Source organism: Pristiophorus japonicus, chromosome 4 (genome assembly GCF_044704955.1).
Source record: "Pristiophorus japonicus isolate sPriJap1 chromosome 4, sPriJap1.hap1, whole genome shotgun sequence".
NCBI classification, from domain to species: Eukaryota; Metazoa; Chordata; class Chondrichthyes; family Pristiophoridae; genus Pristiophorus; species Pristiophorus japonicus.
In genome coordinates this window covers 96,544,815-97,668,152 of record NC_091980.1, presented here as the reverse complement: position 1 = coordinate 97,668,152, position 1,123,338 = coordinate 96,544,815, and the positions used below count along the sequence as shown (strand labels likewise).

The following is a 1,123,338-nucleotide window of genomic DNA, read 5'->3' as shown; positions in this document are numbered from 1 at the left end:
AGAGAGATCTGAGATATAGCAAGATGGCCTTCCCAGGATTGGCACTGGTGATGTAATGGCATTTAATTCCATGCAAAGGAGAAACATTTAACAGACACGATCATGTTTACAATAATTTCATTGTGGATCAAATTCCTTTTCCCCCTGGACGTCAGCATCATTCTATTTCAGTACTATCGGATTTTAGTTGAAGAAAGAACTCACATTTATACAACACTTTGGGCTCAATTTTCCCCAGTGCCTTTTTTTGGCGTATTGCAAGAGATACGCCCATTTCTTTTGGCCCCGACTACTCCAAAAAAAACTAGCAAGTTTCCCCGTTATATTTTTTTCTAATTGACTGTTCTCACACAGTCTGCATCACTCAGGTGCAGGTATGAATGCATGTCTCGTGGGTAAGACCTCCTGCCCATCATCCTACATGCTCTGAGGTTCCTCACGCGATGATGTTGAATCAATCATGCAGAAGGCTTGCACAAGGTATGGCATCGTCAGTGTTGCCCCCATAATTAAATTGTACCTTTGCAAGAAGCTCAAAAGAGCAGGACAAGAAGATAAAGATTTTTTGCTCTCTCTCTCTCTCTCTCTCCCCCCAAGGTCGATGCCCTAATAAGGACCACACCCTGGTCTGCACATGCGCAATAGGCTTGCTTATAACGTGGCATTTGGGGCAACAAAGTCGAATCCAAATCTTTAACTTTAGATTTTTTTCCAAAGTACCACCCCATCACTGACCAAACGTCTTCTCACCAGGCTCGAGAGTTGGCCAGCAGAATCGTTCCCTCGCCGGACACAGGGGCTTGGCAAACACCTCCCCACCCGCCCCCCAACATCTCCCCCCCTCCTCCTCACCTCCCCCCCCCCCCCCCTCCCCCCACACTCCTCCTCTCTCTCTCCACCCCCACACTCCTCCTCCCCCCCCCCCACACTCCTCCTCCCCCCCACACCCCACACCTCCTCCTCCCCCCCCACACACTCCTCTCCCCCCCGCCACACTCCTTTCCTCCCCCCACACACTCCTTCCCCCCCACCCACCACTCCACACTCCTTCCCTCCCCCCACCCACACTCCTCCCCACCACTCCTCCTCCCCCCCACCACCTCCCCCCCCACCACTCCTCCTCCCCCCCACCACTCTCCTCCTTCCCCACCCCCCCCACTCCCCCCCCCACACCTCCTCCCCCCCCACACACCTCCTCCCCCCCCCACACACCTCCTCCCCCCCACACCTCCTCCCCCCCCCCACACACACACTCCTCCCCCCCCCCCACACACACTCCTCCCCCCCCCCACACACACACTCCTCCCCCCCCCCACACACACACTCCTCCCCCCCCCCACACACACACTCCTCCCCCCCCCCACACACACACTCCTCCTCCCCCCCACACACACACACTCCTCCCCCCCCCACACACACACTCCTCCCCCCCCCCACACACACACTCCTCCCCCCCCCCACACACACACACTCCTCCCCCCCCCCACACACACACTCCTCCCCCCCCCCACACACACTCCTCCCCCCCCCCACACACACTCCTCCCCCCCCCCACACACACTCCTCCCCCCCCCCACACACACTCCTCCCCCCCCCCACACACACACTCCTCCCCCCCCCCACACACACACTCCTCCCCCCCCCCACACACACACTCCTCCCCCCCCCCACACACACACTCCTCCCCCCCCCACACACACACTCCTCCCCCCCCACACACACACTCCTCCCCCCCCCACACACACTCCCCCCCCCACACACACTCCTCCCCCCCCCACACACACTCCTCCCCCCCCCACACACACTCCTCCCCCCCCCACACACACTCCTCCCCCCCCCCCACACACACCTCCCCCCCCCCCACACACACTCCTCCCCCCCCCACACACACTCCTCCCCCCCCCACACACACTCCTCCCCCCCCACACACACTCCTCTCCCCCCCCCCACCCCACCCCTTCCCCCACCCCCGGCTTCTTTTGAAGCCGAGCTCCGAGCCCGTGTGCGGGTGAGAGAGCGATTCTGCCAGCTGACGCTCCAACCCTCGAGCCCGGTGAGGAGACATTCGGTGGTGGCATGCCAGCTTGAAAAAAAATCCAAAATTAAAGAATTGCATTACACTTCCATTTTCTCCGGTTTGAGTTTGAAAAAATTAAGCTTCATGATGCATATTTAATGTCTTCTTGACTCCCTCCAAAACTTTGCATAAAAACAATGGCATCTTTCTGAGCCGATTTTTTAACGTGCGCTGGTTTTTCTTCAGTGCCCAGAAGTATTTTCGGACACATACGCAGTCCTGGGAAAAATGTAAGTTGGCCAAACTTGCCGAAATCTGAAAAACTGGCAGAGACTTCAGGTTGCGCCCTCTATGACGCAATAAAAAAAATAACCTAAAAAAAATCGTAGCTAACTGAGTTACGCCGATACAGAAACTTTGGGGAAACTTTGATATTTTAATTTATGCCAAAAAAAGCAGCGCGTACCAATAAAACGGCGCAGGTAACTGGGAAAAAATGAGCCCTTTATCCTGCCTCTTAGAAAAATCCTATATCACTACAATTAATTATTTTTTGAATCACTGAAGCATGGACAGCCAATTCCCACAAACAGCCACTGGATAAATGGCCAGACAGTCAGATGAATATTGGCCAGGAAACCAAAGGAACTACCTGTTCTTTCTCAAGTAATACAGTGAGATCTTTGACATCAAGCTAAACTACCAGAACACACAACAGCACTTCAATGCATCAACTCAATTAAAGAACTGTACCTCTGACTGTGCGGCACCTCCTCAATACTGCACTGAAATGCTCGTCAGGTTTCAGGATCTTTTGACCATTTTTCCACAATTGAAAAAGTCTTGCTTTGACTGGGTTATACATCATGACGTATGTGTGTATAAAAAGGGTGCGAGATGAGTTATGATGTTAGTTAGCATTATGCTGTTTTCGCATGGGCTGTAAATTATAAGCAATTTGTTAGCTTGGCTCAGTAATCGAAAAACATGTCACACCCATTGTTTTGTGAAGTCTTAGATCAGTGTTTTTTGGCTGTGAACAGCAAGAGATCTAACATAGAGACAGAGACACGGTGGCATGCTTTCGAACCAGGATGCTGCTCAGGTAGTGTAATTTTTTTGAAACAGATAGCAGTGAATCAGTGAGGCCCCCAAAAAGAGAGAAGGATATAGCACGGGGAGTTAGAAATTAGTTTAAAGTCACCAATGTGAAGCAGCCTAGCATGTTCAATTTTCAAGTTATGCAAAAACAATTTGCAGAGATTGAACTACGTGAATCTGATCATATATGTTGCCATGACAAAAAACACTAATAATTGGAATCCCCAGTAGCAAAGTGTGAAAGCTAAAAACTTAGAAAACTGGTCTGCCCAGTAAACAAGAGTTTTATTTAAAAAAAATTAAAAACAGCAGGCTTCTATATCTCATTCATACTGGTCAGATAAATATGATGGAAGACTAAATTTCTCTTGCCACTTTGGGCAGGGTTTTAATCAGTTAAATGAGAATTGCATTAATTTTAATGGAGAATAATGCACTTACCTGTATTATTTCACCAAATGACAGTTTGTGAATCATATGAGTCATGTCCGGATTATTTGGTTGTGCAGTGGCACTGTGCGTGGATACATGGAAATTGCCTGGAACCTAACAAAAAACATATTTATTTGCTTACACCAATACTAACTATGCCTAGAATGTACAAATGCAAAATAAATGATTGAAGAGGAATACAGAATGCTTAACATAGGTGGGGGGTGGAGTGGGAGATATGTTATATTTAAATCTATATCAAATTATTGACCTGGATTTTGTAGTCAGAGGCGAAGGAATGGCACTCGTCGTTCAGCTTTCTGACAGCTGCCCGCAAAGAGTGGAGACTTGCTCTAATCCGGCATCTGATTCAGCGTGACGCCCTCTACAATATTTGAGGAGGTCAAAAACAGCGAGGCTCTTCAACCAATCAAATTGAAGAATCCTCACTGAGACATTCAGAGTTCAAACCAGGAAGTATAAATCAGATTTAAACCATGTACAGAAAGGAAAATAAAGATTTGAAAGACAGATGGGATTAAGAGAGAGAGAAATAAAAGAGACAGACAGAAAAAGTAAAAGGAAAAACTATATATTAAAAAAAAATCTCCAGCACTAAAACTTGTGAAAGAATAAGAGTAAATACTTCTAAAATTAAATTTGCACGGCCAGAGAGGTTGATTGGCAGTAATTATCATGCTGTTAAAAATTCACTTACTCCTGAATGCACCCGTCCTAATGTTTTACAGTGTCTTTAGTTGGGAACAAATGGGTAAGTACTCCAAGCTAACGCCACTGCAAATCTTTCAATGCCGAGGACTGTTACAACGCACCCAGTGGAGGAGTGCAGTATCTCGGATAGCAACTTCCAGATTTCCGCATTTACATGCGCATGTGCGGCACCGGAAGTTGCTGTCCGATTTAACCTGTAATAACGGTGAGCGCCGTTAGCCTCACTGTTATTATTAATGCAAAACCTAGGCCTTTATACTTTATACCATTTTAATCAAACTGTATCATTAAAATTAATGGACTCCAAATGTATGTTTCAATCTTCATAATCATGTTCCATTGAAACCGCTTCTTAAATATTACTATATTAAGTCAGAAGTGGAAAGCACATATCAAAAATAAATGTGGTCAAAAACAGAATACTGATGTTTAATCAATGCAATTTGTACTGCATTCAGTTTGCTAACTTTCAACTCGTCAATGATGGTAGAAACTCCAAACATTGCCTGACTAACTATTGACACTATTCAGACTGGTTGCAAGCAAGCAATATACAGAAGTCAATAACCCCAGTCACGCCAGGCGTCAGATGGAGGGACTGATCATGTACACTCATCAGGATATCTATAAAGTGAGACATCAAGATGTTGTTCTTTGTTTCAGCATATTGAGAGAATTATCAGTATTCTTTCCACTCCTCTCTTGAAGGTATTAACTAGATACTGTTCCATAGGCACCAGCTGACATCTGGTGAAATAATGATGGTTTATACTATAGCAAGGTATTTCACATTGTCTTTTGGATAAACACTGGACTGATATCAATGTATGTATCTCAAGTTCCACTCCCAGATCCGTATTTACTGGCTAATATTGCATGTATAAGCCCATTATAAAGAAAAACAATCCAGTGTTTAGCCAGAAGTTGCCACTGTCAAACAATAAGCAATTTTAGAATCCACTCAAATGTTATTTGAAGATGAAATAACCTTTACCTTACACTTCACTAACTTGATTAAAACAACAAAAGGGATTCCTACCTATATGACTCAATATCCTTTACAAAAGTACTGAGAGTCACAACAGGGCACTTACAGAAAGAAATATATTCTGTGGAGGACCAGTGGATGGAACAGCATTTGAAGGTGAGGCATGGCAAAGCAAACAAATCCTGATTCACAGCACTATTGATGAGTCAAGATTGGTAAGCATGTTGAGTAAAACTTCTTTACCTCACCTTATTAATGTGTACAGAAAACCATTCTGCTGAAGGAAATGGTACAACTAGTATAAGTCCTTTGCTGCAGTATAAAACCCTGCTTTTGTCTTTGTTATGAAACTATGACCTTTTGGTTGTTAAGTAACAAAAGTAGACGGACCTATTTCCAAATCAGATAAATATTCCAATAAACTGAGGGGATTGGTGAACCTCATAAGTTTACAGCAAAGAAGGTGGTTATTCAACCCATCATGCTTTTATGTGTACATAACATTTTATATTTATGTAGCCCTTTTGTATTTTAAATTCTTTCCTAACTGCAGGAGCTAGCTAGTTTACCATGGGGCTAGACTTTCGGCACATCGTCGCCCATTTAGCTCCCATACAAGAGCTGAGATGCATGCTATCGCCCATATTTGCTGAAAAGTGGAAAATAGTGCCCGATTATAGCCCATTTATCGACGGCCCAACTTTCGGCATTGCTGAATGAGCTGCATCGTCCGGCCTACTTTAAAAAAAAATATGACGTCATCCTCGTGCAAGGCCGAGAATAGTGCTCATAATGGAAACTTGCGTCTGATCATGGCTCAGATTATCGTCAAGCGCTACTTTCGGCATTTCGCCCAAATGATCGCTGGCCCAAAAATAGGCTGAAGAAAAGCTGCAACAACTCGGCACTACAGGGAGGATCTGTAGTAAAAGGTTGTCAGGAGAATCAAGTTGTGAGTGAATTTAAGAGCCTTTTTGATTCTTGCCAATCATCTAATCACTTTGTATTTGTTGAGGACAAATTAAGGGCATTTTTGGTGATGGGGGGGGGGGCCTGTAATTTCTCAACCAGTATTGATCACTAATCACATGCTGCAGAATAGAGATGGGAGAATAAAATTAGAAAAGTTACATACAAGTACATTGCTGTAATGTCAAGGTTAATATTAATCATGGATTTTTTCCCCCTCTGGTCCACAGTTCAGGTAGAAACAGAACTAGGGTATGTCATCCCATGAGGAAGGAAATGGAGTTCACCTCAGTTGGCTGATAGATTTTATTTTATAAAGCAACAGGGGCTAGAATAAAAGAAAGGTTCGATAATGTTATTGATGGGGACTAGGTCCCCTGTTCTCGCCGTCAACCCCCGTGGGGAATGTTCTTTGCCTGAAAAAAAAATGAGCATGCACAGAACGGCCGTTGCTATGGACGCCAGCCTTGCATGATTGAATACATCGCTAATGGCCCATTTCACATCGCTAAGGCTATCACCCAAATTAAAAAGGCGAAACTAGCAGTTTTTAAAATGGGCGATATTCCACCGATCCTGAAAAATAAAAAAAAGCACTAAGGCTGGAAATATCAGCCATTTTGGGGCGATAGCGACCACAGTGGAAAGTCTAACCCCATATCTTTTGCTATGTCAACTCCAACAACAACTTGTATTTACATAGCACTTTTAACGTAGTAAAATGTCCCAAGGCACTTCCCAGGAGCAGTACAAGACAAAATTTGGCACCAAGTCGCATAGGAGATATTAGGACAGATGATTAGTCAAAGAGGTAGGTTTTAAGGAGCGTCTTAAAGGAAGAAAGAGAGGTAGAAATGGCAGAGAGCTGTAGGGAGGAAATTCCAGAATTTAGGACCTTGGCAGCTGAAATCACGGCCACCAGCGATGGAGTGTTTAAAATCGGGGATGCTCAAGAGACGAGAATTGGAGGAGTGGCGATATCTCAGAGGGTAGTGGGACCGGAGGAAGTTACAGAGATAGGGAGAGGTGGGGGCATGGAGGAATTTGAAAACAAAGATGAGAATTTTAAAATTGAGGTGTTGCTTAACCAGAAGCCAATGTAGGTCAGCGAGCACAGGAGTGATGGATGAACGGGACTTGATACGAACTAGGACACAGGCAGCAGAGTTTTGGACAGCCTCAAGTTTACAGAGGGTAGAATGAGAGAGGCCGGCGAGAAGTGCATTAGAATAGTCAAGTCTAAAGGTAACGAAGGCATGGATGAGGGTTTCAGCAGCAGATGAGTTGAGGCAGGGGTGGAGTCGGGTGATGTTCCGGAGGTGGAACTAGGCGGTCTTCATGATATTCCAATCAGGTGGACTATTTTCTACAAACTCAGCATAATGAACAGATCAAATCATTTAGAAACCCTTTGGCTTGTTTTGATTGTCACAACTGACTCTCCGATTCAAAAATAATTAGTCACCAAGCATTTAACTGAACAAAACTCATGTCTGTGTTTACTCACTTAATGTCTGCAGTTCAAGAATCATTTTTAACCATTCTTGCAATATTTGTATCGACTGGGACATGGCTTTGCAGCCTTTTTTTTTTAAACTGTGACTGGCTTGAAATTCCTTGGGTAGAGTTTCTGCCTTGGGTGTAATCGGGAAATTGCACCCAAAATGCGAGGTTGCAGTACAAGTTTCCATTAAAATAAATTTGTATAATCACAAATGTAAAATCTTCCATGAACCAGCACAATCGGGGAGCGTAATCGAACATAATTGTTTCTTTTCTTCTCTCCATTAAAAAGTATTCTTTATTCAAGTGTGGTAACCTGGTGCAGTTTTATTCATAGCTGAAAACTAGTTTATCAGTAAAACTAAGATATTTAATAAGGGTGTCCAGTCTTTCAAACCAGATTTAAAATCACTGAAAATGACTTAAAATAACTATTTAATAGTTCAATTAGTGTACATGAGACAGTTTCTTTGTAAATGAAATATTGTTTGATATGAAAAACTTTTAAAAACGTGTCTACTAGTGCCCATGACCCGAAGAAAATGAGCACAATTGAAAGAGTGTTGGCTAACCAGCATAATCGGCAGAATCTCGTAGTTGCACCTCAGGGCACGGCCAGTTTTATGGACGGGCGAATTGAATCTTGAACCAGCATAAAATATTGCGGGAAACACAAACGCAAGTGGTTTGGGGCATAACTCACTTATGCTTAAGATTCCCCGATCTTTTGTGCTGGTTCAGCCCATTGCATTGTAATCAGGGTGCAAAACTGGTGGAAACAAGCAAAAATTCTATCCTTGTGTATCATGATCGCATTTAAAGAGACAGCCACTTAGCCAAACCCAGATACACAAAAATGACTATATTTGTCACAAATTCATCTTTTTCCTTTGCTGTATCATTCAGGTAAATGTTTGGACATAATCATAAAAATTCTTAACACAAATGAATGTCTTTCAGATTTTAATTTTTCAGAAGAGACTGGACTTTTGTAAAATATCTTGAAGACCCCGAGCTCCTTTTGAACTTGCCTTATTAATGCTGAACTGTCCCTCAAATCTGCAACCCTGGCCATTATTTAGAGGAAATTTCATAGAGTTATCAATGTGGCCAACTTCATGTCTTCCCATTTCATCTTGGATGTCCAGTCCAACAACTGAAAGAGAATTTAAAATTAATAAACTGCTACAGCTTTTCAAAAACGAAAGAAAACACTTCAACATTTTCAAAATAACTTTAACACATTGTTGACTTAAAATTCTGAAGTTAGCTTTTGATCCACTGAAACAACTATTCAATGTGTTTGAACCATTCATGGTACATGTCTTCCATATAACCTGACATCAAATGGTATTTATTAATGATAAACATAAAATAATTACTATTAGTCCTAAAAATAGCTGGAATGAATTATTAATGTTATTGTGCAAAGAAACATATAGAAGTTCCATCTGTAAATTACTGACAAAACAAAACACTTGCAAGATCACGCATGGAAGAGTGCATTTACCTGTGGTAAGATTAAGAAAATCAAGAATATCTGGTTTTAAATCAATTATCTGGGAAGAGTCATGAGTGGCAATCACAAAAGCTGATGATCAGGCTCCAAAACACTGACATCTCAAAAACAACACTGAATATAGGGCGACTGCATGTGTTAAATGTTTTGAGGAACAAATTTTGCAATTTAGCCCATTTTTCTGTGAAAGCCAAAACCCAAAAATCTTCCCAATGACTTGCAAAAATAATTTGTTACACTGAACGCGTAGTGGTGCTTCAGCTCATCACAGATTAAACTGAAGAATACCCATTTCTCCCTTCATTATAATGCACGGAAGTACACAAAAGGGCAATTTTTTGGTGGTGGATTTAGAAATTTCTTAAGCGAACACAAGTACTAAAGATAGAATTATTGCCTAAGGTAGTCTGGAGCCAGGTAACCCCCACCCCCTCCCCAGTTTTGACTTATTCAATTATTTGGTGCATTATTTTGAAATCTACTCCAATTCTACCTTTAAAGCTAAAAATAATTGTATTCTGGAAAGCCCACAGATACTTTAAATAAGAAAATAAATTAGTTGTCACAACTGACCTGATGTGTATGCTATGAGAAGTAATAGAACTGACAATGATGATTGCCATGTATGTGTCACTGCTGCTTCCACGTCACTTTTTCTAGTATATTTTACATTGATTTCAGCAGCATATCTCCCCCCGATATATTTTACATCAAACTAGTCGCCCTAGTACAATTTACATCAGCATCATCATCATAGGCAGTCCCTCGGAGTTGAGGATGACTTGCTTCTAGTCTAAAAGTGAGTTCTCAGGTGACTGAGGAGTCCAAAGCAGGACCAACAGTATCTGTCACAGGTGGGGCAGACAATGGTTGAAGGGAAGGGTGGGTGTGGAGCCTTGGTTTGCCGCACGCTCCTTCCGCTGCCTACACTTGGTTTCTGCTTGTTCTCGGCGATGGGATTCGAGGCGCTCAGCGCCCTCCCGGATGCTTTTCCTCCACTTTGGGTGGTCTTGGGTGAAGGATTCACAGGAGTTGGTGGGGATGTTGCACTTTATCAAGGAGGCTTTGAGGGTGTCCTTGAAGCATTTCCTCTGCCCACCTGGGGCTCGCTTGCCGTGTCGAAGCTCCGCAATTTACAATTTACATAACCAGTCTCTGAAGCATATCACCCCCCCGCTCCTGAAGGTACAAACACTACAGGTACTAAGTACAATGTTGTGACAAACCAGCAAAAGTTCCTCTGTGCACACGTGCAAATTAGGAGGCATTCTGGGATGATTTTGGAAGGGGATACAGGCGATACAGGACCCACGCGATTGCACATGCACACAAGCTTTAGTGCTTGCCTGTGTAGAAGAGAATTTTGTGGCATTCTGCAGCAACATCAAATGATTTCATGCCAGTTGATGCTGACAAAATGACTGCAAAAGTTGACCATCAGTGTCAAACACTAACAACTGGCAAACAGCTTCGCCTGTATGAAGGATTCTGGGTAATAGTCTAAAATGAGACATTTTCTATTGAAGGATTATGTCAGCTCATTGTCCAGGAAGATTCATTTCCTTAAGCCTCATGCAATTAGGGACCATTTGATGAAATACCATCAAGAATAATTGTTTACTCATTAGTACCATAGTACCATTAAATACTAGAAACGAAAAGCTGACCCCAAATTGATATAGAATCCTTTCATTCTGCCATTGACTCCCGGGGTTTCTGCTCCATCCAACACTTCACCCCCCAGATGATATTTGGCACAGTATGATCAATGCTTTCTTACCGATTTAATCCTGAGCCAGCTTTGGACCCACATGACATAACCTGCACACAAGTTCTGTGCAGCTCATAAATGCACAGAATAGAATTGTAGGGCACTCTGGGTTAACCTCAGAAGACAAGCCAGGCAATGTTAGAAATCCTGATTGTTTTTGGCAACAAACACTAACACAACTCTGCAAACACCAACAGCATAAAACATGTATGGAAGAGTGCTTAAATGAGCTAAAATGGCTCTCACTGGAAAGAGGACAATGGGAGAGGCTGAGAAGAGGGTGAACTCTTGATCCAAGTTTTCTTTCTAAATTATGAAAGGAAAATTAATGAGATGGATGTGAAAATGTTCTTTCTGCCTAACCAAGAGAAGAAACTGAGAAGAGGGATTATCATATCAGGAAACTAAACCAAAACACAACTTAAAAAAAAAAATCACCACGTTGAGAGTAGTTTACTAAAAAGAGGATTGCAATCTACTGTTGTAAAGGCAGATTTGGTTGAAACACTCAGGAAAGTAAAAGGGCCAGATTTCTAAGCCAGCAAGTAGCGGTGATACAGGCTTGAAACAAATTCTGAAAGATAGATGAAGTTTGGACCCAGGAGGATTGCATATTCAGACATAACTGAAAGGGTGAGCAAGACAGGTAAATTGACCTTCTCATTCCTGCTATTTTTCATTAATGGTTACATATACTCACCATCGCATGGAAGGTTAGGTAAGCTGATATTTAGTTTCACTTCAATTTTTCCTCCACTATCTTTGTCAGGATCATCCACGTACAATTCGTTCACTCTGTAATAAAATGGCAGCCACTCATTCTGAGAACATTTGGTGATGACAAAAAGTTTAGATCGTTCTAGCAGACATCACCAAAGATAGAAAGAATTGTAGTGTTTCCCTAACTAATCCTAACGCAGACTAGTTTATTCATCTGGGCGCCAGCTCTCTGTAGAGAGAAGATTAATATAATTCCTTTACAGCTCAGACTTTCAACTTGGCTGCATGAAATTCCATAATTCCATAACTGTTTGATCATGACCAGGTCAAACTAGTCCTCAGATGGGTATTTTGCACTGACTCTGCTTTGCTCTCAGTAAACAATGGGACGCACGAGAGACAGACACAAGGTGATCGAGGAGCTACTGAAGACTTGGGACCAAAATTTAAATGACAGATTCTGTAAAAGGAGTGCAGCAGTGCTCAGATTCCAATTATGAGAAGACAAAAAAAATGAAGACAAGTAAAGGAAAAAAAAGTCGAAGCAAATGGATATCCATGTTGTGTGTCATGTGCAGTGCACAGCATGCCTGGCTTCGGGGAAGATTATATTCTCAACAGCCTTTGATTGTTTACTCACCACCAGAGGCAAATTGAGCATTTCAGAAAAAACTGTCAAGCAAAAATGTTATCTAAGGTTACAGGAACAAATTTTTTTTAAAGAGTGATTTTTTTTTTTCCTTCTTAAAGATGTTTGCAGCACTGAGCACATTCCCATCAGCCTTTGCTCCACACAACAACATTTAAATGGCAAATGTCACTATTTCAGTCATCACTCCTGTGATGATGTTTTAATCTCCTCTCTCGTTCTGTATCCCGCTAGCCAGTCTTTGATTTTTAAATTCACAGCAAGAGCCGGAACTGAAATCTGGAGTCAGGAGGAAAAGCTGTAATTTAAACATCGCAGGAATCTGCTGCGCTACTCCAGCTCTATCAGCTGTTGCTCTGCTCTAATCCTCAGAGTTTATCGGTATTTTGAAAAAAATGAACAATCCAAGGATAAAGAGTGCGGAAACATGATGCTAAATTGAAAAGCATACTTTGTGGAGAGTAAAAAAGAGACAACTAGGAAGCTGCAGCATTAACACCCCCAAGATGTTAAGTGGCATAATAATCATGACATTTACCCACTTACTATGATGTTTAGCCAGATGATCCCAGTTGCGAAGGCTGACTACACGTCCGGTGCTCCAATTACATAACTATCATTATAACTAATGCGCGGAAGGGGTGCATTTATGGAGCTTTATCCACAAGATTTTCCACAAAAAAAGTCTGTCATTTGTTATATTTTGCACATCAGGGATAGAATTAGCACGAGGAGGCATAACCTTAAAATTAGAGCTAAGCCGTTCAGGGTGATGTCAGAAAGCAGTTCTTCACAGGAAGGGTACTGGAAATCTGGAAAACTCTCCCCCTAAAAGCTGTTGCGGCTAGGTCAATTGAAAATTTAGAAATTGAGATTGATCGATTTTTGTTAGGTAAGGGTATTAAGGGATGTGAAACCAAGGCGGGTAAATGAAGTTAAGAGGAGGATTGGCCATGATCTAATTGAATGGCTGGCTGCCAAAAAAGGAGCAACGAGCGGCGGCCTGGGGGCATTGTGGTGGCCCCGACCTGCGTGAGAACATCAGCGGCATGTCGGGGCCATTAAAGGAGCGGTGAGTGGCGGCCAGGGTACATCGCGAGCTGGTGCAGGAGGGCGAAGGCTGTGAAGAGGGCGACTGGATTGGACGTCACCATAACCCAGATCAGTGATTGGAGCGTGGGCAGATACAGCAGAAGCGGCGAGGTCAGGGCAAAGGAGCAGCGAGAGATTGCAGAATGATGTGATCGGGGCCCAGGAGAGGCGTGGGCCCTGGGGCAGCACGGGCCAGCCCACGCTGCAATATGGGTGCGCACTAGGTGTGTGCAGCAGAGCTGCTCTCCAGTCGTCTTGATTAACCCTTGCCACTGGACCAAGACCAAGCTCTGTCAAGCCCGTGTGGTGGCTGGTGTGCAACGGCCACCACACGTTAAAAAACTCCACGCACAGGCATCTTCCACCCTTCAATATGCAGTTCGGGACCTGGACTATTAGGTCCTTCATTGAAACACCTGTGAACTCATTGAACTCATCCCTTTTTGGCGTGGAAGCAAGTCATTCTCGATTCGAGGGACCGTCCAAGAAGAATAATTGAATGGCGCAACAGTCTCGAGTGACTGAATGGCCTATTCCTGCTCCTAAAATGTATCTGTTTTGTCTCAAATAAAGAATCAGACCAGATACTGTAAGCTTAAAGTAATATGTGACCATAGTCCTTTATTACAGGTCTCCAGTGTGCCTCTCCAGCCTGTGAGGCCTCCTTATGTACAAGTGCTCCCAAGGGATTGTGGGATGCCTTGGGACGCCAATGGATGAGCCCTCTGGTGGTTAAGCAAGGTATTTACAGGTTTACATATATAACAACACTCCCCCCACAGTCAATAGTGTAACTATTTACAATGTGAGTCGATCTGGGGCCTTCCTTTCCCTGGTTGATCGTCTCGGTGCAAATGCTGGTTTTGGTCAATTGTTTTTTGGGCCCTCACTGGGCTGCTGCGCAGCTGGACTTGCAGGGCTGCCTGGTGTGGTGAGTCCTGCTGGGCTGCTGCAGGTGATGGGTTCTGTTTCGTGGTCAACCACTGGGTCGGTTGCCACTTGTGTGTGTGTGTGTGTTATATATATATGTGTGTGTGTGTGTGTGTGTGTGTGTGTGTGTGTGTGTGTGTGTGTGTGTGTGTTGGGGGGGTCGAAAATGGTAGAGTCTATTGTAAGTTGTTCTGGATAGTCTGTGAATCTGAGTTTGGTTTGGTCCAAGTGTTTTCTGCAGATGAGTCCATTTGAAAGTTTGACCAGAAACACCCTACTCCCCTCTTTGGCCACAATAGTGCCGGGATGCCACTTGGGATCGTGTCCATAGTTCAACACAAATACAGGATCATTAATCTCGATTTTGCGTGACACATTTGCGCGATCATGATATGTATTCTGTTGAAGCCGCCTGCTCTCTACCCGTTTGTGTAGATCAGGGTGGAATAACGAGAGCCTTATCTTAAGTGCCTTTTTCATGAGCAGTTCAGCAGGGGGAACCCCAGTGAGCGAGTGGGGTCTTGTGCGGTAACTAAGCTGAACTCGGGATAGGTGAGTCTGCAGTGAGCCTTCAGTTACCCTCTTCAAGCTCTGCTTGATTGTTTGCACTGCTCGCTCTGCCTGACCACTGGACGCTGGTTTAAACGGGGCAGGTGTAACATGTTTGATCTCATTGCGGGTCATCAACTTTTTGAACTAGACACTGGTGAAGCACGGCCCATTGTCACTCACAAGGACATCAGGCAGGCCGTGCGTGGCAAACATGGCCCGCAGGCTTTCAATGGTGGCAGCGGACGTTCTTGCTGACATTATCTCACATTCAATCCATCTACAACCACAAGGAACATTTTTCCCAAGAATGGGCCTGCATAGTCCACATGGACCCTGGACCACGATATGAAGGGCTAGGACCATAAACTTAGTGGCGCCTCCCTGGGTGCATTGCTTAACTGTGAACATGTGCTATATTTGTGCACACAGGACTCTAAGTCTGCACCGATACCGGGCCATCACACGTGGGTTCTGGCTATCGCTTTCATCATTACAATGCCTGGGTGGGTACTGTGGAGATCACTAATGAAAGTGTCCCTGCCCTTTTTGCCGTGCTCCAAATGGATTGAATGGAAAGCACGTCTGCTGCCACCATTGAAAGCCTGCGGGCCATGTTTGCCACGCACAGCCTGCCTGTTGTCCTTGAGAGTGACAATGGGCCATGCTTCACTAGTGCCGAGTTCAAAGAGTTCATGACCCACAATGGGATCAAACATGTTACATCTGCCCCGTTTAAACCAGCATCCAAATGGTCAGGCAGAGCGAGCAGTGCAAACAATCAAGCAGAGATTGGAGAGGGTAACTGAAGGCTCACTGCAGACTCACCTATCCCGAGTCTTGCTTAGTTATCACACATGACCCCACTCACTCACTGGGGTTCCCCCTGCTGAACTGCTCATGAAAAGGGCACTTAAGACAAGGCTCTCGTTAGTCCACCCTGATCTACACGAACAGATAGAGAGCAGGCGGCTTCAACAGAATACATATCATGATCGCGCAAATGTGCCACGCAAAATCGAGATTAATGATCCTGTATTTGTGTTGAACTATGGACACGATCCCAAGTGGCTTCCCGGCACTGTCGTGGCCAAAGAGGGGAGTCGGGTGTTTCTGGTCAAACTTTCAAATGGACTCACCTGCAGAAAACACTTGGACCAAACCAAACTCAGACTCACTAGCTTGTTGCAATACACACCCAACACCGTATGATGACGCATCATATGCTAGTACCAAACGCTTACTTTGATCATACAGCACAAGCAATTTGTTTGAGCATAGCAGTTTCCTAGCTTTCTCAAAGGCATTTTCTTGGCTTTTACCCCATACCCATTCATTCCTTTACACAGTAAAGAGGGCAGTGGTTCTAACAGTGTGCTAAGACCTGGTTAGAAGTTACCAAAGTAGTTAAGAAGTCCTAGAAACGACCGCAGCTCCGTCACGTTGTGTGGTCTCGGTGCGATCTTGATTGCCTCCGTCTTCGAATCGGCGGGCCTGATGCCATCCGCCGCAATTCTTCTCCCCAGGAACTCCACTTTAGGCACCAGGAAAACACACTTCAAGTGTTTTAACCTGAGCCCCACACGATTAAGCCGACTAAGAACTTCCTCCAGGTCCTGCAGGTGCTCGACGGTGTCCCGACCTGTAACCAAGATGTCGTCCTGGAAGACCACGGTGCGCGGGACCGACTTCAGCAAGCTTTCCATGTTCCTCTGGTGGCTGATCGAATCCCAAACGGGCATCTGTTGTAAATGAAGAGACCTTTGTGTGTGTTGATGCAGGTGAGGCCCTTCGATGATTCCACCAGCTCTTGCATCATGTAGGCAGAGGTCAAGTCCAGCATCGTGAATGTTTTTCCTCCCGCCAGCGTCGCAAATAGGTCGTCTGCCTTTGGTAGCGGGTACTGATCCTGCAGTGAGAAACAATTAATAGTTACTTTGTAATCACCACAGATTCTAATGGTGCCATCTTCCTTGAGGACTGGAACAATCGGACTAGCCCACTCGTTGAATTCGATCGACGAAATGATGCCCTCTCGTTGTAGCCGGTCCAGCTCGATCTCCACCCTCTCTCTCATCATGTACGGTATCTCTCTCGCGTTGTGATGGATGGGTCGCACCCCCAGAATCAAGTGGATCTGCACTTTTGCTCCTTGGAACTTCCCGATGCCCGGTTCGAACAGCGAGGGGAACTTGCTTAGGACCTGGGCACATGAGGTGTCGTCGACGGACGAGAACGCTTGGACGTCGTCCCAGTTTCAGCGTATCTTTCCCAGCCAGCTCCTGCCGAACAGTGTGAGGCCATCACCTGGTACCACCCAGAGTAGTAAATTGTGCACCGCTCCATCATAGGAGACCTTTACGATAGCACTGCCGATTACAGGAATCCGTACACAAAGGAACTTTCTCAGTTTAGTACGAATGGGAGTCAGGACTGGCCTCGAGGCCTTGCTGCACCACAATTTATCGAAAGTCTTTTTTGCTCATTATGGACTGGCTCGCGCCCGTGTCCATCTCCATTGACACTGGGAGTCCATTTAATTCAACCTTCAGCATTATCGGGGGACACTTTGTAGTAAATGTGTGCACCTCCATATACCACTGCCGCCTCAGTCTGAGGCTCTGGTTCATCGTGATCCACCGTGGATCTGTCCTCCTCTGCAAACTGATGGTTTGCAGGGTTAGCAGGATTTGCAGCTCACCTGCACATACTTTGGAGGTGTCCCATTGTTCCACAGCCCTTGCAAACGTATCCTTTGAAGTGGTATGAATGGAAACAATGATGACCTCCACAGCGCCAAAGTGTTAATGGCCTTGTATTCGCCACCCTTGACGGTGGACTCAGACATCTGCGGACGTGCAGCTGTAGGCATGAGTCCTGCCCTCTAAGTTACCATTCGAAAACAACATTACTTTGCTCACAGTACTTGCAGCAGCACTCGTGCTGAGAGATTTGTTTGCTTTTGTCACTGATGGCGATGAACGCCTGGGCTATCGCTATGGCTTTACTCAAGGTTGGGGTCTCTACAGTAAAAAGTTTGCAAAGTATTAATTCATGGCCAATGCCAAGTACAAAGAAGTCCCTGAGCACGTGCTCCAAGTGTCCTTCAAATTCGCAATGTCCTGCAAGGCGTCTTAGCTCGGCGACATAGCTCACCACTTCCTGGCCTTCAGACCTCTTGTATGTGTAGAACCGGTACCTCGCTATCAGAACGCTTTCCTTCAAGTTTAGATGCTCCCGGACCAGTGTGCACAAATCATCGTACGACTTCTCTGTGGGTTTCGCTGGAGCGAGCAGATTTTTCATGCGGCCATACGTTGGTGCCCCGCAAATGGTGAGGAGGATCGCCCTTCATTTTGCAGCATTCGCTTCTCCTTCCAGCTCATTGACCATGAAGTATTGGTCGAGTCGCCCTACGAAGGTTTCCCAATCATCTCCCTCCGAAAATTTCTCCAGGATGCCCACGATTCTCTGCATTGTTGCAGTGGGATTTGTCATCTGTATCTCATCACCAGTTGTTATGTCTCAAATAAAGAATCTGACCAGATACTGTAAGCTTAAAATAATGTGTGACCGTAGTCCTTTATTACAGGTCTCCAGCCTGTGAGGCCTCCTTATATACAGGTGCTCCCAAGGGATTGTGGGATGTCTTGGAACTCCAGGGAATGAGCCCTCTGGTGGTTAAACAAGGTATTTACAGGTTTACAAATATAACAGTATCCATCCTTTGTAAAAATGCACCTGATGTCGAATTTGTTCCGAGACTTGTTGTGATAGACGGTCTAACAGAGCAAAAAAGAGGGAGGGTAAACCCAGAGAGAATGAAATATTGTAAGCTTGCGGTCAGTTGAAGGGCCAACATTATTGAGCAATGGTAATTTTAATTGAGCCTTATGCATTAAACTTTCCTCTTCAAATGAAGTCATCTAATCACGGCTACATCATCATCAGTAGTCAAGGGACACGCTGTTGTACTTACATTTCAGTGGCAATGAAGCCCGTCAGTTCTGACAAGAAAAGGAACAGCATGAACAAGCAGCAGCAGATGGAAACTGTAAAACAAATGAATGCATTTAACAACAAACTCCACCACTGATTTCATCCAAAGCGCAGGATATATAGTCGCTGTAAAGAGTGAGAAATTGCTACTGAATTATACTGGTACAGAACATAATTCAATGGTATCACCTCATAATTTATATACAGTAGTAAATGAGTCACAGTGCTTTGGTGTAATAATGCAGCAAAGGCTGCCTAACTGGTCACTTGGATGAGGATGTGTCAGATACAGAAACAAATAAAACATTTAAAAAAGTGTATTTATATCAGAATATTACATGGCATTTATAAACTCTGTAAAGACAAAAAAATTGACAGCAAGAGTTTAATGATGCTGGATCCATTATGTGTGATAAATAACTCATTTTCATGTTACTCTGTGAAGATGGGAGAATTAAACAGACCTAAAAAAACGAGCAACAACATCACAGTTTTAATTTGGAGAAGCAATGTTCCATGTCATTCTATTTTTCTGATGTGAAATCAATTATTTATTAGAGTAATGAACCATTACATGAAATGAATGCAAAGGGAAAGGGAATGAATGCAGCATACTGTAGATAAGCTGATAAAGCTCAGATACAGCAAGAAAATAGCAAACCAATGAAATACTGGAGATGCAGGTACTTGGCATATCATGGACTGCTTGCTTTTCAGGTCATCAGAGCTGGTAAGTAACTCATCCTTTGGTCCCTTCCTTATATTACAACAGTGACTACACTTCTAAAAATACTTCATTGACTGTAAAGCACTTTAAGATGTCCTGAGGTCATGAAAGGCGCTATATAAATGCAAGTTATTTTTTTCTTTTCTCTTAACTAATTATACCGATGTGTTGTTTTCTATAGGCCATTTGGTGAGATTCAGCAAAAACTGAACATCTCCGAAGTGCAACCTCCCCACAAAACAAACAATAGCACAAATTTAATGCATTAAAATTTCCTGCAAGGTCCATCAGTCATGGAAAGTTTTGAATAAACCAGTGGACACTTATCAAACCCCATAGTCACCAGAGCACAGACGAGAATGCTAGACCTGGGCAAGCTTCAGGGAAACCCAGCCCCATGATTCTCCTCATATGGACTTGTCTCCAGCTGTATTTCATGAAGTCCAAGAGAAGAACTACCAAGAGATGTTTCTACCTGCTTGCCTTGTAAGCCAGGTACCCAAAAATAAAGCAAGATTGGTCAGAAGTGTGGCTAAAAGTTAAGGAGCAGTCCTTCCAAAACATCTGTGGTTGGGAAAATGTTGGAGTCCATTATTAAAGCAGCAGCAGGACATTTGGAAAAGCAAAATTCGGTCAGGCAGAGTCAGCATGGATTTATGAAGGGGAAGTCATGTTTGACAAATTTGCTGGAATTATTTTGAGGATGTAACGAACAAGGTGAATACATGGGAACCAGTGGATGTGGTGTATTTGGACTTCCAGAAGGCATTTGACAAGGTGTCACATAAAAGGTGACTGCACAAGATAAAAGTTCATGGGGTTGGGAGTAATATATTAACATGGATAGAGGATTGGCTAACAAACAAAAAACAGAGAGTCGGGATAAATGGTTCATTCTTGGGTTGGCAATCAGTAACTAGTGGGGTGTTGCAGGGATCAGTGCTGGGACCCCAACTATTTACAATCTATATTAACAACTTGGAAGAAGGGACCGAGTGTAATGTAGCCAAGTTTGCTGATGATACAAAGATGGGAGGAAAAGCAATGAGTGAGGAGGACACAAAAAATCTTCAAAGGGACATAGACAGGCTAAGTGAGTGGGCAAAAATTTGGCGGATGGAGTATAATGTTGGAAAGTGTGAGGTCATGCACTTTGGCAGAAAGAAAATCAATAAGCAAGTTATTATTTAAATGAATAAAGATTGCAAAGTGCTGCAGTACAGCGGGACCTGGGGGTACTTGTGCATGAAACACAAAAGGATAGTATGCAGATACAGCAAGTGATCAGGTAGGCCAATGAAATCTTGGCCTTTATTGCAAAGGGGGTGGAGTATAAAAGCAGGGAAGTCTTGCTACAGTTGTACAGGATATTGGTGAGGCCAACCTGGAATACTGCGTGCAGTTTTGTTTTCCATATTTACGAAAGGATATACTTGCTTTGGTGGCAGTTCAGAGAAGGTTCACTAAGTTGATTCCGGAGATGAAGGGGTTGATTTATGAGGAAAGGTTGAGTAGGTTGGGCCTCTACTCATTGAAATTCAGAAGAATGAGAGGTGATCTTATCGAAACCTTTAAGATTGAGGGGGCTTGACAAGGTGGATGCAGCAAGGATGCTTCCACTGATAGGGGAGACTAGAACTAGGGGGCCGCCCATTTAAAACTGAGCTGAGTAGAAATTTCTTCTCTCAGAGGGTTGTGAATCTGTGGAATTTGCTTCCTCGGAGAGCTGTGGAAGCTGGGACATTGAATACATTTAAAACCGAAATAGACAGTTTCTTAAACGATAAGGGAATAAGGGGTTATGAGAATCGGGCAGTGAAATGGACCCAAGTCTATGATCGGATCAGCCATGATCGCATTAAATGGCGGAGCAGGCTTTAGGGGCCGTATGGCCTACTTCTGCTCCTATTTCTTATGTTCTTATGGTACATCAGTCATTGAAGGCTGGCATGCAGGTACAGCAGGCGGTTAAGAAAGCAAATGGCATGTTGGCCTTCATAGCGAGGGGATTTGAGTACAGGGGCAGGGAGGTGTTGCTACAATTGTACAGGGCCTTGGTGAGGCCACACCTGGAGTATTGTATACAGTTTTGGTCTCCTAACCTGAGGAAGGACATTCTTGCTATTGAGGGAGTGCAGCGAAGGTTCACCAGACTGATTCGCAGGATGGCGGGACTGACACATCAAGAAAGACTGGATCAACTGGGCTTGTATTCACTGGAGTTCAGAAGAATGAGAGGGGACCTCATAGAAACGTTTAAAATTCTGACGGGGTTAGACAGGTTAGATGCAAGAAGAATGTTCCCAATGTTGGGGAAGTCCAGAACCAGGGGACACAGTCTAAGGATAAGGGGGAAGCCATTTAGGACCGAGATGAGGAGGAATTTCTTCACCCAGAGAGTGGTGAACCTGTGGAATTCTCTACCACAGAAAGTTGTTGAGGCCAATTCACTAAATATATTCAAAAAGGAGTTCGATGAAGTCCTTACTACTAGGGGAATCAAGGGGTATGGTGAGAAAGCAGGAATGGGGTACTGAAGTTGCATGTTCAGCCATGAACTCATTGAATGGCGGTGCAGGCTAGAAGGGCCAAATGGCCTACTCCTGCACCTATTTTCTATGTTTCTATGTTCTTCTTCTTCGGCAGTCCCTCGGAGTCGAGGATGACTTGCTTCCACACTAAAAAGAAGTTCTCAGGTGACTGATGAGTCCGATGCAGGAACTACAGTCTCTGTCACAGGTTGGGCAGAAAGTGGTTGAAGGGACGTTGGTTGATGGCCGGTTGGTTGGAGTACTTGGGTTGTCGTGCACTCCTTTCGCTGTTTGCAGTTGGTCTCCGCTTGCTGCCGCGAAGAGACCCGAGGTGTTCAGGGCCTTCCCGGATTATTCTCTTCCACTTTGAGCGGTCTTGGGCCAGGGATTCCCAGGTGTCGGTGGGGATGTTGCACTTTTTCCAAGGAGGCCTTAAGGGCGTCTTTGAAGCGTTTCCTCAGCCCACCTGGGGCTCATTTGCCATGTCGTAGCTCCAAGTAGAGCATTTGTTTTGGGAGTCTCGTATCGGACATGCGGACGATGTGGCCCATCCATCGGAGCTGATTAAGCGTCGTCAATGCTGCGATGCTGGGGATGTTGGCCTGCGTGAGAACACTGATGTTGGTGCGCCTGTCCTGCCAATGGATTTTCAGGATCTTGCAGAGGTAGCATTGGTGGTACTTTTCCAGTGCTTTGATGTGCCTGCTGTATATAGTCCATGTCTCTGAAGCATATAGGAGGGCAGGTATCACTACTACTCTGTAGACCATGAGCTTTGTGCTAGTTTTAAGGTTCTGGTCTTCAAACACTCTCTTCCTTAGGCGACCAAAGGCTGTGCTGGCACATTGTAGGTGATGTTGGACCTCGTCATCTGCCCTTGTTGACAGTAGGTTCCCGAGGTATGGAAAACGGTCCACATTGTCCAAGGCCTCATCATGGATTTTGAAAATTGGGGGGCAGTACTGTGTGGCGGGGGCAGGTTGGTAGAGGACCTTTGTTTTACAGATGTTTAGGGTAAGGCATATGCTCTCATACGCTACGGTGAACATATTGACGATGGTTTGGAGTTCGGCCTCAGAGTGTGCGCAAACGCAAGCGTCATCTGCATACTCCAATTCAATGACAGAGGATGGGAGGACCTTGAACAGTTTCCTGTTTGTTCTATAGATTAGCTCCACTCCAGCGGGGAGCTTACTGAAGATGAGATGGAGCATTGCAGCAAGGAAGATCGAGTCGCGCGTTGGTGCAATGACACAGCTTTGCTTCACCCAGGTCCGTACATGAATTGGGTCATTCCAAATTAGTCCTTCCAAATAGTGGAACAGCGGCCAACAACCTCGGTACTGCAAATATGAATGTATTTTGAATTCTGGCTACAAAATGGCCAGGCAGCAGTAATGTCCACGAAGAACCATAAGCACTCATTGCTTGCCACCAGGTTCCCATGATGCCAAAAGGGATCCCCCAAATATAGAAGCTTCATGCACGTCAAATTGTACTGGTGTCTAGGTTTGAATTTGAGCAGTTCCCCTCACATTATTAACTCATATTACACAAGATTATCAACATTATTTTGACATTATTAAGGTTGTTTTTATATCTTCACACTCTTCCCTTAAGAGAACAGTCTGAAGAAGTGGAAGGATTTACAGGCCGATTAACAGTCTAACACACTCCTCCATGGCCATAACTATCATTGCGCCAGCTAGTAGAGTGCTTAATCCTATATTTTGATGATCGGGCGGCAGTGCTGTGTGGCGGGGTCAGGTTGGTGGAGGACCTTTGTCTTACGGATCTTTAGTGCAAAGCCTATGCTTTTGTACACCGCAGTGAAGGTGTTGACGATGGCTTGGATGTCAGCCTCTGAGTGCGCGCAGGCGCAAACGTCACCCGTGTACTGTAGTTCGATGACAGAGGATGGGACCGTGGATCTAGCCCAGAGGTGGTGAAGGTTGAACAGGTTCCCATTGGCTCTATAGTTTACTTCCACTCCAGCAGGGAGCTTGTTGAGAGTGAGATGGAGCATTGTCGCAAGGAAGATCGAGAAGAGCATTGGTTCAATGACGCAGCCCTGCTTGACCCCGATTCCTAAACAAGCGCTCTACTCAGAGCTCCAACACGACAAACAAGCCTCAGGTGGGCAGAGGAAACGTTTCAAGGACATCCTCAAAGCCTCCTTGATAAAGTGCAACATTCCCACCGGCACCTGGGAATCCCTGGCCCAAGACCACCCAAAGTGGAGGAAGAGCAGCTGGGAGGACGCTGAGCACCTCGAGTCTCGTCGCCAAGAGCATGCGGAAATCAAGCACAGACAGCGGAAGGAGCATGCGGCAAACCAGCCTTTCCTTCAACCACTGTCTGCCCCACCTGTTAGAGACTGTAATTCCCACATTGGACTGTATAGCCATCTGAGAACTCACTTTTAGAGAGGAAGCAAGTCTTCCTCGATTTCAAGGGACTGCCTATGATGATGATAATCCGATATGGCAGAGGGTTTTAATGGGCTCAACAAAGCATACGATAAAGAAGGGCCAAGAATCGTGCTGGATGACAACCCAAAATTCAGAGCTCTCGTCTCCTAGCCAGGACTGTCTGGAATGAGATTCAAACCCTGCACCTTCTGGTTCCGAGCCAGGAATGCTACCACTAAGCCAAAAGCTCACTCCAATAATTAAAGTGCAAATTTAGGTGTGTGACACAAAGGATCTACTATTGCATTACCATACCAACGTTTTCCTAAACTGTACCAATAGAAATAAATATCATCCCACAAGTCTTCCACAGACTAGGTTTCAGTGACATGTTTTGTTCATTACAAATCCAACTGTGATTTAGAGGTTCTAAGCGGCCAAATGACAAGAAAAAAGACCAGTATCATAGAATGACACAACACGCAAGGAGGCCATTCAGCCCATTGTGCTTGTGTTGGCTCTTTGAACGGGCTATCCAATTAGTCGCACGTCCCTGTCCTTTCAGCAAAGCCTGCAAATTTTTCCCCTTCAAGTGTTTATCCAATTCTCTTTTGAAAGTTACGACTAAATCTGCTTCCACTATCCTTTCAGAGAGTGCATTCCAGAGCATAACTCCCTGCTTAAAAGCATTTCTCATCATGTCACCACTGGTTCTTTTGCCAATTATTGTAAATTTGTCCGTTTAATCTCTGGTTACCAACCCTTTCTGCTACTGGAAACAGTGTAAATAATTTACTCTATCAAAACCCTTCATGATTTTGAACACCTCTACTACATCTCTCCAACATAAGAAATAGGAGCAGCAGGAGGTCATTCAGCCCCTCGAGATTGCTCTGCCATCCAATAAGATTCTACCTCAACTCCACTTTCCCACACTATCCCCATATTCCTTGGTTCCCTTGGTATCCAAAAATCTATCAATCTCTGTCTTGAATATACTCAATGACTGAGCATCCACAGCCCGCTGGGGCAGAGAATTCCAAAGATTCACAACCCTTTGAATGATGAAATTTCTCCTAATCACAGTCCTAAATGGCCTACCTCTTATTCTGAGACTGTGATCCCTAAGTTCTAGACTCCCCAACCAGGGGAAACATCCTCCTAGCATCTACTCTGTCAAGCTTCTTCAGATTTTTATATATTTCAATGAGATCTCCTCTCATTCTTCTAAACTCTAGGGAATATAGGTTTAGGCTACTCAATCTCTCCTCATAGGACAATTCTCCCATCCCAGGAATCAGTCTAGTAAACCTTTGTTGCACTCCCTCTAAGGCAAGTATACCCTTCCTAAGGTAAGGAGACCAAACTGGACACAATACTCCAGGTGTAGCCTCACCAAGACCCTGTATAATTGCAGTTAGACCTCTTTACTTTTATACTCCAATCTTTTTGTAATAAAGGCTAACATACCATTTGCTAATCCAATTGCTTGCTGTACCTGCATGCTAACTTTGTGATTTATGTACAAGGACACCCAGGTTCCACTGAATACAGCATTTCCCAATCACTCACCATTTAAAAAATACTCTGCTTCACATTTCTCCACAGTGTATTCCATCTGCCATGTTCATGCCCACACATTTAATCTGTCTATATCCTTTTGCAGAATTTAGCATCCTGCTCATAACTTACAAAGTTCAATGGGTAAGTATCTGGGAAAGTACTGTCAGCAAACTTAGATACAATACAGTCCTCTCATCTAAGTCACTGATATAGATTGTAAATAGCTGAGGCCTAAGCACTGATCCTTGCTGTATCCCACTAGTTACACCCTGCCAACCCCAAAATGGCCCATTTTTTCCTTATTATTTTCTGTCCATTACCCAATCACATGAACCCTAGTTTTGTGCAATAATCTCGTGTGGCACCTTATTGAATGCTTTTTGAAAATCCAAATACATTACATCCACCCGTTCCTCCTTATCTGCCCTGCTAGTTCCAGCCTCAGAAAACAAATTGATTGCCCTTTCATAAATCCTTGTCGACTCTGCCCAACTATATTACAATTTTCTAACTGCCCTGTTACCACATCCCTAATAATAGATTTTAGCATTTTCCCTATTACTGATGTCATGCTAACTGGTATATAGTGCCCCTGTTTTCTCTCTCCCTCCTCTCAATAGCGGGATTACATTTGCTACATTCCAATTTGCTGGGGCATTTCTAGAATCTAGGGAAATCTGGAAGATCAAAACCAATAAGCATACACTACCTCTGGAGCCATCTCTTAAAACCCTAGGATATAGATCATCAGGTCCAGGGGATTTGTTGGCTTTTAGTCCCATTAATTTCTCTAGCACTATTTCTTTACTCATACTAATTTCTTTAAGTTCCTCATTCTCACTTAACCCTTGGTTCCCCACTATTTCTGGAATGTTTTTGTGTCTTCCTCCATGAAGACAGACACAAAGTATTTGGTTAATGTCTTGGCCATTTCCTTATGCCCGATTATAATTTCTTCTGTCTCTGCCTGTAAGGGACCCACATTTACTTTCGCTCATCTCTTCCTTTTTACATATCTATAGAAGCTTTTACAATTTGTTTCAATGTTTCTTGCTAACTTACTCTCGTATTTTATTTTCTCTTTCTTCATCAATGTCTTGGTCCTCCTTTGCTGAATTCTAAAATCCTCCCAATCCGGAGGCTTACTACTCTTTTTGGCAACAATACAAGCCTCTTCCTTTAATCTAATACTATCTTTAACTTCTCTGGTTAGCTATGGTTGGACCACACTTCACGTGGATTTTTATTCCTTACTGGAATGTAAATTCATTGTGAATTATGAATTATTTATTTAAATATTTGCCATGATTTATGTACGGTCATATTTTAATCTAGTTTCCCAATCTACATTAGCCAGCTTGCCCCTCATACCCATGTAGTTTGCTTTGTTCAGATTTAAGATCCTAGTTCTGTATTTAACTAAATCACACTCAAACTCAATATAAACTTCGATCATATTAAATGGCCTAAATTTGAACTCCAGGTGGATTCCCCGCTCAAGCCAGAGTTAAAATTACAGTCGCACAATGATGTCATCGGGCTGCATCATGTATATGTAAAGAAGGACCCTGCTGTCTTTGGGCGTGTGTCCTTGCTGCCTGCTCAGGAGAGCAAGTTAAATTGCAGATGTTGCGATCATGACGAATTTCGGACAGGTAAGATCTAGAGCGATTTTAAGCACCCAACCGCCAGGATCCTGCTGAGCGATTAGGGTTAAAATCGCTCCCATTATGATCACTCTTCTACAGAAGCTTCGTTACCACAAGGTTATTAATTAACCCTATGGCATTGAACAATACTAGATCTAAAATATCCTGTTCCCAAGTTGGCTCCTCGACATATTGATCTAGAAAACGACCTTCTCCGCTCCAAGAACAACCACCTCAGCTTCTCTAGTCTCTCCACATAACAGAATTTAAGTGTTTAAAAATCGATTTGCAGCTAGACATATGACTGCCTGCAAGTTCCAAAGTACTATGTAAAAACCTAAAAAATGTCAGACATATGTGGTCATATTTTATATGTATGAAAACTTCAGAATTTACGACACAACTTAAAGGAAACTGTATTAAACTTGATTGTCAAGTAATCTCAAGAGATATTGAAGGAAATATCTGGACATCTGGTAGAATCTCTGCCACGTCCTTATTACTATGCGTTATGCCTTGCAACTGCCGGTTCGGCAAAGCCTGGGAACCAATACTTACTGTGGAACTCCCCCTGCTGTGGCTTCCTGAAATTCCCCTTCAATGACATGAACTAGATCGGTGAGCTGTGGGCAGCAGTCACTACTCATGAGATCACTGGAGTGGAATTTCAGGGAACAGGAAGAATGCCTGCACAGAAAATGTCCCACCCTTTACTTTTAAAATGGTAAAAAGTCAATAAATTCTGTGCCTATTAGTGGAAGTATGAACATGTAAAAATGTATATCTGTGTTTCAACATCTGATGTGACAATCAAATATAGGTCCTCGTAAGAAAAAGTACACAAAGAGACCAAACCAATTACAAGCGTATAAAATATTTATATAGAATTAGAGAAATTACGACGCAGAAGGCCGCCATTCAGCCCAACCACTCCATGTTGGTGTTTATCTTCCACATGAGGAGCGGTTCTAATCCCATGTACCCACCCTGTTCCCATATCCCTTTATTCCCCTTTCCTTTAACTACCCAACATATTCTTAAATGTTGGCCACTGCTTCAATCACTAACTCCACAGCCTCATAACTCTCTGTGCACTTCCTCCACTTAGGGCGGTCTATGGCCAGGGACTCCCAGGTGTCAGTGGGGATGTCGCACTTTATCAGGGAGGCTTTGAGGGTGTCCTTGTAACGTTTCCTCTGCCCACCTTTGGCTCATTTGCCGTGGACAAGTTTCGAGTCGAGCGCTTGCTTTGGGAGTCTCGTGTCCGGCATGCGAACTACGTGGCCTGCCCAGCAAAGCTGATCAAGTGTGGTCAGTGCTTCAATGCTGGGGATGTTGGCCTAGACGAGGACGCTAACGTTTGTGCATCTGTCCTCCCAGGGGATTTGCAGGATCTTGCGGAGACATCGCTGGTGGTATTTCTCCAGCGACTTGGTGTCTACTGTACATGGTCCACGTCTCTGAGCCATACAGGAGGGCGGGTATTACTACGGCCCTGTTGACCATGAGCTTGGTGACAGTTTTGAGGGACTATATCTCTATACCTCTTCATTCAACCACTGGAAACGGGGTTTTTATCCATTCTGTCCCATCTCTGTTTAACTTTAAACATCTCTATCAAATTCCCTCAATCACCTCTGTTGTAATGAAAATACAACTATCTCCAAGTCTTCCTTCAAAATTATTTTAATGCATGATACAAACACACGACAGAAAATGTCAAAAGAATGAAAATAATAAAATGTTAGCATATCAAATCTTGTGGAAATGGAGAAATAAATGTTAGAGATGATAATCATGATGGTCAATAAAAATTTGAAGAATCCTGCATACACACTTATTCCATGTTTGTAACAAAACATTAAACAGCATACAAAAATAAAAAAAACAAAGAATGTTTATTTTTAAATTGATAGTACAGTTCGTTCTTTCAGCTCCCTGAAACACGGATGATTCTAACCTATTCATTGATACAAGTTGCAGACACGGAAGAGTTACCTGTACAACACGAGGCTCCCAGTGGGAGTCTGGGTCCATGGATCAGTGGTGGAGGTCAATGGAAAATTCAAGCGCTGCCCTTGGCACCCAATTCCTTGACCCCTGCTTCCATTGAGGGTCCATACGCGATCCCTGCTCCCACTCCCAGTGAGAATCCACACCCCATTTTCTGCTCCCACTCCCAATGTTTCATGGAGCTGAAAGAATGACGATATGCAGCCTGTGTATATTTTAGTGAATCAGGGCCCAGGAGAGGCGCGAGTTCGGGGCCCAGAAGAAGCGTGGGCCCAGGAGCAGCATGGGCCAGCCCACATTACGATACGTGTGCGCACTAGGTCCGTGCAGCAGAGCTGGTCTCCAGACGTCTTGGTTAACCCTTGCCACTGGACCAAGACCTAACTCTGTCAAGCCCGTGTGGTGGCTGGTGTGCAATGGCCACCACACGTTAAAAAAAAATCCACACACAGGCATCTTCCACTTTTCAACATGTAGATTAGGACCAGGAATATTAGGTCCTTCATTGAAACACCTGTGAACTCATCCCTTTTTGGCGTGGAAGCAAGTCACCCTCGATGCGAGGGACCAGCTATAATGAGGATTACAGGTACAACGTTCCGAATCCAGTGAATATGGTGTATTTGGATTTCCAGAAGGCATTCGATAAGGTGCCACATAAAAGGTTACTGCACAAGATAAAAGTTCATGGGGTTGGGGGTAATATATTAGCATGGATAGAGGATTGGCTAACGAACAGAAAACAGAGAGTCGGGATTAATGGTTCATTTTCCGGTTGGCAAATAGTAACTAGTGGAGTGCAGCAGGGATTGGTGCTGGGTCCTCAACTATTTACAATCTATATTAATGACTTGGATGAGGGGACCAAGTGTAATATAGCCAAGTTTGCTGCTGATAAAAAGATGGGTGGGAAAGCAAATTGTGAGGAGGACAGAAGAAATCTGCAAAGGGATATAGACAGGCTAAGTGAGTGGGCAAAAACTTGGCTGATGGAGTATAATGTGGGAAAATGTGAGGTTATCTACTTTGGCAGAAATAATAGAAAAGCAAATTATAATTTAAATGGAGAAAAATTGCAAAGTGCTGCAGTACAGAGGGACCTGGGGGTCCTTGTGCATGAAACACAAAAACTTAGTATGCAGGTACAGCAAGTAATCAGGAAGGCAAATGGAATGTTGGCCTTTATTGCAAGGGGAATACAATATAAAAACAGAGAAGTCCTGCTACAACTGTACAGGGTATTGGTGAGGCCACACCTAGAATACTGCGTACAGTTTTGGTCTCTGTATTTAAGGAAGGATATTCTTGCATTGGAGGCTGTTCAGAGATTGATTCCTGAGGTGAGGGGGTTGGCTTATGAAGATAGGTTGAGTAGGTTGGGCCTATACACATTGGAGTTCAGAAGAATGAGGTGTGATCTTATTGAAACTTATAAAGATAATGAGGGGGCTCGACAGTTGGATGCAGAGAGGATATCTCCACATGGGGAAACTAAAACTAGGAGACATAGTCTTAGAATAAGGGGCTACTCATTTAAAACTGAGATGAGGAGAAATTTCTTCTCTCAGAGGGTTGTAAATCTATAGAATTCTCTGCCCCAGAGAGCTGTGGAGGCTGGATCATTGAATATGTTTAAGGCGAAGATCGACAGATCTTTGAGCAATAAGGGAATAAAGTGTTATCGGGAGCAGGCAGGGAAGTGGAGCCGGGTCCATGATCAGATCAGCCATGATCTTATTAAATGGCGGAGCAGGTTCGAGGGGCCAAATGGTCTACTCCTGCTCCTATTTCTTATGTTCTTGTAATCCGGAATTGTCCGAAAACTAGACATTTTTGAGGTGGCCAAGATGACGACGTAAAAAACGCAGCGCCAGATGGCCATGGGAATCGGTGGCCAGCGAGGGGCATAGGGAATAGGTGGGCAGCAAGGAGCAGCAACAGCGAGATCCAAAATCTGGCAAAAAATGAAAAAATGAAATGGATTCGGTCGAGGTTGCCGGATTTCAGAAGTTGTACCTGTATTTTAGAATTTAATTAACACATCACACTACTTGTGCCATCAATGTGCAGTTTCTGATCAGAGTGTAATTTAGAAGGCTTCTTTTTTTTTTTAAATTCATTCGCGGGATGTGGGCATTGCTGGCAAGGCCAGCATTTATTGGCCATCCACAGTTGCCTTTGAGAAGGTGGTGGTGAGCTGCCTTCTTGAACCGCTGCAATTCGTGTGAAGAAGGTACTCCCACAGTGCTGTTAGGGAGGTAGTTTCGGGATCCGGACTCAGCGACAGTGAAGGAACGGCAATATATGTCGAAGTCGGGATGGTGCGCGGCTTGGAGGGGAACTTTTACTGATCTTTATCCCAAATGTATGTGTTTATTTTATTAAAACTGATTCAAATTCTCAAACTGCTGGTGAGATTTGAATTTACGTTCTCTGGATTATAAATCCAGTAGCATACGATGCCACTTAGCATAGTGGTAGTGCCACAAGACAGCATGAGGACTGGACTTGGTTACTACACTGACTATGCAGGGGTCACTTCTATCAAAGCTGTCATGGACAGATGCATCTGCAACAGGTAGATTGGCGAGGACACGCTTAGGTAGGTTATTCCCTTGTGTTGGTTCGCTCACCACCAGACCCAGCCCAGTACCTCGGTCAGTGATTGTACTGCTTAAAACCACTGAAATCCCACCCAGAGTAAATTCTGTGACCTTGCTACGCAGAGTGCCTTCAAATAGTGCTTAACATGGAGTACCACCGAGTCATCAGCTGAGGGAAAGCAGTCGGTGATAATCAGGAGAATTTCTTGGCCGTGTTTGACCCGAGGCTCTGAGACTTCATGGAGTCCAGAATCAGTTTTGAGGACTCCCAAAGCCATTCCCACCTTACTCCAAACCACAGTTCCCCCACCTCTGGTGGGTCTGTCCTGCCAGTGGGACATTGGCAGAAAGGTATGATTCTGTGAGTATGACTACATCAGGCTGTTGCTCGATTAGTCTGTGGGACAGCTCTCCCAATTTTGACACAAGTCCCCATATGTTAGTGAGGAGGACTTTGTAGGTTTGATTGGGCTGGATACACCTTCGTTGTGGCGCAAGTCTATGCCACTTCAGAGAGCAGTTTAAAAAAAAAGAGCAACCGCATTGATGTGGGACTGGAGTCGCCTATAGGCCTGACTGGCTAAGAACAGCAGATTCCCTTCCCTAAAAATGACATTGGTGAAACAGTTGAGTTTTTAACAAAAATCCAATAGCTTCATGGCCAGTTTTACTGATCTTTATCCCAGGTTTTTTTTTAACCTGAATTCAAATTCTAAAACTGCTACTTTCTATGAATTGTAAATCCAGGCCTCCAGTAACATAACATAACAGACTGCTTCTGTGGGTATAGTTTCAATAAAACAGCCATTTCTGCCTCAGTTTTCTTACTGTAGTTTCTCCTGTTCAAAAGTAAAGTACACTGTACAAAAGATTATAGCTTTTAATCTTTCTGAGCAACAGTCTGACTCAGAGGGTGGGGATAGAAATGTTGCAAATGAATCAAGGAAGGTATCACCCCACATTAAACTTTATTAATCCAGCACTAATGAGCTGACTATGTTCTAAAGTTAAAGAATTAAAGAAAGAGAGAGAAAGAAAGTATAAAAGAGACGCTCTGCAAACCAGAGTTTATAAGCACATCATACATACATGGTGAACTACTTTTACTTCCTCTTATTTACGAGAAATTCCTGAATGTATGACTCCTCTTCTCAGAATACTGTTGATTTGTCATCACTGATATTATAGCAGCAAATAGCTCAAGCAGTTTTTTTTGTTAAAACGGAAGTTCTTAATTGTCATCTCACATTACCAGAGCTACTCTTTTACATTGGTTAAAATGTTAAATTATGTTTTTATTACATGGGATTATGTTTTATGGAACCATACTCTAAAATTTATAAATTTTCTGAGGAAAAAATGCAGATCGGGTGCCTTTTTAATCATAAGAACATAAGAAATAGTAGCAGTAGGCCACTCGGCCCTTCGCATCTGCTCCGCCATTCAATATCATGGCTGATCTTCTACCTCAACTCCACTTTCCTGCACTTTCTCTGTCTTGAATATACACAACGACTGAGATTTCACAGCCCTCTGGGGTAGAGAATTTGACAGATTCACCACCCTCTGAGTGAAGTAATTTCTACTCATCTCCCTTCTAAATGGCCAACCCTAATCATTACTTTTGTAATTCTATCCTCTTCTTCAACTATATGCATTCTTATTTGAGCCTCAGGTCTGTGAAGGAAGTTTCTCGTCTCTATCTTAAATGAGAGAGAGAATGAATTGCGTGTGTATACAAGCAGTGTACATTTTGGAAACCATATGAAATGTTGATTGCCGTGATATATCTCAGGATTACTTTTTTCTCAATTTTTAAATAGACAATTTTCCAGCAATACTGGCACTAATTGCAATCCTGCTCTCAAACAGTTAATTTCCAATTTACATTCTTATTTTGTGATGTAAATCTACCATATTTTCCTAAGTAGCGATAATTTACATTTTAGAACTGTATATTTCACAGTGCATAACCCTTGAAGGTATAGTAGTCACTGTATTGCAAAAGTGATGTGGGTTATGACGTGTATTAAAAGGGAGGAAACGTGTTACAACACTAGGAGACATGCAGTTTACAGTCACTGCAAGCCAATTATCCTGACTCACGGACACTACATGTCAAAACTGAGTAATCCCAATGCATCACCATTGTCCGGTTACAGGTCATGTGATTTTTCTGAAATAAAGATCAGGAAAGCATGGTTACACCATCCAAATGCATTAACTAAACATTGCATTTCTGCAACTGCGCCATGGGTTAAGCACTGCAGCTTGTTTTTACTTCAAAACCAATCACAAAAAATGTAAACTGTGAGTATGACACAAAAAACATGTTATCTATTCTATTTGGAGTTTTATAAATGGGGGCATAAGGTAAAGAAGTAATGTTAAAATTGCACAAGGCAACGATTTGGCCATAGTTAACATATTGTATGCAAGATTCAGGCACCTCATTATAGGAAGGACATTATTCTTAGAGAGAGTGCACAATGTAGATTCAACAGCATGAAGTCAGGGTTGGTAAGCTATAGTTCCCAGGAGAGACTCGAGATGCTGTGCCTATTTCCACAGGAACCAAGGCAGCTAAAATAACATTTTAATTTTCAAACTATGAATGGTTTTGTCATCGAAGACTCTGGTTGGGCAGTGACGAGGGGTCATCAATTTAGAATGGTCACCAAGAGAGTGAGGAAGTCCCGAGGATCATTCAGAGTTGCTGGCGTATGTGCTTTGCCACATGGAGTGCTTGAGGCAGAGATCACTGCATTTTTTTTTAACAGCAAAAAGGATAAATATTTGAAGCAGAGGAAGATACAGAACTATAGGAAAGTAAAGGGCAGTGAGATTAGTTTAGCTTAGATACAAGTCTACAACCGGGGTAACCAATGAGTGGGAACTGGTTAACTGGAAGTGATTAGTTTTAACAAAGAACTGGCACAACTCCGATGGGCTGACTGATCTCCTGTCCCCTTCTGTAAAATTCTATGGTTCTACACAAATATTACTGAAACTGCAATTGTCTCACCACTAGACCACTCAATATGACCTTGGACCATTACTGTCGGCACAATGGATTTGGAATTAGCATTTGGTCAGAAACATGAAAAATGGCAAAGTGATGTGATGACAACTTGCATTTAAATATTGTCTTTAACATAGTAAAACATCCCAGAGCTCTGTCATACATCAAAAAGCATATTTTTATTTTTAGGACAGATGGACCAATGTGATCCTCACATTTGTGAGGAAAGAAAAACAATGAGCAGAAATGTTTTTAAAGATATCCAGATTTTTCATGGTGGGTTATTTGGTTTAGCTGGTTACCAAGAGTGGTGGTGATGTCCGTATTCCTAAATTAACTGCACCAGAAATGATGATCTGCTTTTGAAACGTTAATACTGGGTGAACTTGATAACGGTCACAATGATTTCTGTTTAGGCCAGATGCCAGAGCAAATGACAGACAACTAATCTGCTTGCATGCTAGAAATAACATATGTCCTGATTGCCTGACTATTGAGAAAAACGTTTTTGATCTTCAGAGAAATTCTGCCCTTTGGATGCCCAGAAGAATTGCACAAGAGATTATGGGCTTTCTTTGAATCTCTACTTCCCTGTTTTGACTGCCTGTATCCAGTGGAGAGGCACTTTGGAGGTAGCATTTCAGCAGAGGCTCAGTTAAAATATTTTGAAAATAATGTTTGGTCTATTATTTTTGAAAAGTTTAAGGATTGTGTCTAGCCAAATATTATGCTAGTTTCTTGTTTTGTAGAATCTGCTCCTGAAGCAATCATATCAAGAAGCATTACTTTTAAAGTGCAGTCACTGTTTTGTAAGAAAACTGACAGCCAAATTTAACACAGTACAATCCCACAGACAGCAATGAGATAAATAACCAGTTAGACTGGCTTGGGTAAAGACTCAGATTTTTTCTGAGTTGGGAGTCTGACACAAATGGAAATCCCATCAGTGTGTTTCAGAGTCTCCAAACCGAGCTATCCTTTCCCAAAGACTGCATCTTGACATGGTGGGAAGGCCAGCATGCTCTTACGACCCAGAGAGCTATGTTAGCTGGAGTATAACTCCTGGGAGGGCTATTCCAGCCAGACAGGTGGAATGATGTCTGGAGCCAAACTAAAGGCAATCCACTGGTATTCCTGGTAGAGTGGCTGTGAATCAGACTTAGGACCCGTCCACAAAAAAGTGCCTACCATTACAGAAACAACCCAGAGACAAGAAGAGCCCATTACAGATTTGCAAATATAACCAACTGTGAAGAGCCATGATCTGCACAAGATGATACTCCATTGAAGTCAAATATCTTGCATGAGACAGACAGTAATATAAGAAATGGGTTGTTTCAGGTGCCACAAGACACTCCTAACTAACTAAAACAAAACCTGAATTAAAAACTGGCAAACACTCAGCAGGCCAAGTAACATCTGTGGAGGGACAAACAGAGTAAATGTTTCAGGTCGATGAACTTTCATCAGAACTGGAAGGTATTAGAAATTAACAGCTTTTAACAAGTACAGAGTCAGTGAAAAGGTGATGGAGGTGGGAAAAAGAACAAAGGTCTGAGATAGGTGGAAAGCAGAAGCAATTAAATGACAAAAGGGATGACCATGCAAGGCTAAAGGCGGTGGTAATGGAATTAGTAAAGAAACAAAATGATGGGTCCAGAGGTGTAACTAACCTAACTAAACCAAGCTACCACACAAATTTGTTGGGGTTATTATTATTTTGGGAAAAGTTTACAAGCATTGTGTAAGTCAAGTATTGTATTGCTGATTATTTGCAATCTTTTTGCTTCTGTATTACTATAAAATTGCTATAGAAAATTTGATTGCTAGTTTTAGCCTCAATGATACAGCCAGGCAATGTAAGGATTTCCACCTTTCAGGTGGAATGGACAGGTGTGTGTGGTAGGAAGCCTGCACAACTTGTGATTTGTTTTTAATTATTCGTTCCTGGGATGTGTGCATCGTTGGCAAGGCCAGCATTTATTGCCCTTCCCCAATTGCCCTCGAGAAGGTGGTGGTGAGCTGCCTGATTATGAAAGGCCACAATAAAAGGATCATTGCTAATCCTGTGGCTCAAGATTCCCTTCATACATAAAATTGCAAGCTTCAGAACACTGGAGATTGCTTATGGAGACTGCTGTTTTGCTGTGAACAGAGTTGAGAGAGAACCCGAACTGCAGCAGTGAATTTACCCTGCAGCCCAGCATCCCATCATAGTGTTCACAAAATGGCAGCTGTGATTTGGTTTTACGCACACTGCTGAAATGCTTCAACAACAACTTGCATTTACATAATACCTTTAGCATGTCAAACATACCAAGTGCTTCACAGCTAGGGTCAGATACGAGTGGGAGATTATTTTCTGTATCGGCAGAATAGCAGTTATCGTGCGTCGAGGAGCCACCCTGTTAATGAAGGAACACTCTTTTGAAGTGTTGTTATTTTTACATGAATACCCTACCACTTTTTTAAAACTGGTAGGAGATTAAAGTTGTAAAAGCAAGCAGGATGTTATACTACAATACTTACTGAAAGCTCCCGTGTACGTGGGCTGTGTAAGGTCCTTTGGTACTTTCCTGTAGATATCAAGTCTAGGGGAAAACATGAAAATATTTTAAAATTTATTTTAAATCTAAACTTAAATCCCCATCAACATTTTTCATCAACTGTATTACAATTTACTAGCACTATTATTTATGAAACTCGAGAGAAAAAAAAAATTAAACTGCTCTGAATTAACGGTCATTAATTCCCACTGAATAGATTATCAGTGCTTACCATCCTCACAGCCAATCAACAAGAAGTTTCATTTACATAGTGTCTTTAATGTAGAAAAAAGGCACATTGCACTTGAGAGAGGGGAAAGAAAGAAATAAAAGGAGTAAACGCAGAGATAGAAGACAGCCACAGCTTGGTCCAACAAATGGGTCTTAAGAAGATTTTTAAAGGAGTTTCGGGAAGGCGCTCCAGAGCGGGTGGTGTTGAGTTGCCAGGAGGCTCTGCTGCCAGCGGTAGGGCGAAGTGGAAGATATGGACAGAATGTCAAAGTTCAAGGATTGAAGAGTGCGGGAGAAGGTTGGAGAGATAATGTGGGGAAGTCCGTGGAGGGATATAATTTTGAGAATTATTATAAACTCAATGCAGGGGGCCAGGAGCAACGAGAACAGGGGTGACATGCAAGCAAGACTTAGCGTGGGTCAGAGTTTGGTCAAGTTAAAATTCATGGCAGATGAAGCTATGAGGCCAGCAAGTACGGCATTGGAGAAATCCGTCTAGAGGTAACAAAAGCATAGATCAAGCTTTCAGCAGCAGCAGGTGTCAGGGTGGGGCAGATACAGGCAATGTTAGAGGTTGAGGCAAGTGGTCTTGGTGGTGGATAGAATGTGACTTTTGAAATGCAGCTCTGGCTTGAACAGAATGCAATGTTTTTTCATGGCCTGATTCAGCTTAAGGCCGAAGCAGGGACGCAGCAAGGGAGCTAAGTTTATGATGGAGGTCAAAAATGATGGTTTTGGTCTTCGAGATATCCAGTTAGAGAAAAATTTCACTCATCCACAACTTAATGTCAGACAGGGACTACATAGATGGTATCAGGCAGAGATGATTAACTGTGCTTTTTGTATTTCGTACTGGAGGCAAGGGTGTAAAGGGCAGGGGAAAGAGGTTTGGGGAGGCAGTTCATAGTAGAGAAAAAAAACCTTGAAGTATCCTAATCCTCCAGGATAATCATGGAATAGGGAAGGAAATGGCTATGGACAAGAGCAGATTACTGCTTAACATAATCGAGAAAGAATGACAAGATCAATCATGCACCACTCGAGCATGTGTTTGCAGCCCTCAGGGTGCAAACAAAATGGAGGACTGTACCAGAGGAAACAGTAGAAGTGAGAGGCTATGAGTGATTTGGTGGATGCAAGGTTGTCAAATCAAGATAATGCATTCGGTTCAATGAAATATCTGATAACATTAGGCTGGGGTGGGGGGAGAGGAAGGCAGACATCCTGAACTGTATTCATTAAAACCAACGATCAACATTCCAGTGGCAGAGGGTATCACACATCAAGGAAATGTGATGCAAATAACTGTAGGCCACCAAAGCCCTTTCAGCTGTTGTATTCGGAAACAAAATGTTGACACTGTAGCATGCTCAGGGGACAGTCGCAGGAAGCAGCGGCAAGCGGATTACAGTTTACAAATGCAAATGTATTACCAAAGAAGGAAATAAGATTCCTCCATTTCGGCAGTACGATGAGAAAACAGAGACTCCAAAATACTATACAGCAAAAACTAAGAGAGAAGGCCGGGCACCAATTGAACTTTATTATTATATTCCAAGATAGATTTCAACAACATCGGGAGCCAATCCCAACAGGTTTATAACCATTATCTGAACGCAGATCGTTTTATTGATGTACGGGTATATAAAGATACACTGTAAAGCTCATGAGGAAAGCATTATTCCACTTTGTCTTTTTTGTCTCTCTTAACCAGCAGCAGGTGTCTATAAAAAAGGGACATATATTGTACCATAAACACTAGCCAGTTACTTTGTGACAATCAGCATTCAATTCAGACAAACCATTTTCATTATTCCCCCTACGCAACTCATGGTCCCCCTTTGTCAGACTAAAGGGTCAAGTCTGTGTACATTACTCAATACTACCTCGCCCCCCCGCCCCGCCCCCATACAGCCAACTGTTTTTTGGCTGATTTGTCAAGTGTTACAGAAAAGGGCCACTTCCCGGACACCATTCCTACTTATGCAAGAAAATCTAAATGTCAATAGCATTATAAGTACTGCAGCCATAATCAAACAGCAATCAAAAACTCAATGATGGGTGTTTAAAGTGGCTGCGTGCACAGAGAATTGGTTTATCTTTAAAGAGGGTGTGCTTGCCTCATAGGGGAGTTTTCTGGCGGGATCAGTTCCTAAAACAGTCAGCTCCAAAAACTTGACTGTTGAGCCATGCTGGCTGGCAACTGCATCACTTCCACTCGACAATGAACATTAATCTGTAATCAGTTTGCCGCTGTTCCAGTGTGAAATATTTTCAATGTCTAGTTTTTATTAAGGGAACATTGTGACAATCAACATTAAAGAATAAAAAATAAAAGTAAGCACAATGACATCATTGTGAATAAGACAACATGCTTCCAACTCATTTAACTCTTTGTACATCATATAACTACAATTCTTTACACATCAAGGGAAACAAAACCAGCATGTTTGACCAATAAAAATAAAATCATTTGAGGTTTGGTTTATCGCTGCATTTGTATTATTGTTTAATAGATTCAGGAAGAGCACCACATATACTCAATGCATGGATGTTATCATTTTTAGCAGGATGTTAGTAAATACCAGAAAATAAAGTGGCCGAGTAAATCACTCAGATAATGTAACTCATTTCAGTTTGGCATTTATGAGTGATTTATTTTCCATACATCACCAGTCCCAATCATCATGTAACACTAAATGAATCAAAATAGAATTCCAATGGTATTTCATGGGAAGTACAAGTCAACAGTCCATATGACACATTTTCATAAAATTAAAAATAACTGTAGGATGCTGAAAAAGCAAATTGTTTTCTGTAGATGTGCATATTTAGCTCAAAACACAAGTTTATTGGTGAAAATCTAAACAAATCCAAAGGACTGAGTTTTAATGGGGAAGACAGGTTGGGATCAGCTGGGGGTTCCAAGGCACAGGAGCATAAGAAAATAATAGGAGCAGGAGTAGGCCATACAGCCCCTCGAGTCTGCTCCGCCATTTAAGACGATTATGGCTGATCCGATCATGGACTCCGGTCCACTTCCCTGCCCTCTCCCCATAACTCTTTATTCCCTTATTGGTTAAGAAACTCTCTATCTCTCTCTTAAATGTATTCAACGACCCAGCTTCCACAGCTCTGAGGCAGCAAATTCCACAGATTTATAACCCTCGGAGAAGAAATTCCTCCTCATCTTAGTTTTAAATGGGCGGCCCCTTATTCTAAGATTATGCCTCCTAGTTCTAGTCTCCCCCATCAGTGGAAACATCCTCTCTGCATCCACCTCATCAAGCCCCCTCATAATCTTATACATTTCGCTAAGATCCCCTCTCATTCTTCTGAATTCCAATGAGGCCCAACCTACTCAACCCTTCCTCATAAGTCAACACCTTTGTCTCCGGAATCAACCTAGTGAACTGCCTCCAAAGTATATCCTTCCTTAAATATGGAAACCAAAACTGTACGCAGTATTCCAGGTGTGGCCTCACCAATACCCTGTATAACTGTAGCAAGACTTCCTTGCTTTTATACTCCATCCCCTTTGCAATAAAGGCCAAGATTCCATTGGCCTTCCTGATCACTTGCTGTACCTGCATACTAACCTTTTATGGTTCATGCACCAGGTCCTGCTGTATTGCAGCACTTTGCAATTTTTTTCCATTTAAATAATAATTTGCTCTTCGATTTTTTTTCTGACAAAGTGCATAACCTCACACTTTCCAACATCATACTCCATCTGCCAAACATTTGCCCACTCACTTAGCCTGTCTATGTCTTTTTGCAGGTTTTTGGATCCCGCACACCTGCTCACACATTGCTTTTCCTCCCAGGAGAATGGGTCGCACAGGCCCTGCCCAATTTAACAGCAGATTTACATGGAAAGCTTTGGTTTCCCACCAACAGCCAGCCAGATTGAGGGGCTGGCTGGTTCTGGGCAGTTAGGCCTGCGGTACTAAACCACAGAGAGGGGGGGGGGGGGCGGTTTAGAGACCAGGGAGCAGCCAGAGGAACATGGGGACATTGCAGGAGGATCAGGGGTTGGAGAGAAGGGGATGGTGCTGGTGGTAGGCAGACCGCATTGAAGAGCCGAAAGAGCATGGGGTAAGCGTAAAGGCATTTACCTTCTGGATCCAGCTGACCCTGCCTTTCATTAGCCAGCAGGTGTGCAAAACCTGACCAGCTACAGTTACATACAAAATGGAGGTTGAAGCAGAGGCTTCCAGCCTCGTTATAATATTTAAAAGATGTTCCGCCTCCTGGCAGCGGATTGGCTGCCCTGGACCTGTCCCGCCACCGTTACTAACTGGAAGTGGGCGGGTTGGAGGCAGGTTCTTGTAGAGATCCAAAACTATCCACATGCCCCCAACCCACACTTTTTTTTTTTAAAAAGGTTAAAATTCCCCCAAAATTATTGAAGGAAAGGAACCATGTACAATGATAGTTTCTTTAAAAAAGTGTTTATTTAGCACTTGATTACATCTGCCAAACCATTTCACATACAATAAATTATTTTGAAATGCAGTGATTATGTAGGAAGACATAGCAGCCATTTTATGAGTAGCGTGATCTCACAAATAGCAGTGAAATAACTAACCAATTAATTTGATGTCTTTGCTGTTCATTGAGAGAGAAATGTTAGCCAGATTCCGTTCTTCAAATAATGTCATGGAAATCCACCTGAAGTACTGTACATGGCAGCTAGAACCTTGCTTTATTGTCAGAGACATCTGACAGTATAACATTCTCCTCAGTGCTATATTCAAGTGCCAGCCTCGATTTCGGGCTTAATTCCTGGAATGGTGATTGAGCCTCTGACTCAGGCGAGTATACCGAGCAAGGTGACAGAAGTGAGCATGTAATTTTTCTTTACCTCCCTTTTCCAAAGTGCACTGGAAAAGTTGTATACATAAGGAATTAAGCCCATTTCCTCAAAGTGTGCTCATGAAAGTGGAGACACAGTTGGCATCATTAACACAGACTCAAAACCTATAATTTCCAGTGCCATTTTCAAAAAGAGCAGTGGCTAGAGAAGGGAATGTAATTGATGAGAAGGCCAGGGAGCGGAAGGAGCAGCTTGGCGGCCTGGCCCAGCAAGCTGAGCAGCCCCTGGCCTGCAAGCACCATCGGAGCAGGCCGGGTAGCAGAAGGAGCAGCACGGTGGCATACCACTGCAAGGTATAGCGTGAGCTGGCGCAGGAGACCAACGGCAGTGAAGAGGGACGTCACCAAGATCCAGGTCGGTGATTGGAGCGTGGGCAGGTACAGCAGGAGCGGCGAGGTCTGAGTGAAGGAGTGGCAAGAGATTGTAGAGTGACGTGATCGGGGCCCACGAGAAGCGTGAGTTCAGGGCCCAGAAGAGCCAAAGGCCCAGGGGCAGCACGGGCCAGCCCACACTGCGATGAGTGTGCGCACTACGCCTGTGCAGCAGAGCTGGTCTCCAGTCGTCTTGGTTAATCCTTGCCACTGGACCAAGACCGAGCTCGGTCAAGCCTGTGTGGTGGCTGGTGTGCAACGGCCACCATATGTTAAAAAAATCCACCACAGGCATCTTCTACCCTTCAAGATTTAGTTCGGGACCTGGAATTTTAGGTCCTTCATTGAAACACCTGTGAACTTTTTGACGTGGAAGCAAGTCATCCTCGATTCGCGAGACTGCCTATGATGATGATGAGGATGGAGTTTGTAGCACGTTCAAAAGAAGATAGCTTCAGTCTTACTAATTTTTCAATGAGAGGAAATTGCAGCTCGTCTAGCACTGAAGGTCAGACTAGCAGTCTGATAACAGAGGCAGTGGCGGGATCAACAGACATGGTGGAGAGGGAGAGCTGTGCGTGGTCAGCGTACATGTGGAGGCTGAATACACACAACTGTTAGACCGTGAATGCAACAAAAAGAAGCTTGTGTTAGTGTGGAATGTTACGGCCATTAAATGATCTTTGTGTCTTAAAACAAGACATAACTAAACAGACAATATGAGAGCTTGGCTCCTCAGTAGTACTCTTACCTCTGAGTCAGAAGGTTGAGAGTTTAAACACGTAACCTAGGGTGGAGATTTCAGTGTACTGCATTGTCAGAAGTGCCATTAAACCAAGCCTGCTCACGTGGATGTTAAAGATATCATGGCACTATTCAAAGAATATCAGGGAGTTCTCCCAGTCTCCTGGACAACACACGTACACACACACACAGTAGAATGACCTATGAAGTGCTTAAGTGGTAACAGATGATTAAATGGTTGAAATACCAACATGAAACAAGAGGAAGCATAATGAGGCAGTGGGAGGTGGGGATGAAATAATGGAGGTAGAAATAGAAACAGGAAAAGCTGGCAAAGCAGGGTAGGCTCCAATGGTCCAAAAACCTAAGAGAAGAAAAAAAGCAGTGCCACACACTTGGTCAGCCTAGAATGGAAAAGGACAGCTTTTACAAAGATGCAGAATGAGCTTACTGAGGTGAGCTGGAAAGAGAAACTGATAAAAAAAACACTTGATCCTGTGTAAGATTACAAATATGCAGAATAAATATTTACCATTAAAGAGAGAGCATTATAAGTATTTTAAGTTTCAGAATGCACTGAATAAATAGTTAGAAACAAGCAAAAATGGAAGAAAAGGATATATGGAGATCTTAGCCATGATAAAAATGAGAGAAGAGAAATTTAGAGGGGAATAAGGAAAGATGGAGCGAATATAAAAGGAGAGTGCAGTATTCAACAAATACATGAGCAAAAATAGAATGGTTAAGTGTGAGATGGGATCCCTGAGAGGATAGTGAGTTAATGAAGGATAAATGGAAATTGGCAGTGATGCTCAAGTTCTTTACATTAGTATTTAGAAAAGAAAAGAAAAAAAAGGTTATTGGGGAGGAGGTTAATCTTGAATTAATTAAGAGGAGAATTTCTTTTTAGAATTAGTCTACAGCTCAAAAAATTGCAATAAATAAAATGGAAAATATTCAAGAAGTTAGCCAAGTTAAAGGGGGATAAAGTGCCAAGACCTGAAGAGATACATCCAAGGACCTAAAGGGGGGGGGAATGCGGGGGCAGACCCAGAAATTATTTTTCAGGGTTCTATTGAGTGGATCTGTGTCGCAGGAATGAAGAATGGCCAATGTAATAACCCTTTTCAAAAGAGGAGACAGACCTAACTCGGGTAATTAGAGGCCAGTTAGTTTAATATTTTTGGCAGAGAAATTTTAGAATCTTTAATTAAAGATGAAATTACTAAAGATTTGGACGGAGAGAAAATAAATAGCAGTCACATGGATTTCAAAAAGGAAGATCCTGCTGGGCAAATAAGAGTTTTTTGTAATATTTTCTAATACTTCCTCAAAGTATTTACAGTGCAGAAACAGGCCATTCGCCCCAACAGATCCATGCCAGTGTTTATGCTCCACTCACGCCTCCTCCCATCCTTTCATATTTAACCCCACCAACATATCCTTCTATTCCTTTCTCCCTCATGTGCTCATCTAGCTTCCCCTTAAAAATGTAAATTTATCTATGCCATGCCCCTCAACTACGCCTTGTGATAGCAAGTTCCGCATTCTAACCACTCTAAGACGTTCCTCCAGAATTCACCATTGGATTTATTAATGACTATCTTATACTTATGGCCCCTAGTTCTGGTCTCCCCCACAAATGGAAACATCTCTACGTCTACCCTATTAAAACCTTTCATAATCTTAAAGTGCATCCCTCAGTCTCCTCTTTTCTAGAGGAAAGAACTTTCGACTGTCCATTCTTTCCGGATAGGTATAGCTTCTCGGTTCTGGTATAATTCTAGTAAATCTTTTTTTTTGTGCACCTTCTCTAGTGCTTCCGTGCCCTTTTTATAATATGGAGACCAGAACTGTTCATAGTTGAGGTGACAGATATGATCGATGAGGGTAATGCAGTGGATATGCTGCACATAGACTTTCAAAAAGCCTTTGACATGTGACCACACTTGAGACAATTGGAGAAGATTAAGGGTATGGAATTAAGGAAAGGGCAGCAAATTTAATTTACAAATGGTTGGAAGGGAGGAAACAGAGAGTTAGAGTTAAGGGCGGTTTCTCAGACCAGTTGGAAATGGGTAGTTCTGTTCTGGAACTGGATATAGGGCTAAAGGGTGTAATATCTAAATTTATGATATTAAAGTAGGAAGCATGATAAATAATTCTGAGGACCAAAGAAAGCTGCAAGTGGATATTTGTAAGATGGTGGAGTGGGTAAAAAAAAATAACAGATGAAATTCAGTAACGGTGAGGTGGTACACTTTGGTTAAAAAAAAAGTATTATACTTTGAGTGAGGAAAGCTCAGATGATGTGGAAGAGCAGTGAGATTTGGGGGTTTAGGCTCGCAAGATATTAAAAGCAGACCTCAAGTGGATAAAATCATAATACTGGGTTTTGTGACAACAGTTAGTAATGAATCTATACAACCTTAAGACCTCAGTTGGAGAATTGTATGCCATTTTAGGCTGCACATAATACAAAAAGGATGTTGAGGCAAGAGGGAACAGTACAGATTCACTCAGATGCTGCCTGGTATGAGGATTTTTTTTCCAACTAGACAAATTGGGGCAGTTTGCATTAAGAGAAAGGAGATTATTTGGTGATTTGACAGAGATGTACAACATTAGGAAGGGATGGGATAATGTACATCGAAACAGACCGTTTCCAGTGGTCGACAGGTCTAGCACGAGAGAACATAGAATTAAAAGCAAGAGATTAGCAAGAGGAACTTCTTTTTTTAAAAAAAAACAGGGGATAGTGCAACTGTGAAATGCTCTCTGAGTTTTAGGTGATGGAAGCAAAGGCCACGTCAACATTTTAGAATCAGTTAAGATAGGTGGTTGAAGGACAAGCGAATAAAGGGAAATGGCAACATGTTGGGCGCTTGGGGTTCAAACTACTGCTCACGTGGAAAACAATTGCTAACAATAGGCTGATTGGGCCGTTTCCATCATGTCAAGTCCTGCTCTGCTTTTCAAGCTTTTCCCATTTCCATTTCTACTTTCATGATCCTCCACCACTTTAGACATTCACATGTTCTCAGTGTCTCTTAAAAGTCTTTAATTTCTCTCATTATGACTCATATTGTCTCGTTAATATCACTATGTGACAAGAAGCTGAATATTTGACCTAATTTACTTACTATGTAGGCATTCTCATCTGAACCAACTCGTCCGTGCATGTGCAACAAATAGATTGTTGCTTTAGCCCAATAAAAAAATGAATGTGAAGTTTGAAATAAGTAGATTAATATGCTTATTGAAACAGCTAAAAGCAATTTCATGCAAAAGTTTTAAAGCACTCATATGCTAATATTGCATAGTACAACTTCATTCTAGTGATGTTTTAAAGATAAGCTTGTAAGAAGCAGAATTCTCAAGTGAATACCAAGTGCTAACCTCTATGTATATAATTCTTCTAGTTTTACCATTAAATGAGCATATATACAGCAAAGGTTTTCAAATGTCTGCCAATTATGTCAACTAAAAGATTTTCAATAATCTACAACATTTTGACACTGAACAATTCCTCCTGTCTGGTAATAGGTATGTAACAAAAGGGCTTTGTGGCAACAAAAAAGGTGGCTGTGGGAGAGACCGAGGCCTATATCACAGAATGACTCAGGTTAAGTTAATGAGTAAACCTGGTGCTTGGACATAGTTCTACAGTAACTGCACCTTAAAATGGACCAGTTAGTTGCTAGAAAGGACAATGCAACACACTGTATGAAGTTGGTTGAAGAAAGAACTTGCTGTCTGTTTCAATGCATTATAATGTATTGGTAATTAAGTGCCCTTACAGGGTAGGACCACCAGTTTATACCGTATGCCTTTAGCAGGTGATTTGAGCTTAGATTTTAAAGCTCAAAAGGGATAATGTAGCAGCCTTGTAATATGGTTAAGAAATGCATTATACCACGTGGAGTCGAGTTTGAGCCCACCACCGCCCCTAGTCAGGTATAATATCTGGTCAGACATCAGAGAGAGTACAGACAGTACAGCACACTTAACGGAGCATAACTGGCACTGCCACAAGTGGAAAAGAATTCAGTAATGGCATCAGTGAACTTACTTTGTGAAGGATATACGGAAATGAAAAGGCCTCAAGAGAAACAAGAACAAAAAAAGCAAACTGAACATTATACCAATGAGGTTCTCAACTATCTTTGTGAAGTAACCCAATTTCTTCACTCTGCTGCAAGCAGTATTGATCATTCCCCCCTACCCCACCCGAGAACAGAGGAATGATGTAATACATCCATAAAAAGATTTCATTTTAAAACATCCGCTGCAAGCAGGGGATTGAGTGGTGCTGTGTATTAGATTTGTCGCTCCTCCGCCCAGACATCGCCACTCCAGCTGCACCTGCCCACACTCCAGTGACCTGGATTTAGGAGACGTTAAATCCAGTCGCCTTCTTTACAGGCGTAGCACTCCTGCAGCAGCACACGCTGCTCCCTGCAGTAGCATGCCACTGCACATTGCTCCCTCTAATGGCTCCAGCCTGCTGATGGTCTTGAGTTCATAGAGGGATATGATTGGGGCCCAGGAGATTTTTTTTGATCATTTTCCAACAGTCTATCAACTCTGGATCAGTTGCTATGGACTGGAGGGTAGCTAATGTAACACCACTTTTTAAAAAAGGAGGAAGAGCGAAATTGGATAATTATAGACCGGTTAGCCTGATATCAGTAGTGGGGAAAATGTTGGAATCAATGATTAAAGATGAAATAGCAGCGCATTTGGAAAGCAGTGACAGGATCGGTCCAAGTCAACATGGATTTATGAAAGGGAAATCATGCATGACAAATCTTCCAGAATTTTTTGAGGATGTAACTAATAGAGTGGACAAGGGAGAACCAGTGGATGTGGTGTATTTGGACTTTCAAAAGGCTTTTGAGAAGGTCCCGCACAAGAGATTGGTGTGCAAAATTAAAGCACATAGTATTGGGGGTAATGTACTGACGTCGATAGAGATAGGTTGGCAGACAGGAAGCAGAGAGTCAGGATAAACGGGTCCTTTTCAGAATGGCAGACAGTGACCAGTGGGGTGCCGCAGGGCTCAGTGCTGGGACCCCAGCTATTTACAATATACATTAAATGATTTAGATGAAGGAATTGAGTGTAATATCTCCAAGTTTGCAGATGACACTAAACTGGGTGGCGGTGTGAGCTGTGTGGAGGACACTAAGAGGCTGCAGGGTGACTTGGACAGGTTAGGCGAGTGGGCAAATGCATGGCAGATGCAGTATAATGTGGATAAATGTGAGGTTATCCACTTTGGGGGCAAAAACACGAAGGCAGAATATTATCTGAATGGCGGCAGATTAGGAAAAGGGGAGGTGCAACGAGACCTGGGTGTCATGGTAAATCAGTCATTGAAAGCTGGCATGCAGGTTCAGCAGGCGGTGAAGGCAGCAAATGGCATGTTGGCCTTCATAGCTAGGGGTTTTGAGTATAGGAGCAGGGAGGTCTTACTGCAGTTGTACAGGGAATATTGTGTTCAGTTTTGGTCTCCTAATCTGAGGAAGGACGCTCTTGCTATTGAGGGAGTGCAGCGAAGGTTCACCAGACTGATTCCCAGGATGGCTGGACTGACATATGAGGAAAGACTGGATCGGCTGGGCCTTTATTCACTGGAGTTTAGAAGGATGAGAGGGGATCTCATAGAAACATATAAAATTCTGACAGGACTGGGCAGGTTGGATGCAGGTAGAATGTTACCAATGTTGGGGAAGTCCAGAACCAGGGGACGCAGTCTAAGGATAAGGGGCAAGTCATTTAGGACTGAGATGAGGAGAAACTTCTTCACTCAGAGAGTTGTTAACCTGTGGAATTCCCTACCGCAGAGAGTTGTTGATGCCAGTTCATTAGATATATTCAAGAGGGAGTTAGATGTGGCCCTTATGGTTAAAGGGATCAAGGGTATGGAGAGAAAGCAGGAAAGGGGTACTGAGATGAATGATCAGCCATGATCTTATTGAATGGTGGTGCAAGCTCAAAGGGCCGAATGGCCTACTCCTGCACCTATTTTCTATGTTTGTATGTCTTTCATTGAAACACCTGTGATCTCATCCCTTTTTGGCGTAGAAACAAGTCATCCTCGTTTCGAGGGTTTGCCGATGATGATTTAGATTGCAATTCTTTCATTTGAATATCAGACTACTGCATCTTTAATAAGAAACCGGTGCTTATTTTTAGCGCAGTTGGTAATGCTCAGGCCTCTGAGTCAGAAGGTTTGAAGTCCCACTCGAGACTTGAACACAAATAAATCTAGGCTGACACTCCAGTGCAGTGCTAAGGGAGCATTGCACTGTCAGAGGTGCTGTCTTTCAGACAAGACGTTAAATCTGCTCTCTCAGGTGAACGCAAGAGATCCCATGGCACTATTTTGAAGAAGAGCAGGGGTGTTATCCCCGGTGTCCTGGCCAATATTTATCAATCAACATCATGAAAACAGATTATCTGGTCATTATCACATTGCTGTTTGTGGGAGCTTGCTGCGCGCAATTGGCTGCCGCGTTTCCTACATTACAACACTTCAAAGTATTTCATTGGCTGTAAAGCGCTTTGGGACGGCTTGAGGTTATGAAAGGTGCTATATAAAGGCCATTTTTTTTATAGCAGTTTTCTAATTCAGTGTCACTGTAACCTTTCCCAGAAAGGTTTGTTTCAAGTCAAAATTCCACACTGCCATAAACCTGTAGTAACTTAACGCCAAGCTCAATAAGCTGAAAATCTTCAATTTTGGTGTTTTATTGGAATATATAAAAGATAGTTGTAAAAATATCAGTCACCAGAGAATTATTCTCCAAGTTTCAACATCCATTAGCTGTGATAATTAGGAACAATGAAAATTCACTAGCATGAAATGTTGGTGAAATTCTGCTAATTTACAAGGATTACACAGAACTTTTGGAAATCCACACATCCTAAAAAGGGCCATCTATAACTGTACTCTGGCTAGTGTGACAAAGATTCTAGTGGGTCAAATAACCAGCTACAGATCATCACGAAGATGCGATGCAATCAATCTGTATTGAGGGAGGGGAAAAAAAAACTGACTTAGTTTGAAATTTGTCAGCCACAACAATTTGAAAAAAATGTAACTAGCTGACTTTTAGCCAATGAGACTTCTTTTAATCACTCGACTGACAGCTGGTCCAGGGACACAGCTACAGTCTCCTCTGCGATTTGGCCAGATACTGAAGCTTTCAGCTGTTGCATGGTGGTGCGAAAAACAAGAAAAACACTGCTCAAATGGCTGCAGTGTCTTTATTACCGTGATAGACACTCACACACACACACACACAGCTAGACACACAACAGGACAGGTTCTCAGGCAATCAGCAACTGAACGGTGAGAAATCGTGGCAGTGGTCTGAATGTGTGTGGCGGAGCAACGGCAAGAGATCGTGGCGGAGGTACGGCAAATGATTGTAAGGGGGCCAGAAGAGCAGAGGGCCTAGGGGCAGCATAGGCCAGTCCACACTGCGATATGTGTGCGCACTAGGTCCGTGCAGCAGAGCAGGTCTCCATTCGCCCTGGTTAACACTTGCCACTGGATAAAGGCCTCTCTCTGTCAAGCCCATGTGGTGGCTGATGTGCAATGGCCACCACACGTTAAAAAAAATCCACGCACAGGCATCTTCCACCCCTTCAATTGGAGTTCAGGACTGGAATATCGGTCCTTCATTGAAACATCTGTGAACTCATCCCTTTTGGTGTGGAAACAAGTCATCCTCGTTCGAGGGACCGCTTATGATGATGAGTAACTCTGAGCTACACACTAGAATTTAAAGAAGTGCATCAATCCACTCACATTGCTGTCCAGTTTATCTTTCTATTAACAGCAAATGTACAAAATAGTATTAAAATTGACAAATATGCTAATTTGAAACACTTGCTATAATTATCACCAGGATCACTAATAATGGCAAGTGTTAGATTTAACTATTGCAAGTACAAACACATGACATCTTCACATCCGCTTCCTCCTCCACCTTCCTTTTAATAATCCATTATCCAAAAAGGAAGGATACAGAAGGGAAAACAAACAGCACAATGCTGAGTTCATCATATTTTAAATGCTCTTGACATGTTCAGACAGTATGAATGAATTAAGCTATAACCTTGGGTCTTTGCAGCTCAGCTCTTTAAACTTTATATTTTTATTCTGTGTTTTTGGGTCATTTTTTCTACCTATTTTGGTTCTAATTTTCTCCTTTCATTCTCGTTTTCTTCTCGTCTGCACAGCTGTTTTAATTTCTCTCACTTGTCATTGTACTTTGGTGCATTTATCTATCTTTCTCCTTTTTTATTGTTTCAATATGCACTCTATTCTTTCTGACCCAATGTAAATTTCACACCCCACCCACCCCCCCCAGGTACTTTAAAGCTGTATAAAAGCATTCCCATCACAAGTTTGATGGTTTAGACATTTTAAAATAATTTTTATTCTGCAAACAGAGGACATCCCACAGATTTCAGTGTGATGTGATACGTAACACATCAGTCAAACTGAAAGCGTCGTTTCCGACGGGGCTTAAAATAACTGAACCCAAGAGGAGAATAATATTAGCAGCAGCTTCCATGCAATTCAGTACGCAACAGGTGAAAACCGCGCAATGAAAATATATCCCGTTGCTTCAGAGGCTATGCCCTTTGCACAGTACTTCTTTCTTTGCCACTTATACCATGTTTTAAAATCAGCACAAGCATATGTGCACAAAATTATAGATTTTGAAGTTTTCCCAAATGTATATTCAGGTCATTCTAAAATTGCAGGAAACAATTTAAAGCATGCACTCATTATCCAAAAATTAATCCCAAGGGAGCAGGTCTTTTCTTTTAAAAAAAAGAGATACTCCAGGGATCTAACGGACATTAAAAAAATCATTCCTGCAACTGCCAATATATCATTTATAATCTTGGGATGGAGTTTGGAGAAAGGCAATCTGAACACAAACATTTTCAGGATGAGAATGGTTTTAAAATGGATCTTCAATCTAAGGTTTGCCACGTGCTTTTGGATTCATGATTTTCCTTCATCTCCTCATGTCCACCCCCAGCCCAAAACCAATCACAGGGACTTTACCTCACTAAACAGGAAAATTATTATCCATCAATTTGCCATATGCGTGGAATCCTGTCACCATATCCTTCTGGGGTAATTTCGAACAGTATTGCTATATTGGTATTTTAGTTCAGTTGTATGATGGGGCATTGAGATCGATACATTAGTTCTCATCTCGGAAATCAGTTGGTGTGGCAGAGATCTTCTATCTGACTACTGAACTGGCGGACAATGGGGTGCGGGTCTTCTGCTTACTTGATGTGTACATGGCTAAACCCAGCCTATTTTCCAGGGTCGACGGATTTAAATAATGGTGAGCAGGCTGCCTTCCATTGGAGTGATGCCTGTGATTAGCCTTTTGCGTGGTTTGTGGTTTGCTGGCGGAGGGGTGGGGTGGTAGAACCTCGCAGTGCTACGGATTTTCAAGTATTTCAGCAGCTTAAAGGGGAAGACAGTGGAAAAGGAGGGGGAGGAGGTAGGACTATATACAAAAAAGGTCTTTTCGTCACAACATAGCCAGCTTTACAGACAGTGAGACGGAGGTGCTTTTACAGGAGATTAAACAGAAGCAGCACAGCCTGTTCGGCATCCGTGGCAGGAGATCCCAAAGATCAATGAAGCGAGGTGGCACTGGCTTATGCCAGCTCCATAACCTCCACACAGCTGTTCAGTGACGACATCAGGATATATCAAGGTAATAAAAATAATCCACATTCCCCCGCTGGTAGCCAAAATAAACTGTCCAACTACGTGGCCCTTTGCTCACATTCATGACTTCAACACTGCACAAAACTGAGAGTCAATGTCAGCAGAAACTTTCACCCTCCAACCTGCCAGCTGCAAATCAACCTCCCTCCATTGCGTTAACTACATGCTCCCTTTCCATCGCACATCTGGTATATTTCAGTTTGCTTGTTGTATGTGTCACCACCTTTATTAAAGAAGCAGTAGAATGACATTTGGAAAAGCAAAATTCGGTCAGGCAGAGTCAGCATGGATTTATGAAGGGGAAGTCACGTTTGACAAATTTGCTGGAATTCTTTCGAAGATGTAACGAACAAGGTGAATAAATGGGAACCAGTGGATGTGGTGTATTTGGACTTCCAGAAGGCATTTGACAAGGTGCCACATAAAAGGTTACTGCACAAGATAAAAGTTCACAGGGTTGTAGGTAATATATTAGCATGGATAGAGGATTGGCTAACTAACAGAGAACAGAGAGTCGGGATAAATGGTTCATTCTCTGGTTGGAAACCAGTAACTAGTGGGGTGCCACAGGGATCAGTGCTGGGACCCCAACTATTTACAATCTATATTAACGACTTAGAAGAAGGGACTGAGTGTAACGTAGCCAAATTTGCTGATGATACAAAGATGGGAGGAAAAGCAATGTGTGAGGACACAAAAAATCTGCTAAAGGACATAGACAGGCTAAGTGAGTGGGCAAAAATTTGGCAGATGGGAGTATAATGTTGGAAAGTATGAGGACATGCACTTTGGCAGAAAAAAAATCAAAGAGCAAGTTACTGTTTAAATGAAGATTGATTGTAAAGTGCCGCAGTACAGCGGAACCTGGGGATACTTGTGCATGAAACACAAAACGATCGTATGCAGGTACAGCAAGTGATCAGGAAGGCCAATGGTATCTTGGCCTTTATTGCAAAGAGGATGGAGTCTAAAAGCAGGGAAGTCTTGCTGCAGCTATATAAGGTATTGGTGAGGCCACACCTGGAATACTGTGTGCAGTTTTGGTTTCCATATTTAGGAAAGGATATACTTGCTTTGGAGGCAGTTCAGAGAAGGTTCATTAGGTTGATTCCGGGGATGAGGGGGTTGACGTATGAGGCAAAGCTGAGTAGTTTGGGCCTCTACTCATTGGAATTCAGAAGAATGAGAGGTGATCTTATTGAGACGTATAAGATTATGACAGGGCTTGACAAAGTGGATACAGAGAGGATGTTTCCACTGATGGGAGAGACTAGAACTAGAGGGCATGATCTTAGAATAAGGGGCCGCCCATTTAAAACAGAGATGAGGAGAAATTTCTTCTCTCAGAGGTTTGTAAATCTAAGGAATTTGCTGCCTCAGAGAATTGTGGAAGCTGGGACATTGAATAAATTTAAGATAGAAATAGACAGTTTCTTAAATGATAATGGGATAAGGGGTTATGGGGAGCGGGCGGGGAAATGGACCTGAGTCCATGATCAGATCAGCCATGATCTTATTGAATGGTGGAGCAGGCTCGAGGGGCCATATGGCCTACTCCTGCTCCTACTTCTTATGTTCTTATCATCTCATTCATGCTCAGGCTGCTACCACCTACATTTCCTACATTCCCCAGGCTTTTCACACTGTCACCAGAAAACAGTCCAGAACAAGTAGAGCCTATTCCATGCTTGTTGCAGAAACACACATACCTAACCTTACTGCTTTCTATGCAAATCAGAATGGTACACCATTTTTCCCCCTCTGTTCCAACCACTCTTCTTCTCTTGCCAGAGAGGTCATAGAAACATAGACATAGAACATAGAAACATAGAAATTAGGTGCAGGAGCACTCCATTTCGGCCCTTCAAGCCTGCACCGCCATTCAGTAAGATCATGGCTGATCATTCAACCTCAGTACCCCTTTCCTGCTTTCTCTCCATATCCCTTGCTCCCTTTGGCCGTAAGGGCCATATCTAACTCCCTTTTGAATATATCTAACGAACTGGCCTCATCAATTTTATGCGGTAGAGAATTCCACAGGTTAACCACTCTCTGAGTGAAGAAGTTTCTCCTCAGCTCGGTCCTAAATGGCTTACCCCTTATTCTTAGACTGTGACCCCTGGTTCTGGAATTCTCCAGCAATGGAAAAATTCTTCCTGCATCTAACCTGTCCAATCCCGTCAGAATTTTATCTGTTTCTATGAGATCTCCTCTCATCCTTCTAAACTCCAGTGGATGCAAGCCCAGTTCATCCAGTCTCTCCTCATATGTCAGTCCTGCCATCCCAGGAATCGATCTGGTGAACCTTCGCTCTACTCCTTCAATAGCAAGAACGTCCTTTCTCAGATTAGGAGACCAAAACTGAACACAATATTGCAGGTGTGGCCTCACCAAGGCTCTACAACTGCAGCAAGACCTCCCTGCTCCTATACTCAAATTCTTTAGCTATGAAGGCCAACATGCCATTTGCCTTCTTCACCGCCTGCTGTACCTGCATGCCAAACTTCAATGACTGATGTACCATGACACCCAGGTCGGGTTGCACCTCCCCTTTTCCTAATCTGTCACCATTCAGATAATATTCTGATTTCGCCTCCAAAGTGGATAACCTCACATTTATCCACATTATACTGCATCTGCCATGCATTTGCCCACTCACCTAACCTGTCCAAGTCACCCTGCAGCCTTTTGGCATCCTCCTCACAGCTCACACCAACACCCAAGCTTAGTGTCATCTGCAAACTTGGAGATATTACATTCAATTCCTTCATCTAAATCATTGATGTATATTGTAAATTGCTGGGGTCCCAGCACTGAACCCTGCGGCACCCCACTGGTCACTGCCTGCCATTCTGAAAAGGACCCGTTTATTCCGACTCTCTGCTTCCTGTCTGCCAACCAATTTTCTATCCACGTTAATACATTAACCCCAATACCATGTGCTTTAATTTTGCACACCAATCTCTTGTGTGGGACCTTGTCAAAAGCCTTTTGAAAGTCCAAATGCACCACATCCACTGGTCCTCCCTTGTCCACTCTACTATTTACATCCTCAAAATTCCAGAAGATTTGTCAAACATGATTTCCCTTTCATAAATCCATGCTGACTTGGACCGATCTTGTCACTGCTTTCCAAATGCGCTGCTATTACATCATTAATAAATTGATTCCAACATTTTCCCCACCACCGATGTCAGGCTAATTCCCCGTTTTCTCTCTCCCTCCTTTTTTTAAAAAAGTGATGTTACATTAGCTACCCTCCAGTCCATAGGAACTGATCCAGGTTATGGTAATCGCAAGCCCAAGGGTATCAAGCATTAATGGGGTGTGCGGTGCCTGGTCAACTTGAATTTTCTGGCAAGCCAAATCTTGAGTCGTACCAGACGTAATTTGCAACATGAGCACCCTCCAGTTCAAATGGAGGTTGGCAGGCTGGTGGAATAAAATGACAGAACGTTCTGATGTGGAAATAGATAGCTGAACAAGATTGCTTAAATTTACTGTGAGACCCAGAACCCTGATGCTTTTCGACCATGTGATCACATTTGTCTGTGCATGTTATTTCAGTTAAAAACTTAAATTTAAAGCCAGGATTTTGATTATTAAAAAAAGTTTTAAATCACACCTACTAGAGCCTGTATGCTTAAGAAAATTAGCGCAATATGAAGAGTCTTCCCGAACCCGTGCAAATCAGTGGAATCTCACAAAACCGACCTAGGGGTGTGAACAGGTTTGTGGGCGGGGTCCGATTTGGGCGATTTGAATCTTCAACCAGCGTAAAAGATCACGGAAAACACAAATGCAAGTGGTTTTGGGCGTAACTCACGTTTAAAATTCCCTAATTTCGCCCTGGTTGTGCTGATATTACTTGCATAAACAAGAGGAAACTCTACCCCACTATTTCTATGAAAACTGGAGTCAGTAATAAAAGTGAAGGGATACAAAATAAAAGTTCTATAGTAGAAGTTATGGACATTGCATTAGGCAATTGCTGACATTAACCATAAATAAATAACATTTAATATGATCTCTTGTGCAACTATGTGATCAGATAGCTACTAGAATTATGAAGCAAATATTAAACCAACTTCAATCCTTCATTACAACAGAAAACTATTTTCACTTTTAATCACACTTAAGCAATGCTATAGAAACCATAGAAAGAAACCCTCATTTAAAATATTTGTCATTTACTCCTACTAAAATTCTTCTTAAATAAACATAATCTATTCGCTTGAGAGAAAATGTAAATCACTTTATGGTCCGCTTTTAAATTAGCCCCAATATCACAATTAATATCATTCTTATTCAGATTTAATTATCAGACTGGATTCTGGCAGTTCCCCCATGCAGTTAAGAATCTTTACAGAATGCAGATGCATGATTACACGGTACAGTTTCAAGCTAAACTGCTGAAAGTCTCCTGCTGTAGTAGTTGTCAGAGGTACAGGTTTTCTTCAGAAGCGGCTCAAAGCCTCATTTCTGTCATAATCCAGCTGGACGAAATATGCCAAGAAGCGTTTCATTTGCTGTCCTCCAAAAGAATATTTGATAATTTGCGCTATGTTCAAACCAATGGCACCCAAAGGTTGGAGGCTATTCATTCTTGATCGATAGCTCCAGTAAAGATCAGATTGCACTTAGCCAATAGCTGAAGAGGTTAATGAAGCATGAGAAGCAACAAATGCCTGAATATTTTCCTCAGCTGTGTCCAATAGTGAACTCCTCTAGCCTGGTGAACAAAGATCAGGTCATATACATCTCTTGCACACGTGTAACTGTTCGAGCTTCCTTCTTTCCAATGTAGCTCAAAACACATCTCATCCATTTACTGCAGAGAATCCTGCTATGACTAGGTCACATAGCCAACCTTATCACCTCCCACATGTACTGGGATATATTGTGCTTTATCCTTCACATCAATCCTGAACCACAATTCATGAGCAGACATCTGTAAAAAGAAGAAAACAGCCATATCCGCATCTGAAGAGTTGATCACCTCTCGGAGGGAGGGATTTGGAATTGTGGGTTTTATGCAAGGTGCTAGATGTCCCAAATGTCCTTCCTCAACTGTATTGGTCTTTGTAGTGATCTTCAGATGCTTGGGAGTCCCTCGTGTAGCTGCAGACAGTCTGTCTTGCAGCCATGAGGGTGCAGATCTCATCCTCATATCTGCAAGACAGAATGTCAACAGCTACTTAAATTCTTCCAGAGATGGTTTTGGCCAAAAAAAACACCCACCGAAAGCCACCACCAATCATTAGCTGCTGAGGTAGAAAGAGCACCAATTTAAGACTACACCACTGCTCTGAAACAAAGCTGTAAGATTTGCTTGGTTTTTGCATTATTGCTGTACTTTAACCCACCGTTTGTTCAATTTTGTATGTGACCCATATAATGCAAGTATATCTTCCTTAAATGTTCCAAAAAAAAACAAAAATTAAAAACAGGTTTGGTCCAATTAGTTTTATGCATCTTTCTTGACCTGTATACACGATCAAAAAAAGTGAATTACCAGTTTTGCTCCACAGAAACTTGGTCTGTGAGTAAGATGTATCCTTAGTTCCCCAATTAAAAGATGGATCTGCAAAAAACATAAGAGCACAAGTAGGCCATTCGGCCCTTCGAGCTTGCTCCGCCATTCAATAAGATAGAAACATAGAAATTTACAGTGCAGAAGGCAGCTATTTTGACCCATCGTGTCCGCGCCGACCGACAAAGAGCCACACAGCCCTCGGTCAGCAGCCATGAAGGTTACATATAAACCTATGAACAATGGCAGACAGGTAAAGAGCATCCGGCCCAACCAGTCTGCCCCACACAATTGCGATACCCAATTATCGCAACATTTTAAACTCCACCCCACCCGGAGCCATGCGATCTCATGAGAGTGGCAAAAACACCAAAAAACCTAGGCCAATTTAGGGAGAAAAAAATCTGGGGAAATTCCTCTCCAACTCATCCAGGCGATCGAAACTAGTCCAGATCACCACTCTGGCCATATTGGATTCCACGATGTATTACAATTGTGTCTGCGCCAGCCAACAAGAGGTCATCCAGTCTAATCCCGCTTACCAGCTCTAGGTCTGTAACCCTACAGGTTACGGCACTTCAAATGCACATCCAAACACCTTTTAAACGTGGTGAGGGTTTCTGCCTTCACCACACTTCCAGGCAGCGAGTTCCAAACCCCCACAACCCTCTGCGTGAAGAAGCTTCCCCTCTAAACCTTCCACCAACCAACCTATGCCCCCTCGTAATTGACCCCTCCACCATGGGAAATAGGCCCTTGCTATCCACTATATCCAGGCCCCTCAAAATTTTATACACCGCAATGAGGTCTCCCCTCAGCCTCCTCTGTTCCAAAGAGAACAAACACAGCCTATCCAATCTGTCCTCATAGCCAAGATTCTCCATTCCAGGCAGCAACCTCGTAAATCTCCTCTGCACTCTCTCCAGTGCAATCACGTCCTTCCTATAATACGTCGAACAGAACTGTACGCAGTATTCCAACTGTGGCCTAACCAGTGTATTATACAATTTAAGCATAACCTCCCTGCTCTTGTATTCTATGCCTCGGCCAATAAAGGCAAGCATTCCATATGCCTTTTTAACCACCTTATCCTGGTCTGCTATTTTCAGGGATCTGTGGACAAGTACTCCAAGGACCCTTTGTTCATCTACACTTCTAAGTGGCCTACCATTTAATGTGCATACCCTTTCCTTATTAGCCCTCCCCAAGTGCATTACCTCACACTTCTCCGAATTAAATTCCATTTGCCACTGTTCTGCCCACCTGACCAGTAGATTGACATCCTCCTGCAGTCCATGACTTTCCTCTTCATTATTAACCACACAGCCAATTTTAGTGTCATCAGCAAACTTTTAAAATCATATCCCCTATATTCAAATCTAAATCATTGATGTATACCACAAAAAGCAAGTGACCCAGTACTGAGCCCTGCAGAACCCCACTGGAAACAACGTTCTAGTCACAAAAACATCCATTATTCTTTGCTTCCTACTTCTAACCAATTTTGGATCCAACTTGCCACTTTGCCCTGGATCCCATGGACTTTTACGTTCATGACCAGTCTGCCATTTGGGACCATAAAAGCTTTGCTAAAGTCCATATACACTACATCGTATGCACTACCCTCATCGACCCTCTTGGTAACCTCCTCAAAAAATTCAAATCAGGTTAGTCAAACACGATCTTCCCTTAACAAATCCGTGCTGAGGTAGATTTATTCTGTCCTTCAAGATTTTTCCAATAATTTTCCCACCCGAGGTTAGGCTGACAGGCCTGCAATTACTCGACCTATCCCTTTCTCCCATCTTAAATAAGGGTAGCACATTAGCAGTCCTCCGGCACCATGCCTGAATCTAAAGAGGACTGGAAATTGATGGTCAAAGCCTCTGCTAAATCCTCTCTTGCTTCGCTCAACAGCCTGGAAGATGCATGTGATCCGGGCTTGGGGATATCCACTTTCAAAGCTGCCAAACCCCCCAACACCTCTTCTCTCACTATGTTTATTTCGTCCAGAATTTCACACTCCTCCTCGACAGCTGTATCTGCATTGCCCCTTTCCTTTGTGAAAACAGATGAAAAGTATTCATTAAGAAGTATACCCACATCTTCCACCTCCACACACAGATTACCCTCATGGTTTCCAATAGTCCCTACCCTTTCTTTAGTTATCCTCTTAATATATTTATCGAACATCTTTCGGTTTTCCTTGATGTTACTTGCCAAGAATTTTTCATGCTCTCTCTTAGCATTCCTAATATCTTTTTTAATTTCACCTCTGAACTTCCTATATTCCTCCAGTGATTCTACAGTATTTAGCTGTTGGTATATGACATACGCTTCCCTTTTTTCCTTTATCCTCCCCTGCATATCCCTAGACATCCAGGGGGCTCTAGAATTGTTATTCCCACACTTTTTCTTTAAAGGCATGCGTTTGGCCTGAGCCCTCCAGATCTACTCCTTGAAGGCCTCCCACTGTTCTGACACTGATTTACCTTCAAGTAGCTGTTTCCAATCCACTGTGGCCAACTTACTTCTCAACTTAGCAAAGTTAGCTTTTGCCCAATTTGTGACTTTGATTCCTGGTCTATCCTTGTCCTTATCCATAACTACCTTGAATCTGACTGAATTATGATCACTGGCACCGAAATGCTCTCCCATGGATACCCCTTCCACCTGCCCAGCTTAATTCCACAAAACTAAATCCAGAACCGCCCCCTCCCATGTTGGGCTTGTTACATACTGACTAAAAAATTTCTCGAATGCATTTTAGGAATTCTGCACCCTCTATACCCTCCACACTATATTTGGCCCAATCAATATTAGGATAGCTGAAAACCCCTACGATTACTGCCCTATGGTCTTTGGACTTCACAGAAATTTGCCTACATATTTTCGCTTCTATCTCCCTCCCACAGTTTGGGGGTCTATAATACAAGTCAAGCAGTGTGATCGCCCCTTTTTTATTTTTCAGTTTGATCCATATGGCCTCATTTGATGATTCCTCTAACATATCATCCCTCCTTTATTACAGCTGTAATAGTTTCTTTAATCAATACCGTGACGCCTCCCCCCCACCTTTTTACCCCCCCACCCCCCTCTCTGTCCTGTCTAAAAATCATGTAACCAGGAATATTGAGCTGCCAAACATGCCCCTCTTTCAGCCATGTCTCTGTAATGGCAATAATGTCATACTCCCAAGTATCTACCAGTGTTCTCAGCTCATCCGCCTTTTTCGCTATACTCCCTGCATTGAAGTATATACCATTTAGCACAGGAAGACCTCCTTGATTACTACATTACTTATTAACCCTCGTTTCCTGCGTCTTACAAATTCACTTTGTACATTCTTGCTTTGCAATTTCAGCTTTACTTACTTGCCTATTGAATTTGTTCTCTGGTTCTTATCCCCCTGCCAAGCTAGTTTAAACTCTTCCCAACAGCACAAGCAAAACTCTCCACGAGGATATTGGTCCCGGCGCTGCTGAGGTGCAACCTGTCCGATTTGTACAGGTCCCATCTCCCCCAGAAGCGGTCCCAATGCCTCAGGAATTTAAAGCCCTCCCTCCTGCACCAACTCTCCAGCCACACGTTCATCCTCTCTATCCTTCTATTCTTATACTCATTAGCACGTGGCACTGGTAGTAACCCGGAGACTACTACCTTTGGAGGCCCAACCCTTTCATTTTTCTCCTAGCTCCTTAAATTCTGCCTGCAGAACCTCACCCCTCTTTCGACCTATGTCATTGGTCCCGATTTGGACCACGACCTCTAGCTGTTCACCCTCTCCCCCCAGAATGCCCTGCGTCCGCTCTGTGACATCCTTGACCCTGGCACCAGGGAGCTACCATACCATCCTGGAGTCACATCTATGGCTGCAGAAACGCCTCTCTAGTTCCCTAATTATTGAACACCCTACCACTAAAACTCTTTTATTCTTTGTCCCCCCCACTCCCCAAAAGAGAATATCAGCTGGAAAGAAAGATGGATTGGGGGGGGGGGGGGCGGGGGGAGAGAGAGATGGACAATTCCTGCACTACCTGCCTAGCGTTTTTCCTCTGTCTGGTGGTCACTCACTGCCCCTCTGCCTGCAACTTTTAAGCTGCGGGATGACCACCTCCTGAAACGTGCTATCCACATAGCTCTCAGCCTCGCAGGTGCACCGTAATGACTCTAGCCGCTACTCAAGCTCCGAAACACTGAGCTCGAGTAGTTGAAGCTGGAGCCACCTCCTGCACACATGGTTGTCTGGACTGCGCGAAGCGTCCAGGACTTCCCACATTCCACAGGACATGCACTCAACAGGACTGAGCTGCCTTGCCACCCCTCTAATTAAACTTATCTGATAATAAAAGAGAAAGAGAGAAACTTACCAAACAGCCAATCACTTACCTGCCCAGAGGAGGGCTGTGAGCGGGCAAAGGTCGGAAACGCAGTTTGGAGCAGAATCCAAAATCAGCGGGGTGCAAGGGAGCAACATTCTCGGCAGCGGGAGGCCCAGAGGCTGGCGAGGCGCAGGGAGTTTCTGCAGGGAGGAACTTCCACCTGCCCTGGACCCAATAGGAAACCGGAAACACATGGCTGATCTTCTACCTCAACTCCACTTTCACGTCTTATCCCCAAATCCCTTTATTCCCTTAATATCCAAAAATCTAAAAATCGATCTCGGTTTTGAATATATTCAATGACTGAGCATCCACAGCTCTCTTGGATAGAGAATTCCAAAAGATTCACAGCCCTTTGAGTGAAGAAATTTCCTGGTCACTCTCCAAGAACCTTCAACGTATCAAAGTCTTTCTAAAGTACATTATTTGATTAATTGAACAATTACAAATATTAAAAGGAACTAATTTACATAGGAAATGAGAAGTATACATATGATGTAAATGGAATTTATATTGCGCACGTATGACCAGTGCCACAAGTGAGATATTTATCATAGTTTGCTTATAGCACAATGGACAAAAAAAAAATCAAAACTTCAAAACAGTTGAAATTTACCTTAATTTTCACAACCAGTTTGCTACATAAATGGGCTGTTCAGTTTCTGTTTCCTCATGTTAAAAAGTTCTATATAAATGAAAGTTGTTAATGTTGTATTGTTTTCAGTAGAATGCAGGTTGGAAAGCAGCTACAGTGACATCACTGTTGAACTTTATCGCGCCATACCACGTGCTTTCAATTGTCTCATCTTCATGAAATACAAGAATGATTTCATAAGCAATTCAATCACCAGATGTGGTATAGGAACAACCACAAAGGCCAAATGCTTGCATAACCCGGCTTTCCACACCTCCAGTGCCCATGATTTGTCAATTTTGGTTTTCAGTACTGCTCAGTTTTCCAGACAACAATATCACACAACATAGAATCAGTAGCAGACAACAGATTTCAACCAGAACTCAACAAAAAGATAAGATTCACAAAGCTAAAATTCATATAATAAATGACAACTTTCAAGCTTAACTTGGAATTTACGCATGGAGATTGGTTGAGGTAGAGATCAATGCATCTTTTAATGGAAAAGTGATCGATATTTAAAAGCAGAGGAAGAGACAGGGCTATAAAAAGGAGAAAGCAGGGTAGTGGCATTAGTTTTGGATTGTTCGAGCCCAAGAGCAGTACACATATTGGTCTCCTTCTGTGCTGCAATGGTTCATGGGGGAGGGGTGAAATGAAGAGTGGGAGAAGGGGAGGGAGAGCATAAAAAGAAAAAAAAGATGAATGCTGAGAAAGAATGAAGGGGAGCAAGAGAAAGATAAAACGAAGAGGGGAAAGGAGAGAGTAAGTATGCAAGACAAAGGGCGAGAGAGGGCAAGGAGAGTGAACGCAAGAGAACAGAGGAGGACAGTGAGAGAACACAAGCAGGAGTAGGCCATTCAACCCTTCGAGCCTGCTCCCCCATTCAATATCATGGCTGATCTTCTACTTCTACTTCTACTTCACTTTCACGTCCTGTCCCCTATCTCTTAGTATCCAAAAGTCTATCGATCTTTCTTGAATATACTGAATGACTGAGCATCCATAGCCTCTGGCAGAACAAATAAAAGAGAACGAGGAAGGGACAGAAAAATGGGGTTGAGCGTGTGAGCGAGAGCGTGAGAGTGAGAGAAGTGTGGGGGGGGGGGGGTTCCGAAGAGAAAGAGAATGGGAGAGAAAGAGCGAGAGAGCGAGAGAAAGAAGATCATTCACTTTCTGATCTCATACAACTATGCAAACTCAGTCAAATATTGCTACAGCTATACAAGGTATTAGTGAGGCTACACTTGGAATACAGCATGCAGTTTTGGTTTCCATATTTACGAAAGGATATACTTGCTTTGGAGGCAGTTCAGAGAAGGTTCACTAGGTTGATTCCGGGGATGAGGGGGTTGACTTATGAAGAAAGGTTGAGTAGGTTGGGCCTCTACTCATTGGAATTCAGAAGACTAAGAGGTGATCTTATTGAGACATATAAGATTATGAGGGGGCTTGACAGAGTGGATGCAGAGAGGATGTTTCCACTGATGGGGGAGACTAGAACTAGAGGGCATGATCTTAGAATAAGGGGCCACGCATTTAAAACAGAGATGAGGAGAAATTTCTTCTGAGGGTTGTAAATCTGTGGAATTCACTGCCTCAGAGAGCTGTGGAAGCTGGGACATTGAATAAATTTAAGACAGAAATTGACAGTTTCTTAAACAATAAGGGGTTATGGGGAGCAGGCAGGGAAGTGGAGCTGAGTCCATGATCAGATCAGCCATGATCTTATTGAATGGCGGGGCAGGCTCGAGGGGCAGTATGGCCTATTCCTGTTCCTATTTCTTATGTTCTTATGTTCTTCTGTAAGTGTGACTATTTAATCAAAGTATCAGAATACAGTTAGCACCTGTGAAAACATTGGCAGAAGATGGATTATTATTCAGAGCCAGAAGTCTTATCAGTTAGTACAATGGATATGGAGTTCACAGTCATTGACGCATCCTTATTAGAAATCAATGTACATTAATCTTATTGTGGGAGGCTGCTGCATTGTGCTTATGCTACATACTGCAATGACGAGCCAAAATAATGTGTAGTTTTTCTTACGTTTTCTTATTATTTTCTTACTAATGATACTGTTTCCAATAATGAGAGAAAATCTTGACTCGTAATAGCAACTTACTTGTACCAAGCAACGCAAAATCAGCAGTTTTTCTTATGTTTATTTCCAATTTGAATAGTTCCTTAAAATCACTCCCTCTGGCAAATAGAACAAAGAACCCAATTTTCATAGCATGCAGCAAGAGTCCAATAAACTACAGAAAAACTGCCATTTAATTAAGCTGCACCTTGCTGTGCACAAGGATTCAATATAAATTCTCCTTGATCTGCCTTTCAGTCTGCCCACTAATTAGTTGCTAATGTTGGCTTTATGCAGCAAAGCAGTTGCTTAATTAATAACCCAACATTTCTTTTTAAACTTATACTCCTGATAAGCAGCTGTGTTAACTTTTTAGAAATGTTCAGAACTTGAGTTTAATTTAAATTCTTCATAGACTGCAACATATTAGTATTTGTAGTAATGTCAAGTGCTAGTCTTTGCTTACCACCTAAATTACAGCAGTTTAGTTACCTGGATTTGAACAAATACGGCAATTAAGTTCTTTTAAGATTGCCAATTGGAATATTTCTTCTTCTTCTCCTTCTTCTCCTCCTCCTCCTCCTCCTCTTCTCTTCTCTTTCCAAAGCAGTTAAGCACTGCTAAATAGTACCCACCACCCCTTTCCCCACATGTGGTTTTCCATTTTAGAAACCAGAATACCGACAACTGACCTCTAAATTCTGGGATAATCCATGCACCATATTTTACTGTAGGGGAAGCAGCTTTCTGGTTATCTTAATCAGACGTTTGCATATCCATCACACAGAGCACTGGTGCAAAAAAAAATACTGCACCTACAATAATTTAGTCACTTCCCTGCCAATACTTTTGAGCTCATTACAAAATCGAACAGAAACACCCATGAAAAGAATTATCACAATTATTTCAGTGACGTGTAATGGTAGGTGTGAAAATTTCCAACTGAAAATCAGCCAGCAATACAATTCATTATTTTATCACCTCCCATATCCTTCAGTCCTCCCACTCTGACCTTTTGTGCACCCGCCTACCCAAACCCCACGATTAGTAGAATTTTCAGCTGTCTCGATCTACACTCCTGAACTTCATCCCCAAGCCCCTCGGCTTCATTCTTCATTTCTTTTTAAACTTTTCCCCAATCCATCTTTTTAACCCAACTTTCAGTCATCTCTCCAAACTTTCAGTCATCTCTCCAAACTTTCAGTCATCTCTCCAAACTTTCAGTCATCTCTCCAAACTTTCCCAGCCTGGCTCAGCGCTGGCTCCTTCATCAGATTTATTTTCTCACTCGCCTCAGCAAATCATTTGGCGACGTTTTGTGTGTTAAAGATACTATATAAATGCACAATGTTGCTGACTTCCAAATCTGGATGTTATTTGGAGACAGCTGTCTAGCATTAGAGCAGAGTACTAGTGGTTACAAGTTTTTCACTATTGCTGGCAACAATTTGAAGTGGTGCATTCAGCACTGCACAACTGTCATATTCCTGAGTTTAGTTTCACCATTTTGCCACAGAAAAATATTAACATTGGGTTATTTAAGCAAAGTGTATGCTCACAATTTATTTTTTATTTATTTTTATTTTTTTTAAAAGGACATAAGGATAGGGATAGAGATAGAGATAAAGAATAACTTGCATTTATATAGGGCATTTAAAGTTGGTAAAACCTCCCAAGCCGTGTTAACAAAATTTGACACAGAACCACATAACGAGATATTGGGACAGATGATCAAAGCTTGGTCAAGGAGAGAGAAAGAGAGAGCAAGAGAGTACAAGATGCTTTTGTTTACAGGTAAGTTGTATTTCACTGAGCGTTAGAGGATAATTAGAAGTCATAGAATCAGAATAGTACAACACAAAAGGAGTAAAAACAGAAAATGCTGGAAATACTCAGCAGGTCAGGCAGTATCTGTTGGAGAGAGAAAGAGAGTTAACGTTTCAGGTCGATAAATGTGTCACAACTGGAAAAAGTAAGAGATGTAACAGATTTTAAGCAAGTGCGGGGCAGGGAAAGCGGGTAGGGGAGAAAAGAACAAAAGGGAAGGTCTGTGATAGGGTGGCAGGCAGGAGTGATTAAATGACAAAAGTATGATTGTACAAAGCAAAAGGAGATGGTAATGAGTGAAGAAACAAAAGATGGGTCTAGAAGAGGTGTAAATGGGAATGGCAGAATCATCGGCAGCTGCCATGTGAAAAAATAGGGGCAGAGGTTGTCTAAAATTGCTGAACTCAATGTAGAGTCCAGAAGGTTGTAAAGTACCTAAATCGAAAGAAGAGGTACTGCTCCTCAAACTTAAGCAAGAAAAATGGTGTACATATTGAAAACAAAGTGCACATGTTGCATATTAATGTAATAATTTGAAATCTTGGAGCCATTTCATTGCGAAATTATTAAAAATTTGCTGCAGCACAATGTGGATTTGAAACACATCCTGTATCCTCTATTAACAGAACGTGGGAATTCCCACTGAATATGGAACTGCAGCAACCCTAATGCAGACTGACTCAATATCAGACTGGCAAACAAAATACTATCCAGTTCTGAAACCCCTGCATTAGATCTTGGCTAATAAACTCTGTACCAAGAGTTACTGCATTTTGAATGACATCTTCAGTCTCACACTCTTCATCCTTTCTTTGGATGACCATTTTTTGAAGGCGGAAGCAAGAAATATTCGATTAAGAAGCTGAAATATTTAAACTAAAAGTTGTGCACATTGACTGGTGGCTATGAATGCACATACACATGAATCCTGACATTTTCAGAAATACAGCAACATTTTGCTGGTCATGATGACATGGTTTTAATCCACAAGCTACTGAAACATGCTACAACTCATTACTATTGATAAATCATTAATGTACATACATTTCCTTTTCAGATACAAGAGTACTGAAGACTGAAAAGATTTTTTTTAAATGAATCATCTACTAAGCTGTAAGCTCACAAGAAGCAGGATGTCTAAACATTCACTAAAGAAGGCCTAACAAATCAAAGTAATTTAGCATATCCATTGATAATTCCAAGTGGAATGGGTTTTGCACTCTTTGGCTCTACAAATTCACTGTAGCAATGTTGTCTGCTAACTAAAGACAATTCCCAGTATCAGAAATATTAGTCCTATTTACCATCCATGATATTCTAAAATTATTTAGGTGTTATAAAATCACTCTCCAGTAACATTTGTTTTGTCCTTTACAACTTCAAATCACTTATTGGGGTAGAAATTCCGACGTCCCCGTGCCTGTATGAAGTTTCAAGCTGGAGCTTGACAGATTGTAGCCAGATCGGGAGCGAGGACATTTGTACGTGCAAGTTTGCAGTATTTACATAAGAACATAAGAAATAGGATCAGGAGTAGGCCATACGACCCCTCAAGCCTGCTCCGCCATTTAATACGATCATGGCTGATCTGATCATGGACTCAGGTCCATTTCCCTGCCCGCTCTCCATAACCCCTTATTGTTTAAGAAACTGTCTATTTCTGTCTTAAATTTATTTAATGTCCCAGCTTCCACAGCTCCACAACCCTCAGAAGAAATTTCTCCTCATCTCAGTTTTAAATGGGCGTTATTCTGAGATTATGCCCTCTAGTTCTAGTCTCCCCTATCAGTGGAAACATCCTCTCTGTATCTACCTTGTCAAGCCCCCTCATAATCTTATACGTTTCGATAAGATCTTTCCTCATTCTTCTGAATTCCAATGAGTAGAGGCCCAACATACTCAACCTTTCTTCATAAGTCCACCCCCTCATGTCCGGAATCAACCTAGTGAACCTTCTCTGAACTGCCTCCAAAGCAAGTATATCCTTTTGTAAATATGGAAACCAAAACTGTACGCAGTATTCCAGGTGTGGCCTCACCAATATCCTGTACAACTGTAGCAAGATTTCCCTACTTTTATACTCCATCCCCTTTGCAATAAAGGCCAAGATTTCATTGGCCTTCCTGATCACTTGCTGTACCTGCATACTAACCTTTTGTGTTTCATGCACAAGTACCCCCAGGTCCCGCTGTACTGCAGCACTTTGCAATCTTTCTCCATTTAAATAATAACTTGCTCTTTGATTTTTTCTGCCAAAGTGCATGACCTGACACTTTCCAACATTATACTCCATCTACTAAATCCTTGCCCACCCTCTTAGCCTGTCTATATCCTTTTGCAGATTTTTTGTGTCCTCCTCACACATTGCTTTTCCTCCCATCTTTGTATTGTCAGCAAACTTGGCTACGTTACACTCAGTCCTTTCATCCAAGTCGTTAATATAGATTGTAAATAGTTGGGTCCCAGCACTGATCCCTATAGCATCCCACTAGTTACTGGTTGCCAATCAGAGAATGAACCATTTATCTCTCGGTTTTCTGTTTGTTAGCCAATCCTTTATCCATGCTAATATCTTACCCCCAACCCCGTGAACTTTTATCTTATGCAGTAACCTTTTATGTGGCACCTGGTCAAATGCCTTCTGGAAGTCCAAATACACCATATCCACTGGTTCCCCTTTATCCTCCCCGTTTGTTACATCCTCAAAGAATTCTAGCAAATTTGTCAAACATGACTACCCCTTCATAAATCCATGTGGACTCTGTCTGATCGAATTTTGCTTTTCCAATTGTCCTGCTACTGCTTCTTTAATAATGGACTCCAACATCTTCCCAACCATAGATGTTAGGCTAACTGGTCTATAGTTTCCTGCTTTTTGTCTACCTCCTTTTTTTTTTTTAAATAGGGGCGTTACATTTGCAGTTTTCCAATCTGCTGGGAACTCCCCAGAATCCAGGGAATTTTAGTAAATTACAACCAATGCGTCCACTATTCCTGCCACTACTTCTCTTAAGACCCTAGGATGCATGCCATCAGGTCCAGGGTATTTATCTGCCTTTAGTTCCACTATCTTACTGAGTACCACCTCCTTAGTGATTGTGATTGTGTTAAGTTCCTCACTCCCATAGCCCCTTGACTATCCACTGTCCATTTCTGCATATCGTGCCCATCAGATGTCTTCAAAAATCTTGTACCTGAAAAAGCAGGCGCAGCACCTACTTTTACAAGGCGCAAGTGTTTTAAAACACACAAATAAAATGAAAACATATTTTATTGTTATCCTCCCCACAACAGTAAGTTTATTTTAAAAGACACAATTTTAAAAACTTTAAAAATCGGGAAAATATTTATTTTTTTATGAGACATTAATAACTAATTTAAATGAATCTTAAATATGTAGTGTATATTTTCTTTTAGTGTTTTGGGTGTTTGGGGGGGTTTCAGACTTATGAAACTCCTATTCATCATCATAGGCGGTCCCTCGAAACGAGGATGACTTGCTTCCACGCCAAAAAAAAAGGACGAGTTCACAGATGTTTCAATGAAAGATCTGAACTACATCCTGAAGGGTGGAAGATGCCTGTGCGTGATGTTTTTTTTAAACGTGGGGTGGCCGTTGCACACCAGCCACCACACGGGCTTGACAGAGCTAGGTTTTGGTCCAATGGCAAGGATTACCCAAGACAATTGGAGACCAGCTCTGCTGCACGGACCCAGTGTGCACACATATCGCAGTGTGGGTTGGTCCGTGCTGCCCCTGGGCCCCTAGCCCTAAACTATTACTATGAATGAGAATATACTATACCTGATTGGCTGCCCAGAGCCATGCGACTCCGACTCCAGCTTCAGGCCTGCGCACATCCCGACGTGCACGTGCTGCGATGCGCAGGGTGAGAAGGCCTGTGGATTGGAAAGTCAAGTGGGCGCAGCAGCTTCAGGTAGGTGCGTATTTTTTCTCTAAAATCTAGTCGAACGCCAAAGGGAAGGAGAAAGCGGAATTTCTACGCCATTGCAACATCCAAGCAACAGCAGATCATGAGGTACCAGCTGCAAATATCAGCTGGAGCAAGAAGGGAGAATGTTCCACAGAATTCTAATATATATCTAAATGTGTTGATGAGCTGTAGTGGACATCATTGTCAAACCCAATACTGTACAGATGTTGATGTTGTTGGAACACATGAACATCCAACAGGTGTACTTGGATAGTTTGAGAGCAGCAGTCCTGATTGGGATAGGAATGAAAAAATAAACAGAGGTGCTGAATCCAATGGTAGTCTCCTTACTGCTGCTCTGACAGAACTAACTCGAGCCAGATTTGAGACCTTCTGTTGTGTGGTTCACTTGATCCTGTATTTGATTGTTAGAAAGTCAAGATATAAGAAACCAAAAGGAAACCGAACAGTGCAAAATGGAGGGGGCGAGGAAAGAGATAATAAGGCATGAAAGAGGAAGGATGCAAGATGATATCACCACATGGTTAAATGGGTAAGTGCTGCACCACACAACAGAAGGTCTCAGATCTGGCTCGAGTTGGTTGTCAGAGCAGCAGTAAGGAGACTACCATTGGATTCAGCACCTCTGGGATAGGAATGAAAAAATAAACAATCAGGACTGCTGTTCCCGAAAACTATCCAAGAACACCTGTTGGATGTTCATGTGTTCCAACAACACCTGTACAGTATTGGGTTTGACAATGACGTCCACTACAGCCCATCAACGCTCATCATCTAGGCTTACAAAGGAAAAATGGCCATTGGAACAAGGTACCAGAGAGCTATTAGCACCTATTAAACCATATCCCATGAAGGAATCAGCACCTTCAAGAGAAAGCAGGTCAAGGATAAACCTAAATGGGGGGGGGGGAGAAATCAGAATAATTCATGTTGGCTCAGTACTTTGGTGCACGAATGTGCTGTATTCCTGAGTGGTCGGGCATAGATGCTCACTCATTTCCACTTAATTTGTGCACTTTTACCATTGAATTCTGCTCTTTGCATGTCCTCTAATTCTCTATCAGAAGCCCAGAGCACGACAGAGGTAGGCAACAAATCGTTCACAAACAACAAGCCTTTAAATTCATCCAGATGTGAAAACCTGAACCACCTTGGGGTGTTTGGTTAAAACAAGATACACTGCAGCTCCTATAGGATAATCATGGGAAACTGCATCTTTAAATCTGAAACACTTTCGAAAAATCACTTTTCCCTATAGTAATGGCTGGAGTGAGGAAGGGTATCCATGTTGTGTTTACAAAACTGCAAATGTACTTCTGAATGGTTAAATGTAGCTTCACTGCCATGCAGTTACACACATGTACCGTGCATCCAGTAACAATAATCCAACGTGAATTTTAAGATATTCTATACAAGAATCCTGTGGGTAAAGGGGCTAAAATACAATGTGGAGGGAGTGAGGTCGATTCTAGCCCTAATTTAGCAAAAAAATACATTTTCAAATCAAAACACCCAAGTCAGAGGATTGTAATCAATAATGTAAAATTGTTAATCATGGGATATTTCTAAAAGATTAAAATTGTATAAATACTTTTTTTTAAATCTCGATCTTCTGTACTGAAATTACTGGCATTGTTCATTTAGTTTCTGAAGATAGAATTTCAAACAAACAGGAGAAAAAGCTTCCGGGTAGAGCCAGACCCGAGGTGGAGCAAATCATTGGGTGCCACGTGTTAATAAATTAAAGCTCCACCAGTGCACAAGGAAAGAAAATTGGGTGCAATCAACCACAAAGATCAACTCACCGAACTGGAGATACAAGTTATTTCAGAGCACACTGAAATGGCGCTCCCCTGGGTGTTTTGTTATTTTTTTAACACTGGTTATAAAAAGAACACACGTGTACATTTGCTTAAGTACATACAGGAAGTCTTCTGCATATCAGACAAGGGCAAATTTTTCTGTTGTAAGGCCATAAATTAAAGATTAAAGACAATCCTGAAAGGTGCATTCCTCAGCTCGAAAGCAGCAGCCCAAACTCGACTAGAATTGCACACACACACCTAATAACAGCTCCTGGCTTTGCACTGTGTGCCACAAATGGAACCTTTTCTTGCAGGAGCTACAAGGACCAATTTGCCCCGAATTCTGGAATTGTGCAGTTTTTCTAAAAACTCTCTACATCCTTTCCCAGCTTCGTCTCACACAAAAGAAATAAATAATTGATGCACCAACCCCGCCGCCCTAAGTGCAAACTCACCTCCTGACGTCGAAAGCCATCCCGGCGGCTTAATGGGCAAACCAATTCAGTGTAATTATCATAGGTAAAGTCTGCAACTTTCTCCAGCGCCTGCCGCCCGGATATACCGTCAGTGTTGGACGCCTTGCACTTCGCTATTGGCTGCAGAGAAACCTCTCTCGCCAGTCTTTTTCCGGTCTGATCAATGCAGTAAAGTTGGTGCCTTTGCTGGGAGGTTGTCTTTTTTCTCTTTGTGGGAGAAAGTGATCCCCCCCTCTCCTATCACGAAACGAGATCCTTATCGACATTACAGCCAAGAGACGAAAGATGAGGCAGAGTTCCAACTGAACTGCACTTGCCATGGATTTCACTGCTGAAGATGCCGTGCTGAACAGACTGTTGAATCGTACATGGCAAATAATGGACTCTGATCACATTTACCTGTTCCACTCACTAGGACCAACAATTTGTAGAGGCACTTCAGATGCTGGTCATGAGAAGATCTTGAACTTTAAACGATTCTAGTGCTGTGCCTTTATCTATAGTAGTTGTAAAATAAGATGTGAAAACTTTAAAAAATAAATCAGTTTGGTGGCATTCATTTTTTAATGATGAAACTTGTCTGTAGAGGTCAGAGTGCATCTAAAAGTCAGCTGTCTAAAAACGTTGAGGTGAACAATTCCAGTTATTCCTGATCATTTTGCACACCTTTTGTAATTTGCAATAACTGAGTAAATGTTTATAGAGAAGAAATAGAAAGATTACTGGAAAATAACTGATTTTAGGAATTTTTAATTTGTGATTATTGAAGAAACTCCTACTGAGTTTTACCATAGCAGTAATTGCTTTGGCATAAGGAAAAGTGGAGTGCCCAGATCCTGTAGTAGTTAAAAACTTAGAAGCCCTTTCTTGAAATCAAATTTTGCTGACAGAAATGTCAGTGCAATGATGTTGAATCACCACACTGGTATTTCTTGTTTCTTGGAGATATCGGCAACCATGACATACTTGTACCAGATCAGGATGACACAATACGCATTTGATATAGAAGCAAACTCTGCCTGTATCCAACAAATCTAATGTACTCACTCAGGAATTTCTGCCTATCGGGTGGTATCAAGGCTACAGACCAAGAGCTGGAAAGTGCGATTAGGCTGGATAGCACTTTTTCGACTGGCACAGATACGCTGGGCCGAATAGCATCCTTCTGTGCCATAGATTTTTATGATTCGATGGTATAAACTTTTTAAAATTACTGTCGTAGCTCTGATTGCTCTATAGCTGACTTGCTTTCCCCTTATTTAATAATTTTTCTCTGTTTTGTTCCATTTATGTCCCCATGCAGCAGCCACTGTAGGTACAGGGATAACCAAAGAAATAATCATATTATTGGCAACCATTTTTGAGGTGGTTTTTAAAAAGCCAGCATGAATTTATTACAGGCAAATCGTGTTTGATAAACACGATTGAGTTCTTTGACGAAGTATGGTAAAGGTTGGTTGAGGGTACACTGTAGTAAGGTTGATGTGTATATGGACTTTCAAAAGACGTTTGATAAAAGTACCACTTTAGCAACATTGAAGCCCATGGGATTAAAGGGGCAGTAGCTGTGTGAATACAAAATTGGCTGAGGGACAGAAAGCAGAGAGTGCTGGTGAACGTTTTTTTTCATACCGAGGGAAATGTGCATTGGTGTTCCCCAGGGTTCGGTGTTGGGACCACTGTTATTTTTGATATATATTAATGACCTGGACTTGGGTCTACAGAGCATAATTTTTGCAGATGACGCAAAACTTGGAAATATAGTAAACAGTGAGGATGATAGTAACAGACTTCAGAAGGACATAAACAGACTAGTGAAATGGGCAGACACATGGCAGATTAAATTTAACCCAGAAAAGTGTAAAGCAATTAATTTTGGTAGGAAGAATGATGAGGGCAATATAAACTAAATGGTACAATTTTAAAGGGGGGTGCAGGAACAGAGAGATCTGGGGGTATATGTACACAAGTCAAAACTGTTAGAAAGGCATACGGGATCCTTGGCTTTATAAATGGAGGCATAGAATACAAAGGCAAAGAGCCAAATCTTTATAAAATACTGGTTGGGCCCCAGCTGGTGTACGATGGCCAATTCTGGGCACCACACTTCAGGAAGGATGTCGAGGGTGCAGAGGAGATTTACTAGAATGGTACCAGTGATAGAAAACTCCAATTATGTGGAGACACTAGAGAAACTGGGGTTGTTCTCCTTAGCGCAGAGAAGGTTAAAGGCAGATTTGAGAGAAGTGTTCAAAATCTTGAGTTTTGATAGAATAAATAAGGAGAAACTGTTTGGCAGAAGGATTGGTAACCAGAGGATACAGATTTAAGGCAAAAGAATCAGGTGACATAAGGAAAAAAACAATTATGCGGTAAGTTGCACTGGAATGCACTGCCTGAAAGGGTGGTGGAAGCAGATTCAACAATAACTTTCAAAAGGGAATTGGATATATACTTGAAGTGGAAAAATTTGCAAGGCTATGGGAAAGAAGCAGGGGAGTGGGACTAATTCGATAACTTTGTCTAAGAGTCAGCACAGGCACAATGGATAGAATGGCCTCCTTCTGTGCTGTATCATTCTATGATTCTTGGTGTGTGCAATTCTGATATCAAGTCTTTGTGTTCCTTTTCATTTCATGCCTCTGAATCAATCCAGTTTGAGACCTGAGTGGATCCCAGTTTATATTCTGATTTAGAAATTTGCATAGCTTTGTCAACAAAAATATTATTAGATTCATCCAAATTTACACTGCATAATTCTTTTAGGTGAAAAAAACCTTCAGTCTATTTGATCTAATTCTTTCAAAATACCAATTACCTCCCATTACACAATCTCGTCAATTCTTAAATGTGTCTATGGTCCTGGCAATAACCATCTTTTCCAAAAACCTATTTCAGATTTTCAGAATACTTCTGGCATCTGTCTCTTCTCTAAATGTATGTCTTCCTGTCCTGATATATCTGAAAATATTGTTTTGCAATGACTTTTTGTATCCCATTAAAGATCTTCTGTACAAAGTCCCCTCAGACCTCGCTTTTCAAAGCTGAAGAGTACCAGTTTAGTAAATTATTGCTCATAGCTCTTCGCTCTCACACCAGGGATTAGCTGGTAGAAGAGGGACTTACATTAAGGTCTTGATGACTCCTTTATGTCAGTGACCAGAACTGTGCGTAGTACTCAAGGTGTGGCCTGACTGGAGTACAGAACAGCTGCAGCGCAACTTCTGATTGTTTGAACTCAACTGATTTGACAATATACCCCACATCTTTGATTTGTTTATTGTCATCTCACATTGTTTCGACATGGTGACAACAGAGCTGATGTTGACCCAGAAAAGCTGACAACTCAAAAATAACATGCATCCAGAAAACAGCCTATAAAAGCTTATGACTAAGGCCACTGCTTCAAGACAAATGCTTAAATTCAACTCATTTTTATTACATTGGCTTTAGGATATTAATTAGTCCTTGCAGTTAAAAATTTGCAATTCAATTTGTTTTATCTTGAAAACCAAAAACTAATAGATTCATATATGGCATACACAAAAAATGTAGTTCTAGTGGCTAGTTAGCTCAATTTGTATTTTAAGTCTTGCACGAAGCACCTCAATGTTTATGTAAAGTTTAGCAATATTTATCTCAAAAGTTTTGCAATGAGTAGTTGCTGCTTCAATAAAATGTAATTGTTTCACTTACAATCTTATCTGTTCTTTTGTGCGGCTTCCTGATACATTTGCACAGTTGTATCATTCCTGTGCTTCACTGTTGGTCCTGCGGTAGGATGTCATCAACCAAGGTCTCAATGGGAAGTCCTTCTCACCTGAACTGCAGTTGACATTCATGATCTGCAGTTGAGCATCGCAAAGGATCATCACATTTAATGAATGAAATCTCTTTGTGATCAAGTGTGTAACAGCTGTATCATTTGGTGGGTTCCACTGACAGCCCCAAGCACTTTGGGGAAGCCAGCGCTCCTATGGAGTGCGATAGAACTCTCACTTTGCTGTGTTAGGGACATGTCAAAGTTGATGAAGTCAGAAGCCCAACAAAATATGGCACCTGTGACCTGGTGAATGCAGGCCCTTTCAGCACTCTGTGTGATGTTGCACATGTCATCGGTGCCTGACTGAAATGACCCATATCCATAAAATTTGAGTGCTGTATGATATGTCTTTACTATACAGTATAAATGCACACAAGACCCATATTTGAGAGAAGGTCACTCTGTGACCAGTTACCTTTATTACCAAGACCTCAAGTGATGAAGGTGGGTGGAGCTTCCCCTTTTATACCTGAAAGTCCAAGTTAGGAGTGTCTCCCACAAGTTCACCCCCTTGTGGTCAATGTTCTCAAGGTGTACAACTTAGGTCAGCTTATACATGGGTTACAATGATAGTTGAATACATGACATCACCTCCCCCCCAAAGTCTTATTGGGATCACAGGTTAAGTCTCTCTGGTGGTTTACGCTCCCTTGTAGAGCGCCTGAGTTGGGGCTCCGGTTGTTGGGCGCTGGCCTGAGTGTCTGCTGTTTGCGGTGCCTCAGGCCTGTCCAACTGCCCACAGTGACTGGGTTCTCCTCCACTTGGTTCCGGTCTTCGGTCACCTGTGGTGGAGTAAACTCTACGTCGTGTTCTTCCTCTGCTTCTTCTATGGGGTTGCTGAACTTCCTTTTAGTTTGATCCACGTGTTTGCGGCAGATTTGTTCATTGGTAAGTTTAACTACCAAAACCCTATACCCATCTTTGGCAATCACAGTGCCTGCAAGCCATTTGGTCCCTGCAGCGTAATTAAGGACAAAAACAGGGTCATTGACATCAATACATCGTGCCCTCGCATTCCCGTCATGGTAGTCACATTGTGACTGGCACCTGCTCTCAACAATTTCTTTCATAGTGGTGTGTATAAGGAATAACCTGGTTTTGAGCTTCCTTTTCATTAGCAGCTTTGCGGATGGAACCCCTGTGAGTGAGTGTGGTCTGGATCTATTGCCCAACAGGATGCATGATCTGAGGCTTTGTAGGGAAACCCCATGGATTCTGAGCATACCCTGTTTGATTATCTGCACTGCTCTTTCCGCCTGGCCGTTTGAGGCCGGCTTGAACGGTGCCATTCTGACATGGTTGATTCCATTGCCGGCCATGAAGTCCTGGAATTCAGTGCTTGTGAAGCACGGGCCATTGTCGCTGACCAAGACGCCCGGTAGACCATGGGCGGCAAACATTGCCCGTAGACTTTCTACCGTGGCAGAGAATGTGCTTGAATTTAAAATGGCACACTCAATCCACTTGGAGTAGGCGTCTACTACAATCAAAAACATTTTCCCCATGAAAGGACCTGCGTAGTCCACATACATGCATGACCATGGCTTGGCGGGCCAGGAGCTAAGGGGGGCTTCCCTGGGTGCGTTGCCCAGCTGAGCACATGAGTTGCACCTGCGAACACAAAATTGCAGGTCTGCATCTATCCCTGACCACCAAACGTGTGACCTGGCAATTGCCTTCATCATGGCAATGCCTGGGTGCTCATTGTGAAGTTCTCTGATGAACACCTCTCTGCCCATCTGGAGCATGACTACTCGGTTTCCCCACAGTAGGCAATCGGCCTGAATCGAGAGTTCATCCTTGCGCCTATGAAACGGTTTAAATTCCTCAGGGCATGCCCCGTACGTGGCTGCCCAGTCCCCATTCAGGACACATTTCTTAACTAAAGACAGTTGCGGGTCTTCATTTGTCCACATCAATCTGACGGGCTGTCACAGGTGAGCCTTCGCTTTCGAAAGCTTCAACAGCCATGACCATCTCAGCATCATGCTCAGTTGCCCCCTCAGTGGTGGCTAGTGGGAGCCTGCTGAGTGCATCGGCGCAGTTTTCAGTGTCCGGTCTGTGCCGAATTGTGTAGTCATAGGCAACTAACGTGAGTGCCCAGCTCTGTATGCAGGCCGATGCATTCGCATGTATGGCCTTGTTGTCGGCCAAAAGGGACGTTAGGGGTTTGTGATCTGTCTCCAGCTCAAATTTCCTGCCAAAGAGGTACTGGTGCATTTTTTTTACTGCATATACACATGCAGCGCTTCCTTTTCTACCATCCCGTAGCCCCTTTCTGCCTGGGACAGACTTCTGGAGGCATACGCTACCGGCTGTAACTGACCATTGGCATTCACATGCTGCAACACACACCCGACCCCATAGAACGAAGCATCGCACATTAAAACAAGTTTCTTACACGGGTCATATAACGTTGGTTTGTTGGAGCATTACAAATTGCGTGCTCTATCAAAAGCCCTTTCCTGGCTATCCCCTCCAGACCCAATCACGACCTTTGCGTAGGAGCACGTGTAGCAGTTCTAACAGCATGCTCAATTTGGGAAGAAAGTTACTAAAATAGTTCAGGAGCCCCAGGTACGAACGCAGCTCCATCGTGTTACAGGTGTGGGTGTTCTCTGGATTGCTTCTGTTTTGGACGCAGTAGGTCTGATCCCATCTGCTGCTACCCTCCTCCCCAGGAATTCTACCTCTGGAGCTAAAAAGACACACTTCGCCTTTTTCAGTCACAGCCCTATCTGGTCCAGTCTGCGTAGCACCTCCTCCAGGTTGTGGAGGTGTTTTTCAGTATCGCGACCCGTGATGAGGATATCGTCTTGAAATACCACCGTCCTTGGAGTCGACTTGAGGAGGCTTTCCATATTTCGCTGAAAGATCGCTGCGGCCGAACAAATCCCGAACGGACATCTGTTATACTCAAACAACCCCTTGTGTCTCGTGATGGTGGTCAGCTTATTCGACTCACTCGCCAGTCCCTGGGTCATGTAAGCTGAGGTCAGGTCCAATTTTGAAAAAAGTGTGACACCGGATAGCGTCACCAAAGAGGTCCACCGCTCTCGGTAGCAGGTACTGGTCTTGGAGTGACACCCGATTGATGGTGGCCTTGTAATCGCCACATATCCTGACCGACCCATCCGCCTTGAGCACCGGCACGATCGGGCTCATCCAGTCACTGAATTCGACTGGCAAGAAGATGCCTTCCCTCAGCAGGCGGTCCAATTCGCATTCTATCTTTTCCCGTATCACGTGCGGCACCGCTCTGGCCTTGTGGTATACTGGCCTGGCGTCCAGGTTTATGCGAATCACTACCTTGGCCCCCATGAAAGTGCCGATGTCGGGTTGAAATAATGAGTCAAATTTGTCCAGGATCTGTGAGCATGATACTTGCTCCACAGAAGAAATTGCATTGACAGCGCCCCATTTCCAGTTCATGACTGCAAGCCAACTCCTCCCCAGTAGTGCGGGACCGTCCCCCGGGACAATCCAGAGTGGCAACCTGTTCTCCGAATCTTTGTGGGTCACGACTATCATGGCGCTGCCTAGCACCGGAATGATCTCCTTTGTATATGTCCATAGCTGTGCGTCAATTGGCAATAATTTTGGCCTCCTGGCCTTGGACACCAACAACCTTTCGAACTGTTTGATACTCATCAGGGACTGGCTGGCCGTCGTGTCTAGCTCCATTGATACTGGGATGCCATTGAGGAGCACTTTCATCATTATCGGTGGCGTCCTGGTATATGAACTGTATATGTGCTTCACATGAACTCACTGAACTTCAGCTTCCAGCGATTTCCCCCAGTATTCATTTGGCCTCGTAGGGCTTACATCGGGCCCGTCCTCCTCGTACATCAACCTGGCTGCAGGCTTCCTGCACATACGCGCCAAGTGACCACTGACGTTGCAGTTTCTGCAAGTATATTGCTGATACCTGCACGCTCTGGCTGGGTGTTTGCCTCCACACCTCCAGCATGAGCTAGAGGCCCCGTTGTTGGAAACAAAAGGTCCATTACCAATCAATCGTCTCTGACTGTCTCTGTAACTGTCCTTAACTGCACCATTAACAGGTCTTAATGGCCCCATTACTGGCTGCATTGTCCATTGCGATGGCATGAATCATCGTTCAGCTAGCCATTGTCTCTGTTGAATTCCCCCTTTGGGTTCGACTACATGCTGGGGCATGTCTGATTGCCCTTGTCTGCCTAGAGAACTGTGTGCCACGTTAACAATGTTAACTCCCTGGTCATTTGCCGCATTTGAGCCAAGATTTTTGTCATACATCATTCTGGTCTCTTCCTCCCCTGAGATAAATGTCTGGGCTATCAGAGCCGCTGCTTCCAAGGTCAAGTCTTTGGTCTCAATCAGTTTCCTGAAAACCCCAGCGTGCCCGATGCCCTCAATAAAAAAGTCTCGCAGCATCTCCGCTCTGCATGCATCTGGGAACTTACATAGGCTCGCCAGTCACCGGAGATCTGCCACGAAGTCTGGAACGCTTTGCCCTTCTCGTGCGTGTAAAACCGGTGTCTCGCCATGTGCGTGCTGCTCGCCGGTTTAAGATGTTCCCCGATCAACTTACTGAGCTCTTCATCTTGTCCGTCGGCTTCTCTGGTGCTAGAAGGTCCTTCATCAGGCAGTACGTTCTGGATCCACAAACCGTCAGGAGATGAGCCCTATGTTTGTCGGCCGAATCCTGTCCCAACCATTCCTTAGTGACAAAACTTTGTTGTAGTCTCTCAATAAAGTCATCCCAATCATCACCAACACAGTACCTCTCTTCTGTGCTGCTAGTGGCCATGCTCGCGTGGTTTAAATCCCAGTTTCTCGTCGCCAATGATATGTCCTTCCTATACAGTATAAATGCACTTGAGGCCCATACTTGAGAGAAGGTCACTCTGTGACCAGTTACCTTTATTCCCAAGACCTCAAGTGATGAAGGTGGGTGGAGCCTCCCCTTTTATACCTGAAAGTCCAGGTTAGGAGTGTCTCCCACAAGTTCATCCCCTTGTGGTCAATGTTCTGAAGGTATACAACTTAGATCAGCTTATACATGGGTTACAATGATAGTTGAATACATGACACTGTAGTTACCTTCATGGCCACTGATAAGGCAGCAGGACTTAAAATGTGGCTATAGATCCTCCTTTAAAATATCAGAGAGGTGTTCAATTGACATTTTACTGACGCATAGTCTCCTCACACACAACTCCTCCGACATCGTCATGAAAACCAGCCTCTCCCTGTACACTCTCTGGGGTGGGTAAAAGTTCGGCTTACGGGCGTGGAGTGGCCAAAAAGAATAGTAAGCCTGAGGATTGGGAATGTTTTAGAATTCAGCAAAGGAGGACCAAGAAATTGGAGAGGAAATAGAATATGTTAGTGTAGGTATGTAAAAAGGAAGAGATTAGTGAAAGTAAATGCAGGTCTCTGGAGACAGGAGAAATTATAATGGGGAATAAGGAAATGGCAGAGACTTCAAATAAATAGTTTGTATCTGTCTTCACAGAAGAAGACACAATAAACATTCTGGAAATAGTGGGGAACCAAATGTGCAGTGAGAATGTGGAACTTGAAAAAATTAGTATTAATAAGGAATTAGTACTGGAGATATTAATGGGACTAAAAGTCAACAAATCCCCTGGGCCTAATGGCCTATATCCTAGGGCTCTAAAAGAGGCGGCTACAGAGATAGTGAATGCATTGGTTTTGACCTTCCAGAATTCCATAGATTCTCGAATGGTCCCCGCAGATTTGAAAGTAGCAAATGTATTCAAGAAACAAGGGAGAGATAAAACAGGAAACTATAAGTCAGTTAGCCTGATATCAGTAGTAGGGATAATGCTAGAATCTATTATTAGGGATGTAATCACAGGGCACATTGAGTCAACACGGATTTATGAAAGGAAATTTGTGTTTGACAAATCTAATAGAATTTTCTAAAAAAGGAACCCAGCAGGGCAGGGCAGATAAGAGGGAAATCAGTATGTAGTGTATTTGGATTTTCAAAAAGCATTCAATAAGATGTCACATAAGAGATTATTACACAAAATTAGGACTCATGTGATTGGGGGTAATATATTGGCATAGATTGAGGATTGGTTAACGGACAGAAAACAGAGACTAGGAATAAACAGGTCATTTTCGGGTTGGCAGGGTTTAGCTAGTGAGGCACCGCAAGCATCAGTGCTTGAGCCTCAGCTATTTACAATCTATATCAATAAGTTAGATAAGGAGAATGAGCGTAATGTATCCAAGTTTGCTAACGATACAAAGTTAGGTGGGAAAGTAAATTGTGAGGAAGATGCAAAGGGATATAGATAGGTTAAGTAAGTGGGCAAGAATATGGCAGATGGAATATAATGTAGAGAACATAAGAACATAAGAAATAGGAGCAGGAGTAGGCCATTTGGCCCCATGAGCTCCACCATTTAGTAAGATCATGGCTGATCTGATCATGGACTTCATCACTCCACTTCTCTGCCTGCTCCCCATAATCCTTTAATCCCTTAATGCTCAAAAATCTGTTTATCACTGTCTTAAATATTTTCAATGATCCAGTCTCCACAGCTCTCTGGGGCAGAGAATTCCACAGACTTACAACGCTCTGAGAGAAAAAATTCCTCCTCATCTTAGTTTTAAATGGGCGGTCACTTATTCTGAGACTATGCCCCCTAGTTTTAGTTTCCCCTATGAGTGGAAATATCCTCTCTGCATCCACTTTGTCGCGACCCCTCATTATCTTATATGTTTCGATAAGATCACCTCTCATTCTTCTGAACGCCAATGAGTATAGGCCCAACCTACTCAACCTATCTTCATCAGTCAATCCCCTCATCTCCGGAATCAACCTAGTGAACCTTCTTTGAACAGCCTCCAATGCAAGTATATTCCTTCCTTAAACATGGAGACCTACAGAGTACTCTCGGTGTGACCTCACCAATACCATGTACAGTTGTAGCAGGACTTCTCTGCTTTTATAATTTATCCCCCTTGCAATAAAGGCCAACATTCCATTTGCCTTCCTGATTACTTGCTGTAACTGCATACTAACTTTATGTGTTTCATGCACAAGGATCCCCAGGTCCCTCTGTACTGAAGCACTTTGAAAGTGTTCTCCATTTAAATTATAATTTGTTTTTCTATTTTTTCTGCCAAAGTAGATAACCTCACATTTTCCCACATTGTACTCCATCTGCCAAATTTTTGCCCACTCACTTAGCCTGTCTATATCCCTTTGCAGATTTTTTGTGTCCTCACAATTTGCTTTCCCATACATCTTTGTATCATCAGCAAACTTGGCTACATTACACTCGGTCCCTTCATCAAAGTTATTAATATAGATTGTAAATAGTTGAGGCCCCAGCACCGATCCCTGCAGCACCCCACTAGTTACTATTTACCAATCTGAAAATGACCCGTTTATTCCGACTCCCTGTTTTTTGTTAGTTAGCCAATCCTCTATCCGTGCTAATATATTACCTCCAATCCCGTGAACTTTTATCTTCTGCAGTAACCTTTTATGTGGCACCTTATCGAATGTGTTCTGGAAATCCAAATGCACAACATCTACTGCTTCCTCTTTATCCAGGGGTCACAGTCTAAGGATAAGGGGTAAGCCATTTAGGACCAAGATGAGGAGAAACTTCTTCACCCAAAGAGTGGTGAACCTGTGGAATTTTCTACCACAGAAAGTTGTTGAGGCCAATTCACTAAATATATTCAAGAAGGAGTTAGATGAAGTCCTTACTACTAAGGGGATCAAGGGGTATGGTGAGAAAGCAGGAATGGGGTACTTAAGTTGCATGTTCAGCCATGAACTCATTGAATGGCGGTGCAGGCTAGAAGGGCCGAATGGCCTATCCTGCACCTATTTTCTATGTTTCTATGTTTCTATCCACCCTGCTCGTTACATCCTCAAAGAACTCCAGCAAATTTGTCAAACATGATTTCCCTTTCATAAAACCATGCTGACTCTGCTTGATTGAATTATGCTTTTCCAAATGTCCTGCATTTGGAGAAATGTTAAGTTATCCATTTTGGTAGTAAAAATAGAAAAGCAGAATAGTTTTTTAAATGAGAGATTGGAAAATATTGATATTCAAAGGAATTTGGGTGTCCTTGTAACAAATCATTAAACGTTAACATGCAAGTACAAAAAGCAATTAGGTAAGCAAGTGGTATGTTAACCTTTATTACAAAAGGATTGGAGTATAAGAATAAAGAGGAGTTACTGCAATTATATAGGGACTTGGTGAGACCACACCTGGAGTATTATGTACAGTTTTGGTTTCCTTACCTCAGGAAGGATATACTTGTCTTGGAGGGAGTGCAATGAAGGTTCACCAGACTGATTCCTGCGATGGGGATGTTGTTCTACGAGGAGAGATTGAGTAAACTAGGCCTATATTCCCTAGAGTTTAGAAGAATGAGAGGTGATCTCATTGAAACATATAAAATTCTAACAGGGCTGGACAGGGTAGATGTTGTGAAGATGTTTCTCCTAGATGAGAAGAAATTTTTCACAAAGGAATGTGAATCTTTGGATGCTCAGTCATTGAATATATTCAACACAGAGATGAATAGATTTTTGGAGATTAAGGAAATCATGGGTTATGGGGATAGTGCAGGAAGATGGAGTTGAGGTAGAAGATCAGCCATGATCTTGTTCAATGGCGGAGCAGGCTCGAAGAGCCGAATGGCCTACTCTTGCTCCTATTTCTTATTTTTTTTAGTATATTCTTTTCTTATGGTGCCTGACTCTTTTGCATTGTTCCCTGCATCATACTCCCATTACATACAAATCATACAACATTGCTGCTATGAGTGAAAAAGGCATTATTGTCTCTCACAGGCTTCCTCTTTAAGCAGTTCCAGTGCATGTAAAAAAAAAAAAATGGAAAGGTCAGGTAGATAGGAAAAGAATTTGAAAAAATCTCATCGCAAAGTCTCACAGCCGGTTTGTGTAAGTTTCTTCCATATAAAAATTTCCTTCTGGGAGAATCATGGCTCATTAAATATGCGTGAATGGCAAACAGGCTCCTTCTCAAACAAGCCCTAAAATTTTCTGGCAATTTAATTCATGAGACGTGGGCAATTAGCCCAAGTTCACACCACTACGTTGATCTCTGTGGTAATTTTATTGTCAGAGACTTTAACAGTGCTCCCTGTGGAGGACTGCTGAATCACTGGCAGCAACTTGTGGATTTAACTGTACATATGCGGACGGCAGAAGTTTCTGTTGATTTCACAGAGTAAGGACGGTAAACGCTGACAGTTTCGCTGACATTACAAATGCAAAATCCAGCCCAATATGTCACAATGAATAAAACTTTTAACACCATTTTAAAATGGGAAAGCTAACTATCATCTTTTCACTGTCACAGTTTGTTGATGAACCAATTGGATCACTCTAACTGCTGTTTGAAAAAAAATGCCAATTTTTCATCAGTAACTAAAATTGCTAATGTCCAAAATAAGATTTGAAACAAAATTAAAAATTGAATAAATTACATATTTCCAAATAACATGATTCCATTTATCAATTGAATTGTCTTTTGTCTGTTTTAATATCTTCCGAAGTTTTGTTCTGAACCATGTTTAGCCTCAAAGAATTTGAATATTTAGTATTTATTATTTGTTTATGAAAATTTGTTTAATAAAGATGATTTAAGTTGGCAAATTTTCTGATCAGTTTTTGCACTCCTGATACATGCTGGAAGCACGCATCAGGAAATTCTACATCTGCAGCCCATGATTTTAATACCACTAATATTAAAAGGCAGAAAAAGTACTTATGTGGTTTAAGGCAGAAACATAAATGCAGGAACTGATTCAAAACATAGAAAGATAGAAACATAGAAAATAGGTGCAGGAGTAGGCCATTCGTCCCTTCGAACCTGCACCACCATTCAATAAGATCATGGCTGATCATTCACCTCAGTGCCCCTTTCCTGCTTTCTCTCCATACCACATGATCCCTTTACCGTAAGGGCCATATCTAACTCCCTCTTGAATATATCCAATGAACTGGCATCAACAACTCTCTGCGGTAGGGAATTCCACAGGTTTACAACTCTCTGAGTGAAAAAGTTTCTCCTCATCTCAGTCCCAAATGGCTTATCCCTTATCATTAGATTATGTCCCCCGGTTCTGAACTTCCCCAACATCGGGAATGTTCTTCCTGCATCTAACCTGTCCCGTCCCGTCAGAATTTTATATGTTTCTATGAGATCCCCTCTCATCCTTCTAAACTCCAGTGAAAACAGGCCCAGTCGATCCAGTCTCTCCTCATATGTCAGTCCTGCCATCCCGGGAATCAGTCTGGTGAACCTTCGCTGCACTCCCTCAATAGCAAGAACGTCCTTCCTCAGATTAGGAGACCAAAACTGAACACGATATTCCAGGTGTGGCCTCACCAAGGCCCTGTACAACTACAGTAAGGCCTCCCTGCTCCTATACTCAAAACCCCTAGCTATGAAGGCCAACATATCATTTGCCTTCTTCACCGCCTGCTGTACCTGCATGCCAACTTTCAATGACTGATGTACCATGACACCCAGGTTGCATGGCACCTCCCCTTTTCCTAATCTGCCACCATTCAGATAATATTCTGCCTTCGTGTTTTTGCCACCAAAGTGGATAACCTCACATTTAACCACATTATACTGCATCTGCCATGCATTTGCCCACTCACCTAACCTGTCCAAGTCACCCTGCAGCCTTTTAGTGCCCTCCTCACAGCTCACACCGCCTCCCAGCTTAGTGTCATCTGCAAACTTGGAGATATTACACTCAATTCCCTCATCCAAATCATTAATGTATATTGTAAATAGCATGTGTCCCAGCACTGAGCCCTGCAGCACCCCACTAGTCACTGCTTGCCATTCTGAAAAGGACCCATTTATTCCAACTCTCTGCTTCCTGTCTGCCAGCCAGTTCTTTATCCACATCAGTACATTACCCCCAATACCATGTGCTTTAATTTTGCACACCAATCTCTTGTGTGGGACCTTGTCAAAGGCCTTTTGAAAGTCCAAATACACCACATCCACTAGTTCTCCCTTGTCCACTTGACCAGTTACATCCTCAAAAAATTCCAGAAGATTTGTCAAGCATGATTTCCCTTTCATAAATCCATGCTGACTTGGACCAATCCCGTCACTGCTTTACAAATGTGCTCCTATTTCATCTTTAATAATTGATTCCAACATTTTCCACACTACTGATGTCAGGCTAACCGGTCTATAATTATCCGTTTTCTCTCTCCCTCCTTTCTTAAAAAGTGGTGTTACATTAGCTACCCTCCAGTCCATAGGAAGTGATTGATGGTGGGAATTTAGTGGGCAAATTTGGTGGGAATTTAGGGTGCAAAAGAGACTATGAATGGGTTAGAGGAGAAGGAAGAGACTAATCAGTGAGAACAAGGTGGGCAGGTGAGGCCTGCTGGTTCAAAATGACCCAGTGGCTATTTGGATCCCATTCTCCTGCCCCCTTCATCATAAAGCAGTTAGACCTTGCTGCCCCCGCCAATACTACTAGAGCCCAGCAACCCTCAATGTTTGAAAATCCCTCCCTAGTCCTGCTGTATACCAGTGTCCTCCACATCCCAGGACCCATACTCAGTGCGCACAAACTCCTAGAAGCATTTTCAGTGCTTTCTGGGCCCAGAACCATCCTTAATGCTCCCAGACTGAGATCTCACTCCTCAATTCTTCCAAATACCCTATTCTATTCTCCTACAACTCCTAGAATGCCAGTGATCTCATTTTCTGCCAATGCTGATAAGTCAGTGTCCCTGCTGATCCTACTTTGCATAACACCTGTTTTTAGAAGAGCTCCAACTGACCGTGAACAATATAATGGGTTACTTGGCAGTATATTTTTTGAAATGCTGCATATGGCACACACTATTTGTTGTGTATCTGTAAAGCATGCACTCCCATGTTCCACCACCAGGGAGCTCATCACCTGAAGTCCCAAGGGATCCCAGCATTCCTTGGGAGCACTGTATATAAGTCGGCCCCTAAGACCTGTTCCTCACTTTAGAGTGTCTTATTAAAGACTGAAGTCACTGTTACTTTAACCTCCCTGTGTGCAGCCTCATCTGTGCTAGGAACACAATAACTGACGACAAGAATACGAATCCAACGCAAAGATGCGCAAACTGTGGGTATCCTGGAGAAGTTCTCGGAGGGGGAGGACTGGGAAGCCTATGTCGAATGGCTAGACCAGTACTTTGTAGCCAACGAGCTGGACGGAGAAGGAAGTGCTGCAAAAAGGAGAGCGGTCCTCCTCACAGTCTGCAGGACACCGACCTACAGCCTCATGAAGAATCTTCTGGCTCTGGTGAAACCCACAGATAAGTCATATGAAGAGCTGTGTACACTGGTTCGGGAGCATCTTAACCTGAGGGAGAGCGTGCTGATGGCGAGGTATCGGTTCTACACGTGCCAGCGATCTGAAGGTCAGGAAGTAGCGGGCTACGTTGCCGAGCTAAGGCGACTTGCAGGACAATGTGAGTTTGATGGCTACCTGGAGCAAATGCTCAGAGACTTTTTTGCACTGGGCATTGGCCATGAGACCATCCTACGAAAACTTTTGACTGTAGAGACACCGACCCTCAGTAAGGCTATTGTGATAGCACAGGCGTTTATGTCCACTAGTGATACCACCAAACAAATCTCTCAGCACACAATTGCTAGCAATGTTCATAAATTAACTGGAACTGTGTTTGTGAGCAGAAATGTACAAGGCAGAACCCACGAATCTGCAACTCAGAGTCCCCAACAAAGGATGAATGCAAGGCAATTCACACCTCCTTGGCGTTGTGGAGGCTTCCATTCAGCCTATTCATGCCACTTCAAAGGGTATGTTTGCAAGAGCTGTGGAACGATGGGGCACCTCCAATGAGCTTGCAAACGAGCTGCAAGCTCTGCAAAACCTGCTAACCATCACATGGCAGAGGAAGATCGTTCCATGGTGGATCAAAGCAATTTCGAGCCTGAGAGAGGAGGCAGATGCTGAAGTACACGGGGTGCACGCATTTTCGACGAAATGTCCACCTATAATGCTAAACGTAAAATTGAATGGCTTACCCATAGCCATGGAACTGGACAATGGCGCTAGTCAATCCATCATGAGTAAAAAGATGTTTGAGAGACTGTGGTGCAACAAGGCATTCAGACCAGCCCTGAGCCCCATCCACACGAAACTGAGAATGTACACCAAAGAGCTTATCACTGTCCTGGGCAGCGCCATGGTCAAGGTCACCTACGAGGGCACGGTGCACGAACTGCCACTCTGGATTGTCCCGGGCGATGGCCCCACACTGCTTGGAAGGAGCTGGCTAAGCAAAATCCGCTGGAACTGGGATGACATCCGAGCGCTATCACATGTCGATGAGGCCTCATGTACCCAGGTTCTTAACAAATTTCCTTCCCTTTTTGAGCCAGGCATTGGAAACTTTTCCTGGGCGAAGGTGCGGATCCACTTGGTCCCAGAGGCACGACCCATTCACCACAAGGCGCAAGCGATACCTCACATGATGAGGGAGAGAGTGAAAATCGAGCTGGACAGGCTGCAACGCAAGGGCATCATCTCCCCAATGGAATTCAGCGACTGGACCAGCCCGATTGTTCCAGTACTCAAAAGTGATGGCACGGTCAGGATTTGCAACGATTATAAAGTAACTATTAATCGTTTCTCGCGACAGGACCAATACCCACTACCTAAGGCAGACAACCTATTTGCGACGCTGGCAGGAGGCAAGACGTTCGTTCACCAAGCTCGACCTGACTTCGGCCAACATGACGCAGGAGCTGGAGGAGTCTTCGAAGGGCCTCACCTGCACCAACACGCACAAGGAACTGTTTGTCTACAACAAATACCTGTTTGGAATTCGGTCAGCTGCAGCGATCTTCCAGAGAAACATGGAGAGCCTACTCAAGTCGGTACCACACACGGTGGTCTTTCAGGACAACATATTGGTCATGGGTCGGGATACCGCCGAGCACCTACAAAACCTGAAGAAGGTCCTCCAGCAACTGGATCATGTAGGGCTGCAGCTGAAGAGGTCGAAATGTGTCTTCATGGCAACAGAAGTGGAGTTTTTGGGGAGAAAGATCGCGGCGGCGGCATTTGGCCCACAGACGCTAAGACAGAGGCTATCAGGAATGCGCCCAGGCCACAGAACGTCATGGAGCTGCGGTCATTCCTGGGACTCCTCAACTATTTTGGTAACTTCCTACCGCAGTTAAGCACCCTTTTAGAGCCCCTATATGTGTTATTGCGTAAAGGTGAGAACTGGGTATGGGGAAAAAAAACAAGTAATTGCTTTTGAGAAAGCCAGAAACATTTTATGCTCCAACAAGCTGCTTGTATTGTATAACCCGTGTAAAAGACTTGTGCTAGCATGTGACGCGACGTCGTACGGAGTCAGGTGTGTATTACAACAAGCTAACGTTGCAGGGAAGTTGCAACCTGTCGCCTATGCTTCCAGGAGCTTGTCTAATGCCGAGAGGGCCGACAGCATGATTGAGAAAGAGGCATTAGCGTGTGTGTTCAGAATAAAGAAAATGCATCAGTACCTGTTTGGCCTCAATTTTGAGCTGGAAACCAATCACAAGCCCCTCACATCCCTTTTCGCTGAAAACAAGGGGATAAATACTAATGCCTCAGCCTGCATACAAAGGTGGGCACTCGCGCTATCAGCGTATAACTATACCATCCGCCACAGGCCAGGCACCAAGAACTGTGCGGATGCTCTCAGTCGACTACCATTGCCCACCACGGGGGTGGAAATGGCGCAGCCTGCAAACTTGTTGATGGTGGCGCAGCCCGCAGACTTGTTGATGGTCATGGAAGCGTTTGAAAATGATAAGTCACCTGTCACAGCCCGCCAGATTAGGACTTGGACCAGCCAAGATCCTCTGCTGTCCCTAGTAAAAAACTGTGTACTGCATGGGAGCTGGGCCAGCATCCCCGTTGAAATGCAAGACCCAATCAAGCCATTCCAGCGGCGAAAGGATGAGTCCATTCAGGCAGACTGCCTGTTGTGGGGTAACCATGTAGTGCTACCAAAAAAGGGCAAGGAGATGTTCATCTCGGATCTCCACAGCACACACCCGGGTATAGTAATGATGAAAGCGATAGCCAGATCCCACGTGTGGTGGCCCGGTATCGACTCTGACTTAGAGTCCTGTGTACGACAATGCAGCGTATGTGCTCAGTTGAGCAACGTGCCCAGAGAGGCACCACTAAGTTTGTGGTCGTGGCCCTCCAGGCCATGTCGAGGATCCATGTCGAGGATCCATGTCGACTATGCGGGCCCGTTTCTTGGTAAAATGCTCCTGGTGGTGGTGGATGCTTTTTCAAAATGGATTGAATGTGAAATAATGTCGGGAAGCACCGCCACCGCCACCATTGAAAGCCTGAGGGTCATGTTTGCCACCCACGACCTGCCTGACATACTGGTCAGTGACAACGGGCCATGTTTCACCAGTGCCGAATTTAAAGAATTCATGAGCCGCAATGGGATCAAACATGTCACCTCGGCCCCGTTTAAACCAGCCTCCAATGGGCAGGCAGACAGGGCAGTACAAACCATCAAACAGAGCCTTAAACGAGTCACAGAAGACTCACTCCAAGCCCGCCTGTCCCGAGTACTGCTCAGCTACCGCACGAGACCCCACTCGCTCACAGGGGTGCCCCCGGCTGAGCTACTCATGAAAAGGACACTTAAAACCAGACTCTTGCTGGTTCACCCCAACCTGCATGATCAGGTAGAGAGCAGGTGGCAGCAACAAAATGTAAACGACGGTCGCGGCCACTGTGTCACGGGAAATTGATCTGAATGACCCTGTGTATGTGCTAAACTATGGACATGGTCCCAAGTGGATCGCTGGCATGGTGATAGCTAAAAAAGGGAGTAGGGTGTTTGTAGTCAAACTTGACAATGGACAAATTTGCAGAAAACAAGGCTGCAGTTCACAGACTGTCCTGAACAACCCACAGCAGACACCACCTTTTTCGAGCCGACAACACACACCCAAAAGATCAACGACCAGGAAATCGAACCCATCATGCCCAACAGCCCAGCAAGGCCAGGCTCACCTCGCAGCCCTGCAGGGCCAACAACATGCCAGCCCAGCGAGGGCACAGCCAACACACCAGAACAGCCATTTGTACCAAGGCGGTCCACCAGGGAAAGAAAGGCTTCCGACCGCCTCACCTTGTAAATAGTTTTCACTTTGACTTTGGGGGGGTGAGTGATGTTGTGTATCTGTAAAGCATGCACTCCCATGTTCCACCACCAGGGAGCTCATCCCCTGAAGTCCCAAGGGATCCCAGCATCATCTGTGTTAGGAACACAATACTTACTATTCCCTCCATTAATTTAAGCTCATCCAAAATGATGCTGCCTTTATCCTAACTTGCACCTAATCCCATTCATCCATCAACCCTGTGGTAGCTGACCGATATTGCCTCCCGGTTGAGCAATGCCTCGATTTTTTTCATCTTTCATCTTTCGCTTAGGCATTTTTCAGCTTTCTGGACTCAACATCGAGTTCAACAATTTCAGACCATAATCTCGGCCCCTATTTTTTCCAGTTAGCAGCCATTGATGATTCTACCATTGCAATTTACACCTCTTCTAGACCCATCTTTTGTTTCTTTACTTGTCCCATTACCATCTCCTTTTGCTTTGTACAATCAAACCTTTTGTCATTTAATCACTCCTGCCTTCCACCCTATCACAGACCTTCCCTTTTGTTATTTTCTCCCCTCCCCTTTCCCTACCCCTGCACATGTTTGAAATTTGTTACATCTCTAACTTTTTCCAGTTCTGACAAAAGGTCATTGACCTGAAACATTAACTCTGTTTCTCTCTCCACAAATACTGCCTGACCTGTTGAGTATTTCCAGCATTTTCTGTTTTTATGACAAATCAAATGTTTACCAAATGTCAAATCACCTGGCTTTTTCCTGATCACCAAAAAAAGGATAAGAAATGTGCAGTAGCTTTTTATACCAGTCTGACTTTAATTTCCCAATTTATAGACCAAACCAGCACCATAGCAAGTCTGCAATCCACAGACAATAGCATTCAAATTCAGAATTGAAAAAGAATGCTTGAGTACTGAAAGATCCATTATTAAGAAGTAGTAGCAGGACATTTGGAAAATAATAATAAAACCATGTTGATTCTCCTTGATTGTATGAAAGGGAAATTGTGTTTGACAAATTTGCTAGAATTCTTTGAGGATGTAACGAGCAAGGTGGATAAAGGTGAACCAGAAGTCATGTATTTAGATTTCCAGAAGGCATTCGATAAGGTGCCACATAAAAGGTTACTGCACAAGATAAGAGATTACGAGGTTGGGGGTAATATATTAGCATGGATAGAGGATTGACTAACTAGCAGAAATCTGAGAGTCAGGATAAATGGGTCATTTTCAGGTTGGCAAACTGTAACTAGTGGGGTGTCACAGGGATCAATGCTGGGGCCTCAACTATTTACAATCTATATTGATGACTAGGTTGAAGGGACCAAGTGTACTGTAGCCAAATTTGCTGATTATACAAAGATAGGTGGGAAAGCAAGCTGTGCAGAGGACACAAAGAATCTGCAAAGGGTATAGATAGGGTAATTGAGTGGGCAAAAATTTGGTAGATGGAATATAATGTGGGAAAATGTGAGGCTATCCACTTTGGAAGGAAGAATAAAAAAGCAAATTATTATTTCAATGGAGACTACAAAATGCTGCAGTACAGAGGAATCTGGGGTTCCTCATACATTAAACACAAAATGTTAGCATGCAGGTACAGCAAGTAATTAGGAAGGCAAATGGAATGTTGGCCTTTATTGCAAGGGGGATGGAGTATAAAAGTAGGGAAGTCTTGCTGCAACTGTATGGGGCATTGGTGAGGCCACACCTGGAGTACTGCAAACAGTTTTAGTCTCCTTATTTAAGGAGGGATATACTTGCAATGGGGGCAGTTCAGAGAAGATTCATTAGTTTGATTCCTGAGATAAAGGTGTGGTCTTTTGAAGAAAGAGTTGAGCAGGTTGGGCCTATACTCATTGGAGTTGAGAAGAATGATCTTATTGAAACATACAAGATACTTAAGGGGCTTGACAGGGTAGATAGAGAGAGGATGTTTTCCCTCGTGGGGGAAATCTAGAACTCGGGGGCATAGTTTCAGAATAAGAAGTTGCCCATTTAAAATGGAGATGAGGAGGAATTTCTTCACTCAGAGGATCCTGATTCTTTGGCATTCTCTATCCCAAAGAGCTGTAGAGACTGGGTCATTTGTTCTGCTGCACTGATGCTATTTTTGCATAACTTTTGGAATTCCCGACTGATCTTCAGTATTAAATATTTTGTTAAATGAGTATTTGAAAACATTATGTTTTATGTCTTAAATAGAAAATATTCTGGACTTCATACCATGTTTCATCATTTTTAATACTCCCCTAACAAAATAATTGACAATTTTAAGATGTCATGTATATGCACTTAAGTTTTCAGGACAGTCATGTAACTAAACCACATGTTCTCTGTTTTACAATGTAAAACTTTCCACTGTTATGGAATGGTGTTTTTCTAAGCATGGGATGGTGACTTCCTTCCTCAGTTTGACAAAAACAATCCAGATCCATGAGTTAGGGACTATGTATATTTGAATGATATTAAAATGTATTATATGGACAGCAAGGATTGCTGTTGCAAACAATTTTAAGACACACCATATTTTGTTAGCAAAAAACAGACAGGTTGGATTTAAAAATTAGAGAGCACACATAGCAACGTTTTGTAGATTTCAGCTAATTAAGTACATCATTAGCCACTTAACAAGAGTTCAGGTTGCTCTAGCAGCCTGCCTCTCTTCCACGGCTGTGTCAGCAGCCGGGTGACCCTGCAGAAGGAGCACATGGTGTCCGCCGCCACAGAGGCCTTCCATGACTTGTGGGCTCCGTATATAGAAAATATGATTCAATTTGATATGTTTTTCTTTGGTATAATTTGGGTGTTTATTGCTCATATCCTTCTTAAAAAGGGGGGCATTTTTGTTAGATTTATTTTGTTTGGGTTGGTGACACTGTCTTCTTAGGGCTCAATTAAAAGAGTTAGATTCTCACTGAAAAATCGTAACGTGGTTCAGCACCATCATTGGACTAGCATAGAAACATAGAAAATAGGTGCAGGAGTAGGCCATTCGGCCCTTCTAGCCTGCACCGCCATTCAATGAGTTCATGGCTGAACATTCAACTTCAGTACCCCATTCCTGCTTTCTCGCCATACTGTTCAGTTATGTCTCTGTTCTATCCTTTTCAAACTCCCGTGAGTCCAAGAATAAACAAGTGCTTTATAACATGACATAACTCACGGAAACCAAAGCTAACTTTTTAAAATCCAAATTAATGCTCACATTCTAGCCACGTTATTAAAGAGTTATCAGATCAGCCCAATGGCAAAACTATATTATGCACCTTGTAATTTTATAAGTTGCTTTAATTCTTGTTCTCTTGCCACCCCCGTCCGCCCGCCGCAAAAAAAACACACCCGAAATGGCATCCTTCCGTGCTGTACGTGATTTTATGACACACACACACACATATCTCTTGTGGCTTAATGGGTTGATTATTACAGGTGAGGCAATTATCAGACATTACATCACATTTAAGTGAATTACAAACGAGCAGGAAATAATTTCTGTATTAACCATAGATCCTGAAATGCACTTAGTTTAATTAACAATTTATTAAAATAAGTGCATTTTGCCAAGTGTGCAAACCTATAGTTTGACGAAGCTAAATTGTATAAACAATGAAAAAGTTAATGTTATAGAATCTTAGTACTTAACGTATGTGTTTCAATTGACATTAAATTCGCATTATTATCGAATAAAACGCCCAAGATATTCACCTTTGCAAATGTCACGTTATGAAATACTGCTGCTATAACGTATTTAGTTCTGAGCTCATGTATTTGCTTTCCTGATAGCGAAGTGTCTACAATGTGTAACTGGCTATGTAGTTGCATAATACAATATATGACTTTACATACTTTGAGTTCATTCGCCGCATTGTCGCAACATGTTTCTGTTCTTTAGTAACGATTCTATCGGTGTGAGGTTTGTTCCATTAAGTGAAAAAAAACAGTTCGTTACTTTATCGAACTATCCACCGAGAACGCGTTGTACTTTGAATTAAACACGAAATATCAGAACATGTTTTAATCTCATTTTTTTACCAAATTTAAAGATGCCAATGAAATATATCCTAGTTAGTTTTACAGAAATTGAAAATGCCTTGCAGTGGTTTACTTCGGAGTTTTTCTTTAAAAGTTGAAGTTCTTTGAACATGTGCCGTCAGAATGATTTCACTGGTAAACCGGGAAAGTTGGCAGGTAACTTCACAATAATATGCTGACTATTGCATTACCTCATTTGTTATTTGCATTGCAATAACATTACGTTGACGATAAGATACTATAGAATATATGGCTGGCTCTTATTTTCAATTTCACCCGAGATTAAAGGTTAAGGTTGTGGATCTAAATTAAACCAGCAAATGAGTAAACGAATAAATTGACAATCAAGTAGGTTTATGTCGCCAAGTGACTACATAAATCAGGTGACTACAGTTTAATCATTACATAGGTTTGACGACGTTATATTGAATAATTAGGTTTAAATGTGCACAACTTCGTAAATAACATATTCCTAACTATTACAGAGTCCGAAACCTTCAGTGGTTCCCTGAGTCAGGAGTTCTTTACTAGTTAAAGTGAAGGCGCTGCGAGTTCTGGGTCACTTGGTTTTAGTATTTGGAGGTAATATTGCACTGTTTGTTTCCAATTAAATGGTAACACAGCGTGACGTGCCTCTCTGGCACACGTCAAGGACAAGGCGTGTCATTTCCAACAGGCGTCGAGTGCGTCACACAATGGTGTCACGTGATGGGTATCGCGTCAATTCCATTCACAAAGTCCTCCATAAAAAGGCAGACGGAGCAGCAAGGGCTAGAGCAAGGGTAAAGCTAGCGTGGAACTAAGGCACAACTCTTTTGGGGGACAAAATAAACATTAGAGGAACCAAGGCACAAAGGGAAGCTCGGGGAGCAAGGTTTTTAAATCAGAAGAAACGGAGCCTGCTTCTTGTGGATCAACGGTGTAAATCAGCAATTATGGTCATGATGGAAATCTCAAGTGTGAACAATGAAACTCTTGGCCAGCTTCTGAGGGAGGATTCTTCTAAATGTTTGCTGCTAGACTGTCGATCCTTCTTCGCCTTTAACGCTTCGCATATTGTGAATTCACTCAATGTCCGTTTTAGCACCATAGTTAAACGAAGGGCTAAAGGGACAATGGGGATCGAACATATTGTACCTAACGAAGAGTCTCGCACTAGTTTAGTTTCCGGTCTTTATTCTTTAGTAGTTTTATTTGATGAAAGGACCTATGAGTTTGATATGCTCAAAAAGGACAGCACGGTACTCCTGGCAGTCAATACGTTATGCAGAGAATCCTATGGGGCAAGGATTGTTTTTCTCCGAGGTAAGCAAATTGAATTTCAAAAACTTGCAATATTGATACACAATAGATATACCCCGTACCGTTCGTTACTTGGAACGAAATTTTAAACACCGAATATATTGCTCGACCCATATAGCCCTTGTAGTTTATAATAAACCAGAACATCTGGTTATCTTAGTTCCGTTTCAAAATATATTTATTCACATCATTAAACGAACTTCAACTTATACGACGGTGTTATATTTTTGAACCTTGTACCCGTGCATTCTAGACTGCAGTAAGTTTGAAACCTGATGTCTAAGATTACAGTGAATTAACCAGATTTGCATTCTGTTAATTTTAGGTGGCTATGATGCGTTTTCCTCTGAATATCCTGAGTTTTGCACTAAACCTTCACCACCTTCAGGATTATCTCTACCTCTGAGCGCCAGCAGCCGCCCCAACAGTGCAGAGCCGGGCTGCAGTTCCTGTGATACTCCCCTATATGATCAGGTTAGTTAACAACTGGGAGGAGAAATAATAATTGATAAACCTCAATGTTGAGCAACAGTTTATTGCCCAAGACTTGCTGATTAAAATAGGTCATTTTATATTGCGTGATAAAACGATGATTTGTGTTCTATATCTATTTCGCATTAACGCGAAAAGTAGTCTATTAATGGGAATTGGAACAAATAAATAGAAATGTCATAGTTTTATTTGGAAACTGACGGGTGATGTTTTCTCTTCTCCATAGGGTGGACCTGTAGAAATCCTCCCTTTCCTCTATCTTGGAAGTGCCTATCATGCGTCAAGGAAGGACATGCTGGACGCCCTGGGGATCACGGCCTTGATCAATGTCTCCGCCAACTGCCCGAATCACTTTGAGGGACATTATCAATATAAATGCATTCCTGTGGAGGACAGTCACAAAGCGGACATCAGCTCCTGGTTCGTCGAGGCCATTGAATTTATAGGTAAATTGGGCTCTTGCTTTCATAACATTTTAGTTTAGCAAATAAAGTTGTGCAATATGTGTCTCGTGCCATAAGAATGTTGTAACTTAAAATATATAATATGGATAGATATATCTTAATTACAATTTTAGTTTTCACTAAGCTTCATTGGCCATTCTTCCTGAAATCTTTGACATTCTGGTCATGCTCATTAATGGTTATACCTACGCTAAACTTGATGGTGTTTAAAGAATATATCTAGTCTTTGATCTTGTTTTATATCCAGTCTCTGGAACTAAATCCGGTCTGTTTCTTTCAGACTCTGTGAAGAATACTGGTGGCAGGGTGTTTGTACATTGCCAAGCCGGGATCTCTCGATCTGCCACCATCTGCCTGGCTTATCTCATGAGGGCGAACCGGGTGAAGCTGGACGAAGCTTTTGAGTTCGTTAAACAGCGCAGGAGCGTCATTTCCCCCAATTTCAGCTTTATGGGGCAACTCTTGCAGTTTGAGTCTCAAGTACTGACCCCTTCGTGTTCGACAGAGGCTGCAAGTCCCTCCAATAACCCCTCTGGTACTTCAACTCGCTTTGTCTTTAACTTTCCTGTCTCCATGCCTGTCCGTTCCACAGCGAATTCCCTGAGCTATCTCCAGAGTCCCATCACCACCTCACCGACGTGCTGATCAGCTGGGGTGGCTGATTTTTAGAACTAAACCAAGTACAATAAGCTGAAATATCATGTTCACATTTTTTCAATATACTGAAATCCATCTATGATGGTTTCCAAACCAGAAGTTTGATGTTTTGAACAACTGCAATACCTCAACCAGACCTTTGCACTGTCACATTCTGAAGACTGTCTGGGGCGGATACAATAGGCGTTTTAGCACTTTTTATACCTTTTTTTAAAAAAAAAATATTTGACCGAACTCTAAGTGACAGTTTGTACTGATTGCCAGTTTGATAATTTATACAATTTATTTATGATTTTGTTTGTTCAGTTATTTTGTACGAATCCAATAAAACATTTTTTTACGTAATTTCAGTGTTGTGCGTCATGGTGTGTTGTATGGATACCTAACTGATCAGTATACAACCGACAGAGTCCTCAACCACTGGAATGTTTTAGACTGTTCCAACATTATATTCTTTACAGCATGTATTATTTCCTCGGTGCTCTTGCCTTTGCTAACTACCACCCCAGAAAATATATTGGAAGTGAGGATGATAAATAGTGCACTATTTCCGCTGGAACTTATCCCAAAATGAATATACATTAGAGTCGCATGTGATAAATTCCATCGGGAACAGCTTGCCGCTGAGTGTGCTGCCCTTGTCCAAGTGTGGAACAAGACAAGGGCGTTTAATTTCGGTACCATCTATAGTTTCATTGGGATTATTTAAAACGTGGAGGATCTTTTTAATCCCTCTCCTCTCTACGTAATTCAGCCAGTTGGTCTAGCATCTTAATAAATCCTGTTATAGGAATTAGTTAGAAATCATGGCCTGGTACATCAAACATGAAGCTATGTTTAATGGAGCTAATTGTACTTTTTTTCTTTAAACACAGAGCAGCAAACATATATTTTTGATAGTAATGCAGTCTTAATATCACTGCCAATAACTGAAATCCCAACTGTACTCCGTTCCTTTTCAAACTGACACTATTAAAATGTAGTTATATTTATAGCGCCAATTTATTCGGAATATATATTTAGCCCAATGCACTGTTTTACCAGCAGTTACTGAGGCTGAATTTGTGACTGATTGGAGGAGAAAATAACTCCTAGCTACTGCTCCTGAATACATTCTGGGGAAATGAAAAATCATTACCCTTTGAGTGGGGTACGATAGTGCAATGGTTACTTTTGCAGTATTTCGGAAGCCTAGATTAATAAACCAGAAAATTAGTTCAAATCCCACCATGGCAGTTTGAGAATTTGAACTCCGTTTTAAGTCGAAAAAAAGTCCGTATCGGTAAAAGTGATCACGAAGCTCTCCGATTGGTCGATTAATGGAGAAAACCTGCATCCTTACCGGTCTGGCCTATATTTGACTCCAATCCTGGAAGTGAACATTTAAATACCCTTCAAAGTCTTTCAGTTGTACCACAATTATCTCAGGACAGTGATGGACAATAATTGCCAGCCTTGACAGTGAAACCCACATCCTGAGATAGAATATTTTACTTTTTTGTATTCTAACAACAATTATTCCTTAATTTGGATCTCAAACAGCTGTACTTATAAAATAACATAACCCCGCCGAGAATCACCATATTAGTTTTAAAATTATATTTTGATTAAAATGTTTAAATTTGGTCAACAAATTATGAAATTATTGAAGGCATCTCTATTGCTATAATGTTCAGCAAAAATAAACCGACGGCAAAATAAACTATAAAGTGGCAGACGGTTCTCGTATTATTAGTTTGTGCTACACTCAGCTGAAATACTTTGGGAATATATGAAACTCCTGTGTGTGTAAGAGAGAGAGAGAGAGATAGATAGGCTCTACAGTTTCAAAATTAAACCCAAGTAAACAAACCGAGACGAAATCTCAAACAAGAACCTATCCTAAATGTTTCAAAATCACGGGATACTTGGGTCAAAAGTAAAGATTAGCCAAGTTATTTGTTTTGACGTTAGTTTAATCTGAGTTCAATAGCGTTGCTAAGTAACATGGAGGAGTTGTTCCTCAGAAGTGTACGACTGGTTGCGTCTCCATGGAAACCACAGGGAGTTTCCTTAGTCACACCAGGAAGCCGCACGTCACGGCTTCTTGTTGGCCACCAGCCCGGACTCTGATCAGGCAGTGTTTATGTGAATGGTCTCCAAGTCTGCAACCAAAATCCGACTTTATACGAACATGTCCTCCGGGGAGCACTGTGCAAAAAGCACCTCTCACATTCCTTTGAAGTGAACTCTATATAAATGTTATTATATATATATAAATCGTTCAAAGGAGACCCATCTTAAATCCCTTAGTTATGAGGATTATTTTCTCTTTTTTTTCTCTGCATTACCCCTCCTCCGTTTGTATGCCCCCAGAGTCAAAACTCTCTCCAATTAACCCTGGTTTATTGAAATAATAAACTACTGTAATTAATTATTATACAATAGTTAAATCCACGACTGCGCGAAGGGAATCGACACCCATCTGTTAAATGTTCACTTGTGTAAGGACGGTGATCTAATTGATGACTAACTTTGCCGAGGATATGTGTTTTAACATTATGAATAGAGTCCGAGAAAACAGGTTTATAATCAAACATCCGTAGAAAAGTAATAAAACGCGAAGAAATAAATACACAGCATCCTCTAAAAACACAAAAGCAAAATACTGCGAATGCTGCAATCTGAAATAAAAACTGAGAATGCTGGAAATCGCTGGGTTAGCACCCTCTAATAACATCTCCGATTAGATCAGCGGCTAAAATTCAATTCCGTCATGATATTCATGTGAAGCAATAATGGAATCAAGTGCAATTTCATTTTAATTAAATGTCAATTTCGGCAACATTGAGTCAAATCGCCGACAGGACGCTGCAAATGTGCACAGAACAGGTTAAAACTGCTTATGTTGTTTAAAGAAAGACACAGGAACCGGCTCTGTTAGGAGCTGTTGATCAGCTGCATAGTGCCGTTTCACTTTTCAGATGACTGGTGGGAGAACTGATCCTCGATGATTCTCTTAAGGGTCACCTTAGGAGCTAGCTACCTCCAGCCGCCAGCCAAGTCCTATTTTTATTGGGCGCCCTTGCCGTTTATATTGTTCTATTATGGAAAATCACCGCCGGTAGGCGGGAGCACGCGTATGGCCAATGGCGCTGTCACTCAGTTACTTTCCATTACAAGTCCAAGTGAGCGCCTGAGACGCGTTCGCAGGATGCGAGCGCACTGACGTTGAAGCTTTGAGAACAGCGAGTCCCGAGAGCGGCGGCGTTCCGCTCATTCCTCAGGATGTGCCCCGCACGTTTCTATTCGCGATGTCCCGCCGGAGGTCACGCCGGATGTACTGTACTTCTATAATTAGAAACATTTATGGATTGAATTGCAAGTGAAGCATTTCATTTTACAGGCTGAAATAGCTTTGCAACTGATGGGATTTCACATCCTGTTCTTGGTATCTGGATATTTTACTCTGTGCACATCATTTCTGAAGATAGAGAAGCATTACTTCCGCCAACATTTGTATGGCAGATAACGTTACTATTTCGGCTTTGCACCATTTTAAAACAAAATGCTGGAACTGCCATTTGTTTCTTTACTTTTCTCCTGAAAGCACTGTAACTTACCTTTGAGACAATGCTCAACCGCTCAAACAACAGTTAATAATTAATATACAGTGTAATCCTGTTAGAATTAATATTAATCCTGTGCGAACACAAACTATTACACTTCCATAGTTAATCTAGCTGTTAAAAAATCATTTTCAAATAAAATCTAGGTCAACACTATATTTTTTAATGTATCTCACATTGACAGCTGTGGTTATATTTCGGAACAATGGGCCAGATATCTGTTAAGATCGCTTTATTTTCGACAACTAAGTAACTGCAGGTTTAAATGAGTGTCAATACTGGGAACAAAGGGACGATGTGCTATAGTGTTACGATCTGTTAGAAACGACAGTATTAAGAATGCCAGTATTGCATGAAGTTGTAGGGCCAATCAGGACATCCGTGATTACAGATAAATAATTTCTTAGAAAACTGAGCAGTGCCGGATGAACGATGAACAATTACGTTATTTTATCGGTACGCCGCTGTCATGGAAACGATTGTAACGGGTTCCAAAGATTTCCTTCCAGCTGCACCTCTCTCCCGCCGAGCCTTCAAAATCTTCCATTCAATTATGTTTACAATCAAAACCTACACTCAAAAGTAAAGGTGGAATACTACAAGACAAATCAATTGATGTAGGCTTGGGTTGGGATTCAGGCCCAGAAATTGAAATGAAATCCCACTACGATACACACACGCGAGTTGTGTGCAATGTGGCTATCACAGTGTACAAACATATGCATATCTATTTCCATTATTATAAAAAGGTCTGGCATACATGTCCTGTCAGTCACACTTCAAGTATCATATTAAAATGTCTATGTCACCCATGAAAAAAGTATAAAGAAACAAAGGCATTCATCTGACACACGAGGCAGATGATTCCGTGAACTTCCAAATACATACATAAAAACAAAGTTATATTATATAGGAGCCAGAATATCTGTATTCTCGGAGACTTTACCGAATCATAGCATAGTTACAGCACAGGAAGAGGTCATTTGGACCACCGAGCCCGTGCAGGCTCTCTGCAAGAGCACTTCAGCTAGTCCCACTCTCCTGCCTTTTCTCGTAGCGCTGCAATTTTTTTCCTTTAGGTACTTATCCAACTCCCTTTTAAAAGCCATGATTGAGTCTGCCTCCATCACCCTTTCAGGCAGTGCATTCCAGACGCTAACCACTCGCTGCTGCTAAAAAAGTTTTCCTCATGTCGCTTTTGTTTCTTTTATCAATCACCTTAACTCTGTGTCCTTTGGTTCTCGACCCTTCTGCCAATGGGAACAGTCTCTATCTACTCTGTCTCCACCCCTCATGATTTTGAATACCTCTAGTCTATCCATGGAACTGACGTTCCTCATCCCTGGAATCATTATTTTCTACACCCTCTCTAAGGCCTTCACATCCTTCCTAAAGTGTGGTGCCCAGAATTGGACACAATACTCCATCCAGATCAGGCCGAACCAGTGTTTTATAAAGGTTCATCATAACTTTCTTGCTTTTTTGCTCTATGCCTCTATTTATGAAGCCCAGGATCCCGTATGCTTCCTCAACCTGCCCTGCCACCTTCAACGATTTAAGAACACAAGAAATAGGAGCAGGAGTAGGCCATTTGACCACTCGAGCCAGCTCTGCCATTCAATAAGATCATAGCTGATCTGATCATGGACTCAGCTCCACTTCCCTGCCCATTCCCCACAACCGTTTATTCCCTTATCGCTCAAAAATCTATCTATCTCCGCCTTAAATATATTCAATGACCCAGCCTCCACATCTCTCTTGGGCAGAAAATTCCATAGCTTCACAACCCTCTGAGAGAATAAATTCCTCCTCATCTTAGTTTTAAATGGGCGGCCCCTTATTCTGAGACTATGTCCTCTCATTTTAGTTTCCCCTATGAGTGGAAATATCCTCTCTGGATCCACCTTGTCGAGCCTCCTCATTATCTTATATGTTTTGACAAGATAACCTCTAATTTTTCTGAAATCCAATGTGTATAGGCCCAACTTACTCAACCTATCTTCATAAGTCAACTCCCTCATTTCCAGAATCAACCTAGTGAACCTTCTCTGAACAGTCTCCAATGCAAGTATATCCTTCCATAAATACAGAGACCAAAACTGTACGCAGTACTCCAGGTGTGGCCTCACCAATACCCTGCAGGACTTCACTGCTTTTATACTCTATCCCCCTTGCAATAAAGGCCAACATTCCATTTGCCTTCCTGATCACTTGCTGTACCTGTATACTATCTTTTTGTCTTTCATGTACAAGGACCCCCAGGTCCCTCTGTACTGAAGCACTTTGCAATTTTTCTCCATTTAAAATATAATTTGCTTTTCTTTTTTTCTGCCAAAGTGGATAACCTCACATTTTCCCATATTATACTCCATCTGCCAAATTTTTGCCCACTCACTTAGCCTGTCTATATCCCTTTGCAGATTTTTTGTGTCCGCTTCACAATTTGATTTCCCACCCATCTTTGTATCATCAGCAAACTTGGCTACATTACACTTGGTCCCTTCATCCAAGTCATTACATAAGAACATAAGAATTAGGAACAGGAGTAGGCCATCTAGCCCCTCGAGCCTGCTCCGCCATTCAACAAGATCATGGCTGATCTGGCCGTGGACTCAGCTCCACTTACCCGCCCACTCCCCGTAACCCTTAATTCCCTTATTGGTTAAAAATCTATCTATCTGTGATTTGAATACATTCAATGAGCTAGCCTCAACTGCTTCCTTGGGCAGCGAATTCCACAGATTCACAACCCTCTGGGAGAAGAAATTCCTTCTCAACTCGGATTTAAATTGGCTCCCCCGTATTTTGAGGTTGTGACCCCTAGTTCTAGTCTCCCCGACCAGTGGAAACAACCTCTCTGCCTCTATCTTGTCTATCCCTTTCATTATTTTAAATGTTTCTCGAAGATCAGCCCTCATCCTTCTGAACTCCAACGAGTAAAGACCCAGTCTGCTCAATCTATCATCATAAGGTAACCCCCTCATCTCCGGAATCAGCCTAGTGAATCGTCTCTGTACCCTCTCCAAAGCTAGTATATCCTTCCTTAAGTAAGGTGACCAAAACTGCACGCACTACTCCAGGTGTGGCCTCACTAATACCCTATACAGTTGCAGCAGGACCTCCCTGCTTTTGTACTCCATCCCTCTCGCAATGAAGGCCAACATTCCATTCGCCTTCCTGATTACCTGCTGCACCTGCAAACTAACTTTTTGGGATTCATGCACAAAGACCCCCAGGTCCCTCTGCACCGCAGCATGTTGTAATTTCTCCCCATTCAAATAATATTCCCTTTTACTGTTTTTTTTCACAAGATGGATGACCTCACATTTTCCGACATTGTATTCCATCTGACAAACCTTAGCCCATTCGCTTAACCTCTCTAAATCTCTTTGCAGCCTCTCTGTGTCCTCTACACAACCCACTTTCCCACTAATCTTTGTGTCATCTGCAAATTTTGTTACACTACACTCTGTCCCCTCTTCCAGGTCATCTATGTATATTGTAAACAGTTGTGGTCCCAGCATCGATCCCTGTGGCACACCACTAACCACCGATTTCCAACCCGAAAAGGACCCATTTATCCCGACTGTCTGCTTTCTGTTAGCCAGCCAATTCTCTATCCATGCTAATATATTTCCTCTGACTCCGCGTACCTTTATCTTCTGTAGTAACCTTTTGTGTGGCACCTTATCGAATGCCTTTTGGAAATCTAAATAGACCACATCCATTGGTGCACCTCTATCCACCATGCTCATTATATCCTCAAAGAATTCCAGTAAATTAGTCAAACATGATTTCCCCTTCATGAATCCATGTTGCGTCTGCTTGATTGCACTATTCCTATCTACATGTCCCGCTATTTCTTCCTTATTGATAGCTTCAAGCATTTTCCCCACTACAGATGTTAAACTAACCGGCCGATAGTTACCTGCCTTTTGTCTGCCCCCTTTTTTAAACAGAGGCATTACATTAGCTGCTTTCCAATCCGCTGGTACCTCCCCAGAGTCCAGAGAATTTTGGTAGATTATAACGAATGCATCTGCTATAACTTCCGCCATCTCTTTTTTAATACCCTGGGATGCATTTCATCCAGACCAGGGGACTTGCCTACCTTGAGTCCCATTAGCCTATCCAGCACTACCCCTCTAGTGATAGTGATTATCTCAAGGTCGTCCCTTCCCACATTCCCGTGACCAGCAATTTTTGGCATGGTTTTTGTGTCTTCCACTGTGAAGACCGAAGCAAAATAATTGTTTAAGGTCTCAGCCATTTCCACATTTCCCATTATTAAATCCTCCTTCTCATCTTCTAAGGGACCAACATTTACTTTAGTCACTCTTTTCCGTTTTATATATCGGTAAAAGTTTTTACTATCTGTTTTTATGTTTTGCGCAAGTTTACTTTCGTAATCTATCTTTCCTTTCTTTATTGCTTTCTTAGTCATTCTTTGCTGTCATTTAAAATTTTCCCAATCTTCTAGTTTCCCACTAACCTTGGCCACCTTATAGGTATTGGTTTTTAATTTGATACTCTCCACTATTTCCTTGGTTATCCACGGCTGGTTATCCCTTCTCTTACCGCCCTTCTTTTTCACTGGAATATATTTTTGTTGAGCACTATGAAAGACCTCCTTAAAAGTCCTCCACGGTTCCTCAATTGTGCCACCGTTTAGTCTGTGTTTCCAGTCTACTTTAGCCAACTCTGCCCTCATCCCACTGTAGTCCCCTTTGTTTAAGCATAGTATGCTCGTTTGAGACACTACTTCCTCACCCTCAATCTGTATTACAAATTCAACCATACTGTGATCACTCATTCCAAGAGGATCTTTTACTAGCAGATCGCTTATTATTCCTGTCTCATTACACAGGACCAGATCTAAGATAGCTTGCTCCCTTGTAGGTTCTGTAACATACTGTTCTAAGAAACAATCCCGTATGCATTCTATGAATTCCTCCTCAAGGCTACCCTGTGCGATTTGATTTAACCAATCGATATGTAGGTTAAAATCCCCCATGATTACTGCCGTTCCTTTTTCACATACCTCCATTATTCCCTTGATTATTGCCCGCCCCACCATGAAGTTATTATTTGGGGGCCTATAAACTACGCCCACCAGTGACTTTTTCCCCTTACTATCTCTAATCTCCGCCCACAATGATTCAATATTTTGTTCATTAGAGCCAATATCGTCTCTCACAACTGCCCTGATATCATCGTTTATTAACAGAGCTACCCCACCTCCTTTCCCTTCTTGTCTATCTTTCCGAATTGTCAGATACCCCTGTATGTTTAATTCCCAGTCTTGGCCACCCAGCAACCACGTTTCTGTAATGGCCACCAAATCATACCCATTTGTAATGATTTGTGCCGTCAACTCATTTACTTTATTTCGAATGCAGCGTGCGTTTAGGTAGAGTGTTTTAATACTAGTTTTTAAACCATGATTTTCAGTTTTGACCCCTCCTGTAGCTACTTTATATTCATACATATTGTCCCTTCCTATCACCTTGTGGTTTACACTTACCCCAGTGCTACTCTGCTCTGTTGCCTCCTGCCTTTTGCATTCTTTCTTGAGGTCCTGTTCATCTGAGCTCTCACCCACTCTAACTAGCTCAGAGCCCTCTCCTGGGTTTCGAATACTCCTTGCATTGAGGCACCGAGCTTTCATGCTTACCTTTGTATTACACTTTGACCCTTTAGAATTTTGCTGTACAGTGACCCTTTTGTTTTTTGCCTTGGGTTTCTCTGCCCTCCACTCTTACTCATCTCCTTTCTGTCTTTTGCTTTTGTCTCCATTTTGTTTCCCTCTGTCTCCCTGCATTGGTTCCCATCCCCCTGCCATATTAGTTTAACTCCTTCCCAACAGCACTAGCAAACACTCCCCCTAGGACATTGGTTTCGGTCCTGCTCAGGTGCAGTCCATCCGGTTTGTACTGTCCCACCTCCCCCAGAACTGGTTCCAATGCCCCAGGAATTTGAATCCCTCCCTTCTGCACCACTGCTCAAGCCACGTATTCATCTGAGCTATCCTGCGATTCCTACTCTGACTAGCTCGTGGCACTGGTAGCAATCCTGAGATTACTACTTTTGAGGTCCTACATTTTAATTTAGCTCCTAGCTCCTTAAATTCGTCTCGTAGGGCCTCATCCCTTTTTTTAACCTATGTTGTTGGTACCAATGTGCACCACAACAACTGGCTGTTCACCCTCCCTTTTCAGAATGTCCTGCACCTGTTCCGAGACATCCTTGACCCTTGCACCAGGGAGGCAACATACCATCCTGGAGTCTCGGTTGCGGCCGCAGAAATGCCTATCTATTCCCCTTACCATTGACTCCCCTATTACTATCGCTCTCCCACTCTTTTTCCTGTCCTCCTATGCAGCACAGCCAGCCATGGTGCCGTGAACTTGGCTGCTGCTGCCCTCCCCTGATGAGTCATCCCCCTCAACAGTACTCAAAACGGTGTATCTGTTTTGCAGGTGGATGACCGCAGGGGACCCCTGCACTACCTTCCTTGCACTGCTCTTCCTGCTGGTCTTCCATTCCCTAGCTGGCTGTGGACCCTTCACCTGCGGTAAGACCAACTCGCTACACGTGCCACTCACGTCATTCTCAGCATCGTGGATGTTCCAGAGTAAATCCACTCTCAGCTCCAATTCCGCAACGCGGACCGTCAGGAGCTGGAGGCGGATACACTTTCTGCACACGTAGTCGTCAGGGACACCGGAAGTGTCCCTGAGTTCCCATATGGTACAGGAGGAGCATATCACGTGACCGAGCTCTCCTGCCATGACTTAACCCTTAGATACACTTAAAATGGCAACAACCTTCCGGATATAAAAGGGGTCAGAGGGTCTAGTAAGGAGGGGGAACTGAGGGAAATCTTTATTAGTCGGGAAATTGTGTTGGGGAAATTAATGGGATTGAAGGCCGATAAATCCCCAGGGCCTGATGGACTGCATCCCAGAGTACTTAAGGAGGTGGCCTTGGAAATAGCGGATGCATTGACAGTCATTTTCCAACATTCCATTGACGCTGGATCAGTTCCTATGGAGTGGAGGGTAGCCAATGTAACCCCACTTTTTAAAAAAGGAGGGAGAGAGAAAACAGGGAATTATAGACCGGTCAGCCTGACCTCAGTAGTGGGTAAAATGATGGAATCAATTATTAAGGATGTCATAGCAGTGCATCTGGAAAATGGTGACATGATAGGTCCAAGTCAGCATGGATTTGTGAAAGGGAAATCATGCTTGACAAATCTTCTGGAATTTTTTGAGGATGTTTCCAGTAAAGTGGACAAAGGAGAACCAGTTGATGTGGTATATTTGGACTTTCAGAAGGCTTTCGACAAGGTCCCACACAAGAGATTAATGTGCAAAGTTAAAGCACATGGGATTGGGGGTAGTGTGCTGACGTGGATTGAGAACTGGTTGTCAGACAGGAAGCAAAGAGTAGGAGTAAACGGGTACTTTTCAGAATGGCAGGCAGTGACTAGTGGGGTGCCGCAAGGTTCTGTGCTGGGGCCCCAGCTGTTTACATTGTACATTAATGATTTAGACGAGGGGATTAAATGCAGTATCTCCAAATTTGCGGATGACACTAAGTTGGGTGGCAGTGTGAGCTGCGAGGAGGATGCTATTAGGCTGCAGAGTGGCTTGGATAGGTTAGGCGAGTGGGCAAATGCATGGCAGATGAAGTATAATGTGGATAAATGTGATGTTATCCACTTTGGTGGTAAAAACAAAGAGACAGACTATTATCTGAATGGTGACAGATTAGGAAAAGGGAAGGTGCAACGAGACCTGGGTGTCATGGTACATCAGTCATTGAAGGTTAGCATGCAGGTACAGCAGGCGGTTAAGAAAGCAAATGGCATGTTGGCCTTCATAGCGAGGGGATTTGAATACAGGGGCAGGGAGGTGTTGCTACAGTTGTACAGGGGCTTGGTGAGGCCACACCTGGAGTATTGTGTAAAGTTTGGTCTCCCAACTTGAGGAAGGACATTCTTGCTATTGAGGGAGTGCAGCGAAGATTCACCAGACTGATTCCCGGGATGGCGGGACTGACCTATCAAGAAAGACTGGATCAACTGGGCTTGTATTCACTGGAGTTCAGAAGAATGAGAGGGGACCTCATGGAAACGTTTAAAATTCTGACGGGTTTGGACAGGTTAGATGCAGGAAGGATGTTCCCAATGTTGGGGAAGTCCAGAACCAGGGATCACAGTCTGAGGATAAGGGGTAAGCCATTTAGGACCGAGATGAGGAGAAACTTCTTCACCCAGAGAGCGGTGAACCTGTGGAATTCTCTACCACAGAAATTAGTTGAGGCCAATTCACTAAATATATTCAAAAGGGAGTTAGATGAAGTCCTTACTACTCGGGGGATCAAGAGTTATGGCGAGAAAGCAGGAAGGGGGTACTGAAGTTTCATGTTCAGCCATGAACTCATTGAATGGCGGTGCAGGCTAGAAGGGCTGAATGGCCTGCTCCTGCACCTATTTTCTATGTTTCTATGTAATAATGCGAAAGTTTACTCACTTATAGAAGTGAAAAAAGAAAAACTACTCACCAATCACCAGCCAATCACTTACCCCTTTGGCTGTGACGTTAATATAGATTGTAAATAGTTGAGGCCCCAGCACCAATCCCGGCGGTACCCCACTAGTTAGTGTTTGCTAACTGGAAAATCCAAACTCTCTGTTTTCTGTTCGTTAGCCAATCCTCTATCCATGCTAATATATTACCCCCAACCCCATGAACTTTTATCTTGTGCAGTAACCTTTTATGTGGCACCTTATCGAATGTCTTCTGGAAATCCAACTACACCACATCCACTGGTTCCCCCTTATCCATCTTGCTTGTTGCATCCTTAAAGAACTCCAGCAAATTTGTCACACATGATTTCCCTTTCATAAAACCATGCTGACTCTGCTTGATTGAATTATGCTTTTCCAAATGTCCCGCTACTGCTTCTTAAATAATGGACTCCAGCATTAAGGTTAGGCTAACTGGTTTATAGTTTACTGCTTTTTGTCTGCTTCCTTTTTTAAACATATACCCCCAGGTCTCTCTGTTCATACACCCCCTTTAGGATTGTACCTGCCATGTATCCTACATGGTTGCTGCTTGTACTATTACAAGGTGTGCCACCAGGGGGCACCTCAGTGGGAGACTTGCAGGTTGCCTGTACAGGTGTGCTAGGCCTCGTATAAAAGGCAGGCCACCAGATGTGATCCTCACTCTGGAGTTAGCAATAAAGTACTAAGGTCACTACAGTTCAAGTACAACACATTGCCTCGTGGGGTCATTATCAGAGCATCTAAAGACATAGGCATCAGAGCATCTAAAGACAAAGACATAAAAACAATTAGCGACGAGATTACGGACCTTCACGTGAAAATGGCTACCCTTGGTACATTGCAACAGTTCACCGATGGTGATGATTGGGACGCCTTTGTGGAGAGGCTCAATCATTTCTTCACAGCAAACGACCTGGCAGGCGACAATCCGGCCACACTGGCTGATAAGCGCAGAGCTATTCTACTAACCAGTTGTGGGCCCACTGTCTATGGCCTCGTCAAGGACTTGCTGACACCAGCGAAGACAATGACCAAGACGTACGATGAGCTTGTAACGCTGATCCAAGAACAACTCAAGCCCAAAGAGAGCATTCTCACAGCCAGACACCGGTTTTACATCCACTGACGACCCGAAGGCCAGGAAATCACGAAATATGCTGCAGACCTCAGGAGACTGGCGGCACCATATGATTTTGGCAACCACCTCACCGAAGCGCTGCGGGATATCTTTGTCATTGGAATCGGCCATGAGAGCCTTCTTCATAAGCTACTGTCTGCGGATACCACAGTCACACTGCAGAACGCCATCTCTGTGAGCCAGGCATTCATGACCTCAACCTGCGGCTCTAGGCAGATGACTCATCCTCAGGACTCAAACCCGGCAAGTACTGTGCACAGAGTGGCGCCTTTTAGAGGCTGGACTGTAGAACGTGAACCTTCTCAGGGAAGAGAGAACAGGCCCCCGAGTCCCTCAACTCAGAGTCCGTCGAGGGGGGCTAACTGAGTAGCTCCATGCTGGCATTGCGGAGGGAATCACAGGGCTCACCAGTGCCACTTTAAAGACTATGTGTGTAAAGGCTGCAGCACAAAGGGCCACCTCCAGCGAATGTGTAAAAGAAATATGACTCACTGTGTTGATGAAGAGTCTGCAGATGACCATGAATCCAGTGCGGATTATGAAACGATAGTCAGTGAGGCAGCTCAGCCCCACGAAAAGGTATATAGCATGTTTATCTGCACCACCGAACATTCCCTGTTGAGGATGGAAGTCGAGATAAATGGCGTTCCAGTCTTCATGGAAGTGGTCATGGGGGCGAGCCAGTCAGTAATGAATCAAGAAGCCTTTGAGAAGCTATGGGACAATCAAGCTGAATGACCCAAGTTTGTCCTGGTTCAGGCAAAGCTGCGCACCTACACCAATGAATTTATCCCAGTCATTGGTAGTGCAAATGTAAAGGTCCATGATGGAGTGGTGCACAGGTTACCTCTGTGGATTGTTGCAAGTGATGGACCAATGCTACTCGGAAGAAGGTGGATGGAGAAGATCCATTGGAGTTGGGAAGATTTCATCCCTCCAGCGATCGATGTCCTCCGCGCTCAGAGGCAAAGCAAGCCCTCACCTGAGGGTGGACCCAGCAACAGAGAGCAGGCCAACACAGCACCCAAGGCACAGACTGCTCATCACGACTGCGTGGAGATGATCCAGCTGAGACGACCCGAACATACCTTCCAGACTCCAGTGGCATGACTCCAGAGAAAGAAAATCGGATCCAAAGGCGACTTCTCAGCTTCAGTGGAAGAACTCAGGGAGAAGAGGATCACCGCAGTTGACATCGTGGACGGAGGAAAGATGGAGCACAAACCACGAGGTGAAACGCTGAAGAAAAAGATGGTGGCAGCGCTGATGGAGCAATACGTGGCATCAAACGAAGAAGAGCATTGGGGTAGATAGCAAGGCTCTCTTAAAGGAGGCCTGCAACCCACCACACTTAAAGGGACAGTTCCACTCACTCAATCAATGTGAGTTAGATGTGAAACGTGTAATTGATGGTCAGAGCTGTGTACATGCAATAGACAAAGAAAAGTCGCACGATCATGATCGGAGCTACAGGTTATTTACTATGAGTAATGAAATGTTGTGCGATGTAGGATTTCAACTTCATACAGTCAATGCAGCGGGCAGACGCCCATCGGGAGCACACAGATCCAGCGAGCTACCCAATGTAGTAGCCTGCGTCCCTCGGACCAGAGTTATGCACTATGGAGTATGGCCACAAGCAGCCAATACATACAAGCCACAGAGCAAGCGATCTCAGGAGGTGTTAGATTTCTTAATTTCCAATGAAATACGAACTCCGGTTGTAGTTTTAATGTAACTTTATTTTGGCAGCAGCAACAAGCTCTTGGCTTTAAGCCAGGCCTTTGTCCTTCTGAGACCACATGGTCAAAATGGCTGTACTTATACCTGGTGCAATTTACAGAAAATAACTTGCCTTCTTTGACCTTATTGGCTCATTTGATAGTCTTTTAACCTTTAATTAGCTCACTACCCAAAGGTACTAAAATGTCAAGTTGATTGATGACTTAATGCAATGTGCTTAGTCGCACGTAGACATGGGAGTCTGTGTTTTCTCAACCTGTCAAATGCAGCCTGTTTGAATTCTCTATCAATCCCCCCTTTGATTCTTTCACAAACTGAATCATAAAACATCAGGTATCAATGGTTAAACATTCTACAAAATAATTTCATACATGTTAATAGAGTTTCCTTCTAAAATTTGTTGATGTGTTTCGCCACATGTCCGGACTAGTAGCTTCCACACAAATTTACACCAACCCGAGTTCCATCGTGGCCACAATGGAAGTCTGGTTTTAGTAGGTTAATTAACCTTATTCCAATTTAATCCAAATCAATATCTTAATTCAAACAGTAAACAACCTTCCCTTAAGCATAACATACCCCTGTGCCACGTACAGATGGTCTGCTGGGACCTGCAAGGTGTCTCACCTGCGGGACAGCAGCTACAGCCGTCTGGTCGTAACAACATTTAATCAACATAAACAAACAATATAAAAGTAAAATAATTACAACAAATAGAATTAAATCTTCCACCAATGAAGTTCCTATTGAACCTAGCCATTCAGTGGCTCCGCTCCACAAAGTGAATGATGGGGGTTGCTTAAGTTTTTCTACCTCCTTTTGGATATGCTCCGCTAAGTGGGTAATTTCTTCGGAGCTATCTGGGAAAAATGTGCAACACTCAGTTCCGAGTAGGGCGCAAGTACCTCCTTTTCAGCCAGGATGTAATCAAGGGCCAGTCTATTCTGTAGGGCTACTGTGCGGATTGCTACCATTTCTGCATTGATTTTAACTAGGGCCTCTGAGGTATCATTGGCTACTCGTTCCACAATGGATGCCATGTTAATGGATTCCCTTGCCAGTCTGGTGGTCCCATACCTGGGGATCAGAATGGCAAAGAACCTCTCTGTTTCTGTGATAGCTCTTTTAGGACAGTGTAAATGTTCCGACAGTGACTTTATATGATACATATATGGCACAATGTAGGCTAAATAGCAGGATCCCGTCCAATTCTGGGGCAGCCAAGGGTAGGCTTTGTGGCCACACACCCAATAAGTGCCATTATAGGCAATGAAGGTTAGCTGTTTCTTTGTCAGCAACACTCTGGGGCCTGTCCAGGCTTTTCCATCTGTTTTATTCAGAATCCCCGTTACATTAAAAATTCCCAGATCGGCCCAGTTTGGACGGTTCCGTGGCTTGATTAAATCATAATTCCGGGAGCAGTTACTATGCCCCATATTTTGGTCTCCTTTGATGTTTCTAATTAGACAGACCGATTCCCCCGGTCTTCCTACCCCTGTTGTATTAGTGATAACAAAAAATGGGGGCCTATTGGAATTATTGTAGCATGGTTGGTATCCCCCTTCAAAGATAGTCAGATTGTAACCTGCTGACTTCCATTTACGTGCCCAGTTTTCCGTATCCTGAAACGCATTGCCTGTTTTGTTTTGATTAATTATCCACTCAGCCATTTCTGAGATATTCAAGGGAACTGGCCTCAAGGGAATCCCTCCCTTTGAGTGAATAGGAATATGCGCACACACCCAACAACTAGAAATGTTACCTTGTTTGGCATAAATGTATGACATACATAAAAAGGTATTTACAGTAATTCCCTTGCTACCCTACTATTTCCCTTTGGTGCAGAGGGTCGGCTAGTAAGAAGTAGGCAAATGCCTAGAATACCTACAATCAATAATACAGTAAATTTATACATTTTGGCAAAAAGTAATTGTCCTTATCAGATTTCAGCTTCAGTTACGGGTGCTCGTTTAATGTGTGAAGCATGGATCCAGGCTTTCTTTCCTTGGACTTTAACAGCTGCCTGGGTGGTCAATAACACTTGGTAAGGTCCCTCCCACTTGGCACCCAAAGGTTCTTTATGCAACTTTTTCACATACACCCAGACTCCCGGGATGATGTCGTGTCCTCCTTTGGGTGGATTACCCCAAGCTGCCGATACCTGTCGGGAAACAGAACTAATAGCATTGGTTAGGTTCTGACAGTATGATAACAAAGTGTCACTCATTACGTGAACATCAGCTTTCCTTAAATCAATAGTTCCTGGCAGCGACATGGGCCTTCCTGTTATAATTTCAAATGGGCTTAGACCTGTAGTTCTGTTAGGGGTTGCCCTAATGCTACATAGCACTATTGGTAGTGCCTGGGGCCATGGTGTTCCTTCTTGGTGATATTTGGCAAGCCGTTGTTTCAGAGTTCGATTCATTCGTTCTACTTGTCCCGATGATTGTGGATGATAAGGACAGTGTAAATCCCACGTAATGTTCAGTGACCTACAGACTTCTTGGCAGACAGCACCTGTGAAGTGTGTTCCCTGATCTGAGTCAATGCTACTCGGACTCCCCATCGGGGAATGTAATCCTTACACAAGACCTTTGCAGTGTGATTGGCTGTGGCTCTTTTAGTTGGGACAGCTTCTACCCATCTAGAGAATCTGTCGACCATGACAAGAATGTTAGTGTATCCTTGGCATGAAGGAAGAGATATATAATTGACCTGCAGATGCTGGAATGGTCCGACAGGGGCAGGGGGCCTCAGTTGGGGCATTACCGTGATGGGTCCAGAATTATTTTTCTGGCAGACCACACAATGGTCTACTACCAACTGGGCATGTTTTTTAAATCCCCGACCCCACCAGCTTTTCTGGAACCATGCCGTCATCTGTTGTGAGGCCAAGTGTCCCCACGAGTGGATCTGTTGGGCTAAAAAAGGCATAAGTGCTTGTGGCGCGACTGGCTTGTCGGTAACTCTTTGTCTCCAGACACCATCTTCACATAGCTTAATTCCTGCCTCAATCCATGTCCATTTTTCCTCTCGGGAGCACTCGCCTTGCATTGTTTGAAGGTCTCGTGTCAGAGTCCTGAGTGCTTTCAATCGGAACGTCTGTGTTGGTTCTTCTGGGGGCATTTTTAGCTGTCTGGTCGGCTAGGGCATTTCCCTGTGCTTCTGTGGTACTTTCCTTGGTATGGGCCTTACACTTCAGGATGGACACTTCCTGAGGTAATTGTATGGCCTCTACTAAGTCTCGGATTTCATTTCCATTTCGGATAGGTGTACCAGCAGCAGTGAGGAATCCCCTTTTCCGCCATAACAGACCAAAGTCCTGAGCGACTCCAAAAGCATAACGCGAATTGTGTGGACATTAGCTGTCTGTCCTTCTGCTATTCGACATGTTTCTGACAGGGCCCGTAACTTGGCCTGTTGTGCTGACGTTCCTGAGGGTAAACACCCTTTTGCCACTACCTCATATAAAGCTGTAACTGCCCATCCTGCTTTTCTGGTACCATTGTCCACAAAGGAGGAACAATCTGTAAACAGGATGAGGTCTGGGTTGTGCAGAGGCTCCTCTGCTGCTAAGGCTGCTTCTTCTGTTTCTTTTAAATTCTCCACGCAGTCATGCTCTTCACATTCTCCCCCCTCTTGCTCCCTCGATTCTGACATCGGGAGCATAGTTGCGGGATTAACCGGGCTGGCCCGGACGATATGGAGATTAGGAGCTTCCAAAACTGCTGTCCAGCGGGTCCATCTAGCTGCTGTCACCTGAGACATTCTATTCATAGACAGCAAAGCGTGTACGGTGTGGGGACACTTGACAATCAGCTTTTAGTCGAGGACTAGACCCGCAGTGATCATTACCGCTCGACATGTAGCTTCCATGGCCCTTAGGCAACTTCCCCATCCGAGGACTACCGCATCCAGTTTTGCCGAATAATAGCCAATAGGTCTTTCTCAATCCCCATGTTCTTGTGTCAGTACAGCTGTCATATATCCTTCTTTCTCATGGACAAACAGGGTAAATGGCTTAACACTGTCGGGGATTCCCAGAGCCGGTGCCGAACACAAAGCCTTTTTCAAACTCAGGAAGGCCTCTTGCTGTTCCTTAGTGAGGGTGATGGCTTCTTTAGAGACATGTTTCCCCTTTAAAATATCATTCAGTGGCTGAGCAAGCTGTGTGAAGGAGTCAATCCAATTTCTGTTAAAGTTACATAATCCCAAAAAAGACCTTAGTTCCTGAATAGTGGTGGGTTTTTTAGCAGCCCGAATGGCTGCAGTTCTATCCTGGGTAAGTTCTCTCTTTCCTTGTGAAATCTTTTGTCCCAGGTATACAACCTCTTCTTGGGATATTTGTGCTTTGTCGATGCTGGCTTTATGTCCTTTCAGCCAAAGGTGGTCTAGCAAAGCTCGTAAATCTTGTTCATGCTGTTCTTCCGTGTTTGAAGCTAGCAGGATATCGTCTACATATTGGATGACTGTGGATGACAGGGGCGGTAATTCTCGCAAATGGCTTTGTAAAGCCATGTGGAATATCGTAGGGCTGTTGTGGAAGCCCTGCGGTAACTGGGTCCAAGTATACTGTTGTCCTTGAACCGTGAAAGCAAACCACCGTCGAACCTCCGGTGCCAGAGGCACCGACCAAAATCCGTTGGCCATATCTATAACCGAGAAATATTTATGTTCCGGTTTGAGGACATTAAAAATGGTGGAGGGATCTGCGACCAAAGGAGCTTTTTGATCAATACACTGGTTAGCTTTCCTATAATCGACAGTCAAACACCAAGTCTCATTAGATTTCTGTACTGGCCACACAGGGCTATTGGAGGAGCTATGTGTTTTAATAAGCAACCCTTGTTTCTCCAATTGCTGAATAACCGGTAAGATTCCAGCTATGGCAGTTGGACTGATGGGATACTGTTTAGTGCATGGAGGCTTGGTCCCGGTAAATGACGCAGGCTCCATCTGGAGTAGGCCACAATCGTTCTTATCTTTAGCCCATATCGTGTGTTCCTTCAATTCTTCTTTCTTCAAAGTTCTAATTGACCATGTCACCCGACCATCCTCGAAATGCAACGTTGAATCTACTTGGATTAGAATGTCCATTCCCAAAAGGGGTTGATCTACTGGGCCTATCCAGACCGGCGTGGTTAGTTCATGTGGACCCAGCCCTATAAGTACCGGTGTTGTCCTTTTAATTTCCATTTTATGGCCCCCATCTCCATAGGCTGTACGTGCCCTACCATCCAACGACAAAAAATCTCCATATTGTAGTGGTAAGCATGTTAATTCCGCCCCAGTGTCTAAAAGATAGTCCACATCCTTATCGCCCACCCTCACAGTTATATATAGCCCATCTCCCCTTTGTTGTATTAGTGCGAGGAGGGGGGGCCAGGGTGGGCTCTAATCGTTTTTTGCGATCCCAAGTAACTCTATCTGCTGTTGTATTGTGAGTCGCTTAAATGCTTCTATGAGGTCGTTATCTTGTGACAAGCCTGGTTTGTTGGCTGAATTGTATTCCTGGCTGCGTCCTCTTCCCCGGCCATGACCTTGCTGTTTTGCCCTGCACGTCTTGGCCCAGTGACCTTCTTTCCCACAATAATGACATTTTCCGTGTAACTTTCCAAATGACTGTTTATCGGAATCCTGGGATTTCCATCCCAAAGCCTGTACAGTTCAGACTTTCGCTCCCATATCCCGATCTAATTGGTTACATCGATCCACCAATGCTGCAAAGGTAGTTCCTCTCCCTTCCAATCCGGTAACACTACCTGAAGCATTTTGGACAGTTCTGGCTTTAGACCTGCCACGAAAGCTGCTTTCAGGGGTCCAAATACTTGTTCATCCATTTCCTCATCCGTATTATTCATATCCGAATGTTCTAGCCACGTGCATCTAAACCACTCGTCATACTCCAGGACCTCCTCTGTTCCTTTCTGTTGGCAGGCTGCAATTTTTCCCAGTCTGTCTTAGCTGGACTGAAGGCTTGCAGCCAGTGTTTAATCGCCTCCCATCCTGCATCTAATTCTTGCTCATCCTGCCCCAAAGCTTCATCTACCTTGTCGTGCAATTTTCTTCCCTGTGTTTTTGGCACCATTATGGTCAAAATTTGCACTCCGTCCCAGGGATGAAGTTGATATATATTTCTTAAGTGGTCCAATTGGTCCCACGTTTTTACTCTCCCTTTCTTTGGATTGGGCAATTCCTTGGATCATTTATCAATTTTCTCTGGGTCTGCCGGATCATAAAATAAGTATTCTGCATACACCCTTTTCTTTGTTTTTTTGGTTCCGCCCTCATCCGCAGTCTTTTCTGATTTGACTACAACTCATCTTTTTTTAAACGGGGCAAAGCGCACCCCTAATTCGTCATTCTTCGACACTGTATTGTCGGAGGATTCAGAATCCGTATCTATTCCTTGGTCGTGTCTTCGGGTTTGCGCTTTTAATTTATCCAAACATGGGTGCCCTGGGAATTGACTGATACATTTTCCTTTTCCTATTACTGTCTCTTGACCTAATGATTTTTTCCATTCTTTAATTTCACCTTCAAGATCTTTAACTTCCGCTTCCGACTTTTCAAGTTCAAGTTTTTTCTGTCGGAGCTGTTCACAAACAGCTTGGAATTGGTCCTTTGTACTGGTCAGTTCTCGATCATGTTGGGAACGCATTATAATTTCATTCCGCTTTTGGATCTGGCCCATAACGGCTAGAGACCATCTAGTTCGCTCTTTATTTTTCATATGGGTCATTTTTCCCCAGACCCTTTTAATCTCGTCCAAGGACCATTGTCCTTTGGAGGTACCGTATTTTTGTTCGATCTTAATACAGGTTTTAGATAAGTTGAATTGTTGCTCTCTGTATTTTTTCAACTGTTCGAGGACTTCACCGATCGAAACCTCAGGTGGTGCCTGCCCACCTTTAACAGTTGTAGGCAATTCTTTGCTCTTATCTCCTGCTGCCATAATACTGATTTCTTTACTGAAGTCTCGAGTCGTAGGCTTTCTAGCCGATCAGTAGGTCAGTGATTAATTAACTCACACACCGCCTAAGTTAGACGTCTATGGGACCTTGAGCCGACTACCAACCGGAGGGTTCGCAAACCGGAGGCTTTCGGAATCACGTACAAGGAGAGACGAATTTCGACTTTTGACCGAGGACTTTTATAAAGAGGAGTCCTTACCTCAGTATGTAGGTCCGATGTCCAAAATTCAGTTTCTTCCCTCAGCGATCATGTTCGTGACGCCAAAATTGTTCGATCTCTTAATTTCCAATGAAATACGAACTCCGGTTGTAGTTTTAATGTAACTTTATTTTGGCAGCAGCAACAAGCTCTTGGCTTTAAGCCAGGCCTTTGTCCTTCTGAGACCACATGGTCAAAATAGCTGTACTTATACCTGGTGCAATTTACAGAAAAGAACTCGCCTTCTTTGACCTTATTGGCTCATTTGATAGTCTTTTAACCTTTAATTGGCTCGCTACCCAAAGGTCCTAAAATGTCAAGTTGATTGATGACTTAATGCAATGTGCTCAGTCGCACGTAGACCTGGGAGTCTGTGTTTTCTCAACCTGTCTAAATGCAGCCTGTTTGAATTCTTTATCAGGAGGGCAACAGCAACGGTATCGATACCCTGCCCCTGATCGGCTCCACCTCTCAGGCACCCGATGGCACCAACCGGCAGGAGCCTGAAAGAGCAAACCATGCTAAGGCACAGCCCTCAGACCTATCACCACCAAGGCTACACCCGGGAATGAAGGGTCATCTGCAACGGTTCTCCCAAATGGGACCGGGACCAGTCAGGATCCCAAACCAAATAACGCCCAGACAAATGAGTCAGCAGTTCCCTGTGCACTGCCAGACGACTGCCCCCCCCAGTGATCCGGGGCGCAAAGAAAGGACAGGGAGGTCACAGGCATCTGTGAACCTGCCTGACGCTAGGAGCAACAGCAAAGACCTCGAGAGCAGGCAATTTGAGCCAACCGGGTTCCCACTGCCAGCACTGGGCACTGTGCCACCACCAGACTACCTGGACACCATCCAGCAGTTCTGGTTCTAGTTTGTCCTCATACACCAGTACTGATTCCAAGTATATATCAAGTATGTACCTCACCAGTCAAATGTACTTGCCTCACAACTGTACCACAAATGTAATGATGTAAATGCAAATTTTTTTTTCTGGACTTAAATGTATATGAATGTAATGAGCCACCGGCATAATCTATATGTGGGGGGGCGGGGGAGAGAATGGAGTGGTCATGGATGCACAAATAGAAACCACTAGCACATCCACTGCACAAGTGCTGCCTCCCCAGCCAAAATCCCTTACCCCAGCACAAGTGCTGCCTCCCTAGCCGAAGTCCCTTACCCCAGCACAAATGCTGCCTCCCCCAGCCAAAGTCCCTTAGCCCAGCACAAGTGCTGCCTCCCCCAGCCAAAGTCCCTTAGCCCAGCACAAGTGCTGTCTCCCCCAGCCAAAGTCCCTTACCCCAGCACAAGTGCTGCCTCCCCCAGCCAAAGTCCCTTAGCCCAGCACAAGTGCTGCCTCCCCCAGCCTAAGTACCTTACCCCAGTGTAAGTGCTGCCTCCGCAAGCTGAAGTCCCTTACCCCAGTGCAAGTGCTGCCTCCCCTAGCTGAAGTTCGTTGCTTTTCAAAAGCTAACACAAAAGCCCTAGTGGCTGCCAATAGCCACTGACCCACATGACACAGAAATAATGTAAAAAATGTAATGACATTTATTGATAATAAAAGACAATCAGGTTGCATTACACAAAACTACCCAAACATGATTAACACGAGCATCACCTGCCTATATGTGTGTCTGGAGTCACATCGGGAGGGAAGCAACAACAGTGAAACAGCCGTGTGCACCCGCGCTTACATCACACCTATAAAACCCGGGGCTCGGTGCTCAGGTGGCTGGGCGGATCTCTCAGGTGACAAAAGTCGCAGTGAGCCGGGTCATGTCCTCGTGGCCATTTCCTCCTATTGAAGTGTCTCCAGCCTTTAGACACCTTTGTGAGGTCTATTTGCTTGATAGACATCAATCGGCAGCCTTCAAGTGCCTGGTGGAGATTGACCCGAGTCGTCCGAGGTTACACGTATTGAGAAATGCGTGGGTCGTGTAGTAGCTGTCTCTTGTGCTGGGCCAGGTGAGGCTTTGGGCAGTCCCCAGGTGACAGACTGCTGCGAGGGTTGCCTGGGTATGCTGGGCAGAGTGGTGAGCTGGCACACATTACAGAAGTCCATAGTGCCAGCTGCTGATGGCGAGAGGGTAGGAGCTTGGTCAGGCACGACTGGTGGTGTGGTGGTGACATCTTCCTCATTACATACTTGGGTGGGGGGGGGGGGTGGCAGAGTCAGCAATAGTAGCTGAAACAGCTGCAACTGTCATGAGGCTTAATGAGTTGCTGCTCGGCTCAGCAATCCTTAGTGTCCAAGGTTCTTCTCCTCGTTCCAACATGTGAATATGGATCCAGAGCCAGGCTAGCATCAGTGTGAAGCGCTCCATTCCACTACTGGTCAGGATGGTCATCAGGAGTTGCAGTGCGTCGGATGTGTCATGTATGTATGCTAGCCACCAGGTGGCGCCACTGTCGGGATCATTGGGCTGTACGCACGTGTGTGCGGCCCAGGTATAAAAGGCAATCCATCACGTAATGAAATCACTTTGGGCCCTAATAAAGCAGAGCCAGGTTTGTACCTGTGTTAGTTTACAGTATTCAGTCTATCGAGTTGTTACATACATAACAGGATGCACACCTGCACTTTTCAGCGCCATTGAGTTGGCATTGGCGGGCTTCCGTTATGACCACACCAGCGCTTGTGATTGCTTGCAAGGGAGTTCTTGATAACCGCCAACGGCATTCAAGGGCAAGTCTCCTCAGAGGTAGGCCCAAATGGCTCTAGACTACAACTGCATGCTTACAGGGGAGTAAGAACTGCAGGTAGAAAGTGCAGCTACAGATAGCTTGACCATCACGTAAATGAACATCATACTCCTTGAACCTGGAGCTCACAGTGACTACAGCAGCATCCTGCTGTTCAATGCTCACGACGTCCATGTGCCAGTGATTCTTGGCCATTTTCTTCGCAGCATGCTTCGTGAACTCGGCATACATGGCCTGTACATCTGCTGGCAATTCTCCAAACTGCTTCACTGAGGAATAGTGCAGGAACATCGCATACATGCGCTCCCTATCCAGGACATCATTGTGGAAGACCAGGTTGTTGACACACTCGGCCATTGACAAGGAAGAATGGAATAAGTGTTTGATCTTCTCGTTCTCAGACTCAATGTGATTGTTTGTATTGTTCCCAAATGTCACTACATGTCTGCTTAGATACATGGCCCACATCTCCTTCTGCAGGATCCAGTTGACCAACATATATTTCTGAAATAGAAAGAAAGGTGTTACAGCACAGGAATCCACAGACTCACCCTTACATGCATGTTTTGCACAGACTTACATGCAGCGGAAGGTGCAGCTGGCCAATCCTGAGCTCACAACTCTGCAGACTCTCCTCAGTGTGGGCATGAACTATCTCTTTGCAGAGCTGGAACAACATCTCCTGGATGGAGTTGTGTACTATGTAGCTGTTGACCTTCCTCTTTAGGTTCACCATAACATGGAACAGACATAGCAGAATGGTGGCTCCTAGCAAATTCTTCCTGACAGCATTTATCTCCTTAATGTCCTTATCAAGCATAACAGTCTTCACACAATCAATGCTGGATCCCATCAGTTTTACGAACACTTCAACAATGTTATTTAGCATCTCAGATGTCTCATTGTTTACAAAGGCATAGAAGACAGCCTGTCCCCTGCCACTGTTGTCCTGCACCATGATTTGGTAGAGGGGCTAGCTCGTTTATCCTATAGGTGCTGTCAATGAACAACATTTCAGGAAATGCCTGAGACCTGGACTGCATTTCATTTGTTGCAAAGGCAATGAAGTTGATATCATCTCTATCCATGCCAATATGCAGCTGTCCAACCTCTGAGACATGCTCCAGTGCAGCAATTACAGCAGCCATGCTTCCATTCCCAGCTTTCAGCTGTGACTTGATATTCCTGATGTCATGCAATATTGCGACCTTGTTGAATGTCTGCTCAATGTATTTCTTCAACTGCTTATTTTGTGGTTGTAGCTTGGCCAAGTCCAACACATGGTGCATCTCCTCTGGACTGAGATGCCGCCTGCTAGGGTAAAATGGAAGGAACTCTTTCCTCGGTACTTGGGATGTGTGTATGAGGTGGTAAGGTGTGACACACAGTTTTACCTTCTTGCTGCTGTAGATCAAAGTAAGCGTGGCCATTGGGAGGTACCTAAAACACAATAGATTCAGGGTCACACAGTGCTGTTGAACATGAACACCACAGTAAACAAGTATTAACACTTACTGCTGATTTGGTCCAATCCCAGTTGAATGGATGGGTGGCTTCCCAGAGCAGACACAGCACAGTTTCATAAACACATACACCAACCAGTCGGGGATTTGCATCTTCAGTTTCTTGTTCTTATTTGCCACTGTATGTGAGGTTCCATGTAGAAGAGGCTCCCAGTCACCTGCAAAAAGGGAAGAGAGTTGAGTTTTGCTGAAATCTGAGACTTTTGCCAGAAATGAACGAGGAGTATTCGCAATAAGGTGGATGAATTAACTGCATAGGCAGCAATTAATGAATATGATATAATTGGTATCACGGAGACATGGCTCCAGGGTGACCAACACTGGGAACTCAACATCCAGGGGTATTCAACATTCAGGAAGGATAGGCAGAAAGGAAAAGGAGGTGGGGTAGCGTTGCTGGTTAAAGAGGAAATTAACGCAATAGTAAGGAAGGACATTAGCTTGGATGATGTGGAATCTGTATGGGTAGAGTTGCGGAACACCAAAGAACAGAAAATGCTAGTGGGAGTTGTATACAGACCACCAAACAGTGGTAGTGAGGTTAGGAAAGAGGAAATTAGGGATGTGTGCAATAAAGGTACAGCAATTATCATGGGTGACTTTAATCTACATATAGATTGGGCTAACCATACTGGTAACAATATGGTGGAGGAGGATTTCCTGGAGTATATAAGGGATGGTTTTCTAGACTAATACGTCGAGGAACCAACTAGAGAGCTGGCCATCCTAGACTGGGTGTTGTGTAATGAGAGAGGATTAATTAGCAATCTTGTGGTGCGAAGTCCTTTGGGGAAAAGTGACCATAATATGGTAGAATTCTTCATTAAGATGGAGAGTGATACAATTAATTCAAAGATTAGGGTCCTGAACTTAAAGAAAAGTAACTTTGATGGTATGAGAAGTGAATTGGCTAGAATAGACTAGCAAATGATACTTAAAGGGTTGAAGGTGGATAGGCAATGGCAAACATTTAAAGATCACATGGATGAACTTCAACAATTGTACATCCCTGACTGAAGTAAAAATAAACCGTGGCTAACAAGGGAAATTAAGGATAGTGTTAAATCCAAGGAAGAGGCATATAAATTGGCCAGAAAAAGTAGCAAACCTGAGGACTGGGCGAAATTTAGAATTCAGCAGAGGAAGACAAAGGGTTTAATTAAGAGGGGGAAAATAGAGTATGAGAGGAAGCTTGCAGGGAACAGAAAAACTGACTGCAAAAGCTTCTATATTGTGAAGAGAAAAAGATTAGTGAAGACAAACGTAGGTCTCTTGCAGTCAGATTCAGGTGAAATTATAATGGGGAACAAAGAAATGGCAGACCAGTTGAACAAATACATTGGTTCTGTCTTCACGAAGGAGGACACAAATAACCTTCCGGAAATACAAGGGGACCGAGGGTCAAGTGAGAAGGAGGAACTGAAGGAAATCCTTATTAGGCGGGAAATTGTGTTAGGCAAATTGATGGTATTAAATCCCCAGGGCCTGATAGTCTGCATCCCAGAGTACTTAACGAAGTTGCCCTAGAAATATTGGATGCATTGTTGATCATTTTCCAACAGTCTATCGACGCTGGATCAGTTCCTATGGACTGGAGGGTAGCTAATGTAACTCCACTTTTTAAAAAGGAGGGAGAGAGAAAACGGGTAATTATAGACCAGTTAGCCTGACATCAGTAGTGGGGAAAATGTTGGAATCAATTATTAAAGATGAAATAGCAGCGCATTTGGAAAGCAGTGACAGGTTCGGTCCAAGTCAGCATGGATTTATGAAATGGAAATCATGTTTGACAAATCTTCTGGAATTTTTTGAGGATGTAACTAGTAGACTGGACAAGGGAAAACCAGTGGATGTGGTGTATTTGGACTTTCAAAAGCCTTTTGATAAGGTCCCACACAAGAGATTGGTGTGCAAAATTAAAGCACAGGGTATTGGGGGTAATGTACTGCTGTGGATAGAGAACTGGTTGGATCGATGTAACCAATTAGACAGGGATATGGGAGCTAAAGTCTGATCTGTGCAAGCTATGGGATGGAAATCCCAGGATTCCGATAAACAGTCATCAGGAAAATTACCCGGAAAATGTCATTATTGTGGGTAAGAAGGTCACTGGGCCAAGACGTGCAGGGCGAAACAGCAAGGTCATGGCCGGGGAAGAGGACGCAGCCAGGGATACAATTCAGCCAACAAACCAGGCTTGTCACAAGATAACGACCTCATAGAAGCATTTAAGCGACTGACAATACACCAACAGAAAGAGTTACTTGGGATAGCAAAAAATGATTGGAGCCCGCCCTGGCCCCCCATCTCACACTAATACAACAGAGGGGAAATGGGCTATATATAACTGTGAGGATAGGCAATAAGGATGTGGACTGTCTTTTAGACACAGGGGCGGAATTAACATGCTTACCCCGATAATATGGAGACTTTTTGCCGTTGGATGGTAGGGCACATACAGCCTATGGAGTTGGGGGCCATAAAATGGAAATTAAAAGGACAACATCGGTACTTATAGGGCTGGGTCCACATGAACTAACCACGCCGGTCTGGATAGGGCCAGTAGATCAACCCCTTTTGGGAATGGACGTTCGAATCCAAGTAGATTCATTGTTGCATTTTGAGGATGGTCGGGTGACATGGTCAATTAAAAATTTGAAGAAAGAAGAATTGAAGGAACACACGATATGGGCTAAAGATAAGAACGATTGTGGCCTACTCCAGATGGAGCCTGCGTCATTTACAAGGACCAAGCCCCCATGCACTAAACAGTATCCCATCAGTCCAACTGCCATCGCAGGAATCTTACCGGTTATTCAGCAATTGGTGAAACAAGGGTTGCTTATTAAAACGCATAACTCCTCCAATAGCCCCGTGTGGCCGGTACAGAAATCTAATGAAACTTGGCGTTTGACCATCGATTATAGGAAATCTAACCAGTGTATTGATCAAAAAACTCCTTTGGTCGCAGATCCCTCCACCATTTTTAATGCCCTCAAACCGGAACATAAATATTTCTCAGTTTTTGATATGGCCAACGGATTTTGGTCGGTGCCTCTGGCACCGGAGGTTCGACAGTGGTTTGCTTTCACGGTCCAAGGACAACAGTATACTTGGACCCGGTTCCCGCAGGGTTTCCACAACAGCCCTACGGTATTCCACATGACTTTACAAAGCCATTTGCGAGAATTACCTCCCCTGTCATCCACAATCATCCAATATGTAGACGATATCCTGCTAGCTTCAAACACGGAAGAACAGCATGAACAAGATTTACGAGCTCTGCTGGACCACCTTTGACTGAAAGGACATAAAGCCAGCATCGACAAAGCACAAATATCCCAAGAAGAGGTTGTATACCTGGGACAAAAAATTTCACAAGGGAAGAGAGAACTTACCCAAGATAGAATTGCAGCCATTCGGGCTGCTAAAAAAACCCACCACTATTCAGGAACTAAAGTCCTTTTTGGGATTGTGTAACTTCAACAGAAATTGGATTGACTCCTTCACACAGCTTGCTCAGCCACTGAATGATATCTTAAAGGGGAAACGTGCCTCTAAAGAAGCCATCACCCTCACTAAGGAACAGCAGGAGGCCTTCCTGAGTTTGAAAAAGGCTTTGTGTTCGGCACCGGCTCTGGGAATCCCCAACAGTGGTAAGCCATTTACCCTGTTTGTCCATGAGAAAGAAGGATATATGACAGCTATACTGACACAAGAACATGGGGATCGAGAAAGACCTATTAGCTATTATTCGGCAAAACTGGATGCGGTAGCCCTCGGATGGGGAAGTTGCCTAAGGGCAATGGAAGCTACATGTCGAGCGGTAATGATCACTGCGGGTCTAGTCCTCGACCAAAAGCTGATGGTCAAGTGTCCCCACATTTCCCTGTGCTTCGGTGGTATTTTCCTTGGTATGGCTATGTCTATGAATACAATGACTCAGGTGACGGCAGCTAGATGGACCCGCTGGACAGCAGTTTTGGAAGCTCCTAATCTCCATATCTTCCGGGCCAGCCCGGTTAATCCCGCAACTATGCTCCCGATGTCAGAATCGAGGGAGCAAGATGGGGGAGAATGTGAAGAGCACGACTGCGTGGAGATTTTAAAAGAAACAGAAGATGCAGCTTTAGCAGCAGAGGAGCCTCTACACAACCGAGACCTCCTCCTGTTCACAGATGGTTCCTCCTTTGTGGACAATGTTACAAGAAAAGCAGGATGGGCAGTTACAACCTTATATGAGGTAGTGGCAAAAGGATGTTTACCCTCAGGAACATCAGCACAACAGGCCGAGTTACTGGCCCTGTCAGAAGCATGTCGAATAGCAGAAGGATAGACAGCTAATGTCTACACAGATTCGAGTTATGCTTTTGAAGTCACTCACAACTTTGGTCTGTTATGGCAGAAAAGAGGATTCCTCACTGCTGCTGATACACCTATCCGAAATGGAAAAGAAGTCCGAGACTTACTAGAGGCCATACAATTACCTCAGGAAGTGTCCATCCTGAAATGTAAGGCCCATACCAAGGAAAATACCACAGAAGCACAGGGAAATGCCCGAGCCGACCAGGCAGCTAAAGATGCCGCCTCACAGGGCGATCCCCCCAGAAGAACCAACACAGATGTGCAGATTGAATGCACTCAGGACTCTGACACGAGACCTTCAAACAATGCAAGGCGAGTGCTCCCGAGAGGAAAAATGGACATGGATTGAGGCAGGAATTAAGCTATGTGAAGATGGTGTCTGGAGACAAAGAGTTACCGACAAGCCAGTCACGCCACAAGCACTTATGCCTTTTTTAGCCCAACAGATCCACTCGTGGGGACACTTGGCCTCACAACAGATGACGGCATGGTTCCAGAAAAGCTGGTGGGGTCGGGGATTTAAAAAACATGCCCAGCTGGTAACAGACCGCTGTGTGGTCTGCCAGAAAAATAATTCTGGACCCATCACGGTAATTCCCCAACTGAGGCCACCTGCCCCTGTCGGACCATTCCAGCATCTGCAGGTTGATTATATATCTCTTCCTTCATGCCAAGGATACACTAACATTCTTGTCATGGTCGACAGGTTCTCTAGATGGGTAGAAGCTGTCCCAACTAAAAGAGCCACAGCCAAACACACTGCAAAGGTCTTGTGTAAGGATTACACTCCCCGATGGGGAGTCCCGAGTAGCATTGACTCAGATCAGGGAACACACTTCACAGGTGCTATCTGCCAAGAAGTCTGTAGGTTACTGAACATTACGTGGGATTTACACTGTCCTTATCACTCACAATCATCAGGACAAGTAGAACGAATGAATCGAACTCTGAAACAACGGCTTGCCAAATATCACCAAGAAGGAACACCATGGCCCCATGCACTACCAATAGTGCTATGTCGCATTAGGACCACCCCAAACAGAACTACAGGTCTCAGCTCATTTGAAATTATAACGGGAAGACCCATGTCACTGCCAGGAATTATTGATTTACGGAAAGCTGATGTTCACTTAATGAATGATACTCTGTTATCATACTGTCAGGACCTAACAAATGCTGTTAGTTCTGTTTCCCGACAGGTATCAGCAGCTAGGGGTAATCCACGCAAAGGAGGACACGACATCATCCCGGGATTCTGGGTGTATGTAAAAAAGTTGCATAAAGAACCTTTGGGTGCCAAGTGGGAGGGACCTTATCAAGTGTCATTGACCAACCAGGCAGCTGTTAAAGTCCAAGGAAAGAAAGCCTGGATCCACGCCTCACACGTTAAATGAGCACCCATAACTGAAGCTGAAATCTGATAAGGACAATTACTTTTTGCCAAAATGTATAAATTTTCTGTACTACTGACTGTAGATATTCTAGGCATTTGCCTACTTCTTACTAGCCGACCCTCTGCACCAAAGAGAAATAGTAGAGTACCGAGGGAATTACATGTAAATACTTTTTTATATATGTCATACATTTATGCCAAACAAAGTAACATTTCTAGTTGTTGGGTGTGTGCGCATATTCCTATTCACTCAAAAGGAGGGATTCCCTTGAGGCCAATTCCCTTGAATATCTCGGAAATGGCTGAGTGGATAATTAATCAAAACAAAACAGGCAATGCGTTTCAGGATACAGAAGACTGGGCACGTAAATGGAAGTCAGCAGGTTACAATCTGACTACCTTTGAAGGGGGGTACCAACTGTGCTACAATAATTCCAAACGGCCCCCATTTTTTGTTATCACTAATACAACAGGGGTAGGAAGACTGGGGGAATTGGTCTGTCTAATTAGAAACATAAAAGGAGGCCAAAATATGGGGTATAGTAACTGCTCCCAGAATTATAATATAATCAAGCCACGGAACCATCCAAACTGGGCCAATGTGGGAATTCTTAACGTAACGGGGATCCTGAATAAAACAGATGGAAAAGCCTGGACAGGCCCCGGAGTGTTGCTGACAAAGAAACAGCTAACATTCATTGCCTATAATGACACCTATTGGGTGTGTGGCCACAAGGCCTACCCTTGGCTGCCCCAGAATTGGACGGGATCCTGCTATTTAGCCTACATTGTGCCATATATGTATCATATAAAGTCACTGTCGGTGACATCTACACCGTCCTAAGAGAGCTATCACAGAAACAGAGAGGTTCTTTGCCATTCTGATCCTCGGGTATGGGACCGCCAAACTGGCAAGGGAATCCATTAACTTGGCATCCATTGTGGAACGGGTAACCAATGATACCTCAGAGGCCCTAGTTAAAATCATGCAGAAATGGTAGCAATCTGCACAGTAGCCCTACAGAATAGACTGGCCCTTGACTACATCCTGGCTGAAAAGGGAGGTACTTGCGCCCTACTCGGAACTGAGTGTTGCACATTTTTCCCAGATAACTCCGAAGAAATTACCCACTTAGCGGAGCATATTCAAAAGGAGGTAGAAAAACTTAACAAACCCCCATCATTCACTTTGTGGAGCGGAGCCGACGGCACTGACCAGTACCGCCCGGGAGCGTCGAGCCGGTGTGCAACGCCCCCGGTTTCGGCAATGCAATGACTTTTGTTTCGCGCTGATCCTGTAGTGCCGCATAATGCACCATAGTGGGACCACCTGGAGAATGGCTAGGTTCTATAGGAACTTCATTGGTGGAAGGTTTAATTCTATTTGCTGTAATTATTTTACTTTTATATTGTTTGTTTATGTTGATTAAATGTTGTTGCAACCAGGCGGCCGTAGCTGCTGTCCCGCAGGTGAGACACCTTGCAGGTCCCAGCAGACCGTCTGTACGTGGCACAGGGGTATGTTATCCTTAAGGGAAGGTTGTTTACTGTTTGAATTAAGATATTGATTTGGATTAAATTGGAATGAGGTTAATTAACCTACTAAAACCAGATTTCCATTGTGGCCATGATGGAACTCGGGTTGGTGTAAATTTGTGTGGAAGCTACTAGTCCGGACATGTGGCGAAACACATCAACAAATTTTAGAAGGAAACTCTATTAACATGTATGAAATTATTTTGTAGAATGTTTAACCAGTGACACCTGATGTTTTATGATTCAGTTTGTGAAAGAATTAAAGGGGGGATTGATAGAGAATTGAAACAGGCTGCAAAGTTGAGAAAACACAGATCCCTGCCTACGTGACAGTTAGCACATTGCATTGAGCTATAACTCAAGCTTGATATTTTAGAACCTTTTGGCAGCGAGCCAATTATGGGCTAGAACATATCAATTGAGCAAATAAGGTCAAAGGGGGCGAGTTCACGATTGTAAATTGTTCCAGGAAAAATACTGCCATTTTTTGCCATGTGTTTCAGAAGGACAAAGGACCTGGCATAAAGCCAGCAGTTTGTTGCAGCTGCCAGAATAAAGTTATGTTAAACTATCACCGGAGTTTGCATCTCATTGAAAATTAAGAGATCTAACAATTTCCTTCCCTAAAAGGACATTAGGGAACCAGATGGGTTTTTACGACAATCTGGTCGTTTCATGATCACCTAGTCATACTAGATTTTTTTATTCCAGATTTATTTAATTGAATTTAAATTCCCCAGCTGTCTTGGTGGGGTCAGAATTCATGTCTCTGGATTATTAGTCCAGACCTCTGGATTTCTAGTCCAGTAACAAAACCACTATGCTATGTGTATGTTCCAATCTTTATTTCGCTCTCTAACATTTTGTAAAAGTGTCGATAATCAGCGCTTTTCATTTCCTGTCTGTGAGAGTTCTTTAATGTGAATGGCTGCTTAGACAGCTTGATGATGTCACTGCTGCATCATGCTCGGAATCCCCTCCTGTCACTCTACAATCGATTACACGTCGAGAAACTTCAAATTTTCGTTGATGGGCAGCTTTCTTTGAGGTCAGCGGCGATCGCCATTGATTTGCCAATGACCGTAAATTACAGGCCAGTGATTCCATAACTAGGTGCATACTTGTACACAATGTGTTGTTGGATAAGGAGAGCAGAACTATATAGTGTGATGGAGTGTATCATTGAAGTTGAGAATAAAACAATGGTGAGAAAGAGAAATAAAGACAAATAAGTAAAATCCAAATCAAATAAATTTAGTTCATTGAAAAATTAAATTATATATTGTATTTTTATCTTATAGTAGAATTTTATGATGCAAACAAAAGCAATTTACAATAAATTAATGTGAAATATATGGAATTATAAAATTTCCCACATAGTTTCAAGTGGAAGATTTGTTTTCAAAGTGAATATTCCCATGTTGGATTTTTTTATGTGAGGGTGAAGTTTAATATGTAGTAGACAGAGAAGAAAGGTTGGGGATTTTGGGTTGATATAAAATATGGGGAGAAAGGTGCAGGATAGTATTGTGTTCCTAACACAGATGAGGCTGCACACAGGAAGGTTAAAGTAACAGTGACCTCAGTCTTTAATAAGACACTCCAGAGTGGGGAAGAGGCCTTCGGAGCTGGCTTATATACAGTGCTCCCAAGGGATGCTGGGATCGCTTGGGACTTCAGGGGATGAGCTCCCTGGTGGCAGAACATAGGAGTGCATGCTTTACAGATACACAACAGATAGAATAAGGGGGGGCGTGTCGATAGCGGTGAGTAGGAAAGAGTTGGTGCTGTGGTGTGGGTGGTAAAGTGCAAGCTTGGTATGACTAGCGGGAAGTGGTGAAAGGTGAGAAGATAAAATTAGAGGGTTGAAGAAAGTTTGGTGGTAATTGCAAAAGAGATAAGGTGAATATTGGAAGAAGAGAAGGTGGTAATGAAGGAGAGATTGGCGAATGTATATTATAAAATATCTAGCTGTACTGAAGATGGCCGTATCAGTGTTTAGGTGTATTGGTGAGTAGCAGGGTGCGTAAGATTTTGGGAGGGGACTTTTATAGGTGTGAGAGAAATGGGTTTTGGGAGATTGGGCTTCTCGGTTGCGGGATATAGAAACATAGAAAATAGGTGCAGGAGTAGGCCATTCGGCCTGTCGAGCCTGCACCGCCATTCAATAAGATCATGGCTGATCATTCCTTCAGTACCTCTTTCCTGTTTTCTCTCCATACCCCTTGATCCCCTTAACCGTAAGGGCCATATCTAACTCCCTCTTGAATATATCCAATGAGCCGGCATCAACAACTCTCTGCGGCAGGGAATTCCACAGGTCAACAACTCTCTGAGTGAAGAAGTTTCTCCTCATCTCAGTCCTAAATGGCCTACTCCTTATCCTAAGACGATGTCCCCTGATTCTGGACTTCCCCAACATCGGGAACATTCTTCCCGCATCTAACTTGTCCAGTCCCGTCAGAATCTTATATGTTTCTATGAGATCCCCTCTTATCCTTCTAAACGCCGGTGAATAAAGGCCCAGTTGATCCAGTCTCTCCTCATATGACAGCCCAGCCATCCCGGGAATCAGTCTGGTGAACCTTCGCTGCACTCCCTCAATAGCAAGAATGTCCTTCCTCAGATTAGGAGACCAAAACTGAACACAATATTCCAGATGAGGCCTCACTAAGGCCCTGTACAACTGCAGTAAGACCTCTCTGCTCCTATATTCAAACCCCCTAGCTATGAAGGCCAACATACCACTTGCCTTCTTTATCGCCTGCTGTATCTGTGTGCCCACTTTCAGTGACTGATGAACCATGACACCCAGGTTTCGTTGTACCTCCCCTTTTTCTAGTCTGCCGCCATTCAGATAATATTCTGCCTTCGTGTTTTTGCCCCCAAAATGGATAACCTCACATTTATCCACATTATACTGCATCTGCCATGCATTTGCCCACTCACCTAATCTGTCCAAGTCACCCTGCAGCCTCTTAGCGTCCTCCTCACAGCTCACACCGCCACCCAGTTTAGTGTCATCCGCAAACTTGGAGATATTACACTCTATTCCTTCATCCAAATTGTTAATGTATATTGTAAAGAGCTGGGGTCCCAGCACTGAGCCCTGCGGCACCCCACTAATAACTGCCATTCTGAAAAGGACCCGTTTATCCCGACTCTCTGCTTCCTGTCTGCCAACCAGTTCTCTATCCACGTCAGTACATTACCCGCAATACCATGTGCTTTGATTTTGTACACCAATCTCTTGTGCGGGACCTTGTCAAAAGCCTTTTGAAAGTCCAAATACACCACATCCACTGGTTCTCCCTTGTCCACTCTACTAGTTACATTCTCAAAAAATTCCAGAAGATTCGTCAAGCATGATTTTCCTTTTCATAAATCCATGCTGACTCGGCCCGATCCTGTCACTGCTTTCCAAATGGACTGCTATTTCATCCTTAATATTGATTCCAACATTTTCCCCACGACTGATGTCAGGCTAACCGGTCTATAATTACCCACTTTCTCTCTCCCTCCTTTTTAAAAAGTGTCGTTACATTAGCTATCCTCCAGTCCATAGGAACTGATCCAGAGTCGATAGATTGCTGGAAAATGATCACCAATGCACCTACTATTTCTAGGGCCATTTCCTTAAGTACTCTGGGATGCAGACTATCAGGACCCGGGGATTTATCAGCCTTTAATCAATTTCCCTAACACAATTTCCCGCCTAATAAGGATATCTTTCAGTTCTTCATTCTCACTAGACCCACTGTCCTCTAGTACATTCGGAAGGTTATTTGTATCTTCCTTTGTGAAGGCAGAACCGAAGTATTGGTTCAATTGGTCTGCCATTTCTTTGTTCCCCATTATAAATTCACCTGAATACGACTGCAAGGGACCTACATTTGTCTTTACTAATCTTTTTCTCTTCATATATTTATAGAAGCTTTTGCAGTCAGTTTTTATGTTCCCTGCAAGCTTCCTCTCGTACTCTATTTTCCCCTTCTTAATTAAAAAGAGTTTAAAAAGAGGCAGCTCGTGCAGAGCACGGAGTGCAACAGCATAGAGTGGCATTTGTGAGTTTTATAAGTGGGTGAGTTTTAAGGCTTATTCTCTTTAAACCATTTGGAGGCTGGAGTAAATTGTTAGTGGCAATTGCCAGTAGCTTCTAAGTAAGTAGCAGTTTAATTTAATGGGGAAAAGTTAAATAGTTGGGAATCTTTCAGGTTGAGGCAGAGAAAAACAAGGTAACTCTCCAGTAGGAGGCAATTAGCAGCTAGTTAAAACCAGTTCTGTAAACGACTGACCAGTAGTGAGTCATCTGACCTAAAGACTGGTAAGTATAACTCTCTTTTAGACCGACTTTTAGATTGGTTTAATTGACAGCGAACTACTAAGTGTTTAAGTAAATTTTAGTAAGTAAATTAATTTAAGGGTTAAGTCATAGCAGTAGAGCTCGGACCCGTGTCATGCTCCTCCTGTGCTATGTGGGAAGTCAGGGACGCTTCCAGTGTCCCTGGCTACTATGTGTCCGGGAAGTATGTCGAGTTGCAGCTCCTGTCAGACCGCATGATGGCACTGGAGCTGCGGATGGACTCACTCTGGAGCATGCGCGATGCTGAGAATGTTGTGGATAGCACATATAGTGAGTTGGTCACACCGCAGGTAAGGGTTAGGACAGATAGTGAATGGGTGACCAAGAGACAAGGCAAGAGCAGGAAGGTAGTGCAGGAGTCCCCTGCGGTCATCTACCTCCAAAACAGATATACCGTTTTGGATACTGTTGGGAGAGATGACTTATCAGGGGAAGGCACCAGCAGCCAGGTTCGCGGCACCGTGGGTGGCTCTGCTGCACAGAAGGGTGGAAAAAAGAGCGGGAGAGCTATAGTGATAGGGGGCTCTATTGTAAGGGGAATAGATAGGAGTTTCTGCGGCCGCAACCGAGACTCCAGGATGGTATGTTGCCTCCCTGGTGCAAGGGTCAAGGATGTCTCAGAGCGGCTGCAGAGCATTCTGGAGAGGGAGGGTGAACAGCCAGTTATCGTGGTACATGTAGGTACCAACGATATAGGTAAGAAGCGGGAAGAGGTCCTACAAGCTGAATTTAGGGAGCTAGGAGTTAAATTAAAAAGTAGGACCTCAAAGGTAGTAATCTCTGGATTGATACCAGTGCCACATGCTAATCAGAGTAGAGGGAGCAGGATAGTTAGAATAAATACGTGGCTTGAGCAGTGGTGCAAGAGGGAGGGATTCAAATTCCTGGGACATTGGAACCAGTTCTGGGGGAAGTGGGACCTGTACAAAAGGGATGGTCTGCATGTGGGCACTGATGTCCTTGGGGTAACATTTGCTAATGCAGTTCTGGAGTGTTTAAACTAATATGGCAGGGGGATGGGAACCTATGCAGCGAGATAGGGTGAAGTAATATGGAGTCAGAAACAGATGGTAGAAAGATAAAAAGCAATAGTGGAAGACCGAGTAAACAAAGGCAAGAAACAAAAAGGGCCACACTACATCATAATTCTAAAAGGACAAAGGGTGTTAAAAAAACAAGCCTGAAGGCTTTGTGTCTTAATGCAAGGAGTATCCGTAATTAGGTGGATGAATTAACTGTGCAAATAGATGTTAACAGATATGATGTGATTGGGATTAGACGTGGCTCCAGGATGATCAGGGCTGGGAACTCAACATCCATGGGTATTCAACATTCAGGAAGGATAGAATAAAAGGAAAAGAAGATGGGGTAGCATTGCTGGTTAAAGAGGAGATTAATGCAATAGTTAGGAAGGACATTAGCTTGGATGATGTGGAATCTATATGGGTAGAGCTGCAGAACAACAAAGGGCAAAAAATGTTAGTGGAAGTCATGTACAGACCTCCAAACAGTAGTAGTGATGTTGGGGAGGGTATCAAACAGGAAATTAGGGGTACATGCAATAAAGGTGCAGCAGTTATCATGGGTGACTTTAATATGCATACAGATTGGGCTAACCAAACTGGAAACAATACGGTGGAGGAGGATTTCCTGGAGTGCATAAGGGATGGTTATCGAGACCAATTTGTCGAGGAACCAACTAGGGGGGAGGCCATCTTAGACTGGGTGTTGTGTAATGAGAGAGGATTAATTAACAATCTCGTTGTGCGAGGCCCCTTGGGAAAGAGTGACCATAACATGGTGGAATTCTACATTAGGATGGAGAATGAAACAGTTAATTCAGAGACCATGGTCCAGAACTTAAAGAAGGGTAACTTTGAAGGTATGAGGCGTGAATTGGCTAGGGTAGATTGGCGAATGATACTTAAGGGGTTAACTGTGGATGGGCAATGGCAGACATTTAGAGACCGCATGGATGAACTACAACAATTGTACATCCCTGTCTGGCGTAAAACTAAAAAAGGGTAGGTGGCTCAACCGTGGCTATCAAGGAAAATCAGGAATAGTATTAAAGCCAAGGAAGTGGCATACAAATTGGCCAGAAATAGCAGTGAACCTGGGGACTGGGAGAAATTTAGAACTCAGCAGAGGAGGACAAAGGGTTTGATTAGGGCAGGGAAAATAGAGTACGAGAGGAAGCTTGCAGGGAACATTAAGACAGACTGCAAAAGTTTCTATCGATATGTAAAGAGAAAAAAGTTAGTAAAGACAAACGTAGGTCCTCTGCAGTCAGAATCAGGCGAAGTCATAACAGGGAACAAAGAAATGGCAGACCAATTGAACAAGTACTTTGGTTCGGTATTCACTAAGGAGGACACAAACAATCGTTGGTTCAATGGTGTAATGGCGAGCACTTTGGATTTTAAATCTAACGATCCGAGTTCAAATCTTGGTAAAAGCTGAATTTTATAGACAAGATAGAGGCAGAGAGGTTGTTTCCACTGGTCGGGGAGACTAGAACTAGGGGGCACAATATCAAAATAAGGGGGAGCCAATTTAAAACCGAGTTGAGAAGGAATTTCTTCTCCCAGAGGGTTGTGAATCTGTGGAATTCTCTGCCCAAGGAAGCAGTTGAGGCTAGCTCATTGAATGTATTCAAGTCACAGATAGATAGATTTTTAACCAATAAGGGAATTAAGGGTTATGGGGAGCGGGCGGGTAAGTGGAGCTGAGTCCACGGCCAGATCATCCATGATTTTGTTGAATGGCGGAGCAGGCTCGAGGGGCTAGATGGCCTACTCCTGTTCCTAATTCTTATCTATGTTCAAACAACCTTCCGGATATAAAAGGGGTCAGAGGGTCTAGTAAGAAGGAGGAACTGAGGGAAATCCTTATTAGTCGGGAAATTGTGTTGGGGAAATTGATGGGATTGAAGGCCGATAAATCCCCAGGGCCTGATGGACTGCATCCCAGAGTACTTAAGGAGGTGGCCTTGGAAATAGCGGATGCATTGACAGTCATTTTCCAACATTCCATAGACTCTGGATCAGTTCCTATGGAGTGGAGGGTAGCCAATGTAACCCCACTTTTTAAAAAAGGAGGGAGAGAGAAAACGGAATTATAGACCGGTCAGCCTGACATCGGTAAAATGATGGAATCAATTATTAAGAATGTCATAGCAGCGCATTTGGAAATAGATGACATGATAGGTCCAAGTCAGCTTGGATTTGTGAAAGGGAAATCATGCTTGACAAATCTTTTGGAATTTTTTGAGGATGTTTCCAGTAGAGTGGACAAGGGAGAACCAGTTTATGTGGTGTATTTGGACTTTCAGAAGGCTTTCGACAAGGTCCCACACAAGAGATTAATGTGCAAAGTTAAAGCACATGGGATTGGGGGTAGTGTGCTGACGTGGATTGAGAACTGGTTGTCAGACAGGAAGCAAAGAGTAGGAGTAAACGGGTACTTTTCAGAATGGCAGGCAGTGACTAGTGGGGTGCCGCAAGGTTCTGTGCTGGGGCCCCAGCTGTTTACATTGTACATTAATGATTTAGACGAGGGGATTAAATGCAGTATCTCCAAATTTGCGGATGACACTAAGTTGGGTGGCAGTGTGAGCTGCGAGGAGGATGCTATTAGGCTGCAGAGTGGCTTGGATAGGTTAGGCGAGTGGGCAAATGCATGGCAGATGAAGTATAGTGTGGATAAATGTGAGGTTATCCACTTTGGTGGTAAAAACAGAGAGACAGATTATTATCTGAATGGTGACAGATTAGCAAAAAGGGAGGTGCAACGAGACCTGGGTGTCATGGTACATCAGTCATTGAAGGTTGGCATGCAGGTACAGCAGGCAGTTAAGAAAGCAAATGGCATGTTGGCCTTCATAGCGAGGGGATTTGAGTACAGGGGCAGGGAGGTGTTGCTACAATTGTACAGGGCCTTGGTGAGGCCACACCTGGAGTATTGTGTACAGTTTTGGTCTCCTAACTTGAGGAAGGACATTCTTGCTATTGTGGGAGTGCAGCGAAGGTTCACCAGACTGATTCCCGGGATGGCGGGACTGACATATCGAGAAAGATTGGATCAACTGGGCTTGTATTCACTGGAGTTCAGAAGAATGAGAGGGGATCTCATAGAAACGTTTAAAATTCTGATGGGTTTCGACAGGTTAGATGCACGAAGAATGTTCCCAATGTTGGGGAAGTCCAAAACCAGGGGTCACAGTCTTCGGATAAGGGATAAGCCATTTAGGACCGAGATGAGGAGAAACTTCTTCACCCAGAGAGTGGTGAACCTGTGGAATTCTCTACCACAGAAAGTTGTTGAGGCCAATTCACTAAATATATTCAAAAAGGAGTTAGATGTAGTCCTTAATACTGGGGGGGATCAAGGGGTATGGCGAGAAGGCAGGAATGGGGTACTGAAGTTGCATGTTCAGCCATAAACTCATTGAATGGCGGTGCAGTCTCGAAGGGCCGAATGGCCTACTCCTGCACCGATTTTCTATGTTTCTATGTTTCTAAACCCTTAGTCCTCCTCTATTGAATTCTAAATTTCTCCCAGTCCTCAGGTTTGTTGCTTTTTCTAGCCAATATATATGCCTCTTCCTTGGTTTTAACACTATCCTTAATTTCCCTTGTTAGCCATGGTTGAGCCACCTTCCCAGTTTTATTTTTACTCCAGACAGGAATGTACAATTGCTGAAGTTCATCCATATGGTCTTTAAATGCTTGCCATTGCTTATCCACCGTCAATCCTTTAAGTATCCTCTGCCAGTCTATTCTAGCCAATTCACACCTCATACCGTCGAAGTTACCTTTCCTTAAGTTTAGGACCCTAGTTTCTGAATTACCTTTGTCAATCTCCATCTTAATAAGGAATTCTACCATATTATGGTCACTCTTCCCCAAAGGGCCTCGCACAACAAGATTGCTAATTAGTCCCTTCTCATTACACATCACCCAGTCTAGGATGGCCAGCTCCCTGGTTGGTTCCTCGGCATATTGGTCAAGAAAACCATCCCTAATACACTCCAGGAAATCCTCCTCCACCGCATTGCTAACAGTTAGGTTAACCCAATCTATATGTAGATTAAAGTCGTCCATGATTACTGCTGTACCTTTATTGCACACATCCCTTATTTCTTGTTTGATGCTGTCCCCAATCTCACTCCTACTATTTGGTGGCCTGTACACAACTCCCACTAGCGTTTTCTGCCCTTTGGAAATCCGCAGCTCCACCCATACAGATTCCACATCATCCAGGCTAATGTCCTTCCTTACAATTGCATTGATTTCCTCTTTAACCAGCAATTCCACCCCGCCTCCTTTTCCTTTCTGTCTATCCTTCCTAAATGCTGAATACCCTTGGATGTTGAGTGCCCAGCCTCGGTCACCCAGGAGCCATGTCTCCATGATGCCAATCACATCGTATCCGTTAACTGCTATCTGCGCAGTTAATTCATCCACCTTATTCCGAATACTCCTCGCATTGAGGCACAGAACCTTCAGGCTTGTCTTTTTAACACACTTTGCCCCTTTTGAATCTTGCTGTAATGTTTTTGCTTTTTGCCTTGGGTTTCTCTGCCCTCCAATTTTACTATTCTCCTTTCTATTTTTTGCTTCTGCCCCCCTTCATTTCCTTCTGTCTCCCTGCATAGGTTCCCATCCCCCTGCCATATTAGTTTAACTCCTCCCCAACAGCACTAGCAAACACTCCCCCTTGGACATTGGTTCCGATCCTGCCCAGGTGCAGACCGTCCGGTTTGTACTGGTCCCACCTCTCCCAGAACCGGTTCCAATGGGGGGGTAATCTTGGGGCCTGGGAGTAGTGTGTGGAGATGTGTCATTCGAGAAGGGTGTTGCATGGTGTGGAAGTAGTGGTGGTGCTGGGACGTGGGAGAAGTGGGATTTAGAAGAGGAGATGGTTTTGCAGTGTGGGAGGAAGGCGAATGGAATGATGGCCTTCATTGCGAGAGGGATGGAGTACAAAAGCAGGGAGGTCCTGCTGCAACTGTACAGGGTATTGGTGAGGCCACACCTGGAGTACTGCGTGCAGTTTTGGTCACCTTACTTAAGGAAGGATATACTAGCTTTGGAGGGGGTACAGAGACGATTCACTAGGCTGATTCCGGAGATGAGGGGGTTACCTTATGATGATAGATTGAGTAGACTGGGTCTTTACTCGTTGGAGTTCAGAAGGATGAGGGGTGATCTTATCGAAACATTTAAAACAATGAAAGAGATAGAGGCAGAGAGGTTGTTTCCACTGGTCGGGGAGACTAGAACTAGGGGGCACAGACTCAAAATACGGGGGAGACAATTTAAACCGAGTTGAGAAGGAATTTCTTCTCCCAGAGGGTTGTGAATCTGTGGAATTCTCTGCCCAGGGAAGCAGTGGAGGCTAGCTCATTTAATGTATTCAAATCACAGATAGATAGATTTTTAACCAATAAGGGAATTAAGGGTTACGGGGAGCGGGCTGGTAAGTGGAGCTGAGTCCACGGCCAGATCAGCCATGATCTTGTTGAATGGTGGAGCAGGCTCGAGGGACTAGATGGCCTACTCCTGTTCCTAATTCTTATGTTCTTATGTTATGTTCTTATATTCAGGAGGGATTTGTGAGTTGTGATAGTACTAAGGAGCCAGGATATGGGAATTTTTTTTATTTGTCAGGGAAAGGATGTGGGCAACACTGGCAGGCCGCATTTATTGTGCAGCTCCAGTATTGGAAATGGTTCAGCATGTGTGTGATAGGGAGAAGGCATGGGCTTTGTGCATGTTAGGGGCACCCCAGAAGTTAGGAGATGTGGGTGGGTAACCTTGAGTTAGTAGGGGTAGGGGGAGATAGGGTTTGGGTATGTTGGGATAAAAGAGTGTTGGAAGAGGGTTATGGGGGAATGGGAGTATTTGATAGCAGTACTGGGAAGTGGGAATACTGGGAGGGGGCTCGGAGTTCTCGGATGAGTATGTGGTCGTGGTGTAATGGGGGTTCTCTGTTGGGACATAAAGTTTGGTTCTGGTGGCATTGAGGAATTGACCCTGGGGTGAGGAAGAACTTGGGATTTGGGGGCTGGAAGCATTGGAAGCAGTGAAAAGGGATGTGTCAGCATTAGTTTGGTGTGATGATTTAGGAGAACCAGGAGGAAGGTTGTGGGATCTGGCAGCACTTGGTAAGGTGATATCAGGGTTTGGTAGGACTGGGAGTGCAGGGTCAGGATATAAGTGTATGAATGGGAGGTCCTAGGTTTGGAGAAGTGGCATGACAATAGAGAGTTTTGTCAGGTAAAGGTGGCTAGCGTGGGAAAGATGTGTGTGTGATCAGGAAAAGATCACTAGTGTGGGAAAGATATGGGTGCTTGGTGTGGAGTACGGGGTGTGTTCCAGAGCCCAGGCTACCTGTAAGCAATATCACATAGACAATTAAAAAAAAAATTCATTATCATTCTACAATCATTTATTATTTAAACTCTATAAACAAAGATTACTTAAGCATTAATATAATCAAATTCTTCAACATATTAACAAGGTAATAACATTAAATCTGGATATTTCCATGATGCAGCCTTTATATTTGTATCACCCTTTAAAAAATTAACAATTAATGATTGTGCTCACTAAAATGAGAGATTTCAACACTGGTAAATTTGAGTCGCAGTGTTAAACAATCCAAAGTGAGGTGTGTTATAATAAATGTGCAGTTAAAGTGCCCCTTTTGCATTAATGCACAGCAGATTCCATTTTCCAGAAACTCAAAGGTGATAGTGCAACTTTAGACTCAGGTTCGGATCTTGATAGAGGAATTGAGAGATTTTATTATTAATATTATTATTATTGGAATTTGCTGATAACACTGCAATGGGGATGTGACAAATCATGACAAGAATTCTGGAAAAACTGCAGGAGGTAATGGTTATGCTTGCAGGATGGGCAGATAGGTGGCAGGTGCAGTTCAATATAAGGAAATGTGAAGATGTTTTGGACACAATAATAGGAAATGGAAATATACAGTAATAAGTATAATTTTAAATGGAATAGAGAGACCTTGGCATGCAAACTTCATTAAATGTTGTATCTCAAGTAGAAAAGGCAATTAAAAATAACAAATGGACTTTCTGTTTATTTATATAGAGACATAGGGGCTGAATTTGCTGTCGGGGGCTTCCCTCTGATGCCCCCGGCCGGCAGAAAATCTGCGAACTTACCTTCTGCCTCAGGATCCACGGAGGCTTGCGCTCCTGGGCCTCTATGTGTAGACCTGTGTAGAGGCCCACGTATCCTAGGGGTGCATGTGGTTCGCTAGCGTCCTTGGGATCATGTGAGCTGGCCCAATCAAAGAAGGGAATCCCATTCATGCTTATGGGGATTCTGTTTTTATGGAATGGCCATAAGCATGAATGGGGATCACACAAAAAATGCATCTAGACATCAAATAAATTTTAAAAAATTACATATTTAAAATTAATTAAAATGGCATTTAGTTAACTATTTAAAACAAAAATTTAATTTTTTGAAAAATAAATGTACATGTTTTAACGGGGCCAAAAATTAACTTACCTTATTGCATGGGTTTTTAATGGATAAATGATGGAAAAAATTATATTTTTATGTTTTTTTTAAATTCTTATGCCTGGTAAAAGCAGGCCTTATGTCTGCTTTTACCAGGCGTAAGAATTTCACGGGCACTCTCTGGGCATAAGTTGGGCAAATAGCCCAACTCTCTGCCCCCTGAAGCCCCTTTCCCTGCGATGCGTGTGATCTGTCAAGAGAATTCTTGACAGAAAGCAAGTTCCGGGTTTTAGTGAATGCGCAGCGCATGCCTAAACCCGTAACTTACGAGGTCCCTACAGGTGCACTTGTACTTTCCTGTAGGGGCTGCAAATTAGGGCCCATAGAATATAAAAGTAAGAAGGTAATATTGAATTTATACAAGACCTTAGGCCAAAGTTGGAGTATTTTATACAGTTTTGGACACCCCTTTAAAGGAAGAATCTGAAAATAATGGAAAAGGTGCAGTGCAGTTTCACCAGGATGTTATTAGGGATGAGGGTTTACAGTTACGAGGAGATTCCTGAGGATTTAGGATCTTTCCGCCCATAGAACTAAGAAAGTTAAGTGATGACCAGAGAGAGACCTACAAGGTTGTGATATGGTAAATATTGATAGATTGTTTCCAATGGTTAGTGAGACTGTAATGAGAGGGAACACATTTAAGATAATCACAAAACAATCTAAAGCAAAAGTTAGAAAAAATATTCTTGGCATAGCAGATTAGAATGTGGATTGCCAGAGACCATTATTGAAGCAGGATTTGATAGTTGCTTGAAAAGAAGAATATAAAATCTCACGGCAAGAAAGCAGAGGAGTGGGGTCATTAGTTGCTTCATGTGGACAAAGATACAAATGCTGACTTGATGGGATGAATGCTGTTTCTGTGCTATAACATGCTACGATCATGTGGGTGTGTATGCGCTCAAGTTCAAAGCTCTCTCCTAACTGTTAGAGTCTGGTTTGTAACATAAGTCAGGTGCCACCAACTGTGCTTTGCATTCTCTACCTATCAGCCACATATCCTAACTGCAACATCAAATTCTGCATTCATACTCTGTCAAATCACCGCTTGCCTTCTGTTTGGTTGGAACTTCAATTCTCCTGCTCAGGGGGAGCTCTGATCCTGCAAGGTTACAAACAGGTGCAAAGTTCATCTGCCACAGTTAAAGTATAATTCTTTTAAGAGCACATTAGAATTGACACTCTGTGAACATTTCGATCAGCTGTAGGTAGATTTAAAAAGCCCAAACAATCTCCTGACCACTTTTAAACCGAATTGCACACTGCATTGGAGTGGCATGCCATGTAGTGTGTAATCCAAGGGGTGAGACTAACTCCTCCTAGGGTCTCACATTGCTTATCTCCTGAGGTAGGCTGGGTTTGACTTTGGATTAAAACTATAACTGTAATATTGCTTCAAAGTGGCATGACAGTTGCGGTATTAATTCAAAGTTGCAGTATAAATGCTCCTAAGGTTGCCCTACTCGACATTTTGTAATCTATGTTAGTGCCTGATTTCAACTTCCGAAAAACACCAATGTAATTTTTTTCCATTTTTCCCAGTGACCATCCCTACGTTCTCCCTTTTGCTTCTATTATACTGTACTTAGTGATGCAGTACTGCCAACGTTTGACTGGTGATATGAGCACACTAGGGTGTAATGTGGGTGACCAAGGTCCTCATATGCACGCAGGATATGCTTACTGATCTCCAATTGTGGGGCATTGTCTGCGAATTACTAAGTGCTGGCCGAACAATCAATTTTGCTTAATTAATATAAATTGAATGATGACCAGGAGGCCACTTTTGTTTCTAATTTACTAAAAAAAATTCAGCTCCCCAATGGTTCAGCTGAGTAGCTGACATCGCAAACCAGGAAGATCCTGGGTTCAATCCTTGGCTTGTGCTGAGATAGCGGATCTCAACTGTTGTTGTTAGGCAGTCCCTCGGAATCGAGTATGACTTGCATCCACGCTAAAACTGAGTTCTCATGTGACTAATGAGTCCTATGCAGAACCTACAGTCTCTGTCACAGGTGGTGTAAAGTCCTGTCCCTGCAGTACAGATTCACACGAGGCACATACTGAAGTCAAGGTCACTCAGGACCTGCACCTTTATTACACAGCTCTCGAATGCCTCACTTGCCTGAAACCTGTCCTTATATACCTGTCCTTATATGTCTGGGACAGGTATCCAGTGTCTCCTGCAAGTGCACCCTGGTGGTAAGGTAAGCTTGTGGTTACAGGTCATCTCTAGTTGCAGTCATGTATAGCATGGTAAGATACAGTTATGTGCAGTAGTATGAGATACATGACATCACTCTCCCCCAAGGTCTTATTGTCTTTATAGGTTCAGTCTCTCAGTTGGTCTACGCTCTTACGTGGAGCGTCTTAGTTGTGGTTCAGTTGTTTGCCTTGGTGCCTGTTGTTCTTTCGATATGATTGCTGGTATCTCGCCTGGGCTGTCTGTTTCATTCAGTATGATTGTTGGTGTCTCGCCTGGGCTGTCTGTTGGGATTGCCCTTTCCTCAGGTTGTTCCCTCTGTCTGTCCACCAGGTGTGGTGCGAGTTCCACATTGTAGTCTGCCTCTGGTTCAGCAGTGTTGTTGGTAAATCTACTTTTGACTTGGTCTACATGCCTCCGGCAGGTTTGGCCATTGTCCATTTGTACCACCAGTAGCCTGTTTCCTTCCTTGCCTGTTACTGTCCCTGCAAGCCTTTTGGGACCCCTGCCATAGTTTAACACAAACACTTTGTCCCCTATCTCATTCCACCTCCCCCTCGAATTTCATGGTACTCAGTTAGCTTGCGGCGCTTTGCCTCAACGATTTCATGCATGTCTGGGAGGATTAATGAGAGCCTTGTCTTTAAAGTCCGTTTCATTAATAGTTGCGCGGGGGGAACTCCAGTCAATGAATGCGGACAAGATCTGTATGCCAGCAGCAGTCGCGACAGGCGGCTCTGCAGTGTGGGACCTTGGATTTTGAGCATGCCTTGTTTAATGATCTGCACTGCTCGCTCCGCCTGGATGTTGGAGGCCAGCTTGAACGGTGCCGTCTTAACGTGATTTATGCCGTGGTCACTGATAAAATTTTGGAATTGGGCACTGGTGAAGCACGGACCATTATCACTGACCAATATATCAGGAATGCCGTGCGTTGCGAACATGGTTCCAAGGCTCTCCACAGTGGTGGAGGTGGTGCTTGAGTTTAAAATAATGCATTTGATCCACTTTGAAAATGCATCTACAACTACGAGGAACATTTTGCCCATAAATGGGCCTGCATAGTCTACGTGCACCCGCGACCACGGTTTGGTGTGCCAGGGCCAGGGGCTCAGGGGGGCCTCCCTGGGGGCATTACTGAGTTGGGCACAAATGATGCACCGTCGGACCCAGAGCTCCAAGTCCGCGTCAATGCCAGGCCACCAGACGTGGGATCTGGCTATGGCCTTCATGAGAATGATCCCCGGTTGCTCGCAGAGGCATAACTACTCGGCTGCCCCACATCAGGCAGTCTGCTTGTAGTGACAGCTCATGCATGCGCCTATGGAAAGGTTTGATCTCCTCGGGGCAGGCATCGCGAGCCTCTGCCCAGTCACCGGTTAGGACACATCTTTTTACTCGGGATAACGTGGGGTCGCTGGCCGTCCAGGCTCTGATTTGGCGAGCCGTCATGGGCGAACCTGTGGACTCAAAGGCATTGATTGCCATGACTATCTCACAGTCCTGTTAGTCAGACCCTTCCGTGGTCGCCAGGGGTAGCCTGCTAAGCGCGTCGGCACAGTTGTCTGTGCCTGGTCTGTGCCTTATGGTGTGAAGGCGCGTTCCTGGGCGTCCCCCCAAAACCAATCGCACCCCTTTCTGAGTAGCATGTGGAGAGGCTCCAGCAGCGTGCTTAAGTTCTGCATAAAGTTCCCAAAGTAATTGAGTAGCCTGAGAAAGGCGTGCAGTTCGGAGACATTTTGGGGCCTGGGTGCCAGGCGAATTGCTTCGGTTTTGGACTCTGTTGGGCGGATTCCATCAGTGGCAATCCTTCTGCCCAAAAATTCAACTTCGGGCGCGAGAAACAGGCACTTGGATTTCTTAACTGTTAGGCTTACCCGATCCAACCGCTTTAGTACTTCCTCCAAATTGCGGAGATGGGAGTCGGTGTCCCTGCCCGTGATAAGTATGTCGACTTGAAATACAACCGTCCCCGGAATGGACTTGAGCAGACTCTCCATGTTGCGCTGGAATATGGCAGCTGCCGACCTGATGCCGAATGGGCATCTATTGTACATGAAAAGGCCTTGATGTGTGTTGATGGTGGTGAGTAGCTTGGACTCATCGGCCAATTCTTGCGTCATATACGCAGATGTGAGATCTAGTCATGAGAAAAGTTTTCTTCCAGCTAATGTGGCAAATAGGTCCTCCGCTCTGGGCAGCAGGTATTGGTCCTGTAGGGAGACTCTGTTTATGGTAGATTTGTAGGCCCCACAGATTCGAACGGCTCCATCAGGCTTCATGACTGGGACGATGGGACTTGCCCAGTCGCTAACTTCCGCGGGTGAGATAATGCCTTCCCGCAGAAGTCTGTCCAGTTCATGTTTAATCTTTTCCCTCATCACATAGGGCACAGCTCTAGCCTTGTGATGGACTGATCTAGCATCCTGTGTGATGTAGATTTTTACTTTAGCCCCTTTGAAGGTGCCTATACCTGGCTGAAAGAGATGTTCAAATCAACTTAGGATTCTCTGACGACATGGCATGAACATCATCTCATTTCCAGATTAGGTTTGCCAGCCAGCTTCTCCCCAGCAGTGCTGGGAGATCTCCGGGGACAATCCACAGGGGAAGTTGGTTCACTGTCCCTTTGAGTGTGACTGAGAGCATGGCGCTGCCGAGGACTGGGACGATTTCTTTGGTATAGGTCCTTAGTTTGATGTCGACCCTTGTGAGTTTTGGTCTGTCTCTTTTGTGCGGCCACAGCTGTTCAAATTGTTGAGCGCTCATGAGAGATTGACTCGCTCCTTATCCAGCTCCATGTTGACGGGTATCCCGTTGAGTAGGACCCTCATCATTATTGGAGGTGTCTTGTTGTAGGCCATTGATCGTGTTGACCCGCTGTACATCGGTGTCCCGGGTACTGTCTCCACCGTCTTCTGGTCCGCTTTCCGACCCTTCCGATTCGTATACCAGCCGAACTGCCGTTTTTCTGCACATGCGGGCCAGATGCCCTGTATAGTTGCAGTTTCTGCAAATAGCATGCTGAAATCGACACCTCCTTGATGAGTGCCTTCCCCCACATCTCCAGCACAGACCACTTCTATTATTTCCAAAGGATGAGCGGCGTCTGGCTGATCTCTCTTGAGCTTCTCGCAGTTTGTAATTGATTGCTCGCATTGTGGGTTGATGAGGTGTGAACGGCCGTTCATGTGGCCCTTGATGGCTTCTGGCACCACTGCCTGCTGTTGAGGGCCTGCTCTCCTGCCTTTGTCTGTGTGTGGGGTTAGCGGCTTGTTTCACGCTGTGAACCCCTTGTTCCGATGTTTTGTTAGTTGTCGTACCCGCAGTGTAAATCAACCTCGTCTCTTCTTCTCCTGCCAGGAATATCTGTGCAACCAGTGCTGCTGCCTCAGGGTCAGGTTCTTGGTCTCAATGAGCTTTCGGAATAAGCCTGCGTGGCCTATTCCTTCAATAAAAAAGTCTCTCAGTACTTCTCTCCTTAGTTCATCGGAGAACTCACATAAGCTAGCCAACCTCTGAAGTTCCACCACGAAGTCAGGTATGCTCTGGCCCACACAGCGTCTATAGTTGTAGAACCTGTGTCTGGCCATGTGTAGGCTGCTCGCTGGCTTCAGGTGGTCTCTTACCAGTGTGCTCAACTCTTCAAATGACTTGCTTGCTGGTTTCTCGGGTGCCAACAGGTCTTTCATTAAGGCGTATGTTTTCGAACCACAGCTGGTCAAGAGATGGGCTCTTCTCTTGTCTGCCTTATCGTCGCCTAACCAGTCTTTGGTTACAAAGCTTTGCTGGAGCCTTTCTATAAAGTCCTCCCAATTATCTCCAGCATTGTATTTTTCATCTGAGCTGTTTGTCGCCATTCTGTGGATTCTGTAATCCCATAACTCGTCGCCACTGTAAAGTCCTGTCCCTGCAGTACAGATTCACACGAGGCACATACTGAAGTCAAGGTCACTCAGGACCTGCACCTTTATTACACAGCTCTCGAATGCCTCACTTGCCTGAGACCTGTCCTTATATACCTGTGTGGGACAGGTATCGAGTGTCTCCTGCAAGTGCACCCCTGGTGGTAAGGTATGCTTGTGGTTACAGGTCATCTCTAGTTACAGTCATGTATAGCATGGTAAGATACAGTTATGTACAGTAGTGTGAGATACATGACAGATGGGGCAGATGGTGGTTGAAGGAACAAGTGGATCGGGTGCTTGGGTTGTCGTGTGCTCCTTCCGCTGTTCACATTTGGTTTCAGCTTGCTCTCGGCATAGAGACTCAAGGTGTTCGGCGCCTTCCCGGATGTTTTTCCTCCACTTTGTGCAGTCTTGGACCAGGGATTCCCAGGTGTCGGTCGGGATGTTGCACTTTATCAAGGAGGCTTTGAAAGTCTCCTTGAAGCATTTCCTCTGCCCACCTGGGGCTCGCCTGCCATGTCGGAGTTCCGAGTAGAGCGCCTGTTTTGGGAGTCTCGTATTGGGTTTGCGGACGACATGGCCCGCCCAATAGAGCTGATCGAGCATGGTCAGTGCTTTGATGCTGGGGATGTTGGCCTGAGCGAGAACATTGACATTGGTGCGCCTATCCTGCCAATGAATTTGCAGGATCTCGCGGAGGCAGCGTTGGTAGTACTTCTCCAGTGCTTTAAGGTGCCTGCTGTACATAGTTCATGTCTATGAGGCATATAGGAGAGCGGGAATCACTACTGCTCTGTAGACTATGAGCTAGGTGCTAGGTTTGAGGTCCTGGTTTTCAAACACTCTCTTCCTCAGGCGACCAAAGACTGCACTGGCACACTGAAGGCAGTGTTGGACTTCGTCATCGATGTCAGCCCTTGTTGACAGTAGGCTCCCGAGGTATTGAAAATGGTCCACGCCCCCAGAAAAACGCAAAAATAAATAAATAAATAAATAAATAACAATATAAAATGTTATAAATTTTTTTTTTGAAATTCGTAGCCAATCGTTCCAATTCTTTGTCAAATCACAAACGCCAGAGGTCACCTTGCACACGCCAAGGATCACTCTGCGCCAATGCTCTTAGCCAAAAGGCCTAGAGCCACTGCACCGTTCCTGGAAGTACTGCAATACCAGGTTCGTGCCATGGAGGTGGATGGGTCAGGTCCCCCACACACCTCCGTGGAGGTGGATGGGTTATAAATAAATCAAAAGCACTACACAAAACAATTAAAAATCTACACTTACCTGCCATCCGACGTCGACAGTCTCTGGCCTCCGGGCTGCTCTTTTCGGGGAGGGTGGGGAACGGGACAGAGGTCGAAGGAAGAGCGTGCATGCGCAGAACTCAGGATCCGAAGAGTCCCGAGTCCCAGACAACTTACCCTGCACCACCGGAGCAGACGGCCCATCACACTCCGCTGACACACCGCTCAGGACTGCCCTGACCAATGCGGTGAAGATTGACTGACCACCGTGAGACCGCCGAGAATTGGGCGGTCCACCAAAGTCGGGCCCATTGTCTCTTAGGTAGGGAGTCATGTATAGTAGAGGGAGACCTGCAAAGGAAAGAAGAAGAATACAAAATAATTGGAGATGGAGAGAAAGCAAGGGATCTCAGTTGGTAGTAGTGACAGACATGCAACTCTGTCAGAGCATTTACAATTACAATGTTTGTGTATACAGTGCATTTAAAGAAGCATTCTTCATATAGTATTTTTATATACGAACAAAGACGGACAGGTAAAGACCATCTGGTCCATCGAGCCTGTCCCACACAATTGCGATATCGTGTGTATCACAACATATACACTCCACCCCACCCTAATCCGTGTGATCTCCTGGGAGAGGCAAAAAAACAGGTAAAAAACCCAGGCCAATTTGGGGGAAAAAATCTGGGAAATTCCTCTCCGACCCATCTAGGCAATCAAAACTAGTCCAGGAGATCACTCTGGCCATTAAATTTCCTGCAGGACCTACCTTCTGTAAGAGGTGATCTCAGCCGCAGCCAGAAACAAATCCAGCTCTCGCTTGAAGGAATTCAGCGAATCCGCATCCACCACATGAAACGGCAGCTTGTTCCAGAGGTCTACTATTCTCTGGGAAAAGAACCACCTCCTGACATCTAACCTAGATCTAGCCCTATTCAAGTTAAATTTGTGACCCCTGTCCTGCCTAACCTATTTAATTGAAATAAACTGTCAGCTAGAACACCGTCTATTCCTTTCATTATCTTATAAACCTTTGTGGGAGCTGGTTGTGTGCAAATTGGCAGCCATATTTCACACATTACAACAGTTACCACACTCCATGAGTACTTCATTGGTTGTAAAGTGCTTTGAGACGTCCGGTGGTGAAAAAGGCACTGTATAAATGCAAATGTTTCTTTCTTTCTTTCAATCATCTTCCCCCTAAGTCTACGCTGCTCTAAGGTATAGAGTCTTGACTCTTGTGGCCTATCTTGATAACTAAGATGCTTTAGACTTGGAATTAATCTAGTGGCCCTCTTCTGCAACCTTTCCAGAGCCTCAATATCACCCACCATGTGAGGAGACCAAAACTGGACACAGTCTTTCAAGTGCGGCCTGCCTAAAGTCTTGTACAAGGACAAAACAAAATGCCTCGTCTTATACTCAATTGTTCTATGCACACACCCCAACACCCTAGCTATTGCTGCACGGCATTGGTCATGTACCTTTAAGGATGTATGCTCTAGAATGCCCAAATCTCTTTCTATCCTAATAGAACCTAATACAATATTATTGTAAAATGTGCAAGTCTGCTGTCACCTTTGACACTTTGGGGAAGCCAGACATATCTGATGACAATGTAGTTTGAAGTTCTGTACTCTGAACTTTTAGCTTAATGCACATCAATAATACACTAACTTGTATCTGCCACATTAAATAAGGCACAATTGCTAAGGAATAAAATAGCTACTGGACTCTAATTCAAACACTGGATTGCTAAAATGGGATTGCCACAATTTTCTTGTGAGCAAATTGTCCAATTTCCATATCAAAGATGATAAAAAAATTCAAGTCCACTTGGATCTTTGTAATTATGCAATTTGTGAGGAGTTTCAGCTATGCAATCATCATATATTGCAACAATTGTGGTGGGGACGAGCATTTCACTACTATCTTACTACAAGCTTAAATGACAAGTAGCAGCTTAAGCTGTTTTATAATTGCTCAACTCCACATCTTCTTAGATAGGATCATAATTAATTTAAAAAAAAATTGGGAGTGACAGAGCTGTTTTAATATGATGTATCATGCACATTTTGTAAATATGTTTAAAATAAAATATTGGTGAAAGAATGACAATAAATCAGAACCATGACAATGTCCCTTTCCATTATGATACTGACATTTGAATTATGCACAGGTATTGGTGAAGCAGGGTATTGATGAACTTCAGAGGCGCACAAGCGACTTGAATTCATCTGAATTTACCTCTTAGTCAAAAGGCTTCAAATTAAATCTATTAATTGTCAGTTGTAGCATTGAGAGACTTATAATGTCTGAACAATAAACAGTTAGCTTGTGTAATGCTGGCAATTGCCTTACGCTATCAGTTTAGCATTGGTATATGCTGGTTTTGGATTTGCACAAATGGTAAACTTCTGTAAATCAGGTGTCAAAGTCCAAACTAAGTGAAGCAGAGTAAGACGACCTCCTCCAGGGAATCTTACTGTACTTTCCTCTGGTGTCAGGTCAGGCTCTGACTCAGGGTTCAGGCTGCACTTACACTGTAATTGCCATGTTGGTGTGAAGTGAATCTTCTTTCAGGAAATAACATTTTGGGATACAGTATATGCGTAATTTGAGACATATGTGGTAAGTGTAGCCCTGCTTATATACAGTGCTCCCAAGGGATGCTGAGACTCCTTGGGACTCCAACAGATACGCCCTCTGGTGGCAGTAGAATGCTGGTTACATAGGGTTGCATACATAACATCATTCCCTCCCAAAGTCAGTAGTACACTTATTTACAGTGTGAGACGATCTGGGGCTTTTCGCTCCCTAGTCAATCGTCTCGGTACAAATGCAGGTGCAGGTGAGTTGGTTGGTTCTTCGCAGGGCTGCTGCACAGCTGGCCCTGCTGGGCTGCTGGGGATGATGAGTTCAGCTTCATGGTCAACCGTGATATCGATTGCCACTTGTGTGTCTCAGAGGGTCGAAGTTGGTGGTGTCCTCTTCAGGTTGCTCGTGGCTATATGTGAATCGCAGTTTGGTTTGGTCCAAATGCTTTCAGCAAGTTAGTCCATTTGCGAGTTTGACCTGAAACACCCTACTCCCTTCTTTGGCTTGAAAGTGCCAGCAAGCCATTTGGGACCATGTCCATAGTTGAGTACAAATACAGGGTCATTGACTTCAATATCGCGTGACAAATTTGTGCAATCATGGTACATGCTTTGTTGATGCTGCCTGCCATCGAAGTGATCATGGAGATCAGGGTGGACGAGAGAAAGCCTTGTTTTGAGTGCCCTTTTCATGAGCAGCTTGGCTGGGGGAACCCCGATGAGTGAGTGGGATCTGGTGCAGTAGCTGAGAAGGACTCGGGACAGGTGGATCTGCAGGGAACCTCCCGACACGCATTTAAAGCTTTGCTTGACGGTTTGGACTGCCCATTTTGCCTGGCCGTTGGATGCGGGCTGGAACGGGGCAGATGTGATGTGCTTGATCCCATTGCGGGTCATGAATTCCTTGAATTCAGCGCTGGTGAAGCACGGCCCATTGTCGCTGACAAGGACATCAGGCAGGCCATGTGTGGCAAATATTGCTCGTAGGTTTTCGATGGTGGCAGTGGACGTGCTTACAGACATTATTACACACTCAATCCACTTTGAATAAGCATCCACAACAACCAAGAACATTTTGCCTAGAAACAAGCCAGCGAAGTCAACATGGATCCTAGACCATGGTTTGGAGGGCCATGACCACAAACTTAGCGGTGCCTCCCTGAGTGCATTGCTCAGTTGAGAGCAAGTGTTGCATTGGCGCATGCAAGACTCCAAATCTGAGTCAATGCCGGGCCACCACACATGGGATCTGGCTAAAGCTTTCATCATTACTATGCCTGGGTGGGTACTGTGTAGGTCGTGTATAAACGTTTCCCTGCCTTTCTTGGACAAAACCATGTAATTACTCCACAAAAGACAGTCCGCCTGTATGGCCATTTCATCTTTACGCTGCTGGAATGGCTTCATCTCTTCATGTATCTCCTCTGGGACACTGGACCAGTTTTTTTACAAGGGACAGCAAAGGATCCTGGCTGGTCCAGGTCCTGGTCTGGCAGGCCATAACGGGTGACTTTTTGTTTTCAAATGCATCCATCACCAAGAGCAAGTCTGCAGGTTGTGCCATTTCCACCCCGGTCAGCGCAGTTCTCTGTGCCCGGCCTGTGGTGAATTACATAGTTATAGGCGGACAGCATGAGCGCCCATCTTTGGATGCGAGCAGAGGCATTGGTATTGATACCTTTGCTCTCTGAGAATGCCGATATGAGCAGCTTATGGTCAGTTTCTAACTCGAAATTAAGCCCAAACAGATACTGATGCATTTTTTTTACCCCATAAACGCATGTCAGAGCTTCTTTTTCAATCATACTGTAGGCCCTTTTGGCTTTGGATAAGCTCCTGGACGCATATGCGACCGGTTGCAATGTTCCCGATTCATTTGCTTTTTGTAGCACACACCCGACCCAATAGGAAGACGCATCGCAAGCTAGCACTAAACGTTTACAAGGATCATACAGGACAAGCAGTTTGTTGGAACATAACAGATTTCGGGCTTTCTCAAAAGCTGTCTCTTATGATTTCCCCCATACCCAGGCATCTCCCTTGCGGAGCAATATGTGTAGAGGTTCGAGCAAGGTGCTTAACCCGGGTAGGAAATGACCAAAATAATTGAGGAGTCCCAGGAACGACCGCAGCTCCGTCACGTTCTGTGGTCTCGGCGCGTTCTTGATGGCCTCCGTCTTGGCGTTGGTGGGTCTGATGCCGTCTGCCGCGATTCTTCTCCCTAAGAACTCGACCTCTGGTGCCAGGAAAATTCACTTCAGGCGTTTCAACCTGAGTCCCACACGATCTAGCCGACTTAGAACCTCTTCCAGGTTCTGCAAGTGTTCGATGGTGTCCCGACCTGTGACCAGTATGTCGTCCTGGAAAACCACGGTGCGCAGAACCGACTTTAGCAGACTCTCCATGTTCCTTTGAAAAATAGCCATGGCCGATCGAATCCCAAACGGGCATCTATTGTAGATGAACAGACCTTTGTGCGTGTTAATGCAGGTGAGGCCTTTAAAAGATTCCGCCAGCGCCTGCATCTTGTAGGCCGAGGTCAGGTCCAACTTGGTGAACATCATTCCTCCTGCCAGCGTCGCAAATAGGTCGTCTGCCTTGGGTAGCGGGTACTAGTCCTGCAGCAAAAAACGGTTAATCGTTACTTTATAGTCCCCGCAAATTCTGACCGTGCCATCGCCCTTGAGAACCGGAACAATCGGACTGGCCCACTTGTTGAACTCCACCGCCGCGATGGTGCCCTCTCATTGCAGCCTGTCCAGCTCGATCTCCACTTTCTCTTGTATCATATATGGCACCGCCCGTGCCTTGTGGTGGATGGGTCGTGTACCGGGAATCAAGTGAATCTGCACCTTCACCTCCGAGAAACTTCCGATGCCTTGCTCAAACAACGATGAAAACTTGATCACATGAGGCGTTGTCGACAGATGAAAGCGCTCGGATGTCGTCCCAGTTCCAGAGGATTTTTCCCAGCCAGCTTCTGCTAATAGTGTGGGGCCATCTCCTGGTACTATTCATAGTGGTAGTTCTTGCACTGCTCCATCAAAGGAGACTTTTGCTGCGCTGCCAATTACAGGGATCAGCTCTTTAGTGTAAGTTCTCAGCTTGGTTTGAATGGGGCTTAGCTTGGTTTGAATGGGACTCAGCTTGGGCCTGTGTGCCTTGTTGTACCACACGCTGTCGAATGCCTTTTTGCTCATGATGGACTGATTCGCACCCATGTCCAATTCCATGGATACTGGAATTCTGTTCAGTTCGACTTTTAACATGATCGACGGACATTTCGTGGTGAAGGTGTGTATCCCGTACACTTCTGCCTCCTTGGTTTGAGTCTCTAGTTCAGTTTGATCCGCCATGGATCGGTCTTCCTCTGCAACGTGCAGGGTTTGCAGGGTTTGCAGCTTGTCTGCACATTCGCTGGAGGTGTCCCATTGTTCCACAGCCTTTGCATGCAGTGTTTGAAGCGGCATTGATGGGCTCGATGATCACCTCCGCAGTGCCAACAAGGTGTTAACTTCCTCACATTAACACTTGATGATGGACTCTGAGTCATCTGAGGTCGTGCAGCTGCAGGCGTGTACATCCTGCCATATGCATTCCTGCTTGAAAATGACGTTACTTTGTGTACAGTACTTGCCGAAACAATTTGCTGCAAAATTTGTTTGGTATTATCGCTGGTGGACATAAATGCCTGGGCTATTGTTATGGCTTTGCTCAGGTTCGGTGTTTCAACAGTCAATAGTATGCGAAGGATAACCTAATGGCCAATGCCAAGCACAAAACAGTCTCTTAGCATTTGCTCCAGGAATCCATCAAATTCACAATGTCCTGCAAGGCGCCTTAGTTCGGTGATGTAGCTCACTACTTCCTCGCCTTCAGACCATTGATATGTGTAAAATCGATACCTTACCATCAGAACGCTCTCCTTCGGATTTAGGTGCTCCCGGACCAGAGTACACAGTTCTTCATATGATTTGGTTGTTGGTTTCACCGGAGCAAGAAGATTCTTTATGAGGCCATATTTTGCTCCCCAGACGGTGAGGAGGATCGCCCTTCATTGCGGGTCATGAATTCCTTGAATTCAGCACTGGTGAAGCACGGCCCATTGTCGCTGACAAGGACATCAGGCAGGCCGTGTATGGCAAATATTGCTCGTAGGTTTTCGATGGTGGCAGTGGACGTGCTTACAGACATTATTACACACTCAATCCACTTTGAATAAGCATCCACAACAACCAAGAACATTTTGCCTAGAAACAAGCCAGCGAAGTCAACATGTCCTAGACCACGGTTTGGAGGGCCATGACCACAAACTTAGCGGTGCCTCCCTGAGTGCATTGCTCAGTTGAGAGCAAGTGTTGCATTGGCGCATGCAAGACTCCAAATCTGAGTCAATGCCGGGCCACCACACATGGGATCTGGCTAAAGCTTTCATCATTACTATGCCTGGGTGGGTACTGTGTAGGTTGTGTATAAACGTTTCCCTGCTTTTCTTGGACAAAACCATGTAGCGTTCTCATCCCCTTCCAGCTCGTTGGCCATGAAGCATTGGTTGAGTTGCTCCAGGAAGGCCTCCCAATCATCCCCTTCTGAGAATTTCTCCAGGATACCAACAGTTCTCTGCATTTTTTCAATCTCCTAGTATATTCTTTATCTCGTCGCCAGTTGTTATGTCCTAAATAAAGTAACGTGATTTAGTACTGTAGACGTAAGTAAGTGTGACCTTAGTCTCTTTATTCTAACTCCAGAGTGCTGGTACAGCATGGGAGGCCTGCTTATATACAGTGCTCCCAAGGGATGCTGGGATCCCTTGGGAGGCCTGCTTATATACAGTGCTCCCAAGGGATGCTGGGATCCCTTGGGACGCCAACAGATTCGCCCTATGGTGGCGGTAGAATGCTGGTTACAAGGTGTTGCATACATAACAGTATGCACATGTGAGTATGTTCAAAGGTTTGTACAGCTGTTGCATTGTGAGTGGTTTAGCCAGTCACGCAATGCTCACAAGACTCAATAAAACCCCAGTTGATTAAGTCTAGGTCATCCACCATGAGGTATACAGTTGTGAACCGAGTGGATGAATTGTAATGTGTAGTTTGATTGTTAAACCGTTGTTAACAAACCAACTAATTCTTAATAGCAATGGGTTGCTATGAATTCTTAAGCAAAGAACCCTTGAAGCAAATACATTACACCACTGGCGAGTTCCTCACGTAATGTCTGGGTCTGTTGTAGATTTATTGATAGAGATTAATTATTACGATTAGTCGGGACTTCGGCGAGAGGCCTATAAAAGGCACAGCAGGGAGTCCGGGGAGCAGCGTCGAGGAGGTGCATGGAGAGGCAGTCGGGACTTCGGCAAGAGGCCCATAAAATGCACAGTAGGGAGTCCGGGGCCCAGCGTCGAGGAGGTGCGTGGAGAGGCGTGGCTTGTGCAGCTACAGGGAGAAGGTAAAAAAGAAGTAGAAAGAAATAGAAAGGTGACGTCACAGCCAAGGAGGTAAGTGATTGGCTGGTGATTGGTGAGTAGTTTTTCTTTTTTCTCTTCTATAACAGTGAGTAAACTTTAGCATTGTTGTTGCCAATTTAAGTGTATCTAAGGGTTAAGTCATGGCAGGAGAGTTCGGTCACGTGATATGCTCCTCCTGTGCCATGTGGGAACTCAGGGACACTTCCGGTGTCCCTGACGACTACGTATGCGGGAAGTGATTCCGCCTCCAGCTCCTGATGGTCCGCGTTGCGGAATTGGAGCTGAGGGTGGATTCACTCTGGAGCATCCACGATGCTGAGAATGACGTGAGTAGCACGTGTAGCGAGTTGGTCTTACCGCAGGTGAAGGGTCCACAGCCAGATAGGGAATGGAAGGCCAGCAGGAAGAGTAGTGCAAGGAAGGTAGTGCAGGGGTCCCCTGCGGTCATCCCCCTGCAAAACAGATACACTGCTTTGAGTACTGTTCAGGGGGATGACTCATTAGGGGAGGGCAGCAGCAGCCAAGTTCATGGCACTGTGGCTGGCTCTGCTGCACAGGAGGACAGGAAAAAGAGTGGGAGAGTGATAGTGACAGGTCATTCAATTGTAAGGGGAATAGATAGGCGTTTCTGCGGCCACAGCCGAGACTCCAGTATGGTATGTTGCCTCCCTGTGCAAGCGTCAAAGGTGTCTCAGAGTGGGTGCAGGACATTCTGAAAAGGGAGGGTGAACAGCCAGTTGTCGTAGTGCACATTGGTACCAACGATATAGGTAAAAAAAGGGATGAGGTCCTACAAGAAGAATTTAAGGAGCTAGGAGCTAAATTAAAAAGAAGGACCTCAAAAGTAGTAATCTCGGGATTGCTACCAGTGCCACGTGCTAGTCAGAGTAGGAATTGCAGGATAGCTCAGATGAATACATGGCTTGAGCAGTGGTGCAGCAGGGAGGGATTCAAATTCCTGGGGCATTGGAACCGGTTTTGTGGGAGGTGGGACCAGTACAAACCGGACGGTCTGCACCTGGGCAGGACCGGAACCAATGCTCTCGGGGGAGTGTTTGCTCGTGCTGTTGGGGAGGAGTTAAACTAATATGGCAGGGGGATGGGAACCAATGCAGGGAGACAGAGGGAAACAAAATGGAGACAGAAGCAAAAGACAGAAAGGAGATGAGTAAAAGTGGAGGGCAGAGAAACCCAAGGCAAAAAACAAAAAGGGCCACTGTACAGCAAAATTCTAAAGGGTCAAAGTGTAATAAAAAGGTAAGCATGAAAGCTCGGTGCCTCAATACAAGGAGTATTTGGAACCCAGGAGAGGGCTCTGAGCTAGTTAGAGTGGGTGAGAGCTCAGATGAACAGGACCCCAAGAAAGAATGCAAAAGGCAGGAGGCAACAGAGCAGAGTAGCACTGGAGTAAGTGTAAACCACAAGGAAGGGATAATATGTATGAATATAAAGGGGCTGCAGGAGGGGTCAAAACTAAAAATCATGGTTTAAAAACTAGTATTAAAACACTCTACTTAAATGCACGCAGCATTCGAAATAAAGTAAATAAGTTGACGGCACAAATCATTACAAATGGGTATGATTTGGTGGCCATTACAGAAACGTGGTTGCTGGGTGGCCAAGACTGGGAATTAAACATACAGGAGTATCTGACAATTCGGAAAGATAGACAAGAAGGGAAAGAAGGTGGGGTAGCTCTGTTAATAAAGGATGATATCAGGGCAGTTGTGAGAGATGATATTGGCTCTAATGAACAAAATGTTGAATCATTGTGGGTGGAGATTAGAGATAGTAAGGGGAAAAAGTCACTGGTGGGCGTAGTTTATAGGCCCCCAAATAATAACTTCACGGTGAGGCGGGCAATAATCAAGGGAATAATGGAGGCATGTGAAAAAGGAACGACAGTAATCATGGGGGATTTTAACCTACATATCGATTGGTCAAATCAAATTGCACGGGGTAGCCTTGAGGAGGAATTCATAGAATGCATACGGGATTGTTTCTTAGAACAGTATGTTACAGAACCTACAAGGGAGCAAGCTATCTTAGATCTGGTCCTGTGTAATGAGACAGGAATAATAAACAATCTCCGAGTAAAAGATCCTCTCGGAATGAGTGATCACAGTATGGTTGAATTTGTAATACAGATTGAGGGTGAGGAAGTAGTGTCTCAAACGAGCATACTATGCTTAAACAAAGGGGACTACAGTGGGATGAGGGCAAAGTTGACTAAAGTAGACTGGAAACACAGACTAAATGGTGGCACAACTGAGGAACAGTGGAGGACTTTTAAGGAGCTCTTTCATAGTGCTCAACAAAAATATATTCGAGTGACAAATAAGGGCAGTAAGAGAAGGGATAACCAGCCGTGGATAACCAAGGAAATAAAGGAGAGTATCAAATTAAAAAACAATGCATATAAGGTGGCCAAGTTTAGTGGGAAACTAGAAGATTGGGAAAATTTTAAACAACAGCAAAGAATGACTAAGATAGCAATAAAGAAAGGAAAGATAGATTACAAAAGTAAACTTGCGCAAAATATAAAAACAGATAGTAAAAGCTTTTACCGATATATAAAATGGAAAAGAGTGACTAAAGTAAATGTTGGTCCCTTAGAAGATGAGAAGGGGGATTTAATAATGGGAAATGTGGAAATGGCTGAGACCTTAAACAATTATTTTGCTTCGGTCTTCACAGTGGAAGACACAAAAATCATGCCAAAAATTGCTGGTCACAGGAATGTAGGAAGGGAGGACCTTGAGATAATCACTTTCACTAGCGGGGTAGTGCTGGACAGGCTAATGGGACTCAAGGTAGACAAGTCCCCTGGTCCTGATGAAATGCATCCCAGGATATTAAAAAAGAGATGGTGGAAGTTATAGCAGATGCACTCGTTATAATCTACCAAAATTCTCTGGACTCTGGGGAGGTACCAGCGGATTGGAAAGCAGCTAATGTAATGACTCTGTTTACAAAAGGGGGCAGACAAAAGGCAGGTAACCATAGGCCGGTTAGTTTAACATCTGTAGTGGGGTAAATGCTTGAAACTATCATTAAGGTAGAAATAGCGGGATATCTAGATAGGAATAGTGCAATCAAGCAGACGCAACATGGATTCATGAAGGGGAAATCATGTTTAACTAATTTACTGGAATTCTTTGAGGATATAACGAGCATGGTGGATAGAGGTGTACCGATGGATGTGGTGTATTTAGATTTCCAAAAGGCATTCGATAAGGTGCCACACAGAAGGTTACTGCAGAAGATAAAGGTACGCAGAGTCAGAGGAAATGTTTAGCATGGATAAAGAATTGGCTGGCGAACAGAAAGCAGAGAGTCAGGATAAATGGGTCCTTTTCGGGTTGGAAATCAGTGGTAAGTGGTGTGCCACAGGGATCGGTGCTGGGACCACAACTGTTTATAATATACATAGATGACCTGGAAGAGGGGACAGAGTGTAGTGTAATAAAATTTGCAGATGACACAAAGATTAGTGGGAAAGCGGGTTGTGTAGAGGACACAGAGAGGCTGCAAAGAGATTTAGATAGGTTAAGTGAATGGGCTAAGGTTTGGCAGATGGAATACAATGTCGGAAAATGTGAGGTCATCCGCCTTGGAAAAAAAAACAATAAAAGTGAATATTATTTGAATGGGGAGAAATTACAACATGCTGCAGTGCAGAGGGACCTGGGGGTCCTTGTGCATGAAACTCTTTTGAGTTTACCTGAAAATAAACATAAACATTAAAACCATGCCACCCGCCTGGGTGACACAGCAGACATTTTCAAGGCCCCTTTTTTTTTTTCCTTTTTTTTTCTTTTTTTTGGTTTTTTTTGGGGCGCTAAAATCAAATTTTTCCAGTGCCCCCTATAAAAGGGGAGGGGGACACTAAAAGCACCGGCAATGAAAACAAATTAAACTTTAAAACGTAAAATCAAATTAAAATTTGGTTGCCGGGCGTGATGATGCACTCCAGTCCCTCCGGTGCCCACCTCTCGCGGAAGGCCGCGAGCGTACCGGTGGACACCGCGTGCTCCATCTCCAAGGACACCCTGGACCGGATGTAAGAGCGGAGGAGGTTGAACGACCCCCTCGACCGCCCGCTGCCTGGACCGGCTGATGGCACCCTTGGCCGTGCCCAGGAGCAGTCCTACGAGGAGGCCTTCGGACCTACCCGCTCCCCTCCGCACAGGGTGCCCAAAGATCAGGAGAGTGGGACTGAAGTGCAGCCAGAATTTCAGGAGCAGCCCCTTCAAATAATGGAACAGGGGCTGCAAACTCGTGCACTCAATAAAAACATGGAACACGGACTCCTCCAGACCGCAGAAATTGCAGGCGGCCTGGGAGTCCGTGAACCGGCTTAAAAATTTGTTGCACGGCACTGCTCCGTGCACCACCCTCCAGGCCAAGTCCCCGATGAATAGTGGGAGGACCCCTGCGTAGAGTGCCCTCCATCGGGGACCCCCGCCTCCTCCGGACGACAAGATGGTACGCCATGGCGTGTCCGGACGGCCGGCGAGGATGGCAAAGTTGAGGGTGTGCAGGAGCAGCCCGTACAGGAAACCCCTCCGCGCGGAACTGAAAGGCATGGAGGGGATTTCCCCGAGGCGGCTCAAGTTGTGAGGCGCCGGCCCCCGAGGGAGGTTCCGGGGTTTGGCGCCGATGAGGAATTCCATCCGGATGGGGGTCAGTTCGGACGGGATCTCCCACGTGCTTGAGCCTCCTCGATGCACCTAACGGAGTCAGGGCCCAGAGCTGTTTTTAGCGACTCGATGGCATCGGCCGCGTGGCGGACGTTGGCAGAGTTTAGGCGCCGCGCCAGCGTGCCTGGCGCCATCCAGCCCACTCCTCCGCCATCGAGCAGGTCCCTGACCCTGGTCACCTCACCAGCCACAGCCCTCTCTTCTGATCGCCACATGAAACCTCGGCCGTGGAGGTACGGATTCCCGAGCAGCGGCTCCTGCAGGACGGCCGCCACTCCAGCCGGCGGAGAGCTGCGCTTGGTGGAGACTTTGTTCCAGACCCTGATGAGTTCCCTGTAAAAGACAGGCAGCTCCTGGAGGGCGGTCCTGGCACCCCCCAAGTTCACAAACAGGAGCTGCGTGTCATAATTGAGGTCGCGCTGCTGGCGGAAGAAATACCTCGCCAGAGCACACCACCTAGGAGGGGGCTCGACGTAAAGGTATCTCTGCAGGGTCTGAAGACGGAAAGTCGCGAGCTGGGCGCTGACGCACACCAACGACTGACCGCCCTCCTCAAGCGGGAGACTCAGGACCGCAGCAGAGACCCAGTGCTTCCTGTTGTTCCAGAAGAAGTCCACCAGCTTCTTCTGTATCTTGGCGACAAACGCAGGGGGAGGGGTCAAAGTGACCAGCCGGTACCACAACATTGCGGCCACCAGCTGGTTTATGACTAGCGCTCGACCCCTGTAGGACAGCACTCGGAGCAGTCCTGTCCAGCGCCCTAGGCGAGCGGCGACCTTGGCCTCCAGCTCCTGCCAGTTTGCCGGCCAGGCTCCCTCGTCGGGGCTAAGGTAGACTCCCAGATAGAGGAGATGGGTCGTGCTCCAGGCAAAAGGCCTGAGCTCCTCCGGCAGGGAGTCCACCCGCCACTGACCCACCAGGAGTCCGGAACATTTCTCCCAGTTGATCCTGGCGGAGGACGCGGCCGAGTAAATCTCCTGGCACTCACGCATCCTCCGCAGGTCAGCGGGATCCTCTACCGCGAGGAGCACGTCATCGGCGTAAGCCGAGAGGACGACCTCCACGCCCGGCCCTTGCAGAGCCAGTCCCGTCAACCTCGTCCGCAAGAGGCGCAGGAAAGGCTCCACGCAAACGGCGTATAACTGGCCGGACATGGGGCATCCCTGGCGCACCCCTCTCCTAAAGCGAAGGGGCGCCGTCAAGGACCCATTAACCTTAATCAGACACTCCGCGGCGGCGTACAAAAGTCGGATCCGGGCGACGAAATGCGTCCCGAACCCGAAAGCGCGCAGAGTTCCGAGCAGATAGTCGTGATCCACCCTGTCGAATGCCTTCTCTTGGTCGAGGGATAGGAAGGCGACCGACAGACCAGCCTCCTGGGAACAATGGATGAGGTCCCGGACCAGATGGATGTTATCGTGGATTGTCCGGCCCGGGACCGTGTAGGACTGGTCGGGGTGGATCATGTGGTCCAGCACGGCACCAAGGCGAGCAGACATCGCCCTGGCGAAGATTTTGTAGTCCGTGCTGAGGAGGGAGACCGGGCGCCAGTTCTTAAGGAGGCGGAGATCACCCTTCTTAGGCAGCAGGACGATGACTGCCCTGCGCCAAGAGAGGGGCATCTCCCCGGTCGCCAGAATTTCCCCCAGGACCCGCGCGTAGTCGCTCTCCTTGTGCATGAAACTCTTTTGAGTTTACCTGAAATTAAACATAAACATTAAAACCATGCCACCCGCCTGGGTGACACAGCAGACATTTTCAAGTCCTTGTGCATGAAACTCTTTTTGGAGTTCACCTGCAAAACAAAACATTAAACGGTGCCACCCGACCTGGGTGACACTCCAGACATTTACAAGGCCCTTTTTTTCCCCCCCCCCTTTTTTTTTTTTTGTGTTTTTTTTTTGGTTTGGTTTTTTTTTGGGGCGCTAAAATCAAAATTTTTTCCAGTGCCCCCTACAAAAGGGGAGGGGGACACTAAAAGCACCGGCAATGAAAACAAATTAAACTTTAAAACGTAAAATCAAATTAAAATTTGGTTGCCGGGCGTGATGATGCACTCCAGTCCCTCCGGTGCCCACCTCTCGCGGAAGGCCGCGAGCGTACCGGTGGACACCGCGTGCTCCATCTCCAAGGACACCCTGGACCGGATGTAAGAACGGAAGAGAGGCAGGCAGTCAGGTTGAACGACCCCCTCGACCGCCCGCTGCCTGGACCGGCTGATGGCACCCTTGGCCGTGCCCAGGAGCAGTCCTACAAGGAGGCCTTCGGACCTACCCGCTCCCCTCCGCACAGGGTGCCCAAAGATCAGGAGAGTGGGACTGAAGTGCAGCCAGAATTTCAGGAGCAGCCCCTTCAAATAATAAAACTGGGGCTGCAACCTTGTGCATTCCATAAAAACATGGAACACGGACTCTTCCAGACCGCAGAAATTGCAGGCGGCCTGGGAGTCCGTGAACCGGCTTAAAAATTTGTTGCACGGCACTGCTCCGTGCACCACCCTCCAGGCCAAGTCCCCGATGAATAGTGGGAGGACCCCTGCGTAGAGTGCCCTCCATCGGGGACCCCCGCCTCCTCCGGACGGCAAGATGGTACGCCATGGCGTGTCCGGACGGCCGGCGAGGATGGCAAAGCTGAGGGTGTGCAGGAGCAGCCCGTACAGGAAACCCCTCCGCGCGGAACTGAAAGGCACGGAGGGGATTTCCCCGAGGCGGCTCAAGTTGTGAGGCGCCGGCCCCCGAGGGAGGTTCCGGGGTTTGGCGCCGATGAGGAATTCCGTCCGGAAGGGGGTCAGTTCGGACGGGATCTCCCCACGTGCTTGAGCCTCCTCGATGCACCTAACGGAGTCAGGGCCCAGAGCTGTTTTTAGCGACTCGATGGCATCGGCCGCGTGGCGGACGTTGGCAGAATTTAGGCGCCGCGCCAGCGTGTCTGGCGCCATCCAGCCCGCTCCTCCGCCATCGAGCAGGTCCCTGACCCTGGTCACCTCACCAGCCACAGCCCTCTCTTCCGACCGCCACATAAAACCTCGGCCGTGGAGGTACGGATTCCCGAGCAGCGGCTCCTGCAGGACGGCCGCCACTCCAGCCGGCGGAGAGCTGCGCTTGGTGGAGACTTTGTTCCAGACCCTGATGAGTTCCCTGTAAAAGACAGGCAGCTCCCGGAGGGCGGTCCTGGCACCCCCCAAGTTCACAAACAGGAGCTGCGTGTCATAATTGAGGTCGCGCTGCTGGCGGAAGAAATACCTCGCCAGAGCGCACCACCTAGGAGGGGGCTCGACGTAAAGGTATCTCTGCAGGGTCTGAAGACGGAAAGTCGCGAGCTGGGCGCTGACGCACACCAACGACTGACCGCCCTCCTCAAGCGGGAGACTCAGGACCGCAGCAGAGACCCAGTGCTTCCTGTTGTTCCAGAAGAAGTCCACCAGCTTCTTCTGTATCTTGGCGACAAACGCAGGGGGAGGGGTCAAAGTGACCAGCCGGTACCACAGCATTGCGGCCACCAGCTGGTTTATGACTAGTGCTCGACCCCTGTAGGACAGCACTCGGAGCAGTCCTGTCCAGCGCCCTAGGCGAGCGGCGACCTTGGCCTCCAGCTCCTGCCAGTTTGCCGGCCAGGCTCCCTCGTCGGGGCTAAGGTAGACTCCCAAATAGAGGAGATGGGTCGTGCTCCAGGCAAAAGGCCTGAGCTCCTCCGGCAGGGAGTCCACCCGCCACTGACCCACCAGGAGTCCGGAACATTTCTCCCAGTTGATCCTGGCGGAGGACGCGGCCGAGTAAATCTCCTGGCACTCACGCATCCTCCGCAGGTCAGCGGGATCCTCTACCGCGAGGAGCACGTCATCGGCGTAAGCCGAGAGGACGACCTCCACGCCCGGCCCTTGCAGAGCCAGTCCCGTCAACCTCGTCCGCAAGAGGCGCAGGAAAGGCTCCACGCAAACGGCGTATAACTGGCCGGACATGGGGCATCCCTGGCGCACCCCTCTCCTAAAGCGAAAGGGCGCCGTCAAGGACCCATTAACCTTAATCAGACACTCCGCGGCGGCGTACAAAAGTCGGATCCGGGCGACGAAATGCGTCCCGAACCCGAAAGCGCGCAGAGTTCCGAGCAGATAGTCGTGATCCACCCTGTCGAACGCCTTCTCTTGGTCGAGGGATAGGAAGGCGACCGACAGACCAGCCTCCTGGGAACAATGGATGAGGTCCCGGACCAGATGGATGTTATCGTGGATTGTCCGGCCCGGGACCGTGTAGGACTGGTCGGGGTGGATCATGTGGTCCAGCACGGCACCAAGGCGAGCAGACATCGCCCTGGCGAAGATTTTGTAGTCCGTGCTGAGGAGGGAGACCGGGCGCCAGTTCTTAAGGAGGCGGAGATCGCCCTTCTTAGGCAGCAGGACGATGACTGCCCTGCGCCAAGAGAGGGGCATCTCCCCGGTCGCCAGACTTTCCCCCAGGACCCGCGCGTAGTCGCTCTCCTTGTGCATGAAACTCTTTTGAGTTCACCTGTGAAAACATAAAAACAATAAACGGTGCCACCCGACCTGGGTGACACTCCAGACATTTTCAAGGCCCTTTTTTTTCCCCCCTTTTTTTTTTGGTTTTTTTTTGTGTTTTTCTTTTTTTTTTGGGTTTTTTTTTGGGCACTAAAATCACAATTTTCCCCAGTGCCCCCTATAAAAGGGAAGGGGGACACTAAAAGCACCGGCAATTAAAACAAATTAAACTTTAAAACGTAAAATCAAATTAAAATTTGGTTGCCGGGCGTGATGATGCACTCCAGTCCCTCCGGTGCCCACCTCTCGCGGAAGGCCGCGAGCGTACCGGTGGACACCGCGTGCTCCATCTCCAAGGACACCCTGGACCGGATGTAAGAGCGGAAGAGAGGCAGGCAGTCAGGTTGAACGACCCCCTCGACCGCCCGCTGCCTGGACCGGCTGATGGCACCCTTGGCCGTGCCCAGGAGCAGTCCTACGAGGAGGCCTTCGGACCTACCCGCTCCCCTCCGCACAGGGTGCCCAAAGATCAGGAGAGTGGGACTGAAGTGCAGCCAGAATTTCAGGAGCAGCCCCTTCAAATAGTGGAACAGGGGCTGCAACCTCGTGCATTCAATAAAAACATGGAACACGGACTCCTCCAGACCGCAGAAATTGCAGGCGGCCTGGGAGTCCGTGAACCGGCTTAAAAATTTATTGCACGGCACTGCTCCGTGCACCACCCTCCAGGCCAAGTCCCCGATGAATAGTGGGAGGACCCCTGCGTAGAGTGCCCTCCATCGGGGACCCCCGCCTCCTCCGGACGGCAAGATGGTACGCCATGGCGTGTCCGGACGGCCGGCGAGGATGGCAAAGTTGAGGGTGTGCAGGAGCAGCCCATACAGGAAACCCCTCCGCGCGGAACTGAAAGGCACGGAGGGGATTTCCCCGAGGCGGCTCAAGTTGTGAGGCGCCGGCCCCCGAGGGAGGTTCCGGGGTTTGGCGCCGATGAGGAATTCCGTCCGGACGGGGGTCAGTTCGGACGGGATCTCCCCACGTGCTTGAGCCTCCTCGATACACCTAACGGAGTCAGGGCCCAGAGCTGTTTTTAGCGACTCGATGGCATCGGCCGCGCGGCGGACGTTGGCAGAATTTAGGCGCCGCGCCAGCGTGACTGGCGCCATCCAGCCCGCTCCTCCGCCATCGAGCAGGTCCCTGACCCTGGTCACCTCACCAGCCACAGCCCTCTCTTCCGACCGCCACATGAAGCCTCGGCCGTGGAGGTACGGATTCCCGAGCAGCGGTTCCTGCAGGACGGCCGCCACTCCAGCCGGCGGAGAGCTGCGCTTGGTGGAGACTTTGTTCCAGACCCTGATGAGTTCCCTGTAAAAGACAGGCAGCTCCCGGAGGGCGGTCCTGGCACCCCCCAAGTTCACAAACAGGAGCTGCGTGTCATAATTGAGGTCGAGCTGCTGGCGGAAGAAATACCTCGCCAGAGCACACCACCTAGGAGGGGGCTCGACGTAAAGGTATCTCTGCAGGGTCTGAAGACGGAAAGTCGCGAGCTGGGCGCTGACGCACACCAACGACTGACCGCCCTCCTCAAGCGGGAGACTCAAGACCGCGACAGAGACCCAGTGCTTCCTGTTGTTCCAGAAGAAGTCCACCAGCTTCTTCTGTATCTTGGCGACAAACGCAGGGGGAGGGGTCAAAGTGACCAGCCGGTACCACAGCATTGCGGCCACCAGCTGGTTTATGACTAGCGCTCGACCCCTGCAGGACAGCACTCGGAGCAGTCCTGTCCAGCGCCCTAGGCGAGCGGCGACCTTGGCCTCCAGCTCCTGCCAGTTCGCCGGCCAGGCTTCCTCGTCGGGGCTAAGGTAGACTCCCAGATAGAGGAGATGGGTCGTGCTCCAGGCAAAAGGCCTGAGCTCCTCCGGCAGGGAGTCCACCCGCCACTGACCCACCAGGAGTCCGGAACATTTCTCCCAGTTGATCCTGGCGGAGGACGCGGCCGAGTAAATCTCCTGGCACTCACGCATCCTCCGCAGGTCAGCGGGATCCTCTACCGCGAGGAGCACGTCATCGGCGTAAGCCGAGAGGACGACCTCCACGCCCGGCCCTTGCAGAGCCAGTCCCGTCAACCTCGTCCGCAAGAGGCGCAGGAAAGGCTCCACGCAAACGGCGTATAACTGGCCGGACATGGGGCATCCCTGGCGCACCCCTCTCCTAAAGCGAAAGGGCGCCGTCAAGGACCCATTAACCTTAATCAGACACTCCGCGGCGGCGTACAAAAGTCGGATCCGGGCGACGAAATGCGTCCCGAACCCGAAAGCGCGCAGAGTTCCGAGCAGATAGTCGTGATCCACCCTGTCGAACGCCTTCTCTTGGTCGAGGGATAGGAAGGCGACCGACAGACCAGCCTCCTGGGAACAATGGATGAGGTCCCGGACCAGATGGATGTTATCGTGGATTGTCCGGCCCGGGACCGTGTAGGACTGGTCGGGGTGGATCATGTGGTCCAGCACGGCACCAAGGCGAGCAGACATCGCCCTGGCGAAGATTTTGTAGTCCGTGCTGAGGAGGGAGACCGGGCGCCAGTTCTTAAGGAGGCGGAGATCGCCCTTCTTAGGCAGCAGGACGATGACTGCCCTGCGCCAAGAGAGGGGCATCTCCCCGGTCGCCAGACTTTCCCCCAGGACCCGCGCGTAGTCGCTCTCCTTGTGCATGAAACTCTTTTGAGTTTATCTGTGAAAACATAAAACATTAAACGGTGCCACCCGACCTGGGTGACACTCCAGACATTTACAAGGCCCATTTTTTTTTTTTTCCCCTTTTTTGTGTTTTTTTTTTTGTGTTTTTTTCTTTTTTTTTTGCTTTTTTTTTGTTTTTTTTTTGGGCACTAAAATCACAATTTTTCCCCAGTGCCCCCTATAAAAGGGAAGGGGACACTAAAAGCACCGGCAATTAAAACAAATTAAACTTTAAAACGTAAAATCAAATTAAAATTTGGTTGCCGGGCGTGATGATGCACTCCAGTCCCTCCGGTGCCCACCTCTCGCGGAAGGCCGCGAGCGTACCGGTGGACACCGCGTGCTCCATCTCCAAGGACACCCTGGACCGGATGTAAGAGCGGAAGAGAGGCAGGCAGTCAGGTTGAACGACCCCCTCGACCGCCCGCTGCCTGGACCGGCTGATGGCACCCTTGGCCGTGCCCAGGAGCAGTCCTACGAGGAGGCCTTCGGACCTACCCGCTCCCCTCCGCACAGGGTGCCCAAAGATCAGGAGAGTGGGACTGAAGTGCAGCCAGAATTTCAGGAGCAGCCCCTTCAAATAGTGGAACAGGGGCTGCAACCTCGTGCATTCAATAAAAACATGGAACACGGACTCCTCCAGACCGCAGAAATTGCAAGCGGCCTGGGAGTCCGTGAACCGGCTTAAAAATTTATTGCACGGCACTGCTCCGTGCACCACCCTCCAGGCCAAGTCCCCGATTTTGGGAGGACCCCTGCGTAGAGTGCCCTCCATCGGGGACCCCCGCCTCCTCCGGACGGCAAGATGGTACGCCATGGCGTGTCCGGACGGCCGGCGAGGATGGCAAAGTTGAGGGTGTGCAGGAGCAGCCCGTACAGGAAACCCCTCCGCGCGGAACTGAAAGGCACGGAGGGGATTTCCCCGAGGCGGCTCAAGTTGTGAGGCGCCGGCCCCCGAGGGAGGTTCCGGGGTTTGGCGCCGATGAGGAATTCCGTCCGGACGGGGGTCAGTTCGGACGGGATCTCCCCACGTGCTTGAGCCTCCTCGATACACCTAACGGAGTCAGGGCCCAGAGCTGTTTTTAGCGACTCGATGGCATCGGCCGCGTGGCGGACGTTGGCCGAATTTAGGCGCCGCGCCAGCGTGACTGGCGCCATCCAGCCCGCTCCTCCGCCATCGAGCAGGTCCCTGACCCTGGTCACCTCACCAGCCACAGCCCTCTCTTCCGACCGCCACATAAAACCTCGGCCGTGGAGGTACGGATTCCCGAGCAGCGGCTCCTGCAGGACGGCCGCCACTCCAGCCGGTGGAGAGCTGCGCTTGGTGGAGACTTTGTTCCAGACCCTGATGAGTTCCCTGTAAAAGACAGGCAGCTCCCGGAGGGCGGTCCTGGCACCCCCCAAGTTCACAAACAGGAGCTGCGTGTCATAATTGAGGTCGGGCTGCTGGCGGAAGAAATACCTCGCCAGAGCACACCACCTAGGAGGGGGCTCGACGTAAAGGTATCTCTGCAGGGTCTGAAGACGGAAAGTCGCGAGCTGGGCGCTGACGCACACCAACGACTGACCGCCCTCCTCAAGCGGGAGACTCAAGACCGCGGCAGAGACCCAGTGCTTCCTGTTGTTCCAGAAGAAGTCCACCAGCTTCTTCTGTATCTTGGCGACAAACGCAGGGGGAGGGGTCAAAGTGACCAGCCGGTACCACAGCATTGCGGCCACCAGCTGGTTTATAACTAGCGCTCGACCCCTGTAGGACAGCACTCGGAGCAGTCCTGTCCAGCGCCCTAGGCGAGCGGCGACCTTGGCCTCCAGCTCCTGCCAGTTCGCCGGCCAGGCTCCCTCGTCGGGGCTAAGGTAGACTCCCAGATAGAGGAGATGGGTCGTGCTCCAGGCAAAAGGCCTGAGCTCCTCCGGCAGGGAGTCCACCCGCCACTGACCCACCAGGAGTCCGGAACATTTCTCCCAGTTGATCCTGGCGGAGGACGCGGCCGAGTAAATCTCCTGGCACTCACGCATCCTCCGCAGGTCAGCGGGATCCTCTACCGCGAGGAGCACGTCATCGGCGTAAGCCGAGAGGACGACCTCCACGCCCGGCCCTTGCAGAGCCAGTCCCGTCAACCTCGTCCGCAAGAGGCGCAGGAAAGGCTCCACGCAAACGGCGTATAACTGGCCGGACATAGGGCATCCCTGGCGCACCCCTCTCCTAAAGCGAAGGGGCGCCGTCAAGGACCCGTTAACCTTAATCAGACACTCCGCGGCGGCATACAAAAGTCGGATCCGGGCGACGAAAATGCGTCCCGAACCCGAAAGCGCGCAGAGTTCCGAGCAGATAGTCGTGATCCACCCTGTCGAACGCCTTCTCTTGGTCGAGGGATAGGAAGGCGACCGACAGACCAGCCTCCTGGGAGCAATGGATGAGGTCCCGGACCAGATGGATGTTGTCGTGGATCGTCCGGCCCGGGACCGTGTAGGACTGGTCGGGGTGGATCATGTGGTCCAGCACGGCACCAAGGCGAGCAGACATCGCCCTGGCGAAGATTTTGTAGTCCGTGCTGAGGAGGGAGACCGGGCGCCAGTTCTTAAGGAGGCGGAGATCGCCCTTCTTAGGCAGCAGGACGATGACTGCCCTGCGCCAAGAGAGGGGCATCTCCCCGGTCGCCAGACTTTCCCCCAGGACCCGCGCGTAGTCGCTCTCCTTGTGCATGAATCCCAAAACGTTAGTTTGCAGGTGCAGCAGGTAATCAAGAAGGCGAATGTAATGTTGGCCTTCATTGCGAGAGGGATGGAGTACAAAAACAGGGAGATCCTGCTGCAACTGTACAGGGTATTGGTGAGGCTGCATTTGGAGTACTGCATGCAGTTTTGGTCACCTTACTTAAGGAAGGATATACTAGCTTTGGAGGGGGTACAGAGACGATTCACTCGGCTGATTCCGGAGATGAGGGGGTTACCTTATGATGATAGATTGAGTAGACTGGGTCTTTACTCGTTGGAGTTCAGAAGGATGAGGGGTGATCTTAGAGAAATATTTAAAATAATGAAAGGGACAGACAAGATAGAGGCAGAGTGGTTGTTTCCACTTGTCGGGGAGCCTAGAACTAGGGCGCACAGCCTCAAAATACGGGGGAGTCAATTTAAAACCGTGTTGAGAAGGAATTTCTTCTCCCAGAGGGTTGTGAATCTGTGGAATTCTCTGCCCAAGGAAGCAATTGAGGCTAGCTCATTGAATGTATTCAAATCACAGATAAATAGATTTTTAACCAATAAGGGAATTAAGGGTTACGGGGAGCGGGCGGGTAAGTGGAGCTGAGTCCACGGCCAGATCAGCCATGATCTTGTTGAATGGCGGAGCAGGCTCGAGCGGCTAGATGGCCTACTCCTGTTCCTAATTCTTATGTTCTTATGTAGTCAATAACTCCATTATCATTGTATCATGCAAGTACCAGGATGGTAGAAAGCAAACTAGCTGGATTGGTCTTTTGTTGTCAGTAATTCCTATGTTCCTATGAAACCACTTCAAACCAACACTACAGTGACAGTGTGAATGCATCCTTACACATCACAACAGCGGTGCTGAGGTGACTAATTTCGCTTTTTACTTTGATGCATCTAACTCTCGGGGCAGAGTGGCTATATGGGAATTCAGGAGATTTCCTGAGTACCCACATGAATGGTTCCATAGTGTTGTATTATCGCCCCCACCGCTTTTGCAACGAGAATCCTGTGCCATTTTAGGGTTTAATCTGATCAAAATTCAATCTGAAAAAATATTTTTTTCCCACAGAATTCTCAGATCACTGTTTGAAGAAATGTTCCAGAAAAATGGTTGATGTTTCTTTACTACAACATTTTGTTGTGACAAGTGCCACCTGCTGGCCGTTCTGAATGCAGCTCTCTTACAGCAAATTTTTCAATCAGTTTACTCCTGCGAAGAAAATGACCAGTTCATCATAATAATGGCCCAGAAATTGCGGCCTCCCCAGGTGGGCACGGAGTTTCTACGGACCTGGGAAGGAATCGGAAAAGCCGGTTTTCAGCACGCAATGCGCATGCGCTAAAAACCGAATTTTCCTTTCTGTCAAGTTTCTGGATTGACAGATCCTCCGCATCTCGGGAGCGAGGACATTTGCAAGGGCAAGATTGTGCGATTTACGCATATCTTGCCCAGCAAATGTCTTCAAAACTCTTTTACAGGCGTAAGAGTTTTCAAACACACAAAAACATTTTAAAATAAAGTGATAAAAACACATTTTATTGTTAAAAAAACCCTCCCCACTACAGTAAGTTTATTTTAAAGCATAATTACAAAGCTTTTTTAAAAATTGAGAAAATATATATATATTTAAAATATATTAATTAACTTTAATTTAAATTAATAAAAATATGTTGTGCATTTTTTCTATCTTTTATTAGTGGTTTGGAGGTGTTTCTCATTCATAGTAATAGGAGTTTCATAGAAACATAGAAAATAGGTGCAGGAGTAGGCCATTCGGCCTATCAAGCCTGCACCACCATTCAATAAGATCATGGCTGATCCTTTACCTCAGTGCCCCTTACCTGCTTTGTCTCTATACCCCTTGATCCCCCTTGCCGAAGGGCCATATCTAACTCCCTCTTGAATATATCCAATGAACTGGCATCAACAACTCTCTGCGGAAGGGAATTCCACAGGTTAACAACTCTCTGAGTGAAGAAGTTTCTCCTCATCTCAGTCCTAAATGGCCTACCACTTCTCCTAAGACTATGTCCCCCTGGTTCTGGACCTCCCCAACATCGGGAACATTTTTCCTGCATCCAACCTGTCCAGTCCCGTCAGAATCTTATATGTTTCTATGAAATCCCCTCTCATCCTTCTAAACTCCAGTGTCTAAAGGCCCAATTGATCCAGTCTCTCCTCATATGTCAGTCCTGCCATCCTGGGAATCAGTCTGGTGAACCTTCGCTGTACTCCCTCAATAGCAAGAACATCCTTCCTCAGATTAGGAGACCAAAACTGAACACAATATTCCAGATGAGGCCTCACCAAGGCGCCCTGTATAACTACAGTCAGACCTCCCTGCTCCTATACTCAAATCCCCGAGCTATGAAGGCCAACATACCATTTGCCTTCTTTACCACCTGCTGAACTTGCATGCCAACTTTCAATGACTGATGAATCATGACACCCAGGTCTTGTTGCACCTCCCCTTTTCCTAATCTGCTGCCATTCAGATAATATTCTGCCTTTGTGTTTTTGCCCCCAAAATGGATAACCTCACATTTATCCACATTATACTGCATCTGCCATGCATTTGCCCATTCACCTAACCTGTCCAAATCACCCTGCAGCCTCTTAGTGTCCTCCGCACAGCTCACACAGCCACCCAGTTTAGTGTCATCTGCAAACTTGGAGATATTACTCTCAATTCCTTCATCTAAATCATTAATGTATATTGTAAAGAGCTGGGGTCCCAGCACTGAGCCCTGCGGCACTCCACTAGTCACTGTCTGCCATTCTGACAAGGACCCGTTTATCCCGACTCTCTGCTTCCTGTCTGCCAAACAGTTCTCGATCCACGTCAGTACATTACCCCCAATACCATGTGCTTTGATTTTGCACACCAATCTCTTGTGTGGGACCTTGTCAAAAGCCTTTTGAAAGTCCAAATACACCACATCCACTGGTTCTCCCTTGTCCATTCTACTAGTTACATCCTCAAAAAATTCCAGAAGGTTTGTCAAGTATGATTTCCCTTTCATAAATCCATACTGACTTGGACCGATCCTGTCGCTGCTTTCCAAATGCGCTGCTATTTCATCTTTAATAATTAATTCCTACATTTTCCCCACTACTGATGTCAGGCTAACCGGTCTATAATTACCCGTTTTCTCTCTCCCTCCTTTTTAAACAGTGGTGTTACATTAGCTACCCTCCAGTCCATAGGAACTGATCCAAAGTTGATAGACTGTTGGAAAATAACCACCATGCATCCACTATTTCGAGGGCCACTTCCTTAAGTACTCTGGGATGCAGACGATCAGGCCCCGGGGATTTATTGGCCTTCAATCCCATCAATTTTCCCAACACAATTTCCCGCTTTATAAGGATATCCTTCAGTTCCTCCTTCTCACTAGAGCATCGGTCCCCTAGTATTTCCGGAACGTTATTTGTGTCTTCCTTCGTGAAAACAGAACCAAAGTATTTATTTAACTGTTCTGCCATTTCTTTGTTCCCCATTATAAATTCACCTGAATCTGACTGCAAGGGATCTACATTTGTTTTCACTAATCTTTTTCCCTTCATATATGTATAGAAACTTTTGCAGTCAGTTTTTATGCTCCTAGCAAGCTTCCTCTCATACTCTATTTTCCCCCTCCTAATTAAACCCTTTGTCCTCCTCTGCTGTATTACAAAATTCTCACAGTCCTCAGGTTTGCTGATTTTTCTGGCCAATTTATATGCCTCTTCCTTAGATTTAACACTATCCTTAATTTCCCTTGTTAGCCACGGTTGAGCCATCTTCCCCGTTTTATTTTTACTCCAGACAGGGATGTACAATTGTTGAAGTTTATCCATGTGATCTTTAAATGTTTGCCATTGCCAATCCACCGTCAACCCTTTAAGTATCATTCACCAGTCTATTCTTGCCAATTCACGTCTCATACCATCGAAGTTTCCTTTCCTCAAGTTCAGGACCCTAGTCTCTGAATTAACTGTGTCACTCTCCATCTTAATAAATAATTCTACCATATTATGGTCACTCTTCCCCAAGGGGCCTCGCACAACAAGATTGTTAATTGGTCCTTTCTCATTACACTTCACCCAGTCGAGGATGGCCAGCCCTCTAGTTGGTTCCTCAACATATTGATCGAGAAAAACATCCCTAATACACTCCAGCAAATCGTCCTCCACCGTATTGCTACCAGTTTGGTTAGCCCAGTCAATATGTAGATTAAAGTCGCCCATGATAACTGCCGTACCTTTATTGCACGCATCCCTAATTTCTTGTTTGATGCTGTCCCCATCCTCGTTACTACTGGTTGGTGGTCTGTACGCAGCTCCCACTACCGTTTGCTACCCTTTGGTATTCCGTAGCTCCACCCATACAGATTCCACATCATCCAAGCTAATGTCCTTCCTTACTATTGCATTAATTTCCTCTTTAACCTGCAACGCCACCCCACCTCCTTTTCCTTTCTGTCTACCCTTCCTAAATGTTGAATACCCCTGGATGTTGAGTTCCCAGCCTTGGTCACCGTGGAGCCATGTCTCCGTGATGCCAATTACATCATATCCGTTTTGAGATGAAAATTAGTGTCACTCTCAGCAGCTACCCCCTGCTGCTGCAACAGGGGTTTAACTGTTGCTGCATGCTGTGGGCAAGAATTCCCATGATAGTTTTGCATTATCACCAGGAACTCCTGCCCATAGTGTGCAATGACATTTAGATGCTGAAAACGATACCGACAGGAGGAGCCCAGAGCATTGCAAGTGGGGTGGAGAGATGCTCGAGTACTGAGTTGGGAGGGGAGAAAAACACCAGGATCAAATGGGCAGGATGAGGAAGAAGAATGCCAATATGAGCTGAGAGGGAGGGGGAAAAATGTGGCAACATGAGCTATGGGTGATGGGGTGGTGGCGAGAAGGGGAGAATGCTCCATTACTGTGATAACTGTAAAACAATTTTAAAACCATCTAACACTTAGTAACAGTGCAGTGCACCAGCACATATCCACAATAGTCTACAATGTCTGCAAGAAATGAAGGAAAATCCCAACCTTTTATATTACCATGTGTATGGTAGCATGGTGGTTATGTTACTGGACTAGTAATCCAGAGGCTTGGACTAATCTGGAGATATGAGTTCAAATCTCACCACAGCAGCTCGGGAAATTTAAATTCAGTTAATTAAATAAATCTGGAATTAAAAAGCTAGTATCAGTAATGCTGACCATGAGACTACCAGATTGCTGTAAAAACCCAACTACTGGTTCACTCATGTCCTTTAGGGAAGAAAATCTGTGGTCCTTACTTGGTCTGGCCAATATGTGATTCCAGACCCACAACAATGTGGTTGACTCCTAACTCTGAAATGGCCTAGCAAGCCACTCAGTTGTAACAAAGTCAGCACTGTGGGAGTACCTTCACCACATGGACTGCAGTGGTTCAAGAAGGTGGCTCACCCCACCACCTTCTCAAGGGCAATTAATGATGGGTAATAAATGCCAGCGACAACCACATCCTGGGAATGATTTTTTTCTGACACTTTACAAATAATGGAATGTTGGGTATATCTGTAACTTAAGTTATGACCAGTCTGTGTACCATTGCATCTTCAGTGTAACTACACGTCATAGAGCTATATTCAGAGCTGTTTCTTAGCTGTCAGTTTTTGCTAGATTCCAGGTTGGTATCTATCCTTACAATATGATGTAGTTTGATACACTGTTGAAATAATAGGAGCTTTTCACTAAGTTTTGATGGAAGTTCTTATGACTATGAGCTTGTAGCAGGGTAAAATCAGATCTGTTTAAATATGTGTTCATTTAACAGGAGATAACAGCTAAAATTAATTAGCACGAAAGAAGGCAAGGGAGGGTAATAGAGAATAGTCCAGAGCTTTCAGTTTCTTTTCACTTGGTAGAAATAATCTAGGTTTTTACTCCAAAGATAATTATTTGACATTCCTCACCATATCTATTTTATAACTGCGACGACACTTCAAAAGTACTTTATTGGCTGTAAAGCACTTTGGGCATACTGAGGACATGAAAGGCGCTATATAAATACAACCTCACTGTTATCTGTATCGTCTTTGTCACCTGGTTGACGATCCTCATTCAATAGTGGCTCCATATGTTGTCCCTGTTGCAGAGCAAAGTTATGCAGCACTTAGCAAGCCACTATGATACAAACATTATCTGAGCTGTATTGGAGGAAGCCACTAGACCAGTCCAGGCAATGGAATTGTTGCTTGAGTATTCCAATGGTCCATTTGCTGAAACTCTAGTCGCCCCATGGATCTGGTTGTAGCTCAAATCAGCTGATGAGCGATGGTTTCTGAGAGACGTCATGACCTAAGTATGGGGTTAGGCCTTATTCCCAAGCAGCCAGCATTTCACTTGCTGTGTTGGGGTGGGTGGGTGGGTGGCGGGGAGGGGTGGAGACTGAGGATTGGTACAAGATAAAAGTGTTATGGCAGTTGCCAGGAAAGTAGGCACAGAACTGCATGATGTCCTGTTTGAAGGAGCCTGCATGGCTATATGTGTGCAGTGAATAAGGCCCTGGACTTGGGGGGAAGCCAGCAATCTGCATGAACCTAGAGGTTATACTGATGTTTCTGGTTGTCCATGGGAATGTGGTGAAACAGTTTTCTTTAGAAAACATGGCATCAGTCACCTGTTTAATGCAAGCATGAACTTATTCTTGCATCATTCTCTCTCGGTATTAACATTATTCTAATTGATCAGTACTGCTGGATTTTGATATTCACAGAAAAAACTCATAATACTGTACTAATCCCAGAATTCTGAGCGGCAGAAATTGGCCTGGTTTGCACCTCCCGTTAATGGGAGGCTAAGGGGTCACAGACTGGGCATGGCAAAATCACCAATGCCTGTGAACAGCCCTGGCAGTTTTGCGCTGGCACTGACACTTACCACCGCAATCTCTTGCACCCTGTAGATCGTGACGTCATCTAGTGCACGGCGCCCCGTTACATCGCTCCCACCCCATGCAGCATCACCGGGCATCAACAACAACAGTTGCAGGAGACCTTGTCACCTCGGCTGGCTGCTTGGGGAGTGATATTTAAAGGCAGTGGTGGTCAGGTAGGGCAAAATCTAATTATATTCCCATTCGGGTGCCTCCTGATTTCTTTGTCCCCATGATTGTTCAGCCTTGCACTCCCTTAAAGTGCTTGGGTCTGCAATGCATGTAGCACCGATGACGTGGCCCAACACATACAGCATGAAACTTCATTCAATCCTGTATTGGCCCTTCCCTTTAAGTGAGGGAAGGAGCCTGTACACACAGCAGAACTGCACTGAACATTGTTCAGCGGTCTGTCACTCAGTTTAGTGCTCGAAGGGAAGGGGTAGCTCTTGATTTTGTAATCCACTTCCCTCTTGGAATGCTAAAGTGGAAGTTCCCGGCAGCAGCACATCTTTATCGCCCAGCGATACTTTTGCGCTCCCCGAAAAGTTATTGCCTCAAAATGGAGCGCTCCGCAATTTCCAGCTCCAAGTGCAAAAAGCTTATTTTACTTTTGTGTAAATCTTGAAAATCACTTTGAAAAGAAACATCAGAAATTGTATATTAAGAGTCCATTGTGCAAAAATGTTTGGCAAACCTTCCATCATTTGTTTTCAAACACATGATGCAAAGTATAAGTCAAATTGAAATGCATCATCATCCTTTTACGATTCTGTGTTTGTCTCACTTTCTGATGTGAGGGATTTTGAAACTTATTTTTTTTGTGCATTTTCCAGTATTGTGAATGATCTTATAAGTCTTTGGGCTGGATTTTCGGCTCATTTGTGTTGTGTCCTTGGATGCTCTAATAATGACTCGACGAGGTAATGTGTTGAACATGAACTGTAGTGACCTTAGTCCTTTATTTGTTAATTCCAGAGTGAGGATCACACCTGGTGGCCTGCCTTTTATACTAGGTCAGGCACACCTGTACAGGTAACCTGCAAGTCTCCCACTGCTGTGCCCTCTAGTGGCACACATTGTGATAGTACCAACAGTAGCCATGTAGGATACATGACATCACTCTCCCCCAAGCCTTTAGTGCAAATCGCCTGCGTTGACTGTGCTCTGGGCTTAGCTCTATCTGGTTGACCCTTGGCGTGAGTGGTTGGTGCAGTCATCATCATAATCATAGGCAGTCCCTCGGAGTCAAGGAAGACTAACTTCCACTCCTGAAGTGAGTTCTTTGGTGGCTGAACAGTCCAGACTCTGTCACAGGTGGGACAGATAGTCGTTGAGGGAAGGGGTGGGTGGAACTGGTTTACCGCACTCTCTTTCCGCTGTCTGCACTTGATTTCTGCATGCTCTCGGCATTGAGACTCGAGGTGCTCAGCTGCACTTCCTCCATTTAGGGCGGTTTTGGGCCAGGGACTCCCAGGTGTCAGTGGGGATGTTGCACTTTATCAGGGAGGCTTTGAGGATGTCCTTGTAGCGTTTCCGTTGCCCACCTTTGGCTCATTTGCCATGAAGGAGCTCCGAGTAGAGCACTTGCTTTGGGAGTCTCATGTCTGGCATGTGAACTATGTGGCCTACGCAGCGGAGCTGATCGAGCGTGGTCAGTGCTTCAATGCTGAGGGTGTTAGCCTGAATGAGGACTTTGATGTTGGTGCGCCTGTCCTCCAAGGGGATTTGTAGGATCTTGCGAAGACATCGGTGATATTTCTCCAGCTATTTGAGGTGCTACTGTACATGGTCCATGTCTCTGAGCCATACAGGAGGGCAGGTATTACTACAGCCCTGTAGATCATGAGCTTGGTGGCAGTTTTGAGGGCCTCGTCTTCAAACACTCTTTTCCTCAGGCGACCGAAGGCTGCACTGGAGCACTGGAGGCGGTGTTGGATCTCGTCATCGATGCCTGTTCTTGTTGATAGGAGACTCCCGAAATATGGGAAGTGATCCACGGTGTCCAGGGCCGCGCGTGGAATAAAGTGCTGGTGGTTGCTGTTTGTGTGTGTCCCTGACATAGAAACATAGAAACATAGAAAATAGGTGCAGGAGCAGGCCATTCAGCCCTTCTAGCCTGCACCGCCATTCAATGAGTTCATGGCTGAACATGAAACTTCAGTACCCACTTCCTGCTTTCACGCCATACCCCTTGATCTCCCGAGTAGTAAGGACTTCATCTAACTCCCTTTTGAATATATTTAGTGAATTGGCCTCAACTACTTTCTGTGGTAGAGAATTCCACAGGTTCACCACTCTCTGGGTGAAGAAGTTTCTCCTTATCTCGGTCCTAAATGGCTTACCCCTTATCCTTAGACTGTGACCCTTGGTTCTGGACTTCCCCAACATTGGGAACATTCTTCCTGCATCCAACCTGTCCAAACCCGTCAGAATTTTAAACGTTTCTATGAGGTCCCCTCTCACTCTTCTGAACTCCAGTGAATACAAGCCCAGTTGATCCAGTCTTTCTTGATATGTCAGTCCCGCCATCCCGGGAATCAGTCTGGTGAACCTTCGCTGCACTCCCTCAATAGCAAGAATGTCCTTCCTCAAGTTAGGAGACCAAAACTGTACACAATACTCCAGGTGTGGCCTCACCAAGGCCCTGTACAACTGTAGCAACACCTCCCTGCCCCTGTACTCAAATCCCCTCGCTATGAAGGCCAACATGCCATTTGCTTTCTTAACCGCCTGCTGTACCTGCATGCCAACCTTCAATGACTGATGTACCATGACACCCAGGTCTCGTTGCACCTTCCCTTTTCCTAATCTGTCACCATTCAGATAATAGTCTGTCTCTCTGTTTTTACCACCAAAGTGGATAACCTCACATTTATCCACATTATACTTCATCTGCCACGCATTTGCCCACTCACCTAACCTATCCAAGTCACTCTGTAGCCTCATAGCATCCTCCTCGCAGCTCACACTGCCACCCAACTTAGTGTCATCCGCAAATTTGGAGATACTACATTTAATCCCCTCGTCTAAATCATTAATGTACAATGTAAACAGCTGGGGCCCCAGCACAGAACCCTGCGGTACCCCACTAGTCACTGCCTGCCATTCCGAAAAGTACCCATTTACTCCTACTCTTTGCTTCCTGTCTGACAACCAGTTCTCAATCCACGTCAGCACACTACCCCCAATCCCATGTGCTTTAACTTTGCACATTAATCTCCTGTGTGGGACCTTGTCGAAAGCCTTCTGAAAGTCCAAATATACCACATCAACTGGTACTCCTTTGTCCACTTTATTGGAAACATCCTCAAAAAATTCCAGAAGATTTGTCAAGCATGATCTCCCTTTCACAAATCCATGCTGACTTGGACCTATCATGTCACCATTTTCCAAATGCGCTGCTATGACATCCTTAATAATTGATTCCATCATTTTACCCACTACTGAGGTCAGGCTGACCGGTCTATAATTCCCTGCTTTCTCTCTCCCTCCTTTTTTAAAAAGTGGGGTTACATTGGCTACCCTCCACTCGATAGGAACTGATCCAGAGTCAATGGAATGTTGGAAAATGACTGTCAATGCATCCGCTATTTCCAAGGCCACCTCCTTAAGTACTCTGGGATGCAGTCCATCAGGCCCTGGGGATTTATCGGCCTTCAATCCCATCAATTTCCCCAACACAATTTCCCGACTAATAAAGATTTCCCTCAGTTCCTCCTCCTTAATAGACCCTCTGACCACTTTTATATCCGGAAGGTTGTTTGTGTCCTCCTTAGTGAATACTGAACCAAAGTACTTGTTCAATTGGTCTGCCATTTCTTTGTTCCCCGTTATGACTTCCCCTGATTCTGACTGCAGGGGACCTACGTTTGTCTTTACTAACCTTTTTCTCTTTACATACCTATAGAAACTTTTGCAATCCGCCTTAATGTTCCCTGCAAGCTTCTTCTCGTACTCCATTTTCCCTGCCCTAATCAAACCCTTTGTACTCCTCTGCTGAGTTCTAAATTTCTCCCAGTCCCCAGGTTCGCTGCTATTTCTGGCCAATTTGTATGCCATTTCCTTGGCTTTAATACTATCGCTGATTTCCCTAGATAGCCATGGTTGAGCCACCTTCCCTTTTTTATTTTTACGCCAGACAGGAATGTACAATTGTTGTAATTCATCCATGCAGTCTCTAAATGTCTGCCATTGCCCATCCACAGTCAACCCCTTAAGTATCATTATCCAATCTATCTTAGCCAATTCATGCCTCATACCTTCAAAGTTACCCTTCTTTAAATTCTGGACCATGGTCTCTGAATTAACTGTTTCATTCTCCATTCTAATGCAGAATTCCACCATATTATGGTCACTCTTCCCCAAGGGGCCTCGCACAATGAGATTGCTAATTAATCCTCTCTCATTACACAACACCCAGTCTAAGATGGCCTCCCCCCTAGTTGGTTCCTCGACATATTGGTCTAGAAAACCATCCCTTATGCATTCCAGGAAATCCTCCTCCACCGTATTGCTTCCAGTTTGGCTAGCCCAATCTATGTGCATATTAAAGTCACCCATTATAACTGCTGCACCTTTATTGCATGCACTCCTAATTTCCTGTTTGATGCCCTCCCCAACATCACTACTACTGTTTGGAGGTCTGTACACAACTCCCACTAACGATTTTTGCCCTTTAGTGTTCTGCAGCTCTACCCATATAGATTCCACATCATCCAAGCTAATGTCTTTCCTAACTATTGCATTAATCTCCTCTTTAACCAGCAATGCTACCCCACCTCCTTTTCCTTTTATTCTATCCTTCCTGAATGTTGAATACCCCTGGATGTTGAGTTCCCAGCCCTGATCATCCTGGAGCCACGTCTCCGTAATCCCAATCACATCATATTTGTTAACATCTATTTGCACAGTTAAATCATCCACCTTATTGTGGATACTCCTTGCATTAAGACACAAAGCCTTCAGGCTTGCTTTTTTAACACCCTTTGTCCTTCTAGAATTTTGCTGTACAGTGGCCCTTTTTGTTCTTTGCCTTGGGTTTCTCTGCCCTCCACTTTTCCTCATCTCCTTTCTGTCTTTTGCTTTTGCCTCATTTTTGTCTCCCTCTGTCTCCCTGTATAGGTTCCCATCCCCCTGCAATATTAGTTTAACTCCTCCCCAACAGCACTAGCAAACACTCCCCCTAGGACATTGGTTCCGGACCTGCCCAGGTGCAGACCGTCCGGTTTGTACTGGTCCCACCTCCCCCAGAACCGGTTCCAATGCCCCAAGAATTTGAATCCCTCCCTGCTGCACCACTGCTCAAGCCATGTATTCATCTGCGCTATCCTGCGATTCCTACTCTGACTAGCACGTGGCACTGGTAGCAATCCCGAGATTACTACTTTTGAGGTCCTACTTTTTAATTTAGCTCCTAGCTCCTTAAATTCTTTTCGTAGGACCTCATCCCTTTTTTTACCTATGTCGTTGGTACCAATGTGCACCACGACAACTGGCTGTTCTCCCTCCCATTTCAGAATGTCCTGCACCCGCTCCGAGACATCCTTGACCCTTGCACCAGGGAGGCAACATACCATCCTGGAGTCTCGGTTGCGTCCGCAGAAACGCCTATCTATTCCCCTCACCATCGAATCCCCTATCACTATCGCGCTCCCACTCTTTTTCCTGCCCTCCTTTGCAGCAGAGCCACCTACGGTGCCATGAACTTGGCTGCTGCTGCCCTCCCCTGATGAGTCATCCTCCCCAACAGTACTCAAAGCAGTGTATCTGTTTTGCAGGGGGATGACCACAGGGGACCCCTGCACTATCTTTCTTGCACTGACCACTCCATTCTCCCCCTACCACATATAAGTTATGCCGGAGGCTCAGTGCGTTCATATACATTCATATACATTCAAGTTCAGGAAGACAAGTTTGCATTCATTTGTGGTTTAGTTGTGAGACCGGTATGCTAGACTGGTGAGATACTTTATCGACACGTGCTGGGGATCGGTGACTGATGCGTAAGGACAAGCTAGTTCCAGAACTGCTGGATGGTGTCCAGGAAGTCTGGTGGTGGCACAGTGCCCAGTGCTGGCAGTGGGAACCCAGTTGGCTCGAATTGCCTGCTCTTGGGGCTGCTGCCATGGTTCCTAGCGTCGAACAGGTTCACAGATGCCTGTGACCTCCCTGTCCTTTCTTTGCGCCCTGGGTCACTATGCTCCCTGAGGGGCTGTCGTCTAGCAGTGCACAGGCAACTGTTGACTCGCGAGCCTGGGCGTTGTTTGTTTTGGGATCCTGGCTGGTCCCAGTCCCCTTTCGGAGGACTGTGGCTAGTGACCCTTCGTTTCTGGGTATGGCCTTGATGGCGATGGGGTCTGGGGCCTGCGCCTCCGAACAGTTTGCTCTTTCAGGCTCTTGGCGGTTGGTGCCATCGGGTGCCTTCGAGATGGAACCAATCAGGTGTAGGTTATCGATACCGGTGCCGTTGCCCTCCTGAGATCGCTTGCTCTACAGCTCGTGTGTATTGGCTGCTTGTGGCCACACTCCATGGTGCATAACTCTGGTCCCAGGGACGCAGGCTACAGCATTGGTTAGCTCACTGGACCTGTGTGCTCCCAATGGATGTCTGCCCGCTGCATTGGCTGCATGCAGTTGAAATCCTACATTGCACAACTTTTCATTTCTTATTGTGGATGCTCTGTAACTCAGATCGCGATCGCGTGACTTTTCCTCGCTGGATGCATCTACACCATTCTGATCATCAATTACACATTTTGCATGATCGCGTGACTTTTCCTCGCTTATTGCATGTACACAACTCTGAACGTCACTTACACATTTTACATCATCGCACGACTTTTCCTTCCTTATTGCAAGTACACAACTCTGATCGTCAGTTACACATTTTATCCCTAACTTACAGTTGCTATTACATTGCTTGAGTGTGTGGAACTGTCCCTTTAATTGTAGTGGGTTACAGGCCTCCTTTATGAGAACCTTGTTTTCGTTACCCCAATCCTCTTCTCCGTTTGGTGCCACGTGTTGCTCCATCAGCGCTGCACTTCGTGGTCTGGCTGCGGCCATCTTTTTCTTCAGCGCCTCACCTCATGGTTTGGGCGCCATCTTTCCTCCATTCATGATGTCAACAGCAGTGATCCTCTTCTCCGCGGGTTCTGCCACCGAAGCTGGGAAGTCGCCTTTGGATCTGATTTTCTTCCTCCGGAGTCCTGCCACTGGAGCCTGGAAGGTGCGTTTGGGTCGTCTCAGCTGCATCATCTCCACGCAGTCGTGCTGAGTGGTCTGTGCCTTGGGTGCTGTGCTGGTCTGCTCTCTGGTGCCGGGTCCACCCTCAGGTGAGGGCTTGCTGTGCCTCCGAACGCGGAGGACGTCGATTGCTGGAGGGGTGAAGTCTTTCCACTTCCAATGGATCTTCTCCATCCACCTTCTTCCGAGCAGCGTTGGTCCATCACCTGCAACAATCCACAGAGGTAACCTGTGCACCGTGCTATCATGGAGTACCTGTATATTCGCACTACCAACGACTGGGATAAGTTCACCGGGACCAACTTGGGTCGTTCAGCTTGATTGTCCCATAGTCTCTCAAAGGGTTCTTGATTCATTATTGACTGGCTCGCCCCCGTGTCCACTTCCATGAAGACTGGAACGCCATCTATATCGACTTCCATCCTCAATGGGGAACACTCGGTGGTGCAGGTAAACATGCTATATACCTCACCGTGGGGCTGAGCTGCCTCTCTGCCTATCATTTCATTATCCGCGCTGGATTCATGGTCATCTGCAGACTCTTCATCGGCACAGTGAGTCATATTTTTCTTATACATTCGCTGGAGGTGACCCTTTATGCTGCAGCCGTTGCATACATAGTCTTTAAAGCGGCACTGGTGAGCCCTGTGATTCCCTCCACAACACCAGCATGGAGCTACTCGATTAGCCCCCCTCGACAGATTCTGAGTTAAGGGACTCGGAGGCCTGAGAGGGTTCACGCTCTACAGTCCAGCCTCTGAAAGGCGCCACTTGGTGCACAGTACCTGCCGGGTTTGAGTCCTGAGGGTGATTCATCTGCCTAGAACCGCAGGTCGAGGTCATGTGATACGTCTTTACTCTACAGTATAAATGCACATGAGGCCCATGCTTGAGAGAAGGTCAGTCTGTGACCTATCCTTTATTCCATAGCACTCAAGTGATGGAAGTGGGTGGAGCTTCGCCTTTTATATCTGAAGGTTCAGGTTAGGAGTGTCTCCCACAAGTTCACCACCTAGTGGTCATTGTTCTCACAGTGTACAACTTAGGTCAGATTATACATGGGTTACAATGCTGGTTGAATACATGACATCACCTCCCCGCCCAAAGTCTCTCTGGTGGTTTACGCTCCCTTGTAGAGCGACTGAGTTGGGGCTCCGGTTGTTGGGCGCTGGCTTGAGTGTCTGCTGTGCCTCAGGCCTGTCCGGACTGCCCACAGTGACTTGGCTCTGCTCCCTTTGGTTCCGGTGTTCGATCACCTGTGGAGGAGTGAACTCTATATCGTGTTCTTCCTCTGCTTCTTCTGTGGGGTTGCTGAACCTCCTTTTTGTTTGATCCACATGTTTGCAGCAGATTTGTCCATTGGTAAGTTTAACTACCAGAATCCTATTTCCCTCTTTGGCAATCACAGTGCCTGTGAGCCATTTGGGCCCTGCAGCGTAGTTGAGGACAAAAACAGGGTCATTTACATCAATACATCGCGCCCTCGCATTCCTGTCATGGTAATCATATTGTGACTGGTGCCTGCTCTCGATAATTTCTTTCATAGTAGGGTGTATAAGGGATAACCGGGCTTTAAGCGTCCTTTTCATTAACAGCTCTTCAGGTGGAACCCCTGTGAGCAAGTGTGGTCGGGATCTGTCAGCCAACAGGAGGCATAATAAGCAGCATTGTAGGGAACCCCCTTGGATTCTGAGCATCCCCTGTTTGATTATCTGCACTGCTCGTTCTGCCTGGCCGTTTGAGGCCGGCTTGAACGATGCCGTTCTGACATGGTTAATTCCATTGCCTGCCATGAAGTCCTGGAATTCAGTGCTTGTGAAGCACGGGCCATTGTCGCTGACCAAGATGTCCAGTAGACCGTGGGCGGCGAACATTGCACGTAGACTTTCTAGTGTGGCAGAGGATGTGCTTGAATTTAAAATGTCACACTCAATCCATTTGGAGTAGGCGTCGACGACAACCAAAAACATTTTTCCCATGAAAGGAACCGTGTAGTCCACATGAATGCGTGACCAAGGCTTGGCGGGTCATGGCCAGGGGCTAAGGGGGGCTTCCCTGGGCGCATTGCCCAGCTGGGCACACGTGTTGCACCTGCAAACACAAAGTTCCAGATCTGCATCTATCCCTGGCCACCAAACGTGTGACCTGGCAATTGCCTTCATCGTGACAATACCCGGGTGCTCCTTGTGGAGTTCTCTGATGAACACCTCTCTGTCCAACTGGGGCATGACTACGCGGTTTCCCCACAGTAGGCAATCAGCCTGAATCGAGAGTTCATCCCTGCGCCTGTGAAATGGTTTAAATTCCTCAGGGCATGCCCTGTACGTGGCTGCCCAGTCCCCATTCAGGACACATTTCTTGACTAGAGACAATAACGGGTCTCTATTTGTCCAGACTTTAATCTGACGGGCTGTCACGGGTGAGCCTTCGCTTCCGAAAGCTTCAACAGCCATGACCATCTCAGCAGCATGCTCGGTAGCCCCCTCAGTGGTGGCTAGTGGGAGCCTGCTGAGTGCATCGGCGCAGTTTTCGGTGCCCGGTCTGTGCCGAATTGTGTAGTCATAGGCGGCTAACGTGAGTGCCCACCTCTGTATGCGGGCTGATGCGTTTGCATTTATGGCCTTGTTGTCTGCCAAAAGGGACGATAGGGGTTTGTGATCTGTCTCCAGCTCAAATTTCCTGCCGAACAGGTACTGGTGCATTTTCTTTACCACATATACACATGCGAGCGCCTCCTTTTCTACCATCCTATAGCCTCATTCTGTCTGGGACAGACTTCTGGAGGCATAAGCTAGCGGCTGTAACTGACCCTTGGCATTGACATGCTGCAACACACACCCGACACCATAGGACGACGCATCGCACGTTAACACAAGTTTCTTACATGGGTCATATAGCATTAACAGATTGTTGGAACATAACAAATTGCGTGCTCTATTAAAAGCCCTTTCATTGCTGTCCCCCCAGACCCATTCGCGACCTTTGCGTAGGAGCACTTTAGCGGCTCTAGCAGCGTGCTCAATTTGGGAAGAAAGTTACCAAAATAGTTCAGGAGCCCCAGCTCCATCGTGTTACGGGGTCTGGGTGCTCTCTGGATCGCTTCCGTCTTGGACGCAGTAGGGCTGATCCCGTCTGCTGCTACCCTCATTCCCAGGAATTTTACCTCTGGAGCTAGGAAGACGCACTTCGCCTTTTTCAGTCGCAGCCCTACCCGGTCCAGTCTGCGTAGCACCTCCTCCAGGTTGTGGGGGTGTTCTTCAGTATCATAACCCGTGATGAGGATGTCGTCCTGAAAAACCACCGTCCCTGGAATCGACTTGAGGAGGCTTTCCATATTTCGTTGGAAGATCGCGGCGGCCGAGCGAATCCTGAATGGACATCTGTTGTACTCAAACAACCCCTTGTGTGTCGTGATGGTGGTCAGCTTCTTCGACTCACTTGCCAGCTCCTGGGTCATGTAAGCTGAGGTCAGGTCCAATTTTGAAAAAAGTTTGCCACCGGATAGCGTCACAAAGAGGTCCTCCGCTCTCGGTAGCGGGTACTGGTCTTGGAGTGACACCCGATTGATGGTGGCCTTGTAATCGTCACATATCCTGACCGACCCATCCGCCTTGAGCACCGGCACAATTGGGCTCACCCAGTCACTGAATTCGACTGGCGAGATGATGCCTTCCCTCAGCAGGCGGTCCAATTCACCTTCTATCTTTTCCCGCATCACGTACGGCACCGCTCTGGCCTTGTGGTGTACTGGCCTGGCGTCCGGGTTTATGTGAATCACTACCTTGGACCCCATGAAAGTGCCAATGCCGGGTTGAAATAATGAGTCAAATTTGTCCAGGATCTGTGAGCATGATACTCGCTCCACAGAGGAAATTGCATTCACATCACCCCATTTCCAGTTCATGACAGCAAGCCAACTCCTCCCCAGTAGTGCGGGACCGTCCCCTGGGACAACCCAGAGTGGCAACCTGTTCTCCGAATCTTTGTGGGTCACGACTACCGTGGCGCTGCCTAGCACCGGAATGATCTGCTTTGTGTATGTCCGTAGCTGTGCGTCAATCGGCGATAATTTTGGCCTCCTGGCCTTGGACACCCACAACTTTTCGAACTGTTTGATACCCATCAGGGTCTGGCTGGCCCCCGTGTCTAGCTCCATTGATACAGCGATGCCATTGAGGAGCATTTTCATCATTATCGGTGGCGTCCTGGTGTATGAACTGTGTACGTGCTCCACGTGAACTTGCTGAACTTCAGCTTCCAGCGATTTCCCCCAGCATTCATTTCTGCAATTTCAGCAGGTATTTTGCTCATCTCTGCAAACTCCGGCTGAGTGTATGCCTCCACGCCTCCAACATGAGCTGCTATTTGAAACAAACGGTCCCTTGCCAGTCGATCGTCCCTGACTGCCCCTGTTATTGTCTTTGAGTGCGCCATTAACAGGTGTTGATGGCCCCATTACTGGCCGCATTGTCCCTTGCAATGGTGTGAATCGCCGTTCAGCTTGTCATTGTCTCTGTCGAACTCCCCCTCTGGGTTCGACTACATGTTGGGGCATGCCCGACTGCCCTTGTCTGCCTGGAGAACTGTATGCTGCTTTAACAATGTTGAATCTCTGTCCCAACCATTCCTTAACACAGTACCTCTCATCTGTTCTGCTCGTGGCCATGCTCACGTGGTTTAAATCCCAGTTTCTTGTCGCCATTGATACGTCCTTACTATACAGTATAAATGCACACGAGGTCCATGCTTGAGAGAAGGTCAGTCTGTGACCTATCCTTTATTCCATAGCACTCAAATGTTGGAAGTGGGTGGAGCTTCCCCTTTTATATCTGAAGGTCCAGGTTAGGAGTGTCTCCCACAAGTTCACCACCTAGTGGTCATTGTTCTCACAGTGTACAACTTAGGTCAGATTATACATGGGTTACAATGTGTGTTTCCTCCATCCACGATGTCAACAGCAGTGATCCTCTTCTCCGCGGGTTCTGCCACCGAAGCTGGGAAGTCGCCTTTGGATCTGATTTTCTTTCTCCGGAGTCCTGCCACTGGAGCCTGGAAGGTGCGTTTGGGTCGTCTCAGCTGCATCATCTCCACGCAGTCGTGCTGAGTGGTCTGTGCCTTGGGTGCTGTGCTGGTCTGCTCTCTGGTGCCGGGTCCACCCTCAGGTGAGGGCTTGCTGTGCCTCCGAACGCGGAGGACGTCGATCGCTGGAGGGGTGAAGTCTTTCCACTTCCAATGGATCTTCTCCATCCACCTTCTTCCGAGCAGCGTTGGTCCATCACCTGCAACAATCCACAGAGGTAACCTGTGCACCGCGCCATCATGGAGTACCTGTACATTCGCACTACCAACGACTGGGATAAGTTCATCGGTGTAGGTGCGCAGCTTTGCCTGAACCGGGACCAACTTGGGTCGTTCAGCTTGATTGTCCCATAGCCTCTCAAAGGGTTCTTGATTCATTACTGACTTGCTCGCTCCCGTGTCCACTTGCATGAATACTGGAACGCCATCTATCTCGTTGGGGAACACTCGGTGGTGCAGGTAAACATGCTATATACCTCACCGTGAGGCTGAGCTGCCTCTGCCTATCATTTCATTATCCACGCTGGATTCATGGTCATCTGCAGACTCTTCATCGGCACAGTGAGTCATATTTCTCTTATACATTCGCTGGAGGTATGCTGCAGCCCTTGCATACATAGTCTTTAAAGCGGCACTGGTGAGCCCTGTGATTCCCTCCACAACGCCAGCATGGAGCTACTCGATTAGCCCCCCTCGACGGATTCTGAGTTGAGGGACTTGGAGGCCTGTTCTCTCTCCCCTGAGAGTGTTCACGTTCTAAAGTCCAGCCTCTGAATGGCGCCACTTGGTGCACAGTACCTGCCGGGTTTGAGTCCTGAGAGTGATTCATCTGCCTAGAACCGCAGGTCGAGGTCGTGAATGCCTGGCTCACAGAGATGGCCTTCTGCAGTGTGACTGTGGTATCCGCCGACAGTAGCTTATGAAGAAGGCCTGATGGCCGATTCCAATGACAAAAATGTCCCGCAGCGCTTCGTTGAGGTGGGTGCCAAAATCACACGGTGCCGCCAACCTCCTGAGGTCTGAGGCGTATTTTACGATTTCCTGGCCTTCGGGTCATCGGTGGGTGTAGAACCGGTGCCTGGCTGTGAGGATGCTCTCCTTGGGCTTGGGTTGCTGATGGATCAGGGTTACGAGCTCCTCGTACGTCTTGGTCGTTGTCTTCGCTGGTGTCAGCAAGTCCCTGACGAGGCCACAGCTGGTCAGCAGGGTAGTTCTGCGCTTATCAGCCAGTGTGGCCTTGTCGTCTCCTGCCAGGTCTTTTGCTGTGAAGAAATGGTCGAGCATCTCCACAAAGGCGTCCCAATCATCACCATCGGCAAACTGCTGCAACGTACCAAGGGTAGCCATTTTCGCGTGAAAGTACGTAATCGCGTCGCCAATTGTTGTGTCCTTGGACGCTCTAATAATGACTCCACGAGGCAATGTGTTGTACTTGAACTGTAGTGACCTTAGTCCTTTATTTGTTAACTCCAGAGTGAGGATCACACCTGGTGGCCTGCCTTTTATATTAGGCCAGGCACACCTGTACAGGTAACCTACGAGCCTCCCACTGCTGTGCCCTCTGGTGGCACACCTTGTGATAGTACCAACAGTAGCCATGTAGGATACATGACATCTTCCATCCTGGTTAGCTCCTGTGCGGGGCACAAAAACAATTTTTTTTTTGTCGCAAAATGGGGCGCATAACAATTTGCACCCGGGCGGTGGTTTTGCGGCGGCACTAAAACTTAGCGCCCACCCAATGTTTTCAGCAATCAGTGTGTAATGCTGCGCTAGTGCCCTGGGCGGAACTTTCGAGCTTATCGCCTGATTTAGCGTCTGCCCGGGAACCCACCAGCAAAAAACAGTCAGGCCCAGGGTGCCATCTTGAAAACGGAGCAGAAGTTTTAAATCTAATCCAACCTGTCTCTCTTAATGCTGTTTTGTAAGGATATGAACTTGTTCCAATTAATAAAAATGTAGAAGCTTACTACAGTGTTGATCGATTTTTTTTCTATAACTCAAAACCTGAATATATCTTTGGCATTTGGAAGGAATAGATAATGTCACTTTTGACTCTGCTTTAGTGACTAATGATATGTTGTTACAAATACATTTTCTGTTCTGAGCAACCTTTTTCTTGTGTTTATGGATCACTCTGTCAAACAGATGTTGATCATTTCTTTGTCATTACTGGGCTATTTTCTTCTCTTCAAAGCCAATTATAATGGCTCAACACTGTCCTGGCTGAGATCAGCATACTTCGTGCAGGCAAGTGGGTTAAGCCTGAGACCTTTATGATCTGCAGAGCCATTTTTAATGTTCCATTTTCTTCATCTAGTGAAAGTGAGTGCTCTGTTTGTCACTTGAACTTATATCCCTATTTAGATCAGAGGTGTCAGACTGATCATAACTGCACCAATCTGATATTACAGTGAAGTTTGTTTGGCAATGCTTAAGGCTCCTTTCCAATCGATGTTTCGTGCAGCTAATAAATTGTGCCCGTTTTATTTAAGTTTTAAAGAGCAAGAAATCTCAGTTGTCCATGGACCATCTTTTCATTTCCTTTTTGCACCCTCCTTAGCTTTCCTCCCTTCCCTTGCCTAGCCTCCATAGAGCAGGCTGTTTGGGGAAAGGTAGGGAAAGGCACGGCCAGGTACAGCCTGTTCTCACTCGGCATCCATACATGTGCACTTTATAGAAGGTTCACTAAATCATCTGTCATTGCCTTGGGACATAAGCCTTACAGTGGCCATTGCTCTCTTGACTAATTTTTAATGGTGAAGTTTGATGTGAGTTTATAGTTCGTTTTTAAGGACAGTTAAGAACATTTTAAAAGATGGGGGCCATACTATGTCAGCCATTGATGCTGGCTCCTATATTTATAAGGCATCGAGCTAGAAGAAGGTTTATTGATGAGCATTTTCAATGTAATCGAAGAGCTCACGGATGTATGGGGAGGAGGCCTTAACCCCCAGAGGTTTATAGGGAACAGCACTCATACGTGCAGCTCTCTGAGGCACAGTGCGTTAGAAGGCTGCACTTCAAAAGGAAGTGCTGACAGAGATATGCCAGCTCATAAAGGCAGACCTGCAGCCTACCAGCACCAACAAGACCGCACTGCCCGTCGAGGTGAAGGTGACTGCGGCACTTGCCTTCTATGCCTCTGGCTCCTTTCAGGCATCAGCAAGGGACATATGCTCCACCTTGCTGTATGCTACACATTGCTGTATTCGCCAGGTGACTACTGCATTGTACGCATGCAGGATGGACTTCATAAACTTCCCAATGACCAAGGAAGCACAGAATGAGAGGGCTGTAGGTTTTGGATGATTTGCTGGCTTCCCCAAGGTTCAGGGTGCCATTGACTGTATGTACATCGCCCTGTGAGCACCTTTACACAATCCAGAGGTTTACCGAAACCGAAAGGGATTCCACTCCATGAGCGTATAGATCATCTGTGACCATGCTCAGCATATCATGGCAGTCAATGTCCAATATCCAGGGAGCATCCATGATGCTTTTATCTTGTGTGAAAGCACTGTCTCACACATGTTCCAGTGTCAACCACAAGGCCAGAGCTGGATGCTAGGGGACAAAGGTTATGGCCTCGCCACCTGGCTCATGACCTCCCTCCGGAACCCTCAGACAGAAGCCGAGCATCGCTATAATGGGATCCATGTAGCCACACGCAACATCACTGAACAGACAATTGGAGTGCTCAAGCAGTGCTTCCGATGCCTGGACCATTCTGGAGGCTGCCTGCAATACTCCCCTCAGCAGGTCTCTGAGTTCATTGTGGTATGCTGCATGCTACACAACCTAGCCATCATGAAAGGACAGGATTTGCCAATGGGGATTGCAGGAGAACCTCAGGAGAGGAGGAAGGGGGGGGGGGTGGTGGGGGGAGGAGGATGAAGATGAGGAGGAGGAGCCTGGTGAGGAACGCATTCTACCACCACCACCATAACCACAGGGGAGGCATCGTGGAAATTTCGCCGCTGCAAAAGCATTACGTCAGCAGTTCATAATTGAACACTTTGCTTGAAGATGGAACGGCACGTTTGACATCTGCCTGGCCACTCTATCCCACCATGTTGACTATTCCCCCTCTTATTCTGCAAATGCGACACTACACAGGACTGGTTAAGGTAAACAACAGATTTTATGTAAAATGTAAACTTTTAGAACATTAAAACATTGGAAACTTTAATAAACATTGAGAACTTTTATAACTTAATATTAAAATAATTTGAAAACTTTTAAAACTTTAATAAAATAACAACAACAACAACAACACTATCTTGCCCCACTATCTTTTACCACTGGCTCTTCCCCCACTCCCCTTACCCCTACTCCCCTCCCTCACCTGATGACCCTACTCAAAGTGGCACCAAGAGTTCATGCAGCAAGGTGGCCAGAGTCCTGCTGAATTGGTGGGAGAGTCATTGGAGGCGCTGCGTGGGGATGAACTGGAGAAGCTTGGGGTATGGAAGGCCCGGCTTCTGACTGGTGAACCGCTTGCTCGGCGTCACCAGTCACAGGTGGACCAGGTATCACTGGTGGAGGCCATCAATTGCTCGTGGGCATTGATGGCTTTGCAGGTTTCGCAGCTCGCACTGACAATCTGTGACCCTACCTCCATAATTATCGCAGTGAGCTTCTCGATGCTCACGGGAATCCTATCCAGGACATCGAGGAACTGTCGGGTGGGCTGGACACTCTCCCTGGACAGTCCCAGCATGTCCAGTTCTACGCCTGCCTGTCTGTCAGCAGACCGACTTTGCTGATTCACCCTCCGGAGAGACGGCATACGGGAGTCGACCATGGAACGGCGTTGCTGCACACCACTAGTCCCAGGAGCCTCAGATGTGTCAAAGCCCGAGAATGTTTGATCATCCTCAGACAACTTGTTTGTCAGTGGCAAAAGAGGTGTGGAGTACATCTGCTCACGCCCCCGTGCCCCGCGCCCCCGCGCGCCCCCGCGCCCCCCCGCACCCTAGCCCCCCGCAGTCAGCTCCTTACTGCTCTCCTCTTCCTCTTCCTCCTCCTCCCCCCTCTCCCCACACATGATGGCCTGTTGTGGAGGGTTCATAAGAGGGCGATGAGGTGCCTGTGACTGTTCACCTGGAAGTAAAAAGCAACAGACCAGTGGTTAGCAGCAGGGGAGGGGACAGGGTGACATGAGGAAGGTCACATAACACAGGCTCATTTGAAGGACCGGCGCTACTCCACAGACATTGCATCACATTGCCCCAGCCCTACTCCACAGACACTGCATGACATTTCCCCAACCCTACTCCACAGACACTGCATCACATTGCCCCAGCCCAGCCCAGGGAGTGTGCAGGACTTACCCTCACTTGCCAATCTCCAGTTGCCCGTCCGAAGATGCCGATGAAGCCTGCCACTCGCTCCTCCACGTCTGTGTGTGGCAGGAGTTGATCCGGACCACTGCCTGTGCACAGCTGCTCATGTCTGTTGTGCGACTTCTTTGCCTGCAAAGATGAAAATGTGAATGGTTACCAGAGGGTCCATCTGCTCTTGTGGTGCACACAGATAGCCACCAAAGCACTTATACCATACTGTGTGAATGTAATACAGTCCTCTGTTTAATGGCCTTGGAAATTGCACGTGGTTCATCAGGAGGACATCGAAGTGTGCAAACATTTATGAAATCTCAGAAAGCAATCTTAATAATGTGTAAAGATCATTCATGGCAAATAGGGTGCCGAACAAAGCTTATCAATGTGTCATGTATTTTAGGAGGCAACCCACAGAGTGCTGAGACCCAGCAACAGCATCAGGACAAATAATGTGTCAGATTTAACATTTCAGTAAAGAAGGAGTGCATGAATGAAAATGGTAGTCACTCTGATGACCCTGGTGAGATTGTTAAATTTCGATACTCTTTTTGCCGTTTCGAGCAACAGTGTCGGAGGCACAGACCTCCTCTGCGATCTCCCTCCATATCTTGTTAAAGATTGTTGGGAGAGGTCTACATCCACCCCTCTTATGCAACTCTTTCCATCTCCTCACAGCCCCAACTAGGGCCTTGTTTGCCTCAGTGGTGAACCTCCTCCCATGTTGTCTCTCCTCCTCCATCATGATCTGCTCCTCCATTATTGAAATCGAAAGTAAAATGGCTGATTCAGCCCTGGGTGTACTGCGCATGCACACGGGCGCTCCCTGCCTGCATTAGCGTTTGCGATCAGACAGCTGACCAGAAGCACGGGAAGAAATAACATTTGTGCATGCGCAGAAGGGCCAATTTTTTTCGAAACAAAAAAAGAATTTTCCGCATGTGCAGGAGGGACAATTTTTTTCCGAAAAAAGAACATTTGCGCATGCACAGAAGGGCCGTTTTTTTCGGGGGCGTATGTTTTGGCTCCGGTGCACAAAATCTGTTGTGCAATGCTGGAGTTAGCGCTAACGCTCGTCAACAACTTTCATTTGCCGAAAATTGTGCGCTCTGACACTAACACTAGCCTGGCACTTAAAAAAAAATGTTGCTGTGATTTGCGCCTGAAAATGGGCGAAATCGCAAAAACCCAAAAATCCAGCCCTTTAGCTTGAAGTGGATTTTTGGTTATAAATGTGTGGAATATTTCCTTCATTTCATAAAGTATTCCCGTCTTGACTCCAATTTGAGAAAATCAACAGGTTAAGGGAATTAAAATGACGTGCACTAAAATGTTCCTCTTAATAGGAGACTGTATATCCTGTTTGAAAGTGTGCCAGGCATGGCCACTGAAGCAAACCCTTAATGCTGCATGAAAGGAAACGATTTATGTTGCGTTTAGAATAACTCCACAAGACTGTACATCTTAAGCTCAAACTGTTGTGACCTTGGTCTCTTTAATGTAACTCCAGAGTGAGGAGGCAGCATGGTAGACTGCCTTTTATACCTGCTTGCCCAGAATGTGCAGGTGACCCTTGAGTCTCCCACAGGTGCGCCCCGGGTGGCAAGTCTTACACATTGGTAATGTTTATTTCCCTCCCCCCCCCCGCCCCCTCGCAAAGACTTATGTACAAGTTATTTACAAGTTGAGGCGATCCGGGTCTCTGCGTTCCCGGGTTGATCGCCTGAGTTGAAGTCCTGGTATGGGTGAGTCGGTCGGATCATTGCTGTGCTGTGGTGTGGTTGGTCTGATTGGACTGTCAGGCATGGTAGGTTCATCCTCGTGGTTGACCACGAGGTCGATTGCTGGTTGGGTGTGTGTGGTGGATCAATGATGCTAATGTCCTCTTCAAACTGTTCTTGGTTGTCAGTGAACCGCAGTTTAGTCTGATCCAAGTGCTTCCTGCACGTTTGTCCTTTCAAAAGGTTGACAACAAACACTCTATTCCCCTCCTTGGCTAACACAGTGCCAGCAACCCACTTGGGACCATGACCATAATTAAGAACAAAAACAGGGTCATTAACTTCAATGTCGCGTGATACAGCCATGCGATCGTGGTACATGTTATGCCGGTGACGCCGGATTTCTACATGATCATTGAGATCCGGGTGGACTAAGGAGACCTGGTTTTAGCAATTCTGCAGGGGGAACCCCAGTAAGCAAGTGGGGTTGCATGCGGTAGCTGAGCAGAATCCGAGATAACCGGATCTGCAGGGAACTGTCCGTCACGCGTTTCAAGCTCTGCTTAATGGTTTGGACTGCCCGTTCCACTTGACCATTGGATGTGGGCTTAAACGGCGCAGACCTACATGCTTGAGTCCATTGCGGGTCAAGAACGCATTGAATTCCGAGCTGGTGAAGCATGGTCCATTGTCATTAACAAGGACGTCGGGCAAACCATGGGTGGTGAACATGGCCCGGAGGCTTTCAATGGTGGCAGTGGACGTACATGACGACATTATTATACATTCAATCCATTTAGAGTAAGTGTCCACTGCTACTCGGAACATCTTTCCTAGAAAGGGGCCAGCGAAATCTACGTGGACCCTGGACCACGGTTTGGGGGGCCATGAGCACAGACTCAGTGGGGCCTCCCTTGGTGCATTGCTCAACTGTGAGCAAGTGTTGCATTGGTGTACGCATGACTCCAATTCCGAGTCAATGCTGGGCCACCAAATGTGTGACCTGGCGATAGCCTTCATCATGACTATGCCTGGGTGGGTACTGTGAAGGTCTCGTAAAAACGTTTCCCTGCCTTTCTTTGGCAAAATTACATGATTCCCCCATAGGAGGCAGTCCGAATGAATGGACATTTCATCCTTACGTCGGTGGAATGGCTTCATTTCGCCTTGTATTTCCCCTGGAACCGCCGACCAGCTCCCATTGAGGACACAGCTTTTTACTAGTGATACCATCGGGTCCTGGCTAGTCCAGGTCCTGATCTGGCGAGCCATGACGGGTGACCCCTCGCTCTCAAAAGCATCCATTTCAAGGAGCAAGTCTGTGGGTTGCGCCATTTCCACCCCGGTGGTGGGCAATGGTAGCCGACTGAGGGCATCCGCACAGTTCTCAGTGCCTGGTCTGTGGCGGATTACATAATCATATGCAGATAACATCAGTGCCCATCTTTGAATGCGGGACGAAGCATTGGTGTGAATACCTTTGCTTTCTGAGGACAGCGAAATGAGCAGCTTGTGGTCAGTTTCGAGCTCGAACCGGAGCCCAAATAGGTATTGGTGCATTTTCTTAACCCCGTATCCGCATGCGGAATGCTTCTTTCACAACCATACCATAGGCTCTTTCAGCCTTAGATAAGCTTCTGGACGCATATGCAACCGGTTGCAGTTTGCCTGACCCATTGGCTTGCTGTAACACACAACCGACCCCGTATGAAGATGCATCACAAGCTAGTACTAAACGTTTACATGGGTAATACAATACAAGTAACTTGTTAGAACATAGCAGGTTTCTGGCCTTGTTAAAGGCTATCTCTTGAGATTTACCCCAAACCCAGTCATCACCCTTGCATAGCAATAAATGCAATGGTTCCAGCAAAGTGCTCAACCCTGGTAGAAAGTTACCAAAAAATTGAGGAGTCCCAGGAACGAACGCAGCTCCGTCACATTCTGTGATCTGGGTGCATTCTTGATGGCCTCCGTCTTGGAGTCCGTGGGTCTGATGCCGTCCGTCGCAATCTTTCTCCCTAGAAATTTGACCTCTGGCGCCAGGAAAACACACTTGGAGCGTTTCAGCCTGAGTTCCACTCTGTCCAGTCGCTTGAGAACCTCTTCCAGGTTGTGAAAGTGTTCGGTGGTGTTGCGGCCAGTGATCAAGATGTCGTCTTGGAACACCGCGGTGCGCTGGACCGATTTCAGCAGACTCTCCATGTTCCTCTGGAAGAGGCCACCGCCGAACGGATCCCAAAGGGGCATCTGTGGTATATGAACAGTCCTTTGTGCGTATTGATGCAAGTCAATTTTTTTGAAGGTTTAGCCAGCTCCTGCGTCATGTAAGCAGAGGTTAGATCCAGCTTGATGAACGAATTCCCCCCCTGCTATTGTTGCAAACAGGTCATCTATCTTGGGTAGTGGGTACTGCTCCTTTAACGAGACTTGGTTGATCGTTACCTTGTAGTCCCCGCAGATTCTGACCGTCCCGTCGCTCTTCAACACTGGCACGATTGGACTGGCCCACTCGTTGAACTCGACTGGCGATATGATCCCCTCTCGTTGAAGTCTGTCCAGCTCAATCTCGACATTCTCTTACATCATGTATGGAACTGCTTGGGCCTTGTGATGAAGGGGTTGTGCATCAGGGACTAGATGGATCTGCACTTTGGCGCCTGTGAAGTTGCTGATGCCTGGCTCGAATAAGATGGGAATTTGGTTAGCACTTGGGCGCAAGTGGCGTCATCCTCCGAAGACCGCGCTTTGACGTCATCCCAGTTCCATTGGATCTTTCCTAGCCAGCTTCTGCCAAACAGTGTTGGGCCATCACCTGGTACAATCCATAGTGGTAAATCATGCACTGCTCCATCGTACGATAGCTTCACTGCTGCACTGCCAATGACTGGTATGAGCTCTTTGGTGTAAGTGCGCAGCTTGGTGTGGATCGGGCTTAGTTTTAGCCTTTGTGCCTTGTTGCCCCACAGTTTCTCAAAAGCCTTCTGGCTCATCATTGACTGACTCGCCCCAGTGTCCAATTCCATGGAAACTGGAATGCTGTTTAATTTGACTTTTAACATTATCAGAGGGCTTTTGGTGGTGAAAGTGTGTATCCTATACACTTCCAGTTCAGGTTGAGTTGCCTCTCTTACTCGTTCAGTGTGATCTGCGCCGAATTGGTCATCTTCTGCCGACACTGCCACGTGGTGAGTCGCAGCACGTCTGCACATTCGCTGGAGGTGCCCCATTGTTCCACAACCCTTGCACATGTAGTGCTTGAATCGACATTGATGGGCTCAATGATTACCCCTGCAGCGCCAACATGGTGCTAATGGATTCACATTCACACCCCATGGCAGGCTCTGAGTCATCCTCGGTCTGGCCTCTGCGGGAGTGTAGGCCCTGCCATGTACAGTTCTGCCTGCTGAAGGCATTATTTTATGCACAGTACTTGCATTGTTCCGATGCTGCAATGATATGTCTTTAGTGTTATCGTTCTTGGACATAAAAGCCTGGGCTATCGTGATGGCTTTGCTCAGATCTAAGGATTCGGCAGACAGCAGTTTGCGAAGAATGACTCATGGCTGATTCCAAGCACGAAAAAGTCCCACAGCACTTCCCCCAAACATCCATCAAATACGCACAGCCCCGCAAGGCGTCTTAGGTCGGGGACATAGCTCGTCACGTCCTGGCCCTCGGAGCGGTGGTGCGTATAAAAACGATACCTGGCCATCAAGATCCTTCAGCTTGAGGTGTTCCCGAACCAGTGTGCACAGCTCCTCATATGTCTTCTCCGTTGGTTTCGTCGGTGCTAGCAAATTTTTGATGAGGCCATATATCGTGGACCCGCAAATGGTGAGGAGAATCGCCCTGCGCTTGATCACGGTTTCTTCCTTTTCCAGCTCGTTGACCACAAAGTATTGGACAAGACGCTTACCGAAGTTTTCCCAATCATCACCCTCAACAAATCTCTCAGGAATACCAATGGCACTCAGAACTGCGTGAAAGTTTGTGATTTGTTACTCATCGCCAATTGTTGCATTTGGAATAACTCCACAAGACTGTATATCTTAAGCTCAAACTTTTGTGACCTTGGTCTCTTTATTGTAACTCCAGAGTGAGGAGGCAGCATGGTAGACTGCCTTTTATACCTGCTTGCTCAGGATGTGCAGGTGACCCTTGGGTCTCCCACAGGTGCACCCCCTGGTGGCAAGTCTTACACATTGGTAATGTTTACATACATAACAATTTAAATATGGAAAATTGGACAAATTTGAATTTTGTTGCAATTCAGTTCATTTGATTCTGCACAGCCTTTCGGTAACTTGCAATGTGCATATGCAGAGACTCCAGCAGTGATCCTCTTGCTATCAATAATTTTACCAAAAAAGTCAACGTAAGCAAAATAGAGAATATCCTGTTTTGTACTCATATGATTGATTTGGTAAAGATCACATGGATGAACTTCAACAATTGTATATCCCTATCTGGAGTAAAAATAAAACGGGGAAGATGGCTCAAGCGTGGCTAACAAGGGAAATTAAGGATAGTGTTAAATCCAAGGAAGAGGCATATAAATTGGCCAGAAAAAGCAGCAAACCCTGAGGACTGGAAGAAATTTAGAATTCAGCAGAGGAGGACAAAGGGTTTAATGAGGAGGGGAAAATAGAAAGGAAGCTTGCTGGGAACATAAAAACTGACTGCAAAAGCTTCTATAGATATGTGAAGAGAAAAAGATTAGTGAAGACAAACGTAGGTCCCTTGCTGTCGGATTCAGGTGAATTTATAATGGGGAACAAAGAAATGGCAGACCAGTTGAACAAATACTTGGGTTCTGTCTTCACGAAGGAAGACACAAATAACCTTCCGGAAATACTCGGGGACCGAGGGTCTAGTGAGAAGGAGGAACTGAAGGAAATCCTTATTAGGCGGAAAATTGTGTTTTGAAAATTGATGGGATTGAAGGCCGATAAATCCCCAGGGCCTGATAGTCTGCATCCCAGAGTACTTAAGGAAGTGGCCCTAGAAATAGTGGATGCATTGGTGATCATTTTCCAACAGTCTATCGAATGGGGATCAGTTCCTATGGACTGGAGGGTAGCTAATGCAACACCACTTTTTAAAAAAGGAGGGAGAGAGAAAACGGGTAATTATAGACCGGTTAGCCTGACATCAGCAGTGGGAAAAATGTTGGAATCAATTATTAAAGATAAAATAGCAGCGCATTTGGAAAGCAGTGACAGGATCAGTCCAATTTAGCATGGATTTATGAAAGGAAAATCTCCTGGAATTTTTTGAGGATGTAACAAGTAGAGTGGACAAGGGAGAACCAGTGGATGTGGTGTATTTGGACTTTCAAAAGGCTTTTGACAAGGTCCCACACAAGAGATTGGTTTGCAAAATTAAAGCACATGGTATTGGAGGTAATGTACTGACATGGATAGAGAACTGTTTGGCAGGCAGGAAGCAGAGAGTCGGGATAAATGGGTCCTTTTCAGAATGGCAGACAGTGACTAGTGGGATGCCACAGGGCTCAGTGCTGGGACCCCAGCTCTTTACAATATATATTAATGATTTAGATGAAGGAATTGAGGGTAATATCTCCAAGTTTGCAGATGACACTAAGCTGGGTGGTAGTGTGAGCTGTGAGGAGGAGGCTAAGAGGCTGCACGGTGACTTGGACAGGTTAGGTGAGTGGGCAAATGCATGGCAGATGCAGTATAATATGGATAAATGTGAGGTTATCCACTTTGGTGGCAAAAATACAAAAGCAGAATATTATCTGAATGGCAGCAGATTTGGAAAAGGGGAGATGCAACGAGACCTGGATGTCATGGTACATCAATCATTGAAAGTTGGCATGCAGGTACAGCAGGCGATGAAGAAGGCAAATGGTATGTTGGCCTTCATAGCTAGGGGATTTGAGTATAGGAGCAGGGAGGTTTTACTGCAGTTGTACAGGGCCTTGGTGAGTCCTCACCTGGAATATTGTGTTCAGTTTTGGTCTCCTATTCTGAGGAAGGATGTTCTTGCTATTGAGGGAGTGCAGCAAAGGTTCACCATACTGATTCCCGGGATGGCAGGACTGACATATGAGGAGAGACTGGATCGACTGGGCCTGTATTTACTGGAGTTTAGAAGGATGAGAGGGGATCTCATAGAAACATATACAATTCTGATGGGACTGGACAGGTTAGATGCAGGAAGAATGTTCCCGATGTTGGGGAAGTCCAGAACCAGGGGACACAGTCTAAGGATAAGGGGTAAGCCATTTAGGACTGAGATGAGGAGAAACTTCTTCATTCAGAGAGTTGTTAACCTGTGGAATTCCCTACTGCGGAGAGTTGTTGATGCCAGTTCATTAGATATATTCAAGAGGGAGTTAGATATGGCCCTTATGACTAGGGGGATCAAGGGGTATGGAGAGAAAGCAGAAAAGGGGTACTGAGGTGAATGATCAGCCATGATCTTATTGAATGGTGGTGCAGGCTCGAAGGGCCAAATGGCCTACTCCTGCACCTATTTTCTATGTTTCTATAAACAAGAGGAATTTCAACTCCACAGTTTCTTGGTTTGTATCCTTTCAACATGTAACCCTCTCTGTTTAATTGGCTGTCACTGAGAACTGGAATAGTTATCACTTCTCACTAATTGATGCAAGTTAATAACTGTTCTACTGACCCACCACCAATCAAGTAAAGATCTCCCCTCTCCTCCTCCTCTAGAATGATGAATCATTATTGGGACCTTAATCACTCTCAGGGTGAGTTGGTTGGGACTTTTCTTGTCGTCGATGTTAATTCCCTAGCACTTATGTAGTGTGGACCTACTATTTGCAGCCTAAGTCTGGATGTTGTCCAGGTCCTGCTATAGACAGGCATTGGCTGCTTCATTACAAGAGGAATTATGAATGTAGCTAAACATTGTAGAATCATCAGTGTATAGCCTCACACCTGACCTTATGACACATGAAAGGTCAGTGATACAACAGCTGATGACGGTTGCGCCAAGGATCCTGTCCTGAGAAAATCCAGCAATAATGCCCTGGGGCTCCAATGATTGGCCTCCAACAACCACAACCATTTTCCTGTTTATTAGATATGATTGCAGCCAACTTTCAATAAAATTATTTGCTTCTGTGTTGTCAGTTTTCTGGGTGCTGCATCAGCTTTTGTTTCCTAGCCTGTATCTGTGTGAGCGATGACTCCCTCAGTGCTGTGGAGAGATGTCAAATGGAGACTGAGTATTAAGTGGGAAATAGACCAGGGCTGCTCTTATGTATCTTCTGGAAACCAGGTTTGGGTGCCAGAAGTGGGAAGCTGAGGGACAAGTTACCCACTTGACTTGAATGCAGGTATTGTGTGTCGATCGAGGACAGAAAATGGTGAAAAGAATTAGAGACCAAATATCTTTAAAAAAGAGCAATACTGTTCATTAAAACATATTTTTCCAGCATCAAAATAGTAATTTTTCAAAAGCTAACAGCAGATGGCGCAAGCAAGTCCACTTTGAATTTGAAGCAGTTCACAAGTTGCTTTCAGCTTTCATTCTAACTGGTGAAAAAATATTTAGCAGACAAACCATGGATACTTTGTAGAAGCTTAAATAAAAAGTTGCAATAATGCTTACTTACCATCAAACTTCTATTGATGGTCCTGGGAAATTACACGCATTTAGATTTGGGATTTGCTTTTACCTTTTCCTGTCCTTTATTGGTAGGTTCACCTGATTGATTATTCAGGATGAGTGTTTTTAAAAGTCCTTATCAGTTTCTGACTGGTAGCTTTCAAGCTGCTTGCTTGTCTGATTTGTATGTTCCCTACCTCGATCCAAATACAGATACCATTTTGTCTAACAAGAATCTCGTGGCCAATAAAAAGAGAGAAAAGAACAACTTGCATTTATATAGCGTCTTTCACGACCACTGGACCTCCCAAAACGCTTCACAGACAATGGAGTACTTTTTGAAGTGTAGTCACTGTTGTAATGTAGGAAACGCAGCAGCCAATATGCACACAGCAAGCTCCCACAAATAGCAAATGTGATAACAACCAGATAATCTATTTTTGTTATGTTGATTGAGGGATACATGTTAGCCAAGATTCTGAGGATAACTCAAAATAGTGTCATGGGATCTTCTACATCCCCACAAGAGAGCAGACGGGTCCTCGGTTTAATATCTCATCCAAAAGACTCCCTCAGTACTGCATTGGAGTGTTGGCTTATATTTTTGTGCTCAAGTCTCTGGAATGGGACTTGAACCCACAATCTTCTGACTCAGAGTGCTAACCACTGAGCCATGGCTGAAACTGTGGGCAATAAATTAAAGCGTAATTAGTTCTTTGACCTGCAAACCTCACTCTTGTCAGACGCAGCTATTTATTTTTTTCAAATTCTTTCTCCTGTTTGTGTTCTTCTTCTAAAGCTGCAGTATGTTACAGTTTTTAGTTCTGTTTCTTCTTAAGGCAGCTTAATACAATTGTGTACACAATGGCCCAGAAATCCAGGCCTTCCTGGGTGTGCACGAACCTGGGAAGGCATCGCAAAAGCTGGTCTTCAGCGCACAATGTGCATGCGTCGAAAACTGGCTTTTCCGATCTGTCAAGTTTCTGGCTTGACAGATCCTCCGCACCTCAGGAACGAACACATTTGCATGGGCAAGATTGCGGTATTTACCCATATCTTGCCCAACAAATGTCCTGAAAAATCTTGTGCCTGATAAAAGCAGGCATATAGTCTACTTTTACAGGCGTATGAGTTTAAAAACATACAAAAAATATAATTCAATTCAATTAAAAAAACACATATTTTTTAAAAACTCTGCCCACCATGTTACATTTATTTTTAACTATAATTAAAAAAACATTTTACAATCTCGGGAAATTTTTTTTTCTCGAAGATATTTATTAACTTTAATTTCAAATAATTTTAATTAAGTGAGGTGTGTTTTTTATTTTTTATTACATGTGTTTAGTGTGTTTGTTTTTTTTTCTCACTAATAGCAATGAGAACTTGTAGATGCGGAGTTCTTATTGTTATTAATGAGAAGTTGTGGAATACTGTACCTGATTGGCTGAACAATCACACGTGACTGCATCTTCTGTGTGGGAACCTGGAGGACGAGAGCACGATTTGCAGAGCGGGAAGAGAAGGCCTCCCCACCGGAATCCTACGCTCCTCCCGGACCGCCAGGTACTTTCGTAGAAATGTTTCATGTCGGAGGCAATTACCCACGGGAAGCCTCCAACAGCAATTTCAGCCCCAATAAAATAAAATTAAAAACCACATTTTATTGTTAAAAACCCTCCCAACTACGATAAGTTTATTTTAAACCATAATTAAAAAAACTATTTTAAAAATTGGGACAATATATATTTTTTATAAGACATAAATAAATTTAATTTAAATTAATGTTAAATATCTGGTGTATTTTTTCTATTTTTTATTAGTGTTTTGGGTGTTTGGGAGGGGGATTTCTCAATCATAATAATGGGAACTCCAACTTACGGAGTTCCCATTATTGTGAATGAGAAAATACTTTACCTAGATTGGCTGCCCAGAGCCATGTGACTGCAGCTCCAGCTCTGCGGACGTCCTGATGTGCACGCACTCCGATGCGCAGGGAATGGAGGCATCAGGACCGGGATCGCTCGTGGGTGCAGCAGGAACAGGTAAGTGCGTATCTTTCTTCGCATTTTTGGCTGATCACCAACCGGGATTTCTAGGCCAATGTAAATTTATCTGGCAGGCTGGACATGATGATAAGCAGGCTCCACTATATATCTTTTCATTAGGTGTCTAGGTAATCAAAGTGGCTTAAAAATAAATTACATACAGTCCTGTAAAACAGCATTAAACACTATGGGCTAAAAATTCGTCAACCTTGCACCTGTTTTTTTTGCGATATTTCGCCGTTTTTGGCAGAAAACGATGGGGTGCAAAATTCGGAGAAGTCTTTCGGCGGCGGTTTGTAAATAGCGCTTGGGAGAGGACCGCTGCCGTGCAAGATTCAAAATAGCGCTTTCGCCAAAAAATTGGCTCAACGCACCCGTATTCTGCGCGAAAAAAAAACACCAGGAAAAAACCTGTGTTGTAGCCCTGCAAAAAAGGTAAGTTAAAGTTTTTATTTTTTAATTCTTTTTCAGCGATTCGATACTAAAGTGTCCTGTGAATGTTTTGTGATGTTTTATTTTTTGTTTATTGCAATTTGTTTGGGGTGTTTTCCCCCCTCCCAAGGCCTCTTGCTGTTTGCGCCACGAATCTTCGTGCAATGCCGATTTTTACCACTGCGCAAATTGAAACCTAAATTATTGGCCTCATAGCGATAGCGGAGTGAAAGCGGTATTTTTGACAAAAAAAATACCACTTTCACCTTAAACCAAATTTCTAGCCCCTTTAAAGAACGCAAGAATGTTTAGAGCTGGAAAAGGCTGTTTGGAGCCATCAAGCTAATTATGCTTTAAGGATTACTGCTTTAGCAAGACTTCATCTTATTTCCTGATTCTGCTTCCCAAACAATAATCCCATCTTTTCACAATCTTCCCTAATATTTAGGTTAGGAAAATGTCAGAAGCCCTAAATTCTGCTATTTATGCCCTGTAGTATTAATGTATGCTTTTATAAAACAGAAGTAATTTACAACAGCAGATGAGGAAGGCTGATGCTAGTATCTTAAAAGTAAATTGCTGCATTTTGTTGTGTTGACAGATAAATGTTCATAATCATACTTCGAGTTTTTTTTTTGCTCTTTATGTTGGTGACTTCTAGCTTTATTTGGAAGTCTCCCTCCAGATTGTTTGTTTCATTTTTGGGGAATTTCCCTAAAATGAAGTGAAAGGCTTTAAATTGGGTTCCCCCTTAGGTCTCCCCTCATTGTGATTTATTTGTTGAAGAAGGAAGAGGGGGAGGAGCAGCAGTCAACCCAGCAAATCAAACTCATATGGCAGCAGCACAGAAAATCTAAACCCTCCTCCAGATACCCAGTCATTAGGGTGTGTAGCCCGAGAAGATCATTCTCAACATATTCATGGAGCTATGTGTCAGGAGGACTCATGTTCCGTGGGACATAGGCATAACCTTTTGGAGCTTCCACTCATTCCAAGGTGCTCAACATTATAGAGAAAACTCACTGTAGTGCCACAAGATTTCAGGTCGGAATCTGCCCCCATCCCTGCCATCTGCAGCCCATCTTCATCGAGTCAATGCAGGGCTTTTATATGGTTCTGATGGTCTGCAAGCATTTTTCTTTTCGTGACAGGGCCCCTGACATCATTGTCTAGTCTTTTGGATGAGATATTAAACCAACATCATGTTCTTCTACTCATTTGAACTTTCTTGAGATTCTACATTATGAACCCATATGAACTGCATTTGGTGACACCACTACTCCCGGCCAGAATGGAAATGATCAATCATACCTGGAAACCGCACCGTTAAAAGTGACTGGCATTGATTTTACGCACATAATTTGTATGTAACTATCTGCATTTTTCTGAAGAAATGATCAATTTGTATAATGTAACTATTCTCCACTCACTGCATTTTGCTGGAGAAATCACTGTTCTTATCATGAGATGCTGTTGCAGTTTCGGCCATGAGCTCTGTTTGCTGCAGTTCGCAGATATTCTTTTTAAATAGACTCTGTAGACTGCTGTAATGTGTTTGTTTGCTGACTAAATAGATTTTGCTGTAAAATAGACAGTTTGCTGTGAGTCCTGCCATGAGCACCACCCGGTCTCTAACTCATTGGCTGACGCAGTGGTGTCATAGAAACATAGAAACATAGAAAATAGGTGCAGGAGCAGGCCATTCAGCCCTTCTAGCCTCACCGCCATTCAATGAGTTCATGGCTGAACATGAAACTTCAGTACCCCCTTCCTGCTTTCTCGCCATAACCCTTGATCCCCCAAGTAGTAAGGACTTCATCTAACTCCCTTTTGAATATATTTAGTGAATTGGCCTCAACTACTTTCTGTGGTAGAGAATTGCACAGGTTCACCACTCTCTGGGTGAAGAAGTTTCTCCTCATCTCGGTCCTAAATGGCTTACCCCTTATCCTCAGACTGTGACCCCTGGTTCTGGACTTCCCCAACATTGGGAACATTCTTCCTGCATCTAACCTGTCTAAGCCCGTCAGAATTTTAAACGTTTCCATGAGGTCCCCTCTCATTCTTCTGAACTCCAGTGAATACAAGCCCAGTTGATCCAGTCTTTCTTGATAGGTCAGTCCCGCCATCCCGGGAATCAGTCTGGTGAATCTTCGCTGCACTCCTTCAATAGCAAGAATGTCCTTCCTCAAGTTAGGAGACCAAAACTGTACACAATACTCCAGGTGTGGCCTCACCAAGGCCCTGTACAACTGTAGCAACACCTCCCTGCCCCTGTATTCAAATCCCCTCGCTATGAAGGCCAACATGCCATTTGCTTTCTTAACCGCCTGCTGTAGCTGCATGCTATCCTTCAAGGACTGATGTACCATGACACCCAGGTCTCGTTGCACCTTCCCTTTTCCTAATCTGTCACCATTCAGATTATAGTCTGTCTCTCTGTTTTTACCACCAAAGTGGATAACCTCACATTTATCCACATTATACTTCATCTGCCATGCATTTGCCCACTCACCTAACCTATCCAAGTCACTCTGCAGCCTAATAGCATCCTCCTCGCAGCTCACACTGCCACCCAACTTAGTGTCATCCGCAAATTTGGAGATACTGCATTTAATCCCCTCGTCTAAATCATTAATGTACAATGTAAACAGCTGGGGCCCCAGCACAGAACCTTGCGGCACCCCACTAGTCACTGCCTGCCATTCTGAAAAGTACCCGTTTACTCCTAATCTTTGCTTCCTGTCTGACAACCAGTTCTCAATCCACGTCAGCACACTACCCCCAATCCCATGTGCTTTAACTTTGCACATTAATCTCTTGTGTGGGACCTTGTCGAAAGCCTTCTGAAAGTCCAAATATACCACATCAACTGGTTCTCCTTTGTCCACTTTACTGGAAACATCCTCAAAAAATTCCAGAAGATTTGTCAAGCATGATTTCCCTTTCACAAATCCATGCTGACTTGGATCTATCATGTCACCATTTTCCAGATGCACTGCTATGACATCCTTAATAATTGATTCCATCATTTTACCCACTACTGAGGTCAGGCTGACCGGTCTATAATTCCCTGTTTTCTCTCTCCCTCCTTTTTTAAAAAGTGGAGTTACATTGGCTACCCTCCACTCCATAGGAACTGATCCAGAGTCAATGGAATGTTGGAAAATGACTGTCAATGCATCCGCTATTTCCAAGGCCACCTCCTTAAGTACTCTGGGATGCAGTCCATCAGGCCCTGGGGATTTATCGGCCTTCAATCCCATCAATTTCCCCAACACAATTTCCCGACTAATAAAGATTTCCCTCAGTTCCCCCTCCTTACTAGACCCTCTGACCCCTTTTATATCCGGAAGGTTGTTTGTATCCTCCTTAGTGAATACCGAACCAAAGTACTTGTTCAATTGGTCTGCCATTTCTTTGTTCCCCGTTATGACTTCCCCTGATTCTGACTGCAGGGGACCTACGTTTGTCTTTACTAACCTTTTTCTCTTTACATACCTATAGAAACTTTTGCAATCCTCCTTAATGTTCCCTGCAAGCTTCTTCTCGTACTCCATTTTCCCTGCCCTAATCAAACCCTTTGTCCTCCTCTGCTGAGTTCTAAATTTCTCCCAGTCCCCAGGTTCGCTGTTATTTCTGGCCAATTTGTATGCCACTTCCTTGGCTTTAATACTATCCCTGATTTCCTTTGATAGCCACGGTTGAGCCACCTTCCCTTTTTTATTTTTACGCCAGACAGGAATGTACAATTGTTGTAATTCATCCATGCGGTCTCTAAATGTCTGCCATTGCCCATCCACAGTCAACCCCCTAAGTATCATTCGCCAATCTATCCTAGCCAATTCACGCTCATACCTTCAAAGTTACCCTTCTTTAAGTTCTGGACCATGGTCTCTGAATTTACTGTTTCATTCTCCATCCTAATGCAGAATTCCACCATATTATGGTCACTCTTCCCCAAGGGGCCTCGCACAATGAGATTGCTAATTAATCCTCTCTCATTACACAACACCCAGTCTAAGATGGCCTCCCCCTCGTTGGTTCCTCAACATATTGGTCTAGAAAACCATCCCTTATGCACTCCAGGAAATCCTCCTCCACCGTATTGCTTCCAGTTTGGCTAGCCCAATCTATGTGCATATTAAAGTCACCCATTATAACTGCTGCACCTTTATTGCATGCACCCCTAATTTCCTGTTTGATGCCCTCCCCAACATCCCTATTACTGTTTGGAGGTCTGTACACAACTCCTACTAACGTTTTTTGCCCTTTGGTGTTTTGCAACTCTACCCATATAGATTCCACATCATCCAAGCTAATGTCTTTCCTAACTATTGCATTAATCTCCTCTTTAACCAGCAATGCTACCCCACCTCCTTTTCCTTTTATTCTATCCTTCCTGAATGTTGAATACCCCTGAATGTTGAGTTCCCAGCCCTGATCATCCTGGAGCCACGACTCCGTAATCCCAATCACATCATATTTGTTAACATCTATTTGCACAATTAATTCATCCACCTTATTGCGGATACTTCTTGCATTAAGACACAAAGCCTTCAGGCTTGTTTTTTTAACACCCTTTGTCCTTTTAGAATTTTGCTGTACAGTGGCCCTTTTTGTTCTTTGCCTTGGGTTTCTCTGCCCTCCACTTTTCCTCATCTCCTTTCTGTCTTTTGCTTTTGCCTCCTTTTTGTTTCCCTGGGGGCTAAATTGGATAGACACTGGGGGCTAAATTGGATAGCTCCTGAAAATGGGTGCGGGATCATGATGCACATTTACCCCTTACCCGTTCGATGTATTTCTGCGTACAGCCAGTACTAACCGCACTGTTGATTGGCTGCACAGTACAATCGAAACTTGCTCGCACTACTTAAAGCTAGCCTAAATCTCTTAAAGGGGAGGTGGATTGTGACTGGAGCAGGAGCTGGGAGTCCTTTGTGAGCTTAATGTGACTTGGGAAACAGAGATGAATGGCTGAGCATCAGAGAGTGTGGGGTTCCAGGCTTTCTGATGCAGCATTGGAGATCTTGGTGGAGGAGGTGAAAAATACGAGAGATATCCTGTATCCGCAGGGAGCTAGGAGATCTTCCGTACACCCGGTGCAAAGGCAGTGGGCGCAGATAGCTGTGATGGTCAATGCCAGGAGTGCAGTCCCAAGGACCTGGATGCAGTGCTGCAAGATGATTAATAACCTCACGAGCGGTCAGGGTCAGTGAATGCCTCTTCAAATGCCATATCCTACCAACTGCACCATGAGCCTCAGCCATTGCTCAAATCACCACACCCCCATCGCTCACCTTCCAACTATCTCTATCAATCAGGACTCATACCTAATATTCATATGCTTTACCTCACCCTCACACACTTAGCACTGTTGCAAGCCTCAAACCCACATCTCACAGCTTGCACACACTGACAGCTATTCAATCATGACAGCCAAATCAGCCAAACATATTGCACAACACTCAATTATACACTTCCCTCTCTCTTGCAGGAGACGATGGCACACAAGAGGCAGCAGGAACTAACCAGAGGGGGAGAGGCATGCTCTAACCCGCATGGAGGTGATGGTAGTGGCTACTACCAGAAGGACCATTGCTGAGCCCATGGCCAGCGGTGGGGCTGAATCCAATCCTCATCCCTAATCTTGCTTCTCACATCACACTTCCCCCTCATACCACAATCTCTTCTGACTTACAAGCTGCAAATGGTGTAAGCATGCACCTCTTACTTTCCCCCTCTCCCCTCATCACAACCTTACCCTTGTGCCTTTTTCCTTTCAGATACCCAAGAAGTGCAAGCTGGCCGGGCAGTGGAGGAAGAACAAGAAGAGTGATGATGAAGATATATTGTCACTTGATTTCACACTTGCAGCCACCAGCTTAGATAGTGACACTGCGCATGTCTTCGAGGATAGCATAGAGGCAGGATCTGCAAGTAGTGAAACACCGGGCACAAGTGCGCTGCAGCCAAGGCAGGGGGCAAGGAAAGCGCAGGTGCCAGCTCACCGGCGGGTGAGGCCGCACACACGTTCTGCTGCAGAGGACTCTGTGAGAACTTCAATGGGGCAGGCTACAGAAAAAGGCTGATGGGTGTGCACAACAAAATGCTTGATGCATTGGGAAGCTTGCCAGAAAGTCAAGAATAACAAGGCTATGGCTGCGGATGGAATTCCTGCTGAGGCGCTAAAGTATGGTGGAGAAGCGCTGTTGGCGCAGATACATGACCTCATCTCTCTCATTTGGAAGGAGGAGAGCATGCCGGGAGATCTCAGCGATGCAGTGATCGTGACCATCTTTAAAAAGGGGGATAAGTCCGACTGCGGCAACTACAGGGGAATCTCCCTGCTATCAGCCACTGGGAAGGTTGTCGCTAGAATTCTCCTCAACCGTCTTCCCCCTGTGGCCGCGGAGCTCCTTCCGGAATCACATTGCGGATTTCGTCTCCTACGGGGCACAACGGACATGATCTTTGCACCGCGACAGCTGCAGGAAAAATGCAGGGAGCAGTGCCAGCCCTTAAACATGGCCTTTTTCTATCTTACAAAGGCCTTTGACACTGTCAACCGTGAAGGCTTATGGAGCGTCCTCCTCCATTTTGGATGCCCCCAAAAGTTTGCCAACATCCTTCGCCTGCTCCACGGCGACATGCAGGCCATGATCCTTACCAGCGGTTCCATTACAGACCCAATCCACGTCCGGACCAGGGTCAAACAGGGCTGCGTCATCACTCCAACCCTCTTCTCAATCTTCCTCACTGCCTTAGTCCACCTCACAGTCAACAAGCTTGCCGCTGGAGTGGAACTAAATTACAGAACCAGTGGGAAGCTGTTTAATCTTCGCCGTCTGCAAGCCAGGTCCAAGATCACCCCAACCTCTGTCGTTGAGCTGCAGGACGCGGACGACGCCTGCATCTGTGCACAGTCTGAGGCTGAACTCCAGGATATAGTCAATGTATTCACCAAGGCATATGAAAGTATGGGCCTTACGCTTAACATCCGTAAAACAAAGGTCCTCCACCAGCCTGTCCTCGACGCACAGCACTGTCCCCCAGTCATCAAGATTCACGGCGCAGCCCTCAACAACGTGGAACACTTCCCATACCTCGGGAGCCTTTTATCAACAAAGGCAGACATTGATGCGGAGATTCAACATTGCCTCCAGTGCGCCAGTGCAGCCTTTGGCGCCTGAGGAAAAGAATGTTCGAAGACCAGGCCCTCAAATCTACCACCAAGCTCATGGTCTACAGGGCTGTAGTAATACCCGCCCTCCTGTATGGATCAGAGGCATGGATGATGTACAGAAGACACCTCAAGTCACTGGAGATATATCATCAACGATGTCTCCGCAAGATCCTGCAAATCCCTTGGGAGGACAGGCACACCAACATCAGTGTACTCGTCCAGGCTAACATCCCCAGTATTGAAGCATCGACCACACTCAATTAGCTTTGTTGGGCAGGCCACATAGTTCACCTGCGAGACACGAGACTCCCTAAGCAATTGCTCTATGCAGAGCTCCTTCGTGGCAAACGAGCCAAAGGTGGGCAACTGAAACGTTACAAGGACATCCTCAAAGCCTCCCTAGTAAAGTGTGACATTACCACTGACACCTGAGAGTCCCTGGCCGAAGACCGCTCTAGGTGGAGAAACTGCATCCGGGAGGTCGTTGAGCTCTTCGAATCTCAACGGCGCGAGCATGTAGAGGTCAGGTGCAGGCAGTGGAAGGAGCATGCGGCAAATCAGTCCCACCCTCCCCTTCCCCCGACGAATATCTGTCTCACCTGTGACAGGGTCTGTGGCTCTCGCATTGGAATGTTCAGCCACCAAAGGACTCACTTTGGGAGTGGAAGCAAATCTTCCTCGATTCCAAGGGACTGTCTATGATGATGAGGGTTCAATGTCAAGGAACATTGAGGAGTCAAGTGCCAACTTGACACAGGGATTTGCGCAGAGATTGGAGCCCATCCTTTCCAGCATGGAACTGGTAGCCAACTCCATCAACACACTTGTGGACCCAACCGTGATGCAGCGTCATATGGCCAATGTTTCAGCTTCCATTGCAGCACAAGCAGCTTCCATCAAAAATCTGAGTGCTACCATGCAAGGTAAGCTTGCTGCCATGCAAGCTCAGACTTCTACCATCATGGCTATGCTTACCAGTGTTGGGACTTGCAGGGTGTCGCAACAGTCCAGCAATCTGTCCTCCAATAGATTGTTAGGGTTGCTGAGGTGCTGCGATGGGTGGGGTGGGGAGCAGGGCGGGGGTGCTTGGTGTGGGGTGGCAGTAGCTCTATGGAGCACTAGCCTGCTGTCCTCTCTCAGGATGCTCCCACCACTGCCAGTACTCTTGCTGTTGCCTGTCTATCAGCCAGCCAGTCTAGACTGCTGCTGCCTTTGCAGGGATGATGCAGTCTGAAGCTAGGCCTTCTCAGCCCAAAGCTGCTCAAAATCATTCTCCAAGACCATCTGCAGTCTCATCTACTGAAAGTCAGTAGCGTTCCACCAGCGATGCTGCAGCCACTGGGGTAGCACTGTGCAACAGCATTGGTCAGGCAAAGGCAGACAGAAAACAGACACTAAGGGAATGCACAAGGGTGATTAGTTTAAGTTTGTGTGCAATATGGCATGATTTCATTTATAAATTTGCTTTGAAATATTTATATTGTGTTGGCTTTTATTTTTGTATTGTGGCCAAGAAAATGATCTAATGGTCAGTAGCAGAGGGAAGGTAAGGAATGTGGGACAATTGGTGATTAGGGAATTGGGATTGAGGTTACTGGTATCGCACTTAAATTAGTTCTTCAAGTACAGCCCGGGCAGAAAAAGGCTGTCTAGGTTGCAGCCTCCCTTCTTCCTCGTGCTCTTGCTCCTCAGCTTCTCACGTGATAGGTCCCACATGATGTCAAGGTTGTGCAGCATACCACCACGAATCTTGAGACCCACTCAGCCGAGTACTGCCGGGCTCCTCCAGAGCGGTCCAGGCAGCGGAATTGTTGCTTCATCATGCCAATGGTCAGCTCTATCACATTTCTTGTGGCAGCATGGCTTTCATTGTATTGTTGCACACCGGAGACATGAGCCATGTCGTCAGCGGACAGCTCTTGTCGCCCAATAGCCACCCTTAGGTTTGGAGTGGTGGCTCAAATGCAGATGGCACTGTGGACTGCCACAGAATGAAGCTATCATGACTGCTGCCACGATACCGGGCATTGAACTGCATGACGCGCTGCCTATGGTCACACACCAACTAGTACGTTGAGGGAGTGGAATTCCTTTCGGTTCCACTACATGGCAGAATTGACATATGGGGCCTGCAAAGCAATATGCGTGCATTCAATGGCACTCTGTACCATGGGTTTGCCTGCAAACCTTGCAAACCCTTGTGCTCGCTCAGCTTGCTTCTCTCTGATGATAGGAAATAAAATGAAATTATCTCTCTTTGAATAAAGTGCCTCAGTGACCTCCCTTTTGCAACAGTGGATTGCAAAATGTTGCTAATAGCTACAACTCAGCCTGGAAGGAGCCAGTTGCATAAAAGTTCATAGCTATGATCACCTTCACAGCCACTGGCAATGCGGTCCTTCCCTACTCTGAGATTAGAGATGGCAGCAGTTGGCAGATTTCAATGAGGTCCTCCTTAGCAAAGTGCAGACGTCTCACACATTGTTCGTCGCTGAGGTTCAGGTAGGAGAATTGTTTCCTGGACAACCTGGGCGGATATGGTCTCCTGCTGAGAACCCTCCTCCTCCTCCTCCTCCTCCCTCTTCTTGCAGCTTGTCCTGCACTGTGTGGCCTCTGTTCATTCTCTTAGTCATGCTCTACTCCAAGAGGAAGGCCTACTAATGCACCCATGTCTAGGAGCAACTGGTTTGTGCAGAAGCCTTGAAGTCAGCAAAATGTCTTCAGCACCTGCCATATCACTCCTTGCAGACTTTTGAAACTTGAAACAACTATGGAAAGCATCGAAACTGTGTAGAATTGTAGCAGCAGCCAGAACAAATGAACCATCAACTAACCTGTAAGTAGTTGATGATTCTTTTAAATAGCACTGGTGGGGAGTCCTTCCTACTGCTTATCACATGTTCAGCTGGGCAAGCTTAATAGAGGGTGTCTCCTGGAGCCTGGATCTCCAAAATGGCAGCGCTGGATCTTCCGGCTTTGCATACTTCTGGTGGACTATAAATGGTGCTACCGAGCCCGATTTCTCACCTATTCTGTTTAACTATATCACTCTGTTTCAAAAAAATTGAATGTAAAGTCCACATTAACCATAGCATAAATCCAGCCACTCAATTTTCATCAAAATTGGCACTATGTTCTCAATTTGCATGACAGTTTTCAATGAGCTAGTGAATATTGTTATGAATTACATAATTTAATGAATATGGGTGACAGTTGCATCATCAAACATGATGTCTAAGTTCATAAATCACAAATGTATATACCATATTCAGAAACTAATTGTGGTCATATTTTGTCAGGATGTATAAGTTAAATGAAGTGGTTTCTGAAACAAAAACAGTAATATTTCTATTCTATTATGATTTTTGTTTATAATTAAAAATAAATCAGTTCGTAAAATAAATCAGCTGTAACATTGGATGATAAGCATTGCTTTTCTACAGGGAAATTGAATGATGTGCATATCTCAGACTAAGTAATACTCATGAATTAATATTCAGTTTATTGTCACTAAATGCATATTTGATGAAATAATATATTTAAGTGCTCTTCATGCTCAAGACAAATAAATATAAATTTCAGTGTGATTTCTTTGTGCCTAAAGATCTCTTGATAAAATGTCAAAATAATAAATTACAATTTGATAGTTCACACAATGTAAGTAAATTCTGCTGAACAAATTAGATTAAATTAAATGGAAAAGGACATGACTATTAGAATATGTTGCAATATAGAAGTAGTTGAACTGATAAATCGTAAATGAACTTTCATTGCTGTCATGCACAACAGACATGATTTTTGCAGCACGACAGCGGCAGGAAAAATGCAGGGAACAGTGCCAGCCCTTATACATAGCATTCTTTGACCTTACACAGGCCTTTGACACTGTCAACCGCAAGTGTCAATGGAGCGTCCTCCTCCGTTTTGGATGCCCCCAAAAGTACGTCACCATCCTTCGCCTGTTCCATGACGACATGCAAGCTGTGATCCTTACCAACGGATCCATCACAGACCCAATTCACGTCCGGACCGGGTCAAGCAGGGCTGCGTCATTGCCCCAAACCTCTTCTCAATCTTCCTCACTGCCATGCTCCACCTCACAGTTGATAAGCTCCCCGCTGGAGTGGAACTAAACTACAGAACCAGTGGGAAGCTGTTCAACCTTCGCCGTCTCCAGGCCAGGTCCAGGACCACTCCAACCTCTGTCGTCGAGTTACAGTATGTGGACGATGCCTCCGTCTGTGCACATTCAGAGGCTAAACTCCAGGACATAGTCGATGTATTTACCGAGGCGTATGAAAGCATGGGCCTTATGCTAAACATTAGTAAGACAAAGGTCCTCCACCAGCATGTTCTCGTCGCACAGCACTGCCCACCAGACATTAAGATCCACGGTGTGCCCCTGGACAACGTGGACCACTTCCCATATCTCGGGAGCCTCCTATCAACAAGAGCAGGCATTGACGAAGAGATTCAACACCGCCTCCAATGCACCAGTGCAGACTTCGGCTACCTGAGCAAAAGAGTGTTTGAAGACCAGTCCCTCAAAACTGTCACCAAGCTCATGGTCTACAGGGCCGTAGTAATACCTGTCCTCCTGTATGGCTCAGAGACTTGGACCATGTACAGTAGACACCTCAAGTCGCTGGAGAAATAGCACCAGCGATGGCTCCTCAAGATCCTGCAAATCCCCTGGGAGGACAGACGCATAGACATTAGCTTCCTCATCCAGGCCAACATCCCCAGCATTGAAGCACTGACCACACTTGATCAGCTTTGCTAGGCAGGCCACGTAGTTTGCACGCCAGTCACGGACTCCCAAAGCAAGCGCTCTACTCGGAACTCATCCACGGCAAACGAGCCAAAGACGGGCAGAGGAAAAGTTACAAGGACACCCTCAAAGCCTCCCTGATAAAGTGCGATATCCACACTGACACCTGGGAGTCCCTGGCCATAGACCGCTCTAAGTGAAGGAAGTGCATTCGGGAGGGCGCTGAGCTCCTCGAGTATCGTAGCCGAGAGCATGCAGAAATCAAGCGCAGGCAGCGGAAGGAGTGTGCGGCAAACCAGGCTCCCTGCCCACCCTTTCCCTCAACAACTATCTGTCCCACCTATGACAGAGACTGTAGTTCTGGTATTGGACTATACAGCCACCTAAGAACTATTGCTAAGAGTGGAAGCAGTCTTCCTCGATTCCGAGGGACTGCCTATGATGATGACAGGTGATTAGTCACAAAAGAATGTATTTGTGGATCTGTTTTTAGTTCTTTCTATGTTCAAAAGAAATAATCACTTATTTTCTTGCTTGTTTAATACAGCACTGTAGCAAAAAGAACTGGGTATTTGAATACTTTTCAAAATCATAAACTCGATCTCTCCACATTAAGTGTGTTTTTCTCAATTCAAACTATAAAACATATGTGCTATAATGTAATACTGTTTTTTTCTAGTTTCCACATTGTTATCCTATTACCTTTGACAGGTCTATAAGGTTCATGAGCTAGACTTTACACTTCTGTGCTTATCGCCCAAAAATGGGCGTTATTTCTGGCGTGGGTGGTAAAAATGGATTTTCAGATCGCCGGCTTCCACCCATTCTCAAAGCATCTAGTCTCCATTTTTGAAGTTTGGCATTACCTCGAGCAATATGAAATGGGCGGTAGCGTTAAATCTCGCTGACCTTCTGCCGTAAAGTGTCGCCATCCTTAGCAACGGCACGGCAACGCTGAATTCCTGCGATTCAGGATGTCAAGGGCCATCATGACATGTGCAGAAGAGGAGACAGAGAGAGAGGGAGTTGAGAGGGACTGAAGGCATGTGTGGCTGTGGTGTGTGCTTGTTTGGCTGTTATGGGAGGCACGAGGGAGATTGACCAGCAGCAAAAAGCCGACTAAGCACCAAGAACATAGTTGGCACCGAGTTTTTGTCCAACAAATAAGATATAACTTGGAAGGGATGGTGGAGGCCTTGGAGCTGGTTGCCAGGAACACTAGTGGTGGAGGCTCCCAGTGGTCCTGGAGCACGGCACTGCACCCAAGGTGCTAACCACACATGAGAGCCAGGAGCAACATCTAGCTTCTGGCTCGGAGCACGTTCCCACCTTGGGACCGTCCTCTCCCATATCCATCCAAGCAGCAAGTCGGCCGTCATCACCCCTCCCCCCACCCAATGAAGCAATGCCTGAGGACCATGAGGACCATGAGGACCATGCGGCTTGGAGGGGAAAGGGAAGCGATAGAGGTGGGGAGGAGAAGCGGGCGGTGGGGGGGGAAGGGTTATTTTTTACAGAAATACTGATGATTTCAGACAACTCTTCGGTTAAAATGTTTTTTAATTAACAAAACCTTGAAACCTTGTTGCGCATTAGCTCAGATAACTGCACCGTTACATGCTGATGAGTCCTTAACATCAAAGGGTATAATCACACTTAACTTCAATCAACTTAAACTTTAACTGTCACCAAGGTGATGCCCACCATTGATGTATGACCTGCACACCCATCAGTGCGTCAGCTTTGTAAATACCACCAACGTTCTTTCAGGCAAAGCTCTCATTGATGAGCTCCTGATGTAAGGCTCTTGCAGCTATCATGCCACCACTGGCCCTTTCATGCGGTCTACAGGGGGGCGGGGCATGGCTTCAGTGTCTGGGCTGATGTCAGCATCCGCCTCCTCATCCTCCTCTTCCTCTCTCTGGTGAGGTGGACTGTCAGATTCATCAGGCAATTCTTGTCCCCTCCTGATAGCCAAGTTGTGCAGCATGGAGCACACCACCATGAATTGAGCTCTGGGTGGTATTGGAGCTCACCTCCTGAGTGGTCCAGGCATCTAAAGCGCTGCTTAAGCACTCCAATGGTTTTCTCCATGATATTGCGAGTGGTTCTGTGGTTCTCGTTGTATCGCCTCTAGGCTTCGGTGTGGGTGTAATGCAGGGGGGTCATCAGCCAGGTGGCGAGGCCATATCCTTTGTCCCCAAGCACCAGCATTGAACTTGTGGCTGATTGTTAAACATGTCAGATACAGTGCTCTCACGCAGGATGTGAGCATCATGGATGCTGCCCGGAAATTTAGTATTCATTGCCATTATAATTTGCTGCTGGTCGACAATGAGTTGGACATTCAGGGAATGGACTCCGTTGCAGTTCCTGAAAACCTCTGCATCCTGAAAAGGTGCCCACATCGCAATGTGCGTACAGTCTATTGCTCCCTGCACCTTGGGGAAGTTTGCATTTCTGGAGAATCCTAGAACCCTCTCAGTCTGAGCCTCCCTGGTCATAGGGAAGCTGATATGGCCCTCCTGCCTGCGTACAGGGCTTCAGTACGTGTCAAATGCAGCAATGTGTGGCATGCTGAGACAGACCGCAAGTGTCGCCAGCTGAGGCCTGAAAAGAACCCGACACGTAGAACGACAGTGCTGCGGTGACTTTGACCTCGACAGACAGTGCAGTACTGATGGTGCTGGCAGGTTGCAGCTCTCCCCTTATGAGCTGGCATACCTCAGTGATAATCTCTTTGTGAAAGCACAGTCTCCGAAGGCAGATGGTGTCGGGCAAGTCGAGATAAGACCGCTTCTCCCTGTACTTGCGGGGGTGGGATAACGTCTGGTCCTCCTCATCAGTCTGGCATGCCTTACATTGGGCACATAATGCTGTGGAGCGTTTTTTCGGCCATCTGGAGTCTGCAGCATATAATTGGTCATCAAGAGAGGGTGAGAAAGTACAGGCCCCATTGCAATAACTCACTGTTTTCCACCGATTGGTCACAGATAATGAATGTCCCGATGCAGACACCTATTCAATTCCAATCGGTCACAGTACGGTCAAAATGTTTGTACAGATGTTCACATCAAATCCAACGACCTCCAGAGTACATCTGAACTCCCCCGAGGTTGAAGCACAGCAGCCTTTTAAAGGATGCGACGTGTGATGTAGAGCATGGCGTCCATAACACTGTGATTCGGTCCGGTTAGTTCCACTTTTTCTGGACGTTTTTTTTGGATGAGCGATATTGTAGCCGATATATGTGTGAGGTGGTGAAAGTGAGGCTGGGCGATCTCATGGCCGCTAGTTTCGGCAAATGTGATCATTGCGACAAAAAAAAGTGGGCTGGCGATATTATTGAATCTCAGCATTAAGTCCGTGCAGAAAGTAACGCTGGGCGATATTTTGGGCATTGATTTAGCCAATTCTGATGATTCCGCACAAAAAAAGTGGGCGAGCGGTAATATTTTTTCCTGGCATTACGCACATGGGGAAAGTAACGCTCGGCGATAAGTTTCGGAAAAATGCCTGCCAGTTTCCATTTTGTGGCTCAATGGGCCTTATCTGGGCGTTATATGTCATTTGAGTGGTAAAATGGATGTTAAGTGGGCATTAAGCATGCAAAAAATGAGGAAACGCCAGCCCCAAGTCTTTTCTAATATTCTGGTCATATGCACTGAGTTTAAAATTGTTGCAAATCTTCCTTTTATCCTCATCTAAAACCAACGAGAGGCTGCTTGAAAATGCTAATTGGGCTCCCACACCAGTTGCAGGACCCCGATTGCAATTTTAATGTACAAATGGGTGGAGGGTATTGTTGTGTATGGAGAAAGAGTCAGACTGAACACGGTGAGGTCAAAGTAAAGTGTGACCTTTGTTATGTATCGATGTGTGTATCATCCTGCATCCCGGGGGGGAAGTGAGATGTTATGTATTGATGTGTGTATCGTCCTGGTACCTTAAATGCATAATAAGCACAATGGTACACCACAGAGGGCGCTGTTGTGGGAGACCTGAAAGTACCTGCAAGAGGCAGTATAAAAGGCTGACCACCACACCTGAGAGTCACTCTGGAGCTGTTCAATAAAGGACGAAGGTCACAGCAGTTAGATTAATACCAGACCGTGTGGAGTCAGTGATTTGTGTGCTACATACACCACAACCGTAGTCTTTTATTGCAGGTCTCCAGAGTGCTTCTCCAACCTGTGAAGTCTCCTTCAATATCTGTGCTCCCAAGGGATTATGGGATCCCTTGGGACTCCGGGGAATGAGCCCTCTGGTGGCTGTGCAGAGTAAATACAAGTCCACATATATTACAACATTACCCTATTTACAATGTGAGTCGATCTGGGGCCCTTTTTGCCCTGGTTGATCGTCTCGGTGTGAAAGCTGGTGTTGTTGAATCATTTGTTGGGCCCTCGCTGGACTGCTGCGCAGCTGGTCTTGCTGGGCTGCCTGGTGTGTTGGGCCCCGCAGGGCTGCTGTGGATGATGGGTTCTGCTTTGTGGTCAACTGTGGTGTCGGTTGCCACTGGTGTGTATGTTGGGGGATCAAAAAAGGTAGGGTTCAAGGTTGATTGCTCAGGGTAGTCCGTGAATCTGAGTTTGATTTGGTCCAAGTGTTTCCGGTGAATGAGTCCATTTAAAAGTTTGACCCGAAACATCCTGCTCCCCTCTTTGGCCAAGACCGTGCTGGGAAGTCACTTGGGACCTTGTCTATAATTTAATACAAATACAGGATCATTGACTTCAATCTCGCGTGACACGTTTGCGCTATCATGGTATGCACTTTGTTGAAGCCACCTGCTCTCTACCTGTTCATGTAGATCAGGGTGAACTAACAAGAGCCTTGTCTTAAGTGCTCTTTTCATGAGCAGTTCAGCAGGTGAGATCCCAGTGAGTGAGTATGGTCTTGTGCGGTAGCTAAGCAGGACTCGGGGTAGGCGAGTCTGCAGCGAGCCTTCAGTTACCCTCTTCAAGCCTTGCTTGATGGTTTGCACTGCTCTCTCTGCCAGACCATTGAACGCTGGTTTAAATGAGGCAGATGTGACATGTTTGATCCCATTACAGGTCATGAATTCTTTGAACTCAGCACTGGTAAAACATGGCCCGTTGTCGCTCACCAGGACATCGGGTAAGCCGTGTGTGGCAAACATGGCCCGCGGGCTTTCAATGGTGGCAGCGGACGTGCCAGCCGACATTATCTCACATTCGATCCACTTGGAGTACGCATCTACAACCACAAGGAACATTTTACCCAAGAATGGACCTGCATTGTCGACATGTACCCTAGACCACGGTTTGGAGGGCCAAGGCCATAAACTTAGCGGTGCCTCCCTGGGTACATTGCTTAACTGCGAGCATGTATTACATCTGTGAACGCAGGACTCTAAGTCCGCATCGATACCGGGCCACCAAACGTGAGATCTGGCTATCGCTTTCATCATTACGATGCCTGGGTGGGGACTGTGGAGGTCATTGATGAAGGTGTCTCTGCCCTTCTTGGGGACCACTACTCGATTGCCCCACAAAAGGCAAACTGCCTGTATAGACATTTCATCTTTGCGCCATTGGAACGGCTTTGTCTCTTCCTACATTTCCACTGGGACACTGGACCAGCTCCCGTGAAGCACACAGCTTTTGATTAGAGATTTTGGGGTCAAGTTTCGGCCTGAGTTGCTCCTATTTTTTTGGAGCAACTGGTTTAGAATAGAGTATCTTAGAAATTGCAATTCTCGGCATTTAGTTTGCTCCAGTTCTAGTCAGTTAGAACAGTTTCATTTTGGAACAGATTTTTTTTTTCAAAAGGGGGCGAGTCCGGCCGGTTACGCCTGTTTTGAAAGTTTAGGCAGTGAAAACTTACTCCAAACTAACTTAGAATGGAGTAAGTCTAGATTTTTGTACGCTCAGAAAAACCTTGCCTACACTTTACAAATCAGGCGTAAGGAACAAGGGTGGGGGGAGGGGGGGTGGAAGGGAAGTAATTAAATTCTACAAGCATTCAACAGTCTTACTTATACAAATAAAGAGCCATCCTGAATAAAAAATTATAAACAAAGCAAATACAAAATATTGAATATTCCTACCTGTGTGAAGCAGCAGCAGCCTTCGAGCTGCGGTGCTTCAGGCAGGCCTTCCATGTAGGAGACAGGGGTGGCGTCAGTGACTCGACGGCAGCCCAACAACAATGGCAGCAGGCAGCCTTTGAGCTGCTGTGCTTCAGGCAGGCCTTCCTTCCCTGTAGGAGACAGGGGCGGCGTCAGTGGCTCGACGGCAGCCGAAGACACAGCAGGCAGCCTTCGAGCTGCGAGGGAGACTGAGGCCATTCAGCCACGGGATAGGGAGAGGCAGTCAGATCGCCAGTTTGAAACTTAAATTTGCAGAATGGATGCTGCATTGTCAACACCACGGATTATGCAATGGTTCACCAGCAATTCACTGCATAGGAGAGAATTGATTAGAGCTCACAGCACCAGGAACGTTGCAGCCCATAGGTTGATGGGCAGGAGACCTTACCCACGTCGGCAATATCAAGCCAGGCGCTCGTACCTGGACATGAGCGAGGCTGATTGTGTCAAAAGGCTGCGTTTCCGCAGAGAAGTTGTCGCTGAGATCTGTGATATGCTGAGAGCAGATTTGCAGCCCAGAAGCAGAACGGCAACTGCCTTGTCCATTGAAGTGAAGGTAACAGCTGCACTTGCCTTCTATGCCTCAGGATCATTTCAGGCTACAACTGGAGATGTGTGCGCCATTTCTCAATGTGCAATACATGCCTGCGTTTACCAGGTCACGGCTGTACTGTATGCGCGGAGGAATGACTTCATCAATTACCCAATGACCGCATAAGCAATCCATGAGAGGGCTGTGGGCTTCTTCAGGATTGCCGGCTTCCCAAAGGTACAGGGCTGCATTGATTGTATCCACATAGCCTTGTGAGCACCTGTGGAGGATTCCGAGCAGTACAGGAATAGAAAAGGTTCCCACTCCATCAATGTGCAGCTTGTGTGTTCATCCTACACGACAGCGTTACATCTGACATGTTTGAGCAGCAGCCAGAAGGGCAGAGCTGGCTACTGGGAGACAAAGGGTACGGCCTGACCACCTGGCTCATGACGCCCCTACGCGTGACACGGACAGAAGCTGACCGTCAATACAACATGGCGCACATTGTGACGCGCAGCATCATTGAGAGGACCATTGGCATATTGAAACAGTGTTTCCGATGCCTGACCATTCCGGAGGCCACTTACAATACTCTCCTCAGATTGTCGGTCACTTCACTGTTGTGTGCTGCATGCTCCATAACTTAGCCATCATGAGGCAGCAGGAGCTGGTAGTGGAACCAGAAGACCCACATGAGGGTCCAGTGCATGATGATAGTATTACGGAAGATCAGGATGTGGATGATGACGACGATCAGGAAAGCATGCAAGTGCCTGATGCCGGAGCACGAGGTTGGAGGAGGGCCGTCCATCGTGCTCCTTTAATGATTGCTCGAGCCCTGCACCAGCAGCTCATCCGTGAACGCTTCAATTACTGATGCCTGAGGGCTCTGCGACCACTGTTGCTCATGGACATGTTTATCCTTTGCAGTTGTTCCTACGTTGTGTTGTGTTAATGGAAGACGAATCAGTTTTAATGAAAAAATATTTTATTGAAAAGTTAACGTCACTGTAATAAAATATTTGTTGTATCAAACTTTACTTTTTAATATGACTTGAAGATCACTTAAAAACTTTAAGATCACTTATAAACTTGTAAAGTTACAAAAGTTACAAAACAATTTCAATGTGAAAAATCTAACACTCTCAAGATCACTTAAACTTCAAGATCACTTTTTAGATGCGAAATTAAATAAGTTACAAAATGAGAGAGCACTTACACTATAAGATCACTTAAAAACCTTAAGATCATTTATAAGTTGTAAAGTTACATAACTTAAAAAACAATTTCAATTTGAAAAATGCTACTACAGCCACATCAAGAACAAGAACAAAAGCAGCAAAGAAAGGCTGCAACCATCTCTCATCCATATCTCAGTGAATGTTCACTTCTTCATGGGGGTGTCATTTGATTGGCGGGGCTGTGTGCCCTTATTGCAGCAGCTACCTCCATGATGGCCTGTGCCGTCAATTGTATGCCCTCCCTGACGGCCTGTGCCGTCACTTGCACTCCCTCGGACATTCCCTCCCTAAGTTCCCGTGTCATTACTGCTATTTCTCGCGTCAGGACCGTCACCTCTTCACCATCTGCACTGACGTGACCGATGAGTGATCGGGTAAGCTCATTGGTCTCCATACCCAATGCCACAACCTGAGCCGCATCTGTTGCATGCTGCATCTCAGGAGAGCGTGTCTCCAATCTCCTTCTCCTCTGCCTGGGTCTGCCTCATGGCACCACTACACTGGGAGGCGCAGGCAGGGACAGTGGGACGCTCGATGTTCCAAACGGCACCTCTACACAGGGAGGCATGGGCTGGGACGGTGGGACACTCTGTGTTCCAGACAGCAGTACTAGAGAGAGAGGCACGGATTGGGACGGTGGGACGCTCTGTGTTCCAGACGGCAGCACTCGAGTGCGAGCCGTGGGCTGGGATGGTGGGTGAATGGGTGTAAACTGCTCCATTATATCACCAGCACCACTGGGACCCGCAATGTTGGAATCAAAACCATGGAAGGTGGAACCAAAACCTATGCAAGGGGTTGAAACTCTGATGCCCCTTAATGGGGCTCATCAACATTAATTTGGAAGACATTTCAGTCATCGCTGTCATCATCCAGTCTGGATCGTCCACATCTGGTTGTACTGGTTCTTGTTCTGTATCTTCAGGATCCTCAGGGTTGGCATCATCATCATCATCAGCATCATCATCATCATGTTCTGCAAAATACATCAGAACAGTCAAATGTTTGACAGCAAGGGAGGGGGCCGGATGGGTGGCATGAGTACTCTCACACATAGCAGGTTAGGCAGCAGGTTGATTTAAAGGGCCACGATGCATTTTCAGGACTTACCCTCTTCCTCGCGTGCGGGCCCAGCTTGTGCTGTACTGATTGCTTTTCTCCATGTACGACTCATCATAGCAGCTACCCTCTGTTCCAAGGGTGTCAGTGGATGCAGATTGGGCGTGCCTCCTCCTGTCCGAGTTGCTTCCCTTTTGTTGTGGGCCAATTTCTTCTGCAAAGAGTAAAATATAACTTTTTACAGAGTGTGTCTTTCTGCAGGGTGGGACATACAGATAGTCACATTACAATTACAATTACATTAAAAATGGAAAATATTACTTACACTAACTACTTGACCAAGGTCATGCCATTTCTTTTTACACTGGCTTCCAGATCTCATGGTATGCACCACTGCGCAGTAATCTTCTGCAACTTGGTTCCAGCGTTTCTTCATTTCTTTAGATGGCACTTTTATGCGACCTCTGTTGCTGATATCTAGCTCCTGCTCAATGATGTTGAATAATATCTCCACTTCCTCATGCAAGAAATTCTTTGTTCTTGGTGAACGTTGTTCCATTGCTGTATTGAATTGACACTCTTATTTTTCAAAACACAGAGTCCTTAATTTGCATGCACCAATGCAGCACCTCTTCTGGAAGTTTAGCAGTGAAAAGCAGCACTCACTGATTTCAACAGGTGATTTATTCAACAGTGCTGCTAAAAGCACTCCTTCAGACACAAAAAAAATCACCAAAATTCAATCCCAAGCCTTTCCAGGGGTCCACGAGACAAATCAACACTTTTCTTTAAGTCCCTTTAAAAATGGCCGAGTGCCAATGTTTCTGGGCTACTGCGCGACGTTGCCTCATTTAACTTAGCCCCGCCCCCTTCCACTTGCAGAATCGGTGTGACTCTGTGCTCCACCCCCCGCTGCTGTGTGCGCGCTGCGCCGAGCTCCCAGGGACCAGCAAGGTGCCGAATTAAGAGTTATTTTTCTGTTGCACTTTTAGGCGCGAAAAACGGGCGTCCAGGTCGGGGCTGCGCCGTTCTAGGCGCGGCCCGAAACGTGACCCCAATAAGGTGCCCTGGCTTGTCCAGGTTTTGATATGCCGGGCAGTGAAGGTGATTGTTCACTCTCAAATGCTTCCATAACCAAGGCTAGATCTGCGGGCTGTGCCATTTCCACCCCCGTGGTGGGCAATGGCAGCCTACTGAGAGCATCGGTGCAGTTTTCTGTGCCTGGCCTGTGGCGGATTGCGTAGTTGTATACGGACAACGTGAGCGCCCATCTCTGGATGCGGACCGATGTGTTGGTATTTATCCCTTTACTCTCGGAAAACAGGGATATAAGTGGCTAATGGTCCAATTCGAATTTTAGCCCAGACAGGTATTGATGCATTTTCTTCAGCCCATAGACACAGGCTATCACTTCTTTTTCAATTGTGCTGTAGGCTCTTTCGGTCTTAGACAGACTCCTGGATGCATGAGCAACTGGTTGCAGTTTCCCGAAATCATTAACTTGTTGCAATACACACCCGACGCCATATGACGACGTGTCACATGTTAGTACCAAACGCTTACATGGATCATACAACACAAGCAATTTGTTTGAGCATAACAATTTTCTCGCTTTTACAAAGGTATTTTCTTGGCTTTTGCCCCAAACCCATTCGCCCCCTTTTCGTAGTAAGACATGTAGTGGTTCTAGCAGGGTGCTGAGACCCGGTAAGAAGTTACCAAAGTAGTTCAGGAGTCCCAGAAACGACCGCAGCTCGGTGCATTCTCGATTGCCTCTGTCTTCGCTTTGGTGGGCCTGATGTCATCCGCCGCAATCCTCCTTCCCAGGAACTCCACTTTAGGCGCCAGGAAAATGTACTTCGAGCATTTTAACCTGAACCCCATGCGGTTGAGTCGACTAAGAACCTCATCCAGGTTCTGCAGCTGCTCGACTGTGTTCCGACCTGTGATTAAGATGTCGTCCTGGAAGATCACGGTGTGCAGGGCTGACTTCAGTGAACTTTCCATGTTTCTCTGGAATATCGCCGTCATTGATCGGATTTCAAACGGGCATCGGTTATAAACAAAAAGACCTTTGTGCGTTTTGATGCAGGTGAGGGCCTTCGATGATTCCTCCAATTCCTGCATCATGTAGGCTGAAGTCAGATCCAGCTTCGTGAATGTCTTTCCTCCCACCAGCGTTGCAAAGAGGTCGTCGACTTTTGGTAGTGGGCATTGGTCCTGTAGGAAGAAACGATTGATAGTTACTTTGTAATCGCCACAAATTCTGATGGTGCCATCTCCCTTGAGGAGTGAGACAATAGGACTGGCCAAATTGCTGAACTCAATTGGTGAAATGATGCCCTCTCGTTGCAGCCGGTCTAGCTCGATCTCTACCCTTTCTCTCATCATGTACGGTACTGCTCTCACCTTGTGATCGATGGGTTGCTCCCCCGGAATTAGGTGGATCTTCACTTTTGCTCCTTGGAATTTCCCGATGCCTGGTTCGAACAGCGAAGGAAATTTGTTTGGACCTGGGCACACGAAGTGTCGTCAGCGGGCGATAGCGCTTGGATGTCATCCCAGTTCCAGCGTATCTTTCCCAGCCAGCTCCTGCGTGGGACCATCGCCCGGTACTACCCAGAGTGGTAGCTTGTGCATCGCTCCATCGTAGGAGATCTTTACGGTGGCACTGCCGATTACAGGAATCAGTTCCTTAGTGTAAGTTCTTAGTCTCGTGTGAACTGGAGTTAAGACTGGCCTTGAGGCCTTGTTGCACCACAACCGTTCGAAAGTCTTTTTGCCCATGATGGACTGGCTCGCGCCCGTATCCAGCTCCATTGACACTGGGAGTCCATTTAGTTCAACATTCAGCATTATCGGGGGACAATTCGTGGTAAATGTGTGCACCCCATGTACCTCTGCCTCCTCTGTCTGAGGCTCTGGTTCGTGGTGATCCTCTGTGGATCAGTCCTCCTCTGCAACGTGGTGGTTTGCAGATTTAACAGGCTTAGCAGCTCGCCTGCACACTCGTTGGAGGTGTCCCATTGTTCAACAGCCCTTGCAAACGTATCCTTTGAATCGGCATGAATGGAAACGATGATCACCCCCACAGCACCAACAAGGTGTTAATGGCCTTACATTCATCACCCTTGATGGTGGACTCTGAGACATCTGCGGATGTGTAGCTGCAGGTATGTGTGACCTGCCCTGTACGTTATGATTCGAAAACAACATCACTTTGTTCACAGTCATTGTAGCAGCACTTGTGTGCTGAGAGATTTGCTTCATATTGTTACTGGTGGCAATGAACGCCTGGGCTATCGCTATGGTCTTACTCAAGGTTGGGATCTCTATAGTCAAAAGCTTGCGAAGTATGATTTCGTGGCCAATGCCATGTACGAAAAAGTCTCTGAGCATGTGCTCCAAATGTCCTTCAAATTCGCAATGTCCTGCAAGGCATCTTAGCTCGGCGACATAACTTCCTGGCCTTCAGACCTTTTGTAGGTGTAGAACCGGTACCTCGCCATCAGAACGCTTTCCTTCGGGTTCAAATGCTCTCGGACCAGTGTGCACAAATCGTCGTACGATTTCTCCGTGGGTTTCGCTGGAGTGAGCAGATTCTTCATGAGGCCATACGTTGGTGCCCCACAGACGGTGAGGAGGATCGCTCTACGTTTGGCAGCGCTCTCTTCCCCATCTAGCTAATTAGCCACAAAGTATTGATCAAGTCGCGCCACAAACGTTTCCCAATCATCTCCCTCTGAAAATTTCTCCAGGATGCCCACTGTTCTCTGCATCTTTGGGTTCGCTATCTGTATCTCGTCGCCAGTTGTTGTGTATGGAGAAAGAGTCAGACTGAACACTGTGAGCTCAAAGTAAAGTGTGACCTTAGTCTTTTATTGCAGATCTCCAGAGTGCCTCACCAACCTGTGAAGCCTCCTTAAATACCTGTGCTCTCAAGGGATTATGGGATCCCTTGGGACTCCGGGGAATGAGCCCTCTCATGGCTGTACAGAGTAAATATAAGTCCACATATATAACAGGTATAACATTCTTCCTCGGCCCAGTTGTACCTGGCGTTGAGCAGCCTAATTAACATTTCTTAACAGGACTGCTGCAGGCTGCTCAAGAAAAAGTAAATTATAAAAGAGCGAGAAATTCTTGCAGAGCCAATAGAAGATTTTGCTGCCGTCGCATCTTGCCACTACTGGGATCAGCTCCTCTACCGCCATCCCCACCATTCCCCCCCCCACCTGACCACTACCTGGCTCTAAATAGAAGCTAGCTGATCATCAGCCTTCCAAAATCAGCAAGCTGCAACAGAGTACCCATTTGGCAAATGCAGCTCACTTGCTGAATTCAAATGAGGCCTGAAGTTAAATATGGGAATGGGCCTCCTAACTGTGGCTTTGACATATATTTAAAGTGCAGGTTAAAAATCTCCCTCCAACAATCTTTCAACTCTGGCCTGTGGATCCGACTCTCCATCCGTCCCACCAGTGATTTCAGCTGCCTTGAACATGCTCTCTGGAAATTCCTCCTCAGATCTCTCTCCTCCTCAGAACCCATCTTTTCATTCACGTTTACATTCTGGCTGGAAGTGTGCTACCCGCCATATTGGGAAAGGAAAAAAACAGGTGATCAGGGCCCTACGCCTAAAGCAGGCGTAAGGCCTTTTGCATATGCAAATAAGGGACCAACACCTGTATCAGGCCCCCACTTTGGTTGGTTTGCCTTGAAGCAACCTACACAAGCTGCATTCAGTGGGCCTAACTTTGCCCAACTCCTTTTTACGGTGCACTTATCTTAAGTGCGCCGACTTTGCGCGCTGGAAAGGGTGCCGGAAAAAAGGGGACCCATTGTGGCCACTCTTCCGGGTCCCCGGAGTTCCGGCATGGCGTGCATTCTGAAGTGGGGGGCGGAGCAACAGGCCAGCGCCGAAAACAGTGCCGGAACCTGCGCACACGCGCAGTGAAGTCTGCGCGCATGCTCCTGCCCTCCCAGCGTGTCCTGCCAGCTGTGAGCAGGACCCGATGCTCGCAGCCCCTATCCCCAGCCGAAGGGACGCCTTGATCTCGCCGCACCGATCCCCGGACGAGTGGCCTCACGCAACGGCTGGCCGACCCGCTGAGTTCCCAGGCGAGGTAGGACTTTGGTTTTATTTTTTATTTATTGGTTGTGCTTGAGAGTTTTGATTGTGGCGGGGTGGGGGGGTGGGAGAGGAGGAGAGTTTTTGTGGCCAAGTGGGGGGGAGGCGAAAGAGTGTATTGCGGGGGGGGGAGGAGGAAAGCTTTGGGCGGGGGGGGAGAGAAAGAGTGAATTGGGGGGAGGAGGAGAGTTTGGGGGGGAGAAAGAGTGTTTTGGGGGGGAAGAAAGAGAGTTTTGTATACCAGCATCTCTCTCTCTCTCTCTCTGGTGCCCCGCCCCCCCTCCATATGGCTAAATGGCATAAGTGTCTGGGAAACCTCCGCTTTTGAAAAAAAAACCGACCTAAAAAAATCGTACCTAACTGACTTACTCTGGAGCAAATTTTGGGGGGAAAATGGAATTTTTTTAACTTATGCCAGAAAAAACAACTTACTCCAAAAAATTTGATGCAAGTCATGGCCAAAGTTGGGCTCAGTAAAACCAAACATTGGGAATGCCTGTGACGTGCAAGGTATATTTTTCACATTTACTTGCCTGAATGCTCCTCTCGACGCCACGTTTAAAGATCACTCGCTGCCACTGCTGCTGTCAACCCCCTGGCCTCTGCAGGGGAGGACAAAAACACCCTCATTTTACCCAGAAGGGAAAGGGCTGTGGGATCAGTCTGTGCTGTGAATTGAAACCGATAACAGTTTGACCTTGGCAGAGCAGTGATTGGATGGGGGAGGACACCGGAGGGCCAATGGTGAGACAGAGTCAGCCCGAAGCATGGGGCTTTCAAGCCAATGGGAGAGCACTTGCTCGAAAACTGTGGGACTGACTCACAGCCATTATCGGACTATTGTCTTCCCCATGTTTACACTATGGAAGGAAATTATGCAGATCTTCAGAAAACTAGAGAATCCAAAACAAACCAAGGACCTACACAATGGCTACAGGAAGCCAACCCAACTAACACCTACTCAAACCTTGAGTAGGTTAGAAAACCTGAATTGAAGGAAAATTATGCAGACCTTTAGAAACCAGGGAACCCAAAACAACCCAAGGGCCTACACAATGGCTACAGGAGGCCAACGCAATCAACACCCATTCAAACCTTGAGTAGGTTAACATCAGTGGAAAAAACCCGCAATAATCTGAAACTGCTGCATTTTTCAAAATCACGAAGCCCACCAATGGGAAGAATCGATTTCAGCAGGAGAGGCAGACTGGATAATCTGGCTATAAAAAGGGGTTTCTGACGTAGTGTGGGTGGTTCCCTGCCCTCGTCATCCAACAACCAGCAAGATTCTCGACACTGAAGGAAAACCAGTGTCCGAAGACACCAAAGATAGAAGAAACAAACCACTAGACTGCAGAAGGCACAGTAGTGAGTATAACCTCTGGTCCCCAGAACTCCCAACTCAGTTAGGCCAGGAAAGGTGGGAGGTTGGGCATTGTACTGCTAAACTTGTGTAAAGATTTTCGTTGTGTCCGTTTAGTGCGATTTAGGGGGATTGTTTTGTTGGTGTATTGCTGTTTGTTGAGATACACCTTGTCAAATAAATTGGAAGCCTAAAGTTCCTCTTGGAATCACCTTGTCTCAGTTCTATTGTATTACATCTCCTGATCGTGAGTCTTATGTCAGAACATTGTAAGGGAAGCTAAGAACGCCTCGAAAACGCTCAACTGTGTGTCACAGGCTAGGGAAGAAGGGGTTAGGAGTGTTTGACACTCACAGGTGCCTCACAGGCTAGGCATAAGCTGTGGGGACGCACGAGTCTCAAAACCCCCTTCATAAGCTGTGGACACAGTCTCTCCAGGGGTGCTCTTGCAGCACTCAGGGTACCCCACAGGCCAGGCATAAGTTGTGAGGGCAGAAGCCCAGAGAGAGACACCCAAGGCACAACAACACTCCCTGAAAACCCCTTACAGAACATGGTGACCGCGGCAGGATATAAGCGAACAGGAGATGTTAATATAACAGATGAGGTGATAAGAGAGAAAACTAAAATGGAGGAAAGAATTTCCTCATACATTTTTGGCAAGGTGAACCTCACCAAACCTTGGATGCAAGCCCTCACTCGGGCAGAGCGCCCAGTGGATGCTGCTGCTCAGTGGACAGCAGGGAAGGACCACAACCGCAGGGTGGAAAAGGCCATCTGGCTTATCTGCCTCACCCGCCAAGTCCGAAAGCTCGACCAGCGGGTGAAGGACTTGGAACAGAGTCTTCAGAAATCAGAGGAGCTCTCTGTTATCCGGGCTGCGGTTGGGGACAACCTGCTGGCTTAATTAGCTGAGGAGCAGAAAGGAACCGGCAGTTGGAGGAGACCTTCCGAAATAGCCAGGACTATCTTCAGTGTCAGGTCACAGAGGCCAAGGGTAGTGAGGGGTCCCTCCGGGAACAGAACTCTCGGTTCACCCAGAAAATTTGGGAACTAGAGAATAAATTAAAAGATGTACAGGCAGCCTATAAAGTGGCCAGTAGCAGTGAGTTTGCAGATCATGGTCCCTGCCATGAGAGGATTAAAACTCTCACCTACGCTCTATCCCAGGCAAAGGGGATGGTCGCCCTGATAGGACCCGGAGGGTCCACAAGGGACAAAGGAGAGTATTGTGAGGTAGAGGAGAATCCAAAGGCAAGAGACGCCCGACCACCTCCTGAGGCACCGGTGGTTTGTCCGGTGGGGTACCAGGAGAAGCGGGGCGCGCAGGTAGTAGCATACCCAGGTCTGGGGGCAGGACCAATGTGTCCCGCTCGGCAGCAGGGATGTGAGGCTCCAGCCGAGGGTCAGTTAAAGGCTGGATCAGGCGACCAGACACCGTCTGCTGCATCGGGTATGGTGGGACAGCCGGAGGTAGAGGGACCAGCGCAGAAAGATCCTGAACCAGGGCGGATGTGCCGGTCAGGCAGCGCAAGTACGGTCCTCCACAGGCAGGTGGCCAAGGTCGGGGAGCGCTGGAGAGCGACTTTATTATTCCCCATGGAGTTCAATCACTCACGACCATGGTGGCCCATTTGGCCAAACTCACTCGCAGTGGGGACCCATCTATCCACTTCATGGAGGTGATGCAGGCAAGGGAAATTAATGGGTGTGACGAGGAAGAGACAGCCAAGCTGCTGCTCTTCTCTCTGGACAGCAAATTGTACCAGGCCCTACCGGCAGAATGCCGGAGGGGACAGCGTACATTTACTGAGGTCCAGAGGGCCGTCCTTGAGGCTATGGGCTTCGAACGGGTCGAAAGGACAAGGCAGCTCGCAGGGGAAACCCCGCAGGCGTTTGCGGACAGGCTGTGGGTGGTATACCACGCAGCCTGTGGGGAGCTCCTCGACCGGGCGAATCTTTCCGCGGTACAGACTGGCCGCTGGCTGAGGATGCTGGTGGCAAACTGCTTGCCCCGGCTCAAGGCCAGGGCAGAACTATGGTTCGATTCCCGGGACCCCAACCTCACCGAGGAAGCAGTGGTCAGGCAACTGGCACTGGTCCAACGGAATGGAGGAGGGGAGGAGGAGAAAACCTCCAAAGGTCGGGTAAATGAAGTAAAACCCAACTTGATTCCCGAAAGGGAATGGTACCAGGAGGGTGGCCGCTCGATTGATAAGGAGGGAGTGTGCTACGGGTGCAGGAAAGCTGGGCATTTTAAAAGGGATTGCAGGAGCCCAGTAAAGAGATATGAGGGGAGAAGTTCTTTAGGAGCCGCCCAGATTGGGGGAAGTGGAGGGAGCTCCTCACCATCCCTTGATGAGATAGTAGCTGCAGTGAGGACAGTGCTGGAGGGGACTGGGAAGGTAGCCACGGCAACAGGCAGGGAAGCACCAGCAACCCTGCCAGTACAGAGGCCGTGACTAGCCCAGATCCAGCCTGCATACCTGTGCCCACTAGAATACGACCCCTGGGGACGACCCTGGGTCAAGATGGAGGTTGAGGGTGTATTGGGTACTTACCTTTTGGACACTGGTGCTTCCAGCACGATAGACCATTCGGAGGACCCCGCAACCTCACCTCTATCAAATGGGGTGCCGTATCAACTAGTTGGGTTCACAGGAAATGAGAAGGCTGGGTTTTTCTCAGTCCCGCTCATAGTTCGTTTGGGAGCACTCCAAACACAATGGAAGTCTCGCCAGATCCTAGTAGACTTGAGGAATCACTGTCTATGGGGCACAGTGGGCACGGGAGCAGAGGGAGAAGTCATGGTTATTGATAAGAAACAGGAAAAAGGGACTCTGTGTACAATGAAGCCAAAAGTGGGTTACGACCTGGAGGTTCTGGTCGGTAACACCCCGGCCAAGTACCGGGCCTATGTGCAAGCAAATCTTGCAGCATTTGCCACCCATAAACACGATTGTGGGAGAGTCACAGGAGTGGAGGTTGGAATAGATGGGGATCCCATGTCCCGCCCGCAAAAGCAGTATGGCTTTCCCCGAGAGGCAGAAGCAGACTTGGAGACAGCTTTAAGCTCGCTTGTCGAGCAGGGTGTTTTGAGACCCATAGCCACCCATGTCAACTCCCCGCTTTGGCCGGTTAGGAAACCGGACAATTCTTGGAGGGCTACGGTGGATTATAGGGTGCTCAATAAAAACATCCCAGCTTGTGCTCCCACAGTAGCGGCGGTTGCGGATCTGATAGGGAAAATCCCTGCATCCGCAACCACGTTCACAGTGTTGGACATATCCAACGGGTTCTGGTCTATCCCTGTACGGAGGGAAGACCAGTACAAGTTTGCCTTCACCTTCCGGGAACAGCAGTATACATGGAGCTGCCTCCCACAGGGCTTTCATAATAGTCCCAGCATCTTTCACCAATGCATGGTGAACTGCTTAAAAGGCTTCAGCCAACCACACCAGCTGGTCCAGTATGTGGACGACCTGTTGTTGTTCACAGACAGCAGTGAGGAACATGGTCCACTGCTGGCCGAACTGCTGGTCTTACTGAAGGAAGGGGGTTTTAAAGTTAACCCCAAGAAAGCCCAGATAGGTCCAGGAGAGGTAAAATTCCTGGGCCTGACGATAAGGGCAGGAGAAAAGGCCATTGATGAGGCTAGAAGAAAGGCAGTGCAGGAACTCCCTGTCCTTAGGGATGTGTCGGGGGTAAGGCCTTTCCTGGGAATCACTGGCTACTGTAGGGACTTCTCTGTTCAGACTCCTACATAAGGGGGTCGAGTGGGAATGGGACGAGGGCTGTGAGGCAGTATTTGTCCATCTTAAGAGAGACCTGCAGGTAGCACCAGCCCTAGGGGCAATTGATGGGGGGGAGGAATTCTTCCTGGAGGTGGCAGCCAGTGGCGACAGTTTAAGTGCAGTGTTGCTCCAGGGGTGAAATGGTCAGCTGAGACCAGTAGTGTACTCCTCCAGGGTCCTCACGGAGGTAGAAAAGGGATACTCCAATTGTGAGAGGCACTTGCTTGCCACCCACTGGGCAGTAAAGAGAGCTCAGATCTTTACCGGAATATCCCCCATTACACTCCTCACCCATCATACCCCGACGCAGATGCTGTTGGACGGGAGGATTAAGGACGGGACATGAGCAGTGCTAGAATCACTCGCTGGACCCTCCTCCTCGAGCCCAGGCTCGCAGCAAATTTAATCTATCCAGGGCAGCCGCATAGATGCTCTGTGGACGGGGTATGGGACATCAACTTTGGATTTCGGGCAGGGATACACCCCACAGGCCGCGAGATCTACGTTGATGGCTCCAGTTCAGTGTCCACGGGTACAAGACTCACGGGCTGCGGAGTTTGGGATCCCAAGGCAGGGATTGCCTTGGCTCTTAAACTCCCATGCACCCTGAGCACCCAGCAGGCGGAACTCTCGACGGTGATGTATGTGGTCACACATCCCGAGGAATTCCCTACCCCATACACGATTTGCTCGGACAGCATGTTCACTTGCAATTCGTGTACAGAGTATCTGGCGATTTGGTCATGCCGGGGGTACACCTCTGCGGATGGGAAGCCCCTTGTGACCAAACCCCTGCTAGAAAAGATCGTGGCTGCAGTGGGAGAAACCGGGGATGTATATATCCATAAGGTAAAGACCCACTCCAAAACTGAGCCACGGGGGGAAGGTAACCAGCAGGCAGACCTGCTGGCAAGGGAAGGTGCTCGTACAGGTCGCCCATGGGACCCATACGAGGCAGGCAGGATAGCAGCAGCAAGAAGCAAGCCAGGGACACAAGGGAGCGTAGGGGCGGCTGCGGCCCCGGACCTTAAAGTAGTCCAGATGCAGGATCCGATCCTGAAGGCTGCCTTGGCTGCTATCAAAAAGGGGGAAAAGGCGGAGGGCCCATACAGTGCTGCAGATATTGCTGTGCGCGAAGGCATGTTGTTTAAAGGGGACAAATGGATAGTGCCGCCACAACACCGGAGGGAATTCCTTCAGCTGGCCCATGAGGGTCCAGGTGCAGGACACCCTGGGCCGGAATCTACCTGGCAACGGGTAGAAAAGGCAGGGTGGTGGCCAGGCCTCCGGGAAGACGTCCGCAACTTCTGTGCAGGCTGTCTGGTTTGCGCTGCAAACAACACCCAGACCCTCAGAAAAGGAAGGTGTCTATGGGACATGTCAGGCGGGTAGAGGGACCATGGCAGTCGATCCAGATCGACTACATCGGACTCCTACCGGCCGCCCAGGGAGGTTATAAATACTGCCTCGTCCTGGTGGATGTGTTTTCCAAGTGGGTGGAAGCCTTCCCTTGCCGAACAGCTACCGCGGTGGGGACTGCAAAAATCCTGGTGAGGGAGGTGTTCTCTCAGTGGGGTCTACCTCAAATCGTGGAGTCCGACCGGGGAAGCCACTTCACCGGCCAGGTGATGCAGGCCACCCTAAAGGTGCTGGGGATAAGAGCCAAATGGCATGTCGCCTACAACCCTCAGTCCTCAGGCCTTGTAGAACGCCTGAACCGGACCCTAAAGGAAAGGCTGCGCAAGGAGACGGGAGACTCACCGAACAAGTGGGTGGAGGTCTTACCGTTGGTCCTCATGGGAATCCGGGCCAGTCAGTCAAAGAGCACAGGGTACTCACCCCACGAGCTGATGACGGGCTGGATCATGAGAACACCAGTGCAGGTGTTGGCGCCGGTTCTCACCGAAGGGCAGCTTCGAGAGGTGAACTGGGACCGCTTCGTCAGGAATCTGTTTGAACAACTTCAACAGATTCACTGGCAGGCGGCCAACACATGGGTAAACAGCACCGTGTCAATCGGCTGCTGCTGGAACCCCGTAGTCACCATGATTGGGAGGTGGGCGACCAGGTGATGGTGAGAAGCTTCGCCCGGGTCGGGGTATTTGAACCACTGTATATGGGACCATACAGCATAGTCGACAAGGCTAGCCCTATGGTCTATGCGGTTCAATTGCCTCGCCGGGTGAAGTGGTATCACATTAATCAGTGTAAATTGTTTGACCCCAAAAGAGGTAAAAAACAGAGGGGATGAGCAAGGGAAGGGAATCAGGCACTGGGGGAAGAACAGGCCCCGGTGGATTTGGAGGCTCCGGAGGAGGCAGTGGGCCCCGAAGCTCTATAGCCAGGGCTGGTTCACTGCTCCTGTAAGGCTATCCCACCACTGGGTAGAGGTTCCCAGCCCACTAACAGAAGTAGGGAGAAAGGCTCTACCATTAGCAAGGTCCAAGGGGAAGCTGAACCTCCCATGGTGGATCAGCTGGGTGGGGCTAGCCCAAGAGGTGGAGGAGATAGCATTGCAGCCCATAACGTGGGACTCTGCACTGACAGTAAGGAGGAGTGACAGAGTGCCACAGCCCAGGGCGCCGTGGTCCCCTGTTTACTTAGTTCCCCGCCCCAGACCGAGAAGGCGAAAGACAACAGGGAGGGTGCTCTGTTGCGCTAGCAAGGGTCGCCCACCGATTATCCCGGGCTCGGGATGGCCTTGGAGGGCAGCACAAGACTCATTAAGGGGGACGATATGAGCCCCTCAGCGAAGGGCATCCTGGTCCCCAGGGTACGGTCAGCCGAGTGGTCGACGACGCCTGTACAGTGACAGGATGTAGCCTGGCCACCCGGGGACGGGTGGCGGTGTATATATTTTCCCTTCCAGTTTTGTTACTTTGTGTTGTGTGCATATGTGTTTAGGTAAGGCAGTGACGGTTGGGTACAGCATTTTATGTTTGGAACATGTTAAGTGGGCCGAGCCTGGAGAGGTCTCTCAAGGCAAGGCCATGATCTTCTTGCCTTTCAGATGTCAACACCTCCCTACTGGACGTTAGTGATGCTGGTATCGCTAAGGATCTGCACCGGGCACCGAGGGGACACCGAGGACTCCCTGGTTTTCAGATGCTCCGGGGGCAGAGTGCCGACAGTAACCACAGGAGAAGGGACTCCGGCGGCGGATGGCCGGGTCACCTGCTCCCACGAGGGTAGATGGGCTGGGTGGTTGGGATCGAACTCCACCAAGTACTCCAACCATAAGGACTTTACCTACGGAGAGGCCTCCATCCCCTGCCCGGAGATCACTGTGGCCACTTCCAGAGTGAGAGTGGCAGACTTGTATAAATAGTGGGATAGGGCCGAACCGGGCAGGCAGAGGCATGGCACTTTAAATGACATTTTCACGGGGTTTAACACCGGGGCGTCCGCCATAAACAGTTTGGATAACGTGCAGCTGGCCCTCCAGATAAATGGGTTAAAGAATCAGCTGCGCAAAATCCTGGGGGACGAGAATACCGTAGTGGGATCCGCGCTCCACGAAGAGGTGGCAATGACAGTTCACTTAAAGGAGATTATCTCTCAATTGGAGGCACAGGCCAGGGCTGTAAACGCCTTGATGCGGGAGGATAGAAACGCCTCTGATCAAGCCGCCCAAAATGAGGTGTGCGTGCTCTATGGGGCCTGGTTGCTGGGAGAAGGACGGAGTAACCTCGAGGATCTGAGACAGGGACAGGTCCCCTCCTGGATCAGCAACCAGCACTTAGAAGCACTGCACCCTTATGATAATGTTTTGAGTCCTTGCCAACTTCGTGTAGCGTCGGAAGCCTACCCGGTACCAGTGGACTGTGGAAAGTCAAATCATACCATCATGGGTGTGGTGGTCAGGATGCCCGTGATGGGGGCGTCCCCATGGCCAGCACCCCTGTACCGAGTGGAGAATGTGGAAGTCATTCGTGGAGGGGTACATGTTCGATTCCAAGAGGTCCCACCTTATGTCACAATGTGGGAGCACACTGTGACAGGTACAGACCTCTCGGGTTGTCGGAGCAGGGGAGCACAGGTAATCCTGTGCCCCCAGCACTTGAACGCTTTTGCAAGGCCACAATGCGGGTTCAGCACTGCTGGGGCAGGGCCTATCAATTGCACAATGGAGGTAATGGCCCCTAACCACATGCCTCCACAGGTAACATATGGGACATATTGTGTCACCACAAGTGCCCAACGGTATGAACACGGACTGGGAAGGTAGTGTCCAATACCATACAGCAGCTTTTGCTTTAAACCCAGGGCAGAGGTTCAAGTGGCACATACCAGAATCACACCCATCCCTGAACCTTCCACGATTCACCTCACGGTACAAAACAACCTCAGCCATCTACAACAATATGTCGCCCAGTTTGGCTATCCCATTGCCCCACTACCTGAGAAACTTACAGCCCTCCTCCAGGCAGTGGATTGGTCTCAAAAACATTTTTACACCATGGAGCAGAAAACTGAAATTCTAGCAGGGGAGATTGCCCAGATTAAACCCCCAGCATGATGAGATTTGGGAATACGGGCAGACATACCTGCATGGATCTGGGTGGGATCGCACGCCTTAGTAATCGGCCAACTCCTGATTGTAGCTTATCTGCTAGTTACAAGCTGTAAGGTCAGGAGAAAAAGAAAAAGAAAGCAGTTCCTCAGGCTACTACACAGACAGGAGAGCCGTTGCTAAACACTCAATGCGTGTAAACAAAGCTTGACCGCGACACTTAGGCGGCTTTGTTATTCCCAGGGATGACTGTTTTCATACATGGCCCCTGGGGAGTTTGCAGGGCAGGTTTCTTTGTTTTACGGTTAAGACTGAAATGAGACTCAATGTGCAATTGCTGCTGTAACCTTAAGTACATATATGTATATTGCTGACGTATATTGTAACCTGTTGGATTCTGTGTTTTGTACCGCGTTAAAAGGAATTACGATATATATCGACGGGATCAGTTTAGAGTTAAACTGGGGAAAGTTGGGTAATTTGGGAGACCTAGGGTTTTCTCAGCACCCTGAACTTTGACACACTCGAGTGGTGTCTGACTGTGTCAGATGGGGGATTATGTAGGGGAGGACGAAAACCCCCTCATTTTACCCAGAAGGAAAAGGGCTGTGGGATCAGTCTGTGCTGTGAATTGAAACCGATAACAGTTTGACCTTGGCAGAGCAGTGATTGGATGGGGGAGGACACCGGAGGGCCAATGGTGAGACAGAGTCAGCCCGAAGCATGGGGCTTTCAAGCCAATGGGAGAGCACTTGCTCGAAAACTGTGGGACTGACTCACAGCCATTATCGGACTATTGTCTTCCCCATGTTTACACTATGGAAGGAAATTATGCAGATCTTCAGAAAACTAGGGAACCCAAAACAAACCAAGGGCCTACACAATGGCTACAGGAGGCCAACCCAATTAACACCTACTCAAACCTTGAGTAGGTTAGAAAAACTGAATTGAAGGAAAATTATGCAGACCTTTAGAAACCAGGGAACCCAAAACAACCCAAGGGCCTACACAATGGCTGCAGGAGGCCAACGCAATCAACACCCATTCAAACCTTGAGTAGGTTAATATCAGTGAAAAAAACCCGCAATAATCTAAAACTGCTGCATTTTTCAAAATCACGAAGCCCACCAATGGGAAGAATCGATTTCAGCAGGAGAGGCGGACTGGATAATCTGGCTATAAAAAGGGGTTTCTGACGTAGTGTGGGTGGTTCCCTGCCCTCGTCATCCAACAACCAGCAAGATTCTCGACACTGAAGGAAAACCAGTGTCCGAAGACACCAAAGATAGAAGAAACAAACCACTAGACTGCAGAAGGCACAGTAGTGAGTATAACCTCTGGTCCCCAGAACTCCCAACTCAGTTAGGCCAGGAAAGGTGGGAGGTTGGGCATTGTACTGCTAAACTTGTGTAAAGATTTTCGTTGTGTCCGTTTAGTGGGATTTAGGGGGATTGTTTTGTTGGTGTATTGCTGTTTGTTGAGATACACCTTGTCAAATAAATTGGAAGCCTAAAGTTCCTCTTGGAATCACCTTGTCTCAGTTCTATTGCATTACATCTCCTGATCGTGAGTCTTATGTCAGAACATTGTAAGGGAAGCTAGGAGTGCCTCGAAAACGCTCAACTGTGTGTCACAGGCTAGGGAAGAAGGGGTTAGGAGTGTTTGACACTCACAGGTGCCTCACAGGCTAGGCATAAGCTGTGGGGACGCACAAGTCTCAAAACCCCCTTCATAAGCTGTGGACACAGTCTCTCCAGGGGTGCTCTTGCAGCACTCAGGGTACCTCACAGGCCAGGCATAAGCTGTGAGGGCAGAAGCCCAGAGAGAGACACCCAAGGCACAACAACACTCCCTGAAAACCCCTTACACCTCTGATCCCAGCCTCCTATCCATCCTCTGACACCAATGTGGATCTGAAGGCTGCTGCGACACTAACACTTTGCAATTTTTCACCATTTAAATTATAATTTGCTTTTCTATTTTTTCTGCCAAAGTGGATAACCTCACATTTTCCCACATTGTAATCTATCTGCCAAATTTTTGCCCACTCACTTAGCCTGTCTATCCTTTTGTAGATTTTTTGTATCTTCCTCAGAATTTGCTTTCCCACTCATCTTTGTATCTTCAGCAAACTTGGCTACCTTGTACTCAGTCTCTTCATCCAAGTCATTAATATAGATTGAAAATAGTTGAGGCCCCAGCACCAATCCCTGTTGCACCCCACTAGTTACTGTTTGCCAACCGGAAAATGACCCATTTATCCCGACTCTCTGTTTTCTGTTGGTTAGCCAATCCTCTATCCATGCTAATATGTTACCCCCAACCCCGTGAACTTTTATCTTATACAGGATCCTTTTATGTGGCACCTTATCAAATGCCTTCTGGAAATCCAAATACGTCACATCTACTGGTTCCCCCGTACCCACCCTGCTCATTGCATCCAGCAAATTTGTCAAACATGATTTCCCTTTCAGAAAACCACGCTGACTCTGCTTGATTGAATTATGCTTTTCCAAATGTCTTGCTACTGCTTCTTTAATAATGGATTCCAGCATTTTTCCAATGACAGATGTTAGGCTAACCGGTCTATAGTGTCCTGCCTCCTTTTTTAAATAAGGGTGTTACATTTGCGGTTTTCCAATCTGCAGGGACCTCCGCAGAATCCAGGGAATTTTGGTAGATTACAACCAATGCATCCATTATCTCTGCAGCCACTTTTTTGAGGACCCTAGGATGCAAGCCATCAGGTCCTGGGGACTTTTCTGCCTTTCGTCCCATTATTTTACCGAGTACTACTTCTTTCGTGATAGTGATTGTATTTAGTTCTTCCCTCCCTATAGCCCCTTGATTATCCACTATTGGGATGTTTTTAGTGTCTTCTACCATGAAGACACTTCTATCCTACAAATATATAATACTTCCACTTATATGCTAGCTGTCTATATTAAAATTTGTGAGGTCCCCTGCCCCACCCCCATTGTCAGTTTACATAACCTGATTGGTTTGATAGGTGATACATCAGTTGAGACTGAGGTTGCCGAAAGCCAACATTGGAGCCCTGGGGAATCCCATAAAACTGTTAAAAATATGTTGATAAAGAAAGTAACCAGTTAGTAAAATTTACTAATGTCTGTAACTGCAGGTGATAAATAAACAACATGGTTTCTGGGCCAGAGGATTCAAAGCTTTGTAAATAAAATGGGCTAGAAATTCGGTTTTCAGCGAAAACTGTATTTTTTCGACAAAAATAGTTTTCGCTTCGTTACCCCAAGTAGGCTGAATATTCAACTTTTAATTTGTGCAGCGGTAAAAATCGGCGTTGCATGAGGATTCACGTGTCTTTTTGCATTTCCAGTTCCAATCTATATCCTCTCATGAACCTGTCTTGGAACACTCCTGTGGGCCACACTTAGTCCAGTGACTGGAAACCAGTACTTGGCCAGCGCACAGTTCGTTAAGGGTAGAGAAAGCAAAAGACTCTGCTCTGATGGTTGACTTCATCCCAGTGACCCCTTCCTTTTTCAAAGTTACACTTTCAATGGGCCAATTGAAACATCATCCTGGTCCCTATAGGAATTCTGGGTGACTAGTTTTTAGGGCATAGACCTGGCATCACTTAGTCCTGCCCCACTTCCCAGTCCTGCAAGTCACTGTTTGGGATACTTTTGCCCCACAAACACTGCCATCCCTGACGAAATTCAGAGCAATTACTTAAAATTAGATACAAAGTGGTTGCAATTGGCCCCCCAATTAAAAGTAGGCACACCTACTGTTTTTGAAGTTATTTCTCTGCCCTAGAGCGATTTTCAGCAATTTTTTTTTTTTCTCCTTCTGGGCAGTGTTGAGGGGCAGAAGTGGTGTTGCAGTAGGGTGGATGTTGGGAGCTGATGCTTCACAATGTCCCTCCCCTTCAGTTAAAAGGGAGAGCCGCTGCAAACTTTGCATTTAGTTTAGTTTGGCCCACTGGACCACCAAGGAGGGTTTTGGCCAGGCCAGCAGCCCGGTACTCAAGAAGGGGTGCCAGGCTGCCTGTTTGCGGCCCGGCCGAACCCGTGGCCACCACTGTCGGGTCAACCTCGCAGCCGGCCGACAATTTAAATAAAATGGCGACCGCGGCAGTGCGCCCTAATCTTCAAAGGATGGACGTGCCGCCCAGCCACAAGGAGCTTCCCACCCGGGGGAAGCTGTCAGTGGCACAGGCTGGCAGCCGATCTGCGCCCGTGGAGCAATTGCTCACGGGGAAATTTCCCGTGTGGGATGGAAAGGAGTCGTTGTTGTGTTCATACACTATTTGTTTGGTACAGGACTAGAGACAGGCATTAGCACCCTGTGCGAGCTTTTCACACACTGTTTAAACATGCTGGTTCATGCTGGTTTTGGGACTCCATTTTGGCAGTTATTATAAAGGTTACAGTAAGTTACATTACTCTTGTCTCAGTTAGTCTGTTTATTTACACTTATGCATCGACGTGAAAGAGGTCAACAAGCTCATCATCCCCGACAAGCACCCTCTTCCTACCATCGATGAACTGTCTTCAGAATTCCATGGCTCAATAGTTTTTACGAAACTCGACATGCGCCGCAGTTTCCTGCAAATACCCCTAGCGGAGGAGAGCAAACCGCTCATGGCATTCACGACGCATGATGGTCTGTATCAGTATCGACACATGCCCTACGGACTATCTTCTGCACCGTGCATTTCAGAAGATCGTCACTATTATGCTAGCAGGCCCTCAATCTGCTTAACAATATCGTCGTCCATGGATGGACAATGGAAGAACATAACCAGCGACTTTACACAGTTATGGCTAGACTTGCTTCACATAACATTACACTTAATGCCAATAAGTGTACATTCGCTGCTGGAGAAATAAACTTTCTGGGCTACAGAATCACAGCACAAGGACGCTTGACAACATTGATGCGATCCAGCGAACGCAGGAGGCTACTAATATCAAAGAGCTTTCATCATTCCTCGACACTTGCAACTTTTATCTGAAGTTCATCCTGCACTACGCTCACATTGCCGAACCACTTCGCAAGTTGCTGTACAAGGATGTCCCTTGGGAATGGACAAATTCCCAGGCTCAGGCATTCACCACGCTTAAGGAAAAAATCACATCCCCTTCTATCCTCACGCACTTTGATCCGAATGCCACTACGTATGTCACCACGGATGCATCAGGCACCACCTTGGGTGCTGTGCTCTCGCAATGGATTGACGGCCTGGAACGCCAGTAGCCTTCACCTTTCACATGCTCTTGTCTGCAGAACGTAAATACTCTACAGGGGATCGTGAAGCACTCGCTTGCATCTACGCATGTGAACACTGGCATATCTACCTCTATGGTAGGAAATTTACCCACTGTATGGATCACTAAGCGCTAATGACGCTACTCGCTACAACTGGATGTGGGCACAGACCACTACGAATCAGCCGATGGTCAGATCGCCTTTATCAGTATAACTTTAATCTACAGTACAGTGCTGGCAGTTGCAACCATATAGCTGACATGCTCAATCACTCGACACCTGCTTTGGATTCTGGTGCTGACTTGTTCACAGATGATGACACATATGTCACGTCGATCATCACTCAGTCCATCAGAAACCTTGTCTCCTGCGACGGACTCAAAAGCGAATCACAGAGTGATGCTATGCTCCAGCACTTCTACCACTTCCTCCAGACTGAGTGCCTGTAGCAAATTCATGAAGAGCTGAAAACATTCCACAGACTTCGCGATGAATTTTCCGTTTGGAATGATGGTTGCCTAGCTCGTGGTGATAGGGCAGTAATTCCCAAGTTGTTTCACAACGTGTTCTCTCATTGGCACACGACGGGCATTGTCCACATGAAGCAGAGATGTCGCGAATCAATATGATAGCCTGCAATTGACACTCGCATTGAAGAGTTTGTCTCACATTGCAAAGCATGCAGTCTGAGTGAAAAGGCCACAAACATCCGACCAGTGCCAATGAAGCCCATTCCATGGTCAAAGGACCATGGCCAACAACTTCAGTTGGATATCTTCAGTCCAGTTGAAGTAGCTCCACAGCACCAGCGGTTCCTTGTTGTAGTACATGACCTGCATTCTAAATGGCCAGAAATCGCTACAAGTTCAGTGACCTCATCAACGATCGTCACTATTCTGTAGCATATATTCATGAAGTGGGGCCTCCCATGGGTCATAATCACTGACAATGGACCACAGCTTGTGTCCGACCAGTTTGCGGATTTCCTCACTCGTCATGCTATCGAGCATAGGTCTGTGCGACGGAGCAGCGAAAGACTGTGGAGGGATGTGATCGGGGCCCAGGGGAGGCATGAGTTCAGGACCAGGGGCCCAGGGGCAGCACGGGCCAGCCCACACTGCGATATGTGTGCGCACTAGGTCCGTGCAGCAGAGCAGGTCTCCAATCGTCTTGGTTAATCCTTGCCACTGGACCAAGACCTAGCTGTAAGAATAAAAGTGTTTATTAATTGATTCTGTGTATGTATAAATGTTAAAAGTGTAGATTAACGGAAAGGCCTGTTTGTGTTGAGATAAAATGGAAGCCCACAGATTGCCAGCATGGGCTAAGTTTTGTAAGAAACAAAATGAAAGCCCCCACAGGTTGCCACATGCGGTCACCAGAGATGTAAACGGTTTTGATCCTAGCCCAATTGCTAGATGAACAGTTTGAATCGCCCCCGCCTTATGAAAGTTCTAGACCCAGGAATTATTATTCAGAGTGTAAATGAAATGAGTCACAGACAGGAATGCTTCGATGAAAAATTGTACTTATATTTATTTGGTCTAACATACACTGGCTAAAACATGCACTACAAAACAAAATCACTGTCTCGGTGGAGAATAAATTCCAGGTTACAAACAGCATACATACAGTACAGAAATGAGACCTAGTAACATGCAGTAATTCCCTGGTGGATTCTAACTCTACCCCTACTGGACACACGGCAAAAGACCTCCTGTTGAAGATCAACTAAAACAGCAAGCCGTGTGTCCAAACCAGCCAGCAAAAGGGAGGTAATGTATATCACTTGTTATTATAACCTGATTGTAGCTCTATTATAACATAATTGACAACTGTTGGTAATGTGCATGTGTGTGTCTTTTTAAGATAACTGATTACTGCTGCTAATGTGCATGTGTGTATATTTTTAATAAACTCTTCTAATTGTTTGGAAAGAATCGTCTCACTGTCAAATGTAAGCCCAGAGAGATTCAGAAATCCTACAAATTGGTGGAGAATGCGGGCAACTGGCGAGACAGCTTTTTGATGATTCTTTTGAACAATTGGAAGTTGCCTGTGTTGCGATTCTAACCTGTGTTGCGATTATAATTGAAACAATTAAACGGATCGGGAGTCTTAGGGGAACAGTCGTCTCGATAGTTGTAACTGTTTAAGTAGGGTGGGTTGGAACTGTTTAAGTGAGGACCACCAGTAGTTATATTCAAAAGACACAGGATGAAGGGATCGGTCATGGACAGAAAGCCAACAATAAAAAGTAAAGTTGAGCTGGTTTATCAGGAGACGTTGTCCAAAAAGCTCCCGATACAAGACGCAGAAGAGTTAAAGGCACAGGAACAGCTCGAGGGTGGACCTGCCTCATTTGGGGAGATGGTGAGAATTATCCAGGAGAGGGTAGATAGGGGAGAGCTGAGATCAAAACGGGCAAACAGTCTCGTGGCGTTTAGTGCTTTTTATTGTGCCAGGAGAGATGAGGAATTAATGAGGCAAGACGCCAAAGTGATACAAGATTTGAAAGAATTGCAAGTAAAAGAGATTCAGTTAAAAGAAAGAGAGATTGAAGGTATAAAACAGCAAAAGGAAGAAGGCCTCCAACTTGTGAAGCAGTTAAAAGAGGGAGAAATACAGCAGTTAAGACAAGAAATTGGCCACTTAAACCAAAGTATTATGCAATTAGAAAGAGGGGCCGAACAGGCAGCTTCACTGCTACAGCAACAAAGTCTCTCAAACTTAAAGGCCACCGCAGCCGTTGTTGAAGCAAATGAAAACAAATTAGAGTTAAAAATATATAAATTGGAAAACTTGAGGCTCCAGCAAGAGATAGAAGATGCTAGAGCTGCATTAAGAGAAGTCATTAAGAAGCCACATAGGGAAGCAGATCACTCCCAGTGCCAACTAGAAATAGCGAAGCTAAAAAGTAAGTTAGGGGAGCAGCAGGCCCTGGTATCCGCAGTAACATGGGAGCCATAACAGAGACAGCAGAAGGGAAAAAGGGGGAGACAGATTGGGACGAGGAAGGAAGTTAGTATAATCCCCAGGAGAGTGGCGTAGAATGGGATATCTTGGAGACACAAGAGCCAATCGTAGCCGTAGTAACCACTTCTTAACGACTTAATGCGCATGGTCACATCACCACTAACTATACCGACTCACGGCCCATATCTGGTGCTGACGCCACGACATTAGCCACGAGTTGGGGCCCATTAATGATGGGGACGACCCACTGGAAATTAATAGGAGGTGGGCAAATTTCAGGAAGGGTCACCCCGAGTTGGAAGAGAGAGACTTAACACGAGTCCCATTCTTGGCCTGTTCCACTTCCCTAAAAGATAATCTGCCAGAAGCTGTCCTCCAGCCTGGCACAGCGGCCGATGCACTCATGACCGAGATCCTAAACCATTTAGGGATATGAAACTTGAACTTAGTGGCTCTGCTTAATCAGACCAAGCAGCGCCCAGAAGAGACCCTTAGAACCTTCAGTAATCGCCTGTATGATATCTGTAAGAGATAGAAGATGCTACGCAGAACCAGGCACCCACAAATGCTACAGTAGGAAAGAATCAGGAACAATTTAAATCTATGTTCCTGACCCACCTCCACCCTTTAGTTAAAGCCAACCTGGGAATAGCCATGAGGCCTACCAATCAGTGGACAGATACAGAGACCAATGCTCAAATAGCCTGGGAAATGGTGAAAGACCAGTTAAAGGGAAGTCACCACCCACTGCAAATAAACCACTGTCAATGGTGGAGGGGTCTCGAAACTACCTCTTTAAGGGACAGTGCTTTAATTGTAAGAAGGTAGGCCGCCTCCCGAGGGACGAATCCAAGCCCTCTGGGACAGATCAAAGATTGGATAAATTGATAACCCTTATACAAGCCCAAATTGCCATGGGGAGGAAGCAAAATTATTTACCGGTGCATGTAATCGACAATGCACACTCATTAGAGAGACCCATTCCAGGATCAACCCTATAACAGGGTTCGGCCCCCAAAGATTGGTCGGAAGTGGGGTACTGACGTGGTGGTAGCGGGAGACCAGTAGTCCGTGTTGTCTTAAAAGGGGGCAGGCAGCAGATTATTCTTATCGATACCAGCTCAGCCGTTACCATCATCCATGTAAAGTCCTTACTCTACAGCATGAAACCACACGAGGCACATTCTGGGGAAAAGGTCACTCTGTGACCTTAACTCTTTATTCACAGGACTCCAAAGACCATGACCCTGCATGGGACCTCCCTTTTTATACCTGTGTGATCAGGTAAGGAGTGTCTCCCACAAGTTCACCCCTTGTGGTCAAGGTGTGCATCTAGGTTGAGAATATAGTAATACACTGGTGTTACATTGTGGTGACATACATGACATCACCTCCCCCCCCAAAAGCCTTATTGGGATCATAGGTTTAGTCTTTCAGGTGGTCTACGCTCCCTCATGGAGCGCCGCAGTTGGGGCTCTGGTTGTTGGACACTGACATGTGTGTCTCTCACCTATGGTGATTCCGGCCTGTCCGGGCTGACCGCAGGGACTGTGCATTCTTCTGATTGCTCTTGTTGCTCGTTCACTGGAGGTGTTGTGAGTTCCATCTCATGGTCTTTTTCAGGTTCCTCCATGTCGATGCTGAACCTTTTTTTTATTTGGTCCAGATGCTTACGGCATACCTGACAACAGTTGAGTTTTACCACGATGAACCGATTCCTCTCTTTGTCAATTACAGTGCTCTCAAGCCATTTAGGCCCTTTGGCATGATTGAGGACGAATACAGGATCATTTATTTCTATACATCTCCCCCTCGAATTACAGTCATGGTACTCGTTTTGTGACTTGCGCTTGCCCTCAACTATGTCGGTCAGGACTGGGTGAATGAGGGACAACCGAGTTTTGAGTGTCCGTTTCATTAGTAGCTCTGCGGGCAGGACCCCCCGTGAGTGAGTGCGGTCGGGATCTATAGGCCAGCAGGAGACGCGATAGACGGCATTGTAGGGAGGGTCCTTGAATCCTGGGCATACCTTGCTTAATGATTTGGACCGCACGTTCCGCCTGGCCATTGGAGGCCGGCTTGAACAGCGCAGTCCTGATGCGGTTGATGCCATTGCCCGACATAAACTCTCGGAATTCGTAGCTTGTGAAACATGGGCCATTATCACTAACCAGGATGTCCGGCAAGCCATGGGTTGCAAAGATCGCACGTAGGCTTTCCATGGTGGTGAAAATCGTGCATGAATTCAGAATAATGCACTCGATCCATTTCGAGTATCCATCTACCACAATAAGGAACATCTTACCCATGAAGGGGCCAGTGTAGTCAACATGAATGCGTGACCATGGCCTGGTGGGCCAGGGCCAAGGGCTGAGTGGGGCCTCCCTGGGAGCATTGCCCAGCTGGGCACACGTTGTAACATAGAAACATAGAAAATAGGTGCAGGAGTAGGCCATTCGGCCCTTCGAGTCTGCACCGCCATTCAATGAGTTCATGGCTGAACATGCATCATCAGTACTCCATTCCTGCTTTCTCGCCATACCCCTTGATCCCCCTAGTAGTAAGCACTACATCTAGCTCCTTTTTGAATATATTTAGTGAATTGGCCTCAACAACTTTCTGTGGTAGAGAATTCCACAGGTTCACCACTCTCTGGGTGAAGAAGTTTCTCCTCATCTCGGTCCTAAATGGCTTACTCCTTATCCTTAGGCTGTGACCCCTGGTTCTGGACTTCCCCAACATTGGGAACATTCTTCCTGCATCTACCCTGCCTAAACCCGTCAGAATTTTAAACGTTTCTATGAGATCCCCTCTCATTCGTCTGAACTCCAGTGAATACAAGCCCAGTTGATCCAGTCTTTCTTGATATATCAGTCCCGCCATCCTGGGAATCAGTCTGGTGAACCTTCGCTGCACTCCCTCAATAGCACCTGCGAACACAGTGTTCCAGGTCTGAATCAATTCCAGGCCACCAAACATGAGACCAGGCAATGTCTTTCATCAGCACAATGCCTGGGTGCTCGCTGTAGAGTTCCCTGATGAATGCCTCCCTGCCCTTCTGGAGCATAATTACCTGGCTGCCCCATAGTAGGCAGTCGGCTTGGATGGGGAGCTCATCCAGCTGTCTGTGGAATGGTCTGACCTTCTCAGGGCATGCTCCGTGTGCGGGCGCCCAATCCCCAGTCAGGACACATTTCTTAATCAGGGATAGGAGGGGATCTCTGTTTGTCCAGATTTTGATCTGGCGGGCTGTGATGGGGGAGCCTGCACTGTCAAAGGCATCGACATCCATGACCATCTCGGCGCTTTGCTCCGCTGCCCCCTTAGTGGTGGCCAGTGGAAGCCTGCTGAGCGCGTCAGCGCAATTTTCAGTGCCGGGCCGGTGCCGGATGGAGCAGTCATAAGCAGCCAGCGTGCGAGCCCATCGCTGTATGTGAGCTGATGCGTTGGCGTTGATAGCCTTGCTGTCTGACAACAGGGATGTTAATGGCTTGTGGTCCGTCTCTATTTCAGACTTCCTACCAAAGAGGTACTGATACATTTTTTTTACACCATGGACACATGCAAGCACTTCCTTCTCGACCATCCCATATCTCCGTTCTGCTTGAGACAGTGACCCAGAGGCATAAGGCACAGGTTGTAGTTGACCCTCAGCAATGCCCTGCTGCAACACGCACCCAACCTCATAGGACAATGCATCACATGTCAGAACCAATTTTTTACAGGGGTCATACAGGGTCAACAACTTGTTTGAACAAAATAGGTTTCATGCCCGATCAAAAGCCCGTTCCTGACAGTCCGCCCAAAACCAATCACAACCCTTACGCAGGAGCACGTGTAGCGGCTCCAACAACATGCTCAAGTTCGGCAGAAAGTTCCCGAAATAGTTCAACAGTCCTAGGAATGAACGCAACTCCGATGTGTTGCAGGGTCTGGGTGCTCGTCGAATTGCCTCTGTTTTGGATTCGGTGGGCTGAATCCCATCTGCAGCAACCCTCCTGCCCAGAAACTCAACCTCAGGAGCTAAGAACACACATTTAGACTTCTTGAGTCGCAGGCCTACCCGTTCCAGTCGGCGTAGCACCTCCTCCAGGTTGTGGAGGTGTTCCCCAGTGTTTTGACCCATGATGAGGATGTCGTCCTGGAATACAATCGTTTCAGGAATGGATTTAAGCAGGCTTTCCATGTTTCGTTGAAAAATCGCGGCCGCTGATCGAATGCCAAACGGGTACCTGTTATAAACGAACAGTCCCTTGTTCGTGGTGATGGTGGTCAGTTCCTGGGTCATATAGGCTGAAGTGAGGTCCAACTTGGTGAACAGCTTGCTGCCTACCAGCATGGCGAAGAGGTCCTCCGTTCTCGGGAGCGGATATTGATCTTGTAGGGACACCCGATTGATGGTGGCCTTGTAGTCGCCACAGATCCTGACAGAGCGCCATCCGCTTTTAGGACGGGAACGATGGGGCTCGCCCAGTCGCTGAATTCAACAGGCGAGATGATGCCCTCTCTCAACAGCAGGTCCAATTCACTCTCGATCTTTTCCTGCATCACATACGGCACCGCTCTGGCTTTGTGGTGCACTGGCCTGGTGTCAGGGGTGACGTGTATCACTACTTTAGTGCCTTTGAAAGTCCTGACGCCAGCTGAATCGAATTGTTCTAGGACTTGTGAGCACGAACTTCGCTCCACGGATGACATTGCGTGAACATCCCCCCCATTTCCAGTTCATCTCGGCTAACCAGCTCCTCCCCAACAGTGCGGGACCATTGCCCGGGACAATCCAGAGCAGCAGCTGATTCACTAACCCATTGTGTCTGACAGCCAACATTGCACTGCCTAGCACCGGAATGATTTCTTTAGTGTAAGTCCGTAATTGTGTCTCAATACGTGCTAATTTGGGTCTACTGGCTTTAAGTGGCCATAGCTTCTCAAGTTGCTGAACACCCATGAGTGACTGGCTGGCCCCAGTGTCTAGCTCCATGCGTACAGGGATACCGTTTAATAAAACCTTCATCATCATTGGTGGCGTTCTGGTGCACGAACTGTGAATATTCGCCACATAGACCCGCTGAACCTCGGCGTCCATTGATTTGCCCCAAAAGTCATCCTGCCTCAAAGAACCCTCTTCTGGTCCATCCACCTCATATATTAGTCTGGTAGCAGACTTCCTGCACATTCGAGCTAAGTGGCCACTGAGATTGCAGATCCTGCAGACAAACTGTTGAAATCTGCAAGATTAGCTGAGTGTTTTCCCCACACCTCCAGCATGAGTTAAAGTTTCCATTATTGGGAACAAAGGGACTATGGCCAGGCATTCCGCGCTGACTGTCCCTTTGACTGCTCTTAAGTACCCTATTAGTGAGTGTCAATGGCCCCATCCCGGGCCGCATTGTCCACTGTGATGGCGTGAATGTCCATTCAGCCTGCCATTGCCTCTGTTGAAGTCCTACTCTGGGGTCTATTGCTGCCTGGGGCGTGTCAGACTGCCCCTGTCTGCTTGCGGGGCTCTGAGTCGCATTGATGATGTTGACTCCCAGATCCATCGCCACGTTAGAGGCAGAATTGAGCGTGTATATTATTTTCGTCTCTTCCTCCCCGCCATGAAAGTTTGAGTCATCAACGCCGCCGCTTCCAAGGTCAAATCCTTGGTCTCAATTAATTTGTGGAAAATTCCCGCATGACCGATGCCCTCGATAAAGAAGTCCTTAGCATCTCCCCCCTGCAGGCATCTGTGAACTTACAGAGACTGGCCAAATGCCGGAGGTCCGCTACGAAGTCCGGTATGCTCTGTCCTTCACGACGTCGGTGAGTGTAGAATCTGTGTCGGCCCATATGTATGCTACTCGCCGGTTTGAGGTGCTCCTCAATCAATTTGCTAAGTTCTTCAAAGGTTTTGTCCGCTGGCTTTTCGGGTGCTAGTAAGTCCTTCATGAGCGCATAAGTCTCTGGTCCGCAGCTGGTCAAAAGATGAGCCCTTCGCTTGTCGGCCGCTGCATCCCCCAGCCGTTCTTTCATAATGAAGCTTTGCTGAAGCTTCTCGACAAAATCATCCCAGTCTTCCCCAACACAGTACCATTCCTCTGTGCTACTGGTGGCCATTCTCGTGGGCCGTGAATTCCCGTTTCTCGTCGCCAATGTAAAGTCCTTACTCTACGGCATGAAACCACACGAGGCACATTCCAGGGACAAGGTCACTCTGTGACCTTAACTCTTTATTCACAAGACTCCAAAGACCATGACCCTGTGTAGGACCTCCCTTTTTATACCTGTGTGATCAGGTAAGGAGTGTCTCCCACAAGTTCACCCCTTGTGGTCAAGGTGTGCATCTAGGTTGAGAGTATACAGTAATACAGTGGTGTTACATTGTGGTTACATACATGACAATCCACACCCCATACCCTGAATGCCATGCGGCGGCGGGCAAGGTTTGTATGACCCTTAAAGGGTTTAATGGTGATACAACCAGCGCATTTACAGGGAAGGCCACTGAACTTCAGTTGGGAGGCCTCACCTGTAAGGTCCCAGCACCTATGCTGATGACCACCCCCGCCGGAAGGGGAATTTTAGGGACTGATGTGTTGGATCAGTATGGCGCGATGATAGATTATAATCAGGACAGTGTTTGGATGGGATTTGGAGATAAGGCAGAAGTGATAGAAATTTCAGATGCTCACTTGGTTTTTGCTACTAAAAAAACAACTGAGTATGACGCTCCAGGGAGCGAAAATGAAGCTGTGGCGAAATTAATTCTGGAACACCTAGTGGTGTGCAAGCATGACTGGAAAAATGGCAGGCGAGAAATCTATTGAGGGACCCTCCCCACTCCTTCACTAAACAGTACCCCAACCCAAGGGAGAGTCACCCTTATATCCAAGACACCATAAAATCCCTAGTCGAGCAGGGTGTTCTTAGGACAGGCACTTCCATGACCAATTCACCCGCATGGCCGGTTAAAAAGCCTGATAGCAGCTGGCGACTGACTATTGATTACAGAAAGTTAAATTCTGTAACACCAGTCAGCTCACCAGTAGTAAGAGAAACTCCTGCCATATTATCTCAAATTCCTGCTGGTTCCAAGTACTTCTCGGCCCTCGACATCGCCAATGGATTCTGGAGTATCCCTGTTAAGAGGGAAAACCAGTACAAATTTGCATTCACATTTGAGGACCAGAGCTATACCTGGACATGCTTGCCTCAGGGGTTCCACGATATTCCACAAAAGAATGGCTGCAATTTTAAAAGACTTTTCCCGCCCTACCTGCTTGCTGCAGTACGTAGACGACCTACTGCTGGCAACCGACAGCATGGAGGAGCATCTGTCCCTTTTGCACGAACTTTTGACATTGTTGGCTCAGGCGGGACTAAAGGTGAATCCCCGTAAGGCTCAATTAGTAAAAGAACGGGTCACCTTTCTAGGAGTGTCCATTTTTCCAGAGGGATTATCCCCCGACTCTCACAAGGTGGAGATAATACAGCGACTGCCATTATCCACTTCAAAAACAGCCCTACGATCATTCTTGGGTTTGGTGGGGTACCAAAGGAACTTTATCCCAGGCTTTGCAGAGTGTGCAAAGCCCCTGTATGATTTAATAAAACTGCAGGGTGATGACATAAGCCCGGCATGGACTGATACCCACACCCAGTCTGTGGCTAAATTAAAAACTGCAGTGATACAGGCCACATGTCTGATGTCTGATCCCTCCTGACCCCACGCAGCCCTTCCATTTGGAGGTCAGGGCCACAGAGCAAAGCCTCACTGCAGTTCTGTGCCAACCGCGAGCTGATCGACCACAGCCCATTGCATATGCATCTCAAATCCTGCAGGGGGCAGAAAAGACGTATACCGCATGCAAGCGCCACCTACTGGCCGTCTTCTGGTCGGTACATCATTTTACCTTTATTACTGGGTTGCAGGCTACAATCCTGCACAGCGGACACACACCTCTGAAACTACTGATGAAACCTGGAGATTCGTTAGTTTCCTCGCAGCACCTCAGCAACTGGATATTGGAATTTATGGAAAGAGGCATTGATACCATTTCCAAACCCACCACCTTGCTGCCACAATTTCTGATCTATGAGGGGGACCCGCACGAATGTCCGTTACCCCTGGTTAACTTTGAGACCCAACCTGTGCAGAAAGAGCCCATACAGGGTGCCCCAGATGTCTACCTCGATGGGTCCTCATATCACATTGAAGGATCCCCTCACACCAGGTAAGCTGTGGTATTGCCAGAAAGAACCATCCAACGAAGATGCAACAATCTTCACAATATGCAGAAATCGCCGCATTCTAACTGCTGCAAGGAAGACCTCAGATAGACCCGTGAATATTTGGTCCGATAGTGCCTATGCTATAAACACCATGCTCTCCCTGCCCCTATGCCACAAAAATGACTATTGTATGATAGACAGTAAGGCCCTGGTCCATGGGCCCTGGTTACGCCTGCTCTGGTCATACCTTAAACAGCGATCCCAGCCCTGCTTCATAGGAAAGGTACCAGCCCATAGAAAAGGGGCTCCATATAGTGAGGGAAATTCCAGAGTAGACAGAGCAGCCAAGGATGCTGCGATTAATGGGGAGATAGAGGATATAGTTGTTGAGCCCTGCAATGCTGTTAGCAAGACCTCCCTAATAGATCACCTAGATTTAAAATCCCTGCAGCAGCAATACTGGTCATATGCTGTTGTAAGCGCCTGGCACGAGGAAGGCAGACCCCTTCCTCAACCAACAGCCTGGGCTCCCAATAACATACTAGCCATTGCCCCTGACTTAGATGAGCAGTTGCTGATGTTCAAAAGAAAGCCAAATGCCTGCCCGGTGGTGTGTGTTCCACCAGAGGTAGGTCAGGAACTGCTCTCCCTCTTTCACTCCCACCCCACAGCAGGGCACTATTCGACCTTGGTAACCTTCTTCAAGGTAGCATCCACAACTTGGTGGCCTTCCATGAGGGAAACAATCGACCAATACGTGGCACGATATCTACCGTGCCTGCAACACAATCCTCCCACATGCAGTAACCGAGCCTTGCTTCAAAGCGCACCCCCACCTTAAGGGTCATGGACTCACCTCCAGATAGACTTCATTGGGCCACTTCCACAGGCACAAGGCAATTTTCAGCATGCCCTAGTGGTGGTGGATAAACTCACTAAATGGATCGAAGCATCCCCTGCCACTCCAACACCGCAATCACAGCAGCCAAAACACTATTGAATCATGTGTTTTGTAGGTGGGGAGTACCAGTACAAGTGGACAGCGATTAAGGTTCACACTTTACTGGTAAAATTTTAACCCATCTGCAGGAAATGTTGGGGATAAAACACAAATTACATATTGCTCACCACTCCCAGTCGTCCGGAGGGGTCGAAAGGGGGAACAGGACCCTCAAGTTAATGTTAAAAAAATTGTGCGCAACCCACCCCACTCAATGGGCTAACATGCTGCCAATGTGCTTAATGGCAATGGGGTTCACACCTCATAGAACAACAGGGGTCTCCCCATATCAGGCCATGATGGGGAGGCTCATGAGAACACCAGGCCAGCTAACACTAACAGGGATGAGTCCCCTGACAATGAAAACATGTCGTTCCAAGTGGCTGGAACAAGTGGTAGATCACACCAATCAGATCAATCGATCTGTAGCCAAATTGGGGAAGTCAAAAAGACAAATTAAAAAGTACTTTGACAAGAAAGTACGTCCCTTTGAATACATAGAAAATAGGTGCAGGAGTAGGCCATTCGGCCCTTCGAGTCTGCAACGCCATTCAATGTGTTCATGGCTGAACATGCAATTTCCGTACCCCATTCCTGCTTTCTCACCATACCCCTTGATCCCCTTAGTAGTAAGGACTACATCTAACTCCTTTTTGAATATATTTAGTGAATTGGTCTCAACAACTTTCTGTGGTAGAGAATTCCACAGGTTCACCACTCTCTGGGTGAAAACATTTCTCCTCATCTCGGTCCTAAATGGCTTACCCCTTAGCCTGAGACTGTGACCCCTGGTTCTGGACTTCCTCAACATTGGGAACATTCTTCCTGCATCTAACCTGTCTAAACCCGTCAGAATTTTAAACGTTTCTATGAGATACCCTCTCATTCTTCTGAACTCCAGTGAATACAAGCCCAGTTGATCCAGTCTTTCTTGATATATCAGTCCCGCCATCAGGACTCAGTCTGGTAAACCTTCGCTGCACTCCCTCAATAGCAAGAATGTCCTTCCTCAAGTTAGGAGACCAAAACTGTACACAATACTCCAGGTGTGGCCTCACCAAGGCCCTGTACAATTGTAGTAACAGCTCCCTGCCCCTGTACTCAAATCCCCTTGCTATGAAGGCCAACATGCCAACCGCCTGCTGTACCTGCATGCCAACCTTCAATGACTGATGTACCATGACACCCAGGTCTTGTTGCACCTTCCCTTTTCCTAATCTGTCACCATTCAGATAATAGTCTGTCTCTCTGTTTTTACCACCAAAGTGGATAACCTCACATTTATCCACATTATACTTCATCTGCCATGCTTTTGCCCACTCACCTAACCTATCCAAGTCACTCTGCAGCCTCATAGCATCCTCCTCGCAGCTCACACTGCCACCCAACTTAGTGTCATCTGCAAATTTGGAGATACTGCATTTAATCCCCTCGTCTAAATCATTAATGTACAATGTAAACATCTGGGGCCCCAGCACAGAACCTTGCGGTACCCCACTAGTCACTGCCTGCCAACCAGTTCTCAATCCACGTCAGCACACTACCCCCAATCCCATGTGCTTTAACTTTGCACATTAATCTCTTATGTGGGACCTTGTCGAAAGCCTTCTGAAAGTTCAAATACACCACATCAACTGGTTCTCCCTTGTCCACTCTACTGGAAACATCCTCAAAAAATTCCAGAAGATTTGTCAAGCATGATTGCCCTTTCACAAATCCATGCTGACTTGGACCTATCATGTCACCTCTTTCCAAATGCGCTGCTATGACATCCTTAATAATTGATTCCATCATTTTACCCACGACCGATGTCAGGCTGACCGGTCTATAATTCCCTGTTTTCTCTCTCCCTCCTTTTTTAAAAAGTGGGGTTACATTGTCTAACCTCCACTCCATAGGAACTGATCCAGAGTCTATGGAATGTTGGAAAATGACTGTCAATGCATCCGCTATTTCCAAGGCCACCTCCTTAAGTATTCTGGGATGCAGTCCATCAGTCCATTCAATTTACTCCACCTAATATCAGGAAGTAGCTGAGTGCATTGGACACAAAAAAGGCTACACGCATTGACAACACACCAACTGTAATGCTGAAGACCCGAGCTCCAGAACTAGCTGTGCCCCTGCTCAAGCTGTTCCTAACTACACCACTACTGGCATCTGCCCAATAAAGTAGAAATTTGCCCAGGTTGGTCCTATCCACAAAAAAGCAGGACAAATCCAATCTTGCCAATTACTGCATCTATCAGCCTACTCTCAATCATCAGCAAAATGATGGAAGGAGTTTTCAACAGTGCTATCAAACGGCACTTCTCCCATCAATAATAGGTACGGTAACATAGCGGTTATATTACTGGATTAGTAATCCAGAGGCCGAGACTAATGATCTGGAGACACAAGTTCAAATCCCGCCATGGCAGCTGGGGAATTTAAATTCAGTTAAATAAATAACTCCTTTCGGGAAGGAAATCTGCCATCCTTACCCATTCTGGCCAAAATGTGACTCCAGATCCACAGCAATGTGGTTGACTCTTAACATCCCCTCTGAAATGGCCTAGCAAGCCACTCAGTTAAGGGCAATTACAGATGGGCAATAAATGCTGGTCTTGCCAGCGACACCCATACCCATGAATGAATTTTTTAAAAACCTGCTCACCGATGTTCAATTTGAGTTCCGCCAACCACTTGACTCCAGACCGCATCACAGCATTGGCCCAAACATGAACAGAACAGCTGAACTCCAGAGACAAGGCGAGAGCGACCGCTCCACATCAGGCAGCACCCGATCGAGTGTGGCACCAAGGAGACAATGGGGGTCATACCTGGTGCAAAGGATGATGATTGTGGTTGTTGGAGGCCAAATTTCTAAACCCTAGGGCATTTGCGACAATAGTTCCTCAAGGCACTGTCCTAAGCCTAGCTATCTTCAGCTGCTTTATCAATGACCTTCAATAGCACTGTTCGTTGATGATTGCAGTGTTTAACTCCATTTGTAATTCCTCAGGTAATGAAGCAGTCATGTCTGCAAGCAGCAAGATCCGGACAACATCTAGGCTTGGGCTGATAAGTGGCAAGTAAAATTCACGCCAAACAAGTGCCAGGCAATGACCACCTCCAACAAAAGAGCTCAGCACCACCTCCCTTGGATATTTAATGGCATTACCATCATCAAATCCCCCACCAACATCCTGGAGGTCATCAGTGTTACTCGGCCTCCTTGGTGCCACACTCGATCAAATGCTGCCTTGACGCGAAGGGGGCCACACTCCCACCCCATCTCTGGACCCCAGCCGCCATGCCCATGTCCGGGCCAATGCTGCAATGAGGTCCAGAGTCAAGTGGTCGGCGGAACCAGCCATAAATGCCGTCATTCTTGGAGCAGGTAAAGGCTGAGTATCCTGCAGCGATTAACTCACCACCTGACTTCCCAAAAGCTCTCCACTACCTGCAAGGCACAAGTCAAGAGTGTGACGGAACACTCTTAATTCGCCTGGATGGATGCAGCCGCAACACTTAAGAAGTTCAACACCATCCAGGACAATGCAGTCTGCCCGATCGGCACCTAATTCACGAGCCTAAACATCTACCCGTGTCGCGGCTGCATTATATACTAGCTACAGGATGCACTGCACCAAGTCGCCAAGGCTTCTTCGATAGTATCTCACAAGCACGCGACCTCCACTACCTAGAAGGACAAGAGCAGCAAGTGTATGGGAACACTATCACTGTACAGTTCTACTTCAAAGCACACACCATGCAGACTTGGACTTGCATCACCATTCGTTCATTGTCACTGGATCAAAAAACTGGAACGCCTTATATAACAGCATTGTGGGAGTACCTTCACCACACTGACTACAGGGGTTCAAGACGACGGCCCACCACCTTCAGGATGCTTCCCGTGTCCTGGACAACCACATGTGCAGGAGGTGTCATCAGCTGGAGGAGCTCGAGCTCCGGGTGTTGGAGTTTGAGCAGCAGCTGGCGTCACTGTGATGCACCTGCGAGGCTGAGAACTACATGGATATCACATTTCAGGAGGTGGTCATCCCGCAGCTAAGGAGTGCGCAGGCAGAGAGGGAATGGGTGACTGCCAGACAGAAGGAGGAGGACCAGGCAGGTATTGCAGGAGTCCCCTGAGTGCATTTCGTTTTACATCCAGTATTCTGTTCTGAGTACTGGTGAGGACAATGGTCCTCTGCGCAGTGCAGTCAGAACCAAGTCCATGGCACCACGGGTGTCTCAGCTGTACAGGTGTGGGGGGCGGGGGGGGGGGGAGTGGGGTGGGGGAAGAGAGATTAAAGAGGAGGAGGACAGGGAAAGCAATATTGATCGGGTACTTAATAATTAAGGGAGCAGATAGGCATTTCTGCAGTCACAGACGTGACTCCAGGATGGTATGTTGCCTCCCTGGTGCCGGGGTTAAGGATGTCACTGAGCGGCTCCAGAACATTCTGAGGGGGGAGTATGAACAGCCAGAGATTGTGGTCCATATTGGTACCAACGACATAGATAGAAAAATGAATGAGGTCCTGCAGACAAATTTTAGGGAGCAAGAAAAGAGATTAAAAAGCAAGACCTCAAGGATAGTAATCTCTGGATTACTCCCAGTGCCATGCACGAGCGAGTATAGAAATAGGAGGATAGAGCAGGTGAAAGTTGGAGAAAAGGTGCAGGAGGGAGGGCTTCAGATTTCTGCAGCATTGGGGCCGGTTCTGGGGGAGGTGGGGCCTTTCCAGGACAGGCGGGTTGCACCTCAACAGAGCCAGTACCAATATCCTCATGGGAAGGTTTGCTAGTGCTGTTGGGGAGGGTTTTAACTGAGCTGGCAGGGGAATGGGTAACAGGATGCAGCATTAGAAAGGAGAAACAAAGGGCACAAAGGATTGGGAGGGACGGATAGTACTAAAGCAAGAAATAGTAAGATGTTAGGTGGGGTCAGACTAAGAGAGCATACAGGATAGTCTAACAAAGATTTACATCTTTGTATGTATGTATGTGAACACCGAAGCATAATAAACAAGGTTGGTGAGCTACAGATGCAAATAGCTACATGGGAATATGATGTCGTGGCAATAATAGAGACTTGGCTCAAAGAAGGGCAGGATTGGGTATTAAATATTCCTGCATATAGGGTGTTCAGGAACGATAGGGAAAGAATGATAGGTGGTGGTGTGGCAGTATTGGGTCAGGAAAATGTTTGTGCTGAAGAGAGAGAATGTCCTGGGGTGGGGGGGGGCGGGTGTCGGAGGGATCAAGGACAGAATCTATATGGCTAGAACTAAGAAGTAATGAAGATACCATTACACTACTCGGTGAATTTTATAGGCCACCACCTAGTGGGAAAAATATGGAGGAGCAAATTTGCAGAGAAATTACAGAGAGATGCAAGAACTATAGAGTAGTGATAATGGAGGACTTCAACTAATCTAAATAGACTGGGATAATAATAGCGCAAAGGGCAGAGAGGGGGAAGGATTTCTGAAGTGTGTTCAGGAGAACTTTCTTGATCAGTATGTTTCCAGTCCAATGAGGAAGGAGACATTGCTGGATCTAGTTCTGGGGAATGAGGTAGGTCAAGTGGAGCAAGTGTCAGTAGGTGAAAATATTTAGGGAACAGTGATCATAGTTTCATAAGGTTCAGATAAGCTATAGAAAAAGACAGAGAGCAATCGAGAGTAAAAATACTTAACTGGAGGGAAGGAAATTTCAGTGGAATGAGAACGGATCTGGTCCAGGTATATTGGAATCAAAGATTGGCAGGCAAAAGTGTAGTGGAATCGACTGCCTTTGAAGAGAAATTAGTTTGGGACAGTCAACGTACATTCCCACTAGGGGGAAAGGTAGGGCAACTAAAGTCGGAGCTCGCTGGATGATGAAAGAGATAGAGAATATGAAGCAGAAAAAGAGCATATATGACAGGTGTCAAATTCATCTGAGAATCAGGCTAAATATAGAAAGGTCAGAGGAGAAGTGAAAAAGAAAATAAGAGGGGAAGAGAGGGGGTATGACTGTAGAATGGTAGCGAACAAATGGTAACCCAAAAGTCTGCATATAAATGGTAAACGGTAGTAAGAGGGGTCAATTAGGGAACAAAAAGGAGATCTACAGTTGGAGGCAGAGGGTTTGGCTGAGATACTAAATGAGTACTTTGCATCTGTCTTCACATAGAAAGGTGATGCTGCTATAGACAGACTAAAGGAGGAGGTAGAAAAGATACTGGATGGGATAAGAATTGATAAAGACAAGGTACTAGAAAGGCTGGCTGTACTTAAAGTAGAAAAGTCATCAGGACTGGATGGAATGTATCCTAGGACCCTGAGGGAAGTGAAGGAAGAAATCGCAGAGGTACTGGCCATAATCTTCCAATCTTCCTTAGAAACTGGGGTGGTGACAGGGAACTGGAGAATTGTAAATGTTACACCCTTGCTCAAAAAAGTTTGTAAAGATAAACCCAGCAACAGATTAACCTCGGTAGTAGGGAAGCTTTTAGAAACAATAATCAGGGACGAAATTAACAGTCACTTGGACAAGTGTGGATTAATTAAGGAAAGCCAGCATGAATTTGTTAAAGGCAAATCGTGTTTAAGCAACCTGATCGAGTTTTTCGATAAGTTAACAGTGAGGGTTGATGAGGGCAATGTGATTGATGCGATGAACCTGGATTTCTAAAAGGAGTTCGACAAAATGCCACATAATAGGCTTGTCAGCAAAGTTGAAGCCCATGGAATAAAAGGGACAGTGGCAGTATGGATACAAAATTGGTTAAGTCACAGGAAACAGTAGTGGCGAACAGTTGTTTTTCGGACAGGAGGAAGGTATACAGTGGTGTTCCAGAGGGGTCATTACTAGGACCACTGTTTTTCTTGATATATATTAATTACTTGGATATGGGTGTACAGGACACAATTTCAAAATTTGCAGAAGACACAAACCTTGGAAGTATCGTGAACAGTGAGAAGGATAGTGATAGACTTCAAGATGACATAGACAGGCTGGTAGAATGGGCGGACATGTGGCGGACAAAATTTTACGCAGAAAAGTGATATATTTAAAGAATGAGCAGTGGAAATATAAACAAAATCATAGAAATTTACAGCACAGAAGGGGGCCATTTTGGCCCATCACCTCTGTGCCGGCTGACAAAGAGCTATCCAGCCTAATCCCACTTTCCAGCTCTTGGTCCGTAGCTTTGTAGGTTACGGCATTTCAAGTGCATATTCAAGTACTTTTTAAATGCTATGAGGGTTTCTGCCTCTATCACCATTTCAGGCAGAGAGATCCAGATTCTCACCTACCTCTGGGTGAAAAAATGCATCCTCAAATCGCCTATAAACCTCCTACCAAATACTTTAAATCTATGCCCCCTGGTTATTGACCCCTCTGCTAAGGGAAATAGGTCCTTCCTATCGACTCTATCCGGACCCCTCAAAATTTTATACACCTCAATTAGGTCTCCCCTCAACCTCCTCTATTCCAAAGAAAACAACTCCAGCTTATCCAATCTTTCCTCATAGCTAAAATTCTCCAGTCCAGGCAACATCCTCATCAATCTACTCTGTACCCTCTCGAGTGCAATCACATCTTTCCTGTAATGTGGTGATCAGAACTGCAAGCAGTACGCTAGCTGTGGCCTAATTAATGTTTTATACAGTTCAAACATAACCTCCCTGCTCTTATATTCTACACCTCTGCTAATAAAGCCATCAACAACAACTTTTATTTATATAGTACCTTTAAATTTAGTAAAATGTCCCAAGGTGCTTCACAGCAGTGTTATAAGACAAAACAGATACTTTTGACACCAAGTCATATAAGAAGAAATTACGGCAGATGACCAAAAGCCTGGTTAAAGAGGTAGGTTTTAAGGAGAGTCTTAAAGAAGGAAAGAGAGATAGAGAAGCGAAGAGGTTTAGGGAGGGAGTTCCAGAGCTTTGGACCCAAGCAGCTGAAGGCATGGCCACCGATGGTTGAGCAGTTATAATCAGCGATGTTCAAGAGGGCAGAATTTGAGGAGCGCAGATATCTCGTGGGGTTATGAGACTGAAATAGATTACAGAGATAGGGAGGGGCAAGGCCATGGAGGGATTTGTAAACAAGGATGAGAATTTTGAAATCGAGGCGTTGTTTAATCGGGAGCCAATGTAGGTCAGTGAGCACAGGAGTTATGGGTGATCGTGACTTGGTGCGATATAGGACACGGGCTGCCTAGTTTTGGATGATCTCAAGTTTATGTAGCGTAGAATGTGGGAGGCCAGCCAGGAGTGCTTTGGAATGGTCAAGTCTAGAGGTAACAAAAGCATGAATGAGGGTTTCAGCAGCAAAAGAGCTGAGGCAGGGGCAGAGGCGGGCAATGTTACGGAGGTGGAAATAGGCGGTTTTAGTTATGCCGCAGATATGTGGCTAGAAGCTCAGTTCAGGGTCAAATATGACGCCTAGGTTGCAAACAATCTGGTTTAGCCTCAGATAAATGCTATGGAGGGGAATGGAGTCAGTGGCTAGGGAACGCAGTTTGTGGCAGGGACCAAAGACAATGGCTTCGGCCTTCCCAATAATTAATTGGAGAACATTTCTGCTCATCCAGTACTGGATGTCAGACAAGCAGTCTGACAATTTAGAGACCATGGAAGGGTCGAGAGAAGTGTTGGAGAGGTAGAGCTGGGTGTCGTCAGCGTTCATGTGGAAACTGACTCCGTGTTTTCAGATAATATCGCCAAGGGGCAGCATGTAGATGAGAAATAGGAAGCAGCCAAGGATAGATCCTTGGATGACACCAGATGTAACGATGCGGGAGTGGGAAGAGAAGTCATTGCAGGAGATTTTCTAGCTACGATTAGATAGATAAGAATGGATAAAAATAAATAAGAAAGCAGAAAGCAGAGAGTCGGGATAAATGGGTCCCTTTCGGGTTGGAAATTGGCGGTTAATGGTGTGCCACAGGGATCGCTGCTGGGAACACAACTGTCCACAAAATACACAGATGACCCGGAAGAGGGGACAGAGTGCAGTACAACAAAATCTGCAGACGACACAAAGACTAATGGGAAAGCGGGTTGTGTAGAGGACACAGAGAGGCCACAAAGAGATTTAGATAGGCTAAGCGAATGGGCCAAGGCCTGGCAGATGGAATACAATGCCGGAAAATGTGAGGTCATCCACCCTGGAAAAAAAACAGTAAAAGGGAATATTATTTGAATGGGGAAAAACTACAACACACCGCAGCGCAGAGGGACCTGGAGGCCCCCGTGCATGAAACTCTTTTGAGTTTACCTGCAAAAACATAAACATTAAAACCATGCCACCCGACCTGGGTGACACAGCAGACATTTTCAAGGCCCCTTTTTTCCTTTTTTTCTTTTTTTTTTTTTGTTGGTTTTTTTGGGGCGCTAAAATCAAATTTTTCCAGTGCCCCCTATAAAAGGGGAGGGGGACACTAAAAGCACCGGCAATGAAAACAAATTAAACTTTAAAACGTAAAATCAAATTAAAATTTGGTTGCCGGGCGTGATGATGCACTCCAGTCCCTCCGGTGCCCACCTCTCGCGGAAGGCCGCGAGCGTACCGGTGGACACCGCGTGCTCCATCTCCAAGGACACCCTGGACCGGATGTAAGAGTGGAAGAGAGGCAGGCAGTCAGGTTGAACGACCCCCTCGACCGCCCGCTGCCTGGACCGGCTGATGGCACCCTTGGCCGTGCCCAGGAGCAGTCCTACGAGGAGGCCCTCGGACCTACCCGCTCCCCTCCGCACAGGGTGCCCAAAGATCAGGAGAGTGGGACTGAAGTGCAGCCAGAATTTCAGGAGCAGCCCCTTCAAATAATGGAACAGGGGCTGCAACCTCGTGCACTCGATAAAAACATGGAACATGGACTCCTCCAGACTGCAGAAATTGCAGGCGGCCTGGGAGTCCGTGAACTGGCTTAAAAATTTGTTGCACGGCACTGCTCCGTGCACCACCCTCCAGGCCAAGTCCCCGATGAATAGTGGGAGGACCCCTGCGTAGAGTGCCCTCCATCGGGGACCCCCACCTCCTCCGGACGGCAAGATGGTACGCCATGGCGTGTCCGGACGGCCGGCGAGGATGGCAAAGTTGAGGGTGTGCAGGAGCAGCCCGTACAGGAAACCCCTCCGCGCGGAACTGAAAGGTGCGGAGGGGATTTCCCCGAGGCGGCTCAAGTTGTGAGGCGCCGGCCCCCGAGGGAGGTTCCGGGGTTTGGCGCCGATGAGGAATTCCGTCCGGACGGGGGTCAGTTCGGACGGGATCTCCCCACGTGCTTGAGCCTCCTCGATGCACCTAACGGAGTCAGGGCCCAGAGCTGTTTTTAGCGACTCGATGGCATCGGCCGCGTGGCGGACGTTGGCAGAATTTAGGCGCCGCGCCAGCGTGTCTGGCATCATCCAGCCCGCTCCTCCGCCATCGAGCAGGTCCCTGACCCTGGTCACCTCACCAGCCAAAGCCCTCTCTTCCGACCGCCACATAAAACCTCGGCCGTGGAGGTACGGATTCCCGAGCAGCGGTTCCTGCAGGACGGCCGCCACTCCAGCTGGCGGAGAGCTGCGCTTGGTGGAGACTTTGTTCCAGACCCTGATGAGTTCCCTGTAAAAGACAGGCAGCTCCCGGAGGGCGGTCCTGGCACCCCCCAAGTTCACAAACAGGAGCTGCGTGTCATAATTGAGGTCGCGCTGCTGGCGGAAGAAATACCTCGCCAGAGCACACCACCTAGGAGGGGGCTCGACGTAAAGGTATCTCTGCAGGGTCTGAAGATGGAAAGTCGCGAGCTGGGCGCTGACGCACACCAACGACTGACCGCCCTCCTCAAGCGGGAGACTCAAGACCGCAGCAGAGACCCAGTGCTTCCTGTTGTTCCAGAAGAAGTCCACCAGCTTCTTCTGTATCTTGGCGACAAACGCAGGGGGAGGGGTCAAAGTGACCAGCCGGTACCACAGCATTGCGGCCACCAGCTGGTTTATGACTAGCGCTCGACCCCTGTAGGACAGAACTCGGAGCAGTCCTGTCCAGCGCCCTAGGCGAGCGGCGACCTTGGCCTCCAGCTCCTGCCAGTTCGCCGGCCAGGCTCCCTCGTCGGGGCTAAGGTAGACTCCCAGATAGAGGAGATGGGTCGTGCTCCAGGCAAAAGGCCTGAGCTCCTCCGGCAGGGAGTCCACCCGCCACTGACCCACCAGGAGTCCGGAACATTTCTCCCAGTTGATCCTGGCGGAGGACGCGGCCGAGTAAATCTCCTGGCACTCACGCATCCTCCGCAGGTCAGCGGGATCCTCTACCGCGAGGAGCACGTCATCGGCGTAAGCCGAGAGAACGACCTCCACGCCCGGCCCTTGCAGAGCCAGTCCCGTCAACCTCGTCCGCAAGAGGCGCAGGAAAGGCTCCACGCAAACGGCGTATAACTGGCCGGACATGGGGCATCCCTGGCGCACCCCTCTCCTAAAGCGAAGGGGCGCCGTCAAGGACCCGTTAACCTTAATCAGACACTCCGCGGCGGCGTACAAAAGTCAGATCCGGGCGACGAAATGCGTCCTGAACCCGAAAGCGCGCAGAGTTCCGAGCAGATAGTCGTGATCCACCCTGTCGAACGCCTTCTCTTGGTCGAGGGATAGGAAGGCGACCGACAGACCAGCCTCCTGGGAACAATGGATGAGGTCCCGGACCAGATGGATGTTATCGTGGATTGTCCGGCCCGGGACCGTGTAGGACTGGTCGGGGTGGATCATGTGGTCCAGCACGGCACCAAGGCGAGCAGACATCGCCCTGGCGAAGATTTTGTAGTCCGTGCTGAGGAGGGAGACCGGGCGCCAGTTTTTAAGGAGGCGGAGATCGCCCTTCTTAGGCAGCAGGACGATGACTGCCCTGCGCCAAGAGAGGGGCATCTCCCCGGTCGCCAGACTTTCCCCCAGGACCCGCGCATAGTCGCTCCCCAGGACGTCCCAGAACGCCCTGTGGAACTCCACGGTCAGCCCGTCCAGCCCCGGGGATTTTCCCCTCGAGAGCCGGGCGAGGGCACCGGTCAGCTCCGCCAGGCTTAGCGGAGCTTCCAGATTTTCGGCGCCCTCCGGGCTGACCTTCGGCAGGTCCTCCCACAAAACTCTACGCGCTTCCTCGCTGGACGGATCCGGAGAGAACAGAGCCCCGTAATATTCACGGCCCCCGTGCATGAATCCCAAAAAGCCAGTCTGCAGGTGCAGAAGGCAATCAGGAAGGCGAATGGAACGTTGGCCCTCATTGCGAGAGGGATGGAGTACAAAAGCAGGGAGGTCCCTCCGCAACCACACAGGGCATTGGGAGGCCGCACTTGGAGCACTGCGCGCAATCCCGGTCACCCTACTTAAGGAAGGATATACTAGCCCTGGAGGGGGCACAGAGATGATTCACTAGACTGATACCGGAGATGAGAGGGTTACCTTATGATGATAGATTGAGCAGACTGGGTCCCCACTCCCCGGAGTCCAGAAGGATGAGGGGCGATCCCACAGAAACATCCAAAACAATGAAAGGGATAGACAAGATAGAGGCAGAAAGGCTGCCTCCAATGGCCGGGGAGACAAGAACCAGGGGGCACAGCCTCAAAACACGGGGGAGCCAATCCAAAACCGAGTTGAGAAGGAACTTCCTCTCCCAGAGGGTTGCGAATCCGCGGAACTCCCCGCCCAAGGAAGCAGCCGAGGCTAGTTCATTGAATGTATTCAAATCACAGATAGATAGATTTTTAACCAACATTAAGGGCCATGGGGAGCGGGCGGGCAAGTGGAGCTGAGTCCACGGTCAGACCAGCCACGATCCCGCTGAATGGCGGAACAGGCCCAAGGGGCCAGATGGCCCACTCCCGTTCCTAATTCCCATGTTCCCATGGAACCAGGTAAGTGCAGTCCCCCACCCAGCTGGACGATGGTGGAGAGGCATTGGAGGAAGATGGAGTGCTCATCTGTGTCAAAGGCTGCAGACAGGTCCAGGAGGACAAGGAAGTAGTTTACCTGCAAGTATCCCATATGCCTTCTCAACCACCTTATCTACCTGTCCTGCTACCTTCAGGGAACCTTGTACATGCACTCCAAGGTCCCTCTGTTCCTCTACACTTCTCAGTCTCCTACCATTTATTGTGTATTCCCTTGCCTTGTTAGCCCTCCCCAAATGCATTACCCTCACACTTCTCCAGATTGAATTCCATTTGCCACTGTTCTGCCCACTTGACCGGTCCATTGATATCTTCCTGCAGTCTTCCTGCTAAAGGGTACAATCCTTAAGGGGTGCATGAACAGAGAGATCTAGGGGTAAACACGCACAAACCATTGAAGGTGGCAGGGCAGGGTGAGAAAGCAACTAAAAAAGCTCACGGGATCCTGGGCTTCATAAAAAAGCATGGAAATGATGATGAACCTGTATAAAACAATGGTTCGGCCTCAACTGAAGTAGTGTCCCCAATTCTGGGCACTGTAATTTAGGAAGGATGTGAAGTCCTTAGAGAAGGTGCAGAAAAGATTTGTGAGAATGTTTCCAGGGATGAGGGATTTCAGTTACGTGGATAGACTGCAGAAGCTGGGGTTGTTCTCCTTCGAGAAGAGAAGATTGAGCAGAGATCTGATAGAGGTGTTCAAAATCATAAGAACATAAGAAACAAAAACAGGAAGAGGCATACGGCCCCCCGAACCCACTCTGCCACCCAACAAGACCACGGCCGATCTGATCATGGGCCCAGCCCCACTCCCCCGCCCGATCCCCACAACCCCCCATCCCCCCATCGATCAAGAAACCACCCATTTCTGTCTTAAATTTATTCAATGTCCCAGCCTACACAGCTCTCTGAGGCAGCTAATTCCACAGATTCACAACCCCCAGAGAAGAAATTTCTCCCCATCTCCGTCCCAAATGGGTGGCCCCCCATTCTAAGATCGTGCACTCCAGCTCGGGTCTCCCCCACATCCTCTCCGCATCCACCCTGTCAAGCCCCCGCACAATCCTATACGTCTCGATAAGATCACCTCTCATTTCTCCGAACTCCAATGAGCGGAGGCCCAACCCACTTAACCCCTCCCCACAAGTCAAACCCCTCATAGAAACATAGAAAATAGGTGCAGGAGTAGGCCATTCGGCCCTTCGAGCCTGCACCGCCATTCAATAAGATCATGACTGATCATTCCTTAAGTACCCTTTTCCTGCTTTCTCTCCATACCCCTTGATCCCCTTAACCGTAAGGGCCATATCTAACTCCCTCTTGAATATATCCAATGAACGGGCTTCAACAACTCTCTGTGGCTTTGGCAGACAGGAAGCAGAGAGTCGAGCCAAACGGGTCCTTTTCAGAATGGCAGGCAGTTACTAGTGGGGTGTGGGATCTCGTCATCCCCGGAATCAACCCAGTGAACCCTCTCTGAACCGCCTCCAAAGCAAGTACATCCCTCCACAACCACGGAAACCAAAACTGCACGCAGCACTCCAGGCGCGGCCCCGCCAATACCCCGCACAGCCGCAGTAAGGCCTCCCTGCCCCTACACTCGATCCCCCCTGCAATAAAGGCCAAGATACCATTGGCCCTCCTGATCACCTGCCGCACCCGCACACCATCCCCCTGTGTTCCATACACAAGTACCCCCAGGTCCCGCTGCACCGCGGCACTCTGCAATCTTTCTCCAGTCAAATAATAACTTGCTCTTTGATTTTTTTCTGCCCAAGTGCATGACCTCACACTCTCCAACACTATACTCCATCCGCCAAACCCCCGCCCACCCATCCAGCCCATCCATGTCCCCTTTGCAGATTTTCTGTGTCCTCCTCACTCACCGCCCCTCCTCCCATCTTTGTATCGTCAGCAAACCTGGCCACGCTACACCCAGTACCCTCCTCCAAGTCGTCAATATAGATTGCAAACAGTTGGGGTCCCAGCACTGGTCCCTGCGGCACCCCACCAGTCACTGGTTGCCAATCAGAGAATGAACCATTTATCCCGACTCTCTGCTTTCTGTTAGTTAGCCAATCCTCTATCCATGCTAACCCCGTGAACTTTTATCTTGTGCAGTAACCTTTTATGTGGCATCTTGTCAAATGCCTTCTGGAAGTCCAAATACACCACATCCATTGGTTCCCCTTTATTCATGCTGTTCGTTACATCCTCAAAGATCTCCGGCAAATTTGTCAAACATGACTTCCCCTTCATAAATTCATGCTGACTCTGCCTGACCGAATTTTGCTTTTCCAAGTGTCCTGCTACTGCTTCTTTAATAATGGACTCCAACATTTTCCCAACCACAGATGTTAGGCTAACTGGTCTATAGTTTCCTGCTTTTTGTCTGCCTCCTTTTTTAAATAGGGGCGTTACATTTGCAGTTTTCTAATTTGCTGGGACCTCCCCAGAATTCAGGGAATTTTGGTAAATTACAACTAACGCATCCACAATCCCTGCCGCTACTTCTCTTAAGACACTAGGATGCAAACCATCAGCTCCAGGGGATTTATCTGTCTTTAGTCCCATTATCTTACTGAGTACCACCTCCTTTGTGATTGTGATTGTATTAAGTTCCTCCCCCCCTATAGCCCCTAGACAATCCACTGTCAGAATGTTGTTAGTGTCCTTGACCGTAAAGACTGATACAAAATATTTGTTCAGAGTTTCTGTTATCGCCATGTTCCCCATTACTAATTCCCCGGTCTTGTCCTCTAAGGGACCAACATTTACTTTAGCCACCTTTTTCCTTTTTATATACCTATAGAAACTCTTGCTATCTGTTTTTATATTTTGCGCTAGTTTACTTTCATAATTTTGAGGGGCCTGGACAGAGTATATAGAGAGAAACTGGTCCCATTGGCGGAAGGGTCGAGAACCAGAGGACACAGATTTAAGGTGATTGGCAAAAGAGCCAAAGGCGAAGCAAGAAAAAACTTTTTCACACAGCGAGTAGTTAGGATCTGGAATGCACTGGTGGTGAAAGGGTGGTGGAGGCAGACTCAATCACGGCTTTCAAAAGGGAGTTGGATAAATACCTATAAGAAAAAACTTTGCAGGGCTACGGGGAAAGGGCGGTGGAGTGGGGCTAGCTAAGCTATCTTGCAGAGAGCAGGCATGGGCCTGATGGGCCGAATGGCTTTCTTCTGTGCTGTAACCATTCTATGATTCACCTTTTCAAGGCAAGTAGGGATGGGCAATAAATGCTGGCCTGGTCTACAATGCCCATCTCCTCCCAAGAATTAAAATATATTAATAGAACAAACTGGTTATTCTACATGAAATACATAACTGAACAGAATACAGTTTCACAGTTTTTACCTATGTTCAATTGTTCCTCATAATATAATAAATTATACAAAAATTGCTCGACATGGTGCTAGCTTCATTTTCCAAGTCTGTATTTGCTGACCTGAATGGCATTAACTTTAGGAAAAGAAAGTTTTCCCTAATCGTTTCAAAAATCCAATTTACTGCAGAGAAACATCGGCAGACAAAGTGACCTGACACTCCCCCTTCCAAGATTCTCAATGTTACCAAGTGAAATATAGAGTTCTATCAAGAGTACAAAAGTGGAAATAAATTAACAAACCAAACTACGTGATCTCCACCTCCTAGAGGGACAAGAGGAGCAAGTGTATGGAAACACCATCGCTGTCCAGTTCCCCTTCAAGGCACACACCATCCTGACTTGGACTTGCATCACCATTCCTTCATTGTCGCTGGATCAAAAGCCTGGAACTCCTTACATAACAGCACTGTGGGAGTACCTTCATCACACTGACTACAGCTGTTCAAGGCGCGGCCCACCACCTTCTCTTTTTTTTTCTTCTTCCGCCCAGAATGTGGAAAAAATGACCAGGGTACGGTTCCACAGGTGCTATTTTCTCTTTGCTACATCATCTGAGTAGCTAATCATAATTTGTCAGCCTCATCAGCAAGTGTTGCCTGCAGATGGCCCGATTCTGTCCTCAGCTGACATCTAGAGATGATACTTTCTGGCAGGAGTCACTGGCTATGGCGCGGAAACCCCAATTGATTTTCCCCTTCCTTAGCCCGGGGCATTTTGACCAATTGTAAAACTTCTATTGGCATCTTGGCTTAGAGCAGCTGAGTCAGTATTGACCAGGGATCCAAAACTGCATTTACCCATTAAGCCATCAAGGGAGCCCCCTTAAAACAAACTCATCTTCATTAATGTCAGTTTGGTTTATTTGGTAACATTCTAACCTCTGACATGAAGGTACTGAGTTCAAGCCCCACTTCAGGACTTGATCTCGGCTGACACTTCAATAGAGTACTGAGATATTGCGATATTGGGGACGCCATCTTTCAGATGAGACATTAAACCAAGGTCTGCCTGTCTGTTCAATTGGATCCCATAATATTATTTGAAGAAGAGCAAGGTGTTCTCTCAGTGACCTACCAATAATTGGTTCTTCAACCAAACCACTTATAAAGTAATTTGTCTCATTTTGCTGTTTGTGGGGTTCTACAGTGTGCAAACTGATTGTCACAGTTGCTTAATTAACAACAGTGACGATACTTTAAAGGTAATTTAGTAGCTATGAAGCACTTTGAGATATCCTGAGATATAAAAGTACAATACAAATGCAAGTTTTTTTTCTTTACTAACCCTGTAACAATGAATCACATTAGATGATTGAGTTTAAACCTCATATTCCCAACAATACGAGGTGGGAGACTCAGTAATGATTCCAAATTATGGGAAAAAGAAGCTGCTTTTGAGCCCAGGTGGTGGGGACCGCATAAGATTTTAGACCGATTGAATTCTGCAGTTTATTTGATTCAGTTACTGGGGAAGAAGGGTGTTAAGTACAAGAAGTGGTTTCACATTAGCAGTTAAAAACTGCCAATGAGTAAATACTGTACTGATCTTGTTTCCTATAGACCATGTTACGGATCCTCACGATTGTCCGGACGACACTGGCCATGTCCAAAGCCGAGGGAAGATGGGGAAGCGGGAGCTGCAGCATGACTCACGAACATCATCAATCATCAATGTGCTTCGAGAAGCGACGGTGCACTGAAGATATGGGAAGGGGAGAGTCTCCGCTGGAGATGTGATTGGACTATAATAAATCCCCTACGTGGCCTACACCTTACGAGGTGGGGACCAAGTCTCTCCCTCTCAATATGAGGGGTCAATAAGGATATTTCCCCCTCAAGGTGGGGAGCTTGAAAGAATAAAAGTGTTTATTAATTGATTCTGTGAATGTATAAATGTTAAAAGTGTAGATTAACAGAAAGGCCTGTTGAGATAAAATGGAAGCCCACAGATTGCCAGCATGGGCTAAGTTTTGTAAGAAACAAAATGATAGCCCCCACAGGTTGCCGCATGGGGTTTGTGTATTGGAAAGGCATTTAATCTAATCAAGAGATGGCTGAGGAGAGCCAATGAGGGACTGCCCTTGAACCAAGGTCCAATCGCGAGGCTTTCGGAGGGATAATGGCTTTGAGAGGTTTAAAAGATCTCAGCCAAAGACTTTTCTTTCTCTCTTTCCGGCACGAGACATCCCTGAAGACCAGCTGAAACAGCAAGCCGTGTGTCCAAACCAGCCAGCAAAAAGGACATAACATATATCACTCGTTATTATAACCTCATTGTAGCTCTGTTACAACATAATTGACAACTGTTGGTAATGTGCATGTATGTGTCTTTTTAAGATAACTTATTACTGCTGCTAATGTGCATGTGTGTATGTTTTTAATAAACTCTTCTAATTGTTTGGAAAGACTGTCAAATGTAAGCCCAGAGAGATTCAGAAATCCTACATAGCTCTGTCAAGCCCATGTTGTGGCTGGTGTGCAATGGCCACCACACATTAAAAAAATCCACGCACAGGTATCTTCCACCCTTCAGGATGCAGTTCAGGACCTGGAACTTTAGGTCCTTCATTGGAACGAACACCTGTGAACTTATTCTTTTTGGCATGGAAGCAAGTCATCCTCGTTTCGAGAAACCACCTATGATGATGATTGCTCGGTACAATCCTCAAAGCAACGGAGGAGTTGAGGGATTTAACCGCGTCATCAAAGAGGGTTTGAAAGCCAACCTCGCAGCGGGCCAAACAGTCGTCTAAGTGGTTCAAACCATTTTCCGCACGTACCATTCGACAAAGCACTCACTAACGGGGAAGACACCTGCTGAGTCCATGATTGGGCGGACTCTTCATTGGTTACTGGACATTCTCAAACCCCCAGCCAAACCTAGCGCAAAGATAACCACACTCGCATCCCAGATTTCGGAACGCCAACGAAAAGCGAAGTCATACACTGGCACAAAACAACGTGCTCAAAAGCCCCAACTGAAGAACGGAGATTGGGTCAGAGTTAATTGCCCAAACCGGAGTCATAAGCTCGCATCTTCACTTTCACCTCCACAATGGATCGGGAGAAGGTTCAGCCCTCACACCTACGAGCTCAATGATGGAACTCGATGGAACGCTCACTGATCCCAACTCACAGGCTAACAGACCAGCAGGATGGAACAGAGACACCATTCTGTTTCCCAACTTAAAACCTCGATCAAACACCGCAAGCTCCACACCAGTCTCAGCGTGTCAGAACACGGCCTGGCTATCTCAAGGACTTTGTCTGTTCGTAGACTGTTTTTTCAAAAGCGCGGAACTATGTTGTGTTCATACTCTATTTGTTTGTTACAGGACACTAGACAGGCATTCGGACCCTGCAGGAGCTATTCACATTTGCTGTAAACATTCTGGTTCATGCTGGTTTTGGGACATCATTTTGGGAGTTGCTATAAAGAACACAGCTAGTTACATTACTCCTGTTTCAGTTAGTCTGTTTATTTACGTACACAACAGTCACCGTTGGTGGGTAGGGGGTTGGCGCGTGCCTGACAGGGCAGGAACACAGGTGGCGCGCACCACAGGGAAAACTAGGTAGGGCAATTTCACAAATGTGGGTGACTCCACGCCAACTTGGTGGAGAGTTCTTAACGACCCATAGCTGCGGCTTTGAGGCGATCACGGCTCTTAAAGAAAGGCGCAATTTTAGCCCCAAAAGTTCGAGAGTTTACTCTTTGCAACAGTGCTGTATTTCGAAACATTTGAACATTTCTGTCCCTATTTAAAATCTTTGCTCCTGAAAATAAAATTTAAAAATGGATTACTGAAGCTGTCATGCATTCAACTGTCATTGTAACCCATGTATAAGCTGGCCTAAGTTGTACACGTTGAGAACACTGACCACAGGGGGCGAACTTGTGGGAGACACTCCTAACCTGGACTTTCTGGTATAAAAGGGGAAGCTCCACCCGCCGTCTCTCTCTTGAGGTCTTGGTAATAAAGGTAACTGGTCACAGAGTGATCTTCTCTCAAGGATGGGCCTCGTGTGTATTTATACTGTACAGTAAGGACATATTATTGGCGACGGGAAAATGGGATTTAAACCACGCGAGCATGGCCACTAGCAGCACAGAAGTGAGGTACTGTGTTGGTGATGATTGGAACGACTTTATTGAGAGACTACAGCAAAGTTTTGTCACTAAGGAATGGTTGGGACAGGATACGGCTGACAAACGCAGGGCTCATCTCCTGACGGTTTGTGGATCCAGAACGTACTGCCTGATGAAGGACCTTCCAGCATCAGAGAAGCCGGTGGACAAGACGTTCGAAGACCAGTAAGTTGATCAGGGAACACCTTAACCGGCGATCAGCATGCACATGGCGAGACACTGGTTTACACGCACCGGCGGCAAGAAGCGCAAAGCGTTCCAGACTTCATGGCAGATCTCCGGTGACTGGCGAGCTTATGTAAGTTCCCAGACGCATGCAGAGCGGAGATGATTGCAAGACTTTTTTTATTGAGGGCATCGGCACGCTGGGGTTTTCAGGAAACTGATTGAGACCAAAGACTTGACCTTGGAAGCGGCGGCTCTGATAGCCCAGACAATTATTTTAGGGGAGGAAGCGACCAGAATGATTTATGGCAAAAATCTTGGCTCAAATGCGCCAAACGACCAGGGAGTCAACATTGTTAACGCGACACACAGTTCTCTAGGCAGACAAGGGCAATCGGACATGCCCCAACATGCAGTCGAAACCAAAGGGGGAATTCAACAGAGACAATGGCTAGCTGAACAGCGATTCATGCCATCGCAATGGACAATGCGGCCAGTAATGGGGCCATCAACACCTGTTAATGGTGCGCTTAAGGACAGTTACAAAGACAGTCAGAGACGATCGACTGGTAATGGACCTTTTGTTTCCAACAATGGGGCCTCTAGCTCATGCTGGAGGTGCGGAGGCAAACACCCAGCCAGAGCTTGCAGATATCAGCAATATACCTGCAGGAACTGCAACGTCAGCAGTCACTTGGCGCGTATGTGCAGGAAGCCTGCAGCCAGGTTGATGTACAAGGAGGACGGGCCCGATGTAAGCCCTACGAGGCCAAATGAATACTGGGGGAAATCGCTGGAAGCTGAAGTTCAGCGAGTTCATGTGGAATTCTCTACCACAGAAAGTTGTTGAGGCCAATTCACTAAATATATTCAAAAAGGAGTTAGATGAGGTCCTTACTACTAGGGGGATCAAGGAATGGGGTACTGAAGTTGAATGTTCAGCCATGAACTCATTGAATGGCGGTGCAGGCTAGAAGGGCCGAATGGCCTACTCCTGCACCTATTTTCTATGTCTATGTTTCTATGTGAAGCACATATACAGTTCATATACCAGGACGCCACCAATAATGATGAAAGTGCTCCTCAATGGCATCCCAGTATTTATGGAGCTGGACACGGGGGCCAGCCAGTCCCCGATGAGTATCAAACAGTTCAAAAGGTTGTTGGTGTCCAAGGCCAGGAGGCCAAAATTATTGCCGATTGACGCACTGCTACGGACATATACAAAGGAGATCATTCCTGTGCTAGGCAGTGCCACGGTAGTCGTGACCCACAAAGATTCGGAGAACAGGTTGCCATTCTGGGTTGTCCCGGGGGACGGTCCCACACTACTGGGGAGGAGTTGGCTTGCTGTCATGAACTGGAAACGGGGCGATGTCAATGCAATTTCTTCTGTGGAGTGAGTATCATGCTCGCCGGTCCTGGACAAATTTGACTCATTATTACAACCCGACATCAGCACTTTCATGGGGGTCAAAGTAATGATTCACATAAACCTGGACGCCAGGCCAGTACACCACAAGGCCAGAGCGATGCCGTACGTGATGTGGGAAAAGATAGAATGCGAATTGGACCATCTGCTGCGGGAAGGCATCATCTTGCCAGTCGAATTCAGCGATTGGGCGAGCCCGATCATGCCAGTGCTCAAGGCGGATGGTCGGTCAGGATATGTGGCGATTACAAGGCCACCATCAATTGGGTGTCACTCCAAGACAAGTACCCGCTATCAAGAGCGGAGGACCTCTTTACGACGCTATCCAGTGGCAAACTTTTTTCAAAGTTGGAGCTGACCTCAGCTTACATGACCCAGGAGCTGGCGAGTGAGTCGAAGAAGCTGACCACCATCACGAGACACAAGGGGTTGTTTGAGTATAACAGATGTCTGTTCGGGATTCGTTTGGCCGCCGCGATCTTTCAGCGAAATATGGAAAGCCTCCTCAAGTCGATTCCAAGGACAGTGGTTTTTCAAGACGACATCCTCATCACGGGTCGCGTTACTGAAGAACACCTCCACAACCTGGAGGAGGTGCTACGCAGACTGGACCGGGTAGGGCTGCGACTGAAAAAGGTGAAGTGCGTCTTCTTAGCTCCAGAGGTAGAATTCCTGGGGAGAAGGGTAGCTGCAGACGGGATCAGACCTACTGCGCCCAAAATGGAAGTGATCCAGAGAGCACCCAGACCCTGTAACACGATGGAGCTGCATTCGTTCCTGGGGCTCCTGAACTATTTTGGTAACTTTCTTCCCAAATTGAGCACACTGTTAGAGCCACTACACATGCTCCTACGCAAAGGTTGTGATTGGGTCTGGGGGGACAGCCAGGAAAGGGCTTTTGATAGAGCACGCAATTTGTTATGCTCCAACAAACTGTTAACGTTATATGACCCTTGTAAGAAACTAGTTTTAACGTGCGATGCGTCGTCCTATGGGGTCGTGTGTGTGTTGCAGTATGTGAATGCCAATGGTCAGTTACAGCCGGTAGCTTATGCCTCCTAAAATCTGTCCTAGGCAGAAAGGGGCTACGGGATGATAGAAAAGGAAGCGCTAGCATGCGTATATGCAGTAAACAAAATGCACCAGTACCTGTTTGGCAGGAAATTTGAGCTGGAGACAGATCAGAAATCCGTAACGTCCCTTTTGGCTGACAAAAAGGCCATAAATGTGAAAGCATTGGCGCACATACAGAGGTCGGCACTTACATTAGCCGCCTATGACTACACAATTCGGCACAGACCGGGCACTGAAAACTGCCGATGCACTCAGCAGGCTACCACTAGCCGCCACTGAGGGGGTAGTTGAACATGCTGCTGAGATGGTCATGGCTGTTGAAGCTTTCGAAAGCAAAGGCTCACCCGTGACAGCCCGTCAGATTAAAGTCTGGACAAATAAAGACCCGCTACTGTCTTTCGTTAAAAAATGTGTCCTGAATGGTGTCTAGGCAGCCACGTACGGGGCATGTCCTGTGGAGTTTAAACCGTTTCATAGGCACAAGGATGAACTCTCGATTCAGGCCGATTGCCTACTGTGGGGAAACCGAGTAGTCATGCCCCAGAAGGACAGAGAGGTGTTTATCAGAGAACTTCACAAAGAGCACCCGAGCATTGTCATGATGAAGGCAATTGCCAGGTCACACGTTTGGTGGCCAGAGATAGATGCAGACCTGGAACTTTGTGTTCACAGGTGCAACACTTGTGCTCAGCTGGGCAATGCACCCAGGGAAGCCGCCCTTAGCCCCTGGTCCTGGCCCGCCAAGCCAAAGTCACACATCCATGTGGACTACGCAGATCCTTTCATGGGAAAAATGTTTTTGGTTGTAGTAGACGCCTACTCCAAGTGGATTGGGTGTGCCATTTTAAATTCAAGCACATCCTCTGCCACGGTAGAAAGTCTACGGGCAATGTTTGCCGCCCATGGTCTACCGGGCGTCTTGGTCAGTGACAATGGCCCGTGCTTCACAAGCACTGAATTCCAGGACATCATGGCAGGCAATGGAATCAACCATGTCAGAACGGCACCGTTCAAGCCGGCCTCAAACAGCCAGGCGGAATGAGTAGTGCAGATAATCAAACAGGGGATACTCAGAATCCAAGGGGTTCCCTACAACGCCGCTTATCGCGCCTCCTCTTGGCCAATAGATCCCGACCACACTCTCTCACAGGGGTTCCACCCGCAGAGCTGCTAATGAAAAGGATGCTCAAAACCAGGTTATTCCTTATACACCCTACTATGAAATAAATTGTTGAAAGCAGGCATCAGTCACAATGTGATTACCATGACAGGAATGCGAGGGTGCAATGTATTGATGTGAATGACCCTGTTTTTGTCCTTAATTACGCTGCAGGGCCAAAATGGCTTGCAGGCACTGTGATTGCCAAAGAGGGGAATAGGGTTTTGGTCGTTAAACTTAACAATGGACAAATCTTCCGCAAACACGTGGATCAAACTAAAAGGAGGTTCAGCAACCCCATCGAAGAAGCAGAGGAAGAACATGACATAGAGTTTACTCCACCACAGGTGACCAAACACTGGAACCAAGTGGAGGAGAGCCCAGTCACTGCGGGCAGTCTGGACAGGCCTGAGGCACCGCAAACAGCAGACACTCAGGCCAGCGCCCAACAATCGGAGCCCCAACCCAGGTGCTCTACAAGGGAGCGTAAACCACCAGAGAGACTTAACCTGTGATCCCAATAAGACTTTGGGGGGGGGGGAGGTGATGTCATGTCTTCAACTGTCATTGTAACCCATGTATAAGCTGACCTAAGTTGTACACCTTGAGAACACTGACCACAGGGGGCGAACTTGTGGGAGACACTCCTAACCTAGGCTTTCCGGTATAAAAGGGGAAGCTCCACCCACCGTCTCTCTCTTGAGGTCTTGGTAATAAAGGTAACTGGTCACAGAGTGATCTTCTCTCAAGTAAAGGCCTCGTGTGCATTTATACTGGAGAGTATGACATATTAGAAACAGTACAGAAAATAATGAAATAAAATTGGAAATTCAGGTACAGTTGTAACCATTCTGAGTTCACTCGGAGAAGCATAAAGGAAAAGAGGAAGACAGGAAGAGTTATTGGCTGGGAGAGAAGCAAAGAGATGGGTATATTTATGAAAATAAAATAATATTTTATAAAGCGCTTCAGGTGGTGTGGGAGGGTATGATAGAATGAAATGGAGTTGAAAGGCCAAGGGAGAAAGAGAGACACCCCATTTGTAAGAATAAGACCCTGTCTCGGGCGGAGTGGGTAGGGGAAGGGTATGGAGAGAGAGTGAGAGAGAGGGAGAGAGTCCTTGTTGGGGTGAGAGAAGAGGACCTTGTTTGGAAGAAATGGAGCCACTTGTGGCACAAGTGACCCATATAAGGAAGGGCATAAGAGAAAGAGCCGGTTGACCGGATGAAGGAGAAAGAAAAATATACACTAGTGAGTGATGCAGTGGAGATGGAGAAAGGGAGACCAATTTCCTATTGGGGGAAGTGACAGAGCAACTGTTGGGGTCGAGCGTGGCCAGGTGGGGTGGGGGACTGTAGGGAATAAGAGCAAGGGAAGAGAACCCTTTTATAATGCAGTGTGTATGTGTGTGTGTGTGTGGAGGGGGTGGAGGGGGGGGATGGGGAGAGAGAGAGAGAGTGACCTTATTACAGGGAAGATGGATACTAATGCTAAACATGTTTATTTCCCCACTGAGCTGCCATGTCCATTGTATCCACTATCAATATACCTGACGAGTTTTAGCAACTTTAATGAAGCTGCATGGTGATCATTCCACCAGGCAAAAGAGATTTCCTGTCCCCCTATGTGAACTCAAGTAAGTGTCATTCATGTCACAAATTGTGGTGTAATCTGTGGCTGCTTGGTTTCCCCACATGCTGAAGTAGCACAAAACGTTTCACACCTTGGTATGGAGCCACAGAAGTGATGAGATTATTTAGGCTTTGCTGTGAAAATTGGCAGGTGTGCGTTGATATATATGGGAGCTAAGTCTGGCCATAGATTTTTATTATTAGCTACATAAATAATATGGCTAGCTCTGCTTCACTATATATACAGTACTGGAACATGGCAAATTCGATGCAAGACCCTAAATCCTATCATAAATTCTGTAGCTGTGATACTGTGGAACTACAAAGACATTTTACGATATTGAAAAAGTGGTTTGCTTATTACATGCAAGTTGTAAAATGAAATAAAATAAATATCTATTTTCTCAGCAAAATATTGGCATAGAACTTCCTTCCTACCACATTGATTTTCCAAGTGCAAATTCAGAATCTGACAAGTTCTCAACTTCTATGCCACAGGCTCATTCCAGGCAGTGACAGGTAATATCAGCAACATCAATCAGTTTGCTATCCATAGGGTCATCAAGCAAGTGACTAATACCCTCCTTTGTAAGGAAACAGCAATATATCATCTTCCACATAGTTAGGAAGATTCCCCAGGTGCAAGGTTTTATTGGCTGTGTCTCCTCATCATGAACCAGCCATGTTCTCTAACAGTAAGGGAATCCACTCCCTAAATGTCCAGCTGGTGTGTGACCACAGGCAGGAAATAATGAATGTCTGTGCCTGTTATCCTGGTAGTAGTCACGATGCCTTTATACTGCACCAGTAGTCCTCTCTCTCTCTCTTTCTCTCTTCTCCACCCCCCACCCGTCCTCGCACCCAGGGGCCGAAATTGCCCTCCGGCCCAAACGGGCCGCATTTACCGATTTTTTTTATATGGGGTGGAGATTTGAGCGATATTGAGGAGATTAGTTTTTTTTTGGTGTCGGTGCAGTGTTCGGGAGGCCGCGGAGCGGAAGTGCCATTGTGTCGGCTCGGCCGCCATTCAGATTCATCAATGCCGCGCTGATAACGTGAGGGCGATGTGGACGTGCCATATCGTGCTGGCGTGTCATAACGTCCCTCCCCTTTAGTTAAAGGGGAGGGCCACTGCGAACTCTGCATTTATTTCAGTTCGGTCCACTGGGCCTCCAGAGAGGGTTTCGGCCAGGCCAGCGACCCAGCACCCAAGAGGAGGTGCCAGGCTGCCTGTTGGCGACCGGCTGACCCTGTGGCCACCATTGTCGGGTCGACTTCGGAGCCGGCCGACAATTAAAATAAAATGGCAGCCGCAGCAGAGCGCCCTCCCCTTTAAGGATGGATGGGCCGCCCAGCCACAAAAAGCTGCCCGCTGGGGAAAGCTGTCGGGGGCACCAAGCAGCAGCTGATCTGCTCCCGCGGGGCAATTTCCCATGAGCAGAAAGGGGTTCACCACCAGATGGTAAGGGATTGGCGCATGCCCGACAGGGTGGGAAGACGGCCGGGGTGGTCCCATACACCATCATCATCATCAAAGGCAATCCCTCAAAATCGAGGAAGACTTGCTTCCACTCTAAAAATGAGTTCTTCGGTGACTGTACAGTCCAATACGGGAATTACAGTCTCTGTCACAGGTGGGACAGACAGTCATTGAAGGAAAGGGTGGGTGGGACTGGTTTGTCGCACGCTCCTTCTGCTGCCTGCGCCAGGTTTCTGCATGCTCTCGGCGATGAGACTCGAGGTACTCAGCGCCCTGCCGGATGCACTTCCTCCACTTAGGGTGGTCTTTGGTCGGGAACTCCCAGGTGTCGGTGGGGATGTTGCATTTTATCAAGGAAGCTTTGAGGGTGTCTTTGTAACATTTCCTTTTCCGCCTTGTACACCACTCCAAAAATAAACGAGAGCAATTTACAAAATGTTGGCCCCTCCACGTCGACCGAACGGTGATTGCTCTCCTCACCGTTGCCTCCTCTTTGAGGTGGTAACGGCTCTTAAAAAAAGGGGCAATTTTGGCCCTTCAGTCTTTTACCTAGACCGGTGGTGCTGAGCTGGCTCCCTGGAGATGGGAGGTATCCTTTTTACACCCGAGCACAGACGCGGAGCACCGATACAATGTGAGTCACATAAGAATAAGAGCTCTCATTGAGGAAACCATAAGTGTTCTCAAACAAAGATTCCAATGCCTGGGCCGATCTGGTGAAGTAGCCAAGTGAGTCTCCAGATTTGTAGCGCTTGCTTTGCTTCAAGCTGCACAACTGTGCCATTTGGAGGTGCAAAGCCTTACAGCCGCCACAGGAAGAAGTGCAGAAGCAAGAGGAAGAAGATGACATGGATGATCGAGGCTGAACACTGCTGCCAGAGCTATAAGGCAACAAAATTATTGAGGCAAGACTCTCTTAAGCAAACCGTCCCCCAGCAAACCAAGAGTCCATCATTTGACAGACGTGTTTGGTGGAAACAGCTGCAGTTTGTCATGCTTAATGTGTAAGATTGAGAAGGGACAGAGAGAAAGATAGCCAAGAACCTTGCCAGATGCATTCTTCAGCCTGGCCACTCACGACGCTCCTGATGTGACCCATCCCCATGATTTCCATGACTTCCTGAGTGGGGAGAGAACCTGAATGGATGCTTGACTTCCTGTCCTCGCCACCTCCCTACAATTGTTTACCAGCTTTGCCTGCAAGAAAGAAGGGAGAATGTTGGTGGTTGGCTAGTGAGATGGTTTGAGGATGTGCACATCAAGATTGCATAGTGGTGATGGTGTGCACAGGGTAACCAGAGTGAAGACAGTGAGGAGAGCAGGAGGTGCAGAGTGTGGCAGCAGGAGGTGGAGTGATGTGTGCTGCAGTGTTGGTACTTGGGTGAGGGAAGGGTGATGAGTGCTGGAACTTCTGGTAGTGTAGGGTTATGCAGAGAGTGATGCGAGATTGCAGATAGGAGTCTTAGTTTAGCAACCCTGGTCAGATCCTATGTTGGAGCTATGTGCTGATGCTCCTGGTGCTGATTCCCTCTGCCATCTGTGCCCATTGCTCATGAAAAGCTTGGTGGGATAACTTACTGCATTGTGGCAGGAAGAGGAGATCCCCTCTCCTGCCAGGTCCTCCATTATAGTGTTTGAAAAGCGAGGGGCACTTTGCTTCTCCTGCCATGTTTTTTGTTGCCTGCAGCCAAACTGCACCTCCCCTTTAAGTAGTGCAGGCTGCCTTTAAATAGCACATGAACACCATGAATTAAAAACCCTGAATAAGCGAGCTGCTAAATCAACAGTGGGACTAACATTGACAGCCTGCCTATTTCCTTATAATGTTGACCCCTGACTAATTTACCAGTCTTGTCCCGCTCATGTGTTGTACTGATTCTCAGCTTGAAAACGGACCTACATGAATTTCAACTCCATATGTCCATTGAGAGCAGGGGCTAGAACCTCCACTTTTGAGCATAGCGCCACAAATGGGCATTATTTCCGGCGTGGGCGTTAAAAAGGGTTTACAGATCGGCGGCTTCTTGCTCATTCTGAAAACACCGAGTATACATTTTTGAAAATGGGCATTACCGCGAGCGATATGAAATGGGCGGTAGTGTTAAATTTTTCTGACTTTCTGCCGTAAAGAGTGGCCATCCTTAGCAATGGCATGGCAACCCTCCACTCCCGCGATTCTGGAGGTCAAGGGTCACCATGACATGCGCAGAAGAAGAGACAGAGGGAGAGGAAGCTCAGAGGGACTGAAGGCATGTATGGCTGTGGTGTGTGCTTGTTTGATTGTTATGGGAGGAATGACAGAGATTCACCAGCAGCAAAAAGCCTACTAAGCACCAAGAACATAGTTGGCACCAAGCTTTTGTCCAGCAAGTAACATATAAAATGGAAGGGATGGAGGAGGCCCTGGAACTGGTAGCCAGGAACACTGATGGCAGAGGGCTCCCAGTGGTCTCGGAGCACTGCACTGCACCCCAAAGTGACGCACCTCCATTGCCAAGCACACATGAGAGCAAGCAGCAACATCTTGCTTATGACTCGGAGGACACACCCACCTCGGGACCGTCCTCTCCCGTATATGTCGCTTCGGCCATCACCTCCCCCCCAATGAAGCATCGCCTGAGGACCTCCTCAGCCAGGCGGCTTGGAGTCAGCAGGGTAAGGGTAAAGGGTAGAGATGGGGAGGAGAGGCGGGGGGGAAGGGTTGGTTTGTACAGAAATACTGATGATTTCAGACTAATGTTCGGTTTAAATGTTTATTATTTAACAAAACCTTGCAGCACATTGGCTAAGATAGCTGCACCATTACACGCTGGTGATTCCTTAACATCAAAGGGTATAATCACACTTACCTGCAATCAACTTAAACTTTAGCTGTCACTAAGGTGATGCCCACCATTTTGATGTATGACCTGCACACCCAGCAGTCTGTCAATCTTGGAAATAACACCAGCGTTCTTTCAGGCAAAGCGATCATTGATGAGTTCCTGATGTAAAGCTCTTGCAGCTATCATGGCACCATGCGCCCTTTCATGCGGTCTACAGGGGGGCGGGGGCATGGCTTCAGCATCAGACTGATTGTCTGGCCCGATGTCAGCATCCGCCTCCTCATCCTCCTCTTCCTCTCTCTGGTGAGGTGGACTGTCAGACTCATCAGGCAATTCTTGTCCTCTCCTGATTGCCAAGTTGTGTAGCATGGAGCAGACCACCATGAATTGAGCTACCTGCTCAGGGTGGTATTGGAGCTTGCCTCCTGAGCGATCCAGGCATCTGGAAGCACTGCTTCAGCCCTCCAACGGTTTTCTCAACGATATTGCGAGTTGCTCTGTGGTTCTCGTTGTATCGCCTCTCAGCCTCGGTGTGGGTGTCACACGGGGGGGGGGGGGAAGGGGGGTTAATCAACCAGGTGGTGAGGCTATATCCTTGGTCCCCAAGCATCCAGCATTGACCTTGTGGCTGATTGTTGAACAAGTCAGATACAGTCCTCTCATGCAGGATATGCGCATCATGGATGTTGCCTGGAAATTGAGCATTCGCAGCCAGTATAATTTGCTGGTGGTTAACAACCAGCTGGACATTCAGGGAATGGAATCCCTTGCAGGTCCTGAAAACCTCTGCATCCTGAAAAGGTGCCCGCATCGCGATGTGCGTACAGTCTATTGCTCCCTGCACCTTGGGGAAGTTTGCAATTTGGGAGAAACCTAGAGCCCTCTCATTCTGTGTCTCCCTGGTCATAGGGAAGCTGACCAGTTGTTGAGGCCAGTTCATTAGATATATTCAAAAGGGAGTTAGATGCGGCCCTTACAGGTAAAGGGATCAAGGGTACGGAGAGAAAACTGGAATGGGGTACTAAAGTTGCATGATCAGCCATGATCATATTGAATGGTGGTGCAGGCTCGAAGGGCCAAATGGCCTACTCCTGCACCTATTTTTTATGTTTCAATGATCAAGTCCCTCCTGCGTGTGTACAGGGCTTCAATGACCTGTCTAATGTAGCGATGCGTGGCATGCTGAGAAAGTCCGCAAATGTCATCAGCTGTGGCCTGAAAAGAACCCGAGGCATAGAACGACAGTGCTGCGGTGACTTTGACCTCAACGGACAGTGCAGTTCTGATGGTGCTGGCAGGCTGCAGATCTGCTCTTATCAGCTGGCATACCTCAGTGATAACCTCTTTGTGGAAGCGCAGTCTCCGAAGGCAGGTGGTGTTGGGCAAGTCAAGGTAAGAATGCTTCTCCTTGTACTTGTGGGGGGTATAATGTCTGGTCCTCCTCATCTGTCTGTCACTTCGTTCATTGGGCACATTATGCAGTGCAGCGTTCCTTTGGCGATGTCGAGTCTGCTGTATGTATTTGGTCACCAAGAGAGGGTGAGAAAGGACATGCCCCATTGCAGTAGTTCTCTGTTTTCCACCGATTGCATACAAACAAGGAATCTCCCGATGAACACACCTCTTCAATTCCAATCGGCCACAGTGTGGTCAAGATGTTTTTAGAGCTGTTCACATCAACTCCAACAACCTACAGAGTACATCCAAACTCCGCCGAGGTTGAAGCACAGCGGCCTTTTAATGGACGCAACATGTGATCTACAACATGGCGTCCATACCGCTGTGATTCGTCCCGGTTAATTCCACTTTTCGTGGGCGTTTTTTTGAGCGAGCGATATTGTGGGCGATTTGTGTGCGAGGTGGTGAAATTGATGATGGGTGATCTCCATGGCCACTAGTTTGGGTAAATATGCTCTTTACGATAAAAAACAGTCTCCAGGCGTTAATATTGAATCTTGGCGTTAATTCCGCACGCAAAGTAACCCTGGGCAATATTATAGACGTTGAATTCGCCCATCCTGCTGATTCCGCCTAAAAAAAGTGGGCGGGTGGTGATATTTTTCTCGGCTTTCCACATGGGGAAAGTAATGCTCGCCGATAAGTTTCCGAAAAATGCTCGCCAGTTTCCATTTTGTGCCAAAATGGGCGTTAAGTGGGCGTTAAGCATGCAAAAAGAGTGGAGGTTTTAGCCCGAGGTATTGTAAATGTCTGAGGAGTGCAGCAGAAAGTCTTTGAACTGTTTAGAATAAATGTGATTACTGCACAAACAGAAATTATTTCAAGCACAGACATCTAGATTGATTCATTTCACTTCACTTATAACTGATTCAATTTAATTCCAGTTCAGCTGAGTTACACACCATAAACCAAGGTTGTACTTTAATTTGATTTAAATCTGTTCCTCAGAACAGCTTGAAAGGATTTCAATCGATTCTAGTTGTGGCCCAAATGAGCAACAGCAAGGATTTAACGTGTTGTTGGTATTTCCTCAAGGATGTCAATACTCAAAAATATTTTCATTGTTTTCAGATTTTTGTCTTTAAATTTTTTTTTTTTTTTTTCCAAATATCTATAGAACCTGTTGAAACATTCAGAGCAGCTCTCAATGTGAATAAATCAGCCCAGGCAACGATACATAGAGTGGGGTAGGAATTTGTCCTGTGCTCGTTTTCCAGGCAGAAGATGAAGGCAAAAATGATCAATTTTGCAGGGCTATCCCCTGTGCCCTGAGGATGCACGAAATACGTTCAACACCATATTAGCTTCTAATACAAAAGCAAAATACTGCGGATGCTGGAATCTGAAACGAAAGGTCATTGACCTGAAACTCTACTCTTTTTGGAGTTTATCTGAAAAACATAAAACATTAATCCATGCCACCCGACCTGGATGACACACCAGACATTTACAAGGCCCTTTTTTTTTCTTTTTTGTGGTAATTTTTGGTGTTTTTCTTTTTTTTTGGTTTTTTTTTTTGGGCACTAAAATCACATTTTTTTTCCCTCCAGTGCCCCCTATAAAAGGGGAGGGGGACACTAAAAGCACCGGCAATTAAAACAAATTAAACTTTAAAACGTAAAATCAAATTAAAATTTGGTTGCCGGGCGTGATGATGCACTCTAGTCCCTCCGGTGCCCACCTCTCGCGGAAGGCCGCGAGCGTACCGGTGGACACCGCGTGCTCCATCTCCAAGGACACCCTGGACCGGATGTAAGAGCGGAAGAGAGGCAGGCAGTCAGGTTGAAAGACCCCCTCGACCGCCCGCTGCCTGGACCGGCTGATGGCACCCTTGGCCGTGCCCAGGAGCAGTCCTACGAGGAGGCCCTCGGACCTACCCGCTCCCCTCCGCACAGGGTGCCCAAAGATCAGGAGAGTGGGACTGAAGTGCAGCCAGAATTTCAGGAGCAGCCCCTTTAAATAATGAAACAGGGGCTGCAACCTCGTGCACTCAATAAAAACATGGAACACGGACTCCTCCAGACCGCAGAAATTGCAGGCGGCCTGGGAGTCCGTGAGCCGGCTTAAAAATTTGTTGCACGGCACTGCTCCGTGCATCACCCTCCAGGCCAAGTCCCCGATGAATAGTGGGAGGACTCCCGCATAGAGTGCCCTCCATCGAGGACCCCCACCTCCTCCGGACGGCAAGATGGTACGCCATGGCATGTCCGGACGGCCGGCGAGGGTGGCAAAGTTGAGAGTGTGCAGGAGCAGCCCGTACAGAAAACCCCTCCGCGCGGAACTGAAAGGCACGGAGGGGATTTCCCCGAGGCGGCTCAAGTTGTGAGGTGACCTGAAACTCTAACTCTGGTTCTCTCTCCACAGCTGCAGCCTAACCCACTGAGATTACCATATTAGCCTCCTTAGATTATCAGGTGTTTCGGTAGCAGACTTAAACAGGCGTTGGGCCCATCATTAGCATAGGGCCTGTTTAAAGGCCCATCAGCAAAATTTGTTGGTGCAGAGCAGAGTTGTCTACACTACACTTCTTCACTCTGCCAGTCTCTGCCGGCGAGGCAGACACCCCAAATTAGAGCACTGCTAATGCATCAGCTGCCTCTGGCCCTTTGGACCATAATGAATGACTACCCCAGTGACACAGGAATGAGGCACCATTCCTCATTAATAAAGAAAGAACTTGCATTCATAAATAGCTCCAGTTGTAGAGCTTGCACTAACACAGGCATGATGGTCTGATCGTTTTGAGGGACCGCCTATGATGATCTAGATAAATGATATCAATGCAGCCAAGCCCGCTTAAATGAATTACTGATAAAAGAATAAAATGTTTGTGAGTAAAATTTCATTACACAAGGGATTTGGGCAATGATAGCTGGCCCTGTTAATTTTATAACTGTTAATTAAATAAAATGTTTAAATTAAGTCTGGATTTGTTCATTTAAGCATTGCACTGCCTTGCTAAATTAAACGTTGAGCACTTTTTACAAGCATTTTTGTCTGGGTGTGAAAGCCATCTAGTAACCAATTCAGTGAGGTGTCAGAGTCTTTATACCTTATCAGGTGCAAGATCTGTTTTCAAAGATCCTTTTTAAAAAAGATTTGTTGTTCTGCACTATAATGTGCATATTGTAATGAAGAAAATTAGGGACAAGTAGCTGAATGGATTGCAAGCTGGCTACAAAACAGAAAACAGAGAGCAGGGGTTAAGGGCAGCTACTTAGACTGGTTATAGGTGAGAAGTGATGTTCCACAGGGATTGGTGCTGGGCAATGTTCCCACTAATTTTATTTTGAATCGCACGGCCCCTTTCGCGGGTTCCGTGGCCCATTCAAACTTCCGTGTATGTGCGGTTTTATGGATTGGAAAGCCGGCTCACTGGCTGCCCGAGACCTCAAGATAACTATGCAGCCGTGCGGCCTAAAGGGAACATTGCTGCTGGGACCACTGTTGTTTACAATTTACATTAATGATTTGGACTTGGGAATCAGAAGTACAATCAGAAGTAACATTCGCACCACACAAGTGGCAGGCAATGACTATCTTTAACAAGCGAGAGTCTAACCACTGCTCCTTGACATTCAACGCATTACCATCGCCGAATTCCCTACCATCAACATCCTGGAGGTCATCATGGACCAGAAACTTAACTGGACCAACCACATAAATACTGTGGCAACAAGAGCAAGTCAGAAGTTGGGTATGCTGTGGCAGGTGTCTCACCTCCTGACTCCCCAAAGCTTTTCCATCATCTACGAGGCACAAGTCAGGAGTGTGATGGAATACTCTCCACTTGCCTGGATGAGTGCAGCTCAAACAACACTAAAGAAGCTCGACACTATCCAGGACAAAGCAGCCCACTTGATTGGCAGCCCATCCACCACCTTAAACATTCACTCCCTCCATCACCAACGTACCATGGCTGCAGTGTGTACCATCTATAAGATGCACTGCAGCAACTCGTTAAGGCTTCTTTGACAGCACCTCCCAAACCCGCAACCTATACCACCTAGAAGGACAAGGGCAGCAAGCGCATGGGAACATCATCACCTCCAAGTTCCCCTCCAAGTCACACAACATCCTGACTTGGAAGTATATCGCCATTCCTTCATCGTCGCTGGGTCAAAATCCTGGAACTCCTTCCCTAACAGCACTGTGGGAATACCTTCACTACAAGGACTGCAGCGGTTCAAGAAGACGACTCACCACCACCTTCTCAAGGGTAATTAGGGATGGGCAACAAGTGTTGGCCTTGCCAGCAACGCCCACATCGCTGGAATGAATTAAAAAAAATCAAAATTTGTGGATGAGACCAAATTGAGAGGTGTAGCTAATACAAAGGAAGTATGCAACAAAATTCAGGAAGACATTAATAAACATAGAAACATAGAAACATAGAAACATAATATGGTGGAATTCTGCATTAGGATGGAGAATGAAACAGTTAATTCAGAGACCATGGTCCAGAACTTAAAGAAGGGTAACTTTGAAGGTATGAGGCGTGAATTGGCTAGGATAGATTGGCGAATGATACTTAAGGGGTTGACTGTGGATGGGCAATGGCAGACATTTAGAGACCGCATGGATGAATTACAACAATTGTACATTCCTGTCTGGCGTAAAAATAAAAAAGGAAAGGTGGCTCAACCATGGCTATCTAGGGAAATCAGGGATAGTATTAAAGCCAAGGAAGTGGCATACAAATTGGTCAGAAATAGCAGCGAACCCAGGGACTGGGAGAAATTTAGAACTCAGCAGAGGAGGACAAAGGGTTTGATTAGGGCAGGGAAAATGGAGTACGAGAAGAAGCTTGCAGGGAACATTAAGGCGGATTGCAAAAGTTTCTATAGGTATGTAAAGAGAAAAAGGTTAGTAAAGACAAAAGTAGGTCCCCTGCAGTCAGAATCAGGGGAAGTCATAACGGGGAACAAAGAAATGGCAGATCAATTCAACAAGTACTTTGGTTCGGTATTCACTAAGGAGGACACAAACAATCTTCCGGATATAAAAGGGGTTCAGAGGGTCTAGTAAGGAGGAGGAACTGAGGGAAATCTTTATTAGTCGGGAAATTGTGTTGGGGAAATTGATGGGATTGAAGGCCGATAAAGCCCCAGGGCCTGATGGACTGCATCCCAGAGTACTTAAGGAGGTGGCCTTGGAAATAGCGGATGCATTGACAGTCATTTTCCAACATTCCATTGACTCTGGATCAGTTCCTATCGAGTGGAGGGTAGCCAATGTAACCCCACTTTTTAAAAAAGGAGGGAGAGAGAAAACAGGGAATTTTAGACCGGTCAGCCTGACCTCAGTAGTGGGTAAAATGATGGAATCAATTATTAAGGATGTCATAGCAGCGCATTTGGAAAATGGTGACATGATAGGTCCAAGTCAGCATGGATTTGTGAAAGGGAAATCATGCTTGACAAATCTTCTGGAATTTTTTGAGGATGTTTCCAGTAAAGTGGATAAAGGAGAACCAGTTGATGTGGTGTATTTGGACTTTCAGAAGGCTTTCGACAAGGTCCCACACAAGAGATTAATGTGCAAAGTTAAAGCACATGGGATTGGGGGTAGTGTGTTGACGTGGATTGAGAACTGGTTGTCAGACAGGAAGCAAAGAGTAGGAGTAAATGGGTACTTTTCAGAATGGCAGGCAGTGACTAGTGGGGTACCGCAAGGTTCTGTGCTGGGGCCCCAGCTGTTTACATTGTACATTAATGATTTAACGAGGGGATTAAATGTAGTATCTCCAAATTGGGTGGCAGTGTGAGCTGCGAGGAGGATGCTATGAGGCTGCAGAGTGACTTGGATAGGTTAGGTGAGTGGGCAAATGCATGACAGATGAAGTTTAATGTGGATAAATGTGAGGTTATCCACTTTGGTGGTAAAAACAGAGAGACAGACTATTATCTGAATGGTGACAGATTAGGAAAAGGGAAGGTGCAATGAGACCTGGGTTGGCATGCAGGTACAGCAAGCGGTTAAGAAAGCAAATGGCATGTTGGCCTTCATAGCGAGGGGATTTGAGTACAGGGGCAGGGAGGTGTTGCTACAGTTGTACAGGGCCTTGGTGAGGCCACACCTGGAGTATTGTGTACAGTTTTGGTCTCCTAACTTGAGGAAGGACATTCTTGCTATTGAGGGAGTGCAGCTAAGATTCACCAGACTGATTCCCGGGATGGTGGGACTGACCAATCAACTGGGCTTGTATTCACTGGAGTTCAGAAGAATGAGAGGGGACCTCATTGAAACGTTTAAAATTTTGACGGGTTTAGACAGGTTAGATGCAGGAAGATTGTTCCCAATGTTGGGGAAGTCCAGAACCAGGGGTCACAGTCTAAGGATAAGGGGTAAGCCATTTAGGACCGAGATGAGGAGAAACTTCTTCACCCAGAGAGTGGTGAACCTGTGGAATTCTCTACCACAGAAAGTAGTTGAGGCCAATTCATTAAATATATTCAAAAGGGAGTTAGATGAAGTCCTTACTACTCGGGGGATCAAGGGGTATGGCGAGAAAGCAGGAAGTGGGTACTGAAGTTTCATGTTCAGCCATGAACTCATTGAATGGCGGTGCAGGCTAGAAGGGCTGAATGGCCTGCTCCTGCACCTATTTTCTATGTTTCATTAATAAACTTTCAGATGGGCTTATAATTGCCAAATGAATTTCAATATTGATAAATGTGTGGTGGTGCATTTTGGTAGAAAGAATAAGGAGGCCACATACTGCTTGGATAGTAAGAGTCTGAATGGGGTATAGGAGCAAAGGGATCTAGGAGTACAGATTCACAAATCACTAAAAATAGCCATTAAAAAAAAACACGATTCATTTCCAGAGGGATAGATTTGAAAAGCCGAGAAGTTTTGATAAACTTGTACCGAACCTTGGTTCGACCACACTTGGAGTATTGGGAACATTTCTGGTCACCATATTATAAAAAGGACATAGAGGCACCGGAGAAGGAGCAAAACAATTCACAAGGATGAAACCAGCACTGAGAGAATATACTTATCAGGAGAAGCTGAACAGGCTGGAGCTCTTTCCTCTAGGAAAGAGAAGACTGAGGGGTGACTTGATAGAGGTCTTCAGATTATGAAAGGATTTGATAGGATAGTTGTAGAGAAAACATTTCGACATGTGGGGAGTCCAAAACTAGAGGTCATCGCTAATAAATCCAATAGGGAATTCAGGAAAAACTTCTTTACCCAGAGTAGCAAGAATTTGGAACTTGCTCCAAAAGAAGTAGTTGAGGCAAATGATATAGATGCATTCAAGGGAAGCTAGATAACTACTTGAAGGACAATGGAATAGAAGATATGTTCATAGGGTTAGATGAAGTAAGGTGGGAGGAGACAGCATAAAAACTGGCAAAGACCTGTTGGGCTATACACTCGATGTATCTTGCTAGTTTAAAGGTGCGTGGTCACCCTACAGGACAGATGAGAACTCTTCTCAGCTCATATTGTTTCATACCACTGGCCCAGATAACTGTGCTTTGTGACTTGTGCCATAGGTTTAATTCTTTGGGTTTATCTGGAAATGAAAATGTATTTTTTGTGGCAAAGTATGTGGTGGCAAACCTTTCAAGGGCAAGTTGCTCCTTTGCTGTTGCAGGAACGAAGCCTGCCTGAAAAGCTGGCATACAGCTACTCTTCAGAAGGTACTTCCATCTCTTTTTTCAAAAAGTCATTTTTAGTGAGTTTGATATCTATCTAATTTTCACTTCATTTTATTGAATAAATCATGTTAGCAATTCCTTTTAAATGAACATAATCCCTTAAATACATCATTGGCTTTTTAATAACACTCCATAAACATTGCTTCAGGCAGAATCCAACTGTTTCATTAGAGCTGGGATGCATTTTTCACATCTTTTATAATCAAATAATGAAGTAATGAAAAGAGTTTTTCACTTATAGGTTATGGCTTTATTGGCATATGTTTTAAAATATAACATCAGGAGTAACATTTTGCTAATGGTGTAACTCATGATATGATCAGAGAAACAGAGCTTTAAAACAGTGCAAATGTTCTTTGAATTTTTTAATTTTATATTGTTTTTTTATATTCATTTGCAGAATATTGTGGATTGAAACTACAATGCAATTGGCAACACTTTATGCAAAATGTACAATTAAATATTGAAAATTCACTGAATGGGAATATTACGAATCATTCATTGAGCTTTATATGGGATTACATGAAGGATACACATTGCGGCACAGAAAAATATTTTGTTTTAATTTGAATAAATTATGGAGGGAATTTCATATTTGCATCTTAGGGTTAGAAACATAGAAACATAGAAAATAGGTGCAGGAGTAGGCCATTCGGCCCTTCGAGCCTGCACCATCATTCAATAAGATCATGGCTGATCATTCACCTCAGTACCCCTTTCCTGCTTTTTCTCCATACCCCTTGATCCCTTTAGCTGTAAGAGCCATATCTAACTCCCTCTTGAATATATCCAACGAACTGGCATCAACAACTCACTGCAGTAGAGAATTCCACAGGTTAACAACTCTCTGAGTGAAGAAGTTTCTCCTCATCTCAGTCCTAAATGGCTTACCCCTTATCCTTAGACTGTGTTCCCTGGTTCTGGACTTGCCCAACATCGGGAACATTCTTCCCGCATCTAATCTGTCCAGTCCCGTCAGAATTTTATATGTTTCTATGAGATCCCCTCTCATCCTTCTAAACACCAGTGAATACAAGCCCAGTTCTGCCTTCCTATTTCTGACATCAATGTGGATAACCTCACATTTATCCACATTATATTGCATCTGTCATGCATTTTCCCACTCACCTAACCTGTCTAAGTCACCCTGCAACCTCTTAGCATCCTCCTCACAGCTCACACCGCCACCCAGCTTAGTGTCATCTGCAAACTTGGAGATATTACACTCAATTCCTTCATCTAAATCATTAATGTATATTGTAAATAGCTGGGGTCCCAGCACTGAGTCCTGTGGCACCCCACTAGGCACTGCCTGCCATTCTGAAAAGGACCCGTTTCTCCCGACTCTCTGCTTCCTGTCTGCCAACCAGTTCTCTATCCACAATACCATGTGCTTTAATTTTGCACACCAATCTCTTGTGTGGAACCTTGTCAAAAGCCTTTTGAAAGTCCAAATACACCACATCCACTGGTTCTCCCTTGTCCACTCTACTAGTTATATCCTCACAAAATTCTAGAAGATTTGTCAAGCATGATTTCCCTTTCATAGATCCATGCTGACTTGGACCGATCCTGTCACTGCTTTCCAAATGCGCTGCTATTTCATCTTTAACAATTGATTCCAACATTTTCCCCACTATTGATGTCAGGCTAACCAGTCTGTAATTCCCCGTTTTCTCTCTCCATCCTTTTTTAAAAAGTGGTATTACATTAGCTACCCTCCAGTCCATAGGGTCTGATCCAGAAGCAAATGACTGTTGGAAAATGATCACCAATGCATCTACTATTTCTAGGGCCACTTCCTTAAGTACTCTGGGATGCAGACTATCAGGCCCTGGAGATTTATTGGCCTTCAATGCCATCAATTTTCCTAACACAATTTCCCAACTAATAAGGATTTCCTTCTCACTAGACCCTCGGTCCCCTATTATTTCCAGAAGATTATTTGTGTCTTCCTTCGTGAATACAGAACCAAAGTATTTGTTCAACTGGTCTGCCATTCTTTGTTCCCCATTATAAATTCACCTGAATCTGACTGCATTGGACCTATGTTTGTCTTCATTAATCTTTTTCTCTTCACATATCTATAGAAGCTTTTGCAGTCAGTTTTTATGTTCCCAGCAAGCTTCCTCTCATACTCTATTTTCCCCCTCCTAATTAAACCCTTTGTCCTCCTCTGCTGAATTCTAAATTTCTCCCAGTCCTCAGGTTTGCTGCTTTTTCTGACCAATTTATATGCCTCTTCCTTGGATTTAACACTATCCTTAATTTCCCTTGTTAGCCACGGTTGAGCTACCTTTTCCGTTTTATTTTTACTCCAGACAGGGATGTACAATTGTTGAAGTTTATCCATATGATCCATGTTTCCAGCTCTGGACCTATTCCTGGAGATTTCATCACATGACCTTCAAGTTTTCCTTTGGATATTGTACCAAAAGAACTGTTCTTATTGTTTCATATTTGTACCTCAAGCTGTGAATGTGTTACTTATATGACCTCTAAAGATTCTGAGAATGATAGAAGTGAGTGAGGAAAGGTGTATCTGACTCTGTGTTGTCATACACATATGGATTATTCTTGATATCACACTTGTGTGTAACAACGTGGCTTATCACATGAACAATATCAAAATCACTTCATAAAATATCATATTACTCATGTTATATTATGTACTTGGTGTTAAAGTCTTTAAACAAAGTCAAAACCTAGCAAAATGTTTTTACATAGGATAACATAGGATATATGACACAGAAACAGGCCATTCGGCCCAACCAGTCCATGCCGGCATTTATGCTCCACTTGAACCTCTTCCCGTCTTTCCTCATCTATATCTATCAGCATAAATCTCTATTCCCTTCTCCCTCATGTTCGTCTAGCCTCCCCTTAAATGCATCTATACTATTCGCTTCAACCACTCCCTGTGGTAGCGAATTCCATATCCTCACCACTCTTTGGGTAAAGAAATTTCTTCTGAATTCCCTATTGGATTTTTTGGTGACTATCTTATATTGATGGCCTATAGTTATGCTCTTCCCCACAAGTGGAAACATTCTCTGTCTCCACTCTCTCTGTATTCACTCTATCAAAACCTGGAGAGACCAATACTCCAAGTGTGATCCAACCAAGGTTCGATACAGGTTTAGCATAACTTCTCTACTTTTCAATTCTAAGGGCTCAAATTTCCCCAGGAATTGCCCCATTTTTTTTGGAGTAAGTAGCTTGTTTTGGAGTAACTTAAAAATTGCAAATTTCCCCATTTAACTTGTTCCAGTGTAAGTCAGTTAGTTTGTTTTTTTCCTAGATTAGTTTTTTCTCTCCAAAAGGAGGCGTGACAAGCCACTTACGCCTCTTTTGGCCATAAAAGCAAATTTGGCCAGCTAAAAGTTACTCCAAACTAACTTAGGCCAGTGTATCTGGCCACTTTTGTAGGCACAGAAAAACCTTATCTACATTTAAGAAATCAGCGCAGATAGCCAGAGATGGGGTGGGGGGATGGAGGGTGGGGAAGGTGAGTTAGAGGATTCTAAAGCACTAAACACCTTCACAACATCAGCACAACATGACAACATCTTCAGCACAACAGCTGCACAACATCATCAAAAATAAATGAAAGATAAATCAGCTACAGAATACAGAGCAGTCCTACCTTGCCGATTGCAGAACACACCAGCTAGCCCTCCCACCAGGGCTAGGGGTGGCAGGCACACATGACTGTAGGGATGAGGGATTTTTACTTTTTACAGTTGTTCCTAAATGTTGTGTGGTCCTAATGGAACATGATTCAGTTTTAATGCAAAATATCTTTTATTGGATATTTTACAATGCACTTCAACAACAGCAACAACAGCAAAGAAAGGCTGCACCCTTCCTCGGGGAAAGTGCACTTCCTCATCGGGTCGGTGATGATGGTGGGGGGTGTTGGGGGCCCAGCTTGGGTCTCATCGGTGGCTGATGTGGGGATTACAATGGGGGAGTGGCATTTGAGTATCTGGCCTTTGTGCCCTTATTGCAGTAGCTAGCTCCCTCTTGGCATCTACCATCGTTTGCACGCCCTCTGAAATGCCCACCCTCAGTTCTCGTCTCAGTGCTGATATTTCTCCCGACAGTGTCGCGACCTCATCACGCACCCCACTGACAGTTGCCATGAGTGATCTTGTAAGGGCATTGGTCTCCTCAGCCAATGACATAACCTGATTAACATCTGATGAAGGCTGCATCTCAGGAGAGACTGGTCGGCTTCTCCTTCCCCTCGTCATGGGTCTGCCTAGTGGCACCCCTCAGTGCGAGGCGCATGCTGGGGCAGTGGGGCACTGGGTGTTCCAAGGTGCATTTCACCACTGCCACTGGGACCCGCAACCTCGGATGGTGTGAAACCATGGAATGTCGCCGCGGAGCTCATGGAGGTTTCTGGCAGTGTGATGCCCTATATTAAGCTCATAACAAAGTGATGCAACTGAGTACTGTAGACAATGAGTAAGTGTGACTTTAGCTCTTTTCAAACTCCAGAGTGCTGGTACAGCATGGGAGGCCTTCTTATATACAGTGCTCACAAGGGATGCTGGGATCCCTTGGGACTCCAACAGGTAAGCTCTCTGGTGGCGGTATGATACAAGTTACCCAGGGTTGCATACATAACATCACTCCCTCCCAAAGTCAATAGTACACATTTACAGGCTAAGACGATCTGGGCTTTTCGCTCCTGTGTCAATCGTCTTGGTACAAATGCAGGTGTGGGTGAATTGGTTGGTACTTCGCTAGGCTGCTGGCCAGCTGGCCTTGCCAGACAGCTGGGGATGGTGAGTTCAGCTTCGTGGTGAAACGTGATGTCGATTGCCACTTGTGTGTGTGTTGGAGGGTCGAAGTTGGTGGTGTCCTCTTCGGGTTGCTTGTGGCAGTTTGTGAATCGTAGTTTGGTTTGGTCCATATGCTTTCTGCAAGTTAGTTCATTGGCCAGTTTGACCTGAAACACGCTACTCCCTTCTTTGGCTATGACGGTGCCAGCAAGCCATTTGGGATCATATCCATAGTTGAATACAAATACAGGGTCATTGACTTCAATATCGCATGACAAGTTTGCGCGATCATGGTACATGCTTTGTTGATGCCGCCTGCCCTCAACGTGATCATGGAGATCAGGGTGGACAAGAGAGAGTCTTGTTTTGAGCGCCCTTTTCATGAGCAGCTCGTCTGGGGGAACCCCGGTGAACGAGTGGGGTCTGGTGCGGTAGCTGAGCAGAACTTGGGACAGGTGGGTCTGCAGGGAGCCTTTCGACACACATTTCAAGCTTTGGTTGATGGTTTGGACTGCCCGCTCTGCCTGGCCATTGGATACGGGCTTGAACGGGGCAGATGTGATGTGCTTGATCCGGGTCATGAATTCCTTGAATTCAGCACTGGTGAAGCATGGCCCATTGTCACTGACAAGGACATCAGGCAGGCCTTGCGTGGCGTACATGGCTCGTAGACTTTCGATGGTGGCAGTGGATGTGCTTACAGACATTATTACACATTCAATCCATTTTGAATAAGCATCCACAACAACCAAAAACATTTTGCCAAGAAACGGGCCTGCAAGGTCAACGTGGATCCTAGACCACGGTTTGGAGGGTCATGACTGCAATCTTAGCGGTGCCTCCCTGGGTGCATTGCTCAGTTGAGCGCAAGTGTTGCATTGGCACACGCATGACTCTAAATCTGAGTCAATGCCAGGCCACCACACATGGGATCTGGCTATAGCTTTCATCATTACTATGCCTAGGTGGGTAGTGTGCAGGTCGCTTATGAACGTTTCCCTGCCTTTCTTAGGCAAAACCACACGATTACCCCACAACAGACAGTCCGCCTGTATGGACATTTCGTCTTTGCGCCGCTGGAACGGCTTGATCTCTTTATGCATCTCCGCTGGGATGCTGGACCAGCTCCTATGGAGAAAACAGTTTTTTACAAGGGACAGTAAAGGATCCTGGCTCATGCAGGTATTGATCTGGTAGGCCGTAATGGGTGACTTTTCATTTTCGAATGCATCCATCACCAAGAGCAAGTCTGCAGGCTGTGCCATTTCCACCCCGGTGGTGGGCAATGGTAGCTGACTGAGAGCATCAGCGCAGTTTTCTGTGCCTGGTCTGTGGCGGATTACATACTTGTACGCAGACAGCGTGAGAGCTCATCTTTGGATGCGGGCAGAGGCATTGGTGTTAATCCCTTTGCTCTCTGAGAATAACGATATGAGCGGCTTATGGTCAGTTTCTAACTCAAACTTGAGACAAACAGATACTGGTACATTTTTTTCACCCCGTAAACGCATGCCAGAGCTTCTTTTTCAATCATGCTGTAGGCCTTTCGGCCTTGGACAAACTCCTGGATGCATAGGCGACCAGTTGCAATGTTCCCAATTCGTTAGATTGTTGTAACACACACCCGACCCCGTATGAAGACGCATCGCAAGCAAGCACTAAACGTTTACATGAGTTATACAGAACAAGCAGTTTGTTGGAACATAACAGATTTCTGGCTTTCTCAAAAGCAGCCTCTTGTGATTTCCCCCATGCCCAGTTGTCTCCCTTGCGTAGCAACACATGTAGAAATTCTAGCAAGTTGCTTAACCCAGGTAGGAAATTACCAAAATAGTTGAGGAGTCCCAGGAACGACCGCAGCTCCGTCATGTTCTGTGGTCTAGGCGCGTTCTTGCTGGCCTCCGTCTTGGCGTCGGTGGATCTGATGCCATCTGCCGCAATTCTTCTCCCGAAGAACTCGACCTCTGGCACCAGGAAAATACACTTCAAGCATTTCAACCTGAGTCCCACGCGATCTAGCCAACTTAGAACTTCTTCCAGGTTCTTCAAGTGTTCGATGGTGTCCCGACTTCTGACCAGTATGTCGTCCTGGAAAACCAAGCTGCACGGAATCGACTTTAGCAGGTTCTCCATGTTCCTTTGGAAAATTGCCGTGGCTGATCGACTCCCAAACGGGCATCTATTGTAGATGATCAGACCTTTGTGCGTGTTAATGCAGGTGAGGCCTTTCGAAGATTCCACCAGCTCCTGCGTCATATAGGCCGAGGTCAGGTCCAACTTGGTGAACGTCTTTCCTCCAGCCTTCACCCCCGAAAAACTTTCGATGCCTGGCTCAAACAACGACGGGAATCTGCTCAGAACCTGGGCACATGAGGCATCGTCGACGGATGAGAGCGCTCGGATGTTGTCCCAGTTCCAGCGGATTTTTCCCAGACAGCTTCTGCCGAACCGTGTGGAGCCATCTCCTGGTACAATCCATAGTGGGAGTTCATGCACTGCTCCATGATAGGAGACTTGAATGGGGCTAAGCTTGGGCCTGTGTGCCTTGTTGCACCATAGCCTGTCGAAGGCCTTTTTGCTCATGATAGACTGACTCGCACCCGTGTCCAGTTCCCTGGATACTGGAATTTCGTCCAGTTCGACTTTTAGCATGATTGGTGGACATTTCGTGGTGAAGGTGTGTACCCTGTACACTTCTGCCTCCTCGGTTCAAGTCTCTAGTTCAGCCTGATCTGCCATGGATCGATCCTCCTCTGCAACATGGTGGTTTGCAGGGTTTGCAGCTCATCTGCACATTCATTGGAGGTGTCCCATTGTTCCACAGCCTTTGCACACATAGTGTTTGAAGCGGCATTGATGGGCTTGATGATCACCTCCGCAGCACCAACAAGGTGTTATCTGCCTCGCATTAACGATTGATAGTGGACTCTGGGTCATCTGAGGTCATGCAGCTGCCGGCTTGTACATTCTGCTATATGCATTCCTGCCTGAAAACGATGTTACTTTTTGTATAGTACTAGCCAAAACCTCTTTATGCTGCAAAATTTGTTTGGTGTTATTGCTGGTGGACATAAATGCCTGGGCTATCGTTATAGCTTTGCCCAGATTTGGTGTTTCAACAGTCAATAGTTTGCGAAGGATAACCTCATGGCCAATGTCAAGCACAAAAAAGTCTCTTAGCATTTGCTCAAGGAATCCATCGAATTCGCAATGTCCTGCAAGGCGCCTTAGTTCGGCGACGTAGCTCGCCACGTCCTGGCCTTCAGACCATTGACATGTGTAGAATCGTTACCTTACCATCAGAACGCTTTCCTTCGGATTTAGGTGCTCCCGGACCAGCGTACACAGTTCTTTATAGGATTTGGTTGTTGGTTTCACTGGAGCTAGAAGATTCTTCATAAGGCCAAAGGTTGTTGCCCCACAGACGGTATGGAGGATTGCCCTTCGTTTGACAGTGTTCTCGTCCCCTTCCAGCTCGTTGGCCACGAAGTATTGGTCGAGTCGTTCCACAAAGGCACCCCAATCGTCCCCTTCTGAGAATTTCTCCAGGATACCAACAGTTCTTTGCATTTTCGCATGGTTGTTTGTTATCTTGTCGTCAGTTGTTAAGCTCATAACAAAGTGATGCAAGTGAGTACTGTAGACAATGAGCTGGGATCCCTTGGGACTCCAACAGGGTAAGCCCTCTGGTGGCGGTATGATACAGGTTGCCTAGGTTTGCATACATAACATCCTGTACTATGGACTGATCCATATCACAATCTGCATTCTCCATGAACACATTCCCATGGACCCCTCCCCCGCCCCCCACCCGCCTTGGTCTGGAGCGCAAGCATCTGGATCTACTGGTGGATCTTCAGGATGTTCAGGATTGTCTTCTTCTTTGGTGTCATCCACAAATTTAGAAATTGTGTTTTTGATTCCAAAATCTAAATCATTAATATAATATGTGAACAACAGTGGTCCATGATCCCTGTGGAACACCACTACCCACCATCCCCCCCGCCCCCACTTCTGCCACTGTGAATGGTTACCTTTTACCTCTACTCTCTGCTTTCTGTTTTGAAGCCATCTAGCAATCCGTTCTGCACTGCCTTCCTTGCACTGCTCTTTCTGCTGGTCTTCCATTCCCTAGCTGGCTGTGGACCCTTCACCTGCGGTAAGACCAACTCACTAAACGTGCTATTCACGTCATTCTCAGCATCGTGGATGCTCCAGAGTGAATCCACCCTCAGCTCCAATTCCGCAATGCGGTCTGTCAGGAGCTGGAGGCGGATACACTTCCCGCACACGTAGTCGTCAGGGACACTGGAGGCGTCCCTGAGTTCCCACATGGTATAGGAGGAGCATTTCACGTGACCGAGCTCTCCTGCCATGACTTAACCCTTAGATACACTTAAATTGGCAACAACAATGCTAAAGTTTACTCACTGTTATAGAAGAGAAAAAAGAAAAACTACTCACCAATCACCAGCCAATCACTTACCCCCTTGGCTGTGATGTCACCTTTCTGTTTCTTTCTACTTCTTTTTTGCCTTCTCCCTGTAGCTGCACCGGCTGCCTCTCCACGCACCTCCTCGACGCTGCTCCTGACTCAACGACGCACCTCCACACGCTGCTTGAGCTGTGGTGACCTTAGTCCATTTATTGCAGCTCCTGAGTGAGGGTACAGCATGGTGAGCTCCCTTTTATACCTGGTTACCTGTCGTGTACAGATGACTCCTAGGTCTCCACCAGTTGCACCCTCTGGTGGTACAAGCATAGTGTATACAGTGTGAAGATACATCCAGTAGTCTTATGTAACTGTACATTGAGTGTACAGGGTATATATTTATGTTATACATACACAACATCACTCTCCCCTAAATCTTCTGCCACTGGCCTTTGCATTGTGTGCTCTGGCCCTAGACTTGAGTGCCCAAAGCCCTTGCACCTTGTCTATGCTTTGGCTTGGCTCTCTCCCTGTAGACCCCGAAGTCCTTATTGCCACAACATTGGGAAATGGTCAGCAGTGGACAGTTAGATGTTGCAGTAGGAGTTGACTGGGTACTGGGTGTGATCCATGTGTGTCCATGGCTACAAACATCCATTTCGCGCCCCCTCCCCATATATAGACCATGTGTGGCTCAACACCTGCATGTGCATACATGGACAGAAGGAAAGAACAAAAAAAAAGAATATAGGATTAATTACATCAATGTTTGGGTCCTGCAGTAGTGGAACAAGTACATTTTACAGGTAAGGTACATACATGGTATCACAGTCTTGCCCCTGGGTTGTTTAGGTGCAGGTGGGTTAGGACGCTAGTTCCAGAGTAACTGGACTGTGCCCAGGTTGTCTGATGGTGGCGCTGCGGTCCCTGCCAGCTGGGTGGACTCGGATCGCTCACCTGGCTGAGTCTCAGGGCCTTTGCCGTTGCCTAGTGGTGGGCAGAGCCACATGAGTGTGTGGCCTCCCTATCCTCCTTTGAGGGCTGCAATGTCTCCCTGCTGCCCTTCAGCGGTAGTGGGAGCCTGGTCATTCCAGGTCCCATTGGGAGGGCTGGAGGGTGCTAGCCTTTTGCTCCAAGTACTGGCCCTGGTGGTCAGAGAGGTAGAGCCGATCTGGGGCAGGGTACCAGTAGTGGTGCCTTTGCCATCCGCTGATCGTTGGCCCTGCAGTTGGTATGCTCCCGCTGTGTGTGGCCATGATCCCTGGGGTATCACATTAGTCCCAGAGGCGCAGGCTACATGATCGGGTAGCCCGCTGGATCTGGGTGCTTCCGACGGCAGGCTGCCCTTGTTTTGTCGGCATACATGTAGAACCCGGCATCGCACATCATTTCTTCATTTACTGTCACAATACATTGGCTCCAACCACAATCGCCCAACTCAACATGGTTAGTTACATTTACATACTTGCATTTGTCAATTACATCTTTTACATGTGTATTACCGGCATCGCTGTACAAAGAGTGGACTGTCCCTTTAATTGTGATGGGTTGCTGGTCTCCTTTAAGGGGGCCTTGCAATCTTTACCCCAATCCGGTTCGCTGCTCGGCATCACGTGTTGCTCCCTCAACGCTGCCTCTCGTGGTCTCGTCGCCGCCATCTTTACTTCAGGCGCTTCACCTCGTGGTGTGGGCGCAATCTTCTTTCTCTCCACAAGGTAGGCTGCGGTGAGCCTTTTCTCCCCAGGTTCTGCCACAGAAACAGGGAAGTTACCTTCTGCACCGATTTTCTTCCCCCAGAGTCCTGCCACTGGAGCCCGGAAGGTGAGGTCGGGTTGTTTGGGCTGGCTCATCTCGCCGTTGGGTTGAGCAGTCTGTGTCGTCTCCACGCAGTCGAGTTGGGCGGTTGGTATTTCAGATGTTGTGCTCGATCCAAATTTGGGGCCACGTAGGATGTCGATCACCGGGGGTTGGAGGTTTTCCCAGCTCCAACGGATTTGTTTCATCCATTTTCTTCCTAGCAGTGTTGGACCATCACCAGCAACGATCCACAAAGGTAACTTGTGCATCGCGCCGCCATAGGACACCTGGACATCCACGCTGCCAACGACTGAGATGGTGATGGTGTCGGTGTCGGTGAGCAGCTTTACTTGGATCGGGATCATTTTAGGTCGTTCGATTGGATTTTCCCAGAGTTTCTCAAAGGCCGCCTGATTTATCAGCGATTGGCTCACCCCTGTGTCCACCGCCATCGTGACTGGAACACTGTTGATTTCAACTTCCATTTTCAACGGAGAGCTCTCGGTGGAGCAGATAAACACTTCGTACACCTCATCGTGGTGCTGAGCTGCCTCATGGACTCTCTCTTCACCATCACTGGAGTCCGGATGATCGGTCAACTCTTCATCGACTCGGTGAGTAGAATTTCTCTTGCACATTCGCTGGAGGTGGCCCTTTGTGATACAGCCTTTGCAAGTATAGTATTTGTAGCAGCACTGGTGGGCCCTGTAATTTCCTCCACAGCGCCAGCATGGGGTTGGCCGTTTGGCCTCATGTGGCGGACTCAGGGTTGCGGGATTCGGGGTTCTGTTCTCTCTACCCTGAGAAAGACCGCTGGCAGCAGCCTTGCCTCGAAAAGGCGCCAGTCGGTTCACAGTACTTGCTGGGTTAGAGTCCTGGGTGCCATGTATGTAACCTCTATTTAACACCACTGCAATACTGTATATACTTAAGCAATGCACACCTTGACCACAGGGGGTGAACTTGTGGGATACACTCCTTACCTGGTCATCCAGGTATATAAAGGGAGGTCCCATGCAGCGTCTTCACTTCTTGGTCCTGTGAATAAAGGTTCAGGTCCTAGAGTGACCTTGTCCATAGAATGTGCCTCGTGTGGGTTTTGTGCCATTGAGACTAAGGACTTTACATTGGCGATGAGAAACGGGAATCAACGACCCACAAGAATGACCACCGGTAGCACAGAGGAACGGTACCGTGTTGGTGAGGAATAGGACAATTTCATTGAGAGGCTCCATCAGAGCTTTGAGCTTTGTCACGAAAAAATGGCTGGGAGATGCAGCGGCCGGCAAGCGAAGGGCACATCTGCTGACCAGCTGCGGACCTAAGACTTACGCGCTACTAGCACCCGAAAAGCCAGTGGACAAAACCTTTGAAGAGCTCAGCAAACTAATCGGTGAGCACCTCAAACCGGTATACACATGGCCCGACACAGATTCGATACCCACTGACGTCGTGAAGGACAGAGCATACCGGACTTCGTTGCGGACCTCCGGCGTTTGGCCAGCCTCTGTAAGTTCACAGTCATCTGCAGGGGGGAGATGTTAAGGGATTTCTTTATCGAGGGCATCGGTCATGCGGGGATTTTCCGAAAGTTAATTGAGACCAAGGACTTGAATTTGGAAGCGGCGGTGTTGATGGCTCAGACTTTCATGGCGGGGAGGAGGAAACCAAAATAATATACGCGCGCAATTCTGTCTCCAACGCAGCGGGGGATCAGGGAGTCAATATCATAAACGCGACTCAGAGCCCCACAGGCAGGCAAGGGCAGTTCGACGCACCCCAGGCAGCAATAGACCCCAGAGCAGGGTTTCAACAGAGACAATGGCAGGCTGAACGGACATTTACGCCATCACACTGGACAATGCGATCCGAGATGGGGCCATTGACACCAACTAACAGGGTACTCAAGGGCAGTCAAAGGGACAATCAGCGAGGAATGCCGGGTCATAGCTCCTTTGTTCACAACAATGGGAATCTCAGCTCATGCTGTAGGTGTGTGGGCAAACACTCTGCTAGGACTTGCAGGTTTCAACAATTTGTCTGCAGAAATTGCAACCTCAATGGCCATTTAGCTCGAATGTGCAGGAAGCCTGTAACCAGGCTAATTTATGAGGCGGATGGACCAGAAGAGGGGTCTGTGATGCAGGACGACTCTTGGGGCAAATCAATGGATGCTGAAGTTCAGCGGGTTCATGTGGCAAACATTCACAGCTCATATACCAAAACGCCACCAATGATGATGAAGGTTTTATTAAACAGCATCCCTGTACGCATGGAGCTGGACACGGGGGCCAGCCAGTCACTCATGAGCGTTCAACAATTCGAAAGGCTATGGCCACACAAAGCCAGTAGACCCAAACTAGAATGCATTGAGACACAACTACAGACGTATACCAAACAAATCATTCCAGTACTAGGCAGTGCAATGTTGGCGGTTACACACAATGAATCAGTGAACCGGCTGCCGCTCTGGATTGTCCCGGGCAATGGTCCCACACTGTTGGAAAGGAGCTGGTTAGCTGAGATGAACTGGGAATGGGGGGATGTGCACGCAATGTCATCTGTGGAGCGAAGTTCGTGCTCACAAGTCCTACAACAATTTGAGTCATTATTCCAACCTGGCGTTGGGACGTTCAAAGGTACCAAAGTAGTGATACGCATCACCCCGGACCCCAGACCAGTGCACCACAAAGCCAGAGCGGTGCCGTATGTGATGCGGGAGAAAATTGAGAGCTAATTGGACCATTTGCTGAGAGAGGGCATCATCTCGCCCATTGAATTCAGTGACTGGGCGAGCCCCATCGTTCCCGTCCTAAAAGCAGATGGTTCTGTCAGGATCTGTGGCGACTACAAGGCCACTATCAATCGGGTGTCCCTACAAGACCAATACCCGCTCCCGAGAGCAGAGGATCTTTTTGCCACGCTGGTAGGCAGCAAGCTGTTTACCAAGTTGGATCTCACTTCAGCCTACATGACCCAAGAACTGGCCGATGAATCTAAACTACTGATCACCATCACTACGCACAAGGGGCTGTTCGTTTACAACAGGTGCCCGTTTGGCATTCAATCAGCGGCCGCGAGTTTTCAAAGAAACATGGAAAGCCTGCTTAAATCCATTCCTGGAACAATTGTATTTCAGGACGACATCCTCATTACGGGTCATGACACCGAGGAACATCTCCACAACCTGGAGGAGGTGCTACGCCGACTGGACCGGGTAGGCCTGCGACTCAAGAAGTCGAAATGTGTGTTTTTGGCTCCTGAGGTTGAGTTCCTGGGCAGGAGGGTTGCTACAGGTGGGATTCGGCCCACCGAATCCAAAACAGGCAATTCGACGAGCGCCCAGGCCCGACAACACATCGGAGTTGCGTTCATTCCTGGGACTCTTGAACTATTTCTGAAACTTTCTGCCGAACTTAAGCACGTTGTTGGAGCCGCTTCACGTGCTCCTGCGTAAGGATTGTGATTGGTTTTGGGGGGAATGTCAAGAACGGGCTTTCAATTGGGCACGGAACCTACTTTGTTCAAATAAGTTATTGACCCTGTACGGCCGCTGTAAGAAATTGGTTCTGACATGTGATGTATCGTCCTATGGGGTCGGGTGCGTGTTGCAGCAGAGTAATGCTGAGGGCCAACTACAACCTGTGGCTTATGCTTCCAGGTCGCTCTCTCAAGCAGAACGGGGATATGGGATGGTTGAGAAGGAGGCACTCACGTGTGTCTATGGTGTAAAAAAAATGCATCAGTACCTTTTTGGCAGGAGGTTCGAATTAGAAATGGACCACAAGCCATTAACATCCCTGTTGTCAGACAGCAAGGCTGTCAATGCCAACGCGCCAGCCCGCATACAGCGATGGGCTCTCACGCTGGCTGCTTATGACTACTCCATCCAGCACCGGCCGAGCACCGAAAATTGCGCTGATGCGCTCAGCAGGCTCCCACTGGCCACACTGAGGGGGCAGCGCTGAGATGGTCATGGCCATCACAGCCCGCCAGATAAAAATCTGGACAAACAGAGATCCCCTCCTATCTCTGATTAAGAAATGTGTTCTGACTGGGGATTGGGCGCCCACACACGGAGCATGCCCTGAGGAGGTCAGACTGTTTCACAGGCGGATGGATGAGCTCTCCATCCAAGCTGACTGCCTACTATGGGGCAGCCGGGTAGTCATGCACCAGAGGTGCATGTTTGGTGGCCGGGAATTGATTCAGACCTGGAACACTGTTTTCGCAGGTGCACGACGTGTGCCCAGCTGGGTAATGCCCCCAGGGAGGCCCCGCTCAGCCCGTGGCCCTGACCCACCAGGCCATGGTCACGTATTCATGTCGACTACGTGGGCCCGTTCATGGGAAAAATGTTTCTCATTGTGGTAGATGCGAACTCGAAATGGATCGAGTGCATCATTTTGAATTTGTGCACGACATCCACCACTGTGGAGAGTCTACTTGCAGTCTTTGCAACCCACGGCTTGCCGGACATCCTTGTTAGCGATATTGGCCCATGTTTCACGAGCTACGAATTCCGGGAGTTCATGTCGAGCAATGGCACCAACCATGTCAGGACAACACCGTTCAAGCCGGCCTCCAATGCCAAGCGGAACGTGCGGTCCAAATCATTAAACAAGGCATGCTCAGGATTCAAGGACCCTCCCTTCAATGCTGCCTATCGCGCCTCCTGCTAGCCTATAGGTCCCGACTGCACTCACTCACGGGGGTCCCGCCCGCTGAGCTACTTATGAAACAAACACTCAAAACTCGGTTGTCCCTCATTCACCCAGTCCTGACCAACATAGTTGAGGGCAAGCATCAGTCCCAAAACGAGTACCATGACCGAAACTCAAGGGGGAGATGTATAGAAATAAATGATCCCGTATTTGTCCTCAATCACGCCGTGGGGCCCAATTGACTTGAGGGTACTGTAATAGACAAAGAGGGGAACAGGGTCATCGTGGTTAAACTTAACAATGGGCGGATAATGCCGTAAGCATCTGGACCAAGTAAAAAAGAGGTTCAGCAGAGACACCGAGGAACCCGAGGAAGATCATGAGATGGTGCTCACACCACCGCCAGTGAACGATCAACAAGAACATCCAGCAGCATGCACAGTCCCGGCGGTCAGCCCGGACAGACCGGAATCACCACAGGTGACAGACACTCACGCCAAGGCTCAACAACCAGAGCCCCAACTGCGGCGCTCCACGAGGAGGGAGCATAGACCACCTGAAAGACTTAACCTATGATCCCAATGAGACTTTGAGGGGGGAGGTAATGTCATGTATGTAACCTCTATGTAGCACCACTGCAATACTGTATATACTTAAGCAATGCACACCTTGGCCACAGGGGGTGAACTTGTGGGTGACACTCCTGACCTGATCATCCAGGTATATAAAGGGAGGTCCCATGCAGGGTCATCACTTCTTGGTCCTGTGAATAAAGGTTCAGGTCATAGAGTGACCTTGTCCATAGAATGTGCCTCGTGTGGGTTTTGTGCCATTGAGACTAAGGACTTTACACTGGGGGTGAGTCATCCGCTTGGAATTGCAGGCCGAGGCCATGCACGCCTAGCTCACGTTAATTGCCTTCTGCAGGGTGACCATGGTGTCCGCAGAAAGCAGCCTGTGGAGAAGGCCCTCGTGGCCGATTCCAATAACAAAGATGTCCCGCATTGCTTCGGTGAGGAGGTCACCAAAATCACACGGTGCAGCCATTCGTCTAAGTTCTGCAGCATATTTTGCGATTTCTTGGCCTTCGGGCCACCGGAGTGTATAGAACCGGTGTCTGGCTGTGAGGATGCTCTCTTTCAGTTTGCGCTGTTTCTGTATCATCATTACGAGCTCCGCATATGCTTTGGTTGTTGTCTTCTCAGGGGCTAGCAGGTCCCTGACGAAGGACAACGGTGGGCCAACAACTGCTGAGCAAGATAGCTCTGTGCTTATCAGCCAGCGAGGTCGGTGTGTCTCCCGCCAAGTCGTTCACAATGAAAAAGTGATCGAGCCTTTCCACAAAGGCCTTCCAATCTTCCCCATTGGCAAATTGGTGAAAGTTGCCAAGGTTAGCAATTTTTCACGTGGAAATTCATAATCTCGTTGCCAGTTATTGTGTCTGTAAGCACTCTAGTAATGACTCCACGAGGTAAGTATTGTACTTGAACTGTGGTGACCTTAGTCCACTTATTGCAGCTCCTGAGTGAGGGTAAAGCATGGTGAGCTCCCTTTTATACCTGGTTACCTGTAGTGTACAGGTGACCCCTAGGTCTCCACCAGTTGCACCCTCTGGTGGTACAAGCATAGTGTATACAGTGTGAAGGTACATTCAGTAGTCTTATGTAACTGTACATTGAGTGTGCAAGGTACCTACTTATGTTATACATACATAACAATATGTCCACGATTGGCTTACATAGTGTGTGCAGTTCCTACTGAAGTAAATCAATCTGCTACAACTTGGCTGATACTGAGAGTTTCTGTGAGATTAACGACTTTAGTGCTTGAAGATGAGTTTCTATTTCAGCAACATTTATAGGCAACAAGCACACATCTTAGTCCCTGTCCATCGATTGCCAATGCAGATGTCACTCTGTAGAATAAACACAGGGCATAAGTCATAAGGCACAGTTATCTGGATCAGTGACATAAAATGGGCCGAATCTTGCTGGGAAATAACGCTGTGTTAATAATGTACACAGTTATTAATGCGCAAATTAGCCAGCAAATTCAGGGGATTGAGCTGCTCGGTGAATTGAAAATCTCCAGAACTTGCTTGGTCGATTTATGCCGCTCCGGCTTTTGCTTTGCACAAAAAGCATCTTGCTCTTAGCCTCCCCGTTATTATTGTAAGCTTGCTGGATCAGCACATTAATTGTCATTAATTGCGCCACAGAGAGTTAGCGTTGGTGATAAGAGTATCCTTTTAACAACACGATGATAATGCAATGCTAATCAACCTCTCTAGCCCAAAAAGTGAACAATTTAAACTGTTCAATTTCATTCCTGCATTCTTCTTAGTGATTTTTAAAATGTAATTTTAAACTTTTACATTTTTTCTTTCTTTTCCTTTTTTTTTCTCCTCGATCCAATCTTTCTTTCGTTATTTTTCTTTTCCTTTCTGTATCTGATTTGACTCTAATTCACCCTCCTTGTCAGTTGTTCCTGTTACTTCCTCAATCCTTAAATCTCATCGGTCCCACAGTTCACTAAGGTCTGAGATGCCCTGTTACCCTCACCATCATCATCATCATCATAGGCAGTCCCTCGGAATCAAGGAAGACTTGCTTCCACTCCCGAAGTGAGTTCTTCGGTGGCTGAACAATCCAATACGAGAGCCACAGACCCTGTCACAGGTGGGACAGACATTTGTCGAGGGAAGAGGTGGATGGGACTGGCTCCTTCCGCTACCTGCGCTTGACCTCTTCACACTCTCGGCGTTGAGATTCAAAGAGCTCAATGTCCTCCCGGATGCACTTTCCCCACCTAGGGCGGTCTTCGGCCAGGGATTCCCAGGTGTCAGTGGTGACCATAAAGGCAGATCTACAGCTTACCAGTGGCAACAGGACTGCACTACCCGTCGAGGTGAAGGTGAAGGTGAATGTGTTACTTGCCTTCTATGCCTCCGGCTCCTTTCAGGCATCAGCAGGGGACATATGCTCCATGCCACAGCATGCTACACATTGCAGCATTCACCAGGTGAATAATGCACTGTATGCATGCAGGATGGACTTCATAAACTTCCCAATGACCAAGGAGGCATAGAATGAGAGGGCTGTAGGTGTTGGACGATTTGCTGGTTTCCCCAAGGTTCAGGGTGCCCTTGACTGTACGCACACTGCCCTGTGAGCACCTTTACACAATCCAGAGGTTTACCGAAACCGAAAGGGATTCCACTCCATGAACATACAGATTGTCTGCGACCATACTCAGCGCATCATGGCAGTCAATGCCCAATATCCAGGGAGCATCCATGATCTTGCATGCGCCTTGCCACCTGGCTCATGATCCTCCTCCAGAACCCTCAGACAGAAGCCGAGCATCGCTATAATGAAACCCATGTAGCCACAAGCAACATCGTCGAACAGACAATTGAGGTGCTCAAGCAGTGCTTCTGATGCCTGGACCACTCTGGAGGCTGCCTACAATACACCCGTCATTAGGTCTCTGAGTTCATTGCAGCATGCTGCATGCTACACAACTTAGCTATTATAGGGGACAGATTTTGCCAATGGGGACTACAAGACCACCTCAGGAGAGTGGGGAGGAGGAAGAGGATGAGGACGAGGAAGAGGAGGAAGAGGAGCCTGGCAAAGAACCCATGCCACCACCACCCCTACCACCACCACAGGGGAGGCCTCGTGGAAATTTCATCACTGCAAAAGCCTTACGAAAGCAGTTCATAATTCAACACTTTGCTTGAAGAGTGAACAGCTCGTTGTTGACTATTTCTACTCTTATTCTGCAAACGAGACACTATACAGGAATGTTAAGGTGAACTGAAGAATTCAATAAACATTGTAAACCTGTTAAAATGATTTTCAAACTTAAATAAAATTTATTAAACATTGAACTTGAACAGAATTTTTAAACTTTTAAAACTTTTATAAAATAACAACAAGAAGACAACAACAAATCAACAAATAAACAACAACCCCTGCACCGAATGTCTTTTATCTCTAGCTCTTCCCTCCCGCTCACCCTACTCCCCCTACCTCGTGTCATGATCCTACCCAAGTTGGCACCAAGATGTCATGCAGCTAGCAGCCAGAGTCCTGCTGTATTGGGGGAGAGACAATGGAAACGCTGTGTGGTGATGTACTAGAGAAGCTCGGGGTATAGAAGGCCTGGTTTCTGAGTGGCAAGCCTCTTGCTCGGCGTCACCACTTACAGGTGATGTGGGTCTGGGTGTGTCACCGGGGAATGCAGTGTCACTGGTGGAGGCCATCAATTGCTTGTGGGCATCGACAGCCTCGCAGGTTTCATAGCTCACACGGACAATCTGCAACCCGACCTCCGTGATGGTCGCAGTGAGTCTTGTGATGCTTGCGGGAATACTACCCAATACCTCGAGGAGCTGTCAGGTGAGCTGGACGCTCTCCCTGGACAGTCCCACCATGTCCAGGTGTGTCCGCCTGTCTGTCAGCAGACCGGCTTTGCCGACTCACCCTCTGGAGAGATGCATACGGGGTTCAACCCTGGGAGTGCATTGCTGCACGCCACTAGTACTCAGGACCTCAGATGGCTCAAAGCCCAGGAATGTTTCATTCTCAAACGATGTGTTGTCCAGTGGAAAAAGGGGTGTGGAGTGCATCAGGGCCCCCCACCCCCACTCCGGAGTAGGCTGCTCTGTCCATTCCTCTCCTTCAAGTTGCTCCTCCTCCTTCTCCACCACATGACGGCCTGAGGTGGAGGCTTCCATTGAAGGATTTGGCGCGTGCAACTCTTCATCTGGAAATAGAAAACAACAGACGCGTGGTTAGCAGCAGGAAAGGGGGCAGGGTGACATGAGTAAAGTCACATAGCACAGGCTCATTTGAAGGACTGTTTCTACTTATATGTAGTCCAGAGACACTGCATCACATTGTACCAATCCTAGTCCACAGACACTACATTACCCCAACCCAGCCCGGGGAGTGTGCAGGACTTACCCTCACTATCGAATGGGGGGGTCAGCAGCCCCACGGGCAGTTGCCCTCCCTGAGGCACCGATCAGACCGGCCACTCATTCCTCGATGTCTGTCAAAGGCATGCTTTGGTGCAGACCGCTGCCTGTCTACCGCTGCTCCCAGCAGTTGTGGGACATCTTACCCTGCAAAGATGACAATAGGAATGGTTACCAGAAGGCCCATCTGCTCTTGTGGCACACACAGATAGCCATCAAAGCACTTACACCATGCTGTGTGCATTTAATACAGTCCTCTATTTAGTGACCCTGGAAGTTGCACATAGTTCATGAGGAAGACATCAAAGTGCAGAAATATCTTTTAAGGTCGCGGAAAGCAATCTTAATAACGCGTAAAGATCATTCATGGCAAATAGGGTGCAACACTAAGCCTACCCACAACAACAGCATGAGAACAAATAGTGTGTCAGATTTATAATTTAATGTAATGAAGGAGTGCATCAATAAAAATATTACTTAGTCTTACGACCCTGCAATGGTCATTAAACCTCTTGTGGCACTGTATGTGGGTCCTTCAGATGGCATTGTCATAGGAGACCTCCTCAGCTATGGTGGCCTAAATTTTTTGAAAAACCGCTGGGAGGGGTTTACTTGCACCCCTCCTGTTCAATTCTGCCCTTCTTCTTTCAACAGCACTGACAAGGGCTTTGTTTGCCTCACTGCTGAACGTTCTGGCTCTCTGCCTGCTACCATCTCCTTCTATTGTGAATCAAATTTAAAAATGGCTGATTCAGCCCTGGGTGTACTGCGCATGCACAGGCGCTCCCTGCCAGCTGACCAGAAGCACTGGAAGAAGAAAACATTTTTTTTTAAATTGCGCATGCGTAGGAGGTCCGATTTTTTTGCAGGGGTCGCAAATTTCGGCTCCACCGCACAAATTCTGTTGTGCAACGCCGGATTTATCACTATTGCTAACGCTCTTCACTGTTTGCCAAAATTTGTGAGCTCTGGCAGTAACGGTAATCCAGCAATAAAAAAAATGTTGCCGCGATTATCGCCCGAAAACGGCCGAAATCGCTAAAACCTGAAAATCTAGCCCTTAGTGTGAATGCTGGAGCTACAGGCAAAATGATGAACTTGCCGATCGAGTAAATCCTGCTCAAGATCCAAAGACTGCTAGCATTCAATTGAAAAATTGCATGTTTTTAGTTAAGACTATGCTTCAGGATAGCTGACATTCAGAGGATTATTTTGATTTTTGAGGAAATAGAGTGTGAGATGTGGGGCTACAGCTTTTGCTGGGAAGGGGCCACATCCTCAATCATTCGCCACTCATTTGCAGGAAAGCAGGATTGAAGGTAAGAATGGGTGAGCACTACAACTTCAAAATGAAGGAAATAGAAAGGGGATGGAAGGTTCTAATTTCTATCAGAGGAATGCCAGACCGACAGTATCGGTGCTCCGTTACTAACCTGGCACTGGCAAGATGTCGCTGACTTCACCATCTCTCACAGCAAGAGCCACGTGAGTGACCACAATTTGTAAGACCTTGTCCTCAAAGGGCGTTGCCTGCCTTTGGCGGGCATTATGTGCCATCTGTTCCTGCAAGAAAATAGAGTAAATGAAATTAAGGCGAGCAGTTGAGTGTGTGCCAAGTGGCATGGGAGAGGTGAAGGAGAGATGTGCGGGTATGAGATTGTTTTTTATTCATCCATGGGATATGGGCATTGCTGGCATCCCTAATTGTCCTTAAGAAGGTGGTGGTGAGCCGCCTTCTTGAACCGCTGCATTCTGTGTGGTGAAGGTACTCCCACAGTGCTGTTAGGGAGGGAGTTTCAGGATGTTGACCCAGCGACGATGAAGGAACGGCAATATATTTCCAAGTCAGAATGGTGTGTGACTTGGAGGAGAACTTGGAGGTGGTGGTGTTCCCATGCATTTGTTACCCTTGACCTTCTAGGTGGTAGAGGTTGCGAGTTTGGGAGGTGCTGTCTAACAAGCTTGGCGAGTTGCTGCAGTGCATCTTGTAGATGGTACACACCGCAGCCACGGTGAGCTGGTGGTGGAAGGAGTGAATGTTTAATGTGGTGGATTGGGTGTCAATCAAGCAAGCTACTTTGTCCTGGATGGTGTCAAGCTTCTTGAGTGTTGTTGGAGCTGCACTCATCCAGGCAAGTGGAGAGTATTCCATCACACTCTTGACTTGTGCCTTGTATTAAGAGTGAAGGAAGGGTTGTTAGGTGGTAAAAGTGAAGGAATGTTTGGTTGTGTAAGTAATTATTATGAAAAGAGACAGGTCACCATACTGCAAGATGCTGAGTTAGAGCCACCCTTAACCAGAGTATAATATGAAGGGTTAATTGTGGAAGTGTTGCTTCAAGAGGATGAAGAATGTGCTGGCACCCAGAGTGGGCAAGGAAGAAAAAGAAAGAGCGCCTAGTCATTTTGATGGCCCTGATGAGTTTAATTTATCTTTTTCTGTTAAATTTAACTTCAACTGTTCTAAAGTCCTAGGAGTGAGGAATTTGGCACTCAGTGCCAGTACTACTAACTTCCAGGCAGCACAAGTTACATTTCTAGGTGTCATGGTGGCACCTACACCAACCTCCTGCCTTTTGATTTCCTTGAGGAAGGCTTGAAGAGCCGAACACCATTCTTCTGCTACCTGCTGGTCCCCCAGTCTGCTGCGATTAGTGCAGGCTGAACTGTCTTTTTAGAATTTGCACTGAAGTTTGCAGGTAGTTCAGCTGCTTACACTCATTTTATACGCGGTTTACACCAATAACTGCACTAATGGAAATGCAAATAAGCAGAACCAGGAAAACTGCCTGCTCTACAGGTGGGTGCATTTTTTTGAAGGGACCATAACATTTATCATAGCATAGTGCAAAGGGAAAACAAATTTTCTTATTGCCATCTCTAACATAAATATCTCCCTTTACTCCTAGATTCATCGAATTATACAGCACAGAAGGAGGCCATTCGGCCCATCGTGCCTGTGTCGGCTCTTTGAAAGAGTTATCCAATTAGTCCCACAACCCCGCTCTTTCACCGTAGCCCAACAAATTTCCCCCATTCAAGTATTTATTCAATTCCCTTTTGAAAGTTATTATTGCATCTGCATCCAGCACCTTTCAGGCAGCGCATACCAGATCACAAAATCTTGTTGCATAATTGTTTGTTTCCTCATGTTGCCTCTGATTCTTTTGCAAATGACCTTAAATCCATGTTCTCTGGTTACCAACCCTTCTGCCACTGGACAGTTTCACCTTGTTTACTCTGTCAAAAACCATTCATGATTTTGAACACCTCTATCAAATCTCCTCTTAACCTTCTCTGCTGTAAGGAGAACAGTTTCTCTCGTCTCTCCATGTAACTGAAGTCTTTCATTCCTGGGACCAATCTGGTAAATCTCTACACCTTCTCTAAGGCCTTCACATATTTCCTGAAGTGTGGTGCCCCGAATTAGCCACCATACTCCAGCTGGGGCCTAATCAGTGTTTTATAAAGGTTTAGCATTACTTCCTTGCTTTTGTACTCTATTTATAAAGCCAACTATCCCGTATGCCTTTCTAACAGACTTCTCAACTTGTCCTGCCACCTTCAAAGACTTATGTACAGCTCAGGTCTCTGCTCCTGCGCCCCCTTTAAAATTGTACCAGTTAATTTGTATTACTCTCTGTGGTGTATGTAGCACACAAATCACTGACTCCACACGGTCTGGTGTTAATCTAACTGCTGTGACCTTCGTCTTTTATTGAACAGCTCCAGAGTGACTCTCAGGTGTGATGGGCAGCCTTTTATACTGCCTCTTGCAGGTACTTTTAGGTCTCTCACCACAGCACCCTTTGTGGTGTACCATTGTGCTTATTATACATTTAAGGTACCAGGATGATACACACATCAATACATAACATCTCACTTCCCCCGCCCCCCCCCCCCCCCCCCCCCCCGCTGAGTCCCAAAGCCGTTGCCGGGGATCTCGACCTTGTTTGTCCAACGGAAGGCAGGTATGCATAGACAGTGCGTTTGTATGGTACATGTTATCTGGTACAGATGTTGCGTCAATGGGTTGCGGGTACACTGAGCAGTTACATTAAATAGTTATTAACTGGTAACGGATCCCTGATTTCCTTATTAGCTCTTATCATTATTTGTACTTCATATCCATTATTTTACACAAACACAGTGACCATTCAGCATTAAAATATTAATTCTTATTATAAATCCGACATCTCACATTAACATAGCTCATTTTAGATTCGCTCTTGCCTTACAGAAGTCACTTTGTGGGGACCACCACGTGGTAAGGCCCTTTTAAGACTCCCGGGTGCCTTTCCTTTTTAAGGCGCCACCTTTGATGCAGCAGGATTCCACGAGGCTTCGCCTTGGGCGCCGGCATCTTTGATGCTCTGCTGCTCTGGACACGAGGCCGCCGCCATTTTGCTCTCCGCCACTCCGGATGGGCACCACCGCCGCAGCCTCCGCTCCCCTCCGCTGCCACCTGACTTGCCGCCTCTCCTGCAGCCGTCGTCATCGCTTCTCCAGTGGCCACCGTAGCCGCCTCCCCTGCAGCCGTCGTGGCCTCTCCACCCGCCACACTTGCCGCCTCCCCTGCGGCCTCCTCTGCGGCCATCGTGGTCGCCGGCCTCCACCTGCTGCCGCCGCCGCCCGACTCTCCCTCTGCGTGGGCCCCTCCGATCCGCTGGCCATCCTGGATCCCTCGCACATCGCCCGCAGCGCCCCGCCGGCTCACCTCCCCCCCCACTAGGCCCGCCTCTGCAGGGCTGCTTGCCTGTGGGCGCTAAGGCTGCAGGATCTCTGTGGCTTGAGGTCCGGGCCTGGGGCTTGCCTGTGAGTGGATTGAGGCTGCAGCTCCAGCTCGGTCGGCGCTGCTCTCTGGGAACCCGGGGCACGGCAGCACCCCGGGGAGCAGCAGCCTGTGGAGTCGGGAAGTATTTCCAGCTCCCATGGACCGTCCCCATCCACCTCTGGCCGAGGAGTGTTGGCCCATCACCTGCAACGACCCACAAAAGTAAACCGTGTCTCTCGTCCCCGTGGGATACCTGCATCTCTGCTCTAAGAACAGGCATCAGTTCCCTGGTGTAGGTAAGCAGCTTCGCCGTGACCGGGACCAGCTTGGGTCGTGCAGCTGGGTTAATCCACAGTTTATCAAAAGTTCTCTGACTCATCAACGACAGACCCGAGCCCGTGTCCACTTCCATACTCACAGGGACTCCGTTGATTATTACTTCCATTGTCACTGGGTGCGAATCGTCGGTGCACGTATACAGTCCCAACACCTCATCTTCTTCTGCCTGTTCCTCGCTGAACAGTGGATCATCCACCATCTCCTCAGCCACATGGTGAGTCCGATTTCTTTTAAACATACGCTGAAGGTGGCCTTTCAGGTGGCAGGTATTGCACGTGTACTCTGCAAACCTGCACCGGTGAGCCCCATGGCTTCCTCCGCAGCGCCAGCATGGTGCTGCTTGATTGGCCCCCCTCAGCGGACTCTGAGTTCCAGGACCCTGAGGTCCGTGCTCTCTGCCCCAGGCAGAGCCACATTCTGCAGTTTTGTCCATGGTGGGCGCTATCCTGTGGACAGTGCCTGCCGGGTTCGAGACTGTGTGGATCATTTGTTTGGTGCTGCAAGTCGAGGTCATATATGCCTGGCCGATGGTGATGGCCTTTGTCAGGGTGACTGTGGGTTCCATGGCTAGCAGCTTGTGAAGGAGGCCCTCATGGCCAATCCCCATGACGAAAACGTCCCGCAAAGCCTCGTCGAGGTGTGCGCCAAAATCACATGGCGCCGCGAGTCTCCTGAGGTCCGCAGCATATTTGGTGATATCCTGGCGCTCAGGTCTGTAGTGATGGTAAAATTTGTATCTGGCCGTGAGGATGCTCTTCTTTGGCTTCAACTGGTCACGAATGAGTTCAGTCAGCTCCTCATATGACTTGTCCCTGGCGCTCCTGGGTGCCAGCAAATCCCTGACGAGACAGTAAACCTCATCGCCACAACTGGAGAGCAATATCGTGTTACGCTTCTCTCTCAGTGCGTTCATGTCCTCCGTCAGATCGTTTGCTGTGAAGTAGTACTCGAGCCTTTCCGTAAAGGCCTCCCAATCATTGCCCACCGTAAAATCCTTTAGCGAGCCCAGAGTAGCCATGGTTGCGTGGAATTCGTCCGCTTCCTCATTGCCAATGTGATGTATGTAGCACACAAATCACTGACTCCACACGGTCTGGTGTAAGTCTAACTGCTGTGACCTTCGTCCTTTATTGAACAGCTCCAGAGTGACTCTCAGGTGTGGTGGTCAGCCTTTTATACTGCCTCTTGCAGGTACTTTTAGGTCTCCCACCGCAGCGCCCTCTGTGGTGTACCATTGTGCTTATTATGCATTTAAGGTACCAGGACGATACACACATCAATACATAACACTCTCTTTATTCTTCTTACTAAAATGAATCACTTCATACATCTTTGCATTAAATTTCATCTGTCATCTGTCTGCCCATTTCACCAGTTTGTCTATGTCCTCCTGAAGTCTGTTATCCTCACTGTCCTCTAACTTCTGAGTTTCATATTATCTGCAAACTTTGAAATTATGTTCTGTATATCCAAGTCCAGATCATCCATATATATCAGAGAACTGTGGTCCCAACATCAACCCCTGGGGGACACCACTGCACACATCCCTCCAGTTTGAAAATCAACTATTCACCACTATATCTACTTCCTATTCCTTAGCCAATTTTGTAATCATGCCCCATGCAGTCACTGCCCCTCTAATTCCATGGGCTTAAATTTTGTTAACAAGTCTATTATGTGGTACTTTATCAAACATCTTTTGAAAGTTCATATACACCACATCAACAGCACTACTCTCATCCATTCTCTCTGTTACTTCATCAAAGAACTCAATTAACTTGGTCAAACACAATTTGCCTTTAACAAATCGTGCTGACTTTCATTTATTAACCCATATTTTTCCAAGTACCAATTAATTTTGTCCAAGATTATTGGCTCTAAATGTTGTCCCGCCATTGACGTTAGCCTGACTGGCCTGTAGTTGCCGAGTTTCTCCTTCTCACATTTTGAACAGGGCTTTAGCATTTTCAAACCTCCAGTCATCTGGTTCCATTCTCATATCTAAGGAGAATTGGAAGATTGTGGCGATAGCATCCACAATTTCCATCCTTGCAACCTATCCGGACCGTGTAATTATTCTACTTGGAGCACTGCCAACCAGTTAAGTACCTGCTCTTTATCTATTTTTATCCTATGCAATTTCTCTAATACCTCCTCCTGTACTATGACATTGATAGAATCCTCTTTTAGTGAAGACAGATGCAAAATACTCATTTAATACCTTTGCCTCCACAAGAAGATTTCCTTTTTAGTTTCTAATCAGCCCCATCCTTCCTTTGAGTACCCTTTTGCTAGTTACATGTTCATAAAAGACTTTTAGGTTCCCTTTTACGGTACCCACTAATCTATTCTCATTTACTGTACTCTGCCCCTCATATTTCTTTTTTCAGCTTGGTTCTCTACTGAATTATGAACCTGATATTTATCATAGACCTCCTTTTCCTGTTTCATTTAATCTCTATAGGCTAGACTTTTGGCAACATTCCATCCATTTACCACCCATTTACCGTTAAGGAAGCCATTACTGCCCATTTCATGCATAAACTGGAAACTAATGCCCAGTTACCGCCCATATATCGTCAGCGGTAAATATGGCAGTCTATTACCGCCGGTGGTAAACGGAACCACCCGCCCATTTGATTTTGCTCATTTTCCCAGCACTTCAACGTGCACTGCCCAAATTACCGCCGGAATAAAGTACCGCCCTGAAAAAACTGCGCTCACCTGACCTTAACTCAACGGTCTGGACGCCATGTTTTAAAATGGATGAACTTGAAGAAAAGGCTGCTTCAAGTTGGTGGGAGCATTAAAGTCATTCGTGAGTGTATTTTAAGGGTGTTTGAAATCAATGCTCATAATCTGAGGGTATTGTAGTCTATCTGGATTAAGTTTTTGGCTGTATAAGGAAAATTGAATCATTTATATGACAGTTTAGAGGACTTTTCAAGGAATGGGGCCTGTAATTTCTCAGCCAAAATTGCTGACTAATTACATGCTGTGGAATAGAGCTGGAAGAAGGTTCATTGAAGAGCATTATGTGCCCAAAGAGGTGGCAGATTGCTGAGTAGGAGGAGACCTTACCCCCAACGGATTTACAGGGATAAGCGGTCATACCTGGTCCTGTCCGATACAGCGTGCGTTAGAAGGCTGCGCTTTCGAAAGGAGGTCATCAATGAGATCTGCCAGCTCATTAAGGGAGACCTTTAGCTGACCAGCACCATCAGGACAGCACTGCCCGTTGAGGTCAAGGTCTGCCTGTCTTCAAGCATACCTCCCCTGCCGAATCAACCTCTGCGGATTCAGCACATGGGCTGTAACACTCGGTGTGCCCTACTTTCTCGGAGCTGAATCCGTAAAATATGGATTTGGCTGAGGAAGAGGTGGTCGCAGGTATGATGGACCCTTCAGCTCCTGCCACCTCCCCCCACCACTGCAACATCCAACGGCACATCTTGAGGGGGGTCGAAAAGTCGGATGGTGTCATCGTCATCATCATCCTCTTCGGTGTCCTCTCCAGTCAAGACCAGCTGTACAAGAATTGGTGCTGGCGGCTCTGCATGTTCATGCACCTGGGCAGCTAGAAAACATAACAGAAGAGGTAAGCAGAGGGGGAAGGGGGGCAGGGTCAGGGTGACATTTTAATGCTTACATTGCGCTGACATATGTAGAGGAACAACACTACTGCATTATATATCATTGAGAGATGCTACATGCAATGAACATGAACAGAACTTACAGAGACTGCATGGCATTAGATTAAGATTTCATGGTCCCAGCATTACATTACATCACTTAGCATCATTTATACATTATGTTCACATGACTATATTACATGAACGCTGCACGGTCCGGGATTATGCGTGACTTACGTGGCACCAACACTGGATCTGCACCCCCATGGCTGGCCGAACGATCATGTTCCCCTGCGAGGGCTGCAGCCCTCTCCTTAAGATTGGTGAGCTTTTCCAGCTCTGCCGGCCCTTCTCCGGTGCGCCGATGCTCACCGCGATTGAAAGCAATTTTTTTCTGAAAAGATGACAATAGCATGATATAAGGTAATTGCCCAGGTACTAGTATACAGCACATAGATAGACATTCACAATTACCCACCCCCATTGCCTTTCAACAATGTCCTATTAATGCATCATTAGCATACAGATGATGCATGATGAACACATCTTAGTACAGGAAAACAATATGATAACATCGTTGATAGTAAATAGTGCATGACATCAAGCTTGCCAAGATTAACAACATCACAATGTGGCAGATTTACATTTTAAGTAATGAATAAGTGCATGATTAAAGTTATTACTTACTCTCGCGGCCAAAACAAGGTCGTTCCAGCACTTGCGGCAGTGGACTGGCCCCCGACGGACCTGGGCAACCGAGGACACCGCCTCGGCAATCTCTGCCCATATTTGCCGGTACACAGGCGGGCTGGGCTTCCCACGGCCACCTCAGGTCAATTGGTTCCACCGTTCCTCCACTTCATGGACCAAGGCAGCTTGGGCATCCACGGTAAAATGTTTTGCCCTCTTCCTCTCTCCTACCTTGGACTCCACCTCAATTAATCCTCACTACTATCCATTATATATAATAATCTCTTTTTATGAATCAGAAAACCCCCCAAAAAAATCAGAAACAGAGGTGAGTACAGAACAGGCAGGCAGTCTCTCTTTTAGTTATCCAAGGAGCTCCAGCTTTGGATAACCTTTCTTCCCCCACTTATGGGAATGTGTCTAGTCTGTATCCGAACGATCTCGGTTTGAAGGCCTCCCATTGCTCATTTACTGTTTTACCTGCCAATCTTTGATTCCAATCCACCTGGCTCAGATCCGTTTTCAACTCACTGAAATTAGTACTCCTCCTTTTGAGTATATTCTCATTTAATTTTTGGACGTAGCTATTTGCACTAGAAAAATGCTCTGATTGGCTGTCCATGATCACATGACCTGATTGCTGATTGGTCCCCTTGGAGGATAAGACACACCCAGCAGTTTCTCTGGAATGTGTAATTAGAACCACCCAGTCCAAGTTCTCTCAGTGACTTTGTGAAGTATAATTTGAGCCATTCTGACTGCTGAGTTCAGACAGGATAGAGCTCCCCGCTCCCTGCCCAAGTTCGGTTGGGGTTAGAAGATTGTGATCTAGCTTCTCTGAGTTCCCTCTCTCCCCTCACCCACGTCCCCTCTCTCTCGACCAGTCTCTGTCTTTCTCCCCCAGTCTCTCTCTCCATAGTATCTTTTACTGTTCCCCCAGTCTCTCTCTTCCCCCCCTCCCCAGCTCTCCCTCTCTCCCCCCACCCCCGACTCTTTCTCTCTCCTCCTCCCCCCCCTGTGGTGTCCCTGCACCTTGCTACTGAATCACATGAGGCATGTACTGCAGACATGGTCACTGCGTGACCTTTCTTTATTCCCAGGACCAAGAAGTGATGACCCTGCGTGGGACCTCCCTTTAAGTACCTGAGTGCCCAGGTGAGGAGTGTCTCCCACAAGTTCACCCTCTGTGGTCAAGGTGTGCATTTCCAGGACATATATACAGTGTACAGTGTGGTTGCATATAGGTTACAGTTACATGAAGGTTATAGTTGTATGAAGGTTGCATACATGACACCCCCCACCCCGGTCTCTCTCTCCCCACCCTGGTCTCTCTCTCCTCCCCGTCTCTCTCTCTCCCCCACCTGGTCTCTCTCTTTTTCTTAAAATTTGCTCCTCTATCTCCTTCCTACTGTTTCGTGGCCTATCGTATACAACATGCTCAGGTTAGTTTGATTCCATCTTCAGTCCTGGCACATTTTTTGATGAAACACCCAAGCTGGTCCAGTCCTGCTACAAGCTCTCAGGAGTACAACAATGAGCAATCCCCTTTTCTTCTTCATTCACTTCAGTGGAGAGTAAACAAAACAGGTGTAAAGCAGGTGTCCAGTTTCAACAGGTTTCATAGAATCATATAGGATATACATCACAGAAACAGGCCATTCGGCCCAACCAGTCCTTGCCAGCATTTATGCTCCACTCGAGCTTCCTCCTGTTTTTCCTCATCTAACTCTATCAGCAAAACCCTCTATTCCCTTCTTCCACATATGTTTGTCTAGCCTCCCCTTAAATGCATCTATATATTCACCTCAACCACTCCCTGTTGTAGCAAGTTCCACATTTTCACCACTCTTTGGGTAAAGAAGTTTCTTCTGAATTCCCTATTGGATTTCTTGGTGACGATCTTGTATTGATGGCCTCTACTTATGCTCTTTCCCACAAGTGGAAATACTCTCTCTGTATCCACTCTATCAAAACTTTTCATGATTATAAAGACCTCTATTAGGTCACCCCTCAGCCTTCTTTTTTCAAGAGACAAGAGACCCAGCCTGTTCATCCTTTCCTGATATATGGACCCTTGCATTTCTGGTATCATCCTTGTAAGTATTCTCTGCACCTTCTCCAGTGCCTCTATATGTTTTTTATAATATGCTGACCAGAACTGTACCCACTTCTCCAAGTGCAGTCTAACCAAGGTTCAATACAGGTTTAGCATAATTTCCCTACTTTTTAATTCTATACCTCTACAAATAAACCCTAGTGCTTGGTTTGCTTCTTTATGGCCTTACTAACCTGTTTCACAACTAGGTTAGGTTAAAATCATTTCAAGAGTCGGACAGATTGTGAATTCATTTAAATAAATGGACTATGTTTATTTTTAGGAATCTCTTAGATACAGGAATTGTGCCTATAGGTTGGAAAATTGCAAATGATACTCCATAAATTTAAGAAGGGATGGAATAACCAAGTAACTATAGATCTGTCAGTTTTATATCACTTGTAGGGAAGTTACTGAAACTTGTCAATCTGATGTTGGCCTTTATCTCAAGGGGGTTGGAATACAAAAGTGAGGAAGTAATGCTTTTCAGTTCAGAGCCTTGGTCAGACCCTATCATATGTTCAGTTTTGAGCACCGCACCTCAGAAAAGATATATTGAATCTGGGGAGGGGTTACAGAACAGCTGTAAGGGTTAAATCATGGATGCACTTATTTGCACTAGAAAAGTGCTCTGATTGAGTGTCCATGATCACTTGACCTGATTGCTGATTGGTCACCTTGGAGGATAAGACACACCTAGCAGTTTCTCTGGAATCTGCAATTAGAAAAGCCCAGCCCATTTCTCAGTGACTTTGCAAAGTGTAATTCGAGCCATTCTGACTGTTGAGTCGAGACGGGAGAAAGCTTCCCCCTCCCAGCTCAAGTTCATGCCCCCCCAGCCCGAGTTCCTGACCCCCCCAGCCCAAGTTCCTGCCCCTTCAGCCCAAGTTCCTGCCCCCCCAGCTGAAGTTGCTCCCTGCCAACCCAAGTTCCTGCCCCCCCAGCTGAAGTTACTCCCTCCCAACCCAAGTTCCTGCCCCATTCCCGACCAAGTTACTGACACCCCAGCCCAAGTTCATGCCCCATTCCCGACCAAGTTACCGACACCCCAGCCCAAGTTCATGCCCCTCCCAGCCCAAGTTCATGCCCCCCCAGCCCAAGTTCATTTCCCATCCCAGCCCAAGTTCATGCCCCCCACCCCAGCCCAAGTTCATGCCCCCCCCCCCAGCCCAAGTTCATGCCTCCCCCCCAGCCCAAGTTCATGCCCCCCACCCCCAGCCCAAGTTCATGCCCCATCCCAGCCCAAGTTCCTGAGTCCGCCCAGCAGCACCACAGTTCAGGAAAGCGCGGTCGGGACAGCAGCAGCACAACTCAGAAAAGTACGATACAGGCCCCACTTCCGGTTTGGGTTCCAGTCTGTGCATGCGCGGAGGTCGGGGGCGGAGTCCAGATGGGCGGTGGTGTGCATGCGTAGGCGTCGCCGGCAGAGTCCAGAGTGTGCAGGATGCTCAAAAAACTAGTGCAAATAATCACTCTGTTAAATTATGAGGGCAGGCTGCATAAACTTGGTTTGTACTCGCTGGAGTTCAGAAGGTTAAGGGGTGATCTAATAGAGGTTTTTGAAATGATAAAGCGATTTGATAGCATAGATACAGAGAAACTATTTCCTCTGGTTGGAGAATCTAGAATAAGGGGGCTATCCTTAAAATTAGAGATAGGCCAGTTAGGGGTAAAATCGGGAAGCATTTTTTCCACACAAAGGGTAATGGAAATCTGGAACACTGCCCAAGAGACTGTGGATTTAGGTAAATTGGACTTTTCAACACTGAGCTTGATAGATTTTTGTTAGCTAATAGTGTCGAGGGATATGGAGAAAAGGCGCACAGTTGGATTTGAGGTGCAGATCTAAGAAGCCATGATCTGATAGAATGATGGAACAAGATACACAGTTTTGGGTACTGTTGGGGGGCGATGACTCATCAGGGTAAGGCAGCAGCAGCCAAGTTCATGCCACCATGGGTGGCTCTGCTGCACAGGAGGGCAGGAAGAAGAGTGGGAGAGCTATAGTGGTAGGGGATTCTATTGTAAGAGGAATAGATAGGCGTTTTGGTGGCCACAATCGAGACTCCAGGATGATATGTTGCCTCCCTGGTGCAAGGGTCAAGGTTGTCTCGGAGCGGCTGCAGGACATTTTGGAGGGGAAGGGTGAACAGCCAATTGTCGTGGTGCACATAGGTACCAACGATATAGGTAAAAAAACGGGATGAGGTCCTACAAGCTGAAATTAGGGAGCTAGGAGTTAAATTAAAAAGCAGGACCTCAAAGGTAGTAATCTCAGGATTGCTACCAGTGCCACGTGATAGTCAGAGTAGGAATTGCAGGATAGCTAAGATGAATACGTGGCTTGAGGAGTGGTGCAGGAGGGAGGGATTCAAATTCCTGGGACATTGGGACCGGTTCTGGGGGATGTGGGACCAGTACAAACCGGACGGTCTGCACCTGGGCAGGACCAGAACCAATGTCCTAGGGGGAGTGTTTGCTGGTGCTGTTGGGGAGGAGCTAAACTAATATGGCAGGGGGATGGGAACCGATACAGGGAGATAGAGGGAAATAAAATGGGGGCAGAAGCAAAAGATAGAAAGAAGAAAAGTAAAAGTGGAGGGCAGAGAAACCCAAGGCAAAAATCAAAAAGGGCCACATTACAGCAAAAGTCTAAAGGGACAAAATGTGTTAAAAAGACAAGCCTGAAGTCTCTATGCCTCAATGCGAGGAGTATTCATGATAAGGTGGACGAATTAACTGCGCAGGCAGCTATGAAAGAATATGATATAATTGGGATTACGGAGACATGGCTCCAGGGTGACCAAGGCTGGGAACTCAACATCCCGGGGTATTCAAAATTCAGGAAGAATAGTCAGAAAGGAAAAGGACGTTGGGTGGCATTGCTGGTTAAAGAGGAAATTAACGCAATAGTAAGGAAGGACATTAGCTTGGATGATGTGGAATCGGTATAGGTAGAGCTGCGGGATACCAAAGGGCAGAAAACGCTAGTGGGAATTGTGTACAGACCACCAAACAGTAGTAGTGAGGTTGGGGACAGCATCAAGCAAGAAATTAGGGATGAGTGCAATAAAGGTACAGCAGTTATCAGAGGCGACTTTAATCTACATATAGATTGGGCTAACCAAACTGGTAGCAGTACGGTGGAGGAGGATTTCCTGGAGTGTATTAGGGATGGTTTTCAAGACCAATATGTCGAGGAACCAACTAGAGGGCTGGCCATCCGAGACTGGGTGATGTGTAATGAGAAAGGACTAATTTGCAATCTTGTTGTGCGAGGCCCCTTGGGGAAGTGACCATAATATGGCAGAATTCTTCATTAAGATGGAGAGTGACACAGTTATTCAGAGACGAGGGTTCTGAACTTAAGGAAAGGTAACTTCGATGGTATGAGACGTGAATTGGCTAGAATAGACTGGCGAATGATACTTAAAGGGTTGATGGTGGATAGACAATGGCAAACATTTAAAGATCACATGGATGAACTTCAACAATTGTACATCCCTGTCTGGAGTAAAAAACAAAACAGGGAAGGTGGCTCAACCGTGGCTAACAAGGGAAATTAGGCATAGTGTTAAATCCAAGTAAGAGGCATATAAATTGGCCAGAAAAAGAAGCAAACCTGAGAACTGGGAGAAATTTAGAATTCAGCAGAGGAGGACAAAGGGTTTAATTAGGAGGGGAAAATAGAGTTCGAGAGGAAGCTTGCTGGGAACATAAAAATTGACTGTAAAAGCTTCTATAGATATGTGAAGAGAAAAAGATTAGTGAAGACAAACGTAGGTCCCTTGCAGGCAGAATCAGGTGAATTTATAATAGGGAAGAAAGAAATGCCAGACCAGTTGAACAAATACTTTGGTTCTGTCTTCATGAAGGAAGACACAAATAACCTTCCTGAAATACTAGGGAATTGAGGGTCTAGCGAGAAGGAGGAACTGAAGAAAATCCTTATTAGTCAGGAAATTGTGTTAGGGAAATTGATGGGATTGAAGGCCGATAAATCCCCAGGGCCTGATAGTCTGCATCCCAGAGTACTTAAGGAAGTGGCCCTAGAAATAGTGGATGCATTCGTGATCATTTTCCAACAGTCTATTGACTCTGGATCAGCTCCTATGGACTGGAGGGTAGCTAATGTAACACCACTTTTAAAAAAAGGAGGGAGAGAGAAAACGGGGAATTATAGACCGGTTAGCCTGACATCAGAAGTGGGGAAAATGTTGGAATCAATTATTAAAGATGAAATAGCAGCATATTTGGAAAGCAGTGACAGGATCGGTCCAATTCAGCATGGATTTATGAAAGGGAAATCAAGCTCGACAAATCTTCTAGAATTTTGTGAGGATGTAACTAGTAGAGTGGACAAGGGAGAACCAGTGGATATGGTGTATTTGGACTTTCAAAAGGCTTTTGACAAGGTCCCACACAAGAGATTGGTGTGCAAAATTTAAAACACATGGTATTAGGGGTAATGTATTGACGTGGATAGAGAACTGGCTGGCAGACAGGAAGCAGAGAGTCGGGATAAACGGGTCCTTTTCAGAATGGTCGGCAGTGACTCGTGGGATGCCGCAGGGCTCAGTGCTGGGACCCCAGCTATTTACAATATACATGAATTATTTAGATGAAGGAATTGAGAGTAATATCTCCAAGTTTGCAGATGACACTAAGCTGGATGGCGGTGTGAGCTGTGAGGAGGATGCTAAGAGGCTGCAGGGTGACTTGGACAGGTTAGGTGAGTGGGCAAATGCATGGCAGATGCAGTTTAATGTGGATAAATGTGAGGTTATCCACTTTGGTGGCAAAAACACAAAGGCAGAAAGTTATCAGAATGGCGGCAGATTAGGAAAAGGGGAGGTGCAATGAGACCTGGGTATCATGGTACATCAGTCATTGAAAGCTGGCATGCAGGTGCAACAGGCAAAGAAGGCAAATGGCATGTTGGCCTTCATAGCTAGGGGATTTGAGTATAGGTGCAGGGAGGTCTTACTGCAGCTATACAGGGCCTTGGTGAGGCATCACCTGGAATATTGTGTCCAGTTTTGGTCCCTTAATCTGAGGAAGAACGTTCTTGCTATTGAGGGAGTGCAGCGAAGATTCACCAGACTGATTCCCGGGATGGCAGGACTGACATATGAGGAGAGACTGGATCAACTGGGCCTGTATTCACTAGAGTTTAGAAGAATGAGAGGGGATCTCATAGAAACATGTAAAATTCTGATGGGACTGGACAGGTTAGATGCAGGAAGAATGTTCCCAATGTTGGGGGAGTCCAGAACCAGGGGTCACAGTCTAAGGATAAGGGGTAAGCCATTTAGGACCGAGATGAGGAGAAACTTCTTCACTCAGAGAGTTACTAACGTGGGGAATTCTCTACCGCAGAGAGTTGTTGATGCTAGTTCGTTAGATATATTCAAGATATGGCCCTTACAGCTAAAGGGATCAAGGGGTATGGAGAGAAAGCAGGAAAGGAATACTGAGGTGAATGATCAGCCATGATCTTATTGAATAGTGGTGCAGGCTCGAAGGGCCGAGTGGCTACTCCTGCACCAATTTTTATGTTTTTATGTTTCTAAGCTGGAGGAGCTGAATGCCGTATTCCTGTTCCTATGATAGGCATGACAAGTTACAATAAAGTGAATGTTACTTCTGGGTCTGAATTTATTTACATGCATGGAACTCATTTCTATCCTTCCGTTGTAAGCACTTGTGCTGTTTCCATTAACACTCTAACCCGTATCTGTATAGCCATATATGAAACCGATTGCAGTTGAAAGCCTTGTATAGTTGCTGTAAGCAAGGCAACTGTCTTGTTTCTTTGGAATCAGTTATTCAAATTACTGTTGATGCGGTTCAGTTTCAAATTCAAACTCCCTGAAACCTTGAGCAAGTTCGTGCCTGTTTGTTTCATACCGTATTTACTTGAAACTGGAGCACTTTTTAAAAACCGGATCTATTATAATTCGACTATCCCGAATGGAGCTTATAGAAAGTTAGTGTCAGTGTGAGCAGTTATGTTTAATATTGAAAATCACTTTTTATACTTATAATACGAATATATCTTCTTTGCACCGTGTGCCTGTTGCATTTTTTCAGATTTTCGACAATATTTAAAATCTGTTGCAATTCTTAATGATTTTTTAAAAAATTGTGGCCTCGCCTGAAGCAGGATTGACCCACAAATGCATTCTACATCGACCGATTTTGAGCCTAAATAATCTGCCGAGCAACATTACTTGGACGAGAAGGGGGGATGGACCCCCGCCTACAGGATGCAATCGGGATTTTTCCGTCCTCTGCCTATCCAAACCACATTCAAATTTCAAAGCGCGCTATCTTTGCTCTGCCGGAGCTCGTGGGTTGTTTGCTTTTAAACAACAACAAAAAAAGGAGGTTGACAAGGGGGGCGGGGAGAGGTATTCGTGCCAAGGGTGGCTTTCCAGTTGCAGGATTGGCCCGCGCCCCTGTCATGGTCAGTGGCTGGTCCCAAGTAGCGGCAAAAGTGTAAACTGATGAGAAAATAGGAGCAGCCGCCGTTTGCACCATCACCACCTCGGCAGAGACAGCAGACAGACAGACATGGGGAACAGCAGCTCCAGCTTACTGACTCGTTCCACCTGGAACAACGTTGACCTGGCGGGCAACAGCAGAGCGACTCCTGGGCTGCACTGCCATCACTGTGAGTTTCTGCTTCGTGCAACTTCACCCGCTTTCCTTTCCTTCCTTCCCAGGATGTGCTGCTGGAAAGCCGCTCCACCAGTGCACCCGTTTGCCTGTGATATTTATAGTCTGTGACCCTCAGTTGCTAAGTGATGGCAAAGGGGAAAAAAAGATGACCTTGTTGGTAATGGGAGCAAAAGGAGGGTAAATGCTTGATCAAAACAGCACCACCGGCGTGTTAATCAGCCAGTTGTAGAAACAATCCCGAGGTTATTTGAGATGTGGCAGTTGCGCTGTCTGGAAGCGCGGGTTTAGTTGCTGTTATTGCAAGAAATAATGTCAGAGTTCATTACAGCTGATAACGTCTCCTTTCTTCCCAGGGTCCTAAAGGCAGCCAGGTTGCAGAGCGGTTGGAATAGGAAGTGTAGGTCGAGACACATTTAGTAAATAATTTGATCAATTCAGTTTTTTTTAAAAATCCCTCACTACAAGAATTTTTTTGATTCTTTCATGGGTTTTAGGCATCGTTGGCGAGGCCAGTATTTATTGTCCATCCCTAATTGCCTTTGAGAGGGTGGTGTTGAGCCACCTTCTTGAACCGCTGCAGTCCGTGTGGTGAAGGTACTCCCATAGTGTTGTTAAGGAGGGAGTTCCAGAATTTTGACCCAGCGACGATGCAGGAACGGCAATATATTTCCAAGTCAGGATGATGTGTAACTTGGAGGGGAACTTGCAGGTGATGATGTTCCTATGCGCCTGCTGCCCTTGTACTTCTGGGTGCTAGAGGTTGCGGGTTTAGAAGGTGCTGCCGAAGAAGTCTTAGCGAGTTGTTGCAGTGCTTCTTGTAGATGGTACATGTTGTGTTCAGAATAAACTGTTGTGACCTTGGTCTCTTTATTCAGAGGGAGGAAGAAGCATGGTGAATCACCTTTTATACCTGCTTGCCCCAGGGTGCACAGGTGACCCTTAGGTCGACCACAGGTGTACAGGTGTGCCCCTAGTGACAAGCCTTACATTTGGGTAAGGTCTACATACATACATAACATCACTTCCCCCCACCCCCCACCCCCAAAGCCTTATTGTGCAAGTTATTTGCAAGTTGAGGTGATCTGGCGCCCCGTGTCCCCAGGCCAATCGCCTGGGTTGAAGTCCTGACATGGTGGATTCATCCTTGTGGTTGACGGTGAAGTTGATCGTGTTAGTGGGTCGCTGGGGGTCAGGTCCTTTCACAGTGGTTCCTGGTTATCTGTAGTTCGCAGTTTGGTATTGTCCAAATGCTTTACTCGTTAGCCCGGTACATGGTTTCACAATCAAACGCTCCGTTTTCATCACATACACTCCATTCCCCCACTTGGCTAATGTGATGCTAGCGACCCAACTGGAGCCCTGAACATGGTCTGCATCACTTATTCTAATGTTGCTTGGAGGGGCTGTGTAATTATGGTGCATTCTCTGCTGATGGCATACGGTAGGCTCGGTTCTGAGTAATTCTGTCTGGTGACTGCATAGCACCCAGAATAGCTGGGTCTGTAGGGAGTCTACCGTGACACTTGTGGTGCTGGGTTTAGTGATTTGGGCTGCCTGCTCCAGGCTATTGTCGCTGACCCTGAGGTCTGGCAGGCCTAGGATAGCCGCAATGGCCTTGAGACTTTCGGTAGTGGCGGGAGGCCTAGTGGTCCCGTGGATCTTAGGCCATAGTATGGGCGCCCTGGACCACCGACTGTGTGTAGCCACCCTGCCTTGCTTTGCAACGTTGGGATGGGTCTATCGTCTCTGCGATGGATAGGTTGCCACATCCCATCAAGCAGTTCACCTTTGGCAAGCGGTAACGTGGGATCCTGGCTGGTCCAGGTCCTAAGCTGGGGGGCCGTTACGGTTGACCCTTTGCTTTCTAGCACTTCTACCACCGCAAGTGGGTCTGCAGGCTGCGCCATTTCCACTCCTGTGGTGGGCAATGGTGGCCAACTGAAGGCATTAGTGCCGCTTTCAGTGCCCGGCCTGTGGTGGATCATGTTACAGTACATAGACAGTGTTGGACATTCTTGAAACAACGCATCGATAATAATGCCTCTGCTCTCCCAAGCTTGTGGGATGAGCAGCTTGTCTGACTCGAGCACATATTGGGACATTCTTTGGTACGTCTCTTTAGTCCCGTGAACACAGACTGCTGCTTTGTTTAACTTATTTGATACATGTTCAATTGTTTGGGGCTCGCCCGCTACTTTGGCTTGCTGTACAACACACCCGACCCCGTGTGATAACACATTACTTGTTACAAGTACTTTGTCAGATACATATACGACCGGTTGGTGTTCGCCCGCTATTTTGGCTTGTTGTAAGGTACCCCCAACCCCATACAATGGTACATCATTGGCCACGAAAGACCGCTCATAAGGATTACATGGCGCACACAATTTATTGAAGCTTAGTGGATTCCTGGCCTTCACCGTAGCCGCCCCATTACCTTTGCCACAAACCCAGTTATCTTCCTTGCTGGGCGACACATTCCTCCGTTCCGTTGCGGCGACCTCCCGTGATCTGGACGCTCTCTTGCCCCATGGCCTGGACGCTATCTCGTCCCGTGGCCTGGATACACTCGCGTCCCGTGGTCTGGACGCCTTCTCGTCCTGTGGTTTGGGCGCCCTCTCATCCGTGTCCGTGATGCCGACTGCTTGATCTTCCTCCCCAGGTATTTTGCCTCTGGCGTCGCCCCGAGTCCCACTCTGCATGGTCGACCTGGAACTTATTCCATCATCGCGAAGAGGTCGTCAGGTTCGGGTGGTGGGTACCGCGCCTGTACTGCTGCTCAGTTGAACTTTACCGCTTCGTGGTTGTGATGAGTGGCCTGTGCCTTGTGGAGCTGCGAATGGATCTGCACTTCGATGCCTGGTTCAGCTGAAAGTGGGGGTTTGCTCAGCCTTTGAGAAGGGGAGGCCTTGTTCGCCGGAGAAGGTACGCAGAGGTCTTCCCAGTTCCATCGAATCTTCCCCATCCACCTCCTGCCAAGCAGTATTGGCCCATCACCTGAAACAATCCACAGTGGTAAATCATGCACTGCTCCCTCATGGAATACTCTTATGTCCGCACTACCAATAACTGGTATCAGTTCCTTGGTGTAGGTGTGCAGCTTTGCCTGAATCGGGATCAGCTTGGGTCACTGTGCTTCGTCGTCCCACAGCCTCTCGAATGCCTTCTAGCTCATAACTAATTGACTCGCCCCCATGTCTAGTTCCATGGAGACTGGATTGCCGTTAAGTTCAACTTTTAACACTATCGAAGGGCTTTTGGTGGTGAAGGTGTGTATCCCATATACTTCCTCTTCATCCTCAGGTTCAGTTGCCTCTCCTGCCCATTCATCGTGATCCTCGCTGAATCGGTCATCCTCTCCTGACTCTGCCACATGGTGAGTCAGAGATCGTTTGCACATTCGCTGGAGGTGCCCCATTGTTTCACAGCCCATACACACATAGGGCTTGAATCTACATTGATGAGCTCTATGGCTGCCCCCGCAGCGCCAACATGGTGCTAATTGTTACGCATTCACGCCCCACGGCGGACTCTGATTCACTCTAGGCCTAGGTCTGGCCTCTGCAGTCGGGTGGGCCCTGCCCTGTGTTGTTCTGCCTTCTGCAAGCATTATTTTGTGCGCGGTGCTTGCTGGTGAGCTTCGATTCTGTGAAGATACCTGTTTTGTGTTATCACTCGTGGATACAAAGGCTTGGGCTATCGTGATGGCCTTGCTCAGATCTAGGGATTTGGCAGACAGCAGTTTGCAAAGGATGACCTCGTGGTCAATTCAAGCACGAAAAAGTCCCGCAACATTTCCCCCAAGGATCCTGCAAAGTCACACAGCCCCGCAAGGCGTCTTAGGTCGGCGACAAAACTCGCCATGTTCTGACCCTCGGAACGACGGTGGCCATCAGGATGCTCTCCTTTGGCTTGAGGTGTTCCTTAGCCAGCGTACACAGCTCTGCGTAAGATTTGTCCGTTAGTTTGACCGGTGCCAGCAAATCTTTAAGGAGCCCATATACCAATGATCCACATACAGTGAGGAGAATTGCCCTGCGCTTGGTCGCCATCTCAGCCTTGTCCAATTCGTTGGCCACAAAGTACTGGTCGAGGCGCTCAACGAAGGCTTCCCAATCATCACCCTCAACAAATCTTTCAAGAATACCAATGGCGGCCATTACTGCGTGAAAGTTCTTGATCTGTTTTTCGTCGCCAATTTGTTGCGTTCAGAATAAATTCACAGGACTGTATCGCAAGCTCAAACTGTTGTGACCTTGGTCTCTTTATTCAGACTCCAGAGTGAGGAAGCAGCATGGTGATCACCTTTTATATCTGCTTGCCCCAGGGTGCACAGGTGACCCTTAGGTCTCCCACAGGTGTGCCCCCTAGTGGCAAGTCTTACATTTGGGTAAGGTCTACATACATACATAACAGTACACACTGCAGCCACGGTGGAGGGAGGGAATGTTTGAGGTGCTAATCAAGCAGGCTGCTTTGTCCTGGATGGTATTGAGCTTCCTGAGTGCTGTTGGAGCTGCACTCATCCAGGCAAGTGGAGAGTATTCCATCACACTTCTGACTTGTGCCTTGTAAATGGTGGAAAGGCTTTGGGGAGTCGAGAGGTGAGACACTTGCTGTAGAAAGCCCAGCTTCTGACCTGCTCTTGTTGTCACAGTATTTATGTGCCTGGTCCAGTTAAGTTTTTGGTCAATGGTTACCCCTAGGATGTTGATGATGGGGGATTAGGCGATGTTAATGTAGGTGGTTACATTCTCTCTTGTTTGAGATGGACATTGCCTGGCATTTGTGTGGCGTTAATGTTACTTGCCACTTGTCAGCTCAAGCCTGAATGTCGTCCAGGTCTTGCTGCATGCGGGCATAGCTGCTTCATTATCTGAGGAGTTGAGAATGGCACTGTACAATGTGCAATCATCAACTAGCATCACCCTTATAACCTTATGATGGAGGGAAGGTCACTGATGAAGCAGCTGAAGATGGTTGGGCCTCGGACACTGCCCTGAGGAACTCCTGCAGCAATGTCCTGGGGCTGAAATAATTGACCTCCAATAACCACAATCATCTTACGTTGTGCTAGGTATCACTCCATTCAATTTTACTATGCTCCTTAAGGTCACACTTGGTCAAATGCTGCCTTGATGTCAAGGGAAGTCACTCTCACCTCACCTCTGGAATTCAGTTCTTTTGTCCATGTTTGAACCAAGGCTGTAATAAGGTCTGGAGCCGAGTGGTCTTGGCAGAACGCAAACTGAGCATTGGTGAGCAGGTTGTTTGTGAGTAAGTACTGCTTGATAGCACTGTCGATGACACCTTCCATCACTTTACTGATGATTAAGAGTAGAGGTCGAATTGGATTTCTCCTGCTTTTTGTGGACAGGACATACCTGGGCAGTTTTACACATTGTCAGGTCGATGCCAGTGTTGTAGCTGCACTGGAACAGCATGTCAAGGCGCGGCTAGTACTAGAGCACAAGTCTTCAGCACGACAGCCGGGATGTTGTCGGGGCCCATAGCCTTTGCTGTATCCGGTGTACTCTGCCGTTTCTTGTTATTACGTGGAGTGAATCAAATTGGCTGAAGACTGGCTTCTGTGATGGTGGGAACCTCAGGAGGAGGCCGATATGGATCATCCACTGTGCACTTCTGGCTGAAGATAGTTGCAAACGCTTTTGCCTTGTCATTTGTACTTGTTCATGGAGTCTCCTCCTCCCGTTAGTTGTTTAATGGTCCACCACCATTCAGGACTGGATGTGGCAGGATTGTAGAGCTTTGATCTGATCCGTTGATTGTGGGATCGCTTAGCTCTGTCTATAGCATGCTGATTCCGCTGTTTAGCATGTTTGTAGTCCTGTGTCGCAGTTTTCCCAAGTTGGCATCTCATTTTTAAGTATGCCTGGTACTGCTCCTGGCATGTTCTTCTTGTGTATGGAGAAAGAGTCAGACTGAACACTGTGAGCTCAAAGTAAAGTGTGACCTTAGTCTTTCATTGCAGGTCCTCAGAGTGCCTCTCCAACCTGTGAAGCCTCCTTAAATATCTATGCTCCCAAGGGATTATGGGATCCCTTGGGATTCCAGGGGATGAGTCCTCTGGTGGCTGTACAGAGTAAATACAAGCATACAAATATAACAACACTCCCCTGCAAAGTCAATAGTGTAACTATTTACAATGTGAGTGGATCTGGGGCCCTTCTTGCCCTGGTGGATCGTCTCAGTGTGAAAGCTGGTGTTGTTGAACCATTTGTTGGGCCCTCGCTGGGCTGCTGTGCAGCTGTCCTTGCTGGGCTGCCTGGTGTGTTGGGCCCTGCTGGGCTGCTGTGGATGATGGGTTCTGCTTCATGGTCAACCGTGGTGCCGGCTGCCACTGGTATGTATGTTGGGGGATCAAAAAAGGTCAGGTCCAAGGTGGGTTGCTCAGGATAGTCCGTGAATCTGAGTTTGATTTGGTCCATGAGTCCATTTGAAATTTTGACCCAAAACACCCTGCTCCCTTCTTTGGCCACGACAGTACCGGGAAGCCACTTGGGACCTTATCCATATTTTAATACAAATACAGGATCATTGACTTCAATCTCGCATGACACATTTGCGCTATCATGGTATGCACTTTGTTGAAGCCACCTGCTCTCTACCTGTTCATGTAGATCAGGGTGAACTAATGAGAGCCTTGTCGTAAGTGCTCTTTTCATGAGTTCAGCAGGTGGGATCCCAGTGAGTGAGTGGGGTCTCGTGCAGTAGCTAAGCAGGACTCGGGATAGGTGAGTCTGCAGTGAGCCTTCAGTTACCCTCTTCAAGCCTTGCCTGACCATTGGACGTTGGTTTAAACGGGGCAGATGTGACATGTTTGATCCCGTTACAGGTCATGAATTCTTTGAACTCAGCACTGGTAAAACATGGCTCGTTGTCGCTCACCAGGATATCGGGTAGGCCGTGTGTGGCAAACATGGCCCGCAGACTTTCAGTAGTGGCAGTGGACGTGCTAACCGACATTATCTCACATTCAATCCACTTGGGCGTCTACAACCACAAGGAACATATTACCTAAGAACGGGCCTGCATAGTCGACGTGTACCCTAGACCACGGTTTGGAGGGCCAAGACCATAAACTTAGCGGCGCCTCCCTGGGTACATTGCTTAACTGCGAGCATGTATTACATCTGTGAACACAGGACTCTAAGTCCGCATCAATACCGGGCTACCACACACGGGATCTGGCTATTGCTTTCATCATTACGATGCCTGGGTGGGGACTGTGGAGGTCATTGATGAAGGTGTCTCTGCCCTTCTTGGGAACTACTACACTACTTGATTGCCCCACAGAAGGCAGTCTGCCTGTATAGACATTTCATCTTTGCGTCACTGGAACGGCTTTATCTCTTCCTGTATTTCCACTCGGACACTGGACCAGCTCCCGTGAAGCACACAGCTTTTGACTAGAGTTAATAAGGGGTCCTGGCTTGTCCAGGTTTTGATCATCGGTGCAGTGATGGGTGATTGCTCACTCTCAAATGCTTCCATAACGATGGCTAGATCTGCGGGCTGCACCATTTTCACCCCCGTGGTGGGCAATGGCAGCCTATTGAGAGCATCGGCGCAGTTTTCTGTGCCTGGCCTGTGGCAGATGGCGTAGTTGTATGTGGACAACGTAAGCGCCCATCTTTGGATACGGGCCGATGCATTGGTATTCATCCCTTTACTCTCGGAGAACAGGGATATAAGTGGCTTATGGTCAGTTTCCAATTCGAATTTTAGCCCAAAAAGGTATTGATGCATTTTTTTTACCCCATAGACACAAGCTAACGTTTCTTTCTCAATCATGCTGCAAGCTCTCTCAGCCTTAGACAGATTCCTGAACGCATAAGCAACCAGTTGCAGTTTCCCGAAATCATTAGCTTGTTGCAATACACACCCGACACCATATGATGATGCATCACATGCTAGTACCAAACGCTTACGTGGATCATACAACACAAGCAATTTGTTTGAGCATTACAATTTTCTCGCTTTTACAAAGGCATTTTTTTGGCTTTTGCACCAACCACATTTGTCCCCTTTTCGTAGTGAGATATGCAATGGTTCTAACAGTGTGCTGGGACACAGTAAGAAGTTACCAAAGTAGTTCAGGAGTCCCAGAAAGGACCGTAGCTCCATCACGTTCTGTGGCCTCGGTGTGTTCTCGATTGCCTCCGTCTTCGCGTTGGTGGGCCTGATGCTGTCCGCCGCAATCCTCCTTCCCAGGAACTCCACTTCAAGCGCCAGGAAAACGCACTTCGAGCGTTTTAACCTGAGCCCCACGCAGTTGAGTCGACTTAAGAACCTCCTCCAAGTTCTCGACTGTGTTTTGATCTGTGACCAAGATGTCGTCCTGGAAGACCATGGTGTGTGGGTCCGACTTCAGTAAGCTTTCCATGTTTATCTGGAATATCACCACCGCTGATCGGATTCCAAATGGGCATCTGTTATAAACAACAAGACCTTGTGCCTGTTGATGCAGGTGAGGGCCTTTGATGATTCCTCCAGTTCCTGCATCATGTAGGCTGAAGTCAGATCCAGCTTCGTGAATGTCTTTCCTCCCGCCAGTGTTGCAAAGAGGTCATCGGTCTTTGGTAGTGGGTATTGGTCCTGCAGGGAGAAACGATTGATCGTTACTTTGTAATCGCCACAGATTCTGAAACTGCCGTCTCCCTTCAGGACTGGGACGATAGGACTGGCCCACTCGTTGAACTCGATCGAGGAAATTATGCCCTCTCTTTGCAGCCGGCCTAGCTCGATCACTACCTTTTCTCTCATGTACAGTACTGCTCTCGCCTTGTGATGGATGGGTCGCGCCCCCGTAATTAGGTGGATTTGCACTTTTGCTCCTTGGAATTTCCTGCTGCCTGGCTCGAACAGCGAAGGAAATTTGTTTAAGACCTGGGCACACGAAGTGGCGTCAGCGGGTGATAGCGCTCGGATGTCATCCCAGTTCCAGCGTATCTTTCCCAGCCAGCTCCTGCCGAGCAGCGTGGGACCATCGCCCGGTACCACCCAGAGTGGTAGCTTGTGCACCGCTCCATCATAGGAGACCTTTACGGTAGCACTGCCGATTACCGGAATCAGTTCTTTTGTGTAAGTTCTTAATTTCGTGCAAACTGGAGTTAAGACTGGCCTTGAGGCCTTGTTGCCCCACAACCTTTCGAAAGTCTTTTTGCCCATGATGGACTGGCTCGCACCCGTGTCCAGCTCCATTGACACCGGGAGTCCATTTAGTTCAACATTCAGCATTATCGGGGGACAATTCGTGATGAATGTGTGCACTCCACGTACCTCTGCCTCCTCGATCTGGGGCTCTGGTTTGTCGTGATCCTCCATGGATCTGTCCTCCTTTGCAACATGATGGTTTGCAGGTTTAACAGGCTTTGCAGATCGCCTGCACATTCGTTGGAGGTGTCCCATTGTTCCACAGCCCTTGCAAACGTACTCTTTGAATCGGCATGAATGCAAATGATGATCATCCCCGCAGCGGCAACAAGGTGTTAATAACCTTGCATTCATCACCCTTGATGTTGGACTGTGAGACATCTGCGGACGTGTAGCTGCAGGCATGTGTGACCAGCCCTGTACGTTACGATTCGAAAACAACATCACTTTGTTCACAGTACTTGTAGCAGCACTTGTGTGCTGAGAGATTTGCTTTGTATTGTCACTGGTGGCAATGAATGCCTGCGCTATCGCTATGGCCTTACTCAAGGTTGGGGTCTCTACAGTCAAAAGTTTGCGAAGTATGGTTTCGTGGCCAATGCCAAGTACGAAAAAGTCTCTGAGCATGTGCTCCAAATATCCTTCAAATTCGCAATGTCCTGCAAGGCATCTTAGCTCGGCGACATAACTTGCCACTTCCTGGCCTTCAGACCTTTAGGAGGTGTAGAACCGGTACCTCGCCATCAGAACGTTTTCCTTCGGGTTCAAATGCTCTCGGACCAATGTGCACAAATTGTCGTACGATTTCTCCGTGGGTTTCGCTGGAGTGAGCAGATTCTTCATAAGGCCATACGTTGGTGCCCCACAGATGGTGAGGAGGATCGCCCTTCGTTTGGCAGCGCTCTCTTCCCCGTCTAGCTCATTGGCCACGAAGTATTGGTCGAGTCGCTCCACAAAAGTTTCCCAATCATCTCCCTCCAAGAATTTCTCCAGGATGTTCACTGTTCTCTACATCTTTGGGTTCGCTATCTGGATCTCATTGCCAGTTGTTATGTATGGAGAAAGAGTCAGACTGAACACTGTGAGCTCAAAGTAAAGTGTGACCGTAGTCTTTTATTACAGATATCCAGAGTGCCTCTCCAATCTGTGAAGCCTCCTTAAATACCTGTGCTCCCAAGGGATTGTGGGATCCCTTGGGACTCCAGGGGATGAGCCCTCTGGTGGCAGTACAGAGTAAATACAAGCATAGATATATAACACTTCTGCAGTCCTCATTGAACCAGGGTTGGTCCCCTGGCTTGATGGGTATGGTAGAGTAAGGGATATGCCTGTGAGGTCTATGAGGTTACAGATTGTTGTGGAATACAATTCTGCTGCTTCTGATGGCCCACAGCGCCTCATGGATGTCTAGTTTTGAGCTGCTAGATCTGTTCTGAATCTATTCCATTTAGCACGGTGGTAGTGTTCACAACACGATGGATGGTGTCCTCAGTGTGAAGACAGATTTTGTTTCCATAATGACTGAGCGGTAATCACTGCTACCGATGCTGTCATGGACAGATGCATCTGCGACAGGTGGATTGACGAGGATGAGGTCAAGTAGATTTGTCCCTCCTGTTGATACTCTCACCGCCTGCTGCAGGCCCAGTATGTCCTTCAGGACTTGGCCAGCTCGGTCAGTAGTAGTGCTACTGTGTCACGCTTGGTGATGGATGGTGAAGTCCCCTACCCAGAGTGCATTCTGTGCCCTTGCTACCCTCAGTGCTTCTTCCAAAAGGTGTTCAACATGGAGAAGTACTGATTCATCAGCTGAGGGGGAGGGGGCGGGGCGGTAGGTGGTAATCAGCAGGAGCTTTCCTTGCCCATGCTTGACCTGAAGCCATGAGACCTCTTGGGGGTCACAAGTCAATATTGAGGACTGCCAGGGCCACTCCCACCCGATTGTATACCACTGTGTCGCAACCTCAGGTGAGTCTGTCCTGCCAATGGGGCAGGACATACTCGGAGATGGTGATAGAGGAGTCTGGGACATTGACTGAAAGGCATGATTCCGTGAGTATGACTATGTCAGGCTGTTGCTTGACTAGTCTGTGGGACAGCTCTCCTAATTTTGGCACACGTCCCCAGATGTTCATGAGGACGACTTTGCAGGGCTGGGTGTGCCATTGTCATGTCCAAAGTCGGTGTCTAGGTTGAGGCCGGGTGGTCTGACCGGTTTTATTCTGGTGGATTACTGGGCAATTTCAGAGGGTAGTTAAGAGTCAACAACATTGCTGTGGATCTGGAGTCACATGGAGGTCAGACCAGGTAAGGCTGACAGATTTTCTTCTATAAAGGACATTCGTGACCCAGATGGGTTTTTGCGACAATCCTGAAGTTTCATGGCTGTATCACCATTACTATCTTTTTTATTCCAGATTTATTTAGTTAACTGAATTTAAATTCCCCAGCTGCCTTAGTGGGATTTGAACTCGCGTCTTCCAGATCATTAGTCCAGGACTGTGGATTGCTAGTCGAGTAACATAACCACCCATGCTCATACAACTGATCATCTGATGCTTTTAAGTATAAAATGCCATTTGCAGGTTTGAAACTTTGTACATTTTGTCTGAATCATTGATATGTTTTATTCTACAAGGTTCTGAGTGCTCAATTGAAAAAGCGCAATTATATAAAGCAATCATTTTTTTTAGCAACAACTCAATTAACATATAAATTTGTCTCAATATTGTGCTGGTCTGCATTCCTTAGCTGCCCAAATTAATGAGTGAATACCATTATCCCTTTAAAAATCTTTCCCCCATTATTTAAAATCTAAGGGTCACTTCAACCTGTGCCAATGAGGACTTACTAGATTGCAGAATACTAGAAGTAAATATTTTGAAGCTTGGAATTTCATTGAATGAAGTGGGGGAGGGGAGGAAGCACACATTTTTCCTTCCTGTCTACCCATACCTCTAATCTTCCTTTATGCCTCAGATCTCTTTGCTCATCTCTCTTCTGGTCTTCTGGTTTCTCCCGTTCCTCTGACTCCTGTTCCCGATGCTCAGTTTGGCTCGATGTCAGGAGATGTGGCTAGTTAGACCCTCCTTTTGGTCTGATGCATAGTCCATTGTCCCTAAGGTTATTGTTCAGGCATGATGGATGCCAGAGTAGTCTGTCTCCGAATGTTGTTACTATCCCTCCTCGGTCCTCTTGACCTGCCTTCAGCTTTACACAATTGACCACACCATCCTCCTCCAACACCTCTCCGCCGTTGTCCAGATGGATGGGACTGCCTTTGCCTGTTTCTATTTCTATCTATGTACTTGTAGCCAGAAAATCTCTTGCAATGGGTTCTCTTCCCACTTCTGCACCGTTACCTCTGGAGCTCCCCAAGGATCTATCCTTGTCTTCCTCCTATCTTTCTTCAACATGTTGCCCTCGGTGACATCATCCGAAAACACATGTCGCTGATGACATCCAGCTCTCCCTCACCACCACCTCTCGCGACCACTCCTCTGCCTGATTATTCACATTGCTTGTCCGACATACAGTATTGCATGAGCAGAAATTACCTCCATATTGGGAAAACCGAAGCCATTGTCTTATTTCCTCATCACAAACTCTGTTCCCTAGCCACCAACTCCATCCCTCTCCCTGACCACTGTCTGAGGCAGAATCAGACTGTTCGCAACAAAATCATATATTTGACGCTAAGCTTCCAACCCCATATTCTCTCTGTCACCAAGACCACTTATTTCCAATTCCATAACAATGCCTGTCTCCTCTCCTGCCTTGGCTTATCTGCTGCTGAAACCTTCATCCATGCCTTTGTTACTTCTAGATTTGACTATTCCAATACTCTGCTGATCAGCCTCCCACCATGCATCCTCAATAAACTTGAACTCATACAAAACTCTGCTCCCATATCCTAACTCGCATCAAGTCCCATTCACAAATCACCCCTGTGCTTGTTGACTTACATTGACTCCCGCTCCACGAATGCCTCCATTTAAAAATTCTTGCCCTTGTTTTCAAATCCCTCCATGGCCTCACCCCTCCTTATCTCTGTAACGACCTCCAGCCCTGCAACCCTTCGAGATCTCTTGCTCCTCCAATTCTGGCCTCTTACACATTCCCGATTTTATTCGCTCCACCATTGACAGCTGTATCTTCAGCTGCCTAGGCCCTAAGCTCTGGAATTTCCTCCTTAAACTTCTCTGTTTCACTATTTCTCTCCTCCTTTAAGACACTCCTTAAAATCTACCCCTTTGTTCAAGCTTTTGGTCACCTGTCTTACTATCTCCTTTTGTGGCTCGGTGCCAAATTCTGTTAACACTCCTGTGATGTGCCATGGGACGTTTTACGATGTTAAAGGTGCTCTATAAATGCAAGCTGTTGTTGAATGTACTAAATTTCTCACAATTGGAGACAACAGGATTATTTTCAAAAGTAGATGGCAGTACGGATGGAAACTGCTTAGGGAGTATGGCTTGTGGGCTTTTGCTAATGTTGAGTCGTTATAGATTTAACTGTGATTTTTCCTTTCAGTAATCTCCTGAACCAAAAGAATCATAGGATCATACTGCACAGAAGGAGTCCCACATTCCCCATCATGTGTGTATTGCTCTTTTCTAGAGGAAACTAATTAATTAAACTGATTAGGGTTCAGTTAGTTCCGAGCCACCATAGATATTTCACTTTTCAATATTTGCTAGTGTATGAGGTAATGACAAATGATGGGTAAACAATAAGTCTACAAATTATATTGACTTCCCTTCACTTACCTCCAATAAACCAATATCCTTTTTCTGACTGCTGCTTTTAATGCATCCTGTTATTCCACCACTTAATGCAGATGGTTATCACAGTCTAAAAAATGGCATCACATTAGGAATGGACATTGATATTGATCCTGATGTTGGTGGTGATGAAGAAAGCTATTTTATTGAATCTGACAGTTTTCCAATGTTGAGACCACCATAGCATTTTCTGCTGTTGATCAACTGTGATTAGCTGGAAGGGATCTGTCATAACTCTGTATTTGGATTTATTTCTCAAGAACATAAAAATACCACCTTATAATATTTTTAAGGGTTTTAAAAATATTGCCTTCTTGGTGAGTCTAAATTTTGCAATGGTTCAGGCCACTTTATTCAACTTTCTCATTAAAATTTTAAGGGATCAGTTACAAATTTCTCGGGTCTACAGTAGATATTCTCTTGGGTACAGCTTCACTGGTTGCTCTTGTAAGTGACTTTTTTACATTTGTTCCAGACTACACTGTTAGTGCCCAATATTTAGTTAAACCGAAACTGACCTGGAAATTATGATCTCGTATGTGCATTCTCCTGTCTATATGGAAGCTGGCCTGAAAAGCACTTGAGTGAGACAAGACCAATTGTAAACTGACAAACTGGTTTATTTGACATGAAATATGTGAATGAACAGTGTTTTCCAGTGAGATACATTTATTTCCTATGATTCTTGTACCATAAAACAAAATGAACAGCTCTGCCCCTGTCATGGGCTAAAGTCACTTACAAATCAATTGCCCCAAGCCAACTATGCCCTTGCTACTTGACCCTCTCTGTTATAGCTGCAAGTATTCATACCTAAGCCTGGAGTTGCTCAATGTCCCTGAATGAAGTGAGAGAAATATCTTCCTGAACTCTCTGAGCCAGAGACAGAGAGATAGATGAACCGATTGTCCTCTGAACTTTTCATAGGCTTGTATGACCATTAGTCTGCTGAATTCCCAATCTTGAATGAAAAAACACAGCACCTGTATTGTTTGCTCAGCTAAGACTCCTGCCGAGTGCAATGAATAAAAAACATTCATAATGGCCAGAAATACCTAGGACCAGCTATTAATTATCTCTGTTGTTTCAAAACTAATGCAACATAAAAATAAAAATAAGCTGACTTTGCTACCTGGTATTTCTTGGTGTGAATCAATATAATCAGCATCCTAAATGGCTTGTACATCTGAATGTTTTATAGCAATATTGTGAAATGAATTACACCGAAATCTCACCCAGACCATGTAGGTAAAAGTTTTGAAATATTCAAAAGGTTAAAAAGTAAACTGGAAATGCAGTCGAGAAGCATTTGAAAGAGGATAAATGATTGTTTCAGGTGCATTTGCATGAGTTTGTCAAAGAGTTACATCTGAAACATTGACTTATTTTTCTCTTTTCTCTCAAGTTTTGATAATTGTCAGGTTTTTCATTCTGTTGTTAAAAGGTCCGGTGGGAGGGGGGCAGGAGGGATGTTGGATTTATAAGAGATGTGGGGCTAGAACCTCCACTTTTTTTGCATGCTTAACGCCAACTTAACGCCCATTTTACTGCTGAAATGACGTATAACGCCCATATATCGCCCATTTTGACACAAAATGGAAACTGACAGGCATTTTTAGGAAACTTATCGGCGAGCGTTACTTTCCTCATGTGCTTAACACCGGGAAAAAATATCACCGCCCGCCCATTTTTTTGAGGCGGAATCAGCAGAATGAGCGAAATCAACGCCCATAATATCGCCCAGTGTTACTTTCCGCACGGAATTAACGCCGAGATTCAATATTAACGCCCGCCCACTGTTTTTTGTCGTAAAGAGCATATTTACCCTAACTAGTGGCAATGAGATCACCCAGCATCAATTTCATCACCTCGCACACATATCGCCCACAATATCGTTCGCCCAAAAAATGCCCAGAAAAAGTGGAACTAACCGGAACAAATGCCAGCAATGGCCGACATTTGTTAAATCCCATTCTTACGTGATGAGCTGATATCTGAAAGATTTGCCTGAAAGAGCGATGATGTGAGTGACGACGCTGACACACTGCTGTGTGTGTGCAACTTAGACATCAAGGGTGCCCATCATTTTGGTGCCAGTTAAAGTTTACGTTGATTGATGTTAAGTTGTATTTAACCCTTTCATGGTAAGGAATCACCAGTTTGTAATGGTCCAGCTATCTGAGAAAATGTGCAACAAGGTTATGTTCAATAACAAAAATTTAATACCAACATTGGTCTGAAATCATAAGTATCACAGCCAATAACACCCAACCCCCACCCACATCCCACTTTTTCCACCATTGACATAAATCACATGTTCAACATGTCCAGCAACTCAGAATACAAAGGCAAAGAAGGAGCGTGGTCCCCAGCCCCCATACATTGCAACAAATTGCATACACCCAGATGGAGATATAACATAGCCATCACCTGCGCACATGAACCTCACTTTCCTCCCCCCCCTTCCCTTATTCTCCTCACCTCTATCCCTTCCCCTCCTCGCTCCACGGCACCTGGCCGAGAAGCTCCTCAGGCGGTGCCTCATTGGGAGGGATGAAGGCAGATGCGGTGGTTGCACGGGCACGGGAGCGGGGGGTGCTGAGGGGGCAACATTCTCTGATGCAGAAACAGGATCTTGGTCCTGGCTCTCATCTGTTGTTCGCAGTGGTGCTGCGGAACCTAGGGGTGGAGTACCACGCTTGGGGACCACTGGGAGGACTGTGGCAGCAGTGTTTCTGGCTATCACATCCTGGGCCTCCACCATGCGCGGAATGTACTCGGTCATGGTTGCCAGCTGTCGGGATATGCCCCCCAATGCTTCGATGAGCTAGTCACCAATGTCTACAGTCCTCCTGGACAACTGTACCATCTCTCTGCTCTCACGTCGCGCTCGTGAAAGAGACCTGCCGCATCCACGAGGTCTCCGTGGGGTCGGCGCCATCCTGGGGACAAATGGGGTGCCCTGTGGCGAGGTGCTTGGGGCAGGAGTGGAGGCGGGAATGACCGGAGGACCACTAGATGGCTTCTGGAGCGTGGCGATGCAGGTTCTTCGAAGTCCGCGCTCTCATCTGTGGAGAACAGACCCAGCGGATTGATGGGCGAGAATCGGAGCTCATCAGCACCAGATGTAGTAGGATCGTCCGCCGACTCCTGTCCCGCGCCCCCACCTTCTGACCTCTGTGGTCTTTCCTGGGGCCGTGCTGCTGGCTGAGCTGCAAAACACAAATGAGGTTGTTGGAGGAGAAGTGGGTGCTAGGGTCACAAGGTGAGTCCAGCGCTACACACAGCATATGCACGACAAAAGCACCACTGCTATCAAAATCATTACAGACATCACATTTCATGACCATCAACACATTGTGCATTGTAATGATTTTCATTTGGCCAGCATTGTTTCTAGGACAATTTTAGAAATCATCTATCATATATGATCATTCGGCTGTGAGTGGGTGTGGCATCTATAGTCTTTACATGAAGCAATGGTGTAAGCTTTACTCACGTGACATCACTTCAGGGTCTGCAGATGCGTCCGTGGCTGTCCGGGGGTGCTTCCACATGAGTGCAAGCACACGCTCCTTCATGTCAGTGATGTCGCTGGGGACTGGTGCCCCCTCCCCAGCCCCCCCCAGCCCCCCCACCGCCCGTTCGCCTCTGCACGGATCTCATCGTCGATAGCTTCTTCTGTAAAAGGTGACAGGACGACATGGCAGGAGATCATAGCATAATATCATTGCTAGGTACTGTCACAGAGATTGATACAACACATAACTGACAGATGTAATCACGATTATTATGATAATTATCATTCTTTACCTAAAGACCTGCATCGTGACCGCAGGCTTTGAGTAAAACATTCCCGGTAAAAGTGAAAGACCTCACATCTGCTGATAGTCACTCATGACTGTTACAAATCAAATTATATAAATACATACGTACATTTAAATCAATGTAATACAATGCAATACTTACTCTTGCGGATCCCACAAGGTCGTTCCATCGTTTGCGGCATTGGTTGCCCTCACGCACCTTGTTGGTCGCCGACGAGACTACCTCTGCTATCTCGGTCCATATCTTCTGGTAGGCCTTTGGGGTGGGCTTCCCACGTCCTCCCTGTGTCAAATCACCCCAACATAACTTGACCTCCTGCAGGAGGGAGGCATTTGCCTCGTCCGAGAACCTCCTCGCTCTTTTGCGCCCTCCAATGTGCTCCTCTCCCAGCTCACTGCCCTCTCCAGCTTCAGTCTCCACAGCGTGCTCTGATGTCTCCTCCTCGCTCTCCATTATAGGCCAAATTCAGTCAAATATGTGGCTGATAACACCTACTTTTTGTTTGCCTACTTGCTGTGAAGCTCTAAAGTCTCCCTCCTCCTCCCAAAGCAGCCACACCACACCCAGCCACGCCTTCAGTCCCTCTGAGTTCCCCCTCTCTCTGTCTCCTCTTCTGCACATGTCATGGTGACCGTTGACCTCCAGATTCACGGGAATCGAGCGTTGCCATGTCGTCGCTGAGGATGGCCACACTTTACGGCAAAAGGTCAGAAAAATTTAACGCTACCGCCCATTTTATATCGTTCGTTGTAACGCCCACTTTCAAAAGTGGAGACTAGGTGGTTTGAGAATGGGCGAGAAGCCGGCGATCTGAAAATCCTTTTTTACTGCCCACGCCGGAAGTATTTTGGGCGATAACCACAAAAGTGGAGGTTCTAGCCCATAGAATACAATGAAGAATATCTCTTAACTTTTCTGTTGTTGAAATGTGGCCTTAAATCTTTTTACATAAGGTTAAAATCTTTGTAAGCTTGGGTATACACAGTTATCATTACATCAGCACATGAACAAGTGGGCTAAATTTGAAAATAATATCAGAGAATGAGGTGTTTGCACATTGACCTTTCATTTCTTGAACTTAACTTCAAATCCAACCAAGGATACTGCTGGTTCCATCATGCCGTTGCAGTAAGAAAAATTTAATTTTGTTGTCTGAGTTTGATTTGATGGTCCTTTTAAATCCAGTCTTAACGCCAGCTGCAGTTACAAAAAGAAAACAATGTCTCATTCATATTTGATCCATAAGTGTTGATTCTGGTTTCTTGAACTGGAGGCTTGAGAAGAGGAACCAAGCTATTTTTGAACAAACACAGGCTCTGATTTTTGCAGTTAATAAAAAACTAATTATTTTTTTGAATTGAACAAGCCATGGCAATCTGTGAAAGGGTAAATCAGAGGTAGGAGTTAGCAGAAAACAGTCAAACTGTTTGGAATCTTGACAGAAATAAATAATGTACACTAGCTTGCTCCTGTTGGCAGAAACGATTACAAGAAAGGAATGGGCTACACATATATGAAAATGTAGCTTAGCACTAGATTATGACACTTATTATTTTTCACACAATATATAGTAGACACTATTATAAATATACATTTGTATTAATTTACTGTTCAATTATTTGCATGTTCATTGTTTAATAAATTTGTTTGATGTTTTAAACTTTAACCAAGACCTGAAGTGATGCAGTGCTGCAGTTTGAAGACTGCAAACATTTCTGTGGCGGCAAGGATAAATTACAGTAGCTTAAAAATAATGATCTGACCTGGTTTGTATTCATTATCATGGGCTAGGAAAGACACTTTTGACAGTACGGGCAGTTGGGAGTTGCCCATGCAAGTGAGATGAGATATGAGAGCCAAAATAATGTAGAAAAAGAAGGGTAAAAAAGACCCAAAATTATAGCAAAGTGTTCTCTGGATATGCTAGGATTGGAGTTCATCATTGGGGCAGAGAAAAGAGACTATTAATCTGCATCTTCGCCAAGATGATGTTAAATCCGGGTCACTTGATGTTGGCAATAGGTGGCAAAAGTAGAAAACTCTTCTGTAAGCCCAGCAATGAAATACATTATCTTAAGGACAAAAATAGACCAGAATATTTCAAAATAATTAAATTAAGTAAAATTTAAAAATAAACTGCAGAACAATTTAAATTGTAGCATTCAGGCCATGTTGGAACAAAAATTGTTTCCCAGCTGTAATTATGGTAGCATTTTGGCAGAGGCTGTGACCTTAGCCATAACTGTCTTACCATAGAGAGACATTATTTAAAATGCAAATGCACAGACTTTTGCTTCTTTCGTGTGCTATTGAAAAAGTTAGAAAGCAGGACATTGTTGCACTGTGCATTAAACTGCTGAACAGATTTGCTGTGGGTGAGAATTCAATATCCCAAGTATTTACTGAACATTGCATCCTCCCAACCTCAGCACTTTATTGTGCATCAATTACACTGAGTTATGCAACTTTGGAACCAGAGCTAGATGAATTAGGGCAGATATACAAAGACGCTAGATTGACGCCTGCACCCCGAATTGATGTAATCTTTCCAGTCCAGGAGGTATAAGTGAAGAGGAAATGAGAAAATCCAAGATGAGGTTTATAATGGCCCAGAAATTGTGGTCTGAGGCTTCCTACGGGGCGATGCCTCCGACTTAATTTTTTTTTACGAAGGTACCCGGTGGTCCCGGAGGAACGTAGACTTGCGCTCTGAGGCCTCCATTTGCAACCCAGCGCAGGAGCCCACGTGTTCCAGGAGCGTATGTGCAGCCTGGGATCACATGGGCCGGACCAACCACTGAAAATGGCGTATCCCCATTCACAGTAATGGTGATCTCCGTTCATACGGATATTACTATTTCTGTGAATGGGGACACCCCAAAAAACACAAGCATTTTAAATAAATAAGAAAAACACTTCACATATTTAAAATTAATTGAAATTGAATTTAATTAAATATTTGAGACAAAATTTATTTTTTTGATAGGGGTAAAAATAAACTTACCTTAATGGACAGGGTTTTTAATATGAAAATTATTGATAACATTATATTTTTCTATCTTTTAAAACTCTTATGCTGGAAAAAGCAGGCCTTATGTTTACTTTTACCAGGCATAAGAGTTTGAAGGACATTCGCTGGGCAAGAGTTGGGCAAATAGCCCAAATCTCCACCCGCGAAGGCCCTTCTCCCGGGGATGCGTTGGAACTGTCAAAAGAAATTTTGACAGTTTGCAAGTGCTAGTTTTCAGCGCATCTGCATCGACAACCAGCACTTTTGGGGCCTCTACGGGTGCGTGCACACATCGTACGCATTGCAGAGACCGCAAATTTTGGCCCATTGTATGAAGACTTGAAAGCAGATTTTTCTTTAAAAAAAGATGGTGAGTTAGTGCCCATGCATGTTTGCAGTAACATATATTTGTACATACTTTTAGTGCAGATAGTAGAGCACAAAACTCAGTGCCGTACAACAGTTTAACATTTTAAAATGCTTCTAAGAACTGATTTCAATCTTGGAAGAGAGTTAACTCCATCTGGAAAAGCAGTTAACCTTTTAAAAAAAATATATCCACTGATACTTCATGAAGCCATCAGTAGTTTATAAAATAGATATATGAGAACCATAAAGCACTTGAATGTGAATGTAAATGAAATAATTGGCTACCACGCCTACCTTAGCGCTGCACCCCCTTGCCTCGGCCCAGCTGCCCAAATTTACTTACTGAGGCGCAAACTGTTCACAGGCGCTAACTTTCCCACCCCACTGTCATTTTCACCCCAAAAACATCAAAGCCGACAATCCAACCCATAGAGTACAAAAGGAGGAAATTATGATGAACCTTTATAAAACACAGGTTCGGCCACAATTGGAGTATTGTGTCCATTTCTGGGCACTACACTTTAGGAAGGATGTGAAGGCCTTAGAGAGAAAAGATTTACAAGAATGATTCCAGGGATGAGAGACTTCAGTTACGTGGATAGACTGGAGAAGCTGGGGTTGTTCTCCTTAGAGCAGAGAAGGTTCAGAGGAGATTTGATAGAGATGTTCCAAATCATGAGGGGTCTAAACAGAGTAGATAAAGAGAAACGGTTCCCATTGGCAGAAGAATCTAGAACTAGAGGACACAGATTTAAGGTGATTGGCAGAAGAACCAAAGGCGACATGAGGAAAAACTATGATCTGGAATGCACAGCCTGAGAGGGTGGTGGAGGCAGATTCAATTATGGCTTTCAAAAGGGAATTGGATGAGTACCTGAAGGAAAAGAAATTGCAAGGCTACAGAGAGAGGGTGGGGGAGTGGGATTAGCTGAAGTGCTCTTGCAGAGAGCTGGCATGGATGCAATGGATTGAATGGCCATCTTCTGTGCTGTAACCATTCTATGATTCTATACTGCACCTTGTACAATTTTTCTCTGCAAAGGGCACTTCCATGAATGATGGAGAAGACAACCTGCCACAACCAGGGTCAAAAAAGGACAACAACCAGGAGCATAAAGAGAAGTTTGCTGATCAGTTGTTTGCTTAGAAGGAATCTTGAGGCAGTCTATTATAACGAGCCTTTACTTGAGTTCTTTTACCATCCAATGCACAACATTCATCTACACACGTGCCCAATACCTTGGCAAAAATCATAATCCCTACCATTATTGTTGGCGCAACTTCAAAAGCCACCAACACCACAACATTTCTTTACAAGTACCTTTTTGTTCCACAACCTAAATGAATTGTCACACCACATGATAGTACTAGTTAACCCAGATCTTATACATCTTAACAGCACGTGCTGCAGGTGTCTTGGGTGTGTTTCCCCATTCTGATGGTGTATGGTGTGTGTCTTCTACTTCCTAATTGTGTGCTCTAAAGTATTTCCCCAGTAGAAGAATAAAATGAGCTGGTTGGCTGCTGCATGCCAGTGCTATGGATGGAGGTGAACCATTTTGTATTTTTATAGAGGCAGTACATTGTCATCAACATCATAGGCAGTCCCTCGAAATCGAGGAAGACTTGCTTCCACTCTAAAAGTGAGTTCATAGGTGACAGTCCAATACGGGAATTACAGTCTCTGCCACAGGTGGGACAGACAGTCATTGAGGGAAAGGGTGGGTGAGACTGGTATGCCGCACGCTCCTTCCACTGCCTGAGCTTGCTTTGTGCGTGCTCTCGGCAATGAGACTCGAGGTGCTCAGCGCCCTCCTGGATGCTCTTCACTTCGGGCGGTCTTTGGCCAGGGACTCCCAGGTGTAGGTGGGGTGTTGCATTTTATTAAGGAGGCTTTGAGGGTGTCCTTAAAATGTTTCCTCTGCCCACCTGGGGCTTGCTTGCCGTGTAGGAGTTCCGAGTAGAGCGCTTGCTTTGGGAGTCTTGTGTCAGGTATGCGAACAATGTGGCCCACCCAATGGAGCTGGTCAAGTGTGGTCAGTGCTTCGATGCTAGGGATGTTGGCCTGTTCGAGAACACTGACATTGGTGCATCTGTTCTCCCAGGGGATTTGCAGGATCTTGCGGAGACATCGTTGGTGGTATTTCTCCAGCGATTTGAGATGTCTACTGTACATGGTCCACGTCTCTGAGCCATACAGGAGGGCGGGTATCATTGCAGCCCTGTAGACCATGAGCTTGGTGCCAGATTTAAGGGCCTGATCTTCAAAAACTCTCTTCCTCAGGCGGCTGAAGGCTGCGCTGGTGCACTGGAGGCGGTGTTGAACCTCGTCATCGATGTCTGCCCTTTCTCCCAAGGTATGGAAAGTGGTCCACATTTTCCAGGGCCGCGCCGTGGATCTTGATGACGGGGGGGCAATGTTGTGTAGCGGGGTCAGGTTGGTGGAGGACCTTTGTCTTACGGATGTTTAGTGTAAGGCCCATGCTTTCGTACGCCTCAGTGAAGATGTTGACTATGACTTGGAGTTCAGTCTCTGAATGTGCGCAGATGCAAGCGTCGTGTTGGTTTGGTGGACTGCACTACAATACTATGGGAATTACTGCTATAGTTTCCTGGGCTTGCCTGCTTTCTATCACATTTTGTTATTTGAGTGGGGCAGATGAATGATACTGATGGGGCTTTACCCTGAGGCATCTGCATTATCTGTGAGAAACTTGCAATTTCCCATCTGGGCCCTGCCTCAGCATGGCCAGAGATCTGTGTGAGCAGCAATGGTGTTGTCAAATTATGGTGGTGTCAATCTGATTCCTCAACATGGCAAATCCATACAAGTCAATTTTGTGTAGATTGGAAATGATGAGAATGTCAGCCAGTGGCTCAGATGGTAGCACCCTCACCTCTCAGTCAGAAGGTTGTGGGCTGAAGTCCCACTCCAGAGTCTTGAGCACAGAAATCTAGGTTGACATTTTAGTGCACTGCTTAGGGAGTGCTGCACTGTCAGAGGAAAAGATCCCATGGCACTATTTCGAAGAAGAGCAGGGGAGTTATCCCCGGTGTCCTGGTCAATATTTATCCCTCAACCAACATCACTAAAAACAGATTATCTGCTCATTATCATATTGCTGTTTGTGGGAACTTGCTGTGTGCAAATTAGCTGCCGCATTTCCTACATTACAACAATGACTGCACTTCAAAAGTACTTCATTGGCTGTAAAGTGCTCTGGCACATCCGGTGGTCGGGAAAGGTGCTTTATAAATGCTGCATACACAATCTCTAAGCCCCAATGAGTTATGGCTGAGCTTACTTTATTGCTAAAAGGGAACTACACTGCAGAGGACCTTGGAGATGACACTTTCTCCATGGTGGTCTGCAACTTGGTTAAGCGGTCATGCAGTACCTTGGATCTTCTAGAAATGCCCCAAGCTGTGCAGCCTGCTTGGCAAACTCTCAAATGACTGCAGTAGTTGGTGCTGTTGAACTACCAAACTATATTTGTAAGGAGGTCTTAAGTCATTGGTCACCAAAAGGAGCCCTTGAAGTGACCCTCTGGATCTAGAGGTTATAGCTCCTCCAGTTTCACCTGTACTTTCTCATCCTCACTTCTGCCCAGTTTTGCCAATTCCTTTCTCCAGTAATCCTTTACCTGACTCCCACAAAATGCATGTGTGTGGGTGCTTGCTCTTATGGTATTCGATGACTTAGTGCCATGAGGTGCTTGGTTGAGGCCAGATATTAAACTGTGCCTCTTGGAGACCTAGAATATCAAGAAGAATATATTTTAGAATGCTAGCCGTAAGACACCCTTCAAATGGAGCTTACATGGTGAGGCATTGCATTGTGTTATCCTGCTTTGTCTTCTCATTTGTGAGGGAGAAAGTGAGTATTAATGATAATAGTCATGAGCTTGGAGCAGGGCTCTGACCTTGGCTTCACCCAATTCTTCTGTTTCAGGCACAGAATATTTGACTCCTTTAACAGGAAAGAGTGCTAAAGTCTTGTAAGGAGTGACCTTTTTCTGTTCACCTTCATCCCCCCTCGCGCCACCCCCATGCACTCTTCTGAAAGCAATGAGTGCTCAGTTCAGTAGCTACTTTTTATATAAGCCCATGAACACACTGCATTCAGTTGTTTGCAGTTATTTCAAAAACTCTTGACACAAGTCTTCACTGCTTTACTTGCAAATTCAAATCTTCAGCTTTTGCTACAAAGTAACATGTGGACCATATACCATAGATGTAATGCATGTACATAAGGTCTGCCCACCACCAGGGGGCACGACCGTCGGAGGTCCTAGGGTCATAGTTACACTCGTGCTTGGCCCGGTTTATAACCTGAACTTCACCTTTGTATCTTCACTTCTGGAAGCCATTAAATACTGACCAGGTTACACCTGGTCACTGGCTCACAGTACGGAGTTTATTGTATCATTTCATACACTACAACTGGCAACGAGGCAAATACGAACCAACGCAAAAGTATGGCGAGCATAGCACGATCGAGTACTTTTGGAATTCTCGAGAGATTCAATGAGGGAGAGAATTGGGGAGATTTCACGGATTGTCTTGACCAGTATTTCGTGGCAAACGACCTAAACAAAGACAAGGATGCAGAGAAGCGCAGGGCAGTTCTTCTCACCGTCTGTGGCCCCACAATTTATACACACATCAAGAATCTGCTCTCACCCACTCTTCCTACAGAAAAGGATTACAAAGAACTGTGTGCTCTAGTTCAGGAACACCTTAAACCTACAGAAGGAATCCTCATATCCAATTATCGCTTCTATATGTACGTTCGTCCAGAAGGCCAGGACGTAGCGGCATTTGTTGCCGACCTGAGAAGTCTTGCAGGGCCTTGCAAATTTGGGCTTGCGTTGGAAGACATGCTGCGTGACTTTTTCGTGATCGGGGTCAACCACGAGGCGATCTTAAGTAAGCCGCTGGCTGCAGAGACGCCAGACCTCAGCAAGGTCACCTCCATCGCCCAGGCTTACATGTCCACGCAGAAAAGCACGAAGCAGATATCGCGACAAAACAGGAACTCCACGGCAAGTACTGTGTACAAAATTGTATCGACGACCGGCAGAGCTGCATATGGCAGGGCCTACTCGACTGCGTTTGCAAGACCGGGAGTCGCTGAAAGCCCGCCATCTAGGGCCTACTCGACTGCGTATTCGAGAACGAGAGTCACTCAAAGCCCTCCATCGGGCACAAATCCGAGCTCAACATGTTGGCGTTGCGAGAGCAATCACTGACCCCATCAGTGCCGCATCAGGCAGTATGTATGCAGAGGGTGTGCGAAGACGGGGCACCTTCAGCGGATGTGTCCGCAGCGGAGCAAGCGAGCTGCGACACACCACGTGGATGATGATCAATTTAGCATGGATATGGTGATGCAGCCCGAGACATTTGAGAGTTCCGAGGAGGAAGTGTACAGCGTACATGCGTTCCTAACAAAGAGCCAACCATAATGATGGAGGTAAAATTAAACGGCGTGCTGATATCCATAGAATTAGACACGGGTGCGAGTCAATCGTTAATGAGCCAGAGGACTTTCGAAAAGTCATTAACTGTGGGAGACCAAGGCAGAGAGACCCAAGCTGAGTCCGATAAATGCGAAGTTGCGTACCTACACCAAAGAGCTCATACCAATGATCGGTAATGCAGCAGTAAGAGTGTCGTATGAGGGAGTGGTACATGATCTACCGTTATGGATTATCCCGGGCAACGGCCCATCGTTATTCGGCAGGAGTTGGCTTGAGAAAATAAAATGGAAATGGTATAATATCAAAGTTTTGTCATCAGCGGATGATGATTTGTGTGCTCAAATGCTGAGCAAATTTCCCTCACTGTTTGAACTGGGAATTGGCAGCTTCAAGGGAGCCAAGGTGCAGATTCACCTAGGCCCAGACGCAAGGCCCATCCATCACAAAGCCAGGGCGGTCCCACACATGATGAGAGAAAAGGTCGAGCTCGAATTGGACAGGCTACAACGCGAGGGGGTCATCTCACCGGTCGAATTTAATGAATGGGCCAGTCCCATTGTTCCGGTGTTAAAGAGCGGCAGCACGGTCAGAATTTGTGGAGACTACAAGGTCACGATCAACCGAGTTTCGAAACAAGATCAGTACCCGCTACTGAAAGTTGATGACCTGTTTGCAAAGCGAGCCGGGGGAAAATCGTTCATCAAATTGGATTTAACGTCAGCCTACATTATACGGGAACTGGTTGAATCATCAAAGAAACTTATGTACATCAACACGCACAGTGGACTATTATTTTACAACTGGTGCCCTTTTGGCATTCGTTTGGCGGCAGCCATATTTCAGAGAAACATGGAGAGCCTATTGAAATCAGTTTCCAAGACCGGGGTATTCCAAGATGACATCCTAGTCACAGGTCGTGACACCGCCGAGCACCTGCACAATCTGGAAGAGGTTCTGCGTCGCCTGGACAAAGTGGGACTCAGGCTGAAACGTTCGAAGTGCGTTTTCATGGCACCAGAGGTTGAATTCTTTGGATGAAAGATTGCTGCAGACGGAATCAGGCCTACAGACGCAAAAACAGAGGCCGTCAAAAATGCGCCCATGCCCCAGAATGTGATGGAGCTGCGTTTGTTCCTGGGTCTTCTCAACTACTTCGGCAACTTCTTACCCAAATTGAGCCTTTGCACAAGCTGCTCAGGAAAGGAGATGACTTGGTGTGGGGTGAACTTCAAGACAGAGCTTTTGAGAAGGCTAGAAATCTGTTGCGTTCCCACAAGCTACTGTTACTGTATGACCCATGCAAGCATCTAGTTTTGACCTGTGATGCATCATCCTATGGGGTTGGCTGCGTACTCCAGCAAGCCAATGAGTCAGGCAAAGTACAACCAGTTGCATACGTGTCTCGAAGCCTGTCCAAGGCGGAAAGAGCCTATGGCATGGTAGAGAAAGATGCTTTAGCATGTGTTTATGGGGTAAAAAAATGCACCAGTACCTGGTTGGGCTTCGCTTCGAGCTGGAAACCGATCACAAGCCACTTATATTGTTGTTCGCGGAACATAAAGGTATCAATACCAATGCGTCGACCCGCATCCAGAGGTGGGCGCTGACATTATCTGCCTATGATTATGTCATTCACCATACACCAGGCACCGACAACTGCGCTGATACATTGACCCGCTTACCGTTGCCCACACCAGAGGTGGAAACGCCAATGTCCACAGAACTAATTATGGTCATGGATACCTTTGAGAGTGAAGGGTCGCTTGTCACTGCTCACCAAGTTAAGACCTGGACCAACCAGGATCCGACCCTATTGTTCTTAACGGAGACTGATCGACCATCCCCAAGGAAATGGGTGATGAAACCAAACCATAGAGCCATCGCAAAGAAGAGCCTTCCATCCAGTCCGACTGTTTACTGTGGGGTAATCGTGTTGTAATGCCCAAGAAAAGCAGGGCGAAATTTGTACGGGAGTTACATAGTATGCATCCCGGTATTGTCATGATGAAGGCCATCGCCAGTACCCATGTCTGGTGTCCTGGCATTGACTCGGACTTAGAGTCATGTGTGCATCAGTGCAGCACTTGCATGCAGTTTAGCAATGCCCCAAAGGAAACTTCGCTCAGTCTGTGGTCATGGCCATCCAAACTGTGGTTTAGAATCCACATCGACTTTGCAGGCCCCTTCCTCAGTAAAATATTTTTTGTGGTGGTGGATGCATACTCCAAATGGATAGAATGTGTGATCATGGCATCCAGCACTTCTACTGCCACCATTGAGAACCTGAGAGCCATGTTTGCCACACATGGTCTGTCAGACATCGTTGTCAGTGCCAACGGACCGTGTTTCACGAGCCTGGAGTTTCAAGAGTTCATGAAATGCAATAGGATAAAACACGTGAGGTAGCCCCATTCAAACCCGCATCCAATGGTCAAGCGGAGCGAACAGTTTAAACCATCAAGCAGAGCCTGAAATGCGTAACTCACAGTTCCTTGCAGACACGCCTGTCGCGCATACTGCTCAGTTACAGGACAAGGCCACACACGCTCACCGGGGTCCCGCCTGTGGAACTATTGATGAAGAGAGGCCTCAAAACCAGGCTCTCAATTGTCCATCATGACCTTAACGATCATGTCGAAACCTGACGTCAATGCCAGTAGTATCTCGACCACGCCGCAGTGTCACGCAACATATCTGTAAATGACCCAGTGTATGTACTTAACCATGGTCAAAGGCTCAAGTGGCTCCTGGGCAATGTTATGGATAAGGAGGGTAACTGGGTATATATGGCTAAGCACAAGAATGGGCAGGAAACACATTGATCAAATCAAGCTAAGACACACTGACGAACCGGAACAGTTGGACGAAGACATCGCGAGCTTAGACGACCAACCAACTCACGTCCAGGCATCAGAAGAACCCACTGTAGTCAACGCCCAGCCCCAAGTCGTGAGAGACTCGGAAAGCACTGGGATTGTACTGAGACGGTCAACTAGGGAGCGAACGGCTCCGGACCGTCTGAACTTGTAATATGGAATTGTACCAAGAACTGTGGCGGGGGTGGGGGGGGGGGGCGGAATGATGTAATGTATGTATATAAGGTCTGCCCGCCACCAGGGGCACTACCGTCGGAGGTCCTAGGGTCATAGCTACACTCGTGCTGGGCCCGGTATATAACCTGAACTTCACCTTTGTATCTTCACTTCTGGAAGCCATTAAATACTGACCAGGTTATACCTGGTCACTGGCTCACAGTATGGAGTTCATTGTATCATTTCATACACCACAGTAGACACCTCAAATCGCTGGAGAAATACTATCACCGATGTCTCCGCAAGATCCTGCAAATCCCCTGGGAGGATAGACGCACCAACATCAGTGTTCTCGACCAGGCCAACATCCCCAGCATCGAAGCACTGACCACACTCGACCAGCTCCGTTAAAAGGGCCAAATTGTCTGCATAAGAACATAAGAATTAGGAACAGGAGTAGGCCATCTAGCCCCTCGAGCCTGCTCCGCCATTCAATAAGATATGGCTGATCTGGCCGTGGACTCAGCTCCACTTACCCGCCCTCTCCCCGTAACCCTTAATTCCCTCTCCCCGTAACCCTTAATGCCCGACACAAGACTCCCAAAGCAAGCACTCTACTCGGAACCTGGTGAGCACTTTATGAAGGGCACTCTCAAAGCCTCCTTGATAAAGTGCAACATCCCCAACGACAGGTGGGAATCAGTAGCCAAAGACTACCTAAGTGGAGGAAGAGCATCTGGGAGGGCGCTGAGCACCCCGTGTCTCCTTGCCGAGAGTGTTATGTCTTGGATAAGGAGTCAGACTAGATACTGCAAGCTCAAAGTAAGTGTGACCGTAGTCCTTTATTACAGATCTCAGAGTGTCTCTCCAGCCTGTGAGGCCTCCTTATATACAGGTGTTCCCAAGGGATTGTGAGATCCTTTGGGACTCCAGGGGAAAAGCCCTCTGGTGGTTAGACATGGTAATCACAGGTTTACATACATAACAAAGCTTCCTCCCCCAAAGTCAATAGAGTAACTATTTACAATGTGAGTCGACCTGGGGTATTCCTTTCCCTGGTTGATCGTCTCTGTGCAAATGCTGGTGTTGGTGAGTCATTTGTTGGGCCCTCGCTGGCTGCTGTGCAGCTGGCCTTGCTGGGCTGCTGGGGTGATGAGTCTTGCTGAGCTGCTGCGGGTGATGGCTTCTATTTCGTGGTCAACCGCTGGGTCGGTTGCCACTTGTGTGTGTGTTGGAGGGTCGAAAAAGGTAGAATCTATTGTGGGTTGTTCTGGATAGTCCGTAAACCTGAGTTTGATTTGGTCGAAGTGTTTTCTGCAGGTGAGTTCATTTGCAAGTTTGACCACAAACACCCTACTCCCCTCTTTGGCCAAAACAGTGCCAGCAATCCACTTGGGACCTTGTCCATAGTTCAACACAAATACAGGATCATTTACTTCAATTTTGCGTAACACATTTGCGCGATCATGATATGTATTCTGTTGAAGCCGCCTGCTCTTTACCTGTTTGTGTAGATCAGGGTGGACTAACGAGAGCCTTGTCTTAAGTGTCCTTTTCATGAGCAGTTCAGCAGGAGGGACCCCAATGAGCGAGTGGCATCTTATGCGGTAACTAAGCAGGACTCGGGATAAGCGAGTCTGCAGTGAGCCTTCAGTTACCCTTTTCAAGCTCTGCTTGATTGAACTGCTCGTTCTGCCTGACCATTAGACACTGGCTTAAACGGGGCAGACGTGACATGTTTGACCCCATTGCGGGTTATGAGTTCCTTGAATTCGGCACTGGTAAAGCACGGCCTATTGTCACTCACATGGACATCAGGCAGTCCGTGTGTGGCAAACATGGCCCGTAAGCTTTCAATGGTGGCAGCGGACGTGCTTGCCGACATTATCATACATTCAATCCACTTGGAGTCTGCATCTACAACCACTAAAAACATTTTTCCCAAGAATGGGCCTGCATAGTTGACATGAACCCTGGACCACAGTTTGGAGGGCCCAGACCATAAACTTAGTGGTGCCTCCCTGTGTGCATTACTTAACTGGGAACATGTAATGCATTTGTGCACACAGGACTCTAACTGTTTGTGGTCAAAATCGCAAATGGACTCACCTGCAGAAAACACTTGGACCAAACCAAACTCAGATTTACAGCCTATCCAGAACAACCCACAATAGACTCTACCTTTCTCGACCCTCCAACACACACACAAGTGGCAACCGACCCAGTGGTTGACCACGAGGCAGAACCCATCACCCGCAGCAGCTCAGCAAGACTCACCAGCTCCAGCAGTCCAGCAAGGCCAGCTGCACAGCAGCCCAGCGAAGTCCCAACAAACAACTCACCAACACCAGCATTTGCACCGAGATGATCAACCAGGGGAAGGAAGGCCCAAGATCGATTCACATTGTAAACAGTTACACTATTGACTTGGGGGCAGGGGGTGGGGGGGGGTGGGGGAGTGTTGTTATGTCTGCTAACCTGTAATTACAATGTCTAACCACCAGAGGGCTTATCTCCTGGAGTCCCAAGGGATCCCACAAACCCTTCGGAGCACCTGTATATAAGGAGGCCTCACAGGCTGGAGAGGCACACTGAGATCTGTAATAAAGGACTACGGTCACACTTACTTTGAGCTTGCAGTATCTAGTCTGACTCCTTATCTAAGACATAACAACTTCCTAGCTTTCTCAAAGGCATTTTCTTGGCTTTTACCCCATACCCATTCCTCTCCTTTACGCAGTAAAGAGTGCAGGGGTTCTAACAATGTGCTAAGACCCAGTAAGAAGTTACCAAACTAGTTCAGGAGTCCTAGAAACGATTGCAGCTCCCTCACGTTCTGTGGTCTTGGTGCATTTTTGATTGCCTCTGTTTTTGAATCAGTGGGCCTGATGCTGTCCGCCGTGGTTCTTCTCCCCAGGAACTCCACTTCAGGCACCAGGAAAACGCACTTCGAGCGTTTTAGCCTGAGCCCCACAAGATTAAGCCAACTAAGAACCTCCTCCAGGTTCTGCAGGTGCTCGACGGTGTCCCGACCTGTAACCAAGATGTTGTCCTGGAAGACCACGGTGCGCGGGACCAACTTCAGCAAGCTTTCCATGTTCCTCTGGAATATCGCCGTGGCCGATCGATTCCCAAACGGGCATCTGTTGTAAATGAAAAGACCTTTGTGCGTGTTGATGCAGCTGAGGCCTTTCAAAGATTCCTCCAGCTCCTGCTTCATGCAGGCCAAGGCCAGCTTCGTGAACGTTTTCCCTCCCGCCAGCGTCGCAAATAGGTCGTCTGCCTTTGGTAGCGGGTATTGATCTCGCAGTGAGAAACGATTGATAGTTACTTTGTAATCACCACAGATTCTGATGGTGCCGTCTCCTTTGAGGACTGGAACAATCGGACTGGCCCACTCATTGAATTCGATCGGCGAAATGATGCCCTCTTGTTGAGCCTGTCCAGCTCAATCTCCACCCTCTCTCTCATCATGTAAGGTACCGCGCTCGCCTTGTGATGGATGGGTCGCACCCCCAGAATCAAATGGATCTGCACGTTTGTTCCTTGGAACTTTCCGATGTCTGGTTCGAACAGCGAGGAGACCTTGCTTAGAACCTGGGCACATGAGGTGTCGTCGACAGACGAAAGCGCTTGGACGTCGTCCCAGTTCCAGCGTATCTTTCCCAGCCCACTCCTGCTGAACAGCGTAGGGCCATCGCCCGGTACCACCCAGAGTGGTAAATCGTGCACCGCTCCATAGTAGGAGACCTTTACGGTAGCACTGCCAATTACGGGAATTAGTTCCTTTGTGTACGTTCTAAGTTTGGTACAAATGGGAGTCAGGACTGGCCTTGGAGTCTTCTTGCACCACAACTTATCGAAAGTCTTTTTACTCATTATGGACTGGCTTGCACCTGTGTCCAGCTCCATGGACACCGGGAGTCCATTTAATTCAACCTTCAGCATTATCGGAGGACACTTTGTGGTAAATGTGTGCACTCCATAATACCTCTGCCTCCTCGGTCTGAGGCTCTGGTTCATTATGATCCACCGTGGATCTGTCATTCTCTACAACATGGTGGTTTGCAGGATTAGCAGGATTTGCAGCTTGCCTGCCCATACATTGGAGGTGTCCCATTGTTCCACAGTCCTTGCAAACTATCCTTTGAAGCGACATGAATGGAAACGATGATCACCCCCATAGCACCAACAAGGTGTTAATTGCCTTGTATTCACCACCCTTGATGGCGGACTCTGAGTCATCTACAGACGTGCAGCTGCAGGCGTGTAAGTCCTGCCATGTACATTTCGATTCGAAAACAACGTTACTTTGTTCACAGTGCTTGCAGCAGCACTAGTGTGCTAGGAAATTTGTTTGGTATTGTCATTGGCAGAGATAAATGCCTGGGCTATCGCTATGGCTTTACTCAAGGTTGGGGTCTCTGCAGTCAAAAGTTTGCGAAGTATTACTTCATGGCCAATACCAAGTACAAAGAAGTCCCTTAGCATATGCTCCAAGTGTCGTTCAAATTCGCAATGTCCTGGAAGGCGCTTTAGCTCGGCAACGTCGATCGCCACTTCCTGGCCTTCAGACCTCTTGTACGTTTAGAACTGATACCTCGCCATCAGAACGCTTTCCTTCAGGTTTAGATGCTCCCAGACCAGTGTGCACAACTCATCGTATGACTTGTCTGTGGGTTTTGCTGGAGCGAGCAGGTTTTTCATGAGGCTATACATTGGTGCCCCGCAAACGGTGAGGAGGATCGCCTTTCGTTTGGCAGCGTTCCCTTCTCCTTCCAGCTCGTTGGCCACAAAATATTGGTCAAGTCGCTCCATGAAGGTTTCCCAATCATGTCCTTCCGAAAATTTCTCCAGGATGCCCACAGTTCTCTGCATTTTTACATTGGGGTTTGTCATCTGTATCTTATCGCCAGTTGTTTTATCTTGGATAAGGAGTCAGACTAGATACTGCAAGCTCAAAGTAAGTGTGATCTTTATTACAGATCTCAGAGTCCCTCTCCAGCATGTGAGGCCTCCTTATATACAGGTGCTCCCAAGGGATTTTGGGATCCCTTGGGACTCCAGGGGATAAGCCCTCTGGCAGTTAGACATGGTAACTACAGGTTTGCATACATAACAGAGAGTATGCAGAAAACAAGCGCAGGCAGCGGAAGGAGCGTGCGAAAAACCAGAATCCCCACCATTCCTTTCCTTCAACGACTGTCTGTCTCACCTGTGACAGAGACTATAATTCCTGTATTGGACTGTACAGTCACCTGAGAACTCACTTTTAGAGTGGAAGCAAGTCTTCCTCGATTTCGAGGGAGGTTCAACCTGTAGTATTTTGTCAGGTTGTCTTTCCAATTATTTGATGCATTTAAATAAATTTATATTCCAGTCCATCACTTTATGACTTTTGCATATCACTATAATCATACTATGTGTCTTTTCTGTCTTCGTGCAAATAATTACCAAACACTTTCTCATAAAGATCGTGTCCCTTTTAAAACCTCTCTTATTGTAGTTGAAAAAAGGCTTATGTAATACTTCATAATGATTCATATTTCAGTAGAGAATTTATAGGCACACTCTTATCCCACACATCCATGGCAATTGTAATAGATACAGTCCTAGAAGACTTTTGGCATTGATATGATATTGATCTAACTAATATTTAATCGGTTTATCTATAGACACAGTTTCTGCAGTCAATCAGATAAATAGCTGCCAGTAATACATGAAGGCAGCTGTGTGTTTGACATCTTTTAAATGCGCAGCAATGAATCCAGCTGTATGAAAATTCTTATCAATCAATTATTTATTTCACAAAATATAAAAGTCTAGTGACATTTGATATACTGGATTTAAAAATTTTTGGATGGGGTTCACTAGATCCATTCTCTTCGGCATGAATTGTCTGTCTATGTCTTCATATGTTTGCTATAAGTGCACTTTGTATCAATATTTTTTTGTCAAATCAACATTTTATTGAGCTGTGGTTCCTAATGACCCCATACTGATGTGGAATTAAAAATTTAAATGCAATTTATGTTTAGGTAATTGGTTACCAGGCTGGCTTTTATATTTAAAGGGCACAGTTTCCAGGAAAGAATATTTAACTAAACCAATTATGTCACATCAGCACTGTGATGACTCATTTTGATGCAACATATGATACCAGGATTGTTTCCCTTTTGAATATTTATTTGTACCTGACCAGCAGAGACTGTGTGTTCCTACTTTGAGGAATTTATTTTCCTTTCATTTCATAAACGGAAAGTTACCACCTGTATTCGGAGTGATCAGCTTGCACCCATCATCTAACTCTCTCCTTTTAAATGCAGAGCTGAATGGTTAGGCTTCTAAATATATCTGTTCAATATTAATTGTAGCCGGTTCTGTGAGCTACTCACATCTTTACATTTTTGACTGTGTTGTAACCTATCTGTCTATAGCTGTTTGTATCATACTCGATGTATTTTTTTAAAACTCAGTAAAATAACTGTAGTAGAGTGATGTTTATCGGTTCTGCATGGCTCCCAATTACTTGGGTAATTTTAATCGAAACCCCATGGCAGGAAATGGGCAGGTTTGGGTCGGCTGCCCACACATATTAACACTCCACTGACTTCAATGGAGCGTAAAATAGAGTGGGCGTAATACCAAAGCTGTCCCATTCCCACTGGGTGTGTTAGGTTAAAATTACACCTTTAGTGGTTAAAAAACATATTCTAGAGTTTATATAAACCTGGGTGTTACTAGTACTAGTGAAGTACTTAAAGAGCTGATGTTCCTGTTTCTGTGAAGCAGGTACTTGCTTTTATAAAACCACAATGAGATCGATCTACATACAAATAATCAAATAGTTAAAGATGTCAGGAAAAGGAAAATCTAAATGTGCTCAACATTATAGATGACACAAAAAGGTGATAATTAGATTTCATATCATTGGGATTATGTTTTTCATTTTTGCCAGTGTTATTATTGCGTCTAAGTCAGATCTAATGAGAAGCTTTGAAGATATGTTTCTTGCAGCTTTAGGTGTTAAATGAGCAGCCTGATGCAGGAGTGTTGCAAAGAATGCTGATATTAATCCTATTTATATCCAAAAGCTCTTCTTTATTCAGTGCAGTAAAGTAAGAGCAACAGGCCATCGCACAAACAATTGGAGATGGTGGAACTTCCATGATGTATGGTTTGTTTAAAATATTAAATATACATGGGGCCGAAATTCATTAGCTCAAGAAAGCTGGCACACCTCCCGACTTTTTGGGGCCATCACCGCCGATCGATTTTCAGCTCAAAAAGTAGAAAAATGGGTTGCTGCGCTAACGAGCGCCTCCAAAGTGCAGTTTCCAGTGGTGTGGCTGTGTTAATTGAAGCGGGATCCCCACGGAGAAATTCAGCATGCAGGTAATGTGGATCTGACGAGCCAGCTGCTCCCTGGCCAGCTAGTCCCTGAGAAGGGATGGAGTTGACTTTGAGGATGGCTGGTATGAGAGAAGCAAGGAGGGCAAGCCACTTCACAGATGCTGAGCTGGAGACCCTTATGCAAGGTGTAGAGGGCAGGAGGAGACTGCTGTATCCGGACGTGAGGAGACCAAGTCGGCAGGTTGTGACTAATGCATGGAGGGAGATAGCAGAGGAGGTCTCAGGCACCTCCATTCATCAGAGGACTCCCATGCAGTGCAGGAAACGATTCCCCCCGGGGAGTGACTCAGGCTCCTCGGACCAGGATCCTGATGATGTGCTCTCTCAGGATCACAACATTCCTGGCCCCAGACCTGTCCCTCCGCCAGTGCCTCAAAGCATGGCCTCACCCGAGCCAAGGCAGACTGCACCCTCCCAGGAGGATGCTGGCCAGTCTGCACCTGGCCCTTCCAGGCCCAAACATGTTAGAGGGCGTCCGACAAGGACATCTATATGTCCCACACAACAACTACAGCAGCCTTTCCAGACCCATGATGCAGCCACAGAGGAGATACTTAGGCGTAGCGTAACAGGTGTTATAAAGAGATGCACAGAGTAAAAAAATGATTATTTGTAGTAGTTGATGGTAGTCTTTTTTGTTTCTGTTGTGGTTTTGCACTAACTTTGATCATTTGATAAATCTTTATTTTTGGTACACATATCTGGCCAGGTTTTTCATTTGGGAGTGGGCAATTCTGTGTGAAGGCACTCATTGGGATGGTCATGGAAAGTGGGAGCTGAAGGGTCATGTGTGGATGAGATTACGTGAATCGAGCAGCTATCAGACATTGCTGCACTCCTTTGCAGGGTTGCGATGGGGATGACGCCTCCTGGCTGGGGATCCTCCTGCTCCTTCTCCTCCTCCTCCTGCACCTCCTCATCATCAAGTGGTACTGCTGGCTCAATCTCCAGCGGCTGTCCCCTCATGAAGGCCAGGTTGTGCAGCATGCAGTAGACCACAACGAATATGGAGACCAGTTCAGGAGCATACTTCAAGGTACCAGCAGACCGGTCCAGGCAACAGAACCTCTGCTTGAGGATCCCAATGCAGTGCTTGATGATGCACCTGCTGCTGACCTGGGGTTCCACAGTGGAATGAGCAGTCAGGTGGACAGGGGATATCCCTTGTGGTCAAGCAGCCAACCACAATCCTGATTTGGGCGGGTGAAGAGGGGGGACACACTGGTCAGGCACAGAATGAACGAATCATGGCTGCTGCCTGGGTACCTCACATCAACTGCCAGGATCCGACCGACGCTGGTGGTCACACACGAGCTGCACATTGAGGGAGTGAAACCACTTGTGGTTTATAAAGATCTTGGGATGGTGTTGTGGCGCCCTCAGCCCAACGTTTGCGCAGTCGATCGCACCCTGCACCCTCGGGAACCTTGCAATGCGGGAAAATCTGGCCTGCCACTCCACCTGCTTGTCCCTGATCATCAGGAATGAGAAGTAGTCCTCTCTTCTCCTGTACAGTGCATCGGTCACCTGCCGGATGGAGTGATGTGCAGAGAATTGAGAAATGTTGCCAATGTCTACAGTGGCAGACTGGAACGATCCCGTCGCATAGAAGTTCAAAGCTATGATGACCTCGGTCTCAATGGTCGGCGCGGTCCTGAGCCTTGTGCGAGGCTCCAGATCGTGGCGTAACACATTGCAGAGCTCCCTCAGTACCTCCTTTCTGAATCTCAACCTTCGCAGGCACAGCTCATCACTGAGCTCGAGGAAGGAGAACTGAGGTCTGTAGATCCTTTGAGGGTAGGGCCTCCTTCCTCCACCTCTGCGTTGGCCACTTCCCATGGCAGCTGGATAATGGCCATCTCCCTGGTCCTCCTAATGGTCGCGCGCTGGCAAGGCTCCTGACCCGGTATGTGGTGGGAGGGGGGCGGTCAGCTTTCCTGACCCTGCTCCTGATGCCATCTCCCTCCTGGACACTCTCTTTACGTGCAAGTCTGCGCACATCTGCAGGCCCTTGTGGATGTTGGGCAGGCATGGCTGCTGCCTCCCTTGCCTGCTGCCTCTCTGCATGTTGATGACGGCGACGCCTTCTCCTGTGTGCCGCCCTGCATCTTACAAGGTGTACCAGGCGTTTCCCTGCCAACACTGAACCCATTGTGCTTCAAGGCTGTACCCTGACAAGTAGGCCTCTGGAGCACAGAATGAGGCCTACAGGCCTCCACTGATGAGTCAGAGCTCAAAATCCTGAAAACTTTCCCAAATATTCTAAATATCACTCAGCAGGTTCAACAAAAACAAAGAGCAAAAGTTATCAGGAAAAATACCCACGGTCATGGGAATCTTCCGTTGTCCTCCTCCAGTGGTGTTGCATATTACGGCAAAGTGTACCGACCCAAAAAGCTGGCGGGGGCACTGTTCAAAAAAACACTCCCTTTTTAAACCTGAATATGGGTGTCGAGGCTGCGTAGCAGCAGTGCGCACCCAGATGACGTCACCGTGGACGAAATCCCTTTGCCGTGGCTTCAGTCGGCTGATTCTGGCAGATGTGCTCACCGCTGAAAAATCCCCTGCACTGAATATGCATCGGGGGGGCCAATAGAGCAGAACACATCGGTCAATCGATTTTGCCGATTAGCTGCCGAAGACCCGCGGTAACGGTCCCTTCCGTGACAATGAATTTCGGTCCCAATGTGTACAAATATTGGGGTAGACAATATTATCAGTGGTATATCTTACTTGATTCTCTTATTCACCACCAACTTGTTCCTTTTGCTACGCAGCTCATATCAGTTGTAATGAGTTGTAAGCATTTGACTTCTAATTGGAAACAGGAGCTGCAGTTGTGAAAAAATCAGTGGCATAAATCTACCTTAAACAACCTATATTATGGGTGACCTCTATCAGGTCTTTTCCTGATTAAATGTTTATGTTTTGAGAATATTGAAAAGTCATATTTTATTTGTGTTGGATATTCTCTTCATGGTTCCTATTTAGTGAAGTAACGTTTTGAATTCAACTGGTAAGTGTTTTTACAAAGGTTTTGATTTCCCTCAAAAAATGCTCCAGGTAAGTCATACTTTGAAGAGGAGGTCTTTAAGGTAAGAATAATATTCTGGTAGAACTAATTTAGAAGTTATGTTTCGGAGGTAATAGGCCGCTTAAATTGCAGGTCAGAGCTATTGCAATTGATATATCGAAAAGTGTTGCACAAATTATTATTTAAAAAATTAATTTGATTTTATTAAATATATTAATTAATATAAAAAACCTTTTAAAAACTGTGAGACAAGTACTAAAACAGCTTTGGAATAGTCTGGCACGGGCTTGATGGGCCGAATGCCCTTCTTCCATGCTGTAATCATTCTATGATTCTCTGTCCCATATCTCGGGAGCCTCCTATCAACAAGAGCAGGCATTGACGACGAGATCCAATACCGCCTCCAGTGTGCCAGTGCAGCCTTCGGCCGCCTGAGGAAAAGAGTGTTTGAAGACCAGGCCCTCAAAACTACCACCAAGCTCATGGTCTACAGGGCTGTAGTGATACCCGCCTCCCTGTATGGCTCAGAAACATGGACCATGTACAGTAGACACCTCAAGTCGCTGGAGAAATACCACCAACGATGTCTCCGCAAGATCCTGCAAATCCCCTGGGAGGACAGACGCACCAACATCAGCGTCCTCAACCAGACCAACATCCCCAGCATTGAATAACTGACCACACTTGATCAGCTCCGCTGGGCAGGCCACATAGTTTGCATGCCAGAAACGAGACTCCCAAAGCAAGTGCTCTACTCGGAGCTCCTTCATGGCAAACGAGCCAAAGGTGGGCAGCGGAAGCGTTACAAGGACACCCTCAAAGCCTCCCTGATAAAGTGCGACATCCCCAATGACACCTGGGAGTCTCTGGCCAAAGACCGCCCTTAATGGAGAAAGTGCATCCGGGAGGGCGCTGAGCATCTCGAGTCTCATCGCCGAGAGCATGCAGAAATCAAGCGCAGGCAGCGGAAAGAGCATGTGGAAAACCTGTCCCACCCACTCCTTCCCTCAACGACTATCTGTCTCACCTGTGACAGAGTCTGTGGCTCTCGTATTGGACTATTCAGCCACCTAAGAATTCATCTTTAGATTGGAAGCAAGTCTTCCTCGATTCTGAGGGACTGCCTATGATGATGATGATGAAAGTTCACCACTCACCCAATTTATTTGTATCTCTCTTTAATTTACTCTTCCAGGAATTAGTGGAACTGGATTGATAAGAGGTTTTTTTGCATTACTTTATTAAAAGTGTACTGGTGCTTTTCATTGTACTTTCATAGTCCATTTTTCTTATTCAAGCCTAAAGTACATGTGCATTTCCCAGCTCTGCTTTGATACTATTACTAATTTATGGGATGCTGCTTTGAGAAGAAAAGGTAGAGAGGTTGTAAGGAAGGCTGAAATGGAGATGTTTCCAAACTCTGCTGAGATTAATTTTGAAGAAGTAACATGAATTTATTTTGCTCAGAAAGCCAGAGCATTAGGTCACCGAAAACAGACCTTGCAGTAAACAGCTTGCTTTCCTGGCCATAAAAAAAACATTTCTAAAATAACGATGTAGAATCGTGATCTTGACATTGCTGTCCGGCTTAGAGGTTAAAAGACAGGATGAGCTGTTTGAAATGTTCTTTTACATCAACATTTATAACTCTCCTAGGAAAGGAAAACTACATTTCTCAATCTAATCCTCAGTAAGAACGCAAATGTCTATTTCTATGCTGAACACAGAAAGAGTGAAATTGTTCTTGGCAATAACGAATAAGCAGTCTGTTTTACACCCTGCCCGCTTTTCTTTTCCAATGATAAAGATAATCGGGTGGGATGTAAAATGAGCTGACGATTCGCTATCAACCATTTTGCGATACCACCCAAGGCCATCTTCACCCCCAAATATTAATGTATTGTACTCAACAGCACATGACATGTATGGATTTTGTCACAAAGAGACATACTGACTTCAACAATGCCAGTATTTATTGTTCATGGCATCACTGGAGGAACTAGCTGGTAGGAGATTCTGAATTTGACAGTTTAGTGGAATTGATTTAATATACATGGGTAAGATGACATGGCTGACACTAGCTAGGCTTAATATGTTAAACCACTGATATTAGTTTGTCTCCACCAGTCTACCAACCCCAGTGATGCCTCCATCGGTCTGTAATATATTAAAAAAATTATGTCTGTATGCACTTCATGTCTGTGCTACTTTCTGTTACCTCATTTTTGTCACACTCATGTCAGCTTTTTCACATTTAAGTTCCTATGTCTCCATTTAATATGGATTTTGCCTTCGTAAACTTGTCATGCTGTAATTGCACAATCTGGCCACTTGGAGGTCTGCAGAGTGACTTGCTGAACTTACTCTCAAAGCTCTGCCAACATTTTGTATTTTCCCTGTACTATACTGAAGGTGAATTCTAAACTATTCGTTTTAAAAGTTAAAAAAATAATTAATATTTAGTTGCAATAATATAAATGGTTTAAACTGGCTTGTTTTAGCAGCCAGCTGCCCACTGCTCCCCCACCCTGTGCTTTCTTCCCTGGACTTCTCAGTGCTGTTGGCATTCTGTCCCAGATTTCTTCACTGTGTCTCTCTGGTCATCTGGCTTCCCATTCCCATTCCTGTTCTCTTATCTTACTAGGCCGATTTCTTGGTTGTCTGTTTTTTGACCTGCGTCCATGCTTGAAAACATGCTCCTTACATTGCTGTTCCTCTGCCCTGGGACTGAGTGCCACTACTGGCAATGTTGTTTGCTGCTTGCCATAGCTGTAGTCACTTTGCCGATCCTCCCAAGGACAATGTAACTGTTAAAACTGAAGAAGTTTGCTGTGCTGTGTTTTTCTTCCAATTATCAAATTTAAATGGGTTGCATTGAGTTTTATTTTGGGCCTTTACATAGTTTGCAAGGTGAGGGAATAATATTCAGTTGTTGATCCTGGAAATGCACCTGTTCCAGTTCTCGAGGCAACACAAAACCACTGATTTATCCTATGGAACCTCTCAACCTTGTTCATTTTTTAAATACAAGGTATTGTTTAAACATCAAACTCATCAGTCAATGTCAGGATCTACACTTTGGATAAGATTTCACAACATCCTAAATCCCTGCCTGTATTTCTTAGAAAGAAAAGCAATAAAATATTGATGCAGTTGCGTATTTTTTTAACATGGCGATTACAGCAAATTGCGTTGACATCATAATGGCAAATATTGGTGCAATAGTTGTACAAATATTTGCTTCTAGATGTGCAATCTTTTTTGTTCGAGTACCCTTGGAGAGTTGAGCTTACTGTGGAATTTAATGGGCTAGAATTTACAGTTAAAAGTAAAAATCCAGAAGTTGCTGTCTGAGATGTGCCACTCTGCCATAAACTGCACAAAAATGGCATTTTGCCGTCTGGCTCCCCAATCAAATGTATTGAACGCTGTAAGTTTCCTATACTTCCGTCGTAGATACCGACTAAACTTGCCATAGAGAATTAGCACATGTCCATTTCAGTCCAAGCACCCTCTTTAATGGCATGGCGAGTCTTAATTACTGCCAAACAACCTCCCTGAAAATTACTCTTTACAAGCGTGGAATCTCATTCTTTCAGCTTTTAACTGTTGTTGGAGAATTACTTTTTAAAAATTTTGCTTATCTCTTTCTCTTTCTACTTCACTTTCTGTAGCTGATTTGACATTTAATTCACTATTCTAACGTACATTTCCTGGTTCAGACTCTGCGCTGCTCATTAACAATTCAGTTAATTTGGTTAAGGAGACACACACTTGCCCTGTTTAAAGGTCCCAGATGCCCTGTAGAGGGTACTGTGCCGTTTCGATGTCCCATTTGCTGTGCAAAAGCTCATGGAAATTAAATAGACAAAGGGTGCCATTTGTTCAACGATTATAGTAAATTCTGGCCCACATTTCATCCATCACCAAGACCACTTATTCCTACCTCCACAGTATTGCCTATCTTCAAACCTAGCTCAGCCTCTCCACCACTCATATCCTTGTCACCTTCAGACTTCACTATTCTAATATTTTTCTTAGTGGACTCCCATTTTCCATGCTTCCTAAACCAATGTATAATATGATCTATGTAGTACTCTAATATATATAACATATGATGGGCTCAATGTTCCCCAAAGCTGTTTTTTGGCGTACTTGAAAAGTTACGTCCGTTTTTTTGGGGCCCAAGTACGCCAAAAAAAAATCCATCTTTCCCGTTTGAATTCTTCATTTTGGAGCTGCCTAGCCTGTCCTTAAATTTTGGGGGTGGAGCCTAAGATCTGTGCCAAAAAGATCAGGTTGCCTCGGTAACCAGGGACACACTGCGGGCTGAGGCTGGAAAGTGAAACGTGCAGCCAGCTCACAGCAACCAGCACAAGCACATTACACATTGCAGCAACTTACCTCCATTAAATTATTGAAGTGTAATGATAAAAGTCTATCTCCCACTGCCCCCATCACTTCCCGATGCTGGTGCCGGTCCCCTCAGGTCAAATGGTCTCCTCCTCCCAGTCCCCACTCCTATCCCTGGCCGAATGGCCCCCCCTCCCGGTCCCCACTCCTATCCCTGGCCGAACGGCCTCCCCCTCCCGGTCCCCGCTCCTATCCCTGGCCGAACGGCCTCCCCCTCCCGGTCCCCGCTCCTATCCCTGGCCGAATGGCCTCCCCCTCCCAGTTCCCACTCCTATCCCTGGCTGAACAGTCTCCCCCTCCCAGTTCCCGCTCCTATCCCTGGCTGAATGGCCTCCCCCCCCCCAGTCCCCGCTCCTATCCCTGGCTGAATGGCCTCCCCCTCCTGGTCGCCGCTCCTATCCCTGGCTGAATAGCCTCCCCCTCCCAGCCCCCGCACCTTACTGCCTGAAAGGCTTCACCCCTCTCTCCCACTCTCTCCCACCTCTCTGCTGCTGCTGTCCAGGCCCTGGAACTGCATCTGCTGCGCTGATTTACTTATCTGCGCCGATTTTGTTAACTCACCAGAAGGTTTTTCCACAGAGACCACATACGCCGTCCTAAGAAAAATTGGAGTAAATCGGAACTGGCCAAACTTGCTTAAATGGCCAGAATTGGCTCGGGTGGCAGATTACGCCCCCTATGACACACAAAAAACTAACCGAAACAAATCGTAACTAACTGAGTTATACTGGCGCACATTGATTGGGGAAACTTGTATTTTTTAACTTAGCCAAAAAAATGGCGCAAATCACTGGGGAAAATTGAGCCCATGGTTTCTCTCTTATATATATGCAAGTTCTCTAAAATAAGTGATAGAAATGTTCCCTAATTACAGTGACTGATATTGGGACTTTCTAATATATATTTGTATAGCGATTCTCATAATGATTTACAGGCTCCCTTTCACGCTCGCTCATGGGCCACCTTTGATGGCTTGCCTTTGCTCGAACTAGTATATTTTGATTTTAAAACTTGTGTGCATGGTATAACCGATGATGGGCAACTTGCTCCCCCTGCCATTTTTCCTTCATTCATCGTCTTACCACGCCAGTGTAATTTATCCCCCATCCTAACTCACTGATGCACCTTTAACACACCTTTTCCTCGATCCACCCTGCTGCCTCCTCGGCCAACTTCCTCTTTCTTCACAGACACCAGCTCTGTTTTTCACCATGTAATTTACAGCAATTAATTTAGGGTTAATTTCTAATACAGACGGCAGCTATGGTACTTCATGCAACAAAAATGCAACAAATCAATATACATGCATTTTGAATATTCTGATGCATGACTTCAAAATGGAGACTGAATATCGTCTGCACACTCTGGTCTAAATGTTCCCCACCCTCTAAGCCTGCTTCATCTGAAGACTACATTTAATCTTGATTCCCCATGTGCAATGCCATAAGAGATTGACTACAGGATATATATAACTTTCGGTATGTGAGATGTATGGTTTATTGCAAGTCCTGTCTACCTGTCATTTTTGTAGGTGGAGCTGTCATGGGTATTTTTAAAGTTAAGGGTGTCACACTGTAAGATGCACAATAGTTGGTAATGTATAGTGAGAGTATATATCTTGTGATTCCTCCCTTCTTTGTTTGAAATAGCCAAGTTTAAGGCTATCTCTGGACACTTTAATAATCAGGATTGACTGTAAACCAATCTGGTGGATATATTGTGTTTAATCAGAGTTTAAGACGGAATATTAGTTATATAGCAAAAACATACAACCATAACAGATAGTTAATACCAATTTCGATTGAACAAACGGCTGGCACACGTGAACAGTTCTCTGGCTTGCAGTCACTTTCTCTGTTTGGAGTTTCCTTCGTTAAAGCATGGGATCACTCGAAGAGTGTTCGACCAGCTCAACTTCTATTACCCTCTCCCCTCACACCATCTATGAGAGATACCTTGAGGAGGCTACCTTTATTCTATTTTTAGGGGTGGGGCTGACCTGGGATATTGACAAGACCTTTTGACCTATAGAGCTTCCCTTAAAACTTAATATCCAATAAGGCTTCTAGTTCTTTGTCTCGATTCTTGAAACAAAGCCCGTCCTAAAGATGTCTTATGATTTTGACCACATGTCACTCTCTGTTTACATGAACCCAGGATTTCTATCTGTGGAAATCGTTTCATTTCTCTTGTCTTTATTCTCTCGGGTATAGTCAATACAAAGCCTTAGCTCTACCCTTTGAACTATGAGGCCCAAACCAGAAAACTAGAAACATAGAAACATGTAAATAGGTGCAGGAGTAGGCCATTCAGCCCTTCGACCTGCACTGCCATTCAATGAGTTCATGGCTGAAATCCGGAAACCTCGAGACCGAGGTCGTTATCTCCTTTACGACATAGCAACGTGTTTACATTAACTCTCAACTTCCATCCATTCTAAGTCTTTCTGAAACAAAGCATTTTAAAGATACATGAACAAAACTAAAGCTTTAACTTGAAAACCCACAGATAATGGTTGTCATAGTGCAAAATGCTATAACATCTCAGCAGGGTACCAAGACATTAGCATTTCATAGCATCCTGAATAGAAATTTGTCTCTAGTCCAAAACATCAATTTAAAACACCGCATTCCATATCAGTTTTATACATTTGTATCAGTTCTATACATTTTTAGGCATTCCCGATTTCTAAAATTTCTCTAATCCAGTGTGAGTGCAAATCAGAAGATGGTAGATTTATGTCGGTGCGTAATATGGCCCTACCCCAGTTGAAGGATTCAAGGAGCACCATATTACTAACGTGTGAGAAAAACTTAACTGATTTATTTTGTCGGCTGAACCTCAAGATTGCTTATGCCTGAATTGCCAACAGACATCCAATATTTCTAAGTATTTATCTATATAATTAGGATATATGGGAGCTCCCTATATCATGCTTAATTCCAAAGACCACTACCGTAGCTGAGTCCTCACTCATACAAACTGAAGTGTAGCCTAGAAATCCCGGTCGAGGTGTTCCCGTGGGCAAATGACTGAAAAAAGGAAAAAAAATCCGCACTTACCTGTTTCTGCTGCGCCCGCTCGAGATCCTATTCCTGAGGTCTTCACTCTGCGCATCGCAGCGTGTGCATGTTGGGACGTATGTAAGCTCGAGCTGGAGTCACATGGCTCTGGGCAACCAATCAAGGTACAGGTTGAACGTCCGAAATCCGGAAACCTCGGGACCGAGGCCGTTCCGGATTCCGGGTATTTCTGGATTTTGGAATGTCCTTGCCTGGGCCGAGGTAGGTGGGGTCGGGCAGCTGGGTTAAGGTCGTGGGGGGGAGCCGAGCTCAGGCCGCCGAGGGCCGGGACGAGGTCGGGCTGGGCAAAGTCGCGGCGAAGTCAGGACGGGGCGAGGTCGGGCCACCGAGGACCGGGGCGCAAGAATTTTGAGGACATTTGCTGGGCAAGATATGCGTAAATCCCGCAATCTTGCCCAAGCAAATGGCCTCGCTCCCAATCTGCGGATGATCTGTCAAGTCCCAGAAGGGTTTCCCAGAGTTGAGCAAAACACCCTTGTTAGTGTAATTTGTTCACCAAAAATGTAATGAGAATTCTTGTGTTCTCCTAGTCCTCTGATAGTAAACATAGAAACATCGAAACATAGAAAATAGATGCAGGAGTAGGCCATTCAGCCCTTTGAGCCTGCACCACCATTCAATAAGATCATGGCTGATCATAACCTCAGTACCCCTTTCCTGCTTTCTCTCCATTTGATCCCTTTAGCAGTAAGGGCCATACCTAACTCCCTCTTGAATATATCCAATGAATTGGCATCAACAACTCTCTGCGGTAGAGAATTCCACAGGTTAACAACACTCTGAGTGAAGAAGTTTCTCCTCATCTCGGTCCTAAATGGCTTACCCCTTATCCTTAGACTGTGTTCCCTGGTTCTGGACTTCCCCAACATCGGGAACATTCTTCCTGCATCTAACCTGTCCAGTCCCGTCAGTATTTTATATGTTTCTATGAGATCCCCTCTCATCCTTCTAAACTCCAGTGAATACAGGCCCAGTTGATCCAGTCTCACCTCATATGTTAGTCCTGCCATCCCGGGAATCGGTCTGGTGAACCTTCGCTGCACTCCCTCAATAGCAAGAACGTCCTTCCTCAGATTAGGAGACCAAAACTGAACACAATATTCCAGGTGAGGCCTCACCAAAGCCCTGTACAACTGCAGTAAAACCTCCCTGCTCCTATACTCAAAACCCCTAGCTATGAAGGCCAAAATGCCATTTGCCTTCTTCACCGCCTGCTGTACCTGCATGCCAGCTTTCAATGACTGATGTACCATGACAGCCAGGTCTCATTGCACCACATCTTTTCCTAATCGGTCACCATTCAGATAATATTCTGCCTTCCTGTTTTTTCGACCTTACAAAAGCCTTTGACACTATCAACCGTGAGGGTCTATGGAGCGTCCTCCTCTGTTTTGGATGCCCCCAAAAGGACGTCACCATCCTCCACCTGCTCCACGACGACATACAGACTGTGATCCTTTCCAATGGATTCATCACAGATCCAATCCATGTCTGGACTGGGGTCAAGCAGGGCTGCGTCATCGCCCCAACCCTCTTCTCAATCTTCCTCACTGCCATGCTCCACCTCACAGTTGACAAGCTCCCCGCTGGAGTGGAACTAAACTACAGAACACGTGGGAAGCTGTTCAACCTTCGCTGTCTCCAGGCCAGATCCAAGAACACCCCAACCTCTGTCATCGAGCTACAGTAGGCAGACGATACCTGCGTCTGTGCACATACAGAGGCTGAACTTCAGGACATAGTCGACGTATTTACTGAGGCGTTTGAAAGCATGGGCCTTACGCTAAACATCAGTAAGACAAAGGTCCTCCACCAGCCTGTCCTCGCCACACGGCACTGCCCCCCCAGTTGTCAAGATCCACAGCGTGGCCCTGGACACCGTGGACCACTTCCCTTATCTCTGGAGCCTCCTATCAACAAGAGCAGGCATTGATGACGAGATCCAACACCGGCTTCAGTACGCCAGTGCAGCCTTTGACAGCCTGAGGAAAAGAGTGTTTGAAGACCAGGCCCTCAAAACTGCCACCAAGCTTATGGTCTACAGGGCTGTAGTAATACCCGCCCTCCTGTATGGCTCAGAAACCTGGACCACATACGGTAGCACCTCAAGTTGCTGGAGAAATACCACCAACGATGTCTCCGCAAGATCCTACAAATCCCCTGGGAGGACAGCCGCACCAACGTTAGCGCCCTCGACCAGGCCAACATCCCCAGCATTGAAGCACTGACCACACTTGATCAGCTCCGCTGGGCAGGCCAGATAGTTCGCATGCCAGACACAAGACTCCAAAAGCAAGCCTTCTACTCGGAACTTCTTCACGGCAAACGAGCCAAAGGTGGGCAGCGGAAACATTACAAGGACACCCTCAAAGCCTCCCTGATAAAGTGCAACATCCCCACTGACATCTGGGGGGTCCCTGGCCAAAGACCGCCCTAAGTGGAGGAAGTGCATCCGGGAGGGCACTGAGCACCTCGAGTCTCATCGCCGAGAGCATGCAGAAATCAAGTGCAGGCAGCAGAAAGAGCGTGTGGCAAACCAGTCCCACCCACCCCTTACCTCAACAACTATCTGTCCCATCTGTGACAGATTGTGGTTCCCGTATTGGACTGTACAGCCACCTAAGAACTGATGTTAAGAGTGAAAGCAAGTCTTCCTCGATTCCGAGGGACTGCCTATGATGATGATGATGATGACAGTCTTGCCTTTTAATCTATTTTCTCAGTTTACTTTAGCCAACTCTGTCTTCATACCTTTGTAATTGCCTTTATTTAAGTTTCAGACCGAACTGAGGGTCAGAAGGCCTTTTGTCTCACAGCAGCTAGGTCTGTTTGCCTCTTAAGAGAAATGCAATAAGTGCAGAGATTTAAGCCTGCATGGTACTTTTAAGAGAACTTTTTTTTAACCTCAAATAACATAAAAAAGAAAGGAAAATATGCAATACTCTATTTTAGTCATCATACATCATACTGTAAAAGGAGTACATCTGTTTGAACTTCCTGTTTGGGTTGTCAGTCATGTGACATTGGCTAATTATATACACATTTCATGCCGTTGATTTGCTAAATTTCATCTCTATAAATCAGTGATAAATTAAAACGCAGCCTCAAGAGAAGTGCCGAAAATCTACCAATTTCTAAAAAAGGAAATTGTACCAAATCAAAACGCTGTTTTGAAATTCTTTCAATTTTATCGAATAAGAACTCATTAATTTAAAAAAATTAGGAAAATTTACCAATGAAAAAAACATAAACTGTACTAATTGAACTGATTAAAAAAATCTTGTCAATGTTTTTATCTTTTAGCCTGCTGATTCCAGGCTCAAACAATTGTTTCTAGCATAAAAATGAAATATCTCTCAATAACCTGATTAAACTTGCCTGCAAGTTTGTCCCTTGGACACCTCAATTTATAATTTTTATATATAGGCCTCGGCCTGGCTCAGAAATCTGAGATAATAGTCGATATATTTTTCAGACCTCTGTCTTTATAATTTCCAGGATATTGTAGCTGGAACATGTATAGTGCACAAAACATTCCAACATGCATAAGTATCCTGGGTTGAGTAGGTGAAGGAAGACTCGAGCTAGCCCTCCAGCCAGCAGGTTTTTTTTGAGACAAAGCGTGCTTATTGCTGCCATCCATGAAACACAATGAGGCTGTCATAACAGAGAATTATTACACAGAGAAAGATTCAGTACCTCTTGCGTGCAAACTGACAAAAGGGCTCAGATCAACAAGTCACATTTTTGGCAGCAGGGTTCTGCTCCTCCATTTCTGTTCTCTTTTTGTTCTACTCATCATGCTCTATCATTCACCTAATATGCCCCCCCCCCCCATCTCATCTGGAGAGGGTGTATTGCAGCTGTTAGAATGAGTGATGTAGGTGTTGACAACAAGGTGGGCATTGCGATCTGGGTCGTCATCTCCTCATGCACACCTATAGGGTTAGAATGGTGGCAAGAAGATACCTCTGGAAACACTCTTGCATGGTGATATATTCTGTGTTACTGCTGCAGTTCAATAAATGACTTTTGTGATGATGAATGTAGAAATGAGTGAGTAGGGAGAGAAAACATAATCATGACATTAGCCGAGCTTGGGGAAGACCTTCCCAATGACCTCTATGGTCATTGACCCCATAATTTCAAGGCCTCTCTCTTCTGTGAGCCACTGACAGATCGGTGCTAAGTCCATCTTTGGTCGACAATTGTTTCTACCTATTGTGTATGGCTTTTTGCTATAAGCAGATGCAAAATATATAAAACATTTCAAAGAACAGAGACCAAGTCGCTTGAGTCCCTCGTCTACATGTCACTTTATGCGAACTGTGGGCATGCAGGTGGTCCTACTTTACAAGATTTATGTATGACATTAGAAGCATATTTGTGTGCCAACAATAAAGTAGGCCCTGCAGCAACAGAGGCATATGCGTCAACTACTGTAGGTTGCCAAATTGCTTTGCATTCTGCCTCAATGTTGCATCATCAAGGTAAAAGTGCACTCTTGTTGGTGTTCTTTGCAAGGCTACATAGTAAGCAAAGTACTTTTATCATGCAAATCATCACGAGTCCTGAAAATTACTTGCAGATCTCTACCTATAATGTATGGATGTAGGAGATTGTATTGACTCCCTCTGCCACCCCCACCAGCCATTTTAAACCAAGCTCGCGACCAAAGGTTCCTCTTGGCTCCAAAGAAGATAACTCTCCTTTACTACAGCTCTGGACACTCATTCGCAACAAAAGCAGTCCTGCTCCACTCCTCGCTGCTGTAATCAAGTGCTGTCAGAAAAATTGGATTTGGAAAATGTGCAGTTGAACTTTAATTGTGTGCAACCCTTTGAAGACTGCTAACTTGCCAGATATCCTGCCCTGCCACCCAATGTGGTCACTGTGCAACAACCAAACTGCAGATAACATATGGAAATGAGTAAAATGAGCTGCCTCACCAAACAATGAGTGGTCAGCTGTTCGTAGTACTATCCCACAGCCTGCATAATAAAGAGTCAGACAGAGTGATAAACACAAAACTGAGAAGTATATATTAGTCATAGAAGTATATGAATGAAAGACAAAGAAGAGCAACACAAAGAATGGAGTGGAAAATTGAGATATATGGCTGTATTGTAATGGAGAAGGCGGATTGGGGGTGCGGGGGGCTCCGAGGCAGTTGGGAAACCCGATAGGACATTTTTCCTGGAGGCCCTGCCCAATTTGACGGCAGGGCCTGATTTGCATGGGAAGCCTTTGTTTCCTGCAGTCAGCTAGAGGCCAGAGGAGTGGTGGGTGAGGGGGAGGGGGAGGGGAGGGGAGGCAGACAGGCAGAGGAGCTGGGACAGGCAAAGGAGCCTGTGGGGGAGGGGGGGTAATAGACCCCATGGGGGGATCGGAGGCCTTGTGGGGGGGAGGGGTCTCTGATCGCAAGGGGTGGGTTAGGTATGGACCCTGGATCCAGATGGTAAGTGCAAAGACACTTACCTTCTATATTCAGCAATCATTGCCTTGCATTATCTGTTGGATTTTATGAGGTGTGCAAAACTCAACCAGCTAAAGTTAAATACAAAATGGATGTTAAAGCAGAGGCTATCAGCCTCATTATAATATTTAAATGAGCAACCCACTTTCTGGCAGCAGATTGGCTGCTTGCCCCTTTGTCCCGCCACCGTTAAAACTGGAATTGGGCGGGTTGAGGACAGGATTCACATTTTCAACCCTTTAACCACCCACACATCCCCCAACTCACCATTTTATTAAGTTAAAATTCCCCCCATAGTGTGCAATACCACAGGACATAAATGTCATAATACATTTTGTGTTACATGGTATATATGTCATTATAAAGTAGTGGGCTCTCCAACCATGTACAACAGCATCAGTTAGTCATTTTTTTACACTTGCACCTGATTGGCTGAAATTTCATATTCATGAAACCAGGACAAATTTCAATTGATCATGTATGGAAATGCGTCAGTTTATCCAATCAGCAGACTGCTAACAATAGCAATGAAATCATCCCTAACAATTTTTCAACAATCTTTTCTGGCTATGCAAGAAATCGTCAGGAAATGCAGTGTCTAAATAATAAAGACATAGGCATCGAAATTTGATCATACCCAAAAAACGGGTGGGCGGGGTATGCACAACTTGCGCCTGTTAGTAGCAACTTGGCCACATGTACTGATTGTGTGGTCTGCTGATTATTATCACTGAGGTGTGCAGCCAATGCCACCTGTGCTATACATTGGCTGAATGCCTGCTTCGGGGGCCAGATATGGGGCATCTGATGCCAATTAAAGGCAGAAGCACCTCTTAAAGGAGAGGTGCACACTGGCTGCAGGAAGACTTATTGAATTGGAGAAATGGCTGCTAGACCTGCAAATTGTGCCTCATATTATTGGGAAATGCCTTTCAATATAGATAAGTGTGAAATTATGCATAATAGTGTGCAAAATACAGGTATGGGGGATGAATTTCGATGGGAGTTCTCTTATCCACTGTAATTTTGGCGGAAAAGCCGTGGAAACTCCAGAACAACAATGTAAATGCTGTTTATGCCAGTTTTACTGGGGATTTTGCAGCACTGCTGCTGAAATTATAGTGGGCGAGGGGGAGAATCTCAGTGGGAATGAGTGGGTGTAGTTTAAAGATGACTAAAAGGGACAAAAACTTGGAAGTGATCTTTGACTGTGCCCTGAAGGTTCAAGTGTAGTGGCTGTGACCAAAACAAACTGTCCTGGGTTATATTGTCTGGACCATTCAGTAGAAAACTAGGGCCACAATAATAGGGTTGTAAAAAAGAGTTTTAGTGAGATCACATTTGGAGTATTGTGTGCAATTTTGGTCCTTCACTTGCTCTACAGAAGATACTGAGGAGGGCAACAAGGATGACCCTCAGACCAAGTGCACTGATCTATTAAGATAGACTTCATGCCTTTGGTTCAGATTTACTGGGAAGATGCAAACTTGGGAGAGGATTTGATTCAGCTATTTAAAATTATTAAGGGTACCAAGAACTTGCAAATAGATTGTATGCAGTGATGTGGCTGGGTGTAACTTGGGGCCACCCATTTAAATTAAGAAAGCAGGGAAACCAGGCGATGGACCTGTGGAACAGGATTCCAGAGGCGGTAGTGAGGCCTAAGGGTTTTTGCAACCATTCAATAAGAAATTAAATGCATTTTTTAAAAACATTATCATGGCAGAAGGAAGGTGAAACGCATTATTGTGGGAATTAATTAACAGGTTTGAGGCCTCCTGCGGCCTGCCTGATTTTCCCATTGAGGAGTCAGAGAAGATTATCATCATCATCATAGGCAGTCCCTCAAAATCAAGGAAACTTGCTTCCACTCTAAAAGTGAGTTCTCAGGTGACTGTACAGTCCAATACGGAAATTATAGTCTCTGTCACAGGTGGGTTAGACAGTCGTTGAAGGAAAGGATGGGTGGGGAGTCTGGTTTGCCGCACGCTCCTTCCACTGTCTATGCTTATTTTCTGCTTGCTTGTGGCGACGAGACTCGAGGTGCTCAGCGTCTTCCCGGATGCTCTTCATCCACTTAGGGCAGTCTTGGGCCAGGAATTCCCAGGTGTCGGTGGGGATGTTGCACTTTATCAAGGAAGCTTTGAGGGTGTCCTTGAAGCGTTTCCTCTGCCCACCTGGGACTCGCTTGCCATGTAGGAGTTCAGAGTAGAGCGCTTGCTTTTGGAGTCTTGTGTCGGGCATGCAGACGATGTGGCCCACCCAACAGAGCTGGTCGAGTGTGGTCAGTGCTTCAATGCTGGGAATGTTAGCGTGAGCGAGAACACTGATGTTGGTGCGTCTATCCTCACAGTGGATTTGCAGGATCTTGCAGAGGCAGCGTTGGTGGTACTTGTACAATGCTTTGAGGTGTCTACTGTATATGGTCCACATCTCTGAGCCATATAGGAGGGTGGGTATCAATACTGCCCTGTAGACCATAACCTTGGTGCCAGATTTGAGGTCCTGGTCTTCAAATACTCTTTTCCTCAGGCAACTGAAGGCTGCACTGGCACACTAGAGGCGGTGTTGGACCTCGTCATCGCTGTCTGCCCTTGCTGATAGTAGGCTCCCGAGGTATGGAAAATGGTCCATGTTGTCCAAGGCTGCGCTGTGGATTTTGATGACCGGGGGGCAGTGCTGTGTGGCAGGGTCAGGTTGGTGGGGTTGACCTTATCCCACTTATCTGGAAGGAGGAGAGCATGTCAGGAGATCTTAGAGATGCCGTAATTGTGACCATCTTCAAAAAAGGGGACAAGTCCGACTGCGGCAACTACAGAGGAATCTCCCTGCTGTTGGCCACTGGGAAAGTCATCGCAAGAATCGTCCTCAACTATCTTCTCCCTGTGGCTGAAGTGCTCCTCCCAGAGTCACAATGCGGATTCCATCCACTAAGGGGTACAATGGACATGATCTTCACTGCGCGACAACTACAAGAGAAATGCAGGGAACAGCACTAACCCTTGTACATGGACTTCTTTTACCCCACCAAGGCCTTTGACACTGTCAACAGTGAGGGACTATGGAGCATTCTCCTCCATTTCGGCTGCCCCCAAAAGTTTTTCACCATCCTCTGCCTGCTCCATGACGACATGCAAGCTGTGGTCCTGATCAATGGATCCACCACAGACCCAATCCACGTCTGGACCGGGGTCAAGCAGGACTGTGTCATCACACCAATGCTATTCTCGATCTTCCTTGCTGCAATGCTCCATCTCACTCTCAACAAGGTCCTCACTGGAGTGTAACTAAACTATAGAACCAATGGAAACCTGTTCAACCTTCGTCGCCTCCAGGCTAGATCCAAGGTCGTCCCATCCTCTGTCATCGAGCTACAGTACGCGGATGACGCTTGCGTCTGTGCACATTCAGAGGCCGAACTCCAAGCCATCGTCAACATCTTCACCGAGGCATGGGCCTTACACTAAACATCCATAAGACAAAGGTCCTCCACCAACCTGCTTTTCATATGGTCAAAGGTCCCTCTTTTTGCCTTTCCCAGGAAGTTGTGGGTGGGGTTGGAGTGTAGATAGGTACGCACATATGGAAGAGGCCAACAAAAATGGGTTGAGTGTAAATGGGTTGAGTGCATCCTCAGAACGTAACACAACATCATAAAACATAAAATGTGATTTCACATGCTGCCTCTGGACGTGCCAGTGAAAGTCATCAGTTCAGATGGATCCCAGGGAAAACAATAGAACTGCCTTGTTTACCTTGCAGCAGTGCCTTTGACAGTGGGGCTACCATCAACGTGTCTGTGCTTTGCACAGTTAAGTGATTTGAGTGTTTTTTTTAAGATTACAGCCAAGAAATTCTTATTTTCCCAGTGGCTAGTCACATATATAACTCGCAAGAATAACTTCACTTTCCATTAAAGACACTGGGAGTGCATATGTGTAAATGTCGTACTGCCAGGGGGAAAATGCATTTTTTGCATCATTATTGTGAATGTGCACACCAGTATGTTATAAGCTCTTAAGTATTGCTATTTTTTTAAATTTATTTGTGCAGGGGACATGGGCGTTGCTGTCAAGGCCGGCATTTATTGCCCATCCCTAATTGCCCTTGAGAAGGTGGTGGTGAGCCGCCTTAAACCGCTGTAGCCCTGTGGTAACGGTACTCCCCACAGTGCTAACTTTGTTACAGTTTGGTACAACTGCGTAGCTTGCTCGGCAATTTCAGAGGGCAGTTAAAAGTCAACCACATTGCTGTGGGTCTGGAGTCACATATAGGCCAGACTGGGTAAAGATGCCAGATTTCCTTCCCTAAAGGACATGAGTGAACCAGTTGGGTTTATCCGACAATCCGAAGGTTTCATGGGCCCAATATTACTGGGCCCAATTTTGGCCATGATTTGCATCAATTTTTTTTGGAGTAACTTGTTTTTTTTGGCCTAAGTTAAAAAATGCCATTTCCCCCCCCCAAAATTTGCTCCAGAGTAAGTCAGTTAGGTACGATTTTTTTTTTTAGTTCAGTTTTTTTTTTCAAAAGTGGGCATTCCCAGACAATTACGCCAGTTTTAGCCATTTATGCCACTTTGGCCAGCTAAAACTTACTCCAAATCGATTAAATCAGCATATGTGGCCAGCACTAAAAAACCTTGCGGGCGGTTAAGAAATCAGTGCAGGTTAGTACGTTTAAAGCACCAAGACTTACAAAGCACTAAACAAAGCACAAAAAGTAATAAGCAATCAATCAATAACAAATAAAAAATAGAAGTCCTACATTTATGTCAGAATCAATTTTTTTTTAAGTTCCCCCCCCACCCCCCCGCCATCAAAACACTCTTTCTCCCCTCCCTCCCCCAAAAAACACTCTTTCTCCCCCCTCCAAAACATTCTTTCTTCCCCCACACCCAAAAACACTCCCTGCCCCCCCCCCCCCCCCCCCAATAAAAACTCTCAAGCACAACCATCAATGAATAAAAAATAAAACAAGTCCTATCTCGGCCCAGGAACTCAGCGTGCTGGCCGGCTGGTGCTGGAGGCCACTCGGCCGGGCATAGGGTGCGGCGAGATCGGGGCGACCCTTCGGCCGGGGATAGGGACTGCGAGCATCAGGTCCTGCTCACAGCCCGCAGGACACGCTGGGAGGGCAGCGAAGACTTCACTGTGCATGCGAACAGGCGCTGGCACTGTTTTCGGCGCTGGCCTGTTGCTCCGCCCCCCACTTCACAATACATGCCACGCTGGGACTCCGGGGACTTGGAAGAGCGGCCAGGATGGGGCAACTTTTTTCGGGCGCCGTTTCCAGCGCGCAAAGTTGGCGCACTTAAGGTAAGTGTGCTGATAAAAGGGGTTGGGCAAAATTGAGCCCACTGATACTAGCTTTGTAAAAAAAATTCCAGATTTATTTAACTGAATTTAAATTCCCTAGCTGCCGTGGTGGGATGTGTGCAAACCAATAAAAGGTTTGGAGCCTGTAGCCTCTAGTCTTGTACAAGTTTTGATCAGCCTGGATCTGTAATAGTAAAGATGGAGATTTTGTGATACTCTCAGAATCTTCTGGCTGGGTTTGTATTTGAGTATATTGCTGTGAATTATTTAAGGTAGAAGCAGCTGGTTTGGTGAGCATATTCCATTAATATGCTTAAAGATCAAATACTAGCAAAACCAGTCCTCACATCTCAAAGTTAAATTGAATAATTTGATCACCATCTTTAAAGTTGGCTTTAAAATATAAATGTGATTTCCCAGCACTTCTAGATCAGGCAAAAGTGCTCTCTTAATTTATTTAATTTTGCTGTTTCTGAATGAAGTCAATGATTCCCAGTTTTAATAATGATTTTAGCTGCTATTTCTAGCTAATTGAAATAATTCAGTGATGGTTTAAGATCTGGTTCCTGAAATGAACAGAATACTGTGGATCATTGTGAATTAGGAAAGGGTGGGGGAAATATAATGTGGTTTCACTATTGCAGTGTTCAGGAAAAAGATACCCCATCATTTATAATTGTCAAGCATTCATGCATCAGAGTAAGTACGACAATAACAGTTGGAAGAGAAAGTACAAGCATAAACAAGTGCTTAGCCCCACTCATATACTGTGCTGGGCAGCATTTCAGATATCCCTCTGGTTGCGTTTGGTTTCAAAAATTAAGATTCTGGCCAGAAACTCTTACTGCATTCACTCACCTTCATCTGAGTAAATTGCTGTGTAATATACCATGTAACTTTTCATACTGATCGGTTATTCTGGTCCACTTCACAAAATTCTAGTTTACTTCATTCACCTATGACTTGTAAGAAATGTTACAACATCTTTTAATTCCAGATACATTAGCAGTTAAGATATTATTAAAGGTATTTTGCATTGTTTTATCTTAAGATTATGTTTTTCCTTTCATCCAAAAAATGAGACTATCTATAGTCCTCTTCCTTTGGCAAAGTTTGGATCCATAAGTATTTAAAAAAAATAATACACTCTCAAATGGTCAACGTCACTCGCTACCATCCTCAACTGGTGGTCAGATAATGATGTAGTATTCATCATGATTGCTCTGGACATTGCAGTTCAGTTGAAATGATGAAGGAAAAGAGAAGGTTCTTTGTGTTGACTTTGTTCCAAGAGAGTGGACGGCGTATAATAGGAAGAGGCAGCATCTGTGGATTTATTTCAAAAATTAGGTGGTTGATTAAACTCGGGGGGGGGGGGGGGGGGAAACAAATTGTATCCGTGACTGCATGTGGCAGTTCCGCTACCACTCCCTCCCATGGCTACTGTCAACAAAATGCCTAAATCTTCAAGCATATCATACTACTGAAGTAATACAATATTGAGTAAATGCATGCTCCTATAAATACCCTGTAATCAAAATGATACAATGATGTTACCAATATGTAAGTTAATGTACAATACAGGTTGGAGGAGAAATAAATGGGAAAGGAGAAAACACAACTTTTAGGGAATAAGTAGTCAATTGTCCTTTTTCTTTGGAAGTCTTGGTGAAGAACGTGCAACTCGTCTATTCCCAGATCCACCCATTTTTATTAAGTGCCAATCATTTTAATGTCAATAATCTGCAGGAACCAGCTGATGTCGAGGGTTAGACATTGACATTTCACCCTTGGGCTCAAATCCAGCCCAATCAGATAGGATGGAAATCTGCAAGCTGTGAAATGAGCTTCGGCATCTCGAACCAATTTCTCGTGGTTATAGAAAGCTGGCACCAATTAGCATGAAACTGGCACTCTCAGTCCGAGTCCACAGAACAGGTGGTGTGGGAAATGAAAGGCTATCACACTGGAGCTCGAAGATATGGAGCACACTGTTAGGGCAGAGTAGAGGAAATGCCACTGTGCATCTAATCAGTATAACTGACCTGGGATTGCTAGATAATGAGCTTTACAGTGATTGTAATTCTCATTTTGGCTGCTGCAAAATTCACAATTAATATCCAAGGGTTCAGTCCACTAAGTGATGCAGTACCATCTTACTGCCAAAGGAGTCACCAATACCCTTTCCCTGATTTAGAGGTCTGTCTTAGCAATGGGGACCGGATTACCTGATATAAGGTTAAAATAAAACTAAAGAATTATCCTAGCAGATTCTGTATTATATAGTGTATAAGTATCACGGGGCTTAAAACAGGAAAATGCTGCTAATCTATATATAAAACCAACACTACTAGTGGTTGTCATTTTAGGTTGTATACTGTGGAATATATTGATAACACAACTTTATATGGTTGGAATTTCTGAATGTGAACGGCAGAGAGATTCTTTCCATGATGTTTTTTGCTAATTTAGCAGCTTCAAGTTTTCAGTAACTAAGTGAATTGACTCCATTTAAGTATAATATTTATTTAATCATAGTAATTTTTTGCAGAGTTAAAAGTGGCATGCTTGCCCCTGATGTGCATCAGGTGCAGGCGATCCATATTATTAGGTACTGAGGCCTACTATGTGCATGCCTGGAGTGGTGTAAACCTAGACTCAGTAAGGCCTGAAAAAGCCCCCTCATTCATCATATTGTTCAAGTGAAAGCATGTCCTTGAAGCATTTCCTCTGCCCACCTGGGCTCTCATGCCGTGTCGGACTATGAGTAGAACACTTGTTTTGGGAGTCTTGTGTCAGGCATGCGGACGATGTGGCCCATCCAATGGAGCTGATCGAGCGTAATCAGTGCTTCGATGTTGGGGATGTTGGCATAAGCAAGAACACTGATGTTGGTGCGTCTATCCTGCCAATGGATTTGCAGGATCATGCAGAGACAGCGTTGGTGATACCATTCCAGTGCTTTGAGGTGCCTGCTGTACATGGTCCACATCTCTGAAGCATAGAGGAGGGCAGGTATCACGACTGCTCTTTAGACCACAAGCTTGGTACTGGGTTTGAGGTCCTGGTCTTCAATCACTCTCTTCCTCATGCGACTGAAGGCTGCACTGGTATACTGAAGGCAGTGTTGGACTTCGACATCGATGTCTGCCCTTGTTGACAGTAGGCTCCCGAAGTATGGAAAATGGTCCATGTTGTCCAAGGCATTGCGTGGATTTTGATAATCAAGGGCAGTACTGTGTGGCTGGAGCAGGTTGGTAGAGGACCTTTTTGCTTATGGATGTTTAGTGCAAGGCCCATGCTCTCGTACGCTTAAGCATAGGTGTTGACAATGGATTGGTGTTCGACCAAGTTTGCGCAGACGCAAGCATCGTCTGTGTTATATATGCAGACGATATATATACTCTCTGTGTAGTCACTGTATAGTTGCATAAGATGGAGACTTGTTACCTGATATATTATCAATAAAGTTTACACAGTGTATATACTATGCTGGCACCACTAGAGGGTGCAACTGGTGGAGACCAGAGTTTCCTGCCCCTGTGGCAAGGGCTGTCCACCAGAGAGCACTGCGGTGGGAGACCTGAAGGTCACCTGCCTGCATAGTGTGCAGGGCCCAGTATACAAGGCTGCCCACCATGCTTGTGCCTCACTCTGGAGTTACGAATAAAGGACCAAGGTCACTACAGTTTGAGTACAACACATTGCCTCGTGGAGTTATTCTTAAGTGCATTACAGACATAACAGTCTGCATATTGTAATTCAATGACAGAGGATGGGACGACCTTGGATCTGGACTGGAAGCAACGGAGATTGAACAGTTTCCCTTTTATTCTGTAGATTAGCTCCACTCCAGCGGGGAGCTTACTAATGGTGAGATAGAGCATTGCAGCAAGGAAGATTGAGAAAAGCGTTGGTGCAATGACTCAGCCTTGTTTGATCCCGGTCCATACATGAATTGGGTCTATGGTGGATCCATTGGTTAGCATCATGGCTTGCATGTCATCGTGAAGTAGGCGGAGGATGGTGACAAACTTTTGCAGGCTACTGAATTTGAGGAGGACACTCCATAATCCCTCACGGTTGACAGTGTCGAAGGCCTTTGTGAGGTCAAAGAAGGCAGTTGGTGCTTTTCGCTGCATTTCTCTTGTATTGACCCGCAGTGAAGATCATGTCCATTGTGCCCCTTAGTGGGCGGAATCCGCATTGCAATTCTGGGAGGAACTGTTCAGCCACAGACGAAAGTGATTGAGGAGGATTCTTGTGATTACTTTTGTAGTGTCCCAGCACCTTACTACAAACTCACACGAAGCATAGATATATCAGACACGATCACTCTGTGACCTTCACCTTTATTGCCAGGACCAAGGAGTGCTGACCCTGGGTGGAACCTCCCCTTTTATACCTGGAAACCCAGGTGAGGATTGTCTCCCGCAAGTTCACCCCCTGTGGTCAGGGTATGCATTTCTAGGGTCAGGTACAATGTACATGAGTTACAGTTACATGACTATATCATTGCAAGGTGGTTAAATACATGACATCACCTCCCCCCTTAAGTCTTTTGTTTCAGAGGTTAAGTCTGTCAGGTGGTCGACGCTCTCTCGTGGAGCGCCGCAGTTGTGGCTCTGGTGGCTGAGCCTCAGCACGTGTCTCTGTCACTTGAGGTGATTCCGGCCTGTCCGGGCTGGCCGCAGGGACTGTGCATGCTGAGGACTGTCTTTGTTGCTCGTCCGCTGGCAGTGGTATGGGTGCCATCTCATGCTCTTCTTCAGGTTCCTCCGTATCTATGCTGAACCTTTTCTTTACTTGGTCCAAGTGTTTGCGGCATATCTGCCCATTGTTTAGTCGGACCACCATGACTCTATTTCCTTCTTTGCCAATTACAGTGCCCTCAAGCCACTTGGGTCCCAAAGCATGGTTAAGAACAAATACCGGGTCATCTATTTCTATACACCTCCCCCTTGAGTTTTGATCATGGAGCTCGGTTTGGGACTGGCGCTTGCCCTCAACAATGTCTGCCAGGGCTGGGTGAATGAGGGACAGCCGCGTCTTGAGCGTGCGTTTCATGAGGAGTTCCGCTGGCGGGAGTCCTGTGAGCGAGTGTGGGCGGGACCTGTAGGCCAGCAAGAGGCACGATAGGCGGTACTGAAGGGAGGGTCTTTGGATGCGTAGAATGCCCTGTTTTATGTCTTGGACCGCCCGTTCCGCCTGGCCATTGGAAGCCAGCTTAAATGGCGCTATCCGGACGTGATTGATACCATTGCCCGACATAAACTCCTGGAATTCATAGCTGGTGAAACACGGGCCATTGTCGCTGACCAAGATGTCCGGCAAGCCATGGGTCGCAAAAACCGTACGCAGACTCTCCACTGTGATGGATGTCGTGCAGGAGTTCAATATGATGCACTCGATCCACTTCGAGTATGCATCGACAGTGATCAGGAACATTTTCCCCATGAACAGGCCCGCATAGTCTACGTGAATACGTGACCATGGTCTGGTGGGTCAGGGCCACGGGCTGAGTGGGGCCTCCCTGGGGGCATTGCCCAGCTGGGCACACGTCGTGCACCTGCGAACCCAGTGTTCCAGGTCTGAGTCAATCCCCGGCCACCATGTGACCGGGCAATGGCCTTCATTTACACGATGCCAGGATGCTCGCTGTGGAGTTCCCTGATGAACGCGTCCCTTCCTTTCTGGGGCATGATCACCCGGCTGCCCCATAGCAGGCAGTCGGCTTGGATGGAGAGCTCATCCATCCGTCTCTGAAACGGTCTGACTTCCTCAGGGCACGCCCTGTGTGCGGGCGCCCAATCCTCAGTCAGGACACATTTCTTTATCATGGATAGGAGGGGGTCCCTGTTGGTCCAGAGTTTGATCTGGTGGGCTGTGATGGGGGAGCCCGCAGTGTCAAAAGCCTCAACGGCCATGATCTTCTCGGCGCTCTGCTCCGACGCCCCCTCGGTGGTGGCCAGAGGGAGCCTGCTGAGCGTGTCAGCGCAATTTTCGGTGCCTGGCCAGTGCCGTATGGTGTAGTCATACGTAGCCAGCGCGAGGGCCCAGCGCTGTATGCGAGCTGACACATTGGCATTGACAGCCTTGCTGTCAGACAACAAGGATGTTAACGGCTTGTGGTTTGTCTCTAGCTCGAACTGTATACAAAAAAGGTACTGGTGCATCTTTTTCACACCGTAAACACACGCGAGTGCTTCCTTCTCGACCATGCCGTACCCACGCTCTGCCTGGGAGAGCGACCTGGAGGTGTAAGCCACCGGTTGGAGTCGGCCTTCATCGTTACCCTGCTGCAACACACACCCAACCCCGTAGGATGACTCATCGCATGTTAAGACCAGTTTTTTACAGGGATTATACAAAGTCCATTAATGATTTAGACGAGGGGATTAAATGTAGTATCTCCAAATTTGCGGATGACACTAAGTTGGGTGGCAGTATGAACTGCGAGGAGGATGCTATGAGGCTGCAGAGCGACTTGGATAGGTTCGGTGAGTGGGCAAATGCATGACAGAAGAAGTTTAATGTGGATAAATGTGAGGTTATCCACTTTGGTGGTAAAAACAGAGAGACAGACTATTATCTGAATGGTGACAGATTAGGAAAAGGGGAGGTGCAATGAGACCTGGGTGTCATGGTACATCAGTCATTGAAGGTTGGCATGCAGGTACAGCAGGCGGTTAAGAAAGCAAATGGCATGTTGGCCTTCATAGCGAGGGGATTTGAGTACAGGGGCAGGGAGGTGTTGCTACAGTTGTACAGGGCCTTGGTGAGGCCACACCTGGAGTATTGTGTACAGTTTTGGTCTCCTAACCTGAGGAAGGACATTCTTGCTATTGAGGGAGTGCAGCGAAGGTTCACCAGACTGATTCCCGGGATGGCGGGACTGACATATCAAGAAAGACTGGATCAACTGGGCTTGTATTCACTGGAGTTCAGAAGAATGAGAGGGGACCTCATAGAAACGTTTAAAATTCTGATGGGTTTCGACAGGTTAGATGCAGGAAGAATGTTCCCAATGTTGGGGAAGTCCAGAACCAGTGGACACAGTCTAAGGATAAGGGGTAAGCCATTTAGGACCGAGATGAGGAGAAACTTCTTCACCCAGAGAGTGGTGAACCTGTGGAATTCTCTATCACAGAAAGTTGTTGAGGCCAATTCACTAAATATATTCAAAAAGGAGTTAGATGAAGTCCTTACTACTAGGGGGATCAAGGGGTATGGCGAGAAAGCAGGAATGGGGTACTGAAGTTGCATGTTCAGCCATGAACTCATTGAATGGCGGTGCAGGCTAGAAGGGCCGAATGGCCTACTCCTGCACATATTTTCTATGTTTCTATGTTTCTAAGTCAACAGTTTGTTGAAACACAGCAGGTTCCTCGCCTTATTGAAAGCCCGTTCTTGACAGTCTCCCCAAAACCATTCACAACCTTTACGCAGGTGCATGTGTAACGGCTCCAACAATGTGCTTAAGTTCGGCAGAAAGTTCTCAAAATAGTTCAAAAGTCCCAGGAATGATCGCAACTCCGACGTGTTGCCAGGCCTGGGCACCCGGCGGATTGCCTCCATTTTTGATTCAGTGGGCCGGATCCCGTCTGCGGCAACCCTCTTGCCCAAAAACTCGACCTCTGGGGCCAAAAACACACACTTGGCCTTTTTCAGCCGCAAGCCTACCCGATCTAATCGGCGAAACACCTCCTCCAGGTTGTGGAGGTGTTCCTCGGTGTCTCGACCCGTTATGAGAATGTCGTCTTGGAATACGATCGTTCCAGAAATGGATTTGAGCAAGCTTTCCATGTTTCTTTGAAAGATGGCTGCTACCGAACGAATGCCTAATGGACACCTGTTGTAGACAAATAATCCCTTATGTGTCGTGATGGTGGTTAGAAGCTTGGATTCTTCAGCCAGTTTCTGAGTCATGTAGGCCGAAGTGAGGTCCAAGTTCGTGAACAGCTTGTCACCTGCCAGCGTGGCAAAAAGGTCCTCTGCTCTCGGAAGCGGGTATTGGTCTTGCAGCGATACTCGGTTGATGGTGGCATTGTAGTCACCACAAATCCTAACCGAGCCATCTGCTTTGAGGACGGGAACGATGGGACTGCCCAGTCACTGAATTCAACGGCCGAAATTATGCCCTCTCTGAGCAGCCTGTCCAGTTCACATTCAATTTTTTCACACATCACATACGGCTTTGTGGTGCACTGGTCTGGCGTCCGGAGTGATGCGTATCACTACTTTAGTGCCCTTGAACGTTCCGACACCATGTTGAAACAGTGACCCGAATTTTTGCAGGACCTGTGAGCATGAACTTCGCTCCACGGATAAAATGGCGTGCACATCCCCCCATTTCCAATTCATCTCAGCTAGCCAACTCCTTCCCAAAAGCGCGGGGCCATTGTCCGGAATGATCCAGAGTGGCAGCCGGTTCTGTAATCCATTATGTGTTATCAACAAGTTCGCACTGCCCAGTACTGGGATTATCTCTTTGGTGTACGTCCGTAGCTGTGTCTCAATGCATTCCAGTTTGGGCCTGCTAGCTCTGTGTGGCCATAGTCTCTCAAATTGTTGGGCGCTCATGAGTGACTGGCTCACTCCCGTATCCAGCTCCATGTGCACCGGGTTGCCATTCAGTAAGACTTTCATCATCATGGGTGGCGTTTTAGTGTATGAGCTGTGGACGTCAGCCACATGAACCCACTGAACTTCAGCATCTACGGCTTTACCCCAGGCCTCATCCTGCATTGCAGACCCCTCGTCTGGTTCCTCTGTCTCGCAGATTAGCCTTGCTACTGCCTTTTTGCACATCCTGGCCAAGTGTCCACTGACATTACAAATCCTACAGGTATATTGCTGGAACCTGCAGCTTTTCGCAGTGTGTCTACCCCCGCACCTCCAGCATGAGCTGAGATTGAGATTGCTGTTAACAAAAGGACTATTACCAGGCATCCTCTCTGATTGCCCATTTGGCTGTTTCTAAGCACTCTGATGGTGGGTGTTAATGGTCCCATCGAGGGATGCATTGTTCCTTGAGATGGCGTGAATTGCCAATCCCCTTTCCATTGTCCTTGTTGCGGGCCCACCCTAGAGCCTGTTGCTGCCTGGGCGGTTTCGAAATGCCCTTGCCTGCCTAAAGGGTCCCAAGCCGTGTTCACCATGTTAACTCCCTAGTCCGTTGCCATGTTTGGACCAAGGCTGCGTGTGTAAATTAGCTTGGTCTCCTCTTCCCCTGCCATAAAGGTCTGAGCTATCAACGCCGCCCCTTCTAAAGTCAAGTCCTTCGTCTTTATGAACTTCTTGAAAATGCCTGCATGATTAATGCCCTCGATGAAAAAGTCGCTTAACATCTCCCCCCTGCAGGCATCGGAGAACTTACAGAGACTGGCCAAGCGCCGCAGTTCCGCCATGAAATCCGAGACGTTTTGTCCCTCCCAACGCCGGTGAGAGTAGAACTGGTGCTGGGCCATGTGTACGCTACTCGCCGGCTTAAGATGCTCACTGATCAGCTGGCTGGCTCTTCAAAGGATTTGTTCGCCGCCTTTTGTGGTGTGAGCAGATCTTTCATCAGTGCATACGTCTGTGGTCCGCAGCTGGTCAGTCGATGCGCCCTCCGCTTGTCAGCCGCTGTCTCTTCCAGCTAGTCCTTTGTGACAAAGCTCTGCTGGAATCTTTCCATGAAGTTGTCCCAGTCCTCACCCACACAGTAACATTCCTCTGTACCACCGATGGCCATCCTCGTGGTTCGGTGATTCCCATTTCTCGTCGCCAAATGTAGTGTCCCTGCACCTTACTACAAACTCACATGAGGCATAGATATATCAGACACGGTCACTCTGTGACCTTCACCTTTATTGCCAGGACCAAGGAGTGCTGACCCTGGGTGGGACCTCTCCTTTTATACCTGGAAATCCTGGCGAGGAGTTCTCCCGCAAGTTCACCCCCGGTGGTCAGGGTGTGCATTTCTAGGGTCAGGTACAGTGTGCATGAGTTACAGTTACATGACTATGTCATTGCAAGATGGTTAAATACATGACAACTTTCCTGGTGGCTGACAGCAGGGAAACTCCTCTGGGCCCGATATTGGTGGACCGCCCAATTCTCGGCGGTCTCACGGTGGTCAGTTAATCTTCACCACCCGGTATCGCTGGGGCGGAGTGCTGGCAACATTGGTCCGGGCAGTCCTGAGCGGTCTGTCAGCGGAGTGCGATGGACGGTCTGCTCTGACGGTGCAGGGTAAGTTGTCCGGGTCTCGGGACTCTTCGGGTACTGAGTTCTGCGCATGCGCACTCTTCCATCAACCTCCACCACCCCCGTTCCCCCCCCCCCACCACCCCTGAGAAGAGTCTGGAGGCCAGAGACTGCTGACGTAGAATCGCAGGTAAGTATCTCCAGTGAAGTTTAGATTTTTAATTGTTTTGTGCAGTGTTTTTATTTATTTATAATACTTATATTGTTATTTATTTATTTATTTATTTTCATGTTTTTCGGGGGGGGGCGGCGGAATAGATCTCTGGGGGGATTAGATCTCTGGGGGAGGGGTGATTAGATCTTGGTGGGGGGCTGCGGGATTGGATCTCTCTGGGGAGGATTGGCTCTCTGTGCGGGAGGACTAGATCGCTGGTGGCGGGGGGGAGGACTATTTCTCTGGGGGGAGGGGAGGAGAGAAAAATAGATCACTGGGGGGAGGAATAAATTGCTGGCGGGGTGTGGGGGGGGGAGGAACTTTGTGGTTTACATACCGCCGACATACCATTGGCACAAAACCATCTTTTTTCAGAGACGGTATGCAGCTCCAGTGTTATGACGCTGGTATGCTACCAATGTTGGACTTTTGGGCGATCTGTAGGGTCCTCCGTGTGGGTGGACGATATGCATTCCGCCCGGCGGTATGTTGCTGATTAATTTCCCGCCGGGCGGTATGTGGGCGGTATGTAGGTAATTTTTGATCAATTTTTGCGATTTTGGGCGGTCTGTCGGCGGTCCGTGGGCGGTATGCGGTGGTATATCCACCAATTTTGGCTGCAGTTTAATTACTACAATCGAACTTATCACCTTTCTTGAAGATGGTCATGATTACGGCATCTCTGAGATCTCCTGGCATGCCCTCCTTCCAAATAAGAGAAATGAGTTCATGTATTCACGCCAATAGTGCTTCTCCACCATGGTTTATTGCTTCGGCAGGGTTTCCATCTGCTCCTGAGGCCTTGTTCTTCAGTTGTTGGATGGCTTTTTCAACCTCATGCCAGGCTGGGGTTGTGCTGAGGTGGTGGCGGGTAGCATGCTGCAGGATGGAGTCAAAGATAGCCTCGGTTAAGGAGATCTTCGAAGTGCTTCTTCCAGCGGGCACTGACTGCCTCTCTGTCCTTGATGAGAACCTCTCCATTCTTGGCCCACAGTGGGGTAGGACCTTGGGCTGTTGGTGGTCTTGACTGCGCTAAAGAATTTACGCACGTTGTGGTTGTCGGCTAGCTGCTGGATCTCCTGCGCTTTCTCCACCCACCATCTGTTCTTTAGGGCCTTCAGACGTCCGTAGAGCTGCTTTCTTGCCCTTGAGTTGTGTTGCTGTTTCCAGTTCAAGAATGCCTTGCGCTTGCGGCTTATTAGCTCCTGGATCTCCTGGTCCTGTAATGGGATGCTTAGAACTGTGTACAATATTCCAATTGTGACATAACTAATGTCTCGTGCAAATTCAATATTACTTCCTTGATTTTTATGTTCACTGGCTTTATGTTTAAATCCCAGAATCCTATTTGACCTTTTCATTGTCTTTTCTACTTGTACTCCCATTTTTTACAGCTATGTACCTGCACCCATAGATCTCTTTTTTCTTCACTAATTCTTGCCATTTAGTGTATACTTTCTTTCACTGTTTGCTTTTCCAAATTGCAGTACTGTACTTGGCATTTTTCTGCATTGAACTGCATCTGCCACCTATCAGACTATTCCACTCACCTATATCCTCTTGTAGTCTCCTCAGTTTCTCCTATTTTCTAAATTTGTTGCATCAGCAAACTGTCCTCTTGTACTTACGTCTAAATAATTTATATAAATGGGGAAGAAGCGGTCCCAGTGCTGAATGGTGTAGCACACCACTACTCTCATTCTGTCAATCCAAATAACATCCAGTTTATCCTTGCTCTTTGCTTTCTGTCCCCTATCTTTCCCACTATATATGTGGCTTCACTCCTGTTACTACCTAAGCTCCATTTAATGGTACACATGTGCAGCTGCAGGCAGGGTTGTTTGCCACAGATTGATGATGTCCAAATAAGGAGTGCATGACATACATAGCTAATTTAATATTCTAGATAAATGTAACTTTGGGTTAAGTGTATATGTTCTGAACTCCATCTGCACATCCCAGCATTACCAGTATTTATCTCTTAATCTGTTTCAGGAGACGCCAGCCAGTACACTATCTGAAATTGTCCCATTATTACAATTGTCTAATCATCCATTTCCAATTAAATTTGGACTTTCAACGTCAGCCTACTTTATAATTACCCTCTATACAGAGCGGTGTAATAAATCAATTAGTACACTAAGCTGGGGCTGCTCCTCATATTTAAATACACTCTGGCCCTTTTGCTTTTTGTTTTTTACTTGGAGATTAATTGTAGAAAGGTTTCATTTGATAAATAATGGGGGATAATTCAACTCACAGCCATCTTTTTGCAGTTGATAAATAGGCAGCCAGGAATTGTAATGGGGAGTGGGGGCACGTTGGTCGTCCCATTGACTTCCACTGGCCCACCTGATGCCATATTCATGCAGGCCTGTAAATGGGAGAGCAGCCTGCCTGCCTGAAACAGACATAAGGCTGTTTTACTATACAAATTGGGGACTTACTCCAGTTGTGGGACTCTGATGTAAAATTCTGGAAGAAATCGGTGGAGCTTGTGTTCAATTTTAAAAACATGTTACTTTACTTTAGTGCACCTTCTGGCTCCACAAAATCACTGTGGGTCTCTGCCGGCCCACACGCCACCACCCAACCACTGGCTTCATCTCCCTCTGCCCTCCCAAGACTTGGCTGAGTGCTGACTTGGTGTCTGAGCTGGCTGGGGTTCACCAGGGCTCGACCAGCAAGCTATATCAGGATGCCCATTTGGCGGCCACAGCTCATTGCTTCCATTCACATGAGGACCGATCCAGAATTTTGTTCATTAACTTTATATTACTTTTATATTTTCAGAACTGTTATTGATATTTGAAAACTATTTTAGCCCCTACGATGAAATTTGGATAGTACTGTACTTGATGGAAAAGGCTGCAATATGGATCAACTTGGGTTAACTATCTGACCTAGATTCAAAAAATTCATCATGCATACTGCGTCATTTCAATTGCAGTATAATTATTTTGCAATTACTGAAATCAGGGATTTGAGTAGCTATGCGTTCCTCTTAGCAAACTTCTCTATTGTGGTGAGTTAATGCGAAACCAAGGCTGCAGTTACATTACACTAGCAAAGTGTCTGAGACCAGATCAAGAGTACAAATTGTGGTTAGCTAGACCCATGTTATTCTGTGGCCTGAGCCTAGTTATGCGTAGCAATTGACCTGCCCGAGAGAGCTCTGCTTGTGGCAGTATCTGCTTTCTGATAATATTTTAAAATATGGAACTGCCTGAACATTTTTCAACCATGGTTTAATGTTGGTTTAAAAACATAAGACCATTAGAATTAGGAGCAGGATTAGGCCATACTGCCGTTCGAGCCTTCTCCGCCATTCAGTAAAATCATGGCTGATCTTTGACCACACCTCCAATTTCCTGCCCGATCCCCATATCCTTCGATTCCCCTAGAGTCCAAAAATCTATCTATCTCAGCCTTGAATACACTCAACGACTCAGCATCCACAGCCCTTTCAGGTAGCGAATTCCAAAGAGTTACAACCCTGAGTGAAGAAATTCCTCCTCATCTCAGTCTTAAATTGCCAACCCCTTATCCTGAGGCTATGCCACCTATTTCTAGACACTCCAGCCAGGGGAAACATCCTCTCAGCATCTACCCTCAGAATCTTTGTATGTTTCAATGAGATCACCTCTCATTCTTCTAAACTCCAGACAGTATAGGCGCAATCTACTCAATCTCTCCTCATCAGATAACCCTTTAATCCCAAGGATCAATGTAGTGAACCTTTGTTGCACCATCTCGAAGGCATGTATGTCCTTTTCTCAGATAAGGTGACCTGTGCACAATACTCCAGGTATGGTCTCACCAAAGCACTCTACAATTGAAGTAAGACTTCCTTACAATTATACTCCAATGCCCTTGTAATAAAGGTCAACATGCCATTTGCCTTCCTAGTTGCTTGCTGTACCTGCATGTAAACTTTCTGTGTTTTCTGTACGAGGGCACCTGAATCTCTCTGAAAACCAACATTTAATATTTTCCTCACCATTTTAAAAAGTATTGTTTTTCTATTCTTCCTACCAAAGTGAATAACCTCACATTTTCCCACATTATACTCCCATCTGCTATCTTATTGCCCACTCACTTAACCTGTCTATATCCCTTTGCAGGCTTTTTGTGTCCTCACAGCTTACTTTCCCACCTAGCTTTGTATTGTCAGCAAACTTGGATACATTACACTCAGTCCTTTCATCTATCTCATTAATATAGATTGTAAACAGTTGAGGCCCAAGCACTTATCCTTGAAGCACTCCACTAATTCAGTCTGCTGACTGGTAAATGACCCGATAATCCCTATTCTCTGTTTTCTGTCCATTAACCAATCCTCTATCTATGCTAATATACTACCCCCAAATGCATGAGATCCTATCTTGCGTAGCAACTTTTATGTGGCCCCTTTTGGAAATCCAATTATACTACATCCACTGTTTCCCCTTTATCTACCCTGCTAGTTACACCCTCATAAAATTCTGATAAATTAATTAAACACGTTTTGAGCCAAGATGCAACTGGTGCAAAGCCCAAATTGTTGGAGCCAGCTTCTGGAAGGGGTCTTGTACCACATGACTCAAATCAATCAAGACCTGACTTGCAAGTTATACTGACTGATGCAAAAGTAGTAGTATAGTAACGCCAAAAATTATTGTGATGAAGCATATCCATTTCCTAATAAGAACATAAGAAATAGGAGCAGGAGTCGGCCATTTGGCCCCTCGAGCCTGCTCTGCCATTCAATAAGATCGTGGCTGATCTGATCATGGACTCAGCTCCACTTCCCTGCCCGCTCCCCATAACCCTTTACTCCCTTATCGCTGAAAAATCTGTCTATCTCCGCCTTAAATATATTCAATGACCCAGCCTCCACAGCTCTCTGGGGCAGAGAATTCCATAGATTTACAACCCTCTGAGAGCAAAAATTTCTCCTCATCTCAGTTTTAAATGGCCAGCCCCTTATTCTAAAACTATACCCCCTAGTTTTGGTTTCCCCTAAGAGTGGAAATATCCTCTCTGCATCCACCTTGTTGAGGCCCCTCATTATCATATAAGTTTCAATAAAAATCACCTCTCATTCTTCTGAACTCCAATGTGTATAGGCCCAACCTACTCAACCTATCTTCATAAGTCAACCCCCTCATCTCCGGAATCGGCTTAGTGAACCTTCTCCGAACAGCTTCCAGTATCCTTCCTTAAATACGGAGACCAAATCTGTAGGCAGTACTCCAGGTGTGGCCTCACCAATACCCTGTATAGTTGTAGCAGAACTTCTCTGCTTTTATACTCTATCCCCCTTGCAATAAAGGCCAACATTCCATTTGCCTTCCTGATTACTTGCTATACCTGCATACTAATCTTTTGTGTTTCGTGCACAAGGACTCCCAGGTCTCTCTGTACTGCAGCACTTTTCAATTTTTCTCCATTTAAATTATAATTTGCTTTTCTATTATTTCTGCCAAAGTAGATAACCTCATATTTTCCCACATTATACTCCATCTGCCAATTTTTTGCCCATTCACTTAACCTGTCTATATCCCTTTGCAGATTTTTTGTGTACTCCTCACAATTTGCTTTCCCACCCATCTTTGTATCATCAGCAAATTTGGCTACATTACACTTGGTCCCTTCATCCAAGTCATTAATATAGTGTAGTGTAGTGTTGTGGTACACATCATCTTTGTTTTCAGGGCCTCTTTATCAAGCATTTGTTAACTTTTCCTCAAATGTGTTATTTGAGCTGATTTGTTTTTACTCCCTTTGTGAAAGCACCATGGGCCGAATTCTGCCTGAGCGAGGAATCGTGCAGCATGTCTCATTAGTTAGACTTACAATTTCACATTTAGGTCTCAAAATTTTTTGCCCCCAAAGTTGCTGGAAGTGCAAGCTAATAACGGTGCAGACAGGGCATCTGTGTCCTTGGTGAACAACAGGAGCAACAGTCTATTCACGTAACCATTGAGAAATAAGCAGAGGAAAGACTTAGAGAAGAATTAATTAGAGTGAGTGAATTCAATGTTAAATTAGGTACAGAGAGAGAAATGAAGAGAGGCAAAGAGGGTGAAAAAGAGACAGAAAGGAACAAGATTAAAAAATAAAAAAATTTAAAATTTGACATTTGACATTTTAAAAATCTAATATCATTCATAACCTGGAGGACTGAGACTTCACACTTACAACTCTTTACTTTCGGGGCAAGAGAGGTTGATTGATAGTCATTAACAATTATCGCGTTGTGATAATTACTAGACTTAACTTTCTGTGGTGAATTTAATGGGCAATTAATGTGCATATGCAGGAACTTAATGACAATCATTGGGATAAGTGAACGCCATTTTCACAAACCTAACGTGGTGCAGCACAAATTGGCCAGCAACTTGTGGCAATTCGCTATTCATGGGGCATCTTTTGATCACAAGTCATTGACTGATATTTGCATTAATAACGGTGTGTGACTTTCAGACACCATTAATTTTGTCAGCAAAATCTGTCCCCATATCTTTACTTGCCTCACCTTAGTGGAGATGATGAATTTGCTATGACTAGGGAATCCATCATGAATCTCAAGATTAACACCAATGAGGAAGGCCATTCAGCCCATTTTAATTCACCTGTCCAGAAAAAAATCCACTCCGCCATTGCTGAATTTAGTTGCTTCTTAAATTATTCCAGAGTTTTTGCGACACCTCTCTGCTGAAAAATGCATTGCAAGTGTTGATCGCTTGCTGTGTGAAGACCTGATATTGATCCTAAATTTACTTTTCACTTGTTGAACCTGCGTCCCCTTGACCTACTGTTTAGCTAAAATAATATACCACACTAACCGTATCCATACCATTTACTACCTTATAGAAGATTACCTCTCAGATGTCTGCTTTCCAGACTGACAAGCCCAAGTCTCTTCAACCTTTCCTCATACCTCATTCTTGACAATAGGATCAGCCTCCTGGCTCTTCTCTGCACTGTCTCCAGCACTTGAGTGTCTTCCTTGTTATTTGGTGAACAGAATTGGACACAGTATTCGTGGTGTGGTGTGACCAGAGCTCTGTATAGTAAGATCACAAATTAATCTGATTGTATTCTATTGTTTTGACTATGCATTTCTGCGTTTTGATGCTCTGCATTGTATGTACATGTTGAGCATTGAGTCTACTAACACCTCAAGGTCTCTTTCAATTCATCCTCAGCTATTGCAACACTATTCACGAAGTAAGCATGTATGTTTCCCATTTTTCTTTTTGATGTACAATACTTTACTCTTGATGAAATTAAATTGTATCTGCTATTGTTTGGCCACTCATATATTTTGTTTAGCTCACTCTGTAATTTCTGATCTGCCTCCTCCAATTTCACTACTCCTCCTATTTTGGTATCATCTACAAATGTAGCTATTTTAAATTGTTTCAGAATTCAATTCCTGGAGGTTAGTGATGAACCGTAGTAGTTCCAATAATGAGCCCTCTCAGTACTTCATTGCTCCCCTGCCCCAGCCACATCCAAACATTACCCCTCTAAACCAGTACCATTGTTTTCGACCCTTCAGTCCATTTCTTATCCATAGCCAGGTTTTTCCCTGAATCCCCACAGCTTTGAGCTTAATCAGTAATCTTTTGTGTGGAACTTTAACAAATGCCATTTGGAAGTGTAGGTACACAATGTTGTAGGGTGTAACACATTCTGGCTTTACTATTTTCCTTCAGATTCTCAGAATATATTTCCACTCCATTGTTTGGGACATCAATTCACAAATCTTCCAACATGGAAGGCAGGTGTGGATTCAAAATCTCTGCTGCACAACCTCCACAGCCAAGCTTTTATGCACCACTGACAATGATTGTGTGAACGATAAGACATTTCTTTCAAGTTGCAGAGCAAAATTACTTAGCAAGTGTTGACCCCTTTACTTTCTTTTATTCATTTTTTAATACATTTATTAATGTTTTGAGAACTTGTATTCTCTATGGAATAAGATGCTTAACTGATGGTAAATAAGTCAGTAAAAATCTAATTAATTCATGCTGTCTTTGAGCTCAGTCCTATGGGTGTGCCATCTTGGCCCTGTCATATTAATCCATCTGATTATTTTTCTGTCTCCAATGGAATAAAGAATATTGAGGTTACGTGAAATCCAAGAAATTTGATTTTGGTCAATAAAAATCTTTTAAAAAATTTAGACTTAAATAATATGCAAACAAAGATAACTTGCGACATATAAGTTATGAACGAGGAACAGAAGAAGCTGTTACTTTGATTTGTATTCATGTATCTTTATATAACAAGAATCCATGACATATGACTGATTGCAGAATGTGCTGAAAAGAAAATATCGAGAATGCAAGCTGCATAAGGTTACAATCACACTATAACTGTAGTGTCAGTGCAAAGCTGTTTTGCTTCACATTGACACTGCAGTTACAGTGTTAATGCGGTGTGAATCTGGAATTAGGATTTAACCTGACACCGTGAAATAGAAAAGTGCTTCTCTCTGGAGAAGGTAGTCTTGCTTTGCTTTGCTTTTCTTCAACAGTCAGTTCGGGCCTTTTCGTCAGGCATCGTCTTGTTCAGTCAGGCACAGATTTGGGCTTTGATACTCTATTTAGAAAGTATAAGCTTAGCCTTGGCACAACGCTGGAACAGTTTTGCACAGATGCCAAACTTATAGTGTAAATTTACCAATAATTTGTAAGATATGGAGTGTGTACAATTGGTTCAATCAATATCGTTACTGTATACCTTTTCTTAACTTAGCTTCACATGATGTCATGTTATTGTTGATTTAATGCATGACCATGGAATTCTGTGTGAAGTAACTGAATTCTGTGTGAAGTTAAATTCTAGTCCTTGTAGAATAAATACATTTAGCATGATTGTCTCAACCTGTGTTCATCTCCATGTTTGTTATCCAGTTGCTTAGTACAGGCAACTCTCGATTATCCGGGTCACTCTGGGATTGGGCTATGCCGGGTAAATGATTTCTCCGTTAGAGCGATTGACATTATAAAATTAAAATCCGATGTCTTCCCAGGCTGAAAGGACTCCGAACACACCGGCCCGATGCCTTCCCGGGCCGAAATTCTAAATCCCATTACAATGGTTTCCCGTTGGATCGGTGTGCGGATAATCGAGAGTTGCCTGTGTTTAGTTTCTGATCTATTCGTTGAATAATAAAATGACCATTTTATTTTTTAGTTACGCGGTGCTCAGAAAACCTTTGTGCAAGACCGTGGTTCTGTGATAGCCTTGGACGAGAACTGCGTGCTGGTTGAACTTGTTATCTGTCAAAATAGAATTTTTGGTGACATTTTGTGGTCACCTTAAGATGAGCAATATTAGTGTTTTTGAGATGAACCATTTTCCCGTTCTTGGCATTGATGTCTCTGAATAAGATTGCCAATTAGGTCTGAAATATGGGCAGTTTTGTGCTCTGGATTCTGGCCACTTTATTTCACTGAGGATCTTTACAACTGCCAAAAAGAGGAACCTTTCTCATCAGTTCGAAGCAGATTGACAGCATTTGGAAAAATAACTTTGTGTTTATGCATGTACCGTACTTTAATTTCCACACAAAGTATTGTAAAAATGCCACGAGAAATAATATACCCCTTTTCACAAGAATCATGGAATACATATTGGCGCCAAATAGTTTAATGTCTCTACAGTAGTACTGTCTAATGTTGATTATGTTTTACTCTTCTCAGAAGGAAATAGATCCTCATTTTTTCTGAATATTTTAAAACAAAAGTCAAATTTTCTCTTCAAAAATATATTGTGGATTTTTAAAAAATACCTGAAATTCACGAAATTGTGCCAAAATTAAGGTATTGATGGCAACTATCAAATTTCATTCTATGCGTGTGATAAACCAACGCTCCAAGGTGAACACTGAAGATGCTGCCCCAGGATTGGAAAAAGAGTAGGGTTTTCTTCTTATGCCTTGGCCAACATTCCTCAGAAATTAATACCATCAAAAATGGATCATTCACTTCATTGCTATTAATGAGATCTTGCTACTTTTGCCTACATACCATATATTACACTTTATCAGGGCCAAGGTGGAATCTCAGCAGATCTTTAGACTGTGGGCAGGAAAATGGAGTGGAATCTCTTTTGTCTTCGTGCATGAGTGCACTTATGTCCTGCTCCACTACACTTTTGCCGGGAGACAAGGGCCATCAGAATTTTGTCGCCATTGTGTTTAAAGCAGTTTAGGTGTCTGGAACCGGGATTCTGGCCCATGTCTCCAGTGGAGGAGGATCGTCTGCCCACCCACCCTATGTTAAGGGACCCAGGAATCTTTCCCAGTTTGCCTTTAAAACCTAAGAAGAACTGTTGAACTGTTGAACAACGGGTCAACAAATGTTGAAGCCTTTTACAAGGCCAGGAGACAAGGTCCATCAAAATTGTCGCTTTTTGTTTAAAGCAGTTTAGATGTCTGAGAGATATGAAAAGGTGGCATATAAAAAGGGGAACGGTAGCATAGTGGTTAAGTTACAGGGCTAGTAATCCAGGAGCCTGGACTAATAATCTGGAGATGTTAGTTCAAATCCTACCTTGTAAAAACCCATCTGGTTCACTAATGTCCTTTAGGGAAGGAAATCTGCCGTCCTTACCTGGTATGGCCTATATGTGACTCCAGACCCACAGCAATGTGGTTGACTTTTAACTGCCCTCTGAAATGGTCTAGCAAGCTACACAGTTGTAATAAACTGTTACAGAAAACAATAAGAAGAATAAAACCAGATCGACCTCGGCACTGGCTTCGGACACGACAACGGCACACCCAACCCAGTCGACCCTTCAAATTCCTGCTCAAAACATCTGGGGACATGTGCCAAAATTGGGAGAGCTGTCTCACAGAATAGTCAAGCAACAGCCGGACATAGTCATAGTCACAGAATCATACCTTTCAGCCAATGTCCCAGATTCCTCCATTACCATTCCTGGGTACATCCTGTTCCATCGGCAGGACAGACCCACTGAGGTGGCGGCACAGTGGTATACAGTCGGGATGGAGTGGTCCTGGGAGTCCTCAACATTGACTCCTTACTCCATTAAGTCTCATGGCTTCAGGTCAAGCATGGGCAAGGAAACCTCCTGCAGATTACCACCTACCGCCCTCCATGTTGAGCACCACTTGGAAGAAGCATTGAGGGTAGCAAGGGCACAGAATGCACTCTGGGTGGGGGACTTCAATGTCCATCATCAAGAATGGCTCAGTAGCACCACTACTGACCGAGCTGGACGAGCCCTGAAGGACATAGCTGCCAGACTGATCCTGCAGCAACTGGTGAGAGAACCAAGACAAGGGAGCAAGCTACTTGACCTCATCCTCATCAATCTACCTGTCACAGATACATCTGTCCATGACAGCATTGGTAGCAATGATCACTGCTCAGTCATTGTGGAGACGAAGACCTGTCTTCACAGCGAGGACACCCTCCATCGTGTTGTGTATACTCTCTCTTGGTAGTCTGTCGTATCCAACAAAGACGTTGATGTGCTAATCAATGGCATGTGTCTTCAAGTGGCTGTATAGGCCAATTCTGGATGCACATAGTCTCTTGCACGTCGGACAAGGGAAGTTCGATGTGCCTGATGCTGACAGTACTGCCACCTGATGTCGTCTATCTCTAGTGTCCCGCAGGTGTTGACATCGGCTTTCTTCGAAGGTCTGGCAGGCAGTCCTCGTGAGGGTTCGCCACTGGATTTTATTAGCTGCTGTATTCTCGAGGTCCTTTGGTCGGATGCCACAGTACTGGAGGTTAGCCTTGATGCAATCTTTGTAGTGCTTGTGGGGTCACCCCTGGTGTCTTTGACCTTCACAGAGCTCGCCGTGAAGAAGCTGATGAGGGATCCTTGGCTCATCCATGCAGATGACATGTCCAGCCCACCGGAACTGGGCTCGCATGATCATCACCTCGATGCTAGTTGATTGTGCTCTCTCCAGAACCTCAAAGTTTGACACCCGGTCTTGCCAGCGTACGTGGAGTATAGATCTGAGACTGCGCATATGGAAAGCTTCCAACTTTTTGATATGACGCCTGTAGGGTGTCCAGGTCTCGCATCCATAAAGGAGAGATGAGCGAACGACTGCTCTATACACCAACAGTTTAGTTGACAGTCGGATGTGGTGATGACTCAACACCTTAGTGCGCAAGCGACCAAGTGCCTGGCTGGCTTTACAGATCCTTGCATCAATCTCCTTGTTCAAGGACCCATCACTTGATATGGTGCTGCCAAAGTACTTGAAGCTGTCCACTGACTTTAGTTGTATACTGCCGATGAAGACTGTGGGAGCAGGTGCTGTGGTGCCAGGGGCAGGCTGATAGAGAACCTCGGTTTTACTAAGGCTGATGGTTAGATCAAACAATTCTGTTGCCTCAGCAAATTTGCTGAGTATGAATTGTAGGTCACTCTCCTTGTGTGCCATAAGGGCGCAGTCGTCAGCAAAGAGTGCCTCTAGGGTGAGTCGTTTCCGTACTTTGGTCTTTGCAGCAAGGCGGCGGAGGTCGAACAGTGAACCATCTAATCAGTGTACACTACCACCATACTAAATGGGATAGATTCAGAACAGATCTAGCAGCTCAAAATTGGCCATCCATGAAACGCTGTGGGTCATCAGCAGCAGCAGAATTGTATTCCACCACAATCTGTAATCTCATAGACCGGCATATCCCTCACTCTACCATTACCATCAAGCCAGGGGCCCAACTATGGTTCAATGAGGAGTGCAGAAGAGCATGCCAGGAGCAGCACCAGGCATAGATAAAACCCAGTTACCAACCTGGGGAAGCTGCAACATAGGACTACATGCATGTTAAGCAGCGGAAGCAGCATGCTATAAATAGAGCTAACCGATCCCACAATCAATGGATTAAATCAAAGCTCTGCAGTCCTGCCACATCCAGTCGTGAATGGTGATGGACAATTAAACAACTAACAGGAGGAGGAGGCTCCATGAATATCCCCATCGTCAAGTGCAAAAGACAAGGCTGAAACGTTTGCAACCATCTGCAGCCAGAAATGCCAAGTGGATTATCATCAACATCCTCCTGAGATCCCCACCATCAGAGAAGCCATTCTTCAGCCAATTTGATTCACTCCACGTGACATTAAGAAGTGGCTGAGTGCACTGTATACACCAAAGGCTATGGGCCCTGACAACATCCCGGCTGTCGTGCTGAAAATTTGTGCTCCAGAACTAGCCGCACCTCTAGCCAAGCTGTTTCAGTACAGCTACAACACTGGCATCTACCCAACAATGTGGAAAACTGCCCTGTCCAAAAAAACTGGACAAATCCAATCCGGCCAATTACCGCCCCATCAGTCTACTTTCAATCATCAGGAAAGTGATGGAAGGTGTCGTCGACATGCTATCAAGCGGCACTCACCAATAACCTGCTCACCAATGCTTAGTTTAGGTTCCACCAGGACCACTTGGCTCCAAACGTCATTTCAGCCTTGGTCCAAACATGGACAAAAGAGCTGAATTACAGAGGTGAGGTGAAAGTGACTGCCCTTGACATCAAGGCAGCATTTGACTCAGTGTGGCATCAAGGAACCCTAGTAAAATTGAAGTCAATGGGAATCAGGGAAAAAACTTTACCAAGTCATACCTAGCACAGAGGAAGATGTTGCTCGTTCTTGGAGGTCAATCACCCCAGAACATCACTGCAGGAGTTCCTCAGGGCAGTGTCCTAGGCCCAACCATCTGCAGCTGCTTCATCAATGACCTTCCCTCCATTATAAGGTCAGAAGTGGGGATGTTTGCTGATGATTGCACAGTGATCAGTTCAATTTGCAACTCCTTAGAAAATGTCGCAGTCCATGCCCGCATGCAGCAAGACCTGGATGACATCCATGTTTGGGCTGATAAGTGGCAAGTAACATTCGCGCCACACAAGTGCCAGACAATGACCATCTCCAACAAGCGAGAGTCCAACTATCTCGCCTTGATGTTAAATGGCATTACTATCACCGAACCCCTCACCATCAACATTCTGGGGATCACTATTAGCCAGAAACTTAACAGGACCAACCGCATAAATACTGTGGCAGCAAGAGCAGGTGAGAGGCTGGATATTCTGTGGCGAGTGTCCTACCTCCTGACTCCCCAAAGCCTTTCTACCATCTACAAGGCAAAAGTCAGGAGTGTGATGGAATAGACTCCACTTACCTGGATGAGTGCAGCTCCAACAACAATGAAGAAGCTCAACACCATCCAGGATAAATCAGCCGCTTGATTGGCACCCCATCCACCACCTTAAACAGTCATTCCCTCCACCACTGGCATACCGTGGCTGCAGTCCGTACCATCTACAAGATGCATTGCAGCAACTCACCAAGGCATCTTCAGCAGCACCTCCCAAACCCGCGACCTCTACTGCCTTGAAGGACAAGGGCAGCAGGTGCATGGGAACACCATCACCTGTAAGTTCCCCTCCAAATTACATATCATCCTGACTTGGAAATCATCATCATATCATAGGCAGTCCCTCGAAATCGACTTGCTTCCACTCTAAAAGTCAATTCTCCGGTGGCTGTACAGTCCAATGCGGGAATTACAGTCTCTGTCACAGGTGGGGCAGACAGTGGTTGAAGGAAAGGGTGGTTAGGGAGCCTGGTTTTTCGCACGCTCCTTCCGCTGTCTGCGCATGATTTCTGCATGCTCTTGGCGACGAGACTCGAGGTGCTCAGCGCCCTCCCGGCTGCTCTTCCTCCATTTTGGGCGGTCGGGCCAGAAAACCCCAGGTGCCGGTGGGGATGTTGCACTTTATCAAGGAAGCTTTGAGGGCTCAGAGACATGGACTATAGGCAGCAGACTTGGAAATATATTGCCGTTCCTTCATCATCGCTGGGCCCAAATCCTGGATCTCCCTCCCTAACAGTACTCTGGGAGGACCTTCACCACAAGGTCTGCAAAGGTTCACGAAGGCGGCTCACCACCACCTTCTCAAGGGCAATTAGGGATGGGCAATAAATGCTGGCCTTGCCTGTGACTCCCACATCCCAGAATGGATAAAAACAATACTCAGGTGGTTCACTAAATATTCTCTGAACAATTTATTGTATTATTTCGGCCACTAAACATTCAACATAACCACCATCAATCTCTATGCAGATTCTAATCAAGGATTAGCTACAAAGTTATCTCATTAATTTTGCTGCATTTTAGCGGCAGCTATTGGTCTGAGATGACTGTTTCAGATGGGCAATACCTGGTTTGTACTGAGTTCATGCTTCGCTGGAACTTGTTCACGAGAGATCTCTTGGTTACACAGAGCTGCTCTACCAGACCATGGGTGCCAGAATCTGCAATATCTAAACATTTAAATGAACTTTTAAAATCTGTTTTGATACTGTCCTGGAATTTAGACTGGCACTGTTTAGTTGGCCTAGAAATTGGGCCACACTGTGTCCATTTTCAGGCACTATGCAGCCTCCTAAGTTGTCTCCAACATGGCGTGCAGGAAGTGCGCTGCCCACCATATTGGGTAAGGACATACAAGAGGCATCCTTTACCCATGCCTGAAGCAGGCATTGTGCACTTTGCATATGCAAATAAGAGGCCTAACTCCTGCTTGAGGTCCCCATTGCAAGATGTGTTTGCCCTGAGGCAGCTCCTGCACTCAAGGAAACCAACCCTGCAGAATGGCCTTCAAAAAATAGTGGGCTTACTTACCTGAATATGGAGCCAGAAGGAGCAGGAGTGCTTCTCCTTACTCTACATTAAATTCCCCTCCAGATCGCTGCCAATCCTCACCTCTCTGCCCACTGGCCCCGGGAACCCCCATCCTGTGGGCCACTACCAGCTGATGCTACCCAGCCACCGATCACTTCCCCCACCCTCTCGTATTTCGTGTGAGGCTTTTTATAACTTTTATTTCTATAGTCTACAGAAGGTAAAAATGTTTTTGTAGAAATAGAACTATCTTTTTGCAAAATGTTCAATTGTATAATTTTTAAAATATATCGAAAGAAATTGTGAAACACAATGTTTAGTATATTTTGCGGACAAGTGAATATGAAAAATGATTTATTATCTATCAATGTAGAACACCTGACATTACTTTTGTTTTCTGAAACTGCACATATCTCTGATTTTTTTTAAACTTACCAAATGAAGTGATTTTCTGCATTGCCTTTCATTCTCATTCCTTTCAGTTTTATTTTTGCTACGTTTGGTTCTTGACAGTGTGTCAGAGATGTTGTCAAGTGCTGGAGCTGATGGCAGATGCTAAAGGATCTTCCTATACGTGTGAGATAAATGTTTGCAATCAGGATCTGAAAACAATAGTTCTTCCCACGATGGTGCAACACATCATATAGAAGAATTTCTTTGTGTTTTTATTTAGGGGTTATCAGATTGCGTTTTCCTAACATCCAGAAGAGGAGAAAAGGCTGTGCCTAGTATTTTTGTCTCAGTCACAAAAGGTTGGAATCAGTACTTAAACATTGTACTTTTAATGGAGTGAAAACCCAAAATGATGATCATAGATTTGAATGCCAGCCAAGAATTTCCTAGCTGCTGTAGTGTGTAATTGGACTGAGAGACTGACTAACGGATATACATGTCCCAGGTGAATGGTAGCTGCAGCTGAGGAACTTCCTCTGTAGCTTCATCAAGTGAAACCACATTACTTTAATTATTGATCATTTTTATAGCATCCTGCTGTTGTGGAGAAGCCCAGTTTGAACTTCATAGCTTATGCTTCTGACATAGAATAGATTGTACTCATTCTAACCCCCCCCCCTCCACCTTTTTAAAGTCAAAGAAATTGTGTCTTTTAATGTGCACAGTGATGGATGTTGGCAGAATAGGTCAAGTCCTAACAAAATATATGATTTATTTATGCTAGGAACTTCCATCTTTAAAACCTGGCTAAGTTGCCTTCACAAGCAGTGGGTAATCCTGCGACTGCTTTAGATGAAATTGTAATCAATTAATAATATATCTTTCACTCCATTTTGTTCTATAATCTGTAATATAGGCAGAATTATACATAAAACATTGCTCCTTTTTAAAGTGGTACTCTTCTAGTGATCTTGTATAGTCCAGACCATATTAATTTGGGCTTTGACAGCATTATGTCAATGTTCATAGTTCAAAAATGCACAAACTAATTTAATCCAGTGCCTTTGAAATCTAATTATATTGCTTCATTACATAATGTAGTTTGCGTTATACTCCTTATTTGACCAATGTACAATTTCAAAGAACCATTTCATTTCACTTGCATTAGTAAGTATAATATCAGACCTGTCAGAATATCAGCCATGGCTCAGTTGGTAGTACTCTCGCCTCTGAGTCAGAAGGTTGTGGGTTCAAGTCCCACTCCAGAGACTTGAGCACAAAGATCTAGACTGACACTCCACTGCAATGCTGAGGGAGAGCTGCATTGTCGGAGGTGCCATCTTTCAGATGAGATGTTAAAGTGAAGTCTCGTCTGCTCTCTCAGGTGGACATAAAAGATCCCATGGCACTATTTCAAAGAAGAACAGGGAAGTAATCCCCGGTGTCCTGGCCAATACTTATCAGTCAATCAACATAACAAAAACAGATTATCTGGTCATTATCACATTGCTATTTGTGGGAGCTTGCTGTGCAGAAATTGGCTGTCATGTTTCCAATGTTACAACAGTGACTACACTTCAAAAGTACATTGGTTGTAAAGTGCTTTGGGATGTCTGGTGGTTGTGAAAGGCGCTATATAAATAAAATTGTAATGGCAGATAATCAGACTGCCATGATTAAACTCTAATTAATATTCTTAAAATTTCTAATGAGTATCCACTTGGCACTATAATTTTACATAAACAGTGATTTTTGTTGTGCAGTTGTGCACTTTGTGGGCTCCTATGCACCTTATGACAACACAGGGAGGGATTCAGTATTCCACATTAGTGTTAATGAGCTATGCAATTTGTATAGTTCCTGAGCAGTATCTGACCAGAGGACATTTGATTGCGAGTAGGGTTAAAGTGTTCAGTCACTACATTCATTATGATTGTAATACAAAATTCAGCAAGGCGTGGCACCTGAAGTACAGTACAATCTTGTCCAGTTTGATGAATTGGAACAGATGAGAAGAAACTTGCATCGATTGCTAGAATGGTGATGACAGTGCTATGTATAAAGCTGGAACAAACTGCCAGGAGATTCTTATTTTCTTATCTTGAATTTTCCTATATATGCCCAATTGTCATATATATGAAGGTGTCGTAAAGGAGCCTTTTGTGTTTTTTTAATATCTATATCTCAGAAAGATAAATTCCCTTTCTATATTTTGTGACCATTATATTGGCCCCAAGCTCTTGAATTCCCTCCCTAAACCTATTGGTCCTGAATTTGCAGTCGGGGTGACGGCAAACTGTTGAGTACACCGTCATTCCGCCTTTGAAACTGACTTCAACTTCAGGATTTGGCGCATGTGCAGGCGCATGAGAAAATCCCGAAGTTGCTGTCTGTTAGTAACCGCTCCGAAACTGGCTGCGATGTGCTGCCACCATCCCTCCCCCTCGCCCAACCCTCCTCTCCACCCCACCCCATCCCCCCGCCCACGGAGCTGATAATCAGTGAAATCTCATAAATCATTGAAACTGACAAAAACTTTGGTTCGAACAAGGGGATTTCCATTAAGTTCCATTGAATTAAATTCTAGGTCGGAAAACCCGAAGTTCTCGACACAGGAATTGCGAGATCCTTCTGCACAACATACTTTGGGACCAGCATACTTTGGGAATGCCTTTGCTTCGCCGTTGACTGCAAATTCAGGGCCAGTAAATTGACTAATGTTTCCACTTAACATATTCCTTCCATAAAATTCATCTTGAGCGATTTTACCAGTAGAATGCATTAACCTGTTTGTCACGTAGCTCATTAGCACACACTCAAATATTCTGCTTCTTCTTACTTGTGTGGTATTTTATCATAGAGTTCCTGTCATTTTTCAACTCTATATGAAGAACAGTTCAGTACCGTTGAACCCCTTTGATAAATGATGTTGTAATTTGAGTTTAATGTCTCCACTGTAGACACTATTTAAAAATTATTGTGCACTTCATTGCTGACATCATAGTTGCAAGTAAAATTGTAGTTGTGTGATTTGGGCTGTACCCATTCTAGGTTGTATCTGCAAGGCAGTCATTTGGGCAAACTGAAGTTACTTGTGACAGCTGATTTAAATTGTTACCTCCAGTACTTATAGAATATTATGTTTTATAGTTAGGTAGAAAAAAGTGCCCTGCAAAAATTGGAAGCAATTTTCCAAAGTGGACAATATTCCAGTGATTTTTGCCAAATGTTCAAGTTTCATGCAAATTTATCCAGTTCGCATTCCGTTTACATTTTTCTGCAAGAATCTGTTCCTGGCTCACTTTTCTCTGCTCAGTTGTTCAAAGATTTTTTGTGTTGCTCTATATGGCCATTAGAAGGCATGCAGGGTCAGTCCAGAAGGAAATTCTCAATATGTGGCAAATGTGTTTTTTTTCTTCTGCAACAGTCTCTGGGGAAAGTGCCTCAGATCCACTTGGCACCTCGTCTGAAATTGCAAATTCATAACATAAGAACCATGGGCTCAATTTTGCCCAAGCCCGTTTTCTGGCGTATTGCCAGAGTTATGCCCATTTTTCTGGGCCAGAAATGCACCGGAAATAATTTGCCAAAATTTCCCTGATGTATAATTCAAATTTGGCGCTGTGCAGCGTGTCCAGTTGCCTCGGAGGGTGGAGCCTGCTGTCTGCGCCGAAAAATGATGCCGTACCTTCTGCGCATGCGCGGAAAAAAAAGTTACATTTTTGACATCATTGCAATGGACGCGCATGCGCAGTACAGATCTGAGTTGGGAATCGGCCATTTTTAAAGAGCCAGTTGTGTGTGTGAGAAGGAGTGCTGTGTGAGAGCATTGGAAAAATCGTAGCTGCAGCAGTACAAGATGCAACATGGTGCAAGGAACAAGAATGTGTTACAAGAAGAAGTGGAGGCACTAGTTACTGTGATTGAGAACAGATGGCAGGAGCTGGACACCAGCAGAGGTCACATAAAAGTTCCACCCAAAGAAATGAAGAAAGGCTGGAACCAAGTTGCAGAAGATTACTGTGCTGTGGTGACCACCACGAGAACTGGAGGCCGGTGTAAAAAGAAGTGGCAGGACCTTGGTTAAGTAGTTAGTGTAAGTAATATTTTCATTTATTCAATGGAATTGCAATTATAAATGTGACCATCTATATATGTCCTACCCAGCAGAAAGATACCCGCTTTAAAAAGTTAGGTTTTCATCTTTGCAGAGGAAGATGGCACATAATAAAAGGGGAAGAACTCTAACAGGAAGAGGCCCGGCAAATCTGCACCCACTGACACCCTTGGAAAAGAGGGTCGCTGCTTTGATGGGACCTGCTTGGAGAAAACCAATCATCAAAAAGCAAACACTCGAGGGAGAGGGTAAGTTCTGCAAATTCATCGTGGTCCTTCAAATCAGCCTGCTGCCTGGCCCGCGATGTGTGAGCCTACTCATGCCACCCACTCTGCCCCCTCCTCTGCTGCTAACCATTTGTCTGTTCTGTTATATTTTGCAGAACTTGAGGCCAACCCTGACGATGCAGAAGAAGATTCAGACGCGGACGAGCCTGAAGAGGAGAACATCTTCCAATCCAACCCTTCAGACCAAGAACATTGGGGTGAAGGGGAGGGGGAGGGGATAGAGCTGGATGTTGTATTGACTTTGGAGGAGGTGACAGTCCCTTCCGTGTCTAGTGGTTTGAGTGTTGGTGGGACATTCCATGGTTTCACACCTTCCGAGGTTACGGATCCCAGTGGTGTGGTGCAGCGAGGCACACCCAGGGCCCCACCTTCCGAGGTTGCGGGTCCCAGTGGTGTGGTGCAGCGAGCCACACCCAGGGCCCCACCTTCCGAGGTTGCGAGTTCCAGTGGTGGGGTGCAGCGATGCACACCCAGGACCCCACCGTCCCAGGCTGTGGGTCCCGGTGGTGTGGAGCAGCAATGCACACCCGTGGGGAGGAGGGGAAGGAGAGCTCGACCGCGCTCTCCTGAGGTGCAGGATCTAACAAATGTGGTTCAGATGATGTCATTGAGTGCGAAGAGCATTGACCTTACCTGATCACTCCTGGACGCCATAAGTGGGGTGAGTGATGAGTTCGGGAGAAGTAACAGCAATGAGACGAGAAATGGGAACGATATCCGGGACCATCAGTGAGGGAATGGTGACCATCAGTGAGGGAATAGTAGCCATCAGGAAGGGAATGTCAGAGATAGTGCAAACACTGTCACTGACCATGAGGGAGGGAATGTTGCAGGTAGTTCAGACAGTTTTGCTCAACATGAGGGAGGGAATGTTGCAGGTCACTGAGGCACTGTCATGACGCATGAGGGATGGCATGTTGGAGTTAGCTGCTGCAATAAGGGAACATGCCCGGATCCCGCGCCCATTGACAGAATCAACTGTCACTCCCACTCCATCCCCACACCAGACTCTGAAGAGCCCAAAGCCGGGCCCTCCAACTTGCCGCCTGCCACCGACGTTCCCTCCCCCCACCCCCCGCCCCTCAACAGAGGCGCAGCACCCGAGATCTTAGAAAGAATAAGCTTGGTACCAAGCCAAGAAACACTGCATCATCGCCTGGATGGGGGGCAGGGGAGGGGGCGCGGGGGGATAATGTCGGCTGCAGGCGGCAAGTTGGAGGGCCCAGACGGCAAGTTGGTGGAGAGTCCAAGATCAAGCGCAGAGGGCGGTTTAAGAATAAGGTGGAGGAGAGATGGGTGCAGCCTTTCTTTGTTGTTGTTGTTGTTACTGTTTTTGTTGTTACAGTTGTAACTGTTCTCAAATTTAAAGTTTTTTGTAAGTTATGTAAATTTACAAGTTTAAAAGTTTGCAAGTGATCTTAAAGTTTTAAAATGATCTTATAGTTTGTAAGTGATCTTAAAGTAAAGTTTGACACAAGAATAATTTTATTAAAGTTAAGTTAAGTACAAAAGAACTGTTTGTTAAATTTTTGAGTAAAATATATTTTACATCAAAACTGAATCATTTCCATTATTTGTTCCAGTAACACAACACAACACTATGGACCAGCTCCAAACAGTAAACATATCCATGTGGAATAGTTGTCACTGAGCCCTCAGACATCAGTAAAGCATTCACGGATGAGCTGCTGGCGCAAGGCTCGAGCAATTGTTAAAGAGGCATGATGGCCCGCCCTCCTCCACCGTCGTGCTCCAGCCTCAGGCACTTGCATGGCTTCCTCATCTTTGTCGTCCTCCTCCTGCTTGTCATCTGCACATCATTATCATCAGCATCAGCCACTCTCACCACAGGTGGGTCTTCCACTACCAGCTGCTGCTGCCTCATGATGGCAGCATGCAGCACACAACAATGAATTGACTGACAATCTCAGGGGAGTACAGCAAGTAGCCTTCAGAATGGTCCAGGCATTGTAAACGCAGTTTCAAGATGCCAATGGTCCTCTATAGGATGCTACGCGTTACAATGTGCGACATGTTGTATTGACGGTCAGCTTCCGTCCAGATTACACGTAGAGGCATCATGAGCCAGGTGGCGAGGCCGTATCCTTGTTCCCAGCAGCCAGCTCTGCCCTTCTGGCTGCTGCTCAAACATGGCAGATATAGTGCTCTCGCATAGGACAAAGCAGTCCTCCTGATGCTTCTAGGTTGCAGGTCTGCTATCACCAACTCACAGATCTCAGTTACAACTTCTTTGCGGAAACGCAGCCTTCTGACACAGTCTGCATTACTCAGGTGGAGGTATGAACGCCTGTCTCGACATACCCAAGGTGGGTAAGGCCTCATGCCCAGCACCCTACGGGCTCTGATGTTCCTGATGCGATGACGTTGAATCAATTGTCTCCTACGTAGCACCATGATATAGAAGGCTCGCACAAGGTATGACATTGTCAGTACTGCCCCCATACTTAAATTTAACCTTTGAAAGAAGCTCAAAACGGCAGGAAAGCAGGCAGGACAGGTTCTCAGTTCTCTCTCTCCCCAAGGTCTGTATGGATGGACCATACCTAAGGTCTTGTGACTTCTCCTCTCTCCCCCTCCCCCCCCCCCCCCGCCATAACTAATTGCAGTTATGTAACTTCTCACTCCCCCCGACCAGCCTCAGTGCAGAAGGCTTCCGATTGGCACCTCACTCCCCGGGCTCAGAACCTTCTGATCGGAATCTCGCTCTCTCTCTCTCCTCCCCCCCCCACCCCACCCCCTCCTGGCCCACGGCTTGTTTTGTAGCTGAGCCCCGAGCCCCTGTGTCCGGGCGTGGGGCCGATTCTGTCGGCAAAAGCTACGACCCTTCAGCACTGCTTCAAGACGTTCGGTGGTGGCATGTGAGTGCGTAAAAATGTGAGAAAACTTCTGAAATCCAACAAATTTACATTTACTACGTTGACAGGTAAAGAAAGTTGAACTTTATTATTGATTTTGACAGTGTTCTTGACTCACTCCAAAATCTTCGATTTAAAAATAATGGCATCTTTTAGCGCCAATTTCTCAATGTGTGTTGGTTTTCTTAAGTGCCCAGAAGGTTTTTCGGGAGTGGCCAGATACGTCGACCTCGGAGGAAAAAATGTTGGTCTAACTGCGAAAAATTATAAAAACCGGAGCAAACATGAGGGGACGTCAAAGAAAACTAGCCTAGAAAAATTGTAACTAAGTCAGTTACGCCAGTGCAGATCGCAGGGGGGAACTTGGATAAAAAATAAATACGCCAAAAAACGACGCACGCCAAAAAAAACAGTGCAAATGACTGGGGTAAATTGAGCCCTGTGTGTTGAACATTTATCTTGTAACTTAATTGTCTATCGGTGCCCAGAGATACCGTGTCAGCTAATTGAAGCAAATAAGAGCTGTTATGTGTAGCAGTCTTGTCGTCTTACCATCCTGATAACAACAACAGGTTACATTTATATAGCTCTTTTAACAAGTAAAATGTCTCAAGGTGCTGAGCAAGATACTAAAAATATATATTTTTTGACACCGAGCCACAGAAGGAGATATTAGGACTGAGCTTGATCAAAGAGGTAGATTTTAAGGAGCATCTTAAAAGAGGAGAGAGAGGCGGAGAGGTTTACGGAGGGAATTAAAGAGCTTAGGGCCAAGGCAACTGAAAGCACGGTGGCCCATGGTGGAGTGATTTAAATCGGGGATGCGCAAGAGGCCAGAGTTGGAAGAGTGGAGAGAGCTCAAAGTGTTGTATGGCTGGAGGAGGTTACAGAGGTATTGAGGGGCGAGGACATGGATGGATTTGAAAACAAGCATGAGGTTTGTAAAATTGGGGCGTTGTCGGACCGGGAGCCAGTGAAGGTCAGCAAGCACAGGTTTGATGGGAGAATGAAATCGGGAGCAAGTTAAGATATGGACATCAGATTTTTGCTGAGCACATATTTATGTAGGATGGAAGAGGGGAGGCCGGTCAGGGGAGCATGTCTAGAGGTAACAAAGCATGGATGATAGGATGGTAATTGTTCAAACAATCTTGCAAGTACATCTTGGGAATAAAATGAATGATCTGAAGATCATCTTGCAGTGCAGTTACTTTCCTTCACAAGTTCAATATGGAAAAAGTGACATGAGCTGATGGGGCTGAAATTGCCCCTTTCCTTCAGGCCTGTTACCACCGGAAATCAGCGGCCACGCTGTGGAGTGCAATGGCTGCTGATTTTTCGTGGAATGGGCATCGTTTTGAAAATTCCGCTCCTGCGGTATCCTGGCGGTGACCTGCTCCCCCCCCACTACCGCTCCGCTGCTGCCGATCCGTCCTAAGTGTGTCATCAGAGCGCGCATCGCCGATGTTTTCCACCCCGCAATGCCGAAATTCCGCTGAAAAAGTCTTGCTGCTGCCAATCAGTGCCACCATCAGCTTTTTCTGCCGGTGCACTGAGCTTGGTGTCTGTTCAAAATGGCGGTGCGGCTGCCGTTGAAGGGGAGGACCTACTGCTGCGGCCACCATTTTTTCTTTTGTCGGCCGACTGCCAAGTCAGGCTGACAGTTAAGCCCCTGGGTTCAGCTAGGCCACCAACAGGCAGCCTGGCAGCTCTCTTGGGTGCCAGGCCCGGCAGAAACCCTACCCGGTGGCCCAGTGGACCAAATTTAAGTAATCGCACCGACCTCCCCTTTAAGTGAAGGGGGGCGTGGTGACGCGGCACCATGATGACATCATCAGCGCTACGCTGATGACTAACAGCGGAGAACACTCCGCCCGCCCCTCAACTTCCGCCCCTCTAGTGTGCAAACTTCCGCTCACTGCCGCACATCCTCCCCCATTATGACCGACTTCCAGTCCACTGGAAAAAAAGCCAAAGAGCGGAATTTCGCTCAAGAGGCTACCACCTCAACCGCGCCGGTAAAAACAGACAAAACACGATAGGTGCGCCCCGTTTCCAGAGGTGGGCAATTTCAGCCCCAATCTCTCTAAGTAGTGGATGATGCATGTAAAGGACACCAGAAGTGTAGTACAATGCCTATAACTGCTGCATTCAGCAACAAACATATTTTCCCATTTTTCAGTTGGTAGTTGTTAATAGACATTTAAAATCAAAAAGATGTTTATTTACACTTTGTACATTCAGAGAAACTACACCGCAAACTTCCCAGCTAGCGATATTATCTCCTTTTTCTCGCATTAAGGAACCATATACATCAAGAACATGAGGTTGACCATGCAGCCTTTCTACAAGGGATTGAAGAGGTGTATCACAATAGACATCTTAAAGGTACAGATGCAGCGTCCCGAATTCCGGAAACCTTGGGATCGAGGCCGTTCCGGATTCTGCATTTTTCCAGACTTTGGAGCGTCTTTCTAACGTCACAAATCCGGAAACACCTGAGCCCAGGTTTGGGTATTTTCGGATTTTGGAACGTCAGAAAGGGAGGGTGGGGGGTGCCGGGGGTGCTCGCCAAGGAGCTGTTCGGGTCGTCGGGCGGGGCCCAGCCGCCAAGGCATTGTTCGGGTGGGCCCCGCCGCTAAGAAAGTGTTCAGGCGGGGCCCAGGCGCCAAGGAGGAGCTGATCGGGTGGGGCCCCCTCAAGGAGGAGCTGATCGGGTGGGGCTCCGCAAAAGAGGAGCTGGTCGGACGGCCCCGTTGCAGAGGAGGTGCTCGGGCAGCCGGCGAGGAGGCCCCGAGGTAAGGGCAGCGGCGGTGAGGCGGGGCCTGAGGTGGGGCAGCGGCGGGACCTCAAGGTTGGCATGGTCGGCGGGTCCGGATTCTGAAACATTTTACGACTTCTGGACAACCCTGCCATCAATTGGTCCGGATTCCGGTACATTCCGGATTCTGGAACTCCGGATTTTGGACGCTGCACCTGTACTGCAAACAGCCATCATTTGGGAGCTACCTGTCAAGCAGCAGTGGAGTCTGGCATTTGTTCTGGATTAAGGATTGTTGTACAGTAAGGAGAAAGAAGATTTTTTTAAATGATTTTTTTTCCATGGAAGTTATACCTCCAGTGGCATTGCAAGAAATTGTGGTTCATCCAGAATGGGGATTCTTGATCAGATATTGGGATATTTGGAAGGTATGGTATGCATATGTGATGAGTTCAAATTTAATGTTTCTGTAGGTAATACGTTAATGTAATAAGTTAAGCAGCTATGTCTTGTTGGTTCTTGGCTGTGTTGTACTATACTTGGCAGACCATTCAATGAACAAAGAATTCACTATTTGATGAGTACATTTTCTGTGTACCACCCTATTCTCTTTAGCTGTTGGCTCTTCTAAATGTTATCTTTCCCATTGTCCTGCTGCAGTTATGGGGCATCACCAAGGAGAACATGTCAGTCTTTCACAATGTGGACGTCATGGTTGAAAACTCAACGTCCGATCCGCATCTCATTGCACTTCGATGCTTTCAACTTTAGTATCAATCCTATGATTGTATTCTATGATGTATTCCAAGATATATCAGTTTCATTTTCTCTAGTGAAGACTATGCAAAGTAGCCATTTTTGTCATATGCTGGCAGTCCGTCTGAATTTGCGCGAGGAAACGATTAGTAACCCAAAACAGTACTAATCGCCTTCAGACACCTAACATAGCTGAAAAATACCTTGCTATGACTACCACAGCCTCCACTATCTTCTCCTCCAATGACTTTTGGCGGCTTTGATAGCAGCCTTCATTACTTTTAGCTGAGATCATTACCTTTCCCTGCACTACTGAGAAGTATTTTCTTTAAACCTGTAATAATATTTTGGCTTAAATCTGATTGTCTTTGCTTTGGAACATTATCCATTAGCTGTTTGCTTTGGTTTAAATGATGTGCACTTTTTAATTCTAGGAACATACATACTTTCATTTTGCATAAGGATGATTTTGAACGTACTCCATTTTTCCTCTGCATTGCTGATGTCCCTGTCTAATCTGCCTGGTTCAAGTCCTTTGCCATATTTGTTTCAAAATCTTCAAATGGCAGATCCCGTACGAGTTTAGAGAAACAATGCAAAAACCTATTTGGTGAAACACAAGTTCCGCTCATTTTTTGGCGGTCCCTGGGCGGTGTGTCATTTTTTACTGCTTGGTACCACTGGGGTCGAGTGAGCGGGAGTTTCATCCTGCTTTTCTCGCTGATAACCGAAGCCGAGAACAGCAGGAGGTGGCGGAGTGCAGTGGGTGGTGACTGGTGGAGAAGGCCTTTCACATCGGGAATCTTCAGCTCCCGAGTTGTGCGCATGCGCGGCTGTCAAGCTCCGTCCCCAAGAGGCACCGACGATAGGCCAGAGACTGCTGGCTTGAGATCGCTGTGGGGGGGAGGAGAGATCACTGTGTGTGTGGGGGGGGGGGGGCGGAGAGATCACTGTATGGGACCGGGGGGAGGAGAGATCACTGTGTGTGTGGGGGGGGGGGGGGGGGCGGAGAGATCACTGTATGGGGGGGGGGAGGGAGGAGAGATCACTGTGTGTGGGGAGGGGGGGTGCAGGGAGATCACTGTATGGGGGGGGGAGGGAGGAGAGATCACTGTGGGACGGGGGGGGGGAGGAGAGATCACTGTGTGTGGGGAGGGGGGGTGCAGAGAGATCACTGTCTGGGGGGGGAGGGAGGAGAGATCACTGTGGGACGGGGGGGGGAGGAGAGATCACTGTGTGGGGGCGGGGGGTGGGGTGCGAGGAGAGATCACTGTATGGGCGGGGGAGAGATTGCTGTGGGGGGGGAGAGATTGCTGTGTGTGGGGGGTGTGTGCGGAGAGATCACTGTATGGGGGGGGGGAGGGAGGAGAGATCGCTGCGGGGGGAGGAGAGATCGCTATGGGGGGGTAGATTGCTGTGGGGGGCGGAGGATGATCGCTGTGTGGGGGGGGGGAGAGATCGCTGTGTGGGGGGGGAGAGAGGTCGCTGTGGGGGGGAGGTGGTGGGGAGAGATCCCTGGGGGGGAAGAGACTTGAGTGGGGCAGACTGGAGGGTGAGAGAGACTGGGGGTTGAGAGAGACTGGTGGTTGAGAGAGACTGGGGTGTGAGAGAGACTGGGGGAGGGGGTTAAGAGAGACTGGGACGGGGGGGTGAGAGAGACTGGGGGGTGAGAGAGACTAATAAAATGTTTATTATAATTCATTAATAAAGGAATAAATATGGCTCTATTAGACTATTTATATTATTGCCTAACACTAGAAAATACTACAATCCATTCAAAAATACATCAAACTGTGGAGAACTATAAAGATCTGTGTAATATCAAACAAACCTGTCAGCTCTGTGTACATACCGCCCACTTAAGATCCACTTAAAGCACCTTCTCCAGGGCGATATGCAGTTCCAGTGGTATCTGTTGTGGGCGGTGTGTCATGAAACTTGCACTTTTGGGCGGTATGTGGGCGGTTCTACATGGGCGGGCGGTGTGCATACCGCCCGGTGGTATATCACTCATGAAACTTTCGCCGAGCAATATGTCGACGGTATATACCTGTTTTTTGACGAAACTTGTGTTTTTGGGCGGTAAGTGGGCGGTATGCCGATGAATTTCGGGCCCCAGAGTTTTAAGTCAGGCAAGGGAATGCAGAAAGAGAATGTGGTGGGCTTCATTTTTATATGTTGCACTTCTTTTCGATTTTTCCTAAGCTGGTATCTGATTTGTGATGGGTGCAGTCTTGCAGGTGTTTGTGGTTTTTAAAGTGACATTTTACTATGAGTATAGGATTCCCATTAGTGATTGCCAAGATAGGTAAGGACCTTGTATTTTACAGCAATGGCTGCCGAATATCCTTGCAGAGCAAAGACCACAAAATAATAGCAGAAGTGTTGGACAGAAATTTGGAGATGGTACTTCTACATATTATTAATATAGGGCCAGGTAAGGTTAAGGCAGATGTCCTTTGATAATCAGTGCAGGTTGGCCCACCTTGCTGCTAACATCAACTGTCTCTGTGTCCCCACCACCACCACTGCCCACCTGCCTCTGAAATGCTTATGCACATTTTTTTGTCAACACCAAGATGTGATTACTGCATTGCTTTCATCTCCAACATCCCACCCTTCATCTTCCGTATGCTTTAGCTCATTCAAAACTATGCTGCCCATATCCTATTCCACACCAAGTCTCACTTAAACATTAGCCCTGTTTTTGATAATCTATATCAGTTTCTAGTTCCTCCAATACTCATTGAAAATTCTTATCATTGTGTTTAAATCCTTCTATGCCCTTGTCTCTGTAACCTTGTCCAGCTCTATGATGCCCTCCCTCTCAAAACTCTCCATTCTTCCGATTGTGACCTCTTATGTATCTCCCCACCTTCTGTCCCACCATTGGTGGCTATGCCTTTAGCCGCCGAGATCCTGAAACACCTTCCCTAAATCTTTCCTCCTTAAAACACACCACTTTGACCAAGCTTTTGGACATGCCTTCTAACTTATTTTGTCTAGAGCTGTGGGATGTTTATCTTTGTTAAATGGCCCTACATAAATTGTTATTGTTGTAGTAGTAGTAATATTCTGGCAGTTTCCCTCGATGTAGAAAAAGCTTTTTGACAAGAACAGTGAGAACACATGTTTTTCATTCTGGGGAAGTTTGGTTTGTCCAATATTCATTCAGTGCCTTCTATCCTTGTGTTCTGTGCCCCGTGTAATAGTTTTGGCATTGTGTCCTCTGTGAAGCATCTCGGCATGTTTTCTTCAATAAACCCAATATAATCAATACAAGTTATTGTATTATTTTTCTATTTTTTAAATTGATTAGAGCTGCTTGTTTCTCCATTGCTGTTTGTTGTTGGAACAAGCTTAATTTACAATCGTGGCAAATTCTAGCATCCAGGGCCTGAACATGGGTGGTAAAGAATTCACGTTATGTACAATGACTTTGACTGTGATAGCACAGGATAATAGTGCCCATGTGGTTTGGTCCATATTTTTTTCTTGTCGTTAAAACTTGCAACATAAATAGGGCTGTTTCACCAGAGGCAGAGAGGAATTCTGAATTCTTTGAGTTGCTTTCATCATCATAGGCAGTCCCTCGGGATCGAGGAAGACTTGCTTCCACTCTTAGGTGAGTTCTTAGGTGGCTGTACAGTCCAATACGAGAACCACAGTCTCTGTCACAGGTGGGACAGATAGTCGTTGAGGGAAAGGGCGGGCAGGGAGCCTGGTTTGCCACACGCTCCTTCCGCTGCCTGCGCTTGATTTCTGCATGCTCTCGGCGACGATACTCGAGGAGCTCAGCACCCTCCCAAATGCACTTCCTCCACTTAGGATGGTCTATGGTCAGGGACTCCCAGGTGTCAGTGTGGATGTCGCACTTTATCAGGGAGGCTTTGAGGGTGTCCTTGTAACGGTTTCCTCTGCCCGCCTTTGGCTCATTTGCCGTGGACGAGTCCCGAGTAGAGTGCTTGCTTGGGAGTCTCGTGTCTGGCATGCAAACTGCGTGGCCTGCCCAGCAGAGCTGATCAAGTGTGGTCAGTGCTTCAATGCTGGGGATGTTGGCCTGGACAAGGATGCTAATGTTTGTGCATCTGTGCTTTGTACTGTTACTGTCTACTGTAAATAAGATTTCAGGGTTCACTCATGTATTGCTGGGAGCTGAAGAAATGTCCAGCTTATGCACTGAACATCTGAATTTAAGATGCGGTTTCCATAAAGGTAATGTTTATGGATATCTGCACAAATTTTTTTTTAAATCCAGGAAAAGACCAACAAGGAGAAAATAATGAAAAGAAGAGTAAATGCATGAGAGGACAGCAGAAAAGAATGGTGTGAGCAGAGCTTCTGTGTAGGCTATACACATATTTGTCCACACCTGTCATTTGCATGCTTAAACTTTACAGCAATTAATATATGTAGCCATGTAAAATATAGATTTCAGAAATTAGTATAATTAAATCTTTAGTACTTTTGCCCTACTTCTATATCGAATACTGTGCTATGTTTCATCCAGACTTGTACAAAGCAGTCATTAGTCTCCATTACAGATGCCCATATAAATGGCCAAAGTCACGATGGTCAAGCGCCCCTTCAGGCCTTAAATACAGAGGAAATTAAAAAGAAAATAGAAGGAGAGAGGACTGAATTGAGTCAGAGTAAATGACTCATGCAGCAATCCACCCACCTCTCCTTTGTGGCAGGCTTGGAAACATATCATTGTTTTGCAGAAAGAAGGTTATAATTTTGTATTCTGTGGGTTGTTTTCTATTTTTAATGTCTGTGCCAGACAGATTACGTAAATACATTCTTGTGATAATTTTATATTTTTAAACTGATTTCTTTTGTAGAGTATTGAGTAAAATGTTATGCAAGTTATGTTGAACAATATAAATGCTTTAGTTCTCTACGTTTTGCAGAAATATAATTTTTCATTTATCATTACTCTTATTCTTCTCGCAGACATCGCCCTTAAATATATTAAGATTCAGTCCTTAAAAAGAGATTTATGACAGTGAAATGAACTATGTATTGCATATGTGTGTTCTAGTTTCTTCTCTTTCCACCCACCACTAATGCCACCCACTGCTTTCCACTTGAAAATCACACCATGGAATGCTTTTAAAAAGGTTTAATATATATATATATATATATATTATTCAATGTTGTAATTTTTATTGCCTCAATGGTTATTCAACCTGGTGACTACTCAAACCCTAGCTATTACATAGTCTGTGCAAAACAATAGTCACTGCATTTAAAAACAACCTTTTTTCCACTGGTGAAAAGGCTGTGTTACTGAATTGTAATGTGTGCTGTGTTGTAGGAACTGGCTTTTATGTTTTCCTCTTTGGAGTTTCTTACCTTAGACAAGGCCACTTGTGTAAGGGTCGAGGGGCAGCAAGATGCTTTCCTTGAGGGGGAGTATCTGAAAAATTTGTTCACTGACAATGGATTCCGTTGCTTCTTAGTGGTTGATTACTGTGGGAAATTGGTGGATCTGGAATATATTGCTTGTGTCTTTCCTTGCTGAGAATGAGAAGTGCTGTTTCAGCATTGGTACTCTCCTCCACATGGCCAACCATTCCCAACAAGAAGGGTGGACTGCTGTAGGCCTGTCAATTCTGTTCCAGTAGGAAATGGACAAGGACAGTGTTTAGTGAACCTCTCCTCCTTGCTATTTCAACCAAATCGGAAACTCATTAGAAAAACCATTGGATTAGAAGTCATGCTAAGTCCTCCTCTGGCACATCATTTTGCTCCCCCTCCCCCCCACGCCACCACCTCATGCAGTGCTCTTTTGCACATCCTGTTGATTTTCTATTGAATAGTACTGGCAGAGGTGTGTGAGAAGATTTCCCGCTTCTTGTCTTCACCAGAAAATATGTATCCTGTAGGAAGAGGTAAGAATGGGAAGAAAAGATAATGACTTGACAAACATAAGTAAAAAGAACTATATAGATTGTGGCATAAAAAATGGTTACAGAGAGAAAGGTTTTCAGGCTACACTAAAATGGCACTCGGGTCCTGAAGAGGAGTCAAGGTCACAGTGGGCATAGCTTTTCGTGACCCTCGCATGAGAACTCAAATTAAGTTGGTGAAATACAAACATTGGCCTTGGTTGGCTGATGAGTAAGCACATTGTAGACTGTCTTATGCCATACTAAAGGCAGATGTCCAATTTATAACTGACACGGATAGTTGGGATTCGGATGATAGCTGTTAGAAGATGTTACCTGGAGACAGGTAGGAGGACATGCTCCTACACTTCATTGCCTACAATCATGGGGTTTTGGAAAGGCTAGCTACTAATGCTCCACACCTTCAACTGTTGGATTCACTGCCTGGGATTTCGTGTTTATCCACAGTGGTTGGGAGCGTGATGACAATACACTCATACATTTTATGGTGACTTATGCAGCTCATCTAGCTCAAACCCATGTTTATCAATTGTCCAATGATGAACTGGTGATGTCCTCTCTTGGGGCCGGGGGAAGATATGTGGTGAATAGGCTCAATGTTGACACATTTGTGACAGAAGATTGGAACAAAGTTAACTCTTCACAGAAGACTGCTACCTGAGCTAGGAAAGTCCACAGTACTTTCCCATCTCTGCCAGGGCACTGTTGATCAACCAGTTAGCCTGTCTCATTAACAGCACCTGAAGAAGAGGACATGGGGTCTGGGATTCTTCCCACTTGGCTTCAGATAATCCTAATAGGTAGGGCATCCTAGTTGGACAAACAGCAAGGAGCTTAACTGTGATCTTCTATGGTAAACTGTGCAGTTTTAGTTGATCCTCTACACACACTTCAGGATCCTTAACCTTTGGCAGTGCCAACTTGCACATCAGGTCACTGAATTTAGGTAAGCAGAATGTGCCCCTATAAGAAAAGCATGTACATTCTATATTGGGCAAATTGAAAACCCTTTGGGCGTTTTTAGATTTCTCAGTTGCTTGAAATGGAGACTCTCAAATATAGTAATTGTTTTCCATGTGTGGCAGACATCCAGCTGAGAAAAAGCAATAAAGTGTTCTTCCAATTTGGCTTCAGATAACCTTGGAAGCCAGTGCCTAATGTGTAAGATGATCTCAGCTGGACAAGCATTCGGAAGCGTGCTACTGATCTTCCTTGGTAGCATGGATTTAGCTGATGAACTTCCTGTATACACTTGGGGGACCCAAAGCTTTGTCCCATGCCAAACTCCACACAAGTTCTCTGGACTTTAAGTGGGATGTGACACTACGGGAGATTATACACTTCTTATTCTGCAAACAGAATTAAGTGTTGGTCTCAATAGCTTTGCTTGGAGATTCTTAAGCATGGTGATGGATTTCTGTGCATGCTGGGCACCTGACTGAATCATGTTATGCTGTAAAACTGAGCTGATTCATTGGCCGTAATTTTCCCAGTGTTGAGCGTGTGGGTTTGGAGGCATGCCGGCAGTTAAAATCACGGAAATTGCCAGCACGTCGGGAACCCGCCATCATCCCGCTGACTTCCGCATTTAACTTGGGTGCGTTTCCCAGAGCGCCACGGATCCGCTTGGAAGAGGCGAGCAGCCTCATTGATGTACTGAACTGCTTGTTGAAAAACCCTTGAGAGGCTTTTTAACCTCAGGCTTTGGCTTTAATGTTTTACACACAGGAGTCACGCACCTCGGGAATGTTGCCTGTGAAGGGGAGGCGGGAGCTCAGTGACCACTGTGCAAGTCCTTTAAGTGACAGCTGGAATAAACACATAAATACTCCCACATTACACCTGCTTCCTTGCCTAATGGAAAGGTTCTTGCTGATTCCATTTTGAGCAGAGGTTTAGTAGTCTGGATTTGGCAGGTCATTTCAGCAACCTCAAAAGCCACTCTCACCACATTGCCAGTCACTATCAGAACATTGTGTGTTTACGCTTCTGATCTTCACTCTACCTGGCATCCATTAGATCAGCATGGGTGCCGCTTGTGCTGCCTCAACTTGGACCTCAGAATCAGACCAAGATGAGCCCCATACCAACAACACCAGCCACACCAGCAGCAGCAACCACCACAGCGGCCTTCTCCTCAATGACCTGATGAGCCACAGGAGAGAGAGGGTCAGCACAGGGCTGCACTGTGCCAGAGGCGATACACCCAACACAGGGAATACAGGCAGAAGATGCGCTTCCTGGCCATGACTGAGCAGCAGTGCTTCAGGAGACTCAGGCTATCAGGCCAGTTTGTCACTGACATTCGTAGCTTTCTGGAACAAAACCTGCAGCCCAGAGGACCTGGTGGACAGTGGCTGTCAAAGTCACCACTGCCCTCAACCTCTTCGTCCAGGGATCCACAGCAGACATTTGCAGGAACTCGCAGTCGGTTGCCCACAGATGCATCATCCAGGTGACCGATGCTATTTTTGACAAGTCAGCCACTTATTTAAACTTTGCCACTGATGAAGCCAGAGATACTGAGTTAGTGTTCAGCTTTGTGGTTCTGGCTGGCTTCCCACAAGTGCAGACGCATTGAATCCACACATGTGGCCATCAAGGCACCCCCACATCATGTAGGAGTGTTTGTGAACCACAAGGGCTTCCACTCCCTCAATGTGCAGCTCGTGTGCAACCATAAAAATACCATAATTCATGTGTGCATAAAATCCCCTGGCAGCCATCATGACTCTTGTTCTGCACAAGTCCACCCTCCCTCAGCTCTTCGCACCTCCAAACAGACTTACTGGCTGGCTGCTTGGAGACCAGGGGTAGCTACTGAAGACATGGCTGATGATACTCTTGAGGAGGCAAAGTGATAAGGCCGAGGAGCTTTATAATGACAGCCACATGTCCACCAGATGCGTCACAGAGCAAGCAACCGGCATGCTCAAGATGCGTTTTAGATGCCTTGTCAGATCTGGAGGATCCCTTCAGTACGCACCAGCCTGGGTCTCCAGATTATCATCGTATGCTGCGTGCTGCACAACAGCACAGCTGCGAGAATTGGAGCTACAGGAGGAGCAAGTCGCAGAGCGCACAGCCTCTTTGGAGGAGAGGAAGGAGGAGGAATAGGTGGAACATGAGGAAGAGGAGGACGGACCTGAGGTGGAGATGGCACCAGTAGCAGTGCACATTGCTGCTCAGGAGGCCCAGGCTGGCCTCGTAATGGCCAGATTTACTTTATGGCTCCCAGATGCTGGACTAACTTCACCCCAGGCCCCTCCTCGCCCAATAACATTCTAAAGCAGTCATATAATGACCAGGCCATTCCTGTTGAGCAAACCCCCATTGATCGAGATTAAGTAATGTCTCACCATTCACTCCAAGTGACAAAGCCATTTCCCAGGTACCAGGCAAAAATTGAGAAGATGGGAAAGTTGTGCAAATAAATAAATTTGCAAGCGTCATAAATATAACTGAAACTTCCATTAACATTTTTTCATACACCCATGTGCATACACTTGAGCATCTAGTATTCTTTCTTTTTTTCCCCGCGTTTTTCTACGAGGTGCAATCCCTGTGGCTTCAGCAGCGGTAGAGGCAGGCTGCTCACTTCCCTGCTGCAACAGCTTTGACACTTTTGGCAGGCATGTGAGGGCCATGCCAAAGACTGCTCCACCTGCAACTGTGCAGGGGCAGACTTGGCCATCAGGATATGAGCCAGCATGTGGGGCTCTGACTGAGGGGGAGGCAATAGGGGAGAAGTGGGAGCGCTTTAAGAAAATTCACCATTTCCATGTCCCCTCTCACTATCATCTCTCTTAGGGGCCACCCACACTTCCCTGCTAGCAAGAAGCTGGAGAGCACTGTGCTGCACATCAGTGGGGCCATGAGGACCCAAGTCTACGTTTACATCCCTCCTCGAGATGAGGTCAATGAGCGTATGCCATCTGTTGTTCACAGCAAGCATGTTCTCATTGGACTGGTGCATTTGCTGCTCCATGTAGCTGGCCATCCTTTCCATGGAACAGCATTGCCTGCGAGAGGGCAGTGCTCATGTTGGAGATGGACTCCTCCATTCTCTGTACATTTGCACACATCACGGCTGCAAAAGATGCCAGAGCCTTATGCAGTTGTTGCTGCCCGTCCAAGATCACCATCTTTCTCGATGACCCCTGGAGGCTCAGCATCTGCATGCAGGTCAGCAGAGCTTGGAGCGGCCTGCACCCTCCGGCAAAGAGTCTCCACTGCGAACCCTACAAACACCATCTGCTCACTTGTGAATTGTGAAACACCAGGTGACAACGCTACTCTATCTTGCATAGGACCCACTGAGGTGCATGTCTCTGCGCTGGTGCTGGGTGTGCATGGGTCTGCTGACCGAGCACCCTCAAAGACTGGAACTTCCTCTGAGGAGTTGTCTTCCTCTTCTGGCTGGATAGTGGAGCTGGGATTGGGGGGCGGGGTGGGGGGAGCTTAATTGACCTGTGGGGGAGTAAAGAGATGAATTAGAAGTGTTATGATAAGAATGGGTAATGTTACCATTATGCTCATGATAACAGTTCACTGGCTGCTGACATCAGTCATCAAATGAGTGACTATTGTATGCCACGTAGCTGTATGAGATTTAATTCTGTCGCCAGGTTGTTGGGAGGTCCCCCTCTTGCCGTCTCTCACTGCCAGCAGCTCTACAACTCCAGATTCGAGTGCGAGTTCATCTGCTGGTGTCAAATTACTGAAGACTGGAGGGCCAACTGCGGTTCTCTCCCCCTCTCTGTTGTTCTGGGCTCTCTTCTCCTGCAAGGAGGGTGCAATGTCCTTACACACGACTGTAACTTCACACGAGGCACATTCTGCAGACAAGGTCACTCTGTGACCTGAACCTTTATTCACAGGACCAAGAAGTGATGACCCTGCGTGGGACCTCCCTTTATATACCTGGATGACCAGGTGAGGAATGTCTCCCACAAGTTCACCCCCTGTGGTCAAGGTGTGCATTTCTTAGGTGTATACAGTATGCAGTGTTGTTATGAAGGTTACATACATGACATCACCCCCCCCCCACTTCTTATGGGGTCAAAGGTTAAGTCTTTCAGGTGGTCGATGCTCTCTCGTGGAGCGCCGCAGTTGGGGCTCTGGTCGTTGAGCCTTGGCATGCGTCTCTGTCACCTGTGGTGATTCCGGCTTGTCTGGGCTGGCCGCAGGGACTGTGCAGAGTGTTCTTGTTGCTCGTTCACTGGCGATGGTGTGGGCAACATCTCATGATCTTCCTCAGGTTCCTCAGTGTCCATGCTGAACCATTTTTTTTACTTAGTCAAGCTGTTTGCGGCATATCTGTCCATTGTTAAGTCTGACCACTATGACCCTATTCCCCTCTTTGCCAATTACAGTACCCTCAAGCCAACTTGTGCCCCAAAGCATGATTAAGAACAAATACAGGGTCATTGATTTCTATACATCTCCCCTTTGAGTTACGGTCATGGCACTCATTTTGGGACTGCCGCTTGCCCTCAACAATGTCTGACAGGACAGGATGAATGAGGGACAGCCGAGTTTTAAGTGTATGTTTCATGAGTAGTTCCACGGGCGGGACTCCCGTGAGCGAATGCGGTCGGGACCTATGGGCCAGCAGGAGGCGCGATAGGCGGCATTGAAGGGAGGGTCCTTGAATCTGGAGCATGCCCTGTTTTAAGATTTGGACCGCACGTTCCGCCTGGCCATTGGAAGCCGGCTTGAACGGTGCCATCCTGACATGTTTGATGCCATTACCCGACATGAACTCCCGGAATTCATGGCTAGTGAAACACGGGCCGTTGTCGCTAACCAGGATGTCCAGAAAGCCGTGGGTCGCAAAGACCGCACACAGACTCTCCACTGTGGTGGATGTCATGCACAAATTTAATATGATGCACGCGATCCATTTCGAGTACGCATCAACAACAATGGGGAACATTTTTCCCATGAACGGGCCCGCGTAGTCTACGTGAATACGTGACCATGGCCTGGTGGGCCAGGGCCACGGGCTGAGTGGGGCCTCCCTGGGGGCATTGCCTAGCTGGGCACACGTCGTGCACCTGCAAACACAGTGTTCCAGGTCTGAGTCAATTCCCGGCCACTATACATGTGACCGGGCAATGGCCTTCATTAGCACGATGACTGCGTGCTCGCTGTGGAGTTCCCTGATGAAAGCTTCCCTTCCCTTCTGGGGCATGATTACCCGGCTGCCCCATAGTAGGCAGTCGGCTTGGATGGAGAGCTCATCCATCCGTCTGTGAAACGGTCTGACCTCCTCGGGGCATGCTCCGTGTGCGGGCACCCAATCCCCAATCAGGACACATTTCTTAATCAAGGATAGGAGGGGATCTCTGTTGGTCCAGATTTTGATCTGGCGGGCTGTGATGAAGGAGCCTGCGCTATCAAAGGCTTCAATGGCCATGACCATCTCAGCGCTTTGCTCCGCTCCTCCTCAGTGGAAGCCAGTGGAAGCCTGCTGAGCGTGTTAGCGCAATTTTCGGTGCCTGTCCGGTGCCGTATGGTGTAGCCATACACAGCCAGCGTGAGAGCCCATCACTGTATGCGAGCTGACGCATTGGCATTGACAGCTTTGCTGTCTGACAACAGGGATGTTAACGGCTTATGGTCTGTTTCTAACTCGAACATTCTACCAAAAAGGTACTGGTGCATCTTTTTCACCCCGTAGACACATGTGAGTGCTTCCTTTTCAACCATCCCATATCCCCATTCTGCTTGGGAAAGCGACCTGGAGGCATAAGCCACAGGTTGGAGTTGGCCCTCATCATTACTCTGCTGCAACACATACCCAACCCCATAGGATGATGCATCACATGTCAAAACCAATATCTTACAGGGGTTGTACAGAGTCAACAGCTTATTAGAACAAAGCAGGTTCCGCGCCCGATTGGAAGCCCGTTCCTGACAGTCCCCCCAAAACTAATCGCAACCCTTGCGCAGGAGCACATGTAGCTGCTCCAACAATGTGCTTAAGTTCGGCAGAAAGTTCCCGAAATAGTTCAAGAGTCCCAGAAATGAACGCAACTCCGACGTGTTGCCGGGCCTGGGCGCACGACGAATCGCCTCCGTTTTGGATTCGGTAGGCCGGATCCCGTCTGCGGCAACCCTCCTGCCCAAAAACTCGACCTCTGGGACCAAAAACACACACTTGGACTTCTTTAGGCGCAGGCCTACCCGGTCCAGTCGGCATAGCACCTCCTTCAGGTTGTGGAGGTGTTCCTCGGTGTCTCGACCCGTGATAAGGATGTCGTCCTGAAATATGATTATTCCAGGGATGGATTTGAGCAGGCTTTCCATGTTCCTTTGAAAGATAGCGGCCGCTGATCGAATGCCAAACAGACACCTGTTGTAGACAAACAGCCCCTTGTGCGTGGTGATGGTGGTCAGTAGCTTGGATTCTTCGGACAGTTCCTGGGTCATGTAGGCTGAAGTGAGGCCCAACTTGGTGAACAGCTTGCCGCCTGCCAGCGTGGCACAAAGATCCTCCGCTCTCGGAAGCGGGTATTGGTCTTGTAGTGACACTCGGTTGATAATGACCTTGTAGCCGCCACAGATCCTGGCCAAGCCATCTGTTTTTAGGACAGGGATGATGGGGCTTGCCCAGTCGCTGAATTCAACAGGCGAAATTGTGCCCTCTCTTAGCAACCTGTCCAACTCACTCTCAATTTTCTCCCGCATCACATACGGCACAGCTCTGGCTTTGTGATGCACTGGTCTGGCATCTGGAGTGATGCGTATCACTACTTTGGTACCTTTGAAAGTCCCGACACCAGGTTGAAATAGTGACTCAAATTTCTGTAGGACCTGTGAGCATGAACTTCGCTCCACAGATGAAATGGCGTGCACATCCCCCCATTTCCAGTTCATCTCGGCTAGCCACCTCCTCCCCAAAAGCGCAGGACCATTTTCTGGGACAATCCAGAGTGGCAGCCGGTTCTCTGATCCATTATGTGTGACCACCAACATTGCACTGCCGAGCACTGGGATGATCTCTTTGGTGTACATCCATAATTGCGTGTCAATGTGTTCTAGTTTGGGTCTGCTAGCTCTGAGTGGCCACAGTTTCTCGAATTGTTGGACACTCATAAGTGACTGGCTGGCCCCTGTGTCCAACTTCATGTGTACCGGGATGCCGTTTAATAGGACTTTCATCATCATAGGTGGCATTTTGGTATATGAGCTGTGGATGTTTGCCACATGAACCCGCTGAACTTCAGCATACATTGCTTTGTCCCAAGCATCAACCTGCCTTGCAGACCCCTCTTCTGGTTCATCGGCCTCGTAAATTAGCCTCACTGCGGGTTTCCTGCACATTCTGGCTAAATGTCCACTGAAGTTACAATTTCTACAGATAAATTGTTGAAACCTACAGGTTTTTGCAGCATGTCTGCCCCCGCACCTCCAGCATGAGCTGAGATCATTGTGAACAAAAGGGCTCTTACCAGGCATTCCTCTCTGATTGTCTCTTTGATTACTCTTGAGCACTCTGTTAATGGGTGTCAATGGCCCCATCCTGGGATGCATTGTCCACCGTGATGGCGTAAATGTCCGTTCAACCTGCCATTGTCTCTGTTGAGGACCCACTCTAGAGTCTGTTGCTGCCTGGGTGGTGTCGAATTGCCCTTGCCTGCCTGCGGGGTTCTGAGTCGAGTTTACAATGTTAACTCCCTGATCCATCACCACGTTGGAAGCAGAGTTGCGCGCGTATATTATCTTGGTTTCCTCCTCCCCCGCCATGAAGGTCTGAGCCATCAATGCCACCGCTTCCAAGATCAAGTCCTTGGTCTCGATTAGTTTTCTGAAAATCCCAGCATAACCAATGCCCTCAATAAAGAAATCCCTTAACATCTCCCCCCTGCAGGCGTCTGTGAACTTACAGAGACTGGCCAAGCGCCGAAGGTCCGCAACGAAGTCCGGTATGCTCTGTCCTTCCCGACGTTGGTGTGTATAGAATCGGTGTCAGGCCATGTATATACTGCTCGCTGGTTTTAGGTGCTCACCGATCAGTTTGCTGAGCTCTTCAAAGGTTTTGTCCGCTGGCTTCTCGGCTGCGAGCAGGTCTTTCATCAGCGCGTATGTCTTAGGTCCACAGCTGGTCAGTAATTGCGCCCTTCGCTTGTCAGCCAGTCCTTCGTGACAAAACTCTGCTGGAGCCTCTCAACGAAATCGTCCCAATCCTCACCAACACAGTACCGTTCCTCTGTGCTACCAGTGGCCATTCTCGTGAGTCGTTGATTCCTGTTTCTCGTTGCCAAATGTAATGTCCTTACACACTACTATAAATTCGCACGAGGCACATTCTGCAGACAAGGTCACTCTGTGACCTGAACCTTTATTCACAGGACCAAGAAGTGATGACCCTGCGCCCTGCGTGAGACCTCCCTTTTATATACCTGGATGACCAACTGAGGAGTATCTCCCACAAGTTCACCCCTTGTGGTCAAGGTGTGCATTTCTTAGGTGTATTCAGCATGCAGTGTTGTTATGAAGGTTACAGTTACATGAAGGTTACATACATGACAGAGGGAACAAAGAGAACTTTTAGTGAGAGTGATGGAATGAGTGTAAGGAATGGATGGGCTACATTTGTAGAGAGTGACTTTGAGGCATGACATTTCCAAATGGCCCCTATTCGTGGTGTTACTTGCTGTGATTGCTTTAGGATGAGGGGAGTGTCAGTGGTGGATGGTCAGATGGGGATGTGAGTAGGTGCATAGACAGTGAGGGATGGGTGCACCTGCAAGTTTGGTTGGTGTGAGGAGTGATGTGTGAGAGTAAGCTTGGGAAGGCAGAGTGAAGGGGTTGTGGTGACTGGCACATTAGGATGTAGGCGAGTGTGGCACTGCACTCACATTTCTTGACCTCATGAGATCATTGAATCTTTTCTGGCACTGGATCCACATCCTCCTCACCACATCCTGCTACTGACCTCCTCTGCAATCTCCAGCCATGCCCTTGTTATCTCTTTGATTGGTCGTTTTCGTCCATCTCCAGGAAAGAGGACCTCCCTGAGTGCTCTTGCTCCCTGCACCAGCACTTCCAGGGAGGCACCTGAGAACCGTGGCACTACTCTCTATCTTGCCTCCATGACCCAAAGGTTTGTCAGTCTTATTCTGCAATTTAGAGCTCTTGAAACCACCTTCTACACTCCTACAGAAACTTTCAAATGACGTGTGCAAGGCTGTTTTAAATATCCACGCTGAAAATGAGTCATGGGTGATGTCATCAGACCCGCTCCATTTAATTGGGCTGGGAAACGCACATAATTCTTTTAATTGGGGCTATTGAGGTAACTGCGCAGTGCAGAACGTGTTTTTCAAATCTTCGGGGTTCCGACCAGACTCCAAGGTAAAGATTCTGGCCAATATATTAGACTACATTCACTATTCAATGGACTCTTTGGCATTCCTTCAATTTGAATATTACTACTATTGCTGTAATCATTATGTTTATCCTTGATGGAATATTTCCCATCACTTATTAAAACAGCTGACATAAATCAAATTCTGTAACATTTGGAGAGGGGGTAACCAATATAAACATTCATATACCATACCAAACAAGGACATCTGTAGAAAGATCATTGGAAACATTAACTATTAAACTAAATTAGGTGCACTAATTTGAACAGTAACTTTTACCATAACTTCATTGTTGCCAAAACATGCCTTAATCAAAGTCCAACCTGAAAGATTAGTCATTAACGGAATCTGTTTACAAAAATGTCATTGATAGTCCTCCTTGAACAACCTTTTTTGTTTTGCTCCCAATCATCTTTGTTGCTCTAATCTACTTATGATGCTCTTTACTTGAGTTACACGCTTTACATCATATTTTGACCAGGAGAGTATATTCAGTTCAGATCTAATATAATCTCTTGACACTTGGCTCCCTTCCCACTGTCATACTTATCAGTCTTTATTACAGACGTTTGTGCAGATGGCAGGCAGTCTGATGTGTGTACATTTATTTATTGTATACTCTTTGGACAGGGGGGTGGACAAGATTTTAATCTGACTGTTTACACCTGTCTAATTTTGGTGACCTCTATGTTCCCTTTAACCATGCACTGGAAATAGCAGTTTTACTGTGAAATCTGAACGCAGTAAATGACTAGAAATCTGTTGTCAATGTGTGACTAAATTATTTTGAAAAGATTTAAATTAATTGTACTATAATAGTTTGAGAAACTGGGAAGAGAGCCTGTTTTGCTATTCAATCAGATCATGTCTGATCTGTACCTGAACTCCATTTACCCACCTTTGATCCATAATAACTTTGCCTAATAGGAATCTATCCATCAGAATCTTGAAAATTTCAATTAACCCAGCATCCAAAGCCTTTTTGGAATAGAGTTCTAGATATCCATTACCCTTTGTGTGGAAAAACCAAGTCCCAATTTTACTCCTTAGCTCTAATTTTAATATTGTGTGCCTTTGTTCTGGATTCCCCCACCAGTGGAATTTGTTTCTCTGTATCTATCCTATGGAATCCCTTTATCCTTTTAAACACCTCAATTAGATCATCCTTCGATCATCTAAACTCAAGGGAATAAAAGCCAAGTTTATGCTACCTATCCTTTATAATTTAATCCTTTATACCCTGGTATTCTGGTAAATCTGCCCTGTACTCACTCCAAGGCCAGAATATCCTTCCTGAAGTGTGATGCTCAAAACTGAACGCAGTATTCAAGAAGGGGTCTGACCAAGACACTGTTCAAGTGCAGCATCACTTCCTCCCCATTGTATGTGAAAAAGAAGGGCGGTAAGAGAAGGGATAACCAGCTGTGGATAACCAAGGAAATAAAGGAGAGTATCAAATTAAAAACCAATGCGTATAAGGTGGCCAAGGTTAGTGGGAAACTAGAAGATTGGGAAAATTTTAAACGACAGCAAAGAATGACTAAGAAAGCAATAAAGAAAGGAAAGATAGATTACGAAAGTAAACTTGCGCAAAACATAAAAACAGATAGTAAAAGCTTTTACCGATATATAAAACGGAAAAGAGTGACTAAAGTAAATGTTGGTCCCTTAGAAGATGAGAAGGGGGATTTAATAATGGGAAATGTGGAGATGGCTGAGACCTTAAACAATTATTTTGCTTCGGTCTTCACAGTGGAAGAACCAAAACCATGCCAAAAGTTGCTGGTCATGGGAATGTGGAAAGGGAGGACCTTGAGACAATCACTATCACTAGGTGGGTAGTGCTGGACAGGCTAATGGGACTCAAGGTAAACAAGTCCCCTGGTCCTGATGAAATGCATCCCAGGGTATTAAAAGAGATGGCAGAAGTTATAGTAGAAGAATTCGTTATAATCTACCAAAATTCTCTGGACTCTGGGGAGGTACCAGCAGATTGGAAAGTAGCTAATGTAATGCCTCTGTTTAAAAAAGGGGGCAGACAAAAGGCAGGTAACTATAGGCCGGTTAGTTTAACATCTGTAGTGGGGAAAATGCTTGAAGCTATCATTAAGGAAGAAATAGCGGGACATCTAGATAGGAATAGTGCAATCAAGCAGACGCAACATGGATTCATGAAGGGGAAATCATGTGTAACTAATTTACTGAAATTCTTTGAGGATATAACGAGCATGGTAGATAGAGGTGTACCGATGGATGTGGTGTATTTAGATTTCCAAAAGGCATTCGATAAGGTGCCACACAAAAGGTTACTGCAGAAGATAAAGGTACGCGGAGTCAGAGGAAATGTATTAGCGTGGATAGAAAATTGGCTGGCTAACAGAAAGCAGAGAGTCGGGATAAATGGGTCCTTTTCGGGTTGGAAATTGGTGGTTAGTGGTGTGCCGCAGGGATCAGTGCTGGGACCACAACTGTTTACAATATACATAGATGACCTGGAAGAGGGGACAGATTGTAGTGTAACAAAATTTGCAGATGAAACAAAGATTAGTGGGAAAGCGGGTTGTGTAGAGGACACAGAGAGGCTGCAGAGAGATTTAGATAGGTTAAGCGAATGGGCTAAGGTTTGGCAGATGGAATACAATGTCGGAAAATGTGAGATCATCCACCTTGGAAAAAAAAACAGTAAAAGGGAATATTATTTGAATGGGGAGAAATTACAACATGCTGCGGTGCAGAGGGACCTGGGGGTCCTTGTGCATGAATCCCAAAAAGTTAGTTTGTATGTGCAGCAGGTAATCAGGAAGGCGAATGGAATGTTGGCCTTCATTGCTGCAACTGTACAGGGTATTGGTGAGGCTGCACCTGGAGTACTGCGTGCAGTTTTGGTCACCTTACTTAAGGAAGGATATACTAGCCTTGGAGGGGGTACAGAGATGATTCACTAGGCTGATTCCGGAGATTAGGGGGTTACCTTATGATGATAGATTGAGTAGACTGGGTCTTTACTCATTGGAGTTCAGAAGGATGAGGGGTGATCTTATAGATACATTTAAAATAATGAAAGGAATAGACAGGATAGAGACAGAGAGGTTGTTTCCGCTGGTCGGGGAGACTAGAACTAGGGGGCACAGCCTCAAAATACGAGGGAGCCAATTTAAAACCGAGTTGAGAAGGAATTTCTTCTCCCAGAGGGTTGTGAATCTGTGGAATTATCTGCCCAAGGAAGCAGTTGAGGCTAGCTCATTGAATATATTCAAATCACAGATAGATAGATTTTTAACCAATAAGGGAATTAAGGGTTATGGGGAGCGGGCGGGTAAGTGGTGCTGAGTCCACGGCCAGATCAGCCATGATCTTGTTGAATGGCGGAGCAGGCTCGAAGAGTTAGATGGCCTACTCCTGTTCCTAATTCTTATGTTCTTATTAATGTTGGGGAAGTCCAGAACCAGGGGTCACAGTCTAAGGATAAGGGGTAAGCCATTTAGGACCAAGATGAGGAGAGACTTCTTCACCCAGAGAGTGGTGAACCTGTGGAATTCTCTGCCACAAAAAGTTGTTGAGGCCAATTCAGTAAATATATTCAAAAAGGAATTAGATGTAGTCCTTACTACTAGGGGGATCAAGGGGGATGGCGAGAAAGCAGGAATGGGGTACTGAAGTTGCATGTTCAGCCATGAACTCATTGAATGGCGGTGCAGGCTCGAAGGGCCGAATGGCCTACTCCTGCACCTATTTTCTATGTTTCTATGTATTCCAGGCCCATTGAGATAAAGTCCAACATTCCATTTGGCTTTTTGATTACTAGCTTAATGTTTGCAGCTCTAGAAATGTTGTTGTTGGTACATTTTATTGATTTGCAGAAATGTAAAAAACCACATCCTCCCACCAAATAGTACAGTTCATTACAACAGAGTTCCCCGCCCAATAATGAGAAGCAGGGGAATCAATTCAAAATTGGTCCATTATGAACTGCAAATAAGATTAAAATGTCAATACCTGTGAAAAAGTGTTCCTATGTTTACTCTGGCTGTATCAACTTGTGTTGCACAATAAATGTTATTACTCCAGCTGCAGATAGAGCTTGTGCATGTAGGCACAGATGCACACACACACACACTGCTATATTGCAGCGATTACCTTTAATTATCTTTATTGTAGATCGCTACATAACAGTTTCACAAGCCCAGTGTAATCATACAGTGAGCATCTCGGTATTACACTCAATTGGATCGGATATGATTTATTCTGAGGGCATTATAGGTTATTTGCCTACAAATTGGGGCAATGGAGACATTTTTCATAGAGAGGACAAACAGAAGTAATCAGTACTGCCAGGGTGTATTCTTCCTATTTAAATCAGACTCCTACCTAGCTGTTTTCATATGTCTTGTAAATCCACATATTGTGTAATAAAATGAATGAAAACTCTTAATAAGCTTGTTTAATTTTCTGTGTTCAGATTAGAAATAATTGAAACAGTTTAAGTGGAGGGGGCTGGGCCAAGTTTCAGGAATAATTCAGATGCATTTCAATCAAAGGTATTACTCTGAAATGGTGCAGTAGTTACAGCATACACATTTACCCATGACCTTTTTAGGTGACCTGTGTGAAGCTGCTGCCTGTACTTTGTATTGCTGAGTGGAGGGTGTATTTGTTTATCCTTAATCTCTTATCTTTCACTTGTTCAATTTACTGTGTAAACAACTTCAGTTTTAATACAAATTTGAGGAAGTGGTTGCGTATTCCAAAGGGAATCACTGATGATTGATTGCTTCCTTGTAAAATAATCATGCATCCATTTGCAGTATAATACCAATGCATGGGCCGTGTGTAACCTTTTCCAATGGGTAAAAGTAGCACATGGGCAGTTTCCTCTCTGATCTGCACAGGATTGATGGTGCTGCCTTCCTAGTAAAACAATTAAATCCATTCAATCTGGAAAAACAAGCCTTTTGGGTGGTTGTGAAGTTGCCCGTCACCGTTTTCAAGGGAATGGCTACGTTTTTAAAAAAAAGGTGTTCTTTGGTCTAGCATAGAGCCTCCGAGCACTATTCTGACATTGTGCTTTCTCCGTAAACATCATGTTTAATAGGTCTGACATTTTCCTAACTTCGTAGAACATTTCTGGCCAGGCTGTCTTGCACAACAGTACAACTTGTGTAAAATTCAGTAAGTACTGCATCACTTCCAAAAATTGCTTGGAGCAGTTTTACTTTAGAGCTGATAATTACAGGCGTGTTTAGAGGAAAGCTTTTGTTAGCATATTGCATTAATCACTTGGAAATCTCTGGTTTTATTCGAATAACTTCAAGCTGTTTTCTTGGGTTTTACTTGATTGCTCTTCTATTGATTTTACTGAAACAATGGCTGATTGTCACAAACTGGGCCAAAATATACCTTGCTTACCTTTAATAATTTGCTGCAGGTAGATTATTGAGGAATAATTAGAGGGGTTGGTTCCCCACCTTGAAGATTCAGTTTTTAAAAAAAGCTTCTAATTGAGTTTTTAACATAAAAATGCTTTAAAAAGCTTGCAGTGGTTGAGATAGTCCAATAAATGCACTGGGGCACTGTGAGGTGTTTAACGGCTGATTTAGTACTGGGAAATGGGACAAAAGTGGTTCCTTCAATAAGGAGGCCAGCTGCAAGTATACCTTTTGAAAAAGTTTTTAGATGACAAAAAGACACAAAAATAACTTTTAAAGCATTATTGATGGGGAGTACTCTATGGCAATGCTATTATGACTGTGACATATTTCTTTAACAGATGTCATAGAATTTTTATATAGTATTAATATGGTTCTAATTCTAAAATAATTCAATAATCTTCCTTTTCCCTTCCTACTTTAAAATCTATTTGGTGATGCAGTAGTGCAGTGGTAATGTTACTGGATTAGTAACCAAGTGGTCATAAGTTCAAACCGCACTGTGGCAAGTTGTGAAATAATGACTGACAGCTGCTGGGTTGTTGTAAAATCCCAGCTAGTTCATTAAGTCCTTCAGGGAAAGGAGCCAACTATCTCTACCCAGTCTCCTCTACATGTGACTGCACTCCCACACTACATGGCTGTCTCTTAATGCACAGGGCAACTAGGGAAATTGCCTTAAATGTGGCTAGGGATTGACAATAAATGTAACCTTGTTGGTGTTGTCCACATCTCAAGATAATCTCAAATAATAATAACATCTGGGGCACAGGTAAAATTACATTTATGGATTACTGCTGAGAATTACTGTACAAGTCACTGACTTTGCAAGCTTTCCTCTACAATTAAATATTTGTTCCTTTTCTACCCATTTCCCAAAAGACATTACTTAATTATCCATCAACTTTTGAGCTTTGAATTAAATTATATTGGTGGCCTCTATAGAAGGGAGCTCAACTTTTCCTCTTATACGGAATGCTTGATTCGGTCATGGACACATAATTGTTTAAAACATAGATTTCAAAGTAGGATCCTTCAGAAAATTCCAAGGAGTCGACAAGGTCACCCGACTTCTATCCATTGGTCTTCAACCTTCTGCATTTGTTACTTACGAGCATGTTATTTCTGTTACTGTATACGTTGTTTTTATTCAAAGATTTCTGCAAGGAAAGGTTCCTATTCCTTGCTGGCACTTTCTTTTAGAAGTTAGGACAGGGTCAAAGGAAAATGTCTATAATTATAGGGGATCCCCACATAGAAACGTTTGAGCATCACTGACTGTTCTGAATGCACTCAAGTGAGGCACTTTGTTTTCTGTGTTGGGCCCGAAATTGATGAAGGCCTCCACCCGCCCAAGTGCCGCCCAAAGGACCGCCGATAGCCGCCGAGGTACCTGACGGTTCTTTGGGGGGGATATTCATCAACAATGTCCCTTGAAGGTTGGCGGGTGGCAAATGACGGATTTACGCCGTCAATCTGGGCGACAGCCGGTGGGAGCTCCCATTCTCAGTGGCAAAGGTTCTTGCCGCCCAAGTGCCGCCGAGGATGGAGTCGGGCCCAAGGAGGGTCGAACAGCTGAAAATAAAAATCATCAGGAAAAAATAAAAAAACAATCGGAAGACCTTCAGGGGACCCCATCCAGGTAAGTCACTGTGGAAAAAAAAAATGTTCACTAACCTTTTTTTCAGGATCTTCAGAGTTACCGTCGGGGATAGACCAGCCTCCAGCCAACGGTCCACCCCCGTTCTGGTGCCAACTCCTGCCTGCACCAATCTGGCATCTCGTTGAACGGGAGTCCACTTACGCCACTCAGCCGCCTGCTGTTGTCAGCGGGTGGTTCCTAGTGGTTCTGTCCTCCCGCCCGCTCCAGACTAGATCAAAACTGGCACTGGGCGGAACTCCAGGAGGAATGTCAGCGGCAGTGGGCAGTGAGTGCATCAGTTTCGGGCCCTTAGAGACCTATTGAATCATATTTGTCTGAATTTAGATTTCCTGTTTTAAAATTGATGAGGGCCCAATTTTTTGTGTATAGATGCCAATAATTCTATACTCAGAATTGTAGCTGTGCGGTGAAGAAGAAAAACAAACCTATGCCTTTTATTTCCAGAAAGCAAAACCAATTTTCCAATGTCATATCCTTTTGGTGGAGACCTTTCAAAAGATTGGAATTAATAGACATTAAACCTTTAGTAGGGATGTATCTAGCATTTCCCTGTGTTTTTCTGTTGGTGTGTTTTTAGCTAACATAGTTTTGATGGTAGAAATCTTTTCGTCTGTCAGTGAAGATATATATATTTAGTTTTGAGCATGTACAATGTACTTATTTTGAAGTTAACTAAAATGTGTGCTGAAAATCATAGTTAAAGTTCTACTTGAAACTCTTACTTTTAGCTTTATCCATCTTGTTCACATAGTTGGTAATAGATCAATGCATTCTTTGTAAAAGATGGACAAATTTGAAAGCACAGATCTGCTTAGACAAGGCACTCCCTGCAAAATATTAAGATCGTATAACAAAGACTTACATGGCTCATTTTCTGCAGATTTTACGCAATCAACTTTTCTGAACAACAATAAACCAATCTTGTTATAGGGTCCAAATAGCAGATAATCCAGACCATACAATTGTAGAGCTGTGCAATGTACTTGCAAATTCTTGTCTCGCTTGAAAATTTGTTGTACACTTTGAATTAAATTGTGCTTTTGATTTGGCATGTTTAAATTGCCAGAAGCGATGCTTTCCTCCTCTCCGCTACATGATTGCTGTTAAGTCCAAGGAGTTAATTAAAATCATAATTATATCTGTGCAGGAGAGAACTAGAGTAATCTAACATTCTAAACTGAAAATTAAACACTTGACTAAGTACAGATATTTAAAATAAATATTACACTGAAAATTAATTTTCAATATTACAAAATGAATATCCGATAAGACAGCAAAGACAAAGATGGTGGCACTTTGTCCTTGTGGAACAGAGTCAAAGGATTCCAAACTCGCATTCAGCAGTGGGTTTCTTGGGTGTCTGTATGAATGGTACCATGAAACTACTTGTTTCTTTTATCTATCACTTCGATTTGATGGCAAGGAAGTTATTTTTCAATTCTAAAATATTACAGCCGGAAATTCCAAAGTACAAAGCTGATCCTGACCAAGCTTTGGCATTAAAGGAAACCTTGGCCAACAGTAAACCGTTTTAAGTCCTTCCAACAGCTTGTCCTTTGGGTAATTTTTTATTGTGTGCCCAGAATAAAATGGGATTTGTCCGCCATAATTTCAGTAGAGAAAATTCAAAACTATGACTGGCGACTGCATAGGAGGTTCCAGATGCACTTGTTTTTGCAACATGAGTGTTAATAATCAAAATCAAAAATAAAAATGCTGGAAACACTCAGCAGGTCTGGGAGAATCTGTGGAGGGAGCAGAGGAGTTAATGTTTATCAAACTATTAGTAATTAGTCTGTAATTTTTTTAAGCTTCATCTCTGAACTGTTTGATGTAAAGAATTCGTACTGTAGTACAAGTTATTAAAACCCAAAAACATAGGGCCTGAAATTGATGGCCTTACCGCCCACTGCCGCTGGCTGCCACCGAGTTTTTTCGCCGCTCTCCCGTCAGTGACAGATTCCTCCAGGTCTGCAGCCGGTGGGAGGGGAGTACCGCTGGGAACCGCCCGCTGATGACCTCTGGCGGCCAAGTCGTGTAAGTGACTTTCCGCCCACTGAGCTGCCATATTGGTGCAGGCAGGTGTCGGCGGGAGTCGGTGACAGCAGGGGAAAGGATCGCTGCCTGGAAGCAGATCTAACCCCGTCGGTAAGTAAGAAGACCTGAAAAAAAAGATTTTTATTTTTAGGTCTTCCTCCCTCCCTGGGCCTGACTCAATTGGGGGCACTTTGATGAGGATCACATTTGCTGCCGAGATTGGGAGCTCCCGCCCGCTGCCGCCCAAATTAACAGCGTAAGCCGTTATTTTGCCGCCAGGCGGTACTGCCATCTCTTTCAGAGGAATTTTCCTGGCAAAGTACTACCTGTCTCTCGGTGGCCATCGGCAGTCCTTTGGGCAGCACTTGGGCAGGCCTTGGCTTTGATCAAGTTCGGACCCATAATTTTCCAAATATCAGATCAATGATGCACATAAATACAGAAAACATATACAATGAAAATGTGGTTGACTCTTAACTGTCCTCTGAACTGGCCCAGCAAGCCACTCAGTTGCCCCAAACCATTATGAAAAGGGATGCTCACCACACGGACTGCAGCGGTTTAAGAAGGCGGCTCACCACCTTCTCAAAAGCGACGTCCACATCCGTGAATGAATAAAAAGATATGAATTTTTAAAAATTGCTACTAACTGCTACTAACCATGGAAACTGTTACTAACCATGGAAAACTCCATAGGCTAGGCTTTCTGCCTCAACCTCATTTCCTGCATTTCCATTGTGCGAATACTGGATAGTTTTGGCCCATTAGGCCCCAGCATCCGGAACTCCGAGGCAAGTGGAGGGGGCACCAGGGTCACTGCACTCCAGGCACTGCCATACAAAGGCCCCACCAAAAAAATTTTAAATTTAAAGTTTGAATTTATTTCCCCTTTTTCTCCTCTGTCTCCTCACTGCAGTAGGTCCTGGGACACCTGCTGTAATATGTTACTAGACTGGTACAATTCCCTGGCAGTTGCTGTGAAGTCTGTCATGGCAATGATCTTGGGCTGGAATAACAGATGGGATCAGGAGGGCATCACTGGTGAAGATGCATTGCCAGGCGCACAATGGCCAAGTAGAAAGCCCAGGTCTACAAATTTAATTGACAGTTAATGTATTTTTTTAATGTGTGTGGCAGGGTTCTCATTTCAGTGGAGTTTTAAAACCTTTCCTTTACTGAAGGTGATGAATCCTGATCTGATCTAGTTCCCTTGGTTCCAGACTCACAATTGAAAAAGGGTCCACTCGGGTGTGGTAGCCCAGTGTCTGCGGGCTTTTTGAGCATTGTGGGCAGCACTGCAAAGCCTCATCCACTCCTCCTGAACTATTATTTATGGGATTTTAATACATTTTATGGATTCCACTAATCTAAATTCAAAAAGCTCCCAGTATACAATGATAAAAGTTTGACAATATGAACACTTACATTGAAAGAAACAAATAGATTTAAAAATCTCCTTCATCCTTTAAGAGGTCCAGCTGAGAACATAAAAACAAAGAGCAAAAAAATCAGGTGGTTTTAGTTTGGAAAGTGCTTATTTTTTAAATTTCTCTTTCCACACTTCACTATCTAAAACCATTTTGTACATATTTCACAGTTTTAGGGTTTACCCTATCAAAAAATGCTAAGATGTGAATCCCTCTGACTGAGAAGTGTGGATAAATTAATTTAGCCAATTCCATATTTCATTTGTCCTCCATACTAACAATTTGGAGGGCATTGAGCTAATTTTAATATTCGGTAGTCTTGCTCCAAAGTCAGGACAGTGGAACATGATCGAAATTAATATCAAAAATCTAGAAGTTTTGGTTTAAGCTCAGGGGTATGTTTTTCCAATGAAACCTCAGTATTGCTGGACTTGGGATAAGTCTAGAAAATGTGGAAGAGACTGTTGACTTTTCCACAGCTATTCCAACATAAATTCAAGGTGAATAGTTGACAAGAAAGTAGTCTCTCAGGTAGAATATCTCTTTATGCAGGATCTTTTAATGAGTTGTGTACCAGCTTGTCAACATGAAGCTACGCAAGTAGACTCATGTGCCTCTGAAATAGCAATTGCAAGATCCATCTCCACACCTCCATTATTGGGTTCATGCTTACCAGACTCTTGGATGTGGAGATGAAGTAAAATAGAGAGAAATAGTTGGATGGAAATATGAAACCCAAATGTTGTCAAAGGCTGGGTAGCCCATGCCATGGTTTGAACACTACTTGGAAAGTAGTGTGACTGAAGGTACCAATAACAGCTTCCACCTTCAAGTTGATCTTGCCCCTGCTATCAACTAGAGATGAAAACACCTTCGTCTCAAATCTGAGATCAGTGCATTAAACGGTTGGTGTTCCAAATAAGAAAGCCCAAACCGTCAATTGTTGGAGGGATATCGGACTCTCTCCAGAGAAGTGAGTTGATGGCATGACATGGAAGTATCAATAAATATTACTCCTAATGCATTGCATTAGTCACGTGTTTAGACTAATGTTTGAATAGGAGACAGACAGTAGGCATAATAAGTATGTACTCAGATTGTCAGGATGTGACTGGTGGTGTACCCCAGGGATCTGTGCTGGGGCACACTCTCTGCCTTCATCTAAGTAATTTATAAATATAGAAAGTCATGTATTTAAGTTTGCTGATGTTACTAAATTAGGTGGCACACAAAATAGTGTAGATGGGAGCAGACAGTTGCAAAGGGACATTTATAGATTAAATTAGTGAGCAAAACTGTAGGAGATGGAGTTCAATGTGGGAAAGTGTGAGATCATTTACCTTGGACCTAAGAAAGATAGATCAGAGTACTTTCTAAGTGGCAAGAAGCTATGAGATTTGGATGAGCAGAGAGATTTAGGGGTCCATGTATAGAAATCACTAAAATCTAGTCAGCAAGTACAAAAAATCAAAAAGGCTAATGGAATAATGGCCTTTATCTCAAGGGGTAGAATACAAAGGGGTGGAATTGATGTTACAGAGCCCGGAGTACTACATACAGTTCTGGGCACTGAATCTCAGGAAGGACATATTAGCCTTGGAGTGGCTGCAGTGCAGATTCACCAGATTTATACTGAGGCTAAAAGAGTTAAATTGTGAGGATACGTTACATAGACTAGGCTTGTATTTCCTTGAATATAGAAGATTAAAGGGTACTTTAATTGAAGTTTTTAAAGATGATTAAAGGAGCTGATATGATAGAAAAAGATAAATGATTTCCTCTGGCGGGGGAGTCCAGAGCAAGGGCCATTCAGGAGTGATGTCACTTCTTCACACAGAGGGTAGTAGAAATCTATCACTTTTGCCCCAAAAAGCTGTTGCGGTTGGACCAATTGAAAATGTCAAAACTGAGATTGATAGATTTTTGTTAGGCAAGGGTATTGAGCGTTTTGGAACTAAGACGGATAGATCCACCATGATCTAATTGAATGGCAGAACAGGCTTGAGGGGCTGAATAGTCTACGCCTGTTCCTTTGTTCCTAATTAGCCTGCAACTTCTTTGATGAAAGTTGGATTGACAGGAATGATGGCAGTGGTAGTGTTGTCATTAGGCAAGGCCATTTTGTTGAGATTAACTTATCTCTAGTCTTTCAAATAAATCAGGATCGAGTGAAAACCAATATGGTGGGTATATTGTGTTTAATCGAAGTGTAAGACGGAATATGACACACTAGTTATACAGCAAAAACATACAACCGTGACAAGTAGCTGGTACCGGACCTGAACGGACAGACAGCTGGCATGCACAAACAACTCTTATTCTTCTATCTTCCTGAACGACCCGAGTGTTACCGAAGTCAGCAAGGTATCCACCCTTAGGAGTCCTTATTTTACTGCCTGCGCTATGGGTTATTCTCTTTTTAGGGGTGGGCCTGGGGTAGAATATGGACAGGACTATTTAATCTATAGAGGTTCCCCTTAAAACGAGGTGCCCAATGGCAGGTTGAGTTCTTTGTTTAAGCCATGGAAAAAGGCCAACCCTCCTGTTATCTTCCATCTTCCAACCAATGGACATATGCTTTCTGTAATTGACCAATCATGGCCTTACAGCATGTTGAGGACTGTCCTCCCCTTATCTCATCTGGCCCTGTCCTACCAAGGCTAGAGTCTCTCATCTCATAGTCATTTTCCAGGAAAAGCAAATGTACACAGTTCCAGTAAGACGCAACTTATACATTAACCCCTTAGTTGTCTCAAGTTCTAATACAATCATTTAAACAGAGTATTATTTTTTGTCACAGTTTCATCTGCACAACCATCTATTTTTAGATATCCCTAATTTCTAACAATTTACACGGAAATATCCATAGCAATGTAGACGTTCACGAAATTTACTTAAAAACTGCAGAGTTTAATAAGACACAAGTACTTTGGAATGTTTTAAAAATTAGGAATTGGCCGAAATAAATACACGTGCTTCAGCTTGTAAAAAGGTGAGGCCCTGAAAGGGTTTGGTGCTGCCATCATCATTTCAATTGTCCTGACTGTTCAGTTTATAAATTTGCATGGGACTGTTTGAAATTAAGTCTTTAGGGATAATGGAGAAAGTGGTGGCGAATGTAATGTAATTGCTTCATGGATTCTTTGCTTAAGAAATCATAGCAACACATTGCTATTAAGAACTAGTTGGTTTATTAGCAGAAGGTTTAACAATCACACGACACATTACCAGTTCATCCACCGGATTCACAACCACCTGCCTCATTGTGGATTCCCCGAACCCAACTGGCTGGGGTTTTATTGAGTCTTGTGAACATCACTAGACTGGCTAAGCCGCTCCCAACTCAACAGCTCTACAACTATTTTAGTTGCAGCTGTAAAACAATAAATCATTAAATCAACTGCCCCCTGATTAAAGTGGGGGGGGGAGCACTAAAACCGACATAGTTAAACAAATTAAACTTTAGACATTACGGGGTTCAAATTAAAATTTGGTTGCTGGGGGTGATAATGCATTCCAGTCCCTCTGCCGCACACCACTCGTGGAAGGCCGCAAGTGTACCGGTGGACACCGCGTGCTCCATCTCAAGGGACACCCTGGCTCGGATGTAACCACAGAAGCGAGGCAGGCAGTCGGGCTGAACGATCCACTCGACCGTCCACTGCCTGGACCGGTTGATGGCCACCTTGGCCATGCTCAGGAGCAGTCCTACGAGGAGGCCCTCTGACCTGCCCGCTTCCCTCCGCACAGGGTGCCCAAAGATCAGGAGTGTGGGACTGAAGTGCAACCAGAATTTGAGGAGCAGTCCCTTCAAATAGTGGAAGAGGGGCTGCAACCTCACACACTCTACATAAACATGGATCACGGTCTCCTCTAGACCGCAGAAATTACAGGTGGCCTGGGAGCACGTGAACCAACTTAAAAACTTATTGCACGGGACTGCTCCGTGCAACACCCTCTCGGCCAAATCCCCAATAAATAAAGAGAGGACTCTTGGGTTAAGAGCACTTCATTGGGGACCCCGTCTCCCACGGATGGCAAGATGGTGCGCCATGGTGTGTCCGGATGGCAGACGAGGTGGCAAGGTGGAGAGTGTGCAAGAGCAGCCCGTACAGGAATCCTCTCCATGCAGAACTGAAAGGCACGGATTTCCCGGAGGAGGCTCAAGTTGTGAGGCGCTGGCTCCCGAGGGAGGTTTCGGGGCTTGGCGCCAATGAGGAATTCCATCCGGATGGAGGTCAGTTCGGACGGGAATGCCCCACATGCTTTGAGCCTCCTCGACACACCTAACAGAGTCAGGGCCCAGTGCCATTTTTAGCGACTCAATGGCATAGACCACGCGCCGGATGTCGGCCCAGGACAGGTGCCATGCCAGCTCCTTTGGCGCCATCCAGCCCGCTCCGCCGACATCAAGCAGGTCCTTGACCCTGGTCACCATGCCAAACACAGCCCTCTCATCCGACTGTCACCTAAAACTGCGGATTTATGAATTCCTGAGCAGCAGCTCCCGAAGGACTGCCACCACTCCAGACGGGGGAGAGCTTCGCTTGGTGGCGGCTCTGTTCCAGACCCTGATGAGTTCCTGGTAAAAGACAGGCAGCCCCCGCATGGTGGTCCTGACGCCCCCCAGGCTCACAAACAGGAGCTGCGTGTCTTAATTGAGGCTGTACCACTGGCGGAAGAAATACGTCGCCAGTGCACACCATCTAGGAGGGTGCTCGATGTACAGGTATCTCTGCAGGGTCTGAAGATGGAAAGTCGCAGCCTGTCGACAGCTCTACAACTATTTTTGAGAAAACAAATAATCAAGCGCCCCCCTGATTAAAGGGGGAAAGCAAACTCCAAAAACTTTTCAAGTGCCCCCCCTTTTTTTTGATTTTTTTTTTTTGAGGGCACTACAACACAAGTTATACAAGTGCCCCCTGGCTAAAACGGTGTGGGGGGGACACTAAAACTGACAACTTAAGCAAATTAAACTTCAAACATTTAAAATCCCTCCAGTCCCTCCGGCGCCCACCTCTCACGAGCGTATCGGTGGACACTGTGTGCTCCATCTCCAGGGACACCCTGGTTCAGATGTAACCGCGCAAGAGAGGTAGGCAGTCAGGCTGAACAATCCCCTTGACCGCTCGCTGCCTGGATCGGCTGATGGCACCCTTGGGCATGCCCAGGAGCAGTCCTATGAGGAGCCCTTTCGACCTGACCGCTCCCCTCCGCCCAGGCTGCCCAAAGATCAGGAGTGTGGGACTGAAGTGCAACTAGAATTTGAGGAGCAGCCGCTTCAATTATTGGAAGAGGGGCTGCAGCCTCACACATTCAATAAAAAAATGGAACACGGACTCTTCCAGACCGCAGAAATTGCAGGTGGCCTGGGAGCCCGTGAACCGACTTTAAAACTTATTGCACGGGACTGCTCCATGCAACACCCTCCAGGCCAAGTCCCCAATAAATAAGGGGAGGACTCCTGCATAGAGTGCCCTCCATTGGGGAGCCCCACCTACTTTGGATGGCAAGATGGTGCACCATGGCGTGTCCAGACGGCAGATGAGGATGGCAACATGGAGAGTGTGCAAGAGCAGCCTGTACAGGAATCCCCTCCGTGCAGAACTGAAAGGCATGGAGGGGATTTCCCCGAGGAAGGTCAAGTTGTGAGGCGCCGGCTCCCGAGGGAGGTTTCTGGGTTTGGCAGCGATGAGAAATTCCGACCAGATGGAGGTCAGTTCGGACAGGATCTCCCCACGTGCTTGAGCCTCCTCGACACACCTAACGGAGTCAGGGCCCAGCGTTGTTTTTAGCGACTCGATGGCATTGGCCGTGTCCCGGACGTTGGCCCAGTATAGACGCCGTCAACCCGCTCCTCCGCCATCGAGCAGTCCCTGACCCTGGTCACCTCGCTAGCCACAACCCTTTCATCTGCCTGCCACCTAAAACCGCAGTCGTGGAGGTATGGATACCTCAGCAGCGGCTCCTGCAGGTCAGCCGCCACTCCAGACGGGGAAGAGCTACGCTTGGTGGCGACTTTGTTCCAGACCCTGATGAGATCCTGGTAAAAGACATGCGGCCCCCGCATGGTGGTGTTGACACCCCACAGGCTCACAAACAGGAGCTGCGTGTCAGGGATAGGGGATTCAATTGTAAGGGGATTAGATAGGCGTTTCTGCGGCCGCAACCGAGACTCCAGGATGGTATGTTGCCTCTCTGGTGCAAGGGTCAAGGATGTCTCGGAGCGGGTGCAGGACATTCTGAAAAGGGAGGGTGAACAGCCAGTTGTCGTGGTGCATATAGGTACCAACGATATAAGTAAAAAACGGGATGAGGTCCTACGAGACGAATTTAGGGAGCTAGGAGCTAAATTAAAAAATAGGACCTCAAAAGTAGTAATCTCAGGATTGCTACCAGTGCCACATGCTAGTCAGAGTAGGAATAGCAGGATAGCTCAGATGAATATGTGGCTTGAGGAGTGGTGCAGCACGGAGGGATTCAAATTCCTGGGGCATTGGAACTGGTTCTGGGGGAGGTGGGACCAGTACAAACTGGACGGTCTGCACCTGGGCAGGACCGGAACCAATGTCCCAGGGGGAGTGTTTGTTAGTGCTGTTGGGGAGGAGTTAAACTAATATAGCAGGGGGCTGGGAACCTATGCAGGGAGACAGAGGGAAATAAAAGGGAGACAGTGGCAAAAGATAGAAAGGAGAATAGTAACACTGGAGGGCAGAGAAACCCAAGGCAAAAAACAAAAAGGGTCACATTACAGTAAAATTCTAAAGGGGCAAAGTGTGTTAAAAAGACAAGCCTGAAGGCTCTGTGCTCAATGCGAGGAGTATTTGGAATAAGGTGGACGAGTTAACTGTGCAGATAGCAGTTAATGGATATGATGTAATTGGCATCACAGAGACATGGCTCCAGGGTGACCAAGGCTGGGAACTCAACATCCAAGGGTATTCAACATTTAGAAAAGATAGACAGAAAGGAAAAGGAGGCGGGGTGGCATTGCTGGTTAAAGAGGAAATTAATGCAATAGTAAGGAGGGACATTAGCTTGGATGATGTGGAATCGGTATGGGTGGAGCTACAGAATACCAAAGGACAGAAAACGCTGGGAGTTGTGTACAGGCCACCAAACAGTCGTAATGAGGTTGGGGACAGCATCAAACAAGAAATAAGGGATGTGTGCAATAAAAGTACAGCAGTTATCATGGGTGACTTTAAATTACATATAGATTGGGCAAACCAAACTGGTAGTATTGCGGTGGAAGAGGATTTCCTGGAGTGTATTAGGGATGGTTTTCTTGACCAATATGTCAAGGAACCAACTGGAGAGCTGGCCATCCTAGACTGGGTGATGTGTAATGAGAAGGGACTAATTAGCAATCTTGTTGTGCGAGGCCCCTTGGGGAAGAGTGACCATAATATGGTAGAATTCTTTATTAAGATGGAGAGTGACACAGTTAATTCAGAAACTAGGTTCCTGAACTTAAGGAAAGCTAACATCGACGGCATGAGGCGTGAATTGGCTAGAATAGACTGGCAAATGATACTTAAAGGGTTGACAGTGGATAGGCAATGGCAAACATTTATAGATCACGTGGATGAACTTCAACAGTTGTACATCCCTGTCTGGAGTAAAAATAAAACAGGGAAGGTGGCTCAACCGTGGTTAACAAGGGAAATTAAGGATAGTGTTAGATCCAAGGAAAAGGCATATAAATTGGCCAGAAAAAGCAGCAAACCTGAGGACTGGGAGAAATTTAGAACTCAGCAGAGGAGGACAAAGGGTTTAATTAAGAGGGGGAAAATAGAGTACGAGAGGAAGCTTGCCGGGAACATAAAAACTGACTGCAAAAGCTTCTATAGATATGTGAAGAGAAAAAGATTAGTGAAAACAAACGTAGGTCCCTTGCAGTCAGACTCAGGTGAATTTATAATGGGGAACAAAGAAATGGCAGACCAACTGAACAAATACTTTGGTTCTGTCTTCACAAAGGAAGACACAAATAATCTTCCGGGTGTACTAGGGGACCGAGGGTCTAGTGAGAAGGAGGAACTGAAGGATATCCTTATTAGGCAGGAAATTGTGTTGGAGAAATTGATGGGATTGAAGGCCGATAAATCCCCGGGGCCTGATTGTCTGCATCCCAGAGTATAAGGAAGTGGCCCTAGAAATAGTGGATGCATTGGTGATCATTTTCCAATGGTCTATCGACTCTGGATCAGTTCCAATGGGCTGGAGGGTAGCTAATGTAACACCACTTTTTAAAAAAGGAGGGAGAGCGAAAACGGGTAATATAGACCGGTTAGCCTGACATCAGTAGTGGGGAAAATGTTGGAATCAATTATTAAGGATGAAATAGCAGCATATTTGGAAAGCAGTGACAGGATCGGTCCAAGTCAGCATGGATTTATGAAAGGGAAATCATGCTTGACAAATCTTCTGGAATTTTTTGAGGATGTAACGAGTAGAGTGGACAAGGGAGAACCAGTGGATGTGGTATATTTGAACTTTCAAAAGGCCTTTGACAAGGTCCCGCATAAGAGATTGGTGTGCAAAATCAAAGCACATGATATTGAGGGTAATGTACTGGCGTGGATAGAGAATTGGTTGGCAGACAGGAAGCAGAGAGTTGGGATAAACGGGTCCTTTTCGGAATGGAAGGCAGTGACTAGTGGAGTGCCGCAGAGCTCAGTACTGGGACCCCAGCTCTTTACAATATACATTAATGATTTGGATGAAGGAATTGAGTGTAATATCTCCAAGTTTGCAGATGACACTCAACTGGGTGGTGGTGTGAGCTGTGAGGAGGCTGCAGGGTTAGGTGAGTGGGCAAATGCATGGCAGATGCAGTATAATGTGGATAAATGTGAGGTTCTCCACTTTGGTGGCAAAAACACGAAGGCAGAATATTATCAGAATGGCGGCAGATTAGGAAAAGGGGAGGTGCAACGAGACCTGGGTGTCATGGTACATCAGTCATTGAAAGTTGGCATGCAGGTACAGCAGGCGGTGAAGAAGGCAAATGGCATGTTGGCCTTCATAGCTAGAGGATTTGAGTATAGGAACAGGGAGGTCTTACTACAATTGTACAGGGCCTTGGTGAGGCCTCACCTGGAATATTGTGTTCAGTTTTGGTCTCCTAATCTGAGGAAGGACGTTCTTGCTATTGAGGGAGTGCAGCGAAGGTTCACCAGACTGATTCCAGGGATGGCTGGACTGACATATGAGGAGAGACTGAATCAACTGGGACTTTATACACTGGAGTTTAGAAGGATGAGAGGGGCTCTCATAGAAACATATAAGATTCTGACGAAACGGGACAGGTTAGAAAATAGGTGCAGGAGTAGGCCATTCCACCCTTCGAGCCTGCACCACCATTCAATAAGATCATGGTTGATCATTCACCTCAGTACCCCTTTCATGCTTTCTCTCCATACCCCTTGATCCCTTTAGCCATAAAGGCCATATCTAACTACCTCTTGAATATATCTAACGAACTGGCATCAACAACTCTCTGCGGTGAAGAATTCCACAGGTTCACCACTCTCTGAGTGAAGAAGTTTCCTCCTCATCTCGGTCCTAAATGGCTTACCCCTTATCCTTGGACTGTGACCCCTGGTTCTGGACTTCCCCAACATGGGGAACATTCTTCCTGCATCTAACCTGTCCAGTCCCGTCAGAATTTTATGTTTCTTTGAAATCCCCTCTTATTCTTCTAAACTCCAGTGAATACAGTCCCAGTCGATCCAGTCTCTCCTCAAACGTCAGTCCTGCCATCCCAGGAATCAATCTGGTGAACCTTCGCTGCATTCCCTCAATTGCTAGAACGTCCTTCCTCAGATTAGGAGACCAAAACTGAACACAATATCCTCACCAAGGCCCTGTACAACTGCAATAAGACCTCCCTGTACTCAAATCCCCTAGCTATGAAGGCCAACATGCCATTTGCCTTCTTCACCGCCTGCTGTACCTGCATGCCAACTTTCAAGGACTGATGTACCATGACACCCAGGTCTCGTTGCATCTCCCTTTTTCCTAATCTGCCACCATTCAGATAATATTCTGCCTTCACGTTTTTGCCAACAAAGTGGATAACCTCACATTTATCCACATTATATACTGCATCTGCCATGCATTTGCCCACTCACCTAACCTGTCCAAGTCACCCTGCAGCCTCTTTGCATTCTCCTCACAGCTCACACCACCACCCAGCTTAGTGTCATCTGCAAACTTGGAAATATTACACTCAATTCCTTCATCTAAATCATTGATGTATATTGTAAAGAGCTGGGGTCCCAGCACTGAGCCCTGCAGCACCCCAGTAGTCACTGCTTGCCATTCCGAAAAGGATCCATTTATCCCGACTCTCTGCTTCCTGTCTGCCAACCAGTTCTCTATCCACGTCAATACATTACGCCCAATACCACGTGCTTTAATTTTGCACAACTATCTCTTGTGTGGGACCTTGTCAAAAGCTTTTTGAAAGTCCAAATACACCACATCCACTGGTTCTCCCTTGTCCACTCTACTAGTTACATCCTCAAAAAATTCCAGAAGATTTGTCAAGCATGATTTCCCTTTCATAAATCCATGCTGACTTGGACTAATCCTGTCACTGCTTTCCAAATGCGCTGCAATTTCATCTTTAATAATTGATTCCAGCATTTTCCCCACTACTGATGTCAGGCTAACCGGTCTATATTTCCCCGTTTTCTCTCTCCCTCCTTTTTTTAAAAGTGGTGTTACATTAGCTACCCTCAAGCCCATAGGAACTGATCCAGAGTCGATAGTGTCGATAATATTTTATCATTAAAAATGCTCCCCACAACGGTAAGTATATTTTAAAATCTTTTAAAAACCGGGAAATATATATTTTTTTAAGACATTCGTAACTTTAATTTAAATTAATGTAGTGTATATTTTCTATTTTTTATTAATGTTTTGGGTTTTTGGAGCTGCTTCTCAATCATTGTAATAGGAGTTTAGGACCTTATGAAACTCCTATTACTATGAATAAGTATATACTTTACTGATTGGCTGCCCAGAGCCATGTGACTCCAGCTCCAGGCCTACGCACATCCCGACGTGCATGCGCTATGACGCGCATTCAGGAGAGGCCACAGCATCGAAAAGTCAAATGTGGGCAGCAGCTTAAGGTAGTTGCGTATTTTTCTCTAAAATGCCCGCGGGAAGGACAAAACGGAATTTCAGGGCCAATATGTTTTTAGCTCTGCTGAGCTTGCTTTTAGTGCCCTTGAAATTCTTGTAATACACATCCTGAATCATTATTGAGAAATCAGCCGCTGTATCTATTGTCATATTAATCCATCGATAGTTAATTAGTATTAACGTTTTGAAATCCTGACATAAGGAATGTACTGCCTTGCCCTTCACTGTATATATACCAAAACCTACACTGTTCTGATCAGTTTCCACCCAGTGAAGTCTTTGATTATCGTTGGGCCTGTCCTTGGATTTACTTCCGGCTACAATGTTCCCTTACCCCTTACTTGGCACCGGTCACATCTTGCCCACTTGAACTGACACTGTTGTGCAGTATGATTGCCATACACCTATGACATCTATTTATCTTGGTTTCATAACTCTCCCTCTGACTAGGGCTCACCCTCTCCTGTGTTTCTACATCCTGGACTGTGAACTGCTACTACTGTCGGTAATGGGTGAAATTCATTAATATTTTTCTCTGCCATCTCCATGGAGGTGGCTATCTTGCAAGATTTCTCAAAAGAGAGATCATCCAATTTTGATTGGATATGTTCATCCATTAATCCACATACAAATTTATCTCAAAGAACCCTATCTAGGAATCCTCCAAAATTGCAGTGTAGAGATAATTTTCTTATGGCAACAATGTATTCACTGATGGTTTCATCAGGTCTTTGGCTTCTCATTGCGAATTTATAGCTCTCCGCTATTTCTAAAAGCTCTCGATCAAAATGATTCTCCAATATCTGTAGTATGTCTGAGAATGAAGCACCCTTAAACTTTCTCAGGGTTAACAAATTCACAGATACCATAATTCTTTGCCCCAATCATGACTGACAGAATAGCTTTCATCTTCTCGTACACTGCTTGATTATTTAATTGCGAATCTAACACACATGCTGAGACTTTGTTGATGTCATTAGCTCTAAAAAAACATTTGCAATCTTTCACTGTAGGATCTAAACGATTCCTTATTCCTGTAAAAGGCTCATAAATTACTGACATAACTCATTGTTACATTCATACTGCCTTCTTAGCTTAATAGCCGTTAATCACTCTCAATAATCTTGAATTGTGTTTCAATGATTCTAGATGGCTTTCCACAAGCTCTATTTATCAGTTCAACACTGTTCAGTACTCACACAAAAAAATAATACGACCAGACTCATTCAGGAATCACGCTGCCAGTATATCTTCCTGCTGTGCTCCACTTGCATTTGCCTTCTCATAAAAGGAAATTCCACCAAAAATTTCTTCATGTAGACATCCCATCCTCATCACCATTTTGTAATGTATTTTCTTCATGGGTTCTTTGTTTAAGAATTCGTAACAACACATTGCTATTTAGAACTATTTGGTTTATTAGCAAAAGATTTAACAATCACACTACACATTACCAGTTCATCCACCAGGCTCACAACCACCTGCCTCATTGTGGATCATGTGAACCCAACTGGTTGGGGTTTTATTGAGTATTGTGAACATCATGTAACTGGCTAAGACACTCCCAACTCAACAGCTCTACAACTATTTTAAAATAAAACGATAAAGTCGAGTGCCGCCTTATTAAAGGGACATGAGAACACACAAATTAACAATAAAACTTTAGACTTAGCGGATCAAATAAAAATGTGGTTGCCGGGGGTGATGTTGCACTCCAGTCCCTCCGGTGTCCACCTCTCGCGGAAGGCCGCGAGCGTACTGCTGAACACCGCTTGCTCCATCTCCAGGGATGCCCTGGTGCGGACGTAGCCGTGAAAGAGAGGCAGGCAGTCGGGCTGAATAACCCCCTCGACTGCCCGCTGCCTGGACCTGTTAATGGCCACCTTGGGCAGGCCCAAGAGCAGTCCTATGAGGAGGCCCTCCGACCTGCCCACTCCCCTCTGCACCGGGTGCCCAAAGATCAGAAGCATGGGACTGAAGTGCAGCCAGAAATCGAGGAGCAGCCCCTTCAAATAATGGAATAGGGGCTGCAACCTCACACATTACACATAAACGTAGAACATGGACTCCTGGGAGTCCGTGAACCGACTTAAAAACTTATTGCATGCTGTTCCGTGCAACACTCTTCAGGCCAAGTCCCCAGTAAATAAAGGGAGGACTCCCGCGTAGAGAGCCCTCCATTGGGGATCCCGCATCCTCCGGACTGCAAGATGGTGCGCCATGGTGTGTCCAGATGGCAGAAGAGGATGGCTAAATGGAGGGTGTGCAAGAGCAGCCTGTACAGGAAACCCTACCGTGCAGAACTAAAAGACACGGAAGGGATTTCCCCGAGATGGCTCAAGTTGTGAGGTGTTGGTTCCCGAGGGAGGTTTCCAACAGCTCTACGCATCTGTGAGCATACATTAAAGCAAATTAACCAAAACTATAAAGACAATTCATTAGTTAACACAGGAGGGGACCTGTTGCTCTTTGTTTGTTGGTGTGTTTGATTTTTTGTAAATTTGGTGTCATAACATGATACAACAACTCCAATTAGGACAGATGTCCCTCAGAATTGGCCGAGAAATTCAAAAATAATAAAGTTAAGTCTTGAAATATCTGTCCTTTCCTTTGGCTAAATCTTGTTATGACACAGTGAGTATTTTGCTGAGTATGTGCTGGTGATAGGAAATCCTACCTTCTGCCAGTAAATTTGGAAAAACATTTGTCAGGCAAAACCCCAGGCAGCGCACCTGTGATTTGATGATATGTGTTGGTAGTGAGCGACATTCTCTGCTTGGAGAAGGGCCCCCATATTGTTTCATGAAGCTGGTGCACTGTTTAATGCATTTGTGTAGAATCCCTCTGTGCATTTTATTTACAAGTCAATAATCTATGTATTTAAAATTGATTGGCTACAGTTACAATAGCTGGCAAAGATTGTGTGAATAGGTTAAGCAGAGAACCTTACCAGAGAAAATTAAAACCTTCTTGCAGATAAAATACACATGTAAAAGCTGAAGACATGTCCGAGAACATTCTTGTAATCATTATCACTTTATGCTTGCAATCTTAATAAAACTATATTTGAACATTCTGAATGGTCAGTTACATCAAAATGACAGTCATATCACTCCTTTTATGGAGTTTATTTTCTTTTACAATTTGCAGCCAGTACACTTGTAGGTATTGGGAGATTACCTGCTGATCAAAACCCAGAGCAGAGTTTTAATTTGTTTTGTATTTCCTAGAATTCTCATCTCAATTATTAAAACAAAACATTGGGGAGAGGGGAGGTTGGTTGAGGGGAACAACTTGGCTATTGATGTTTCCTCTCAAGAAGCTGGATTCAAATCCACCCAGACTGTTGTAATGTGAATTTCTGCACTCTGAGAGCTGTATAGTTCCATTGAAATGAGGTTGGACAGCTCAACCAAGTTCCCAGTGGAAATGGGGCCCAAAAAACACAACTGGCCCTACTTATTCATTAATCAGCAACCTTATTCAGGCTTGTGTGGGAAAAGGAAAATATCACTGTCTTGCTGCAGGGATATGCTCCTCTGAGTATGGGGATGAAGAACTTTGCCGTTGTTTTCTTAGTAACTTTACTTCTGCATTCTTGTGGAAATGTTTCTATGTAAATAAAGAAAGTTGAAGGTAAACACAGTAAATGTCCACCACTTGAATTACTGCCGAGAAAGCTGCAAAATGGGAATGCAGTTGCAGACATAATAGACTTATAACTTGACAAGCTAGTGGACCATTCGGAATTAAGCATTCAAACAATGTTAAACATATCTTCCAATTACAGCCTTTCCCGTATAACTGCGCCTGACCTGGCTGTATTTCATGCTGACACTGGGTGCCTGAAGTGGAAAGTGTTCCATTCCCCTCCACAAACAACAGTCACTTTGAGCACAGAATTTACTAACAAAAAAAAATTGTTGTACAGTTACTAGCTTCTGCAATGCTGTGGAATTTTTCTATGTAAATAACCTAACCTATGACACAAACGCCACAAGTGCCTGTAATTCCTGTCAATCCAACTACCATCAGGGAAGCTGTGTCAAGTGAATGCAATAACTTTCGTGGAACATCAGGAAATTGGATCAGATAATGAAAAATGTGGATTTGTTAAATTAAACAAAACTTAAGAATATGTAATATTTTGACGCTCTGACTATGGTAGCGGGAGCATTTTGTAACTTCACGAGATGGAGCACTGCTAACGTTTTAAAACGTAGCCCTATTTCTCCAAGCATGCCCCTCGGCCAAGAAATCACCAAGACCTCACAGTCCCGACAATAAAAAACTCACCGCTACAAAAACTCTGAACAGACTGTTCGTGGAAAGAACAAATTCCATTTTAATGGACCAGTGGAGTGGCAGGTCTTGTTAAAATGAACATTATAGCTTGTAGAGATTGTGTACTGCAGACTGTATCTTTACTGCACAGTTACAGACAGAGTACATTCTGTATTTTATCTGCGTAATACCAGCCATGAGCTGCAGAGCCTGACCATTGAAGTCAAAATCTTATCTGCAGCAGGCACAGTGGCTGCTTTGTTTGGCTAACTAGGCATGAAAGCATAAAATAAATTGTTTGGATTTCTCTGGATTTATTTTCAATACACTTGGGACAAACAGTGTTATATCAGATTTTAAAAATGTAATAATTTGTCTAGCTGCATATTTTTAAACATGGGAAGGTACTTAAATGTTTCTCAAGAGATGCAGAAGACATTGCCAAAAAATTTGTCTGGGATCTTTCATAACTTTTTTTTATTTTCCCATCATTTAGTCGATGAATAGACTCAGAAAAGTGGGGGTGATTGTGAACTCTGGCAACCTTTTGTCTTTGTTTGTTCCCATATTCTGACCCTCTAGGGATGAGTGCTTGAAACCACAAATTGCTGTTTCTCAGGCCTGAAAATTGTAGTTGGAATAGAACTGAACTAGGTTAGTCCATAATGAATAACCATTTGGATTACATTGACACTTGGCTATAAATACACTGTACAATGTCGTAAAAAAATTGAAATATGAAGTTTGAAACTTTGATATTCAGAGGCACAATACAGTATAAAGCTAAACGAAGATTGCAAAGAAAAGTGGAAATGAAGTGGATATGGAGAACTATAAAAAGCAACAACGGATTACAAATAAAGTATTAAGAGCTACAAAAAGGAATATGAAAAAAAACCTTGAAAAGGATATCAAGGCTAACAGGAAAAGTTTTTATAAATATATTATGAGAAAGAGAATGGTTAAGGGAAATGTGGGCCATTAAAGACAGACACAGGTAGTGCTGTAATTGACAATAAAGAAATGTCAGACTTGTTAATTTAATACTTTGCATCCATCTTCACAGTTGAGGGAGATGCTAAAGTGTCAGAGATATGAGGAAAACTAAAACTAAATCAAGGGGAAGAACTTAGTGCATTCAATATATATATATATATTCTAAATAGAGAAAACACTGAGACCAAAGATAGAGAAATCTTCAGGACCTGATGGTTTCCACCCCAGTCAATTCAAAGAAGTAGATAAAGAAATTGCAGATGAGTTAGTTCTAATCTTCCAAAGCTCTTGATTCGAGAATTATGCCACTGCATTGGATAATTGCAAAGGTCACTCCATTATTTAAGAAGGGTGGGAGAAAGAAACCTAATAACTACAGATCTGTCAGTCTCATATCAGTTGTGGAAAAGTTACTAGAATCTGTCATTTGAGACAGAGTGACTAAGCATTTAGACAAAGTTGAGCTAATCAGAGCAAGTCAGCATGGATTTGTGAAGGGTAAATCATATCTGACTAATCTAGTTGAATTTTTTGATGAGGTCACTGACCTGGTGAATAGGATATGTATATGGACTTCCAGAAGGCATTTGATAAGGTTCCACATGTGAGATTATTAGCAAAAATGAAACCGCACAAAATTGGAGGTAGCCTTGCGACATGGGTTGGAAATTGGTTGGGCGGCAGGAGACGGAGTAGGGATAAAGGGTGCATACTCTGATTAGCGGGATGTGACAAGTGGTGTACCCTAGGATCTGTACTGGGGCAATATTCATTAATATTCATTAATATTCATTAATGACTTGGATGAAACATAGAAACTTAGAAAATAGGTGCAAGAGCAGGCCATTCGGCCCTTCGAGCCTGCACCACCATTCAATATGATCATGGCTGATCATGCAACCTCATTACCCCACCCCTGCCTTCTTTCCATACCCCCTGACCCCTTTAGTCGTAAGGGCCACATCTAACTTCCTTTTGAATATGTTCAACGAACTGGACTCAACAACTTTCTGTGGCAGAGAATTTCACAGGTTCACAATTCTCTGGGTGAAAAAGTTTCCCCTCATCTCGGTCCTATATGGCTTACCCCTTATCTTTAGACTTTGACCCCTGGTTCTGGACTTCCCCAACATCGGGAACATTCTTCCTGCATCTAACCTGTCCAGTCCCGTCAGAATTTTATACGTTTCTATGAGATCCCCTCTCATTCTTCTAAATTCCCGTGAGTATAAGCCTAGCTGATCCAGTCTTTCCTCATATGTCAGTCCTGCCATCCCGGAAATCAGTCTGGTGAACCTTCGCTGCACTCCCTCAATAGCAAGCACGTCCTTCCTCAGATTAGGAGACCAAAACTGCACACAATACTCAAGGTGTGGTCTCACCAAGGCCCTGTACAACTGCAGTAAGACCTCCCTGGTCCTTTACTCAAATCCCCTCGCTATGAAGGCCAGCATGCCATTTGCTTTCTTTACTGCCTGCTGTACCTGCATGCCTACCTTCAATGACTGATGTACCATGGACACCCAGGTCTCATTGCACCTCTAATCTGTCTAATCTGTCACCATTCAGATAATAATCTGCCTCACATTTATCCACATTATACTACATCTGCCATGCATTTGCCCATTCACCTAACCTGTCCAAGTCCCCCTGTAGCCTCTTAGCATCCTTGCAGCTCGCACCGCCACCCAGCTGAAGGAATGGAGAGTTGTATTTCCAAGTTTGCAGATGTCACAAAGTTGGAAGGGACAGTAAGTAGTGTAGATGGAAGCAGGATGTTATAAAGGGACATAGAAATGAGTGGATAAAATTGTGGGAAATGGAGTTCAATATGGGGAAGTTTGAGGTTATCCACTTTGAATCCAAGAAAGACACATTGGAGTAGTTTTTAAATGGTGAGAATAATGGAAATGTAAACCCAAGAGATTTGGATGTCCATGTACACAAATCACTAAAAGCTAGTGGATAGGTACTAAAAGCAATCAGAAAGGCGAATGGAATGCTGTTCTTTGAATCTCACGGAGGCTGGAATACAGGGGAGGAAGTTATACTTCAGTTGTATAGAGCCTTGGTCAGACCCCAACTGGATGACCTGCATTCAGGACTGGGCACTGCACCTCAGGAAGGATATTGGCCTTGGAGGGGTCAATATACCCTTCCTGAGGTGCAATGCAAATTCATCTGAATTATACTGGGGGGGGGTTAAAGGGTTAAGTTGTGAGTACAGGTTGTATAAAGTTGGTTTGTATTCCCTTGAGTATAGAAGATTGACAGATGATCTAATCATGGTGCTTACAATTCTAAAATTTGATAGGGTGTATAAAGAGAAGTGATTTCCTCTAGTGAGAGAATCCAGAACAAGGGGACCTCGTGTTAAAATGAGAGCCAAGCAATTCAGGAGTGAAATCAAGAAGCTCTTCGTCACATAAAGGATAATGAAAATCTGGAGAACTACCCACCCCTGCCAAAATGCTGTGGATGCTGGGTGAAGTTAAACTTTCAAAACTGAGATTGATAGATTTTTGTTAGGCAAAGGTATCGAGAGAGATATCGCAAATGTGATTGAGGTACAGATCAGCCATGATCTAATTGAATTGTTAAACAGGATCGAGAGCCGAATGGCCTAATCCTGTTCCTATTTTTCGATCTGCATATTGCAACACTTTACAATTGAAAGATTCCAATTTTCCCTGATGTACTTGACAATCTAAAAGGTCTTTTCTTTCCAAATGACAGCATTTGTTTAGAGATGTCACTTCAGATCCAAGCGGGCATTTGTAAAAAAGATTTACAAGGATGATATCCGAACTGTGAGATTATACCTCTCAAGAAAGGATGAATAGGCTGGGTCTCTTTCCTCTTGAAAAGAGAAGGCTGAAAGGTGACCTAATAGAGGTCTTTAAAATTATGAAAGGTTTTGGTAGAGTGGATACAGATCAAAACTAAAGGCCATCAATATGATAGTCACCAAGAAATCAAATAAGGAATTCATAAGAAACGTCATTACCCAGAGAGTAGTGAGGATGTGGAACTCGCTACCACAGGGAGTGGTTGAGGCGACTAGCAGAGATGCATTTAAGGGGAGGTTAGATAAGCATTGAAGCACTGACCACACTTGATCAGCTCCGCTGGGCAGGCCACATAGTTCGCATGCCAGTCACGAGATTCCCAAAGCAAGCGCTCTACTCGGAACTCCTTCACGGCAAACGAGCCAAAGGTGGGCAGTGGAAATGTTACAAGGACACCCTCAAAGCCTCCCTGATAAAGTGCAACATCCCCACTGACACCTGGGAGTCCCTGGCAAAAGACCGCCCTAAGTAGAGGAAGTGCATTGGGGGAGGGCGCTGAGCTCCTCGAGTCTCGTCGCCGAGAGCATGTAGAAATCAAGCACAGGCAGCGGAAAGAGTGTGCGGCAAACCAGTTCCACCCACCCCTTCCCTCAACGACTATTTGTAGCACCTGTGACAGAGACTGTGGTTCTCGTATTGGACTGTGCAGCCACTTAAGAACTCATGTTAAGAGTGGAAGCAAGTCTTCCTCGATTCCGAGGGACTGCCAATGATGATGAGATAAACATATGAGGGAGAACGTAATAGAGGGTTATGCTGATAGTTAGATGAGGAATGATGGGAGGAGGCTCCAGTGGAGCATGGATTGGTTGAACTGATTGGCCTGTTTCTGGACTGCATATTCTATGTAATTTCCTGATGAATTGGAACCTTCTCTCTATATTGTATTGTAGGCAGTATTACTGTAGCCATTTCAGACTAGTAACAACAGGTATCATATTACATCAGATCGAATGTATTGCCGATAATGTCAGAGAGCAGAATCACTAAATAAAGATCAGAAGGAAATGAACCAATTTGTCCCTGGCTCCACACATCACAAGTTAGTTTATTTTTTTCAGTAAATCACTCCAACATAATTCTGTCTGGTTTATGGATGTTTCATGTGGTTTAGAATTTGCAACATTTTAAGTAGTAATCTCTAGTTATTTAGGGTTCTGCGAATTCCTGGAAATCACTTCTGGGTGGAAAATAAGTAAGTAAATAAATCCTTGGCCACCACAATGAGTAATGGGGGAGGGGTGTTCTTGCCATACTGTCCCATGCATTCACGATAATTAGATATGGATGAAATTGCCTTTCTTTTGTGTGTATGCTTCAGCTGTGCAATAATCAGCCACATCCAAAGTAGATTGCAGTTGTTCAATAGATAATGTATTGTGGATTGTAGTAATCAAACAGGAACAGATATTTGAGCATAAACTGGTCCTGAGCCAGTTGGTAGACTTTTCATCCTATTACAAGAAATGTTAAGCTAATAAAAAAATAAACTAACTTGTGGTGTGAGGGCCAAAATGGTTTATTTTCTTGTAATCATTATTTAGTGATTTATTTTTGGTTATACATCTGCTCTTTGATATTATCTGGTAGGCTTCATTAGGCCTAAAATAGAACCTTTGCAAAACTCAAAGAGGGGGGTAAACCAATAATGGTAAATCAATATGAACACTTTTATTTAAAGACCATTGTTATCTTTGGTTGCATTCCTGATCTACAACAGTCAAGGTATCACGGTTCGCAGTTCTTTTTCTTTCACAAGATGCAGGCGAGCTGTCTACATGGCCCTGAATTTGCGGTCGGCGATGTAGCTAAGGAGTACGCCGCTCACCTCTGAACGGAATCCGCACTTGCCTGCTGCAAACCCCCCTTCGACAGCTTGCTTTGAAACGCTGTGGAGTCATATGCAGCCTAGTGGCCCATGGATCCCAGGGGCGCACCATAGAGCATAAATGTACCTGGGATCACGCGGGACGGTGCTCCTTTCACTTCCTGACTCTTAGATACTCAGGACACACAGAACTCTCCCATGGGACAGCATTAAGTTTTGCATCAAATTGCCCTTGCTGTCTCCAATTGATTATTGAAGACCCTTTCCTTAGTTTGTGGGTATGAATGACTTTCTGCATGATGCTAAACATTCATATTTTCGTTTAATAACGTGCATTGTGAATCACAAAAGAAGTGAATGTGAATTATATATGTTTTGTTAATTGCTGCTTATTAAAAAAACAACTCATTTTAAATAAAAAAGACTGGTTAGATGAACAATTCTGAAGTTTTACCTATCACAGTAAACTGAAGTTATTTTGATTTGCACAGTTTAACCTAAATGCTTCAGTATGAAAGTAATTATTAATACTTTAGTGCACTTTACCAGATCGTTAAATGTTTCTGGCCTCTGGATAGGAACCATAATACTCAATTAGGATGCTTTTTATGGGCTGTAACATAAACCTAGCTCAAAATTAATACAATTTTCTCATTCTCGCTCCCCCGTTATGCCTGTTTGCACCAGCTGTAAAAAATTCAGGATAATTAGCCCAACTTTTCGACAGCACATCATTCGAAAGAGGACTTGAAAATCGTAGTGCATCATCTGTCTATTCGGAACTTGACAGATTGCAAATTCAGGGAAATCCCGAACTTGTGGTCAATTTCAAAGTTGGTATCAAGGCCAGTGTGTTTTGGGCAAAGCTGGCCTGAAAGGGGGAAGTTTCCCCAGACAAGTCAATGCTGGGTTAGCCATCCACAGGCAGTCAAGAGGTGATTTAGAAAATTTAAAGGTGGATTTAGCAGTTGTTTTGCACAGACCCCAAACACTAGCCAATTTGTTACCCATGTCTGGCCATTGGTGCCTTTAAATCTGTTGGTCAGGGGAGGGAGGCTGTTTAAAAAAAAAACTTGGGACAGATGCCAGGAAAGCAGCAGAAAGGCTGTGAAAAGGGGAAATCAGCAGAATGATTGCGAAAGCTGTCATGTATCTCACATTACTGTACATAACTGTATCTTACCATGCTATACATGACTGTAACTAATTATGACCTGTAACCACAAGCATACCTTACCACCAGGGGTGCACTTGCAGGAGACACTGCATACCTGTTCCACACAGGTATATAAAGACAGGTCTCAGGCAAGTGTGGCATTCAAGAGCTATGAAATAAAGGTGCAGGTCCTGAGTGACCTTGACTTCAGCATCTGCCTCATGTAAGTCTGTACTGCAGGGTCAGGACTTTACAGTGGCGACGAGTTACGGGATCACAGAATCCACAGAATGGCGACCAGCGGCTCAGATGAAAAATACAATGCTGGAGATAATTGGGAGGACTTCATAGAAAGGCTCCAGCAAAGCTTTGTAACCAAAGACTGGTTAGGCGACGATAAGGCAGGCAAGAGAAGAGCCCATCTCTTGACCAGCTGTGGCTTGAAAACATATGCCTTAATGAAGGACCTGCTGGCACCCGAGAAACCAGCAAGCAAGTCGTTTGAAGAGTTGAGCACACTGGTAAGAGACCACCTGAAGCCAGTGAGCAGCCCACACATGGCCAGACACAGGTTCTACAACTACAGACGCTGTGTGGGCCAGAGCAGACCTGACTTTGTGGCGGAACTTCGGAGGCTGGCTAGTTTATGTGAGTTCTCCGATGAACTAAGGAGAGAAGTACTGAGAGACTTTTTTATTGAAGGAATAGGCCACGCAGGCATATTCCAAAAGCTCATAGAGACCAAGAACTTGACCCTAGAGGAAGCAGCACTGGTTGCACAGACATTCTTGGCAGGAGAGGAAGAAACGAGGTTGATCTACACTGCGGGTACGACAACTAACGAAACATCGGAACAAGGGATTCACAGCATGAAACAAGCTGCTACCCCCACACACAGACAAAGGCAGGAGAGCAGGCCCTCAACAGCAGGCAGTGGCGCCAGAAGACATCAAGGGCCACATGAACGGCCGTTCACACCTCATCAACCCACAATGCGAGCAATCAACTACAAACTGAGAGAAGCTCAAGTGAGATCAGCCAGACGCAGCTCATCCTTTGGAAACAATGGAAGCGGTCTGTGCTGGAGATGTGGGGAAAGGCACTCATCAAGGGGGTGTCGATTTCAGCATGCCGTTTGCAGAAACTGCAACTATACAGGGCATCTGGCCCGCATGTGCAATAAAACAGCAGCTCGGCTGGTATACGAATCGGAAGGGTCGGAAAGCGGACCAGAAGACGGTGGGGACAGTGCCCGGGACACCGAGGTACAGCGGGTCAACACAATCAATGGACACTGTTCTTACAACAAGACGCCTCCAATAATGATGAGGGTCCTACTCAACGGGATACCCGTCAACATGGAACTGGATACGGGAGCGAGTCAATCTCTCATGAGCGCTCAACAATTTGAACAGCTGTGGCCGCACAAAAGCAACAGACCAAAACTCACAATGGTCGACACCAAACTAAGGACCTATACCAAAGAAATCGTCCCAGTCCTTGGCAGCGCCATGCTCTCAGTCGCACACAAAGGGACAGTGAACCGACTTCCCCTGTGGATTGTTCCCGGAGAGAAGCTGGCTGGCGAAACTAAATTGGAAATGGGATGATGTTCATGTCATGTCATCAGAGGAATGGACCTCCTGCTCAACAGTCCTAAGTCGATTTGAACATCACTTTCAGCTAGGTGTGGGCACCTTCAAAGGGGCTAAAGTAAAAATCTACATCACACAAGATGCTAGACCGGTCCATCACAAGGCTAGAGCTGTGCCCTATGTGATGAGGGAAAAGATTGAACATGAACTAGACAGGCTTCTGCAGGAAGGCATTATATCACCTGTGGAATTTAGCGACTGGGCAAGTCCCATCGTCCCAGTCATGAAGCCTGATGGATCCGTACGAATCTGTGGGGATTACAAATCTACTATAAACAGAGTCTCCCTACAGGACCAATACCCGCTGCCCAGAGCGGAGGACCTATTTGCCACATTGGCTGGAGGAAAACTTTTCTCGAAACTAGACCTCACATCTGCGTACATGACCCAAGAACTGACCGAAGAGTCTAAGCTACTCACCACCATCAACACACATCGAGGCCTTTTCATGTACAATCGATGTCCCTTCGGCATCAGGTCGGCAGCTGCTATATTCCAGCGCAACATGGAGAGTCTGCTCAAGTCCATCCCGGGGACAGTTGTGTTTCAAGATGACATACTTATCACGGGCAGGGATACCGACTCCCATCTCCGAAATTTGGAGGAAGTACTAAAGCGGTTGGATCGGGTAGGCCTAAGAGTTAAGAAATCCAAATGTCTGTTTCTCGCACCCGAGGTTGAATTTTTGGGCAGAAGGATTGCCGCTGATGGAATCCGCCCAACAGAATTCAAAACTGAAGTAATTCGTCTGGCATCCAGGCCCCGGAATGTCTTGGAACTGCACGCCTTTCTCGGGCTACACAATTACTTTGGGAACTTTATGCAGAACTTGAGCACGCTGCTGGAGCCTCTCCACGTGCTACTCAGAAAGGGGTGTGATTGGTTTTGGGGGGATGCCCAGGAACGTGCCTTCAATAAGGCACGCAACCATCTATGTACCAACAGTGTTTTGGCTTTTTTTGATCCAGGTAAAAAGCTAGTTCTTACATGTGATGCGTCAGCGTACGGGGTCGGGTGCGTTTTACAGCATGTCAATGGTGTGGGTAAATTACAACCCATAGCTTATGCCTCCAGGTCACTTTCGCGGGCGGAGCGCGGGTGCGGTATGGTGGAGAAGGAGGTGCTTGCGTGCGTGTACGGTGTCAAAAAGATGCACCAATACCTTTTCAGGGCCAAGTTCGCGTTAGAAACCAACCACAAGCCCCTCACATTCCTGCTATCTGAGAGCAAGGCAATAAACGCCAACGCCTCGGCGAGCATTCAACGATGGGCACTCATGCTGGCGTCTTATGACTACACAATATGGCACAGACCAGGCACAGACAACTGTGCCGACGCGCTTAGCAGGCTACCCTTGGCGACCACGGAAGGGTCTGACGAACAGGACTGTGAGATAGTCATGGCAATCAATGCCTTTGAGTCCACAGGTTCGCCATGACGGCTCGCCAAATCAGAGCCTGGACGACCAGCGACCCACGTTATCCTTAGTCAAACGATGTGTCTTAACTGGAGACTGGGCAGAGGCTCACGATGCCTGCCCCGAGGAGATCAAACCTTTCCATAGGCGCATGCATGAACTATCGCTACAGGCAGACTGCCTGATGTGGGGCAGCCAAGTAGTTATGCCTCTGTGAGGCAGAGAGGCATTTGTCCGGGAGCTCTACCGCGAGCACCCGGGGATCGTTCTCATGAAGGCCATAGCCAGATCCCACGTCTGGTGGCCTGGTATTGATGCGGACTTGGAGCTCTGCGTCCGACGGTGCACCATTTGTGCCCAACTCAGTAATGTCCCAGGGAGGCCCCCCTGAGCCCCTGGCCCTGGCCCACCAAACCGTGGTCGCGGGTGCACGTAGACTATGCGGGCCCATTCATGGGCAAAATGTTCCTCGTAGTTGTCGATGCATTTTCAAAGTGGATCGAATGCACTATTTTAAACTCGAGCACCACCTCCACCACTGTGGAGAGCCTCGGAACCATGTTTGCAACGCACGAAATTCCTGACATATTGGTCAGTGATAATGGTCCATGGTTCACCAGCGCAGAATTCCAAGATTTTATCGTTGACCACGGCATAAATCACGTTGAGACGGCACCATTCAAGCCGGCCTCCAATGGCCAGGCGGAGAGAGCAGTGCAAATCATTAAACAAGGCATGCTTAAAATCCAAGGTCCCACGCTGCAGGGCCGCCTGTCGCGACTGCTGCTGGCATACAGATCTCGTCCGCATTCATTGACTGGGGTTCCCCCCGCGCAACTATTGATGAAACGGACCCTAAAGACAGGGCTCTCGTTAATCCTCCCAGACATGCATGAAATCGTTGAGGCAAAGCACTGTAAGCTGAGTACCATGACCGAAACTCGAGGGGGAGGTGGAATGAGATAGGGGACAAAGTGTTTGTGCAAAACTATGGCAGGGGTCCCACATGGCTTGCAGGGACAGTAACAGGCAAGGAAGGAAACAGGCTACTGGTGGTACAAATGGACAATGGCCAAACCTGCTGGAGACATGTAGACCAAGTAAAAAGTAGATTCACCAACAACACTGCAGAACTAGAGGCAGACTACAATGTGGAACTCACACCACACCTAGTGGACAGACAGAGAGAACAACCTGAGGAAAGGGCTATCTCAACAGACAGCCCAGGCGAGACACCAACAATCATACTGAACGAAACAGATAGCCCAGGCGAGATACCAACAATCACACCGAAAGAAAAACAGGCACCGAGACAAACAACTGAACCACAACTCAGACGCTCCACCTGAGAGCGTAGACCACCTGAGAGACTGAATCTATAAAGACAATAAGACCTTGGGGGAGGGTGATGTCATGTATCTCACATTACTGTACATAACTGTATCTTACCATGCTATACATGACTGTAACTACTTATGACCTGTAACCACAAGCATACCTTACCACCAGGGGTGCACTTGCAGGAGACACTGCATACCTGTTCCACACAGGTATATAAAGACAGGTCTCAGGCAAGTGTGGCATTCGAGAGCTGTGAAATAAAGGTGCAGGTCCTGAGTGACCTTGACTTCAGCATGTGCCTCATGTGCGTCTGTACTGCAGGGTCAGGACTTGCAAAAGCGAAATGATCTCTGGGCTGTCTGCAACGCAAAGAGCAGAGAAAATCCATCTACATTAAGTATGCAGTGTTCTGTATCTTTTGCCTGCTGTGGAAATTAAACATGTTACAAATTGAACTGAATGTTGTTTTGCCCATTGTTAACTCTGTCTCCCACTGCAGAGATGATAGCAGTAAACACGCTTAGGGCACAGAGATCTGGTCTAGATCGTAAGGGAGTTTCATTGATATCCTGGATCCTGTTGTTGCACAAGTATAGGGCAATGGGAGTCAACTTCTGCTTAAAAAAAAAACGGCAACCATACTGCTTAAAGGGAATAACTGACATCAATGAAAACCTGAGCAAATACCTGAAGCAGATGTAAATTTATCCTGGGATTAGGTAAAGAAAGAACTTGCATTTATGTAGCACTGTTTACTTCCTCAGGGTGTCTCAAGCGCTTCATTGTCAATTAAGTTCTTTTGAGGTGTAAAGAAACAGCTGCTAATTTTCACACGGCATGGTCTCACAATCAGCGATGACAAATGTGATCAGATAATCTCTTTTAATGATGTTTGGGTTATGGAAAAATATTGGTCAGGACACCAGGAGAATTCTTCTTGAAATAGTGCCATGGAATCTTGCAGAGATCATTTCTCTCGGAATCTTTCTGTTGATGGAGCTGCAGTTTAATGTTTCAGCCGAAAGGCAGCACCACCGACAGTGCAACATTCCCTCAGTACTGAAATGCCAGCCTAGATTATGTTCTCAGTTCCTGGAGTGGGGCTTGAAACCCTAACTCTTTGACTCAGAGGAGAGAGTGCTAGCACTGAGCAAAGGCTGACATGCCTATATTGTATTTAACAATGAGAAGACTTAGTTTAGGTATTGTAACCATGATGATGATGATGAGCTAGAAGCTTGATAGTGAAAATGTTAAGACCACAATGTAGAAGAATGTTTTGTACTTCTATATTTTAGTATATGGGGCTAAATTGGATTAAATCTTATATTCATGAATAACTCTGAAATGGTACACTAAAAGTTTTCATCTCTGTTTGACACTTGTTGCTATATACTGTTTATATGTTTGTTCTGCTTGTACTCAGCACATCAATATTATAAACGTTCAATCCTGATTTCTTCAAATCCGATTGGAAAATATCACAGGAACGAATGCCTCTATATCAGCACTGCTGTCCTACAGTGGACTCTGCACCTGTGACTATTCCATTCATTCCAAATTTCCTTGTCCAGATCAGTATCTATTTGTTCACCAGTAACTAAGATGTGATAATGTGGAACAGAGAAGCGATTACTATGAGGAGTTGTTACTTTAAAATATCTTACTGCTTGGCTGATACTTTAGATTCCACACAATAAACCAGAAATGAATTTTCTCTGGCCTTGGCCAATTTAGTAGTGGTCTCTGGAGCAGCTGTGATATTTCTGCAGGAGTGCAGTGAAAATTTGGCACTGTATTTATCCAGTCCTCTTGCATTGACTCATGACTTTTTTTTTAGAAAACAGACCCCAGAAACAAAGACGAACACATAATTCAAGAAGTGAAATAGGTGAAAGAGTTTTGAAACATTCTGAATTGAAAAAGAGCTACATTTCTGTTAACAGTCACATCTTAAAAATAAATTAACCATTCAATAAGCTGTTGTGTACGCTAAACAACTGACAAACTGAGCCAGGAGAAATGTAACTTAGCTTAACTGTGCTTTATACAACAATCCAAAATGGTGTCCCAAACTGGCATGAACCAGAATGAATACAACAACTGTGAATAGCTCCCACAGGGTCCTAATGCCCATCCAGTGGGCTGTAACAAATAAATAGAGTAAGAACACAACATATTTCTCCCCTTTTTAAAACCAAGGTCTATGTACAGATAAAGTCCTTGAGTTCGCCAGGTCGTGTTCTGATACGCTGAGACCGGTGTGGAGCTTGCGGTGTTTGCTCTAGGTTTTGGTTGGGAAACAGAACGGTGCCTCTGTTCCATCCTGCTGGTCTCTTCATGCTAGGTTTGGCTGGGAGTTTGAGAATGTCCAGTAGCAGCGAAGATTCCACCCAATCATGAGCTCAGCGGGTGTCTTCCCCGTTAGTGAGTGCTGTGTCGAACGGTATGTGCAGAGAATGGTTTGAACCGCTTCGTCGAATGTTTGGCCTGCTGTGAAGTTGGCTTTCAAACCCTCTTTGATGATACGGTTAACTCGCTCAACACCTCCGTTGCTTTGAGGATTGTACCGAACAGTAAGGTGATGCTCGATAGCATGACAAGTGAGGAAATCCGCAAACTGGTCGGACACAAACTGTGGTCCATTGTCACTGATTATGACCTCTGGAGGCCCCACTCTGTGAACATATGCTGCAGAATAGTGATGATCGTTGATGAGGTCACTGAACTTGTTGAAGTGATTTCTGGCCATTTGCAATGCAGGTCATGTACTACAACAAGGAAGCACTAGTGCTGTGGAGCTGCTTCAACTGGACCGAAGACATCCAACTGAAATTGTTGCCATTGTCTTTGTGGCCATGGAATTGGCTTCATTGACGCTGGTCGGATGTTTGTGGCCTTTTTGCTCAGACTGCATGCTTCGCAATGTGGGACAAACTTCTCAATGCGAGTGTCAGTCCCAGGCCACCATATTGAATTGCGACATCTCTGCTTCATGCGGACAATGCCAGGGTGTCCATCGTGTGCCAATGAGAGAGCGCATTGTTGAGGCGACTTGGGAATTACTGCTCTATCGCCACGAGCTAGGCAGCCATCATTCCAAACGGAACATTCAAAATGAAGACTGTGGAAGGTTTTCAGCTCTTCCGGAAATTGCTTAGGCCACTCAGTCTGGAGGAAGTGGCACATGTGCTGGAGCGTAGCATCACGCTCTGATTCGGTTTTGAGTTTGGCGCAGGAGACAAATTTTCTGATGGACTGAGTGATGATCGAGGTGATATATGTGTCATCATCTGTGAACAAGTCAGCACCAGAGTCCAAAGCAGGTGTCGAACGGCTTAGCATGTCAGCTACGTGATTGCGACTACCAGCGATGTACTGTACATCAAAGTTATACTGATGAAGGCGACCTGACCATCGGCTGATTCATAGTGGTCTGTGCCCAGATCCAGTTGTAGTGAGTAGTGTGGTTAGCACTTAGTGATCCATACGGAGGGTAAATTTCCTGCCATAGAGCTAGATGTGCTAACGTTCACATGCATAGATGCAAGCGAGTGCTTCGCGTACCCCTGCAGAGTATTTACATTCTGTAGATGAGAGTGTGCGAGAGGTGAAGGCTACTGGGGTTCCAGGCTGTCAATCCATTCCGAGAGCACAGCATCGAAGGTGGTGGTGCCTTTGCATCTGTGGTGACATACGTAGTGGCATTTGGATCAAAATGCGCGAGTATAGGAGGAGATGTGATTTTCTCCTTAAGCATGGTGAATGCCTGAGCCTGGGAATCTGTCCATTCCCAAGGGACGTCCTTGCACAGCAAATTGTGAAGTGGTTCGGCATGTGCGCATAGTGCATGACGAACTTCAGATAGAAGTTGCAAGTGCCAAGGAATGATGAAAATTGTTGGACGTTGGTAGCCTCCTGCATTCACCGGATCGTGTCAATGGTGTCAAGCTTGACACCTTGTGCTTTGATTCTGCAGTCCAGAAAGTTTATTTCTCCAGCGACAAATGTACATTTATTGGCATAAAGTGTAATGTTATGTGTAGCAAGTCTAGCCATAACTGCGTGAAGTCGCTGGTCATATTCTTCCATTGTCCATCCATGGACAACTATATCGTCAAGCAGATTAAGGGCTCCCTCTATGCCTGCTGGCCTAGTAGTGACAATCTTCTGAAATGCATCAGATGTAGAAGATAGTCCGTAGGCCATGCGTCGATACTTATACAGACCATCACGTGTCGTGAATGCCATGAGAGGTTTGCTATCCTCTGCTAGGAATATTTGCAGGTAACTGCGGCGCATGTTGAGTTTCACAAAAACTGTTGAGCCGTGGAATTCTGAAGACATTTTGTCGATGGTAGGAAGAGGGTACTTGTCGGGGATAATGGCCTTGTTGACCTCTGTCAGGTCAATGCATAGGCGGATCTCCACATTTTTACACCAAGCAATGATTAGTTTCGAGATCCAGGTTGAGGAGTCGATGCTCTCAATGATTCCCTGAGATTCGAGTTGCGTTAATTCTGCGGATACTTGGTCGTGAACCGGGAATCGGAGACAGTGAAGTCACTGTGTAACTGGTTGACGGAAAGATCAACACGTGGACGATGGCAGAATTTTGTTGTCATTCCAAACCCTGTGAAGATTGAGGGATACTGCTTATCAAAGTCCACCGTGTACACAGGTGTGCCGGTTGGATCGTAAACTTTGGACCCAAGCTTGTCTAAAAGGTCAACACGCATGAGGCTTCATCCCTTCGCGACATGAAAGGAAAAGTTCTCCAAAGTTATGTCCTTGTAGTATATCGGGACAGATATGACCCAAAGTTCCTCAATTTTGAAGTCGGTGTATGTATGTAGGGTGGAAGTTGCGGGCTGCAGTTGACAGTGCGTGAAGTGGGTTTTGCACACAGCCTCGTTCAATATGGAGAATTTGGCACCAAAGTCAATGAGGAGGCAGCAGAGCGTGCCGTCAGTGTTTACCTCACAGTCCTTGAATTTGCCCGAACCAATGTGCAAAATGTCACTAACGGTGTAACCCATAATGGGTTCATCACTATCGGGGTTGTCCACATGTCGAATATGCTGCGATGAGCGACAGGCACGAGCAAAATTGTTCATTTTACTACATGCAGAGCAATTCTTCCCACTTGTAGGGCAGTTAGGACACTTTGCTGAGTATGATTTGTCCCTGCAGTTAAAGCAATGGAAATTAAGTCCGCGATCAGTGGTGGGTGACTTATTACTAACCCTGGGTCTCTGCTGTGATTTCCGCTTTGGACGATCGCTTTGCACATGGGCTGTAGCTGCAGGGGAGCATGGGATCGGATCGCTTTTGAATCAAAACGCGCTGATTCGATTTGGATGGCCAACTTATTTGCTTTATCCAATGACATTTTGTCATTCTCCATTAGCAAGCGTTCCCAAATGCGGGGGATCGTTGTTTTCCCAATAATTTGATCCCTGATCATTTCCTCTAAAGTGCTCCAAAGTTTCACGTAGCAGCCAGTTCAGTTAATGTAATGATATACTGTTTGATTGGGTCACCATTCCCTTGCCCCCTTTTACGAAATTGGTATCTGTCCAAAGATACTTTTCTTTGGCCCAAAATAGTTCTCTGGGGCGCTAACCATTTTGTCGTAGGACTCCGTGTCTTCGATTTGGCCAAAGATGCGTTGGCCTTCGGTGTCGAGGCAGTGGATAATTATTGCACGGCGGCGAGCTGATGTTACGTTGTTGCCGTCTAACCCATTCACTGTGATGTATGTAGAAAAACTCGGCCACGGAATTGGAGGGTCCCCGGGTTTGGAGAGGAAAGGTGGGCGGAGGTGGGAGTGGGTGGTAGGGAGGGTTAGGGTTAATTTGAATCATCCTCATCGCCAAGTTATGTTGTGTACGCGTAAATAACTGACAAACTGAGCCAAGAGAAATGTAACTTAACTGTGCTTTATACAACAACCCAAAATGGTGTTCCAAACCGGCATGAACCAGAATGAATACAGCAATTGTGAATAGCACCCGCAAGGTCCATCCAGTGAGCTGTAACAAATAAATAGAGTATGAACACAACATAAGCCATGCAAAATTGACAGTGGGTATGAAAGATATTTAATGTTAACTAACCCCTGCCTTCGAAAAATTCATGAGGAATTTAGAATGTGCATTAAGTGTTCATACATGAATAGCACCAGGAACAATAGTCCATTCAAATAGAAAAGAGAATCGGACGGATGTAAAGCAGGCTGCCGATTGGCTAGTGCCTGTTGTGCGCTACCTCTGAAGTTGAAATTTCACTTCTTTAGCTACATAAACATATTTCTGAAAGATTGAGGACTTTGTAGTGTAGTAAAAGGGTAAAACAGAGTAAAACAAAATCCTTAACCCAATCTGTAAATCTAACAATAAGGCAGAGGTCTCCCTTTAAAATTGATCTCATCCAACCTTAATCTTTATTCAAAAACTAAAATGAAACAAAGGATAGCACCCCCATTGGTTCTTACGTCTTGGATTTTCTTGTATCCAATTTTTGTAAACTTCTTGTTGTATTCATCAAGCTGAAGGATGTTCGTGCTAAGGAATGGAATATTTGCCATTAAGACGCCAAGGAGGTCAAATTCAAGTTTGTCGGGAAGCAAAATGGGCGGTAACACATTGGCTGCCTGTCCTACACCCTGGCCAATGGAAGGAAAATCGGGCAGGGCATACAACGGGTGATCAATGTTGCACCCCCGCTGAAGTTGAATTGCAACTTTCCCCCCCCCCACCGCCCCGTCCCCCCTCCAGGTGCCAACTACTTCCAAGCCAGTTACAGCACGGTTAGCAGGCCAACCAGCCCTTTCAAACTTGGTGGGAAGGGAACTCCATGCCACCAGTGATGTGTGAGACCAGACATTTTGTGGGTTTTAGTCTTTGTTGGAGGCATGGAAAATGTGGGACTTTCTCCTCTCAAACAGGGACCTGTGGCACACAGATGCAGCAAAAAATAAAGGGAGAGTGACAAATGGAGATCACAGTTCTGCTTGCTTGGCACTGAGTGTGTGCATGTTGTGCCAGGAAATTCTAGCACTTCTCTTGCTTTTTTTGCATGAGAGAGCAGGGCAGTCATACCATTTATGGTGGTAGTAAAAGCTCGCTATTAAAACTATAAAAGCTTACTACTACAGAACTCCGTGTTGCTGCAAAACTGATTGGCGGCAATAAAAAAAGAATTACTAGTAGGTTTGATTGGAAGAAGAGATATGTCCAGACTGTGGATTCAAAGGCATGGAGGAGGGTTTAAAAGTACCATCCGATTGGTAGTGCGCTGTTGGCACTGACATTTTGTATTCCTACTGCCATCAGCACACATAAAAACATAAGAATTAGGAGCAGGAGTAGGCTAATCGGCCCCTCGAGCCTGTTCCGCCATTCAATAAGATCATGGCTGACCTTCTAACCTCAACTCCATTTTCCTGTACTAACCCCATATCCCTTGATTCCCATAAAGGAAGGGAACTCCATAACACCAGTGATGTGTGAGACCAGACATTTTGTGGGTTTTACTAATTGTTGGAGGCATGGAAAATGTGGGACTTTCTCCTATTGGCTCTCAAACAGGGACCTATGGCACACAGATGCAGTAAAAAATAAAGGGAGAGAGACAAATGGAGGTCACAGTTCTGCTCAAGTTTCAGCCTCCCAAAACTTTAGCACCAAGATAACAGTGCTTCAGGTATCATCAAGTGTGGGGGAAGAGTATTGTGGAGGACGTTAAGAATGAGGGCCCTGCGAACATCAGGGCCCTCATGGACAACTCCAACAGCGACAGACCGGAACGCCGCACCGCCATAGTTGCCCGGGAACTTAGACGCTTGACATCGCCGCCCTAAGCGAAACCCAGCGAGCAGGGGAAGGCCAGCTCAAGGAACAAGGTGGAGGTTACACCTTCTTCTGGAAAGGGAAACCAGAGGAAGAACACCGCCTCCACTGAGTCGGTTTCGCCATCAAAAATGAGCTGGTCGATCGCCTCAAAGACGCACCCTGCGGGGTTAATGAATGCTTCATGACTCTTCGACTCACCCTATCCTGGAATCAATGCACCACAGTCATCAGTGCGTACGCCGCAACACTCAATGCAACAGATAAGACCACAGAGGGTTTTTATTCCAGTCTCGAAAAATCCCTGACCTGTGTCCCTGCGGACGACAAACTGATTCTCCTCGGTGACTTCAATGCCAGGATCGACAAGGACACAGCCCTCTGGGGAGGCATGATCGGCAGAGAGGAGGTAGGGAAAACCAACTCCAGCGGTATCCTATCCCTGACAAAATGTCTAGAACATGACCTTGTCATCACCAACACCTTGTTCCGTCAGAGGGACAAGTACAAGGCATCATGGCAATACCCTCACTCCAAATACTGGCACCTGCTCAACTATGTCATCGTCCAAGCCAGGGATTGCAAAGATGTGCGCATCACCTGCGCCATGACAGGCGCATCCATAAAGAGGTTATCACTCAGAATTGCCAGCTCATAAGGGGAGATCTTCAGCCTGCCAGCACCATCAGTACTGCACTATCCGTCGTGGTCAAAGTCACCGCAGCACTGTTGTTCTACGCATCGGGTTCGTTTCAGGCATTAGCTGGCGACATTTGCGGTCTGTCTCAGCATGCTACACATTGCTGCATTAGACAGGTCACTGACGCCCTGTACGCACGCAAGAGGGACTTGATCAGCTTCCCCATGATCAGGGAGGCACAGAGTGAGAGGGCTCTAGGATTCTCCAGAATTGCAAACTTCCCCAAGGTGTAGGGAGCAATAGACTGTACGCACATCGTGATACGGATACCTTTTCAGGATGCAGAGGTTTTCAGGAACTGCAAAGGATTCCACTCCCTGAATGTGCAACTCGTTGTCAAACACCAGCAAATTATTATGGCAGTGAATGCTAAATTTCCGGGTAACATCCATGATGCTCACATTCTGCATGAGGGCACTGTATCTGACATGTTTACCAGTCAGCCACAAGGTCAATGCTGGATGCTTGGTAGCAAAGGATATGGCCTCACCACCTAGCTGATGACCCCCCTGCTTGATACCCACACCGAAGCCAAGAGGCGATACAACGAGAGCCTCAGAGCCATTCGCAATATCATGGAGAAAACCATTGGAGTGCTTAAGCAGTGCTTTCGATGCCTGGACCAAGCAGGAGGCGAGCTCCAATACCACCCTGAGCAGGTAGCTCAATTCGTAGTGGTGTGCTCCATGCTGCACAACTTGGCTATCAGGAGGGGACAAGAATTGTCTGATGAGTCTGACAGTCCATTTCACCAGAGAGAGGAAGAGGAGGACGAGGAGTGGACACTGACATCGGCCTAACAATCAGGCTGATGCTGAAGCCATGACCCCGCCCCACTGCAGACCACATGAAAGGGTCTGTGGTGGCATGATAGCTGCAAGAGCCTTAAGTCAGGAGCTCATTAATGAGCACTTTGCCTAAAAGAATGCTGTTGTTATTTATAAGGCTGACACACTGCTGGGTGTGCAGGTCATACATCAATGGTGTGCATCACCTTGGTGACAGTTAAAATTTAAGTTGATTGAAGTTAAGTGTAATTTTACCCTTTGATAAGGAATTACCAGCGTGTAACGGTGCAGCTATCTGAGCCAATGCGCAACAAGGTTTTGTGAAATAAAGAATATTTAAGCCGAACAGTTGTCTGAAAACATCAGTATTTCTGTAGAACCAACCCTTTCCCCCCCCGCTTCCCCCGCCCTTCTCCTCCCCACCTCTACCCCTTCCCCTTCCCCTCCTGACTCCAAGCCGCCTGGCCGAGGAGCTCCTCAGGCAATGCTTCATTGGCGGGGAGTGGGTGGGTGATTGCCGACCTGCTGCCTGGGCGGATACGAGAGAGGACAGTCCCGAGGTGGGAACGTGCTCCGAGCCAGAAGCAAGATGTTGCTCCTGGCTCTCCTGTGTGGTTGGCAGTGCAGGTGCGGCACCTTGGGGTGCAGTGCCGTGCTCCGGGACTACTGGGGGCCCTCTGCCACCAGTGTTCCTGGCTTCCAGCTCCAGGGCCTCCAACATCCCTTCCATGTTATATCTTATTTGTTGGACAAAAACTCGGTGCCAACTATGTTCTGGGTGCTTAGTAGGCTTTTTGCTGCTGGTGAATCTCCCTTGTGCCAAACAAACACACACCTCAGCCATACACGCCTTCAGTCCCTCTCAGCTCCCTCTCTCTCTGTCTCTTCTGCGCATGTCATGATCACCCTTGACCTCCTGAATCGTGGGAATCTAGCATTGCCATGCCATTGCTAAGGACGGCGAGACTTTACGGCAGAAGGTCAGCGAGATTTAATGCAACCGCCCATTTCATATCGCTCGTGGTAATGCCCAATTTCTAAAATGGAGACTAGGTGCTTTGAGAAAGGGCAAGAAGCCGGCGATCTGAAAACCCATTTTTATCACCCACGCCGGAAATAACGTCCATTTTTGGGCGAATGCGCAAAAGTGTTAAATCTAGACCCAGGACTGGTTTGATGAGAATGACCAGGAGATCCAAGAAACATAGAAACAAAGAAAATAGGTGCAGGAGTAGGCCATTCGGCCCTTCGAGCCTGCACCACCATTCAATAAGATCATGGCTGATCATTCACCCCAGTACCCCTTTCCTGTTTTCTCTCCATACCGCTTCATCCATTTAGCCATAAGGGCCATATCTAACTCATTCTTGAATATATCTAATGAACTGGCCTCAACAACTTTCTGCGGTAGAGAATTCCACAGGTTAACAACTCTCTGAGTGAAGAGGTTTCTCCTCATCTCGGTCCTAAATGGCTTATCCCTTATCCTTGGACTGTGACCCCTGGTTCTGGACTTCCCCAGTATCGGAAACATTCTTCCTGCCTTTAACCTGTCCAATCTCGTCAGAATTTTATATGTTTCAATGAGATCCTCTCTCATTCTTCTAAACTCCAGTGAATACAGGCCCAATCGATCCAATTTCTCCTCATATGTCAGTCCTGCCATCCCGGGAATCAGCCTGGTGAACCTTCACTGCACTCTCTCAATAGCAAGAACATCCTTTCTTTGATTAGGAGACCAAAACTGAACACAATATTCCAGGTGAGGCCTCACCAAGGCCCTGTACAACTGCAGTAAGACCTCCCTGCACCTATACTCAAATCCCCCAGCTAGGAAGGCCAACATGCCATTTGCCTTCTTCACCGCCTGCTGTACCTGCATGCCAACTTTCAAGGACTGGTGTACCATGACACCCAGGTCTCGTTGCACCTCCCCTTTTCCTAAAATGTCGCCATTCAGATAATATTCTGCCATCCTGGTTTTGCCACCAAAGTGGATAACCTCACATTTATCCACATTATACTGCATCTGCCATGCATTTGCCCACTTACCTAACCTGTCCAAGTCACCCTGCAGCCTCTTAGCGTCCTCCTCACAGCTCACACCACCACCCAGCTTAGTGTCATCTGCAAACTTGGAGATATTACACTCAATTCCTTCATCTAAGTCATTGATGTATATTGTAAATAGCATTGAGCCCTGCGGCATCCCACTAGTCACTGCCTGCCATTCTGAAAAGGACCCGTTTATCCCGACTCTCTGCTTCCTGTCTGCCAACCAGTTCTCTATCCATTACCCCCAATACCATGTGCTTTAATTTTGCACACGAATCACTTATGTGGGATCTTGTCAAAAGCCTTTTAAAAGTCCAAATACACCATATCCACTGGTTCTCCCTTGTCCACTCTACTAGTTACATTCTTAAAAAATTCCAGAAGATTTGTCAAGCATGATTTTCCTTTCATAAATCCATGCTGACTTGGACCGATCCTGTCACTGCTTTCCAAATGCGCTGCAATTTCATCTTTAATAATTGATTCCAACATTTTCCATGCTACTGATGTCAGGCTAACCAGTCTATAATTCCCCGTTTCTCCCTCCTTTTTTAAAAAGTGGTGTTACATTAGTTACCCTCCAATCCATAGGAACTGATCCAGAGTCAAAAGGCTGTTGGAAAATGATCACCAATGCATCCATTATTTCTCGGGCTACTTCCTTAAGTACTCTGGGATGCAGACTATCAGGCCCTAGGGATTTACCGGCCTTCAAACCCATCAATTTCCCTAACACAATTTCCCACCTAATAAGGATTTCCTTCAGTTCCTCCTTCTCGCTAGACTCTCGGTCCCCTAGTATTTCCCGAAGGTTATTTGTGTCTTCCTTCGTGAAGAGAGAATCAAAGTATTTGTTCAATTGGTCTGCCATATCTTTGTTCCCTATTATAAATTCACCTGATTCTGACTGCAAGGGACCTACATTTTTCTTTACTAATCTTTTTCTCTTCACATATCTATAGAAGCTTTTACAGTCAGTTTTTATGTTCCCAGCAAGCTTCCTCTCTTACTCTATTTTCCCCCTCCTACTTAAACTCTTTGTCCTCCTCTGCTGAATTCTAAATTTCTCCCACTCCTCAGGTTTGCTGCTTTTTCTGACCAATTTATATGCCTCTTCCTTGGATTTAACACTATTTCTAATTTCCCTTGTTAGCCATGGTTGAGCCACCTTCCCCGTTTTATTTTTGCTCCAGACAGGGATGTACAATTGTTGAAGTTAATCCATATGATCTTTAAATGTCTGCCATTGCCTATCCACTGTCAAACCTTTAAGTATCATTCACCAGTCTATTCTAGAGCTAATAGATCGCAAGCGCAGGGCATTTCTGAGCCTTAAACAACAACCCAACTCGAGAGCAGCAAAGCAGCATTACAGACGACTTAAAGCTGAGGTCCAATAAAAAACTCGGGACCTAAAGAACAGATGGTGGATGGAGAAAGCACAGGAGATACAGCAGCTGGCCGACAGCCATGATGTGCGAGGATTCTTTGCTGCAGTCAAGGCCACCTATGGCCCAAACATCCAAGGCCCCACCCCACTGCTGGCCAAGTATGGGGAAAGACTCATCAAGGACACCAAGACAGTCAGGGCCCGCTGGAAGGAGCACTTCGGAGATCTCCTCAATCGTGACTCTGCCTTTGACTCGAGTGTCCTCGACTCCATCCCGCAGCATGCTACCCACCACCATCTCAGCAAAACCCCAGCCCTGCATGAGGTATAAAAAGCCATAAACCATAAGACGGGAGCGGATACAATCCCCGCTGAGGCACTGAAGTATGGCGGAGAGGCACTGTTGGCGTGAATGCATGACCTCATCTCACTTATCTGGAGGGAGGAGAGCATACCGGGAGATCTCAGAGATGCAGTGATCATGACCATCTTTAAAAAAGGGGACAAGTCCGACTGCGGCAACTACAGAGGAATCTCCCTGTTATCAGCCACTGGGAAAGTCGTCGCTAGAGCCCTCCTCAACCGTCTTCTCCCTGTGGCTGAGGAGCTCCTCCCGGAGTCACAGTGCGGATTTTGTCCTCTACGGGGCACAACGGACATGATTTTTTCAGCGCGACAGCTGCAAGAAAAATGCAGGGACCAGCACCAGCCCTTGTACATGGCCTTCTTCGACCTTACGAAGGCCTTTGTCGCGAGGGTGTATGGAGCATCCTCCATTTCGGATGTCCCCAAAAGTTCGTCACCATCCTTCGCCTGCTCCATGAAGACATGCAGGCCGTGATCCTTACCAACGGATCCATTACAGACCCAATCTACGTCCGGACTGGGGTCAAGCAGGGCTCGTCATCGCCCCAACCCTCTTCTCAATCTCCTCGCTGCCATGCTCCACCTCATAGTCGACAAGCTCCCCACTGGAGTGGAACTAAACTCATCATCATCATAGGCAGTCCATCGGAATCGAGGAAGACTTGTTTCCAGTCTTAGAATTAGTCCTTAGGTGGCTGAACAGTCCAATATGAGAGCCACAGTCACTGTCACAGGCGGGACAGATAGTCGTTGAGGGAAAGGAGAGTTGGTTTGCCGCACGCTCTTTCCGCTGCCTGCACTTGATTTCTGCATGCTCTCGGCGATGAGACTCGAGGTGCTCAGCGCCCTCCTGGAATTACTTCCTCCACTTAGGGCGGTCTTTGGCCAGGGATTCCCAGGTGTCAATGGGGATGTTGCACTTTATCAGGGAAGCTTTGAGGGTGTCATTGTAATGTTTCCTCTGACCACCTTTGGCTCGTTTGCCATGAAGGAGTTCCAATTAGAGCGCTTGCATTGGGAGTCTCGTGTCTGGCATGCGAACACTGTGCCTTGTCCAGAAGAACTACAGAACCAGTGGGAATCTGTTCAATCTCATTGTCTCCAGGCCAGGTCCAAGACCACCCCAACTTCTGTCGTTAAGCTACAGTACGCGGATGACGCCTGCATCTGTGCACATACAGAGGCTGAACTCCAAGTCATAGCCAACGTATTTACTGAGGCGTACGAAAGCATGGGCCTTACACTAAACATCCGTAAGACAAAGGTCCTCCACCAACCTGTCCCTGCCGCACAGCACTGTCCCCCAGTCATCAAGATCCATGGCATGGCCCTGGACAACGTAGATCATTTCCCATACCTCAGGAGCCTCTTATCAACAAGAGCAGACATTGATGACGAGATTCAACTCCGCCTCCAGTGCACCAGTGCAGCCTTTGGCCGCCTGAGGAAAACAGTGTTCGAAGACCAGGCCCTCAAATCTGCCACCAAGCTCATGGTCTACAGGGCTGTAGAAAAACCCGTCCTCCTGTATGGCTCAGAGACGTGGACCATGTACAGTAGACACCGCTGGAGAAATACCACCAATGATGTCTCCGCAAGATCCTGCAAACCGCCTGGGAGGACAGACGTACCAACGTTAGCGTCGGTTCTGTCTTCACCAAGGAAGATACAAATAACCTTCCGAAGGTACGAGGGGACAGTGGGTCTAGTGAGAAGAAGGAACTGAAGGATATCCTTATTAGGCAGGAAATTGTGTTAGGGAAATTGATGGGATTGAAGTCTGATAAATCCCCGGGGCCTGATAGTCTGCATCCCAGAGTATTCAAGGAAGTGGCCCTAGAAATAGTGGATGCATTGGTGATCATTTTCCAACAGTCTATCGACTCTGGATCAGTTCCTATGGACTGGAGGGTAGCTAATGTAACACCACTTTTTAAGAAAGAAGGGAGAGAGAAAATGGGTAATTATAGATCGGTTAGCCTGACATCAGTAGTGGGGAAAATGTTGGAATCAATCATTAAGGATGAAATAGCAGCGCATTTGGAAAGCAGTGACAGGATTGGACCAAGTCAGCATGGATTTATGAAAGGGAAATCACGCTTGACGAATCTTCTGGAATTTTTTGAGGATGTCACTAGCAGAGTGGACAAGGGAGAACCAGTAGATGTGGTGTATTTGGACTTTCAAAAGGCTTTTGACAAGGTACTGCACAAGAGATTGGTGTGCAAAATCAGAGCACATGGTATTGGGGGTAAAATACTGACGTGGATAGGGAACTGGTTGGCAGGCAGGAAGCAGAGAGTCGGGATAAATGGGTCCTTTTCAGAATAGCAGGCAGTGACTAGTGGAGTGCCACAGGGCTCAGTGCTGGGCCCCAGCTCTTTACAATGTAGATTAACGATTTAGATGAAGGAATAGAGTGTAATATCTCTAAGTTTGTGGATGACACTAAACTGGGTGGCGGTGTGAGCTGTGAGGAGGACGCTAAGAGGCTGCAGGGTGATTTGGACAGGTTAGGTGAGTGGGCAAATACATGGCAAATGCAGTATAATGTGGATAAATGTGAGGTTATCCATTTTGGTGGCAAAAACACGAAGGCAGAATATTATTTCAATGGCTGCAGACTAGGAAAAGGGGAGGTGCAATGAGACCTGGGTGTCATGGTACATCAGTCACTGAAAGTGGGCATGCAGGTACAGCAGGCGGTGAAGAAGGCAAATGGTATGTTGGCCTTCATAGCTAGGGGATTTGAATATAGAAGCAGGGAGGTCTTAATGCAGCGGTGCAGGGCCTTAGTGAGGCCTCACCTGGAATATTGTGTTCAGTTTTGGTCTCCTCGTCTAAGGAAGGACATTCTTGCTATTGAGGGAGTACAGCGAAGGTTCACCAGACTGATTCCAGGAATGGCTGGGCTGTCATATGAGGAGAGACTGGATGAACTGGGCCTTTGTTCACTGGAGTTTAGAAAGATGAGAGGGATCTCATAGAAATGTATAAAATTCTGACGGGACTGGACAGGATAGATGCGGGAAGAATGTTCCCGATGTTGTGGAAGTCCAGAACCAGGGGACATAGTCTTAGCATAAGGGGTAGGCCATTTAGGACTGAGATGAGGAGAAACTTCTTCACTCAGAGAGTTGTTAACCTGTGGAATTCCCTGCCGCAGAGAGTTGTTGATGCCAGTTCACTGGATATATTCAGGAGAGAGTTAGGTATGGCCCTTACGGTTAAGGGGATCAAGGAGTATGGAGAGAAAGCAGGAAAGGGGTACTGAAGGAATGATCAGCCATGATCTTATTGAATGGTGGTGCAGGCTTGAAGGGCCGAATGGCCTACTCCATCTATTTTCTATGTTTCTATGTTCCTTCATTTTAAAAAGCATCTATAACTAACAGTAGTCTCCAACTCCGGTGTGGGCAACGGCAGACGGTTCAGTGCATCGGCACAATTCTCGGTGCCAGGTCTATGGCGAATGACATAATCATAGGCAGATAATGTCACCGCAAACCTCTGGATGTGGGACGATGCATTGGTATTTATACCTTTTATTATGTATGTAAACCTGTAAATACCATGTCTAACCACCAGAGGGCTTAACCCCTGGAGTCCCAAGGGGATCCCACTATCCCTTGGGAGCACCTGTATATAAGGAGGTCCCACAGGCTGGAGAGGCACTCTGAGATCTGTAATAAAGGACTACTGTCACACCTTACTTTGAGCTTGCAGTATCTTGTCTGACTCTTTATTCAAGACCTAACAACTGGCAATGGGATACAAATGACGAACCCCACCGCAACAATGCAGAGAACCGTGGGCAACCTGAAGAAATTTTTGGAGGGAGATGATTGGGAAACCTTTGTGGAGCGACTCGACCAATACTTCATAACCAACAAGCTGGAAGGAGAAGTGAACACTGCTAAACAAAGGGTGATCCTCCTCACTGTTTGCGGGGCACCAACGTATGGCCTCCTGAAAAATCTGCTCGCTCCAGCGAAACCCACAGACAGGTCATACGATGAGTTGTACAGACTGGTCCGTGAGCATCTAAACCCGAAGGAAAGCGTTCTGAGGGCGAGGTATCGGTTCTGCACATACAAGAGGTCTGAAGGACAGGAAGTGGCGAGCTATGTCGCCGAGCTAAGGCGCCTTGCAGGGCATTGCGAATTTGAAGGACACTTGGAGCACATGCTCAGGGACTTCTTTGTACTTGTCATTGGACATGAAGTAATACTTCGCAAACTTTTGACTGTAGAGACCCCAACCTTGATTAAAGCCACAGCGATTCCAAGGCATTTATTGTCACCAGTGACAATACCAAACAAATTTCTCACACACAAGTGCTGCTGCAAGTACTGTGAACAAAGTAACGTTGTTTTTGAATTGAAATGTACAGGACAGGACTTACATGCCTGCAGCTGCATGTCTGCAGATGACTCAGAGCCCATCATCAATGGTGGTGAATACAAGGCCATTAACACCTTGTTGGCGCTGCGGGGGTGATCATCGTTTCCATTCATGTCGCTTCAAAGGATACGTTTGCAAGGGCTGTGGAACAATGGGACACCTCCAATGCATGTGCAGGCGAGCTGCAAACCCTGCTAATCCTGCAAACCACCATGTAGCAGAGGAGGACAGATTCACAGTGAATCATGACGAACCAGAGCCTCAGATCGAGGAGGCAGATGTATATGGGGTGCACACATTTACCACAAAGTGTCCCCCGATAATGCTGAAGGTTGAATTAAATGGAGCTGGACACGGGCGCGAGCCAGTTCATAATGAGCAAAAAGACTTTCGATAAATTGTGGTGCAGCAAGGCCTCAAGGCCAGTCCTGACTTCCATTCGTACTAAACTGAGAACGTACACAAATGAACTGATTCTCGTAATCGGCAGTGCTACTGTAAAGGTCTCCTACGATGGATCAGTGCATGAGTTATCACTCTGGGTGGTAACGGGCGATGGCCCCACGCTGGTTGGCAGGAGCTGGCTGGGAAAGATACGCTGGAACTGGGATGACGTCCGGGCGCTTTCATCCGTCGACGACACCTCATGTGCCCAGGTCCTAAAGAAGTTCCCATCGCTGTTCGAAACAGACATCAGGAAGTTCCAAGGAGCAAAAGTTCAGATCCATTTGATTCCGGGGGCGCGACCCATCCATCACAAGGCGAGAGTAGTACCTTACATGATGAGAGAGAGGGTAAAGATCGAACTGGACAGGCTGCAACAAGAGGGCATCATTTTGCTGATCGAATTCAATGAGTGGGCTGGTCCGATTGTTCCAGTCCTCAAGGGAGAAGGCACTGTCTGAATCTGTGGTGATTACAAAGTAACTATCAATCATTTCTCACTGCAGGATCAATACCCGCTACCGAAGGCAGACGACCTATTTGCGACGCTGGCGGGAGGGAAAATGTTCGCGAAGCTGGACTTGACCTCGGCCTACATGACGCACGAACTGGAGGAATTATCGAAAGACTTCACCTGCATCAACACGCACAAAGGTCTCTTCATTTACAACAGATGCCTGTTTGGGATTCGATTGGCTGTGGCGATATTCCAGAGGAACATGGAAAGCTTGCTGAAGTTAGTCCTGCGCACCATGGTCTTCCAGGATGACATCTTGGATACAGGTCGGGGCACCATCAAGCACCTGCAGAACCTGGAGGAGCTTCTTAATTGGCTTAATCATGTGGGGCTCAGGCTAAAATGCTTGAAGTACATTTTCCTGGTGCCTGAAGTGGAGTTCCTGGGAGAAGAATTGGAGCGGATGGCATCAGGTCCATCGATTCGAAGACGGAGGCAATCAAGAACGCAACGAGTCCACAGAACGTGACAGTGCTGCGTTCCTGGGACTCCTGAACTATTTTGGTAACTTCTTACCGGGTCTTAGCACATTGTTAGAACCCCTGCACTCTTTACTGCGTAAAGGAGATGAATGGGTATGGGGTAAAAGCCAAGAAAATGCCTTTGAGAAAGCTCGGATGCTGTTATGTTCAAACAAATTGCTTGTGTTGTACGATCCATGTAAGCGTTTGGTACTAGCATGTGATGCATCGTCGTACGGGGTCGGGTGTGTATAGCAACAAGCTAATGAATTTGGGAAATTGCAACCGGTTGCTTAAGCATCCAGAAATCTGTCTAAGGCCGAGAGGGCCTACAGTATGATCGAAATAGAAGCGTTAGCGTGCGTTTACGGGGTAAAGAAAATGCATCAATATCTGTTCGGGTTCAAATTTGAATTGCAAGCCGACCACAAGCCGACCATATCCCCCTCTTCTGAAAGCAAGGGTATAAAAACGAATGCATCGGCCCGCATCCAGAGATGGGCGCTCACATTGCCCGCATACAACTACGCCATCCGCCACAGGCCAGGCACAGAAAACTGTGCCGATGCGCTCAGTAGGCTGCATTACCCACCACAGGGGTGGAAATGGCACAGCCCGCAGATTTAGTCATGGTAATGGAAGCATTCAAGAGTGAGCAATCACCTGTTTCCGCCCGACAGATTAGAACCTGGATGAGCCAGGACTCCTTACTGTCCTTAGTAAAAAACTGTGCTGCATGGGAGTTGGTCTAGTGTCCCGTTAGAAATGCAGGAGGAAATAAAGCCATACCAGTAGCGCAAACATGAAATGTCTATACAGGCAGACTGCCTCCTATGGGGTAATCGGCTAGTGGTGCCAAAAAAGGGCAGGGACACTTTCATCAGTGATCTCCACAGTACCCACCCAGGCATCGTAATGATGAAAGCAATAGCCAGATCCCACGTATGGTGGCCCGGTATCGATGCAGACTTAGAGTCCTGCATGCACAAATGTAATACATGTTCACAGTTAAGCAATGCGCCCAGGGAGGCGCCACTAAGTTTATGGTCCTGGCACTCCAAACTGTGGTCCAGGGTCCATGTCGACTACGCAGGCCCATTCTTGGGAAAAATGTTCTTAGTGGTTGTAGATGCGTACTCCAAATGGATTGAATGTGTGATAATGTCGGCAAGCACGTCAGCTGCCATCATTGAAAGCCTACGGGCCATGTTTGCCATGCATGGCCTGCCTGATGTCCTTGTAATTGGCAATGGGCTGTGCTTTACCAGTGCCGAGTTCAAGGAATTCATGACCTGCAATGGGATTGAACATGTCACATCTGCCCCGTTTAAACCAGCATCCAACGGTCATGCAGAATGAGCAGTTCAAACAATCAAGCAGAACTTAAAAAGGGTAACTGAAGGCTCACTGTAGACTCGCTTATCCCGAGTCCTGCTTAGCTTAGTTACCGCACAAGACCCCACTCACTCACTGGGGTTCCTCCCGCTGAACTGCTCATGAAAAGGGCACTTAAGACAAGGCTGTCGTTAGTACACCCTGATCTACACAAACAGGTAGAGAGCAGGCGGCTTCAACAGAATACATACCATAATCGCACAAATGTGTCATGCGAAATTGAGATAAATGATCCTGTAGTTGTGTTGAACTATGGACAAGGTCCCAAGTGGCTTCCTGGCACTGTTTTGGCCAAAGAGGGGAGTAGGGTGTTTGTGGTCAAACTCTCAAATGGACTCACCTGCAGGAAACACTTGGACCAAACCAAACTCAGATTTATGGACTATCCAGAATAATCCACAATAGACTCCACCTTTTTCGACCCTCCAACACACACATGTGGCAATCGACCCAACGGTTGACCACGAAGCAGAACCCATTACCCGCAGCAATCTAGCAGGTCTCACCAACCCCAGCAGCCCAGTGAGGGCCCAACAAACGACTCACCAACACCAGCATTTACACCGAGACGATCAACCAAGGGAAGGAAGGCCCCAGATCGACTCACATTGTAAATAGTTACACTATTGACTTTGGGGGCGGGGGGGAGTGTTGATATGTATGTAAACCTGTAAATATCATGTCTAACCACCTGGAGTCCCATGGGATCCCACAATCCCTTGGGAGCACCTGGAAATAAGGAGGCCTCACAGGCTGGAAAGGCACTCTGAGATCTGTAATAAAGGACTACCGTCATATCTTACTTTGAGCTTGCAGTATCTAGTCTGACTCTTTATTCAAGACATAACACCTTTGTTTTCTGAAAACAATGAAATGAGTGGCTTGTGATCTGTTTCCAGTTCAAACCGAAGACCAAACAGGTACTGATGTATCTTTTTAACCCCATACACACAGGCTAATGCTTCTTTTTCTACCATGCTGTAGGCTCTTTCCGCCTTTGACAAACTTTTAGAAGCATACGCAACAGTGTGTTGTTTACCCGACTCATTAGCTTGTTGGAGCACACAACCAACTCCATATGATAAAGCATCACAGGCCAATATTAGACACTTACATAGATCATAATGTACCTGCAGCTTGTTAGAGAAAAGCAGATTAGTAGCTTTCTCAAAAGCTCTATCTTGAGACGCATCCCAAACCCAGTTGTTGCATTTTCTTAGCAGCATGTGCAGTGGCTCTAATGAAGTGCTCAGTCTAGGTAGAAAATTATCGAAGTAGTTGAGTAAACCAAGGAACAAATGCAGCTCCATCACATTCTGAGGCTTGGGTGCATTTTTGATGGTTTTCGAGTCCGTAGGCCTGATGTCATCAGCAGCAATTTTCCTTCCCAGGAATTTGACTTCTGGTGCCATGACGATGCACTTCGAATGTTTCAGTCTGAGTCCAACTTTGTCCAGATGATGTAGAATCTCTTCCGGGTTGTTCAGATGTTCGGTGGTGTCACGACCTGTGACCAGGATATTATTTTGGAACACGACGGTCCTCGGGATGGACTTCAGTAGACTCTCCATATTCCTCTGAAATATGGCTGCAGCCGAGCGAATTCCGAAAGGACACCTGTTGTAGATAAACAGTCCTTTATGAGTATTGATGCACGTAAGTTTCTTCAACGTGTCGACCAGCTCCTGTGTCATGTAGGCTGACATCAGATCCAGTTTAGTGAACGACTTCCCCCCAGCTAGCGTTGCAAACAGGTCATCAGCCTTCGGTAATGGGTATTGATCCTGTTTCGAAACTCGGTTGATCATAACCTTGTCGTCTCCACAAATCCTGACAGTGCTATCACTCTTCAACACAGGAACAATGGGGCTGGCCCATTCGTTAAATTCGACCGGTGATATGACCCCTTCACGCTGGAGTCTGTCCAGTTCGATTTTGACCTTCTCCCTCATCATGTATGGAACCGACCGAGCTTTTTGATGGATGGATCTTGCATCCAAGTTCACGTGGATCTGCACCTTGGCTCCCATGAAATTGCCGATGCCTGGTTCAAACAGCGAGGGGAACTTACTCAGCACTTGAGTACATGGAGTATCATCCTCCGACGACAACGCTTTGATATCATTTCAATTCCATTTGATCTTTTCTAGCCAATTCCTGCCGAACAGCGTTGGACCATTGCCTGGAACAATCCATAACGGTAAATCATGAACTGCACCATCATACAACACCTTGACTACTGCACTGCCAATCACCGTTATGAGCTCTTTAGTGTACATATGCAACTTGGCATTGACTGGACTCAGCTTAGGCCTCACAGCCTTAGTATCCCACAGCTTGTCGAATGTCCTCTGGCTCATTATTGATTGACTTGCACCCGTGTCCAATTCCATCGGTACCGGCACACCGTTAAGTTTCACATTAATCATTATCGGTTGGCTCTTTGTTAGGAACGAATACAGTCCATACACTTCCTCCTCTGGTATCTTGGATTGCATATTCGGATCTGCGCTATACTGGTCATCATCCTCCACATGGTGTGTCACAGCACTCTTGCTCAGTTGCGGACACATGCGCTGGAGATGCCCCAGCCTTTACAAATGTACTGTTTAAACCGACACTGATGAGGCCGATGATTGCCCCCACAACACCAACATGGTGAAATTGGGATTCATTCCCATTGGTGGACTTTGGGCAGCCATACGCAGTATGCGCAGTCGAGTAGGCCCTGTCATATGCAGCTCTGCCAAACGACGATACAATCTTGTTTACAGTACTTGCCGAGTTCCAATTTTTCGATGATATCTGCTTTAAATTTTCGTCTGTCGTCATGCATGCCTGGGCATTTGTGATGGCCTTGCTCAAATCCAGCGTCTCCGCCGCCAGTAGCTTACGCAGGATCACCTCGTGGTTGATGCCGATTACAAAGAAGTCCCGCAGCATGTCTCCGAACGCGTTTTCGAACTTACATGGTCCAGCTAGATGTTTTAGGTCGGCAATGAATTCCGATACATCCTGGCCCTCAGAACGAACGTGCTTATAGAATCGATATCGTGAGATGATGATGACGCCTTCTGGTTTGAGATGGTCACGTACCAGAGCACACAATTCCTCATAGTCCTTGTCCGTTGGACTTGCAGATGAGAGAAGATTTTTTATGAGTCCATAGATTTTCGGACCACAAACCGTGAGGAAGACCGCCCTGCACCTAACTGCGTCAGTGGGTTCCTCCATTTTGTTGGCCATGAAGTACTGGTCCAGGCGAGCTACAAAATCTGCCCAGTCCTCTCCCTCCACGAATCTCTCCAGAATTCCAATTGTGCCCATTTTTGCATGCGAAGGTTCTTAAGCTACCTCGTCACCAAATGTTACGTATGTAATAACTCGATAGACTGAATACTGTAAACTAATACGGTACGAACCTGGCTCTGCTTTATTAGGGCCCAAAATGATTACATTAAATGATGGCTTGCCTTTTATACCTGGGACGCACACACGTGCTTACAGCCCAATGACCTCCGATAGTGGCGCCAGCTGGTGGCTAGTAACCCCAAGCATACGTAAATGACAATGAGGGGTCGAGATAGAATAGATAAGATCTGGAATTCACTGCCTGAAAGGGTGGTGGAGGCAGATTCAATAGTGGCTTTCAAAAGGGAATTGGATAAATACCTGAAAATTGCTTGCGTTGGAACCATTAGGCTTTTGATACATGACTTACACTCCTCAAGCTTAGCAGTTTGAAGTCGCACCTTCTTTGTACTGATGTTAAACTTGACGTTTGAATGCAGCATGAGAGGAAAGTGGGGCTAATTACCCACTGGTAGCAGACTAGACTGTGGATCCTGAAAATGCAGACTCGAAGATTATTTTTTGGAAGTGGACATTTGGCATTGATTCATTTTGTCAAGTCTACATCATTTTCAGACTTTCACATATATAAAATAAAAATCAACAACTTAGTAGTCAATAACTTTTCACACATCTACCAAGTACATGTACCTGTGCATGTATTGTGAAAAATAACATTGAGTGTATAACAACAACTTGGATTTATAGAGCACTTTTAACATAGTAAAATACCCCAAGGCACTTCACATGGACGTTATCTAAACAAGTCATATAAGGAGATATTAGCGCAGATGACCAAAAGCTTGGTCAAAGAAGTAGGTTTTAAGGAGCGTCTTACAGGAGAAAAGAGAGGTGGACAGGTTTAAGGAGGGAGTTCCAGAGCTAAGGGCCTTGGCAGCAGAAGGAATGGCTGCCAATTTTGGATCAATTAAAATCGGGGATGCACAGGAGGCCAGAATTGCAGATGTATAGATATTTTCGATGGTTGTAGGGCTGCAGGAGGTTATAGAGATAGGGAGGGGTCATGGAGAGATTTTAAAACAAGGATGAGAATTTTTAAATTGAGGCGTCGTTTAACTGGGAGCCAATGTAGGTCAGTGAGCACGGGGATGATGGGTGAACGGGATGGTGCGAGTTAGATCACAGGTAGCAGAGTTTTGGATGGCCTCGAGTTTACGGAAGGTGGAAGATGGTAAACCGGCCAGGAGTGTGTTGAAATAGTTGAGTCTAGAGGTAACAAAGGCATGGATGAGGGTTTCAACAGCAGATGAGCTGAGGCAGGGGCAGAGTTTGGTGATGTTACGGAGGTGCAAATAGGTGGTTTAGTGATGGTGTGGACATGTGATCGGAAACTCATTTCAGGATCAGAAACAACACGATGGTTGCGAACAGTCTGGTTCAGCCTCAGACAGTTTCCAGGGAGATGGATGGAGTCAGTGTGGAAGAAGGTAATGCAGTCTGGATTGATTTTAGAATCCGGTGTTGCCTTTGGAGTTCACCTCAACTGTCAACAAATTAGAGATTAGCATATAGAAAGTAGAAATAGTAGATATTATACATTGGTTCTTTTGTGAGGATTACAAGTTGTACATGTGTTTCTGGGGATAAGATTCCAGTCTTTGGAAACTAGACATAAAGCGTGAAAAAGGTGTTTTACATGTGCCTTCTTTTTGTTAAAGTTAGCCAAGGTGGAATTTTATTTTGCCCCTTCCCTATAACTAAAAGGAGAAAGTTACTGGTAGGAGAAGTAATTTTATGTGAACTGCTTACCTCCTTATGAGTATCCCGCTATTTTGTATCTGCTTCCTTGCTTTGCTGAAAACCTGTACTATATATGTCTCGTTGATATGGAAGCAGTCTGTTGGTATCGGGCAAGAGGATCATTACAGGATGAATCTGCTAACCAGAATCCATTGTTTGGACTTTTTTGTACATAGAATCATAGAATCATAGAAATTTACAGCACAGAAGGAGGCACACCAATTAGAAGCGTGTTTTTCATTTTAGTGCAATAAATGTGTTCACCTGGGAACACAGCAAAACTTAATGGGAACTAAATCAAAAGAAAAAAAGAAATTTCTTGATCAGTCGACTTTTTCAGAAAGAATCTACCCATATGAACATTAACAGACTCACTGCATAATATTGAAGGAGTCGTTCCATTTGACTAAACATCCATTTATTGGGCTGCACTGAAGAACTTATCGATGCTAGGTTTCTCTCCAAAGGAAGAACAGTTGTACACTGAAGAACACATAAGGAAGTAAGTGCTTTTTGATTGAAAATATTTACACTGACAACTACAGACCTAAAACTATAGTAACCATGCATACATTTGAATCTATGGGCGCAAGTTTTGGGCCGCGCCTAGAACGGCGCAGACCGGACCTGGACGCCCGTTTTTCGCGCCACAAAGTGCACCTAAAAAAAACTCACCTAATCCCTGGCTCCCTGCAGGTCCTCTGGAGCTGGACGCGGTGCAGCATGAGCTGTGGGAGGCGGAGCCAGGTCCCTGCGCTGAAAACAGTGCCGGGACCTCGGCACATGCACGCTACAGTGGGCGCGTATGTGCAGTAGCTCCAGGCGCCCAAAACTGTGGGAGGGGCCCGAAGCACGCAGCCGAATGGCCTCACTGGGGCTGCGTGGATAAGGCTCACTTCCCACGCCCAGCTCCCTCCCGACCGTACCCGACCCGACTTGACTCCCACTCCCCCCCGGACCAGACCCCTGCTCCCCCGGACCTGACCCGACCCGACCTCCCGCCCCCCCCCCCACCCCCGCCGACCGGACCTCCACTACCTCCCGGCGACCCGACCGCTGCTCCCCCCGGCGACCCAACCTCCGCTCTCCGCCGCCCCCCCCCCCCCCCCACGGCGACCCGACCTCCGCTCTTCCCCCCCCCTCCACTGGCGACCCGACCTCCGCGACCCCCCCCCCAGCGACCCGACCTCCGCGACCCCCCCCGGCGACCCGACCTCCGCGACTCCCCTCCCCCCCGACCTCCACGACTCCCCCCCCGACCTCCGCACCCTCTCCGACCACCGCGACCCCCCCGCCCCGATCTCCGCAACCCGCCCCCAATCTCCGCAACCCCCCTCCCCGATCTCCGCGACCTCCCCCCCGGGACCCGACGCCACCTACCTGTAAATCCAGCCCGAAGTCTTGGGCCCGGCCCGTTTTCTCTCTCTCTCTCTCCCTCTCTCCCTCTCTCCCTCTGTCCCCTCTCCTCTCCTCTCCCTCCCTCCCTCTCCTCTCCTCTCCCTCGCTCCCCTCTCCTATCCTCCCTTCCTTCCTTCCCTCCCTCCCCTCTCCTTCCTTCCCTCCCTCCCCTCTCCTTCCCTCCCCTCTCCTTCCCTCCCCTTTCCTTCCCTCCCTCCTTCCCCTCCTTCCCCTCCCTCTCCTCCTCCCCCCCCTCCTCCTGCCCCACCCCCCTCTACCTCTCTCCTCCCACCTCCCCTCGCTGTCAGAAACACAGACAGACAGACAGATCGAGACACTGACAGAGACACACTGGTGGGGCCGTCCCAGCACGCTGTTGGAGGACTCCCGGTGCTGCAGTCGGTAAGTAGAAAATGTTTTATTTCTTGATTTTTTAATTTTTTAATTTTTTATTAATTTTTTTTGATTGATTTATTGGTTGATTTATTGATATATTTATCATTTATTATTGATGATGGCTCTTTATTTGTAAAACTGAAGTGTTTAATGTTTGTAAACTTCCCTTTAAACCCCCCACCTCCCCCATTCCCTACGCCTGATTTGTAACCTACGCCTCATTTTCTAAGTGTAGGCAAGGTTTTTCTGAGCGTACAAAAATCTACACTTACTCCATTCTAAGTTAGTTTGGAGTATGTTTTCACTGCCTAAACTTTCAAAATGGGCGTAAGTGGCCGGACATGCCCCTTTTTGAAAATAAATCTGTTCCAAACTGAAACTGTTCTAACTGACTAGAACTGGAGCAAACTAAATGCCGAGAATTGCAATTTCTAAGATACTCCATTCTAAACTAGTTGCTCCAAAAAAACAGGAGCAACTCAGGCCGAAACTTGGCCCCTATAACTTTAGAATTGCATGTATTGTTTACTGGACTATAGTGTGAATGTGGTCAATAATGTTGCAGCTTCAATACAACCTCTTCTAATCTGTTTTAAGTTCAACATGTGGCTGACACATTTCAAGAAAACAGCTGTGGTACTGCAGCTGCAGGTGATCATATAATTTCACATCAGCTGATTCTTGACCCTTCTGCGGTTAGATAGAGGCAGTTAATTACCTTGTCTTAATGATCAGCATTCTGCTCTTGCCTGAATACTATAATCAGCAACATTACAGGATGTGTGTCATTTGATGCTTATGCTCTGATGATTTACTGTTATTTCCATGGGAAGCTGTCCATGTGAGTTGGAGAGTGATGGCACAGAGTGTAGCATGATGCATGCTTTTCCTTTCCTTAACATCTGATAAGACATCCTATTTCTATAAATGCTATGTTCATGTTTCCAATTATAAAGCTTAAAGGGATAGTGTTACACAGAGCTCTTGCACATCCATCTCCCAGTATTGGAAAATATTTTGCAAATGGATCCTCTGAGAATACAGTGACATCAGTGAAGCATTTGCGTAGGATCTAAAAAAGATGAGGTAGTGATGAATAATGCATTAATAGAAGGGACTCAGTGTATTCTAGATTTTGTTCTGATAGATGTTACAACTGAAACAAATCATTAATGTAATTATACTTTAGGGTAGAAATCAGATTTGTGCCTTTTTAAAATATTCTTTTTGTAATGCTTCTTAAAAGAATATTTATTTTACACTCCAGTCTTTCCCCTGCTCCTGCCTCCTGAAGGCGTTGACTCTCTTCCCCTCTATTACCTCATCCAAGTGGATATTATACATGTATGAGCCTCGACCCTGTGCCAGCAAGCTATCTAATTGTGGAGAACGTAACCTCTGCATGTTATCCACAAATGCACCTCCTCACCGATTGAGGCACTAGCCAATTTTGATTCCCTTTCTGTGACCAGATACTGGTGACAATTGTTGGGTCTTTACTTCAGCTTTAGTTGAGATCAGCTAATTAAGCAGTAACTGGGGATTGAAATGTGGTTCCATCTTCATTGTATAGCTCAGTGATGATGTTTTTGGTGTCAACACAAGACGAGAGTCACAGACAATTCATTCTTTTGTGTAGTGTCATTTAAGATCGACATCTACCTCCCAAAGTTTATGTCCCAGTGTTTTAATTTCTAATGGTATGTAATGCCACATATTCATTCCAATCACACACATTCCAAACTAGCAAAAGCTGACAAACCAAAAACAACACCTATAGGTGCAACTTTCAAATTTGCGGCGGCGTAAAATGGGCAGTAACGGATTGGCCACCTATTATGCATCATCATCACCCGATATAACGGGACGGCCCATCTGCTACCACTTGCTTCATGCACCTGCCGGAATTGAAAGTTCTGCCCAGTATGTTAGATTGAAAGTGTAGCAAGCTTTGGGCTTGTTGTAACTTAAAAATACAGGTTTACCCAACATTTAATCACCTTCGTTGCAGAAGGAAAGACCTAAATAGCACAAACAGGTCATTTTCTGCTGCGGTGAACTTAGAAACTATTGAAGGAGGATGAGCGATAAGTGCTGAAAGCGTGAGATTCATTTTCAGCTGGATTGGGGGGATGTTTGACACTTTGGTTCACTTTCTGTCACATTTGAGCCTACTGTAGCTAAAAATAATGGGATGATATTTTAAATTTGAAAATAAAAATAGTTATAGAGATCTCATTGTACTTTATAGGGTATAAGTCCTTCACTGGCAACTTAATCTAGGATAATCATGTTAATTTGTGAACCAAAAGTTTTTACAACACACACCTCTGTTAATCCCAATGGGCAGGCATTCTACATCCCAAGACATGCACTGGTTCACTATTGCATGTGTCTCTGTCCCTCACACCGACAGCAATAAGAGGCAGGTGGGGGATTGCCTAGATATGGAATATGCTGATTTTAACAATTTTAAATAAATTAATAATTATTTTTAAGTAGCTTTAGGAGGGATAAAGATGAGCAGATAACTTTAGAACTGGGTTCTGATGAAAGGTCAAATCCAAACATTAATCTGTGTTTTCCTCTTTTACATACTGGTCAACTGCTGTGCATTCCAAACACTTAAAATGCATCAGCCTTAAAATAAAGGTTGTCAGGAATAAGGGACAGATACTTAACATGCTCATGTGACATTCTTCTGTTTGCTGTTTTACCAAAGACACAACCCTAACCCCAAACATAAAATTAATGGATTAACACTGACAAAAATAACAGATGGTGGAACGTAGTAAAAATTTGCTGTTTGTCCAGTAATATTGCTGACAGTCAGTTCTAGCCAATATCAATTTATGTTCTTTCACTCAAAATAATAATTTGAAAAAAATCTGAAGTGCACAAACATTGAGCTTGTAGAAACATGTAGTGGAAGCTGAATTTTGTGTTCCGGTCAACCTGCTTAACATTTCTGATGAATGTTCACCATTCTAAATTGAAGAGTGTGAGCTCTCTCCCTGGTGACTGTATGGTAATATCAAGATCTCTATCACGAGCATGTATTATAACTGAAAGCAGTTTCCAAATTTACAGAAATAACTGGGTATTGCAACAGCTAAACATAACGTTATAACGGCTAAATATGTCAATAGTCCACAACAATTGAGGTCAAAGATCAGCCATGATCTTATTGAATGGCAGAGCAGTTTGAAGGGCCAAATGGCCTAGTCCTTCCCCTATTTCTTATGTTCTAATGTTCTTATGAAAGGTAATTGAAGAGATTCGAACAGGGAATTTCATAAATGATCAGCACAGATTTGGGATACGAGAACACATTTAAGGACTTTGGATAGAAAAGGGAAGTTGAAAATGGAATAGTAGTTTGCAAGGATGAGGGGTCAAGGATGGATTTTCGAGAAGGGCGTGAAAGGGAGGGGGATAGTACCCAAGGAGAGGGAACCATTTACAATTTTAGCAAGCATGCACATAGCAATTTAGTAAAATACTACGGATGGGACTCTGTCAATTGTTTTTACTTTAACATACATTGAGGATAGTTTTGACTTTGGGCAAAAGTGTAAAGTAAGTGATATCGAATCAACCACCCGTTGTACATCTCTCCTGATTTTCAAACGGGAGGGATGTATATCAGTAACAACAACTTGTATTTATATCGCGCGTTTAACGTCGTAAAATGTCCCAAGCTGCTTCACAGGAGCGACTGGTTTGATATCACCCATTTTACACTATTATCCCAACTCAAAATTACCCTTTTAATTTGACACCCTGACAAGTCCACAGGCGCAGATACATGAAGTAAAACATGTTAATGCATTCACAAAAGGGAACAACCTCCTTCCCTCAAAAGTGCCTGCAACCAGATTTCAAGAAAATAAAACTTTACATAAGATAACAGCATGGAATAGCCCAAAGATTCCTTTGAGGAAAATGTTTTTAAAAGCTATATTTTAGGAACTTATTTTATCTAATTTCTTTGGAGACGAGGATGAAAAACATAATTAACTGGACTCTTCGAAACCATACAGTCATTTATAAAGTTTTCTGCTTCAAGATTCTCTGTAACCAGCAGTGGGAGACATTAACATCGGATTGTTTTTGACAGGCTTCAATGCCGACATTCAACCAATCTAGTGCTGACAATCAAGACCTGCCTTCCAACTGATCTGATTGGTTCTGACACCCCCCCCTCCCCCCTTGCCTTCCAACTGATCTGATTGGTTCTGATACCCCTCCCCCCTTGCCTTCCAACTGATCTGATTGGTTGATACTGGTAAACTCTCATTCCAGTGGAAAACAGTTATTTTTATGAAATGTGAACAAGATGATACATGGGTTGAAATGCTGACTGTCCACTGGAAACTTTAAATGAAAAGAGAGACATTGCTGATAAAAGAGAAACTAAAGATGAGCGTAATACAAAATTGTAAAGGTTTTGTATCAGAAGGTCTCGAGGCGGGAAATGGTTTTCATCTCAGCGTCGAGCAAAGAACGTTAGATAAATTGTTGGGATCCCTTTAAACTGTTAATCATTACTGACATTATTTACTGCAATGGTAGGGATGAGAGGGACTCGTACATTACCTAGAAGGTTCAAAAATGTTTTACTCCAAGGATTCATTTTATATTGCCAATACCAATTACAGGATTGATTTACAGTTCTCTTTATGTGGCTGTATAAGGAGAACAAGCCTCTAGTCATAGGAAAGTAGTTGGGGAAGATATTTTTTGTGTCATCTAGTTTTGTCATGTAATATCCTGAAAAATTGCATTGTGTACACTTGTATAAACATAATAAGGACAGTTACAAATATAGACAACTAGGGTTGGGGAAAATGAGCTATATATTGATCTGGCACATTATACGCTAATATGGTAAGATGCAGATTGGTTAACGTTACTATATACTGCCTTAGCTGGTAAGTCAATTGTTGGATATGAAATCTTGAAGCTTACTGGCCAAGAACCTGTGGGTATGTACCATTCCTCACGCATTTCATTCAATTGAAAATGATCCTGCCCCTTTTTGCAGGAAAGACTGTGAGCGCTGGAAATCTGAAATAAAAACAGAAAATATTGTAAGTACATAGTAGGCCTGTCATCATTTGGAGACTTTTGCAGTGCTGACAGAAACCAAAACACTCTCCCTTTTCTCTTTCCAGATGCAGACAGATATGTTGTGCATTTCTGAACTTTTTATCCCTTTGCAGTCTGGGTTTGACCTAAACTACACAGAGGAGTTGAGATGTTCATGATAAAAAGGATCTCCAAATGCAAGTGATGCCTGAAGCTGCATATATTACATGGATAAGTAGTCAGCACAAAACTCTAATGTAACTTTTTGAATTCTGAAGGGTGAAATATGAACAATGGAAGTTTTTGAAGGCCCTTTAGAGGTTGCTGTGCTGAGAGTGACATGCACTGCAGGTGGATACCATATATTGCCACTAGCTAATGCAGAACCGAGAACTTGAAGGGCATGATGCCACATATGTCAGCATAGCCCCTTTTTACCTTGCTAAGCACATTTATGTGCACAGGATGTGTTGTGTATCTGTAAAGCATGCACTCCCATGTTCCGCCACCAGGGAGCTCATCCCTGAAGTCCCAAGGGATCCCAGCTCCCTTGGAAGCACTGAATATAAGCCGGCCCCTAAGGCCTGTTCCTCACTCTGAAGTGTCTTATTAAAGACTGAGGTCACTGTTACTTTAACCTCCCTGTGTGCAGCCTCATCTGTGTTTGGAACACAATAACTGGCGATGAGAATACGAATCTAACGCAAAGATGCAGCAAACTGTGGACATCCTGGAGAAGTTCTCGGACGGTGAGGACTGGGAAGCCTATGTCGAACGGCTAGACCAGTACTTTGTAGCCAACGAGCTGGACGGAGAAGGAAGCGCTGCAAAAAGGAGAGCGGTCCTCCTCACAGTCTGTGGGGCACCTACCAACAGCCTCATGAAGAATCTTAAGGCTCCCGGGAAACGCACAGATAAGTCATATGAGGAGCTGTGTACACTGGTTCGGGAGCATCTTAACCCGAGGGAGAGCGTGCTGATGGCGAGGTATCGGTTCTACATGTGCCAGCGATCTGAAGATCAGGAAGTGGCGAGCTACATTGCCGAGCTAAGGCGACTAGCAGGACAATGTGAGTTTGATGGCTACCTGGAGCAAATGCTCAGAGACTTTTTTGCACTGGGCATTGGCCACGAGACCATCCTACGAAAACTTTTGACTGTAGAGACACCGACCCTCAGTAAGGCCATTGCGATAGCACAGGCGTTTATGTCCTCCAGTGAAAACACCAAACAAATCTCTCAGCACATAAGTGCTAGCAATGTTCATAAATTAACTGGAATTGTGTTTGCGAACAGAAATATACAGGGCAGAACCCATGAGTCTGCAACTGCCAGCAGGCCTCAGGTGACCCAGATGGCTCAGAGTCCCCAACAAAGGATAAATGCAAGGCAATTCACACCTTCTTGGCGTTGTGGAGGCTTCCATTCAGCCTATTCATGCCGCATCAAAGGGTATGTTTGCAAGAGCTGTGGAATAATGGGGCACCTCCAATGAGCTTGCAAACGAGCTGCAAGCTCTGCAAAACCTGCTAACCACCACGTGACAGAGGAAAATCGGTCCATGGTGGATCAAAGCAATTTTGAGCCTCAGAGAGAGGAGGCAGATGCTGAAGTGTGTACACGGGGTGCACACATTTTCGATGAAATGTCCACCTATAATGCTAAACGTAAAATTGAATGGCTTACCCATAGCCATGGAACTGGACACTGGCGCAAGCCAATCCATCATGAGTAAAAAGATGTTTGAGAGACTGTGGTGCAACAAGGCATTCAGACCAGCCCTGAGCCCCATCCACACGAAACTGAGAGCGTATACCAAAGAGCTTATCACTATCCTGGGCAGCGCCATGGTCAAGGTCACCTACAAGGGCACGGTGCACGAACTGCCACTCTGGATTGTCCCGGGCGATGGCCCCACACTGCTTGGAAGCAGCTGGCTGGGCAAAATCCGCTGGAACTGGGATGACATCCGAGCACTATCACATGTCGATGAGGCCTCATGTACCCAGGTTCTTAACAAATTTCCTTCCCTTTTTGAGCCAGACATTGGAAACTTTTCCGGGGTGAAGGTGCGGATCCAATTGGTCCCAGTGGCACGACCCTTTCACCACAAGGCGCGAGTGTTACCTCACATGATGAGGGAGAGAGTGGAAATCGAGCTGGACAGGCTGCAATGCGAGGGCATCATCTCCCCAGTGGAATTCAGTGAGTGGGCCAGCCCGATTGTTCCAGTACTCAAAAGTGATGGCACGGTCAGGATTTGCGGCGATTATAAAGTAACTATTAATCGTTTCTCGCAACAGGACCAATACCCGCTACCTAAGGCAGACAACCTATTCGTGACGCTAGCAGGAGGCAAGACGTTCATCAAGCTCGACCTGACTTCGGCCTACATGATGCAGGAGCTGGAGGACTCTTCAAAGGGCCTCTCCTGCATCAACATGCACAAGGGACTATTCATCGACAACAGATGCCCGTTTGGAATTCGGTCGGCTGCAGCGATCTTCCAGAGAAACATGGAGAGCCTACTCAAGTCGATACCACGCATGGTGGTATTTCAGGACGACATATTCGTCACGGGTCGGGACACCGCCAAGCACCTACAAAACCTGGAGGAGGTCCTCCAGCGACTGGATCGCATAGGGCTGCGGCTGAAGAGGTCGAAATGCGTCTTCATGGCAACAGAAGTGGAGTTTTTGGGGAGAAAGATCGCGGTGGATGGCATTCAGCCCACAGACGCCAAGACAGAGGCTATCAGGAACGCGCCCAGACTACAGAACGTCACGGAGCTGCGGTCATTTCTGGGACTCCTCAACTATTTTGGTAACTTCCTACCAGGGTTAAGCACCCTTTTAGAGCCCCTACATGTATTATTGCGCAAAGGTGAGAACTGGGTATGGGGAAACAACCAAGTAATTGCTTTTGAGAAAGCCAGAAACATTTTATACTCCAACGAGCTGCTTGTATTGTATAACCCGTGTAAAAGACTTGTGCTAGCATGTGACGCTTCGTCGTACGGAGTCGGGTGTGTATTACAACAAGCTAATGTTGCAGGGAAGTTGCAACCTGTCGCCTATGCTTCCAGGAGCTTGTCTAAGGCCGAGAGGGCCTACAGCATGATTGAGAAAGAGGCATTAGCATGTGTGTTCGGGGTAAACAAAATGCATCAGTACCTGTTTGGCCTCAAATTTGAGCTGGAAACCGATCACAAGCCCCTCACATGCCTGTTCGCTGAAAGCAAGGGGATAAATACTAATGCCTCAGCCCGCATACAAAGGTGGGCACTCACGCTATCAGCATATAACTATACCATCCGCCACAGGCCAGACACTGAGAACTGTGCGGATGCTCTCTGTCGGCTACCATTGCCCACCACGGGGGTGGAAATGGCGCAGCCTGCGAACTTGATGATGGTCATGGAAGCATTTGAAAATGATAAATCACCTGTCATGGCCCACCAGATTAGGACTTGGACCAGCCAAGATCCTCTGCTGTCCCTAGTAAAAAACTGTGTACTGCATGGGAGCTGGGCCAGCATCCCCATTGAAATGCAAGAGCCGTTCCAGCGGCGAAAGGACGAGCTGTCCATTCAGGCAGATGGCCTGTTGTGGGGGAACAGCATAGTGCTATCAAAAAAGGGCAGGGAGACGTTCATCTCGGATCTCCATAGCACACACCCGGGTATAGTAATGATGAAACCGCTAGCCAGATCCCACGTGTGGTGGGCTGGTATCGACTCTGACTTCGAGTCCTGTGTACGGCAATGCAGCGTATGTGCTCAGTTGAGTAAGGCGCCCAGAGAGGCACCGCTAAGTTTGTGGTCCTGGCCCTCTAGACTATGGTCGAGGATCCATGTCGATTATGCAGGCCCATTTCTTGGTAAAATGTTCCTGGTGGTGGTGGATGCTTTTTCAAAATGGATTGAACGTGAAATAATGTCGGGAAGCACCGCCACCACCACCATTGAAAGCCTGAGGGCCATGTTTGCCACCCACGGCCTGCCTTACATACTGGTCAGTGACAACGGGCCATGTTTCACCAGTGCCGAATTTAAAGAATTCATGACCCGCAATGGGATCAAACATGTCACCTCGGCCCCGTTTAAACCAGCCTCCAATGGGCAGGCAGACCGGGCAGTACAAACCATCAAACAGAGCCTTAAACGAGTCACAGAAGGCTCAATCCAAACCCGCCTGTCCCGAGTCCTGCTCAGCTACCGCACAAGACTCCACTCGCTCACAGGGGTGCCCCCGGTGGAGCTACTTATGAAAAGGGCACTTAAAACCAGACTCTCGCTGGTTCATATCAACCTGCATGATCAGGTAGAGAGCAGGCGGCAGCAACAAAATGTAAACGATGGTCGTGCCACTGTGTCACGGGTAATTGATCTGCATGACCCTGTGTATGTGCTAAACTATGGACATGGTCCCAAGTGGATCGCGGGCATGATGATAGCTAAAGAAGGGAATAGGGTGTTTGTAGTCAAACTAGACAATGGACAAATTTGCAGAAAGCACCTGGACCAAATGAGGCTGCGGTTCACAGACTGCCCTGAACAACCCACAGCAGACACCACCTTTTTCGAGCCCACAACACACACCCAAAGGATCAACGACACCACGCCGGACCAGGAAATCGAACCCATCACGCCCAACAGCCCAGCAAGGCCAGGCTCACCTAGCAGCCCTGCAAGGCCAACAACACGCCAGCCCTGCGAGGGCACAGCCAACACACCAGAACAGATATTTGTACCGAGGCGGTCCACCAGGGAAAGAAAGGCTCTTGACTGCCTCACTTTGTAAATAGTTTTCACTTTGATTTTGGGGAGGGGAGTGATGTGTATCTGTAAAGCATGCACTCTCATGTTCTGCCACCAGGGAGCTCATTCCCTGAAGTCTCAAGATATCCCAGGATCCTTTGGGAGCACTGTATATAAGCCGGCCCCCAAGGCTTGTTCCTCACTCTGGAGTGTCTTATTAAAGATAAAGGTCACTGTTACTTTAACCTCCCTGTGTGCAGCCTCATCTGTGTTAGGAACACAGTAGGATGCAGTTAATATTTTGAATTGTGAGTATGGTGGTATAAACGGCTAGAAAACGTGGCTTTCAGTTCTGATTATTGACCTGGGTGCTTGACACAGAAACATCCTTAAATTAGTTTGATTGAAATTCTGAAGTGTACTTACTAAAGAGCTGCACAGCACAGGTTTAAAAACATGTGTTTTCTATCATGGAATAGCACAGCACAACTGTTTACCCTCTCTCTTCTTTTTCCCTTCTCCCCCGACCCCCACCCTACAAATGATGCATTTCAAGATGCAAGCTGCTTTCCTGAGATCAAAAAAAAGCCTTGCATTTATATAGCGACTTTCACGACCACCGGCTGTCTCAAAGCATTTACAGCCAATAAAGTACTTTTGGAGTGTAGTCACTGATCAGTGATTTAGTACAATATTGTTTCAATTTATATTTACAATAAACTGTTTTATTAATAAGAACACGAAGTTGAGGCAGAGCTGCAAACTTAAATACTCATCAGCCAATAAATATACGCCTGCTTATTATTGTATTTAATAATTGATATTTCTGGTTAAGATTAAATTCGTGGTGCATTGAAATGGCCTCATTGCTACAGCACACAACATGACATTCAAACTATGGTTTCTATTGTAAGGTGATGGATGTCCGGGGGTGGAACAATAGCCAGAGAAGATGAATTCCTTCCTGCAATACATCACATGTCCTTTTGTGGGTTGATGAAGTTGATATGTGTGTAAGAACTATACCACTTAAAGAATGTGGAAGAGAGATAACACTTAAATGCTCAAAATGTTTTCGTTTTAACCCATCCATTTCAGGACTTTCATCCATCAATCTCTTAATATAAGGGATAAACTACACAACATAACCCTCATACGCTGATCGAATGTGTTCTGCTCTTCAATAGGTGATCTGAATGCCCCTCATTACTCTACTCTAGTACAAGTTCAATACAGATGAGAAAGGCAACTTTTAGTTCATCCATCCAGAAAGACCCTGCAGCTGCCCCGATTGCAGTATCCAACTGTTTTCTTAAATGATTCCAGGACTTTGGCCACCTCTATCCTTGACCACTCTTTTTTGTGAAGAAGAACTCCCTAATGTCAGTCCTAAATTTCAATCCATGTCCCTTTTATCCTGCTTCACAATTTAGTTTGAAATGATTTTCCAGAATTTCCTCCTTCACGATATTTACGCTATAGACCTCTCAATCGCCTTCTTTTGAGCCGGCAAATTTTTATACACTAATACGCAAAGGGCAGCTGTCTTCAGTCTTTGCTCATACTTCAATCCTTTGACACTAGGAATCATTTTTGTAGATCCTCTCTGAACTGCCTCCAGTGCTTAAATGTGTTCTTTGTGTCTCAGCAATCAGAATGGGACAGATGTCATGTCACCACAGATATATTTGTTATTTTATATCGGATTAGTATGTTATGCCATTTGGATGAACACTGCTAAAGAACTGTGCCAGCAGTTGTGTTGTTTAAGCCAACTTTTCCATTAATTAGTGTATAAAAATTGTGTCTAATCAGCTGTAATATTTACATATTCCATTTTTGTTTTATGTAGTGTCCTTTTAATATACATACAACTTCAGCAAAAATGGCATTGTTTTTTCTCCCCACAAACGGTTTTGTTTTCTATATTTAAATATTCTGCCAGATGTCCAACAGCAGTAAATCTTACACCATTGAGTTTTTCTGATGGCATGGACTAAACTTCTCGCTCATTATTCCTTCATAGTATTCAGGTTTTGATGCTGTTGTTCCAAGCAGTCTTTTGAAATACTTTAGGGAGGGAAAAAACATGATTCTAAATACAGTAGCAGTTTAAAGTAAGCCAAAGTTCAAAAGCAGCTATTTTAATGCTTTGCTGTCTTTGCGTCTGAGTAAAACTATACTTGGAGACTCCAAAAATGACTTCCTCTCGAGTGAGAAACCTATTTATGTTACATTTCGAGAACTGAATATGTGTTCTTTTTAAATGTGTCCTAAGTGAGCAAGTCAAAACACAATAGTACTGTATCAGCTTGGCTTAGTACTTAGTACAAGAGTTGGTACTCTTGCTTCTGAATTAGAACGTTGAGCACATGATATAGGCTAATACTGTTAGATTGAGGGAGTGCTAAATGGTTGGGGATTGCTATCCTTCAGATAAGAGGATAAAATTAAGGTGCAGTCTGCATGTTCAGGTAACTGAAGGTATATAAAGTTATGAAGGGACTGGATAGAATGGTTTAGAATGACCTGTTTCCCTTTGCAGAGAGGTCAACAACTAGGGGGCATAGATTTAAAGTAATTGCGGGGAGGTTTAGAGGAGATATGAGGGGAAATTTCTTCACCCAGAGGGTGATGCGGGTCTGGAACTCACTGCCTGAAAGGGTGGTCGAGGCAGAAACCCTCACCACATTTAAAAGATAATTCGATGTGCACTTAAAGTGCCGTAACCTACAGGGCTACAGACCAAGAGGCGAAAAGTGGGATTAGGCTGGATAGATCTTGGTTGGCCGGCACGGACACGATGGGCCGAAATGGCCTTCTTCCATGCTGTAAATTTCTATGATTCTATGATTCTATGAACTGTCAAAAATCTCTCAACACTATTTGAAGGATAGAGTGTTCCTTCAACAAAAAGAATAACTGGACATTAATCTTCGTATTGTTTATGGGATCTTGTGTGCAAAATTGCTGCGGCCTTTGCCTACATAACACCGCACTTTAATATGATGAATTGTATGCAAAGTTTATTGAGAGATTTATAAGAAATGGGACATGGCTCTATATAAATTTCTGCTTAAAATATATATATTTGAAAATGTAATTTGTAAAGAAGCTTGTTTGAATTATTGCAGGATGGCTTCTACCTTATTAATTATGATAGGAATTCATCATTCAGAGACTTTTGTGGAAATAATCAGAGCAATTTTTCAGACATGTACTGCAGGTAAGTAAATGCTTTGCCTGGGATTTTGTAAATTTTCTACTCAACTGCTCATTAACCTCCAAGGATCTAAAGCTTTCCAGTCAGAAGCTGCTTGTTTCTAGCTCACTTGCTGACTACAGGTTACTACCAGCAGAATGGTTCATTATTTAGGACATCACTTGTGGGTGGCTTACTCTTGTGTTCTGCATACTGTTAAATAATTTATTCAATTTTAAAATGTTAAGTGCGAAGCAGGTTCTCTTTACTTGTGTTTTAAAACAGTAATTAATTTTTGATGTAGCTTTTGTTAATGGATTGTTTGCAGGATATTACGATTAAACAAAAAAATGATCATTTCTGTAAGGGTTTGTATTCCTCAATTTCTCAACTTCACTAGTAATTATTGAATGTTTCTTGGACTTATGTCAAGAAACAGATCAGAGATTCCAATAATGCAATTTTGAACAAATAAAAATTATTCTTTATAGTTGGTTGCTTGTAGTGTAACCATGCATAGTATTTATAACTTGGTTTTGCCTTTTTATATTCTATAAACTCTCCAATTAGACATTTACCCCTTTGCTGATATCTCTGTTGTAAGATGCAGCAGTATTCCAATCTCCTTCAGATTATCAGAGCTTCTTCTCGGGTTCCATGGGCCTATAGCCAAGGCATGATTCAGTGAGCCCGCTTATCCATATGTGATTCCTCAAACAGTGCAAAATGGGACTTACTCGGCAGATTTTATGTAAACATTTTACAATTGTTCAAAATTGACAGACGAAACATACTAGACTTCTGTTGAAAATGCGCCACTTGCTGAATTTACAAAATAAAAATTAATTTGACGTTTTTTAAATATTTTCCCTTGACAAGTGGTTTGCCAAAGTCTCCTTAAACCATCGGCCTCAAAGCAGTGCATGTTCGATGTACCCCTCAACGTCGGCCCACCAGAGCACAAGGATTACTATTTAGAAATACCACGAGCGTTCCATTACCTCAAGAGCACTGTTATTTTCTATAATTTATTAGTGGTATTTTCAAATGGAATATCTTGTGCATGAGTTTCATGATTGCCAATAACTACAGGCATGGAAAGTACAAAGACTGCTAATTCTGGCACGATTTGAATATTTTCCATATAAACATTGTCTGAACTGTTCCATGAACATGAACAGGTGGAAGTACAGTAGCAGGCAAGCTCGAAATCGTCTTTAAAGGAACCGTGACTTTCACGATTAAATTTTATAGGGCTGCAAACATTTGGGCCGTGATCGAGCACTGAGTAGACTTCCAATTCTGAATTCCATTTAGATCAGATGTCTCAATTTGATGATCTTCGCAATAGAAATGGCTGAAGGTGAGAAAATATATTTTAGCTGTTGGGCAACTTAGAATCGGGCTGGTGAAAAACAAAACAAGAATGCTCCCTTTTATGTTCTCCACAATTTCCACCTGAAGAAGCATTTCTAAACTATTTCAGCATTTTCATTTTGAAATAAATGAACTGACTAACCTTTCCCCGACTCCTGCTTACTCTGTAAGGATACTTGTTGCTTGATTTTGTGTGAAATAGAGTGGATATAAATGACTTGGATTTTCAAAAGGCATTTTATAAAATGCTCCAATTAAACAAACTAAGCACTACCGGAACTAAGGGCAAATTAACAAACTGGATTAAAAATTGTCATGGCAAAATAAAGCAGAAATTGCTAAACGATCAAGGATTTGTCAAGGGCAACACAAAGATTGGTATTCTGAAAGGGTCTGTTCTCGGTCTCTTGCTGCCTGCACAATTCATAAATGATTGGTCATGATATATAGTTTACTCATGACACCATGGTGTGGGGCCAGGTGACTAATGTCAATGTGGTTGAGTATCCAAAGGGACCTTGAAAAACTAAGAAATAGGCTAAGATGTAGCCAATTAATTTTAGCATGGACAAACTCAAGCTTGTGAACACAGGGAAAGGAAATGTGCAATATGTACATGATGAACAGATGTCCATTGGCAAAAGTGGAGATAGGTAAAATTCTGGTTGTGATTTCTTACTATTCACTTAAAATATAGAGTGAATGTGAAGCCATTGTCAACAAGATTAACCATGAAAGGGATACCTTTCAAATCACTTCATTGATTGAGTTATACAGGAGGATATTTTTAATGTTTGAGCCACATATGAAACATTTGTGCCATTGTGGGCAGCCTACCTTCAAATGGATATTGAAGCAATAGGGTTCAGAGGGCAGAGACAAGAATATTTCTGTCAATCCAGCACCGTAATAACGAGAGGCGCACAGAGCTGAACTTGTTACTGTTGGGGATATGGTGATTGAGAATAGGCAACGAGTCTTAAATTCTAAGATAATATGGATGTTAGCAGTTTTTTAAATTTAATCTGGGGGTTGATTGTAGAATCAGCGAATAGAAGTACAAAGTCGAACATCAAACAAGATTAGACATTGGAAAACCTCTCCCCTTCCCTTCCCCTGAGCAAAGTAGTAAATGTGTGGAATAGACTATCCTCAAAAGCAGTTGCAATAAATATTTTAAATCCAAAACTAATTATTTCATGGGTCAAGAAGTATTCCCTTACCCTGGAGAAGTTGCTTAAGTTGCAGATAAATCAACTAAAGATAGTTCTGGTAGGGGCAGCTGCAGAGAATATTGATGGCGAGTTTAATTAATAGCAGTATATTGCTTTTGAGCAGTTGCTTCTATTTTTCTACTTTGATGCAACATGCTCTTCTAACTGGAAGGGTGGTCCAGGTTGTGCTGCCAACTGCTCCATATCCTATGTTCATGCAAATCTGTCATTAGCCTTTAGGAGGTGTGGTTTGAGTACTGAGAGGTCCTCTTTCAGTTTTTGCTTCCTCCCTCTTCACACACAAAATGCCTCGTGCTTGTTATATAAGTAAACTTGTATATACCTTGTACAGCCACCAGAGGGTTCATCCTCGGAGTCCCAAGGAATCCCACAATCCCTTGGGAGCACAGGTACTTAAGGAGGCCTCACAGGCTGGAGAGGCATTCTGCAGACCTGCAATAAAAGACTAAAATCACATTTTACTTTGAGCTCACAGTATCCAGTCAGACTCTTTATTCATACATAACAACTGGCGACGAGATACAAATGAGGAACCCAATGATGCAGAGAACAGTGGGCATCCTGGAGAAATTCTCAGAGGGAGATGATTGGGAAATCTTCGTGGAGCGACTTGACCAATACTTAGTGGCCAACGAGCTGGAAGGCGAAGCGAATGCTGCCAAACGAAGAGCGATTCTCCTCCCCGTCTGCGGGGCACCAACGAATGGCCTCATGAAAAATCTGCTTGCTCCAGAGAAACCCACAGAGAAATCGAATGATGATTTGTGCACACTGGTCTGGGAGAATCTGAACCCGAAGGAAAGCGTTCTGATGGCAAGGTACCAGATCTACACCTACAAAAGGTCTGAAGGCCAGGAAGTGGTGAGTTATATTGCTGAGCGAAGACACCTTGCAGGACATTGCGAATTTGAAGGACATTTGGGGCACATGCTCAGAGACTTTTTCGTACTTGGCATTGGCCATCAAATGATACTTCGCAAACTTTTGACTGTAGAGACCCCAACCTTGAGTAAAGCCATAGTGATAGCCCAGGCATTCATTGCCACCAGTGACAATACTAACCAAATCTCTCAGCACACGAGTGCTGCTACAAATATTGTGAACAAAGTGATGTTGTTTTCAAATTGCAACATACAACGCAGGCCCCACATAGCTGCAGCTGCACGTCCGCAGATGTCTCAGAGTCCACCATCAAGGGTGATGAATGCAAGGCCATTAACACCTTGTTGGCGCTGCGGGGGTGATCATCATTTCCATTCATGCCACTTCAAAGGGTATGTTTGCAAGGGCTGTGAAACAATGGGACAACTCCAGCGTATGTGCAGGTGAGCTACAAACTCTGTTAATCCTGCAAACCACCATGTTGCAGAGGAGGACAGATTCACGTTGGATCACGACGAACCAGAGCCTCAGACCGAGGAGGCAGAGGTATATGGGGTGCACACATTTACCACACAGTGTCCCCCGATAATGCTGAAGGTTGAATTAAATGGACTCCCGGTGTCAATGGAGCTGGACACGGGTGCGAGCCAGTCCATTATGAGCAAAAACAACTTTTGAAAAATTGTGGTGCAGACAGAACTCAAGGCCAGTCTTGATTCCCATTCGCACGAAACTGTGAACTTACACAAAGGAACTGAATCCCGTAATCGGCAGTGCTACTGTAAAGGTCTCCTTCGATAGAGCGGTGCACAAGCTACCAGTCTGGGTGGTATCGGGTGATGGTCCCACGCTGCTCTGCAGGAGCTGGCTGGGAAAGATATGCTGGAACTGGGATGATGTCCGAGTGCTCTCATCCGCTGATGACATTTGGTGTGCCCAGGTCTTAAACAAGTTCCCTTTGCTGTTCGAAGCAGGCATCGGGAAGTTCCAAGGAGCAAAAGTGTAGATCCATCAAATTCCGGGGGCGCGACCCATCCATCACAAGATGAGAGCAGTACCGTGCATGGTGAGAGAAAGGGTAGAGATCGAGCTAGACCGGCTGTAAAGAGACGGCATCATTTCGCCGATCGAATTCAACGAGTTGGCCAGTCCGATTGTTCCAGTCCTCAAGGGAGACGGCACCGTCAGAATCTGTGGTGATTACAAAGTAACTATCAATCGTTTCTCCTTGCAGGATCAATACCCACTACCAAAGGATGATGACCTTTTTGCTACACTGGCAGGAGGAAAGACGTTCACGAAGCTGGACTTGACCTCGGCCTACATGACGCAGGAGCTGGAGGAATCATCGAAGGGCCTCACCTGCATCAACATGCACAGAAGTCTCTTCACTTATAACAGATGCCCATTTGGAATTCGATCAGCCGTGGCGATATTCCAGAGAAACATGGAAAGCTTACTGAAGTCAGTCCTGCACACAGTGGTCTTCCAGGACGATATCTTGGTTACAGGTCGGGACACAGTCGAGCATCTGCAGAACCTGGAGGAGATTCTTAGTCGGCTTAATCGCGTGGGGCTCAGGTTAAAACGCTCGAATTGCGTTTTCCTGGCGCCTGAAGTGGAATTCCTGGGGAGAAGAATTGCGGTGGACGGCATCAGGCCCACCAATTTGAAATGGAGGCAATCGAGAATGCACCGAGGCCACAGAATATGACGGAGCTGCGTTCGTTTCTAGGACTCCTGAACTACTTTGGTAACTTCTTACCAGGTCTCAGCACACTGTTAGAACCAGTGCACACCTTACTGCGTAGAGGCGATGAATTGGTATGGGGCAAAAGCCAAGAAAATGCCTTCGTAAAAGCGAGAAAATTGTTATGCTCAAACAAATTGCTTGTGTTATATGATCCATGTAAGCGTTTGGTACTAGCATGTAATGCGCCGTCGTACGGCGTATGTTGTGTTTTGCAACAAGCTAATGAATCTGGGAAATTGCAACTGGTTGCTTATGCATCCAGAAGTCTGTCTCAGGCTGAGAGAGCTAACAGTAGGATTGAAAAAGAAGCATTAGCGTGTGTCTATGGGGTAAAGAAAATGCATCAATATCTGTTTGGCTAAAATTTGAATTGGAAACTGACCATAAGCCACTAATAAGAACATAAGTACATAAGAATTAGGAATAGGAGTAGGCCATCTAGCCCCTTGAGCCTGCTCCGCCATTTAACAAGATCAAGGCTGATCGGGCAGTGGACTCAGCTCCATTTACCCGCCCGTTCCCCGTAACCCTTAATTCCCTTATTGGTTAAAAATCTATCTATCTGTGACTTGAATACATTCAATGAGCTAGCCTCAACTGCTTCCTTGGGCAGAGAATTTCACAGATTCACAACCCTCTGGGAGAAGAAATTCCTTCTCAACTCGGTTTTAAATTGGCTCCCCCGTATTTTGAGGCTGTGCCCCCTAGATCTAGTCTCCCCGACCAGTGGAAACAACCTCTCTGCCTCTATCTTGTCTATCCTTTTCATTATTTTAAATGTTTCTATAAGATCACCCCTCATCCATCTGAACTCCAACGAGTAAACTCAATCTATCATCATAAGGTAACCCCCTCGTCTCCGGAATCAGCCTAGTGAATCGTCTCTGTACCCTCTCCAAAGCTAGTATATCCTTCCTTAAGTGAGGTGACCAAAACTGCATGCATTACTCCAGGTGCGGCCTCACCAATACCCTATACAGTTGCAGAAGGACCTCCCTGCTTTTGTACTCCATCCCTCTCGCAATGAAGGCCAACATTCCATTCGCCTTCCTGATTACCTGCTTCACCTGCAAACTAACTTTTTGGGATTCATGCACAAGGACCCCCAGGTCCGTCTGCACCGCAGCATGTTGTAATTTCTCCCCATTCAAATAATATTCCCTTTTACTGTTTTTTTTCCCCAAGTTGGATGACCTCACACTTTCCGACATTGTATTCCATCTGCCAAACCTTAGCCCATTCGCTTAACCTCTCTAAATCTCTGCAGCCTTTCTGTGTCCTCTACACAACCCGCTTTCCCACTAATCTTTGTGTTATCTGCAAATTTTGTTGCACTACACTCTGTCCCCTCTTCCAGGTCATCTATGTATATTGTAAACAGTTGTGGTCCCAGCACCGATCCCTGTGGCACACCACTAACCACCGATTTCCAACCCGAAAAGGACCCATTTATCCCGGCTCTCTGCTTTCTGTTTGCCAGCCAATTCTCTATCCATGCTAATACATTCCCTCTGACTCCGCATACCTTTATCTTCTGCAGTAACCTTTTGTGTAGCACCTTATTGAATGCCTTTTGAAAATCTAAATACACCACATCCATCGGTACACCTCTATCCACCATCCTCGTTATATCCTCAAAGAATTCCAGTAAATTAGTTAAACATGATTTCCCCTTCATGAATCCATGCTGCGTCTGCTTGATTGCACTATTCCTATCTAGATGTCCCACTATTTCTTCCTTAATGATAGTTTCAAGCATTTTCCCCACTACAGATTTTAAACTAACCGGCCTATAGTTACCTGCCTTTTGTCTGCCCCTTTTTTTAAACAGAGGCGTTACATTAGCTGCTTTCCAATCCGCTGGTACCTCCCCAGAGTCCAGAGAATTTTGGTAGATTATAACGAATGCATCTGCTATAACTTCCGCCATCTCTTTTAATACCCTGGGATGCATTTCATCAGAACCAGGGGACTTGTCTACCTTGAGTCCCATTAGCCTGTCCAGCACTACCCCCCTAGTGATAGTGATTGTCTCAAGGTCCTCCCTTCCCACGTTCCTGTGACCAGCAATTTTTGGCATGGTTTTTGTGTCTTCCACTGTGAAGACTGAAGCAAAATAATTGTTTAAGGTCTCAGCCATTTCCACATTTCCCATTATTAAATCCCCCTTCTCATCTTCTAAGGGACCAACATTTACCTTAGTCACTCTTAATCCGTTTTACATATCTGTAAAAGCTTTTACTATCCGTTTTTATGTTTTGCGCAAGTTTACCTTCATAATCTATCTTTCATTTTTTTATTGCTTTCTTAGTCATTCTTTGCTGTCATTTAAAATTTTCCCAATCTCCTGTTTTCCCACTAACCTTGGCCACCTTATACGCATTGGTTTTTAATTTTATACTCTCCTTTATTTCCTTGGTTATCCACGGCTGGTTATCCCTTCTCTGACCGCCCTTCTTTTTCACTGGAATATATTTTTGTTGAGCACTATGAAAGAGCTCCTTAAAAGTCCTCCACTGTTCCTCAATTGTGGCACCGTTTAGTCTGTGTTTCCAGTCTACTTTAGACAACTCTGCCCTCATCCCACTGTAGTCCACTTTGTTTAAGCATAGTACGCTCGTTTGAGACACTACTTCCTCATCCTCGATCTGTATTACAAATTCAACCATACTGTGATCACTCATTCCGAGAGGATCTTTTACGAGGAGATCATTTATTATTCCTGTCTCATTACACAGGACCAGATCTAAGATAGCTTGCTCCTTTGTAAATTCTGTAACATACTGTTCTAAGAAACAATCCCGTATGCATTCTATGAATTCCTCCTCCAGGCTACCCCGTGCAATTTGATTTGATCAATCGATATGTACGTTAAAATCCCCCATGATTACTGCCGTTCCTTTTTCACATGCCTCCATTATTCCCTTGATTATTGCCCTCCCCACCATGAAGTTATTATTTGGGGGCCTATAAACTACGCCCACCAGTGACATTTTCCCCTTACTATCCCTGTTTTCCCCTTACTATCCCTTTTTTCCCCTTAATATCCCTGTTTTCCGAGAGTAAGGCGATAAATACGAATGCATCGGCCCGCATCCAGAGATGGGCGCTCACATTGTCCGCATACAACTACGCCATCCGCCACAGGCCCATCGCGGTGGCAGGTCGGGGACTTCGTTGGAGAGGCGGGAGATCGCTGAGGCAGGCCTATAAAAGGCCCAACGCGGCGGCAGTTCGGGGAGTTCGTTGGTGAGGCGGGAGATCGCTGAGGCAGGCCTATAAAAGGCCCAACACGGCGACAGTTCGGGGAGTTCATTGGTGAGGCGTGCTTGTGCAGCTGCAGCAGGGAGGCAAAAAAAGAAAGAAATCGAAAGGTGACATCACAGCCAAGGGGGTAAGTGATTGGCTGGTGATTGGTAAGTAGCTTTTCTTTTTCTTTTCCATTTCAGTAAGTAACATTTAGCATTGTTGTTGCCAAATTAAGTTACTCTAGGGGTTAAGTCATGGCAGGACAGCTCCTTCTCTACCATGTGGGAAATCAGGGATGCCTCTGGTGTCCCTGACGACTACGTGTGCGGGAAGTGTATCCGCCTCCAGCTCCTGATGGACCGCGTTGCGGAACTGGAGCTGCGGGTGGATTCACTCTGGAGCATGCACGATGCTGAGAATGATGTGAATAGCACATTTAGTGAGTTGGTCTTACCACAGGTAAAGGGACCACAGCCAGATAGGGAATGGAAGACCAACAAGAAGAGCAATGCAAGGAAGGTAGTGCAGCGGTCCCCTGCGGTCATCCCCCTGCAAAACAGATACACCACTTTGGGTACTGTTGAGGGGGACTCATCAGGGGAGAGCAGCAGCAGCCAGGTTCATGGCACCATGGCTGGCTCTGCTGCACATGAAGGAAGGAAAAAGAGCGGGAGAGCAATAGTGATAGGGGATTAGATTGTCACGGGAATAGATAGGCATTTCTGCGGCCGCAACCGAGACTCCAGGATGGTATGTTGCCTCCCTGGTGCAAGGGTCAAGGATGTCTCGGAGCGGGTGCAGGACATTCTGAAAAGGGAGGGTGAAAAGCCAGTTGTCCTGGTGCATATAGGTACCAACAATATCGGTAAAAAATGGGATGAGGTCCTACGAGACGAATTTAGGGAGCTAGATGTTAAATTAAAAAGTAGGACCTCAAAAGTAGTAATCTCAGGATTGCTACCAATGTCACGTGCTAGTCAGAGTAGGAATCGCAGGATAGCTCAGATGAATACATGGCTTGAGCAGTGGTGCAGAAGGGAGGGATTCAAATTCGTGGCACATTGGACCCGGTTCTGGGGGAGTTGGGACCAGTACAAACCGGACGGTCTGAACCTAGGCAGGACCAGAACCAATGTCCGAGAGGGAGTGTTTGCTAGTGCTGTTTGGGAGGAGTTAAACTAATATGGCAGTGGGACGGGAATCTATGCAGGGAGACAGAGGGGAGTAAAATGGAGACAGAAGCAAAAGATAGAAAGGAGAATAGTAAAAGTGGAGGGCAGAGAAACCCAAGGCAAAAAACAAAAAGGGCCACTTTACAGCAGAACTCTAAAGGGTCAAAGTTGTTAAAAAGACAAGCCTGAAGGCTCTGTGCCTCAACACGAGGAGTATTCGGAATAAGGTGGACGAATTAACTGCGCAGATAGCAGTAAATGGGTATGATGTGATTGGCATCACGGAGACATGGCTCCAGGATGACCAAGGCTGGGAACACAACATCCAGGGGTATTCAGTATTTAGGAAGGATAGGCAGAAAGGAAAAGGAGGCGGGGTGGCGTTGCTAATTAAATAGGAAATTAATGCAATTGTAAGGAAGGACATTAGCTTGGATGATGTGGAATCTGTATGGGTGGAGCTACGGAATACCAAAGGGCAGAAAACACTCGTGGAAGTTGTGTACAGGCCACCAAATAGTAGTAGTGAGGTTGGGGACAGCATCAAACAAGAAATAAGGAATGTGTGCAATAAAGGTACAGCAGTAATCATGGGCGACTTTAATCTACATATTGATTGAGCTAACCTAACTGGTAGCAATATGGTGGAGGAGGATTTCCTGGAGTGTATTAGGGATGATTTTCTAGACCAATATGTCGAGGAACCAACCAGAGAGCTGGCCATCCTAGACTGGGTGATGTGTTATGAGAAGGGACTATAGCAATCTTTTTGTGCAAGGCCCCTTGATGAAGAGTTACCATAATATGGTAGAATTCTTTATTAAGATGGAGTGTGACAAAGTTAATTCAGAAACTAGGGTCCTGAACTTAAGGAAAGCTAACTTCAATGGTATGAGGCGCGAATTGGTTAGATTAGACTGGCAAATGATACTTAAAGGGTTGACGGTGGATAGGCAATGGCAAACCTTTGAAGATCATATGGATGAACTTCAACAATTGTACATCTCTGTCTGGAGTAAAAATAAAACGGGGAAGATGGCTCAACCCTGGCTAACAAGGGAAATTAAGGATAGTGATAAATCTAAGGAAGAGGCATACAAATTAGCCAGAAAAAGTAGCAAGCCGGAGGACTGGGAGAAATTTAGAATACAGCAGAGGAGGACAAAGGGATTAATTAAGAGGGGGAAAATAGAGTACGAGAGGAAGCTTGCCGGAAACATAAAAAATTACTGCAAAAGTTTTTATAGATATGTGAAGAGAAAAGATTAGTGAAGACAAACGTAGGTCCCTTGCAGTTGGATTCGGGTGAATTTATAATGGGGAACAAAGAAATGGCAGACCAATTGAACAAGTACTTTGGTTCTGTCTTCACAAAGGAAGACACAAATAACCTTCCGGATGTACTAGGGGTCCAAAGGTCTAGTGAGAAGGAGGAACTGATGGATAGCCTTATTAGGCGGGAAATTGTGCAAGGAAACTGACGGGATTGAAGACCGATAAATCCCCAGGGCCGGATATTCTACATCCCAGAGTACTTAAGGAAGTGGCCCTAGAAATAGTGGATGTATTGGTAATAATTTTCCAACAGTCTATCGACTCTGGATCAGATCCTATGGACTGGAGGGTTGCTAATGTAACACCACTTTTTAAAAAAGGAGGGAGAGAGAAAACGGATAATTATAGACCAGTTAGCCTGACATCAGTAGTGGGGAAAATGTTGGAATCAATCATTAAGGATGAAATAGCAGCATATTTGGAAAGCAGATAGGATTGTTCCAAGTCAGCCTGGATTTTTGAAGGGGAAATCATGCTTGACAAATCTTCTGGAATTTTTTGAGGATGCAACTAGCAGAGTGGACAGGGGGTATTTGGACTTTCAAAAGGCTTTTGACAAGGTCCCACACAAGAATTTGGTGTGCAAAATCAAAGCACATGGTATTGGGGGTAATGTACTAACGTGGATAGAGAACTGGTTGGCAGACAGGAAGCAGAGAGTCGGGATTAACGGGTCCTTTTCAGAATGGCAAGCAGTGACTAGTGGAGTGCCGCAGGGCTCGGTGCTGGGACCCCAGCTCTTTACAATATATATTAATGATTTGGATGAGTGTAATATCTCCAAGTTTGCAGATGACACTAAACTGGGTGGCGGTGTGAGCTGTGAGGAGGATGCTAAGAGGCTGCAGGATGATTTGACAAGGTTAGGCGAGTGGGCAAATACATGGCAGATGCAGTATAATGTGGATAAATGTGAAGTTATCCACTTTGGGGGCAAAAACATGAAGGCAGAATATTATCTGAATGGCAGCAGATTAGGAAAAGGGGAGGTGCAGTGAGACCTGGGTGTCATGATTCATCAGTCATTGAAGGTTGGCATGCAGGTACAGCAGGCGGTGAAGAAGGCAAATGGTATGTTGGCCTTCATAGCAAGGGGATTTGAGTATAGGAGCAGGGAAGTCTTACTGCAGTTGTACAGGGACTTGGTGAGGCCCCACCTGGAATATTGTGTTCAGTTTTGATCTCCTAATCTGAGGAAGGATGTTCTTGCTATTGAGGGAGTGCAGCGAAGGTTCACCAGACTGATTCCAGGGATGGCAGGACTGACATATGAGGAGAGACTGGATCGACTGGGCCTGTATTCACTGGAGTTTAGAAGGATGAGAGGGGATCTCATAGAAACATATAAAATTCTGACGGGACTGGACAGGTTAGATGGAGGAAGAATGCTCCCGATGTTGGGGAAGTCCAGAACCATGATACATAGTCTTCAGATAAGGGGTAAGCCATTTAGGACTGAGATGAGGAGGAACTTCTTCACTCAAGAAGTTGTTAACCTATGGAATTCCCTACCGCAGAGAGTTATTGATGCCAGTTCATTGGATATATTCAAGAGGGAGTTAGATATGGCCCTTGCGGCTAAAGGGATCAAGGGGTATGGAGAGAAAACAGGAACGGGGTACTGAAGGAATGATCAGCCAGGATCTTATTGAATGGTGGTGCAGGCTCGAAGGGCCGATGGCCTACTCCTGCACCTATTTTCTATGTTTCTATGTTCTATGTTTCTAGGCCAGGCATAGAAAACTGTGCCGATGCTCTCAGTAGGCTGCCATTGCCCACCACCGGGGTGGAAATGGCACAGCCCGCAGATTTAATCATGGTTATGGAAGCATTCGAGAGTGAGCAATCACCCGTCACAGCCCGACAGATTAGAACCTGGATGAGTCAGGACCCCTTATTATCTCTAGTCTAAAGCTGTGTGCTTCACGGGAGCTGGTCCAGTGTCCCAGTGGAAATGCAGGAAGAGATAAAGCCGTACCAGCGGCACAAAGATGAAATGTCTATACAGGCAGACTGCCTTATGTGGGGCAATCGGGTAGTGGTCCCCAAGAAGGGCAGGGACACTTTCATCAGTGACCTCCACAGTACTCACCCAGGCATCGTAATGATGAAAGCGATAGCCAGATCCCATGTGTGGTAGGCCGATATCGATGCGGACTTAGAGTCCACATGCACAGATGTAACACATGCTCGCAGTTAAACAATGCACGCAGGGAGGCGCCACTAAGTTTATAGTCTTGGCCCTCCAAACCGTGGTCCAGGGTCCATGTCGCCTATGCAGGCCTGTTTTTGGGTAAAATGTTCCTTGTGGTTGTAGATGCGCACTCCAAATGGATTGAATGTGAGATAATGTCAGCAAGCACGTCCGCTGCCACCACTGAAAGCGTGCGGGCCATGTTCGCCACGCACGGATTACCTGATATCCTTGTGAGCGACAACGGGCCATGTTTTACCAGTGCCGAATTCAAAGAGTTCATGACCTGTAACGGGATCAAAGATGTTACATCTGCCCCGTTAAAACCAGCATCCAATGGTCAGGCAGAGAGAGTAGTGCAAACTATCAAGCAGGGCTTGAAGAGGGTAACTGAAGGCTCACTGCAAATTCACCTATCCCGAGTCCTACTTAGCTACCACACGAGACCCCACTCACTCACTGGGATTCCACCTGCTGAACTGCTCATGAAAAGTCAAGGCTCTCGTTAGTTCACCCTGATCTACATGAACAGGTAGAGAGCAGGTGGCTTCAACAAAGTACATATCATGATCGCGAAACGTGTCACGCGAAATTGAAATCAATGATCCTATATTTGTGTTGAATTATGGACAAGGTCCCAAGTGGCTTCCCGCATTATTGTGGCCAAAGAGGGGAGCAGGGTGTTTTGGGTCAAACTTTCAAATGGACTCATTCACCAGAAACACTTGGACCAAATCAAACTCAGATTCACGGACTATCCTGAGCAACCCACTTTAGACCCCACCTTTTTTGACCCCCCAACATACACACCAGTGGAACCGACACCAAGGTTGGCCATGAAGCAGAACCCATCACCCACAGCAGCCCAGCAGGACTCACCACACCAGGCAGCCCAGCAAGGCCAGCTGCACAGCAGTCCAGCGAGGGCCCAACAAATGATTCACCAAAACCAGCATTTGCACGGAGATGATCAACCAGGGAAAGAAAAGCCCCAGATCGACTCACCTTGTAAATAGTTACACTGTTGACTTTGGGGCGGGGGGTGGTGGGGGGAGTGTTATATATGTAAACTTGTATATACTTTGTACAGCCACCGGAGGGTTCATCCCCTGGAGTCCCAAGGAATCCCACAATCCCTTGGGAGCACAGGTACTTAAGGAGGGCTCACAGTCTGGAGAGGCACTCTGGAGACCTGCAATAAAAGACTAAGGCCACATTTTACTTTGAGCTCACAGTATCCAGTCAGACTCTTCAGTGCTCTATTCAGTATCCAAATAGTGCAAAGTAGTATCCAGCTTTGGGGTGATGGTTGCCATGGCTTAGATTCATGTGTTACATTTCATGATAAGACTATGAGGATTATTGTAAAATTTATGCTAAAATTATATTCCCTTACCCTGGAGAAGTTGCTTAAATTGCAGACTCTTTTGTTTTCTTGAATATTATTATAAATAACCAAGCTGACGGTACATTGACATTGCAAATTTTCACACAAACACTAATCTGGCAGTGTAACTCTGCACTCAGAGTGAAGTGGAGCAAGACTCCGTGAGGGGAATAGTCTCGTACTGCTTCAGTTTGACACTGCATGGAGTGCAAATTCAGTGTGGTGTCAAACCTGGTTTGCAAAGTGCTCCGTTGGAACCCCTCAGCATTTTGTAAGCTTATCTTACCTTAATTTAAGTAATTTGGAGAATGGGACTTCTCCCCTCCCTAAGAACTTACATTTCTAACATTTGTGAGACAGCATATTTAGCATGAACAAGCTCTTTCCTTAAAAGGACAGTTAAAGTTTCAATTGGGCAGGATCCAATCAATGCAAATCGACTTCTGCTTGGTTGGAGCCTGAACTAACATTATGGCCCCAATTTTACCTTCAGGTGGATTCTTAGCTCAGGCCTGAGTTAAAATTACAGTCCGGTCTCAATTATGTCATTGGGCCAAAACATGCATTTGTAAAGAAGGACCCTGTTGGCTCTGGGAACATGTCCTTGCTGCCTGCTCAGGAGATCAGGTTAAAATTGCAGACGTTGCAATCATAGCAGCTTTCGGACAGTTAAGAGCCAGGGCGATTTTAACTACCCATCCGCCAGGTTTCTGCTGAGTGAGTAGGGTTAAAATTGCCCCCTATTAGCCTTAGCTGCAGTGTATGTGCACCCAGAATGCCATTGAGTCATTAATCCAGACAGTAAAGACATATACAACATGAGTACTACAGCCATGTCTCCTAGATATATTTTTAGGCTAACATGCATGTCCCTTTTTCAGAGATCAACCCAGTCCACCTCCTTCTCAACATATTCCTGAATCACTTCTATTTCTAAAAATTCTTCTAACACATTTATACTGTCTACTTAAGTGGCCTTTCCTCATAATTTATTTTCCTTCAAGTGAACGTCTCCTGTCTTCCTAATTGTTAAATTTTGCCCACTGGTACATGGACCCTTCACCATAGAAACAATCTGTATGGATCAGTTCTGTGAATTTCTTTCATAAAAGCATGTAATTGTAATATCTCCCCTCTTATCTTGTGTCTTAATACACTTAACCACTACATCCAGGGAATGTCTGCTCTGATAAACCAGACGCCAACGAACTGATTAAATGCTTCCATATGTCAAAGAAGGTGTAAGGTTTAGAAAACGACAAATCAACTGCAATTGGTATACAAAGGATTTTCTTTTCCTGCAGACTGTTCCCTTTGGTATGGTGTGTTCTTCTATTATAATGACCTCTGTATATATCATTTTGGTCTTAATATTCCCTTGTTGGAAATATTTCCCTTGTATTATTTCCAAGATAAAGTGTCTTGAAAATAAATTTTAAGAGCATTTGGATATTTGAGAGACATGATGAGACTCTACATAAATGCATAAAATCCAATGGGGTGAAATTGGACACCACCAGTAGTACACAATGGGACAATAGCGAATCGCCAGCCCGATTTCAATCCCACTCATTGAAGTCAATGGAAAAAAAATATAAGCCACGGTGTAAAGCAGGCTGTCGATTCACTATGAGCTCATTTTGCGCTATTGGAGGTAACCAATTTCACCCCATTGTATTTTCAAAATATTTCTGTCAAAAATGGTAGAATCCTTGATCTATTATTTCTGTCTCACTGATGGGGACAACTTTCAAAAGTCATTCACTCCTTTTGCTGCTTTTCAGTTATTATATTAGATTATACTCTGCTGTCTGATTTTTATAAATGATGTCTACCTCTCATTCATTATCGTATTTATCCCATTCTCTATAACCTTCAAGCACCAGTGTCAACCAGTGGCTCAATTGGTAGCACCCTCACCCCAGAGTCGGAAGGCTGTGAGCTCAATCCCACTCCAGAGACATGAGCACAAAAATCTAGGCTGACACTGTCAGGGCTGCCGTTTTTTGGATGAGAAGTTAAACTGAATCCCCTTCTGCTCTCTCAGCTGGATGTAAAAGATCCTATGGCACTATTTCGAAGAAGAGTGGAGGAGTTATTCCCGGTGTTCTGGCCAATATTTGTTGCTCAATCAACATCACTAAAACAGATTATCTGGTCTTTATCGTATTGCTGTTTCTGGGAGTTTGCTGTGCGCAAATTGGCTGCCGGGTTTCCTACATTACAACAGTGACTACACTCCAAAATTACTTCATTAGCTGTAAAGCGCTTTGAGACATCTCGTGGTTGTGAAAGATGCTATATCAATGCAAATCTTTCTTTCTTCACCTTATCCATTATAGATTCATATGGTAACAAGTAGGGCAAATATAAACTGCAAGTCTTAGTGAAGTAATTTGATTTATAACCTTCAATCTTAGGCCGTTCAAATCAATAAGCTAATTTTTAAAGAAACTTTACACTCTCTTAGCTCCTCCCTGTGCAGTCTTCCTCTGTCTGATCAAAATGTTCTAATGTCAGAATTTTAGCACTTTGACTTGATTAAAAGAATTGCTCAATGATATTATGGCATCGATCTCTCTATTTTAATTGGACACCCAACCAGTATTCTTTTTCTTGGTGCCTAACTTATATTTACATAGTTTCCACAAAATAGTTACTTTTTAAAATAAAGAACTATTTTCTTTCACAGATTGTCAGGAGCCATAAAAAATAATAGTAGTATCTTTGTGTACAAGAACACAAATGACCCATAAATATCTGTCACTGGATGAATTTATCTCAGTTGGAGCTATAAAAAGCTTTCTTTGGGAACTTCACAATAATCAACATATCTGAACCAAACAGGCTCGTGGTACCAATGCATTTGGAGTCCAAACTGTATGCTGGCTTGCAGGATAGGAATTGGGGTTAATAATGATTGAAACCTGGAAGATAAGTGTCAAACCTTTTTTGTAAGTTTGCTTCATGAAATACCAAGGCATTGTTGCAGATTAGTAGTTTTTTTTATCACCGTATCGTTAATCCATGTCCAAATATAAAGTCAAATCTTTCAGATACTAAATTTTCAATTGCATGAAAAATGCCTTGCCTTGCAGCTCTACCAGTATCACCAAAGTTTCTACAATTAAATGAATAACCCTCACCACTTGAGCTTTTATCAATATTGCTATTTGGTATGCATGCAGGTGGCTTTTCCCCTTTGTCCTTGTAAGGGTGCACCTTGTTTCCATTAAGCCCTTCTCTAGACTGTCCAGTTAAGATTAGAGTTTTAGTGTGTAACACTGTAAAGACGTCATGGATGGAAATCTGTTAAGAGATGCACTCCAGAGCACATTGCACCTCAAGTGGTCACTCTTTCTCTATGATTTGTTGCCATGTACTGGGTTTGTTTCCTTTTAACTTTGCTTTAGCTGACACTGAATACTGATGACGCTTGCTAAACTATTGTCTGAAGTGCTACAGTGGGTCCTATACCATATCAATTATATACACGAAATAGCATACAGCACCTCAAGTTATTAATTAAATACAGAGAAACAGATGAAAGAAGCAGAGCGCAAGCTGAGTGCCCTTCCACCTGCTCTGGTTTGACTCACTGCCTCTGATTTCATTCATCACTGTTTAAAATTGCCTTATATTTCACTGCTCTTTCCCACTATGCACAGTCTAATAATAATTAATGGAATTACATTTTTGCTCTGTAACACCCAGCCACAGAGTTCACAATTTTTAAAAATTAATAACATAATTGCAAAAGTGCTAATCACTAATACTGGACACATAATTTCCCAGTGATTAGCTGCAGATTATTTCTCTAAATCTGCCATATTAACATTATGAAATGTTTTCATCATCATCATCGTAGGCAGTCCCTCGAGTCGAGGATGACTTGCTTCCACACCAAAAAGTTCATAGGTGTTTCAATAACGGACCTAATATTCCAGATCCCGAACTAAATCTTGAAGGGTGGAAGAAGCCTGTGCGTGGATTTTTTTAACGTGTGGTGGCTGTTGCACACCAGCCACCACACAGGCTTGACAGAGCTAGGTCTTGGTCCAGTGGCAAGGATTACCCAAGACTAACTGGAGACCAGCTCTGCTGCATGGACCTAGTGAGCACACATATCGCAGTGTGGGCTGGCCCGTGCTGCCCCTGGGCCCTCGCCTCTTCTGGGCCCCGAACTCACGCCTCTCCTTGGCCCCGATCACATCCCTCTACAAACTCTCGCCACTACTTTGCCCCGACCTTGCCGCTCCTGCAGACCTGCCCACGCTTCAATCAGCGACCTGGATCTTGGTGACATCCAATCCAGTTGCCCTCTTTGCTGCCATTGCTCTCCTGCTTCAGCACGTGCTGCTCCCTGGAGTGGTATGCCACCACGCTGCTCCTTCCGCTCCCCGGAACATAGGAACAGGAGTAGGACATTTACTCCCTCGAGTCTGTTCTGCCATTCAATGAGATCATGGCTGATCTGCAACCTAACTCCATATACCTGTCTTTGGCCCATATCTCTTAATACCTTTGGTTAACAAAAATGTTAATTTCAGATTTAAAATTAACAATTGATCTAGCATCAATTGCCGTTTGCGGAGGAAAGTTCCAAACTTGGTGTGTAAAAGTGTTTCCTAATCTTGCTCCTGAAAGGTCTGGCTCTAATTTTTAGGCTATGCCTCCTAGTCCTAGATTCCCCAATCAGCAGAAATAGTTTCTCTCGATCCACCCTATATATTCCCCTTAATATCTTGAAAACTTCAATCAAATCACCCCTTAATCTTCTGAATTTTAGGATATACAATCCTAATTTGTGTAACCTCTCATCGTAATTTAACCCTTGAAGTCCAGGTATCCTTCAGATAAACATATGCTGCACTCCCTCCAAGGCAAATATATCCTTCCTAAGGTGTGGTGCCCAGAACTGCTCACATTATTCCAGGTGTGGTCTAACCAGGGTTTTGTGCAGCTGCAGCATAACTTCTACTCCCTTATATTCCAGTCCTCTAGATATAAAAGCCAGCCATCTTGATTATTTTTTGTACTTGTTCATGACATTTTAATGATCTGTGTACCTGGACTCCCAAGTCTCTTTGAACCTCCACCATATTTTTACTTTTCACCATTTAGGAAATACCTTGCATAGCCTTTTTAGGTCCAAAGTGAATGACCTCACATTTGCCAAGATTGAAATCCATTTGCCACAGTTTTGACCATTCACTTAATCTATCAATATCCCTTTGCAATTTTATGTTTTTAACTATACTGCCTACAATGCCGCCTATCTTTGTGTTACCAGCATATTTGGCTTTCAATGTCATCATCTAAGTTGTTAATAAATACAATGAATAGTTGAGGCCCCAACACACATCCCTGCAGAACATCACTAGTCACATCCTGCTAATTAGAGCACCTTCCCATTATCCCTGCCGCTCAGCCAATTTCCTAACCAGGTCAATAATTTGCCTTCAATTCCATGGGCTTCAATTTTAGTTAACATTCTCTTATGAGGGACTTTATCAAATGGCTTTTGGAAGTCCATACAAATAACTTCCATAGACATTCCCTTGTGTACTACTTTCGTCACCTCTTCAAAAAATTCAATCAGATTCGTCAGGCATGACCGATCTTTCACAAATCCATGCTGACTCTCTGATCATTTGAAAATTTTAAAGGTGTTCAGTCACCCCATTATAGAAATATAGAAAATAGGTGCAGGATTGGCCATTCGGCCCTTCGAGTCTGCACCACCATTCAATAAGATCATGGCTGATCATTCACCTGAGTACCGCTTTCCTGCTTTCTCTCCATTTCCCTTGATCCCTTTAGCCGTAAGGGCCATATCTAACTCCCTCCTGAATATATCCAATGAACTGGCATCAACAACTCTGTGGTAGGGAATTCCACAAGTTAACAACTCTCTGAGTGAAGAAGTCTCTCCTCATCTCAGTCCTAAATGGCTTACCCCTTATCCTTAGTCTGTGTCCCCTGGTTCTGGACTCCCACAATATCGGGAACATTCTTCCTGCATCTAACCTGTCCAGTCCCGTCAGAATTTTCTATGTTTCTATGAGATCCCCTCTCATCCTTCTAAACTCCAGTGAATACAGGCCCAGTCGATTCAGTGTCTTCTCATATGTCAGTCCTGCCATCTCGGGAATCAGTCTGGTGAACTCCCTCAATAGCAAGAACGTCCTTCCTCAGATTAGGAGACCAAAATTGAACATAATATTCCAGGTGGGGCCTCACCAAGGCCCAGTACAACTGTAGTAAGACCTCCCTGCTCCTATAATCAAATTGCCTAGCTATGAAGGCCAACATACCATTTGCCTTCTTCACCGCCTGCTGTACCTGCATGCCAACTTTCATTGACTGATGTACCATGACACCCATTATATCCTTAAATATAGACTCTAGTAATTTCCTGACAACAAATGTTAGGCTTACTGGTCTTTAATTCCCTGGTTTCCCACTCTTGCCGTTCTTAAAATGTGGAGTGACATACGCAATTTTGCAAGCTAAAGGAACAGTTCCTGAATCGAGAGAACTTTGGAAGATTATAGTTAAGGCAATGTGCTCACCTACTTCCTTTAAAACCCTGGGATGGAAACCATCTGGTCCTGAGGATTCATCACTCTTTAGTGCCATTATTTTCTTCATTACTGTTATTTTACTTACTTTAATTTTATTGAGTCCCTGTCCCCAATTCAATATAAGTTTCCTAGGGATTTCAGGCATGTTATCCTCTTCCTCTACTGTAAACACTGACTCAAAGTAATTATTCATCATATCCACCATTAACTTATTATCATTGACAATATCATCAATATCCATTTTCAAGGGGTCAACATTGCTCCTGACTACTCTCTTTTTCCTAATATAATTGTAAAAAAAATTGTGTTGAAAATTGCAAGTTTCTTTTCATACTCCCTTTTTGTAGCTCTTATTTTCTGTTTTGTGATCCTTTGCTGTTCTTTGTATCTTTCCCATACACCAGGATCTTTGCTACTTTTTGCATTTTTGTTTGCTTTTTCTTTTATTTTTGCATTGTCCCTTACCTCTTTAGTCATCCATGGCTGTTTTTTTCTGGCAATTAAAGCTCTTACCCTCAGAGGTATAAACTGGTTCTGTATCACGTTAAATTCTTTTTTGAACATCTCCCACTGATCTTCTGTTGTTTTACACATTAACAGATTTGCCCAGTTTACTGTGGATGGTCTCTGCCTTAGCTAAATCTAGAATCATAGGGTTCAAAATTGCCCGGGAGTTACTCCATTTTATTCAGAGCAACTTGATTTTTCTGGAGTATTTAAAAAATCCCCATTTTGCACATTTAATTTGCACCAGTGCAAGTGAGTTAGTTAGGATTTTTTTAGTTTAGTTTAGTTTTTTTCAAAAGGGGGCGTTACCAGCCACCCACGCCCGTTTTGGCCATTAGGCCACTTTGGACAGCTAATAATTACTCCAAACTAACTTAGGCCAGCGTATGTGGCCACTTGTGGCCGCACAAAAAACCCTTGCGGAGAGTTAAGAAATCAGCGCAGGTAGGTACATCAGAGGCCAGTAGAACTTAATGACTTGACTAAAGAATGTGAATAGGATCAAACAGCTATACAGGACATCATACGACACACTTCGTAAAATTAATTTACTATACAACAGAAGCATTCATGGAAGTTTAAACTACAAAAATAAAAGAAGTAAAGAGACAAAACATATTTACATAATTTTTTTCAAGATATCCAAATAAAAAATAGAAGTACCTCCTGCTCATAATTCTTATGTTCCTTTTGTTCTCCCAGCCGCCTAAGCTCACCCACCATCATAGAAATATTTTATACCATATAGCCAGCAAATTTACTGCTTCTTTTATGCTTTTAAATATTTTGAAAATTCAAGCAAAATGATTCCACCAAATCTAATGTTCAAGAAGTGATTATGATGTATTTGAAAGTATTTTCTATTAACTTGGTTAGGAAAGTATTTTCATCAACAGGGTTAAGGAAAGTCTTGAGTAAGCTCATTAAAATTACTGGCTACAGTTATTACCTCTCCCCCGCGGGGATCAAAACTCCCCACCCTCCCCCCCAGATCAAAACTTCCCCCCCCACTCCCCTGGATCAACCCCCACCAGCCCTCAGATCAAAATTTCCCCCTCCCCTCCCCCCAGATCAAAACTCCCCCCCACCCCAGATCAAAACTCCCCCCCGGGAACTAAACATCCCATCCCATCCCATACCCGCTGTCCCGGCTCGGGCTCCGCACCAACCTGCTTCTTGTGGCCTTCTAGCCTGGGAAGGCAGCAAGCCGGCCTGTGCAGCAGGCCAGTCAGCCCGGGATAGGGGCGGGACGCATCGGGTCCCACGCTGCAGCACGCACACAGAGGCTGGGGGCAGGAGCTACTGCGCATGCGCGCACAGTCCAATGCTCATGTGCAGAGCTGCCGGCAGTGTTTCTAGTGCAGGGCCCTAGCTCCGTCCCCCAATCGACTGGCCACACCACGCCAAGCCCCTGGAGAGGCAACACAGCGGCCAAAATCGGGGGAGAATTTTTAGTCGCTGCTTTCAGCCCACAAAGTCGGCGCATCTCTGGTGAGTGCGCCAAAAAAAGGGGTGGGCCAAATTTGAGCGCATAGTAACTGTTTTGCATTTGCCCCTTTCAAACACTATGATGAACTCGATCATGTTGTGATCACTATTAGATAAATGTTCACACTCCGTTAGGCTGTTAACTAAATCTGGCTCATTGATCATTAATAAATCTAATATGGCATGCTCTCTTGTTGGTCCTAGGACTATCAAAAAATAAACTACCTTTCTGACAGGTGCTTGTCTGCTTATCCCAATCTATATGAAAGTTAAAATACTCTATTAAAACCACTCTGTCTTTGCTACACCACTGCTACCAGGGGGCCTATACACAACTCCCATTACAATCTTAAATCCTTTCCTATTTCTTAATTCTACTCATAAAGTCTCAACTTCCTGCTTACCTCTCATTACATCCTCTCTTATTATTAAAGTGCTCATCCTTAATCACTATGGCTACTCCCCCCCTTTATCATTTTCCCTATCTTTCCTATAGCCATTATAAGCTGGTATATTTAGTTACCAGTCCTGACCGTCTTGCAGCCATGTCTCAGTAATGGCTACCATGACACATCCTCCAATTTGAATTTGCGGCTGCAGTTCATTTGATTTATTCCTTATACTCCGTGTGTTTGTATGAAGAACGCTTATTTAGGCTACACAGCCTACCTAGCCTGTCCTTCAGCTCGAATGTTTTACTCACATGTTTCTTATTTCTCTCTCCTGGTTTAATCACTTTACATCTTTTAGTTTTCCCTTTACCTGTAATGCTTAAACCACAATTTCTCTCTTGCCTTTTGTTTGTTTTTGAACTATTATTTGTACTACCATTTCCACACAAACCCTCCGCCCCCCCCCCCCCCCCCCAATTACTAGTTTAAAGTCCTTGTGACTGCCCTATTTATCCTAAAATACTAGTGGACAGCTACAATAAATCAGTTAATACCTTTGCTAAAATAGGAGAGAGAGGAATTTCAGAGGACATGTTAAGCATTGATCTGCTAGTAATCCACCATATTATTTTGGGGCAAAGACTTTTAATGGCCCTAGTGAGCTGACCACTCTCGTTTTTCAATTTACCACAGAAACCTACAAGAGACTAAAAGAAAGGCCTCCAAACTGAGATACCAGAACATGTTGCTTCCATTTCTGTCACCTTTGTTTTTATCAGTAAGGTAGTAATATTTCTACCTACCAGTTTCAGGCGTGCAATCAACTCTCTCTCTCTCTCTCTCTTCCCCACCCACCCCCCACCCCCCCCCCCCCCCCCCGCAAAATAACAATAATCACACATACAAACAGTTTGTGAGTACAGGACCATGGGTTCAAATTTATGATTTACATAGTCAAATGCTGAACTAAGATAACTATAGATAAATTGGTCAGATTGCAAGCTTGCAATCGCTCTCTTTTATCTCAGGATTCAGATGACGCTGATAAACCTAGTAATCACTCTCAGGTAACCATGACTATTTATAATTATAGGTTTAGACTGCACAGAAATTCAGCCTGACTCTGCTATCTCTGCAGTATTGCAGACCAATATAACAGCAAAGGTCATTTGTGTTTAAGATTCAGATTTTGGTTAAAAAAAATGACCATAGAAGTGGTTTCATATTTGTACTGGAAAAGTATTAAACATTGTAGGAGTGTAAGCATCTTACCTGAGACATAGGCATTGTAACTCACTAAAACCACAGTTCTCAAAATATATGGATACAGACCCTGTGCACTTACAGATGCTGAGCATCATTTGACAGACTGTTTGGAATTAAGGCATTAATCTTTTCATCCTCTTTTAGCTCTTTATAACTCTCATCATTCTCTGGCTGAAAGGCAGACATATAACATGCTCAAGTTCAGTCACCCTATCCTTTTGTTTCCCCTTAATGCCTCATTGTCATGCCGCAATTGTTAATAACCAGAAACTACTGAAGAGTTGACTCCAACATTTATATATATATATATATTCAGATGTGTGATGCCAGGGGAACCCATCGCTGTGCTTAAGAGCTTCCAGACCAAATTACTGAGAAATCTCAGTAAGCCATATTTTTGTTTCCCGCTCGGTAGGGAGGCACCCAACTTACTCAGGCTGAAAGAACTTGGTTAGCAGCAGCCAAGTTTTAACATCTCGCGAGTGTATGTTGGCATACAGCTGGAGATCAATTCCGTGAAACTATGCAGCTTACCAGCCCAGAGCACTGATGAAGTTCTCAGTGTCGTGGAATTTGCGGTCAGGAACGAAGCAAAGACATTTGCCGCTGGCCCCAAAGAAAGCTGCCCACAGAGATCTCTGTGGCGAGAAGTTTGCCTTTTTCAACGCTTAAATGATTTCAGTGCAGTATAATGAGGAATCCATAACGCGATCTACTGTGACGACAACAAGCTGTCAAAGCAATCAGTCACGTTGCAGAATTTTCACAGACAGAGAAGCAGGAAATGAGACCCTGCTTTTATCCCAACTTTTAAAAAATGTTACAGAGCAAAACAAGGATTGAGACTCTCACATGGGGATAGGGTAGAAACTGAAATAATCACGAACAGATTAAAAAATATATATATATCAAAAAATTATTAGAAGTTCCTTAAAAAAATTTATTTTTCTCATAAGGAAGAAATTTGACACTCCACAAAATTAAAATTAGTTTTTCAGGGCCATAACATTTGTTTAGCAGTCAATACACTGTTAAAATCCCAGTTACACCTAATCCAACGATGTCTAATATTTAATGGGGTATTTAAGAGCGATATTATCGTGAAAAAGCCTAAGTTTTGTCCGCCTCACTGATTTCATTGATTGTCCACTATGCAGTGGATGGAGGGGTTGTTGGGAGGGGGCTATGGGGGAAAGTAGAGGAGCACAGTGCAGCCAGTGTCAGAGCAGCGAATGACTGATGGCAACTTCAAGATTTCCGTGTTTAGATGTGCATGCACTAAACCCTGAAGTTGCGGTCAGTTTCAAAGGGTTAATAATGGCGAGTGCTGTTAGTTTGCCGTTATTACCCACCTCACAATCTGGCCCAGTGTATGTCTGGCTGGGACTATATTACCTGTAGGTTATTGGCTACATTTATACCTCCAGGTCCTGTCAGTGAACATGGTTGGCTGACTGATCAATTATCAAATGCACCCTGGAGTATTAGAACATAAGAACATAAGAATTAGGAACAGGAGTAGGCCATCTAGCCCCTCGAGTCTGCTCTGCCATTCAACCAGATCATAGCTGATCTGGCCGTGGACTCAGCTCCACTTACCCGCCCGCTCCCCATAACCCTTAATTCCCTTATTAGTTAAAAATCTATCTATCTGTGATTTGCATACATTCAATGAGCTAGCCTCAACTGCTTCCTTGGGCAGAGAATTCCACAGATTCACAACCCTCTGGGAGAAGAAATTCCTTCTCAACTCGGTTTTAAATTGGCTCCCCCATATTTTGATGCTGTGCCCCCTAGTTCTAGTCTCCCCGACCAGTGGAAACAACCTCTCCGCCTCTATCTTGTCTATCCCTTTCATTATTTTAAATGTTTCTATAAGATCACCCCTCATCCTTCTGAACTCCAATGAGTAAAGACATAGTCTACTCAATCTATCATCATAAGGTAACCCCCTCATCTCCGGAATCAGCCTAGTGAATCGTCTCTGTACCCTCTCCAAAGCTAGTATATCATTCCTTAAGTAAGGTGACCAAAACTGCACGCACTACTCCAGGTGCGGCTTCACCAATACCCTGTACAGTTGCAGCAGGACCTCCCTGCTTTTGTACTCCATCCCTCTCGTAATGAAGGCCAACATTCCATTCGCCTTCCTGATTACCTGCTGCACCTGCAAACTAACTTTTTGGGATTCATGCACAAGGACCATCAGCCGGTCCAGGCAGCGGGCGGTCGAGGGGGTCGTTCAACCTGACTGCCTGCCTCTCTTCCGCTCTTACATCCGGTCCAGGGTGTCCTTGGAGATGGAGCACGCGGTGTCCACCGGTACGCTCGCGGCCTTCCACGAGAGGTGGGCACCGGAGGGACTGGAGTGCATCATCACGCCCGGCAACCAAATTTTAATTTGATTTTACGTTTTTTTAAGTTTAATTTGTTTTAATTGCCGGTGCTTTTAGTGTCCCCCTTCCCTTTTATAGGGGGCACTGGGGAAAATTGTGATTTTAGTGCCCAAAAAAAACACAAAAAAAAAAGGGGGGAAAAAAAAAAAAAGGGCCTTGTAAATGTCTGGAGTGTCACCCAGGTCGGGTGGCACCGTTTAATGTTTTTATGTTTTGCAGGTAAACTCAAAAGAGTTTCATGCACAAGGACCCCCAGGTCCCTCTGCTCCGCAGCATGTTATAATTTCTCCCCATTCAAATAATATTCCTTTTTGCTGTTTCTTTTCCAAGGTAGATGACCTCACATTTTCCGACATTGTATTCATCTGCCAAACCTTAGCCCATTCGCTTAACCTATTTAAATCTCTTTGCAGCCTCTCTGTGTCCTCTACATAACCCGCTTTCCCACTAATCTTTGTGTCATCTGCAAATTTTGTTACAAAACACTCTGTCCCCTCTTCCAGGTCATCTATGTATATTGTAAACAGTTGTGGTCCCAGCACTGATCCCTGTGGCACACCACTAACCACCGATTTCCAACCCGAAAAAGACCCATTTATCCCGACCCTCTGCTTTCTGTTAGCCAGCCAATTATCGATTCATGCTAATACATTTCCTCTGACTCCACGTACCTTTATCTTCTGCAGTAACCTTTTGTGTGGCACCTTATCAAATGCCTTTTGGAAACCTAAATACACCACATCCATCGGTACACCTCTATCCACCATGCTCGTTATATCCTCAAAGAATTCCAGTAAATTAGTTAAACATGATTTCCCCTTCATGACTCCATGTTGTGTCTGTTTGATTGCACTATTCCTATCTAGATGTCCCGCTATTTCTTCCTTAATGATAGCTTCAAGCATTTTCCCCACTACAGATGTTAAACTAACTGGCCTATAGTTACCTGCCTTTTGTCTGCGTTACATTAGCTGCTTTCCAATCCGTTGGTACCTCCCCAGATTCCAGAGAATTTTAGTAGATTATAACGAATGCATCTGCTATAACTTCCGCCATCTCTTTTAATACCCTGGGATGCATTTCATCAGGACCAGGGGACTTGTCTACCTTGAGTCCCATTAGCCTGTCCAGCACTACCCCCCTAGTGATAGTGATTATCTCAAGGTCCTTCCTACCCACATTCCCTTGTCCAGCAATTTTTGGCGTGGTTTTTGTGTCTTCCACTGTGAAGATCGAAGCAAAATAATTGTTTAAGGTCTCAGCCATTTCCACATTTTTCATTATTAAATCCCCCTTCTCATCTTCTAAGGGACCAGCATTTACTTTGGTCACTCTTTTCCGTTTTATATATCGGTAAAAGCTTTTACTCTCTGTTTTTATGTTTTGCGCAAGTTGGCTCAGAACAGGCCACGAAGGGCAACAAGGATCATCTGGACACGCTAACAAGGCCTTGGTGTAATGTATGCACATATGAGTATGCTCACAGGTTTGTAGAGCTGTTGCATCGTGAGTGACTGAGCCAGTCACATGATGTTCACAAGACTCAATAAAACCCCAATCAGTTGGGTTTAGGTCATCCGCAATGAGGTATGCAGTTGTGAGCCTAGTAGATGAACTGGTAATGTGTAACGTGATTGTTAAACCTTTGCTAATAAACCAGCTAGTTCTTAATAGCTGTTAATTCTTAATAGCAATGTATTGCTACGAATTCTTAAGCAAAGAACCCATGAAGCAGATACTTTACACCTGGTTCAACATCTCCGGGCTGATTTTACAAGACTGATAGCGGCTGTGCAACATAAGATTGGGCATTTCGCTTTGTGAGCTGATTTCCAGCACATCCAATTTACGAAGGCTGCACTGCAAGCAAGCTAAAACCATATTTACATATGTAAATTATTTAAATTAAGTGTCAAGCTAAGTTCATTATTTTGGCTGATGCTGTGCCTGCAGTGCAAAGCTTGCCCATATACATTTGGTGCATGATGTCCTTATCTGCTTCAGATGAATTCTGAATGCAAGGTTACTGGTATTTCAGTTCGTGTTGAACTGTAATTTTTTTTGTTGGCAATTAACATTTATCCACTGCTACATTGACTATCTTAGATTCTGATTTCCACCGATGCATATATGCCCTTTTTTGTTGAAGGCTTCTGTTTAGCAAGTCAAACTTACCTAAAGCTTTAACTACAATTTGTACTGCAGCAATAATTGATAACTAAGTTGAAAGAATGGAATACCTTTGGCTGAGCTTGTAGTGCTGCAAGAATTAGATGAGGTGGACCAATTCATAAGGATACAACATTTTCAGCTCCACTGACCTCTTTGCCCATATGCTTCCCCCAATACCTAAGGACCCATGTTTACAGACCGCACTGCTTCTACGTCAGAGGAACCTGTCTTTGCAATCTCCTATTCTCAGAGGTAATGGCTGTATTATGCCATTACTGCAGACTAACAGAGGACTATACATCTTTGCAGCAATGTCTGTCCCTGTAACTATGAAGATAACAACTACATTAAGCTTCTATGCAATAGGATCATTTCAGTGTCAGATAAGCCAGTCTGCAGTTCATATATGTGTAAAGCGAATGCCTAATGGCATTTTTGTGGGCGGCAGCACCTTCATCACTTTCCCAGTGGCAAGGACATACTAACTGGATGGCACATAAAACATTTACCAGATAGCAGAATTCCCAAGAGTTCAGAATGTTATGCAGGTCCATGTGTCCAGCAAGGCTCAATGCATTAAACCCCATGCCCACATGAACAGATATCACTCCACAAATGTTCTTAAAGTTTCTGATCATAGAAATGTGATCCTGTATCTTAATGTCCATTATCTAGGGTGCACCCATGATGCCTTTATTATGCAATAGTCTGACTTTTGCCTGAATTATTTGAAGTTTCTGAAAGAATGAATGGATGGGGAGAGTAGGGCTGCCTTTTGCAATTGTGGCTTATGACCCCAATTAGAAACTCCACACACTAGCAGAGCTTAAATACAATAAGACACATGCCACCACATGAGTTACCATCAAGTACATTATAAGGATTCTGAAGTAACAATTTTGTTGTTTGGACCATGGTGGGATGCTGCTTTGTAGTTCTGCTAAAATCTCCAAAATCATCATTGTCTAATATCTAACAATGAGTGAGCTTGGAGCAGGATGATGTGCTGTAGGCCCATGGGAATATGATGAGGAACAGGAGGAAAGCAGCATGGAGGGAATTGGTGTACAGACAGGGAGTTTGGAATGGAACACTGTAATTGTGAACAACTTCCAGCATTGGACACAGTTAGGCACTGGACGATGTTTGTTATTTCAGTTAAAAGGTGTACTTTATTACCTCCAAAAGTCTATCTTTACTCTAGAAGAGCTGCCATCTTTTGGCCCCCTCCCAGCTCTTATTAAAATTCTATGTCCCTGTTCTAGAAACACTGTCCACACCACAGAGAAGTAAAATCTGTATTTATTTTGTGTTACATATATTAATTGTGTTCTTTAAGCTTCATATGTTGCTTCCCCTTTGGTGACCTGATACGATCCTCTTGCCCGATTATGTCTAAGCTTATGTCCAAGTCCTCTGAGTGAAAAGACCCAACAACACCAGAGCTTGCCACACAATGTGGCTGCATTTCCTGTAGCAAGACCTCCCAAGATGTCATTACTAGATGGGGGGTTCTTGGACGCAAGCCTCATTGCACATATTTCTTTGTCTATATTCTCGCAGATACCTCCAGTGTAAGACAGAAAAATAGCGAACACCTCTTTAATGATGAGCAGTAGTCCTTTAAGTGCTGCTGGCTTGACCAATTCTCTCAATCTAATGAAAACCTGCCTTTATCTGCATGTGATGAAGTGGAATAAATTAATGTGTATAATTCCGTGAAGTAGGCCTTCCCCACTGCAGCCACAATAGCAATTCATAATTTTGCTGTTCTCACGAAATCGGGACTCTCATTCAGAGTTTGGCCACTCCAACAATGCAGCACTTACTCAGTACTGCACTAAAGTACCAAACTAGATTATGTATTGAATCCAGGAATAGGGTTTGGACCCTAAGTTTTACTTAGAGGTGAGAGGGTTCGTAACTGAGCCAAGATAATGCTGCTAATTAATAGACATTGTGGGGGTCATTTTGAACTTGTGCGGTAGTGTAATCAGCAGCTCATTTTACATCTCTCCCAGATGTAAAATGCGATGGTGTCCATTTTAAACGATCATACAAAGTCAAAATGACACCTGTACATGAATAAAAGGGCTGTTTGAAAAGAGAAAATGAAGTACTCTGAAACATCTTTTTATATTTGAGGAATACTACAGAAAAGCAAGTCACTGCTGTTGCTTGAATATTCAACACCTCCCATAAGATTGAGATGTCCCAATTGCATGAAAGGGTACAGTCCATTTACTCAGAAACACTTGAGGCGAAATTCAGTTACACCCTATTTGGGGGCAGTTTCCGAGTGGGGGCGGGACTATCTATTGCCCAACTACAAGTCCTGCTACTCAGGCGGATTCGGTAGTGCTACCGAGATTCTCCGCGTAGCGCTGACGTGTTTCAATGCCGAGACGGAGTGCCGGGCTGCACGATGGTGGCCCGGACCCCGAGAAAAGAGCAGCGATCGGCCCGAAGCTGCGTCAGGAAAAAAACAAGATGGTGGCGCACGGTGCAGCACACCTCCCCTTTAAGGTTCGTCCCGCGATAGGTCACCGGCAAAGAATGACTAAGAAAGAAATAAAGAAAGGAAACATAGATACCGAAAGTAAACTTGCGCAAAACAGATAGTAAAAGCTTTTACCGATATATAAAACGGAAAAGAGTGACTAAAGTAAATGTTGGTCCCTTAGAAGATGAGAAGGGGGATTTAATAATGGGAAATGTGGAAATGTGGAAATGGCTGAGACCTTAAACAATTATTTTGCTTCGGTCTTCACAGTGGAAGACACAAAAACCATCCCAAAAATTGCCAATCGCTGCTCTTTTCTCGGGGTCCGGGCCACATCATGCAGCCCGGCACTCCGTCTCGGCATTGAAACATGTCAGTGCGACGCGGAGAATCCCCGTAGCACTTTCGAATCCGCCTGAGTAGCAGGACTTGTAGTCAGGCAATAGGTAGTCTCGCCCCCACTCGGAAACTGCCCCCAAATAGGATGTGGGAAGGGAGGACCTTGAGATAATCACTATCACTAGTGGGTAGTGCTGGACAGGCTAATGGGACTCAAGGTAGACAAGTCCCTGGTCTGGATGAAATGCATCCCAGGGTATTAAAAGAGATGGCGGAAGTTATAGCAGATGCATTCGTTATAATCTACCAAAATTCTCTGGACTCTGGGGAGGTAGCAGCGGATTGGAAAGCAGCTAATGTAACGCCTCTGTTTAAAAAAGGGGGCAGACAAAAGGCAGGTAACTATAGGCCGGTTAGTTTAACATCTGTAGTGGGGAAAATGCTTGAAGCTATCATTAAGGAAGAGGGATGGAGTACAAAAGCAGGGAGGTCCTGCTGCAACTGTATAGGCCGCACCTGGAGAACTGCGTGCAGTTTTGGTCACCTTACTTAAGGAAGGATATACTGGCTTTGGAGGGGGTACAGAGACGATTCACTAGGCTGATTCCGGAGATGAGGAGGTTACCTTATGATGATAGATTGAGTAGACTGGGTCTTTACTCGTTGGAGTTCAGAAGGATGAGGGGTGATCTTATAGAAACATTATAATAATGAAAGGGATAGACAAGATAGAGGCGGAGAGGTTGTTTCCACTGGTCAGGGAGACTAGAACTAGAGGGCACAGCCTCAAAATACGGGGGAGCCAATTTAAAACCGAGTTGAGAAGGAATTTCTTCTCCCAGAGGGTTATGAATCTGTGGCATTCTCTGCCCAAGGAAGCAGTTGAGGCTGGCTCATTGAATGTATTCAAGTCACAGATAGATAAATTTTTAACCAGTAAGGGAATTAAGGGTTACGGGGAGCGGGCGGGTAAGTGGAGCTGAGTCCACGGCCAGATCAGCCATGATCATATTGAATGGCGGAGCAGGCTCGAGGGGCTAGATGGCCTACTCCTGTTCCTAATTCTTATGTTCTTATGTTCTTATGTTATGTTCTTATGTTCTTAAATAGCGGGACATCGAGATAGGAATAGTGCAATCAAGCAGACGCAGCATGGATTCATGAAGGGGAAATCATGTTTGACTAATTTACTGGAATTATTTGAGGATATAACGAGCATGGTGGATAGAGGTGTACCGATGGTTGTGGTGTATTTAGATTTTCAAAAGGCATTGAATAAGGTGCCACACAAAAGGTTACTGCATAAGATAAAGGTACGCGGAGTCAGAGGAAATGTATTAGCATGGATAGAGAATTGGCTGGCAAACAGAAAGCAGAGAGTCGGGATAAATGGGTCCTTTTCGGGTTGGAAATTGGTGGTTAGAGGTGTGCCACAGATCGTTGCTGGGACCACAACTGTTTACAATATACATAGATGACCTGGAAGAGGGGACAGAGTGTAGTGTAACAAAATTTGCAGATGACACAAAGATTAGTGGGAAAGCGGGTTGTGTAGAGGACACAGAGAGGCTGCAAAGAGATTTAGATAGGTTAAGCGAATGGGCTAAGGTTTGGCAGATGGAATACAATGTCGGAAAGTGTGAGGTCATCCAACTTGGGAAAAAAAACAGTAAAAGGGAATATTATTTGAATGGGGAGAAATTACAACATGCTGTGGTGCAGAGGGACCTGCATGAATCCCAAAAAGTTAGTTTGCAGGTGCAGCAGGTAATCAGGAAGGCGAATGGAATGTTGGCCTTCATTGCGAGAGGGATGGAGTACAAAAGCAGGGAGGTCCTGCTGCAACTGTATAGGGTATTGGTGAGGCCGCACCTGGAGTACTGCGTGCAGTTTTTGTCACCTTACTTAAGGAAGGATATACTAGCTTTGGAGGGGGTACAGAGACGATTCACTAGGCTGATTCCGGAGATGAGGGGGTTACCTTATGACGATAGATTGAGTAGACTGGGTCTTTACTCGTTGGAGTTCAGAAGGATGAGGGGTGATCTTATAGAAACATTTAAAATAATGAAAGGGATAGACAAGATAGAGGCGGAGAGGTTGTTTCCACTGGTCGGGGAGACTAGAACTAGGGGGCACAGCCTCAAAATATGGGGTAGCCAATTTAAAACCGAGTTGAGAAGGAATTTCTTCCCCCAGAGGGTTGTAAATCTGTGGAATTCTCTGCCCAAGGAAGCAGTTGAGGCTAGCTCATTGAATGTATTCAAATCACAGATAGATAGATTTTTAACCAATAAGGGAATTAAGGGTTATGGGGAGCGGGCGGGTAAGTGGAGCTGAGTCCACGGCCAGATCAGCCATGATCTTGTTCAATGGCGGAGCAGGCTCGAGGGGCTAGATGGCCTACTCCTGTTCCTAATTCTTATGTTATCTTAGAAACATAGAAACATAGACAATATTTGCAGGAGTAGGCCATTCGGCCCTTCGAGCCTGCACCACCATTCAATAAGATCATGGCTGATCATTCCCTCAGTACCCCTTTCCCGCTTTCTCTCCATACCCCTTGATCCCTTTAGCCGTAAGGGCCATATCTAACTCCCTCTTGAATACATCCAATGAACTGGCATCAACAACTCTCTGAGTGAAGACGTTTCTCCTCATCTCAGTCCTAAATGGCCTACCCCTTATCCTAAGACTATGTCCCCTAGTTCTGGACTTCCCCAACATCGAGAACATTCTTCCCGCATCTATCCTGTCCCGGCCCGTCAGAATCTTATATGTTTCTATGAGATTCCCTCTCATCCTTCTAAACACCAGTGTATAAAGGCTCAGTTGATCCAGTCTCTCCTCATATGTCAGTCCAGCCATCCCTGGAATCAGTCTGGTGAACCTTCGCTGCACTCCCTCAATAGCAAGAACATCCTTCCTCAGATTAGGAGACCAAAACTGATCACAATATTCCAGGTGAGGCCTCACCAAGACCCTGTACAATTGCAGTAAGACCTCCCTGCTCCTATACTCAAATCCCCTAGCTATGAAGGGCAACATGCCATTTGCCTTCTTCACCACCTGCTGTACCTGCATGCCAACTTTCAATGATTGATGAACCATGACACCCAGGTCTCGTTGCACCTCCCCTTTTGCTAATCTGCCGCCATTCAGATAATATTCTGCCTTCGTGTTTTTGTCACCAAAGTGGATAACCTCACATTTATCTACATTATACTGCATCTGCCATGGATTTGTCCACTCACCTAATCTGTCCAAGCTACCCTGCAGCCTCTTAGCATCCTCCTCACAGCTCACACCACCACCCAGTTTAGTGTCATCTGCAAACTTGGAGATATTACACTCTATTCCTTCATCCAAATCATTGGTGTATATTGTAAAGAGCTGGGGTCCCCAGCACTGAGCCCTACGGCACTCCACTAATCACTGCCTCCCATTCCGAAAAGGACCCGTTTATCCCGACTCTCTGCTTCCTGTCTGCCAACCAATTCTCTATCCACGCCAGTATATTACCCCCAATACCATGTGCTTTGATTTTGCACATCAATCTCTTATGTGGGATCTTGTCGAAGGCCTTTTGAAAGTCCAAATACACCACATCCACTGGTTCTCCCTTGTCCACTCTCCCAGTTACATCCTCAAAAAATTCCAGAAGATTTGTCAAGCATGATTTCCCTTTTATAAATCCATGCTGACTTGGACCAATCCTGTCACCGCTTTCCAAATGCGTTGCTATTTCATCCTTAATAATTGATTCCAACATTCCCCACTACTGATGTCAGGCTAACTGGTCTATAATTACCAGTTTTCTCTCGCCCTCCTTTTTTAAAAAGTGGTGTTACATTAGCTACCCTCCAGTTCATAGGAACTGATCCAGAGTTAATAGACTGTTGGAAAATGATCACCAATGCATCCACTATTTCTAGGGCCGCTTCCTTAAGTACTCTCGGATGCAGACAATCAATCCCCGGGGATTTATCGGCCTTCAATCCCATCAATTTCCCCAACACAATTTCCCGCCTTTTTAGGATATTCTTCAATTCCTCCTTCTCACTAGACCCTCAGTCCCCTAGTATTTCCGGAAGGTTATTTGTGTCTTCCTTCGTGAAGATAGAACCAAAGTATTTGTTCAATTGGTCTGCCATTTCTTTGTTCCCCATTATAAATTCACCCGAGTCCGACTGCAAGGGACCTATGTTTGTCTTCACTACTCTTTTTCTCTTCACATATCTATAGAAGCTTTTGCAGTCAGTTTTTATGTTCCCGGCAAGCTTCCTCTCGTACTCTATTTTCCCCCTCCTAATTAAACCCTTTGTCCTCCTCTGCTGAATTCTAAATTTCTCCCAGTCCTCAGGATTGCTGCTTTTTCGGGCCAATTTATGCCTCTTCCTTGGATCTAACACTATCCTTAATTTCCCTTGTTAGCCACGGTTGAGCCACCTTCCCTGTTTTATTTTTACTCCAGACAGGGATGCACGATTGTTGAAGTTCATCCATGTGATCTATAAATGTTTGCCATTGCCTATCCACTGTCAACCCTTTAAGTATCATTCGCCAGTTTATTCTAGCCAATTCACGCCTCATGCCGTCGAAGTTAGCTTTCCTCGGCAGGAGTGACATGGCTCTGTTTAATATTGTTGATCTACAGAAAGCTGAGGCAGGGGTATCAGGACTTTATTTGTAAATTCTGCTTTGTATTGGAAGCTCTCAGTGTAATTACTGTCCAACCATATAATAGTAGCTGCAGTCTCAATGCCACTTGTAGTTACAGTAATTGGGAAATCGATGGTATATGGCAAGACTTTTCGCCAACATAGCTGAATTGCAGTGAATCTCATTACAGCCAAACCAGCATATAACAGCAGCGGCATATAACAAACGCAATGCTGAACATCTTATGGCCCAGTTTGCGATCCATGTGGCTGGCGCGGGCATTACCTGCGGTGGCCTCATGGGGCACCAGCCAATTTTCCCTGTGGGGCGGAAAGCGGCCGCCGCTGGGGGGTGGGGGGGGGGTAAAGGGTTTGCCGCGCACGACGATGATGATGACGGAGGGGATGCGGCGCAACCGTGTTTGCATCGTTTACTTTCGTGCCCTGTTAGCGCCCCCTCAGCGGCTCTAACAGGAGGCACGGAACAGGGCAATCTCGGCCTCTTTATCTTCAAAACAACACGTTTTCTTTGCAGTCATTCATTGTCTCCTTTAATGACCTTGAGAAAGCTGAAGCAAATTGACCTGTAGTTTTAAGCAGGTGATCAAATGTTATTGCATGGAGTTAGTTTAATCATAGAACTATTGCAGTTATCAGTATTAGCAATACCTGGCTGCAAGCCCTCTACTGCAAAGATAATTGTTCTTTCACTGGAGGGCTGGGTGGCGGATTGACTTCTCTGTAGCTGTTTTAATTGGCAGGAGTTGTATACACTTGGAGCAGGATAAGTCTTGCTAGTTTTTTCATCTCCCCAAATGCTTTATCCTGCAAAAAAAGCACTTCATTTTGCAGCTCTGCTGATAGGCAATGCAGCTCAACCAATAAGGAAACCAAGTTCAAATGTTGTGTATTGCCGAGATTCAAATTAAGGCTTGTGTTTGTGCATTCAATCCTATACCTGTAGTACTATTTGGCTACATTAGGCTAAACCTGCTACTTTAATAATAGCCAGACTGTTATTTTTTTTAAATAAAATTCTTGCGGAAATAATTTATACTGAGGACTAAAAGACTTGCTATTATGATATATTGCAGAATTTGCACAAGCTTGGAATAATTTTCATTTCAAACTGACTATGAAAACTTGTCTCTGCAAATAATGCAGAGTAAAATTATGATGATTCTCGGTCATTTCCAACAACATTAAAGTTTGAAATATATTGCAGCTGTGCTGACTGCAAATGTCCGATTTCAAATGCAGCTTCAATGCAGTTCTTGATAGTATGGGTTTGCAGCACAAAACTTCTCCTAATTTGACACTAACTGACAATACCCAGGATGGCTGATGATGGAAATGGAAATTAGAGTGCTTGTTATTTTTTTAATCTGAGTTTGGGACTGATGGATTTTGTTGGGGCTGAGTAAAGGGAGCATTATTTTGCATCTAACTAGGGTGACCTTAACCTGGAAGCATTTGACACTGGCACTCGGTGCCTCAAATGGAAGATGTTCTATTCCCAGTACCAATGTTCCTTACCTTGATGAGTGGAAGAGCATAAAAACAATCACAAATATTGTAACGACCATAGAGCAGCAGCAGTACATAAAACGGAGACAAAAATTAATACAATTTTGTCTTTGCCAAGAGCTGTGTTTTTTGCCCTCCAATTGATTAAATCTCACCTTTACTATTGTGATATGACCTAGACTTTGATAACTTGTCCTCCCAGATCACGGGGCTTCAGGGCCACTTTGCAGTGTGCGGCACAAAGGTAGTTGCCCATCAGTGTCATGCCTTAAATGTTTTAAAGTGGCAATGTTGCTGCATGATAGAGTTTGGGGTGAGACTGCATTTCCACATGAGTCTGCCTGAAAACTCCAATATGTTGGCAGATAGCTTATGCTGCAGCATATGTTATACCATTTGGAGCACAACGTAAATGTGTTACTCTTTCCTTAACAGAAAACTGTGTCAAATGGCTGAATGCCTCATTGATTCTGTAAATGTACAGTTTCCAAACTAGTAAAGTTTCTTATGAATGTCTTATCAAAGATTTTATTCCTCGTTTAATATTTTGGAGTGAACCTCCATATAAAAACGTAACTTGATTTCATTTATAAATAGAATATTTATATGCCATGACTTTTGGTTTCGCCCAATGTAAACATCACTACTGCATTACTCACAGTGGCACACACTTCAAAACTGTTGCACACCTTCCATTGCTTATTTCCAAGATCTGGAATTTACTGGAATTCTTTGAGGATATAACGAGCATGGTGGATAGAGGTATACCGATGGATGTGGTGTATTTAGGTTTCCTAAAGGCATTCGATAAGGTGCCACACAAAAGGTTACTGCAGAAGATAAAGGTACGAGGAGTCAGAGGAAATGTATTGGCATGGATAGAGAATTGGCTGGCAAACAGAAAGCAGAGAGTCGGGATAAATGGGTCCTTTTCGGGTTGGAAATCGGTGGTTAGTGGTGTGCCACAGGGATCGGTGCTGGGACCACAACTGTTTACAATATACATAGATGACCTGGAAGAGGGGACAGAGTGTAGTGTAACAAAATTTGCAGATGACACAAAGATTAGTGGGAAAGCGGGTTGTGTAGAGGACACAGAGAGGCTGCAAAGAGATTTAAATAGGTTGAGCGAATGGGCTAAGGTTTGGCAGATGGAATACAATGTCGGAAAATGTGAGATCATCCACCTTGGAAAAAAAACAGTAAAAGGGAATATTATTTGAATGGGGAGAGATTACAACATGCTGAGGTGCAGAGGGACCTGGGGGTCCTTGTGCATGAATCCCAAAAGGTTCGTTTGCAGGTGCAGCAGGTAATCAGAAAGGCGAATGGAATGTTGGTCTTCATTGCGAGAGGGATGGAGTACAAAAGCAGGGAGGTCTGCTGCAACTGTACAGAGTATTGGTGAGGCCGCACCTGGAGTACTGCGTGCAGTTTTGGTCACCTTACTTAAGGAAGGATATACTAGCTTTGGAGGGGGTACAGAGACGATTCATGAGGCTGATTCCGGAGATGAGGGGGTTACCTTATGATGATAGATTGAGTAGACTGGGTCTTTACTCGGAGTTCAGAAGGATGAGGGGTGATCTTATAGAAACATTTAAAATAATGAAAGGGATAGACAAGATAGAGGCAGAGAGGTTGTTTCCACTTGTCATGGAGACTAGAACTAGGGGGCACAGCCTCAAAATACGGGGTAGCCAATTTAAAACCGAGTTGAGAAGTAATTTCTTCCCCCAGAGGGTTGTGAATCTGTGGGATTCTCTGCCCAGGGAAGCAGTTGAGGCTAGCTCATTGAATGTATTCAAATCACAGATAGATAGATTTTTAACCAATAAGGGAATTAAGGGTTATGGGGAGCGGGCGGGTAAGTGGAGCTGAGTCCACGGCCAGATCAGCCATGATCTTGTTGAATGGCGGAGCAGTCTCGAGGGGCTAGATGGCCTACTCCTGTTCCTAATTTTCATGTTCTTATGTTCTTATGGCTCCGGTCTTCATTGTTCATAAATTTTATGGAGGCGAAACTGAAGGGTTGAAGATCTTTCCACTAAAATTGCTGCACCATCCAGTAAAAAGGTGAGCTTTCTTCTCTGCACCAGGTGCAGTGAAATCATGAATCCATTTGTATAAATCTATTTACAATTTTGACACATTTATTGCAAAAGAGGAAATATTTCTCCAAAAATGTGAATATGTTTGTGTCAAACCTGACAAATGAGACCAGAATAACTGTTGTTATTTTCAACTTGCATATAAAAAAATGATATTCCTGTCATTATGGCTGATTTTTACATATGAATATAATATAAGAAATAGAAACAGGAGTAGGCCATTCGGCCCTTCGTGCCATTTAATACGATCATGGCTGATCTTCTACCTCAACTCCAATTACCCGCCCTATCCCCCATCCGTGATTCCCTTAGTATCCAAAAATCTATCGACCTCTGTCTTGAATATACTAAACAACTGAGTATCCACAGCTCTCTGGGGTAGAGAATTCCAAAGATTCACAACCCTTTGAATGAAGAAATGACTCCTCAACTCAGTTATTCCATTATTCTGAGACTTTGACCCCTAGTTCAAGACCGCCCATCCAGGGGAAACATCCTCCCATTATCTACTCTGTCAAGCCCCTTAAAAATTATAGATGTTTCAATTAGATCATCTCTCATTATTCTAAACTCTAGATAATATAGGCCTAGTCTGCTTATTCTCTCCTCATCTAAGGAATCAGTCTAGTGAACCTTTGTTGTACTCCCTGTAAGGCAAGTATATCCTTCCTTCGGTAAGGAGATCAAATTGTAAACAGTACTCTAGTTGTGGTCTCACCAAGGCCCTGTATAATTGCAGCAAGACTTCTTTATTCTTCTATTCCAATCGCTTTGTAATAAAGGCTAACATATAATTTGCCTTCCCAATTGCTTGCTGTACCTGCATGCTAATTTTCTGTGATTCATGTACAAGGACACCCAGGTCCCTCTGAATGCCAACATTTCCCAGTCTCTCACCTTCTAAAAAATATTCTGCTTTTCTATTTTTCCTTCTCACTTTTGGTCAGGAGTTGCTCCGTTTTTTTTTGGAGTAACCCGGTTTTTCTTGGGTACTTGGATACATTACACTCAGTCTCCTCATCTAACTCATTGATATAGATTGTAACTAGCTGAGGCCCAAGCACTGATCCTTGCGACACCTACTCGTTCCAGCCTGCCATCCTGAAAATGACCCGTTTATTCCTACTCTCTGTTTTCTGTCTGTTAACCAATCCTCAATCCATGATAATATATTACCCCAATCCCACGAGCCCTAATTTTGTATAATCACCTCTTGTGTAGAAGCTTATTGAATGTTTCTTGAAAATCCAAATGCACGACATCCACTGCTTTCCCCTTATCTACCCTGCTGGTTATAACCTCAAAAAACGGTAACTGATTTGTCAAACATGATTTCCTTTTCATAAGTGCCCTGTTACCACATCCCTAATAATAGATTTTCCCTACTACTGATATCAGCCTGTAGTTTCCTGTTTTCTCTCTCTCACATTTCTTGAATAGCAACGATACATTTGCTACCTTCCAATCCACGGGGACCATCCTGGAATCTAGGGAATTCTGGATGATCAAAACCAATGCATCCACTATTTCTGTAGCCACCTCTTTTATTACCCTATGATGTAGACCATCAATTCTGCGGATTTGATGGCTTTTAATCCCATTCATTTCTCCAGTACTATTTCTTTACGAATACCAATTTCTTTAAATTCATAATTCTCACTGGATCCTTGGTTCCCCACTATTTCTGGATGTTTCCTGTCTTCTACCTTGAAGACAAATACAAAGTATTTGTTTAATGTCTCTGCCATTTCCTTATTCTCCATTATAATTTCTCCTATCTCTGCCTGTAAGGGACCCATGTTTACTTTCACTAATCTCTTCCCTTTTACATACCTATGGAAGCTTTTACAATCTGTATCTGTGGGCCCGAATTTGTAGTGGATGCGTCCGACCGGCAAAAAAATCTACAAACCTGCCTGGTGGTTCTGGATCCACGGAGACTCGCACTCCTGGGCCTCTATGCATAGACATGTGTAGAGGGACACGTATCCCAGGGGTTCATGCTTATGGCATTCCATATGTACGCTGCCGAATTTCTGCCGCGGGGCAAAAACTGGCTGCTGTGGGGCAAAAAGGGATGGCCACGCACGGTAACGGCGTCATCGACAGAGGCGCAGTGACCCGGGGTGCTCCCAGCAGGGGTGCGGCGCTACCGGTTTCATCCTCTGCTAATTTCGCGGGAGCCGGTAGCCCCCCACACCCCCATCCCCTGGGCGAAAACACTTTCCCGCCCTGTTAGCGCTCCCCGGAGGAACTAACGGGAGGTGCACAACAGGGGAATTTTGCTCCTCTTTCCTCTCTCTATTAATTTCTTGGTCATTCTTTTCTGAATTCTAAAATGCTCCCAATCCTCGGGGTTACTACTCCTTTTTGGCAACATTACAAGCCTCTTCCTTTCATCTAATACTATCTTAAACTTCTCTTGTTAACATGTTTTCGACCACTTTTCCTGTGGGGTTTTAATTCCTGAAGGGAATGTATATTCGTTCCGAATTACCAATTGTTCTTTAAATGTTTGCCATTACTCATCTACCATTATATCTTTTAATCTAATTTCTCAATCTACCTTAACCAACTCACCTCTCATACCTTGGTTGTTTGCTTTGTTCAGATTTAAGACCCTAGCTTTGTGCTTAACTACAGCACTCTCCAACGCAATATAAAATTCTATCATATTATATTCATTCTTCCCAAGAGGCTCCTTTACGACAAGGTTATTAATGAACTTTGTCCCATTGCACAATACTAGTTCTAAAATGACCTGTTCCCTTGTTGGTTTCTTGACGTTCTGATCTATAAAACTATCTTGAATGCATTCCATGAACTCATTTTCCACACTATTACAGCAAATTTGGTTTGCCTAGTCAATTTGAAGATTGAAGTCCCTCATGATTTCTATTACAAGCACCTCTAATTCCCTGATTTATACTCTGCCTGACACTACAACTACTATTAGGTGGCCTCTAAAATACTCCCACCAGTTTTTGTTCTGCCCCTTGTTGTTTCTTAGCCCCACCCAAACTGTTTCTACATTTTGTTTTTCTGAACTAAGATCCTTTCTCTCCACTGTCTTTATCCCATCCTTTATTATCAGGGATACTGACTCTCGCCTCCTCACATCCCCTGTCCTTTTCCATTTTGCCTATCTCTTCTAAAAGTCAAGTTTCCTGGAATATTTAGTTCCCAACCTTGGTCACTCTGCAACCATGGCCAAAATTTTTTCAAGGGAGGGAAGGGGCCTCCGAGGCAGGCAGAAAACCCAGGAGGCCTTCAACAGCAGAGCCTGATTTGCATGTGAGGCCTCGGATTCCCGCCCGTAGCCGGCCAGATTGAGATCGGTCGGGGATAGCGGGATGGTGGGGGCAATCGGTCACAGATCACGGATCACAGTGGGAGGTGGTGGGGGGGTCGGTCGGCAGGGGATCATGGCGGGGATGGGGGGGAGGGGAAGAGCAGATCGGGACCACTAATCGGAGGATTGTGGCTGGCCTCTTCATCATCATTATTGGGGAGAGGGGGGCTTGAGGGGGGGAGTGATCAGAGGCCTTGTGGACGATCTCTTATTGTGGTCAGGACCCCCTGGATCCAGGTGGTAGGTATAAAACTACTTACCTCCTGGATGCAGCAGTCCCTGCCTCTGTTTAACTGCTGGGTTTCACAAATTGTCCACAGTCAGTCAAACACAAAATGGACGAATAGAAAGGGGCTTCCAGCCTCATTACAAAATTTAAATTGGGGTAACATCCCCTGCGAGTTGGTTGGTTGCCTGCCCCCCGTCTATTTTTGTTGTGAATACTTCGCACATTTAGATACAGGGCTAGACTTTCCTATCATTTTTGGCAGGTTCTCGGTGATTTTCTCAGCGGTACAGCTGTTTTTCCGTCCGGCGAAAGTTTCCCCTTTCGTTTTTTAGTGGTATCCCCCAAATCTGAAAACGTCCACTGGGACCAAACCGCCGACGTGCAACGCCGAGAAAATCGCCAGCGCGCAAGTTTGGCCTCAGCGGAAGCCGGTCCAGATCGCCGAGAGAACCGCCCTGTAGAAGCTGCTTAAACAGGGCGGTAGGTGAGTACTCTGCAAAGAAAGGTAAATTAAAGGTTCTTTATTTAAAAAAACATTTAAATGGCGATTAGGTGTAAAAGTGTCTTGGGAATGCTTTTTACGTTTTCATTTTTTTTAATTGAAAATTTAAAAAAAAAAGGTTTTCTCCTTCCCTAGCCCCAACCGCAGCCTCGGACTAAATGTTTTTAAAACCACCCATTTTACTTAGTTTCCCCTTAACTGCCGAGAAAACTGCTGAGAATAAAGGTGCAACGCCCATTTTCTCGCCAGGCGATTAGTTTTAATTAGTTGACATAAAAGCGGAAATTCTCGCCAGCGTTACTTACCAAACATTAGTGGTTTTTCTGAGCGGGCAATCAGGCATTGAGGGGCTCATAGGAAAGTCTAGCCCATAGTGCCTAGTGCGATTAGCTTTAACTTTTTTTTATTTTTCCCTGATATCACTTTAATAACTAATGCCCTATTACCTTTCGTAAGCTCTCTGTCCCTTTCTGACCCACTCTGTTTATTTTTACCCAAATCGCTACTCTGCTCTACAGCCTTGACTTTTCTGTTAATGCTTTTGAATTCACCCTTTCCTGAATTCTGCCACCCTCCATCCCCTTTCATGACTTTAAAGCCCTATCTACCGCCCTAATTATTCGATTCACCAGGACACTGGTTTAAGTGGAGCCCATCCCGATGGAACTCTTTCACCTGAACTGGTGCCAGTGCCCCATGAATCGAAGCCCCTGCCTCCCACATCACTCTTTCAGCCACGTATTTAACCTTCTAATCTGTTTGTCCCTATGCCAATTTGCACATGGTTCAGGTAATAATCCAAAGATTATTACATGTGAGGTTCCAAGTTTTAATTTGGGCCCTAGCTTCTCAAACTCTCTCAGCAGAACCTCATTCTAAGTTTTACCTATGTCGTTGGTTCCTACGTGGATCATAACAACTGCACCCTCCCCCTCCCACTCCAAGTTCTTCACCAGCCTCGAGGCACCATACAGGTAACACAACCTTTGAACTCTCAGTTGTGGCTGCAGAGAACAGTACCTATCTCCCTGACTATATTGTCCCCTACCACTGCTACATTCCTTTTCACTCTCCCCACTTGAATGGCCTCCTGTACTACGGTACTGTGGTCTGTTAGTTCATCCACCCTGCAGACTTTGCCTTCATACACATAGGCAACAACAATCTCGTACCTCTTGGATAAGGGATAACTCCAAGGCTCCTCCAGCACTCCTGCCTGACTCAAATCCTCCTGTCCCTGATCAATAACCAGACCTGTACCACTTCCTAACCTAACAGGTGTGACTGCCTCCTGGATCAAATGCCCAATTAACTCTCCCCGTCCCTGATGCCTTGCAATGTCTGTCCTTCGGTCTTCAGCTCAACAACTCTGAGCTGAAGTTCTTTGTTATATGAAGGTAGAATTTAATTTTTTTTTAAATTTAGGACTAAAACCAATTCTCAGTTCATAGTTACACACCTGTCATTCTAGTCCTTTGCAGTGAGATGTTATTTATAGTAACCTGAGAAAGTAATATCTTGATATATTTTTTTTAAGTCAACATCACAAGTTCAAATGAAGAAGACTATTCAGTCTGTTTTGATCTCATTCTTCCAGCATACATAGTATACATAGGAACAGGAGTAGGCCATTCAGCATCTTAAATCTGTTCTGCCATTCAATTAAATCATGACTGACCTGTATCTTAACTCTATTTACCCGCCTTGGTTCCATTTCCCTTAATATCCTTGACTAGCAAAAATTTATTAATCTCGATTTTGAAATGTTCAATTGACCTAGCTTCAACAGCTTTTTGAGGGAGAGATTTCTGGATTTCAACAACCTTTTGTGTGAAGAAGTGCTTCCTGACAAAACCCCTGAACCGCCTAGCTCTAAATTTAAGGTTATGCCCCCTTGCTTTGGACTCCCCACCTTAGGAAATAGTTTCTCTCTATCTACTCTATTGAATCTCCCAATTATCTGAAACACCTCAATTAATCTTCTATAATCAAGGCAACACAAGCCTAGTTGATGCAACGTGACCTCATAATTTATCCTTCCTGAGGCACAGTTCCCAGAACTACTCCTAAATGCAGTCTAACCAGAGCTTTATCCAACTGTAGCATAACTTCCATCCCTTTGTATTCCAGTCCCTTGAGGTGAAGCCTTTTAATTATTTTTGTACCTGTCCACTAGTTTTAGTGACTTCTGTACATGGTCCCATAAATCTGTTTGCTTCGCCACAGTTCCTAGCTTCTCACCATTTAGAAAATACTGTGTTATCTATATTTCTTACGTCCAAAGTGAATGATATCACACTTCCCAATGTTGAACTCCACCTGCCACAATTTTACCCCCTCACTTAATCCATCAATATTTGTTTGCAACATTCTGACCCAGCTACACTGCTTAATATATCACCTGACTTAGTGTCATCAACAAACTCGAATATACAACTCTCTATTCCTTCATCCAAGTCATTGATAAATATAGTGAAAAGTTGAGGCCCCAGTACAGATCCCTGGGGGACACCACCACTCACATCCTGCCAATTGGCATACATACAGATTATCCCTACTTTCATCTCCTACCTCCTAACCAATTTTCTACCCATGTCAAAAGGTACCAACCCATGACAACATCTAGTTGTTTCCCAATGAGTAATAAGAACATAAGAACATAAGAAATAGGAACAGGAGTAGGCCATTTGGCCCCTCAATAAGATTCAATAAGATCGTGGCTGATCTGATCATGAACTCAGTTCCACTTCCCCCCGCTCCCCATAACCCCTTATCCCCTTATCGTTTAAAAAACTGTCTATTTCTGTCTTAAATTTATTCAATGTATCAGCTACCACAGCTCTCTGAGACAGCAAATTCCACAGATTTAAAACCCTCAGAGAAGTAATTTTTCCTCAACGCTGTTTTAAATGGGCGGCCCCTTATTCTAAGATCATGCCCTCTAGTTCTAATCTCCCCCATTAGTGGAAACATCTTCTCTGCATCCACTTTGTCAAGCCCTCTCATAATCTTATATGTTTCGATAAGATCACCTCTCATTCTTCTGAATTCCAATGAGTAGAGGCCCAACCTACTCAACCTTTACTCATAAGTCAACCCCCTCATCCCTGGAATCAACCTAGTGAACCTTCTCTGAACTGCCTCCAAAGCAAGTATATCCTTTCGTAAATATGGAAACCAAAACTGTACGCAGTATTCCAGGTGTGACCTCAAGACTTTCCTGTATCAAGACTTCACTGCTTTTATACTCCATCCCCTTTGCAATAAAGGCCAAGATACCATTGGCATTCCTGATCACTTGCTGTACCTGCATACTATCTTTTTGTGTTTCATGCACAAGTACCCCCAGGTCCCGCTGTACTGCAGCACTTTGCAATCTTTCTCCATTTAAATAATAATTTGCTCTTTGATTTTTTTCTGCCAAAGTGCATGACCTCATACTTTCCAACATTATACTCCATCTGCCAAATTCTTGCCCACTCACTTAGCCTGTCTATATCCTTTTGCAGATTTTTTGTGTCCTCCTCACACATTGCTTTTCCTCCCATCTTTGTATCGTCAGCAAACTTGGCTACGTTACACTCAGTCCTTTCTTCCAAGTTGTTAATATAGATTGTAAGTAGTTGGGACCCCAGCACTGATCCCTGCGGCACCCCACTAGTTACTGGTTGCCAACCAGTGAATGGACCATTTGTCCCGACGCTCTATTCTCTGTTAGTTAGCCAATCCTCTATCCATGCTAATATATTACCCCCAATCCTGTGAACTTTTATCTTGTGCAGTAACCTTTTATGTGGCACCTTGCCAAATGCCTTCTGGAAGTCCAAATACAGCACATCGATTGGTTCCCCTTTATCCACCCTGTTCGTTACATCCTCAAAGAACTCCAGCAAAGTGTAGTGATCCTAACTACTGCTCCTGGCAACCCATTTCCCCTGTTGATTGCCCTTTGTCTTGCTACCCTGATGTTTCTAAAAGTATCTGTAAGTATCTTGAATGCTTCTATGAGGTAACTTCTGGAATGTGTCTGAAATGTCCCAGGTTATCAAGTTATTCCTAATACATCTTCCCTTTGACACTGTTGATCGGCCTTGTTATTTTCATCTGCGCCACATCTAAGACCTGGAGGTCCCTTATGTCACAGTGACCAAAACTGTACACAGCACTCCAGGTGTAACTTGAGCAAGGCACTGTAAGCTACAGAAAAACATCTAGGTATTTGAACTCCATTGATTTGGAAGTGTAACCCAGCATTCTGTTTGTTTTCAAGTCGCAAATGCCCTGATCTTAAATTGCCTAGTATCCTTGTAATATTCTCTTTTCTCTGGTGCTACTATATCCATGTTCTCCATTCCACAGCAATGCCTGGCCCAAGTAAACGTTCCCCTTGTTTAACGTAACAATGCACATTCCATAGACAAACTAGTCACCATTTTTAACATATTCATAGATAATGTCTACTCAGAAGTGAAACCTTTGTTCCTCTCTGACATCTTTTTTGGAGTCATGACTAATGTACTAATGTGGCATAGAGGTAAAGGTAAGCACGCAGGCAAGACGGGGTTGCAGAGTTGGGGGGTGGGAGGCGGGGGGGAATTGTGCACTCCTGACCTCCAGGGGAGAACATGTCATAATAAAGTAGTTTATATGGTCACTGCTGCTCTCAGGTTTTATAATTTGGATGGGCCTGTACCACCAAAATCTGTGAAAGTCAACATAAAGCAGAGTGCTCTGATTTGCCCAACTTGTGCAACACATGCAAATTCTTTAGTGATTTAAAAAAAAGCAAAGTGCTAGGAATGCACAGTAGGCCAGTAAGTATATAGATAAGAATGATAGGCTAATGTTTCAAGTAGAGCCATTAATTGGAACTTTGTTAGACCATTTGTCAGAAGCATCTCTGTAGGACTGGCCAAAACAAAGAGAGGAGAGAGATCAGCGGTTAAGAGATCAAGGGGTAGAGTTTCTGCTTTGGGCACCATCGGGAAATTGTGCTCAAAATGCGCTCAGAATTGCGCTGGTTATGTTACAGTTCCAGCTTCCGTGTAAAATGTTCCATGAACCAATGCAATCAGGCAGTGTAATAGAACGTAATTGTTTGTTTTTTTTTCCACTAAAAGGTATCCCTTGATGTATTTAAGATGATAACCCAGTGGAGCTTTTTAATACAGCTGAAAATGGGTCGATCACCAAAAAAAAGTATTTCTAATAAGTGTCTAGTCCTCCACTTGATTTAAAATGACTGAAAATGACTTTTTAAAAACTATACTGAACCATTTAATAGTTTCATTTGTGTACACTAGTCAGTAAATTAATTATTTTTTGATATGTAAAGACTTTCAAATTGTGCCTAGTTGTGCCTGTGCACCTAAGAAAATTAGCATAATTAGAAGAGCCTTCCTGAACCAGCACAATCGATGGAATCTAATAATTCCGACCTGGGGACATGGCCGATTTTGTGGGTGGAATCTGAATGAATGCATTGAACCTTAAACTAGCGTCAAAGATCACGGAATTAAAGATGCAAGTGGTTTTTGGAATAACTCACTTGCGTCTAAAAATCCCCGATCTTTTGCGTGGTTTGGCCGACTTCGCCCGGATTGAGCTCATATTACTGCCGTAAACGAGAGTAAACTCGACCACCAAGATTTCAAATACACCAGCTAGATAGCTAATGGCTGTAATTTTTTTTTATGCTGAAAGTAAGTATGAACTGATTTATCCTGTACAAAGGTCATCTTAATCAAGTAAGATGAAAAGCAGCTGAATGTGAATGGGAGAATCTAGCAGGAAATTTGGAATGGTTGCCAGTTCCCGAGTTTTACTTTACAAGTCAAGTGAAAATCCAATCACGTGTTCTGTAACAATGTCTGTAAATATATTGGTGCTAGTACGAATGCAGTTCAAGCATTTACACAGTAAAAATACTATTGAAGGTTTTGAATTCTGAACCTACTATGTTTTTGCTCAATACTGCAGCAGAGATTTGTTCTAAAAACAGAAAGTGCTGGAAATACTCAGCAGGTCAGACCGCATCTGTGGCGAGAGAAACAGAGTTAACGTTTCAGGTCGATGGCCTTTTGTCAGAACTCAGGGATTTGTTCTGACTATTAATAGTGCTTCACTCTGACAGGATTTCTGCCTAGTATCCTTATAATACTGTCTTTTACCTCCAATGCTGCTGTATCCCTTCTCTCATCACGTTGTCCATTCTAGGGCAATGTGCTGCCCAGGTAAACTTATCCCCTGTTAATGTAGCAGATTTGAAGTGCAGATGTGTGGATCTAATTGAGCATACTCTCCAGAACAATATAGTTGAAAGTGATTATAAACCTGTAATCTATCCCAAGATCCAGATGATCTTGCAGATTGCTGCTTAGACATGCTCTTACCCTGTACATTTTTATCTTCATCTCACTCCCTTGAGGTTATTTGTAGTGCACGCCGGGCATAATTCTTCGTGACATTGTTACTCTATCTTACCTGAACAATTCATGAGGTTAGGAACTGTTTCACGTTAGCCATTTTTCACTTTTTATTTTGCTATTTTTAGTTGTTTTTCTAGCTAGTAACAAAAGTAGATTTCTCTTTTGGGGAAAAAAGTGAGTAGCTTTCTGTGTCTTAGACTCTGCTGGCGAATTCACAGCTGGTGATGCGCTATTTGAAGCATGTGAAAACCTGCAGTAATGCACACCACATGTATGTGCTGAGTATCAAATAAGGGGCCAAAGAATGTTTCAAACACAATTCTTATGTCATTTAGAATTTTATTAAGCATTATATTCATAGTTTGTAAGGCAGTTGACCTCAATTACAGCTACCTTGTACCTCATAGTTACATATATACCTGCGTAAATATTAGATATATCATTTTGAATAGAAAGCAAATATCAGATAATGTGTGTCCGCCAGTGAGTCAGGAAGATGTAATTCAATCAAGTAGTTCTGATGACTTCAGAAACCACAATTGCAGTTTATGAATGGATGTTAACAGAACCCTAAGAGATTGGAGAGATACCTTAAACTGACTGCCAGGTATTTGATCTAATAATGTGCGGTTTTAGGATTTATATCATTTTAATTTCTGTGCTTTTTTTTACTGTTAGGCAGTTGGCATTGATAATGATGATATCAGACCTGAAGATATTTGGCATCACATGACTGGTGCTTTTGTATCTCAAATTTTATTTTGGCACTGGGTTACCAGAAAATAAAACTGTACACCAGTATTCTCAGATCTATTGGACATCTGATCTTTAATACGATGCTAGGCAGGAAAGCAACACAACCCTATTAACCTTAGGAGAGGGAGATGTGTTGCTTTTTCTTACCACCTTTCAAGAAATTCTTGGAGAATCAAAGTGGCCATTTTGAAATAGCAAACTTAGCAGTGCGTTAACAGGGGCAATATGTCAGCATTGATACAATAGCAAAATACTGCAGATGCTGGCATCTGAAATAAAAACAGAATAAAAACTCTGTTTCTCTTTCCACAGATGCTGCCTGACATGCTGAGTATTTCCAGTATTTTCTGTTTTTTATGTCAGCATTGAAAACTGACTAGCAATGGAGAGGAAGGGTGGAAAGGAAGGAAGACAAATGGTCGCAGGGAAAATGCACTTCATTAATAATATACAGATAGAAAGGAAAAATATAGGCAGAAGACTAAATATTATAAAGACATTTTTGTAAGTAATACTTCAGGGAGATACCTTCCTGCCCTCTCCCCCCTTTCCCTGATGCTGGACAGGAGCACTGAGATTTCTTGCTGTGGATCATTTATGTGGCATGGGGCACCTCTAGTGCAGGCTTACGCCCTGCTCTCCTCGACTGCTACCCTCTCTCCTGGTCACCTCTACCCCCCTGACCTGATCACACCCCCCACCTTCCCGATCTCCTTTAAGCACTTACCTGAGGTCGTTGTTGGCATTGCAGCAGCCCGACCTTCCATTCCTCTGCTGGCGAGCTGCCCAGCGGTGCCTCTTTAGTGTCTGCAGCTCGCTGGCTAGATGATAATGAGGCCTGAGACCTAATATTGGGTGCGACTCAGGCCTATCCATTCAGGCACACAAATCATTCCCTGCTTTTGCCACATGCACCAAAGATTGTCGCACTCAAATTGCAAATTCTCTCGAATAATTTAACAGTCAATTCGATGCTATGAAAGGTTGAGCTGGATTGACTCAATGGTTTTCCTTGTCTGTATTTCTCTTTGTAATATAAAATATTTGAAACCAAAATTTGGCAGAGGAACTGGACAGTAAAATAATAATGCAGCTGATCTTAGCAACCCAGAGAGCGTATTCATGACAAAAGATACAAACCTATCTGGCAAAGCTCAAATAGCAAAATGCACGAAGTGGAAGATCGTTGAATGTAATTCACTATTCTTGTGCTCTCAGTGGGGAACCATACTCGATTGGAGTGTAGATTAGAGAATTGGTGCTAAAGTGTAGGAGCCATGTCTCTGACTTGATATTGAGCACAAGTTCCTAATGGGTAGGGCAGATTGGCAAATTAACCCAATATTGCACAACACTCCAGCTATCCGAGGATGCATTTTGCAGATTTTTATGCAATCTCTGTATTCTGGTAATGATTTTAGAAGTTGGTCAAGTTCTACCATGTATAGTGAGATCCCTTTGATTGTGTTACAGCCATTTTTGTTGCTCCCAGCTCTCTATTGCTCTATCTATAATAAGATTATTACATTTTCTTGTGCCCCCGCTAGGCTCCTAAATTACCTGCCAGGATATTTTGTGTGTAGTGGAAGAAGATGTCTCTCTAACCTTGTTTACAGACCATTAAAATGGCCCTTAGTGTCATGTCATCATCTTGAACAGATATAACAGATATCACGAGTGGGACATTAATAGTGTACTGTGGTGTATGTGTGTAATTGAGCTGAAATTACAGACTTAAGCTAGGGGCTACATTAAGGTAGATGAGGAAACACTGTTAGCTACGTCAAAATGTGACTGATATATTGCCCTCTAAAAAGTCACCATTGCTGATAGATTTTGGTATTTCAAAAGCAAGGCTTCATTGGATGATAATAATAATCTCATTTGCAAATGGTAAATTATTCTAATCTGTCAGTAGTCTTAATGTTGGTTAATATACTTTTTTGTGTAGTACAAACATACAACTCTAGTGAGAACCAATTGACCATGTCTGAAGAAGTGCTTGTGGGATCTGCCAACAGTTAATTGCTTCCCCATTCCTCTGTGTTAGCAGGACTGTAGATTTTTCTAAGAACTGTTGAGACAGAATTATATGTTTTCTATCTTTCTCACTACTGTTCAGGGAATTTTCTCAGAGAATTTTCTCAAGTTTCTGCATTATCAGTAGTTGTTTTACTTTGGACATGATTACAAATTTGGCAAAGCCTTCTGTTTGGAAAAACAGTTTTTCCATTACAAGTACGAGGTTGCTGTTCACAGGATTTGCTCATTTATAGAATCAGAATCATAGAATTATACAGCACAGAATGGAGGCCATTTGGCGCATCGTGCCTCTTTGAAAGAGCTATCCAATTAGTCCCACTCCCGTGTTCTTTCTCCACAGCCCAGCTCATTTTTCCATTTCAAGTATTTACCCAATTCCCTTTTGGAAGTTATTATTGAATCTGCTTCCACCAAATGTTCTGGCAATGCATTGCAGATCATAACAACTTGCTGTGTTTAAAAACAAATGTTTCCTCATGTTGCCTCTGGTTCTTTTGCCAATCACCTTAAATCTGTGTCCTCTGGTTACCAACTCTTCGACCACTGGAAACTATTTCTCCATATTTACTCTATCAAAACCGTTCAAAATTTTGAACACCTCTACCAAATCTCCTCTTATGCTTTTCTGCTCTAAGGAGAATAACCCAGTTTCTCTAGTCTCTTAACATAACTGAAGTCTTTCATCCCTGGTGCCATTCTAGTAAATCTCTTCTGTACCCTCTCTAAGACCTTGACATCCTTACGAAATTTACTTTTGCTGATCTACAAATTGTTGAGCAAATAGTCATATAAGTATTGGACCAGCGGGTATTCCTAGTCACCTGGTTCATTTGTTTTGCTGAAATAATTGCTGCATTGGCTGCATTCAGAATACCCAAATATACTTGAGTGTTTGTTGCTCTATTATCTGAGCTCAATGGCCACCATGACCAGATCTTTGACAAGGTGACGTAAGAAAACTGCAAATAAATTTGACAAGTCTTCCAAAAAGTCAGTATATTCTCTCAATCAAAGTGGTCCAGCATAAACATTGAGCACATGTGAGATGATTTGATAAAGTGGTATATAGAGCCAGACCAGCTTGGACGCTAAAGGTTAGACACCCACACAAAAGGTGAAGTGAGGAGAAACTGTTGGGAATTATTTGGCATATAACATTGGTTTATTCTTAATAAAGTACATTTCCTGTGACACAAGGTGTAGTTTTTGGGGGTAGGTGGCTTGACAACCAAATATCTGCAATTGAAGAACTTGAAGACCAGCCCTCTTTGCATGCTCACACAGCAACCTCAGTCACTATCAGCATAGGTTTAGCAGAAGACATAGACTAGAAGTTCCTAGTCGGTCCTAGTCCTGATGTTGAGGGAGAAACACAAGATGAAACATAAGAGCACAGGTGAGGAGGAATAAGTGGACTTGGCCAAAGTGCCAAACTGTTGATGGATGGAGGTTCAGCATGTTATTTGCCATGTTGAATTGCCTCATAATTCAGACCTTGTAAGGCCTGCTTACATCCAGGATGTTACATTGAGCTCGGGCTTCTTCCACAAATTCCTTGTCGCCATCAATCACATGTTGTAAAATCAGGGGACTGCTGTGGAGAGATCCACCACCCAGATATGGCCAGTCAAAATGGAATGTTTTTCTGTACTATGCAGTTTGGGACAGCACTAATGTGGAGACCATAGCAGCACAGACCATTGACAGAGTAGAAGCACCCCTCAAGAATGTTGAAACTGCTGTAATGGAGGTTATTTGATCTGAACTCCATGAAACTGTCATGGCCAATTTCAACTTTCTTGGGAAACTGTTAAGAGAACTTTGAGAAATGGCTTCAAGCCTCCTTGAGAAACAGTTACTCGAAAGCATGGGAATGGAATCCTGTAATCAGCTACTTGTGCAATGTTCTGTGCTGACACAGATTTGTCTTGATTTCAGCTATTTTGTGTGCATTTGAATTATCCAGAGCACATTTTCATGCTATCCATTCTTATTCTTCTCCACCTGGCTTCCTTGATGTATGATTTTCTCAGTAAATGAAGCACTCCATGATGGTGGCGTACTTCAGTCGCAAGGTGGGGTTGAGGGTGGGGGCGGTGGAGAGGGACGGGGTGGGAGAAATTTGACAGGCCAAGTCTTACCCTGATTAAATATTCCTCATGTTAATAGATCTCAGATAAACATTGGCAATTGTGGAAACATCTTCAGCCTTAACTATTTTGCTGTGCAACTTGAATGAGGAAAAGCATAGTGCAAAAGCCATGAGGCTACAGTGGACACCTAAATTTGTTTTTATTAAAACTTGAGTAAATCTGATTTTTTGACAGCTTCTAGTGATAGCTAAGTGTTTACTATGTGACTAATGTGGTGATGCATCATTCATCATTCTTGTTTGATATTCTTGTAAGTCATTCTACGTTGCTAGGTAAATTTCAAAATAATAGTTAAATGGGTATCTTGCGGCTACAATCCATTGACAGAAGCTGAAGAAAGAAGGAAGTAAATAAAGAATAAATTGATCATGTGCCAACCAGTCACCACATTATATTTATCTTTTTTTAATCATTTAAAAAAAAATATTTCATCGATGCCTTCTTTAGTTGAGCAGCTGCGCCCAGACCATTCCAATACCTCTCTATAACTTTGTGTTAAAATGCGGGCAAAACTGGCACAGGGTAAAGCAACCCTTGATTTTCCCTTTGTCTCTATAGGAAGGCTCCTATCCTTCATTTACCAACTATTGGTGGCCCAGCTGAGTTAGGGAATTGAGCATTTGAAGAAATGCAATCAAATCCAAATCTTGCATCTTGTGGAGCAACATGTTAACATAAGAACATAAGAAATAGGAGCAAGAGTAGGCCATTTGGCCCCTCGAGCCTGCTCCGCCATTCAATAAGATCATGGCTGATCTGATCATGGACTCAGCTCCACTTCCCTGCCCGCTCCCCATAACCCTTTACTCCCTTATCGCTCAAAACTCTGTCTATCTCCGCCTTAAATATATTCAATGACCCAGCCTCCGCAGCTCTCTGGGGCGGAGAATTCCATAGATTTACGACCTTCTGAGATAAGAAATTTCTCCTCATCTCAGTTTTAAATGGGCGGCCCCTTATTCTAAGTCTATGTCCCCTAGTTTTAGTGTCCCCTTTGAGAAGAGATATCTTCTCTGCATGCACCTTGTCGAGCCCCACTGTTGATATGTGCACTGCACGACTGGATGCAGGTGAATGATTCAGCTCAACGTCAATGTATTCATGTTGACCAGTCGAATACTACATGCACTAAAGTCCCATGACTAACTAATGTGTATATTCTCTATGTTACTTAGCTATTTTTGCTGCCCTCTCTGGTCACATTTAAAGCCATAAAAAACCAAAGTGCAGCTTATGTGATACCCATACCCAACAAAAATCTATCGATTCCGTCCTGAAAATTTCAATTGAGCCAGCATCCACAACATTTTGGGAAGCAAGCTTTTTTTCAACTACGAGTAGTTCTGAAAAAATTCTTTAAAAAAAATAATGTATTAACTTTGCTTCAACAACAGCAGTGACAGAAAATTCCACATTCTATCCACCCTTCAGAAGGGCATTTTTTCCAACTTCACCTTCAATTCTTTTCATGAACGTTTTAAGTTTGTGCCCTTTCGTTCTCATCTCAACAACTACTGGAAGTAACATTTAACTTTATCACAATCCTAAATGTTCATCATTATCCGGTCACCCCTTAACTTGCTCTGACTTCATAGAGAAAGGAAAACTTGCATTTATATAACGCCTCTCATGACCTCAGGATGTCCCAAAGCACTTTACAGACAATGAAGTACTTTTGAAATAAAAACAGATAATGCTGGGAATACTCAGCAGGTCAGGCAGCATCAGTGAAGAGAGAAACAGAGTTAACATTTCAGGTCGATGACCCTTCGTCAGAACTGGAAAAAGTTAGAGATGTAACAGGTTTTAAGCAAGTGCACGGACAGGGAAAGGAGGGAGGGGAGGAAAGAACAAAAGGCAAAGTCTGTGATAGAGCGGAAGGCAGAAGAGATTAAGATACAAAAGGTATGATAGCACAAAGCAAAAGGAGATGGTACTGGGGCAAGTTCAGAAATAAAAGATTGGTCTAGACAGGGTGTAAATGGAAATGGCCGAATCATCAACAGCTGCCATGGGAAAGAGAGAAAAAAGAGGGATTATGGTCTGAAATTGTTGAACGCGTTGAGTCCAAAAGGCTGTAAAGTGCCTAAGCAAAAGAGCAGGTGCTGTTCCTCAAGCTTACGTTGAGCTTCAGTGAAAAAGTGTGAGGGGCCGAGAATGAAGCGATCAGAGTGGGAGTGGAGCAGAGAATTAAAATGACAGGCTCTTCTTCGAAATAGTGCCATGGCATCTTTTACGTCCACCTGAGAGAGCAGCCACGGCCTTGGTTTAATGTCTCATCTGAAAGACGGCACCTCCAAGAGTGCAACACTCCCTCAGTACTGCACTGGAGTGTCAGCCTAGATTTTTGTGCTCAAGTTTCTGGAGTGGGACTTGAACTCACAACCTTCTGACTCAGAGGTAAGGGTGTTACCAACTGAGCCACAGCTGGCATGGGTGAACATTTAGCTGACATTCATTATCATGGCTCACACATGAAGTATGGCCATTTGGGTGAAGTGCACAGACATATAGACCTGTACCCCATTGTGACTCCATATCTTTTGGAATTGATGATGGTGGGTGGGGTGGTGGTGGGGGGGGGATGCGGGAGGGGGAGGGGGAGATGGATTGGGCAACTGAAAACTTAAGTTTCCTGCATTAAAAAAATTCAAATGGGTATTTTCCAAAATCAGTGAATGAAATTTCTAGTTCAGGGCGAGAGCAGAAAACAACACTGATGCAGTCATCAATGTACAGGAAAAAGAGGTGAGGGAGGGGACCTGAGTAGGACTGGAACAAAAAATGTACACATATGCCATAAAAAGGCCTTCTCTACATTGAGGCGACCAAACGCAGATTGCGTGACTGCTTTGCGGAACACCTCCGTTCAGTCCGTAAGCATGACCCCGAGCTTCCGGTCGCCTGTCCCTTTAATTCTCCGCTCCATTACCACTCTGATCTCTCTATCCTCGGCCTCATACACTGTTCCAACGAAGTTCAACACAAGCTCAAGGAATAGTGGGCCAAAAATGGCGGCTTCGCCAGATCCGTACGAAGTGCGCACGGACCCTGGCGAGGCCTCGCAAAAAACAGTTCTCGGGGTACGATGCGCATGCGCTGAAAACCGACTTTTGCGATCTGTCAAAATTTCTTCAGACAGATCGAATGCATACCCAGAAGAAGGTCATTCATGCGGGAGAGATTGGGCTATTTGCCCAACCCATGCCCAGCGAATGTCCTTCAAACTTTTACAACTGGTAAAAGCAGACGCATAGCTTACTTTTACCAGCGAGACACTTTTAAAACATAGAAAAATTAAATTTAATCATTCATTTTTATGTTAAAAACTCTCCATTAAGGTAAGTTTATTTTTAACCCTATTAAAATACATTAAAAAAAATTCCAAAAAATATATATTTTTCTAAAACATTTAATCACATTTAATTTTAACTCTGTCCCTTAATTGACAGAGTTTTTAACATAAAAATGAATGATTAAATTTAATTTTTATATGTGAGGTGTTTTTTAAAATTTATTGTACTGTGTTTCGGTGTTTTAGGGGGGGGTTTCTCATAGATAGTAATGGGAACTTGTAAAAACAGAGTTTCCATTATCATCAATGAGAATACTACTGAGTGATTGGTGGTCCAGGCCCACGTGATTGCAACATAGATGTCTGTACGTGAAATAAAGATCCCCGTACGTTGCGCAGCGAATGAAGGCCTCGGACGGAATCGTACGTTTCTCCGGGACCAACAGGTAGTTTCGTAGATTTTTTTCAGATCGGATGCGTTCGTACGAAGGAAGCCTCCGACCGCAATTTTCCCCCTATTGCCTCATCTTTTGATTAGGCACTTTACAATCTTCTGGACTCGATATTGAGTTCAACAATTTCAGACCATAACCTCTGCCCCTATTTTTTAAAATGGCAGCTGTTGATAATGCTGCCATTCCCATTTACACTACTTCTAGACTCATCTTTTGTTTCTTTATTTGTTCCATTTGTGTCGCCTTTTGCTTTGTTCTATCATACCTTTTGTTATTTAATCACTCCTGCTTTCCACCCTATCACAGACCTTTCCTTTTGTTCTTTCTCCCCACCCCTTTCCCTCAACTTGCACTTGCTTAAAATCTGTTACATTATTAATGTGCAAATTGGCCAGCAACCTGTGGCGAGGAAGAGATACACTGTGGATTGTGAATCGGCACAATTTGCTGATCGATTTATACCGCACTGTTGTTAGCTTCTTGAAAACGTGCTTAACCTCCCAGTGATTTTCATGAAGTTGTCGTATATACGCATTAATTGTCCATTAAACTCGCCACAGAAAGTTGGTTAGTAATTATCAGCATAAGTTCCCTTTTAACAACGTAATAATTGTTAAAGACTACCAATCAACCTCTCTTGCCTAGAAAGTGAACAATTTAAACTGTGGCGTCTCATTTCTTCATGTAGTGAATTGTTGTTGGAGATTTTAAATGTCAAATTTAAAATTTGTTAATATTTTTCTTACTTTTCATTTCTATCTCTTCTCTCTCTTTATTTCTCTTTCTGTAACTGATTAAACATTGAATTCACCCACCCTAATTCGCACTCTTTCTCAGTTTATTTCTCAAACATTAAATCGCATTGGATAAAATGATATGTCATTCGCTAAGGTCCCAGATGCCCTGTCGCCCTCGCTGTGCTGTTATCAGCTCACACTTCGAGCAACTTACAAGGCAAAAATGTTTTGAGCTGAACGGTGCAGGTAACAGTCTACCTAACTGAACACGCTACAAAATGCCCTGCTCCAGCATCTTCCGGCCCGGTGGGATTGGGTAAAAACTTCACAAGCTCATAGTTGTGCTTTACAGAAACCTTGGAAACTTAGTGTTGGCACACTTGTTCAGTAACATGACCTAACCTTAATCATTCTGTTTGGAATGCCATCAGGGTGAACATTCTATAATAGATGTTATAACCTGATAATCACTCGTAACTGTAAAAATAACGGCTACTCTAACTGGTTGGATTGGCAATCTTCTGGACTGTAACATAATCGCTGGGTTCAGAAGGCATTTAAAAATCACTGGGGGCTCTGCTCTCAACATCGAAACCCCTTGATTGTCTGTAACCTCCTCCAGCCCTACATACCTCCCAGAACCTTGCATTCCTCCAAATCTAGCATCTTGTGCCTTCCAGCCCTACAACCCTTTGAAAACTCTGCATTCACCCAGCTCTGGCCTCTTGCACATCCCCATTCCTTTCGCCCCACCACAGGTGACCGTACCTTTAGCTGTATAGGCCCTGAGCTTGAATTCCCTCCCTAAACTTCTCTGACTCTCTCCTGTCCTTTAAGTCTCTTCTTAAAATCTCTCTTTGAACAAGCTTTTAGTCATCCCTTCTAATATCTCCTTCTTTATTATTTTCTGATACACTTCTGTGATGGGCTTTGGGATGTTTTCCTATGTTAAAGGCGCTATATACATGTAAGTTGTATTATTACGATGCATTACACGGCAAACCTGCTGCACTACATGTAGAATATCATTTTTGAAAGGAGCTAGAAATCTTGGACTGGATATTAACTCTGAGGTGAGGAGCAGGGTTTGCTGGATTGATGTAGGGAAACCTGGAAGAACTGGATTCCCTCGGATCCTGCCGATTTTAACAGCAGGACCTGATTAATATTTTTTGTCTCCGTTTCCCGGCCATAGGCAGAGAGATTGAGAAGCTGGCTGGTTGTCAGGCAGGCAGGCCTTCGGCACCATGCTGCAGCCGGGAAGCGGAGAGGAGGGAGGGATAGATCAGGGAATCGGAGATGTTGGTGTGGGGGTGGGGGGGTGCGGGAGGAAGATCAGGGGGCCGAAATTGGCTCGAAACGGGGCACATACACGCAGTTTCTACTGTTTATACCGCCGTGGTGGTTGAGGTGGCCTCTTGAGCGATATTCGCGCCCGACCTGTGTGAGAACACCACCGCAGGTCAGGGCTATAAATAGAGCTGGAGTGCCGGGCCCTGGAACATCGTGGCGGAGGTACGCCGAATGAGGGTACGGGGCCCAGAAGAGCCAAGGGCCCAGGGGCAGTATGGACCTACCCACACTGCGATATGTGTACGCACTAGGTCCGTGCAGCAGAGCAGGTCTCCAGTCGTCCTGGTTAATCCTTGCCACTGGATAAAAGCCTAGCTCTGTCAAGCCCGTGTGGTGGCTGATGTGCAACAGTCACCACACGTTAAAAAAATTCACGCACAGGCATCTTCTACCCCCTCAACTGGAGTTCAGGACTGGAACATCAGATCCTTTATTGATACAGCTGTGAACTCTCGTGGAAGCAAGAGTTCTCTTTGGCAATTTTTATAAGGCAGACCGGAAGTCGCTCATAATGGGGGCGGTAATGTGGCGGTGAGCACACTAGAGGGTGGAAGTTGGGGCGGAAGTTGGGGCAGGATGTAGTATCCACCGCTGTCAGTCATCAGCGCTGATGATGCCATCATGGTGCCGCGTCACCACGGCTCTCTCCTTCATTTAAGGGAAGAGCCTGCATGATTTTTAAAGTTCGCTCCACTGGGCCACTAGGAAGGCTTTCGCCCCGGCCAGCGGCCTGGCACCAAAGAGGCCGAACCAGGGGCATAATTGTCATCCCGACATGGCAGTCGGCCAATTAAAAAAAAATATGGCAGCAGTTGCAGTGCAACTTCCCCTTTAAAGGGGGCTGCACCGCCATCTCAGAAGCCTCACTGCACCAGCTCAGAAAAGCAGATTTTGGCACCGCCCCACGGGAGGAAGAATTTCGCGGTGGAATTTCACTGTCGTTGGGGGGGGGGGGGGGGCGGGGAACATCGGCGGTGCGCACTGTGATGACACACTTAGGATGGATCGGCAGCAGCAGAGCAATAGGGGGGGAGCGGGTCACCACCAAGATACCCCGGGAGCGAAATTTTAATAATGGCCGCCATTACACGAAAAGTCGCCGGCCATTGCACGCCGCAACGTGACCGCCGATTTCCGGTGTTAACAGGCCTTACGAGAAGGTGCAATTTCGGCTCCAGGAGTACTGAGCCTGGCAACGTTGAGGAGATCAGAAGCCAAAGCAGAGGGGAAATCGGCAGGATTGGGGGGTGTGATTAGAGTCCTTGTGGGGCAGATCTGAAGGTTTGTAGGGGGGGGGGGGGCGGTGCTATCCAATTGCGGGAGGTGGGTGACGCAGCTCAACTGGATATAGCAGGTAAGTGAAAAGGCACTTACCTCCTGGATCCAGCTGTCCTCGCCTCCCTTTAGCTGTCAGGTTTCCCATGCTTCAGGAAACTCGGCCAGCCAGGGTTAAATGTAAAATGGTGGTTAAATGTAAAGCTTCCAGTCTCATAATATTTAAATTGCCAACCCACCTCCTGTGGGTGGGTTGGTTGCTCGCCTCTGGTAAAACTGGAGGTAGGTGGGTTGAGGTCAGGATTCAGATTTTTAACATTTTAACATCCCACCCGCCCCTTTTTAGGGGTTAACATTCCTCCCTTGTGTCTTATTCAGAAAATACTTAAATTATAAAAAAAACTGGGTTTGAATTTTGAAAGGAGTGCTGTTTGATATTTTTGCTTAGGAACTGAAATTGTCAGTCTCTATAAGTTATAACTTACAATGCTGGTGGGAACCTTGAAATAATTGCAGGCTTTAGAAATGTTCATGTCGCTCAAAGTTATTTGCAGATTGTCATTGCTTTGTAGCTCACATTGTATTACATACGCTGACACATGACATTCTTCACATTCAACTGAAGGAGTAAGGAAGCTTCAATGTTTGTCACATTCAAGGAGCTATGAAGGCGCATTTATATCAAGTAGATTCCAAATCTTCAAAAAAAAAAATTGCTTCTTACTATCTCCTTTTTAAATATAGCCATTGTATCTGTTTTTTTTAAATGATCTATTCCTAATATGTAGATATTGCATAGTGTGACATTCAAGATTGTTCGTCGAACTCTTTATTAGTGAGACAATTCTCTATTTTTCATTCTCAAAACAGTTGCATTCTTATGTATAGACTTGGCATGACTGTGTTTGCACTGTGAGCAATGTAGGTCAAGGGTTAGAGGCCACGTATTTGGTCTTGGTTTCTGGGGGTCAGTTAAGACCTAGAACTTGGTTGGAGTTGTTGCCCTTGCAAGTCAATGGGTAGATTGCTATCCTCGAGGGGCGGTTTGTACTGAGTTAAAATGTATGAACATGTCCCAGTCTGAATGGCATTTCCACAGTTCAGGTAGAGGTGAATATCTGTTGTTTTGATTGTGGTATGTGGTATCCCACTTGTGCTTCAGCTGCATGTTGCAATGAGGTGGGCTGTACTTCACCATCAGGTGAAATATATCCTTACTCTCAGATAGGCTCTCGCTCTCCAATTGGCAGGTTCAGCAAGTACTGAGTTGGGTCCTCTGGAATTGCAAAACCAGTCATGGTCTGAGTGGTTTTCCGGACTGCTGTTGAGAATGGCTGGATGTCAGGGTATTGCAAGAATATGTGGGGGATACTTCCTTTCTAGCCATAGCTTGTATGGGTATAGTAGGTATGAGTTATGATCTTGAGTTGGCCTTTTTGCATTTTGATACATATGATACTGTATAGGATTATTCATCATACCTCTCTCTATTCGTCCTCTCTTAATAGATAGCCTAGGTCATGTTCCCAAGTTTCCCTGAGGTTTGTTGTCCTGTTTTTGGTCATGACAATAAGCCTGGTATACAGGGCAATGATGCATCTGCAGAGGCTATTGGAGAGTAGAGAAAGTGTTCCAAGGAGGTTGGCTCACTCTAAAATCTGCAAAAGTATTTGATAGTTCTGGAATTAATGCTATATAGAGAGAAAGTGAAATTGGTCATATTCGGAGAGCTTTTCTGGTGTACCAGAGCCAAAAGTCATGAACAGAATGATAAGCCAGGGAGTTCCCTGCACACATCCTAGGACAGCAAATACAGAACAGGACTATCCCTTCAATTAAGTGGGTTGATAGTAATCTCATCTCGGACCCTACTGTAATAAACGGAGTTTGTAAACTATTACATCTTTCTCTATTACTATGAGTTGAGCATCAGGCCAAGCTCCAAAACACTGCACGATAACTATCCAATTTCTTCTCCTTCATTTCTCCCAGGAAAGTGCAAATTTGCCTCAATCTCAGCCAGTGCACTCCAGTTGGCAGTTTTAAAACCTTAGAGCCTGATAGTTATCCTGTCATGCTTTACAAGGCTCTACTCTCCTCCTCTGAAAATCCGACACTGTATGCTAGAGACAAACTGTCCCAGACATTTTCAGTGCAGCTACAATAACACTAATGAACAAATATCCCACTCTGCACTCATCATACACACCTATATCCATCCTCAATCCTGTCTTGGGTAGTGTCCATAATAATGGCCCCCAGACCCGATGCCTCGACTCCAGGCCAGACTAATCGCTGGCTGGTTTATACAAACTAAACAGCTAGTTTCTTAAGTTGTTGCAATGGTTTTAAATGGCCAGTGGAGCAGCGAATCAGAGAATTTGATTATCAGTGGTCATCTTAGACCAACTAGAATAAATTACAGCATTTCCATCAAAGTGTAGATTGTACTGCTTGTAATAATGCTCTCAATGTACAAATATGACTATGTACTTGTTAATTGGTTGACGTTCTTGAATACAATTTTCAAAATGGCTCAGCCAATAAAAATGTCATAAATCTGATCATTTTTATATCTCCCACTTTGGTAGAAGTTAATTATCCATTTGGATTAAAGCAGATTTATTCTGTTCATTTTCAAAGAGATTTACTGATAATAATAGCTCTAACCATTGGTTACGAGAGAGGAAGTAAATGCAACGAAAGACTGGGTATTTTTATAGGAACTCGTCATATACTGAGGTGCATACAATGAATTAGATGGTTATATGAGTAAACAAGGCAGCAGCTCTGGCAACAGGGAAGTCCCACAAAAAACAATGAGATGACTGACCAGCTATTTGGTTATGTTGTTTAATGGAAGCATGTTTGACACTGGAAGAACTCCTGCTCCTCCTCACATTATACTGTAGGGTCTTTAATATCCAGCACAACTGGCATAAAGGACCTTGGGTTAACATCTCATTGAAAAACAGCAGCTTGGACGATGCAGAACCCCCATAGACCTGCAGGTTTCGGCCATGATTATAAGCTGAAGTCCTGGAGTGCAGCTTAAGGTGAGATTGTTACTGACTGAGCCAAGCTGACACTACATTGTACTCCTTGATTGTGTCTTATAGCCATACAATACACTTCAAACTGACAGCTGTGGGAGAGGAGTTATATCATGGGAATAGGTTGAGTTGAGAATAAAGTTGTGAGTTATGGTCAATGCCACAAGTGGGATTTAAATCCTATCTTGTGGGTCTTTGAAACATTTTGTTTATACTGTAGCGATTGTGAGGCCTCACTGCTGATATGGATCATTGTTACATGGGAGTGTAGGTCAAAGATAGAGCGGCAACATTGTAGCCCTGATTCTGCGGCCACATTCGTGTCTAACCAATCTTCGTGCCTGCAACAGAGCCTCATATAATTTCTGCCTCAGTATATATATATTAATTCAGTAAGCAGTTTAATTGTAATTATTTTATAAGCCGTGCCTAATGGGGAAATATTTAATTGCAGATTGGTTTCAACGGTGTCACTAACTATTCTGGGTCCGAAATTGGTGGACATACTACCACATACCACCCGCGGACCACCGACATACCTCCCAAAATCGCGAAATTGATCGAAAAATACCAACATATCGCCCACATACTGCCCAGCGAAAACTCATCAGTGACATACTGCTGGGTAGTATGTATACCGTCCGCCCCTGCATACCGCCGACATACTGCTCAAAATTGCCAAATTGATGACTTACCATCGACATATCGCCACCTCAAGTCGCTGGAGAAATACCACCAATGATGTCTCCGCAAGATCCTGCAAATCCACTGGGAGGACAGACACACCAATGTTAGTGACCTCGACCAGGCCAACATTTCCAGCATTGAGGCACTGACCACACTTGATCAGCTCCGCAGGGCAGGCCACATTGTTCGCATGCCAGACACGAGAATCCCAAAGCAAGCATTCTACTCGGAGCTCCTTTACAGAAAACGAGCCAAAGGTGGGCAGAGGAAACGTTACAAGGACACCCTCAAAGCCTCCCTGATAAAATGCAACATCCCCACTGACACCTGGGAAACCCTGGCCAAAGACCGCCCTAAGTGGAGGAAGTGCATCCGGGAGGCCGCCGAGCACTTCGAATCTTGTCTCCGAGAGCATGCAGAAATCAAGCGCAGGCAGTGGAAAGAGCGTGCGGCAAACCAGTCCCACCCACCCCTTCCCTCAACGACTATCTGCCCCACCTATGACAGGGACTGTGGTTCTCGTATTGGACTGTTCAGCCACCTAAGGACTCATGTTTAGAGTGGAAGCAAGTCTTCCTCGATTCCGAGGGACTGCCTATGATGAAGATGACCGCCAATCCTGCAGACCATCCTGGAAAAGGTGGTTTTAAGTTGGTCTTAAGTGATTCGGCAGTATGCATCTTCACCTGTGAAAAAAAGATTATCTGTCAGCCCCCCCAATCTCTCCCATCCCCCATTCTCTTCTCCCCCCCACACAGCGATCTGTTTCCCCCCCCCCCACAGCGATCTCCCCCCAAGTAGCGATCTCACCCCCAAATAGCGATCTCACCCCAAGTAGCGATCTCACCCCCAAATAGCGATCTCACCCCAAGTAGCGATCTCTCCCTCCCACATGCCTCCACAGCACACTCAGGCTGGCAGTCTCTGTCGATTCTGGTCTGTGTCTCTCGCGGGGGCAGAGCTTCGCAGCAGCATGCACGTGCGCAGAATTCGGGACCCGAAGATTCCCGAGTGAAAAGGACTCACTGCCCGCACACCGCCGGCTGCACTCTGCTCTGCCCGCTGCACTCCGCTCAGCATACCGCCGAGAAAAAACTGGCGAAAATCATACACGCTCCGCCCCAGCGATACCCGGTGGTATGAAATGACATACCACCGGCATACCGCCAGGAAATGACCAATTTCGGCCTCCCTATGTTTGAGACCATATTGTTGTGAAAAAATTTTGCTTACATGGCTTGTGCTGAATTTTTATCTTTTGTTGTATACTCAAAAGCAAAAAATTCTCTATCATTGCCATTAAATCTATTTTTTTTAAATAAATGGCACAGAGATGATGTATGGCCTTCGTGTCCGGTATTGAATGCATTCTGTAGTAAGATCATATCTTAGATGAAATGCGAAAACTGCACAAATCTTCAGGAAGATGAGTACTTTTCTCCTTGTATCCTCTGCTGCAGTCAGTGGTGACTCCTATACTACAACAACAATCCTATTGTATCTGAACTGAAACCAATGCTGGGAGGGACACAGGCAGCACATAATGATACGAGTAACACGGTGAACCAAGACACACATAAAACACCATAAAGAAGATTAACAAAATGGTCAAGAGAGCTAAAATAGAAAACAAGATTAAGATAGCAGGGAATACTCAATTAAATGTTAAGCATTTCCATAAATATATTTGTATCAAGCAGGTGAAAGAAGAAAATAATGGGGTAACTGAAAAGTCCCAAAGGTTACTATAATCAAGTGATGAGGGGATAGGAAATATGCCACATTAATTCTTCTTTTCTGTGTTAACAAAAGCCACCAGGCATGTTTCCCCACTATGGAAGTTGATGTTTTGGGATGGACAAAGAAACCTGCAAAAAAAGTAGAAATTTCAAATAATATGGTCACTGAACCACTGGTTCTTTGTAGTGATTTTATAAAAGTGAGTAGGATGCTGAGCAGAGCCAGTTAAGAGTCAACAGCTAGAGTCCTGACTGGGTAAGGAGGGCAGGTTTACTTCCCTACAAGGCATTAATGAACCCAGATGGGTTTTTAAATGCAATTTGATAGCTTCATGATCACTTTTACTGATATTCTTAAAAATCTGACTTCAAATTCTTAAACTGCTATGGTGGGATTTGAATTCATGTAGTCTAGGCCCCTGGATTACTAGTCTGGTAACAGAACCACTACACTACCTCATCATCATCAACATCATCATCATCTTAGGCAGTCCCTCGGAATCGAGGAAGACTTCCTTCCACTCTTAAAATGAGTCCTTAGCTGGCTGAACAGTCCAATACGAAAACCACAGTCCCTGTCACAGGTGGGACAGATAGTCAGTGTGCCAGTGCAGCCTTCAGCCGCCTGAGGAAAAGAGTATTTGAAGACCAGGCCCTCAAAACTGCCACCAAGCTCATGGTCTGCAGGGCTGTAGTAATGCCCGCCCTCCTGTTTGGCTCAGAGACATGGACCATGTACAGTAGACACCTCAAGTCGCTGGAGAAATATCATCAACAATGTCTCCGCAAGATCCTACAAATCCCCTGGGAGGACAGACGCACCAACATTAGCATTCTCGACCAGGCCAATATCCCCAGCATTGAAGCACTACACTACCATACCCATGTTGAAGGTAGATATGGTACTAGTCCCAGATGGACTTCATAAAAGCGTCCTTAAAGGTGTGGTTAGCAAAATCAGTCATGTCCATGACACTATCTTCAAGGAATCATTAGAAATGGGAGTAGTTCCTAAGGATTGAAACGTATATGAATCTTTAATAAAGGGGAAATGTGGATACTCCAGGGAACAGCTGGCCATTGACCAGAATATCAGTCACAAGTACAGTATTAGAAGGCATTCTGAAATAGAGAATAATGAAACACTTGCATCAGGATGATAGGGTAAGAGGGAGTTGGCATGGATTTATGGGAGGGAGAACTTACCTAATACATTTACTGGAGTTCTTTGAGGACATGATGGACATCATTAACGCCAGAAATTCTGCAGATGTGTGATATTTCAAGTTCAGCAAGGCTTTTAATAATATGTTACAGTCAATTAGTCACAAGGTAAGAAGGCATGGAAGAGGATTCAAGAATCTGAGGTGGTTTGAAAATTGGTTAAAACAGAGAAAGCAAAAGGTGGTTGTGAATGAAGCTGCATTGGCATGGCATGGGCTCACAGGTGCTAAGCCTATTGCTGTGTACACAAAATATATAAATGTTTGGAGCTGGGGTCAAAAACAAAGCTATCTAACTTTGCAGATGATCCCAAATTGGGAGGGATTTTGAACTGTAGGGAACAGGCAAGCCAAATATAAAGGGATCTGGATAGGTTGAGAGGTGGTTTGCTTTAGTGGCAAATTACATTTATTGTAGACAGAGGCAAGATGATTAGACCAGGAACGAGAAAATGAAAGTGGGATTGTGAGCTATATGGTTCTAAGTTGCAGAATATAAGACAGGAGAGGGGTCTGGGCACTGGCTGATAATATTTTAGGCCAGGGAGTAATTTTTTCCAAAGGTTTTTAAAATCTTATTGCACACTTGCCACCTTTGACATTATTGAGCTCAGATCTCATAATCTTATTAGTGTGACCTCTAATACAACTATTTTACTTGAACTTAAGAAATTGTATCTTTCTTTTTCATCTTACACGTTTGTCACTTTGCCGAACAGCTGGAGCGCGTGGACTATAGTCCAAGATGGCAGATGGGATGGCAGCTCCTTAGGGAGCCCCCCCTCACTAACTTCCCCCTGACCATCAGCTACCATCCTTCACTCTTCTTTCCCGCAATCTCCCCCACCCCCACTGTTTAAGACCCCCTGACCCTAATAGTGGGTGCATTTCCCACCACAAAAGTATATCCCTTACCCCTAAAACCCGTGCTGCAAGGGCAGCTACCTGGGTCCACTGCCCATCCGCCAATCAAGACTTACCTTCCAGATCGACCTCCCCGCTGCCAAGACCTCCCAGCTGGACCTTCGCTTTTCGCTCCCCACTGGACGTGGCCAACTCAGCTGCTCCATCCGATCCCCAACGGCGGTGAGCCTCCAACCAGCTCCGACCACAGGTTTGGGTCCTACCTTCACTCTTTTCCCTCATGTTCGTGCCTCCACCCCCCGGCGACGTTTGGGCCTCCACTCCAACGGTGACGTTCAGGCCTCCATCTCCCCGGCGACGTTCGGGCCTCCATCCCACCGGTGAAGTTCGGGCCTTCATCTCCCCGGCGACGTTCGGGCCTCCACTCCACCGGCAATATTCGGGCCTCCATCCCACCGGTGACGTTCGGGCCTCCATCCCACCGGTGAAGTTCGGGCCTCCATCCCACCGGTGACGTTCAGGCCTCCATCTCCCCGCCGACGTTCGGGCCTCCATCCCACCGGTGAAGTTCGGGCCTTCATCTCCCCGGCGACGTTCGGGCCTCCATCCCACCGGTGAAGTTCGGGCCTCTATCCCACCGGTGAAGTTCGGGCCTCCACTCCACCGGCAATATTCGGGCCTCTATCCCACCGGTGACGTTCGGGCCTCCCCCCGGCTGCTGGCCCCACTCAACTGCGGAGCCTCTGTCGAACACGTGGTGTGCACAATGGCTGTGGCCAATCTGACCTCTCTGACCTCTCCTCCTCCCACGAATTGGACCTCTGGACATCGCAATGTCTGCCATCAGTCATGAGCTAATACCTGGGAGAGGGAAGCATGACCTCAAATCTCTCAAACCCCCACTTTCCACGCCTCGAATTTCTCACCATCTCACCGAAGGGCGCGGCTCATCGCTGAACTTACGGCTCGCATCCCGCCGAAGGCAACTAGGCCCATACAGTTGAGCCTGGTCTCCAGTCGTCTTGGCCCCCCTTGCCACTGGACCAAGACCTTGCTCTGATAAGCCCGTCTGGTAGCGGATGTGCCATGGCCACCCCACTCACGCACAGGCATCTTCCACCCCTTCAAAATTAAGTTCGGGACCTGGAACGTCAAGACCCTCATGGACAACCCCAATAGCGACAGACCGGAATACCGCACCGCCATCGTTGCCCTGGGACTCAGATGCTTCGACGTTGACATTGCCGCCCTAAGTGAGACCTGGCGGGCAGGGGAAGGCCAGCTCAAAGAACAAGATGGAGGTTACACCTTCTTCTGGAAAGACAAACCAGAATAAGAATGCCGCCTTCATGGAGGTGGCTTCACCATCAAGAATGAGCTGGTCAGCCACCTCAGAGACTCCCCCGTGGGATTAGCAAACGTCTCATGACTCTTCGGTTCACCCTAGCCTGGAACCAGTGCACCACAGTTATTAGTGCGTACGTTCCATCACTCAATGCAACAGATGAAGCCAAAGAGGAATTCTACTCCAGCCTCGATCAATCCCTGTCCCAAGTCCCTACGGACGACAAACTGATCCTCTTCGGCGACTTCAATGCTACAGTCGGTAAAGACACAAATCTCTGGGGAGGCGTGATCGGCAGAGAGTGGGTAGGGAAAACCAACTCCACTGTACCCTGCTTCTGACAAAGTGCCTAGAACACAACTTTGTCATCACCAAGACCTTGTTCTATTGGAGGGACAAGTACAAGGCATTGTGTCAACACTCTCGCTCCAAACACCAGCACCTTCTCGACTACTTCATTGTCCGAGCCAGGGACCGCAAGGACGTGCGCATCACCCGTGCCATGACAGGAGCCGACGACTGCTGGACGGACCACTGCCTAATCCATTCCATCATCAACATTAATAAAATCCCAAAGCGGTGACGGCAACAGAAGCAATGCCGCAGAAAAATCAACGCCAGGTCATTCAAAGACACAGTTAAGAAAGTCCTATGCAGCCAGTGCCTCCCTGCCAACTGGTGATCCTCGATGATCCAAGACGCAGAGTGCCCACAGCACTTGATCTGCCCTCCAGGCCACCATAACCAACGCCTGTGAAGAGACGCTCAGTCACTCAACCAGGAAACACCTGGATTGCTTTGATGAGGATGACCAAGAGATCCAGGAGCTAATAAACTGCAAGCGCAGGGCATTTCTGAACTTAAAGCAGCAACCCAATTCGGGAGCAGTAAAGCAGTTCTACAGACTGAAGGCTGAGGTCCAACAAAAAACCCGTGACCTAAAGAATAGATGGTGGGTGGAGAAAGCACAGGAGGTTCAACAGCTGGCTGACAACCATGACGTGCGAGGATTCTTCACCACAGTTAAATCCATCTATGGCCCAAGCACCTAAGGCCCCACCCCAATGCTGGCCAAGAATAGGGAGACACTCTTTAAGGACACTGAGGCATTCAGGGCCCGCTGGAAGAAGCATTTTGAAGATCTCCTTAATCGAGACTCTGCCTTTGATGCGAGTGTCCTCGACTCCATTCCGCAGCATGCTACCCCGCCACCATCTCAGCAAAACCTCAGCTCTGCATGAGGTAGAAAAGGCCATACGTCAGCTCAAGAACAACAAGGCATTAGAAGCATGAGGCACTAAAGTATGACGGAGAAGCACTATTGACACGAATGCATGACCTCATCTCTCTTAACTGGAAGAAGGAGAACATGCCAGGAGATCTCAGAGATGTCGTAATCATGACCATCTTTAAAAAAGGGACAAGTCCGACTGCGGCAACTACAGAGGAATCTCCCTGCTGTCGACACTGGGAAAGTCATTGCTAGAATCCTCCTCAACTGTCTTCTCCCTGTGGCTGAAGAGCTCCTCCCAGAGTCACAATGCGGATTCTGTCCACTAAGAGGTACATCGAACATGATCTGCACCGCGCGACAACTACAAGAGAAATGCAGGGAACAACACCAACACTTATACATGGCCTTCTTTGACCTCACAAGGGCCTTTTACACTGTCAACCACGAAGAACAGTGGAGCGTCCTCCTCCGTTTTGGCTGCCCCCAAAAGTTTGTCACCATCCTCCGCCTGCTCCATGACAACATGCAAGCCATGATCCTGACCAATGGATCTACCACAGACCCAATCCACGTCCGGACCGGGATCAAGCAGGGCTGTGTCATCGTGCCAACCCTCTTCTCGATCTTCCTCGCTGCAATGCTCCATCTCACGCTCAACAAGCTCCCCACTACAGAACCAATGGGAACCTGTTCAACCTACGTCACCTCCAGGCTAGATCCATCCTCTGTAGTCGAACTACAGTATGCTGACAACGCTTGCGTCTATGCACATTCAGAGGTCAAACTCCAAGCCATCGTCAACATTTTCACCGAGACGTACGAAAGCATGGGCCTTACACTAAACATCTATAAGACAAAGGTCCTCCACCAACATGACTCCACCACACAGTACTGCACCACCCGTTCATCAAATTCCAAGGCGCAGCCTTGGACAACGTGGACCATTTTCCATACCTCGGAAGCCTACTATCAGCAAAGGCTGACATCGACGATGAGGTCCAACACCGCCTCCAATGCTCAGTGCCCGAAAAGCGCTGGAGAAATACCACCAACGCTGCCTCTGCAAGATCCTGCAAATCCACTGGGAGGATAGGCACACCAACATCAGTGTTCTTGATCAGGCCAACATCCCCAGCATCGAAGCACTGACCACACTCGACCAGCTCCATTGGGCGGGCCACATCGTCCGCATGCCCAACTCGAGACTCCCAAAGCAAGCGCTCTATTCGGTACTACTACACGGCAAGTGAGTCCCAGGTGGACAGAGGAAATGTTTCAAGGACACCCTCAAAGCCTCCTTGATAAAGTGCAACATCCCCACCGGCACCTGGGAATTCCTGGCCCAAGACCACCCTAAGTGGAGGAAGAGCGTCTGGGAGGACGCTGAGCACCTCGACTCTTGTCGCCGAGAGCATGCAGAAAACAAGCGCAGGCAGCAGAAGGAGCATTCGGCAAACCAGACTCCCCACCCACCCTTTCCTTCAACGACTGTCTCACCTGTGACAGAGACTGTAATTCCTGTATTGGACTGTAGAGTCACCTGAGAACTCACTTTTAGAGTGGAAGCAAGTCTTCCTTGATTTCGAGGAACTGCCTATGATGATGATGATAGTGCAGTGTTGTTTGGTGCATGTGACAGCAGGAAGAGTGGAACTTAGATAAGGAAGTCTGTTTTCCTCTGATTAATAATGTTCTGTATAGGAACACATATGTTTCATTAATTATTGTTGGATGTGTTAATGTCTCAAAATCCTGAAATAATCCATGTAAAGCAACTACATATTCTGTTAAGTTTTCTTTTAATTATATTTTTATGAAATGGCAAGAGTTGCTGCTCTTGGGGAGACAGATATGGCAAAAGTAAAGGCTTTATGGAAAAATGCTGAATGTGTGAAAATTTATTTTCAGGTTGTGCAACTTGGACCAATCAAGAAGACTTTGGGAAACGTAATAGTCATCTGAGAAACTGTGGATAGGATGGGATGTGAGGAATGGATTTGAAAATATTCTTATTTTACCTGGTTAGGATCATCTGTTGCCCTCATCTTTGTTGGGAACATTTTTGCTCATTGAGTTAAACAAGGTTCAAATGTTTGTTCCTTCAGTTTTTAAACTTTTGGCGTGGCCCAGCTGCAGAATTTAGCTTTATCTTACAAGTTTTGATTTCAAGGATTGTGTGAACAATTTTTATTTATTTGATACTCGTCACAGAGAAAACAACTTGGAACACTTCACAAGGCAGAAAAGTACGATGCCAAATAAGAAGTCGAAGAGATTGAATGGGGAAACAGAACATCGCCTGGTCAAGGAAGTAAGTGGTTGGATATCCACATGGGTTCTCTTGCTCGTCCACACTATTTTTCCAGCAATTCCATTGCAAGTTTCAGCAGACAATTGGAAGCTCCTCACAGAGACCCAATGCTTAAGTTGTTGTTGTTTTAAGTTTTTAACAGCCTTTTGAAGGAAGGGCTAGCAAGGGGATGCTCTATGTGGAGCTCCTTCACGGCAAACAAGCCAAAGGTGGGCAGCGGAAATGTTACAAGGACATCCTCAAAGCCTCCCTGGTAAAGTGCGACATCCCCACTGACACCTGGGAGTCCCTGGCCAAAGACAGCCCTAGGTAGAGAAAGTGCATCCAGGAGGGTGTTGAGCTCTTCGAATCTCAACGCCACGAGCGTGAAGAAGTCAAGTGCAGGCAGCGGAAGGAGCGTGTGGCAAACCAGTCCCACCCACCCCTTCCCTCGGCAAATATCTGTCCCACCTGTGACAGAATCTGTGGCTCTCGTATTGGACTGTTCAGCCACCAAAGAACTCACTTCAGGAGTGGAAGCAAGTCTTCCTCGATTCCGAGGGACTGCCTATGATGATGCTGATGAGTGTTTTAGGGTGAGAATATTAAAGAGCAGGAGATCAGGCTCCTCTGGTCGGAGGGAAACAGTAAGGCAGGGTTGGAGGAGCAGACTTTGCAAACTGGAATATACAGATGGAGAAGATCACTCAGATAATGTTGGTTAAGAGTACGGAGAGATTGAGAGACACAAATACAGACCTTGGAATTGATGCATTGAGGGTAAGGAGAAACTGGTACTTGCAAGGATCACAATGATGGAAAGATGGACCTCATGCAAGAGTGGACTTGGACTGTGTGCAGTTTGGGATTATCTAGAGTTTGTGAGCTTGCTGTTGAGGAGGACTTTTAAGAAACCAATGCTAGAAGTAATGGAGGCATGGATTAGAGTTTCAGCAGCAAAGAGAGAGAGGTTTGAGTGCAGGTGGATTTCTGGAGATGTAAGAATGCTTGGTGAGTGATTTGAGGATGCAGGAATGAGAGCTCAGGTTTGTGCAGAACACTTCCACCTGGAGCGGCCTGCGTGGCAGCCATGGTAATTGATGAAGCCGGGGCTAGAAGCACAAAGGTTCTGAGGAAAACTGAAAAGGATGGCTTCAGTTTTGCTGGCATTGACTTGAAGGAGTTTTTGGGTCATTCATGACTTACGGGTCAATTTTAACTCTATCTGCCCTGCAGAAACTAGGCGAGTAAAAATGAGCAAGTTATTTACCTATTCAGATCTGGGCCATTTCTGACCATTTGTGGTTAACCAGCAGCATTTTGCAGGCAGATGAAGTGGCCTTCTAAAGCCTCATACGTTTAAGCAAACCGGGGTCCTAGTACGTCAATAGGACCCCGATGTAATTTTAACTGGGCCTGTGGTTTTCCCACTGGGCAGAAACAGTTCTGATTTGAAGACAGAACAGGCCCTACTTGTATGTCTAAAACTTTCCTTTGGGGAATGCCAGGAGTGCTTCTCTGGGCCTCACGCAGTGAGTCATGGCCTTCCCTGGACTTCCACCTCTTCCCTCCAGATACCCTCTCCCCATCACATATCTGGAAGCTGGCGAGCGGCCGAGGGTCGCCCAAACCTCACTTGCCAGGAGTCACTCTGAACCCACTCCACATCCATTCCAAGCAACAAGTGGATTGGTGACATCAAGGCCCAAGGGTTAAATTGCCATGTCGTCCAGTCGCCTCACCAGATCGGTTTCCCACTAAAAATCTGTTTCGAGTTGAAATTCACCCCTTAATATCAGACATGCAATCTGAATGTCAAACTCTTAAGATTACTTCAACGGAATACCAACCTTCCTTTGACAGCACCTCCCGGCTCTGTGACCTCTACCACCGAGATGGACAAGAACAGGAATATCATGTGAACACCGTCTCCTCCAAGTTGCTTTCCAAGTCAGACACCATCCTGACTTCAGCATATACTACTGTTCCTTCATTGTTACTGGGTCAAAATTCTGGAATTTGCAACCTCGCATTACCACAAAAACAGCACTTCGAGAAGGCCCATTGCCACCTTCACATGGAAAGCAGGGGCGTGCAATAAATGCAACCTTCACAGTGTTACCTGCATTCTGTGAACAAATAAAAATGGGAAACCTTTAGATCATTTCTCTTTATGTAGGTTATTAGTGTGAGAAACTATTGAAGGATTTTGCTCTACCATCATTGAGTCTTCAATATATCTACTCTTTAAAACTTTGTTAGCAAAGAAATTGGCTAAGGTTTTCCTTCCTGTGTGTGGGAGTACAGTTATTTTGATGTAAAAATCATGAGGTAGAAGCATAGTTTGTGGAACAGCTGACTGCTGCATATTGTGGTTGTCTTTTCTATGCATGATGCATACATTTCCTGTCTCTAAGGCATTAATTAAGAGAGTGAATAGAAACAATTTACATACAAAATAATTGTCCTGTTGGCCTTGACTATTGGAAAATTAATTTCTAGTTAGTGCTAAATAGTGAGGGCTATTTATACACCTTCTACTTCACTTTTTTTCTTTTAGGATTAAATTTGATCTTTTAGAGGGAAATAGCTTGAACCATTTTATTGTTCAAAATTTGACATGAATCTATATCATTCCAAAATCATTCATAGCAACCCAGCTATATGGGGCAGGAAATAGAGATTATTGTTTTAGGTCAGGCTACTTCAAAGCAATCAATGAAATTAATCATAAGTCATGCATTAGTGCATTTGGACTTCTGGCTATTAATCATTTACGAGCATCTGTTGGTATGTTGCTTGTAACTGGATTTGGGTGCAATCGTTTTCCTGAATTAATACACTTCAAATATATATTTTAATTAAAACAACTGAAAGTTTAACCAGAGCCAGGGTCTATGGGGATGAATGTCCATGGGAGTACTCCCTCACATCTGCCATAAATTTGGCAGGAACTCTACAGAAACCTTGGAAAAACAGCGTAAAACATTGAAGTTACAATGAATGAGCAGGAAACCCCTGAGGAAACCCCCTCCACCGCCCCCGCGTATATGTTATAAGTAATTTGGCTCTGATTTTGCGTAAAGAATAACGGTGAGGCTGAAAGTTATTATGAAGTAAATTGGACAGCAACTTCCAGAGTCTGCACATGCAGTTAAACACAGAAATCCAGCAGTTGCTGGCTGATTTGCTCTGCTCCTCTACAAGCTGTGCTGTATCAGTACCTCGTCGATATACTCAGCAATGAAATCCATGTAAAGGCTTGAAGTTGCTGTACTTACCCATGGGTTACCCCATTAAATGTGCCAGAAAAAGTTAGAACTGGTGCATTCAGGTGATTTTACAATGAATTCAATATTCAAATTTATACTGGTTTAGACTTTGAGGGCAAAAAATTTGGTTGTGTAGTGTTTGTTGTTTGGGTGCTATGGGTGCTGAATTAGTTTGAAAATGGCATCTGAGCAGGATGCGCACACTTCTGGCTCAGGCCACGCCTGATGCCATTTTGGTGAGGGCATTGCCGTCAGCGCTGGCAACATGTGGCATAAGTATACAGAATAGGCACATCGTGATGTCACGCTGATTTGATGCCAGTGCTGCTATTTTTGACCTCAATGCTGGAGCGAACCTCTTAATCTTGCACAGCTGAATATGCATTCAACAGTAGGAAGGACCCCGCACCAGCGCTATTTAAAGGGATCATCTTCTACCTACAGGTTAGTTGCTGATTTAGTTCTACTAGCTGTTGCTGAGTTTGTAGGTGTTCGGTGTTTTCTAGACTTATTTTAAGTTGTCAAAAGCCTACAAAGAGTGGTGTACACATGCTCAAGGACTTGACTTGCAAAGGGCCTGCTCAGATCAGCTGCTCCCAGACATAAGTGCAGAAGTTTGTAACCCCCTTGGCCTGCAGCATGATGGAGAAAATGAGCCAAGTCGCCACAGAGCAGGACAAACGGCTGGAAGAGGCACATCCTCGAGGCTACACTGCTTGCATTGACAGCAACAGCTATCTTCTCCCATTCTCTTTGCAGCATCTGTCTGGAAGGCCTCCTGTGGATAATGTCCACCTCCTGCACCAGGGATTCAAGTGCTGCATCAGAAAATCTCCGAGCCCTCTCTTTGCCACATTGTGCTATTTTCACTTTTCCTGTAGATCCCACACTCCTCTACAATGACTTCCAGTACTTGCTGTAGCCGGAATGTACCTCCCCTTTAAGAGGTGCAGTCAGGCTTTTACAACTGCAAGCTAGCTTTAATTGGTGCTAGCCTCTCATGAACTTGGGCCCCTTGCTGAGCGTGCAGCCACTCAGCAACGTGTTTAGTGCTGGGCTGCACGGCAGTATCATTATAATTAGTATGCAGCATGAAATTTGCATGCTGACTGCATTACTATGAATGGGCGTGGGTTAATCGCGCATCGCGATCTCCGTGCCTGTTTTCAGGGGCTATCCAATTGTTAACCCATATTCTCAGTGAGGATTCTTCAATCTGGTTGAAGAGCCACACTGTTGCTTGTCCTGTTCATACACACCACAGAGCCCCTGTAGAGGACGGCTGCTGAAAATGATCTCTAACCGTAAGTTGTTGCTTTAAAGCCTGTGGGCAGCTGTATGCAAGTGCTGTTCCTTCAGCCCTGCCAGAAAAATCCGGGTCATTGTGTTCAAGAATCTGTTTGAGGCTGTGAAGATTTGTGTTCATAGGTTGTACTACGAAGCGATGATCCTCCAGTGTTCTAGCCATGCAGCCATTATTTGCTTTGTTTTAATTGCACAAGCACTCCCAGGCTGGGCTAAATGCAGACTAAGTCCTCTCGAGGCTGACACAATAATTCACCTGAGCTCCATCTGCTGAAGACCCCAGCCCTTTTACTGCACCAATTTCCCACACCAGCTGTCCTGCAGCCTATTTGAGTAATATTTACAATTTGAGCTAAATTGGAACAACTGTATACTTGGGTGGCATTCCCACTAGTATTTGGGTTGAAATTGCCAAACTGATTTCACAAAGGCAGCTATTGACTTCTTTGATAGAAACTGATCAGAGCAGCTATTCCTGGCTGTTCCAGTACCTTAGCCTGCGCAATACACCGTGAAATGCTGAAGATGGCTTCCCAACGCCAATTGGTGTAATTACACTTACCCACGAGAAAAATATTCCTCAATGTGATTGGGTATTAAATATTCCTGCTTATAAGGTGTTCAGGAAAGATAGGGATGGAAAGATAGGAGGTGGTGTGGCAGTATTGGTTAAGGAGAATGGTACAGTGCTTGAGAGGAAGAAGATCCTGGCGGGGTCAAGGACAGAATCTATGGGCTGGATTTTTGTGTCTTCTCCATTCCGTTTTTCGCTCCGGAGCGGCGACAATGGCGGCGGTGAGGTGTTTTGGTCGGGCGGTCAGCCTTCGGTGCCCCCGCAGCGATCCTCAGGTCCTGTTTTGTGGCGGCACGGAGCAGCACTAACCAGAAGAGCTGCGCCAGTGTGCAACGTCTCTGGTTGCGATACCGGTGTGAGTTTGCCTGACCCGTCCGCCCCGAAGCGCGCCTTGCACTGACCGCCTGGGAAATCAGGGCGGTCCAACCATCCCGTCGGCGAAAAGGTAAGTAATGGACTCCTAAGGTAAGTGTGATTGTTTTTCTTTTCATTTATGTTATAGAAACCTAGAAAATAGGTGCAGGAGTAGGCCATTCGGCCTTTCGAGTCTGCACCACCCTTCAATGGCTAATCATTCACCTCGGTACCCCTTTCCTGCTTTCTCTCCATATCCCTTGATCCCTTTACCCGTAAGGGCCATCTCTAACTCTCTCTTGAATATATCCAATGAACGGGCATCAGCGACTCTCTGCGGTAGGGAATTCCACAGGTTAACAACTCTCTGAGTGAAGAAGTTTCTCCTCATCTCAGTCCTAAATGGCTTACCCCTTATCCTTAGGCTGTGTCCTCTGGTTCTGGACTTTCCCAACATCGGGAACATTCTTCCTGCATCTAACCTGTCCCGTCCCGTCAGAATTTGTTATGTTTCTATGAGATCCCCTCTAATTCTTCTAAACTCCAGTGAATACAAGCCCAGTCGATCCAGTCTTTCCTCATATGCTAGTCCTGCCATCCCGGGAATCAGTCTGGTGAACCTTCACTGCACTCTCTCAATAGCAAGAACATCCTTCCTCAGATTAAGAGACCAAAACTGAACACAATATTCCAGGTGAGGCCTAACCAAGGCTCTATACAATTGCAGTAAGACGTCCCTGCTCCTATACTCAAATCCCCGAGCTATGAAGGCCAACATACCATTTGCCTTCTTCACCGCCTGCTGTACCTGCATGCCAACTTTCAATGACTGATGTACCATGACACCCAGGTCTCCTTGCACCTCCCCTTTTCCTAATCTTCCGCCATTCAAATAATATTCTGCCTTCGTGTTTTTGCCCTCAAAGTGGATAACCTCACATTTATCCACATTATACTGCATTTGCCATGCAACTGCCCGCTCATCTAACCTGTCCAAGTCAACCTGCAGCCTCTTAGCATCCTCCTTACAGCTCACACCACTACCCAGCTTAATGTCATCTGCAAACTTGGAGATATTACACTCATTTCCTTCATCTAAATCATTAATGTATATTGTAAATAGCTGGGGTCCCAGCACTGAGCCCTGTGGCACCCCACTAGTCACTGCCTGCCATTCTGAAAAGGACCCGTTTATCCCTCTGCTTCCTGTCTGCCAAACAGTTCTCTATCCACGTCAGTACATTACCGCCAATACCATGTGCTTTAATTTTGCACACCAATCTCTTGTGTGGGACCTTGTCAAATGCCTTTTGAAATTCCAAATGCACCACATCCACTGGTTCTCCCTTGTCCACTCTACTAGTTACATCCTCACAAAATTCCAGAAGATTTGTCAAGCATGATTTCCCTTTCATAGATCCATGCTGACTTGGACCGATCCTGTCACTGCTTTCCAAATGCGCTGCTATTTCATCAACTGGGCCTTTATACATTGGAATTTAGAAGGATGAGAGGGGATCTCATAGAAACATACAAGATTCTGACGGGACGGGACAGGTTAGATGTGGGTAGATTGTTCCCGATGTTGGGGAAGTCCAGAATCAGGGGACATAGTCTTAGGATAAGGGGTAGGCCATTTAGGACTGAGATGAGGAGAAACTTCTTCACTCAGAGTTGTTAACCTGTGGAATTCCCTGCCGCAGAGAGTTGTTGATGCCAGTTCATTGGATATATTCAAGAGGGAGTTAGATATGGCCCTTATGGTTAAAGGGATCAAGGGGTATGGAGGGAAAGCAGGAAAGGGATATTGATGGAATGATCAGCCATGATCTTATTGAATGGTGGTGCAGACTCGAAGGGCCGAATGGCCTACTCTTGCACCTACTTTCTATGTTTCTATGTTTCTACGTTTAGAATTTTGCTGTAATGTGGTCCTTTTTGATTTTTGCCTTGGGTTTCTCTACCCTCCACTTTTACTTTTCTCCTTTCTACCTTTTGCTTCTGCCCCCATTCTACTTCCCTCTGTCTCCCTGCATAGGTTCCCACCCCCTTGCCATATTAGTTTAACCCTTCCCCAACAGCACTAGCAAACATTCCCCCTAGGACGTTAGTTCCAGTCCTACCCAGGTGTAGACCTTCCGGTTTGTACCCATCCCACCTCCTCCAGAACCGGTTCCAATGTCCCAGGAATTTGAATCCCTCCCTTCTGCACCACTCCTCAAACCACGTATTCATCTAAGCTATCCTGCGATTCCTACTCTGACTCGCACGTGGCACTGGTAGCAATCCTGAGATTACTATCTTTGAAATTCTACTTTTTAATTTAACTTCTAGCTCCCTAAATTCACCTTGTAGGACCTCATCCCGTTTTTTTACCTATATCGTTGGTACCTATATGCACTACGACAATGGCTGTTCACCCTCCCCCTCCAAAATGTCCTGCAACTGCTCCGAGACATCCTTGACCCTTGCACCAGGGAGGCAACATACCATCCTGGAGTCTCGATTTTGGCCGCAGAAACATCTATTCCCCTTACAATAGAATCCCCGGCCACTATAGCTCTCCCACTCTTTTTCCTGCCCTCCTGTGCAGCAGAGCCACCCACGGTGCCATGAACTTGGCTGCTGCTGCCCTCCCCTGGTGAGTCATCCCCCCCAGCAGTATCCAAAACCGTGTATCTGTTTTGGAGGGGGATGACCGCAGGGGACCTCTGCAGTACCCCTTCCTTCCACTGCTCTTCCTGTTGGTCACCCATCCCCTAGCTGCCTGTGTAACCTTTACCTGCATTCTGACCAACTCACTCAATGTGCTATTCGTGGCATCCTCATCATCATGGATGCTCCAGGATGAATCCACCCACAGCTCCAGTGCCACAATGCGGTCTATCAGGAGCTACAGCAGGACACACTTCCCGCACATGTAGTCGTCAGGGACACTGGAAGCGTCCCTGAGTTCCCACATAGCACAGGAGGAGCATGACACATGGTGGCATGGGCAATGTTTTGAGAATGTTTCTGTGTGTCCCCCCCACCCCGGCCCTGACGTCTCTCAGGGCGCTTCCAGGCCGGCTCTTTAACTCGGGACGTTTCCCATCCTAGCGCCAAGAGAGGTGTACAATGCCTCCCTTAGCGTTGCATCCTCTGATACAGGGCCCAGCTGCCCAAATTTACCTACTGAGGTGCAAACTATTCCCGGTCGCTAATCTTCCCGTCCCACCACCATTATCGCCCCAAAAACATCAAAGCCAAAAGTCCAGCCCTCAATGTCTAGAGTTACGAAATAAGAGAGGTGCCATTACAGTACTAGGTCTATTCTATAGACTACCAAATAGTGGGAAAGATATGGAGGAGCAACTTTGCAGAGAGATTTCAGAGAGATGCAAGAACTATAGACTAGTAATAATGGGGAACTTCAACTATCCTAATATAGACTGGGATCGTAATAGTGTAAAGGGCAGTGAAGGGGAAGAATTTCTGAAGTGTGTTCAGGAGAAGTTTCTTGATCAGTATGTTTCTGGCCCGATGAGGGAGGAGGCATTGCTGGATCTGGTTCTGGAGAATGAGGTAGGTCAAGTGGAGCAAGTGTCAGCAAGTGAACATTTAGGGAACAGTGATTATAGTATCCTAAGGTTTAGATTAGCTATGGAAAAGGACAAGGAGTAGTCTAGAGTAAAAATATTTAACTGGGGGAAGGCCAATTTCAGTGGGATGAGAACAGATCTGGCCTGGGTAAACTGGATTCAAAGATTGGCAGGCAAAACTGTAGAGGAATAATGGGCAGCCTTTACAGAGGAAATAGTTCAGGTACAGTCAAGGCACATTCCCACTAGGGGGAATGTAGGGTAACTAAAGTCAGAGCCAATATGATGAAACAGGTTGCAGATACTTCTAAGAATCAAGTTTTATATACAGAAAGGTCAGAGGAGAAGTGAAAAAGATAAAAAGAGGGGCAAAGAGAGGGTATGAGCATAGAGCCAACATAAAAGATAATCCAAAAGTCTTCTTTAGGCATATAAATAGTAAAAGGTTAGAGGAGGGGTGGGGCTGATTAACTCGCAGAATAGACATGGGGGGAACCAGTGGATATGGTGTATTTAGATTTTCAGAAGGCATTCAATAAGGTGCCACACTCGAGGTTGTTGAACAAATTTAGGGCTCATGGGATTGGGGGTAACATACTAGCAAGAGTTGAGGATTAGTTAACAGACAGAAAGCAGAGAGGAGGAATCAATGGGTCATTTTCTGGTTGGCAGGTTGTATCTCGTGGGGTGCCACAAGGTTCGGTGCTTGGACCTCAGCTATTCACAATCTATATCAATGATTTGGATGAGGGGACCAAATATAATATATCCAAGTTTGATGATGATACAAAGCTAGGTGGGAATGTAAGTTGTGAGGAAGATGCAAAAAGACTTCAAGAGGGTATAGATAGGCTAAGTGAATAGGCAAGAACATGGTAAATGGAATATAAGGTGGAGAAATGTGAAGTTATCCACTTTGGTAGGAAAAATAGAAAAGCAGAGTATTTTTTAAATGATGAGAGATTGGGAAATGTTGATGTTCAGAAGGACCTGGGTGTCCTTGTACACAAATCACTGAAAGTTAACGTACAGGTACAGCAAGCAATTAAGAAAGCAAATGGAATGTTGGCCTTTATTACAAGAGGATTTGAGTAAAAGAGTAAAGACGTCTTACTGCAATTATATAGGCCCCTGGTGAGACTGCACCTGGAGTATTGTGTGCAGTTTTGGTCTCCTTACCTAAGGTATGATATACTTGCCATTGAGAGAGTGCAACGAAGGTTCGCCAGTCTGATTCCTGGGTTGGGGGCGGTGGGGGGGGGAACGGCGGGGGAGATTGTCCTATGAGGAGAGATTGAGTAGACTAGGTCTATATTCTCTAGAGTTTAGACGAATGAGAGGTGATCTAATTGAAACATACAAAATTCTTACAGGGCTTGACAGGGTAGATGCAGGGAGGATGTTTCCTCTGGCTGGTGAGTCTAGAACCAGGGGTCCCAGTCTCAGAATAAGGGGTCGGCCATTTAGGACTGAGATGAGGAAAAACTTCTTCACTCAGGGGGTGGTATTCTCTACCCCAGAGGGCTGAGGAGGCTTAGTATTTGAGTATATTCAAGACAGAGATAGATAGATTTTTGGATATTAAGGGAATCAAGGGATATGGGAATAGTGCAGGAAAGTGGAGTTGAGGTAGAAGATCAGACGTGCTCTCAATGAATGGAGCAGGCTCGAGGGGCCAAATGGCCTACTCCTGCTCTTATTTCTTATGTTCTTATGAATAGGGACTAAAACAGAGATTATGTATGGCGGCAAAGGGTATGGCTGAGTTTTAAATGAGTACTTTGCATCTGTCTTCACCAAGGAAGAGGATACTGCCATAGACATAGTGAAAGAGGAGGTAGTGGAGACACTTGATAGGATACAAATTGATAAAGAAGAGGCATTAGAAAGGCTAGCTTTACTTAAAGTAGATAAATCACCAGGAGCAGATGGGATGCATCCTAGGATGCTGAGGGAATTGAGGGCAAAAATTGCAGAGATACTGGCCAATCCTCCATAGATACAGGGGTGGTCTCAGAGGACTGGAGAATTGCAAATGTTACACCATTGTTCAAGAAGGGGTGTAAAGTTAAACCCAGCAACTACCGGTCAGTCAGTTTAATCTCGGTTTTAGAAACAGTAATCAGGGTCAAAATTAACAGTCACTTGGATAGGAGTGGATTCATTAATGAAAGATTTGTTAAAGACAAATCGTGTTTAACCAACTTGATTGGGTTTTTTGATGAGGTAACCGAGAGGATGGATGATGGTAATGCAGTTGACGTAGTGTACTTGGATTTCAAAAAGGCGTTCGACAAAGTGCCACATAATAGGCTTGCCAGCAAATTTGAAGCCCATGGAATAAAAGGGACAGTGGTAGCTTGGAAACTAAATTGGCTAAGTGACAGGAAACAGAGAATAGTGGTGAATGATTATTTTTCAGACTTGAGGAAGGTATACAGTGGTATTCCCCAAGGGTTGCTTCTGGGACCACTACTTTTCTTGATATATATTAATGACTTGGACATGGGTGTACAGGCACAATTTCAAAATTTGCAGATGAAATAAAACTTGGAAGTATAGTGAAGAGTGAAGAGGAAAATGATCGACTTCAGGAAGAGATAGACAGGTTAATGAAACGGGCACAGACATGTGGCAGATGAAATTTAATGCAGAAAAGCGTTAAGTGATGTATTTTGGTAGAAAGAATGAGGACGGACATATAAACGAAATGGTACAATCCTAAATGGGGTGCAACAGAGAGACCTGGGGGGTTTGTGTGCATAAATCATTGAAGGTGGCAGGGCAGGCTGAGAAAGCAGTTAAAATGGTTTACTAGATCCTGGGCTCCATAAATAGAGGTCTAGGGTTGGATATTCCTTTCTTTGCACTCAGGATTTCGCCCCGGAGTGGTGTGAAAGGCGGCGGAGAGGTCTCCAGCGCCCCGCGCGATCCTCTGGTCGTGTTTTGCGGCGACGCTGAGCAGCACCACCAGAAAGCGTTGCGTCAGGTGTACAATGCCCCTGGTTGTGACACCGGCGCGAGTTTGAGTGCTCGCAATGGCTGCCTGGGAAATCAGAGCGGTCAAACCATGCCGGCGGCGGAGAGGAAGATAAAGTACTCCAAGTAAGAGTGTTTTTTTTGAAAAAACATTTTTGTGCAATTTATATAGCGGTGGTGTGGGCAATGTTTTAGGAATGTTTTTGTGGGTTTTATGTTCCCCCCAGGCCTCTCTCGGAGCGCTCATGGCCCGGTTCTTTAACTCAGGAATTTCCCTTCCTAGCGCCAAGAGAGGTGTACAATGCTTCCCTTAGCGTTGCGCCCCCTGATGCAGAACCCAGATGCCCAAACTTAAACACTAAAGCGTAAACTACTCCCGCCGCTAACTTTACCGCCCCGCCTCCATTATCGCCACGAAAACAGAAAAGCTGAAAATCCAGCCTCCAGAGTAAAAAATGTGGAAATTATGATGAACCTGTACAAAACACTGGTTCGGCCCCAACTGGAGTATTGTATCCAATTCTGGGCGCCACACTTTAGGAAGGATGTAAAGACCTTAGAGAGGCTGCAGAAAAGATTTACGAGAATGATTTCAGGAATGAGGGGCATCACTTATGTTTATGGACTGGAGAAGCTGGGGTTGTTCACCTTGGAGTAGAGAAGACTGAGAGGAGATTTGATAGAGGTGTTCAAATTCATGCGGGGTCTCGACAGAGTAGATAGAGAGAAACTTCCCATTGGCAGAAGGGCCGAGAACCAGAGGGCACAGATTTAAGGTGATTGGCAAAAGAAACAAAGGCAACGAGTGATTAGGATCTGGAATGCACTGCCTGAAAGTGTGGTGGAGGCAGACTCAATTTTATCTTTCAAAAGGGATTTGGATAAGTATCTGAAGGAAAAAGTTTTGCAGTGCTGCGGGGAAAGGGCGGGGGAGTTGGACTAGCCGAGAGTCGACCCGGGCTCGATGGGCCGAATGCCCTTCCTCCTGTCTACACCATTTTATGATTCTATGAGATGAGGTAAATGTGAACAATAGGATTGTATGAAATAAATGAATGTGGGAATGTGAATAATTATGGCCAGAAAATACAATCATGTTACATGCATGTCCTCCATATGTATCAATCTGAAAATTTAGGCCAAATATTATGACAGGGTCCCAAACTCCCCTGTTCTGAGATCCAAGATTTACCATTTTTAGTCGGTGATGAATAGAAAATATTCAATAACAGACATTGAAACAAATTGATATGCAGCAAGGGACATTTTAAATCTGCTTAAAATCACAAATTGTGACTGAGATTGATGTTCATACGACGATAATGCTTAGAAGCAAGAAAAGTCATACTCATGTGCTTACAAAATTTAGACTAAAGTCTTTAAGTTAGGGCTAAGGGGTAAGAACTCTTCTGGACATTGCGTAGTAACATTATAAATGTGCTGTTTCTATCAAATTTATATACAGCTTCTTTACAAATAAATTTATGATTATGGAATAAATACTGAACTTAGAAAATCTTTACAAATGCATATACAGTGTCCCTACATGTAGCAACCAGAAGAATTCTGAGCATTGGTAGTTTCCTATGCATACAGACTGTGCCCTCACCAGCCCCCTCACTAAAAGAAAAAGTTCTGACCGAGCAATATTTTTCTTAAATACGTCTCCTGTGAATTTCAAAATGTTTCCACATTTGCAAGAGCTAGGAAAAAAAAGTCAGTGTAGAAAAGTATTGGGGAAATAGCAAAAAAAGACTGATGTGTGTAGATATTGCTGCAGGAAAATGCCTGTTTCCTTCTCTCAGCATCTATCTTTGCCAGTTGGAATTTATTTTTGGCATTAGTGGGATCACAATTTTGAACTGCAGAAAATTATTGCTGCATTGGTCCCAATATTTTAGCAAATTCCACCGATGGCAAGAGCTGGACAGGTCAGCTAATTTTCTTGGATAAATTCCAGATAAGGTAAATTGGTGTTCTTGGACTAGAGTTTCCTCATTTTTTGCATGCTTAATGCCCACTTAACATCCGTTTTACCGCTGAAATGACGTATAACACCCATATATCGCACATTTAGCCACAAAATGGAAACTGACCGGCATTTTTCGGAAACTTATTGCTGAACGTTATTTTCCCCATGTGCGTAACGCCGGGAAAAAAATAATACCACCCGCCCACTTTTTGGGGGCTGAATCATCAGAATGGGTGAAATCAACGCCCATAATATCGCTCAGCGTTATTTTCCGCACGGAATTAACGCCGAGATTCAATAATACCGACCGCCCACACTTATTTGTCATAAAGATCACATTTGCCGAAACTAGCGGCCATGAGATCGCCCAGCGTCACTTTCACGACCTCGCACACATATCGGCCACAATATCGCTCGCCAAAAAAAACACCCAGAAAAAGTGGAACTAACCAGAACTAATCACAGCGTTATGGACGCCATGTTCTACATCACATGTCGCATCCTTTAAAAGGCTGCTGTGCTTCAACCTCAGAGGAGTTCGGATGTACTCTGGAGGTCGTTGGAGTTGATGTGAACATCTGTACAAACATCTTGACTATACTGTGACTGATTGGAATTGAATAGTTGTCTTCGTCGGGAAATTCATTGTTTGTGACCAATCGGTGGAAAACAGAGAGCTATAGCAATGGGGCCTGTCCTTTCTCACCCTCTCTTGATGACCAATTACATGCTGCAGACTCGAGATGGCCGAAGGTACGCTCCACAGCATTATGTGCTCAATGTAAGATGTGCCAGACTGATGAGGAGGACCAGACGTTACACCCACCGCAAGTACAGGAAGAAGCGGTCTTACCTTGACTTGCCCGACACCACCTGCCTTTGGAGACTGCGCTTCCACAAAGAGGTTATCTCTGAGGTATGCAACCTGCCAGCACCATCAGTACTGCACTGTCCGTCGAGGTCAAAGTCACCGCGGCACTGTCATTCTACGCGTCGGATTCTTTTCAGGCCTCAGCTGACCACATTTGTGGTCTGTCTCAGCATGCCACACATCGCTGCATTAGACAGATCACTGAAGCCTTGTACGCATGCAGGAGGGACTTGATTAGCTTCCCTATGACCAGGGAGACACAGACTGAGAGGGCTCTCGGATTCTCCAGAATTGCAAACTTCCCTAAGGTGTAGGGAGCAATAGACTGTACGCGATGCGGGCACCTTGTCAGGATGCAAAGATTTTCAGGAACTGCAAAGGATTCCACTCCCTGAATGTCCAACTCGTTGTCGACCACCAGCAAATTATAATGGCAGTGAATGCTAAATTTCCGGGCAGCATCCATGATGCTCACATCCTGCGTGAGAGCACTGTATCTGACTTGTTTAACAATCAGCCACAAGGTCAATGCTAGATGCTTGGTGACAAAGGATATGGCCTCGCCACCTAGCTGATGACCCGCACCAAAGCCAAGAGGCGATACAATGAGAGCCACAGAGCCACTCGCAATATCGTGGAGAAAACCATTTTAGTGCTTAAGCAGCGCTTTAGATGCCTGGACGGCTCAGGAGGTGAACTCCAATACCACCCTGAGCAGGTAGCTCAATTCATGGTGGTGTGCTCCATGCTGTACAACTTGGCTATCAGGAGGGGACAAGAATTGCTTGATGAGTCTGATAGTCCACCTCACCAGAGAGAGGAAGAGGAGGACGAAGAGGCGGACATCAGCCCAGACAATCAGGCGGACAGTGAAGCCATGTCCCCGCCCCTCTGTAGACTGCATGAAAGGGCCCGTGGTGGCATGATAGCTGCAAGAGCCTTACGTCAGGAACTCATCAATGAGCGCTTTGCCTGAAAGAACTTTGGTAGTATTTACAAAGCTGACACACTGCATCAGTGGTAGGCATCACCTTGGTGACAGTTAAAGTTTAAGTTGATTGAAGTTAAGTGTCATTATACCCTTTGATGTTAAGGAATCACCAGCGTGTAACAGTGCAGCTATCTGAGCCAATGCGCAACAAGGTTTTGTTAAATAAAAAACACTTAAACTGAACAGTTGTCTGAAATCATAAGTATTTCTGTAAGAACCATCCCTTCCTCCCCCCACAACCCCCCTCCCCCGCTCCTCCTCCCCACCTCCACCCCTTCCCCTCCTGACTCCAAGCTGCCTGGCCGAGGAGCTCCTCAGGCAATGCTTCATTGAGACGGGGGGGAATGACGGCTGAACTGCCGCTTGGACGGTTACGGGAGAGGACGGTCCCGAAGTGGGAACGTGCTCTGAACCAGAAGCAAGATGTTGCTCCTAACTCTCATGTGTGGTTGGCAATGGGGGTGCAGCACCTTGGGGCCCTCTGCCACCAGTGTTCCTGGCTAACAGCTCCAGGGCCTCCTACATCCCTTCCATGTTATATCTTATTTGGTGGACAAAAACTCAGTGCCAATTATGTTCTTAGTGCTTAGTAGGCTTTTTGCTGCTGGTGAATCTTCCTTGTGCCTCCCACAAGCCAAACAAGCACACACCACAGACACACACGCCTTCAGTCCCTCTCAGCTCTCTCTCTCTGACTCCTCTTCTGCACATGTCATGATGACCCTTGACCTCCTGAATTGCGGGAATCGAGCGTTGCCATGCCGTTGCTAAGGACGGCAACACTTTATTGCAGGAGGTCAGCGAGATTTAACGCTACCGCCCATTTCATATCGCTCACGGTAACGCCCAATTTAAAAAATGGAGACTAGGTGCTTTGAGAATGGGCGAGAAGCCGGCGATCTGAAAAACCATTTTTACCGCCCACGCCGGAAATAACATCCATTTTTGGGCGATAAGCACAAACGTGTAAAATCTAGCCCTTAGATGTCTTCAAAAATATAATATTTTTGAACCGTGTAAGGGTTTTCTCTTGAATATCAAGTATTAACTAAGGAGCTATACTACACGTGTGACAGAGGAAGTGGGTTAATAGTTGGGCCACAAATTAGAAAATTTCCATTTTCACAGAGTTCCTTGTTGCATATTGTATTTATTATGATCTGTTAAATGACCCCATTAATAGTTGCTTTTTGATCATTTTTGCTTCCAAGGATTTGGAATAATACTCAGTGGTACCAGGTCCAAAGAGCAGTCATTTTGTTGCTATGCACCATTCAGCTGCAAGTAGCTCAAGATTTGATGAGGTTCACTAGATTTTATTAAGCTGACATGAATATTTCCAGTGTACAAATATAGTGGCCTAGAAATCAGTTAACGGTGCCATTTTACAGGTGTAAAATAGTCGCCTAAGCATCCAATATGTTGGACAATGTGCAACTGCACGTTCCGCGCCAGCAGTGCACCTTCTGCTATATTGAAGACAAAAAAAGAGGCATCCAAGCCCCACACCTAAAAAAAGCATTAGGCCCTTTGCACATGCAAATAAGTGTCATAACACCTGATTCAGATCCTTTCTCCGAAATTGGTATGCCCTGAACACTGACTGCACCAGGAAAACTGCATTAAGAAATACCAGATCTACATGCAGCCTAACCGGCAGTCCTTAAATTTGCTGCTGGGTGTCATCACCAAAAAGTTTTTTTTAACGTACTTACTTGGATGTGGAGCTGAGAAGAGCACTCCTGCTCTTGGTTCCATAGCAGTGTTGAAGACCGTAAGACCGTTGCCAGCCCCCAATCGGACCCTTCCCAGTCGCTTTCTCTCCCTTCACCTTCCCCTGCCCCATCCCCAACCCTCCCCCCACCCTGCCTCTGCTCCCTGTGCCCTGAATTCAGCAGTGAAAATTGCCAGACATGACAAGAAAAAGCTTTTGATGGGATTTAATTCCATCCAGGCTACAGTACATTCTGCTGACAGTTCATATTATCTAATGGATGTAGTGTGTGAGTGCGTGGGCGAGCACTTGAATTTTTTTTTGTGAGAACCTTTTTGCTTGAACCGCCCACATGCTGTTCCTGAGGGGCAGCCCTCCAGAAAGACTCGCTTTGCTAATAGTTTCCTCAGCCTGTCATCTGTTACTGTTTGGAAAAGTCAAACAGAGATTTAATGACTGAATAATTTCAACACTGAAGGAAGGTAGAGATGGTCGCCTTGTTTTGCACAAAATCAAAAGTTATGAACAACTCTTAGCCTTCAAACGGTGATATTTTAAGTTTACTGCAGGAATTATTTTTAGCGTATATGTTGTAGCTTTCAGAATCATTTTGATTTATGTCTCATTCTCTTCTGTGCTCTTAATGCCCTTACTTTAATTTAGTTTCTTTTGTGTGGGTTTCATTTTTTATCTTTTCTTTCCTGCCATTTCCTTTTCTTGCCTGGGGCTCATGTATGTCTTCTGCAAGCAAAATGCAATTCTTAGAACTAATGACTGCAGGAGACATAGGAAGCCTGGTGATTGTGCCAAGTCTGTGTTCCTACCACAGGAATTAGACACCCAGCCTCGAGGACATGGTACTTGTCATATCAAGTGTGTGAAAACCAAAATAGTAATGGGAATACTATGCAATGTAGAGCACCATTTAAGCCACAGTGCTGTTTGGAACTTAGGGGATGAAATTTCCCCCTGCCCCGATCGGGGGCGGTAACCTTCCGGGGCTGGGACTTTTATCACCTGGCCCGGAAGCCCCACCCCCGACGCGGAATTGGGCCTTATGCCCCTCAAAGAAAGTGGATGCTATCTCCAGCGGGGAGGCCGGGGAGGGCCACTGCGCACTCTGCATGGCCCTTTGGTGGTTGCCACTGGGCCACCACGGACGCATGAGACCGGGGCAGCAGCCTGGCAACCAAGATGGAGTGCCAGGCTACATGATGGCAGCCCAGTCCACGCTAGGACCGCCATGGTCAGGCCGACCCAAGAGTTGGCCGACCAACAAAGATGGCGGCCCGGTGCACTGCAGGCCTCCCCGTTAAACAACGCCCGGGAGCGGATGTCTGCCAACTTCACAACACGCCAAGTTGGCATTGACATCCGCCCGCGCCAGCCTCGTGGCCTGTGGGACTTTAATGGGTCGGCAAGGGACAGTGAGGAGTCATTGTGCATGGCGATGACATCATCGCTGGTTGAGCGGGGGGCCAGGGTACTAACCATGGGGTTTGGCATTGCTGGGACAGAGTTTGCCTAACCTCTGGTGGAATTTCCCGGGAGGTGGTGGCGCCCCCTTCCCCCGGGCAAAAAAGGGTCAAATTTGCACCCTTATTTCTCAATGAACAAATTTAAGTGTTAAGATGAATTGAAATGGCACAAAAAGAAGAGCTTACATTTATGACATTTTTTAAGTTCTCAGAATATCCCAAAAGTGCTTCACAACCAATGAAGTACTTTTTGAAGTGTAGTCACTGTTGTAATGTACACACAGCCAATTTGCACACAGCAAGGTCTCACAAATCAGCAATGAGATGACCATATCTTCTGTTTGGATGGAGTTGGTTGAGGGATAAATGTTGGACAAGATAACTTCACTGCTCTTTAAGCTACGCCATGGAATCTTTTACATCCATTTGAGCATACAGCTGGTTTAATGTCTCACTGATGTATCAGCCTAGCTGCTCAATTCAGTGGAATATGGCTTGAACCAATCACCTTCTGATTCAGAAGTGAGAGTGCTGCCACTGAACTCACACTGACTCCTAAGCACTATAATTCCATCATTTGTGAGCTAAGTTTCCTCTGTTGAACTGGAATTTTCAACTGAACATTATTGTTAGCATGAGCTGCCCAATTTGCAGTCTAAACCATCGTTGGTCAATTTTCTAATATATAGGTTGCAATTAGAAAATGAGTCCCAAGAATGTTTCCAAATTCTGGAAGATGGTTTCAAGCCTACCTGAAATTAATGGTGCTGCATAATTCAACCCTGAAAGGAAACAAGTACAAAGCTTCATGGGACATTGCATGATGATGTTGTGGGATATACCCAGAGGAAGGATGTACTTATCTTTCCACAGGTGTTCATGGAATTCAACAACTCCGATGAATATTAATTACTCACAGGCTGTTGAAGAACACAGCCAAGTGAATCATTGTTGATTATGTAAGATAATTTGTTTAGTGATTTCAGTATATGAAATGAAGGACAAAAATGCAATCCTACATTGTTGCTTCAATCCAGAAACATAAAAGCTACTTGTATTTTGGGGGATATTTGTTCTGTCATGTATTCAACTATCATTGTAACCCATGTATAAGCTGACCTAAATTGTACGCCTTGAGAACATTGACCACAAGGGTTGCACAAGTGGGAGACACTCCTAACTTGGACTTTCAGGTATAAAAGGGGAAGCTCCACCCACCTTCATCACTTGAGGGCTTGGTAATAAAGGTAACTGGTCACAGAGTGACCTTCTCTCAAGTATGGGCCTCCTGTGCATTTATACTGTATAGTAAGGACATATCATGTTCAGTTACCCAAAACAGTCTTTCTTGTGGCTTCATTGAGTGGAATTGCCAAATGATGGCGAGTTGTGTGCTGCTGATTTATAACTGCTTGGAACTGGGTTGAAATGCCACCAGAAATAGACATTTAAAGCATCAATTTCTAACACAATTTTATTTGGCAAATCAATCATTCAGCTTAAAACTATTATATATTTTATATAAGTTGAAGGTAAAATGTACACAGAAAGGATTTTCTGAACTCTACAGGGAAGATTAGCACATTATACACAACACATCTTTAAACTTGAGTTTCCACTTTGAGTGCATAGAATTGAAATCAGATAGCTTTTATTGCATGTGGTCCTAACTTTCTTTGCTGCTGGGAGAGAACGCATTTTAAGTCTGAGTAAGTTGAGAGTTGCCAGTAATGGGCAACAACACTTTTATTTTAGATGTCCAATGCTTGAATAAAGCACTCTCACATTTGATATAATACTGCCACATAGAGGACAAGGCTCCCTCTACTTTGCTCAGGCCGTGTGCCCCAATCACAGACAACCACTTACTGCTGCACCAGGGTGACATTTTTCCCATTTCTCACGACTGCCATTTTTGTGGTTTCACAGAGCGAGTTCCCAATTTAGTTCCAACCTACTGCCACTTTGTGCAGGGTTCTGGATCCAATAAAAACAAGTTTCGGACTCTACAAACTGATTTTAAGTAGCACTATTACAGACAGCAATGAAACTTCAGGGTATGGTAATATTAAAGTTCATCCTTATTAGCTTCAAGATATATGCCATTTGTTACAACAACAACAACTTGTATTTATATAGCACCTTTAACGTAGTGAAACGTCCCAAGTTGCTTCACCGGAGTATTGAGATTTTAAAAAATTGACACCGAGCCGCATAAGTAGAAATTAGCGCAGGTGACCAAAAGCTTGGTCAAAGAGGCATATTTTAAGGAGTATCTTGAAGGAGGAAAGAGAGACAGAGAGCTTTAGACAGGGAGTTCCAGAGCTTGGGGCCGAGGCAACAGAAGGCATGGCCAACAATGGTTGAGCAATTATAATCAGGGATGCTCAAGAGGGCAGAATTAGAGGAGTACAGACATCTCAGGGAGTTGTGTGGCTGGAGGAGATTACAGAGATAGGATTTGAAAAAAATGATGAAAATTTTGAAATCAAGGCGTTGCTTAACCGGAAGCCAATGTAGGTCAGCGAGCACAGGGCTTGGAAAAATAAAAAATAAAAGAGAATATTATTTGAATGGGGAGAAATTACAACATGCTGCGGTGCAGAGGGACCTGGGGGTCCTTGTGCATAAATCCCAAAAAGTTAGTTTGCAGGTGCAGCAGGTAATCAGGAAGGCGAATGGAATGTTGGCCTTCATTGCAAGAGGGATGGAGTACAAAAGCAGGGAGGTCCTGCTGCAACTGTATAGGGTATTGGTGAGGCGGCACCTGGAGTACTGCATGCAGTTTTGGTCACCTTACTTAAGGAAGGATATACTAGCTTTGGAGGGGGTACAGAGACGATTCACTAGGCTGATTCCGGAGATGAGGGGGTTACCTTATGATGATAGATTGAGTAGACTGGGTCTTTACTCGTTGGAGTTCAGAAGGATGAGGGGTGATCTTATAGAAACATTCAAAATAATGAAAGGGATAGACAAGATAGAGGCAGAGAGGTTGTTTCCACTGGTCGGGGAGACTAGAACTAGGGGGCACAGCCTCAAAATACGGGGGAGCCAATTTAAAACCGAGTTGAGAAGGAATTTCTTCTCCCAGAGGGTTGTGAATCTGTGGGATTCTCTGCCCAAGGAAGCAGTTGAGGCTAGCTCATTAAATGTATTCAAGTCAAGGATAGATAGATTTTTAACCAATAAGGGAATTAAGGGTTACGGGGAGCGGGCGGGTAAGTGGAGCTGAGTCCACGGCCAGATCAGCCATGATCTTGTTGAATGGCGGAGCAGGCTCGAGGGGCTCGATGGCCTACTCCTGTTCCTAATTCTTATGTTCTTATGTTCTTATGACTTGGTGCGAGTTAAGTCACGGCAGCCGAGTTTCGGATCACCTCTAGTTTACATAGGGTAGAATGTGGGAGGCCAGCCAGGAGTGCATTGGAATAGTCAAGTCTAGAGGTATCAAAGGCATGGACGAGGGCTTCAGCAGCAGATGAACTGAGGCAAGGGTGGAGACGGGCAATGTTGCGGAGGTGGAAATAGGTGGTCTTAGTTATGCTGCAGATATGTGGTCGAAAGATCATTTCAGGATTAATTATGATACCCAAGGTTGCGAACAGTCTGGTTCAGCCTCAGATAGATTTGTTAGTCAATGATTGTAGGAAAACAGTTAAAAATGACGGGTATAGAATGTGCAATGAATCGCGTACTAACCCATGGTTGAATAGTGGGTTTTAAAAATAATAAAATGGAGACCTGCTGCAGCAGCTTCTGAAAGATGAATGATTCCTGTAAGCAAAACAACTTCAAAGAATGCTGTGGTATGTTCATTATCTATTACAGTATATTAAATCATTGTGACAATCACTACATAATGCAGTGTAAGAGCCTGTTTAAGTCTACTGCACATTTTTTGGGCCTGTACTTTTGAAAAGTGTCTCTTGCCTCTCGAACCCATAAGTTACAAGTTGTTAATATGGTCCAATGAGATGCAGACAATTTATTTATCATCTCTGAAATTAAATGAACCATCACTTTTGATTTTCAGGCTGGAAAGGTTTATCTCTGCTAAAATAAATTTGCATAGTTGGTGGTTCTGTCTTGTCAGGTGTGAGTAGTTAACTGAATCTAATGACTTTCCCATGAAAGGTGGTGACCATATAAATTATTAAATAAATTATGTAGATTTTTTTAAAGCAAGACATGGTTATATCTTAGTAAAGTTGCATTGATTACAATTAACTGTCATACTTTTACACTTTGTGTGATTATAGCTGCGATATTTGTCACTGCCAACTTAGAGAGTAGAAATCAAAGATTCACAGCCAATATATCTCCTTTTTGTAACCTTCTAAGCAGTTTGCTGGCAGTTCTCCCAGTGACTTCAATCTTTAGAACTGACGTTTAGTGCAGTCTTCCAAACTAGGTGTGTGTGATGTAGAGGTAATAGAAGTCAGAAGCACAAAGAGTTGAGAGCTACTTGCAGCTCAGATATCGCGCTTCAAGTTACAATAATTTATATGCAAATGATGGAAGGGTGCTGGAAAGCACATCTTGCCTCAATATCTGTAAGTAACCAGGAGAATTTTCAAGGTTAGACAGTTGATACAAAGCTGTGCTCTAACTGAAGATCGGGGAATTGGTCTCAACAACAGCACCCAGTTTAATGTGCAATTCCACCACAGTGTTCACAGTCAAGATGCTTTTGAGATTGTTTGAAAGATTTGCAGAGCAGCTGTTGCATGACGGTTGCTGACATCATTGATGCTTTGGCCTGGTTGATAGATTCCCAGGCTTTTTAAGTTATGATGGTGTCACACCAAGTGACTGTGCTGTGCCTTTCAAAGAAATAGGGGAATTCATCTTTCAGAACACAGTTTATTCATCTCCGTGACCAGGTTCAAATTTAATTTTCACAGTCAGAATTAAAGTATCTCTCTGATTGCTATTTTTTAATCAAATTATAAATGGCATTCAGTGGTCAGGAGTCCACCATACAAAATCACTGCTCATTTACTGTAATTAAACATTGATTGCATAGAATCTCCATATGATCAAAGGACACTGTGGAGCCAGGGAAAGTGACCTTTGGAAATCTGGTAAATATAGTGAGAGTTCTGCATTGGATCTGATCTGTGCTGTATCAGGCTTGGGGAAGCTTGATGCTGTTGCTAGTGGTAATTGTTCCATTCTCTAATATCGTTGTTTCTCTTCAATAAGAATATCGACTTTGTGACTTTTGTTATGAGCATTTATGCTTAAACTTGTTAAATTATTAAACATATATAACGTGGTTTAGTACGGTGGTACTATCTATGTAAGGCAATAGTCCGTGGTAATAGTGTGCAAGAATTGATACCAAAGTGGCATTTAATATCAGGAAAATTCTAATGAGTTCAGGAAATCTGCAGAATGTGAACATTACAGTAGACAGGTTCATCTGCTCACTTTTGCCAAATTCATTGTTGATGCTGAAAATATGTAGTGCAAAGGTACTGAGCAGGTAAGGTGTATTTAAGTTCTAGTTTGTTCCTACAAGGGAAAGAGAAATCATGTTTGACAAATCTGCTGGAGTTCTTTAAGGATGTAACAAGCAGGGTGGATAAGGGGGAACCAGTGGATGTGGTGTATTTGGATTTCCAGAAGGCATAGAAATATAGAAAATAGGTGCAGGAATAGGCCATTCAGTCCTTAGAGCCTGCACCACCGTTCAATAAGATCATGGCTGATCATTCACCTCAGTACCCCTTTCCTGCTTTCTCTCCATACCCCTTGATCCTTTTAGCCATAAGGGTCATATCTAACTCTCTCTTGAATATATCCAATGAACTGGCATCAACAACTCTCTACGGTAGAGAATTCCACAGGTGAACAACTCTCTGAGTGAAGAAGTTTCTCCTCATCTTGGTCCTAAATGGCTTACCCCTTATCCTTAGACTGTGTCCCCTGCTTCTAGACTTCCCCAACGTCGGGAACATTCTTCCTGCATCTAACCTGTCCAGTCCCGTCAGAATTTTATGTTTCTATGAGATCCCCTCTCATCCTTCTGAACTCCAATGAATACAGGCCCAGTCGATCCAGTCTCTCCTCATATGTCAGTCCTGCCATCCCGGGAATCAGTCTGGTGAACTTTCACTGCACTCCCTCAATAGCAAAAGCGTCCTTCCTCCAATTAGGAGACCAAAACTGAACACAATATTCCCCAGGTGAGGCCTCACCAAGGCCCTGTACAACTGCAGTAAGACCTCCCTGCTCCTATACTCAAATCCACTAGCTATGAAGGCCAACATGCCATTTGCCTTCTTCACCACCTGCTGTACCTGCATGCCAACTTTCAATGACTGATGTAGCATGACACCCAGGTCTCGTTGCACCTCCCCTTTTCCAAATCTGCCGCTATTCAGATAATATTCTGCCTTCATGTTTTTGCTACCAAAGTGGATAACCTCACATTTATTCACATTATACTGCATCTGCCATGCATTTACCCATTCACCTAACCTGTCCAAGTCACCCTGCAGCCTCTTAGCATCCTCCTCACAGCTCACCCAGCTTAGTGTCATCTGCAAACTTAGAGACATTACACTCAATTCCTTTATCGAAATCATTGATGTATATTGTAAATAGCTGGGGTCCCAGCACTGAGCAATGCGGCACCTCAATTGTCACTGCCTGCCATTCTGAAAAGGACCCGTTTATCCCGACTCTCTGCTTCCTGTCTGCCAAACTTTTCTCTATCCATGTCAATACATTACCCCCAATACCATGTGCATTAATTTTGGACACCAATCTCTTGTGTGGGATCTTATCAAAAGCCTTTTGAAATTCCAAATACCACCACATCCACTGGTTCACTCTTGTCCACTCTACTAGTTACATCCTCACAAAATTCTAGAAGATTTGGCAAGCATGATTTCCCTTTCATAAATCCATGCTGACTTGGACCAATCCTGTCACTGCTTTTCAAATGCACTGCTATTTCATCTTTAATAATTGATTCCAACATTTTCCCCACTACTGATGTCAGGCTAACCAGTCTATAATTCACCATTTTCTCTCTCCCTCCATTTTTAAAAAGTGATGTGACATTAGCTACCCTCCAGTCCATAGGAACTGATCCAGAGTCGATCGACTGTTGGAAAATGATCACCAATGCATCCACTATTTCTAGAGCCACTTTCTTAAGTACTCTGGGATGCAGAGTACCATCAGGCCCTGGGGATTTATCGGCCTTCAATCCCATCAATTTCCTAACACAATTTCCTGACTAATAAGGATTTCCTTCAGTTCCTCCTTCTTGCTAGACCCTCGGTCCCCTAGTATTTCCGGAAGGTTATTTGTGTCTTCCTTCGTGAAGATAGAACCAAAGCATTTGTTCAATTCGTCTGCCATTTCTATGTGCCCCATTATAAATTCACCTGATTCTGACTGCAAGGGACCTACGTTTGTCTTCACTAATTTTTTTCTCTTCACATATCTATAGAAGCTTTTGCAGTCAATTTTATGTTCTTAGCAAGCTTCCTCTCATACTCTTTTTTCCTCCTCCTAATTAAACCCTTTGTCCTCCTCTGCTGAATTCTAAATTTCTTCCAGTCCTCAGGTTTGCTGTTTTTTCTCGCCAATTTATATGCCTCTTCCTTGGATTTAATACTATCCTTAATTTCCCTTGTTAGCCACGGTTGAGCCACCTTCCCCGTTTTACTTTTACTCCAGACAGGGATGTACAATTGTGGAAGTTCATCCATGTGATCTTTAAATGTTTGCCATTGCCCTTCCGTCAACCCTTTAAGTATCATTCGGCAATCTATTCTTGCCAATTCACGTCTCATACCATCAAAGTTACCTTTCCTTAAGTTCAGGACCCTAGTCTCTGAATTAACTGTGTCACTCTCCATCTTAATAAATAATTCTACCATATTATGGTCACTCTTCCCCAAGGGGTCTCACACAACACGATTGCTAATTAGTCCTTTCTCATTACACATCACCCAGTTAGTTGAATGATCAGCCATGATTTTTGAATGGCGGTGCAGGCTCGAAGGGCTGAATGGCCTGCTCCCACACCTAATTTCTATGTTTCTATGTCTAGGATGGCCATCCCTCTAATTGGTTCCTCAACATATTGGTCTAGAAAACCATCCCTAATACACTCCAGGAAATCCTCCTCCACCGTATTGCTACCAGTTTGGTTAGCCCAATCTATATGTAGATTAAAGTTGCTCATGATAACTGCTGTACCTTTATTGCACACATCCCTAATTTCTTGTTTCATGCTGTCCCTAATCTCACTACTACTGTTTGGTGATCTGTACACAACTCCCAATAGCGTTTTTTGTCCTTTGGTATTCCGCAGCTCTATCCATACAGATTCCACATCATCCAAGCTACTGCCCTTCCTAAGGTGCCACATAAGAGGTTACTGCACAAGATAAAAGTTCATGGGGTTGGGGGTAATATATTAACATGGATAGAGGATTGGCTAACTAACAGAAAACAGAGAGCCGGGATAAATGGGTAATTTTCCGGTTGACAAACAGTGACTAGTGGAGTGCCGCAGGGATCAGTGCTGGAGCCTCAACTATTTAAGATCTATATTAATGACTTGGATGAAGGGACCGAGTGTAATGTAGCCAAGTTTGCTGATGATACAAAGATGGATGGGAAAGCAAATTGTGAGGAAGACACAAAAAATCTGCAAAGGGATATAGACAGGCTAAGTGAATGGGCAAAAATTTGGCAGATGAAGTATAATGTGGGAAAATGAGAGGTTATCCACTTTGGCAGAATTAATATAAAAGCAAATAATAATTTAAATGGAGAAAAATTGCAAAGTGCTGCAGTAAAGAGAGGCCTGGGAGTCCTTGTGCATGAAACACAAAAAGTTAGTATGCAGGTACAGCAAGTAATCAGGAAGGCAATGGAATATTGGTCTTTATTGCAAGGGGGCTAGAGTATAAAAGCAGAGAAGTCCTGCTACAACTGTACAGGATATTGCTGAGGCTACACCTGGAGTACTGCGTGCAGTTTTGGTCTCCTATTTAAGGAAGGATATACTTGCATTGGAGGCTGTTCAGAGAAGGTTTACTCAGTTGATTCCGGAGATGAGGGTGTTGACTTATGAGGATAGGTTAAGTAGGTTGGGCCTATACACATTGGATTTCAGAAGAATGAGGGGTGATCTTATTGAAATTTATAAGATAATGAGGGGATTCGACAAGGTGGATGCAGAGAGGATATTTCCACTCATAAGGGAAACTAAAACTAGGGGACATAGTCTTAAAATTATGGGCCGCCTATTTAAAACTGAGATGAGGAGACATTTCTTCTCTCAGAGGGTTGTAAATCTGTGGAATTCTCTTCCCCAGAGAGCTGTAGAGGCTGGGTCATTGAATATATTTAAGGTGGAGGTAGCCAGAATTTTGAGCTATAAGGGAGTAAAGGGTTATGGGGACCAGGCAAGGAAGTGGAGCTGAGTTCATGATCACATCAGCCATGATCTTATTGAATGCCGGAGCAGGCTGGAGGTGCCAAATGGCCTACTTCTGCTCCTATTTCTTATGTTTTTATGTACAAACTACCAGCTCCATGCAACACTGGCGAATGTTGGCACCTTAACTAAATGATGTGCCTCGGTCTTTCTGTGAGGAAAGAAAGAAAGAAAGACTTGCATTTATAGAGTGTCTTTCATGACCACTGGTCATCCCAAAGTGCGTTACAGCCAGTGAAGTACTTTTGAAGTGTCGACACTATTATAATGTAGGAAATGCGGCAACCAATTTCCGCTCAGCAAGCTCCCACAAACAGCAATGTGATAATGACCAGGTAATCTGTTATTTTTGTTATGTTGATTGAGGGATAAATATTGGCCAGGACATCAGGGATTACTCCCTTGCTCTTCTTCGAAATAGTGCCATAGGATATTTTACATCCATCTGAGAGGGCAGACAGGACCTTGGTCTCATCCGAAAGATGGCACCTCTGACAGTGCAGCATTCCCTCAGTACTGCACTAGAATGTCAACCTAGATTTTTTTGTGCTCAAGACTCTGGAGTGGGACTTGAACCCACAACTTTCTGACTCAGAGGTGATGGTGCTACTAACTGAGCCACTGGTTGACACTCAGCATTAATTGCATTGACGCATTAATAGCTCAATTTATGCCCAGTTCTGTCTTATAATTTAGCACTGATATTCTGTTCTGGACAATAGCTTGGATCAGATGAAAATTGTTTCAGATTCATGTAAATGAAAGATACGCTCTGAAGGGCAATGAAGTCTGAAAAATGAAGGACAATCAGAAGTGAGATAGATTTGATAATTTGCTCATGACATATTCAAGGCATATATTTTTTTATACTTCCCTTTTTCTCCTCTCCTCTCCTAATGGTGTTAACTCCTTGCTGGGGTATGACATCACAACTAATGGCCATCTTCCAGCATTTTGTTTAAGTGTCTGTTCTTAATATGTGAACTCTGACAGTGAATGTGATTTGATCATCAGGGCAACACAGTCCTGTGCTCATTCAATATCTATACAAGCACATTTCCAACAAAAGTTCCTGGTTAGCAATCAGATCCCTGGTTGACTTTTTCCCCTCCATAATGCAGGGAGGCCTGGGCTAATTATAAAGCTTCTTCTGGTGCCCCAGCTGTGTCTACATGGCTCGGCTCCTTATTACCTTAATTAGCTGAGCCATGTGGATGGAGGAGAGGGGGAATTGGGAGCTTCACAGAACACTGTAATATCACTGTTATATTAAGAGATGCCTCTCCAGAGATGAACCTCTACAATCTTGAAACTTCTGGAAATTAGAGACTAAATATTAAATTAACAAGTCTCTACACACTAATTCATAGATTCAGAATTTTACAACACAGCAGGAAGCATTTTGTCTATTTGCACTCTCAAAAATCTAGCCACGTAATCCCGTTCCTCTGCTGTTTTCTCATACCCTTTTATTCCTTTCTTTTTCAAATGTTTATCATGTGCACAGTTTTGGTCTCCTTATCTGAGGGAAGATAGCAAAAGAAGATTCACTAGATTGATTCCTGCGATGAGAGGCGTGTCCTATAGAGATTAAGCCTATACTCTCTGGAGTTTAGAAGAGTCACAGATGATTTCATTGAAACATATAAGATTTTGAGGGGGGATTGACAGGGTAGATGCTGAGAGGTTGTTTCCCCTGGCTGTCGAGTCTAGAACTAGGGAGCGCAGTCTCAGGATAAGGGGTCGACTGAGATGAGGAATGATTTCTACACTCAGAGGATTGTGAATCTTTGGAATTATCTGCCTCAAAGAGCTGTGGATGCTGAATCATTGAGTATATTCAAGGCTGAGATAGATAGATTTTTAGACCCTAGGGGAAGCAAGGGATACGGAGATCAGGCTGGAAAGTGGAGTTGAGGTCGATGATCAACCATGATCTTATTGAATGGCCGTATGGCCTACTCCTGCTCCTAATTCTTATGTTCCTATGTTCTTATCCATTTTCCTTTTAAATGCTATTATGTATTCCATCATTGTTTTTGGTAGGGCATTCCATGTCCCAACAACCCTGTGTAATGTTTTTTTTAATTTCTAAACTCTCTCTTCATTCTTTTGTTGATGATCTCAAATTCATGCCCTCTAGTTACTGAAGCAATGACAGTTTCATGAGTGATTCATACACCTGCTTTCGAACTTTAGCTGTCTCAGAAATGAAATTATGGTAGAATTTACAATGTACTGAGATTTTGCTTTTATGCATTGTGCTTTTATTATGGCTCACAAGGTGTTAATAGAGATGCCAATATAACACAAATGTGGATAATTATGCAGCCAGTAGAAAGAATGTGTGAACACCTTAATCAAAGCTGTGATTATGTATTTCTTTCTGTAGTAATGGTACAAAATTGATTTACCTTTTTTAAGCCAAGAGTTCCTGGTTGAAGATTCTTCAGTCATCTCCAAACTTTCTCCCATTGGATGTTGGTGATAATACTCTGGCAGCTCTTCGGAAATTATATATAATTTTCAAAGTTCAGATTGTGAAATCGCTATAATTAAAGGTTTTGCATTTGGCATGTGTCTGTCATATCCGAAAGTTTCCCATGTGTTTGCAGTGTGAGAAATTTGCTGATTTACTCAAATTTCCACCTTGATTAGCAAACAACTAATCAAAAAGCACTAAATGTTTACAAACACATACAGCGTGTTCCATTATCTCTTAAAAATTCCATTCACAAAAAGAGCAACCAAATCCAGACCTCAAAACAAAATGTGAGAAAAGCCTGTGGATACTGACAATTTTCCATTTCCCCTTTGTACAATTCCCACCTCTCCTTGCATTTTAGAGACTCTTGGTAAGGAAATGTTGATTCTCTCATTTGCCTGTATAGCCTCCCATTCCCTGCAGTCATTTTTCTTCATGAAATCTCACTACAATCATAGATTAGTACAACACAGAAGCAGGCCATTCAGCCCATTGAGTCTCCACCGGCTCTTTCGAAGAGCGATCTACTTAATCCCACTCCCCCACTCTTTCCCCATATCCCTGCAATTTTTTCTCCATCAAGTGTTTGTCAAATTTCCTTTTGAAGGCTACAATTTAATTTGTATGCATCACCCTATCAGGCAATGTATTCCAAATCCTAAGCTCATGTTGCATAAAAAGTTTTCCTTCATGTTGCCTCTGAGTCTTTTGACAATCACCTTAAATCTGTGCCCTCCCATTGCCGACCCTTCAGCCATTGGAAACAGTTTCTCTTTATTTACTCTATCTAAACCCTTCAGGATTTTAAGCACCTCTGTCAAATCTCCTCTTAGCCTTCTCTGCTCAAAGGAGAGAAATCCCAGCGTTTCTAGTCTATTGACATAACTGTAATTCCTCACCCCGGAACCATTCTAGTAAATCTCTTCTGTACCCTCTCCAAAGCCTTCACATCCTTCCTAAAGTTTGATGCCCAAAATTGGACACAATTCTTTCTTCAGAAGACAACCCAAAAAGCAGGAAACTATAGACCAGTAAGCCTAACATCTGTCATTGAGAAAATACTGGAGTCCATTATTAAGGAAGTAGTAGCAGGACATTTAAAAAATTATAATACAGTCAAGCAGAGTCAGCATGGTTTTATGAAAGGGAAATCATGTTTGACAAACTTGCTGGAGTTCTTTGAGGATGTAATGTGCAAGGTGGATAAAGGGGAACCAGTAAATCTCGTGTATTTGGTTTTCCAGAAGGCATTCGATAAGGGGCCACATAAAAGGTTACTGCACAAGATAAGAGCTCATGGGATTGGGGGTAATATATTAGCATGGATAGGGGATTGGCTAACAAACAGAAAACAGTCAGTTGGGATAAATGGGTCATTTTCCAGTTGGCAAACTGAAATTAGTGGGGTGCCACAGGGATCAGTGCTGGGGCCTCAACTATTTACAATCTATATTAATGACTTGGATGAAGGGACTGAGTGTAATGTAGCCAAATTTGCTGATGATACAAAGATAGGTGGGAAAGCAAGTTGTGAGGAGGACGCAAAGAATCTGCAAAGGAATATAGATAGGCTAAGTGAGTGGGCAAAAATTTGGCAGATGGAGTATAATGTGTGCAAATGTGAGGTTATCCACTTTGGTAGAAAAAATAAAAAAGCAAATTATTATTTAAATGGGGTAAGATTACAAAATGCTGAGGTACAGAGGGATCCTTGTACATGAAACACAAAATGTTAGTATGCAGGAACAGCAAGTAATTAGGAAGGCAAATGGAATGTTGACCTTTATTGCAAGGGGGATTAAATATAAAAGTAGGGAAGTCCTGCTACAACTGTACAGAGCATTGGTGAGACCACACCTGGAGTACTGCGTGCAGTTTTGGTCTCCTTATTTAAGGAGAGATATTGCTGTTGTGTATGCAATAACTTAATAGACTGAATACTGTAAACTCCGAACAGGTACAAACCTGGCTCTACTTTATTAGGGCCCAAAGTGATTACATTACAAGATGGCTGGTCTTTTATACCTGGGCCGCGCACACATGCGCACAGCCCAATGACCTCCGACAGTGGCACCATCTGGTGGCTAGTAACCCCAAGCTTACATACATTGACAATATCCCCCTTTAGGATATTAGTTACGGTCTTTTTACAAATTGAGATGGTCCAGGGCTTTCCGCTCCCGAGTTGAACATTTCAGTTCAACTCCAGCCTTGAGCGAGCGTTCTGAGTCTGTTATGACTGGGGGCTGGGTAGCCGATCTGATCTGATGGGAATGGCAATGACCACGTCAGAGATTGAAAGTCCAGATTCATTGACCATGTCAATGATTGAAAGTCCAGATTCATTGATGACAGCGGAGTCCTCTGATGACTGAGGATAGGTTGGTTGGTCACTGATTGTGTCTTCCTCAGACTGTTCCGGTTCATCCGTGTGCTGCAGCTTTATCTGATCGACATGTTTCCTGCATGTCTGCCCATTCTTGCGCTTAACGATAAACACTCTGTTTAACAATACCGGCGATGCATTTAGGACCTTGACCATAATTCAGTACATACACAAGATCATTGATAGAAATGTCGCTTGAAACATTAGCGCGATCATGATACCCTTGCTGACTTTTGACGGCTGTATTCGACACGATTATTAAAGTCACGGTGGACAAGAGAAAGTCTGGTTTTGCGACACGTTTTATTAATAGTTCAGCAAGGGAGACCCCAGTAAGCATATGGGGTCTTGTCCAATAACTAGGCAATATGCATGACAAGCACGTTTGCAGTGAACCTTGAGTTACACGTTTCATACTCTGCTTGATGGTTTGGACCGCACGCTCTGCTTGTCCATTGGATGCGGGTTTGAATGGTGCTGATTTGAATTTCATGAACTCTTGAAACTCCATACTGGTGAAGCAAGATCTGTTGTCACTTACAACGATGTCAGGCAGACCATGAGTGGCAAACATGACACGAAGGCTCTCAATAGTAGCCGTGGATGTGCTGGATGAAATAATTGTACACTCTATCCACTTGGAATAAGCATCCACAACAACTAAGAACATCTTTCCCAGGAAGGGACCTGCAAAGTCAATGTGGATCCTGGACCATGGTTTAGATGGCCACAACCACAGACTCAGCAGCGATTCTGCTGGTGCTTTAGTAAGCTGCATGCAAGGGTTGCACTGATGCACACATGATTCCAGATCAGAGTCAATTCCAGGCCACTATACATGAGACCTGGCAATGGCTTTCATCATGACAATACCGGGATGCATGCTATGTAGATCATGCACAAATTTCTCTTGGCTTTTCTTGGGCATAACAACAAACACAATTACCCCACAGTATACAATCTGATTGAATGGATAGTTCATCTTTGCAACGGATGTAAGGTTTGGTGGTCTCACACATTTGCTTGGGTATGGCAGACCAATCACCACTAAGGATAGAACGTTTCACAACTGATATTATCGGGTCCTGGCTGATCCAGGTCTTAACTTGTTGGGCTGTGACAGGGGTTCCTTCACTTTCAAAAGTATCATAGAAACATAGAAACATAGAAAATAGGTGCAGGAGTAGGCCACTCGGCCCTTCTAGCCTGCACCGCCATTCAATGAGTTCATGGCTGAACATTCAACTTCAGTACCCCATTCCTACTTTCTCGCCATACCCCTTGATCCCCCTAGTAGTAAGGACCTCATCTAACTCCTTTTTGAATATATTTAGTGAATTGGCCTCAACAACTTTCTGTGGTAGAGAATTCCACAGGTTCACCACTCTCTGGGTGAAGAAGTTCCTCCGCATCTCGGTCCTAAATGGCTTACCCCTTATCCTTAGACTGTGACCTCTGGTTCTGGACTTCCCCAACATTGGGAACATTCTTCCTGCATCTAACCTGTCTAACCCCGTCAGAATTTTAAATGTTTCTATGAGGTCCCCTCTCATTCTTCTGAACTCCAGTGAATACAAGCCCAGTTGATCCAGTCTTTCTTGATAGGTCAGTCCCGCCATCCCGGGAATCAGTCTGGTGAACCTTCGCTGCACTCCCTCAATAGCAAGAATGTCCTTCCTCAGGTTAGGAGACCAAAACTGTACACAATCCATGACTAACAGTAGGTCTGCCAGTTGTGGCATTTCCACTTCCGGTGTGGGCAACGGCAGACGGCTCAATGCATCAGCAAAATTCTCAGTGCCAGGTCTATGGCGAATGACATAATCATAGGCAGATAATGTCAGCGCCCACCTCTGGATGCGGGACGATGCATTGGTATTGATACCTTTGTTTTCCGAAAACAATGAAATGAGTGGCTTGTGATCTGTCTCCAGTTCAAACCGAAGGCCAAACAGGTACTGATGCATCTTTTTAACCCCATACACACAGGCTTGTGCTTCTTTCTCTACCATGCTGTAGGCTCTTTCCGCTTTATACAAACTTTTTGAAGCATACGCAACTGGTTGAAGTTTACCCGACTCATTAGCTTGTTGGAGCATACAACCAACTCCATATGACAAAGCATCACAGGCCAATACTAGACACTTACATGGATCATGATGTACCAGCAGCTTGTTAGAGCAAAGCAGATTAGTAGCTTTCTCAAAAGCTCTATGTTGAGACTCACCCCAAACCCAATGGTCGCCTTTTCTTATTAGAGTGGCTCTAATAAGGTGTTCAATCTAGGTAAGAAATCACCGAAGTAGTTGAGTAGATCAAGGAACGAATGCAGCTCTGTCATGTTCTGAGGCTTGGGTGCATTTTTGATGGCCTTGGCTTTCGAGTCCGTAGGCCTGATACCGTCAGCAGCAATTTTCCTCCCCAGGAATTCGACTTCCGGTGCCATGAAGACGCACTTCGAGCGTTTCAGTCTGAGTCCCACTTTGTCCAGATGATGTAGAGCCTCTTCAAGGTTGTTCAGATTTTCGGCGGAGTCCCAACCTGTGACAGTATGCCATCTTGGAACACAACGGTTCTGGGAACGGACTTCAGTAAACTCTCCATGTTCCGCTGAAATATGGCTGCAGCTGAGTGAATGTCAAAAGGGCACCTGTTGTAGATAAGCAGTCCTTTATGAGTATTGATGCATGTATAGGAGCAGGGATGTCTTACTACAGTTGTACAGAGCCTTGGTGAGGCCACACCCGGAATATTGTGTTCAGTTTTGGTCTCCTAATCTGAGGAAGGACATTCTTGCTATTGAGGGAGTATAGCGAAGGTTCACCAGATTGATTCCCGGGATGGCAGGACTGACAAATGAGGAGAGACTGGATCAACTGGGCTTGTATCCACTGGAGTTCAGAAGAATGAGAGGGGATGTCACAGAAACATATAAAATTCTGACGGGATTGGACAGGTTAGAGGCAGGAAGAACGTTCCTATTGTTGGGGAGTTCCAGAACCAGGGGTCATAGTCTAAGAATAAGGGGTAAGCCATTTAGGACTGAGATGAGGAGAAACTTCTTCACTCAGAGAGTGGTTAACCTGTGGAATTCTCTACCGCAGAAAATTGTTGAGGCCAATTCGTTAGATATATTTAAAAGGAAATTCGATATGGCCCTTACGGCCAAAGGGATCAAGGGGTATGGAGAGAAAGCAGGAAAGGGGTACTGAGATTGAATGATCAGCCATGATCTTACTGAATGGCGGTGCAGGCTTGAGGGGCCGAATGGCCTGCTCCTGCACTTAATTTCTATGTTTCTATGTAAGTTTCTTCGACGTGTCGACCAGCTCCTGTGTCATGTAGGCCGACGTCAGTTCCAGTTTTGTGAACGACATCCCTCCGGCTAGCATTGCAAACAGGTCATCAGCCTTCGGTACTGGGTATTGATCCTATTTTGAAACTCGGTTGATCGTAAATTTGTCGTCGCAACAAATCCTGACAGTGCCATCTCTTTTCAACACGGGAACAATGGGGCTGGCCCATTCATTAAATTTGACCGGTGATATGATCCCTTCACACTGGGGTCTGTCCAGTTCGATTTCGACTTTCTCCCTCATCATGTATGGAACTGCCCGAGCTTTATGATGGACAGGCCTTGCAGCCAAGTCCATATGGATCTGTACCTTGGCTCCCATGAAATTGTCGATGCCTGGTTCAAACAGATAGGGGAACTTGCTCAGCAGTTGAGCACATGGAGTATCCTCCTCCGACGACAACGCTTTGATCTGATTCCAGTTCCATTTGATTTTTTCTAACCAGTTCCTGCCAAACAGCGTTGGACCATTGCCTGGAGCAATTCATAACGGTAAATCGTGAACTGCACCATTGTACGACACCTTGATTGCTGCACTGCCAATCACCGTTGAGTTCTTTAGTGTACATACGCAACTTGGCATTGACTGGACTCAGCTTAGGCCTCACAACCTTAGTATCCCACAGCCTGTCGAATGTCCTCTGGCTTATTGATTGACTCGCACCTGTGTCCAATTCCATCGATGCCGGCACACCATTAAGTTTTACATTAATCATTATCGGTTGGCTCTTTGTTAGGGATGAATACAGTCCATACACTTCCTCCTCTGGTATCTTGGATTGCATATCCGGATCCGAGCTAGACTGGTCATCATCCTCCACGTGGTGTTTCGCAGCACGCTTGCTCAGTTGCAGACACATGCGCTGGAGATGCCCCACTCTCGAACAGCCTTTACAAATATACTGTTTAAACTGACACTGATGATGCCAATGATTTCCCCCACAATGCCAACACGGTGATATCGGATTCATTCCCATTGGCAGACTTTGAGCAGCCATAGGTTTCGCGTACGCAGTCGGGTAGGCCCTGCCATATGCAGCTCTGCCAAACAACGATACTATCTTGTTTACAGTACTTGCCGAGTTCCGATTTTTCAATAATATCTGCTTTAAGCTTTTGTCTGTCGTCATGCATGATTGGGCAATCGTGATGGCCTTGCTCAAATCCAGCGTCTCCGCCACCAGTAGCTTATGCAGGATCACCTCGTGGTTGATGCTGATTAAAAAAAGTCCCACAGCATGTCTGCCAACGCAGTTTCGAACTTACACGGTCCAGCTAGACGTCTTCGGTCGGTAACGAATTCTGATACATCCTGGCTCTCAGAACGAACGTGCGTCTAGAATTGACATCTTGAGATGATGATGCCTTCATCTGGTTTGAGATGGTCACATACCAGAGCACACAATGTTTCATAGTCCTTATCCGTTGGATTTAATGGCGAGAGGAGATTCTTTGAGTCCATAGATTTTCAGACCACAAACCGTGAGGAGGACCGCCCGGCGTCGAACTGCATCTGTCTCTTTCACCATTTTGTTGGCCACGAAGTACTGGTTCAAGCGGGCTACAAAGTCTGCCCAATCTTCTCCCTGCACGAATCGCTCCAGAATTCCAATTGTGCTCATTTTGGCATTTGAATGTTCTTGTTACCTCGTCGCCAAATGTTGTGTATGCAATAACTTAAGAGACGGAATACTGTAAACTCTGAACAGGTACAAACCTGGCTCTACTTTATTAGGGCCCAAAGTGATTACATCACAAGATGGCTGGCCTTTTATACCTGGGCCGCACACACGTGCGCACAGCCCAATGACCTCCTGGTGGCTAGTAAACCCAAGCATACATATATGACAATTGCTTTGGAGGCAGTTCAGAGAAGGTTGACGAGGTTGATTCCTGAGATGAAGCAGTTGTCTTATGAAGAAAGGTTGAGAAAGTTTGGCCTATAGTCATTGGAGTTTAGAAGAATGAGAGGTAACCTTATTGAAATGTATAAGATTCTGAGAGGGCTTGACCGGGTAGTTTCAGCGAGGATGTTTTGCCTCATGGGGGAATCTAGAACTAGGGGGCATAGTTTCAGAATAAGGGGTCACCCATTTAAAACAGAAATGAGGAGGAATCTTTTCCCTGAGTGTTGTGAATCTTTGGAATTCTCTACCCCAGAGAGCTGTGGAGGCTGGGTCATTGAATATATTTAAGGTAGAAATAGACAGATTTTTGAATGATAAGGGAGTCAAGGGTAATGGAGAGCGGGCGGGGAAGTGGAGTTGAGGCCAAGGTCAGATCAGCCATGATCTTATTGAATGGCGAAGCAGGCTCGAGGGCCAAGTGGCCTACTCCCGCTCCTATTTCTTATGCTCTTACGTTCTTATGTATACTCCAGCTGAGGCCGAACTAGTGTTTTATAAAGGTTCATCATAACTTCCTGGCTTTTGTACTCCATGCCTCTATTTATAAAACCCAGGATCCCATATACTTTATTAAATGCTTTTTTAACCTGTCCTGCCACCGTCAAAGATTTGTTCATTAGCATCCCCAGGTCTCTCTGTTTTTGCACCCCCTTTAACATTGTACCATTTAGTATATATGCTCTTTCCTCATTCTTCCTACCAAAATGCATCACCTCACAATTCTCTGCGTTGAATTTCATCTGCCATATGTCCGCCCATTCCACCAGCCTGTATATGTTCTCTTGAAGTCTATTACTATCTTTCACACTGTTTACTACACTTCAAAGTTTCATGTCATCTGCAAATTTCAAAATTGTGCCCTGTACCCCCAAGTCCAAGTCATTAATGTACATCAAAAACGGCAGTGGTCCAAGTACTAAACACTGGGGTACACTATTATATACTTCCCTCCAGTCCGAAAAGCAGCAGACCATTCACCACAACTCTCTGTTTTCTATCCCTGAGCCAAATTTGTACCATGCTTCCACTGCCCCTCGATTTCGAGGGACTTCCTATGATGATAATATCCTATGAGCTTTAATGGCCTCTCCCCATGTGAACTCAGGTGGTATGATCAAGTGAATCACTTCCCACACACAGAGCAGGTGAATGATCTCTCTAGTGTATGGGAAGGGATTCACTCAGTCATCCACCCTGCTGAATCACCAGTGAGTTCACACTGATTAGAGACCTTTTAAATGTTCTGACTGAAGATATTTAAAAGCAAAAAGGATCTGCTGAGGCACCAGCTAGTTCTCTCTGGGGAGAGGCCATTCACCTGCTCTGTGTGTGGGAAGATTCACTGATTTATCCAACCTGCTGAAACACCAACATACTTACACTGGGCAGAGACTATTTCCCTGCTCTATGTGTGCATCGTGGCCCCCTGACCTGTGAGAGAACAGCTCCACAGGTCGGGAAGTATAAGAGCTGGAGCATACCACTACACCATCCAGCGCGAGCTGCTCCAAGTGTGCGATGGCTTCAAGGTAGGCGAATGGGTGAATTCATCAGGACCCAGGTCGCTGTTTGGAGCATGGGCAGGAGCATCGGCGGGGCCTTGGTAAAGCAGAGGAGCGGGGAGGGATCGTGGCTGAGATTCGGTGGGTGATCGTGGCAGAGGTTCGGTGAATGTTTGGTGCAGAGGTGCGGTGGGAGATCGTGGCGAAGGCGTGGCGAGTGTTTTGTGGCGGAGGAGTGGCGAGAGATCGTGGCGGAGGTGCGGCAAATGAGTGTACGGAGCCCAGAAGAGCCGAGGGCCCAGGGGCAGCACGGGCCTGCCCACACTGTGATATGTGTATGCACTAGGTCCGTGCAGCAGAGCAGGTCTCCAGTCATCCTGGTTAACCCTTGCCACTGGATAAAGCCTAGCTCTGTCAAGCCCGTGTGATGGCTGATGTGCAACGGTCACCACACATTAAAAAAATCCGTGCACAGGCATCTTCCACCCCCTTAACTGGAGTTCAGGACTGGAACATCGGGTCCTTCATTGAAACATCTGTGAACTCTTGTGGAAGCAAGTCATCCTCGTTCGAGGGATCGCCTATGATGATGATGGGCTTTAATTTTACTAACAAGCTTAATAGGTGGTACTTTATCAAATGCTTTTTGAAAGTCTATATACACAACATCAACTACACTGCCCTCATCCTCCCTCTCTATTACCTCATCAAAGTACTCATATCAAGTTAGTCAAACACAATTTGCCCTTAACAAATCCGTGCTGGCTCTCCTTTATTGGTCCATGCTTGCCCAAGTGGCTATTAATTTTCTCCTGGTTTATTGTTTCTAAAAGCTTTCCCACCATCGACTAGTATGACTACTCCACCCACTCCCTGTCATTGACTACCCCACTCCTATCAGCATAAACCTTGCATTTTGCTCTGGATCTTATCTTGTTGATTTAGACTTTCCCTTTGGGATCATTGCATAAGAGTGATTTTTTTTATGATCCTATAGCATACTGTGCTTCCCACCCATGGTGATCAGTGATGCTCTGCTGGTCCCAATTCTTGTTCTGCACTATATTACATTGGCCCTCCACAATGCTCCCAAAGGCCCCAGCACTTCCCTTGAGCCCAACCCCATACTAATTGAATTCTCACAGATCCTAGCAAATTCCAAGCCAAATGTGGACGAGCCCAGACCACCACTTCACCGCTTAAAGTGCTCAAAGACCTAGCTTCTGCCCCAATACAAATTCCATTCATTTTTTTCCCTCCTCAACCACTCCTGCATGCTTCCAACTGCAAATCTGTGAGTGCCGTAGATAAACAAATAACCTTTAGAAACTCAATGTAAATGCTCTAAGAACACATTTTATACAACACCACCACCCTGCTTTCTTATCCGAGTGCTCTGCCAATTTCCTCCTCCATCTTTCAAATTCTCCCTGCTCCAATCCCATCCAAGTATCTCAAGATCTTAGATTCTGCCAAATCTAACCCTTGCTGAGTTCATACTCTAGCTACCACTGAGTACTCTGAGACCACAGACCGTATGCTCCAGGCTATCTACTCCCTCCCACTCCTCTGCACACTCCCTCAGTTCACCAGCCTGGCCCTGCTCTCTATCACTTAGGGCTCAATTTTCCCCAAAGCTTTTTTTTGGCGTACATGAAGAGTTACGCCCATTTTATTGGGCCCAAGTACAGCAAAAAATAATGTTCTAAGTTTCCCCACTGGATTTCTTCATTTTGGCGCAGCCGAACCTATCCTTTAGTTTTGGGAGTGGAGCCTTGATCTGCGCCAAAAAGATCAGGCTGCCATGGTAACCAGAGACACAATGCGGGCTGAGGCTGCAAAGTGAAACATACAGCCAGCATTAAAATACACTGCAGCAACTTAAAAACATGTTAAAATACACTGCAGCAACTTAAAAACACATTAAAATACATTGCAGCAACTTACCCACAATTATTAAAGTCCCTCCCACCACCCCTCCTGATGCCAGTGCCAATCACCGCCCCTGTCCCAGGCCGAAGGGCTTGCCGGTGCTTCCCTAGCCCGCCATGAGCCGCAAGTGGCTTGCCGGTCCCGCTCCCCCTCCCATCCCTAGCCCCAAGTGGTTTGGCGGTCCCGCTCCCCTGACCCTAGACCTGGCTGAAGGGCTTACCAGTCTGCTTCCCTAGCCCGCCCCGAGCCTCGATTGGCTTGCCGGTCCCGTTATCCCGCCCGACCCTAGCCCCGAGTGCCTTAACGGTCCCGGTCCCACTCCCTAGACCTGGCCAAATGGCGTGCCAGTTCGCTACCCCGCCCAACCTTGGCCCCGAGTGCCCTCCTAGTCCACTCCCCCACCTGACCCTGGCCCCGAGTGCCCTCCCGGTCCGCTCTCCCACCCGAGCCTGTCCCCGAGTGGCCTCCCAGTCTGCTCTCCCGCCCCTAGCCCAGGCCACGAGGCCTCCCGGTCCACTCCCCACCCTATCCCAGGCCGAATGGCCTCCTCCCGGTCCCCACACCTAACTATACCGAAAGGCTTCGCCCCTCTCTCTCCCCTTCTCTCTTACCTCTCCTGCTGCTGTTGTCCGGGCATTTGCTGCACTTACCTGTGCTGATTTCCTTAACTCTCCAGGAGGTTTTTCTGCACAGGTCACATACGCTGGCCTAAGCAGAACTGGAGTAATTCTCAGCTGGCCAAACTTCCCTAAATGGCCAGAATTGGAGACGGTGGCAGGGTGGTTGAAAAAAAAATGACCTAAAAAAAAAATCTAATAACTAAAAAAGTAACTAACTGAGCTACGCTGGTGCAAATTGATCGAGGAAACTGGTTTTTTAAGTTAAACCAAAAAAAGCGGCCTGCTCTAAAAAAAAAACGGCACAAATCACTGGGGAAAATTGAGCCCTTAGACTTGCTGTGAATCTACAACTGCAACTCCTGGGCTAGACTTTCCACTTTTTTTGCATGCACAACACCCACTTAACGTCCATTTTACCCTGAAATGACGTATAACGCCCAGATATCGCCCATTTAGCTACAAAATGGAAATTGAGGCCCTTTTTTCGGACACTTATTGCCAAGCCTTACTTTCCCCATGTGTGTAACGCCGGGAAAAAATAATACCACCTGCCCACTTTTTTTGGGTGGAATCATCTGAATCGGCGTAACCAATGTCCATAATATCCCTCAGCGTTACTTTCCGCATGTAATTAACGCTAAGATTCAATAATACTGACCGCCCACATTATTTTGTCGAAAAGATTACATTAGTTGAAACTAACGCCCAGGAGATCACCCAGCGTTACTTTCACCACCTCGCACACATCTCGCCCACAATATCGCTCGCCCAAAAAACCGCAGGGAAAAAGTGGAATTAACCAGAACTACTCACAGTGGTATGGACGCCATGTTCTAAATCACATGTCGCATCATTTAAAAGGCTGCTTTGCTTCAACCTCGGGGGAGTTCGGATGTACTCTGGAGATCTTTGGAGGTGATGTGAACATCTGAACAAACATCTTTATGATACTGTGAACGATTGGAATTTAATAGGTGTCTTCGTCAGGACCTTCATTCTTTGTGACCATTCGGTGGAAAACAGATAGCTATTAGAATGGGGCCTGTCCTTTCTCACCCTCTCTTGATGACCAATTACATGCTGCAGACTCGAGATGGCAGAAGGTACGCTCCACAGCATTATGTGCCCAATATAAAACGTGCCAGACTGATGAGGAGGACCAGGCGTTACAACCCTCGCAAGTACAGAGAGAAGCAGTCTTACCTCAATTTGTTCGATAACACCTGCCTTCGGAGACTGCGCTTCCACAAAGAGGTTATAACTGAGGTATGCCAGCTCATAAGGGGAGATCTGCAGCCTGCCAGCACCATCAGTTCTGCACTGTCTGCCGAGGCCAAAGACACCGCGGCACTGTCGTTCTAGGCGTCGGGTTCTTTTCAGGCCTCAGCTGGCAACATTTGCGGTCTGTCTCAGCATGCCACACATTGCTGTATTAGACAGGTCACTGAAGCCCTGTATGCAAGCAGGATGGATTTGATCAGCTTCCCTATGACCAGAGAGACTCAGACTGAGCGGACTTTAGGATTCGATCGAATTGCTAACTTCCCCAAGGTGCAGGGAGCAATAGACTGTACGCACATCACGATGCGGGCACCTTTTCAGGATGCAGAGGTTTTCAGGAACCGGAAGGGATTCCACTCTCTGAATGTGCAAATCGTGTCAACCACCAGCAAATTATTATGGCAGTGAATGCTAAATTTCCGGGCAGCAACCATGATGCGCACATCCTGCGTGAGAGCACTGTATCTGACTTGTTTAACAATGAGCCACAAAGTCAATGCTGGATGCTTGGTGACAAAGGCTATGGCCTCGCCACCTGGCTGATGACCCCGCTGTGTGACACCCAGACAGAAGCCGAGAGGTGATACGAGAGCCACAGAGCCACTCGCAATATCTTGAAGAAAACCATTGGAGTGCTTAAGCAGTGCTTTAGATGCCCGGATCACTCAGGAGGCGAGCTCCAATACCACCCTGAGCAGGTAGCTCAATTTGGGGTGGTGTGCTCCATGCTGCACAACTTGGCTATCAGGAGTGGATAAGAATAGCCAGAAGGGTCTGACGGTCCACCTCAGGAGAGAGAGGAAGAGGAGGCGGACGCTGGTATCGGGCCTGACAATCAGGCTGACGCTGAAGCCATGCCCCTGCCCCCCTGCAGACCGCATGAAAAGGCCTGTGGTGGCATGATAGCTGCAAGACTCTTACATCATGAGCTCATAAATGAGCGCTTTGCTTGATAGAATGTTGTTGTAATTTTCAAAGCTGCAACACTGCTGGGTGTGCAGGTCATACATCAATGGTGTGCATCATCTTGGTGACAGTTAAAGTTTAAGTTGATTGAAGTTAAGTGTAATTATACCCTTTGATATTAAGGAATCACCAGCGTGTAATGGTGCAGCTATCTGAGCCAATGCGCAACAAGGTTTTGTTAAATAAAAAACATTTAAACCGAACATTTGTCTGAAATCATAAATATTTCTGTAAAAAACAACCCTTCCCCCCACTCCGCTTATCCTCCCCACCACTACCCCTTCCTCTTCCCCTCCTGACTCCAAGCTGCCTGGCCGAGGAGCTCCTCAGGCAATGCTTCATGGGGGGCGGGGGGTGGGGGCTGGGGATGACGGCCGAAAGCTGCTTGGACGGATGCGGGAGAAGACGGTCCCGAGGTGTGAACGTGCTCTGAGCCAGAAGCAAGATGTTGCTCCTCACTCTCAGTGTTCCTGGCTACCAGCTCCAGGGCCTCCTCCATCCCTTCCATGTTATAACTTACTTTTTGGACAAAAACTCGGTGCCAACTGTGTTCTTGGTGCTTAGTAGGTTTTTTGCTGCTGGTGAATCTCTCTCGTGCCTCCCACAACAGCCAAACAAGCACACACCACAGCCACACGCATCTTTAGTCCCTCCCAGCTCCCTCTCTCTCTGTCTCCTCTTCTACGCATATAATGATGACCCTTGACCTCCTGAATCACGGGAAACGAGCGCTGCCTTGCCATTGCTAAGGATGGCGACACTTTATGGCAGAAGGTCAGAGAGATTTAACGCTACCGCCCATTTCATATCGCTCGTGGTAACTCCCAATTTCAAAAATGGAGACTAGGTGCTTTGAGAATGGGCGACAAGCGGGCGATCTGAAAACCCATTTTTATTGCCCACGCCGGAACTAACGCCCATTTTTGGGCGATCTGCACAAAAGTGGAAAATCTAGCCCCTAGTCTCTTTTACCTACCCACATGTATTACACCACCTTCTGAACTGCCTGTCCCCACCCAAACCCAGTACACAGCTCCAACTTAGTGTACCTTGACTGTCAGCGACCTGTTTGCTCTGGGCTTTAACATAGACATCACCTGTAGAATCATAGAAATTTACGGCACAAAAGGACGCCATTCGGCCCATGGTGTCTGTGCAGGCCGAAAAAGAGCTTTCCAGCCCTTGGTCCGTAACCTTGTAGGTTACAGCACTTCAAGTGCATATCCAAGTACTTTTTAAACGTGATGAGGGTTTCTGCCTCTACCACCCTTTCAGGCTGCGAGTTCCAGATCTCCACCACCCTCCTGGAGATAGGCAGATTTTTTAAAGCTAGGGGAGTAAGGGTGATGGGGAGTGGGCAGGGAAGTGGAGTTGAGACTAAGATCAGATCAGCCATGATCTGATTGATTGGCGGAGCGGGCTCGAGGGGCCAAATGGCCTACTCCTGCTCCTATTTCTTATATTCTTATGTCCATATGTACCACCCTCCTCAACTCTCCTCTAATCCTACTACCAATTACATTAAATCTAAACATACGGCAGGGCATATGAGATAGGGACTGCAGTAGATACTGTCACGGGTTCAATAGCATCAGTCATTCCTGAAAACAATCTGTGATATTTATCTTGTGGTACTCGCCCAGCCCATATTTACTAATATGGTAGCATAGTCCAGGGGAGTGACAATAAAACCCCCCTTGTGATCTGAACTAGATAACTGTGAGAATGAAACGCCCTAGTGTCCCGTTTGGGGACGGTAACCCAGTCGAGTGGGAAATTGGGGGTTACCGCCCCTCGCAAGAAGTGAAGCGCATTGTTGCACTCCACTTCCTGTTGGGGCTGGTTCTGGGGTGATACTCGGGCGGGTTCAGCAGCGCTACGCGGCTTCTCTTCGTAGTGCTGACTCGTTTCAACACCCCTCCCCTTCTGTTAAAGGAGACTGCTGCGCAAACTCTGCAGGCCAATTTATGGCCTCCACTGGGCCACCAGGTCTGCGTGGTGCTTGGCCGCGGAGTGCCGGGCTGCATGATGGTGGCCTGGACCATGTGACAGCAGATTACAATGGGCCGACGGGTGAGTCAGCCGGAAAAAAAATGGCGGCGCGTGGCATAGCGCACCTCCCCTTTAACTTCCACCCTGTGAGTGGACGTCGGCCAGGTTCACAACCTGCGAGATTGGCGGTGACACCACTCACGGCAGCCTCGCAGGTCGCTGGCCAATTTGTGCCATGGGGCAGAAAGGGATCACCGCAGGGCGCTAAGGGTTTGCAGCAGCAGCCCAGTGCACTACTAGAATGCCTCTGCAATTTTGCGGAGCTGGTTGCCCCCCAGACGATAACAGTTTTGTGCCCCATTAGCGCCCCCCCCGAAGGCACCAACGGAAGTTGCAGAACGGGGCAATTTTGGCCCCTGTATCTTTTGCATCGTTGTTTCTTCAATCTCTCCAAAGGCAGACTGAGTTAACTCTAGATGACATGAAGTTTGGTTTGGATCATAAGTTGCTTTCTTCCACAGTCAGAAGAAATATAAAAGTAATAGGTATGATCAGGGTTGCTTAGTTCAATTAGTACAACTTATACTTGTATAATAATATAACGTTAAGAAAACCAGCCCCACTGAGATGGGTAATCTTACTTAACTTAAACAGAATAATCTCTCTGCATCCTGTCTATCAGCCCAAGGCAGAACATGTCTCTCCTTAGTCTCTTGTTTTTAATAACCTCCTTGCAGCACTTCACTGCCTGTGACATTGCAGTCATGTTTCCACAAGCCGGACTGCCATTTTAGGTGTATAAGATTATTTTTTATTCTTTTCTGGTCAGTCAGACAAAGTGGGTGCAAGGTATTTATCACTTACAGGGACTAACCACTGAAATGCTTCCAGTTAGCATATGTCATCTTTTGCCTGACTTTGGATTCACAACCCACATGAGACTGTCCTGAGAAATGAATCTCTTTAAAGCAAACTTTAACTCAAAACACATTTTAAAGTAACTCTTCCAGATCCTTTTTGTGGAAAAATGGGCACATTTATAGATATATTCAAGAGGGAGTTAGATATGGCCCATACGGCTAAGGGGATCAAGGGGTATGGAGAGAAAGCAGGAAAGGGGGACTGAGGTGAAAGATCAACCATGATCTTATTGAATGGTGGTGCAGGCTCGAAGGACCGAATGGCCTTCTCCTGCACCTATTTTCCATGTTTCGATGTTTCTATGAATCCTGAAACATAACAGAGGAGAGAGAGGGCGATACAGAAAGGGGAAGAAGAGCAGCAAAATAATAATAAAAAGGAGTTGGATACTTAGAAACAGGCACCACAATAAAGAAACCATGTAAGAGCTTAATAGAAGCTGAGAAAAAGAGGAAAAAGCAAATGTAAAGACAGAGAGAGGGAATGAATTATTGTAGAAAAAGATAGAAATAATTACATGAAGAGATGATTTTTTTTTCATCATTGATTAATGCTACTAGAGATGCACTAGTATATGACAAATACAGAGACAAGTTTTAAAGGTATCAAAAATACCTCATTATTAGACTTGTCGGGAACGGAAAATTACATTAAAATTAAGAATGTTTTTACAGTGTACAATAAGGAGTTCACTGTGTCTCTGTAACAGAGTTGTTTGTTATGTTGAGGATTGATTGACTCTGTATGGATTGGGTGCATGTGTGTGGCATAAGGGAGTGTCTATGGTTCTTTACACACTGAGTTCTCAATAATTTCACAATGTTTGCCTTAAGTGTTACAGAGCTGGATTACTTCATGTAGTATTATCCGTCTGATTTTTGTTTTTGGGAGGGGAACCAAAAGACAGAGCTTCTTTTGTGCTCCAGTGAAAATTATGCAATATTAAATAGCCTATGATGAGAATATGATTGTGGGTTGAGCAATCATAACTGGGACAGGTTGAAATTAGTGGCATGCCTGGAAACAAATGAAAGGAACATATGATTTCATGGGTTACTGGTTACTTACTAATTCTAAAAGGGGGAAATGGAGAGCAAAACATAAATTTAAAATGCTGCTCCCCACAGCGACATTGCCATTTTCTCAGAGCAAATCAACGTGTAGCTTCAGTTTAAAAGAAATCCAGAAGCAATGTTTTTGAAAAAAAGGTTGATTTTGACGAGACATATTCTTTTACCTTACCACAATCAGCATTGCAATGTTAGCAGTTATGTTGGGCCCAAGGTTGCCCCTCTGGTTAAAACATAGAAACATAGGCCCCAAGTTTCCACATGATTTGCTCCTGATTTTTAGGAGCAGCTGGTGTAGAATGGAGTATCTTAGAAATCGGAATTCTCCACATTTAGTTTGCTCCAGTTCTAGTCAGTTAGAACAGTTTCACTTTGGAACAGAATTTTCTTTTCAAAAGGGGGCGTGTCCGGCCACTTACGCCTGCTTTCAAAGTTTCGTCAGTGAAAACTTACTCCAAACTAACTGAGAATGGAGTAAGTGAAGATTTTTGTACGCTCGAAAAAACCTTGTCTACACTTTAGAAAATCAGGCGTAGGTTACAAATTAGGCGTCGGGAACGAGGTGGGGGGGGGGGGGGGGCGGAAGGGAAGTCATTAAATTCTACAATCAATCCTTAGTTATACTTATACAAATATTATACAAATAAATCCAACCTGAATAAAAATTTATAAGCAAAGAAAAGATTAAATAAACCATGTTCCTACCTGTGTGAAAGTGCTTCAGGCAGGCCTTTCATGTTGGAGACAGGCAGCGGTGTGGCGTCAGTGTCTCGACGGCAGCGGCAGCAAGCTTCGAGCTGAGCTGCAGTGCTTGAGGCAGGCCTTCATTCTCTTTGTGGCTGGCCGCGAAGAAGCAGCACCGGATGGACCCAAGGCCATTCGGCCATGAGATATCAGCGGCGTCAGTGGCTGGCCGGCAGCCGAAGAATCAGCGGATCGATGTGAGGCCATTCGGCCATGAGATAGCAGCGGCGTCAGTGGCTGGCCGGCAGCCGAAGAATCAACGCAGGACACACGCAGCTCATTAAGGTTCTTGAGGCCATTCGGCCACGCTTTAGGGGCGGCGTCAGTGGCTGGCCGGCAGCCAAAGAATCAGCAGCGGACGGACGTGAGGCCATTCGGCCATAGGATATCAGCGGCGTCAGCCGAAGATACAGCAGCAGCCTTCGAGCTGTGAGGGGGACTGAGGCCATTTGGACAGGGAGAGGCAGCCACATCGACAGTTTTATATTTAAATTTGCAGAATGGGTGCTGCATTGTCAACATCACGTATTATTGCAAAGTTGAATTGGCACTCTTATTTCTCCAACCACACAGTCCTTAATTTGCATGCACCAATGCAGCACTGGTTCTGCAAGTTTAGCAGTGAAAAGCTGAACTCACTGATTTCAGCAGGTGATTTATTCAGCAGTGCTGCTAAAAGCACTCCCTCACACACAGAAATATCAAAAAAAATTAAATTACAAGCCTTTGCAGGGGTCCAAGAAACAAATCTTCACTTTTTCTGCAGTATTTGAAAAAATGGCCGAGTGCCAATGTTTGTGTGAGACTGTGTATGCGCGCACGCGCAGGGTTGCCGGCACCACGAAGGCTAATTTAAATTGTACCCACCCGCTGCTACTTAGAAAATCGGCGCGAGTGTTAGGCTCCGCCCCCTGCTGCGAAGAGCGCGCCGCGCCAAGCAGACATCGAGCTCCAAGGAGCACGAGAATATCCGACTTTTTTTTAGGCGCAGTTTTCAGCGCGAAAAACTGGCGCCCAGCTCGGAGGTGCGCCGTTTTCGCCGCGGCACGAAACTTGGGGCCAGAGAAACATAGAAAATAGGTGCAGGAGTAGGCCGTTCGGCCCTTCGAGTCTGCACCGCCATTTCAATGAGTTCATGGCTGAACATGCAACTTCAGTACCCCATTCCTGCTTTCTCGCCATACCCCTTGATCCCCCTAGTAGTAAGGATTTCATCTAACTCCTTTTTGAATATATTTAGTGAATTGGCCTCAACAACTTTCTGTGGTGGAGAATTCCACAGGTTCACCACTCTCTGGGTGAAGAAGTTTCTCCTCATCTCGGTCCTAAATGGCTTACCCCTTATACTTAGACTGTGACCCCTGGTTCTGGACTTCCCCAACATTGGGAACATTCTTCTTGCATCTAATCTGTCTAAACCCATCAGAATTTTAAACGTTTCTATGAGGTCCCCTCTCATTCTTCTGAACTCCAGTGAATACAAGCCCAGTTGATCCAGTCTTTCTTGATAGGTCAGTCCCGCCATCCCGGGAATCAGTCTGGTGAACCTTCGCTGTACTCCCTCAATAGCAAGAATGTCCTTCCTCAGGTTAGGAGACCAAAACTGTACACAATACTCCAGGTGTGGCCTCACCAAGGCCCTGTACAACTGTAGCAACACCTTCCTGCCCTTGTACTCAAATCCCCTCGCTATGAAGGCCAACATGCCATTTGCTTTCTTAACCGCCTGCTGTACCTGCATGCCAACCTTCAATGACTGATGTACCATGATACCCAGGTCTCGTTGCACCTCCCCTTTTCCTAATCTGTCACCATTCAGATAATAGTCTGTCTCTCTGTTTTTACCACCAAAGTGGATAACCTCACATTTATCCACATTATACTTCATCTGCCATGCATTTGCCCACTCACCTAACCTATCCAAGTCGCTCTGCAGCCTCATAGCATCCTCCTCGCAGCTCACACTGCCACCCAACTTAGTGTCATCCGCAAATTTGGAGATACTGCATTTAATCCCCTCGTCTAAATCATTAATGTACAATGTAAACAGCTGGGGTCCCAGCACAGAACCTTGCGGTACCCCACTAGTCACTGCCTGCCATTATGAAAAGTCCCCATTTACTCCTACTCTTTGCTTCCTGTCTGACAACCAGTTCTCAATCCATGTCAGCACACTAGCCCCAATCCCATGTGCTTTAACTTTGCACATTAATCTCTTGTGTGGGACCTGGTCGAAAGCTTTCTGAAAGTCCAAATATACCACATCAACTGGTTCTCCCTTGTCCACTCTACTGGAAACATCCTCAAAAAATTCCAGAAGATTTGTCAAGCATGATTTCCCTTTCACAAATCCATGCTGACTTGGACCTATCATGTCACCTCTTTCCAAATGCGCTGCTATGACATCCTTAATAATTGATTCCATCATCTTACTCACTACCGATGTCAGGCTGACCGGTCTATAATTCCCTGTTTTCTCTCTCCCTCCTTTTTTAAAAAGTGGGGTTACATTGGCTACCCTCCACTCGATAGGAACTGATCCAGAGTCAATGGAATGTTGGATAATTACTGTCAATGCATCCGCTATTTCCAAGGCCACCTCCTTAAGTACTCTGGGATGCAGTCCATCAGGCCCTGGGGATTTATCGGCCTTCAATCCCATCAATTTTCCCAACACAATTTCCCGACTAATAAGGATTTCCCTCAGTTCCTCTTCCTTACTAGATCCTCTGACCCCTTTTATATCCGGAAGGTTGTTTGTGTCTTCCTTAGTGAATACCGAACCAAAGTACTTGTTTAATTGGTCCGCCATTTCTTTGTTCCCCGTTATGACTTCCACTGATTCTGACTGCAGGGGACCTACGTTTGTCTTTACTAACCTTTTTCTCTTTACATATCTATAGAAACTTTTGCAATCCATCTTAATATTCCCTGCAAGCTTCTTCTCGTACTCCATTTTCCCTGCCCTAATCAAACCCTTTGTCCTCCTCTGCTGAGTGCTAAATTTCTCCCAGTCCCCGGGTTCGCTGCTATTTCTGGCCAATTTGTATGCCACTTCCTTGACTTTAATACTATCCCTGATTTCCCTTGATAGCCACAGTTGAGCCACCTTCCCTTTTTTTACGCCAGACAGGAATGTACAATTGTTGTAGTTCATCGATGCAGTCTCTAAATGTCTGCCATTGCCCATCCACAGTCAACCCCTTAAGTATCATTCGCCGATCTATCCTAGCCAATTCACACCTCATACCTTCAAAGTTACCCTTCTTTAAGTTCTGGACCATGGTCTCTGAATTAACTGTTTCATTCTCCATCCTAATGCAGAATTCCACCATATTCTGGTCACTCTTCCCCAAGGGGCCTCGCACAACGAGATTGCTAATTAATCCTCTCTCATTACACAACACCCAGTCTAAGATGGCCTCCCCCCTAGTTTGTTCCTCGACATATTGGTCTAGAAAACCATCCCTTATGCACTCCAGGAAATCCTCCTCCACCTTATTGCTTCCAGTTTGGTTCGCCCAATCTATGTGCATATTAAAGTCACCCATTATAACTGCTGCACCTTTATTGCATGCACCCCTAATTTCCTGTTTGATGCCCTCCCCAACATCACTACTACTGTTTGGAGGTCTGTACACAACTCCCACTAACGTTTTTTGCCCTTTGGTATTCTGCAGCTCTACCCATATAGATTCCACATCATCCAAGCTAATGTCCTTCCTAACTATTGCATTAATCTCCTCCTTAACCAGCAATGCTACCCCACCTCCTTTTCCTTTTATTCTATCCTTCCTGAATGTTGAATACCCCTGGATGTTGAGTTCCCAGCCATGATCATCCTGGAGCCACGTCTCTGTAATCCCAATCACATCATATTTGTTAACATCTATTTGCACAGTTAATTCATCCACCTTATTATGGATACTCCTTGCATTAAGACACAAAGCCTTCAGGCTTGTTTTTTTAACACCCTTTGTCCTTTTAGAATTTTGCTGTACAGTGGCCCTTTTTGTTCTTTGCCTTGGGTTTCTCTGCCCTACACTTTTCCTCATCTCCTTTCTGTCTTTTGCTTTTGTCTCCTTTTTGTTTCTCTCTGTCTCCCTGCATTGGTTCCCATCCCCCTGCCATATTAGTTTAACTCCTCCCCAACAGCACTAGCAAACATTCCCCCTCGGACATTGGTTCCAGTCCTGCCCAGGTGCAGACCGTCCGGTTTGTACTGGTCCCACCTCCCCCAGAACCGGTTCCAATGCCCCAGGAATTTGAATCCCTCCCTGCTGCACCACTGCTCAAACCACGTATTCATCTGCGCTATCCTGCGATTCCTACTCTGACTAGCACGTGGCACTGGTAACAATCCCGAGATTACTACTTTTGAGGTCCTACTTTTTAATTTAACTCCTAGCTCCTTAAATTCGTTTCGTAGGACCTCATCCCTTTTTTTTACCTATGTCGTTGGTACCAATGTGCACCACGACAACTGGCTGTTCTCCCTCTCTTTTTAGAATGTCCCGCACCCGCTCCAAGACATCCTTGACCCTTGCACCAGGGAGGCAACATACCATCCTGGAGTCTCGGTTGCGGCCGCAGAAATGCCTATCTATTCCCCTTACAATCGAATCCCCTATCACTATCGCTCTCCCACTCTTTTTCCTGCCCTCCTGTGCAGCAGAGCCACCCACAGTGCCATGAACTTGGCTGCTGCTGCCCTCCCCTGATGAGTCATCCCCCCGAACAGTACTCAAAGCAGTATATCTGTTTTGCAGGGGGATGACCACAGGGGACCCATGCACTACCTTCCTTGCACTGCTCTTCCTGCTGGTCTTCCATTCCCTATCTGGCTGTGGACCCTTTACCTGCGGTACGACCAACTCGCTACACGTGCTACTCACATCATTCTCAGCATCGTGTATGCTCCAGAGTGAATCCACCCTCAGCTCCAACTCCGCAACGTGGTCCGTCAGGAGCTGGAGGCGGATACACTTCCCACACACGTAGTCATCAGGAATACTGGAGTCGTCCCTGAGTTCCCACATGGTACAGGAGGAGCATAACACGTGACTGAGCTGTCCTGCCATGACTTAACCCTTAGATAAGCAACAACAATGTTAAAGTTTACTCACTGTTATCGAAGAGAAAAAAGAAAAACTATTCACCAATTACCAGCCAGTCACTTATCCCCTTGGCTGTGATGTCACCTTTCTGTTTCTTTCTACTTCTTTTTTGCCTTCTCGCTGTAGCTGCCTCACCACGCACCTCCTCGACGCTGCTCCCGACTCAGCGACGCACCTCCTCGACGCACATGCCTGAGGTGCGTTGACTTGGTAGACGAAAAACAGCACCCAAAACTTACCTTGGTATTCTCCCCGCTCCTTGGTACGTCGTAGGCCTTGGCGTGGTGCAGCACAAGCAGTGGGGGGGTGGAGCCAGGTACCGGCACTCTGCACATGCGCGCTAGAGTGTGCACGCATGTGCAGTTGCTCCTCGCCCCCAGAATCTGCGTGTATGTGCTGCAGGCTGTGTGGGAGGGGCCCAAAGCACGCCGCCCCTAGTCCTGGCCAAATGGGCTCCCTCATTGGCGGCCAGATTGTGCAGAGCTTGCTATAGACTCTATGCAACAGTACCCAGCTGCTAGTGTTTTTCTGCAGTAAAGCTTTGCTGAAGGTAGGAATTCTATTTTTTTATTTGTTTATTTATTTATTTATTGATTGATTATGTGGTCCTAAATTCTTGTTGATTTACATTCAAGTTTTCTCTTCATCTGCTTTCAAAAGGAATTCTGTAAAATAGTTTGGCTGAAACTCTTATTTACAGGACTTGAGATAATGTATTTGCTAATTTACCAATCCATTTTTAATCTAGTTGTTTAGTGCTTTGTAAGTCTTGGTGTTAGGTGCAGGTCCTTTTGTTATTGAATGCTTATTTTTGTGCTTTGTTTAGTGCTTGGTGCTTAAAATGTACTGCTTTGTTTAGTGCTTGGTGCTTTAAATGTTCTTATGCTTCTTTAATGTTGTTGTGAAGGTGTTTAGTGTTTTGCAAGGTCCTCCCACTTCCCTTCCCCCCTGCCCCCTCATCTCTGGCTAACCGCTCTAATTTCTTAACTCACCGCAAGGTTTTTCTGTGCGGCCACAAGTGGCCACATTTGCTGGCCTAAGTTAGGTTGGAGTAACCTTTAGCTGTCTAAACTGGCTTAAATGGCCAAAACAGGCATAAGTGGCTGGTAACGCCCCCTTTTGGAAAAAAAACTAAACTTAAAAAAAAACCTAACTAACTCACTTACACTGGAGCAAATTAAATGGGCAGAATTGCAATTTTTAAGATACTCCAAAAAAATCTAGTTGCTCCAAAAAAAACGGAGCACCTCCTGGGCAAACTTGGGCCTGTTGTTTGCCTTTGAAACATGTATCTCTTTTGTTTCCATGGCCATTTGGTATTTTTCTCTCAATTGGTTTTAATGATACTAGTAATTCATTATAGAGTGAACCATTCAAGTTCCATCAAGACCACCCATATCTTAGAATTGTATTTTGCTGGGAGTTCATTTATAGTAAAACCTGCTAAAATCAACAAGATGATTGAGGTGATTTTATGGTTTCATGATCTAAAAGTGCTAGTGTGCAAGTTCTCATTTTGCTAATTTAGAATAGTGGTGTCCAATAGAAATCATTGACTAGCCGCAAGCATGGCTACAGCAATACTGTTTTAGCAACATGCACTAATTTTAGAAAGTGCCTTACATACACTTGCATGTTACAGATAAAATCATTTCACATGTATATTTATTTAACAAACATCTACCGCCATTCAATGCAAAACTTTGCCATCTTTCTCTTTCACCAAATTTGGAATTCTGGCATGAATTTATCAGACACAGTATATTTTAGTGCAACTTCTAGGTTTCTGTCCAGAGTGCGATTGGATGCTGTTTGCCATGACGTGCCTTGTTGGAGCTGCCTGTTATTCGTCAGGTTAGCCTGGAGCGGCTAGTCTGATTAATGGAGCTGATCACAATGACTGCTCCACTCTCCATACAATGTTGGCTGATGTTTCCATGGTGCTGAAGTCCAGAATTTACGCACGAGTTAGACACCATTTAAGCGAAAACCAATAAGCAAGAGCCAAGTAAAGCATCCTTAACAATCAAAAAACACTCGCACACTCTGCTTTTTTTTGACTCACCATTTTACCAATAAATGCACAAAAAGGTTAAAGTACAAATGCATACTCTTTGTGAATATGATATTGAGCTCACATTCCCAATAATAGTGTCTATTATTCTATTTTTTTAATTTACTAATCAAAAATGCAATTCACCATATCTGGGGTCGCAATTAGCCACAGTGACTGACATAGTGGATAACCCCGATTTAGAATTACAGTTGCTATAATAAAACATGAGCATGGAATATAAAGCACGCTATATTTAACTGGATAATAAACTCTAACACAATCTTTGTGTAATCATAAAAGCAGGAAACAGGAAAGTAACTGTCGGTTGCAACTATAAATTGCTATGGAAACCAGCAACCAATAGCTCCAAGTGCATCCAGATGGTAAAGTGGTTGGCCTGTGTGGCAGACACTTTTCTCAGATACTTCCTCAGATGAGGCTGAGAATGTATTTTTAGCTTAAGTTTTCCTCCTCTGTCTGAAAAGAAGCAATATTTGTGGGCTGAGTTCACTTCAAAACAAAATGCTGCCTCTTGGAAGAGGCTACAGCAACCAGCATTGTCTTCATTTTATCTTTTCTTTCAGCTTTTGTTTAATAAGAAACGCCTTTCTTTCTACTATGAAATTGTATTAAGTTATATATTAAAAAAAAGAATAACTTCGTACCATGGTCACATATAAAGTTTAAGTCTATGTTCCTGTTGATTTGCATGTTTCAAGTTGTTGCTAACTGGTCTTGGAATTTTGATTTACGATTTATCTGCCAACAAAGTAACAGCCCTTCCCACTGCACACACAATTCAGAGGGCAAACTAGTGTGTAAGAAATATGAACATGAATATTACTGAATTGTCTGTGACTCAAGGGTCACATGTGAGGGTTGAGGGGCCACTGTTTGGACACTCCTGCTCTAAGGTGAGACATTCATACTGAGTTTAAACAAAGATATGGATTAGATTTTTTTACTGCATTTTGACAAAGAAAAAAAATCTAAGTCTGAGGCCAATACTTTCTTGTCTCTGGTAACTTTTTGAGAAATGGACAGTTTAGAGATGATCAGTAAATCTACCAACCTGGCCTCGGTTAACCTATTCTTCTCATTCAGAGTATTTTACTTGGTTGTAGCTGTTAGCTTTTGAAGTTTTCTCTCAGAAGTTTGTGCTGTACAGTTAGTGTCGAAAGGAAATGCTGGGCATCACTTCTATTAAATAAACATCTTTGCTTTCCAGCCCTCACCCAAAATTTCAAGTACAGAGAGCAGGCATGTGCATTAATCAGCCCATTCAGTAATTTTCTTCAGGAGCAACATATGTTTTCATCATTTTTATGGGTTAAATGTAATGGCATCTTCTGCTAACTTTACACAGTCTCATATTATCAGTTGTTGCTGAATATTTTCTTCTCATCATTGCTTTGCTTTTAAAAAAAAACTTTCTAATGCATGCTATATGGAGGACCTCTGAAAACATTCTCCTCTCATAATTAGTAATTAAACTCATGTTGAGTTTTGTATAATGTGAATACAATTAACCTTCATGTGCACTGTTGCCTTAGGAAACCCACTCTGGTACACAAGGGGCAGCTGCCAGAACTCACAGGTCAGGTAAACAAATAGTTTCTATTTCACCCAATTGTTCACACAATCTTTGCAAGTGAACAATAACTCTATCAGATATCTTCAACTGTTCCCTGAATAGTATCCAGGATAAGTAGGTTGGGGACAATTACTGTATGGGAAAAAGTAGCAGTCAAATAAGTGATAGCCATTTTTGTAAGAATACAGGATTTGTGAATAGAGCTTATGAATCCATTTACTGGATAGGACGTCACAATCACAATGTCACCGAGGCTAGAAAGTTGTCCCAAGGCAATTCAGAGACCTATGAGCTCAGAAGAAAGCAAATTATTCGTGTTTTTCTCTCTCTCTCTCTCCTCTCTATAATTGCACACAGAAGAGGCGAGGGCCCATGGGCAGCACGGGCCAGCCCACACTGCGATATGTGTGTGCACTAGGTCCATGCAGCAGAGCTGGTCTCCAGTCCTGGTTAATCCTTGCCACTGGACCAAGACCTAGCTCTGTCAAGCCCGTGTGGTGGCTGGTGTGCAACGGCCACCAAACGTTAAAAAAATCCATGCACAGGCATCTTCTACCCTTCAATATGCAGTTCGGGATCTGGAATATTAGGTCCTTAATTGAAACACCCGTGAACTCATCTTTTTTTGGTGGAAACAAGTCATCCTCGATATGAGGGACCGCCTAAGAAGAAGAAGAAGACATATGATATATGATACATCTATCACATCAACATATTTACCCTGAAATTGCAGCCTCTCCGGGTGCATACGATGTGCGCATGCGCCCAAAGAAGCCCTGCAAGTTCCGGGTTTAGGCGCACAAAGCGCATACGCTGAAATCCAGCACTTGCAAACTGTCAAAATTTATTTTGACAGTTCCAATGCATCCCCAGTAGAAGGGCCTTCGCGGGCAGAGATTTTGGCTATTTTCCCAACTCTTGCCCAGCGAATATCCTTAAAACTCTTACGCCTGGAAAAAGCATACCAGCATAAGAGTTTTAAAAGATAGAAAATAACATTTTATCACTAATTTTTATATTAAGATCCCTGTTCATTAAGGTAAGTTTATTTTTAACCCTATTAACACATTTTTAAAAAAAATTTCCCCTAAAACATTTAATTCAATTTCAAATAATTTTAAATATGTAAGGTGTTTTTTTTAAATTTATTGTGTTGTGTTTTTGGGGGTATTCTCATTGATAGTAATGGGAACTCCGTACAAATGGAACTCACCATTATTATCAATGAGAATACTCCATATTCATTGGTGGTCCAGGACCACGTGATCTCAGGTTGCGCTTACATTCCTGGGATGTGTGGGCTCCGCATCTAGGCCTCAGACCGGAAGTGTTTGTTCCTCCGGGACCACCAGCTACTTTCGTAAAAAATAATTTAGTCGGTGGCATCCGCCCGCGGAAAGCCTCCGACCGCAATTTCTGACCCATTATGCATATGTTGATGCCGTCATTACCCCTCTGAAACTGACAGCAACTTCATGATTTAGCGCATGCAGAGATAAACACTGAAATCTAGAAGTTGTGTCAGTCATTCACTGCTCCGCCACAGGTTGCATTGTGGAACTCCCCAGAGCTGGCAATCAATTCAAATCAAACTGAAGGATGAAAACTTCCCCTGTTATGCTGGAATATCACTGTTAAATTCTTCCCACCCTCCTGCTCCGAAAAAATAAAGCCTTGTTGAAAAAGGTGTAACTGGGTTTTTAATGGCGTATTGTCTGCGAAACAACTGTTCTGGCCCTGAAAAACTAATTTTATATTTGTAGAATATCAAATTTTTCCATTATGATGATTAAGAATTACATGGTTCTTAAATTGTTTTTAAAAGTTTATTTATGATATTTCAGCTTCAACCTTAATCATATGTGTATGTCCCAATTTTTATTTTTCTCTCTGTAAAATTTACTAAAAGTAAATTAGAGTCTGTACATTTTACTTCCTAGTTTGTTGTCTGTGAGAATTCGTCAATGGGATTGGCTGCTCAGCCTGATTGATGACATCACTGTTGCTGGATGTTGGCGATTCACTTGATTTGGTGCCAGATTCAAACCAAGCAAAGCTGAAATTTATGCTACAGAGATCGCTAGATCTTTGTGGGCAGCTTTCTCCGAAATCAGCGGCGATCGCCGTCGCTTCTCCACTGACCGTAAATTTCCGACATTGTATTTTTTAATTATCTGGATTTTTTAAACACTGAGCATGATGGTAATAATAAAGGTACTGGTCTATATAATTATTAGAAATCATAGCAAATACAGCAGCTCTAGATCATAAATATTTTCAATCAATGTCCTTTTGTCTACTAATAGCTAAATAATTTAATTATTAATTAAATATTTTATGGAGTTGCATAAAAGGCAGTGTGCTGATTAAAGCACCAATTACAGTAAAGGTTCAAAATCATCAGTATTAAAAAATGACTTTTTTATACAAATTTCATTGAAATATTTTCTAATTTTGTTTGACTTTTAAATGTATCTATTGATCCTACTTCTATTTCCAGCCTTCAGTTTTCTAATAGCAAGTGTGTCATTCTAATATATTTTACCTTTCTAATTTACAGCAGAATTAAATGAATCTTTCGGTATTGCCATAATAAGTAGACGGACCGGCTTCCATTATCTGGTCTACAATCTAGACCATTTGTAATTGATATCCATCAGCAAAGGAACCTTGGCTCAATGTAAAATAATAGTTTTTTCCTTTAACAGTTGAAATTTACAGTAAGTGCAGTGATGGTAAACTACTGTAAATGCATAAACATTTACCTGTGGAATGACCTGCAAATCCTCTCTTGCAATGGGATAGACCAGGTGATTGTTGAAAAACTAACAGCCTCTTGATGTAGATTTAATCATTGAATTATTAATATTATTTGGTCTATTATGACATAGTTCTTCAGTACAAGTGAGGGCCGAATATCTGTGTCACGCTCTTGTTGTAACCCTGATAGGAATGGGTGAAGGGCCAAAAATTAGGCCAGGACCCAAGTATCTGGCCACGGTCTGCATTGGTGAATCTGTGAGCCTTTGAAGGAGAGGAACCATTGTGAAGACAGGTATGCATGCCCTTAGGCATGATATGTTAATAAAGGGCCATCCCTTGACTCCGACGGGTTCCCAGGCTGGTACATCTTGGCACTTATGCTCCCAGATTTTTGACCCCAGGGTCTTTAAGATGGGTTTCATGCCAATTATATTGTAAAAAAGAATGTTACACATATAGTGAGAATATGTATTGGAGGTTCATCTTGGTATAAAATGGGCTTGTTCCGATTCCCCTACAGTTAACAGGTTTGTTTTTGGGTGGCTGAATTTTACCTAAATGTATGATTTTGATTTTGTATTTTAATCATTTTCTCTGAGTGAATCTCTGTAAATTTAAATAGTTACAGGTAGCATAGCATGAATAAGTAACCTGAACCTAACTTGTTCATTCACTTCAAGTTCATTGAATAACGGTTAGCTGAAGGTTATTGCTTAAGCTGTGTATGCAAGCTGTAGTCATTTTTAGCCAAGTAACCACTGTTATTACTAACATTTTAGGCCAAAAATTCTGCTGGAGAACAAGGACACAATAAGGGTGGATCGTCTGTTAGATAGCGAGGTGGTGTGCTGTAGTTTGGGGTGCGATTAGGATCCGCTGGGCTTCCATCCTCTGTAACTTGCCTGGGAAGTTCCAGTCGCTGGGTGCAAGCAAGTTTTCTGTACTTCCTGCCCTACATCAGAACAGACTTTGGAAGCGTTCCTGGGCTACTTCAAGAATTTTGGCCACCATGTCCTGCTTAGGACCAACAAAAGCCACGCCAACTAAGAAGATGCATGTGTTGCGGTTTTGAAATTGGTGCACAGAGAGCCTGATGGTTACTACCCAAAGTAGGTGGAAGAGAAAGGAAGAATAGCCACCTTTTATATATATATATATATTTGCCTCCCAGAAGTGACATGGGCACACTATCTCTTCTATCCAGTTCAGTGTGTATGCCGGCTGTAGAGGGAGGGTCCTTTTATGCAAAGTTCCAGGTTTCAGTGTTCAGTTGTTGTATGTAGCGTTCTGAAACCTATCCCTGACCACACAAACAGGTAATATTCACATACATGTATAGTTAATTTGTATCCTGAATGCCAGCTGAATTACATCCATCTTTAATTAGGCTCTACTTTAGCAGCAGATAGACGTGTTAAGGCTTCGAAATCAACAATTATCTTCAAAAATCTTGAGCAAGATTTCTACATTTTTCACACATTTGTACACCTTGCTACCTACCATAATAGTTAATAGGATAATTTTGTGAACCAAGATGGTGACTGGTGGCATAGCTTTTCAGCCTAGAGATGACTTTGTCAAAATTAATAACTTGTCACATTTGAATTTTTCCCTCAGGGACATCATGGGTGATTATTGGCACGAAAGCACACAGCTTAATAGTGTTGCACGAACCTGCTGTTGGGATGTGAGGTAGCCTCAGGCGAACCTCAGCATTACTACATTATAAACGTCTGGCATGTTACAGTGCAGAAACAGGCCCATTGGTCCATTTTAAATTTGCACCAATGTTCTCAACATGAATTAATACTCTGTCATTTCCCATTCACTTTAATATTCCTCATTTTCAAGCAACATCTAATTACCTCTTTATTAAAAGATTATGAATTCTGAAATGATTTCTGACAAAAAAAAATCCCCATTCCAACCATAATTTGTGCAAAGAATCTTTTCCCAACCTCTCCTTTAATGCTTTATGTAATTATCTTAAACCTGTAGCATTCTCATTGCTGTGTAGCTGACGAGTGGAAACAATCATTATTTACTTGCTCATAACTCCTCATGATCTTGAGGACCTCTATCAGATCACCCCTTAATCTTCTCGGGTGGAGTGAAAAAACATGCAGCTTCTCAACTGTAACCTCCTATCACTGGTAACATCCTAGTGAACTTACGCTGCACCCTTTCAGATGCTTTTATTCCTTTACTATAGTGGGGTGCCCAAAAATGCAGATCAACTAAAGTATTTTACAAATTCAACATCAGCTCATTGCTTTTGCTTCTAGATACAAAACTAAGGATTCTGTTTGCTGTTTTTATGTTCATATCTACTTGAACTGTCACCTTTAATGATCTGTACACCAAGATCCCTATACTCTATTTAAAATCTTATAATATAATATGTATTTTCTTTCTCTTTTTCTACTTCCAAAATTACTTCGTTGTTTTCTATATTGAGCTAAGTCTGACACTATCCATCACGTTGCTAACCGATCTATGTCAACCTGCAGGTTTTGTCACAATTTTCTATACTCCCAATTTGGTGTCATCGGCGTATTTTTGTACAATTTCCTCTATTCCTCAATTTACATAATTTATTTACATAATAAATAGAAGCAATCCCATCATAGACCTGTGAAACACCATTCACCACTTCTTTCCAGTCTGAGAAACTTACATTTGTCCTTGCACTTTGCTTTCTGCTCTTTCACCATCTCTATCTTTGTGGCCATATTCCCCTATATTTCTTGCGATAACTTATCAAACACCTTTTGAAAATCCATATTCTTTCTGTTCTTTAAAAAAGTTAGAAAAGATTGGTCAAGCACATTTTTGCCTTTTAGAAATCCGTACTGTCTATTTCCAATTAGCTCATGTTTCTCCAAGAGCTTTGTAATTTCATCCCATGTTATCGAATCTGGCAATTTATTAACAATTAAAGTAAGACTAACTGGTCTATAATTTCTGAACTTATCCTTATCTCATTTTTTCAAGAGGGGAGCTGACACATTTTCCTTCCACAAAATTTTGGAAAATTTTCTGGGAAACCTCCATTATTTATTTCCTAAGTGTTATCAGGATCCTTGGATTGTTACTTTTCTGTTCTTGTCGGAACTTAATTATATTGCGGTCACTGTCTTCCAATTGTTTCCCTACTTTCAGCTGTGACTCAGTGGGTAGCACACTCGCCTCTGAGTTAGAAGGTTGTGGGTTCAAGTCCTACTCCAGGTACTTGAGCATTAAAATCTAGGCTGACACTCCAGTGTAGTGCTGAGGGAGTCCAGGACTGTCAGAGATGCCGTCTTTCGGATGAGACGTTAAACCGAGGCCCCATCTGTTCTCTCAGATGGACATAAAAGATCCTATGACACTATTTCGAAGAAGAGCAGGGGCATTATCCCCGGTGTCCTGGCCAAAATTTATCCCTCAATCAACATAACAAAAAAAACAGATTAGCTGGCCATTATCACATTGCTGTTTGTAGGAGCTTGCTTGTGTGCAAATTGGCTGCCGCGTTTCCTACATTACAACAGTGACTACACTCCAAAAGTACTTCATTGGCTGTGAAATGTTTTGCGTTTTGATATCAATCAAAGTCTTTCTTTTTTTTACTTTAGATTACCTACATCCTCTGCCGTGTTATCCAGAACCAAGTAAGTAGCACTTCCTTCCTGTATGTAGTCTTGGGTGAGCTTTCAGCATCTAAATTTATACTTTCTCAACTCATTTATATCGAAGGGTGATATGAATATTGAGCATCAGTAAATGTGAATGTGGATGTCTGCATGCTTTGGATTTATAGTTTTGGATCTGTGTATTTGGATGACTTTTAGTTCATGTGCAAAGTTCATCCTCCCAATTCTTTTGATTATGTGAATTAGAACAGTGTTGAAATTTAAGATTTAAGCAGGAACTGCAAGACATGCTGACATTTACCCATAACTCTGAACAGAAGAGGGTGTCAGCAACTAGATGGCCAAAATAAGCAAACACTATGTGAAAAAGAAGTGGCTAAAAATTCTTGAGTAATTGAGTAGCTTACTGTACTATTTGTGTTTCATTCAAATAAAACAGTAGTTAAATCTATATGCATGTGATTCTGATCTAAAGAAATTTGTGACTATATGGCTTGATACACATCATAAACTCCTGAGCCCAGGCTGCAGCTTCAAATACACGTTGTTACAAGTTGGATCTGCAATTCTTATGCTGGTGCATGTGAGATTTTTCTGCTTGGCTACCTCATATAAAGTTTATAGGTCACAATTTTGTTCTTTGTGGTGGCTTTCAACAATTATATTTTGATGGTCCTGGCCTACACGATTCCTCTGTATTTACTTGTCCAATGTTATTCATGTTTATTTTGGTGCTTTAACATTCTGACTGGCAGTTGTACCATAAGATGCCTGCTGATATCACAAGGTGTCAGTGTAATGCTTCTTTGTGCCTTGACATTTGCTCTTAAGCTCACAAATCACCATTGTTACCACTGCTCCAGCCAGATGTATGAATTGATGGAAGGGTCTCTGCACCCCTAAATGGTGATTATTGATAGCATCATTGGAGGAACTGGCTTGGGGCAGTTATTGGGCCTGAAACTGATGCACTCACCACCCACTGCCACTGACATTCCTCCTCGGGTTCCGTCCAGTGCCAGTTTCGATCTGCTCTGGAGCGGGTAGGAGGGGAGAGCCGCAGAGAACCGCCCGCTGACATCAGCGGACGGCCAAGTGGCGTAAGTGAACTCCCGCCCGCCGAGATGCCAGATTGGTGCGGGCGGTAGTCGGCGCCAGAACAGGGATGGATTGCTGCGAGGAGGCTGGTCTGTCCCCGATGGTAGGTATGAAGAGCTGAAAAAAAATGTGAGTAAACATTTTTTTCTTTACAGGAACTTACCTGTATGGGGTTCCCTGAAGGTGTTCCGATGTTTTTTTTTAATGCTTTTTCTTTGCAGGTCTTCGACCCTTCTTGGGCCTGACTCCATCCTCAGCAGCATTTGGACAGCAAGCGCCTTTGCTGTGGAGATTGGGAGCTCCCGCCAGCTGCCGCCCAGATTGGCAGCGTAAGTCCCTCATTTGCAACCTGCCGCCCTATGAAGGACCTATTTGATGAAAACCCTGCCCAAAGTACCGTCAGGTACCTCGGCGGCCATCGGCGGTTCTTTGGGCGGCACTTGGGCGGGCAGGAGCCTTCACCAAATTCGGGCCCATTGAACCTGAAGGTGTGAGGGAATTTAGTTAAAATAATTTTAAAAGGAGAATTAACCTGCGGTGAAAGGGGCTAAAAGAGATTCTGGAATGTTTTTACGTGTAGGGTGTTCCAAGCATTTTCAAGCCGTGGGAGGTGCTGATGAATATAATCATTGACAAGGTACCACCCTGAAGGTGCTTTTATGATTAAAAGTTGGATTTGGTTATATCTATGATGCAACTGGTCAACCTTTAGAATCTAGGCTTTCAATTGGTTTGAAAACTGGTGTTTATAGGCAATTTTTCCACCTATCTTTTTGTTTAAAAAAAATCCATTTTGAAGGTGGAGAAGGGAGGCAGAAGAATAAAGTTGTCTTCTTCTTTCGTATGGTAGTAGCAAAGCAAATCCAATGTCAATATTTAAATTAGATATCCAGGCCAAAGCTTCCAGTGTAACAACATGGTTATCCTCTGAGGGCAGTGCTCAATGATATGCTCCAGGGTTTGACAGTCGCATGATGGGGATGCTTTAATCTTCCACCTTCTACCATGACCAGTTCTGAGGCGGCTGATGATTGTCCACTGCTTGTGCTTCAGGTTGTACTATGGGGCCCTCTATAAGGAATCCATTCCATATGTCACAGTTCTTCTAAGCATTTCGCTATCGGTCATCAAGGCTGAGGGGCGATCGCTGAAGGGCTTCAGTGACCGTCCAAAATAGCCTTCTAGATTTGAGACGGATTGGTGATAGGTTGTTAAAGTTGGCTTGGATCGGCATGTCTTTGCTGGTGTAGTGGTTGTATTCTCTGGAGACTGCATATTTATGGTGTAGGTGTGGTGGTGCGATGTTTGCAAGCATGGGCAGCCAAGGTGTTGATGTTGATAAAAGCACACTGGTTATAATTCTCATATAGAATTCAGCTGGACATCAATGGATTTGACATATGGACTGTTATGTATGTAACTATGTAATACTTTCCACCAGAGGGCGCGACTGTTGGAGTCCTAATGGTCACCTGCACTCACATGCAGGGCCAGTATAAAAGGTTGGCTGCCATGTTGTTTAGGCACCCTTGAGTTGTAATAAGGAAGACTAAGGTCACACTAAGTTTAGCTCACAGTACTCAGCCTCATGGAGTTCTTCTATACACAACAATTGGCGACGAGTAACAGAATACGAACCTTCACGCAACCATGGCTGCCGTTGGAATATTAGAGAGATTTGTAGAGGGTGATGATTGCGAAGCCTTCATCGAGCATCTCGACCAGTACTTCGTAACCAACGAGCTGGAAGGAGACACTAACGCGGTCAAGCGCAGGGCAGTTCTCCTCACCGTCTGTGGGCCTAAAATATTTGGCCTTACCAAGAATCTGCTTGCACCGACAAAATCAATGGAGAAGGAATATACAGAGTTGTGCACACTGATTTGGGACTATCTCAAGCCGAAGCAGAGTATCCTCATGGCCAGGTATTGTTTTTACATGCACCATCGCTCTGGGGCCAGGACGTGGCAGATTATGTCGCTGACCTGAGACGCCTCACAGGACCTTGCGATTTTGGAGCTGCATTGGGGGAAATGCTGCGGGACTTTTTCGTGTTGGGCATCAACCACGAGGCCAATCTTCGAAAGCTGTTGGCTGCCGAAATCCTAGACCTGAGCAGGGCCATCGCGATCGCCCAGGTATGCATGGCCACGGACGATGGCACCAAACAAATATCTTCTCAACATCGAAGCTCACCGGCAAGTACTGTGCATAAAATGACGTCGCTAGCAGGCCGAACTGCATGTGGCAGGGCCTATATGTCTGCGGCTGCAGAACCTGTGATGACTCAGAGTCTGCCATCGGGGGTGAATGTGAATCCATTGGTACCGTGTTGGCGCTGCAGGGTTATTCAGCAGGCCCATCAATGTCGATTCAAGCACTATGTGTGCAAAGGTTGCGCAACAATGGAGCACCTCCAGCGAATGTGCAAATGTGCTGCGGTACACCACGTGTACGCTCCTTAAAAGTCCTCCACTGTTCCTCAATTGTGCCACCGTTTAGTCTGTGTTTCCAGTCTACTTTAGCCAACTCTGCCCTCATCCCACTGTAGTCCCCTTTGCTTAAGCATAGTACGCTCGTTTGAGACACTACTTCCTCACCCTCAATCTGTATTACAAATTCAACCATACTGTGATCACTCATTCCAAGAGGATCTTTTACTAGGAGATCGTTTATTATTCCTGTCTCATTACAGAGGACCAGATCTAAGATAGCTTGCTCCCTTGTAGGTTCTGTAACATACTGTTCTAAGAAACAATCCCATATGCATTCGATGAATTCCTCCTCCAGGCTACCCCGTGCGATTTGATTTGACTAATCGATATGTAGGTTAAAATCCCCCATGATTACTGCCGTTCCTTTTTCACATGCCTCCATTATTTCCTTGATTATTGCCCGCCCCACCATGAAGTTATTATTTGGGGGCCTATAAACTACGCCCACCAGTGACTTTTTCCCCTTACTATCTCTAATCTCCACCTTGCTGAAAGTCAAATTAAATGGAGTTCCAGTATCCATGGAGTTGGACATGGGTGCAAGGCAATCAATAATGAGCCAGAAGGCTTTCAAGAAACTAGGGCAATAAGGCACAAAGGCCCAAACTGAGCCCGATTATTGCAACGCTGCATACCTACACCAAAGAGCTCATACCAGTCATTGGAAGTGCAGCAGTGAAGGTATCGTATGATGGAGCTGTGCATGACCTATCATTGTGGATTGTTCCAGGCAATAGCCCAACGCTGTTGGCAGAAGCTGGCTAGAAAAGATTGGATGGAATTGGAACAACATCAAAGCACTATCTTCAGTGGATGACGCCTCGTGTGCTCAAGTGCTGAGCAAATTTCCCTCACTATTCGAACCAGGCATCGGCAACTTCACAGGCGCCAAGGTACAGATCCACCTAGACCCCGATGCACGGCCCATCTATCACAAGGCTCCGGCGGTTCCGTACATGATGAGGGAGAAAGTCGAGATCGAACTGGACAGACTCCAACGCGAAGAAATCATATTGCCAGTCGAGTTCAACGAGTGGGCCAGTCCAATTGTTCCAGTGTTCAAAAGCGATGGCACGGTCAGAATCTGCGGAGACTATAAGGTACCGATGAACCGAGTCTCACTACAGGGCCAGTACCCACTGCCCAAGGCAGATGACCTGTTCGCAACGTTAGCTGGGGGGGGAAGTCGTTCACCAAGTTGGACCTAACCTCTGCCTACATGACACAGGAGCTGGCTGAAACTTCGAAAAGACTGACATGCATCAACACACATAAAGGACTGTTTATATACCACAGGTGCCCTTTCAGGATTTGCTCGGCTTCAGCCATTTTCCAGAGAAACATGGAGAGTTTGCTGAAGTCTGTTCCACGCACTGTTGTGTTTCAAGATGACGTCCTGATCACCGGTAGTGACACCATCGAACACCTACACAACCTGGAAGAGGTTCTAAATCGCCTAGACAGAGTGGGACTCAGGCTGAAAAGCTTCAAGTTTGTTTTCCTGGTGCCAGATGTCGAATTTTTGGGGAGAAAGATTGTAGCAGACGCATCAGGCCCACGGACTCAAAGACAGAGGCCATCAAGAATGCACCCAGACAACAGAATGTGATGGAGCTGCGTTCGTTCCTGGGACTCCTCAACTATTTCGGTAACTTTCTACCCAGTTGAGCACGTTGTTAGAGCCTTTGCACATAAGGATGACGACTGGGTTTGGGGAAAATCTCAAGACACAGCCTTTAAGAACATCAGGAACCTGCTATGTTCAAATAAGTTACTTGTACACTATGACACATGTAAAAGTTTAGTGCTAGCTTGTGACATCTCATCGTACGAGGTCGGCTGTGTGTTACAGCAAGCAATGTATCAGACAACCTCCAACCGGTTGCATACACATCTAGAAGTCTGTCTAAGGCTGAGAGAGCCTATAGTATGGTCGAGAAAGAGGTGTTGGCATGTATATATGGTTTTAAGAAAATGCACCAATACCTATTTGGACTTCGGTTTGAGCTTGAAACTGATCACAAGTCTCTCATTTCGCTGTTTTCAGAGAGCAAAGGTATAAATACCAATGCTTCGTCCCGCATCCAAAGATGGGCACGAACATTATCCACTTATGACTATGTTATCCACCACAGACCAGGCACTGAAAACTGTGCCGATGCTCTCAGCCGGCTACCATTACCCACTACTGGGGTTGAAATGGCGCAGCCCGCAGACTTGCTACTGGTCATGGATGCTTTTGAGAGTGAGAGGTCACTCATCACGGCTCGCCAGATCAGGACCTGGACCAGCCAGGATCCTGTGCTATCATTAATAAAGAGTTGCGTCCTAAATGGGAACTGGTCGGCCGTTCCCAGGGAAATGCAAGATGAAATTAAGCCGTTTCACCAATGCAAAGATGAAATGTCCAGTTGGATTGTCTCTTATGGGGTAATCGCATGGTTTTGCCAAAAAAAGGCAGGGAAACGTTTATATGCGATCTACACAGTACCCACCCAGGCATTGTCGTGATGAAGGCAATTGCCAGGTCGCATGTTTGATGGCCCGGCATTGACTCGGACTTGGAGTCATGCTTGCATCAATGCAACACTTGCTCGCAACTGAGTAATGCACCAAGGGAGGCTCCACTGTGGTCATGGTCCTCCAAACCGTGGTCCAGGATCCATGTAGATTTTGCTGGCCCCTTTCTAGGAAAGATGTTTTTAGTTGTAGTGGACACTTATTCTAAATGGATTGAATGCGTAATCATGTCATCCAGCACATCCACTGCCACTATTGAAAACCTCTGGGCCATGTTTGCCACCCATGGCTTGCCCGACGTCCTTGTCAGCGACAATGGACCGTGTTTCGCCAGCTCGGACTTCAACGAGTTTATGACCTGCAATGGCATCAAGCATATCAGGTCTGCTCCGTTTAAGCCCACGCCTAATGGTCAAGTGGAGCAGGCAGTCCAAACAATCACGCGTGACGGACGGCTCCCTGCAGACCCGCTTGTCTCACATTCTGCTCAGTTATTGGATGCGACCCCACTCGCTCACCGGGCTCCCCCGGCAGAATTGTAGAATTGTTAATGAAGAGAGCCCTCAAAACCAGGCTCTCCCTAGTCCACCCGGATCTCAATGATCACATGGAAATCCGGCGACACTGGCAGAACATGTACCATGATCGCACGGCTGTTTCACGTGACATTGATGTTAATGACCGTGTTTGTCCTGAATTATGGTCATGGTCCCAAGTGGGTTGCTGGCACTGTTTTGGCCAAGGAAGGGAATAGGGTGTTTATAATCAAACTGTTAAATGGCCAAACGTGCAGAAAGCATTTAGATCAGATCAAATTGCGATTTACTGACAACCAGGAACAACTTGAAGAGGACATCACCATCGACGATCCACCAACACACACCCAACTAACAATCGACCTCGTTGTCAATCACGAGGATGAACCCACCGTTCCTGACAGTCCGCTCAGACCAGCCGAGGTGCAGTGCAGCAGTGGTCCGACCAACTCACACACACCAGGGTTTGAACTTAGACGATCAACCAGGGAGTGAAGGGCTCCGGATCGCCTCAACTTGTAAATACAAAGATAGTAATCTCAGGATTGCTACCAGTGCCACGTGCTAGTCAGAGTAGAAATAACCGGATAGTTAAGATGAATACTGTTATGTATTTAGCCCCTTGTAACCTGCATCACACCTGTCGACCAGAGGGCCTACCTGTTGGAGTCCTAAGGGATCCCAGCATTGGGAGCACAATGTATAAGCAGGTCACCCACGAGGTATCTGCACTCTGGAACAATAATAAAGGAGCTAAGTTCACACTTGCTCATTACACACAGTACTTGGTCTGACCATTTATTATGAGTGTAACAATTGTCGACGAGGTAAAGAATAACCGCGTGAAAATGCAAAGAACAGTCGGCATCCAGGAGAAGTTCTCAGAGAGGGACAATTGAGAGGCCTTCGTGGGGAGACTCGACCAATACTTCGTGGCCAACGAGCTGGAAGGGCACCAGAACACGACCAAACGAAGGGCGATCCTCCTAACTGTCTGTGGGGCAACAACCTATGGCCTCATGAAGAATCTCATAGCCCCGGCTAAACCAACAGAGAAATCCTACGAAGAACTGTGTATGCTGGTCCGGGAACACCTAAATCCTAAGGGAAGCATTTTGATGGCGAGATATCGGTTCTACACGTGTCAACGATCGGAGGGCCAGGAAGTGGCGAGCTACGTCGCCAAACTAAGGCGCCTTGCAGGACATTGTGAGTTTGAGGGATTCTTCAACAAATGCTCAGAGACTTTTTTGTAATGGGCATCGGACATGAGACAATCCTTCGCAAACTGTTGACTGTAGAAACTGCGAATCTGTGTAAAGCCATAACGATAGCCCAGACATTTATGTCCATCAGCGACAACACCAAGCAGATTTCGCAGAACGAAGAAGTTTCGGCCAGTACTGTAACATCGGTTTTGAGCAGAAATGTACAGGGCAGAACGTACAGGCCGGCTGCTGTGGCCCGACCTCAATTGACCCAGAGTCCGCCATCATCTGTTAATGCGAGGCAGTTAACACCCTGTTGGCGATGTGGGGGTGATCATCGGCCCCATCAATGCCGCTTTAAGCACTATGCATGCAATGGCTGCAGAATAATGGGACACCTCTAACGAATGTGCAGGTGAGCTGCAAACCCTGCAAATCCTGCAAACCACCACGTTGCAGAGGAAGATCGACCCACAATGGATCAGACAAAATTGGAAACTCGTACGGAAGAGGCAGAAGTGTATCACATGGAAATCCAGCAATAATATTGAAAGTAGAACTAAATATTCCAATGTCTATGGAGCTGGACATGGGGGCAAGTCAGTCCATAATGAGTAAAATGGCCGTCGACTGGCTGTGGGGAAAGAAGGCACACAGCCCCCAGCTTGGCCCCATTCACACCAAACTAAGGACTTACACAAAGGAACTAATCCCTGTAATTGGCAGTGCTGAAGTCAAAGTCTCATATGATGGAGCAGTACGCGAACTCCCGCTGTGGATTGTGCTGGGGATAGCCCCACGTTGTTTGGCAGAAGCTGGCTGGGGAAAATCCGCTGGAACTGGGACGACATCCGAGCGCTCTCGTCCGTCGACGACACCACATGTACCCAGGTTCTAAGCAAATTCCCTTTGTTATTTGAGCCAGGCATTGGAAGCTTCTCGGGGGCAAAATTGCAGATCCATTTGGTTCCCGGTACGCGACCCATCCACCACAAGGCTTGGGCGGTACTGCACATGATGTGTGAAAAAGTGGAAATCGAGCTGGACAGGCTGCAACGTGAAGGCACCATCATGCCGGTGGAATTCAACCACTGGGCCAGTCCGATTGTTCCGGTACTCAAGGAGGACGCTACGGTTAGAATTTGCGGGGACTATAAAGTAACGATTAACCGTTTTTCGCTGCAGGACCAGTACCTACTACCCAAGGCAGACGATCTATTCGCGACCCTGGGCTGGAGGGAAGACGTTCACCAAGCTGGACCTGACCTCGGCCTACATGATGCAGGAGCTGGATGAGTCTTCGAAAGGCCTCATCTGCATCAACACGCACAAAGATCTGTTTATCTACAACCGGTGCCCATTCAGGATTCGGTCGGTCGCAGCAATCTTCCAGCGGAACATGGAGAGCCTGCTAAAGTGGGTTCCTTGCACAGTGGTCTTCCAGGACAACATATTGGTTACAGGTCGGGACACCATGGAGCACCTGAAGAATCTGGAGGAGGTTCTTACTCGGTTGGATCGCATGGGGCTCAGGTTGAAACGCTCGGTGTGTTTTCCTGGCACAGGATGTCAAATTCTTATGAAGGAGAATCGCAGCAGATGGCATCAGACCCACCGACGCCAAGGCGGAGGCCATCAAGAACACGCCGCGACTATGGAACTTGACGGAGCTGTGGCCGTTCCTGGGACTCCTTAACTACTTCGGTAATTTCCTACCTGTATTAAGCACCCTGCTAGAACCCCTACATGAGCTACTGTGCAAGCAAGATGACTGGGTATGGGGGAATTCACAAGAGGCTGCCTTTAAGAAAGCCAGAAATTTATTGTGTTCCAACAAACTGCTTGTCCTGCATAACCCATGTAAACAATTGGTGTTAGCTTGCGATGCGTCGTCATATGGGGTTGGGTGTGTGTTACAACAGGCTAATGATTCGGGAATTTTGCAACCAGTTGCGTATGCATCCAGGAGCTTGTCCAAGGCCGAAAGGGCCTATAGCATGGCTGCAAAAGAGGCTCTGGCGTGCATTTACAGGGGAAAGAAAATGCACCAGTACTTAGTTGGCCTCAAGTTCGAGCTTGAAACTGACCACAAGCCGCTCATATCGCTATTCTCGGAGAGCAAGGGGATTAATACCAATGCCTCTGCCCGCATCCAAAAATGGGCGCTCACGTTATCGGCATATACCTATGTAATCCGCCACAGACCGGGCACAGAGAGATGCGCAGATGCTCTCAGTCGGCTACCATTGCCCACCACCAGGGTGGAAATGGTACAGCCAGCGGACTTGCTCATGGTCATGGAGGCATTTGAGAGCGAGAAATCCCCCGTTATGGCCCGCCAGATCAGGACCTGGACCAGGCAGGATCCTTTACTGTCCCTGGTTAAAAAAAAGCTGTGTCCTCCTTGGGAGCTGGTCCAGTGTGCCAATGGAGATGCAGGAATCGATTAAGCCATTCCACCAATGCAAAGATGAGCTGTCCCTGCAGGCGGACTGTCTTTTGTGTGGCAATCGCGTAATCTTGCCCAAGAAAGGCAGAGACACATTCATTTGTGAACTACACAGCACCCACCCAGGCATCTTGATAATGAAAGCCATAGCCAGATCCCAAGTGTGGTGGCCTGGCGTCAACTCAGATTTAGAATCATGAGTGTGTGTGCCAGTGTTTGTCTCAGTTGAGCAATGCACCCAGAGAGGCACCGCTGAGTTTGTGGTCCTGGCCATCCAAAACGTGGTCCAGGATCCATGTAGACTATGCAGGCCTATTCCAAGGCAAAATGTTTTCGGTTGTCGTGGACGCTTACTCAAAGTGGATTGAATGTGCAATAATGTCTGTAAGCACGTCCACGGCCACCATTGAAAGTCTACAAGCTATGTTTGCCACGATCGGCCTGCCTGATGTTCTAGTCAGCGACAATGGGCCGTGCTTCACCAGTGCCGAATTCAAAGAATTCATGACCCGTAACGGGATCAAACATGTCACATCTGCGCCGTTCAATCCCGCATCCAATGGCCAGGCAGAACGGGCAGTTCAGACCATCAAGCAAAGCTTGAAATGGGTGTCGGAAGGCTCCCTGCAGACCCGGTTGTCCCGAGTACTGCTCAGCTACCACACCAGACGCCACTCACTCACCGGGATTCCCCCAGCTGAGCTGCTCATGAAAAGGGCGCTTAAAATAAGGCTCTCTCTGGTGCACCCTCATCTACATGATCACCGTGGAGGACAAGCAGCATCAACAAAGTGTGTACCATGACTGCGCAAACTTGTCACGTGATATTGAAATCAATGATCCTCTATTTGTACTCAATTATGGACATGGTCCCAAATGGTTCGCTGGCACGGTCACAGCCAAAAAGGGGAGTAGGGTATTTCAGGTCAAACTGACCAATGGACAAACGCACAGAAAACACTCAGATCAAATTAAACTGCGCTTCACCAACAGCTACGTAAAACCTGAAGAGGACACCACCAACTTTGACCTTCCAACACTCACCCAAGAGTCTACTGACATCACAGTTGACCACGAAACAGGACTCATCATCCGCAGCAGCCCGGCAAGGCTGGCTGCCCAACAACCCTATGAAGAACCGACCAACCCAATCACACCAGCATTTGTACCGAAACGATCGACAAGGGACCGCAAAGCCCCAGATCATCTCACCTTGTAAATAAATGTATTGTTGACTTCATAGGGGAGTGATGTTATGTATTTAACTCCTTGTAACCTGCATCACACCTGTCCACCAGAGGGCCTACCTGTTGGAGTCCCAAGGGATCCCAGCATCCCTTGGGAGCACAGTATATAAGCAGGCCACCCATGAGGTACCTGTACTCTGGAACTATAATAAAGGAGCTAAGGTCACATTTGCTCATTACACACAGTAGTCGGTTTAACTATGTATTATGAGTGTAACAAATATATGGTTTGAGGAATGGTGCAAGAGGGAGGGATTCAAATTCCTGGGACATTGGAACCGGTTCTGGGGGAGGTGAGACCAGTACAAACTGGACAGTCTGCACTTGGGCAGGACTGGAACCAATGTCCGAGGGGGAGTGTTTGCTCGTGCTGTTGGGGAGGGTTTAAACTAATATGGCAGGGAGATGGGAATCTATACAGGGAGACAGAGGGAAGTAAAATGGGGGCAGAAGCAAAAGATAGAAAGGAGATAAGGAAAAGTGGACGGCAGAGAAATCAAAGGTAAAAATGAAAAAGGGCCACTTTACAACATAATTCTAAAAGGACAAAGAGTGTTTAAAAAAACAAGCCTGAAGGCTCTGTGTCTCAATGCGAGGAGCATTTGTAATAAGGTGGATGAATTAACTGTGCAGAAAGCTATTAACAGCTAAGATGTAATTGGGATTACGGAGACATGGCTCCAGGGTGACCATGGCTGGGAACTCAACATCCAGGGGTATTCAATATGCAGGAAGGATAGACAGAAAAGAAAAGGAGGTGGGGTAGCGTTGCTGGTTAAAGAGGAGATTGACGCAATAGTAAGGATGGATAGTAGCTTGGATGATGTGGAGTCTGTATGGGTAGAGCTGCGGAACACCAAAGGGCAGAAAACGTTGTGTACAGACCACCAAACAGTAGTAGAGAGGTTAGGGACAGCATCAAACAAGAAATTAGTGATGCGTGCAATAAAGGCACAGCACTTATCATGGGTGACTTTGATCTACATATAGATTGGGCTAACCAAACATGGAAACATAGAAACATAGAAAATAGGTGCAGGAGCAGGCCATTTGGCTCTTTGAGCCTCAGTATTCCATCCCTGCTTCCTCTACATACCCCCTGATCCCTTTAGCCATAAGGGCCACATTTAATTCCCTTTTGAATATGTCCAACGAATTGGATTCAACGACGTTCTGTGGCAGAGAAATCCACAGGTTCACAACTCTCTGGGTGAAAAAGTTTCTCCTCATCCCGGTCCTAAATGGCTTACCCCTTATCTTTAGACTGTGACCCCTGGTTCTGGACTTCCCCAACATCGGGAACATTCTTCCTGCATCTAACCTGTCAGAATTTTATAAATTTCTCTCAGATTCTATGAGAACTGGTAGCAATACGGTGGAGGAGGATTTCCTGGAGTGTATAAGGGATGGTTTTCTCGAAAATATGTCGAGGAACCAATTAGAGAGCTGGCCATCCTAGACTGGGTGTTATGTAATGAGAGAGAATTTTAATTCGCAATCTTGTTGTGCAAGGCCCCTTTGGGAAGAGTGACCATAATATGGTAGAATTCTTATTAAGATGGAGCGTGACACAGTTAATTCAGAGACTAGGGTCCTGAACTTAAAGAAAGGTAACTTCGATGGTATGAGACGTGAATTGGCTAGGATCGACTGGTGAATGATACTTAAAGGGTTAAGGTGGATAGGCAATGGGAAACATTTAAGGATCACATGGATGAACTTCAACAATTGTACATCGCTGTCTGGCGTAAAAATAAAACTGGGAAGGTGGCTCAACCATGGCTAACAAGGGAAATTAAGGATAGTGTTAAATCCAAGGAAGAGACATATAAATTGACCAGAAAAAGCAACAAACCTGTGGACTGGGAGAAATTTAGAATTCAGCAGAGGAGGACAAAGGGTTTAATTAGGAGGGGGAAAATAGAGTACGAGAGTAAGCTTGCAGGGAACATAAAAACTGACTGCAAAAGCTTCTATAGATATGTGAAGAGAAAAAGATTAGTGAAGACAAATGTAGGTCTCTTGCAGTCAGAATCAGGTGAATTTATAATGGGGAACAAAGAAGTGGCAGACCAATTGAACAAATACTTTGGTTCTGTCTTCACTAAGGGAGACATAAATTACCTTCTGGAAATACTTGGGGACCAAGGGTCTAACGAGAAGGAGAACTGAAGGAAATCCTTATTAGTCAGGAAATTGTGTTAGGGAAATTGATGGAATTGATGGCCGATAAATCCCCAGGACCTGATAGTCTGCATCCCAGAGTACTTAAGGAAGTGACCCTAGAAATAGTGGATGCATTGGTGGTCATTTTCCAACATTCTATAGACTCTGGATCAGTTTCTATGGATTGGAGGGTAGCCAATTTAACCCCACTTTTTAAAAAAGGAGGGATAGAGAAAACGGGGAATTATAGACCGATTTCCTGACATCGGTAGTGGGGAAAATGTTGGAATCAGTTATTAAAGATGTAATCCAAGGAAGAGATTACATCTGGAACATTTGGAAAGCGGTGACAGGATCGGTCCAAGTCAGCATGGATTTATGAAGGGGAAATCATGCTTGACAAATCTTCTAGAATTTTTTGAGGATGTAACTAGTAGAGTGGACAGGGGCGAACCAGTGGATGTGGTGTATTTGGACTTTCAAAAGGCGTTTGACAAGGTCCCACACAAGAGATTAATGTGCAAAATTAAAGCACATGGTATTGGGGGTAATGTATTGACGTGGAATAGAGAACTGGTTGGCAGTCAGGAAGCAAAGAGTGGGAATAAACGGTCCTTTTCAGAATAGCAGGCAGTGACTAATGGGGTACCGCAAGATTCAGTGCTGGGACTCCAGCTATTTACAATATACATTAATGATTTAGACAAAGGAATTGAATGTAATATCTCCAAGTTTACAGATGGCACTAAGCTGGGTGGCAGTGTGAGCTGTGAGGAAGATGCTACGAGGCTGCAGCGTGACTTGGACAGGTTAGCTGAGTGGGCAAATACATGGCAGATGCAGTATAATGTAGATAAATTGAGGTTATCCACTTTGGTGGCAAAAACAGGAAGGCAGAATATTATCTGAATGGTGACAGATTAGGAAAAGGGGAGGTGCAACGAGACCTGGGTGTCATGTTACATCAGTCATTGAAAGATGGCATGCAGGTACAGCAGGCGGTGAAGAAGGCAAATGGCATGTTGGCCTTCATTGCGAGAGGATTTGAGTATAGGAGCAGGGAGGTCTTACTGCAGCTGTACAGGGCCTTGGTGAGGCCACACCTTCAATATTGTGTACAGTTTTGGTCTCCTAATCTGAGGAAGGCCATTCTTACTATTGAGGGAGTGCAGCGAAGATTCACCAGTCTGATTCCTGGGATGGCAGGACTGACATATGAAGAAAGACTGGATCGACTAGGCTTATATTCACTGGAATTTAGAAGGATGAGAGGGAATCTCATAGAAACATATAAAATTCTGACGAGATTGGGCAGGTTAAATGCAGGAAGAATGTTCCTGATGTTGGGGAAGTCCAGAACCAGCGGTCACAGTCTAAGGATAAGGGATAAGCCATTTAAGACAGAGATGAGGAGAACTTCTTCACTCAGAGAATTGTGAACTTGTGGAATTCTCTACCACAGAAAATTGTTGAGGCCAGTTCGTTAGATATATTCAAAAGGGAGTTAGATGTGGCCCTTACAGCTAAAGGGATCAAGGGGTATGGAGAGAAAGCAGGAATGGGTACTAAAGTTACATGATCAGCCATGATCATATTGAATGGTGGTGCAGGCTCGAAGGGCCGAATGGCTTCCTCCTGCATCTATTTTTTATGTTTCCATTACTTGTACAGAAGACTTTGGGGAGTGGGGGGGAGTGATATTATGTATGTAACTATGTAATACTTGCCAACAGAGGGCGCAACTGTTGGAGTCCTAATGGTCACCTGCACACAAATGCAGGGCCAGTATAAAAGATTGGCTGCCACGTTGTTTCGGCACTCTGGAGTTGTAATAAAGAAGACTAAGGTCACGCTAAGTTTAGCTCACTGTACTCAGCCTTGTGGAGTTCTTCTATACACAACATGGACTTAATAGTCATGCTGAAGAATAAAGTGAAGTGGGAGATTTCAAACTTTATATTAGTGGAGAAAAAGGTTAGAGTCGTTATAAATAGCCAGGAAAAGAGTCGAATTAATATTTAAAGAAAGAGAATAGTGAAGAGAAAGCAAAATACATGGCAAAAGTGTGATTGACTTTTTACATTTTTATTTAAAATTGTCTTTAAGGTGTTAAGTTTAGTAGTTCAGGACTAATATTACAATAATAAAACTACTTTTATTGTTTTGAGTGGCTTAATGGCTATATTTATTTTCAGCACATTGTCGTATGTAAGCTGAAAACAAACCAAATCAGCCAGTCCAAACAGAGTCTCCCTGAATCTGCTGACAGTCTAAATGTTAAATGTGTTTTCACTTTCTAAATCAGAACATTTCAATGTGTAACTAAATAATTGTTTACTTTATTTAACTACTAATTAAAACAGACTTGGAAAGTGCAAGTGGACCACATCTTGGTGCTGTATAGTAGCCGTACAATAAAGTAGGTTAATGACAGATGAAGGGTATTCTGTCTGACTGTGAGGCCAAACCAAATAGAACTGCCTTACACAAACACAGACTGATTATTTTAACATTTTGTGACCATCTCCTGCACTGCAGGTTTTACTTAGTGTCAAATATTTTTCACTTTTTCTTCACCATTATTATAGGCTTGGTATTATGCTGGATAGGCCTCAGTGGCTAAGTGGCTAATATATTGGTTAGGAGAAATTTCTTCGAACAAAATGAAGTTGGAGCCTGGAATGCTTTGCCGAAAGGAGTGGTTGAGGAATAGAAGATTCTTTAAGAGAAAATTGGATGAATATTTAAATCTGGGAAAGATACAAGGCTATCAGGAGAGACTTGTCAGTAGGATTAGCTTTAGATCGATCTCGCAAAGTGCTAACACAGACATGATGGGCTGAACGACCTTCTATGCTGTAAACTTCGATGGTTCTATAAGTAAAACCTTAACAGTCTAATTTTGCTATCCTATCATCTTGCCAGAGAATATTCCTTAATCTCTGCCATTAGATACCATTGAAAACTGGAAATTCGGCGATTTTGCAATCGGGTTTTTGGTGTTATTTCACCTTTTTTGGCGAAAACCCGGTCAACGGAAAATTCGGTGATGTTTTGCAGCAGTGGTTTTTAAGTACTGCCAGGGAGCAGACCACCGCCATGCAAGATTTGAAATATCGCTTTCACCAAAAATTTGGTTCAGAGCGCACCTGCATTTAACATGAAAAATACCGGCAAAAAACTGCGTTGCAGCTCTTGGAGCAGCGGTAAGTTTGAAGACCTGTAAAAAAAAAAGTAAGTTAAAGTTTTTATTTTTTAATTATTTTTCAGCAATCCGATAGTTAAGTGTCTTGTGAATGTTTAGTGATTTTTTATTTTTTGTTTTTTGCAATTTCTTTTGGTGTTTTCCCCCCTCCCAAGGCCTCTCTCGCAACGATATCGAACTCGGAGTAAAGTTGCAGAAAATTTGCAGTTTGCACCACTAATCCTCGTGCAATGCCAATTTTTACCACTGCGCAAATTGAAGCTTGGATTTTAGGCCTCATAGTGATAGCGAAGAGAAAACGGTATTTTTGGCGAAAAAATAGTTTTCGCCAAAAAACTAATTTCAAGCCCTATCACTCCAGTTTGACATCACAGTCTCCTATTATGTATTTCTGAAAATTGATATCAAGTCGTAAGACTTCGATTTGCATAATCAGGAGGTCTATCGCCTGAAACAGGTGGGTGCCTGTCCAGCTTTTGTCAAAGATATTTTTCCTGCTAAGGCCAGTTCAAATTCAAGAGGTAAGGGGGTAAAAATCAACTGCGGCCGGGCGCTAGTGGTTCAGCCACCCATTGCACACCCCGCCTGATTTTTCTTTCCATTGTCGTCTCCACTGAATTTAACCCCCTTTTCTCCAAACTAAAAATAAGTTGTGCCAAAAGTTCATTCTTGTATCGGGGTGGAAAGAATTGTATACAGTTTGCTTTCTGTTAATATTTAGTTAGAACCCAAACTCACAATTGTAAGTATCAGATTACAGACATTATTTTAAAATGACACTAAGCAATTAGAAATGCGGGAAGTATACAATGTGGGTCTGTACTATTGCTCTTTAGTGTCCCGCAATGTACATGGTTGTGCCTATTCACTGCCAGGAACCTATTCTAAACAAGCTATCCGATTTAACCAGGATAGGCTGCTCCTGGGGAGCCAGATGCAGTGATTTGTAATAATAGGCGATATTGTACCATGTAACTCACAATGTATTATCGGGGCCACTGTTTTTCAATGAGTGCATATCTCAAGTTCTATTTTTATTATCTGATATTCTGAGATCTTTTACGAGTACTTGGAGATTGAATTCCACAACTCTGCCCATTCTTGCATGAAAACTGCAAATGAGCAGCCTTGATTATTATTGTGTGTGCTTTTACCCAAGTATTTGATTTTTATGTTGTCTTTTCTAAACCTCTGATATACAAGGAGATGGTAGTGAAATTAGAGCTCGGTATGAGGGGCTTATCAGATAATGGAGATGGGGCTGGAGACAGTACTTACTTATCTTCCATAAACCAAACATAAAGCACTTCATGTATTGTTCTGCAGAGTTCTTCTAATAACATGTAGCCCGATCCAGAAACCAACCCGCGCCCCCATCCCCCACCACTCCCCGCCTTTTTTGTCAGCCTTGTGTTCTTACCACACCCCAACTGACCAATCCCAGGAATCCACCAGTGAACCAAACTGCAGCAACCCACCCCAGTGCTGTCAAACTGCAGCATCCCTACCCTGGTCCGGCTAAACCCCAGGACCACACCCCACTGCATCTAAAGCCCAGGACCACTTCCAGTGCAGCTAAATCCCATGATCTCCCATCTCCAGTGCTGTTAAACACCAGGTGCCCGCCTCTAATTTGAAACATCACGCGTACAATCTTGCTGTGTATCCTTTAAATAAGGCAAGAGATAAAAATTAAATATATAAGTAAAGGAATATATGTATGTTAATAATTATAAAGATCACTCAATTATGATCTTCACAGAATAATAATCAGGGCTATGGAATCAAATCCCCAAAGATATTCTAAGAATATCACATGATAGTTACAGAATTTGACTTATTTAGTCAGTTTTACACCACATCCACCAACTCATAACCTGAAAAATGGGTGACCAGCAGTTAAACATCAGGGTGGAGGGAGGTGGTGGGGCGGGAGGAGAGGTCAGCTCGGCTGCCCTTTTGATACCCAAGGCCCACATGATGCAATATTCAGACAGGCCTGTCGATGGGAAGCCTGCCTGCCTGAAACAGGCATAAGATTGCTCAAATATGCAAATCAGGGACCTAGGATGCTTGTAGGACCCGGATTGTGAAATTCAGGTACAAATGGGTGGAGCGTGTGGAGTCCATGGTCCGACTAGTTGCACCAGCTATGGAGCGGCCTAACCAACTTAAAGGGACTGCTGGAGGCCACTCAAAGCACGCGACTGTTGACTAGACTTAAATAGTCCAAAAGTCTCCGCTGCTAAACCATAAATTATGCTGGTTTAATGACATAATAGGAAGGCAATACTTCATATCATGTTAATGCATAAGTCTTCACACCTCATCAGGTCTCATATATGTGTTAACGTTTTGACCATGTATACCTTAATTAGCATGTACCAGAAAACCATGTATCATCACTGATTTACAGAACAAATAATCTGGCCTGGGTCTTGCAGATACCAATCTTAAGGTGGAGTTAGACAGATTTTTGAGCGATAAGGGAGTGAAGAGTTATGAGGAGCGGGCAGGGAAATGGAGCTGAGCCCAGGACCAGATCAGCCATGATCGTATTAAATGGTGGAGCAGGCTCAAGGGGCCAGATGGCCTATCCCTGCTCCTATTTCTTATGTTCCAATCTCCATTTTGAAATTTGGTAAAGAAAGACTGTTTCCATTTAAGCTCGCTATTTTAAAAACACCGTAAGAGAGAAATTTATCTTTACAACACAGCATGAAAACTGCTTTAATCGCAGTTGGCTATTCCTAAAATGAGAACTGGGCAGTTTTCAGTACAGTATTTGAATTCAGTTTTTTTTTCACGTTATCTGCAGAATTGGTTTTCTACTATAGGAAGCCACAGAAGGAACATGTTGGTTAAAGTTCTAAAATGAACCATGTAAAGTTTCCGAGGGCAGCTTTACTTACTTATACTCCCCAAAATGGTCTTCTATCAAGTGCTTTTTCAGTACAGGGATATCAAACTTTATTAACACAGAGCTGGACTCTTTCAATCAGAAAGAAGGTTCTGCACATGTAAAGCTCACTGCACTCAAAATCTGTAGCAAAATCTCATTCATGTCTAATGTTGGTGTGTTTATCTTTTCATTTATAATCCCTTAGCCTGAAGATTGTAGAAGGAAGGAAATATTGAAGGAGGTATGGGGTTTCACAATGTTAAGATCTTTCGAAAGAATGAAAGTTGAAGATTGTAGATTGAGTCTTGGATGCTTTTTTATTTCTTTGTATGTCTCGCTTTATCTGATTAAAGTTCAAATAACTGGATGAGTAAGAGAAGCCCAGTTGAACTTTTAAAACCTTTAAGGAATGCAGAGATGTGCAAAAAATATAACCTGCAGGTGATGTCATTGTCTTCTTTCCCATCATTGGTTTTAGAAGAACAACATTACAATTATACAATATTGCAATTAGCAACTTCAGCTACGAAGATACAAAGACATCAATGTAGCTAATGTATGTCTAACTAGAGAAATCACATTTATGAAAGTGATATCTTGAATGGTAAATTTCAGACAATACTTATTAATCTTCATTATTTGCCCCTTACCGAGAGAAAAGATGGGGAAATGATGAATAACAATGAAAGAATTCTACTTGTGAAAAAGCAAAGATCACAGGAGAGGTGGCAAAAACACCGATGAAGAGGAAGGAAACTGAAAAAAAATTGAATTGTTTGGGGAAAGGGAAAATAATAAAAATTACATCTTGTGTTTATGGAGCATATTTTTACATGCATAGATGAAGGGAGAGTTCAGCATGATCTTTACTTTGTGTATTTGGTTAAAATTTTCAATACCTTTCACTCAAGATGTAATGTATCCATCTTAAGCTCACCTGGTTTGTGAGAATAAGAATAAGAAAAAAGGAAAGACTTGCATTTATATAGCTCCTTCCATGATCTTGGGACGTCCCAAAGCACTTCACATCTAATGAAGTACTTTTGAAGTGTAGGAAATGCGGCAGCCAATTTGCACACAGCCAATCTCCCACAAACAGCAATGTGATAATGACCAGATAATCTATTTCAGTGATGTTTATTAAGGGATAAAGATTGATCAGGGCACCAATAAGGGGCTAACTCCTATGCTCTTCTTCAAAATAGTGCCATGGGATCTTTTATGTCCACCTGAGAAGGGCACGGGGCCTCGATTTAAAGTCTGATCTGAAAGATAGCATCTCTGACAGTGCAGCACTCCTTCAGCACTCCTGATTCTCCAAAACCTTTCTACCATTTACAAGGCAGAAGTCAGGCGTCTGATGAAATATTCTCCACTTCCCTGGATAAGCTCCAACAACACTCAAGAAGCTCAACACTATCCATGACAAAGCAGCCCACTTGATGGGCACCCCTTCCACCACCTTAAACATTCATTCCCTCCACCACCGGCGTACCGTGGCTGCATTGTGTACCATCTACAAGATGCACTGCAGCAACTCGCCAAAGCTTCTTTGGCAGCACCTCCCAAACCCATGACCTCTAGCACCTAGAAGGACTAGGGCAGCAGTCACATGGGAATAGCACCACCTCCAAGTTCCCCTCCAGGTCATAAACTATCCTGCCTTCGAAGAATATTGCTGTTCCTTCATCATGGCTGGGTCAAAATCCTGGAACTCCCTGACAGCACTGTGGGAGCACCTTCACCACACGGACTGCAGCGGTTCAAGAAAGCGGTTCACCACCACCTTCCCCAGGGCAATTAAGGATGGGCAATATATGCTGCCTTGCCAGCGACACCCACATCCTGTGAACGAATAAAAAAAAATTCTGTAGTAGCAGACAAAACTCCAACAATAAGCATAATAAAAACACATGGAGACAAGACGAACTCTTAAATAATGCAAAATACTCTACGCACAAAAATACTCCCTTATTGTACCAAATGCATTTAATGAAGAACAAACACCATTTTCAAAAAAAATGTGTGAATCATTTTAAATATTTAATTAGTAATTATGGATTAATATAGATCAGAATTATCAGTAAAAGAGACATTTTCACTATACTGTATTTCTATTTTGCACAGTCATAGTTGGACATTAAACAGGATATTGCAGCTATAAATTTCTTTAACCTTTTAATTTTTTGAAGCTGTAATGTTTTAGAGCATTAGAAAATGAAGTAGATGAGATTAATAGAACTATTAGTGTACTGTAGTTAAGTGCTGATGAATTGAGATCCCACAGAACTACCAGTGACAATGCAGTCCCTCTGATCCATTACTAATGAGGAATGATGGTGTTTTTATCTGATTAATGGAGAGCTCACTCTAGTGATAGCATTATTGCAAGTCACCATATAGCTGGTGGTTGTTTGTCATAAGCATTTGCAACAAAAATCCAAAACTGTGACACCTATTTTGTAGTCTGAAAGCTATCTGCCACCCACAATTCTTTGCAATTTAAGAGGATGAAGGACGCCGTTGAAAATTAGATTTTCTTTTTCCTGCTGTCCTTGGGATGGCCATGTGTATTGTAAATTGTATTTACAGTCTGTGCTTGTTCCATATATTGAACTGCATCATTCCAGTTAACACAATAGTTGGGGCTAAAGCTTCCAGAGGGCAACTGTGCCCTATAAAGAGATTTTACTGTCAGTAACTTACTGGTAGAAATTTATATTGGCTGGTTAAAAATTACTCATCACTATTAAAGTAAGTATAAATTTGGTTACCTACCTTACCTGTTCAGAATTTTGCCCTAAAAGAAGAAAATATGTATTTGTCAAGCCAGAGCTCCCTGTTGGAGTTGGAGAATAGGATGAAGTAGAGAAAGGGGGCGTATGAGAGATGTCAGCTTGATAATACAAGGGACAATCAGGCTGAATATAAAAAAGTACAAAGAAGAAATGAAAACCAAAATAAGAGGGGCAAAGAAACAGTTCAAGAATAGATTAGCGGGTAACATAAAAGGGAATCTAAAGGTCTTCTATAGGCATATTAACAGTAAAATGGTTGTTAGAGAAGCAGTGGGGCTGATTAGGGACCAAAATGGAGATCTATTGGTGGAGGCAGAAGGCATGGCGGACGTATTAAATGAGTACTTTACATCGGTGATTACCAAGGAAGAGGACTTTGCCAAAGTTACGGTAAACAAGGAGGTTGTCGGGATACTGGATAAGGACTAGAAAGGCTGGCAATAATTAAAGTGGATAAGTCACCCCAGATGGGACGCATCCTAGGTTGCTGAGGGAAGTAAGGGTAGAAATTGCGGAGGTGCTGGCCACAATTTTCCAATCGTCCTTGGATATAGGGATGGTGCCAGAGGACTGGAGGATTGCAACTGTCACCCCCTTGTTCAAAAAAGGGGAGAAGGATAAACCTAGTAATTACAGGCCAGTCAGTTTAACGTCAGTGGTGGGGAAGCTTTTAGAAATCATAATCTGGGACAAAATTAACAGCGACTTGGACAAGCATGGACTAATAAAAGAGAGCCAGCACAGATTTGTTAAGGGCATAACTTGATTGAGTTTTTTGATGAAGTAACAAAGAGGGTGGATGAGGGCAGTGCAGTTGATGATGTGTATATAGACTTTCAAAGGCATTTGATAAAGTACCACATATTAAACTTAGCAAAACTGAAGCCTATGGGTTAAAAGGTGCAGTAGCAGCATGGATACAAAACTGGCTGAGGGATAGAAAAGAGAGTTGTGGTGAATGTTTGTGTTTTTGACTGGAGGGAGGTACACAGTGGTGTACCCCAGGGTTCAGTACTAGAACCACTGCTGTTTTTGATGTACATTAATAACTTGGATTTGGGGGTACAGGGCACAATTTTGAAATTTGCAGATGACACAAAACCTGGAAGTGTAGTAAACAGCGAGGAAAGTATCAATAGACTTCAAGAGGATATAGACATGCTGGTGGAATGGGTGGGACACATGGCAGATGAAATTCAATGCAGAAAAGTATGAGGTGATACATTTTGGTAGGAAGAATGAGGAGAGACAATACAAGCTAAATGATACAATTTTAAAGGGGATGCAAGAACAGAGAGATCTGGGGGTGTTTGTGCACAAATCTTTGAAGGTGTCAGGACAGGTTAACAAAGTGTTTAATAAAGCATATGGAATCCTGAGTTTTATAAATACAGGCATATTGTACAAAAGCCAGGAGTTATGCTAAACCTATATTATACACTAGGGGACCGAAATTGTCCCATGTCCCGTTTGGGGTGCATAATTCAAATTAAATAAAAATTTAGCGCTTGGTGAAAGCGGAACCTAAATGGTCTTGGTGCATGAAAAAACCATCGGGGTGATATCAGAGGCGCTCTGTGCATCCGTGGGGCGAGAGAGGGGCGGAATCGCGGTATGTCACTCAGCGCCACGCTGACCATATCAGCGGATGTGTCACAACCTCCCTCCTCTTCTCTTAAAGAGGAAGGCCACTGCAAATTCTGCAGCCTCTTCCCTAGTGCACCACTGGGCCACCAGGGAGTGGGTGCAGGCCTGCCTGTTGGCGGCCCAGCCGAACCAGCGGCCCCCATTGTCGTGCCAACTGCAACATCAGCTGACAAAAAAAAAGATGCCAGCCACTGCGCAAGGCCCTCTCCTTTATGGACATCATCACCGTGTGCGCCACTGCCCGGGCCAAAAACTGTAGGGCCTTTTGGAAAGGGGCAATTTCGGTCACTCATTCTCCCCAGCTGGAGTATTATGTCCTATTCTGGTCACCACACTTTAGGAAGGACGTGAAGGTTTTGGAGCGGGTACAGAAGAGATTTACGAGACTGGTTCTAGGGGTGAGGGATTACAGTTACGTGGATAGACTGGAGAAGCCGGGGTTGTTCTCAGCAGAGAAGGTTAAGGGGAAATTTGATAGAAATGTTTCAAATCATGAATGGTTTAGATAGAGTAAATAAAAAGAAACAGTTTCCAATGGCTGAAGTGTCGATAACCAGAGACACATATTTAAGGTGATTGGTAAAAGAACCAGAGACAACATGAGGAAAAACATTCACGCACTGAGTCCATCAGATTTGGAATGCACAAAACAGGGTGGCGGATACAGATTAAATAGTAGCTTTCAAAAGGGAATTGTAAAGTTACTTAAAGAATAAAAAATTGCAGGAATATGGGGAAAGAGCAGGAGAGTGAGATGAATTGGATTGCTCTTAAGAGCCGACACTACTTCTGTATTGTAATATTCTGTGATTCTTTGTGAGTTGCAACACAACAGTTTCATTTAGGGTAAAATAAAAACAGAAAATACTGGAAATTCTCAGCAGGTCAGGCAGCATCTTTGGAGAGAACAACAAAGTTAATGGGACTAAAATTGAGGTCGGAGGCTTCCTTCGTATGAACGCCTCCGACCCGAAAAAAGCCTGCGAGAGTACCTGGTGGTCTCGGAGGAACATACGATCCTGGTTAGAGGCCTAGATTTGCTGCGCAGTGCATGTAGTCATGTCGGCCTGGACAACCAATCACGATGCAGTATTCTCATTGATATAAATAGGAACTCCGTTTGTACAAGTCCCCATTACTATCAATGAGAAAAACCTCGAAAACACCCCAAAACAGCACAATAAATAAATAAAACACCTCACATATTTAAAATTAATTGAAATTAAATGTAATTAAATGTTTTAAAAAATATATATATTTTGGGGAATTTTATTTCGTGTTTTAATAGGGTTAAAATGAACTTACTTTAATGGACAGGGTTTTTACTATAAAATCTGCATTGAAATTTAATTTTTATATGTTTTAAAACTCTTACGCTGATAAAAGTATTCTATGCGCCTGCTTTCACCAGGCGTAAAAGTTTGAAGGACATTCGCTGGGCATGAGTTGGGCAAATAGTCCAATCTTTCCCGCGCGGATGTCCTTCCTACGGGGATGTGGAGGATCCGTCAAGAGAAATCTTTGATAGATCAGAAAAGCCGGTTTTCAGCGCATTCGCATCACGCCCAGAAAATTGGCTTTTGTGAGGCCTCGCCGGGTCCGTGCGCACTTTGTATGGACCCAGCGAGGCCGGAATTTTAGGCCCATTGGTTCAAGGCCAATGACCTTTCATCAGAATTTCATTTAGGAGTTACAGATGGAGTCTTAAATTGAAATAAAAGAGGTTTGAGACTACTGAACCCTGAGATGAAATTAGTGCCTTTAACTTGCTACCAGACTGAACACAGGCTATACATACTGCAGTATTTCTGGGTAGAAGAGGGGATTGCAGATGTTGTTGCTGTCTGTCTCTCTGTGGTGGACATTAGTATCAGTCACAGGTTAAACAACATAAGAAATAGGAGCAGGAGTAGGCCATACGGCCCCTCGAGCCTGCTCCACCATTCAATAAGATCATGGCTGATCTGATCATGGACTCAGCTCCACTTCCCTGCCCACTCCCCATAACCCCTTATCCCCTTATGATTTAAGAGACTGTCTATTTCTGTCTTCAATTTATTCAATATCCCAGCTTCCACAGCTCTCTGAGGCAGCGAATTCCACTGATTTACAACCCTCTGAGAGAAGACATTTCTCCTCATCTCAGTTTTAAATGGGTGGCCTCTTATTTTAAGATCATGCCCTCTAGTTCTAGTCTCCCCCATCAGTGGAAACATCCTCTCTGCATCCACCTTGCCAAGCCTTCTCATAATCTTATATGTTTCAATAAGATCACCTCTCATTCTTCTGAATTCCAATGAGTAGAGGTCCAACCTACTGAACCTTTCCTCATAAGTCAACCCCCTCACCTCCGAAATCAACCGAGTGAACCTTCTCTGAACTGTCTCCAAAGCAAGTATATCCTGCCGTAAATATGGAAACCAAAACTGCACGCAGTATTCCAGGTGTGGCCTCACCAATACCCTGTGTAGCTGTAGCAAGAACAATTTGGACGAAGGAATTGAATGTAATATCTCCAAGTTTGCAGATGACACTAAGCTGGGTGGCAGTGTGAGCTGTGAGGAGGATGCTAAGAGGCTGCAGGGTGATTTGGACAGGTTAGGTGAGTGGGCAAATGCATGGCAGATGCAGTATAATGTAGATAAATGTAAGTTTATCTACTTTGGTGACAAAAACAGGGAGGCAGAATATTTGAATGGTGACAGATTAGGAAAAGAGGAGATGCAATGAGACCTCGGTGTCATAGAAACATAGAAAATAGGTGCAGGAGTAGGCCATTCGGCCTTTCTAGCCTGCACAGCCATTCAATGAGTTCATGGCTAAACATGCAACTTCAGTACCCCATTCCTGCTTTCTTGCCATACCCCTTGATCCCCTTAGTAGTAAGGACTACATCTAACTCCTTTTTGAATATATTTAGTGAATTGGCCTCAACAACTTTCTGTGGTAGAGAATTCCACAGGTTCACCACTCTCTGGGTGAAGAAGTTTCTCCTCATCTCGGTCCTAAATGGCTTACCCCTTATCCTTAGACTGTGACCCCTCGTTCTGGACTTCCCCAACATTGGGAACATTCTTCCTGCATCTACCTGTCTAAACCCATCAGAATTTTAAACATTTCTGTAAGGTCCCCTCTCATTCTTCTGAACTCCAGTGAATACAAGCCCAGTTGATTCAGTCTTTCTTGATAGGTCAGTCCCGCCATCCTGGGAATCAGTCTGGTGAACCTTTGCTGCACTCCCTCAATAGCAAGAATGTCATTCCTCAGGTTAGGAGACCAAAACTGTACACAATACTCCAGGTGTGGCCTCACCAAGGCCCTGTACAACTGTAGCAACACCTCCCTGCCCCTGTACTCAAATCTCCTCGCTATGAAGGCCAACATGCCATTTGCTTTCTTAACCGCCTGCTGTACCTGCATGCCAACCTTCAATGACTGATGTACCATGACACCCAGGTCTCGTTGCACCTCCCCTTTTCCTAATCTGTCACCATTCAGATAATAGTCTGTCTCTCTGTTTTTACCACCAAAGTGGACAACCTCACATTTATCCACATTATACTTCATCTGCCATGCATTTGCCCACTCACCTAACCTATCCAAGCCGCTCTGCAGCCTCATAGCATCCTCCTCGCAGCTCACACTGTCACCGAACTTAGTGTCATCCGCAAATTTGGAGATACTACATTTAATCCCCTCGTCTAAATCATTAATGTACAATATAAACAGCTGGGGCCCCAGCACAGAACCTTCCGGTACCCCACTAGTCACCGCCTGCCATTCTGAAAAGTACCCATTTACTCCTACTCTTTGCTTCCTGTCTGACAACCAGTTCTCAATCCATGTCAGCACACTAGCCCCAATCCCATGTGCTTTAACTTTGCACATTAATCTCTTGTGTGGGACCTTGTCGAAAGCCTTCTGAAAGTCCAAATATACCACATCAAATGGTTCTCCCTTGTCAACTCTACTGGAAACATCCTCAAAAAATTCCAGAAGATTTGTCAAGCATGATTTCCCTTTCACAAATTCATGCTGACTTGGACCTATCATGTCACCTCTTTCCAAATGCGCTGCTATGACATCCTTAATAATTGATTCCATCATCTTACCCACTACCGATGTCAGGCTGACCGGTCTATAATTCCCTGTTTTCTCTCTCCCTCCTTTTTTAAAAAGTGGGGTTACATTGGCTACCCTCCACTCGATAGGAACTGATCCAGAGTCAATGGAATGTTGGAAAATGACTGTCAATGCATCCGCTATTTCCAAGGCCACCTCCTTAAATACTCTGGGATGCAGTCCATCAGGCCCTGGAGATTTATCGGCCTTCAATCCCATCAATTTCCCCAACACGATTTCCTGACTAATAAGGATTTCCCTCAGTTCCTCCTCCTTACTAGACCCTCTGACCCTTATATCCGGAATGTTGTTAGTGTTGTCCTTAGTGAATACCGAACCAAAGTACTTGTTCAATTGGTCCGCCATTTCTTTGTTCCCCATTATGACTTCCCCTGATTCTGACTGCAGGGGACCTACATTTGTCTTTACTAACCTTTTTCTCTTTACATATCTATAGAAACTTTTGCAATCCGTCTGAATGTTCCCTGCAAGCTTCTTCTCGTACTCCATTTTCCCTGCCCTAATCAAACCCTTTGTCCTCCTCTGCTGAGTTCTAAATTTCTCCCAGTCCCTGGATTCGCTGCTATTTCTGGCCAATTTGTATGCCACTTCCTTGGCTTTAATACTATCCCTGATTTCCCTTGATAGCCACGGTTGAGTCACCTTCCCTTTTTTATTTTTATGCCAGACAGGAATATACAATTGTTGTAGTTCATCCATGCGGTCTCTAAATGTCTGCCATTGCCCATCCACAGTCAACCCCTCAAGTGTCATTCGCCAATCAATCCACGCCAATTCACGCCTCATACCTTCAAAGTTACCCTTCTTTAAGTTCTGGACCATGGTCTCTGAATTAACTGTTTCATTCTCCATCCTAATGCAGAATTCCACCATATTATTGTCACTCTTCCCCAAGGGGACTCGCACAACGAGATTGCTAATTAATCCTCTCTCATTACACAACACCCAGTTTAAGATGGCCTCTCCCCTCGTTGGTTCCTCGATGTATTGGTCGAGAAAACCATCCCTTATGCACTCCAGGAAATCCTCTTCCAGTTGCTTCCAGTTTGGTTAGCCCAATCTATGTGCATATTAAAGTCACCCATGATAACTAATGCACCTTTATTGCATGCACCCCTAATTTCCTGTTTGATGCCCTCCCCAACATCACTACTACTGTTTGGAGGTCTGTACACAACTCCCACTAACGTTTTTTGTCCTTTGGTGTTCTGCAGCTCTACCCATATAGATTCCACATCATTCAAGCTAATATCATTCCTAATTATTGTATTAATCTCCTCTTTAACCAGCAATGCTACCCCACCTCCTTTTCCTTTTATTCTATCCTTCCTGAATGTTGAATACCCCTGGATGTTGAGTTCCCAGCCCTGATCATTCTGGAGCCACGTCTCCGTAATCCCAATCACATCATATTTGTTAACATCTATTTGCACAGTTAATTCATCCACCTTATTACGGATATTAAGACACAAAGCCTTCAGGCTTGTTTTTTTAACACCCTTTGTCCTTTTAGAATTTTGCTGTACAGTGGCCATTTTTCTTCTTTGTCTTGCGTTTCTCTGCCCTCCACTTTTTCTCATCTCCTTTCTGTTTTTTGCTTTTATCTCCTTTTTGTTTTCCTCTGTCTCCCTCCATTGGTTCCCATCCCCCTGCCATATTAGTTTAACTCCTCCCCAACAGTACTAGCAAACAATCCCCCTAGGACATTGGTTCCGGTCCTGCCCAGGTGCAGACCGTCCGGTTTGTACTGGTCCCACCTCCCCCAGAACCAGTTCCAGTGCCCCAGGAATTTGAATCCCTCCCTGCTGCACCACTGCTCAAGCCATGTATTCATCTGTGCTATCCTGCGATTCCTACTCTGACTAGCACGTGGTACTGGTAGCAATCCCGAGATGACTACTTTTGAGGTCCTACTTTTTAATTTAGCTCCTAGCTCCTTAAATTCGTTTCATAGGACCTCATCCCTTTTTTACCTATGTAGTTGGTACCAATGTGCACCACGACAACTGGCTGTTCTCCCTTTTTAGAATGTCCTGCACCCGCTCTGAGACATCCTTGACCCTTGCACCAGGGAGGCAACATACTATCCTGGAGTCTCGGTTGCGGCCGCAGAAACGCCTATCTATTCCCCTAACAATTGAATCCCCTATCACTATCGCTCTCCCACTCTTTTTCCTCCACTCCTATGCAACGGAGCCAGCCATGCTGCCGTGAACTTGGCTGCTGCTGCCCTCCCCTGATGATTCATCTCCCTCAACAGTACTCAAAGCAGTGTATCTGTTTTGCAGGGGGATGACCATCATGGTACATCAGTCATTGAAAGTTGGCTTGCAGGTACAGCAGGTGGTGAAGAAGGCAAATGACATGTTGTCCTTCATAGCTAGAAGATTTGAGTATAGGAGCAGGGAGGTCTTGCTGCAGTTGTACAGGGCCTTGGTGAAGCCACACCTTGAATATTGTGTACAGTTTTGGTCTCCTAATCTGAGGAAGGACATTCTTGCTATTGAGGGAGTGCAGCGAGGGTTCACTAGACTGATTCACGGGATGGCAGGACTGACATATGAAGAAAGATTGGATCGACTATGCTTATATTCACTGGAATTTAGAAGAATGAGAGGGGATCTCATAGAAACATATAAAATTCTAATGGGATTGGATAAGTTAGATGCAGGAAGAATGTTCCCAATGTTGGGGAAGTCCAGAACTAGGGGTCACAGTCTAAGGATAAGGAGATGAGGAGAAACTTCTTCCCTTAGAGAGATGTGAACCTGTGGCATTCTCTACCACAGAAAGTTGTTGAGGCCAGTTCGTTAGATATATTCAAAAGAGAGTTAGATGTGGCCCTTACGGCTAAAGGGAACAAGGTGTATGGAGAGAAAACAGGAATGGGGTACTGAAGTTGCATGATCAGCCATGATCTTATTGAATGGTGGTGCAGGCTCGAAGGGCCGAATGGCCTACTCCTCCACCTATTTTCTATGTTTCTATGTTTTTATACACCATCCCCTTTGCAATAACGGCCAAGATTCGATTACTCACACTTTCCAAAATTATACTCCATCTGCCAAATGTTTGCCTACTCACTTAGCCTGTCTATGTCCTTTTGGAGATTTTTGTGTCCTCCTCACAAATTGCTTTTCCTCCCATTGAGCAACTTAATGGCTGCTTGATTCTGAGATGCAACTTGGAAGTTAGTAATAATTAAACAGGCATAATTTTTCAACCAAAATATTTATTACTGTTTGTAGTCTCTGGCGATTCTGAGGCTTCCTTTGAAATAGTCATTTTTTCCCATGGCATTATGGAGATGAAATATTACCAAAATGACAAACTAATGTGAGGCTATATTTGACCTGAAACACTCTCTGCAATTTCATTGTGGAGCATTTGACCTGCGCACAGTTTTAGTCTCCGTATTTAAGGAAGAATATACTTGCATTGGAGGCTGTCCAGAGAAGGTTCACTAGGTTGTTTCCGGAGATGAGAGGGTTGACTGATGAAGATAGGTTAAGTAGTTTGGGCCTATACTCATTGGAGTTCAGAAGAATGAGAGGTGATCTTATCGAAACATATAAGATAATGAGGGGGCTCGACAAGGTGGACGTAGAGAGGATATTTCCACTTACAGGGGAAACTAAAACTAGAGGGCATAGTCTCAGAATAATGGGCCGTCCATTTAAAACTGAGATGAGGAGGAATTTCTTCTCTCAGAGGGTTGTAAATTTGTGGAATTCTCTGCCCCAGAGAGCTGTGGAGGCTGGGTCATTGAATATATTTAAGCTGGAGATAGACTGATTTTTGAGCGATAAGGGAATAAATGGTTATGAGGAGCGGGCGGGGAAGTGGAACTGAGTCCATGATCAGATCAGCCATGATCTTATTAAATGGCGGAAAAAGCTCGAGGGGCCAAATGGCCTACTCCTGCTCCTATTTCTTATGTTCTTATAGTCATACTTCAATGAACTCCCACTCAGAAGACTGGTAACTCTTTCCCACATTACTATTAATTCCTAGAATCTTTGACCACGATATTTATTCGGGGCTGGGAAGAGGATTGATGGGGGAGGATTTTCAGACGGGAAACCACAAGTATTTGTTTCTTGGACATGCAGCAGAAATTTACTTCAGGATGTCTTTTTTCGACAGGTTTCCCACCCGGCAGCCTGCCAGACTGGCTGCTTGTCGAGCGGGAACACAGCCGGGGATTATTAGTCCAGACCTCTGGAATACTAGTCCCATAACTTAACCACTATGCTAACATTCCCTTAAACTTGTAGGGCCTGGAGGAAACACTCCAGGGCCGAAATTCAAGCCCACCAGAAAGCTGGCACACGTACCCTTTTTTTACCATCGGCTGCGATAAGGCCGGCTTCGCATCGGACCAGAAGCCAGTCATAATGGGGGCAAAAGTGCGGCAGTAAGTGCTGGTGGGGGGGTGGAAATGGAGGCGGGACGGAGTCTCCGCCACTGTCACTCAGCGGCAAAGCGGTGGTGACATCGTTGCGCGTGTGCGTCACTATGTCTCTCCCCTCATTTAAAGGGGAGAGAAGCAGCATTTTGTTAAGTTCGGCCACTGGGCCACCAGGTAGGGTTTCAGCCAGGCCAGTAGATTGGCACCCAAGAGGGGGTGCCAGGCTGCCTGTTGGCGGCCCGGCCGAACCGAGGCCAATAATTGTCCGGCCGATCGGAAGTTGGCCGGCAAAAAAAAAAAAATGGCGGCAGCGGCATTGCGCCCTCCCCTTGAAGGGCCGCCATGCTGCCGTGGCTCACATAAGAAACCACCGACAGAAAAAGTTGTTGGGGGCACCATCCAGCGGATCAACGATTTTCTGAGGCAAATTTCGCGCGGAGTGGGATGGAGGTGCGGGAGAAGGACTGTGCGTACTATTATGACGCGCTTGGGGTCGTCGGCAGCAGCTGGGTCGGAAGTGGGGACTGTTATATATGTAAACTTGTATTTACTCTGTACAGCCACCAGAGGGCTCATCCCCTGGAGTCCCAAGGGATCCCATAATCCCTTGGGAGCACAGATATTTAAGGAGGCCTCAGAGGTTGGAGAGGCACTCTGGAAACTAAGGTCACACTGAACGGTGTTCAGTCTGACTCTTTCTCCATACATAACAACTGGCGATGAGATACAGATAGTGAACCCAAAGTTGCAGATAACAGTGGGCATGCTGGAGAAATTCTCAGAGGGAGATGATTGGGAAACTTTTGTGGAGTGACTCAACCAATACTTCATGGCCAACGAGCTAGATGGGGAAGAGAGCGCTGCCAAACGAAGGGCGATCCTCCTCACCGTCTGTGGGGCACCAACGTATGGACTCATGAAGCATCTGCTCACTCCAGCGAGACCCACGGAGAAATCGTAAGATGATTTGTGCACACTGGTCCGAGAGCATTTGAACCCGAAGGAAAGCGTTCTGGTGGCGAAGTACCGGTTCTACACCTACAAAAGATCTGAAGGCCAGGAAGTGGTGAGCTATGTCGCCGAGCTAAGACACCTTGCAGGACATTGCAAATTTGAAGGACATTTGGAGCATATGCTTAGGGACTTTTTCATACTTGGTATTGGCCATAAAAACCATACTTCGCAAACTTTTGACTGTAGAGATCCCAATCTTGAGTAAGGCCGTAGCGATAGCCCAGGCGTTCATTGCCACCAGTGATAACACTGAGCAAATCTCTCAGCACACAAGTGCTGCTACAAGTACTGTGAACAAAGTGATGTTGTTTTCGAATCGCAATGTACAGGGCAGGTCACACATGCCTGCAGCTGCACGTCCGCAGATAACTGAATCCACCATCAAGGGTGATGAATGCAAGGCCATTAACACCTTGTTGGCGCTGCGGGGTTGATCATCATTTCCATTCATGACGATTCAAAGGGTATGTTTGCAAGGGCTGTGGAACAATGGGACACCTCCAAGGTATGTGCAGGCGAGCTGCTAATCATGTTAAACCTGCAAACCACCATGTTGCAGAGGAGGACAGATCCACGGAGGATCACGACGAACCAGAGCCTCAGACCGCCGAGGAGGCAGAAATACATGGGGTGCACACATTCACCACGAATTGTCCCCGATAATGCTGAATGTTGAACTAAATGGACTCCCGGTGTCAATGGAACTGGACACGGGCACGAGCCAGTCCATCATGGGCCAAATGACTTTCGAAAGATTGTGGTGCAACAAGGCCACAAGGCCAGTCTTAACTCCAATTCGTACGAAACTAAGAACTTACATGAAAGAACTGATTTCCGTAATCGGCAATGCTATGGTAAAGGTTTCCTACGATGGAGCGGTGCACAAGCTACCAATCTGGGTGGTACCGGGCGATGGTCCCACGCTGCTCGGCAGGAGTTGGCTGGGAAAGATATGCTGGAACTGGGACGACGTCCGAGCGCTATCGCCCGCTGACGACACTTCATGTGCCCAGATCTTAAACAAGTTTCCTTCACTGTTCGAACCAGGCATTGGGAAATTCCAAGGAGCAAATGTGAAGATCCACCTAATTCCGTGGGTGGGACCCATCCATCACAAAGCGAGAGCAGTACCGTACATGATGAGAGAAAGGGTCGAGATCGAGCTAGATTGGCTGCAACGAGAGGGCATCATTTCACCGATTGAATTCAACGAGTGGGCCAGTCCGATCATTCCTGTCCTCAAGGGAGACGGCACCGTCAGAATCTGTGGCGATTACAAAGTAACTATCAATCGTTTCTCCCTGCAGGACCAATACCGACTACCAAAAGCCAACGACCTCTTTGCAACGCTGGAGGGAGTAAAGACGTTCAAGAAGCTGGATCTGACTTTAGCCTACATGATGCAGGAACTCGAGGAATCATCAAAGGGCCTCACCTGCATCAACACGCACAAAGGTCTTTTTATTTATAACAGATGCCCATTTGGAATTCAATCAGCGGCAGCGATATTCCAGAGAAACATGGAAAGCTTATTGAAGTCGGTCCCGCACACCGTGGTCTTCCAGGACGACATCTTGGTCACAGGTCGGAACACAGTCGAGCATCTGCAGAACCTGGAGGAGGTTCTTAGTCGACTCAACCAAGTGGGGCTCAGGCTAACATGCTCAAAGTGCTTTTTCCTGGCACCTGAAGTGGAGTTCTTGGGAAGGAGGATTGCGGCGGATGGCACACCAACGCGAAGATGGAGGCAATCGAGAACGCTCCGAGGCCACAGAACATGATGGAGCTGTGGTCATTTCTGGGACTCTTGAACTACTTTGGTAACTTCTTACTGGGTCTCAGCACACTGTTAGAACCACTGCATGTCTTACTACGAAAAGGGGACGCATGGGTTTGGGGCAAAAGCCAATAAAATGCCTTTGTAAAAGCGAGAAAATTGTTTTGCTCAAACAAATTGCTTGTGTTGTATGACCCATGTAAGCATTTGGTACAAGCATGTGATGTGTCGTCATATGGCGCCTGGTGTGTATTGCAACAAGCTAATGATTTTGGAAAACTGCAACCGGTTGCTTATGCATCCAGGAGTCTGTCTAAGGCTGTGAGAGCCTACAGCATGATTGAGAAAGAAGCGTTAGCGTGTGTCTATAGGGTAAAGAAAATGTATCAATACCTGTTTGGGCTAAAATTCGAATTTGAAACTGAACATAAACCACTCATATCCCTTTTTTCTGAGAGTAAAGGGATAAATATCAACGGATCGGCTCGCATCCAGAGATGGGCGCTCACGTTGTTCGCATACAATTACGCCATCCGCCACAGGCCAGGCACAAAAAACTGCGCTGATGCTCTCAGTAGCCTGCCATTGCCCACCACGGGGGTGGAAATGGCACAGCCCGCAGACTTAGCCATGGTTATGTAAGCATTTGAGAATGATAAATCACCCGTCACTGCCCAGCAGATCAAAACCTGGACGAGCCAGGACTCCTTTGTAAGGGAGGATGTTGGTGGTCTCTATGAGGGGGTCAGGTTCCCTTCTGACCAACTTGAGTGGTTCGAATCGCTCCCACTCCCTTGGGTTCTGTACTATGGATTTATTTGGGTGGTGTGACAAAAGTGCAGAGGACACTGGTTTGATGCAAAGAACTTTGGTTTTATTACAGTCAAAGTAATCCAGGCTTATTACTCTAGTAAGAAAATACAAGGTAAAAACTTACAATCATTCTAATAAAGGACAGTACAAGGAAAGGTACAAGGTCAAACTTAAAATCATAAATCACTAATAAAGTACCATGCACTACACATTTAAAGAGGGTCACAGTAAATTATACCTCCCACCTCCCGTTACCTAATTCTAGCTAGGTTAGACTCCAGGGCAGGCAGGAACTTATGCTTACCAATCCTTTTGATAGTTAATGGTAGATCATGATTGTGTTTTCCCTTGATACCACGTTGACTGTGGTCGGTCGCTGCTGCGCTGGTGATGTTCTTCCTTCCTTCAGGACTTCAAGGCTGGAGAAGTTAGTTTACACCTGTCGCGTTGGTTTCTCTCCTTGTCTTGATAAGGTATTAGCCGCCTTGTAGCTACCTAGCAACCACCTCTAACCTCTGTTGAAAACAGTGGCCAGCTATACGATTTCAGTGGTTCTAATCTTAGCGCCAAATCTCTTCAAAATCCTTTGTATAATTTTGGCGGGCTTGGTTCTTCTTTGTAATATTTTGTCAGGCTCGTTACAAGTTGATATGTCTTGGGTGGGTTGATGTTCGAAAACTCTTTGCTGATGGAAATATTAGTTTGGTAATTGCAATGTCCTTTTGTGCTTAGTCTTTCGCATACAGGCTGGATTGGGCCTCTTTGTGATGTATGTGCTGAAATGGTTGTCCAGACCCATGTTGATGAGTAGCTATTTTGTAATGTTCCTTGTGGAGAAAAAATCTTGACTATTCAATTCTCCAGACAAAGTTATTTCAGTTCCAACACCTAGGCAGACCCATTAATCAGGGTGTCTCCTGTGGGTTCTTTAGGTCCGCCCACAGCCTTGAATTTGTCTTGTAAAAGTTCATAATTCTAAAGATCTTAATTTCTTCCATAAGCACTTTAGAGTTCCAAACTTTTCGGTAGATAATCCCAAATTAAATTTCCTTTCAAATGAGCTCAAACACAGGGGAAGTTTCTTGTGAATTTTGCATTCCTTCATCTTATTATCCCTAGTCAAAAGCTGTGCGCTTCAAAAGGAGCTGGTCCAGTGTCCCAGTGGAAATGCAGGAAGAGATAAAGCCGTTCCAGCGGCGCAAAGACGAAATGTCCGTACAGGCAGACTGCCTTCTGTGGGGCAATCGTGTAGTGGTTCCCAAGAAGGGCAGAGACACCTTCATCAATGACCTCCACAGTACCCACACAGGCATTGTAATGATGAAAGCGATAGCCAGATCCCACATGTGGTGGCCCAGTATCGATGCGGACTTAGAGTCCTGCGTTCACAGATATAATATATGCTTGCAGTTAAGTAATGTACCCAGGGAGACGCCGCTAAGTTTATAGTCTTGGCCCTCCAATCCGTGGTCTAGGGTACAAGTCGACTATGCAGGCCCGTTCTTGGGTAAAATGTTCCTTGTGGTTGTAGACACCTACTCCAAGTGGATTGAATGTGAGATAATATCGGCAAGCACGTCCGCTGCCATGACTGAAAGCCTGCGGGTCATGTTTGCCACACATGGTCTACCCAATGTCCTGGTGAGCGACAATGGGCCATGTTTTACCAGTGCTGAGTTCAACTAATTCATGACCCGTAAAGGAAACAAACATGTCACATCTGCCCCGTTTAAACCAGTGTCCAATGGTCAGGCAGAGAGAGCAGTGCAAACCATCAAGCAAGGCTTGAAGAGGATAACTGAAGGCTCGCTGCAGACTCGCCTATCCCGAGTCCTGCTTAGCTACCGCACGAGACCCCACTCACTCACTGGGATCTCACTTGCTGAACTGCTCATGAAAAGAGCACTTCAGACAAGGCTCTCATTAGTTCACCCTGATCTACATGAAGCAGGCGGCTTCAACAAAGTACATACCATGATAGCGCAAATGAGACACGTAAGATTGAAATCAATGATCCTGTACTTGTATTGAATTATAGACAAGGTCCCAAGTGGCTTCCCGGCACTGTTGTTGCCAAAGAAAGGAGCAGGGTGTTTCAGGTCAAACTTTCAAATGGACTCATTCACCAGAAACACTTGGACCAAATCAAACTCAGATTCACGGACTATCCTGAGCAACCCACCTTGGACCCTACCTTTTTTGATCCCCCAACATACATCCAGTGGCAACCGGCACCACGGTTGACCACGATGCAGAACCCATAATCCACAGCAGCCCAGCAGGACCCAACACACCAGGCAGCCCAGCAAGGCCAACTGCACAGCAGCCCAGCGAGGGCCCAACAAATGATCCAACAACACCAGCTTTCACACCGAGACGATCAACCAGGGCAAGAAGGGCCCCAGATCGACTCACATTGTAAATAGTTACCCGATTGACTTTCAGGGGGGGGGGCGGAGGGAGAGTATTGTTATGTATGTAAACTTGCATTTGCTCTGTAAAGCAACCAGAGGGCTCATCCCCTGGAGTCCCAAGGGATCCCATAATTCCTTGGGAGCACAGGTATTTAAGGAGGCCTCACAGGGTGGAGAGGCACTCTGGAGACCTGCAATAAAAGACTACGGTCACACTTTACTTTGAGCTCACAGTGTTCAGTCTGACTCATTCTCCATACATAACAGGGACCGCCTGAAAAATCCCTGTAGTGAATTTGGATCGTGGCGACCAATGGTCTGCAACGCAGTGGCCACTCAATTCCGCCGCATGGCCGCCGAAAACCGGCGGTAACGGGCCTCATCCGGACCCTGAATTTAGGCCCCTCCTACTCTTCCTGGCCGACAAGCAGGGCAATAAAGGTGCTTCCCTCATGGATCTGGCCCTTCTCACCCCCTTTTGCCTGTCAGGATTCCCGAAGCCCAAGCACCTCGGCTTCCATGAGTTAAAAATGAAAAATGCTGTTAAAATGGAGGCATGCAGCTTTCTTCAATGATTTCAGTGACTAACCCATCTCCTGAGAACAAATTTGCCACCCGCTCCTGAGCACGACCTTTAAAACCGGAAGTGGGAGGATTGGAGGCAGTTTGCAGTCGGGTTTGAGAATTATATCATTTTAACTTTCCCACCCATACTTGGGGGTTAAAATTACTCCCTTTGTTTTTCTCAAAATGTAATTTAAAAACATTTGACAACAAAGTATGAAACATGCAATCAAACATGAGTCCTTGTTTATTTTTAAACTTGCTTACAGTGCTCTTTGAATATTTATAAAACATTTTCATATTAGTTCAACATATTCTACAGGACAGGGTACTATACTGCAGGAAGAAATTGGGCTTTGTGGAATTTCAAGAAGGAGAAAGGATATCAATGCATTTAGTTCAGGGTTATATCTTGTGTGATTCAACAAAGGCTTATGAAAATAATTATATTCCTAATGTTTACTTCACAGTGTTTGGAACTTCCAGTTTAAAAAGTTCATTTTAAATTGCAGTTAACTTCTGACAAAGCAGCAACAAAATCTTCAAAAGTAACAACTATCAGAAGGATAGACAGAAAGGAAAAAGAGTTGGGGTAGCTCTGTTAATAAAGGATGTGATCAGTGCAGTAGTGAGAAATGATACTGGCTCAGAATATCAAGATGTAGAATCAGTTTGGGTGGAGATAAGAAATAATAAGGGGAAGAAGTTACTGGTGGGCATAGTCTTTCGGCCCCCTAACAGTAGCTACACTGTTGGACAGAGTAAAAATCAAGAAATAATGGAGGCCTGTAAGAAAGGTACAGCAATAATCATGGGTGATTTTAATCTTCATATTGATTGGACAAATCAAATTGACCAAGGTAGCGTTCAGGAAGAATTCATGCAGTGTATCTGGGATGGTTTCCTTGAGCAGTATGTTGTAGAACCAACCAGGGAGCAGGCTATCTTAGATCTGGTGCTGTGTAATGAGGCAGGATTAATAAATGATCTCACAGTAAAGAATCCTCCAGGAAAGAGTGATCATAACATGGTTGAATTTCAAATTCTGTTGGATGATGAGAAAGTCCGATCTCAAACCAGTGTTCTGATCCTAAATAAAGGCGATTGCAAAGATATGAAAGCAGAGTTGGTTAAAGTGGACTGGGAAAATAGATTATAGTGTAAGATGGTTGATAAGCAATGGCAGACATTTAGGAGATATTTCATAACTCTCAACAAAATATATTCCGGTGAGAAGGAAAAACGTTTAGGGAAGGGAGAACCATCCGTGACTAACTCAGGAAATAAAGGATGGTATCAAATTGAAAAAAATGGCATACAAAGTGGTGAAGATTAGTGGGAGGCCAAAGGATTGGGAATTTTTTTAAACCAGCAAAGGACGACTAAAAAAAAATAGAGAGGAAGAAAGATTATGAGAGTAAACTAGCAAGAAATATAAAAACAGATAGTAAGAGCTTCTAGAAGCATATAAAAAATAAGAGAGTAGCTAAAGTAAACGTTGGTCCCTTAGCAGATGGGAATGAATAATGGGGAACAGAGAAATGGCGGAGACTTTGAACAAATATTTTGTATCGGTCTTCACGGTAGACGACACTAAAAACATCCCAATAATGGATAATCAAGGGGCTATAGGGAGGGAGGAACTTAAAACAATCACTACTAAAGAAAAAATACTCAGTAAAATAATGGGACTAATGGTGGAAAAGTTCCCTGGACCTGATGACTTGCATCCTAGGGTCTTAAAAGAAGTTTGCTGCAGAGATAGTGGATGCATTGGTTGTAATTTCCTGGATTCTGGAGAGGTCCCAGTGGATTGGAAAACTGCAAATATAATGCCCCTGCTTAAAAAAGGAGGCAGACAGAAAGCAGGAAACTATAGACCAGTTAGCCTAATATCTGTCATTAGGAAAATGCTAGAGTTCATTATTAAGGAAGCAGTAGCAGGTCATTGGAAAAGCATAATACAGTTAAGCAGAGTCAACATGGTTTTATGAAGGGAAATCATGTTTGACAAATTTGCTGGAGTTCTTTGAGGATGTCACAAGTAGGGTGGATAAGGGGGAACCAGTAGATGTGGTGTATTTGGATTTCCAGAAGACATTCGATAAGGTGCCACATAAAAGGTTACTGCACAAGATAAAAGCTCACGGGGTTTGGGATAATATATTAGCATGGATAGCAGATTGGCTAACTAACAGAAAACAGAGAGTCGGGATAAATGGGTAATTTTCCGGTTGGCAAACAGTGACTAATGGATTGTCACAGGGATCGGTGCATGGGCCTCAACTGTTTGCAATCAATATTAATGACTTGGATAAAGGAACTGAGTGTAATGTTTGCTGATGATACACAGATGAGTCAGAAAGCAAGTTGTGAAGAGGACACAAAAACATCTGCAAAGGGATAGAGACAGGCTAAGTGAGTGGGCAAACATTTGGCAGATGGAGTATAATGTAGGAAAGTGTGAGGTTATCCACTTAGGCAGGAAAAATAAAAAAGCAAATTATTATTTAAATGGAGAGAAATTACAACATGCTGCATACAGAGGGACCTGGAGGTCCTTGTGTATGAAACACAAAAAGTTAGTATGCAGGTACAGCAAGTAATCAGGAAGGCAAATGGAATGTTGGCCTTTATTGCAAGGGGGATGGAGTATAAAAGCAGAGAAGTCCTGCTACATCTGTACAGGGCATTGGTGAGGGCACACCTAGAGTACTGTGTACAGTTTTGGTCTCCTTATTTAAGGAGGGATACACTTGCATTGGAGGCAGTTCAGAGAAGGTTCGCTCGGTTGATTCCTGAGATGAAGGGGTTGACTTATGAAGAAAGGTTGAGCTGATTGGGCCTATACTCATTGGAGTTTGGAAGAATGAGAGGTGATCTTATTGAAACATATATGATACTGAGGGGGCTTGACTGGGTAAATGAAGAGAGGATGTTTCCCCTCATGAGAGAATTTAGAACTTGGGTCATAATTTCAGAATAAGGGTTCGCCCCTTTAGAATTGAGATGCATAGGAATTTCTTCTCTCAGAGGGTTGTAAATCTGTTGAATTCTCTGCCCCAAAAAGTTGTGGTGGCTGGGTCATTGAGTGGAGATAAAGTGGAGATAAACAGATTTTTGAGCGATAAGTGAGTGAAGGGTTATAGGGAGCGGGCAGGGAAGTGGAGCTGAGCCCAAGATCAAATTCAGCTTGATCTTATTAAATGGTGGAGCAGGCTCGAGGAGCCAAATAGCCTAATCCTGCACCTATTTCTTAAGTTCTTATAACAACAACAACTTGTCTTTAATGTAGTAAAATGTCCCAAGGCACTTCACAGGAGTGTTATTGACTCCAGCATCGTACGAACAAGGGATCGCAAGGAAGTGCGCATCACACACACCATGACAGGAGCCGACGACTGCTGGATGGACCACCGCCTAATCCATTCTGTCAACAACATCAATATAGCCCCAAAGCGGCGATGGCAGCAGTAGCAGTGCTGCAGAAAAATCAACGCTGGGACCCAGCTAAGAGAGCCCTATACAGCCAGCGCCTTACTGCTAACCTGGCAATCTTCGATGACCCCAAGACGCAGAGTGCCCACAGCACTTGGTCTGCCCTCCAGGCCACCATAACCAGTGCCTGTGAAGAGACGCTCGGTCACTCAATCAGGAAACACCAGGACTGGTTTGATGAGAATGACCAGGAGATCCAAGAGCTAATAATTTGCAACCGCTGGGCATTTCTGAACCTAAAACAACCCAACACGGGAGCAGCAAAGGAGCTTTACAGATGGCTTGCCAAGGTCCAACAAAAAGCCCGTAACCTAAAGAGTAGATGGTGGGTGGAGAAAGCACAGGAGATTCAGCAGCTGGCCGACAGCCATGATGTGCGAGGATTGTTCACTACAGTCAAGTCCATCTATGGCCCAAGCACCCAAGGTCCCACCCCACTGCTGGCCAAGAACGGGGAGACACTCATCAAGGACACCGAGGCAGTCAGGACCCGCTGGAAGGAGCACTTCGAAGATCTCCTTAATTGAGACTCTGCCTTTGACATGAGTGTTCTCGACTCCATTCCTTAGCTTGCTACCCACCACCATCTCAGCAAATCCCCAGCCCTGCACGAGATAGAAAAGGCCATCCGTCAGCTCAAGAACAACAAGTCATCGGGAGAGGCAATATTGACACGAATGCATGACCTCATCTGGAGCGACAACTGCAAGAGAAATGCAGGGAACAGCACCAACCCTTGTATATGGCCTTCTTTGAACTTACAAACGCCTTTGACACTGTTAACCACGAGGGACTATGGAGTGCCCTCCTCCGTTTCGGTTGCCCCCAAAAGTTTGTCACCATCCTCCGCCGCCTGCTCCATGACGACATGCAGGCTGTGATCCTGACCAATGGATCCACCACAGACCCAATCCACATCCGGACCGGGGTCAATCAGGGATGCGTCAACGCGCCAACCCTCTTCTCAATCTTCCTCGCTGCAATGCTCCACCCCACGCTCAACAAGCTCCCCGCTGGAGTGGAGCTAAACTATAGAACCAGTGGGAACCTGTTCAACCTTCGTCACCTCCAGGCTAGATCCAAGACCGTCCCATCCTCTGTCATCGAACTACAATACGCGGACGACGCTTGCATTTGCGCACATTCAGAGGCTGAACTCCAAGACATCATTAACAACTTCACCGAGGCATACGAAAGCATGGGCCTTACACTAAACATCAGTAAGACAAAGGTCCTCCACCAACCTGACCCCGCCACATCGCACTGCGCCCCCCAGTCATCAAGATCCACAGCGTGGCCCTGGGCAACGTGGACCACTTTCCATACCTCGGCAGCCTATTATCAGCAAGGGCAGACATCGACGACGTGGTTCAACATCGCCTCCAGTGCGCTAGCGCAGCCTTCGGTCACCTGATGAAAAGAGTGTTCAAAGGTTAGGCCCTCAAATCTGGCACCAAGCTTGTGGCCTACAGGGCTGCAGTGATAGCCGCCCTCCTATATGGCTCAGAGATGTGGACCAGATACAGTAGACACCTCAAATCGCTGGAGAAATACCACCAACGATGTCTCCGCAAGATCCTGCAAATCTCCTGGGAGGACAGACGCACCAATGTCATTGTTCTCGATCAGGCCTACATCCCTAACATCGAAGCACTGACCACACTCGACCAGCTCTATTGGGCAGGCCACATCATCCGCACGCCCGACACAAGACTCCCAAAGCAAGTGCTCTACTCGTAACTCCTACACGGCAAGCGAGCCCCAGGTAGGCAGAGGAAATGTTCCAAGGATACCCTCAAAGCCTCCTTGATAAAGTGCAACATCTCCACTGACACCTGGCAGCCCCTGGTCAAAGACCGTCCCAAGTGGAAGAAGAACATCCAGGAGGGCGCTGAGCACCTTGAGTCTTGTCACCGAGAGCATGCAGAAAGCAAGCACAGGCAGCGGAAGCAGCTTGCGGCAAACCAGTCCCACCCACCCTTTCCTCCAACGACTGTCTGTCCCACCTGTGACAGAGACTGTAATTCCCGTACAGGATTGTTCAATCACCTGAGAACTCACTTTCAGAGTGGAAGCAAGTCTTCCTCGATTTTGAGGGACTGCCTATGATGATGAATGTAATCAAATGTCCCAAGGCGCTTCACAGGTGTGTTCTAAATCAAAATTTGACACCAAGCCGCCTAAGGAGAAATTGGAGCAGATGACCAAAAGCTTAGTCAAAGAGATAGGTTTTAAGGAGTGGTTCAAAGGAACAAAGAGAGGTAGAGAGGAGGAGAGGTTTCGGAAGGGAATTCCAGAGCTTAGGGCCTTGGCAGCTGAAGGCACATCCACCAATGGTTGAGCGATTAAAATTGGGAATGCCCAAGAGGCCAGAATTAGCGGAACGCAGATATCTCAGTGTCGGGGCGGGGGGTGTTGTGGGGCTGGAGAGATTACAGAAATAGGGAGGAGTGAGGTCATGGAGGGATTTGAAAACAAGGATGAGAATTTTTAAATTGGTGTTGCTTAACCGGGAGCCAATGTGGATCAACGGGCATAGGGATGATGGGTAAACAGGACTCGTGTACGAGTTAAGCAGATAACAAAATGTTAAAATGAAATGGTTAATACAGATATTGGGTGTTGATGATAATTATTCTTTGCAGTTGTCAATCTTTGCTGGCCTCGGGTGAGGGTGAGTCAACCTACTTCTTGATGTTTCACACCTCCAAGAGACAGAGTTCTGCTTGCTGCATCAGTCATGATGCATGGCTCAAGGCAAAATAAAGAGGCAGGGGAAAAGGGGGAGATTTTGAAAAGAAAGCTAAGGTGAATATATTTTGAAGTCATTTTGTTGCTAAGTGATAACATACATACCAACGTAGGATTATAAGCCTATGACATGTGAAAACAAGTAGTTATATGGGCTTTGTAATAGAAGCTGTTGGTCTACACAATGATCCCAAAAACATGTAAGTGCTTGAAAGACTCAGGGAGAAATCCAAATGTTGAAGGCACAAATTGGTGGTAAATTTCTATGGGAGGCGGTGTCTGGGGACATTTTTCCCAATTAAATGTTTACAGTAAATATGGTACTTTCTGGCTCATGTTAAACATTTCTATACTTCATTATTGAAAGCTCTTTAATCCTAAAAATGAAGGATAATAAAGTGACATTTAGAATTTCGGCAGAACAATCAGAATAAGACTTCCTCAATGTTCAATCACTCAAATTCAATCCCTTTCCACTCTGTTCTTCTGGACCCAGTTCACAGAGACACTGTATCCATCCAACTCCCCACCCATACATAGGGACACTGGACCCAACATTGGCCATGACTTGCATCAATTTTTTGGGGGTAAGTTGTTTTTTCTGGCGTAAGTTAGAAAATGCCATTTTCCCCAAAAGGTTTGCTCCAGAGTAAGTCAGTAAGGTACGATTTTTTTTTAGGTCCGTTTTTTTTTCAAAAGGGGGCCTTCCCAGACACTTACGACAGTTTTGGCCATTTATGCCACTTTGGCCAGCTAAAACGTATTCCAAATCCACTTTGGTCAGCGTATGTGGCCAGCTCTGAAAAACCTTGTGCGCAGTTAAGAAAAAGCAGCGCACATTCGGCGATAGGGGAGACAAGGAACTGGAGAGGACCTCAACAACCAAGCAGCAAACATTAAGGAAAAGCTCAAACAATTAAAATACAATAAAAAAAGAAATAAATCCTACCTTATCTTTAAAGTCCTCTTCCACCCCTCCCCAAACCACTCCTCCTTCCCCCCCGCCTGCCCCCACAGAACACTCCTCCTCCCCCCAATCAAAAGTTTCAAGCACAGCCACTAAATAAAAAATAAAAGCAAAGTCCTTACCTACCCGGGAACTCAGTGGGCCGCCGGCCGGTGCGGGTGTGGGTTTGGCGAGATCGGGCATCCCTTCGGCCTGGGATAGGGGCTGCGAGCATCGGGTCCTGCTCACAGCCACAGGACGTGCTGGGAGGGCAGGAGCATGCGCGCAGCTCTCACTGAGCATGTGCGCAGGTGCCGGCAGTGCTTTGTGCACTGGCCTGTTGCTCCACCCCCCACTCCTTCAGCCTCCATGCCATGCCAGGATTCCGGGGACTCTGAAGAGTGGTCAGGATGGGGCCCTTTTTTTCTGGCACCCTTTCCAGCGCGCAAAGTTGGCGCGCTTCAGGTCAGTGCGCCGAAAAAAGGGGTTGGGCAATGTTGGGCCCAAAGAATCCATCCAACTCCCCACCCATTCACAGAGACACTGTACCCATCCAACTCCCCACAGAGACATTGCACCCATCCAACTCCCCACAGAGACATTGTATCCATCCAACTCCCCACCCATTCATAGAGTCACTGCACCCATCCAACATCCAAACATTCACAGAGACACTGTATCCATCCAACTCCCCATAGGGACACTCTCCTCCAATCCTCCCAATTCATTATGCCACTCTCTCCTCTCCTTCTTCAATAAAACCTGTTCTTATTCACCTTCCCTTTCAATTCAACCTAGTACTCTTCGATCCTCATACACCCAGCCCCGCTGATTCTACCTGAAATTCCTCTCCTCTCAGTTAAAGCTAGCACTCTTTACATGTGCTTAATTCATGCTGGCATTCTTTCCTCCTCCCTGCATTAGTGTTGGCACTCTTTACTCCAAAGCACACCTGTCAGCCTCACCCCAAACATTTCTTTCAGCTTCTGTTCCTTTCACTTTCTGTTAATTGTCATCCATTTCCTCCTATCCAGCTCCCTTTCATTGTCATCCATTTCCCTTCTTCCATCTCACCTCAGCATCACACATACTCAACCCTGTTCCATATGGAAAGGGAACCAATTACTGCATACTGTTGGTGAGAATTCTGGAATATAGTATGCAGAGGCTGAAACACAGATTCACAGCAATCCTTTCGTAGGGCGGCATTGAGGGGGGATAGGCCCATTCCATACAGCTTTTTGTCATCAAATTATGTGAGAGGGAAACACAGTTAACATTTCAGGTCCATCATCTTTTGTCAGAAGTGGAAAAAGTTAGAGATGCAACAAATTTTAAGCAATCCAGAGGAAGAGAAAGGAGGGGGAGGGAAAGAAAAAAATAAAAGGGAAGGTCTGTGATAGGGTGCAAGGCAGGAGAGATTAAATGCCAAAAGGGATGATGGTGCAAGGCAAAAGGGGAAGGTAATGAGGCACGTAAAGAAACAAAAGATGGATCGAGAACAGGTATAAATGGGAATGGCTGAATCATTATCAGCAGCTGCTGTCTGAAGAAATGGAGGCAGAGGTTATGCTCTGAAATTGTTGAACTCAGAGTCCAGAAGGCTGTAAAGTGCTGAGTCGAAAGATGAGGTGCTGTTCCTTGATCCCACCACCAAACATATCTTCCCTTCCCCTTTCAGCATTCTGAATGGATCGTTCCCTCCGCGATACCCTTGTTCACTCCTCAATTATCTCCAACACCCCTTCTCCTTCCCACGCACCTTCCCAAGCAAGTGCAGGAAATGCAACACTTGTCCTTTTATCTCCTTCCATCCCAAATCCAGGGCCTCAAACAGCTTCCAGGTGAAACAGCTTGTGCTTCTTTCAATTTAGTATATTGTATCCACTGCTCGCAATGTGGTCTCCTCTAGACTGGGGAGACCAAATGCAGATTGTGTGACCGCTTTGCAGAACACCTCTGTTCAGTCCACAAGTGTGACACCGAGCTTCCGGTCGCCTGTCCTTTTAATTCTCCGCCCCACTCCCACTCTGACCTCTCTGTCCTTGACCACTGTTCCAATGAAGCTCAAAGTAAGCTTGCGGAAATGCTGTTGGTAATGATTCTGTTACTCCCATTTACCCCTCCGTTAGATCCAATTTTGCTTCTTTATTTGTCTCATTAGCATCCCTTTTTGTCTTACAGCATCACCCCTTTTCTCATTTAATCGCACTTGCCTTCTACCCTGTTTTCCATCCACAAATGCTGCCTGAGTATTTCCAGTATTTTCTGTTTTTATTCCCGAAATGCTGAGGTCAGTGTATGTGAAATGCTGATTCTGTGTTTTAAAGTAATATAATGAGAATATCATGAGGTCCCAATAATCTTGGTTGCCTTCTGTTACTATTTTAACCCTCAATTAATTTGAATTTTTGATTAGTAAGAGTTTCAGACGTACAGTATGTTTTACTCATTTATAAGATGGCAGAGAATTCGGGTATTGTTTGGGCCAGTTTTTGATTAATGATATTATTAATGATAGATGCATCATAGTATTTTATCATGGTGATACAATACATTGCCTGTGCTGCCAATTAAATATTTAATTGAGTTCGATAACTGGTGCCTTACTGACTAACATGGATTTTTTGGTGTGACATGCCAGAAAGGAATAGTCTAGAGTTAAGAGGCTCAATTTTGGCCAGGAATTGCTCCATTTTTTTTTGGAGTAACTTGCTTTTTCTGGCGTAATTTAAAAATTTCCATTTTCCACAATCAATTTGCACCAGTGTAAGTGAGTTAGTTACAATTTTTTTAGTTTCGTTTTTTTTCTCTCAAAAGGGGGCGTTACCAGCCACCTACGCCAGTTCTGCCCATTTAGGCAACTTTGGCCAGCTAATAGTTACTCCAAATCTACTTAGGCCAGCGTATGTGGCCACTTCAGAAAACCCTTGCGGAGAGTTAAGAAATCAGCGCAGGTAGGTACTTTGGAGTCCATTTGGCCCGGCATAGGGGCGGGAAGGGAAGCGGAGAGGATCTGCACCTAAAGCACCAAGACTTACAAAGCTCCAAACCTTGGAAACAAAAAGTAATAACAAATAAAAAATTTAAGTAAGTTCATCTTAAAACTCAGCCCGGGAAGGCAGCAGGCCAGCTGGTGCGGGAAGCCACCCGGCCTGGGCTAGGGGCGGGCGGGCAGCAGAACTGATAGTGCTCCTGCCTGGATGATTTCTATCAGTTCTGCTGCCCGTCTGCCCCTAGCCCTGGCCGAGTGGCCTCCCCGTATGATTTCTAAGATTAAAGTGATTAAAGCTTTAAATCAAATGGAACTAAGCAGTCCGTGCAATTCCCACTCCATACCCCCACTCACAACATTTGGCCGGCATTGGGTCGCACACAGTAGCTGCAGCAAGATACGGAGAGGCTCGGGATTCTAGTGGCTGACATCGGGTCCCACACAGCGGCTGCAGCAAGACACGGAGAGGCTGGGAGCGAGGAGCTACTGCGCATGCGCGGACACTCCACTGCGCATGTGCAGACGTCCCGGCACTGTTTTCGGCGCAGGACGCTGACTCCACCCCTGACTTGACTGGCCACACTGCGCGACCACAGGGAGGAGGCCGGACAGCGGCCAAAGTGGGAAGGAAATTTTTCGGCGCACTTCTGAATGGAGAAAAGCGGCGCATCTCCGGTAAGTGTGCCAAAAAACGGGCTGGGCCAAAATTGAGCCCAAGGTAACTGTGCTATAGTTTCATTCAGCAAGATACTGACATTAATGAACAATTGCAGATAAATAGCCACCTTTACAGACCCTAGCCCCATTGGGGAACAGTGTCATTTTCCTGCTTTCCAAATCTGTGCCTCTCTTTCCTGGAACTCCATGTTTGAATCCCTCCAATCAGACTGCTGTGCCTTCCACAGTACCGAAATGGCTCTCATCAAAGTCACAAATTATATCCTTTGTGACTTTGACAAAGATAAACTATCCCTCCTCATCCTTCTTGAATTGTCTACATCCGTTGACACAGTTGGCCACTGTATGCTTCTCCAACACCTCCACCATTGTCCAGCTGGGTGGGACTGCACTCGCCTGGTTCCATTCTTATCTATCTATCTAATCAAAGCCAGAGAATCACCTGCAACGGCGTCTTTTCCTGCTCCCACATCGTTACTTCTGGTGTCCCCCAAGGTTCTATCCTTGGCCCCCTCCTAATTCTCAACTACATGCTGATCCTTGGTGACATCATCCGAAAACACAGGGTCAGTTTCCACATGTACACTGATGACACCCAGCTCGACCTCACTACAACTTCTCTCGACCCCTCCACGGTTTCTAAATTGTCAGACTACTTGTCTGACATCCAATTCTGACTGAGCAGAAATTTTCTCCAGTTAAATATTGGGAAGAGCGAAACCATTGTTTTCGGTCGCAGCCACAAACTCCGTTCCCTAGCCACTGACTCCATCCCTCTCCCTAATATCTGTCTGAGGCTGAATCATACTGTCCGCAACCTTGGTGTCAGATTTGACCCTGAAATGAGCTTCTGACTAAATATCAACTAAGACCGCCTATTTCCACCTTCGTAACTTCACCCGTATCCGCCCTTGCCTCAGCTCATCTACTGCTGAAACCCTTGTCCATGCCTTTGTTACCTTTCGACTTAACTATTCCAACAAACTCCTGGCTGGCATCCCACATTCTACCCTATGTAAACTTGAGGACATCCAAAACCTGGCTACCCATGTCCTAACATTTTGTTATCTGCTTAACACGCATCCAAGTCCCGATCACCCATCACCCCTTTGCTTGCTGACCTACATTGGCTTCCTGTTAAGCAACACCCTAATTTCAAAATTCTCATCCTTGTTTTAAAATCCATCCATGGCTCACTCCTTCCTATCTCTGTAATCTCCTTCAGCCCTACAACCCCACCCCTCACGAGATATCTGCGCTCCTCTAATTCTGCCCTCTTGAGCATCCCTGATTATAATCGCTCAACCATTGGTGGCCGTGCCTTCTGTTGCCTCAGCCCCAAGCTCTGGAATTCCCTGCCTAAATGCCTCCGTCTCTCTAGCTCTCTTTTTTCCTTTAAGATGCTCCTTAAACCTACCTCATTGACCAAGCTTTTGATTATCTCCCCTAATTTTCCCTTGTGTGGCTCGGTGTCAATTTTTTTTTGTCTTATAATACTCCTGTGATGCACCTTGGGATGTTTTATTACATTAAAGGTGCTATATAAATAAGTTGTTGTTTTATACTTTGACAAAAAATAATTGGAAACCAAAAACTTTGTTTACATGATATTAGGCTTTAGCCTCAGCGAGAGGAAATGTTGAGTAGCGTGCTGCAGTTAGTTAATGCATACATTACATTATAATATCTCAATCTCTCTTCACTTAACACTATTAAATTAGCTGTGCTGTTAAACTCTGAATTAAACAGTGCCAGTTGATAGACCTCTGAGTGTTTGTGCCATCCATCATGCAACACTTGTTGCTTGTGCTACTATGAAATCAAATCAAATTCTGACCTCCATGTGCTCTTGTAAAAACAATGCCCACTAGCTGCCTAACTACATTACTGTACAAGCTGCTGTACTATTATAAGCTGTTAATGTCTGTAAAGTTTCACATAGATTGCTGATCACATGTAAACTTAATTAAGTTGAGGCTTTGATTATAAAGTCAGCTAATTAGGAGCTACTTAATAAAATAAGTGTTATGTCTGTAATGTACCTATGAATGACTCCACGAGGCAATGTGTTGTACTCAAACTGTAATGACCTTGGCCCTTTATTCGTAACTCCAGAATGAGGCAGCCGCATGGTGGCTACCCTTTTATACAGCCTCTGCCACAAGGGCAGGAAACCCCGGTCTCCACCAGTTGCACCTTCTAGAGGTGCCAGCATAGTATATACACAGTGTAAACCTTATTGATAGTACATCAGGTAAACAAGTCTCCATCTTAAGCAACTATACAGTGACTACACAGAGAGTATATCTATAGTCTGCATGTATAACAATAAAATCCTAATATCCTTGTGCTCTTTTAACTGTGAAGTACCATATTTTAAATTATGTTCTGTTATCTGTGTTCTTTAAATATGCAAAACAAATAGGGACCGAAATTGCCGAAATAAGGCCTCTGACCACCTGAAAGCAGCGGCCACAGGGCTGCGCGGAATGGCCACTGACTTGCGGCAGACTGGCCGACGATTGCGGAATTGCTCTCAGAGCTTTCTGCTGCGGTCTGAGGATCCGCCCCACTCCCCCCCGACTTCCGCCCTGCTCCTGCAGATGCGTACCGCAGCGGCTCCACCCCGGAAGGAAAATTCAGGTCAAAAACTTTTCCGACCACCTGTCGATGCCCCTGACAGTTTTTTGGGTCCGTGCACAGTGCCAGCTGAAGACCGCCAGCAGACTTTAAAGGCGTGTTTGTCACATGTATCTCCATTTTTTGGCCGAGAATTTTTCGGACTTCTCACAACTTTGCCACTTGCCTTGTTCAGAACGGCATTGAGTGCTAGTGGGCTAGGGTCCTCAATCAGTACAACCCAGAGACCTCATTGTGGAGGTTGTGCTTGCGGAGGCAATGGGCTCAGTGCTGGCAGCGGAACGCCTCCTGTACATTGTGTGCTGCAGGGAGGCACGCAGGAGAAGGCAGTGCCATCCCCAAAGGCTCCAGAGATAGCGAGCAACGGACGCAGCAGTAATGGCTGCCCAACATGCAGTAGGCCACGGAAATGGCAACAGACCTCAACCCAGAGAGGTGGCCCAGGAAAGACCTGCCGTCAGAGGAGGGTCAGGTATGCTGACCCCCCCCCCCTGCACCAGATGGTGGGCGAAATCGAAAAAAGGCAGGATGCATAGGAGGCAAATGCTTGCCAGCAGCAGGCTGATGAGGGCGAGGAGCAGCAAGGGCATGAGGGAGAAGGCAGTGAGGCAGCTGCCAAAGGAAGATGCAAGGGGAGAAGGCCCTATCATGCAAGGGTTTACAGGCATTAGCTTTCGTTCATGGACCTGAGGGATGACCAATGTCTCCGTAGACTTCGATTCAGGAAGGACATCCTCAGGGAGCTGTGCAATCTCTTGCAGCCAGACCTCCAGCCTCAAACAAGGCTGAGGACAGCTCTGACCGTCGCAACCAAAGTGACCATAGCACTCAATTTCTATACCACTGAATCTTTCCAATCTGCTACAACAGACTTATCGAACATTTCTCAGTTCGCCGCACATCGCTCCATTTGTCAAGTGACAGATGCTCTTTATAAGAGAAGGAGCGACTACATTTCCTTCCCGATGAGCTGGGAGAAGCAGTTGGAGCGGCAGACCGGATTTGTGTGAATTGTGGGCTTCCCCACAGTTCAGGGCACCATAGACTGCACCCACGTCGCATTGAGGGCACCACAGAACAATCCTGAGATATTCAGAAACTGCAAGGGATTCCATTCCCTCAACGTCTAGTTGGTGTGCAACCACAACCGCAAAATCATGGCAGTTGATGCGCGGTATCTGGGCAGCAACCACGATGCTTTCATCCTGCGCCAGACCGGTGTGTTCGGCATGTTTGCTGGCCCAAACGAAGATTGCGGCTGGCTCCTTGGAGACAATGGCTACCCACTGTGCACTTGGCTGCTGACTCCCCTTCGCAACCCCAGGACTGCTGCGCAGCAAGCCCACAACGACTCTCATTCAGCCACCAGGTGCTTAATTGAGCAGTGCATCGGGATCCTTAAGCAAAGGTTCCATTGCCTGGATTGCTCTGGTGGAGTGTTGCAATACTAGCCTGAGCAGGTCTCCCTATTCGTGATCGTCTGCTGCATGCTTCATAACCTGGCAATCATGAGGGCAACCAGTTACCACCTGAGGAAAAGGACCAGGAGGAGGAGGCGCAGGAGCACGACACACATGAGGAGGAGGATGACCAGGATGCGGGTCACTGGCCACGCAGGAGGCGGCATCGCCATCCAAACCCTGAAAGGGAAGTGCAGAACCGTCTCATTATTGCTCGTTTCCGATGAGTGCATGCCCACTTCACCCTTCATCTTTGCATCTCCATGGCCAACCCAATGAGCCCTTTCACACATCATTCTCAACAGTGAAATGAGACACCTGCACAAATATGGGAATACAAAATAAAGATTTCTTACACAAGAAATAACGGTGCAAAAAACATACACATCATCATTTATCACCCTTGTGCATCTCCTTATAACCCTTCTTGCGCAAGCCTATTCCAAACTATGCCGCAGTGTCTCCCCTGCGGCTGCATCATGGGTCTGGGAAGTTTGCTGTGTTTCATGTGTCAAAACTACAGATGAACCTCGGCCAGCTCTGGCCCTGGAAGGACAGGCTGCATACTGGGCAGCACCCTCCCCGGTGCGTTCAGTTGGCTTTGGCTCGGGCGAGTCCATGTTTGTCAGAAATGGCGGAGTGCCAGGTCTGGGGTCGGGACTGCTGTGATCCTGAGAGAGCACATCATCATCCTGGTCCGAGGAGCCTGCGCCACTCCCGGGGAGCAGCACACCACCATCGCCACCAATCTGAGGGAGCACAGGTCAGTGGTGTGGCACGACACTGGAAGGTTCCCCATGGTCCGTGGTGGACGCAGCCGTGATGGTAACAGCCAGAACTCGCATGGCATCCTTCTGAGACTGCATGAGAGCAGACACAGTCTCGATGCCACCAGAGACGACAGCAGTAAGAAGCTCCGTGGCCTGTTGGCCAGAATGCATAATAGCATTCTGAGCTTCTAGGGCCACGGCCGTCCAGTCCAAAGTAGCACCGATACGCTCGTTCCCTTGTGCCTGTGCTGTAATGGCTGCTGCCAAATCGCCAATGAGTCATGGCATCACAGTTGGATCTGCATGGTCTCTCTGCAAGTCCACCATCGTCTGTACACTGGCAATGATAGGCTCCATGGTGAGCGCAGAGCTGTCCACAATGCTGGAGGCAGACTCTCCACACTCCTGACCACTTCTAACAGTCTATCTGGCACCCTGGCCATTGCCCCCAACATCTGGGAATGCATGGCCTCCACCCTTCTTTCATAAGCCCCAACATCGATGGGCTCGTCTGAGTCCTCTTCAGCAGAACTCACGTGCGATCTCGCCCCCATCTCGGGAGAGATAGCACCAGTGGTTGCCTTTGACCTTCACCATACTGCAGCCACTAGCCCTAGTGCTTCACCCAATGCAGACCACTCTGCTAAGTCTAACATTCCTGACCACGTAAACCCAGTATCTGAGCTGGCGTGTGTGAGTATAGGAAGCAGTGACATGGTGTTGACAGCAATGTACCCCTCTTCCTCTGCCTCATGGCACCAATAGATGGAGTGGTCTCTAGGGTGTCATCATGGCTATGGTTGCCAGTGGCCTCAAGGCTCTCGTCCTGGATTTGGCTCACACTCAAGGTCTCATCTGCAAACATTAATGGCACAAAAGCTCCTGTGAGGGTGAGGTAGGGTATTGTACATGCAGCCTGCAACTTGCACACTATTATAAGCAAGTGTGTGGTAGGCATTGGCACTTTCAGGGACAGATGACATTAAAGGAAGACCTTCACTTACTGATGCTGCGCCCAGCAGGATCGGCATGCCGGCAGCCACAGGGAAGGCAACATGTGGGCCCGCTAGCCTCTGAACCCTTTCTTCCAAATGAGTGAGCTGCTGGATCTCTGGCTCACCACCACCGGTCCTCTGTTGCTCAATACGGTTATGAGAAACCTTCACCTACAAAGCAAATAAGGCTTGCTGAGCAACAGTGTCATGAGGCCTCAGCACTGAGTGCACAACGGTGTGTCCATTACATGCAACTGTAACTCTGACATGAAAGAGAACCTCCATTGCAAGAACGCACACATATATGTACAGACCTCAACAATCACATGTTGCTTCAGTAACGATATAGTGAAGGTTGAAAATAAGAGAAGGTGAAGGAGAGGCTCGCAGATGGAAGGTGAAGAGTTGTGGGAACATGTACTCACTTTCATCATGTGAATTATGTCATTGAGCCTTTTGCGGCATTGGTTGGTGTGCGGTCTTGAATGGAGATCCGCGAGACTTCCACAGCGATCTCTCTCTACACATTAACAAACACAGCGTGAGTCGGTCTGCCTGTGTCGGGGTAGAGAACGTGCCTCCTTCCCTCCACAGCCTCGATGAGGGTTTCGGGTCTGAAAATCTGCTGGCCCTCCTTGCTCCTCCTGGATTCGCCATGCCCTCGATTCAAACTGCTTCCCTGTTCAGTGCCTAGCTGAAAACCTTTAAGAAGGCCAAGGAGTAGCTGGTTCATTAGCAGCAAATCGGCACGAGCTGAATTTCGCGGCCCTATCAGCTACTCCGCTGCAAACAGCCCATTCCCGCCACCAATACCGCTCCGCTTGCGACAGTAATGACCAGCAAAAAGCAGAAGGTGCGCCCCGTTTCGGGCGGAGGTGAGTTTCTACCCCACAATCTCCCTTCTTAACTGACCCAGTCAAGTACAAGCTATTGCAATTCTTTATCTAGCAATTGGATTCCTTTTTTAATTTCTCACTTAACATACCATAATTTCAGAAGTAAACTTCTGACTTTCATTCAAAATTTCAGTTTTCTGACCACCGAATTTTCACTACAGTATTTGCTTTATACAGTTATTTAAAACCTTCCCCAAGAAAGTCAAATTGCTTCGAATTAAGAGGCAAAGAAATAATGGGCCAAAAGTTATGATCGGAGGCTTCCCGCAGACACAAGCCTCCGACCACCGAATACGATGTGCACCTACCTGCACACATGGAGAATTCTGTTTTGAACCGGCAGAGTCCTGGGCAGCGCATGACATCATGCCACCCAGGAACACTGTGCGTGCGAAGCCTGTTTCTTTGATCGCCCACAAGACCTGGCAAAAAAGTTAATTTGAATCGGCCATGCTCCTGATTTTTTTTTTTACTTCACAGTCTTGTGGGGATACCCCAAAAACAAAGAAAACACTTTACATAAATAAAAAACACACCTCACTTATTAATAGAAATTGAATGTTTTAGAGAAAAAAAACCTTTTGAAAAATGTTTTAATATGTTTTAATAGTGTTAAAAATAAATTTACCTTAATGGACAGGGTTTTTAACATAAAATGTACTTTTTCTATCTTTTAAAACACTTACGCTGAAAAAAAGCGCCTCCAGGGATAGGTGAAGATCTCTTTTGTTGATTCACAATAAAATTATGCTTACGCGCTTAACTATTTCTGTTCTTTCAACCCTTGAGCAATTTCAAGGAGATGGACAAATACTTTCCAAAAATAAAACAGAGAGCCAATGCAGTAGGGGCCACAACACTCTTGGGCTCTGATTTCAGGCCCCAGATTGAGCCGTGCGTTATTTGATCTTTTTGAGCATATTACAGTTTTGTGACATGCCCCAACCATCTCTCTTGTATATAACACAAAGATGTTAGAGTAAAGTTCGCATCTGCGCTTCAGGCTACAGCTTTGCCACTATTGGGCAGGTGCAGCCAATGCTCTTCCATCCATATTGGACATTGCTTGGATGGCAGCCTATTATTTTGCAATACGCAATGCCAGCGGGTCAGGCTCTGTACCAGGATTATTGAAACAGAAATTTTAAATTTTAGGTACAATACTTGAAGAAAATAACCTGTAATGATGGAGAGAGAAAATTACTGAAGTACTTATGCTAAATATGTTTAGTGCTAGTCAATTGGAAAAATAATTTCAGAATAATTTTTCAATTGAGAGAGTCTCCTGATCTGGTGCAATAGGTTAGCATTGCTCTGTTATCTCTTGGATCTAGTTTTGTATTCAATCCAGAATCGTGGAGCAAAGGGTCTGCAATAGCTGCAGGGGCCGTTGTTGCGTGAAATGCATTTGGTGTCTCAACGCTGTTCCTAATAGATGCTCGAGCTTGTTCAGCATTTAATGTAAATTTGGCAATGAGATTTAGAGAAGCCAGAAAGGTGGCAGGAGTGAAAACATAGAAACTCCAGTGGGGTACAAAGTGCTCCTCTGAGACTGGATTTAAGGTGTATTGTTGGGTCCCATAAAAGGAGCTACACTCTGCAACTTGTTATACCTAACTTGTGCTCAATATTCTTGTTAGGCAAAAAATAGGGAATTGATGCCATCCCCATGGGCACAAAACACTATACATGTTTTCATTTTGACAGACTATTTTACACATTGTAGCCCTGAAGTTATTCCAAGGGAATAATAATGGGCCAAAAATTCTGACCTCACCAGGTCTGTACAAAGCGCGCACAGACCCAGCGAGACCTCGCAAAAGCCGATTCTTGGGGCGTGATGTGCATGCCCCGAAAACCATCTTTTTCGATCTGTCAAGATTTCTCTGTACAAATCCTCCGCATTCCCGGGAGAAGGACATCCGCACGGGAGAGATTGGGCTATTTGCCCATCTTTTGCCCAGCGAATGTCCTTCAAACTTTTACACCTGGTGAAGGCAGACATATAGCTTACTTTTATCAGCGTAACAATTTTAAAACATATAAAAATTAAATTTAAACACTCATTTTTATATTAAAACTCAGTCCATTAAAGTAAGTTTATTTTTAACCCTATTAAAACACGTTAAAAAAATCCCCAAAATGTATTTTTTTTCGAAAAGATTTAATTACATTTAATTTCAATTAATTTTAAATATGTGAAGTGTTTTACTTATTTATTATGCTGTGTTTCGGGGTTTTAGGGGATTATTCTCATTAATAAAAATGGGAACTCCGTTTAAATTTTTATTTATATGGCACTTTTAACGTAGTAAAACATCCCAAGACACTTTGCAACAGTGTTACAGACAAACAGATAAATTTGACACTGAGCCACAGAAGAAATTAAGGCAGATGGTCAAAAGCTTATCTAAAGAGGTAGGTTTTAACGAGCATCTTAAAGGAGGAAAGAGAGGTAGAGAGGCAGAGATGCATAGAGGTTTAGGGAGGGAGTTCCAAAGCTTAGGGTCCAGGCAGCTGAAGGCTTGCCCACCGATGGTTGAGCAGTTATAATGAGGGATGTTCAAGAGGCTAGAATTTGAGGAGCGCAGACTTCTTGTGGGATTGTGAGGCTGAAAAGGATTGCAGAGATAGGGAGGGGCAAGTCCATGGAGTGATTTGTAAACAAGGATGAGAATTTTGAAATCGAGTCGTTGTTTAACTGGGAACCAATGTAGGCCAGAAAGCACAGGGGTGATGGGTTATCTTAACTTGGTGCGGTTTAGTACATGGGCTGCTGAGTTTTGGATGACTTCAAGTTTACGTAGTGTGGAATGTGGGAGGCCAGCCAGGAGTGAGTTGGAGTAGTTAAGTCTAGAGGTAACAAAGGCATGAATGAGGGTTTCAGCAGCAGAAGAGCTGAGGCAGGGGTAGAGGCGGGCAATGTTACGGAGGTGAAAAAAGGCAGTTTTATGCCGCGGATATGTGGCTGGAAACTCATTTCAGGGTCAATTATGACGCCTATGAATACTGCATAGTGATTGATGGTCCAGGCCCACGTGACTCCAGCATGTACGTACGTACGATGTACGTGCGTGAAAGGTATCTTCCCATGTGCTGCGCACGAAACTAGACTACTGACCGGAATCCTACGTTCCTCTGGGACCACCAGGTACTTTCGAAGCTTTTTTTCGGGTCGGAGGCATTTGTACAAAGGAAGCTTCCGACCGCAATTTTCTCCCCTATAATTCTGAGATTTCTTATTCCACTGTTTTATTGGAGGCGTTCAACCATTTATTTGAAATGGGTTAACACCAATGTTCCCATATTGCTGTGTGGCCGCGTAACTGCCTGAAGCTCCGCTTGCCAGTTTCTAAATGGAAAAATAGTGCATGCACGGAAGTTTGAATGGACCGTGCAGCCCCTTAAAGGGGCCGTGCACCCAAAAATATTACAGGGAATATTGGTTAACACATCCACTAAAATTGTGAGAAGAATCTTAGATGTGTGTATTAGAGTTCATTTTCTCGCGTCCCACAGTGTCATTTCTGGGTCTGTGTGTTTAGAGTACAGAAAAAATAGGGTCCGTTTGTTTTGTCAATTCATATAAGTCAATATTAAATGTTAGTTAGTTTACACTGAGGTATCTTTCTCTACATTTTTTAAGTTTAACAAAAAGGACAGCATGAGTATAATCGCAGTTTCCATGCCTTGTACTTACACCACCTTTTTCACTAAAATTGTTGAATTGGAGTCAAATATTACCCATTGTGATGAAGGTTTTTGCTTTCAATTCAATAGTTCTATATTTTTCCCCTACTTGATTAATTTTAAAACTACTACCTGCTTAAAAAATGAGACTAGCTGAATTTCTGTTTCGGGGTGAACACACCCTGCAAGTATTTCTACTGCATTCTTTAGATTTTTAAACATTGTAATAGAATACAAAGGGGGCCATTTTGACTTTAAATGGAAGTAAAAATCGGGATAGATGTAAAATGGGCTGCCGAATCACTATCACCTGTTTTTTACGCTATCCCACAAAGTCAAAATGACCCCCATAAAATGACAATCTTTTAAAATCTTCTGCAAATGCCAAAATACTCTTTGCAGAAGCAAACGTAATAGAACATTGAAATAACCTCAAAGAATAGGAATAACACAGGAACAGTGCGCATGGGAGGATCTTGTATTGGTTTTAAAAAGCTTGAGCGATTGTTTAATAGTGAAGTGCAATGTTGATTTCAGTCTTTGTGCATATGACAAATTAAAAAAAATTCTTGGCATGCTATACTTTACTGTTTTTCCAGTAAACTTAATAACGAGCTTCAAATGAATTGCATATGGTGAGTTAGAGTCCAAAAATGATTGTAAATGGCAGCATTCTTCTCCAAAGACTTATATGCACATCCATGCTAGGAACAGCAAATAACAGTCATTAGGTCTCTGAAGAGTTGGAATCCATCACTCTTACTCCAGTTATAAAGGAGTTGAGGAATATTGCAAAGCTTTTCTTATCTAAGAATAAACTACTCTCTTTTTAAAGGAAGAAACAGGGCAATATCCCTTTTCAAACTTTAGCCTGTACAAGTAAAATTGTGTGACTATATATTGCTGATGAAATGTTTTTAAACCGATTAAAGTCTTAAAATTCTGACTATTCATTCGGTAAAATGAGAGTTACACAATACATAATATCGGAAAAATGAACAGGCTTGCCCTGCCCTGCCTCTGTAACCTTATTCACCCCTACAGACACCCTCCGAACTCTCCATTCCTCCATTCATCACCTCCTCCCTTTGTTCTACCATTGTTGGCCATGCCTTCAGCCATCAAAGCCTAGTGCTCTTGACTTCCTTCCTTAAACTCCTCGACCTTTATAACTACCTCTCCTCCTTTTAAGATCTGCCTTAAAATCCACCTCTTTGACCAACCTCCTAGTATCTCTTGTTTTGGCTTAGTGTCCATTTATTTCTGATTATGTCGCTATGAAATGCCTTGGGATTGTTTGGGGAGATTAAAGGCACTATATAAATTCAGGTTGTTGTTATCATGGTTAAATTTCTGCTACAGAATAGTTTTGACGTTAATAATTCCAAAATATATTTCCCCCTTACAATACACATCACACTAGAATTTATTTTCTTCAAGATGAACACATATGTGAGTTTATTTTGTACAACAGCAGCATCTGAAGATAAATTATGCCAGCCATAAAGGTTTAGTGTTGCAAAGATGTTGTTTTCTTGTTTTCAATTTAATGTTACCCACTATTTATCAATTTGTGGCCAAACCTGTAAGAGTATTAGCTAAAGGATAATACAGAAGTCAGTAATTATGCACATGTGAATTTTTAAAAATTTAATTAATGCATTGCTTTATCTAAAATAATACTGTTTCAAACAAAATTCACATGTGTTGTTCTCCTTGGAGCAGAGAAGGCTAAGAGGAGATTTGATAGAGGTGTTTAAAATCATGAAGGGTTTAGATAGAGTAAATAAAGAGAAACTGTTTCCAATGGCTGGTAGGTTGGTAACAAGGCAGCACAGATTTATGGTGGTTGGAAAAAGAACCAGAGGCGACATGAGTAAAAGCTTTTTTACGCAATGGTGGTTAGGATTTAGAATGCACTGCCTGATAGGATGGTGGATACAGATTCAATAGTAGCCTTCAAAAGAGAATTAGATAAATACTTGAAGGAGAAAAAATTACCGGGATATGTGGAAATAGCGGGGGAGTAGGACTAACTAGATTGATCTTTGAAAGAGCTGGTGGAGACTCGACAGGCTGAATGGCCTCCTTCTGTGCTGCATGATTCTATGATTCTATGTGTGATATTAGACTGATTTGTTTCTCTAAGTAGTTGCTGGAAATTTCCTCTGGGGTTCTCCTGATTACAGCTGCCAATGTTGGCCAAAATCCCATTATTTATCTGGGGTTTCCCCTGATCTTCCGCTGAACTTATGATGGCTGATCAGGATAACCCCTGAGGAAATTCCCAGTGAGGGTATTCACTTTCTCAGTGCAGGGTGTACATGTTTCACTATTTAGTAAAATGTGCAACTATTTTCCGTATTACAGATTATTTTCAATCTGCAGGTTTAATGTTAATCTCCTGCCATTTCATTGTACATTACACTGTCCATTGCATTGACCATTACACTGTCCATTACATTGTCCATTACACTGCCCATTACACTGTCATTACACTGTCAATTACACTGTCCATTTCACTGTCCATTACACGGTCCATTACACTGTCCATTACACTGTCCAATTCCACCTTAAAGAACATGTCCGCTTGTCCTTGTGGAAAATGATTTTCAAAAATCTTCCTACTGTTTCCTTCCAGATTGCTTACACCTGCAGCCCACATCAATATGGAAGCTTTGTGCACTGTGTCTGACTAGTTTTGTCAGATACTGGTGGGTTTTTAACTTTTTTGACAATGCTGGGCTGTAACATTGTTTGAAGTTTTCAGATGCAACAGGAGAAATATTCACGGTTACAGGAAAAATTACAACTTAGAAAAATCTACCTCTAAGTTCTCCTAGAGTGAAGGCTCTTCCAGTTCATGTTGACCTTCAGTGTTTTTGCACTGCACTCTTGAAAGATGAGAGGTAATATCACTGTAGTTACTGAGCTGGTTTAAGCATCATATCTAGAGCACTTGAGTGTGAGTGGATTGTAGGGTTAAATGTTGGTCAGATGATTCATTAGGTCAACTTAAATCTCCCCACTCTACTATTTTGCTTGAAAGTTAAGAAACGCAAGACATTCCAGCCAAAGCAAATCCAACTGAAACATGTTAACATGTCAAATATCTTTATATTTTTGCGGGGAGATGAATGGCAGAGAGCAAAATAAACTGAAATGTTTTTGTACAAGTGGGCCAACTTTTGTTAAAAGCCATGAAAGCATTCTTATAGCAGCAGTATGCCATAATCAGCAACCCACTGATAGAGTGTGGTGCCTGGAAACCATTGACAGCGGCAGCTAATTGTTCAATGAATGATTTTATCACAAGTGCAGTGATAACGCTGTTGAGGAAACTGTTTCTTAAGCTTCGAAAGCACGATAGTGCTCCTGTCCATCAGTGGACATGAAGTTACACAACTAATAGTTTGAAAAACCTTTTTCTGTACATCTGGGCGAAAAGAACGCTAGAAACTGCTTGCTGCAAAACAATCAAGCAACGTTGAATTGTTTTTGACAAAAGCAAGTCTTGAATAGCAGATTCCATTACAAAGCTTTTCAGGAAAGATTTGGAGTTATTGAGCTTCAAACTAAATGCATTTTAGTGCTATACAGCACCATATTGCATCCAAAGGGCAGAATACTGGCCATAAAGTTATGCTTTTGGTGTACAATTGCATAATGCGTTAAATTAAACTGCAGGGCTAGAGCCAGTGGATACCAGTTCACACTACAGAAATGCAAAGTTAGGACAGATGAAAGTAAATTCTTCTTCACCCAAAGAATGATCCACATGTCGAATGAATTTCCAAAAAGAATATTGGAGGCAAAATCCCTGGAATTATTTAGGAACTAATTGCTCACTATATTGATGTTAGTATCTCTCTGGATAGATCAATTAAGATGGGTATATGGCCTTCCTTGTCAATCAACAAGGCTGTTAACAGTTTTATAACTCCTCTACTATGATAGCAGAGATAAGAGTTTCAGACGAGCATGTTAAGTGTTCAAACACTAGTATCCCACAGTGTAATTTTAGGGCTACTGGCATGTGTTCACAGCCTTTGTTTAATAAAATTTCGAATGTAATATTAACCAAAAGGCAGAAATGTTTCTGTAGGTGAAGATAATCAGGTAAATAGGCCAGCAAAATGTCATTTTCCACAGCAACTCTAAATCCCCATCATATACTCATCAGAGATGGAAATTTGAGATCAACTCCAATGAGCTCAATTTTCCCCAGTCATTTGGAGCAGGCTGCTTTTTTTGACCTAAGTTAAAAACCAGAATTTTCCCAATCAATTTGCACCAGCGCAACTCAGTTAGTTACGATTTTTTTAGGTTAGTTTTTTTTTCAGCCAGAGGGGGCGTAACCTGCCACCTGCGCCAATTCTGGCCATTTAGGCAAGTTTGGCCAGCTGAGAGTTACTCCAGTTCTGCTTAGGCCAGCGTATGTGGCCTCTGCAGAAAAACCTTCTGGAGAGTTAAAGAAATTGGCGCAGGTAAGGAAATTGGCACAGGTAAGTGCAGCAGATGCCTGGAGAGAGAGAGAGAGAGAGAGAGAGAGAGAGAGAGAGAGAAAAACAGGGACGCCGTTTGGACGGGGGAGCAGACCGGCAAGCCTTTCGGCAGGGAGGGGGTAGCAGGATTGGCTTTAATAATTGGAGATAAGTTGCTGTAATATATTTTAATGTGTTTTTAAATTGATGCAATGTGTTGGGAGCTGGCTATATGTTTCCATTTGTAGCCTCAGCTCGCATTGTGTCCCTGGTTACCATGGCAGCCCGTTCTTTGTGGCACAGATCAGGGCTCCACCCCCAAAACTGGCTGTCAGACAGGAAGCAAAGAGTAGGAGTAAATGGGTACTTTTCAGAATGGCAGGCAGTGACTAGTGGGATACCGCAAGGTTCTGTGCTGGGGCCCCAGCTGTTTACATTGTACATTAATGATTTAGACGAGGGGATTAAATGTAGTATCTCCAAATTTGCGGATGACACTAAGTTGGGTGGCAGTGTGAGCTGCGAGGAGGATGCTATGAGGCTGCAGAGCGACTTGGATAGGTTAGGTGAGTGGGCAAATGCATGGCAGATGAAGTATAATGTGGATAAATGTGAGGTTATCCACTTTGGTGGTAAAAACAGAGAGGCAGACTATTATCTGAATGGTGACAGATTAGGAAAAGGGGAGGTGCAACGAGACCTGGGTGTCATGGTACATCAGTCATTGAAGGTTGGCATGCAGGTACAGCAGGCGGTTAAGAAAGCAAATGGCATGTTGGCCTTCATAGCGAGGGGATTTGAGTACAGGGGCAGGGAGGTGTTGCTACAGTTGTACAGGGCCTTGGTGAGGCCACACCTGGAGTATTGTGTACAGTTTTGGTCTCCTAACTTGAGGAAGGACATTCTTGCTATTGAGGGAGTGCAGCGAAGATTCACCAGACTGATTCCCGGGATGGTGGGACTGACCTATCAAGAAAGATTGGATCAACTGAGCGTGTATTCACTGGAGTTCAGAAGAATGAGAGGGGACCTCATAGAAACGTTTAAAATTCTGACGGGTTTAGACAGGTTAGATGCAGGAAGAATGTTCCCAATGTTGGGGAAGTCCAGAACCAGGGGTCACAGTCTAAGGATAAGGGGTAAGCCATTTAGGACCGAGATGAGGAGAAACTTCTTCACCCAGAGAGTGGTGAACCTGTGGAATTCTCTACCACAGAAAGTAGTTGAGGCCAATTCACTAAATATATTCAAAAGGGAGTTAGATGAAGTCCTTACTACTAGGGGGATCAAGGGGTATGGCGAGAAAGCAGGAAGCGGGTACTGAAGTTTCATGTTCAGCCATGAACTCATTGAATGGTGGTGCAGGCTAGAAGGGCTGAATGGCCTACTCCTGCACCTATTTTCTATGTTTCTATGTTTCTAAAGGACAGGTTAGGCCACGCCAAAATGAAGAAATCCAACGGGGAAACTTAGAACATTTTTTTTTGCCGTACTTGGGCCCCAAAAAAACGGGCGTAACTCTTCAAATACGCTTTGGGGAAAATTGAACCCAATATCTGTAATTCTCAGACAATATCTGTCATTCTCAGACAGAATCTGTAATTCTCAGACAGCATCTGATGATTCATGGAAGATAACTAAATCTGTTTCCAACATCAGCCCCAAATCCAATATCCCTTTTCTTGAGAAGGATTGGCTCACAGCTCAGAGAATCATAGATAAGCAGCGACTTTAAAAAGCTTCAGAACAGCATCCTACTTCTCTTCTAAAATGAACCTGATCCATCAGGACATCAGTTGGAGTATTCCATAAGACTTTTGTGTCGCTAGCCTTGGGAATGGAAAAATGAGCCAGTGTTTGTGTGGCTACCCATTGCCTTCTACTAGAAGACATGCAGGTCTGGCTGCAATCCATTTTGAACTTAAGAATGAAAGTATTGAAGTGTATTAAAGAAATTCACCATGTTTAGACATTGAATTTAAGTCTCTGTCAGCATAGATGATGATGCATTAAGTCTGTGTGCGTGTGTGTACAAGTATACACACACAGATAAAAAGAGTGACCTCCTCATGACATGCTGTTGTTTGATAATCAGCCAACCACACAGAACCAATGTCAACAGATGGAGAGCGTCTTTGTAAATGAACACTAGATCACCATCTCATTATAGCTTGAAAGCAGAGCAAGATTGACAGTAACAACTGTATAATTCGTGGTACTTTCTGAAACTCCACTGATCTCATTGTACTGCAGTGGTCCAGGCAGCTGCTTCAACCTTATACATATATATCCTAATGAAATTTCAAAGTAGACAACACAGAGCTTGATCATATTTTTTCCAACCTTCTTTAATGTTAAGATAAAATAGGATAAAAGAAATAGCGATCACAACAGGTGTTTATTCAATGGTTACATCCCAAACCTTTTGTTTGTGTTCTTTTTTTGTTGCTATTTGCTTTATTATATTTTTTCCCATTTTTATGGTCTATAAATACAATTCTGGAGCTTAGAACATTGCAAATCTTCTATAACCAAGCACTGAGAAAGGTGTGAGGGAGAACTGGGCTGACTCGCCCTCAGTTTTTCCTTTCAATTTATGAAAATGCTTGACTTCTACTCAACATCTTTCCCCGACTGAACTCAAAGCATGGAGATTGCAGGTTTAAACCTGTGTTTCACTACTCCATACGGCACACAAGAATATTAATAAGCTGCGTTACCACATTACTTAATAAAGAGAGGTTTTAATGTAATTTTTTTTCCTCTTTGCTTTTAAAAAAATTGTTGCCTATGTAATGTTAATGTAACTTAATGTTATTCCATAGCATTAACTCTTAATTAGTCACAGACAGAGTAAACAGCTTGTTCCTTAACAATGCCTGAGAACCATTTTATATGGATGAGTAGATCACTCAGTATAATGGAAGTAGAAATGGTAAATTATTTGCGCATGAAAGTTATATTATCGCACCTTAATTTGAATATTCCTGTTTAAAAATAAAGCTTCCATTTTTTGGTTCACCGAACTAATTGTGGGAATAGACAAGTACGGTTTGTTTTAAAACATGTTTTGGGTGTTGTTTGCATCAGGATAAAAGCAAGATGGGGTCATTGTCTGCATTTGCCTTTAGTAATGCAGGAACAAGAATTAGCCAGTTTTGTAGCATTTTGTTATCTAAGTGAGCTGATGAGGCTGCAGCATGCTTTTCCCCATTTATTCCACAAACATTTTTGCATAGCATGCATGGATTGTGATAGATTTGATTCAGTTGAGATGGAGGTTATGAGTTAATCGTAATGAAAGGCTGTTGCTTGGTTTACTGCCACTGAACTGCAATGCATGTCGAAACTGGTTCAGTGTAGTAGGAGAGCATGCAGAAATCAAGCATAGGCAGTGGAAAGAGCGTGCGGCAAATCTGTCCCACCCTCTCTTACCCTCAATGACTATCTGTCCCAACTGTGACAAGGTCTGTGGCTCTCATATTGGACTGTTTAGCCACCTAAGGACTCAAAGAGTAGAAGCAAGTCTTCCTCGATTCCGAGGGACTGCCTATGATAATGTAGTGAAATCAAGATAGCAGTGAATGAAAAGGAATCAGAAAAGGAGAAAAAGATGTGCTTTCTGGAAAATATCAGATAACTGAATTACTTAGCAGGAATGGAAGTACCTTAGCAAATCTAAAAATGTAGTCATTAAGATGTACAAAGAATGAATTGAAATCTTAACAAATGCTCTCTTTAGCAGTCTGCCCATGGAACGGCTTAGGGATTAGAAGACATGTTGCAGTATTTACTCTGAATGAAACATATTGTTGAATGCATTCAGTAGCAACGCTCCAACCCTCGAGGACTTTAGCCACATGTTACATTGTACAAGTCCAGATGTCCTCCTCATTTTTGTCGAGCTGTATTATAAATGGAAATAAACTTGCCAGATTCAGAATATCATATTAGAAAAAATTTTTGGCAAAAGAGCAAAAAAAATTTTGGGATTTCAGTATTCAAAGGATTAAACTAATATTTAAAACCTGCATTTTCTGCAGCTTGCTTTAATGCAAACAGCGCAGTATAATGGGGATTTAATATGAAGCACTTTCTCAGAGGTGAGCAAACAAAAAGGCAATCTCAGATCTGACAAGCCAGTTTTGTGAATGGTAAATATGTTTTAGCTGCATTAATTTAGCATTTTTAATACAAACTATCATCTGGAGCATAGTAATCTCCTAGATTTATGAGATCTCGTACTTCAAAAGTACTTTGTTAAATCATATCACTAATGAAGGGAAACACTTGCAAAACAAGCCTTCTAAACACAATTTAAGACTGAAAGCACTGTTATAGTGTTAAAGCTATACATGAGAGTTGTTTCTTAATCCCATATAAGAGGATATTATAACCACAAATATCTAAGCTAACTTTCAGAAATAAATCTAAATATGTAATTATATTACCAAGAGATTAGTATCTGTCGTTGGAATAGGAAATTCTGGCTAAGTGGTTTATATCTGCCATGCTCCCTGAATGTGGTTGTATCGTTGTCTCCTGTCTATTCTGATCACACACAACACATTAGGAGCAGTGAAATTAGACTTGGGTGGTAGTGCAAAATAGTGATACCTAATCGGCAGCCGATTTTACACTCCGCTTGATTTCAATAGACAACAAAAGCGGGCAGAATGTAAAACGGGCAGCCGATTTGCTATCGCCTTTTTTGCACTACTGCCCGAGATGTATTTTTCCACCCGGCTGTTTTGGCCTAGACTGCTTTGGTCCTTAATACACAACTGACGGTCATGTTTTACTTTCTGATTAACTAAATCAACCATTGTTTCTTAGCTGCTTCCTTAAGTGCAAAACACTGAAGGCAAACGTGGCAAGTCTTTTATTTGCTGTTTCATGAATAGTATTGTATTTGATTTTCTTCCTTTCAGTGAGGATTAGTTAATTGCATTGAGAAAAACTTTTGTTAATTATGGCATTTTTCTTGAACTTAGTGACAGTCACTTTAAGGCTAACATGGTGGACTGAGCATATGGTGAGATGTGTTGAAAATACTGCCCGAATTCTTCCATTGAGCTGCTGCAGTAGTTTGCATTACTGCCACAATCATTTCGGAATTTGTATCTGCCAATACTCTCATGTCAATTTAGGAGTATTATTTCAAAGATTTTTTCCAGAAGGGTTCCCATTTTTGAATATAAAACTCATTCCAATTAAATTCAGTGAGTAATTCAGAGGTAGATCCAGAAGATGTCCATGTATCCAAATCACTAAAAGCTGGTGCACAGGTACAAAAAGTAATCAAAACGGCTAATGCAATGTTGCCTTTTATCTCCAGGGGATTGGAATTGAAAAGTGAGGAAATGGTGCTTCAGAACCTTGCTCAGAGCCCGTCTGGAGTTCTGCATTCAGTACTGCATTCCAGGTGAACCGGAAAAGATATATTGGCCTTGGATGGGGTAATGGCAGATTCACCAGAATGACAGCAGACCTTAAAGAATTAAATTATGAAGACAGGTTACATAACTTGGCTTATATTCTCTTGAATGACCTAATGGAAGTGTTTCTAATGATGATAAAGGGATTCAATACGATAGAATCAGAGAAACTATTTTCTCTGGTGGTCGATCCAGGAGAGTTGAGCATAATCTTAAAATTAGAGCTAGGCCATTTAGGAGTGAAATCTGGAAGCAGTTTTTCCCACAAAGAAATCTGTAACTCTCTCAAAATACTGGGGATGGTGGGTCATTTGAAATTTTCAAGGCTGAGATCGATTGAATTTTGTTAGGGAAGGGTATCAAGGGATATGTAGCAAAGGTGGGTAAATGGAGTTGAGGTACCGATCAGCCATGATCTAGTTCAATGGCAAAACAGGTTTGAAAAACTACATAACTTACTCTTGTTCCTATTCACTTAAGTAGTTGACTGTAATTCCGTCAAGATTTTCATGCATTTGGAGCAGCTTGTCGATTGGAGGGGCTGAAAATCTGGCAGTTCTGCTGTGGACCCTAACCAGTAAGTTTAAAGGGAGGACAGGCAGAAGCGATCAAGGAGGAAGTCTATGAAATGTCAGGCATCAGGAGTTGGGGTGGGGAGTTGATTTTTCTGTGACTTGGAGGAGTTCTGCCCATTGGTACCTCAAAATTGCATTGTTGTTGTATTGACATCATAGGACCAGTTTTCAGTGAGTGCCTAGACGGCCAATTTCAAGGCGCCAACCAAAATGGCGGAGTCCTGGATATCGTTGGGAATGAGCTGATAAGTGCTGCCCTGCTATTGCCTTATTCCCGCCTGGTAGAAAAGATGAAAATCATCCCCTCTGTGTCAGACCAATGTGCAGAATTTGAGGAGTATTATACCTGGAGTAGGATCTATCCATATATGGTATTTTAAAACAGGATTAGATATCTATTGTAAATGAAATACTTTGTGCAAAAAAAAATCAATAAATGAGCCACGAATTTAACTCGGGCAGGTGGGGACCTGGAAATATTAACTAGCCGGCCTCATCTGCATGCCCCCAGTCAGTTGCCTACCCAAAGATGGTGGGAAAAGATAGCTGGAGGGCAGAAGCGGGTTGTCTAGCGACAAGAGGCTACTAGATGGGACCGAGGGAACGTCCTGGCACTCGAGTAAGTCACAGGGGAGGGGTTTCAGGAGGAGCAGAGGAAACCTAAATGTTCCCTGTGAGGCCCGGTGAGGCCACACAACGAACATTTAATTTAAAAGAAAAGTTTTTAAAACTTGCCTGTTATGGTGTTGATTCTTCTTCCTGCAAACTTCACCTGGCTGGAAATCCAAATTGCCTGCCGGCTCAGACCACTGGTTACAATAGCAGAGCAGGTTAAAATTGAAGGGAGTGGGATGTCAAGTAAATGAGCTGTAAGTGCCCCGAGCAATTTCCTCTGGGTGGGCAGGGTTAAATTTGTCCCAATGATGTTTGTGCGCAGGTTTTTAGAGCAGAAAGGTTAGTGTTTGGGAGTTGTAAAAAAAAAATCTTTTTATTGCCTGGAGCACTTTATTTAATGAAATTAATGAAATGTCAGTGACCCATGCAGAATTGAACTGTAAACGTCATGGATTCAAAAGGAAGCTGTTTCAACAGAGCCATCAATTCTGCTTAATAAATTCAGCTGTAACTCACATTGATGTATATTTAACTTTTTTTTCTGCTAAAACATTTAATAAAAATATATATAATGCAATAGAACATTGTCAACCTAAACCTCTTGAGGACTTACTTTCAATTTGCATTCAAGTCACCGCATGTAATTTGCTCAAACACATTGTTCCAAAATAAGTGCAGGTAAGTGATAGACATTTGGAGATTCTTTGAAGCTCATCCCAGTTATGTACTCTCCTCTTTCATTAGAAACACAGGGCCCAAGTTTCCACACGATAACAAACGGGCGCCCCTCCGAGCTGGGCGCCCGTTTTTCGCGCCGAAAACGGCGCCAGAAAAAAACCGCACGATTCTGGAGCGCCCTGCAGCTCCATGGCAGCTTGGCGCGGCGCCCAGAGGGGCGGAGCCTACACTCGCGCAGATTTTGTAAGTGGGAGGGGGCGGGTACCATTTAAATTAGTTTTTTTCCTGCCGGCAACGCTGCGCGTGCGCGTTGGAGCGTTCGCGCACGCGCAGTGTGAAGGAAACATTGGCACTCGGCCATTTTTGTAGTTCTTTGTAGCTGTTTAATTTTTGAACATTTTAAAAGAAAAGCACATTGCCATCAGCACATCAGCACTGAGGCTTCTTGCAGCAGTGAGAAGGCTGCAGGAAGCCTCAGAAAGTTGAGGCAGCCGTTTCACTCCTCCCCCCGCGCGGGAACGAACGGCTGTCTCCTTCCCCCCCCCCCCGCGGGAACGAACGGCTGTCTCCTTCCCCCCCCCCCCCCCCCGCGGGAACGAACGGCTGCCTCCTTCCCCCCCCCCCCGCGGGAACGAACGGCTGCCTCCTTCCCCCCCCCCCCCCCCCCGCGGGAACGAACGGCTGCCTCCTTCCCCCCGCGGGAACGAACGGCTGCCTCCTTCCCCCCCCCCCCCGCGGGAACGAACGGCTGCCTCCTTCCCCCCCCCCCCCCCCCCGCGGGAACGAACGGCTGCCTCCTTCCCCCCCCCCCCCGCGGGAACGAACGGCTGCCTCCTTCCCCCCCCCCCCCCCCCGCGGGAACGAACGGCTGCCTCCTTCCCCCCCCCCCCCGCGGGAACGAACGGCTGCCTCCTCCCCCCCCCCCCCCGCGGGAACGAACGGCTGCCTCCTCCCCCCCCCCCCCCGCGGGAACGAACGGCTGCCTCAACTTGTGAGGCTTCCTGCAGCATTCTCCCTGGGTGAAGCACTTTCACACAGGTAGGAACATGGTTTATTTAATCTTTTCTTTGCTTATAAATTTTTATTCAGGTTGGATTTATTTGTATAAGTATAAATAAGGATTTATTATAGAATTTAATGACTTCCCTTCCCCCCCCCCCCCCCACCTCGTTCTGGACGCCTAATTTGTAACCTGCGATTGATTTTTTAATGTGTAGACAAGGTTTTTTCAGTTCTACAAAAATCTTCACTTGCTCCACTCTAAGTTAGTTTGGAGTATGTTTTCACTGTGGAAACTTTGAAATCAGGCGTCAGTGGCTGGACACGCCCCCTTTTGAAGAAAAAATTCTGTTCCAAAGTGAAACTGTTCTAACTGACTAGAACTGCAGAAAAAAAAATGTGGAGAATTTAGATTTCTAAGATAGTCCGTTCTCCACCAGTTGCTCCTAAAAATCAGGCGCAAATCATGTGGAAACTTGGGCCCACAGTGTGGGAGAAATAAATGTAATTTGCTTTAGGTATAAAGTCATTTCAGTTCCACAGGGCCACATGTTTTAAATTACATTCACTGTAACACACAATCTCTTTGAAATTCATTCCAAACCTGTTTTGCAAAGTTCTAGGGTATTTGTTTTCCACTCTACTTTGATTCATTGACCTCAGGAATTACAGGAAAGGACTCCACGTAAAGCAAAGTTTAGGCTTAACCCAACTGTTAGTTTTATTATGCAAAAAACAACTAAAAATTACAGAACAAGACTTTGGAGAGAATTGACGGAAGACATACAATCACCCATCCAATTAGTTGCTGTTGTTGTCGCTTGTAGGTTCGTGGTCGTTTGTTCTTTGACCGCTTGTTCCTCTCCGATGTTCCCTCTTTCTCGTTCTGCTTGTCCATCTGGTCTACTCCATTCTTCTCATTCCGTTGTTTTTTCCCTTCCGTTCCATTCCGTTGAGCTGCTCACAGCTTGTACATATATATCCATTTTATGAATAAATCTCCTGCTGGGCTGGGTTTTCCGCTAATGCGTCTGGATCGGTTTCGATGTTTGTGGTGATCTGTTTGAACTGCTGCGGTGATGGGTTAGGATGGCCACAATTTGCACACAGAGTCGATAGGGCAAAAGATAACTCCTTATCTTTAGTGACTCATTATGCAAAAATGCACACCTTGTGAGATCCTTTGTTGTCCTAGTTTTTCACAGATTGTAGCCTCCATAGGGAACTGTTTTTCTCCCTCTGGCCAATCAATCCAGGGACTCCTCTGCATGATTGTATCAAACTCTTTGTCTTATAATCAGGTCTAGTTCCTGACCACAGAGATTGTATTGAGCGGTGATGAGTCAGCACCTATTACAGGCTGACACCCTTTTTCCCGTCCAGGCAGTCCCAAAATTTTCTTTAAACCATTTTTAGTTCGTGGCCTCTTCCTGTGCCTTTAGTGAAAATGTGTAAACCTTACACAAAGGAGCCCAGAGTAAACAAATTAAGCCTATCAATGCTTGAAAAAAAAACCTTAAGTAATGCAGTTTATCATAAACAAGTATATATTTCACACAGTCAAATCACAAAAAAAATTTCCCATTTTATGTTTAGTTTGAAGCTTGTTCTGCTGATGATCGCGGATGATTTTTAGTGTTTTCACTTGTGTATGGTCCTCAGTGTCAGTGCTTGGAGGCACTAAGTATCTAGTCTTTCGAGTAGCTATAATTACTGCATTGAACACCTATTGATTGTGGCATGGACACTTGCTGACCGAATTTTGTGTATTTCAATTGCTATTTCTGTGCACCAAGAGAGCGCAATGTAATCTGAAATTTGGAAGTAAAGAATATTTTATCTTCTAGATTTATTAGAGGAATATTCTAACTTTTAAAAAAATCCTCAAATAGTGAAATAATTAATAAAAACTCAATGCGAATCTTAATATTCCTAAATAATAATTTAAGCTATTTTTGTAGAAATGTTGACATTGTGATCTTTTTATTCTTTCTTGGGCAGGCATTTCAATTGTAAACTTGTTAATTGCAATGGCTTTATCTGCCAGTGATGGTCTGTCAGATAACCCTGCTCCAAATAGTATTTGCATGACGGTAATGTCTTACTGCCAGTATGAATGGATCGGGTTACTGGTGTGGGAGAAAGGAATCTAGGCTCCGGGTTTTGAAGTTTTCTAAAATGGTAACTAAAAATTCTCTTCATCATCGTGCTCCAAGATAAGTTAGCAAATTGTTCTACAGCATATGGCTTGTGTTTGTTTTTTGTTATGAGGGACAAAGTTTTCTAACTCTCTCAAATCCTGCATATTTAAAGAGTCAAAATAAAATTCCTAGTTTTGACTCTCAATTTGTGACTTGGAAAGTTAACCTGCTATTTTTCCTGTCCCAGCAATACTGCTTTTTGCAGCATAAAGGGTAGCAAAATACTGGAATACTTACATGAATTTAAAATAGGACCTCTCTCGCCAAGCAGTGGCAAGTGCAAAGCCAGCACTAACCTTGATTGTTTGCCACTGACAATAAGCCTTCAACCCTTCAGCAGGAAGGGATTCAAATTCCTGGGGTATTGGAACCGGTTCTGGGGAAGGTGGGACCAGTACAAACCGGACGGCCTGCACCTGGGCAGGACCGGAGCCAATGTCCGAGGGGGAGTGTTTGCTAGTGCTGTTGGGGAGGAGTTAAACTAATATGGCAGGGGGATGGGAAACAATGCAGGGAGACAGAGGGAAACAAAATGGAAACAAAAGCAAAAGACAGAAAGGAGATGAGTAAAAGTGGAGGGCAGAGAAACCCAAGGCAAAAAAACAAAAAGGGCCACTGTACAACAAAATTCTAAAGGGTCAAAGTGTAATAAAAAGGCAAGCATGAAAGCTCGATGCCTCAATGCAAGGTATATGCGGAACCCAGGAGAGGGCTCTGAGCTAGTTAGAGTGGGTGAGAACTCAAATGAATAGGACCCCAAGAAAGAATGCAAAAGGCAGGAGGCAACAGAGCAGAGTAGCACAGGGGTAAGTGTAAACCACAAGGTGACAGGAAGGGACAATATGTATGAATATAAAGGGGCTGCAGGAGGGGTCAAAACTAAAAATCATGGTTTAAAAACTAGTATTAAAACACTCTACCTAAATGCATGCAGCATTTGAAATAAAGTAAATGAGTTGACGGCACAAATCATTACAAATGGGTATGATTTGGTGGCCATTACAGAAACATGGTTGCAGGGGGGCCAAGACTGGGAATTAAACATACAGGGGTATCTGACAATTCAGAAAGATAGACAAGAAGGGAAAGGAGGTGGGGTAGCTCTGTTAATAAAGGATGATATCAGGGCAGTTGTGAGAGATGATATTGGCTCTAATGAACAAAATGTTGAATCATTGTAGGTGGAGATTAGAGATAGTAAGGGGAAAAAGTCACTAATGGCCGTAGGTTATAGGCCCCCAAATAATAATTTCATGGTGGGACGGGCAATAATCAATGGAATAATGGAGGCATGTGAAAAAGGAACGGTAGTAATCATGGGGGATTTTAACCTACATATCGATTGGTCAAATCAAATCGCACGGGGTAGCCTTGAGGAGGAATTCATAGAATGCATACGGGATTGTTTCTTAGAACAGTATGTTACAGAACCTACAAGGGAGCAAGCTATCTTAGATCTGGAATCTGATATCTGTGTAATGAGACAGGAATAATAAACGATCTCCTAGTAAAAGATCCTCTCGGAATGAGTGATCACAGTATGGTTGAATTTGTAATACAGACTGAGGGTGAGGAAGTAGTGTCTCAAACGAGCATACTATGCTTAAACAAAGGGGACTACAGTGGGCTGAGGGCAGAGTTGTCTAAAGTAGACTGGAAACACAGACTAAACGGTGGCACAATTGAGGAACAGTGGAGGACTTTTAAGGAGCTCTTTCATAGTGCTCAACAAAAATATATTCCAGTGAAAAAGAAGGGCGGTAAGAGAAGGGATAACCAGCCGTGGATAAGCAAGGAAATAAGGGAGAGTATCAAATTAAAAATCAATGCGTATAAGGTGGCCAAGGTTAGTGGGAAACTAGAAGATTGGGAAAATTTTAAACGACAGCAAAGAATGACTAAGAAAGCAATAAAGAAAGGAAAGATAGATTACGAAAGTAAACTTGCGCAAAACATAAAAACAGATAGTAAAAGCTTTTACCGATATATAAAACGGAAAAGAGTGACTAAAGTAAATGTTGGTCCCTTAGAAGATGAGAAGGGGGATTTAATAATGGGAAATGTGGAAATGGCTGAGACCTTAAACAATTATTTTGCTTCGGTCTTCACAGTGGAAGACACAAAAACCATGCCAAAAATTGCTGGTCACGGGAATGTGGGAAGGGACGACCTTGAGATAATCACTATCACTAGGGAGGTAGTGCTGGACAGACTAATGGGACTCAAGGTAGACAAGTCCCCTGGTCCTGATGAAATGCATCCCAGGGTATTAAAAGAGATGGCGGAAGTTATAACAGATGCATTCGTTATAATCTACCAAAGTTCTCTGGACTCTGGGGAGGTACCAGCGGATTGGAAAGCAACTAATGTAACGCCTCTGTTTAAAAAAGGGGGCAGACAAAAGGCAGGTAACTTTTGGCTGGTTAGTTTAACATCTGTAGTGGGGAAAATGCTTGAAGCTATCATTAAGGAAGAAATAGCGGGACATCTAGATAGGAATAGTGCAATCAAGCAGACGCAACATGGATTCATGAAGGGGAAATCATGTTTAACTAATTTACTGGAATTCTTTGAGGATATAACGAGCATGGTGGATAGAGGTGTACCGATGGATGTGACATATTTAGATTTCCAAAAGACATTCGATAAGGTGCCACACAAAAGGTTACTGCAGAAGATAAAGGTACGCGGAGTCAGAGGAAATGTATTGGCATGGATCGAGAATTGGCTGGCTAACAGAAAGCAGAGAGTCGGGATAAATGGGTCTTTTTTGGGTTGGAAATCGGTGGTTAGTGGTGTGCCACAGGGATCGGTGCTGGGACCACAACTGTTTACAATATACATAGATGACCTGGAAGAGGAAACAGAGTGTAGTGTAACAAAATTTGCAGATGACACAAAGATTAGTGGGAAAGCGGGTTGTGTAGAGGACACAGAAAGGCTGCAAAGAGATTTAGATAGGTTAAGCGAATGGGCTAAGGTTTGGCAGATGGAATACAATGTCGGAAAATGTGAGGTCATCCACCTTGGAAAAAAAAACAGTAAAGGGAATATTATTTGAATGGGGAGAAATTACAACATGCTGCAGTGCAGAGGGACCTGGGGGTCCTTGTGCATGAATCCCAAAAAGTTAGTTTGCAGGTGCAGCAGGTAATCAGGAAGGCGAATGGAATGTTGGCCTTCATTGCGAGAGGGATGGAGTACAAAAGCAGGGAGGTCCTGCTGCACCTGTATAGGGTATTAGTGAGGCCGCACCTGGAGTACTGCGTGCAGTTTTGGTCACCTTACTTAAGGAAGGATATACTAGCTTTGGAGGGGGTACAGAGACGATTCACGAGGCTGATTCCGGAGATGAGAGAGTTATCTTATGATGATAGATTGAGCAGACTGGGTCTTTACTCGTTGGAGTTCAGAACGATGAGGGGTGATCTTATAGAAACATTTAAAATAATGAAAGGGATAGCCAAGATCGAGGCAGAGAGGTTGTTTCCACTGGTCGGGAAGACTAGAACTAGGGGGCACAGCCTCAAAATAGGGGGAGGCAATTTAAAACCGAGTTGAGAAGGAATTTCTTCTCCCAGAGGGTTGTGAATCTGTGGAATTCTCTGCCCAAGGAAGCAGTTGAGGCTAGCTCATTGAATGTATTCAAATCACAGATGGATAGATTTTTAACCAATAAGGGAATTAAGGGTTACGGGGAGCGGGCGGGTAAGTGGAGCTGAGTCCACGGCCAGATCAGCCATGATCTTGTTGAATGGCGGAGCAGGCTCGAGGGGCTAGATGGCCTACTCCTGTTCCTAATTCTTATGTTCTTATGTTCTTATAACCCATGTCTGCAGAAAAATTTCCAAAAAGGAAAAAAAAACGTGTCTTTAAATACATCCATCCCGCTGACCTTCCAGGCCTACTTTCCTGTTCAAAAGTTAATGTCGCCAGAGTGTCTCTCCTAGTTGCTGGAGTATCCATATAATTTTCAAAACAAACTAAAATGTAATCACTTGAGCCCAGTATTCAATGATATATTGGGTGGTTTCCTCTATTTGCAATCTTACAACAGCAAATGACACATTATGAGGTAATGGTCCTTGGGTTAAAACCAAAAAGAGGCTCCTGATAGCCTCATGGGAAAAAGAACTAGACCATACAGGATGGAAAGTTCCATACAGGATGGAAAGTCCCAGCCTCAATCTCTCTCTCGGCTCAGGTTTCTGCACATGTTAAAGGCTTCTGATCCTGGTCCCTTCGACTACTTCCTGCTCCACCTGTGACAGAGACTGTAGATCCCGCATTGGTCTCACCAGTCACCTTGGAACTCATTTTAGTGTGGAAGCAAATCATCCTCGACTCCGGGGGACTGCCTAAAAAGAAGATACAAATCTTGATTATATGGTAATAATCAGTTGCGTATAGAATAATAGGTAGTACACTTGGTTACATGGTAGTAAACAAATCAAGATGTTGCTAACCACAGAAGTTAATTTCCCAGTGGTTTATAACCATCAGCTGAAATGAGTGTTGGATTACTAACTTGAAATCATTCCAGAGAGTTCACTGTATTTTATGAGAACTTAATGAAAAACTTGCAAAGGCCAATCAGCACATCCAGTGCATTCTTTTAATTTTATGTGGTATCTCAATCAGTTGAAACCCCTTTTTGTGCCATTTGTGGTTATCAGGCAGACGACAATTGGCTGCCGCTGATAAATACATAATTCTAACGTCATTACTGGAAACATATGAAGCAATAATTCTCAGTTAATTACGAGATACTTCTATGGTGAGTAAATATTTATAATGCATTAGTAAAAGTCTTCATGAAAAAGCATTGACAAGCACATTATGCAAAAACATAAGTGACATCCAAACATGTCCCACATCAATTCCAAGTAATTAGATTGTGAAAGTAATACAGGACTCTTCCCCCAAAGAAAATTGCCATGTTTTCATCCATGAACAGTGCACTTTTAATACTCTGCTGACCATATCTTATTGAGTACAATAGTTTTTTATGAAAGGACGTAACCGCTGCCAACGAAGTTGAAGTAGTTGCACATGTGCAGTCAGTGCTTTTTTGGTTGTTTGCTTTGGGACTCATGGGGTCTGGGGAAAAGATACCGGGAACATGGAGCGGGCCTTTGGGTCTCACAGGCTCTGTGGAAAAAATGCAGAAACATCATCGCTATCACCTTCCAGATTAATGCACAGAACGGTTCTGCGCAGCTTCCGGTCATTGGCAACAGTTTTCGGTCATTGCCAGCAGTCACTCCATTTATGAAAATTAATGTTTCATCAGGGTAGTCCTTCATCATCTGGTTAGTCACATTATTGTGTCTACAATCATTATCTTCCTGGTTCCATTTCTGGGGAAACACTCCTCCTGAGGAAGAGCAACAACCGAGACCATAATTTAGCAAACTTACATACCTTACTACAAAAGCGAAATACTGCGTATGCTGGAATCTGGAATAAAAACGATGAAGGGCCGTCGACCCGAAACGTTAACACTGCTTTCTCTCCACAGTTGCTGCCTGACCCGCTGAGATTTCCAGCATTTCTGTTTTTATTACATACCTTGCTGTCTGTTCCATCCACTCTATAAAATTGCAGAAGGATCTAGAATGTTTGCCATGTTGCCTGTTGTAACATAATTTAAAGAAAAGGTTGCCATCCAATTTCTCTGCCCCTAGTAGCTCAAAACACGCAAGTGTGATAATGTGCTGGGTAGGAACAGCCTAGAAATAAAAGACACATTTTTCATTAGAATATTTAAAAACAATCAAACCATGATAGTTCCTAAAGCCACTTACTGTGGGGTTTTCATTTAAATGCATTGAGCAAGAAGTCTAATGGTGCGCAGTTCATATGTATTCTGCTTTTCATCACCTGTCTTATAATGATTTTTTTTTTGTCAATATTCTTCCTTTTTGTTCACTGCCTCCTCTCCTAAAAGAATTTGAGTCCTGCAAAGATATGGTTCTACAAGTTCTGACGAAGGGTCATCGATCCAAAACTTTAACTCTGCTTCTTCTCCACAGATGCTGCCTGACCCGCTGAGATTCAGCATTTTCTGTTTTTATTCCAGATTCCAGCATCGCAGTATTTTGCTTTTGTATTAGTGGTTCTACAGGCAGTGGTCATCATATGGTACGTCAAGTGGCCAGTGAACATTCTTCATTTGTGAGCCATCACAAGCTCAACTTAAGGGAGACCATTCAACCAACCTTAGCTTGTCCATCCAGGAAAAAAACATAGTCCCCTACCCCCCCATTCCCAGCATTCAACTATGCCTTAAATTATTCCAGGGTGTTTGCCTCCGCTATTCTATCTGGGAAACCATTCCATCTGTTAATCACTTTGTGAACAACTGACTGACGTCAGTACTAAATTTGGCTTATTGGTTTGAAATGGTGTCCCCTTGAGCTACCGTAACTGAGAGTGTTGTCAGGCTCTAATACTATGTGTGTCACAGTTAAGCCTTATTCTACCTTCACCAAACATTCATATGAGTAATTTGTAACAGGAACCTTTGTAATTCGATGTAAAGCATCAATAGAAGTGGTACAGAAATGTTTCCAATAACTTCCTGTTGTACTGCAATTTTGAATATATTTTGAACATAAAACCATTCAGTCCATCAAGTTTATTCTTTCCACGGACCACTTGTTGAATAGCCTCGTGAAAGATTCTGAAAAATGTCACCCTGCCCCCAAAAGGATATTGAGTGAAACTATAGAATATCGGTGTAACTTTACAACTTGCATTATTCATTCTTAACTGGTGACTTTCCATGGCATGCTGTTTCCATAGTTCAAGAGTCAACATGTTCTATAAAATATTTGACAATTTCAATCCATTCTTGCCATTAACCAAATATTCACATTTTTGACTTTAACTATTTTCACTGGGAGCCTATTGTACATATCCACTACTCTATTCTCTAGTCTTGCTGTTCATAATTTATCTTGTTCTTGCTCCAGAAAGACAGTATAACATTGTTGGCACTGAATCCAACCTCCACTCTGCCAACCTGAATAAGACTATTTCTAGGAGATTGTGTCACAATAATTTTCATTCTAACCCATCACAGTATAACTGCACTCTGCATAAATCCCACCTTTTGAGTTTTATGTGACTGGCGGTGTCTACTATAACATGTGTGAGAGAGGGATGGATTTTCGGCTGAATTTTCGGCTTTGCCGATTTTGCGGCGAAAACAGAGGTGGGGTGGGAAATTTACCGCCCAATTAACGTTAGCGGTTACTTGCTTAACTTTCGGCATTTGTGCTCTGCGTCATGGAGGTGTTAAACTATTTTTCGGTGCAAAAACGGGATCCTCGCCAATCCTCGTGGGGCCGGGAGAGCTCCGAGAGAGGCCTTGGGAGAGGAAAAAAAACAATCAAAAAACATTGACAACACCCTTACCTCACAAATTGCTGCAAAAATATAAAAATTAAAAACCTTTTTTGCTGTTTTTCCAACTCACCGCTACCGGCAGGGCCACACCACTGTGTTTTCCCTGGCGGTCATCGCGGGGCACGTTTCACGGGTACGGGTCGGGTGTTTGTCGAAACTCACAGCGGTATCGCAATGCGAGCTGTTGCACACCTGGCGCAGCTCTCCCCGGTGGTGCTTCTAAGCACCGCTGCAAAAACAGACCAGAGGGTCGCGACCGAACGAAATACAGCTGACCGCCCCATTTTTCACCGCGGAGGGTCAAAACGTGGCGAAAATTCGGTCGCAAACGACCCACAGGGGTACAGATTTAAGAAATTGTAAGAAATGTCAGAATAACCAAGGCAAGGCAGTATAGCTTTAAGGAATCTTCAGAGGCAATTAAGGGCAATCAGGAATGACTCCCAGCCTGGAAGGCTGGAAGAGAGAGAAATAGTTCAGTTGGAGGAGAAGGTTTGAGAGGAAGGAGCGAAGTGAGAATGTGTATGCTGGAAAGTAGTCCCTGTTACAGTTTGCATCATCTCTACACTTGAAGACACAACTGCAGTGGGTTAATAAATCTCACTCGTTTAAAACTGTAAGCTATAGTCTGCATGTCTAAATGACCACTAGGTCCTAGGCCTGGTTCAGCCTGCTACAAATTATTAATAAGCTCTTACAAAAGCTAAATACTGTGGATGCTGGAATTCTGAAATAAAAACAGAAAATGCAGGAAATACTCAACAGATCAGGAGAGAGAAACAGAGTTGATGCTTCAGGTCAGAACATTCTGACGAAGGGTCATCGACCTGAAATGTTAACTCTCTTTCTCTCTCCATAGATGCTGCCTGACCTGCTGCGATTTCCAGCATTTTCTGCTGTTATTATTATTAAGCTCTCATCAGTCAAAATAAAATACAGCGCAGAAGGCTAATAATCACCATCCGCGTGAGCACATTTGAAGAATTCTCCCACCCTTCCCCCAGAACACTGCAAACAATAAATATTACTTGTTTCCAAGTTTGTACTGCTGCACTACTGACATGGTACAAAGTAATTTTCCACTGCCCTAAACTGGTTGCTTTCTTGCCTATCTTATACTCGTTATTGCTTCTGCCTCTGATGGGAAAACCTAAAGTTAATGGAATGGAATTTTACTCCCTTCTACGTACTTGCATGGCATGGAACTCTGTGGAACCTTCCATGCGCTGAAGTGTGAAAACTCGGCAGCATGTGAGATGACTGATGTTTCAGATTTATCTACTTATAAAACTGGGAAGGATGGGTGACACTTATTTTAATATTTTACATAACTAAGGAAGAAATTTTTGTCTCCGCAGGGACAGCTCATGGACATATTTTGACCTGACTGATATAATTAATACAAACTGTAGTGTATTGGTCATAACGAGAGAAGATTTCCTTTTGCTACTGTTAAAATATAAGGGGAAAATTTCCTGATAGTTATTTCCAGCAAGCTTGTAATCGTCCACAAATATAACTTTTTTTTGCTGGCAATACCAAACAGAGGGAATCTACACAAACTCATTTATGAAGTCACCATAGCAACCAGAGCAATTCTTACCCCAATAGGAGCTGAATTTTTATTTCTCTTTTAGTTGTGTCAGCAACAAAGCCAGTGACCTAGATGTATCACTGCACTGAATCATTTATTTACTGACTTTATGTGATATGGAGTAATGCCAAATATAAATATCAATTACTTTACTTAATCTGTGTCCAGTGAACTTTTGTGTTGGTTTGCCAGAATGTCATCTGTACACATTTGGAAATGCCTCCATACATCACATAAAAGACAAAGGCCCCGATATTGGTGGCCTTACCACCCACTGTCGCCGACTGCCGGCGAGTTTTGCTGCCGTTTTCCTCTCTCTTCCAGTTTCCACTTGGGCTGGAGCGGGCGGGAGGGGAGCACCGCCAGGAACCGCCCACTAACATCCTCTGGCGGCCAAGTCGCGTAAGTGGCCCCCCGCCCGCTGAAATGCCAGATTGGTGCGGGCGGGAGTCGACAGGAATCGGCGTCAGCCGGGGGAAGGACTGCGTGGAGGCTGTTCTTACACCGACGGTACGTATGAAGACATGAAAGAAAAGGTTAGAGAACATCTTTAACAAAAAATGTTTTACAGCGACTTACCTGGATGGGTCCCCTGAAGGTGTTTTGGTGTTTTGTTTTTATTTTGGTAATGTTTTTTACTTTTCAGAGATCGCCCCCCTCCCTGGGCCCGGCTCCATCCTCGGCGGCTCTTGGGCGGTAAGCTCATTTGCCGCTGAGATTGAGAGCTCCCACCCGCTACTGTCCAGTTTGACGGCGTAAGCTGTTATTTTGCGGCTGGGCTGTACTGCCATCTCTTTTAGGGGAATCTTTCAGGCAAAGTACTGTCCAGTCTCTCGGCGGCCATCTGCAGTCTTTTGGCGGCAAATGGGCGGGCCTTGTAGCTCATGAAAACAGGGGCCATAACTCCTTTTGACTGTGCAACTGAAAAGCCTCATCTAAATCTTCTAAAGAAAAAAAGTCATGTATTTCATTTTATGAAAAATATATCATTTTTTTCTGTATAGCACTTGACTGTAATGAGTCTGGTGTTACAGTGGTCACTCGGCCTCCTATTCTCGCCAGCTCTGTGGTGAGGTCATGCCTCCTTGGAAGCACAGCTGAGATCAGGAACTCGTCATGTGGATAATCACAAGTGCAAACGTGTACTGTACCAATCTGTGGCACATTGCACTGTTTTATATAAGCAACTTTTGAAATAAACCTGCAGTATGTTACAAGGCTGTATGTAAAACAAATAGGTCTTCAGACAATAATATGAACTCTAAAAAGAAAAATTGCACTTCTGAGATCTCTTATTGCCTTGGAGAACATCCAGTGGATGTTGATCTTTATTTTGTTTTATATATATATGAGTGTGTGATATATATATATAATATATATATTTATATATATATAGACACTTCTTGCTTTTTTTCCTTTTTAAATTTTCTTCTTTTATTTTTATACAGTGAGACAGGCGTAGATCCTTATGGATGTTCAGCTCCTGGTTTTGCATTATGTGATCAGATTAAAAAAGGCACTATACCATGTGATCAGGCCAGAAATTATAGATGTATTTATGTTATTGGCTTATATAGGAAATATTATTGTTTCTATCTATTATACAGTTTTTTTTTAATGAAATAATTAACGAAATCAGAAACAAAGACCACAATTTTTCCTACTGGGCTGAGAGCAAAGCGGGCGACTTCGGCTACATACTGGAACACCGGTCCTGTCTTCATCCGGCTCTGTCCAAGTAATTTTATGTTGATGGAGCTTGTTAAACCTGCCCTTAAAGGGATCATGCCCTCATTGATTTTGACATTGAGCTGCTGCAAACACTGACATGAACTGCACAGAGGTGCACGGCTGCACCCAAGCACTACTATCACTCCCTCCAGAAGGAAGGATTCACAACATGCAGGGAGGCCCTGTTTCCTTCCACTGGGCAGAAGAGACCTCCTCAGGAAACCAACACAGCCTGGTTGCACATTGTACAGAAGGGCACAAGCAGGGATGTCATCAGGAGGACCTGGCTGCAGTGGCGCAAACTTTTCAATGATCTCAGTGGATCACGAAACTTTGCTGCAAAGCCACACTCAACCTCATCCTGCTGTGCCACTCATCACATCCCCATCACTCTGCCTTTCCTACCCTACTCCTGCATATATCCTTACTCACGCCAACTTACCTTGCACCTCCATCATATCACATCCCTATCTTTCTGGGCATCCCTCACACTTACTCTCATCCTTATCCAATCATACCAACTAACAACAAACAAGGGTAGGCACTTAGGTTCTTTAGCCAATGTCCATGTAGAGTTTCTGTTAATGTGTTGTCAAACATTGACATCTTTATTTTCAACACTGTGCCTTCTTGGACAGATTTGTGTACAACTTTGGAAGTGGCTTAGTGAGTTGCAGTGAATGGTGAGACATAACGGTACCCCCTGCAATGATGATGAGTGTGGAAAGAATGGCTTGGGCATTGTAGGGATGCTTTATGGTGCTGGTGTGGGTTGGTGCCAACCTGGCACATCACGTGGCAGCCAGGGTGCACAGCATCAAATGAAATAAATCTGGCCATGGTGAGACCATCCCTGGTGTCCTGGGCAGCAATGTGGTCGGGTGCTGATGCCCTGCCTCTTGCGCAACATCAGGTGATTGCGGAGAAGGTTGGTGGTGTTGTTGGTGATGCTGGTGTACCTGGTGATGCTGGTGTTGGGGCTGATCGTGGTGGAATTCTGAAGATCAAGGTGAGATTTTTCTCAAGGGTATCGATGCTGATGGAATAGATGACAGCTGAAGTTGAGATGACAGAAGCAATCTGTCAATGGTGAGAGAGGTTTCTCCAATGAGGTGACACCGGACAGAGAGTTCACTGCAAACATTCAAATCTACATAAAGCTGAAAAGTGTACTCCAAATTCTGCAGGCTCCAGCTTCTAAGATTGGAAATTGAACTGCTGTGAAATGGTAGCTTTTATACCACTTTTGCAACTGTCAACTATTCACAGCAATGGAGAGTTATTGAGAACCAGACACACTTACCTGACGTGATCCCTGAGCACCGGGAACCTCATAAAAAACTTGGAAAGATTGTTAGTAGCTGGTAAAATGCTGCTTAACTACCTTAAGAGTTTCTTAAGTATCTCAATTGCCTGATCCGCCGTTTAGTGCCGGATCTGCAAACCGCAGGCGGAGCCGGCACTTGGGAAATTAACAAGGAGGCGGGTTCAGAGTGGGATACCACCCCGCTGTCAATCTTTTCGATTTTGATGCTGGACCCGCCTCCGAACCCACCCTCTGAGTGCCGGCAAGATTCCGGCTAAAGGCTGTAATTTTAACCCTACGTACCCAGCAAAACTAGGCAGGTGGGCAGCCAAAATGCTCCAGGTGACTGACAATTTCCCACGGGCTTTGCGCCAATCCTGATGTTAAGTTGCTCTTCGGAGCAGGTGGCGAAGACACGCATCTGAAGGCAGCGCGGTACTTCATTAAATATTCAGATCGGGCACGCATGATGTCATCGGGCATCAAATGCAAATTTAACTCTAGCCTGAGCAGGGAAGCTGCTGGGGATTCACCAGCAGGTAATGACAGTGAGAAGTAATTTCCTTGTGGGGCCAGGAGGAGCCGAAGTGCTGCTCCAAGCTAGACAAGGACAGTTTAGGCCTCCCCTGCCCTGAGCTCCTACCCATACTTTCTGGTACACCTTCTCAAAACCCCGTCCCTATAGCTTACCTTCTTGTCAGTGGGAATTCCTTTGATACCCAGCCAGCAGCCTCCTGCTACCGGATCTGCTGCTTCCGCCCACCTATTTTGCAGATGAGACTCAAGTTAAAATTGCCCGAGCCTCACACTGCCAACATTAGGCATATTTGGCACTCGCCCTGCCTGCTCAAATCTCGCTCCCAGTTAAAATTCCCCCTAAATTTTGAGTGGAATTTGTGCACTGCCCACAAGTATCCCTCAGAGCAGGCTATGGTGGACTGGGCAACTCCCTCTCCTCAAAGCTGTACCTGTCTTACAATCAATAGTACCTATGAAGTTTTGCTAAATCATTTTTTAACAGGAAAGCTGCTTGGTAACTTTCTCTGTAACTTGTGATGTCCCCTACCCAAATCCCAGAGATCATGACATTTCCTCCCAAGTCTCCTAGATTATTTTGCAGAGAATTTACAGGGAACGTAATAAAGCAGGCAGTAAGTCTCTGAGGATTGACTCCAGTAGGTTTTCTGTACCATAGAATAAATGACAGTTTTGTACCAAAACGACCACTTGCTTTCTTAACTATGGTGTTTTGCAACATACAGAAATACAACTTTGTAGTTTATTTATTTTAAACTTACTGTATTATCAAAAGATTGGGCTTCTTTTGCAAGTTTTTAAGGTAGATTTTTTTCACAAATGGCTAAAGTTGCTGCATGTCATTATGTGAATCAAATTATTGTAATAATGTGCAGTTTAATTTATAATGGTAATTTAACGTGAAGTTGGTACAGTATTTTAAGAGTTGTTATATTAGTAATAACCTTTGAAATTCAACCTATTCAGTGCAGCATTCTCAGCCCAGCTGGCATACGTGTGTCCCAGTCTTCTCTCGGGAATTTGAGCTATTGCTTTGACTGTGGCTAATTTCCCAGGTGGCCAAGATACCCTGAGTAGAGTTATCACATGACTCTTGCATTGCATTACCAAGTCATACTGGTTGCTAAAGATACACTGCAAACTGTGTTAGCCTCACTAATGCATTTTGGATTAAGTTGTAGAATAAGAGTCTGCTGTATCTCAATTGTTTCTCTTGCACGCAAGCTTTACAGTCTGAGTGGAACCAGTCCGATAATGGAGGGGGGTTTGAAGATTAAAGATTCTGGAAAATGTGCAGCAGATAATGGTTACCTGTCATCCAAGAATAAAATGAAAAACAAGAAATCTAACACTGTAACAGGTAATGTTGGTCTAATTTGGGAAAGGTAGCCAATATTGCATAAGACTATTTTTATTCCTATTGTGATGGGGAAGTAAGAAGATTGTAGAACTCAATTTTCATCATTTTTGATCCACATTTACAATGAGTTTATTGCTTGAGCGTATTTCTCACTTGATCCCTGTAGCTCAGAAAAGTGGTTTGCGCATTATGATTTGTGTTGATATTGAGAACTCCGCAGAAAATATCTGGTGCTTAAAATGGTTTCTTGAATATACACCACACTGTGATACAGCTGAAGATTTAAACATTCTTTCATGTTTGAAATCTACTTTTTTTGAACAGTATACACAGCAGTGCATTTTAGGTTTTTTAGTAACAAGGATCATATTTGTTAAAATTTGCATAATGTATTGGGTCAAGACTTTAGAACAGATTGATATAAATCTGGTACCGTTCTGAGTAAAGGTTGAAGAGGTATTTCCATTGCAAGGTATTGAGAGTTGCTTAACTTTTAAAAAATTGTGGTAGGTTTTACCCAATTTTTGAGAGTGTTTGTGTATCTGAAGTAGCAGTATTCATTGCAAAACTATTACCGCTAATAGCAATGACTTGGTACTAAGGCATTGGATAGGGAAGAGAAATGGTCAGCAAGTTTACTGATCATGTGCCCACTATTAAGTTTCAAAAAGCAGTCACAATGAGGACACTGTTGCCATTTTTCCAGATTCACGAGTCTGTATTTTCCTAAGTCATCTTGTCTGTATTCAGATATGCCCTCAATGGGACAGAATAGCATTCAGTGGTAAGGCTTGCAACAAATACATTTTACCTGTTACAATCCAGCTCCTACTCACTAAACTGTGTTTCCCCATTCCTCTGGGATATTGGTCGTGGCCACATTAATCACTGAGCCTTCCTTAGTCTTTACATTTTCCTCAATATTTGTCATAATTTCCCATTTATCTTACAGAGCAGAGTCTGCAAAATATGTCATCCTTTCCTGCTTCCTGCTAACTTGCCTCAAGAACTTAAATTCATGAATATACAGCTACATTAAACATGTTTCTGAATAATGCAAAGCACATCAGGAGTTAATCCACTAGAATAATATGGTGCTTCATGGGCTAGAACAATGTAACCTCAACTGAGTGTTGAAGACATCATATTTATTTTCCAATAAAATATTTTCATTAATGCTGGCTAATTTGATGTATTTTCTGACATTTTGGAGCCTACTATAATTCAGTGTATAAATCATAGAATCTTGTAGCGCAGAAGGCCATTTGGCCCATCGTGCCTGCGCTGACTCTCTAAAAGAGCTATCCAATTAGTCGCCACTCCCCAGCCTTTCCCCATAACTCTGCAAATTCTTCCTTGACAAGTATATATCCGATTCCTTTTTGAAAGTTACTATTGCAATATCAATGGAATTCTGCAAGTACAGTGACAGGAAAATTAACAGTTAGGTATACTTCAGAAAGTTCCTTTGAGGAAATTGAATAAAAGCTCTGCATTTTAAGCAGCACATTTGTTATATATATCTTCTCTGGGAACAAAGTAAGTATTCCCACAACTGTGACTCTTATAATCGATCAGCTCATTTATAATTTTTCTGCCTTAAGTTTGTGTGCAACCAATAATGAGAGAAAGAAATGACAGGGTTCAATCCTACCTTCCAAATTATCTAATTAGTTAATGTTGATAAACTGTAATCCCATTAGAAAAAAGTAGAATTTTCTTTTGAATTGCTCAGCCATCCATCCACTAAAAATAGTCTCTCACAGCATCCAACTATTTCTTAACTTATCCTAACATCTTTCATTCCTTACTTTTCCCCGAAGTCTATTCCATGTGTCGATCACTCTTTACGTGAAGAAGGACAGCCCCATAGCAATCCTAAATTTGTGTATGCCAGTTATAATTTCTGTCCCCCTTATCCTACTGTTACAGTTTAATTATAGCAGTGTTCAGGGTTTACTTTTTCCTATACCATTTACTGCCTTTTTATACATCTGAGACAGGCCTGTGGCATTTAAGACTGAAGAGTCCAACTTGAGTCTTTCCTCAAAATTCAGATTTCTGGTGTGGTTCTCTGTACTGGCTCCAAATTTGAAAATCTGTCTTGTGCCTTTGTGACCAAAACTGGACATAACACTTGAGATGCAGTCTGACGAGAGTATTGTACAGTTTTAGCATGACATCGTCCCACTTGTACTAGCCTAAAGATATAGCTCAATATTTCATTTGCTTTATATAGATTTTTCATCATATCTTGTTTAGCCTTTGAAGAATGCAGCTGCCTGTTCTATTTTGCTTGAAGGTTCCCTGTTTATATTTCTGTCACTGCGTATTTCACCACTGAGATAAGTGAAGTGATGAGTATTCTTGAGCGTCTTAACCTCTTTATGAATTATATGCATCATCTTTTCCACCATCATCATTTTAGTTTGTCTTGATAAGATCTGGTCAGTGCTTTTGCCTGCTTTGCAATGCGGATTCGTCCACTAAGGGGTACAACAGACATGATCTTCACCACAAGAGAAATGCAGGGAACAGCACCAACCCTTGTACATGGCCTTCTTTGACTTTACAAAGGCCTTTGACACTGTTAACTGCGAGGGACTATGGAATTTTCCTCCTCCGTTTTGACTGCCCCCAAAATTTTTTCACCATCCTCCGTCTGCTCCATGATGACATGCAAGCTGTGATCCTGACCAACAGATACACCACAGACCCAATCCACGTCCGGAACAGTGTCAAGCAGGACTACATCATCGCACCAATGCTCTTCTCGATCTTCCTTGCTGCAATGCTCCATCTCACTCTCAACAAGCTCCCCGCTGGAGTGAAACTAAACTATAGATCCAATAGGAACCTGTTCAACCTTCATCACCTCCAGACTAGATCCAAGGTCATCCCATCCTCTCTCATCGAACTGCAGCGCTTGCATCTGCGCACATTCAGAGGCCGAACTCCAAGCCATCGTCACTGAAGCGTACGAAAGCATGGGCCTTACAAAACATCTGTAAGACAAAGGTCCTCCACCAACCTGACCCCGCCACACAGCACTGCTCCCCAATCATCAAAATCCACGATGTGGCCTTGGACAACGTGGACCATTTCCCATACCTCGGGAGCCTACTATCAGCAAGGGCAGACATCAATGACGAGGTCCAACACCGCTTCCAGTGTGCCAGCGCAGCCTCGGTCACCTGAGCAAGAGAGTGTTGGAAGACCAGGATCTCAAATTTGGCACCAAGTTTATGGTCGGTAAGGCAGTAGTGATACCAGCCCTCCTATATGGCTCAGAGTCATGGACTATATACAGTAGACACCTCAAAGCGCTGGAGAAGTACCACCAGCGTTGCCTCCACAAGATCCTGCAAATCCACTGGGAGGATAGATGCACCAACGTCAGTGTTCTCGCTCGGCCAACATTCCCAGCATCGAAGTACTGACCACACTCGACCAGCTCCGTTGGGTGGGCCACTTTGTCTGTATTGTGTTCCTAACACAGATGAGACTGCACACAGGGAGGTTAAAGTAACAGTGACCTCAGTCTTTATAAAGACACTCCAGAGTGAGGAACAGGCCTTAGGGGCCGGCTTATAAACAGTGCTTCCAAGGGATGCTGGGATCCCTTGGGACTTCAGGGGATGCACTCCCTGGTGGTGGAACATCGGAGTGCATGCTTTACAGATACTCAACAGCCTGCATGCCCAACACGAGACTCCCTAATCAAGCGCTCTACTCGGAACTCCTACACGGCAAGCAAGCTGCAGGTGGGCAGAGGAAACGTTTCAAGGACACCCTCAAAGCCACCTTGATAAATTGCAACATTCCCACCAGCACCTGAGAATCCCTGGCTCAAGACCGTCCTAAGTCGAGGAAGAGCATCCGGGAGGGCGCTGAGCACCTCGATTCTCATCACCGAGTGTATGCAGAAATCAAGTGCAGAAAGCGGAAGGCAAACCAGACTCACCACCCACCCTTTCCTCCAACCACTGTCTGCCCCACCTGTAATTCCCGCATTGGACTGTACAGTCACTTGAGAACTTACTTTTAGAGTGGAAGCAAATCTTCCTTGATTTTGAGGGACTGCCTGTGATGATGATGATGATGATGATGATTTACCATCTGTAATTTCCTCTTGCACATTAAGAACATAGGAAAAAAAATCAAGGATGAGAAATGGATGTTTGACACATTGAGATTCATTCATTCAGTATGTCAACTCATCCAACCTAGTATCCAATCACATCTTGAACACTTTTTCATGACTTTGACTCTACTATTTTATCTGATCGATTATTCCCAAGGTTTATAATCTTTGAGTAAAGATTTGTTTTGAGAAATATATGTTTTAAATTTACTAATTTAACTTTATGCCCTATTTTCCAGCACTCTAACTTATCTTTTCCATATCATTTAATACTATGCACAATTACAGAATTTATGCTTCTCAGATATATACTCACAATTCAGCCCCTTTGCACACAATATTTCTTATTGCCCTGATGTAGTGTGGTGACTGCATTTGTACACAGTACTTTAGGTATGGTCCAACCAATGAGCTATGTTTCTAAAGCAAAATGGGCTATGTTCCTGTTTTGTTCCACATTCTATTCATGTCAAATAATACGAGACTTTCAGATACTGGTTGCTCCCCCATTTAATTCTAAAATTATGGTTTCTTAATTCTGAGGTTAAACTGCCTCATTACTGAACGCTAACTTTGCTGCAAAGTTTCAAAGTTATGAACTGTTATGAACTCATTGTTTGAGCAGGTTCAGGTCATATCATGGACCCATTAAGTGACAATTCTGACTCTCACTGTTTTAAAAGCCACGGGGCTGGATTTTTGGTTGTCTATAGCCTCAGTTAGTGTCCACAAGGGGGCGCTAATGCGAGCGTTAGAGCTTACCGACCAGGTGCGCAGGTTTTAGCACCCCAACGGAAAATTCATTCGAGCTTTAACGGGTCTGCAAACTGTTAGCGCCTGGTTGCTGCCGATCACTCCGATCATGGTGTCATTCCTGGTGCAACACCCACGCTTGCGCCCCAGTCGGTAAATTAGGTGCGGCCATCTCATTTACCACCTGCCAATAATAACATCTGAAAAAACAGTCAATACAGGCTTGCAGAGTCATTAAAAGGATGAGGAAGCGCTTTCTCGGAGGTCACAGTCACTGCAACATTTACACAGAGCATGGTGCGTGAGCCTTCAAGTTTGTAGCAGCAGATAGACATAACAGTTCAACTTGAGAAAAAGTCATTTCGAAAACTTTAATGGGTGCGTTACTAGTTCGCCAGCGTCGCACTCTTCATGCTCTAGTAAGGCGGCGTCAAGAGAGACGGGCTGTTGGCCATGTCTGCAGCCGAAGGAGGAGATCCCCGAGATGATGGGGCAGGAGGCCTTACCCTCCATGGCTTTTCTGGCGGCAACGTTCATACCTGGATCTGTCCTAGGAACAGTGTGTCAAAAGGCTGCGCTTCCGAAAGGAGGTAGTTACACTGATATGCCATCACCTGCATGCAGACCTGCAGCCTCACATCGGCACCAGGACTGCACTGTCCATCGCAGTGAAGGTCATGGTGGCACTCTCCTTCTATGCCTTTGGCTCCTTCCAGGCTGCATCAGGGGACGTATTCACAATTTGCAGCACATCGTTGCATCCGCGACATCACATAGGCTCTCTGCACATGTAGAATGGACTTCATTACCTTCCCGATGAGCAGGGAGAAACAGGATGAACGCGCATGTGGGTTTGCCAGGATCACGGGCTTCCCGAGGATGCAAAGAGCAATTGACTGCATGCACATGACCTTGCGAGCATCATTTGAGAATGCAGTGGTCTTCAGAAACAGAAAGGGATACCACTCCCTAAATGTGCAGCTGGTGTGCAACCACATGCAGCGCATCCTCGCAGTCAGTGCTCACTATCCTGGAAGCACACATGATGTGTTTATCCTGCGGGAGAGCACTGTGCCACAACTGTTTCAGCCATCACAGCAAGGCTAACACTGGCTGCTCGGGGACAAGGAATACAGCCTGGCCACCTGGCTAATGACCCCCCTCCACAACCCCACCACAGAGCCGAAGGAACACTACAATGAGAGCCATGCCGCCACCCGCAACATCATAGAGCAGACAATAGGGCTGTTGAAGCAACGATTCTGATGCCTGGACCGCTCTGGAGGTAGCCTTCAATATTCCCCTCAACAGGTCTCACTATTTATTCATTATGGTGTGTTGCATGCTGCACAACTTGGCCATCATGATAGCCCAGGCCTTGCCAGTGGGGATTGCAAGCCCACCTCAGGAGGAGGAGGACGAGGGGGTGGAGGAGGAGGAAGAGGAACAGGAGCCTGGCGACGCGCTGAATGTCCAGCAAGATAACGAGGACCAGCAGCAGCTAAAGAGAAGGCAGAGTGCAAATTTTGGCGGTGGTGGCTCATGAGGAATCAGTTTGCTTAAATGGAGGGAGCTGAGGGATGCGGCTTATAATGACCGCGCATTGTGTGACGATAATGTCACCTCTCCGTCACAAGTCCACAGTCATACACCAGAGGCTGAAGGAGATGGTCAAAGTAACAGTTTATTTTTCACACATCGCTGAAATAACCCCAAAAACCCTACACCCTCAAAGAAAACAACATGGAGCACCTGCCCCTTCAAAGAAACCAAACAAACATCTGACTTAATAACATTTTCACAGAGGTGCCAGACCCTCAAACAAAACAAAAGGCAGCACCCGCCCTGTCAAATAAATCAAACAAAGGTGTGACTTGATCATTTTTACAAAAGTCCCATGGGGAGGCATTTGCTCAGTGGGTCTTACGCTTGCATTTCCCACCCCTCTGCCTCACCCACCTCCCACACCTACTGCTCCTCCTCAGTGTGACCTCAGTCCCTCCAGCAAGGACTGCTGTGTGTCTGAGACAGTCAGGACAGGCAGCCTACGTTGACACCCTGGACCAGCTGTGGCCATGGAAGGCCCGGCTGCTGACTACATCACCTCAGGATGGGCGGCAACAGTGTGGGATGGTTGGGGTACAGGCCGTGGCGGTTGCAAAGGCGGACTGGCATTGGTGGGAGCCGGAATGCTGTCATCGTGAGGAAGGACAGCACCTTCCATTTCCAGTGGCACACTCCTCCAGGTCTGTGCCAGAGCATCAGGAGCAATATGTGCGACCACAGATTGCTGCCCTGCAGTGGCACCATCTGTTCCCCGTCCGATTGTTGGGATGACGGAGAGGATGGTGGCAGACACTGCTTGCATGACATTGCTGAGACTGCACGGATGCTTGAAACGCTGCAGTCTGAGAGTGCATGCCAGCAATCACTGTTTGCATGACATCACAAAGGCCTTGCGTGTCATAGCGCGTGCCATGGTTGACATGGCAACAGCCATCACCTCTGGGATCCCACTGTCGCTCGTTGAGACCACTTCCCAGTTTAGATGGGCAAGGATGAGCTCAGTGGATTGCTGAGAGGCATGGGCAGTGCTTGAGGCGGCCTGCGCCACACTCACAGCAAGCGCATCCATGCTCTGTGGTGCCATCCCCAATGCTCCCATAATCTCACAGTGCACCGGCATGGACTCCCTGCACATAGCCTCCCAATCCAGTTCCTCATCTGCCTGACTGAGTGAGACTCCTGGGCCGACTTACTCTCTGAAGAGCTGAACTCCTCGCCGCCCCTCACACAGTGCATTGCTGCAGGCCACTGGGGCCAGGAGCGTCAGGATCAACAAACCCCATGAACGTGCCCTCTTCTAACTCCCAACTCACTGGCAGTGAGTACAGGTCCCGGTCTGTGGAGTGGACACTCACTCCTCAATGGCGGTAAGGCCCTGGAGGTCTGGCTCCCCACCTCCCGTCCACTCCTGCTCTCGCCTGTTGCGGGCCAGTTTGGCCTGCAATGACCAAAACAAGAAGTTGTCAGTGGGTCCGTAGCTACTCGTGTGCCACATATGTCTGCAGTAACTGACTCGATATTAATGTCGCGAGGTGTGAATCTCTGCATCTCAGCCTGCGTGACAGCACACAGTGGATCTGTCAAAGGTGAGATTTGGGGACAAAGAGCCATGAACAGGTATGAGGCTGAAGGCCTGTGACCGCATATGAAGAGTTAAAAGGTGTTGGTAGGTGTCCTCGGGCTGAACTACGAGCTAGAAGATGAGAGACGCCTGAATGGGCGGACATGTCTGGTGAGGTGATAGAGAGCTTTTAGGGTGGCTCCAGCAATGAGGAACATGGCGTGGTACACATAGAGAAGGGGTGGGCAATGTAAAGCCTTTACATTGTGTAAGACAGTGAGGCTCACATGAACGCATTGCAAGGTTAATGTAGAGGTTACTCACCCTGACGACCCTAGTGACGTCATTGTATTTCTAAGGTCATTGAGCCCCTGTCCTGACCACCGTGTCCCGGGCAGAGACATGCTGGGCCATGTCCCTTGACAGCCTCCTGAACACCCTTGGCGATAGCCTTCGTCTCCCTCCAGGATGTAGAGCATTGTTGCACCTCTCCACAGCCTCCTACAAGGCCTCAAGGGCCGTGGCTGAGAAGCGGTGTGCTCTCTGCCTTTCTCCCTGCTGCTCCATCTTCTCACTCTGAGGTCGATGAGGAGGTGGAGCTGTGTATGTGCATACTTAACGTGCCGTGCCTTTAAGACTCGATTTTTTCCGGGGGATTGGAGTTAGAGCTCGGACCATGCGGAGTGGGTCGAAAAAATTTAACGCCAGCATTTTCGTTGTTAACGGGATATGGGCAGCTGAATTTTGAACGAGTTGGAATTTGTGAAGTATGGGAAAATGACAAAGTAGAAATTGCAGATATGGAGAATAGAGCTGAAAAAAGTGTGGATAAAGGATTTACTGGCAACTAGATGTTAACAAATATGATGTGATTGGGATTACAGAGACGTGGCTCCAGGATGATCAGGGCTGGGAACTCAACATCTAGGGGTATTCAACATTCAGGAAGGATAGAATAAAAGGAAAAGGAGGTGGGGTAGCATTGCTGGTTAAGGAGGAGATTAATGCAATAGTTAGGAAGGACATTAGCTTGGATGATGTGGAATCTATATGGGTAGAGCTGCAGAACACCAAAGGGCAAAAAACATTAGTGGGAGTTGTGTACAGACCTCCAAACAGTAGTAGTGATGTTGGGGAGGGCATCAAACAGGAAATTAGGGGTGCATGCAATAAAGGTGCAGCAGTTATAATGGGTGACTTTAATATGCACATAGATTGGGCTAACCAAACTGGAAGCAATACGGTGGAGGAGGATTTCCTGGAGTGCATAAGGGATGGTTTTCTAGACCAATATGTCGAGGAACCAACTAGGGGGGAGGCCATCTTAGACTGGGTGTTGTGTAATGAGAGAGGATTAATTAGCAATCTCGTTGTGCGAGGCCCCTTGGGGAAGAGTGACCATAATATGGTGGAATTCTGCATTAGGATGGAGAATGAAACAGTTAATTCAGAGACCATGGTCCAGAACTTAAAGAAGGGTAACTTTGAAGGTATGAGGTGTGAATTGGCTAGGATAGATTGGCGAATGATACTTAAGGGGTTGACTGTGGATGGGCAATAGCAGACATTTAGAGACCGCATGGATGAACTACAACAATTGTATATTCCTGTCCGGCGTAAAAATAAAAAAGGGAAGGTGGCTCAACCGTGGCTATCAAGGGAAATCAGGGATAGTATTAAAGCTAAGGAAGTGGCATACAAATTGGCCAGAAATAGTAGCGAACCCGGGGACTGGGAGAAATTTAGAACTCAGCAGAGGAGGACAAAGGGTTTGATTAGGGCAGGGAAAATGGAGTACGAGAAGAAGCTTGCAGGGAACATTAAGACGGATTGCAAAAGTTTCTATAGATATGTAAAGAGAAAAAGGTTAGTAAAGACAAACGTAGGTCCCCTGCAGTCAGAATCAGGGGAAGTCATAACGGGGAACAAAGAAATGGCGGACCAATTGAACAAGTACTTTGGTTCGGTATTCACTAAGGAGGACATAAACAAACTTCCGGATATAAAAGGGGTCAGAGGGTCTAGTAAGGAGGAGGAACTGAGGGAAATCCTTATTAGTCGGGAAATTGTGTTGGTGAAATTGATGGGATTGAAGGCCGATAAATCCCCAGGGCCTGATGGACTGCATCCCAGAGTACTTAAGGAGGTGGCCTTGGAAATAGCGGATGCATTGACAGTTATTTTCCAACATTCCATAGACTCTGGATCAGTTCCTATGGAGTGGAGGGTAGCCAATGTAACCCCACTTTTTAAAAAAGGAGGGAGAGAGAAAACAGGGAATTATAGACCGGTCAGCCTGACCTCAGTAGTGGGTAAAATGATGGAATCAATTATTAAGGATGTCATAGCAGTGCATTTGGAAAGAGGTGACATGATAGGTCCAAGACAGCATGGATTTGTGAAAGGGAAATCATTCTTGCCAAATCTTCTGGAATTTTTTGAGGATGTTTCCAGTAGAGTGGACAAGGGAGAACCAGTTGATGTGGTATATTTGGACTTTCAGAAGGCTTTCGACAAGGTCCCACACAAGAGATTAATGTGCAAAGTTAAAGCACATGGGATTGGGGGTAGTGTGCTGACATGGATTGAGAACTGGTTGGCAGACAAGAAGCAAAGAGTAGGAGTAAATGGGGACTTTTCAGAATGGCAGGCAGTGACTAGTGGGGTACCGCAAGGTTCTGTGCTGGGGCCCCAGCTGTTTACACTGTACATTAATGATTTAGACGAGGGGATTAAATGTAGTATCTCCAAATTTGCGGATGACACTAAGTTGGGTGGCAATGTGAGCTGCGAGGAGGATGCTATGAGGCTGCAGAGCGACTTGGATAAGTTAGGTGAGTGGGCAAATGCATGGCAGATGAAGTATAATGTGGATAAATGTGAGGTTATCCACTTTGGTGGTAAAAACAGAGAGACAGACTATTATCTGAATGGTGACAGATTAGGAAAAGGGGAGGTGCAACGAGACCTGGGTGTCATGGTACATCAGTCATTGAAGGTTGGCATGCAGGTACAGCAGGCGGTTAAGAAAGCAAATGGCATGTTGGCCTTCATAGCGAGGGGATTTGAGTACAGGGGCAGTGAGGTGTTGCTACAGTTGTACAGTGCCTTGGTGAGGAGTATTGTGCACAGTTTTGGTCTCCTAACCTGAGGAAGGACATTCTTGCTATTGAGGGAGTGCAGCGAAGGTTCACCAGACTGATTCCCGGGATGGCGGGACTGACCTATCAAGAAAGACTGGATCAACTGGGCTTGTATTCACTGGAGTTCAGAAGAATGAGAGGGGACCTCATAGAAACGTTTAAAATTCTGACGTGGTTAGACAGGTTAGATGCGGGAAGAATGTTCCCAATGTTGGGGAAGTCCAGAACCAGGGGACACAGTCTAAGGATAAGGGGTAAGCCATTTAGGACCGAGATGAGGAGAAACTTCTTCACCCAGAGAGTAGTGAACCTGTGGAATTCTCTACCACAGAAAGTAGTTGAGGCCAATTCACTAAATATATTCAAAAAGGAGTTAGATGAAGTCCTTACTACTAAGGGGATCAAGGGGTATGGCGAGAAAGCAGGAATGGGGTACTGAAGTTGCATGTTCAGCCATGAACTCATTGAATGGCGGTGCAGGCTAGAAGGGCCGAATGGCCGACACCTGCACCTATTTTCTATGTTTCTATGTTTCTATGAGATGAGGTAGGAATAGTTGGAAATAAGTGATTTTGGTGATGGATAAGCTGTGAGTTTTGAAGCTTACTTCTGGATCAAAGAGGTGCCATGGTTTTCTGCAGCCTCGTTCTGCCAGGGAGAGGAATTGATTCAGTTACAAGCTAGCAGAGGTCATGGTGGGGACCAAAAACAATGGCTTCACTCTTCCTGATTCGTTAATTTTGCCTAATCTTTATCTCTGGATGTTAATGTGCTTTTGAAAGGGAATGAGTTGGTGCCTGAGCAAAGGAAACCATTATCAATGCTGGCAAGTATGGAGATCAGAAGGAATCATTTTGTGGTCAGTAGTTAAGTGAATAGAGGACAAATGGAGCAGGATGTGAGTTTTATGGAAGAAATGAGCTTGGAGAGGAGAGAAAAGCTGAAGAGTGATGGAGGATCAGAGATAGAACAGGTGTGGGAATAGGGGCAGATCAGAAGTATGAGAAAGGGAAGTAGAAGCAAAGATAGTTGCATGGATGTGCTGAATTTCGAGATGAAAAAGTCCTTGAGCTCTTTGTACTTATTATTGGAGGTGAGGATGGAGAAGGCAGGGAGAAAGAAATTTGAGGAGGCACATAATCATGAGGAAAAGAAGCCTTGAGTTATCGTGACCAGAAATGGTAGAAGGTTATAGCTGAGTAGTGTTAGAGTTGACCAAACTTGACTTGGTGAAGCGGTTAATGACTGAGCCAGATATGCGCCAGAAATTGTAGGAGTTTGAGGAGGAGCAGAATGGGTACTGAGAGCCGAGAGCGAGAAAGTCTTGTCTCCACAAGAAGAACACCCTCCATTATGTAGTGTGGCACTCCTATCATTCTAAGCGAAAGATGTTGTTATGGTATTATTTGAGATAAGCATTATTTTAAATTACATATTCTTCGCACACAGGTTGGTGAATGTGTGGACCAGATTGCCCAAGGAGGCAATGTAGGTGGATAGTGTTAACAAAAACCGAGTTGGTGATATAAGAGAAAAAGGATTGTACAGTATTCTGTGAATTTTGGGATGGATCACTATGGTCTTTCCAGGACCTGGTCCTTTCTCTAAAGGTGTATGTGTTATCTGTTTTATTAAATAGGGCATTATGGAAATGCTCTTGACTCAATCAGTGAGCCATAAAATGCTTCTGACATTAGTGTTAGACTTTCTAAAATTAAGCTTTTAGGTTCCATTTGATAATTGTGCATAGATGAGATAAATTGACATAGCAAAAATTTATGAATCAGTGTCATCATCATCATCATTGGCAGTCCCTCAGGGTCGAGGATGACTTGCTTCCACACTACAAATGAGTACTCAGGTGACTGATTAACTCATTTTAAACGGTGGAAGATGCCTGTGTGTGAATTCTTTTCACGTGGGGTGGCCGTTGCACAGCAGCTACCAGATGACTGGAGACCTGGCTCCACCGCATGTGCCAATACATTCACACAAACTCAAAGAAACTCCAAATAACTGAGATTTGACAGGTACATAATTAGGTGCATTACCTTCCAATGGATTGTGATACAAAATGAAAAGACAACTCTTGGAGGTTTGAAACTCTGTGCTAATAAGCAGGTTTGCTATTGGTGAGTATGTGTTTTGTGGTGACCAGTAAATACAAGCAAGTTTTCTACTGATGCTAAACACAGCCACCTGATGAGTCCATCGTCATTCTGACATTATATCAGTGAAGGCACCAGCTGGATCAGTGCTCCTTCTCAATTCAAGATGTCAACTTTGTCTTGTTTTACAGTCTCAACTTTAAATATGCACTGAAACTTGTAAACACATCGTTTCATTGGAAGGAGATCTGTATCAGTGCTGTACGTAAAAACAAAAATATATATTTTTGTCTTGGAGCATAAAGTTGAGGACACGGTGAACCTGTAGCTCTCATACAGGGCAAAAACCTGGTCGAAGTAATATACATGCCGGGTAGATACCTGTGGAAGGGCTTTTCTTTCACATGTTAGGAATTTTGCAATAATGGAGCAGAATTGGGGAGAGGCAAACATTTGGCAGACTGAAGCTGCTTGGAGTTAAATGATTGTATTAGTAATGTGGAGGAGAAATTCGTACGGTTTGCGACTGCCGTTAGCACTAACGAGACACAAATCATTTCTCGCCCATGGGGTGACGCTATTAGCTCCTGTGAAATTGCACAGAAGTTAGCAGTGGCGCAAAACCAGCAGCGCCTCACTCCCGCCGGTGGTGCCTCGGGCTGCTGCGCCTCCGGCAATGACGTCATCACAGTACGCAGTGTCCCGTTTTCACTCCGTGGCCGAAATTTGGCAGCGTGAGGCCGCCGCGGGCAATGTCATCGCCAGACTCGCGGGTCAAGAACCGGGCCGCACACTCCGCTCGCGGACAAAACTTAAAGGGAGGTGCGCGGAGCCATTTTGATTTTTCGAACGACTTACCATTCTGGCCTTCCGTGACATTTTTTGCGGGGTCCATGCCTCATTGGTGCAGATCGGCACTCTGCTTCTACGCCAGGCTCTGTCCGCGACACCCCGCATCCCCGGTGACGTAATGGAGGCCCCTCAAAACCACTTCCGAGCTCGCAGTGTGTCCTTCCCTTTAACGGAAGGGGAAACATAGAAACATAGAAACATAGAAAATAGGTGCGGGAGTAGGCCATTCGGCCTTTCTAGCCTGCACCGCCATTCAATGAGTTCATGGCTGAACATGCAACTTCAGTACCCCATTCCTGCTTTCTCGCCATACCCCTTGATCCCCCTAGTAGTAAGGACTTCATCTAACTCCTTTTTGAATATATTTAGTGAATTGGCCTCAACAACTTTCTGTGGTAGAGAATTCCACAGGTTCACCACTCTCTGGGTGAAGAAGTTTCTCCTCATCTCGGTCCTAAATGGCTTACCCCTTATCCTTAGACTGTGTCCACTGGTTCTGGACTTCCCCAACATTGGGAACATTCTTCCTGCATCTAACCTGTCTAACCCCGTCAGAATTTTAAACGTTTCTATCAGATCCCCTCTCATTCTTCTGAACTCCAGTGAATACAAGCCCAGTTGATCCAGTCTTTCTTGATAGGTCAGTCCCGCCATCCCGGGAATCAGTCTGGTGAACCTTCGCTGCACTCCCTCAATAGCAAGAATGTCCTTCCTCAGGTTAGGAGACCAAAACTGTACACAATACTCCAGGTGTGGCCTCACCAAGGCCCTGTACAACTGTAGCAACACCTCCCTGCCCCTGTACTCAAATCCCCTCGCTATGAAGGCCAACATGCCATTTGCTTTCTTAACCGCCTGCTGTACCTGCATGCCAACCTTCAATGACTGATGTACCATGACACCCAGGTCTCGTTGCACCTCCCCTTTTCCTAATCTGTCACCATTCAGATAATAGTCTGTCTCTCTGTTTTTACCACCAAAGTGGATAACCTCACATTTATCCACATTATACTTCATCTGCCATGCATTTGCCCACTCACCTAACCTATCCAAGTCGCTCTGCAGCCTCATAGCATCCTCCTCGCAGCTCACACTGCCACCCAACTTAGTGTCATCCGCAAATTTGGAGATACTACATTTAATCCCCTCGTCTAAATCATTAATGTACAGTGTAAACAGCTGGGGCCCCAGCACAGAACCTTGCGGTACCCCACTAGTCACTGCCTGCCAATCTGAAAAGTCCCTATTTACTCCTACTCTTTGTTTCCTGTCTGCCAACCAGTTCTCAATCCATGTCAGCGCACTACCCCCAATCCCATGTGCTTTAACTTTGCACATTAATCTCTTGTGTGGGACCTTGTCGAAAGCCTTCTGAAAGTCCAAATATACCACATCAACTGGTTCTCCCTTGTCCACTCTACTGGAAACATCCTCAAAAAATTCCAGAAGATTTATCAAGCATGATTTCCCTTTCACAAATCCATGCTGACTTGGACCTATCATGTCACCTCTTTCCAAATGCACTGCTATGACATCCTTAATAATTGATTCCATCATTTTACCCACTACCGATGTCAGGCTGACCGGTCTATAATTCACTGTTTTCTCTCTCACTCCTTTTTTAAAAAGTGGGGTTACATTGGCTACCCTCCACTCCATAGGAACTGATCCAGAGTCCATGGAATGTTGGAAAATGACTGTCAATGCATCCGCTATTTCCAAGGCCACCTCCTTAAGTACTCTGGGATGCAGTCCATCAGGCCCTGGGGATTTATCGGCCTTCAATCCCATCAATTTCACCAACACAATTTCCCGACTAATAAGGATTTCCCTCAGTTCCTCCTCCTTACTAGACCCTCTGACCCCTTTTATATCCGGAAGGTTGTTTGTGTCCTCCTTAGTGAATACCGAACCAAAGTACTTGTTCAATTGGTCTGCCATTTCTTTGTTCCCCGTTATGACTTCCCCTGATTCTGACTGCAGGGGACCTACGTTTGTCTTTACTCACCTTTTTCTCTTTACATATCTATAGAAACTTTTGCAATCCGTCTTAATGTTCCCTGCAAGCTTCTTCTCGTACTCCATTTTCCCTGCCCTAATCAAACCCTTTGTCCTCCTCTGCTGAGTTCTAAATTTCTCCCAGTCCCCGGGTTCGCTGCTATTTCTGGTCAATTTGTATGCCACTTCCTTAGCTTTAATACTATTCCTGATTTCCCTTGATAGCCACGGTTGAGCCACCTTCCCTTTTTTATTTTTACGCCAGACAGGAATGTACAATTGTTGTAGTTCATCCATGCGGTCTCTAAATGTCTGCCATTGCCCATCCACAGTCAACCCCTCAAGTATCATTCGCCAATCTATCCTAGCCAATTCACGCCTCATATCTTCAAAGTTACCCTTCTTTAAGTTCTGGACCATGGTCTCTGAATTAACTGTTTCATTCTCCATCCTAATGCAGAATTCCACCATATTATGGTCACTCTTCCCCAAGGGGCCTCACACAACGAGATTGCTAATTAATCCTCTCTCATTACACAACACCCAGTCTAAGATGGCCTCCCCCCTAGTTGGTTCCTCGACATATTGGTCGAGAAAACCATCCCTTATGCACTCTAGGAAATCCTCCTCCACCTTATTGCTTCCAGTTTGGTTAGCCCAATCTATGTGCATATTAAAGTCGTGACTATGTGCATATTAAAGTGATCGCGTCAGCGCTACGTGAAGAGAGGCCGCGTAGCGCTCTGACATTCCTGAGGTTAGGGCCCCAGACCTGCCCCGAGAGGAAGTGGAGTGCCCCACATTGAGCTCCACTTCCTCTCGGGGAATATGACCCGAATTTAGGTAGCGGGGCGGGACTTCCTCGCCAGGCGCAGGAAGTCCCGCCTCGCCAAGTTTACCGCCCCCAAATTTGGCCCCATGGGACTTAATTGCTCAATTTTCCACTTCAGTACCTGTACCAACACTGGAGAAAATGTAATACAATTGTTTGGTGTTGCCATTGTCAACTAAAATCTGAATTTCCCATCTCTTTCCTCGCACCCCAAACTTTTTTCTGATTGGGTTACATGTCGCGGAAGGTATTGTTCTGATATCGTGAGGCACCACGTTTGAGTCAATGGGAAGAAAATCTTGAATGAAAGATAGCCCCTTGCTGGAGATCATAACTACATGCATAATTAGATTCTAATAGCAGCTGTCAGCTGGTATTATTTGCAGCACTTTGCACCATATTCAAAGCGGAAAATCGGAAAGTTCAATGAATGGATGACCAACCTATCTCTCTTGTAAGTGGGCTCCCTTCCCCTGTGTTACTTCTGCCATAATGAGGACTGATGCTAGAGAACGCCCGCTCCTCAACTTAGTGCACAAGACCCAGTTTAAACTCCAGTTTAGTGTTGCACACATAGGGGCCGAAATTGCCCCTCTCCTTAAGGCTGTTACCATTGCAAATCAGCGCCATGCTGCGGAGTGGCCGCTGATAGCCCAATTGCCCTCCCGAGTTTTCCTGCCAGTGCCCCAATCCCCCCCCCCCCACCACTCCGCTGCTGCCGACCCACCTTAAGCCCGTCATTACTGTGCACCCCGCCGATCTAACCCCCCGACGGCAACATTCCCCTCCGAAAATCTTCGGTCCACACGGCGGTGCCAAAACTAGCTTTTTCCTGGTGGGCCATTGAGGCTGTCGCCTTCTGCAGCGACGGTGCGGCTTCTCTTAAAGGGGAGGATACACTGCCTCTGCCGGCATGTTTTTTCTTTTGTCGGACGACAAATATGCCCCCGGGTTCGACAGGGCTGCCAACAGACAGCCTGGCAGCCCCTCTTGGGTGCCAAGCCGCTGGCCCAGCCGAAACCCTCCCTGATGGCCCAGTGGCCCGAAGTTTTATAATCACGGAAGCTCTCCCCTTTAAGTGAAGGGGAGCACCCTGATGACGTGGCGCCGTGATTATGTCATCGCGGCGGTCACTACGCTCCGCACCCAACTTCCGTCCTTCAGTTGCTGTCACTGCCACATCTTTGCCCCTCAGGTGTAGTTACCGCCCCCATTACGATTGAGTTCCGGTTCGGAGAGAAAATAAAAAAGAAAGATCCGAATGTCGCTCAAGAGGCGACCTGAACCGCAGCTGCAGTAAAAACCATTGAAACTGGGTGGGAACGCCCCATTTTGGGTGGGGGCCAATTTGTACCCCATAGTGCTTTGCCACCAGTTTAATAACATTTCTATTTATTTTTGTAATTACATTAGTATTATTTGTTTTTCATAATTGGTACTTCACGGTTGGAACATCAGTTTTAACACACTATTGAGTACAATTTGACAAGTTCAGAACATTCCACAAATATATGTAAAATATTTAAGAAACAAATAGAACATTTCCCTCCCCTCCCCTCCCCCAGTTGACCTATTTCATAGTATTCTTCATATTGTGTTTTAAAACAAGCCAAGCACCAGGAATATTTGAGCCAATTTGAATAGCTACTTAGCACTGCAGCCTAGACTTTCCATAAACCCATGTCATTTTGCCTTGTTCAGAACATTGCATTACATGGGTATGCGACACTCACTACAGTAATTTAACTGCGCTTTTTTTGTCAAACAGACCATGATAATATATACAAGCCGACCAATGTTTGTTTAGCATGTTTCTCAAATATTTACATAAAGCCCAATTTCATAGCTCATCAGTTTTAATGCATTTTTCTTCTGGTTGTTCAATTAATTTAAGTTGTCGATTAACTAGTTGCAGTTATACATAGAATGAGACAACCCTCATTTTTAAAATACAGGTCACTTCATTATAGCTATAAAGAAATAACTCATATTAATGAAACATTGCTGAACAAATAAACTGTTACCATTATTAAGATATAATGTTATGCAAAGCATTACTGTGCTCATTTTGATGTTTTGGTAGCCAGTATGTTAATTGCACATTCTTGAAATGTAGTGGTGAATAGCTAAGAAACTCAGGCCCTGAAATTACCCTTTGCCCCAATTGGGGACGGCAACCCTCTGGGGCCAGGACTTCCTGCACCCGGCCCGGAAGCCTTGTCCCTGACACAGAATTGAGCTGTGCGCCCCTCAAAGGAAACGGAGCTCTGTCTCCGGCGCTCCGCTTCCTTGGGGGGGGGGCGCTCCCCGGGAGGTGAATGCTTCGCGGACAATAAAGGGGAGGGCCACTGTGCACTCTGCAGGCCCTTTGGTGGCCGCCACTGGGCCACCAGGGAAGCGATCGACCGGGCCAGCAGCCCAGCACCCAAAGCGGAGTGTCAGGCTGCGCGATGATGCAAGAGTCGGCCGGCAAATAAAAATGACCACCCGGGGCGCTAAAGGCCTCCCCTTTAAGGGGTGCCCCGGCGGTGGATGTCCTCTTGCGCCAGCTTCGCGGCCCATGAGGCAATTTCCCCGGAGGGTGCAAATGGGTTGGCACGGGACGATGAGGGGTCGGCGCGCATGGCGGTGACGTTATCGCCAGTTGCACGTCGGCCATGGATGCTAATCGCAGGGCACACCACTGCTGGGATCGCACCCCCAAACTTCCGGGGCAATTTTTCCAGAGCAATAGCCCTTCTCCCGGGCGAAAACACCATTGTGTCCCATTAGCACCCCCCCCGCAGAGGCGCTAATTGGGCTATAAAAAGGGGCAATTTTGGCCCCTAAATCTAATAATACCAATGTCTGATTCTTGCTGTTGTAGTGATTTTTTCAATCTGTCATTTGAGAGCAAAAGATGGATATCATTCCGAGTACATTAATTTTTTTTGATTGATTTATTGGTTGATTTATTGATGTATTTATCATTTATTATTGATGATGGCTCTTTATTTGTAAAACTGAAGTGCTTAATGTTTGTAAACTTCCCTTTAACCCCCCCACCCCCCCCCCCATTCCCTACGCCTAATTTGTAACCTACGCCTGATTTTCTAAAGTGCAGACAAGGTTTTTCCGAACGTACAAAAATCTTCACTTACTCCATTCTAAGTTAGTTTGGAGTAAGTTTTCACTGCCTAAACTTTGAAAACAGGCGTAAGTGGCCAGACACGCCCCCTTTTGAAAAAAAAATTCTGTTCCAAAGTGAAACTGTTCTAACTGACTAGAACTGGAGCAAACTAAATGCCGAGAATTCAAATTTCTAAGATACTCCATTCTAAACCAGTTGCTCCAAAAAAACAGGAGCAACTCAGGCCGAAACTTGGCCCCGCAGTGTTTTGAGATTCGGCATCAGGTCACAATAAAAAGACGCTGGATTTGGAATTAGTCTGGGCTCGCTTTCAGGCTGTGCTGTGCTCAAACAGAGAATCCCAAGGTCGTCCCGAGCATCATCTACATCTTTGGTCCTTTTATCCAAATGTCAACAGGAAGCCAAGTTTCATAAGCACAAAAATACACATGCTGTTCCTAATTTAGAGAAGAGTGCAGTTAGTACTCAAATTTCAGAAGTAGTTCAGAAATAGGAGGGATCAGACAGGAGGGAAATGTGAGGCAGACTAAGATGGGTTTGGAGTGCACATGCATAAATGCACGGAGCGTGATAAATAGGGTTGGTGAGCTGCAGTCATAAATAGCCACATGGGATTATGATATTGTGGCAATAACAGAGACTTGGCTCAAACAAGAGGAGAAATGGAAACGTAATATTCCTGGTTACAATTTATTCAAGAAAGATAGGGAAGGAAAAAACAGAGGGGGAGTGGCTGTATTGATCAAAGATACTATTACAGTGCTAGAAAGGGATGATGTACTTGAGGGCTCAAAGACAGAATCTATTTGGTTCGAATTAAGGAGCAATAGAGGAGCGATTATGCTGCTGGGTGTATACTAGAGGCCACCAAATAGGGGGAAGGAGATTGAGGAGTAAATCTGAAGGCAAATTGCAGAAAGATGCAACAACTACAGAATAGCGATAATGGAGGACTTCAGTTATCCTAATATAGACTTGGGAAAATAGCAGTGTAAAGGGCAAAGAGGGGGAGGAATTCCTGAAATTTCTTGATCAGCATGTTTCCAGCCTAATAAGGAAAAAAGCAGTTCTGTATTCAGTTCTGGTGAAGTGGGGCAAGTGGAGCATGTTTCAGTGGTGGAGCATTTTGGAAAGAGTGATCACAATGTCATTAAGTTTAGAGTAGTTATGGAAAAGAACAAGGAAAAATCCAACGTGAAAATACTCAATTGGAGGAGAGCTGATTTCACTGAACTGTAAAAGGGATCTAGTCCAGGTGGATTGGAATCAAAGATTGGCAGATAATACATTAAATGAACAATGGGAGACCTTCAAAGAGGAGATAGTTCGGATACAGACTAGACACATTCTCACGAGGGGGAAAGGAAGGGCATCTAAAGCTTGTGCCTGCTTGATTACTAAATATAGAGATTAAAATTAAACAGAAAATGGAGACTTATGATAAATATCACATTCATAATTCAGTAAAGAACCAAGCTGAATATAAAATGTACAGAGGATAACTGAAAAAGGAAATAAGCTGGGCAAAGAGATAGTATGCAAATAGATTAACAGGTAACATAAAAGTGAACCCCAAAATCTTTTATAAACATATAAATAGCAAAAGAGTAGTCAAAGAAAGGGTGGAGCTGATTAGGGACCAACAAGGAAGTGATCTTGTGCAGGTAGAGTGCATGGCTGAGGTACTAAATGAATACTTTGCATCTGTCTTCACTAAAGACGGGGAAGTTGTCAATATCACAGTAAAGGAGGAGGTAGTGGAGAGATTGGATAGGATAAAAATATATAAAAAGCAGGTACTAAAAAGGTTGGCATTGTTCAAAGTAGAAAAGTCAGCTGGTTGAGATGGTATGGCATCCTAGGTTACGGAGGGAGGTAAGGGTGGAAATTGCGGTGGCTCTGGCCACAATCTTCCAATCCTCTTTAGATAGGGGAGTGATGCCAGACGACTGGAAGACTGCAAATGTTGCACCCCTATTTAAAAAAAAGGGGAGAGGGCTAAACCCAACAACTGCAGGCTAGTCAGCCAAATGTCGGTGGTGGGGCAACTTTTAGAGACAATAATCTGGGACAAAATAATTGGCATTATGGAAAAATATGGGTTAATAAATGAAAATCAGCACAGAATTGTTCATGTTCGACTAACTTGATTGAGTTCTTTGATGAAGTAATGGAGAGGGTTGATTAGGGTAGTGTGGTTGATGTTGTGTATGTGGACCTTCAAAAGGTGTTTGATAAAGTGCCACATAATAGGCTCATTAGCAAAATTGAAGCCAATGGGATCAAAGGGGCAGTGGGTGCATGGATACATAATTGGCTAAGAGACAGAAGCAGAGTGTAGTCATAAGTGGTTATTTTTCAGACTGGAGGGAAGTGTGCAGTGGTGTCCCCAGGGTTCAACGTTGGGACCACTGCTCTTTTTGATACATATTAATGACCCGGACAGGACATAATTTCAAAGTTTGCAGATGCCACAAAACTTGGAAATGTAGTAAACAGTGAGGAGGATAGTAACAGATTCCAGGAGGACGTAGAGATACTGATGAAATGGGCAGGCACATGGTAGATGAAATTTAATGCAGAGAGATTCATACGTGATTCGGGAGTGGCAATATAAACTTAATGGTACAATTTTAAAGGGTTTGCAGATATTTACTTAAATAAATTACAGGCAACCTCTTTTTTGTTCAAGAAGACCTTGCCATCCTGCTAGTGATAAATAGTATATCATGTGCTAGGTGTTTTTAAACATAGGTGCACAATGACACTTTCTGTGGGACAATAACATTGCATCACCATTTGTGTTTCCACAAAAAAGTGCAATTGTTATTTATATATACATTATTATAATTACTGTGGATTTGCTTTTGCTGTAACATTATGTCTGTTATAGTAGCTCCACATTGGAATGTTCCAAAAACTGAGCCTAAGTTAAATAATATATTTTCAAAAAATAAATCTCTGTTGCTAAAGTTTAACCTTCATGCATTTTTGCTGGCTGCTTTAAATACACGGAGGTGACTTACGCAATAGACTTTACAATATATCTTCTACCTCAGTAAGTTATCATATTGGCTAGCAATTACACCCAGTCTAAACTATTACTACATGCCTGTTTTTGGTTAGAGAAGAGTGTTTTTTGTTTATGGGGACTGAGTTGATATCTGAGTGAATATTCCTTTAAATTAACATTCCCATTAACAAGTGCTGTGTATTAATCTCCATTAAATTGTGGTTTGTAGATCCTGAATTGTTATTCCAAAGAGTGAAGGAAACTGAGGAAAGGCTAAGATGCCAAAAACAAGAAGTGTTGAAGCACTCTGTCTTAACATGGATTTTAAGTAACCATCATCTCACACTTCTTTATATTGGCTGAATGTGCAGAAAATGCTTGGGATTTGGCAGCCCCCTGTAATAAAACTCATAAATGGTGCACAGTGTTTATTGTTTGCCTGTTAACACCTGACAGTCATCTGCTAGTGCAATATACTTGCACAACTCTCATTGTTCTAACCTCAATAAGAATTGATCTCATAACCAGGCTAAAAATAAACTATGCTATGTAAATGTGATTTCAGAATTAGCCCCCACAAGGTGGACTGCAACACTTGCATAAATAGTATGTGAGTACCTGGTGAAAAGAGAGTCATGGCTGAGACAATATCTTTTCTGAAAAGATGTTGTAAACTATTATTGCAACTAACAGTTTATTGGAGTTGAGTGCATAGGGAACTAATAAAAACAAAACCATTTCTACAGTTGTTACAAGTAATTATTACTGAGCTCTAACTTGTTTGGCTTAGAGTCCTTCATTTTTTATACGGTTCCAAGTAGTATGCTGAGACTCCAGTGAAATAAGTTTGGGCAGTTCCAAATCACTTTCAAGGTCATGAACGATTCTTGTCCTTTTGATGTGTGTCTATAGTTTCCTGCACAATTTGTAACATAATACAAGTAAACAAATCTTCGTATTTGAATACATTTGTTTTGATCCTGACAGCTTCACTTTCTTTATGACTGTGTTTCTCATTGTCAGAGTGACCTTGGCATGAGTAACTCAATTATCTGTGCCATCTTTGTATTCTGGGTCTGTAAACACACAAAATAGAGTGACCAAACATTTTTTCTTCAAGGTGTTGCACATTTTAACGTGGTGAATGCACTTGATCTGCTCATTGTGCAAAGTTCCTATTTGTTCAGCAGTTGAAGGCTTTAATAAAGCATTGTATATTAAAAATGCATGGTACATACACTTGCTAACCATCGTAATTCTGGGTACTTTTGAGCAAGTTCCACTTGAACTATTATAAATCCTATAAATTGTGGGGTCGAAATTGCCCCTCTTTGCGACGTCCATTAGCACCTCTAGGGGGCACTAACGGGGCGCAAAACATGGCTCCCGGAAAATTGTGCAGGAGCTAGCGGAGGTGCTGCGACAGTAGCGACCCGCCCCCACCCCGGTAGCAACCCAGGCCACCACGCAACCGCCGATTACATCATCGCTGTGCGTGGCAACACCTTAGCGTGGTGTGCCGACCCCTTTCCGCCCCAGTGGCGGATAGTGCCCTACATCCCGCGAGGCTGCCATGAGCAGTGTCAGCGCTAGCCTCGCGGTTCGCAAACTGGGCCGACATCCGCACGCAGGGAGGTCGGGAACGCCCCACGCTGCCATCTTGAGAGTTTGGCCAACTCACCGGTCAGCCCGACGGCTTCTTCTGTTGCGTGTTCTGGGCCACCATCATGCAGCTGGGCACATTCCGTTTTGAATGCCGGGCTCCGGCCTCGGTACGACGCCACCCTGGAGGCCCAGCAGAGTGCACAGCGGCCCTCCCCTTTAACCGAAGGGGAGGAGTGTTGAAACACATCAGCGCTGCGTGGAGCATCCATGTAGCACTGACGATTGTGCCCCAGTATCGCCTCGGAACCCGTCCCAAGAGGAAGTGGAGCATGCAAAACTGCGCTCCACTTCCTCTGAGGAGCGGTAACCGCAATTTCACGGCCAGGGCAGGACTTACGCGCCAGACGCGGGAAGTCCTGCCCCGAATTGTTTACTGCCCCCAATCGGGGCGCTGGGGAATTTCTCTCCCAGTATCTTGTTTCTGACTGAGCCTGTATAACCTTTGACCTGACCATATTTATATAGAAACATCATAATGGGGCAAATTCTAATTGAAAGTTAATTGTTTAATAGCTTTTGTAGATATTAATGGGTCATAAATTCTGCTGAGTTCATGAGCTTGGTGTAAATTCTCCTATGTGCATCATCACTGATGTAAGCTGTGATGCAAATTGCTGATGCTTATGAAACATAGCAACTAGACCTAAAGCTATATAAGCAAAGTCAAGTAGTCTTCAATGGTGTTCGATGTTCTTTGAAGGTGGAAGATTTTGTTTAGTCTGGAATTTGGAGGGTTTGCGAGTTTAGCAGATTTTTGAACCACTTGCCAACTGCTCTTTACTGTGCATCGATAACTGCGAAAATGCTGATTTCTTCAAGTAACACTTCAAACATTGCTTCTTGAAAGTTGTGGATAAGCTATTGCGGGCATTTTTCCTTCCCTCTTGTTACATTTGAAGCTTTTGGAACCACTTTTAACACAAACACTCAAATCCTATTTTATCGCACAGAACCTTCAGCAACATCAAGAGTAACTAACCGTGAGGAATTGGAGAAATAACTAAAATGTAACTGCAACTTTAGTTCAGCTAGCTTATGAACAATAATGATGGACTTACTAATTCTTGTAATACTTGCAGTTCACTAATTAATTTGCAATAGGTCATCTTCATGTGGAATCATTATATTTCCCTGCTGCCTGAGCTGAAGAGCGAGTGTGCTCTGGAATATAACAGTTTTGCACTTTTGGCCCTCAGTACTGCTACATTAGTTTTCGCACCGGAATTTTAAAGCTCCCTCTACTGAACCCGAACATCTGACAACCAGCCTTTACTGCATCAGTTTGGCTGGTAAATAGGTTTGTTCTATCATTCAGCAACTCCTGTAGATCTTTCCCATTCATGAGACCCATTTGATGTACTAGAGATGACTTAGCTCTAAATATTTACTTTTAGTATTCACTGATGTGCATCTATTTTAGTTAAAGGTTTATTGGCACAAATCTAAACTTAGCTTTCAAAAAATGCTGCTTTTTCCTCTGAATGACAAAAAAGCCTTTCAGTTTGCACTTCTTACTTTAGCAATGTCGGGAGAAATATGATATCTCATGGGTTCTGCAAATTATTATTAAATTAATATCGTCTGATCCTCTAGTATGATAATGCAGCTGCAAATTTTCTGTCAGTTCTCGTTCTGTCAGTATCATTCTAGGTTTTCAGAGCACTGTGTCTTTTTGTTCTCCAAATAAGCTTTTAATCAACAGGTTTGCAATTGGCAGGTCAAATCCTGTTAATTACATTCCTCAAGGGCTATAGAAATTGCCATTTCATGACCAAACCATTGTTTGAACAATTGATACCGATATTTGCTGCTTTTTGATTATGTCCTGAATGACTACCATTCCAACTGTCTCCTAAAATTCTTTAGAGATGTTGTTTATGAACATTGAACTGCGCATTGAAAAGTTTCAGTTCATAGAATCATAGAATTTTACAACACAGAAAGAGGTCATTAAGCCCTCAATGCTTTTGCTGGCTCTCTGAAAGAGCTATCCACTTAGTTGCATTCCCGCTGTCCTTTCCCCATACCTGTTTAATTTTTTCTTTTTAAAATATTTATTCACCTTCCTTTTAAAAGCAATCAAGTTCAATAAAGTGTTCATAGAATTATAGCTCTGTAGAGTCATGTACCAATTATGAAGGAATTTGTAAACAGGCATAGAATAGCAGACCACAGAGATTTTCTTCTTAAGTTGAAATGAAATATGACCGTCACAAATAGAAGTTCAGTGAACTTGACCAGTTGACATTAGATTTGAATAGTCAATCATTCAGCACATAAGAAGAAAAGAATTTAATATTTTGCTTGGCATGGCATGCAGTTTAAGTTGTCAATGTTTTCAGCAAAGAACTCATGGCTGGACACTGAAGAATTAGCTCAGTCTTTTACATGGAATTTGATCCTTTGCAAAATTAAGTTGGACATCACCCATCTGGATCTTGTACATTGACATTATTTACAGGTGCAGACGCTTAGAAATGGCAACTGCCAAAATACTGTGGAATCTGCTGACAGCTTCGCAGTTACCTAATGTGAAAAATGCTGAACTGTCATGCGAATGACTCAACGCAACACATTTTCTGAATCAAAAGGGACTAGTAAGGTTATGCAAATATAAGGAATGGCAGCAACAATGTTTTTGATTATAATATTTAGCTGCTTTATATGGTTATAACATAATATGGAGTTCTTCAATCCTTGTTTCGTATAGCTAGAATATTTCTTCGGTTTAAACAGGAAAATGTTACGGTGTGATTAATGGCTTCTCTAAACTGCTTTCTATCTAATGTTGCACCAGCCAAATCCAATGGCAGAATAATGCCCTTCCACCCGAGATTTGATTGACGACTACAGTTCCAAGGAATAACTTGTTCCATAATTTTAGTAGAGCTTAATGATGGATATCGGAGCTGGGGCAGTTATTGGAGCTCGGGCAAGAATCACAGCTCGAGCAGGTATCAGAGCTTGGGCAGGTATCGGAGCTTGGGCAGGTATCGGAGCTTGGGCAAGTATCGGAGCTGGGCAGGTATCGGAGCTCGGGCAGGTATCGGAGCTCGGGCAGGAATCGGAGCTCGGGCAGGTATCGGATCTCGGGCAGGTATCGGAGCTCGGGCAGGTATCGGAGCTCGGGCAGGTATCGGAGCTCGGGCAGGTATCGGAGCTCGGGCAGGTATCGGAGCTCGGGCAGGTATCGGATCTCGGGCAGGTATCGGAGCTTGGGCAGGTATCGGATCTTGGGCAGGTATCGGAGCTCGGGCAGGTATCGGAGCTCGGGCAGGTATCGGAGCTCGGGCAGGTATCGGAGCTCGGGCAGGTATCGGAGCTTGGGCAGGTATTGGAGCTTGGGCAGGTATCGGAACTATTGGAGCTTGGGCAGGTATCGGAACTATTGGAGCTCGGGCAGGTATCGGAGCTTGGGCAGGTATCGGAGCTCGGGCAGGTATCGGAGCTCGGGCAGGTATCAGAACTTGGGCAGGTATTGGAGCTTGGGCAGGTATCGGAACTATTGGAGCTTGGGCAGGTATCGGAGCTCGGGCAGGTATCGGAGCTCGGGCAGGTATTGGAGCTTGGGCAGGTATCGGAGCTCGGGCAGGTATCGGAGCTCGGGCAGGTATTGGAGCTTGGGCAGGTATCGGAACTATTGGAGCTTGGGCAGGTATCGGAGCTCGGGCAGGTATCGGAGCTCGGGCAGGTATCGGAGCTCGGGCAGGCACAATAGGCAAGAAGAGCAAAGTGCAAAAAACAGTTGTATGTGATGATGCATTTTCACATTTTATTTGTTGCACTTTTCTACCTCATTCTTGTATTAATTTGTTTTCCCCCATAACTATTTTTATAGATTAATATAGACAATTACATTTTGCTGCTCATTCTTTTTCTTCTTTCTAATTCTCTGTACAATGTCTGTCGAGGTTTCAGTTTTTGTTAATGAAGTCTACTTTGCAAGGAACAGGATGTCGCTTGAAACAAATACAATTATTTGCAATTTGTAATTATTTTCATTGTCTTTATTGTATTTTACCTTTGAAACAAATTATTTTTCATCTGATTTAAATCTGTCAAACTTGAAATACAGTGTCAGCTGTGGCTCAGTGGGTAGCACTCTCGCCTCTGAGTCAGAAGGTTGTGGGTTCCAGTCCCACTCCAGGGACTTGAGCACAAAGCTCTAGGCTGACACTCCAGTGCAGTGCTGAGGGAGTGCTGCACTGTTGGAGAATGCCGTCTTTTGGATGAGATGTTAAACCGAGCTCTCTCAGTTAGAGGTCAAAGATCCCATGCCGCCATTTGAAGAAGAGCAAGGGGAGTTTTCCTAGTTTTTTAGCCAATAATTATCCCTCAACCATCACCACCGAAGCAGATTACCTGGCTATTTCTCTCATTGCTGTTTGTGGGACCTTGCTATGTGGAAATTGGCTGCGATGTTTGTCTCCATAACAACAGTGACTACACTTCAAAAGAGTAATTAATTGGCTGTGAAGGACTTTGTGTTATCCTGAGGACATGAAAGGTGTTATATAAATGCAAAGTCTTCTTTTCTTCTACTGATTTGAGAAAGTTAAAAAAAACTGATACAGTATTTAATTGCCAAATTATTATATTTTTAAATGCCGATCAAAAGCTTGTCACAAAACTAAATGCAGCTTCTGCCTCGGGAATTGAATCAGTCCAGTATTGTTCCAGCATGTGTGGGTAGAGACGAAGCCGGGATGTGTTTTAAAGGGGGAGCAAAAGCAAGCCAGTTGGCTCGGGGAGAAAGAGGAAGGAACAGGCATGTGGCTTGGGAGGTGAGAGAGGTAGGAGCATGGCCTCCTGGGGAGGGAAGGCATAGTGGTTCTGAGAATTGTGCGGGAAAATAGCAATGAGCAGGGACAGAGACTAAGTGAACTGTTTAACCTCGTTACCAGGAAGGCGTTGAAAGCGCAGAGCCTAAACTTGGACATGACTCACACTCACTGTTGTAAAAGCATAATAGGATGTATAAAGTACATTTTTACACAGATAGTAGGAAGCACCTCTTGATAAATGTCTAAAACAGACGGACAGGACAATAGAAACAAAAAAAATTAGAGGCGTTCAAAATGCATTCCTTTGGGAGGATTAGAAAAATAGAGGAATGTGCTGTGATGGGCCATTTCTGGTCATTATTTGATACTTTTCTTAAGTTTCTGCCAGATTTCCATGATGTTGCATCAAGCCTCATCTGCTATAAAATATCAGTGGCTTGAGATCAGGGTCATGTGTGGGGTCTGAAATGCAGGACTGAACTGCACACTGTAGTGCTGTGGGCCACTTGCTGAATACTCTACATTGCAGTAATGTAACAATTTTCTACATTCTCTGGATTGGATGAAAATCTATTCATTTTTTTTAAAGTTTAGAGGTTCTGTGAAGAACAAAACTATTTAAAGAAAATATATGCATTTTCGCAGTGATCTGTGTACATTCTGAAAACATATTTTACTATTTATTTGAATGGATTGAGAGGTTAGGGGCTGGATTTTCTGGTCCTGTCCACTTCTGTGTTCACCCTGGAGGGGCGGCAGTGGCGGTGGTGAGCTCTTCTGGGCGGGCGGCCGGCCAGCTTCCAGCGCCCGCCGGGGTATTCGGGGCCAGTTTAGGCGGGACACGTAGCGTTACAGCCTGGCAGAGGCGAACCAGTGTGCAACGCCCCTGGTTGTGACACCAGCTCGATTTTTGACTCCTGCCCGACCCGTAGCTCTGTGTAGCGTTCCCTGGTTGGAATACCTGTGAAAGCAGGCATTCCAAGCTGTAGCAGCTGCTATGAGGCAAGTAATGCTAACCTCAGGTAAGTAGGATTATTTTTTATTTTATTTTTTTTGCGATTTATGCTGTGTTGACACAGGCTATGCATTGGGAATGCTTTTGGTGGTTTTTTTGCCGTTTTTGTTTTCTCCCCAGGCCTCTCAGAGCATGCCAGGCTGGCTGTTTAGCTCGGGATTTTCGCATGCTCAGCCGGCCTAGTGCCCTAAGAAAGGAGAGGAACACCTCCCTTAGCGCTCCACCCCACACTCAGGGTCCAGCTGCCCAATTTTGCTGACTGAGGCGCAAACTTTACCCAGGCGGTATCAGGACCGGCCCGCTGTCATTAACCGCCCAAAATCATAAAAGCCGAAAATCCAGCCCTAGATGCGTTAATGAGTGAAGGTTATTCAGTTATATAAGTTACCTGCATTTTTAGGAACTGTTTTGTAAAGTTCCACATGTGAAGTTGTGAAGTTTTTAAATAAAGGATAGAATTATTTATATGGTGCCTTGTCATATTGTCAGGGTGCCTCAAAGTGCTTTACAGCTGGTGAATAATATAATGAAATGCAGTCACTTGTTCCATTGACCAACAAAGTAGCCGGTTCATGCAGAGCAAGATCCCTCTGCTGTGAATGCAAGTGATTGAATGACGAGATGATCTGTCATTGATGGCAATGGTTGAGAGAGGCAAGTTAGCTAGGACACCAGCGGAACTCCCCGTTCTTCTTCACACAGTGCTATTGGATCTGTTACATCCACCTGAGCAGGCAATTGGGTCCTCTGTTTATTATCTCATCTGAAAGACAGTGCCTCCAACATTGTAACAAATTCCTCAGCGCTGCACTGAAGTGTCAGGCCAAATTAATGGCTCAAGTCCTGGACCAGGGCTTAAATCCACAATCTGCTTATCAGAAGCGAGAGGGCGACCACCTGAGCCAAGTTCATAATAAATTACATATTAAAAACTGAAAATGCTGGAAATATTCAGCAGGTCAGACAGCATCTGTGGAGCGAGAAACAGAGCTAACGTTTGTTTGGTTAACTCTGTTTCTCTCTCCACAGATGCTGCCTGACCTGTTGAGTATTTCCAGCATTTTCTGTTTTTATTTCAGATTCCAGCATCCGCAGTGTTTTTCTATTTTATAAATTACATATTAACTGATTAGATTAATTCTTGGCTTGACAATAAATAGCTAAAGATGACAACAAATGGAAAAAATAGCGCTGTCTTCTGGATTCCCTGTTTACAGCATTCCCACCTTATACCTATACCTCGTGAAATACAAAACTTACTGAGGCTACTAAGGTATAGGTGACAAGTATATCTAAGACTGTTGGCAGATTCCCAGAAAACAAGTTAATTCTGTGTTAATTAACAACAATTTTCATTTATATAGCACCTTTAGTACAGAAAACAGCCTGAAGCAATATGCAGAGGGACAAGAAAATAGAATAGATGAAGGAGTGGATGCTGAAACAAGGTGAGAGTTAGGAAAGATGATTGAAAGCTTAATTTGAAAAGGTGAGTTTTGGGAAGATTTTTAAAGGTGGAGAGACAGAAGGGTTTAGGAAGGGAGGTCTAGGTAGTAGGGAGGAGTGTCTGAAGACTCTGCCACCAACAATGCTGACTCAGGCTGTACCAAACTGTTCGGAGTCTCGGCATCCTATTCGACCCTGGGGCTGAGCTTCCGATGCATATACTCTCCGTCACAGGGAAGAAGTAAGAAAGAACTTGCATTTATATTGTGCCTTTTACAACCTCAGGCCCTCCTAAAACACTTGACAGCTACTGAAGTATGTTTGAATTGTACTAATTGTTGTGATGTAGAAAATGCGGTAGCCAATTTGCACACAGCAAAATCCCAGAATTAACTATTTGACCCGACACACATAAAATGAAAGAAAAGAAAGACTTACATTTACATAACGTTTTTCACAACCAACGGACGTCGCAAAGCACTTTACAAACAATGAAGTAATTTTGGAGTGTGTAATGTGGAAATGTGCCGGTCAATTTTGCGCACAGCAAGCTCCCACAAGCAGCAATATGATAATGACCAGATAATCATTTATTTTTGTTATGTTGATTGAGGGGTAAATATTGGCCAGGACTTGGGATACCTCCCCTGCTCGTCTTCAAAATAATGCCATAAGTTCTTTTACATCCACCTGAGAGAGCAGACTGGACGGTGGTTTAATGTCTCATTTGAAAGACAGCTCTTCTGACAGTGCAGCATTCCCTCAGCCACTGCACTGGAGTGTCAACCTAGATTTTTGTGCTCAAAGTCCCTAGAGGGGGACTTGAACCCACAGCTTTCTGACTCAGAGGTGAGAGTGCTACCCAGTGAGCTACAGCTGACACTGCAAAAAGAGATATTAGGACAGATAACCAAAAGCCTGGTCAAGAGGTAGATTTTAAGGAGTGTCTTAAAAGAGGCGAGAGAGGCAGAGAGGTTTAGGGAGTAAACTCCAGAACTTCTGGCTTTGGCAGCTGAATGCATAGCAGCCAATGGCGGGGTGATAGAATTCGGGAATGCGCAAGAGGCCACAATTGGAGGAGTGCAGAGATCTCGGAGGGTTGCAACGCTTGAGGAGGTTACAAAGATAGGGCGGGGCAGGCCTTGGAAGGATTTGAACACAAGGATAAAAATTTTCAGTTTGAGGCGTTGCTGAACCGGGAGCCAATGTTGGTCAATGAGCACGGGTGATGGGTGAATGGCACTTGGTGCAAGTTAGGATAGGACAGTAGAGTTATGGATGAGCTGAAATTTATGGAGGATGGAAGGTGGGAGGCCTGCCAAGAAAACATTGGAATAGGTGAATGTAGAGTTGGACATAAACCCACAGCCTTCTGACTCGGAGACAAGAGTACCAGCACTGAGCCAAGGCTGGCCATTGGCGTTCAAGTTAGTGTTAACCTTTTTAATGAATACTTGAAGAAAATACTAGTTTTGTGCAACTATTTTCTTTTCTTCCTCAGTGTACCCGTCACTATTATCTTGTAGAATTCCACTTCCTTCCCAGCATTGTTCCTTCGAATTACTGTCTTGTAACTCACTTTAAGTCATCTATTATCATTGGGCATTATTATATTGATGCACCACTGTAATGCAGAAGGGGGCTGAAGTTGAATTTAGTTTGCATATAGTTAATGTTGCTGTTTTAAATCAAACAAGACCGAAGTGTGGCAGATTGGGAGATAGCAATTGGGGATATAATGATCATTACCCACTATTGCCACTGGCAGTAGTATATTCAATATAAATCACTATGAATGGCACCTTTCATCCTGTTCACTGCTCTTGATTAGAATGCTAGCACAGCAGCATCAAATCCTATCCCTCCATGAAGGTTTCAGTGACATTTGGACTAAAACATAGCTAAATCCTGCTGTATATTGTTCAATTCAAGCTCAACTTCCCCAGTGAGGTAATTCTATTCCTGTGACAGGTTATTCTGTAGCAGTTCAGACTCATTTTCTTTAAAGATTATGTTGACTTATTTAAGAATTAAGGAAATTTTACTGTTCAAAATGTGTGCAAATTATATACGAAGATATATATTTCTCAAAGGCTTAGATTCACACACTGCAGAGACAACAGCATGATAAAGATCTGCTTTAACATACTATCAAGATTTCAAGAAATCAATGGTAATTTCTAATAACAAGTTATCTCTTTGGTAGATCTTTGCGTAAGTGCAGTTTCTCCAAGATTTACCTGAATTGCTGATTTTTCCAGGTTCCTTAAAACCGTAACAATCATTCTTTCTAATTTCAGGAATTAAAATGAAAAAAGAATGCCACTCAGCATTCCAAAAAGGGACAAGAGTAAGGTGCACAATACTATGATTAGAATGGGGAAAATCAGAAAGAAAGACTGAAAATTCTGTAAACCACTTTGATCCGAATTTTGGCCATTTTAATGATGTAAAATCGCAAATTATAACCGTTCTTGATTAGGATTAATTTTACAACTGAACGAGTACTGCACTGTCGGAAGTTGCCGTCCTTCAGATGAGACGTTAAACCGAGGCGCCGTCTGCTCTCTCAGGTAGACGTAAAAGATCCTATGGCACTATTTCAAAGACGAGCAGGGGAGTTATCTCCGGTGTCCTAGCCAATATTTCTCGTTCAAATCAACATAACAAAAACAGATTATCTGGTCATTATCACATTGCTGTTTGTGGGAGAATACTGTGTGCAAATTGGCTGCCGCGCTTTCCACATTACAACAGCGACTACACTCCAAAAAGTACTTCATTGGCTGTAAAGCGCTTTGAGACATCCGGTGGTCGTGAAAGGTGCTATATAAATGTAAGTCTTTCAAATCTTTCATTTTTTAAGCCGGTCTACCTGACAATGTGCTGATGCTAATTGTAGCAATGTACCTTGTCGTTGAAGGGCAGAGGTACTCACAAAGGAATTCCTGCAACACGATGAACTGTCAGACTTAGTTTGCCTGTTGAAAGTTGGGGATGGCACAGATTCACAGTTCGCCCCAAAGACTTGGGGCTGGAGGACAAGTTGACTCTCACTACTCATAACCATATTTCTCTGTACAACAATATTGTTTATACAGTTATAGACATTGTGCCACAGAAATATTGTGATTCCTGGGAGCTTTTTATAGGTGCTTGGGAGAAATCATTTGGCTATTTTCACTTCAACATGAGAAATTTGTCACCCAAATAAAAAAGATGATGAATCGAGCAAGGAGATTCATTTTTCTATAGTTCTCAAATTGAAGCAGAAGAAAACCACGCAAAGGATGTTTTTTTCCCCTTTAATTAAAGTCTATAAGAATGGTTACAAGCTTAAAGCCTGGGGACCTTTCATCATAATTACATTTTTAGGTCGCTGCATGAGTCAGCAAGAGCAGCTTGCTCATAATTTGCATATTTTATATCTAGAATTCGAAAGTATTACATTAATTATTCTTCTGTAATAATAACTACATCTGGCCTCATCTTGGTCTCTTTAATTATATACTGTAATATCTCATTGTCTTATCCCTGATAACCTGCAATTCCCTGTTTTGTAATACTTTATGGTTATAAAATGCAGATTTTTCTGCTCTGTTTTGCTGCAATACTGGTACAGTATCACAGTATCTACTACTAAGAGAGAGGCAGTATTTGGTCAGTTTGTCTGTGTCTAGGAGAAAGTAACCAGTTTTAAAGATCAAAGGCACAGAAGTATTCTGAATAAATAGAAATAACTATTTTGGTGCATTAGTGACTTTACTAGTTAATAGGGTTTTCAAATGGGTCTTAAAATAGCTTTCAGAATATTTCCAGATTGTTATGGTAATTAAACAATTGATGGAAAAAAAAATCAGCAGGAAATAAATGCTGGCAACAAGTAGATTTCTGTAAACATATTTAATGGGCTGGATTTTCGGGTCATTTGCGCTTTGGGTGTCGGTGGGTTTTGACCGTCCGTGGCGAAAAATGGGGCGGTGAGGTCTTTTGCATCTGGTCGCGATCCTTGTGTCGGTTTTTGTGGCGGCGCTTGGAAGCACCGCCAGGGAGAGCTGCGGCAGTTGTGCAATGGCTCTCATTGTGACGCCGGCAGTAGTTTCGACTCGCACCCGACCTGTACGCCCCGCGATAAACACCAGGGAAAACACAGCGGTCCAGCCCCGCTGGCGGCGGTGAGGTAGATAAACTGCAAAAAAGGTAAGTGCGAGTGTTTATTCTTATTTTTTTTTTCTAGCGATTTGTGTTGTGGTGGTGTGGGCAATGTTTTTGGAATGTTTTTGTGAATTTTCTTTTTGGGGGTGGCGGGGGGAGGTTCCCCTCCCAAGGCCTCTCTCGGAGCGCTCCCGGCCCCACACTTTAGTTGGCGAGGTTCCCATTTGTGCCCCGTGAAAGTCATACAATGCTTCCCTTTGCGCTGCACAAGGCCCAGATGGCAAAAATTTCTCCAAACATCGCAAATGTTACCCGGGCAGTAACTTTCCCGCCCCAGCTCCGTTTTCGCCCTGAAAACGGCAAAGCCGACAATCCAGCCCAAAACATTTGTAACTATTTATCCTTTATCTAACTTTTTCACTGATAATTTTCAAACAATATGCTTGCATCAAACCTTCTCTCCACTCCACCTTCTCCAACTACTACCTCATTTGCAATGACTACCTCTTTTCCAAGCTTCCCTTTCTTTGTAAGGCTCTGGAGTACGTCATTGCCATGTAATTATGCCTGTTTGGAGACCTCCATAAAAAAGTGTCTGCCCTGCCCACAGCACTGCGACTGTGCTGGCCTCAACTCATCTGCTGCTGAAACCCTCATCTGGGCCTTGGTTACTTCAAGTCTTACCTATCCCAGTGCTCCACTGGTCAGCCTCCCATCTTGCACCCTACATAAATGTGAGCTCATCCAAAACTCTGCTATCTGTGTCCTAACTTGCACCACCCAGTTCACCCATCACCCCTGTGCTTACTGACCTACATTGGCTCCCAGTCCAGCAACACCTCGATTTAAAAATTCTCATCCTTGTATGCAAATCTCTCCATGGTCTCACCCCTCTCAATCTCTATAAACTTCTCCAGCCCTACAACCCTCTGAGATCTCTGAGCTCCTCCAATTCTGGCCTCTTGCACATCCCCAATTTAAATCACTCCACCATTGCCAGCCTTGCCTTGAGCTCTGGAATTCCCTCTCTAAACCTTTCCACCTTTCTCTGTCCTCCTTTAAGACACTCCTTAAAACTTACCTTTTTGACCAAGCTTTTGGTCAGTCTACAATTATATAATATGTGTTATGCTGACCATGTCAACTCCGCGCATCCTGTGCATGTGTTACATGCAATGCACAGTACAATACACATGTACCTGTTGATCCTAGTCAGCTTCACTGAGATGATGTTATTTTATTTTCCCCACTCACACCAGGGACTGTTATGTCAGAGTTGTCCTATGTCAAGATGATATATTCAGTATTCATTTTCAATATGTGCCAATTTTTTAAATCCTGAGGTTATTATTTTAAAGGTTATTTTAATTTCTACAATGGTCGTGTTCCTTCAAATCAGGCAAGTTCTACTTCCCTCGATACTATATCTACTAAATTGATAGACATATTATTCTTGTCTCTGTGCCACATGCTGCCTAGGGAACTGAGTGAAAGTGTAGGTGAGTCGGACTGTGCAGACACAGTTCTCCCACACCTAAAATGGTGGTAGCAGGAGCATTGCTCTCATTTTTTGTAAACATTTTATTCAAAAAGGTAAAGAAAACATTATAAAACCTTCAATTTGGCAAGATTTTAGTTGCAGAATCACATTAGTCACTGCTCTACAAAAAGTCCTATCAAAGGCACTCTGAGATCTAGAGCTATAAATTGTTTTTTAAGTATGCACCAGCCACCTTGTGGGTTCATTATGATTTGTCAATAACTGGCCTTTCGCAGATTCCCAAGTACATGTCGGCTTTGCAAGTATTTCTGAGGAATCCCATATCTCAGGCCAGTGTTGTTGGTATTTACAGATGAGAAACAAAGTCATAGGGCTAGACTTTCCACTTTTGTGCAAATCGGCCAAAAATGGGCGTTATTTCCAGCATGGGCGGTAAATATAGGTTTTGAGATCGCTGAATTATTGCCCATTTCCAAAACCCTAACTTCCCATTTTTTTAAATGGGCGTTAGCGCAAACGATCTGAAATGGACATTAGCGTTAAAATTTTTTGACCTTCTGCCATAACGTGTCACCGACCACAGCAACAGAATGGCAACGCTTGTTTCCCGCCTTTCAGGAGGTCAGGCAGGGGTCATCATTACATGCGCAGAAGAGGAGACAGAGAGAGAGGGAGCGGAGAGGGACTGAACGCGTGTATGGGTGTGGTGTGTACTTGTTTGGCTGTTGTGGGAGGCACGAGGGAGATTCACCAGCAGCAAAAAGCCTACTAAGCACCAAGAAGGTAGTTGGCATCGAGTTTTTGTTCAACAAATAAGATATAACATGGAAGGGATGGAGGAGGCCCTGGAGCTGTTAGCCAGGAACATTGGTGACAGAGGGCTCCCAGTGGTCCCGGAGCGCAGCACTGCACCCCAAGGTGCCGCACCCCCATTGCCAACCACACATGAGAGCCAGGAGAAAGATCTTGCTTCTGGCTCGGAGCACGTTCCCACCTCGGGACCGTCCTCTCCCGTATCCATCCAAGCAGTGGTGCTGCCATCATTCCCCCCCAATGAAGCGTCGCCTGAGGAGCTCCTCGGCCAGGCGGCTTGGAGTCAGGAGGGGAAGGGGAAAGGGTAGAGGTGGGGAGGATAAGCGGGGGGTGGGGGGGAAGAAAAGTGAGGTGCATGGCCGCAGGTGTTGTCTGGTGCATATTTTTAGGTTGCTGCTGCTATTTTGGTGGGAGGGTCGGGGGAAGGGGCAAGGGGGTTACCTTGTTAGTTTGCATTTGTGTTCTGTTTTGTTGGAAATGGGGACGCTTGTAATGATGTAAATGTGATAAATTTGGTGGTGTTTTTTACAGTTATACTTATGATTTCAGACAAATGATCGGATTAAATGTTTTTTATTTAACATAACCTTGTTGCGCATTGTCTCAGATAGCTGCACCGTTACACTCTGGTGATTCTTTAACATGAAAGGGTATAATTACACTTAACTTGGATCAACTTAAACTTTAACTGTCACCAAGGTGATGCACACCATTGATGTATGGCCTGCACATCCAGCAGTGTTGCAGCTTTGCAAATAACAACAACGTGCTTTCAAGCAAAGCACTCATTTATGAGCTGCTGACTTAAGAGTCTTGCAGCTATGTAGCCACCACTGGCCCTTTCCTGCGGTCTAGAGGGGGGTGGGGGCATTGTTTCAGTGTCAGCCTGATTGTCTGGCCCGAGGTCAGCGTCCACCTCCTCGTCCTCTTCCTCCCTCTCCTGAGGTGGACCGGCAGTCCCTTCTGGCAATTCTTGTCCCCTCCTGATAGCCAAGTTGTGCAGCATGGAGCATACTACCACGAATTGAGCTAACTGCTCAGGGTGGTATTGTAGCTCATCTCCTGAGTGGTCCAGGCATCTAAAGCGCTGCTTAAGCACTCCAATGGTATTCTCGACGATATTGCGAGTGGATCTGTGGCTCTCATTGTATCGCTTCTCGGCTTCGGTGTGGGTATCACGCAGGGGGTCATCAGCCAGGTGGTGAGGCCACATCCTTTGTCACCAAGCATCCAGCATTGACCTTGTGGCTGACTGGTAAACATGTCAGATACAGTACTCTCACACAGGATGTGAGCATCATGGATGCTGCCCGGAAATTTATCATTCACTGCCATAATAATTTGCTGATGGTCGACAACGAGTTGCACATTCAGGGAGTGGAAGCCCTTGTGGTTCCTAAAAACCTCTGCATCCTGAAAAGGTGCCTGCATTGCGATGTGCGTACAGTCTATTGCTTCCTGCACCTTGGGGAAGTTAGCAATTCGGTAGAATTCTAAAGCCCTCTCAGTCTGAGCCTACCTGGTCATAGGGAAGCTGATAAAGTCCATCCTGTGTGCATATAGGGCTTTAGTGACCTGTCTAATGCAGCAGTGTGTGGCATGCTGAGATATAGCGCTAATGTTGCCAGCTGAGGCCTGAAAGGAGCCTGACCTGTAGAACGAAAGTGCGGTCCTGAGGATGCTGGCAGGCTGCACATCTCCCCTGATGAGCTGGCATATCTCACTGATAACCTCCTTGTGGAAGCGCAGTCTCCTAAGGCAGGTGGTGACGGACAAGTTGAGGTAAGACTGCTTCTCCCTGTAAGTGCGGGTGGTGTAACGTCTGATCCTCCTCATCAGTCTGGCACATCTTAGATTGGGCACATGATGCTGATGGATGTACCTTCTGCCATCTCGAGTCTGCAGCATGTGCGTGGTCATCAAGACAGGCTGAGAAATGACAGACCCCATTCTAATAGCTATCAGTATTACACCGATTGTTCACAAACAATAAATGTCCCCACTAAAACACCTAAAATAAATTCCAATCATCCTCAGTATGAAAAGATGTTTGTTCAGATGTTCAAATTACCTTAAAAGACCTCCAGAGTACATCCAAACTTCCCCAAAATTGAAGCAGAGCAGCCTTTTAAATGAAGCGACCTGCGATTTAGAAAATGGCGTCCATACTGCTGTGATTAGTTCAGGTCAGTTCAACTTTTTCACAGCGTTTTTTTTGGTGAGCGATATTGTTGGCGAAATGTGTGCGAGGTGCCGAAAGTAAAGCTGGACGATTTTCCGGGCGTTAGTTTCGGCAAATGTGATCTTTACGACAAACAACAGTGGCCGGGCGGTATTATTAAATCAGTTAATTACATGCCGAAAGTAACGCTGGCTGATATTATGGGTGTTGGTTTTGTCCATTCTGATCTTTCCGCCCAAAGAAAGTGGGTGGGCTGTATTATTTTTTATCGGCGATAAATGACCGAGAAATGGGCGTTACTTTCCATTTTGTGGCTAAATGGGTGATATATGGGTGTTACACCTCATTTCAGCGTTAAAATGGACATTAAGTGGGCGGTATGCATGCAAAAATAATGGAAAGTCTAGCCCATAGAATTCTTCCATGGCATGACAAGAACATGATTGTTCAAAATTTGAGAGAAGGGCATAAAGTCAGCCCCCCTGCCCATCACTAACCACCTATAAGTGTCAATATAGAATTGTGTCCCATTTTAAACTGCACACTCTGTGCGTCAACACTTCAGCACCATTATAACTTCAGATTTTGTCAATTACTTCTGCATCAAAGTAATTGATGTGCTGAGAATGCCACTCTGCCACTGTGAGCTGAGAATGTGACGTGCTAAGATTAGTCATAACTTCTGAATCACAGCAACTCGTGGTCTGAAAGCCAAGGTACATGGAAAATTAGTTATTTATGTTCTCATTGTCAGCAAAGTGTTGATGTTCATGTAAGAAATTCAGAAATAAAGGCAGTAATGCAGAGGTCTTCCCTTTACATTCAAAAAGGGTAAATTTACTACCAGGTCAGATTTGATGCAGTAGTTGTAAATCAATGTACATCATCCAGAAATTGCTCCCTGTCTGAAGCATGACAACATTTCAGACTGTAGCAACCAGGATTCAGAGTAATTTATCACAGTACAGCTCTTTCAAAATCTCCAGTAGAATATGTGTTCAGCCAGATTGCAGATATCAAGCAAATTACTGTTATCAACTTTAAAAAAAGAAACACTGACATTACCGTTTACCGGGTTATTGTGTGAGGATGTGCAGCTGCGTATTGGGTTTAACTAATTTAACTGTTGAGTAGCTTGCTCCAACCAATCGGGCTTTAAATGGTAAGACAAAAATTCCAATAACATATTTTGGCGAAGGAACGGAGGAATTCTATATTATTTAACAGACCAGTTACCACTTCTTTGCAAAACTTTAAAAAAAAATTGTTCCTGAGTGTTGCTGGCAAGGCCAGCATTTATTGACCATCCTTAATTGCCCTTGAGAAGGTGGTGGTGAGCCGCCATCTTGAACCGCTGCAGTCCGTGTGGTGAACGTACTCCCAAAATGCTGTTAGGGAGGGAGTTCCAGGATTTTGACCCAGCAACAATGAAGGACTGGTGATATATTTTCAAGTGTGGATGGTGTGTGAGGGGAACTTGCAGGTGATGGTGTTCCCATGTGCTTATTGCTCTTGTCCTTCTAGGTGGTAGAGGTTGTGGGTTTGGGAGGTGCTGCCAAAGAATTGGAGTAGTATGTCCATCTCTTTTTTTTAAGCATTTTGTTTTTACGTGATCCTTTAACATTACAATGTTTTATGGTTTCCATCTAAATAATGAAGATCATAAATTTTAATGTTGATAAATGTTCAATTGTTATGGAGGTAAAAAGCTGCAAATTACTCCTTTTGTTGTTGCATATTTCCCCAGTAAGATAATCCACAGGGAACATATAGTTTTGCGTCTGGGTTTGGAAATGACTAACTAATATGTTGTAATAAGCCTTCTAACATTGATTTCTGTTGCAGCTTTTAAAGATAATATTATGATTAATCATTTAAATAAATGTCAGTATGCAGAGCTTTAAAATAGATTCTGTTGGGTAGTATGGCATTCTGCCAGTTGTTTTAAAATTGCCCAAACATATTGTCACTTCATTTTATAATCCTACTGGGAAAATTACAATTATGATTTAATTAAGAAAGAAACATAAGAAATAGGAGCAGGAGTAGGCCACCTGGTCCCTCGAGTTTGCTCGCCATTTAATAAGATAATGGTTGATCGGATCATGGACTCAGCTCCACTTCCCTGCCCGCTCCCAATAACCCTTTATTCCCATATCGCTCAAATATCTGTCTATCTCCACCTTAAATATATTCAATGACCCAGCCTCCATAGCTCTCTGGGGCAGAGAATTCCATAGATTTACAACCATCTGAGAGAAGAAATTCCTCCTCATCTCAATTTTAAATGGGTGGCCCTTTATTCTAAGACTATGTCCCCTAGTTTTAGTTTCCCCTATGAGTGGAAATATCCTCTCTGCATCCACCTTGTCGAGCCCCTTCATTATCTTATATGTTCCGATAAAATCACCTCTCATTCTTCTGAATTCAAATGTGTATAGGCCCAACCTACTCAACCTATCTTCATAAGTCAACCCCCTCATCTCCGGAATCAACCTATTAAATCTTCTCTGAACAGCTTCCAATGCAAGTATATCCTTCCTTAAATAAGGAGACCAAAATTGTACGCAGTACTCCAGGTGAGGCCTCATCAATACCTGTACAGATGTAGCAGGACCTTGTAGGCATAGTTTCTATACCTGTCCACACTACACTCATTGACACACTGGGCCTCGCCAATAAAATTGGGTTCTTCTGTGAAATATATAATGCTGTGGATTTAGCTGGATTGATGTGATCTTTGTGTTGGTACTATGATATGCATTCCAAATGTGTTTTAACTGTAATATTTGATATCTCTTGTTTCTGCATTGCAAATGGAGTCCCACAGACACCAAAAATTCTGGGGCCAAAGAGGGCAGAAAACTCAAATACTGTCTGGGAGGGGGATCCATATATTTGAAGTGGAACCTAGTATTACCAGGATTTCCCCCCTGTATAGATTGATCCTTTAATTTCCAGTGGGGAGACCATGGGTCTTCAAGTTCTCCCCCCACATCAAGGGGGTATGTCTGGTCTGAGGGGTGGTGGGTGGGGGGTGGGGGTCGGGGGGGGATGAGTTCCTGGAAAATCCATCCTTTACATTCTCTATAGACTTCAACGGCATTAACTTCAGCTGACAGCTGGCATGAGTACCACTGAAGTTCTAGGATAGGACTCCGAAGCTCAAGAGATAAGGGATTGATTACCTTTTATTAAATGAAGCATGGTTTCCTTCGCAGCTCGAGACATTTTTACCTTTTTTTCTTGTCCTGAGATGGGCCTCGGTTACCCATAGTAGAGCGGCTCTTGGTCATTCCACCTTCCAGCAGACCTCTTGAGGGAAGGCACCCCTTGCAAGCATGATGTTGCTGCTCCAGCCATTTAAATGGCACCTTCCATGGGGTCTACGTCTTGGGCCTACGGGAGGTGAGGATTCTACTCATTGCTCGTGCGCTAGTGGAGCATGCCTCCATAAATTTGGGGGGGCAAAATGCAGATGATGTTCCATCAAATAAATCAATTTTCTAAACCTTAAGGTCTAGTGTTACATTATGTATAATAAAGTTGTAAATCTGCAATATTGTGGCAAATTTTGAATCCCACAAGGGGGAAGGATCTCATCAGACTATCAGTCATGTAATTAGTATGTGTTTCCATGCTGAGAGTCATGTGAACATTCCATGTCAAAAATCTTTTTTAACCTTGTAATCTACTTTAATTTGTTTAATTAAATTAATTAAGTCAGATATATTGTACAATTTCTCTGGAGCAATAATATCAAAATTTCCTAACTGAATTTCATAATGAAAATAATGGATCATTTGCTGGCTTATGGATAATATGTCAACACTAAAGTTATATAAATCTTTGCACTCCTGTTCCCATGTTATTTTTGGTATGCACAGTATGCTAACATTCCCCCCACTTTGTCAGTTGTGCACTTTTCCAACTCGCTCACAAAGTACATATACTTTCGCTCTCTATCCTCTCCCTAAATAATTAATTTGGACCTTAAATGCAACATGCTTTTAATTGAACTCAACTATTGTCAACAGCTGGGTGTGGTCCACTTTAAAGAAAATTTACAATCTTTGTGGCAATAGCTGACTCCCGTTAGGTCATCAAGCGAGCTGCTCTAGATCACATGACTGTCAGCTAGAATCAAACCCTGAATAACTGACTGATAATCTGATGATAACTTTTTAATGAGAATTTATTTTTAGTAACTTGAAAACTGTTTAAATATTTTTTAAATTCTATTTAACCAGTAAGTGGGTCATCCATTACAGATCAGATAACCAGTTAGCTGATTTCAGCTGGGATCTCAGTACAATTAGCCTTGGTGCCTTGGGTTGGTGAGCTAAAATCGGCCTGGCTTTTCACTCCAGATCACTATCCAGCGACCCCCTACTGGAAGTGCAAAAATGTGGATGTCAGATGAGACCAGGATTGGGCTTGGCTTTAATGCCTCTGTCTGCTAACGCTTATTATTTGGGGCCTCTGATGAAGAATGGCCAGTTGAGCAAAGTATCAGAGGGCTGTGTAAGGAGTCAACACTGTGAGCTGGGTTGGGGAAGAAAAAAAGAAAAAACATTTTAACTGATTTTAAGGAGGATTGGGAGAATAATCCGAATTTGAGAGAAAATAGCATATATAAAGACAAAATAAACTCAGATCCTTAGTGAGTGTGTCACTGACAATAGTAAGGCATCAATTTTAACATGTATTGTCTGGCGTTAATGGGCCAATAACGACCTTAAAATAGGGTCAGTAGCCTTAGTCCCGACCAATGCGGGGAGAGGTAAGCTTGATATTTTTGAAAGGAATGCTCATCCGAGTTCCAAAAAAATAATCTGAGCCACAGCCGCCCCGGAATCCTGCCCTCCGTGATCACAACCCCTCCCCCATCCTTATCTTGATGATTGACAGCCAGGACATCCAGTTATTGGCCAGTCTTAATCCAATGAGCTGCATCAGAATGCCCGCTTGCCGCTCCAGCTCACCGGCCTGACGTAAATGAGGCCAATGCCTCAAAATGATGGCAACCTCTTCACCACGGGTATGGGTAGCCAGTTGGCACACTCCCGCCAGTTGGTTATCGAAAAAGTCAAAACCAACATCATGACCGTTCTCTGAACAAGAAGAATGATCATAATTGATATGAAAAAGACAATCAAAACTCATTCATGGCATAAGTGAAAGGATACTAAAATAGGTCATCACATGAAGAACAAGATGTTGTTATTAAACAGTGGGGTTTACTGGAGGGGTAGGGAAAGTTAATGCCCCTGGCAGCACTAAAAATATTGCAAACCATTTTCATTTCATCAGGCTTCTCTCCTCCTCCTCCCCCCTCACCCAGTGGAGCAGCTGAATATAAAAATCACATTGCAGTCTTTTCCTGTTTTTCCTCAGGTTCATCTTGTGCTGCTTGCCTCATGACTCACAGTTTGCTGGACTCTAGCAAATAAAAGCAAATGACTTCCTCTACGAAAATAAGAAAACTTTTGTGTTGGCAAATAAGTTGTACTGCAAAGAAGCTGATTAAAATCAAGATTTCTATGATCATAACAACAACTTACATTTATATAACATCTTTAAAATAATACAACAAAAGGCACTTCACAGGAGTGATATTAAACAAAATCTGACACCATTAGGACAGATGACAAAAAGTTGGACCAAAGAAGTAGGTTTTAAGGAACATCTTAAAGGAGGAAAGAAGGGTAGAGAGGTGGAGAGGTTTAGGGAGGGAATACCAGAGCTTTGGGCATCGGCAGCTGAAGGCACGGCTGCCATTGGTGGTGCGATTAAAATTGGGGATGCGCAAGAGACCAGAATTGGGGGAGTGCAGATATCTCAGAGGGTTGTCGGGAAGGAGGAGGTTAGGGAGGGGCAAGGTCATCGAAGGATTTGAAAACAAGGATGAGAATTTTAAAATCGAAGCATTGCTCAACCGGGAGCCAATGTAGATCAGCGAGTAATGGTGCGATGGGTGAACAGGACTTGATATGAGTTAGGATACAGACAGCAGAGTTTTGGATGAGATGGATTTATGGAGGATAGAAGATGGGAGGCTGGCCAAGAGTGCATTGGAATAGTCAGGTCTAAAGGTAACAAATGCATGGATGAGGGTTTCAGCAGCAGATGAGCTGAGGCAAGGGCAGGGTCTGATGATGTTACAGAGATGGAAATAAGCGGTCATAGTAACTAAGAATAATTTTCACCTGTCGGATCTCATGAGCCAGTTTTCTAGAAATACTCAGTGACCACTCACAAATTTAGGCCCGAATGGATCATATTTCATATTTCCAAATTTCATGCTTTTTTTAAGGAGTTCTTCCAGTGTCCTGGCTATTATTCCTTTCTCAATCAGCACCACCAAATACTATCTGGCCATTCATTCATTTACTGTTTGTGGGACCTTGCTGTGCATATATTATGCGCTGCATTTGTTTGCATAACATTAATGAATGCACTTCAAAAAGTAACCTATTGGTTGTAAAGCACCTTGGTATATCTGAGAATATGATACGGGATCATATAAAAGCATATTTGTTCCTTTTTTCCAGCAATTGTGGTCTTTTGATCCCGAACAGTACAGTGTAACTAAGAACTAGGAGGCATTCTGTGTTTTACATGTTAGATGTTTCAAGTGGATATTATTTTTTCTTATTTGTGCAAGCTGGTGAAGATAGTGAGGGAACTGTTATTTTATTACCATTAAAATCAGTGACAAAAGGCATTCTCTTATCTAAGAAAGGTAGATTGATGTTGAAGTTGATAGCTGCTGATTATATTTTGTACTATGGAAGCTCACTTTGGAACACTGGGATGCTACATTCTGGGGAGCTATTTTCTCTCTTCAAATCTGTGCAGCTCAAGCCCAGCTTGATGTTCCACAGCTATCATAGTCTGCACAAAACCTACATTTATAAATAAATAGCTCATATCTTTCCCTTTGTCCTCATCTCATTCATGCTACTGCAGTTTATTGTTGTATTTCCTAACTATACCTTGTTCCTAGGTACCACTTCTATTCCAGGCCACATTTCCCTTCTCAAGGTCATTGCTTTATTTCACTAACTACCACACATGCAGCTGTTCTTCAAATGCTAATAGCTGACAGCATGTAACATCTCTAACAATTTCCTGTACTCTTGCAAAATAAGCTAAGACTGAAAATCACTCCTTTTATAAACACTGCAATCAAGTTTGTTTTAAACACAGTGAGGACAAAATGGTGTAGCGCTCCCATTGGGGCGCTACCTGCTACGAGGCAGGATTTCCTACGCCAGGTGCAGAAGTCCTGCTCCTGCAGATAAATAGGGGTGACCACCCCCGAGAGGAGGCTGAGCACAATGTCGGGTGCTCCACTTCCTCTTGGGGGCGGGACTGGGGCACGAACATCAGAAATTTCCCAGCACCAAGCGGAGAGGTGCATAGCGCTGGCGGGAGCACAAGGCCTTCCCCTTCTGTTAAAGGGGAGGGCACACTGCGCACTCTGCATTGGGGAGAAGGGGCCACCACTACACCACTGGGGTGCGGGGTGCCTTGGCAGCAGCCTGGCACGGAAGCGGAGTGCCGGGCTACAACATCGCGGCACAGACCCCGCGATTTGAAGAGGGGCAAGGCCGTAACCAGTAAGTCGGCCATTTTAAAAAATGTCTGCGCTGCACCTCCCCATTAATTTTCGCCCGGTGAGCGGACTGAATCCCGGTTTCGTGACCCGCGAAGCTGGCGCGGACATCACCCGTAGCAGTACCACGGGACGCTACAGAATTTGCGCTCCAGGGCAAAAACAGGTTGCTGTGCACGGTGATGACATCATCGCCACTGCAGCGGCCCGTGCACTACCGGCAGGAGAGGGGTGCTACTGCTTAGTGCCGCCACTGACTCCCATGGCATTTCGCGGGAGTCGATAGCAGGCTCCCACCCCGTGCGAGAAGTCATTTGCACCCTGTTAGCGCATCTAGAATATAATACTTGGAATGACTTCTATGTATCTCGTGGTAGTTAGATGTCTTATACAATCAATTCAAGCTCGGTATAAGTATTATATTATACTGAGGTCTTTGTACTGATGTGGCCCTCAAAATCTGCCGACCTCTGATCCTGACATAAGTGCCAGGAATCACCAGCACTGACCCAACTGGAGCAGCCAGGGTTGGGGGGAGATTCCCTCAATAATAAAGGTGGGTCACTGTGGGCACAGCTCAAGTGTCTGCTGGAGCAGGGGTGGTACAGCTATTATGGTGCTGGGCAGCTACTTGCGAGTACCTCAGCAGCCCCGGCCCAACGAGATTTTTTCGTGGGCCTTTGCAAAGGGACCAATCAGTTAGCTTATGATTTTGTTTCGCACTCCAGGCCAAGACTCAGACTGGGAAGCCAGTACTGCGGCTTTCTCCTGCATACTAGCCACCTGATGGATCTCAGGGGAAAGAGGAGGAAACTACAGGCCTGATAGGTCCCATCCCCTGGCCATGCCCCTTCTAATAGGGAACCATATTTAGCGTGGGCGGCGGTTCTGCCCCAACAGGCTCCCCAGGCCACTTGCTGTGATGATTCAATCCCGGGATATCTGGGTCCCATCTTAACTCATGAGCCTTCTGCTTCATACCTGGTGGACTTATGCGCTCGGTGGGCTGTTAAAGCCCATAGATTTTTGGGGGCTGTGATGTGTAGGAGATGTCCTTGCAATAAGGGCTAATTGCTTCTTCTGTTCCTTTGCCTCTCCAGTTCAGTCTCTGCTTTTATCTTTCTGTGGAAAAAAAAAATCACACTATCTCTAATAGCCAGTAGTGATCATGGTGCATGCAGTTTGTACAATGAGGGAAATTGGACCCTTAACTTTAGGATTTCTAAATCTACAAGGTTATACAATGTCAGTTAAATATAGTTGAAGTTTCATGCAGGTTAGCAGCTGGTGAATCAATTGTTTGTACTGTATATAAGTAAATTTGTCCACTAGTGCTGCTATTTGATAAGCCAACACTCCTATTATGACTTAAAAATTATAATAAATGGTGACTAGAAATGTTGAAATTTTAAAATATTATAATTACTTTTATTGTAAGCCTAAGTTGATAAAATCTGGCAAATATATTTTACAACATGAAACAGAGCAATGCCTATAATGGTCAGTTTACAGTGCTGAAAAAGTTTAGATTGACTTTCTTATGTATAAGACTCATTTTACAGGTCTGAAGTAACCTGTGAAATGTACACATTCTTGGTGTTGTATGCACAGCAAGGCAATCTGAGTAATGTGCAGTAGTGCCCACATTAAAGGGATATTATCTCATAGACGAGGTCTTACATAAGAACATAAGAACATAAAAAATAGTAGCAGGAGTAGGTCATTTGGCCCCTCGAGCCTGCTCCACCATTCAATAAGATCATGGCTGATTTGATCATGGACTCAGCTCCACTTCCCTGCCCGCTCCCCATAACCCTTTATTCCCTTATCGCTCAAAAATCTGTCTATCTCCGCCTTAAATATATTCAGTAGCCCAGTCTCCATAGCTCTCTGGGGCAGAGAATTTCACAGACTCACAACCCTCTGAGAGAAGAAATTCCTCCTCATCTCAGTTTTAAATGTGCGGCCCCTTATTCTAAGACTATATTCCCTAGTTTTAGTTTCTGCGTCCACCTTGTCGAGCCCCCTCATTATCTTATGTTTCAAGACACTTTGATCCAGTTTGTATTCAGAGGAGAATGTTGTAGTGCTGTAACTGATATGGTCATAGCTCCAACAATGCCTGGTGCTAGAAATGAATTTATCATCGCTCTAATAAAAAAAAACGCAGAAGTTGGCATTACAGCAGATCTAAGGTTCGATCTTCCTCTGTCTTTGAGGTGCACTGCATCTGTTAGAAGAGGGAATCGCATGACCTAAGCAAGCTCCTGGAGCACTGTCTGGTTAGGCCTAGCACCAGAAAACTAGGGAGGAAACTGGAACACAGCTCCCAGTCCCGAGGCTCAAAGATCCTCTATGGTGAGGAGTGAGGGAGGGAGGAGAAGGAAAATACTGATAAAATTAGTCCTAATGCCTTCTTTTTCATCTCCAGCCTACCTTAGAGACTCCCACAGATATTCCAGCCTATGAGGATCCTAGCATAGACCATTGTACCAGGTTTCTTCAAATGTCTCTTCAGAAACACACTCAGTTGAATTGAGAGGAGAAAAATGAGGTTGGAGGTCGGAAGACCCCCTTCAGCCTCATTAACATTGTAGCACTGGGTCTGCATTAATCCCAGGAATTCCCAGGCAACTCTATGGGGACGATAGGGTCTCCTCCCATTTTTCCTCTTCACTATGCGAAGATTAAGGAATGCTGAATTCACTCTCGAGCATCTGCTGTTGCTGGCCTCCTTCAACCTTTTGTGTGGTGAACTTGCATAAACATTTATCCAAGCAGCTGTTCTCTAAGAACCGAGTCTGACCATAAGATGCCCATCAGGTCACCACCACCCTTTAAATGACTTGCAGATGACATTAAAAGTGCTACTAATAGTGTTATTTTAACACTGAACACATATGTTTTGATGTTGTTTGCATTCTTCGTAAGCCCTTTATCAGTTAGAGTGTTCCAAAATCTAGCTTTGAAGATCAGGCAGAATAATATTTTTCGAGACTTGTACTATTTTTGAAGTGTGAATTTACTGCCAATTAGAGATACAGCAAAGAATTCAACAGAAGGGAGTGATTTTCATGTTCATGTTCAACCTTAAGCATTAGTGTCCTTTGGCACCATTCCATACCTTCAGCATATTCAATAGCATAGACTAATGAATGCAACATTATTATGTTTATAACAATGGGAAACAGGACAAAAGGGTGGGGTAGTTACAAGGACATGTTTGTAAACCCAATTTGAAACGGGTAGGATTATGGGCCTGAAATGAATTATTGGCATAGATCGGACATTAAGCAGTTAACTGTTTCAAAGGTTCATTTCCCCTTTGCACTGCGATGGTTTATTAACGAAAAAAACAAATTTGAACTGAACAATAAATCTTAAAATGGCTGATTTGGATCAAACCAGTGAATGATATGAGAATCTCTTCAAACCTATAAAAATAAGATAAGAATCACATAATTCACATACTTTAGTTATGTCCCTGCCTTGTTAAATCTCTTATTACATTTTACAATAAACAAAGCTTAGTTCATTTTATTTTATTTCATTTTAAAAACCATTTTGTTGTAATAAAAACCTAGATCGGTTTGGAGAACTTAAACAATAATAGAAATATATGTCTGATCCTATCAAGCTGAGAATGAACTAGCTAACTGAAAAGGAGAAAAAAACTGACATTGAAGAACAGTCAGAATTATACTTTTTCTTTCCTTTAAACGAACTATACAGTTTTCAAAGCTTTCTCTACTCTTCAATTTGGCAAGAAAATCAGTACATCAAGCCTGTTATTCCTTGGTTTAATGGACCGAAATTGGCTCCCGCCCCAAACGAGTCGCACCTTCTGTTTTTGAATGGTTCCCTTCGCCCTAATGCATGGGCGGACAATCCGGAGAAATTCAGGTGTTGCTGGGTTTTTTTTAAGCGGGGCAGAAGTAGCCTCATCATCGGGGCGGAAGTAGGGACAGGGCGGAGTAGCCGATGCTCGAAGTCATCAGCGCCATGCTGATGATGTCATTGCGCTGTCGTGGCACAATGTCCTTCCCCATCAGTTATAGGGGAGGGCCGCTGCGAACTCTGCCACCACTTTAGTGGCAAACACTGGGCCACCAGGGAGGGTTTCGGCCGGGCCAGTGGCCTGGCACCCAAGAGGGAGTGCCAGGCTGTCTGTTGGCAGCCCGGCTGATCCTGCAGCCATAATTGTCGGCCCGACTTGGCAGTTGGCTGACAAACAAAAATAACATGGTGTCGCCGGCAGCGCCACCTCCGCTATAAGGGCGGCTGCACCGCCAAGCCACACAAAGGGTGACCGGCGGCGGTGCAACTCCTGCCGGGCAATTCTGGGAAAGGGGCAATTTCCCACCGGGCAATTTCAGGAAGGGGTCACCGCTGGTCGCTAAGGGATCGGCGCGTGCACGTCGCGGCGGGAAAATGGGCAGAGCGCTCCAAACCTGAAGAAGGGCAATTTTTTAAATGCTGTCCCTCCGCCGAGTCTCAGCATCCATTCCGTACCATCTGTGCCGGTTGCTTTCAGGCAGCAACGGGCCTTATAGGAAGGGGCAATTTCGTCCAGACTTTTTATAGCCCCATTAGCACCTCTGGGGTGCGCTAACGGGGCAGAGGAGACTTTTTGCCTGGGGTAGGGGGGTTCTACCGCCTCCCGAGAAATTGCCCGGGGAGCTTTGCGGAGGCGCTGCCATGGCAGCCCCCGTTTAGCGCCTCGAGATGCCCTACAACTGGCGATCCCTCACCGCCCTGCGATGACCCCGCGGGGAAAATTGCCCCGCTGGCCCCGAGGCTGGTATAAGGAGCTGTCAACACCAGCCGGGCGCAGAAAGCCCCAGCCCCAGATGGTTACTGCCCCCAATAGGGCGCAGAACAATTTCACACCCCTTGTACAGAGCACAATGTACTCATGAACTGGGTTAGTGGAAGCATTATTTATCATTTAGGGCATTTCCTCTTGTAGCAGAAAAGTAGATCCATGTTAATACATGTGAAATCCTGGAAGAAAACTCAAAGGAGGTGAATTCCGATGGGGACACAGAGAGGCTGCAAAGAGATTTAGATAGGTTAAGCGAATGGGCTAAGGTTTGGCAGATGGAATACAATGTTGGAAAGTGTGAGGTCATCCACCTTGGGGAAAAAAACAGTAAAAGGAAATATTATTTGAATGGGGAGAAATTGCAACATGCTGCGGTGCAGAGGGACCTGGGGGTCCTTGTGCATGAATCCCAAAAAGTTAGTTTGCAGGTGCAGCAGGTAATCAGGAAGGCGAATGGAATGTTGGCCTTCATTGCGAGAGGGATGGAGTACAAAAGCAGGGAGGTCCTGCTGCAACTGTACAGGGTATTGGTGAGGCCGCACCTGGAGTACTGCGTGCAGTTTTGGTCACCTTACTTAAGGAAAGATATACTAGCCTTGAAGGGGGTACAGAGACGATTCACTAGGCTGATTCCGGAGATGAGGGGGTTACCTTATGATGATAGATTGAGTAGACTGGGTCTTTACTCGTTGGAGTTCAGAAGGATGAGGGGTGATCTTACAGAAGGGGGCACAGCCTCAAAATACGGGGGAGCCAATTTAAAACCGAGTTGAGAAGGAATTTCTTCTCCCAGAGGGTTGTAAATCTGTGGAATTCTCTGCCCAAGGAAGCAGTTGAGGCTAGCTCATTGAATGTATTCAAATCACAGATAGATAAATTTTTAACCAATAAGGAATTAAGGATTATGGGGAGCGGGCGGGTAAGTGGAGCTGAGTCCACGGCCAGATCAGCCATGATCTTTTTGAATGGCGGAGCAGGCTCGAGGGGCTAGATGGCCTACTCCTGTTCCTAATTCTTATGTTCTTATGATTCTACTGATCATTTGCTGTAACTGTGGTGGAACCGCCGTGGAAACTGGAGAAAAATGCTATTTTTCAGGATTTCTTTAGCTCCAAAGTATCAGGTGAGCAGGAGAACTTATGTGGAAATTCAGCTCCTTAAAGGCTATTTGTCCACGAATATCACAGCTTTCAGGAGTATTCCTATCCAAATATGAGCTGTGAAATAAGCAAAAAAAAAGCTCTCTATTTGGTTCCTAACAAGGTGTTAACAATCATGAAAACATATATAGGTAAACTGAGTATGGAACTCTTGGTCATAACTGGCATTGCACATATGAAAGAAGGGCAAGATATGGACAGATCCCAGGCCAAAGAAAGCATTTATATTATTCCTTCACGGGATCACTGGCAATGCTAGAATTTGTTGCCCATCCTTAATTGTGGTGAGCCGCCGCCTTGAACTGATCTCAACGGGCAGTGTGGTCCTGATGGTGCTGTTAGGCTGCCGATCTCCCTTAATGAGCCCTTAATGAGCTAGCATATCTCACTTCTTTAACTGTTGCAGTCCGTGTGGTGAAGGTACTCCCACAGATGTGCATGCCACATCATCATTCGCTTGTAAGTGAGAAGAGATTATGGGATGAGGGGAAGTGGGATGTGAGAAGGGAGATTAGATATGAGCATACCGTCATCTTCAATGGTTTCCGCCTCGCCAATTGACACGGCCTCAGTGACAGCCCCTCCAATAATATCAAGCATGGTCTCCTCCAGCTGGGTCATGATATACAGACTTGTCCGACCTCCACTGGTTAGCTGCTGCTGAGAGCCATCTTGCTTTGCAAGAGAAAGGGAAGTGTGTCAGTGAGTATGGTGCAATGGGTTTGGGTGATGTGCCTGTCAAGGTGGAATAGCTGGCAGTGTGAACAATGTGCGAAATGTGGCTTTGAGGCTTGCAGCAGAAATAAGTGGGTGAGGAGAAGCTATGAATGTTAGGTATGAGTCGCGAGCGATAAAGATTGTTGGTAGGTGAGTGTTGGGGATTGAGCAGTGTGTGAGGCTAGTGGTGGAGTTAGTGGGGGACAGCTTTTGAAGATGCATTCACTGATCTTGACCACTTGTGTGAGGCCATTAAACCTCTTTTGGTACTGGATCCAGGGTCTTTGAGGCAAGACTGCTGGCAGTGACTGCTTCAGCTATCTGCAGTAATGGGGGGGAAGGGCAATTTCGGCCGCAAAGTTTCTCCAGTCTTTCCTCATTAACCTCATGTGGCTACAAGCATTGCAACTTCCAGAATGTAAATTTTTTTCGGAAAGGAGCAGGTGGCCCTCGTTACCCCCTCCCGATCACCTCCACCCGATCCCGGGACTTATGGATGGGCCTAGGTTCAGCCGAAATTGGTTGGACACAGGCAGACAAGCTGCATCGGGGCACCTAATTGCAGCTCACTTGAATTATGATGATGACGTCCAACGACCAATTTAGTTTTGGTCCGCTGTTGCTGCATGCAATCTGAATCGTACCCAATTTGGGGCAAGAGCGAATTTAGGCAACAACAAAATAAAGAAAAAAGAGAAATGCTACCCAAACGCAAGAAATTAATATTGAATGTTAATAATGACTGTTCACCATACTGCAATATCCATTGTTTCAGTAGCTTTTATTTTTATTTGTTTACTGAAAACAAGTTCCATTTTTACTATTTCTTTGGTGTGGCTTTGCAGCTGTAACTCATAATGGCTGTGAAATTCGGCTCCTTAGCGCTGCTAGTTTAGGCCAGTTTTTGTAAACAAAAGGCGTCTGGCTCGCTTCCGTCCACTTGAGGCGAGACTCACACTGTTCGCCATCTCAGTGAGGGTAATAGCGCGGGCGGGATATGCACTTGAGGCGGGTCCCGCATTGTTCACCATGTCAGTGAAGGCGATAGCGCAGGCGGGACATGCATGCACTGGTAGTTTGCAGAGTAGGCAAATTGTGACATCAGTCAGTGTGTAATGCCGATTTGATGCACAACTTGCCATTTCAATGTTGTTGCACCATTCAACGCCATCTCCTAAACACGCAGAGCACTACTTAAAGGGCTACATTCAACTTCCAGGTAAGTTGATAATTGCTTTTGTACTGGCTCTTGCAGAGTTTGTAGGAGTACAGGTTTGCTGGAAGCCATTTAAAAAGTTTTTAAAGTGTGCAGGGAGTGCTGCTGGATGTTGGGAAGGCATTGGCTGCTAATGGAAAGCCTTTGACTACATCACTTGCTCGCAGTCATGGCAGCTCTAGTTGCAGCCCCCCTCGCATTGCAGCATGACAGGGAGATGGAGCAGAGGCAGCAAAGAAGACAAGCTGCTTACAGTGGAAGGAGGGCTCTCAGCAGGAGTCCTTACCCACCTCAGGTTTTCAGGGAGCACTTCTCCTATTGGCACCTAAGCCAGGAGCAGTGTGTTCAGCGGCTCTGCTTTATCAGCAGGTGGTCACAGAACTCTCCAATCTCTTGGAACCAGCACTCCAGCCTTTGAGCAAGGCGGCGACAACACTGCCAGTGGCCCTCAAGGTGACCATGGCCCTGAATGTTTTCACCAGCAGATCCTTCCAGACTGGAACTGGCGCCATAGAAAATATCTCACAGTTTGTTGTCCATCGCTGCATCTGGGAGGTCACCGAGGCTCTGTATGTTAGGAAAGGGGACTTCATTGTCTTCTCTGTAAAGCGAGAGAAGCAGGAGGAGCACACATGTGACTGTGTGCATGTCCATCACTCTTCTTCTAAAGACTGCCCCATCAAAGTCCTCATCTGAGTCCTCTGCAGCAGAACTCATGTGCGGCCTCGCCCTCTGAGAGGCTGGCACCTGCAATACCCTTTCCCCTGCCTGGCTGCAGGCCACTTGAGCCCGGTGATTCATCATGTGCAGATCCCGCCTCTGTACTACCACCTAAAGTACGCACAGTGCCAGTTTATGAGCTGATGCCTGCGAGTGTGAGATTGAGTGACAGTGTCTCTTCCTCACCATCATTCTCCTCTTCCTGCACTAGCTGGGAAGTTTGGAGTTCTTGGGTATCTGAAATGAGAAAGGCACAAGGGTAGGGTTGTGTTGAGGGGAGGGGGGAAAGCAGGGTGTGCATGCTTACACCATCGTTAGCTTGTAAGTGAGAAGAGATTGTGGGATATGGGGAAGTGGGATGTGAGAAAAGAGATTAGATATGAGCATACCGTCATCTTCAATGGTTTCATCCTTGCCAATCAACAGGGTCTCAGTGACGGCCCTTCCAACAATATCAAGCATGGTCTCCTCCAACTCGGTCAGGATATGCAGATTTCCATGTCCCCCACTGGTTAGCTGTTGCTGAGAGCCATCTTGCCCTGCAAAAGAAAGGGAAGTGTGTCAGTGAGAATGGTGCAATGTGTTTGGGTGATGTGCCTGTCAAGGTGGAATAGCTGGCAGTGTGTGCAATGTGTGAGATGTGGCTTTGAGGCTTGCAGCAGTAGTAAGTGGGTGAGGAGAAGCTATGAATGTTAGGTATGAGTCGCGATTAATAGAGATTGTTGGCAGGTGAGTGATGGCGATTGAGCAGTGTATGAGGCTAGTGGTTGAGTTAGTGGGAGTCGGCTTTTGAAGATGCATTCACTGATCTTGACCACTTGTGTGAGACCATTAAACTTCTTTTGGCACTGAATCCAGGTCTTTGGGGCAAGACTACTAGCAGTGACTGCTTCAGCTATCTGCTGCTATTGCCTTCTGTGAGTCTGGAGGGCTTTCTGGCCCCTTGCGGGTGGAGGACCTGTCTCCTCCATTCTCCCCCTGCACTCCGGCCTCCAGTGCTGGGTTTGGAAACCTAGGTGCCCTTTCTCTGCTCCATTGTGCCATAACTGATGGACTGTTGCCTTGAGAACCTGTAAATGAGCTGCTGAATGCACTTCCCCTTTAAAATATGCAGACAGCATTTAAAAGTGCTCAGCCACTCAGCAGTGCTCTTACCCCTGGGCTGAACACATCAATAATGTTAATTAGCAAGCAGCATGAATGTCACATGCTGCCTATACTACTTTCAGAGGGCACGGGCCCATCGCGCATCGCGATCCCTGCGCCTGTTTTCGGGCCGAATCAAATTTTTAGCCCCTTAGTTACAAAGTTGAATCTGCTGTAAATACTGTCTGGGGTTCAGTGGCATTAGTTACACCCGTAAGTAGTCTGATGGTAGTTTTATGGTAGTTGATTAACATTGACTTAGATATGATAGCACTACCTGGGATTCTAGTCTTGTTTTCTTAACCAGGTGGACTCTTAAGCTATACAATTAGATGTGAAAGATTAAAACACAGATCATTTAGACAATGAATATCTCTCGTCATTATAGAATGAAGCATATCGTTCTACAATAAAGTCCACATTTTATTGTACTAATGCTGTTTCGGAAAGTACTCTACATGATTATTGTGGAGAAACAATACTTCACATTTGATTAATATTTGCTTTGCAATTCACAAAGTTTTGATTTGTTCTCTCATATAAAATAACAAAACTAGCATAATAGGCTAGGATAATAATGAAAACAGAAGGATAACGTTTAGTAACTGCAACATGAAAAGTAGGAGCAAGGGTGGCCAACTGAAGATTCAGAGCCCATAAATGAGGGCATGATGAACAGGTAATAGATGGGGTGGGGAGAAATCTAATATAAGGATCAATCAATTGAATTTTCTCACTTATCTCAACATTCATATTTGACCCACTGCATCAGTGGAAACCAGTTCCTCCATGGCAAACGCAGATTGAGCAGGGAATCAAATTCTTACAAATGCATAGTAGAAACGACATTAAGAAATAGGAGCAGGAGTAGGCCACCTGGCCCCTTGAGCTTGCTCCGCCATTCAATAAGATCATGGCTATCTGATCATGGACTCAGCTCCACTTCCCTGCCCTTTCCCATAACCCTTGATGTCAGGTATTTAACCAGCATTGTAACCCATGTATAATCTGACCTAAGTTGTACACTGTGAAAACACTGACCACTAGGTGGGGAACTTGTGGGAGACACTCCTAACCTAGACCTTCAGATATAAAAGGGAAAGCTCCACCCACTTCCATCACTTGAGTGCTATGAAATAAAGGACAGGTCACAGATTGACCTTCTCTCAAGCATGGGCCTCGTGTGCATTTATACTGTATAGTAAGGACGTATCAATGGCGACAAGAAACTGGGATTTAAACCACGCGAGCATGGCCAGTAGCAGAACAGACGAGAGGTACTGTGTTAAGGAATGGTTGGGACAGAGATTCAACATTGTTAAACCAGCACACAGTTCTCCAGGCAGACAAGGACAGTCGGGCATGCCCCAACATGTAGTCGAACCCAGAGGGGGAGTTCTCCAGAGACAATGGCAAGCTGAACGGCGATTCACGCTATTGCAAGGGACAATGCGGCCAGTAATGGGGCCATCAATACCTGTTAATGGCGCACTCAAGGGCAATAACAGGGGCAGTCAGGGACGATCGACTGGCAAGGGACCTTTTGTTTCAAACAGCAGCTCATGCTGGAGGCGTGGAAGCACACACTCAGCCAGAGTTTGCAGAGATGCGCAAAATACCTGCAGAAATTGCAGAAATGAACGCTGGGGGAAATCACTGGAAGCTGAAGTTCAGCGAGTTCACGTGGAGCACGTATACAGTTCATACACCAGGACGCCACCGATAATGATGAAAGTGCTCCTCAATGGCATCCCAGTATCAATGGAGCTAGACACAGGGGCCAGCCAGTACCTGATGGGTATCAAACAATTCGAAAAGTTGTGGACGTCCAAGGCCAGGAGGCCAAAATTATCGCCGATTGACGCACAGCTACGGACATACACAAAGGAGATCATTCCGGTGCTAGGCAGCGCCACGGTAGTCGTGACCCACAAAGATTCGGAGATCAGGTTGCCACTCTGGGTTGTCCCGGGGGACGGTCCCACACTACTGGGGAGGAGTTGGCTTGCTGTCATGAACTGGAAATGGGGCGATGTCAATGCAATTTCCTCTGTGGAGCGAGTATCATGCTCACAGATCCTGGACAAATTTGACTCATTATTTCAACCCGGCATTGGCACTTTCATGGGGGCCAAGGTAGTGATTCACATAAACCCGGACACCAGGCCAGTAAACCACAAGGCCAGAGCGGTGCCGTACGTGATGCGGGAAAAGATAGAAGGCGAATTGGACCGCCTGCTGAGGGAAGGCATCATCTCGCCAGTCGAATTCAGTGACTGGGCGAGCCCGATTGTGCCGGTGCTCAAGGCGGATGGGTCGGTCAGGATATGTGGCGATTACAAGGCCACCATCAATCGGGTGTCACTCCAAGACCAGTACCCGCTACCGAGAGCGGAGGACCTCTTTGCGACGCTATCCGGTGACAAACTTTTTTCAAAATTGGACCTGACCTCAGCTTACATGACCCAGGAGCTGGCGAGTGAGTCGAAGAAGCTGACCACCATCACGACACACAAGGGGTTGTTTGAGTACAACAGATGTCCGTTCGGGATTCGCTTGGCCGCCGCGATCTTCCAACAAAAGATGGAAAGCCTCCTCAAGTCGATTCCAGGGACAGTGGTTTTTCAGGACGACATCCTCTTTACGGGTTACGATACTGAAGAACACCTCCACAACCTGGAGGAGGTGCTACGCAGACTGCGACTGAAAAAGGCGAAGTGCGTCTTCCTAGCTCCAGAGGTAGAATTCCTGGGGATGAGGGTAGCAGTAGACGGGATCAGCCCTACTGCATCCAAGATGGAAGTGATCCAGAGAGCATCCAGACCCGTAACACGACGGAGCTGCATTCATTTCCTGGGGCTCCTGAACTATTTTGGTAACTTTCTTCCCAAATTGAGCACGCTGCTAGAGCCGCTACACATGCTCCTATGCAAAGGTCGCCAATGGGTCTGGGGGGACAGCCAGGAAAGGGCTTTTAATAGAGCACGCAATTTGTTATGTTCCAACAATCTGTTAACGCTATATGACCCATGTAAAAAACTTGTGTTAACGTGCGATGCGTCGTCCTATGGTGTCGGGTGTGTGTTGCAGCATGTCGATGCCAAGGGTCAGTTACAGCCGGTAGCTTATGCCTCCAGAAGTCTGTCCCAGGCAGAAAGGGGCTACGGGATGGTAGAAAAGGAGGCGCTCGCATGTGTATATGCGGTAAAGAAAATGGAGCAGTACCTGTTTGGCAGGAAAGTTGAGCTAGAGACAGATCACAAACCCCTAACGTCCCTTTTGGCCGACAACAAGGCCATAAATGCAAATGCATCGGCCCACATACAGAGGTGGGCACTCATGTTAGCCGCCTATGACTACACAATTCGGCACAGACCGGGCACCGAAAACTGCGCCGATGCACTCAGCAGGCCCCCACTAGCCACCACTGAGGGGGCTACCGAGCATGCTGCTGGGATGGTCATGGCTGTTGAAGTTTTTGGAAGCGAAGGCTCACCCGTGACAGCCCGTCAGATTAAAGTCTGGACAAATAGAGACCCGTTATTGTCTCTAGTCAAGAAATGTGTCCTGAATGGGGACTGGGCAGCCACGTACAGGGCATGCTCTGAGAAATTTAAACCATTTCACAGGCGCAAGGATGAACTCTCGATTCAGGCCGATTGCCTACTGTGGGGAAACCGCGTAGTCATGCCCCAGATGGGCAGAGTGGTGTTCATCAGAGAACTCCACAATGAGCACCCGGGCATTGTCACGATGAAGGCAATTGCCAGGTCACACGTTTGGTGGCCAGGGATAGACGCAGATCTGGAACTTTGTGTTCGCAGGTGCAACACGTGTGCCCAGCTGGGCAACGCGCCCAGGGAAGCCCCCCTTAGCCCCTGGCCATGGCCCGCCAAGCCTTGGTCATGCATCCATGTGGACTACACAGGTCCTTTCATGGGAAAAATGTTTTTGGTTGTAGTAGACGCCTACTCCAAATGGATCGAGTGTGACATTTTAAATTCAAGCACATCCTCTGCCACGGTAGAAAGTCTACGGGCAATGTTCGCCGCCCATGGTCTACCGGACATCTTGGTCAGCGACAATGGCCCGTGCTTCACAAGCACTGAATTCCAGGACTTCATGGCAGGCAATGGAATTAACTACGTGAGACCGGCACCGTTCAAGCCGGCCTCAAACGGCCAGGCAGAACGAGCAGTGCAGATAATCAAACAGGGGATGCTCAGAATCCAAGGGAGTTCCCTACAATGCCTCCTGTTGGCCTACAGATCCCGACCACACTCGTTCACAGTGGTTTCACCCACAGAGCTGCTAATGAAAAGGACGCTCAAAACCCGGTTATCCCTTATACACCCCACCATGAAAGAAATTGTCAAGAGCAGGCGCCAGTCACAATATGACTACCGTGACAGGAATGCGAGGGCGCGATGTATTAATGTAAATGACCCTGTTTTTGTCCTCAACTAGGCTGCAGGGCCCAGATGGCTCGCAGGCACTGTGATTGCCAAAGAGGGAAATAGGATTCTGATCGTTAAACTTACCAATGGACAAATCTGCCACAAACATGTGGATCAAACAAAAAGGAGGTTCAGCAACCCCATAGAAGAAGCAGAGGAAGAACACGATGTAGATTTCACTCCACCACAGGTGACCGAACACAGGAACCAAAGGGAGGAGAGCCTAATCACTGTGGACAGTCCGGACAGGCCTGAGGCACCGCAAACAGCAGACACTCAGGCCAGCGCCCAACAACCGGAGCCCCAACTCAGGCGCTCTACAAGGGAGCGTAAACCACCAGAGAGACTCAACCTGTGATCCCAATATAACTTTGGGGGGGAGGTGATGTCATGTATTCAACCAGCATTGTAACCCATGTATAATCTGACCTAAGTTGTACACTGTGAGAACGCTGACCACTAGGTGGTGAACTTGTGGAAGACACTCCTAACCTAGACCTTCAGATATAAAAGGGGAAGCGCCACCCACTTCCATCACTTGAGTGCTATGAAATAAAGGATAGGTCACAGACTGACCTTCTCTCAAGCATGGGCCTCATGTGCATTTATACTGTTTAGTAAGGACGTATCACTTGACTCCCTTATCGCTCAAAAATCTGTCTATCTCCACCTTAAATATATTCAGTGATCCAGCTGTCTGGGGCAGAGAATTCCACAAATTCACAACCCTCTGAGAGAAGAAATTCCTCCTCATCTCAGTTTTAAATGGGCGGCCCCTTATTCTGAGGCTATGCCCCCTAGTTTTAGGATGTGAGTGGAAACATCTTTTCTGCATCCACCTTGTCGAGCCCCCTCATTATCTTATATGTTTCGATAAGATCACCTTTCATTCTTCTGAACTCCAATGTGTATAGGCCCAACCTACTCAACCTATCTTCATACGTCAACCCCCTCATCTCCGGAATCAACCCAGTGAACCTTCTCTGAACAGCCTCCAATGCAAGTATATCCTTCCTTAAATACAGAGACCAAAATTGTGCACAGTACTCCAGGTGGGGCCTCACCAATACCCTCTCCAATTGCAGCAGGACTTCTCTGCTTTTATACTCTATCCCCCTTGCAATAAAAACCAACATTCCATTTGCCTTCCTGAACACTTGTTGTACCTGTATACTATCTTTTTGTCTTCCATGTACAAGGACCCCCAGGTCCCTCTGCACTGATCACTTTGCAATTTTTCTCTATTTAAATGATAATTTGCTTTTCTATTTTTTCTGCCAAAGTGGACAACCTCACATTTTTCCACATTGTACTCATTGGTTGTAATTTTCCCACATTGTACTCCATCTGCCAAATTTTTGCTCACTCACTTAACCTGTCTATATCCCTTTGCAGATTTTTTTGTCCTCCTCACAATTTGCTTTCCCACACATCTTTGTATCATCAGCAAACTTGACTACATTACACTCAATCCCTTCATCTAAGGCATTAACATAGATTGTAAATAGTTGAGGTTCCAGCACCGATCCCTGCAGCACCCCACTTGTTACTGTTTGCCACCCGGAAACGACCCATTTATTGCGACTCTCTGTGTTCTGTTAGTTAGCCAATCCTCTATCCATGCTAATATATTACCCCCAACCCCGTGAACTTTTATTTTGTGCAGTAACCTTTTATGTGCACCTTATCGAATGCCTTCTGGAAATCCAAATACACCACATCCACTGGTTCCCCCTTATCCACCCTACTTGTGACATCCTCAAAGAACTCCAGCAAATTTGTCAAACATGATTTCCCTTTCATAAAACCATGCTGACTCTGCTTGATTGAATTTTGCTTTCCCAAATGTCCTGCTACTGCTTCCTTAATAATGGACTCCAGCATTTTCCCAACGACAGATGTTAGGCTAACCGATCTAGTTTCCTGCTTTCTGTCTGCCTCCTTTTTTAAATAGGGGCATTACATTTGCGATTTTTGAATCCACTGGGACTGCCCCAGAATCCAGGGAATTTTGGTAGATTACAACCAATGCATCCACTATCTCTGCAGCCACTTCTTTTAGGGCCCTAGGATGCAGGCCATCAGGTCCAGGGGACATGTCCGCCTTTAGTCCCATTATTTTACTGAGTACTGCTTCTTTAGTGACAGTGATTGTATTAAGTTCCTCCCTCCCTATAGCCCCTTGATTATCCACTATTGAGATGATTTTAGTGTATTCTACCGTGGAGACCGATACAAAATATTTTGTTCAAAATATTTCTGCCATTTCCCTGTTCCCCGTTATTAATTCCCCAGTCTCACCCTCTAGGGGACCAACATTTACTTTAGCCACTCTTTTGCTTTTTATGTACCTGTAGAAACTCTTACTATCTGTTTTTATATTTCGTGCTAGTTTACTTTCATAATCTATCTTCCCTCACTTTATTATTTTTTTAGTCGTTCTTTGCTGCCTTTTAAAATGTTCCCAATCCTCTGGCCTTCCACTAGTCTTGGCCACATTGTATGCCCTTGTTTTCAATTTGATACCATCCCTTATTTCCTTAGTTAGGCACGGATGGTCATCCCTTCTTTTACAGTATTTCCTTCACTTTACCTTTGTTGAGAGTTATGAAATATCTCCTTAAATGTCAGCCACTGCTCATCAGCTGTCCCACTCTCTAATCTATGTTCCCAGTCCACTTTAGCCAACTCTGCCTTCATACCTTTGTAGTCTCCTTTATTAAACCTTAGGACACTGGTTTGAGATATAACTTTCTCATCCTCCAACTGAATTTGAAATTCAACCATGTTATAGTCACTCATTCCGAGAGGATCCTTTACTAGGAGATTGTTTATTAATCCTGTCTCATTACAGATCGAAGATAGTCTATTCCCTGGTTGGTTCCGTAAAGTACTGTTCAAGGAAACTATCCCGGATACACTCTATAAACTCTTCCTCAAGGCTTCCCTGGCCAATTTGCTTTGTCCAATCAATATGAAGATTAAAATCGCCCATGTTTATTGCCATTCCCTTGATACAAGCCTCCACTATTTCTTGATTTATACTCCATCCAACAGTATAGCTACTGTTAGGGGGCCTATAGACTACGCCCACCAGCGACTTTTTTCCCTTATTATTTCTTAGCTCCAGCCAAACTGATTCAACATTTTGATCTTCTGAGCCAGTATCATTTCTCACTAACACACTGATCTCATCCTTTATTAACAGAGCTACCCCACCTATTTTTCCTTTCTGTCTCTTCTTCCGTATTGTCAAATACCCCATAATATTTAGTTCCCAGCCTTGGTCACCTTGCAACCACGTCTCTGTAATGGCTATCAGATCACACTCATTTGTATCTGTTTGTGCCGTCAGCTCATCTATTTTGTTACAAATGCTACGTGCATTCAGGTAAAGAGCTTTAAATTTGTTTTTTTTACCATTTTTTCCTGCTTTGACCCCACTTTCTGATTCACTTTTATGTTTATACATTCTGTCCCTTCCTATTACGCTCTGGTTTTCATTTCCCCAGTGCTACCCTGCTCTATTGCCTTCTCCTTATTCTTTGGCTTTTAACATTTTCACTCACCTGGAATCTCGCCCGCCCCCGCCTCCACTAATTAGTTTAAAGCCTCTCTACAGCCCTAGTTATTCAATTCGCCAGGACCCTAGTCCCAGCACGGTCTGAGCCCGTTCCCACAAATCAGCTCCCTCTTACCCCAGTACTGGCATACTCCCAGTTCTATCTTGGTTTGGTGACATCCTGTGATATTTGATTAAATATACTTAAACTGTGTATGAAAAGAATCAGAAAGAGTTTTGGTGGATAGTGTTTATTTATTTTAACAGGTTACATTAATGAACCCGGGGGGAAGATAATTTAGAATATGGGGGAATTAGGGCGTAAATATGTCTCAGCTGTGAAGTCTTACAATCGACAGGAAAAGCAATCTGTTTCCTGTGAGAATTTTGTGCTGTTTTAGTGATAAACAGGCCATGAATTCTGTTCTCTGCTTTATTACAGTAGAAGATAAAATGAGGCATCACCAGATGCTTTCACTCAAGCTGTATTTATGGCCCTTGGCAAATAAAAGTTTAAAGATCACGGGGAGGAAATATCTGCACAGCACAAAATGTAATATTGTTTTTGTGTTATGTTTGGCTCAAATTTGATAAAGCTGTGCTAATGAATCCAACGTGAAGGAGGAAATAATGACTAGAGAGCAAAAAAGTGGGCAGCCCAGTTTTTATCATGTCCTAGACTAGTGGCTCTACAAGTCAGATTAAGCCATCAACAGGATATGGCAATGGTGAAAGACTTAAGCTTATCTTCTACATCTGAGGGAACAGCATTCCTCTTTGACATGTGTCGCGGGAATTACTTCATGGTAATGGCATCCGCAAGTTTCAAATGTGAACCTGGTCCACGTATCAGAATGAAAGCTTATGCTCTCTTAGGCAATGTAGGGTGTATTTGTGTCACAATGTTATCAGTGTGATTGGAGCAGCTAATATTTAACCTGACAGAAACAGGCCCTGAAAATTTATGGCCCTTCAATCATGGCCCCTATGGTAACTTCAGTCGGATTCCACAGATGGGGCTAGAATGTAAGCTGGGACCCAGATACGTCAGGGAATTCCCCTGCAGCCTTGTAAGGTCAGCGGAATAGGAGGGACAGGGCCAAAGGCAGCAACCCCTAGATGCTGAATTCCTACTTTCTTGGTTCTCAGAGGGACAAGGTACTAAACACAGGCGGAAGTGGAGCCCATGTCGGAGTTCCGCTTGGGATTGTGCCCTGGACCCGAAGGAAAAAATATATATTTTTTTAAATAAACTATTTTAAAGCAATATCCTTTAAAAATGAGGCCATTGTGTGAAAATATTACTTCTCTCCTGGGGAGTGGGTGCGCCCACCCCTCCCTTTCGTAACCGGAAACCTCTGCCAGGATTTGCCCAGAGTGACGTGGGTGCCTGCCAGTGCAATGTCAAGTACCCAAGGTCCCAGAAAGTTCTCTAGGGTCAGCGAGGGAGGATCCCTGTGGATACATCTCAGCACTTTGGGTAGGACACGATCACCATGTGGATTTCTGGTGCAATGGTAACTAATACAGTATTGGCATTTCATATCCACGCAATATTTTATAATTAGAAAGTTCAGCATCTGAAAAGGCAGCATAAAAGTATAACAAACATTGGTGCCAATGCACTGCAGTGTTAAGGAAAGTTTCCTATTGGGGTAGTGTTTAAAGGTTCTGCCCAGTATATGGTTAAGCCATAGAGAAGAGGAGATCTTAGTTGTTTGCTGAAGTAAAGAAAGACTTACATTTATATGGCACCTTTCACGACACCGGATGTCTCAAAGCGTATTACAGCCAATTAAGTACTTTTGGAGTATATTCACTGTTGTAATGTGGGAAACACGGCAGCCAATTTGCACACAAGCTCTCACAAAGAACAATGTGATAATGACCAGATACTCTGTTTTTGTTACGTTGATTGAGGGATAAATATTGGCCAGGACACCAAGGATAACTCCCCTGCTCTTCTTCGAAAAGTGCCATGGGATTTTTTACATCCACCTGAGACAACACATCTGACAGTGTAGCACTTCCTCAGCACTGCACTGGAACTATGTGCTCAAGTCCCTGGAGTGGGACTTAAACCCAAACCCTTCTAATTCAGAGGTGACTGTGCTACCCACTGAGTTACAGCTGACACTGATTTCAGCCTGGCAGTAGTTGAGGTGTTGCAATTGGCCTCGACAGCCCTGAACTAAAGAGAGGAAAAACCAGCTCGGGTTCCTGTGCATGATCAGTAATAAGTGACTACAGCTGTATTGCAGTGTGTACTGTTGGTAAGTGCACATATGTAGACATTGGATGAGAGGAGAATCTATGCTTTGAATAGCCCACTGACTCTCATTGCCTGGGCTCAATCATGAAGATTTCCTATTTGGGCCAGCTATTGCAGGTACCTGTGAAACTGTACTTCAGCAAAAATTAGTGCCTTGGAGAAAAGGAGAGAAAATTGGAAAAAAATATATTAAATGTAAAGGAGATTCCATTACAAAGAAACATAGAAAATAGGTGCAGGAGCAGGCCACTCAGCCCTTCGAGCCTGTACTGCCATTCAATATAATCATAGCTGATCATGCAACCTCAGTACCCCACCCCTGTCTTCTCTCCATACCCCCGATCCCTTTAGCCGTAAGGGCCACATCTAACTCTCTTTTGAATATGTCCAACGAACTGGACTCAACAGCTTTCTGTAGCAGAGAATTCCACAGGTTCACAACTCTCTGGGTGAAAAAGTTTCTCCTCATCTCGGTCCTATATGGCTTACCCCTTATCTTGAGGCTGTGACACCTGGTTCTGGACTGCCCCAACATCGGGAATATTCTTCCTGCTTCTAACCTGTCCACACCCGTCAGAATTTTGTACGTTCCTATGAGATCCCCTCTCATTCTTCTAAATTCCAGTGAGTATAAGCCTAGCTGATCCAGTCTTTCCTCATATGTCAGTACTGCCATCCCGAGAATCAGTCTGGTGAACCTTCGCTACACTCCCTCAATAGCAAGCACGTCCTGAATTGGCTAGGATAGATTGGCGAATGATACTGAAGGGGTTGACTGTGGATGGGCAATGGCAGACATTTAGAGACCGCATGGATGAACTACAACAATTGTACATTAAGTGTCTGGCGTAAAAATAAAAAAGGGAAGGTGGCTCAAACGTGGCTATCAAGGGAAATCAGGGATAGTATTAAAGCTAAGGAAGTGGCATACAAATTGGCCAGAAATAGTAGCGAACCCGGGAACTGGGAGAAATTTAGAACTCAGCAGAGGAGGACAGGGCAGGGAAAATGGAGTACGAGAAGAAGCTTGCAGGGAACATTAAGACGGATTGCAAAAGTTTCTATAGATATGTAAAGAGAAAAAGGTTAGTAAAGACAAACATAGGTCCCCTGCAGTCAGAATCAGGGGAAGTCATAACGGGGAACAAAGAAATGGCGGACCAACTGAACAAGTACTTTGGTTCGGTATTCACTGAGGAGGACACAAACAACCTTCCGGATATAAAAGGGGTCGGAGGGTCTAGTAAGGAGGAGGAACTGAGGGAAATCCTTATTAGTCGGGAAATTGTGTTGGGGAAATTGATGGGATTGAAGGCCGATAAATCCCCAGGGCCTGATGGACTGCATCCCAGAGTACTTAAGGAGGTGGCCTTGGAAATAGTGGATGCATTGACCGTCATTTTCCAACATTCCATTGACTCTGGATCAGTTCCTATGGAGTGGAGGGTAGCCAATGTAACCCCACTTTTTAAAAAAGGAGGGAGAGAGAAAACAGGGAATTATAGACCGGTCAGCCTGACATCGGTAGTGGGTAAAATGATGGAATCAATTATTAAGGATGTCATAGCAGTGCATTTGGAAAGAGGTGACATGATAGGTCCAAGTCAGCATGGATTTGTGAAAGGGAAATCATGCTTCACAAATCTTCTGGAATTTTTTGAGGATGTTTCCAGTAGAGTGGACAAGGGAGAACCAGTTGATGTGGTATATTTGGACTTTCAGAAGACTTTCAACAAGGTCCCACACAAGAGATTAATGTGCAAAGTTAAAGCACATGGGATTGGGGCTAGTGTGCTGACATGGATTGAGAACTGGTTGTCAGACAGGAAGCAAAGAGTAGGAGTAAATGGGGACTTTTCAGAATGGCAGGCAGTGACTAGTGGGGTACCGCAAGGTTCTGTGCTGGGACCCCAGCTGTTTACACTGTACATTAATGATTTAGACGAGGGGATTAAATGTAGTATCTCCAAATTTGCAGATGACACTAAGTTGGGTGGCAGTGTGAGCTGCGAGGAGGATGCTATGAGGCTGCAGAGCGACTTGGATAGGTTAGGTGAGTGGGCAAATGCATGACAGATGAAGTATAATGTGGATAAATGTGAGGTTATCCACTTTGGTGGTAAAAACAGAGAGACAGACTATTATCTGAATGGTGACAGATTAGGAAAAGGGGAGGTGCAGCGAGACCTGGGTGTCATGGTACATCAGTCATTGAAGGTTGGCATGCAGGTACAGCAGGCGGTTAAGAAAGCAAATGGCATGTTGGCCTTCATAGCGAGGGGATTTGAGTACAGGGGCAGGGAGGTGTTGCTACAGTTGTACAGGGCCTTGGTGAGGCCACACCTGGAGTACTGTGTACAGTTTTGGTCTCCTAACCTGAGGAAGGACATTCTTGCTATTGAGGGCGTGCAGCGAAGGTTCACCAGACTGATTCCCGGGATGGCGGGACTGACCTATCAAGAAAGATTGGATCAACTGGGCTTGTATTCACTGGAGTTCAAAAGAATGAGAGGGGACTTCATAGAAACTTTTAAAATTCTGACGGGGTTAGACAGGTTAGATGCAGGAAGAATGTTCCCAATGTTGGGGAAGTCCAGAACCAGGGGACACAGTCTAAGGATAAGGGGGAAGCCATTTAGGACCGAGATGAGGAGGAATTTCTTCACCCAGAGAGTGGTGAACCTGTGGAATTCTCTACCACAGAAAGTTGTTGAGGCCAATTCACTAAATATATTCAAAAAGGAGTTAGATGAAGTCCTTACTACTAGGGGAATCAAGGGGTATGGTGAGAAAGCAGGAATGTGGTACTGAAGTTGCATGTTCAGCCATGAACTCATTGAATGGCGGTGCAGGCTAGAAGGGCCGAATGGCATACTCCTGCACCTATTTTCTATGTTTCTATGTCCTTCCTCAGATTAGGAGACCAAAACTACACACAATACTCAAGGTGTGGTCTCACCAAGGCCCTGTACAACTGCAGTAAGACCTCCCTGCTCCTATACTCAAATCCCCTCGCTATGAAGGCCAGCATGCCATTTGCTTTCTTTACTGCCTGCTGTACCTGCATGCCTACCTTCAATGACTGATGTACCATGAAACCCAGGTCTCGTTGCACCTCCCCTTTTATTAATCTGTCACCATTCAGATAATAATCTGCCTTTCTGTTTTTGCCACCAAAGTGGATAACCTCACATTTATCCACATTATACTGCATCTGCCATGCATTTGCCCATTCACCTAACCTGTCCAAGTCCCCCTGCAGCCTCTTAGCACCCTCCTCGCAGCTCACATTGCCACCCAGCTTAGTGTCATCTGCAAACTTAGAAATATTACATTCAATTCCTTCGTCTAAATCATTAATATATATTGTAAAAAGCTGGGGTCCCAGCACTGAACCCTGCGGCACCCCACTAGTCACTGCCTGCCATTCTGAAAAGGACCCGTTTATTCCCACTCTTTGCTTCCTGTATGCCAACCAGTTCTCTATCCATGTCAATACATTACCCCCAATACCATGTGCCTTAATTTTGCACACTAACCTCTTGTGTGGGACCTTGTCAAAAGCCTTTTGAAAGTCCAAATACATCACATCCACTGGTTCTCCCTTGTCCACTCTACTGGTTACATCTTCAAAACACTCTAGAAGCTTTGTCAAGCATGATTTCCCTTTCATAAATCCATGCTGACTTGGACCGATCCTGTCACTGCTTTCCAAATGCACTGCTATTACATCTTTAATAATTGATTCCAGCATTTTCCCCACCACCGATGTCAGGCTAACCGGTTTATAATTCCCTGTTTTCTCTCTCCCTCCTTTTTTAAAAAGTGAGGTTACATTAGCTACCCTCCAATCCATAGGAACTGAACTAGAGTCCATGGAATGTTAGAATGTTATTTCTAGGGCCACTTCCTTAAGTACTCTGGAATGCAGACAATCAGGCCCTGGGGATTTATTGGTCTCAGCCACTTCAATTTCCCTAACACCATTTCCTGACTAATAAGGATTTCCCTCAGTTTCTCCTTCTCGCTAGACCCTTGGTCTCCGAGTATTTTCAGGAGGTTATTCGTGTCTTCTTTAGTGAAGACAGAACCAAATTATTTGTTTAGTTGGTCTGCCATTTCCTTGTTCCCCATTATGAATTCATCTGATTCTAACTGCAAATCCGACATTAGTCTTCACTAATCTTTTTATCTTCTTCATATCTATAGAAGCTTTTCCAATCAGTTTTTCTGTTCCCTGCAAGCTTACTCTCGTACTCTATTTTCCCCCTCCTAATTAAACTCTTAATCCTCCTCTGCTGAATTCTAAATTTCTCCCAGTCCTCAGGTTTGCTGCTTTTTCTGGCCAATTTATATGCCTCTTCCTTGGATTTAACACTTTCCCTAATTTCCTTTGTTAGCCACGGTTGAGCCACTTTCCGTTTTTTATTCTTACAACACACAGGGATGTAAAATTGTTGCAGTTCATCCATGTGATATTTAAATGTCTGCCTGATGCTATCTTGGCTTATTGCACTAGAAATCAAAGCCTGAATGGATTATCAGATCTAGACTACTAAAATATCATGAAATTTAAAAAGAAAAAAAGACAGCCAATACATAGGCCTAGAAATTTATCTTGGGCATTGGCGCAAAATGGCTGGTATCTGAACGGTCACCCGTTATACTCTAGAGCCTGATATTGCAGTTAATAGAACTGAATATCCGGTGCTGCGTATAATGGGCAGTCGATCTGATACAGCCCAAGACAAATTTCTGGTCCATAGTATCTAGCTGATTTCTGGTCCCTACTTAACACTTGGTAAGAAACGGCTTGCTTAATTTGTCAAATGGATGAACAATAAAGGCTAGAATTAAAAAGCAGGAAAGTTATGTTCAGCTTGTATAGAACCTTGGTCAGGCCACACTTAAGAATATTGTGCACAGTTCTGATCTCCTTATTACAAGAAAGATAAAGAAGCACTGGAGAAAGTGCAAAAAAGATTTACAAGGATGATACCAGAACGGAGAGGGTACAACTATCGGGAGAGGGTACAACTATCAGGAAAGGTTGAACAAGCTAGGGCTGTTTTCTCTAGAAAAGAGAAGACTGAGAGGTGACTTGATAGAGGTCTTTAAAATTATGAAGGGTGTTTGATGGGGTAGAAGTAGAGAAGTTGTTTCCACTCTCCATATAAGATAGTCACTAATAAATTTAATAAAGTACTCAGGAGAAATGTATTTTCTTGGAAATTGGTGAAAATGTGAAACTTGCTACTGCATGGAGTTATTGAGGCAGTTAACAGATACGATGTGGTTGGCATCACAGAGACATGGCTCCAGGGTGACCAAGGCTGGGAACTCAACATCCAAGGGTATTCAACATTTAGGAAGGATAGACAGAAAGGAAAAGGAGGTGGGGTGGCGTTGCTGGTTAAAGAGGAAATTAATGCAATTGTAAGGAAAGACATTAGCTTGGATGATGTGGAATCGGTATGGGTGGAGCTGCGGAATACCAAAGGGCAGAAAACGCTAGTGGGAGTTGTGTACAGACCTCCAAACAGTAGTAGTGATGTTGGGGAGGGCATCAAACAGGAAATTAGGGGTGCATGCAATAAAGGTGCAGCAGTTATCATGGGTGACTTTAATATGCATATAGATTGGGCTAACCAAACTGGAAGCAATACGGTGGAGGAGGATTTCCTGGAGTGCATAAGGGATGGATTTCTAGACCAATATGTCAAGGAACCAACTAGGGGGGAGGCCATCTTAGACTGGGTGTAATGAGAGAGGATTAACTAGCAATCTCATTGTGCGAGGCCCCTTGGGGAAGAGTGACCATAATATGGTGGAATTCTACATCAGGATGGAGAATGAAACAGTTAATTCAGAGACCATGGTCCACAACTTAAAGAAGGGTAACTTTGAAGGTATGAGGCGTGAATTGGCGAATGATACTCAAAGGGTTGACAGTGGATGGCCAATGGCAGACATTTAGAGACCGCATGGATGAACTACAACAATTGTACATCCCTATCTGGCGTAAAAATAAAAAAGGGAATGTGGCTCAACCGTGGCTATCAAGGGAAATCAGGGATAGTATTAAAGCCAAGGAAGTGGCATACAAATTGGCCAGAAATAGCAGTGAACCCAGGGACTGGGAGAAATTTAGAACTCAGCAGAGGAGGACAAAGTGTTTGATTAGGGCAGGGAAAATAGAGTACGAAAGGAAGCTTGCAGGGAACATTAAAACGGACTGCAAAAGTTTCTATAGATATGTAAAGAGAAAAAGGTTAGTAAAGACAAATGTAGGTCCCCTGCAGTCAGAATCAGGGGAAGTCATAACAGGGAACAAAGAAATGGCAGACCAATTGAACAAGTACTTTGGTTCGGTATTCATTAAGGAGGACACAAACAACCTTCCGGATATAAAAAGAGGCAGAGAGTCTAGTAAGAAGGAGGAACTGAGGGAAATCCTTATTAGTCGGGAAATTGTGTTGGGGAAATTGATGGGATTGAAGGCCGATAAATCCCTAGGGCCTGCATCCCAGAGTACTTAAGAAGGTGGCCTTGGAAATAGCGGATGCATTGACCGTCATTTGCCAACATTCCATATACTCTGGATCAGTTCCTATGGAGTGGAGGGTAGCCAATGTAACCCCACTTTTTAAAAAAGGAGGGAGAGAGAAAACAGGGAATTATAGACCGGTCAGCCTGACATCGGTAGTGGGTAAAATGATGGAATCAATTGTTAAGGATGTCATAGCAGCGCATTTGGAAAGATGTGACATGATAGGTCCAAGTCAGCATGGATTTGTGAAAGGGAAATCATGCTTGACAAATCTTCTGGAATTTTTTGAGGATGTTTCCAGTAAAGTGGACAAGGGAGAACCAGTTGATGTGGTATATTTGGACTTTCAGAAGGTTTTCGACAAGATCCCACACAAGAGATTAATGTGCAAAGTTTAAGCACATGGGATTGGGGGTAGTGTGCTGACATGGATTGAGAACTGGTTGGCAGACAGGAAGCAAAGAGTAGGAGTAAATGGGTACTTTTCAGAATGGCAGTCAGTGACTAGTGGGATACCACAAGGTTCTGTGCTGGGGCCCCAGCTGTTTACATTGTACATTAATGATTTAGATGAGGGGATTAAATGTAGTATCTCCAAATTTGCAGATGACACTAAGTTGGGTGACAGTGTGAGCTGCGAGGAGGATGCTATGAGGCTGCAGAGTGACTTGGATAGGTTAGGTGAGTGGGCAAATGCATGGCAGATGAAGTATAATGTGGATAAATGTGAGGTTATCCACTTTGGTGGTAAAAACAGAGAGACAGACTATTATCTGAATGGTAACAGATTAGGAAAAGGGAAGGTGCAACGAGACCTGGGTGTCATGGTACATCAGTCATTGAAGGTTGGCATGCAGGTACAGCAGGTGGTTAAGAAAGCAAATGGCATGTTGGCCTTCATAGCGAGGGGATTTGAGTACAGGGGCAGGGAGGTGTTACTACAGTTGTACAGGGCCTTGGTGAGGCCACACCTGGAGTATTGTGTACAGTTTTGGTCTCCTAACTTGAAGAAGGACATTCTTGCTATTGACGGAGTGCAGCGAAGGTTCACTAGACTGATTCCCGGGATGGCGGGACTGACATATCAAGAAAGACTGGATCAACTGGGCTTGTATTCACTGGAGTTCAGAAGAATGAGAGGGGATCTCATAGAAACGTTTAAAATTCTGATGGGTTTAGATAGGTTAGATGCAGGAAGAATGTTCCCAATGTTGGGGAAGTCCAGAACCAGGGGCCACAGTCTAAGGATAAGGGGTAAGCCATTTAGGACCGAGATGAGGAGAAACTTCTTCACCCAGAGACTGGTGAACCTGTGGAATTCTCTACCACAAAAAGTTGTTGAGGCCAATTCACTAAATATATTCAAAAAGGAGTTAGATGTAATCCTTACTACTAGGGGGATCAAGGGGTATGGCGAGAAAGCAGGAATGGGATACTGAAATTGCATGTTCAGCCATGAACTCATTGAATGGCGGTGCAGGGCCGAATGGCTTACTCCTGCACCTATTTTCTATGTTTCTATTTTTCTATGTTTAAGGGGAAGCTAGCTAAGTATATGAGGGAGAAAGGAATAGAAGGATATGTTGATGGGGTGAGGCGAAGTAAGGTGGGAGGGGGCTCATGTGGATCATAAACTCTAGCAGACCTGTTGGGCCTACTTCTGTGCTGTAAAATTCTATGTAACAACAGTGATTTTCAGATAAATTAATTGTCAAAAATATGTAAATGATTCTGCAGGAACTCATCATAGAAACAACATTCATTTACATCCTATCTCATTACATTATTTTATTTTTTAAAGATAGTGGAAACCAATGAAGTCAAACATTTTCACTGAACAAAATGCTAAATGGCTCCTGAATTCGAAGTAACTGTATTACATGTTCCTTCAAAAGCAAAAGAAATATGTACAAAACAGTAAGGAATATAATACTTCAATTAAAACATTGGTGATTTCTGTTGCTTAACAAATAGTTTTAAAATATTTAGATCGGTTGTTTGTACTAGTAACCATTCTGTCTCGTGTGTAAGAAACTATACCCAATATAGAAACATAGAAACATAGAAAATAGGTGCAGGAGCAGGCCATTCAGCCCTTCTAGCCTGCACCGCCATTCAATGAGTTCATGGCTGAACATGAAACTTCAGTACCCCCTTCCTGCTTTCTCGCCATACCCCTTGATCCCCCGAGTAGTAAGGACTTCATCTAACTCCCTTTTGAATATATTTAGTGAATTGGCCTTAACTACTTTCTGTGGTAGAGAATTCCACAGGTTCACCACTCTCTGGGTGAAGAAGTTTCTCCTCATCTCGGTCCTAAATGGCTTACCCCTTATCCTTAGACTGTGTCCACTGGTTCTGGACTTCCCCAACTGATTTTGTATTCCTGTGTATTTCCAGAAAAAAATAACATCTCTGTAAACTGCAAATCAATATAGCAGAACATACAAATATTTTCTTGCAATTTGCATCTCCGATATTAACTACTCATTATCCCTTTATGTGTGCTGTGCTATTTGTCTGTTGAGAACTAGTGCTGACCTCCTTGCCTCTACAGTCATCTCGCCTCACCCAATGTAAAATAACAGCTAGTCAGGGATAAATAACGATGACAATTTGATGTTCATTGGTTGGGGCTTGTATCTCATGAGTAGCTTGCCAAACCTAATTTTGAACCTTGTACAAATCTATAATTCATTTTTTCTGCCTGTTATCATCCATGACTTGACACTTTCCCAGAGAGCTGATTATCTACTTAAAGTCAGTTTAATGAGTAACGGAATGGGCTTCAAGATAAAAGAGGGTGAGAAAGGGACTTTGGCTGGAAATTATAATTTTTTTTTTAAGGAATAGTTTTCGCAATAGACAATGGTAATGTATCTATTTCAGGAATTTCATGGTTAACTAATCAACAATCAATGCATCACTTTTGTAAGATTGGAGGACAGACTGAGCTGAACAAAATGGCATGTTTATGTCATCACATGCCTTCCTAGCAGCAAGTCATTATCCCCCTAAGGGCATAAAAACAACCGCATTGATGCAATAAAGCTCGAGCAATTATTGCAAGAGAATGATATGGAAAAAATAATTACCGAAATTTGGAGCAGTTACAGTGTTCTTCTCCTGTGTGTGATTTTTTTCCAACGGCCCATGCCTGAAACTAATAAAAAATAAAAATGGAAAGAGACAGTTCACAATCTTTGAACACTTGTCAATATTAGAAACACTGGGGGTAATTTTAACCTCCAAAATTGGACGGATTTGGTCGAGTGAGATGTTAAAATTTTAAAAATCTCAGTCCCAAACCCAACCCGCCTCGAACCCATCCACTTACAGTTTTAACGGAGGTGGGGACTGGGGGACGGGTAATTATCCCGCTCCCAGGAGGCGAGTTGCTCATTTAAATATTTTAAAGAGGCTGTGTGCCTTAGACTTTATCTTCCTTCCAGCTTTCGTGTTGGCCGGCCAGGTTTCCCTCGGGAAAGGAAACCCGACATCTAAACTGAAGTGAGGACTGTTGTGTGGAAGAAGTAAGTGCCTTTCCAACATTACTTGTGGGCCAGGAGAAGCCAGAGTGCTTCCACCCAGCCCCAAAGCTAACCTGCTTCCTTCCCTGTAATTGCCCCCCCCCCAACCCCACCACAATCACCGATCCCACCCCCCACCCCAATTCTTGATCTCTCTCTCTCTAACTCCCGCAATCACCCCAAGCCACATTCTATACCACTACGCGTCCCGCGATCTCTACCTCAGTAGCAGGAAACCTACCTGCTCCTGGGCTGCAGACTCTTCTGCAGCATTCCCCGCCCGACAGGGAGCCAAGCCTGACAATCAGGCTTGCTTCCTGGTGGGGATCCTGTTGGAGGGAAAAAAACACGCCGTTGTGGACAGCGTTCCCCAACCAGAACTCCTTCCCACCGCTTGGAATTCCTGCCCCAGTAAAGGTCAGAGCCATTGAGCGCATACATTTCACAGCAGAATTATAGTTGTGAGTTTAAACAAAAGAGAGAGATATCATCAGTTTAGGTGTATTATTTCAGACATTTAACTCTATACATTATTTGAGAATAGTGCTTCTTTTGTGTTAATTATTGTGTATCATATTATTTAAAGGAGTTAACTTTGCAAGTGTCAGTTTTGACCTTTATGAAGCTTAGTCTTGTTTCAACTGCAGAGATTCCTTTAATTCAGTCACTAGTCATAAGTAATTAAAATAAACCAGTTAAAGTCAGAAACTTGTTCCAAACTTAACTCAATACAAATTTCTAAATTCATCAGTTGTCTGCAAAGTTTGAGGACGGGGCCAAACTACTTTCAAAAGTTATCCATGATTCTCTGTATGACAGCCAGTTACTATTGAATGCAGTTGCCAGTTATTCAAATACAGGAAGTTCCAGTAACTTTTTCTGGGGATGTTGTAGCCATTCAAATCTTTGATTGCTCTATACAGAAGCCTTGTTATCTGGCTATACAATCCATCATTTGCCCTGTCCAAAATAATGCAAGAAACTCCTTGAATCTCCCAAAAGTGAAAGCCCATGGGATCCAGGGCAAAGTGGCAAATTGGATCCAAAATTGACTCAGACAGGAATCAAAGAGTAATGGTTGATGGGTGATTTTGTGACTGGAAGACTGTTTCCAGTGGGGTTCCGCAGGGCGCAGTAATCGGTCCCTTGCTTTTTGTGGTATATATCAATGATCTAGACTTGAATGAAGGGGATATGATTAAGAAGTTTGCAGATGATACTAAAATCGACCGTGTGGTTGATAATGAAGAAGAAACTGCAGGAAGATATCAATGAACTGGGCAGGTGGGCAGAACAGTGGCAAATGGAATTCAATTCGGAGAAGTGTGAGGTGCATTTGGGGAGGGTTAACAAGGCAAAGGAATACACACTAAATGGTAGGACACTGAGAAGTGTAGAGGAACAAAGGGTCCTTGGAATGCATGTCCACAGATCCCTGAAGGTAGCAGGCCAGGTAGAGAAGGTGGACAAGAAGGCATACAGAATGCTTGCTTTTATTAGCCGAGGCATAGAATACAAGAGCAGGGAGGTTATGCTTGAACAGTATAAAACACTAGTTAGGCCACAGCTAGAGTACTACATGCAGTTCTGGTCACCACATTACAGGACAGATGTGATTGCACTAGAGAGGGTACAGAAGAGATTTACAAAGATGTTGCCTGGACTGGAGAATTTTAGCTATGAGGAAAAATTGGATAGGCTGGGTTTATTTACTTTGGAACGCAGGAAGCTGAGGAGAGACCTTATTGAGGTGTATAAAATTATGTGGGGCCTAGATAGAGTGGATAGGAAGGACTTATTTCCCTTAGCAGTGGGGTCAACAACCAGGGGGCATAGATTTAAAGTAATTAGTAGAAGGTTTGGAGGGGATTTGTGGGGAATTTTTTTCACCCAGAGGGTGGTGGGGCTATGGAACCCACTGCCTGAGAGAGAGGTAGAGGCAGAAACCCTTACCACTTTTTAAAAGTACTTGGCTGTGCAGTTGAAGTGCCGTATCCTACAAGGCTACGGAGAGCTGGAAAGTGAGATTAGGCTGGATAGCTCTTTGTCAGCCGGCACGGACATGATGGGCCGAAATGGCCTCCTTCCGTGCTGTATATTTCTATGATCCTATTGTACAAATCATCCCCATTATCCCATACACGTCATCACTTTCTGTACAGTCTGCACTGATTTCTCCAGGAGCCTGTTTGACTGTGGGTAATTCAAACCTGAAGTTGTGTGAATGAAATCTCATTCCTTGGTAAATTGTCTGAAAGCACGTGCAAACTGTGGCCAACTATTACAAAAGACTTACTTCATTAGGTATTCGATATCTGGACAAAATGACTTTCCTGCAATTTGTCAGCGTTTTACTAATTATATTACATATTGTGCACACCTCTGGCTAAGTTGAGCAGCAGTCAACAACTATAAATTAGTCCTACCCCTTCCACATGGACAAAGTGCTGCCAACTTTCTGATATGGCTAATATGGTGCTGGCTGAGAGTTTAGTGGTTCCACTTGCTGGCTTGCTCTATAATTTAAGCAGAATGAGTAATTTGCTGCACATGAGATTTCCTGACCATATGTCCCAAATGAATCTTTTACTTTTATATAAGCTTTTTGGCATTACAAATACAGTTAGCTACAACAGCAAAATACTGCAGATGCTGGAAATCTGAAATAAAAAAACAGAAAATGCTGGAAATGCTCAGCAGGTCAGGCAGCAACTGTGGAGAGAGAAACAGAGTTAACGTTTCAGGTTGATGATCTTTTATTACAGTTAGCTGTTCTGTACAGTCTCTGTATTCATGAATGAAAGGAGAGCAGAACTGTGCCTTTATTCATTGGCCCTGAAATCCCGGTTCCTTCTTTCCTCGGGCGTTCGACCCAATTCTAGAGAAAAGATGCGCACTTAGTTTTTGCTGCTGCGCCCACCAGAGATCCTGGTCCTGAGACCTCCTTTCCCTGCGCATCGGAGCGCGTGCACGTCTGGACGGACATAGAGCTGGAGCTGGAGTCACATGGCACTGGGCAGCCAATCCAGGTAAAGTATTTTCTCATTCATAATATTAGAACTCCGTAAGTAGGAGTTCTCATTATTATGATTGAGAAACAGCCCCCCAACACTAAAACACCAATAAAAAATAGGGAAAAAAAATCACATATTTAACATTAATTTAAATTAAAGTTAATAAATGTCTTAGGAAAAAATATATATTTTTCCAATTTTTAAAAAAAGTTTTTAACATTAAAATGTATTTTTAAAATTTTATTTTTATATGTTTTTGTATGTTTTAAAACTCTTACGTCAGGCGCAAGAGTTTTAAGGGCATTTGCTGGGTAAGAGATGGGCAAATACCACAATCTTGCCCATGCGAAAGTCCTTGCTGCCAAGATGCGTGCGATCTGTCAAGCATGTGCATTGCGCGCTGAAAACCGGCTTTTGCAATGCCTTCCTGTGTCTGTAACAACTCCGTATGGACTCGAGGAGGCCGGGATTTCAGGGCCTTTATATCTGCTGTGCTACGTGTCATCTATGAAAAGTGCAGTTTCAAAATTTGATCAAACTGAACCAAAATTATTCAAACAAATTATTTTTAACTTGATTGAAAGCAACTCCAATATAAACAGCATAGCATAGATTGTTAAGTGTAGTGTACATGAGGGATGCGGTGGGTGAGGCAATCAAGACACCAACCCAATGTCATCAGCAAGCGGCCTGAACCATTTTGATGTTCAGGCCTCATTTCATATTTCACAGGTGAGCTGCTACATTGATTGGCAGCTTACCACTTCGGTGGGTGGAATCACCGGCAGGCCTGAAGCCTAGTCAAAGCGAACTTGCACCTTTTAAAGTGAGGCGCCTTTTAACTTGAAAGTAATCTTTGACACGATAGTTTGTATTCAGGGCTATGGTCACCTTCACTGCCAGAGGTAATTCGGTGCCAGCTGTGGTAATGGGCTCTAGCTCCTGAGGCGGCATTTTCTAGATTCCTGATATGGCCTCTCATGTGAAGCGCTGTCTCCTCCTACACTGCTCCTTACTGAGGTTCAGGTATTTTAGTCTGGGCCTACAGACCCTATGTACAGCCCCCCTCCTTTCTCCACTCCTTTCAGGGCCGTGCGCTGTTCCCTCAAGCGCACTCACTTGTTGCTGTTGCTGCTGCTCCTGTTCCTCCTCCTATTGTAGCTAGTAATATTTCTCCCATCACTCAGTACAGGAAGAAAATCTCCATGTTAACAGCGTGGTTGAAATGCCAAGAAATACAAAAACAAAAGCACGCTATCAGCCAAAAAAATAACATTCTCAGAAAAATTCCACTAACTCTCCAGGCCACTACCAATGATCAGAGTATTTACAGGCGAGTTCCTCTTTAAATAGCACTGGAAGTGGCCGTTTCCATTCTATACCATCGACTGGGTGGGTCCATCACTAAGCATTCACCAGGTTGAAATTCATGAAGATGGCATCGAGATCCTATTGAGGTCATAGGACCCACTTTTGCATATTTTATTGAGGCTCCTGTACCTTCACATTTGATTTGTTACATAACTTGATTGCAACCCAATATAAAATGATCTTGGAATATGAGAAGTGTTTACAGAACAACAAAGCAGGTACATTTACAGATGGCTATATATGTTTGTGTGCAAGTTAAGCATGTTCCCGTTCTTCCAGGATGAATTGAGTCATTATGCCCTTGAACGACACAAGCTCAAGTACATATATAAATACCTAAATCCAACAATGTGTCTCAAGTTCATCACCTGACGCACCATTATTTTTGTAGAATCTTTGCAAGCTGCCTTTCTTCCTTTCCAGTAAAAAGTATGTTTGCTTATTTGAGTTGCTTACACAGGTGACAAGGATGTTTAAAATAAAGAACACTGGCTGTGTGATTGCAAGGGCGCATGAAAACAATGGACGTCTAAACTTGCATAGAAATCTGGAGATTCTGAAGGATCATTGTACAGACCATTGTACAGTTTAAAATGGTATCCTGAAGTACCCTGAACATCATAATATTTTAGTGTCTGGCAGTTTTTTGCTGTGTGTATTTTAAGGTACCTGAACGAGGAGCCCACATTTACAGAATGTTGGCCGCCGCAACTCAACCACGCCCGTCCCCATTTATCACAGCTGTCGCCCCTTCCCCTGATCATTGCATCTCTCCTCCCCCCATTATCACAGCTGTCGCCCCTTCCCCCGATCATTGCATCTCTCCCCCCATTATCACAGCTGTCGCCCCTTCCCCCGATCATTGCATCTCTCCCCCCATTATCACAGCTGTCGCCCCTTCCCCCGATCATTGCATCTCTCCCCCCCCCCATTATCACAGCTGTTGCCCCTTCCCCCGATCATTGCATCTCTCCCCCCCATTATCACAGCTGTCGCCCCTTCCCCCGATCATTGCATCTCTCCCCCCCCCATTATCACAGCTGCTGCCCCTTCCCCCGATCATTGCATCTCTCCCCCCCCATTATCACAGCTGTCGCCCCTTCCCCTGATCATTGCATCTCTCCTCCCCCCATTATCACAGCTGCTGCCCCTTCCCCCGATCATTGCATCTCTCCCCCCCATTATCACAGCTGTCGCCCCTTCCCCCGATCATTGGATCTCTCCCCCCCATTATCACAGCTGTCGCCCCTTCCCCCGATCATTGCATCTCTCCTCCCCCCATTATCACAGCTGTTGCCCCTTCCCCCGATCATTGGATCTCTTCCCCCCCCCCCATTTATTACAGCTGTCGCCCCTTCCCCCGATCATTGCATCTCTCCTCCCCCCATTATCACAGCTGTTGCCCCTTCCCCCGATCATTGCATCTCTCCCCCCCATTATCACAGCTGTCGCCCCTTCCCACGATCATTGCATCTCTCCCCCCCATTATCACAGCTGTTGCCCCTTCCCCCGATCATTGCATCTCTCCCCCCCATTATCACAGCTGTTGCCCCTTCCCCCGATCATTGGATCTCTCCCCCCCATTATCACAGCTGTCGCCCCTTCCCCCGATCATTGCATCTCTCCCCCCCCCATTATCACAACTGTTGCCCCTTCCCCCGATCATTGCATCTCTCCCCCCCCCCATTATCACAGCTGTTGCCCCTTCCCCCGATCATTGCTTCTCTCCACCCCCCCCCAAACAATTGCTGCTCTCCCCCTCCCCGATTGCTGCTCCCCTCCTCCCGATTGCTGCGCCACACCCAATGGCAACCATTCTCTTTCCCTCCCCCAAATCGGCGCCACATTACTCCTACCCTGGCCTCCTGGATTATCCCCCTCTGACTCCCGGCCTCTGATCCTGTCCCACTCCTGCCCCTCTCCACCCTGGCCTCTCTCCACCCCAGCCTCCTAACTCCTGTCCCCTGGCTTCTGATCATCCCGACCCTAATCCTAACTTCTGACCCCTATCCTCACTCCCGATCCCCAGCCTCTGATCTTTCCGACCCCGATCCTAACTCCCGATCCCCAGCCTCTGATCATCCCAGCTTCTAATCCTCACAACTTCCGTCCTAACTCCCGATCCCCAGCCTCTTAAATCTTGACCCCAGCTTCACTTACCTGAGTGCAGCTAGCAGCGGCCTGATCTTACACTCCTCTTCCCCGGCTGGCTGTTGACGCCATGCCAGTTCCATTACCATGAGTCCTGAGGCCCATAATGATGAGCACTGCGGGCCTCACCACTCAGGCGCAGGAATTGTACTCTGCAACACCCTCCACCCCCGTGTGCCAAAGCGACTAAGTTTTTATCCCCGACATTTTATTGTGAGAAGATTATTTTTTTTGTGTAGAGGTAATACTGTGGACTCCATCATTGCTGAGATCCCTATGTCATAAGACATGTGCTGTCACTGAATGGTTCCCCCATAGATGAGGCAGATTGAGAATCTAGAAATCTTGTAGCTGGTACTTCACAGACCAACTTTAGGACTCTGCCTGTCTAAATCTCTCAGGTAACCTGACAGAAGAATTCTCAGTTCGGGGGGGTGGGGGCACTGGACAAGGGTAATAGGATTGGTTCCCCCGTAGTGCGCCTCCGGGAGGCACTAATGGAACGCGCAAATGTTTTCGCCCGGGGTGGGGGAGAGCCATTACCGGCTCCCGCAAAATTAGCGTGGGAGTTAGGGCCGCTGCGCCTCCGGTGATGATGTCATTGGTGTGCATGATGATCCTTTTTCACCCCATGGTGCCCTGTTTCCATCCCACAGTGGTAATTGGGTAGCGTCTCGTGAAGCTGCCGCAGTAGATGTCAGTGCCAGCCTTGCGGGTCACGAAGCAGGCAGCACACCGATCACGGTCCGAAATATAAAGGGGAGGTGCGCTGCACTATGCACCGTTATTTGTTTTTCTCCGACTCACCGGTCGGCCATTGTCCAACATATCGCAGGGTCTGCGCCGTGATCATGCAGCCCGTCACTCCATTTCGGTGCCGGGCTGCGGCCATGGTGCCCCTCATCCCTGGTGGCCCAATGGAGACCATCAAAGGGCCTGCAGAACTCGCAGCGTCCCTCTCCTTTAACGGAAGGGAAGGGGCATGGAAACCTGTCAGTGCTTTGCAGAGAGGCTGCACTCTGCGATGCACCTGGGTAGCGTCGTCAATCCTACCCAGGGAGGAAGTGGAGTGCGCAACATTGCGCTCCACTTCCTGTGAGGGGCGGTAACCCCAATTCTGCTTCTGGGGCGGGACCTCTGCACCGTGCGCAAAATGTCTGGCCTCAAGAAGGTTACCTCCCCCAACCAGGGCAATAGCCAATTTCGGCCCCGGTTAGTTTGAAGTGTAGAAGCACTGAAATATTGCTGGCATGCTGTAATACAGACAGGGCCAAAGCAAGCAAATATACAGGAAGCCATAATGCCTACTTAAACAAATGTCACGAGAAAAATAAACTAATGAAAAAGCCTGTTGCAAAGAATTTCAGTTCCTTGCTAAGAATAGAGTTGTGTTTATTATTCTGAATTTTTTACAGTTACTCCCTATGGTATGAAAATAAACAATGCATGAGCATTGATTAAAATGTTTATAGACGTATGTGTCCTTTTTGTTCAAACATGTCTGTGGTGTTTAACTATTTAAAAACATCTTTCCAGTGATGTTTTGTCATTGTAATATCCAAAAATGACCAAAGAATGTACATAATCACTTTTGCGTGGTTGTAGGGCCCTAAAATTCCAATTTGACAGGCTACAATCTGCCAAATGCAACGACTTTTTAAAAAACTATATATGTAGGTATATAAGAATTAGCTGATCTCAGGGAGGCCAATGATAAAAGAGCTACAATTAGCCAAGTGCCCCTAGTTAGAGATGAGAAACATTAGCCAAGGTTCCCACTCTATCCAGTGACTCTTAAAGACAACACACATCTGTGGATTTAAAAAAAATTAATTCATGGAATGCGGAGGTCATGCCATTTTTTTGTCCATCCCTAATTGCCTCGAGAAGGTGAGTTGCCTCCTTGAATACAACTGAGTGGCTTGCTAGACCATTTCAGAGGGTAGTTAAGAGTCAACCACATTGCTGTGTGTCTGGAGTCGCATATCAACCAGATCGAGAAGTTTCCTTCCCAAATGGACATTAGTGAACCAGATGGAGTTTTACGACAATCCGGTAGTTTCCTGGATTTATTTAATTATTTGAATTTAAATTCCCCAGCTGACATGGTGGGATTAAAAAGTAGGACCTCAAAAGTAGTCATCTCGGGATTGCTACCAGTGCCACGTGCTAGTCAGAGTAAGAATCGCAGGATAGCTCAGATGAATACGTGGCTTGAGCAGTGGTGCAGCAGGAAGGGATTCAAATTCCTGGGGCATTGGAACCGGTTCTGGAGGAGGTGGGACCAGTACAAACCGGACGGTCTGCACCTAGGCAGGACCGGAACCAATGTCCTAGGGGGAGTGTTTGCTAGTGCTGTTGGGGAGGAGTTAAACTAATAGGGCAGGGGGATGGGAACCAATGCAGGAAGACAGAGGGAAACAAAATGGAGACAGAAGCAAAAGAAAGAAAGGAGATGAGTAAAAGTGGAGGGCAGAGAAACCCAAGGCAAAAACAAAAAGGGCCACTTTGCAGCAAAATTCTAAAGGGTCAAAATGTGTTAAAATGTGCCTCAATGCGAGGAGTATTCAGAATAAGGTGGATGAATTAACTGTGCAGATAGCAGTTAACGGAAACGATGTGGTTGGCATCACGGAGACATGGCTCCAGGGTGACCAAGGCTGGGAACTCAACATCCAAGGGTATTCAACATTTAGGAAGGATAGACAGAAAGGAAAAGGAGGTGGGGTGGCGTTGCTGGTTAAAGAGAAAATTAATGCAATTGTAAGGAAAGACATTAGCTTGGATGATGTGGAATCGGTATGGGTGGAGCTACGGAATACCAAAGGGCAGAAAACGCTAGTGGGAGTTGTGTACAGACCTCCAAACAGTAGTAGTGATGTTGGGGAGGGCATCAAACAGGAAATTAGGGGTGCATGCAATAAAGGTGCAGCAGTTATCATGGGTGACTTTAATATGCATATAGATTGGACTAACCAAACTGGGAGCAATATGGTGGAGGAGAATTTCCTGGAGTGCATAAGGGATGGTTTTCCAGACCAATATGTCAGGAACCAACGAGGGGGGAGGCCATCTTAGACTGGGTGTTTCGTAATGAGAGAGGATTAATTAGCAATCTCATTGTGCGAGGCCCCTTGGGGAAGAGTGACCATAATATGATGGAATTCTACATTAGGATGGAGAATGAAACAGTTAATTCAGAGACCATGGTACAGAACTTAAAGAAGGGTAACTTTGAAGGTATGAAGCGTGAATTGGCTAGGATAGATTGGCGAATGATACTTAAGGGGTTGACATTGGATGGGCAATGGCAGACATTTAGAGACCGCATGGATGAACTACAACAATTGTACATCCCTGTCTGGCGTAAAAATAAAAAAGGGAAGGTGGCTCAACCGTGGCTATCAAGGGAAGTCAGGGAGAGTAATAAAGCCAAGGAAGTGTCATACAAATGGGCCAGAAATAGCAGCAAACCCGGGGACTGGGAGAACTTTAGAACTCAGCAGAGGAGGACAAAGGTTTTGATTAGGGCAGGTTAATAGAGTACGAGAGGAAGCTTGCAGGGAACATTAAAATGGACTGCAAAAGCTTCTATAGATATGTAAAGAGGAAAAGGTTAGTAAAGACAAATGTAGGTCCCCTGCAGTCAGAATCAGGGGAAGTCATAACAGGGAACAAAGAAATGGCAGGCCAATTGAACAAGCACTTTGGTTCGGTATTCATTAAGGAGGACATAAACAACCTTCCGGATATAAAAGGGGTCAGAGGGTCTAGTAAGAAGGAGGAACTGAGGGAAATCCTTATTAGTCGGGAAATTGTGTTGGGGAAATTGATGGGATTGAAGGCCGATAAATCCCCAGGGCCTGATGGTCTGCATCCCAGAGTACTTAAGGAGGTGGCCTTGGAAATAGCGGATGCATTGACAGTCATTTTCTAACATTCCATAGACTCTGGATCAGTTCCTATGGAGTGGAGGGTAGCCAATGTAGCCCCACTTTTTAAAAAAGGAGGGAGAGAGAAAACAGGGAATTATAGACTGGTCAGCCTGACATCGGTCGTGGGTAAAATGATGGAATCAATTATTAAGGATGTCATAGCAGTGCATTTGGAAAGAGGTGACATGATAGGTGCAAGTCAGCATGGATTTGTGAAAGAGAAATCATGCTTGACAAATCTTCTGGAATTTTTTGAGAATGTTTCCAGTAGTGTGGACAAGGGGGAACCAGTTGATGTGGTGTATTTGGACTTTCAGAAGGCTTTTGACAAGGTCCCACACAAGAGATTAATGTGCAAAGTTAAAGCACATGGGATTGGGGGTAGTGTGCTGACATGGATTGAGAACTGGTTGGCAGACAGGAAGCAAAGAGTAGGAGTAAATGGGTCCTTTTCAGAATGGAAGGCAGTGACTAGTGGGGTACCGCAAGGTTCTGTGCTGGGGCCCCAGCTGTTTACATTGTACATTAATGATTTAGATGAGGGGATTAAATGTAGTATCTCCAAATTTGCGGATGACACTAAGTTGGGTGGCAGTGTGAGCTGCGAGGAGGATGCTATGAGGCTGCAAAGTGACTTGGATAGGTTGGGTGAGTGGGCAAATGAAGTATAATGTGGATAAATGTGAGGTTATCCACTTTGGTTGTAAAAACAGAGAGACAGACTATTATCTGAATGGTGACAGATTAGGAAAAGGGGAGGTGCACTGAGACCTGGGTGTCATGGTACATCAGTCACTAAAGGTTGGCATGCAGGTACAGCAGGCGGTTAAGAAAGCAAATGGCATGTTGGCCTTCATAGCGAGGGGATTTGAGTACAGTGACAGGGAGGTGTTACTACAGTTGTACAGGGCCTTGGTGAGGCCACACCTGGAGTATTGTGTACAGTTTTGGTCTCCTAACTTGAGGAAGGACATTCTTGCTATTGAGAGAGTGCAGCGAAGGTTCACCAGACTGATTCCTGGGATGGCGGGACTGACATATCAAGAAAGACTGGATCAACTGGACTTGTATTCACTGGAGTTCAGAAGAATGAGAGGGGATCTCATAGAAACGTTTAAAATTCTGACGGGTTTAGACAGGTTAGATGCAGGAAGAATGTTCCCAATATTGGGGAAGTCCAGAACCAGGGGTCACAGTCTAAGGATAAGGGGTAAACCATTTAGGACCGAGATGAGGAGAAACTTCTTCACCCAGAGAGTGGTGAACCTGTGGAATTCTCTACCACAGAAAGTTGTTGAGGCCCATTCACTAAATATATTCAAAAAGGAGTTAGATGTAGTCCTTACTACTAGGGGGATCAAGGGGTATGGTGAGCAAACAGGAATGGGGTACTGAAGTTGCATGTTCAGCCATGAACTCATTGAATGGCGGTGCAGGCTCGAAGGGCCGAATGGCCTACTCCTACACCTATTTTCTATGTTTCTCTGTTTCTATGATTTGAACTCATGTCTCCGGATCATTAGTCCAAGCCTCTGGATTACTAGTCCAGCAACAACATTAGTACCCCCTGGCTCAATGTCCTACTGATACTCACTGCCTTGGTTCACACATGAAGAGCGAGCATTTTGCATGACGTACCATTTGGCAGCCAGCTTTAGTGGAACAGTACTCGAGCACAAGTCAGCCATTTCAAGAGAGGAGGGAAGAAAATTAAAGAGAAAAACATTGTTATTTGGTTGAGATGAATTGGATTTCAAGAAGATTGGGCCACTTGCGTCACCAATTTCAACATGATTGGGTCAAGGAGATTCAATGGCTCATTTCTGACTAGTGAGAATTATTTCCTAAACCAACTGAATTAATGGGTTGGTCCCTTGATGCTGAAAATATCAATAATTGCCCTGAGGAGGAAGGTTGCATTGCTAGAAACCTTTAAGGATGTTGAAGAGCAGGTGTTTTGATGTAAATTGATGTCGCTGCTCCATCTTAATTTTTGTAACTATGTGGGCTAGATTTTACACTTTTGTGCAGATCACCCAAAAATGGGCATTATTTCCGGCGCGGGCGGTAAAAATGGGTTTTCAGATCGCCGGCTTCTCGCCCATTCTCAAAGCTCCTAGTCTCCATTTTTGAAATTGACCATTACAGCGAGCGATATGAAATGGGTGGTAGCTCTCTGACCTTCTGCTGTAAAGTGTCACCGTCCTTAGAAACGGCATGCAACGCTCGTTTCCCGCGATTCAGGAGGTCAAGGATCATCATGACATGCGCAGAAGAGGGGACAGAGAGAGAGGGAGATGAGAGGGACTGAAAGCATGTGTGGTTGTAGTGTGTGCTTGTTTGGCTGTTGTTGGAGGCACGAGGGAGATTCACCAGCAGCAAAAAGCCTATTAAGCACCAAGGACATAGTTGGCACCGAGTTTTTGTCCAACAAATAAGATATAACATGGAAGGGATGGAGGAGGCCCTGGAGCTGGTAGCCAGGAACACTGGTGGCAGAAGGCTCCCAGTGGTCCCGGAGTGCGGCACTGCACCCCAAAGTACCGCACCCCCATTGCCAATGACACATCAGAGCCAGGAGCAACATCTTGCTTCTGGCTCAAAGCATGTTCCCACCTCTGGACCGTCCTCTCCCGTATCCGTCCAAGCAGCGGTTCAGCCGTCATCCCCCCCACCCGCCCCCCCCAACCCACCCGCCCCAAATTAAGCATCGCCTGAGGAGCTCCTCGGCCAGGCGGCTTGGCATCAGAAGGGGAAGGGGTAGAGGTGGGGAGGAGAAGCGGGGGGGCGGCGGGGAGGGTTGGTTTTTACAGAAATACTTAAGATTTCAGACAAATGTTCAGTTTAAATGTTTTTTATTTAACAAAACCTTGTTGCGCATTGGCTCAGATAGCTGCACCGTTACACACTGGTGATTCTTTAACATCAAAGGGTATAATTACACTTAACTTCAATCAACTTAAACTTTAACTGTCACCAAGGTGATGCCCACCATTGATGTATGTCCTCCACACCCTGCAGTGTGCCAGCTTTGTAAATACCACCAACATTCTGTCAGGCAAACCACTCATTGATGAGCTCTTGACATAAGAGCCTTGCAGCTATCATGCCACCACAGGCCTTTTCAATCATTCTACAGGGGGGCGGGGGCATAGTTTCAGTGTCTGCCTGATTGTCTCGGCCGATGTCAGCGCCCACCTCTTCATCCTCCTCGTCCTCTCTCTGGTGAGGTGGACTGTCAGACTCATCAGGTAATTCTTGTCCCCTCCTGATAGTGCAGCATGGAGTATACCACCACGAATTGAGCTACCTGCTCAGGGTGGTATTGGAACTTGCCTCCTGAGTGGTCCAGGCATAAAGCGTTGCTTGAGCACTCCAATGGTTTTCGCCACGATATTGTGAGTGGCACTGTGACTCTGGTTGTATCGTTTCTCGGCTTCGGTGTGGGTATCACGCAGGGGGTGGGGGCGGTCATCAGCCAGGTGGCGAGGCCATATCCTTTGTCACTAAGCATCCAGCATTGACCTTGTGGCTGATTGTTAAACAAGTCAGATAAAGTGCTCTCACGCAGGATATGAGCATCATGGATGCTGCCCGGAAATTTTGCATTCACTGCCATAATAATTTGCTGGTAGTCGACAACGAGTTGCACATTCAGGGAGTGGAATCCCTTGCAGTTCCTGAAAACCTCTGCATCCTGAAAAGGTGCCTGCATCGCGATGTATATACAGTCTATTGCTCCCTGCATTTGGGGAAGTTTGCAATTCTGGAGAATCCTAGAGCCCTCTCACTCTGTGCCTCCCTGGTCATAGGGAAGCTGATCAAGTCCATCCTGCGTGCGTACAGGGCGTCAGTGACCTGTCTAATGCAGCAATGTGTGGCATGCTGAGACAGACCGCATATGTCACCAGCTGAGGCCTGAAAAAAACCCGGCGCGTGGAATGACAGTGCCGCAGTGACTTTGACCTCGACGGACACTGCAGTACTGATGGTGCTGGCAGGCTGCAGATCTCCCCATATGAGCTGGCATACCTCAGTGATAACCTCTTTGTGGAAGCGAAGCCTCCGAAGGCAGGTGGTGTTGGGCAAGTCGAGGTAAGACTGCTTCTCTCTGTACTTGCGGCGGGTGTAACGTCTGGTCCTCCTCATCAGTCTGGCACGTCTTACATTGGGCACATAATGATGTGGAGCGTACCTTCGGCCATCTCGAGTCTGCAGCATGTAATTGGTCATCAAGAGAGGGTGAGAAAGGACAGGCCCCATTGCAATAGCTAAATTCCAATCGTACACAGTATGATAAAGATGTTTGTTCAGATGTTCACATCACCTCCAAAGATCTCCAGAATACATCTGAACTCCCCTGAGGTTGAAGCGGAGCAGCCTTTTAAATGATGCGACATGTGATTTGGAACATGGCGTCCATAAAGCTGTGAGTAGATTCGGTTAGTTCCACTTTTTCCGGGCGGATTTTTGGGCGAGCGATATTGTGGGTGATAAGTGTGCGAGGTGGTGAAAGTGACGCTGGACGATCACCTGGGCATTCGTTTCGGCAAATGTGATCTTTATGACAAAATAAAGTGGGCGGTCGGTATTATTGAGTCTCAGCGTTAATTCCGTGTGGAAACTAACGCTGGGCGATATTATGGCCGTTGATTTCTCCCATTCTGATGATTCCGCCCAAAATAAGTGGGCGGGCGGTATTATTTTTTCCCGGCGTTAGGCACATGGGGAATGTAACGCTCGCCGATAAGTGTCCGAAAAATGCCCGTCAGTTTCCATTTTGTGGCTAAATGGCCGATATATGGGCGTTATATGTCATTTCAGCAGCAAAATGGACATTAAGTGGGCGTTAAGCATGCAAAAAAAGTGGAAAATCTAGCCATGTATCTTTTATCTGATTGAGACTAAGTACTATTTGGCTTGTGTCACATCAAAAATATTAGGGTTGATTTTAATTTTTGGTGATGGTAGAAAACAGGCAGTATTAGATTGGCCATTCGTGTATACACCCAGCCCGATATTCTTTCCCATTGAGAAGGTCAAATCAGTCCTACCATTTTTATATTTCCAACACAATGTAAATTTCTGTAGCATTAAGGAGAGGGTGGAGGGAGTATTAATGTAATACCTAAATGTTGTCACAGATATTTTATTTCACGCTGTAGCAGTCACCTGCAAATATCCTGAGTAGTTTATGGATGCAAAGCAACAAAACCTACTGTAAATTGTGTCCCATAGCATATCTTTATTTTAAAAGATTTTTTGCTACCTGAATTCAGACATTGATGAATCGATGCATCACTCAAATAGCGCCCATAGTTACACATTGTACAAGTACAGGCCCTGAATATAACTTTCATTTGTACTTGTGTATATTCAGTGGAAAATGTGAGCAACATTTGAGCCAGCAAATATATGCACTTCCCCACCTTCTGAGCTGCATAGTTGGAGATGGGGGTGGGGGGCGGGGGGGAAGTGTAATCAGTACTGAATGTACAAGTCCTGTGAAAAGATTGGCCAGTAATGTACCATCCTCCCTGTTGACTTGAATCCAACTTAAAATTTAGGCTCTCTCCAGGGACAGTTAGTAGAGGTAAACCCTTGGAAGGAGAAGGGGGTTAGGAGTAATCCATGATTGAGGCTCTCCAGGTTCCTAAATTTCATCCAAAATATGGGAGTAGGAAGCGACAAAGATAATCTAAAAATACAAAACTTCTTTCCAACAACCTCCTTGTTGGTTTCAATTTGGGGCAAGTAGATAAACTAACGACAGGCAGCTGTCGTGACTCTTTTATCCTGCGACACTCAACTATCCCCACAATATTCAACCCTTCCAGGAATGTAACAGGCTGACTGCTGGGAAACGAGGAATACATCCTAAATACATGGCTCATGACACCCCTCCACAACCCCACCATACCTGAACAACACAAGTATAATTAAAGCTACGGTACCAACAAGATCAGAATTGAGCACAAAATAGGGCTCCTCAAATAATTCATCCTTACATTCCTGGAAGGGTTGAATATGCCACAGAAACCGTCTCCTGCATCCTGCACAACCTTGCCATCCAGAAAGGCCTGCATTTGGAGGGGGCAGAGCAACAGCAGCAGTCCTCATCAGACAAGGAAGACCAGGGTGAAGGCAAGGTTGGAGCAGAAGTAGGAGGGTCACCTCAGTGCCTTGCAGCAAGAGATTTCAGGGATGAGTTAATTGTACAGCGATTCCAGTAACCGGCTCATTTTCCTGCCTTAAAAACTTACACAAAGCCCCTCTGCATTAACAGTTCTTGTTACATCCTGCACCACTCCCTTAATCACGCACGAAAGAACTTTAAACCATTATGACAATGCCTATATCAGTAACATACTGGCAATGCAGACTCAGAAACAGCTATAAAACGCACTGCAGACCAAAGTGTCAAATGTGAACAGACGTTTAGTGCCAAACACAATAACTGCCTTGAATTAATTTTTCACTCACATATTAGCCTTTCTTAAAAGAAGGTTCACTGATGGACCCTTGTGATGCTCGTGGCTGACAGTTTCTGGGTGATTAAAGATGTCAAGGCCTGACTGCACTGCTGTACCTTGGCTACTTAAAAAAAAATTGTTCATGGGATGTGGGCATCACTGGCAAGGCCATCGTTTATTGCCCATCCCTAATTGCCCCTGAGAAGTTGGTAGTGAGCCGCCTTCTTGAACCGCTGCAGTCCATGTGGTGAAGGTACTCCCACAGTGCTGTTAGGGAGGGAGTTCCAGGAATTTGACCCACGACGATGAAAGAACGGCGATATACTTCCAAGTCAGGATGGTGTGTAACTTGGAGGGGAACTTGCAGGTGATGGTGTTCCCATGCGCCTGCTGCCCTTGTCCTTATAGGCGGTAGATGTCGGGGGTTTGGGAGGTGCTGCCGAAGAAGCTTTGGCGAGTTGCTGAAATGCATTTTGCAGATAGTACACACTGCAGCCATGATGCACTGATGGTGGAGGGAGTGAATGTTTAAAGTGGTGGATAGGGTATCAATCAAGGAGAATGCTTTTTCCTGGATGGTGTTGAGCTTCTTGAGTGTTGTTGGAGCTGCGCTCAATCCAGGCAAGTGGAGAGTTTTCCATCACCCTCCTGACTTACATAGAAACATAGAAAATAGGTGCAGGAGTAGGCCATTCAGCCCTTCGAGCCTGTACTACCATTCAATAAGATCATGGCTAATCATTCACCTTTCCTGCTTTCTCTCCATACCCCTTGATCCCTTTAGCCGTAAGGACCATATCAAACTCCCTCTTGAATATATCCAATGAACTGGCATCAACAACTCTCTGCGGTAGGGAATTCTGCCTTGTAGATGGTGGAAAGGCTTTGGGGAGTCAGGAGTTGAGGCACTTGCCACAGAATATCCAGCCTCTGACCTGCTCTTGTAGCCACAGTATTTATGTGTCTGGTCCAGTTGAGTTTCTGCTAAATGGTGACTCCCAGGATGTTGATAATGGGTGATTCAGCAATGTTAATGCCGTTGAATGTCAAGGGGCATTTTGTTGGAGATAGTCATTGCCTAACACCTAAGTGGCAAGTAACATTCACACTGTGGGAGTACCTTCATCACACGGACTGCAGCGGTTCAAGGCGGCAGCTCACCACCTTCTCAAGGGCAATTAGTGATGGGCAATAAATGCTGGTCTTGCCAGCGATGCCCACATCCCATGAATGAATATTTTTTTAAAAGCCCATGCCTGAATGTTGTCCAGGTCTTGCTGAATGTGGGCATGGACTGCCTCATTATCTGCCGGGTCAGTCTGGCCCAGCCGACATCCAGGCACCATAGTGGGCATTGATTGAAGGGGTAGTGAATGAGCAGACGTGGTGATATGCTGAGAAAAAGCAGCACGTACTGCTCACATAGTATTACTGCCACTCCTGTCGTATTGGGGCTTGTCACTTCAATTGATCTGCAAGAGAGCAGACGCCGGAAGATGAGTGACTCCTTGAAAGCCCATGAACATGTGGTCCACTATTCTCACAAAGCTGCATTATCCTCCCTATCTCTGTAACCTCCTCCAGCCCTATAACCGTTCGAGATCTCTCTGCTTCTCCAATTCTGGCTTCTTGCATACTGCCAATATTCGTCGTTCCACCATTGGCAACCATGCTTTCTGCTGCTTGGGCCCGAAGCTCTGGAATTACCTCCTTAAAATTTTCCACCTCACTCTATCTCTCTCTCCTCCTTTAATACACTCCTTAAAAGCTACTTCTTTGGCCAAGCTTTTAGTCATCTGTCCTAATATCTCCTTATGTGGCTCGGTGTCAAATTTTTATTTGGTAACACTCCTGTGAAGCACCGTGGGATGTTTTACTATATTAAAGACACTATATAAAAACAAGTTCATGTTGATGATCTAGACCAGTAGAACACAGTTGTGGGATTGATGAGCACTGTGATATGATCAATCACAGACTAAGTGTTAAACTAATACCTCCAGCATCCATTTAATGTGGGAATCACTAAGACAAAACCCAGCACATTGTTCTCTTGTTTAGTTATCTGTTTCACTGGGCACAGTTTCTGGCTAGCAAGCTCCAAAACAACACCTTAGTTGAATAAGGTCCATGGTTCACATGCAGTATGTAATTCTGTATGAGTATATTTTTGCTCGCCAAAGATCTTCAAAAAGTGTGCAAATAAATATTTTGCATTCAACACAGTGGATTTAATTTATGAACATTTTGATTATATTTTAGTTTGCTTGTGTTAGTGTGTGCAGTTGCTATGTTACCGATGCTTCCTGCAGGCTATTGATTCTGGAAAGTAAGCTGCTCAGGCAGAGTTTTAACTAAATTGAACGCTGATTGTTATCTCTGCTGCATGCATGGCAATGGACTGTTCTGATCACAAGCAAGTTCCTAAATGTTTCCAAATTTTAAAATTTTATCCACACATCTGGATTTAGATGTAACAGAATGTGTATTTACCACTGCACCGCCCAAAACAGATGTATTTGATACGCAGTACAATTCTCCAAGGTCTGTCTTCTTTTATGAGCTATTCAGAATTCATTGTATTGCATATAATGATATAAAAAGTATTTTGTAAGATTAAAGCACGAAGCAGATATAACTTTTCTTTACTGCTAAATGAGTGAGTTTTGCAGTACTTTAACTGCTGCAAGTCTCGTGTATTGATGGACAGGTTTATGTCATTCCAAACAACAAAAAAGGAAGGATTGATTCTCCATTAAAAACATACTCTGATTTTTCTCTCCAGCTCATTCTGTGGTTTAGTTCCTCTTCCCTCCAATCCCTCACACAACCCAGCTCGCTTACAGCTTCTCTCTGCAGCCAAAGCCTAGCAGCCAGCTACTATTTTTTTGCGTGCCCAATGGCATGCAGCTCACCAGCATGATTTCATTTTCTGCTGCCGCACTCTGATAGACTTGAGTGACTTCCAGAACTGATTATACACAGCCACACCCCCCACTTGTCACCAAAGGTCACTCAATACCACTTACAATATGAAAAGAACAACAAACAAAAACACTGACAAATACATTTTACAAATAAAAGCATGGTTGAACGATGTGATTTTCTTCCACCCATAAATCTAACCACTGTTGCAATGTCATCCTTTATTTATGTACTTTGCTACATTTTGTAGTAGGAAAATCATCTACTATGACTTACTATACAAGTAGTAATCCTTACTGTAGTATTACTACTAATGTATATGTAAAGGGAAGGAAGGGAGTCAAGTTTCCATGGATTGCATGCCAAAGAATATAAATGTTCCCCAAGAACGCTCAGCTCCCTCATGTCTTTCAGAATGTCAGAATAGCTACTAGAAAAGATGGCTTTTCCACTTTATGTTCAGGGTTTCTCAAAACATTCCTAGAAGGAATCATCAGGCTTCAAACTGCTCAACATTTTGTGATTCCTTTTAGAGACCAACACGTAAATTGTTGTTTAAACAAAAGCTCTTCTTGGTTAAAACTGCTGTTAGCCATGGATCATAAATTAAACTAAAATGGCAGTGTTCACTGGAATGCAAACCTCCCACGAGGTTATCGGGTCTGTACTTGTAACAAGTACTGTTATGGTAAAAGGGTCAGGTTTCAGGGTACGGAATCCCACTCCGCCTTTTAACTCTATACTTATCCAGATACAATTAAATTCCTGTGCAATTCACTCTCCTCGGATATCAGAAAAATAATATAGCACTCTGAATTTTAAAAATGTGAGATTGTTGTTTGTATGAGTAAGAGAAGCTGGATACAGTACCATCGGCAATGTAGTGTTCCGTTTATTGTCTAAATAGATGCATAGAAGATGCCACCAGAAGAAGGTTGTTAAGGGTTAATTAACTCCAGTTAGATGTAAATGTTATCTTCACTGCTGTCAGTTATTATTGTGAAAAAATCATAAACACCCATATAACAAATTGGGTGGGATATTTTCTATCATTCACTATCTTCAGCAGAGACGTAGATAGGTGTTTGAAGCAAACTTTTCCATTTAAAAACAGTAGAAAGTATCCCTGTACAGACTATGGGCTCAATTTTCCCCAATGCTGTTTTTTGGCGTATTGCAAGAGTTGCACCAGTTTTTTTTTGACCCTGACTACTCCAAAAAAATAACTAGCAAGTTTCCCCGTTCTATTTTTTGGAATTGGCACTGCGCAGCCTGTCCTTTAGCCAAATGTCTGCGCTGAAAAAAACAATGTCCCCCACCTTCAGCGCATGCACGAAAAAAAAAGGACGTTTTTGACGTGACTTCTGTAGGCGCGCATGCCCAGTACAGCTCCCAGTCTGCATTCGGCCATTTTAAAAGAGCCAGTTGTGTGTGAGATCTTTAATTCTCATTGGAAAAATTGGAGCTGCAATACAGTATTCAACGCGTTCAAGGACCGAGAATTTCTTACAGGATGAACTGTAATTGAGGTCAGATGGCACGAGCTGGACACCAGCAGCGGTCACATAAAAGTTTCACCAAAAGAAATTAAGAAATGCTGGAACCAACTTGCAGAAGATGACAGTGCAGTGGTGACCACCCCGAGGTCTGGAGGCCAATGCAAAAAGAAGTGGCAGGACCTTGGTGAAGTAGTTCGTGTAAGTCCTATTTTCGTTTATTCAATGGAATTGCAAGTGTAAAGGTGACCAACTGTCCCACCCAGCAGAAAGACACCCTCTCTAAAAAGTTATATTTTCATCTTTGCAGAGTAAGGTGGCACTCAACAAAAGGGAAAGAACTCGAACAGTAGGAGGCCTGGCAAATCTGCACCCACTGACACCCTTGGAAGACAGGGTCGTTGCTTTGATAGGTCCTGCCTGGAGAAAAGCAACCACCACTGCACAAGCTGGGTCCACACTCGAGGAAGAGGGTAAGTCCTGCAAATTCCACAGTCTGACTTTGCTAAATGTTAAGTGTGCGTGGGCTAGCCATGCATCGGTTCATGGGGATGTCTCCATCAGCTACGCTTTGGTTGATGCAATGTGCTATCATTCATCGTGATCCTTCAAATCAGCCTGCTGCCTGCTCTGTGTGAGCCTACTCATGCCACCCTGTCCCTTCCTCTGCTGCTAACTATTTGTCTGTTCTGTTATATTTTGCAGAACTTGAGGCCAACCCTGATGAAGCTGAAGCCGATGCAGAAGAAGATTCAGACGCGGACGAGCCTGAAGAGGAGAACATCTTCCAATCCCACCTTCCAGACAAAGAGCATTGGGGGGAGGGAGAGGGGGAGATGATGGATGATGCCCCCACTGTTGTACTCACTCTGGAGGAGGTGCAGGTGCTGCCCATTGAGGTGCCAGGCCCTTTCCTGAGCGATACACGTGTTGGGACATGTCATGGTTTCCCACAGTCCAAGGCTGGGAATTCCAGTGGCGTGCAACAAGGCACACCCAAGGCCCCACTGTCCGAGGCCGTGAGTTCCAGTGGGATGCAGTGAGCCACACCCAGGGTGAGGAGGGGAAGGAGAGCTTGACAGCGCTCTCCTGAGGTGCAGGATGTAACAGATGTGGTTCAGATGATGGCAATGAGTGTGGAGAGCATTGACCCTTACACGATCACTCCTGGACACCATCAGTGGGGTGGGTGATGAGGTATCGGGACTGTCGAGAGAAGTAACAACACTCTCACGATTAATGAGAACATTGTCCGGGCACATGAGGGAGAGAATGTTGCAGGTAGCTGATACAATGTCGGTGAACATGAGGGAGGGAATGTTGCAGGTAATTGAAACACTGTCAGCGAACATGAGGGAGAGAATGTTGGAGGTAGTTGAGACACTGTCAGGGCACATGAGGGAGGGAATTTTGGAGTTAGCTGCTGCAATAAGGGAACACACCCAGACCCCACGTCCATTGACGGAATCAACTGCCACTCCCACTCCAATCCGTAGACCAACCTCTGAAGAGGCCCAAGCCGGGCCTTCCACATTACCGCCTGCCCAAACCACCCCCCCATCAAGAAGCATGCATTACCCGAGATGTTTGAAAGAATAAACTTGGTACCAACCCGAGAAACGTTGCGCCACCACCTGTGTGTAGGGGTGGAGTCAACAAGACCAAGCGCAGTGGGCAGTCTTAGAATAAGGTGGTGAAGAGATGGGTGCAGCCTTTCTTTGCTGCTGTTGTTTTTGTTGTTACTGTTGTAACTGTTCTCAAATTAAAAGTTTTTTGTAAGTTATGTAAATTTACAAGTTTAAAAGTTTGTTAGTGACCTTAGAGTTTGTAAGTGATCTTACCTGAAAACTTTAAAGTTTGATACAAGAATATTTTTATTAAAGTTAAGTACAAACAAGTGTGTGTTAAACTTTTAAATTATATATTTTAAATTATAACTGAATCATTTTCAATATGTGTTCCAATATTAACACAACCTTTTGAAGTAAAGAAGAATCATTTCCATTATTTGTTCCATTAACACAATACAACATTACAGAACAGGTCCAAACAGTAAACATGGTCCATGTGAAATAGTTGCCGCTGAGCCTTCAGGCAGCAAAGCGTTCATGGATGAGCAGTTGGCATAAGGCTTGAGCAATCATTAAAGGGGTATGACAGCCCGTCCTCCCCCACCGTTGTACTCCGGGTTCAGGTACTTGCATGGCTTCCTCGTCTCCTCCTCGTCATCTGCTTCTTCCTCCTCATCATCAGCCACTCTCACCTCAGGTAGCCTCATGATGACTAAGATATGCAGCATGTAGCACACAACAGTGAACTGACCAACACTCTCAGGGGAGAATTGCAAGTAGCCTCCGGAATGGCCCCGGCATCGGAAACGCTGTTTCAGGAAGCCAATGGTCCTCTCTATTATGGTGCATGTCGCAATGTGCGACATGTTGTATTCCCGGTCAGCTTCCGTCCGGGTTGTGCGTAGGGGTGTCATGAGCCAGGTGGTGAGGCCGTACCCTTTGTCTCCCAGCAGCCAGCTCTGCCCTCATGGCTGCTGCTGAAACATGGCCGATATAGCGCTCTCGCGTAGGATTAACGCATCATGGGTGCTCTCAGGGTATCGCGCATCAACTGACGTGATGCGATGCATGTTGCCACACATGAGCTGCACATTAACGGAGTGGAAGCCTTTTCTGTTCCTGTACATCTCGGAATCCTCTAAAGTTGCTCGCAAGGTGATGTGGCTATGATCAATGCAGCCCTGAACCTTTGGGAAGCCAGCAATCGTGGAGAAGCCTGCAGCCCTTTCACGCATTGCCTGGGCAGTCATGGGGAACTTTATGTAGTCATTCCTCTGGGCATATAGTGCAGCAGTCACCAGCCGAATGCAGATATGTGTTGCATGTTGAGAAATAGCACCCACATCCCCAGTTGTGGCCTGGAATGATCCAGATGCTTAGAATGAAAGTGTAGCTGTAATCTTCACTTCAACTGACAAAGCAGTCCTCCTGACGCTTCTAGGGTGTAGGTCTGCTTTTACTAACTCACAGATCTTGGTTACAACTTCTTTATGGAAACTCAGCCTTCTCACACAGTCTGCATCACACAGGTGCAGGTATGAATGCCTGTCTCGATATACCCGACATGGGTAAGACTTCCTGCCCATCATCCTACATGCTCTGAGGTTCCTCATGCGATGATGTTGAATCAATCTTCTCCTCCGCAGCACCATCATGCAGAAGGAAAATGGCATTGTCAGTATTGCCCCCATGATTAAATTGTATCTTGGCAAGATGCTCAAAACAGCAGGATAAGGAGTTAAAGCTTCTTTGGTCTCTCTCTCCCCATGGACGACGCCCTAGTATGAATCACACCCTGGTCTGCGCATGCGCAATAGGCTTGCTTAGAACGGGAAGCTCGGCATTCAAATGAGGACATTTGGGGCAACGATGTCCAATGCAATTCTTTCATTTTAGATTTTTTTCAAAGTTCCAGCCTACCACCGACCAAACGTCTCCTCACTGGGCTCGAGGGTCGGCCGGCAGAATCATTCCCTCGCCCGGACACAGGCACAGAGGCTTGGCAAACGCCTCCCCCCACCCACCCCCGCCCCTGGGCTTCTTTTGATGCTGCTGCATAGTGTAAGGGTTCTCAGTTCGGCTTCCATACTCGCATCCCACCCCCAGGCTTCTTTTGAAGCCGAGCCCCTATGTCCGGGGGGACCGATTCTGCAGGCCGAAGCTCGGACCCTCGAGCCCAGTTTGGAGATGTTCGGTGGTGGCATGGCACTTTGAAAAAAATCCAAAATTAAAGAATTTCATTAGACTTCCATATTTTGCTTCATGATGCACATGTGTTCTTGACTCCCTCCAAAACTTTGCATAAAAACAATGGGGTCTTTCTGCACCGATGTTTTAATGTGCGTTGTTTTTTCTTAAATGCCCAGAAGGTTTTTTGGAAGTCATCACATACGGCGTCCCAGGAAAAATGTAAGTTGGCCAAACTTGCATCAATGTGAAAAACTGGCGCAGGCATCAGGTTACGTCCCCTATGACGCAAAAAAAAAACTAACCTAAAAAAATCGTAATTAATTGAGTTACGCTGGCGCACAAACTTTGGGAAAACTTGGATATTTTAATTTCGGCCAAATAAAGTTAACTGGGGAAAATTGAGCCATATATTCTTTTCTTGAAAACAAATGCTATTGGTAGTTTTTCGAACTTCCAAATAAAATGGTGGAGATATGGGGGCCAAAATTTGGCAGAATCGATTGGCCGATGCGTTCTGGTCCATTGGCCCTCCCGACGCATAATCAGCGTGGGGGGGTTTCCAGCAGTGAGGACTTCCGGGGAAATTGACCGACTGAAGCCGCGGTAAGGGGCTTGCGGCCGTGGTGACATCATTAGGGTGTGCACCGCTGCTACGCGGCCACGCCACCCATATTGAGGTATAAAAAGAGAGGGATTTTTTTGAACCGTGCCCCTTCAGCTTTTTGGGTCGGTATACTTTGCCGTGATATTCAACACTGCTGGAGGAGGACAACGGAGGATTCTTGCGATTGGGGGTATTTTTGCTGCAAACTTTTGCTCTGGATTTTTTTTAATTTGTTTAACCTGCTGAGTGCTATTTATAATTTTTTGGAGAGTTTTCAGGATTTTGAGCTCTGACTCATTAGTGGAGGCCTACAGGCCTCATTGTGTGTTCCAGAGGCCTGCTTGTCAGGGTGCAGCCTTCAAGCAAAATTGGATCAGTGTTGGCAGGGAAACGCCTAGTACACTTAGTAAGACGCAGGGTGGCACACAGGAGAAGGTGTGCAGAGAGGCAGTGGGCAAGGGAGGCAGCAGTCATGCCTGCCCAACATCCAGATGTGCGCAGGCCTGCATGGAGAGAGGGTGTGCAGGAGGGAGATGGCATCAGGAGGAGAGTGAGGTATGCTGAACCCCCCCCACCACATACTGGGCCAGGAGCTTTGCCAGCAACAACCTGCAGAAGCGAGCGACCATGAGGAGGACCAGGGAGATGGGCATCATCCAGCTGCCATGGGAGGTGACCAACACAAAGCTGAGGGAAGGAGGCCTTTCCTTCAAAGGGTCTACAGACCTCAGTTCTCCTTCCTCCAGCTGAGTGATGAGCCATGCCTGCGAAGGCTGAGATTCAGAAAGGAGGTACTGAGGGAGCTCTGCAATGTGTTGCGCCAAGATCTGAAGCCTCGCTCAAGGCTCAGGACCGCCCTGACCGTGGAGACCGAGGTCACCATAGCTTTGAACTTCTATGTGACGGGGTATTTCCAGTCTGCCACTGCAGACATTGGCAACATTTCTCAATTCTCTGCACATCGCTTCATCCGGCAGGTGACCGATGCACTGTACAGGAGAAGAGTGGACTACTTCTTATTCCCAATGATGAGGGACAAGCAGGTGGAGTGGCAGGCCGGATTTGCCCGCATTGCAGGGTTCCCAAGGGTGCAGGGTGCGATCGACTGCACACACGTTGGGCTGAGGGCGCCACAACACCACCCCGAGATCTTTATAAACCGCAAGGGGTTCCACTTCCTCAGTGTGCAGCTCGTGTGTGACCACCAGCGTCGGATCCTGGCAGTTAATGCAAGGTACCCAGGCAGCAGCCATGATTCGTTCAATCTGCACCGGACTAGTGTGCCTGCCATCTTCACCGGCCCAAAGCAGGATTGTGGTTGGCTGTGTGGTGACAAGGGATATCTCCTGTCCACCTGGCTGCTCACTCCACTGCGGAACCACAGGAGAGTGCCAGAACATGCCTACAATGATGTTCATTCTGGTACCAGGTGCATCATTGAGCACTGCATTGGGATCCTAAGCAGAGGTTCTGTTGCCTGGACCGGTCTTGTGGCGCATTGCAGTACTCTCCTGAACGAATCTCCATATTCACGGTGGTCTGCTGCATGCTGCACAACCTGGCTCTCGTGAGGGAACAGCCGCTGGAGGCTGAGCCAGTACCACCTGATGATGAAGAGGCACACGAGGAGGAGGAGGAGGAGGAGGAACCCCATCACCACCCAGCCAGGAGGCGTCGTCCCCATCGCAACCCTGCAAGGGAGGTGCAGCAACGTCTGATAGCTGTTCGATTCATATAATCTCATCCACACATGACCCTTCAGCTCCCACTTTCCATGACCATCCTAATGAGTGCCTTCACACAGAATTGCCCACTCCCAAATGAAACACCTGACCAAATATGTGTGCCAAAAATAAAGATTTATCAAATGATGCAAGTCAGTGCAAAAACACAACAGAAACAAAAAAACTACCATCAACTACCACAAATAATCATTTTTTACCCCTGTGCATCTCTTTGTAGCACCTCTTATGCGTGCCTATCCTAACACTATGCCTAAGTGTCTCCCCGTGGCTGCATCATAGGTCTGGGAAGACTGCTGTGGTTGTTGTGTGGGAGCTACAGATATCCTTGTCGGACGCCCTCGGACACGTTTGGGCCTGGAAGGGCCAGGTGCAGACTGGGCAGCACCTGCCTGGGAGGGTTCAGTTTGGCTTGGCTCGGGTGAGACCATGCATGGAGGCACTGGCAGAGTGGCAGGTCTAGGGCCAGGAATATTGTGTTCCTGAGAGAGCACATCATCAGGATCCTGGTCCGAGGAGCCTGAGTCATTCCCCGGGGGCGGCACACTACCACCAGCACCAAGCTGAGGGAGGTCAGGTCAGTGGTGTGGCGCGACACCGGAAGGTCCCCCGTGGTCCGTGGTGGACCCAGCCACAAACGCAAAACTGTGGTGTTGGGTGGCATCGAGCTGAGACTGCATGAGAGCAGCCAGTGTCTCAAGTCCACCAGAGATGGCAGCAGTTTGACGCTCCGTGGTCTGTTGCCCAGAGTGCATAAGAGCATTCTGAGCTTCCAGGGCCACAGCCATCCTCTCCAATCCAGCACCAATGCGATCGTTTGCTCGCGTCTGTGCTGAAATGGAAGCTGTCACGTCACCTACAGCTGGATCCGCACGGACAATCTGAGAGTCCACCATCGCCTGCACACTGGCAATGTTGTGACCCTGAGAGAGCATATCATCAGGATCTTGGTCTGAGGAGCCTGAGTCACTCCCCGGGGTGCCATGATGTGTGCAAAGCTGTCGACTATGCGGGAGGCGGGCTCCTCCACACTCCTCACCACTTCCGACAGCCTCTCTGGACCCTCGTCAGTGCCCCCAACATCTGGGAATGCATGGCCTCCACCCTTCTTTCATATGCCGCTATATTGATGGCATCATCTGAGTCCTCGTCGGCAGAACTCCGGTGCAGACTCACTCCCCGGAGAGATGGCACATGGCCTATCCCCATCACCATGGTGCAGCCCGCTCGGCCCTGGTGCAACACCCAGTGCAGACCCCTGTACCACCTCATCTATATCATACCGCACACTCCCAGTATCTGAGCTGGCATGTGTGGGTGGATGCAGTGACACGTTGGCTCTATCAGTGCCCTCCTCTTCCTCTTCCTCCTCAGTGGCATCCCCAAACGACAGAGTGCTGTGGATATGCTCGCAGCAGGGCTCGAACCCTCAATGTCCTCACTGTTGAGACCTGAGATTTCAGGGCTTATGTCGAGAAGGGTGTGATGCAGGCCTCCAGCTGGTGTGCGACGTCTCTCCTCACTGACGACTGTGCTTGGTGTGCTGCCACTCGGTCTGTCATCTGCAAGCATAGATGGGAGAAGGGCTGCCGTGAGGGGGAGGTGGGAGATTGACGCATGGAGCCTACAAATAGCAAACTACTATGAAGGAAAGGAACAGTAGACGTTGGCGCATTCAAGGAGAGAGGGCATTAAAGGAGGGCCTTCATGTACCCACATCGGCGTCAGCACTACCCTCACCCATAGAGAATGCAACATGTCCGCCGACCAGCACTTCAGCCCTCTCCTCCAGGGATGTGAGGACCTGATGTCTGCCTTATCACCACCAGTTCTCCTTTGCTCGGCTCTATAGTGAGCCAGTTTGGCCTGCAAAAGAAAGCATGGTTGGTGAGTACCACTGATGATGCATCAGAAATGAGAGCACAAATGATCTTGTTGAGTGGCGGAGCAGGCTCGAGGGGCTAGATGGCCTACTCCTGTTCCTAATTCTTATATTCTTATGTCCCTGACATGCAGCTGTAAGTGTGAGATGAAGGGGAGCCTCCATTGTGGCAACACCCACATATATGTATAGAGACATGAACAATGAAATGCTGCTTGAGTGACTAAACAGTGAGGATGGGAAATAAGAGAATGTTGAAGGAGAGTCTCACAGATGCAAGGTCAGCAGTTGCTGGAAGAGGTACTCACTTTCATAAGATGGATTATGTCGTGCACTCGTTTCCTGCACTGCATGGAAGTCCTCTGATGAATGGAGGTGCCTGAGACACCCTCTGCTATCTCCCTCCATGCATTAGTCACAACCTGCCGACTTGGTCTTCCCACGTCGGGATACAGCAGTCTCCTCCTGCCCTCTACACCTTGCATAAGGCTCTCCAGCTCAGCATCTGTGAAGCGGCTTGCCCTCCTTGCTCCTCTAACACCAGCCATCCTCAAAGTCAACTCCATCCCTCCTCAGGGCCTAGTTTCACACCCTAACCTTTAAGAAGGCCAGGGAGCAGCTGGCTCTTTAGATCCACATTACCAGCATGCTGAATTTCTCCGTTTCAATTAACACGCCCACACCGCTGGAAACTGCACTTTGGAGGCGCTCGTTAGCGCAGCAACCCATTCTTTAACATTTTGGCCTGAAAATCGATTGGGACAGCAGCAAAAAAATGTTGATGGTAATGGCTCCAAAAAGTCAGGAGGTGCGCCAGCTTTCTTGCGCAAGTAAATTTCGGCCCCATGTACTTTTATTAGGTGTTGTGTCATCCAATATTAATTCATAAGTGTTGATGAACAAGATTTAGGTAATCGCACGACACCTTTATCACACAACACTTTTTTAATGTTTCTCAAACAGCTTACCAATGGGTTTGTGGTTCTTTTCATGAAGGTACTCATTTTCAACAATCTTGCTGCACTCTGTGCAAGCAGATCTCATGTCCCCCAGGATCCAGGATCCAGAAGCTGCAGCCTCTCGATTTGCTGGCTCCGCAGAGAACTCCCACCTTTCAGGCTCTGATAGATCTTAGTTTGGCACTCACACCTCTCTCCCAGTTGTTCCAGAGGAGGGAAATACTAATGCTCCACATTTGAACCAATTGCAGGCTGCAAACTGAATTTATAGTTTACTTATAATCATTTTTTCAATTAAAAGCACATACAAAACAGCACAATTCTATACTTATAACTTGCTACTGACTCCCTGACTTTTGCTGATGTGCTCTGCTCCTTCAGCAGTAAATAGTATATAAGGGGGCATTTTCAACCTCACTGCCACGGTTGTAGCCTGGCAAAGCAGATTGCCAGTCTGTGTAGAACCTACCTAATCTTCATTCCATAAATCAGCTGGGAATTCAACAGAGGGGAACGAAAATCAGGCAGGACTTGGAGGTATCAGGGGGGCTTTCGCTCACTGTAATCTGCCCAGATCCATTTTAAGTGGAAGTACGGCATACCAGTGTCTCCAGGCTGTGGTCCTGGCCTAAAAACTTTGGATGTGCTGCCAACAAAATTTCCAGTTCAGCCATCTTTAAAGGTGGCCAAACATCTGCAGAGCTTCACCTTTTGAGGGAGGGTCTGCACGTGACACTGCCTGCACGTCTCCCAGTTTGCATGCAGTCATCTTCTGCACCTTCAGTGGTTGTCCGAGATGTGCCCATACTGGTGGAGATAAACGCTGAAGATATTTAAAACGTCAGTGTTCATCCCCACCAGAGATTTAAATGAGCTGGTCATGCCCTGACCTTGGATGTTACTGCGCGGAATAAGTATATACCTGGAATTAGCAAGCTCAGTCTAAACACACATGACCCTGAATGGATTAAAAATCAAATCAAATGTGAAATATAATAAAAACATTACTTTCTGCAGGGGAAAAAGGAAAGAGGTCTTCTGCAAAGAATATAGGAATTTGCAGAAACATGTTACAAGGGCGATCAGTGACACAAAGTCAGGCCTAAAAAAAAGAACAGTGTAGAACAGAGTCACAAGGCTGATCCTTAGGGCTAGAAATTTCATAGCGCCCCAGCACTAATTTTTGAAATGTAGAAAAAGTAGAGCCATCTACCAATGATTCTCTCATAAGAATATAAGAAATAGGAACAGGAGTAGACCATTTGGCCCCTCGAGCCTGCTCCGTCATTCAATACGATCATGGCTGATCTGATCATGGACTCAGCTCCACTTCCCTGCCCGCTCCCCATAACCTTTTATTCCATTATCGCTCAACAATCTGTCTATCTCCGCCTTAAATATATTCAATGACCCAGCCTCTCCTGCTGGGAAATTCAGCTTTAGCGATCCAAGAGGCAAGTGGAGCGCTAAATCAAGCATTAACCACTTTTCTCAGAGTGCTAAAATCCGAGCATGGGCAGTAGCGACAGAGCACTGAACAATGTGGAGCGCAATGCGAACATCATCAAAGGCTGCGTCCCTCGCTTAAATGGAAGGGCCAATGATGGTGCACAAGCTACTTGTCAGCAGTTCTGTGTTGCAAGGCGACCTGCGCGACTGCCATTACAGCCCCAAACACTCTCACACAGTGGAGGGCTTGGATACCTTGCAGCCATGAAACATCAAAAACTTTAGCAGGCAACAGACTGGTGCAAATAATAAAGGTTAGCCTGCCTGAAAATCATTCCCTTTAATTAGCGCTCCCCAAGTGGCCAGCCGAGTTGAGAATGCCTCCTCTTCCTGCCGTTGTTCACGCCCGGCGATACAGCAGGGAGCGGGAGGCAACTTCACATCTGGGGTGGTAACAAGGCGCTGCGCACCTTATGACATCATGATCTGCGAGATGCTAAAGGCCCAGGCGATAAGAGTTAGCGCCAGCCCTTAACCAGCACTGAGGTTTGTGGGTGTCGCTGAATTCGCCATGCCCGGTCGCTAACCCCATAGTGCCCCCCCCCCCCCCCGCCACAGGCACTAAGCAGTCAAATTTCTCCCCCTTAGTGTCAACGTCTGAGTTAATGAGGAAAGACTGGAGAAACTTTAGCTTTTCAGCCTGGAAGGTGGCGGTATTTGGGAGCTGATCTTGAAGAGGTATATAAGATAGTTAACAATGTGCAGTCTTCCAGTGAACAGGGGACTAAACCAGTGGAATATGAAGTGGTGACTTCAGTAACACAGGCACATCACTATGTAGTTATAGAGAGATATTGTCTGGTGCTTGCTTCAGTTATGGGTGAAAACGATTGATAACCTCTTGACTGGTGCTTTTCTGTTGCATCTTGTTCACTAAATGCTTTCTTTGGCCTGGGATCAGTCTAAATCTTGCCCTTCTTTCATGTGTGCAATGCCAGTTATGACCTAGAGTTCCATACTCAGTTTCTCATGATTATTAACACCTTGTGTTGTGTATGCAATAACTCAATAGACTGAATACTGTGAACTCCGAACAGGTACAAACCTGGCTCTACTTTATTAGAGCCTAAAGTGATTGCATAACAAGATGGCTGGCCTTTTATACCTAGGCCGCACACACGTGCGCACAAAACCAATTACCTCAGACAGTGGCGCCATCTGGTGGCTAGTAAACCCAAGCAGACAGACATGACAATAGCCCCCGTTAAGATATTAGTAACGGTCTTTTTACAAATTGAGATGGTCCGGTGCTTTCCACTCCCGAGTTGAACGTCTCAGTTCAACTCCAGCCTTGGGCGAGCGTTCTGAGTCTGTTATGACTGGGGGCTGGGTAGCCGATCTGATGGGAATGGCAATGACCACGTCAGGGATTGAAAGTCCAGATTCATTGACCATGTCAGTGGTTGAAAGTCCAGATTCATTGATGACAGCGGAGTCCTCTGGTGACTGAGGGTAGTTTGGTTGGTCACTGATTGTGTCTTCCTCAGACTGTTCCGCTTCATCCGTGTGCCACAGCTTTATCTGATCGACATGTTTCCTGCATGTCTGCCCATTCTTGAGCTTAACGATAAACACTTTGTTACCCTCCTTGGCCGTAACACTACCGGCGACCCATTTGGGATCTTGACCGTAATTCAGTACATACACAGGATCATTGATAGAAATGTTACGTGACACAGCAGCGTGATCATGATACCCTTGCTGACTTTGACATCTGTATTCGACACGATTATTCAAGTCAGGGTGGACAAGAGAGAGCTTGGTCTTGAGACCTCTCTTCATCAATAGTTCAGCAGGTGAGACTCCAGTAAGCATATGGGGTTTTGTCCTGTAACTAAGCAATATGCGTGACAAGCGAGTTTGCAGTGAACCTTGAGTTACATGTTTCATACTCTGCTTGATGGTTTGGACCGCACACTCTGCTTGTCCATTGGATGCAGGTTTGAATGGTGCTGACCTCACAAGTTTGATACCATTGAGTTTCATGAACTCTTGAAACTCCATCCTGGTGAAGCAAGATCCGTTATCGCTTACAACGATGTCAGGCTGACCATGTGTAGCAAACATGACACGAAGGCTCTCAATGGTAGCTGTGGATGTGCTGGATGACATGATTGTACACTGTATCCAGTTGGAATAAGCATCCACCATAGCTAAGAACATCTTTCCCAGGAAGGGACCTGCAAAGTCGATGTGGATCCTGGACCATGGTTTAGATAGCCACGACTATGGACTTAGCGGCGATTCCGCTGATGTTTTACTAAGCTGCATGCAAGTGTTGCACCGATGCACATATGATTCCAGATCAGAGTCAATTCCAGGCCACCATACATGAGACCTGGCAATGACTTTCATCATGACAATACCGGGATGCGTGCTATGTAGATCATGCACAAATTTCTCTCTGCCTTTCTTGGGCACAACAACACGATTACCCCACAGTATACAATCTGATTGAATCCACTTTGGGGGCAAAAACGCGAAGACTAAATATTATCTGAATGGTGGTAGCTTACGAAAAGGGGAGGTGCAACGAGACCTGGGTGTCATGGTACATCAGTCATTGAAGGTTGGTATGCAGGTACAGCAGGCGGTGAAAAAGGCAAATGGTATGTTGGCCTTCATAGCTGGGGGATTTAAGTATAGGAGCAGGGAGGTCTTACTGCAGTTGTACAGGGCCTTGGTGAGGCCTCAGCTGGAATATTGTGTGCAGTTTTCATCTCCTAATCTGAGGAAGGACATTCTTGCTATTGAGGGAGTGCAGCAAAGGTTCACCAGACTGAATCCCGGGATGGCTGGACTGACATATGAGGAGAAAGTGGATCAACTGGGTCTTTATACATTGGAGCATAAAAGGAAGAGAGGGGATCTCATAGAAACATACAAGATTCTGACGGGACGGGATAGGTTAGATGCGGGTAGATTGTTCCCGATGTTGGAGAAGTCCAGAACCAGGGCAAACAGTCTTAGGATAAGGGATAGGCCATTTAGGACTGAGATGAGGAGAAACTTCTTCACTCAAAGTTGTTAACCTGTGGAATTCCCTGCCGCAAAGAGTTGTTTATGCCAGTTCATTGGATATATTCAAGAGGGAGTTTGATATGGCCCTTATGGCTAAGGGGATCAAGGGGTATGGAGAGAAAGGAGGAAAGGGGTACTGAGGGACTGATGAGCCATGATCTTATTGAATGGTGGTGCAGGCTCGAAGGGCCAAATGTCCTACTCCTGCACCGATTTTTTATGTTTCTATGTTGACCCTTGCACCAGGGAGGCAACATACCATCCTGGAGTCTTGGTTGCGGCCGCAGAAACGTCTATCTATTCCCCTTACAATTGAATCCCTTATCACTAAAGCTCTCCCACTCTTTTTCCTGCCCTCCTGTGCAGCAGAGCTACCCATGGTGCCATAAACTTGGCTGTTGCTGCCCTCCCCTGATGAGTCATCCCCCCCAACAGTACCTAAAGCGGTGTATCTGTTTTGCAGGGGGATGACCACAGGGGACCCTGCACTACCTTCCTTGCAATTCTCTTCCTATTGGTCACCCATTCCCTATCTGGCTATGTACCCTTTACTTGCGGTAAGACCAACTCACTGAACGTGCTTTTCTCATCATTCTTAGCAGAGTAAATCCACCCGCAGCTCCACTGCAGGAATGCAGTCCGTCAGGAGCTGCAGGTTGATGCACTTCCCGCACACCTAGTTGTCAGGGACACTGGAAGCGTCCCTGACTTCCCACATAGTACCGGAGGAGCATAACACATGTCCGAGCTCTCCTGCTATGACATAACCCTTAGATAAACTTAATTTGGCAACAGGGGTTCCTTCACTTTCAATAGCATCCATGACTAGCCAGTTGTGGCGTTTCCACCTCCGGTGTGGGCAATGGCAGATGGCTCAATGAATCGGCACAATTCTCAGCACCAGGAAAATGAAATAATCATAGGCAGATAATGTCAGTGCCCACCTCTGGATGCGGGACGATGCATTGGTATTGATATCTTTGTTTTCCAAAAACAATGAAATGAGTGGCTTGTGATCTGTTTCCAGTTCAAACCAAAGACTAGACAGGTATTGATGCATCTTTTTAACGCCATACACTTAGGCTAGTGCTTCTTTCTCTGCCATGCTGTAGGCTCTTTCCGCCTTTGACAAACTTTTTGAAGAATATGCAACAGATTGTAATTTGCCCGATTCATTAGCTTGTTAGAGCACGCAACCAACTCCATATGACAAAGCATCGCAGGCCAATACTAGATGCTTACATGGATCATAATGTACCAGCAGCTTGTTAGAGCAAAGCAGATTAGTAGTTTTCTCAAAAGCTCTATCTTGAGATGCACCCCAAACCCAGTTGTCGCCTTTTCTTAGCAGCATGTGCAGTGGCTCTAATAAGGTGCACAATCTAGGTAAGAAATTACCGAAGTAGTTGAGTCGACCAAGGAACGAACGCACCTCCGTCACATTCTGAGGATTGGGTGCATTTTTGATGGCCTTCATTTTTGAGTCCGTAGGCCTGATACCGTCAGCAGCAATTTTCCTCCCCAGGAATTCAATTTCCGCTGCCATGAAGACGCACTTCGAGCGTTTCAGTTTGAGTCCCACTTTGTCCAGATGATGTAGAACCTCTTCCAGGTTGTTCAGATATTCAGTGGAGTTACGACTTGTGACCAGGATGTCATCTTGGAACATGACGGTTCTGGGGATGGACTTCAGTAGACGCTCCATGTTCCTCTGAAATATGGCTGCAGCCGAGCGAATTCCAAAAGGGCACCAGTTGTAGATAAACAGTCCTTTATGAGTGTTGATGCACAAAAGTTTCTTCGACGTGTCGACCAGCTCCTGTGTTATATAGGCCGACGTCAGCTCTAGTTTTGTGAATGACTTCCCCCCGGCTAGCGTTGCAAACAGATCATCAACCTTTGGTAAAGGGTATTGATCCTGTTTCGAAACTTGGTTGATCGTAACCTTGTAGTCTCCACAAATCCTGACAGTGCCATCACTTTTCAACACGGGAACAATGGGGCTGGCCCATTTGCTAAATTCGGCTGGTGATATGATCCTTTCACGCTGGAGTCTGTCCAGTTCGATTTCGACCTTCTCCCTCATTATATACAGAACTGCCTGAGCTTTATGATGGATGGGTCTTGCATCTGAGTCCACGTGGATCTGCACCTTGGCTCCCGTGAAATTGCTGATGCCTGGTTCAAACAGCAAGGGGAACTTGCTCAGCACTTGAGCAAATGGAGTATTCTCCTCCGACGCCAACGCTTTGATCTCGTTCCAATTGCATTTGATTTTTTCTAACCAGTTCCTGCCGAACAGCATTGGACCATTACCTAGAACAATCCATAACGGTAAATCGTGAACTGCACCATCATACGGCACCTTGATTACTGCACTGCCAATCACCGTTATGAGTTCTTTAGTGTACGTATGCAACTTGGCATTGACTGGACTCAGCTTAGGCCTCACAGCCTTAGTATCCCACAGCCTGTCAAATGTTCTCTGGCTCATTATTGATTGACTCACACCCATGTCCAATTCCATCGATCCCGGCACACCATTAAGTTTTAGATTAATCATTATCGGTTGGCTCTTTGTTAGGAATGAATACGGTCCATACACTTCCTCCTCTGGGATCTCGGATTGCACATCTGGATCCGCGCTAGACTGTTCATCATCCTCCATGTGGCGTGTCACAGCACGCTTGCTCAGTTGCAGACACATGCGCTGGAGATGCCCAACTCTCGAACAGCCTTTACAAATATACTGTTTAAACCAACACTGATGATGCCGATGATTTCCCCCACAACGCCAACACAGTGATAGCGGATTCATTCCCGTTGACGGACTTTGAGCAGCCACAGGTTTCATGTACGCAGTCGGTTAGGCCCTGCCATATGCAGCTCTGCCAAAAGACGATACTATCTTGTTTACAGTACTTGCCGAGTTCCAATTTTTTGATGATATCTGCTTTAAGCTTTTGTCCGTCGTCATGCATGATTAGGCAATCGTGATGGCCTTGCTCAAACTCAGCATTTCCGCCGCCAGTAGCTTACACGGGATCACCTCGTGGTTGATGCCAATTAAAAAGAAGTCCTGCAGCATATCTGCCAATGCAGTTTCAAACTTACATGGTCCACCTAGACGTCTTAGGTCGGCAACAAATTCTGATACATCCTGGCCCCCAGAATGAACGTGCGTATAAAATCAATATCTTGAGATGATGATGCCTTCATCTGGTTTGAGATGGTCACGTACCAGAGCACACAATGTTTCATAGTCCTTGTTCGTTGGACTTAAGGGTGAGTGGAGATTCTTTATGAGTCTATAGATTTTTGGACCGCAAACCGTGAGGTGAACCGCCCGGCGCCGAACTGCGTCTGCCTCTTTCTCCATTTTGTTGGCCATGAAGTACTGGTTCAAGCGGGCTACAAAGTCTGCCCAATCTTCTCCCTCCACAAATCGCTCCAGAATTCCAATTGTGCTCATTTTTGCATGTGAAGGTTCTTGTTACCTTTTCGCCAAATGTTGTGTATGCAATAACTCAACAGACTGAATACTGTAAACTCCGAACAGGTTCAACTGGCTCTACTTTATTAGGGCTCCAAGTGATTACATTACAAGATGGCTGACCTTTTATACCTGGGCGGCACACACGTGCGCACAGCCCAATGACCTCCGACAGTTGCGCCATCTAGTGGTTAGTAAACCCGAGCATACATACAAGACACCTTGATAGGAACCAAACAGAGAGCTTATTTTTTTTGCTAATTTCCCAGTTGATATTTGGATAGGAATACTGTACTGCTGAAAGCTGTGCTACTAGTAGACAAATGGCTTTGAAGGAGCTGAATTTCAGTATAAGTTCTCCTGTTCACCTGATACTTTGGAGCTGCAGAAATTCTGAAAAATAGCATTTTTCTCCAGTTTCCACAGCTGCTCAACCACAGTTACAGCAGATGATCAGCAAAATCCCCTTCAGAATTTACCTTCTTTGACTTTTCTTCCAGGATTTCACTTGTGTTAACATGGATCTACTTTTCTGCTACAAGAGGAAATGCCCTAAATGAAAAATAATGCTTCCACTAACCCAGTTCATTAGTACATTGTGCTCTATACAGGTACTAGATTTTTTTTAAGTAAAATTCGGAAAATTGGACTGATCAAATCCTTGGAACAGAATCTGTATGATGGAGTAAGCTGATGAGCTTAATGTCCTTTCCTTGTTATATTCTCAAAGGAGGTGGCTCAGACAGTAAAATCTTTGAACGAGTCTGCATGCCTCCATTGTAGCAGATATTAACTTTTAACTCATGGAGGTGGGGTTTCCCGGGGCTTGGGTATCGCGGCAGGTAAAAGGACTCAATACCCTCCTGCGATCTCCAACTCTTCTCCCCCACCCCCCCCCCCCCCCCGCGATTTACAATTTACCCCCACCCGATCGCCACCAAATCCCCCCACCCACTCCGACTCCTCCTGCGATCTCCGATTCCCTTCACACCCCCCCACTATCTCTGACTCCCCCATTCCACCCAGTGATCTCTGGCTCCCCACCCCGCGATCTCTTAATCCCCCATCTCCCTCTCGCAACCTCCTACTTCCCCCAACCCCCCACCACCTGTCAATCTGACTGACTTCAAAATGTTTAAAGGGGTACTTTTAAAGAGTGATTTTCTGGATTTGCCATCTGGAAATTCACCCCTCCCCCCACCCTGACTCTCTTCATGGTCCCAAGTGAATATCGGGGTCATTAACTCGGTTTCTCTCTCCACAGATGCTGCCTGAGCTGCTAAGTGTTTCCAGAATTTTCTGTTTTTATTTCAGATTTCCAGCATTCACAGTATTTTGCTTTTGCTAATATATTAATAAGGACATCAGCATCCTCGTCTCCCTGTACAGCACAGAAATGGGCCATTTGGCCCAACAGGACTGTGCTGGTGTTTATAGTCCACACAAGCCTCCTCCCAGCCCTCTATGTTACATCCCTTCGCAAGCTCATGGAAAGTCACACCCATACAACGCCCAAGGATGTTCTCCTGTTACTCTGCCGTAACCTCGGGAAAACTGACAATTTTCCATGTTCCCACTGCTCTTCCGATAAAGTTATGGTGGGAGAACCACCACAGAAATGTACCCCTTTTTGTTATTTCCTATTAACCTTGTGTGGCGCATTTGCAAACAAAATCAACTAACGATTTATTTACCGTTTATTTCAAGAATATTTTCAATTATGCGGCTTTGCTCCATTTCCTAATTTAATTTATGATGGCTATTATTGGAAACTTCTTCCAATGCAGGCTGGATTGTCTGTACAGCTCAGAGGTTGTCCCATGACGGTCATTCTGGTGCATTGAGTCTAGTCAGACTAATCAGTCAATGCTCTATTTTATCAAATCACATTATAAATCACAAGTTCAGTATTTTCCATTCTCAGTGGACATTTTCATTAACAAACTGCAGTATCGAATGCTGTATAAAGTGATCCGCGTGTTTAGAAAATAAAATGATTCCAGTTTTTAAAATAATGAACAAAGATTTTAATAGTGTCATCTTGAATTGTAAGATTTTACAGAAATATGTGCATTTGTCCAAAATTTGTCATAGTTTGTGACCAGAGAATGGATCCATAATGTGCAGCTGCACAACTGCTAAAACACACAGGCAGAAACACACCCTTACTAAGAATGGAAGTGTGTAAGTTGAGGCAACTAAAGAACAGCCTTGTTTTTAACCTATTTGAGAGTGCATTGTTTTAATACTTGGCTGTGTGATATTTCTGAAGTGGCGGTGATAGAAATAACTGTTTTTCATCTTGACAGCTTCTAAAATTAACTAAACTAATAATTTTGTACCTAAAAGGTCAACCATTCTCATAGAATGCTTTTGTTTAGGAAAGCAAACCCACCCTTTGCAAGCTAGAGGCCAGTAAGAGGTGTTTTTTTTAATCTACTGAGTAAACTTGGTTTGTCAACCAACTGAAACCATTATCTTGGTTACTGATTAATAAGTCTGTCCAGGAAAACTAAAGAAAAAAAAGTCAGGTTTGATCCAGCATTTGATAATTATTTGTTTAAAGGATTTGGAAAATTGCAAATATGGGCTGGATTGCTGTCTGAATTACTGCCGAATTCAAGGTGGCAAATGGTTGCCTCTGGAGCTACCATTGAGGCTAATACCTCAAATGCCCTGCTAAAAAAAACTGCATCAGATCGATCCTTTGACAAAAGGGCTCCAGTCCTCTTTAACTCTGTAATAGTTTCTGTGTGTGTGTGTGTGGGGCGGGGGGGGGAGTGCAACGGGGGGTGGGGGGGGGGGGGAGTGCGGCGGGGGTGGGGGGGCGGGGAGAGGGGCAGCAAGCTAACCCATTCCCCCCAGATTAGATTAGAGGTATTTGGAGTCAGGCATCACACAAAGTATCTCTTCCCTGCATGTTCTTACCCACTTGCCAGGGTGTACAGACCAAGAATATACAGCCGATCAGTGCCTCAGAAGGCTGCACTTAACCCAAACAAGACTATTGGAGAAATATTGTCAGCTGTGGCTCAGTGGGTAGCACACTCGCCTCTGAGTCGGAAGTTGTGGGTTCAAGTCCCATTCCAGGAACTTGAGCACATAAATCTAGGCTAACACTCCAGTGCAGTGCTGAGGAAGTGCTGCACTGTCAGAGGTGCCATCTTTCGGATGAGACGTAAAACCGAGGCTCAGTCTGCTCTCTCAGGTGGATGTAAAAGATCCCATCACACTATTTCGAAGAAGAGCAGGGGAGTTATCCTGGTGTCCTGGCCAATATTTATCCCTCAATCAACATAACAAAAAGAGATTATCTGGTCATTATCACATTGCTGTTTGCGTGCGCAAGTTGGCTGCCGCGTTTCCCACACGACAACAGTGACTACACAGCAAAAGTACTTCATTGTCTGTAAAGTGCTTTGAAATGTCTGGTGGTCGTGAAAGGCACTGTGTAAATGCAAGTCTTTCTTTCTTCTATATGTCATAAGAACATAAGAATTAGGAACAGGGGTAGGCCATCTAACCCCTTGAGCCTGCTCTGCCATTCAATAAGATCATGGCTGATCTGGCCGTGGACTCAGCTCCACGTACCCGCCCGCTCCCCATAACCCTTAATTCCCTTATTGGTTAAAAATCTATCTATCTGTGACTTGAATACATTCAATGAGCTAGCCTCAACTGTTTCCTTGGGCAGAGAATTCCATAGATTCACAACCCTCTGGGAGAAGAAATTCCTTCTCAACTCGGTTTTAAATTGGCTCCCCCGTATTTTGAGGCTGTGCCCCCTTGTTCTAGTCTCCCCGACCAGTGGAAACAACCTCTCCGCCTCTATCTTGTCTATCCCTTTCATTATTTTAAATGTTTCTATAAGATCACCCAACATCCTTCTGAACTCCAATGCGTAAAGACCAAGTCTACCCAATCTATCATCATAAGGTAACCCCCTCATCTCCGGAATCAGCCGAGTGAATCGTCTCTGTACCCTCTCCAAAGCCAGTATATCCTTCCTTAAGTAAGGTGACCAAAACTGCACGCAGTACTCCAGGTGCGGCCTTACCAATAACCTATACAGTTGCAGCAGGACCTCCCTGCTTTTGTACTCCATCCCTCTCGCAATGAAGGCCAACATTTCATTCGCCTTCCTGATTACCTGCTGCACCTACAAACTAACTTTTTGGGATTCATGCACAAGGACCCCCAGGTCCCTCTGCACCTCAGCAGGTTGTAATTTCTCCCCATTCAAATAATATTCCCTTTTACTGTTTTTTTCCCCAAGGTGGACGATCTCACACTTTCCGACATTGTATTCCATCTGTCAAACCTTAGCCCATTCGCTTAACCGATCTAAATCTCTTTGCAGCCTCTCTGTGTCCTCTACACAATCCGCTTTCCCACTAATCTTTGTGTCATAGCAAATTTTGTTACACTACACTCTGTCCCCTCTTCCAGGTCATCTATGTATATTGTAAACAGTTGTGGTCCCAGCACCGATCCCTGTGGCACACCACTAACCACCGATTTCCAACCCGAAAAGGACCCATTTATCCCGACTCTCTGCTTTCTGTTCGCCAGCCAATTCTCGATCCATGCTAATACATTTCCTCTGACTCCGCGTACCTCTATCTTCTGCAGTAACCTTTTGTGTGGCACCCTATCGAATGCCTTTTGGAAATCTAAATACACTACATCCATCGGTACATCTCTATCCACCATGCTCGTTATATCCTCAAAGAATTCCAGTAAATTAGTTAAACATGATTTCCCCTTCATGAATCCATGCTGCGTCTGCTTGATTGCACTATCTAGATGTCCCGCTATTTCTTCCTTAATGATAGTTTCAAGCATTTCCCCCACTACAGATGTTAAACTAACTGGCCTATAGTTACCTGCCTTTTGTCTGCCCCCTTTTTAAAACAGAGGCGTTACATTAGCTGCTTTCCAATCCGCTGGTACCTCCCCAGAGTCCAGAGAATTTTGGTAGATTATAACGAATGCATCTGCTATAACTTCCGCCATCTCTTTTAATACCCTGGGATGCATTTCATCAGGACCAGGGGACTTGTCTACCTTGAGTTCCATTAGCCTGTCCAGCACTACCCCACTAGTGATAGTGATTGTCTCAAGGTCCTCCCCACATTCCTATGACCAGCAATTTTTGGCATGGTTTTTGTGTCTTCCATTGTGAAGACCGAAGCAAAATAATTGCTTAAAGTCTCAGCCATTTCTACATTTCCCATTATTAAATCCCCCTTCTCATCTTCTAAGGGACCAACATTTACTTTAGTCACTCTTTTCCGTTTTATATATCGGTAAAAACTTTTACTATATGTTTTCATGTTTTGCGCAAGTTTACCTTCGTAATCTATCTTTCCTTTCTTTATTGCTTTTTTTAGTAATTCTTTGCTGTTGTTTAAAATTTTCCCAATCTTCGAGTTTCCCACTAACCTTGGCCACCTTATACGCATTGGTCTTTGATTTGATACTCTCCTTTATTTCCTTGGTTATCCACGGCTGGTTATCCCTTCTCTTACCACCTTTCTTTTTCACTGGAATATATTTTTGTTGCACACTATGAAAGAGCTCCTTAAAAGTCCTCCACTGTTCCTCAATTGTGCCACCGTTTAGTCTGTGTTTCCAGTCTACTTTAGCCAACTCTGCCCTCATCCCACTGCAGTCCCCTTTGTTTAAGCATAGTACACTCGTTTCTGACACAACTTCCTCACCCTCAATCTGTATTACAAATTCAACCATACTGTGATCACTCATTCCGAGAGGATCTTTTACTAGGAGATTGTTTATCTTTCCTGTCTCATTACACAGGACCAGATCTAAGATAGCTTGCTCCCTTGTAGGTTCTGTAACATACTGTTCTAAGAAACAATCCCGTATGCATTCTATGAATTCCTCCTCCAGGCTACCCCGTGCGATTTGAGTTGACCAATCGATATGTAGGTTAAAATCCCCCATGACTACTGCCGTTCCTTTTTCACATGCCTCCATTATTCCCTTGATTATTGCCCGCCCCATTGTGAAGTTATTATTTGGGGGCCTATAAACTACGCCCACCAGTGACTTTTTCCCCTTACTATCTCTAATCTCCACCCACAATGATTCAACATTTTGTTCATTAGAGCCAATATCGTCTCTCACAACTGCCCTGATATCATCCTTTATTAACAAAGCTACCCCACCTCCTTTCCCTTCTTGTCTATCTTTCCGAATTGTCAGATACCCCTGTATGTTTAATTCCCAGTCTTGGCCACCCTGCAACCATGTTTCTTTAATGGCCACCAAATCATACCATTTGTAATGATTTGTGTCGTCAACTCATTTACTTTATTTCGAATGCTGCGTGCGTTTAGGTAGAGTGTTTTAATCCTAGTTTTTAAACCATGATTTTCAGTTTTGACCCCTCCTGCAGCCTCTTTATATTCAGTGGCCCTTTTTGCTTTTTGCCTTGGGTTTCTCTGCCCTCCACTTTTACTATTCTCCTTTCTGTCTTTTGCTTTTGTCTCCTTTTTGTTTCCCTCTGTCTCCCTGCATTGGTTCCCATCCCCCTGCCATATTAGTTTAACTCCTCCCCAACAGCACTAACAAACACTCCCCCTAGGACATTGGTTCCGTTACTGCCCAGGTGCAGACCGTCCGGTTTGTACTGGTCCCACCTCCCCCAGAACCGGTTCCAATGCCCCAGGAATTTGAATCCCTCCCTGCTGCACCACTGCTCAAACCACGTATTCATCTGCACTATCCTGCGATTCCTACTCTGACTAGCACGTGGCACTGGTAGCAATCCCGAGATTACTACTTTTGAGGTCCTACTTTTTAATTTAGCTCCTAGCTCCTTAAAGTCGTCTCGTAGGACCTCATCCTTTTTTTTACCTATGTCGTTGGTACCAATGTGCACCACGACAACTGGCTGTTCTCCCTCCCTTTTTAGAATGTCCTGCACCCGCTCCGAGACATCCTTGACCCTTGCACCAGGGAGGCAACATACCATCCTGGAGTCTCGGTTGCGGCCGCAGAAACGCCCATCTATTCCCCTTACAATCGAATCCCCTATCACTATCGCTCTCCCACTCTTTTTCCTGCCCTTCTGTGCAGCAGAGCCAGCCACGGTGCCATGAACTTGGCTGCTGCTGCCCTCCCCTGATGAGTCATCCCCCTCAACAGTACTCAAAACGGTGTATCTGTTTTGCAGGGGGATGACCGCAGGGGACCCCTTCACTACCTTCCTTGCACTGCTCTTCCTGTTGGTCTTCCATTCCCTAGCTGGCTGTGGAACCTTCTGGCTGAAGAACTGCAACACACTTCCACCAGTAGAACAATATTTTCTGTACCAGTCAAGGTCACTACTGCCCTCAATTTCTTTGTGACTTGATCCTTCCACACTCAATCACTACTCCATCAAAAATGTCACTGATGCTCTCTTGAGGAGGGCTGTTGAATTCATATTCTTCCCAATGGAAGTCAGCAAGCAAAGAGAGGCAGCACTATGATATTCTATAGACTGGCCCACAGGTGCAAGATGGAATTGACTGAACTCAAAAGACCCATATGATGATCCCCTCTATTTTATGAATAGAAAGACCTGAATTTTAATTGGGAGGCAGTTTGGGAGTCGTCGGGAAATGCGGGAAAACAGGTTTCACACAGGCCCAGCTGAATTTAATGGCAGGGCCTGATTTGCATTGCAAATCTCTGTTTACCACCCACAGCCAGCCAGATTGAGAGGCGTCCTGTCTGCGGGCAGTTAGGCCTTTCCGCAACAGGCCACAGAGAGGAGTTGTCGTGTGGGGCTGAGCTGGAGGAGCATGGTGGGAGTGGCGCCGACCGGAGAAGTGGGAGGTGGGGCATCGAGACTGATCGGGGGTTGGAGGAGTGGGCAGGGAAGCGGAGGTCAGGACCAATCGGAAGAGTGGGGTGGGGTCTGAACCAATCACGGGCCAGAGTGAGAGGGGGAGGGTGAGATCAGGAGCCCATCGGGGGCCATAGCAGTGGATCGGAGGGTAGGGGAGCAGTGGGGATGGGATGGAGGGGCCGGTGATCATCCGGGGTGGGTTGGGGGAGGTGAACGGGGGGGCGGATGAGCAGCACGGAGGCCAGGAGCAGCAAATTGGGGGCCAGGAGCAGCATGGGGAGGAAGGTGTCATAGAGTTCGGAGGCCTGGAGGGGTGATCGGAGGATTGTGGGAGGAGCGTCTGATTGCAGAGGGTGGGTTGAGCAGGGAGGCTGAATCCAGAAAGTTTAGTGTAAAGGCACTTATCCCCTGCATCCAGCAGTCCTTGCCTTACTTTAGCTGGCAGATTTCACGAGCCCTGAGAGACCCGACCAGCTACAGTTAAATTTTAAATGGACGTTAAATCTGAGGCATGCCAGCCTCATTATAATATTTAAATTGTAGACCCACCTCCAGGGAATGTGCTGGCAGCCCGCCCTCTGTCTCACCTCCATTAAAACCAGAAGTGGCAGGTTGGGGTCGGGATTCAGACTTTTAGCATATTAACTTCCCATCCGAGCCCAACCTACCCATTTTTTGGGGTTAAAATTCCCTTCATTCTGTTAATTAGTATTGCACACACATAGCACATCACCTTGTCCTGCACCTTAATCCCAGATACTGAGTTACCATGATACTTTCATTATGAGACAGCCCACCGTACAAGCCCTCAGAACTCTGAGCCATGTATTCTTCTGGCTCAGTGGGTTTTAGGGTTATCCTCTGCAGTCATGGGCGATGACTCCAGTAAAGCCTCCATTGGCAAAAAGACACAACAGATACAAGGAGGCCCATGCCACTATAAAAAACATCATAGAGAAGACAATAGGAATTCTCAAGCCCCATTTTAGGCATCTGGATAAATTGTGGGAACTTGCCATACAGCCAATGAGAGTCTCAAAAATCATCGTGGCTTGCTATGTTCTGCATAATATCGCAATGAAGAAAGGCTAGCTGCTTCTGGAAGCTGCAGCTGAAGGTGATGATGATGAAGATGGAATGGAAGGACCTCTTACCCCCGCAGTGTGAGGAGGATACACAGGAAGGAGAGGATATGGGACCGGATGGCCAGCAGCCAGACACAGCAGGGCAGTGCTTTACGAAACCACATCCTCACAAAATTCCTCATTGTCAAAGACTACTGCCAAGTTCTTTCATAAGACAGAAGCTTATATTTCCCTTGCCATCATCTAACCCCTCAAAATATGAAAGCTTATGCAGCAATGAACTCAGATGTCTATATGCACAAGCAATGTTTACTTTATAGAACAACATATTCACCAAAACGTTCTAATCACTTTATCTACAACTACTTCTTAACATCTCTATCCTTTGTGCCAGTTAACTTACTTGCTAGTGCTCGTAATCTACTGCTCCTACAAGGTGCTCCCTGAGTGAAAAGAGGTTAAGTGGTGGGTGGCTGGAATGGTCCCCCTACATGCCTAAAGGCTTGCAATGACTCTCATCTCAAGGAAGCAACTGTTTCAGATAGACCAGCCTTGAGCAGCCTTTCTCTTGCATTTTCAAAGGATTCCAGGCCTTTGCCTGAGGCTTTTCTGTGTAGATAGCAGGCTTAATGTTACTCTCAAAGAGACAGTGACATCTGTGACCATTCTTTGCAGCCCACTGGTGCTGGTACAAGTTCAGAGGTGCTACGGATCAAGTGGCACTCTTGGCTCAGTGTTAGCAGTCCCACCTCTGAGTCAGAGCTTTATGGGTTCAAGACCCACTCCAGGGACTTGAGCACATAATTGAGACTGAAACTCCCCTGCAGTGCTGAGGGAATGCTGCACATCTTTCGGAGGAGACGTTAAACTGAAGCCACATCTGCCCTCTCAGGTGGATGTAAAACCTCCCACTGCACCATTTTGAAGTACAGCAGGGAAGTTCTTCCTGTGTCCTGGCCAATATTTATCCCATGCAAGGATGGTATCTGGCTGTAAAGGCATCTGTTGAAACAGTGGTAGTTTCCACTCCAGAAGCCACTAATGTTCGTAGAAACTGCTCCTGGCATCTTGGTGCCACAGAAATCTCCCAGGCTGTCACATAGGAATAGGAGTAGGCCATTCAGCCCATCGAGCCTGTTGTGCCATTCAATTAGATCATGGCTGATCTCATGGAAATTTACAGCACGGACGAAGGCCATTTTGGCTCATTGTCTCCGCGCCGACCGACCAAGAGCTATCCAGCCAAATTCCACTGTCTGTAGAACTGTAGGTTATGGTACTTCAAGTGCACATCCAAGTACTTTTTAAATGTGATGAGGGTTTCTGCCTCTACCACCCTTTCAGGCAGTGAGTTCCAGACCCCCACCATCCTCTGGATGAAAACATGTCCCCTCAAGTCCCCTTTAAACCTCCTACCAATTACTTTAAATCTATACCCTGTGGTTGTTGACCCCTCTGCTAAGGTAAATAAGTCCTTCCTATCCACTCTATCTAGGCCCCTCATAAACATCTCAATAAGGTTTCCCCTCAGCCTCCTCTGTTCCAAAGAAAACAAACCCAGTCTATCCAATCTTTCCTCATAACTACAATTTTCCAGTCCAGGCAACATCCTCGTAAATCTCCTCTGCAGTACTCTAGCTGTGGCCTAACTAGTGTTTTATACAGTTCAAACATAAACTCCCTGCTCTTGTATTCTATGCTTCGGCGAATAAAGGCATGTATTCTGTATGCCTTCTTAACCACCTTATCTACCTGGCCTGCAACTTTCAGGGATCTGTGGACATGCACTCCAAGGTCCCTTTATTCCTTTACACTTCTCAGTGTCCTACCATTTAATGTGTATTCACTTGCCTTGTTAGCCTTTCCCAAGTGCATTACCTCACACTTCTCTGGATTGAATGCCATTTGCCACTTCTACCCAACTGACCAGTTCATTGATATCTTCCTGCAGTCTACAGCTTTCTTCTTCATTTCTTCTTCACAACTACACAGCCAATTTTTGTATTATCTGCAAGCTTCTTAATCATACCCCCTACATTCAAGTCTAAATCATTGATATACACCACAAAAAACAAGGGACCTAGTACTGAGCCCTGCAGTGCCCCACTCAAAACAGCCTTTCAGTTGCAAAAACACCCACCAATCCTTTGCTTCCTGCCTCTGTGCCAATTTCAGATCCAATTTGCCACTTTGACTTGGATCCCACGGGCATTTACTTTCATGACCAGTCTGCCATGTGGGACCTTATCAAAAGCCTTGTTAAAATCCATATACACTATATCAAATGTACTACCCTCATCAACCCTCTTTGTTACCTCCTCAAAAAATTCAATCAAGTTCATCAGACATGACCTTCCCTTAACAAATCCATGCTGACTGTCCTTGATTAATCCGTGTCTTATCTAAATGAAGATTTATCTTGTCCCTCAGGATTTTCCCATCACCGAGGTTAAGCTGACTGGCCTGTAATTACTCAGTCTTATCCCTTTCACCCTTTTTAAACAAAGGTACGATGTTAGCAGTCCTCCGGCACCATACTTGTAGCCAGAGAGGACTGGAAAATGATGGTCAGAGCCTCTGCTATTTCATCTTTTGCTTCTCTCAACAGCCTGGGATACATATCATCCAAGCCTGGGGATTTATCCACTTTCAAAGATGCTAAACCCCTAATACTTCCTCTCTCACTATGTTTATTTAATCTAATATTTCACACTCCTCTTTCCTGATTGCAATATCTGCATCGCCCTTCTCTTTTGTGAAAACAGACGCGATGTATTCATTAAGAACCATATCCACGTCTTCCGCCTCCACACACAGATTACCTTTATGGTCTCTACTAGGCCCTACTCTTTCTTTAGTTATCCTCTTGCTCTTAATGTATTTATGAAACATCTTTGGATTTTCCTTGATTTTACTTGCCAACATTTTTTCATGCTTTCTTTGCTTTCCTAATTTCTTTTTTAACTTCACCCCTGCACTTTTTATACTCCTCTAGAGTTTCTGCAGTATTGAGTCCTTGGTATCTGTCATAAGCCTCCCTTTTTTTCTTTATCCTACCCTCTAGATTTGTTAGTCCCACACTTTTACTTTTAGGGAACATACTTGCTCTGAACCCTCAAGGTCTCCTCTTTGAATGCCTTCCACTGCTCTGACACTGATTTACCTTCAAGTAGATGTTTCCAGTCCACTTTGGCTAAATAAATTACATCTCAGCTTAGTAAAATTGACTTTCCCCCAGTTGAGAACTTTTATTCCTGGTCGATCTTTGTCCTTTTCCATAACTACCCTAAATCTAACTGAATTATGATCACTCGCATCAAGGTGCTCTCTCACTGATACCCCTTCCACCAGTCCAGCTTCATCTCCTAAAACTAAGTCCAGAACCGCCCCACCCTTGTTTGCTACATACTTGCTTAAAAAAATTCTCCTGCATGCATTTTAGGAATTCTGCATCCTCTATACCTTTCACACTAATTCTATACCAGTTAATATTAGGGTAGTTGAAATCCCCTACTATTACTGCCCTATAGGTTTTGCACTTCTCTGAAATATGCCTACATATTTGATCTTCTATCTCCCTCTGACTGTTTGGGGGTCTATAATACACTCACAGCAGTGTGATCGCCCCTTTTTTGTTCTTCAATTCAACCCATATGGCCTCATTTGATGATCCTTCTAACATATCATCCCTCCTCACAACTGTAATTGTTTATTTAATCAATACTGTGACACCCCCTCCTCTTTTATCCCCCTCTCTATCCCATCTGAAAACCCTGTAACCAGGAATGTTGAGCTGCCATACCTGCCCTTCTCTCAGCCAAGTCTCAGTAATAGCTATAATATCATACTCCCAAGTATCCATCTGTGCTCTCAGCTCATCCGCCTTGCATTGAAGTATATACCTAGACTCCTTGCATTGAAGTATACACCATTTAACACTGCCAAACTCTCTTGTTGTCTATTTTCGAGCATTTGTTTCCTCTGCCTTCCAAATTTACATTCTAATTTCCTGCTTTCCAATTCCATTCTTGCTTCCCCCTTTCTGAATCTACTCTCAGGTTCCCATCCGCCTGCCAAGCTAGTTTAAACCCTCCCCAACAGCACGAGCAAACCACCTCTGGTCCCGGCTCTGTTGAGGTGCAACTTGTCCAGCTTGTACAGGTCCCACCTCACCCAGAAACAGTCCCAATACCTCAGGAATCTAAAGCCCTCCCTCCTACACCATCTCTCTAGCCATATATTCATCTGCTCTATCCTCCTATTTCTGTACTCACTAGCAGGTGGTACCGGAAGTAATCTGGAGATTACTACCTTTGAGGGCCTGCTTTTTAATCTCTCTCCTTTCTCCCTAAAATCTGCCTGCAGGACCTCATCCCTCTTTCTACCTATATTGTTGGTTCCGATATGGACCACGACCTTTGGCTGTTCACCCTCCCCCCTCAGAATGTCCTGAAGTTACGTCTACGGCCGCAGAAATACCTGTCTGCTCTCCTAACTATCAAATCCCCTACCACTATTGCTCTTCCACTCTTCTTCCTCCTTCTGGCTGCACTCCCCAGAGGAACCATCGACCCAACCAGTACTCAGAACAGAATACTGGTTGGAGAGCGAGATGCACTCAGGGGATTCCTGCACTAACTGCCTGGTCCTCCTCTTCTGTCTGGCAGTTACCCATTCCTGCACACTCTTAAGCTGTGGGGTGATCACCTCTAGAAACGAGCTATCCACAAAGTTCTCAGCCTCGCGGATGCACTGCAGTGACTCCAGCTGCCGCTCAAGTTCTGAACTACGGATCTCAAGTTGCCATAGCTGCCAACACTTCTTGCCCACGTGATTGTCCAGGGTCCGTACCTCAACTCCATTTACCTGCTATTGCCCCATATCCTTTGATATCTAACAAAAGTCTATCGAACTCAGTCTTGAATATTTCAATAACCCAACATCCATAGCCTTTTTGGGGAGCCAGTTCCAAATTTCTACTACCCTTTGTCACAACCTCTAGGATGTTCTGCAGCCCATGGGGAACTTCCCACAATGTGTTGCAGATACAGGACTCCTCCCATTTGTACATCTTCTCATGCATATATGTGGAAAACATCTCCAATGTCTGTATGAGATCGATGCTCCTAAACATAGCTCTTTTGCAGACTGAGCCCAAGATATGGATTTCATGGCAGTAGTTTCTCCACCCTCCATGGAAGAATGGCAGTCTCCCTCTCTTCCAATCCCAGATCCTCATGCAAAAGGGTGTTCAGTATCTCACCTGGTGAAAATCCTTCTGACTCACTAGCTACTTTGTCTCAAGTGAACGTCTCTGCACTGGTGCTTGTGTACATAAGATGCCAGGACGCAGTTGTAAGGAAGTGGCAGCAGCTGACCCTGTGGATCATGCAGTAGTTTCCTCATTGTAAGTGCCTGGGTGTCATCTTCGTGACCAATCTCTTCCTGTAAAGCACCACCTATAACACTGACGTTTTTATTTAGCTGCGCAGATTAACATTCTCAAGTACAATATTTTGAGAAAGCACATAAAGTTGCAACTATCCATGATGAGCATTTTCCAGCTCTTACCAACCTTTTGTTACCACCTTGCCTTCTCTCACAGGTTCTTCTGTCTGCCACCTTCTCTTGCACTCAGGGTTTTCAGCACCACTGTTCCTCATCAATTGTATTCTGTAGTGCTGGTTGTAGGTTATCTCTTCTTTTGGAGGAGGAGTGCATGTGAGTAGCATAGACACTTTCCCCATAAAGGCAAAGATCTCAAACCAAACCTGGTCATGATGGCAACAAATGATGAAGTTTATGTCAAACTCTCCTTCGGGGTGATTGTTGAAGACCTCCATCATCATAGCCCTCATGTTTGTCCCAGTTGCAGTAGGTTCCCGCTCAGGAGCAACCTAGCACCACAATCCAACCCAGGCTTCCATTGAGGGCAAGATTTTACCTGTCTGAAAACGTTGTCACTTGGAAGCAAATAAATTAACCGACCAACTCACCTTAGCCCTCTTTGTCAATGAATGTCTTCTCTCCAGGGCAAGAATGTATCTTTTGTTAGGAATAGTGTATTCCAAGTAGCGTATAATGTCTTTACATGCCTTACTATAACTTCCATTATTGTACTAGCAAATATAGGCTCACATATTCAGACAGACCGTTTGGGCGAAGTGCAGGATAATGGACATACCCCAGGATGAGCCAACTCCTTCCAGAGAGATGGGGAAAAACTTGGTGGAAAATGTGTTGTGGGAAATCGGGCATGGTTGTGTTTCCGAGGCTAATTTGTGTCAGATTAGTGCAGAGATTAGATATAAATATCTTGCTACTTATTAGTAATAATCAAAACATTGCAAATGTTTCAGGCAGCAGTGCACTGACTGACTTGAGACAACCATTCAAGATGGACTGCATTTAATTCAGGTCATGCTGACCCAGTCTGAATGTGGTTGTTACAGCCTGAAGTTCAAACTGGACTCAAAAAGATATCACTTCACATTTATTTCAGTGAGAAGTGCAGCAGCATTCAAAGCGCACCGTTGCTTATTTGCATCATTTGGTGTTCACTGCACAGAGTTCAGAGCAAAAATATGAGTGACATTAATACCAGCTAGTAAGACTGCTTTTATAAAAAGAGCACTTTGATTCCCTTTGAAATGAATGGGAAGTAGAGCTTTGGGAGCTGCAGTGTGCGTTGGCATGACGACACATTGGGTAGGAGTATTGAAACAGGATGCAGGGCACAGAGCGCTGAACTGCAATCATTATTCAGTAAATACTTCTCCACCTGCTGCAGCAAAATTACTCCTGCTTTTGTACAAACAAACTGGTATTCAAATCTCAAATTAAGTGAGCTTACTACTGGACATAGGCACCAGGTTCTTTTATTCCTTTGGTTTGGTTCAGATATAAATTGGCAAATAACTATGGTTTTCAGTTTTACTGTTGTCTTAAAAATAATTGGCCATCATTTAGTCTTTCCATCCCAAATCTATACTTTATGCTTTGGCTGGGAGTACAGGACAGTCCAGTCAGCAGACATCACCTTCGTTGACGTCAGCGATACCTCTTTGTCAGCCCTCTAAGTGGCATACCTAAAAGGTTGAGCTGTTTTTTCTCTTCACACTCCTCTCTGATCTTGCCCCACTTTCTTTCTGTCACAGAGATTGTGGTCAAGAATCGTGTACCTTGCCCTCGAGCAGATGGCTGAACGGCAATGACAGTTCAAATTGTGATCTGATCTGTCATGAAGGCGAAGGGATAATTCATGAAGGTCACAATTTCACCTGGAACCATTTGTACTTATTTTCAATATGGACAAAACCTTTACTTTGTGATGATTATTGAGATGGTCATGTACATGGCATTACATATCACAATAGAATATTAAGTGCAAAAATACATTAAAGCAGTTTCTCAGCAGGTGCTTCTGTACACCATGACATCTTGTTTAAACTCAAGTCTCTTGTTGAATTCATTGTAGAGTGAACTTGCACAGTTACCTCCTTTTATGGGTGCCATGCTCCTGGATATATTTTAATGAAAGCATTCATTTTATAATGGTAAAATAATAAACCTAAAGTACACCCACACTAGGATTACATTGAACACCACCAACAGTTCCTTAATCCTTTACAAAGTACCTTGATATTTTCTAATCTATAAGTATATTAAGATCTTACACTTTCAAATATGGAATTTATAGTGGTCATGAAATGACAATGGGGGTGGCCATGGGAGTGCGCTGGTACACAACTCTTGTATACAACTGAAATCTATCAGTTTCCCAAATGAAAGGAATTATTGCGCTGAAGAAAGGCTCATACTGTAAGAACGGTAGAGTGGCAGGGTTTGAAGACATTGAGAGAGAAATGTTCAAGACTGCTTTGAATTTAAATGTGAGTTTGTAATTACTGTCACAAGGAACTGGCAATAATGCTTCAGATATTGGTTTAGATCTTGATGTGTGTTTGAAGCATAAATAGCTGATGGATTCAGAGGATGTACAATTGAGCAGACTTAGCACCTTGTTTGTTTGTCAAGAATGAATGGTATTATTAGGACCTTTTTCAAAAATGAAACATTCACAAAGAACTAAGTAAATCACAGGAGAGGGTTTTGGGAGGATCTCATGATCAGGCCTAAACGTTCCTTATGGGGTCGGGAAGAGCACTTCCTCTTCTCCTGGCCCTGCAAAGAAAGATTTTTTAAAAGTAAAGAAAATTTTTGGCTCTCTTCTGGCCCCGGCTCCTCTTCTTGTTGGGCCTAAAATTCCGGCCATGCCGGGTCCGTATAAAGTGCGCACACACCCAGCGAAGCCTCGCAAAAACCTATTTTCAGGGCGAGATGCACATACGCCGAAAACCGAATTTTCCGAACTGTCAAGATTTCTAAAGACAGATCCTTCACATCCCCAGGAGAAGGACATTCACACGGTCGAGTTTGGGCTATTTGCCCAACACATGTCCAGCAAATGTCCTTCAAACTTTCACGCCTGGTAAAAGCAGGCGCATAGCTTACTTTTACCAGCGTAACAGTTTTAAAACATATACAAATTTAATTTAACACTCATTTTTAAATTAAAAATCCTGTCCATTAAGATAAGTTTATTTTTAACACTATTGAAACACATATAATAAAATTCCAAAAAATATTTTTTTTCTAAAACATTTAATTACATTTAATTTCAATTAATTTTAAATATGTGAAGTTTTATTTATTTATTATATTGTGTTTCGGTGTTTTAGGGGATTTATCATTGATAGTAATGGGAGTCTGTACAAACAGAGCTCCCATTTTTCTCAATGAAACTACTGCCTAGTGATTGGTGGTTCAGGCCCACGTGACTCCAGCTTGTACGTACGTACCTGAAAGGGATCTCCTCTGCAAATCTAGGCCTCCAACCAGAATCGCTACGTTCCTCCGGGACCACTAGGTACTTTCGTAGATTTTCTTCGGGTTGGAGGCGTTCGTACGAAGGAAGCCTCCGACTGCAAGTTTCCCCCCATAATCTTTACCTGGCAAAAAGGCCACAACGGCTTCTCTGCTCAGGCCAGCGTTTAATTGAAGCCAAGGCCCGATCATGTCAACAGACCCCAATCTGCATATTTAAAGAAGGAGCCCGCTGGCTTCAAGCAGGTGTCCTTACTACCTGCTTATAACAGGAGCTTAAATGGAAAACATGCAAGAACAACGCTAACTTCGGTGCGTAAGTCTTGGGGCTGATTTTAATTGCTTCTCCTCTTGTGGCTTACATCAAGCAAGTCGGGATAAAATCGACCCTCTTAACTCTCCAAGCTGGTACTCCATAATGAAAGAAAGAACTTGCATTTATATAGTCCCTTTCAGGACCTCAGACGACCCAAAGCACTTTATAGCCAATTCAATATTTTTGAAGTGTAGTCATTGCGCCGTAACTTGCGGCCTCTCTGGGTGAGTATAATGTGCGCATGCTCCCGAAGACATGCACTGCGCATGCGCCTAAACCTGGCACTTGCGATCGTACGAATGCGAAAGTAAAGGGCCTCCGCAGGCAGAGAGTTGGGCCCAACTCCTGCCCAGTGAATGTCCTTAAAACTCTTATGCCTGATAAAAGCAGATGTAAAAGGCCTGCTTTTACCAGCGTAAGAGTTTTAAAAGACAGAAAAAAAAAAATTATGACTAATTTTTATATTAAAAACTCTGGCCATTAAGGTAGGTTTATTTTTAACACTATTAAAACAATTTAATTTAATTCAATTTCTATTTATTTTTAATAAGCAAGGTTTTTTTTTTATTTATGTAAAATGTTTTCTTTGTTTTTGGGGGTATTCCCATTCATAATAAGCTCCCATTACTATCAATGAGAATATACCATGTTCATTTGTGGTCCAGGCCATGTGATCCCAGCATATGCTCCTGGGATGCGTGGGCCTCTGTGCTAGGCTGCGAATCTAGGCCTCAGGGCCAAAGAGTTCGTTCCTTCGGAACCACCAGGTATTGTAATTTTTTTTGCGGGTGGAGGCATCCGCCCGCAGGGATCCGCCAACCGCGATTTCTGGGCCATTGTTGTAAAGTAGGAAACGCAGCAATCAGTGTGCACACAGCAAACTTCCAAAAATGACAATTTGATAATGACCAGATAATCTGTTTTTTTTTGTGATGTTGATTGAGGGATAAATATTGGCCAGGACACCGGGGTAAACTCCCCTGCTCTTCTTCGAAATAGTGCCATGGAATCTTTTACATCCATCTGAGAAAGTAGACGGGGCCTCAGTTTAATGTCTCATCTGAAAGACAACACCTCCAACAGTGCAGCGCTCCCTCAGTACTGCACTGGAGTGTCAGCCTAGACTTTTTTTGTACTCAAGTTTTTGCAGTAGGACGAGAACCCACAACCTTGTGAGACAAGCCAACTGACACTAAAATGTAACTGACAATGATACTATTTCAATAAATAAATCTAAAACTCAACAGAATGTCAGAAATAAACCAAAAGGTTGTTAGTCTATGCTCGTTCTTTGTCATTCATTTTCATAAGGGGAGGGATGTTGGCGTTCAATTTCTAACTTACTGAAGCAGTCAAGTTATCCATTAACCTACCCAACAAATGGACCTGGGCCTCACAGCCAACAAGTGAGCCACAGGGAAATATTGCTGCATGATTAGGATTTTCCAGAGGCCACAGATTAAATCAACTGTTAAGTTACTTTTTTTAGTTGTTATGGAACAATCACAACATATCTAAACTGGAGTATAAGTCTTGACCTTTAACCAAACATTATCTTCTAATTAATTCCTTCTTTTTGGAACTTACTTCAAATTTCATAGTTCTATCAAATTATTCCAGGCACTTAGAGAATGTCAGTCATGTCAAACAGAATGGGCAAAGCAAAATCTTCCTACTTGAATATCCACTAATTGTCTGATGGGTTCATAAAACTTCCCTGGACTATAGTTCAATGCTGTGATCTCAGCATTTTTCTGAAACCCCCCCAAAAATCAACTCATTCCTATTTTTAAACTTAAAGAGGCCAAAAATACCCTCTGCCATTAATTGCCAAATTATCGCCAGTACTGAAGGGGCGAGGAACAGAGGCAAATTGCCCATTTTGTCTTTAAAAATCAACGGGGCAGTGTTGGGGATGGCAGAGGAGCAGAAGCGAGTCAGGAGCAGGACAGAAGGCCAATGTGACGTGGATGTGCCGCGTCGTGCTGACACTTAGCAACGTCCCTCCCTTCACTTGAAGGGGAGGGACATTGCCAGGCTGAACGAGGCTTCCTTGGCACCCACTGAGCCACTTGGGGGCTTCGGCTGGTCCAGCAGCCCAGCACCCAAGAGGGGTGTCAGGCTGCCTGTTGGCAGCCCGGCCGAACCTGTGGCCACCATTGTCGGGCCGACTGCAGAGTTGCAGCGCCGGGCAGGAGGGAAATGTGGGGTGCGGCAGAAATCTGTTTCCGCCGTCCCAGGCCTGGGGGCAATTTCGGATTAGAGGTGGTAACGGGCTTTAAAGAAGTGGTCAATTTTCCCCCCAAACACTACATTCTGCTATTTCAAGTTATTAATGGTAGTAAAATGTATACTGAGAGAATCTCTATCTTGTGTGTTCCCTAGAGGTCAGCCTATTTTGGTAGTATGTAACAGCTGATCTTCTGTGGCATTGCTCATAGACAGTTTTAGGGTTGAAGCACAGTTTTGATGATTAGCTGCTAAGGTGGAACTGTGCTTGGCCCTGGCATGTCCCTTTAAGAATAGCGCTTATAGAAACATAGAAACATAGAAGATAGGTGCAGGGGTAGGCCATTCGGCCCTTCGAGCCTGCACCAACATTCAATAAGATCATGGCTGATCATTCACCTCAGTACCCCTTTCCTGCTTTCTCTCCATACACCACGATCCCTTTAGCCGTAAGGGCCATATCTAACTCCCTCTTGAATATATCCAATGAACTGGCATCAACAACTCTCTGCAGCAGGGAATTCCACAGGTTAACAACTCTCTGAGTGAAGAAGTTTCTCCTCATCTCAGTCCTAAATGGCCTACCCCCTTATCCTAACATTGTGTCCCCTGGTTCTGGACTTCCCCAACATCGGGAACATTCTTCCCACATCTAACCTGTCCCGTCCCATCAGAATCTTATACGTTTCTATGAGATCCCCTCTCGTCCTTCTAAACTCCAGTGTACAAAGGCCCAGTTGATCCAGTCTCTCCTCATATGTCAGTCCAGCCATCCCTGGAATCAGTCTGGTGAACCTTCGCTGCACTCCCTCAATAGCAAGAACATCCTTCCTCAGATTAGGAGACCAAAACTGAACACAATATTCCAGGTGAGGCCTCATCAAGGCCCTGTAAAATTGCAGTAAGATCTCCCTGCTCCAATACTCAAATCCCCTAACTATGAAGGCCAACATACCATTTGCCTTCTTCACCGCCTGCTGTATCTGCATGTCATCTTTCAATGACTGATGAACCATGACACCTAGGTCTCGTTGCACCTCCCCTTTTCCTATTCTGCCGCCATTCAGATAATATTCTGCCTTCGTGTTATTGCCTCCAAAGTGGATAACCTCACATTTATCCACATTATACTGCATCTGCCATGCATTTGCCCACTCACCTAACCTGTCCAAATAACCCTGCAGCCTCTTAGCATCCTCCTCACAGCTCACACCGCCACCCAGTTTAGTGTCATCTGCAAACTTGGAGATATTACATTCAATTCCTTCATCCAAATCATTAATGTATATTGTAAAGAGTTGGGGTCCCAACACTGAGCCCTGCGGCGCTTCACTAGTCACTGCCACCCCTTCCGAAAAAGACCCGTTTATCCCGACGCTCTGCTTCCTGTCTGCCAAACAATTCTCTATCCACTACATTACCCCCAATACAATGTGCTTTGATTTTGCATACCATTCTCTTATGTGGGACCTTGTCAAAGGCCTTTTGAAAGTCCAAATACACTACATCCACTGGTTCTCCCTTGTCCACTCTACTAGTTACATCCTCAAAAAATTCCAGAAGATTTGTCAAGCATGATTTCCCCTTCATAAATCCATACTGACTTGGACCGATCCTGTAACTGCTTTCCAAATGCGCTGCTATTTCATCCTTAATAATTGATTCCAACATTTTCCCCACTACTGATGTCAGGCTAACCGGTCTATAATTACCCGTTTTCTCTTTCCCTCCTTTTTTAAAAAGTGGTGCTACATTAGCTACCCTCCAGTCCAGAGGAACTGATCCCGAGTTGATAGACTGTTGGAAAATGATCACCAATGCATCCACTATTTCTAGGGCCACTTCCTTAAGTACTTTGAGATGCAGACAATCAGGCCCCGGGGATTTATCGGCCTTCAATCCCATCAATTTCCCCAACACAATTTCCCACCTAATAAGGATATCCTTCAGTTCCTTCTTCTCTCTAGACCCTCGGTCCCCTAGTACATCCGGAAGGTTATTTGTGTCTTCCTTCGTGAAGACAGAACAAAGGATTTGTTCAATTGGTCTTGCCATTTCTTTGTTCCCCATTATAAATTCACCTGAGTCCGACTGCAAGGGACCTACGTTTGTCTTCACTAATCTTTTTCTCTTCACATATCTGTATAAGCTTTTGCAGTCAGTTTTTATGTTCCCGGCAAGCTTCCTCTCGTACTCTATTTTCCCCCTCCTAATCAAACCCTTTGTCCTCCTCTGCTGAATTCTAAATTTCTCCCAGTCCTCAGATTTGCTGCTTTTTTGGCCAATTTATATGCCTCTTCCTTGGATCTAACACTATCCTTAATTTCCCTTGTTAGCCACAGTTGTGCCACCTTCCCTGTTTTATTTTTACTCCAGACAGGGATGTACAATTGTTGAAGTTCATCCATGTGAGCTTTAAATGTTTGCCATTGCCTATCCACCGTCAACCCTTTAATATCATTTGCCAGTCTATTCTAGCCAATTCACGCCTCATGCCGTCGAAGTTAGCTTTCCTTAAGTTCAGGATCCTAGTTTCTGAATTAACTGTGTCACTGTTATTGTCCACTGTGGGGAAGCAGTCTAAAAAGGCACGATAGGTGTTAAGTATTTTAGGACATTTCTCAAGATCTTCCTAATGGGGATAAGTTAAGTTATGATGGTCGTAAGAAACCAGAAGGAAATGGCTGGCTTTCTTTTGCTTTGTTGACATTTTAAATAAAGTATGAAAAAATCAACAGCATTCAGGATTGCCAATGAGCCTTGACAAATCTACACTAACAACCTGGGCTACATACCTAGCCTGCAATGCTGTTGTTCATATCTTAGAAAAATAATGAAACTCCTTGGGGGGGAAATTCAGTCAGTTAGTACCCCTGGAAAAGGTCGGAACAGAAGAAGCTAAGGGGGTCGGAGCTGTACAGCGAGCCAGTGACAGCAGCGCTAAACAGTATTGCCCAGGAGCGTCGTGCTGGTGTGCAACACCCCCGGTTTCGATAGCGATGTGATATTTGGTTGGAACGGCACCCGTAGCGTCCCGTAGTCTCCAAAGAAAGCTGGCGTGTGGAGCTATCCCGGGCCAGTAAGGGAAGGAATGATTAAGAAAAGTAAGTGAAATTTATATTTCTTTGAAATTTTTTTGCAATTCACCTTTATTTGGGAGGACTACTTTATCGGGAGTGTTTTTTGTGCCGATCTTTTTTTGTTGCAATGAGGCCTCTCTTAGGGTACTCCGAAGCCAGCTCTTTAGCGAGGGATTTTCAGTTGCTCACTTGGCCTAGCACTCTAAGAGAGGTGTGAAACGCCTACCTTCGTGCTCCACTCCATTCTCAGGGTGCAGCAGCCGGTCTTTTTGGCTGCCATCGCAAACCAGTTTCTGACGCAAAATTTACCGACCCGTCGCCATTAGCTCCCTAAGAAGCCTCCAACCAAATTTCCACCCCCTTAATTTGATTCAATCTCACTTACATATGTGTTAAAATAGTTGAAATAGCACCGCACTATGGGAGTGAAATATGTTTTGTGCGGTTACAGGCGACAGCAAATCAGCAATCTGTTTTACACATCGCTGGGTTTTCTTTTCCATTGAAGTCAATGCTAAATAAAATCCCTCATTTCATTTTCATATCCTGCACACAGGTAGCAGTTGTCATATTCCATGAATTTCAATATCATTCTGATACTTTCCAGTGATAGTAAATATAGGCCTGGGATTATTGGATTATATGCTGGCATGCCATTTTATATTGAATTTACTGAAAAAGAAGCTTTAGAGATCCAACACAATAGTGTTTCTTTCTGTAGCCATTGAGACCTATTTATGTAATGCTTTCAAACAGATTAAATGGAAATAACTGAATGAATTAAAACATTTATAGCTTTTACAGTTCTCTGCAAATCTTCCTTTTACAAGCCTCAGTTGCTAAATTTATCTTTAAACTAAATATAATGCAAACCATTTAATTTTCCTCTGATACAGACAATAATTTAGCACATTTTTTCATCTCCATTTTACTGCCAATGAATTTTTGAGATTCTACACTACCATCTGTAACTGCTAAGCTCAGTTTTGTTTTCCAGATAAAATTAATGATTAATGGTCTCTCAATAGAAGAATTAAACAAGATCAGTTAGCAAGGAACAAGCCAACGTGACTTGGGTTATGGCAACCTTGTGGCCATTTTCTGTGTTCACCCTTTGCTCCAAAGAGCTGCCGTTTGCAGCATTCTTTATACAATTCGAACAGAAATCTCCATTTACAATACAAAATCAAAAATCAAAATCCTTCCTTGTATCTATTAAGCGATAGCTTGCCATGGTACCTTTAGCACTGATAGACTAGGTGATGTTTCTGGAGCTATGCCAAGCGAGGATGTTTTTATAATTTAAAGACCTATTGTGTTGCAGTATATTGAAGCATAGATGTCGTGGCATTGCCGAATGAATGATTGAATGCTCAATTTCATTCCACACCTCCCCCTCTTCCCAACCGAGTTCCTGATCCTAACTGTATTACCACATTGAAGAGCTTGGCCTATGCTGCTTCTCCCAGTCGAAAATGTAACTCACTGCTCAGATGTTGTTCCTCATTTGGCACAGAACAGTAAGGAGCAGTGTAATGCATGGCCATAGGCATAATGTACTCTGGGCCTGACTAGCTTGCTCCACCACATACATACTTGCAGCTCAATCCCTGACCTCAGGGCATTTCTTAAAATACCGCAGGAGGCCACATTTGGGATACAAAGTCAGTTTAAAATGGAACATGGTCTTCCGAGACTCTGTGAAGAATGAAAAGCTCTTATACCCTAAACAAAAAGAGCATAAAGAATTCTCCAGTATTTTTGCACAATATGCCTCCTTGCATGTTTATCAACCTAGAAGTAGGAGTGCAACAAAACAGGACAGGAGAGACTTACATAACTGCTTGAAGCATGCCCAGCAACATACTTTGATAAGCAGCAGGGAAGCCCGGTGGTGTCCCTTAAAAGGGTCATACCGCAGAAGCCTTTGTAGTACGTATGTTGCCAATGTACAAAATTTCAGCAGTAACACTAGAGAGCTTGTCAGAGCCTGCTGCTCGGGCTGCTTCAGATGGGTCTGCAGGTTATTTACGTGCTCTCTTGATCTTATCACATGCCAATACTAATTTCAGATAGACAGACATGCAAGAACACTGGGGCACCCTTTTGTTACTTTTGTATAGGACATCAGTAACTCACACAGAAACCAAATGGACCACGATAAACAAAGAATGGAATTAAAGTGCCAGTCGAACCACTCTGATTTTTATAATGGCCCTTATTCTGTTTGCATCAACTGAAAGTATGCTGGAGGGTGTCACAAGTTAAGTGGTGAGAGAAGACAACATTTAAGCAAAGGTAATGTATCCTTGTGAAATGTATAATTGTACATGACTTGGGATGCTTACCATGTTATAGCTTATTTGAATAAGGAATAACTGAGTGTGTTTTATCGTAAATATTTTTGGCCTTGGTTTGTACTTTATTTTGACTCCATTTACAGTTATTTGAGACCTAATAAGGAGCACACTGGAAAACTTCCCACCATCCACAGCAGTGGCGATGACCAGCGGTGGCAATGCACTGCTGCAAAGTATTAGGTTAAAGGCAACACAATTATTTCATTGAGTAGCTGCTGATTGAACAAATTACATTTCACAATGATCCACAACATGCAGCCTCATATATCTTGGTGACCTAGAAAATGTATGATTTTGCTGAAAAGTTAATTTATACAAGTATTCAGAATAACAGTGAGTCCATCCATGCAGAAAAATGTCTAGAATTCACCCTCCCCCAATATTGAAATGATTGATTTAATGTTCTTCCTTGTTCTACTGTCGCAGTTTAACTTGAAACTGTGTTCTGGATTACATTTACTATATCATTTACTATCTTATATACCTCAAGAAAGTTTGCTGTCAGTTGATTCCTTTCAAGAATGAAGAGCCCAAGTTTCTCCAATCTTCCCTCTGACACTTGGGAAGTTATTTTCTGCAGGGTTTTCCTGCTCATCCACCATTGCTTTAGTGGAAGAGCCCTAGAATAATGACGTAAGCGACGTTTACACTATTTTCCTAAGGTTTCTGTGGCTCTTCCATTAACATTTCAGTAGACATAGAGGAGATCCCTGTGCAAATTTACCTCCTAGGTATCTACCTCATGGTTCTTCTCTGCGCCTACATCAAGGTTTATATGTCTCCCTTGTGCATCAGTGACCCAAAACTGGAAACAATACTGAAGTTACAACTTTAGCATGATGTCCTCCAACCTGCCCTCTATTAATATAATATAGTTTAGCATTGTATTCGTGCTATGGATAGCTGTTTAAGTGATTGGATGTGCTCAGCACTGGGTCTGCTAACAGATCTTTTTCAATACCACCTTCAGCTAATTCAATACATTCCATTTTGGGGGAGGGGGGAGTTTGTATTCTGTCTTTGATTATTTTCTTTCAACACATGAAGTGTTGTTTTGACTATAGAGTTCACTTTTCACCATTTTTTTCTTCTAATATGCAATCATTTGTACTTGCCCCTATTGAATTTCATCTGCCACTGTTCCACCCAGTGAGTCATTATTGTAACCAAAAGCATTTTCATTAAAGATACCTATTACTGGAAAGTTATAGGAGCTGCTTAGGATCTACCTGAAAGTGATGAATGAGGTATTTCTGTGGTAATGACAAGAATGTCACAAACAGAATTGTTTTTTATTGGCTATAAATGGAGAGAAAAATCAAGCCAGGATGTTCACAAATTAAAAGATCTGTCTGCTTTATTTTTAAATATATGTCTAATTATTTATTTATATATTTAACATTTCCAATTATTATATCATTTTAACAGTTCTCCTGCGACCAAATGTGAAATATGGGTTATTTCTAAGATGTAAACTCATAATTATCTCAGTAAACAATGAAAATAGACTGTGAAAAATATCTTTATTATACAATTTTATATGAATTTAGATAGACAGAGTATTGTGAATTAAAATCTATTTTTGTTAGCAGTATCAATGAAATAGTTTTTTTATCTGTGGGTCAGAGGAGTAGCCAATACTCTCCTGATTCAGCCACATTTCAGTAAGAGTTGTCTGTCCTTGATGGGTTTTTCCTTATTAATGTTGTGGCCTGTATTCAGAAATTAATGATAGAAATTCCGAAATAAAAAAAGACCAACTTCCATCTAGTTCACCTTGTACTATCCTGGTAGTTCCATGATACAACAATAATGGAGTAGCAATCATTCAATTAGCCTACAACAGACCCAGAAATGATGTGAGAAACCTCCCCGTAGTGGAGAGCTTTGGGAACCATAGGTCCAAAGTCATCCTTTTTCTCCCAAGCATGCTACACTTACCACATGTCAAGTCTCAAATTACTCATATACTGTAGCACAAATGTTATTTTCTGAAAGAAATCAATCTAATTTGCGTTTAAATGAATCAATACTAACTGCTTCCACAGTCTCCCTACTGAGCCTGTTCCATAGATTGCCCACACACTCATTGAAATATTGTTTCTGCAGAGTAATTTTGAATTTACCCCCTTCAAATGTAGGCTGTGTCCTCTGGTTCTACTATCTGACATGTGAAAGGCTTCTTTTGGCATAAAGGCATTGCATTATTTACAAATCTTCTCAGAATTAAACTTTCAGCTCCATTTCAGTTTCTGCAATTAACTCAATGGGCCCAAGTTTCCACATGATTTGCGCCTGATTTTTAGGAGCAACTGGTGGAGAATGGACTATCTTAGAAATCGCAATTCTCCACATTTTTTTTTCTGCAGTTCTAGTCAGGTAGAACAGTTCTACTTTGGAACAGAATTTTTTCTTCAAAAGGGGGCGTGTCCGGCCACTGACGCCTGATTTCAAAGTTTCCACAGTGAAAACGTACTCCAAACTAACTTAGAATGGAGCAAGTGAAGATTTTTGTAGAACTAAAAAAACCTGTTCTACATATTAAAAAATCAGGCGCAGGTTACAAATTAGGCGTAGGGAACGAGGGGGGGAGGGGGGGGTGAAGGGAAGTCATTAAATTCTACAATAAATCCTTAGTTATACTTCTACAAATATTATACAAATAAATCCAACCTGAATAAGCATTTATAAGCAAAGAAAAGATTAAATAAACCATGTTCCTACCTGTGCGAAAGTTCTTCAGGCAGGCCTTTAGGAAGCGGTTTGCCGTCGGGACCGAAGGCTGAACGGGCCGGGACCGAAGGCTGAACGGGCCGGGCCCGAGATTTCGGGCAGGGCCCGTCCCCAGCACCAGAGGTAGGTGGCGTTGGGTCGGGTCGGGGAGAGAGGTTCGGTTTGGGTCAGCGGGGGAGGGAGGGAGAGAGGGGGAGGGAGAGAGGGAGGGGGAGGGAGGGAGAGAGGGAGGGAGGGAGAGAGGGAGGGGGAGGGAGGGAGAGAGGGAGGGGGAGGGAGGGAGAGAGGGAGGGAGGTCAGGTCGGGGAGGGAGGTCAGGTCGGGGAGAGGGAGGTCAGGTCGGGGAGAGGGAGGTCAGGTCGGGGAGGGGGAGGTCAGGTCGGATCCAGTCCGGGGGCGAGAGTAGAGTCGGGTCGAGTCGGGTGGGAGCGGCAGCAGCAGACGCAGACGGGTCGGGTCCGGTCCGGTCGGTGAGGGGGGGGGGGGGGCGCGGAAGCAGGAGCGGCGGGGAAGCAGGAGCGGCAGCAACAGGCGGGTCGAGTCGGGTCCGGTTCGGTCGGGGGGTGAGTGGGGGGCGGAAGCAGGAGCGGCAGGGAAGCAGGAGCGGCAGCGACAGGCGGGTCGAGTTGGTCGGGGTGGGGGGGGGGGAACAGGAGCGGGAGTCGGCAGGAAGTAGGAGCTGGCCGTGGGAGGAGCCTTATTCACGCAGCCCCAGTGAGGCCATTCGGCCAGGGCTAGGGGCTGCGTGCTTCGAGCCCCTCCCACACAGTTTTGGGCGCCTGGAGCTACTGCACTTGCGTGCCCACTGTAGCGCGCATGTGCAGAGCTCCCGGCACTGTTTTCGGCGCAGGGACCTGGCTCCGCCCCCTACAGCTCCTGCTGCGCCGCGCCGAGGGCCAGAGGACCTGCAGGGAGGTGGAGAATACGGAGGGTTTTTTTAGGCACACTTTGTGGCGTGAAAAACGGGCACCCAGCTCGAGGGGCGCCCGTTTTTTATCGTGTGGAAACTTGGGCCCTAAGAGTCTGCAATGGGCAGGAATATTGCCTCATACAGACATTGCAACCAGGAAGTCAACCTTAAATATGCCATCTCAGAGTCTTGCAGTTTATCACACCATATGAGAAATACATTCTGAAATAAATATTTAAACTCTTCTGGACTGATTCAAACTTTATTGTTTTCTAAGTGTTTGTGCTGTCAGTAACTGGTTCTGTTATTTTTCTGCTTCTGAGTAACTATCTTGTATATAAATGTGACTGTTAGCTTTAACCTGGACACAGTGGCCTTAATGTAATATGTACTGCCTTTTAAAATATACAGGAGAACATAGTTGGCATCCAACACTCTATCCCTTTCAAATCATGCATAAACAAACAATTTAGTTCATAGAAGATTTGGTCGGCTAATGACAAATGCCTTTTTGCTGTGAACACAAGCTAAAAGTTATTCATCATCTTGTCATTATTAAATATGCCCAAAGGCTTGTTTGGGGATTTTAATTAGCCTTCCTATGCCAATTACCAAATCATTTCTGTACAAACTGAAACAATCTGCCGCATTCATGTATTGAAGTAGACTCTCAAATTCCATTTTGTATGAATTTCATGAGTGGACCTTAGCTTTATTTCAAATACGATTGCCCTTGGAAGCTGGAGTAACCCGGCAGTAGGAGCAGTTGTGCAATAATCCATCAGAAGGGCATTTCCAGCTGCAGCATTTCAAGCAATTGTTTGTACATTGAGAGCAATAAATTGTAATCACCCGCGTCACTCCCTGTACAAGTCACCACTTGTTTTCTGGAACCTGCTGAATAAAGAATGACAGCCCATTTAGCTGTACCTCTGTTTATAAAGGTACTGGTTCCACTCTGGATTAAGACAGATTATCACATTGTCAAGAAGAGGTAAATCTGCTAAGGACCTGGTCTCCACAGAGCAATTTGTAAATTTCAATTCTAGGTATCGGTCAACCACATCAATAGACCAATAGCTACTCATTAAATTCGTAATCCTGTATTATTAAAATCAATTAAATGATTTTTCATGACTGGAAACCAGATTAATGAATATGACACATCCTATTTTTATTTTTTTTCCCAGCCATGAAGTATTATGAAACCCACATTACAAGTGCAGTTAAAGGGTGGCTATATTTTTGTAATGAATTGGCGAACATAATGTTGTATGTTGTGACCTAAGGCAGTGACTGCAATATAAGTTGTAGAACTGGTTTCAGAGAGTTAAAGAGTTAGTTCAATCACTATCTGTTTATTTTTTTCAGCTTGTATCAGTAATCCTAATCAGTACAGGGTATTGAAAATTATGGTTTTAATTACATCTTTGCATAAAGTTTTTAAATCATCTTTAGTTTTTTTAAGGCAAAACATTTCTATTGTTAAGGGTGTTATGCTGACATTTAAAAAATTCAAGTTAGCTGATCTTGGCCAAGGTGGTGATCAGTGTTATAATAGCTCTTAGTACTCCTGGGCTAAGGAATGGAAGGTCAGACAAGGTAGCTGCTTCTGATCACTATCCAGTGTAAGTTAGTGTGTGTATGTTCATGTGCGTGAACAAATGAATGCCAGGTACGGATAAGGTGAAATTCACTGTGATATCACCATGATAGAATAGCCTACTGACAATCAATGTCGAGGTTTACAAATGAATAATGGCCACTTGACTAAGGTCTGAAAGGTGATTGACTCATCGGGGAGTCAATGCCCTCAGGAGAGGAGGAATGGGTGCAAATTGACAAAAGAAAAATTGGAGACATAATGCAGAAAAAAACATTTGTTTTAAGTTTTCAAGTTAGAAGTTTACTAGGTGGGTAGCATAGTGGCTCAGTGCATTGAAACACTACATAAGAACTCCATGGAATGGTGCAACACAGGATTGATTTCCAAACCCATTCCACTGAGACTCAGATTTCAGTCACTCAACTTTGACTGAGAAGATTGGAGGGACAGTACTCCCCTCAGCATCTTATACTGGCTAACACAAGAGTGAAACACGAGGAACAGCATTCTCGCCCATTCGCACTCATCTACAGGTCATATGTGTCTCAGGGAGAGTAGAAGGGGAAAAACTGGGGGTAAGGAAGTTCAATAGGTGGAGTTAATGTATTAGGTTCTGTAAGAAAATCTTACTATTTTCTGTCTTGATTTGGGACATATTACCATCAGACTACATAGCTTCAATCCTTTTACCTTATATTAATCAGTATAGTATCCAGTAACTTTTCAATTGTAGCTGACCTCACCAGCAGTTTGATATAAACAGATCCTGTAACAAGATCTTGAGAATTCTAAGACACAGGACTGCGTGTGTAGACAACATGGTATCTTGTAGGCTATTTGTCTTTCAATATCACAGGGATGCAGGGGAGATGTGATTTTTATGATGGTTTGATGAAGATAGCAGGAAAGGATTTTATTGATCAGACACAAATGGCTGCATGCGCAGGCAACTTTCAAAGATTACATCTATCAAAGGGATACGGCCAAGGTTGATAGAAAACTAGCAACCTCACAGATGGTTAAAAGGGCCACTGATAGTTCATGAATTTTTGTAACTGTCTTCAGACTAAAAATTTGATTGACAGGTCAATCAGGATGTGTAAAACTGAAGTTATTGATAAGGGACATGAAAGGAAGTTTAGATAATGCTGAAACATAACAGGATTGAAGAAAAAGGGTTTAAAAGAGTCGATACTGGAGGAGATTTATCAGAATTCAATGAGGCCTGATCAGCCTTATTAACTTCAAGAACTGTTAACCTGTGAATTCTCCTGGGAACTCGCAAGGTTTTGCCTAAAGTGCAACTGTTAAGTGTATGCTTAATTATTGTCAATAATAGTTATCAATTCCAAATCTGGTCTCTTGAGCATCACGAATTTTAATCGCTCCACCATTGGTGGCCAGGCCTTCAGCTGCCAAAGCACTAAGCTCTGAAATTCCCTCCCTAAACCTCTCTGCCTCTCTACCGCTCTCTCCTCCTTTAAGACACTGCTTAAAACCTAACTCTTTGATCATCTGCCCGAATATCTCCTTATGTGGCTTAGGTGTCAAATTTTATTTGGTAACACTCCTGTGAAGCGCCTTGGGATGTTTTACTACCTTAAAGGTGATATATAAATACAAGTTATTGTTAATAAATCTGAGAATATTTACCTGTAATGCTGTGAACCCTATTATTTTGAGTAGTAAATTCTAAGTAAGGACACCCATGCTCTAACAAAGTCACCACAGGTATCTGATGGGCGGAAACTCAGGGAGGTGGAAATTATAACCAGTCTTATCCTGTTGACAACAGAACTGGTGCCAAAGGGATAAAACTCTGCACTTTTACTGCCAACCAACCAGCCTCCTTCCCTAAGGACCAGCCATAAGCCCCTAATGGTGCTATTTAGTAAGAGATGAACAATCAGGAAACCTGCCAAAACCCTGTTCTTGCTGTAACTGCCATGTGGAAAATAAGCTACTGTTGTCAGTAGCACCAACCCTATTTATTACCAGCTGTAGAATCTAGCACTTGATATATGTTGTACTTGGTCTCTTCAACCAATGGTGGAGCTAGGTTTGTCTTACTGGGAGGGTCACCTCGAGTTTTGGCCGACTTGGCAAGAAGAGGCCCAAGCTGTGAATGAAGAAATGTCGACATATCTAGTTCAAAGGCTGAGCCGGGAAGTGCACAAACTTGCAGGCCGAATCTGGAGGCCGACGGTGAGTGAATAAGTTTCCTGGATGCTCCTCCAAAGACATGTTGGGTGGGGGGGATGATCATGAACCCCTACTACTCGGCTGCTGCCTTAAACCATAGTTTTAAATTTAAGATGCAAAATGATTTATCTTTTTATACTCTGCATTCTTTCCCCCTTGAGAGTTGCTTCTTCTTATCCACTGTATTTCTCTGAGATGGGTCTCAAGGAAGTGTGGTTCACTTTTAAGATGAATAGATAAATTTGGGAAAGAAGCTGAATGAATGGATTCTGAACTTCTTGCACTACTTTTCTATGCAATGGTATGTCATGCCTTTCCTCATAGATCATGACCAACTTTACTGATGCCATGATTCCTCCAAGAGGACTCTAAGGTGGTTTAGGAATGGCTGACCATAGGTGTGATTCTGCACAGTGGGTCTGGTACTGTCAGTTTGTCCTCACTAAGGTGACCCACTGCTTGGCTGCAAAGCACCCCATCTTGTGGCTGAATTAAGAATGGGTAAAATTGGCACAATGTGGGAAGCCAAGTTCTGAATGTCAGTTGAAGCTTCCATGAGCCTCCATGTGAAAACTCAAAGCTACAAACTGCCAGGTTACATCTTCTGAATTACTTTATTGTCAACATTGCACACTCCATACTCAACAGACAGGGCACACATCTGCTGCAGAACCAGATAAGTTGCGTCAATTTTTCTTCTGTGCAATTGTCCTTCTTGCTGGTGATGCGCTTCATCTGATGCCCATTATTCTACCAGAAACTCAACATTAACAATAGGATTGGAAAAGCTTTCTTTATATTTTGATTGTTTGTTTTTCCATTATAGTTGTAGTTAATATTCAGGGCCACCTCCACGCTGCTCCTTTTAAGGCCCCGACCTGCCGCTAGTGTATCCTCGCAGGTCGGGACTTCCACCTTTCGATATGCATGTAATCCGGAGCCTGGAATATCAGGTCCCTCATTGTAACACCTGTGAACTCATCCCTTTTTGGTGTGGAAACAAGACATCCTCGATACGAGGGACCGCCTAAGAGAGAAAAGTTAATATGTGAATATTTAAAATGCAATTTAAAGTTCCTTAGTGTTTTGCACAGCAGAATTTGTCTTTTAAATACTGCCTGCCCTTTATGGTTAACTGGGCCGCAGCCATTTATACATCAGGAAGAGGCCAGATCATCAAAAACGAACTTAGAAATGAGATCATCCCAATTAATAAAAACTTTTTCAAAATCATATCTGGTATCTTTCATAGCGAAGGTAAAAAAGTAACAAGAAAATTGAGCTGAATTTTTATTGCTCATGTGATACTGACATTCTCATTATTCACCCAGTTCAATACATAGCTTAAAAAATATATACTTACCACTAACCATTCTCTGCCATTTCTGATGACCTTCTCATCATATTGTAATATTTAAAGCTGCATTTTCCCTTGTTGTAATGACGTTTGGTAATGTGGCTAATTCACATTCAAGTTGAACTTGTATGCTAAAGTTATTGTGACAATAATGCCATAAAGTTACTTATTTATGCTGGTTGAATCTGATATTCTCATCCCACCCTCTTCCCCATCACTCAGTCTATGTTGCACCTCTCCTGATATTCTTGTCCATTTCAAAAGTTCAACTTCAATAAATAGTGTGATATATTCTTTATGACATCACAAACACACACATACACAAGATGACTCTACAGGAACTTCTCATCATTTGACATCACATGTTCTATTTATTGTATTTACATCAGAAGTTGCATTACCACAGTAGTCCACTAGGTGGAGCACTTGTCCACTAGGGGAGCTCTATATTACACTTTTATCTCCTGAATGAAGAAGTAATCATAACAAAATAATCATCATACATAACTTGCATGGTTATACACAACAAAAGAGATGGGCTTATTTTACCATATTTACAAATCAAATGTACCACTGTTTTTCTGTTTCAAAGAGGCTACCTTCACTTTTGAACAGAACCTTCCAAACTTGGTGTTGAACTTAGACTTATTCTAGGCTGAACCTGAGGAGAGTTTTTCTCTAAGGGCAACCCTTGATCTACATTTGGACTTCTCTACAACTTCAGACTGTTTGTCTGTCTGACTTGGACATAAATTCTGACTGTCTCTTGGACTTGTTTCTAGCACATCTGCTGTAGGATTTGCTACTGGTACTCGGCTTATAATAAGACTATCTGACTCATCAGAAATAATCGAATCATTCCAACTTTCAACTCCTTCCACATCTTTAGTTAAAATATGATCAATGTGAACAAACTTAACCATTCCATGATCAAACATCTCGAACTAATATGTGTGAGGGCCACATATCTTCACTATTCTTCCTGGTAACCAATTTAACCATTTATGCTGAAGGTTCTTCACTCTCACCTTCTGATTCAATTTTTATCCACTGATAATTAATTCCTACGAATGAAGTATGGATGAAGATCTTTCTCTGATACTTGGTTTGGCCAGCCATTTGCTATGTAATCACATACTTCTGACATAACTGAGTCATACTTGGTTGCTCTACCAATCTCTTCAGCTGTGACTGGCAGTTCATCAATGTATGAAAAATAGAACACATCTTACCTATTGGGTGTAACCTCTGATGGGGATGGCAACCTGGACATAGCATCAGCATTAACATTTGACTTAGGTACAACAACAATGAATGTAGCCCAATCACTTAGATCTACCGCAGAGATAATGTTCTCAGACTCTAGTCTCTTGAGTTCTTGCTCAACTTTCTCCCTGAGTGTGTATAGTACAGAATGTGGCTTGCAGTAAACTGGTCGAGCGTCCTTCTGTACCCAGTCACTCGCCTTGAAACTTTGGATTGGACTGCCTGTTTCACGGAACACCTTTGGATACTGTTTGATGACATCATCCTTGGTTGCAAATTTTGTTTCAACACAAAAAATCTCATTCGAATCCAGCTTCAGTGATTTCAACCAATTTCTACCTATTAAGGCAGGCTTGTCTCCTGCCACTACTAAAAGAGGCAAGTTCTGAAACTGATCCTTGTAGTTCACCGGTACGGTGATATATCCTACCACAGGGATTTGCTCTCCTGAGTAGCCTCGCAGCTCTATCTTCGACTTCTCCATCAGAAAATCATTCAACTTGTCGAGATATAGCGATTCTGGTACGACACTCATGGATGCACCAGTGTGGATTTCCATGGGTATCCTGGTTCCTGCAATATCATCTTGGATGACGATATTTTGCGAATTGTTGTTAGGTACCCCTGTGCTCCTGATGCCATGTATCTCTAGAACCTCCTCGTCCTGTTGCTTCTCTTTAATGCTATGTAGTCTCTGGTGATTGCTACTTCTAGCATTGAAAGTTGCTTTACTCTTCAGTCGGCATGCCTTCGCAAGATGCCCAGTTTTCTTGCAGAAGTAACACTCTGCCTTCACATATGGACAGCTTTGAATATTGTGTTGTCCCAGGCACTGATAGCACAACTTCAAATCACTGTTACCTTCGATTGTTGCTGAGGCCTTGGGGCCCAACTGCCTTTTACTTTTAACCTGCAGGCAATTCACCTCAGTTGTCTGACGACTGAAAATGGTGCAAAATTCTCGGGGGTATTGGTCGGTCATATCCATCGACATAGCTGTCTGACAAGCTAAATCAAAAGTCAAGTTAGGGGTTATCAACAACTTTCTTCTGATTGCTTCATTTTTCAACCCAGAAACAAAGCAGTCATGCAATGCTCGGTCGGTCCTGAAAGTTTCCGAAATGACAGTGACTGAATAGCTTTTTTAAAGCTACAATGTACTCACTGATACTCTTGTCATGTAATTGAATTTGTAATTCAAAACAATAACTTTCAGCCATTTCCAGGGACTCAGGACTGTAGTGCTGTAGAATCTCCGTCAGTGGCGTGTCTTTCGACTTGACAGGAACAAGCACATTTTTCAGTGTTTCATACACCTCGGGACTTGCTTCAGTCAAGAAAATAGCCCGTTTTCTGTCTAACACCACCCGATTACGGTTTTCATCATCGAGCAATTCAATGATACTATTTGCGGCGAAAAACATTTCTAGCCACTCCACATATGCCCTGAAAGTCTGTTAGTCGCGATGGAACTTCCCAAGCGCCCTATTATTTCCATAGGCACGGCCATCTGGATTCTGGCAATGTCAACACTGTGCTTGAAATTTCCTTTGAATTTTTAGCTGTGCTCGAAAACAAAGAACCTCTCAAAATCTCTCTATTGTTTGACTGGATGATCCACTAACAAAAATTTCAGCTAGCGAATACGATTATCCTATCTTCATCGCCAATGTGATATAAGTACATAAGAAATAGGAGCTGGAGTAGGCCATTTGGCCCCTCAAGTCTGCTCTGCCATTCAATGGCTGATCTGATCCTGGCCTCAACTTCACTTCCCTGCCCTCCCGATAACCCTTGACTCCCTATACTACCTGTAATAGCTTGCTGCTTTTACGCAACAGAATTGGATATTCTTTACAAAATCACAAGCACACACATACACAAGATGGCTCTACAGGAACTTATCATCATCCTTTTATTGTATTTACATCAGACGTTGCATTACCACAATAGTCCACTAGGTGGAGCAGTAGTCCACTTGCGGGAACTCTGTATTACAAATAGGACGTTGAATTTACCAACATATCAGCTCAATGATTAATTTCTATTTTGTTATGAAAATGGCAGACAGTTTCAAGAATTGTATATGTATTTAGTCAAAGACAGCTGTAGTTTTGCTGTGAAACATTTATTCAGCTTTTTTAATTAGTGTGGATTACTATAATAACTTATTTTGAACTATGTTGGATTATTGAGAAACTTACAGATTTAAAAGCTGTTGATGATTTTATCCTGAGTAGTGTTGATGGAATAACAGCCTAGATTTTTTTTTTATTTGTTCGTGGGATGTGAGCATCGCTGGCAAGGAAAGCATTCATTGCTCATCCCTAATTGCCCTTGAGAAGGTGGCGGTGAGCCGCCTTCTTGAACTGCTGCAGTTCTTGTGGTAAAGGAAATCCCACAGTGCTGTTAGGGAGGGAGTTCCAGGATTTTGACTCAAAGACAATGAAGAAATTATGATATATTTCCAAGTCAGGAAGATGTGTAACTTGGAGGGGAACTTGCAGGTGATGGTATTCCCATGCGCCTGCTGCCCTTGTCCTTCTAGGTGGTAGAGGTGCTGCTGAAGAAGCCGTGGCGAGTTGCTGAGGTGCATCTTGTAGATGGTACACACTGCAGCCACGATGCGCCGGTGGTGGAGAAAGTGAATGTTGAAGGTGGTGTATGGAGTACCAATCAAGTGGGCTGCTTTGTCCTGGATGGTGTTGAGTTTCTTGAGTGCTGTTGGAGCTGCACTCATCCAGGAAAGTGGAGAGTATTCCATCACAGTCCTGACTTGTGCCTTGTAGATGGTGGAAAATCTTTGGGGTGTTAGGAGGTAAGGCACTCGCCACAGAATACCCAGCCTCTGACCTGCTCTTGTTGCCACGGTATTTACGTGGCTGGTCCAGTTAAGTTTCTGGTCAATGGTGATGGTGGGGATTAGACGATTGTAAAGCCGTTGAATATCAAGTGGAGGTGGTTAGACTCTCATTTGTTGCAGATGGTCATTGCCTAGCATTTGTGTGGCGCGAATGTTACTTGCCACATATCAGCCCAAGCCTGAATATCATCCAGCTCTTGTTGCTTGCGGGCATGGACTGTTCCATTTTCTGAGGAGTTGCAAACGGAACTGAACACTATGCAATCATCAGCGAACGTCCGCATTTCTGACCTTATGATGGAAGGAAGGTCATTGATGAAGCAGTTGATGATGCTAGGACCTAGGGCACTGCCCTAAGAAATGATACATATACATGTGAAGCAACTCAAACAAAATGGACATTAATGGGTACGGAGCAGGTGACAAGACCAGATGATGCATTGTCTGTCACTATCCTCCACCTCAGGACACCCAGCTCAGATTCAGCTCGGTATAAATGAATGTAGGTCAGCTCTCACTGACGGGTATTACTGTATTGCATTAATAATCTGAGACAAACAATCTGAGCCGATTACTTAGTTGATTGAGTCCTGCTTTCATCATCGATAATATATTATCATTGCTTTTAAATAATCATGCTATTGCATTTTCTTCATTGTGAAGATTTAAACCGTGATAATTGCAGTGGTCAGCAGAAAGTAGACAATTAAAAAAATGTATATCTCAGACATTTACTGAATGAATTAAAAGAAGTAAATTTTATGTTTGATAGTCATCTTTTTTTGTATGGTAGTAGCAAAGCAAATCAAATGTCAATATTTAAGTTGAATATACAGGCCAAAGCTTCCGGTGTAACAGCGTGGATATATTGTAGACTGCCTGCACATTTCCTCTGAGGGCAGTGCTCAATGTGTGCTCCAGGGTCTGATTAGGAGCTCCACAGTCACATGATGGGGATGTTTTAATCCTCCATCTATGGAGAAGGTGGCAGCATCTACCATAACCAGTTCTGAGGTGGTTGATAGTCATCCACTGTTTGCGAGGAAGGTTTGATCCTTCAGGTTGTACTGTGGGGTCCTCTAGAAGGAATCCATTCCGTACATCTCAGTTCTTCCAAGCATTTCGCCATCGGTCATCAAGGATGAGGGGAGATCGCTGAAGGGCTTCGGCGTGTCCAAAATGGTCTTCTAGATTTGAGACGGGTTGGTGGTAGGTTGTTCAAGTCGGCTTGGATCGGCATGTCTTCGCTGGTGTAGTGGTTGTATTCGCTGGAGACTGCACTTTCGCGGTGTAGGTGTGGTGGTGCGATGTTTTCAAGCACGGGCAGCCACGGTGTTGGTGTCGATAAAAGCGTACCGGTGATAATTCTCAGAGTAGAATTCAGCTGGACATCAACGGATTTGACATGCAAACTTGATAGCCATGCCAGAGAGCAGTACTCCACTGTAGAGTACACCAGGGTGAGTGCTGCCGTCCAGAGAGTTTGAGCGTCTGCTCCCCATGTGAATCCAGCGAGTTTCTGTATTAAGTTGATCCTACTCTTTAGTTTCTTCCCAAGGTTCTGGAGATGTTGCCTACATGACAGGGTGCGATCAAGCGTGATTCCTAAATAGGAGGGTTTTTTGACATGGTTTACCTCTGCACCGTAAAAGACGTTCAAAGTTTGGTTTGCTTGATGGGTGTTGAGGTGGAATGTCGAGGTGACGGTCTTTTGCAGGTTTGGCCGAAGATGCCATTCGCGAAAGTCGGCCTCCATCCTCTGTAAATCACTGGTCAGGGTCTCCTCGGTGATGGACAGATTCATGTTTTGCGTGGCCAAGGCAATGTCATCAGCCGAACACAGTGAGGCTAATGGATCCTTTCAGGGAAGAATGTTTGAAATATTAAGACGTCATTGCTCTAGCCCCGCACCATATATATTTCACAGTAGTTTGAAAGCTAGGCTTTAAAGATGCATCACAGTGTGATTTCCAAAATATTTTCTATGTTTTATCACTTTTGGGGGCTGTACCTGCATCTGACTACAGTCAGATAGTTAACTACACATCTCCTCCTGCCAACAAGTGTGATTCATTTCTTGTGGTTATTACATGTAAGAAAATAAAGAGTTGTATGGCATTCAGCCTTTTTGAATCAAATGTTCCATCAAGTTTCCCTATGTAAAAACATCAAACTGATTTCCTGCAAAAGATGTTCATTAAAACACATAAAATGTTATTAATTATAAGAATTAATGTGCTGATGAAAGCTTTAACTTATATATGTTGGGGAAGTTTTATTCTTACAGGGGCTGTTTATAGAAGAATGAATGGAGGGCTAGCTTACACTGAGGCCCAGCATCACTAAACTAGCACAGTACCACATGTCATTAAGAATAGAACAAATAAATACACATTAAAGGTTTGTGGCACCATAATCACTATATACATAAATAAACTAGAACATCTGTTGATTTCACAAAAAGTGCTAAGAAAGATTTTGTGAAATTATTTCTGTGTATGGAACTCATCTTTATTCTGCTGGTGCAAGCACAAATATTAACCATTTGTGATTTCCTTTAGCTTTTCAGTACAAAAACAGGAAATGGAGTAAATTTGTAACTTGATCGTTTATTCAATAGCAGCAGTGTATTAATTCAGATTTATAATGTACTGCATTTGAATTTTGCATAACTTTGTCTCCCATAATTGTCAGAAACTAAAAGCTGTAAAGATTCAATCTTTGGGCATTATTTTGAATGTGGGTAATTTTGGAATTGCAGGGCTGAGGAGGTCACATTGGTGAATCCTGAAACCCACAACAAATTCATAGAGGCCAAAACTGATCCTCTACTTACAGCCTATTATTGCAAATCAGCGACCATGTTGCGGAGTGGAGTGGCCACCAACTTTTGATGAACTGGCTGCTGCTAGCCCAATTGCCCTCCCGAGTTTACTCGGCGGTGCCTCGATCCCTCCCTTACCGCTGCTGCCGATCCGTGGTAAGCGCGTCATCACCGTGCACACTGCCGATCTACCCCACCCCCCCCAACGGCGACATTCCCCTCTGAAAATCTTCGGCATGCCCAACGGTGCCAAAACCTGTTTTTTCCCGGTGGTCCAGTGAGGCTGTGGCCTTCTGCAATGGCGGTGCGGCTTCCCGTAAATCATGGTGCCGCCATGTTTTTTTTTTGTCGGCTGACTGCCATGTCGGCCCGACAGTTATGCCCCCGGGTTCGGCCTGGCCGGCAACAGGCAGACTGGCATCCCCTCTTGCATGCCAGGCCGCTGGCCCAGCCAAAACCCTCCCTGGGGCCCCAGTGGGCCGAAATTTTTAAATCGAGGAGGCCCTCCCCTTTAAGTGAAGGAGAGAGCCATGGTGATGTGGCGTGTGATGACGTCATCATGGCAGTCCCTCCGCATCGCTCCCAACTTCCGCCCCTCAGGTGTTGTCACCGCCCCCATTAAGAGCGACTTCTGGATCCAAGGGGAAAAAAACAACAAAGAGCTGAATATCACTCAAGAGGCGACCTGAACCGCAGCTGCAGTAAAAACCATTGAAATGAGGTGGGAGCGCCCCGTGTTGGGCGGGGGGCAATTTCTACCCCATAGAATCTTACTCAAAATTCAATTGCAATACACTCTAATATTCAATGAAATTGAAGCTAAATATTAGAGCTCATGAGTCTATTTTAGCAGTACCTCAAAGTACTCTCTTTTTAATCTGTTCCATTTAATGGGAAGAATATCAGTAATCAGAAAACCAGGCAGGATGGCCTAATGTTGAATCTCTGCCCCAACCTAGACTTTCCTGCCTTGATCCAGCAAGGATGGCTGCTTGCCACGCCTACATCACTCTAGTGCATGTAAATGATGGTGGGGAGGAAGGGCCCAGTAATGGCCCTGCTTGCCCAGACTTCCACTACTACTTCAGCTGCCTCAGTGATGCCAGGACAAGTGTCCCTAGAGTAGCAGAGAAAACTCCACTGATGCCCCTTTTGGAAGGAGAGGACCCCACAATCTTACCTTTTATAGGCCTCAGCTCAATCAATGTGTTGATCTTTGGGGCTCTTCTGCCTCTTTAAGTGGCCTTCACTCCACTGGTGTTCCAGCTGATGTCCTGCTGCAGCCCCACCTGCATTTCCCTCTTCGGCAGTGGCAGGCTTCCTCTTGATACAAGGATCTCACCAGGAGCCTGTCTTGTAACAGATAAACAGCCCCATCCCAGGAAACTGGGTTCGGGTCATGCTGGGTTAGGAGTGGCAAATGGAAGTCCAATTCTGACCCTCCCCGGCAAAAGGAGGGAAATCCAGCCTGAGTTGTTTTTCAGCCTTATGCTTTGGAGGTAATGGTATTTGATGAACTTTGGTTCAAATTAATCTTCTTTGTCTTGACTTGGAGCATAAAATTCCACTTCATTCAGAATGGACACTGGGATCTGGGTGTGCAGTGCAAACAAAACAGCCACTTGGGGAGGAGAAGTATTTTTGGGGAGGGGGCGGGGTGGGGAAACGAGTGCGGCAGTGGCACAAGTTGTTCTTCTGGAGCCTGGAGGAACACTCCTGCTCCTCCTCGGCCCAAAAAATAAAGTAAAACGTACCTGCTGGGCTCCTCTTCGGCTGGACCACCACTTGATACTATGCAGAATGTGCATGGCGCCACTTCACCCAGTACTGTTCTAAAATGCCAGTTCAGGTTCTATGCACATCATAGGATGCCAATTTTCACATGAAAAGAGCATACCACCTGACTCAGGTGGGTGCTCCAGCTATCCACCATTGGACTCTGTGGAAGATAGGGATGGCTACATGGTTGGCAGGAATGGGGGTGGTAAGTCATTCCCCATCATTTTAGGAGCACTACTATCCCATTTCTGCAGGGATGACAGCCTCCACAACCTCCCTATAGCGTCAAAACCACATGATACAGTGACCTGCTCATATCTGTGTTGTGATTTTTCTCCCCTTTCAGTTTTTGGTTGGCTGAAAAGTCAATTGCTAAAACTGGCTTTCAGATGATGGAAACCAAGTATTTTCTTGAAGGTTGCTCCCACTTCCAAAATGTATGGTTGGGGAGAGTTTTTAAAATTAGAAAAAGAACCAGATTGATAAATTGGATAGGAAATAAATAGAAGGTAAATATGAAAATAGAATCAAGAATGGCAAAGGAGGGATTGGGAGAATAGGGCTAGCAGATTTCATGTTCAAAAATGTTATTTTTCATCAACATTTATTTTAAGTGCTTATTTGAGTAGTCTAAGGTTAATATTACAGCGATCAAGCTACTCCTGACATTTGAGTAACTTTATTACTGTACCATTACTGTTTGTTCCAGTGTCACAGTGCAGGCACTGAAAACTGATAAATCTGGTTGGCCCAGATAGATAAAATAAATGTAATTCAGCAGTCTAAAGATTATGCCTTTTTTACTATTTCTTTGGAAAGATTTTCATCTAAAGAGCCCCTCGTTATATCTCTGAATGCTTCATATACAGTGAACTACAATGTAGACAAACATGGCAGCCATTTTGCACACATCCAAATCACATGAAGAGCAATGAGGTGAATGATCAGTAACATATGTTTCTTGTGATGTTGAGTGATGTTGGACAGACACGTCTCTGTTCTTCTTCATATAGTAACGTCACTCTAAATATGGAAATGGGGTCTTGTTTAACATCCCAGCCAAAGGGCATAATTTCTGACAATGCACTGATATGTTAATTTTGATTACATTCTGAAGTTATAGGGGTGGAGGGAGGGGAAGAGATCTTGCCTTTGTGCAATAGAGTAAAATAGAGGGAAGGAAGTCCGTTTTCGATCTCTCCCGATTTTCATCTCCATTGCTAAACAGGCCGCCGACTCGCTATCTCCTGTTTGACACGATCGCTCAAAGTCCAGATCTACCCCTGGAATGAAGCTTAATCGCCTCACTCGCCCTGAACTCCCCCGCCCCACCAATGTCCTGCCTTAGAGCAAGAATGATACCCCAACTGAGCCAACATAACTAACCTTATTAAATGTTTTTGCATTTTTTCCCAACCAATTTCAGTAAGCTATTGTTAACTTGTTTTGTTTAAGCCAGTAACAATTCCTGGTAACAAATAAACCTGGTACAGGTTATATTCATAGTGCTGGAGTTTGCCTGGATTTTCTGTGATTTTTGCCGGGTCGGGGTTGTCTTGTTCCTTTCCCTACCTCTTTTTGATCTTGTGTTGTGACCTAGAATATTCACTTTGCTGCCATTCAGTGCAGGCATTTGATTGGTGTAAACAGTTAATTAGTGGGCTGTGTACAGGGCTGCAGGTTTTACACAGGTTTGTTTGTTGTGGCAAACACCTGAAATTCAGCAAAGTTGGGGGGCATTGTGAAATTCACCAATGCCTTCTATGAAAAATGCACGTTGTTCACTGATGAATTTCTGCATGTACTGCATGTACTCTGCACAGCAACACAGCCAGTGAAAATATACCATAGTTATATGCATGCATAAATTAGGATATTTTAATATTTGTATTATATACAGGTATTTATTAAAATGAGTTGATCCACATTATAAGCCAGCTAAAACGACACACCTTTGGCTCCACGCCACTATCGGTGTTGTTGCTTTTTTTTACTTGGGTTATACCATGTTTACTATGCTCAGGACCAACTACATAATCATAAGATACGAAAAACACATTTAATAATATATAGTATAGTGCTGGCAGTGAGTCAATGAGGCTACCATATCTTCTTGAGGTTCTGATGTTCATTAACTGCTTGACTAAATTATGGTGCTTAAGCTTGGCTTTATTCAGTTATAACCGCACAACACTGCGATTATATATGTACATATGCCATTATACCATGGTATGTTGGTGTAAAACCGCAGTTATCATCAAGTAGTCGATTTTGATTTTATTGTCTTTCAAGCAAGCTGAAATTTCCCAGATTAAATTTTAAAAATGTAAAAATAAGCATATGCTCCCATTGAACAAAATATTGTTTTCGTGCTGAAAGGGAGAACCCCTGTAGAAATTCAATTTATTTGATTAATCTTTTTTTTAAGTTTCAGATGAAATTATGTTACATAACACAACGGGTCTATAATCCACCCTGAATGTACCAGAGGCTTATTCTGTACATTAGATTCTATAAAGCATTCCTAAGGCATGATGTAGTCCGTACACTATGCCAGTCACAGATTAAAAATCAGTTTTTTGATTACTAAGTGACTGTGTGGGGTGGGTGGGGGGAGTCAGTTTGACAGGAAATAATAGAAATGTTGGTCCTGTCGCTGCAGATTAGCAGCATTGTACAGTGTCTGGATTCCCGAAGCGGTGTGGTTGATGAATTGGGATTGACTGATCGATTGAGTACGGTGGGAAGCAGTGACGGGAGATGGGCAGCGCCGTTGCCAGGATCATTACAGATCGCAGTCGGAAGTAGTTGACGTTCAGTGAGTCGGGGACCAGTGGGTCGGTTCGGCGGTGTCTCTCGGAGCCTGGTCCTTTGCACTCTCTGCGCGATTCCACGGATAGAAGGGCTCGGATCTCCCATTCGGGGAGCAGCGCACGCCAGCAGCCTCCGTTTGCCCAGCTTCTCTTTGTGTCGAAGGCAGGCAGTGCTTTGCAGATCACTTTTGAGCTTCAACCCTCCTCTTGTTCTGTTTTTTAAAAAAAAGCCGACTTGCTCCCGCCAGTAAATGGACCTTCTGAATCCAAGAGGAGAAAGTACCACACTGGTCATCTGCACACAAAACCCTAGCTCTGCCTTGCTTTAAATGAAAGGAAGTGATGGGAAACAGTGCTCAGAAACCACATGCAGGTAACAAGCTTCCTCTCCTCCGCCTTCCTCTCTCGCTCTATGCGCGATTGCTATTTGTTTTAACAGCTTCTTTAGAATCCTAGCTGTGAAAGTCTAAATAGCTTTCGATCTAAATAGATTTTCCTCATGAACAAAATGCCCTTGGATTATTTTTGAGGTCTGTCCTCATTATTCGCGGAGCCTGCAGCTTTCGCCCTGTGGCAGAGCTCAGGCCGTCAGATGGGTTGCTTGCAGCGTTGGGGCGGGGGGGGGGGGGGTTGTGGAATGATTTCCCCCAAAGCGGTTGCGCCGCTCCGGTTGGGCTGGGGATGGGCGAGCGCCGAGTGTTGGTGGTGCTGGGGATGGGCGAGCGCCGAGTGTTGGTGGGGCTGGGCTGGGCTCACCTCCCCCTGCATCCACCCACCTCCCCCAGCCGCTCACAGCGGTGCAAACTTGCAGCCTCGGCGGCCCGCACTGTGAAGCATTTCATCCTTTTGTTCCGTTCGGCCTGGAGACCGACTGGAGAAGTTGATTATAATAAAATTAAGAGTGAATGACATCATTCCTGACAAGGACACGGATGGAGAAAATAACTTGCTGTGGATGGGAAGCGCACCTTTGTGGATTTAAGTGCTGCGTGTGGCCAAGCCTTTATTTTAAAATAGTAAACTTGAACACATCAATTTTGGCTAGATTAATAACTCAATTCTTTAGGTGGCAATCACCTCTGATCTTAAGTCACTCCAAGGAATTATAAATAGATCTGTAAGACCTTTCGTGACTTAACCAGTTCTAAATATCGAGGTATGGAAACTTATTAGGGTGTTTTTCTTTTATAAAAAGCGGAGACCGGAGAAAGAAACAGGATGCGAGAAAAGCAATTCCCCATAGCTGTCAGTGCCTTCAAGAAGAAAATAGATTTTGCGCCGCTTGTGGACTGAGCTCCGTGTGACTGTTCAAACTCCTGCTATCTTTAGTTACAACTAACTGCTGCATGGGGGTTTCCAGTCTTCAGCTGTCGAAAGGCGGTGTGTTTTTTCAGTTAGAGGACACTTCATTGCCTTGAGCTTCAAAAAGTTCGAAACAGGTGGTGGGACAATGTGACAGTTGCTCCGAGCTACAGGCATTTCGATGAGCAATGCTCCACAGCGCAATAATGGGATGCGTCTCTTTGCAACCAAAATGAATGCAGAAAGCCACTGCTAGCTCCCTCCAGGAAACAATATTGTTACAAACTGTCATGTCCATGCTGCATGAAGTACCGTATAAATATGGTTTGACAACTATACCACTAAACATGTTTTCACAATGTTTGGAAAAATTAGCACCGCATGCTTTTTAAGTTCGGACTTAGAGTCTTTTGAGGTATCAGATTATAAATGCTCTCATTTCTGGGAGTCATACAAGACGTGATATGGTGAGGGCGTGCCCTGGAGGATGTCTAATGTTGTTTCTATTTAAGGAGCTGATATAGTCAACATGTGTTCTATCTAAGATTCTGGCATATTTGAAAAAAGTGTGTTCAGGTTGTAATATCTCTGTTTTTCTTTGTGCTGTCAAAGAAAAATGTTTTGAATGTCAAAACAAGTAGTTTAAATAAATGTACATGAAATGGGGTGAACAAGAGTGTGTGAAGGTGGTTTCAATTTTCAACTTAACCTATGTTAGGAAATGATCCCATGTATTTCCTGGTCTTCTACATGTTGGCAATATTACTTTTTAATTTAAAAAGTGAAAATCACTATAGTACGTATTCCAACAGCTCATTGTACATGTCCAGCTTTTATGAGCTATAATCACAGAATATTTCAGTGCAGATAGAGGCCTACCGTGCTGATGCCAGCACTCGGAAAAATCGATCCACTTAGTATCATCCCCCTATCCTTTAAAATTTTTCTTTTTCAAATATTTGCCCACATTGTTTGCAAAAACTATTGTGAATTCTGTTTCCACCATTATTTCCAGTAGGGCATTACATATACTAACAACCCTCTGTGTAATAATTTTTTTTTTAATTGCCTGAGCTCTACATTGTGCAGGGGGGCGGGGGTTGGGGGGAGGAGGTGCAACTTTGACGTGCACATACATTGGGCAGGTGATGGGCAGAGCTCGCTTGAGACCTGGACCATTTTCATGGGTGGCCTCATTTGCATGGAAATGATAAGCTATCAACTCATTCTGAAAGAGGTGTGAGAAATCCAATAGCTAATCCGTGGAGCCAAACTGAACTGGCAAAAGTTCATTAAAGTGGAGGGCCAGGCCAATTTGGTGGTGGTGAGAGAGACCAAAATCACCCCCTTGTTCATTTAGTAATTAATTTTGGTACCTCTAGTTATCAACTGGGAACAGTTTATCCCAATTAGCCTTATCTTAAACTCTCATCATTTTGAACATCTCTGTAAGATCCCCAACCATCTACTTTGTTGTAATAGGAAGAGCCCTAGCTTTTCTAGTCATTTATATGTAAAGCCTCTCAACCCAACTTAGTGAATCACTTCTGAACCTTTTCCATGGCTTTGATATCCTTCTGAAAGTAAGGTTCGCAAATTAGAAACAATACTCTAACTCCAGTGTGATCAAACTTACATGTACATTTTACATCAAATAAAATATTACAAATTCAGAAATGGGGATTTAAAAAAAACAGTGCACGAAATTTGATTTTCTTCCACCTTTTGGCTAGATTCTTAATCTCAAGACTGACGCTTACTAGATTTGTGTGTACCCATCATTTGATTAATTTTTTGCATGAATTTAATTATCAGCAAATCGAAGTAAACAAAATGCCTTAGCAAGTTGCAGGACTGAAAGCCTACCAGAAGATCAAGCCCAAATCTTAAGGAATATTCTAACAGTGTGACTCTTGCCTTCTAAAACAAAGAACAGAGAAAACTCCACAAAAGGTTGATTATCCCAGTACAAATAAATATAGCACTTCACCTGCATTATTATAAGACAGACACTAATAAATCCAATAAGGAATTCAGGAGAAACTTCTTTGCCCAGAGAGTGGTTAGAATGTGGAATTTGCTACCACAGGGAATAGTTGAGGTGAATAGTATTGATGCTTTTAAGGGGAAGCTAGATAAGTACATGAGGGAGAAAGGAGTAGAAGGGTATGTTGATAGGGTTAGATGAAGTAAGGTGGGAGAAGGCTTGTGTGAAGCATAGACATCAGAATAGACCAGTTGGGGCAAATGGCCTGTTCTATGCTGTAAACCCTATGTAACTAGAGAACTACCGAGTGACACACATCGCTGTAGCGACAAGGAAATCACTTTAGGAGGTGGTAAGCCCTATAAAGGTGCTAAGGATTGGGGAACATCTTCAACTATTATAACTAGTAGTGAACGTGGCAGGCTTTTTCTCAGTTAATTTTATTATTTCTTGCTAATTTAGCTTTGCCCCTGCTCCTCGCCACTTTTCATAGAATTATAGAATGGTAACAGCACAGAAGGAGGCAATTCGGCCCGTCAAGATTGTGCCGGCTCTCTGCAACAGCACCTTAGCTAGTCCCACTCCCCTGCCCTTTCCCCTTAGTGCTGCAATTCTTTTTCCTTCAGGTACTTATCCAATTCCTTTTTGAAAGCCACAATTGAGTCTGCCTCCACACTTTCAGGCTCTGCATTCCAGATCCTAACCACTCGCCGAGTAAAAATGTTTTTCCTCATGTAGCCTTTGGTTTTTTGGCCAATCAACTTGTATCTCTGTCCTCTGGTTTTCGACCATTCCTCCAGTGGAACAGTTTCTCTCTATCTGCTCTGTCTAGACCACTCATGATTTGGAACACCTCTATCAAATCTCTGCTCAACCCTCTCTGGTCGAAGGAGAACAACCCCAGCTTCTGTAGTCGATCCACGTAACTGAAGTCACTCCTCATAGAATCATAGAAACATAGAAAATAGGTGCAGGAGTAGGCCATTCAGCTCTTTGAGCTTGCACCACCATTCAATGAGTTCATGGCTGAACATGCAACTTCAGTACCCCATTCCTGCTTTCTCACCATACCCCTTGATCCCCCTAGTAGTAAGGACTACATCTAACTCTTTTTTGAATATATTTAGTGAATTGGCCTCAACAACTTCCTGTGGTAGAGAATTCCACAGGTTCACCACTCTCTGGGTGAAGAAGTTTCTCCTCATCTCCGTCCTAAATGGCTTACCCCTTATCCTTAGATTGTGACCCCTGGTTCTGGACTTCCCCAACATTGGGAACATTCTTCCTGCACCTAACCTGTCTAAACCCATCAGAATTTTAAAGGTTTCTATGAGGTCCCCTCTCATTCTTCTGAACTCCAGTGAATACAAGCCCAGTTGATCCAGTCTTTCGTGATATGTCAGTCCCGCCATCCCAGGAATCAGTCTGGTGAACCTTCGCTGCACTCCCTCAATAGCAAGAAATACTCCAGGTGTAGCCTCACCAAGGCCCTGTACAACAGCAGTAACACCTCCCTGTTACTGTACTCAAATCCCCTCGCTATGAAGGCCAACATGCCATTTGCTTTCTTAACCGCCTGCTGTACCTGCATGCCAACCTTCAATGACTGATGTATCATGTCTCGTTGCACCTCCCCTTTTCCTAATCTGTCACCATTCAGATAATAGTCTGTCTCTCTGTTTTTACCACCAAAGTGGATAACCTCATATTTATCCATATTATCCTTCGTCTGCCATGCATTTGCCCACTCACCTAACCTATCCAAGTCACTCTGCAGCCTCATAGCATCCTCCTTACAGCTCACACTGCCACCCAACTTAGTGTCATCCGCAAATTTGGAGATACTACATTTAATCCCCTCGTCTAAATCATTAATGTACAATGTAAACATTCTTGTAAATCATTTCTGCACCCTCCCTAAGGCCTTCACATCCTTCCTAAAGTGCGGTGCCCAGAATTGGACACAATATTCCAGTTGAGGTCCAACCGGTGTTTTATAAGGGTTCATCATAACTTTCTTGCTTTTGTACTCTATACCCCTATTAATGAAGCCCAGGACGCTGTATGCTTTTTAAACCGCTTTCTCAACATGCCCTTCAATGATTTGTGCACATATATCCCTAAGTCTCTCTGTTCATACACCCACTTTAGGATTCCACCCTTTAGTTTATATTGCCTTTCCTCATTTTTCCTACCATAATGCACCATTCCACCAGCCTGTCTCTGTCTTCTTGAAGTCTCTCACTATCCTCCTCGCTGTTCACTATACTTTCAAGTTTTGTGTCATCTGCAAAATTTGAAATTGTGCCCTGTACACCCATGTCCAAGTCATTAATATATATTAAGAGAAACAGTGGTCCTAGAATCGACCCCTGGGGAACACCACAGTATACCTTCCTCCAGACTGAAAAACAATTGTTCGCCACTACTCTCCGTTTCCTGTCCCTTAGCCAATTTCGTATCCATGCTGCCACTGTCTCTTTTATTCCATGGATTTCAATTTTGCTGGCAAGCCTATTATGTGGTACTTTATCAAACAATTTTTGGAAATCCATGTACACCACGTCAACTGCATTGCCCTCATCAATCCTCTCCATTTCCTCATCAAAAAACTCAATCAGTTAGTTAAATCTGATTTGTCTTTAACAAATCTGTGCTGGCTTTTTTAAATTAATCCACGCTTGTCCAAGTGACTGTTAATTTTGATCCTGATTTTCATTCCTAAAAGCTTCCCCGCTGCCAAGGTTAAACTGATTAGCCTGTAGTTGCTCGGTTTATTCTTGCACCTTTTTTTGAACAAGGGTGTAACATTTGCAATTCTCCAGTCCTCTGGCACCACCCCTGTATCTAAGGAAGTTTGAAAAATTATAGCCAGTACCTCTGCGATTTCCCCCTTAACTTCCCTCAGCATCCTAGAACGCATTCCATCGGATTCTGGTGACTTATCTACTTTAAGTACAGACAGCCTTTCTAACCTCTTCTTTATCAATTTTTATCATTCAGTATCTCTACTACCTCCTCTTTCACTATGACTTTGACAGCATCTTCTTCCTTGGTGAAGACAGATGGAAATACTCATTTAGTACCTCAGCTGTTCCCTCTGCCTCAACGCGTAGGTCTCCTTTTTGGTCCCTAATCAGCCCCACCCCTCCACTTACTAACTGCTTATGATTTATATGCCTATAGAAGACTTGAATTCCCCTTTATGTTAGATGCCAATCTAATCTTGTACTCCCTCTTTGCCCCTCTTATTTTCTTTTTTATTTCCCCTCTGAACTTTTTATATTTAGCCTGATTCTCACTTGTATTCTCAACCTGAGCTCTGTCATTCATGTTCTTTTACTGCTTCATCTTACTCTCTATCCCTTTCATCATCCAGGGAGCTCTGGCTTTAGTTGCTTTACCTTTCCCTCTCATGGGAATATACCTCGACTGCACCCGAACTATCTTCTCTTTAAACACAGTCCATTGTTCAATTACAGTTTTGCCTGCCAATCTTTGATTCCAATTTACCCGGGCCAGATCTGTTCTCAACCCATTGAAATTTGCCTTCCTCCAATTTTTTATCTAGATTGCTCCCTATCCTTTACCATAGCTAATTTAAACCTTATGATACTATGATCACTGTTCTCTAAATGTTCCCCTACTGACACTTGCTTCACTTGACCTTCCTCATTCACAAGAACCAGATCCAGCAATGCCTCCTTCTTCGTTGGGCTGGAAACGTACTCATCAAGAAAATTCTCTTGAACACACTTCAGAAATTCGTCCCCCACAGGCACTGATCTTCCTGCAGCACATCATTCAAATGGCCATTATTCATGTATGAACATTAATGGTGATTATTGGTAGATTATTTTACCATGGTGGTCATCATAGCTGAGCCCAATCCTGTTCTTATGTCCTTTGTATTACATGCAGCTGGATAGTGATCAGGGACAGAAACCTTGGTTATTTTCTCCCTAATCCAACAACAATAACTTGTATTCATATATTGCCTTTAACATAGTAAAACATCCTACAGTGCTTCACGGGAGTGTTATCAAATAAAATTTGACACCAAGCCACATAAAAAAATTAGGGCAGATGATCAAAAGCTTGGTCAATGAGTTTTAAGGAGCGTCTTAAAGGAGGAGAAAGAGCTAGAGCAGTGGAGCATTTTAGGGAGGGAATTCCAGAGCTTAAGTCCTTGGCAGCTGAAGACACAGCCGCCAATGGTGGAGCGATTAAAATCAACAACAACTTGTATTTATATAGCGCCTTTTAACGTAGTAAAACGTCCCAAGGTGTTTCACAGGGGTACTATGCGATAAAAATTTGACACCAAGCTGCATAAGTAGAAATTAGCATAGGTGACCAAAAGAGGTATATTTTAAGGAGCGTCTTGAAGGAGGAAAGAGAGGTAGAGGCAGAGAGATTTAGGCAGGGGGTTCCAAAGCTTAGGCAACAGAAGGCACAGCCACCAATGGTTGAGCGATTACAATCAGGGATGCTCAGGAGGGCAGAATTAGAGGAGCGCAGACATCTCAGGGGGTTGTGGGGCAGGAGGAGATTACAGAGATAGGGAAGGGCAAGGCCATGGAGGGATTTGAAAATAAGGAATAGAATTTTGAAATCGAGGCATTGCTTAACCAGAAGCCAATGTAGGTCAGCAAGCACAAAGGTAATGGGTGAGCCGGACTTGGTGCGAGTTAGGACATGGGCAGCCGAGTTTTGGATCGGGTAGAATGTGGGAAGCCAACCAGGAGTACGTGGAATAGTCACATCTAGATGTAACAAAGGCAAAAGAGGACAGAATTGGAGGAATGCAGATATCTCAGAGGGTTGTAGGCTGGAGGAGGTGACAGAGATAGGGAGGGACAAACCCATGGAGGGATTTGGAAGCAAGGATAAGAATTTTAAAATCGAGGTGTTGCTTACCCAGGAGCTAATGTAGGTTAGCGAGCACAACGAGCGAGATGGATAAACAGGACTTAGTGCAAGTTAGAATACAGGCAGCAGAGTTTTGGATGAGCTTAAGTTTATGGAAGGTGGAAGAAGGGAGTCCGACCAGGAGTGCGTTGGAATAGTCAAGTCTAGAGGTAACAAAGGCACAGATGACAGTTTCAGCAGCAGATGAGCTGATGCAGGGGCGGAGTCAGGCGATGTTACAGAGGTGGAAGTAGGTGGTCTTAGTGATGGTGCGGATATGTGGTCGGAAGCTCATCTCTGCGTCAAATACGACACCAAGATAATGAAGCAATTTGTAGCCCTCTTGCAGCCACTGCAACTAAGATCAGTTAACTCAACACGTGGGGTATTTGATTCTGGGAAACAACATGGTTAGAATGGCTCAACTACTTCCCAAAGTGGCAAATGTTTTTTCATAAATCTGCACATAGTAACTTATGTAATCATTACAAGAACATTGAAAGCTTTGTTTCTAAGTCAGTTCAGTTCTGTTTGAAGTTAAATGTTAGGGATATTTTTAGATTGAAAGCGTCTGTAAATAATTGTTTCTATTGCTTTATGTCAGTAGTAAGCTGGAGTGTTTGTAGTTGCTGGTTCTGGGAACAACAAAAAATACAACTATAGACCGTTAATGTCAGACTTTTGATGTACATTAAAAAATGATAACGCTGGGGTGTATTGTTGGTGCCTGCAGTGTATTTTTTGATGGATCGCTGTGCCAGCTGCCTTTTGTTTATCGACGCTAATCTTTTTATAATGGTGGAATAAAGTTATGTTTCATATCTTGGTGCCAGTGGCATGCAGATGTACCCTTGTTTTGTCCTGCTGCCCTGGCATTAATTCTCTTGACCGCAAGTCACATAATAACTTCTTGCTGAGACCCTTTGCTTGTTGTTACTGCCTGGACAGCTCAACAATACCTTGTATTCACAAGCTGAAACTCGCTGGCATGCCCTTTGCTTGCAGCAACGTGTAAATTACTTTAAAGGCACAACATCAATTGCCAACAAATTTTGAAAATGTTGCACAACACAAAGATTGCAATACAGTACTTTGACTGGGTTTGATTGGAGCATTTAAAACAAAGAACTACTTATCTTGTGGTTTTAACCTTCATATTTGTTAAATCATTTCCTTTTTATTAAACCAATTCTTTTTGAAAATTATTAAGTGTAATGTTCTCAATAACCTTGTCAAAGTTAGGTATTATTGGCTATTTTACCCAGGAGGGATTTTTATTTTAAGCTATAAAATGTTTCTGATATGAAATCAAGTTCTGAACTTTAAGATACAGTCACCTCTTTGTTTTTAACAAAGGGCGACACTGGAGCTGCTGAGACAAAGAGATTGGTATGTTAATGGAATAGCCATTGAAACTATTATCCATAACAAGTTAGGACAATATGTAATTTGTTATCTTGCTTCAGACTTCCAGTAGGCTATTCACTGGAGATGGTGCTATTCTTGTGTTCACAGCATGGGCTGTCTGGTAAGAAACCACTTTTAGGCGGGTTGTGGCCAGTTAAATTGGCAGCCCCACTTGCCAAATCCTAATCCGAGACAAGAGCGAAGATGTAGACCTTCCCCCCCCCCCCCCCGCCACCCCACCCCCCCTCCCCATGTCCTGTGAACACAAGGAATAAAAGAACAAAGACCTATATGTTCGGGGTCAGCTTGAGAGAGAAGCAAGTGAAGCCTCGGCAGTTTACCATAAGATTTAACAACAACAATAACTTGTGTTTATATAGTGCCTTTAACATAGTAAAATGTCCCAAGGCGCTTCATAGGAGTGTTATAAAACAAAAAATAAATTTGACACCAAGCCAGATAAGAAGAAATTACAGCAGATGACCAAAAGCTTGGTCAAAGAGGTCGGTTTTAAGGAGCGTCTTAAAGGAGGAAAGAGAGGTAGAGAGGCTGACCAGGCCCTTGGTCTGAATCAATACTGAGGCTGACCAAAAGTAATTACGTTTAGCAGTGTTGCCGACCTCACCATTTCATAAATCAACAGATTTCATATAGAAATCATGTTGCTATCTTTTTCAAAAATAAACCAATGTGTGACCTGCACCCACACAGGCTTAGACTGTAACCCCAGCTCCATCACATCAGCCCGTTCCACTCATTCCAATTTCACTGCTAAGAATATTATTGTGAAGTAGAATTGAGGGTAAATCCCCTGCCCCCCCCCCCTCCACAAGAGGAGGAAAATACCCTCCCCTTTAAGAGATCCATAGGAGCAAATATCCTTCTCCAAAGGGGCAAAGCTCCTTACCCAAAGGGGTAAAACCCCTCCCTCCTATAGGAGGACCAAAGGGGGAAAATCTCCTCCCCGCAATGTGGGCCCAATGAGGTGTAGGATTGCAAAATTTGTGGGAAAACTCCCCCAGTGTTTGGACTCATTGGAAAGGGAATTTAATTTGGAACTGTCAACCAGAAAGTTTGGGATCCTAAATTGCACATGGAAGAAACTATGAGTTTTTATCGAATTTGGGATTTTACAAGGCATATTGGGTCCCTGTGGAAAGGGCTGAAAACTAAACGATAACTATATATACAAAAAAACAGTTTTGGGTATTGAAGTTGTCTGGAGTATTTGAAGCTAAACAAATTGTCTGGGGAATTGTGCAAGCTCGAAAACCCTTCTTCCCAGGAGACATTAACAGAGCAACAATCAACCCAGAGATAGCCAGCCATCACTCTGAACAGGAAACCCATCCAGCGCAAACATAGTGATAATGGCCCCTCCAGCCCACATGGAAAACCCAGGCCTAGGCGGACATTGCACATACCAAAGCAAATTTTTCCCGATCAAGAAACAAATTTGAAAGATTGACACATCCGAGACAGGTTACCATTAATGGGCCCGCCAAAATATGACAAAGAGATATCAAGCCCACCTAAATTAAAACAAAGAATCGGGGCTGATTTGGCACGCAGATTAGAATGGCTCTCAATGTATAACTGGGGCCCGTTTTTTAACGAAAAGGGAAGCAGGCATTCATTTATTCGAAGAGGGGAAGGACAGAGAGAGACCACCAAAACAGTTTTATGCAGCTCTTCTGAGCACCAACATCTCTAACCTCGACAACACTCCTGGGCCACACTGCCCTGCTATCGAAAGAAGAAGGAATAACATCATTGCAGCAGAGAAAGCAGTTCCCAGTAACTTCGGACATCGCCATCACGGCAGCAAAACTGACCACAGCCAACGTGGTAACATCGAAAGCACTGCGATCGACCAATTCCAAAATCAAAACTCCTCAAGAAGAAACCGAAGATTTGAAAGTTTCCACTCTACAATCTAGTCCTAGCTACCAACTGATGAAACATTACCTAAAGCAACTTTAAAACCTACTGCTGAAGGAAGAAAGTGGGTACTCACCCCATAAGTCCAATATGCACCCTATTGCATCAGCGGACACCACCTAACTAAAGACTAGGCAGTAAGAAGTCTTCCACGACGTTCGGGGTACAGCAAGCAGAACCTACAGGTCCCACGAACCCTGAAATCGTGAACCACCGCCAACTGATAATAAAGGATTGGTGAGCATCATCCCTGTTTGCGTTGGAGTTTAACCTAATCAGAGCTAGGCATTGGGAGGTGGGAGGTGTACCATTTTCTGTAACCCCTTTTGAATGTGTGATGAAATGTTCTTTATTCTAGTCATTACAAGCTTGACATTGTATTTTTCTTGTCCATAATAAAATCTTTGCACCAAAATCAGTTGTCTCTTGCACTTCGTCACATCCCCAAATAAATCCAAAGTCTAGAACCCAGGGAGTGGAAGCGATTCGGACCGCTCAGAAGGTCAGAGGTGAACCTGACCCCACACACCACTCCCTACAGAGGGCAGCACAATCTGATCCCCTCCCCCTCTCCTTCCCAGTGCTGCGCTTTCAGACCCCCGCCACCCGAGCTCCATCGTTGCCTGCTGCTGTTGCCGCTGCCCGCAGCTCTGGCTGTCGGTGCTGGGTGAGAAGGGCCTATCTCCGCCTCCGCTCACTGCCTGGCTCCAGCACCAAACTCCAGGTCCAGCTCCTCACTCTGCCTGTTCAGACATCGAGTGGGTTGGTCTGCGTTACAGATGTGACTCTGAGATTGCCGGGCAAATTGCTGCAATGCATTACAGGTAGCAGCCATGAGCCACTCAGGACACAGAGCACTGCAGTAAAACATCTGCATTAGTACAGCAACCAATCAGCGACGTGGAAATAGCAACCAATTAGCGATGTGGAAATAGCAGCCATGTGGAAATAGCAGCCAATCAGCGACAGGGAAATAGCAACCAATCTACATCGGTTAAATAGGTCTAACAGACTCCCCCATATGGTTGTACATGCGCAGAAGGACTGATATCGCTTGCTGGCAATCAGTCCCCAAAAAATCCAGAGATTTCAGAGTTTCATCACGAGAACATGAGTGATGCTTTATTTCACTCAAAAATTGCATCTCTCGTGATCAATTCGCGAGTTGGCAATACTGATTTAGCCCATTATCCAGGACAGAGCACTGTATTTCCCTTCTTATTATTTGCTTATCATTTATGAGGAAGATCTGATATTGTTGAAGTAAGGGAGATTTGTTATAACTCTGTAAGCTTACTTGCTGGCTTTAAAATAAAGCAGCTTAACTATTTTTATCTGGCCTTGCCTCACTAACGTGTTAATCAGTCTGCCTTTCAGAAGATTGGAGAAATGCATGTAATGGCACTTGCAATGGACATGGTACCAGTTCAGATAACCAGTAGGTCCTATTGTTACACCTTTTGGTAACTAGATATTTGGCAATATGGGTGAAATTTTGCCTGTAAGAAAGGCAGGATTTGTTTCCATGAGTGATCAGTGAAGCAAAACCACGAGATGGCCTAAGGCAGATCTAAAATTTGTAACAAACCCAAGTTGACACAATGTCCATAGAAATTTAATGCTTTGATTGTTGGTAATTCAGCACAAATTGTCCAAAGTAATACTTCATGTTGTGGTGAAGAAAGGCCATAATAATTCATGCAAAACTATCATCTACTCGAGTCTTGGAAGCGTCTTCGCGATTCTATAAAGATATATACATTTTAAATTCAAATTTGTTCATTTTCTTTCTGTAGCAATTGTTTAGAAAAAAATTAACAATTTGCAATTCAATCAATTAAGAGAAATACTTTTTTAAAAAACTGCTTCCTTAGAGATTTTTATATCCTTATATCACTAGTTAAAACGATAGACTACCATTAATTATTTTACCTCAAGCCAAATGACACTTGGATATTGTGTGAGCCAACATATTACACGGAATGTCCAATGGTACAGACCTTTTCACTTGTTGAGGTACTGATTTATGGCAGTAAGGGTTATTGCACTTTTAAAGTTCATTTTTTTGTTACCCTCTATATATTTGGCTTCTGTGCTTCAGACTGCCCTCATATGTGAACCCTAGCCTCTCTGTCCTAAGCGTTTTCATTTGCCCAGATATTTGTGCTAAATTGTAGTGTGCCCAGAGATGAACAGAGAACTCTGTTCACTTTATTTCCATTGCGGATTTCTATCCCATTCATTCATGTTAATCTTACTGTCTTCAGAAAGCAGTGCAGTATCTACACTAGACTTGGACTTGGGCTTAAACTGCTAAACAACTTTATTCAACACTAAAAGAAAAAGTGAAAGTAGCAGTAACACTATATAGATTTTTGCAGCAGCTTTTTAAAGACTACAGACAGACTCCTCAACTTGAAAAAGACAGGTTGATAAATACCCTTAAAAAGTGACTGTACCAAGGCAGTTTTAAATAACAGTGTTAAATTCAAAATGCTGCCATCAAACATATTTGAACAAATCCCACATGATGTTTGTATTTGAATTGAATGGTCTATTCCCCTCCATTGGACAAAAATCATAAGCAAATTGACTAAAATTTGTATCACTTACGCTGAGATATGGGCCGGGGGATTAAAATGGGCCAAGTTCCAATTTCAGAAACCAACTTCCCGTGCCCGAAAGACACCTGAAAAACGTCCCATCCGAGATGGGAGGCAGGCCATTTTCCATGCGCCCAGAGTGGCTGCCTAAAACAGACATTCGGCCCCCTACATATGTTCCGAGAAAATGGGCTGCCCTGAGCTGAGCAAGTGTCAAGCCTGCTCTGCCCAGGTTTTCTAGATGTGGATGCAGCCTAGCCAGCAGTCATCACTGCAATTATTTAAAAAGAAAAATTGATGTGGAACCAAGAGGTGCAGGAGTGCTCCTCCTGGTTCCACAGAACTCTTGCTGCCCATGATCATGCCCCCCGCCACCCCCCCCCCGAGTCCTAGCTGAGGGCTGCGTCGTGAGACAGGCGGTCGGAAACTTTGAAACCTAATTCTTCAATCAGGAGAGTTGCCTGTGGAGGTGCAAATTCCGAGGAGGTGTCAGCTCACTGCGATTATGTAGATGCAGCCTGAGGAACAATTCCTGGGCCTCTGTCTTCGGGTTTGAGGATCGTGGCCTGCACCCATTTGGCGCTTGAAAACTGGCTTAAACAAATATCTAGGCCATGATTTCTGTGGCTGAAGCTGTGTTTTTTTTGCCCATTATGTACTGTGACAGAATTTAAGAAGCTAATACTCTGTACTGTGCTGAATCTTAGATTGAATGCTTAATTTTTGTCACAACACCCTTATTTGCTGTCTAAAATACTGAGCAATGAAAAGGGTATTTTTCCGCAATTTGTTTGCTAGTTCTTTCTGAAAAATTATACAAACAAAAGGTGTGGAAAGCCAGTATAAGTAGATCAAACAGCAACTTTAAAACTACATCTATTGAAGTTTTTAGCTTTATAAAAAATATTTAATAAACAGGAATGACAGACTGAATCAAAAACAATCCATACAGGTTAGTAAACATACGATTGTAATAAGATTCATTTCATTGTAATTTTTAACAGCTTATTAATCCAATAGTAATACAGTTCATCAGGGGTTCCCCACTCAGAAGAAAGAAAACAATAGTGAAATATATTTTTTTTAATCTGTTTTCTGTAATTGCTAATTATAGGTTTAATGAAGCTTTGTTTTCTTTGGAATATAAAATCTCTCCTCAGCATGTTCTTAGCCAAGAGTCCTCACAGCTCGAACTGACATTTTCCTGAAAGGCTTGTTTAATTTGCTTTCTCTCTGATATTTTTACTTCAATTAAAAATGCTGCGTATGCAAAATGTCCACAGAGTAATTCCAATCAATAAGCAAGATTGTATATAATAAACCGTTGTAAATAAATGTCACACCTACTCCTCACAAAAATACATAAAATTGTCATCACAAACATAGAGCTGAACAAGCTGTTTATTTCTCTACTTTTCATATGAGAAGTTCCTGTGATAGTAGGGGCCTTCTTTGCTGGTTGAGGGATGTTCATAATTTGATCTCTCTTCTCTTGAAGGCGGATTGGACACTGACTTTTAAAATGTTGTGGAACTTAAATGTCTTCCAGGCATATTTCCATCTGTGGTTTTATTTTGAGAAAGATTGGTTGTTATCTTTAGGAGGATTGTAAATTAGGCAATTAGTTTGAAAATAAATAATAGCAGCTAATTAAAAGAAAGAGGGGTTGAAATTGGGTTGTCTAGTGCCTCAGTTCGCGGCCAGAAGAGGAGTTAAAGCGAGCGTAATAGCTTAGCGACCGGGCGCACAGCTTTTAGCGTTCTGCCGGAAAATTCAGTTGAGGGCTAATTGGGACACGAAACGCTAGCGCCTGGTTACTAACGATCACTCCGATCATGATGTCAGTCGAGTGCAATGACCGCACTAGAGCCCCAGTTGCTAAATTCGCTGCGGCCGCCTCATGCAGTGATTGCCACTAATCACATTTGAAAAAACAGTCAGTACGGCCTTCCACAGTTGCTAACTGGGGGTTACTCAAAGTGATGAGGAAGCGCATCCCTCGGAGGTCACAGTCAGTGCGACGTTTACACAGAGCACGGTGCGTGAGTGTCCACGTTTGCAGCGGCAGACAGACATAACAGTACAGCTTGCTAACAACTGAAATTGAAAACTTTAATGGGTGCATTACTAGTCCGACAGTGGGATTTCAAATCGGACATCGGAGCTAGCGCAATTAATTTCAGAATTTAACGCAAGGTTTTTGTTAACGCCCCCCAGGTCAGGTGTGTAACAGATGATTTAGCGCCATTGTCAGCTCTTGGCCTGATTCAACCAAATTTATCGGCGGGAGGCACAAACATTTTCAAGGCGCTCCACTTACCGCTCCGCCTGGATTAACGCCTCAAAATGGGCGGTAACAAATTTCCACCCCAGAGTGTATTAAAATAGGATTTTGTTAGATATATTCAGTAATAGTAACGATTGGTTTATTTTGAATGCCCCAAATGCAACATCCAAAGACATGTGTGTACTCTTAATGTCTGTAAATGATTAGTGGAAATAATCTATATTTACAGAACTTCATGTGAGAATTTAATTTAGAATTCACATGACATTTGATATCCTTGAGCTTGGAAGCCTTTATTTGTGAACATAGGCTGAGCACTCCACTGTTAAGCTTCTAATGTGTAAACACGTTCTGCCCTAGAGGGCTTTTGGTTTTGTTCTGTTTAATCTTCTCCCAGTTCTCCTTGTTGTTTCTTCCCCTTCATATTTTCATCCTTGCCACCATGCAAAGCGAACAGTTCAGAATCCTCTATGTCTCTCAGGAGAGCTGCTAGAACTGAATGGGCATGTGGCAGGTAGCTTTGTGTGCCAGGTACCACTACGCTTTAGCCCGCAGTACAAGTATAGACAGTTGGATATGGATAGAAAAATAATGACTATCTTTAGCGTTTAAATACATTTTACGGCAGTTAAACAATTTAAGAAAACAGAAGGTGCCTGTTTGTTGAAGCATATTGCCATGTAGAGTAGGAAGTTGTAGATTTATGCTTGCAATTTCAAACCTGTTGCTTTTCTCATTTTAGTGGAGTTAATAATTGGAGATTGAGATGCTTACACACAGAGAGAAGAGCTAACCTGAAGCACTAACATGCACTTTCTAGAATTCAGATGAGAAATATTTGCAAAATCCTGGAACCAAATAGTTTGGCATCCTCAACTAATGAAAGGAGAGCTAATGAGAGGTTGAGCATGGTACATTTTGGGGGGTTTAATGAGGCACAAAAATGATCTGCAAGTAATTTGTGATTTGAGTAAAAGTTGGTAAGGATGTTGACCAATCTAGTCTCTAACCAAAACCATGATTATACCTCGTTTCAGTTTGGGCTTTTCCCCACTCCCTGTTCATGTATAGACTACAGTCACCCTAAATAATTAAATTTCTTATGATCTGAAAACTGCCACATATACATTAGCATAGCCCAGTTCCACCAATCCACCCCAAATTGCATTCAGTCTCTTGCCAGAGTATATGTTGGATGCCCACCACATTCTCCCATTGCCGCAAAAGGCATGAGAAACCACACTACTAGGCCACTGTGTGCAGGCTAAATTACTTGTTTTATTTACAGATGAAATAAGAACAAAAGTAGAAATATCAACAAGATTCTATTTAGTGTAATACTTGGAGAAAATTACACCAAGTCCACAAGGGATTAATACACTTATTTTCGACAAAGATACTTCTTGTAGTCTTTAGCAAGCAACGGTGCAAACACTAGTGCCTTTGAATAAAACAGATGCATTTCTCTTTCCTTTTCTGTGATCTTTTACCTATCTGCTCCTGGAGAATGCATCTTAGGCTTTGCCAAAACTAAAATCTAGTAGCCAGAACTGCAATTTTATGCATTGCATTTCTTTCAAATGAAGTTAGCATTTGACATAGATAAGCAACCAAGGTATTAACATTATTTACAGCTTATGAGACAAAGCAGTAATGCCAGCTTCCTTTACATATTTTCCGTAGACTGGGCTTGACAACTGCTCACAACCAAAAATTCCAACTCTGGCTATGAAGCTACACATATTAATATTTTAATCATGCCATCCCAGCTAGCAAAGTAACTTTAAAACTGATTACTAAATTCAAGGCATTAGCTTATTACTAACAGACTGATTGTCTCCTTAGTAACAAGAGCGCAACCTTCACTATATCATTGAAATATAGCAGAAACTCCTGCAGATACTGAAAGATTTCCACCCATACTATAATCCAACACAGTATAGGATCTTTGCATTCAAATGCTACAATATGTATTATTGTTTACTCAATATTGTGTATTTTTGCCATTATACTTTTGCATATATTTTTGATTGACTATATTCAATATTTGTACAATTATTTGTGATGCAAAATAAAGTTGCTCCTAAATGTACCATATTATGTATGATCATATGTGTACTGTTTAGAACCCAGATGTTTCCTTTTGCATGCTTCTGTGATAAACAAAGATCTGTTCCCTGGTTCAGTCAGATTTTCAAACAAAACAATATGAACCTAACAGTAGTTTTTCTTCGATTAATCCAAATACACTGACATTTTAACATGATCAACAAATTTGTTTTGTAACAGTACAGCTCCGGGATGGTAGGCCTGAGGCAGGAACAACGGTGCTGCTGTTTATTTATACGGAGCAGTACTCTCAAATTAGATATTGGTGGCTTCGATTTTCCACCTCAGTGCTCCTGTCAAACACCACATATCGGGAAAATGTGCACCCACCATCATCCATGCTTTTCCAATCAGCTATTTTAACAATCGGAAAATCATGGCCTGAGAATGAAGAATTTTCCAGTATTCTCCCAACACATGTCAGGAGCGCTGAGCAGAAAATCTTAGTATTCATTTGCAAAAACTTTATATAGCTTTTAACCAAACAGTTATTTTATCATAAGGCAGTTTCAAAAAGAGATTGCCCTTTATCTGGTACAATGACAGATGTTATAATTTAGCACTTTTGTCATGGTACCATGTGCTGTCAAGGAAACGGAGTGAAGCTGTGAGTAGGAAAGTGCAGCTGTGATGCTTTTTACAGCGATGCACTTCCAAAATGGTTACGCCCAGCCACAGAACAAGGAACACTAACTCACATTTCATGTTCTTATTTTTCCAGAGGGAAGTTATTGTTGGTTTTATAAGTCAGCATTAAAAATTAACTGGACTCAAATGGCTGCAGCTAACTAGTAGAATGTGACTGGAGCAATGCTTTAAAAGGAATTTGCACTTTTACTGTAGTTGTTAAAGTTTTCTTGCTCAATATTGAAAGGTTAGCTGAAAATAAAACCTACAATGCATGAGTGATATTTTTCTGAATCGTAAATCTGGAACTCACTGCCTGAAAGGCTGGTAGAGGCAGAAACCCTCATAGCATTTAAAAAGTACTTGGATATGCACTTGAAATGCTGAAACCTACAAGGCTACGGACCAAGAGCTGGAAAGTGGGATTAGGCTGGATAGCTCTTGGTGGGCCGGCGTGGGCAGAGTGGGCTGAATGGTCTCCTTCCGTGCTGTAAATTTCTATGATTCTATGAAAAGGCGAAGACAGAACAGTAAAGTGATGCATTAGCAAAAGCGTTTCAGTTATGGAGAGCCTTTTTTGTAGAATTGTGTCACTTTTGTACTTACATGAAAACTGACATCTTATAAAAAAGGCTTTCAGAAATATTTTCTGCTTCATAAAATTCCAGGATGACTATTGTTAATATACCTTGCAAACTCTTAAGAGCCCCTGTAATCTCCTCGCATTGTGAATCCATGATTACAAATAGCAATTATTTCCCCACCCACTCCCTTTATCCCATAAGAATACTGTGTGCTTTTTTTATGCACAATGGAATGTGAGCAAGTGAAGATTAACAATCAGGTTATGTCCATTAAATTATAAACTTCTTATGAAGTTTACTTGGGCCACCATCTGTTTTCCCTGCATGGAATTTTCAATAGAATCAAAATAAAAAATAGTTGCTTTTTGTAAACAGTCTGATAATTATACTGTTAGCTTCCCAACTCAATTACAAAGCATTGTGTTCTGTATAGTGGCTTGCTACTTGAATGGGACTGTTCTTTTAATCAGTCTGAGATAATTCTGCTCAAATGTTGTCCATTCTCAGCCGGACTCTGTGAGAGCCAGGCATTGTTTGTGTACATTCTGTTAACTCTGCTCATAGCAACATGGTTTATTGTTTGGGTTAATACAGCCATGCTAACCCACTGATTCCCATAAGTACCAAATCCAAAGAGATCTCTGAACATACTGGAAATGCATCCCTTTACATAACTCAATAGTTTGTTTGCAATGAAAATGATAGATATCATATCTGTATTTTGCAAATGAAAGAAAAAAATTGTCAAACTATTTTAGATGTGGGGAAAAGATACATTTAACAATTCACCTCACATAGAAGAATGTGCAATTGGAGAGGTTACCAACAGATGTTAACAAGTACACACCAATATACTACCAGGATCTTCCCAACACTTCAATACTAAGTTAATTCTCATTGGTACTTGCAGTAATTATAAGGACAAGCTGAGTAAACATCATTAAATTTGTTTTTTGTGATGACCATTTTGCATTTCTGTGTTTTAAAAAAAAACTTTTTTTTATCTATTCCCAATAGAAAACTGGAATATTAATGTAATGGAGTAGTTAGTACCAAATAAATAGTCAAGTGCCTACTTCCATCCCCAGGGTCAATTGTTTGTGAATAGCCATACAAGTCCTCTTGTAATACAAATGTTATACGTATGATATCATCGTGCATCTACCTCTGGTGAGACAAAATTTCAGAACATTTATAATCCAGGTAATAAAACTAATCTTTATTTTTCTATCACTCGAGATAGCGTATGTTAAGTGAGCATTATGAATGCTAAATGCAGAATTAGCTTGCCGATTTTTTTCGTTTCACATGTCATGTCATGAGAATTTGTCAGCTGCTTTATTGTTCTACCAATGGATGTCAGCAACTCTATGAGAATACGGTCTGACACTTGGTTAGAAAAGCTGTACCAAATTATGCACTAACGTAATGCAGTTAACTTACAAGATGTTACTCACTTAGCCTGTCTATATCCCTTTGCAGATGTTTTGTGTCCTCCTCACAATTTGCTTTCCCATCCATCTCTGCATCATCAGCAAACTTGGCTACATTACACTCGGTCCCTTCATCCAAGTCATTAATATAGATTGTAAATATTTGAAAACCCAGAACCAATCCCTGCGGTACCCCACTAGTCACTGTTTGCCAACCGGAAAATGACCCATTTATCCCGACTCTCTGTTTTCTGTTAGTTAGCCAATCCTCTATCCATGCTAATATATTATCCCCAACCCCATGAGCTTTCATCTTGTGCAGTAACCTCCTTGTGGCACTTTATCGAATGCCTTCTGAAAATCTAAATACACCACATCCATTGGTTCCCCCTTATCCACCCTGCTTGTTAGATCCTCAAAGAACTCCAACAAATTTGTCAAACTTGATTTCCCTTTCATAAAACCATGCTGACTCTGCTTGATTGAATTATGCTTTTCCAAATGTCCTGCTACTGCTTCCTTAATAATGGACTCCAGCATTTTCCCAACGACTATGTCCCCTAGTTTTAGTTTCCCTTATGAGTGGAAATATCCTCTCTACATCCACCTTGTCAAGCCCCCTCATTATCTTATATGTTTTGATAAGATCACCTCTCATTGAAGCTATCATTAAGGAAGAAATAGCGGGACATCTAGATAGGAATAGTGCAATCAAGCAGACGCAACATGGATTCATGAAGGGGAAATCATGTTTAACTAATTTACTGGAATTCTTTGAGGATATAACGAGCATGGTGGATAGAGGTGTACCGATGGATGTGGTGTATTTAGATTTTCAAAAGGCATTCGATAAGGTGCCACACAAAAGATTACTGCAGAAGATAAAGGTACGCGGAGTCAGAGGAAATGTATTAGCATGGATTGAGAATTGGCTGGCTAACAGAAAGCAGAGAGTCGGGATAAATGGGTCCTTTTCGGGTTGGAAATCGGTGGTTAGTGGTGTGCCACAGGGATCGGTGCTGGGACCACAACTGTTTACAATATACATAGATGACCTGGAAGAGGGAACAGAGTGTAATGTAACAAAATTTGCAGATGACACAAAGATTAGTGGGAAAGCGGGTTGTGTAGAGGACACAGAGAGGCTGCAAAGAGATTTTGATAGGTTAAGAGAATGGGCTAAGGTTTGGCAGATGGAATACAATGTTGGAAAATGTGAGGTCCTCCACCTTGGAAAAAAAAACAGTAAAAGGGAATATTATTTGAATGGGGAGAAATTACAACCTGCTGCGGTGCAGAGGGACCTGGGGGTCCTTGTGCATGAATCCCAACAAGTTAGTTTGCAGGTGCAGCAGGTAATCAGGAAGGCAAAATGAATGTTGGCCTTCATTGCGAGAGGGATGGAGTACAAAAGCAGAGAGGTCCTGCTGCAACTGTACAGGGTATTGATGAGGCTGCACCTGGAGTACTGCGTGCAGTTTTGGTTACCTTACATAAGGAAGGATATACTGGCTTTGGAGAGGGTACAGAGACGATTCACTAGGCTGATTCCGGAGATGATGGGGTTATCTTATGATGATAGATTGAGTAGACTGGGTCTTTACTCGTTGGAGTTCAGAAGGATGAGGGGTGATCTTATAGAAACATTTAAAATAATGAAAGGGATAGACAAGATAGAGGCAGAGAGGTTGTTTCCACTGGTCGGGGAGACTAGAACTAGGGGGCACAGCCTCAAAATACGGGGGAGCCAATTTAAAACCGAGTTGAGAAGGAATTTCTTCTCCCAGAGGGTTGTGAATCTGTGGAATTCTCTGCCTAAGGAAGCAGTTGAGGCTAGCTCATTGAATGTATTCTAATCACAGATAGATAGATTCTTAACCAATAAGGGAATTAAGGGTTATGGGGAGCGGGCGGGTAAGTGGAGCTGAGTCCACGGCCAGATCAGCCATGATCTTGATGAATGGCGGAGCAGGCTCGAGGGGCTAGATGGCCTACTCCTGTTCCTAATTCTTATGTTCTTATGTTCCCTTTCATAAAATCATGCTGATTCTGCTTGATTGAATAATGCTTTTCCAAATGGTCTATAGTTTCCTGCTTTTTTCTGTCTGTCAGGGTCAGGAACTTGTTGGGGAGGGAAAAGGTCAGAAACTCAGTGGGTGGGAGGAATTTGGCAGGGCAGGACCTGTTTGGAGATAGGAGAAGGTCTTAACCCACAAGAATGAGCCCTATCTTCTGTGAGCTCAGTTCTGTCTGGACCCTGGCAGTCAGAATGGCTCGAATTACACTTTGCAAAGTAATTGATTACTTAGGCAGGCGGGATCTAATTACACATACCTTAGAAACTGCTAGATATGTCTTTTCCTCCAAGAAGACCAATCATAAATCTGATCTTGTCCTCCAAGGTGACCAATCAGAAATCTGGTGTTGGAAATAAATGTAACCTTTTTTTAACCTTGATTTCAGAATATCATATTCTTTCCAGTGGTAAAAATGGGAAATGTTGCATTTTTGGGGAGCGCGAATCCCTTTTCATACAATGGAATCATTTTGTAATGTACTACAGCCAACACTATAAAATGGATCATTTTTTCTTTAAATTATTAATTTGTTAAAATGATGTCATTTATGGGGTGTAGTGCCACCTGGGGTTGAATTGTAAAATAACCTCTGCAGTGTATTTCCAATGCATAGTGGATGCCCGTAAACTTTTGTAGCAGGAAAATTAAGGAGTAGCTGTTTCTGCCAGTTCTCCCTAATTGGCTCGCACTTTTTGTCCCTTCCCGCAAACCAACCGCCACATCCTGAGTCCCTCATTTAAATAAATGCTCAATGATGTTGTAACTCCATGTTTCCTGCATTAACTTAGACTGAGAATTATAAGGCACAGCTCTTACCAGGACCTCCTGAGACAGGTAGAAGTGAGGAGCTACTGAGCCTGAAGAGTTTCATTCGTGATTCCTGGGGCTGGGAAACATTGTTCCTGCAATTAAAAAAATATATATTCTGCCCATACAAACCTGGATTATTTTCTTACTGGTTCTGATAGGGTCAAATCACTGTAAGATTTACCCCACTCCCTACCCTATGAGGGCTTCTCGGGAGCAAGTATGGCACTCCCTCTGGAATACCCTTATATGCCATTATCATGGAGGAGGAGAACCACAACATGGAGCAAAGGAGAGTCAAGCAGCATTTAAAGCAGATGCAACCCACCAGATACTACCTCCTCTCCTACTAATGAATATTCAGGCAGTGCAGGTTATATGAGGGCCTTACTGAGGAGGTGTGTATAAGAAGAGTGCGCTTCATCAAAGAGGTAATAGGGCAGCTTTGTCACCTACTGCACTGCTGCCTCTCTGTGGCTTTGGTCTGCCTTTACCTCCTTCTTCTTCATCATTCCCTTTATTTTCCTCCTCATCATCCTCATCATCATAGTTGACAAGGAGATAGCTGTGTCTGTGTTGTTCTTCCACTTACCATTATCATCATTATCTTCCTCCTCCTGTGCCCTCCACGGCTGTGAATCTGCAGGAAAGGAGGGTCGAGGAATGGGTGAGATTAAAGGTCAGAGATGAGGGTGTCTGTGTGGAGCCTCAAAGAGATGCCAGGCCAACGGTTTAGGTGTTCAGTCACTAAACTGGTGCCAGCAATATACTGCCGACTTCAAGTTTCCCCTCAGCATTAGCAGAATGCCTCCCCACAAGCTCCATGGCCTTATCCTCACAGGATGTAAAGCGCTGGAAGAAGTGGACTCCCCCTCCAGTGGTCTGCTTCTCACAAGCAAATCCATCAAGTGCACACATTGCTACGAGCAGCTGCAGCCGAGTGCTCCTTTAAATAGTGCTTCTAGTGATTCCGCCAGTGCCTGAACTCAATCCCAGAGCCTTTTACTCAGTGGGTTGGCCACTTGCTGAGGCTTCTGGACAATGAGTAAGGTTCTTAGACCTGAAACGTCAACTGATCGACTTCTTTGTTTTCCCCAGAGATGCTGACCTGATGACTATTTCTTGCTTTCTGTGTTTTTGTTTTTAGATTTGCAGCATCTACAGTGTTTTGTTATTTGTTTAACAGGTCACGAAAATCTGATTTCTGAAAAATGCATAAAGACTATTTTTTTTCTTGTTTTATTTCATTATACTCTCTTCAAAAACATACATACATGGAGGTTAGAAGAAGGGAGATTGAAAATGTTAAGTCATTTCTATGAAGGTTGATGCGTTTGTTGTTTTATTCCATGTGCCTGGCTGCTGACTTTTTACATTTTATATGCCAATTCTTTTTATGTGCAGGTCACCTGGATAAGCAGTCACAGTACAAGGTGATTGGGAAAAAGATACTAAAATCTGCTCTAATTAGGGTCAGCTGTTCTATTCCATATTCTTAACTGGCTTCTGCCACCCCCGTATTGATTTATATCTTTATTTTAAAGCTGAAGTTTCCTTTTCCAGTAATCTTATTTGCTGATGCGATATATTCAAAATTAACCAACCAGCAATTCCTTTACAGTCCCCTGACTTTGAAATCCATCCCTCCAATTATCTCAATAATATTTATTCGATCAACATACAGATATGTTAAGTGAAAGTGGTTCTCTTTTTTTTCTTGTTCTGGATGACATTAGTAGCCAATAAAACGACCAGTAACAGGGGTAGCAGAGCATTCAAAACAGCTAGAAGCATATTGACCAATCAGCGATGAGGAAGCTATGACAGCAGCCTATTTTGGAAAACGTTTTATACACTGTATTTTAACCATTCTGGAGCTACTCCAGAATAGCACCCTACTTAACACACGACGAGTCACAAAAGTATGTGAATATGTTGACACAGTTGAGTTTTTTTCGCCCATTCTGGGCTTTACAGATTGAACCAGGTTTGAGCAATGTGCTTTGGGAGCATTCCCAATCTCAATGTACAGTCCCTTAAATTTCCAACACTTGCAAATCTGTCTGCTGCATATAGCTTTACAAAGCATTCTGATGTATAATACAGATAGCACGGAATTATTAAATGATTGGATACAATCTTCACTACAACCGTTAACTATTTAAGATGTTGCTAACCATTCTTTTTAGAGATGTGGGACAAGAATTTTTAGTAATGAAAACTTTTAATGTTCAAGCAACTATTGTGGTTCAGGTGGTTGATGCCTTGGCAATTCTAAGTGCAGACTTAATTTGTTTATATTGTTAGCCTGCCCACTACTGTAGTCACAACAGATCTGTTCCTTCTGAGCCAAAAACAATCTATGTAAGACAAGGAGGATGGTTCTTTCTAAACTGTGCTATCCAGAAAGATGAGCTTGAAGATCCAGTGCTTGACTGTTAAACAAAAAGTTGTGAGTTTGAGTGCTAGAGCTATCAGGTATTCGAAGGAGCTCACTTGCCTCTATTGGCCAATTTCACCAGTTTTTAGTCGTGCCACCAGATCAAGCAGCTGAACAGAGGAAGAGTTTACTTTTTTATGGAAACTGATATTATCAAGTTCTTCTGGCTTGAATCACACTTCTTGCAGGATCATCCTACAATCCTGCTGGGGGAGGATTTGGGGTATCGTGGAGTTATAATAGAAGGGGGAAAAGGTGCAAATATCTAAAGCATAAGTACCTGGCAAACAATTATATCAACTGTCTTAACTCTGATGTGAAACCGGTTATAATGTTCAGTTTCATGTAAGTTATTATTGATAAACAATTTACCTACATGAAGGAATGGAGTTAGTTATATTGAAGTAAAGTCTGCCAGCCTTTCTAATGCCATTTATTTTTTACCTTACAGATGCAACTCACCAGGCCCGTTCTGGATCTGCTCGACAGTATTACACAGTTCCACCTAGCTGTCATGAACGGAGAGCACATCCTAACATCGCTGAACCTCCTCGGTTTCATTCGCAGTCCAAAGGCAAAAACGTTCGTCTGGACTCACATTTCAGAAAAGCCACCCGGAAAAACAGTTTTTGTAATGGTGTAACCTTCAGCAACCGTCCAGTTCACCTTTATGAGAAAGTGAGATTACGGTTATCAGTGGTCCTTCATGGATGGAGCGGTGCTTTACGGTTTGGTTTTACAAGTCACGATCCCTCTCTGATGAGCTCTGTAGACATCCCAAAGTATGCATGTCCTGACTTGGTAACCAGGCCTGGTTACTGGGCCAAAGCGTTACCTGAAAGATTCGCTCTGAAAGACAATGTCCTTGCTTTCTGGGTAGACAGACATGGACGAGTATTTTACAATGTGAACGATGAAGACCCTGTTCTTTTCCAGTGTGGCATTAATGTTTCAGGACCACTCTGGGCGTTGATTGACATTTATGGAATTACACAAGAGGTCCAAATGCTTGGTGAGTATTCCAACAGTAAAAATAAAACCTCCAAAAATTCTAAAGAAGAGTCGGGATGAGTATAAGTCTGGGTTGCCTATTACTTGAGCCCACCTGCATCTTTCACTTTTGAGACCAAGGTTTGTGACTTATAAGGCAGAACTCTCAATCTAGAAGGTAGAGAAGGAAATGTTGATGCAATTTGCTTGCAAATGTACCATATCCATGTCACAGAGTGGCATTGAAATTATCAATTAGCCTACAATCTCCATCTCCAAACAGTAAATACACTTTAAGAAAGAGCACACCCAAAAGATTACAGAGTCAAAGGATCATGTGCCAGTGATCATGTAACCTTCAACAACCGTCCAGTTAGAAATGATTTTGGAAAGAATGTCGACAACAACTGGCCTAAATTTGAGTCAAGTTTTTGTCTAGAGGCCATGTGCAGACCATATGATATCTCAACTCATAGGGAACAAACCAAACAATGTATTCAGTAAAACAGTTGGGGAGATATCATAGCATTTCAGTGCTGCACTGTTTTTTTTGCCTTGTAACTTTAGATTTCATAACTTGCATCCTTACATTTACAAACGTGCAGTTTCTCTAATGTTGCAATTCTGCCATTAACAGTCTACCAATAAAACAATTATTTTTGATTTGCATCAGTTTCAGAGCAGCACTTTCTGTTCGTGGGTGAGCGAGCAGCCTAAAGTTCCTGTACATTGTGTACTTTCAAATTGTGTTAATAGGAAAGTGTTAATATGAAAGTTTGAATAAAAAAGCAGCATGTTTTGTTTTCAGCACTGTATGTAAGTGTCAGTTTAAGTTGATACTGGTGTTGGGAGCATGCAGCTGTTGTCTGTCCAACCTACTCACACACAATTTAATCTGCATGACATTAGTGTAAATGACTTAGAATTATGTATTTTAAATTGAAGGATTCGTACTAAATCACAGTGTTAGAGATTCAGCCACCGGCATTGCCAGTTTAAACAATCAACATCATCCTCATTAAATGAAAGGGATCAAAAGGTGCTTGTAAACTGAGATGTGCAGTGACGTCATTTCAGTATGTGGATCCATCAGCTAATATCTATGCTAAAAATATATATATATTTCAAAATAGCATAAATGTCATGACTGCAGTAATTATCACATTTGCACAGCAAGAATTTTCCTGGAGTCAATTATGACAACAGTAAGATGTTATTTTTGGAGCAGGATGTTCCAGAAACTGAGCCTGCCCAAAGATTACCCAAAAGGGCAACGTTTCCCTTTTGAGGCATAGTGCTTAGAAAAGCATTTCTCCAGTATCAGCATCACGCCTGCAAAGCATGCAAATCTAACATAAAGCGAAACAATTCTATAATTCTACTTTTCAGTCGATTCAGCCATAAGTGCAATGTAAAATGTTCATTACAGCACACTACTGTTTGGAAGAACAATGTGGCTTCTTCATTCCAATTGGATATTTAAAAATATCTTCCCTAGTTATGTGGTAGAACAGCTATAAATGGCAGTTTTTCTTTCTCCAAATAATTTGCAACCCCTCAATTAGTGGGATAAAAATTCTCCTGTCAGTACATGCTCATACCAGGATGGCCGAGTGGTTAAGGTGTTGGATTTAAGATATAATGGGTTTATAACTGTGTGGTTTGAACCCCACTCCTGGTAGAACTTTTCAAAAGGGAGTTAGATGTGGCCCTTACAGCTAAAGGGATCAGGGGGTAAGGAGAGAAGGATGGGGTACTGAGGTTGCATGATCAGCCATGATCATATTGAATGGCAGTGCAGGCTCGAAGGGCCGAATGGCCTGCTCCTGCACTATTTTCTATGTTTTATATATTTCACTGCTACAAAATCCAAGATTAAGATATAATACACAGAGAGTGCACACAGACTAATGTGAGGTGAAAATAATTCCTGAATGTGCTATGAATTTCTTCCATAATCACTTGTCAGTGAATGAAGTAAATTTTCAGTTACTAATAAACCAGCTGCAAACTTGCACATCCGAACCACACTTTTATTTCAATCGGAGAGGTACAGAATGGATATAATCTTTTTCCAAAATGCTGCACATTTTCTAATGGGCTAAAACCGTTAATCATGTACCAGTGTATGAGGAGGAAAGCACACTCTTTTCTTCCTACTTTACATTCCTATTGTTGTCACGGAAAAGTTTACCAAATTTTACATCTTTTTCATTTACATATTTTGCTGAAATATTATGCCCAAAAGGTGAGGGATATTGGTGATGGGGAATGGAGCACCGTTTCCACTCTTGTCAGGTGTCCATGTCAAATACTCCCATATCAAATAAAAGCCAGGCAGGGATAGAGTAGATTTGCTTTCACTCTGCCCAATAATGTGCCTCGAAGGAAGGAAGGTCGAGAGGAAGGACATTTTTGTCAGGGTGCTCCTTTTTGTAGAAAATTACGTTGTTATCAATCGCCAGAGCTTTCCACTTCAGTAGGGGTGTAAACTGGACAGAAGCGGATTGGCCATCCTTGTACACCCAACCCAATTTCTGTTCCCATTGAAGCCGATGAAGAGGAAAATCAGGCGCCTTTTCTAACAGGCGGCCGATCCACTACCGCTCGTATTACAGTCTTGTCAAAGGTGAAAGATCCGACCATTAATATCTCGGGGATGGGGGGGGGGGGGGGGGTGGGAGGGGCAGAGGTTTGTTTAAAAATGAGTTTTTCCACTAGCATGGAAATTCTTCAGTAGGTCCCTCCTTTCTAGTCTGTTCACTGGGAACAATCCTCATGTGTCTCCCTAGCAAACAACAACTTGCAACCTGTCTGATGGGTGCTCTGGAGCCAAGGAACATTTGGAAATTGCATCCTTTACACGGTTTTCCAGGACTGGACAGCTCCAGAGCAGCCCTCGAACTACTCTGAAATGACAGTTGCCATTGTTTGCTATGGACTTGCTCCAGGTTGCTCCTTATTGGCCGTGTCATTGCAGCAATATATTGAGGTCTCCATACTGCAATAATAATGTTTTTATTAACATATGAGAAACAATTTTATTATTAATACAAAAAGCTCAACTGCTTTGAACAAAAGTACTCCCTAGCCATTTTTCCCTTTTAGCCCAACTGTGAATTTTGCTGCTTTCTACACCAACCATCCCTTTGGTGTCTGTAAGCTTGCCAAATGTGTGTGTGTGTGTTGTGCTGGGGGGTAACTACCAATATAGAAAACAAGCAAAAACTGACCCAACAGCTTCAAAACATTTACACAATCTCAAAAACAGCCTTTAGTTTAGCCCTTCTGACATGTGAAGATGGGGAGTTAACTGGAAATTATAGTTGGATGTGTGCTTGTCATGACTTTAGCTGCAGGTATACCCTGATCATATTGGTAACAGTGCGAAAAGCTCTGGTTCTGACAGCCTCCAACCCAGACTTCTAATGTATCTGAGTGGTCCCATCAGCTTTCAATCCCACCCTCTAAGGAATCTAAATGGTTAATACTGATATCTTCAATCCCAGTGAAAAAAGCTGATCCATTTACAAATTGGCACATGGATGAATTGCTGATGGTTGGCATGTATTCATGTGTCCATGTCACTTGGAAGCTGAGATGGATTGGATTCAAAAAGGCAGATGGCCAAACAACATTGCCACCCAGTTACGCTGCCCCTTATATTTTAGTGACCTAGTTTTAATTGGTGATTGAAGGCCACTTGACAACATAGTCCCAAATTGTATGTTAACTAATGACAGTTACTCAGCAATCTAGCATAAGTTGTCATTCAAGGAGTTCTACTGCCACACCTAGGATGTCAACTGATACCATATCTTATCAAGCCACAATGCCCCTGCTCAAATCTGCATGCTTTGAATCACAAACCATGTTCCTTCTTTTCATGGATATTCTAAATTTATCATCCATACCCATAAAAATTGCTTAACATATAATGTATGAGGTGCGATGGAAGAGGTGGAGCCTGGCCAAAAAACAGCAGCTGGGACTGTTGCTGATGGCTGCTAAACAATGAAGCCAGTCTTTGTGACACACTGAATCGGAATTCAAATCATAATGAAGGAATACTTCAAAAGAAATGAAGTATTATCACAAAACGTTGATTTTTAATACATTGTCAAAGTATTTAATGCAGAGCGTAAACCATATTTATAATATCAAATTTAATCAGATGATCAGAACAAATGACATCAGTTTTATAATTGCTGTTTGAAAATATCCTTTGTTAGCTAGCAAACATTTGCTAGAAATTAAATGGTAATTATTTGCGACATTTTATGAAAGATAATGCACCAAAAGACTTTAACTGTTTCACCCCAAAAAAATTCTTGATTTCTCCTTCACTTACAGTTGGACATTGAGGGGGAGTAAGCATCTAAATGTACTGCTACATGCCCCCATCCCGGATACTTTGCAGCTCAGTGCAGAACTCCTCTTTGACCTTTGTACGCATGCTATAAATGAAGTGATTTCAGTATTTAAATTCTGAGAGAAGTTTGGCAACAGTTGCAGCCATTAGAATGATATGCTTAGAAACTAGAAGTCACCTTGGATACTGGAACATGCTCCAAATGATCACTTTATGAAACACCATTCTTCTAACAACATTTCAAGAAGAATATTTTTATGTTAAATTGTTACTATTTTTAAGTGTGCAGTTTAGAAATAGTTCCCTCAGGTTCAAATTTCATGTGACTACCTCCCTTACACAGTGATATTAGGCACAGTAGGTAAATCCTCTCCGCTACCTAAATTAGGTGCAAGTCACAGTGCATCTGAGCTCACTATGGGCCAGCAATGCCTCTATGCATCAGCAAATCACTAGTAAATACAGAGTTGAAACATGAGTAGCGTGCTGATTTGTGGATGGGGTCCCTAGCTTAATTGGAGAATATGTCTGGGTGAGTGGTTATTACTGAGAAAACTAAATGGAGGAAAAGTAGAATAAAAGCACGAGGGCAGACAAATGGTTAATTGGCAACTACAACCTCTAATCTTTGTGCTTTAATCATAGTATTCTTAACTTGTTAAACTCCCCTAACAGCACCCACTTAGGCCTGATCAGTGAATAGATTCAGAAGCTGCAGACTATGTTCTGCTTCTCATTCCATTCCATTCCATTCACTATCCGTTGTCATGTGAGAAACAGGAACTACAGTTGAAATAAGCAAGCACAGCCCGTCTCTGCTGGAATGACAGCAGACCTGTGGTTTAAATGACTTGATGAATCCTTTCAGCTCATTTTAAAATGTTGTGGTTGATGCCAATTTGGTCGTATTATGGATGGCCCTGCCTGTAACTGTGGTCATTATGAGAATACTCATGCCACAAAGACTGCAACTGTTAACATACTGTTATTTGATTCTTAATTAAAGCATTATCCTCCATAATGGAGGTGGGGGATAGGGGTTAGTTTCTTTAATGCAAAAAAAAAATCCCTTTTCAAATCCATATGGCTGGTACATATTTTGTACTGTTCAAAACAAGGGGAAAAAAACTGATTTGTAGTTGCACGAAAATACAGGAAAATCCTCCCTTTTCCCACTTCATGATGCAGAGGAAACATCTGGAACCAAAATAGTACATCATTTCCAATGTATTTGCATGTCCGGACATCAGCGTGTAGTCTCCTTGGGGACAAATTAAGATGATAATTGTGACTCTTTGATTCTGTGTTGTTTTAAAGGAAGAGGCTTTCCACTAGTAGCTGAATACTTGCATGACTATCCATTTAAAAAAAAGAAAATTCAGATAACCAATAAGCAATTAAAAGTTAACCAAGTTTCAAGCACAACAGTGAAAACAAATCAGTTCTAAAGATTTGGTGGTAACATCCAGAAACCATCAGGTGTGCTGTTTCTAGTTAACAGAAATAGATGAGGGATTGAGCTTAATCCCCATGGATTTAGTACCTGCTGGAAGAGGCTTTACTATATATGGCATTTTAGTCTGAGTCGTTCAGCAGATGAACCACAGTGAAGGCCCTTGTGTTCTAAATGACTAAAAGCCTGCCTATGAAGCAAGGTCTTGATGTACTCCTTCGGCAGCTTCATCAATTCAGCTCAATCTGGACTGACGACTTGATAAAGCGAGCTCAAATGGGACCACAATTCCAATTCCAACAACAAGAATGTCGTAATATATTCTGTATGGTTGCTGTAACAAAGCTTGCCATTCATAGTTTGTACAGCTGTGAAAGGAGCTCTAAAAACACCATGATTTTATGCTCCACCCACGCCTGTCAGATTGGCTTTCACAGACGACTGAAATTATAATAATGGTAGAACTAATAACTATTTCCTCATAAGAACTCAATTATTGTTCTTAAGTGGGCTTTTCAGAACAGTCTACAATTGACTATTAGTGATGGTCTTTAAATGTAACTCAGTAATGTGTAGCACTAATCAAAGAAAGGCCACAATAACCAAGGGTGTGGGAATACAGTTTAGCTCAAGGGTGTTTATAGAACTGTTGTGATGATTGTGGGGCATGTCTTTTTTAAAGTTAAGGGTTTGTTTCAGTTGGTAAATTTCCCCCGTGTAAAAGTGCACATCTTTTTTGCTGGCTGATTATCAGTGATTTGGCCCAGGACTGTCCATAGTTCCAACAAGACCCAGGACATAGACATCAAGCAACTTTCTTCCTACTCCCCCAATCCAAACAATACAAAGGACCATCCCTGTCATATGTCCTATTGCTGCTGTATTTCTGAGCCCAGCCTGTACTCTGTCATCTGTTGTCCCACTTCTCTTTTCAGTCTTGAAGGTCTAGTTCTGGCTTAATGCATTGAACACCAGACTTTAACCGATGGATTTGATTCTAGGCTGAATGCTTGATTGATGAATTCATCTCTATGTCAGTTATTGAAGGTCTTGTGATGAATGCACTTGCATCCAATTCTCAACATAAAGTACTCCCAGCTTCTACACTAACCATTGATGTAAGAAGTTAGACAGTAATAGAATGTAGGAATTGGAAATACATTCTGGTGAAGGGTGGGGGCTTTCTTTTCAATATTGTGAGTTTGATCACTTAAAGGAGCTCTACATTATATTTGACTTACTAAACAGGGAGAGCTTGATAGAGTTTCTGGATAAATCGAATAAAGTGTTTGATTTCCCAGCACTCTCATTCCACACCTTGATCAGCAGACAATATAGCTGTGCAGGTGCACACAGTTTTGGAACAGCCCCAGCATCCGATTGTTGTTCCGATTTGTGCAGGCTCCCATCTATTCCAAGTCCTACTTGCTGGTTTTAAAACAGGGAGGAGACATTACAATTTGGAAAAATACCATCAAAACAGGAAAAAAAACATTAACCTTTTCCACATAGATACTGAGCTAACAATTCTAGTTATTGACTAACATACATCTAAATTAGTTTCAAGGTGATGGGAAACAGGAAACAGCAGGAAACTAATCAGACAGAACAAAATGTAAAAGAACAGATCCACACAGTTAAAATATGTATGCTTTAATTGGTAGTCCTGATCAGAGTTAATGGAGTTTGGGCAAATTCACCTTTAATATTGCTGAGTGTCGCACATGTCTATGGCATCATAATATCTGTGGAAAAAGATGTTTTCAGATCAAAGATGTAACACCAGTAATGATTTCTCTCTGTTTCTGTTGCAGAGAGTATGTTTGCAGAAACCATCACTTCAGCACGACTCAACACAGCACGACTAAGCGGTTGCCTTCCTCAGCCCAGTCATGACAACGCCAACTTCAATAATAATGAACTGGAGAACAGTGTTGTAGTGGCAAAAATCACAAACCTAAATCTAGGTGAAGTTCAAAGCCTTGCACCAGACAATCATAATTTACCGTGTTGTACCAACAGACGGCTTCGCTCTCGAGGCCTGCCATCTTTTCTCGACACCGACCTTCACTTTCATCATATACGAGGGCCTGATGTTACCCTTTCTCAGGACAGGATGGGAGCATGCACAAACTGGCAGGAGAGTACTAGGACCCTGGTGTTCTCTGATCGGCCTTTGCATACTGGGGAGACCCTGTATGTGGAGGTGGGGCATTTAGGGTTGCCATATTATGGTGCTCTGCTCTTTGGTGTGACGTCATGCGACCCCAGCACTCTGCGAATAAATGAGCTCCCAGCGGATCCAGATTTCCTGCTTGATCGTAAGGAATATTGGGTAGTGTACAGAGGCTTTTCAGTGCCCAACAGTGGTGATATTTTCAGTTTCACCATTCTGCCAAATGGTGAGCTCCATCATCGTGTTAATGGAATAAACATAGGGATGCTGGTCTGTGTGGACACCACTCAGTCACTGTGGGTGTTCTTCAGCTTACATGGAGTGGTCAATCAGCTAAGGATACTGGGTAAGTACATGCGTACTTGTTTTATTAGTCCCACATATAAAGGCTACTAAAATTATAGTTACAAGAAGACTTATAAAACATATACAATATAATACAATCACTATCACAAAAGAATTAGTATTTGGTAAAATAATGGGACTAAACACGGACAAGTCCCCTGGACCTGATGGTGTGCATCCTAGGGTCCTAAAAGAAGTGGCTGCAGAGATAATGGATGCATGGGTTGTAATCTACCAAAATTCCTTGGATTCTGGGGAGGTCCCAGCAGATTGCAAAACCGCAAATGTAACCCCCCTATTTAAAAAAGGAGGCAGACAGAAATCAGGAAACTATAGGAAACGGTTAGCCTAACATCTGTCATTGGGAAAATGCTGGAATCCATTAAGGAAGCAATAGCAGGACATTTGGAAAAGCATAATTCAATCAAGCAGAGTCAGCATGGTTTTATGAAAGGGAAATCGTGTTTGACAAATTTGCTGGAGTTTTTGGAGGATGTAACGAGCAGGGTGGATAAGAGAGAACCAGTAGATGTGGTGTATTTGGACTTCCAGAAGGTATTTGATAAGGTGCCATATAAAAGATTACTGCACAAGATAAAAGTTCACGGGGTTGGGGGTAATATATTAGCATGGATAGAGGATTGGCTAACTAACAAAAACAGAAAGTCAGGATAAACAAGTCATATTCTGGTTGGCAAACAGTGACTAGTGGGGTGCCACAGGGATCGGTGCTGGGGCCTCAACTATTTACAATCTATATTAATGACTTGGATGAAGGGACTGAGTGTAATGTAGCCAAGTTTGCTGATAATACACAAATGGGTGGGAAAGCAAATTGTGAGAAGGACACAAAAAATCTGCAAAGGGATATAGACAGGCTAAGTGAGTGGGCAAAAATTTGGCAGATGGACTACAATGTGGGAAAATGTGAGGTTATCCACTTTGGCAGAAAAAATAGAAAAGCAAATTATAATTTAAATGGAGAACAATTGCAAAGTGCTGCAGTACGGAGTGACCTGGGGGTCCTTGTGCATGAAATGCAAAAAGTTAGTATGCAGGTATAGCAAGTAATCAGGAAGGCAAATGGAATGTTGGCCTTTATTGCAAGTGGGATATAGTATAAAAGCAGAGAAGTCCTGCTACAATTGTACAGGGTATTGGTGAGGCCACACCTAGAGTACTGCATACAGTTTTGGTCTCCGTATTTAAAGAAGGATATACTTGCATTGGAGGCTGTTCGGAGAAGGTTCACTAGGTTGATTCTGGATATGAGTGGGTTGACTTATGAAGATAGGTTGAGTAGGTTGGGCCTATACTCATTGGAGTTCAGAAGAACGAGAGGTGATCTTATCGAAACATACAGGATAATGAGGGGGCTCAACAAGGTGGATGCAGAGAGGATATTTCCACTCATGAGGGAAACTAAAACTAGGGGGCATAGTCTCAGAATAAGATGCCACCCATTTTAAACTGAGATGAGGAGGAATTTCTTCTCTCAGACGGTTGTGAATCTGTGGAATTCTCTGCCCCAGAGAGCTGTGGAGGCTGGGTCACTGAATATATTTAAGACGGAGATAGACAGATGTTTGAGCATTAAGAGAATAAAGGGTTATGGGGAGCAGGCAGGGAAATGGAACTGAGTCCATGATCAGTTCACCATGATCTTATTAAATGGTGGAGCAGGCTGGAGGGGTCAAATGGCCTACTCCTGTTCCTATTTCTTATGTTCTTATATCATATTGAAATTGTTTTCTTTACTCAAATAGCTAAAAATTATATTCTTTGATGGCTCAGTGGGTAATTTGTGCTGTATAGTATTCTGCACCATACAGGCTAGAAGAGTCCTAGGGATAGGGAGAGGAAACTATTAGTTGGTACCTGTTCAAGTATCCTTTTTGGAAGTACATTTGTGTGGTTGCTGGGCAAGGAAATTATGGTGTTCAGCTCATTGATTAGCTCATTGTACACACACACACACACACACACACACAACTGCTTAGGCAAGATCCTGCAGGGCAGCTGCTGCATGAATCATTACCATCAGGGCGGAAATGGTGATTCAAAGTATTATCCTATTCAAAATTCATTGGAGAACATATAATTCTCATCGAGAGGTATTAAAACAAATCCTGTATAATGCTAATACAATAGCAAAATACTGCAGATGCTGGAATCTAGAATAAAAATAGAAAATGCTGTAAATCTCAGCAGGTCAGGCAGCATCTGTGGAGAGAAAGCAGAATTAAAGTTTTGGGTCGATTTTCTGTTTTTATTCCTGTAGAATGCTAATCCTTATATAGAATTACAATTCTTAAAGGGACTTTAATCATTATTGGATCCCATATAGATAATTCTATAGGCAAGCAAAATGTTTTGTCTGGCAGAATATATACATCAAGGATATTTAAGTATCTTTGTATATTATTTGTCTATTTAAATGTGTTCTGTCTTGTAATGGCTGTGACTTCCACCATCAAATCACGATGGAAATTAACCAGCAACATTGACTAAACCTGACTGTGTGAGCAGTGGAATGAACAGACAGTTGAAGTGCTAGATTTCTGAATCACTACAGTTTAATCATCAAATATTACAGCAAAGGAGCAGGCCATTCCTGTATTGGTTCTTTTCTGCACATGAGCCACCTAGTTTCATCGCATTCCTCATATCCTTTAGTAGGCCTGTTTTGAAAGCAACTATTTTGCTCCATTTTAAAAGACTTAATGGCTCTGCTTCAACAACAGTTTGTGGCAGAGAATTCCACTTTCTTATCATACTCTGTATGCAGATTTTTTCTCAACTTCTCCTTTGATTCTTTTTGTAATTATCTTAGAATTGTGTTCTCTTATTGCCAAGTTGCCAATCAGTGGAAACCATCTATCATTATTTATCTTAACAAACCCTTTCATAATCAAAGACCTATTGTCACCCCTTAACCTTCTCAACTCTATGGAGTCGATTTTAATGGGGGCAGGCAGGGGTACTGGGTAGGAGGCAGCTCAGCATGTGTCCCGGGCCATTTTAACTCCTTGTCCTCAGTTGAATAAAGCAGGATGGCCTACTGCTCGAAACCATCGGGAGTTATGTCAGGATGGGTGGGCGGGACCGATAATCAGGTCGGGAGCCTGAGGAAGCCGGAGGCCCAGGGGACTGGCCAATTGCATAAAGTTAGTGCTGGGGAGGGAGATTGGCAGCCAATACAGGCACTGCAAGGGCCTGGAGCTGGGGTGACCAGGGGCTCCTTGCGGACAGCCCTGCTCCTCCTGTACAACAAGGATGCACAAAGAAATTATATTTTTAAACTTGTCTCTTCTGGCCACTCTGCAATTCCTCCCATGGTCCAGCTGTTGGGGCTGGCCCCATGCAGGCCTGCCGAATCCAGAAGATAATATGCTGTTGCCGCGCCAATTACACCATTGGACTGTGACCTTCCAATGTAAAGTAGGCCCCTGCCTGCCGGGTGTAGCCGCCTCTTGTGCTTCTCCTGAGGTAAGTTAAGATGGCGAGTGGGGAAGGAATGCTGCACAACCTTTACAGCCCTTCCCTACCATCTCAACCTTCCCTACCTTGCTTTGCCAGTAGGTTAAAATCTACCATTATATTTCTTTAAAAAAAAACTTCTCAAGTCTTTCCATTGCTGTAATCAATTATCCGAGCAACATCCTAGTGAAATTTACAATGCATCTTTTCCACTCTGTTTTTGTTCAATCATGGAGTGCCAAATTTGAGGTCTTGTACAAGTTAAATATCATCTCTTTGCTTTTGTATTCTAAGACCCAGATGCGAACCTTGGATTTTGTTTGCTTTTATCACTTTATCTATTTCCAGCACAACCTTTTATAATTAGTGCGTCTGGTCACTGGGCATCCCTGTGCTCTCCTACTGCATTTAAAATTGAACATATGTAGCTGTGGCTCAGTGGGTAGCACCCTCGCCTCTTAATCAGAAGGTTGTGGGTTTAAGCCCCACTCCAGGGACTTGAGCACAAAAATCTAGTTGAATACTCCAGTGCGGTGCTGAGCGAGTGCTGCACTGTCAGAGTTGCTGTCTTTCAGCTGAGATGTTAAACCGTGGCCCCACCTGCTCTCTCAGGTGAACATAAAAGACCTGATGACACTATTTTAAAGGAGTTATCCCTGGTGTCCTGGCCAATATTTATCCCTCAATCAAGATAGCAAAAACATTTTATCTAGTCATTATTACATTGCTGTTTGTGGGAGTTGCTGTGTGCAAATTGGCTGCCACGTTTCCTACATTACAACAGTGACTACACTCCAAAAGTACTTCATTGGCTGTAAAGCACTTTGAGACGTCCAGTGGTAGTGAAGGGCGCGATATAAATGCAAGTCTTTTTCTTTTATTTCTGCTGTATTTCTCTTCCTCTTTTTACTTCCAAAATCTATTTCTTCAGATTTTTCTACAGTGAACTGTATCTGCCATTAGGCTATCTATTTCCCTCCTGTAGTCTTTTGCAAACCTCATCACAATTTACCTTACTTCCCAATTTGCTGTCATCAACACATTTCAATATTCTCTCAATTATAAGTCCAGATCTGTTATTTATATAGTAAATATAAGCAGCCCCAATACTGACCTCTGTGAAACAGTGCTCACTGCATCTTTACAGTCTGAAAACCTTTGCTTGCTTTCTGCCCTTCAACCATCTTTCTATCTTTTGGCCACATTTCCTTTAATTTCATGTGCCATTACTTTTCCGTAAATTTCTTATACAGTACCGAATCACATGTTTTGTTGAAAATCTCCATAGACCACATCCATTTTATTCGTGTGTCCCCTGTTATTTCTTCCAAGAATTCTCTAAGTTTGATCAGCATGACCTGCCTTTCAGAAATCCCAGTTTAGTAATTCCACTGTGTGCTAGACTTGAGCAGTTTACCAACAACTGAAGTAAAACTAACTGTCTTGGCTTATCTCAGTTTCCTTTTTCTGATCAGCAATGTCTCATTTTCTACCTTCCAATCCTCTGACACAATTTACTTTTCAAAATAATTTTGGGAAATTATAGTCAAAGCCTCCTCCATTTCTTCCCTAATTTCCCTCAGAATCCTTGGATGCAAATTACCGGGCCCTGGTAATTTATCGACTGTAAGCTTTAGTAACCTCTTTAGTGCCATTTCTCTTTGAGGTGGCGGAAATGCGTAGGATGATCCACTGTAATCGACATTCAACGGATCATCCTCCACCATTTCCGCCACCTTCAGTCTGATCCCACCACCAAACAAATCTTCCCTTCCTCTTCCCTTTCAGCATTCCGAAAGGACTGCTCCCTCCGCGACACCCTGGTCCATTCCGCAGTCACCCCCAGCACTCCCTCCTCTTCCCATGGCACCTTCCCATGCAAGCGCAGGAGATGCAATACCTGGCATTTTACCTCCTCCCTTCCCACCGTCCAGGGACACAATCACTCTTCCAGGTGAAACAGCGATTTACTTGTACTTCTTGCAATTTATTATACTGCATTCGATGCTCACGATGCGGTTTCCTCTACACTGGGAGACCAAACGTAGATTGGGTGACTGCTTTGCGGAACACCTCTGTTCAGTCCGCAAGCGTGACCCTGAGTTTCCGGTCGCCTATCACTTTAACTCTCTGCTCCACTCCCACTCTGCCTCTCTGTCCTTTGCTTCTTACACAGTTTCAATGTAAGCTCAAGGAGCAGCATCTCATCTTTCGATTAGGCACTTTATAGCCTTCTGGACTCAACATTAAGTTCAACGATTTCAGACCATAACCTCTGCCCCAATTCTTTCAGATGGCAGCTGTTGATGTTTCTGCCATTCCCATTTACACCTCTTTTGTTTCTTTACCTGTCCCATTACCATCTCCTTTTGCTTTGTACAATCAAACCTTTTGTTATTTAATCACTCCTGCCTTCCACCCTACCACAGACCTTCCCTTTTGTTTTTTCTCCCCTCCCACCTTTCCCTGCCCCTGCACTTGCTTAAAATCTGTTACATCTCTAACTTTTTCCTGTTCTGACAAAAGGTCATTGACCTGGAACATTAACTCTCTCTCCACAGATGCTGCCTGACCTGCTGAGTATTTCCAGCATTTTCCGTTTTTATTACATATTTAGTATCTCTGCCAATCCTTCACACTCCATTACAAGCTTCCTTCCTTCATCTCTTATTGGGTCTACTCCTACCTAGACTATCCTGTTACTACTAATATTTCTATAGGAAGCCTTTTTACTGCCCTTTATGATCTTTGCTAATTTTTTCTCACATTTCCATTTAACCTCTCTGTTTTATCCCCAGAGTTTCTAAGAACATGAAAAAGCCATTAAGTCCAAAAAGACCATGATTGGTCTCAATACAACCAAATTCCCCCAATGTTTTTTCTCTCCAGAAAAGTGCCAAGTTGCCTTCTGAACTCATTTATACTGTTTCCTTCAATGGCCTTCCTTGATAACTTATTTCATAAAAACTTTCATAAATTGCTCTTTGTGTAAAATACCTTCCGTCTCTTTTGATTGCATATTTCCAAATTTTGAACCATTTGCCATGGTGAACAGTCAAGCTATATCAACGTTAACGGTGCCCTTCATATTCTTGGAAACATCTCTTAGATTACCTGGAAGATAGACTGTTTGAATTAACCTGTTTCATTTACTTGCCTGTTCTTCCAGCTAATGGAGGGAGCTTGGAAACAAATGGTTAGGATTTTGAATCCCAGAGAAAAAAATGAACATTTGACATATATATTTGTCAGGAATTAGTTGGATTGAGACTGATGCTTTGAACTGAACAACTTGTACTGTAAATTATATATATTAGTGAGCCAACAGATCCCTTTTGTGCCCATTATTGTGGTGTTACATTAATTCTGAAGAAATTAGATTTTCACAGCAGCCAGTACAAATCACTGAAGACATTTTAGTAGTGAATGCCCAATTAGTTATCTGATTTATACACAAGAGCACACCCAGCACTTTAATAATTATCAGTGTCATTTAAAATATGAGTCTCCTTTCTACATGACATAAAAAATTAGTGCTCAAAATATAAACTGCATGAATTAGAATGCGGCCATTTAGCATTTAACAAATTTATTTTAAAGTCAATTCAGGATCTAAGTCGTAATCCTTTCTACATGTCATTAGGTGTTAGTTGAAGTATAAATATTGGCCAGGATACTGGATAGATATTCCCTACTCTTCAAAATACAGGTGCAACATCCAAAATCTGGAGTGCCGGAATCCGGAATGTTCCAGAATCCAGACACCAGGCCGATCCGTGGCGGGGTCGTCCGGAAACCGGAAAATGTTCCAAAATCTGGACTCCCCTGTCTCGGCCACTCCCCCCGCCTTGGTCGCCCAACCTCCCCCACCCAACCTTTGGCAGCCCGACCGACTCCCCACACCCCCACAGCATCCAGCGGCCTGACCAACAACCCCCCCCTGGGCTCGGCCCGACCGACCCTCCCCGGCCTTGGCCCAACCTCCCCTTCCCCCGACCATTGGCAGCCTGACCAACCGACCCGACCTTCGGCGGCTGACCGACCTTCCCCGGCCTCGGCCCGATCGACCCCCCTCCCCCCCCCCGCCCCCTGGCCTTGGCTCGACTGACCACCCCAACCTTCGGCGGCCCGACCAGCCCTCCCCGGCCTCAGCCCGACCGACTCTCCTGACCTCCGGTGGCCCGACCGACCACCCCCAGTTTCCGTGACCCGACCAACCCTCCCCAGCCTCGGCCTGACTGATCCTCCCCTACCCTCCCCTACCTACCTCGGCCCAGGCAAAGACGTTCCAAAATCCGGAAATACCCGGAATCCGGAACAGCCTCAGTCCTGAGATTTCCGGATTTCGGGCATCACACCTGTAGTGCCATGGGATCTTTTGGATATACCTACGATGACAGACTGCACCTCCGACAGTGCAGCACTCCCTCAGTTCTGCATTAGAGTGTCAGCCTAGATTTTGTGTTCAAGTCCGTGGATTGGGACTTGAACCCACAACCTTCTGGCTCAGAGGTGAGAATGCTGCCACTAAGCCATGGCCAACAATAATGACAGACAAATGATATTCTATATTTCATTTGTGCTGGGCCGTGATTGTTTGATTTGAATAATCTTTATAATTAGGCTCTACACCCTCCAATGAGAAGACAAAGAGATGGTACCTCAGTTTGAATCTAAACTTAATGATCGTACCTCCAATAATGCCAGACACTGTGGTGCTGTCACTGAAAAATTGCTTAGTTGGAAAAAAATGTCATTCAGTTTGTATAACTGAAGCACTTAAATTGTTGATAAAGCCAATTAAATGCTGGGTACCAATACATTTGGTGCAAACAAGATGAATAAAAGAAAATACACTTTACTTTTTGGTGCTGTCACAAAGCTCAATTTTGTTTAGCGATGAGTATGAAATACGATTCAAGCTGGTATAGAACTGATGTTAACTGATGCATTGGGGGTATTCCCCTGAGGTTAATGTCAAGGCACATTGTTAGGACAGAGTAGTCTCCATCTGGCCATTCTGCACTTGGCCTTGGATTGGTGCCAAAATGGGCCCTGACTGCCCAAAGTGTAAATGTATTCCATTTCCTTGCACTGAACAGCATCGTCTTAATGTACTCACAAAACAAAAGTAGGGTTTAGTGGCGCGGTAGGGCATTACCCTTATTGCCAATTCAGACAGTTTAAATAGGGTGGGTATAACTATACATATGCTTCTTTTTGGTGCTGCCACAAACTTCAGCTTATGGTAGTAATAAACTAAATACAGTTTAAACTGGTATAGATTCAATGTGGATTTCTCTTTACTTATTTTTGTTATCCAAAAGTACGTCACAATATGAGACAATAAACATGTACAATGCGCATTAGAATTTAAATCATACCAATGTTCCTGTGCATGCTGAGCAGTCCAACAAACATGTGTAATGAATGGAACTGTACTCACTGGAGTTAATGTGCTTTAATATTCCATCTACAGGTACTTCCCAGTCCAGCCCTGTAGATGTATCTCCTTCAGGTTCTCCAGGTGGTTCCCACTATGACAGTGACTCTGACATGGCATTCAGTGTTAATAGGTCCTCATCTGCATCTGAATCGTCACTGGGTAAGGAAATAGCTCTAATTTTTGCATTAAAATAATAACTCATATTTTCTGTGTGATTGACACTCAATGTAACTGTCTGAATTAATGATGTACTATTGGGAACTGAGTGAGCATGTGTGTTATTTGACCCTTGGACTGTGATCAACTCCAGCCCCGACAGATGGGATAAAAAAACTCCTTTTACTCTGGTTGTAAGAGTTCTATTCAAAATTATTTTGGACAGTCTCAACTCAGTTCCTAGTGAGTACAGAGCACAGCACGAAATGCCATTCTATGCACTTGTGCTGAAACATTCAAAGGCCACAAAGATGATTGGTACAGGAAAAGGTAAAATTCACACTGATGAATTAGAAGGAGCTCGATTGAGATGAATGTCGAGGCACATCGTTGGGACTGAGTGGAGGGAACTTTAGGTTGGGATGTGGTTGAGAAAAAAGTGGACTGGGAATGTCAAAGTGGAAATGTGCTCCATACCCCAGCACTGAACTCCATCAGCTTCTTGAATGTGCAGGCATTTTTTTTAAATTTCTGCTTGGGAGAAATGCAAGACCACTGTGCTATAGAGGGTGCAATTGCTTACCTACAATTTCAAGCAACCCTCTGATCTTAGCCATACCATCAGTGCCAAGCAGAATCTGATGGCTTCCCCACAGAGAGGGAGAAAAGGTAGATGGTAGTTGAAACAAAAGCAAAATACTGCAGATGCTTTAATCTGGAATAAAAGCAGGAAATGCTGGAAATCTCAGCAGGTCAGGTAGCATCTGTGGAGAGGAAGCAGAGTTAACGTTTCAGGTCGATGACCCTTCATCAGATGGTAGTTGGCCTTTGGCTGATTGCATTGGCAATGATTGGGAGCATAATGAATGTAAATCTTTTTTTAAATTACATTGGGAAGTTGGGGCTTTTTTCATTTAGTTGCATTAGAGAAGGATAGGGATGACCTGATGGAGGTCTTCAGGATTATAAGGTAAATACTAAGTTGTTTCCACTGGTTGGTGAAACAATAATGAGAGGGAACATAAGATGGGAACAAAATGTCTTTACACGGAGGGTGGTGGAATCTACCCTGTTTTCCAGAGGTGCAAGATCCACCGGAGATGTACAGACAAGCATAACTCTCACTGCTAGCAGCAAGAAGATGCACCCATCCACTGTGGCAGAACCTTACTCCTCCCACAATAAACTTGTGGTTGAGGCACCATCGACATATGCTGTAAGGTCTCCACTTGGAACTGGGCAAATATCAAGCATTCTGGATGCCCTTTCTGGAGGCTTTTATAACAGGCCCTTAAAACGAACCCCACAACATACCCTGCAGAAGATGGGGTGGGACAATGGCAATAAGCACCATTGATCCCAGGTATTACAGAAAAAGTAATTGAACCTAAAACACCCCTAGAAAAGGTGGGATTGCACCTCTGCACCATATCCAGCTATGCTGCCCCCAGTCCATGGGCCCAAATTTGCCCAGGAGTTGCTCCGTTTCTTTTGGAGCAACTTGATTTTTCTGGAGTATCTTAAAAATCCTCATTCTGCACATTTTAATTTGCGCCAGTGTAAGTGAGTTAGGATTTTTTTTAGTTTAGTTTTTTTTTTAAACCAGCTACCTAGGCCTGTTTTGGTCATTTAAGCCAGTTTGGACAGCTAATAGTTGCTCCAAACTAACTTAGGCCAGCGTATGTGGCCACTTGTGGCCGCACAGTAAACCCTCGCGGAGAGCTAAGAAATCAGCGCAGGTAGCCAGAGATAAGTGGGGGGAGGGAAGCACAGAGGATCTTGTAAAGCACTAAACACCTTCACTACAACATTAAAGAAGCATAAAAACCATCAATAATAAATAAAAAATAAAACTTAATTCCTAGCTTCCTAACTCGGCCCTGACTTCTCTCCGAGGGACTGGACTTCTCTCCGAGGGAGTGGACTTCTCTCCAGCGAACACCTAATCAGTGTTGGGTCATAACGATTTGACATGTTTCCACACAAAATGCAATGTTCTCTCCACACTGCTGCCTGCTGGCCCATGTTTTATCAGGAGGTGCTGTTGAAGATTATCGGTTCATCCCTTCAGCCAGGGATAGGGGTGGCGAACATCGGGTCATCCCTTCGGTCAGGGATAGGGGCGGCGGCATCGGGTCCGGCTCATAGCCTGCAGGACGCGCTGGGAGGGCGAAGAGCTACTGCGCATGCGCGCAGACTCCACTGTGCATGCGTACAGCTGCTGGCACTGTTTTGGGCACAGGGCTGTAGCTCCGACCCCCCCCACTCCACGAGAAACACCGCGCCATGACCCGGGACACATCTCGGGAGAGTGCGCCGGAAAAAGGGGTTGGGGAAATCTGGGCCCCATGTATGTCCTGGATCTGAAGCATGTAACTTACTGTAGAAATATGCATAACTAGGCTATCACTGTATCTTCCCGTAAATAACCTATTGAGATTATACACTAGCGCCATATCAGTGTGAAAACTAGTGTATTATTTTAAAATGTTTACAGCGGGTCCATTAATTGGCAAATGTTTGCTAAGTTTTTCTGTTCACGTCTTGTACATACTAACTGTCTTCTTGAAATAAAATGTTACACAATAGAATGTGGAATTCTCTACAACAAACCCTTCTTGAAGCAGAGTCTGTTAATTCTTTAAAAACTTTAAAAAGGAAATTAGATTGTTAATTGAAAAGGAATATCAGTATGGGAGCAAGCAAGAGAGTGGGATTAGACTACATGGCTCACAGAGAAAAACACCTTCACAATATTGATGAGCTGTTTATGCAATATAATACTCTATGATCTACATATTTTAATTCTTCTATTAGAAATCCTTCAAAATAGGTAAAACTCATTCGTTTAGTTGCACCGCCCGTTAGCGCCGGAGAGGGCCACTAATGGGCCGCTAAGCACTTACCGATGCAGCGGCACGGTGTCCTCGCCTGACGAAAACTTCAGTGGAGCGGTGGGGGCGGCGCTAAGAGGTAGCGCTGCACACTCTACCGTCACCCATGTGGTGACATCATCAAGCGTGCAATGCCCCCTTTGTGCCGCGGCAGCAAAATTAAGTTGGATCGCCTGCTTTACCGGCAAGCGCTTTTCCCCACTGGGAAAGCTGTCAGTACATCGGGGATCCCGGGGCGGTATTGTCCGGAGAGCAACGTAGGTTGTGAAGTTTAATATATTTAACCTGTTTATATATGGCAGCAGTGGGGAAGTGTGGGTGTAGGTCAATGATCTTTTCAGGCGCTAGGATGCCGGTATCCTAGCAGCAGAAACTTAAGCAGACCTCCTGAGCTACCCCTCTGTTGGCGTCCAAGGACGAGTGTGCAATGCCTCTTTTAGAGCTCCACCCTCATCTTTGGGGAAAGAAATTGAATTTTGTACTTTGAGGCGATAATTACCGCCTGGCGGTAAAATCACCGATCAGGCGGTGTCACTGCCTCAAAATCGACGGTACCGAATTTCGACCCCGTAATGTTTTGGGGCATTTTCTTTATTCAATTTTGCCTGTGATGTGAGACTGTGCTGAACTTTTTGTATTTCTACTAAACTTGGAAATCCATGTTAAAAAATCACTAGGTAGATACATAGGGCCCAAGTTTCGGGCTGCGCCTAGAATGGCGCAGCCCCGAACTGGACGCCCGTTTTTCGCGCCACAAAGTGCGCCTAAAAAAAACTGACAGATTCTCCGTCTCCCTGCTGGTCCTCTGGAGTCGGGCGCAGCGCAGCACGAGCTGTAGGGGGCGGAGCTAGGTCCCTGCGCTGAATACAGTGCCGGGACGTCTGCACATGCGCGCTACAGTGGGCGCGCATGTGCAGTAGCTCCAGGCGCCCAAAGCACGCAGCCTCTAGCCATGGCCGAATGGCCTCACTGGGGCTGCATGCATAAGGCTGCCTCCCACGCCCAGCTCCTGCTTCCTCCCGACCCGACTCGACTCCCGCCTCCTCACCCACCTCCGCCCCCGGACCGGACCCAACACCGACCCGACTCCCGGACCGGACCTGACCCGCACTCCCCCACCCGACCTGACCTCCCTCTCCCTCCCTGCCCCCCCCCCCCCCCCGGACCCGAACCGACCTCCCTCCCACCACCCCCCCGACCCGACCTGCGCTCCCGACCCACCACCCCCCCCCCGCCCCACCCGGACCGGACCTGACCCAACCTGACCTCCCTCCCCCCGCACCCAACACGAACCGACCCGACCCGACCCGATCTCCCTCTGCATCCCCCCGCCCCCAGACCTAAACCAAACTGACCCGACCCGCGCTCTCTCCCTCCCCCTACCCGCCCAGACCCGACCTGACCCGCACTCCCCACCCCGACCCGCGCTCCCGACCCCGGACCTCGGACCCCGGACCCGACCCGACCCAACGCCACCTACCTGTAAATCTAGTGCTGGGGACGGGCTCTGCCCGAAGTCTTGGGCCCGGCCGGGCCCGACCCATTTAGCCTCCCCTCCCCTTCTCCTTTCCCCCCCCCTTCTCCTTTCCCCCCCTTCTCCTTTCTCCCCCTCTCCTTCCCCCCCTTCTCCTTCCCCCCTCCCTTCTCCCCTCCCCTCCTTCTCCCCTCCCCTCCTTCTCCCCTCCCCCCTTCTCCTTTCCCCTTCTCCTTTCCCCTTCTCCTTTCCACCCTTCTCCCCCTTCTCCTTTCCCCACCTTCTCCTTCCCCCCTCTCCTTTCCCCCCTTCTCCTTCCCCCTCTCCTTTCCCCCCTTCTCCTTCCCCCCTTCTACTTTCCCCCCTTCCCCTTCTCCTCCCCCCCTTCTCTCCCCCTTCTCCCCATCCCTCCTCCTTTCTTCCCTCCCCCTCTGCCTCCCTCCCTCCACTCCCCCTGCCCCCCCTCCCTCCCCTCCCCCTTCTCTCCCCCTTCTCCCCCATCCCTCCCCTTTCCTTCCCTCCCCCTCTGCCTCCCTCCCCCTGCCCCCTCCCTCCACTCCCCCTGCCCCCCCCTCCTCCCCCTCCCCTCGCTGTCAGAAACACAGACACTGACAGACAGAGAGTGAGAGACACACACAGACAGACAGACAGAGAGATAGAGACACTGACAGAGACACATTGTGGGTGGGGGCATCCCAGCATGCTGTTGGAGGGCTCCCGTTGCTGCAATTGGTAAGTAGAAAATGTTTTATTTATTGATTGTTTTTTTTTTTAATTATTTCTTATTAATTTTTTTTGATTGATTTATTGGTTGATTTATTGATGTTTTTATCATTTATTATTGATGATGGCTCTTTATTTGTAAAACTGAAGTGTTTAATGTTTGTAAACTTCCCTTTAAACTCACCCCCCCCCCCCATTCCCTACGGCTGATTTGTAACCTACGCCTGATTTTCTACAGTGTAGACAAGGATTTTTCGAGCGTACAAAAATCTTCACTTACTCCATTCTAAGTTAGTTTGGAGTAAGTTTTCACTGCCGAAACTTTGAAAACAGGCGTAAGTGGCCGGACACGCCCCCTTTTGAAAAAAAAATTATGTTCCAAAGTGAAACTGTTCTAACTGACTAGAACTGGAGCAAACTAAATGCCGAGAATTTGAATTTCTAAGATATTCCGTTCTACACCAGTTGCTCCAAAAAATCAGGAGCAACTGAGGCTGAAACTTGGGCCCACAGTGCCCAAGTTTCGGGTGGAGTTTTTTTGGAGCAACTAGTTTAGTTTGGAGTATCTTAGAAATCACAATTCTTGGCATTTAGTTTGCTCCAGTTCTAGTGAGTTAGTTTAGTTTTGTTTTAGTTCAGTTTTTTTTTCAAAAGGGGGTGTGTCCAGCCACTTAGGCCTGTTTTGCAAGTTTAGGCAGCGAAAACTTACTCCAAACAAACTTAGAATGGAGTAAATGTCCACTTTTGTAAGTTCTGAAAAACCTTACCTAGAATTAAGTTCAGTGCAGGCACAGCCAGAGACGGGTGGTGGGTAGCGTTAAACACAAAGGGCTAAAGCATTAAACACATCACTTAAAATGGCCTAAAACCTCTTGCGATGATATTTTGCCTTATATCTGCTGAGTGAGGACAGTTGGTTCTCTTTTTATAAATTAGCAACTGTAGGCTCCCGGCTGAGGCAGACACATCAACATCAACGAGGAAGGGGGGCGGAGGGGGGGGGGGCGGCAGTGGGGGGAAGGGGAAGGAGAAGGGAAGTTAGAGGATTATCCAAAGCACTAAACACCTTCACAACAACATTAAAGAAGCATAAGTACATTTAAAGCACTAAGCACTAAACAAAGCACAAAAAGTAATAAGCAATTAATTAACAAATAAAAAATAGAAGGAACCCTGCACCTAAAGCACCAAGACCAAAGTAATAAGCAACCAATCAATAACAAATAAAAAATAGAAGTCCTGCCTTTATTTGAAGGGAAGGTGTTTCTGTCAGCCTCTCTTTGTGTTTCTGTCCATGTCTCTCTCTGTGTCTCTGTCAGTGTCTCTCTCTCTCTGTCTCTGTCAGTGTCTCTCTGTGCTTCTGACAGTGAGGGGTGGGGGAGAGGGGATAGCGGAGGAGGGGGGTGAAAGGAGGAGGGGGGAGGAGGGAGGGGATGGAGTGGGGGAGGAGGAGGGGGGAGGGGCTGAATGGGAGGGATGGGGGTAGGCTGAACGGAGGCTGGATGCAGGGTTGGGGGGGGGGGAGAGGCTGAATGGGAGGCTGCACGCGGGGGCGGGGGCGGTGGGGGGGCCGGCGTGAACGGAGGCTGAACACCTCCTTTGAGTGCACAGTGTGATGTGCCAGTTCCACTTGTTTACTGGAGTTGCATAACTTTTTGTGGCTTCACATTACTTTCAGATTGCATCGCTGGAAGCAGAACCCATCAATTGGCTGCTTTGTGGCAGAAGTTTTGCTTCAAATTTACAACAACATGAATCTAATGTGATAATTCTAGTATAGCAAAGACATAACTCTATTGAACCTGTGTTATACCTGACCATCAGCTTATAGCCGAAATTAGAACTGCAAATCCTAGCCACCGATGTGAAGAAGCTCGTCTCTGATATTTTCACTGCATCGTGGTTTTGCAGTCTTAATTATATTAAGATTTTCTGTTCCTCGCAAAGCTATATAAAACATTAATTGACTTTCATGTCGGGAAAGAAAGATGTACATACTTTATATAAATGTGCATTTATTACAACACCATTTTTAACAGGTATCATCAAATTTGCATGCTAGCTATAACCTGAAACTGATACCATAGATACTTATTTTAAGTATCTTTAAACTAGTAGTTACATATATAACTAGTAGTTACAACGCAAATTTTTAAAAATTAATTTCTTCTCAAAGCATAAACCCAGCTGTTGGCAGGCATTGAGCAGAGATAAAGCACTTAATTTCAGGAAGGAAGAGAGGGGGTGAACGGAGGCTGAACGCGCGGGTGAGGAGGAGGAGAGTCTGAACGCGGCAGCAGGCTGCTGATGACTGAGCCCATTCGGCCAGGGCTAGGACCGGTGTGCTTCGGGCCCCTCCCACATAGCCTGCAGAGCGTCGGGTTGTGAGGAGCTACTGCACATGCGCGCACACTCTAGTGCGCATGTGCAGACACCCCTTGTGCTGCGCTATGCCAAGGCCAAAGGCATCCTGAGGAGCTCGGAGAATTAGAAGTGACGTTTTGGTCGCCTTTTTTATAGAAAGTCGGCACAACTAATGGAGGTGCGCCGTTTTTACAGGGGGTGGAAACTTCAGGAAAACATTTGATTCAGGAAAAGGCAGTAACACCAACATTTGTCAGTGTTTCCAGCTGATTTTAAACATAAAAAATGACTACTTTTTAACAAAAACATTATAACCTTCCTGTATATTTATAAGATTTTTTGTTTTCACTTTTTATACTAGTGTATATTTTTTTTAAATAAAAATATTTCCAATTTGTGTAATGTACAAATGTGCTGCTGACAACAACAAATACTACAGTAAAGCTATATATCTCTTCAAGAAATGTTTTATCTTTCACTAAAATGCAGAAGACAAGCTGTGAGAGACTGAGCTGTTAAAACATCCTAAACAGCACTGAAGAAAAGGATAAAGTGGCGTCCCAGTTCGCTGTTCACATTTCTCAGTGTTCTAAAAACCAAATACAATACAGCCTGTACCTGTGTATGAAGTAGTGCTGAATGTGAGTGGCTGAAGGTATTACTGTCACATACTGACATTGTGAGGGATATCAGGCACACTAAAATTGGTGGACAATAGCTCCCTCTAAAATCCTGCAGTGACCCCTAGTTTATCCCTAGTTTGATTATTGGCTCCAGTCTCAGTGAAATGGAATGTCGGTCCCTCACTCAAGTTCAGTTCCTTGTTATTGCCTGCAGAAATTGCATTTAGCCAAAGCAGTATAAATGTGCCTTCAAGCCTTCCTTTTTTGGTCAAACGAGATTGATTCCAGAGCAATCAGTACATCGTGTTGTATATTACTGACTTCGTTCTAGATTTACACTGAAATTGGGATGATTTCTGTCACAAATTGGTAATAAAACAGTACTAGTCACACTCCACTGCATTTCTTTGTATATTTTTAATAGACTGAAATTCTTATGGGCACTGAAAAATCTTAAATCAGCAAAGTTTATGTGGTGAGAGAGAATGAAATACCAATTCATATCAGCCCAGAGGAGAAATTTATGTTTAAAGTTTCTTATGTTTAACCATGTAAAACCACAATATAAATCTTAAATACATCGCACACATGAGTGCTTGCAGTAAACGTGCTGTAACAAAAGTAGATAAAGTATGGGTTACCAATAAAAGTACCACAAACTGCAGAAAAACCTGACATTTTTAACTGAAAGCACTTATAAAACAGCTGTTCAGTTTCACAATATTTATCATTGGCAACTGACATTGCTAACAAAAAATAAAAATTGTGTACAAGCACGATTCTCCTGTGGACAAGTCTTGATTCCAGTCAGCAAAGTATGAAAACCTATATTTGTACAACCGTAGAGTCCTGTTGTATGTTACTGTGTCATGAATAAGGTTCATAGATTATTCTTTATTTAAACAGAAATAGATACAGAGGCCAAAGGACATGCTCGATGTCATGGGAACTTTACAACAGATTATAATAATGCCAAAATGAATTTCCTGAAGAATAGCAGGTTAAGAGGAGTTCATTGAATGATGGAGGGAAGAGACATGAGCGCCATCTAAAGGATTGTCTGCAATACATTTTCTTTGTTGTCATCCCAGCTTTTACTCCCAGTTATTTTTAGAAGAATTCTCCATTTTATTGATTTAAGATCGATACACTTTGTATAACTTTTACGATAAGGCAATCCCGACTGTGTTGCGCTGTTTTTTCTGTCAGCGGTGACATGATCGTATTCCATCTTTGCTTAACTATATACAATGTAACAGAATTTTATAGCAGATAAAAAAACAAGAAAGTAGTGAGTCAGTGGGCCCAAGTTTCGGGCCGCGCCTAAAACGGCGCAGCCCGGACCTGGACGCCCGTTTTTCGCGCCATAAAGTGCGCCTAAAAAAACCAAACCTATTCTTCGGCTCCCTGCAGGTCCTCTGGAGCTGGGTGCGGCGCAGCACGAGCTGTGGGGGGCGGAGCCAGGTCCCTGCGCTGAAAACAGTGCCGGGACCCATGCACATGCGCGCTACAGTGGGCACGCATGTGCAGTAGCTCCAGGCGCCCAAAACCGGGGGAGGGGCCCGAAGCACGCAGCCCCTAGCACTGGCCGAATGGCCTCACTGGGGCTGGGTGAATAAGGCTCCTCCTACCCGACCGGACCCGACCCGACCCCCGCTCTCCCCCCCCCCCGGCGACTCGACCTCTGCTTCACCCCCCCCCCCCGATCCGACCCGACCTCCGCGCCCCCCCCCCCACCCCCGTGACTCTCTCTCTTCCCCCCCCCCCCCGCGACTCTCCCACCCCCCCCTCCCCTCCGGACCTCCGCGATTCTTCCCCCACCCCTCTGGACCTCCGCGACTCTCCCCCCCCCCCCCCCGGACCTCCGCGACTCTTCCCCCCCTCCCCCGGACCTTCGCGACCCACCCCCCCCGAGACCCGACGCCACCTACCTGTAAATCCAGCCCGAAGTCTTGGTCCCGGCCGTTCAGCCTCCTTCTCTCCCTTCTTTCCCTCCCTCCCCTCCCTCCCTCCCCTCCCTCCATCCTCTCGCCCTTCTCCCCTCCTCCATTCCTCCCTCCCTCCATCCTCTCTCCCTTCTCCCCCTCTCTCCCCCCCCTTCTCCTCCTTTCCCCCACCTCCCCTCCTCCCCCTACCCCCCTCCACCTCCCCCACCTTCCCTCTCCTACTCCCCCCACCCCCTCCTCCTCCTCCTCCTCCTCCCTCCCCACCACCCTTCTCCCCGTCACCCCCCCAAACCCCTTCTACCCCCCACCTCCCCACCCCCCTTCTCCCCCCCACCTCCCCTCCACCTCTCCCTCCACCTCCCCTCCCACTCCCACCCCCCCTCCACCTCCCCCCCCACCCCCCCTCCTCCACCCCCCACCCCACCCCCCCTCTTCCTCCCTCCTCCACCCCTGCTCCCCCAACCTCCATTCTCCCCCTCCCCCCTTCTCCCCCTCCCCCTTCTCCCCCTCCCACCCACCTTCTCCCCCTCCCCTCGCTGTCAGAAACACTGACTGACAGAGAGTGAGAGACACACAGACAGACAGACAGAGAGATAGACACTGACAGAGACACACTGGGGGGGCCATCCCAGCACGCTGTTGGAGGACTCCCGGTAAGTAGAAAATGTTTTATTTATTGATTTTTTTTATTTTATTATTTTTTATTAATTTTTTGGATTGATTTATTGGTTGATTTATTGATGTATTTATCATTTATTATTAATGATGGCTCTTTATTTGTAAAACTGAAGTGTTTAATGTTTGTAAACTTCCCTTTAACCCCCCCCCCCCCCCGCCATTCCCTACGCCTTATTTGTAACCTACGCCTGATTTTCTAAAGTGTAGACAAGGTTTTTTCGAACGTACAAAAATCTTCACTTACTCCATTCTAAGTTACTTTGGAGTAAGTTTTCACTGCCTAAACTTTGAAAACAGGCATAAGTGGCCGGACACGCCCTCTTTTGAAAAAAAAATTATGTTCCAAAGTGAAACTGTTCTAACTGACTTGAACTGGAGCAAACTAAATGCCGAGAATTCAAATTTCTAAGATACTCCATTCTAAACCAGTTGCTCCAAAAAAACAGGAGCAACTCAGGCCGAAACTTGGTCCCAGTGTGCCTACAAACCAAACAGCATGATTGACTGCAAAACAGCCAGAGTTCTCAGCAGTGCTTGGAAAATATTTGTGCCGTTTTTTATTAACTAATTTTTAAATTTGGGATGTAGATGAATCAGCTGAACTGCAACACTGCTTTTTATTCAGCTGTGATGAAGTACTTGAGCAGCCCAGACTGACTCGAACCTCCAGCCTTCCCAGGTCCATCTCTCCTGAGTGTATGTAGAATTTCCCAAAGAGTATAGACAGAGAAAAAATGCTGCTAACTGTAGAAAAATTATTTTATCCAGAGTGAAATACCAGCATTTATGTAGGACTTTACTGGCCTTGGATCACTATGTATGTGTGTGGCACAATATTTTGTATAACATGTACAGTTCATTTTTTTCTCCCCTTTCTTTCTCCCTTTGTTCTGTCTAACTTTTTGCATCAGACAGAATTACACTGTCTTGATAATAAGACAGTGTGCAATCAAACACAATTTGTGCATTCTATCCAAGGCAAAGCACTATAGTGGACATCTGTCATTGGTTACAGCACTGAAGGCCATTCGGCCCATCGAGCTGACATTCAAAAGTAGTCTTCTGTTCACAAAATAGAATAATACATGAGCTTTTGCACACTGGTACTTTCTTCTACTCTTCTTCAGTAATTCTTGGGTAGTAGAACTACAGGTTGAACCTCCCTTATCCAGAACTCCCTTATCCAGAACTACCCCTCATCCAGAACCATTCCTGGCCACCGGGTGGCGCATGCGCAGAACTCCGACATAAACAAATTGAAGTCCTTCCTCGCTGCCGATTCCCGCAATCGCTGGCCTGACCCCGCGATCCACCGCCCCCACCCCCACCCCCCCAACCCCAAGATCTCTCTGCCGCATTCTGAGCCCCAAGCCAGCCAGCCCCGATATCCCCTTGCTCAGTGTCTGTACCATCCAATTTAACGTGACCACCCCTCATCCAGAAAAATCCCTTATCCAGAACAGGTCAGGTCCTGAGGGTTCCGGATAAGAGAGGTTCAACCTGTATAAGTTATTCACTAAATACTTCAGTGTTTTGGGAGGATCTGACAGAATACAAGGCTATGACACAAAATATTAGGCAATAAAATTTAAGTCTTGGCTTCTAATAAAGTTGTAAATGTCTTTCAATCATTATGAAAGACTTGACCCAGCTGGCCTGGTTTATTAAGTAGTTGATGGGATATATTTTATTAGCCTAACGTAGAAATTAAAATAGACAGATGTTCAGTATGTTCATTTTAAACAAATCATTGCAGCGTATCAATTATTTTTCAATCCTGCTAGTCCCTTCACCGTATAAAACCTTCCAAGTTGATTCTACCAGAAGTCAGTTCCCAATATGCAATTCAGAAGGTTACCTTGCACAATAAAATGCCATTCTTAAACCTACTACCGTAATGTAGCAAAATGTGTTATGAACAGGTACTGTACATTGACCTAAACGTACAGGACAAGTTCCTGCACTAATTGGTTTTTGCTCATTTCTTCCTCATTGAAGTATTTGTTGATAACTACCATAGTGTGTATTATTAATTTCATAAATATTTGCGTCATTCCTGGGCAAGGAATGAAATTTTGCAGTGCAATGCAATATTGTCAAAGCAAACAGGCATGAATATTTTCAAAATGGAACCATGCGCAGCCCAGAAGCAAAGGTGGAACAAGAGCCATAACCAGGCAACCGCGGATATGGCGACAGTCACTAGATATTTTGATTCAGCTACACATATCAGAATTTTAAAACATTCATTAGGTGGAGGAAGGCAACTTAATTAATTTTATGGTCCCATATTTATGTTAGCAAATTATTGAAACAACTTGAATGAGCTGTAAAAATATGACATGTTTTTGCAGTTTTGAAAGTGTACTCCCTCAACACTGTCCTGCTTTAGAACGGTAAGACCATTGGCTACAGTTGTGTAACCTGGAAGACTTTCAAGATTAATCTTATCACCTGTTTATAATGCCAATGATAGTGCTGTCATAAACATTTGCGAACTCCCTTTTTGATCTACATCATACACGGCACACTCGAGGATGCATGCTCTTCAGTGCTATTCTGTTATGTGGTGGTTTAGGGTATCAACTGATGATGTTTTTCCTGTTTTCCCACAGTGACTGCACCCAGCTCTCCACTGAGTCCTCAGTTCTCCCCGCCTTTCTCTCCACCTGAACCCCAGAATAGCAAAAATGGAGAGTGTGCCGTCTGCTTTGACAGTGAGGTCGACACAGTTATTTACACCTGTGGACATATGTGTCTCTGCTACGACTGCGGTCTTAAGCTGAAGAAACAGATCAATGCCTGCTGCCCCATCTGCAGGCGAGTTATAAAGGATGTCATTAAGATATATCGTCCATGAGATACTTGGCTCCTATAAGGACTATTTCTCAATCCACACTATAGTTTTTAAAAAAGTGTAGAGTTTTTATAGATAAGGAAAGCTTCTATTGCTCACTCTGATTTCAGTTATACGCATTCACAAAGTGTGGCTGTATTATTCATTCAACTTACGTTCTCTAACTCTTATTCTTCTTTCCCCTCTCTCTCCCTATTCCTGTTGCCAGTCACCTGCAGACAGGAAACTGGGCTAGCTGTGCACATCTCCATCTGTGGCAACAATGCCACTCCATGATTGACCAACAAGTGGTAGGACTCAAGTGGAGAAATGTGGGCACCATCTAGCAACCACTGGGCACTGCTTAAATTGACTAAGCTAAGATTCAGCAGTTCAAATGAAGAGCAGCCTTCTTCTGATTTACTTTGCTGCTCTGTGATCACTACAAGAAAAAATATTAATCATCAACACAGACCAATTAATTTGAGAAAGAAATGTATTTTGCCATAATTATCATCATGTCTCATGATTACATGTAAGCAGGTTATTTTCCACAAGCAGTTACCTGTTGGTCTGCAGAGGCCAGTGATGGGTCTTTCCCAAGGTCTTCTCCGCAAAGACTGATATTTATCGTGTCTGCTTCCTGCACAATAGCCTATAAATTTGGTTAGAGAGAGCTCAACTGCCACATTCAATTTCTTGCATACCTTCAAAGTACATTTTACATTTAATCTGAAGAGGACACATTTCTAACAGATTAAAATAGCTCATTTCTGTTCTGTCGTGGATATTACATGCATGCCAACATTGATAGCTCACCAGTAGTGATGGGCCCCCAAATTGAGATTTATTTTGTTGAAGTTTTCTAAAACATCAAGCAGTGACTTTTACTGAAGGATTTGGGGAGTCTGATGTGGCTAAAGCTACAGTATCCCTTTTTGGCAAAAACTCAAGTTGAACAATACAATCTAAACTATGAAACAATTACCATAACCCAGTTCTTTAAAAAAAAAAGTTTTATTATTTGTTCAGAAATTATCCTTTTTTCTTGGACCTGCTGATCAGGACATTTCATGAGTTTTGGTTCATTATCAACCGATCCTACAGTTGCTGGCCCTTGTAAGAAGGATTTGAGATTCTCAATTTGCCTTCCCTGATGGAGGTCTACCTCCCAATGATCCATGGGTCAGGACATGGAAGAGTTCGTTCCATGGAAATGGAAGAAAATGGAAAGAGTCAGGGGCAGGGGAAGGAAGGTGCCCAAGAGAAGCCTGGCTCCATTAAGCAGTTTTTATTGATTCATACGTTTCAGAGTCTTGGCTAACATGCCAGCAAAGAGACAGTGCAACTTTAACAAGGCTTTAACAGATATGAAGTTTTATGCTGGATTTTTTTCTGTGGTGATTCAAAGCTACAGGTGCCTTACATAGGAAGGTGATGCACTTTTTTCTGATTCCCCGTGAACTTTGACTGCCACTATTATAGATTCACTGATTAATGGCAAAGTAGTTTTATAGGACTCACGTGACAACCACAAAATATTTTCCTTTTGATAATGGAGTGAAAATTGTATGTAACACAAATATATTTAATATCTTGCCTAACTTGCTGACTTTGTACAAATAATAGTATCTAGTTTCGTTAGCTTATTGTTTCAATATTGAAGATGATGGTGCATACCATAAACTTCAACAGACACTTTGTACAAATTTTGCCTGCAATATATAGTGTAAGCATTATAATTACAGTTTTTTGCACTTAATTTAAATGTTTTTTTGTTGTCCAAGGTTTGTGATTCTGTGTGTGTGTGTGTGTGTCTGTGTGCCTGCACTGTGAATGAAAAGATTATAGATCAGTGACAAAAGAGGGAATGAGGCCTAAACATGAAATTCAAGGGTGGGTATCCCTTTTACTGAGGCCTGACTGGACTGCCATTGAGAACTGGCAAAACTCTTCTCTAAATAGCTTTTTACAACATTTGGTAACACGTTCTTTTAAGGAGCTATGAACAAGTATACAACACAATTTTGAATAATTTATCGACTTGAAATTAGGATTTAAATATATAACTGAATTGATTGAATACTCACAGCTAGTTTCATTTAGTTTTGTTTTCTTCTCACTTTATAATTCCTCAGTTCCATCTAGTCATCCTTTATCTATCCATTATTCCTTTCAATACTGCTGGTGTAATTATCTTGGGTGTTCAGTTCAGGTTCAACGCATTTTTCCATTATAGGCTCTGCTTATTTATGTGTGTACATAGACTATTCAGATTGTAAAGCTACTGATTCTGTCCTGATGTACTCACCTGTTAAATGTTTCCTACATCTCACAATTTTGACTTGTTACTACTTGCCAATAAGCAAAGGAGTCTTGATCCCCATTCAGGTTATATTCATACGTCAGTGCATGAGGAAATCTGCATCCAGTATGAACAAAGCATCTACTTAAACATATGTACCAGAGAAGTAGATAATCAGGCCTATCTCATTGAGGTGTTGGCACTCTTTAGGAAATGCAGTAAAACTTTGCCCCAGTAATTTGGGTTTAGTGTAAACAATGGACACTGGTAGAAAGTCAAGAAACAGAGAGTATTACAATGACATCACCATCATATAGAGCTTGTGTGCATTATTTTTATTTGCTTTATTTAAAGAAACAAAGACAGAACATGCATTTAAATAGTCCCTTTCACGGCTTCAGGATGTCTCAAAATACTTCAAAGCCTATGAAGTGTTTTGAAGTGTAGTCATTGTTGTAATGTAGAGCAAAGTTTCACAAACAGCAGTGAGTTGAATGACCATATAATCTATTTTTGGTGGTGTTGGTTGAGGGATAAAGACCAGGACACCAGAAGAAATCCCCTGCTCTTCTTCAAATAGTGCCATGGGATATTTAACGTCTACCTGAGACCTTGGTTTAACACTTAATCTAAAAGATGGCACCTCCCATAGTACTGTACTGAAGTATTGGTCTAGATTATGTGTTCAAGCCTCTGACGTTGAGCATCTGTTTTCCTGTAGATTTCACCAGTATCTAAATATCCATATAAGAACATAAGAAATAGGAACAGGAGTAGGCCATACGGCCCCTCGAGCCTGCTCTGCCATTCAATAAGATCATGGCTGATCTGATCATGGATTCAGCTCCACTTCCCCACCAGCTCCCCATAATCTCTTATCCCCTTATCGTTCAAGAAACTCAAGGAACTGTCTATTTCTGTCTTAAATTTATTCAATGTCCCAGCTTCCACAGCTCTCTGAGGCAGCAAATTCCACAGATTTACAACCCTCTGAGAGAAGAAATTCCTCCTCATCTCTGTTTTAAATGGACGGCCCCTTATTTTAAGATCATGCCCTCTATTTCTAGTCTCCCCTATCAGTGAAAACATCCTCTCTGCATCCACCTTGTCAAGCCCCCTCATAATCTTATACATTTCGATAAGATCGCCTCTCATTCTTCTGAATTCCAATGAGTAGAGGCCCAACCTACTCAACCTTTCCTCATAAGTCAACCCCTTCATCCCCAGAATCAACCTAGTGAACCTTCTCTGAACTGCCTCCAAAGCAAGTATATCCTTTCGTAAATATGGAAAGGTGTGGCCTTACCAATACCTTGTACAACTGTAGCAAGACTTCCCTGCTTTTATACTCCATCCCCTTTGCAATAAATGACAAGATACCATTGGCCTTCCATACCACTTGCTGCACCTGCATACTATCCTTTTGTGTTTCATGCACAAGTACCCCCATGTCCCGCTGCACTGCGGCACTTTGCAATCTTTCTCCATTTAAATAATAACTTGCTCTTTGATTTTTTTTCTGCCAAAGTGCATGACCTCACACTTTCCAATATTATATCCCATCTGCCAAATTTTTGCCCACTCTATGTCCTTTTGCAGATTTTTTTTGTCCTCCTCACACATTGCTTTTCCTCCCATCTTTGTATCATCAGCAAACTTGGCTACATTACACTCATCCCCTTCTTTCAAGTTGTTAATATAGATTGTAAATTGTTGTGGTCCCAGCACTGATCCCTGCGGCACCCCACTAGTTACTGGTTGCCAACCAGAGAATGAAGCATTTATCCCGACTCTCTGTTCTCTGTTAGTTAGCCAATCCTCTATCCATGCTACTATATTACCCCCAAACCCGTGAACTTTTATCTTGTGCAGTAACCTTTTATGTGACACTTTGTCAAATGCCTTCTGGAAGTCCAAATACACCACATCCACTAGTTCCCCTTTATCCACCCTGTTCGTTATATCCTCAAAAACTCCAGAAAATTTGTCAAACATGACTTCCCCTTCATAAATCCATGCTAACTCTGCCTAAATGTCCTGCTACAGCTTCTTTAATAATGGACTCCAACATTTTCCCAACCACAGATGTTAGGCTAACTGGTTTATAGTTTCCTGCTTTTTGTCTGCCTCCTTTTTTTTCCGTCACTCCAATTTTCTTCCTATTTCTTCTGAAGGCACTGTCGGTACTGGTTTATATTTACATAAGTGATGCCATCCACCAGTACATCACTTCTTCATAATGTTTGAGCCTAAGGAGTGAGTGTTAGGCCATTACAGCCAAGCCCAATCCTGATTTCTCCCCAAATCTATACTTGTGCATTTTCCAGAGCAATTAGTCCAATTTCCAGTACTGAGATCAATTCTAACACCATTATTGCTGCTCTACAGAAGTCAGTACAGATCAGGGATCAATCTGGGATCTTCCTTGTCTGTATTGTTCACTATCACACCAGGTGGTAATTTATTTCTAGTTAGCCTTTAACTATTAACTATTATTGCCTTTTCATAACCCAGGTTAAAACATTTCTAATGCCAACTGGTTTTGGAGCTTTCTACTTGAATAGCCTTCCTAGAAGTTGTTGATAAACTAGACTTAATTAGCGGGTGGGGGGGATTTGACCCCAAAACAACAGGTGGGTTGGGGTCGTGTGGAAAGTTAAAAGTTTTAAAAATCTGAATGCCGACCAGAAGCCATCTCCAACCCGCCCACTTCCAGTTTTAAAGGAGGCACAATGGAGGTTCGCAGCTCACACGCTCCCAGGAGGCGTGTCGTCCATTTAAATATTACGATGCTACTGTGCCTCAGATTTAGCCTCCATTTTAAATTTAACTATAGCTGGTCGGGTTTCGCAGGACTCATGGAACTCGCCAGCAAATGGAAGGCGAGAACTGCTGGATCCAGGAGGTAAGTGCCTTATCTCCTGGATCCAGTGTCCCTGCCTAACCCACCCCCTGCAATTACAGATCCCCCCACCTCCCCATCCTAGCCTCCGATTCCTCCAACAAGTTTTCCCATGGATCTACTCGCCCTTCCCTATCTCTGTTATCTCCTCCAGCCCAACAACCCCCACTAGATGTCTGTGCTCCTCTAATTCTGCCCTCTTGAGCATCCTTGATTATAATTGTTCAACCATTGGTGGCCGTGCCTTCTATTGCCTAGGCCCTAAGTTCTGGGATTCCCTACCTAAACCTCTCTACCTCTCTTTCCGCCTTCAAAACGCTCCTTAAAACATACCTCTTTGAACAAACTCTTGGTCATCTGCCCTAATTTCTCCTTAAGTGGCTCGGTGTCAAATTCCTTGTCTCATAATACTCCTGTGAAGTATCTTGGGATGTTTCACTACGTTAAAGGCGCTATATAAATCCAAGTTGTTGTTGTTTCTCCTCTGGTCCCCAGTCTGCTCCAGACCTCCTCCCCAGCTGCTCCTCCAGCCCCCGATCTGCCCTGAACACCCAGCTCCTCTGGCCCCCAATGTGCTCCTCCGGCCCCCGATCTGCTCTCCCAGCTCTCAATCAGTCCCGACCCTTGGTCCTCCCACCATCTCCATGCTCCTTCGGCCCTGCCCCAACCAGCCCCCATGCAATCCATCCCTTCCTCCTCTGCAGCCGAGTGCTGCAGATCTACCCACCCTCAGCCAGCCAGCCTCTTGATCTGGCTGGCAGCAGGTGGGAATCAGAGGTTTCCAATGCAAATCGGGTCCTAAATTTGGGAGGGCCTCCTGGAAACCCATTCTCGCAGGCTGGGTATCCCATCCACTTCCGAGCCCGCGCTCCACCCCCACGCGGCTCCCAACTCACCAGATGATTAAAATTCAGCCCAATATATTCAGTGGTCTGGATAGAAACCACCTCTTCATCTGTGACCAGCTAGCACCCTCTTTCTGGGGACAGCAAACAGGCTGCCCTTAATTGATCTATTGTGCTAATAAGTGGTATCTTCACTTTGTCATGTTATTGTACGAGAGTTACACGCAACATGTTGCAAGTCTTTTAAGAAATGACCAGAGGGGTTAACCTTGTCACTTTAGACATGTTAACAGTGATGCACAGTCATGACATTTTACACATAACTGGATATATCATGTTAAGAATTACATGATTACTTCAAGGTAACTGCGCTTTCAGGTCATGCTTGTTCATTTTTTCTCAGATTAATGTGTTACCATTAAAAAAAGCCAATGTTCCATGTAAATTCTGTAAAACTGCTGCAGTAAAACCCTGTACAGGCCTACAAATAAAGATGACAATGATTGATTTTTTGCAGTGCTGCTGTCATCTTTTGACAAGATGCACTTCACATTGTGTGTAACATTATAATCTCCAATAAGGTGTAAAGGAGTTGGGTGTGGGGCTGATTGGACTATTTTTCAGCCTTTTTAAGCTACATTTATGTTCTCAATCCTCACAAGATTTGAAACTGTTGCACTGCATTTTCACTATCTACATTGCTCTTTCTTGGGCTGTGTCTGTTTTTGGAAACCTTGTAACCTAGTAGAAGAGTTTCAGCATCTATCATAAGATAATGGTCTCAATTTTAACCTCCTCCTAATGGTGCAATGAATATTTTGCCTTGTGCAGCATTTGGCATTATTACCTGTGGAAAAGATCTATTTATTTCCTGAAGTTAGCTAGCATTAGTAAATTCTCTCAGTGGTATGTACCAATATCTTTTTTATATATTTAAAGAAAAATGTTGCAAAAAGTTAGATGGGTGTTAGGTGAAAAACAATTAGATGAATGTTGGTATAGAGCCGGTCCCTTACCCAGCGTTTGTTCTCGTGTGGTAGATTTGATCATGCAGAGCAATAATTTACACACAGATTTTCAGCACCTTAAGAACTCAATTGCTCGTAAGTGGACTAGATTTACCCATATCTTTGCACTGTCATTATGCCAAGTGAAGGTTAAAATGCTGCCCACTGTCTGAGCATATTGTTTATATCGGACCTGAGGGAGATACTTTGTTTCTGTTAACACGTGAAAGAATGTATTTGTTAACTACGAAAGAGCAAAATATATGGATATTCCCCTTAGTAAGGGTGTAATGAGCCATTAATTCTAATTTTATTTGCCTAACTGAACCTGAAAAGCTATGATTTATGTTATTTTTATACCAAGAGCACGAATTAAAAATCAAGCAAAAGTCAGCATAAAAATTGCTCAAAATATCCTGATTAATTGAAAATTGAATTCCTTCTTTAATTTAAAGACAGAAAGAAGTAAATGAAAATGCAACGGCAAGGGGAGTATCAAATACAACTTCTTTCCCTCATCCCTTTTGTTACAGGTTAATTTTATGAAAACACTGCAAATAATATGTTTCTGCTACTTTTTGTAAATTATTTACCTCAAAACACTTTGTTGATTCTGGTTCTTAATAAATACATACTGTATAGTTTCATGGTAGACTGCTTCACTATGTATACTGGGGATTTTAAGAAAAAAATGCAGTGTTGTTGCAGTTGTAAACAGTTGCATAATTGTAACATTCCTTTGTTCTGTGACCAAATGCTTCCCATGTTGCTCACATGATCAGGCATATAAAGTCTTTTTGAGACCTATTCTGTGGCATTTAGTTTGTGTGTTATATCTTAACCAATTCATAATAAATTGCTGCTTTCTATCTACCTGAGGTGCTCTAAGTTTTACAGTCCCTTTAAGGTAAGGACTAGTCTGCTTGAAATACTGTTACAAACATCATAAAAAATCCCTCTTGGTAAAAGTTCAGTTTTCACCCAATTTGGGTCCTGTGACCTGTCACAGAGATATATAACTGACAAACAAAATGTCTCCTAATTGAGCAGTATCTGCATGTGAAAGGTGCTTTCAGCATCCAACACCACCCATCATTCTTAATGATTTTTAAAAAAATTAACAATTGATGCATCTTATTCTCACCAGCATCATATACCTTTAAAATCAGACTACATAATGTTCAAATAGCAGTGTGTGTTTCCTAAATGGGACTAGCTGTGAATTATAATCAAATTGGCATATATACACAAGTACAGGATCTAGCCGAAACAAAACTTATTGTACCAGTATAGATGAAAAAAAGTGTTTTTTGTCACTCATAAGTGGCTCGATTTCATCCAATAATGAGTTGGTGAGGAGTTCATATATGATGCATATTAAACAATTGTATTGGGAAGCATTTAAAAGCCATCAAAGAATGATTTAAAAAAATGATTATGGCCATGACTTGCTCCAATTTTTTGGAGTAAGTTGTTTTTTCTGGCGTAAGTTAAAAAACGGCACTTTCCCCAATAAAATCGGTTCGGTCCGATTTTTTTTACTTGATTTTTTTTCAAAAAGGGGCATGCCAGTTTTGGCCATTTATGCCACTTTGGCCAGCTAAAACTTACTCCAAATCCACTTAGGTCAGCGTATGTGGCCAGCTCTGAAAAACCTTGCGGGCAGTTAAGAAAGCGGCGCACATTAATACATCGGTGGACATTAGGCCAGGAATAGGGGAGGGAAGGGAACCGGAGAGGACCTGAAACTAAACAACCAAGCACCAAACATTGCAAGGAAAAGCTCAAACAATTAAAATACTAATAGAAATCAAGTAAATCCTACCTTAATCTTTAAAGTTGGCCCGGGAAGGCTGGGGGCCGGTCTGTGCGTGAGGCTATTTGGCCTGGGATAGGGACGGCAAGACGCACACCAGGAGTCCAATCATCCAAGTCTAGGGTTGGCTGCAAATGAACGGGGTGATGCGGAAGCAGAGTGACCGAACGCGGTATCGGTGATGGGGGGGGGGGGTGGAGAGAAAGCGAGAGATGCTGGCCTCGATATCAATGGGGGGGGGGGGGCGAAGCAGAGCGACAGACGCGGCGTGGGGCGGGGAGTGGGGGGAGAGAGAGAGATGCTGCCCTTTAAATCAATGTGGGGGGGAGGGGGCGAAGCAGAGCAACCGAACGCGGCATCGGTGGGGGGGGGGGGGGAGAGAGAGATGCTGCCCTTTAAATCAATGTGGGGGGGGAGGGGGCGAAGCAGAGCAACCGAACACGGCATCGGTGGGGGGGGGGAGAGAGAGATGCTGCCCTTTAAATCAATGGGGGGGCGGTGCGAAGCAGAGCAACCGAACGTGGGGTGGGGTGGGGGGCGGGGAGAAAGGGATGCTGCCCTTTAAATCAAGGGGAGGCTGGTAGGAGGGGGGGAGGCAGGTCACAAGCCCCAGAGGGTGGGGGGGGAGGGAGGTTACAAGATCCAAGGGGGGGAGGGGAAGAGGAGAGGACAAAGGACCTTTAAGTGTGGTCCATCTGCAAAGAGCGAACTGCAAACCTGTGCTGTATTGCCTGCTTTGACCTTTGAAAGTTTAACTTTAAGTATGGGGGCAATACTCACAATGCCATACCTTTTGCGAGCGTTCTGCATCATTGTGCTACATAGGAGACAATTGATTAGAGCTCATCACATCAGGAACATCAGAGCCCGTAGGCTGCTGGGCAGGAGGCCTTACCCACATCGGCATTCATACCTGGACCTGAGTGATGCAGAGTGCGTCAGAAGCTGCGTTTCTGCACAGAAGTTGTCCGTGAGATCTGTGACTTGCTGAGACCAGACCTACAGCTGAGAAGCGGCAGGTGGACTGCTTTGTCAGTTGAAGTGAAGGTTACAGCTGCACTTTCCTTCCAAGCCACCGGATCATCTCAATCTACAACTGGAGATGTGTGTGCCATCTCTCAGCATACAATACATGTCTCCATTTACCAGGTCACGGCTGCACTGCATGCGCAGAGGAATGACTTCATCAAGTTCCCAATGACTGGCCAAGCAATGTATGAGCAGGCTGTGGGGTTCTCAAGGATTGCTGGCTTCCTAAAGGCACAGGGCTGCAATGATTGTACCCACATCGCCTTACGAGCACCTTTGGAAGATGCCGAGATGTAGAGGAATAGAAAAGGCTTCCATTCCATTAATGTACAGCTCGTGTGTGACGACATGCATCGCATCATGTCAGTCGATGCAAGATACCCTGGCAGCACCCATGATGCGTTTATCCTACGCGACAGCTTTATATCTGAAATGCTTGAGCAGCAGCCAGAAGGGAAGAACTGGCTATTGGGAGACAAAGAGTATGACCTCACCTGGCTCATGACGCCCCTATGCATAACCTGGACGGAAGCTGACCGTGAATACATGGCGCACATTGCGACGCGCAGCATCATAGAGAGGACCATTGGCATCTTGAAACAGCGTTTCCGATGCCTGGACCATTAGAGCCTACTTGGAATACTCCCCTAAGATTGTCGGCCAGTTCACTGTTGTGTGCTGCATGCTGCATAACTTAGCCATCATGAGGCAGCAGCACCTTGTAGTGGAAGACCTACCTGCGGTGAGAGCGACTGATGATGATGATATGGAAGATACAGGTGGCGAGCAGGAGGGTGATGATGATGAGGATGATGATGATGATAATGAGGATGATGATGACGAGGATGAGGAAACCATGCAAGAGCCTGAGGCCGGAGCAGGACGTCGGAAGAGGGCGGGCCATCGTGCCCCCTGAACAATTTCTTGAGCTTTGCGCCAGCAGCTCATCAGTGAAAACTTTGCTGATGCCTGAGGGTTCAGCGACAACTATTCCACATGGACATGTTTATTTTTTGGAGCTGTTCCTAATCTTGTGTTGTGTTCATGGAACATGATTCAGTTTTAATGTAAAATATATTTTATTCAAAACTTTGCAATGTACTTAACTTTAGTGTAATAAAATTATTCTTGTATCAAACTTTGCTCTTTAAGATCACTTAAATGTTAAGATCACTAATAAACTTGTAAAGTTACATAACTTACAACAAAAATCCAATGTGAGAACATTTACACTCCAAGACCACTTAAACTTTAAGTTCACTTATAAACTTGTAAAGTTACATAACTTTCAAAAAAAATCCAATGTGAGAACAGTTAGAACAGTGAGTGAAGTGACATAAACAACAAAAACTAAAACAGCAGCAGCAAAGAAAGGCTGCACCCATCTCTCATCCCCCTTAGTCTAAGGCTGCCTGCTGCGCTTGGTCTCGGGCTCTCCACGACCCCTGCCTGCAGGTGGTGGCACAGTGTTTCTGGGGTACACACCAAGATTCTTCTTTCTAACCTCTCGGCCACTGGGCACCTCTTGAGGGTGGAGGGCGTCAGCGTCACATGGCAAGTTGAAGGGCCCAGGCGGCAAATTGGAGGGCGCGGCCTTGGCCTGTTCAGAGCTTGGTGCGGGGATTGGAGTGGGAGTGGCAGTTGATTCTGTCAATGGTCGTGGGGTCTGGACGTGTTTCTTTATGGGCGTGGGGTCTGATCATGTTCCCTAACTCACACATGCCCTCTCTCATGCACCCTGACAGTGTCTCAGCAGTCTGAAACATTCCCTCCCTCATGGCCTTGGTCATTGCAACTGTCGTCCTTTCCACCAACTCTGACATTCCATCCCTCAGGGCCACCATTCCCTCACTGATGGACACTATTCCCTCACTGACGTTAGCGGACATGGTTCCCATTTCCCATGCCATTACGGTTACTTCTCCCGACAGTCCCGCTACCTCTTCACTCACCCCAGTTATGGTGTCCAGGAGTGATCGGATAAGGTCAGTGCTGTCCCCACCCAATGCCATCATCTGAACCACATCTGTTGCATCCTGCATCTCAGGGGAGCGTGGTCGATTTCTCCTTCTCCCCCTCGATCTGGCTCGCGGCATCCCAGTGGGAGGCGCAGGCTGCGATGTTGGGACCCTGGGTGTTCCCTGCTGATTTCCACCACCACCACCACTACCACCACTGGGACCTGCAACCTCGGACAGTGGGGCCATGGGTGTGCAATGCTGCTGCACAACACCACCATCACCAGCACCAATGGAACCCGCGCCCTCGGACGCTGGGAAACCATAGAATGTTGAACCACTAATCACGGAAGGGCCTGGCAAGTCAGATATGTTGACCTCCTCAAGATTCAGTAGAACATTCCTATCATCAAACCCCTCCCCCATCCACTCAAACTGCCCCATGTTGGTCTGGAGGGTTGATCTAATCTTCAGGCTCGTCCACGTCTGAGTCTTGATTTGGATCATCAGGAGGATTATCCTCAAGTTCTGCAAAATATAACAGAACAGTCAAATGGTCAGCAGTAGAGGAGGGGGCAGTATGGGTGGCATGAATAGGCTCGCAAATAGCAGGCCAGGCAGCAGGTTGATTTGAAGGGCCACGATGAATTTTCATGACTTACCCACTCCCTCGCGTGCGGGCCCAGCTTGTGCAGTACTGATGGTTTTTCTCCAGGCAGGACCCATCAAAGCAGCGACCCTCTCTTCCAAGGGTGTCAGTGGGTGCAGATTTGTCGGTCCTCCTTGTTATGTATGTAAACCTGTAATTACCAAGTCTAACCACCAGAGGGTGAATTCCTTAGAGTCCCAAGGGATCCCACAATCACTTGGGAGCACAGGTACTTAAGGAGGCCTCACAGGCTGGAGAGGCACTCTGAAATCTGCAATAAAGGACTACGGTCACACTTACTTTGAGCTTTCAGCATCTACTCTTTATCCAATACATAACAATTGGCGACGAGATACAGATCGCGAACCCCAATGCAACAATGCAGAGAACTATGGGCATCCTGGAGAAATTTCTCCACCAGTGACAATATCAAACAAATTTCCCAGCACACTAGTGCTGCTGCAAGTACTGTGAACAAAGTAATGTTGTTTTCGAATCGAAATGTACATGGCAGGACTTACATGCCTGTGGCTGCATGTCAGCAGATAACTCAGAGGCTGCCATCAAAAGTGGTGAATACAAGGCAATTAACACCTTGTTGGTGCTGCGGCGGTGATCATCAATTCCATCATGTCGCTTCAAAGGATACATTTGCAGGGGCTGTGGAACAATGGGACACCTCCAACGCATGTGCAGGCGAGCTGCAAACCCTGCTAATCCTGCAAACCACCATGTAGCAGAGGAGGACAGAGGTATATGGGGTGCACACATTTACCACAAAGTGTCCCCCGATAATGCTGAAGGTTGAATTAAATGGACTCCCGGTGTCCATGGAGAAGGACACGGGCGCAAGCCAGTCCATAATGAGTAAAAAGACTTTTGATAAGTTGTGGTGCAACAAGGCTTCAAGGCCAGTCCTGATTCCATTCGTACCAAACTTGGAACGTACACAAAGTAACTGATTCCCGTAATTGGTAGTGCTACTGTAAAGCTCTCCTACAATGGAGTGGTGCACGAGTTACCACTCTGGGTGATACCAGGCAATGGCCCCAAGCTGTTCAGCAGGAGCTGGCTGGGAAAGATAAGCTGGAACTGGGACGACGTCCAAGCGCTTTCATCCGTTGACGACACCTCATGTGCCCAGGTCCTAAGCAAGTTCCCCTTGCTGTTCGAACCAGGCATTGGGAAGTTCCAAGGAGCAAAAGTGCAGATCCATTTGATTCCGGGGGCGCGACCCATCCATCACAAGGCGAGAGCGTTACCTTACATGATGAGAGAGAGGTGGAGATTGAGCTGGACAGGCTGCAACGAGAGGGCATCATTTCACCGATCAAATTCAATGAGTGGGCCAGTCTGATCGTTCCAGTCCTCAAGGGAGAGGGCACCGTCAGAATCTGTGGTGATTACAAAGTAGCTATCAATCATTTTTCGTTGCAGGATCAATACCCGCTACCAAAAGCAGACAACCTATTTGCGACGCTGGTGGGAGGGAAAACGTTCACGAAGCTGGACTTGACCTCGGCCTACATGACGCACGAGCTGGAGGAATTATCGAAAGGCCTCACCTGCATCAACATGCACAAAGGTCTCTGATTTACAACAGAGGCCTGTTTGAGATTCGATCGGCCAGAGGAACATGGAAAGCTTGCTGAAGTCGGTCCCGCGCACCGTGGTCTTCCAGGACGACATCTTGGTTACAGGTCGGGACACCATCGAGCACTTGCAGAACCTGGAGGAGGTTCTTAGTCGGCTTAATCGTGTGGGGCTCAGGCTAAAACGCTCAAAGTGCGTTTTCCAGGTGCCTGAAGTGGAGTTCCTGGGAAGAAGAATCGTGGCAGACGGCATCAGGCCCACCAATTCGAAGACGGAGGCAATCAAGAACGCACTGAGACCACAGAACGTGAGGGAGCTGCGGTCGTTTCTAGGACTCCTGAACTATTTTGGTAACTTCTTACCGGGTCTTAGCACATTGTTAGAACCCCTGCACTCTTTACTACGTAAGGGAGATGAATAGGTATGGGGTAAACGCCAAGAAAATGTCTTTAAGAAAGCTAGGAATCTGCTTTGTTCAAACAAATTGCTAGTGTTGTACGATCCATGTAAACATTTGGTACTAGCATGTGATGCGTCGTCGTACGAGGTTGGGTGTGTATTGCAACAAGCAAATGAATTTGGGAAATTGCAACCGGTTGCTTATCCATCCAGAATTCTGTCTAAGGCTGAGAGGGCCGACAGTATGATCGAAAAAGAAGTGTTAGCGTGTCTTTACGGGGTAAAGAAAATACATCAATATCTGTTCGGGCTCAAATTTGAATTGGAAACCGACCATAAGCCGCTTATATCCCTCTTTTCTGAAAATAAGGGGATAAATACAAATGCATCGGCTCGCATCCAGAGATGGGCGCTCACGTTGTCCGCATACAACTACGCCATCCGCCACAGGCCAGAAACAGAAAACTGTGCTGATGCTCTCAGTAGGCTACCATTGCCCACCACCGGGGTGGAGATGGCACAGCCTGCAGATCTAGTTATGGTAATGGAAGCATTCGAGAGTGAGCAATCACCTGTTACCGCCCGACAGATTAGAACCTGGATGAGCCAGGACCCCTTACTGTCCTTAGTAAAAAACTGTGTGCTCCACGGGAGTTGGTCTAGTGTCCCGTTAGAGAGGCAGGAAGAAATAAAGTACCAGGCGCAAAGATGAAATGTCTATACAGGCAGACTGCCTCCAATGGGGCAATCGGGTAGTTGTTCCAAAAAAGGGCAGGGCCATTTTCACTAGTGATCTCCACAGTACCCACCCAGGCATTGTAATGATGAAAGCGATAGCCAGATCCCACGTGTGGTGGCCTGGTGTCGATACAACTTAGAGACCTGCATGCACAAATGTAATACATGTTCCCAGTTAAGCAATGTACCCAGGGAGGCGCCATTAAGTTGGCCCTCCAAACCGTGGTCTCGGGTTCATGTCGACTATGCAGGCCCATTCTTGGGAAAAATGTTTTTCGTGGTTGTAGATTGTACTCCAAATGGATTGAATGTGTGATAATGTCGGCAAGCACGTCCGCTGCCATCATTGAAAGCCTCCGGGCCATGATTGCCATGCACGGCCTACCTGATGTCCTTGTAAGTGACAATGGGCCGTGTTTTACCAGTGCCAAATTCAAGGAATTCATGACCCGCAATGAGGTCAAACATGTCATGTCTGCCCCGTTTAAGCCAGCGTCCAACGGTCAGGCAGAACGAGCAGTATAAACAATCAAGCAGAGCTTGAAAAGGGTAACTGAAGGCTCACTGCAGACTCGCTTATCCCGAGTCCTGCTCAGTTACCGCACAAGACCCCACTCGTTCACCGGGGTCCCTCCCGCTGAACTGCTCATGAAAAGGGCACTTAAAACAAAGCTCTCGTTAATCCACCCTGATCTACATGAACAGGTAGAGAGCAGACGGCTTCAACAGAATACATATCATGATCGCAACAAATGTGTCACGTGAAATTGAAATAAATTACCCTGTATTTGTGTTGAACTATGGACAAGGTCCCAAGTGGATTGCTGGCACTGTTTTGGCCAAAGAGGGGAGTAGGGTGTTTGCAGTCAAACTTGAAAATAGACTCACCTGCAGAAAACACTTGGACCAAACCAAACTCAGATTTACAGACTATCCAGAACAACCCACAATAGACTCTACCTTTTTCGACTCTCCAACACACACCCAAGTGGCAACCAACCCGCCTGCTAACCACGAAGCAGAACCCACCACACGCAGCAACCCAGCAAGGCCAGCTGCACAGCAGCCCAGCGAAGGCCCAACAAACGACTCACCAACACCAGCATTTGCACCGAGACGATCAACCAGGGAAAGGAAGGCCCCAGATTGACTCATATTGTAAATAGTTACACTATTGACTTTGGTGGGGAGTGTTGTTGTATATGTAAATCTGTAATTACCATGTCTAACCACCAGAGGGCTTATCCCCTGGAGGCCCAAGGGATCCCACAATCCCTTGGGAACACCTGTATATAAGGAGACCTCACAGGCTGGAGAGGCACTTTAAGATCTGCAATAAAGGACTACGGTCACACCTTACTTTGAGCTTGCAGCATCTAGTCTGACTCTTTATCCAAGACATAACACTCCTCCTGTTAGAGTTGTTTCCCTTTTGTTGTGGGACAGTTTCTTCTGCAAAGATGAAAATGCAACTTTTTAGAGAGGGTGTCTTTCTGCTGTGTGGGACATATACAGCTGGTCACATTTACAATTGAAATTGCATTGAATGAATGGAAATATTACTGACACTAACTACTTGACCAAGGTCCTGCCATATCTTTTTACACTGGCTTCCAGATCTCTTGGTGTTCACCAGTGCACAGATTCTTCTGCAACTTGGTTCCAGCGTTTCTTCATTTCTTTGTGTCATGTATCCTACATGGCTACTGTTGGTACTATCACAAGGTGTGCCACCAGAGGGCACCGCAGTGGGAGACTTGTAGATTACCTGTACACTTGTGCCTGGCGTAGTATAAAAGGCAGGCCACCAGGTGTGATCCTCACTCTGGAATTAACTAATAAAGGGCGAAGGTCACTACAGTTCAAGTACAAAACATTGCCTCGTGGAGTCATTACTAGAGCATCTAAGGACACAACAATTGACAACGAGGTTACGAACTTTCACACGGAAATGGCTACCCTTGGTACGTTGCAGCAGTTCGCCGATGATGATGATTGGGATGCCTTTTTGGAGAGGCTAGAACATTTCTTCACAGCAAATGACCTGGCAGGAGACAACTCGGCAACATTGGCTGATAAGTGCTGAGATGTCTTGCTAACCAGTTGTGGGCCCACCGTCTATGGCCTCATCGGGGACTTGCTGGCACTAGCAAAGACAACGACCAAGTCATACAAGGAGCTCATAACACTGGTCCAGGAGCAACTCAAGCCCAAGGAGAGCATTCTCACAGCCAGACACCGGTTCTACACCCAACGACGGCCCGAAGGCCAGGAAGTCGCGAAGTACGCCGAAGACTTCAGGAGGCTGGCGGCACCGTGCGAGTTCGGCACCCATCTCAACAAAGCACTGTGGGACATTTTAGTCATTGGAATTGGTCATGAGGGCCTTCTTCACAAGCTACTGTCAGCGGATACCACAGTCACACTGCAGAAGGCTATCTCTGTGAGCCAATCGTTCATGACCTCGAGCTGTGGCTCTAGGCAGATGACTCACCCTCAGGACTCAAACCCGGCAGGTACTGTGCACAGAGTCGCGCCGTTTAGAGGCTGGACTGTAGAGTGCAAATCCTCTCAGGGAAGAGAGAACAGGCCCCCAAGTCCGTTAACTCAGAGTCTGCCCAGGGGGGCTAATCGAGTAGCACCATGCTGGCGTTGCGGAGGGAATCACACAGCTCACCAGTGCCGTTTTAAAGACTATGTATGCAAAGGCAGCAGCACAAAGGGCCACCTCCAGCCAATGTGTAAGAGAAATATGACTCAGTGTGTTGATGAAGAGTCTGCATCTGGCCATGAATCCAGCGTGGATTATGAATCAACAGGCAGAAAGGCAGCCCAGTCCCACGGGGAGGTACACAGTATGTTTACCTGCACCACTGAGTGTTCCTTGCTGAAGATGGATGTCGAGGTAGAGGGAGTTCCAGTCTTCATGGAAGTGGACACGGGGGCGAGCCAGTCAGTGATGAATCAAGGAGCCTTTGAGAGGCTATGCGACAATCAAGCTGAACAACCCGAGTTGGTCCCGGTTCAGGCAAAGCTGCGCACCTACTCCGATGAAATCATTCCAGTTGTTGGTAGCGCGAATATAAACATACTCCATGATGGCGCGGTGCACAAGTTACCTCTGTGGATCGTTGCAGGTGATGAACCAACGCTGCTCGGTAGAAGGTGGATGGAGAAGATCCATTGGAAATGGGAAGACTTCACCCCTCCAGCGATTGAAGCTCTCTGCGCTCAGAGGCAAAGCAAGCCCTCACCTGAGGTTGGATCTGGCACCAGAGAGCAGACCAGCATGGCACCCAAGACACAGACCGTTCAGCACAACTGTGTGGAGATGATCCAGCTGAGACGACCTGAACGCACCTTCCAGGCTCCAGTGGCAGGACTCCGGAGGAAGAAAATTGGATCCAAAGACAACTTCCCAGCTTCGGAGACAGAACCCGGGGAGAAGAGGATCACCGCAGTCGACATTGTGGATGGAGGAAAGATGGCACCCAAACCACGAGGTGAGGCCTGAAGAAAAAGATGGCCGCGGCCAGACCACAAGGTGCAGCGCTGATGGAGCAACACGTGGCACCAAACGGAGAAGCGGATTGGGGTAAAGAAAGCAAGGCTCTCTTAAAGGAGGCCGGCAATCCACCACAATTAAAGGGACAGTTCCACACACTTAAGCAATGTAACAGTAATTGTAAGTCAGAGGAAAAAAGTGTATTTGATCATGTAAAATCTGCAAATGATAATCTGAATTGTATATATGCAACTAGTGAGGAAAAGTCACGCGATTATGTAAAATGTGTAATTGATGATCTGAACTGTGCACATACAACCAGCAAGAAAAAGCCGCGCGATCGCAATCGGACCCACAGTGTGTCCAGCAGAAGTAATGAAAAGTTGTTCGATGCAAGGCTTCAACTGCATGCAGCCAATGCAACCTGTGCCCCGGGGACCAGAGTCATTCACCATGGAGTGTGGCCACAAGCAGCCGACACACATGAGCTGCAGAGCAAGCGACCTCAGCAGGGCAACGGCACCGATATCGATACCATACCCCTGGTTGGTTCCACCTCTCAGGCACCCGATAGCACCAACTGCCACGAGCTTGAAGGAGCAGACTGTACTAAGGCGCAGTCCCCAGACCTCATCACCACCAAGGCCATACCTGTAGATGTAGGATCACCTGCCACAGTTCCCCCAAAGGCAACAAGCACCAGCCAGGATCCCAAACCAAACGACGCTCAGGCCAGCGAGTCAGCAGTTCCCTGTGCACTGCTAGACGACAACTCCTCAGGGAGCAGCTGTGACCCAGGGCACAAAGAAAGGACAGGGAGGCTGTGAACCGGCCCGACGCTAGGGACCACGGCAACAGCCACGAGAGCAGGCTACGCGAGCCAACCGGGTTCCCACTGCCAGCACCAGGCACTGAGCCGCCACCTGACTGCAGGGACACAACCCAGCAGCTCCTGAACTAGCTTGTCCTCATGCACCGGTCACTGCATCGATAAGGCATCTAACGTACTTGTCGCACCACGGAACCACAAAAATAATGCAAAACCAACTTTCCTGAACGTGAATTTGCACGAATGCTAGGAGCCCCTGCCATAATCAATGTGTGTTGTGGGGGGGGGGGTGGGGAGGTGGAGAATGGAGTGGTCATGGGCACACACACACAAACAGCAACCACCAGCACGCTACTGCACCAACCACTCACCCAAGATTGAAGTGACCTGCCAAGGGTCAACCAAACAGAGCCCACATAGAGCTAAGCCCAGAGCACTGTCAATGCAGAGGCGATTTGCACTAAAGGCTCAGGGGGGAATGATGTCATGTATCCTACATGGCTACTGTTGGTACTGTCACAAGGTGTGCCACCAGAGGGCATAGCAGTGGGAGACTCGTACGTTACCTGTACAGGTGTGCTTGGCCTAGTATAAAAGGCAGGCCACCAGGTGTGATCCTCACTCTGGAGTTAACTAATAAAACACAAAGATCACTACAGTTCAAGTACAACACATTGCCTCATGGAGTCATTACTAGAGCATCTAAGGACACAACACTGGGTGGCACTTTTGTGTGATCTCTGCTGGTATCCAGGTGCTGCCATCTGTTCTCAATGACAGAAACTAGTGACTCCACTTCATTATGCAAGAAATTCTTTGATCTTGGTGTACATTGCTGCATTATTGCTGCAACTGCTCTGAGACACTAAAAGCACTTTTGCAATGATCCCAAGTCCTTATTTTGCACACAAACAGCACCTCTGTCACTTCCAGGCATGCAGCACTTAATTTCAGGAAACAACACAGGCAAGACACTGCTGCTTGTATTCAGAAGTTAATTCGGTTCAGAGCTCTCCTTCTGGCATGAAAACAAAACCCAGCTGCGATTACCTTTAAAAATGGCCGAGTGCCAAGTTTCGGCATTACTGAGCATGCGCGCACATCAAACCCGATACCACTGCACGTGCGGGCAGCTGCTGGCACTGTTTTCAGCGCAGGGCTGTAGCTCTGCCGCCCCCCCCACCCCCACTGCACTATATACGCCGCCCCGGGACACTCGGCAGAGCAACCAGGATGGGGGCACATTTTTTCCGCGCTGTTTCCAGCGCACAAAATCGGCGCATCGAGGGTAAGTACACCGAAAAAAGGGATTGGGAAAATTGAACCCCTCGAAAGTAAACTTGCACGAAATATAAAAACAGATAGCAATAGTTTCTATAGGCATATAAAAATGAAAAGAGTGCTTAGAGTAAATGTTGGTCCCTTAGAGGACGAGACTGGGGAATTACTAATGACGAACATGGAGATGGCAGAAACTCTGAACAAATATTTTGTATTAGTCTTTACGGTAGAGGACACGAACAATATTCCAGCAGTGGATAGTCAAGAGGCTATAGGCGGGGAGGAACTTAACATAATCACAATCACTAAGGAGGTGGTACTCAGTAAGATAATAGGAATAAAGGTAGATAAATCCCTTGGACCTGATGGCTTGCATCCTATGGTCTTAAGAGAAGTAGCGGCAAGGATTGTGGATGCATTGGTTGTAATTTACCAAAATTCCTTAGATTCTGGGGAGGTCCCAGCAGATTGGAAAGCAGGCAGACAAAAAGCAGGAAACTATAGACCAGTTAGCTGAACATCTGTGTTTGGGAAAATGTTGGAGTCCATTATTAAAGAAACAATAGCGGGACATTTGGAAAAGCAAAATTTGGCCAGGCAGAGGCAGCATGGATTTATGAAGGGGAAGACATGTTTGACAAATTTGCTGAAATTCTTTGAGGATGTAACAAACGGGGAGGATAAAGGGAAACCAGTGGATATGATGTACTTGGAATACCAGAAGGCATTTGACAAGGTGCCACATAAAAGGATACTGCACAAGATAAAAGTTCACGGGGTTGGGGGTAATATATTAGCATGGATAGAGGATTGGCTAACGAACAGAAAACAGAGAGTCAGGATAAATGGTTCATTCTTGGGTTGGCAATCAATAACATAAGAACATAAGAACATAAGAAATAGGAGCAGGAGTAAGGCCATACGGCTCCTCGAGCCTGCTCCTCCATTTAATACGATCATGGCTGATCCGATCATGGACTCAGGTCCACTTCCCTGCCCGTTCTCCATTACCCCTTATTCCCTTATCGTTTAAGAAACTGTCTATTTCTGTCTTAAATTTATTCAATGCCCCAGCTTCCACAACCCTCTTAGAGAAGAAATTTCTCCTCATCCCAGTTTTAAATGGGTGGCCCCTGATTCTAAGATTATGACCTCTAGTTCTAGTCTCCCCTATCAGTGGAAACATCCTCTCTGCATCCACCCTGTCAATCCTTCTCATAATTTTACACATTTTGATAATATTACCTCTCATTCTTCTGAATTCCAATGAGTAGAGGCCAAACCTACTCAACCTTTCCTCATAAGTCAACCCACTCATCTCCGGAATCAACCTTGTGAACCTTCTCTGAACTGCCTCCAAAGCAAGTATATCCTTTCGTAAATATGGATACCAAAACTGCACGTAGTGTTCCAGGTGTTGCCTCACCAATACACTGTACAACTGTAGGAAGACTTCTCTGCTTTTATACCATCCCCTTTGCAGTAAAGGCCAAGATTCCATTGGCCTTCCTGATCACTTGCTATACCTGCATACTATCCTTTTGTGTTTCATGCACAAGTACCCCCAGGTCTCGCTGTACTGCAGCACTTTGCAATCTTTCTCCATTTAAATAATAACTTGCTCTTTGATTTTTTTCTGCCAAAGTGCATGACCTCACACTTTCCAATATTATACTCCATCTGCCAAATTTTTGCCCACTCACTTAGCCTGTCTGTGTCCTTTTGCAGAATTTTTGTGTCCTCCTCACACATTGCTTTTAGTTCCATCCTTGTATCATCAGAAAACTTGGCTACATTACACTCAGTCCCTTCTTCCAAGTCGTTAATATAGATTGTAACTAGTTGGGGTCCCAGCACTGATTGCTACGGCACCCCACTGGTTACTGATTGCCAACCCGAGAATGAACCATTTATCCCTACTCTCTGTTTTCTGTTTGTTAGCCAATCCTCTATCCATGCTAATATATTACCCCAACTCCGTGAACTTTTATCGTGCAGTAACCTTTTATGTGGCACCTTGTCAAATGCCTTCTGGAAGTCCAAATACACCACATCCACTGGTTCCCCTTTATCCACCCTGTTTGTTACATCCTCAAAGAATAACCAGTGGGGTGCCGCAGGAATCGGTGCTGGGACCCCAACTAGTTACAATTATATTAACGACTTAGAAGAAGGGACTGAGTATAACATAGCCAATTTTGCTGACGATACAAAGATGGGAGGAAAAGCAATGTGTGAGGAGGACACAAAAAATCTACAAAAGGACATAGACAGGCTAAGTTAGTGGGCAAAAATTTGGCAGATGGAGTATAATGTTGGAAAGTGTGAGTTTATGCACTTTGGCAAAAAAAATCAAAGAGCAAGTTATTATTTAAATGGAGAAAGATTGCAAAGTGCTGCAGTACAGCGGGACCTGGGGGTACTTGTGCATGAAACACAAAAGGATAGTATGCAGGTACAACAAGTGATCAGGAAGGCCAGTGGAATCTTGGCCTTTATTGCAAAGGGGGTGGAGTATAAAAGCAGGGAAGTCTTGCTACAGTTGTGCAGGCTATCTGTGAGGCCACACCTGGAATACTGCGTGCAGTTTTGGTTTCCATATTTACGAAAGGATATACTTGCTTTGGAAGCAGTTCAGAGAAGGTTCACAAGGTTGATTCCGGAGATGAGGGGGTTGACTTATGAGGAAAGGTTGAGTAGGTTGGGCCTCTACTCATTGGAATTCAGAAGAATGAGAGGTGATCTTATCGAAACGTATAAGATTATGAGGGGGCTTGACAAGGGGCTCCACTCTGCTAGTTACATCCTCAAAAAATTCTAGAAGATTTGTCAAGCATGATTTCCCTTTCATAAATCCATGTTCACTTGGACCGATCCAGTCACTGCTTTCCAAATGCGCGGTTATTTCATCTTTAATAATTGATTCCAACATTTTTCCCACTACTGATGTCAGGTTAACCAGTCTATAATTACCCATTTTCTCTCTCCCACCTGTTTTAAAAAGTGGTGTTACATTAGTTATCCTCCAGTCCATAGAAACTGATCCAGAGTCGATAGACTGTTGGAAAATGATCACCAATGCATCCACTATTTCTAGGGCCACTCTAGGATGCAGACTATCAGGCCCCGGGGATTTATCGGCCTTCAATCCTATCAATTTCCCTAACACAATTTCCTGACTAATAAGGATATCCTTCAGTTCCTCCTTCTCACTAGACCTTCGGTCCCCTAGTACTTCTGGAAGGTTATTTGTGTCTTCCTTCGTGAAGACAGAACCAAAGCATTTGTTCAACTGGACTGCCATTTCTTTGTTCCCCATTATAAAGTCAGCTGAATCTGACTGCAAGGGACCTATGTTTGTCTTCACTAATCATTTTCTCTTCACATTTCTATATAAGCTTTTGCAGTCAGTTTTTATTTCCCGGCAAGCTTCCTCTCATACTCTATTTCCCCCCTCCTAATTAAACACTTTGTCCTCCTCTGCTGAATTCTACATTTCTTCCAGTCCTCAGGTTTGCTGTTTTTTCTGGGCAATTTATATGCCTCTTCCTTGGATTTAACACTATCCTTAATTTCCCTTGTTAGCCACAGTTGAGCCACCTTCCCCGTTTTATTTTTACTCCAGACAGGGGTGTACAATTGTTGAAGTTCATCCATGTGAGCTTTAAATGTTTGCCATTGCCTATCCACCATCAACTCTCTAAGTATCATTTGCCAGTCTATTCTAGCCAATTCACATCTCATACCATTGAAGTCACCTTTCCTGAAGTTCAGGACCCTAGTCTCTGAATTAACTGTGTCACTCTCCACCTTAATAAAGAATTCTACCATATTTAATCACTCTTCCCCAAGGGGCCTCGCACAACAAGATTGCTAATTAGTCCTTTCTCATTACACATCACCCAGTCTAGGATGGCCAGCCCTCTAGTTGGTTCCTCGACACATTGGTCCAGAAAACCATCCCTAATACACTCCAGGAAATCCTCATCCATCGTATTGCTATCAGTTTGGTTAACCCAATCTATATGTAGATTAAAGTCGCCCATGATAACTGTTGTACCTTTATTGCAAGCATTCCTAATTTCTTGTTTGATGCTGTCCCCAACCTCACTACTGTTTGGTGGTCTGTACACAACTCCCACTAGTGTTTTCTGCCCTTTGGTATTTCGCAGCTCCACCCATACAGATTCCACATCATCCAAGCTAATGTTCTTCCTTACTATTGCATTAATTTCCTCTTTAACCAGCAATGCTACCCCACCTCCTTTTCCTTTCTGTCTATCCTTCCTGAATGCTGAATACCCCTGGATATTGAGTTCCCAGCCTTGGTCACCCTGGAGCCATGTCTCCCTGATGCCAATTATATCATATTCATTAATTGCTGCTTGTGCGGTCGTTGGACGGGTACGGGAGCGGGCCTGCCGAGGGGGCAACATTCTCTGATGCAGAAGCGGGATCTTGGTCCTTGCTCCCTATCTGCCGTTCAGATGGTGTGGAACCTAGGGGTGGAGTGTCACGCTCTGGGACCTCTGGGAGACCTGTGCCAGCAGTGTTTCTGGCTATCGCATCCAGGGCCTCTGCCATCCACGGAATGTACTCAATCATGGTGGCCAGCTGATGGGATATGCCCCCCAATGCATCGATGAGCTGATCACCAATGTCTACAGTCCTCCTGGACAACTGTACCATCTCTCCGCTATCATGTGGTGCTCGTGGACCAGACCTGCCGCGTCCACGAGGCCTCCGCGCAGTCGGCGCCTTCCTGGGGACAAATGGGGTGCCCTGTGGCGAGATGCTTGCGGCTGGTACTGCCAGAGTGGAAGTGGGAATGACCGGAGGACCACTAGATGGCCTTGGGGTGGAATGGCTTCTGGAGTGTGGCGATGCAGGTTCCTCGAAGTCCGTGCTCTCATCCGTGGAGAACTGACCCAGCGGATTGACGGGTGAGAATCGGAACTCCTCAGCACCAGATGTCGGATCGTCCGGAGAGTCGGGCCCCGCGCCCCCACCTTCTGGCCTCTGTGGTCTTGCCTGGGGCCGCGCTGCTGGCTGAGCTGCAAAACACAAATGAGGTTATTAGAGGAGAAAGGATGGTAGGGTCACAAGGTGAGTCCAGCGCTACACACAGCATATGCACGACAAAAGCACCACCGCTATCACAATCATCACAGACATCACATTTCATGACATCAACACGTTAGCATTGCAATGATTTTCATTAGGCCATCATTATTTTTATGACAATTTTAGAAATCATCTGTCATATATGACTGGTCGGTTATGAGTGGGTGTGGCATCTATTGACTTTACATTACACAATGTAATGTGTATCGTGTGGCTTCACTTCAGGGTCTGCAGATGCTTCTGTGACTGTCCGGGTGTGCTTCCCCACGAGTGCGAGCACCCGTTCCTCCATCTCAGTGATGTCGCTGGGGACTGGTGCCCCCCGTTCGCCTCTGCACAGACTTCATCATCGATAGCTTCTTCTGTAACAGGACAACATGGCATGAGATCATTGTGTGATATCATTGCTAGATACTGTCACAGAGATTGATACAACACATAACTGACAGATGTAATCATGATTATTATGAAAATTATCATTCTTTACCTAAAGACGTGCACCGTGACCGCAGGCTTTGTGTAAAACATTCCCGGTAAAAGTGAAAAACCTCACATCTGCTGATGACTGTTACAAATCAAATTATATAAATACATAAGTACATGTAAATCAATGTAATACTTACTCTTGCGGATCCCACAAGGTCATTCCATCGTTTACAGCATTGGTTTCCCTCACGAACCTCGTTGGTCACCGACGAGACCACCTCTGCTATCTCGGTCCATATCTACTGGTAGTCCTTTGGGGTGGGCTTCCCACACTCTCCCTGTGTCAAATCACCCCAGCATGACTCGACCTCCTGCAGGAGGGAGGCATTTGCCTCGTCCGAGAGCCTCCTGGCTCTTTTGCGCCCTCCAATGTGCTCCTCTCCCACCTCACTGCTCCCTCCAGCGTCAGTCTCCACAGCGTGCTGTGATGCCTCCTCCTCTCCCTGCATTAGAGGCCAAATTCAGGCAAATATGTGGCTGGTAACAGCTAATTTTTCTTTCTCTACTTGCTGTGAAGCTCTAAAGTCTCCCTCCTTCCTTCCAAAGCAGCCACACCACACCCAGACACGCCTTCAGTCCCTCTGAACTCCCTCTCTCTCTGTCTCCTCTTCTGCGCATGTCACGATGACCCTTGACCTCCTGAATCGCGGGAAACGACTGTTGCCATGCCGTTGCTAAGGCCGGCGACACTTTACGGCAGAAGGTCAGCGAGATTTAACGCTACCGCCCATTTCATATCGCTCACGGTAACACCCATTTTTAAAAATGGAAACTACGTGCTTTGAGAATGGGCGAGAAGCCGATGATCTGAAAACACATATTTTAGCACCCATGCCGGAAATAATGCCCATTTTTGAGCGATAAGCACAAAAGTGGAAAATCTAGCCCCAAATTCCCAAGAATTCTTAATCTGGCTCTGGCCCTTCTAATTTCCCTGTTCACCTCCCCACTACACTATCCATATTTCTTGTGATCACTCTGATATTGTTAGCTCTACCTTTATTATATACTTCCCTTTTAAATTTCAGTTTAGTTTCTCTATCCGCAGAAATCTATTTTTATAGCTTTCATTTTTTGCCTTAGAGGAGCATATCTATCTTGTACTCTAACTATCTTCTGATTGAACATTCCTTACTGCTGATCCATCATCCTGTTTGCTAACAATTCTGTCAGTTAAGTTTTGCTCCCTACTTATCTCACTAAAGTGTTCAATTTTCCAGTCCTACGCTCTTATCTTTGACTCTTTATTTATCCCTTTCTGTATTTACATTGAGTCTAACTATGTTCTGGTCAGTATTCCCCAATTGTTCTCATACTCTGACATCAGGTATTTGCCCCACTTTACCTCCCAGAACTGAGTCAAGCAATGCATCTTTTCTTGTTAGACTAGCAACATACTGATTTAGGACAGTAATGTCCAATAGAAATCACTGACTAGCCGCAGGTGTGGCTAAGGCGACACTGTTTTAGCCACATGCAGTAATTTTAGTAGAAAACATCTTGCACACAATAAAGGTAAATGTACTTTATGTGTATATTTACTTAACAAATATCTACCACCATTCAGTGCAAAACTTTGCTGTCTTTTTCTTTCACCAAAGTTTGGCATTCTGGATGAACTTATAAGACATAGCACATGATAGTGCAGCTTCTAGGTTTTTGTTCAGCAGTTATGAGCAGTACTAAGACTTCATCAGAGTCTAAGAATGCTGGCACACACAATGAAACGTGCCAGACCTGCCCCTGCTCTCAGTCCAATTGGATGCTGCTTGCCCTTTGTCATGATTCATGGGAGGATTCAGGAAAGAGTAAATTTAAAAGCAGCAAGAGAATTGTCAAGGCTCTAGAGCAGAGCAGAGTTTTGGGTAAAAATAAGCAGAGTGGGTCAGGAAATGACAGAGCGAGTAACAAAGGTAATAGGGCATCACTGACTAAGGTGACATCAGTGAAAAACAGAAAAAAGTCAAAGCTAAAGGCACTATATCTGAATGCGCGAAGCATTTGCAACAAAATAGATGAATTAATAGCGTAGATAGAAATTAATAGGTTTGATCTAATAGCCATTACGGAGACGTGGTTGCAAAGTGACCAAGGTTGGGAGTTAAATATTCCAGGATAATTAAGTTTTAGAAGAGATAGGCAAAAGGGAAAAGTGGAAGGTAGCCCTGATAATAAAGGATGAGATAAAGACAGTAGAGAGAAAAGATCTTTGCTCAGAAAATCAAGAAGTAGAATCAGTTTGGGTGGAGCTAAGAAACAGCAAGGGTCAAAAAACATTGGTGGGAGTTGTTTATAGCCCCCAAACAGTATAAATAGGAAATTAGAGGTGCATGTAACAAGGGTAATACAATAATCATGAGGGACTATCATCTACATATAGACTGGGTAAACCAAATATGCAGTAATAGTGTAGAGGATGAATTCATGGAATGTATACAAGATGGTTTTCTAGATCAGTATGTTGAGGAATCAAATAGGGAACAGGCTATTTTAGATCGAGTATTGTGGAATGAGAAAGGGTTAATTAATAACCTTGTAGTAAAGGGACCTTTAGGGAAGTGTGACTATAATATGATAGAATTTTATATTGAGTTTGAAAGTGATTTAGTTAAATCCAAAACTAAGGTCTTAAATCTAACCAAAGCAAACTATGTAGATATGAGGGGTGAGTTGGCTAAGGTAGATGGGGAAACTACATTAAAAGGTATGATGGTAGACAAGCAATGGATAGCATTTAAAGAATTAATACCTAATTTACAACAAACATACATTCCTTTAAGGCTCATAAACCCCACAGGAAAAGTGATCCAACTGTAGTTAACAAGAGAAGTTAAAGATAGTATTAGATCAAAGGAAGAGGCTTGTAATGTTGCCAAAAAGAGCAGGAAGCCTGAGGACTGGGAGGATTTTAGAATTCAGCAAAGAAGTACCAAGAAATGGATAAAGAAAGGGAAAATAGAATATGAGAGTAAATTAGCGAGAGATATAAAAACAGACGGTAAAAGCTTCTATAGCTATGTAAAAAAGAAAAGATTAGCAAAAGCAAATGTGGGTCCCTTACAGGCTGAGACAGGAGAAATTATAATGGGGAATAATGAAATGGCAGAGAAATTAAACAAATACTTCATATCTGTCTTCACAGAAGAAGACACAAAAAACCTCCTGGAAATAGTGAAGAACCAAGGGCCCAGCAAGAATGATGAACTGAAAGACTCCCAGAGTTGCAACGGAGATTCCGCCCACTAAGGAGCACAATGGACATGATCTTCACCGCACGGCAGATACAAGAGAAATGCAGGGAACAGCACCAATCTTTATACATCGCCTTCTTTGACCTTACAAAAGCCTTCGACACTGTCAGATATGAGGGATTATGGAGCATCCTCAGATTCGGCTGCCCTCAAAAGTTTGTCACCATTCTCCTCCTGCTCCACAATGACATGCAAGCCATGATCCTGACCAAAGTATCCACCACAGACCCATTCCACATTCGGACCGGGGTCAAGCAAATCTGTGTCATCGTACCAATGCTCTTCTCGTCTTCCATGCTGCAATGCTCCATTTCACCCTCAGCAAACTCCCCGCTGGAGTGGAGCTAAATTAAAGGAAAAATAGGAATCTGTTCAACCTCCGCCACCTCCAGGCCAGATCCAAGGTCGTCCCATCCTCCATCATCGAACTACAGTATGCAGACGACGCCTGCGTCTGCGCACACTCGGATGCCAAAATTCAAGCCATCATCAACAAGTTCACCGAGGCCTTGCACTAAACTTTCATAAGACAAAGGTCCTCTACCAACCTACCCCCACCACACAGTACTGTCTCCTGGTTATCAAAATCCATGACGAGGCCTTTGACAACATGGACCATTTTCCATACCTTGGGAGCCTACAGTCAACAAGGGCAGACATCGAAGATGAAGTCCAACACCACCTTCAGTGTGCCAGTGCAGCCTTCGGTTGCCTGAGGAAGAGAGTGTTTGAAGACCAGGACCTCAAACCTGGCACTAAGTTCATGATCTACAAAGCAGTGATGATATCCACCCTCCTATATGACTCAGAGACATGGACTATGTACAGGAGGCATCTCAAAACATCAATGCTGCCTCCGCAAGATCCTGAAAATCTATTGGCAGGATAGGCGCACCAATGTCAGTGTCCTCGCTCAGGCCAATATCCCCAGCATCGAAGCACTGACCACACTCGTTCAGCTCCGCTGGACGGGCCACATCGCCCGCATGCCTGACACAAGGCTGCCAAAACAAACACTGTACTCGGAACTCCGACATGGCAAGTGAACCCTAGCTGGGCAGAGGAAACGCTTCAAGGACACCCTCAAAGCCTCTTTGAAAAAATGTAACATCCCCGTCGACACCTGGCAATCCCTGGCCCAAGACCACCCAAAGTGGAGGAAAAGCATCCGGGAAGGCGCTGAACACCTCGAGTCTCTTCGCCGAGAGAAAGCTGAAGACAACGGAAGGAGCGTGCGGCAACCTAGACACCCCACCCACTTGTTCCTTCAACCACCGTTTGTCCCACCTGTGACAGAGACTGTAGGTCCTGCATTGGACTCTTCAGTCACCTGAGAACTCATTTCTAGTGTGGAAGCAAGTCATCCTCGAATCTAAAGGACTGCCTATGATGATGATGATGAGTAAAAAAATAGAACTGAAGAAATTACTGGGACTGAAAGCCGATAAATCTCCTGGACCTGAAGGCCTACATCCTAGTGTTTTGAAAGAGGTGGCTATAGAGATAGTGGATGCATTTTTTGTCATCTTCCGAAATTCTATAGATTATAGAATGGTTCCCACAGATTGTAAGGTCGTTAATGTAACCCTGCTATTTAAGAAAGGAGGGAAGAGAAAAAACGGGGAACTAGGATTGGGCAGAGTCAACACGGATTTATGCCAGGGAAATCATGTTTGACAAATCTGTTAGAGATTTTTGAGGTTATAACTAGTAGAATAGATAAGGGGGAACCAGTGGATGTGGTGTATTTGTGAAGGGGAAAAATGGGAAGGCTCCTCCCACGAGCAGGCCCTCTAATATAAAGGGTCGACACTCGTCCCAACCCGCGTAGCAGCCCTCGAAGTTATTAGAGGGAGACGGGTGGCAAGGTATAACCATCTTTAATTACGGATGTCCAGGAACGCTTCTCATCACAGCCGCCTGTGAGTGGAGATGTTCCCCAAATAGCAAAATCGTACATCATTTATACATTTCATAGACCACTTCGCTCCCCGGTACGACCTCCCTCGATCTCTAATTGGGTTACCTTATTAGTAATATATTGGATTGACAGACCAGGATCTCAAGGCAACCTTTAGACCTTAACTGGGATGATCTCATTGGGTTAGAACTTGCTGATCGTACATAGCGCCTAAAAGTCTGTTTAGAGTATTTTCACAGAGTCTTATCAGTATCTGTTTAGAGTCTTCTATGCTGTCTTATCTTATTGGAGTGGACGTACCTTAATGTTATCTAGTGATTTAGTACATCAATGTTGAATCAGAGGCATCTGGGTCCTTGGTACTGGAATGTGTTAGAATGTGTGAGCTGGAAGGGGAAGGAGAACAGCCAGTTGTCGTGGTGCATATAGGTACCAACAATATAGGTAAAAAATGGGATGAGGTCCTACAAGCTGAATTTAGGGAGCTAGGAGTTAAATTAAAAAGTAGGACCTCAAAGGTAGTAATTTCAGGATTGCTACCAGTGCCATGGGCTAGTCAGAGTAGGAATTGCAGGATAGCTCAGATGAATACATGGTTTGAGGAGTGGTGCAGAAGGGAGGGATTCAAATTTCTGGGACATTGGAACCAGTTCTGGGGGAGGTGGGACTAGTACAAACCGGACGGTCTGCACCTGGGCAGGACCGGAAACAATGTCCTCGGGGGAGTGTTTGCTAATGCTGTTGGGGAGGTGTTAAACTAATATGGCAGGGGAATGGGAACCTATGCAGGGAGACAGAGGGAAGTAGAATGGGGCAGAAGCAAAAGATAGAAAGAAGAAAAGTAAAAATGGAGGGCAGAGAAACCCAAGGCAAAAATCAAAAAGGGCCACATTACAGCAAAATTCTAAAGGCGCAAATTGTGTTAAAAAGGCAAGCCTGAAGGCTCTGTGCCTCAATGCGAGGAGTATTCGTAATAAGGTGGACGAATTAACTGCGCAGGCAGCAATTAACGAATATGATATAATTGTCATCACGGAGACATGGCTCCAGGGTGACTAAGGCTGGGAACTCAATATCCAAGGGTATTCAACATTCAGGAAGGATAGATGGAAAGGAAAAGGAGGTGGGGTAGCGTTGCTGGTTAAAGAGGAAATTAACGCAATAGTAATGAAGGACATTAGCTTGGATGATGTGGAATCTGTATGGGTGCAGCCTGCGGAATACGAAACGGCAGAAAGCGCTAGTGAGAGATGTGTACAGACCACCAAACAGTAGTAGTGAGGTTGGGGATGGCATCAAACAGGAAATTCGGGATGTGTACAATAAAGGTACAGCAGTTATTCAGGGTGACTTTAATCTACATTTAGCTTGGGCTAAACAAACTGGTAGCAATACGGTGGAGGAGGATTTCCTGGAGTGTATTAGCGATGGTTTTCTAGACCAATATGTCGAGGAACCAACTAGAGGGCTGGCCATCCTAGACTGGGTGATGTGTAATGAGAAAGGACTAATTAGCAATCTTGTTATGCGAGGCCCCTTAGGGAAGACTCACGATAATATGGTAGAATTCTTTATTAAGCTGCAGAGTGACACAGTTAATTCAGAGACTAGGGTCCTGAACTTAAGGAAAGGTAACTTCAATGGTATGAGACGCGAATTGGCTAGAATAGACTGGCAAATAATACTTAGAGGGTTGACGGTGGATAGGCAATGGCAGACATTTAAAGATCACATGGATGAACTTCAACAATTGCACATCCCTGTCTGGAGTAAAAATAAAACGGGGAAGATGGCTCAACCGTGGCTAACAAGGGAAATTAAAGATAGTGTTAAATTCAAGGAAGAGGCATATAAATGGGCCAGGAAAAGTAGCAAACCTGAGGACTGGGAGAAATTTAGAATTCAGCAGAGTGGAACAAAGGGTTTAATTAGGAGGGGGAAAATAGAGTATGAGAGGAAGCTTGCCGGGAAATAAAAACTATCTGCAAAAGCTTCGATAGATATGTGAAGAGAAAACGATTAGTGAAGACAAACGTAGGTCCCTTGCATTCAGATTCAGATTAATTTATAATGGGGAACAAAGAAATGGCAGACCAGTTGAACAAGTACTTTGGTTCTGTCTTTACGAAGGAAGACACAAATAACCTTCTGGAAATACCAGGGGACTGAGGGTCTAGTGAGAAGATGGAACTGAAGGAAATCCTTATTAGGCGGGAAATTGTGTTAGGGAAATTGATGAAGGCCGATAAATCCCTGGGGCCTGATAGTCTGCATGCTTGACAAATCTTCTGGAATGTTTTAAGGATGTAACTAGTAGAGTGGACAAGGGAGAACCAGTGGATGTGGTGTATTTGGACTTTCAAAAGGCTTTTGACAAGGTCACACACAAGAGATTGGTGTGCAAAATCAAAGCACATGGTATTGGGAGTAATGTACTGACGTGGATAGAGAACTGATTGGCAGACAAGAAACAGAGAATCGGGATGAATGGGTCCTTTTCAGAATGGCAGGCAGTGATGAGTGGAGTGCCGCTGGGCTCAGTGCTGGGACCCCAGCTCTTTACAATATACATTAATGATTTAGATCAAGGAATTGAGTGTAATATCTCCAAGTTTACAGATGACACTAAACTGGGTGGCGGTGTGAGCTGTGAGGAGTACGCTAAGAGGCTGCAGGGTGACTTGGACAGGTTAGGTGAGTGGGAAATTGCATGGTAGATGCATTATAATGTGGATAAATGTGAGGTTATCAACATTGTCGGCAAAAACATGAAGGCAGAATATCTTCTGAATGGCAGCAGATTAGGAAAGAGGGAGGTGCAATGAGACCTGGGTGTCATGGTTCATCAGTCATTGAAAGTTGGCATGCAGGTACAGCAGGTGGTGAAGAAGGCAAATGGTATGTTGGCCTTCATAGCTAGGGAATTTGAGTATAGGAGCAGGGAGGTCTCTACTGCAATTGTACAGGGCCTTGGTGACGTCTCACCTGGAATATTGTGTTCAGTTTTGGTCTCCTAATCTGAGGAAGGACGTTCTTGCTATTGAGGGGCAATGCAGCGAAGGTTCACCAGACTGATTCCCGGGATGGCTAGACTGACATATGAGGAGAGACTGGATCAACTGGAGTTTAGAAGGATGAGAGGGGCTCTCATAGAAACATATAAAATTCTGACTGGACTGGACAGGTTAGATGCAGGAAGAATGTTCCCAATGTTTGAGTAGTCCAGAAGCAGGGGACACAGTCTAAGGATAAGGGGTAAGCCATTTAGGACTGAGAGGAGGAGATAGTTCTTCACTCAGAGTTGTTAACCTGTGGAATTCTCTACCGCAGAGACTTGTTGATGCCAGTTCATTGGATATATTCAAGAGGGAGTTAGATATGGCCCTTACGGCTAAAGGGATCAAGTGGTATGGAGAGAAAGCATGAAAGGAGTACTGAGGTGAATGATCAGCCATGATCTTAATGAATGGTGATGCAGGCTCGAAGGTCCGAATGGCCTACTCCTGCACCTATTTTCTATGTTTCTATGTTTCTATGTCAGCCACAGACCTTCTGCCCCTTTTGTTGAGCCGATGTCGAAGCTGGCACTTTAAACCTTATTTCGCTTATACCCCTAATGCCAATTTTCTCTTACAATTTGGTTTTCAGAAGGCATTCAATAAGGTGCCACACAAAAGATTATTAAACAAAATTAGGGCTCATGGGATCGGGCATAATATACTGGCATGGATTGAGGATTGGTTAATGGACAGAAAACATAGAGTAGGAATAAACGGATCATTTTCGGGTTGGCAGGCTGTAAAACTAGTGGGGTGCCTGGATCGGTGCTTGGGCCCCAGCTATTCACAATCTATATCAATGATTTGGATGAGGGGACCAAATGTAATATTTCCAAGTTTACTGATAATACAGTACAAAGCTAGCTGGGAATGTAAGTTGTGAGGAGGATGCAAAGAGGCCTGAAGGTGATATAGACGGGCTAAGTGAATGGGCAAGAACATGGCAAATGGAACATAATGTGGAGAAATGTGGATAATATAACGTGAGGTAATGCATTTCTGGATGTCTAATAAGGCAAAGGAATACATATTAAATGGTACGACACTGAAAAGTGTAGAGGAACAAAGCAACCTTGGAGTGCAGGTCCATAGATCTCTGAAGGTAGCAGGCCAGGTAGATAAGGTGGACAAGAAGGCATATGAAATACTTGCCTTTATTAGCCAAGTCATGGAATGCAAGAGCAAGTAGGTTATGCTTCAATTGTATAAAACACTGGTACTGTGCACAGTTCTGGTCACCACATTACAGGAAAGATGTAATTGCAATGGAACGGGTGCAGTGGAGATTTACAAGAATGTTGCCTGGACTGGAGAATTTTGGCTATGAGGAAAGATTGGAGATGCTGGGTCTGTTTTCTTTCGAACAGAAGAGGCTGAGGGAAACCTGATTGAGGTGTATAAAATTATGAGGGGCCTGGATAGAGTGGATAGGAAGGAGCTGTTTCCCTTGGCAGCGGGGTCAACAACCAGGAGGCATAGATTTAAAGTAATTGGGGGGTGTTTAGAGGAGATATGAGGGGACATTTCTTCACCCAGAGGATGGTGAGGGTCTGGAACTCACTGCCTGAAAGGTGGCAGAGGCAGAAACCCTCACCACATTTAAAAAATACTTGGATATGCACTTTAAGTGCCATAAGCTACAGGGCTACGGACCAAGAGCTGGAAAGTGGGATTAGGCTGGATAGCTCTTGGTCGGCTGGCACGGACACGATGGGCCGAAATGGTCTCCTTCTGTGCTGTAAATTTCTATGATTCTAAATGTGAAGTTATCCACTTTGGTAGGAAAAATAGAAAAGCAGAGTATTTTTTAAATGGTGCGAGATTGGGAAATGTTGGTGTCCAGAGGGACCTGGATGTCCTTGTACACGAATCACTGAAAGTTAACATGTAGGTACAGCAAGCAATTAAGAAAGCAAATGGTATGTTGGCCTTTATTGCAAGACGATTTTAGTATAAGAGTAAATACATCTTATTGCAATTATATAGGGCCCTTGTGAGACCACACCTGGAGTATTGTGCACAGTTTTGGTCTCCTTAACTAAGGAAGGATATACTTGCCATAGAGGGAGTGCAACAAAGGTTCACCAAACTGATTCCTGGGATGGGGAAATTGTCCTATGATAAGAGATTGAGTAGACTAGGCCTGTATTCTCCAGAGTTTAGAAGAATGAGAGTGATCTCATTGATTCATACAAAATTCTTACAGGGCCAGACAGGGTAGCTGCAGGGAAGATGTTTCCTCTAGCTGGGTAGTCTAGAACCAGGGTTCACAGTCTCAGAATAATGGGTAGGCCATTTAAGACTGAGATGAGGAGAAACTTCTTCACTCAGAGGGTGGTGAATCTTTGGAATTCTCTACCCCAGAGGGCCGTGACGGCTCAGTCTTTGAGTATATTCAAGATAGAGATCGCTAGATTTTTGAATATTAAGGGAATCGAAGGATATGGGGACAGTGCAGGAAGATGGAGTCGAGATAGAAGATCAGCCATGATCTTATTGAATGGCAAAGCAGGTTCAAGGGGCGAATGGCCTAATCCTGCTCATAATTCCTATGTTCTTATGATGTGCCCTGTTGGAGCTGCCAGTTATTGGTTAGGTTTTCTTTATTCTGTTGGCCTGAATTGCTATTCTAATTGGTTGGGTTGACCGTGCTGACAGCTCACTTCTCCATACAATGTTGCTAGCGTTTCCATAATGCTGACTTCTGCCGTTTTCACTCTGTTGCACAACATTTTAGCAGATGACCAATAAGCAGTCACCAAGGATGTAAAGTACACAACAGATCAAACAACAGTTCCACACTTTGCTTTTCATTATACCAACAAACCCACAAAAAGGCTAAAGTACACATACTTAGGCTGCGATCTCGCCAACCGTGATGAGGCCGGGGTCGGTGGCGGATGTTGAAGCTGCTCCTGGCTCCAGCCCGCACTGTATGAAGAATCATCCATTTATGGGGCTTGTTAAGCCCACCCTGCGAGGTTCCCAGCCAATTAAAGGAAGTGGGTCTGATGACATCACTTGAAGATGCATCATCAGCCGGTTTCCTTAAAGGCAGCATGGCCACGTTGATTTTGACAGTTGTTCAGTCCGTGTTCTGCAGCATTGAGGTGCTGCAAACACTGACAAGCACATCCAAAGGTGCACCGCTGCACTTAGGCTCTCCCATGACTCTCTCCAGTTGCTTATGAAGGAAGTCACAGGTCGCAGGGAGGTTCTCTCCCTTCCAATGGGTGGAAGAAACTGCCCCAGGAGACCAATGCAGCTTGGTTGCACATTGTACAGAAAGGCACAAGCAGGGATGTCGTCAGGAGGACTTGGCTGCAGTGCCGCAAACGTTTCAATGATCTCAGTATATCACAAAATGTAACTGCAAAGCCACACTCAACCTCATCCTGCTGTGCCTCTCATCACATCCCCATCACACTGCCTTTCCCACCCTACTCCTGCTTATCCTTACTGTCATGTATGTATGCTTGGGTTTACTAGCCACCAGGTGGCGCACTGTCGGAGGTCATTGGCCTGTGCGCACATGTGTGCGGCCCAGGTTTAAAAGGCCAGCCAATTTGTAATATAATCATTTTGGGACCTAATAAAGTAGAGTCAGGTTTGTACCTCTTCGGAGTTTACAATATTCAGTCTAATGAGTTATTGCATACACAACATTTGCCTGCGACGAGGTAACAAGAACCTTCGCATGCAAAAATGAGCACAATTGGAATTCTGGAGCAATTCGTAGAGGGAGAAGATTGGATAGATTTTCTAGCCCGCTTGAACCAGTGGCCAACAAAATGGAGAAAGAGGCAGACGCAGTTCGGTGCCGGTCAGTCCTCCTCACGGTCCGAAAATCTATGTACTCATAAAGAATCTCCTCTCGCCCTTAAGTCCAACGGACAAGGACTATGAAACATTGTGTGCTCTGGTATGTGACCATCTCAAACCAGATGAAGGCATCATCATCTCAAGATATAGATTCTATACATACATTTGTTCTGAGGGCCAGGATGTATCGGAATTTGTTGCCGACCTAAGGCGTCTAGCTGGACCGTGTAAGTTCGAAACTGCATTGGCAGTCATGCTGCGGGACATCTTTGTAATTGGCTTCAACCACGAGGTGATCCTGCATAAGCTACTGCCAGCGAAAACACTGGATTTGAGCAAGGCCATCACGATTGCTCAATCATGCATGACGACGGACAAAAGCTTAAAATAGTTATCATTGAAAAATCAGAACTCGGCAAGTACTGTAAACAAGATAGTATCGTCGTTTGGCAGAGCTGCATATGGCAGGGCCTACCCGACTGCGTACGCAAAACCTGTGGCTGCTCAAAGTCCGCAATGGGAATGAATCCAATATCACCGTGTTGGCATTGTGGGGGAAATCATCGACATCATCAGTGTCAATTTAAACAGTATATTTGTAAAGGCTGTTCGAGAGTGGGGCATCTTCAACGCAGGTGTCCGCAACTGAGCAACTGAGCAAGCGTGCTGCAACAGGATGATGACCAGTCTAGCGCGGATCCGGATATGCAATCCAAAATATCAGAGGAGGAAGTGTATGGACTGTATTCGTTCCTAACAAAGAGCCAACCGATAATGCTTAATCTAAAACTTAATGATGTGCCGGTACAGATGGAATTGGACACGGGTGCGAGTCAATCAATAATGAGCCAGAGGACATTCGACAGGCTGTGGGATACTAAGGCTGTGAGGCCTAAGCTGAGTCCAGTCAATGCCAAGTTGCCAAGTTGCCAAGTACGTATACTAAAGAACTCATAACGGTGATTGGCAGTGCAGTAATCAAGGTGTAGTATGATGGTGCGGTTCACGATTTACCATTATGGATTGTTCCAGGCAATGGTCCAATGCTGTTCGGCAGGAACTGACTAGAAAAAATCAAATGGAACTGGAACGAGATCAAAGCATTGCCGTCAGAGGAGGATAGTCCATGTGCTCAAGTGCTGAGCAAGTTCCCCTCGCTGTTTGAACCAGGCATCGGCAATTTCATGGAAGCCAAGGTGCAGATCCACATGGACTCGGATGCAAGACCCATCCATCATAAAGCTCGGGCAGTTCCGAGGGAGAAGGTCGAAATCGAACTGGACATACTCCAGCGTGAAGGGATCCTATCACTGGTCAAATATAACGAATGGGCCAGCCCCATTGTTCCCGTGTTGAAAAGTGATGGCACTGTCAGGATTTGTGGAGACTACAAGGTTACAATTAACCGAGTTTCGAAATGGGATCAATACCCGTTACCAAAGGCTGATGACCTGTTTGCAACACTAGTCAGGGGGAAGTCGTTCACGAAACTGGATCTGACGTCGGTCTGCATGACACAGGAGCTGATCGACACATCGAAGAAATTTACGTGCATCAACACTCATAAAGGACTGTTTATCTACAACAGGTGCCCGTTTGGAATTCGCTCGGCTGCAGCCTTATTTCAGAGGAACATGGAGAGTCTACTGAAGTCCGTCCCCAGAACCATTGTGTTCCAAGATGATATACTGGTCACAGGTCATGACTCAGCCGAACATCTGAATAACCTAGAAGAGGTTCTGCATCATCTGGACAAAGTGGGACTCAGACTGAAATGCTCGAAGTGCGTCTTCATGGCACCGGAAGTCGAATTCCTGGGGAGGAAAATTGCTGCTGACGGTATCAAGCCTACGGACTCAAAAACCAAGGCCATCAAAAATGCAGCCAATCCTCAGAATGTGATGGAGCTGCGTTCGTTCCTTGGTCTACTCAACTACTTCTGTAATTTCTTACCTAGATTGAGCACCTTATTAGAGCCACTGCACATGCTGCTAAGAAAAGGCGACAAATGGGTTTGGGGTGCGTCACAAGATAGAGCTTTTGAGAAAGCTACAAATCTGCTTTCCTCTAACAAGCTGCTGGTATATTATGATCCGCGTAAGCATCTAGTATTGGCCTGTGATGCTTCGTCATATGGAGTTGGTTGCGTGCTCCAACAAGCTAATGAGTCGGGCAAATTACAACCTGTTGCATATGCTTCAAAAAGTTTGTCAGAGATGGAAAGAGCCTACAGCATCATAGAGAAAGAAACACTAGACTGTGTGTATGGGGTTAAAAAGTTGCATCAGTATCTGTTTGGTCTTCGGTTTGAACTGGAAACAGATCACAAGCCAATCATTTCATTGTTTTCGGAAAACAAAGGTATCAATACCAATGCATCGTCCCGCATCATTCGCCATAGACCTGGCATGGAGAATTGTGCCGATGCATTAAGCCGTCTGCCGTTGCCCACACTGGAGGTGGAAACGCCACAACTGGCAGACCTACTGTTGTCATGGATGCTTTTGAAAGTGAAGGAACCCCTGTCACGTCTCAACAAGTTAAGACCTGGATCAGCCAGGACCCGATATTATCGGTTGTGAAACGTTGTATCCTTAGTGATGATTGGTCTGCCATACCCAAGCAAATGTGTGAGAAGACCAAACCTTACATCTGTCGCAAAGACGAACTATCCATTCAATCAGATTGTATACTGTGGGGCTAAGGATAAGGGGTAGGCCATTTAGGACTGAGATGAGGAGAAACTTCTTCACTCTGAGAGTTGTTAACCTGTGGAATTCCCTACCGCAGAGAGTTGTTGATGCCAGTGCATTGGATATATTCAAGAGGGAGTTAAATATGGCCCTTACAGCTAAAGGAATCAAGGGGTATGGAGAGAAAGCAGGAAAGGGGTACTGAGGGAATGATCAGCCATGATCTTATTGAATGGTGGTGCAGGCTCGAAGGGCCGAACGGCCTACTCCTGCACTTATTTTCTATGTTTCTATGTAATTGTGTTGTTATGCCCAAGAAAGGCAGAGAGAAATTTGTGCATGATCTACATAGCACGCATCCCGGTATTGTCATGATGAAAGCCATTGCCCGGTCTCATGTATGGTCGCCTGGAATTGACTTGGATCTGGAATCATGTGTGCATCAGTGCAACACTTGCATGCAGCTTAGTATAGCACCAGCGGAATCGCCGCTGAGTCTGTGGTCATGGCCATCTAAACCATGGTCCAGAATCCACACCGACTTTGCAGGTCCCTTCCTGGGAAAGATGTTCTTAGTTGTGGTGGATACTTATTCCAAATGGATAGAGTGTACAATCATGTCATCCAGCACATCCACAGCTACCATTGAGAGCCTTCGTGTCAAGTTTGCTACGCATGGTCTGTCTGACATCGTTGTAAGCAACAACAGATCTTGTTTCACCAGTATGGAGTTCAAACATGTGAGGTCAGCACCATTCAAACCCGCATCCAATGGACAAGCAGAGCTTGCGGTCCAAACCATCAAGCAGAGTATGAAATGTGTAACTCAAAGGTTCACTACAAACTTGCTTGTCACACATATTTCTTAGTTACAGGACAAGACCCCCATATGCCTACCGGGGTCTCCCCTACTGAACTATTGATGAAGAGAGGTCTCAAGACCAGGCTCTCTCTTGTCCACCCTGACTTGAATAATTGTGTTGAATACAGACGTCGAAGTCAGCAAGGGCATCCTGATTGCGCTACTGTGTCATGCAACATTTCTATCAATGATCCTGTGTATGTACTGAATTATGGTCAAGGTCCCAAATGGATCGCTGGTACTGTTATGGTCAAGGAAGGTAACAGAGTGTTTATCATTAAGCTCAAGAATGGTCAGACATGTAGGAAACATGTCGATCAGATAAAGCTGTGGCACACGGATGAACCGGAACAGCCTGAGGAAGACACAATCAGTGACCAACCAACCTACCCTCAATCATCAGAGGACTCTGCTGTCATCAATGAATCTAGACTTTCAACCACTGACATGGTCAATGAATCTGGACTTTCAATCCCTGACGTGGTCATTGCCATTCCCATCAGATCGGCTACCCAGCCCCCAGTCATAACAGACTCAGAACGCTTGCCCAAGGCTGGAGTTGAACTGAGACGTTCAACTCGGGAGTGGAACGCTCCAGACCATCTCAATTTGTAAAAAGACCGTTACTAACATCTTAAAGGGGGATATTGTCATGTATGTCTGCTTGGGTTTACTAGCCACCAGGTGGCGCCACTGTCGGAGGTCATTGGCCTGTGCGCATGTGTGTGCGGCCCAGGTATAAAAGGCCAGCCATCTTGTAATGTAATTATATTGGGCCCTAATAAAGTAGAGCCAGGTTTGTACCCCTGTTCGGAGTTTACAGTATTCAGTCTATTGAGTTATTGCATACACAAAACTTACTCACACCAACTTACCTTGCGCCTCCACCCACCTGCCTCTACCTATCTACATTATCACTTCCCCATCTCACTAGCCACCCCTTACACACACCCTCATCCTTGTCCAATCATACCAACTAACAACACACAAGGGTAGGCACTTAGGTCTTTTAGCCAACGTTCATGTTAATTTTCTGCTAATGTGTTGACAAATATTAACATCTTTATTTTGAACACATTGTGTTCTTGGACAGATTTGTTTGAACCTTTGGAAGTGGTTTAATGAGTTGTAGTGAATGGTGAGACATAAGGGTATTCCCCACAATGGTGTTGAGTGTGGAGTGGGAATTGCAGGGATGCCTTATGGAGCTGGTGTGGGATGGTGCCACCCTGGTGCATCATGTGGCAGCCAGGGTGTACCGCGTCAAATGAAGTCAATGTGGCTATGGTGAGGCCATCCCTGGTGTCCTGGGCAGCAATGTGGTTGGGTGCTGATGCCCTGTGTCCTGTGCAGCATCAGGTGATTGCGGAGAATTTTGTTGTTGTTATTGGTGATGCTGGTGTGCCTGGTGATGTTGATGTTAGAGTTGATCTTGGTGGGATTTTGAGGAGCAAGGTGAGATTTTTTTCAAGGACACCGATGCTGCTGGAATAGATGGCAGCTGAAGTTGAGATGACAGAAGCAATCTGTCAATGGTGAGAGAGGTCTCTCCAAGGAGGTGACAGTGGATAGAGAGTTCACTGCAAACACTTCCAAACTACATACAGCTCAAAAGTGTCTTCCAAATCCTGAAGGCTTCAGATTCAGCTTGTAAAGTAAACAGCTGTGAAATGGTAGCTGTTATACCACTTCTGCAGCTGTCAACTTGTCAAAGCAAAGGAGCGTCATTGAGAACCCAACACACTGACCTGACGTGAAGCCTGAGTGACAGGAAGCTGCTAAAAAAACTTTGAAAAATGGTAAGTTCCTGATAAAATTATTTTTAAATATCTCTAAACCACCTCTTAATGATTTTAATTGGCTTGCCCGCCGCTTGTTGTCAGGTCTGTGAACCTCAGCCAGACCCGGCACTTTGGAAACTGAAAAGGAGATGGGTTTAGAGCAGGATCCCGCCCATTTTGTCAATCACGGCCATTTTGGCAGCGGGCCCGCCTCCAAACCCGCACTTGCGGGGCTGGTAAGATTCCGGCCTTAGTGTGAATAACGGGTATTGAGATCGCATGTCCAACAATGGTGTCTATGACTCATTTTTTATTTACTAATGCAAAATGCAATTAGTTACATCTGGATTCACAATTAGTCACATGTGGCTGGTGGCTAACATATTGGACAACACTGATCTGGAAAGCAATTTTAGATGCATTCTAAAAAGAGTTTCCCACTTTGACCAGATGCATTAACTTGATTCCAGTTCATCTTGTGATAGTTAAATTAACTCACAATTATTGCTCTGTTTTTTCTTGTATATATATACCTTTCTGAATTGCCTACAGGTGTCTTCCTCCAACTCCACTGTTTGCTGGCCTGTCATACACACAGAGAAAATTGTGCCACTTATTTGCCAATTTTTGAACTCTGTCCGTATGGATTCTGTCTTAACACAAATATTTATGCTGCAATTTGTATGAGTGATTTTGTAAGATATAAAAAAAGAATTCTAAGCTTTCCAATGGAATTTAAAAGAATATAGATGGGTTAAGGGACAATATATAATTGCTGTGTTATGAAAGTTGAAGTGACAGATGCTGATGTCTAAACCCTAATCCATTTGTAAGTTTCACTTGCCAAACTAGATCAGATTACCAAACACTACAATTGATTGCATAGCATGTTTCATTCTCTTAAAATCTAATCTGTATCAGACATTATTTATTTGGATTTGTAGTGCTCTATCATAAGCCCTAGATCTACATATTCCTCTTAGTTCTGTAGAGCTCTGGTTTGTATAATATGTTGCAACAAATCTGTAAACTCAGTCTCTCTTCCAGTTTGTTCTGTTGATTAAAAACCCTTTTCTATTTCATTTTAAAGCCTGGTCTGTTTAGCTCACTGCAAAGTTTGGTCTCTGATTTATTTTTTCTTTATTTGGAAAGAAAATAGAGTAAAGTTGGTTTTGGTTTGTAATTTAGGGCCTATTAACAAAATTGCTGGAATGCACATTCTTGCAAATCTTGCACATGGTTTCACTTGTCTGGACAAGTACTAGCAGCCAATTAAAATACATTTGTAATAATCTGCTCATATTTCTCAAACAGCTTACAAGACACTACGGGGGAGAAATTGGCCAGCCTTGCGCATGTTTTTTCAGCGATATTTCGCCTTTTATGCCGGTAAAAGGTACTCGCCTAAATTGACCAAAGTTAACAAATGGTGGCTTTGAAATATCGGCGAAAAGCAGATCGACAACATGCAATGGCAAAAAAAAATAACACCGCTTAAAATTGGCCGTTCGGCGCACCCATACTCAGGGTGAAAAAAAGGCCCAAGAAAAGCCTGCGTTGAAACCCCAGAAACAACGATAGATATGAAGACCTACAAAAAAGGTAAGTTGAAGTTTTTATTTTTTAATTCTTTTTCAGCAATTCATTAGTTAAGTGTATAGTTAATATTTTCTGATTGGTTATTTTTTGATTTTTGCAATTTTTTTTTGTGTTTTCTCTCCTCCCAGGGCATGTATTTTTGGTGGTGATCGGCCAGGGGTTAAAACTGGCGAAGACCATGGTTTCCACCGCGTATCCTTGCATCAATTTTTACGTCGGGTAAATTTTACCTCTTTAAAAAAATGGCAACGTTTTTTGTGATATTTTTTCCATAAAATGACGGGAAACGATAGCGCCAAAAATTGAATTATTAGCCTTACATTTGAAGGTGTCATTTTCAAAAATAGAGAAGTTTGGGGGATGCTGCTACACAGGAATAACTGTGATACAGAAGTAAAATGGCATTCATTCAAATCCACACTCCTGGATAAGGAAACTTATTTTCCTCAGATAAAGGAAGGCCCATGGTAAAATCAAACCCAAATGGCTAAATGGAAAGACCCATTGGCAAATTAATCTCAAAAGGTATAAAGAGAATAATTGTCAAAAGAGTTGGGGCAGGTATATCATTCAGCTGGAGTTAATTAAATCTGATGTTAGGTCAAAAGAGCAGTGGAAAAGAGGATTGTGGGTAAGTGCAGTAATGATGGTAAAGTCTCTCTCAGTTAGTTAGAAGTCAAATAATGATTAAAGAACTTTGGGGGTCATAGAGGAATTTCCCAGAGTTTTCACGAAATGAACATTGGGTCTTAGAATAAGGGGCCGCCCATTTAAAACTTATATGAGGAGAATTTTCTTCTCTCGGAGGGTTGAAAATCTATGGAATTCTCTGCCCCAGAGAACTGTGGAGGCTGGGTCATTGAATATATTTAAGGCAGGGGAGATAGACAGATTTTTGAGTGCTAGGGAGTAAAGGGTTATGGGGAGCAGGCAGGGAAGTGGAGCTGAGTCCATGATCAGATCAGCCATGATCTTATTGAATGGTGGAGCAGCTCGAGTGGCCAAATGGCCTACTCCAGCTCCTATTCCTTATGTTCTTATGTTCCAGCCAAGTTTCAAAGCGCTCTGCGAGAAAAAGATCTGAATTTTGCATTTCCAAGGGGGTTTGAACGCAGCTCTTACACAACGGTAAGGTGGAGAAATTTGGTCGCGCCTCATTTGGGGCGGTAACCTAGGCGGAGCGATAATTTTAGCGCCTTGAAAAGGATAGTGCCCTCCGCCCAGAAATTCAGCAGAATTGGTTGAAAAGCTTAGGCGCTAAATCAGCCATTGCATACCAGAGCTGGGGGGATGCTAAGGAAAATTCCGGTGCTAAATTTAACCGAATCCTTGCGCATGCGCCAAACTCCGATTCAGATCTTTGGAAAAGTCGAGTCTTAAAGGTGCAGCATTGTAATGCACCCATTAAAGTTTTCAAAATCACTTTTTCTCAAGCTGAACTCTTATTTCTGTCTGCCGCTGCAAACTCGGAGTCTCACCACTGAACTGTGTGTAAACATACACTGACTGTGATCTCCAAGGGAAGCGCTTACTCGTCTGTTAAGTAGCCACCAGTTAACGACTCTGCAAGCCTGTACCAGCTATTCTTGGCGGCCGCTACATGAGGCGGCCGCAACTAATTTTCCAACCGGGGTGCAGGCATGGACGTTGCACCAGGAATACGTCATGATCGGAGTGATCGTTAGCAGCCAGGCACTACTGGTTTGAATCCTCGGTGCGCATTCAACGAATTTTCGGTCGAGGTGAAAACGCTGTGCTCCTGGTCAGTAAACTCTGGCTGCTAACTGAAACGTTAGACAATGAAAAATCCAGCTCTAAGACTGTAAACTAAGCTTGCAAACGTTTTAACTTCTTTAACAGGAGACCAGGGGCTAGACTTTCCACTTTTGTACAGATCAGCTAAAAATGGGTGTTATTTCCAGCGTGGGTGGTAAATATGGGTTTTGAGATCTATGGATTATCACCCATTTTCAAAACACCAACTTTCCACGTTATAGAATGAACGTCACCACGAGACAAAAGGAGACAAAAGCAAAAGACAGAAAGGAGATGAGTAAAAGTGGAGGGCAGAGAAACCCAAGGCAAAAAACAAAAAGGGCCACTGAATATAAAGGGACTGCAGGAGGGGTCAAAACTAAAAATCATGGTTTAAAAACTAGTATTAAAACACTCTACCTTAACACGCGCAGCATTCGAAATAAAGTAAATGAACTGACGGCACAAATCATTACAAATGGGTATGATTTGGTGGCCATTACAGAAACGTGGTTGCAGGGTGGCCAAGACTGGGAATTAAAAATACAGGGGTATCTCACGACTCGGAAAGATAGGCAAGAATGGAAAAGAGGTGGGGTAGCTCTGTTAATAAAGGATGATATCAGGGCAGTTGTGAGAGACGATATTGGCTCTAATGAACAAAATGTTGAATCGTTGTGGGTGGAGATTAGAGATAGTAAGGGGAAAAAGTCACTGGTGGGTGTAGTTTATAGGCTCCCAAATAATAACTTCACGGTGGGGAGGGCAATAATCAAGGGAATAATGGAGGCATGTGAAAAAGGAACAGCAGTAATCATGGGGGATTTGAACCTACATATCGATTGGTCAAATCAAATCGCACAGGGTAGCCTAGAGGAGGAATTCATAGAATGCATACGGGATTGTTTCTTAGAACAGTATGTTACAGAACCTACAAGGGAGCAAACTATCTTAGATCTGGTCCTGTGTAATGAGACAGGAATAATAAACGATCTCCTCGTAAAAGATCCTCTCGGAATGAGTGATCACAATATGGTTGAATTTGTAATACAGATGAGGATGAGGAAGTAGTGTCTCAAACGAGCGTACTATGCTTAAACAAAGGGGACTACAGTGTGATGAGGGCAGAGTTGGCTAAAGTAGACTGGAAACACAGACTAAACGGTGGCACAATTGAGGAACAGTGGAGGACTTTTAAGGAGCTCTTTCATAGTGCTCAACAAAAATATATTCCAGTGAAAAAGAAGGGTGGTAAGAGAAGGGATAACCAGCTGTGGATAACCAAGGAAATAAAGGAGAATATCAAATTAAAAACCAATGCGTATAAGGTGGCCAAGGATAGTGGGAAAATAGAAGATTGGGAAAATTTTAAACGACAGCAAAGAATGACTAAGAAAGCAATAAAGAAAGGAAAGATAGATTACAAAGGTAAACTTGCGCAAAACATAAAAACGGATAGTAAAAGCTTTTACAGATATATAAAATGGAAAAGAGTGACTAAAGTAAATGTTGGTCCCTTAGAAGATGAGAAGGGGGATTTAATAATGGGAAATGTGGAAATGGCTGAGACTTTAAACAATTATTTTGCTTCAGTCTTCACAGTGGAAGACACAAAAACCATGCCAAAAATTGCTGGTCACAGGAATGTGGGAAGGGAGGACCTTGAGACAATCATTATCACTAGGGGGGTAGTGCTGGACAGGCTAATGGGACTCAAGGTAGACAAGTCCCCTGGTCCTGATGAAATGCATCCCAGGGTATTAAAAGAGATGGCGGAAGTCATAGCAGATGCATTCGTTATAATCTAACAAAATTCTCTAGACTCTGGGGAGGTACCAGCGGATTGGAAAGCAGCTAATGTAACGCTTCTGTTTAAAAAAGGGGGCAGACAAAAGGCAGGTAGGCTGGTTAGTTTAACATCTGTAGTGGGGAAAATGCTTGAAACTATCATTAAGGAAGAAATAGCGGGAATATCTAGATAGGAATAGTGCAATCAAGCAGACGCAGCATGGATTCATGCAGGGGAAATCATGTTTAACTAATTTACTGGAATTCTTTGAGGATATAACGAGCATGGTGGATAGAGGTGTACCGATGGATGTGGTGTATTTAGATTTTCAAAAGGCATTCGATAAGGTACCACACAAAAGGTTACTGCAGAAGATAAAGGTACGCGGAGTCAGAGGAAATGTATTGGCGTGGATAGAGAATTGGCTGGCGAACAGAAAGCAGAGAGTCGGGATAAATGGGTCCTTTTTGGGTTGGAAATCGGTGGTTAGTGGTGTGCCACAGGGATTGGTGCTGAGAGCACAACTGTTTACAATATACATAGATGACCTGGAAGAGGGGAAAGAGTGTAGTGTAACAAAATTTGCAGATGGCACAAAGATTAGTGGGAAAGCGGGTTGTGTCGAGAACACAGAAAGGCTGCAAAGAGATTTAGATAGGTTAAGCAAATGAGCTAAGGTTTGGCAGATGGAATACAATGTTAGAACGTGTGAGGTCATCCAACTTGGGGAAAAAAACAGTAAAAGGGAATATTATTTGAATGGGGAGAAATTACAACATGCTGCGGTGCAGAGGGACCTGGGGGTCCTTGTGCATGAAACTCTTTTTGGAGTTTATCTGCAAAACAAAACACATTAAACCGTGCCACCCGACCTGGGTGACACACCAGACATTTACAAGGCCCTTTTTTTCCTTTTTTTTTTGTTTTTTTTTGTTTTTTCTTCTTCATTTTTTTTGGGTTTTTTTGGGCACTAAAATCACAATTTTTCCCCAGTGCCCCCTATAAAAGGGAAGGGGACACTAAAAGCACCGGCAATTAAAACAAATTAAACTTTAAAACGTAAAATCAAATTAAAATTTGGTTGCCGGGCGTGATGATGCACTCCAGTCCCTCCGGTGCCCACCTCTCGCGGAAGGCCGCGAGCGTACCGGTGGACACCGCGTGCTCCATCTCCAAGGACACCCTGGACCGGATGTAAGAGCGGAAGAGAGGCAGGCAGTCAGGTTGAACGACCCCCTCGACCGCCCGCTGCCTGGACCGGCTGATGGCACCCTTGGCCGTGCCCAGGAGCAGTCCTACGAGGAGGCCTTCGGACCTACCCGCTCCCCTCCGCACAGGGTGCCCAAAGATCAGGAGAGTGGGACTGAAGTGCAGCCAGAATTTCAGGAGCAGCCCCTTCAAATAATGGAACAGGGGCTGCAACCTCGTGCACTCGATAAAAACATGGAACACGGACTCCTCCAGACCGCAGAAATTGCAGGCGGCCTGGGAGTCCGTGAACCGGCTTAAAAATTTATTGCACGGCACTGCTCCGTGCACCACCCTCCAGGCCAAGTCCCCGATGAATAGTGGGAGGACCCCTGCGTAGAGTGCCCTCCATCGGGGACCCCCGCCTCCTCCGGACGGCAAGATGGTACGCCATGGCGTGTCCGGACGGCCGGCGAGGATGGCAAAGTTGAGAGTGTGCAGGAGCAGCCCGTACAGGAAACCCCTCCGCGCGGAACTGAAAGGCACGGAGGGGATTTCCCCGAGGCGGCTCAAGTTGTGAGGCGCCGGCCCCCGAGGGAGGTTCCGGGGTTTGGCGCCGATGAGGAATTCCGTCCGGACGGGGGTCAGTTCGGACGGGATCTCCCCACGTGCTTGAGCCTCCTCGATGCACCTAACGGAGTCGGGGCCCAGAGCTGTTTTTAGCGACTCGATGGCATCGGCCGCGCGGCGGACGTTGGCAGAGTTTCGGCGCCGCGCCAGCGTGTCTGGCGCCATCCAGCCCGCTCCTCCGCCATCGAGCAGGTCCCTGACCCTGGTCACCTCACCAGCCACAGCCCTCTCTTCCGACCGCCACATAAAACCTCGGTCGTGGAGGTACGGATTCCCGAGCAGCGGCTCCTGCAGGACGGCCGCCACTCCAGCCGGCGGAGAGCTGCGCTTGGTGGAGACTTTGTTCCAGACCCTGATGAGTTCCCTGTAAAAGACAGGCAGCTCCCGGAGGGCGGTCCTGGCACCCCCCAAGTTCACAAACAGGAGCTGCGTGTCATAATTGAGGTCGCGCTGCTGGCGGAAGAAATACCTCGCCAGAGCGCACCACCTAGGAGGGGGCTCGACGTAAAGGAATCTCTGCAGGGTCTGAAGACGGAAAGTCGCGAGCTGGGCGCTGACGCACACCAACGACTGACCGCCCTCCTCAAGCGGGAGACTCAAGACCGCAGCAGAGACCCAGTGCTTCCTGTTGTTCCAGAAGAAGTCCACCAGCTTCTTCTGTATCTTGGCGACAAACGCAGGGGGAGGGGTCAAAGTGACCAGCCGGTACCACAACATTGCGGCCACCAGCTGGTTTATGACTAGCGCTCGACCCCTGTAGGACAGCACTCGGAGCAGTCCTGTCCAGCGCCCTAGGCGAGCGGCGACCTTGGCCTCCAGCTCCTGCCAGTTCGCCGGCCAGGCTCCCTCGTCGGGGCTAAGGTAGACTCCCAGATAGAGGAGATGGGTCGTGCTCCAGGCAAAAGGCCTGAGCTCCTCCGGCAGGGAGTCCACCCGCCACTGACCCACCAGGAGTCCGGAACATTTCTCCCAGTTGATCCTGGCGGAGGACGCGGCCGAGTAAATCTCCTGGCACTCACGCATCCTCCGCAGGTCAGCGGGATCCTCTACCGCGAGGAGCACGTCATCGGCGTAAGCCGAGAGGACGACCTCCACGCCCGGCCCTTGCAGAGCCAGTCCCGACAACCTCGTCCGCAAGAGGCGCAGGAAAGGCTCCACGCAAACGGCGTATAACTGGCCGGACATGGGACATCCCTGGCGCACCCCTCTCCTAAAGCGAAGGGGCGCCGTCAAGGACCCGTTAACCTTAATCAGACACTCCGCGGCGGCGTACAAAAGTCGGATCCGGGCGACGAAATGCGTCCCGAACCCGAAAGCGCGCAGAGTTCCGAGCAGATAGTCGTGATCCACCCTGTCGAACGCCTTCTCTTGGTCGAGGGATAGGAAGGCGACCGACAGACCAGCCTCCTGGGAACAATGGATGAGGTCCCGGACCAGATGGATGTTATCGTGGATTGTCCGGCCCGGGACCGTGTAGGACTGGTCGGGGTGGATCATGTGGTCCAGCACGGCACCAAGGCGAGCAGACATCGCCCTGGCGAAGATTTTGTAGTCCGTGCTGAGGAGGGAGACCGGGCGCCAGTTCTTAAGGAGGCGGAGATCGCCCTTCTTAGGCAGCAGGACGATGACTGCCCTGCGCCAAGAGAGGGGCATCTCCCCGGTCGCCAGACTTTCCCCCAGGACCCGCGCGTAGTCGCACCCCAGGACGTCCCAGAACGCCCTGTGGAACTCCACGGTCAGCCCGTCCAGCCCCGGGGATTTTCTCCTCGAGAGCCGGTCGAGGGCACCGGTCAGCTCCGCCAGGCTTAGCGGAGCTTCCAGATTTTCGGCGCCCTCCGGGCTGACCTTCGGCAGGTCCTCCCACAAAACTCTACGCGCTTCCTCGCTGGACGGATCCGGAGAGAACAGGGCCCCGTAATATTCACGGGCCCTGTTGTTGACGCCCTCCGGATCCGAGACGAGAGAGCCGTCGTCGGCCAGCAGCGTCAAGAGCTGCTTACGGACACTCTGCCTTTTTTCCAGCGAGTAGAAGAAGGGGGAGCCGCGGTCCAGATCCCGCAGGAACCGGATCCGCGACCTCACGAACGCGCCTCGGGACCCGACGAGCTGCAGGTCCTTCAGCGCGGCCTTCTTCGCTTCGTACACCGTCCGCAGGGCCGGGTCCTGGACGACTTGACCGAGACGGGATTCCAGGTCGAGCAGCTCTTTTTCTAGGCGCCCGACCCTGGCCGCCCGCCTCTTGGTCGACCCCTCGCGTACTCTTGACAGAAGACGCGGACGTGAGCCTTGCCCACGTCCCACCATAGCCTCAAGGAGGGGAAGCCCCCCTGCTTCCTTCTCCAGTCGGACCAGAATCGATGGAACGAGTCCTGGAACCGCACGTCCTCCAGCAGCTGGTTGTTAAAGTGCCAGTACGCGGACCCCGTCCTCGCGCGGAGCGAAGCGAGCTCCGCCCACACCAGGTGGTGGTCCGAACACGGCACCGGCCGCATGGAGGCCGCCGGGACGCAGGAAACGTACGCCCGAGACACGTAAAGGCGGTCGACTCTGGACCATCCTACTCCAGGCCTCACCCAAGCAAAGGCGCTGGAGTCGGGGTGGAGATTTCGCCAGACGTCCACCAAGTCGAAGGACCCGACCAGGTCCCTCAACTTCTCCATCGCCGTAATGCACTGCAGGGCACCGGAGCGGTCCCTCGCCTCGAGGGTGCAGTTAAAATCCCCCCCGAGGACAATGCAGTCGCCGACGTCGACGGAGCCAAGAAGAGCGGACACCTCTTCAAAGAAGCGCGTTTGCTGCGGGCCAGGCTGAGGGGCGTACACGTTCACGAGATGGAGTGGCACGTCCCCCAGGCGAACCGTTACGTGCAGCAAGCGGCCTGGCACGGGCTCCTCGACCCCCAAGATCTCCGGCTGAAAATGCGGGCCCAGCAAGATGGCCACCTCACTAGAAATGGCGGTGAGGTGGCTCATGCGGACCTCTCCTTGCCATTCCAGGAGCCACGTGGCTTCGTCTCCCGGAACGGTGTGGGTTTCTTGCAGGAAGCACACCGCATATTTCCCCTCCCGCAGGAGCGAAAAATTGTCAAATCTACGGCGTGCCCCTCTGCCGCCGTTGATGTTGAGGCTGGCTATGGTTATCTTCATGACTAGAGCATAGTGCAACCTCTACCTAACCTATTGTGGGGGGGGGGAGTGGAGTCGTTTGTTGACCTCCACTCCTTCAGCAGCCCAGCGAGGAACTTTTTGAGCCGGCGCAGCTCAAGGCCTTGAGCCTTTGATAAGGGCCCGCCCGCGGCCATGGTTTTAGTGGCGGCGCGGACGGACGCGACGAGCAGCCCCGGCTCGGACCATCTTTCCAGGGCCAGACGGGCTTGGTCGCGGCGACCCCGGCACTGGACAAAAAAGTCCCGGAGTTCCTCTGCGGGAATGAGGAGGGTCTCAGTGGCGGCCGCGAGCAGATCCACCGCCTCACTGGCGATGGACTCGAGATCTTCACCTGCGTCCTCCACCGAGTCCCCGTCTCCCTCCGGGAGGTCGCCGCTAGCAGCCGGCCCGTCGACCGCACGAGGTACGGCAAATGGCCCGGCCGCTCCATCTGGTCCTGGCTCTGCCCCGATCCCACCCCCAGGATCGTCGGCAGGTGAGTCCCCACTGGGCTCTTTTAAAATTGGTGCTGGGTCGGGAAGCGACAGCGGAAGGGGTTCCTCCTCCACCCCAGGAGCCGGGGAACACGGAGAGACCCGGTTTAGGAAGTTCTCCAGGTCCACCAAGTCCCCCAGCTCCAAAATAGGGGGCGAGGGTTGTTGTTCTTCCCCCTCCCCGCCGCCACCCCCCGGCCCAGCGTGTGGATGTTTATTAAAATTTTCAGTTTCTGCCGAGTCGAGCAAATCCCGGGGGAAGTTGGGTATTTGCTGGGCGGGCTCAGGTTCGGCCTTTTCGGCCCCGCCCGCCTCAGTCCCCGGGACGCTCGACCCGGCGGCTATGCATTCTTCCGCTGGCCCCACGCCCCCCACGACAGGCAGATCTTCCACGCCCTCCCCAGGAGGCAGCGGCTGGGCAGCCTCGACTTCCTCACCCTCCCCGGGGACAGATTCCTCGCGCCTACAGCGCAATTTGGGGGCGCTGGTGGGGGACGCGGGACACGCGGCGGGCACCGCCTCCTCCGCGGAGGGATGTTGTTCTCCCTCCGCCTCATTGGGGCGGTGCCTCCTTTTGTTCCTGGGGGTGCCGAGGCCTCCCGCTCCGCCCCCCCTTTTCCTTATCTTGCCCTCGTCCGAGCCCCTCTGCGGTATTGGTCAAGGGCTCGGGCACGGGCTCAGGGCACCCCGCACTCGCCGGTGACTGGGTTGGGCTGAGCGCGGTGGTCAAACTTTCCGGCGCACTGAGGGGACCCGCCTCTAGATGTCTCGTCTTCTTCCGCGCCTTCTTTTCGATCGGACGCTCTCCCTCCCCCCCGCCGGAGGCCGTGAAAACAAAGGCCCCCGACGATGCCCACGCACCCATGGCTCCCGGCACGCGGACGCAACTAGGGGGAGGGGTGGCGGCGGCGCCAGCCTTGGCCGCCTTCGGTGGTTTGGCGGCCTTGGAGGCGGGGCAGTTCTTCCTAACGTGCCCCACCTCCCTACAGGCATGGCACCGCACGCCGTCCGACGTCCAGAAGACGCGGTAGGCAGTCCCCTCGTGCACCACATTAAAGTGCCCTTCCATCATGTCCTCCCGCGCCAGCCGGACAAAGAGCTGGCGGCGGAAGGAGAACACGTGGCGCAGGCTGTTCTCCCTGAGGCCGAGCGGTATGGGGTTGATCCCCGACCTTACCTCCCCCAGTTGGTGTAGGTGAGGGAGGAGGAGCTCAGCGGAAACAAAGGGCGGGACGTTTGACACGATGACCCTCTGCGCGGTGGCCTCGAGAGGGTCCACCGGCAGGAACGTCCCGCCCACCGTGAGCCCCTTTTCAAGGGCCACGGACACCGCCCGCTCCGACCCCAGGAAGAACACGGCCTTCCCAGACATCTTGGAGGCTGCGACAATGGCCGAGGGGCCGACTACCCCAGCCATCGCCCGCACGCACTCCTCGATGGTCATTGTGGGGTGAGTGTAGCTCTTGACCCCGTGTTTTTTTGTGATTAATCTGAATGGTGGCAGGGCAGCGGGTGGCGCAGGAGGTGCCGTGGAAGCGGTTGCCACCTGCGCATATGTCCTTGCTGGCCCTGCCACCGGCGTGGATGGGGTTGCCATCACGGGGTCCCTTTAAGGGCTACACCCACCCCAAAGTCACAGGCCTTAATGGTCTTTATTGGCCTCTTGTATATTGACTGAGCAGAGGAGCCCTTAATGAGGCACACCTCTCCCCTAGTTGGCAATTGGGGAGGGGCCTTGCTCCCTCTGCTCAGTTGTCTCAATTGGTTTTTTTTTAATTAATTTGGGAGAAAGGGGTCTCAGAGAGAGAGGGGAGAAACAGAGTAACAGAGAAAGAGAGGGGGGGGTGGGAAGGGGGGGGGGACTGCGAGGGCAGGTCTCCCCTCGCAGCTTGGGTGGGTGCAATCCCAGATGGCAAAACACAAAGTCTTTGGGGTGGTCTTCAGGTGAGGGGAGAAGATGTCTTCACCTGGGGCAGCTAGAGCCACCAGGCACACACTCCTAACGATGTTTAATAGGGTGATTAAGAAAAATCTTCAGCCTGGTAGCTCCAGCTATCCCAGGCTAGGCAATTTGCGGGGGGGGGGGGGGGTTCAGTTGTGTGTGGGGCCTAGTTGTAAGCAAGGCCCCCACACACACTTCCACACACACACACACACCCCCCGCGATGTTCCGGCCCTCAGTGGTCTTCTTTCCTCCCCCCACCGATTCAACAAAGTCTTTTTGGGACTGCACCAATACACCCACCTGTTGAATGGTAGAGTCTCCCTCCTTCCACACTTGATGTTTGTTGGTCTTTCCCCCTCTCTCCAACTCTTTGCAGAAGTGGTAAATTGTTGTTTAAAAGTTTTCTTTTCTCCTCCTCTCCCTCTGGGTGAAAGTTGGTGGTGAAGCCCCTTCCTTCCTTCTCTTCCTGGGCTGGTCTCAGGGCTCTCCAGGCAGGAGCTAAAGTTGGTAGCTGCTCCTCTCTCTGCAGCTCAGCTCCAACTGTGCAGGACACGCCTCCACTGCTCCACAATTGGTTCCTTGTGCATGAAACTCTTTTGAGTTCACCTGAAAATAACATAAACATTAAACCGTGCCACCCGCCTGGGTGACACAGCTGACATTTTCAAGGCCCCTTTTTTTTTTTCCTTTTTTTTTGGTTTTTTTTAATTGGGGCGCTAAAATCAAATTTTTTTTCCAGTGCCCCCTATAAAAGGGGAGGGGGACACTAAAAGCACCGGCAATTAAAACAAATTAAACTTAAAACGTAAAATCAAATTAAAATTTGGTTGCCGGGCGTGATGATGCACTCCAGTTCCTCCGGTGCCCACCTCCTTGTGCATGAAACTCTTTTAGAGTCTACCTGCAAAACATAAACATTAAACTGTGCCACCCGACCTGGGTGACACACCAGACATTTACAAGGCCCTTTTTTCCTTTTTTTTTTGTGTTTTTTTTTTTTTTTTTTTTTTTTTGGGGCACTAAAATCACAATTTCTCCGGTGCCCCCTATAAAAGGGAAGGGGACACTAAAAGCACCGGCAATTAAAACAAATTAAACTTTAAAACGTAAAATCAAATTAAAATTTGGTTGCCGGGCGTGATGATGCACTCCAGTCCCTCCGGTGCCCACCTCTCGCGGAAGGCCGCGAGCGTACCGGTGGACACCGCGTGCTCCATCTCCAAGGACACCCTGGACCGGATGTAAGAGCGGAAGAGAGGCAGGCAGTCAGGTTGAACGACCCCCTCGACCGCCCGCTGCCTGGACCGGCTGATGGCACCCTTGGCCGTGCCCAGGAGCAGTCCTACGAGGAGGCCTTCGGACCTACCCGCTCCCCTCCGCACAGGGTGCCCAAAGATCAGGAGGGTGGGACTGAAGTGCAGCCAGAATTTCAGGAGCAGCCCCTTCAAATAATGGAACAGGGGCTGCAACCTCGTGCACTCAATAAAAACATGGAACACGGACTCCTCCAGACCGCAGAAATTGCAGGCGGCCTGGGAGTCCGTGAACCGGCTTAAAAATTTGTTGCACGGCACTGCTCCGTGCACCACCCTCCAGGCCAAGTCCCCGATGAATAGTGGGAGGACCCCTGCGTAGAGTGCCCTCCATCGGGGACCCCCGCCTCCTCCGGAAGGCAAGATGGTACGCCATGGCGTGTCCGGACGGCCGGCGAGGATGGCAAAGTTGAGGGTGTGCAGGAGCAGCCCGTACAGGAAACCCCTCCGCGCGGAACTGAAAGGCACGGAGGGGATTTCCCCGAGGCGGCTCAAGTTGTGAGGCGCCGGCCCCCGAGGGAGGTTCCGGGGTTTGGCGCCGATGAGGAATCCCGTCCGGACGGGGGTCAGTTCGGACGGGATCTCCCCACGTGCTTGAGCCTCCTCGATGCACCTAACGGAGTCAGGGCCCAGAGCTGTTTTTAGCGACTCGATGGCATCGGCCGCGTGGCGGACGTTGGCAGAGTTTAGGCGCCGCGCCAGCGTGTCTGGCGCCATCCAGCCCGCTCCTCCGCCATCGAGCAGGTCCCTGACCCTGGTCACCTCACCAGCCACAGCCCTCTCTTCCGACCGCCACATAAAGCCTCGGCCGTGGAGGTACGGATTCCCGAGCAGCGGCTCCTGCAGGACGGCCGCCACTCCAGCCGGCGGAGAGCTGCGCTTGGTGGAGACTTTGTTCCAGACCCTGATGAGTTCCCTGTAAAAGACAGGCAGCTCCCGGAGGGCGGTCCTGGCACCCCCCAAGTTCACAAACAAGAGCTGCGTGTCATAATTGAGGTCGAGCTGCTGGCGGAAGAAATACCTCGCCAGAGCGCACCACCTAGGAGGGGGCTCGACGTAAAGGTATCTCTGCAGGGTCTGAAGACGGAAAGTCGCGAGCTGGGCGCTGACGCACACCAACGACTGACCGCCCTCCTCAAGCGGGAGACTCAAGACCGCAGCAGAGACCCAGTGCTTCCTGTTGTTCCAGAAGAAGTCCACCAGCTTCTTCTGTATCTTGGCGACAAACGCAGGGGGAGGGGTCAAAGTGACCAGCCGGTACCACAGCATTGCGGCCACCAGCTGGTTTATGACTAGCGCTCGACCCCTGTAGGACAGCACTCGGAGCAGTCCTGTCCAGCGCCCTAGGCGAGCGGCGACCTTGGCCTCCAGCTCCTGCCAGTTCGCCGGCCAGGCTCCCTCGTCGGGGCTAAGGTAGACTCCCAGATAGAGGAGATGGGTCGTGCTCCAGGCAAAAGGCCTGAGCTCCTCCGGCAGGGAGTCCACCCGCCACTGACCCACCAGGAGTCCGGAACATTTCTCCCAGTTGATCCTGGCGGAGGACGCGGCCGAGTAAATCTCCTGGCACTCACGCATCCTCCGCAGGTCAGCGGGATCCTCTACCGCGAGGAGCACGTCATCGGCGTAAGCCGAGAGGACGACCTCCACGCCCGGCCCTTGCAGAGCCAGTCCCGTCAACCTCGTCCGCAAGAGGCGCAGGAAAGGCTCCACGCAAACGGCGTATAACTGGCCGGACATGGGGCATCCCTGGCGCACCCCTCTCCTAAAGCGAAGGGGCGCCGTCAAGGACCCGTTAACCTTAATCAGACACTCCGCGGCGGCGTACAAAAGTCGGATCCGGGCGACGAAATGCGTCCCGAACCCGAAAGCGCGCAGAGTTCCGAGCAGATAGTCGTGATCCACCCTGTCGAACGCCTTCTCTTGGTCGAGGGATAGGAAGGCGACCGACAGACCAGCCTCCTGGGAGCAATGGATGAGGTCCCGGACCAGATGGATGTTGTCGTGGATTGTCCGGCCCGGGACCGTGTATGACTGGTCGGGGTGGATCATGTGGTCCAGCACGGCACCAAGGCGAGCAGACATCGCCCTGGCGAAGATTTTGTAGTCCGTGCTGAGGAGGGAGACCGGGCGCCAGTTCTTAAGGAGGCGGAGATCGCCCTTCTTAGGCAGCAGGACGATGACTGCCCTGCGCCAAGAGAGGGGCATCTCCCCGGTCGCCAGACTTTCCCCCAGGACCCGCGCGTAGTCGCCCCCCAGGACGTCCCAGAACGCCCTGTGGAACTCCACGGTCAGCCCGTCCAGCCCCGGGGATTTTCCCCTCGAGAGCCGGGCGAGGGCACCGGTCAGCTCCGCCAGGCTTAGCGGAGCTTCCAGATTTTCGGCGCCCTCCGGGCCGACCTTCGGCAGGTCCTCCCACAAAACTCTACGCGCTTCCTCGCTGGACGGATCCGGAGAGAACAGAGCCCCGTAATATTCACGGACCCTGTTGTTGACGCCCTCCGGATCCGAGACGAGAGAGCCGTCGTCGGCCAGCAGCGTCAAGAGCTGCTTACGGACACTCTGCCTTTTTTCCAGCGAGTAGAAGAAGGGGGAGCCGCGGTCCAGATCCCGCAGGAACCGGATCCGCGACCTCACGAACGCGCCTCGGGACCCGACGAGCTGCAGGTCCTTCAGCGCGGCCTTCTTCGCTTCGTACACCGTCCGCAGGGCCGGGTCCTGGACGACTTGACCGAGACGGGCTTCCAGGTCGAGCACCTCTTTTTCTAGGCGCCCGACTCTGGCCGCCCGCCTCTTGGTCGACCCCCTCGCGTACTCTTGACAGAAGACGCGGACGTGAGCCTTGCCCACGTCCCACCATAGCCTCAAGGAGGGGAAGCCCCCCTGCTTCCTTCTCCAGTCGGACCAGAATCGACGGAACGAGTCCTGGAACCGCACGTCCTCCAGCAGCCGGTTGTTAAAGTGCCAGTACGCGGACCCCGTCCTCGCGCGGAGCGAAGCGAGCTCCGCCCACACCAGGTGGTGGTCCGAACACGGCACCGGCCGCATGGAGGCCGCCGGGACGCAGGAAACGTACGCCCGAGACACGTAAAGGCGGTCGACTCTGGACCATCCTACTCCAGGCCTCACCCAAGCAAAGGCGCTGGAGTCGGGGTGGAGATTTCGCCAGACGTCCACCAAGTCGAAGGACCCGACCAGGTCCCTCAACTTCTCCATCGCCGTAATGCACTGCAGGGCACCGGAGCGGTCCCTCGCCTCGAGGGTGCAGTTAAAATCCCCCCCGAGGACAATGCAGTCGCCGACGTCGACGGAGCCAAGAAGAGCGGACACCTCTTCAAAGAAGCGCGTTTGCTGCGGGCCAGGCTGAGGGGCGTACACGTTCACGAGATGGAGTGGCACGTCCCCCAGGCGAACCGTTACGTGCAGCAAGCGGCCTGGCACGGGCTCCTCGACCCCCAAGATCTCCGGCTGAAAATGCGGGCCCAGCAAGATGGCCACCTCACTAGAAATGGCGGTGAGGTGGCTCATGCGGACCTCTCCTTGCCATTCCAGGAGCCACGTGGCTTCGTCTCCCGGAACGGTGTGGGTTTCTTGCAGGAAGCACACCGCATATTTCCCCTCCCGCAGGAGCGAAAAATTGTCAAATCTACGGCGTGCCCCTCTGCCGCCGTTGATGTTGAGGCTGGCTATGGTTATCTTCATGGCAAAAGCATAGTGCAACCTCTACCTAACCTATTGTGGGGGGGGGGAGTGGAGTCGTTTGTTGACCTCCACTCCTTCAGCAGCCCAGCGAGGAACTTTTTGAGCCGGCGCAGCTCAAGGCCTTGAGCCTTTGATAAGGGCCCGCCCGCGGCCATGGTTTTAGTGGCGGCGCGGACGGACGCGACGAGCAGCCCCGGCTCGGACCATCTTTCCAGGGCCAGACGGGCTTGGTCGCGGCGACCCCGGCACTGGACAAAAAAGTCCCGGAGTTCCTCTGCGGGAATGAGGAGGGTCTCAGTGGCGGCCGCGAGCAGATCCACCGCCTCACTGGCGATGGACTCGAGATCTTCACCTGCGTCCTCCACCGAGTCCCCGTCTCCCTCCGGGAGGTCGCCGCTAGCAGCCGGCCCGTCGACCGCACGAGGTACGGCAAATGGCCCGGCCGCTCCATCTGGTCCTGGCTCTGCCCCGATCCCACCCCCAGGATCGTCGGCAGGTGAGTCCCCACTGGGCTCTTTTAAAATTGGTGCTGGGTCGGGAAGCGACAGCGGAAGGGGTTCCTCCTCCACCCCAGGAGCCGGGGAACACGGAGAGACCCGGTTTAGGAAGTTCTCCAGGTCCACCAAGTCCCCCAGCTCCAAAATAGGGGGCGAGGGTTGTTGTTCTTCCCCCTCCCCGCCGCCACCCCCCGGCCCAGCGTGTGGATGTTTATTAAAATTTTCAGTTTCTGCCGAGTCGAGCAAATCCCGGGGGAAGTTGGGTATTTGCTGGGCGGGCTCAGGTTCGGCCTTTTCGGCCCCGCCCGCCTCAGTCCCCGGGACGCTCGACCCGGCGGCTATGCATTCTTCCGCTGGCCCCACGCCCCCCACGACAGGCAGATCTTCCACGCCCTCCCCAGGAGGCAGCGGCTGGGCAGCCTCGACTTCCTCACCCTCCCCGGGGACAGATTCCTCGCGCCTACAGCGCAATTTGGGGGCGCTGGTGGGGGACGCGGGACACGCGGCGGGCACCGCCTCCTCCGCGGAGGGATGTTGTTCTCCCTCCGCCTCATTGGGGCGGTGCCTCCTTTTGTTCCTGGGGGTGCCGAGGCCTCCCGCTCCGCCCCCCCTTTTCCTTATCTTGCCCTCGTCCGAGCCCCTCTGCGGTATTGGTCAAGGGCTCGGGCACGGGCTCAGGGCACCCCGCACTCGCCGGTGACTGGGTTGGGCTGAGCGCGGTGGTCAAACTTTCCGGCGCACTGAGGGGACCCGCCTCTAGATGTCTCGTCTTCTTCCGCGCCTTCTTTTCGATCGGACGCTCTCCCTCCCCCCCGCCGGAGGCCGTGAAAACAAAGGCCCCCGACGATGCCCACGCACCCATGGCTCCCGGCACGCGGACGCAACTAGGGGGAGGGGTGGCGGCGGCGCCAGCCTTGGCCGCCTTCGGTGGTTTGGCGGCCTTGGAGGCGGGGCAGTTCTTCCTAACGTGCCCCACCTCCCTACAGGCATGGCACCGCACGCCGTCCGACGTCCAGAAGACGCGGTAGGCAGTCCCCTCGTGCACCACATTAAAGTGCCCTTCCATCATGTCCTCCCGCGCCAGCCGGACAAAGAGCTGGCGGCGGAAGGAGAACACGTGGCGCAGGCTGTTCTCCCTGAGGCCGAGCGGTATGGGGTTGATCCCCGACCTTACCTCCCCCAGTTGGTGTAGGTGAGGGAGGAGGAGCTCAGCGGAAACAAAGGGCGGGACGTTTGACACGATGACCCTCTGCGCGGTGGCCTCGAGAGGGTCCACCGGCAGGAACGTCCCGCCCACCGTGAGCCCCTTTTCAAGGGCCAGGGACACCGCCCGCTCCGACCCCAGGAAGAACACGGCCTTCCCAGACATCTTGGAGGCTGCGACAATGGCCGAGGGGCCGACTACCCCAGCCATCGCCCGCACGCACTCCTCGATGGTCATTGTGGGGTGAGTGTAGCTCTTGACCCCGTGTTTTTTTGTGATTAATCTGAATGGTGGCAGGGCAGCGGGTGGCGCAGGAGGTGCCGTGGAAGCGGTTGCCACCTGCGCATATGTCCTTGCTGGCCCTGCCACCGGCGTGGATGGGGTTGCCATCACGGGGTCCCTTTAAGGGCTACACCCACCCCAAAGTCACAGGCCTTAATGGTCTTTATTGGCCTCTTGTATATTGACTGAGCAGAGGAGCCCTTAATGAGGCACACCTCTCCCCTAGTTGGCAATTGGGGAGGGGCCTTGCTCCCTCTGCTCAGTTGTCTCAATTGTTTTTTTTTTAATTAATTTGGGAGAAAGGGGTCTCAGAGAGAGAGGGGAGAAACAGAGTAACAGAGAAAGAGAGGGGGGGGTGGGAAGGGGGGGGGGGACTGCGAGGGCAGGTCTCCCCTCGCAGCTTGGGTGGGTGCAATCCCAGATGGCAAAACACAAAGTCTTTGGGGTGGTCTTCAGGTGAGGGGAGAAGATGTCTTCACCTGGGGCAGCTAGAGCCACCAGGCACACACTCCTAACGATGTTTAATAGGGTGATTAAGAAAAATCTTCAGCCTGGTAGCTCCAGCTATCCCAGGCTAGGCAATTTGCGGGGGGGGGGGGGTTCAGTTTTGTGTGGGGCCTAGTTGTAAGCAAGGCCCCCACACACACTTCCACACACACACACACACCCCCCGCGATGTTCCGGCCCTCAGTGGTCTTCTTTCCTCCCCCCACCGATTCAACAAAGTCTTTTTGGGACTGCACCAATACACCCACCTGTTGAATGGTAGAGTCTCCCTCCTTCCACACTTGATGTTTGTTGGTCTTTCCCCCTCTCTCCAACTCTTTGCAGAAGTGGTAAATTGTTGTTTAAAAGTTTTCTTTTCTCCTCCTCTCCCTCTGGGTGAAAGTTGGTGGTGAAGCCCCTTCCTTCCTTCTCTTCCTGGGCTGGTCTCAGGGCTCTCCAGGCAGGAGCTAAAGTTGGTAGCTGCTCCTCTCTCTGCAGCTCAGCTCCAACTGTGCAGGACACGCCTCCACTGCTCCACAATTGGTTCCTTGTGCATGAAACTCTTTTGAGTTTACCTGAAAATAACATAAACATTAAACCGTGCCACCCGCCTGGGTGACACAGCTGACATTTTCAAGGCCCCTTTTTTTTTTTCCTTTTTTTTTGGTTTTTTTTAATTGGGGCGCTAAAATCAAATTTTTTTTCCAGTGCCCCCTATAAAAGGGGAGGGGGACACTAAAAGCACCGGCAATTAAAACAAATTAAACTTAAAACGTAAAATCAAATTAAAATTTGGTTGCCGGGCGTGATGATGCACTCCAGTTCCTCCGGTGCCCACCTCCTTGTGCATGAATGACAGAAGGATAGTTTGCAGGTGAAGCAGGTAATCAGGAAGGCAAATGGAATGTTGGCCTTCATTGCGAGAGGGATGGAGTACAAAAGCAGGGAGGTCATTCTGCAACTGTATAGGGTATTGGTGAGGCCGCACCTGGAGTACTGCGTGCAGTTTTGGTCACCTTACTTAAGGAAGGATATACTAGCTTTGGAGGGGGTACAGAGACGATTCACGAGGCTGATTCCGGAGATAAGGGGGTTATCTTATGATGATAGATTGAGTAGACTGGGTCTTTACTCATTGGAGTTCAGAAGGATGAGGGGTGATCTTATAGAAACATTTAAAATAATGAAAGGGATAGACAAGATAGAGGCAGAGAGGTTGTTTCCACTGGTCGGGGAGACTAGAACTAGGGGGCACAGCCTCAAAATACAGAGGAGCCAATTTAAAACCGAGTTGAGAAGGAATTTCTTCTCCCAGAGGGTTGTGAATCTGTGGAATTCTCTGCCCAAGGAAGCAGTTGAGGCTAGCTCATTGAATATATTCAAGTCACAGATAGATAGATTTTTAACCAATAAGGGAATTAAGGGTTATGGGGAGCGGGCGGGTAAGTGGAGCTGAGTCCACGACCAGATCAGCCATGATCTTGTTAAATGGCGGAGCAGGCTTGAGGGGCTAGATGGCCTACTCCTGTTCCTAATTCTTATGTTCTTATGTTCTTATGAGCAATCTGAAATGGGCGTTAGCGTTAACATTTTTTGACCTTCTGCCCTAAAGTGTCGGCATCCATAGCAATGTCATGGCAATGGTCGCTTCCTGCATTTCAGGAAGTCAGGGGTCATCATTACATGCACAGAAAAGGAGAGAGAGAGGGAGCAGAGAGGAACTGAAGGCGTGTGTGGATGTGATGTGTGCTTGTTTGGCTGTTTTGGGAGGTAGAAGGGAGATTTTCCAGCTCCAAAAATGTTCCCATCGAGTTTTTTGTGAACATTTTTTTTTACAATGGAAGGGATGGAGGAGGCATCACAGCACGGTGTGGAGACTGACACTGGCGAAAGCAGTGAGGTGGGAGAGGAACAATTGGGAGGACGAAAAAGAGCGAGGAGATTCTCGGATGAGGCTTCCCTCCTGCAGGAGGTCGTGTTACGCTGGGGTCAATTGACCCAGGGTGGGCGTGGGAAGCCCACCCCAAAGGTCTACCAGAGGATATGGGCCAACATAGCCAAGGTGGTCTCGTCGGCGACCAATGAGGTGCGTGAGGGCAACCAATGCTGCAAGCGCTGGAACGACCTTGTTGGATCCGCCAGAGTAAGTATTACATTTATTTACATTTACTTGCATATTTATATAATTTGAATTGTAAGTGTAATGAGTGATTAAAATAAGATGTGATGTCTTGCACTTATACTGGGAAAGTTTTACTCAAAGCCTGCGTCATCGTGTACGTCATTAGGTAAAGAATGATAATTTTCAGAATCATTATGATTACATCTGTCGGTTATGTGTTGTATCAGTCTCTGTGACAGTACCTAGCAATGATCTCATGCAATGATCTCATGCCATGTCGTGCTGGTGTTACCTTTTACAGAAGAAGCTTTCGAGAAATAGGGCCGAGCAGAGGCAAACGGGTGGCGGACCACCAGTCATCAGCGACCTCACCGACATTGAGGAGCGGGTGCTGGCTCTGTTGGGGAGCCACCCCTGGACGGCAACGCAAGCAGCAACAGAACCTGATGTAATACCACGTGAGTAAAGTATCCACCATTGCGTGATGTAAAGTCAATAGATGCCACACCCACTCATATCCGACCAATAATATATGATAGATGAATTATAAAAGTGTTCTCTAAATAATGATGGCCTCATGAGAATCATTGCAATACAGAATTCGCTGATGGTCATGAAATGTGATGTCTGTGATGATTTTGATAGTGCTGGTGCTTTTGCCGTGCCTATGCTGTGTGTAGCACTGGAATCACCTTGTGACCCTAGCATCCTCTTCTCCTCTAATAACCTCATTTATGTTTTGCAGCTCAGCCAGCAGTGCGGCCCCATGCAACACCACCGAGCCTAGAAGTTGGGGGTGTGGGGCAGGACTCACCGGACGATCCTCCATCTGGTGCTGAGGAGCCCCGATTCTTGCCCGTGGATCTGCTGGGACCCTTCTCTAAGGATGACAGTGCCGACTTTGAGGAGCCTGCATCACCAAGCTCCATAATGCAATCCACACCAAAGACATCTAGTGCTCCTGCGGCCATTCCCACCTTCCACAGGGCACCCGAGGTGTCTCCAGGAGGGCGCCGACCAAGCGGAGGTTGGTTCGACGCGGCAGGTCTGCTCCTCGAGCGGCACATCTGAGCGGGGACATGGTAGACTTGGCCAGGAGGAGTGTTGACATAGGTCAGCAGATCCTCCAGACAATGGGGGACATATCCCAACAGCTGGCCAGCTTGTCTGCCACCATGACCGAGTACGTGCCACGGATGGCGGAGGCCCTGGAGGTGATAGCCAGGAACACTGGTGGCAGAGGCCTCCCAGTAGTCGCAGAGCACGGCACTGCACCCTAAGGTGCCGTATCCCCATTGTCAAAGACACATGACAGCCAGGAGGAAGATCTTGTTTCTGGCTCGGAGCACGTTCCTGCCTCGGGACCGTCCTCTCCCGTATCCGTCCAACCAGCGGTTCTGCCATCATTGCCCCAATGAAGCAGCACCTGAGGAGCTCCTCGGCCAGGCGTCAGGAGGGGAAGGGGAAGGGGTAGAAGTGGGGAGAAGAAGCAGAGGAGGGGAAGTAAAGTGAGGTGCATGGCTGCAGGTGTTGTCTTGGTCATATTTTTATATTCTTGGTGCTGTTTTGTTGGGAGGTTTGGGGGCTACCTTGTTGTTTTGCATTTTTGTTCTGTGTTGTTGGAAATGTTGACCATTTGATTGATCTAAATGTTATAAATTTGTTGTGGGGTGGGGTGTTTCTTACAGTTATAATTATGATTTCATACAAATGTTCTCATTAAATGTTTTTTATTTAACATACCATGTTGCGCATTGTCTCAGATAGCTGCACCATTACACACTGATGATTCCTTAACATGCAAGGGGATAATTACACTTAACATGAATCAACTTAAACTTCAACTGTCACCAAGGTGATGTACACCATTGATGTATGAGCTGCAGAGACAGCAGTGTTGCAGCTTTGTAAATACCAGCAACATTATTTCAAGCAAAGCACTCATTTATGAGCTGCTGACATAGTAGTCTTGCAACTATGTAGCCACCACGGGCTCTTTCCTGCAGTCTAGAGGAGGGTGGGGGCATTGTTTCAGCATCAGTCTGATTGTCTGGCCCAAGGTCAGCGTCCACCTCCTCATCTTCCTCTTCCTCCCTCTCCTGAGGTGGACCGGCAGTCCCTTCTGGTAATTATTGTCCCTTCCTGATAGCCAAGTTGTGCAGCATGGAGCACACTACCACGAATTGAGCTACCTGCTCAGGGTGGTATTGTAGCTCGCCCCCTGAATGGTCCAAGCATCTAAAGCGCTTCTTAAGCACTCCAATGGTTTTCTCGACAATATTGCGTGTGGCTCCGTGGTTCTGGTTGTATCACTTCTTGGTTTCTGTCTGGGTGTTATGCAGGGGGTCATCAGCCAGGTGGCGAGGCCGTTTCCTTTGTCACTAAGCATCCAGCATTGACCTTGTGGTAAACATGTCAGATACAGCGCTCTCACGCAGGATGTGAGCATCATGGATGTTGCCCAGAAATTTTGCATTCACTGCCATAATCATTTGCTGTTGGTCAACAACGAGTTGCACATTTAGGGAGTGGAATCCCTTTCGGTTCCAAAAAGCCTCTGCATCCTGAAAAGGTGCCCGCATCGCGATGTGCGTACAGTCTATTGCTCCCTGCACCTTGGGGAAGTTAGCAATTCGGTAAAATCCTAGAGCCCTCTCAGTCTGTGCCTCCCTGGTCATAGGGAAGCTGATAAAGTCCATCCTGTGTGTGTAAAGGGCTTTAGTGACCTGTTGAATGCAGCAATGTGTGGCATGCTGAGATATACCGCAATTGTCGCCAGCTGAGGCCTGAAAAGAACCCAATGCTGTTATGTCTTTAATACTCTTATGAATGACTCCACGAGTTCTAGTATTGTACTTGAGCTGTTGTGACCTTAGTCCCATTTATTGTAACTCCAGAGTGAGGCACAAGCATGGTGGGCAGCCTTTTATACTGGGCCCTGCACACCTGTGCAGGTGACCCTCAGGTCTCCTACCACAGTGCCCTCTGGTGGCACACCTTATATGACTATACAGTTAGTATACATGGTCTGCATACATGACATCACTTCCACCCCAAGTCTTTAATGCAAAGTGACTCGTACATTGATGATGACCTGGGCTTTGCTCTTCCTGGTTGACCATTGGAGGGTCGCTTCTAGCTTGGGTGGGTTGGTAGTAAGGTTTGTTGCCAGTGGAGGTCCCAGTGGTTTCTGCTTGTGAGTCCATGACTACTCCATTCTCCCCCCCTACACAGAGATCATGCTTATGGCCCGTTACATGCAAGTTGCATTCAAGTTCATCACATGGGTTTTACATTTACATCTTGGTAAATTTGTTGGGTGGATTACAGTTGTGTTTCTTTTTGTGTGGTACATTTACATGATCAGTACAGGTATATCAGGACAGTCTAGTTCCAGCATGGCCGGATGAGATCCAAGTCGTCTGGTGGTGGCGCAGCGCCCCATTCTAATGGGTCTGTGGGCAAAGTGAGCTCATTTTGCTCGAACTGCTGGAGCTCAGGGCTCTTGCCATTATTCCTAGTGTCGGGCAGGCCCAAAGACAGCTGATGTGTCTGTGACCTCCCTGTCCTTTACGTTTGCACAGTGTCGCTGCTGCTCCCTGGGAAGCGGTCTGAGCGAGTGAGCGTTTCGTCTAAGCGACAGTGCCGCTACCTCGTCTCTCTAGCAGTTCGCAGGGGACTGCTGACTCACTTTCCTTGAGGGCACCGTTGTGAGCACTCTCTAGTTTGGGATCCTGGCTGGTCCAGGTCCCGTTCGGAGGAGCCGTTGCGGGTAACCCTTCGCTCTTGGGCATTGCCGTGGTGGCGAGTGGGTTTGTGGGCTGAACCTTTTCCACCCGGGTGGTGAGCGATGGTCGCTGACTGCGAGATAGACGCAGTTTGCTATTTCTGGCTCGTAGCGGTTCATGCCATCGGGTGCCTGCAATGTTAAACCGATCTGAGGCGGGGTATCGCGACTAGTGCCTCTACTCTCCGGGGATCGTTTACTCTGCGGCTTGTCTACTTCTGTCAGCTGTGGGGACACTTTATGATACATCGTTCTGGTCCCGGGGATGCAGGCTACAGCATTGGGTAGCCCGCTGGATCTGTATACGACCGTTAGGTGTTCGCCCGCTACATTGGCTGATTGCAATTTGCACCCTACATCGCTCAACAACATTTTGCTAGTTACAACTGGACTTTTACATTGGTTACCAATTTCAAGCAATTCATTCAAAAATGGCGTGTTGCTGGCCTCCTTTAAAATGGCCTTACTACTTTTACCCCAATCGTCTTCCTTGCGTGGAACCACGTGTCGTTGCTCCATTAGCACTGCACCTCGTGGTTTGGACGCCATCTTTTCCCTGTCCATGATGTCGACTGTCGTGATTTTCTTTCCCAGGGATTCTGCCACTGAAGCTGGGAAGGTGCATTTGGGTCATCTCGGCCGGATCATCACCACGCAGTCGTGATGAGCGGTCTGTGCCTCGGGGGCTGCGCGGATCTGCTCTCCAGTGCCTGGTCCAACCGAAGGTGGGGGCTTGCTCTGCCTCTGAGCATGGGGGATGTCGATTGCTGGAGGGATGAAGTCTTCCCAGTTCCAATGAATCTTCCCCATCCATCTTCTTCCAAGTAGCGTTGGTCCATCACCTGAAACAATCCACAATGGTAAATTGTGCATCCGTGCCATCATGGGATACACATACATCCGCACTGCCAACAACTGATATCAGTTCCTTGGTGTAGGGGTGCAGCTTTGCCTGAACCGGGACCAGCTTGGGTCGTTCAGCTTGATCGTTCCGTAGCCTCTCAAAGGCTTCCTGGCTCATTACTGACTGACTCGCCTCCACTTCCATGAAGACTGGAATGCCATTTATCTCGACTTCCATTCTCACTGGAGGACAATCTGTGGTGCAGGTATATATTTCATACACTTTGTCCTAGGACTGAGCTGCCTCTTTAGCCATCGCCTCGTAATCCGCGCTGGATTCACAGCCATCTGCTGACTCCTCTTCATACATGGTGAGTCACAGCTCTTTTGCACATTCGCTGGAGGTGGCCCTATGTGCTGCAGCCTTTGCACACATAGTCTCTGAACCAACACTGATGAGCCCTGTGATTACCTCCGCAACACCAGCATGGTGCTACTCGACTTACATTTGCACCCCTCGGCGGATTCAGAGTTAAAAGACTTGGGGGCCTGTAAGCTCTATCCTGGGCAGATTCACGTTCAACAGTTCTGCCTGTGAAAGGCACCATTCTATTTACAGTACTTGCCGGGTTTGAGTCCTGAGAGTGAGTCATCATCTGCTTGGAGCTGCAGCTTGAGATCATGAACACCTGGCTGATGCTGATGGCCTTCTGCAGAGTGACGGTGGTTTCGGCAGACAGTAGCCTGTGAAGAAGGGCCTCATGACTGATGCCAATTACGAAGACGTCCCGCAATGCATCGGCGAGGGATGCATCGAATTCACACCTCCTGAGGTCGGCAGCGTACTTCGTGATTTCCTGGCCCTCGGGGCTGCGGTGTGTATAAAATCGATGCCTGGCCGTGAGGATGCTCTCCTTCGGTTTGAGTTGGTCCCAAATTAGCACTTTCGGCTCCTCGTATAACATGGTCGTTGTTTTCTCTGGTGCAAGCAAATCCCCGATGAGGCCGTAGACCACGGGCCCACAACTGATCAACAGGATAGCTCTGCGCTTATCTGCCAGCATGGCTGGATCATCGCCTACCAGGTCGTTTGCTGCAAAATATTGGTCAAGCTGCTCCATAAAGGCTTCCCAATCTTCACCATGTTAGAACTTTTCAAATGCACCAACATTAGTCATTTTTGCATGAAAGTTTGTAATCTCATTGCCAGTTGTTATCTCTTTAATACTCTTATGAATGACTCCATGAGATCTAGTATTGTACTTGAGCTGTTTGACCTCAGTCCATTTATTGTAACTCCAGAGTAAGGCACAAGCATGGTGGGCAGCCTTTTATACTGGGCCCTGCACACCTATGCAGGTGACCCTCAGGTCTCCCACCGCAGTGCCCTCTGGTGGCACACCTTATGTGATTATACAGTTAGTATACGTGGTCTACATACATGATAAATATTTTCGGCGATATGTGTGCGAGGTTCCGAAAGTAACACTCGTCGATATTTTGGAAGTTAGTTTCGGCAATTGTGATCTCTACGACAAAAAAAAATGGGCGGGCGGTATTATGATTTCTCGCCGTTAAGTACATGCCGAAAGTTACGCAGGGCGATAAGTGATCGATAAGTGGTGGACTGCCTATGATGATGATGATGATGATGATGATGATGACTCACCTTATCCACTAGATGGTGCACTATCTCTCCAAACAGCAAGCAATGCAGTGCTTCCCCAGTACAAGTGTGTGTGGAGGCCGTTTCCTTGCTGGCAGAGTGACATTTTTCCTGTGTCTGGTGGTAGAGGGTGTGGTGAATATGTTGGGGGTCTGAAGGTGGCAGGTATTCATTTTGGATAAGGCTGATCCTACTTGTTGCTGCGATAAGGGTGAGTGTGAGTGCTGCACTAGTTTTGTACATTCATGGGGCTAGACTTTCTACTTTTTTTGCATCGATACCACCCACTTAATGTCCATTTTAACGATGAGATGAGGTATAACGCCCAGATATTGCCCATTTAGGCTTCCACGTCAAAAAAGGATGAGTTCACAGGTGTTTCAATGAAGGACCTAATATTCCAGGTCCTGAACTACATCCTGAAGGGTGGAAGATGCCTGTGTGTGGATTCTTTTTAATGTGTGGTGGCCATTGCACACCAGCCACCACACGGGCTTGACAGAGCTAGGTCTTGGTCCAGTGGCAAGGGTTATCCAAGACAACTGGACCAAGTGTGCACACATATTGCAGTATGGGCTGGCTGATAGGCTTGATGGCCTTTTCTCATCTTTCTTTTCATGTTCATAAGATCCACCAAAATGTGCACTTGCATGTAGGTTGGCTTTCACCTCAACCAGTGCATTCGATCAACTGATCCTTGAGCATTGTGATACTTAACAGGAATTCTCCCTCCCGACATCAATCCTGGCCCCTACCTCTGATTTTAAATCAAAAGCAAAATAGTGCAAGTGCTGAAAATCTGAAATAAAAACAGAAAATGTTGGAAATACTCAGCAGGTCAGGCAGCATCTGTGGAGAGAGAAACAGAGTTAACGTTTCAAGTCAATGACCCTTCGTCAGGTGATAAATCTCCGATCCTGCTGCACTGCCTTTGATTTTAAATGAGGAACGGGAGCCTGGACTGAAATCAGCAGCTGGGTGGGAAAGTTGCCATCTAAACATCACAGCACTTGAGTAAAGCGGGGTGGAGTCGGGCAACAACTAACAGAAAAAGTTAAGATAGTACTGGCTCGGTGTCAATATAAATACAAGTTGTTATTGTTGTTGCTACTTGGACCACCATTGGAGAAATTTCTCTTTTAGGAGTTCAGCAAGTACACCTGAGGGATGGTGTCACCCATGTATAAAACAACTCATCTGCTTTTAAATCGCTAACATGAAAATATATTATTATTTTTACATGGTAGGCCCATTTTTCAGTACCTTTATGATTATATAAAATTAGCAGAGTTGGTCAAATGAGGACAGCTCTCTGAACACCTACTCTCACAGTATGGTCTTCCTTTTTCTTTGAATGTCGTTTAATTTCAACATACCTCACTCTCTTCCTCCTTCATCAATCTTTATTTTAAAATATTGTGCAGATCAAGGTGAATGCTGGGGAATGGACCTATTTCAGGAACCCAATGTTGCTTCGAACACTGTTAGGTTGGGTATATGACAGCTCAATGCAGTGAAAACCTCCCGCCAAACTGTCCCATAGCTACTGTTGGTACTATCACAAGGTGTGCCACAGAGGGCACAGCAGTGGGAGACTTGCAGGTTACCTGTACAGGTGTGCCTGGCCTAATATAAAAGGCAGACCACCAGGTGTGATCCACACTCTGGAGTTAACAAATAAAGGACTAAGGTCACTACATCTCAAGTACAACACATTGCCTTGTGGAGTCATTATTAGAGCATCCAAGGACACAACACCAACGATGTGCCTCACGTTCCAATCTCAGAAGAGCCACCATGTTTTCCAGTTCCCATCCTGTGGCCTTTCTGAGTGAGATTGTTAATTGGTGCCAAATTTTGTGTTATAGGCCCATACCCACTTATAACTGGATTGAGACTGACTAAACTCATTTCACAGGCAATCCTTAAAGCAAGCAGGCAGACAGGCCGTGATATTTGTGGTGAGAGTGCAGGTGAGGCTGAAAACGGTGGGACGTCATTAACGGCAGCTGACCAAATGGAAAGCCTGCTCCTCCTCGCCCACGAGGTGTGCTGAAACTGCCACTTACCTTGGGGAGCTAACAGCTTATTGTGTCTGTAAGCACTCTAGTAATGACTCCACGAGGCGGGGTATTGTACTTGAGCTGTGGTGACCTTAGTCCTTTTATTACAACTCCTGAGTGAGGGTACAGTATGGTGAGCTCCCTTTTATACCTGGTTACCTGTCGTGTACAGGTGACCCCTAGGTCTCCACCAGTTGCACCCTCTGGTGGTACAAGCATAGTGTATACAGTGTGAAGGTATATCCAGTAGTCTTATGTAACTGTACATTGAGTGTACAGGGAGTATACTTATGTTATACATACACAACATCACTCTCACCTAAGTCTTGTGCCACTGGCCTTTGCATTGTGTGCTCTGGCCCCAGACTTGAATGCCCAAAGCCCTTGCACCTTGGCTATGCTTTGGCTTGGCACTCTCCCTGTTGACCCCCAGTCCTTATTGCCACAACATTGGGAAATGGTCAGCAGTGGACGGTTTGAGGTTGCAATGGGGGTTGAGTGGGTTCTGGGTGTGATCCATGTATGTCCATGGCTACATACATCCATTTCACCCCCCCACCCCCTACATAGACCATGTGTGTGGCTCAACACCTGCATGTGCATACATGTACAGAAAGAAAGAACAAAAAAAACATAAGATTAATTACATCACTGTTTGGGTTCTGCAGTAGTGCAACAAGTACATTTTACAGGTAAGTACATGTGTGGTATCACAGTCTTGCCCCTGGGTTGTGTTGGTGCAGGTGGGTGAGGACGCTAGTTTCAGAGTAACCGGACTGTGTCCAGGTTGTCTAATGGTGGCGCTGTGCCCCCTACCAGCTTGGTGGGCTCGGATCGCTCAACTGGCTGAGTCTCAGGGCCTTTGCCGTTGCCTGGTGGATGGCAGAGCCACAGGACTGTGTGAGCTCCCTGTCCTCCTTTGAGGGCTGCGATGCCTCTTTGCTGCCCTTCAGTGATAGTGGGAGCCTGGTCAACCCGGGAAAGCTGGAGGGTGCTAGCCTCTTGCTCCCGGTGCTGGACTTGGTGGCCAGAGAGGTAGAGCCAATCAGGGGCAGGGTACCGGTAGTGGTGCCTTTGCCATTGCTGATCGCTGGCCCTGCAGCTGGTATGCTCCCTCTGTGTGTGGCCACGCTCCCTGGGGCATCACATTGGTCCCGGAGACGCAGGCTACATGGTCGGGTAGCCCACTGGACCTGGGTGCTTCCGACAGGAGGTTGCCCTTGGTTTTGTCGGCGTACATGTTGAACCTGGCATCGCACATCATCACTTCATTTACTCTCACAATACATTGGTTCTGACCGCAATCGCCCGACTTAACATGGTTAGTTACATTTTACTTACTTGAATTTGTCAATTACATCTCTTACATATGTATCACAAGCATCGCTGTATGAAGAGTGGAACTGTCCCTTTAATTGAGATGGGTTGCCGGTCTTCTTTTAGAGGGCCTCGCAATCTTTGCCCCAATTCGGTTCGTTGCTCGGCATCACGTGTTGCTCCATCAATGCTGCCCCTCGTGGTCTGGCCGCCGCCATCTTTACTTCAGGCGCTTCACCTCCTGGTTCGGGCACCATCTTCTTTCTCTGCACGAGGTAGGCTGCGGTAATCCTTTTCTCCCCAGGTTCTGCCATGGAAGCAGGGAAGTTGCCTTCTGCGCCGATTTTCTTCCTCCGGAATCCTGCCACTGGAACCTGGAAGGTGAGGTCAGGTCATTTCGGCTGGATCATCTTGCAGTTGGGTTGAGCGGTCTGGGTCGTCTCCACGCAGTCGAGTTGAGCGGCTGGTTTTTCAGGTGCTGTGCTGGATCCGACTTTGGGGCCTCGGACGTCGATCACTGGAGGTTGAAGGTTTTCCCAGCTCCAATGGATCTTTTTCATCCATCTTCTTCCTAATAGCGTTGTATAGATGAGCAGCTTCACTTGGGTCGGGATCACTTTAGATCGTTCGATTGGATTGTCCTAGAGTTACTCAAAGGCTGCCTGATTCATCAGTGACTGGCTCGCCCCTGTGTCCACCTCCATCGTGACTGGACCACCGCTGATTTCAATTTCCATTTTCAACGGGGAACTCACGGTGGTGCAGGTAAACACTCCGTACACTTCATTGCGGGGCTGAGCTGCCTCATGGACTCTCGCTTCATCGTCGCTGGAGTCCGGATGATCAACAAACTCTTCATCAACTCGGAACTCTTTATCGACTCAGTGAGTACGATTTCTCTTGCACATTCGCTGGAAGTGGCCCTTCGTGTTACAGCCTTTGCATGTATAGTCTTTATAGCGGCACTGGTGGGCCCTGTGATTTCCTCCACAGCGCCAGCATGGGGTTAGCCAGTTGGCCCCATGTGGCGGACTCAGGGTTGCGGGACTCGGGGTTCTGTTCTCTCTCCCCTGAGCGAGACTGCGTTCAGCAGCCCTGCCTCTGAAATGCGCCAGTCGGTTCACAGTACTTGCCGGGTTAGAGTCCTGGAGGTGAGTCATTCGCTTAGGTTTGAGTTGTTCCTATATCAGTGTTACGAGCTCCTCATGTGATTTGATTGTTTGTTTTTGCTGGTGTTAGCAAGTCCCTGACGAGGCCATAGATGGTGGGCCCGCAACTAGTGAGCAGGATAGCTCTGCGCTTATCAGCCAGCGAGGCCGGGTCGTCTCCCGCCAGGTCGTTCGCAATAAAGAAGTGTTCGAGCCTTTCCACAAAGGCCTCCCAATCTTCCCCATCGGTGAATTGTTGAAACGTGCCAAGGTTAGCCATTTTCGTGTGGAAATTCGTAATCTCGTCACCAGTTATTGCGTCTGTAAACACTCTAGTAATGACTCCACGAGGCGAGGTATTGTATTTGAACTGTGGTTACCTTAGTCTGTTTATTACAGCTCCTGAGTGAGGGTACAGCATGGTGAGCTCCCTTTTATACCTGGTTACCTGTCGTGTACAGGTGACACCTAGGTCTCCACCAGTTGCACCCTCTGGTGGTACAAGCATAATGTATACAATATGAAGGTACATCCAGTAGTCTTTTGGAAACTGTACATTGAGTGTACTTATACACAACAGCACTGTTGAAGCTTGATTTAAATATATTAATTAAACGTTTCTCCTGTCTATGGCAGGATATGCAGACAGCCCATTTTTTGCCCACCGTAAATTGGTGGTGTACAAACGCACGGTAGCTTGGGGTCATGTTCCACACATTTCACGTTTAAACCGCCACCCCCCCCCAATCCTCTCCATCCATTGTGGTGATGTTAATATTGAGGCCAAAGACTTTCATTCCATCAGTCTAGAGTGGATTTCAATAGGGATTTCAGAAGTGAGAGGTAAGTACTAACCCCTTCCACCACCCAGGTTCCACATTTTATTTCGATTTACATACAGTTTATTGGTTATAAAAATACTGGAGATGGAAAAAATGGCTGATCCTGACTGACAGTAGAGCATCGTCCAATTGGGTAATGAGCCTTTCCAATTGGGCGTGTTGGGCGACGAATAGTGGGAGCATGGGGCAGGTCAGGTAATGAAGCCTCCAGAAATATATTCAACCAGAGTTGTCAACACTATTCATGGTGTCAATATTCATTTTATGTGAAACATTTTGGCACTTGGATTCAGTTGTGGATGTTCGCTGTTATTTATTCCACTATTGTGCTTTCTTGGACAGGTTTCTTGACAATATTGACCTGTCTCTGTGGTTGTGTGATTTGTAAAGCAGCTTTCTATCAAGCTTAACGTGGTGTGTATTATTGATCTGGTTACCCTTAGTTGTCTGACACGATGGAATGGGTTAGCTCTCAACCTTTAACCCATGCTGGATACAGATTTGGCACAATGTGAATCTGGCACTTATTTGGCACACACATCATGCCTGGGTATGAAATAAGTATAGGTTAAATACCATCAACCAGTGGTCAGATGGAGGGTAACTGACAAAATTTCAAGTTCTCATGCATCTCTGGGGGCTGAGTCACAAGAGAATTTACCTTTTAAGCTAAAATTATTTATCTTATCATCCTACACTGAAATAGTGCAGTGTTTTAACTTTTGTTTTAACTAATTGGTGTTTGTGTGAAAGCTATCAAATTGCTTTTATGGTGTTATTTCCTAATAGTGGGTAGAACATTGGTTGTTTTTTTAAGCCCTGACATGATTCTAAATATACTTTTAGAAAACACCATTAAAAGCTGAAGTATTCCAAATTTCAAAATGAACCAAGCCTCTCTGTAGGATGCAGCAACAAAAAGGAGATACAAGGTGCACAGAAAACTAGGAGGGACAAACAGCAACAGAACAAAATATATTGTAGTGAGAGTAGGAAGTAAAAGAAGAAAAAAAGCAAAGCATACTAGCATGGTGTTGGAATGCATGTATACTGCAATTAAGGTTGACGAACTCCAGGCGCAAGTTACCATAGAGGGTTATGACAGACTAGCTGTAACAGAGACCTGGCTTAAGCATGGGCAGGAATGGGAACTAAACATTCCTGGTTACAACGTATTCAGGAGAGATAGGGAAGCGAAAAAGAAAGGACAGGTGTGGCAATATTGATCAAGGATAATATTACAGTTCTACAAAGGGACAATATACTAGAAGGTTCAAAGACTGAATCTATTTGGTTAGCGTTAAGGAACAGAAAAGGAGGTGTTCCACTGCTGTGTGTTTACTATAGATCCCCAAATGGTGAGAAGGTGATAGAAGAGCAAATCTGTAGGCAAATTTCAGAAAAATGTAAAAATAATAGAGCAGTAAAAATAATGGACTTCAATTGGGGGGAAAAAACAGAGTAAAGAGCAAAGAGGGAGAAGAATTCCTAAAATGTGTGCGGGAGAAATTTCTTAATATAGGTTTCTTGCCCAACAAAAAATAAAGCAGTACTGGATCTAGTTCTGGCGAATGAAGTAGGGAAAGTGGAGTGTGTTTCAGTAGGAGAACATCTGGGTAATAGTGATCATAATATAATTAGGTTTAAAGTAGTTATGGAAAAGGACAAAATCAAAGGTGAAAATATCCAACTGGATGAGAATCAATTTCAGTGGTGTGGGAAGGGATCTGGCACAGGTGGACTGGAAACAAAGATTGACCAGGGAAACAGTAAATGAGCGATGGCAGATCTTCAAGGCAGAGAGGATTCAGGTACAAACCAAGTATATTCCAATAAGGAGGAAAGATGGGGCATCCAAAGCTAGACCTCCGTGGAAGATGAAGAAAATAGAGGTTCAAATAAAACAGAAAAAAGAGGTTTATGATGAATGTCAGGTACTGAATACAATCAGAAACCAGACAGGGGGGAATTGAAAAGGGATATAAGAAGGGCAAAGAGGGTGTATGAGAAAAGATTAGCAGGTAACATAAAAGGGAACCCAAAATCTTCTATGAACAAATAAAAAGTAAAGGGATAGTTAAAGGAATGGTAGGGCCAATTAGGGACCAAATACATTTTCTTGTGGAGGCAGAGGGCATGCCTTGAGGTACTGAATGAGTACTTTGCATCTATCTTTACAAAAGAAGAGGATGAAGTTAATGTTGGAGTAGAGGAGGGGAGTAGAGATATTGGATAGGATAAAAATAGATAGAAAGGAGTTGCTAAATAGGTTGGCATCACTCAAAGTTAACAAGTCACAAAGTCTAGATGGAATGCATCCTAGATTGCTGAGGGAAGCTATGATGGAGATAGCAGAAGCTCTGACTACAATCATTCAACCATCCTCAGATATGGGAATGGTGCCAGAGGACAGGAGGATTGCAAATGTTACACCGCTGTTCAAAAAAGGAGAGAGGAATAAACCTGGTAACTATAAGGTCGGGAAACTGCCAGAGACGATTGTAAATAACAAAATTAATTCTCACTTGGAGAAGCATGGTCATAAGGGTCAGCCAGCACAGATTTGTTAAAGGTAAATCGTGTCTGACTAACCTGATTGATTTCTTTGATGAAATAGAGAGTTGATGAAGGTATTGAAGTAGATGTTGTATATATGGATTTTTAAAAAACATTTGATAAAGATTTATTTGGAAAATCGAAGTACATGGTATTAAAGGGATGGTCGTACCTTGGATACGAAATTGGTTAAGGAATAGGAAGCAAAGAGCAGTGGTGAACGGGTGCTTTTCTGACTGGAGGGAAATATGCAGTGGGATCCCCAGGGGCCGGGATTGGGAACATTGCTTTTCTTGCTATATATAAATAACTTGGACTTGGGTATAGGAAGAACAATTTTGAAGTTTGCGGACGATACAAAACTTGGCAACATAGTAAATAGTGAGCATGACATTAGCAGGGGCCAAAATTGCCCCTCTCCTTAAGGCCTGTTACCCCCAAAAATCAGCGACCATGCTACGGAGTGGAGTGGCCGCTGGCTTTTCGTGGAATGGTCACTGCTAGCCCAATTGCCCTCCCGAGTTTTACCGGCGGTACCCCAAACTCCCCCTTATTGCTACGCTACTGCCGATCTGTGGTCAGCACGTCATCACCATGCAAACCGCTGATCTACCCCGCCCCGCCACCCCATACCCGACGGTGACATTCCCCTCTGAAAATGTTCGGCCCGCCGTGCGGTGCCAAAACTGGAGGTCCAGTGAGGCTGTGGCCTTCTGTAACGGCGGTGCAACTTCCCTTAAAGAGGAGGATGCACTGCTGCTGCATGTTTATTTTTGTCAGCCAACTGCCAGGGGCAATTATGCCCCCGGATTTGACCAGGCCGCCAACAGGCAACCTGACACCCCCTCAACACGGTGAAGGGGAGAACCGTGGTGACGTGGCGTCGTGATGACATTATCGCAGAGATGACTCCGCATCCCCCCCCCCACCCCCGCAACTTCCACCCCTCAGTTCCTGTGGCCGCCGCATTTTTGCCCCTCAGGTGTAATCACCGCCCCCATTATGACACACTTCCAGATCAAAACAAAAAAAACCAAAGAGCCGAATGTTGTGCAAAAGGCGACCTGACCGCAGCTGCGGTAAAAAACATTGAAACAGGGTGAGGGTGCCACGTTTTGGGTGGAGGGCAATTTCTACCCCGCAGACTTCAGGAGGACAAAGACAGACTGGTGAAATGGGCAGACACAAGGCAGATGCAATTCAATGCGGATAAGTATGAACTGTTGCACTTTGGGAGAAACAACATGGAGAAGCAGTATAGTCTATATGGTACTATTTTGAAGAGGCTGCAAGAATAGAGATACTTGGGGGTACATAATCACAAATCTTTGAAGGTAGCGGGCAAGTTGATAAGGCAGTTAAAAAAGCATATAGGAAGGGCTAACAAGGCAAGGGAATACACAATAAATGGTAGGCTACTGAGAAGTATAAAGGAACAGAGGGACATTGGAGTGCATGGTCACATCCCTGAAGGTAGTAGGCCAGATAGATAACATGGTTATCATCATCATAGGCAATCCCTCGGAATCGAGGAAGACTTGCTTCCACTCTTAAAATGAGTTCTTAGGTGGCTGAACAGTCCAATATGAGAACCACAGACTCTGTCACAGGTGGGGCTGATAGTAGTTGAGGGAAAGGGTGGGTGGGACTGGTTTGCTGCACACTCTTTCCGCTGCCTGCGATTGATTTCTGCATGCTCTCGGCGCTGAGACTCTAGGTGCTCAGCGCCCTCCCGGATGCACTTCCTCCACTTAGGGCGGTCTTTGGCCAGGGTCTCCCAGGTGTCAATGGGGATGTCGCACTTTATTCGGCAGGCTTTGAGGGTGTCCTTGTAACGTTTCCTCTGCCCATCTTTGGCTCGTTTGCTGTGAAGGAGTTCCGAGTAAAGCGCTTGCTTTGGGAGTCTCGTGTCTGGCATGCGAACAATGTAGCCTGCCCAGCAGAGCTGATCAAGTGAGGTCAGTGCTTCATTGCTGGGGATGTTGGCCTGGTCGAGGATGCTAATGTTAGTGCATCTATCTTCCCAGGGGATTTGTAGGATTTTGCGGAGACATCGTTGGTGATATTTCTCCAGCGACTTAAGGTGTCTACTGTACATGGTCCATGTCTGTGAGCTATACAGGGGGGCGGGTATTACTACAGCCCTGTAGACCATGAGCTTGGTGGCAGTTTTGAGGGCCTGGTCTTCAAATACTCTTTTCCTCAGGCGGCCGAAGGCTGCACTGGTGCACTGGAGGTGGTGTTGAATCTCATCATCAATTCTGCTTTTGTTGATAAGAGGCTCCCGAGGCATGGGAAATGGTCCATGTTGTCCAGGGTGCGCGCCGTGGTTCTTGATGACTGGGGGGTAGTGCTGTGCAGCGAAGACAGACTGGTGGAGGACCTTTGTCTTACGGATGTTTAGCGTAAGGCCCATGCTTTCGTATGCCTCAGTAAATACGTTGGCTATGTCCTGGAGTTCAGCCTCTGTATGCGCGCAGATGCAGGCGTCGTCCGCGTACTGTAGCTCGACGACAGAGGTTGGGGTGGTCTTAGACCCGGCTTGGAGACGGCGAAGGTTGAACAAGTTCCCACTGGTTCCGTAGTTTAGTTCCACTCCACCGGGGAGCTTGTTGACTGTGAGGTGGAGCATGGCAGCGAGGAAGATTGAGAAGAGAGTTGGGGCGATGACGCAATCTTGTTTTACCCCAGTCCGGACGTGGATTGGGTCTGTAATGAATCCATTGGTAAGGATCACGGCCTGCATGTCGTCATGGAGCAGGCGGAGTGTGGTGTATGTAGCACTCAAATCACTGACTCCCCTCGGTCTGGTGTTGTAGTAACTGCCGTGACCTTAGTCCTTTATTGTGTAACTCCAGAGTGCCTCTCAGGTATGGTGGGCAGCCTTTTATACTCTGTCTTGCAGGTACTTTCAGGTCTCCCACCACAGCGCCCTTTGTGGTGCACCATTGTACTTATGTATTGTCCAGGTACATTAAATGTATAACATCTCAATCCCCCACAGTTCCAAGAGCCATTGCCAGTAACCTCAGCCTTTTTCGTCCTGGTTGATTTGTGAGTGTGAGTCCATGACCATCCACTTCCCTCTGCCCCCCCCCATGTAGAGATTATGCTTGTGATCCGCTGCAAGCATGTGGTATTAGCAGTCCTTACATGGGTGATGAAGTCACGAGTATAACCTCCAACAGAAAGCAGGTATACATGGACAGTATATTTGTATGTTACATATATTGTATAGTACAGATGTTATGTCAAAAGGTTGCAGGTACACTGAACAGTTATTTAACCCCGGCTCACTGGGTGAGGTACGGTGGCGGTATGCTGCCCCTTTTTGCCTGAGGTAATGGGCTGTGCTGAGACAGGGTATCGCAAATAGTGCGTTGCCTCTGTTCTCAGTAGTCGCCTTAGCGGCACATCTGCAGCCACTGAACCATTGCATGAATCACGTAAAATCGAAAATCGCCTTGGTCCATTAGGCATGTTAGTCACGGACCCCTTAACCCTTTTACGTGTACCTCGTGGTACTAACTCTTTTCGTAAATCATTCATATCCATCATTTTAAACACAGTACCCATATAGCATCAAAATATTAACTCTTATCCTAAATCACGTCATCATACAAATCACATTACTCAATTAGACTCGCTCTTGCCTACAAAAGTCTCTTTGTGGGGACCGCCAATGGTGTAAGTACCTTTTAAGGCTCCCGGGTGCATTTCCCTTTTATGACGCCATCTTGTGGTTCCCACGAGGCTTCCACTGGGCGCCGCCATTTTAGTTGCTCTGTTTGCCTTTGTTCTGCTGAACTCTGCTGCTCTTGGGCTCACTGGCATGGCGTTTTAGGAAGAACTGCTGCCGCTGTAGCCTCCGCCGCCGCTGTAGTCACCTCTCCTGCCGTTCCAGCCACCGCTGTAGCCTCTGCCACCACTGTAGCCTCCTCTCCTGCCATTCCGGCTGCTGCCGTCACGGCCTCCACCATAGCCGTGACCGCCGCCCGACTTTCTCTCCACGTGGCCCCCCCCGATTTGTCGTCCGTCGATGGGTTTCCCGATCAACGCCTGCTCTTCCAGGGTCTGTTCATCTGTGGAGGCTGAGGCTGCAGGATTGCTTGAGGTCAGGAGTTCTGGGCTGCTGTCGCCTGTATGGGGATTTAGACTGCCGGTGAACAGCTTCTTTCTCCTCCACTCAGTCGGTGTTGCTCTTTGGGAGCCCGGGGAACAACAGTCTGCAGAGGAATGAAGCCTTCCCAGCTCCCACGGACCTGCCCCATCCACCTCCTGCTGAGAAGCGTCGGCCCATTGCCTGCAATGACCCACAAAGGTAAACCGTGCTCCTCGCCCCCGTGAGATACCTGCACATCCACTCTGCCAAGAACAGGTATCAGTTCCCTGGTGTAGGTGCGCAGCTTCACCGTGATCGGGACCAGCTTGGGTCGTGCAGTTGGGTTGACCCACAGTTTCTCAAAAGTTCTCTGACTCATCAACGACGGACCCGATCCAATGTCCACTTCCATACTCACTGGGACTCCATTAATTTTGACTTCCATAATCACTGGGGCCGAATCGTCGGTACACGTATACAATCCAAACAATGCCTCATCTTCTGCCTGCTCCTCGCTGGATGGTGGATCCTCTACCATCTCCTCAGCCAGACTTTGAGTCAGGTTTCTTTTGCACATACGCTGAAGGTGGTCTTTCATGTGGCAGGTATTGCACGTATACTCTGCAAACCTGCACCGGTGAGCCCCATAGCTTCCTCCGCAGCACCAATATGGTGCTACTTGATTAGCCCCCCTCGGCAGATTCTGAGTTCCAAGACCCCGGGGGTCCGTGCTCCCTGCCCTGGGCAGAGCCACGTTTTGCAGTTTTGTCCCTGGTGGGCACTATCCTGTGGACAGTGCCTGCCGGGTTTGAGACTGTTAGGATCATCTGCTTGGTGCTGCACGTCGAGATCATAAACGCCCTGGTGATGGTGATGGCTTGCTTCAGGGTGACTGTTGGTTCAGTAGATAGCAGCTTGTGGCCAATCCCCACAACAAAGATGTCTCGCAATGCGTCGTCAAGGTGTGTGCCAAAATCACACGGCGCCGCGAGTCTCCTGAGGTCCGCAGCATATTTGGTGACATCCTGGCCCTCAGGTCTGCAGTGGTGGTAGAATTTGTGCTGGGCCGTGAGGATGCACTCCTACGGTTTCAGTTGGTCACGAATGAGTGCGATCAGCTCCTCATATGACGTATCCCTGGCGTTCACGGGTGCCAGCAAATCCCTGACGAGACAGTAAACCTCATCATCACAACTGGAAAGCAATAGCGCCTTACGCTTCTCTCTCAGTGCATCCGTGTTCCCCGTCAGGTCATTTGCTGTGAAGTAGTACTCGAGTCTTTCCGTAAAAGCCTCCCAATCATTGCCCACCGTAAAATCCTTTAGCGAGCCCAGAGTAGCCATGGTTGTGTGAAGTTCGTCCGTGTCCTTGTCGCCAATGTGGTGTATGTAGCACTCAAATCACTGACTCCACATGGTCTGGTGTTGTAGTAACTGCTGTGACCTTAGTCCTTTATTGTGTAACTCCAGAGTGCCTCTCAGGTGTGGTGGGCAGCCTTTTATACTCTGTCTTGCAGGTACTTTCAGGTCTCCCACCACAGCGCCCTCTGTGGTGCACCATTGTACTTATACATTTAATGTACCTGGACAATACATAACACGGAGGATGGTGACGACCTTTTGGGGGCATCCGAAATGGAGGAGGATGCTCCATAGACCCTCACACTTGACAGCGTCAAAGGCCTTTGTAAGATCGAAGAAGGCCATGTAGAAGGGTTGGTGCTATTCCCTGCATTTTTCCTGCAGCTGTCGCACTGCAAAAATTGTCATATATGTATACTCTGTATATACTATGCTGGTACCACTAGAGGGGGCAAATTTGGTTGGCCCATGCAGAAGCTGTATAAAAGGCTGGTCACCACATTGGTAAAAACAGAGAGACAGATATTATCTGAATGGTGACAGATTAGGAAAAGGGATGGTGCAACGAGACCTGGGTGTCATGGTACATCAGTCATTGAAAGTTGGCATGCAGGTACAGCAGGTGGTGAAGAAGGCAAATGGCATGTTAGCCTTCATAGCTAGGGGATTTGCGTATAGGAGCAGGGAGGCCTTACTGCAATTGTATAGGGCCTTGGTGAGGCCTCATCTGGAATATTGTGTTCAATTTTGGTCTCCTAATCTGAGGAAGGACGTTCTTGCTATTGAGGGAGTGCAGCAAAGGTTCATTCCAGGGATGACTGGACTGACATATGAGGAGAGACTGGATCAACTGGGCCTTTATACACTGGAGTTTAAAAGGATGAGAGGGGATCTCATAGAAACGTATAAGATTCTGACGGGACGGGGCAGGTTAGATGCGGGAAGAATGTTCCCGATGTTGGGGAAGTCCAGAACCAGGGGACACAGTCTTCAGATCAGGGGTAGGCCATTTAGGACTGAGATGAGGAGAAACTTCTTCACTCAGAGAGTTGTTAACCTGTGGAATTCCCTGCTGCTGGGAGTTGATGATGCCAGTTCATTGGATGTATTCAAGAGGGAGTTAGATATGGCCCTTACGGCTAAAGGGATCAAGGGGTATGGAGAGAAAGTGGGAAAGTGGTACTGAGGGAATGATCAGCCATGATCTTATTGAATGGTGGTGCAGGCTTGAAGGGGCGAATGACCTACTCCTGCACCTATTTTCTATGTTTCTATGTTTCTATGTTTCAGAGTCTCGGTTGAGAAGATCTTCAAAGTGCTCCTTTCAGCGGGCCCTGACTGCCTCGGTGTCCTTGATGAGTGTTTCCCCATTCTTGGCCAGCAGTGGGGTGGGGCCTTGGGTGCTTGGACCATAGGTGACTTTGACTGCGATGAAGAATCCTCGCACATCATGACTGTCGGCCAGCTGCTCTATCCCCTGTGCTTTCTCCATCCACCATCTGTTCTTTAGGTCCCGGGTTTTTTGTTCGACCTCAGCCTTGAGCCGTCTGTAATGCTGCTTTGCTGCTCCTGAGTTGGGTTGTTGTTTAAGGCTTAGAAATGCCCTGTGCTTGCGATCTATTAGTTCTTGGATCTCCTGATCATTCTCATCAAATCAGTCTTGGTGTTTCCTGGTTGAGTGACCGAGCATCTCTTTGCAGGCACTGGTTATGGAGGTCTGGAGGGCAGACCAAACGCTATGGGCATTCTGCGTCTTGGGGTCATCAAGGCATGTCAGGTTAGTTGTGAGGCTTTAACTGTATAGGGCTCTTTTAGCTGGGTCCTTAAATGCCCCGGCATTTACTTTTTTGTGGCACTGCTTCTGCTGCCCCCTCCGCTTTGGGGCTATGTTGATGTCAATGATGGATCAGATTAGGTGGTAATCTTCAATGCCAGGGTCAGCAAGGACACAGCCCTCTGGGGAGGCGTGATTGGCAGAGAGGGGGTCGGGAAAGCCAACTCCTGACAAACTGTCTGGAACATGAACTTGTCATCACCAACACCTTGTTCCGCCAGAGGGATAAATATAAGGCATTGTGGCAACACCCTTGCTCCAAACACTGGCACCTGCTCGACTATGTCATCAACCAAGCCAAGGATCACAAGGATGTGCGCATCACCCACGCCATGACAGGAGCTGACGACTGCTGGACGGACCATCGCCTAATCCGATCCATCATTGACATAAAATGGTTAAGAAGGCATACGGGATACTTTCCTATATTAGCTGCGGCATAGAATATAAAAACAGGGAGATTATACTTGAACTGTATAAAACACTAGTTGGGCTACAGCTAGAGGTCTGGGGGCTGAACTTCAGTGTCCCGGGAAGGACCGTCACTGTGGGTTTTCGGTGGCCAATCGTCAAAATTGATTGGCCGATGTGTTTTGCTCTATTGGCACCCCCACCATATATTCAGCGTGGGGGGAGGATTTTCAGCGGTGAGCACTTCCACCAGAGTCAGACGACTGAAGCCATGGTGATGTCATAAGGGTGCACACCGCTGCTACACGACCACACCACCCACATTCAGGTTTAAAAAGAGAGGCGTTTTTTTTAACAGTGCCCCCGCCAGCTTTTTGGGTCGGTACACTTTGCCGTGATACGCGACATTGCTGGAGGTTCACAACGGAGGATTCCCGCGACCGGGAGTATTTTTGCTGATAACTTTTGCTCTTTATTTTTGTTGAACCTGCTGAGTGCTGTTTAGAATATTTGGGAGAGTTTTCAAGACTTTGAGCTCTGACTCATTAGTGGAGGCAAGGTGCAGCCTTCAAGCACAATGAGATCAGTGTTGGCAGGGGAACGCCTGGTACACCTTGTAAGACACAGGGCTACACACAGGAGAAGGCGTTGCCGTCAGCAACATGCAGAGAAGCAGCGGGCAAGGGAGGCAGCAGCCATGCCTGCCTAACATCCAGAAGGGCCTGCAGCTGTGTGCAGACCTGCACGTAGAGAGAGTGCCAGGAGGAAGATGGCATCAGGAGCAGGGTGAGGTATGTTGACCGCGCCCCCCACCAAATACTAGGCCAGGAGCCTTGCCAGCAACAGCCTGTAGAGGCGCGCGACCATGAAGGGGACCAGGGAGATGGGCATCATCCAGCTGCTATGGGAGCTGGCCAACACAGAAATGGGAGAAGGAGGCCCTACCTTCAAAGGGTCTACAGACCTCAGTTCTCCTTCCTCGAGCTCAGTGATGAGTTATGCCTGCGAAGGCTGAGATTCAGAAAGGAGGTACTGAAGGAGCTCTGCAATGTGTTATGCCACGATCTGGAGCCTCGCTCAAGGCTCAGGACCGCCCTGACCATTGAGACCGAGGTCACCATAGCTTTGAACTTCTATGTGACGGGGTCTTTCCAGTCTGCCACTGCAGACATTGGCAACATTTCTCAATTCTCTGCACATCGCTCCATCCGGCAGGTGACCGATGCACTGTACAGGAGAAGAGTGGACTATATCTCATTCCCGATGATGAGGGACAAGCAGGTGGAGCGGCAGGACGGATTTGCCCGCATTGCAGGGTTCCCGATGGTGCAGGGTGCGATCGACTGCACAAACATTGGGCTGAGGGTGCCACAACATCACCCCGAGATTTTTGTAAACTGCAAGGGGTTCCACGTCCTCAATGTGCAGCTCGTGTGTGACCACCAGCGTCAGATCCTGGCAATTGATGCGAGGTTCCCAGGCAGCAGCCATGATTCATTCATTCTGTGCCCGCCCTCTTCACCCGCCCAAATCAGGATTGTGATTGGCTTCTTGGCCACAAGGGATATCCCCTGTCCACCTGACTGCTCACTCCACTGTGGAACCCCAGGTCAGCAGCAGAGCATGCATATAATGCCGTTCATTCTGGCACCAGGGGCATCATCAAGCACTGCATTGGGATCCTCAAGCAGAGGTTCTGTTGCCTGGACTGGTCTGCTGGTACCTTGCAGGATGCTCCTGAACGGGTCTCCATATTTGTAGTGGTCTACTGCATGCTGCACAACCGGGCCTTCATGAGGGGACAGCCGCTGGAGATCGAGCCAGCAGTACCACCTGATGATGAGGAGGTGCAGGAGGAGGAGGAGAAGGAGGAGGAGGGTCCCCATCACCACCCATCCAGGAGGCGTCATCCCCAACGCAACCCTGCAAGGGAGGTGCAGGGACGTTTGATAGCTTCACGACTCACATAATCTCATCCACACATTAACCTTTCAGCTCCCACTTTCCATGACCATTCCAATGAGTGCCTTCACACAGAATTGCCCACTCCCAAATGAAACAACTGGCCAGGTATGTGTGCCAAAAATAAAACTACCATCAACTACCACAAATAATTTTTTACCCCTGTGCATCTCTTTATAGCACCTCTTATGCGTGCGTATCCGAACACTATGCCTAAGTGTCACCCTGTGGCTGCATCATGGGTCTAGGAAGACTGCTGTGGTTGTTGTGTGGGAGCTACAGATATCCTTGTCAGACGCTCTCTTACAGGTTTGGGCCTGGAAGGGTCGGGTGCAGACTGGGCAGTACCCTCCTGGGAGGGTTCAGTTTGGCTTGGCTCGGGTGAGGCCATGCATGGAGGCACTGGCAGAGTGGCAGGTCTGGGGCCAGGAATATTGTGCTCCTGATAGAGCACATTATCAGGATCCTGGTCCGAGGAGCCTGAGTCATTCCCCGGGAGCGGCACACTACCACCAGCACCAAACTGAGGGAGGTCAGGTCGGTGGTGTGGCACAACACTGGAAGGTCGCCCGTGGTCCGTGGTGGACCCAGCCATGAACGCAAAACTGAGGTGTTGGGTGGCATCGAGCTGAGACTGCAAGAGAGCAGCCAGTGTCTCAAAGCCAGCAGCAGTTTGGTGCTCCATGGGTGCAGTAAGACGCTCCGTGGCCTGTTGCCCAGAGTGCATAAGAGCATTCAGAGCTTCCAGGGCCACGGCCACCTTCTCCAATCCAGCACCGACACACTCGTTCCCTCGCGCCTGTGCTGAAATGGCAGCTGCCACATCACCTGCAGGTTGCAGTATCGCAGCTGGATCCGCATGGTCATGCTGGGAGTCCACCATGGCCTGCACACTGGCAATGATGGGCTCCATGGTGTGCACAGAGCTGTTGACTATGTGGGAGGTGGACTCCTCCACACTCCTCACCACTTCCGACAGCCTCTCTGGCACCCTTGTCAGTGCCCCCAACATCTGGGAATGCATGGCCTCCAACCTTCGTTTGTATGCCGCTCTATTGATGGCATCATCTGAGTCCTTGTCGGCAGAACTCCGGTGCGGACTCGCTCCCCGGAGAGATGGCACATGAGGTTGTCTATCCCCGTCACCATGGTGCAGCCTGCTAGGCCCCGGTGCAGCACCCAGTGCAGACCCCTGTACTACCTCATCTATATCACACCGCGCACTCCCAGTATCTGAGCTGGCACGTGTGGGTGGATGCAGTGACACGTTGGTGCCATCAGTTTCCTCCTCATCCTCTTCCTCCTCAGTGGCATCCCAAAACGACAGAGTACTGTGGATGCTTGCAACCAGGCTTGAACCCTCAAAAGAAGTAGGAAGAAATCAAAAGGTGACGCCTCAGCCAAAGGGGCTGGACCGCGTTGCGGAATTGTAGCTGAGGGTGGATTCACTCTGGAGCATCCACGATACTGAGAATGACATGATTAGCACGTGTAGCGAGTTGGTCTTATCGCAGGTGAAGGGTCCACAGCCAGATAGGGAATGGAAGACCAACAGGAAGAGCAGTGCAAGGAAGGTAGTGCAGGGGTCCCCTGCGGTCATCCCCCTGCAAAACAGATACACCACTTTGAATACTGTTGGGGGGGATGACTCACCAGGGGAGGACAGCAGCAGCCAAGTTCAAGGCACCATGGCTGGCTCTGCTGCACAGGAGGGCAGGAAAAAGAGTGGAAGAGTGATAGGGGATTCAATTGTAAGGGGAATAGCTAGGCAACCGAGACTCCAGGATGGTATGTTGCCTCCCTGGTGCAAGGGTCAAGGATGTCTCGGAGTGGGTGCAGGACATTCTGAAAAGGGAGGGTGAACAGCCAGTTGTCGTGGTGCACATTGGTACCAACGATATAGGTAAAAAACGGGATGAGGTCCTACGAGATGAATTTAAGGAGCTAGGAGCTAAATTAAAAAGTAGGACCTCAAAAGTAGTATTCTCAGGATTGATACCAATGCCACGTGCTAGTCAGAGTAGGAATCGCAGGATAGCTCAGATGAATACGTGGCTTGAGCATTGGTGCAAGAGGGAGCGATTCAAATTCCTGGGGCATTGGAACCAGTTCTGGGGGAGGTGGGACCAGTACAAACCGGACGGTCTGCACCTAAGCAGGACCAGAACCAATGTCCTAGGGGGAGTGTTTGCTAGTGCTGTTGGGGATGAGTCAAACTAATAGGGCAGGGGGATGGGAACCAATGCAGGGAGACAGAGGAAACAAAATGGAGACAGAAGCAAAAGACAGAAAGGAGATGAGTAAAAGTGGAGGGCAGAGAAACCCAATGCAAAAATCAAAAAGGGTCACTTTACAGCAAAATTCTAAAGGGTCAACGTGTATTAAAAAGGCAAGCCTGAAGGCTCTGTGTCTCAGTGCAAGGAGTATTCAGAATAAGGTGGACGAATTAACAGTGCGGATAGCAGTTAACGGATATGATGTGGTTGGCATCACGGAGACATGGCTCCAGAGTGACCAAGGCTGGGAACTCAACATTCAAGGATATTCAACATTTAGGAAAGATAGACAGAAAGGAAAAGGAGGCGAGGTGACGTTGCTGGTTAAAGAGGAAATTAATGAAATTGTAAGGAAGGACATTAGCTTGGATGATGTGGAATCGGTATGGGTGGAGCTACAGAATACCAAAGGGTAGAAAACGCTAGTGGGAGTTGTGTACAGACCTCCAAACAGTAGTAGTAATGTTGGGGAGGACATCAAACAGGAAATTAGGGGTGCATGCAATAAAGGTGCAGCAGTTATCATGGGTGACTTTAATATGCATATAGCTTGGGCTAACCAAACTGGAAACAATACGGTGGAGGAGGATTTTGTGGAGTACATAAGGAATGGTTTTCCAGACCAATATGTTGAGAAACCAACTAGGGGGGAGGCCATCTTACACTGGGTGTTATGTAATGAGAGAGGATTAATTAGCAATCTCGTTGTGCGAGGCCCCTTGGGGAAGAGTGACCATAATATGGTGGAATTCTACATTAGGATGGAGAAGGAAACAGTTAATTCAGAGACCATGGTCCAGAACTTAAAGAAGGGTAACTTTGAAGGTATGAGGTGTGAATTGGCTCGGATAGATTGGCGAATGATACTTAAGGGGTTGACTGTGGATGGGCAATGGCAGACATTTAGAGACCGCATGGATGAACTACAACAATTGTACATCCCTGTCTGGCGTAAAAATAAAAAAGGGAAGGTGGCTCAATTGTGGCTATCAAGGAAAATCAGGGATAATATTAAAGCCAAGGAAGTGGCATACAAATTGGCCAGAAATAGCAGCGAACCCTGGGACTGGGAGAAATTTAGAACTCAGCAGAGGAGGACAAAGCGTTTGATTAGGGCAGGGAAAATAGATTATGAGAGGAAGCTTGCAGGGAACATTAAAACGGACTGCAAAAGCTTATATAGATATGTAAAGAGAAAAAGGTTAGTAAAGACAAATGTAGGTCCCCGACAGTCAGAATCAGGGGAAGTCATAACTGGGAACAAAGAAATGGCAGACTAATTGAACAAGTACTTTGGTTCGGTATTCACTAAGGAGGACACAAACAACCTTTCAGATATAAAAGGGGTCAGAGGGTCTAGTAAGAAAGAGGAACTGAGGGAAATCCTTATTAGTCGGGAAATTGTGCTGGGGAAATTGATGGGATTGAAGGCCAATAAATCCCCAGGGCCTGATGGTCTGCATCCTAGAGTACTTAAGGAGGTGGTCTTAGAAATAGCGGATGCATTGACAGTCATTTTCCAACATTCCATAGACTCTGGATCAGTTCCTATAGAGTGGAGGGTAGCCAATGTAACCCCACTTTTTAAAAAAGGAGGGAGAGAGAAAACAGGGAATTATAGACCGGTCAGCCTGACATCGGTCGTGGGTAAAATGATGGAATCAATTATTAAGGATGTCATAGCAGCGCATTTGGAAAGAGGTGACATGATAGGTCCAAGTCAGCATGGATTTGTGAAAGGGAAATCATGCTTGACAAATCTTCTGGAATTTTTTGAGGATGTTTCCAGTAGAGTGGACAAGGAAGAACCAGTTGATGTGGTGTATTTGAACTTTCAGAAGGCTTTCGACAAGGTCCCACACAAGAGATTAATGTGCAAAGTTAAAGCACATGGGATTGGGGGTAGTGTGCTGACATGGATTGAGAACTGGTTGTCAGACAGGAAGCAAAAAGTAGGAGTAAATGGGTACTTTTCAGAATGGCAGGCAGTGACTAGTGTGGTACCGCAAGGTTCTGTGCTGGGGCCCCAACTGTTTACACTGTACATTAGTGATTTAGATGAGGGGATTAAATGTAATATCTCCAAACTTGCGGATGACACTAAGTTGGGTGGCAGTGTGAGTTGCGAGGAGGATGCTATGAGGCTGCAGAGTGGCTTGGATAGGTTAGGTGAGTGGGAAAATGCATGGCAGATGAAGTATAGGGCCCACGTTTTCACACGATAAAAAACGGGCGCCCCTCCGAGCTGGGCGCCCGTTTTTCGCGCCTAAAACGGCGCCTAAAAAAAAAATCGCGATTCTGGAGCGCCCTGCCGCTCCTTGTCTGCCTGGCGCGGCGCCTAGGGGGACGGAGCCTACACTCGCGCCGATTTTGTAAGTGGGAGGGGGCGGGTACTATTTAAATTAGTTTTTTTCCTGCCGGCACCAACAGGGGGCATGGCACCAACAGGGGGCATGTCACCTGCAAGCATAGATGGGAGAAGGGTTGCCGTGAGGGGGAGGTGGGAGGGATGAAGACATGGAGGTTGCAACTAGTAGACTTGAATGAATGAAAGGAACAGTGGGCACTGGCGCATTCAAGGAGAGATCGCATTAAAAGAGGGCGTTCACTTACGCACATCGGTGTCAGCACTATCCTCGCCCACAGAGAACGCACCATGTCCACTGACCAGTGTCATGTATCTCACACTACTGTACATAATTTTATCTTACCATGCTATACATGACGGTAACTAGAGATGACCTGTAACCACAAGCTTACCTTACCACCAGGGGTGTACTTGCAGGAGACACTGGATACTTGTCCCAGACAGGTATATAAAGACAGGTCTCAGGCAATTGTGGCATTCGAGAGCTGTGTAATAAAGGTGCAGGTCCTGAGTGACCTTGACTTCAGCATGTGCCTCGTGTGAGTCTGTACTGCAGGGACAGGACTTTACAGTGGCGACGAGGATGGGATTACAGAATCCACAGAATGGTGACCAATGGTTCAGATGAAAAATACAAAGCTGGAGATAATTGGGAGGACTTTATCGAAAGTCTCCAGCAAAGCTTCGTAACCAAAGACTGGTTAGGCGACGATAAGGCAGACAAGAGAAGAGCCCATCTCTTGACCAGCTGTGGTTCGAAAACATACACCTTAATGAAGGACCTGTTGGCACCCGAGAAACCAGCAAGCAAGTCGTTTGAAGAGTTGAGCACACTGGTAAGAGACCACCTGAAGCCAGCGAGCAGCCTACACATAGCCAGACACAGGTTTTACAACTACAGACGCTATGTGGGCCAGAGCATACCCGACTTCGTGGCGGAACTTCGGTGGTTGGCTAGCTTATGTTAGTTCTCCGATGAACTAAGGAGAGAAGTACTGAGAGACTTTTTTATTGAAGGAATAGGCCACGCAGGCATATTCTGAAAGCTCATAGAGACCAACAACTTGACCCTAGAGGCAGCAGCACTGGTTGCACAGACATTCTTGGCAGGAGAAGAAGAAACGAGGTTGATCTACACTGCGGGTACGACAACTAATGAAACATTGGAACAAGGGATTCACAGCGTGAAACAAGCCGCTACCCCCACACACAGACAAAGGCAGGAGAGCAGGCCCTCAACCGCAGGCAGTGGTGCCAGAAGCCATCAAGGGCCACATGAACGGCCGTTCACACCTCATCAACCCACAATGTGAGCAATCAACTACAAACTGAGAGAAGCTCAAGAGAGATCAGCCAGACGCAGCTCATCCTTTGGAAACAATGGAAGCGGTCTGTGCTGGAGATGTGGGGGAAGGCACTCATCAAGGAGGTGTCGATTTCAGCGTGCTGTTTGCAGAAACTGCGACTATACAGGGCATCTGGTCCGCATGTGCAGAAAAACGGCAGCTCGGCTGGTATACGAATCGGAAGGGTCGGAAAGCAGACCAGAAGACGGTGGGGACAGTACCCGGGACACCAAGGTACAGTGGGTCAACACGATCAATGGCCACTGCACTTACAACAATACGCCTCCAATAATGATGAGGCTCCTACTCAACAGGATACCCGTCAACATGGAGCTGGATATGGGAGCGAGTCAATCTCTCATGAGCGCTCCACAATTTGAACAGCTGTGACCGCACAAAAGAGACAGACCAAAACTCACAAGGGTCGACACCAAACGAAGGACCTATACCAAAGAAATCGTCCCAGTTCTTGGCAGCGCCATGCTCTCAGTCAAACACAAAGGGACAGTGAACCAACTCCCCCTGTGGATTGTCCCGGGAGATCTCCCAACACTGCTGGGGAGAAGCTGGCTGGCAAAACTAAACTGGAAATGGGATGATATTCACGCCATGTCGTCAGAGGAACAGACCTCCTGCTCAACAGTTCTAAGTCGCTTTGAACGTCTCTTTCAGCCGGGTGTGGGCACCTTCAAAGGGGCTAAAGTCAAAATCTACACCACACAGGATGCTAAACCGGTCCAACACAAGGCTAGAGCTGTACCCTATGTGATGAGGGAAAAGATTGAACATGAACTGGACAGGCTTTTGCGGGAAGGCATTACTTCACCCATGGAATTTAGCGACTGGGCAAGTCCCATCGTCCCAGTCATGAAGCCTGATGAATCCGTACGAATCTGTGGGGATTACAAATCTACCATAACAGAGTCTCCCTACAGGACCAATACCCGCTGCCCAGAGCGGAGGACTTATTTGCCACATTGGCTGGAGGAAATCTTTTCTCAAAACTAGATCTCACATCTGCGTATATGACGCAAGAATTGACCGACGAGTCTGAGCTACTCACCACCATCAACATACATCGAGGCCTTTTCATATACAATCGATGCCCATTCGGCATCAGGTCGACAGCTGCTATATTCCAGCGCAACATGGAGAGTCTGCTCACGTCCATCCCGGGGACGGTTGTGTTTCAAGACGACATACTTATCATGGGCAGGGACACCGACTCCCATCTCCGCAATTTGGAGGAAGTACTAAAGCGGTTGGATCGGGTAGGCCTAAGAGTTAAGAAATCCAAGTGCCTGTTTCTCGCTCCCGAGGTTGAATTGTTGGGCAGAAGGATTGCCGCTGATAGAATCCGCCCAACAGAGTCCAAAACCGAAGCAATTCGCCTGGCACCCAGGCCCCAGAATGTTTCGGAACTGCGCGCCTTTCTCGGGCTACTCAATTACTTTGGGAACTTTATGCAGAACTTAAGCATGCTGCTGGAGCCTCTCCACGTGCTACTCAGAAAGGGATGCGATTGGTTTTGGGGGGACGCCCAGGAATGCGCCTTCAATAAGGCACGCAACCTTCTATGTTCCAACACTGTTTTAGCTTTCTTTCATCCAGGTAAAAAGCTAGTTCTTACATGTGATGCATCAGCGTACGGGGTCAGGTGCGTTTTACAACATGTCAATGGTGCGGATAAATTACAACCCATTGCTTATGCCTCCAGGTCATTTTCGCGGGCGGAGCGCGGGTACGGAATGGTGGAGAAGGAGGCGCTCGCGTGCGTGCACGGTGTCAAAAAGATGCACCAATACCTTTTCGGGGCCAAGTTCGCGTTAGAAACTGACCACAAGCCCCTCACGTCCCTACTATCCGAGAGCAAGGCAATAAACGCCAACGCCTCGGCACGCATTCAACGGTGGGCACTCATGCTGGCATCTTACGACTACACCATAAGGTACAGACCAGGCACAGGCTACCCCTGGCGACCATGGAAGGGTCTGACGAACAGGACTGTGAAATAGTCATGGCAATCAATGCCTTTGAGTCCACAGGTTCGCCCATGATGGCTCGCCAAATCAGAGCCTGGACGACCAGCGACCCCACGTTATCCCTTGTAAAAAGATTTGTCTTAACTGGTGACTGGGCAGAGGCTCGCGATGCCTGCCCAGAGGAATTAAAACCCTTTCACAGGCGCATGCATGAGCTGTCACTACAAGCAGACTGCCTGATGTGGGGCAGCGAGTAGTTATGCCTCTGCGAGGCAGAGAGGCATTTGTCCGGGAGCTACATCGCGAGCACCCGGGGATCGTTCTCATGAAGGCCATAGCCAGCTCCCATGTCTGGTGGCCTGGCATTGACGCGGACTTGGAGCTCTGCGTCCGACGGTGCACCATTTGTGTCCAACTTAGTAATGCCCCCAGGGAGGCCTCCCTGAGCCCCTGGCCCTGGCCCACCAAACCGTGGTCGTGGGTGCACGTAGACTATGCGGGCCCATTCATGGGCAAAATGTTCCTCGTAGTTGTAGATGCATTTTCAAAGTGGATCGAATGCACCATTTTAAACTCGAGCACCACCTCTACCACTGTGGAGAGCTTTGGAACTATGTTTGCAAAGCAAGACATTCCTGACATATTGGTCAGTGTTAATGGTCTGTGCTTCACCAGCGCAGAATTCCAAGATTTTATAACTGACCACGGCATAAATCACGTTAAGATGGCACCGTTCAAGCCAGCCTCCAACGGCCAGGCGGAGCGAGCTGTGCAAATCATTAAACAAGGCATGCTCAAAATCCAAGGTCCCACGCTGCAGGGCCGCCTGTCGTGACTGCTGCTGGCATACAGATCTCGTCCGCATTCATTGACTGGAGCTCCCCCCGCGCAACTATTGATGAAACGGACCTTAAAGACAAGGCTCTCATTAATCCTCCCAGACATGCATGAAATTGTTGAGGCAAAGCGCCGTAAGCTAACTGAGTACCGTTACCAAAATTCGAGGGGGAGGTGGAATGAGATAGGGGACAAAGTGTTTGTGCTAAACTATGGCAGGGGTCCCAAATGGCTTGCAGGGACAGTAACAGGCAAGGAAGGAAACAGGCTACTGGTGGTACAAATGGACAATGGCCAAACCTGCCAGAGGCATGTAGACCAAGTCAAAAGTAGATTCACCAATAACACTGCTGAACCAGAGGCAGACTACAATGTGGAACTCACACCACACCTGGTGGACAGACAGAGGGAACAACCTGAGGAAAAGGCATTCCCAACAGACAGCCCAGGCGAGACACCAACAATCATTGAACAAAACAGACAGCCCAGACGAGATACCAGCAATCACACCGAAAGAAAAACAGACACCAAGGCAAACAACTGAACCACAACTAAGACGCCCTACGCGAGAGCGTAGACCACCTGAGAGACTGAACCTATAAAGACAATAAGACCTTGGGGGAGAGTGATGTCATGTATCTCACACTACTGTACATAACTGTATCTTACCATGCTATACATGACTGTAACTAGAGATGACCTGTAACCACAAGCTTACCTTACCACCAGGGGTGCACTTGCAGTAGACACTGGATACCTGTCCCAGACAGGTATATAAAGACAGGTCTCAGGCAAGTGTGGCATTCGAGAGCTGTGTAATAAAGGTGCAGGTCCTGAGTGACCTTGACTTCAGCATGTGCCTCGTGTGAGTCTGTACAGCAGGGACAGGAGTTTACAACCAGTGCCTCATTCCTTTCCTCCAGAGGTGTGAGGACCTGCGTGTCTGCCTCACCACCACCAGTCCTCCTTTGCTCAGCTCGATTGTGAGCCAGTTTGGCCTGCAAAAGAAAGCATGGTTGTTGGGTATCACTGTGATGACGCCTCAGAAATGAGAGCACAAGTGTTTGTCCCTGACATGCAGCTGTAAGTGGGAGATGAAAGGGAGCCTCCATTGTGAGAACACACATATATATGTATATGTTATGTATGCAATACAGGTTCAAACTGTACAGTTTAACTAAACAAGATACAACCTTGCTTCTGCTTTATTTTGGCCTAAAGTGCCTGACTCACAAAATGGCTGTCCTTTTATACCAGAGCAGCACCGTGTGCATGTTGCTGAGTGGCCTCCAACAATGACATCATTTGGTGGCTACAAACAGCATGTACATACATGACAATACCCTCCTCTGAGATCTTATCATAGTCTTTCACAAGTTGAGACGGTCCGGTGCTTTATGCTCCCGGGTTGACCGTCTCACTTTGATTCCGGCCTTGGGTGAATGTGCGGTGTCTGTTGTGGCTGGTGGTTGGATGGCTGACTTGTTGGGGATGGCAGTGGCCATGTTAGGAATTGCAAGACCATTTTTATTGAACAAGTCCGTGATGGAAATTCCAGGTTCATTGATGATCCTTGAGTCCATTGAAGGCTGCTGGTATGTTGATTGGTCATTGGTCATCGACGGTTTCTTTGTCCGACTGCTCTGGCTCGTCTGTGTGCCTCAGCTTTATTTGATCCATGTGTTTCCTGCAAGTTTGCCATTCTTGAGCTTAATAGCAAACACTCTGTTGTCCTCCTTGGTACCAGTGATACATTTGGGACCCTGACCATAATTCAACACATATACAGGATCATTAACAGAAATCTCACGTGACACAGTTGCACAATCGTGGTACCCTTGTTGACTCTCTCTTCTGTATTCAACATGTTTATTTAAATTCGGGTGTACAAGAGATAACTTGGTCTTAAGATCTCTTTTCATCATGAGTTCAGCAGACGAGACCCCTGTGAGTGTGTGGGGTCTTGTCCTATAACTCAGCAATATGCAAGACAAGCGGGTCTGCAGTGACCCTTGGGTTACTCTCCTCATGCTTTGCTTGATGATTTGTACTGCACGTTCTGCTTGCTCGTTGGACGCAGGCTTGAACGGTGCTGACCTTACATGTTTTATGCCTTTAAGTTTTACAAACTCCTGAAACTCCTGACTGGTGAAGCTCAACCCATTGTCACTCACCACTATGTCAGGCAGACCATGTGTCGCGAACATGACATTGAGATTCTCTATGGTTGCCGTGGACGTACTGGATGACATGATTATGCATTCTATCCACTTCGAATAAGCAGTCACCACCACTAAAAACATCTTGCACAGGAAGGGACCTGCAAAATCTACATGGATCCTGGACCAAGGTTTGGATGGCCATGACCACAGACTCAGCGGCGATTCCATTGGTGATTTTTGTGTTTATTTTTGGTTTTTTGGGGCAGTAAAATATATATACAAGTGCCCCCTATAAAAGGGGAGGGGGACACTAAAAACCCGGCAATTAAAACAAATTAAACTTTAGAACATATAAAATCAAATTAAAATTTGGTTGCCGGGGGTAACGATGCACTCCAGTCCCTCCGGTGCCCACCTCTCGCGGAAGGCTGCGAGCGTACCGGTGGACACCGCGTACTCCATCTCTAAGGACACCCTGGCCCGGATGTTAGCAGGGAAGAGAGACAGGCAGTCAGGCTGAACGACCCCCTCGATCGCCCGCTGCCTGGACCGGCTGATGGCACCCTTGGCCGTGCCCAGGAGCAGTCCTACGAGGAGGCCCTCGGACCTATCTGCTCCCCTCCGCACAGAGTGCCCAAAGATCAGGAGTGTGGGACTGCGATTCCGCTGGTGCTGTGCTGAGCTGCATGCAGGTGTTGCACTGATGCACGCATACTTCCAGTTCAGAATCAATTCCTGGCCACCATACATGGGACCTGGTGATGGCCGTCATCACTATACCAGGATGTGTGCTGTGTAACTCACGCACAAACTTCTCTCTCCCTTTCTTAGGATTTACAACTTGATTGCCCCATAATATGCAATCTGCTTGAATAGACAGTTTGTCCTTGCGATGAATGTACAGTTTGGCCTCGCACATTTGCTTAGGTATGGCAGACCAATCCCCTTTGAGGATGCAACCCTTCACCACCGATAATATCAGGTCCTGGCTGGTCCAGGTCTTAATGTGTTAAGCCATGACAGGGGTGACTTCACTCTCAAAAGCATCCATGATTAACATTAAATCTGCCGGTTGTGACATTTCCACCTCTAGTGTGGGCAACAGCAACCGGCTAAAAGCATCAGCACAATTCTCTGTGCCAGGTCTGTGTCAAATTACATAATCATAGGCAGGAAATGTCAGCGCCCACCTTTGGATGCGGGATGAAGCATTGGTATTGATACCTTTGCTCTCAGAAAACAACGAAATGAGTGGCTTGTGATCTGTCTCTAATTCGAACCTCAGACTGAACAGGTATTGATGCATCTTTTTAACACCATACACACACACTAAAGCTTCTTTTACTACCATACTGTAGGCTCTTTCTGCTTTAGACAAATTTTTGGATGCATACACGACAAATTGAAGTTTCCCCGACTCATTGGCTTGTTGTAACACGCAACCAATTCCATATGACGATGCGTCACAGGCCGAAACTAAACATTTACATGAGTCATAATGTACCAGTAGCTTGTTCGAGCAAAGCAGATTGGTGGCTTTCTCGAAAGCTCTATCTTGCAATGCGCCCCACACCTAGTTGTTGCCTTTTCTCAATAGCATGTGCAATGGTTCAAGTAAGATGCTCAATTTAGTTAGGAAGTTAGCAAAGTAGTTGAGTAGATTCAGGAACGAATGCAGCTCTGTCACGTTCTGAGGCTTGGGTGCATTCTTGATGGCTTTGGTTTTCACATCAGTAGATCTGATGCCATCAGCGGCGATTTTCCTCCCGAGGAATTTGACCTCCAATGCCATGAAGATGCACTTCGAGCATTTAAGTCTGAGTCCCACTCTGTCCAAACGCAATAGAACCTCTTCCAGGTTGTTCAGATGTTCCTTGGAGTCATGACCAGTGATCAGGATGTCATCTTGGAACCCGACGGTTCTGGGAACGGAGTTCAGTAGACTTTCCATATTCCTCTGGAATATTGCTACAGCCGAGCGAATTCCAAACGGGCACCTGTGGTAAATAAACAATCCTTTGTGCGTATTAATGCACGTAAGTCTCTTCGACGTCTCGACCAACTCCTGCGTAATATAGACCGACGTCAAGTCCAGTTTTGTGAATGACTTCCCTCCGGCTAGTGTCGCAAACAAGTCATCAACCTTCGATAATGGGTACTGATCTTGTTTCGAAACCCTATTGATCGTAGCCTTGTAGTCTCCACAGATTCTAACTATGCCATCACTTTTCAGCACAGGAACAATGGTGATATGAACCCTTCACACTGGAGTCTGTCCAGTTCAATTTTGACCTTCTCCCTCATCATATACGGCACTGTCCAAGCTTTATGATGGACTGGTTTTGCATCTAAGTCCGCGTGGATCTGCACCTTGGCTCCCATGAAGTTGCCGATACCCGGTTCGAACAGCGAGGGTAATTTGCTCAATACTTGGGCACATGTATCTTCCTCCGATGACAATGCCTTTATGTCGTTCCAGTCACATCTGATTTTCTCCAACCAGCTCCTGCCGAGCAGCGTTGGGCCATTGCCTGGAAAAATCCACAGCGGTAACTCGTGAACCACACCGTTACATAACACATTAATTTGTGCAATGCCAATCACCTTTATCATTTCTTTGGTGTACGTGCGCAGCTTGTCGTTAACAGGGCTCAGCCTGGGCCTCACAGTCTTAGTATCCCACAGCTTATTAAATGCCCTCTCGTTCATGATCGATTGACTCGCCCCTGTGTCCAGTTCCATCGATACCGGTATCCCGTTAAACTTCACATTAATCAAAATTGGTTTACTCTTGGTTATGAAAGAGTACAGTCCATACACTTCCTCCTCTGGCATCTCGGATTGCATATCCGGATCCGCATTAGTCTGACTCTCATCCTCCAAGTGGTGTGTCGCAGCTCGCTTGCTCATCTGCGGACACTTGTGCTGGAGATGCCCCACTCTCAGACAGCCTTTGCAACTATATTGCTTAAATCGGCACTGCTGGTGCCATTGACTTTCCCCACAACGCCAACATGGAGAAGTCAGATACATTTCCGCTGGCGGACTTTGGGCAGCCACAGGTTTTGCGAACGCAACCGGATAGACCCTGCCATGCGCCGCTTTGCCGAATGCTGAATCAATCACATTTACAGTACTTGCCGAGGTTTGGTTCTTCACCGCTATTTGCTTTAGACTCCTGTCCGTCGTCATACATGATTGAGCGATCTGGATGGCCCTTTTTAAATACAACTCCTCCACCGCCAGAAGTTTGCGCAGGATCACCTCGTGGTTGATACCGATAACAAAGAAGTCCCGTAGCATGTCTGCCAACCCTGTCCCAAACTTGCACGGTCCCGCTAACCGTCTCAGGTCGGCAACGAATTCCGCCGCGCTCTGGCCCTCCAATTGAACGTGTGTATAAAACCTGTATCTCGAGATGATGATGACGCATCTGTCTTGAGGTGCTCCCGTAACAATGTACACAACTCCTCGTACGTTTTCTCTGTTGGATCACTAACATAAGAACATAAGAATTAGGAACAGGAGTAGGCCATCTAACCCTTCGAGCCTGCTCCGCCATTCAACAAGATCATGGCTGATCTGGTCGTGGACTCAGCACCACTTACCCGCCCGCTCACCATAACCCTTAATTCACTTATTGGTTAAAAATCTATCTATCTGTGATTTGAAGACATTCAATGAGCTAGCCTCAACTGCTTCCTTGGGCAGAGAATTCCACAGATTCACAACCCTCTGGGAGAAGAAATTCCTTCTCAACTCGGTTTTAAATTGGCTCCCCCGAATTTTGGGGCTGTGCCCCCTAGTTCTAGTCTCCCCGACCAATGGAAACAACCTCTCTGCCTCTATCTTGTCTATCCCTTTCATTATTTTAAATGTTTCTATAAGATCACCCCTCATCCTTCTGAACTCCAACGAGTAAAGACCCAGTCTACTCAATCTATCGTCATAAGGTAACCCCCTCATCGCCGGAATCAGCCTATTGAATCGTCTCTGTACCCCCTCCAAAGCTAGTATATCCTTCCCTAAGTAAGGTGACCAAAACTGCAAGCAGTACTCCAGGTGCGGCCTCACTAATACCCTATACAGTTGCAGCAGGACCTCCCTGCTTTTGTACTCTATCCCTCTCGCAATGAAGGCCAACATTCTATTCGCCTTCCTGATTACCTGCTGCACCTGCAAACTTTTTTTGGGGGATTCATGCACAAGGACCCCCAGGTCCCTCTGCACCGCAGCATGTTGTAATTTCTCCCCATTCAAATAATATTCCCTTTTACTGTTTTTTTTCCAAGGTGGATGACCTCACATTTTCCGACATTGTATTCCATCTGCCAAATCTTAGCCCATTCACTTAACCTATCTAAATCTCTTTGCAGCCTTTCTGTGTCCTCTACACAACCCGCTTTCCCACTAATCTTTGTGTCATCTGCAAATTTTGTTACACTACACTCTGTCCCCTCTTCCAGGTCATCTATGTATATTGTAAACAGCTGTGGTCCCAGCACCGATCCCTGTGGCACACCACTAACCACTGATTTCCAACCCAAAAAGGACCCATTTATCCCGACTCTCTGCTTTCTGTTCCCCAGCCAATTCTCGATCCATGCTAATACATTTCCTCTGACTCCGCGTATTAGGCATGAGTAGATTCTTTATCAGACCGTAGCTCTTTGAACCGCACATAGTGAGGAACACGGCCCATTGCTGATCTGCTCTTTGACCCCCTTCATTTTGGTGGGCACGAAGTACTGGTTCAAATGGCTCACAAAATCTGCCCAATCTTCTCCCTCCACGAATCACTTTAAAAATCCAATTGTGCTCATTTTGCAAACAAAGGTTCTTGTATTCTCATCTCCAAATGTTATGTATGCAATAAAGGTTCAAACTGAGTACTGTTTAACTAAGCAAGATACAACCTTGCTTCTGCTTTATTTTGGCCCAAAGTGCCTGACTCACAAAATGGCTGGCCTTTTATACCAGAGCAGCATCTTGTGCGTGCTGCTCAGTGGCCTCCAACAGTGACACCATCTGGTGGCTACAAACAGCATTTACATACATGACAGTATAGAGATGTGAACAATGAAATGCTGCTTGAGTGACTAAACAATGAGGATGGGAAATAAGAGAATGTTGAAGGAGAGGCTCACAGATGCAAGGTCAGCAGTTTCTGGAAGAGGTAGTCACTTTCATAAGATGGATTATGTTGTGGAATCGTTTCCTGCACTGCATGGGAGTCCTCTGATGAATGGAGGTGCCTGAGTCCTCTGCTATCTCCCTCCATGCATTAGTCACAACCTGCCTACTTGGTCTCCCCACGTCCAGATACAGCAGTCTCCTCCTGTCCTCTACATCTTCCATAAGGGTGTCCAGCTCGGCATCTGTGAAGTGGCTTACCCTCCTTGCTCCTGTAACACCAGCCATCCTCAAAGTCAACTCCATCCCTCCTCAGGGCCTAGCTTCACACCCTGACCTTTAAGAAGGCCAGGGAGCAGCTGGCTCATTACAAACATTACCAGCATGCTGAATTTCTCCATAGGGATCCCATTTCAATTAACACAGCCACATTGCTGGAAACTGCACTTCGGAGGCGCTCGTAAGCGCAGGAACCCACTTTTCTACTTTTTGGCCTGAAAATCAAAACATTTCGGCGGTGATGGCCCTAAAAATTCAGGAGGTGCGCCAGCTTTCTTGCGCTACTGAATTTCGGCCCTCTGGTCACCATATTACAGGAAAGATGTGTTTGCACTGGAGAGGGTATAGAAGAGATTTAGGAGGATGTTGCCAGACTTGAGAATTTTAGCTATAAGGAAAGATTAGATATGCTGGGGTTGTTTTCTTTGGAACGGAGGAGGCTGAGGGGAAACTTGATTGAGATATATAAAATTATGAGGAGCCTCGATAGAATGGATAGGAAGGACCTAGCAGAGAGGTCAATAACCAGAGGGCATAGATTTAAAGTCATTGGTACAAGGATCAGAGGGTGCCTGAAAGGGTGGTAGAGGCAGAAACGCTCATTACATTTAAAAAGTACTTGGACATGCACTTGAAGCATATGCACTACAAGGTTATGGACCAAGAGTTGGAAAGTGGGATTAGGCTGGATAGCTCTTTTTCGGCCGTCAGAGACACAATGGGTTGAATGGCCTTCTTCTGTGCTGTATATTTCTATGATTCTATTATTGTACTTGGCTTTTTAAATAGGTGCATTAAATACAAAAACAAGGAAGACATGCTAAAGCTTTACAAATCTCTGGTTAGGCCCCAGCTGGAGTATTGTGTACAATTTTGGGCACCACACTTTAGGAAGGATGTCAACATAGAAACATAGAAAATAGGTGTAGGAGCAGGCCATTCAGCCCTTCTAGCCTGCACCGCCATTCAATGAGTTCATGGCTGAACATGAAACTTCAGTACCCCCTTCCTGCTTTCTCGCCATACCCCTTGATCCCCTGAGTAGTAAGGACTTCATCTAACTCCCTCTTGAATATATTTAGTGAATTGGCCCCAACCACTTTCTGTGGCAGAGAATTCCATAGGTTCACCACTCTCTGGGTGAAGAAGTTTCTCCTCATCTCAGCCCTAAATGGCTTACCCCTTATCCTTAGACTGTGACCCCTGGTTCTGGACTTCCCCAACATTGGGAACATCCTTCCTGCATCTAACCTGTCTAAACCCGTCAGAATTTTAAACGTTTCTATGAGGTCCCCTCTCATTCTTCTGAACTCCAGTGAATACAAGCCCAGTTGATGCAGTCTTTCTTGATAGGTCAGTCCCACCATCCCGGGAATCAGTCTGGTGAATCTTCGCTGCACTCCCTCAATAGCAAGAATGTCCTTCCTCAAGTTAGGAGACCAAAATTGTACACAATACTCCAGGTGTGGCCTCACCAAGGCCCTGTACAACTGTAGCAACACCTCCCTGCCCCTGTACTCAAATCCCCTCGCTATGAAGGCCAATATGCCATTTGCTTTCTTAAGGCCCTGGTTTACTAGGATGATACCAGCGATGAGGGATTTCATGTATGTGGAGAGATTGGAGAAGCTGGAATTGTTCGCCTTAGAGCAGAGAAGATCAAGGGGAGACCAAATAGAGGTATTCACTAGGAGGCTTTGATGGAGCAAGTAGGGAGAAACTGTTTCCTCTGGCAAGTGGGACATTAACCTAAGGTTATCGATTTAAAATAATTGAAAAAAGAACTAGAGGGGAAATGAGAATTTTTTTCACACAGAGATCTGGAATGCCCTACCTGAAAGGGTGGTGGAATCAGATTCCATAGGAACTTTTAAAAGGCATTTGGACATGAATTTGAAGAGGACTAATTTGCAGGATTATGGGGAAATGCTTGGGTGTTGAACTAAATTGGACAGTTGTTTCAAAGAGCCGGCATAGGAGTGATGGGCTGAATGATCACCTTCTGTGCAGTAAGATTATCTGGTTCTATTCTATGGTTCTAGGTCATTATTTAAGGAACAATGTAAATGTAAATATTTCAGGAAGCATATTTGCTGCTTTACTAAAAAAAAGATTTATACTTTCAGATTTCTAAAGTGTTTTTGGTCTGTTTTCTCTGATCCTTTTCTGAAGGTGCTAGCTGTTGTTGAGGTAAGATTCCACCACTAGCGCCACCTTTCCAGTACTCAATACTCAATCAAATGGCCGTTCTTCACATGTGAGCCTAGAAAAGTTGCATCAGAAAGCTTTTCATTGTCGGGGCTCATCACAGCTAAAACCAGATCTTTTCCTTGTCCGATGTCCCCAAACAGGTGTACTTTCCAGTAAGGGATCTTTGGGTATCAGTCGGGAGGAAAAGCTTGGTTATTTTTCTTTTCACTAGCTCAGGGATACTGAGGCCAATCGTAGTGCCCTCAATGCTGCCTCAGCTGAGGATCGGAGGTACAGCATGAATCAGGGATTGAGCCTGAGATGTCCCTGGTCTGTGTGCCTTAGCTCCACTTCATGCAGTGTGGCCTGTATTCCAATTTTGTAATAAAATCACTTAACAGTTAATAATCTAAGTAAAAGAAAGGTATAAAACAAAAACATTGTTTTTAATTATTTGAAATAGACTGCAAGATTGGTTGGTAATATATACTTCTAATTCATTGATAGTACATACAATGGCCTACTCCTGCACCTACTCCTGCACCTATTTTCTATGTTTCTAATAGTAATTGTGAGTATAGAAAATATGTTAATTACTGTCAACATGTGGGTAAATTCAGACTAACATGAAAGCAAAGGTTCTAATTTCTTGATTGAAAACTTTATGCTATTAGTATATTATAACACCAGTTTTAATGGCCTCAATTTTGGTCCACCCGTTTTTCGGCGCACTTACCGGAGTTGCGCCGCTTTTCTCCATTCCGAAATGCGGCAAAAAATTTCCTTCCCACTTTGGCCGCTGTCCGGCCTCTTCCCTGTAGTCGCACAGTGTGGCCTGTCGAATCGTGGGTGGAGCCAGTGTTCTGCGCCGAAAACTGTGCCGTGCAAAATTAAAGCACATGGTATTGGGGGTAATGTACTGATGTGGATAGAGAACTGGTTAGCAGACAGGAAGAAAAGAGTCAGGTCCTTTTCAGAATGGCAAGCAGTGACTAGTGGGGTGCCGCAGGGTTCAGTGCTGGAACCCCAGCTATTTACAATATACATTAATGATTTAGATGAAGGAATTGAGTGTAATATCTCAAAGTTTGCGGATGACACAAAGCTGGGTGGCGGTGTGAGCTGTGAGGAGGACGCTAAGAGACTGCAGGGTGACTTGGACAGGTTAGGTGAGTGGACAAATGCATGGCAGATGCAGTATAATGTGGATAAATGTGAGGTTATCCACTTTGGGGCAAAAACACGAAGGCAGAATATTATCTGAATGACAGCAGATTAGGAAAAGGGGAGGTGCAACAAGACCTGGGTGTCAAGGTACAATCAGTCATTGAAAGTTGGCATGCAGGTAACAGCAGGCGGTGAAGAAGGCAAATGATATGCTGGCCTTCATAGCTAGGGGATTTGAGTATAGGAGCAGGGAGGTCTTACTGCAGTTGTACAGGGTCTTGGTGAGGCCTTACCTGGAATATTATGTTCAGTTTTGGTCTCCTGATCTGAGGAAGAACATTCTTGCTATTGAGGGAGTGCAGCGAAGGTTCACCAGACTGATTCCCGGGATGGCAGGACTGACATATGAGAGACTGGATCAACTTGGCCTTTATACACTGGAGTTTAGAAGGATGAGAGGGGATCTCATAGAAACATATAAGATTCTGACGGGACGGGGCAGGTTAGATGCGGGAAGAATGTTCCCGATGTTGGGGAAGTCCAGAACCAGGGGACGCAGTCTTCGGATAAGTGGTAGGCCATTTAGGACTGAGATGAGGAGAAACTTCTTCACTCAGAGGGTTGTTAACCTGTGGAATTCCCTACCGCAGAGAGTTGTTGATGACAGTTCATTGGATATATTCAAGAGGAAGTTGGATATGGCCCTTACGGCTAAAGGGATCAAGGGGTATGGAGAGAAAGCAGGAAGGGGCTACTGAGGTGAATGATCAGCCATGATCTTATTGAATGGTGGTGCAGCTTCGAAGGGCCGAATGGCCTACTCCTCCACCTATTTTCTATGTTTCTATGTTTCTATGGGACGTCTGCACATGCGCAGTGGAGTGTCCGCGCATGCGCAGTAGTTCCTCGCCCCCCGCCTCTCCGTGTGCTTGCTGCAGCCACTCTGTGGGACCCGATGCCAGCCACTGGAATTGCTCCTCCCCCTAACCCAGGCCGAGTGGCCTCCCGGTGCGATTTCTAAAAGATGGATCGCACCGGGAGGCCACTCGGCCAGGGCTAGGGGCAGGCAGGAGAACTAATAGAAATCATCCAGGCAGGAACACTATCAGTTCTCCTGCCCACGCACCCCTAGCCCTGGCTAGTGGCTCCTGCACCGGCTGGCCCACTGCCTTCCCGGGCCGAGTTTGAAGGTGAAGGTAGGACTAACTTCAATTTTGTATTTGTTATTGAATGCTTATTACTTTTTGTTTCCAAGGTTTGGTGCTTTGTAAGTCTTGGTGCTTTAGGTGTAGGTCCTCTCCGCTTCCCTTCCCGCCCCTATCTCAAGCCGAATGGCCTCCGATTTACTTACCTGCGCCGATTTCTTTAATTCTCCACAACGGTTTTCTGAAGTGGCCACATACGCTGGCCTAAGTAGATTTGGAGTAAATATTAGCTGGCCAAAGTTGCCTAAATGGGCAGAAGTGCCGTAGGTGACTGGTAATGCCCCCTTTTGAGAGAAAAAAAAACTAAACTAAAAAAATTGTTGAATAACTCAGTTGCACTGGTGCAAATTGATTGGGGAAAATGGGGATTTTTAAGTTATGCCAGAAAAACCAAGTTACTCCAAAAAAAACGGAGCAACTCCTGGCCAAAATTGAGCCCAATATCTGGTGGGAAGAAGTAATCGATTCCATTGACCTGACTTTTTTTTTTCTAAGGGGGCAACTTTTATAAGGGATGAGCAAGATAAACTCACAGGAGATGAGGGGGTTGATTTATGAGGAAAGGTTGAGTAGGTTGGAATTCAGAAGAATGAGAGGTGATCTTATCGAAATGTATAAGATTATCAGGGCTTAACAAGGTGGATGCAGAGAGGATGGTTCCACTGATGGGGGAGACTAGAACTAGAGGGCATGATCTTAGAATAAGGGGCTGACCATTTAAAACTGAGATGAGGAGAAATGTTTTCTCTCAGAGGGTTGTAAATCTGTGGAATTCGCTCCCTCAGAGAGCTGTGGAAGCTGGGACATTGAATAAATTTAAGACAGAAATAGACATAGAACATAGAAAATAGGTGAAGGAGTAGGCCATTCGGCCCTTCGAGCCTGCACCGCCATTTAATATGATCATGGCTGATCATGCACTTCAGGACCCTATTCCTGCTTTCTCTCCATATCCCTTGATCCCTTTAGCCATAAGTGCTATATCTAACTCCCTTTTGAATATATCTAACGAACTGGCCTCAACAACTTTCTGTGGTTGAGAATTTCACATGCTCACAACTCTCTGAGTGAAGAAGTTTCTCCTCATCTCGGTCCTAAATGGCTTACCCCTTATCCTTACACTCTGACCCCTGGTTCTGGAGTTCCCCAACATCGGGAACATTCTTCCTGCATCTAACCTGTCCAATCCCATCAGAATTTTATATGTTTCTATGAGACCCCCTCTCATACTTCCAAATTCTAGTGAATATGGGGCCAAGTTTCAGCCTGAGTTGCTCCTGTTTTTTTGGAGCAACTGGTTTAGAATGGAGTATCTTAGAAATTGCAATTCTTGGCATTTAGTTTGCTCCAGTTCTAGTCAGTTAGAACAGTTTCAGTTTGGAACAGAATTTTTTTTCAAAAGGGGACGTGTTCGGCCACTTACGCCCGTTTTGAAAGTTTAGGCCGTGAAAACATACTCCAAACTAACTTAGAATGGAGTAAGTGTAGATTTTTGTATGCTCAGAAAAACCTTGTCTACACTTAGAAAATCAGGCGTAGGTTACAAATCAGGCGTAGGGAATAGTGGGGGGGGGGGGTTTAAAGGGAAGTTTGCAAACATTAAACACTTCAGTTTTACAAATAAAGAGCCATCATCAATAATAAATGATAAATACATCAATAAATCAACCAATAAATCAATCAAAAAAAATTAATAAAAAATTAAAAAAATTAAAAAATCAATAAATAAAACATTTTCTACTTACCGACTGCAGCACCGGGAGTCCTCCAACAGCGTGCTGGGACGCCCCCCACAGTGCGTCCCTGTCAGTGTCTCTATCTCTCTGTCTGTGTGTGTGTGTCTCTCACTCTCTGTCTGTCAGTGTCTGTGTTTCTGACAGCGAGGGGAGGGGGAGGAAGGGGGTGGGGGAGGGAAAGGAGAGGGGGGAACGGGGGGGAGAGGGGGGGAGGGAGGGAAAGGGGAGGGAGGGAAGGAGAGAGGAGGGAGGGAAGGAGCGAAGGGGGAGGGAAGGAGAGAGGGGGGAACGGGGGGAGGGAGGGAAGGAGAGAGGAGGGAAAGGGGAGGGGGAGGGGAGGGGAGGGGAGGGAGGGAAGGAGAGAGGAGGGAGAGAACGAGAGAGGAGGGAGGGAAGGAGAGGGGAGGGAAGGAGGCAGGGAAGGAGAGGAAGGGGGAAGGAGGTAGGGAAGGAGAGGGGAGGGAAGGAGGCAGGAAGGGAGAAGGAGGCTGAACGGGCCAGGTTCAAGACTTTGGGCAGGATTTACAGGTAGGTGGTCCCGGGTCCCGGGTCCAGGAGGTCGGCGGGAGGGTGGGGTCGGGAGGTCGGGGGGGGTCGCGGAGGTCGGCGGGGGGTGGGGGGGTTGCATACTCTATTTCCCCCCTCCTAATTAAACTCTTTGTCCTTCTCTGTTGAATTCTAAATTTCTCCCAGTCCTCAGGTTTGCTGCTTTTTTTGGTCACTTTATATGCCTCTTCCTTGGATTTAACACTATCCTTAATTTTCCTTGTAAGCCACGGTTGAGCCACCTTACCCCATTTTATTTTTACGCCAGACAGAGATGTACAATTGTTGAAGTTCATCCATGTGATCTTTAAATGTCTGCCATTGCCTATCCACCATCAACCCTTTAAGTATAATTCGCCAGTCTATCCTAACCAATTCACGTCTCATACCATCGAAGTTACCTTTCGTTAAGTTCAGGACTCTCGTCTCTGAATTAACTGTGTCACTCTCCATCTTAATGAAGAATTCTACCATATTATGGTCACTCTTCCCCAAGGGGCCTCGCACAACAAGATTGCTAATTAATCCTCTCTCATTACACAACACCCAGTCTAGGATGGCCAGCTCTCTAGTTGGTTCCTCGACATATTGGTTTAGAAAACCATCCCTTATACACTCCAGGAAATCCTCCTCCACCGTATTGCTACCAGTTTGTTTAGCCCAAGCTATATGTAGATTAAAGTCACCCTGAATAACTGCTGTACCTTTATTGTACGCATCCAAAATTTCCTGTTTGATGCCATCCCCAACCTCTCTATGACCGTTTGGTGGTCTGTACACAACTCCCAGTAGCGTTTTCTGCCCTTTCGTGTTCCGCAGCTCTACCCATACAGATTCCACTTCATCCACGCTAATGTCCTTCCTTACGATTGCATTAATCTCCTCTTTAACCAGCAATGCTACCCACCTCCTTTTCCTTTCAGTCTATCTTTCCTGAATATTGAATGCCCTTGGATGTTGAGTTCCCAACCTTGGTTACCCTGGAGCCATGTCTCCGTAATCCCAATTACATCATATCCGTTAACTGCCATCTGCGCAGTTAATTCATCCACCTTATTACGAATGTGCCTCGCATTGAAACAGAGAGCCTTCAGGCTTGTTTTTTTAACACTTTTTGTCCTTTCTTAAACGATAAGGGGATAAGGGGTTATGGGGAGTGGGCAGGGAAGTGGCGCTGAGTCCATGATCAGATCAGCCATGATCTTATTGAATGGCGGAGCAGGCTCGAGGGGCCGTAGGGCCTACTCCTGCTCCTATTTCTTATGTTCTTATGTTCTTATGATAGTGAAATGGCAGGAATACTGAACAGATACTTTTCTTCAGTTTTCACTGAAGAGGCTAACAAAGAGTAAAGGACTAACAGTAGAAGTCAAGATGGACAGGAGATACTAGCCAAACTAACCAAACTTAAGGAGGACAAAATCCTGTGTCCAGATGGATTGCAACCATGGATACTCAAAGAAACTAGGGAAAGATAGCAGAGGCACAAGTATCCATATATAAAAAATCAATAAAAAAAGGAATAATGCCAGCGGACTGGAGAACATTCTTCAAAAAGGGAGATAAAACGAATCCAGGGAACTATAGATTAGTTAGATTAATGTTAGTGGTAGGAAAGTTACTAGAATATTGGCTAAAAAATGAGATAACAAAACATCTGGAGACAGAGAATATAATATTTTAAAAAATTAGCCTGGATTTTTAAAAGGGAGGTCATGTTTAGCCAACCCTATTAAATTCTTTGAAGAAGTAACAAAAAGAGTCAGCAAGGCCACAGACTCATGAAAAAGGTCAGGGCATGTCATCCATCATAGAAACATAGAAACATAGAAAATAGGTGCAGGAGTAGGCCATTCGGCCCTTCCAGCATGCACACCATTCAATATGATCATGGCTGATCATTCACCTCAGTACCCCTTTCATAGGTGGTCCCTCGTAACGAGGATGACTTGCTTCCACGCCAAAAAAGGATGAGTTCACAGGTGTTTCAATGAAGGACCTGAACTACATCCTGAAGGGTGGAAGATGCCTGTGTGTGGATTTTTTTTAAGGTAGGGTGGCCGTTGCACACCAGCCACCACACGGGCTTGACAGAACTAGGTCTTGGTCCAGTGGCAAAGATTAACCAAGACGAATGGAGACCAGCTATGCTGCACGAACCTAGTGCGTGCACATATCGCAGTGTGGGTTGGCCCGTGGTGCCCCTGGGCCCCTGGCCCCAAACTCGCGCCTCTCCTGGGCCCCGATCACATCCCTCTACAGTCTCTCACCGCTCCTTCGCATGCATTTAAGGGGAAGCTAGATAAACAGTCCCTCACAACTGCATACCTCATCATGGGTTACCTAGACCCAATTGACTGGAGTTTTATTGAATCTTGTGAACATCATTTTATTGAGTCTTGTGAACATCACGTGACTGGCTAAGCCACTCACAATGCAATAGCTCTACAACTCTTTTAACATTATATAATTAAACAAGTGCCCCCTTGTTAAAGGGGCACAACAACCACAAACTGCAAACTAACCAAAAATGTTTGAGAATATATTCCAAATCAAATCAAGTGTGGTCAGTGCTTCAATGCTGGGTATGTTGGCCTGGACGAGGACGCTAATGTTTGTGCGTCTGTCCTCCCAGGGGATTTGTAGGATCTTGCGGAGACATCTCTGGTGGTATTTCTCCAGCGACTTCAGGTGTCTACTGTACATGGTCCACATCTCTGAGCCATACAGGAGGGCGGTTATTATTACGGTCCTGTAGACCATGAGCTTGGTGGCAGTTTTGAGGGCCTGGTCTTCAAACACTCTTTTCCTCAGGCAGCCAAAAGCTGCACTGGCGCACTGGAGGCGGTGTTGGATCTCATCGTCAATGCCTGCTCTTGTTGATAGGAGGCTCCCGAGATAAGGGAAGTGGGAGCACTACCATGTTGTCAAAATGCTGGAAGAATTTTGGTCACAAAAATCTGTGGCCGCTGTGGTATACTTCAGCAGGAGTCCAACGGAATGGCCAGAATCTAGGTCGAAACCCAGATGCACTCGTCTTGTTCTTGTGGAAGTGGAGTCTTCACCTACCCCAAACAAGACCATATTGTGCAAGGGATTATTGTACAATTGTGTTAGGGATTTTCTCTGTTGGGGGGTGCCCTGCTTGGTCTGCTGTCATGGTGAAGGCAGATGTCTGCCATTATAGTGAGCGAGAAAACTTTGAAACTTGGAATGGCAACTACTGGAAGATGTTATGCAGACGCTGGATATGAGAACATATGCTCATACATCCAGGGTTTGGTGTCTAGTACAATTGGGTTACAGAGAGGTCATTCACGTTTTTTTTGTATAAATCTTTAGTAGTTTCTCATTAGCAGCTTCTAGCCACTACCTTTGGATTTGTATGTACTTTACCTCTTACCTTACCAGTTTTGATTTGCTGTTGTTTTACTTTGAATCAATCAATGGAGTGTAATGGCAAAATGTTGACATAGGGTTTATCCATTATGAATGTTGACATAGGATTTATCCATTATGAATGTTGACATAGGATTTTCCAATATAAATGTGAATGTTACTCAAAAATTATGAGACATCAATTACGGTTATTGTGTACAAGAAATACATGCGGTATGCAAGACATTTAATATAGATATGCTGGAAGCCATCTCTCAGTTGCACCGATTGGGAATAGCCTAAGTCTCACCACCTCGCCTCAATCTGTGAGACTCAGCATTTTCTGAGGCAAGCAAGCAGGCTGAATATACCTATTTATCTATGGACACATGAAGGTCTGTCTTCCCCGACTTCATAGCGACATGAAGAGCTGTAATAGAGCTCCCTGCTTACACTATACCTCAAATGTACTGTTCTGGTAAGTGGTAATATCTGGTAATATCCAGACTTAATGGGGTGGATTTTCAGTCTGTTGCCACTTCTGTTCACGCCCTGGACCGCCTGGGAAAGCGGGTGGTCCGAGCTGTTCCGGTGGCAGTGAGGGAAGGAATGAATACATCAGGTAAGTGTGATTGTTCTTCATTTTTAATTTTTGCGACTTATGCTTATGTGGAGTGAACAAGGTATTGGGAATGTTTTTTGTGTTTTTTATTGGAGATTTCTTTTTCCAGGAAGCCTCTCTTAGGGCGCTCCGAGGCCCACTCCATAGCTCGGGATTTTCAGTTGCTCAGCCAGCCTAGTACCCTAAGAGAAGGGTGGAATACCTCCCCCAGCACTCCGCTCCACACTCAGTGCCCAGCTGATGAATTTTGTGGCTGCAGATGCAAACCATTTCCTGCCGCAAAATTTACCGTCCCGCTGCCATTAGTGCCCTAATTAACCTCAAACCAAATTTCCATCCTGTTGGGGTAAAAGGAAGACTTCTTTTCCTCGAGGTGGACTCCCTGATATAAAGAATTGATACCCGCCCATATTGTTGGGGTAAAAGGAAGACTTCTCTTCCTCAAGATGGACTCCCTGATATAAGGAGTTGACACCCGTCCTCTCATATAGCGACTATGGAATCACTCAGACGAAAACTTTGGTTCAACCAGTTTTTATTCAAGCATGCTAGGGAAGTGTTCCGATGAACAATTCCCAGAACAACAGTTTGCAATTACAGTTATACATTTTCTGAGATGTGCGACCCTCCTACAAAACCATTGATTGGCCTACGGTTATTAGCGAAGTTACATTGATTTGTTGACCCTTATCAGACTGGCTCTGAGTGGTTTTCCTCCACCTGTCCATCTCCCATCACATGTCACTCTCCCGGAATGTGTTATTCAGTGGTGTCAACTTTGCCTCAGCTCCTCATGTCGTGTGAAGTAACCTTGCTTCCCAGGGTTTGCTATCTTGTTCCCAAACAGCTGCTTTCTTATCCTTCTCCCAAGAGAACTCCAGTCATATATGTCCTAGTTTCTCATGAGATTCAGAGCTGTTACAATCTATGTTCCAGACTGTTGACTCCCTCCTGTCCTTGGTGGATGTTTTATTCAGAATGTAAGTCTGTAAGGTTAACACAACAGATGGTTCATTAATCATCAAGCTTTGCTGTTTCCCTCTTCTTAACCCAATATATGCGAGTGTATAAGCGTGCTTTACATACATAAGCGAGTTTTACATAATCGGTCAATATTACAATCCCTACCATAAGACGGAGGAATTCCTGATTCCTCAGAACCTCCTAATATTGATAAGCCTTACAATCTAAACCATTTATCAGATCAATTCACTACCTTCAGTATCCACTTTCGTGACCATCTGTCTGTTTCCACTCTAGTGACCGTATTTTATCCCCTTACACACCCCAATACCTATCGGCCCGAGTTTAACACAGCCTGCAGGAGTGCTCCTACTGGATCCACAGATATACTTTGGGCCTCACCTGCCATGAGCCCTTCCTCTATCCTGATCGCAGACTTTCTGATTTGCCTCCCCACAAATCCTTACCTTGCCCAGGACTGTCTCGTTATATTAATTTTGACTACTGCCTGCTGGCAATGATGTCATTCATGTCAACTTCTGGTGGGAGTCAATATCGGTACATGAAAATGAGCCCCAGGAATTAAAATCTCTTGGGCCTTATGTTCCAGAAGGCCGAGCATTTTGCCACCCACTTCGGTGCTCGATTCCTGCCTTGACTTTAGATCAGAGCTAAAGGGCTGGATTTTCGGCTTCTCCATTTTCGGGGCGAAAACGGAGGTGGGTTACGAAAATTAACTTTAACGTTGGAAATTAATTGCTTAACTTTTGTCATTTGGGATCTGCGCAAAAGGAGGCGTTTGAACTATTTTTGCGGCACAAAAACGGGATCTTCGACGACATTAGTGCGGGGCCGGGAGCACTCCGAGAGCAACCTTGGGACGGGAATTTTTTTTTAAACATTAAAAAAACATAGCCAACACCCTTACCTCACAAATCGATGCACAAATATAAAAAAATTAAAACTTTACTTGCATTTTTTTCAGTTTATCCAATGCACCGCTGCCGGCAGGGCTGCACCGGCGGGTTTTCCCTGGCGGTTATCGTGGGGCGGGTGTCACGGCATGTGGGTCGGGTGAGTCTCGAAACTCGAACCTGCCGCAATGTGAGCCATTACATACCCGGTGCAGCTCTCCCTGGCGGTGCTTCTAAGCACCGCCGCAAAAATCAACCCGTGGATTGCGACCGAGCGAAAAACAGCTGAGCGCTCCATTTTTCGACACGGAGGGTCAAAACGTGGCGAAAATCCAGTTGTAAGTGACTTGCAAATCCAGCCGAAAGTGTTCTTTTTAGCTTTAAAAGGTGATTTTGTTCAAATATTGTTTCATACTATTATAAACTTCTAATTTAAAACAAATCAATATTACAAGGGCTGTAATACTAGTGATGCTGAATTAATATTAATTGACCTCTACAGCAATCAGGTCAGGTGCCAGAAGTCAGCCTTAAACTGGAAAGCACCAGATCTATGCTCAAGTATGTGAACAGGAGGCCAGGGAGAAGGAGTGACAGCGTCAGAGAGAAGAGACAGGTGCTGAAGGCACATGGATTCTGGGTGGAGAGCAGACTCAAATAGATGTGCAGGAAATGGGTCCTGGACTCATTCAGATATGGTTTGGCCAAAGAGAAGAAGCAAGCAACATGAGGCAGTCAGAGGGAGGGAGCAAAACCCAGAGCGATCCAGAGTGGGAGCAGTGAAATCCAGGATCTGGGGCCAAAGGTCACGATTCCAGAGGCTTCCTATTGAGTAGAAGGCCAAGGCCGGCAGCAAAGGCATCAGGACTATTTCTTGTGATCATGTGACCTATAGCTGTCATGTAGTTGCACTGAATGAGATACCAAACTACCATACAGGGCAGAGAGAACAAACAATGATGTTCACATATATATATGAATGAGAGATATCAATAGATTATATTTTTACTACTATGTTGACCAAGTGGGGAAAATCAGAGAATCGGTCTCCTCTCATCTATTTCTTATTGATCATGTTTGAAGCAAAATTGGTACAGGCCTAGAAGTAAGTTGTCTCTCTTACCTCTGCACCAATGATGATGCATGGCACAGGAAGACTGGGTAAAGGGAATAGGGAGAACAATAGAAAATAACTTCATCAAAAATATACTCATGAAAACTACATCCCTATCCAGACACTGCTGTGGATACTGATCACTTTGGGAGGTGGAAATAATGGTAATTTCCCAGCTAAAATGTTGTGAATATAGTAACTATTAGTATTTGAATTATTTAATATATCCACTAGGTGGCAGCCTCCTGTATCAAAATATATGGTAGACTTTGTTTGTATTTACAATGCTGTGTCATAGTTTTAACATAATCTTATGGAGATTTTAAAATCATTTTGAAAAAAAACCTGATTCTCTCAAAATCCTGAATTGGTCTGATGAATAGCAGCAGCAGCAAAGTTCTAATTCATGCAGTGTGGCAAATACTGGTTTTGGGATTATATACGCTCTTGCACTTGGATTCTCCAGATACAAAGTTTTGGTTTGGAATTAATTGTTAAATTGGAACAGTGATCCCACTCTTCTTCAAAGGTATTTTATTCTCCACACCTAATATAGAATCCCTGGTTGTCTAGCACAGCGGGAGTTTGCATGGTTGCACTAGTTGTGAATTTAAACCTCGATACATGTGAACTGGGGAAATCTGGAAGGAACTTTGTAAATTGCATCAACAAAGCAGGGATAAGCAAGGAGGTCATCACTTTTTGAGAAATAACCAGAGGTTAGAGTCTTATTCTTGGAGGCATTGTGACAGCTACCAATAAAGTGAACAATTTGTTGTGGTGTTGCTCGTCAGAAATGAACTAGAGCATGTGGAATCCTTGTTTGTTGGCATAAGTGATCAACAGTGCATGAATGACCACATGTATTTTATTAAATTCTGCCACTCTGTAAACTTGCATTTGGGGATCTGATTTTCCAGGTCTGTGTCCCAGCCCACCCCAGTATGAAGAAAAAAATCTGCCCATTTATTTAGTTATTTTCAGCATTTTGGAATGTGTTTCCTACACAAATAAATCTGTGCCATACATATATTATTTCACAGCAGAAAATATATCCCACTAAATTGGACTGAAAACTAAAGCAGCAAATTAAATATGCTATTAATATCGACAATTAACAAAATAACGAGATGGATTTTGTGGTCAGTGAAGAAGTGACGCGCTCACTGCTGACCTCAAAGAAAGCTGCCCACAAAGATCTAGCAATCGCTGTGGCGTAGATTTCACCTTTCCCAGCGTAAATTTTATTCTGGTGTCACCTAAAGGGGATCTCCAGTGTTCAGCAACAGTGATGTCATCAAGCAGGCTAAGCAGCCAATCACATTTAAGAATTCTCACAGACAGCAAACCAGGAAGTAAAAAGCAGGTTTTATTTTTCACTTTTTAATACTTTTAGAGAAAGTGGATTAAGGATTTCTACATACACATGGGATTAAAAGGTAGAAGCTGAAAAATCATAAACAAACTTTAAAAAAATCATTAATTGTTATTATTTTAAAAATCATGACATTTTATCATATTTTATCAAATAGAAAATGAGACTCCACATATAATATTCATTTTTCAGGGCCAAAGAGGTTGTTCAACCATAATTATGACTTTGTAGGCTGTTAAAAAAAAGTCAGTTACACCTCATTAAATAAGGTTTAACTTTTCAAAGAGTTTTTACAGCGAGAATAGAGCATAAAAAGCTGAAGTTCACGTCAATTCATTGATTCTGTGCTGATTGCAACTGCGAGGAATGCAGCAGAACACCCTGTGGAGAAACAGGGTATCACTTACAGCAACTTCTGGATTTCCACATTTAACTATATATGTGAGGACACCAGGATTTGCTGTCAGTTTTGCAGATAATGATAGCGAATGCTGATAGTTTCACCTCATTACAAATGCAAATTCCAAGTCAATATATTTGTTTATTAACTCTTGTTGTTTCAGTATACTTATTTGAGCCTCGAAAATACTGCTGATGATGTTAGTATTACATTCCTCAGTGCCCAATTATGGCCAGGAATTTAGTTGGAGCTGCTCAGGCTCCACTGCCATGACTTAACCAGAGGTGCAGCTGAATCTCCGCATATATACTTAAATAAGCTGATCCGGCAAAACAATGCAAATTCAGGTCTCTGTGCTGCAGGTACATACAGAACCCAGAGTACAGTGCTCCTGGTGCTTATGTTTAGTTATCATTCATAACTTAATCTGGTAAAAATGAGTATATTCAGTATATCCTTCAAGACAAAAACAAAGAGCAAGTGACTCAATAACTGCTGTTAAACTGTTGAAATTTCCTCTAACATACCATTGGACTGAGAAGATGCTTCCCACAGTTAATTATCCCGAGGAAGTATGAAGAGTATCATTCTTGTACATCAACAATAAATATGCACAATTCTCAATTATTAACTGTGAAATAAGAATTAAGGGTGCACACAAGTTACTTCTCACTTTTTCAGCTCAGAGATTAGTAAGTGCATTGTTAACTTGCAGGCAATAGTTTACAGTAGAAAAAAGCTCAGTGTGGTGGTTCTTCCTTCCCTAGGAATTAGAATTCTCAACTGTCCATTAACCAGGAACATTAAGTGTGTTTTTTAATGATGAGATCATTTTAACAGCAGAGAAGGAACAATGATGGGAAATGATATATAATGACTAGAAGGATGCTTGTACTCATATTAGAGCTGCTGCAGTACAATTGTTTCAGTAGTTCACAGGAATATGTAATTTAAATGAATATAGTCTTAGAATGTTTAGACACATTCTACAAGACATATTAGGAAATCATGGTAATTCTGCTTGTCTGGGCTAGCAAATCAAAAGGATACTCTCTATAGTCTTACATCCATTAAATGGGATAATCATTTCTGAGATCCTTTTAGTGCACTTACGAACCTTTGTACATCTAGTACATTCATTTCTTTCATAACCTTCACTACTCTTGTAATGAGAACAAACTGTTCTAAATGCAGAAAAAATATATTACAATGTACTTTGCTCAGATTTTAATATGGAACAAGATGCGCTGCATTATGTAGTATATTATTTTCATTAGGCTTGAGACTCTACTACTGAAATCAAATCTCTGAATGCTTTGGCTTTGCCCATTCTGATTACTGCATGCCAAGTTCAGTGCAGTTCAGACTATAGCCTTATTATTACTGTACCAGCCTCACTCTCGCTATAGGGCCAATAGAACAACGGGCTAGTTAGATAGTCAAGCTTCTTTATCTAATAATTAGGAATGGATCTTTTTGTGGTTTGAGTGCCTGTAATTGAATTGCACTGGGACCACAAATTCTGTAATGATAGCTTTGGATAAAATTGTTATTATGAGATTGTACAGTATATACATATCAAAATCAAAAGATTACTTGCCCTCACTTTCTTTTTCTTGGAGCCTCAATCATTTTTACAGAAATCGCACGATAATTACAGATGAGGAAGGCCATTCAGCCCTTCTTAAATTATCTATTCTAAACATCTAAAGTTCCCCTATTGCAGCATCCAATTGTTTCTTAAATGATTCAAAGGCTTTTGTCTCCACCACTCTATTTGACAGTTTATTTCGTACATTGATCACTCTTTATATGAAGAATTTCCCGACATTAATTCTAAAAATTATCTTTTTTTTACCTGTGTCATCATGTTCTATTTTTGCAATTTAAAGTAATATTGTGTGTTTACTTTTTCCATTCCCTGATCAACTTTATATACCTCTATAGGATTACTTCTCAAATACCTGCTTTTTAGCACAAGTTTCCCCTGTATTTCCTCATAACTCATGCGTATGACACTCAAAATCAATCTTACAGCTCTTCTCAAAAGTGCCTCAAATGCTTGAAGTCTCCCTTGTTTCTTGGTGACCAGAGGTGGACACATTCAACGTGTGGTCTGACCAGAGCTTTGTACAGTTTGATCACAACTTCCTCCGACTTATAATCTACTGTTTCAGCTATGCAGTTCAGCACTTTACTGACTTTGTTGATTGCTGCTCTGCTCAGGTTGGCTGTGTTGAGTGTTGTTTACCTTTGTAATGTGAAATTTAAGATAATTTTTAGTATCAAACTGCCAACCTATTTGCTTCCCTCCCTGTAAAGGTATAGCCCCTCCCATACACAAGGATACTCAAGTACATACAAACTCATCAGTACATTCAGTGCACCTATGTAAGTTATGAATGCATGATGGTTAGGATTTGTATGATGGTACTCTGAGTAATGCAAAGGTTGACTTTGGTACTTTGTGTATTGTTTTTGTTTGATATCACTCCTGTGAAGTGTCTTGAGCTGTCTAACTATATTAAAGGTGCTATGTATAAATGCACGTTGTTTTTATTATTGTGTTAGTCTAACTTTCTCAGGTTTGGATGTTTTTCCTCCCTTAATCTCTCCCTCCATGTAAACTCACCAACCCATATTCATGGCCACCCTTCGACCTTGCCATCTCTCATGGCCTCACTACTCCCATTGTGTCAATCACAGATAAGGCCATCTGTGACCATTTCCTCTTATTACTCTCCACCCACATCCCCCATCCAACCCTACCTCCATCTGTGTCTGCCCCTGGAAAAAAAACTCTCTCCCAACTCTCTTGCAACTGCTCTTATAAACTCCCAACTGTCCAGCCTTTTGGCCCTTCATTCACCATGACATTTCTGCAGCAACTGATCTGCTCAATCACACAGTCACCACCACCTTTGATGTCCTAGTCCCTGTTAAAACAATGACTCTCTTTCACCCTGGCCATTCCCCTGGTACAGCCCTGATCTTTGCTCCCTTAAGTCGAAGGGATGCATACTTGAATGGACATGGTGAACAACTGGTTTAGCCATTCACTACCAGATATGGCTGGACCACATAAAGCACTATCGAGTCCTGCTCTCGTTTGCCAAAATCGCTCACTATTCCAGATTCATTCTGGAATGTAAAAATAAACCCTGGCTTCTATTCTCCACTGGAAACCACCCTTTTAAGTATCCAGTATCCCCAGAATCCACCCTCACCTTCGACAATAGGTGCTCATGGACTTCTTTTCTCTAAGATTGAGTCCATCCGTTTGGTCACCTCTGCCTCTTCCTTTCCTTCCCCTAGCCCACCGTGCCAAACTTCCTCCAACTTCCTCCAAGAATTCTCCCCTGCCCTAACCCTGACCTCACAGCTTTCGCCAGCTTCTCTATGATCTCCCCTCAGGACCTGTCTGAGCTCATCCTGTCCATGAGACCCACTTCCTGTTCCCTTGACTCTATTCCCCTCAAACTGTTGACCACCCTTTTCTGCCTCCCATGTTAGCTGACATTGTTAACTGTTCTCTCTCCTCAGGTACTGTCTCACTCTCCCTCAAATCTGCTGCCATCACCCCACTTCTCAAAAAAGCCAACCCTCAACATTTCCGTCCTTGCAAACTATCGCCCATCTCCAACCTCCCTTTCCTCTCCAAAGTCCTTGAACTTATTGAATGGTGGTGCAGGCTCGAAGGGCCGAATGGCCTACTACTGCACCTATTTTCTATGTTTCTATGTTTCTATGTAACATGTTGTCGCCTCCCAAATCCATGCCCATCTTTCCTGCAATTCCATGTTTGAATCCCTCCAGTCCGGATTCCGCGACTGCCACAGTACTGAAACGGCTTTCATCAAAGTCACTGTGACAAAGGATAACTATCCGTCCTTGTCCTTCTTGACTTGTCTGTAGCCTTTGACATGGTTGACCACTCTATCCTTCTCCAACGCCTCTCCACCGTTGTCCAGCTGTGTGGGGCTGCACTTGCCTGGTTCCATTCTTACCTATCTAACCGTGGCCAGAGAATCATCTCCAACAGCTTCTCATCCTGCCCCCGCATCATTGCCTCTGGTGTCCCCCAAGGATCTATCCTTACCCCCTCCTATTTCTCATTAACATGTTGCCCCTTGACAACATCATCCGAAAACACAATTTCCACGTCTGCTGATGACACCCAGCTCTACCTCAATACCACTTCTCTTGACCCCTCCATGATTTCTAAATTGTCAGACTGCTTGTCCGACATCCAGTTCTGGATGAGCAGAACTTTTCTCCAATTGAAAATTGGGAAGACAGAAGCCATTGTTTTCGGTCCTCACCACAAAATCCATCCCATAGCCACTGACTCCATCCCTCTTCTCAACTTCTGTCTGAGGCTAAACCAGGCTGTTTGCAACCTTGGTATCATATTTGACCCATAAATGAGCTTTTGACCACATATCCACAGCATAACTAAGACCGCCTATTTCCAGCTCCATAACATCTCTCTTGCCTCAGCTCATCCGCTGCTAAAGCCCTCATCCATGCCTCTGTTATCACTAGACTTGACTATTCCAATGCACTCCTGGCTGGCCTCCCACAATCTACCCTAAACTAGAGGTGATCCAAAACTCAGCTGCCCATGTCCTACCTCGCAACAAGTCCCATCACCCCTGTGCTTGTTGGCCTACACTGGCTTCCAGTTAAGCAATGCCTCGATTTCAAAATTCTCATCCTTATTTTCAAATCCCTCCATGGCCTCACCTCCTCCCTATCTCTGTGATCTCATCCAGCCCCACAACCCCCGAGATGTCTTCTCTCCTCTAATTGTGCCCTCTTGAGCATCCCTGGATATAATCATTCAACCATTGGTGGCCGTGCCTTCTGTTGCCTAAGCCCCAAGCTCTGGAACTTTTTAAACCGCTAAACCTCTCCGCCTCTCTACCTTTCTTTCCGCCTTCAAGACGCTCATTAAAACCTACCTCTTTGACCAAGCCTTTAGTCACCTGCATTAATTTCTACTTATGCAGCTTGGTGTCAAATTGTTTTATCTCATAATCCTCCTGTGAAGCTCCTTGGGATGTTTCACTATATTAAAGGCGCTATATAAATACAAGTTGTTGTTAAGCAGGTAAAAAGTATTGGTCTGTATGAAATGTGATTTCTAACTTGGAATGTGTTAATTTTTTGCACAAAAAACCCCAAGGGTCGATTATTGTTTGCCTGTTTAATGTGTCCTAGTATGAGAAGTGGTGTATTTATTTCAGTGCTGTAAACTAGAATCCATTGATCTAATTGCGCTGTGGAGTCTTAAGGTCCAAGTTCTATGTTATGAAAACAAGCTGGCTTATAAGATTTTTGCTATTAAAATCAAAGCTATTATTCTCTCCTTTTATAAATTATTTTACATTTATGTTCCAATGAAAATCACTTGTTTTGCCCTGAAGCAAATGTTTGCTACTTTGCGAGAGGTTCAGCAAATCTAGAGACAGCAGTGATACTGCTAGTTTTATATTTCCAAGGTGCTTTAACAGGCACTTATCTTGAAAAGATATGGCAAAGCTATTGAGAATGAGAAACACTAATTTACAGATGGCTAAAATGAATCATGACTAGCACCTGCATGCCTGCATGATTCAAGTATTTAAAAGGTGGTTGAGGTTTTTGGGTTTTGGGGGCTTCACACAAAAAGGACAGTAGTGGTAGATTTCGGGAGAATGCAACACATATCACCACTGGGGTTGCTGAATTCTCTGCCACTTGGGGACATGGACAATTACGTGGACACAACTAAGGCCCAAAATTGGTGGTCCTAATTCATTTAAATAAAACAGGCAGGCAGCCAGTGCGACTTGTATTGTCCATTGGCAGCTCACTGAATGGGGGCATCAATAGTGTATATTTGTAATGCTGTTTCAAGGCAATTTGTACCTGTTAAAGGGGAGGTACACTTTAGCTGTAGGCAACTGTCATTGAAGATTGTTGATAATGGCAGGCACTGGAGAAGCAGCAAGCCCCTTCCCACCCCGTTTCTCTGATGCTACATTGGAGGTATTGGTGGAGGAGCTCTGCAGGAGGAGTGACAGCTTCTATCTACAAGACAACAGAAAGATATCAAGGAAAGCTGGCCGGCCTGAATGGGTAGAGGTTGCAAAGCGGGTTAGTGCCAAAAGTATTGCCCCCAGGACATGGCTGCAATGCAGGAAAAGATTCAATGGCCTCACAAGGCCAGCAAAGTTAAGCCTCCTAGCTCATAACTCTCATTGCTCTCTGCTTAGCCTCACACTACCTGTAGCACCAGTGCTCCCTCTTTTAATTACCAGCACTCTCCACCAATCACTGCAGCACACTTCACTCCACATCTTTCTGTTCCTACTACAGTGCTCTGTACCTGCAATTCTCCTCACTATTACTTCCTTCACCTCCTCACACATCGGCCATCTTTCACATACTAGGACCGCTATTCTACCCTGACATGCACATCCTCAAAACTTGTCACGACTCTAACACAGACACACTTCCTTCTTTCTTGCAGGACAAACTCACATGCAACAGGAAGCAGATAGCCACAGGAGAAGAGTCATTGTTCATGTGCTGTTCCCATTTGAAGAAGTTATGGACATCAAGGGTATATCAGAAACATGGCATCTGGCGAGGCTGGAGGACAGGATTTGACATCATCTTTCTCTCATTTTCTTCTCACTTAAATCTCACCCTCACGCACTGTGCACAACAAATTGCTGCTGCTTACAGAGCTACTCAGCTGCCTCTGCTTACCCATGCTACTAATTGCTAACTTTCCAAGTCCAGAATCTCCACATCGCTTCAGGGAAGTAGAAGAGGCAGCATTGCAGAAGAGGAAAAGTCACTTGACCGTTCAGATGCAGATATCAGCTTGGTGCCTGGCACTTTGCATAGATCAGAGATTAGGTCAGAGGAGTCTGCACATGGAGATACACCCAACACGAGTGCTCAGGAGCAAGGTCGGGGCATTTGACAACCTAGAAAACAGCTCATTGGAGGGAGAGCTTGCATCTTAGCCCTCCTGCACAGGCTACAGATGAATACATTGGAAGCCCACTATACAGAACACGACTGATGGCGATCCACACGGCCCACAGGAGCGCCATGAAATTGATGGAGCTTAAAATTGGGCAGCGTGTAAATCGACTGTCTGACCCGAACCTGCCCTGTTCTTGCCCAGTGAGTTAGGTTGAAAGCAGTGCTGAGATATTATGTCTCCTCTTCCGGAGGGAATTGCGCATTGCTTCCTCCCATTCATACACATTATGCTCGTCAATTCCATCTTCCCCGTTTCCAGAGATTTCTTTTATACTCATTTTAGCTTGGTCCAAGCTAAGGGGTTTAGATCATGTCCATCATCTCCAACGAGAAAGGCGATGTTTATGGGCTCATACTCAAGCTTCTGAGTTCCATTAGATCCCATATAAAAAAATCAATGGCGTCAGTAATATGTTGATCCACTTCTTTCATTACCTCAGCCAATAGTTCAAGTATCAGCCTTGCTCGTCTTTTCCTTGAAAGGTGATGGAGATTGTCATGCACATACCTGGAAGTTGTGCTGACTTTGTTACTGTATGCATAGCATCATCACTTTGCAAATCTTGCCCCATATCCACTGTACGTGTTATAGCAGAGGGTAACGGGGAGTATTTTAAAGCCATTCTTTCTCGGGCCCCAACCAGTTAACAGGGTTCCACCTTCATCCTGTTTTTACTTGACCCTGAACAATTAATGTCACCCAATACACACAGATGGTCTCAATCTGAGTCCATAGTGCCATCTGTCTCCACTATTGGTCTCCTCACAAGGTGAGGATACTGAGGCTTTGGAAAGTCTGCAGAGGAGGGTCAAAGGATCAATTCCCAGTTTAAAAACACCTCAAGTTACCCAGATAGGCACAATGAGCTGGGTCTTCATACCGTAGAGAAGCATTGACTTAGGGATGATTTGATCAATATTTATAAAACAATGAAGGGATTAGGTTGAGTTTATGTGGATAGGTTAATGAAGCCCAAGGGTCAGCCTCACAAGTTATATAAGGGTTGAACTAGGTTGGATATGAGGCGGTTCTTGTTTTGCTGGAGAACAGTGGACCTGTGGGACAGGTTGCCAGCTCGTGCAGTGAATGCTTATTCGCTGTATCCCATTAAGCGTGAACTGGACCTCTTTCTGGCTGAGGCAGTGATCACCTTGTACAACGGGTATCTTTACATTTACAATCTTGTAATGTAAATGAGGGCTGATGTGATTTCCTGGGGTAGTTTTGATCGCCTAAGAAGGTCAGAGAGGAATGTTCCAGTTTTTGTTCCCCTAATTGGTCTGGGTTTCTGTCTGACTTTTTTTTGCCTCTCCCAAGAGAGACATGGCTCCGGGTGTCTGCGGAGTGCCATAACTCTGTAAAACAGGTTGGATGAATCAGTAGGCATTTTTCTTGTCCGTCATTTTCATATATTTGCATGTTCCTAGTTTTTGTGTTCTCTCATATACATGAAAAAGTTTAATCTGTCATAATCACTAAGAACATATTGCAAAACAATGACAAATTTCAAATGCAAAATGAAAATGTACTTCTCGCTGTCATTAATGTCCCTAAAGTTATTTGTAATTCCTTGCAACGCCTGTGAGTGGCACTGTAGTCGGGTTTTTCATTTCAAGCCTTTTGGAAATGCACAATCACGTGAAAAAGCTTCCCTTATTACTGTAATTGAGTTTGTCTGCAGTTCTGTGCTTTGGCCATTGGGTGACAATGTAGCATTTCTGTCTCCTCAAATGTCTTTGTAGCAGATATCTTAGTAAAGGTGAGTTTTATACTTTCATTCTTTTCTGGAATCTGAGAATTTTTGATGTAGTTGTAATGTCCCCCAGTGGGCAATGAGTAACAAACGATATATTTCTCAAGGCCCATCTAAATCTTGCTCTCCTGCTGGTTTCTCCTGCTCACTCCTGTTCCCAGTTCTTCTCCCACACCTGCCATGGGATTCATCATGCTAATGCCTAGCTTGGCAATTAGCCCCACAACCTCTCCTTGAATGTGGAATAGGGCTTCCAGCACTTCCCTGATACATTTTTTTTTTAAATTCATGTCCAATCGTTATCCAATCGTTACAATTCTTTGTCAAACGCCAGAGGTCACCCTGCACCAGTCAAGGATCACTCTGCGCCAATGCTCTTAGCCAAAATGCCTAGAGCCACTGCACCGTTCCTGGAAGTACTGCAATACCAGGTTCGTGCCATGGAGGTGGATGGGTCAGGTCCCCCACACACCTCCGTGGAGGTGGATGGGTCACCAATCCCACCCACCTCCTGTTTACAAAAATGTAAGCATATACCTTCCTGACCAGGGAGAAACCACCACTTCCCTGATACATGGCTCAGTGCAATGTAACCCAGCAGCGATTTAAGCCCCTCGTCTGATGCCTCCACCTCAGGTGTATCCAGCCCAGCAACAAATCACATTCCCTGATTCAATAGGAGGCAGCCATGCAGAAGTTTTTATGGGAAACTTTGAGCCCTTTTAAAGTAGCATCAGACAAAGGTGCAGGTGTATATATTTTTATTTGCATGCACACATTACTATCTCCACTTTTGGAGCGGATACATTATGTGGCCACAGTATAAGCGAATTCTCAATGCTGTTGGCAAAGCAATTTAAGAACACGATTAGAAAAGTACTTGCCCTTTCACTGTTATTTCTGCAGTTGTGCCTACCCTCCTCTCCCCTTCCCTTCTTATTCCATTCCTCTTTCCTACCCGCATCTTTCACCTCCCCACTTCCCCCTCCTCTCTCGGTCTCCCACTCCCTTCCCCCTCCCCCCTCCACCTTCCCCTCTATCACTTCCCCCTCTGTGCAGCTGAGACAACTATAAGAATACAAGGCAGGTCATCTGAATTTTAGTGATACTGTTAGATATTACAGGAGCAAAGTCATGACATTGATGTGCATCGTGACATTATGGAATGGTTTCTGTGGCGTAATGTTGGCACATTGTGTTAGAGTGGAGCTGATACAGTGCTACTATAAAACTGCCACTTTGTCAAGACCTTGTTAATACTGCCACAGTGAAGAGATAGAGTATACTGACAGATCTACACTCAAATTTTATAAGCATAATGCTATTAAAGCTGGTGTTATAGCAGTATTAAATTGACCTTGGTTAATGGTGTTTGTTAAATTCTGTCATGATTTTTCATTATCTTTTAGTCTTGATTTCTAGTCTCTCTTCACTTTTTTTACTTTCAATGTCCTCTTTCAATCTCTGTATCATTCTAGTTGTTAGTATATTATGGTTGATCGCTCCCTTCTATCTTGGTCTATGCTCTGAAATATTTCTCATTTCTATCCATGATTTCTGTCCCTTCAATCTTTGAAGGACTTTGTGATCTTGACACTTCTTCATCATTGCCCTCAATACTATTTCAATACTACCCTATCCTTCCCCTTGATAATGATCCCTTTCAAGTCTAAACAATTTATCTTTTTGATTTCAGCTTTAAACCCTTTCCTTCACTGTGTCGCTCATATTTTTCTCTAATTACCCTACCTACTCAATTACATTTTGTGATACAACAGGTCAGCTGGGATCACCACGATCCTTCCATCTTTAGGCCTGATGATAACTTGTTAAAAGAAAGTTAGGTTCATAGCAATATTGCAATATTTTAACAGGTGATGGATCCAGTCACCTCAGACTCTAAGTAGTTAAACCATACCAAGGAAGGTCCCAGTCTCCATTGCCGATATGTGCCGACATAGCTGATCTCAGCCAGGGCAGCAATGGGACGGAGTGCCACAATTCCCCCGAGAGGAAGGGGAAACTCATCCAGGGTTTCTGCTCCCGATTACCATTTAACAAACCCTGCTGGAAATGTGCATGTATGGGAGCCAGGTAAGTACAGATTTAGTGTGGTTGTGATGCTTTCTGTGATTGAATAGTCTGTTAATAATCACAGCTGATGCATTACCAATTGAGTGAGCCTCTGGAATTATACTCCAACAAGCCCTTTACAATTGGAGGAGGAGAGAAAAAGGAAAGCAAAAAATGTGATGACTTGATACTGAGTATAACTGCCCATTCCTTTACACATCACTGAAATAAATCTCCCCTCGAATATTGAAGCTTGTGAAACCTTTATTTTAATTAAAGTGAAAAATCTGTAGACAAAACAAAATTTAACAAAAACACTGAGGTATATTGAAAATGTGATTGTGTTGCAAATATAATTCTGGAATATAAAATGTTATGCTGGTATGGAAAACCTAAAAAACATACTTTGTCATCTGTTAGTTACTGGGTTATCAATATAAGCAATATATAAAATAGTATTATCTATTATAATGATTGCATAAGGCATCCTATATATCTGTTCTGTTGATAGAGGTAGTATTTTTATGAAATGATCATACAGGAGAGCACTTCTCAATGTCTGTGATATCCTTTAACACCGAAAGTCTTTAATAAAACTGAATTGAAATGTGATACGAGTTTCAATACAGAATTCCCACCCAAAAATAGTGTACAAGAAATATTTAAAACAAAAGCTGTAATTGTTTATTAATGTTCTACAAAATAAACCTTCATAACAAAAAACACAGTTGCAATTTGAGAGAGCGCTTCTCTAAAATTCAAATCGACAGTTTATCATTTGTAATGTTTTCTACAGTAATGGTATCTGAATTACAGACAACTGAACAGAATTATGGCATACATAACATCAAGGCCAAAATTCCTTCATACCTAGTCAGTAATTAATAAGCTCTAGTTCTTTCCCACATAAAACTGTTCCTGTCAACTGCAAAGATCAGCAAAAGCCATTGATATTTCATTTAATATTCAGGATTTCACTGCTGTTCAGTGAACTTTTACAGAGGTAATGCACGTTAAAACATAAACCCTGTACTTTATTCTTATTTATTCTTTGTGTAAATGTGCTTATCAAGGTGAAGAATGTCAGTGTTATGAAATGGAACATTTCCACTCTGCATCCTGTGACAACATAAAGTACTCTTGGATTATGCATGCTCTCGATCAGCTGCAGTGCAAAACTCTGACTGTGCCCAAATTCAAACTTCACAACCAACCTCTGCACCAGTGCCAACTTTCATTCCTGCCTCCCCAACAATAACATGCAATTGTATAGCACCTTTAATGCTGGAAAACATCTCTCCGTGCTTCACATTCTCTCATTCATTATGTTCCCAGCAGCATGTTAAATTAGACCCACTTGGTGAGTAATTCTGGGCAGTGGACTCTTCTGCATGGTGATTGCCCCAAAACTTCTACTTCTTCCTGCTCCACATTTCCCCCCTTTCTTTGGGTTAACCGATGTCAAGCACTAAGCAGTGGCTCACTGGAACCAGCTACTTTGAAGTTGATGTTTGTTGTGTGGTGTGGGGTCCTCATTCTCAGATAGGGAAATCTTGTACTTGGGGTAATTGTAAATATATATGGTTAATAATGATCTGGTAGTAAGCACCTACCATTTATATAAAAACAGAAAATGCTGTAAATCTCAGCAGGTCAGGCAGCATCTGTGGAGAGAGAAACAGAGTTAACATTTCAGGTCGATGACCCTTCATCAGAACCTCGACCTGAAATGTTAACTCTGCTTCTCTCTCTACAGATGCTGCCTGACCCGCTGAGATTTCCAGCATTTTCTGTTTTTATTTCAGATTCCAGCATCCGCAGTATTTCGCTTTTGTATTAGCATTTATACTTGACTCAAGAGTTTTATTCCGCTTTCAATCTCCTATGTGCAACAAGAATTCAGAGAAAAGCATTATTCAATTTACATTCTGTTGATGATTGTTCTCCGTAAACTATTTTGTACAGTGAGTAGTGATTTATATAGCCGAAGATATGTAATCCAACAAAAGTCTAGAAGATTATTATGAAATAATAACCTTGTAGGGCAGTAAGGAAAACCTTTTTAATTTGGATTTTTTTCCTAATGTGATTGTTGTGAGCCAACTTCAAATGTTTCTGGTAAGAGTTGCCATTAACTCCATAGCAAAACCATTCTGAACACAGAATTTTACTCATAACCCTGATGTGTATTGTATGTGATAAAAATATGGAAGGCAACCTGATTATTTCACCGAGATAAGCAATATTAACACAGGTCCATCTTTTCTCCAAAACCACAGTTACCAATGCAACTATAAAAATACCTTCAATGACGAAAATAGTGGATATTGTGAGAAATTTCAGGTCATATAGTGTCCAATTTATTAAGAGTTAGTGGGATGTGCATATTAGTTAGGCTTTTCCTTCGCTTCAGTATATTCCGGGAATAGCACATGACACGCTGCATTTGCATGCAGGTATTTTAGCAACCTGATACAATTTTATTACTCACAAATGTTTTTGGCACTTAATGTAAGTTTCTAGATATCAAAATGTAATCTTTTATACACACCTCCTTCTCGTGTGCAAACTCACAGGCATATATGGAAATTCCCCTGGTCAAGTTTCCATTCCACTGGCATTTGGCAGTACACATTGTTGCCTACTGTATCAATGGCAACTTTTACAAAACTGTGTTGATGTGAAGTGCATGGATAAAGTATACTAATGTGTTAAACACCTTCAATTGACATTTATTCTACAATGCTAGGTGACAATGGATTTAGGTGTTTCAGCTGCTGTCCACTGTAAGGCAAGAGCAAAGCTAAAGAATAGGAATGGGTATGGGACCAGTGTAATCTCCAGTGCTGCATAAACATTGTACAGATATTCTTAAAATGTTCTTTCATCATAACCAAATCAAAGTATATACTGTTACTTTTGCATTGAGCTTGCTTAAATATTCTTTCTTGGTGTTGCTTGACATGAGAATGTTCATGTTCCCTGGTTCAAATGTGAGGTATTTTACTTCTGCTACTTTGAAAATGCCTTTCAATTTTATTAAGAGAAGTCATGTTAACAAACAATTTTTAAAAACATGTTTCACATTTCAAGTCTCTTGCTTCAGAGTCTATACTTGATACCAGTCAAGCTCTCTTAAAGCAAATAAACCCAATAAATGTTTGATGAAGTCTACACTACATTACAATGTGTTTTAGGTATTACCTTGTAAAGACCCCA

General features: G+C 45.3%; 3 protein-coding genes across 5 annotated transcripts in view; 2 read left to right on the top strand and 1 right to left on the bottom strand.

Annotated features, from left to right (window-relative positions):
* ergic1 (endoplasmic reticulum-golgi intermediate compartment 1) overlaps positions 1-75,135 on the bottom strand; it is a 102,380-nt gene extending 27,245 nt beyond the window's left edge. Inside the window, exons 1-6 of the mRNA XM_070878447.1 lie at positions 74,721-75,135; positions 38,020-38,081; positions 18,952-19,024; positions 11,733-11,827; positions 8,774-8,898; positions 3,560-3,664 (exon numbers count right to left, since the gene is read on the bottom strand). Of these exons, the coding sequence (XP_070734548.1) occupies positions 3,560-3,664; positions 8,774-8,898; positions 11,733-11,827; positions 18,952-19,024; positions 38,020-38,081; positions 74,721-74,740 (480 nt within the window). The 5' untranslated portion in view covers positions 74,741-75,135. The remainder of the gene's footprint in view (positions 1-3,559; positions 3,665-8,773; positions 8,899-11,732; positions 11,828-18,951; positions 19,025-38,019; positions 38,082-74,720) is intronic.
* Positions 75,136-99,572: 24,437 nt separating this feature from the next.
* On the top strand, positions 99,573-102,076 carry dusp1 (dual specificity phosphatase 1). The gene is made up of 4 exons (XM_070878445.1): positions 99,573-100,121; positions 100,444-100,592; positions 100,837-101,056; positions 101,355-102,076. The coding sequence occupies exons 1-4, from the start codon at positions 99,752-99,754 to the stop codon at positions 101,717-101,719; spliced, it is 1,104 nt and encodes a 367-aa protein (XP_070734546.1). The 5' UTR covers positions 99,573-99,751; the 3' UTR covers positions 101,720-102,076.
* Positions 102,077-346,023: 243,947 nt separating this feature from the next.
* On the top strand, positions 346,024-989,045 carry neurl1b (neuralized E3 ubiquitin protein ligase 1B). Of its 3 annotated transcripts, none has more exons than XM_070878444.1 (6): positions 346,024-346,274; positions 676,270-676,305; positions 955,855-956,415; positions 964,033-964,185; positions 973,699-973,824; positions 987,139-989,045. In XM_070878444.1, the coding sequence occupies exons 1-6, from the start codon at positions 346,175-346,177 to the stop codon at positions 987,381-987,383; spliced, it is 1,221 nt and encodes a 406-aa protein (XP_070734545.1). In that variant the 5' UTR covers positions 346,024-346,174; the 3' UTR covers positions 987,384-989,045. The 3 variants fall into 3 exon arrangements, with proteins under 3 accessions (XP_070734545.1, XP_070734543.1, XP_070734544.1); XM_070878442.1 differs by having other exon boundaries at positions 964,033-964,740; XM_070878443.1 differs by lacking the exons at positions 346,024-346,274; positions 676,270-676,305 and adding an exon at positions 928,787-929,260 and having other exon boundaries at positions 964,033-964,740.
* The last annotated feature ends 134,293 nt before the right edge of the window (positions 989,046-1,123,338 follow it).

Bases quoted from the DNA above. Each gene is read 5' to 3' on its own strand.
- dusp1 (XM_070878445.1), top strand. From the start codon at position 99,752: ATGGTCATGATGGAAATCTCAAGTGTGAACAATGAAACTCTTGGCCAG. The intron at 100,122-100,443 runs GTAAGCAAATTG...TGTTAATTTTAG, and splicing joins AAGGATTGTTTTTCTCCGAG to GTGGCTATGATGCGTTTTCC. The intron at 101,057-101,354 runs GTAAATTGGGCT...TGTTTCTTTCAG, and splicing joins CGAGGCCATTGAATTTATAG to ACTCTGTGAAGAATACTGGT.
- neurl1b (XM_070878442.1), top strand. From the start codon at position 346,175: ATGGGGAACAGCAGCTCCAGCTTACTGACTCGTTCCACCTGGAACAAC. The intron at 676,306-955,854 runs GTAAGTAGCACT...TTTACCTTACAG, and splicing joins GCCGTGTTATCCAGAACCAA to ATGCAACTCACCAGGCCCGT. The intron at 973,825-987,138 runs GTAAGGAAATAG...GTTTTCCCACAG, and splicing joins TGCATCTGAATCGTCACTGG to TGACTGCACCCAGCTCTCCA.